Source organism: Dendronephthya gigantea, unplaced genomic scaffold, assembly GCF_004324835.1.
Source record: "Dendronephthya gigantea isolate DGI-Jeju-01 unplaced genomic scaffold, DenGig_1.0 000026F, whole genome shotgun sequence".
Lineage (NCBI taxonomy): Eukaryota > Metazoa > Cnidaria > Anthozoa > Malacalcyonacea > Nephtheidae > Dendronephthya > Dendronephthya gigantea.
In genome coordinates this window covers 1,021,205-2,085,791 of record NW_021163036.1, presented here as the reverse complement: position 1 = coordinate 2,085,791, position 1,064,587 = coordinate 1,021,205, and the positions used below count along the sequence as shown (strand labels likewise).

Genomic DNA, 1,064,587 nt, shown 5'->3' with positions numbered 1-1,064,587 from the left:
AAAATACCTGACGAAGAAAACAATCGCTCGTATTTAGAATATCTTACTTGCCACAATAGTAACAATAATATAGAGTTTAAGTCAATAACCCCATCATCAGTTTATTCGCTTCTTAACAAACTTTGTAAGTCCAAAGCAATTGGGCTAGACAAAATATCTGCCAAGCTTCTTCGTCATTGTCCTGACTTGCTTTCGGAATCCCTTGCCGTAATTTTTAACTGCTCTATCATTACCGGTATCTTTCCTGAAGAATGGAAATGCTCAAAAGTCATTCCATTATTCAAACAGGGCGAGCGTAGAGACTTAAATAATTATCGCCCAATTTCGATAATACCGGTTGTGGCGAAAGTTTTCGAACGAATTATTTATGATCAAATTTACGGTTTTCTTACTGAGAACAATTTACTATGTAATAGCCAGTCTGGATTTCGACGTTTGCATTCAACTGTTACTGCACTTCTAGAATCTACTAATAGCTGGGCCTACAATATTGACCAAGGACTGGTCAATGCTGTCGTTTTCCTAGATCTTAAGAAAGCCTTTGATACAGTTGACCATGGAATTTTGTTGTCAAAACTGTCAGCATATGGTCTTGGGGGTGCTGTGGCTAACTGGTTTAGGTCTTATTTAAGTAACCGCAGTCAAAAATGTTATGTCAATGGCCATCTTTCTACCAACCGTACGTTACTTTGTGGTATTCCACAGGGAACTATTTTGGGACCATTGCTATTTTTATTGTATATAAATGACTTGCCAAATTGTCTTGAGCACTCCCAAGCACGAATGTATGCAGACGACACCAATTTAACATTTGCAAGCAATAAAATTGAAGATATAGATTATTACTTTAATCAAGATCTTGAAAATGTTAATAAATGGCTTATCGCCAATAGGCTTACATTGAATCAATCCAAAACTGAATTTATGCTAATTGGCTCACGACAAAGAATAGCTACTTTCCAATCAGACCCATGTTTTAAAATAGACGGAATTCCTATAGACAAGGTTTCACATACAAAATCTCTAGGAGTTCACCTTGATGAAAATCTATCTTGGAATATACAGATCAAGGAATTAACAAAAAAAATTGCTTCTGGTATTGGCGCTTTAAAACTCGTTCGTTCATTTGTCCCAGTTGCAACATTGTATTTAATTTTTAATTCCCTTGTCCAGCCATATTTCAATTATTGCTGTACAGTTTGGGACAATTGCAATAAAACCTTGGCAGATAAACTTCAAAAACTACAAAATCGCGCAGCGAGAGTTTTGACCTTTTCAAGCTATGACACTAATGCCGACATCTTACTCGATAGACTTGGCTGGAAAAAGTTATCTTCCCAACGCCAATTTCAAAAGGCTGTCATGGTTTATAAATCACTCAATGGACTTGCTCCACAATACATGGGTTCCATGTTTGTAAACCGTGACAGTGTCAATCCTTATTCGTTGAGAAACACAAATAGTAAGCTGGCTGTTCCTAAGCCTCGCACAAACTATCTGAAGAATAGTTTTAGTTATAGTGGTGCGATGCTATGGAACAGCCTACCGATTGGGCTACGGCTAGCAAATAACCTATCAAATTTTAAAGCGGGCTGTTCCAAATTATTTTAATCTACATTCACATTTGTATTATATTATATTTCTTGTATATATTCCTTACACGGCTCTCATGAAAAGCAGGTATATTAATTATTAGTTTGATTTATCATTGTAAATATTTTTGTAGTCTTATTTTGTAATTCATAATCTTGTCATTTGTCAGCATGAAAATCCTGATTGAGAATACCGTGTGTAAATAAAGTTTAATAATAATAATAATAATAATAATAATAGACCACTCGACCATGGTCGAATACGCTATTTTCCGGCGGACTGGACGAATGTCGAATATCCCATTTTCCCGGCGGACTGGACCATGGTCGAATAGGCCGTTTTCCGTTTTAACGTAAAATTCATATCGCATATAATAATCATACTGAAAGAAATAAAGTTCTTTTGAACGTCACTAAACTCTTTCCGACAAAGGTGACGAAAAAGTTTTATTTTATAAAAGTCCTTGAGTTGTTTAAACATAATTATGTATGCGAGCATAGTCAGTGACAAGCTTCGTACTGCGTCGACTGAATGAAATCAGTCGTAATCAGATATGGCGGTGTGAGTCAGTGTTGCCAAAACACCTCTGGACGTAATAATGACTGAGTAAAATCTAGATGTTGAACGTGATTAAGATTTTTGCGATGGTGATTATGGGTTGCCATCATATGTTTATTTCACTCTGAGGATTCATCTATGAAGGATATATTTTTGTGTGTGATAAATTGTATGGTTTCTTGATATTGCGTAAACAGACACAAAAATATATCCTTCATAAATGGTATGTGAATCTCAGAGAGTTGCATTTAGTTAAAACAATAGCTCTGGCTTTAAGGAAGAGTCAGAGTGATTGTATTCAGGCCACGAAACTGAGATTTCAGCAATTCCGTAATACAAAATCCGCTGAGTATTGACATGATCTTGCTCAAACGTGATGAAAAATTCCCATATAAATACCTTATTCCGGTCTTGCGGGGTAAACTTTCCCTAACCTTTGCCTAATGAGCATGCGTACGTGTAAATTTACGCCACAAAACTGGCGTCAGGCGTCAGGCACTTTAATAGCCTTCACCATGACAGTGATTTTACCCATATTAACCTTGATATAAACAGTGCAGGCTTGACAACTTCCGTTCCCGTTGGCGGAATCAGACCCACCGACGTTTCATCTCGGAAGCAAATATTTTATTTACCAGTTATATTCCTAAACAATACGTGTATTGAAAGTTGCTTGACGATTGCGTTGGAAACAGTAGAAATCATTCTCATGTCGTCATTTTGAATATGAATTAATGATGACTCGAAAGGTCTACTACTTAATAACCTAAGCCTAAGAAGAAGATCTCTGTCTGATTTTTGAGTAGAAGTTCTCTATGACTGGTAGTGACTGTCAATTGTAATGTAGGCACTGAATATTCTGGCAGATACAATCATCTGTGTGTTTGGTTCACATGAAACTGATATCTCTTCTGACTAAACAACAGAAGCTGTGAAAAGCCAAACGCCCTCACAACGTCAAAACCTCATGCTGACCTGGCTGCGACGACCATTATTATAATACATCATACATGTAAGTGATAATTGGAGTCTTAATAATTACTTTTGAAAGATAACGCGTCCATTACGCCAACCAGCAAACACACAATAAGTCAATAATCAAGATTAGAAGTAAAAATGATTAGTTGAATAAGTGAATGCAACTGTTTATAATCTTTCAGCGTCCTTGTTTTAAACACACACAGAACAGAAGCTACAAGCAGACAGAAGTTGAAGTTCGAGCCTTATCTGACCTGGGTTTGAAAGATCACGGATCCTGAAGTGCTTTTTTTCAAGGTAGTGTAAAAAATGGCTTAGTTAACGTCTCAGGTAGAATATTGCCGTAGAGTACGGCATTGAAATAATTTGTTGTAGTTTGTGTCAGAACTGCCAGATGAATAAATAAATCAGGAACTAGTAGTGGTCAATAAGTAATTTAGCTTGTATAGGACTATAGGTACAACACGTAAGTATTTATTACTGCAAAGCTTTCGGTCCGTTAACCCGCAATATTGCACTGATGTTCGAAGGCCCGGGTTAACGGACTGAAAGCTTTGCAGTATTAAATACTTACGTGGTGTACCTAAATTACTTTATCCACTGTCACCATGCAAACATACAAGAATATTATAGCGGTGCAGGTCATGTGTAAATAGTGCATGTTCTTCAAAATTTTTGCCTGAACCACTTGAGTCTTGATATTTCAGGCGTCAGAATGGAGATTGGAGGAACTTACGTGGTAATAATGTTGTGTCTATTATTGTCGCTTCACGGAAGAGATGGAACGAAGGGCGAGTCTGGAAATGGTATGGAAAAAATAGGACATAATTTGTATGAAAAAATCGCAATGACCTTTGCGAGATTTCCGGCAGATGCCCAAAATAGAAATTCGTTTATAGTTAATCTAAAGTTTACCTACGAAGTACGATCCACTGATGTCATCAATCACGTGTTTATTCTTACTCAATTATAACCTTATCATTGTCTCATCATCACCGCTGCTATATATTAAATTGTAAGCGAAGTCCTGAAATAAATTGTAATTTCTTGCCCTGTTTCAAATATGTTGTAATTTTTCAACCATCATGTATCAGCAGGTATCCGTACTTGGGTTAGGTATAGAAATGGACTAGTGTTGGAAGCAATTAATATCCAACTGATTATTGCACGAGATAGAGATGGAATGAACACGCTCTTATATCTGTGGTGCAATATTAGTTGTTTTTTTTTTCAGATAATCTATATCAAGAGATACTACAGGAATATAAGAACATGCTTGATGAAATCACGATGTATTCAGGATTTGGACCCGTTGGCAGTAGAACGAGCTGTCAGAATTCATGTCATGTTCCTTTGACAAAAATGGAGAGATCAAAAAAAAGCGATGAATGTCACTGTGACAAACACTGCATAGCATTTGGTGACTGTTGTTTGGATTATTGGCAAAGGTATGGAGCGAGTTATCCCGGCTAGGCGAGGTAAAAAGCGCATCACATCAAAGGCTTAACCTGATTAGTCTTTCATTCATTATATATGCAGTTTTCACCTCGCCTAGCCGGGATAACTCGCTCCATGTAAACAGTGATCACGAAGGGGCGTTCTTATTGACTTTAGATAATATTTGCTTCCCGTTATTGATTCAGCGTTACTACACAAGTAAACCTAAATTAAACTAACTTTATTTATGCACAATCCAGTTCATTGTCACTTGCAATACTTCTTGATTGATATATTTTACAGTTGTAACGTCTCATTCCTCAAAACCATTGGTAACAGCCGACAATTTGAATGCTTGGTCCCTACACTTAAATTATCGAACCGTACAAAGCGACCTCGGAAAATCGGAGGACACGAAGTTATCACGAAATGTCCGAAGTCTTTTTATGATTCAAAGATGAAAAGAAAATGTGAGAATCCTGTATCATATGAATCCGGTCCTTTTGTGGAGGGAAAAGATGGGAGAACGTATAGGAATGAAGATTGTGCGCGTTGCAATGGAGTTAAAAACCGAGTGACCTGGAATACAGGTTTAGCATGTGATAAATCTACTTTTGATTTAATTAAAGAACGGCTTGAAAATAGACACTTCAATTTTACTGAAGAAGAGCGAGAGATGATACGAAATTCATGCGATGTTGAGATGAGCCCTCCAGATAAATCTACGACTTTCCAATGCAAGATTGTCGCTGAATGCCAGAACAAAATCCACCCAGATTATTCGAAATGCCTGCTTTATAAACAAGAAGTTGGTTCTTATAATTTTCAAACTTACAAGAATCCTCATTGTGCGAAATGTAGTGGAATTCTTATGTTTCAGCTTTTTTTCCGAAGAATGGCATCGAAGGACGATAAAAAGTCGCTTGCAATATTATTCGACTTTTCAAAAGCTTCTCAAATTTATGGCTCCGAAGAAGAAATTGCAGCGTGTCCGAAAGATGAATTGTACGACTCAGAGGAAAAGGCTTGCAGAAAGCCACAATATGATGTTCGACGTTTAAAGCTGTTAAACTGGACGTGTCTATTTATGAATGAAACCTTTTCTAATTCTTCACAACATATAGTTCAGTATGAAAATGGATCAGTATTTATTTCATCGCATCAGCGAGTTTACGAACCGAAAGATTATCACAGGCATGGAGAGAATATAACAGTTTGTGGCAATTTTACAAAGTATTTCTTAAAGACAACGAAAACTTCGACCACTCAACTTTTTTCAACTGCAGAATTCAACCTAACGGTAGTCGGTTATACATCATCCATCATATCCTTACTACTTGTATTGATTACATACTTTTTATTCAGTGAACTACGCACTCTACCAGGAAAAATGACTATCTGTTTAGCCATAGCCCTACTCTTTAGTCAACTGTTTTTCCTCGTCGACATCTTTGGAGATTTCTCTGGTAGCTTATGCAAAGGAATTGCAATAATTCTTCATTATTTGTATTTGGCATCTTTCTCATGGATGACAGTGCTCGCTTATGATGTGGCAAAAACATTTACATCAAATGGTAGGTTTTAAGAGAAAACTATATTTGTCAAGTCTATGTATATAGATGAACTATAATGATAAACGTATTTGTTATAAAATCGATATGCTTTGAAACAAACATTCCATTTGATTTTCATGCTCCATTATTGATGGCAAATAGGACGTCGTTCGCAAACCCACCGAGAGCAACGAATATTCTTGTTATGTTCTTTATACGCCTGGGGCTTGCCATTGCTATTGGTTGGTCTTGCATTGTGTATGGAAAATACTGGAGTTATTGATATAAGTTACGGTAGGTAACTTGTCTTCCACTTTGAGCCAACACGAACGATTGTCACGCTAAAAATACTCGATACATTCGTTTAGGAAATGCTTATTATTGTTGGATAACTAATCAAGTGTCGCTGGTGATATTCTTCATCACTCCAGTCATGATTATGATACTGTTCAACATCGTTGCATTGGTACTCGTCTTGACCTTGATTCGCCGTGAACGCAAGGTAAATATGTTTTTATTTGAAATGTAGACATTGATATCCACCTAAATAATATAAAGCCTGCCAGTTTAGGTTCCTTTTTAGACCTCTATATGTGAATGCATGGTTTTGTAGCGAGGTAAATTTGATCATAAATGCAGGAGAATGACTGGTAGTCAAGCTTAAGTTTTGAATGAATGTTTTCAGATAACAAAGAGAGTGATATACAGATCAACAACGAAACAAGATTTCTCTGTATGTTGGAAGTTAACGACAGTTTTTGGAATCACGTGGGTACTTGGTCTTGGAGTGCCGTATCATGTTGCTCTGCGTATTGCGTTTATTCTGTTAAATTCATTACAAGGTACTTTATAAGCATACTGGATAGTGTTAGTCGGTAAACTATTTTTATTTAGACTTATAGTCATGCCTGAAACTAAACTAAAAATATACATACACTGTTATTTCTCCGCGTGATCTGGTGAGGATCAAATGCAGCAAATACTAAAGTCAAATTTTTTTTAATTAAGGTTTCTTTCTAATGGTTGGATTTATTATGACCAAGCGGACCCTAAACCTATATCTGCGCATGACAGGAATGGGACCGCTGATCACACGAACTGGTCCTACAAGAAGCACAATGAGTAGCACCAAGTCCTTTCGCCGACGAAGAAACAGCGATAACGTTCTTGTAAAATCAAAACCGGCCATCAAACAACAGAATCCACGGTCGCCAGCCGAAGAAAAAAATGACGTCGTCATAAAATATGCTGATCCCCCCGGTGCTGCAGAAAAAATGAAAGCGATAGAGACAACCGTATAAAGATATCATTAGACCCGGCTACTTTGAGTCAAACAATGGCCAATAAAGGCAATAATTAATAGCTTTTAGAATTAGGCATTGCCAGGGCGTCATTGACATTGATTGGCCTTGAGTGAGCCTTGAAGATAACTTAATATTTGGCACGAAAACAAAACTATGTAATTTCAACATAAGGATTTGCCTCGGAAAATAGATAAAAAGATGAAAGCAATCGGTCCAAATCACCCGGAATTTTCATGGCTGTCTCACTTGTCTGGTTGCTTAAAAGTATTTATAATGAAATAACCAGGGCTTGGCCCACGGTCCACAGTCGCAGTGAAGGCGAAATGAGAAGTGATTTTGTGAAAAAGTAGAGCCAATATATCTTACATAAGATATACTAAATATTCAGTCATGACTCATACAAACTACAGCTGAATGTGTTGTACATATATAATAATAATAATATTTAAATAGACAAAGATCAATAAACTATTGAATATTTATGTACTTGGCGTATTTCAGCTAATTTTCTGATTAAAAGAGATAAGATTTAAAAGATAAAGAGTTGAATGAAATGATTGAAGTCATAAGTGCAGTAACTATACTCAAGTTCAAATTTCACAAACTTTTTTTCGTTGTAGATTAGTAAACACATGGTACGTGTTTTCAATTTGAGCTGAAAGGGATCGTTTGCCAAAGTCTCACGACAATTCATCACGCTGTTCGTATTGTTGTTCATAAAATTACTTTTGCTTTGTATGAGGTTAAATAAATTTAAGGCTGGGTTATTTCCATATGACTCATGAGGATTTCGGGTCCTGCTGAATTGCCTGAAAATCGGAATAATAATATATCACTTGTTCACTAGGATGATTTACCGTGGTCAAAAAACGAAATAACTAATCATAACTAATCATAAAACAAAAATGATTAAAAATAAGTTTGTCGTCTGATATTACGTGCATGTCGGTGAATTCGATGCCATCTGATGAGCAGATAGCGGTTTATAGTCATGGCCAAAGTTATTACTTCGTTTATATCGACATGATATTGTATTGACATTAGTAATTAGCATAGGAAACGTTATTGCAAGATCTTACCGCTCCTTACTTCTAAGCCTTTCATATTTTAGGCGCCCAGTTTCTATATTGTTAGAAGAAATTCCATGCTTTATTATAATGCCCAACTGCAGTTCCAACTGTGTTATCTCAGCCTATCCTCTTCTGCGTAATAGCATGATCAACATTGATAACCCAACCCTATAATCATGAGCTATGAAACGCATATTTTTTTTCACGGAAGCAACCGAAAAACAAATAATTTATTGACTTGGTGTCACTCAAGAGGCTTTGGCGGTGAAGATTTGACGTAACGTGCTCTAAGATTGGAGTCAAGTGTCACTTGATCAGTAGCATATGGCAGAACATGAGCCTGCCGGATACTGCATAAAAACTAGCAATAACATCGTAAGCGGGTAATCTATTCAGACACCCCGTTGTCTTCATTGAGAATTACTTGTATATATAAACATCTCAATAGCTTGATTGTGATTAAATCAGTACGTATATATCGTTGGAATTGGTTGAAGTTTTAATATATCTGCTACGAGATTCAGTGTCCTGCCTTAGACAAATATTTGACTTTGGGTCTAAGGCTTTGTTATTTTGATGACTGGTTCAACGTATTGTAGAATGCTATCCTAAACAGTCAGATATCGGTGCTGATCAGTGATTAACCTAAGGTAAGCTTTGAAGATAATAGTCTGTAAATCTTTCATCAGCTCTGAGTAGTTTTGTTTAGCACTCTTGAGACGCACACGGTCTTTGGAGTGGGTTATTTTCTAGAGCACAAACTTTACACTTTCCGTTGTTGATTCATTAAGATTTAGAGAACCAAACACGCATGAAGAATGAGAAGGCAACTGCATGAAGCTAGTCTATAGCCATACGCATACGTAGACGACGAACCAACTAATAAAAACGACCATGCAATGTGTTAGCATATAATGTTTATATTCACCATCATATGAAAGAATAAATATAGCGCAGCCTTGCGTGACTATGGCAAAGGTAGATTTGTACATTGATATCGCGTCTTAAATGTTATAAGTTTGATTACTCTAACTGAAAAGTAACTGAACCGTCAGATCAAAGGTTTTCAAGGTAAATGTAGTTGTTTTTTCAATATTATTATAAAGTGCGGTGCGTACATTGAGATCGAATCATTTTCGATTTTTAATCAATCTGTTAAACGAAGCAAATCTTCGGTTATAGTTATTTCAGTTCGCTTTGGATTTTATGAAAATGTATGACTAAAAGGATGATTATATGAAAGAGGATAATTCCCGCGGGTTCGTGATTCAGCAAAGCGGCTAAATCGTCACACTGTTGATAGTCACGCAATTAATAGCGTGTAGTAATAAGCACATATTTCATCAAGATGTCCTCTTGTGACGGATGTCCGAACAGTTAAATTATTTGATTTACCCAATTCCTGTGCGCACGTTCTGTTCAATTATAATTATTCTGGGTATTTCTGGAACACTTCAGCTCAGCATGTTACAACGGTTTGAACTTCCTTGAAATTTTCCGGGTGAAAATTTTCCTTTTTTGATTTTACATATATAAGAACTGAGATGCATAAAAAAAATTATACAGCTATATATAATATCATTTTAGGACTGAATGCACCACGTTTGAAGTATCTTTTTCAGGTAGTTCAGACACAAATTACTACGATATCTTATTGTAGAATACTACCTACACATGTAGGCCCCATGTAGGCTACCACGTTTGAGTTCAGGGTCAGGAGTTCAGACAAAAACACACTACAACAGATGAACAGAAACATCTAATCATATACAGGGAAATGCTTTTGATCTCATGTCAGGTGAAAGCATGTAATTTTTCGTTATCTTTCGTTTAATCAAAGTGCCATATTTTAATCTTAATATTAAGAGCGTTACGTGTCAACAAGGTGTTTTAATCAATATCGTTCCTGAGCTCTTGCAACTCATAGCTAAAAAATGTCAAGAATTTTGATTGTTTGTTCAGAAGTATTCGGAACCGGCCATTAACATCTGCCTGTTGACTCTTTGTGCGGATTCCAATAACATTAGAATTGGACCGTTTTAGATGAATTAAAAAAGGTCTACTCAGATCGTCTATGGCCTAACTGCTATATATATAACAGCTCTGACGGAAATATATAGAAAGCTGTTTATTCATAAATATTTTCCTACTCGAGTGAGTCAGCATTTTATATTAAAACCGTACAACTGGACTTTTTTCTTGAGTACTTGAGTAAATATACTGTAGTAAATATATTGAGATACGACATAAAAAATTTGGGGTCCGAATGGAAACAATATATCACTGAAATGATGATGACTCGTCAAATTTTCTGGTGACAAAATTTGAAAAAAAATACATTACGTCAAAAATCATTTACAAAGACGGAATATACAAGTGAAAAATAAGGTTTGCCGGGACTTATTCGTCTCAAGAAGCAGCCCTTCTCTTAATTAACCATCAATCAAAATCAAAGCAATATTTTTCACTGCCCTTTTGTTTACTGCCCATCCCAAAACGACGTGCTCTTCAACATGCGTTGATTTCATCATTAGAGACATGTGCTAATCAACTTGTGTTTTCATTATCAAATGATTAAGAAATAAAGAAATAATTAACCTCAGCATAACAAATATAGGGAGCTTTAGAAGATCGTTAATAACTGAAAAAAAATTCAAATGTTTTCAAGCAAATATCGATAACTGAACTAAATTATATGGATATTTTTTACGACTGAAGCGGTCATTTCATGTCCTAAGTCAACTTGCTTGTAATAATTCAGGCAAATCTCGAAATTTTTCAAAAATATGTTCCTAAGAAACCACACAGCAAATGATTTAAATCTTTAATAACAATCTATTTTCTGAATGATGTTGATCACGCAATGAGTTTCAGCCAATGACGATCTTGTATTCTAACATTGTAACCTAACCTTAACCGGACAGCCATGCATGTGCTATTAACAGATTCATTTATTTGCACTGACACTGACAGACGCGAGTATACTTGTGTATTTATCACTTGAAATTATTTAAATATCACAGTTACTGCCTCAGAGAAGTCCAGGTCTTAAGAAACTACAAGAAGAAAGAAATGCATTTGGCTCATGTCTTGTGCTTGGTGGGGATTCTTTTCAGTCCAATGTTGTTCACCGTTTATGGAAACAGTTCACAGGGAGGTATGTATATGATTTACATATAAATATCACATCTAAACCACACAATAGATGCATGATACGTCTTTATTTAAAGTGAAAGTAAAGTAAAGAAAAGTAAAGAAAAGTAAAGTTTCGACATTAACGAAACGGACTTTCGTAACCGCTAATGTCATGATTGTAATGATTCTCGACACTATAGTTTCTTGGGTAGTTTCAACATGAACTACGAAAGCTAATTGTAGAATACTGCCTCTCCATTAGATCACCACGGTGAGATATAATTTCAAGGTAGTTCATTTGGGCAAGAAACCAAAACAGTTTTCGCATAAAATATTAGAACAATTAAAAAATGAATATTTCTATATAGCTATTTCTATAAAACATCTATTTTTCATTTCTGAAGATGATTTGTACAATTCAACGAAAAAAGAAAAACGGATGATGATGTTGTGGGTTTCATATAGTATGTTCACTCCAGAAACTAAATGCAGAGATTCCTGCGTGGAAGGTGTCTCTGATAGAAAAGATAAAGAAAATAAATGCCATTGTGACAAACAGTGTGTGGCTTTTGGTGATTGCTGTTTAGACTACTGGGAAAGGTAGAATATTAAAATTGATGCAGCTTTATGTCTTTATGACGTATAAATACAGTTATTTTGGTTTTGTCCTCTGTCAAGTACTCGAAAAAAAAACAAGATGAGAAATGAATACTTAATAGACCTTGAGGAGAATTAAATGTTGAGGATGTAAGGATAACGTTTTGTGTATAAATAATTGTACTAAATTTACTTTTTATTTAGTTGTAATTCGTCGTTCACCGCCGCTTATAACAAAGACGAAATCTTCAAGTGTACGCGACCAATTCTTTATCTTTCTTCGAACGCGACAATCACAGAAAATCAAAAAAATCTTGGCGTTCAAGTAGCCACGAAATGTCCGGCAACTTTTACAAATTCAAAAACCAAAAATAGTTGTGAATCTCCTGAAGCAGGAAATGAGAATGTTTTACCCTTTGTCCAGGGATCAGACGGACAGACATATCGGAACAAATTTTGTGCAGAGTGCAATGGAATTATGAAATATACTCTCTGGAATACAGAACTCGCATGTCTAAATAGCACAATGCAATGGGTAAAGCAGAAATTAGCAGAGAAAGATTACAGCTTTACAAGCGAAGAGCGAAAAAAGATTCGTGAATCATGTATGATTAAAATGGCAGCACCGGGTGGAGCGAAAGGCGTGCCCTGCAAGATTGTAACAGAATGTGAAAACACACAAAGCTCTGATTATTTAAAGTGTAAACTTTACAAGCTGCAAGTCTATCAACAAATACCACCCAGAACATTTAAAAACCCTCACTGTGCGAAATGCAATGGAGTGTTCCTGGGGCTTCTTAGCGCCAGGGAGGCACCATCACACCAGGGAAGACAACCTCCAAGTTTGGCACTATTATTTGATTTTACAAAAGGATCGCAGATTTATGGTTTGAAGGAAATTACGATTAGACACACGTGTGAGCCGGGCAAAGTCTACGATTTTAAGCTTAAGCTTTGCCGTCAGCAGCGAATTTTAAAAACACCAAAATTTTCAAACTGGACATGCGCGTATTTCAATGAAACGTTTCCAAATTCTACGGAGTATCTCACGATTTTTGAGAATGAATCAATATACGTAATTGCACACGACAAGTTGTACAGCCAAGGAGAGTATCTCTGGCATGAAGGAAATGTCACTGTTTGTGGAAATCTAACTGTGACCTACCTGAAAACCACGATGGAAAGATTGGGTAAATTATATTCAAAAGCCGAGTATTTCATAACCATCGTTGGTCTTTCGCTATCAATACTTGCTCTTTTGATTGTAATTGTGACATACTTGTTGTTCTCTGAACTACGAAGTAAGCTGCCAGGAAAGATTGTGATCAATCTTGCCGCTGCCCTAATGATGGCTCAGCTTGTCTTCTTGGTCGATATGTTCAGCGATATTAAAGGAAAAGGATGTGTCGCTATTGCCGTGTTTCTTCAGTTCTTGTATTTAGCTGCCTTCTGTTGGATGAATGTTATGGCTTTTGACGTCTCCAGAACTTTTGCAGGAAAAAGTAAGTACACATAATAATTCCTGTGTGAAGAATTCCTAGAGGAGAGGATCACTCTTGGGCAATGCAAAAAGCCCTTACTGGACCTCAAGAAAGAACAGTTTAGAACTGATAAAGCTGATAAATCAAGTTAGTTTAGTTTAGGTTTCCTGTAGTAACACTGATCACACCTCTAGGCTACCGAGTACGAAGAAAGTGATTTTTTTAGGCAGATTTGATTGATTATCGTTTTTCTTTGCCATCACTCCAGGTCATCGTTCACCGTCAGGCTCTCGCAACAAAGTATTTGTGTTGAGTTTGATCTACGCATGGGGTCTGCCTTTGGTTATCACAGGACTAACATTGATTGTTCATCATTCCGGAGCAATGGATGTTTCCTACGGTAAGACTAAATGTCAGGAACCGTAACGAATTAACAGAGAATAGACAGATTTAACAATCATATTTTCTTCTTGACAGGTAACAACTATTACTGCTGGATTACCAATCCTATTGCGATGGTTATTTTCTTTGTCATTCCTGTTGTCGTAATGTTGCTCTTTAATATTATCTCACTTGTGAGGGTTTTGGTGGCTGTACGGCGAGTCAGAAAGGTCAGTTGAACCTCCACGAATACTTTAAAAGCCATACCCCCCTACCTTCATTATCTTTTTCATTGGTTCTACCAAAATTCCACGCTCAGTTGTGACCGAAGCGGACAACTTGCTCGACCACAGTTAAAAAGTTCAACTGTTACAAAGCCTTCCTAAATCTTATTGTATATGCCATTATTCATTATGCAGGTGACGAAAAAGGTTCGAGATAAATCAACGACAGGTCAAGACGCTCGAATGTGTTGGAAACTGACCGCAGTATTTGGTCTGACCTGGATATTGTGCCTCGCAGCAGAGCATCATATTGCGTTGAGGATAGTTTACATCATCTTTAATTCCTTACAAGGTGAAGATCTAGGGATTAAGGCAACTGTATAGGACAGTCGTCACTGTAGGAATCACGATTAGTTTCGGATTAACAGTTTTTAGGATTAGACCAATGATTATCGGAATTTATTTGAAACCATCTATTTCTTTTTCATTAAAGGTGTGTTCATAATGGTTGGATTCATCATGACAAAGAGAGTTCTGAATATGTACTTGAAGAAGGCAGGCAGAGAGCCGCTGACTACAACCACAGCGTCGACTCAGAAATCTACCATATCTCGATCCGAGGTGACCCGGCAAACGAGCCTAGCTCCGCTGGTAGATCGGAAATCTTCGCAGAAATCGCACTCGCCGAGGTGTAAGGAGAAAAATGTAAAAGTTACGACGAACGAGGACTCCCCCGAAGCTCAGCTTATCTCAAGTATGGAAGGACAAGAGACCAAAGTTTAAATTAGACACTATAAATTATATATGTCGAATATAATGATACAAGATATAGATAATAGTTTGTTAAAAACAGACAGAAAAAATGAATATAGTTGCAATTAATGGTTGCTGTTCAGCCATGAGATGTATTGCAACAGATCTCAACACAGCTGGCGTCAAAGACTTAATCTCTCTGTGGTTTACTTAATCATTTGGGATCAATTGCTGTCAGTCTTTGCCTCGCTTATAGTGTTTACGCGATAAATAATAAAGAAATATGTTTGTGCTTGTATAAATAGTAAATTTAGGATAGTCGGTTTTCGACCGTCCATAACATACAATGTGAATAATGTATATCATTAAATACATAGATTTTGAAAAGACATATTTTGAAAATTATGAATCAGGACATTAGGACAACTAAAGGACAGCTAAAGGACAACTAAAAGACAACTAAAGGACAACTAAAAGGACAACTAAAGGACAACTAAAGGACAATTAACTAAAGGACAACTAAAGCACAACCATGCATTTCTTAGTACCACAGTGCTAGTTCATCCAAGCGCCCTAAGTATAGAAATACAGCTCGTTTTGTGTGAAACATACCTTTGTCTTCTACGAGGAAACGTATCCGCCTTTTAGGGTAAGAAAGAGAACAACAAACTATAGTTTCCGCCTCAAAAAACCGTCTTCAGCAAGCGTGCTTCTTCTTTCTTTACTGATTTATTGGTAGTTGTGAGTAACATGCATATATTTGTCATGGAACACCACACAAGTCAATAGCCTGGTCGATTAATGAGAAACGCAGAAGGTAATTACAGGTGCATTCAATGTCAAGAAGAACAAAAGATTGGACTCGATGGCATTACATATGATTATGACCACCCTTTGGAGATTAAATTATTTGCCGACAAATATAGTTCAAACAGGGTCCGCAAATTGAACGATATGTTTTTGGTATAATAAAGAAACGCTAGCAAAATAGCATGAAGAACATGGTCTTTCTCCTAAGCAATGACTATAGAAACCTCGTGTCACGACCATTTAGCTGTTAATACCATTGAGGTTTTTCAGGCCCGTAAATTACATGCACGTCCGTGCTAAATACATACGGCATGGGTTTTATATATTCGGATTTCGGAACACGTGAAAAACAGCGTATAAAGCAAGCCCAAGACAAGGTGATTAAAAGAAAGTTTCACAAAGATTTAATACTTGAGGTTTGTCTTAACTACATCACAATTAATACCATATTATATTATCGTACGTTTTCCGCTTTCTGCATGCAAGCAAAAAATCCTGCTGTTTGAATCATAAGGTTACCTGTTATTAATCATGGAAAAATAAAGGAATTGTTTAGGTAATAAATTATTTATATTAATTATCAATACTTGGATATATAACTCTTGCTTCGCATGTTATTCGTGGTTTAATTATGTTGAAAAACTTAGGCTATAAAACAAAAACTTTAATGAAAATTATTATAAGTTAGTTATTGTATACGAATGAACAAGAGGTTCAGTAGAACCAGTACTGGAATCACCATCAACCCGAGGAGTAGCCGAGGTTTCTCCATTTTCATCTTCGGAACTGTCCGTGTCAGAATCGTCGTCGTCCATCAATGCTTGATTCATGTAGGCTTGAACTTTGGCTATTGCCTCTTCTTTCTCTATTTCAGCTGAACTACATGAGCCAGGACGCATTTCTTCAGCAGAATCCAAGGAGCTTCCTTCCTCGTCCATGTGAATTTCAACTTCTTGGGACTCCTGTGCCGAGAAGGTAGATACCTGCAGTAAGTTAGATGTCAAACACCAGATGATTGAGAAAAATATTCAGTCCTAATCAGCTTTGCCACCCCTGTTGACATCACACCACCCTTAGACTACACTTCTTGGGTAACAGACTAACAGAGTACCTAAGTTCTATGATATTAAGCAGAAATTTAACAAAACACAATGGGAGAAAAAATATCGAAAATCATATTAAAAATTGCGATTGTAAACTTTCTTCAGAGACGCGTGTACTCACTCTATTAGCTTCATCCCCAATGTTAGGTTGATAACTACGAAGAAAAAGATAAAGTCACATGTTTAGGGCGTGGCGACTAGATACAGAGAACATTCATCTAGTTTCAGAGAGACAGAGCAGCCCTGTCGCGGCACTTACATGTGGGGTCTTTCATCAAATGAAACTGCTTTCGATGACATGATGTAACCAGTTGACTCGTAAACAGGCATGTAGCGCTTTCTGCTAAAACAAAATATGAACTTCAACAGTTGAACGAGATCTTTAAACGTGTTAAAGCTTCTATTCTTTCAGTGAAAAGATGCTTCACTTTCAAATTTACATTCTTAGACAATTCACACTATTAAAAACTCAACTAATGCTTTTTTACATCATCTTCCATTCACTGACCTGCGCCGTAGACAACACAGCAAGAATATCCCCAGAAGACCACCAATACCCACAATGACACCCAGAGTAATCAAACACGCTTCAAGAATAGTGATGTCATCTTCTCCAAGCAAAGCACTTGTGTTTCCGTTTTGAAATTCAAGATTAATACCCCAACGTTCGCAAATCTCTTCATTCACCTCACAGTAAGCAATTATCAGACTAGAATATAACGAAGACAAGCGTACTTCAATCCTATATAATCTTTTTGAAACTTTTGCTGACAATAACGTTGCTTTATCCATCCTCCCATGTATACGTTTTACAAACATTCATCTAAACTTCGATAAACATAAACATACTTTCTCATTTCCTGTTCTGTCAAGAAATCGCCATCCTTTTTGATAACATAATATTTTACGGTTGACCTGCAAAAGAAATATATTGAGTTCAAAAACAAAGCGCCTGCTTTTCTTCAGAGTTCGAAAAGTAACTGCAATAGTCTTGAAATATTTGTGCCAAAATAAGCCACGAAACTTACAGAGGGCCACCAGTATTAATTTCTTGTATAATGATATCATAATCAGGTCCAGTGATGTTCCTCAAAAGCCTGTTGTACAGATGAATTGGAGTTTTGTTACTTAAAGAAGTGACATTTCTCAATAATAGTTTAGCAGAACTTACTCTCTTATAGCATCTTCGTCCAGATCACTGCTGACTTTAAGTTCCAGAGGATCTCTTTCGGGAATTTGATAAATCTATATTCATTCAACAAGCATAAACAAACATATAATTCGACGGTGGTTCATTGACTGAAATTGACTATTCGGTGTGAAACTGACTTAGTCTACTTCATTGTATTTTCTTAAAACCAAACAATCATTTTACATACCGTTACAGTTGCCTCTTTAGGCGTTCCCTGATCGGCTGAATCTTGAGCCACAACTGTCAAAATGACTTTAAACACTTCCTCAAGCTGAGTTATGTTTTCCGTCGTAGAGATGAGACCAGTGGCTGGATCAATAGCGAAGGCACCAGCATCGTTTCCTGACTTGATGGAGTAAATTATGTTTGAGTTTGAACCTTCATCCTTATCAGTTGCCTGCAGAAAAGAAAGACATGCAATTAGTTTGTATGAAAAACAAGGTAATAAGCTATCGTGGTTTGTGCATCATTTACAAAGAACTTACTTGGATTTTTGTAACATTGGTTCCTGGTGGATCAGAGATCTTGAATCCTGTGAAGAAATAAATATCATGAATATAACATTTATCCCTAGACCCTTGCTTGTCTTTTTTTACAACAAAATCAAAAGATATTTGAGTTTTCCAACCTGCAATATAGTTCGTGAGAGTAAACTCAGGCGGGTTATCATTGATATCAGTGACCTCAATCACCACCTTCAGCACATCATAGTTAACACCTTAGTAAGATATAGGAACAATTTGGAACTGATAGAACAGTTTAGTTTCGATGTCTTAGAGATATACCTGGCTAGTATAGGGAAACCTCCAACAAACCTGTGTCTCGCCGTCTTCTTGCGATACTGCTTCCGTGGTTATACGCGTAAATTATGAGTTCAAAAATATGGATTACTTCTCGATCTAAACTTTTCACAAGATATATATTTCCAGTGGAGTTATCAATTCGGAAATGACCGGCTTCGTTACCACTGTGTATAATATATATTGGTTCACCATACATATCAGCATCTTCATCAATGGCTGTGACTTTACCCACCAGTGACCCCACTGTAATATTCTCAGCCACACTGAACCTGAATAATAAAGAATATGGATCGTTTTAGAGGTTTTAAATCATTACATTTTATATCATTTTATATCATTCATGTTCAATCTAAACTTTCAGGGAGCAAACGTAAGCAGATCATCGTATTTTTGACCCCATACTTCTGTTCATCTTGCTCAAATTTCGGAATTTCATCGTTAATATCGTCCAGAGAAATAAACACAAGAGTTGTATCACGTAATACTGGGTCACCAAAATCCTGAGCTACCACGACAAGCTAAATAAACGAATACAAGATGACTTGGATTTAGTACAAAATGCTCAAATTATTTTATTTCGAACAGTTTTATCGTTGTCGCAATAGACAGAAGATGGTTGAAAGTAAAGACTGTAACGAGTACCGTATAGTTTTTATGAGTCTCTCGGTCCAGTTTTCTCACTAGAGTGATCACGCCACTTGTAGGGTCAATGTCAAATGGTATGGCATATCCTGGGTTTTCTATTGAGTAAATAAATACTCCGTCTTTGCCCTAGAGAAGCGAAAACAATAGAAGATGAGGAGGTGGACAATGGGAAAGATGATTGCCATCAATGGTATTGGAAATGCCATATGAAGACTGGGGAAAGTAATGATCAGAGGATATGGAGTGATATACACTCTCAGCCTTGAGGTAAGTACCTTGTTGAGATCCGAAGCTGAGACACTGCCAATTGTAACTCCAATCTCAGCACCCTCAGAGACATTGAATGAATACTGATCTTTATCGAATACTGGAGCATAGTTTCTGTTTTCAAGTACGGTAATAGTGACCAGCACGCTGCTTCGTAACTTTGGAGAAGCAAGTGCGTTTGTAGCAGTCACATTCAGGAAGTATACACCTTGGCTACCATTCTAGGAGAAAACGCAAGGTTAGAAAGGGCGTTGAACGAACCTAACCCAGGGACGGACCATCTGATACTTGAAAAGGGTGTGGTCCATGGAAGAACTTCAGAGCAAATGTATTCTCACCAGTGGCTTGATTACAGTGATATTCCCAGTTGTTGTGTTGACTTGAAACAAACTGCTGCCATTATCTATGAAGATGGAAAATATGAACGATAATGTACTACAGTTGAAGGGTAATTACACTTCTTTTACAGCAAGAAATGCCAAGAATAGCCTGGTTATTTAAACCGAGCTTATTCCTACTATGATGTTTCATACCTGAGGTAAAGGAATATTCAATTTTGTTATTCACATCGCAATCGGAATCACTCGCCATGATACGAAAAATGTTTCCAATATCGACAACTGATATTTCAACTTCGTACGATGTTCGTGAAAAGCTCGGAGCATTGTCGTTGACATCTGTTACAAGCACGGTCACCTGTAAATAGAATTTTATGACTGTAAATAATCTGCAAAGATGATTGGAATTTCGTGAAATTTCTTAAACTGGGGATATTCTTCCCCCACGCGCCTGATCCAACCACAACTGTACAAAACTACAAATATCAAGAACCAAATCTCAGCCGATAAAACTAAAAATTCACGTATTAACCACTGCACAAGCGACTACCAAAGAAAGAACATTGTATTTCATACCTTAGCAGTATCAGTTAGTTTAGTTGTGCCGTTATCTGAGACTTGAATAGTCAGAAAGAACACACCACGGCAATATTTATCATTGGGTGTCCCAGAAGCATCGCGATCCACTGGAACAGAAGCATTTAGCTCTCCCTAAACCGCATTGATATAGGGAAAAATGAGAACATAGTTCCGTCAATTCTGAACTGATCTTCCTAGAGGTCCAGTAAGGATCATATCTTATTGATCCAGTGTTACTACAGGATGAAACCTAAACTAAACTAACTTTATTTATACTGGATAGCTCTATCAGTTCTAAACTGTTCTTCCTAGAGGTCCAGTAAGGATGATCTCTTATTTATCCAGTGTTACTACAGGAGGAAACCTAAACTGAATCACTATAGGTAGCAAAGCACCACCAAAGAGTAGTGACCTACCGTCTTTGGGTTGATGGTAAAGAATGATGGGCCATCCACAATAGAATACGTCAATTTACTATTTCTACCCGAGTCAAGATCACTCGCATTCAAATGAAGAGAAGTCAAAGCTCCGAAATAGTTTTCTGCAATAGTGACGTTGTACGATGGACTAGAAAATTCTGGAGTGTGGTCGTTTGAATCCGTTATGTTTATAATAACAAGGACGGATGCCTGTGAAGGAAAAGAGAAAATATGGATCAAGAAATATCTAAGAATTATCCCTTCAAAGAGTATCTTCCTACCTTGAGTCCTCCACGATCTGTGGCAGAAACATTCAGTGCATATTGAGTCGTTGATTCAAAATCGAGAAACTTGTCCGTTGTAGATATGACTCCAGTAAGCGAGTCAATTGCAAATCTCCCGTCACCACCTGAAGAAGAAATGCTATATCTTGTAAAATATCTATAAATGTATTTACAAATGTAGTATATTTTACCTCGGGAATAAGAAAAAGTTACAGGTTCGCGACAGAGAAATTGATTGTGGTTAAAACTGCTGGTTTACCTGAAATAGAGTATACAATAATACCATCGTCACCATCGTCATCATCTCTTGCGGATACTTGTAAAACAGAAGCTCCGCCTGGTGTATCCTATATGAAGGAAAACATGAAATGGCAGGAAGTTCAGACACAACCCGACTTTTCTTTTTGCTTTTCTTCTTACCTCAGGCAAGCTAAGACTGTACGACGAATTCGCAAACACAGGAGAGTTATCATTGATATCTAAGATTGTAATTTCAACGAACGTTATTCCTGAGTTCACACCATCACTTGCAACAACCTGGAAAGAAGTAATCGATATTGATGAAAATCAAAATATTCAGTGTTTCGACACCGTCTGGCAAATCTAAAAACGCGACGAACAATTTACAAACCGTTAGATTAAAGAATGCTGTAGTTTCATGATCTGGTTGTTTTGCGATCAGTATTTCACCAGAGCTCGATATATTGAACACATCATCCGTGTTGCCGGCCATGATGGTGTACGAGATCTAGATGAGAAACAGAATTGAAGCCTTATGAAGCATTTCCATGCATTCTTCATGCAACTCTTTGGCTTGTGCTATTCTATTTTCTTGCCCAAACTGCATGCCATTCATAAAATCATCATACCACATCCTGCTCGTCTTTATCAACAGCTTTCACTTCAATCACAGAACTCCCAGGTGGTGAATTTTCTTTAATTTGTCCTTTGTATGTACCAAACTGAAACTCTGGTTTCTCATCATTCACGTCGACGACCGTGATAGAAACCTGGAGTATTGAAACAAGAAGAATTCATCATATCGAGTACACATTTGTTTGAGTATTTCACGTGAGTTTAGTAAGTCTAGTTGCAATAAAAACTGTGTACTTACGTATCCTATTGCTTGCGTCCCATCTTTTGAAGCCATCACTAAAAGACTATATCCATCCAGCGTTTCACGGTCCAGTTCCCGAGCCACAGATATGAAACCCTACAAAAGAATCATCCAACAATTTAGTCCAATGATTTTGTAAACGTTTTCCCTTGAAACTCTTCAAATAGTGCAGTGTCTTTAATAACAAGCTTATTGAAGCGAATCCACTACGAACCTGACTGTCAATTTTGAAGTTACCGCTGGTCGGTAACTCAAACAGGATTGTGAAGTTATCAGGGGTTGCGGATGCGTTGACTTTTAAAATGACGTCACCAATCGAAGCGTTTTCAAACACTTTTATCTCAGTGAGTGTTGATGACAGGAAGAATGGTGCCGAGATTGGATCGGGTATTATGTTAAATTTGATCGTATAATTTGCACTGGATTGGCTTGGGGTTCCTTTGTCTCTCACATACCCGGTAAACAAAATGCTGGGAAAAATAAATTGATTAGCTTTTTTGTTTGCTAAAAGTGGATGTGTATTTGTGTAGGTAAAGTCCGTCTGGTCACCAACCTGGACGAGCTGGTGCTTTCCAATTTTCTTTTAGCCATGATTAGTCCAATGTTCCGATCTATTGTAAGATTATCAGGAACAGCTGCTCCGAAGAATTCAAACTCTCCATTTTTCCCCGAGTCAAGATCTTGTCCTTGCAAGACGTAGAGCAAGGTACCTAATATAAAGAAAACAGGATAATTTCAAGTTAATCTCCTGGCAACATGTATCACCATATCCAACAAGATGTTCACCGTCTTCACCAGAGTTGTCTACACATTAACCTTTACATCACTGACACTTAACTTGCCTTGTGGTAGATTATCGCTTATATTAAGCTCAGCAGGTGCAGGCAAGTTTATAATCTTTGGAGGATTATCATTTACATCAAGAACAGTGATTCGGACTTGGGTTGTATCTTTTAGACCTCCTTTATCCTCCACCATGACAGTCAAATCAAATGTCTTCTGTGTGTCATTTTCATAATCTAAAGTTCCTGTTGAAAGTATCGCTCCAGTGGCGTTGATTGTGAAGGAATTGTTCGTATTCCCATCTTAAATAATAAAAAGTTATAACTATTGAGTCTTAGGTGACGTTTTGACATAAAAACAATTGTTACTAAGCATCTCAGGTGAAATTTGATATCAAGTTATACTGATCATTCATTGCTGAATTGTGACTGAGTTTCATTATGTCAAGTATCATACAATTTCTGCCTACCGATGATAGTATATTCTATTTTTCCTAGAATTCCAGAATCAGGATCCTTGGCTTGAACATTCAGAACAAAACTCGGTCCTGCTCCCTCTGAGATCGTTCCAACCCACGCAACGTTTGTAAACTCTGGTGGATGATTGCTGTAATCTGTGAGATTGACTGTCACGGTTGTGGAGTTAATCTTTGCTTGTGGTATTCCGCGGTCTGTTGCAATCACTTTAAGTGTGTACAGCCGTTTCTCTTGGCTGTCCAATTTACCCGAAACTGAAATCATACCTGTAAAAATCCAGATTGTGTAATGTGAAAAAACAAAGAAAGTCAACAAATCAGAGCTTCGAATGAAGTTTGAACGTGCGCTTTGCTGGCTTCTTATGGATCGAATTAAACTAAAATTTGAACGACTTGACAAGGAAACTTAGCATAACTTCACAACAGTCTTTGTATGTTAATACATCCCTCAGGGTAATATACATACAGTATAAAGATGGATATTGAGGTTTAAACCCGGATCAAAGAAATATGACCCACCTGTTGTTTGATTGATGGTGAACTTTCCTTCAGCGTTTAGGAGAGAGAAGATTATTTCAGCATTATGAGCCTCGTCCAAGTCAATTGCCTTCACCTTCAGAATTTCAACTCCAACGCTGGTATTGTCAGGAATGATTGTCATGTAGGGAGTGTCCAGGAATTGTGGGTAATTGTCGTTAGTGTCTTCAACTGATATTATAACTAGATGAAGTAATCATAATCAATTATCACCAGGCGCTAATATTCACGTTGTCAGCGCAGGTAATAACGGATATGTTAAGGAATATTGCTCACAATGTTCAGAGACGTTCAAGCCACCCTGGTCAATGGCTGTTACCGTCAAGTTGAAGACTGACTGTTTTTCCCGATCAAAGTTTCCAGTAGCGCTAATGATGCCAGATGTTGCATCGATGCTGAAATTTGGGTGGGACTCGAGCTTGTACGTGACGGGCATCAGGTCTAAATCAGTTGCTTCCACCTGTTAAAATGATGGGGAAAGTATCCATAAGAACTCTCCATCGGAACATGCCAATATAGAGTAGAAAAAACTAGGTTGATAAGAGATGATCTTTACTAGATGTCCTGAAGAACGATTTGTAAATAATTGGCTTAAACTCGCATTACCTGGTAAATTACGGAGTTGTCGTATTCTTTATTCTCTACAATATTTGTCTTATATGGAGTATTTTCAAAGTATGGAGGTTGTTCATTCTGATCAGTAACTCTTACTATCATGGTGGTCACTGCTTTTCGTGGAGGAGAGCCACCTTAAAAGACAAAAATCATTCATACTCGGCGCATTTTAGATATTTAGAATTGAGTTATATATTTCCACCGTAAAAAAGGCAGTTTATTACCATCAAGTGCTTGAATGGTGAGAACATAACGATCTTTCACTTCACGATTCAATATGGCGCCTGTTAGGACTTCACCAGTTTTGTTATTGATTGTAAAGTTACCATTGTCATCATCATGGATGATCATGTACGTGATCTCACCAAATTCTCCAGAATCTTCATCTGTTGCAGAAACCTGGCGTGTAAAATGTTGAAAAATGAGCATGATAGGTTGGTTATCATGATTGGATGGTGATCATGATAGGATGATGATCATGATAGGTTGGTGATCATGATAGGATGGTGATCATGATAGGTTGGTGATCATGATTGGATGGTGATCATGATAGGTTGGTGATCATGATTGGATGGTGATCATGATAGGATGGTGATCATGATAGGATGGTGATCATTACAGGATGGTGATCATGATTGGATGGTGATCATGATAGGATGGTGATCATGATAGGATGGTGATCATGATAGGATGGTGATCATGATAGGATGGTGATCATGATAGGATGGTGATCATGATAGGATGGTGATCATGATAGGATGGTGATCATGATAGGATGGTGATCATGATAGGATGGTGATCATAACAGGATGATGATCATGATTGGATGGTGATCATGATAGGATGGTGATCATGATAGGATGGTGATCATGATAGTATGGTGATCATGATAGGATGGTGATCATGATAGGATGGTGATCATGATAGGATGGTGATAATGATAGGATGGTGATCATGATAGGATGGTGATCATGATAGGATGGTGATCATGATAGGATGGTGATCATGATAGGTTGGTGATCATGATAGGATGGTGATCATAACAGGATGGTGATCATGATTGGATGGTGATCATGATAGGATGGTGATCATAACAGGATGGTGATCATGATAGGATGGTGATCATGATAGGATGGTGATCATAACAGGATGGTGATCATGATTAGATGGTGATCATGATAGGATGGTGATCTAAATGGTGATGTATCCACTTACAGTCCCAACAGGATGAGGAGAAGTTGCAAACTCTCCAACACTAGCTTCATAGACACTTTTTTTAAACACAGGAGGATTATCATTCACGTCTAAGATTGTAATAACAACTGTCGTATTTGTCTCTCTTTTCTCTGACGTTTGTGTCTCTTTCGCCACAACCTTAAAAAATAAAGTATCACCATTAAAATTCTTCGGTTCTCTGGACGTCGAAGATGACAAGAGAAGACGCTTTGAGTCCCACTTCACGAGCACAGACAAAGGTCGTCATAATTTACATGAAAATTGTTTTACAGGTTCCTTATTGTGTATGACTGAACTATGATACTTACATAAAAGGTGAATGTTTTATTTCGTTCATAATCCAAATCTCCTGCAACCTTGATGGACCCAAAATCACCGTCTTGTTCTATTCGAAATAAACCATCTGCACCAACCAGTTCGTAACTAATCTCACCATTTTGGCCCTAAATTGCAAAGTTTAGAAGCTCAAAACTAACGAAACTCACACTTTTGATGATATCTGTTTTTAATATTTACAATACAACGATTCAACCATCCATCCGCGCAACACAACAAGGCTTTCCTTGATTAACGTTTCCAAGGAAAGCCTTCTTGTAAATTTATTTAGGAAAATACGTTGCATTTTTTTGTCTGATCTATTTACTAGAATTATTAAGTGATAAGGCAACGCGCCAGTTTTTCTATTCATAATCTTGAAATGATGTTATTGCATCGATACCTAATAATCATAGAGAACCATGATAATTAATTACAACTAGATTATGATGTAATTCATTTAGCAAATAAGGGGCGAGAGACCTACATTGTAATAACACTGGACTTGTAAAGACCTTGGGGGGAATTCTTTATGTTAAAATGCCATCTTGTGCATATAACTTGCGTATTATAGCTCAATTAAGTTTAAAACATTTTGGACTCAATTGTACAACCTTGTCCATGTCGACTGCCTGTACAGTCAATATGCTTGTATTGACCGCGCTGTTTTCGGGAACTGAGGCAGAATATGGTGCCGCAATGAATTGCGGTCTGACATCATTGCTATCCAAGACTGTTATGCTCACTGTAACTGTTTCAGTCAAAGCTGGGGAACCATCTAAAAATAATTTGTTCAGTGTTCAGAGGAATGGAACTAAAGAGTTTAGCTGCGATTACCATTCAGCATATCACGATTACCAATAAACAATCTACAACATTTCTGGTTTACTTACTGTCCCTGGCTTCAACTACCAAGAAATATTGTGGATGATTTTCACGATCTAAGACACCAGAAGTGAATATTCTGCCAGTTGTGTTGTCAATGTTGAAATGTCCCAAAATGTTTCCGTCAATAATGGCATAGTTTATGGGACCAAATATTTCACTGTCTGCATCTGTGGCGCTCACCTGAGTAAGGTTGAAAATGACCTCTGTTCATTATTATTCAGTAAGGTGCATAGTGCTTCACTATGGTACGATATGATACTAATGCAGTATTTAGACAGAGTATGGTATAGCATGGTATGAGTTGTACGATATGGTGAGATATATAATGATATGGTAAGCAGTAAAATACGGTTTTCATACATTTAAAACAGTGGTCCCAACAGCTGTCTGCTCCAAAACCTCAGCGCTGTACGAAGAATTAACAAACACAGGATGATTGTCGTTAGCATCAATAACAGAAACTTTCACCCAACATGAAGTGTTTCGCTTTTCAGGAGTTTTTTCCACAGCGTAAACCTGGAAATAAAAAGTAAAATTTCCTCTTTTGTTGGCCATCTTTGACTAAATATTGTTCAACACATACACCACAGTATTCTTCATCATCTCTGCAACAACTATTTAAACGCCTCAACAATATTCAACTCACCATAAAGTTGTAGGATTTTGTCTGTTCGTAGTCGAGATCCTGATTCACGACAATGAACCCAAGTCCATATTGAGTCATTACTTTAAAAGCATCCACGCCAACCAGTTCATATCCCAGCATATCAGGAGTCTTGAAATAAGATTCGAGAGAATTAGAAAATGAGACAATAGGGTAAGAAACACAATGTTTGAACGAAGACCTTACCGCGTCCATATCAACACCTTGAACTACGACAACGTGTGTCCCTACGTTTGCATCTTCTGAGACAGTTGCGTTGTACTGGGGAACCAGGAATTTTGGTCCAAGATCATTGGTATCAATAATTCCAATAACCACTGTCACTTCAGATGTCCTTGGTGGTAAACCATCTTAACAAGACAATTTTATTTCTTTAGGCATACGTCACGATAGAAAGTGTCAGTTTATTTCTACTTACTGTCTTCAGCTCTAACTGTTAAAATGATTTGATTTGCTGACTCTCTATCGAGCGTCTTCGCTACGGTTATTTCCCCAGTAGAACTGTTTATAGAGAAGTTCCCTTGATCATTGCCACTGATGATGCTGTATTTCAATACATTAATGTTTCTATCGTTATCTGTGGCAAAAACCTACAAAAAATATGATTTGCTAGTATAATGATTGGTGAGCTTGGTAGACATGAGTTATTCCCGTGGACTGTTCCTTACTCTAAGCACAGGTATCCCAAATACATCATTTTCTTTGACGCTCGAGCTGTAAACAGTTTGATTGAAGACTGGATTATATTCATTCACATCCTTCAGATTCACAGTTACTGTGGCATTATGACGAAGATGCGAATATGGAGCTTCCTCCTCAGCAACAACCTGCAGGTGATGAGAAATAGTTTTTGAATTCGTTTAGTTCTTTGAGGAAACAGTTCTCAACTTCTCACGATATGCTGACGCATGATAATAACTTCACATGTAGAAACAGAGAGTGGTTCAAATCTATCATATCATTGGAAGGACACTACATAACTAAATCTCACCAGAAAAGTAAATCTTTCATCCGACTCATAATCCAAGGAGCCATTCACATAAATTATTCCCTCTGAGTTCACAGCAAATCTGCCATTAGCTCCAACGAGAGAATAAACAACACCTGAAGATGTCTAAATGATACAAAGGTAAAAATAAATCAACTGATTCTACGATGATCTAAAGCTCTAGCCTGATCCAGGACATTCATATTGATTCACTCGAAGTGTCAAAAAGTTACCGTATCGCGGTCTCTCGTTCCCACAACCAAGACTATGGTACCAACAGCTGAATTCTCATAAACGACTCCTGTATAGTTGGACATGAGGAACACTGGAGGATGTTCGCTTATTTCCAGAACATCCACAATTACCACTACTTCAGACGTCCTTGCAGACGGACCATCTAAATTGTACAAGTTAGTCAACTGTTAATATTATTGTCTGTGCATGTCTGAGGGTTGAAGATTGAAGATGATTCTAATACCAAACTTACTGTCAGAAGCTCTCACTGTCAAAACAAACTGAGATTGAGTTTCTCTATCCAGTGGCTTTGCGGTCGTAATCGCTCCAGTTGTGCTATTTATAATGAAGCTGTTGTCATGGTTTCCATTTATGATGGCGTACGTGATTACATTGTAGTCACCATCACTATCATTTGCAAACACCTTGGAGAAAAAGAAATTCATCGGTCTGTTGTTTCAGAGTGAATAAAATACGTGTAAAATATAACTAACCTTTGTGACGTGCGTTTCAAGAGACGCATCTTCACTGACATTAGCACGGTAAAGGTTTTGTTCAAACTGAGGATTAAACTCATTCACATCTTCCACTTTGACGTTGATTGTGGCATTAGCCACTAAACCACTCGCCGGTTGAATCTCGGTTACAATGATGGTGAAGGTATAAAACATCTTGCTCTCATAGTCTAAGGCATTAGCGACCCTCACTTCCCCTTTCTGGTTCACATCGAAATAACCGTCACCACCAGCAATTGAAAAACTGAATGCTGAAACTACATCCTAGGGGAGGAAATACAACAGGAGTTATCCTCTCTAACTTGCATGGTCGACAATTGGTCGAGCTAAACTGACGGGACAACATCACAATGAAGGAAAAGCTTACATCATAGCTGTATCTCAAATTCAATTTAACGACAACAGAATCATCCAAGGCATTTTCAAGTACTGTGACGTTATACACTTCCTGAAGTAAAAACGATGCATTCCTCATCTTCTCACTGATGGTTATGATCACCAGTATCTCAGCAGTACGAGGAGAATCTCCACCTAGCGAATAAAAATTAAAAAATCAATGTTTGATCTACGAAAGGCAAGTGTCTAGCAACATTTATATCCTTAGACTTTACAGCCAGCTTCAATCTATTAACAGCAGCTAAATAAAATATCTTACTGTCTTCGGCTCTGACTGTCAAAGTATACTGATCCACATTTGAACCATCCAAAACGTCGGCAGTTTGAATCCAACCAGTTGAACTGTTTATGGCAAACAAGTTATCAACATTTCCTTGTATTATACTGTATCTTATTACGTTTTCAGAACCATCATCATCTGTTGCAGTTACCTGAAACACAAGAAAAACGGAACCATTCAAGTCACGTTCCAATGAAATCAGCTTCTTAGAGTTTCAGGAATGGGACATTAATTTGACGACCACGCCCTTTGTAATGGACACTCGATTAATTGAATTCTAACCTTGACAACGTGAGTTCCCACTGAGCTTGATTCATTCACCAAAGCTGTGTAGCTCGGCTTTAGAAATTTTGGATTGAATTCGTTGACGTCTTGGATAACAACTGTCACGTTACTAGTGTCAGTGTAACCTGTCGCAGTTTGAGCTTCATTCGCAACAATCTGTAATGAGAAAGTGATTACAAAATTACGACATTTGTCACTACGAAGATGGGTCGATGTTTTGTTGGACAAAATCCAGTGGGTCATGTGGATTAACATTAGATTATGTGAATTAGCATTGGATCAGGTGGATTAACATTGGGACAAACCTGGAACTCGTATGTCATCTTTGTCTCATAGTCAAAAGTGCAGTTCGATATTATATTCCCACTTGCATCAACGCGAAATTTACCATCACCACCAACAATGGAATATGCTATGACTGCGTTTGATCCCTAGGTTTTAACATGGGAATATGGAGATCAAACTGGTGAATAACAGGATGAATATGAATAAGGTGAATAGTATGGTGCATGTCATGGTGAATATTGTGAAACCTGGTAAATATATTACCAATTGTATTGAACTTATTCCAAAGCTTGATCATTATTTGCTGTTACGGCTCATTCAAGAAAAACTGAAAACTATGTTTAAATATGTCAAACTTACCAGATCACTATCTGTCGCTTCAACAGTCAAAATTGTTGTGCCTTTATCCACGTTTTCAAATATTGAAGCATTGTACGATTTTTGAAGAAATTTTGGACCATGATCGCTAATATCAAGAACAGTAATCACCACCACGACCTCTGCTGTACGAGCTGGATTTTCTCCGTCTGGTTTTGAAAAATGATGTTTAAGATTACCTTCAGATTACTTTCCCCTTGACTAACAGTTAGCATGACTATAGTTGCCCTCCTTAACCAGATTGTCCTTCATAACATTCACTATTTGTTTATTATCAATTTCTTCTAAAATCTACTTACTATCTTGTGCTCTGACCGTTAATATGAACTGAGACTCTGTTTCACGATCTAGCGTTGAATTTGTTGTGATTTCTCCCGTCGTGGAGTTTATCTCAAACTTTCCGTTACCACCAGAGATAATGCTGTATGTAGTTTGATTGTAGTAACCGTCTGAATCAGTAGCAGAAACCTGCAATGGAAAGAAACGATAAAGACCTTTGTTGTTTTTAACTGCTCGGACTATGCAGCAAAGATTGGAGTAATCCACGACCAATAGCGATGAGGGAGTCAGGGTCTACCGTCTACCGAGTTTACCTTAATTACAGAGGTCCAGACTGGACTGTTTTCTGAAACATTGGCTGTGTACTGTGCTTGACTAAAGACAGGGTTGAATTCGTTGACATCTTGTAGAACAACCGTCACTGTTGCGTTTGGTTTTGCTCCTTGCACAGAGTTTGTCTCGTTGGCCACAACCTGAAATAACAACGTTTTAATCAGTGTAACTTTGTTACAGGATTTACATCAACAATTACGCTGATCGAAGCTGAGATGTACTGATTACCAAACAACGCTTTCCCAACCATTTCTAACCTGTACTCACCAGAAACTGATACCAGGTTTTGGTCTCAAAATCCAACAAGGCTTTTGTAAAGATCACTCCGTCATCCGTGATCTCAAACTTGTTATCTCCACCAATGATATGATACTTAAATTCAGCATTAGCGCCACTGTCTTTTTCCTCGGCTTCCACCGTCAGAACAGTCGTACCAACGGGAACGTTCTCTGGTATTGTGCTGTTGTAATCGCTCTGGGAGAATACTGGCTGGTTATCGTTAGCGTCCAGAACGTCGATGACTACAGTTACCTCGGATGTTCGTCCGGGGCTGCCATCTTCAGTTTGAAAGATAAATAAATTGTCAGAAATTGGATTCTTACCTGACTGGCTGCATCAGTTCAATGTCAGCATTGGAGGAAAGCATAACTGAACAGTCTTCATCAGTCTTTGACAACAAGACTGGTAATCACTTACTATCTTTAGCACGTACTGTCAAAATAAACTTGTTCTGTTTTTCGTAGTCCAGTTGTGCAGCAGTAGTTATGATACCAGTTGTACTGTTGATTGTGAAACTACTGCTGTCGTCCCCGGGAACAATACTGTAAGTAATTTGATTAAAATATCCATCCTGGTCCGAGGCTACAATCTGGAAAGATATGATGAACTATCAGCTTTGAAAATGTGATCGATGTATCAACAAGTAAAATTGACCTTGCCAATCACAACCGATCTCTACCTGAACAACTGATGCTCCAACGACCGAGTCTTCGCTAGTATTCCCAGAGAAACTGCTGTTTGTAAAAACAGGATCAAATTCATTGGTATCTGTCAATGTTATGTGAACAGTGGCATTGTGTTGCTGCATCATTTGTGTCTGAGATTCTTCAGCGAATATCTGTAAATATAATCATGGCAGTTCTATCAAGATAACAGTCGAGATATGTTAGTGGCAAGTAGAAGTTTTTGGACTGGCAAAAGGAAGCTTCTCCAGTAAAATAAGGTTGAAAGCTTCTCACCGTAAACATATAAGTCGATTTTGATTCGTAGTCAAGAGTTGCATTGACGTAGACCTGTCCAGTTGAAGGATGAACATCGAACTTCCCATCAGAGTTGGACACAAAATATCTTAACACAGCATTTGTTGCATTCTGAAAATAAAAGCAACATGCACTCAAGTTGTTTACAAACAAAGTTAAAGCCAGTCTCGTCATCTTTATTACTGAAACGGATTAATGCAAGATAATTTGAGTCAGTACCGTGTCAAGGTCTGTAGCTTTGACAGTCAACAAAATAGTACCAAGAGGCAAGTTTTCTGGTATCGTGGTGTTGTACCATGATTTGGTGAAAATTGGTGAATGATCGTTGCTATCAAGAATCTCTATCACAAGAAAGGTCTCTGTTGTCCGATTTGGATTTCCATCTAAAAATGGATGAATGAAACTCATTTAGATATTTAAAACGGTTGAATGGGGTCCTGATCTCTTTACTTCAACCAGAGTACAACCCCTGAGATGGTGATGACATGAGGTATAGTCCATGAAGGCATCAACATATGCAACAATACTCACTATCAGAAGCTTGGATTTTTAGCACGAAGTTATCATCCGTTGTCTCTTTATCTACAGGTCCAGTTGTGGTAACATCTCCGGAAGTATGATTGATGGTAAAATATCCGTCGTCATTTCCGGAAAGGATTGTGTACGATATGGTCCTGAAATATCCGTCTTGGTCGCTGGCTTTCACCTGAAGAATGAAACTCCAGATTTAAAGTCGGCGAGAGATTGTGATCAACATGTTTTGATCACAAATTAAACGAATCTAAAATCCTGAAGTAATCACAACTGCACCTTCACTATTTCTGAGCCGGCTGGTTTATTTTCTTCAATCAAAGCATAGTAGCTATCCTTGGTAAATTTTGGATCGTACTCATTCACATCACTCAAAACGACATTGATTGTACAATTCGCTTTCCATTTCTCGGAGGTCGAACTTTCTTGAGCAAAGAGAGTGAATGAAAGCGAAGTATTTGTTTCGTAGTCCAGAGATCCGTTCACTGAAATCATTCCATTTGAGTCAACTTTGAATAAACCATTCCCTCCTTCGATGTAGTAGAGAAGCTTCGAGTTTGTTCCCTATGAAGAAAATCATTATACAACTCGTCAAATTATTCTCCACATTCGTCAGATAATTAACCAAACTCAACGTTAAGACCGTACATGATCGTTATCCGTAGCAGTCGCAGTGAGGATATTTGAACCTATTTTCGTATTTTCGTCGATGTTAATTGTGTAGCTTGATTGGAGAAACATTGGAGCTTCATCGTTGACATCTGTTATATTCACGATAACATGCACGTAGTTTGACAGCGATGGTTGGCCACCTGAAAGAACAAGGAAGAAGTAGATATCTTGTATATAGGAACAGGAAAACAATGAAAGCAGTGCAAACTTCTCAGATGCTGAGTTAAAGGAAACATACCGTCTTTAGCTTCAATCGTGAGATCATAATAATCTTTTGCCTCTCGATCTAAGCTGCCAGCAATCAGGATCTCTCCAGTGTTCTGGTCAACACTGAATGGCACAGATGTAGTGATGAGACTGAACGTTATCTGCCCGTACGCACCACTGTCAAGATCAGATGCACTCACCTATGCAAGAGGAACAAACTGACTTGATATAGTAGACTGACCGCCTGGTATACAATGCATAACAAATATAAGTAAATTTCTCACGTTCAACACTGAAGTCCCATTTGCGCTATTCTCTGCGACTTCTACACTGTAGCCAGTTACTGGTGAGAAGACTGGACTGTTATCATTTACATCAATCAGGGATATAGTGACGGAAACATTATTCTCTCTTTTTTCAGACGTCGACGTTTCTTTGGCAATAACCTAAAATATGTTTCAATAGTGTGCATGATTGCATGGGAAATAGAGATACAATTTTGCGTAATACGTTTTGCATCTTACCAAGAATGTGAAGTTTTTATTCATCTCAAAATCCAGGCTTCCATTAACGGTTATATAACCCAGGTTTCCATCACTGACGACGGAAAATTTTCCATCCGCACCAACCAGAGAAAAATCAAACACAGCGTTTGTTCCCTAAGGAAGAGAAAATAAATCAATTTCCGATGAGATGAAACGAAGCACTATTATATGGTGGAGCAGCGCTGCACCATCGACATCAAAGTCTTTCAATTACCTCGTCAAGATCTCTGGCTTCAACTGCCAAGATGGTGTCCCCAATATTACTATTCTCCACAACATATCCAGTGTAGGAACCAGCCAGAAATGTTGGTGTATGATCGTTGGTATCCAGAACAGTGATTATGACTAGTACATCTGTATGTCTCGCGAATATCTCACCTGAAAATAAAAAAAACCTTTTGTATTTATACTTGATAGCTTTACCTTTTTTTCCTAAAGTCCAGTAGGGAGCATGTTTCTACAGGAGGAAACCTATAAACTTGTTTTCCTAGAGGTTCAGTAAGGATCGACTAAAAGTATCTTACCATCTGTAGCTCGAACAATCAAGATATAATTATCTCTATCCTCTCTGTTCAGTTGTGAGGTTGTATTGATCCATCCAGTTTGGTTATCAATCGTAAACATGCCCTGAGATCCATCAATAATAGAGTACGTTATGCTACCGAAGTTAGCTTCGTCTGCGTCTGTGGCTGCCACCTGCAAAAAAGATTTAGCAATAGGTTTGGTAAAGAAAAACAGGCTGAGATACTTCAAGGCTGGTACGAAATGCAATGCCGTTAGACTAATGACTGATTATTGACAGACATGCATGATTAGTTCTCAATCATCGATCATACGAACCTGTATCACTCTTCCTGGTAAACTGTTTTCAGTGACGTTCACTGAATAACTTGATTCATTGAATTTCGGGTTGTTTTCGTTGGCTAAGACCTCAGTTACTTCGACAATAATAGTCGCAGAATCATTGAATTTTTCAACTGTGTGAATCTCTGTCGCTCTGACCTGGAAAAATTAAGAAACAAAAACAAATTAGACAATGAAGTCTACCAACATTATTTCCTTCGATTGATTCAGGCTACTTACGGTAAAATTGTAGATCTTTTTCGCGTCATAATCTAACGAGGCATTGACAAAAATATAGCCTAGATGGTTGACAGTAGTGACGTAAAATGCTGTTGCCTCATCACCTTCAATAGAGTAGCTGACTTCTGCGTTCGTGCCCTGTGATAAGAAAGCATTTTAGCCCAGGGAATGCGAGTTTCTTGCATGAAAAAACAATTGAAGGAGCCGTTGCTGACTGGTGGGAATATCTTGGTGAAAATGATGATGGTTTCAACAGTTATGAAAAAATGAAACAACTTTTTACGGTGAATGATATTAGTAAATTAACTGGAAAAAAATGAAGGTTAGTCGATGCTAGTTGTATCAAATGGTCAAAGAGGAAATTATGAGTGAGAGGAACGATGGAGAAATGCGATTTGAATAACGAAAAATGTCTACTTTGAATAACGAAACCCATGGTTACACAACCTGTAGACACTTAAACATCTGCTTCCACTTATGAAGTTATTCCGGCGAACTTAACTACGTTAGTAAATTCAAATATACGATTCCAACAGTGAATGTTACTAGCGCAAGATCAAAATCAACAGATCGTCTAACAATATATTTCCATTGCTTAAAATTACTTTTTTTCTTATTATTTTTTCATTTAATTCACAATTAATTTACTTTATCTTGTTTGTTTGTTTATTGTTTGTTCATTTTATTCACACCCCTAGATTGACTTTAATACATTTCTCTTCAATTATTACCAATTCCTCACACATTTATAACAGCAGTAAAATAATTTTAAATATAATAAATAATTTAGATTTATTTACGTTTATTTTTAGCTAAATTTTTTAAGTTTACTTCGTGACTGAATTTCTTGTTTAATTTAAATAACTTTCTTAGTTTTAATCATTAACATTGATAATTTTCATTTGTTTAAAGTTTAGAATAGTTTTTTTTTATTTTAAATGATTCCTTTCTGAAACTCTTCATCTCCAGGGACAACCGATCCCACCTTATAAAGTCTCAAATATAATCTTGCTAGTCCAAAATACGTAATCCTCATTGGTGACATTCCATCTGAAACAACAAAATGCAGTTGTTTTAATGGCTAGGTTCGTTTGGCTAATTAATAAAACTTTAATTAACTGATTGGTCGTTTAATTATTTTGTTATTACTTAAAAGTTCAACGTAAATATTAATCGTAAATTCATTAAATCAATGAATGACTGTTAAAAAGTTTTTACTTGAGAGTTTAAATTGAACAAACTTGATGACTTTCAACCACATAAACAGATTTCCAATATTGCGTCTAGTACAACTGTCAGATTAAAAATTTAAAAAAAATTACAGTTTCACGAAAATACGACTAGATTTAACTGTACATTTTTAATATAAGAAACTGCAACCATTTATTTAAAGTTTAACTCGAGCAGCTATACATAGATTATCAGTTAAACATTGCATTGAAATTTACATTAAATATAGTTTATAGCTACGGTAGCTCGTGCATCATTAACATTAGTAGTAGTATAATGAAGATCAGATAATTACTCACCGGATATGTAATGTTAGGACTGTGAGGTGAATGCGTAAGAACGAATGAGGTGATAATGATGGCAACCATTTGAATACCTTCTTCTCCATCCATGTTAAATAATCATTTTGACAAAAAGTGTTTACAATAAGTGCATTTACTACAGATAGAATATTACAATTATAGTAACCGATCTTTTTTTCAAGCAGCCGCACAATACGTTTTGCTAATATTTGGCATAAAATCGCACGTGATTTATTAACCACAATAACTTTACACTTCCGAAATCCCTCAAAACAATCGAATTGCGAGACAGCATTGTATTAAACCTCTGGCGAAAGTAAGATAGTTTGAACATGAAGCATACATCACCATGCAGATGGATGGTTGATTTGGGCGTGCGCACAACATACCTCGTCAAAGTCGTTCGCTTGCACCACAAGCACAAGAGTGTCCTTCACCGCATTCTCAGAAACCTCAGCCGTGTAAACGTTAGCCGTGAAATTCGGTGAGTGAACATTAGCGTCTTCTATGAGGATCAATACTTGAGCATGCATAGGATCATGGTACGTCGAGTTAGCCTGGAAAATAACAATAGTTGTCTTAGTCTCGGAAAAAGATTACCTCAAACATGACGGTCCTATCTCGAAAGTACGAGTATGAACTCACCGAAACTAACAAAGCATAGAAAGATTGAGTCTTGCGATTCAGGCTACCAACCAGCGTGATATTCCCCGTTGTTTCATCAATAGCAAACATACCACCTGGATTTGTTTCTGGTATAATTTGATACAAAGAAAAGGTTTCTTAAACACAATGTCGTTCTAGGAATAGCAATAATTTATCCAAAATATTATATAAATTGAACCGTATTTGTACCTTCCACTAAACCATACTTGACCACCCCTTTCATCGTTTTATCTTTGTCAACAGCAGTGACTTTTATTACAAAGGAACCCTTTGAAAATAAAACGACTCAGTGTCAATACTTAACCTTTAACGATGGATCTTGGATTATTTTACCACATGAGGTGATCAGTTCTATATCTTTTGTGTTGGGGGAATGATCTCATAGTCACTAAGGGACAGCGTTATTTCGTTGTGAGAGATGAGAAACTTGCCGTTGCTAAATTCTCTGAAATAGTTTTTTCATACACATTTTGGGTAAAGATTGCGGGTAGGTCGTCTACGTCCGTAACGTTGATTATCAGATATGAAAGAGTTGATCTCGCCTCGTCTCTGCTGATTGCTGTTGTCCAGTCCTGGAGAAAAAAAGAATTCGCCTGCATAGTAACACTGGATCAATAAGAGACGATCCTTACTGGACCTCTAGGAAGAACAGTTTAGAACTGATAGAGTTATCCAGTATAAATAAAGTTAGTTTAGTTTAGGTTTCCTCCTGTAGTAACACTGGATCAATAAGAGATGATCCTTACTGGAGCTCTAGAGAGAACAGTTTAGAACTGATAGAGCTATCCAGTATAAATAAAGTTAGTTTAGTTTAGGCTTCCTCCTGTAGTAACACTGGATCAATAAGAGATGATTCTTACTGGACCTCTAGGAAGAACAGTTTAGAACTGATAGAGCTATCCAGTATAAATAAAGTTAGTTTAGTTTAGGTTTCCTCCTGTAGTAACACTGGATCAATAAGAGACGATTCTTACTGGACCTCTAGGAAGAACAGTTTAGAACTGATAGAGTTATCCAGTATAAATAAAGTTAGTTTAGTTTAGGTTTCCTCCTGTAGTAACACTGGATCAATAAGAGATGATTCTTACTGGACCTCTAGGAAGAACAGTTTAGAACTGATAGAGTTATCCAGTATAAATAAAGTTAGTTTAGTTTAGGTTTCCTCCTGTAGTAACACTGGATCAATAAGAGATATTCAATACTAAGCTAATATAAAAATACACCAGAGATATACTCACAGTTACGTTAATTGTGAGGTTATAAACTTCAGGTCCTTCGTCAAAGTCAAGACGAGAGCTTAGTTTTAAGTTCACAGATCCTTGAGATTGGAACGGTTCCAACGCAAATTTGTTTCCCTATTTGTCGAAAACATACAATGTGCTTAACACACATGAAAAAATGAAGTTTAATCTATGTTTCTCTCTGAAGCAACAGTGCATGCGTGGATAATAATGCAGCTCTGCATTCAGTATAAAAAAGATTATTATGAAATTTGCTTTATAATAAGTTAAATTTTGCTTATTTTAAAACGAAATTTATTTACGTACAATATTTCCGTCAGTTATCGAGAAAGCCACGTAATTATATGTATCCGTTCCATCACCATCTGTGGCAGTTATTTTGTACAAAATTGAGCCAACTCCAAGGACCTATTTAAATCATAAAATGTAAAAATTATTTTTAGATATATGAAAAATACGTGTAGTTAATCATTTGTGTAGAAATTTAAATTGAACGATTCAGGAAGAATTTCAGGAACAGACGTGCATGGTCTTTGGATTTCAATAGGACTATAGAAAAATTTTGGAATGGACTACATCTTTCATCGGGAGAACTTACCTCACTTACGACCACAGTATGAGGTAAGTTCGTGAACTCAGGAGTGTGGTCATTAATATCAACAAGTGTAATTGATATTTTTAATTCACCCTTTGGCTGCAAAACGCGAAAAAAATAAGAACACATTTAGAAATTTTTGATTGCATGAAAAAAGTAACACAGTTGTGCAGTGGTGCGCTTACGCCTGTGACTGGAGTAGACACAATCTTGAAAGTTTTGGATTTTTTGGGATCTTCTTTCTTTAATGTGAATAATACGAAAAATATTAGAACGCATCCAGACATACTAAATAAAGACCAACAAATCACATTTCCTTTACCTCAAAATCATAAGTATAGTTCAATTGGAGCTCTGCACGAGTTGGACCATCTTGAACAATGATAAATTTTTTATACGTATCTCCACCTTCATCAGAGTCGTCTTTCTCCAAAGTATACGTCAGATTGCCAGGTAAGTCTGTATTCTCGACTGGCCATGCTTGATGAAAATAAGAAACGTTAGCACGTTAGTTTATTTTATGTTTCCTTCAGTATTCTGTAGTAACAATCCTCACTAAAAATTTAGGAAGAACAAATTAGGACAGGGTTGTATCGTAATTTAAAAAGACAAAGACAAATACCACATACTTTGAGTGTTTTGCTCTTCTTTGATAGTCAAAAATTTGGTTCCATCCGCGAAGTCTAAACCGTCTGAAGCAACGAAAATATGCATGTTTATATAAGTGTCATAATTGAATAAGAACGATTCTCAAGCTTTATAAATACTATTATGCAATACACTCTTATAAACTCCAAACTGGTTAAATTGAAGTTGATCTGAAGTTAACTTAAATCTCTCGCGCTAGATGCATACTAGGTTCATACACATGGCTTGGTTGATACTTTCAAGTTTCGTTTTTCTGACTTATTCAGTTTCGTCTCGTTTATAAACGTACTTGAAACAACTGGTTCCGGATGTCAGTTGTATGAAAAAGTATAGCAGAAAGTTAAACATTTCCAAGTGAATCACAATTTAACCGCGATATAATGGTACTTTACCCCTAATTTTTAACATTTAATTGTGCACTTTGTGCATTATTTTAACACAAGAAGGGGGGGTGTTAGATAAGAGATGGACAACTAATGATATAATTACTTCTCAAGCCGAACTGGCTTTAGACAGTGTGACATATAAAGTCAGTTTACTATTAAAATGAGTAGATATACTTGGGTGTAAACGTTTAAATAACTCCTCCGCAACCTCGTACCCAGTTCCACCCAGGCTTTCTTACTAAACGTTCGTTCTTACGAGGAATTTAAGACAGCGTACCTAGTTACCAAGGCAATAAGCCGTAAGCCTAGGTAAGCTGGATAAATACATGCACGGCCCGTCTGCAGGTGGCAGTAAAGATAACAGCATCAGATTATAGGCTCAGTAAGGGAGATGGAATCTATCGTGGGAATAATTAACACAAAAATTCAGAGGCGAAGTTGACTGCACAAATAAACCCAAACCATGCTTATTCAGATAAATTAATCCAATATACGGTAACTAAGAGTATAATATGAACTGTAAAAAAACGATATTCAAATTTCCACAATTTCAGTATTTCTTATTTCTATAGATAAAACTTGACATTATTTGATCTGGCAGTAACTTTATATTTAGGTAGATCAAAACTATAAGAGATGTCGGCTTCAATACCAGCATATTTTAGTGAAATAATATTCAATCAATAATGTGCGAAAATTCATCATTCTGGTTACTTCTGCAACGACCAGAATCTTCAGCTAGTGTAGAATAAATACTCAGTCATTAAACAAGAATTATTGCGCAGTAGGCATATTTCGAGGCAGAACAACATTTCACGGTATTTTGAATAACAATCATCCATCGATTTGATGCAATAATTACTGTTGGGTGACAATAACGGGGTTCAATTGAGCATAACATATTATGCAAGACCACAAGTTAATAAGAACGGAGCCAATACCCCACTACAATACTCTTCTCATCGATTGGGAACTGACTATTTCGATCATTGTTTTTGTTAAGCATAACTGCTCTTTTCTGAGGAAAGAGGATACATAATAAATCTTTCAGGGATTAAATTGCATTAAAATATTTCTTAGACAAAATGTTTACTCTCAAACAGCAACGAAAACGATTACTTCGTTAAAATCTTGTCATATAACTCCCGAAAAACGTGGTAGCTATATTGGTAGGCTGGAATTGGCAAACGATTATTTTTTAATCCTGTGGTTTTGTAAATTTGAATAAATATATGCAAAACTGCAGTCAGTATATAAGTAAATATATATATAAAGTTTTGCGAATTATCTCTAATCCTGTATAATAAGTACGAAGTGAGTTCTGGACAATTTTTAGAATAGGAAGAAAATTTATTTCTTCTTCAATTCGGTCAGTAAAATGCGAAGGGTTCCTACTGAACGCGGGATGCGTCGTTGCTACAGCTGAAGTTGTTTCACTGATTTTGATCGAAACGGCAAAAATAAATACGAGAAGAATCATCTGGGACTATAAGCCGTGAATTATGCCGGAACTGACAAAAATGTGACATTGGCTGCTTTAAAAACATCTTTTCACTGAAAACCCTCCCGATTCAATCCTGAAAACATTAATGTAGCGCTGTGTCACGATGATTTGATCCGCTATTATGAAAGCCACTTCCACAACTCATAACTTCTTCAGCGACGTCTCTGAGCCTAACCTTAATTGTCTACTGTTTTGCAGTTTATCTGAGGACAAACTATCGAATTTTTAGCTGATAATAAAAGCATATATACTGAGCTATTAACACGGACGATCATTTCAAAGCAAACACCAAAATAATTACAAGGAATATATTATAAACATACCGACTGTAGTAGCCAGAAATAGGACTGACAAGTACAAGAAAATCTTGTACCAAAGCATCTCACAATTGTTCGTATCAAAACAAAAATATTATTTTAATCAACCCAGTTCTGGTCTTCGTGTTATTTCAGCTTTACATCACTTTGTTGCATCCAAAACGTTCAGCTTTGCCGTAATCGTTATGTGTGAATATCTTGTAGGAAACCTTGCTGTTTACTTGCTGTACTGAGACCAATGCTTTAAGAAACTGAGATGCTAAGTTTCAGCGAATCATAAATCAATACTTTAGACAAACAATCCAAATGTATTGACAAGTATTCACCCAAAGTGACAGGATGATCAACTTTCACATCAAATAGAAATAAGAGTAGCTGTATTTTTAAACCGGTCTCAAAGCAACGAAAACTCACACGCTTTGCTCGTCACATTTAGGATTCCAGCTGTGCTTTGCACATTAAAATAGTACAGTTTATACCAACGGCCCTATTTTAATGCAAATTGCGAAACTTTCATATCTAATCTGCATAGCAACCGAAGCAGTCTAAATTGTCCATAATAATTAATCCTTATATTGAAATTAGGTGCTTAGATTATAGCGAAGTCTCGAAGAATAGAGCAAATATAGCCTGGTTCACATGATACGGATAAGTGGAATATCTTTTTCAGGTAGTTTAGCTTCGCATAGCTTATTGTAGAATCCTAACTACACTGAACGAGCACGATTGAGATCTCTTTTTCATGACATTTACATAGATGCAAATGCAAGGAACTTTTTCAGCAATAACTATGGCATGACAGCTACTACAATAGATATAACATGAAGTCAAAGATAAAAGATGGATATATAAACCGCTGCTAACATATATCTATGGCTACACGGCTAAAAACTCATCAGGTTGTTGCATCAACATCGAACAATGTTGTGCTGCCCATATTGTTCAGAGTTGTTATCAACTTGGAACAATATTGTTACACCCGATTCAGTTCCAACAATATTGTTCCAAGTTGATAACAACTCTGAACAATGTGGGCAGCACAACATTGTTCGATGCTGTTCATATCAATGTTGCATCAACCTGATCGTTTTTAGGCGTGTACTAGCCTACTACTTACCCATTCTCATTCCCAGAGCCTCTCAACATTTCGTTCTTCCTGCCGGGGTTAACAGGTACTCGTCTGAAAAAAATAAGCAAAAATGACGTTATGCATTTAAATGAACGAAGCGTGGAGTAAATCAATAATCTGATTTCAATAAATTCATTTCAATGCATCTCAGTGCAAAATCATAATAGATACTGCTCCACATTTTAGTAACTTATGCAAAGACAACTACACTAATAGCAGTTTTCTTGTGAAAATCGTTTTTTTAATTAACAGTTTTTTTAATACTCCCATTTGATAATTATGGCCACCATTTGAATACCTTCTTCTCCATCCACGTTAAATAATCATTTTGACAAAGAGTGTTTACAATAAGTGTATTTGGTTGATTCGAGCGTGCGCACAACATACCTCGTCAAAGTCGTTCGCTTGCACCACAACAAGTACACATTTTTAATTTGCCAGCAGAACAATAAATTAGAAAAAAACAATGGAGGCTGATAAAGAAACTCAACTAGATGCATTGTTACCAGATAGATGAATAGATAGATAGTTTGTTTAATGAAATTTTACATAGCAGCCAATAAAGCTGAATCGCGTAAAATACATGCTATTAACAATTAAAAATAGTATACCAAATACACATCACAAACAAAGATTGCCAGACACGAACAGAACAGAAACACGCATCAAAACAACAACCAGACACACATATAGTACATAAAACAAGGTTATAATAAGAATCTGCATTATATCTGGGTCCAACTAGGCCTAACTCGATCCTATTCCTAAACCTATTAGTTCAACTTGTAGGACAATCATAAAGACGCTGTCTTTTTAGATTACATAAGCAAGTGTTTTCTGGTGGAAGATGATAAAGTTTATGATTAGTGTTGGACATAATTCTTCTGAATAGTTTATCACAGAGTTTTTGGCGCCTGTCTTTCAAAGTACTTGTATTGATAAATAGATAAATAGATAGATAAACCGTTTAATAAAACTCATATGGCAGCCAATCGGCTGAATTGCATGAGGCTATATACAACAATTTAAAACATTATAAAAATTATACTGTACAATACTAGTAAAAAACATCTATATAATTTACTATTCATTTAAGAGACTGGATATTATAAACGTGTCCCTATAGCTATTTGTACGATAGTTAGGAATGTAAAATTGTTTTGAACTTCTAAGATTGTACATATTCGGAACTTTCATAGGTAAAAGATGATGGAGTTTATGGTTTTCATCGTTAACTATTAAGAGGAGATTTTTTATTATGTCGCGTATTTTGGCGGGAAAACGCTCAAAACCTAAAATCTTTTCGGCGTACCACTCAAAATCCATTTATTTTACCGTTATTTTTTAGATTATGTTGTGAACTAAGTTTTGAACTGCATTTGGTGAATGCAAAACACCAAACAAATGAGTTATTACGAAATATAATGCGGCGGCTATCAACAATGTTATAATATCAACGCCATTATAACTGAAATGAATACAAAAGAAGCTTCGATTCAAGTGTCATTTTCTTCTCGGCGTATCCCGAGAAATCTTTTCATTTTCACAATATTTTGAGATTATACAGTAAACATACTTTGTGGATGCTTTTCAGGTTTGCAAAACATTTTTATTGCTGAAAATTTTAGTGCTGTTGCATGAAGATATAACTGAGGTTTTGAGTATATATTACGCGCCATAGAAAAATATCTCCTCTTAATTTAAAAAGTTTTTTGCACAAGTCTTCTCTTCTCACCCACAAATGCTTCATATCAAGAGTAGCCAAAGCATTTCATACGATAGATCAGGAAAAATGAAGATATAAAGATTGTCCACGTAGGAAAGTCCAGGAGATACTATGTTTAGCGCTCTCTTTTGAACACGTTCCAGGTCAGACAAGGAAACTGCATTGGTCCCTGCATTGCTCCCTGAAGATCCTGCTCCTCTTAGTTTGACAGAAATTAGGCAACAACGATGGCTTTTTATAAGGCAAGAGGAAAAAAATTGATACGCAGACATTGACTCCTGCATAGAATATGCACAGTGGCAATAGATCAGAAACTGATTAGAATTCTGTTTCCAACACCTTTGCTGCAAGCTCTCCTTCCGCAAATTCTTCTGCTGCCAATCCTATTGAAGGAATGTATAGGTGTCCTTCGTGAGGTATTTACATTATTTTAGGGGGAATTATCTATCTCCATGACCATTGGTGAAAAAGAAAAAGAAAGGGTTCCTTTTATAAGGCATGACCACTTTGTAGAAGAATGGGAGGCAATTGGCCACATTCACAGACATTGACTCCTGCATAGAACTCAGTTGCAACAGATCAGAAACTGATCAGAATTCTGTTTCCAACATCCTTGCTGCAAGCTCTCTTTCTGCAAATTCTTCTGCTGCCATTCCTAATGAAGGAATGGGTGTCCTTTGTCAGGTATTTACATTATTTTAGGGGAGTTTTCTATCTCCATGACCATTGGTGAAAAAGAAAAAGAAAGGGTTCCTATGGTAAGGCATGACCACTTTGTAGAAGAATGGGAGGCAATTGGCCACATTCACAGACATTGACTCATGCATAGAACTCAGTTGCAACAGATCAGAAACTGATCAGAATTCTGTTTCCAACATCCTTGCTGCAAGCTCTCTTTCTGCAAATTCTTCTGCTGCGAATCCTATTGAAGGAATGGCTGTCCTTCGTGAGGTATTTACATTATTTTAGGGGGAATTATCTATCTCCATGACCATTGGTGAAAAAGAAAAAGAAAGGGTTTCTTTTGTAAGGCATGACCACTTTGTAGAAGAATGGGAGGCAATTGGCCACATTCACAGACATTGACTTCTGCATAGAACACAGTGGCAACAGATCAGAAACTGATCAGAATTCTGTTTCCAACACCTTTGCTGCAAGCTCTCTTTCTGCAAATTCTTCTGCTGCAAATCCTATTGAACGAATGGGTGTCCTTTGTGAGGTATTTACGTTATTTTAGGGGAGTTTTCTATCTCCATGACCATTGGTGAAAAAGAAAAAGAAAGGGTTCCTTTTGTAAGGTATGATCACTTTGTAGAAGAATGGGAGGCAATTGGCCACATTCACAGACATTGACTCCTGCATAGAACACAGTGGCAACGGATCAGAAACTGATCAGAATTCTGTTTCCAACATCCTTGCTGCAAGCTCTCTTTCTGCAAATTCTTCTGCTGCCAATCCTATTGAAGGAATGGGTGTCCTTCATGAGGTATTTACATCTATCTCCATGACCATTGGTGAAAAAGAAAAAGAAAGGGTTCCTATGGTAAGGCATGACCACTTTGTAGAAGAATGGGAGGCAATTGGCCACATTCACAGACATTGACTCATGCATAGAACTCAGTTGCAACAGATCAGAAACTGATCAGAATTCTGTTTCCAACATCCTTGCTGCAAGCTCTCTTTCTGCAAATTCTTCTGCTGCCAATCCTATTGAAGGAATGTATAGGTGTCCTTCGTGAGGTATTTACATTATTTTAGGGGGAATTATCTATCTCCATGACCATTGGTGAAAAAGAAAAAGAAAGGGTTCCTTTTGTAAGGCATGACCACTTTGTAGAAGAATGGCAGGCAATTGGCTGCATTCTTGTTAAGGGTTATATTACACTTAAATATTATCCATTTGTGTATCATCCATATTATCCATATTAGCCTTTATGTGTTACTGTTGTTGAATACTAAACCCGAATCACGAATGGCTTTAGTTTGTCCACAGTTATTAGAATATACATGGTTTGGTTTGGTCTGATTTTTGCACAGTTCAGTTCTGATTTTTGCACAGTTCAGTTCTGATTTTTCCTTGCATTAGTTGCATAGGCTTCTGGGATAAACAAAACCAATAGCAATGGCTTGGCTTAGCTCCTCAACCTTGACTTGAACAACAAATAGGACTGACAAGGACTGTTCGTTTAAAAACAAAAATATTTCAATTTTCAATCAACCCAGTTCTGGTCTTCGTGTTATTTCAGCTTTACATCACTTTGTTTTATCCAAAACGTTCAGCTAGTTTTATAGACAAACAATCCAAATGTATTGACAAGTATTAACCCAAAGTGGTAGGATGATCAACTTTCACATTAAATAGAAATGAGAATAACTGTATTTTTAATTAAACTGGTCTCAAAGCAACGAAAACTCACACGCTTGACGCTTTGCTCGTCACATTTAGGATTCCAGCAATTTCAGCTGTGCTCTGCACATGGTGATGAACTTACGACATGACAGCTACTACAATAGATATAACATGAAGTCATGGATAAAAGATGGATATATATACCGCTGCTAACATTTATCTACACTTAGTACCAGTGCTTAGTACCCATCCCATTTATCCCATTGTCGTTCCCAGAGCCTCTCGACATTTCGTTCTTCCTGCCGGGGTTAACAGGTACTCGTCTGAAAAAAATAAGCAAAAATGACGTTATGCATTTAAATGAATGAAGCGTGGAGTAAATCATAATGAATAATCTGATTTCAATAAATTCATTTCAATGCATCTCAGTGCAAAATCATAATAGATACTGCTCCACATTTTAGTAACTTATGCAAAGACAACAACACTAGTGGTTTTACAGCAGTTTTCTTGTGAAAATCGTTTTTAATTAACAGTTTTTTAATATTCCCATTCACTGAGGCGAAACAACAAAACAAAACAATTCATGCGTCAGAATACGAAAACATAGAAAAGAGCAATTTTAAAACTCTGAGGACGCTTTGATATTTATATTGAAAGAACCTATAATAAGACGGTGCAATGAACTGCTAAGAAAGAGCTGATTCATAAGCAAATGAAGAGCTTGGACTTGGCTGAAAACATTGTCTAGCAGGACAGACTATTTTGACGGAGTTGTCATTTTAATATACGGTTGGATAGATTGAAGATATTATCATGTTTGGACAGGAAAGGAAAAATACAATATTTTAAACCGCAATTTTGACAGTACGTCAACGAAGTTTCTTTTTGTGGATATTGATTCAATAATGACGCACATCTGAGGATCAAAGGCTGCGAAAGCTATTAAACAGCAAGAACGTTTTGTCATTTTACGGATAACGAGTTTGCGATAGCATACGAAGCATATTTTAACCTGTCAGTTGTCAAGAAGACGTTGATTTTGGCATATTTAACAATAGGAATAGACAGCAAAGGTTTCTCAGAAACCTATGTTAATTTATTGAAAGCGCTGTTCGCTTTCAACGGATCAACAAGTTACAACATCATCTTAAAATAACAATTTCGTGTGTTACGTAACTACTAAGTCTATATAACATATAATATATGCAAGTCAGAGGAATCATTCGACTTTCAATATTTCGTGACAGTATATGCATATTATAGATCCATCGGCAGTTAAACATTGAATATTAACAATTGCCCTTTATACGACCCGGAAGTGACAATGATCTTCTTACAATGCACACACAAAGGTTACTTGTGTGTTTAATAACACAAAAACTTTAGATTCTTAGCGCATTTGAGTGGAGAAGAAAACGCATGAAAGCAAGATGAATGAATGCGCAAGATTTTTACAATTAGCGCTAGCTTTAGTAGTGACACTCATTAGCATAAATGCCGACGATATATCTTCCAGCGTTCAAGTGAACGCCGCGTATGATGAACTCTACGCAGACGCATTGCGTCTTTACTACAAGGACGACTGGGAAAATGCGATTCTTAAGTTCGAAGCAGCAATCACAGATTGGAAAAATGAAGGGAAATTTACGCTCGTATGTAGAAATGAATGCAAGAAGGGGTTCGACGCAAGATACGGGGAAAGAAGGGAATTATTTTCTATCCAATATTTGCGGTATATAAACTACATGAGGAATTGTTCACACGCTTGTATGGAAAGAAATATGGGAAGACGTCTGAAAGTTTCAAAACATATTTTCCGTTTGTTTGAAGACAGAGTTCCGTATAGTTTTATGCAATATGCTTATCACAAGGTAAGGATAAAGATACAATTCCTGAACATAGCATATAGTCAATTCTGGCAATTCACTTGATTTTCAAACAGACATGCAGTGTTAGTAAGAAATTATGATTGCGCTTAGAATTGGTTTGTTTAGTTAATTTCTCATTGCAACACGTAAGTAGGTTGTCCTCGTGCCTTCAAAAGTAATTTGTAGCTATCGCCAATTATTGTTTATTCTTATTGATAAAAAAAAAGCAGAGAACTGATAGAAGATTGTTTATTGTAGTCGGGAGAAGGTTTCGTCAATCATCACGCCGCGTAATTTTAATTCTCAGAGATTTGCCGACGATTTCCGATTTAAAATTTCGCTGCATTAAATTTCCCCCAAGCCAAAGCTAACACTACAGTTTTTTCGACCTTCGTTGTGTCATGAAACTTGACGAAAAAGTTCCATGAGATGCGACAAAAAAGTGTTGACATAATAGTTTTAACAACTTTCAATGTTTGATCAAACGAGGAGAATTTAATGAAAGTTTACAGGAAGTAAACTTGAGGAGTATCAACTACTTTTGTAGGTCTTTATTCATGAAAATACGAGAGGAGAATTTCAGAGGAGGATTTCCACGCACGCACGCACGTGCACGCACGCACGTAAAAGATTCGTACACGCACGTAAAAGATTCGTACACGCACGTAAAAATTTCATACATGCACGTAAAGTTTCGTTCACGCAGGTGTAAGCCTCAGTTTGTGAAGTTTCTTGTTTAAATTGCAACCGAATCATCTAAAAACAAAAACATCCATTCACTCGGTATTTTAACATGTATTGTTAAATGAAGTGCGTCTACGAACGCTTGAAAAACATGGAAAACAGCAGCTGAAGACAAATTCTAATTCAACTCGTATTTTTCTTCAAGAACGGCAACAATAGGATGGGTATTCAGGCTGCGTCCACGAACCTCCGATTCAATTCCAAGGACGATCAAATGCATGGTAATATGAAGTATTACAGTGGCTTACCAGAACTTCAGGACGTGATCGTTGACGAGATTGAGAGTCTGGCGCCGATTGAGCACCATGAACTGTATGAGAAAGGTCGAAAAGCTTACAATGCGAAAAACTGGGAAAAAAGTGTTGAATTTTTTGAGGCATCGATAAAGGAATACGTGAAAACCTATGAGGAATGCAAAACACTTTGCGAGGTTGATGTTGAAGAGAGACAGCAGTATATACAGGGGGGCATTTATGGTTACCATATGCAGTTACTATTATGTACCCTCGATTGTCCTAGGAAACTATCGATGTTGCTCAATCACCCTCAGTCAAACTTCCTAAGCAAACAGTTTGATTTCTTGCATTATTCTTATGTCCAGCGTAAGTATTTCGACATTGAACAGGATTTCTGCAGAATTGGTCGTTTTGACCATCTTCATAATCATTTTTCAAGTTGTATTTTCCAACTTTCCTCCCTTTGGTCATATTCGTCTAAGCCAACACACATTCTCAGAAAAACGCAACTTTTTTACATTTCCTTTGCAGTCGATCGTCTTGAGAGCGCTCTCATGTGTGCTATGACAAACCTATTATTGAATCCCCTGAACAAACATATGCACGATAACATGAAGTATTACGAAAAGAATGGGTATAATATCACGGATGCTCAACTTAGAGAGGTCAGTGGAAAGAAAAGAAAAGGATGGAGGAGTTAGTTTAGGTTCTTATCACCAAGATCAGAATACGATTTTAGAAACATGTTCCTATTTTACCTCAGTTACATACATAGTACAGAGATCAGTTCTGTGTAAGGATTAGAAAAAGAAGGCAGAAACGATATCGATCTATACTACACCTCTTGAAAAGCCGTTCAAAACTGACAGAGCTATCAAGTATAGAGTTAGTCTAGTTTAGGTTTCCTCTTGTAGTAACACTGGCACAATAAAAGATTATCCTTACTGGACCTCTAGGAAGAACAGTTTAGAACTGATAGAGCTATCCAGTATAAATAAAGTTAGTTTAGTTTAGGTTTCCTCCTGTAGTAACACCGGATCAATAAAAGATGATCCTTACTGCACTTCTATAAAAAACAGTTTCCGAATTGAAGGAGTCACCCAGTGTCAATTAACATTTGTACAGGACGGCAAATATTTATTTGAAGACGCAAAATCTCAAATGGAATTGCTTCTTGAAATCAAATCTTACTTGTTGGACTTGGACGAAGAATACAAAGGATCAGAATATCTCGCGGACACGACATACGAGGTAGAAATATCTTTTTCTTAAAACAAGTTCTGCCTTGATGGCAGAGTAACAGTGGAAAAGAAGAACTGAAATACGGTGACTCGTATCGTTCAATTATTTCTTTCTTCTCACGCAAGAAGAGTCGAAATTTTAAATCGCAAACTCTCGTTTCATGCTTTAATTTTATTCATGCATGGTTGGTTTGTACTTAAACACGGCAAACAGACGAAGATAACTTAGATAAGGCCGATATAATATAATCTATACACAGGCAGATTTCATCTTAACAGGTCATCTCTTAGTGTGACTGCATAGATAAATATCAAACATGCTTGTTGCGTTCACCAGAACGAATCAACAAGCTACGTTAGATTGATTGTTTGTTTAATCAATAATGATGACTGAATCTATCATATTCTTGTTTCCATCAGACATTTATAAAACCAACTAATTCTATATTTTTTTAGAATTACATGAAACATGGACTGTTCACAGACGAACCTTTGCCAGAAGAGAAGAAACCGGAAAAAACGCAAGCTGAAAAAGACAAAGAAGAGGAGTTCAAAAGAGAACCCTACAAGAGATTTCCCCCACCAACGAAAGATCATATTGAAAAATTTTTACACGACAGCGAAGATTTAAAGGTGAAGAAAGTTTAGAAGGGCTGGTTAAACGTCGAACTTTTCAATTTTCAAGTTCCAAATCAAATGCAAATAAACTTTAACAAAGATTTTAGTTCATTAACATTAGCTTTGTGAAATGAAAAGTTCGACGTCTGAAACGGGCCTAAGGATAAGTCTCTCTTAAATTCTTTGTTATAATGTGAGAGAACTGAACTAGTGTGAGATTTCACAACGTTTGGCATATCTAATGGACAGCATTCTCCAACATTTCTTTTCAATTTTAGGGTATATCACTGACAATGATGGAACAGCAGCTTAATGGCTCATATAGAGCAGTGTTTGATGGACTAGCGAGTGATGAAGAATGTAAGAAACTGGCTAACCTTGGGATGGTAAGATGATGTGCTAATGTTCATTGAGATTGTTCACCACTGCAGTACTTAGGCATATCTTCATGATTGTCTCCGCAGACTGGAGCACGTTGGCTTTACTGATGACATGCTAACGTCAGGTTCATCGCGCATTTACTAGACTTGATCTGTTGTTTTTCAGACGATGGGACACGCCGGAGACGGATATGCAAATGACCCTAGTCCACATACGGTTAAAGAGGAATTCCTAGGAGTAAATGTGAACAATGCCACGTGGGTAGGTTTAAATATACATGGATATAAAAGGCTAATGGTAGCACATCATACATCATACTTTCCCCATCCCTCAACCTCCTTACTCATCCCTTAACCTTCTAACTTATCCCTCCTCACCCTCATAAATATCTCTCTGCCACATTTATTTCCAGGCCGCTGCAAAAGGCGACGTTAGTTTGGAAAAAGCTGAGCTCTACGTGAACCTTAGTGAGAAAGTGCGTGTTATCACTGAAGCTTACTTCAGATTATCAACGCCACTGTACTTTTCCTACACACATCTCGTATGCAGGAAGGCATTGGGTAAGATTTAGAGCGATGTTATTTACAGCGAAGCATTTGCATATAAACCAGACTAGGTCAAGTCTAGACCACCTTTTGTGATGGATACAGATTTTCTTGCTAGACACAGCCTAAGATATCCAGAGAGATCATACACATTGAATAACAATAAAAACAACACTCTGCATACGTTATTCTTCATTTTCCCAGAGCAATCACCTAAAGGTATGCATATAAGCCATCCGATCCATTCTGATAACTGTGTGTTAAAAAAAGACGGTGAAATTGTGACGTGTCTCAAAGAACACCCAGCTTACACTTGGAGGGATTACAGGTGAAAAAATAAAACAGTTTTTACACAGGCGTTGATACATGCAATGTAGTAGTTTTTTGGACATGGATTTGAGCGGATTTTAATTTTGCGTTTAGCTAAGTCCAAATGAAGCCAGGGTTCCTAATTTATTGAATAATTCATTATTTAGCGCTATTTTATATCTAAACGATGATTTCACTGGAGGGCAATTTATCTTTGCAAGAAAAAATCACACAGTTGAGGTATGTTCTTTGTCAAGCCTTAAGAAAAGCCTTAGGTGTCCTTATTGTCCCTCGACCCAGACAATTTGTGAAGAATTTCGATCTTTGAGTTTGAAAGATCTTCACTGGACCTCTACTAGGAAAGCGTAATTTTCTTCTCAGGCAATAGTGAAGCCAAAGTGCGGTCGTATGGTAGCATTCTCTGCTGGTTTTGAGAACCTGCATGGTGTCCTTGGCATCAAGGAAGGAACACGATGTGCTCTACCAATCTGGTTCACACTTGACAAACGCTACGACGAAAAACAACGGGACGACGCTGTTGTTGTATTAGAAAACTTACGAAAGGAGAGAAAGTCTGAAGCTAATCAAAACAAGGATGGTCACAAGGAACTATAGTTTTGATGCGGTTATATTCTAAAGTTAGTTTCCCCGCGTGAAATTTAGAACAATTTTTTTAACAATATTTTCTAACATTTAATTTTATAATAGTAATAGGTCTGTGTGTAGATATATTTGTCAATTTTATACCGGCTTTCGCCGAAGTAAGCATGACATTAATTGAATTTGTGTGGCAAAAGGAGATACCACAATATTTAATAAATATTCTACAGAGTCTTCTATTAAGTCTGGTGAGTTTTAACCCTGAATAGTAAAGTTTAGCCCACTTATTTAGTGTATGTATTTTCATAATTTCGTTCTGCACTTTGAAAGTGCAACCAGTGAAAGTGCAACCATTTTGAAACCAGAAGATAACTCTGGGAGAGTCTATACTCTGTTAGAATATTTGCTTTGTAGATTTCCGTGAACCCACGGTTTTGAACAACACTCCAAGTGGACCATCACCTTGATGAGCGTACAAACATCAAAGTGATCAACTTTTATTTGTGTAGCAAACAGAATTAAGCGTTGTGGTTTCATTGTTACAGTCACCTTTAAATGGCAACTGAAAGAAACATTTCCTGGTAAATCCTGTAAACCACACTAACATCCTATCATCTGTCTAACACTTTGAAAAACACTTCCTGGACAGTGCTTGTTTTCCTAACAGAGGCACAATTAGAACTATAAGTGGGAGGGGGGATTATTCACATATTCAGTTCTGCCCAACAGATTTCTATCCTAAGCTTTTGTACTGTAGTTACAAAAGAAATCCACCAGGCAGAACTGTACACTTATGAATACCCCCCCCCCAATTATCATTCTAGTTCCCCCCTGCTTAAACTGCAGCTGTAGACTTAACTTGATTAAACAAAGTGTTTTTTATCACTTGGGACATCAAGCCATGAATTCCTTCAATTGTTGTCTTTGAACTAAAATAATTTATAAGGAAGAGCTGTGACTGAGAAGAAATGATTCACAGAACATCTTGTGAAACAATCTAACAAGAATATTTCATAACCTAACTAACCTATCTTTACTGGCTTTTGATAATTTTCCCTCTTCTTTCTTCTCAATGTCACCACTAGGAAAATATCCTGCCATTCTTCCAACCTTCACAAAACAAATGAACCAGTTAGGGTCCGTACAAAGAGGACATGAAATAATCTCAATTATTTTTCCTTTCCAAATACCTGTCCTTCCGCTTGCTCTAGTTTTTCAGAAAGATCCGAGATTTGTTGTGTCGTGTAGTTTGAATTCTATAAATTAGTGAAGACAATGCATAAAGCACTCTTGCTGGTGCTGTCTCGACTAAGTGGATGAACTGCTCAAGTGGATGAACTGGACCAATATAGAAGTGTTTAACTAGACGTCTGAAGAAGAATATTATTCTAATAAGTCACTAATACTTACAGTAAGCAGTGTGCTTGATGATAATGTGTTAACCCAATATTTATTCCATAGCATGTCAAGCAAGCGTTTATCTAAAGATGATTTGAAGTACGACACATCCAAAGAATAATATCTGCAAAAAAAATTATACCATTAACACCAAGCCTGACTTAGAAGAAGACAAATCATTCAAAAGTGAATGTCTTCAGCAACACTAAAATAACATTGTGACAGTCAGTGCATGGAGAAACACACATACTGTTTACAATGAACTCCAAAATCCTCAATTTTGTTCAAAGGAATTGTTTGATATTCGGATGGACCCTCATCTGGTGGTTTGTAACCCTAGATCAAAATACACCAATTAAAGTAATGCAAGGATTTGTAAAGTTAGATAATAGCTGATAGTCTAAAAGTTAAAATTGTGTGTACCTTTGGATATGTCCGGAAAGCACCCAAATTAACACGACCAGCTGAGATAGTTCTCGTTGGATCAATCTAAATACATATATGTGGTAACAAATGAAAATGAGTTGCCAAAGAAACATTAGTTCCAGCAACAGCAAAAACAGCCACAATGTGTCATTGAAGTGTGAAGGGCAAAACATACCACTATAGCTACAAATGGTTCCTGGTATTGTTGACTGACCATCTGTGTACCAACATCAATGCCAGATAACCAACAACCATATCCTGGGTGACTATGGTACCATCCAATGGCATTCTCAAGACGACCAACCTATAATGGAAATTGATAGTCAGGCGAATATGGTGGATCATCAAATCGTTCAGAATATTATTTTATTACACTTACTGTTTTAGCAGATTCGATATAAGCAGCCATGTACTCATACGCTTGGGATTGAGCGTTCACACGTGTCTCAGTTCCCTCAACAGGAAGAGCAAAAGAATCCATCACTATCATTGTGTTGCCATCCACTTTACCAAGCATCAAACCCATCACCTCAAGATTACCTCCTGATCTTGCATGCATGACCTGGATACAAAAGACCACAGACAAAAGACTTATACTTTGAGTGAAATTCATGGCCAAATAAACCATAGGTCACTAGTTTGAAATGTGTCAAAAATCCTCAGAATTCATGCAAAGATACTTAACTGTACAAATACTCACCATTTTAAGCAAAGCCAAAGCAGATATTCTGATATTCTTGAAGTAATGTGGGCTAATGGCAAGAAAGGAAACATTAAGAAATAAATTTCAATTGAAGAAGATGTTGCAGAGTACCACAATTCAGACTACTGTTTTAGATCTATACAACATTAATTTGATTTCTGCAAAATGCGGTCATTTCATTATCACTGAAACTTGCATGATTTTCAGTTGTATAAACGAGAACAAATCATCTTTATTTCTACTACAATAAAACATACGCACTCTTTACACCAAGGTTTGGCGGACAATATTTCTTGCTGTTGTTTACTATTATAACGAAATATGGAGTCAACACTTGGCACAGATTCGATGTTATTTTCCATTTCCCAGGTTTTTTGAGCCATCGAAGATGATGCCATGTCGCCTGAATTGTGCTAGATTACCGATCTTTTATTACACTCGCGGAAATATCGCTAAATCGCAGAAAATTGAGAAAAATGAGCAAATATTTCACTAAAAATTGCCAATTTTTGCACTTTAATCTTAATGTAATTCGAGCGCATGCGCATGTGTTTCTCATTACTACCACCATGACCAACTGTGACCTTACCTTGACCTTACCCACAGCCTTACCCCAGGAGATATGGTACATAAACCAATCAGATCCACCAGATTAACCAATGACAAGAATTATGGGAAAGGTGATGGTAGTTTGCGTCAACAATAATAGTCATATCTCAGTCATATCTCAGTCATATCCAGTCAAATCTGAAGCCTTCTTTAGATATGCCATAGATTATTCAGATTACCGTCATCTTAGTTGATTTTTCAAAATATGTGCACAAATTCTTTTTAATGGCCACACAATAAAATAAAACGACAGACGTGACTGCAAAAAGAACGACATCAAATGTTAAGACGCAGATTTAATCTTGTTGTCTCTAAGAGCGAGCCTATCATGATTCGTGAATACCTTGCGCTGTTATGTAACTAAAGACGCACGGTAAGTGTTTTAAAATACACATTTATTCATAATCCGTTTGTTTATCTGTGTATACCTTGACATACAAAGTGATGTGTAACATATTATACTTTTGTCTAAAATAAATATATTGAGTATTTGGGCTACACTCAGCGCGCTATGTAATTTTCATAATAAGCGTTGAATAATATGTTGATTATTTTCAGTATTTTTATTGCTGGGGCGAATGTTCAGCTTGGAACATTACTTTGTCACTACAATAACTACACATTGGTAATAAGCCTTGTTTTGCCACAGGGGGAGCACATATTCATATATTCATGTTGTGCAAGATCTTTTTAAATCCATCATTGTGTTTACATATGATGATATATTCATGTTAACATGAATATATCAATATGTGCCCCCCAACTCCCAACACTCGCCACAGTGTCCCGGATGCTCTAACCAACGCCCTTGTGTTATATTATGTGCAGATGCAAACGGAACACCACGCTCACTGATATTTATATGTGTCTATGTTATATTTGACTGCTTTAAAAAAGAAAATCAACAATAAATTATATCAATCTGCTTGTATTAATATCCTGCTTGTGTTATTTCCGCCCCCCGTTCCGTTTGTGAGAAAAAATGGAATCGATAATTTATCTCAATAAAAAAAAACTGAATATGCCACAGTTGTCACAATACACACTCAAATTTCTCCTCAACAAAATGGTGCACAAAGACAAAGTAATTTTAACATGCTAACAACTTAAGCAATGTGTGTTTCGCGCAAGCAAAACTGTGTTGTGACTTGCCACGATGCTAATTAAAAAACAAGAACGGGTACTTTAACGGGTTGTTGTCTGACCACTTGCAGCAAAAAAAAATTCTTTAGAATCAAGCACAAAACTTTAATCGTTGAACGAGCGATATTAATCAAAATACAATTTTAATCGTTGAACGAGAGATATCAATTTAGGGCAACTTCAAAGAAAAGTGCCTTGTACGTTTAAATAAATAAGTACATTTGATTATTTCATTTTGTTAATATTTTGCCATTACGGTTATCAGCCATAATAGACGAGTGTGTTTGAGCTAGCTACAGGCGAATTTATGACATTCGGCATTGCTTAGTCTCAAATATTTGTCTATTTGTTTCTGCCTGAAGGATAATTTTCGGAGTGCAAACTGAACCAGGAATTCGCGCAAAATTGAAGTTGTACAAGTACAAATCTGAAAGTAAGTATTTCAATCTTTAATTTCGGCTGGTTTTACCGCCTTTAACTAACAATTAGTGGATGTCATTTAGAATATTGGGAATTTAATCTGACATAGTGACATGACAAAGACTGACATGGACATTTATTTTTTTGCACTAAATCTTTCCTACACTGAATTTCAACGTGGCAGGTTGGTAGAATGTTGAAGAAAATTGTTCGCTGGCGTTTCGTCTTTATTGTCCTCCTCATTGGCTCCATTCTGTGGTTTACTAACTTCACTCGAAAAAATTCTCCGGAAATACAGACAAAACAAAAAGTTACAATCAATGCTGCCGACACGGTAATTTTAACAGCTGTATATACTTTGAAACTTAGTTTGTTTACTAAAAACTATCATTGTTACTATACTACTATATAGAACTATGTAGCCTATAGCCATAGCGAGAGATCTGTAGCATATCCACAATCTTTGGCTTATCTCGACTGAGGGGACCCGAGTAAATAAACGCAGATCGAAAATAGGCTCTTGTAATGCAATCAGTAGAAACCATGCGAGGATGGAGGACCTTAATTTCTTTTCACGCAGGTGGCGAAGAAGCCTGAGGCGTTAAAGTGGAGAATGAAGAGCTTCCCAAAACCTCACTTTTCATCTCAACTCAATGTAAGAAACTGTTTATCTGTTTATCAAATGCAGGACTTCTAAACCTCGTGCTAAACTATCTCAAATGTTCAGGTAATTGAAGTTGAAACAGATACATTGCCGCAGAATTCGATACAGCAAAGACCGGTAAACAATTAATTTTATAAACAATTTACGTTTCATAAATATAAGATATAGCAATCCCAATGTATGGCTAGCTATGCCAATATTTGCACGGATATTTAGGACGAACACGACCGCAAATAACGGCCAAGAGTTGACTGTAATCTTGCATTTGGAGCTTGATATAATTCACCAAGACACGCGTATTTTTCTTCGTATTTTTCTTCGTATTTTTCTTCTCCTGCAGGTACTAGAAACACCAAAGTTGGAAAAAACAGTTAGGATGTTCTCAAGTCCTCAGTTGTCGTCCCAACTCAACGTAAGCGGAAACTATGTGTTCATCAAACTATCATCATTTTATAAATAACCTAAGATAATCTTCGCTAAATATCAATCTTTCTATTCAGGTACTAGAAACACCAAAGTCGGAAAAAACAGTGAGGACATTCTCAAATTCTCAGTTGTCATCTCAACCCAACGTAAGGAACTATGTTTTCATCAAACTATCATTTTATAAATAACCTAAGATAATCTTCGCTAAATATCAATCTTTTGATTTAGGTGCTAGAAACACCGAAGTCGGAAAAAACAGTGAGGACATTCTCAAATCCTCAGTTGTCATCTCAATCGAAAGTAAGAAACTATGTTTTCATCAAACTATTACCTAAGATAATATTCGTAAAATGATCAATCTTTCCATGCAGGTGATTGACGTTGAAAAAAATATATTGCCGAATATGGTGAAAAAGCCGGCTCCACTGAAACCTCGCTTTTCATCTCAACTCAACGTAAGAAACTATCTGTTTGTCAAATGCATGACTTTTATATGTACCTAGAATATTCATGCTAAACTACCTCAAATCTTCAGGTAATTGAAGTTGAAGCAGATACATTGCAGATTTCAATACGACGAAAACCAGTAGGTTCTTGATACGTAATTATACCTCATGCAGCATATTGCAAATTGCAATATTGCATTCTCCACATGACTGTTTTTGTTTTAGAAAGTGACTTTACCTCTGCCAGAGAATATCTTGCAACAGGTTGGAAAGGAAGAGTGGATAAGCAGGAGTATCTTTGATAAAAAGGTATATGAAATAATAATTTCATGACGTATGTTCTAACACAGGAGAAGAGTTCCTCTGACTACTTTTTATTTACCTAGGTTTCTTGTGCAAGCCCAGCGGCCAAAAAGGATAAAGAGAAGACAAGTTCGAAGTCAAATATGACCTGTCAGATACCAAATCTGAATCCATTCCATCCTTCTATAATGAAATTTATCAATAGAGTCCAAGGCTCCAGCTGTAATCGGTATAGATCTTGTGGAAAGCTTGTTAACGGCATCTTCCACATCACAGGTTGGGCCAGGAAACAAGATTTGATAGATTATACGACTAAGATTAAAATAGAAACTAAACTGTCACAACGTTTATGTATGCTGGATAGCTCTATCAGTTCTAAACTGTTCTTCCTAGAGGTCCAGTAAGAATCATCTCTTATTAATCCAGTGTTATTACAGGAGGAAACCTAAACTAAACTAACTTTATTTATACTGGATAACTTTATCAGTTCTAAACTGTTCTTCCTAGAGGTCCAGTAAGAATCATCTCTTATTGATCCAGTTACTACAGGAAGAGACGAAACTTATAACTCTATCAATTCTAAATTGCAGACCCAAATGTCGTCTCCGCAAAGTATCGGTCAATTCTCAGACGCGGGGATTTCAATTACGTGCTTGGAGCTTCCACTAAAATATCCTCAACAGAAAAAATTAAGGACGAATTTATCGAAGTTGAATGCAGAGTGAGAAATGGCCGATTTTTACGCGAGTTATGGCTCCAACCTGTTCCACATGAACATTTATTAAAGAGCAAAGGCAATAAAGTTCCTGGATTACCACTGAACATACTTATCGTCGGAATAGATTCACTCTCGCACGCTCACACTCAGCGGAAACTGCCGAAGTTTTACAAATATTTAAAGAATGAACTTGGAGCAATTATTTTTAACGGGCATAGCATTGTGGGAGACGGGACGACCGAGCAACTGACCGCCATGCTAACTGGACTAGGAGAGTTGGAACAGTATGAGTCTAGGAGACATCATAGGAATCCAAGGCCTGTTGATGGATGGACATGGATATATCGGGAACTCAAGAGTAAGAGAGCTGACATGGGTGGAGTTTTAATTAAAGTATTGATTGTCATTATAATTTCCTTTTCTTCTTTATTTAGATAATGGCTACCTGACAGGATATTCCTCCGATGCTCCAAAACTTGGTGTTTGGCAATATCGGCTTTTAGGTTTTAATAAACCGCCCACAGACTTCTACACCCGACCTTTCTTCCTGCGAGCTTCCACTAACATTCGGGGGGAAAAGATTGATTACTGTCTGGGTTCAATGAACATCGCGCAACATCAGTTTAGGTACATTCGTGACATTTTTGATACATTTCCAAACAAACTGAAGTTTCTACTTTCTTATAATGGTAAGACATAGCAAAACGTTTAGTAAAGTATTGATTATCAATAACTTTTTGAAGCTATATGGAGCTGGTTATTTAGCGAAATAGTGAAGTATTGACTATCGATAATCATTGAAGCTATGAGCTGCATGGTTATTTAAGTAAAGTAGTAAAGTATTTGGTATCGATAATTGAAGCTATGGAGCTGGTTATTTAGCGAAATAGTGAAGTATTGATTATCGATAATCATTGAAGCTATGAGCTGCATGATTATTTAAGTAAAGTAGTAAAGTATTTGGTATCGATAATTGAAGCTATGGAGCTGGTTATACAAGCGACCCCAGGTCATAGCTAAAGGAATTGCAACCAGTCCTCGTTTTACTGTTATTTGTCGAAATCCCTTTATTCATAACCGTTATTTTTTGACTGTGATTATTAAAACAGAGTTTCGTAAAACGCAAATGTTTTTATCTCTTTAGTGTTATTCTCTCATGACGACATAAACCTAGTTGAAAACATTGAACCAGATTTGATCTCTTTGGTACGAGACTTGAAGACGAAAGGACAACTGAACAATACTCTTTTGATCGTGATGGGTGACCATGGAGCCAGGTTTGGGCAAATACGCATGGAAATCCAGGGAAAGTTAGAGGAACGTCTGCCGTTATTTTCCATGGTATTTCCACCCTGGTTCTCCGCAAAATACCCGGAGCTTTACAAGAACCTACGAACCAATACCGATCGTTTGACGTCGTGGTACGACGTTCATGCGACCTTCCGACATATGTTAAACTACCCACACATGCCGTCGGATATTAAACACGGTCAGAGTCTTCTCGAGGAAATACCTGCGTCACGTGACTGTGCACAGGCTAACGTTGCTCCACACTGGTGCCCGTGTCAAAGATGGTCAGCAGTCGACGCTTCGGATAGTCACGTGCAAAACGCAGCCATGGCCGTCGTTGACTATATTAACAGCCAAAATAGTGAGCATGCTTCAAGCAAAAGGTTTTGTGAAATTTTAGATCTTGAAAAAGTCCACTACGCTTTAATGGAACTTCCCAATGAAAAGGTCATGAACTTTCACGAGACAAGCGACCTTAGACCTGTTTTCAACGCCCGTAAACGACCAAAACAGAGAGATTTTTGTCGATATCAAATTCAGTTAAAAACTAGCCCTAATAATGGTATATACGAAGCAACTGTAAGATATCATTTAGGATGGTTCATTGTGAGCAAGGATGTTAGCCGTGTCAATCAATACGGTCAGCAACCTGAATGCATTGCAAGACAGTTGCCACATTTAAGAAAATTTTGTCTCTGCAAATTGGACGTGAAATCAACTGCCTCGACTGCTGAGTAGAGTCAGAATAATTATAGAATAAGAACAAGTCTCTCAGAATAATTTACTATCCTATGGAGAACTATCCTATTCTAGGACCTCGATTTGACTTTGAACTAGATTTGTCCTCGTGTTGGTGACTAGAAATTAATTCACCCCGGTTTACTTTTCTGAAAATTCATTGTATTTACAGACTCACAGTCAATGAACACCAAAATATGAGCGGGAGTATTTTAAATTGTCGGGCTGGACACACGCGCGCTACTTGGCTGGGTACCTTGAAAGTGACCTTCCGCAATACTGGTTATTTCTTTACATAAAAAAAATTCTTTCATAAGAAGTTAAACAAGGTCATAGTCACGGCGTCTCAAGCCATTTGGCTCAGTTTTTGTTAGCAAAACAAATCTAATGCGAAAAGCCAGGATTCTTTTTATTTTCCTAATAGGAAATGATCTGTGCCCACTTGTTCTAATTTGAGAGCAGTTTACAAGAAAGTTCTCTAATTCAGTTGCATTTCTGACCCTATAAAAAAAAACTTGACAGGATCTTTGGGAAGAATCACGAACTGAGAGAACTACATTCATTAAAAATATAGCAAGTTTAGTTTAGTAATCTTTAATGGGACACAATACATTAATTCGACTGAAATTAGTTTATATTCTAAGCTGTGAAATAAACACAAATAGATATGTTTATGACCCGGTTGAATGTCAGAATATCAGAATGCGTGTCTGCAGTCTGAATGAGAGTTTGGCAGATTAAAATTGCTGAAAGTAATATCACCCACTCACTCAAAAATAAATCCTTCACTTGATGCTTTATTGAACAGTGTTTCGTGCGAAAATATTAATTAATCCCAATGAAATCTCGACAAATCGGATTCGAGTCATTCGACTTTGATTTGATCGATTGCATCTTTTAATTTGAACATCTGGTTTTCTGTGTTTTAGAATTACGTTCTCTTGAAGCACTAAACCTTTCTTACTTTTTAAGCAGAACTTTTCAGCTGTTAGAAATTACTGGGTGCCTAAAATTCATCTGAAGATAATAGTTTATGAGTATAGTGTTCATAAGTTTATCTAAAATGTACACCTTGATGACATATACGTGGTATTATCCTCTTTCAAACATTAAGTCGTATGCCACTCCTGACTTCTACACTTCTGTCTTGAGTTACGATGCTTTATGAATTTTTTGTAACTGAAACATACCATCGTTATAATATCGTAACGTTTGCCGTATCCGACCAAAATGGCATAATAGAGTTAGTTATATGACCAGCCTGATAAAATGTACCTAACCAAACAATGGTATGGAATGTAGATTACATTAATTAAAGTCAATGCGCTCAAACACAAGCACTCAGCTTTGCAACAATTAAAAGTTATTAAAACTAATGTGTCCATTATTTATCGTACGAAGACGGGGGGTTGTATTAGTTAAACGAAACGATTGACATAAGTTCGTCTCCATGGTTATAACACGCAGTTCCCGTGCCACCGTGCACTCGGGTTCGAGACAGACGACGAATTATAAGAGTTTCAAGTGGTGTTGGTTTTCCATAGAAGGTGTAGATTGTCAATGTATTGAATACAGTTACAAAATATGGAAGGATGAGGGGGTGGTAGAAAGGAAACCACTTTAAATCATGAAGGATATCAATGCAGATTTTAAAAGGACACCTTTTCTCCTGTTTTCACACTTGAATTGTAATAATAGACTTTCACGTATTACGTTTTGGATCTGATAAAGTTATTTAGTTTAGGTTTCGTCCCGCTTATAGCATGCAAAATATTCCAACTGAATCTTTGAGAAAAGACTGACTGATATAGAGTGACGTATCCAGTATAGCCTGTATAGGAAGAAGAACAGAGTTGAGAGCTGAGGAATCTCAATTATCTGAACCCAAAGTTCAGAAAGTTCCCAGAAGGGCAGCAAGATCCACTTCTCTGCAGACACTTGGGCGAAAATACTTGTTTTTCCGGTTTCCACCCAGCAGGATGTTGAACAGGATGGGTTTGGATAAACAGAGCAGGAAAATCCAACGAAATTGTTGATACGATAAATCAGTTGCAAATCCTACATTGGGATGCTTAGCTTTGAGTGGATAAAATGAATCAACCGAAGATTTACGCTTGCATCACTTCAGTGACGACAAGAATCCTGATAATTTCCCGACAAATTTATGTCTACGTGCATTGTTCCTAAAAAAACGTGCATCTTAAATTTATCAATTTTTTTCCAAAGCTTTTTAGAAAGGCTTAGAAACGCAATATGCTACAAACAGTTTAAAGGTCTAGGTTTCTTCCTCTAGTAACAGTGAATTATTAGTGACTCCATTGGAATTAAGATCAGTTTGGAACTGATAACTCTATCTCTAGTGATTTAGTATATAACTTAATATAAGTGTAGCTTAGTTTCGTTGGTTATTTAATGAAATTATGAAAACCAATTTAAGATTATAAGAGGTAAAGTAAGAAAGAAAAAAGTCATGAAAAACGTGAATTTTGCCAGTCCAATTCTGGAAGATCTCCTGATCGTTGGTAAACGGCATTTGGCCTTATCTGATATGCTATAACTATATAGCGTCATCATAGATGCATAGCCCTGGAAAATATCCGGAATTCAGGAGAAAAAATTAGGATGTTAAGAGTGATGATGAAAAAACTGGTATTCAGCTGCTTCTAGCAAGAAACGTCGAAAAGGCTTAAAAAATTATATAATGGAGCCAAGGACGTCACTGATGATAAAAAGTGCATGAAGGTTAAGTCTTTTGCGATAGTTTCTTAGCCGAACAGATTTTTCCCAAATATGACTTCACAAACTGAGAGACAATGTGCTAGTGAAAATTAAGTTTTGAAGAGGAAATCTACACCGAAGTGGTGACGTCTTATTTTAGAGTTGCTGACAAATTCTGTGAACCTGAATATGATCAAACGAAAGAAAATATTTAGCATGGATGATGAAAAAACTGGTATTCAGTAGCTTCTAGTTCAGTTAATTAGATGTAGGATGTCAATGGGGACCATGGTCCTGTATCCTTCACCTGCCATTTGTCATTTACATTGGCGAACTTATTAAATTCAAATTCAAATTTAATACATGTAAGTTTATGATTGTCTCTATTAAGAATCCAGTACAACAATATCAAACCCATTAGCTTTTTTTAAGTATCATTTATTCTGACTGATTTGCTTATATTAGGGCATGTCCTTACGAAACTACTGAGCCCAGTATAAAACGCATAATCCAGGCATTAAGCTGATCACTGAAGAAAGTGTTTGTTTAATGTTTTCTGACAAATATTATAGTTTAGTTTGAAAGGATATAAAACTAAAAACAGTAAATCTCCTACGTAATAAAAAGAAGTGCGTGTGTTTAAATCCTTTTCAAGTGCCAAGCACCGCGCCTGCCCATTGAAATTTTCTATAATTATCATAAAGCGCATCAATATCCCCATCACGCAGAGCTTTATTTCAGTCATGACCCATTGACCCAATACGCTGTGATCTTTCACAATGAACCGAAAGAATTTTACCCAATTCACCACTTGGAATAACCAACATTCCTACGCTTTAAATATTCAGTAAAACTCCCAGAGATGTGCAAAAAAATGATTTCCATCGTTGAAAAGAAATGTTTTTTTACTCAGAAAATGAACTGTAATTCTACGCTAGTGACAATAACTCGACATTTTTTATTTGGAACAAAGTTAACTGGATATATGACACGCCCGGTGTGTCAATTTAGTTTCCAAAGTCAACCAAAATGTTCCTACTTAGAATGACATTGCGTGCATCCGGGCCCACACCCCCCGGTCGAACTCGTGACTTTAATCTTGTCACAGTTAAATACCACTGATCATAATCTTTGCGCATTCCAAAAACATTTCCGTTTTAGCGACAACCTAGTTCTCAATCGAGCGTATAAATTGGGAGGTCAAATAATTCAGAACTCATTATTCTCTTTACAGCGCTTTGGAGAACAGCTTTCGGAAGAAGAAATATCATAGTTTCATCACTATCATGAAAGGTCTTGGACTTTTGCTCGTCATTCAACTGTGTTTTCTCGCAGTGCAAGGCCTCTTTCTCAAGCAGGGCAGCGTTACCTTGGCGAAAAGCAGATACAATCCTCTGCAACCAGCTAAGAACAATCAAAGAAAGGTGGTCCCGGAATACATTTTGCAGTTTTTCAGGGAGAATATCAAATATGGAAGAAACGTCAACCTGTATTGCATTTCACCAAGTAAGTAAGTCAGTTAGCTTTAGACTGAGACACGGCTCATAAATCTTACCTACGGGATTGATAGCCGGCGACGAATTGATGACGAGATAATGCTTTTGAAATATAGAGTGCGAATAGTTGTTTTTCTTTTAAACGGTCTTGTTAAGATATTCATATAGATAACGCAATGAGTAGCTCTAGCAGTTTTGAGATATTTAGTAAATTTCATTTCTGATTGTTTCAGTTTTACTACGGGAGAAAACCTTGACTAAATAAATTCTAAACAGGAAAACTCTATCGGTTCTAAACTGCATGGGCTTCCCTGAGGTCGAATGAGGGTCATTCGTTATTTTTGTTCCCGTTTATGGAAATTTACGCACAGGATTTGCGGCGTCGAATCTTTTGTACAACGAAGCTTTCATCCAATAGCATCGCACAGACTGAATAAGCCGCTTCGTTGTCACGTGTTTGGCCACGATCAGCTTTCAACATCGACTTAATTTTTGCCTATTCTTCTCTCTCGCTTTTTAAATCCAAACTTGAAATCAGTCTGAAATCAGTGGCCAGTAAGGATAATCTCTTGTGACTTGTTGATCAGGTATTGCTGACTAAATTAAAGTAACGTTATTTATACTTGATGATTCTACCAGTTTCTAAGAGGCACAGAGAAAGTTTCCCCTCTATAGTTCTTTAGCAACTGCGGTCTGATTGACCGCAGTTGCCAAAGAACTATAGAATGGGTTCAACGCATCACCTCTCTCAAAGTCCGTGATTTATTCGAGGGTTGAAAGGGACCTCGCAGTAAACATGTTTACGGTTCATGTTACACTTTTTTCCACTTGTCATCAAAATCTTATCCATGGAGGATATTCAATATAATTACAAGATGAAATACAGTAAATGGTTGCGACCGCACGGAGCCTTTCAAAATGTTTCCTTGTCACCGCGTACTCGCGTAGCCATGGCAGTGCGCGCCAATTATGCAAATTGTTCCTTCAATTTTCAGTAGCACTCAGGAAGTATCGTTTATGTTGATGCTTGCTGGCGCCAAGACTTGCGTAGTGGGTTGTTCCTGTTCATGAAATATTAATTGTTTATGTGCGAAATAACGTCATTCTTGAGAGTTCTTAAGAGACTAAATTGACTAACAGTTTATAATTCAAGTCTTTTACAAGGGTTCTAATTGATGTAGTTGTCTTTGCCAATTCTTTCTTCGACCATTCCGAAGTAGTTTTCTGAGCTACCTTGTTTGCGCACTACAAATTGAAAGGAATCATAGGTGGAAAGATAAGCCAGTCTCCCAGCCATGAGGTCGAGACTGAAGGGTAGAAAATGTAACTTTTTAGTTTAAAAACCTCAACAAGATTAGAAAGCTTGGAACAGCAGGTCAAGGAATGTCTTCAGAGCAGTCATCATACATCATCTTGATAATCTAGTCATGACATCGGAATCAGGTCAATCCTCGCTTACAAATTTTCAACACTTCTGCGGTTTTTTCATGAAAATCACACCGTCAGTTTGTGGAAATCTGTGATTAGCTTGCGTTATGTCAAAGAGGGTATGCGCTCCCGAAGTGAAATATTCAGTGTTCATATGTAACACACGCGATTCTTTCATTTTATATCCCCAATCCAATAAACACTCAGGCGATCCAATTAACGCATGGTCGAGTAAACACATGGAATCCTTTAAAGCAGCGACAACTGTTAAGTATTATGAAGAAGACCATCATAAATGATATATCCTAATACGTTAAATATCTTGTTATCATGCATGTGGCGCTACCTGCAGTAAAAATTGCGCAAATTCCATCCACACTAACTTGGTTTTCATAATTCACCTTATATGCTCTCGTATGTCGTTACTACGAGAAATAAAAACTCAATACTCAATTACAACGATTATAAATTCGATTACCAGACCATATGAGAAAAGCACCATTTAAAAAAACCACCAGTCAAAATGATTTGATTATCATGAAGTGCGCTCTTGTGTTGATTATGAGTGAGCCTTGCAAGAAATTGGAGAGGGATTATCGTGGGGCAGCATTTGATGAATGGACTAGAAATCGTGCAAGTCCACATTGCGTGCTTAAAATCTGGCAGCTTTTCTAAAAGTTAAGCACTCTTCAACAATTATACTCGATTATACACATTCCGTGTTGAAAATCCGATCAAAACTCATCGGTTGCCATGTTCATATGTCAGACTGTCAGTGTTGGGGCAAAATAAGACATCGCATGTTAATCTTCGCTAAGTCGAGAACGATCCACTTCTTCGACCGTGAGACTCTCCCCTAACCAGAAACACTGCGCGAAAAAGGAAAGTGAATGTATTTTGATTGGCGAGCATGTATCCTATGGAGTTTTTGATCAGGCGACAATAACGGTCTTGTAAAAATTGGATACGAGTATATATGGACAATGCGATATAAAGCTATAAAACTTTTCATCAAATGTGGTATAACAACTGCCTAAAATAGACAAAAAACTTCTCGACGTTTCAACCTGAGGGCCTTCGTCAGGAAAGTTAGATATAAAACTTTTCCTTTTACAGTTTGTACTAAGCAGTACTATACAATATTCAGTAGACTTTATTAAAAGGATCGCCTTGCTATCAAAGTGCTTGGGGGTGTGATAATATTTTATTCTAAAAAAAACCTCGCTCTATCTCTTTAAATCCATCGCAGGTGGTTAAGACATATCTTAAGACTAATAGTTTATTTGGACTGTTGTTAAGTCAACAAATTGTGTCTGTTCCTATAAAAAGCAATGGATATTCACCACGTTTGCGACATCGTTTTCAGTTCAAACAGTCGCAAAACAATTCAAACACAGCCTATTTTGTAAACCAAATCATTAAAAAGTCCCAAAGCGATATTTTTCAAGCCCACAAACCAGGAATTAAAATGAGAACAGGGAACTATTCTGTTTATGCAGAAAAAAAATCGGAAATCCTGTTTGGCTAGTTTTAATAAGTTGTTTATTTTAACCACAAGATATTACCACAACGTCGCCATTCCCTGATGCTGCGAACTACAAAATGACGATTGACGGACAAACTTATTAGCGGCACGTTTAGAGCATGCGTGTAGGCACACCATGAAGAATGTTCTATTTTGGATGAGAACAATTCCTTGTATAGCCATGTTATTATAGGACTGATGATTATCTCAACATGCAAGGTGTATCAAACAGGGAAAATCTCTTTTGGATTCCATTGACTCAGGACTAAGGTCTTACGAGAGGTCTTCGAACCTATTGAATATAATGTCAATAAATACAACCGCTAATTTTTTTAAGAGAGTTTTTTTAAGAGTTTATTTGAGAGACTGGTAGGATCGACTAACCCAGCGCCTGAATGTCTACGGTGTCACTAATTTAGGACCAACGTCAACTTATTGGAGTGTAACATTTCTCAATCGCTGTGTCCCAGGTTTAGAGAAAGCAAACAAACGCATATAATTAGAAAAACAGAACGCAATGAACGAAAAATAAAAACAGGAGTGTTTTAATTGGGATGATGCATAAATGACGTCTTTATGACCATGAGACGTTTCGTGGTAGTCTGCCTGACCGAACTGGGTTAAATTCAGTGCCAAAGAATTCTGTTTACAACGTAAGAGCACTGTTTTTGAGCAGCAGCATGTGTTAGAGTTTCTCTAATTAAATAAGGCAGGAACCTCCTTTTTAATGTCATAGCGTGTTCAAGAGGCGTAACTTGTATATCAAAAACAACCTTCATCTTAAATTAAAATGTGGTAGGTCAGCCCGGGCCATCTCTCTAATTAATAAAGTTGTCAAAATTACGATGACGGCATTTTGACATTTCAACTATATTTTGACGCGCGTAATTGCGACATATGGCGACTAAAATAGAAAAGGACATCAGTGCAATACTTCTCATCACGAGAAAATGGTTGAAACAGGGGGGGGCGAAATAATTGGTTTCCTTATCCAGTAAAAATCAGTTTAGGTTTCCTCCTGCACATAGTAAAATTGGACAATAAGAGATGGCCTTATCCAATATAGATTGATCATATTTGTAAACCAGAATTCTCTCTATTTGCAGAGATAGTGAGAACTAAACGGGCAATCAAATTGATCTTCAAAAACGGCAGTTTTATGGACGACAAAAGCTGGAAATGGAAACGAGACGAACTCCGCATGTTCATGACAACGCCAACGAAAAAATCGATTATGTCCTCGAAGAAACCATACTATGTGAAAGTTTTTGATCTGCACAGTCGTCGTATTGTGGATATGTTCCCGTTCTCAAGCTCATATCAGGGCTGGAAAACACTGAACATCTCACGTAAGTCCAGGTTTTGCATAGTCACTATTTGTATTTTAGTTTGCATGTGACGTTGACGGACGAAGAATCATCGTTTGACAAAAACTCAACAAATATTCATGTCGTTTTATCTAGATTGGCGCATGATGAAACCAGTTCAAGACAGCAGAGGGAAGTTTGGACTGAAGATTGTCGTTATCCAAGACAGAAGAAAACTCAACATCAAGAGAACGGCATTCAGGAAACTTCGCAACAAATATGCGCCATATTTTATCGAGTTCTTCCAGGTGAAAAACCAGGAAGAAACGCTAAAGTCAACTTCGAAAAGTTGGCTGAAAATTGACCTGCAGAGGGAAGAGAATGCGTTACCAAAATCGACGAGACCTGCTTCGGTAAAACGCGACTATTATTTGCCATTTCAACGCTACTTGACTGGACGGGCTGTGTAGTTCAGAGTTTTGCATGTACAGAATGTGATAACATGAGTTACCACGAGGGATAACGAGGGTTAAAGAGTTTTGAAAAAGCTGAATCCCTGTTTGAGAATTTTTCACCATTCCACTGCTTAAATCTTGCTCACGTCTGACCAGGGCGTAATAACATTTGATAAGATTTTCTCTCGTTTGAATGACTGCCCTTCAATCCCAGTGCATTCCACGTTTCCTGTGGTACAAAAATAACAGTTACAAAATATTCATTCACTCTTTTCCAACTCTCACACAACCCTTGTTCTCAAATTGATCCAGGCATTACAGTCGATGTAAGTTTTTTTATGTTAAAAATCGTATTCGACAAAGGTGAATTTAATCGACGATGGTTTTCTCCTCCTGGTGTATGCTATTGAGTACAATTATCAGACTAGATATACATTGCATGCGAAATCACCTCGCCTATTTGAAGCAATAGAGCTTTCTCATAATGACGTCAAACTTCGCCTGATGTTACACGACGTTTGATTGGTTCGTTAGTTTTCCGAAGCTGAAAAACTTCATGTAGCATCAGGTTTTTCGCTCGACTTGTTTTATCAATTATCATAGATCACGATAAAATATAAATATACCTTGGTGAATTCATATGGTGAATCCCATCCTGTCAAAAATTTCATATATGTAATATAATTGTATTGAACCATATATATCAAGGTTATAAAATACACCGCATTCATGTATAATAAGTTAATAATTATAATAAATAAATTAAAATATTAAATATGGTGTAAAAGACTAGTATTTAGGAAAATCTAAAAATATTTGCTTGGTCATTACACACACTAACAGACCAACAGACTAACTGGGGATTATTTTACAGCGTCAGTCATCATTAACTCTGATGTTTCTGACAAAAACTCGTCTATAAAACCTTCTCTGAACTTTAAGAAAACATCACAAACTATTTTACAAGTTTTTTCTACACAGTCACAGGAAAGAACTTTATATCATAAGAAACTAAACTGAAACGCACTTCTGAAAAACGTTTTGATAAACGTCAGCAAATGCGGTTCTTAATGATTCATCTTCAACGATTCTCTTTCCCAATGGCAATACAGACGTTTCCTCTGATTTCATTTTTACCAGATCAAAAATCGGTAAAAAACTAGAGCAAAATAAGTTTAAATCTGGTAAATAATAGGTTCTGCTGTACATATTTCCACCACAGCTTGTTCTTGTCTAAGGGAAGACTAGACTTGCATAAAATATAGAGATTTTTATGTTTGGTGATACATGTAATCTTTTTCTGTATGTTTTTAACTATTTAATAATGTCAAGAAAGTTACTCAAATGCATTATATTAACATACTCTGTCATATCTTTAGTTCCAGTGTTCTCTTTACTGTCCTTCACTCTCAAAATATCATTTAAAACAAAATAGGATGGATGCTCTGGTGTGAGAGCAAATAGGATTGAATTACACAACCTATACAAATAACAGAAGGTTTTTACACGAAATGACAAAGTTAAATTGAAAGAGATAAAGAATGTGACAAACCTCACTGCTTCTTGACACCCAATACCATGTCTGGTACACTCATTCAACACAGCAAAGATAATATTTTCCAACAGGTTCACATCCATTTCAAGCAAAGCATCTGATAGAAAATTCCATCAAGGTCTTTTCAAACAGGACTGATGCACTTGTTTCAAAACTGACAATTCTAAATTGCCTACCTTCACCAGTGTATGAAGGGGAAGTATGAATGATACAGTTTTGATCTGCCAGGATCTCCATTATCTGAAGGGATTTGATGGTTGACATTGAGCATAAACTGAGCTAATAACACTCATCACAATCTGTGACGTCAATCAATCATTGTACTTACATCTATGCCGAATTTCCATGGATTTGAATCTTCGAATATCTCAGCAATATTTGACTTGAATGTCTGCAAATTGTTTTGTCAAAGAAATCATTGCAAATGAGTCATAAAAATACTTATACAAGTGGATATATTCTAGGTACGTCATGTCACTATCTTATAACGCAGGATACAAGAGTTGGGCTGATGATATTTTGGTAGTCCAGCAACTGACTTATTCTTGCCAGAGGTAATCCAGACACAAAGGAGAACACCACGCCATTAAGATTACTACGCAAATCCTAGAGGATGTTTTAAAAAAAAATTAACAGTGAAACTACATAGGTATTTCTTTCTTAAACTAGGCTGCAGTAAAGTAGTAAAATAACAGTAAAACGAAGTATAACTTCTCAAAGAAATTAGAGCATTTGCATTTACCTTGGAAACTGTAGTGAATTGCGATGGCAGACAACATAAGAAGAGAATATCGACAGTTCGACCAACCTAATTTATAATAAGGTAAGTTCTGGATGCCAAATGAGATTTTTATTAAATTAATTTTGATCATTCACAGGATAAAGGCATAATGAAATATTCAATACCAAGGAATTATCGAAGCAACAGAAAGTGCCTTTGTCTTGAAATTCCTCCAAATTTTCAGGACATCTTGTAGAAATGTATAAATGGCTTGCCTTAACAACACCTATAATAAATGATTATTCATTAAAAACAGACAAAGAAGGTTACCTTGCAGTTGCTAGGAATAAACATCCAATATTAAAAAAAAAGATTAGAATGACCTTTCTTAGGATCCTAATGCTAGGACAGGTTCTTGAACTAACCTAGATTCAGAAGAACCGATGCTAACTCCCTCCCAAGTCTACCACAACCAATAATGCCAATCTTCAAACCACTGAAGACAGACGTTATGCAACTGTTGTTATTTAGAGACTGGTGAAAAAGTTAAAAAATATTAAACCATATATTCAAAGAACCAAGGGTAAAAAAAGCTTATTTCAAGCACTAATCATGGCCCAGCTTACCCTTGTTTTTTTCAAAATCACTTCATTGACTTTATTTAGTATAGACACAAAATAAATCCTAAATATAAAACATAAAATACAAACTAAAATAGTATTAAAAAAAGTGTTAAAAAACACAAAAGATCTCAGTGAACTTACGATTGTGCACATGCTGTAGAAATCGATACCAAACTCTTTGTACGAAGTTGAATTAAAGCTCTCCTGGAACATAAATATTTCGTATATGAGTGAAATTCTTTCAGTTTTTTAATATATAAACGATCGAAAGTTCTGGACAATCTCACCTCTCGTCATCTGGAAGAGCTGAATCGAACTGTAGAGACGGCAAATTCTTTGTTACATCTTCCAAAGCTATCATTTTATTGATTGCTAACAGCCAAATCCTGCCATTTCAAACTTTACCAGCTAAATTCAGAGTTCCAGACCTGCACAGTGTCCGCCATATTGAATTATAACGCGCTCAGACTGGGTCGAGTAATCGTCAAGTAATCAACATCTGACGCGCAATATATGCGAGGTATATTGACTACTATATTCCGTATTTCACACATTGCACTCAAAAGAAGTGCTAAAGTAACATGAGTTAAGCCTGTGAGACTGATAACGTTTTGCTTGTCATCAGAATTTTCCATGAAAGCTTCACAACACTATAGACACACGATTCTGTAGTGCGCAAGTTATTATATCAAAATTTGGAACTATACATTTTCGAAACACTTTACACAACTTCGTATGTACAAATATTATGTTGAAAAGTACAAACTATATTATAAACTATATACTATATTTACATTAAACTACAAAAATTACAGTTATTACATATTTATATTATTTTCCCTGCGGCAATCTCCATAAAAAAGAAATACATACAGAACTAGTAGTGTATATTCTACATATAGTTATGGGTCTTCTTTCTGCCAGATCTGAACTTTTGTTAGTGACTTAGTGAAATAAATTAGATTTGATTAATGAAATTAATTATCAGGACAGGATTTATCAAGCATGAATAGTTCATTAACAAGAAAGCAACTCTCCATGCGATCTGAATCACTTATCTTTTCAAATTCTTGCCTGGAAAAAATAGTATTTAATATTTATGATAATCATTTGGTTAAGGTGATGATGACACTTGCTTACCCTGGATGGTCTTCAATGTTTGTTATTCCTTTATTCTGACAAAATTCTTTTACTTTGTAGAATCCTTTTTCTCCAAGAACATTAATACATTCTCTGTTTGATGAAGAAGAAACAGTTCATTGAAATGAACAAGAGTGAATCATAAAAAAAGACTTTGGCTTACTCTTTTATCAAGTCTCGACAAGATGACGCTGGCCTCTGATTGTCTTCCACTGTCTCTTCAAGAACTAAGGGAAGTTACAATAAAAAATATACAACTATACAGATGACTTGCAAATATTGGGAAATGGTTTGTTATAATACACGCACCTTCAATATCTTGAGCTGCTTTTGCTGAGGCGAGAATATCTTGCAATGATGACTATAAATGACAATAAATAATAATATCGTATATTTTATTCATCATTATGCCACATTATTCTATCATTCTTATTATCATTGATGATTACTATTACCATCGGCGATCAATACCATCCGTTAACATGATTATCCGTGATTACTCTAAGGACATACCTCACAGTCAGAATCTTGCTCGAACTCATCATCTGAGTAACTCTCAACATTCACACCAACTTTACCAAAGCTCGTGACACCAGACTTGGCCGCTATTGGTTCTTTCAAAGACTCTTCTCCATCCACTTCGTCAAAATCATCGGAATACTCCGCATTGTCGTCGGAAGAAGATGCCTCAAAGTCATCGGGATATTCAGAAAAACTTGGTTCTCCCTCGGGGCAAGGGGATTTAGACAATCTTGCTGAACATGCCTGACCGTTGGGTGATTTAGAGCGAGTGTCTTCAATAGGTCTAAACAACAAAGATTGGAACTTGTTGTCTTAGTAACATAAGGATCGAATATGGTAGTTATAAACCATACCGTAACTGTTGTTCTTTTAAAGTCTTCTTTCCCTCAATAAAAAATGCCAGATGATCTTTTACAAAAGGTATATTCAGTATTGCACCAGCGCTATATAGTGATGATACAAAACTAATGTTGACAAAATGTTCCAAAGCAGTGGCTTTAAAATAAAAATAATATTGTCTCATACCTTGGTCTGTCCTCCGGATTCTTTGACATAATTTGAGATATAAGATTTGTAATATCTTGACTGTACACTGAGGGTATTGGCTAAACACAACAGAGATTATGATCATTTAGTTTCATGCATGCTGTTAGTGGTTCTGTAAATCTCATTCTTAATCTTTCTTACCTCCACATTCCCGCTCACAATTTTGTAAAACAGGCTGACGATGTTCCCAGCACTAAACGCTGGCCGTAAAGAACATAGCTCATACAACAAACAGCCAAGGGCCTGTATAACAAAGGAAAACAGGATATGTGCTTAAATCTGACTGTAAATAATAAGTTCATCAACTCAATCTAGACAGCTCTCCTTCGTGAGTGACTATATGATTATATACTTGTAACACAATTTAATCATAATACTGGGCATCAGAAATAGATGAAATTTGGCAGTAGTTTGATACAAACTCACCCAGATATCAGCTTTGGATGTATAAGGTACGTCTTGGCATAATTCTGGACTGAGGTAACAGGGTGTACCACAACATGTTTCTGCCATGTCTAAAGTGTTCTCCATAACTTTGGCTATTCCAAAATCACCTGGAATAAGTTGGAAAAAACACGTTTACACATAACAGAACATAAAACTTGTATACCTAGAGAAATCTCAAAAAAATACAAACCTATTTTGATGAGACCTCGTTTTGTTAAAAAGATATTCTGTGTCTTCAAGTCCCTAGGGTATGAAAAGAAGCTGACCTTATTCAACACAGTAAGTAGAGTGTTCTTATTTGTAAGTATGTCCGTACTTGCCCATGCAGTAATAGCAATGATCGATGTATGTTACCTGTGTAAAATTTTGTTTGCATGGATATGCTGTACTGCCATTGTCACTTGAACAAACCACTGTGTTATAAAGCAAAACAGTTAATTTAGTTAGAGCTAACAGATGCATTACTGAAATGCTATGTACATGAATTATCAAATAAAGCTGAATGTTCCAGAAAATTGCTCATTCACCTGCATAAGTTGGTCTTCTTTTATATTCACATTTTTCTAAAACAGGATGAAAATCATCTAATATTTCCATTATTTCAACTTGCATATACTCAGTCTGGCAATTAAGTTTGCATGCATGCCAGCTAGAGTAAAGATTTTTAAAACATAAAGCATATCATATACCAAAATTGTATCAACTGATTGATTAAACCAACCTCTTTCATTTCAAAAATCTTGTCCTGCAAATTTCCGCCATCACAGTAATCCTAAAAAATCATGACAAATAATTAAAACTCTAAAAATTGTTTTACAAAACATACAAAAATGCAGCGTATATTAGGTTTAAAATAATGCGTTACCTGAACAATATATAAATGTTCTTCAAGATCATCAAAAAAGAAATTGTTACATGTGACGATATGTGGATGTTTCAACTTTGACAGAATCCTAGAAGATTTATCAAAAAGCTGTGCAGTAATTATGAAGATTTTAATTTAAATGACATATACAATCATGACAGACATATATGTAAGAAAAATCATAAGGGTTATTTTTAAAGCCAGATGGTTGCAAGTCCTTTACCTTGCTTCTTTGAGAACAGATTCTCTCGTGTTGGATTTATTCAAAATGATTTGTTTCAATGCATACTGCCTAAAATATAAATAGGGTTGCCAGTGAGCCAGGTGTATAAATATGTTGCAAATTTCATATAAAATGTAACAAAAATTTGTTGCTGTATATTGCAATGAAATCAGGCAAATATCCTTTATATTTAACATTAAAAACATAAATAAAACATAATCAAGCACAGCATACTGTAACCTACGTGTAGTACAAGTACAAATATCTACTTTGGTTGTATTTGAATACAATACTACAACTGTTTATACACCACTGAATGACTGCATGAGAATGCTGAATGCACAGAGTCTATCTGCAAAATTCCATTAAATTTACCTCTGATCTTTCTTGCTTCGCACTAAAAACACTTTTCCCGAGCCACCTCTTCCAATAGTACTGACTATATCATAATTTTCCATCAATTTAACACTTTATTTGCGTAGAGAAAACGACATTACAATGATTACATCTTTAACGTTGTGTTTACGTTTACACAAAATATTACATCAAGTATCCGCATCGCAGCTCAGTTACTAAACTCTAATAAAATAATCTGTTAAAAATCGCTTTAATTCCTTTAAATTTCCCCCAAAAACCAGAGAAAAGCATTTAAAATGGTTAGGAAGATGTATTTCCTACGAAAATGAATAAAATATCAACAAAAGTATTTGGACAAATTTTTCAACCAAACGATTTTTTTCGGCCGTGTTAATTTAGGCCTGAGCACTAGTCTGCAATTTTGCAAAATTTCGTTTTTGTTGTTCTGAAAAAAGCTTTGGAAAAAGCACAGAAAATAGTGACGATTGCTAAGGTTTCAGCTTTACTGGTTTATTTTATAAAAAAGAAAGACTATGGCTTCGCAAACAAGCAGTCAACAGCTCGTTCAGCCCAAATCCTGGGGTAGGTTCGAAAGCGATCTTTGAATTGTGTTTTTCCTATTACTGTAATACTGGGATCTCTTGGAAAATACTTAGAAATTGATCATGTTTGGCCTGCTTGAGTTTCCTGTTTTAAGATTTCTTGAAAATATAACTATGATAAAGCTAGATCTGATATGATTTAATTACATCATAGTGATAGCTAATATTTTAGTAATTAGTATATATGTCTTTTTGATACAAAAAGTATGTTCATTTTATAGTATGCTGACAGTTTGTGGGTTGGAAAAACTGGCAGCTTGCACTGTCTCCTTTCTCAACCTGTAAGCTTCCATTAGGGGCTAATACATCTTACAATAACATGAATGAATATACTGCCATGCAGTCAATGTGTCAATATGAGACCATAAGACTCGTTAAATGGGAATTTATGTTCAGATTTAAGCCTGTATGAGCTGCATAGAACCCCACAGGAGGCAATCACTGATGACACAGAAATCACAATTTCTCCCAGAAGCCTCCACAGTGAGCTCATGTGTCCGATCTGTTTGGATATGTTGAAAAACACAATGACGACGAAAGAGGCAAGTTAAACAATGCACTGTTTGTTATTATCAAACAACCTTGCACCTATTGACCTGCTTAACCAGAGATATAATCCATCAATTTAGTGTCTGCACAGGTTTTGTCAGGATTGCATTATAACAGCACTTAGAAGTGGGTAAGAATTTAATCCAACTGATCTTTGTTATTTTCCTTGGTATCCTAATGCCTAAAGGCATGAATCGTTCGTAATTATACCATGCATAGTTATATACAAGTGAATCAAATGCTTCTTCTAGGAACAAAGAGTGTCCAACATGCCGCAAAAAGCTGGTTTCAAAAAGATCTCTAAGACCTGACCCAAATTTTGATGCTTTGATTGCCAAGGTTTGTTGCTTCATGGTTAGATGGTATCTCAATGCAGTTTAGCCAGTATCAACTGTGCAATTATTAATCTTCTTTTAATAGATCTACCCAGATCGTGAAGAATATGAGGCGCACCAGGTTGGAAATATTTCACTTCATTTCTCTCTGTATTGTGTTTTTAATTTCATCAGAATATAGAAGAAGTAATTGCGCTTCATTTGCACAACTTTCTATTCTGATTGCCTTGTTGTTTTACAAAGGAAAAAGTTCTTCAGAAGCTGAGCAAACATCATAACCAACAAGCATTAACAAGCAGCATTGAAGAAGGTCTGAAGCTGCAAGCGCTCAACAGAGCTCAAAGAGTGGTGAGTTTAATTAAATTTACTGGTTGTATATACTTCATTTGCAGTCAGAAATATCACAAGATGGTGGTCACAGCATTTGAAGATTTAAAGTTAAAACAATGTGCTAGAACTGATATATTTTGTACTGTTTCAGCGTAAGCTATCAAATGAGGAACAAACAGTGGCAGGTATGCTTTCAAAACAGACAACCTGACATCCTGCTGTCCATGCATTACCATCAATGATTGTGAATTATCTCCCTGTAGAAGCAGGTCAGACATCAGGGAATACACCCTCGCCTATTGCATCAACATCAAGAGAAAGCACACCTGGTCTCAATCCGAAAGTAAAAAGACAAAAAACGGGAGATGAATCTGATGAAGGCGAGAGTGAGTTGTTCAGTTTGTGTTGCAGAGGGCAACCAGAAGGCTGTGGTCTGAATTTTTACCATCCATTAACTTGCAATCACCCAGCGCTCACGAATGAAGCAGTTTTTCATATACAGCTAAAGTAAAATACCAACCTAGGGTCAATCCTGGTGGATTGTGACCGCGATCTTATATCTTACGTTTCTTTTATTCTTTTAAGATGTTGTGGAATCTGTCGCTCTGACTGATAACGAAGCGGGAGACACTAACAACGTAATGATTTGGCAACACTTTGTACCTAAGTTTTAACAAAATGATTAGACAAGTGATTAATGTAATTTTTCAATGATATTCTCAGGAAATTGAACTTGTTTTCAAACCTCACCCGAAGGATCATGACGCGGAGACCATACGAGAACAGACGAGATATATTAAAACAACCGCAATTGCAACTGGTACAGACTAAACTCTTATCTTATGATCGTTTCCAGTTATAAATAGAGTTATGCACGGTTAAGGATTGACATAACTGGATAAAAAAGCGATGATCCTTACTGGATTTCTAGAAAGAACAGTTGCAGAACCGATGGTTTATTAAAATGTATTCAATACCTGGACGTGTTGTTGTACTGTATCTGTTTTAAAGATATCTTCATGTATCTTTCGTATAACAATTTTTAGTTGATCATCTTTCAAGATATTTATCAATAAGACTGAACTTAAAATCCGGTGGAAAAGGTAAGTTTTTAGTTGTACTTTGCCAGCGCCGTGTTGTTGAGGTTACGATAGCAAGAATATCGTTGTTATCTTCTGATAGATGTGGAAGAAAACGAAGAACCAGCCTACACGATATTCATAGCAACAACACCTGGACAATTTACGGTAGGAATTATGAAATGAAGCTAAGAATCGTCTAAATAAGTTAATTTAGATTATTCTTACTGGAACTTCCAAGATTTTAAAACTTTCCTTTTGCTCTGATTTAGGAGCTCCCGGGTAGCATGAGTCTGGACAACGTCAATGAAAAGGTAATGGACCCTCATTCCAGTCAATCTCATTGCTCCTTCACTTGACTTTGACCAGTGAAAGAATTAGTTTAACTGATAATTCACATGACTGTCAATGGCTTTGTTTTTCTTTAGTACTGGAAAGTAAACAAACCACTGGAGATGTTTTACTCCAAGACAAAGTCTGGTTCGTGAAGACCACAATAAAGGATAGATAACGAAGGATTGCTTGTTGAAGAAATGCTTGACAATTAAAGTTAACAAACACCCAGGACATTGTGGGATTGTAGTCAATATGTATCACTGTCTGTCGCTTCTGTGTAAAATTCTAACATAACTTTGTAGTCACTACGTGTAAAAAGAATAGATTTTTTTTCAAACGTTGCCCAGTGTTGGAAGTATTCTACAATTAGCTGCCGTGGTTTGTGTCTGAACTACCTGAAAAAGATATCTCAAACGTGGTGGCCCAGTGTAGGTAGTATTCTACAATAAACTGTCGTGGTTTGTGTCTGAACTACCTGAGAAAGATATCTCAAACGTGGTGGCCCAGTGTAGGTAGTATTCTACAATAAACTGTCGTGGTTTGTGTCTGAACTACCGGAGAAAGATATCTCAAACGTGGTGGTCCAATGTAGGGTAGTATTCTAGAATAAATAAGCTGTCGTAGTTTGTGGCTGAACTACCTGAAAAAAATATCAATTTATTGGTCCAATAAAGAAAAGAAAAGAACAAGGCAAATCATTTAAAAATTTATTAGCGTATATAATGTACATTAAAATATAAATATTACAAGAAAATAAATAATTTGTGCATGCTTATTGCAATCATGTTCCATTCCAACAATCCTCAAAATCAGTGTTTAATGCCTGTGTCATCAATGCTAAGTGTTTTGAACATTTCAATCAATCTCCCAATATCGTCCATTGTTGTGCAGCTATCTTCTAAACTACAGTTGCTAACGCTTTCTGTTAAATCATCAACAATATCACTTCGACAGTCGTTGAGACTCGAATTACTGGAATCCAGGGATAATGCTGATGAATCCATCCTTAGTGTCATCCCATCATTTCCTTGATCTCCATCACTTGAGGTACTTAGTTGTTCATCCAGCTTAGATCTGTGTTCCCATACAGAGTTCGCCGAGCTCTTTGCACCTGCTGACGGCAGCTGTAGTCGAGCTGGTTGCAGTAAAAACGGCGTTGTTGGTACGACAACTTGAGTGGTCATCGTCATCGCTGGTAAACTCAGCCTACGTTCAACCCCTGCCATAGTTTGCTGTGATATTTCAAAGCAAGAGACAGTAGAGCGAGGTTGTGGTAATGAACTATCGCATACCATCAGTGGTGGTGACTGCACAATATCCTCCATGGAATGGTCATTAATATTCTGTCCCGATATTTCCTGTGAAGAACCACAGATGAATTGATGATTCTGCTGTACGTCAAACCGTTGACTGCCATTTCCACTGCAGGAATTAACATCTTCGGATTCCATTGGTGTTGGGCTTTGAACTACCATACCGAAGTTAAGTCCGGTTTGAAAACCACTCGCAAACACCGGAGGTGTATTTTGATTGTTTGTTTGGTTCGGGTGAAAATGAACGTTGTTTCGTCGACGGTGACCTTTTGTGAAAATAAACTTCCTGTGGCTACCATCTGAGTTGACCAACGTTGGGCGTTGAGTTTGCAGAGGATTGCCAAATATCTGGAATAAGTTGGTTTGGTTCAGGCCAGGCATTGGATGGTTGTCCTGTTGCGGTTGCACACGACCAAACGTTATCAGTTGAAAGCCCTGGGTAGCTTGGTTCAATATACGCCCAGGGAACCCATCAACCACAGGATTGCTGTGAAAAACAAAACCATTCTGAGCTTTATTGATACCAAAACTCTGCCTCGCTTGCTGGTCGCTTGTCGCAAACGAAAAACCAGTCGTCATAGGTCTTGTCTGTTCTTGAATGTTGCCAAATGCAAATGGTAATGTTTGACTGGACTCAGATAATTCCATGGCATCGTTCAACCCACTCTGAGTGTTCAGTGCCCCTGGGATTTGCTCAAATGCAAAATTGGACACGTTTCGAAGGCTACAGACGCTTGGATCAACATCCATGAACACATTCGAAGGGACTGTAATAGGACTTCCAATCTCCATCGTCTGTGACGAGCAAGACTGGACTGGCGAGGAAAAACAACTTGTTTCATCTTTACTATTCTCGCTGCTTGCATTTCGTCGTTTTTTGAGGATACAATGGTTGTCGATGGGAGTCAAACTTGCTGGTCGTTTGGAAGATTTGAGGCAGCTTTTCTCCTCAATTTTTACTTTGTCGACCTTCACGCACTCAATAGTGGTTAATGGTTTAACCACAAGGAGCTTCTCATTTTGAAAAACAGTTGTTTGTTTGTTGGGTTGCCCATAGCATGTAGATACTCCAACCCGATCAAAATGCTTTTTACTGGCCGTTGATAGTTCATCTTGAACAGTTGATATTTCTGTATGTGTTGTAACAGGAAAACGGTCGGCTTTTACCGCCACAGTCAGTGTGCAAGGCTTTGACGTATTAACCACAGACGTCGCTTCTGCAACACCTTGGAGCGTTGTTGGCTGAACCACTGATGTATCATCTCGAAAACCAGACTCGCTTGGTTTCTGCAAAGACAATGTCTCCGCCTGAGGAGAGCTGTGTACATCAGAAATCACTTCATCTTGTTTCACAGCGATCTCCAAGTCAACTGCCTTCTCGACTGTAGAAATATTGTCAGACGCGCTCGTTTCTTCCGACGTTTGCTCGGTTACAATCGGGATGTCGGTCAAAGCTGGTATCTCATCTGAGACGTGTTGGACTTTGGCAGGAATCGGTGGTTTGACAGAGCCGTTGATTTCATCATCCTCTGCAGACCGTTTCACGAAAGCACTGTTTTCTTTTAGTGGACTTTCATTTTCTCTTGTACCTTTTACAGAAATTTCTTCTCCCAAAGTGGCTGTTTGTCCCTCCAAATGGAGCTCCTGGACAAGGGGTTTAGCCACCAAGTTAAACTCAACAACCTTATCAACCTGGGCTGAAGGACTTGGTGTTTGTTGCGATGTGTCGATGTCTTCATCGAGGATTTTTATTTCTGAATCTGCAGGAGTCAGTGTTTTCTCATCGCGGGGTTTTGCTGGTACGGTTGGTGCGAGACTATCAGGAACTTGGTGAGACGTCTCGACACTTGGTTCTTCAACCAACGAAGGCTCTCCTGTGACAACAACGTGCTCAGACGTAACCAGTGATTTCTCATGTGATGCAACATCAACGAATTCTTCACAGCCAGTGATGGACAGTGATTTGTTTTGAGGAACAGTCGAGATTTCAGCGTTCACAGGAATGGACTTTGTCAACTTGAGGTCGACTGCTTTGCGTGGTTCGGTCAACTTTGCTTCAAGCTTTCTTTGATGCTCTTCTGGTCGTAACGCATTGACCTGTGGTTTTTAGAATTTCTCATTGAACACAAGCTATCATACCGTGCAGGGTTGGGTAACTCATATTGCTTCTCGCAACATTTGAACTGAATGTTTTTATGCAATGAGAGAACTTAACTTCCGAAGTAAATTCTAAAGTAAACTCAAAAATAAACCATTATGATCTATTAATTCTATCAGTGGCTATAGGTAAAATATACCAATCTTCTCAAACCCGCGCAACCATTCAAGTTTTTTGAATTAGATCGCGGTTTCGTATCATTAAACTCGTCTGCGCAATGAATTGCGAGTCTAACTGGAATAGAATGATAGAGTCTAAGTGGAATGGAATAATATATTTATAAGGCTATTTCTTGGAGGGAAGTGGTTTCATCCTGTGTCAATAAAGGTTTAAAGCTAAGAATATATTTGTCTTATTACTTAAATAAACAAACCTCCAGATCATTCTTTGGCTTCTTCTGGTCGTTCTTAATATCTGGACGGAGTGATTTTTCACTCAACGCTGAACGTTTTCCAAGCGTGGTGTGTTCAGCTTCTTTAGGAATATTCTGCTTTCCCAGTGGCCCTATTTCCTCACCATCCTTCTTCTTCAGACTTTCTGCTTTGGAAACAGAAGAACTGCGCCGAAGGTTCCACGAAAATCTGGGTATTTTGGACCTCGTGGATGCGGTGGCTGCGTCACGTGTGGACGACACATGACTACGAAGGATACGACTGGATGTTGCTGTATTCAAATTGTTTGCGGTGGATATTTTTGCCGCAGAACAGGAAACTGCTTTTGAGCTAAATGAAGTAAGGTAAACTGTCTGTTACCCAAATGGAATTGTTTCATTTATAGTTGTGTTCTTAGAGTACGGACAGTCTGTGTCGAGGATCAACAACAGATTTCATTATTTTACCTCAAAGTTTTTGAAACACCATGACTGCGGAGGACTCGAGTGGATGCCTGAGTGATGGTTGTTGATATCGGAGGTTTTACGCAACTGTGCGAGGTGATGCGGGCTAACGGGATCCGGGACTTTAATGCGGCAGGTACTGATGACTGGGATTTGATTGCCGAGGGTACCAGTGCTCGGGGATTTATTGCCGATGTTTGTGAAGTTGTGTTACCACTCTTAGTGGTTTCGCCTTTTCGTACGAATGGACGAGTTCTAAAATGCCAGAGAAAAATCAGCGTTGTTGATGATTTAAACGGACAAGCCCCATGTTAACGCACGGTGCATGAAGCAGTCAATTAAGTCTGCTGGGTTTGCGCACAGTATTTATATTTAACTAGCCCTTCAATCATGCCGGTCGAATTTTATACCTTTTAACGACTCGGTCGTTTGTACCAGGAATTACTTTCAAACAATCACGGTTGATGCGAATTGGATGCGAGGACGACGCACTGCGAGGATTTGATCGTAAGCTAGAATAACCAAGAGAAAATATTCAAAAGTTTAACTCAATCAGCCGTCCAGTAATCCGAAACGGATTGAAAGCAAAGACAAGGAAGAGAAAAGGCAATTCACGTAATCCATCAACGAAACTGCACTCACTTTCTCGCTTTTGAGTAATCTTGACGCTCAACTCTGCTGTCATTACCAGGCACCTGTAAGAACCAATGAATTAGTCTCGCAAGATATTTTAGGATAAACAATTTTCTAAATTACTCACCAGTTTTGGAATCCGTGAAATGCTTTTGACAGAAGCACTAGAGATATATTTATCTCTCCTGAAAAAGAAATTGAGTGAAATGACTGGGCTATTGATTTTTTCGCAGACGATGATAAATTTGAAGACGAAAATAAAACATAGGAAATCATTCGACGTAAACTTACATCTTGAATTATTCAATCCTGTTTTGATAAAAAATATTTGTATTTTGATGAATCCTCAAAAATAACTTTGCAATTTCTCAAGGATAAAAACTTTCGAAAATTTCGCGCACGAATGCTATAAAGAAATGTCACCATAGAGACGACGCAGTGATTATTGCGTCATGTAATTGGAATTTTGCGCGCGCGTCAGCTTTTGCGGCGAGAAAAAAGGAAACGACTTTTTTGGCGTGAAATTTACCGTCCGCTATTTATCTGCAATTTACTGCAAATCTGACTATAGTCTTCCAGCGAAACTACAAAACTTTTGGGATTTTTATTGGACTATATTGAGACATTTTACATAATTATATTCAATTCAGGCTCTTTTGCAAAATATAATTTACAACTGAAAATAGTTTTAATAAAATTCCTAACCATATAATCTATTTTTACATCACACATAATTTACAATTGAATATTACGAAAGAAATACGAACATCAATTATACCCTCAGTTTCTACTGTGTTGAAATGAATAAAGCAATTGATTAATCTAATTTTGAAATAAGTCGATACCGATTGTTGCGTTTTGTCCTGCGCATGAGTAGTTTTTAATCACAACTCACAACAAAGTATTGACCTGTGAAACACAGAAATTCTTTAACAACACCTGTGGTTACCACTATCAACTTCTCTTTTTAATTAAAAATTATTGTATACAAGCCACTTTTCCTTGTTCTAATACCAGAGAATCCTTGATAGTTCAAACCAATTTCTCGTATTTTAGAACGTAAAACTATACTCATGCAAGCTACAATGAAGAAAGAATACTTTCGATGTCATTTCTGATGTTAAAATTAAATACATGAAAAGAATGGATGAAATGTCATTGATGAAATATAATGGAAATATCATGAATAATTGAAACTCGAATGTGTTCGCAAGCGACAATAGCTTTGTTAAGGTGGCTGAATGATGTTCCCAGGTTCCCAGTTCTATACTAACATCTGTTGAAATATAAAATTGGCTAAACTAAACTAAGAAAGGTAAGTTTTGGTAAGTTATTTGTTGACAAAAAAGATACGCCTAACGCATACTGAAAGAATAGTACGTATTTCTTTTTTAAGAAACCTCATTGAGCCACCTCAAGTTCCGCTAAGCCAGGCTCGCGTGTTTCACGCTTGTTCCACGCGTGAAATTATGTCGTGATCCCGTCATCAAGAGCATCATCGCTAATAAAAGCATCCTCGTGACCGGCTGAGTCGTACCCATTAGTATGCTCTTCCGGGGGGTGATCGTAACCATTTTCATGAGGGGTGTCGTCGGCATCCACTTTGATATTCGCATTTGAGTCAACCTACAAAAATGAAAGCACATTTAGCTGAAGAACAATTAAAGCAAGAAATAAATCTGAGAGAAAAATCATCTGAGTATATAGTTCATCGATTTTCAGAACGATCTTAATCAGACAAACTATTAGGAAAATTTTAGGAATTATTTTTCCTCAGACTATTATTGCCATATAGATAACAATATTCTTAATTCTTATCATGACAATAGCGAAATAGTTCTTGTTAAGATAAGGCTGACGCAAATATTATGACAACAATCATACCTCATGATTTTCTTCAGATTTCTGATCTTCAGATGCATTTTCATTCTTCGTCTTTTCCTCCCAATGTTTTTTGTGTTGCTGCCGTCCAAATCCTTCATCATAATTCCCCTTCACTTTAAACAACTGCTTAAAATGAGGTTTGCAATATATCTGGCCTTGCAAGGCTGCGTAGTTGCCAAGCCTAAAAAGATCGATTATAGTTTCAAAGGAATGATCTCGTATATCTTGTTATAAGTGTAATGGCAGTCTTGTTCTGCTCAAAACACTAGGACTAGTTTTGTGTCGAGTTTTATGACTGGCTCTACTTAGGAATGAGCAGGAAACAAAGTTATTTTTGTTATTAGACCAACCTCAGAGTGGCTTTACATTCAGTGCACTTAAAGCACTTTTTATGGAACGACTTATCATCTGCAGTGATCATCTCCATAGGGTAGACAGTCTTGCTGCAAGCAGTGCATTTGTTGGTAGCAGGTGCTGTCTTGTTGAATTTTGCCGTGATATTTGCCGTACTTGCTTTTGGACGCTGCAAGGGGAAAAGTTGTTGATTAACAAGAGACGAAAGTAGCTTGTTCCAGTCAGTCAGTCAGTCAGTCAGTCAGTCAGTATGGACCGCATCAACGTTATCACGCAAGATATTGACATGAATTGTGAGTTTAGGAGATCCCTTAGGCCTTACCATTTTCTGAAAATACACGCTGCACACTAAAGCAAAACACTGAATTGAATTAAAAGTTAATGGCTGTTGTGACGTTTGCCAACCCAATGCCTTTTTTATGAAAACATGATGCAATCGCTGACGACTGTGTGTATGTTTTCAAAAGATTATAGAGAAAAAAAACTAGGGAAAAATGCTAAATTAGAAAGGGTCTCCTGTATACGTCGCAATAGATCAACGTTGTTAGATTAAACAGCTGTTCCGCCTTTATCAATGAACGAAGGGAACAGGATTTTATAAAAGCGACGCACAATTAATTGTCCAGTGAAGTTTAAACACAGCAGGCCATCGGATTCGCAATGCCACAGACATTGATCATTAAATGCTGTAATTCCGAGCTGAATACGAGATGAAACGACATCATCAATCTAACTACGAAATATTAATAGCACATACTGTAAACATTTTACGAACGAAGTTGTTTTCACCAGATACAACAACAATTTACACCAAAGACCAGATTATGAAGATCCTCGGGAAGATTTAGAAAGATTGCAAAATCGTCTTTTGATCATAGACAAAATCGTCTTTTGATAATTACAAAGCGTCAAACAGGTGGAGTATCCGTCAGAAAACAACAACCTACGCTTTTTGCTTGTGCAAATGAAGCTACGTGCGTGATTTATGACGGAAGGTCCGATGGAAGATTCCCCGACAGATTACATCTTCCTCAAGTATTGGTCAGGTCGAGAAACAAAGAATCATATACAAACATATGACAAACAAAACTCTTTGTTTCAAACAATGTAAGTGCATTATTGTCCCATTCACGAAGAACGACAAACGTTACAAAACCTGCAACCATTCAAACACAGGACCACAATTTCTAGTTTTTCCTCTATTTTAACTAAAACCAAGTTTTGCAACCATTTTGAACAGAATTCCGACGAAAATTCGACGACAGAATAATCTATGTAAGATTGATTCCTTTATGAAGAAGACCACGCAACCTTTAGACATAAATTAGTTCACAATTTTCTCAAAAGGTCATGAGACGCATTTAATATTGACATTTAATTAAGAAACTAAATATTTTTTCAACCGCATAATGGCATTACAAGCGGCATCGTACCTTAGTTATTAATTGGAAATGTAGAACGAAGAAAAACAAGTCTATAATTTAGAACACGAGACGCTTAGCGTGCAGAATGTATTTGTGTTAACAGCTGATCAATATTACGAACTCATCTGTCAAACTGAGTTGATGCATCATGCATATGCATTGTAATTCAATACTAGCTCTACTGTGCATGCAAAAATGATAAAGAGCGATATCTATCTTCAATATACACAACTGCCCTGCCGACATTGTTTTTAAGGATACACAAATTTAACCGGCGAGGAAAAAGTGAAAGAATTAGTATGTTCGAATATTAAAACCCCGCAAGGAAATACTTCGGTTTAGCGGGAGTAAAAATGTGAAACAGCGGTAGAATATTAGAAATATTGCAACAGGTTTTGTTTGTCTTCTGTAAATATTGCACCTTCAGAAACGACTAGAAAAAAGATTGTAATGAAGTCTAATCCAGCGTATCAGGAAACATAAAATCCGAGTAAAAACAGCACACCTTTAAAAATTGAAAAGCTGTGAAAATGCAGTAAACTGAGGTGAAAATGTTACAACAAAGTTGTCAAATGTAGCAAATTATCGACAAATTTTGTAATAATTGCAACGTTTTAATAAATATTTGTAGAGCACTAAACTATGCAAGATAAACTCAAAGCTAAAACAGCCGGGTTATTCCAAAACTTCGTTTAGGCTTTAGAGATAATTTCAGTCATGATGTAATTCGTGCTATTTGAATTTCTAATTGTCTACAACAGAATCGATTTGATGTATCAACAATTCATGCAATATGGATTAGCAAACCACATATCTTGAAATAAGTATTTCTAAATGGCTTCTGTAGATAAAAGCAATTGTTTCTGTATTTCCTCGTTTATACAAGATATATTGAACACAGTAAAATATTCCACATGCTGTTTCCGTATGACTGCTCTTAGACAAAACATCAGCAATCGCAAGAATTCGTAAGAGTTCAAAAATTTCTCGCACGTTAAACGATCTCGCTTTTTTACATACGCTCAACAGTTCGGCTTTAGTTAAGTCTTAAACGATCGAGGATTTCGACCTGCAGTTAGGTTAAAATGGCAGAGAGCATCGGCTATCTTGTACAAACGACATGGGGTTCTGTCGGCTTTGTTTATGTTTGGATTTTTTTGTTCAGCTTAAGCAGTAAGCGACATCACCTCAAGAGGAAATCATCTCGACCTATCATACAAACGACTTAAAGATCGGGGCACCCAAACATTTACGATTGAAATATCTAGCTTGGTATCTTGGCTCGAAATATCCCAATAAAATATGAATATTTCAAATTGTTTATATGTTTATATCATCAGCCAACACGAACCCCACAGAAGAAGGGCAAATAAAGGTATAGTTCGTTACAGCCTACAGCCTTTCGTAAAAAAATAATTGAATAACTTGACATTTCGTGAAAGTTTAATAGCTAACTGCCTAACTCATTATTCACACGTTACTTATAAAAACTTCAAGCGACGTGACATTATGATTAAAGATGGTATTGACAGGGAAAGCAAGCCTATACTGTAAGGAATATCGACAAAGAATATAGCACGTAGTCTTATAACTCACCAGAACGAAATTGCGCTTTACAACTTGCGTGTTTTGAGAGGGATTTTCGAAGCGGTTTCGTAACTCTTTGGCACTGCGACTCATCATGCTAGTTTCTGCTTCAACACTTCGAGTACTCGACGCTCGTCGTCTTCTCGTCTCTGGGTCAGTCGTGACACTGTCGTCGTCTTCTTCTGCAGTTGATGGTCGTCTGTGTGAAACTTCACCACTTTCAAACTTCTCCCGTACTCTGGAAGCGTAGCCGGCGCGCGAGTTTATACTGGGCTTCTTCGAATGGAAATGCGACTCTTCCGTTTGTTTGTTCCCCTCGAATCGTGCGCGCAGGTTACGGGCAGTGCCGGCCACTGGGCGAGCATTTCCGAGGTCCGCAGGTGGCGACGCAGATCGCTCATCCTCGCTGCCTGATAACATCTTCACGAGTTTGTTCCGAATTTCGGACGTTTTCACTGGCGATTTCGGGGCTTCATCACTCGAAGCCTCTGTGGTACTAGGCGACCTTACATCTTCCCTCTCATGATGTCCGTCCACATTATCAAAACTTTTTTCAATGTTCTAAAACGTAGTTTTAAATACCATCAGAATAATTACTTCCCATGAATTCGTGGGATGCGTCACACCGGAAAAGGATTTATTTTTCGAACGTGTAGGAAGTGTTTGACAATAAACTGTCGCTGTTGGTGTCTGAACTACCTGAGAAAGATATCTTAATAATGGTTTAGTTTAGTGTAGGTAGTATTCTACAATAAGCTGTCTTGGTTTGTGTCTGAACTACCTTAAAAAGATATCTCAAACGTGGTGGTCCAGTTTAGGTAATATTCTACAATAAGTTGTCTTGGTTTGTATCTGAACTACCTTAAAAAGATATCTCAAACGTGGTGGTCCAGTGTAGGTAGTATTCTACAATAAGCTGTCGTGGTTTGTGTCTGAACCACCTGAGAAAGATATCTTAAACTTGGTGGTCCAGTATAGGTAGTATTCTACAATGTTATGACTCCAACACAAGCCAGGACTCAAACTAACCTTAGCATTCATTCTCTCAACGCTGCTACAGGCTTCTTCATCAGTGGACGTGCTCTTTCTCAATTCCCCGCGTCGTTGACGATAATTAGTGTTCGGTTCAGGCCATTTACTGCGTCTTGCAGTCCTCGCGGTCTGCCTGGGAGCTAGAGCAGGACACGCAAGAAAGGTTAGTTCGCCTCTCAACCAGCGCAGTGTTAAACAAACCCCGTACAAACCCCGACATACCTTCCTCAACAGATGCTTGTCTTGCTCTCTCCTCAAACCTAGCACGTCGTGCAGAGGCTGTTCCTGATTTAGGAGTATTGAAATCGACTTCCTTTTCTAGTACTTTCTCCTCGGAAGACATCTTCTCAAGTTTTGCGCGTGTGTTGGCGGCTCGACCAGGTTTGAGGACAGGTGCATCTTCTTCTAGAACTTTAGGACTGTTCGTATGACCGTTCTTGGTTTCCTCAGCGTAATCCTCCAGCGCCTTCCTCCGAGCGGCTGCTGTACCCGATTCAACAACTTCAACGTCTTCAGTTTTGTTTGTTTTGCTTTCATCTTCAGACTCGCTGCGATATTTGCCTGCAGAAAAGCATATGGCTTCTAGAGTGACTTAAACAAACACTTTATGGCTGGGGCAGGAAACTTGACACAACTACAGCTGACAGGTGAAAGAAGTGCGAGCAGTGGACTGGTTGCGAGCGAGGCAGCATGATATGTTCACTGAACTCTGAAGCACTCGACATTTCACAGTCAAGGATAGGAAACGGATAAACCGAGAGCCCTGTATGGTTAAGAGCACTTAGCTCTTCACACTTTCTGCCTTAGAGGAAGTCAAATCACGAATTATACATGCCAAAGTTCGGTATTCTGAACTCCCCCCGAATGTAAGCCAGGGGAACGAGGCTCAGTGAAACTAATCATTATATAACTACTGATCAACTGACCGTATCATACAATATTACTGTTAAAGAACTAAAATTTACCCGATTTGAATTTTTCAGTAGTTGACATGACCGTTCCCGATTGTGCCATGGAATCATGACTTGTGTCCGTCTTCTGAAAATGCACATCATCAATTTCTCCGTTCTCAAACTTATTGGCTGTCGTTTTTGCCGTCCCCTCGCTAGGACCATCCTCCTCTTCGGTCAGTTTTCGACGGCGGCGTCTCTCACGTCGTCGTTCTGCGCGTCTTTCCTCATCGCTTTTTTGAGATTCAAACTTTGTTTTGAAGGATATTGTGTTGCCAGAATGTGGTAACTCGTCTTCCATGATCTTACCCGGTTGCTCATCGCTATTTATAACAAAAACAGATTAGTTGAATGTCTGGCTTCTGAAAATCAGATGTAAACATAGCAACAACCATCTTATTATTCCAGTAAGGTTAGATCCCAAAGAACAGCAAAGGGGGCAAGCAAAGTGAGAAACAGGATAGGTGATAATTAATAGGGAGGAGCTCTTGATATGGCCAAGTTTTAAATAAACAAGGATGAATATTACTAGGAGTTTTATAGAAGAAGCAGAAGGTACTGAATGCAGAGAAATAGGATTACAAGAGGGGGCTTAGTAGGAGAGTTAATGAAGAGGGATTAGAGCAGCTAAGCTGTAGTAAACAGGGTGAATTAAGGATAAAAAATGGGTGACTAAAGAGGATTATGAGAGAGTACGGTTGATAAGGAAGAGCCTAGAAGTTGATTTTGACTAGGGGGAGGCAAACTCAGTCATAGATGGGGTTCAATAGGGGGTGGAATTCAACGTTTTGCATATTTGCTAGACATGTTCTTAGACATTTAATATTGAATACAAGGAAATAATATAAACATGCAATTATGAGTATAGCGTGTATTATTATACAAATTCAATTATTTTCCAAAAACAACTTTATTTAGTATACATTGGACATTTGTCAAATATGTCATATGAAAGATATTTATGGTCAGATGTAAGATCGCTATCGAGCTATCACTAGACAATGAACTCAGGTTGCTAAGCAAGTTGACGTATATCGGATATCCGTCCTCATTTCAAGTTCACAAACACAAGGTCTGAGAAGGCATTAGCAAAATGCAAATAAACCCTGCAATCCATATTAAAATACATTGTCCAATTATGACAGATGAACTTTAAAATATTCATGAACCCTGGTCAATTGTTTGAAGTTCACATGCTAAAATTCCTTTATAATTTTCAACGCATCAAGTTAATAACGTGCCCATGGTTGACTCAACGAATATTTGCAAGTCAAATGCACAAAGAAATAACTATTGTTTAGAAGCCTTCCAATATCTAACTTGGCCAGAAATATAATGAAATTTGAAAAACATTGACTTCCTGTATAGTCCACGAACAACACGATATTTCATCTTAACTTAGGCAGATGTTAACTCGCCGCTCTGTGTTTACATATTTGTGTGGGCATATTTTGGGTTTCAAGCCCTTACGTGTTGAAACCATTATTTGCAGAATAGTATCTTACAAAAATCGACCTTTCGACCTAAAACTCAAAAGAAACGAGGATTATTTTTTCAATTCTGGCTCAAAAGAGACCATTGTACGAGGACAAATCGATCAGAAATCGATCAGGAACAGAGTACAGACGAACGATGAAATGCAATATCAGCTTTGTTACCTAATATACCCAGCTCTTCATAGAACTGTCAATAGTTATTAATACCGAATTGCATTAAACTAGATTGTAAAAGCGATAAGTTTCGTTCTAACACTACATCAATATTCTTCTCATCGTCTATCATCGTGGAGGCAAGGTTCAACAAGCATATTTCGATCGTTGATCAAATATAAACTATGCAGGTTTCAAACAATAAAGATCGATCTTCAGGACCCTGAAATTCTGAAGGATCCAGGTTTATTTGCGATATATCTCATCATACAACAAACAACGCACAGTTTATCGTTTTATCTATCTCTATATTTAATCTTGACCCTATATCACGGTAATAAACTTAAGCAATATACATAAGTCTTTACAGTAATATTATGTAAGTAATGCACGTAGACCGGTGTATAAAATTGCCCAAAATAGTGAAGTATGCAGGAAAAATACGAGTAAAATACTGTCGAACATCCTTGCATTTAAACCCCCACGTCATTAATAAGCTTTCTATTTGAAAGTTAGAACAATTGGAACCTTTAATTTGCAACTTTACCTGGCCGAAGCATGTTCGTTGGCACTCTGATTGTCATTCGATGGCCCCGATATATCATCTAATGTTTGGCTATTTTCGACGTTTGACGTTTCCTCATTGTCGGAATTATATTCTCGTATCTCATCGCCTCTATCAAAACGATTCTCTTCGTCGCTAGACATAGTTTAGAGTTAAAAAAATAAGGAGAAAAATCCCGACTATACACTCTGACAACGGGGCAAATTTTGAGGAATTTTACAGGAAGTATTTAGTATTTAGGCAGGACAAGCTTTTTTTGCGAACCGGAAGTCAAGAAATAACCCTTCGACCAATCACGTCACAGATCAGTGTCGTTATTTTGACCTTATTTGGTCAAACAAGGAAATCGTATAAATTGCGCATTGCACGCAAAGGCATTGTACCCCGGAGAAGAGCCAGCATTGTCTTGTACAATTTAATTGAATATTACTATAATTTTATAAATCAGATAAAGCGCGAGGCTCCTAAATTATTAATCAAAATACAGTTACTGGAGATCGCTTTTATCGACTTTTAATTAGCGTGGGGCCGCGATTAAAATGTATGTCCATGATCCATCCAATCAGATGGAAATCTTTAGTCAAATACTTCATTACCATAATCAGGCTTCAGCTTGTTCTTGAGAGCGCCGTGCGAAGGTACAAATTCCGCCCGGAGATTTATTTCGTGTAATAGTTTTAAATAAAATAGGTACGCTTAGCGTCCGTGTACATGCGTAACTTGATGGTTGATCTACCATAATGGGATAGCAAGTTAGCAACAGTGATGCTCAATGTCTGTAATCATTTTCAACTGTTCGCAGTTCCCGTGGTCTTCGAAACTCCATATTTACTAAGAGAAGATGGAGAATGCAGCACAAACAAAGCGAGATGAACCTCGAACCCGGATGACCCTGCGTACGAGATTCATTCAGAAATATAAAAGATGGCAAAAACTATTTATTATTAATCACTTCTGAATCAGTCTGCAAAAATTTCATTCTTGTGAAGTCGTGTTAACATTGTGGACGCATTGTTTATGGATCTGATTTCCACAAGTCTGCAGTTCCAAACTTTGTCTACCGGAGATATATGTGTGTGGTGACTGAGTGACTAGTGCATGTTACTGCTTCCAGTAGTGGTCAACTTCAGAAATAATGTCAATCAATATGAAAGCATATCAGTAAAGGGGAGAAACAATCTTGGAGGAAAAAACTATTGGAATAAGTTTGAAGACATCTGATAACTTTTATCGAGAGTTGCTCGCATTTCAGCAAGGGTTATTTTGGGTATTTTCACGAGATTTTACAACATAAAAAATTCTAAAAATATTTCTGGAGTTGACCACCACCTGCTGAAGTTATATCCAAAGTGCACTGCTTGAAACATTCATGCTTCTCTCAGCAGCAAGATTCATTTGCAATAATTCCAAAAATGATCAGGTTTTCTTTCAGGAAACAAAAAACTTTTTCTCGTGTTTGCGTCTGGCGTCTCCTGCTTTCCTCACGCCGTTCTATCGCCGATATCTGTAAGAAAAACACAAAAATTCAGGATTGAGTCGAAAGATCTCGCCTATGGAATCAACCTTCGTTCAAATAAGGATCTTGGTTCGTGATTTTCTCGGTTGTCAAGAATATCACTAATAATTACAGGCCGATTTCCATCTTACCTGTAATTTCTAAGATAGCTGAAAAGGCTGTTAAGGTGCAATTACAGCAGTATTTAACGCAGCATAACCTTCTCAGTTCTGTTCCATCTGGATTCAGAAAGTATCATTCAACTCAGACCGCCGTTACGTTTTTTTCCGATAGCATAAGAAGAAATACTGAAGTAGGGCAAATGACTGGAGCCTTGTTTATTGATCTAAAAAAGGCGTTTGATACTGTCCCACATCATGCTCTCATCTCAAAACTTACTAGGTTTGGTATAAAAGGAAAGCAACTGGAATGGTTTAAGAGCTACTTGTCGAATAGAACTCAACTTGTTTGCATTGGAAACGAATTGTCATCTCTCAAGAATGTGCTTTATGGGGTACCGCAAGGCAGTATACTCGGTCCAGTTCTATTTTTCAAGTATATCAATGACTTAGAATCTAGTGTTCAATTCTCTCAAGTAATGATGTACGCAGATGACACTCTGATCTATCATACATCTCCGCTATTGTCAGAAATTGAACTCAAATTAAACCTTGATCTACTTTCGTTAAATCAGTGGCTGCACAGTAATAAACTGATATTAAACGAGAATAAAACAGAATTTATGCACTAGCTCGTATGCATTCTTTGGCACTCGTCAACGGCTTATGCGTCAAAATAGTGATGACGTTAGACTGGAAATTGATGGAAATTCTATTAAGCGTGTTGAATCTTTCAAATATCTTGGTGTTGTACTTGACAGTTCTCTGTCGTTTAACGAGCATATACAGCATGTGAAAAAGAAAGTTTCTAAAATGCTTGGGTTATTTTCGCGAATTAGACCATTGCTAACTGTTGAGTCGGCAAATCGTCTATACAAGGTTAATGATTCTTCCAGTGCTAGATTATTGTGACATTACATTTCATGAGTGTAGGCAGGGAAATCAAGATGAGTTGGAACGTTTACAAAGAAGAGCAAGTAGAATCGTTTATTGCAATTCTGGCTCGTTAGCTACGAATGGTATCAGGGCGCTTATATAGAATATAAGCGCCCTGAATGGTATCATTGATAAGCTTGGATGGGAAACTCTGTACAAGAGAAGAGAAAATCACGTTTTGAAAGCGGTACAAAAATGTCTAGATAATGAAATACCGAGCTATATGTCTGATTATTTTAACGTTAAACGAAATGACATTGATGAGTATAATACGAGACATTGTGGAGATTTATTGTTAGATAAAGTTAGGCTTGAATGGACAAAATGTGCATTTTTTTACAAGGCCGGGAACAAAAATTTATAACAGTGCGAAACTTTAAAATTTTTTTAGCTAGATTGATTATAGGTGTAAGATTTCTCTCTATTATTTATTTTAATTTTAATTTAACCAGGACCCTCATTGATAGCAGTTACTTTTAACTGAAGAGGTTATCCTGTTTAAATATTATTGATTATTATGATTATTATTAAAATACTTGAATAGCTGTTCAAAAACGAACTGAAAAACATAAGTTTATAAGTATCAGAAAGGTAAAACTATTTACATATTTACAGTGATAAAACACTCAGAAATACAAGTAAAAATAATTAAATAATAATTAAATAATAATTAAATAATAATTAAATAATAATTAAATAATAATTAAATAATTCCGAAATATCTGTTTATTAAGAAGAATAAAAACACGAGTGAACTTTTGGCTAAAACATGCAGACAAAAGTCTATATACAACAAACCAAAGTAAAGATTTACGGCTTACCCTCCAAGACGTTTTCTGGAAAGAAGTACAATTCTTTTCGTAGCTGTGAAACTATGGATGGTATCTGCTTCTTGTTATCTGAGGAAGGGTCATTTGTATTTGACCTTTGTTTGGCGACTTCAGCATTCACACGGGTCAACATTCGCAACACGTCCATCGTCTGCGCATGCTCGCTGAATACGGACACAATTGCCTGCACAAACCACGAGCCTCGATGAGAATTACGCCAGGAATAATAGCCAGGGACGGTTGAGTAGGCATACAGGAAATCAGCTTCGACAGGAAGGGTGATTTTGTTGTTACCAGGTGCATCAATCGCATGCATTTCTACACCACGAGGGCCATCTGTTTCGTCCTTTCCCTCCATATATTCATCACCTGTTAAAAGTACACATATACAAGTTGCTTTCGTCAAGATTGAAAACTTCCTGGTTTCACACCAAATTGAGAGTCAAAAATCGATATATTTCCTTTTGTAGATGGGCATGAGCTAAACTATTGTTTTTTAATTGTTCAAAAATTATAAGAAGTTCAAGAACATCCCGCTTTCGAATATACAATATTATAAACACAAGTATGACAGTGTATCATCAGGAAGCTGACAGTTTGCCTCTCAACCTGAGATGAATTTATTGGGGGTGATTTTAGAGGATACATGAGGATGGGGGATGCAGGAGGTGTTCAATTATCACCCACAAAGGTCTAAGTTTTCAGACATGGCTAAAATTACAAAAGACAAAAACTTGACATAGACCAACAGACACCTACTCCAAGCTAGTGCCTCACCACCACCACCCCTCTTACAAATTAGACTGAATCAATCCTCTCAACAATCATGAAGACACAATCCATAGTTACTTACCTCGGCAAGCCTGAAAGAAGAACAGTTTGGGTTTGCCACGAAGACCTTCGGTTTGAAACATTGTTGTTAACTTCTCCGGGTTAATCTTTCCATCAATACCGTATATCAAACCTTTCTCCCCATGCGTCAAAATCGCACAGATGATACAGTCATAAGAAGAATGGTCCATTGATGCATATTTATGAAATAGGTTTATAATGTCTTTAGAGGACTGATCTTTGTACACTTCTGTTTCAAACTCCAATGTACAAAACAGCTCGCGCAAGTCTTCGGCGTCCACATCTGTGCCATTACGAGGGTATTTTTGCATTCCAGAGGCAGGTAAAAAGTTTTTGTTGTTAATAATAAAAGCTTGACCACGTGGTCGATGTTCCATGCGGTACATGAAGTCAGATTTGACCCCATCTTTGTAGGTTGATGATTTTAAAACAAGACGAGAGCTACGACTACCATCACCTTGATCTGCATTACCTAGTAAAAAATACAGAGTCACACAGATTGTGATTTTAAAACTACAAGAATAATGGTGTACTTCTCACGGACAGAACGATAGTTTGCAGTCACGTGTCGCGCGAGATGTAGGCGTTACGCTGATATTTGAAACTCGACAGAATAGAATAAGCAATCAATGCGCAAACAGACAGTTAATAAATGATTACTTTAATATCGAAATGATTTGGTTGACCATCGTCTATAAATATCCAGAAGCGCTTTACATTAAAAAGAGTATAAAATTACATTTATGATTATTTACAATACTTAGATAAAATCTTTATATATAGTTCTAAACAAATATGTCTTTAATCCTACTTTAAAACTATTTACAGACTCAGACAGTCTTAGTGTCTGTGGTAACTTATTCCGCAGTGTTGGTGCAAATACAGAAAAAGACCGTCCTCCATGAAATTCTAGATTATATTTTGGACTACTAATTGTTTATCTACTGAAGATCGTAGATTACGTTCAGGAATATAAATCTTGAGCATATCGTTAGTATATGGTTTAACTATATAATTCTCTATCTATGTGCTTAAAGGATATAATTCTCTGAGTATATAATTCTCTATCAACGGTTAATCGTGACCTTCTCCAACGATGCTCCAACTTTCTTTTTATGATTTTTTGTTCCTGAATTTCGGGGGTATACCATGAGGTATCTGGGCGTAATACTTTAAGCTTACTTTTAATGGGTGCATGCGTATTCAGTAACGTTACCAGTGTGTTTTCATAGGCATCAACAGAGCAAAAGTGTTAATCGCAGTGTTGCTTTTTTGGGCTAAAGCTGATGTTCTTATATCGGCACAGAACAAATCAGTTTATCGACTTGATGTTCCTGAAGCTAATGCTCTTCTTTACAGAATAAGGTTTAGTAAATAGTAACTTACAATTTACTGCAAAATGGTCCGAGATACCAGGATCAGTTACATTTACGCCCGACACAAATGTGTCATCTGATCAGTCTTGTTAATATTAGATCCAACGTATTAAGTATGACCTTTTTTTATAGGTGGCAACAAGCACATGATTTTTATAGTCAAACGATTTAATCAAGTTGTTGAACTTTTTCGCCGACACATTGTTTATAATTATATCATAACTTGAACAGTGTTCGAAGTGTTCCATAAACAAAACTAAATCTAAGCCTAAGGTTCGTAAATACGAAAATAAAGTCTTGGTAACAAACTAAATCTAAGTTAACAAAAGAACTAAATATAACTATGAATTTAACTCACTTTGGTTTACACGCGCCCAAAGACAACGATTTGAACTTGATAGCTGCATATTTGCGCCAGCAGCGTCCAACACAAAACAGTTAAGTAAAACAAATAGCCACGCCAGTAGCAGTTGTTATCGCAATAACGTGTATGTTTCAACTGAAGGTGTTTTTGCCAAACGCATCAACTTGATGCATGGCCGTCACACCCTTGCCAAGTTCCGCCTGCGGCCTGCGAATTAATATTGCTGGCGTCTTGTTGATGTAAATATGTAAAATACATACATAGAAATTAAATGCGTTACAAAACTAACAAATGGAAACTTGCGCTAGTAGCTCAATTGGAAGATAGCTAGACTAGGAAAACAAAGGGAGTGGGTTTCATTCCTACTAAGGTCAAGTCAATCAAGCTAAAACTGCAGTTTTAAACACTTTTTGTCTCGATACAAATGACTCAGTAAAACTTAAATGTCACAGACCTTCTTCTTTGGCTTGTTTTGTATCTTGTGAACTAAAACCATCCTCCTTACTCTCAGCTGGTGAGGCTTCTGTAGTTTCCTGGGGCTTCAAGTCACCTTCAGACTCCATAGATGGTTTCTTATCAAATGCTGGTGGTGAATATATATTGTCAACAGGCTGTTTACTTTCTAAATAGGAGTTTTCATTTTTAATTTTGTAACTTGATAATTAGCAATAATCATTTACAATAGTCACTTAATCATAACACAACCCCTATGGTACCCTTACGAAAATGTTCTATAGAATCCTATAGAATATGCTATAGCATATTCTAAATCCTATAGAATATTCTATAGGACTTCTTATCCTATAGAATATTCCATTGCCATATTCTATAGAATTTACAGATCCATAAACATAGGACTTATCCTATAGCATATTCCATTGCCATACTATAGATTACAGATCCTATAGAAGATCTATTGTACATAAATTCACATTAAATATCGAATGATATATTCTATAAAACATGCTGTACACAATAATCTACAAAATGTTATACAGAATGTGACTTTATGTAATAATTAAGGCAATTTAAAATATAGCAATTTTAGTACACGATTGATATTGGTCGAGAAATGTGTTTTCATCTGTCTAGAAACACAAAAGTTGAATAGCATCATATTCGTATTTTGTGTGAGGTCCTCTCGACATACTTTTTAATCTTAATGTTAAAATTTTCCGCAAAATCATTCGTTTTGTAAGGACAAATTACAAGTATTTTAGACATATCTGTTTCATAATATGCCTTTTCCAGGTTAGATGGCAGGCGTTTTGCCCAAACAAGGCCGCAAAGTTATGTGGGACTTGTGTAACTGACACGCATAACGCATTATTTTCAAATTGTGAGCGCGTCTTTGTCATTCGTTCAACGTTTTATAACTGATACTGGTAGAATTTAGCGAGTTTTTCTTTCGTATTTGAACATAAATACGCAGTACTTGAATTTGTCGATGAGGAGTATAGAAGGTTGGTGAAACGCGCTGGATTATGTGAGAAGACTCAGAAGATTCGGATAATTTTGTGAATGGTACATGACTATATATAGACTAGGATCGTGAGAAAGAAATTGTGTCAAGGCCATCAGAAAATTTCTGAAAGGTTCCATTGACCCATCTACAATTTCAACAATAACATGTGAAGCTAAAGTATTGGAATTAAGTGGTGAGTGTGTTTGTAGTTATATGCTATAGCCTATATGTTTGTGCAGGCAATTAACAAATATTCTCTATACCCTTTATATTGTATATAGAATACTTAATTTTTAATATATCATTCTAAGAGTGAATATAATGTCTCAAGTGTTTAATTTTGCATTTACTATTAAATTTGCAGATTTGCTTATGTCCAAACATCATACTATAAACCAAAGGTCAAAATGGTATAATTACATTTGTAGGTGCCCTTATGTCCCAGTGTCTCAATAACAAAGACTCAACAGAAGGTTTTAAAAGGAAAAGGCAATTAATTTTAAAGGATTTTGTGTACTCAATATTAGGGGTATATTGTGGAGCCGGGAGGTTCTGTCCACACACTCCATGACAGAAAAGATCTCCAATGCATTAAAGGAGAAGGATGCCAAGCCACAACTTGACAAGGAAAAAGTCAATGGCATATGTGGTAAGCTGATAACTTATTTCAGTTAGCTAAACACATATTGTATACTATTTCATCACTCACAGCATGGTAAGACAAGTCCTGCATTTTTAAATAATTTTTCAATCATATTCCTTAATGTAGAGTATACTTCAAAAAGATATGGTTGTCCTGCATCTGAAGTGTGACAAGTAATGCTAAGAAAATGCTAAAAAGAAGTCCTGCGAAAAATAATGAACTGAGCTACTGGTCAGACAAACACTTTAAAAATATCCAACATATAGAATAATAGACAATTATTATTACCAAAATACATTACAAACAAAAGTATTCAATGTTGCACAACTTTTGATGTACTGATACATATATACCAATATTTCTAATATATATCTTTTTATTCTTGAAGTGATTTTCATCATTGATGTTTTCTCATGGCTAGACATAATATGTTGGTAATATTGCACAGAAGAGTGAATAGCACTTCTTAATTGTGTAATATTGCAATTGCATGTTCTGTAGAAAATTTTACTGTATGTAGCATATCCTATAGCATTCTATAGCATCTTCTATAGCATCTTCTATAGAATCTTCTATAGGATCTTCTATAGAATATTCTATAGCATCTTCTATAGCATCTTCTATAGAATCTTCTATAGCATTCTATAGCATCTTCTATAGCATCTTCTATAGAATCTTCTATTGAATGTTTCATAGAATATCCTATAGAATATTCAATAGAATTAGTGCCAAAATCTTTTAGAATATTCTATAGGATATTCTATAGAATATTTCAATAGAATATTCTATAGAATATTTTCGTAAGGGTAACTTTAAAGGTATAGTTTACCCTCTCCCCAAAGATAACAGTGAGATTGGGCAACCCACTACTTTAATCACAATAAACCTAAACTCTTTCTAAAAACAAGATGGCTTTAGCATAGGTTTAATTGTATTATTGTAAGTGATTAACTAGGCATGAATCCTACAAATTTGACATATATAAGTACAGTACAATATATAAGTAAACAAGTTTGTTGTCTTGTTCTCATGAAATTGCAATCATCATAAATTATTTAACTTGCATCTGTAAATAAATTTCACAATTTCTCAAAACCATACAGTGATCGGTTCCAGCAAAATTTTCACAAAAATATTCAGAATTCTGAAATTTGCATGTTTGTTATAAAGTTTAAAAATTAATAATTAAATTATAATCGGTTTCATCAGCAAAGCTTCCTATTGGTCTACAATTCAAAAGTATACAATCAAATGTGTTGTTTACTTAGTAAAATGTTAATCTGTCATGTGCTTTTGAACTGTTTTGAAAGTTTTCAATAATTGTGTAACTGAAAATGACTGTAATATTACAAACTTGTGACTATTGCAAACATTGAAGAATCATTGCATCTATAGCGCGTAAGACTTAAGGACAATCTAATTTACCGTTCAGACTAGAAATATTGTCCATAATCTTTATTTCGATATCGAACATTGATATTTATCAATGATCAGTTACTAGGTTATCCGGTTATCAGAGAGTGTTATTGTCAAATTCTAATTGACCAAAGGTTTTTTAATTAAACTGCACAACATGAGGTCTGGTATTTTATCAATTTTTTAAACATATCATCACAGCAGCCAATTCACAACTCAAACAGAAATTGCAAAACTAACATGTTTGGTTAATGGTTATATATCAATAGTACTGTTTTTACAAAATAATAATATTTGAAATTTGTCATTTGTATCGGAATTAGATTAATCATATATAATTTACCACGTAATTCCTAACTTCAAACTTGAATAAAAAAAAAATGATTTTGATAAGGAAATGCAAACATATTCATTTCGTTTATACATGCTTTTATATATTTGTAACAATATCACTTATGGAAAATAGTCGTTCACAAAATGTTTACAAATAAAACCACGTGCAGCATGTGCGCATGCGTGGAAGCAGTGTTGCCAGATGAAATTTCAAAATATTCATGTTCGCTGATGTCAAAAGTTCACAAAAATGACAAAAAGTTCATATATCTAAATTTTAAGATTGGAAGGTATCGGAGAACGTCGGAATATGTCGGAATATCGCCGGAAATTTTTGGAGATTATCGAGATTGGTCCACTGGATTGACTGGATTCACCGCAATTCCCCCAAACATGATAAATACCAAATAAATATGAGAAACAACTTTTTTTAAAAATATGAGACACAACTCTTTTTAACAATTTTAAAAAGTTCATAAAAAGTTCACAAATCTTCGAAGTTCATAAAAAGTTCATGAAGAGAGCAAAAAGTTCACAAATCTGTGAACTTTGCCCACGAAGCAGGACGCTTTCTAAGTTGTAGCGCGGGCTCGAGTGACGTAATCGTTTTCGAATCTTACGTAATACGTATGGACGCGGATAAATATTTTAACGGATAAATATTCTTGCGTTTTCAAATTCTTCCGGCACCGCATAGACAGGGCCACAGATTAGCTATATATAGCTAATCTGTGACAGGGCCTTATATTAAGCGTGAGCTTCAGCACCAAGGAAATTTAGTATATTAAATAAACTAAAAATAAAAGCATTAAACAAGCTAACCTTCCATGCTGGACTTTAAAAGTTTGCTCAAAAATGGTTGCTTTTCGTCCAAAAACTTAACGAATGCATCGAATGCTTCGGGCCCTCTCTTCGGCAAAAAATCAAAGAACAATTCGCTTCTTTCCTGCGGTGTTTTTAAGGCCAGAAACTCATAGTGATCATTTTCTGTGAAAATGCTTTGGGAGTACAAATATGACACAGCCCGTTTCACATCAAGATCTCTATCTAAATCCATTCTTTTCGCTTTCAGAATATCACGATGACTTTTTTCCATTATTAAGTATATCCGTCTAATTGTTCAATATCTCAAAAGCAGATATTTCGATCCAAAAAAGTCAAAAATTTCCGTAATGTTTGATGACTAACATATAATTGTGACTGTTTGAAACTTATGCAGGTGGCTCCCACCTATGCTTCCACTGAGCTATTATATAATTCCTGGAATTATAATATAGCTCAGTGGTGGCTTCCAATGACGTATTTCCGGGGAAAAGTGCTTTGCATTGCAAATATTACAATTGGAACCGAGCAACTATAGTATACTAAGTTCTGAGTTCTCTCTCACACAATTTAAAACGGAACACTTGAACGAATAAAAACTATCAAGTTTTCAGGATCTCGCCTGTCCAACTCATCGAGAAAATGTCGGCTAGGGGGGAAGTATATAACGTAGTTTTTCATACCTTTAGGTTTTGAAATATATATATATATATATATATATATATATATATATATATATATATATATATATATATATATATATATCTGGAATGATAACTTCCATACTTTAAGCGCGCGAAAAATGTTGATACTTACTTGGTTGTGTTTGTGGTGTTCGTAAGGTAGATTTTAAATCTTCATTGCAAAAATCAAAGCAATATATAGTACCCAATGCAATTGAAGACTCTCCATGCTAGATGATGAACGATGAGGATCAGATTATTGTTTATGTTATAAGAATTTCAAAATACAGACCGAATAAAATGCCCGCGAGATACGGCATGTTTTTACGTTTAAATTTCAAAACAATCATTGTAAGGACACTATTTTCATTTTAAACTACGAAGTGGTACACGTTAAAATGTACTGGTGTAAAAAATATCTATTTACTGAACGTTTAACACGTTCTTGAACCTAAATCAACACGATATGCCAGATTTATTTTGCTGTCAAAATTGGAGACGAAATTCCTCGATCAACGAATGCCAAGCACGCTGGCTAAAATATTCCCACAAAGATGATTTCAATTTGGCCTTGTAAAACGGCAAAATACCACAAATATGCTTTCCTTTTAAACTAATAATATAAACGATGATAAATATTACGTCTATGGACGCTTTAAAAGAAACAAAACCCGGATGGCCCTGCGTATACGAGATTCATTCAGAGATGTAAAAGATGGCAAAAACTATTTATTATTAATCACTTCTGAATCAGTCTACAAAAATTTCGTTCTTGTGAAGTCGTGTTAGCATTGTGGACGCATTGTTTATGCATTTGATTACCACAAGTTTACTGTTCCAAACTTTGTCTACCAGAGATATATGTGTGTGGTGCATGTTGCTGCTTCCAGTAGTGGTCAACTTCAGAAATAATGTCAATCAATATGAAAGCATATCAGTAAAGGGGAGAAACAATCTTGGAGGAAAAAACTATTGGAATAAGTTTGAAGACATGTGATAACTTTTATCAAGAGTTGCTCGCATTTCAGCAAGGGTTATTTGGGGTATTTTCACGAGATTTTACAACATAAAAAATTCTAAAAATATTTCTAGAGTTGACCACCACCTGCTGAAGTTATTTCCAATGTGCACTGCTTGAAACATTCATGCTTCTCTCAGCAGCAAGATTCATTTGCAATTTATCTAAAATTGATCAGGTTTTCTTTCATGAAACCAAACACTTTTTCTCGTGTTTGCGTGTGCCGTCTCCTGCTTTGCTCGCGTCCGTTCTATCGCCGATATCTGTAAGAAAAACACAAACATTCAGGATTGAGTTGAAAGGTCTCACCTGTGGAATCAACCTTCGTTCAAATAAGGATCTTTGGTTCGTGATTTTCTCGGTTGTCAAGAAGAAGACTAATTCCGAGATATCTGTTTATTGAGAAGAATAAAAACACGAGTGAACTTTTGGCTAAAACATGCAGACAAAAGTCTATACAACAAACCAAAGTAAAGATTTACGGCTGACCCTCCAAGACGTTTTCTGGAAAGAAGTACAATTCTTTTCGTAGCTGTGAAATTATGGATGGTATCTGCTTCTTGTTATCAGAGAAATAGTCATTTGTGTTTGACTTTTGTTTGGCGACTTCAGCATTCACACGGGTCATCATTCGCAACACGTCCATCGTCTGCGCATGCTCACGGAATACGGACACAATTGCCTGCACAAACCACGAGCCTCGCACAGAATTACGCCAGGAATAATAGCCAGGGACGGTTGAGTAGGCATACAAGAAATCAGCTTCGACAGGAAGAGTGATTTTGTTGTTACCAGGTGCATCAATCTCATCCATTTCTTCATCACGAGAAGGGCCATCTGTTTCTTCCACACCCTCCATATATTCAAAACCTGTTAAGAATACAGATATACAAGTATGACAGTGTTTCATCAGGAAGCTGACAGTTTGCCTCTAAACCTGAGATGAATTTACTGGGGGTGCAGGAGGAGGGGGATGTAGGAAGGGGGAGTGTACGAGGAGGAGGGGGAGTGTACGAGGAGGAGGGGGCAGGAGTGTAGGAGGGGAGTGTAGAAGGAGGGGCGATGCAGGAGTGTAGGAGGGGGATGCAGGAGGAGGGGGGATGCAGAAGGTGGGGGAGTGTAGGAGAAAAGGATACAGGAGGAGGGGATACAGGAGGAGGGGATACAGGAGGAGGGGATGCAGGAGGAGGGTGTACAATTATTATCAACCACAAAAGTCTAAGTCTTCAGATATCTAAGTGTTTAGACATGGCTGAAATTACAAAAGACAAAACTTGACATAGAGGAACAGACACCTACTCCATGCTAGTGCCCCCCCCCACCACCACCCCTCTTACAAATCAGACTGAATCCATCCTCTCAACAATCATGAAGACACAATCCATAGTTACTCACCTTGGCAAGCCTGAAAGAAGAACAGTTTAGGTTTGCCATGAAGATTTTTGGTTCGAAACTTTGTTGTTAACTCCTTCAGCATAATCTTTCCATCAGTACTGTATATTAAACCTTCCTCCCCATGCGTCAAAATCGCACAGATGATACAGTCATAAGAAGATTGGTCCATTGATGCATAATGATCAAATATATTCATAATTTCTTTAGAGGACTGATCTTTGTACACTTTTGTTTCAAACTCTAACGCACGAAACAGCTTGTACAAGGCTTCGGCATCCACATCTGTGCCATTACGAGGGTATTTTTGCATTCCAGAGGCAGGTAAAAAGCTTTTGTTGTTAATGATAAAAGCTTGACCACGTGGTCGATGTTCCATAGGGTACATGAAGTCAGAGTTGACACCATCTTTGTAGGTTGATGATTTTAAAAAAAGACGAGAGCTACGACTACCATCACCTTGATCTGCATTACCTAACAAAAAATACAGAGTCACACAGATTGTAATTTCAAAACTACAAGAATAATGGAAACTTGCCCTAGTAGCTGAATTGGAAGAGAACTAGACTAGCAAAACAAAGGTTGGGGGTTTGATTCCTACTGAGGTCAAGTCAATCAAGCTAAAACTACAGTTTTAGACACTTTTTTGTGTCGATCCAAATGACTCAGTAAAACTTAAATTACACAGACCTTCTTCTTTGGCTTCTTTTGTATCTTGTGAACTAAAACCATCCTCCTTACTCTCAGCTGGTGTGGCGTCCGTAGTTTCCTGGGGCTTCAAGTCACCTTCAGACTCCATAGACGGTTTCTTATCAAATGCTGGTGGTGAGTCCATATTGTCAACAGGCTGTTTACTTTCTAAATAGGAGTTTTCATTTTTAATTTTGTAACTTGATAATTAGCAGTAATCATATACAATAGTCATAACACTAACATTAATAATCATAACACAACCCCTATGGTAACTTTAAAGGTACAGTTTACCCTCTTCCCAAAGATGACAGTTGGATTGGGTAACCCACTAATTTAATTGCAAATTTAAACTCTTTCTAAAAACAAGATGGCTTTAGTGTAGGTTTGATTGTAAGAGATTAACTAGGCATGAATCCTACAAGTTTGACATATATAAAACTTATGGAATTAACTAATGTGCTATCTTTTTCTCATGAAATTGCAATCATCATAAATGATCTAACTTGCATCTGTAAATAAATTTCATTTATCATTTCATAGGAAGTTTGAAAATTAATAATTAAATTATAATGAGTTTCATCAGCAAAGCTTCCTATTAGTCTACAATTCAAAAGTATACAATCACATGTGTTGTTTACTTAGTAAAATGTTAATCTATCATGTGCTTTTGAACTTTTCTGAACGTTTCCAATAATTATGTAAAATGTTTGCTGAAAATGACTGTAATATTACAAACTTGTGACAATTGCAAACATTGCAGAATTATTGCAACACATTTGTAAACCATGTGATGCCCTCCAACCCTTACCCTCAGGCAACCTTCACCTCCAAACTATGATACTAACCTAATCTTACCACAAATCCAAATGTGAATTAAAAAATATTGAAACTCATTTTAACAAGCCATATAATTGTTAGGATGTTATTCTCAAATTCTAATTCACCAAAGGTTTTTTAAAAACTGCACAACATGAGGTCAGGTATTTTATCAATTTTTTAAACATAATCTTCACAGCAGCCAATTCACAACTTATGCAAAAATAACATGCGTGGTTATATATTAATAGCACTGCTTTTACAAAATAATAATACTTGAAATTTGTGTCGGGATTTATAGATTGATTATAATTTCATGACGTAATTCCTAACTTAAAAAATAAAAAATGATTTTGATAAGGAAATGCAAACATATCCATTTCGTTTATGAAAGCTTTTATAAGAGCTATAGTGAAACTCGCACGATGATGCACGTTGTAAATTATACCATGAGAAAACTGAGCTTTAGCACCAAGGAAATTTAGTATATTTAATAAATAAACTAAATATAAAAGCATTATCCAATAAATATATTAAAACAAGCTAACCTTCCATGCTGGTATTGGGCTTTAAAAGTTTGCTCAAAAATGGTTGCCTTTCGTCCAAAAACTTTACGAATACATCAAATGCTTCGGGCCCTCTCTTCGGCAATATATCTAACAACTTTTCGCTTCTTTCCTGCGGTGTTTTTAAGGCCAGGATCTCATCTTTATCATTTTCTGTGAAAATGCTTTGGGAGTACAAATATGACACAGCCGTATTCACGTCAAGATCTCTAGCTAAATCCATTCTTTTCGCTTTCAGAATATCACGATGACTTTTATCCATTATTAAGTATATCCGTCTGATTGTTCAATATCTCAAAAGCAGATATTTCGATCCAAAAAAGTCAAAAATTTCCGTAAAGATTGATGACTATAAACATATAATTGTGAAGTTTGCAACTCACGAAGGTGGCTTCCCATGACGTAATTCCGGTAACTGATCTTATTACAGGTAGCCAACTGGATCAATATCGATCAAACCCATCACCAACCACCAGAAAAACCGAGGGAAATGCCCTGGGAACGAGGATCCAGGTCTTCCAGCTCTCCCCCCCTAACCCGATCTAAGTGAGTTTCTGCCAGCAGGCTACAAAAAGGGTGAAATCAACGGGAACAGGCATCAACAGTTGATATATCATGATTATTAAACAACAATATCAATTGATAAACATTCACAGTGTTAGGTAAATACACTATTACACAATATATATAAAAATATGTTTATATGATAAGATATATAATTTGCTAGTCTAATGCCATTCTCGAATCCAGGGTCGCGCGCCCTTGCACGAGCGAAAGAAGACACTGGGTATGAGAATCTTGCAATGTTAAGAGTATTTTACATGAGATATGTGCAGATATGAGATAAAGTGCTTTGCAAATATTAAAATTGGAACCGAGCAACTATACTAAGTTCTGAGTTCTCTCTCACACAATTTAAAACGAAACACTTGAACGAATAAAAACTATCAAGTTTTCAGGATCTCGCCTGTCCAACTCATCGGGAAAATGTTGGCTAAGGGGGTAGTATATAACTTAGTGCTTTCTTAACCGTAGTTTTGACACCCCACATAGCATTTATAATGTCATCTTCTACAACACAACTAAGGTGAAACGTGTCTTTCATATCCATTGCACACTTTGGTGGCCAGAGTTAGCAGAGTACACACTGAGATTTCATAAGAGAGTCTAGACAACCTGAATGCATGGAAAAAGATGAAAGGAAATTAATCACAAAAACACGTGTACCCAGAATTGATCATCACCCACGGCAGCTGAACTCCGAGTGCTACTACATCTAGCCAGGCCATGGGGTATTTTTCAGAGTAAAAACGTCAAATGTAAAGTGATGTGAAGAAGTTGAAAGCAATCTCGGGGTGTGTGTTGATCCTCGCTTGTTAAAAGCAGTTCATAAGAGCAAAATGATAGGACAGTAGGTTTCAACAATAAAATGGTGCTGTCTTGATGTAGTTTGGTACCTGTATTTCAATCTCATCTGTTAATAATTCATCTAATTTCGTCAATGTTTTCTGCACCCGTAACGCTGTGAGCCTTGCATCAGGACTGTGATGCCAACACTCTTCAATCACACGACTTGTTCTTCTCATCACCTGAAATAAAAGGATTATAAGACCAGGTGGAAGAGATAAAGTTTCCCGTAAATGCAAGCTACATAACTGTGATCCAATCTTCAGCATATCTCTAAAACCTTACTTCGTCTCGGTACCATCGATTTAAAATCGGCGGTCGTTTTCTATCCACACAAACAACTTTACGCATCTCTTCCAAACTTGGGTTAAGGCTCACCATATCTTGATACGGCAGTTGACTTGGTTCTTGAATACCTTTTGAAATAAAGAACATATATATATAAATCAATCAAGTCCAAACTGACGAGTTAGGATCATCTCTGAATGATTCAGTGTTACCCACGGAAGAAAACCTGAACTAAACTAACTTTATTTACACTGGATAGCTCTATCAATTCTATACTGTTCTTCCTAGAGGTCCATTAAGGATCATCTCTTATTGATCCAGTGTTACTACAGGAGGAAACCTAAACTAAACTAACTCCAATCATCTCTTACTTATCTAGTGTAATCATGCACAGAGAGAGACTCAAACTAGCATATCTTTTACTGGATCACCCTCTTCTAATTCTCTCTAATTCGTACAATCATTCAACCAGCTCATATGATTTATTCATCTTAACCTACCCTCAGATTGCGTTCTGAACGCGATTTCCCATAAAACTAAACCGAGAGAATAAACATCTGCTTTAACCAAAGCGATATGAGCACAATTCCCAGGAACCAAACTCCGATCCAATAACTCCGGTGCAAGGTATCTTTTCACCGGTTGCTTCGGATTCTTCTCTGCTTCTTTTTCGGTGAATTCGGAGGCGGATTTTAAGGCCAGGGCGAAATGCCCTATGGCGCAAACCCCGCCCTTTTTGACAAATATTCCTTTTGATGTTAAATTACGATGGGCGATCTCGCATTTTCTGTATGTTCCTGTTATGGGGTTGTGGAGATAGGCCAGACCAGAAGCGATGGAACTTGATAATCGTAACATATCTTTCTTTGTCAGACTATGCTGGGAGCGAAGATAGTCATACAGGGATCCGTGAGGGCAATACTCTGTGATTAAGTACAGTTCGGTTGCCGAAGGTGCTCCGAGACGATCCGATGCAATGAAAGCAAGGATATTATCATGTCGTCTCATGTTATCGTAGAATTCACATTCTTTAAGCCATACAGCCTCGTCACGGGAGGGATACAAGCGCACAGCAACCTTGTCGTTACGCCATAGGGCTTCGTAAACACGGCTGAATTGACCTGTATGAATTAGCTTCGTTAACTGAACTTGTCTTGCAATTGTGCGTTGAATCTAAAATTTTTCACAGAAAAGATAAACAAATTGATGACAAAGAACATTTGTACTTCCCAGTGTACATGTTCTTCTTCAATATCTGCCTAGCTCAGAAAATATCTCAAACTTGGAAAATTACTACTGACTGTATTAAGCTATATCTTTTCAGTTAGTTCAGACACAAACCATGACAACTTATTGTAGAATACTACCTACACTGGACCACCACGTTTGAGATATCTTTCTCAGGTAGTTCAGACACAAACCAAAAGGTTTTGAAAAACACTGCTTACCAGTTTTGGCAGACCAAAATCACTACCGCCAGTCTCTTCAAACAGCTGATGAATTGTTTGCTGGTTTGACACAATGTGTCTTCCTTTGATGTTAATCTGACGATATGTCTCATAATTTTCTTTTCTGAAAAAACACATGATGAAAGAATATTTCAGGTGGATTTTCAAAAGCATATTTCAAAAGCACATTTCAAAAGGACACATCACACTTTTCAAAATCCTGAGGCCAGAGACATACCTGCAACAACACCAGATAACCGTAGCAATGAAGATGACAAAACAAATGGAAAGAGAAATGATCAAAGCAATGATAACTTTGTTTGTTTTTGTGACTCGTGCAGGACCTTGAAATGCACAAAAGATCATTGCTTAATCATAAATTAAACTAAGTAGTATTAGTTGGATTATGAGAATGAAATATGATAAAAGTATTCTGATAAGAAGCCCACATCATCAGTGTTTTTCTGTTAGACACTGCATAGAACATGAAAAATAATATTAAATATATTTGTGGTGGATCAAGTCTAATCTCAGCGATATATAGGCGCATATTTGTTCAGGGTATATACAGACACTATTTTACCAAGTGTAGTAGCATAAATTGTCCTAAAAATGTCAAAATATCAGTATTTTATATATTTTTTTAGAAGCAGTGTGCATATCTAATCCACCTTCACAATATGTCATAAGTAGGACACATAGATTTAGATTTTTATTTCGAAGAAAACAATTTATCAAAAATCTTATAAATCCCAAATGGAATGCGAGTTGATACTTACTTGGTTGTGTTTGTGGTGTTCGTAAGGTAGGTTTTAACTCTTCATTGCAAAAATCTCGATCATAACAGCACGAAACAGAATTTGTTTCCTCAAGCTTGCGCGTTGGTCCTCGCTTGCAATGAAATATCGCCACAGGTCCGCTTGGTTCTTCTGGTAAACATCCATAGTGCTTTTCAATTTCCTTTGTGTGTTCATCTATATTGATCTGGCTGAAACAATTTCCATCCGTCTCGCAGGTTAAGTTAACATGTTTGGGGCAATATAACGGTGAACATTTGCATTTTAGCTTTTTACATTCACCTAAAACAATGATTTGTATGACCTTAAATTTGATAGTTTATCACTTAGAACTAGCCTAACAGTATCTTGCATTGGAAAACAAAAACACCCCCAAGCAATTGCATTAGCATGCATTTCATATTATAAAATGTCAGAGGTATTTTGCAATAAAACCTCCAACTTAAAAATATTCCCTCATCAGACAGATGGAAATAACAAGGTTAGGTAATACAATGATATGCATCATTGTCTAAATCATTATATTACTCTAATAGCATACATTTTATGAATACATGCAGTGCCCAACATTGCTCTTACTAACATAGACAATTTACCCTTTAAACTACTTCTGTCAATATCTTCTCTTTAGTATGTAACTTTCAACTTTGCTTAACACTTGACAATTTTACCTGCTAGAGGAAGTCTAGTCTCTATAGAGAGCAATTCCGCATTCAAGTGTCATGGAAATTAACAATAAATATAACGAAATTACAGCATGCTTTGTTGTCTATTTGGTGGTCAATTTGCACACCTTTCATACATTTTGACTTCCAATATTTTAGGCGTCCAATATTATAGACTTCCAATAAAACGATTCATAATAAAATGCCGCCTTTAATTGTCAGTCTTGTTAAAAGCAGACGTCAAAATTGACATACAGTTTTAATAAACAGTAATAAACGCTTGTTCAAACTTTATCAGTTTTTACTGCCTCACAAAGCCGCCCGGAAAATGCTCCGAAGCGCAATGAAAGATTACTAAAAGTGGCCGTTTTATCGACGTGAAAAAAACTGAAGATTGCTTTACAATAGCAAAATACAAAGTATCGGAGAATTCTAAGTGGATTTGTATAAATAAAACATATATTGCCGGCCAAACATATATCATTTTGTCCTAAATTTTTATCAAAGCAATATATGGTACTCAATTGAAGACTCTCCATGCTAGATGATGAACGATGCGGATCAGATTATTGTTTATGTTATAAGAATTTCAAAATACAGACCGAATAAAATGCCCGCGAGATACGGCGTGTTTTTACGTTTAAATTTCAAAACAATCATTGTAAGGACACTCTTTTCATTTTAAACTACGAAGTGGTACACGTTAAAATGTACTGGTGTAAAAAATATCTATTTACTGAACGTTTAACACGTTCTTGAACTTAAATCAACACGATATGCCAGATTTATTTTGCTGTCAAAATTGGAGACGAAATTCCTCGATCAACGAATGCCAAGCACGCTGGCTAAAATATTCCCACAAAGATGATTTCAATTTGGCCTTGTAAAACGGCAAAATACAACAAATATGCTTTCCTTTTAAACTAATAATATAAACGATGATAAATATTACGTGTATGAATGCTTTAAAAGAAACTATCATACGATAAAACCCCTCAGATTTCGGTCGTTATAAAGACGAAAGTGTTCTAAAGGTTCATTATGCACACACGGAGAAGTAGCAAGACGAATTCCTACTACATGCCTTTAGATTTCTGGGTTTGTGTGCAAAATAATAACGAGCTATGTGATTGTATCGTCCATAAAATAGAAGATATACGACTTACCTAAATCTTTCAAGAGGTATATTGCCCAAAAATGTACAATAAAGAGCAAAATTTTCGATTTCATTTCGATCAATTGACATTTATTTCTAAATCAATCGTCCATAACAAGACGGAAGGTCTCTTAAGCTGTGACGTCACGAGCATTGTTCCACAGCTAGTTTCCATCGTTCAGAAAACAGTTAGGCCGCATGAAGGTCACATGAAGGTCACATGGACATGTCATTCAAGGTTCGAGATTGACCAAATGGTTTGATAACGGGTACATACCTGGTAGCAAATCTTTAAAACTGTCGTGAAAATGCTTGAAAATCTTCACATTCTAATACGGGACAGGTGAAATATTCCTAGAATACTGATATCTAAATAAAGTGCTCTAACACTATCTTTTGTTGATGAAACGATGAGATATTTTCTTGTTTTTGACAACCAGATTACCGCCTTAGTTCAAACCATAAGCGATGCCGACTACTGGCGACTAGGGATCAGCGATTTGCTGAACAACAAGCACTCTTGCCTCCTGATAGAATGACCAGAGCAGTCAGTTATTCTCCGCCAGTTTTCAATGACGATGGGAGAAATTTTCGAGTTATTTCAATATTGATTTTATCCTGATTGTAGTCATCTCGATAATCATAATTATCATTTACTTTGCGCAATTCAATTTCAGAAAATGAAACATTTAAGGATACATTGATGCAAGATATCTTGACGCCTGATGCAAGTAAATTTTATCAAAAGCTTTTTTGAAGCTTACTGCCTTAGTTTTAATCATATTTTTAGCCTCAAATTCTCTGTCCAGTTTCATCTTTTGTAAATTGCCATGTATTCACAAGAAATCGTGATGTCAGGAATCAACATAGTAATAAATCTTCCCCAATTCAATAAAAAAGTTTTGCTAGAAAAGTTACTCTTCAACCGTGACATTATTTCCACGTCATTCTCATGTTAGTGTGATGTCATTCGATACGATTTCTTCTTATCCATCTTATCAAGAGAATATTCCAGTAATATGCACCTCTTAACCACAGCCACTCTGGACAAAAACCAAATAACCATGCCTATAAGAAAAAAACTCAGTTGGTTCATCGTGGTCATCAACTGGCTTATCATTGTAGTGTTTGTGTTTCAACTAGTTTCCTGATAAAGATCTCTCAAAAGTGGTGGTCTAGTGTAGGTAATATTAGACTACTAGTACTCTACAACAAACTGTCGCGGTTTGTGTCCGAACTACTTGAATGAACGTAGCATTAGTACACATAAGTGTTGTGCTTCATACGTGTGTCATCTCAATACGACCTATTTGACGCAACCAAAACGCGACGGGCATAAACTAGGAAAAAACACACCTGAAAACCATGAGGCCAATACCCGCATGATCGTCGTGCATAAGGCAAGGTAGCTATGGCACTTTTCACGTAATTCTCCGCCGTTGGAACAAACAAATTGGGAGAGACACTATATGTCATTGCAGTTGAGACGTAGTAAGGTTTCAGAGACTAGGAAATATAAATTAATCAGTATATTAAATATTTTTGACGTATTACGAACAAGGAAAACTATACGACTATGTGTCACCTGGACGATAATATTGTCTTGAGAATATTCAATAGATAATCCTTGAGAGAAGTAATCTACGTAGGCCTAAAAATAAAGAGAAAACTGATAAGAACAGACAGTCTAAAAAGACTTTGAGATTCATTGGAATTGATGATAATATATAGTACCTTTGTAGCAGCATAGACTGTAATAAGAGGACTAGGTAACTGTGCTGCACTTGAAGATAAGTTGATAACTGCACCTCTTTTTCTGAATTAGGAATATTAACAAAGATGTGAGAAATATTTAGCGCTTTCGAGAATATTTGTTTCTATAAATTAGTATCTATACTAAAAATCAGCGTAATACAAGCTTTACCTTTCACACATTCCTGGAAGAATCACGTAGGTCATCTGTAAGATAAAAACATGCAGACTATCACCAGTTGGAATCTTCATTACTGTATCTACCATTGTTCGATAATTAATTCCACTTTCTAACTGAACTGCACACTAGGAAAGCATATGTATTATCCAAACGTGTAGCAGAAATTCTAAGCCATTCTTTGAAGGTTCAGTCAGATTTCGAATCATCTCAGTTCTAAATGATCTCTTCACTGGAGCAATAATACGGTATCTCACACTACAGTCTACTTACCATTGTTAAACTTAGCATGTTGATGCTGACCAAATCACGCAATTTCTAAAATAATCATTAGGTTAGTAATTAATGTAAGTACTGCTAATCAATACGTTTCAAAATATATGACCCACTCCCTCATGTGAATTCTTCAACCAGTTTTTTACCTTCTCAGAAAGGTCCAGAAAAAATCCAGGAATTCCGTAATGAGTGCCAACATTGTTAACTACACAGGCAAAAATGAGTTGTTAATGAAAGTTTATATCAAACATATTACCACATATTACAAAACCCCTATCAATAATATTGCATTTTCAGTATCAGAAACTAATGCAAATTCAAATTGGTGAATTCTATGATAATTCTTTTAAAATGAAGATATTTACCAAGAATTCCTATGTCAAGTCCATCAATCTGTGTTTTAATATCTTCATATATACGCTGTTCACTGAAATCCACAGAAATAACTTTGGTTTGAACATCGTATTTGCTTTCTGGATAAATGAATGATAAACTTTCTTAGAAGTCACATAATATCCATAGTCGTTACATTTATTGGCCTACCTATTTCCTGAGCTACAGTTTTGAGTTTTGATAATGAACGACTTAACAGAACAATATTGTACTTATGCTTTGCAAGCTACAACAAAAAATTTGACGTTTATTAGATGACTTTGATGCAATTTGATGTAAAATATATAGATTACATGTACATATACTAAACAATGTTGCAAATTTTTCACCTAACCTCAATGGCAAATGCTTTTCCAATACCATCAGATGCACCTGTGATAACTATAGATATAGATGATTAATAGTCAATTTAATGAAATCAAAGCCTCAGCATTGCTTCAGAGTGGCCTTGCTCTTTGATGGTAATAATCTGCACAGTAGTATTTTATTTGCTTCCAAATTAGAATTATAATCATTACCTATTAGTTGTTGCATCTGGAGCTGATCAACCTTCATTTGAAGGTTAATCATTGATTTCAACAACCTCAACCTAATGACCTTACCTGCCCATTTCCCTCCACATATTTTTCTGAGGTTAGACCCAATGAGCAGCCTTGACACAAAATAGGTTTGAAATGCTTTGAATAAATCAAACACCAATCCAGCTGCCTTTTTCAAGATATACACAGTGCCTAAAATGACAAAGTCAATTAAATATAAAGAGTTAATTTTGTAGTGTTGGTGACTTGCAAAAAAAACTGGTTGCACTTATGGTACTTTGAAGTCTTTATATGTCTATTAATCTGAATACACACAATCATGTGACAATGTCTTTCCCACTAATAGTTTGACCATCGTGGAGTAAAAAACATGTGGTCTATTTTCCTTAAATGTAGGTTTACTGGTAGTAAAGAAGTTACTTAAAAAATTTATATGTCATCTTGCCTTAACTATAATATGTCAAAATATAATTTATACCTATAACAGCTAAAATATTTCGATAGTCCCCTAAATACCGGGTAATATCTTCCAATATATACCAGATCAACTGCCCATCTACCGAAGAATCACTTGCCATAGTAATGCAGAGAGATATTCGTCTCTAAAATCAGTGTTTATCCCTGATCGCTAAAAATTGAAAAATATCTAAAATTCCATTTTAAACTAGATTAACCCATGGGTCTGCCTATGAGTAGAAATGCTGCCTAAAAGCATGACTCCGCTAGGGGCGTAACTAGAACGATAATTGGGGGGGTGAATATTCATATATTCAGTTCGGAAGCTATTGCAATTACAAAAGAAATTCGTAGGGCAGAACTGAATATATGAATATTCACCCTCCCAATTATCGTTCTAGTTACGCTACTGCCGCTAGCCAAGTTACCAATCTCAGGAATTTTCTATGAAAAGGTAATCCCCAAGTATGCGAGATCAACAATCATACGTTTTCTGGCATTTCTGCGTATCAAGCCCGCGGAGTGTAGACTTTATGTGAACTAAATTCATATTCTAGTTTGCACGTTGTATGGTGATAGTTGCATGGCTGTCCCTGCCACTGGTAGACAAATTTTGATATGGGCCCTCCCCACCCCCCCCCCCCAATTGTAAATGAGGGTTTGCTCGCTTCAGGCTTGCTCGCTGAGGCAGCAACAAAAAACTAGTTACTAAATACCATTATAGCTCAGTGTTAAATACCAGTACATCCAGTACATACAATTGTTTCAACAAAATGCAGCTGAGTGTCCCACACCAGTCTCCAGTGTTCGCACCAGTTACGCCAGTGTTCTGGGAATCCAACCCAGAAGCCAAACGCATGCGTTCTCAACAGTTTATGTGCAAATATAATTTCTAAATTTTGTAAAATGCGCAAGAAATCCTTTCACTATCGACGAACGTTTGGCCCCAGACATGGACACTGTTTTTAAAGCCAAACGAAAAGGAGGGAAACCGGAGTACCCGGAGAAAAACCCTCCAAAGGTAACCTGAATTTCAGGTTACCTGACCGGCGGTCCGAATTTGGTATTTTTCATTTAGAAATCGTCCGCAATCACAGTCCACTTTTTACCTATAGTTCATCGTTTCAATTTGCGCTCATTTGCGCTCACTGAATTGCCATGCAATTTTTGAGCTTTGCCAATTTCATTTCATCCTGATGGTGGTCTAACGTGCGCGCGCTGTTTGAAATTCTAATGAAACTGCGCTTTGTTCGACAGTGGCAAAAAAAATTATTTCAATTTTTTAAATGCTCATTTTATGATCATGCTTTTTTTGAAATCGGCATTTTTGAAAGAAATTCTTCATATTCACGACTTGCATGCTTTTTCATCTCAAACCGATGTAGACAACAACACTCTTCGACCGGCTACCCCTTCTTAAGACATGCACCCCATGCATCGCTAATTTTTTTTTATAAACCTAATCGGGCTCAACATGCAACTTACTCAAATATGGCTAATCGATGTTCCTTACCTTTCTCACCTTTGGTAAACAGTATAGGCCGAATCTCACTTGCTTCTCTGCTCCATTTCAAACAGCCGCGTTCTTCTTCAACAACATCTCGTCGGTGGGGCGTGCAAGGAAATAAACAACATAGTAAGTGTGTCAAAATGCAAATGGTTTTCTTTTAAGAGTTGGCTTTTCAGGCAAGAGGGTATTGTACAATATTAACCTACAGTTCAACACTATAGCCCCCCCCCCAAGATAACCCCATTACTAGTCCAGTTATCATGCAGTGTAATATATCATGTCATATAGGAGGTATATATATCCTTTTTATACAAACTTTATTTCCTTCATGTGTCGTGCAAAATTTAATATTTCATTAAAATTAAAAGGGAACAGAAGAGTGTTAGTGTCTAAACATCAAACAGTCATTTTTTCTTCATTTCAAATTTGATAATAATTCGAATTTAAATGTTGAAAGGCTAAAGTATAATTTTTTATGCCACTGACGAACAATCCTTCGAAACGGTCGCATTTTAACAGGCTGAACAGAGAACTTATATAATCATATAAGTACTCGCGATTACCTTCGTATTAAACTAAAATTAGGTCAATACGAATTTGATTTGATTTTCTCTTTGCGTGCGCGTCGCCCATGCTAGTTGCATTCTGTTAGCTTCGTTTCAACGCTTTAAAGTCATCATGCATCTGCCGCAGCTGTTAAGTCGTTCACACACAAGTGACAAAATTAGAAATGTTTTATCGAGAAACCTCGAAAACGCCCTCATAAGAGCTGTGAGAAATTTCCTGTTATCATGCATTGTCGAAAAGGGTGAAATGTCACTTGATGTGTGAATATACTAGGTTAGACCACCAGGAGGAATCAATCCGAGAATAAGTCATGCACAAACATTAATCATGCACAAATATTAAACATGCATTACTCTAATTAGTATACTTATAGTATATACCTCAACCAGCTTCTGCTTGTACACCCGTCTCGTCGTCCATTCTTGGATCCCGCGACGATCCTTTATCATCTGATCCTGCGACGATCCTTCGTCATCTGATCCTGCGATGATCCTTCAAACATCTGATCCTGCGACGATCCTTCATCATCTGATCCTGCGACGATCCTTCATCACAAAAATATGATATCATTAATTTCCAAGTCAGAAATGTCACTTACATATAAAGCATTCAGTTTAAAATGATCATGCACTCAAAACCCGATTGTACAGACCTTCAACATCTCATCCTAGGACGATCCTTCATCATCTGATCCTGCGATGATCCTTCATCATCTGATCCTGCGACGATCCTTCATCATCTGATCCTGCGACGATCCTTCATCACAAAAATATGATATCATTAATTTCCAAGTCAGAAATGTCACTGACATATAAAGCATTCAGTTTAAAATGATCATGCATTCAAAACCAGATTGTACAGACCTCCAACATCTCCTACGCCACTCGTCCAAAGCCTTCGCATTGCGCACGCGAATACAAAATGTCATGCAAGTTTTATAGGAAATATTTATCGTTTTCTTCATGCTCCCGAGTAAACTGAAACACTCAACTATTATCTCCTTCTAGAAATACAAATTCTCATGCATTTTTATGATTTAGGCGCTCTGTGAGCGATATTTTTTATCCGGACTATTGTCGCTCAAAATGGAAAAAATACAAGTGATGGGGCCCCAGATCACTTGTATTTACTCCGCATGCGCTTGACACGACGAGACACATGCAAAAACTGCAATCCGAAAAGTTGAAAATCAAGGAGGTAAACAGAAGAGTGTTCAATATATCTCAGTCAAAAAGCCAAATCCCATGCAATTTTACTCATGCATATTTTCATGCGCCGAAATCAAATTAAGTTTTGTATTTGCGTGCATTAATGTCGCCCAAGGCAGCTCGACATCTCTCCACTCCGACGATACTTCCATTCTAGAAACAAAAAGCTGGGTAAAACGTGCATGTGAAGCCTAGTTAAACAACTTGCTTTTCTACTTTTTGTTTCGGGGTAAAGCTAATTAACTTGGGAAGCAAAAGAATCACTACAGCACGATAAGATACTTTGGAAGTATAAAACTACAATAGACACTCTGAAGTAACTCGGCACATGTCAAGTCTAGCCGGCATGCATGCATATACAAATACGGATAACTCTACAAATAATCCCAGTTTGAATCGGTCCTTCCCTGTACAAAAGTAACATGAAGCGTTGACGGGAAAACACATTGACCAGACGGGAAAGTTTCAGCCATATCTTCGGAAATATTGAGGATAAAGTCCCGAAATATTCAATTGAACTATATTCTAGTTTCGCTCACCATGTACAAACATGTTATTGCAAAAGCTTATTCAAAGTACACATATATTAATGGAACAATACCTATTATTCCCGAGCAAAAGTTCGTGCTTTGCCTTTCCCATCTTACGGCGCTGTAGTTCGTTCTGAAATGAAATAAGGAAGAAAAACAAAGTCAAGTTAACAGCTCACTTGCATTTCACATTTTCAATCGAAATATACAAGATATGGAAGTGAAAATCGGCAAGAATATGCCTCCATGCAGTCGCTAATGTCTTCTGGTTATTCAAATCATCACGACGATGAATTAATTTGAAAAGCCAAAGATCAAGCCAACAGTGAACACGTTCTTTAAACAAACTATGAAAATGTACCTGAGCAAGATTCTTCCAACTTTTCCCTAAACTTCTTCGAGTGATCCTTCCTTCTCCGCCGCTACAAACTACGAGTGTATCTCGAATTCGACCACCTTTTATTACCTCAAAGAACATTCCAACGAACAATGCACTTTATGCATCGATCACACACTTAAAAACAAAGGCCTATTTCAAATGACGTGCTTCGTGATAAACGCATTAACAACAATAGATAATGAGGTGCCTGAGCGAAGGCTGTTTATCTAACGCTAGACGCACAGACTGGTCAGTGAACTTAGCACACAAACATACTGGTTTATGACATACTCAACCTGGGTAAACGAAATGCATTCAACCCTTTGAAACCCAAACGAAATGCATTCAACCATACTCGACCATAAACAAGTTTATTCGACTTTAATTTCCTGGGCCACTATCATAAACCAGTATATATCGAATCAAGCAAGTTTCCATGAGATCCCTTCGTCATGGCACTGACTAACAGAATGGAAATAAGCATTGTACTCTACGGCTAGAACTGCGATTCCTGGACTTAGTCGGATGGTAATTTTTCTAAACGACCGCCTGAAGGAATCGACAGCAATCAGGGAATATTTCCAATCGCTAATGCATGACTTTGTGAGCGAATTTTTAATGAGCAAAATATGATTTGTTATAAAAAGTTACATTATCTGACAACTATAGTTAAACTGTCCCCATACGTGCAATAATGTACAGTGTCCGCATATTCTTGATCTTCCATGAGATTCTTGACTTCATAACGACTTAGTTTTTCTAGAAATCGGGCCATCCGTCCCGTTTTTTCCCTCGCTTCCTCCTCGTTATCCATAAACACAGGATCCATTGCTTCAGATAACATTTCTTGGACGGTTTTCGGGTCTGTAGTGGAGTAAAGTGAAAAAAATCTCTGCCTTGGCTTGGTGGGACTATACACAATACGCTTCAAACACCCGCAGCAGAGAAGACGTTTGAACTCGTTACGAAAGTCTTTATTAACAATAGCATAAATAACACAATTTATCGAGCTGTTTGTGATAAGGAAGAGTACGCTTATATTGTAAACTAAACGAAGATAAGCGAAGTCTAAGTGGAGATTTTTTCCAAAAGCGGCTGCAAGGCGAATGGCGTTTATTGGGAACATCAAAAGCGAAAAGGCAACTACAACTGGAGTCAAAATTTGAAGCGCTTTCTTGTTTTGTTCCAGTCGTTTTTTCACTGTGTTTGTTGGATCTTCTCGTAGCTGGGAGGTGAGAAATGAGTCTGCGCTTAGCTTTCGTCGGATTCGTAGATATGTACTCAAGATTATCGCAAGAGGAAGGATATAGAATAGCGTTGTCACAAAAACAACGTGAAGCTGGCGATGAAGTGGTCGGGCCCAGAACGCCAGACATGATTCCTTGCCGTTTTTTGTTTTTAGTTGGACCACAAAGTGGAGTGGAAGGACGAACAGGATATAAGATAGAAACTAAAAAATGGAATGGTTGTAGGTTTATGCTTTCAATTCGTTCTCCTTTAAAGCAATCGAAAAGAAATTTATTGAAATCAGTTTTTGATTGTTCCGGTAAGGATCATCTCTTATTGATCCAGTGTTACTACAGGAGGAAACTTAAACTAAACTAACTTTATTTATGCTGGATAGCTCTATCAGTTCTAAACTGTTCTTCCAAGAGGTCCAGTAAGGATAATCTCTTATTGATCCAGTGTTACTACAGGAGGAAACCTAAACTAAACTAACTTTATTTATACTGGATAGCTCTATCAGTTCTAAACTGTTCTTCCTAGAGGTCCAGTAAGGATCATCTCTTATTGATCCAGTGTTACTACAGCCTACAGGAGGAAACCTAAACTAAACTAACTTTATTTATACTGGATAGCTCTATCAGTTCTAAACTGTTCTTCCTAGAGGTCCAGTAAGGATCATCTCTTATTGATCCAGTGTTACTACAGGAGGAAACCTGACTATAAATTGGTTCAAAATCTCACCCAGATTAATGCAACCAAGAACTTTGCCCTAGTTCCAGTAAGCTGACGGCTCATACAATGTACGATCATTCTGTAACGATGAAACGAGATCCCGACAATGGAGCCTATGGAGACCCCGTAAAACACATCCGTCAGGGGTAGAAGAATCTTACAACCAACGTCTCCAAACGGCCATGAATAATGAAAGTCTGAATTGAGTTTGACTAATGGCAGACAGATCAATAGGACGCCCAGGTCGGCGACTGAAAGACTAAACACAAATATGTTTCCAACAGTTTGAAGTCGCTTGCTTGTTCGTATTGAAACGCACACCAAAAGATTGCCACAAATCCCAAATATTCCAATGAAGACTTCAAGCGCAATTCGCCCAATTTTCATCGCCTCTGGTTCCTGGAACGGCATCGTCGCCGCTGGTTGCTTTTCTGAGAATATTATTCCAGTGTTGTTGGCTTCGTGGACCTCCATTTTTTATTTTTTTTGTTTTAATGATAATATTAAACCAAAGTCGACCTAAAAGTAGACAAAATCAAATACAATATCAAATACAGTTAAAATATTAAATCACTAAGGGGAATAGAAGAGACGTCTCCTTACTGGATCTCTTCGAAGAACAGTGTCTGTATAAATAAAGTTAGTTTAGATTAGGTTTCCTCCTGTAATAACACTGGATCAATAAGAGATGATCCTTACTGGACCTCTAGAAAGAACAGTTTAGAACTGATAGAGCTATCCAGTATAAATAAAGTTAGTTTAGTTTAGGTTTCCTCCTGTAGTAACACTGGATCAATAAGAGATGATCCTTACTGGACCTCTAGGAAGAACAATTTAGAACTGATAGAGCTATCCAGTATGAATAAAGTTAGTTTACGGTTTCAGTTTCCTCGTTTCGTAGAACTCTGGTTCAATAATCCTTACTGGACCTTTAGAAAGAGCTACCCAAGTGTATCCAGTTAACTGTACTGTTCAGTTGTTTACCGTCAACAAAGGCAAAGCAGAGAAACCTCCAGAAGACACAAATGGATCTAATTCATTTTGGGTTATGAACTCTAATCGCGCCATTCATAAATTGCACAATCGAATCAATGGATTAAGCAGAGCCAGTCATTAATCAATGGATTAAGCAGAGCCAGTCATTTGAACAAACCAATTACTATTAATTCATTCTTTATCAGCAGAAGAATTATGTGCTACGCGAAATCATATAGCTGCAACATGTTGACAACGTCTGACGCAATTTTTTTAACGTGTTGACAACATATAAATGTGAGCATTTTATTGACGGTTAACTCGAATTAACATATTTTGCGTTCTGGAGACTAATATCATTAAGCAAATTGCTTCTGTGATGGTAAAGTGCAATGGATCTTTCTTACAGGAATGTGTAAGGCTGCTCAATAACTTTTGATGAACAATGACCGTCGAAAAATTAACTAAAAAATCGTAGCAAAGGTTCTTTGAATGTGAAATGACTTTACAATAGGTACAACTGCCCATTTTTTAAGGCCCACGGCAGAAAATTCAGAAAATTTGCTTGTATTGACTGACGGAATTCAGATGCAATTATAATCGGAATAAGAATCTTAAGCAACGCCACAGGTTTAATAATGAATGAATTGTTTTTAAAACTGTCACAATTTGTCATTCCAATAAACGAAGTTCCGCGCGGACCTCCGACATAGAACGAAAGGATGTAATCTTTGCATGAAACAACTTGCTAATTCTAACAATCGTCTGCAATCTACCTTGTTTACGACTTTACGATTCAACATGTTGTGTAATTTAGAAGTGTATGGCTGTTTACCGCACCTTGGCTGTGCCCAGTAATTTTGATAAATTCAAGTGCCGACAGTCGATTAAACTATGTATGGGCCCGCAAAAGAGCATATAAAACAACTAAAGCTATTGTAGAATTTAGTTTTTTAGTTAGTCAGTTCACATTTACAAGTCGCGTACCTCAACGACCGCCGTTATTCAAAACCAATCTGTTACAATCGCCCAAAGGTAACCCTACACACAAATCACCCTCTTCTGTTTTCGTGCTGCAAACAACCATCGAATACCAACTATTCCTGGCGAACCTTTGGCTAAAAATATCCCCACGTCGTTATCCGCGTTACGAGCAGCTATTCCGATGTCTTAATCAGGTTTAAATGCTTGTTCATGTGCGTGTATCGTTGTTATATGTTCACTGCAAGAGGCGGGACCCAATTTACTTCATTAGCATTTTAATCGACTAGGAGTCAACTAAGGTCAGCTTACATGTCGTGAACGGAATTCTTTACTTTGTGTGCATATGGCGTGGTTAGATTGGTTGCTGTATAGACCTGTATAGCCTGTATTTACTGCTGGCTGTGCAGAAGATAGGAGGTTGTATTGTCTTGTGTTTAGACTCCAAATGAGCCCATACTGTAGGGGGTATACCCTTTGTAAAGTCAAAACGGGGGCAGGGGGAGTGAGATGTTTTGCAGATCAGCATTTGGGTTGAGTAGCGAGTACAATTAGGTTTAATATGATTAATTGATTTACCCTGTTCCGAAGGCCATATCTTCGAGAATATCTCACTTTTTCATAGAAGATTTTAATGTAGATGTTTATCATGTTTGGTTTATGTCTTAGGGGGACAATGCATTTCAAATTTTCTGAATACAGATGTGAGATGTCCGTGCAGAGATCAGGTGCTTTTTTGACTAGGCTGGTTAGTGGAGTATAAGGAACGAACATCGGTTAGAGACTGATTGATTTTTTTAACAGTATAGCACTATTGGACCAGAGGCTAAATGATAAGATTTTTTTATTAAACGCGAGATTGATTAATGACTCCTGACCGTCAGCACTTAATACTTTACGATGTCTGAAAATTAGTTTTACGTCATCGTCTTTAGCGTTGACAGTAAACAGTTCATTTTATCAAGAACTGCGATCTACTCTTGCATCGGACAAAACCAAAGGCTTATGAGATGATTTATGGTTGTGCAATGTGTACTCATGGCTGTTTTCGTAGATTAATTTTCTGGAACATGCATTTGAGTAATCATAAATTTTCTCATCAATCACTAGTTTGAAGTGCCATTCAGTAAAGGTTCAGACCCAGAAGTTTCCTCCCCCCTGCTCGAGAGCGGTATCTTTACTTTGTGACATTTGTATGTAGCAATTTGAGCACATAATTCGAAACAATTCCCCTCCATCAACATCACAGCATCGTGTTGTCCCAACAATGCCTGCTATCAGATAAAATCTTCCTAGTCAGAAACAAAACAAATATGGCTTTTCATAGCTGGACATTGCAGTCACAAACTGTGAAAGCCATTGGGTACGATCAGATCTACTTATTGAGCGAAACATCACATACAGCTGGTCAGAATTTAGCCCCATCAAACAACTAAACCGTCTTAGCGTGTTTCCATCGGCTTCATCTAAGGCAAAAAAATGCTGCTGAAACATCTAAAAATGCCTCAAAACTTTAGGAAAACGTCAAAATAGATTCCAGAATATAAAAGATTTGAGAAACCAGTAATCTTATGTTATGATCAGTTTGAATGTCACGCAGGTTACTCATTAAGTGATGGCGCTATCATAATTACATGTTTGCTACACGTTTTCTAAAGTGTTTATTTGTTTGCATTTTGTCATTGATGATTATGTTTTGACTTTCGAAAATGTTTGCGTATAACTCTCCTAATTATAAGTCTGGCTTTAGACCATCACTTATTAATTACAAGCAGTGATTGCAGACACAGATTCAATCAAAATCTGGTAATCATCTTTCATTTAACGGACTAACTACTAAGACGCAAAGATTTCAATTTACTGTAACAGTTTTTATCTGTTTTATCAGATTCAACGAGGTGCTATGAACTGTGAGAACAAGCCACTCAAGAGCATCTTCTCTGCCTCACGATTTACTGATCACACTCGACTGAACTATGACAGTTCTGCAAGTACAAAATCATTTTAATTAAGGCAGCTAACTTTTATCTTGAGGAAAACGTGTCTGAAAACTATCAACACAAAATCACCAGATTTTCACGGCTGAGAATTAAATTCAATAATACGTTGACAATGCAGGAGGTAATTTATCAAATTGCGATATTAAGATTGAAATATTATAGTCATGGGAAATAATTAAAAAACTCTCGGGTACCAATAGAGTTACTACTTTAAGCACAGGAAGACCGCGATATCTTAATCCTCTCAAAAGCGCCCTTTGAGTCCGAATAAGATCAGAATTAAGCCGTGATAGATTGTGATGCGCTCAAAAAGTACTTTTAAAACGCCTGCTGAACATTCATTTGACAAACATATATGCGGTTTAGTTTTTAGTATGTTTGAGATAAAACTAAAATTGAATGGTAACGAATTATCAGGAGCGTTGATGCATTATAGTGAGTATGAAGTCCCTATATCAAACTATTAAAACTATATTCAGTCGAAATCTGTATCGTGCGTGATCGAGTTATTGAAGAATTTGATTGAGTTCCCTCTGTGATAATGTACACCGTATTGCACAGTCCTAGTGAAGTGATTTACGATGAATTGAAATGACCTGACGCCAAAAACATTACTGACTGTTTGATGAAGATAATATGCAAAAGAATTTCTGAAAGACAGCTTGATTGAATGTCTTACCTTGAGGCCGACTATGATAATATAGCCACACAAGAAACGGAACGCGGCCAGTATTTTCCCAGGAATTATTGCTTAGGTGCCGGAATTCTTCTTCATTCAGTTTGCATGAGGCAAGTTTATGTGACAATGAATCGTAGCTGATGCAACGGGTCTAAAATATTCTTCACACAAATGGAAAAAAGTTAAGACAAGTGCATAAAATCAAATGCTTTTGATCCAAATGTTTCACGAACCAGATTCAATTTATATATATTCGTCAATTTATATATATATTCGTCAATTTATATATATTCGATAGAATGTGATTCTAATCCCTTTTAATTCAAATGCTCTCCGGAAAATATGAATAAAAGGTTTCTCGTTGAATCATATATTTGCTGGATAAACAGGTCTGTATGGGATTTTAAAAACATCCGACTGATTTATAAATATTTACCCTTGTTCTTAGCAGGAAGATATTGCAAAAATTCGGTGATGACGGGAAAAAATTGAGCAAGAAAATATTCGATTTCAAAGAAAGACGACTTTACTCATCCATTATGGATTGAAGCTACAGTGAAAATGATGGTATTTCGTCAGGAATAAGCTAAAGGCCGATCGTCAGCATTAAGATGTTTAAAGCTATACTTGATGCATGCCGGCAGTTTTTCTTTCTGTAGCAAGGCACGAAAAGCAAGAACTGTAATCAAGAATGGCTCAGCAAGGGGACAGGAACTTTATGTTATAATGAATAACTATATCATTTGCAAACGGAAAACGATTAGTCTACTATGTTTCTCAATAATGAATTCTCGGCGTCAGTGGTCCTGACGCATTTTCAACTCAATTCACAAACAGAACCACAGGGGTTGTAGAAACGGTACATTATGATCGATAAAGAGAACGATATCTTTAGACTTCCCTTCGCTTTGTATTAATCTTTGAATGGGTTGTTTGGAAGGTCCAATACCATAATATACTGAGAAGATCCTTTTCACAAAATCTACCCTTTTCTTTGAATTGTTCCAGCGTCCCTGGACCCCTGGTTATATACACCCTAAGTATTTTCATAGGAATTGAAGAATCTCGTCAAAATTAAACCATCTAAATTGTTACATCTTCATCGAAATGATCGAGCAATGATTTTCTCTTACATAAGACCAATCTGATAGTTCATGACACATTCTGTGCCGGAGTATAAAATAAGTACAGTCTATAATTTACATCAAACATTAGGTGTCCGCTTCAACTTTCATAGTCTCTCGTTTCTTCTCACCCAAGCCACAGCAGTCTAGCCCGCACCATTTGCACGGCCCGTACCTAAAGCAACAAACCCTACACGAGGGCACACAACACAGGCACAACAAGGTTCCGACAATAATTGCGAGCGCCCAGAAAATAAGTCCGATCGACCAGACAGTGTTCGGAATGCCGTCGTCGATTCCCGACGCAATCGGAACCAAGCGGTGTAAGATCGCGCCACAGAGTGGTGTCATCAGCAACACCGTGAGAACGAAGCCGCAAGGGATGACGGTACAAACACGACAAATGTAGCAATCCATGCCGCAGAACGGACCGCCAATCCACATGAACATTGGAAACATACCTGAAGAAAAATGAATGAAGTCATCATCAACTTTCCTTCAAGACCCAAGTAAACAGAATGTACCTCTTAAACTCATCGTAAAGAGATTATAGAACTGTACTAAAGACCTTTGACTGCTTTCCACGACATTTTATTTTATGCAAATGTAACAGAACTAAACTACCAGGCATATATTTGAGGCCCTGTTTACATTGCACGCACGCAAGATACAAAATCATCGCCTCCCTTTGCGGGGATCACCTTGTCTTCAATGTCTTGAAATTTTTGTGCTTCAAAGTTTTACTGCTTCAAACTTTAAGTACATTTTAAACTGTTAAATATGAAAGCATAGACAACGGGTAAACGTATATACATCGTTACAATATCGACTCTGATTTACTAACCTTTATAAAATGTTATGGGAACCAGGGAAGCCAGCTTTATACCGAGCCATAAATTTGTCTTCGTCAAAGACAACTCCTCTGGTACACTACTAGAAATCGTAGCACATTCCCAACAGTTTGGAAGCTTCCACACCATCACACACAGCTCGATAACCATAAACCCCATCGGTATATCATGCAGTATGGCTTCTACGGCTAAAACAAGGCCGTGAATTTTATAAAAGTGTTTCAGGAACTTCGAATCGTCCACGTCGTACTGGAATTCCGGGCTGCCAGTTGCTGAATAGTATCTGAAGTACATGAAAAGCTGAGTTAGGAATAAAACCCCTCCAAGAAGGAAAAATGCTGCTATAGTCAATTGTAATGTGCGAAGATCGTTTCTGGAACTATTCAAGGCACTTGATGTGAAATTATCTCCACCAGAACAGAGAACATATCCCCCAGTTTCGTTTGTAGCATTGCTATTGATAACATCGTCACAGGATGGTAGGATTTTTGATGTATCAACGAAGAGGCCAACGTCTGTGAGCAAGTTAAACGCTTGGGTGAAGAAGTACAAGCATAATTGCAACACAACCGAGCATCTATCGCCTACAGTCATCTCGTTTGTTATGGTACCAACTATATGGATTATTTACGGCGTAAATCTCCCCAAAAAAAGCAGTATTTGCAGGTAACGATTGGAAGAGTTCCTCTCTTTTGGTCGTTCTGGAGGGAAATGTAAAATATTCGTAGTCAATGTCAAGCAGACACCGGTATTGTACAATGTACACAATATACGTATATACGTTGAGAAATATTTCAGTACCACGTAAGTATTACCAGCAGATTCAGCAGACTAAACTCGCTGACCCGAATGTAGCAATAAGTCTGAAAAATGCTGGTAAATGCTGCCAGTCAGACTCGTCTCACGTATCCAATCCAAAGATAACAATTTTAAAATATCTTCAATGCTAATTGAAGAATTCATTTAGCGAGACATTTCGCCTGATAGTCCACAGAACCAGACAGAACCGGCGTGAATGACGACTAAATCACAAAACCAAATGGACAAATATCACAGAATTTTGTTTTCCAGAAATCCAGAAACGATTCTTTCAATTCTACGATTGAAAATCATTAACAAGACCGACCAGTTATTGAATGAAAACAGTAAAGCTTTCGCTTCTGATATAATTAATGTCGTTGTTGCGTAGTTTAATAATAATATACATGATTGTTTATGCAAGAATGCACATAAGACTTATATATTTCTACTTTGCATTTGCTTAACAATGGCGAAAAAAATGTTATGGCGACTTAATTGCAAAACGTTTCCAGTCATTTCTAATGGTAAATTAAGTATAATTTGGCCTTAGTCATATCATTCAATATCACGGAATTAAGATAACGTTTTTTCCTGAAAGTATAATCACATGGCACAGTCGACGAAACCTTTTCTCATCTTAAAAAGTAGATAAAACTGATAGATATTTCAATGCCCAGACAATCTGGTTTTTCTTGACAACTGAGTGCTTAATTGAAAGAAAGAGGGAAGCGTTGTCATTCCTTGGTAGTCAATATTAGATTGATCTTCAGTTGTATATGTCATATCCTGGTCTGTAAGCCTGTCTACAGACATATTCTCGGTATATAGATAATTGTTAGAACTTGTACTAGTTTGACTATAGTTCACATTTTGATCAGGGTAACCAAAACTTTCATTGACAGAATAATGCACTTGTTTTTGGGAACTGTACTCTTGGTTGCTGTCTAGGTTATGGAGTTGGTCTTCATATTGAAAGTTCTTAAAATGGCTTTCATTTTGTCCAAGAGTATGATGACTTTGGAACTCTAGACCCTGGGCGTGTTGACTTTCACTCTGACGATGATGACCTTGACCTTGATGGCCCTGATCAAGTTTACCTGGGGTCTGGTGACCAGCGTGAATTTTATCGTGAAAATAGCTTTGAGAATGAAAATGACCATGGGCTGCACTTTGACCTTGACCTTGATAGGTACCTTGTGACTGAACCTCAATTGACTGATCTTGTCCAGTCTCCAGCGCATATGTATCGAACTGGTATTTATATGCATTTCCAGTAATCAACGATGGAGCCTGTAGATTATTACGCGCTGTTCTCGGAAATGAATTTCGAGAACTATTCACGGAAGGCATATTTGTGAATTCCAGATGGTTTCCTTGATTTTGAGTGTACATTATGTTATAGACATGTGGTTGAATCGCTGTGGAATTCTCAATACGGTAAATATCCGCTTGTACGGCATTGATACCCATGTACACCTCCCTCGTAGGGAAATTGATCTCAGGCATTTGTCTGGGGTGAAGCTCTGATGTTTGTTGGCTCATCTGATAAAGTGAATTATTTGCGTTCGGTTCCTGGCCTTTTGAAGTTTCAATTTGTTGAAATTCTTGTTGAATATTTTGAATCATAAGAATTTCTTGCTCTTTTGAAGCGTTTGAGGTTTTAGAAAATCTCTGTCTCTGTTGTTGGTTCAAGATCAATTGATCTTTATGACGTGTTTGGTGTTTTGTCTCAGAACTCTCTTGAACGAGATTTGCCTCCCTAACATCTAAATGAACATGGCATATTAAATCAGCAACTTGGTACACCTGTTTACCAACGTCTTGTGTCGTCTTCATCAGCTAATAATCCACCCAGGACAGAACTGGGTGGATTATTAGCTGATGAAGGAAAGAAGAGTTGCTCGGGTTAGCAAATGGAGTGGAATTTATTGTTCAAACCTGATGCTGTTTTCCAATGCCGGGTCAAAGCTTGCTTCAAGTCTTCGTCCAAGCGAGCGACCATTTGATTCTCAATAATAAGAAGAATATATTCTTCAAACATCATAATAATAAGTTGGAATGAACCTGAAAGAACAAACGTAGACTACAGTTTAAAACGGAACATGTACTTGCTCCAATCATCCCCGCATGTTACAGTGTCAGAGTTCAAAGCCATGCAGTTAAACGTACCAAACGTAGGTGCCCCTTTTAATGTCAACTCTTGCAAGATACGTGAAGTAATGAACGACCAGCTTGTTAAGAATCCCTTAGATTTCTCGGATAAATCACTGACTCCTTCAGTAGTATTCGTCTAAAAAGAAAAAACTTTATTATTTCTTCGAAGATAACATGTTTTAGTTGTCCAAAGAATATTCAGGAAAACACATACATCATCTTTTAGTACATATTCTTCAACAATGCTGTCAAACCACTCAGCATAAGCTTCGATTGGAGCCTGTTTCACCAAAAGGTTTTCAAATTCCTTCATGACTAGAAATGCAACGAAGACGATAGCGCTGAGCGGAATTTCACGCCTCGGGAGCGTCGGCGTAATTCAGTATTTTATAACACTTACACATTAATAATTCTGGTAACCTAACGTGCTTCTGTTCGGTCAAAAACAACAACTCTGATAAAATCTTTCTCAAATCAAGGCTATGAAATTCATTTAGGATTCCTGACATCGACTCATAGCTAAGAAAAACAGGACGAGCTGTCTAAAAGAGTCAGATAGATCACAAATTCAGTTCTTCATGTATTGGTTACGTGTTGATTGACAAGAAAATAACATCGGAGAATTGCCTGAGATTTTTCGTACCTGAGCTAAATGGATAAAAGTCATATTCCTTTTAAGCAAGCGAACAAAATTCTTGGCAACTGAAGACATTAAAAACGTAAAATAAACGAAATGGTGTTTAGGAAACTGCATGAGATTAGCTGATCAGACTGTCGCTTTTTCCAGTTGAATTACCTCGAATCTTTTGGTTTCTCAACAGTTCTGGTGTATTTTCTAAGCAAGATTCCAGTGACTTAATAAACGTGCCAGCGAACTGTTGGATTTCCTCTGTAAGACTAAAAATAACTGTTTACTGAAAGACCTGCATCACTGCATCATCTCTTTCGACGCTTTTTGCAGAACTAGTTGACCTTCGACCACTAAGCTTAGAGATGTTTTTTTTTCAGACAGGTATAGACACAAATCATGACAGCTTGTAAAATACTACCCACACTGAACTGATTAAGATATTTTCCGTAAGTGGTTAAGAGTCAGGCGCCGCAAACCACAATAGCTTATGGTGGATATCCACTACACTTAAGCAACACGTTTAAGATATCTTTTGCAAGAAATTTAGACTTCAAACCAGAACTACTTATTACAGAATTCTACCTACACTGCATCGCAACGGTTATACAAACCACGACAGCTTAATAAATATCCAAGCACCAGCACTGAAACTCTCATGTTTGAAATCATTAGTCATGAATTGAGACACAAAGCACGACACCGTCTAATGTTGAATAGTTTGGCATTGATGTTGACATATTTTTTAGCAGATGAAATTCAAATTATCCCACCTGTCCGGTATATCTTGTATGCTCGAGGGCACTAAGACATCGTTTAATATCTTGTAAAGCAACGAATCACAGACAACAATAATATCAATGACCGCGTCACACTCCAAGACAGGAATCATGTGCTGAGGCATTCCGCGCCAAAAATGAAGAAGAAACTTGTGTACCTTAACGTTGAACAGATCAGATCGGAGCTATGGGTCAACCGATAAATATGGTAGCCTGCATTTAGTATAGGGAGCATAATTTGTTATTACCTCGTCAAAATTTGCGTTCATGACTGTATCCAGTAACCGCTGACAATGGGTGCGATACATTATGATGAATGTTTCCACCTGGAGGTAAAAAATAATTTAGAGACCGTCCTTAAGTAAGGATCATCACTTGTTGACACTGCAGGAAGATACCTAAAGTAGAGTAATTTCATTTATATTGGATAGCTTAGCCCGTTCCAAACCATTCTTTCTGCCAGAGGTGGAAAACATAAGAATCATATTTACCTTTTCCACTTGCAAATCATCGCCCAAAATCATTTCAGACGCGCTTGGAAACTCCGGTAAAGTATTGCTGTTTTTCTTATCAAAACAAAATTTCTTTGTTATTCCCTGTATTAAAAAAGAAACCAATAGATTATTTCACATCGAGCAAGAAGTTTCCTGTTACTTTGTTCTCTCCACATCGGTCCATAACCATGTTAACTTTTTGCAACACAACGCTGTTTTTTAAACTTATGAAGAGTTTATCATGTAAACTAAAGACAAGACCTTTTTTCGTCCTTCAGTACCAGAAAACCTGAACGAATGAAAAACATTTTGTTAATATAGACAACGTTAGCATGCAAATGACATCAATAATGATATATTATGGGCTCGTTCATATACTCAATGTAGTCAAAACCAAACGAAACCTGGTTAATCCTTTTCCAGAGTAAACAGAATGATAATACACCGATGATTCCTTGATGGATATTCCGTAGTAATGATATCTGGAAGCATTAAGATCGTTTTTAATCAATCGTTTATAAAAACGAGTGTACAAAACCTTTAACTACCTTTTATAACTATTAATCCCACGCTTAAATCGATAGTTAATTCTCCAATGCTTTAATTACATGCAGCAAACAGTGGGTGGTATGCAACATAATTGATTAAGACATCGGCTAGAAACGTTGGACTAAAACTTGCTGCCTGAGCGGTCTTGTTAAACAAAATCCCTGACCATAGCATGGCCCTGGTGCATGAGAATTATACCGTTATTAAGCAAAGTTTCAAATATTTGTTCACAGTTAATCGAAGCCGCCTTAGCATATACAATTTTAGCGTAATATTCTCTTACTTCGACTGCCCTCTCGTCCCTAGTCTTCTTGTTGTCAGTTTCGGGAATCTTTGTCTGATGAGCTGTAGTCGATAAGGAAACAAATATTGGGACGCGAATGACTGGAGTAGGCTAGAGTAACTTGCTACATACACTATACAGGGGACAGAGTTGTATGCGGAAAGATTGAACGGTTAAAAAGGCCACTCTTCAGTCTCTTCTCTTATGGATCAGTGAAAATATTATCACAGAATTGAAGGTGAATCATCTCAATAGATGGTCAGTCACTGTCAGAGGTGAACGGCACTGATTTGGTCTACGAAACACTAAAATTTAATCCCATTTTATTTCTTTACCTTTCCAAATGTTGCCGGACCGGCCGGTGAAAATCTTCTCTTTTTGCAGAAATCCAGATAATGTGTGTACAACACGCATCTTGGAACACAGACACCGTGGATCAACTCGTAGTTCTGTGATAACCTTCACAATATGTCACAGATGAAATGTCAGTAAAAACGTTGGACTGAATACGGATGCATGATCAAAATAAAAGCGTTCATGGCTTTTGCATTCTATCATTCATGGCATGGTACATGCATCATGCATGCATCTGAGGTTATTATCGGGATTATCAAATGCTGAACCAGGTCAAAAGCAACTGAGAAAGACAGGCGTCGTTATCTATAATCACTTACCATTCTAAAGTCTCTGCAGTTTGAGTTTGTTTCAAGAGTAAACTACGTTTGTTTAAATCCTTTCCACAACGACGCCGATTGGGACCTAGTCAACAAATTATATGTTGTAGAATACTGCCTCAGACACAAACCGCGACAGCTTATTGCAGAATACTATCTACACTAGACCACCACGTTTGAGATATCTTTCTCAGGTAGTTCAGACACAAACCACAACAGTTTATTGCAGAATACTACCTACACTAGACCACCACGTTTGAGATATCTTTCTCAGGTAGTTCAGACCCAAACCACGACAGTTTATTGTAGAATAATACCTACACTAGACCATCACCTTTTCAAATAAAACCTGTATTCACGATCTCGCTTTTGTTTCGTGAAACTTCGCCTCACCTCAACAGGTTGTTGTTTGACTTATAGTTTAGTTCATTTTTACCTGAATTCCTTCTTTTCCGCTGGTTGCCCGGTTGAATTTCGTCGCCGGAGATATAGACATCAGTCTTCGTAATTTCCCCGTGAGAACGACCTTTTCCTGCTTGCATTATTCACTTATCTGTTACCTGCTTGGTTACGAATATTTGTAGAACCTTATCTAAATATATTATTCTCAGGAATGTTAATGTCACTTTTCGTTCTGAGTTCAAAAAAGTTAAAAGTTCACTTCACCGCATGCATTGGCAGTGAAACAAATCACAACTTTTAAACTTTTTAGGCTGTTCTTTGTAAATCAACGACAGCTTATAACACCGGCTTTTTTTTTCAATAATGCCCAACTTAGTACAGCTGCCTGGTCTCCCACAGTATTCCAAACAATGTGCTTGTTTAATTCGCTGTTTAAACATGAATTGAATGGAAAATAATATTTCTCATTACGCCTACCGTTATTGCATTGCTGGGCTCGCAATTAGCTCGTTAAAGAATAAAAGGAATATCGAATTTAACGCGAAAAATACATTCATTAAATTTAAGGCATTTGTGGAGGAATCTCGTGAGCATTACGACGTCTTTGTGAAGTTAACATCTATAATTTCACCACAAATATCGCCCCGATAAACGGGTAATCTCTGAAGCGTTTGAATCAATTCGCGCTCGAGAAATTCGAGTTCAATCTATGCTCTGCTAATAACGCCTTTGTGTGTTTACAAAGCAGTTGAATAAACAGAATTAAAAATTCTAATGTTAATTCTTTTTAACAGACAACAAAAGATATGTAGATGAAGTCGAAATATTCATCAACCTTGGGATAGATTTTGCATAGAATAAAGCCATGTATCATTAAATGAGTTTCTCAACAGTAAAATCACTATTACTACATATACTTAGAAACCTAGTCCAACACTTTCCTCACTACTAGTACTACAATTCCAACTGAATGTTTAATTTTAATAATTCTTTATCGCTATTTATCTCTTTTGTATATTTTCCCAGCAAGTTCAGTGAAGATTTCTTTAGGCATTTCACTTGGCGCTTTGTCGATAAGTGCCATCAACTTTACAAAACTAATTTCTTCATAATCCTGGTAGACTTTTTTTATGTTCAATTTGGAGTAAATTTCTTTCACTTTTGCTACTGCGACTGGATCGTTGACGCCGTAGTTTACCTGGAGTTATCAATAACAGATTATCATTGCTGGACTTCTAGAAAGAACAGCCCAGTACAGTGTCTACTATCTAGAGATGACAATAGTCAATACCTTCAACACATTCATCTGTTCTTGATCAACTCTCTGTAGAGCTTGTACTAACAGCCAGGAACATTTCGTTTCTTCAATATCTGTTCCAACCTTTCCTGTTACCTCTGGATCGCCATAACAATCAAGATAGTCATCCTGTGGGATTTGAAGTAGAAATATACATTAGAAGTCATGAGCATAACTCTTTCCACTGCAAGTACGTTATAATACGTCTAAACTGCTCTTCTTAAAAGTCTAGGAAGAATGATCTGTTGATGAAGAAACTAAACTAAGATAACTTTGTTTATACCAGATACTATCCTTCTACCAGTTATAAAACGTTATTCCTAAAAAGTGTATAGTCAAGGGAAAGGAAATAACGTATTGATCAAGTCTCGCTAAGGCAGGAAACTAAATTTATCATCCATCCGCACTTGCCTGGATTTGAAAGAATTCTCCCATTTCTAAAAGAATTTCTTTCGCAGCCTCGTGCAGTCCCTTGTCAGTAATATCGTGCTAAAAAAGATGATACCGCAGGACAATTAATATTGAAATGATTAAAAAGCCTGAAGGAGTGTAGCTTTTGACAGAACAGTAAAAAACAAACCATAAACATAGCTAAAGCAACAGGAAGATAAAATGAGTAGAAAGCTGTTTTCCATTTCACAATGGCCTTGTATCTACACAAGTGAACAGAAATAAGGATATAAGCAGCGTAAATGATGCAAGACTTTCCAAGATCTTGCCTTGTGGGTTGTGGTAAGTGCTGGTAGTTGTGCCTGAATGGGCCAGCAACAAAAAGATCCTAACTACCTTTCCATTGTAAAATTGCAAAAGTTTTCGCCAGGTTTTGTAATAAGATCTAGGGTTTGACCGATCTCCGTTTGTGACGTCGTCTGTGGAGAAAAAGGAAGGAAAAATTTTTGCACTGAGACGTAATTGGTTGGTTCTGGTTGAATGTATAACTTGGAATGTTGATGGTAACATATCGTATATGCAAGTCATGCACCTCATGGAATAGTCTGATGATGTTTCCATAGCATTTTTTATCCTTGAAATTTATATCAACTAATCTGAAGACACAGGACTCCAACATCACAGCGTCGTTCACAGCTATCAGTCCAATATCCTCCTGGAAAATACAAAGGAATGGGCATTGGTAGGTCATATTGAAATCATACTGGTTAAGCTGGACGATTTGGGTGGCGAAAATCATTTCGTAACCGAAATAGATTGGACATTATAACGACATTCGTAGCTATCTATATAAAGTCAACTACAAGTCGGCGATGATATGAAATCTTATATTACTAAGGGTAAGAAAGACTTCCCGGGGTAGACAAAGAATCACGATGCTTTATCGGCTATGCCGGAATTGGGTTCGTCGACGGAAGTCCCCGATACTATATGCTAGCTCTTCAAATGAAATTGAATTTCAGTTTTATCGCTTAAACGACCCCATGTGTATGAAAAGATGAAAATACCGACCTGTTTATACCAACATAGTTTCCCTCGGCGAGTTATAGACTGGTCCATTACGTCATCAGCCACTAGGAAGAAGGCCTGGAGCTGACCACGGTTCACAAAAAAAGAATCGTTGGCTTTGTACATGTTATTCTTTGAAATTCAAGCCAACTTTATAAATGAACAACTTACAAATTCAACGCACCAAGCTAAGACTATGGCACAGTAATACTCTGCATCAGTTGGTTCTTTATCTCCCAGTAGGAGTCGCCAAGTTGACAGAACTGTTAAACCCCGGTTCATCTTGCCTAGGGAGGTTTTTGAAATATTAATCGTTTGATCTAAATTTAATAATAATGTATTATACTAGTGCGATTGAGAAAGATATCTCAAACGTAATGGTCCAGTGTAGGTAGTATTCTACAACTGATAAGCTGTCGTGGTTTGTGTCTGAACTACCTGAGAAAGATATCTCAAACGTGGTGGTCCAGTGTAGGTAGTATTCTACAACAAATGAACAACTAGCTAATAACTAGGATTTATCAATTTTATTTTACCTCCGAGTAAGTTGTACATAATATTCTAAAAAAGACAAAATTCACCATCAAGAGAGCATGCGCAAATATTCCGGACGAAATTTCCTTGACCGACCCTGGAAAAATTGCGTTCCCAAATCCCAAATTTTGAATGAAATTCAACCGAACTTATCACCAATTCTGCTAACTTTAAGGGGGGAGGGGAGGGGTGAGATTACACAAATTATTCTCCACACGACACATGAGAGTAGAACTTTACTTTCATTATCAAATCATTCACTCTATCTTTTCCATTTCTCAGATCAGGCGGAGCTCATTTGATCCCCAGTTAAGGAATATACTCTGCTGAGAACGAGTCTCATATCCGCTCAAGCGACAAACACATGGTTTATTCAAATCATGTTTCTTTACGCTCCTTGAGACTCGAGTATGGCTATGGGTTTTATATCCTTCCGATATAAAACACATTCCAAAATCCAAAACAAATCATAAATGTTATTAAACCTTCTTCAAATGTTCCGTTGCGTCCGAGGTCTCTTCAGAAAGTTGTCCAATGGCTTGTTCGATAACCTTAGGTAAAGCTTCGTTAAAATTTTTGCGATCGATAGCTATCTGGGCTTTGCGACTTGCTTGATTCGCCATATTATTGCTTCAGTATTGCGACTAGTGTTTATACTTGAAGATTCAAATTGTTCACTAAGCGATCAACGAGATTTCCGATTCTAATATGTTGGACGAAGGAATGACTACTCTATACTTTGTTTTGTCGAACCAGACGTGAACTTTGCTGAGTTCCAGCTTGTCCCCGTCACGGAAATACGGAGAAATACTAGGTCTAGGAAGTTCACATGATGAAACAAATGACCCGTGCAAATGGAAATAATAAATACAAGGCCAAGGGATATTTGATATGCAACATGCCAAGAATCTGTCGAGAGATTGTTACGTTGCGTGTATTTAATTTTTTTGTTTTCATATCAAAGAGTGATCAAATTTGTTGTTCTATTAAATAGAGTAAGAATTAGATAAATCACAATACGAAAGTCTTAAATGAAAAATGACGAGACCGCAGTCTTTGCATTTACAAGTTACGGGCAATGAAACAGTTTAACCTCAGTACTGACTTGCCAGATTGAATATGCTACAGAAAATTAACGCTGGGACATTGCTTCGCAAAAGATTAATCGAAATTACTCCTTTAGGTTAATTCTTATCATTGTTTAAATTAAAAAGTGCATTCTATGACTTTTATTTATCTCTTTTGTATATTTTCCCAGCAAGTTCAGTGAAGATTTCTTTCGGCATTTCACTTGGCGCTTTGTCGATAAGTGCCATCAACTTTAGATAACTAATTTCTTCATAATCCTGGTAGACTTTTTTCATGTTCAATTTGGAGTAAATTTCTTTCACTTTTGCTACTGCCACTGGATCATTGACGCCGTAGTTCTCCTGTTGATAAATATGGTTGTTATGGAATATGATGCTACACCTGTGGTTTTATTTTTTCATACCTGGCTAGGCTTTACAAACAAGGCAAAGCATTTCAAAATATACACAAGGCAAACACTATTGATTACCTTCAATACATTCATCTGTTCTTGATCAACTCTCTGCAGAGCTTGTACTAACAGCCAGGAACATTTCGTATCTTCGATATCTGTCCCAACCTTTCCTGTTACCTCTGGATCGCCATAACAATCAAGATAGTCATCCTGTGGAATTTGAGGGAAAATATCGGGAATAGAACCTTGCAAAGCACCCCGTTTATAAATACCAAAGCCAAGACTGATCCTAAGACATAATGAAATGCTTTAATTTACCTGAATCTGAAAAAATTCTCCCATTTCAAGTAAAATATCCTTGGTTCTTTCATGAATCTCTTTATCTGTAATGTTCATCTAGGCGGAGAAATGATTGGATTCAACTTTTCCTAGTCAAATAAAACTGCCTCTTATTTGCCCATTAACTGGCAATAAACCAGCCAAATACGACCGATTATGAACCCAGACAATTTTAATAGATGGTGGAAAACACTGCCCGTGGTTGAGCTGTGAAAACATCTCCTAATGTCTCGCTTGGAACTATTAGAATTCATTTTGCAATTCCGATGATACTCGTCTGTCTATAACAGTTCACTCGCATTTACTTAAGTTGATATTTGAGGGAAAATCTTACCATATACATAGCGAGAGCGACTGGTAGGTAAAATGAGTAGTATCCAGTCTTCCATCTTACGATTGCCTTGTATCTACAGGTGATGAAGAAACCCTCAATTTCGGTTTGAATAATCATTCAAAGGAATGAAAAATGACTTGTAAAGATACCTTTCTAATGTAAAATTACAAAAGTTTTCACCAGGCTTGGTTATAAGATCTAATGTTTGACCAGTTTCAGTCTGAAAAGTTGTCTGGAAAGCGAATGAAATATTGAAAGAATATATATGATATAACTAATACAGATATGAAAATAGTTAGGAAACAATAAGAATAAAAACAAATAAAGTGAAATACACAGGGAGTTGTATTAAATGGGGTGTGTTTGAGATATGGATACATGAAGATACATTCTTATATATTTTCCATACCTATATATTTTCCATAATTGCCACAACTCACATAGGCCTGAACTTACCCGATGTAGCAAAGTGATTAGGTTAGGATAACATTTCTTATCCTGAAAATTGATGTCAAGTAGTTTGTAGACAGAACACTCAAGCATAAAAGCATCATTTATTGCGACCAGGCCAATATTCTCCTGAAATATTTAGAAAAGTTTGGAGTATAAAAAATGAAAGATGTATTGGGAAAAAGTTATTGTTGTAGTCTTGTAGACGACTAGACGACACACACACAAGTGCGACCATATACGCAGTTTTTTAAAATATAGTTAGGCCCCTCAATCCTGGTGTAAATGTGGCGAGGGCTGTCTTTGCATCTGGATCTGGTAAAAAATGTGCTAAATGGTCACACTAACCATGCTATCCTAGTTAGTTATTGTCTATCATCAAAAGTCCTATATGCACCTTTTTATACCAACACGGCTTTCCTCGTCTTGTTTGTGATTGGTCCATCACATCATCCGCAACCAGAAAAGATGCTTGAAGCTATAATGTACAGTAATCTCATTAGCATTTACAGCGTCATTGAGATGGATTAATCTGGTAATTCTATCTCAAGAAAATACCCATCTATTAGCATACCAACTCAACACAATAGGCCAGAACTATCGCAGAGAAATATTCCTCGTCTGAGGCTGTTCTTTCTCCCAATAGGCAACGCCAAGTAGCCATTACTGTCAAACCACGATTCATTTTTCCTGGAGAAAATTATTCAATGTTTAAAAGCTTGTTTTGGTGCAAACTTGATATAGCTTTGTCCTGGAAACATTTGCCACACAAGTTGATCTTGTTTATAGACACAATCTAGCTTGTTTTTAAATTTTAATGCACGGTGATAAAATACATAAAAACATAAAAATATATTTCTTATAATCAACTACACACATACCTCCAGGAAGATTATACATGACAGACTAAAAAAGATGAAAAGCATTTATAAAAGTTAAGGTTAATTTAAAAATATGTTGGTACTTATACACTAATTTGCTTCTACCATGCACACACTACCCATAACCAAATGTCAATTAACCACCACTTTCAAAGACATTCAAGGTTATCCAGATATTTTAAAGAACATTAAAAATATCCATAAACCACTAGTAAATATATTCATTAAGAACCTTCTGATAATGATCCATGGCATCTTTGGTTTCCTTGCAAGGCTGACCAATGATCTGATCAATGATCTTTGGCAACAATTCATCAAATTTCTTTCTATCTGAAACTAACTGAGCCTTTCTTGAGACAGAATTCATATTCATCGTCAAGTTAGAACCTAAAATATGTTTGATTTACACAACTTGAAATAACATAAATGCAAACGGACACCAAAATAAAATGGAGTTTGCACTTGAACCCTGGAAATCTTATGATATGCACAGGCACAACTGATTCATACAAATATAAACAATTCTTAGGACTTTGTGCAAAATTAGGCAAACAAACTAGCTAAACACCTTCATTATAGTCCCTTAGTCATAGCCTGTGCAAATAGCTGTTTGGTTAATCATTTACCAAACCTTGCCTGGTTAATCAATTACCAAACCTTGCAACTTTGGTTGCAAATGACAAGTTGTCTAATGATTCTGAGATGATCTAGTGAAGTGATTTCTTATGGAGAGGTTAAATGAACATGCTACATATATACTAAATTTATAATGCTAAAGGGTATAACACTGCCAAAATAGACAAAACACTTCTCGACGTCGAGAATTGTTTTGTCTATTTTGGCAGCTGTTATACCACATTTGATGCTAAGTTGTTTGAAGATGCTGCCATGCTGCTCCTTGGTTATATTAGAGCTTATGCTACAAAAGGGTAGTATATTATATCATATAGACCAGCTTGATTGGTACTATAATTTAACAGTTTAAAAATGACTTACCTATAGTGAAATATTGCTTAGCCACACAAAAATATGCCCTTGCTCCTTTAAAATATGGCAAAACAAATCTCATTTATCTATCATAGCATCATAGTTTGCCTGATATGTTACAAAGTGGTATAAAAACTTTGCATATTCAGTAGAAATATTAAATTTTGTTCGATCTGTGATTTGATTTGTATTATGATGGTAAAAACGTATTTCCTGAGATCGTATTCCCTGAGATAGTATTTCCTGATCGTAAATCACAGCTACGATCGATAAAAACAATGTTGTTGAAATGAACTTTGGAAGTTTGTAACTTAATTTGTACTTTGATACTTCGTTACTTCTACCCAAAGTTGTGACATGTGACGGGAGAATCACAGCATGATGCATTTCTCCGGCCGGATATCAATCAGATCAGTGGGCCGGACTGCCCGGACATATACCCCGCCCTGCTGTCCAAGGAAATTTGCCCCCACCAATATGGTAAACGTCGCAGGTGGATGGAGTGGGGGCCTGCAAAATATCACAGGTTTGAGGTTTGCTAACACAAATTTGCGATGAAATTTGAAGAGCAACCCCACACCGTTCCTGGCACTCGGAAACTTTTCAACTTTTTCTATCTAGGGGGAAGCTGCCCCCAAGCCACCCCACCGCTGTGTACGGCCCTGTCCCCATTTACACCACGCACAATTCTAGGTTTGGTACTGTCCGTGCGGATTAAATTCGGACCATCTATTTAGGTAGACCACATTTCATCATTCTTTTTATCGCCAAAACTGAGATTTAACAAATTATTAACAGGAAAAAGTTATTCCACACCATTCTCCTAGTTCCTGTATTAATAATTCATAAATCATTAATATTTACTTATAATTACCTTGAACATAATCCTCTCAATGACTTATGAACTTACGCGCACAGTTGCTATGCGATAGAGCTTTTTGTATACAAAATCCAAAGCGCAAACAAATCATGAAAACCACATTTATACCAACACTGATTTCTTCTTTCGACTCCTGAGATTTCAATCATGGCCACTGCGAATTTGCCAGCAGTAGCGCATCCTTTGTCGCGTTTAGGTAGTCCAGAAAAGATTTCAGTTCGCGGCGTGTCGCGGGGCCAAGGAGCAACCTCGCAAATTCAACATGAACTTCAAAAAGTAAACCAGCTTCGTCCGATTACGGCGGATCAGATACCATGGCGTCTGACAAAGACTTCTCAAGGATCAAGAGGTCTTGGTAAAGAAACTACCTTACCGGCCTTAGGATCTCTCCCCGAAGGATTCGAGGTTAAAAAAGCAAGTGATCAGTCGAAACCCGCAATCCCAATATTTGGTGAGTGTGTTTGTAGCATGTCAATATCAAGTCTTGATGTCCATATTCTTCTGTGACTATGTGCCAGAATATATAAATTAACTCGAACTATATGGGGTGTTTTAACAACCTAGCCTCGTTATGACTAAATAATTCAACTACGTGATAGTACGCATCCAGTAATTTAGTTGGGAACAAATTGGGATATACCTCAAAAATAATTATTCGTAAGCTAAGGCATGTAGATAGGGCTCCAAGGCAATTAGCGCTGCATTCATTTTATTGATTTATATTGTCATGATCCTAGGAAACCGAACCGACCTTGTCAGTCGAGCAGAAAGCCGCCAATCAAGGCTTAACACATCTTTGTCATATGAGAGACCAATTGTGGATGAGGTACTATGTAAATCCTTATTTTCTGGTAAAATTTCAGGTTGTATGGTTGTTTTTAATGATATTTTGTTTCAGCTGGAGGAAATAATAAGAGAAAAGTTGAAATCAGGTTATTATTTGGTGAAGCAAGCTTTTAAACAGCATGATCCAGAAGGGCGAGGAGTAATTACAAGGTTAGAAAACATGGTGATTGATAGGTTTAACCATCATGATCATCATTACCCCCACCATCATCAATCATTTTCACCTGATCACCACGAGTTCCATTACATCATCATCAATGATTATCACTGTTGTCATAACTGTCATTCAACTGCCAGCCATTAAATGAAATAATTATTTTCTCCAGAGAGTCACTGGCAAAAATCTTACGCAGCATAGTTGGCAGAAATATCAGTTTAAGTCAATTCAATCGCCTTATGATAAGGTAACCAAGACATAATATATTATCTCTAATTAATAATCTTATGTACTGGCATGCAGGGACTGATTGAACAGTGCTTCTGTTGCATTTAGATTGGGTTTGGATATAAAAAAGACCATTTCTATTGAGGAGTTTTATTCATCATTCTCCAGACCAAAGGTATTATAAATTTTATAATAAATTTCTTGAAACTTCTGCACAAAAATTGTGAAAAGATCACCTCACTAAAGAAAAACCTTATTTTTTCATAGTTTTGTTGTGATAAAACTTATCAAGTTCTTGTATTTTTGTGATTTTCTAAACAGAAAGATGGTGTGCCTGAATGGTTTGAGCAACAAGGAAGAACAGTCTACTACCTTTCTGCAGCTCAAGTGCATTCTCAGTTGAAGGAGAGAGCTAAACAAAGGTGAACGACTGAACTGTAGTGTAAACACGTTCCAGAAACCTGGGTTATTCTGCATCCCATACTAAACGTCCAAGATAAGGTATTGATTCAACTATTGTCACTTTTAGATTCCTGGATTTAGGTGATCTTATTCCACAAATTAATCCTGGGGGTAGTGGAAGGATTTTAAAGCCTGAACTCCGCAACGCCTTAAACAAACACGGCTTTGCTATGGAAGATTCTGAATACGATAAACTATGGACGAAATATGACACTGAAAACATCGGGGTGATTAAAGGTAGGTTTTGAGTAGGTGAAAAAGACGGTTCGCGCGTTGCCTAACTATGCCGGATTGTAATTTTACTGATGTAGTAATATATCGTTTCTACAAAACTCAAACATTCAGGCGAGAAGCTTTTGCAAAAACTCGGCATTAGCCTAAAAACCAACGTGGAAAACGTCGAAGATAGGACGGAGGCGAAGGAAGAAACGCGTTCACCTCGGAAGCTTGAACCAGAACGGCTCCACTCGCTGGATGTTGAACGTTGGTTGAAGAAGAAATTTCGAGAAGGGTGTTCAGAGATGAAGCATGCTTTTCAAGAAATAGATCTTGACAGAATGGGAAGAGTGTCGATAGATGATTTTAGGAAAGTTTTGAGAGAGTTTGGTTTAACGTTGAGCTCTGGCAAGCAAGTGGAAGATTTCTTAGCAAGGTGAGTTTGTTTCACCCCATGCAGTTATCATCAATCAGTCCATTAGCGTAGCCAGCCTGTCGATTTGTCCCGCAATGCTAATATTTTGGTATTCACTTGCTGTGAAAACAATAGATTTCTAAAGACATGAATAATTATAATAACTCGAAATTTACATAGCGCGACAAAATCGTCAGGCTGGCTACGCCACTGAATCAGTCTGAGAGTCAACTGTTATTATTATTGACGTCTTACACTGTTAGGTGAAAGTGGAATGTGAAATTGTCGTTACGCCACAGCCATTTCGTACAATTTCAGGTGCGGTGTTGAGTTTGATGATAAAGTCCCTTACAAAGAATTTCTTCGGCGTTTCCAAGATCGGAGCGAGAAGGGTGTTGCGCACAAAATCTTGGCAAATCCGTTGCACAGGTGAGTGTGGCTTACCCAAGACAGAGAGAGAGAGCTAACGAAACTGGCAAGCAAACTATTAAGTTATAGAAGCAATTCGAACTATATGTTGACCCGCTGCAGAATATTCTGTAGTAACACAAACTAGATTACTGCAGACGCGAATTCTAAACTAGAATTCTGATGTGATTTAGATACCATCAAGCCGAAGTCGACAGCAAGTTTTCAACAACGTCGGCCATAGAAGCAAAATTGATGGACATGTTTCAGAGAGATTTTCTTTCCCTTCTAGGGACACTCCAGTAAGTCCAACAAACACTCTCATTTTTTGTTTCGATTAACTCCGTTATACCCGACACCTCGATCAGTTCTGAAATTTCCTGGCTGTAAAAACACTTTTTAAATATTCCTTTAGCAAAATTGATCGTAATGGCGAAGGTTTGGTGAGTCAGGAACAGTTTCGCGCGGCTATTGAAAGTCGTTTTGAACTCGGGATGTCTGATGATGAATACCAACAATTTCTAAGCTGTGTCCCATTGGACAGCGATGGAATGGTGCAGTATGCTTTATTTATGTCGAGATTTGACACAAAGTAAGTCTACCCGGAAAATATTTATATTCGATAAACTATCTTTTATATTTTTATCTCTCCCACAATGATGTGCCAGTGTAGAATATGAACTTAACTTTCCCCGCATTCTGACAGAGAACAAGTGTCTCTTTTCGATGGCAAGTCGACGCTGCCCGAACGAAAGTTCATCCAGAGCGATTCCCCGCCGAAGTCTCCCCGATTCCGACCCGTCAAGTCGGTTGGAAGCACCAAGGATGGCGAGGGAAGAAGTGTGGAGGAAATGAGACGAATTATAAAAAGAATTTTGAATGATAATCTTCCGCAAATCCAGGAGGTAATCTTCAGGGTGCATACGACCATCACTTCGCCATTACACGTCACTTACTACAATATTTCTCACCCCCACTACTCACAACTAGATCATTCATTGCCTTTGTCACCATCACCACTGCATCATTATCTTTGCCACCGTCAACGATTTTCATTCTTTAACGCAGCAATTCTACGACATCGATGAATTCAACTCTAAACGTCTAACACAAGAAATGTTCACGAGGCTGATGAAACGGTATTCTTTGAAACTTATCAACTTCTGGGTCTCGATAGGCTCTGCAAAGCAGCATCTGGTGTGGGTTAACCAACGGATATACCCAGGCTAACCTCAGATACTTATGGGACACCCAAAAAGTGTACAACCTTTCAACCTCTTTTTACGCTTAAACAACACATCAATCAAAATTGAATTGATAGGACTGTGTGAAGTCTGTGCGATAGACAATGTTATCTAATTCCTCGTACTTTAGTTCATAATGATAAGAACATTTTATGTACGTTTTCATTGATTTCCAGATTTGGAGTAGACTTCAGTTCAAACGAGGTAAAACGGCTGTGGAATACGTTGCTGACAGATCAGAAACGCATGCTGGAATTCTCGCAGTTCGTCCGTCATTTTGGCTGCAGCTCCGGGACTCAAGGTAAACACTTCTCAGCCCAGCAGGAAAGCGGTTAAAGTTTCAACGAGTTTTGTTTGTGCTTCAGCAATTTCTGTTTCAATTTAGCATACCCAAATGCAAAGATATCGCCTCCGAAACGCGGGGACAGTGACTTCATGATGAGGTCGAACAAACTCAACAGCGACGTTGATATGCTTTTTGATCAACTGAGGTCGAAGGTCGACTTAAATTGGGAGAGATTGCAGGCGGAATTTAAGTCTCTAGATCCTGGTGGATCCGGGTGTATCGGTAGAGAAGACTTTAAGGTAAGATGATTATGTCATGGCGATGATCAATAGTGCATTGTGTGATATCGATAATATTGATTAATAAGGATCGATAAAATCGATAATATTGATGTTGATGAGACTGCGTATTTTTAGGACATCATCCAGATCCTATGTTTAGAAATAACCGATTATGAAGCTGACCTTATTGCAAAGAAATTCGAGAATAAGAAAGATGGAAGGTGAGGTTTTCAAAGGTTTTAATGATATGAAACTGTGCCAAATTTTCAAATCACCATTTCTATATTTTAGAGTCAGCTATATCTCTTTCCTTGAGCCATTTTCACGTCGTCGACGAACTTATCGCAATGAGACTAACATGCAGGGAATCATGATGAATCAACACGACTCCCAGGTATAACTGCATCATCTTCAACTGCTGCTATTAACACAATTAATAGATCTTTGCTCAGATACTTGGAAACTAGGGGAATCTTTTACCCAACTTTCGTCTAAATTAAGTTAAATTTTGACCTTTTTACAGCTTGCAAACGCATTTGGTTCAAAGGCCGAAAAAGGATTGCCAACTCTAACTGCTAGACTGAGGGAAAAGGTACGAAATAAAATTTTTTAAAAACTTCCTAAAGGTTCAACAAGCATCTTTTATTGATCCTGTGTTAACTGATCCAGTGTTAACTGATCCAGTGTTACTACAGAAAGCCATGAAAGTCTTTCATTTCTCAAATGAGTCATTTGTTTTTTCTCAGTTATCAGATGACTGGATGACATTACGACGAGCGTTCAAAAAGCTGGACAAACGAAATGAAGGTTACTTGGATATGGCAGAATTTCGCTCGGTATTACAACTCTGCAATATCGTGTTGAACGAGGACGAGGTTCTGGAGCTTTTGACACAACTTGATGATAAAATGGAGGGAAGAGTTAACTATAAAGATTTTCTGAAGAAAATTTCACGATAGTTGGAATGCAGACAAGACTATTTTGAAGCGTAGATTACTAATTGAAAAACCTCGTCTTTAGAGACAAACTTGCATTTACAAAGAAAAGCTATCTTCTTCTTAACTTCAGATAAGTTTTCACAAACATACAACTTTCATTGAATCTTCTTTCAAAGAGACAGAAGTCCTTTCCTTGCAGATAAGGTTGCTTTTCACGAAAGCAAAAATACAAGTCACAAAGGACACGAGTATATATTTTTTGTGAAACGTATATTGGACCAAATAGCTATCATACTTGAGTGTGCCCTTAATTGGGAAAGTTATATATTCATATCAATATCGATTGTCGATACACGATACAAACAAGATGCATATACAAGAGTAGAAAATATATAAATCTATCGCGTTGTTCTGCCTATTCATCTAATCTGATTCGAGGTGGGAATTAAATGGGGGCACCATTCAAAGAATTTCTGGGGCTTAGGGGCATTTAGGGCGAACAGAACTTTTGTTTTGTATGCTGACAAACAATTCAACTAAAATTTGCAATTATAATGCTGACGATATTGAAAACATCACAACATGACTTTTGGACCGCCTGGCGAAGTTTTGGAGTCAAGTCATCTTCGACGATCTAAATGAGCAGGATCGATCTTTGGAGAGAAGGGGAACGGGAGGGGGGACTACAGCCATGGTCTACCTATAATAGCCACCGAGTTTTAGAAATCTTGGAATTTCCAATTGATGACATATAATCATATATCTAGAATTTACAAGCAAATTAAGTCAAGTATTCATGCATGAATTACACACACGCACATTACAGTTCTTGAACTTTCGATTCGGTTGAACTCAGCTGAGAAAAAGCTGCAAACTTTTGTAAAATTCTCTGCTCTAATTTTTATCAATGCCATGCAAATATGTGATCGATTATTCTTGAACTTACACTACTATAAAACTACTTCAAAATTCCTAATTGAAAATTATGACATTTTCTAAATTCCTGCGTTAAGAGAGAAACAATCGAACTCACTAGGTTAAAATAGCCTCTCAGAGGAGAAAGAGTTATTTTGTCATCTTTAATTTCTCATAACCGCAAGTTGACCAGGGCTCACAAGAGCTGTACGTATGCTAGTCTCTCGGTGTCACTGTTAAAAACCGCATTGCTATTATAACGACTTACAAGCTTTTAATCACAAGACCGCAAGTCATGAAAAGCTCCGGAATGCATCAATAATTAACACAACGTCAACAGCGTTACGAAGCAGCTGCTGGGAAGCCTTGTACGCATGCGTAATATGGCAAATATGGAAGAATGATACGAGACGATTATGAAAATATGAAATACAGGCAATACGACGATATGAAAATCGGTGAAGATGCATGCTGTTTCTGCTACATGATTCTGTCGTCCATTGGTTTTCTCTATCAGCTTGCGAATCAGTACGGAATCACGGTACACTGCGAGAATCCTAAAGCGTTTTGCTTGAAGCATTTTGAGCAGGAATCAAGCTTCAGATATGCTCTTAAGGTCGAGGAATTAGAACACAAATGCAATATCCAGGGTTATTCCTTATGGACGCGATGTATCGTGCTTTTGGGAGTACTTTTTGAGCTCGTGGTCTATGGAAGAGCTGTTTATATTTACTATTGCAAATCAAAAACACCCGGCTTCAATTTCATCCGACAGTTGCACGGATGTGTCTACGCTGCTGCCGGTATCACTGGGGCATTCATTTGCATATTTTTTGTCCTTCCCTCTGTCGGCTTCTTTCTTCCGAGCGGTGGGCATGGACGGAGGGGGTTTCTATCGGAGGTGTGGGCCTCTCCCCTACGAGGACTGGCGGTATTCATTATACAAACTCTCAGCGCTCCTTTTCGCTGGATTTTTCACGATCAATTTAAGATCGAGCTTCATCTTGACCAGCTTCACGAGAACTTCACGTGCGTCGAACCAGAAATGAAAAACGGTGTATTGAAGTGTCCAATAGAATCGCGCGGTTTTCCCAGCACGCCTGATCCATCATATTGCGAAAGTGATTTTTTGTGTGCTAAAGATTGTTTAGTCGTGTTCCCCAGTCTGGTAATTAATTCATTAGCTTTTATCTTCGCATCATTAGTGTTGTTTCACCGCTTATTAGGGCTAACACATTATATTACTGAGCGGGAAACCGGAATTGATTTAGAAGCGACGGAGAATGAGAGAGATACAGTTAAGGTAAACGAGACGAGCGATCGCATAGATAGGGATTTAAGTGCTTTGGACGAGGCAAGTTTTATCGAAATGAGGAATAAAACCGTGGGTCGGTCAGCTAAACGGAGGGCAGGTGGTTTGAGGGAAGAAGAGAATGTTTATCCTCGTAGATTTGCGCCGCAAAATGCTCAAAAACTCCGAGAAACTAAGCAAAACAATTCCGATTTAAAGAAAGGCTCGCCGAGCGAAAACAGGCCGCAGGAGAAGGTCAATTCACGGAGTAAAGTTGCCGAGAAATTGAACGGAAATAAAGAGGTTTCTGAAGAAGATAAAAATTTGGATGATCGCGCGTCGAAGTCTAGCGCTTTGAAAGTTGAAAGAAAATTGGAGCGTTGTACAAATGGATTTCCTCCCACAAGTTCTGAACCTTGCGAGAACGACGGAGCTGATTCAGAGCAACGCTCTTCTGTGAAGGAAGGTTTTGATATTAGAAGAACAGGTTCAAAATACAGGAGAGAACGAGGAAGTTTCATGAATTCGCAAACGAAGGAAAACGAGTCGTCGACAAGTAGGAAACACAGTTTTGGGTTTAAGGGGGAAGTTGTGAAGAATACAAACACGGAAAGTGTAATAAATGGTCGCTTGGAACACGAACAACGGCGTAAAGTAGGTTCAGATCATTCACAAGAAAAGGCAAGAAGGGCAAGCGGACCAAATGAGAAAAGAGGAGAGAAACAAGAGGAGAAAGTTTACCGACGACCCGCCACGAACGGGGTAACTGATGGGATGATAAAGGACTGTAATGGTGAGGCGAGGTACGAGGAGGAACAACAGTTGTCATCAAGTGAAGATATAGTGGACGGCATTGAGGGATTAATTGTGGTTGAAGACGAGACTGAATACTACATGTCAGGATTTCGGTTGTAATGCTTGGCTTCGTGTTAATACAATGCTCAGGGAAGGTTTGTGGAATACATAAAATTGATAGTTGAGACAGTCAGAGAGAGATGTTCTTCAGCGTATTAAGATAATCATTGGAGGGACATTGAGATGGATTTGACGTGAAAGATGGTTGATAGGACAATGAAATTAACGATATTCAAGGAAGAAACGAATCGTTTACGGCCATGTTTAGAACAGAGAGAAGATGCATAATACCAAGTTTTATTAGAACTACTGCCATTACAAGATGCACGTACAATATCTTCGGGGCAACGAAAGTATAAAGTAGTGCAAGAACTTATTATAACGACTTGCAACAGACTGCATAGAGACGTTTCTTTGCAATCTTTCCTTGTGAAGTTATTGTTGATGCCTTATCATTCCGATAAGAACCTGATTTGCAGGTCGAAGATCTCTGGGTTTGCAACAAAGGATTTAGACATTTATTGCATGTATTTGTTGCGATAAAGAGGGTAATATTAGAATCGTTGTCCTCCTAATGAGATTTCCTCTTGAAATGGCAATTGCTATAATTTGCGAAACTCTCATCTTGGGTCGAGTAGACGCATTAGGCGAGAATTGCTAATCAAGACTCTTCACCATAATTCATTACTGCTATTAATTACGCCACAAATTACGGGGAATGGATAAATTGCAAATTTAATACAACAATGTAAGGATAGCGAGGTCGAGAGTAATAAATTGGAACCACTTAGTCTTCAAGATTAGGGCGGACATGAAACTAATCATATCTCATTAAAAACGCAATGAAATTGCCAACTAATTTAGGTTAATTTTACGTTTCTTTGCACAGTGTGTTAACTTATAGCGTGGACCGTTCATGGCGGGGCAGCTGGCGATAGTTAGTATATGCAAATATTAATATTTCATTTGCAAATTTCCACTTTTTTAAATTCATGCTGGGTATTGACAGCCTTATCCTGGTGCTAGTCACACCTCGTATGCATTAAAGAAGGCTGGTGCTAGCCTTGATATTGCTAAACCATGCAGCAGTGTCGTGCATAGGATCGCATGCAAAAACCGTTCAAAGCGTTGTTTTGATATGAAAAAGGATCGCGTTTTTCGCAATGAATTCGATGAAACTCGTACGTGTAATTTCGTTTGTCCCCATGCATGTATTCTTGCTTTGTTATTCCTATTAATGTTTCAAAATAACCAGGGTGCAGTATGGAGGTATTTTCAAATGGTTTCTACTTTCTAATCAAATGTGGTCTAACAAAGCGAATTAAAAACACGACTCTCAATGTTACGACCCAGGTTTGATAAAAGACAGGTTTTGATGCTCTACTGTTGGGTGATGCAACATTAGAGTGACCAGAAATACCAAATATAATTGTTTTCAACAGTGTATGCAATGAAATCAACTTTTTTTAGGCAATTTCAAAGAACACGAAAGCAATTGATAAAATTAAGTTAAAATAACGTTTTTAGGATGAAATTCAATAACAATTTAGGTCCATTTGTGAGTTTCATCAGCCATTGCATACTAACAATGATGGTAAGTTTTGTTGGAAGGTCTAAGGACCTCATCTTGCAGCTTAGTAAAAATACTGATTTCAGAAAATCTATCTACACAATATGCAAAACGCTCATAAATACTAAATTTGAACAAGATTGATCATTGTCTGTTGAAAGGCAATCCTTAGTAACACCCAGTGGTATCCTAACACTATGATAACCCAATATCAACATACAAGAGACGCCTCGTAAGTTCAGTTCTATCTTGCCCGCATCAAAGGTCCACCACCCCGGGGTCCCATTGGTCTGTGCCCGCTCCCTCCATGATGAGGGGGCATTCCGCGAGATGGTGGTCGGTTGCCCATGCCGTGGGGAGGCATTCCATTGTTCATAGGTCCACCTCGCATGTTGTTAGGCGGCCTCATATTTGGTCGCATCCCAGGAGGTCCCATTCCGGGAGGTGGGCCCATGCCAGGTGGCATTCCCCCAGGTGGAGGCATGCCAAATGGTATTGCTCCAGGTGGGGGGATAGCCCCTGGAGGTGGTATCATACCTGGAGGTAGCATTCCTGGAGGGGGCATAGCTGCGAATTGGCCTTTCTTTGCACCGCGTTCAAATGCTTTTGCTAAACAACGAAAAAAAAATATCACAATATTAGGTATCGCTTGAAAACAAACAATAATTTTCATGAAATGCAGATATGGCAACAAGAAGACATGATTACTTGTTTGATCAATAAGTGACTGAGCCTGTTCCTCCATCCATTTTTGATAATAATATTTCACATTGTCTTTATGTTTGCGTCCAGAGTTGTGAGTCTTTCTTACTGATGGCTATTAAATGGGAATTAAAAGTGTTTACGTTTGATTTTCATTAATAAGAGTATTTAACTATGGTTTTCCAGCGGCCATACGCAGCCTGATAACCACAAATTTGTTGAAAATAAACTTCACTTACCGAATCATGGGTTAAATACGTATCACAATAGTCACAATAATATCTACAAAAACACAAGAATAATGGTGAATATAAGGCTAAATAGTTAATACAATCGATAATCTCTCAATAAAAGCACTTACTTGGGCATTTTGATGGATATTTTGCTAAAAAATTCAGCAAATTTTCACTCAGATTTTGTTGTGAATTGTGATTCCACGAGTGACCGCGCGGGAAGAATAGCGGAGGCTGGTGACGATCACTGGTCAGTGAGCTCCACATATATCTGGAGTAAGAACTTAAGACTTCCGTGAGGCCAAAAAGTGAAGCCAAAGATGGCGGATATTGAGGCGCTATAGTACGTCAGTTTCAGTCTTCCTATGTGTGCGCGGTCAACTAAATTCGTATTTTTTATCTTTATTTTTTCATATTTTTGAGTAAAAAATGAGGGGAATTTCAATGAAAAGTATAATATTAATGCTTTGTATTGAGATACTTTTATATTTCAATTAAATTAAGTTAATTAACAAATAAATAAGCGATATCTTACAAAGAAAGCTAAGGAGTGGCAGCGGATTGTTGATGTTTTCGGCTTTTCGCAAATCACAACATTTTCCCATAGAATATGCTTCCCAAAAAAACATAAATAAAACTTTTCTCAGTTTAATTCATCTATATGAGGCTTTCATTCATGTAAAAAAAAAATAGGAACTGAAAACTATGCTGAAAAACGTACGAGTTTGAAATAATATTAATATATGATTATGAAATTTATAAACAAGACTCATAATGCACGTATAAAGAACCTTAAAAAGAGCCCTATGCTAGGAAAGCTGGCCAAAAAATAAAGGAAAACTAGTGTTAAAGCGTTTCGAAACAAACAACGAAACAAGAAACTCAAAACATAAGTTGGAAATACATGAAAATAACTCAAAATTAAACAAATCTGAAATGCGTAGTTGAATTTATGGCGAAAAATGCATATTTACTCACACGTACAGTCGGAAAATGCGGCACCCACATCGGGTAGATGCAGAGAAACAGATTGTCAGTAAAATGAGTCAATTTTTTCCATTCTTGTGGTCTCAAAATGATGAAAAACACGAAAATCTGAGGGTTTCGGGAACGTCACTCCCGGTCAAAAACAATGAGAAATATTTGGCCGCGCGAGTTAGGAGACTGAAACTGACGTACTATAGCGCTTCAATTTCCGCCATCTTTGGCTTCACTTTTTGCACCCAAAGTTCTTACTCCAGATATATGTGGAGCTCACTGTCACTGGTCAGCACTTTTCATTTAGAGGGGAGGCTGGGAGGGGAGGCCAATTTGGGAGGCCAGGCCAGGGAGAGACCCAACTAAAACCGTCATATCATGGATAGTTAGTAAAAGAAATAAAGAAGAATAAAAATAGAAAAATAGAACAGAATCAACGAAGATAAAAAAAAAATTGTGAAAAAAATAGATACAATTTAGGCCCAAATTGTATCAGCGAATCAAGCGGCTATACTAAACACAACTAAACTTTAGTAAACTAAGCCGTTCAGTCATTTATATTGAGTTTCCTTTCGAGAATGATGACTATTTTGACGTTAAAAACCAACAAGGATTGTTTCAAAACACTAAAATTTCTAAAAGAATATCAAAACACTAAAATTTCTCGCTAAAAACACTAAAATTTCTCGCTAAAAACACTTAAAAAACGTTTAGGCGTTTAAATCTTGACATTTCCAATCGTGTGTCTTATTAGTCGTTTTCTATGCATATGCTTGCTAGGGACCGCCCCCCGAGACCAGGAAAGACTTAAATACGTTAAATTTATCTTCGCTCTCAGGGCTAGCCACTGTAGCTGATTCGTCTATGACGCTAGGCTTGTGGCGATGCATACTCTGTTTCTCACTGAGACGTAACGGTTAGGTGCACATACATCATGGTCTGGGGGCCGTAGTGCATCTCCCCCTTAGACGGCCGTTAAGATGTGAGTTATGGGGGGGAGTTCTTCCTATAGCAACTGTCCTTGCACCTTTCGTAGTTGTAACTATGCTGAATATTGCAGCCGGTTGTATAACCAGGTTAGATTGTGGCATAGGCTGGATGATCTCTTTTGGGTGTTTTTCCCCAAAATTTTTTTTTGGCACGCTTTCCAAATTTTTCTTTTACATACAAAAAATTACTGGTATTAAACATATATGGAACGGATAGGGTTTGAAAAAAAAATTATATCGACTAAAAACCACCTTAATTAACCCCTGAATACTCTCCCCAGTCTCTGCATGGCTGAGTCTCTGAATTAAACAATACCAGAGTCCAGAGATCATTCATAAACATCAAACATTTGTTTTATTAGTTCAGCATCTTCATCAACCTTACAGCAGTAAAACAGCGACAAAGACATTCAGACAGTCAATCAAAAGCCTGGATAAATCTCCTGGCTTTCCCTGCGAGTTTTCAAATTCATATTTCATATTTCAAAATATCTGACATTGATATATAGCTCAGTGGTGACGATACGCTGCTTCCACTATTATTTCTAGTTTTTCTGACTGACGACCTCAGAGTTTTCTTTTTTCTCTCTTTGTGACAAATTATTTCCTATAATGTAACAATATTTGTATCAAAATGTTGGCGGAGCAGAAATCAAAGCAAAAATGGAGCGAGGATCCACGAAATATGAAATGGAGTACCGGTATAATCTAGTCCCATTCAATTTTTTATTTCATTTGGTTCAGTTTTTCGTTATTTCATTTCAAACAAGCCACGTGTCATAATGTATTTTAAGCCACCAGTACACGTGCTTGATGGTTTTAGAGTCTTGTTGGAAATATGGTTAAGATTCCTCTCTTTAGTTGCCATGAAAAAGCTTATGAAACTCTGCTTAGCCTAAATTTCCAAGCAATTTATATAAGCCTGCCAATATAATTATATAAGTATGTTTTATGATTTGTGACAGTGATCAGTTTTCATAGTTAAAACCAACCAATGCATCACACAGTTAAGTTTACTATGGTATACCTCCTCTGTCATGGGAAAACCCTCTAGTTATGGCTGAAAATCTACCCTATGTGTCATTTACTAGTTTATTATAAACATGAGTTTGCTCATTCAATCATTGATGCCAACATTGTGTCATTTTTATCCAGATAAAGATCGCTATGGATACCAAATGCTTGAGAAAATGGGCTGGGCTGATGGGAAAGGACTAGGGAGAGACAAAACTGGGAGCACGTCTCACGTTAAGATAAAAAAACGGAAACAAAACCTTGGTAGGGTAGTTTACACAGGTTAACATCAACAAATTTTGTGTATGCAGAGAACTTTGACTGTACTTTTTATTTCTGATTCTTGTTTCTGTCAAAAGGTTTGGGTGCTAAAGAGAGCCATGATAATGACTGGTTAGCTCAGCAAGAAGATTTCAACAATCTCTTATCAGCTTTGCAAAAACATGGCGGAAATGCAGGTTTGTGGTAAAGATGTATTTGCCTGTGAAATAATCAAAAATCATCCTCCAATGCTGAACAATTTCTAGCCCAAATCAGAACTGGTAAAACAATCCATTTTATAAGCATATTTCCTCTTGACTAGAATTACAAACTGAAGAGCAAAACAGGAAAGCAATGCTTGAAGTTGCAAAGGCATCTCGGAAACGCGTATTGTAAGTAAGATGCTCCTCAGCTCAAACTATGCTGCTGCCATTTTTGAGGTATCACTCTGTGAATCATGACTTTATATTTTAGCTACAAAAGGTTTATAAGAAGCAAGGATACCTCAAAATATTCTCAAGCGGACATGGAATGTATTTTTGGTTCTGCACCAAGTCAATCAGCACCTGCTACACCATTGAACCAATCGGATGTGAGTTATAGTCTTATAGATATAAGTAAGATGTTTGGTAGATGTGGTTGATCAATTAGTAAGGATTATTTGCTTTGACTGTGTTTCAGGATGAAGTAGCTTCTGAGGACAGCGTAGCATCCTGCCCCACAGTTCCTTGTGATGCAACATCTGGGTTTGTCACTTACACAAGCAAACAAAACATTCAGGAATATTTTGCCCATCGCATGAGAGAACTTCAGGGTGGCAAAGGGATTGAAAAGAGCGCTGGTGGCAAACAGGGAGAATGCCTTGAAGGACAAGATGGGATTGGAAAGGACGAAGTTGTGGATAAGCAAGGAAGAACTGAGGTTGATCATGAAGCAGAGAGTGGTAAAAAAGTCAAGAGAAAGAAAAGGGAATATTCTGAGGATTGTTCAGGAATTGATTCACAGAAAATGAAGAAAAGGAAACGATCAAGGGTTGAGAAGGAACAAAAGGGGATTAACAAGGAACAAGAAGGGATTAACAAGGAACAAGAGGGGATTAACAAGGAACAAGAGGGGATTAACAAGGAACAAGACGGGATAAACAATCATAAAACAGACGAGAAGGAAACTGCAAAGAAGTCGAGGCGACGTAAGAAGAAAGAGAATAATGGAATAGTGGATAATGTTTTGGACATTATTGAGGACGAGACGTTATCTAAGAGAAATAAAATGAAAAGGAAGAAAGGTAAAAAAAGAAAAATGAAAAGCGATGATTATATAATGGCAAATGGTTTGGGAAACGTCAACGAGGTGGTGGAGAGTGTTTGCGATGAAGATACTTTAACTCACTCTGGAGGAGAGGCAGTTGCCAAGAAAATAAAAAGTAAAAAGGGAAAATCAAATGATGATGTTTTTCAAGATTCGGTTAGTTTTAATGCGATAGAAAACGACTTAGACTCCGTTAGGGTAAAGCAAGATGTTGAGAATATTTCGTTGGGTAAAGAAAGTATGAAATCAAAAATCAGGAAGCAAGTTAAAGGAAGGAAGAAAGAGACGAAGAAGTCGGATGATCAAGAAACGATGGCAAATGAGATTCGTGATGAACCACAGACTGCTCCCTTTAGGCCAGTTAAAAAGAATAAGAAAAGAAAAAGCAAATGCTAAAAATTGTAAACGATTAATTATTTCATTTCATTTGATATATTTAAGTTGAATGAGGATAATCGTAACCAAAAGCTGTGAACCATTTTGGGTTCATCTCAAAATATTGAACAAAAACAATAATACGAGTGTAATTTCGGTAACTATAGTCTATAATTATAAACTACCTCCTTCAGACGACTGCTTTCCTGGTAAATAAAATACAATATACGGTTTATTTTACTTTGTTTTCTCCCCAATATCAGGTCAGGGAAGTCAAGGGACAAAAACATACGAATTGGGACATTTCCGGTTTCTTGTTTTAAAAATCTCAAATTTCTGTGGCTTTTTTCCCCTGGTCCACCATCTACTCAGTAATATTTCGCTTGTTTTCGCCGTGGTTCATTGTTTTAATTATGTTTCGTAAACCACACTGCCCACGAGAGCCCACGCAAATAGGCCTGCAGGAAAAACACAGATTGGTAAATAAAAAAGCAAACCTTGAATCAAGTTTTGTAAAGATATATCTCGTTTAAAAAGCATTTAAGAAAGGTTAAAAGCTAATTAAATGCCCCTTCCTACCCATACACATGTATTCGCTAAAATTTCAAACAGTGAATGACGTCAGCAGTGACTTTTAGCGACCGCAAACATTTTCCGATTTTAAAAAAAAAGGAAAAATAAAAAACATGTTTTTGAGAGTTATTTACCTCAACATAACATTACGAATTTGATAAACTAGAATATATTTAAAGTTTTATACTGGGTATATCAGTTTTAAATCGTTCTTCCATGCAGTTCCTAGAGGTCCAGCAAGGATCTCGCCTCTTCACTATTGCCAGAATTAAAACTAACCGCAATTAAAAAACTAAATTTATGTTTGATATCTTGAACGGCTTTGAACTGTTCTCTCCCGTCGCTGTGACAAGATGCCAAACTCCCCCTCAAAATACTCCCTATGATCCTGTCTGGCTAATTGAATTGTTTTTCAGTTTTGAATTGTGGGGGCGAAGGCTATTCCTGTTTTTCATCAAATAATAATAAAACCTTGGCTTGGCCAGAAACTGAGTTCATTCCCACAGGAACACCGAATCCTTCCTGCTTGCATAACTGATACATCTTTGGTCTGATAAACCTACACTTCCTTGTACTGCAATGATTGAGCTTTTATGGAAACTTGGAACATGCTACGACATTACCGGAAGCAACGATGAAATTTGTGTTTTTTGAAGTTATTCCCTGCAAAAGGTCCCATAATAGGACATCAAACACCTGTTCATCTGCTGTAGATCTGCCAGAGACGAATGAACACCAAATAATAGCTATTATACAATCATTTATACACACATTTCACCGGCATGGTTTAGTAATTCTTTATCATATTTCAAAACATAAGTTTACAATCTCACAATTTGTTGGCAAATGTGGAAAATGCCTTTGGCTTTTCGGCACGCGGTTTCTCTTTTAAAATAGAGCACAATACTCCCACACTTTTCGGCCAACTCCAGCGCATGATATGTTTAATAAATCTAATTTTAGCCGCAAGGCTGATAAAAAATTAAACACTTGCTACCGACACGCTAATATCCTAATGACTTATGATCTGATCTGATGCGCAATGCAAAAATTGAGATATCTTTCTCAGGTAGTTCAGGTTCAGACACAAACCACGACAGCTTATAGTAGAATACCACCTACACTGGACCACCACGTTTGAGATATCTTTTTCGGGTAGTTCAGACACAAACCACAACAGCTTATAGTAGAATACTACCTACAGTAGACCACCACGTTTGAGATATCTTTTTCAGGTAGTTCAGACACAAACCACGACAGCTTATTGTAGAATACTACCTACACTGGACCACCACGTTTGAGATATCTTTCTCAGCTAGGTAGTTCAGACACAAACCACGACAGCTTACTATAGAATACTACCTACACTGGACCACCACGTTTGAGATATCTTTCTCAGGTAGTTCAGACACAAACCACGACACCTTATTGTAGAATACTACCTACACTGGAACGCACGTTTGAATTGAGACACAAACCACTCCATGCAGCTTATAGCCTTATAGTAAAATCCTACTTACACTGGACCACCACGTTTAAGATAGTTTTTGAGGTAGTTCATGCAGACGCTTGTTTTAGATAACTAAACCGGCTACTTTTCAACATAGGAGGTTGTCGGCATCTTATTGCTCAGTTTTAATATTTCAAAACCCGACAAATTGTTTGTCAAGAAACTAATTTTTCCAGATGTTTTAATACTTCTGAGATATTTCCAACCTCAGCTGCGTCAATTTTTTGCACATTAACGCTCGCGTTGGCATTGTTTTAAATTGCCTCAATCGTTCTAGGGTTAATTTAATTTTGGCTGGGTCGTTGACTGCCTGTTGTTTGAGACTGCAAATCGATTGTTTTTGCGCTCCAAACAGAGCGTATAAAAGCATGAACAACGCGTTGCAAAGCTCAGAAAGTTGGTTGAACTGTCCGTCACGAAGTAACAGCAAACGAAAGTGGTAAAAAAGAGTGAAGCCAGACAACGATAGCTTGAAAAGAAACCACTATTAAGGAACGGTCAACTTGGAATATGCAGCCATCACGAGAGTTTATTGTATTGACAAGCATAGTATTAACCTTTTTGGGTGTTGTTTTTAGTCAAGATGTCCGTATTTATGGCTTTTCACAGCCGCCGAATGAGGTCTTGAGCGCAATAGACGAAACAAGAAGACTTCTTCGTTGTATAGCGCATGTTCTTCCAGCAAATGGTGAGTGCAGAATCGTGTTTGTCATCATAGCTTGAAGAATGAGGTCCTATTTACATTGCTAAGAGACAAATTCAGAATGTGAATTGAAGTACTGAGGATATATGAAGCATAATTCGTTTAGATAAGGATTAGCTAAAGATTAGCTAAAGATTTCTAACTTCAAAAGAGCTATACGCACTCAGCATATGAAACATTTATCAAATGATTTAGGGATGGGCCTTTTTAGTCCTTTGGACCTCCAGGAAGAACAATTTTAGACTAACGAGACTGTCGAGACACGCCAATTAGACTTAGTGTAGAAAACCTACTAAGCTGTAAATTGCTCTACAAAAATCCACTAAGACAGGCTGCAGATAAGACGGGAGAAGGCTGGTAAAATTTGAGATCCTTCTTGCGACTGTAGAAAACTGATATATCTCTGAGGATGTCTGACTGTTTTGAAAGGGATTTCTGTGAGTTAATTATGGCCTCTTGCCTCCCCTCTCATTTCCTTTTTCGCAGCAAAAGTAGCAAGTGTAAACGAACCTTATCGTTTCTAGTTTCGCAGCAAACAATTACCGTGAACCTCAGCGGGCTTCCAACTGGTCTTAACGGCACAGTCTTATTAGATGAGCTTTATCTTCATATCCAAACTGGTAGAAACTTAAACGTTGTGCAACAAAGCAGCGATGAAGTTTGGATCACGGAACAACAAACAGATTTGGCTCGCGTTTTCATACATTCGTCCAGCAATGGTTATCGAGCCATCAAAATGCGTAATGTTTCTGTCGCGTGGCTGGAAAATAATGTACAAACTGCTGTTTTGGAGCTCAACACACCATCTTCCCAAAACAGAGTGTCCAGACACCTTATAAAAAAGAAGGCTTTTTTCGTTATATATACGTTCTCAACAACCCCCCCAACTTCTCCAAACTGCGAGTCTTATGACGTCACTATTACACCCCAGTCTCTTGTGAACGCGGCCGAATTCACGACGAAAATATGCTCGCCTCCCGATGACGTAACATTTCCTCTGAACGGATCAACTTACTTTGATGTCGGCGCGGCTCTACGAACATCGTTGGAGGACAATCCAATTCCGCGAAATGCTGCCGTTCTGAGAAATCCAAAGTGCTGTCATGCAACAAAAGCAATTTCCAGGCGTTTTGCTCGTCTTGACATGACACAGCTTTCAATTCACGTTTTTGAACTGCAAAACGTTCAAATTACTGAATGCGGTTGTCTGATTGGTTGATTCTATATAAGCACGATGTAAAATAGATTTTTAAACGCGAAATGTCAACAGAATATTCCGTTACATTAGTCATTAGACGATAGTAACCACAGTTATTAACGTGTGTGATTAGACGCAGTTTAAATAGTGAAAAGTTTGTAAAAAAATTCACAATTATTTCCTGGGTTTGGTTTGACTTATTTATTAATACTTTCCTATACAAAATGTTAGAGATTGCATGCATAATTCCGACTTTTATTTTGGGTGTTCAGAAAATGGTGTCTTCGTGAAATTAATTTTATTAAATCTATGACAAGTTAAACTGCATATATATTAATACTACATATGAATCTTGTACTCGAATATAGTTATCATACTAATCTAAATGCAAGTTATATAAAATTTTTGTACGTAGATAATAGATGGAAATGTTGTTGATCAATAAACGACCTAAAACTATATTCCTGGTTCAGTGTTTCATTTCAATGATTTCATTTTATATAGACGGGTGCGCAAATAGACCCGACCTATAAGGGACAATGGGTGGGGGATATTTGACTCTTGATAATCCGCTGAGAATAAGTCACCGAGATCTGAAAAAAGGTTTTCGAATAAAAACACGCGAAGCCAGAGAACTCTAGAAAACTCTGAACCTTATATATCAACTGAAATACTCTTCCGATGTATCATCAATCTTCCACTTGAGACATTCCAATTTCATATATTTCCACCGATTGTTTATAAAAAGTATTATTCATTCCGTTGAACATAACTTTAGGTGAAATGGATCATTTTACGAGAGTTAGAAGTGTTATGTTTACGGTATATATATGCATACCATTGTTGTAATTCTAATTGATCTGTTATTATTTTAAAGTATTTAGAAAAGATTACAGTTGCTAATATCTTAAATTCATTAAAACAGATCGTTTGGAATTTGCACAATGCCCGACTTCCGCATGTCATGCTAATATTCTTATTGTTTCTCACTTACGTATTCATTATTACACATTTCTGAAACATCTGTGTGTCAACACGTGCTTGTATCATAGACACAGAGACTACAAACACACTATGGTACCCCACAAATCACGCAATGATTAGACCTGGACCCTGACCATGGCAAAGGGGATTGCTAAGAACCACACTCCTAGTCCTGTGTGACAGATCTTTTCGATCGAGTATTCCTGAAGATTCAGTTATTCCTCACAGTGTTCTATCGCTAAACATTGTTTTTCGTGTTCATAAAGGATTATCTCTCATTGATTATCCAGTGTTAATTCATTGGTGAAGAAGCCTTAAAGGTTTAAACTTACTTATAAATATTACTTCGAGGATCAACCACGTAATTTGATTATTGGAAAGGTTTTGGCCTGCAAGACTTGGCAATACCCGGGTCTCCTAAGCTTTGCAATAATAAATTTACTCGGTATAGCTATCTTCAAACTATTCCAGCGATAATCTTGGAATCAATTTTATTTGTACTGGATAGCTCTATCAGTTCTATACTGTTCTTCCTAGAGGTCCAGTAAGGATCATCTCTTATTGATTCAGTGTTACTACAGCAGGAAAATTAAACTAAACTAACTTTATTTATACTGCATAGCTCTATCAGTTCTGAACTGTTCTTCCTAGAAGTCCCGGTAAGGATCAAGTATTACTACAGCAGGAAACCTAAACTAAACAAATTTTATTTATACTGGATAGCTCTGTTATACTGTTTTCTCTTGAGGTCCAGCAAGGATAATCTTTTATACTGATCCTGTTATAGGTAAGACACCTACAACACTCAACAATGCATTCAAGAGAGTTGCGCCTCCTGTGCAATTCGGTCCAGTCGTAAAAGCACACGCATCCAGTATGAATGCTGATTTTACACTATCCCAATAGTCACAATGTCACATACCCATTGGTTTAATTCAATTTTCATTATTGGTAGATTTAGCCCAGGAATTAGGATTGTCTATTTGACGCTTGCGTTCGTTTAAGCTGCATTAATTTCCTCCGAGTTATCACGCAAGATCACATTCAGAACTGAAAGAAAACTGTCGTAAGTGAACCCTTATTTTGTGTTACGTACAATAGTAATGAAAACAGATAGTGATCATATGTATTTTGATACCAATAGTTCGGCTTTAGGAATGCTTTAGTGCATTGTATAAGACCAGCAATTACAATGGAAGAGCACGATATGTCCCAGCTTATCATTGTTGCATCAATTGCTGCTGTTACTTTCACGACCGAAAACACTTGATTGTGCCGGTCACAAGGACGTTATATAATTTAAAATGCCTTTTGTTTTGAGCGCCTGAGTCCCCCGAATATGTGAACTGAAGTACCTTTGTTTAATACGCGTGTATAGCTTAATCGCACTTTGATCTACAGGGACATCTGGCTGTATTTACAACTATTGATAGAATGGCTCCGGGGGTTATTTTTTCATTGCACTCTTGTCCATCCTTCGAACAAAACTTAATGCTAACCCCTGTCGACAATGGACTCTGTTATTTTATATTTTGGAGTATACTGGGTAGATATTCCTGCCGCATTTGGTTCAAAGGAAATCCTAAACAGGAGGTGTTTGTGGACGGAATTAACAGCAGGTGTTCTGTGATGAAATGCTAAAAAAAATCGAGCAATTTTGATCTACAAAGTTGTGCATGAATAGTTCGTTAGGGTAAATACAATCTAATCTGGGTACACATGCAATGATTCTTATTCTCGAACGAGGAGCTTTAGAATTTAGATTTCTTTTGTGTGTCTTTTGTATCTCAGAATGTCAGTCCTAAAAATAAACCGGCCATATGCGTGCAGGTGATGGAGGCATTATGTAGAATTGGCATTTCACCACAATCTGTCGTGGTTTGCGTTCGAATTATCTTGTTGAAAACTGATTTGGAAGACTATTCATTGAAGTGAAAAACTTCCTTAACAGGAGAGAGGAGGTTCCTAATCTTTAATAAATGGCTCCGAGAAATAAAAGGAGTTGCGCTTGAGACGTTTGAACTTGGCTAAATCTCTCTTGACAAAAATCCATATCGGAAATGCTAAACGGCTTAGTTTCATTCTTATAATTTGCCGAAACACCTCGTGGTCAAGTAGACTATATACTGCGGTATATTCTTATATCACATCCGTTTTGACACCAAGATAAACACTTGCGAGCCAAGTCCTTGTTTAATAGATAGTGTAATTTTTCATGCAACTTGTTTCGCAATGCTATTAAATGAGAAAAGCTTCGCGAGCAGGTTTATCACACAATTGCTTCGTTAACGAATGGTTTGCAATCCACTCAGGACAGATTTGGTTCATAACTGCTCGAACGACGATTGTTGGAGATATTACTCCGTATAGCTTGCATTGCAATTCTGAATATTGCGGCGTGGGTGTGACCCAGGGCGATGGCCCCCTGTGCCCTCTCTGTCCGGCGTTTTTGCAAGGAAGAATTCTGTTTCTATGGTATAAGCTGTATCCTTGATTGAATCTTCACATAGATCTACTTTATCAGAACTATCTGGAAAGATTATAAACCCTTTTCTTAAAAAACGCTTTTGTGTGATATAAACACATTAACAGAAGACCTGTTGGAGTCTTTTTTTTTACATAAATACTGATCAGTAGACATGATTGCGGTCTATGCACGAAGCTTCGTATGGATGCATCAGCGCAATTCAGTGATATTCATTGATTGTCAGAGGCAAAAACATTGAACATATAGGTTATTCCAATATTCCTATTTTTATACACCATGCATAGCTTCTTTCAAATATGGTGCAATCGGTAATATCCCTTGTAACCCCTTGTACCCCTCATAATCCTATAATGTATTTACGTCATCATTGGTAAAACGACCGTATTATTGAACCGAGATATAATGCTACAAATGTTTTAAATTTCCATGGAAGTGGTGAAGAAAAACTTCACCCAACAGAGAAAATCAGTTACGCATTAGAATGTAAAAAGTCAGTGTGTTTAATTCATCCTACAAGTGGGCAGTGGCTTGTTCTTTACGATAAGTGATAAATCACTTGGATTGTGTAGAGATTTTAATAACCGCAAGAGTTACTTCGCGGCTGCCAAGTTTTTCATGCCTGTTCTGATTTTTTTGTTTCCGGGTTGAGGTCTTTATCCCAGTTAAGACTTCTGGTACACGGACCGGGCTTAAGACATGTGTTTATTTGCGATTGTGAGTAAAACAATTGAAAATAAAACAACACAAGTCATGAACGTTTGGTATGATACCAAACAGGTAGCAGCACCCACTGCTCCTTAAAAAATCGAAGTGGACAGACCCACTTATTCTCGACGTTTCGTCCTCAGGATATTTCACCGTGGCTTAACTTCAATAATGTTAACTCGCACGACTGTGTTGAAACAGACGTGCGTGGGATTGAAGGATAGGTAATTATTGGCAGAAGATTATATAAACTGCTTTATTCCCATTAGCATTATAACTATCAAAAATGCGATCATATCTCCCTCTTTTTATCTCAATTCTGTAGCAATCGTTCAAGCATTTAATCTTAGTTTCTTCCGTACAACAAATCCTCCACCCCACGAGGTCATTATTCAATCAATCATCAGTTAGACTATACATTGAATTAAACTCTAATCGGGTAAAAAATTCTACTTTTCATGAGATTTATCTATCTTACGACACTTTTCAGGTACATCTGTAGTCAAAACGACAGCCTATTGTAGAACACTAACTACACTGGACCACTACGTTTGAAATATCTTTCTCAGGTAGTTCAGACACAAACAGCGACAGCTTATTGTAGAACACTACCTATAGTACACTGACCTACCCGATTTGAGCTCTTTCCTTCCTAATTCAGATGCTAGATAGGTTATTATCAGTTCCAGTGATCTGTTCTTTAAGGAAGTCCAATTAAGCATCGATCTTTTAATGTAATCTGCAGTATTACCACAGGAAGAACTCGTGGCGTAGCCAGCCTGACGATTTAGTTCTGCTTTAAAAGTTTGGTGTTCAATGACTGTAAAAAACAATGAATTTCTTAAGAAATGAATAATGATAATTACCTAAATTTGCATTGCATGAGAAAATCTACAGACTGGCTACGCCACTGCAGAGGAACCTATAAGCTAAACTTAGTTTCTTTGCGTTGGACAAATCTATCTGATCTTAACTGTCTTTAGTGCCAAGAAGACGGGACATACGTAGTTCACCTATTCCTTATCATTCTCTAATCTAAACACTCAGCCTATGAAATCTATCAATTCTATCAATCTAACTTGATAAAATTCATGAATCCCCACGTCATGTAGTCAATATCTACTGTGATGCTAGATTATTAGGACTAATATCTCTATAGTAACTGCATATCAGTCCACTTTGTAACTGCAATGAATGCCATTAATGTGGAGAATTTCCAGGAGTTATAAATATAGACCTTATTTTTTTGAACCGAAAAGTTCTGTTCCATTGGAATTGGAATCAACTAACGTTCGTATTCATTTACAAGGCCGGAATAGACGCATGTGATCATAAATATATTTACTAAATCACTTCATATTCGCATAGCTAAGATTAGTATTAGGGAAAATTAGCCCGTCGTAAAACAAATATATAAATATATCCCACTCTTTATTATACATCTAGTCCCAGCCCTGCAAACGAGCTATCTCTTTTTGGCAACGAACCATCTTAGAGAAAGCTTTAGATTTGTCTATTTCAATGCCTTGCACGACTGATAACACTGATTCAAACAGACGATGAAAACTACTAAGATTGGGCAGGGGGGTTGAAAACGATGCTGTAACGAGAACCTTTAGACTAATCTCAGGACTAAACACTATTCCAAAAAAGAGGGGGGGGGACTGACAAGTTCGAGAAATCAAATTCTAAGCTGTGTACTTGAAATGTGTTCTCGTCATCTTTTCGTATTTGCCAAAAAATTCGCGTGCGGCCATAATTGACGCTGTTCACAGGTGCACGTCCTTATCAGTGTAAAAATGTACTAACCTCTTTTGCAGAGACGTCTGATACTAAACAAAATTGCCTTTGGCGAGTATTCAAATGTCTCAGTCAGGCGTGGGTGTGTCTCCAGCCCAGGTATAAAAGACACAAGCTCGCGAAATTCTCAACCAGCCGTCGAGGAAATCCCAACGAAGAGTGATTAAAAGGAAAACCTCCTTGACGTATTGGAGAGAAAGAAAACTGCCGCTGTAAACGGTAAGGCTGAAATGTTTTGCAGATCTTTGTAAGTGTAAAACATAAAACTACTGTAGTAACAAGCTTTAAAATTTATAAAGAATGTGTACAAGGCTATGGTCATAGCACCAATCATTTAGAACATTTTTGTATTTCAGTAATATTCCTTTAAATAATTGGTTCAAGTTTTCTGCATGAGTTTGAATTGCAATTTTGCCTTTGAAGGCAACACAAACGCTTTTTGGTGAAGATTTTATTTATACAAGTTTCTGAGGATTTTTATTATATCAACGAAGGACGGTCTGCCTCCTCTTGCAGAATCGTTACAGTCCATGCACAAAGATCAGCTGTTTCACGATGAAAGATCTTCATATCCTAGTTCTCTTGGCCTTTCTTTCCTCGTTCACGTGTGCTCCGATCAGCCGCAGTGGTCGTTCACAACCTCGATGGAATGCACAGGCGCCGAGCTATCTATTGCTCCTCTATAATAATTTTATCACAGGAAACAACTCTCTTTCACAACTTGGCGCTACGCAAGTGCGCGGAGTTCATGCAACTGTTCAAAGTAAGTCATAAAACATCTCTGCCGAACCTATAGTTTCTGCAGCTTCACATGCCGGATCATTTTTAGCTTAGTTTAGGTTTTCTCCTGCAGTAACACAGGGTAAGAGACGATCCTTACTGGACCTTTAGGAAGAACAGTTTAGAACTGATAGAACTATCTAGTATAAATAAAGTTAGTTTAGTTTAGGTTTCCTCCTTTAGCAACACTGGGTCAATAAGAGATGATCCTTACTGGACCTCTAGGAAGAACAGTTTAGAATTGATAGAGCTATCCAGTATAAATAAAGTTAGTTTAGTTTAGGTTTCCTCCTGTAGTAAAACTGGATCAATAAGAGATGATCCTTACTGGACCTCTGGGAAGAACAGTTGAGAACTGATAGAGCTATATCCACTTGCAAAAAGTTGGTCTAGGCAATCTAGTAAAAATATTGGTTGGGCAATCCAGTATAAGAATTAATTCTTTATATTATAGTAGTAAACACTGTCTCATCTGCCAACGTTGTCAACGTGTTGCTCCCATTAAATGGCACGAATCCTCATTTAAACCAAACGTTTCTGGTCAACCTTCACATATCGGTCAAAGCAAGACCCGCTGCACAGCAAGGTGATTGCCTGTTGATTCTTGTTGACATCGAGACAAGTGATCAAGTGGTGTCACAGAACATAGCTTGTAGCAGCACAAGTGATCTGGTGTTACCAGTAACGTCCTATGTCAAAAATTGGATTACAAATCCCAGTACAAACTCTGGAATGAGAGTTCGCATATCCGCCAGAAACACAAACTACCCCCAAGCCAGTCTACCCTACATCAGTACAGACCCAAATATCGAACCACCATTTTATATCTTGTACCTTTAAATGTTTGTGTAAAAAGACTATCATCTATTATTATATGAACGTTATGTATCGAGGTTTTAAACCGTCTTCGTTCAATTCCTAGAATATGTATGAACACTTGTATATCTAGAGAGTCCAAGATGAAAAATTAAAGCTCATCTAAGCATTATCTGACAAATTGTTTACCTAGGCGTCCACTTGTAAACAAGTTATTTGTGTAGGTAATAAATGCTTAATTTTGCCTTGTTTCGAAACAGCTGTAGGAGGAATAGCGACGAGAAAGGTAGGGCTAGAGTTGAACAACGCGTCATGACGTAACCAAAACACAAAGGGCGCAAAGAAGACTGGGAAACTCAAACATTTAAAAAGCACTTTTTGTTGTAGTTTTGAAAGTTGACTGAACCATGTACCCTCCCAAGTTCTCAACAGTAACAATGAATTAGATCTGAAAGACACGAAGCTAATTTTTTGCGAGAAACGAAAAATTTTGATTTCAACAAAGAAAACAGTATAGAATTCGGGTCAAAAACCACTGAGAACAAAGACCAAATTCATCCCTCGTCATTGACCAAATATAGTTTATTTTATTTACAGAAAAGTTTTTCATATAAATCTACCCTAGCAGAGATATTTGGTGCATATTTTAAACGAACAGTGTTAAGGGAAAACTAGAAACATAGTCATAGGTAATTTCATTCGGTGCACAGAATATCTATAATAATGAGTAGGTATTTGGAATCATCTAATTTATAAAGTACGTCGTTCTATTTACAGAAAATATAATTGCTGTAATAAGATATTTGGGTACGCTTGGCGTAGATTTCGTTCGGATTATAAACGTTGGCGCATGCGTCCCACAAAACCCTATTTCCAGGCTCTCTCTCTCCAACTTAAACTAAAATTCACCGAGGCATGTGTTGATGATACCGACGGTGGCCTAGCAACATTTCTCTACGCTTTGTTGCTAATTGCTTGCAATGGATCTGCTCTTGATTTTACAACTTCTTGCCGTTGTATTGGCTGGTGATTTCTTAGCGAGTTTCTCATCTCTTCCACTCTATCTAGGGCGTAACTCATTCTTTTCGCTACCTCTCGACAACAACCATGTTTCTCGATGCTCTTGAAGCTAAATGTCCTTGCGTTTCGTTTCTCGTTGATGTACGTTATTGCAGCCATGCAGGGAGATAGGATAACTTTCGTGTGGTCTTGGAAGAAGTTGATCTGGTAAAATATCAAAGCTGTTTTGTGAGTTTGGCTTGTCACGAGTTATGACGATACCAAAGGATCTTACCTGCAAAGTACCGTTGCTTAAATGCAAAACAATCGCGCGACGTGTTCTAAACCATGTTCTAAGATACGGCAATCTGGAAACCTCGTTCGCTTCTACAGCCATTCCTCTAGGACCACCAGCTTTCAAAAGATGCTCGCTCATGTAATTTCTGAAGTACTGGAGGAGGGTAACCTTCTTCTTGTACTGATCAAGATACTTCGTGAGGGTACCGCATGGTTCTTCCACACCCTCGCGAGTGATGTACTGGAGGTTTCTGTTGGAAGAAAAGTTGGCAGATCCAGTGAGCTGTGTTTAAACTAGCAAGCTAAGAATGAACAACTAGCAACCCGAGTGGGTTAATTTTAAATATTCAAAACTTACTCTCCATCTTCCTTCAAAAGCAGGCGTGAGCTATCATTAAATAACACTCCAACACTTCCGTCGCACAGCTGATAACCAAGGCCATATTTATCTGAGTAATCGACCCATTTACTAATCCAGAATATGGGATTACAAGCTGGATCTTCGGCGTCATCTGCAACGGCGAGGTACGATGTTTGATTTTACAATTAGTAAATAAAATAGGCAGTGAAACTGGACAACATTGTGTTGGTGAGTCTCTAATAACGTGTATAATATTATTAATATATCTGATTAAGTGATTTTGACACCCCCCCCCCTCTCTCTCTCTCTCTCTCTCTCTGAGGTCATCGTGAACGTACCTGGATTAAGGACAGGCCTAGCACACGTCATTTCGGTGGGCTTCGTTAACAAGCAGGAATTCAACTGCTTATGAAGATCAGACAAATAAAAGTCACTCGGAATTTGATCACCTGAACAAACGAGAATTGGTAACACATTTAAAATCAACTCATTCACACAGAATATGTATAACAAATTGTTCTGAAAGCGTTGTTATTTGTAAATATTTGACTGAATGAAAGATAGCAGCTCTGTTTTTGACAAACGCCGTACCTTCATCTTCCCCTAGACCGTGTTTTCTTGCCTCTTCACAAGTCATTAAGCGACTTTCCCCGTTCACAACATGCATTGCATGCGACCTTCGTCTGTTTGCCTCCTCTGGTTTAACCATTGCCACCCCAGGTTGTTGCAAATGGTTTATCTCGAAGAGAGGCCTTCTTTGAGCAGGGTTTTTAACATCCAATCCCTTAGCATCCTTTTGCATCATGCCGCTGCCAATAGCCTTCGGTTCCAGGATGGAGGTGGAGGGGTTGAACTTGGGAGCCATGGAGAGGGCACTGGCAGGTAGAGTGGAGGGTAGGTATCCCGACCTAAAGAACTCATCTTGGTATATTTCATGCATGGTTGGCCGGGTCACCGGATCTGGACGCAGCATCTTCACAATCAATTTTTGTGCAACCGGTCCGACTTTCGATGGAATGTAATACTCGTTTCTCTTTATTCGACTGTAGGTTTCCTTCAGAGAAGATGTCTCAAATGGTGGCTTGCCAACCAATAAGGTATACCTAATGGCATAGATGAACTTGTTACCTACTGCATTAGCAAAAGCAAAACTAAATAAACTTGCTTTATGCAAAGTATACTTACATAATACAACCTAGAGACCAAACATCAACTTCAAAACTGTGTCCCTTTTTGCTCAGCACTTCTGGGGCGATATAGTTTGGCGTGCCACACAATGTTCTAGAAATACGAGACGCCAAGAAATTTAAAAATATGAAAGAAAGATTTACTCCTATATAGAGTACTTTGCTACTATTTCACTTGTACAGGGGTGAAAAACCTTTCTAATCGTACCAGATTCCTAGAAACTCTAACAACTTACCGTTTTCTATCTTTGTCACTCTGTACAGTCGTGGCCAAACCAAAATCACCAATCTTGATACTCATATTATCATCCAAAAACAAGTTACCAAGTTTTAAATCTCGATGAATGATTTTTGCATCATGAAGGTAAATGCAACCAATTAGCATCTGTTTCATATAATATCGCACCTCAGGTTCTGTGAGTGCTTTTCGTCTCTTGTGTAGTTCCATTAGGGACTGTTTAATGTGGAAAGATAAAACAGCAGTTAAAAGCAGCTTGTTGGTAACAAAATGCAGAAAAACCTACAGAGACAATTTAACAATGGGTGGGCAAAATTAAATTATTTAAAAATCCAATTTTCAAATTTCAAAATATAACCGTTCATGATTGGTCTTAACTTCAACACCTCGTTGAAAACACAAGCAAATTTTTACTATAAATATTAGCAACGATTAACACTGCATTTCTGACCTTACCCGTTTGCGACAAATCTCTAATAAAATGTAAATGAAATCGTCATCTTCAAAGAAGCAATGGAAGCCAACGACATGCTTGTGGTGCAATTTACGATGTATGTCTATTTCCATTGCCATCTATTATGAACAGAAAACGATAAATCGTTAACCTAGGGCTTGCCTAAAGAAGTTTAAGGCTGGATCTATACGATCTATGGCATAAGAAGTCAGGAATATCCAGCAAATTAGGATACAGTTTTTGTGGTCATGTCCACTTTACCTTTTCTTTTTGATGTGGTTTTGTAAGCATGGATTTTGGTACAATTTTACCAGCATAAATATGGTTCGTTTCCTTGTCTTGCAGCTCATAGCACCTAGCAAAACCTCCCTAAATCAGGCAATGGAAATGGTTCAAATTTTCAAGCAGAAAACATATAAAAAATTTTCTAGCAACGTCGTTACGTGAATTTCAGTTGAAATTCGTCTCATGTATATCGACGATATTTACAGAATATTCTTGCTTACCTTGCCAAGGAATTTCCCTCGAACGTATCGCTTTCTCGTCTTTGGATCTGTGACTTCCAAACCAATTTCTTTTGGGGCCGAACTGCGCGCTGCATAATCCTCTTGTTTGACATGCCTCGCCATTACCGAAGTGGGGCCTTTCTTTAACATGTTTTAAACAGTTTTTGAAACGAAATCAAATCGTTATGTACTTTCGAAGAAGGCGGATTACTAAAGCTTTTGAACACCAAAAGAAAACAAGGCAAAATCCAAAAGGTACGTTTTTAACGAGATGAAACAACAGACTATTTTATTAGGCTTGTGATCATTCGAACGCCGACTCGCGTGTGTGAGATTTCAAATTTCAATCTGAGTTTCAAATCTTAGCACAGCGCATTCTGATTGGCTGATGAGTTTAAAACCCACACCGTGTTTTACCGTATATGGTCAATAACGCGTCTGTGGTTCATTGATGTCAGCGGGTGCACAAATTTAAAGAACGATGATTACCGTTGAAGATTTGTCGCCAAAAAATACGGGATAAAAGACAAAACATGAAAAAGTCCAGCCAAAACATGTCTATCCATAGATATAATATCTACCACCCACTCTATCGCTAAAATATGTTATATTTGATACCCCGAGGTGTATTATAAACTACATTTTTCCAGGGTATTTAGTGTATTTAATTTCTTAAAAGTTAAAACAACGGTTATGAAAGATTTCTAACTAAAACAGTTCGCCAATGACCAGTGACGAAAACCCGAGGTACGAGGTTGTTTCCATTTGACACGTCATTTTAAATGATGTGAAATAGTTCGGATACAACTTTACCTACATTTTCTACGGAGATATATGTATTTTTTCTCCTCTCTAAGTTAGTTTTGCCTGACTGCTTCGAGGTACTAATATTCCATTAAATCAACCACTTTGACATGGTCACAACAATTTAAACAAGTAAAAACAAGGATTTGGAAAATCTCTAAAAAAACGTTGGTGTCCTAGCCTCCTAAGTGGTCTACTCGCCATCCTTAAAACTTTACACATCTAAAGCGGGCAGAGATTCACTGAACAAATCCTGTTCCATGGGTTTTGAGACCCACTGACTGTATTTAGATGTTGTAAACTGCGATTTCATCTCTTTCTTTGCATGTGAAAAATCTTCCGCTAAACTCTTCGCCTCTTTGTAACTCTCTACTTTCAAAAGATGTTGGTATTCTGGAACTCTCCCACACAGCGCTCGGAAATTTCCGTATAAGACCGCTTTGCAAAGTCGGGATGGTGTCGGAGCGTTTTCGGTTCGGGTAAGGCAGGCCCCATCACGACCGTCCGTGACCTCAGCGCTGGTATCTCCAAGTGCCCAGTTGATACTGATATTATTCGTCTTTTCCGTCTCCCGTGGTGGGTCGTATGCGGTGACACGCCCTATGCATGGGTGATTCACATGGTATCCACGTGTGAGGCGGTCATTGAGATCACTTTTATGTTGCAGACGGCAACAAACCGCACGTGATAGGTGGCCGTGATCGTACAGGTACCCCAAGGTTAGGCTCTCCAGGTAGACGGGTTGAATGAAATGACTTAAGAGGGATCCTTGTAGGCCCAAGACGTTCCAACGACAGATTTTATCACTGCAGGACATCGTACGAAGTCGTTCACCTTGTAAGAGTCCGTCCCAGGTCTGCGGCGGGGCATCAAAATCAATTGGCAACGTCCCTTCGCCATCTTCAATTTTCGTGCGAAGAATTCCTTGCTGCTTCGAGGTAAAGGTTGGAGCGTGCTCCCGGGTCATGGCTACCCCCGTGGGCGGCACACTGCCTCCCTCTCTAACGGTGAACAATGCCCCGTCGCCACAAGGGGCTGTGCTGATGTACAAGTGAAAAGTTATACCGTCTTTTAGAGAAATTTTGGGCACATTTCTTTGCCTAATGAATATGGAATCCTCACCATTAAAACACTTCTTAAGCTCTTTATAAAACACTCGCATCAGACCTCTTCTAGCGACGATTTCCGCGTGTGAATCATTCACCTTCTTTCCTTCCAGACTGATCCGCTGACCGGTTATACATCGGTTTCCCGCCCCGAGGCTTACAACCTGGCCAGGGTCCTGGTCGCTAGTTTTCATTATCATACAAGCAATGACCTTCCGTCCGGCGAAAGATGCCGAAACGGTCGGAGCAATCCGAGCAAACAGCTGATGACTGAGCGCTGCCATGTGGTCAAAATGTGTCCACGTGTTGTTGCGAGGAATTGTGGGAAGATTACTGAGGTCTAGCTTGCCGTCTGCCGTGTCTGGACTGCCAAAACTCGACCCTTGGCCTTGACCTATTTCCCGAAGAGCGACATCAGCTGCTTGGCGTTTCGCTTCCTTCATGTTTCCCGCTGTAACGGCTGTGAAAAGTCGTTTCCCAAGCTTCGCTGCCACGGTAAACGAAGGCTTGCCAAACGTTTTCTGGGAAATGATTTCGAATGTGGCTTCGCTCCTATTCTTTTGTGCGTAATTGTTGAGGGCACTCACCGGGTTCTTGTTGATGGAGGTGAAGCAGGCTTCGAAAAAATCTTTCGTAGAACCGGTCGCTTGGGGGGGTGGTTTTACTGGTTTACCTTCAGTTGTCATGAATTGAGATGACGTAGGCGATACATTTGAGGCTTGTTGACCACGCTCAAATCTTTGTGCTTGCTGATCTTGAATACCTGCAGGAAATGTAACTTCTCCTTGACAGAGTTTCCAAGTTGGTGGTGACTCTTGAACTTTTGCAATTACACCTTTTCGCTGCATTGCATATAAAACTGGGTTGATTTCTTTCTTTGTTGAGGCACCAAGGGATAGTCTGATGCTGTTTGTGTTTGAGGGTCCTTGCTGATGGTGCAGAAAGTTGATGATTTTGGATTCAATTGATTGATCTGAGGACGGGCTGAATGGTACTGCTGGTGCAGATTGAGGTGGCTGGTGGCTGGGTAATTGGGATGGTGGCAATGGTTTCATAGGTGTGGTCATGTTGTTATGAGATGATGAGGGGGGCGTGCGTTGGTTATCATGTGAGGCACGCTTCTTTTGATGTTGAGAGAATGGTATACTTGAATACTGTACACGCTTTTGAGAACTTGACGGCAAAGGCCCCTGGTGCATAAATGCTGCCGAAGGAGGTGGGGGTCTCTTGTGGCTACTTGAGGGTAATGCTTGTTGGAGACTGGAGGATGGGCTAACATGTGGTGCCTGCACTGATGATGTTGGAGGTAAAAGGGATGGTGTTGTTGTCATAGGTCTTCCTCTTGATGTGATGTATGATGGATGTGGTTCTCTACCAGATGTGCTGGAGATATGCACCATGGCATTCTGATAGTTTTTATCATCAACAACACTATCCATATCTTTGATAGTTGTTTCAGAGCTTGGTCTTGTATGAGACATGCTTCTCATAGCATTCACAGAACGTTGCACCATTGTTTCAGGGTTCTGACGATCAGAAGAACTCCGAATACTTGTCAATGGTCGATTTTGTTTTGCTTCATATTGCATATGTGTTTGGTCATCAGAATAACTATACGCTCCTGTTGAATGCTGGACAGGTTTTATAGGATGCTCTGATTGGCTGATTAGTGACTTGTAAAGATCCCGAGAAGGCGGAGGTGGTCGCTTGCTGAGTTTCATTCTCACGCCAGTTTCTTCTGCAGGTTGAACTGAGGTTTGCAATGAATGTCCAATATTTCCTCTTTTGGTGATTTCAGAACTTGGCCTGTTATCACGATTGTTACTGCCAAAAATGCCTTTGTTATCCATTGAATTGTCACTTTCCAAAAAGTTGCTGAGCACAATCTGTCTGTGTCTAGACCCCAGTCCTCGTCAGCTCAAATTAATCAGCCAATCAAGACTGGAATTTTTCCCCGGAAATTTAAAGTAAAATTATTTACATAAAAACCAATGAAGCATCAATTCTGCCACCAGAAATGATTGATCTTATAAAACGTTGATTTAGGTCGTAAAAAGAATATTGAGATTTAAATCCCCTTACAATAACAGCATTTTTTGTGGCAAAATCTTCTTTATTAATAATAAACGTTTCGAAATTCGGTAGTAATTCACTAATACCTGAGGTTTATAAGTTTATGTTGATTGTCCTTAGTCCCCCGAGAGTCATCCGCGCGGGGTATATATAGTAACAATTTCTCCCGAGGGCAATATTCGTTGATATTCAATACCCCCCAAAAAAATATAGAAATCGACCTCTTCTATGATAACTATGGCAAGCGTGAGCATCAACCGAAGTTTTCTGCAGACATTACGAAGAATTTCGGGTATTTTGGTGAGCAAAAAAATCAGAATGTGTTCAGACATTGAAGTGAAATTCGCGCTTTATGTTTTTGCTTTGTCTCAATTTATTTAGGGAAGAAATTCTGGAAGAACTCGCAGTGTTTCCTCGACGGCGATAGATAACCAAGTATGCCGAGTCGCCAACATTTAACATTTGATTTTAACATAAAATGCATTAAATTTAACGATCTGTTATAAACGATCATTACGTTTTGTTGTTTTTTGTTTAGGAAATCGACCCGGAGAAACAAGTAAGTTCACCCAAACAGAAAAACTACCAACTTTAAAATCAAAACATACACTTACAGATATTAAATGTTTTGGTCGTTGTTACGAAATAATATTACAACATACATTTTATAATACGTAAGGTATATAATTGAATTAAATCCACTTTGTATATTGCAATACATAGCGTTGAGTATGCATTCTCTGAGCAATATATTCATCTTTTTATATTTTTGCTAAATTATTTATGCACCCTACCTCGTTGATGCTTGCCACGTTGATTGTACAAATTCCAAAGTCTATATTTAAATTATTTTCTTTAAAAAAACCCACAGCAACGGGCACAACATCTTTCCTCAGACAAGTCCAATGCTAATTCAAAAGCAAAAACTAGCAAGAATTTCCCCCTATGTTATTAGAAAATATATTTCAATGTTAAAATAAATATTACGTTAAGATGCATCCGTATATTTGTATATGGAATGGTGTTGCTATGGTCATGTAATACTGAAGCAAATTATTTGTTTCAAAGAAATTATATTTCCTTGGCAGCAAGAAAACTCTCAATATAACTATTCATTGTATAGGTTTCTAGTAGGTCTCCAGCCTAACGTATTATTATAAAAAAATTTCTGCTAACTTAGGTTGAAGAACAGCAGAAACGTAATGAAGAGGTGGGCCAGTTCACTGAACTGGTTCGAGATTTCCTTGACCCGAAAGATTTCTATGATATTCTTCGAGTCCATGGGGTTGACTTCTATTGTGGAGTCCCTGATTCATTGTTGAAAGACTTCTGTGCCTATGTGACAGCCATTGCGAAACCTGAGGATCATGTAATTACAAGTAACGAGGGAAGCGCGGTTGCATTGGCTGCTGGATACCACATGGCAACACACAAACCAGCCCTTGTTTATTTGCAGGTAATAATGTAGCCTTGCACCATATGAAATAAGTTCGTTATTGCTTGATCATTATAAATCTTATTATATTTTCAATGGAGCTAACCATTCTGCACTACATATGCGTTTTGTTGGCTAGAATTCAGGTCTTGGCAACATTGTCAATCCATTGATGTCCATGGCAGTCCCTGCAGTCTATAGTATACCCATGTTGCTACTGGTTGGCTGGCGTGGCGAGCCTGGCAAACGTGATGAACCTCAGCATATACACCAAGGCAATGCCACACCAGGGTTGCTAGGTGAGACAATAGCAAGCTTCACTTTTTTCTTTTTATATCAGAAGTTACCATCCTAAAATTTACAATTAATTGTCCAGTATTATTTTTAAATTTGGTACCCGTAGATAGTGTTCTTTGGCTTCACCAAGAATTCATGATGTGTATTACTTGTTTACTTTTAGCTTCTTGTGGAATTCCCTTCCAAGTTTTACCAGATTACCAAGAAGGAGCAGAACAGGTGATTGAGATACACCTGTGGATATGATGATGCAGCATGGCACTGATTGTTAATAGTGATAAATTCTCTTTTCTTCAGGCCATCTACACAGCCAAAAAGTACATGCAGACATCAAAAGGGCCATACTGCTTGCTGGTTAAAAGACAGACCTTCCTACCATACAAATTAACACCTCCAGATGACAGGTTAATGACTACATTCCTTTGTCTTCTTTGAATGCCCAGATATAGTAATTTAGAGATTCATTGTTGTAGCGAAAGAACAAGGCAACAAGCTGTCCAACTTGAGTAGATTATTTCATAATGAAATATTTTCATACCTCCTCCCAATAGCAGCACTACTGTAGATGTCTCCCAGGACCTGTCTAGGTGAACTGATAGACCTATTATAGATATTATGAAATTAACATTTTAGATACACGCTAACTCGAGAAGAATGTCTGAAGAGCATTGTGGATAACCTGCATGACAAAGATGTTGTTGTGGCAACCACAGGCATGTTGTCTCGCGAGCTCTTCGAGTACAGAGTTTCCAAATGTCAGGGACACGAGAAAGATTTCCTGTGCGTAGGAAGCATGGGTCATGCCTCAGCCATTGCGCTGGGCATTGCCAAAAGAAAGAGGAATAGACAGGTATTGTATGAACGTTTAGCTCATGTGTAAACACAATTGACAATCCACTATTACATTAAGTGGTACCAAAAAGACACAGAACATGCATTGTAGCAAACCTACCCAAGCCAGGCTTCCTTTTGTACCAAAGGATTTATGTTCTTTTGGTAACTGCAAGTGGACACGACAGTAAAACATTGTAGTCAGAACCTCTGTGTCTCCACACATATCTTGTGGTCTCAGGTACCCTAGGCCTTGACCACCATTACACCATGATATGACATTGTTAAAATAACACACTAAACCAATCAACACACTAAACTAGTCCACCATTACTCAGGCCAGTCCATGGCATAAAACTCAGAAAACATTGTAAGACTGAGTGGCTCTTTTGTATATCACGAATAATGTGGTTGACGCAATTCCCAGCATGTCCCAGCCCAGTGTAACTTACCTTGACAAGTCCAATCTTGCATTTTAGGTGTTCTGCCTTGATGGTGATGGAGCTATGCTGATGCACATGGGAAATATTGCAACAATCGGGCAACAGAATCTGCCAAATTACAAACACGTCGTGATTAATAACGGAGCTCATGATTCCGTTGGAGCTCAGCCAACTGGTGCACATGATTTGGAGAAGTTCAGCATTCCTGATCTGGCAAAAAGTTGTGGATATAAAATGGTAATAGGGATAGGGGTTGATATATAGGAGTAATAGCGGCCAGCTGACGAGGCAGGACTGCATCTTTGTCCATAGTTCAATTTCTTGGAAGAACAGTCTCGAACTGATGGAGCTATCCAGCATAAATAAAGTTAGTTTAGTTTAGGTTTCTTCCTGTAGTAACACTGAATCAATAAGAGATGATCCTTACTGGACCTCTAGGAAGAACAGTTCAGAACTGATAGAGCTATCCAGCATAAATAAATTTAGTTTAGTTTAGGTTTCCTCCTGTAGTAACACTGAATCAATAAGAGATGATCCTTGCTGGACCTCTAGGAAGAACAGTTTGGAATTGATAGAGTTATCCAGTATAAAGTTAGGTTAGTTGATACTAAAATAATTCATATAATTTCAGGCAATTCGAGCTGAAACTGCGGAGGAAATATCAGCGGGTGTAATGGCTTTACGGGAAAACGATGGTCCAGCTTTACTTGAGATCATGTGCAACGTTGGTTCAAGAAAAAATCTCGGTCGACCAACCAGAACACCGACAGAAAACAAAGCTGATTTTATGCATTTTCTTGCCATTGAAAGATAGTCATAGGACATGAAAATAAATAGAATTTAGAAAGGTCGTATAAATCCTGATAGAATTAAACGAGACATAATGGTGTATTAAAATTTGATACGTCGTCTGTACAAAACTCGAAATGGTTCCTAGATAATTCATTTGAAAAAACCTTCAACTCTTCCAAATAAAATCTCCACAAAACACCGATTATTTCTTTGGCTGTATGTACGGTACTGTGGCGTGAGATCCCAATAAAACACATTTAAAAAGCAGTAATGCACTAGTAAAAAAACTTTAAAAGTTTTTAGTAATGAAAAGATAAAAAACAGCGAGATTTGCCGCCCATAATTGTTTACGAAATGGCGTTGTCTAACGAAATTATACTTCAAATTTTCTTGTGAGATTTAAAGTGGTCAAAGTAAAAAAAATTGTGTAAAAAACGTCTACAAACTTATGCATGAATCGTCTTCATTTCCTTCGCTTGTTGCTCTTCTATCGCCGATATTCGATCATTGTCCGGCTTCCATGTGTTGCAAATTTTCTGTATAGAAAAGAATGATAGTCAAGAACAGATTGATCTCACTGATCCGCGAGGGAGATAAGAGTTTGAAGCTTGGCTTCAGCATGTTAATGGTAGCAAACCTCTCTTAGAGTCGACCCCTGCGCATGATATATTTCATAGATTGCAAATCCTGAAAGTACGAGAAATGATGAGGCGGCGAGCAATCCACCCAATCCTTCAGTCCATTCCGGGTAAACATAACCATCCAGTGTTACACGTTCCCATTGAATAATTTGTGATAGAAGAATAATCTAGAATATCCAAAAAAGATTATTGTGATCTCAGTATCTTCCTAGAGGTCCAGTAAGGATCATCTCTTATTGATCCAGTGTTACTACAGGAGGAAACCTAAACTAAACTAACTTTATTTATACTGGATAGCTCTATCAGTTCTAAACTGTTCTTCCTAGAGGTCCAGTAAGGATCATCTCTTATTGATCCAGTGTTACTACAGGAGGAAACCTAAACTAAACTAACCTTAATTATAATAACTTGTAGGTACACCACGTAAGTATTAAATACTGCAAAGCTTTCGGTCCGTTAACCCGGACCTTCATCAGTGCAATCGTATCAGTATCAATCGTATCGTATCTTCATCAGTGCAATTGCACTGATGAAGGTCCGGGTTAACGGACCGAAAGCTTTGCAGTATTTAATACTTACGTGGTGTACCTACAAGTTATTATAATTACTAAAGTCGCCATGCAATCATACAAGAAAATTATAAACTAACCTTATTTACACTGGATAGTTCTATCAGTTCTAAACTGTTCTTCCTTGAGGTCCAGTAAGGATCATCTCTTATTGATCCAGTGTTACTACAGGAGGAAACCTAAACTAAACTAACTTTATTCATACTGGATAGCTCTATCAGTTCTAAACTGTTCTTCCCAGAGGTCCAGTAAAGATCGTTTCTTATTGATTTATATACTAGATGGCTTAATCGGTTCACATAAAAAGTAAATTACTACTTACAAACAACAGACCGGGGCTGATGAACTTCCAACAAATGACAAAATATCTCGGAGGTCGTTTACCAATCATTGTCTCAACATTTCCTGCTAAACGATCAGCTCCTGAAGAAACGTTGATCTCAACATTAGACTGAACTAAGTAGCCGCGCATGCGGTTAGAAGAAATAGAAATGATTTAGGAATATTTTAGTCTTACCATAACCCCACGCAACCACGATTGCTTCAATAAAGGCGACAAAAATCATTGCTATACCACCACAACGATAATCCATTAAATTAAGAATATATACACCGCCCTAAACAAAGTTTAACAAAGTTTCAAGGCCAGAACTTGGTCAGAAAACAGTCACTGCATGAAGTAGCATATGCCGAGGCAGATAATCGCACGCACTCTGATTTTAACTGGCCTGTGTGGAGAAACGTTATGGTCAAGCATGTATCAACCTCAACTATGAATTTGTGATATGCTTGGTTCGCTTGTGAATGGACTTAGCTATTTTAGTCACGGTTTTCTGACCAAGTTTCCTGTGTAGGCTGAGAATTACTATTAATAAATTGTTATTTCAATCTTGAAAGAAAACTTACGCCAGTACATAACGGCAGTCCAAGAATAAAGAGAGAGTAACAGGTGAAAGCAATAAGTGCTGTCTTGTGCTTCGAAAACTTGTTGCTGTATTCATCTGTGATCCCAGTAATTATACATTCCAACGTACCGAACTAGGAATACATTATCAAAAAGATTTCTTTCGAAATATAAGCATGAAAGCTGCAAGGCCAACAATTGCAGTTTACTTAACGAAACTCGATTATTTTCGATATTTTGCTATTGAGCTATTTTAAAGAACCTAACCTGACTGTCCAGGCCCAGGGTAAACAACATGAGAAAGAATAGGACAGCCCATAATGGCGATATTGGGAGTCGTGAAATGGCTTCGGGATAGACATTGAATGCCAGACCAGGACCTATAACAATAGAATATGATTGAAATAGATTGTCGACTTAATGTTCCTTTTATTTGAGTTGTAAATAAGAAACAGGGCTAATAATACTAATATTACATTATTACTATTGTTTTTGTGGGGGGAAGACAAGAATAAGACCTTAACTAAGCCTGATATTTAAACATCAAAGTAAAGCTATTTTTTAGAAAAACAGCGAGCTATTAGATGGTGATGGATAATTATGGAGAAAGACGATCATGATCATGGATATTTATGGATACAGTGGTAGCAGAAGGTAGTGACAACGATGGATATTGATGGAGAAAGATGACGATGACGATAGATGGTTATGGATAATGAGGAAGTATCTTACCTGAGGTGGCAACATTAGAAATATCCTCGTTTAACTGATGGGATATGAAACCAAGGACACTGAAGACGACGAAACCTGCGAAGAAGCTTGTGCCACAGTTGATGCAGGAAACCAAGATTGCATCACTGAGAAAAAGAATCATTTTTCATCACTGGCGTCCAGAAATCATTATCTTAAATCATTGTACTTACAAGACGCAGTTATTGTTAAACTTATTGTAGCTGCCGTAGACCAGGACTGTTCCCCACCCCACTCCAAGAGAGTAGAATATCTGCGAAGCCGCGGCCACCCAGACCTGAAGTAAGATTGCAACAAACGCTGAGTAAATTATTAGGACTTCGACGTCAAACAGGGTTAGTTAGGGTTACTAAGGGTTACTAAGGGTTACTTAGGGGTACTTAGGGTTACTTAGGGTTACTTAGGTTTACTTAGGGTTACTTAGGGGTAGTTAGGTTAAATTAGGGTTAGTTAGAGTTATTCGGGAAGTTTCTCACCTTGGCATCCCAAAGCTTGTCCCATTCTGGTTTCAGGTAAAACTCAATTCCAATCCCCGCTCCCTCAAGCGTGACGCCACGTATAAATAAAATAAAGAGGACAATATATGGCATGGTGGCCGTTACCCACACCACCTGAAATGTAATAAATACATTGTTCAATGAATTATAGTGAAGATGATGATAGTGATCAGGATGATGACGAAGAAGCATCTTGATTACCTTTCCTGATGTTTTGACGCCTTTAAACAGACATAAAAAGACGCAGGTCCAAGCAAAAAACAACGCTAAACAGATTTTCCATCTGAAATCACCAATTTCGTCAATGCTGTCAGTCTTCCCCAGAACATGATTACTAAATAATTCAAGAGTTTATTTGTAATTTAACAAAACTTTCACAAGAAAGTGAGGAAGGAGATACAGCTCAAAGATTAACTTACTTGTAATACTCCAGGGATGAAGCAACTAATTTTGAAGCATCAGTACTACAGTTGACTTGATAAGTTGAGTTTATCCAACGAGTTCCATTGGTACAGTTTCCCTTTAGGTCATTGAATGTTCTTCTCTCGTCAACAGTACTAGGGTGATAATATGGAGTGTTTTAAATATTTCAAACGAACAACACTATCATTGTCCACCGACCACTTTTTGTCGTCCCCTTCATCATCCACCGTTCCCCCTCATCATCCACCGTTTCCCCTCATCATTACCATCGTCATCAATATTTACAGCAATCATCAGCACTAACCTACACTTATCAGAAGCCCATTCAGGGTCGCAATTTTTCCAAGGAACCTCACTAGTAAATGAACTAACAAGATAGATGATGGACCAACATATAATAACATTGTAATAAATTGACACCAGATATGAAATCAGCATCATTGCGAAACCAATACCTATGAAAGAAACATGACGTCAATAATCATACGGATGACTCATCGTTAGTATACTGTATACCAACGGTGTTTGGGTTTGTTGGGGATTGTAGTGAGTATAAGGGATTATAAAGAAGGACAGGTATAATGAGTGGTAAATGTTGCTTGTCAACACTCTAACCCTTTGGGATCGAAAATGTAGAAAGCTTTGATTGAATAATGGTTATGATACTGGTAGTGATTCCGCTCATCTCATTAGAATGACAACCATGCAGCCTAGAAGGGCCGATTCACAAAGGCGATTTTTAGTACGACTTCATTTAACGACTGCGGAAGATAGTCAAGTTGGGGGAGGGGGCTACTATTCATATATTCATGTTAGCAGACCGTAAAAACAAACCCCCCACCTTCCTTGATGATCTTCCGCTGTTCTTGAATTAAGTATATGTGTACGAACAGGATTTCATTTTTCATTTCATTTCTTACCTCTTCCCATACGACATATAGTTGCAAAAAGGGTTGGTGGAGCAAGACTCAAATATTGTCCCAAACTAAACTCAGACATCATCATCGGAATACCACAGAAAGCCAACATCAGGAAATAAGGAATGAGAAACGTCGCTGTGAAAAACATATTATTTCATATGGACAATCATGCTGCATTATAAAGTTTATGAAAAGGGCGAATGTTATCGGAAACAACTACTGAACTAGGCAGTTTAATATGATCTAAGTACCGGGGTAGGTCTGAAATTTTCCTTGGGTCCGTGGTCAGCTCTCGCCGACGTTGCTCCTTAATACTACAATAAAATTGTTTATTCGGAAAATATCGGCCTCCTTTCATATTACAGCTTACCTCCACCATTTTGAAAACATAAATATGGAAACCGCCAGACGTTGCCAATTCCTACGCAATAACCAATAATAGAGAGCATAAAATCAAATTTACTCGACCATTGTTCTCGTTCTTCTTCCCCCCCTTGGGCTAATCTCACGTCGCCGTTTAAATTTGGATCCGTAGCAAACGCGTCGTCCTCTGGTGTTTTCATTCGATTCTCTAATTCAACATGTTCAGAGTCTCTCGGAATCAGTTCGTCCATGTTGAACGCGGGGTTCTCCGTTGCCGTCTCAAGCGAACTAAATGGTGTATAAAAGACGTTTAAAAAGGATTTAAATTTCTATTTCTTTCTCGATTGAGAATATGCTCTTATGGAAGGAGGGATGAAATAATGTGTAGCCTGTGAATTCGACATCGAACTCTTGCAAGCATTATGGCCGGCGTACCCCTGGATTTATAAACCTGCTCCACTGCAGCAATTAATAATCTCGTTGGTGAGCTTGCCACGTCGTGAATCGTAAACTCGCTATTATTTGACGTAGCAGTTGGCTTATATACAAAAAAGCAACACTCAAGATTTTTGAAATTCATATTGTTGCTAAGGCTAAGCAGAATTTATCCTGGCTTCTAGGAAGTTGAAATGGTTTCTAAGACGAATCGTACAGTTGGACTGCTAACAGTCATATCAGCTAAGCCTAAACTGATGATGGTGCAACTCGCAACCAAACAACAAGTTTTTATTGTTTTGCAAATTGCAATACGCCGGAACTTAAAAAACCAACGGAGTGCAAAATGCTATTAGAATACAATTACATGCAAGCTAAACATCTCGATTCTTGTGTATCGTAAAACAAGGCAGATGTTTATGAATCTTTCAAAACTTGCCTCGTCTAAATATCAAAGATGTGGCAGCTATAAATTCGAATGATATAGATGATATAATTAACAAGTATACTGCAGGTAGAAATTATAGCAGTAACTTTTGTCTATGCCAATGACCAAGCCTTTATTTATTATGAAAGAAAGTACGTTGATATATGATGATTAACGTTGAAGTCAACAAATGAAGCGAGTAAAAACTGTACCTTCCGCAAACTCGATGTCCGAAAACAGATTGTAAATCTTTTAGTATCTCACCAAGTCCAAAGGCAAAGATTGTTGAAACAGCACGACGTTTATCGTTTACAAAATAGCAGTGATAGGCTGATAGCTAGGCACAGGATAATTTCAACCGAACAATATGCTAAATCGCTAACAAAAATTCAACTCATTTGTTTCTTAAGTAAACTTGTTTACCAGGATCGATGCACAACAGAAGGTCAGGAAGGCGCATCAAGTCACAATTATAACAAGCTGGCTACACAAAACACACTTAAGACTTAACTCATGCATGCACGTTAACATAATTTACATGTTTATTTTAAGGAATTTTTACTCTTACCGTAGTTTGACATGTTTCTAAGGCTCTAAGCAATGCCTCCACTGTCTAAAGGCAATTGCCCTAACATGTACCACATATAACTTCGCCATTACAATGGTAAATTGATGCATTCATCACACGAAAACATTCAAAGACAAAGTCAAAGAAATTTGTATTTGTATACAATGTAATCTAGCCTGTGACTCACTGGATTCTTATCAGTTCTATTGAATTGGGTCTGAACTCTGTCTCTGAGTAGTTTGTCAGAGTCTCTGATTAACTAGACGCTTCTTACAAACACAACCTTTCATATTTCCTTCTTACAAACACAACCTTTTTATCTTTTGAATCGAGATGCATTTTTGAGAGAAAATATTTCGAGTTAACTTACTTCTTGCTGGTTATTCTCGAGTTTCACCTTGGCGTTTCTAGTGCGGGGGTAGTAATCGCTGCACGGTATCGTCTTTTATCAGAATGCGTAAACTCATTTACTTAATTTATACTGTACTTCTTTTTGTTTGGGTTAGCTGTAAAAAACTCTTAATTCCCGTATCTTTGCTCTACCCTGTTCAATATGAATGTCTTAAACCATAAATTATTCAAATTGCTCTTAACAAAACAGTGCGCTACTTGAAAGCAAGCGATTAAGATTGAATGAAAATCATTGATCTGGACAAAGTCAAAGAGTTTTAAAGAAAGGATTTTAGTCATGGTAACCCATTGTTTTTCAAGCTTGACTTCCCAACATATATTCGAACCATTTTGCAAACATATATTTGAACATGATATGATTGAAGATGTCCAGTCCTATATACATGAATCAGTTTGCATGTAACCCAAAAGGCATGACCATTCCCTGACTTTTCGGAAGTCGCTTTGTTCTGAATAATTTCCGGAATAAGGATTTTGTCAATTATCTTCAAAATTGCCCTCGATATGTAAATTCACACGATATGACCTTAAATAGATTTGAACACGCATTCGTCTGTTGTCACGAAGAATGCAAAATGAGAGCCTGTAAGTGTAAGAATCCCAGGTAAAACAGCAGCTTCACAGCAAACAGTACGACTATGCGACGCAAGCTTATCGCTCCAATTAACGAAGGGAAAACTTAATCGCACTTTGTATTCATACAGCTGGATTTCCTAGATAAGGTTCGTCTCAGTGAACTTCGTTGACGTTGTTGCTGAGGGCTGAAAGATTTACAGCAGGCCGGATATATTGTTTATTTTTCACATTTAATCGACGGATATTACGGATATCAAAAATTTAAGTTCAAAAATTTTGGCGATTAACACCAGGAGGAACATGTCTTTTAGTTTGGGTCCTTGTCGTAGTAATTGATTTTTTTAAAATTTAATGCGCTTTAGTTTCAAAATTGCATGTTTCGCAATGCGATGGCGATGCTGTTTTTTATCGTTTTACAGACGGATTGAGTCAATCTTTCACAATCATTAGTAAACTTGTGCAGCAATTAGGCTACGGCTGTTGTACAATAACTGAAGTGTGATACTATGTGACATAACTAGAGCCTAGAGCTAGATTGTTTACGCATGTGCGTCTATAATGTCATACCAAAGCATTCCGATAATGCATTCCAATAATTCGCTGTCAGTCTCACATTACTTTCTTCCTCATGTCACCTTACTTATCAATGTTTGTGTCCCTCGTATTTCTGAAGTTTAATTCAAAGTCGCCCGCCGGCCGAGTGGAAACCATAGACATAAAAAACCCTTCAACACTGTGCACATTTGACTACTTTAACTTCGTTTACCGGTTAACGCGTTTACCAAATTCGCTCGTCACGACATTTTTGTCTGGTGTTTGTTATCGAGGCAACGGTTAGTTGCAAATGTTTATTATTTCGATAGAATTGGTATATTCATTTAGGCCCTGAGCATTCAAAAACAACACGTCTTATTGAAACTAAAAAAATTGACCTGTTCCGATAGCAATCTGGTATCGTATAAACGGAGCTTTTGCTCTCAATTTTGATCGTTTAAAACCATAAATATACGGAATTTGGAGCCTGACGACGAAGATCGACGAAGACTCAAGGCTGTTAAGGTAATCCTGTGCAAAACTCAGACAGAATGGCAAGAGGTTACACAAAAAGTACAGATTTGCAGGCTTGCAGCAAACCACAGTGGCCAGACAAACATCATTTGGTGTCCGTCTTGCATGGTGACCCCATTAATTAATCTTAGCTGGATTACCATCGGAGCGGTTAAATTGTGTAACTATTAAGGAAATTATGAAGTTTTTAACGTCAGTGACTTTAATAAATAGATCAAATGTGCAAAGCAATAAGCCTTATTAATACTATATTGCTGCTACCCCCCTAACGGCAAACGTAATTTAGATTTCCGTGACGAATAAGTTCGGTCTCGCATTAAAGCGGTCTTGCTCGGCTCTTAAAGGACTTAATCCACGCAAAAAGTACGACTCAGGTATTCTGGTGCAACAGAACATTTATAACACATTTGAACGAGCGGTTTTCACGTACCTCATGATGTGTGCTCTTCCCACAGGTGACTAAAGTATCTGCCAGGCACCCAAACAGCGAAATTTGTACTGAACGATCCGTTTAGGGGACGTCACTGCAGGTGTTGTAATTGTGCGGGTTGAAGACGTCCAGCTTTCTCATTTGCAGCCTTGCTCAAGGCAAATTTGACCTCTATACCTGTAAATGAAAACGATTTGAAACGAAGTGAATTGTGTCGCATGTAACGTAACTAAACGAGTTTTTTTTGCAAGGATTTATAGTATTCTTCAAATGATGACGTTTGTTTACCATGTTTGTCACCCAATTGTATGGTACACTAGTGTAAGCTAGCCTGAAACAATTACATATTTACATGCAGTTGGTTCCCAGGAAAAGCGTTAAGCAATGATCAAAACCATTAATATTATACAAACTGTATGAATTGAAAAAGAAAAAAAACAAACGCACGAGAATAAAAGTTTAATCCGCCTTTTGAAGGAGAACATTTAAGGAGAAAGTAGAAAATATACAGAATATATTTACAATAATTGTTGTGAATTGTGGAGAAATTATAGTCTCCTAGCTGTTGATTGACCAGAGAGACACTTAATTTTTCGTGTGTACGTCAAATACTTGATCTTGTCACAACAGGTTTTGAACCTGGAGAAGCGTACGTGCGTAAAAGCACCTGATCAGGAAAAATATGTCGTACTCTGTACACAAAAGACAAATAAAGTAGACAAAGTGGTTGAACCATCGGCTGAGCTAACAGGAACACTAGTCTTTAGCTCAGCTGATGTGGCTCTTCTGTGCTGAGAGTTGGGAGTAAATTACACGAAAATAGAATAACCTATATGGTTACATGGTGCATGTTACGTGCATATTATTCATGGCTTGCTGCTTCAGGAAATCTGATGTAGACAGTATCTCATCTTTCGTGAAGTCTATTTAGCCAAGGAACGAGCGTCGCACTTCTCATGCGACGAACGCATGGACTAAAACAATAAATGATAAGCTGAAATCTCTTATTATCTATTGTCTTTATAAGTTCAGTGCATGAGAAATGAGACGCTTTGCATGACCTGCGTCTTAGGCAGGAACAGATTTCGTTTCGGATAGTTGTCGACGTTCTTTTTCAAGAATCAAATCGTCGTTTGGCTTGAGCGAATTGGAAATTTTCTGCAAAAAAAAAATAGAGCTGTTGGTTTAGGTTTCCTCCTGTAGTAACACTGGATCAATAAGAGATGATCCTTACTAGACCTCTAGGAAGAGCATGATAGAGCTATCCAGTATAAATTACCTCAAGAATTGTCAAACCATTTGCACGATAAACTTCGTAGATGGCAAAAGCAGGAACAATGAGCATTGATGCCAATGCGACCAGCCACCCGATAAATTCAGCCCAAGGAGGATACTTGTATCCATCTAACGAGATTCCCTCCCATTGGACAATTGTTGCAATCAGAATGAACTGTGAATAAATCGATTCGAAGTCAAAGATAACAACGTACAGAGACAGAGACAGACCAAGTCCAGCGCCGTTACAAAAATACTTAAAAAGTACTAAAGCTGGCGGCTTGACGCTAAATATTACTTTAGAGAAACAACAATTTAAGACAACCAAGGTTTGATCAACCTGGGTACGTCTTACGAACAATGGGCAATTTTAGAGCAATTGAAAAATACAGTGGATAGCGCCGTCGTGAGCTTTCGTACGACCAATCCTGCAGCAACAACTGTTCTTTCAGACAAATATTATTCATATCTAAAATTTACTCACCAACAACAGAAGAGGAGTGATAAATTTCCAGCATATTATGAAATATAGCGGAGGTCGTTTACCAACCATTGTTTGAATATTTCCTGCCAAGCGGTCAGCTCCTAAAAAGAGGAATTTTATCTTCATTACTCTGGGGATTAAAAAATAGATAAAAAAAGTATATTGCATATTTTACCGTAGCCCCAAGCAACAACCAAAATTTCAGTCAAAGCTAAGACGATTAACGATATTCCTCCAGCTTGGTAATCCAGTAAATTCAGAATATAAATTCCACCCTAAAAATACAACAATAAAACAGTCTTACACCCACGTTTGTTTGTCTGAGAGCACAATATCAGCGTTATATTGAGCAGCTAACCCCAGCGCACATAGGCAGACCAATGAAGAATAAGAAATAGCATAGGAATGCTGTTAACCACGATTTGTATTTCCTGAATTTTCCACCCCATTCGTCAGCAATACCAGCAATAATACATTCCAAAATACCAAACTATAAAAAACATGCAAGCAAAACTTTTACAATGTCCATGCAGTGAAGATCAACTCTTCTTGATCCAGTTAAAGTATACTGCCTCTTGATCCGGCAGTCATTTCTTAATACAGGAAGAAATCTAAACTAAACTAACTCTATCTTCCTCCATCATCAAAACCCGTCCGTACCTGACTGTCCAGACCAAGTGTAAACAACATTAAGAAGAAGAGAACAGCCCACAATGGCGAGACTGGAAGTTGCGATATAGCTTCTGGATAAACATTAAATGCTAAACCAGGACCTATTAAAAAAGAATGGTTTCATATAGTAAAACATTTCTTCAGTGTTAATTATTCGGGTGAGTGTCAATAAACTGGAACTTGGGTTTACCAGATGTCGCGACTTTATCTATTTTTTCATTGAGTTGAACTGATATAAAACCAAGGACACTGAACACAACAAATCCAGCGAAGAAACTGCTGAAGCAGTTGATACAACTAACCACAATGGCATCACTAGAAAATGACAATTATTTATCATTTTAAATCTACCTCTTCAGCGGCAGTTTTAACTGAGAGCGCCATTCAATGTAAATAAATGATCAGTTTCTCAGCACTTACAAGACGCAGTTATTAGTAAACTTATTGTAGCTTCCGTAGACTAAGACTGTTCCCCACCCCACTCCAAGAGAGTAGAATATCTGTGAAGCTGCGGCCACCCAGACCTAAATAAGAGAAAAACCTGATTGATCATACCCTTGAGAGGGATAAAGAGTTTGAACTACTTTTTTACGGTAGGACACTAGAGTTAGAAGACTGTTATTAACTTCAGAACTTATCAATAGCGGTATACACGTCAGCGCTTGATATTTGGGTAAAAGGCTGTCAAACATGCATAAAGCTACCTTAACATCCAACAGCTTGTCCCATTTTGGTTTGAGGTAAAACTCAATTCCAATCCCCGCTCCTTCCAGCGTGACTCCACGAATTAACAGAATGAAAAGAACAATGTAAGGCATAGTGGCTGTAACCCACACCACCTGAATGAAATGAACTCCCGTCAAAATCAGGGTTGAAAAACATTAGACGCAGCTGCAGTACATATATAAGCAATCGATTTCATACTAAAAGATTAACGTGGCATTGCCTCGAGATTAGGAAGCTCTGTTTCCTTTTAGTAGAAACTCAAAACTTGCGCCAAAATGTCCAGCAAGGCACCGACTACTTACCTTTCCTGACGTCTTCACGCCTTTGAATAGGCATAAAAATACGACAGTCCAGCAGAAGAGAAGGGATAAGCAGATTTTCCAACGAAAGTCTCCCATGTCTTCTAAACTGTCTGTCTTGCCCAGGACGTGATTACTATGAACAAAACGATCATTTTTTTCATACGGGAAAAACAAGTAACGTCTTGTCTAATTGATATATCAATAAAACATAGCTTGCAGCAGCGAGAAATCTTACTTGTAATACTCCAGAGATGAAGCAACCAATTTTGAAGTATCAGTACTACAGTTGACCTCATAAGTTGAGTTTATCCAACGAGTTCCATTGGTACAGTTTCCCTTTAGGTCATTGAATGCTTTTCTCTCGTTCACAGTCCTAGGATGATAATATGGAGTGTTTTCGTGTTGTATGGAGATTTTAGCACGACCAATATGATCATTTATTACCCCGACACCATCACTACAATATCACCACAACATTATCACCACTACCCACATGATCATTACCACAACCATCGTCAACGTTGTTATCACCATCGTTAAACATCGTCATTACCACCAGTATCATCTCAAACACCAACAAACACCAACATGATCTCCTATCCTATCACCATCATCACAAGCACCATCACCACCATGACAAGCCCTCTCATCATCACCATGACAACCGCTCTCATTATCACCATGACAACCGCTCTCGCCATCACCGTCGTCACAGCTTACCGGCAAGAATCACTGGCCCACTCTGGATCGCATTCTTTCCAAGGAACATCGCTTGCGAAGGAACTGAAGAGATAAATTACTGACCAACAGATAATGATGTTGTAATACGTTGAGACAAGAAACGATATCATCATCATTGCCATGCCAACGCCTAAAGTGAACAAAAGTGAATGGTAACGAAGATGACAGACGACGAATATGGTTCCTCGATAGTTACCTCTTCCAAAGCGACATATGGCAGCGAATGTTGACGGTGGAGCAAGACTCAAATATTGTCCCAAGCTGAACTCGACCAGCATCATTGGGATGCCACAGAAAGCCAACATCAGGAAATATGGAATCAGAAATGTCGCTGTGAATAAAGACTACGTTAGGAAGAATAAGAAAAAAAAATAATGAAATGGTAAAGGTAAAAGTGGAGAAATATCATTCTCAGAATCTTTACTGAGATACTACTGTGCAGTCAACAGCTAAACTATTGCTTTTCTTGAATTGGCAAATAAATTGGCAATTAAAAGACGTGTTCATTAGATCCTGTTTCATTACGATAAACCTCCCTCTCCACCACAGTACTTTAACTTAAGTTAATACGGTAGATTCAGTAAAAAGTGTCAACGGTTAAGTTTTTGTTCGCAAGGAATGTGTTATATATTCAACACTTGGCTGTCTCATATTACAATATTTGAGGGATAAAAAAAGCAAGCGTAACGAAAAACCACTCAAGAATCTCATGCCAAGTCCGGTTTATTATATCACTGAACAGATTGCCTCACGCAATGGGTAAAATAAAGCGACTCTCAAAAAATTACATTTTGTGTTTTATCAATTAAACGCAGCGTTGCCCAGTCTTCATTTCACCCCACTCCATGCATAAAACACACGCTTAAACGATAAATTTGCATGGTCGACTAAACATCTCTTGCGATTTTGGCAATATAACAACAGACTAACAGCGACAACGTAAATTTCAAATACGAGGCCAGAAAAATACCAAATGACAACCAGATCTTTGCATAGAGGATAACTTTCTTTACACTTGGAAAACAATAGCGTAACTTCACAGAACGCTAACCAATCTGAACAAAACTATTACATGCTTTATTAAGTAAATATTTGGTGTAATACCTCCTCCATTTGAATAACATAGATACGGGAAGCGCCAAACATTACCAAGACCAACACAGAAACCTATTATCGATAACATGAAATCCATCTTGGTCGACCAGGATTCCCGCTCCTCGCCGTTACTATCATTGACTGGAAGCTTTTTGCCGTCAGGAATAGCTGGAGTATTTTCATCATCAGGGCTTTTTAGTTGTATTTCTACCACTTTCGACGTCAACGGCTCGTCCATTTGTAATCCACGATTAAGGTTTGACCCGAGAAAGCTTGAAATGGAAGACACAAACTGATGATTAAACTACGCCGGTTGAAAGGGCAATGTAATATTTGTATTCAACTCTATAGGTCAACGTTTGCTTTATTCATTTTCTAAGTAAATACAGATTAGCATTAAAAAAAGCGTAGCTAATGCCTGCAAGTGTCACGAAGACACCACGTTGTACTATGTACGTCTTCAATTATACACATGGCTGGAAATGCAACAAGCACTTCTGAACTGAAGAAACTCTTCGCTCGATTCTGCTGAATTTCAACGTAGCGCTATTATATAGTGAATAAGTTCATATCGCGCTCTAAATGTGCACATTCATATGTATAAACACTGCCACGACACCGTTATGTACCTTTTTTATCAAGTATCTTAAGAGCGGTCAACTAGACTTTCACTATCCAGAGTCTCCAACGAAACACCGAAATAACCACAACACAGGCACCAGGAACTAGACACGCGACAACGTTTAGCCGTTTGTTCACAAAAGAGCAATAAAAGTACATGCAATAATAGATCGATAAGTCTTTGTTGTGAGGCAACGTATGCTATAAAGAGCTATTCTTCTAAGTCATTAAAATGCATTTCATGTCAAAATAAATTAAAATTTAATGACGCCAACCTCTACATATTTTGCCAACGTCTACATATTTTGAAGTTTTCACATAAAAAAACTGGAAACGTTTTCAACAAGCTTACAGCTGCTGTCAAGAGGCTTGGTGTTATATGGCGTGACATCTTCTTGGAGAAGTAGGAAAATTCAGGAGTGTGTTTATTGTTGAACGTTTTGTTGTAATCTCTCCGCACGTGTTTAGGTCCTCATTCAGGACTGGAGCAAGACGATTTGTTGGGAGGAGGGGAGGAGAAGGGGAGGAGGCCTAGACTGGAGGAGGCGTATTTCAGGTAGTTCAGACTCAAACCACGACAGCTTATTGTAGAATACTACCTACACTGGACCACCACGTTTGAGATATCTTTCTCAGGTAGTTCAGACGCAAACCACGACAGCTTATTACAGAATACTACCTACCCTGGACCACCACGTTCGAGATATCTTTCTCAGGTAGTTCAGACGCAAACCACGACAGCTTATTGTAGAATACTACCTACACTGGACCACCACGTTTGAGATATCTTTCTCAGGTAGTTCAGACACAAACCACGACAGCTTATTGTAGAATACTACCTACACTAGACCACCACGTTTGAGATATCTTTCTCAGGTAGTTCAGACACAAACCACGACAGCTTATTGTAGAATACTACCTACACTGGACCACCACGTTTGAGATATCTTTCTCAGGTAGTTCAGACACAAACCACGACAGCTTATTGTAGAATACTACCTACACTGGACCACCACGTTTGAGATATCTTTCTCAGGTAGTTCAGACACAAACCACGACAGCTTATTGTAGAATACTACCTACACTAGACCACCACGTTAGAGATATCTTTCTCAGGTAGTTCAGACACAAACCACGACAGCTTATTGTAGAATACTACCTACACTGGACCACCACGTTCGAGATATCTTTCTCAGGTAGTTCAGACGCAAACCACGACAGCTTATTACAGAATACTACCTACCCTGGACCACCACGTTCGAGATATCTTTCTCAGGTAGTTCAGACGCAAACCACGACAGCTTATTGTAGAATACTACCTACACTGGACCACCACGTTTGAGATATCTTTCTCAGGTAGTTCAGACACAAACCACGACAGCTTATTGTAGAATACTACCTACACTAGACCACCACGTTAGAGATATCTTTCTCAGGTAGTTCAGACACAAACCACGACAGCTTATTGTAGAATACTACCTACACTGGACCACCACGTTCGAGATATCTTTCTCAGGTAGTTCAGACGCAAACCACGACAGCTTATTGTAGAATACTACCTACACTGGATCAAAACAGCTGCTTCAGGTGGTTAAAATATGTCATAGAGTAGTCGTACTTCCACAGTAACCCATAGTAATGCAAAGCAGCCGTTAGCTTTTTAAATACAAGAGGACTCGGAATTGCGTAGCCGTCAGCAGCTATTCAAAAAACAGTTGATATTTGTCCAAAACGGGCGCTAACAGATTGCGGGTAGCTACATTACGTAGGAAGTACCCAGACTTCTATCTAAGCGCTCGACACTCTGAAGCAAACAGAACCATGTTTGAGTCCGCCAGAAAACGGCGTATTCGACCATGGTCGAGTCCGGCGGAAAATCCTCGCTAAAAACACTTAAAAAACGTTTAGGCGTTTAAATCTTGATATTTCCAAGCGTGTGCATTGTGAGTCGTTTTCTATGCATATACTTGTTAGGGACCGCCCCCCGGGACCAGGAAAAGCTTAAATACGTTAAATTTATCTTCGCTCTCAAGGCTTGCCACTGTAGCTGATTCGTCTATGACGCGCTAGGCGTGTGGCATACAGCCCACTCTGTTTCTCACTGAGACGTAACGGTTAGGTGCACATACATCATGGTCTGGGGGCCGTAGTGCATCTCCCCCTTTGACGGCCGTTAAGATGTGAGTTATGGGGGGGAGTTCTTCCTATAGCAACTGTCCTTGCACCTTTCGTAGTTGTAATCTATGCTGGTATATCGCAGCTGGTTGTAATATCACCGGTTAGATTGTGGCATAGAGCTGGATGATCTCTTTTGGGTGTTTTTACATTCTTTCCCAATTTTTTTTTTTTAGTATGCTTTCCAAATTTTTCTTTTACATACAAAAAACACTGTTATTAAACATATATGGAACGGATATAAAAATTTATATCGAATGAAAACCACTTTAATTTACCCCTTAATACTCTCCCCAGTCTCTGCATGGCTGAGTCTCTGAATTAAACAATAGCAGAAATCATTCATAAACATCAAACATCTTCATCAATCTTACAGCAGTAAGACAGCGACAAAGACATTCAGACAGTCAACTCTGCATTCTCGTTAGTGCCTATGCGCCGTTTTCCGACGTTTTTGGTCGAGTCCGCCAAAAAACGGCGTAATTCGACCTACTGTGTCGAAGACAGGCGGCAAAACGCAAACGAGATGCTCTCACGGTCTCAACAATGAGGAAGCGGGTGGTAAGATTAAGGCAGGTTTATTTGGATGAGAAACCTCAAAAACAAGATGAAATCTAGGTTGTAGCCACTAAAGGTTGAAGTAGATATGGTAGATTATTACACACACAATTGTTCTAGAATAAGCTAACTCCACCCGCCACCTGGAAACGATGTTCATAAACTTGACTGCAAGGCAAACATTTATTAACTTGTACTTAATTAATCAATTGTCGCGCATTCAAGCAACCGTATTAGGTTTTAATAAGTCTTTTCCATACAGCGAATTTTATATCTTTCACGTCAAGAATATCTCCTGATCACAAACAATATTAATGAGGATAGTTCTTGAACGACAATCACTTCACAAATGTCTTGGTATTTACCAAGCTAGGCTCTTTCGGACACATGAGAGACTATTTAACCCTAATCAATAAAGAACCCTGGTGTTTTGTAAATAAACCACTTATATGAAGAGCCAGTATAATGAATCCTTTATGTGTATTTCAGCTGCTTGAATATCGAAAAAAAACGATTGATGCCAGCGACTTTTATACGCACATGACCTTCAGAGAAATATCTCATGTCTATATGTGATGGGCTGAGGGCTCAAAAGTGTAACTCCCGACCCTATATAACAGCTCTTGGGCGCGCTTTTCTGTCAAATGTCTAAGGCTGCGTTTAGACCGAGTGCTTGGTATTTTCTCCAGAGCCTAGTTTGAATAGGATGACTGCAAAAGAAGCGAGGCAGGGTCTCTAAGAACGGTCATTACACTACAACCACATGTACTCTGCATTTAAAAAGCAATTTTGACTTTGGGCACCAGTGCCACGCACTCGGTCCCAACGCAGCCAAAGATATTTTCATACCGTTCACGATGGGTCATATTCCAGGCATCTTTCGTCTCATCTGATGCGCTATTTTCCATCTCATTATTTACGTCAATCACTCCATTCCCATCAACTTTTTCACTGTTTTTATCCATGCTCAAGATCCCTGCCAACTCTCTTCAGAACACTATCTCAATTCTCAATGAATAAAAGCTGGCAAATTTCTTTATTAGTCTGGTGAAAACAATAGGTCTTAGTTTTGTACGAGACCAGTTTGCGCAATCCATTGACACGATGAATATTCTCGAGTGCTTTGATCTTAGCGCTCCTCCCACAAACCGCAGATTACAGATAGTATTACAAAACTACATGGACTAAAACAAGGCACCCAAAAGTAGGTACTGTATTCAATTAATAATATAGGCATGGTCTATTGTATCTCGTAATAAAATATAATTACAAGGCTATAGAGGGTGAGTAAAAAAAAACTGACACCTTTGAAATTCAAATTAGCCGCATAGCGGCTTTAATGTGACAGAAGTTGCCTAAAATATTTCATGGGTATACGAAGCATGTCAAATTAATTAACCTTAAATATAAAGTTTGTTCCCACCCATTGGGAGTTAAAATGCATTCTAAGCTCTGTAAATACAAAAGAACAGTTTTATCAAATCGTTTTTGTTGATTGTACATGGGAATTGTCATTTTCCAGCCATAAGTTCGCAGCTAATTTGAATTTCAAAGGTGTCAGTTCTTTTTTACTCACCCTGTAGTTTAGTGGAATGAAAATACCACAAACCAAGAAATCATAAAGTTAACAATTATGTACAAAAGATTATTACAGAACCTAAAGATTATTACAAATACGGAGGATGAATGACAACTGAAATTACGCTAAATTAACGACTTAACGTGCCGTTACGTTTCAAGATGACGTTTGGTGACTTTCACAATAGTCTGTACACAACAGCGATTTATTTACAGTTTTCACGTCTTGAAGCAGCTTCCCACCAGAAGTATAGTTTCTAGACGGCTTCTTATAATGAAAATACCTGCATTAAGATTGCATCAGTGACTGTTCTGAATGTCTGAGACAAAGCACAAAGGTTGCATGGTTCGTAGTTTAAAAAAAATGTTTCTGCAAAGCTCAGGGACATTTTCTCTCTACACAGCTCTTCCCTTGTTCTTCATATTCTTGTTTTGAAATCCACATTTGTTGAAACGAACCCTAAAATGTGAGATGAAAGAATTTCGATATTATTAGAGGCTAAATTGAGTGTTGTAGGATCGATCTTGATCTATTACTTTCTTCCCACCCCTCTCATCATACAGACGTTGTCAGTTATTAGTGACGGGTTTTCTTATGCAGTTTACCGCAGGAAGCACATACCAAGGACGCTAAGATTGAACCTCCGATCCAAGAACTAAATCTTCGTTCCAAAGTTGAATTATTGGAGATAATCTTTAATCTCGCGCTCTAAAATGATTTAATACAAATCAACCTGAGAAAGATATCTCAAACGTGGTGGTCTAGTGTAGGCAGTATTCTACAATAAACTGTCGTGGTTTGTGTCTGAACTACCTGAGAAAGATATCTCAAACGTGGTGGTCAAGTGTAGGTAGTATTCTACAATAAACTGTCGTGGTTTGTGTCTGAACTAACTGAAAAAGATATCTCAAACGTGGTGGTCCAGTGTAGGTAGTATTCTACAATAAACTGTCGTGGTTTGTGTCTGAACTACCTGAGAAAGATGTAGGTAGTATTCTTCAATAAGCTGTCGTGGTTTGTGTCTGAACTACCTGAGAAAGATATCTCAAACGTGGTGGTCCAGTGTAGGTGGTATTCTACAATACATTGTCGTGGTTTTTGTCTGTACTAACTGAGGAAGATATCTCAAACGTGGTGGTCTAGTGCTGCTATAGTATTTTACAATAAGCTATCGTGGTTACTGTAATTGTGTCTTCTGAACTAGGTTCTGAGTTCTGCGAGCATTAACTTCAGCCGTCTCACCTGCGGGACTTTGGATGCCAATTCTCTGTTAAGTCTGTCCACAAAACCATTGAGTAAAGTATTTCCTCCGGCAACAATTACATTGTTGAACAAACTCTATAAAAACATCAATAAAACAAAGAGAGTTAATGCATGAAGTTATATATCGGGGGATATGAAATCCAATCTCTTTCTTACCAATCTCATGTCAATATCACACATTCCAATACTTGTTGTGGCAACTTGAGTGACTCCCATTGCTGTGCCTCCTTCAATACCCTGAAAACAAACAAATTCGCATAGTTATGGCAAGAAGGGACCGGTTTTACAAACGCTTGATAGCGCTATCCACCGGAAAGTATTTTCTTCAACCAGTGCAGAAAAGGAAAGTTCAATTCAAACTGTATCAAAACACGGACAAATTCAGGGCGATTGAAAAACTCACTATACGATGGATAGCGCTATCCGACATTCGCACAACCTGCCCATTTGAAAAGCTTATTTTTCAGGCTTAAACGTCGAAGAATATAAACAAGAATTTAGATTTTTTAATTTATATCCTTCTAGTCAGCTTTGACTTACCTTTACGTTACTAGGATCAAACAATCCTTCGCAAAGTCGAAACCTTTCCACGCCAAAACTGTAGTTGTAACCGTTAGGAAACTCGTAGTGATTTGTAGGAATACTACCAAACAGGCTGAACAAGTAGACAAATAGATAAGAATGAACGCAAGCTGATGCACTGAGAGTTGGAAGCAAGGAAAGAGTCTTCTTCCATTAATAGTACTTATCAAATGTAAAATTTATACATGCAATAGAAAAGATCTAAAGATCAACCTGTCATCAAATGGTCCATCTGAAACTTGCAATGTACTTGCTTGAAAGTCTTGAAGAATTTGCTAAATAAAAATGCTGACTGGTTAAAGACTTTCCTGCATCCACAGCGCAATTATTCCCAACAAAGCTATTCAAAAACAACATCTCTTGAAGGTGTTTACCTTAGTCATGTAGTTATGGTAGGATTTGGTGATGTTGTTGAATGTTTTCTTTGTAAAAACAGGAGGATCACCATCTTTAACAGCCTCCTGGATTGAGAAAGAATATTAGAATTAAAGATTTTCAAAATATAAGAAATTTTCCCCACTATACTTTCTTCAATGTGTATTTATGAAATCAGACTAACCTTTGATGCTATCAAATATGGTGGAACCACTTCATACTTCATTTCATCCAGTAAATTCCGACATTGAGCTGATATGAAATCTCCTGCCAGAGGAGATTTGACTATCGCCTGCTGTAACACATATCCATCATGGACTGGAACAGCACTTGTGAGGTTGCTTCCTGAATGGATGACCAGGCTTGTGTAGCGACCATGAGCAAAGCTTGTTAACACAGCATCTTTGCAAAGGAAGAATGCTGGGATGTCGTATTTTTCAAACATAAGTTCAGTCAATTTCTCTCTTTTCGGCCGCACATTCCACTAAAGCAAAACAGAGGAAGAACAGTTTAGAACTGATAGAGCTATCCAGTATAAATAAAGTTAGTTTAGTTTAGGTTTCCTCCTGTAGTAACACTAGGAAGAAGAGTTCAGAACTGATAGAGCTATCCAGTATAAATAAAGTTAGTTTAGTTGCTAACATACATACCGAAGCTTCAGACATTAGAACTGGATGTAATGAAGGATCTGATCTGATGTGTCTTTTATAAACATGTTCCAATAGATTCTCAAACATATCCCAGTCTTCAACTGAAAAACAAAAGCTTTAGTATCACATATAACTCTCTGAGTGAACAAAATGACAACAGTTATATCTTTAGCAGCAAGTCTTACTCATGACATCTTTGAGAGGACTAACAACCTCCATGTTTTCCCGAGGAAGATGAAGGGAGTTTGTTCCAATGAAAAATTTCTTTGGTGCTGTTGGCGCAAGCTTTTCCGCTAAAAAATAATTTTGAGTCATATTAGATGAACAATATCTACAGAATGAAGGCAACTGAAGATTTCTAGGAAATGGAGGTAATCAAGGAATAAACAAATTAAATGTTGTACATGATGTTTGGTCAGTATCCATTGCAATTTCTGCTTTACTTGAGTCATCAATGACACCCATAAAGGTTGGTACATCAGCCTAATATAGAAGATTGTTGTAAAATTAACCATCAACTGAACAACAAATACATTTTATCTCGTAATAGTACGCAACATGTAATGCCCAGATTAATATAAACTAAAAAATTGTAAAAAAAAGCCTGCAAAAGTTCCAAACATAATCTTACCTTAGGAGCGTCCTCTCCTGCAAAACCAGCGCGGAATGAGGTAGAACCAACATCAAATACCAAGGCACCAACTTCATCTATATGAAAACACAGAGAAAGATTACTTTGGACAAGTCAATGAAGTTATAAACACAACCACAACCTTCTGAATTGAAACTTTGGTCGACGAAAGCGAATTTACGAAAGTATGCGATCGCTAAAATTTCAAGCCATTTGACATCATACCTCCTCCGTAAACACCACCGCTCATATTCGAATAATATATTTATATTAAAAAAAGAAGAAAAATTAAAGTTTTTACGAGAAGACTTCGATAATCTTTGAATTTCTTTTATTTTCCACGTGCTGAGCCCGCCTGTAACAACTGTTAGCGGCAATATTTAGCTCGAAACTTCATGAATATAAGAAGGATCTTATCGCAACTCTTTGTTAGACAAAGGATTTTGGCCCGACATGGTCGAGGCGTGCGATGCTTTCCCCACCTATGTGGTCATGTTGGGTAAATCACAAATTGAGAGGGAGAGTAAGGGCTTCCTCTATTGCAAAGACACCTTTCGTAAGTCACCAATGACACTACATATTGGGTGAATGACATTCTCATATCAGATGCAAATGATGAAGGTCACCTCACCAGCCCCAATCCGAATATATCTTGTGATCTTAATGTAATGAATGATCTCTATGCTTCAACACCTCGGAAGGAAGACTGACGATGGTCTGGTTGCCATGCCCAAATGCTGGTGTCTAAATCCCGTCCCGAGTCTAGACAACCAATCATTCTTTCTTTCTTCCAATGTAACATTGGCATTGCTTTAATAATTAATATTTCCGAAGGTTATACTATCCCCGCTCTCGTAAATACAAAGCCGGCATATCTGCATTACCACAAAGTGAAAGTGTATTCTAAATTAGTCTATTGAATAATACTCGGACTAAATACTGCTTCATGCATTTTGCGGTTTCTCAAAACCACAACACCACAGGTACTTGGCTTGTGTGTATGTTTCAAAATGCTGTGTATCGTTTAAAATCACTATCCCGAAGTTAAACGCTTTATCAGTTTAAATTCTTCTCAATTTGCAAAAGAGAAATGTAAAAATGAGGTCCGTATACGCTTTGTGTGTTTTCTCATCGCTTGTCGCAAGCGTGGCAGGTAAGTAACATTCTTATCACTATAGAGGCCGCTAGCGCGAAGACCTGTAAACAGCAAACGGCTGTCGGGCATTTTGACGAGATTCTCAGCTACGAATTACAAAGTTTTTTTGTCATATGTTTTCATATTTCATCCAAATCGCTGGTGAAGGATAGCGTTTGTCCTTGATACACTTCTCGTATTATGTCTGTCACAACACTGTGTAGAGAATTCACTGAATAAATTCGTGCGTACAACAGGTAGGAGCTACTGCAAAATATCGAAACAAATCGGCGGAGATTTGTTTCAAGTTCTATCTCAAACTTATTTCACTGAGTCTTCAATCTATGGCAAGAAGAATGAATAAATCCGTTTCACTTTTGTGGCTGTCACACAACTGAATGTATGCGGCTTTTTCTTAGGAAGGAAACGGGTGGTATTCTCTTAGCAAAATGAAAAAAGTTTACGGGAATAAGCTTTTTAAAACGTTTGAGTTTCGATGCGAGTTGGTAAACAAGTTAATTATGGGGAAATATTCAACCAGATTCGGAAATAATTTACTTTCTGCTGAAACAAGGTGTCCTCGTTCACTCACCTCGTTTTATAATCACTTTCAATTATCTATCATTTCCCGTCAGGTAATAATATTCCACCAATATTTGATGAAAGTGAATACTTCGTTTACAGTTTAAAAGAGAAAGCTGCAATCAGTAAGTACAAAACAAGTCTTGGCTAGAAAGGAGACTGAAATAAAGGAGAAATAACTTAAATGAATAACTTAAACTTGAATCAACTCTATACTACATACTTTCGCAGATACACCGGTAGTGAACGTGTCTGCAACCGATAAAGACAATGATACAATGACCTACATGCTTGGTGGTCAAGATGGATCGAAATTTTGGATTAACAACAGAACTGGGGAGGTGTTTGTAAACGCCTCGCTCACAAAGAAGGTAAAGACAGTTTTTCTTATCGGTTTCTTTTTATACAAGTTCAAGTTAATTTCGACGGCTTTTCACTTTTTATTTTAAGGAATTTCCACTCAGGTTAAGTTTTGAAGTTTTCGTATATGATGATGTTAACGGTCCTGGACACAAGGTAGGAATCAGGAAGTTGAATAATGAAATAATGATGATGATAATAATAATGATGGTGCTCTTCTTTTAAGACTTCCGCCAATGTTTATGTGTATCTTGTTGATATCAACGATAACACGCCACGCTTCATCAACGAGCCGTATGAAAAAGAAGTCCCCGAGAATACAAATATTGGAGACATCATTTTTCAAGTCAAAGCCGTTGATGATGATTCAGGGGAATTCGCTCTCATCTCGTACAAGATCATCTCAGGAAACAAAGTGCGTAATGCGTATATAACTTAGCTATTTTCTGTTGTAGATATAGCCTGAGATCAGTTCTAAAAGTCCTAGAAAATCCTATTTGCTACTGGATAGACCTTTTAGTTAGGATTATCTCTATTGCTAAGCTGATTACAAGCAATTCAAAAGTATAAAGCCCAATTCATTTACGTTAATACGGACTAACAATATGGTATTCCTTGATACATTGATATCAATCTTAATCAAACTCTATATTCACAGGATAGGAAATTTGCCATAGCTACCTACACAGGGCATATTACTGTTCTGGGCACTTTAAGTTTTGATGAAAAGACTCAATATATTCTCAACATCACTGCCACGGTAAGTTCATGAGTGAGATTACGTTTACACTGTATGACTGGGAGAAATTGATGTAGAAATAATACTAGGTAAAACCGAGACTTGTTACTTCGAATTTCCCAAGGTAGTTCCCCAAAGCTGGGGCCACTTGGCTCGACTTCTCATGACTATAATTTAAAAAAGCACTCTTTTGTTCGTCTTTCAGGATGGTGGAGGCAGACTTGACAATGCCTCGGTAACTATCAAGATTCGTGACGTCGACAATCTTCCAGCAAAGTTTGATGCAAGAACATATCTTGCCTCCGTCCGTGAAGACGCAGAAAAGGTAACTCGTCTTTTCCTGCCATGAAAGAAGTCTTGCAATCACCTGATAACCTCGGCTTATTCTTTGCATGTAAAATGATTTAAACTTGTTTAAAATCTTAGGGATTTCCAGTCATTCAAGTTTCTGCTCGTGACGGAGATTCGCTCAATGCATCTGTTGAGTATCTCATTGATCCAGGTTGGTCTAGAATTCTCTCCTAAACAGTCGCCTCTGCAGTTGGCTTCTAGGCTAACGTCGTTAGCTGCTCAGCTCAGCCATTAATCTCTCCTTTCATTTCTAGATTCCAACAGAAATAAGTTATTCACAGTGGATAACGCGACTGGTTGGATCAAGGTGAACGGGTCTCTTGATAGGGAGAAGACGTCCTCGTATCCTCTAAGGATTGGAGTAAGTGTTGTTTTAGGATTATCCAGAACACCAGCATCGCTAAAAACACTACCAACACTACAAGCAGCACCACACCTGAAGCACGTAACGAATCACCATTAGCACCATCAATAACATTAAAAATACCACCACCAAAGCCACCATCACTACGAACAACGCCACACCATTATTGCTCGGACACCACCATCTGCAAACCAGGAAACCACTAAATCAATACACTCCCGACACCCTCACTACCATCTGCATCACCAAAGCAGAAGCAGCTCCAATATCATCGTGTAAACATTCTTCTTTCAGGCAAAGTCTACGTATCATTCTCCGGTGTATATAACCATCACCATCCAAGTTTTGGACGTAAACGACAACAAACCAAAGTTTGACAAGAACGTGTATGAAGCATTTGTACCCGAGAATTCTCCCGTGGAACTAACTGTGCTACAAGTCACCGCCACCGACGCTGATATTGTGAGTTGTGTTATAGTTATATCAGAAACAAAATCTATCCTTTCTAAATAACAAATCCTTTTCATTACACCCTGCTTTGCTTACAGAGAAGATGAGCAAAAACTAAAAAAGGTTTTTCTTAACAGGGAGAAAACGCTACAATACAATACATTCTCATCGGGGCAAATGATAAATTTGATATTCGAAGCTCAGGACAGATTGTTGTCAAAGACAACATAGATCGTGAAAAGAAGAACCAGTATATTTTTGTGGTATAGTAATTACGTTTAATGTTTGCCCTTAATAACTTGTACACAAACACCGTTTCCGTTTTTGCATAAATTGGACGTTAATGCTCTAAGCTCAAATACTTTGCTTGATTGATTTCCTTTTCCTTAAATGTGAATCAAACTTGACAATTATTCATCAAGGTTACAGCCCAAGAGACGTTAACACCAGAACGATACGAAAGCAACGCAACGGTCATCATTAATATCACTGATGTCAACGACCATAATCCCACTTGTTCGAAACCAATTTACAACGTTATCGTTGACGAAAACCAACCCAATGGGACACATGTGGCACAGGTATGGTTTCGTTTAACTCTCTTGTTTTTCTTGAAACAAACCAAGTTTATTTCTATTTTCTTCTATAATTGTGAGGATTTCTTAAGTTCTATCGTTTTCCACCAAGACTGAAGTGTCATTGCTACAACAACGTATCACTCAAGAGCTAATTTTATTTCCAGATCATTGGCGTTGATTCTGACGCTGGCAAGAATGCGGAGATACGATATTCTATGGATTCCGAACTTGATTATTTCTCGTTAGACCCAGTGAGTGGAAACATCACAACATTGAAATCTCTGGATCGAGAAACGAAAAGTTTGTTCACGTTGCAAATAACCTTGAAAGATCAGGCAACTATCGAAGAGAAACGGTGAGGATTTTCTACACTGGACACTATTGACCATTATGGAACGTCTGCGCTACGATAGAGCATGCTCCTCGTTGGGTTACTTGCTGCATTGGCAATCAAAACATGCTTCATCCGCAAACTACGTCGTTAGGACCGACTTTTTTAAAGGTCTATGAGACATAACAGGTCTCATAGACATAAAGGTCTATGAGACAGAAGAAGTGTTCTTCACTTCAGAACGGTTTGATTCCTGCCGCATCGTCTGAGATTTCTAACAGTTTACAGTAAATTAGAAGAATCAGGTGGAAATTCTGCAGTTAAACATAGGTTTAACTTTTTCTTTGTATTTTTCAAGGACTGGCTCATGTTATGTCCAGGTCACTGTGGCGGACAAGAACGACAACATTCCGAAATTTATTTCGTTGCTGAACGTCACTGCAGTCGCAGAAGATGCCACCCCCGGGACGGTCGTTGTCACAATCAAGGTAGATGTTCGATTAATCTAACTAAAAAATATGTGGACAGAAATATCAGTTTGACAAAAATCTCTTCCACTTCAGGCGCTCGATGAAGATGTCTCCACAAATGCTGAAGTCCGATATCAGATTATGTCTGGTAACATCAACGATACTTTTCATTTGAATGGCACAAGGTAAGAAGTGAAGTATTTAAGATGCATAGGGTATAATTGCATTCTCTCTTTGTGGCTGGTCGGAATTTTATCTACGGTTTTGAATCAAGGTGAATTTCTTTTAGTGGTGTTTTAACAACAACGAAAAGTTTGGATCGAGAGACGATTTCTCAATATAACTTGGTCGTAAATGCCACTGATAGCGGTGGGATGGTGAGTGATGATATAGATTGTTTGCAATGAAATTCAATTCAAAAAAACAAATGCGGTTTTTATGCATAAAAACAAGCCAGAGAAATCGCCACTGTGTCAGTGTGATTGTCTTGACTGAAAACAATAAGCGTACACAGCCAACAACTCGAGACAACAACTAGTTACCATTCTCTTCTGTTTTAGTCTCAAACAGACGTAGTTATTATCACGATAGCAGACCGTAATGACAATCCGCCTAAATTCCATAACCCAGAAGGCTACAGTTTTTCTGTTGATGAGAACAGCGCCGCGTTATTGGTTGGCATCGTTCAGGCCTCTGATGATGATGTTGGCAAAAATGCTGAAATTGTTTATTCCATCGATCCTTCAACTACCTCTGTCAAGTAAGTGCATGTTGGCCGTATTGTTACTAACTGACTGCCACATCCATGTTTTCTCTTGTGACAAACCGAATTTTCCTTTCAAATGTAGTTTTCTAATCGAACCGTCGACTGGTACCATAAAGACAGCGGTACCACTGGATCGGGAGGCTACAGACAGATACACCCTCACAGTTGTAGCAAAGGATTCCGGGACGCCAAGTCTGACTACCAATGTCACAGTGCATATCAACGTTTCTGATGTCAACGACAACGTGCCACAATTCTCTCAGGAGCATTACTCCGCCAGTTTGGCTGAGAACGAAGGAAGCTTAGACTTTCTCAACCTTACGGTACTCTACGGCTCTCTTCGTAAAAGCCTTTCTATCCCTCAATCACCGCTATATTATATTTATAAGCCTCTGTGAAAGGTAGCTCTATGAAGGTAACTTTTAACTTACAATCATGAACGAGATTTATATTTTTTGTATTCAGGCAACTGATGAAGATCTCGGCATTAACTCAAAACTTCGCTACAGTATTCTAACCGGAAACTCCAAAGGTTATTTCAAAGTGAATGCAAACACTGGCCAACTCTCAACAACACAGAGTCTGGATTATGAAAAAGAGCAAACGTTTACGTTACTGGTTCAAGTTTATGACTTGGATGGTAACACGAGTTATGGTGAACCTTTCCACGATAATGCTGTGGTGTATATTTCTGTTAAGGTATAATACAGACTAACCTAAACTGTCGCAACATGGTCTAGTTTTTGCTGCTTTGCAAAGTCTCATTTCACGGCTTGCATTCAGTTTCAACCTTTCACAATCCAGTAACCTTCCCACAAGTAACATCTACAGCTTTCTTGTAACAGTTTTGTGCTAAACTTTCCAGGACGTCAACGATCATGCTCCAGTATTTACAAAGAACACCTACGAAGTTCGTTTGTATGAAAACATCACAGTTGGTCGTGAGGTTGTGTTGGTGAGAGCTACAGACAAAGACAGTGGTGAAAATAAAGTCATTGAATATTCATTTGCTGCAGGCACTGGCTTCGAGAACTTCTACATAGATATGAGCAGTGGACGAATCACAGTAAAAAGTCGCATAGATCGTGATCCGCCGCTAAACCAGACCATGTTTAATATCACCGTAAGTTTATTTTCTGTTTTCATTGTGTCTGAGGATCATTTCACTGCAAATTGTGATGAAATATTTCTATTCGTAGTTGATAGCCAAAGATAATGGCAACATGTCCTTAAACTCAACAGCCCAGGTCAGTATTCAAACATTAACGTTTATTAAAAATCAATCACGAAATGTTTAGGACCGTTTATTTTCATTTTAGCTCCATATTACTATCGATGATGTAAACGACAACCCTCCTTCATTCACGCAAGGTACAGTTGAATATTTTGCATGTTGGAAGTTCCCCAAGGTACTAAGAAACAACGTCTTCGGAAATCTCACCTGGACGGCCATACAAAGATCATTCTTCTTACATTCATTGCTTTGTCTCAACCGAAATATCCATTTCTTTCAACAGCCGAATACACAGTTAATTTACCAGAGAACAGTGCACCTGGAAAATCCTTGATTCAACTATCTTGTGTTGATAAAGACGAAGGAATGAATGGGCAGTTTGTTTTCAAGATTAAGAGTGGAATCAACAAGGTATCTCAACCAGCTCAGTTTTTACTGAAATTATCATGTCTATATAAGCTTTCATGCCTGAGGTCTTGGAAAAGATATATGGTACTCACAATATCATAATGTTGCTTAGCGTTTTACAAAGGAAATCGAAAGTATCATAAATAGAATCTTCGATCGAGAGGAAAAAACGCTATTATAAAATTGATTAAAGTTTGTTTTTGTCGCACAGGTTAATCCAGAGTTTCACATTGACAACAGGACCGGTCTGATAACAAATCTAGTTGAACTGGATTATGATCGTAGCGTTCATGAATATCATTTGATTATCGAAGCTGCTGATAAAGGTCATCCCCAGTTGATTGGGTAAGCATTGATATTCAGCTACATTCTGACAGTTATCAAAGTACGATTGGTTCATATTAACTCTTTCTTATTTCAGCTCAACCAAAGTCATTATCCAAGTTGAAAATATTAACGACAACTGGCCAAAGTTTGCGCAAGATAGTTATTCTTTCTCTATTAAAGAGGGCTCCTACACTGGGTTGCATCAGTCTGTTGGCATAGTAACGGCAAATGACGTTGACAGTGACGGAGAAAGTCCGTATGGAAAAGTGCACTATAGCTTTGAGAATGAAACGAGTAAGTAAACTGTAGTTATGTGGGTGGTAGCTGAATGGAAACATTATTAAAGCTGATTTTGATGCGAGCTATCGGTTTTGAATTCTTATAAACTCCTTGAGTAATATAAGACATTTATTCGCCCATGTTTTAAGGTGAATTTTCTATCAACAATATGACTGGAGAGATTACAACAAACGTCATCTTAGATCGTGAGACGAGGTCTCACTTCATCCTGAAAGTCATTGCGAAAGATGGAGATCTTGTCGATCCTAAATCAAACAGTACACTCGTACATATCAATATCACTGATGTCAATGATAATTCTCCCAAGTTTACAAAAAGCCGTGTAACTATTTCTGTCAAAGAAGACGTTCCTCTTGGATACAGTGTTGCCAATGTAAGTAATGAGGATGATGATGATCATGATGATGATGAATGATTGATATTGACCTTGATGGTGGTAATCATGACTTTGATTATAGTAATCACCGTAACACAGATTCGATATTTTCTATTTGCAGATCACAGCCGTTGATCCTGATGAAGGACTCAATGGTGAAGTTTACTACTCCATCCCAGATGGAAACACCGACGCCTACTTTGTTTTCAACAATTTGACAGGAGAACTCAAAACAAACAAATTACTGGACCGTGAAAATACTGATCGTTATTTATTAGTGATTCAAGCCTATGACAGTACGTTTTCACATTAGCTTTAAAAATAGGAGGGGTGGGTGTACCTTAAGAAAACAAAAAAAAGAAAAGGTATTTCTCTTTGACTGTCAGAGGAAAGCATCTTCACATATGCTTTGTCTTTTTTCCTAGGGGGCTCCCCATCGTCAAGTTCGTTGGCATTCGTTACTATTTTGGTCGATGACATAAATGACAATGCTCCAGTTATAACGACGACCAGTTACACCTCGACTGTCATGGAAAATTCACCAGCTGGTCAACTTGTGTGCAAGGTGGGGTCATATGTATAGACATGCATAATCAGCTTATATCCTGGTAGACAACTGATTCATTCTTTCATCTCGTAATTTCTTTCATATTTAACCAGGTGTCAGCCACAGACCGTGATATTGGCGCGAACCAGTTGGTCAGCTACTCCCTGAATTACGCGGAGTTTGCTGTCAACTCGTCCGGCTTTGTGTACACGACCAGGAGTCTGGATCGGGAAAACGTTGCTGAGTATGATATCAAGATTGTCGCTACGGATCAGGGGACACCCTCCAAGGTACAATATATCCAGCATGTACCCCTAGTGTACTCTGGAGTACTACCCATCCAACCTACCCAAGTAGACACTGGGTTGTGTTATGATCTTCCAAAATAATTTTGATCTTAATTTTGTTCTAGTCATCTTCAGTGACTGTGAAACTAAAAGTCGGAGACAGCAATGATAACTATCCAGTGTTTGACGAATCTCTTTACGCAGTTTTGATATCAGAAAACATGACAGTTGGTTCGGAAGTGATTCGAGTCACGGCGACTGATTTGGATGCAGGAGTAAATAGTGAACTGACGTACGCTCTCACCGGGGGACAGGGATATTTTACAATTAACCGCACGACCGGTAAGTGGTTACGGGGAAGATATGGTAGAATGATATCATTGGAGGATAACGGGAAACAGTACGAGGTGTATGAGTAAAGATGGTGATAGCAAAGATGGTGATGTTGGCGCGATGGTAATTGGTAGTGGTAGGGGTTATGATGGTGGTGATGGTACTGGAAATGACGATAGCTATTGTTTTGTAGGACTGATAACTATGGTTACGCCTGTCGATCACGAATCAAACCCAGGGGGGTTCGTTGTGCACGTGACAGCTTCAGATCGAGGTATCCCTGATGAAAAATCAACAAAAGTTCAAGTGAATATTGGAATATCGAACGTCAATGACAATATCCCAGTCTTCGAGCAGTATGGATACTTTGTCTCCTTGAATGAAAGTACTGCGTCTGGGACGTTGGTTGTACGCGTGTTGGCCACAGATCGAGACGAGGGACTTCTGGGCGAAGTAACCTACAGTATCATAGGTATGGTACCAGTGGTCCACTACCATTGTATGTACCAGTGGTACCATAATACCATTGTATACTACCAGTGGTACCAGTGGTCGACTACCATATACTAGAAAGCTCAAGCAAAGTATTCCAAGAGAGCAGTTGCACCACATGCAGTGAATCAAATGAGTTAAGTTAGGAATATTTTCATTTTTAGATGGTAACTTTGGTGACGCATTTTCAATGAATAATTCTGGATTTCTTGTGGTTTCCAATAATCTGGATCGCGAAACAAAAGAATTTTATGAACTGACTGTAAAAGCTACTGATAAAGCAGGTATTTAAAACAACACTGGCATGACTTGCTGTCCATGAAAATCGTATCTAAATAAAGTCATTTTCCATCCAGGCATCCCAAAGTCTGCTGTGACAAGCGTGAACATCCATGTCCTGGATATCAATGATAATCCTCCGATGATCGTGAATGCCCCTGTGGAGCTAGAAGTGAACGAGTCGACTCCTGTCGACACAGTTTTATTTACACTCGTCGCCACAGATCCTGACCTCGGAGAAACCAACCAGAAAGTCACTTTTGAAAGCGTTTTGAGCGACGGGTTTTTAAAAGTCGATTCCGACACTGGTGCTGTCACACTGAGTCAAAAATTGGTTCATGCATCTCAACAGAGGTATTGAGAGGCTGCATGTTTGTTATTCTTTTATAGGGAACAACAAATTTTCAAACAGTCAAAATGGTTCCGCATCTGTATTTCTCAAACTCTGTATTGGGTAAAAACTTGGACGCAATGAACCTTTAGTTCCTCTCCAAGATTGCAACTCTTCAACGTAGACACGTATTTCCGAAGCCAGAATTCGGCATAAAATAATATCTATGTTATCTCTCACTCCGTTGTCTGAAAGATCTGAAAGTATTAATTTCATTTTGTTTCTTTCTAGACATGTTCTTCGTGTCCTCCCTGCTGACCATGGTCGACCTGCATTACGAGGATCTGCAGTCAATGTCAGTGTTATTGTTATTCCTAAAGACAGTAACGATCCTGTGTTTGAACATCCGGCTTATGCCTTCAATATCTCAGAAACTACTCGTATTGACACATTAATTGGCACTGTCCAGGCCTTTCAAAGAAACAAGACTTCTGGCTCCTCTATTGTGTACGAAATTACTTCGGGAAACTCAGAGAAAACATTTCATATTAATAAATCCTTGGTAAGATCAGCTTTGACTAAACATTCACACTAGATAGCTCCATCGGTTCTACATTTTTCCTTTTTGTCGAGTAAGTTCTCTTATTGATCCTTTTTTCTACCGAAAAACTTATTCCCACTTGTCTAGTAAGGTCCGTACGTGTGTTATCTAAAAGCTGACATGATTCATTGCATTCCCAGGGTACGTTAACTCTGCTGAAAACGCTGAACCGTGATAATCAATTCTACTACACGCTTGTCGTAACAGCCACAAACAACCAAAACTTAGATCAAGTTGGTCGCACTGTGGTGAGATATATGATCAATGATCTCGTGCATGTATAGTTTTTAATGTAAATTTGTAGTGTTCAAAGAAGCCAAAACTAAAATGATCTTACTTCTCAGATGATGCTCGTGGCACTTGTTGAACTAAATGGGGCTTTTTCTCGTCTGAAACGGGGCGCTTTGTTAGAATATAACCGTATTACCGTATGACTGAAACCTGGAAAATGCAGTTGATTTTTCTTCTTCTTACAGGTAACAATTTTGATCACCGACGCAAATAATAGCCCTCCACTATTTCAGTTCAAAAACTATCGCGCGGAAGTTAAGGAAGACGCTTCTGTATTGACAAGTGTCATTGTGCTTGAAGCTTTTGATCCTGATGAGAAAATTATCACAAAGGTGAGAAAAGCGCATTTAGATCTTCGCCATCGTCGCAGCTCAACTGAGATTGCGTCCATTTGTTTGTGTTTAGCTCCAGTACAAGATCGTGGATGGAAATGAAGATGGAAAGTTTGAAATCGCTACAAAAGATGTGGACGGCATCAACGTTGCTGAAATATCAGTTTCAGGGGGTCTTGACAGAGAGCTGACCGAATATTATACATTGACGGTGAGGGAAATAGCTTTGTTAGTTCAATGGCCTAAAAGTTGAAGGAACGGTTGTCTCAATTTTCATGTACAGAATCCCTAAAGACCTTTCTAATTTTCTGCTATGATATCTTGTGAAGATCTCAGTTAGCGATGGAGAACTGGAGAGCAACTGCACATTACAAATCAGAGTTGAGGATGTTAACGACAATGATCCAATATTTAATCCCACGAGTTATGCCGCTAGTGTTCCTGAGGTGAGGAATATTTTATGAAGGAACGAACGCCGATGTTGAACAAGTATTAACTTAACTCTCTTGTTTCAAACTGTGTTCTGTCTTTCCAGAACTCAGTGGCAGGATCTCCAATTCTTAAAGTCACAGCCTCTGACGAAGATCTTGATGAAAATGCAGATATAACGTTCGCTATAACAAGTTAGTACGCTCACTGTGAAAAATTCCAATCAAAATTTTCTTGAAATCTACCTGGATATACTCGACAGAGGACTAGCCTTTACTGATCCATAAGTTAAGTGATATAGATGGAAATATAAACTGATCAACTAGCTAGCTTAATCCTATGCAGTAGCTATGTCAGTTTCCGTTATAGTGAATGAAATGAGATAGCTTTATCTAACTATCTTTCTATCTATCTTCGCGTGGTTATCAAGGTACGCAAGTTTATTTTACGATCGATCCAAAATCTGGTGAAATTACAACGACAGCTGAGAAACTGGACAGGGAAACCAAATCCTCGTATGGTTTCCAAGTTAGTGCTACGGACATCGATGGACGAAAGGTAAGGGAAAACTTGCATGTTCTTCAAATTCTTGATAAAACTTGCTATCATTCAAAATGTATTCTGCTAGTCTATTCCATCCTCTCCGAGGCATATAAGAACATGATAAAATATATTCTAAAGCAATTGTTTCGTCTTCTTTCCATTCTAATAACAACTCACTTGATATGCTTTCTCCTTTCTCCAGAGTGAAGCAAACGTTCTTATCACAGTCTCCGACGAGAACGACAATACGCCAATCTTCAATCCGCTCTCGTATGAAACGACCATCACAGAAGGACCTGATAGTCGCGGGAAATCAGTAGTGACCGTTGCTGCCACGGACAAAGACGAGGGTGTCAATAAGGAGATAGTGTATTCAATAACACGTGGGAACATTGGAGATACATTCACGATTAATAACAAAACGGTTAGTTTTTTTAACTAAAAACTATACTGGATAGTTCTATCAGTTCTAAACTATTCTTCCTAGAGGTCCAGTAAGGATCATCTCTTATTGATCCAGTGTTACTACAGGAGAAAACCTAAACTAAACTAACTTGATCTATTCAGGGCGAAATCACTGTGGCAAATGAGGTTGACCGAGAAATACAAGGGTTGGGAACAAATACTCGTGGACACAAAGCTTTCAGTCTTACAGTAATGGCATCTGATCTAGGGAATAAACCGCTGGCTTCCACAACCGAGGTAACTAAAGCACTATTTTTTAGGTAACAGATTTAATATAATCGAATATGTTACCAAAACCTTTGAATATAGGCATATAGTCAGGTATATGCAAATATGAAAGTGTTTTTTAATTTTGTAATGCTCAGGTCGCAATACAAGTGAATGACATTAATGATAACCTGCCGATATTTCCGGACAGCGGTTATTCCTTTATGATATCCCATGATGCTGAGAAGGACATGGTCGTCATTGTTGTCACGGCAACTGACGAAGATAGCGGCGAGAATGGCCGAGTGAAGTACGAAATACTGGAAGGAAACTCTGGATGGGCAGGTCTGTGAAAAGTGCTGGAAAGTGAATTAGCTTCGTAGGATCACTGCTTACATTCATTATCAGTGATTTAATATTGTGCATTTAATTACGACATGCAGAATGCACTCTTCTAAGTATTGCGTTTCATTTTAGGTGACTTTACGATCAGTGGTAGTGATGGTGTGATTAAAACAGCCAATAAACTTAATCGCAATTTAGGATACGAGTATAACCTCACCATTAAAGCCTCAGATCACGGCACACCATCGTTATCAGCGACGGTAAGCTATTAAAGAGTGGACTTATAAAAGCAACTATAGATAAGTCAGCTTAGTTCATGTTTTCTCCAACTAGTGAATAAAGATCATGCAATTTTAGGTTTGGAACTGACGGAGCAGTCTAGTATTATTCGAACATAAATTTACCGAGAAGATTTGTTCATTTACAACATTGTTTGATCTTTTTATTTCTGTCATTTACTAGACAAATGTGGTATTGACGGTCGGTCCTATTAACCAACATACTCCAGTATTAAATCCTGTGAATTACACAGCCAACGTCTACGAGAATAATTTGCCCAAGACGCCTTTACTAAATATCACCGCAACTGACGCAGATGAAGGACAGAATGGCCAGCTTTCTTACAGCATTGTGGATGGAAATAATCAATCCATGTTTGATTTGAAATCTCAGGTAAAACTAAAGCACACAGCTAATTGAAATCATTGAAATCTGATTATATTTCCCGAATAAAGCAATCATGTAAACGCATTTACCTAATTTTAAATATTTCGTCTTTACAGTCATCATATGGCACCTTGATTCTCGCGGGTCGCTTGGACCGCGAACATCAAGATCAGTTTGTGTTGGAAATTATGGTTAAAGATGGCGGAATACCGTTGTCAAGAATGGTACGTTTCTATAAAGAGAGCCTTTTTAGTTTGGAGCAACTTCTCGAGAATTAATACTCTCTTGAATACACTCTTTAGTTCGCTCATCATCCTGTTTTTCACGTATTCAACACTTATTGTATCTTTCTTTAGGCAACAGGTTTTGTCGTTGTCAACGTGCTTGATCTCAATGACATCGCTCCACAATTCAGGGAGAAGAACTACACTGGATGGTTAATGGAAAACAGCGGTTCGGATGTCTCCGTACAAATGGTATCAAATCTAACATATTTTTAACTTGCAAGCAATGAATGTATTGTACACATTGATATGGAGGTGACAGTGGTTCTTCTTTTTCAGGATCAAACAATATCCGCGACGGATAGTGACCTTGGTATTAACGCCGAAATTATCTACAGTATATCTGGCCCTGGAAGTGAACAATTCGTCATCGATAGAGCAACCGCTGTACTGAAGACCCGTGTCTCCCCCTCGCCGAATTTAGACTACGAAGCTACACCCTCCCTAACGTTCAATGTAATAGCCACTGACCAGGCTGGCAATGGACTGCAATCAATGGTTCCTATAACAATTCATCTTATAGATGAAAACGACAACTCGCCAGAATTTTCACCCGTGATCACCCACGTGGATATCCCAGAATCCACCGCACCGGATGAAGTCATCGCCACACTTCATGCTACAGACCCAGACCCAGGAATCAATGGTCGCGTGAGGTACTCTATCATATCTGGAGCTGAAGGAATGTTTGAAATCGATAAAGAAAACGGTACCCTACGAGTGCTTCACGGGCTCGACCGAGAACGACGCGATCGATACCAAATTAATGTTTCGGCACTTGACGGAAATCTCAATCCCAGACAAGGTTTCGGACAGGTAGTTTTGACATTACTCGACACAAACGATAATCGGCCAATGTTCGATGAACTCGCGTACACTACGAGTGTCTCCGAAAGTATTCCGATAGGTTACGACGTTATTACAGTTCACGCAAATGACGTTGATTTAGGATCGAACTCAAATGTCTCATATTACTTGGAACATAAAGTATTCAATGTTCACAATACTACGGGGGTGCTGCGAACAATATCCAAGCTGGATAGAGAGACTGTAGGCTCTTATTCTTTTAAAGTATACGCTCGCGATACCTGGGGACTGGAATCTAATGTAACGGTTAACATCTTAGTTGATGACGTCAACGATAACGCGCCATATTTTCCTAAGAGTGATGTTTATAGAAGTGACGTCAGCGAGGAAACACCCGTGGGGACTGAGGTTCTTAAAATAGTGGCTAAAGATGAAGATTGGGGAAAGAACGCTGAAATACATTATTCGCTGGCTCGTAACATTAGAGATCGTTTTATAATTGATCCTGACACGGGAATATTGAGGTTCGACATTAGTTTAGGTTTCTTCCTGTAGTAACACTGGATCAATAAGAGATGATCCTTACTAGACCTCTAGGAAGAACAGTTTAGAACTGATAGAGCTATCCAGTATAAATAAAGTTAGTTTAGTTTAGGTTTCCTCCTGTAGTAACACTGCATCAATAAGAGATGATCTTTACTGGACCTCTAGGAAGAACAGTTTAGAACTGATAGAGCTATCCAGTATAAATAAAGTTAGTTTAGTTTAGGTTTCCTCCTGTAGTAACACTGGATCAATAAGAGATGATCCTTACTGGACCTCTAGGAAGAATAGTTTAAAACTGATAGAGCTATCCAGTATAAATAAAGTTAGTTTAGTTTAGGTTTCCTCCTGTAGTAACACTGCATCAATAAGAGATGATCTTTACTGGACCTCTAGGAAGAACAGTTTAGACTGATAGAGCTATCCAGTATAAATAAAGTTAGTTTAGTTTAGGTTTCCTCCTGTAGTAACACTGCATCAATAAGAGATGATCTTTACTGGACCTCTAGGAAGAACAGTTTAGAACTGATAGAGCTATCCAAAAAAATTAGTTCTTTTTTATCTCTTTAGACTCCAAAACAGCGTAAATAAAACATTGTTGGTAAATCAAGGCACTATAAACTCTACGGGTTTAATGGAGTTAGTTGTACGCGCGCAAGATGGTGGCAATCCTTCCTTATCATCCGAACAAAAGATTGTCTTACGTGTGACAGACTCGTCAGATGGTACTCCAATGTTTGGGAGGTCTGTGTATCTCTTCAACGTCAGTCAAACAGCGGCGATTGGAGACAAAGTTGGAGATGTCTTGGCTGTGTCGAAATCTGGGTCGGATAGCCTGACGTACAGCTTCAAGTCCACCCAGACCTATTTTGCTATAGATGGAAACAGCGTACGTATTATCCATGTTTATAATGACTTTCCATAGCTTTCGACGCAAACCAGGGCAGCTTATCAATCTAGCACAGAATAATTTCGAAGCTATTTCTTTTAGGGAAAAATATCAATTGCTAAGAGTTTGAATGATGTTGATGAGGAATATCATATCTTCACAGTTCGTGCTGTTGATTCACGTTCTAAGACAGGTTTCACTTCGGTAAGTTCAAGCACCAGACAGTTTTCTTCATTCAAACTTGGTTAAATTGTTTGAATGCTGCAATGCACGAGTTTCACACTTCGTGAGAAAAGGAAGACTTTGATTAAAGTTTTTATCTTTTATCAAGGTTGTTGTAAAATTTCTGGGAACGAACAAACATTCGCCAGAGTTCCAGTTCACGTCGCCGTATAAGATGAGCGTCTCAGAGGGCGTGAGTCCTGGGGCTGGAGTTGGGAAAATGGAAGCCAGAGATAAAGACTGGGGAGAGAATGGCGTCGTCACTTATCGATTTCTTGAGGCTAATGTCGGTAGGTTGCGAACGCATTTTATTGTAGATGACCGAACACCCAACACTGGACTGCTTGGTTTAAGATATCGTTCCAGGTATTCCTGATGCAAACCACGACAGCTAATTTGGAGTTGTTTCTAGGTGAAAATGGTGAAATGGTCGCTGTAAATAACTCGTGCTTTTTGCCTCTCGGTTTGGAGTCACTTGCAGTCACCGCAAGCAATATGACAGCAAATTCAACCTTCTCAAAATCTAATGAAAATTACAACCCAACACAAGGACGATTAAATAACCAACCATCTACACATGCTGCCGTGTCTTATCAAGGTTCGTTGCGGCAAATTAAATCTTATTTTGTTTCACGGTTTAAAAAAACGTTTGGTCATATCATTGAATCTCTACAGGAGACTTGCTCTCGTCTCCATATTCAGCACAATACTCTCCCAATTCATTACAACATTCTCTTCATATCGACTGTACTATTTCCTATTTTTATTGAAAATACTGGATTGCTTATTTCCACAGGAGCGTGGTGCGCAAAAACCACAGATTTCAGACCATTTCTACAAGTGGATTTTGTTGGTTTGAAAAAAATTACGAGAGTAGCAACACAGGGCAGACCTCGAGGAACATCTTATGTCACAAAATACACCCTAAGTTATAGTTTGAACGGAGACACGTGGACATCGCATGACCAGGTTTGTGCTCAATCGGATACAAGCAAGTTCAAGCCCAGGGCAGAATCTTATTATAAGTGAAATATTGTTCTTTAGATATTTGCTGGAAATACCGACTCCGAGAGCGTGGTTGTTCAGAGAATTTTACCATCCTTTCAAGCAAGATATGTTCGTCTTCTTGTCCTGGATTCGAATGAACAGGCCTGTCTCAGATTAGAATATTATGGCTGTAATTCTGATGGTGGCGATGAAGGTATGATGTTAATGTGTTAGTTTGTGTTAGAGATGAATAACTTGCTTAGGAGAAAGAATAGTTGTTGTCTAAAAGCTTCCTTGGTTTTTATATCACACAGTGAGTATACCTTTCTTCATCGATGAAAATACTGGAGAAGTTAATGTATCAAATAAACTTGATCGTGAAACACAGGAGAAATACGTCATCAAAGTTGAGGTGAGAATGCATGTAATACAAAAATGAAACCTTAATCAAACAGACCTAATCTATACTGTGCTGCTCCGCGCTCAGTTTTTTACTGTTCAGTGTAGAGATGCTGTGGAGACATTTCTAATCAGTTGTGAACAAATACAAAAAGTTCTGTAATAGTAATTATCTTTTCGTTTCCAGGCATCAGATAAAGGTACTCCAATCCTTGCAGATGACACGATCCTCGACATTTATGTCGTGGATTACAATGATAACACGCCATTATTTGAGAAGCCCGCTTACCGCGTGAGCCTGTCTGAATATACCTTTCCTGGAGATACAGTAAGCAAAGTCTACCATCCATCGCTTGGTGTATCAATCCATCTCGAATATTGAAGTTCAATAATTCAACTGAAAAATTTGATATTTTAGGTCATCAGGGTTTCAGCCAATGATCCTGACCAAGGCTTAAATGGAGAGTTAAAATACAAACTGGTCGCTGGAGGTCGAGGAAAATTTAGTATCGAAGGTATAGGAATACTATAGCTGGTGAAACTACTAACTATAGCTCGGTTGGTGTTAAAGAACCAGCCAATTGAAATGCAACAAATCTCAACTCTCTTTCAGAATCGACTGGTTTAATCCAGCCGTTGTCACGCTTGGACTACGAGGATCCCTCGGAGAGACATTTTATCCTTAATATATCCGCCTCAGACCACGGAACACCCCCTCTATCCTCCTATGTCTCTGTTTATATCAACGTCACCGACTTCAATGATAATTACCCCGAGTTCATTGCTTCGTCATTGACGTCAGAAGTGAAAGAAAATCTTGATTCGGGGACCCTAATCACGACGGTCAAAGCAACTGACGCTGATTCAGGAAATAACTCTCTAGTAAGAAACATGTCGTATGTTAACCACTGTATTAGTAGCAGTGTAGCAGTGATAGATAAAGTCAACGTATTTTCCCCTCTACAGATACGCTATGCTTTGCTGGAAATCAGTGATAAATTTTCGATTGATTCTACCTCTGGTGAAGTCCGGACTAAACAAAGATTGGATCGCGAGGAGATTGGAAACTATGTCGTTGATATTCGAGCAACGGATATGGGAAATTCTCAACTCTCTACTGACGGCAAGGTTTGATATTGTTCTCAGATTAACGTACATTGAAATATGCGTGGATATATCCAGTAACTTCTCTGGTAACTCTTGTTCTTCTTGCACCGTAGTAAGCGCTCGCATCGCCCCTTAATTCGACCTGATAGCTAAGGAATGTTCCTGTGCATTCTTGCTTCGAAATCCTCGCTAAGACGTTGGGGAAAGGTGCCATGTTGTATATCTTTCTGTATATATTTTTCAGCTGTCAATCAAAGTGCTGGACGAGAATGATAACAGTCCTGAATTCACTGAAGATATTTACACTCGAAAAATCCAAGAGGATTCAGCGATCGGTGCTATCGTTGTTACAATGAAAGCTGAAGACAAAGACATCGGTTTAAACGGAAAAGTTTTTTACACCATCACTGAAGGAAACGAGAAAGGTAATAAACTGCTGTAAACTGCTCTTTTCGGGCCGCAAAGTAAAACTAACTTCGTTTTCTTTGGCAGGTCTTTTCCAGCTGTCCAACACTTCAGGAATTGTCACAGTGGCGAAATCCTTGGACCGCGAGGTCAATCATACAGCGAGATTTACCGTTAAGGCCCAAGATCAAACTGCTCCATTTAATTCAGATCATGCTGATGTGATTGTTATGGTAACGGATGTGAATGATAATGCCCCAGTGATTGAACCAGAAAAAATGACAGCGGTTATCAGCGAGGTAGGATATTACAATGCAATATTAAAACATCCAGGTAAGGATGGTTTGATAAATATTTTGTTATCTTCTAGGATGTAACTATAGGAACATTTATCGCAGACGTCAATGCTACGGACAGAGATTCTTCAAGCAATGCACAGTTGGAGTACTCCATCGTTCACGGCTCCGAAGGACACTTCAGCATCGACCCAGTCTCGGGTATTGTTACGACTGCTGTGAAGTTGGATTACGAGTCCAAACGTGACTATATTGTGAGTCTGTTTCTCTCATCAAATATACCATTTATACGTAAAATAATTTGCAACTCTCTGATGATAGTTTTGGCTCATTTTTCATGCTGGATTAAATGTTTCTTTTTAACTCGAGGTACTTGTAATGGTTCGTGATAAAGGTGCGATTGGTTACTTGGATTTTGGATCCATTGAGATCACGTTGACTGATGTAAATGATAATGCCCCAGTTTTCGGTGTGGTAAGAAGGAAGAACTTTTATTTAAACAGCATCATAACTCCATCACGACCACCACAAACCTCATTACCACCATCATATCACCACCACCACACTGATCACCAGCAACAAAGTCACCACTCACCACCATCACCATCATCAACCTCATACCACCATCATATCACCACCTCCACACTGTCATCACCACAAATGTCTTTTCTTGTTTCATAGCCGACTGGTCCATTCAACATCCTCGAGAACAAAGCAAAGGGCAGTGTTGTTGGTCAAATTCAAGCATCTGACGCAGACACAACCCTCAATTCCAAAATCAATTTCACAATCACCGGTGAGTGAGTATATTTTTTTCAAGAGTCTTTTTTCGTTCAATATTAAACGAGATGTTCTGTTCGTTGAAATCTTAGGCGGAGACCGCAATAGACACTTCGTCATCGATTCATCATCTGGAGTGATATCCACAACTGAAGTTCTGGTGAGAATCATTATTGAAATTTGAAGATTCATCCCAATCTATTAAAAGTCATTTCATATCTTATAACTGGCTGAAACCAGCCATTTTAACTGAAGTGAATTATGATCACACAATATTGTATATTTCGTAGTACCTAATCTAGTGTAGATTTCGGAAGTGATTACATATCTTACACAGCACACTTTTTCTTGGTTTTAGGACAGAGAAAAGACTTCATTCTATGATGTCATCGTAACCGCTAGCAACTCTCTTGCGTCACCAATACTCTCAACTAATGCCACCGTTCGTATTAATGTGGGTGATGAGAACGACAACCCCCCCGAATTCAACGCTAGTTCCTATCAAGGCCAGGTGTCTGAGAACGCGACAATTGGGACGGTTGTTGGCAGAGTTTTTGCGAAAGACACTGATAAGGTAACACCACGAATGAGTGGTGTGAACATGGGTGTGAAAGATTTTAACCAAAGCTACATATATCATGTTCTATCCCTTTATATCACTCTTCCTCTCTCTAGGACGATGCTGGTGTTGTTAAGTATGTTATTGTGAGCGGTGAATATTCTCGTATAGTGGGAATAGATAGCCACACCGGAATATTGACCCTCAGCCAGTCATTGATTGAGAATGAATATCGGAACCTGAGCCTCGTTGTGAACGCAACTGACAACGGTGATCCACAAATGTTCTCTACTGTCCCCGTCCTGATTATAGTTGATGACGTCAACGACAATTCGCCCAGATTTGATAAGCGACAGTACAGGTTAGTTCAAGATTGAGGAGGAAACCTAAACTAAACTATACTGGATAGCTTTATCAGTTCTCAACTATTCTTCCCGGTGATCCAGTGAGAATAGTCTCTCTTTCATTTATTCAAAGAGTTTGTTTGGACATGACTATCTGGTATTAAATATAGTCATTTGAGAGCCGTGGTAATGTCTTTTAACATCAGCAAACGTTTTCCAATCATCTCTTTTCAGTGCAAGTGTCAGCGAAATGGCTAAAGTTGATGATGCAGTTGTTCAAATGATTGCCACAGACAACGATACGACGGATAGTGGAGCCACAACTTATGAACTTGTATCAGGAAATGAATTAGGTACGTAACGCTGATTCTATAGCGAGTGTTAAAGAGAAACTGAATATCACACGAACTTTTGAACGCAAATCATTACAGATCATTTCAATATTTCATCCCAAACTGGATGGATCTATGTTTCCAAGCCACTCGACCGAGAGACTATGGCCGAATATCGTCTGGGTGTCCGTGCTTCAAATTTGGTTCAGCAAAAGCGACGAAAACGACGTCGACGTCGCGAGGGTAGGTCTCTTCCCATGGCAACCCAGTTCAGTATCCATAAATATACCCAACTATATTTATTTATCCCTCAGCAATATTCTCCGATACTGTTGAACTGGTTGTGAGCATTGACGATGTTAACGACAACATTCCAGTGTTCTCTCCACTGACCTATGTTGCAGGTAAGCTGGTCTACTGCTCTACTGAAGTTCAATCGTGATGAAAAAAGATTTTCCCGGCCCTTTCTTTCACAATCGTTTCGTATCCTTTACAGGAGTTATGCCTGGCGCTAAAGACGGTACTTTGATTGTTAGCGTAATGGTGAGCAATTTTCTTGCCTCATTTCTTTACTTCACTTCACTAGATCTTTACTCCTCCAGTGAGGAGCCAACTGTAATAGCTACAGAAAGAGTACTAAATAGATTTTCTTGATACACAGGCGACAGACGCAGACAGTGGTATGAACAGCAAACTTCTTTATAATATCACGGCCGGCGATGAGAAACATCGGTTCTACGTGAATGATATGGGAAAGGTTCTTGCAACAAACGTGGCCGTCGGCAGTACTGGAACAGTTTACAACCTCAACATCACCGCTACAGATAACAACGGCCAGGGCTCGACCTCTCTCCAGCCAGCAAATGTGAAGGTAAGGTTTAGTTCAGTCATCAAACTGGATTACGTCTTCTGCTTCAAAATGCATGGACTCCGGGATAGTTTAACCATCAGTGTCAAACATATTGACAATTGTTTTTTAATCAATCTATTTCCTATTAAATACAAGTCTACGCTCTAAATGAGGATTCACTCCACCATTTCACTCTGTAACTTCGCTTCATATTTCTTTTATAGATCCACGTCATCTCACGTGATCAACAAGCCATGATTACAGCCTTAGTGCCTCCAGATATGATCACGAACAATACGGACGAATTTATAAAGTAAGTGTGAATAGCGCTTAAGCAACAATCCACCACAAAGTACGTTTAAAAGACATGATTATACATCGACAGGGCTTCATTGAGAAACGCACAAATTACTCAGTTGTCTCGAACAAAATACAAACTTACATCCTCGCTTTAAATCTTCCCTTCACTTGCACGAAAGACTTGTCTTTTAAATCCGGAGATTCGTTGTAACACGTTCAACTGAGAGATCTTTTTGTAAGGAATATACTTGAGCTTTATTTTCTTTCCTTCCAGTATGCTGAACAATATCACGGACGGTCAAGCGTATATAGATCAAATAAAAAAGATTAAGAAACGAAACGGCAGTGGCGTCATCGTTGTCGGCTCCGAAGTCATATTTCACGTCGTGAGAAACTATACAATTCTAAGCAGTGATGAGATAATAAGGTTAGTTTGTATCTAATAAGCGCTACTTTGCATCAGCATTGATTCCTTTAAACTACAAAGGCCTTTTCTTTTGTCCCTAATTGATTATCAATTAACTAATTAGCCAATTAACTTCCAATTAACAGCACTGTAAATCTTCACCGCCGCTTGCTTGATACTCTCTACGTGAAATGGCATATTCAAGACGTGAAAAAGATCCGTGCAACGGCTGATGACGATGATGATGAGCTCGAAGGATGGGAAATAGCGTTGATCGTTCTTGGCGTATTATTAGCGCTGCTTATTCTTCTCTGTTGCTGTTATTACTGCCTCATTTGTCGGTACGATACCTTTCAATATTGATTTCACCAGACATAGTTTAGTGTAGGTTTCTTTCTGCAGCAATACTGAATCAATAAGAGATGACATCATATGGAACCCAATCTATAGGAAAAACAGTTCACAGAACTGTCTGATTTGTTTGTATTTTGCAAGTCTCCTCGTTTCGTTGATAGAATATTTATGTATTTATTCACCAGAGATAGACGTGATTTCAATGAGGAAGCCGTCGAAAGTCAGCGGAAAACCTTCTTCACCAACTCTCCAGTGTACGTCTTGAAAATGTAATTTAGTTATTTCTGATGCATTCTCATATGTAAAACATGTTACGAACACGCTATTCCTCCCCATATCAAAACAGCGACGTTACGATTCATATTCATGTATAACTGCAGTTAATGCTTCGAATCGGGACAAAAATGAAAGAATCTCTTGCAGTTTTGTGTTTATAAAGTAAACATTATTTTCTTCATACATCGCCTCTTTCAGAACGCGTCAAAAGGTGGACTCGACTTCAAGTGATTCTATTCAATTCTACAGTTCCTATCCAAACGACAAAGAAGCGTTTAAGTCATCGTTATCGGGGTAAGCATTTTCAAGAGTTTGGTAAATCGCACGATCAGTTCAGTCTAGATCTACTTTTGCATTATATGACAATTTTACCCTATCGACAAACAATGCCCCATGTGATAGAGATTTTCCAGAAAGATCACTTTAGAAGAATTGTTCAAGCTATCCAATGTAGATAAAGTAGTCCTAGAAATGACCACGTTCAATTCTTGAATGTTTAGAACGGTAACAAACCCAGTATACAAACCAGACTTAGAAGATTACGAGGAGAAGGTAAGACAACGTTTAATTCAATTCTTAGTAACTTTAGTAAATTTCTCATTCATTTTTATAATATATATCAGAATCTACCTGGAACAGCCCTCGTAATACGTGAATTAAAAACTATTTTTCAGGAAATGGAGCTGTCACTTTCGGATGAGGAATCAGATAACGAAACAGGAAAAAGAGTTTCTAAGAAATCAAAATCATTTAAGACTAGAAACGTCCGCAATTAACTTAAATATTTTTCTAATATAAAAGTAGGGAAGTTCCCATTTTTTTTTGCACATGCAAGAATTAAACGTTTAAAACAAATTCAGTGCTTTTGATTATGAATTGATATACATTTAGATTCAAATGCTTGTAATAATCATTAATGTAATGTAAAGATAGTTCATATATAAAATATTTCGTGGGATTAAAGTTTAGCAAATTAATGATTCTATGCTGCTTTGTGCTAAGGAATTTCTTATTTGAATAGAAATTCCAAAGAGTGATAAAAATTTAATTATATAACGGAAGAATTGTCGGAAAACCTTTTGAAAAGTACCTTGGCACCTTGTGGTGTTTTGAAACAAAAATATTTTTGATATCAGATTAATTGAATGCGGTGCTAAAAGCAAGCTAGAACAGTGGTTAAATGCGATAAATCAAGTCAGGCGATTGGAAAATTAAAAATGTTTTCTAGACCTTTTGCAACAAACAATTAGAGGTAGACAAAGAGAAATAGATTGTTCTAGTGGCATCAGCTAGTGTCAGAATTTAAAATATAATATACTAACATGAATAATATAGCCTATAATAAAAGTGGTAAGTGAGTTTGAGACAAGCTTTTATATAGTTAAATCAATGTAATAATTGATACCCCTGGCCTTTAAGATACTAATATGAGAACATTAATTAAAAGTTTCAATTAATGCAAGGTATCAATGCAATACTCTGCGTCTCTATGCAACAAACTAATAATCATAACAAGGTTAGCATTGTATCAAATTTCTTCTGTAATATGGCGTCGTATCGAGTGAGTAGTGTGTCTATTTGCTTCAGCTATGCTCTACTAAAATGCTCATCTCTGTTCCTAGGTCAAAGAAGCTATCGATAATTGAGTTGTTTTTGTATTACTACAATATTAAATTTAGATAATCGAAAGCGGAATGTCTCGAAATCTGCCAAGTGTATGCATGATTACCTTCGTCTGACTGGACTTCTTTATCATGATATTTCAAAAACTCCGCAGGAGCTAAAAAATGCTTTATATAAAATTGCAATTTAAATTCTGTTTTGATTTAAAAGCATATCCTAGCTTCCAAACGTTTGCGATAGATTAGAGTATAGGAAGTGTAGAATTTCTGCAAAATGAGGTTTTCCTTGGCACTAATGGTTGTACTGGACATAGCCGGAGGGTTAGTGGAGTCATCTCAGTTCTCAATTAAACTAAACTCTTCAGTTTGTTTGAAAGAAGGAATGCAAAACATCGCAACTTGTACGCTTCGTTTAAAAACGTCGTCTGGAAACATAACAGCAACTGTGAAGGACTTGTCTTTAATCTGGTACCAGAATGGTTTGCAGATGCGAAATGCTACCAAAACCAACCTCACAAATGATCAAATCGTTTCGTTGTATCGCGTGAGGAATGCGGGTTTACTGACGTGTTGTGTTGCCAATGCTAGCCTGCCAAACTGCATTGCAAATCCTTCCTTGTCGATTGAAATGCAGCCTCGACCTGTGACAGGTTTGCTCGGAACGCCCAGGTTCACCAGCGATAAGGAGAGTTTTAGGTATGTGTCTGTATCGTGGGTTAGAGAAGGGAGAAATTATGTGTACACTTTGTTTTACAAAATATATTTAAACATTTGCATGTTTCCCTGCCCAGAAGGAAGTATAACGCCAGCGTGTGATGACAAAACATGCACAGCGCTAATTCACACAGAGGGTTTTGACATGAGTCAACTCGTATTTCATGTCTCAACCCGCCATGGGAAGTGTAAAACCAGGAGCAGAGTTTGGAAGTATAACTTAACATTGACAGCGTGTGGGTATTTACCACCTAAATCTTTACTCTACTTTCCACATCCACCGACAAACTTGGAAATAAAAACATCGTATCGCAGAGTGACATTAAAATGGAAAGATATAATATATTGGTTATCGAACGTGTTTTTGACATATAGTTGTTCTAAGACCTCTGCTAAACAAACGGCCGTATTTAAAGAACTTGAAACACGGGAGATAATCCTGACGGGTAAAGATATCCGGGACTACGCACCCTACGAGCTATGTACCTTTTGCCTATCAATAAAGGAATACCAGTGCGGTCAGTTTTCCGAGCCCTTGTGTAACACTACGAACCTCAACGAAGAACAGCCGAGCGAAGCGCCCAATATCACGTGCACTTACGACACCTGTCCGTCAAGCTACGATGCCGATGGGAAATACCGTAATCTTACTCTCACGTGGGAGTTACCGGCCGAGACGTACTGGGGTGGAATCTTAAGAGAGGTAAAGTTAAGATATTGGTCAACATTCGCAAATGCTTCCAACACGACAAGCAATGAAATTGTTGTGAAGAATATGAGCAAAAGAAGTGTATTACTTCATCTCGACAAAGAAACGGACTACACAGCAGACTTACAAGTCTGTAACAGAGGCGGTTGCAGCGGCTATAGTCAACAACTTCAAATACATAGCATTAAGTCAGCAGAAAACGCGAGGAAGACTGGCAATAGTTATCTCATTCCAGGGTACATTGCTGGTGCAGCGGCAGTTTTAATATTGATTGTAGTTACTAGTATTTTCGTGTTACGTCGCAAAGCACCATCACGCCAATTAGAAGATCTATCAGAACCTGACTCGCCTGATTACAACATTCCTAACTCGTTGGACGGAACTTATGATAAATTAAATGGTGACAACGATGAGACCTTGCATACGATTGAACCAGAGTAACTGGTTTTACAAGCGTTCGTTTTTAACAACATTCAAACATAGGATGAATGTGAAATTGCATATAGTAGAAACAGAATTGACAAACAAGTGTTTACCTCTGTTGTTACCCAATTCATATAGTAATATATATATATATATAAATCGTTAAAGACAGCTATTTCTTACCCTGAGAGTGTGATTTGAGAGATATCTGCATGGATAATAGGGAACATTACACTGCGCAACCAACATATTCTCATACAACTGACATGCCATCGATCCTGACAATGACATAGAATTAATAAAATTGTTCAAATCATGTACCGCTTTATAAAATGGATTGGGTAACAACTGACATAAACTACTATATTTATTAGGATATTTTCTAGAGTAGTCTATTATCTAGTATTTATTTTTTGTAAATTTTGTGCCAAAAAAATTGAATTAAACTTGAATTTTATTATCTTGTTTTACCCTGCTCCACTTCAATGAACTTTATTTCAAATTCATGGCGGTCATTTTAATGAAATTATGCTTAGTCAAGGTTCTAGAAATATTTACAATTCTTACAATAAAGACTCGCTCTAAACGAGTCATAGAAATACATTTAACGACAGCTGAACACCTGCATGTGACACAGCGATGTCTGTAAGTGATGTGATGCACACTGTATGACTGCACAGCGGATGTCGGACAAGGGTTTGTTATCGAGAGGTTTGTTACACGGGGTAAATTTGTCTGTAACTTCGCAAGCTCTTCAGAACTATGTCATGTTTGCAAGTTTGACAAGAGTAATGTCAGTGGAACACGAGATTGATACCTAACGCAGACCTGTATCAATTAAAATTGCAACAAAAATAGACACTTTCCGAATTTTCCTGTGTGCACACTGTCACAACTAAGGTGACGAGACGAACAACGTGGTTTTTATTGCCAGTGAGAATATTCAGAAAGTGTCTATATATTGTCTTGTGTTACACTGGATCTTAATATATTTTTTTGGTAGTCATTAATTCATTTCAAATTACCTAAGTAAAGAATGTCCTATTATTTCAAAATAAGGTCCTATTCATCAGTGGATTTGTCAGGCTGATGCATTTCTTCCAACTGAGCTTCGATTTTAGCGATGGCCTCGCGTAAGCTGTTGTACTTTTCAATGTCGAAGCCGTGGCGTTTGGCTTTCTTATGGAAGGAAATTAAGAATTGACGATTGCGGGCTTCCGGGTACATGTACTCCTAAAATGAAATTTCGTAATGAACGAAGAACTGTTAATTTTAGTCGAGGAGTTTATTACTTGAGAGCTCATCTGAACTGGTCCATTTAGTCAACATATCATGACATGCTTTACTATAATAGTGGTAGTTAAATCGAGACTCGGTTATTGGATTCAAGTTAGTTCATTACGGCTGTGAAATGTGTGAAATTCAGAGCAATGCCGGGTGACAAGTTAAGTTGGCAGCTACACGGGCGATTTTCTCTTTCTAGCGTATGTTATTAAGTGAATTATGTACACAGTTGTATAATCTTGGCGACGTAAAGTCTTCTACTCTGTTCAATTTACTCAATAACATACACAAGATGAGAAAACCGCCGTCTTTTAGACGAGGTTTTAAACTGAAAAACCAACCTGTCTTGTCAACACGAAATACGCGTAACACGCCATGCTGGTTGCATACGTCACGAAATACGTCACAGGTTCCATGATATCCCAGGAATATTCCCACCAAGTTAGTCGCGCTAGGAAACCAAACTGGACGGCCATGAAAGCCAAGCCTCCCCAAACAAATACGTTCGTTCGTGTTTCTACGCCTTTTTCCAGCTGTTGTCGTTGCTGTTCAAGCGGTTCTAATTCTGCTTGAATCTTTTCCAATTCCTCAACAAGTTGCTGTTCTGTTCCGGTCTAGAATTCGGAAATGAAATCAACTTTCGCAAATAATATGCTTTCTGTTTCAAAACGCATTATTTTTACACGCTTTTCAACGAGTGAATTAGGAATTCACAGTCTTGAATAAGTGGACAGTCTGGCCTTAGGTTTATCGCTAGAATTATTTTGGTAAAAACACACCTTTTTGTCCCCAATATCAAGGCTTACATACAACTTTTCAACAAGATCTCGGACGGTCTCCAAAGACGTTTCTTGAACTGCAGCACTTACTGAAAATTAAGATGCGCCAGAAATGAGGTAGAATGAAAGATTTATAGTGGGAAGGTGGGAAAAACTCTATCACGCAGCTGGGTATGTGGCCTTTGAATGTTATGAGGGGGTTATCCTAAGATCTTACCAGAGAATGGGCTTAAGATTTCATGAGGAGAGGAGTAGTCTTTACAACAACATGAAGCAGAAATGGTCTTAAATACTGCACGGAGGAGCTGGGGTGTCCTTTGATCAACTCCAGAGTAGAAAATGGTCTTAAAGACCTCCATGAAAGGGGGGGGGGGGCAAAGGTGATTTTGAAGATTTCATGACAGACATGTGGTGTATATGAGAGGATGCAGACTGCCAGACTTGGAGATTCCATGAAAATTGATTCAAAGATTACAAAACAAGGTTAAGAGGCTTTCTTCACCCTACCTTCACTGGATGAATGTACAGTATGCATCTCATCATTAATTTTTAGTTGAAACCCCTCAGTCAGCAAGGCACTTAGCCTCGTTGTCTGCGCTACACGATTGCCGTCCAAGGATTGTATCACTGCTTCCTTAACACCATCATCTTCTTCCTTAATATTCTCAATAAAGCTCCTGACCGACTGCGCATCATACAAAGTGAACTCACACGTTTCGCTTGTTGTTGGGAGAGGTATTGAAATAACAGGATGACCACGTTTTAGTCCAACATTCAAGTCAGCTACAATTAAGGTTAAGAGAAGATGCTTTACGCTCAGTGCAGTTGGAGAGACTTGTCTATTTGTGATAGATTTTAGAAAAATGTCTATCACAGAGTTATTAAAAAGGGGCTTTCTATATGTGATAGATTTGGAAGAGATACAATGAACTAGTAAACAAAGCATAAAAAGGATAGCTCCTAAGAAGCTCTGAACAAGAAGAAAACTATGCTTTCTATCTTAGCCATTTATGAACTGGAATTGTCTATGATAGTAGCATAGCTCTGTATCTGAAATTGCGTCGAGAGTTGCAGCAGAGACTGCCTTTATAAATAGGTATTTGCAAATAGGTAAATTTAAAGTTGATAATCAATTGCTTTCAAATATTAATTGTCCCACGGCCCACGCCTTTGAATCCATGCGACTCAAGTTTGCGTATAGAAAACTTAAAAATGAATCCACTATCCATTAGAAAATATTTACCCAAGCGACGAGTCGTTGTAGAAAAGCACGATCTTCCTTCTTTTAGCAATAATAAACCGTTCTAGAAAATAAAAAAAATGCTTGTCAAGCCAATGAAGTCAAGGGGGGAAATATGTATTTTATTTTCTAAAAACTTACACCGATCGTTGCTTTTAAAGGCTGTTTCAAAAGCACTCTTCGTACAAGTAATCCTGCAAGCATCATTGAAGTTATGTATAACTAGGAACGATAAGAATTATCTGTTTTTCTGAATTTTCCCACAGTTTTGATATCGTGTAGTTCAGAAACTTCAAACCACCCAAACAATTCATCTATTTATAGAATACCTGACTTGGGGAGGGTAGGAGACCATGAATAATACTCAAAGGCATTTTACGACCATAAATCGTTTTTATATACGGCGTTAAAGTATCGAATAGATAAGAAAATATCCGTATTTTATAATATGTGTGTTTTTCATTTCAAATATTACAAACGATAACGAAATATCCCCGTATACAAAAATAATGTTTCAGCCACCCTCCTTAGAATATTCCAATTAATTAACTAGAATCTTCCATTTATCATGCAACAACTTTGATGAATGTTCGAGATTCCCTCGTAAAATTTCGGCATTACTGTAATATGCTCGAAAATGTTTTCACAATTCTTTAAATTCACTCATGTTTTAAAATTTCAATAAAATATCCATACTTTGTGACGAATATAACTTAAATAAGCTAGAGAACGTTAAAAAACACAAATAAAGTTGAAATTCTCAACAATCTTCAAGAACGTCGGAAATTGTCGACATGCTTCCAAGCGATGTTTTCGCGTATTTGAGGCGGCAAGAGCTTTGAAAGATTTAAATGTCTAAAACAACAAAATGAGTGAACGATAACAATCTGAAGTTAAATATTTTCTGGGCAAATACAAAGCTATTTGCTGCTTAAAAGAGGAGCCAAAATGCTGCGATTTCTTGGCCGAAACTTTATATTTAATACCAAAGTTCCGACATTGTTTTCAAGCGTAAAGAATGTGCGATTAATTGCCCTAACCCAAAAGCAGAATTTTTCAAATATCCAAGAAGGAAGCTCAAATGCAAACGAATCGAGCGATCGCGACCCGGAGAAAGTGAAGCGAGCTAAACTGCTCGATGTTTTAATCGTCTCGTCCATCGGGATAATTGGTTTTGGATATTTAATTGTTAGAAGGGCGTTTTCACAGCCAGTGCAGGCTAAAAGCGCTGGAGGGCTAGTGCAAGAGTTGGGAGGTGGGTCAGAGACCGCAATCGGGACCGATGGAGAGGGTGCGAAGACGCAGGTACAAAGAAAAAAGAGAAAGACCTTCAAAGAGACCAAGGTATGTTAATAACGCATGGCTACCCCAAGGACAAAGTTATGAAGAAGTAAGAATATGATAGCGACACCCATATCCATACTCACACTTGCAACAAACCAAACAATTGTATAATTCAAACTTTTGCTTCACAGATAATTGGTTACGAGGACAGGATACGGGCTTACAGTACACCTGATAAAATATTCCGTTACTTTGCAACAATCCAGAGTGGTCATTTAGGAACTGGGGAAATGGAGATATATATGACACCACAAGATTTTGTGAGGTCTCTAACACCTGGTATAATACAGCCAGAAGGTGAGCAGCTGGTATATTTTAAGAATAACCAGATTCCAATTTTATAAAAATTGAATTATATTGTTTTTTTTAGGTCTTGGTCTGGATAGATTCAAACAATTGGACAAGAATGTAAGGAATAAAATATTTTTAAATTGGGTTGATTTTTCACTCAAATATAACTTTAGATATCAAGCCAAGCAATCGATCCTGCTGTCCTTCTGTGTCTAACATCATTACATCAATGAAATAAGCTAAACTAGAAATCACAATTTCTCACAATATAGAAAGATGTTTACAATGGTTACACACATGATGATGGCAGCCCTGGGGACAGTGTTTTAAAAAATCTTGGCTGTAATGGATTGATTAATTTCTCTGATTATTTATTTTTGCTCACTGTACTTGGAAGTAAGTAGTGTAATAGTAAGTAATAGTAACATCTAGCCCTTTCTGGGAATGTAATTCAATAACCAAGGACTGTTTATAATCTTAATCTATGTCTAGCTCCTCCAAGACATATTTCTATTGCATTCAAAATGTTCGATTTGAATGGAGACGGTGATGTTTCTGCAGATGAATTTGACAAGGTTAGATTTTTGAACTGCTTGTCTTATCCTTCAGAAGTTATGGTTGAACCTCATAAACAGAGATAAACATGTATTCACTACCAATACCTCACTACTGCTTAATGTTCTATGCAGATGCAATCAGTATTGCTTTCCCTCACTTCAACTGGCATGAGACATCGGGATAGAACAACCACAGGGAATGTTTTGGGATCGCGGGTGAATTCAGGGTTAAAGCTGTACTTCTTTGGGCCTCAGTGTACACAAAAGTTGACCGCACAACGCTTCATTGAGTTCCAGCAGAAGTTGCAGAAAGAAGTTCTCTTTTTGGAAGTGAGTTGATTATGATAATATAAAGCATGGAGTATCTATAGTGTGGAATACCTTGCAGTTTATCAAGTTATTACAAGAATATTTCAATGTGCTTCTTCGACTTTGCCTTTAGTTTCAATTTTATGAGCCAGTTGATGGAAAGATTACAGAGGTGGAATTTGCAGACATGTTGTTGACGTATTCCAGTTTCACATCCAAGAAAAAAGAACGAACTTTGAAACGGATCAAGAAAACTTTCAAAGAAAACTCTCAGGTAAATATATTGGTCAGGTTAAACACATTATCTTTGGTAAATAAGATTGTCATTGAGTTTCAATAAGTGAGGCCAATATAAAGTGAGTAAAAATGCTGGATTAAAGAGATTTTAACTTCTCCCTCTAGGGTGTCACATTCAAAGATTATGTGGATTTCTTCAGCTTTCTGAGAAATATTGGGGATGTTGATACAGCCCTCAGCTTTCATACAGCATGTGGTAGTGACCTAAATCCAGGTAATTTATAGTTCATGTGACTATGTGATAAAGCTGAGCTGACTTGGACACTTTCACAAGTCAGATAGTAGCATATCCATTACAAATCCTTGCTATCACCTTTGCACTGCATTCTTCACTGTATTTCTTATAGAAACTTTCAAACGTGTGGCCCACCTTGTGTCAGGAGTGAGATTACAGGATCATATTGTTGATGTTGTTTTTAAAATGTTTGATGAAAATGGTAAGCAACATTAAATAACCTTGAACATACTGTATATGAATACTAAGTATACTTTATTACTACATCATTTAAAGATGATGGTGAATTGAGTTCAAAAGAATTTGTCAGTGTAATGAAAACCAATCTTATGCGTGGTCTTGACAAGGTATGCATTTGAATTGAATTAACAAATTAACCGAGGGAGAATGTCTGGAAACACATCAACATGCGTAGAGCTTTGTTAGCCATCTAGCACTGATCTAAATTTCTGGTTTTTGTTTCAGCCCAAAGATACAGGATTTACAAAACTCATCAGTGCAATATCGAAATGTGCCAAGCAAAGTGTAAAAGAACAACTGTTTCACAAATGAAGATGTAAAATTGTGTTGTTGGTGTATATATAAGAATACAATAGTTTCATGTCATGATGCAGTTGTGTGAAGTTCTAATTAAAGCATGCATCTTGGGAGTTAAAATTGATAGGAACTATCCCGGACGTACCCAGCTTATGGTTTTCAACAAGAGGACCACCCAATAAGAGACAATCTTTGATGGTAATAATTGATTTTCGCATATCAAATATTGTAATAAACAAATCCATTATAAATTGAATGATTTACATCGCACAATTCAATAACCCAGGGTTTAGGAAGGGAGCATGAAAGATGCACTTGTGCGTCTTTGGGGAAAGCACTTAGGTTGTTGGGGCCACAGTTGTAGGAGGAGGGGCTTGTGCAGGATCTTTACCACCGGTACCCATACGATGTGGATCTTGAGAGGGATAATGTATAGGAGCCATTCCCCTGTTTGGTGCTGGGCCATGCGACATCTGGGGAGGTGGGACATTTGGTGGTGGCATATTTGTGGGTGGTCCTCTTAGGAATGGTGGTGGTGGCATAAATCTGTGGGGTGGAGGGTAGGGTCCTCTTTGTTCAGGAGGATACTGTCCCCGTTGTCCAGGAGGAGGTGGTAACCTTGGTGGCATTAGGCCAGGGGGAGGCTGACCATGCATAGGAGGTCCACCCATGAGAGGTCTTGGAGGTCCACTCATGGGAGGAGGGGGTAAGGGAATTCCTGATATAGGAGGGTGTGACGCTGAGGGTAAATTAAAGAAATTGTTTTCATCTGGTTTTGAAGCTGGTGGTGGTGGTGGAAGAGCTGAAAGAATTGAAACATTTAAAAAATGTTCGAAAAAACAAGTATATATCATGAAGACTTCTAATCCTAACCCACCTTCAGGTAATCCAGGCACTGGAGCTAACATTGCCCCTCCTTCCTTTCCAGGTGCAGCCTTTGCCCCTTGTGATTTCCCCCACAGGATTTTCAATCTGCGACCCTTGAGGATTAACTTATTGAATGACATTTCTGCTGCTGTTTCAGCCGAGTAACGGTTTGTGAAACACACAAAGGCACATTGTTGTTTTGGAACCATCGTGATGGAACGGATTTCACCAAACTGATAGAAATGATCTCTATAATAAAAAATTTATGCATCAGAAACTTAACTACACTGCATAGCTCTATCCATTATAAGCAGACCACTTTATACCTCAAATCCTGTTCAAGGACTTTGCCATCTAGACCTCCAACATAAAGGGTAGTAATAGCTTTATCAGGAGGTGGTTCTAATCTTGGTAGTTTTGATGCTCTGTCAAGCAGTTTGCTCGCCACTGGGTCATTTACACCATAAAAACGATCTTTGATGTTCTGGTCCGCTAGTGGGTCGTTTGGATCCGTTGGCATCTCATGTCTAGACAGAAATGTCTGGCTTAACTTTGATGATTGTAATGGTCTCCTTAGATGTACCCAATACCAAAACAAACCTGTAGGGACATTCTTCTCCTCTCTTGCACTCCCCTTTCACCCAGAATGAACAAATGTGAGGTCGGTTCCTCTTGTAGTATGGTGCAGTTCTTGCTAGCTTTAGCAGCAAGTCATTAGGCGCATTTGCTTTCCCCAATGCTCCTCCTGGATTGGTGGAATCTGTGTTGGCTAACTAATGACAAAAACAATAATCAATAAACCTGATTTCTCCGGCCGTACCATCAGCCACAGAGGTGTGAGAAAAATGGATTACCTCTCGTTCTGCATTCTGGGTGTAGTATTCCTTGTTAACGTCAGATTTTGGCATCTCGTCTTTCATCCCCAAAGCATGGTCTCGGACTTGAACTGGTAGACCTATTGCACAAGAAATCAGGAAAGTTTCATGCCCAGGCCACTCTCTAACAACTGGGTTTTCAAATGGTTTGGGAAAGAAAGGAAACTAATGAATTACCATATTCAAGATCCAGTAAACACGTTTGACAAATATTTTTCATCTTAGCACATGTTTGGCAAACTTCGGTTTTTTTAAACCTCATTCTGGCACCTGGGCACCAACGGAAGATTGTGAATGGTCGAGCACAAATCTACAAATAAAGTCACAATTTACATTTGAAACATGTTCACCACATGGCATGATAACCATTTCAGTAGAAATTGAATAATTTGAACATGCGATTGATTGTTTCACCTTGCATTCTCTTCCGTATTTTTCTTTCATCTATATTAAAACAAATAATGAATAACCTGTAAATTTTATTTTTTACCAAAGTTTTTTACCAAAACACGAGAACAAAGAGAACTTTATCTATTTTAACTTACCATTCTTAGATATGGATTATCACCTAAACAGGTCTGACACAAAATGGGAAATTCCTAAAAAAAGAGACGTTTTAGCAAACTTAAAGCTATGTGTATGTATATGGTATACAATTCATAGTTTCAATTTGTATTTTCTCCCTGGAATTACATCCGATTTCCCTAAAATTTGGTCTTTGTGAAGATCAAGTATTACAATACCCCATGATCGTAATATTTTTAAATTGTACAAAGCACAAAACTCACCGCGTCCTCCCAATTCTGCCGATTGTAAGTATTCGCCGTCTTCGAAGTCGCCATCTTGAAAATTTCAGGCGAGCTGCATTGTGGGAAAATTCAATTGTTCGTCACTAGACCCTAAAGAAGTACGCGGATGAGGCAATGATACGTTCTCTGGAGCAATCATCACCTATCCTAATTTTAATACCACATAATGCCAACATCAACAAATTCGTCTGTGCAACAAAAGCTGAACAAATGTGTGCACCCCAAGTTCAAAACACATGTTATTTGAAAGAGATTTATGATGGAATCGCGGTTTGAAGCTTAAAATAAACCTTTTTTGGAAACCCTATTAAACCGTATTGAAATCGATTTGCGGCAGCCGGCAAACCTACGTAAAATGGTACGATTCATGGTGTAATGTAATTAAAAACCTGATTTGAACAAGAATAATTTAACCTTATTTGATTTGAACAAGAATTTAACCTGAAAAACTGGTATTTAGTTCTTGCGCGCCGTCTATCCGAAGAAAAACTAATTTATGCCAAAACTCTGTATAAATTATTACTCTCCTTTGCAAAAATAACTAATTCTTCCACTTTACTTATCCAGTAATCACGACGATTATCTCTCGTATCATTGTATCACATGGAAGATTTAGCTAAAATCTGCCAAATTACCCACGTGCGATGATGATATATCATTATTACATGGGAGGACTTTAATACATTGACCGCGCAACTCCGCAAGGCTTTAAAAAACCCTAGGCCTGGGCCGGGAGTGAACGTTCGCCGGTTTAGGTAAATTTTCATGGACCTTTCTTAAAATCATCGAAGTTGTTCCAAGAATTCCTTCAACTTGCACTTGTGTGATTGTTGCGCAAACTACATGTGATATGGGCGCGTTTCATTTGCATTTTGAGATTCTTTAATTCCTATGTCATATTACAATATTTAAATCCACAACTTATGTATATTAATATAAGGCAGTAGCTGCTCTGAAACACCCACAAAACTCGCCGAATACAAAGGAAATCGAAGAAAATATATACTAAATATGCAGTACAACTGTACAAAACTATGTTATATAATTATATTCAATTAAGACTTAAGAAATCATGTGACCAGAGTATTGCAACAGCCACTGACCTTCAAATAATTTGTATATAGGTCAGTGTGTATTCACCAGTTCAACCAATCAGCGTTGAGAAAAGTTTCACGCCACGTGAGAGCGACCCACACAAAGTTCGAATCAGGTTCCAAAATCCTGGTTGTATTCACGCGACCGGTTTTTATTGTGTATTTTTAAGCATATTTCATTTCGGTTCTGCAGGGAGGAGAAAGCGGCGAAGTCTATCGTGAGCTGCACCACGCAAATCTACTTGCAAAGAGTTTCGTACGTGAAAAAATGAACGCGGCTTCAAATAATACGTCATTTTTATTCACAAGTGAATCAGTCGGAGAAGGCCATCCTGGTAAATGTTTACCGTCTCCTCGATGTATCGTTGTACCCAGATACTTCAATCACGCACGTTTGGCTTAAATTATACGTGTAGCCTAATTTTACTGGATCTTTTAAATTTTTAGATAAAATATGCGATCAAGTTTCCGACGCCGTGTTGGATGCGCATTTGAGCCAAGATCCAAACGCGAAAGTAGCTTGTGGTAGGCATGGTTTTTGTTATATTTATATTATTGTGTAATATTTGATTGCCAAAGAAAAGCTGTATTTGATTACAAAATTACATTTCTCTATAATGTATGCATATTTGAGGGTATTCGTGATTAGTAGGTACAAATTTTTGGGCGTTTCAAGTTTCAACATTCAAGCGTCGACATCCTTCTATTAAATGTATAAAAAAAAATACATTGTCATGTGCCACGTAGTGGGCCCTAGGGGAATATCACGTACGTGCCGTTTGAAAATTGTTGTACATTGGTTCCTTCTGTTGCCCCTTTTAGGAATTAGTGTAGATATGTAATCAACATTTATTAATGCCTTCATAATCAAAAGAAATATCATTAGGAATAATTAATAAACATTGGCCACCTGGCATTTCCAGCCCCGCTTTGCAAATACAATACGATTATACATTACCTTACAAATCTATTGTTTTTGCACTCTATGTAAACCAAAATATTAGAATAGCCTAAACTAATGACACAGCCTAAACGACTAAACAATCAGGTTGGGTATACTACCAGGAATAGTAGGAGAATGAATCACTGAATTCTCTTCCGTCAACAGAATGTGCATCGAAGACAGGAATGATTATGGTTTTTGGTGAGATTACCTCCAATGCACACATTGATTACCAAAAAGTTGTTCGTGACACCATCAAACGCATTGGTTATGATGACAGCAAAAAAGGTACCATCTGGAGTGTTGTTTGTGTTTTAGAGTAGAACTACCCAAAGGTAGCCTGGTTAACATTTAACATTAATGTTCTAGGATTTGATTACAAAACCTGCAATGTGTTGGTTGCTGTTGAACAACAGAGCCCTGACATTGCTGCAGGGGTGCATGTTGGACGGAAAGATGAGGAGATCGGTGCAGGTGATCAAGGTCTAATGTTTGGGTATGCAACTGACGAGACAGAGGAGTTGATGCCTCTTACCGTAGTTCTCTCTCACAAACTGAACCAAAAAATGGCAGACAGCCAACGTGATGGTTCCATCCCATGGCTTAGACCAGACACCAAGACCCAGGTTACCGTGGAATATAAGCACGTAGGGAGTGTTCTTGTGCCGCAACGTGTCCATACGATTGTTGTCTCAGCGCAACATGCTGAGGAAGTTACTACAGAGGAGTTAAGGAAAGTTGTCATGGAGAAAATTGTCAAGGTCTCTTCAGTCTTGCAAATTTGTTGCTTATAGTACCCTTTCATTTCATTTAATTTCATTTCATTTCATTTCATTTCACCCTAAGTGAGAGTTTTCAATGTTTTTCTTGTATATATTCTTATAGGAAGTCATTCCAGCTAAATACTTGGATAATAAGACAATTTACCACATCCAACCATCTGGAAGGTTTGTGGTTGGAGGTCCGCAAGGTGATGCTGGGCTGACTGGACGCAAAATTATTGTTGATACCTATGGTGGGTGGGGAGCACACGGGGGTGGTGCTTTCTCTGGAAAAGACTCATCAAAGGTATCTTATATTGCAGCCCTGTATGTGCAGGGATCATGTAACTATCATGGGTTTTTACGTTTGAGATAGACCATGCATCGATATTTTATACTTCAGGTGGATCGTTCTGGTGCATATGCAGCAAGATGGGCTGCAAAGTCTCTTGTCGCAGCCAAGCTTTGCAAGCGATGCCTGATTCAGATTTCGTATGCCATTGGTGTTGCAGAGCCTTTGTCAGTCACAGTCTTCTCGTACGGCTCTGGAGAAAAAAGTGATGAAGAGTTGTTAGAAATTGTAAAAAAGAATTTTGATTTTAGGCCTGGTGTGGTTGTCAGGTAAGTTTGCCATTTTCATAAGACTGGTCTTGCCTGTTTAGCTCTAGTTGACAGGTCGACAATCTCACCCCAGTTGAAGAGTTTTGTGAAAACTTGCCTAATGCTTATTAACTGTCATTAATCTAACCAATGTTTATCTGTTTGCAGAGATTTGAAACTAAAACGGCCAATTTTTGAAAAGACATGTATCTACGGACATTTCAAACCAGGAAATGACTTTACTTGGGAACATCCTAAAAAGCTTGTATTCTAAAATGAAAAGATGTTAAAAGAAACCTAAGCCCTATAGCTACTTTCATTGACCATTTCTTCCTATATAGAAAAATTCTGCGTATACATATATATTTTTTATTTGATGTGGCATTTAATCAATGTATAGAATCAGAAACTTTCACAAGTTAGGTAGTGCTTTAACATATTATTTTTATCATGTTATACTCTATCAAATTGTTTAATTATGGTCAAATAATTTTAATAAATGACCAAGTGCCCAACATTGCTGTAGACAGGAAGAATTTAATTCAAAAAAATGATATCTTTACAATACACAGAAATCTACTGTGCTAAAAATTAATTATATGAAACTGAACAGCAAAATGTCCAACAGTCCTATAATATATGCATTTATAACTACCAATTATCCAATTTGACAAACTATTTGCCAGTAAAGTTGTTCATGTATTTTTGCTACAAGGGCATGCCTTCAAAATTGTTGAGATCATCAGATGTATAATTTATAAAACCTCTTCCAGGTTTGCAATAATTACATAAAGATTTAAGACTTATAAAGTTTTTTAATTAATCTAGTTGATAAAATCAGCATAATTGATTATGATTGCAATAAGACCACAGTTCCTATACTTTTCCCCCAATAATTGATTTCCCTGTTGGTATCTGATGTTAGTTGTCAAACTGCATGTAGAGAATGCTGCACCAAAGGTTGTAGGGGGTGAAAATTAACAATGTTTCTACTATTTGTACATCTTCCAATTAGTCAGCTTTCTTATCTCAAACTTAAAAACAATTTGGTGCCTTTGTGTCCACAATCTCTATATATGCACTGTACAAGATTCTGCAGCTTTGTCTAGTTTCTTTTGAATAATTTTTTAACAAATCGTGTACAGTTAACAGGAAAGGCTTTGAAACAACTCAAATGCTTGCAGTTAAACAGACTGGCATACTGTAAAATGCTTTACTTTCAATAGAACAAAGATGGCTGACATCTGGAGGAATACAATAATTACAATTATGAAACTAGTTGTCTGTACAAATTTTCAAATCAGAACCAGGAGTTTTTTCCCCAAATATAAAGCCTTAATCTATGCTCTATCTTTGTTTGTGAGTTTTTCTATCAGTTCTTGCAAAGGCGTAAGTTCACGCTTCTCCACTAGGTTGAATTCTTGAACAAAGTAAATAAAATGTTTGAATGATGTGTTCAGGTGAGCCTCCTCTCCTAAATCGACGACATGTTGGAAATGTTGATGGTAGATGTGGGCATAGACCCTGAATAAACGTTTCAGGATTGTTTTTGCAATTTGTAAGAAATTTTTCGGAAATGGAACTCCTGCAAAAGAGATAAAATTAGAGCAGTTAGAACAAATTGGTCTAATGGAAGAACTGAAACTAACCTGATGGTTAGTTAGCATGACTACTATTTTAACCAAACTTGTATTTCAAGGACATGACCTAAGTTCTAGACAAAAACCCATTCTTACCAATTTTCGAGGGGAATAGTGTCTCGTCATCAAGTTGATCTTGCACCCATGACATGAGATAGTCTATGTATTTTGGAGCACTGCATTTGATTGGTCGCTTTATGGTTTGTCCATCTGCCCAATGATATTCATACCTGTTTATGTGAAACAAAAATAATTATCTATAGAATAAATAGATCTTGACATCTCTCTTGGGCAGTATACCACAATGGGTATACACTGATACCTTAAAGAAATAGTATTCTACAATAAGCTGTTGTGGTTTGTGTCTGAACTACCTAAAAAATATCTCAAACTTGTAGTTTAGTGTAGGTAGTATTCTACAATAAGCTGTCGTAGTTTGTGTCTGAACTACCTACAATAGGCTATTGTGGTTTGTGTCTGGACTGCCAGTAAAAAACTGAGGCATCTTACATGTGGTTCAGTGTAGGTTATATATATATTCCACAATATAATATCATGTGTGAACTCATTCCATGTTTATACAAGTATTCTCTGAGGGCATTTCTAGCACATTGATGATAAACAATGACAACATAGTCATGACTATGGAATGTATTGATCCAGCATTATTAATACTTTTATATTTCTATTTATGGCAATATACTATTCTGCAAATGATTGATATGCTTTTTGTTGCAATTTCAAAAGTAAATGGAAATGGAAAATTTGCTTGCGATAATGTGGCATTTTAAACGGGTGAAAACCCCATATTTAATAAACCACAAGTATAACAAATGACCACAAATTTGTACATTCTCTAAACTGTTTTTACAATAGTGAAATGACTTTGATAAATTGCATATTGACATTTTCAATAGATGCAGCAAATTATTTCCTATTTTGTCAAAATAATTTCACTAGGAGCTAGGAGTCAGTTGCATTGTCAATATATTGCACCGTGATAGCAGGTATAAAGTCAAGTGCGCTGTGGTTTTAGAATTGTTTTTGTTTTAATAAAATTGAAGCTGCTGTTTTAACCTGTCATTTGTCGGCGAAAAGCACTAAAGCAGTTATGATTAGCGATGACTAGGAGGTAATTTGGGGGAAAATCATTGTTTATAAAAATTATTGTACATTTTTTTAAGTCCATTCGCGAGCAAAAGAAAGACTTTCGCACTTTGATAATGGCGTCGAAATGGCGCAGGAAATAGCTTAGGGAACGACGAATTAGGCAGACAATAGGAGGCATAACATTGTAAAAGACACTCCCAATGCACGTCTAATAAAAGTAAGTTTAGTTCAAATAGTAACTCAAAGTAAAACTGCAGAGGAAACCGCAAAAATGCAAGAGAAAACGTGACTTACTTCGGGCCGGCGCTCATGACAGGACACGATTCTGCCGTGCAAAACTCTGTGATAGTTCCATACAACATATTTATCTGATTAAAGAAATCTACAGCTAGAAAAAGAAAACACTTTTAGTTAGCTTAAATAACCAGGGATTAAATAAAACTTCACCATTTTGTATACGAGTTTTTCCGAAAGGAAAAAGTGTATTGTGTCAAAATAATGAAAATATAGGCTCATTTCCCCCCACCTTACAATAATATTTTACCAAAGGTTTTCGAAAATAAATCGTGCTTTCAAAAACTTTTGACAACAGAAAATATTAACGAGCCCAGTTAGAGACAAAATTATGCTTTTTGAAATATTTCCTAGCATTTTCATTAGCCGATTATAAAAGCTAGCGTGGTCTGTAAAATTTGTATCAACAAAACGCTACAAGCGAACAAGTCTGTTTCAAACTTTGTAAAGAAGCAATGTAGATGGTTTAAAACTTCATTAAGAAGAGGTATATATACAAGGAGATGACTACGCACTATTTACAGCAACCCATTCGTTTAGATCTTCCCCATCAGGTAGAACAACAGCCAGTCTTAAGTTTCCACTTCCCAAAGTGGCTGCCGCATGTTTCATCAGGTCATACTGATGTGTCCCTTCGGGGATGTTTTTCTTCGGTTTAAAGGTTTTCGTAGACCTGCTCCCACTAAAGAAAGAAAAAGTTGTACATCTAAAGCACCTATAACATCACTTGAAACCAGAAAAGCACCGTTGAGTCCAAAAATCGACCGAACATATTCACTCGAAACCAAAATCCAAATATAAACAATTCCATGTCGTGTATTTCAAACCAACTTTTAGCGCGATCGGCGGATAAAAAATGGCCAAAAATCTTTCCACTTACAAAAGGAAGCTCATGTCCACAACTATTTGTTATAATCCACTCCTGTTATAGAAAAACCACGGTAAAAATTAAAGTTTTGTCAAGAAATATAGAACAGTGAAAAGCACAATAAAGGTAAGAATTGCTCGAGGGCTTACAATGACGTCATCACCGGAAACTTCGATGTCTCGCAAGAATGTCTAGGTATTTCCTTTCTTGCAGAAAGTAAATTCCTGGAGAATTTATACCAAACAGGCCTCCTCCACACGCGTCCGAAACTGGGAAATGCTTGAAAGGTGGCTAAACACCATTGTGCGATTATTGTTAAGTAGAGGAAGTGAACTGGGAAAATGCATTTAGATCATGTTTATGATAACTTGAAATATGATAACGAAACATTTGATGGAGAACGCACGAGTGGTGGAAACACAGCTATCGACCATATATCTGACAAAAAATACCAGGCGAAAAACGGTGGACAAAAATGACCAGAAAAATGCCGCATCCTGGGAAGGGTACTTACACAATACCAATACCCTGCCTAGGTTCGCGTGGGCTAAATACTAACCACTAACACATCACACCTTTTCAACTCCCACCTATTGATCCGGGGTGTGAAGCTCACTAGTGTGAAGCAGATTAGCAGAAATATACACACAACATCTGTGTTAATTTTTGTTTCTACCATTTGTTTCTACTGGTTTCCCAGGCGCTAGATATGCCCTTATATGTATATGACCATGTTAACAGCTACACGGAACATTTTGGTCGGCTGATCATTTCAAGTGTGATTCCCTTCTTTTTATAGATATGAGAGAGCGGACAGTTTTGAATGCTCTAAAGTAGCCTTATTTGAACATTTCCGTAACTCATTCAATCGTTCACATCTATGACTATATCAAAAGGGGAAAACTGCGTCTGAAGTTGACAGTGCAGACGAACATGAAGGTGGGATTGCCGGTTATGCAATATCAAAGAACTGTGTCACACAGTGAAATGAAAATAACTATAAGAATGAAAATCAGTATTATTTATTTGTTAGAGTTCACTGGTATCACATAGGCTTATTACTATGCTAACTTGACAACCTGTTTCGGGAATTTTTGAGTATAGAAGAAGAGAAGCTAATAGAGGAAGGAACTAGGCAGTTCAGAGTTATCACTGATCTGAGGTTGGCCTAGAGAGTACTTCATTGGCTTTATCGCCATCATTTTTGTTGTCTTTGTCTGCCTACCGCTAAGAGCGAAATCTTCTAAGGCTTGAATAAAGCATCAAAGTTGATCGCTAGTTTCTATATTTTGATATTTATAAAAATGACGCACAAGCAACAGGCAACCGTTCGGTCCAATCGTGAAGTGTGACGTGTAAGGGGAGCTTCAGATAAACCGGTTTTTCAAAACGACGTTACCTTAAAACCTGTTATTCACCGAGTATAATTACCATTTACGAGACTTGATTGTTATGCAATATTTAACCGCATTGTGTGTGCAAGAGTCTCGAGAAAATTAAAAATAGATTGAATTTTAGTCAACAGAAGAGCAACGTTGAGCAAGTTTCAAACGTTTTGTTTTAACAAGTACATCGAAGAAAACTCAGCGATGACGTTGTTAAAGTGGGCCTATAATGTATAGGAATCGTTGGCGGTGAGATATATTACAAGAGTTGGGGACCAAATTAGGGTCAACAAAGTCAAACATTATGGCATCCGAAGACATGAACAATGAAAATACAGCAAGTCTGACAGACGGTATCCCTAATGAAGATACCAACACTCCAGAATCATCTGAATTGCAAACGAAACAAGTCACAACCGAGAAGGTGAATTAAAATTTCTAAAGAACTTCAACTTTAGACCCACACTTCAGTTAAGAGTTCAGCTCTTGACGTTAATACGAATTTTTATACAGGCTGTTGCAAGGGAGTCTATAGGGTGTAATACCAGGGCATATATAGAAAATTCCCTAAACTAAATACTCTCAATAAGTGGCTTTGTGTGGTTGCAAATACTTACAGCTGAGCAAAGCAATAATAGCAAAGACGTGCTTTAACTAATAACTCTAGATTTTGATATGTTAATCTTTGAGCAACTGAATACCCACGTTGTTGTTTCCCGGTGAAATCAGCTCATTCCCATTCCCAGTAATCAGTATTTTTTCTTTCAGACCTGTGCATGCTCTTCACGTGCAAAATGCGTGAAAGAATTTATTTGTCTTTGTCTCTTTGTGGTTTTGCATCGATATTTAGTCCTTATTTACATACCTAAGATTTTAGTATTTCCCTCCCTGGCTATAATTTACTTTGAACAATTCCACTCCAGGTACGTTTCAAAGTCAGTTTTCTAAAAATAGTGCTCCAGCTACATACGGATCTTTGTCAAAAAACGATCGCATTGGCATGTGGGACATCCGGGGAGTCCCATTTTCCGTTTAACATTAAGGGGCTACCTCAATATATAACATATTTCAGAATGCGTATTTTATTATATACATGAGAGTATAACAACTATAATTCTTACATTATCAAACTTTGAACGCATTTAAGTTATTCTAGCTATCTGTACGTTTTTCCGACGCATGTAAATGACCAAAATAATTTAACTAGATAGAATTAGGCTTTTTTTGTCGTGACAAACATGTTTATATATCCACGTTCGCAATCGGATGTAATCGTCTATTCATCGGACAGCTTTCGTTCGTCCAAAAATAATTTTAAGTGATCCTATTTATCTGGTTAGTTTTACGGATTTATATTGTCGATTTTCATGGGCACGTGCCTAGGATATTTTCTACCTCGTTTTCAATTGCTTATTTTGTAAATATTTCTGATTTATCTCTCGAAGACAATTCATTCTCTTGTTTGGTAAGTTTACATTCAATAGTTTAACACTTAAATAGAGCGATCGAGCTGAGTTTGAGCGGGAAAAATCGATGTTTTTTTTCATTCTTGTGTTGTTGACAATTAATGCACTAGACTTGTGAGCCTGTTCCATTATTTTGCAAATTTGTAGTTGTTACTCACGATATACGGTGTCTCGAAATCATTATACGGTAACTCGAAATCGTTACTTAAAACTGCTTAAAGTCGAGCATAAAGTTTATAAAGTCGAGTATAAAATACAAAGTAGTATAGTTGAGACTGAGAATAATGTCCTGGGAGTTCTAGTTTCGAATATATAAACAACGCAACGTCGAAATTTTGTATGAGTGATTTTTATATCGCCACAACCGCAATTCCTACTGTTTTGCACCCTGAGATGTTATTTAAAAGGTCAAGTCTTGGGTGCGAAACATGCTGTGTAATTTAATAATTCACTATAGTTTGGCCACTTTTGTTGTAGTTTTGAGATTTCCCAATAGATGCTGTTTCCTGCACAGCACTTGGCTCTTTCATGCAAAATGTTTGTGCAGTTCTCCATCAATAATTTATATCAACTGTAAATTTTACTCATCTAGAGTCTGAATATGATCAAAGAAGACTGTGATCTTATTGTCCGAGCAAGAGGTTTGCCATGGTCAGCAACTAAAGATGATATTCAACAGTTCTTTTCAGGTTTGATTATTATTTTCTGCAATCATGCAGCTACAAAATAAACTGAATGTGGCCCACTAAAAATGTATTCCCTGAGGATGCTTTTGTTCAAAGTTTGGCATCAAAAAGTGTACCTCTTGAAAATGATTGCTGCTTGATCATTTTTACAGAAAACAGTATCCACTTTTCAACTCACCTGAACTTGAGATTTCCTAGTGCTTTGTTCAATGCCAATTGAAGCATAAAACTCAAGATTTTCTTTTTAAGGTTGTGAAATAGAAGGTGGGGCGCAAGATGGGATACATTTTACATTCTCACGAGATGGACGACCAAGTGGTGAATGTTTTGTTGAGTTTGCAACAATTGAGGATTTCAACAGGTAATTTTGTGTCAATGGCTATTATCTTGTTTTCGATTTTGACCAGTTCATGTCTGATGCATGTCAGCATGGTCCCCAAGTTTTACCAGGAATGCAAACTATCATTTCAGGGCGCTAACACGAGATAATGAGCACATGGGCAAGAGATATGTTGAAGTTTTTCAATCCAAACGCAGCGAGATGGAATGGGCTTGTAAGCGGCCAGGGGGACCAGACTCAGATGAAAATGACAACAGAGTTGTACGGTTAAGAGGTTTACCCTATGGATGCTCCAAAGAAGAGGTGGCTAACTTCTTTAAAGGTATGCTTTAGCTGACTTAAAAAAACAGTGGTTGAATCAAATTGATACGCAATTAAATTCTGCAAGTTTATAGCTTTGCTTTGCTCTTTGAAAAAAGAGAGTTTTGTCGCTTTCTTTGCTTATAAAGAATTGCTGCTTTCAACAAATCCCAAGGGCACCTAAATTCCTAGAGCTTTGTCTAACCACTGCCAGTTTTGCTTGCAAGCACACTACATCTTACATCCTAGAAAAAGAGTTTTAAGAAGTTTTAGTCTCAAAATATTTAGTTCTTATAATCAGACAACAGCTTGGGACAAAGCCTAAAAAGCCAAGGTTGTGTCTGGAAATGATTGTTAGTTTTATAAATTGGGTATTTTCGGCCTAACTTGGATAAATCTGTCTGTTCAAAAGAGTGAAAAGTCTTAAGAGTGAAAAGTCTTAGTACCCAGGGAAAGCTCAAGCCTCTGGGTGACTTTGTCCCTGTGGTTTGGGCTGGCACTCTACATGTTATATATTATTGGTTGGTTAAGGGTTGGAGATAGCTCCCAATGGGATAACGATTGCGCTAGATGATGATGGGAAGAATACTGGGGACGCTTATGTGGAGTTTGCCACGCCAGAAATTTCTAGTCAAGCCATGAACAAACACAAGGAAAAGATTGGGCACAGGTTGGGAGGAGCTGGGTCAAGCCAGGGTTATTTTATATTGGTGTTTTACTGGGCTCTGCTCTCTAGACATGCTGGTATTTATCAAGTATATAGGACTAACAAGATGCTAGATACGCGAATTCGCTTTTTTGCCTGAGAACTTGTTGCATCAGAATATTTTTATCTCGGTCTATTTAATTCAAATAAGCTGCGTGGTTTGTTTCTAAACTAACTGGAAAGAGATTTAACTTCGTGTATGCCAAAAGGAAAGTGTTTTTTCCGGACTAAAACCTCCTAGATAGTTTAGATATGACCACGCTAGCTTACAGCGTAAGTATTACTTTACGAAATGCACCTGCTTTATTTTTGGACGATAAAAACAATCTTTGGGGTAGGTATTCAAGCACTAACAGTTTGCTTAAAAACACTGAGAAGCCGAATAAGGTAAAAAAAGATTTGGGAAACTAGAATAAACAAGGAAATGAAGCGTTATTAAAGATTGAACAATATTCTTAAAGGCTGAACTCTGGACGCTTAACTCTATCTTGCGGAATCTCTAAATTCGTTAAATTGTTTGGTGAGAAATGCCAGGCATCTGCTAACCGGGTATTCCTTGCTGTTTAGATATATTGAGATATTCCCGAGCTCAATACAGGAAGCCAGATCAGCATTAACGCCAAAACCACGTCCTTTAATGGCGGCAAGATTTGGTCCCTATGAAAGAAAATCGTTTGGAGGCGGTGGGTCAGGTTTTGGGGGAAGAACCAGCGGCTTTGAAAGAAGGTGTGTGATGTGTTTAATCGGATATTCTTAAACACTGTTGCCTGTATGAAATGGTAGCTTTGTGCACCATGAATATCAATGTCATTGCTTTTGATTTGTTTTTCAGATATCGTGGAGGTGGTCGAGGTGGATACGGAGGGATGCGAAGCGGTCGCGATGATTCTGGAGGCTTTGGAGGTGGTGGTTTCGGAAGAAGTGGGGGTTCCGGAGGGTTGTCTAAGAGTACCACGGGGCATTGTGTGCACATGCGCGGCCTGCCCTTCTCCGCGACGGAAAACGACGTGAAACAATGGTTCATGCCTCTCAACCCAGTGGCCATAAGAATGGAATTTGAGACCAGCGGTTCCGGTCAGAGGAGGTCACGTGGTGAGGCTGACGTGGATTTTGCAACCGAAGCTGACGCGAAAGCGGCTATGGCGAAGGACAAACAAAATATGGGTGGGTGGCGATCCTCTAAAGTTTCAAATATTTTCCAACCAACGTTCTCTTTGCTATTGTTCTTGGCAGTCAAACTAAAAACAAAATAGGGCGATTCTGTATTGAAAAACTTGAACTGGTTGTATAGAACTCCCAACCCCCGGGTACTAGTCAGAACATTTCCATTGCCCAATTCCGTCACTAACTACACCATAGTCGAGAGTTATACAACTACAACCTTCATGCAACTTGCAGTTCATCATATATATAAGTGTTTACTCTAACGTGAAATTTGTTTGTCCAGGTCATCGTTACATCGAGTTATTCTTGAGATCAGAATTTGAGGAGAGTGGAGGTGATGATTGGAGTGGTGGTGACCAGTCCTTTTTCTCAGGCAACGGCATGAATTTCTCAAACAATGCTGGAGGTAAGAGATTTGTTTTCATCTTGTGAATGTAGAGTTTCATTGTTGTTGCTTGGCGACTGAAATTACCTGGTAAAAATGGCAAGGATAACTATGCGAAACTCGACTAAACCTCCTCTGTCATATCATCTAGGATTTGGAAACAACTTTAGCAACAGTGCAGCGGCTGCCCCGGGGTTTAACGCTGCCCCAGGGGGAGGAGCTGCTGGTTTCGGCGGTGGTAATTTCGGCAGCCAAGCAAATACATTCGGGAACATGCCTGGTGCTGGAGCGAATACAGGCTACGGTGGGGGGTATGGTGCGACCCAGACGGCGAGCAGTATGGGTAACACGGGATTCTTTGGGATAACCGGGACCGCAGGTAGCGGTCAAAGCGGGATGATAAGTGGTGGTGCTTTTGGAAACCAGTCAACGGGAATGCAGACTCAAGCGACACCGGGGTATAGCGCCAGTGGAACATCAGCTGGTGCGTTCTCATCTACGGCAGCTGGAGCTTTCAACTCAGCGACAAACTATTATGGACAAGACTCTAAGACAGGGATGATATCCTATCCAACTCAGTACTAGCAACTTCCTGTCATCGCAGGAAATTCGTGAGGTTACGAGTGAAAACTACTAGACTAGTTATTGTACCGTAATTGAGTTTGATTTACAACCACCAGATGTGATGCGTGGAAAACCATTTCGGCCAACGATCGCATCTGTTTCCTTAAAGCACGTCTAGAGACTTAACAATCCGTTGTTATTCATTCACTTCCCTACAGTACTGCATCTAAACACACTAGACCCCGACCAGGGCACATTGAAAGGCATGTAAATCTGGGATTGTGAAGATGGCAACAGATATGCCATAGAGAAATAAATTTCAAGAGATATTGAACCTTCGAAATGTGTGAGATATTTGATAAATTTAGGCCTGTTTCAAGAATAAGTTTCATCATTGTAAATAGAAAGACTTTCCACAGTGTGTTACAGCAATGTTTAAAAGAAATTTTATTTGTTAAATGTAGATTGGTTAATTTGTGTATTTCGCGCATTTTACGCCCTTCCCTACTCCTTCCTACAACACGTGGACATAATAAGTACCCCCCTCATTTACTTCACAACCGGAGGGAGGCCCCTCTCCATAAATGTTCTGTTTCCAACATGTTCGTGAACTTAGCCCTACCGGTGAAATTGCCCTCCCGGAACTTTCTACTCCTATACGCGCTTCCCTGGGAACGAAAATTATAGTGTTTTGTTTTGAATATTAAAAAAATGTGGAATTGGTCAGATAACTCAGATTTCGGTATGGTTCACAAAAATGCCATTCCTCAGCCAAAATATTTTCAAACTCCTGCTTGATATGTACTCCGTCTTTTAATAAAACTCATGAGCGAACACTGGACCTCCAGATGGCCGGGTTTGATGAGAATGAAGCGGAGGCGATCGCTTCAAATTGGGTCCAAAATCTACGATTTCGATTCGCCAGGATGGGACTGAACTACCAGAGTGAGCCAAAAGAATTTGAAAAAAGCGACGATAATGTTGTCCTTCAGGCGAATAGAAGCATTAAGGAAGTTAAAGATAGGAGTATAATTGATAAAAAAGCTTCAACAGGAAAAAACAAGGCTGTTTCATCCGACTTAAAGTGGCAAAAAATTGATGTTTTAAAAGGTGATGAAACAGGGCAGCCCGGAGATATCTCGGTGGAAAATCTCACCTCATCTGCATCTGATCAGGAGTTAACTACCACGAGAAGTGAGAAAAGTCTAGTTAATCTCGAAAGTCTTCGAGAGAAACGACTTAACTTTTTTCATGATAAAAACAGCAGAAAAACAACTTTTGATAACGATACTGATGAGGGACGATTAGCCAGCTCTCCAAAGTTGCAAAAGGCATCATATAAAAGTTGTGAATTTCAGAATGGTCAGTGTTATGGAGAATTAAAAGGTGCAGACAAATTGAATGAATGCAACAAATTTCATGTTCCCAATGAACCTGCTCACCTTAATGGACCCCATCGATATCCACTGATCACTTCTGAAACCCAGAGAAGTTTGCCAAAGACTTCTATAGGCTGCGATGATGTGGTCAATGGAATAGTTTTTCCAGAGAAAAGAAAGACTGAGTCAAATGAAGTGCCATCGTTATTTCCAATTGAATTAGATGATGAAATGGATGATAATACCCATCATGAAACAGTGAATGGACTCATTTGTGATAGCGATTCTGATTCGGATTTTACATTAGACCACCCTATTTCGAGACATACCAGCCTACGTGTTGAAGATAATCCGATATGGGAACGTCTGCTCCGAAATTCTCAAACATTGTCTTCTTTGGCTCAATCTGTTTCACCACCAGCACCACAGATAACTGGTGCTCTGTACCATGAGTTTGCATATAGTGATGAAGAGTTGGATTTAAAACCTTCACAGACTGTTACAATGAGTTACAATCAAGAGGGTAGCAAAGCTCGACAAAGACCAAGATCTTTGTCTCATCCAAGCACTGCTTGGGATTGTTCAGAAAGATGTGACTCACCTAATTCATGTTGTCATGAAATTTGTAATGAAAGTGTTGATGTTGTGTGTAATGTTGTGACTAAAAACAATTTTGTTGATGTGGAAATTAGTTATGGTTCTAGTGATGAGGAAGATTCCATGCCTAAAGGCTTGTCAAGACATGATAAACTGATCTACACTTTAAAGAAAAGTTCCAACCATCATTCTCTGATAAATTCAACCATTGATAAAGACCCTGAATATTCAAGAATGCCACAAAATAATTGGATGGAAAAGGCAGTGAAAACATCTGAACATTCTTCCCTTTTGAGTTCACCAAATTCTGGTTTAAATGGTGTGAAAAGACAGTATGCAAGTATTGTTTGTTTGGAATGTAATAAGATTAACCACAATGGATTGAATTGGTGCTCAGAATGCGGAACAACTTTGGGGTCCACAAAACCCGTAAGCAGTATGGCAATTGATTTATCTAGCAAGCCAGAGAGATGTGAAGATACTTTACCAATTCCAAAGACTCAAAAACTAGCAGAGTCTGACAAAGCAGATGCAATAGAACTGTCTCCGTTGGAAAGAGAATCTGTTTTGAAACCAAAGAGTAATTTGGGCTCCCAAAATGCGAAAACAGTCAAGAATAAACCCAAGCAAAATGGCCGTCGTTGGGAGAAATCAAACTTATCATGGAGCACATACCAGGATAATCATCTTTCTAAGCCACCTAGTACAAAAAAAATAAAAAATCACCAGAAAAAAAGTAGTGTTGATCAGGATAACACAGATGGTTTTAGGCCAAGATCCACTTCTTGTAAAAACCCTGGAAAGGCACATATGAAAGCAGAAGATGGTGGACCAGGAAGCTTACCAAGATCCTACAAATTTCGTGAGTTTAAAAACAGAAAAGGAAACTCATTAGATCATGGGGTTGGAAATTTGGTAGGGAACCTTGCATTCTAAAAAACTATTTCAGATATTTGAATGTTTTTGTGATATTTTTATTTATTTTACATGTTGCTTTGCTTGGATTTATAGACCTTGAAAGGAGTGAAAGCAAAAACAAAAAAAATAACAGCTGCATCCAGGGTTTCAGGTTTGTATGTGCAAAGCTGTTGCTCATGTCAGTTTATTGTTTACCAATCAATCACACTTTTCTATTTATTTTAGATGAAAAATATGGGGAAATTAATGCAATGGTATGTTGAAATTTTAAAATAGTTTTGTCCGCTTTGAGTAACCCAGATTCTCCGACATTCTGTAAATCTGGTCAATTTTAGATCAGAAAAAACCACGAACATGAGCCACCATTTTTGATGTATCTTCCGGAGGAGATCATTTTACAAATATTTGGACATCTTTCCCATGGTGATCTGGCAAGATGTTCTTGTGTTTGTCGACAATTGGAACGAATATCCCAGGATGAGAAATTATGTGAGTTTTCTGTTCTGCCCTATCATTTCTTGACCTCTAGGAGGAACAGTTTAGAACTGATAGAGCTATATGGTATAAATAAAGTTAGTTTAGTTTAGGTTTCCTCCTGTAGTAACACTGGATCAATAAGAGATGATCCTTACTGGACCTCTAGGAAGAACAGTTTAGAACTGATAGAGCTATCTAGTATAAATTAAGTTAGTTTAGTTTAGGTTTCCTCCTGTATTAACACTGGATCAATAAGAGATGATCCTTACTGGACCTCTAGGAAGAACAGTTTAGAACTGATAGAGCTATCCAGTATAAATAAAGTTAGTTTAGGTTTCCTACTGTAGTAACACTGGATCAATAAGAGATGACCCTTACTGGATCTCTAGGAAGAACAGTTTAGAACTGATAGAGCTATCTAGTATAAATAAAGTTAGTTTAGTTTAGGTTTCCTCCTGTATTAACATTGGATCAATAAGAAATGATCCTTACTGGACCTCTAGGAAGAACAGTTTAGAACTGATAGAGCTATCCAGTATAAATAAAGTTAGTTTAGTTTAGTTTACACTGAATTGATCAGCTGTCCAGCGTGAAAAATGTTAGTTTTCTTCAACTTCAAGGGAGAACGATAGTGCTGGAACGAAAGCAGAATATCAGTGATGAGTTTTTAGAAAAGATTGGTGCGAAGAGACCAGTCAGTCTAAGTTTAATCAAATGTCATGGGAACCATGTGACCTCCGGTGGCTTGCGTGAGCTGTTTAGACGTTGCGCTGATAATTTGGAGGTAAGACTGGGTATTAGTGCCTAGTATAGTACCCCAGATGAAGTAGCCTGGTGAATCAGTTGGAATATATCCTGATGTTTATTACTTTTGGTTCATATTTAACTAGACATTTTCACTTAGGAACTGAATTTTATTGGATGCAATGGTGGTCAACTGATTGGCGAGTCAATACTTCTTCACGTCGCTTTGCGTTGTAATAATCTGCGGTCAGTGGACGCGAGCTGGAGTAATGTCGGAGACAATGGTGTTGAAGCTTTGGTGCAGAATGTTGAAAGGTGGTTTTTTAAACAATCAATTTTTCAGGGATTGTTGCACTAGTGATCCCTCCTGGACCTCAAGAAAGAACAGTTTAAGACTGATAGAGCTACTGTACTGTATCCAATATAAATAAAGTTAGTTTAGTTTAGGTTTCCTCCTGTAGTAACACTGGATCAATAAGAGATGATCCTTACTGGACCTCTAGGAAGAACAGTTTAAAACTGATAGAGCTATCCAGTGTAAATAAAGTTAGTTTAGTTTAGGTTTCCTCCTGTAGTAACACTGGATCAATAAGAGATGATATTTGACTTTCCCATCATCACTTTACTAGGCTGGAGAGTTTGTGCCTGAATGGCTGCCAGGCTATAACTGATCATTCCTTAAAGGTAGTCGCGGACAAACTTGGCGACAGGTGAGATATCTCCATTGCCATTCTACTTGGAGGCGGTGGATCAAAGCATAATCGTAAATATTTCATTTCGTTTCCTCAATTTTAGTCTAAAAACGTTTGAGATCTTTGGTTGCTTCAACGTGTCTGCAGCAGCTATAAAAAGACTTGGTCAGAAATGTCCAAAACTGGAAACATTAAACCTAGGGCAGTGTTATAAGGTAAAACGAATAGTTTACTAAATATCTTAAACACAATACTGCATTCAAGTCATTGCAATGTTTATCATTTAGATAACAAGCGCTGATATTGGTAGGTTAGTTTCTCATCTGGAGTCAATAGTAAACCTTGATTTACGAGGCTGTAAACAGGTGAGATGAAAACACTATCAAACACAATTTTCATTACGCGCAGCTCGTCTATGCATGGAGGTTGTTGTCAGCTAAAAACACAACACAATTGTCTCACTTTTTTCTTCTCTTTTAGGCCCGAGATGCCTGTGTGAAAACGATTGTGAAACATTGTCCGAAATTAGTTAATTTGGTTCTAGCTAATTGTCCACTAATTACCGACGTTGCTATGTCTGAAATTGCTACGAATTTGTCGGCAGTGAGGTAAGACCTGTTCACTGAAGTATTCTGTAATTATCTTTCGTGGTTTGTGTCTGAGCTACCTGAAACCAGGCGGTTCAGTGCATGGAAAGTATTCTACAATAAGCTGTCATGATTGATGCCTGAAGTACTACTAATGTGTTGGGCGTTCTTTGAAGTCTATCCGTGCATTTTTTAGGTGTCTTGATGTGTGCGGTTGTGTGAAAGTTACTGACCATGGCGTGAAAGCGTTGGCTCGTTCGTGTAGTCGATTGAATTCTCTGGATTTAAGTTCCACCAGCATCACGAAGAAAAGCGTTATGTTACTTGCAAATTACTGCAGTCAAAATCTTCAATCGTTGAAGCTGAGCTTTTGTGTGGATGTTACGGATGACAGCGTGTCGCGTCTTGTAAAACACTGTAAGAGGTAGGAACGATAGTTTTATCCAGTATATACCTAAAGTTCAGTTTGTTTTTCCCCAGTAGTGACGCTTGATTCTTGAGAAATAGTTAGATCTAACTGTGGTATTTCAAGAAATATGCGATATGACTTTTTATTGAGATTCCCTCCTGTGGTATAAGGACAACTTCATGCCGTTTGCAATACGATTTCTACATCAGTTACTGTACTTTTTCAAGTAAATTTTAATTCATTTTTCAGAATGAAGATACTTCATTTGTACGGTTGCAAACGACTACGAAACTTGAATGCTCTTCAGGCCTTGAATCAGTCTCTGAAATTGGAATTTTAAATGTTTTGGTCCGTGAGAAACAAGTTGGTCGGTGTGGATGTGTTTTGATGTTTGAGGTTAGAGAAACCTTTGGAGTTTGGATAGGAAACAATGGTGCGAAGCTGATAATGTGAAAAAATTATTAAATAATTTAATTATACCAGCCTTCGTATGATTTAATCGCTGGTTCACGCCTGTCAGCTGTCCAGCTTGCCAGTGTGTGTATGGAGGTCAGTGATTTTTTACCCAGTACCCAATGGTGTAGCTTTGTGTAGACATAATTGAAATAAATTGTTCTTCGGTGCTGTAATAAATGAATTCACGCTGTGTAGTGGGAAATTCAAATAAAATGAAGATATTTCACTCAAATTGTGTTGTTTATATTTGTAAAGATACAAGATATTAACAATTCACAATACTTTTAATTGTCCAGTTTCTTATGAGATCTGACGTGTTCTTTCGATGTGACACGTGTCATATTTCGGGCTTCTGATTGGTTCCAATAAATTACTCCAAAATTTAAATTTAAATGCCCTCCCTTGCACGTGCATTGTGATAAACAACTTTTAAAGGACCAATTTTATACGAAAGTTTTAAGGTGAATACTCTTGAAAATTGCTGTTATTTTTCTCTAAAGAAGTCGTAAATTGATTGGAATGGTAAGTAATGATTAGGCGTTGATATTTGTGGTTCCTGAGGTGCGAATAATATAGTAAAACTTCGCTGTATTTCCGAGCTTTCAAAGCATATTTATGCAATTTCTATAATATATCTTTAATTTGCTTGAAAAAGCCTTGAAGCGCTGTTGTTTTATGGCTAAAATGTGCTATGTTAGTTCAGAGAAATATTGGATAACGATGAATGCATAATTGTGCATGGCCGACGATTTCAGACGAATAATGATAAAATTCTGACCAGGAGACTATTTCACTTTTGTTGTATTTTAAAATAATAATAATATATATTGTCTTTATTTAACATATTACATGTGTGTATATTTATAACTGTTAACTATAATATATTTTGTATAAATTCAATCCATTACATCTCAGGTTGGAAAGGGTCGTCCACCCAATTATTATTCTGATATCAATTGTGCAAAACGAGTTCATATTCAAAAAAAAAAAATTTCCAATCTGGATTACGTCTCAAATATATACCACGTAATGAATTGATCTTACTAAAATATTTTGCCAAATGGCGGTGACCAATTTTACATTGTCATTGATCATTATATGGTGCTGTTTGGCTCGATTTCTATCCCAGTCTATACCCAGCAACCCGGCTAGAATTTGTAAACCATCAAATCCGACAAAAACCTGCCGAAATTTTAATGTTACAAAGAAACTAAGGTCGGCTTGCAATATTTACACGAAATATGGTCATTAATATTGTGTTTTGAAAGAACCTTTACAGAAACATGCAGCACAATCCAGTAGGTCCTATTGATAAATTATGGATAGTGGTCTTGAATTTAATATTATCGCTAGCATGGTGGTTTACTATGCAGCTGGTCGAAAGTTTATAAAAGTTGAATAGCATTTTAGAAGTCAGTCCAAAATGATTGTCGTGTATATCATATAGAGTACCGTAGCTATCTTCCCATTCTGTCAGCTGTTCAATAGCTAATTGTTACGGTTCACTGTTTCTCTCCCTACAAATTTCCAGGAACTAGTCATTCATTTCAGTTAAGAGGAGATGCAGTAGGAATTCCTCCTATAACTTTGTTTAACAATATAATCTTTAGGCATCGCTAACAACATCAAATTCGAACGAAACCATAAAAGTTTTACTGGCGGGCTACGCCTTAATAAGTTGCGTTTTTCGTCTTAAAATAAGGTAAAATAATAATAATTTCAGATGTGATTAACTTATGATTTGAAACACCGCCTACTTCATAGCCTCTTTCCTGAAATAACGACTCTTCCTAAGTACTTCACGCTAATACTTCCAAACGCCCTCAAGAGCGACAGATACATGTTTACTGTCTCGACCACATGCATCCCGTGGGCACAATGTTCCGAAACAGTTCGATCTCAACATTTCCTCTGTTCTGGTCCATTAACATGACAGCCACGTCGCGTCGTTTTGTCGGTTTGCAGCAATATCGTTCATAACCAACATGGCCTTTCCGAGACGATGTCGGGTAACTTATTGTTGTAGCTTTTGTTATGCACGAGTTTGAACAGTCTATCATCTTGTAAATTCTTGGGTGAAGGATTATGAAATTGCTGCCAATTGCTAAGTTCGTCGTGTTCACGTCCCTCTCGACCTCGGTACACTGTGGTCTCTTGCTCTTGTCCACAATCAACCGCTGACCTTGTGATCGCTGGTTCGTGTTGCGCGTCATCCGCTGACCATGCGCATGCAGGCGTGCGTCACGTGTTATTCGCTTTCCAGCTCGGTTGCCTGCGACTGAGTTCAGTGCATTCTGGATGAGGAACCTCCATGCCAATATGCTGCGTTGCTTGTCGGTCGCGTACAATATCAAATATGGATCATTCCCGTATCCGAAATTGACAAACGGATTCTTGTTTGCCGGCTTGCCCGCGCGATGTATGGTCAGCAGAAATCCTTCGTTTGTGCTCGAATTTCTGATCCATTTATTGGTCCATTTGTTCAGGGATAGCACCTGCCATCCCTGGTTGAACGCGGGCACTTTGTACTTCCTTATTATTTTGTTTGTGTGAATGTCCTTGAATCTCAACACGTAAGGTTTGAAGATTTGTTGGTCCTTTGGATCAGGGGGGTTCATGTGGAGATGAACCTCATCACGTAGCGCTGAGTGGATTTCGTCCCTGCTTTTGAGGTCAAAGCGAATTTTTATACTGGATTTCGACACCTTCTTCACGTCTGAAAGAAGAAATACGTTTTAAAAGTCGGAATTATGGCTTCCTGGCAGTTTCTGGAATATTTGACGCAACATTATTAGCGGGCTAGTTGTCAGGACTTATGCCCCAGGGAGAGGGAAGAGGTGTAAAAAATCACCCGCCTTTTGCACGTCTCTTGCTAAATTATCTCACCCTTATAACAATTCTAAGTAATAGACCCCATGCCTGGTCTTCAAACAATCAAATTCCCCAAATCTCTGCATGTGTCGAAATTTTCTCTGCAAGTCTCGTATTGTCGCATTTAAAAGAATAACAATGCAAATATATAAATATAATGCTTTTATTAAGTATTGCAGTTTAAAATGTAAACAAATCGCTTGTTTACATTACACACTGGCCATGCACTAGTGGTGTGGCACCATCGTGAATATTCCACTTGGGCGGTGTTGACGTGTGCGTCCATATTTTACAAAAAAGTTTTTAATATAGTTACAGGAAATTCTTGCTCTTAAACCAATTTATCGGAAACTTTTCAAGGGGAATTTTTCACTCTTAGAGGAAGGAAATTAGAAGTAACTTTAAACAAACAACGCATTATTAGCACCATGTGTTGAAATTAGCTTTCAAAGCTGGTGGTCTATTAATTTTCTACTACCTGAGAAGAAATCTCCTACCTCGTAGCGCAGACAGTGTAGGTAATATTCTGCATATAAGCTTTCGTGGTTTGTGTCTGAACTACCAAAGAAAGATATCTCAAACGTGGTGGTCCAGTGTAGGTAGTATTCTACAATAAGCTGGTTTGTGTCTGAACTACCTGAGAAAGGTATCTCAAACGTGGTGGTCCAGTGTAGGTAGTATTCTACAATCCTTTGTCGTAGTTTCTGTCTGAACAGGTAGAGACATTCTAGCCAATTTTCGTCGACCACAACGGGAACTATATTGCATAATTAGGGAGACCAACTGCGGAAACTTTGCCTAATGCTGTTATAGGACCAGACATGCAATATACCACCGCGTTGCAGTTTCAATGCTGCAAAAATATTTGATCGAAGTGATCGTAATTAGACTTGAACGGAAAAATTATAGTAAAGCTAATTGACTAGGATTTCTTATAAGTAAACTAAAACAGCCCTTTGAAATGGTTTGATTAATCCAGTTTTATAGTCAAGATCGATAAACGTCTGTCGTGACAACGCGAATCGGGTGATATCCGGCGGGCAAATGGGGCGTGGAACACGATTAGCGTTTAATGAAGCGTCATTTTCCGTTGCGTCATTATACGCCATTCTGTGCAAAGCTGAAAGCCTAATGGTCGTCTTTCACTAAGCAGAAAATTGCCATCGCGCGCGAATTCCGCGTTGAGGAAAACATAATCGAAAGAGGATTCTCGCAGCATCAGTTGGCAAGCGAGGCAAGATTTCAGGATATGGCAACGGTCCATATCTAACTATTGAGTTGACTCATCGTGATTATAGCACGTAATTATTGCCTGATAACAACAATTGCCAATTATCCCGTTAACATGTGTTCTTCAACGCGTTTTAATTGAGTATCATGCTACTCAAGGGTGCTCACATACAAAGCCTGATCCCAACAGTTTGGTCTTTGTTGTTTGAGTACTAGCACTCCAGAAAAGTCTTCTAAGTATGTGTGGCATTTAGGTTTGTGGTCTTGGTGGTAAAATTGATAAAGCATGCAGTACAAGTTATACTGGATAGCTCTATCAGTTCTAAACTGTTCTTACTAGAGATCCAGAAAGGATCATGTCTTATTCATCCACTTTAGATAATCTCTTATTCATTGTATGTCAGATACAGGAAAAAACCTCTGAACTAAACTTCGCAAATTATTTACTGGAAGTTTATCAGTTATTAAAGACCGTAGTTTTTGTATCTTTAAGACTAATGACTCGAATCAAGATCAGCTTTTTCACTCTTAAGATCCATTAAAAGTTATCTTTCATAATTCGTTAAGTGCCCCGCTCCATTAAGATTATTTACTGGTTGATAAATACACAAATCTTAAATGTATTACTGTTTTGTGAAAACAATAACCGTTGGAAAAACACAGCCTTTCACGGATTATATTATAAGATTAAAGCTTAACTATAGTTTGGCAAATTCTAATTTTGGTAAGCAAAAACAATACGTTATGCATTGTCATTTATTTGTATATTGAAAAGCCGTAAGTAAGCATTGAGGATGTTCTTGTGGCATGTATTAAAGCTACATTTAGTATAACTTGTTCATTCTGAATAAAGCTATAGCATCAAGTGAACTTCTTGGGGGAATATTTTGACGAAACGAGTCAGAAGTTAAATTTATCTCAACTATATTTAGTGTTGTAGTTCAACGCCTCCGGGTAGTCAAAACAGGAAGAGTTAATTGAAAGGCAATTATCGAATCTCTGCTTGCATTTTCTTAAATCTTCAACTGACAAATTACGATCAATCATTATACTAAAGGCAAACGGTTTTAAACGCACCTCCCCGATGCATGTAATTGTCAACTGACTCGTGTTTGATCTAAGTAGATGTCTGAGCACATCTTAAAGTATAGTCAGGAACAGAGAGGGAAAATTGTCTAAATATCGAGACAAAACATCCTCATCAGGAATTAAGCTATCAATTGCAATGAAATTATTACTGAGGTATTAGGTGAAGACCACAGTGAAGATTTGCAGATAAACAATAATCTTGACTTATATGTCATTTTCCGATTGTAGATTAAGTTTGGAAATGAGGGCACATCAAGGAACATTGGGAACATGATGGACCTTTGTATACATGCAGGTGCATTGATGAATGCAGGTACTGCATGAACACCTAAATGATACGTTTATATGATTATACTGCATGGACCCCTTGTTTTAGCTTATAGCTATTGAAGACGTCTGTCTTGAAGAAGTGAAATCTTTCGTTTCTGAATCATGCGAACTTTTGCGCTTTCTGTTCGGTTGAACATCCGACAATACTAACCCGTAAACAACTCATCTAAATGTTGGTTTGTTTTTCAACAAAAATAAGAGCAGTAGTTTACAGTTTATGATCCTGCGGGTGTTTACACAAAGGAAAGAATAAAGCTGGTGTTATATCTGCTGTAATGAGTTATGATTCCGATAGTAAATCTTCTTAATTATGTTTGTGTGTTCAATGTAGCTACTAATTTCAAAGACTTATGTTTCGGGCCATGAGTTGACTTGACACAATAAGGGAAAATTTGAACTAGAATTACGCCTGTATTCAAAAAGCTCACTCATATTCATTGAGTGTGGCATATAAATTTTGTTAAAGCTGGTCAACGAGAAAGTTCTTTCTAAATAGGTGGAAAGATTTAAGGTAAAAAAACTGAGAATCAAGCTCCTATTCGACTGGAAATACCGCCATTGAAACGTTAAGAAAAGATTAAGATCTCCCACTGAACGAGTTTGAGTGTGAGACTGGCGCTGATCAAACACAAGTTCTCTTTGAAAAAAATTGTTGTTTATTTCCACACAATCTCATGCAATTAGATCCTCGAAGAGAATAAGCAGTAATGTATTACCATACAAAAGCAAATAAACACTATGAGGTCTATGAGGGGAGAGTTCTAAGCAAGGAGAGTTCCAAAGTAATCAATCAATCAAGGTTGATCTCCTCCCAGTGGCCATAGCAGCTCTGTCCGGTATGTGGGCATGAGCTGAGTCAGGATTTTAGTTCCCAAAAGAGGAGAGGAAAATTAAATGACATAATTAAATAGACCCTCTTCGATAGTAATATAGCTTGTTTGTCGTGCGTTGAGGTGATTAGCAGTATTAAAAATATGAATATTTCTGGTATTGCAATGAGTTCTTATCAGTGATGACCAACTTGCAAAATATTACGCTATGAATGTTTGTGACGCATACCATCGTGCGAAAATATCTCACAATTTCTCACAATTACCCCACACACTGAGAATCCAGAGTTGATATCCTATATTCACTGCGTAAATACATATTCACACATCAATACGTCAATTTTATCCAAGTAGATTAAAAACAAAGATAAAAGTAATCATCCAAATTTGGCCGTGTAAAGCTGAAAACTGAATAATTCTGCGAGATATTCTGTAAATTTGACAGAGCATTTTCTTCAAATTATCACTGGAATTCGTTTCTCGCATAATATGCTAATTAGCGAGTCGATTTGGTATTCGGTGATTCTAAAATACTGACTGTACTGAAGTTTACAAAGAAGATTGCTTGATCGATGAGTTTACTCAAAAGCTATATTTTTGGCATCCATATGAGAGATATCTCAGTCGTGGTTTGGTTTGGGAAAACTTTTCGTGCGTGGGAAGTCGCTATCTATCATAGTCAGCGTCGAGATGAAAAGCACTCACAACGACTAGACAAACTGCGGCTGTGAATCGTGTTAAATATAGACATTCTCACCAGAACATGTTTCTTATCATTATTAATAAACGCACTATCATGATGACACATCTAGCTGCGTACGAAAGCGGTGGGAAACATCTCATTCCCGTCTGTTTCCATGACCATGTTACCAGTTAAATTGTTACCATTTGAACAGTTGAAAACGAGTTTTTTTTGTTCTGTGTATGTGTGGAAAAAAGCAGTATATTTAAAACCAGTTTTTATCCGAAAATACACCGAATGTTGCAACTGCACTTGCTATCAGAAAAAGGTAGAAATAATGAGTTTCCGGAGAACTAGAACCGAAAGAAACCGCTATCAACGCACGGCTTAGCCTTAAGATTAATTTAGAACCTGATGTAAACTACAGTTCAAACAATTGAGGTGAAACGTTACTCATAAAGACCCTTGCTGAGTGCAATCCCGTCTCCTCATTCCTTTCAATTGGGTCTCCGGAAGTTCATTAAAGTGCATATTTAGTGTTAATTTTAGCAAACGCGCCTTCACTGATAAATGATAACCTGCGCTCTAATCGATCTCAATGACTTTTCCAATAATGAGTTTGATGTTGACAACGTACAGGTACACGGAATATATGCAAGCCGTTTTAATGTTTTATTATGAAATAACCATCTGAGTCAGTAAATTTACCAACTTAGTGTTTCGCAGGCTTTACCATCTTGTTCTTGTCTTGTTCAATGTCAAATTAAAAAAAAAAATTAGCGTTCTTTGGGCTTTTCGTGCATACGAAATGCGTGATATAGCGATAAGGTGTAAGAGGCACAGTTCTTAGACTTAATATGTATATCACAGCGTCCGTGTAGTGAATGTATTAAAACTCTACCTCCGCGGACTAAAATATCCTTTACGGCTTGCGATAGTTCAACTACCTAGTTGTCGTCATTTAATGCACTATCATGCAAAACTGAGTACTTAAGGTGGTATACTACAAAATTGTAATGAAATTTTCGAAATTTCAAAAATATTATTTTTACCCTCCCAAACTATTATTCTTTCATATTCAAATCGTTTTTTCGTGGATTTTATCCTTAACTCGGAGTTATAGGGGTTTTTTTAAAGGAAACTTGAAATATACATGCTTAGCAACGCCCTTAGCAACCGCGTTTATTGTGAAAACGCACCAATAAAACTTGTGGATTTTGTAATTTGTTTTCGCAAGTTGGTTGACCAATGCTCCTTACCCTCCCCCACACAATATTTAAGCATTTACCCCTTTTATTTAGTTTTACATGACGTTTCAAGCGTCTAAATCTATTGGGAAAATCTTTGACCCGCCATTTGCATTTTATACGCTAACGCTTTATTGTTGTGGGAAATTTGCTTCATATTTTATTCATATTTCGAAAAGATTGTTGATTGAATGGGTAAAACACGTTCGGGGTACGCTAAAAAACGAAAGTTTTATGGAAATCAGCGTAAGGCAGAGCGTGACAAACGGCAAAAGCAGGAATATTCGCAAGAACGTGCAACTGTGAGTTCGTCTTTGTCATCGAGTTCGAAAAGTAATCCTGTTACTAATCTTGGCGCTACATCTACCTTACCAAAGACCCCAGTATCAGCATCTGGTCGTAAAATTAGTACACCAGAACACAAGATGGTTGAGGACACTGAGGTTAAACCGACAGGCTTTGGTTTTATTGATATGGGAATTCTTACAAGAATTTTCAATATGTTGGTATGCAAGGAATGCAAGCAGTTTCACTTGAAACTAGTTGAAAATGTACCTAAACACAAAGGTTTTGCTTCCAATTTAGTCCTGCGATGTGCTGCATGTTCTTGGAAAGAAGAATTTTATACATCACCCAAGATCTCTTATTTCTACGAAGTTAATAGACGGTTGGTCTATGCTATGAGGTCAGTCGTTTGTTGCGGTTGGTCTATGCTATGAGGTCAGTCGGTTGTGGTGCTTCATCAGCAGAAAAGTTTTACGGTTTAATGAATATGCCACCAATCCCAAGGTGTGCGCCGTATGCTGTCCACAATAAAGCCCTACTGAAACCTGCCAAGGAAGTTTGCCAGGAAAGAATGAGATCGGGTTAGGGTTAGGGTTAGAGTTAGGGTTAGGGTTAGGTGTTAGAAGAGGTGTTTGTTGGGTCTGATGTGTTGCATCTGGGTGTTTGTGATGCAGTGTCCCACTTCAACATTGGTGCAAAGGCTTCAATCAAAATCTTTTAAAGAATGAATATCAACAGTGGGGATCAATGTTTAGCACAGTGTTCTGCAGCAGACAAGCAACGGATACAAATTGCTGAGCGGAAGTCGGAGGAGAAGGTAAAGAAGAGGAGAAGATTGGTGAGAGCCAAGAGAAAATCTAAAGGGGATAAACAAAAACAAGCAGAAGACTTAACCTATGCTTGTGGAGAATTCTGAAGTGAATTGTAGATCCTAAAGGTGAAAAACTTACAGTTTCTCAACTTGCGGAACTTTAAAGTTAATTTATGCAAATTTGGATTTTACACAAATAGCCGGATTGGTAAAAATGATATCTCCTAAAGTATTAGAGCTATTCATTTGAAATTTTCAGTGAATCTTTAGAAGTTATAGATCTATGCTGTGAACCTCAAATATTTTTGTTAGCTTGAATGTTCTGAACATAATTACTGTTTTCCTCAGGGGAAACTGACAAAAAATTCATATAAAATGATTTTAGGCCTAAAAACTATTTAAAACTTAATATTTTTGAAAGAACCTGCTTTAAAGCATAGATCTAGTATAGTAGCATCTTTTTTGACAATTTATGAACAATTATCATCTAAAATGCCTTTGTAATCATTTCTGCCGCAACGCTATTTTTTAGCTGCTGGGGGTAATTATCTTGGTAACTATGGCAACTACCATTCTGAAAACTGTGCCATTCCTCATTATTTTGTCAGGGGAATACTTCTATGTGAAAAAATCTTGCAAATATCTCTTTTTAAAAAAATTTTATCCTTTTGTGGTATACCACCTTAATAGCGACGAGACGACCATTAAGTCGACTTCCAAACCACCGCAAACTTCCGAAGCTCTGGCGTCATATCAATAATTGCTGCTAAAATAAAGCTATTGATATTTCCTTCTCGTTCTGATAATACTTCTTACCGACGAAATTATGCCGCAGGATGTAATCGTTGTCATACTGTTTGAAAAGTGTTAACTCTTCTCATCAAACAAACAAGGAAATTTCCCACACGTTATTGATTTAGAGGAATGACATATATATATAGAGAGAGAGCTTTACCCACAAACAAAAACGTTTGACACTGTGAGACAAGTTGTCTAAACATGCATGTGGCTCGTTAAAATGATCTGGAAATACTTTGTACGTCATGACGAATATAAACTCGAAGGTCCTCGGAGATCTTAGAGTAAACGGTACGATTTCACTGCAAAATGCAGCGAAAAGATAGTGCGAAAATCGTGTCCTCATCACGGGTCATTTGAGGTTGAAGAGAATGCACGAGCTTGCCTGCTGTTGACGAATGGTAAGCTAAAGTAAATCAGATAGCCATGGCATTTCCCGTACTTGTTATATAATATACACGTATTCGAATATTTCAACGGAATTTGCATTAGCAAATCAGCATTTCCTATTTGCTATTTAAGATATGTTTACCAAGATATTCTAACAGCGATTCGTGTTTTATTCCACCTATCAATTATCACATTTTGTTCCCTGTCAATCCTGTCAGTTCGCTGCCCCACGAGCGTGTGATATTCCTCACGACGTGGGGGTCGAAGAGCGATTTTCTTTATGAAAGCGTGAGGATTGGTACTTTAAGAACAAATTTTACACTTTGGCGTACTTTTATAAAGCTCACGAAATTCTTCCTATATATAGGGACCCAGTAACGATAATCTCCTATTGATCCAGTGTTACTACAGACTACAGAAGGAACCTAAACTAAACTAACTTTATTTATATACTGGATAGCTCTATCAGTTCTAAACTGTTCTTCCTAGAGGTCCAGTAAGGATCATCTCTTATTCATCTAGTCTTACTACAGGAGGAAACCTCAACTAAACTAACTTTATTTATACTGGATAGCTCTATCAGTTCTAAACTGTTCTTCCTAGAGGTCCAGTAAGGATCATCTCTTATTGATCCAGTGTTACTACAAGAGGAAACCTTGACTAACTTTATTTATTTATACTGGATAGCTCTAACAGTTCTTTGTATTCTTTGAGAATGAACTCTCACGACATCTATTTCGAGTATTCATCATTAACCGACCTAGTTCAAAACACTGCGGTAAATTCACAGCAAAGATTACAGAATAATTCAACTACAATAAAGCTCATTTATGCGGCTTAGGATGGTAAAATAAATATTTTCAGCGACGCCGACGCATCTGTGTTTATTACACGATAAAAAACAGAGGACATTTCCTCTGAATTACTGAGGTTTTTCAATCAATATTTTGATAACTATGAATCGTCGTCAACAATCTCCGCATTACTTTATTGACGCATTGTATTATTAGACTGTTACCATAAGAATGCGCTCATTATCATATTCTGCGCTAATTAACACATTTCGTGCGCGCTCGGAGATCGTATTCAAGGATGATTAAATGCAATTTAAATGAAATTAAAAGAGATAAAAGACACAAACCTGCAGGAATTCCTCGTATTGAGTGAGCGGAATATGGCATTGATTTCTTTACGATTCCTCCGTTATCCCCTGTTGTTAGTTCTTTGTACAACTGCAGTAGGTACCTGTTCACTCTTAGCGGAGACTTTAATACTCGTTCCCTCGCTGTCATCTTTTTCGTCGGCCGTGCGCGAGGAGTCAAACGGAATTTTGGGCCGAACAGAAGTGCGTCGACTACACAGGCTGTTTGTAGGGACAGCGCTAGACAGATCAAAAGCTTCGAAAACATATTTTTATATACCTGGTGTCTTTAATCAGGTTCAGCACTTAAACGCGAATATCTTCTTGCTCAAATCGTGCAACGTTTCGCACAGTTTATCCTTGAGTTGTTCTGAACTCCAAGGGCTTGTAATATGTTTCAACACGTTTTCGTTTTTCGTTTCTCCTTCTTTTTCCTTGTCGCTTCTTCTTTCTTCTTGTTCGCTCTTCTTCCCGGTATTCTACGGAGTTCACGATTTCTTATTTAACCGCTATCTTTGCGGGTATTAATTATCTTTTCAGCAGCCAAATTAGGTTCGCAATCCTTCGACACCCCTTGAGAGACTTAAATACCGTTCTAGCGAGTTCTACTTCGTCGTTTTGAAAAGAAGCGTTTATGTTTTCCTGCTTAACAAAACTCGATAATTCAACTGCTTCTTGGTTACTCTTTCTCGAAGAATACGTATACAGACTTGGACTTTTTTCTTTCGTTTAATTCAACAAATCAATCGCTCGCAACCCACAGTCTAGGAATTTTAATACCTGCGTCTCTTCTGCCGAGCTATTGCAACAGTATGTTTACGAAAACACAAATTTTCGACTGATCCAAAGTCCCGTTTTATTTCGTGAAATGTTTCGTTTTGTTCAACACACTTTAAGCTGTGCTTTGTATTTGAATGAGTTCTCGCCCACAATTTCCCTCATTTTATATCATCTCATTTCGACAGTAATCTGCGATGAGTGAGTGACTTAGGAAGTCCTTTAAATGGATTGTTAAATGACTCCTTCAAAGTTAATCCAATTCCCTTCAATGTTTGTCTTTGTGTTGTTTCTGTTTGTTTAAAGGCATTCAAGTCTTTCATGGCTCAGACTTTACGATGCCGTACTCTTCAATCATTTTCACTTTTTCACATGCAAGATTCTTGACGCGTTAACACACTTGACATGCGTGCGTAATAAAAAAGTCGTTGCCTGAACTGAAAAAAAAAAGTCGCAGAAAACGGACTATTTAGCCAACTCATTACTTTTCTCCACTCATCTTCGAGGCGAACAGAGTCGACCGCAACGCGAACATTTCCTGAATTCCTTTGGAGATGTCGATAGGATTTCACTGACCTTTGAATATTTTGACACGATGACTTTTTGGTGCTGCTAGTCTAAATCAGGGACTAATTATCGACTGCTGAATTGTATTGTGCTCGTTGCTTTCCTATGTTTTTTCACTGTTTCACTTTCAAGATTTCTCAATGCTAGTTGATCGTTGCAGTACAGCTAGTCTAACTGAGCGTTGATTGTTGGCTACACAAATACCAGCCTGACTAGTCTAGTACTTACCGTTTTGCAATGTTTTATTTAGTGTTTCACTTTCAACCTTCCTCAATGTCAGTTGATCATTGCTGTACTGCTAATCTGACTGAGTGCTGACTGTTGCTACTAATACTAGCCTGACTACTCTAGTACTTACTACTCTGCAATGTTTTATTCAGTGTTACACTTTCAACCTTCCTCAATGTCCGTTGATCATTGCAGTACTGCTAATCTGACTGAATACTGATTGGTATTGTTTCACAAGCAACCCCTCTTATAGTCAGTTTGTCCGACAGGTGATCAATAATGTTAATGGGCAATTCATTACTTTTAATTTCAGCCTCGCTAGTGCCTCCGCGTTTGTCCTGATGCGAATGTTGGTTGCTGTTCCCAATATTCGTCTAACTAGGTCACTAGAGAATGCAGGACGTGCTTTATGCTAATGTTATATGCCCTTGAGGTTCAGCACTGACTCAGGAATTACTCACGCGAATGGGGCATGCTCTAACACTCAGCCCTTGGCGCGAATCACAAACATTGTTGTAATAAATGACTAGAGGATTAACATTCATCTCTTTATCACGTTAAGAAACATAGGAAACTTTATAGCGATCTCTGAATAGTCAGATATCAACAAGGAATTTTGTTAAAAATATAACCCAGGCGACCATTTTAATACAATAATCCACAGCATGTTCTTAATCTGACTGACCAAGCAGTAAGTCCGCCGATTTCACTAATTTCAATTTTCAAGTTGTTTTTTCCGAAATTAAGAAAGTATACCGTTAATTCTTGAATAGCCAAAACACGCATAACATGTTTAAAAAATGACCTAAACGGGAGTGAGATGTTAAGGAGGCTTTGTGCTCCTCGGGCTATGAGCACTATACGTATACGTTTGTAATTTTCTCACTTTAATACGAATGTTGGTGGAGCTAACGGTTAGAGATAAAACACAGGTTAATCCGAATAAGTTCATCGAGTTTTTAAAACATTATGATTATCAAAATATTCTACGATTCGAATCTAAGTAATCACTTTCAGCAGATACATTTTTTACCAGACATCAGAAATTTCGTATTTCAATCGAAGTATGCAATCTTGATCAGAATATATAAATGCGTGTAATTGATACGATTTGTCATTTCAATTCCATTTATATCAACTGGGAATAAATCAGCGGTCATAGACATAGGTTAATTAAAGAATGAACCGATTAGACTTCGGTTATACATGATTAAGACTGAGTTAGATACGCAATTTGCAGAATTTGTTCTGCTCTAAATGCAAACAGAATTGAGCGTACACCACGATAATTTATACAGAATTAATCCATAAATGCACTGTTGCTTCGCCCGGCAAGATTTTAGTAGAGAAGACTCAGAAGAGTTTATGCTGTTATCTAATGAATGAAATATTAAACAAATGAATGCGGTTGTGCAAAGGCAAAGGACCCTCACATGAGAAGGCTTTTGCCAGCTCGTGATACGTAAACAGACCAGGGGTCAAATCTTGACATAATTTGCTGAGAGAGTGGAATACAGACCTTGTTAGAGCCTCTTTTGTCACCTTAGCATGAGGGAACATGATTAATTATTGTCATTATACTGGTATTCCTGCCATGTTTTGTAATCTCGGATTAAACACTGAATTGAAGAGTTCTAAGAACCTATAGGAAATGATGATTTTGTCACTTTTAAATAGGGGGGGTTCCATATGTCGTAATTTGGCAGATGTTTTTATTCAGTCTTGTTTCTAAATCTGATCTCCTCTGAGACCAGTGAAATGAACCACCCCTCGCTCGTCGCTAATCAATGAATAGTTGAATACACTTCTCTAACCACTTCAGAAGATTTTTATCGGTTCGATAAAAGGTTCATTGACCATCTTCTCTGATCGTGATTTATGGAAACCCAAATTAACGACAGATGTAAAATCTCTACCGGTTCCTTGATGTTCGTATTACTGTACGAACATTTGGTTGGAAATGATCTCAGCGGTTTTGTAAGAAGCGTTATAATTCCCCTTGAACATGACGCGCGGTGATTTGTTGCTCTGATGATAAACTAGCGTGGATTAAAACGCATTGCTGTCGTTCTCGCCAACGTAAGGAGATTGGATATTTTCAGATGAGAGTATAAGTTTTGCTATCCTATTTCTTCCTGCACTGCTTCTTTTATTAACATTGTCCAGGATGATGAACTGGATTTTATTAAAATCAACGATGTAGCTCTATCAGAACTAAGACCTTCCGTATCATCCTCAGAGCAATGAAAAATGTAATTTAATTTGGCAAAGTAATCACGAAGGAAACGTGTCCATGGGCCTTTCGTTGTCCATTGCAAACGGTGAAGCACAGTGCAGTGAAGTGGTGTTTTCAATTTAAGGCTTCTGTTTCTGGTCCTAAAATGGATTTTTTTACGTAGGATTATCAGTCATAACCCTGTTAAGCTGACAGAATCCGTACAGCAAGGTCCTGCTTCCAGAAGATCCCGACTTATCTGTTTTCTGGATGATTTGAGCCAGCATATTCGCTAAATTTCATCCAAAGTTTTCAAAATTGTGCTCGTTTACCAGATATAACCATTGACTGACCAGAATCCCACGCAACACGATAATAAGATTCGCCAGCAACGTCAAGGGGATCACCTTGTTCTGACAAGGACGCTGTTGTTGAAAAACAGGGCGTCACAGTTCTTTAGAAAACGCAACCAGAAATATCAATCACCGATTAACCTAAAAAAACCTAACATAAGTCTTAAATCACTCTCCATTCCCAACAGAATATTTGGAAATTGTCTTCATTGACCAAGTGCTCAAAATTAATTAGTAAAACAAAAATTTTTACGCCACCGTGAATACTTTTCATTTTTCTGAACTAGTATCCCAATTTAAATTCTTTTTGCTGAAAGTTGCTGATATCAGTTTAGACCGTTCTTCCTAGAGGTCCAGTGAGGATCATCTCTTATTGATCCAGTGTTACTACAGGAGGAAACCAAAAACTAAACTAACTTTATTTATACTCGAAGCTCTATCAGTTCTAAACTGTTCTTCCTAGAGGTCACGGAAAGATCATCTCTTATTAATCCAGTGTTACTACAGGAGGAAACCTAAACTAAACTAACTTTATTTATACTGGATAGCTCTATCAGTTCTACACTGTTCTTCCTAGAGGTCCAGTAAAGATCACCTCTTATTGATCCAGTGTTACTACAGAAGGAAACCTAAACTAAACTAACTTTATTTATACTGGATAGCTCTATCAGTTGAGTTCTAAACTGTTCTTCCTAGAGGTCCAGTAGGATCATCTCTTATTGATCCAGTGTTACTACAGGAGGAAACCTAAACTAAACTAACTTTATTTATACTGGATAGCTCTATCAGTTCTACACTGTTCTTCCTAGAGGTCCAGTAAAGATCACCTCTTATTGATCCAGTGTTAGTTGTAAACCACGTTGAAACTATTTTCACTTTGACGTCATCACCGAGGTTGATCCTATTTTGATCCAGTTTTACTACAGTACAGGAGGCATCCGCAGATTGCATTACAATGCCAATGTATCATACCAAGCCCTCAATGAATAAATTGGATCGTATTAGGAAAGCTAAAAATGGATTCATTCTGTAAGAGAAAAACTTAGTAAAACATACTCAAAAAGATTTATACCATAGCAGAGATTTGACTATAAATCTTCTCATGGCCTCATCCTCGATGCCATGGGGTTGTTCAAACGTGTTATCTCTTAAGTTTAAATAGCATTATGATTTATGATTTATGACAATGTTATTTTGCACAACATTACTATGTATAAATAACATCAGTGTCTGTGTAGACATTGATCTGTTTAATATAATTACGGATTTACATCGTCTTCGTGGTAATACATGCCACCTTTATTGATATGAATTGCTGAACGTGTGAATGGGCCATGTTGTTGTTTTTTTGGTCAGTAGCCATTGCGTGATAAAGAACACGCTAATTTGACGGTATTGAAAACACAGAGCATTATTACACATTCAGTTTAGGCCTCATAGAATCATCATCTTGGAATATGAATGTCACTGCGATCTTGTTGAAAGAGGACTTATCAATTTAAATCATTCTGCTCTTGAGATATTCTAAATAGTTCTTAAGATATCGTGAATAGTTTTAAATACCGCAATGGCTGCTACTTAAAGAACATTCTAATACACTTCACTCGCATTTTTTCATAGCATGCTTTGTTTGTTGTTTTTTCCAACGCAAACACTGATGTCGTTCATCTTTTTTCAAGCTAATTGATTTTGTCTCGGTTTCAAGTGTATCTTATCAAGTTACGTTTCGCTATTGTACTTTTATGTTTGAAGCTTTAATTTAATCTTCAAATGAAGTAAATCTCCTGTGATTATCAATTGGACTGGACCTTAAATACACCGCTTAGTTTATTTTAAAATCTTCTCCTGTAGTAACACTGGATCAATAAGAGATTATCCTTACTACATGGACCTCTAGGAAGAATTGTTTAGAACTGACAGAGCTGTCCAGTATAAATAAAGTTAGTTTAGTTTAGGTTTCCTCCTGTAGTAACACTGGATCAATAAGAGATGATCCTTACTGGACCTCTAGGAAGAACAGTTTAGAACTGATAGAGCTATCCAGTATAAATAAAGTTAGTTTAGTTTAGGTTTCCTCTTGTAGTAACACTGGATCAATAAGAGATGATCCTTACTGGACCTCTAGGAAGATCAGTTTAGAACTGATAGAGCTATCCAGTATAAATAAGGTTAGTTTAGTTTAGGTTTCTTCCTGTAGTAACACTGGATCAATAAGAGATGAAGTCAGTTAGAACTAAAAGAGATATCCAGTATAAAAGTTAGTTAAGTTCAAATTTCCATTTCTCCTGTAGTAACACTGATCAGAAAGAACAATTTAGAAGTAAAAGAATCATCAAGTATAGTATTTAGTTTGATATGAACCCCATATGACTTCCAAAAGAAGAACACTACGAGCATGATGGAAGGGTGATATGAAACCCAATTCAAATTCATGAGACTTTCTAGTGCTCCCAGTATTGCAATAATCGCGTCGGGGATTGGGCGCCAATGCAAGATCAAAAACGCTGATTAAGCAACGGACGGTTCGTTGGCTTGCGTGTTTAAGATGTTCGCCAGCAAAGGTGATATAATCTCTTTATTAAGAACTGAAACTCGTATGGGGTTTCATAAGTGGCGGTTGGGGTTAAACCATTTACGTTTGAAGTGTTTGCTACGACGTGCGTCAGACAGTCGCCTTTCTTTTAAAGTTGGATTTTGTGGTCCTATTTGACATTTGGTGTTGCTAACAGCAAGGTTTCACCAGCCGCCAGAACGAGCTCTATATATGGCGTCTTTTTTGACCTATACGAACAATTACACCGCTGAAATTCTTTGTGTTTATCTGCACTGCTGAGATAGTTCTCCTATAGCATATGTGACCCAACGTTTCTACACGAGGAACCCTAAGCTGGCTAGCTCTATTAGTTCATCTGTTATTGATCCAGTGTTATTACAGAAGGAAACCTAAACTAAACTAACTTTATTCATACTGGATAGCTCTATCAGTTCTAAACTGTTCTTCCTAGAGATCCAGTAAGGATAATCTCTTATTGATCCAGTGTTACTACAGCAGGAAACCTAAACTAAACTAACTTTATTTATACTGGATAGCTCTATTAGTTCTAAACTGTTCTTCATAGATGTCCAGTAAGGATCATCTCTTATTGATCCAGTGTTATTACAGGAGGAAACTTAAACTAAACTAACTTTATTTATACTGGATAACTCTATCAGTTCTAAACTGTTATGAGTTATTGAACTTTTATAAGAGTTACAAGCTAACTCTGTAATATGATTCAGTACTCTTCAGTAAATTGCAATGAATGGTCTATATGATATTATATAATACTTTAATACAGCATTGGTGGCTATAATTATAAAAATAATGGAACATCTCCTTAATTTTATCAGTTAATTGTCCGTTTCATCCAAACAAACTGTTTTTGCAAACAAACATCTTATTGCTTGTTGTAAAATGTTGTAAAACCAAATTAATCTCCAAATATATTCTGCATAGAATTAAATCAACAACTGGAATACAGTAGAAAACACACATTTCAAAAACAAGCCTTGTTCAATCTTCACTGAATCATTGTCTGCGTTTCCCAAACTGCTTTGCGCAGAATCCCCAGGATTTTGATCTTTTCTTTAACTTTTCAATTAAAGGCTTGGATACTTTCTCAACAAAACCTGTCTTCCACTTAATAACAAAGGTTTTACGTCTTCTCGATTTCTGCCCCATAAGCACGTATCTATCATTCTTCCTGAATTCCATGTTATCACATGAGCATGTCGGTGGTTTTTGGACGAGAATATTGACGATATTCTTCGGCCGGAATTTGGTTTTCTCTGCTCGTGGTTTATATTTTGTCTCGACTTTAACAGTTATTTCTCTTCCACTTTCACTTGCGTTTACTATTTCCCCGACGATCACTGTTAAAGCAATCAAAATATTTCCTTTTAGAGTCTGGAAACCTTTTGCTGTGTCGACTGAGCGTGGCTAAATGGCCCGTTTTGTGCTGGGACAGAATTACAATAACATGCAGCTGGGATGGAAAGGAATGAAAATATGAACAGGTAAGCAATTCATTTATTTATTTTCCTCGAGATTTCATACAGTCAGGCTGAGTTTAGAATCTTTGGTGATGTAAATGAAGTAAAATGAATGGTTAAAAGAGTGGTAGTTATGTAGAAGCCATTCGCGAGAGAGACTGTACATACATACATGGTCGGTTACATGACCATACCTCCCCTGTTTCCATGGCAATTTTAGTCGAAATATGACGTGGCAATGGATAGCTAGAGTTGAATTGAGTGGCGTGAAATTTGTACTTACCAAATTTGTTATACCAATCACAGAAGCTCTTTACGACATTTTGTTTACCAGACTTCGGACAGTTTTTGCATTTTGGAAGAGCTTTTGCCGAAGCGACTGTTGTAAGGGCGTCTTTTTTAACGACTAAAAGATGGCATTGATGGAAAAGATTTAGGTTTTTCATATTAACAGGGTCGTTTGATGAATTTTTCGGTTAAAATATGAATCCTAACTCTAGCGTTTTATATTATCAGAACGTGTCACATAAGGCAACCAGTACGGGATACATTGTCAGTAACTATTACAGGGAAAACAAAGGGTGATGAGGGTAATAAGGGGTGACGAGGATGGATTTGGATTCAACGTACCACATTCTCCATCATTCACCACGTTGATTTCCCTCATGTCTTCACAAGAGGCTCGCTTTAGTTTACAGAGGTTGTCGTATGTGATGTTGTCAGAACCACACTTCAGATCCAGTTCCCTAGTGCATCCTTTATCGCAAACACATTCAGCGCTACCATTGATGACAACACACTTGCTGTAAAACCGACATTCAGTCAGCTCACAAGGATTATTTGCTTTTGGAAGGGCTTCTAGATCATCTAAAATAAAATATGAATACAGCATGATAAAACGGGATTATCCAGCTTCATTTATACTGGGTAGCTCTATGATTTTTATGAAATGTTCTTCCCTGAATCTCACAAGCGATTATCTCTGATTGATTCAGTTTTATTACAGATGAAAACCTTGACTAAACTAACCTTTTATACTTTATCAGTTCTAAACTGTTCTTCCTAGAGGTCCAGTAAGAATCATCTCTTATTGATCCAGTGTTACTACAGGAGGAAACCTAAACTAAACTAACTTTATACTGGATAGCTCTATCAGTTCTAAACTGTTCTTCCTAGAGGTCTAGTAAGGATCATCTCTTATTGATCCAGTGTTACTACAGGAGAAAACCTAAATTAAACTAACTTTATTTATACTGGATAGCTCTATCAGTTCTAAAAATTTTCAAAACATACGCACCACAGGGCCCATCATATTGAACAGTTAAATGTTCCTTGCGTTCACACGCTTCAGCTTCCATCACACAAAGATTGGCGTATGTTTTATTATCAGATGCACACACGGGTTCTTCAATAAACGGACATGCGTTTTTACAGACACAAGTCGCTGTACCATTTACGACGACACAACGACCAAAGTCACACAGGGAAATACTACATGGGTCTAGTGGCGGTCCCTTGGTTGATGGGGGTTCTATAATGAAACGAGACATGAACATACACGGTGTGACTTTTGTGACAAGTGGTGTCACCTGGATGGGAGAAAATATTCAGTGAAGCTATCGCAAACAATCTTACTGCATTCGCCACGACTCTCCACAAACAATAGTTCTTTGTTCAGACAGGATTCCATATCCATGTAACATTCGTTGTCGTATGTATGACCATCTGTGGCACACACTGGCGAGTACTCTTTTGTACAAAACTGTGGGCACTCGCAAATATGTTCGCCGTTTTCCATCGGCACGCACGAGGCATGGAAATCACATTTAACATCGACGCAAGGGTCGATCGTAGCAGCTATAACATAAAATATTATAATCACGATTGTCGAAGGTCCGCTAATGATATGAAACTCAACTTCATTTTTAGAGATCCAGTAGGGATCACGCTTCCCACCTTTTCAAAGAAGTCTTACATACCTTGAGAGCAGTTTGGTTGTATGAATCGAACCTGAGTTCTAGGAATCTTCTTGCCCCATCGAGTTACACACCAACAGTAGGCTGACGACTTGTGACATTGTTTAGGGCTGTAACTACCATCCTCTTCACAGCTGGGTTTCAGCATTCCTGCCCGCTGCCTCTCCGCCAGTGATAAGACGTGAGCCAACTCCTTCTGGCATTTCGATTCGGTACCTTTGCAGTAACAAAGAAACCATACAATGGTTAGCATCAAATGTGGTATAACAACTGCTTAAAAAAGACAAAACACTTCTCGACGTTTCGACCTGAGGGCCTTCGTCAGGAGGTGCCATATAATGGTTAGTTTGTCTGGTTGAACCGTATGAAGAGCTTTTAAGTACATAAACGACCAATCTCACTTACGACAAGGCCCATCGTGTTTCACTCTAATATGTTCCTTGCGTTCGCAAGCCTCAGATTCCATCACGCAGAGATTTGAATATGTTTTGTTATCACTGGCACACACAGGTCGTTCAATGAATGGACATGCTTTGTTACAGACGCACGTGGCTGTGCCATTCACGTTGACACATCGACCAAATTCGCACAGAGAAATGTCGCAAATGTCGAATGGCGGGTCTGTTGGTGGGAGAACTGGAGTAGCAAAAGAAACATGGTTAGGTATTGTGATGCTGTGTGATGCTGTATGATGCTGTATGATCGTGTATGATGCTGTATGATGCTGTATGATGCTGTATGATGCTGTATGATGCTGTATGATGCTGTATGATGCTGTATGATGCTGTATGATGCTGTATGATGCTGTATGATGGTGGAAGGCAGAGGGAAGAGGGCAGAGGGAAGAGGGAAAAGGGGGGTAGGATATAGAACTGTCCGTTAGGGCTGGCATTATGTGGTATATCTTAGAGTGATATAATTTGCTATAAACGACCAATCTCACTTACGACAAGGCCCATCGTGTTTCACTCTAATATGTTCCTTGCGTTCGCAAGCCTCAGATTCCATCACGCAGAGATTTGAATATGTTTTGTTATCACTGGCACACACAGGACGTTCAATCAATGGACATGCTTTGTTACACACGCACGTGGCTGTGCCATTCACGTTGACACATCGACCAAATTCGCACAGAGAAATGTCGCAAATGTCGAATGGCGGGTCTGTTGGAGGAAGAACTGGAGTGGCAAAAGAAACATCGTTAGGTATTGTGACGCTGTATGATGCTGTATGATGGTGTATGATGGTGTATGATGGTGTATGATGGTGTACGATGGTGTATGATGGTGTATGATGGTGTATGATGGTGTATGATGCTGTATGATGCTGTATGATACTGTATGATGCTGTATGATGCTGTATGATGCTGTATGATGCTGTATGATGGTGTATGATGCTGTATGATGGTGTATGATGGTGTATGATACTGTATGATGGTGTATGATGCTGTATGATGCTGTATGATGCTGTATGATGCTGTATGATATTGTTTGATGCTGTATGATGCTGTATGATGCTGTATGATGCTGTATGATGCTGTATGATACTGTATGATGGTGTATGATGCTGTATGATGCTGTATGATGCTGTATGATGGTGTATGATGCTGTATGATGCTGTATGATGGTGTATGATGCTGTATGATGCTGTATGATGCTGTATGATGCTTTATCATGCTTTATCATGCTGTATTATGCTTTATCATGCTTTATCATGCTGTATTATGCTGTATGAGTGACTCTTCACGAAGCTGTTTTAACGATACGATATATATATATCTCACCTTCAGTACAGTTGATTCTAGACCTTGTTTCAGTTCCCTCCAGTTTACTACCATCAGCGTCGACACACCAACAGTAACCAGTTGAACCATGACACTGCATCTTACTGTAACTACCATCTTCCTCGCATTGAGGGGTGAAGGCACCAACCAATGGAGGACCATTCAAGACATCATCACGTTCTTTTTCGCACTTCGATTTTGGCTTAGCTTCTTTTGAAAAATAAAAGCGAATTAAAAACCATTGTATATTATGGTATAAAGGAGAATGCCACGTACAGTTTACATTACATGGTGATATATATCTCACCTTCAGTACAGTTAGGTCTAGACCTAGTCTCAGTTCCCTCCAGTTTACTACCATCAACGTCGACACACCAACAGTAACCAGTTGAACCATGACACTGCATCTTACTGTAACTACCATCTTCCTCGCATTGAGGGGTGAACGCACCAAGCAATGGAGGACGATTCAAGAAAGCATCACGTTCTTTTTCGCACTTCGATTTTGGCTTAGCTTCTATTGAAAAATAAAAGCGAATATAAAACCTATGGTATATTATGGTATAAAGGTAAATGCTACGTACAGTTTACATTACATGGTGATATATATCTCACCTTCAGTACAGTTAGGTCTAGACCTTGTTTCAGTTCCCTTCAGTTTACTACCATCAGCATTGACACACCAACAGTAACCAGTTGAACCATGACATTGCATCTTACTGTAACTACCATCTTCCTCGCATTGAGGGGTGAAAACACCAACCAATAGAGGATTCAACATAGCATCACGTTCTTTTTCGCACTTTGATTTTGGCTTAGCTCCTACAAAGCAGAGACATTTCTTGTATGAGGCCTTACCTTGTTTTTCAGAAGATCCATGGGAGAGGATCTTAATTCTAGGTTGCATCGGTGGTCATAGTTTAAAATATGAAGCAATAACATACCACATGCCCCGTCATATTGTTTAGTTATCAACTCTTTATTCTCGCACGATGCCACCTTCAATCCACAAAGGTTGCCGTAGGTTACGTTATTTGACCCACAAACTGGAGCATATTCTCTGGTACATATCTGAGGACACTCACAGACTCTGCTACCATTCCTCAGTGGTATACAGCTAGCGTAGAAGTCACACACAAAGTCTTCACATGGATCTCCAGTTTTAAGTGTTATGGTATTAACACCACGTCCACCTGCTATAAAAAGAGAGGTCCGTCATCGTTGGATAAAAAAATTAATTACTTCAAGACGTTTCGAATCAACGCAAGTAGTTTTAACTGAGAAAATTACTCGTTACAATTTGATATGAAAAAGATTGGACTACAATGCCTTGACTAAAAACTTCAGTCGGTTATACTTGCACTGGCTACGCGGAAACAAGGCTTTAGTGTAGTAGAACTCACTAAACTAACAGCCCTATCGTGAAATAAAAAAGAGTTTGATTTCATTTTGGTTTCTTCTTGTAGTAACACTGCATGAAAAAAAGATGATCCTTACTGGACATGTTCATATCATATTCCAAATTACTCACCACATTTTCCTGTGTATTGCAGTTCAATATGTTTTTTCATTTCACAAGCTCTGCTTTTCATTTCACAAGGGTTAGAATATGTTTCATTGTCTGATCCACAGACTGGAGAGTAGATACGAGGACACCCAGGACGACATTTGCAGACTGCTTTGCCATCAACAACCGTGCATCTTCCAAACTCACATGAAATCGTATCACAAATATTGATGGGTTCGTTTGTTGGTGGCGGTTCTGTCGAGAAAATGAACGCTGTCAGTGCTGATTGAAGAGTACAGGAGAGGGGGGAGAGGAAAGGAGGGGGAGGGGAGAGGGGGGAGAGGAGAGGAGAGGAGAGGGGAGGGGAGAGGAGGTGGAGAGGAGAGGAGGGGGAGGGGAGAGGAGGTGGAGGGGAGAGGGGAGAGGAGGTGGAGGGGAGGGGAGAGGAGGTGGAGGGAGGGGGGGGAGGGGAGAAGAGGTGGAGGGGAGAGGGGAGAGGGGGGTAGGACATGGAACTGCCCGTTAGTTAGTTCTTACATTATGTGGTATATCTTAGAGTGATATAATTTGCTGCAAGCACCATTATCTGTATCAGCAAAATTCTCAAAATTACTCACCACAATTTCCGTTATATTGTTTTCTGATATGTTTCTTCATTTCACAAGCTCTGCTCTCCATGACACAAAGGTTCGGATACGATTCATTGTCTGAGCCACACACTGGTTCGTAGATTAGTGGACATACGTACTGACATCGGCAGGTTGCATGACCATCAACGACAAAACATCTTCCGAACTCACACAAGGTGATATCACAGATGTTGATTGGTGCCTCTGTTGGTGGTGGTTCTGTTGGAAGAAATATGGTTGGTTCAATATTATGGCATTGTTAAGAACGCCGGTGTATCTTGTAAGAGTATTTTTACATTACCTTTAGTACAGTTAGGCCATAGTCTCGTCTCAGTTCCCTCCAGTTTGTTCCCTTCAACATCAACACACCAACAGTAACCAGTTGAACCATGACACTGCGTCTTACTGTAACTACCATCTTCTTCACATTGTGGTATGTATATACCAACTAACAGTTTTTGTTCCCCTTCAGTCCGTTCCAGTTCGCATTTTGTATATTCCCTCGCATCTATAATGGGAAAGTATTCCCTGCGTTCTAAAGATATTCATTTTAATATGCAGTCGTCTAGTTGTAATTTCTCCTCACTGCTGGGCGATATGATCCTTACTATAGACCTCTAGGAAGAACAGTTTAGAACTGATAGAGCTAACCAGTATAAATAAAGTTAGTTTAGTTTAGGTTTCCTCCTGTAGTAACACTGGATCAATAAGAGATGATCCTTACTGGACCTCTAGGAAGAACAGTTTAGAACTGATAGAGCTATCCAGTCTAAATAAAGTTAGTTTAGTTTAGGTTTCCTCCTGTAGTAACATTGGATCAATATGAGAAGAACAGCGTAGAAATGATAAATCTATTCCGGGAACTCATCAGTTTACATTCACTTACTGCATTCTCCATATCTGACCTTCGTGAGTTCAACCTGATTCTCACAAGATCGCACTTTCATCATGCACAAGTTCGGATACGTCTCATTATCTGAGGCGCAGACAGGCCTCCAATCAGATGGGCAGATTTTAGGGCAATCACAGATGGCTGTGTTGTTCTTTGTCGTAACACATTTTGAATAGAAATCGCATTTCATATTAGCACACGGGTCTTCTGAAAGACAAATGAACACGTTAATAGTTAATACTGTATGATATAGTGTGATGGTATTGTGGTATGACAGGGTATAATCTTGTATATCTTTCAAGACTATCATGATTATCTTACCACATCCCTCTTCGTCCGAATTATCCCCACAGTCATCTTTTCCATTGCATTTTAAACTTGCAGAAATACATTTTTTGATTGTCCGACAGTTGAACTTGCTTGCGTCATTGCACCGAGGTGTCAGGTCAACCCCGCTTGGCTTAACTACTCAAAAGAAAACAGTTTATGCTATGAATTCACCAGGATTTCTTCGGGAAACGAGAGGAAACGATTGGCTTCTGTTCCGAGTTCATACTTGCGAGAAATATGCGAGAATTCTACTGGAACCGAAAGGCGTTTAGCTCAAACGGTGGATAAGCCAAAGTTCAAAAATACTCTCATGAATAGATCTTGTGAATGACTGAACCTGCATCTTATGCATTTAATATGTACTTCCATTAAAAACTATTTACATCGAAATATTTTAGCTCAGTTGTTCAATAAATAGATAATTTTGTTTTCCATTTTGAACTTATCCACCGTTAAGCTAAACGCCTTTCGAACAACCGACCCCTGGCGTGTAAAATAAACTACCTGCAACGAATGAACATACCCTGGGCTCTACCACAGACCGTCTCGCATCTTTCTTCGTTGTAAAACCGGTTCATATTGCCAACGCATCCTCCATAAGTGAACTCTTCACATCTTCCAGTTTCCGTGTTATAAAACCACGATGGAAAATATCCAAGACAGGGTCCTGGAGCTTTTGGTAGGCTACAAATGCATTGATTTTGACAGGATTTTTTGTTCTCGAAATTGTTCCTATTCCCGAGACATCCTCCGAAGGTGAAACGTTCACAGCGTTGGACGCGTGAGTTGAAATACCATCTTGGCATTGCTGCACGGCACGGACCAACCAGCTTCGGGAGTCTGCACACGTCAGTTACTGAAAGAAAACAGTCGTCTCTAACTACCAGACGGTTCACACAGGCGATATTTCGGAACTCAATCTAATCCCTTCCATATCTATGCCTCTTGAAGTGATAGTGCTTATGACTCAGTTGTCTGAACTAGTATTTGCGATACTGCTACTCAAAGTTACCAAAAAGGCAAGATGAAAAATTAGCACGTTGAGAATCGAACCTGCGACCTTTGCTTGGCTAGTCCAATGCTCCCTCAGCAAAAAAGACAGGTCAAGACGGTTCGAAAAGCTGGTTGCTGTTGCTTCACTATTCGTTGTTGTGGCTTTCTCCCCCTTCAAAATTCTCGCCGGAGTTGTTGGAAGCTTGTTATCATGCATCATACTCAAATTCTTACCTGTGTCAGAGCAGAAATCTTCACAATCTTTAAAACGGTTGAAATTATTCTCGTTTCCACCTTTACCGTGGTATATGAACGCCTCGCATACCCCCTCCGCTTTATTGAAAGTGTATCTCAACTCCACTGTCCAGCCGAAACCTTTGTCTTTTGGCATTGAACATATTTCCAATGGACCTAAGAAAAAATAAACGGCGCGCGTACAATTGACTAGTTGGAGCTTGTTCAGTCGGTATCGGTGAGCTAGTTAAAGCTAGATCTCTGTCACACAGTATTAGGTATTTGTTAAGGTATTCACCATAAATAGTAGAAGATAAAATATTGAAAGATTCAAATCAATTCAATCCATGTGTTTGTTTATGATAACTGTCTTCGCTGTTTCTCAAAGTACTTACCCTTTGGAGTTGGGGGTAAACAGACACCTTGATTCACCACGTCAATTCTTTCCCCAGTCACGCATGCGGTCATGTCCATCTCACATTTATTCTCATAGGTGATGCCATCAGACCCGCACACCGGAGACGAGCCCGAATTAGGCGGGCATTCAACGGGACAGTCGCAGGTTGCACGATGGTATTTATCCAACTGGCAGACCTCACCCTGGCCTGGACAGAGGATACCTTTGCAGAGTTCTGTCAAGAAGTAAGTTGAGTTAAAATAATAGACCTTTGAAATTGGTCACGATGTCAAGTGCGGCAAGCCTGATGTTACACAAAGTTTGAATGGTCGTGTTAGTTTTGCGCAGCGAATCAGACTTCGTCTAACATCAGCCTGTCTGCGTTTGATGTCATTATGAGAAAGAACTGCGCATGTCAATGAAACGTATCAAAATTTTTGAAACCTATCAGTGATTGACGCGTGAATTATTAAAGATGTTCTACGATCCGGTTTGCGCATGAGTTAGAGTTTACATTTCATTACACGTCTTCTACAAAATGTTGCGCGCGGTATATTTTCAAAGTAAAATAAATGCTTTTATGCGAGGACTCACGCATGCGAAACGCCTTATTATAAATCATCTGCAATCGTTAACAACTTGTGATCGAAGAAACCTACTTTTCTCGCATTCGTCCTTCGTGATGTAATCACTGCTGGGACTACAAACGCTATTATGCACACAGCATCTAGTGAGAGAAAAATTTCGCACAATAAATAAATATGCAGCAATGTATATATTGACACGTTTTTCAACATGACTACACCAGCAACAAAAACTCGAGCACATAAGTACAGTGTTTCAATTTCGCAGCCTATAAAAATAAAAATGACCCAGAAAACCTCCTAGCATGAAGGGTAACGTACTTTTTGCATTGATTGGCTTGGCAATATGTTATATTTGCTGATTCACATTGATCACCGACTCCAATCTCAGCTGACAAACATCGTGGCTCTAATAAATATAAAACAAGAAAACGCATATAGATAATTGTTGCTAAGCGTCTTGCAGGTCCGCGACAGACACTCGAGGATCACTACATGCTGTTGTTCGATTATCACTTGGGAATTCCAGGAAGATTTTTCACGTTAGAATGATTGCTCCAATTTGCTGCTCTGTCTCTTACCTATCACACGCTCTCCTTAATACCTGTACCTATTATCTCCTCTTCATCCCTTACTTGTCGATTAAAGGTCTCCCCAGCATCCTTAGGTATCTCTTCTTCTTCATCCCTTACGTACCATAGAATCCCCTTAATCCCCTCTGCTTCATCACTTATCCATTACAGTCTCCTCTCAATCTTCTAATTCACCTTCATTCAGTCATTTTATCAACACTCACTCTTCTTAATTATTTCCTATCATCTACCCCTTCCCATCCCCCAATATCCACTTACCTATATCCGGAAGTGGTGGAAGACCAATCGCTGGCCTGCATTCATAATCGCCGCAGCCGTCATCACAACACTTCTCGTCCCCAGGGCACTCAATATCTTGACCATGACAAACAGTGGCATTGTATTCACTGTTTAGTAGTTTCTCCGCGCAATTTTCATTCCCTTTTAATGAAGGACATTTTCCCTCTTTGGCACGACCATAACCTTAAAAGAAATCGAAAGAATCGTTTTCTACAATTATTCTACAATAATTTAGGCTGTCGTGGTTTTTGTCTGAACTACCTGAGAAAGATATCTCAAACGTGGTGGTCCAGTGAAGGTAGTATTCTACAATAAGCTGTCGTGGTTTGCGTCTGAACTAACTGAGAAAGATATCTCAAACGTGGTGGTCTAGTGTAGGTAGTATTCTACAATAAGCTGTCGTGGTTTGTGTCTGAACTAACTGAGAAAGATATCTCAAACGTGGTGGTCCAGTATAGGTAGTATTCTACAATAAGCTGTCGTGGTTTGCGTCTGAACTAACTGAGAAAGATATCTCAAACGTGGTGGTCCAGTGTAGGTAGTATTCTACAATTAGCTGTCGTGGTTTGTGTCTGAACTACCTGAGAAAGATATCTCAAACGTGGTGGTCTAGTGTAGGTAGTATTCTACAATAAGCTGTAGTGGTTTGTGTCTGAACTACCTGAGAAAGATAGCTCAAACGTGGTGGTCTAGTGTAGGCAGTATTCTACAATAAGCTGCCGTGGTTTGTGTCTGAACTACTTGAGAAAGATATCTTAAACGTTGTTGGTCCAGCGTAGGCAGTATTTCACAATAGTCTGCCTTGGTTTGTGTCTGAACTACCTGAGAAATAAATCTCAAACGTGGTGGTTCAGTGTAGGCAGTATTCTACTATAAGCTGTCGTGTCAACACAAGTGCAATGGTGTATTTTGCAATCAAATTAATGTAAGGAAAGTATATCACGCTAGTATAAATATTTGCACATGATCAGTATCTATAGGATAACAACCGTATGGAATTCCAATTAAAATTGAGAACAATCATTGTCATTCAATAAGAGGAGAATAATGATAAGTCGTGGATGTTATCTTTGGTTGGATTAGGACCTCACAGGATGCTTATTTAGACGGCATGTAAACAAACCACAGACAAAGTGAAGAAACATTTTTTTTTAATTTCCACTTCTGGAAAATTGAATAGCATATCCCAATTCAGGAAGTTGCATAGCTACGGCTAAAAACCTCACAGCTCTTTTTTTTTCATATTTTCGGGAAGATTTCACTGTCTCAATATAAAAGAGCCAAGTAATCTCAAGTATTTTGTAGGAAGTGCGTGTAGGATTTGCAGGAGACGTCTCGTTCGTTCATTTCGCTGCTTGTGAGAGTGACAAGTCATAGGGATCGTCATGTCCGTGTTTAGTTGAATCAATGTTTTGAAAAGCAGACTTTTCGTCATGTGCGGTGTAAAATACCTCTGGTCTGATTTCACGCAGCGCCGTAGCAAAAAAAAAGCAAATATCCAGACTTTTAATGCGCGCAATTTAAAACTCAATAATAAATGCTCATTTTGGAAAACATGCATGGAAAATTAAACCCGTGTTGGTTCGCTATAAACAACTTTATTCTTGTAATGATGTCAGTGTAATTGAATCGTTTTTTTCTGAAAAAAAACAGTCCTGAACATCATAAATTTATTAGGAAATTTATCACGTCGCTAGAACACCCTTACTCAACCATTAATCAAAAGAAATATTTTCAGGGCGGCGTTAGCTAATCTCATTTCCTGCGGTAAAGTTTTGAATTGCTCTCAGGAAGTCTCTAACTTTATTCCACAATAGGCCACCTGGAATAAGGGCCATCATGCGCCATACTGATCATCATGCAGTAACCGACATTGGCCGAGTAACGTCATAAACATCCAAAAGATATGTTGTAGTTTATCTTTAAATTAGGATGAATCTATAGCTTGTTGAAATGATTTGAAGATGAGGTTATAAGCACGGTTATAGTTCTCACGCGCTAGATTTCCGTTCACGAAAAATGTTTTAATGAATTTTAGCCTGAAGCAATCATCTAGTTCTCGTGTAGGGTTACCAATTATTGTGGCAGGAGACGTTCGTTTGTTCAAAATTGTTTTAAAGTTAAACAGACACGCTGTGGCCTGGATGGTCCCGTCACGATGCGTCGCGATCACAAACCAATTCACCTTCAACTATACCTTATCTTTTGTTCAATAAATTTTAAGAAAATTCCATTATTTTGAACATTTCTAACAGCTAACAAGATGACAAAAACTCTTCATCGTTTTCCTAAGATTTCCCCAATTCCCACAATTTGTCAATTTCTTGTATTTTATGGTCTATTTTTCCCGTACGAAACTGTTGAGGATATTGTTGACTCCAAAATGTAAACTTGCCAGACCTGGTCGAGATTTCACAGTAGAATATTCATGCCCAATTATCACATAAGTGAGCACTTCATATTTTCAATATAACCAATTAGTGAAACCATGTTTATGATCGTTGCCACCCAATTCTCATTTTCTTAACACGTTTGTTGCCACTACATTTGTCTAGTTGCCACTGTCCTACTAATATCGGCATAGAAATATGGAAGAAATATGGAAAAAATTGAAAGACCTACATAGAAATTGCGTAGGCTAATTGACAACTTGTCTCTCTGACTCTTAAGCCGAAGTTGAATGTCGTTCAAGCGCAGAATAAAATGCAAATTAACACCAGTTTGATGGGTCCGGACAAGTGTTTTCAAATCCGTAGACGTTTAAAGCTGTTATGACCTAGGCCTTTGCACAAACATCTTGGCCTTGACCATGGATAATATACGTACATGCTTAAACTTGGTTTTTAGCCAAGTGTTAAGTGATGAAATTGTGCCCTTTCAAGGATCGTTTGTTACTGAAGTCCATTGCATTATTACTGTTCATATATAGACTCATAGTTATAGAATGTAACGATCATCACAGTCGAGGTATACGGTGTGAATATATATCTAGATTTAACTTCTGTAAATACAGAAGTCAGTCCTAGTCTCCACAGACACCGAGGGAAGATTTTCCCGAGACCTGCATGATTCGCCGCACAAGAATGTTTTCCTACAAGCGAGTTATCGCAAGGAACTATTTATTGGCTTTCACCCAAAAGGAAACTCTTATCTCCTTAGCCCGTGGCAGTCTCAAAGATAGCCACCTCGAGTGAAAACCAGCCATAGCACATAACGCGTATGTTTTGTGCAATTTACTGCATGATACAAAATTTACCCAATGATACCTAATATACAGACTTAAAAAAAACAAGGTTTCCAACACAAAACAGTATAAAAAACAAGGGTTCCAAATTCCAATACAAAGCTGAACGATATCGATTTTCTCTGCCCAGCAGACCTTCCGTATTCAGGGATTAAAAAGTATCTCAAAAAATATCATAAGCCTTGCAGTTTGTTTTAGTCCAAAGTAAAGGATTAGCCTCATGAACGCGGCGTGGACGCCACCAGCAGATATTCGGGCAATAATTTTAGCGAATGTTTGAAATCCGGAAGACTTTGCAGATTATTGAGATTAAGAGAAAACCTATTTACAACAGCGAGAATTGGGTACTCTTAGCTCCTGCTTGTCATACTTGAAGTGTTGTGTAACCATATAACATATATAGTGGTGTTCAACTAAATGACAGAACCTCCTTCGCCAAATCAATTTGTTCTGAATTGATGAGGCTGAACATTGGACTTAAGGTTTTAACATTGGACTGAAATCTTTCCTCTGAAGCTGTTTGTTTAACGTGTTTATTAACGTTACCATTCTCAACTTTGCGCGACGCACGTTCATATATAAAACGTGATTATTGAACACGATCATAGAAACTAATATTTACATTCGTTGCTACTTGGGGACAGATGTATATGGTAGCGCACTTACATAGCTAAATACCCTGGGAACCTCATGAACAATATACTGCCTCAAGATATTTATACGCCTCGTTGCGTTAACGTCTGTAAACTAGACTTAATAACTTAACGTCTTGACAATTTACATCAAGCAAAATCATTAAACATTATTGTTCTTCGTTGCAAACCGGTATTGAAAATAAACGCGCAAAGTAGCGCAGAGTATTGTGCGGTAATCTTGATAGAAACATGAGAGGTGACTTGCCTGTGACAATGGGCAAATATAGCACTGAAACCAACACGAATATAGCTAGAATTTTCATCCTTGAACTGACGCCGTCTTCAGGAAACTCTTCAGCAACCTCGCTTCAGTACAGCTGTTCCCAGCTTTATACTGTGTCAAAATTCCTCAACACCCGTCGCGTTGTTAACTTGAGCCTGCTTTCAACGAGTGATTTTCAACGATGTCACTGAACGTGTTTACACTACACCTCCGTGCGATGACGAAGTGGTTCCTGAGGAATTTCAAACATCGGGCGAGGATGAGATAGGACTTCGTAGGCTGATATAGCAGAGTGCGAATTAGAGCGTGAATAAATTACCGCGGAGAGAAACTTATTATGTAATCCCACGTTGTTCAGGAATGGAGATATTTCTTTCAGGCAGTTTAGATACAAACCACGAAAGATTTAATGTAGAAAACTGTCTGTTTGGAATATCTTTTTAGGTTTCAGGTAGTTCAGACACAAACCACGACAGCTTATTGTAGAATACTACCTACACTGGGCCACCACGTTTGAGATATCTTTTTCAGGTAGTTCAGACACAAACCACGACACCTTATTGTAGAATACTACCTACACTGGACCACCACGTTTGAGATATCTTTTTCAGGTAGTTCAGACACAAACCACGACACCTTATTGTAGAATACTACCTACACTGGACCACCACGTTTGAGATATCTTTTTCAGGTTAGTTCAGACACAAACCACGACAACTTATGTAGAATACTACCTACACTGGGCCACCACGTTTGAGATATCTTTTCAGGTAGTTCAGACACAAACCACGACACCTTATTGTAGAATACTACCTACACTGGACCACCACGTTTGAGATATCTTTCTCAGGTAGTTCAGACACAAACCACGACACCTTATTGTAGAATATATACTACCTACACAGACTACACTGGACCACCACGTTTGAGATATCTTTTTCAGGTAGAAAACTCCTCATGGATCCATATAAGATAGTGTCATTTTTCGCAACATTTGATGACATCATTCGGGCATTGTCAGGAAAGGATGGAATTACATATGCTCAAGATATCATAAATACGTGCGTAATATCACACGCCTATCATCCAATTCCCCTGGGCGATACCATTACTTCTTAAGTGTGTATATTGGATGGTCTGTTATTACGGAGGGCCGGTGCCTGCTTTAGGCATTTCACCGTTGCCTAGTTTGCTAAAATATAAAACAGCTCGCAGTGGAGAGAGGTCAAAGGTTTAACCCCCAGAATTATAGCGTGTAATATAATCTTTCGTAAACCAAAATACAAGGCTCAAGAAACAAACAAAAAATATTATTTATTTAATTAATTTCAATATATGACTCGTTTTCGTTTTGCAAGTTACAATTGTTCATCTAATAAAAGCAGTTTTTCTCTTTTGTTGAAGATTTTTGCAAGAGTTCAACCATTTAACGATTCCATCAACCATTTGACAAGTTCTTTTTAATCTTTCCTTGTAATTCTGAAGGTTTAAACACACCAAATTCTGTCACAATGCCACCTGTTATAAGATCAGCAGGAGTCACATCAAACGCAGGGTTCCAGCAGTCGATACCAGCGGCAGCAATAGGTTGGCCTTTTAGGTGGGTGAGTTCCTTCTGGGGTCGCTCTTCTATGATGATGTCACTGCCTGACTTGCAAGCGAGGTCGACGGAGGTGCTTGGTGCGGCTATGTAGAATGGAACTTTGTGGTACTTTGCTGAAATGAGAGATCAGAAGAGTATTTAAACTGAATTACTTCAAATAAAAATAGTTCTTCCATCAGGGATGAGAATCATTTCATACTAATCTAAACTGTTCCACATTGTGGAAATAATACATTCAAACTGGAAGCACACATCCCCAAAGAAGCCAAAGTTACATGACATTTGAGTTGATTGAAAATTTCCAATCTACCTGAAATTTTATTGCCAAATTTACCTGAAATTGCCAATTGATAGGTCCCAATTTTATTGGCTGTGTCACCATTTGCAGCAACTCTATCTGCACCAACAACAATGGCTGAGACCTTTTTCTCTTTCAAGGCAATTGACACCATTGAGTCTGCTATTAAAGTGGAGGGTATGTGATCGTGAACAAGTTCATATGCAGTCAGTCTAGAGCCCTGATTGTATGGTCTTGTTTCAGTACAATAGACATGTTCCAAAGCGCCAGTCTCGTGCAATGCTCTGACCACACCCAACGCCGTTCCATAGCCGGCTGTTGCCAGAGAACCAGTATTACAGTGAGTCATGGCAACAATCTTCTCAGCTTTAATATTAGCCATCATGTGATTGGCTCCGTGAGAGCCAATAGCCTTGTTGTCTGCAATATCCTTTGCAAGCATGCTCTCGATTTCTGCAATCAAGCAACATTTCATTTCCTCTGTAGTAGTACCTGCATATTTATCCAACTTCACGAATTTTTTGAGCTTTGCTGATGCAATTGCCATGTTAACAGCTGTCGGTCGCGCGGTAACCAAGTAGTCTAACCGAGCCACAACCCAGTCAATCAGGCTATCTTTACTATCAAAACATTTTGTTGCTAGCTCCACAGCGAGGCTCAGAGATCCAACTATAGCAATGGCAGGTGCCCCTCTAACCTAAATAGCAAAGTGCTTAGAAATTGCTTTGGGGTCTCAGCTTTGCTTGGCTGATCCCGACGTGCAAGAGCCTGTCAGACCTCGTGCAGTATAAAGCCAGTATTCATAGTTCATACCTTCATTTGTCGTATGGCTTGCCATCCATCTTCAGTATTCTTCACCGTTTCATAAATCGTTTGGTGCGGCAAAAGCAATTGATTTAAAATCTCTAAATGTCCGGGTTTGTATCTGATTGCTTCTAAACTCATTTTGAAATAAGGCTTAGAAACAAAATCAACATATATTCCACGTGTAAACGTTGCAATGTATCAAAGTATTAAAATACTCTACGCCACAGCAAGCCCAAGCAATTCCCATATAACTTCGTGACTTTTAGTAGACAAAATCCAAATAATCGATTGTTTCGATAATCAATTGATAATCGATTTCTTATAGTCCAGTATATCTGTTTAGCCCTGTATGTTCTGATTTGAAATCTATTGAGTGTAAGGTGAAAAATTCAGGCCAAATAATACATATTTATTTGTTTATTTATTGTCTCGTCTTAAAATCAGAGATTTCAAAGACACGACCGCACCACAAATACATAGAAACAAAGGTTTTAATATACAGTTCTTTTATATTATATGTATTTCAATGACCGAGGATCTTGTTAGCTCCCCGTTAGAGTTTATCTCTCTTTAAACATCCCAGGCAGGAACTCTTTGATAGCATCTGTCTGTCTGGCGTCGTTTTCTGGTCGATTTCCAACTGTTCTAACAGTGCTTGCGAGAGATGACAGCAACTGAGGCTTGTAAGACGAGAGGGAACACAAACGTTGGACACTTCGTCCTGTCACTGATGGTGAACCTTGAAGAAAAATATCTTAGAGGAAACCTAAATTAAACTAACTTTATTTATACTGGATAGCTCTATCAGTTCTAAACTGTTCTTCCTAGAGGTCTAGTAAGGATCATCTCTTATTGATCCAGTGTTACTACAAAAAGAAACCTAAATTAAACTAACTTTATTTATACTGAATAGTTCTATCAGTTCTAAACTGTTCTTCCTAGAGGTCCAGTAAGGATCATCTCTTATTGATCCAGTGTTACTACAAAAAGAAACCTAAATTAAACTAACTTTATTTATACTGAATAGTTCTATCAGTTCTAAACTGTTCTTCCTAGAGGTCCAGTAAGCATCATCTCTTATTGATCCAGTGTTATTACAGGAGGAAACCTAAACTAAACTAACTTTATTTATACTGGATTGCTCTATCAGTTCTAAACTGTTCTTCCTAGAGTGCCAGTAAGAATCATCTCTTATTGATCCAGTGTTACTAAAACAGGAAATCTAAAACAGGAAATCTAAACTAAACTAACTTTATTTATTCTGGATACTAGATGGTTCTATCATGCAGTTCTAAATTATTCTTGATTTGGATCAACAACAGCACTCCAACTCCGTTATCAAAAAACGTTGTTTTACAACTTACTGAGTGGCTGTGTTAGTAGGAGAGAAGAGCTCAATCCAGGATTAGAGCTCAATCCAGGATTAGAGCTTAATCCAGGGTTAGAGCTCAATCCAGGTTTAGAGCTCAATCCAGGTTTAGAGCTCAATCCAAAGTTAGAGCTCAATCCAGGGTTAGAGCAAAATCCAGAGTTGCCGGTGGCAGTAGTGAGATTACTGGATGGTGGTGGATTATTTCTTTCTTGTGCTTGCTTCCTTTCCGCGGTCTCAGCAACATACTGGAATAAAAAGTCGATACCTGTGTAAATCTTGAGTGAATGAACGTAAATAGTCAGAATAGTATAAGCACTCTCCACGTAAGTAATAAGTACTCTACAGTGCTTGCTCTTCGTCTTTCTCACAAATGATGTCTTCAAAGAACTTACCTTCTCTAAAATGCCTTGAGTTTCTTCAGTCAGAGCTGCATGTGAGTATTTACAATCATCATTCTTCGCACAATATCCACGCAGGTGAAAGAACATGCACGGAAATTCACCTGGAAAAAAAAAACAAATCAAAACAGCGACCAAAAAAGACCAGCAGCAATACAAGATAACAAGATACACTTACCATGCATTCGAGGGCACATTCCATACACATCATTATCACAACCATTCACAACATAATATCGACATAACTCTTTGATTTTCTCGTGCTTAAACTCACAAGTTTCGCCCTAAAACATGGAATATGTATATTATGTACTAGTAACGTATTACCCCATGGTAGAGAAAAGTACTGAGTGATTGTAGTTAGGCACGATATGGTACAGTTAGTCTAGAAATATCTACATAAGGTCCTTATGACCCGGTGAGGTATTCTATGGTTCAACAAGGAATTGGATTGTACAATATGGTAATGTATATGGTACAATAAGACACTGTATGGTGACAAAGAGTCATGTTTGGTACAATAAGATATATGGATTGTACAGCAAAAGGTTGTATATGGTTTCAACAGGGTAAACTATATTACTAGTGTATGTATGTCAATATGTTGTAAGCATGCATACTTTAGAACACTTTCCACCGCTGTAAAACAAACACAGAGGCCGTTCTTTCACGACTGGATTGTCTCTTGTTCGTTGCATATTTTTCTCTCTTTCTTTTCTTAAAAACCACTCCGTTATCTTTGCCTTCTTTTTCCTTCCTTTCCGTTTATTATCTAAACACAAACTCGATCAATTGGATAAAAAATAAACCAATCTGAAGTCACTAAACACAAACTCTTCCTGATCGTCTCAGACTTTATAGTGAAAATGCAATACTTACTTTTTCGTTTATCAGACAATTCCTGAAAAAAGTAATAAAAACTATCAGCTTTAATCGTAGAAAAATAAAATGTCGATCACACAATCAATATATATATATGAATAATCGGTAATAATTTGATGAATGACCATTTGGTTTTAATCAGGATACACAAGTGTTTTTCAGAGTGCCTAGTTTAATCTTCAAAGCATGTGTCTATCATAATCATAATTGCTTTGGCAAATGTATTAAAATTAACAACCTGTTGTGCAACAGTGACATCAAAGGTCTCACCAGAAACCATCGACAACAAACTAGGAGGATCATCGACTTCTTTTTCAATAACAACTTTTGGTTCTTGTTTTCCTGGGTACGATTTTCTGCGTTTACCATCACGGGAACCGCTTGATGTATGGCTCTTTTCATGGCTTGTTTTACGTTTACATTCGCCGACCTCAGCTTCTCTATGTGGTGTTCTAGATCTTCCCTTTTGACCGCTACTGTTTGACCTTCGTTCAGCATTACGTCCACGACCGTTTCGTGATCTACCTTCTGAAGGTCTTCGCTGTTCTTGTGATCTTTCTCGTGAAATCCTTTGTCGTTTCTGATCATCAATACTCGAATCTGGCCGTCTTCTTTGAGATCTTCGGGTTGGTTGCTCGGGGGAATTTCTCTTTCCTTGTTTGGGAAAGCTTTCTTTATAACCGTCGCGTGATAAATCCAGGTCACTTTGAGACATAGATCTTGTCACTCGTCTTTTGTAGAATTCTGGTGCATTGTTTAACATAAAATCCTGCAAGTTAAACAACAGTTGTACAGGTAGTCTAAATTTGACTTTTGAGTATCAATACAGTTTAGCAAGGAATGCATGAAACTTATCTCGGAGTCATAATTTCATAATTTATGATTTTGCTTTCTCTTTACCCCTGTTTCTACTGTGAATTTCCCATCATCTTCTTTTCCTTTTCTTTCATCCACTTCTGGATCTTTCGTTGCACCTGCATTCCCCTTCACTTCAAAACCTTTCCCTTTATTGGCGTTCATATCATTGTCTTCATGTGTGCACTTTGTAGCCAGGGTTTGTTGTTGGTTTTGTGATATTGTTGGCACAAATTCTCTTTTAGTATAAGACGGTTTATTATTTTTACCAGGCTGACTGGAACTATTTTCTTGTGGAGTACCAGTAAAACTTGCGGCTAAAATTAGTCGATATAAAATAATTAATACACATAAAATTGTTTTAAATGACTACATAAGTATAACTTGCTTACTTTGCTTTTTATTTTCAATATTATCTTCACTTTTTTTTTCATTCAACTTTCTTATCCAATCAAACGAAGATATTGTTTGTTCATCACAGTCACTGGACTCACTCGTCGTAAAACTTAAATATCTCATTCTTCTTGTTATTCTTGGTGTGGGTAATATTTTTTTTATTGCATCACTTTCACAGTCTATATCTATTACAAGATCACCAGATACAGAACTATTCTCTGCATTAATTCCACCTTCAGTTCTATCACAGTCTTCTTGAGAAAGACTTGAGTTTATGTCTTGCTCACATCCAGTTTTTTTGTTTAGGTTATCAGAAAAATCAAGATTTCCATCAGCTTGACTAGTTTCAGTTTCATGCAGAGTTTTGTTAACCAGACCATCATCGTTACCAGACAATTTCACCTGGCTAATGGGTAGAACATTCTGATCAATTTCGTGGTTTTGAGAAGCAGGAATGTGTTGCAAAGGGTCTGGTTTACTATCTTGTTCAGCAGTCACCACACTATGAGAAGTAATTACAGTCATGGGGTCTGGTTTGAGTTCAATGTCACACTTTCTTTCAATACTTGGTTTAGCACTAACAATAATGTCAGAGGTAAGGGATGTGGGGCTTTGTTCACTGTCTGTTATACCCTGTTTTTCAATGCCTACTTTGGCTAAACCAGCTACTTCGCAGCTAGATGTAACCCTGGAAGTGATATCTTCACATTCTAAAATACCTATAGAAGGTTTATCAGTTTTCACTGTATCAATGTCTGATTCCACGCTGGGGTGAAATGTATCCCCTCCTGGACTGTTGGAATTCCCACTAACAATCTCATTATTTAATACTCTGGGATAACTTTCTGAATGATTTGCAATGCTGTCTTTATCAGTTGCGGGATCTGGTGTTATGTGAATTTCTGAATCATCTTTACTATCATTCCTAGCCTTGTTGAGGAGCTTTGCCTGACCATCATTTTTACTATAATCCTTTTGAATTTCACCATCTGTTGTTAGATTATCATCCTTTTCATAATCACTACCAGGATTGGCATTAGTTTTAGTTGTAATAGCAGGGAGATTTTTACAGCCTGATACAGTTGAAATTAATTGATTTGTGTTCAGTTCAGATGGCTCAAGTCTGCTGCTTTCTCTGTCAATATTAGAGTTCAGCTCTGTCGTGCTTACCATGATGGTAGCTAGTTGAGCTTTGCTTTGTTGAGCATCAAATGGACCACTTCCTAAGCATACAACATTAGATTTTGAAGCTTTTTCGCTACCCGGGAAACTAATCAATTGATCATCCAAATCATTATTATCAGTCAGTGTCAGAGGTGGCTTTCCCCCAGTCTTGTTTGGAATTGCTTGAGGCGTGTATGTGTTTGCAGCCTTTCCCCCTTTACTGTCGGTTATTTTTTTCGCTCTAGCATTCTGATTTGCAGCTTTTGACAACATAGATCTCTTTACTGTCACAGTATTTGTCTCCTGTGAACTCTGGGTTCTCGCCAGAATATCGTCCAGAATATTTCCGAAACCGTCCTCTTTATCATTGTTTGCAACTGGTCCACTTTCCCCCCTGGGTAGTCCTTCAGGCGGCTTACCCTCAGGAGGGTGACGAGCATTGATTGGCAGAGATACCAGTATGCCTCCCTTCATAACTTTTCTAACCTTTGGTATTGTTTGTGCAGGTGAGGAAACCTTTGGCTCAGTTGAAATTAGGTTGTTTGGGGAGGCGGTTGGTTTAGTCGAATTATCTTGAACAACAACTGGTTGCTGGTTTGTAAATAGATTGAATGTTTTAGATTGTTCTTGTAGAGATGGTACAGTCCTCTGATATTGTTGTTTTCCCATTATCTGCTGACCTTGTTGCATAAAAAATCGAAACTTATCAATCATTTCCTTGTTTTGTTGCTGTTTTTGTAGCGTTTCTTGGTGTTTCTTGGCGCTAAGCGTTGCAATTGCATTCATAAAGCTTTGAAAGCTAGCACGATCGCTCCAACGAGACAACACCGATCCATTTATTTCCTCAGCTACCTTGATCCTATCCAAGCCAGCCTTGGAGAGCTTCTTAACTTTCTCTCCTGAGCATTTATCTTCAATATCAGAAGGATTTTCCGCAATCAAAGCCGGTGGATTGGCGATCGCCTCGTCTAAACTAAACTGAAACATTACTGCAGTTAATATCAGGAATTCTATCGAGATTTTCCATCACATTTTCCTAAGAATTTTGAGTATTGAAAACGATGATTTGACGATGATTTCTTTAAGGAAAACAAAAGTTTCCCCCCCCCGGATATATGCGTGAGTTATTATAAAAATATTATGTGCACCTGTAAACCAGGGGGGAGATAATTTAGAATAAACACGTGTTTTTTGGATTGCGACATGGAGGTTGTACCAAGCAGTGTTTACCCATATATTCAACAATTTTTACTTCAAAACAAGCTACAAAAGACTGCAAAATGCTTCAAGAAGGAAATTGGATCGGTAAGTAACTTAGATTTTAAATATTTTCTGTGATGAAGTCGCTATGAACGATAGAAATTTGAAAGAAATTTTAGAAATTTTTTGCTATCCTGATCCAACCACGTGTGGTATAGACGATATTTTATCAGAATTTTTATAACTATTTTAATATATTATTGCCATCAAGAGGATATTCTGGTTTTTATCAGTGCTAAGGGTGATATTGGATTTCAGAAAAAATATATTAAAAAAAGATACGTTTTAGGGGGGAGCCTGTCACTAGAACTGTTCTATATAGATGTAGTAATACAGCAAGCCTGCAGAACCCCATATACCCCAGGATTGACACCTGGACTGGTTCATCATTTCTAATTATTGGCCCCTTCATCTGAACCACCCACAACAACCACAATATTAGATCAGAATGATTATAGTGTATTGATATATTCTTCCATAATCTCGTAACTGAGTCTTGCCAATCAGGCAAACAAACCCATGTTTTAACAACAGTACATAACATACAAACCTGACTTGAAATATCAAGCCTTAAATGTAACATTGTTGATGATTTTAAATGTTTAACATAGGAAATCAAAGATTCTGAGACGAGTGATTCTACTATACTAGAGTGGTACCAAACATTTGTGAAGTAAGTTGATACCGAACCTGTGCTGTATGTGTTTCCCCGCATTTCATATTCTTGTCTGGTCCTTCAATTTTTTGTTTTCTTTGCAAGTTTGAAACAAAAAGAAAGTAAAGATGCCAGATTAAAAGTCAGTAAAAGAAAAAAAGAAGGTTTGTTTTCAGTTTTGATAAAGTGACTATGAATAATTGCTCAAAAATTATGATAACTTCCACACCGGCTAATACTTTAAATTAATTGGGTTTTTTTACATTTTTATAGTTCCTAAAGCCCCCATGGCTGCTGTGAATGTAAACAAGAAGAAAACAAACAAGATGCTAGCGAATGATTCAGTCATGGATGTTGACAATTCTTCCGAGTCGGACTCCAGTGAGAGTGATGATGACAGTGATGTTAAGAGTAAAACAACAAAAGAAAAATTAAAAAAGGATAAAGTAGTGAAGAAGAAAGAGAGCTCGTCAAGTAGTGATAGTGGTAGTTCTGATGAGGAAGAATTGGAAAGCAAGGATAAATTGGAAGCAGCTAAGAAAGTGAAAAACAAAAAAGGAAAGCAAAGAAAGAGCAGTTCTAGTAGTTCTAGTAGTTCTGAAGGAAGCAGTTCGGAATCAGAGGATGAACAAACAGTTAACAAAGCTTTGGGTAAAAAGAAGTCCGAGGCAAAGAAAACAGACAGTTCGAAGAGAGCCAACAAAAATAAGTCGAGTGAAGGTTCTAGTAGTTCAGAAGATAGCAGTACAGAGTCTGAAGATGAGGTAGCAACAGAGAAGATATCAAAGGTGCAAAAATTGAGTAAGAAGGCAGGAAAGAAAGACTTGTTTACAGCTGAAAAAGGGCAAAAGTCACAAAAGAAAGTAAAAAAGGACAGCAGCGAAGATGAGTCATCATCTGAGAGCAGCTCTGATCAAAATAAAGAACAAACAATAACAAAAGGTAAACAACTTGTCAGCAAAGTTAAACCAACAGAAAAGAAAAAGTTACCAGTGAAAGGCAAAGATAAAGAAAGCAGTTCTAGTGAAAGTGATTCATCTGAAAGCAGTTCTGATGAAGAGGAGGAATCTGAAGTGATGAAGAAGAATTTGAAACAAAGTAAGATGAGTAAGAATGATGGCACAAGTAAAATAGTGAAGAAAAAAGATTTAAAAAGTAAGGAGCAGGAATCGAGCAGTGAAACTGGATCCAATTCTGAAGAAGAAAGTGAGGAACCTGGAGATGAAAAGAAGAAAGTTGAGAAAGATGTTGGAGGGGGAAAGGTGAAAACTAAGGATAAGAAAGATCCCAGTAGTGATGAGAGTTCTGACAGTTCAGATGAAGAAACTGAGGAAGATTCATCCAGTGATGAAAGTGAGTCAGACTCCGATGAAAGCGAAGGTGTGAAAAAGGGAAAATCTAAAAGCAAAGAAAACTCTGGGCAAAAACAAAACACAAAAACGAAAGGAAAGGAAGATGCGAAGGGAAATGCTGGAGGAAAAAATAAAAAAAAAGAGTCGGAGAGTAGCGATGAATCCTCTTCTGGTAGTAGCGATGAATCCTCTTCTAGTAGCGAGAAAACAGAGGACAGTAAGAACAAGTCAAGCTTAAAGAATGGAAGCTTACATACAACTGGAATAAAGAGAAAGCGAGAGAGTTCCAGCGATGAGAGTGTTGATGAAGAAAATCACAGCAAGACAGTTGCGAAGAAGGTTAAAAAGAGCGGGAAGACGAATGAAAGTCTTGTAAATGGGAAAGATAGCTCTACCGAGTCGTCTTCTTCTGAATCAAGTGACGAATCGGATACAGATGAAAAGACGAAGGAGAAAAGGTTAGGGCGAATCTGTTTTTTGAACTTTGAATAATACCTTTAGGAATTAACCATTTTAAGAGAAATATTTACTGAGAAAATAAAGCCCTTTGTCCATATGTTGAATTTCTTGCACGTCTTCTAGGATTATCCTGACATGCAGCGAAGAAATATTCATTCGGTTTTTTATGTTTTATTTTTCCTAGCAAAAAGTTTGGAACAGATACAAGCGAAGTGTCGGTATGCATTCATTTGGATAGCTTTCCGTTTACACTTTTGTTCACTTTTTTGTTTACTTTGTTGTTTATACAATAATATAATACATTCATCGACGCAAACTATTTGTGTTTTGCAGTTCAACAACGAGAGTTTAAACAAGAAAAGTAAGTTCTGTAAACTAAACAAGGCAATGAAATCCAGGTTGTTCTGCATTTGTACTGGAAAAGTATATCATGAAACATCTTTGTATACCAAACTAAATACTTTGTATTTATCTCCATAGATACATCGACGCCCAACTCAATCCCAAAAGCGAAAAAGTCGAAAAAGGATGAAGTAAGATTCCTTACACCATTTCAACCACGACCATACAACCACTACAGTATATAACGATGATTTTTTAAATTGTTTCAGAACACAACACCGATGCCATTCCGAAGAGTCGTTTCTGAGAACGTGAGCGTTGATCTTAGACTGAAAGATAATAGTTTTGAAGCGAAGGTAACGCACAATAAAAAGAGAGTTCAGCTTGCCAGACGTTCTTGTATTTTACTCTTCCCACCCCAGTGTTCTGTCTCGTCCATAACCTTGAAATAAATCATGGTGAAGACGAATCGTAGTTTGTGAAGTGTACATAGAAATTACTTCACAATTTTCATGTTGTGGTTTTCCTTTCAGAGAGGAGCAACGGGGAGTTGGGGAGAAAAAGCAAACCGTGATTTGAAATTTGTTAAAGGTTGGTGAAATAGGTTTCCTCCTGTAGTAACACTGGATCAGTCAGAGATGATCCTTACTGGTCCTTTAGGAAGAACAGTTTACTTTAGAACTGATAGAGCTATCCAGTATAAATAAAGTTAGTTTAGTTTAGGTTTCCTCCTGTAGTAACACTGGATCAATGAGAGATGATCCTTACTGGACCTCTAGGAAAAACAGTTTATAGAACTAATAGAGCTATCCAGTACAGATAGTTATACGAATTGTTTATTTCTATTTCAGGAAAATCGTTTCGTCACGAGAAAACAAAGAAGAAACGCGGAAGTTATCGTGGTGGTCAAATTGACACGTCAGTAAACTCAATCAAGTTCGACAGCGATTAATAACAGTATCGGAGACTTTGACTCGATCGCACATGTCAGCGGGTGACGGAATGAATGATAGCTATCAATCGCTGCATTAGCCTCTGTATGAAAGGATGTCTGTGAATTCTGGGTGGGGGTGTTTTATCGACAGAAGAAAGCGCTTTGATTGAAATTTTGTTATCACTCATAAAACAAAAAGCTTTGTTGATTTAGTTTTATCAGCTAATATACATATATGTTGTGTTAGAGATTGAAAAATAAATACGGAAATCTCTTGTTCGTCTTTTGTTTTCCTCGTAGCTTGTTGAAACTTTACCATATTTATATTCCATCATTTTACGTTACCAACTGCACGTATTACAGTGAGCTATATAATTCCTGGATGAAGTGCTCCTTCTACTTCAGTAACTTCGTCCGCCATCTTGTTGAACGGACAATAGAAATATGCAAAGTATTGCCCTGAGACTGCAAAACTTTGTTGGCTAATTTATTCCGGCAAATCGGGGAAATTACATTATTTACATAAGTCTTTTAGGCTCAGTGTTCAAACGTCGTGCTTCTAATTTGCCGAAAACATTAAAAACAATAGTTAATCAATCGAGATACCTCATTATCTATTGTTGTTAATGCGTTCGGTACATGAGAAGAATGTCGTTTGAAACAGGCCTTACTGTTGTGATCGATGAATAAAGTGCATTGTTCGTTGGAATGTTCTTTGAGGTAATAAAAGGTGGTCAAATTCGAGATAAACTCATACTTTGTAGCGACGAAGAAGGAAGGATCACTCGTAGAAGTTCAGGGAAAAGTTGGAAGAATCTTGCTCAGGTACATTTTCATAGTTTGTTTAAAGAATGTGTTCACTATTGGCTTGATCGTTATACTGACTTTAGCTTTGCAAATTAATTCATCGTGATGATTTGAATAACCAGAAGACATTAGCGACTGGAGGCATATTCTTGCCGATTTTCACTGCCATATCACTTGTATATTTCGATTGAAAATGTGAAATGCAAGTGAGCTGTTAACTTGACGTTTTGCCTTATTTCATTTCAGAACGAACTACGGCGCCGAAAGATGGGAAAGGCAAAGCACAAACGCTTGCTCGCAGTGAATAATAGGTATTGTTCTATAAATATATTTGTATTTTGCATTTGTGATTTGTGACTTCAAATAAAACGTCTAACGGTAGGCGAAACTGGAATATAGTTTAATCGAACTTTTTTAAACTTTAAACCACATTTTTTAGAATGAATGGAATCGATGAATTCCCTTAGTCGAGAGATGTCGGAGCTGCCTTGGGCGACATTTATGCACGCAAATACAAAACTTAATTTGATTTCGGCGCATGAAAATATGCATGAGTAAAATTGCATGGGATTTGGCTTTTTGACTGAGATATACTGAACACTCTTCTGTTTACCTCCTTGATTTTCAACTTTTCGGATTGCAGTTTTTGCATGTGTCTGGTCGTGTCAAGCGCATGCGGAGTAAATACAAGTGATCTGGGGCCCCATCACTTGTATTTTTTCCATCTTGAACGACAATAGTCCGGATAAAAAATATCGCTCACAGAGCGCCTAAATCATAAAAATGCATGAGAAATTGTATTTCTTGAAGGAGATAATAGTCGAGTGTTTCAGTTTACTCGGGAGCATGAAAAAAATGATAAATATTTCCTACAAAACTTGCATGACATTTTGTATTCGCGTGCGCAATGCGAAGGCCTTGGACGAGTGGCGTAGGAGATGTTGGAGGTCTGTACAATCTGGTTTTGAGTGCGTGATCATTTTAAACTGAATGCTTTATATGTCAGTGACATTTCTGACTTGGAAATTAATGATATCATATTTTTGTGATGAAGGATCGTCGCAGGATCAGATGTTTGAAGGATCATCGCAAGATCAGATGATGAAGGATGGTCGCAGGATCAGATGTTTCAAGGATCGTCGCAGGATCAGATGATGAAGGATCGTCGCAGGATCAGATGATGAACGATCGTCGCAGGATCAGATGATAAAGGATCGTCGCGGGATCCAAGAATGGACGACGAGACAAGTGTACAAGTAGAAGCTGGTTGAGGTATATACTATAAGTATACTAATTAGAGTAATGCATGATTAATGTTTGTGCATGATTAATGTTTGTGCATGACTTATTCTAGGATTGATTCCTCCTGGTGGTCTAACTTAGTACATTCACACATCAAGTGACATTTCACCCTTTTCGACAATGCATGATAACAGAAAATTTCTCACAGCTCTTATGAGGGCGTTTTCGAGGTTTCTCGATGAAACATTTCTAATTTTGTCACTTGTGTGTGAACGACTTAACAGCTGCGGCAGATGCATGATGGCTTTAAAGCGTTAACTGAAATGAAAGTAAGAAAATGCAACTAGCATGGGCGACGCGCACGCAAAGAGAAAATCAAATCAAATTTCGTATTGACCTAATTTTAGCTCAATACGAAGGTAATCGCGAGTACTTATATGATTATATAAGTTCTCTGTTCAGCCTGTTAATTAAAATGCGACCGTTTCGAAGGATTGTTCGTCAGTGGCATCAAAAATTATACTTTAGTCTTTCAACATTTAAATTCGAATTATTAAATTTGAAATGAAGAAAAAATGACTGTTTGATGTTTAGACACTAACACTCTTCTGTTCCCTTTTAATTTTAATGAAATATTTAATTTTGCATGACACATGAAAGAAATAAAGTTTGTATAAAAAGGAAAATATATACCTCCTATATGACATGATATATTACACTGCATGATAACTGGACTTGTAATGGGGTTATCTTGGGGGGGAGGGTATAGTGTTGAACTGTAGGTTAATATGGTACAGTACCCTCTTGCCTGAAAAGCCAACTCTTTAAAGAAAACCTTTTGCATTTTGACACACTTACTATGTTGTTTATTTCCTTGCACGCCCCACCGTCGAGATGTTGTTGAAGAAGAACGCGACTGTTTGAAATGGAGCAGAGAAGCAAGTGAAATTCGGCCAATAATGTTTACCAAAGGTGACAAAGGTAAGGGACATCGATTAGCCATATTTGAGTAAGTTGCATGTTGAACCCGATTAGGTTTATAAAAAAAAATTAACGATGCATGGGGTACATGTCTTAAGAAGGGGTAGCCGGTTGAAGAGTGTTGTTGTCTACATCGGTTTGAGATGAAAAAGCATGCAAGTCGTGAATATGAAGAATTTCTTTCAAAAATGCCGATTTCCAAAAAAAGCATGATAATAAAATGAGCATTTAAAAAATTGAAATAATTTTTTTTGCCACTGTCGAACAAAGCGCAGTTTCATTAGAATTTAAACAGCGCGCGCACGTTAGACCACCATCAGGATGAAATGAAATGAAATTGGCGAAGCTGAAAAATTGCATGGCATGACCGCAAATTGAAACGATGAACTATAGGCAAAAATTGAACTGTCATTGCGGACGATTTCTAAATGAAAAATACCAAATTCGGACCGCCGGTCAGGTAACCTGAAATTCAGGTTATCTTTGGAGGGTTTTTCTCCGGGCACTCCGGTTTCCCTCCTTTTCGTTTGGCTTTAAAAACAGTGTCCATGTCTGGGGCCAAGCCAAAACGTGTTCGTTTATAGTGATACTGAAAAACACGTGTGTGGCTTCTGGGTTCAATTCCCAGAACACTGAGGGAGGCATTTTCTCACTAAGCCACTGCATTGCGCGTTTGAATATTAGCACATTTTTAGCAATAACAGACTACATTCCATACGTCAGAATATGGTAGTAGAGGTATTATGCAACCGACGGTAATCACCATAGGTATATCTGTGGTAACCACTACTAGTACCCGCTAAGACGTGCGCCGAGCAATCGTCGACAATTTTTGCGGCAGTGGTACCAGTCCGCTCCTGATACGAATCGGGAATCAAGGGGCGAAGGACAATTTCCAAATCATTGCACAATTTCTGCAAAATCTGAGTCAAAATCTCGCTTTTTCTCTCGATTTTCGCAAAATAATGTCGTTTGCAGACGTGACCTGTCTAATCGGTACGCTGTACGCGTGTTACTTGTCTTTTAAGCTTTTAAAGCTGGTGTTAAACGTAATTAAAACAACTCTTCTTGGAGGAAGTCTGGATTTCAGACGCTATGGCGAGTGGGCAGGTACTGTAAGTTATAATATGCTCAGTGAAGAGGATTTCCACTGTTTCCTCGTGTTTTTCTGCAATCGATGTTTTGAGCATTGAGATTTTGAATATATACTTCACAATATATTGGGTCATATAGCACTAATATATATGTATATGAATATTAACGAATTGTATTGATAACCAGCGTGAACTATTGACTGGTTGGACAAAACTCTGCTATTATAAGTATGCATTTAAGCTGGTTTTTCTTTGCAACCCAGATATTTTATTAACCCAGTTGTAATGTAATTGTTTCTATCCCCTGTAGTTGTCACAGGAAGTACTGATGGCATTGGTAAGGAATATGCTAAACAGGTGATTAACAATTAACATGGCCCTTAGTACCCTTAGAAAGTTGTTTCAGTACCGTAGTTGCATCATGAATGGTGTATTGATTTCTAGTTGGCAGCCAAAGGTCTAAACATTATTCTGATGAGTCGCAGCCAAGAAAAACTGGATGCAGTTGCTTCTGAAATTGGTTAGTTCCACTTCCGCACATGATCCTCTTTGGCAAAAAGGAGCTTTGACCTCATTATTCAGAGAAGTATAAAATGTCATTATTTTTTCTTGGTAGAGAGTGAGCATAATGTGAAAACCAAAGTAATCAAGATTGATTTCTCTGGAGGTCATGAAATTTATGAACCAATTGCCAAAGAACTTGAAGGATTTGAGATTGGTGTGTTAGGTCAGTATTCCTTCCTATTGCTGTTAAAAATGTCCACCTTGCAATTTATTGCATGATTTTGTATTTTATACTCATATATTTTATCTCAGATCTGATTATAAATACTATTGAATGGTAGCAATGTTTGTCCTGGTAAGAGAAGCACCCTTGGTGCTAAATTCAATTGTAACATGAATGTTAAATATTTTAGTTAATAATGTTGGTCTCAGTGTTCCATATCCTGAATTCTTCCATGACATTTCAGTTGAGGTTTGTTGTTTGTTTAAATATTGTTCAATTACATACAAATGAATTGCTCTTCAGAAGAGACTATAGAGCAGCCCTGATGGTCCATGGTGGCAGGCCAGTCGCCGAACAATGGTTGGTGGCATGCAAGCACCAGCTGTTAGGAATATTAGAATGTATCTTTGTTCAGTAAATGATAAAAACAAGACGATATGCTATTACCGGACTGTTACCTGGGACTCAAAAAATGCGTAATCCCCCAAATTTGAATTTGAAACCAAAAGTTACAACCCCCCTCTGGACTAGGTTAGGATCTCCGTCCCATTAAATCCATCCCTTGCTGAGAGCATTGGTATATTAATTGATATTGAATTTTAATATTTAAATCATGAATGCTGTTCCTTAGAATGTTTCTGCGCAAATCAATGTGAATGTGATGTCGACAACAATGGTGAGTTATTTGCATTCAAGCATATGCTTTACATATGCTGTTAATGCATTGAACTTTGATTGAATTTTCCTTTTTTTAGTTGACGAAACTGATCATTCCTTCTATGCTTGAGAGGTATAATCTTGTTGTGCACAGTTTTGTCCATTTTCTTGAGTGTGATTGATAGAAGAGGCTTAATTACCTGAAAAAGATATCATAAACGTAAAGGTCCATTAAAGTATTCTACAAAAATTAAATTTCTTTGTGTAGGAAAAAGGGAATTATAATAAATGTTGCATCAGCTGCTGGTGTCCTTCCTGCTCCTCTTTTCGGACCATATTCTGCAACTAAGGTGGAACAGAATTGTTTTTGACTTTTTTATACAATTATACAAATTGAAAATTTTTTAATGTTTTCATATCTGAAAAAATCCGCTTTATAAGATTCATTTTCATACTTGCTAGGCTTTCATGGACAAATTTTCTGAGTCTCTTCAAATTGAATATGCTGATAAAGGAATAATAATTCAGGTAAGGATCATCTCTTATTGATCCAGTGTTACTACAGGAGGAAACCTAAACTGAACTAACTTTATTTATACTGGATAGCTCTATCAGTTCTAAACTGTTCTTCCTAGAGGTCCAGTAAGGATCATCTCTTATTGATCCAGTGTTACCACAGGAGGAAACCTAAACTAAACTAACTTTATTTATACTGGATAGCTCTATCAGTTCTAAACTGTTCTTCCTAGAGGTCCAGTAAGGATCATCTCTTATTGATCCAGTGTTACTACAGGAGGAAACCTAAACTAAACTAACTTTATTTATACTGGATAGCTCTATCAGTTCTAAACTGTTCTTCCTAGAGGTCCAGTAAAGATCATCTCTTATTGATCCAGTGTTACTACAGGAGGGAACCTAAACTAAACTAACTTTATTATATCGGATACTATTTAATCTGAGTTGTTTTACCAAGAGATCATATAAGAATGTTTCCAACCGTATCGTTTAATGTTCCTTCTGTTTACAGAGCGTATTACCGTTTGTTGTTGCAACAAAGATGTCTGGTATCAAGAGATCGGGATTGTTCAGTCCATTTCCTGACAGCTATGTTCGCGGTGTTTTGAAGAAAGTTGGAGTCTCTAAACAGTGCCATGGATATTGGCCACACGATCTACAGGTAGTGGATTCTGTGAAGGGCAGTCAAAGCTTGGGTTCGCCCGTCTTCCCAAGTTTGAATTAGCGGCTTTTAGCGCAATGGATCAAGAAAGGTTTAGGACTATATTGCAACTAAAACACAGCAACTACTTTCCACACGACAGCTTCTGCCATCCAAAAATTCCTTTCTTCATGTCCATGTCATAAAAAATATGCGAACACATATCTCGTTTGACCCAGTCTTGAGATTCGTGCTAAATAATTCTGTTTCCTCTCCACTCCAGGGTTTTATAGGCAGTCTACTTCCATATTGGGTAACGAGTTTACTGATGATGAAAGGTCTTCTGGCGCTTCGCAATAAAGCGTTGAAAAAAAGAAAAGAGAAAAAAGAATCGTAAATGCTCAAACATTCCTATTCAAAACACTTCATTGTTAAGATTATGATACATATACTGATGATTTTAAAAAAATAATATTACATTGCAATCGTATATTGGTGCTCTAATGTCCAAATTTTAAAACCAATGAAGCATTGATGAGGTGGGATCTAGCGGGGAACACGGAACTATTTTTTACATTAGGGATGGGAGGGGGGGGGAGGGATGCGGGGGAATGTTGGATTCTGAAGTCTGGCCGCTTATTCAAACATCCACGCCAAAGAGGGGGTGGGGCAGAGGTGGAGGACAGAGGTGGAGGGAAAATATATAAACATTTATTTTATAATAATTTTTAAAATATATTTTCCGCGCTGCAGATTTCAAAGGAAAAACAACCATTCACAATAGCTTTGTCGTATCAAATGACCTTTGGCGATGTTCTAAGATCTATTGTCGGTGATCAATGCAGTTGTGTATAATTTCCTTCGATACGCAAAAGATTTTACGCATCACTGACCACCGACAATGCTATCGCCGCGCCGACGAGTTACGACATGAAAACCAGGCTTTACTGAGTTTACTCCGCCCTTGAGGCTTGATACGAATCGGGAAAGTCATTGCGTAATTTTTGCAAAATCTGGGTCAAAATCTCGCTTTATCTCTCGATTTTCGCAAAATAATGTCGTTCGCAGACGTGACCTGTCTAATCGGTACCCTCTGCGTGTGGTACTTGTCTTTTAAGCTTTTAAAGCTGGTTTTAGACGTGATTAGAACAACTCTTCTTGGAGGAAATCTTGATTTCAGACGCTATGGCGAGTGGGCAGGTATAGATAACGAATTTCTTGCACGAATATATATTTGACTGCCTTGAATTATGAATAAGATTATTTGCACTTATCCTATGCAAACAAATACAGCAATGCAATTATCTGAGTGTTGGTTTTGCTTTTGTGAAGACTAGAATTTCAATTATATGCAGTAAATGAGTCTAGTGATTACTGATTAGCAAGTAATAGGTTAATTACTGGTGATTACTCATTAGCAGTTAATAAGTTAATTACTAGCTGGTGATTACTGAAAGTTTGACTGTTCGAGTCTCCAGTCTGTTGCTTTATTCATAACCAGTGATGAGCTATTGACAGAAATCAATCTGCTTAATACGTATGCATTAAATTGCATTTAACTTGGTTTTTCTTTTTCACCCCAGATATTTTATTAACCCAGTTGTAATGTAATTATTTCTATCCCCTGTAGTTGTCACAGGAAGTACTGATGGCATTGGCAAGGAATATGCTAAACAGGTGATCAACAATTAACATGGCCCTTAATACACTGACTTAATAGAAGATGATAAATAATATCAATGTTAGTTTAGAAAGTTGTGTAAACTTGACCATCATAACACTGTTCAAATCATTGCAAAATGATCAAAAAGTACCCTTAGAAAGTTGTTTCGTTAGTTGCATTATGAATGGTGTACAGTATTGATTCCTAGTTGGCAGCCAAAGGTCTAAACATTATTCTGATGAGTCGCAGCCAAGAGAAACTGGATGCAGTCGCTTCTGAAATTGGTTAGTTCCGCACATGATCCTCTTTGGCAAAAAGGAACTTTGACTTTATTGTTCAGAGAAGTATAAATTTCATTTTATTGAAGTAGTTTTTTTTCTTGGCAGAGAGTGAGCATAAAGTCAAAACCAAAGTAATCAAGATTGATTTCTCTGGAGGTCATGAGATTTATGAACCAATTGCTAAAGAACTTGAAGGATTTGAGATTGGTGTGTTAGGTCAGTATTCCTCTTGTATGGTTAATTGTTAAAAATGCCAACTTGGCAATTGAATACATGATCTCATATTTTACCCTGATATATTTTGTCTCAGACCTGACTATAAATACTAGTGAATGGTAGCATTGTTTGCCTTAATTGGTAACAGAATAACCTTGGGTGCTGCATGAACTCAATTGTAACATGAATGTTAAATATTTTAGTTAATAATGTTGGTTTCGCTCTCCCATATCCTGCATTCTTCCATGAGGTTTCAGTCGAGGTTTGTTGGCTTGTTGCTAAAATTTTGTTCATCATAATATTGTTCAATTAAATTAAAGTTAATAGGTTCCCAGCAACCAGGTATATAATCCATCTCAATTATCGCTACTCTGGTTTTGATTAATGAAAGTAATCACCACACAAAGATTACATTCAAGTGTTGTGAATGTGTGTGAATATTATCCTTCTGTGGTGATTATTTTATTAATCAATCAAAATGAATTACTCTTTCAAAAAGAGCTCATAAACGAGTGGTATTTATTTATTAACATTGAATTTAACATGTCTAATTTGTGAATGCTGTTCTTTAGAATATTTGGAGACAGATTAATGTTAATGTGATGTCAACAACCATGGTAAATTTTTGTATTCAAGTGCTTTGTATATCCTGCTAATACAGCAAACTTCAAGTATATTTCATTGAGTTTTCTCCCCTTTAGTTAACAAAATTAATAATTCCTTCCATGGTTGTAAGGTATCACTGCTTTTTTTCTCCATTTTTTCTTCCAACGATGATAATTAATATATATTAATATATTATTAATTTATAGTTAATATAATAGTCTAATCACTCTAATGAAAACTACCTGAAAATGATATTTTAAGTGTGATTGCCAAGTGTAGCTAGTGAATACAAAAATTAATTTCTCTTTCTGTAGGAAAAAGGGAATTATAATAAATGTTGCATCAGTTGCTGCCATTATACCCATTTCTCTTCTCGGTCCATATAGTGGGACTAAGGTGGAACAGAATGCTTTTGATTTTTTATTGGTTGTTGCATTTTCAAATCTATTTCAAATCCACTTGTTTATTCCACATTATAGGACTTCTTCTATTCAATAGGCTTTCATGGACAAACTTTCTGAATCTCTTCAAATTGAATATGGAGACAAGGGAATAATAGTCCAGGTATATATAGATCATCTCTCATTGATCCGGTGTTACTACAGGAGGAAACCTAAACTAAACTAACTTTATTTATGCTGGATAGCTCTATCAGTTCTAAACTGTTCTTCCTAGAAGTCCAGTAAGGATCATCTCTTATTGATCCAGTGTTACTACAGGAGGAAACCTAAACTGAACTAACTTTATTTATGCTGGATAGCTCTATCAGTTCTAAACTGTTCTTCCTAGAGGTCCAGTAAGGATCATCAAGCTGTTCTACCAAGAATGTTTCCAGCCATATCGTTTAATGTTCCTTCTGTTTACAGAGCGTATTACCCTGTTTTGTTGCAACAAAGATGTCTGGTATCAAGACATCGGGATTGTTCACTCCATTTCCTGACAGCTATGTTCGCAGTGTTTTGAGAAAAGTTGGAGTCTCTAAACAGTGCCATGGATATTGGCCACACGATCTACAGGTAGTGGATTGAATTAGCGCAATGAATCAAGAAAGGTTTAGGACTATATTGCAACTAAAACACAGCAACTACTTCCTACACGACAGCTTCTGTCTCGATTTTCTGTCATCTAAAAATTCCTTTCCTCATGTCCATGTCATAAAAAATATGCGAACACATATCATTATCATAATCATCTCGTTTGACCGCAGTGTGGTTTGACCCAGTCTTGAGATTCGCGCTAAATATTTCTGTTTCCACTCCACTCCAGGGTTTTATAGCGAGTCTAGTTCCAGTTTGGTTAATGCGTTTGGTGGTGATGAAAGGTCTTCTGGCGCTTCGTGATGAAGCATTGGAAAAAAGAAAAGAGAAAAAAGAATCGTAAATGCTCAAACATTTCTATTCAAAACAATTCATTGTTAAGATTATGATACATTTACTGATGATTATAAAAATATTACATTACCACCGTATATTGATGCTCTAATGTCCAAATTTTAAAACCAATGAAGCATTGAAGAGGTAGGAATCCAGGGACCACGGAGCTAGGGAGAGGAGCGTAACGGGGGAATGTTCAATCTCGAAACTCTCGATACCAGAACCGACGCCTTCCCCAGATGGATCGTGGGCTCTGGTTTCGAGATTGGGGAATGTTGGATTCTGAATTCTGACAAAGCCCCCGGAAATGCAGTGAAACTCATCCGTTGTGATTAAAAATATTTCTCACGAATTAACAGAAAAACCCGGAAAAATAAACGGAAAATGAGTTAAATGACAATTACCCTTCACGACCCCTAGGGCGTAAGCTACTCTTTGGCATAAAGCTTGTCAAGTGATTAAATGTGAATTATTCTACCTGACCTCATATACGTTTCAAACGAATGGTGAAATCGAAATTCTATACAAGTAGTTTATATTTAATTGGCCATATCAACCTTAGTCTGTGATTTTTTTCCATGAAATTTATAATAACTGCCTACAATTTTAACAGCGAATGTTTACTTTTTTGTGGTTTGTTATTAATTAAAAGTTAAGCGAGTTCTACTATTTGATTCTAATTTAGTAAAACGTTTCAAGAATGATAAATCTTTGTTTGTATTCTGTGTTTGTATCGCCTCTGGGTGCATAGAAAACTTCCAATTCCCTCTCCCCGATATTCGTTGATACGCTTACTCAACCATCCGCGCTGCGTGTTTCGAAGAAAAAAACAACCATTCACAATAGCTTTGTCGTATCAAATGACCTTTTTTGACATGCCTTAAGGCCAAACGACGCTGAAACTATTGTCTTTTCACTAACTGTGGTTGAGTTATTTATAATTCCGTAGATCACGCCGACCTGCCGATATGCCAAAATGCGTAAACACTAGGTCTATATATAATCCTCGAGCAGCGCTCTGATTGGCTGCCAGCGTATATGATTATCACAAAGCATGTGACACGCTCTGTAGCTCAGCTCACACTTCGAAGGGAAAGTAAATTATTCGGCAGAAACTTCAGACGCCTTGCATATTGTAAGCAAGATGGAGCATAATTTGACAGCCGTCGTGGAAGAGACGGAGCATGAAATAACGGTTGCTGGGACGCAAACACCGAACGAGCAAGACAACCATGGACACGGAGAGAAATTTCGCGTGGATCGGAGAAAGCTTGAACAAATGTTGCGAGGTATCGTGATAAAGCAAGTTTAAACAAAAAAACCCAAGCTCGTATTTACATAAATCTCATTTAGTTTACATATGCGCGTGGTGTATCAACCGGTTACCCTATGCAGCGCGGTAGAATTTCGTTAACAACAATTCTCGCGTATTAACTGTTGCTAATGTGGATTGTTGTTACACGATACGCTTACAATTATAAAATATATTTTGAAGCTTTGCAAGTATGTTCAAAGCTTTGAGTCTGTCCGTCGAACGATTCTGAATTAAATGCGCTACGGTTTATTAATTGTATGCAGTAATTGAGAATGCGTGATTTATACTGCACGTCTGATATTGACTTGCAACGATACAAAAAAGTTGAAAGTTTGCGAGAAGTTCATATTTCCGTAGTGATTTGCTCAGTCATCAGCGCCGTCAACAGCAAACATACTCACGTTTAATATACGCGGGCGAATTAGCTGCGAATTTCTGATGGCGATTATCAATATTTGGAACATACCTGTGAGCAATTTGCATGCTGCAAATGTTTAGACATTACATGATAAATCGCACACACGAGGAAAGAATTCTCAAGCCAACAGAAAATCCAGTTGCAATGTTTCAGATTTGCGGAACTTTATTGGCCTTTGACTATTAAATAACACTGTTGCATATATGCTCGTAATAACGACTTTATAAACACAGCTACCTAAAACTGATCGATTGCTGTTAATTCTCTTGCAGAATGTGGCGAAGACGGGCGTAACTCGGCCGACGATTTTTTTAACCAGGTCAAATTTTGCACACGTTCTTTCGGTTGAGTTTCAGTTCTTCTGCTATTGCAAACGGACACTAACGTGAAGGCTAATTTCTTCAGATCATGGGCGAAACAGACACCGTGATAAGCTGGCCGACAAAATTAAAGATTGGGGCAAAGTCCAAAAAAGGTTGGTAAAAAAGGTCGTCCTGTATTGTACTATTGTTCATCTATTGTTCCATGAACAACACTGGAAATATTGCGTAAAGTATTGTCAACATAACATGTGAACTATACAATGTATACAAACTATATCGGGACGTAGTAAACACTGCTACTTTTAACCTAAACAAACCAGTTTCATTCTATACTAAATAACTTGAGCTATTTTGGAGGTCAGCGTTAAGGCACTCTTTTATGCACTCAAACTGTGAATGACTACCGCGTATTAGATCGAGTGTGACTACAGCGGAAATCAAAACTAAACTAGCTTTTTGTTTGCATTCCGAGCGCAAGTTTCAAAATCTTTTCAAACCTAATCGCATTTTTGATACGATATATTATGTGTATACGCCGCGCAAAGTTTGTTTTTTGTAAGTTGACACCAACTGTTTGAAGAACAATGCAAATTCAATCCTTGCAATTTAATACCTATATACGGTGTTGACTTACGATATTCCTTGTTGATTCCTGCGGGTTTTTATCCGCATATAACCTGTTCCCAATGCACACGTTATACTTTGTAATCAGTAATCTCCAAAACTGTTTGCACAAGGCGTAATCATATTGAACTTTCTGACGCGCAAGTGATCAAACCACGCATCATGCGTGTTTTTTGATTTTTTTGAAACCGTGAACTTTACTTGACCAAATGCTTTGCGATAAAGTTTATATTTAGGTGATTTGGGTCCTCATCTCGTTGTTTATACATCTTATTCAAATTTTCACGGGTACCGTAAACCAAAAATAACTCTTGTTGTTGACAGCGATGATGCATAATTTAAACAGCGTTGTTTTTGAATACCCAGATGCCTTGCAAGCGCATCACCTCAGGGCATCGTCCTGACGCGGCCAATGAATGGAAAAATCGCACAATGTTTTCGGTATAATGGAAAAATTTCATGCATTCAGCGAAGCAATGGATAAATATGAGATAATCCCAACCGGACCTCTAGGAAAAACAATTTATAACTTATGGGATTAATCAGTATAAAAAGTTAGTTTAGGACCTTAAGGAAAAACAGTTTAGAACTGATAGAGCTATCCCACATAAATAAAGTTAGTTTAGTTTAGGTTTCCTTCTGTAGTAACACTGGATCAATAAGAGATGATCCTTACTGGACCTTAAGGAAAAACAGTTTAGAACTGATAGAGCTATCCAATATAAATAAAGTTAGTTTAGTTTAGGTTTCCTTCTGTAGTAACGCTGGATCAATAAGAGATAATCCTTACTGGACCTCAAGGAAAAACACAGTTTAGAACTGATAGAGCTATCCAGAATAAATTAAGTTAGTTTAGTTTAGGTTTCCTCCTGTAGTAAGACTGGATCAATAAGAGATAATCCTTACTGGACCTCAAGGAAAAATACAGTTTAGAACTAATAGAGCTGTCCAGAATAAATTAAGTTAGTTTAGTTTAGGTTTCCTTCTGTAGTAACACTGGATCAATAAGAGATAATCCTTACTGAACCTCAGGAAAACAGTTTAGAACTATAGAGCTGTCCAGAATAAATTAAGTTAGTTTAGTTTAGGTTTCCTCCTGTAGTAACACTGGATCAATAAGAGATGATCCTTACTGGACCTCTAGGAAGAACAGTTTAGAACTGATAGAGCTGTTTAGAATGAACTTAATAGGACCTCTAGCAAGCGATAGGGCTACCGAGTATAAACAGACTTTCTTTATCATTATAAGGCTATCTAATATAAACAAAGTGAATTTGAGACGAAATTAGAAGGTCAGGTTTAAGTATAATGATAAGTTTTTCCGCATTGCGCATTTGACTTCGAGGTGTCAGCTGCTGTAACTTGACTAGTTTCCTTTCATTCCTAAACTATAAAATTCAGGGTATATAGATATGCAAATATGATGTCAACGGATCTTCATTGTGTATGTTTTATCAGCTCAACACTCAGATAAAAAGAATATAAACTTTTTAGGAATGTTTTAGATAGCTATACTGCGTGTAACCTGACTACGTTCAGGATATTACGGCGATTTAAAAAAAAATTGATTCAATCTTTCAATATGTATCGCGTATTTATACATTACTTCAAATGAGAAAAGGTCTCACCACGGATAAAGTGGTGTGTTTGTACTGCAGATGAATGGCACGCCAGACATTTACCCCGCAGAATTGTTCGTAGCGAGTTATTTCAGGCTTTCAGCGTTTACAAAGTACAAAAGTGGCGAGTTTAAATATAGGATTTAGGATTCACTTTGTCGACTTGAAGGGCTACTTTAATTTGAGCGTTAGTAGAGGTGGATGGATTTTAAGAATCTCTCGCCTCAGCCAATATTCTGTGTTTGGATCTTTGAAAGAGAGTTTTAAAAGATAAGGTTGACATCTTACATGACCTATCGTATTTCAGCCAGTGCTCAGTCAGTGTCAGAGATTCAGGGTGCCCGTGAGTGTGGGTTCTATCAGTGCTCAGTCAGTGTCAGAAGCTCAGGGTGCCCGTGAGTGAGAGTTCTAAATCAGAAATGATCGAATCTGCATTCCATAATGCTCGCCTGCGGGCAGCTTCACGCGCGTTGTTAATCCAAATGATTTTTCGTTTTTGTAAAAAAATGGGAGCTTTACGTCACCCGCATGCAACCAAGTATAAATATTATCGTGCTTCCATCTTTTTTTTTGCGTCGCGACGTTTCTCGCCTTAACCTGATGTCATGCATGTTTTTGCTATCATGACTAACATTATTAGCTCGTATAATGATAATGAATGCAAAATCCCTTTAGGTCGAAACGTCCAGACGTTTCTCGTATATTTTCTTGTCAATAAAGCCATTTCCTTCGCATGAGTAATAAGAATAATAATCTGTAAATAGATTTCAGAACACCCGTTCTATATTCATATCACCATATCGATAACATTCTTCAATGAATTTGCAGCTACAAAAGAAACTATATAAAATAGCATGAATGCGATATTTTTTTGCCTTCTTCTACCCTTTACTGTTTCATTGTTTTGTTTACTCTCATTCGAGCATGTCTTTCAGTTCACTATCTGTTGAAAGCACACATTGTTTGTCTAAGTTGCTATTCTGGCGTTGTTTGCGTGGCATGCAATCTCAACTGTTCACACCAATTTAATGCTTTCAGGAAATTACTACGATTACGTCATTAGGCAATAACAAACGAATGCCATTGTCGTCGTTTCGTCTTCCTGTTTTGACCACCGTGTACCCCGTCCCTCGTCGTCATGTTAAAATTAAGGTTTATGGCAAGTTCAAATGCCCATTTCGACTGAATTTTGAATTATAATATTAAGCGCTAACTTGCCTGAGGCAATTTTGGACAAATTGGTAAGAGAAATTAACGTTTTGAGCTTAAATTTCAACCCAAGAAATTGTTGTGCATGTCTGCCGTTTAACGGAAAACTTTGTTTTTGCCCACGGCAAAATCTTCTATTTGAAAAGTTTTGCATGCTTTTGCTGTTGCCACGAAATATAAATTCTCCCGAAATTTCCTGATTTTTTTTTGGCATAGTTTTCCTTTGCTTTCCTGGTAAACATGCTTTAAAAATTAAATGCCATTCTTCATTTCTGGCGATTTTATCGGCATTTCCTGAAGCATAGTATGCCTGAAGCAATGCTATAATCTTGCCGCTGGCCATTGGGACCCGACACCACGTGACGAAGAAAGCGGGACCACACGCCTGAAAGCCAGCGGGCTTCCAGGTGAAACTACTCAACAAAAAATTGTGTTACGTACGGTAGTAGAAGAGGGAACGCCCATAAGGAACATTCAGACATTTTGTTATCAACTGATCTGGAATTGTGGCTGTGTGCCGGGCTATTAGTTTAGTTGCAAGAAAAAACTTGTTTCTCACCACTAACTTCAATCCAGTAACATACCCTCTCTATTTAGATCCACACATTAAGATAGCTGGTCTACCTGAAAATGTCAAGAAAGCGAAAGATATGGTCGGCGCTAAACTCGAGTCAAAGGTAATTCATGCAAAGAGTTGGCATCATTTCTTGAACAGTTTAGAACTGCCTGAACTATCAATTGTAAACAAAGTTAAAGCAATGGATCAATAAGAGATGATCCTTACTGGACCTCTAGGAAGAACAGTTTAGAAGTGATAGAGCTATCTAGTATAAATAAAGTTAGTTTAGTTTAGGTTTCCTCCAGTAGTAACACTGGATCAATAAGAGATTATCCTTACCGGACCTCTAGGAAGAACAGTGTAGAACTGATAGAGCTATCCAGTATAAATAAAGTTGGTTTAGTTTAGGTTTCCTCCTGTAGTAACACTGGATCAATAAGAGATGATCCTTACTGGACCTCTAGGAAGAACAGTTTAGAACTGATAGAGCTATCCAGTATAAATAAAGTTAGTTTAGTTTAGGTTTCCTCCTGTAGTAACACTGGACCAATAAGAGATGATCCTTACTGGACCTCTAGGAGGAAGAACATTTTGGAAGAGTGCCTCGTGTCAAGTTTGGTTGGTTTTTTGCACTAAAATTAGATATGATGAAGATAATGTTTGTTTTTTAATTTTTTAGGCGAATCGTGTTACACTAAAAATGGACGTTTCCCACACAGACCATTCTCATATTATTGGACGCCGTGGTCAGAGCATTAATAAAGGTAAAGATATGAGGCAGAGCTGATAGAAGCAATGCAAAATGAGACATTAGGAATTACACTTTTTACTGTTGTTCTCTTGAACTTTAGCGACCAGTGATACGAAACTCGATTGCCTTAGCATCTAACAACTCGTTTATATAACTTTCACGGAGTTAACGTATCGTTTCTTTAGCTTTCGTATCCTTCAGTTGAACTGTTCAAGCTGGCTTTGTGTAACTACGCAGTTTCTTCTGTTAATTTTTCTAAAAATAATATATTTTCTAGTTATGGACGAGACGAATTGTCATATCCACTTTCCTGACTCAAATCGAGGTTCAATCAGCGTTGAGAAAAGTAATCAGGTTCGAGACCGTTTGCTCGTTAATCACCTCCCTCCCACACACTTCCCTGACACGTTTCACAGCGGTCAACGCCTCGATATGTAATTTATCTAATTAATGGCTTCACAGGTTTCCATTACCGGTCAACCAGAGGGGGTCGAAAAAGCCAGATTAAGAATAAGAGTAAGTATTAAAACGATTATAGTACCCGACTGCGAAGATGACATGGACAAGTTTATCTAACACTTGTTTCCAGCCAGATTACAACGCATTGATTTGATCTTGTTATATTTTAAGCCAGTTTAGTTAACAATTCGTCGACTACAAAGGCGACTAGCCCCGTTTACATGATTCTAAAGGATTGTATCTCCATGTGACTTTGTGATTTGCTGTTTCCATACTCTCACTGGCTCAATAACTAGCCACGAATCTCACCGTATGGTATTTAAAAGGTCCCCTGACAAAGGAGCCCACAGATCATCCTAGTGGCTGCTCTTTGCTTGTTAACACGCATTTAAATCCGCTCAGGCAGAAGTCGTGTGTTCGGAATAATGGCGGTAATTAGCTACGGGTGCAATCCATGACTTATTTATATTTTCATAGGAAATGCTTCCACTGGTGCTGTGTTTTGAAATACCCGATTATGACAATATGTTCCTACCCCTTGATCCCATGATTCCGTCAATCCAGAACATCGCTCAACAATATGATGTCACATTCACGCCAAAGGGGGTGAGTAAGCTCTGGTAAATACAGACGCGGTTAGCTTACTGCTCCGATGTCTGAGATGATGCTGCTTAAGCTGGTGATATCCTGTGCGGTTGGATAACGATCCACCACAAAATACAGTCTCGACAAGTCTGCAGACGTCCCAGTTTAATATCATCAACTTGAGGCTGATTAGTGGCTTCCTTTTAATTCCGTTCGTCGAAGTTCATTGCCACGATTTTCTTCCTCTGCTAAAATTAACTCTGGCTAATAAGACACGAAAGATTAAGCTCGGAGACTTCTCACGTTGCGGTTACAAAATATGCAGATAAAATTGTCACCTCTCCCCGTGAATAGATTGAATCATATCCAGAGTTTTAAATAGGGACGACTTACACTTATCATCGAATATTTTTTATTCTTCCCATAGAGAACTCAAGTAGGGTGTCTTGTGGTCGCAGTTCGGGGCAGTCAGGACAGAGTGGCGTATATGCAGGTACTTTTAACAAGTCTTTTTTTTTCTTTGTCTAATAGGATTGTGTCACTCGATATTTTGGACTTTGTGACGATTTTGAATTATTTTTAGGAAGCCATGGCATGTCTTTCCAAACAGCTCACCGGATCCTCAGAGGTAACTGAATCTTTCCACTGATAATGTGTTGTGGAGCTGATATAGGTCCACTGTCGCGTTTTTTGCACTTAGGAAATCAATGATTGAATAGATGCACAGGGTTGGAATCTGTTGATGAATTGGTGTTTTTTTCCGGCATTAAATTCATTATACAACAACTTACAAGGTTTTAAGCCTTCACGTGCGTGTACGTACCTGCAAAAAACGCGACAGCGGAGACCAGCCCTTATAACTACTTCTCAGAACGACAGAAACATATGCAACACGTACTGATAAACATATTCTATTTGCTCAAAAGTTTACCTGAATTGATCGTGCTGGGTGTTTTAAGTCTGGTTTCCATATAGCTTTCACAACCAGGAAACCAAGCTTTAAACACAGATACCAGTGGGCAAATATGACCATGGTCGTATATTTGCCATTTTCTGGCGAATATATGACCATGGTCGTATATTTGCCATTTTCTGGCGAATTTATGACCATGATTTGCCATTTTCCGGCGAATATATGACCATGGTCGTATATTTGCCATTTTCCGGCGAATATATGACCATGGTCGTGTATTTGCCATTTTCCGGCGAATATATGACCATGGTCGTATATTTGTCATTTTCCGGCGAATATGACCATGGTCGTATTTGCCATTTTCTGGCGAATATATGACCATGGTCGTATTTGCCATTTTTTGGCGAATATATCATTCAAGCAGCTTAGTAACTTGTCTTTTCCTGAAATAAAACGGCCCAGAGATTATAAACGAATCAAATCAATGCGTCAATCTGAGATTGACCAATCATGAGCGCCACACGTGCGTACTGTATGACCAATACGTGTCAATTATTTCCTCTCTAGATTCCAAATGTTGTTCAGTTACATCTTGATGTAGCACCACAACATCACATATTCCTGGTCGGCCGTTCAGCGTGCAATATCAGGGATATTATGGAGCAAACAGGGGCAAAGATTGAGCTCCCGGACACTACTAGGAGTAACGCACGAAATGGAATGATCACTGTAACTGGACCAATACACTCTGTGATTCAAGCTAGATCCTCACTTGTTGTAAGTTGTGTTTACTTCGAGAGCTATGATTGTCGATAAAGATCTGCGAAAGATTCCCATTTAAAATTATGTTAGAAAACTGATATATTTTTCTGGTGAAATCTCTTTTTCAGAACTGTCTGCCGTTGCTGTTAATGTTTGATCTAAAGGAAGAAGAATCAAAGTTCCTTCAAGATCAACCAGGTTTCTTTTTGTTGATGGCAGGGCGCTCGTTTCTTTGACCAAATGATTGTCATGTTTTCATCATTTTTTTTTAGATAAAGTGAAGCAGATTGAAACGAAATTTTGCGTGTCGATAACGATAAAACCGAAGCCAAAGCAATCAAGCAAGGTAAATGATTTCTTTATAAGGAGCAGCTTGATGGTTTTCACAACTGGAAACGTAACTCTCTGTGTGTGTTTTTCGTCTAGTCTGTTACAATAAAGAGCAAAGAGGAAAATGCTCAGAATATGTATCTAACTCGACTTGAGATCTTGGGTAACCCCATGAACCCTCACATTATGCAACACCCACCTCCCATCTCTTTGCCCTTCGCCCATCATGGCACACCTTGGTATGCTAATATCCAGACTAGTCCCTACGTCTCACCCCTTGCATCCCCCACTCCACATTCAATAAGGTCAAACTCACCGGTTCCTTTCACACGTCGGCTGTCCCCACCTAATGGTCAGAGTCGCCCTCCCCCCGGATTTGATATTTGGCGTCATCATCATCGCTCTGAAAGTTTCAACAACGGGGATTATCACAGACGATCAAACTCAGCTGATACGGAACTCTCAAAAATTGTTCGCACTGCTGCTTCAGAAGGAGGTTGGTAACTAAGCTCGTTCTCTGAGAAAACACTGCAGGTTTCTGTAGGTATAGCGGGAAAAAATAACTGATGGAATTATCCAGTATAAATAAAGTTAGTTTAGCTTAGGTTTCCTCTTGTAGTAACACTGGATCAATAAGAGATGATCCTTACTGGACTTCTAGGAAGAACAGTTTAGAACTGATAGAGCTATCCGGTATAAATAAAGTTAGTTTAGTTTAGGTTTCCTCCTGTAGTAACACTGGATCAATAAGAGATGATCCTCACTGGACCTCTAGGAAGTACAGTTTAGAACTGATAGAGCTATCCAGTATAAATAAAGTTAGTTTAGTTTAGGTTTCCTCCTGTAGTAACACTGGATCAATAAGAGATGATCCTTACTGGACCTCTAGGAAGAACAGTTTAGAACTGATAGAGTTATCCAGTATAAATAAAGTTAGTTTAGTTTAGGTTTTTTCCTGTAGTAACACTGGATCAATAAGAGATGATCCTTACTGGTTTTGCTAAATTAATGACACTGTACCGACACATTTTTGTCTTCCATATTAAGGATCCCCAACTCAGTCGTTCGACTTCACGCATGCTCGAAGAAATTCTGAGCCAACGCCATATGCTGACGTGTGGAATACGTCACCTAATTCAAGCCAAAGCAAGGCCCCAGGCACTCGTACCAGTCCTCCATCGCTTGTGGCTTCCGCTCCTAAACAACGGTACGCCATTCTTGATGGGATAAAGAATGCTGGGTAAGACACTCAATGAACATCGCATGTTCAACCAGGCTGGGACAAACTAAAGCCTGAACTGAATAATGACTGGATTGGACAAACTGAACTCAACAAATAAACTGAACTGAACGATAATTGGATTTTTCAGATCCCACCGGCTTCTGGATTCCCATGGTTCAAATCCCTCTAGCTCTTTTGATTCTGTCGCCTCCACGTGAGTCAATGTTGACTTTTTTAAAACTGGTTTATCTCGAAGTGATATTAAACACTGCAATTTATTTCCTTTAGTTCGCTGAACTTGGATCGAATGATGGATTCAGCCCCACAAAACAAGGTACAAATGTTTAAAATCCATTGTACGTTTTACTTTTTAGACTCCATAAAAACGTGCAATTGTAGATGAAACGCTTTGTAACCTGAAGACACTCATAACTGTTAGTCGCATCAGGAGATATAGTAAAACTATCTCTGAGAGTTAATAGAACAGTTTATAGACCCCATAACAACACAAGTTTTTATTTTCCAGTTTGTTGACTACGAAAAGAAGAAGGATTTATCCACTGAAGGTAAGCAAACAAGCAATAAGAAACCAGAAGCTTGTGAAATCTTTGCAGACGCTCTAAAATACCTGTTTTCTTGTAATTTCGTAGTGATGAAGGGGAAGATAGCTCACAATCAAATCCGAGTACCAACTGATATGTGGAGTGGATTGCATCTCTCCAAATCAACCGATTTTCAAGCGATAAAGAAATCCGAGGTGAGATAATGATATCTGTGTGTTGCTTCTCTTCCCGTCCAGAATCAAATCCTTGTTACCTTAATCTAAAAGATTTGTTCCTGAATGATTAACTTGATAATTTGACTTATCGTTTTTAGGTCGAAAAAGAGGCGATGGAAAGAAAATCGCCGACACATGAGGTAATCCATCACTGAGTCTCAATCCTTTGTGCTATTTCAAGAGTTTCTAAATGTTTTGTTTTGCTACATAACAGAACAGTGCAAAACCAGAGCTTGAGCGAGCTGTACGTCGAAACCCAAGCGCTTCAATGCAGGTGACTTAAAAATTTTCGATAGTTTCTTTCAATACAACACTCTGTCGTGATACTGAAACGCCGCACAAGTTGCATGTCGTTTGTTGGTCTTGATCCAACTTTTCACTAACGATTCCAGCAACCTCATGAGGATTGAATACAACTGTTTTGTCAGGCTTTATATAGTCGTAGCACCGCAAATTTAGCGATTATAAACACAATCTCTAGACAAGATGTTAATTTTTCAATTTTCATAGATGTTTTATTTTGCATTTATAAAAGCCTTTCTTCAACAGGTTTCCAGGGAAAGGAAAAATATTGAAAGTCCTTGTAAGTGAATCTTGATTGAGTACAGATGTAGTTATGTGATAAATAATACTTCACTGTTTCTTTGCAATTTGTTATACCCGAGTTTTTGATGACAGCAAAAAATAAATAATAGTTTAATGCAATCTACTTTTCAGTCAGTTCAAAGGCCAGTGCAAGCGTCGTAACGTCATCAGGTAATTTGAGTTTTTGAAACACATGACTCAGTGTATACATATAGCTTATTGTAAAATCTTTCTCAGGTAGTTTAGACACAAACCACGACAGATTATTGTAGAATACTACCTACACCAGACCACCACGTTTGAGATATCTATCTCAGGTAGTTCAGACACAAACCACGACAGCTTATTGTAGAATACTACCTACACTGGACTACCACGTTTAAGATATCTTTCTCAGGTAGTTCAGCTCAAACCACGACAGCTTATTTTAGAATACTACCTACACTGGACCACCACGTTTGAGATATCTTTCTCAGGTAGTTCAGCTCAAACCACGACAGCTTATTTTAGAATACTACCTACACTGGACCACCACGTTTGAGACATCTTTTTTACGCACAAACCACGACAGTTTACTGTAGAATATTTCCTACTTAAAGATATCTTTATCTCGTTGTAGAGATGTTCTGTTTTAATCATCTTGCAGGTCTTGAAGAAGTGCTTAGTGTGTATCGTTTGGAGGATTTGGCTGACCGTTTCAAGCGTTTAGAGGTGGATAGAAACTAAATTTCAGTTAAAGATTTCTTAACTGTTGTAAACCTGAGAACTATTCTAAATTTTAGATAAATAGCTTGGATGTATTCATATCGTTAACAAAGGATGATTTAAAGGAAGCTGGGTTTGAACCTCTTGGATTAAGGAAACGAATAGAAAACGCCATTGAAGGTTTGATATACGTATTTACATTATTTCAGTGTGAAATAGACTTGTAGAGAACCAACAGCGTGTAATTCAACTCTGTGCATGAGTTTATACTACAATTTTCTTCAAATAGTGTAACTTTTAGGCCGGAAAGGAAAGGAAAGTATTGTCACCTGTGTGTGCTCGGTCATGATTTATGTGGTGATATATATTGCAAGTTACTTTCTTTCTCTGCAGATATGAAAAAAGTTAAACAAAACGCCATCAGAGACTCAGTGAACTACAGAGCTCAGAATTATCGTGTTGGCAATCCTCTTCAATTCGGGGCCCGTAGTGGTCGCTTTTAAATCCATTCCTTCCGCGTGTATTGAGCCTTTTGATTGGCTGCTTCAGCCTGCTTAGTTGTGGCGTCAAGACTTGAAATATTTCCGTTACAAGCGGTTTTCAGGTGGGACCCTGGTACCTAGGCGAAGACTATGAAGTAAAAGATGAGATTCGTCTTCTCGCATTCGTAACTAAACTTGCGTCCAAAAAGTTTTTTATTTAATTTAAGCAGGTTTAAAACCATCTGTGCGTACGAATGGTTCCTCTGGTGTCACTGGTCTCTCAAACTGGACTAGGTTGAGTCTGCTTCTTTTAGCATTTCACGGGCATGAAATAATGTGTTTTTTGTCCATTGTCTCTCAATTCACTTTTCCAGCAACCTCTGGACGATGGAAATTTGCAGAGGATATTTGAGGGCAAGTTGTATTTTTTCACATGCCTAGCGTGATAATTCACATGCCTAGCGTGATAATTCACATGCCTAGCGTGATAATTCACATGCCTAGCGTGATAATTCACATGCCTAGCGTTCTGATAATGTCAGCTTGGAATAATAAAGATAACAAAGTCATATTTTTGGATACCATCTCGATGAATCCAGTTGATGTAAACAATGAAAGCTCATACAAGAGAATTGACTGCAATGGGGCATAAATATGCATTAGGTCATTCCGTGCATCTGAGCTTTGATATTTATAACAATGAATTGAGTGACTTCACTATTTTCTGACATTAGAAAGCAGCATACGAAAGTTGACTTGATATAGTAATTTAAAGTAGTTTATTATTCGACCAGAAAGGGCTACCGAGGTAAATAAATATGAGCCCTGGATGAGGTCGAATGAACCTTTTGCGATCACTGGTGCAGCAAAAGGAATAGACAGTTTATAGTAACTATCATTTGTATAAGCAAATTACAATAATAGTTATGAAACAAGTCTTGAATGATTCCTTATGGAAATAAACGATATGATGTGGTCTTTTTCGATAACTCATTTTTAGCGGCAGTTCAGAGTTTTTGCGCCAAAAAGAATTCATTATTCTGGTACGAATAAGCGGCCAGTGGAAAGTGAAAACAGTTAGTAATGAGATCTAGGGCCTAGGTTCCCGGCGTTGTGGGCACGTCACGAAGCAGAGTGAGGATAGACTGCAAACACTAGCTTCCTGGGTTAAAATTTCAGAACATTTGCAGGCTGTTTGTTGGCCTTTATGAAGCAATATTTAGTAGGAAATGGCAGAACCCCGAAGTATAATATATATTATTCCATAAACGTCTACATGTGGAAGTAAATATCAAGAAACCGCGCTGGAAAGACACGTCAATGATGACTGGGGGCGACGTGAAGACACGGCTCCCTTCTGATGACTTGTGGCTGTGATTGATTGATTGAGCAAACTATATTATTGCATTACTAACTATCAAATGAGGAATATTAATCTTTATGATGATACGTTGACTAGGCATTGGCTGTGTACATAAAAATTTCATGTCGTTTTTAACAGAATGCGAATAAATTAATTATTTTCTATTAATACAGCTGATGCATTGTTACAGCTACGATAAACTAAAGTTTCTCCTGAACATCGCCATCTATCCTGCCTGCAAAATCTTTGGCATCATCAGCGTCCAAGACCAGGTTCTCTACTGAGTTTGGATCTATAAAACGGATTGAAAATGTCATACAGCTTTAGCTGTAAGTTCGAAACTACTGTCCCTAAAAGTCAGGTAATAATGATAATAACCTAAACTAAACTAACTTTATTCATGCTCGATAGCTCTATCAGTTCTAAACTGTTCTTCCTAGAGGTCCAGTAAGGATCATCTCTTATTGATCCAGTGTTACTACAGAAGGAAACCTAATTTAACTAAACTAACTTTATTTATACTGGATAGCTCTATCAGTTCTAAACTGTTCTTCCTAGAGGTCCAGTAAGGATCATATCTTATTGATCCAGTGTTACTACAGGAGAAAACCTAAACTAAACTAACTTTATTTATACTGGATAGCTCTATCAGTTCTAAACTGTTCTTCCTAGACGTTCAGTAAGGATCATCTCTTATTGATCCAGTGTTACTACAGGAGGAAACCTAAACTAAACTAACTTTATTTATACTGGATAGCTCTATCAGTTCTAAACTGTTCTTCCTAGAGGTTCAGTAAGGATCATATCTTATTGATCCAGTGTTACTACAGAAGGAAACCTAAACTAAACTAACTTTATTTATACTGGATAGTTCTATCAGTTCTAAATGTAAAGCTATGCTCAAGCAAGCGTTTGAAATATCATTCTTATTGAACTTACTCGGGTCAATTTCTCTTTTTCGTCTCCAGACTTTCGGTGGATTGACTTGAGCTTCTTCTTCTGCAGGTTTTGGAGGAGGAGTCGTCTCGCCTGTCATGTACTCCCTGAATTCCTCACGGACAGAGGCGTCTGATTTACTTTCATTCATCACCAAGACAGACAACAGGATCAAAATAGCGTAGAGAACTAGAGCTGGTCGCATCTAAAATAGAATGCATATAGCTACAGACATGGACCACGTCATAACGACTTCTTGCATGATGCAACATACTTGAACCACATTTGCGTGATATATATTTTTCAGGTAGTTCAGACACAAACCACGACAGCTTACTGTAGAATACTACCTACACTGGACCACCACGTTTGAGATATTTTTTTCAGGTAGTTTAGACACAAACCACGACAGCTTATTGTAGAATACTACCTACACTAGACCACCACGTTTGAGATATCTTTCTCAGGTAGTTCAGACACAAACCACGACTGCATGTACTGACTTCTTACAAACACATGAACCCATAACGTATAAACATACTGCACACCTGCATGCAGAACAGATAATATTCAGACCTGTAAGTGCTTGTTTTGTGATTGAAGAAATAGATAAGTTTAATCAACATTAATTACAGTCTCATCTGCATGACACGGAAATATTTTTTCATATTTATATATTATTCAAGAGTTTGTTGTATCTTTTGTGATGAACTTAAGGTTTACATGTTCAGGCGATATTAAATGCAGGTGCATATGACATGAATAATTCTGTCGGGTCCAAACTGTTGGCGTTCCCAAAGATTATTGGCGTCAACTTTTATTGACACAAAAAATAAACGGCATAAAGGCCACTTATGAACTCAGACGTATCATTATCAATATTTAAAATACAGAGATTCTGCCTGTATGCATTTGATTTAAAATTTCACAATTACTTTAAATGAAAAATATCAATTTTCGCTTTTGTTTTGACATAATGTCACTCTTGACATCTTTCACTCTTAAAAGATTCATCCATTTAGCCAGTCTTGTATATATATATATCGTAACATTTAGTGATTTACATTCAAGGAATAGTTATCATTAAACAACGTCAACGGGCATGCATGCTTGGTTTTGTGTATAGCAACCTTTTTTCAATAAAATTCATTCAAAACAGATAACGAATTTACGTCTAAACGCTTTTCGAAATCGTTTTTGAAGCAATTTGTTGTAGGCAAAATGTGCTATGAACATGTACGCTTTTGTCCTTGATATTTACCATCCTTATTTACAAATTAACTATAACATTGTCGCATTTTATCTTTTACGAATTTCGCCGCTGAATTTATATTATGTATTGATCCGTGCATGCGATATAAAAGTGGCTAGCTACCAGAAATGCTAAAAATGCCAACACACTGATTATAACTTATAAGCGTTGCCGCTCTCTCTCGTGACCTCTTCAAAACACTCACAGCTTCAGCACTGATTGTACCTGGACAGTTTTACAATTTTGACTTATTGTGAGTGGTCGTAGAATGATAGAATCTCGAGTAGAATAATATCCAGCTACAAAACCTGTTGTGGTTTGTGCCTGAACTACACCTTGAAATAAATATCTCACACGTAGCTACTGTATCGCCCATTGTATTTAGTACTCTACAATTAATAAACGCAGCTCGTGGTTTGTCTCTGAACTGTCTGAAAAAGATCAAACGTATACGTAGTCTTGTGTGGGTAGTATTCTATAATCTATATGCCATATGGGCTGTTACGGTTTGTGCCTAAACGTAATAGTCGAACAGAAAGCACATTATGTTCCAGTGTCTGTGAGAAGCAGAATTGTAATATTGTATACTCTTTGAAGGCGAAATTTTCGCCAATTTCACAGTTTAAGAAAAAAGTTTGCTTAAGTTTAACCTGTATATATACAATCAATATATTTCTATTTTTCTATATTTTCTAGTTCACGCCGGCAGACTACTTGCTTCTTTTAAAACATGCCGAATACGTAGAATAGTTTATACAATATGAATTGCCACAACAATTTGTATACCTTATTCAATTCAAATAGAACTCCTTCAAAAAGTTAATCATTTAGGACACAAGTTGACAGACTTACCTTATGATTTCGAGTTGGTTGTGACAGGAAAACCAGGTCGGATTTAAGATGGATATTATTTGTACTTTCGTTTGGTGTCAAGGCTATATATCATATATGATGGATAAATTGGGTCAATATATATAAATATATAAATATATATATACACACCCCGTTGTAGGCTGTAGTATATTCAATGTGGGTCGAGTATTTGTCGCTTCTACCTACGACTTCGCAGCTTGGCAAATATATACATCCGAAATCTTTTGAAAGTGCGTCGTGTGATTGACGTCTTCAGCTGAATAATTGTTTAGGCGATGCAGATTACCCAACAACTGTGTAAATTAAAATTCCAAAGATGGCCATTCATGAGCCGTTGTGTTACAGGACGAGGCCATTATCGAGATAAGTATTTGGCAGAGAATAAAGAAAAAAATCTTCGCTCCAAACGTATATTCGTATCCTGCGTCGTCGTTATCGCTGATCCCGACTTGTGAATTTTTAAACTTTTGAGTTTCCGGTTTTTCTCAACCGTAATATGTACAGAGCAATTATGCACAATAATGATATGCCTAATCATATCTCCGCGTCTCAACTGACTTGATACAAAAATTACACTTCCTTTACTGAATAAATATCAGCAGTGTCTTACGTACGACTCTGTCCTTTCCATACTGAAACTGTCGAAAAGCTAGTTTCGTTTATGTTTCCTCCTGTAATAACACGAGATCAATATAAGATATGAACTTTACCAGAGATCTAATAAATGAAGACCTAAGAAAGAAACCTAAACTAAAGGAAGTTTTTGATTCTTACACAGCAGGGCCTCTTTAATAGAATGAACGAACATATCAGTATAAGTTAAAGAATCAAATTTTTTCCTTTTAGATTATAAAATGTTTGATAATACTTATTCCTAGAGGTCCAGTAAGGATCATCTCTTATTGATCCAGTGTTACTACAGAAGGAAACCTAAACTAACTTTATTTATACTGGATAGCTCTATCAGTTCGAAAGTGTTCTTCCTAGAGGTCCAGTAAAGATCATCTCTTATTGATCCAGTGTTACTACAGGAGGAAACCTAAACTATTAAAACTAACTTTATTTAAACTGGATAGCTCTATCAGTTCTAAACTGTTCTTCCTAGTGGTCCAGTAAGGATCATCTGTTATTTAAGGATCATCTAGTGTACAGCATGGATATGTGTGTTCTCTGAGGTCGACAAAAAAACATTTGATTGCCGTCGCAAAACTCGTTCTATTTTTAGATTGGATAAAGTGTAAGTGTTCTGGAACGTTTCCTCTGAGTATGTCAACACAAAAGGATTGAATATCTTCGAAATATTAATCAAGTGACAAAGAACGAAGAGCTAATATCTCGCATACTTTGAGATGTTTGCGTTAGGTTCTGCGTGCGTGGTGGATAAGCTTTGGTTTGTTTTCTCCTTGGCGATGACACTCCGGGAATAAAGAAAACGGAAAGAAAGTTGAACCGTTGGTGAGAGATTTTTTTATATATTTGTAAAGTGGTTGGGCGCGCGCAATTAAAGCAACAAACGAAATATTATAATTTTGTTGTTTATTCACTTTATATTTGCTTTTCTTCGATGCGCGTTTCAATTTTTAAGTTTTGTTATCACCCCCATGGTAGCAACGCTGACTTATTTGGCGTGTTTATTATTTAATGCCAGCCCCAGAAGTTAACGCCGTGCCCGATAGTATCTGTTTGTTTACTAAAATGATATGAACCTTGCGTTCCCTTTTTGCCTGATAAATCTATCTCTTCTTTGATAGTCTTTTTCATTCATTTCTACTTGTGCAAAATCGCGCGTCACTTTGTGTCTTGGGAACAGAAAGTTGTGATTTATGATATGTAATTAATATTCAAATTTATCATAATTCCATATGGTCTCTCTCAAGTTGTTGCTACAGACGGGTTTAATAACGGTTCTCGTTTGATTTTAACCGAAATTCATGGTCAGAATTAACTGATCTAGCCAAAACCTTTTGTTTAGCGATAGGCTTAGCTGCACACTCCGTTTCTTCTTGTAACGGATAAGCGGCCATGTTTAGCCTCAGATGCAGTTTCCTGTTGAATGATATAGTAATGTCATTCTCGTTCTTGCATGCTCTAAAATATATCCAAGCCTTTTTCTGTATAATTTCATTTAATCTTTTGGGCTAAATAAGGGATGGCAGTGGTTTAACCTCGTGTAATAGACTATACTCCACGCAAACTTGCGCCCAGACATAGATTGGCCATAATCACAAAACAAACATTCTTAAAATGTTGAAAGATTGGTTTAACCTGTCATACGTAACAACTTGTTTTTTGCTTATAAAATGCACCCCGATACCCACGGAACAAACGGTCCAATTAACATACATACTCAGGCAATTATTCGGTAATTACTTAATTGACGAAAAAGTTCATCAAGAAGGCCATGCTTCTCCCCCTGAACCGTCTTGATGAAACAAACAGTTTCTAAGAAAAAATTCATTGTCAATCATTCCGAAAATGATTTATAATTGATTGATTTTGACCTTCCCTTTGTGGTTATCGTTGATTCTTTATCTTACAAAAAAGCACAGACTCATGCGTAGTTTGGAATGAAATTCGAACCGTTTTCAAGCGATTTACGTCTTGTGTAAAAGTGAAACGAACGATGAATATTTTAATGTGGACTTGTTGACGTAAAGATTTCCTAAATCTCCATTTTGCTGCCTATCAATTAGTCCCTACCCTTGAAGTATCTCGGGTTTCACTATGGAGAACATCGCAAAGTATCCGATGAACGCGACGTCAGAAATGATCGCTGTTAAATGTGTGAAACATTGTTAGCGACCAATTATTCACTAAGCAATTATGTAATTGGTGCGATGATAATAGTTTCGTAGCGGGGTGTCAGTGTACGAGGTGTGAGTTAGTACGACTACGACTACGAGATTCGTCATTCTTGCGCGTTGTTTGTTACGCCATCAGCCAAAACTTGTAGTCGTTGGACTTTCGAGTACGAAACTTGCCGAAAAAGCTCGGCGACTACGAGTATGGGCTGACGGCGTATGCAAACAACGCGCGAGAATGACGAATCTCCTACTCATTGTGTCGTATTCGTACTTCTAGTCGCTGCCAAAGCTTCCCAAATATGCTATTTGTGGGAATCTTCATATTCAATATTCACCCTAGTTACAGTTTTCATGTGAAGTCTATTCTTTGGTCAACAAACCTAGCTAACCATCGAAACGGGTGGTAAGACCCATTTCTCGCGGAAGTTATTAAAACTAATAGTAAATAGTTCGCCACATACGACACACATTAACTACTGAATAGGCAGATGCGTGATTACGGACGCCGTATGCAACACAGAGCAATCGCAACGATGTGGAAACGTGCCTTTTCTCTTTGCAATGTGGCGTTCACACACACAACACACGTGTTGCGCAACTTGCCTTTTGCGCGATTTACTCTGTTGTGCGCAACAAGGTAGATTTGCATAATCGGCGGACTGAGAGATCTCCGAGAAGATAAATTCGTTAATGGCATAATTGATATGCTTGTAAAAGCAATTATCTCAGCACGCATGACGTATACTCTTCTGGATGATATATTTTTAATAACGACCGTGTTGAAAGCAATCATAGCAAGTTAGAGTCGTTAGCACGTCCGTTAATGAATCGTATAAGACGGAACTCTATTTAACCTACACAAATGATGCAGAAGGGATCCCGAAAGTTTGCTGATTTCGGGTGAAAATAATCAGTTATCATTCCCGAGTTATTACAGTTGAAAATCTAAATAAATAAGTTTATTACTTGATATCTCTATCACCACCAGAATGTGCTTCCTACAGACAAAACTAAGGGTCATCTCTGACTGACCTTTTTTCTAAGGGGGGGGGAGGGGATAGCAGGCAGGTAGCAAGAGATCTGTCTGAATGGCCACGCTTTGTTGATGATCTTCAGATTTTTCGATCAATTTGAGAATTAATTTATAAAAATTAGCACTTTAATCGCTGTATGAATCTATGAATTCAATGATTTCGTAAAGTACGTTAATGAAATGAGAATCTCGGAAATATATATTCGTCTAAATCCTAGATTTCAATAAGATATTCCAAGTGAAGTTTGAATCGGTTTCGGCTGGAAGTATCTTCATAGTATATTTTATTCAATAACGCCCCACGTTTTACAATTGTCTAGTTGTCCATATTTGTCTATTCTGGGAGAACCGGCCGGAGAAGAAGAATTGAAAAAATTTCATATTTTTTACTGTTGAATAATTCTGTCAACTGCATTCATGATTGAATAATGAGATGATTGCTTGCTTCTCAAAAGACTAAGTATTTATAACAATCGTATGAAAGCAATGCTGAGGATTCTCTACATGAAATGTAAGAATATTTCTCAGAGTTAAAATGCCCTTTTCATGTTTCATGTTTGCAATGAGTTTTATCATTTAAATCGCTAAAAAAGGGAAATAAGGTAATTAGTCATATCTTTTGCTATTTCATTTGCATACTATATAAAAAAGGCTCTTAAGCATCTTGACGCCAATGACTATGTGTATGCTAAGTTGAGCCTTCAGCCTTGTCTGACATAGCAAAATATATACTGTTATGAGCGTATTTTCAATATATTCATGTACTTCATGTCCTTTCCTTTGGAGCTGCAAAACAGTTCAGCATCCGGTGAGGATGTATACTTGTTAAATATTAAATAAGCAAGATTGGACACAGTTGAAAGAGGAAAGCAGCAGATTACGAGTAAAAATTATTTGTCTATGTCATCATCATCATCATTAAAGCCGGGTTAGTATTGTATATTTGGCGATATTAATCCATGACAGGTCAGATGCAGAGCCTGCTGCAATATCTCGCGAGCCATATTTGCTTTGTTGTTCTGCCATTTAGGGAAAATATACATACATATGAGAGTTTTTTCTTTGTGGCTGCTCCAATGAGAATTTTCTCTCGTCTTTGAGTCCACGAACAGGCGGAAAAGATAGCGAACGTATATTTTTTCTAGCAGAAGGCCTTGTCATGCATTGTTTTGAAAAGTGAATTGACGTTCGCTGAAGATTGGGCGTCAGATAGAAAACAGGAATTTTTTCTTTGTTATGCTAAAATTGTATGCCATTTGGAGTTTTTCATGTCAGTTTTTTTTTCACAGGCCTGAGAACGCTTGCTGTCGCGGTAGATCAAAATGTGCGCAGATGGATATTTCGCGGGCGGCGCTATCCGTGCTAATAATGGTCATTACGTTCGCATATTAATCAACTAATTACATTTATACCGCTTACTAAATGCGCTGTAACGAATTAAAACTCCTTCGAACTACTAAAGCCTTCTTTATCATAATAAAAACAAGTAAATATTCGGATTTCACAAAGAACCGAACGAATTGTGGGCGGTGAGAACTTGTCTAGTTTGCCTTCGTGACAAATTCTTTGCAGATACCCGTCTGTTCATTAATTTTGCACGAGTTCCGCTATGATTTAGTTTAATAGAATTTTATTGAGACTGACATTGTTTGAAAATTAATTTCATGCAGTTTAGATCGCCATAGGGGGTAGACGATCAAGCCGTGTCCTTATCAAATCATGATGGTGGCTCCGGACACAAAAATAATTCAATTGAACGCCGGTTTTGTGGAAATGTTCCGCAATTTTGAAATGTTTCCAATAAACTGTAAATTATTCACGTTGCCGTGTCACGTTCTGCCAAGGTCTTTCAGTGTCAATTTTCGGCAGATTTTAATAAAACCTTAATGTATTCATAAATTCTTAAAGCTATTTATACTTTGAAAATTTTGAATGTATGCGTGTGTTATCAAGTTTGACAGCTATCATTGTGGACGGTCACAGCCAAAAACTGAGTGCACAGTCGCTCGTATTCTTTAATTTTCGTCTCTCTTGGTATGCCTATATCGTGAACCTGACGAGGATTTTTGTTATTAGAAAACCTTTGCGATCAAAAGTTACGTGGTGAAATTTAAAGACCAAAGTAAAAGTGAGTTTTCTACTCTCAGCTGTCCTCAGTCTGTCTAAACTACTTAGAAAAGATAGTTAAACGTGAATCGAGGACCAGTGTATGTAGTGTCTGAATTACTTTAAAAGAATATCTCAAACCAGTCAAACATGGTATTCTATATAATGAATATATATAGGTATAAGTATTCTCCAAAAAGCTGTCGTGGTTTGTGTCTCAACTACCTTTAAAAAGATTCTACAATAAGCTGTCGTGGTTTGTGTCTGATTCTCTGCATGATAAAGATATATCAAACGTGGTGGTCCAGTGTGGGTTAGTAGATATTCAATCTCCAATAAGCTTTTGTGGTTTGTGTCTGCATGAACTACGTGAAAAAGATATCTCAAACGTGAAGGTCCAGTGTAGGTAGTATTCCATAATATAAGATTTTACTGACACTGTTATAGCTATAATGTCTGAACTACCTGAAGATGAGCATATCAAACATGTTGGTATAGTGTAGGTAGTATTTTACAATAAGATGTACTGGTTAGTGTCTATATATTATATATGGCTAAGTTATAAAATGAAATAAATACTCAGAGTCACATGTCCTTTGTCCAAATAATTTTGTACTCTAAAAAAACAATGCCGGTTTTGTCTGAGACTTAGTGTTCGCGAAGATAACATCACTTTTACGTCAGCGATGGCATTGCACACTACACAGCGAGATATATAGAAAAAATCTTTTTCGTGCCGCACTTGACTGTTATATTGAATTAATGATAAACATGAACTGTCATTTTTTTAACGTTATCCAACTAATATACCACTTGCTACAGCTGAAAAATTAACTGTTCACAACTATATATTTTTCTCTGCTGTTATCATTTGGTTCCTCTTTGTCGTCTGAACTGTGCATGTATTAACAACATTCATCTGTGATGTCAAATTCGTTGTTATTAAAACCTGTACTATAATATATTGCTTTATACAATGCGTATTATATACATTTAATTTATTCGAACTGCATACTTAATTTAAAAGCGCTCTTATGTTTAAACAGCTTGCAAACTTGGAGCTTTTTTCGTGTGAAAACTTTTCATATAAATATATTTATGAAAATCGGCTAACTTAAGTGTTGGTTGGACAAGTATTTTGGACCGTTTGTTATGGACTTGATCGATAGAAAGCTGACAGTTATATACGACCTTTTCGTAGATTTATGGTATCTGCATTTCTAAGTTCATCCATGCAAGCAAGTTTTGACGATATTTATTTATTGCTTATTAATTTCAACCTGTTACCAAAAAGATATAAAATGCACACAGTTTGCAAATTGTCTAGACTAGTGATAATATTGGGGGTTATAAAGGCAATTGTACTCGAGTATTTTGGCATTATACGCTCGAAAATATCTCAGTGATGAAGAGAGAACTTCATCTTATGGCATTGATAGCATTGCAACTCTTGAATGATTTCATGAACGTTTGTAAATGAAAACGAGTTCACAGGAAACGGTCACTTTGCACAGGTGCACGTTGCTATAAATAATTACTGTGGCTGTTGAACGCTTTCGTGATGTTATTTGCGTTGATTTATAATAATTTAAGATGTAAGTACAATGATTTTACTGGTTATTTTCCTTAGAGTGTGTGTGATTCAGATGTTATTTCTCTAAAAAGTGGGCAAGTAACATTGGTGATTTCTTTCAATTCTTAAAAGACGTCGTTGAGAAACATTATAAATCTGATGGTGATATAAATTCTTTAAACACAAAACAGATTTAGTTTGGTTTAGGGTTCCCTCCTGTAGGGACACTGTATCTCCTGCATGAAAGTGTATCTGTGAAAGGTACTCTGCGAAATGCAGTCTGCATGGAATAGGGTCATATTAACGGTGGATTAATGACAGATGATCCTTACCGGATCTATAGGAAGAACGGTTTAATTTGATCGAGCTATCCTGTAAATAAGCAGTTGGTATAGTTTGATAGTTTTAGTTCTCCTTATTGAAGCGCTACAGCCGGCCTATATGCATATATATAGAACAGTATTTCTCAAAGTGATATTGTTGTCACGTCACAACAACATCACGTCAGCAGATATTACATATATTGAATTGCAGCCGCGAAAACAAACATTTGGGCATGTACGGATGTACCCATTGTAGTTCTCACAAAAAACTTTAAAGATAGCTACGGCTGGGGTGAAAGCTCTTTATAAAAACATTTTATGGCGAAAATAGATAACAAGTTACGCTATATAAAGAAAACAAGCCACAAGCCCTACAGAGTTGCACAATGCGCTTGTAACAATCTGTTTGCCAGATGTGTTCCACAGTCTGTGTTTAGTTTGATCCAAATAACGTCTATGGGCTTCGCTTTGGCTACGTATTTATAGGATAAGGCTGTACACGAATGCTACAAAGATGAAATGCCCAAATTTCGCAGGAAATGGTTTAGAAAAAGGAACTCGAATAAAGCAATTAAACACATATGGTTAGCCCATTAGCAGTAAGGTTATTGTTTGAAAGTGCTGTTAAAACAAACTCGCACACATTCTGTAAAACCTCGGGGGGCAATAAAGATAACGAAAGGCAAATCTAGCTTTGTTAAGACGTAATAGGGAAAGGATTCCCCGTCAAAAGGTCTACACATTTGCCTGGTTTAAGGTCTCGTGTAGAGCAAGTTACCGCGAGAGATTTAACACGGCAATCAATGATTTATCCGTGCCATTATCTGATTAAAGTTACTTCATCAATTTTCTGCAGGAATTCCAATTTGGCGTTTTGGAATCGCTTAATATAGCGCGTCGATTACGCGTCCGCAGATGGTGTGAAGTGCTTGATCCTTGAACATATTACCAAGGAAGTGTCCCAGAAGTGGTTATAGTTAGAGGATTTTGACAGATTGAGGTGAGCGTTAAATATAGTTCCATAAATTTAGCAAACAACGTCTAATATAATATATGTGTATTTCAGTTGAAAAGTTCATATTGCATGGTAATCGAAGTAAAAAGGCGTTTGATTGTAAGACCTTGATACTAACTAAGCTGAATGGTCTATTTTAAGGACTTACTGCATGCGAATACTAACATAAGTTAAGTGCGGAACATCCTTAGTTGTATTGAGGTAATACACTGTACAGTTCGTGATCATTAATTAACAATGCAGTATCCAAGAGTGATTCAATGCTCAAACTTAAAGCATTCCGGAATCGCGTGTAAATTGCGATATACCTTTGGACTTCGGTCATACGTTCTTCATTGGTTTAGCTCCTGCCTTTAAATTTACCGACTGATATCATAAAGTTAACCGTAATCTCTGAGCTGAACATTATCAGATGATAGAGAGGTTACTAGTACATGAATGATTTTGAATATGATTTGCCCAGCTTCGAGTGACCTGTAAACAGTTGCCTTGCAGGGAACTAGCGGTAACCCGTTAGCTCTTTCAGAAGTAACAAGCTCGTGATTGTGAATTATCTTTCTGTGTCAGTGGTCATCTTGAGTTCTTCTTTGAGTCTATATAGTCAGTGAATCACAAACTTATAGTACATTCTTTCTTGAATGTGAGCTATTATATCTCAGTAGAGTATAGTCGATCTGATATTGTACTTGTGGGAGACTTCGGCTCTGCTGTGCTAAACGTTAAACATCGTTAAATCGATGAGAGTTCTAGTATGTGTACTTAAATGTGAGCTATCTTAAAGTGGCTGGTAAATATTTACCTCACTGCCTACTCTGGTTATGTTGGTTATATATAGGATAAGTACAGACTGTATATATCGATCTATACTTGAATGTGAATTTCCATATAGTTGAATGATCGTTTTGAGATCTAAACTCACTGACTGAGTTACAATGTTGAACATGCAAACCTACACTTAACTTTGGTGATGCTTTCGGATGCGAGCCTTAAATTGAACTGAATCTTAGCTTGCACAGTTAAGCTCAGAGGGCAAATTAGTAAAGCACTAAAACACTACACCGGCTGTCACTGCATGAGTACAGCTTCATGCACAGATCATGTCGAATCGATTAGTTCTTCATTATATTCCTAAAAATTCCATGCATGGTACTGGATTATATTATATTATAAAATCACTTATGTAAAAAAAACATTGATAGCTTTCGGTAATGATGCTAAGGTGACTTTTTATTGTTTGGACTTTTGTCTTGATGACTTACTTCATCGATAGAGGAAACGTTCTATGAATTATAAGAAATTTTAGATATTTCAGAAAATCGTAGTACAATTGTATAAATGATGAAATGTTTATTGAACTAAATCTAGGGTGTTGCCAAGGCCACAGTGATTCTATTCGATACAACATCAGATTACTACTCAAAAGTCAGGTTTTATATCCCCGTGAAGACGCATGCTTCATTACAGCATCGCGAAACGACTTAACCAGTAAGCTCTGTTTATCATTCTCAAGAACATGCAGTGATCTCTATTTTATAAGGATTTTGAGATTTTGTAAGATCACTTTGGCTGCAAATCCTATAAGTCTATTATGCAATCGGATTAGATCTCGCCTTTTATATAGGAGGAGATCACGACCTTTGGAAAATGTTCAATGTTTGACTGAGCATCCCGGCAATTCGATAAATAAATAAGATTTAAGTTTATTACTCTGATGCATATGTTGAAATGTGGTGAAATGTCTTGAACTGCAACATCTGGATGAACCAAAAGCCGATTGTCGGGGTTGATGACACTGGTGGGTGTATATAAAGCGCTTAATATGATTGCTAACAGTCGTGTCGTGTGTTTAATTTGCAATAGGTTCGCAGCAAGGGGCTCTGTGAGTTTTATACTCATATATATAGAAGATTGTTCAAGTCAGAATCTCAAGTTGAGATCTGTTGGCGGCAACAATAGGAGCGAGCAAATTAAACTATACTAGACTCACAAAAAGTTAAAGAAAACACTCCCACTTTACAAACTTGGAAAAATGCTCATTTGCCTGATTAGTTGACTTGATTGTCTCGGGGGGGGTTTCACTGGCTGGAAGTCCAATTAGGATTTTTTTTGCGCGCGGACAGCACCCCCTAGAAACGTCTAACATTTAACCCCCCCTATACTACGCAGGCCAAAAAAGCCAGCATGCAATCTTTATCTTTGAACGATAGTGCAAAGATACACAAAAATGCCTTGAAAAAAATATTTATAGATTTGATAACAATGTTCGATGAATTCACTTTTGGGGACAGCTGGCATTAAATTGATTTACGATGTAAGCGATTCACTATAATATACAATCATCTTAGAGTGAAATACTAAGTGCGTAAATAGTTTAGGAGAAGAATATGCAAAGTAAATCAAATTCATTGATAAATAAATATTGTGTTTTATGACAATGCGTGGCTAATTTTGACGTGAAAATGAGCAAAAATTGAAGCAAGACAAAAAATTTTAAACCCCTGATATTTCAGCAGAATTTTATAGACCATGCAGGGATGTATATATAGTGATATATACCGTGCGAATTCATTTGTCATGGAATATTTGAGAATATGCTCAGCTTCCAGAGTGTAGATTGATATTTGAGAATATTCTCAGCTTCTAGAGTGTTCACTTGACGTAAAATCATGCACCTGCAACACAAGTGATTGTCAAACTTATGCATCAATTGGCTATATAGGCATATATAATTTTTTTCAATTGAAAACTACACATATACATAGTCGCTATACGCAGAATCGATCATGCATTCAATATCATAAAAGCTGGGATACTGGACCTTCGACGACAACCTGAACTGTCTTTTTAACGTTTAAGCTAAGTACGGGTGTTAAACGGGCTTTTAGTCAGGAACAAAGTGCATCTTTTTTCAACCATGGAACAAACACTTGTGCCGATTTTTACCATGGCTACCCGTCTCAAAGATAGACAGTTTTAAGTGCCTAAAGGTTTGTCAAAGCAAGTGTCATTTTTTGAACTTATCTATAGTTCTATTTAAAGCATATTTTGATCGTTGTTCTGTGAAAAAATAATCTTCATTTAATATGTTCGACTTAATCCCGATATAGACATAACGCTATATATATGCATGCAGGCAATACAATATTGAATTGTGCTATAACCGTCTTATCTTGAAAATTTATAGGAGGATGAACTAAAATAACAAATAAATAAAGGTGGAAATAAATATAAAAAATAATGAAACGGTAGATTCCAAGTAGGAGGAGGGCTTCATGGATCATGGATAATGTAAAAAAAACACAAACAGCGTTGCGTATTCACTGATTAAATTCACACATATTCCACGAAGCCCAGACTGTATCATTGAGGTACAAATATGATTCGATACTTAATTTCGCGTAAAAGTATCTTCACAATAGAGAAGTTACTAACTGAAGGCAAATTTTCTGCCTGCAAATCGTTGCAGCATGCTTCAGTGTCAGGTTTGAAGTAGTATGACGTTGGCGATTTTGTCATTTTTGATTTCATGATAACGGTCGTCATGCGTATGACTGTGGTGGTACAGTACAGTTCGTTATTGTGGGGAACGAACTTAGACGACAGGAAAGCACTGAAGACAGTTGGCTGTAATTTCTAGCAGGCGAACGAAGCTTAAAACATGAACTACCCCCTATTGTGAATTGTGTAATATGCATGTTGACGTTGTTTTAAGTATAAGCAGCTCTTTAAGCCGATTTTCGCTAAAATATATCCGATTAATTACCATGGTAATGTATATTTAAGCATGCAGCAAGCGTGAAGCGTCTACACCAGGTGCTTGGTTTTTAGGAAAATCTATCAAAAACTTTAGTCATAATAGTATAGCAGTGTAGTATAAATATTGACGAGTAGTACATAACGATAGTTATATCCTAATTTCTCTATATGCGGATAGATTTTTGACTGCAGAATCTTAAAAACAGTTGTAGGAAGATTTTGAGCTCCATATCAGGAAAGCGTCAATCAAGATTGGCCTTCATAGAATTCGATAAGAAAGTATTGTATGGTTTAAAAAATGCGAAGAGAGGTTGACTCTCTGAAAAAGGAAAACATACATGTATTGTGAAACTCATTGAAACTTCAAATGCTGAAGAACGAAGTGAGTTACTGCATAAGAGTTCAGTGAGGGAGTGATCAATATTGCCATATGACAGGACCGCAGGTGATGTGATTGGGGTAAAATTATAGTTCATGATTTCGTATATGAAGGTAACTCAACTAATTATGGCTCTATTATGACCCTGACGTATTCCTGTACATATTGCCGTTATCCATCTTGCAAAATTTATGTTCTATAGTCTAGATGTCTCAGTAATACCTTAAAGTGTGATTGATCAGTATTGCTTCTTCATCTTCCAGTACGAATATAAGCATTCAATTTTATAACAATATAGCGTCAGCTGACAAAATTTGAGCGTATTTGCATTATCGAAACCAGCCTCCCCCCCCCCTTTCCCATTCACGTGTCTGGGTCGTGTCAAACGCATGTCATTCATTCACTTGTAAGAAACGAACAAAACGCTATTGTTGAAATGACATACCACGGCTTAAAATGTGTTCAAAATGCTTGTCAATTTTCATCGTTTGGAATTGAAATATCGTTTCAATACTTGTTAGAATTAACTCAGGGGTTAATCGTTAAGATTGTTTGAACAAAGTGTTGCTACGTCATCTGAGCAGATGCTTCATTTGTTTAGTGCATGCATGAGTGCGCTGAATCTTTCGCCTCGTTTAAACTGAAAGCATCGTTCGATTTCACTCTGGCCAATTTCAATCAAAGGGCAGATAATTTAAGATCGCTGCATGCAGTCTTTTTTTTCCAGACAAAGATCGCCGATAAAATTAGTACACAGCACGCTACATAGCACATGCCCTTCCAACGTCTGAGTGAGTTATTACGAACAGCGGACGTGAACTATCTCATGAGGAATCTCGTCCAAGCGAATAAAAAGATAAAGGCAATAATTATACCATGTACGTATGGCTCCATAGAAATAAACAGGTCGGCAGGCGGTCTTATCTGTCCAAAAGCAGCTGGACAAAAAACAAACAAACTAATATTTGCGTTACGCGCTTGATTTCCCACAATTTATGCCACATCAAAAAGTTCAACTGATAAATCAATGTACACATATTCCTTGCACAGTTTTTGACACTCGCTGCATTCATTTTCGTTGTTTTTGTTCCTGTTATGACGATTTCATGTGTAGAAAGTGTTTTCGCGACTCTGACAATTCATGTGGATGTGTGCATTGAGTTTTAAAGAGACCTAGCTAACTTGGCTGTAAGTGTTTTTTTTTTAAATAGCCATACGCGAATACTCCACATGAATAATTGTGATTAGTTATATGCATTCCTGTGTGTCTGAATTTTGGTTTTTAACTCGATATACATCGTCTGATTCGAAGCCCTGTCATCGGATTTCTCGTGGTCTAGATTACGACGTTTGGTAGCAATGAATTTCCATTCAGTGATCAATTTCTGTGTTTCTCTTTCCGTATTTCTCTTTTTTGTCTACGGCCATGGAATACGGATGCGGATGGGGGAATAAATGTGATTGGGGGATGGGGAATAGGAAAGAGAACTGAATAAAATGAGGATATGCTAGATGATAAAAAGTAGATGAGGGGATAAAGTGCAAATTAGTGACAAAATGATGGATTTCATCCGAATCAGGGCGTGATTTTCTGATCATCTTAAGTTTGATCACAACTCGTCAACAACTTCGTGGTAGATAGAGAGGGAGGAAGGTTCATGCACTAAGGCCGGCATTCAGCAATTTATTTGGATATTATCCACATTGTGAATACAATATAGCTACGTTTAAAAAGATCCTGAACAGTAAACATGCAGTATCAAAACGAACAAAATCATCAGCATATATACAACTCGAGCAATTAAGATTTAAGTAAAGCTCCAAATATAGGGCCTAGGTCCTAGTCTAGGCCCTAGTCCACCATGCATGTGACACTCACGTGTAGTCGATTCACTTCCTTAATTGTCAGTAACCAATAGGAAAGCTTTATGAATGCGTGGGGCTGCTCTGATGCACACAGGTCAATCAGAAATAATGGAAATCCCTTTGCAAACAACTCAAATTTTTCCCAAAGAACTTTGTTTCGTCATATGCGATCTGTCAATGGCTGTATTTATTTATATAACCTTGATGTCCTTGAGGTTATTATCGCACAGCGTAACTCGTACTTACTATTTTAAGATTTTTCATGTACCGTTCTATGGTTTTTTAATGAATTCTTGTTAGCTTAGACTAAACAATACGCAAAACCCAAGTCGTATATTCAATAATGTTTATTGATAAGTATCGAATTTTTATTACCCATTACGCTCATATTAAATCGAGGCTTTTTTACCGAAATTTTTTTATGCTGCACTTTTTCATTAAAATCTTATTATAAATGAAAATAATTTCAAAGCTTTAATTTCAAAGTTCTCACGAAAAAACTTCATCAGTCTAACTTAGAGATATTAACTCTCTATATATGAATAAACTGTATTTATACCTCGTATATATATCTAGTTGAATTCAGAATTTCCATATAGTTGTCTGATCGTTTTGAGATCTAAACTTACAGCTGACTTTATAACTGACAACGTTGAACATGCAAACCTACGCTTAGATATCTTGTGATGTTTTGGGATGTGAGCTACCTTAAATTGACCTGTCAATATGTCAATATAGAGAACGTGTTATTGAACGACCGAACCGACTTTAAGTGTTGAAGGAATTTGGGAATAATAAAGTTGTGGTCTGCAAGCAGCGTTATCAAACTAACTTTGGTAAAAGATACAGTAATTATTTATAGAAGTATATATATTTATTGGGCAAATATTAAAGTTAATTCTGCCGTTAGTTTACACGATTTGAACGGCTTGATGATGTATTTGCATAAAAAGCAATAAAAGTAAGATAAGTTTGAATGAAGGATTCATGAAATATGAATGAAACGGTCAAACAATCGTCTGAAACACACACAGATTCAGAAGTAGTCACCCTCTTTCCTTTATTGCTAATTTTTCAACCTATATATATGTAAATAAACGGTATAAAGATTTAAAAAAACGCTAGATAATATTGTGAACGCGAAATGGCGCTCCTTTCCGCTTGACCAATATCTTCTCGAAGCAAAATGATTTCGGCGGGAAAGCATAGAACAGTAGAATTCAACTACAATGAAATATAGATGGAAGTTTTCAATTAGTCGACCATATAAGCATGCATATAGCTGGTTTAAAACACTATACCTCTATGCTGGAGAAAGGAGTATAGCTCAGAATGATGCTACATATAAGAAAATACTTCGGTTGCATAGATTTAGAAAGGATGATGTGAAAGCTCTCCTAATCATTCATTTGGCCGTGTTTTTTTCGCGAGAGCCACGGCTGTATAAACACGCTTTCTTATGCAGTAACTTCAAACATCATCAATCTTCAGATAATAATCTAAGACAGATATTTCAGAATAATATACAATAATTAAAAAGCTTTTATCATCTCAACTGACGAAAATTATTCTAATCATGACGGAATATTCATTACTACTTCATATACAGACATTCTCATCTGATTGAACTGCAAACACAGAATTCATCTCGGATATTTAAGACATGTCTATTTATTAATTCTCTTTCCATGCAGAAGAAGCAGCGAAATTAATCATTTTGTTATCAATGTTAATAGACGTTCTTGTCAGTTCGTTTCAGGCTCTGGACGAAGGAACTTGGCAACTTTGACGTTTGCGAAGGTGGGCTTTACGCTTGTTTTTCTTGTATTTTCTGATAACCAGTATTTGACGTCACACTTCTTCGTTTTAGTTATAACCTCGATACAAGACGGAAAACATTTGATATAAAAGAACAAGAATGATAGAATGATAATCCCAACGTCTGCCGCAATTATGGATTCAAACATCTCTCACAAGCCGTTTGCTAATTCCACACCTGAGTTGGGAGGTAGCATTTTCAAACCAGCCTATGATTCCTGTCTCATCGCTTTAGCAGTTTGTATTATCGCCATCAATGTCCTTGTCGTCTATTTGTTTGCGACGAAAGATTACCTGAGGACGAAAACCAATAGTTTTTTGGTCAGCTTAGCTTTGTCTGATCTCCTGACGGGGTCGTTGTCAATTCCTCTCTTCCTGACATGTACGACTACTTTGAAAGCGCAGGTAAGAATTTTATCTATATAATATGATTAATATCCCATCTCCAATACCTAAAAAGGTGTTCTACAATCTGTGCAGTGTATCGGCACTGTTCTACAATAAGAGCTGCATTCTACACTATCGTGGTTTGTGTCTGAACTACCTGAGAAAGATATCTCAAACGTGGTGGTCCAGTGTAGGTAGTATTCTACAATAAGCTGTTGTGGCTTGTGTCTGAACTACCTAAGAAAGATATCTCAACCGTGGCGGTCCAGTTTAGGTAATATTCTACAATAAGCTGTCGTGGTTTGTGTTTAAACTACTTGAGAAAGATATCTCAAACGTGGTGGTCCAGTGTAGGTAGTATTCTACAGTAAACTGTTGTGGTTTGTGTCTGAACTACCTGAGAAAGATATCTCAAACGTGGTGGTCCAGTGTAGGTAGTATTCTACAATAAGCTATCGTGGTTTGTGTCTGAACTACCTGAGAAAGATATCTCAAACGTGGTGGTCTAGTGTCGGTAGTATTTTAAAATAAGCTGTTGTCATGTTTTGTGTCTGAACCCCTTGGAAGAATATATATTTCAAATGTTGTGGTAAATGGAGGGAGTTTAAACAGTACATCTTTACATGTTTTTTCAAGATATGCCTTGCATCTGGTTTATTCTATCGTGGTATAGCGGTGTCTACCATGGCTCATATAATGGTTGTGACACTGGAAAGATACGTCGCAGTAATGTTCCCAATGAGGTAAGAATCAATGCAATTAACGATCTAGATAATATATACAGTTTATCTATGTCTGTGTCGTATTACGTTGAGGGCTAGCGATCGCTTCCTTTGGGGGCGAAGGAAGGGCAACTGGGATTTGGGAAGAACAAAAAGGAGGCCCCACCCTTCCCTCCCTCTTCGGTGTCTTGTTGTCATGACCATAAAACTAATCTGGATCTTTTTTAAGGTACTATCGTATGGTAACCAAAGGTCGTGTGTGGTTCTTTATTGCTTCAGTATGGTGCTTCTCCTTGTTTTATGCGACTCTTCAACTAGCTTGGTTGAACGTTGGCAATCACAATCTTACAAATGCACAATTGCACAGAAAATATGAGAAACCTTATAACCTAATAGGCGTGTTCCTCTGTTTTGCCATCCCTCTTTGTATCATGCTATTTTGCTTCAGTCGTATGTTCCTCGTGATTCGTCGACAAGTGAAACGAATCCGAAAACAAGCCGAACTCGCTGCCGACCCTCGGAATCGCTCGATTGCCTCCGACAAGCGAGCCCTGGTTATATTCGCTGCGATGTTAGGAATTTTCACAATATGTTGGCTGTCTTGGTATATTATGTTATTTCAAGCTCAAATAGGAAAGAATGCGTTCTTGCCTGAGATCTTATCAGATATTTTAGACTTCTTGAGATTCGGAACAAGTTTCTTCAACCCAATGTTGTATACATTTTTGAAAAACGATTTCCGGCGTGCCGTGTGTTCCCTGCTCAGAGATCATTGTCAAGATCATTGTCCGAAGTACCCGATATTTACCCCCAGACGGGATTCGGGAGCGTTTAGAATGACTCTGACGACAGATACAAACGGCAAACAGACGACATTGCTGAATGGAGACTCCCCAGACCAAAAGAAGAAGGAGAAGTTTGATTCTCAGGAGATTCCAGTCAAGCAGCCTGAAAATGAGCAACTGATTACGCATGTGTAAAGTTATGATGTCATGCGCACACTGACGATTTGCGGGGAACTAAAATGCGGTTGAAGTGACTATTTTCTCAAATGGATGTCTAAAGAAGTGTCTTTTAAATATTTCAGTGTTTTATCTAATATTAACAGAAATCGGTGAGGGCATTTCTTAAGATCGCTAATGTTCCAAATTGCTGCCTTCATCGTGATCTGAAATCATCGACTTTAGGTTGTCAAGAAACATTCCGCCATTATCGTGTGAAAGTCTACGTTTTTTATGATATCAGAGTTCCAAATAACCCTGCGTCATCTTCGCTGCGATGAAGATGTACAGCTGTGTGGTAACCCAATTAGTGATCCCATTTATGCAACATGCAAAACAACTTGTTTGTGAGAGGGCAGACATTGATATCACAACATGAATAATAGATGGAAGCGAAAGCTGCCGCAAATGGCGCAAAGTCGCACGTAACTCCGGGAGATTAAGTTAGATTAACGTACTATAAAAAAACCGATCTTCAGAAATACCGTGAGACCCATGCATCATGTTGTTTAAGAAGGTCTGGGACTTACCGCTTTCCTGTTTTTCGCGGAGAAAAAACAGAGTGACGAGCGGTTCATCGTTACCCTGTATGTATCCATCATTACCCTGTATGTATTCATCGTTATCCTATATGTACCCTGAAATGTTACTGACGTACTTTTCATAACCTTAGATGTACATAATTACTATTTTGATGAGTGAAAATATTGTGGCAATGTAATAAGTGCATATGTTATAAAAATTTCACAGCTTCTTGTAATGAGAATTATGAGGCAAAATTTTAATCAAGAATACGAAATACAACCGTGATTTCACCAACGCCTTCCGGCCGCCGCCATTTTGAATTTGGACTGGGGAAAGTATTCGGGGGTTAATTAAGGTTGTTGTTAGTCGATGTGTGGTCGATATAAATTTTTTTTTCGAACCATTTCTGTTCCATAATATGTTTAATAACAGTGTTTTTTGTATGTAAAAGAAAAATTTGGAAAGCATGGTAAAAAAAAAAATTGGGAAGGAATGTAAAAACACCCAAAAGAGATCATCCAGCCTATGCCACAATCTAACCTGGTTATACAACCGGCTGCAATATTCAGCATAGTTACAACTACGAAAGGTGCAAGGCGATTGCTATAGGAAGAACTCCCCCCCCATAACTCACATCTTAACGGCCGTCTAAGGGGGAGATGCACTACGGCCCCCAGACCATGATGTATGTGCACCTAACCGTTACGTCTCAGTGAGAAACAGAGTATGCATCGCCACAAGCCTAGCGCGTCATAGACGAATCAGCTACAGTGGCTAGCCCTGAGAGCGAAGATAAATTTAACGTATTTAAGCTTTTCCTGGTCTCGGGGGGCGGTCTCTAACAAGTATATGCATAGAAAACGATTAATAAGGCACACGCTTGGAAATGATATTCTTTTAGTGTTTTGAAACAATCCTTGTTGGTTTTTAGTTTTTAATGTTAAAATAATCGTCATTCTCAAAAGGAAACTCAATATAAATGACTGAACGGCTTAGTTTTCTAAAATGTTTTGTTAATTTTGTGCTTAGTATAGCCGCTTGATTCGCCTCTTAAATTGTCTTTGATAAGTCTCAAGAGGTCTGAAAACTTAACACGAGTTCCCGTAATGGATCTGAGCGTAAAAGATCAACAAATCATCAAGACTGTTATCCAGTTTATTGTAGCCTTGGGTATTTGTCACAACCTTTTTGAAGGAGTAGGTGCAGTCTTTAAACAAAGAACTCTGGGTTCAGCTTATGTTACCTGCGTGGTTCGATTCATTGTGGCGAGGAATAGAATGGTCGCAGTAGGTTTGTCTACTTTCTCTACAAGTGCCGTTCCAAACTTCGAAGTTATGTATTTGAAATTAAACAAAGTTGGATTTTATATGCAATCAATTGGGAATAACAATTGACTGTGCTCTTAAAATGGCCATAACATGCTGTGTTTCTTGTTGTGGAATGAAAATTTAACTACAGAAGAATTCAGGGTGATTCATCGAGATTATGGTCTACCATTGGGATATAACCTGGATTACCATACTGCACTGGTATACCCAACAATGGTGGAGTCTTTGTACAAACTATCTCATGGATCAGTATTAATGAATAAACTAAGTCCACAATTAGTAGAAAATCGTGAGTTTTTTTCAATGTCAGATATTTTGAAATATGAATTTGAAAACTCGCAGGGAAAGCCAGGGGATTTATCCAGACTTTTGATTGACAGTTCTCGGGCTGAAGGCACTAACGAGAATGCAGAGTTGACTGTCTGAATGTCTTTGTCGCTGTTTTACTGCTGTAAGGTTGATGAAGATGTTTGCTGTTTATGAATGATTTCTGGTATTGTACTATTGTTTAATTCAGAGACTCAGCCATGCAGAGACTGGGGAGAGTATTCAGGGGTCAATTAAGGTGGTTTTTAGTCGATATAAATTTTTTTTCGAACCATATCCGTTCCATAATATGTTTAATAACAGTATATTTTTGTATGTAAAACAAAAATTTGGAAAGCGTGCCAAAAAAAAAATTTGGGGAAAAACACCCAAAAGAGATCATCCAGCCTATGCCACAATCTAACCTGGTTATACAACCGGCTGCAATATTCAGCATAGTTACAACTACGAAAGGTGCAAGGCGGTTGCTATAGGAAGAACTCCCCCCCATAACTCACATCTTAACGGCCGTCTAAGGGGGAGATGCACTACGGCCCCCAGACCATGATGTATGTGCACCTAACCGTTACGTCTCAGTGAGAAACAGAGTATGCATCGCCACAAGCCTAGCGCGTCATAGACGAATCAGCTACAGTAGCTAGCCCTGAGAGCGAAGATAAATTTAACGTATTTAAGCTTTTCCTGGTCTCGGGGGGCGGTCCCTAACAAGTATATGCACAGAAAACGACTAATAAGGCACACGCTTGGAAATGTCAAGATTTAAACGCCTAAACGTTTTTTAAGTGTTTTTAGCGAGAAATTTTAGTGTTTTGATATTCTTTTAGAAATTTTAGTGTTTGATTCTGTTTTATTTATCGGGAATATTAACGTTCGATCTTTCTTCCTTATTTCAAGATTAGAATCTGTGTGTTCCGTTTAAAAATGGGGAAGAAAACGTTGTTTGAAGTTGGCGCATTATTAAATAAGAGTCCGATCGGCGGGAAATTTTGTAACCGAATTATAGAGCCGCCATACTGGACTTCGGAGTTTGGACTTCGTGTCTACGGATTTTCGCATTTTTCATTGTTAATTGTTTCATGTGCTTGTTGTCGGCAGTTGTCGGTTGTTGGCACCATTTAGTCCAGTGGATTTATGCCACAAACCTTGCGCCTGCAAAGACGCCTCAGTGACGGTTTGCTCTGGGGGTTTTAAGACGGTATTCAAAGTTGGCTATCTTTGAAATTGGGAACCGGGAAACAGGGAACCGGAGGAAATGCGCAGCGGGAGAAATGAGGAACGGGAGAACTGAGGCATCGCGCAAACCGGGCGAACTTGGAAACAGGGGAACGGGGGAACCAGTACAGGGAGGAGCGGGAGAAAGGAGAATGGGGAATTCCCTCTAAAGTGCGTCCGGGTTCAATCGCCCACCTATCGAGTGCGTCCGTACACACATCGGCTAACCATCGGAACGTAGCAACAACAAACTCTAGCAGTGTAAATATATTGTTTTGAACAGGAAAATTGATAAATTTTGTCTTGAATAAACCACCGATCTTCACTATGATGAGTTGAGAAGAATGGCAATCTTGTTCCTATACTTCCTATTCACTTTAAAACTTGACCAAAAAATCTATTCTCGTCGGATAACGATTGGAAAATACGATGGACAGAGGCCATGTCTTACAGCAGCCACAACTGCAGGAAAGGTTAGATGAAGTTTTAGATGTTGTTTACAGATCGTATCGTTTGTGTTTCTTGTCGATCCTCTTATTTTTCGTACATTTTTGTATTGTTCACTTTGAGTCAATGATGGCCCTGTACCTGTCAATGTAATGTGTACAGTGCCTACAGACTATAGACCATATAACGAATTAGAGCTTTTGTGGTTTTTGTCCTAACTGCTTAAAAAGACACAAACCACGACAGCTTATTGTAGAATACTACCTACACTGGACCACCATGTTTGAGATATCTTTCTCAGGTAGTTCAGACACAAACCACAACAGCTTATTGTAGAATACTACCTACACTGGACCACCATGTTTGAGATATCTTTCTCAGGTAGTTCAGACACAAACCACGACAGCTTATTGTAGAATACTACCTACACTGGACCACCACATTTGAGATATCTTTCTCAGGTAGTTCAGACACAAACCACGACAGCTTATTGTAGAATACTACCTACATTGGACCACCACATTTGAGATATCTTTCTCAGGTAGTTCAGACACAAACCATGAAAGCTTATTGTAGAAAACTACCTACACTGGACCACCACATTTGAGATATCTTCCTACAAGTCTATGTCATTTCAGGTATTTGTGCACAACCCTCACAGTAAAGCTACTGAAGGAGGCCGTGTTACGACAGTCAATTCAGACATTAGTCTACTGAATATTAACCAACAAATCTCTGCGGTATGTGCTGGTCAACTGGGTGGATACGAGAATGATATTCTGGTCGTCGGCACTCCTACCAATCTTTTGGCTTATAATGTTCAAAATAATTCGGATGTTTTTTATAAAGATGTAAGTGAGGATTCAGGATTAAAGCTATTTAGTTCTTCAAATGATAAAATGGTGTACCTCAAGGAGTATTATTATATGCTACTAATTTTTTAGGTTCCTGATGGTGTGAATGTTTTGACAATTGGTGAGCTAGGCAACACTGGCACGCCACTGGCAATAGCTGGTGGAAATTGTTCTTTGCAAGGTTTTGATTTTGAGGGAAATGATCTTTTCTGGACAGTAAGTATGCATCGTTGCATTTGTCTTAATAGACCTTTCTTATAATGACGTCAATGTGGTAAATTGTTAGGTTACTGGTGATAATGTTAGTTCGTTGGCACTTTGTGACTATACTGGGGATGGTCAAAATGAGGTACTGTACCATACTTTAGCAAGTTCTACTTGTCTTCTGCCTTTACAACTGTGCAAAGAAGCCATATTAACAGAATGGCAATGCTGTCTGTTGCATTCTGTCATTAATATAATAATTTTTGTTGGTGACATTATTTCAAACCATTGAACTGCAGCTATTGGTTGGCTCGGAGGATTTTGATATCCGCGTTTTCAAAGAGGATGAGATGATTAATGAAATGACTGAAACAGAGGTTGGTTTGTTCTTATATCAGCTAGAAACATATAGCCTCATACTGACCCACCTGACAAAGTCACTCAGGTCGAAACGTCCAATTGCCACTTGCATAAAAGACTGTACTTCTGAGTTAACTAGGATTTAACTAGATGCAAAATGTAGTTTAAAGTTTTATACAACCAGCCCCAGACATTTTTCGTCTATTTTAGTCAGCTTTTATACCACATTTTATGTCTAGTTATTAGGGTTAGTTCCCTGGTTATTTGAAAACAAATCTTCTTTTAAACGTGGCTGATTTTGAGAAGTCCCATTTAAGCTCATTCTAAGCTTTTTGCACGAGAGTCCCAATGATTTACATGGAGCGTTTTTTGAAAACTATCGCGTAGGCAATCATATCTCTTTGTACGCTTTATGGAGGAAGATTTGGATACGCCTTGGCTAACGGAACAGTCGGAGTTTATGAAAAAAACAACCGTCTCTGGCGTATTAAGGTAATAGTTGGTTTTCCTGCAAACCACATCAAAATAAATCGTCTTAAGGTCTGTTCACACGATCCAATTTTGTTGGGATCCATTCGTACTTCTGACGTATGAAATATAGTCGGCTACTGGTTAAGCCGTTGTGCATTGGCTTCAGTGGATTTGCTGCTGATATACATTACATGACAACAGACTATAAAACATCCATCAGAAGTGAATTGGATCCAAAATTATAAAGGCCTATATTTCGTTCTTAGTCTAAGAATCAAGCGGTCGCCTTGTGCAGTTATGATTTAAATGGTGATGGTATCCCTGAACTTATAACTGGATGGAGCAACGGAAAGGTAGCCTCGTTTTTTTGAAATTACCGACAGAAATTCGTCCATATTGATAGAAAGGTATATGTACAGTTTCGTATGGAACTTGAATTCACGAATAATCACTGTTTTGTTGCATTTAGATTGATGCACGCAACGAAAAAACGGGCGAAGTTATTTTCAAAGACAACCTGCCAACCTCTTTGGCTGGCATTGTGAAAGGGGATTACAGACTGGATGGGAAAGAGGAGCTTATCTGTTGTTCTGTTGATGGCGAAGGTACATAAGGGGATCATCTTTCCTTGTTGTTCACGATTAAATTGAAAAGCTGAGATTTGATTTCCCCATTTTAGTGCGTGGCTACCTTCCATCAGCTCCTCAAGCGAAAGGTAATCTCATGGGCGTAGATCTTGCACAAGAAACGTTGAGAGATTTGAATCAAAAGAGACAAAATTTGATGCTGGAACTTAAGAACTATGAGGAAAACCTAAAGGTATACATATATGTACTGCTGTATATCGCAGTGTATTGTAATGTAGCGTCGTGTACAGCGTTGTACCCAAGTGTACTAGACTATTCTGTATATAAATATTACAAGGTCGGGCAATCAATGCAATCAAGTGGCGGTGTAGACGTCGACCAATCAAAACTGGGGATTATTCCCGCCAATACTCAACTCCAAACCTCTCTTCACGTGAACCCGGGCTCAGAGCACGTGCAGCCCTCCGTAGAGTTAGCTATAGCCACGAGTAACGAGATGATCATACGAGCGGTTATGTTGTTTGCTGAGGGAATCTTTGATGGGGAGTGTCACGTAGCTCATCCACTACAAACGAACCTCAGTAATAGCTTACAGATTTCTATCGTACCACCGAGAGACTATCCCGTAGACTTACATATCAAAGCTTTTGTGGGAACAAAGACAAGGTGGGATAAGAGTAAAAATTTGTTCAGGGTTTAGACAAATAAAGTTATTTTAGTTTAGGTCTCTTGCTGTAATAACACTAGATCAATAAGAGATGATCCTTACTGGACCTCTAGGAAGAACAGTTTAGAACTGATAGAGATATCCAGTATAAATAAAGTTAGTTTAGTTTAGGTTTTCTCCTGTAGTAACACTGGATCAATAAGAGATGATCCTTACTGCACCTCTAGGAGAACAGTTTAGAACTGATAGAGCTATCCAATATAAATAAAGTTAGTTTAGTTCAGGTTTCCTCCTGTAGTAACATTGGATCAATAAGAGATGATCCTTACTGGGCCTCTAGGAAGAACAGTTTAGAACTGATAGAGCTATCCAGTATAAATAAAGTTAGTTTAGTTCAGGTTTCCTCCTGTAGTAACATTGGATCAATACGAGATGATCCTTACTGGACCTCTAGGAAGAACAGTTTAGAACTGATAGAACTATCCAGTATAGATAAAGTTAGTTTAGTTTAGGTTTCCTTCTGTAGTAACACTGGATGAATAAAAGATGATCCTTAGTGGACCTCTAGGAAGAACAGTTTAGAACTGATAGACCTATCTAGTATAAATAAAGTTTGTCTGAGTTACTCTTTTTTTCTACCCCCAGTTCACAGTTTCACGTGTTTGAAATCACCCGGCAACTTCCAAGGTACAAACAAAAGATTTTGTCCTTTTATTTACCGATGTCAGTATTATCTTTGATAAATTTCAATTATTTTTCTGCAGATTCGCGTTATACACATTACATCCAGGAGAGGTTCTGGAGCCTTCGTCCAGTGTGGAGTTTCACATCAACGAGCGAGTTAACAGGGTGAGTAAACATTCTGTTACCTTTTCACCAGAGTTAGCCTTAAAATAAGCCAGGAAGAATTGTTCTAAAACCATGATTTCTAATGATAAGTAGAACGGGAAGGTCCCTTTGGAAATTACAAATCAAGAAATAAAGTATCGAGAACTCACAGTGAATCATTTCTGAATATTTTTTTATATTCTAGGTTGTTTTATGGATTAATCAGAATTTCCTTCTTTTGGAGGAAATTGAGGCTGTTGATGGTCGACTGAACGTTGCTTTTCAATCTCTGCGAACTCACACCCCCCTGGTCATTAGAATGCAACAGAATGGAGCAGTATGCAACTTTTATTTGATTAGATACAAAATTAGCCTCAATATTCTGGTGGTATAGTGGTTTGATAGAATGAACTTGGTATTTGTTTGATTGCTAGGTTATCATCAAGACCGACGATATGGATCTTGCGGGTGAAGTTATTCAAGCTATGACATCATTTCTTAAGATTGAGGTACAGTACGGTACAATGAGGTGCAGTGTGGTACCGTGCGGTACAGTGAGGTGCTGTGTGGTACAGTACGGTACAGTGGGGTACATTACGGTACAGTGAGGTACAGTACGGTACAATGTGGTACAGTACGGTACAGTGTGGTACAGTTAGGTACTGTGTGATACAATACGGTACAGTGTGGTACAGTACGATACAGTGAGGTACATTACGGTACCGTGAGCTACAGTACGGTACGGTGTAGTGAAGTATCGTGAGAAGATGAGGTGCTGTGTGGTAAAGTTCTGCACTCTCTCCCTACACTGGACTATCAGCATGTTTTTGTTTATTTGATGTTTTGTGTTCTGTTAGGAGTTACAGACAACTGCGGACTTTCCAATTCAGATGGAAGAACTCAGCAACATTTTAGTCAAGGTACTGTTGCAAACGAACACAAACCAAAAACGGACGATGGTTATTCTTACAGCACGTGATACAACACACAAAGCATTGTCAGGGCTATTATCTTTCACCTTTTACAGCAATTTGCAGCGGAAACTCTGCAGTTTTATTCTAAGTCTCATTAGTGGTGGTATTGGATTTCATTGAACGTGTCTTGATAGTTTATATAACCAGAATCATCATTCATTGAGTGCTCTCAAACGATAATGGACTCCCCCCAGCGATGTATTTGAACATCCACAGAAATTGTCAATTGATATTTTCAATTGTAATGTGCATCTGTCAAAACGATAAATGAGAAACGGTCGAAAACTTGCAGTGTTTACTTAAACCTAATCATTTATTCTTAAGTGTTTACTGTGTTGCAAGATTCTGTATCGCAAAATTCGATACACGATTTGCCAAATACGTGCAATCAGTCTTCTGCGAAGGAATATAGGAGGAGTTGGAGGAGTGTAACTTAGTGTCCTTTTCGCCTTTTGTCTTTACTAGAACTTGTTCAATCAGCTGACTTTAATTATAATAACTTGTAGGTACACCACGTAAGTATTAAATACTGCAAAGCTTTCGGTCCGTTAACCCGGACCTTCATCAGTGCAATTACTTGAATACACGTTTGCGCGTCACTTAAATATCATGTTAGTCGTGATTAGTTTGCTCGCGCTATTAATTAAACGGTTTCATTTAATTAAGTTCTAATTAATGCGCGCGCCCTAGACAAGTATTTGACTAAGAGACACCGAAAAGAGCACGCCACGTACTATTAAGTGGCTTTCCCTCTTGGACGATAGTTTGATGTTTATAAATTTCAATAGATTCTCTCATTTTACGAGAGACAGTAAACTTATCGTTTGCTAAAATGGTAGCATCGTTCCATTTAATGCGATGATCATAAGTCCATGCATGGTGAGCTACTGCAGACTTATCCAGTTTACCTTTCTCGCAGTTCGTCTTATGTTCTTTAAGACGTATTGAGAGATTTCTACCGGTCTCTCCAATGTAAACCAAACCACATTCACATGGAATGCGGTACACACCAGGTTTCTGTTGTTCATCGACGCCATCCTTGTGTGTGTAAAGAGCGCGAAACAATTTGTTATTGCTAGAATGGTAAACTTGTATTCCAACTTCTTTTAAAATCCTAACGATTTTATATGAAGCTGGGCCAATATATGGTAAACAGACAGAGGATGGCCCAGCTTCATATAAAATCGTTAGGATTTTAAAAGAAGTTGGAATACAAGTTTACCATTCTAGCAATAACAAATTGTTTCGCGCTCTTTACACACACAAGGATGGCGTCGATGAACAACAGAAACCTGGTGTGTACCGCATTCCATGTGAATGTGGTTTGGTTTACATTGGAGAGACCGGTAGAAATCTCTCAATACGTCTTAAAGAACATAAGACGAACTGCGAGAAAGGTAAACTGGATAAGTCTGCAGTAGCTCACCATGCATGGACTTATGATCATCGCATTAAATGGAACGATGCTACCATTTTAGCAAACGATAAGTTTACTGTCTCTCGTAAAATGAGAGAATCTATTGAAATTTATAAACATCAAACTATCGTCCAAGAGGGAAAGCCACTTAATAGTACGTGGCGTGCTCTTTTCGGTGTCTCTTAGTCAAATACTTGTCTAGGGCGCGCGCATTAATTAGAACTTAATTAAATGAAACCGTTTAATTAATAGCGCGAGCAAACTAATCACGACTAACATGATATTTAAGTGACGCGCAAACGTGTATTCAAGTAATTGCACTGATGAAGGTCCGGGTTAACGGACCGAAAGCTTTGCAGTATTTAATACTTACGTGGTGTACCTACAAGTTATTATAATTACTAAAGTCGCCATGCAATCATACAAGAAAATTATTACAGCTGACTTTAGTTCAAAGGTTGCCAGGGTTTTTTAAAACAAGCCTACTTTACCAAATGTAGATTGTCCTTGACAGTAACCTTTCTTGGAGCAAAGGCGTTTTATTTTTCCCTATTCTGTTTTGTTCAAGATGTCCAATTGTATATATTCTTATATCAAAATATACTTTATTAGTATGCAAACTGCAATATGCTACTGGACACAAACACTTCTGTATGACCTGGATTCTTAGACCTGTCCATGCATCATTGACCCTCTACTTATAACTATGTGCCACTAATCCATCTCAAAATTTCTGCAGCAAATGAATTATCTCTATTGACCCATTTAAACTTAGAATTTCTGTACGATCTCGTCTTTTAATGGATGTAAACGAGCGAGGGGTTAGGGATGCTCTGATGTATAAGTGTCGTTATTTTTAAAAATCCGTACTGAACTTAGTAAACTTACTCACTCGTTCTCATCTGTCAAAAGAAGAAGATCTCAGCAAAAATTTAATGTATAAACTGGACTCATTTTTGCAGGTCGATGAACTACATTCGGCAGGACAGAAATTGACGGCGGAGATGGCGGATCATTCTAATCTTATTCGTAGCCTCGTTGTCAGAGCCGAAGATGCAAGACTCATGGGTGACATGTAAGTAAGGGTAGGGTGGGGATGAATGTCGGGATTTGAATAGTCAATTATAAGGCACTTCTTGGAACACCAGATTCAGTTCTCCTAGAGGTCCAGTAAGGATCATCTCTTATTGATCCAGTGTCACTACAGGAGGAAACCTAAACTAAACTAACTTTATTTACACTGGATAGCTCTATCAGTTCTAAGCACTTCTTCCTAAAGTTCCAGTAAGGATCATCTCTTATTGATCCAGTGTTATTACAGGAGGAAACCTAAACTAAACTAACTTTATTTATACTGGATAGCTCTATCAGTTCTAAACTGTTCTTCCTAGAGGTCCAGTAAGGATCATCTCTTATTGATCCAGTGTTACTACAGGAGGAAACCTAAACTAAACTAACTTTATTTACCTAACTACACTGGATAGCTCTATCGATTTTAAACTGTTCTTGAATAACTGTTTCTCTTTTAGGAAAAATATGAGACGAGGCTACATGGAACTCTATGACCTGAATCGTGATCTTGTGAATGGATATAAAATTCGTTGCAACAACCACACTGAGTTATTGAGTTGTCTAAAAATGGTCAACCAAGTCATACAACGAGCAGGGAATCTGAGGGGTAAGTTTGTACCATTTCAATCGATATAACAACTGAATAATTATATCTTGACCACTCAAGTTGGAACCTTTTAAGCTGAGTTCCCCACGAATATCACGTTACCCATTGTCCGTCATTACTCTAGTCCGTCAATGGGATGTCTGACCAGTCACGCTGACTTGGCTTCTCTGCCATTACTTAAAATATCGAGGACTATTTTTTAATCCTGAGTGACTTGCCTGTATGTTCCCAGTCAACTCTAGAGGTTTTATGTCTGTCTAAACGGGTATAGCTTATATATAAAAGCTTTCATCGGATTTTGGCGTGAAAATACTATTTCGTATATAATCTTTTTAATCTTTCTTAATCCCCTAATCCCCCTATTTTGTAGTTGGCAAGCACAAGGCAAACGTGATTTCCTCATGTCGTCAGGCAATCAAGTCTAGCAATATGTCGTCTCTGTTTAAAATCATAAAGGCCGGAGCCCAGTAAACTGTGCTTATTTTCATTGAAGACTGAAGATCCCGCGTACCTCGATAAAGGATGCAGTTACCATGTTAACAAACTGTACAATTTCTTCAAAGACCAAAGTGTCGGTGTACATATAGCTATACAAGACTTTATGATATACGAATTTCTTTTTCTTATCTTGTCATGATGGTCCTTCAAAGCTTAACATCAGACGAATACGAGAATTATCATGCACCATTATATAACATGTTTTGCTTTCGCTAACGCTGATCGGGGTGAATTCTCCAAATTAAGATTTTTTAGACTCCCATCGCACGCGTTTGGTCAATCTCTACTTTCTGTTTACGAAGGCATGTACGGACATCACTTATACACTCGTGGACATACGGATGAACACAGTTCTCTCAATTCTATTTATTTACGAGAAACGTATACAAGAGTTACATGAAAATATACAAATACAAGTTACATAAAGAAATCGATTTAGACTAATGCTTGGCTCTGCTGCATGCGTAGCTCTGTTTTAATTGACCAAAAGAACGAATTGAAAATTCATAATTGAGTCACTTGTACGTGCAAGAGCTTGCTTCCTATCCGTAAACAACTTGTTATTCTGCCACCTTCTTGCTTCATTACCATTTACCAACAAAGAGCTCGCATTTGTCGTAAACAACTAATGATGCGGACGTGATTTAAAACGCTCAAATCCTTGTTTTTCTTTCGTTTTGCGATGTTTTACGATATTACGTCACGCCATACATACACGAATCATCAATCAGAGAGCTGGGAAACAGAGAGAAAGAAATACTCAGAATACTTAACGCAATGTTTTGAACTCATACGAGCAACCAGATATTGGCATAGTATAATAAACGAAACGTTGATACATGATGCATTATATTCAGGAAAGAAACAAAACAGTATTCAATAAATTGATGCTATCGCACAGCAGAAATCCATGCCTAAATGTTGTACCAGTTCTAAACTGTTCTTCGTAGAAAGTCTTCATTGGGTGAACTCTCTCTTATATACAGTTGGCCAGTATTATTGGCCGATTATTCCGCTGATAGCTAAGAGTTCACACTCCCATGATAAAATTAATGTAACCTCAACCATATGCTTGATTGAGTCTGATAGGAAAAGGACCATTCCTATATTGTGCAATCTTGATGCACACCCTGATTAAGGGCGCTTCCTTATTGTTAAATGCCCATAACATTGAAGGGTTTGAACTTTTGGAATAAAACCTAATGATATGTTTGCCTTTAAGATTAATGTCTTACGTGATATAGCATTCGTTACGATATGTCGATACATATAGACTATAGTCTATTAACATCAGCTCTCTCATGCTTCTGTGTATGAACGATTTTAGATTGGTGAAATTTGTCTGTAACCAGCGTTGAGTTTCTAGAGAATAAAATGGTCTGACTTCAATGATTCAATTTCCATTTATAATAAGCTATTTTGTATCAAGACTATACCAGTTTGCGGCTGTGGTAAAACCCTAGTGAATCCCAAGAAAATTTAAATCCCACGCATTATAAGGAATGCTGTTTTGCCATAGCTAAATCTTTACTAAGGATAACATACAAAGCCACGGTGGCAGCGTGTTCAAGTCTACAAATAGTTGAATGATTTCATCAACTGCCCAAAATATACACGAAAACGTCTCGATATTTCGAGCCAAGGACATCAAGAGGTTCTCTTGTCAGTCTGGTATATTTTAGGTTGTGATGAAAACATTTTAGGAAAAATATTTGAACATTAGTATTTCCTTATTCACGTCATGTGTATCCTATGGGTGTAGAATTCTTTAAATTTTTCAATTTTCAAGCAAAACTGTTCTTAATTGGTCCAAATGCTACAAAGAGACTCAAACATTGCAAGGGCCGGAAATTTGGCATGCTGATTCTTAAAGCATCTTGCACAAGACATGAGGAATTTAAGAAAATATAATCAATGAGATAATTAAGGGTCTTCAAATGTGGTAAAAAACTTGACAGCTCATTATGACAATGCTTCTTACTGGTTACCACGTTTAAGATAACTTTCTCATGTACAGTTCAGACACAAACTACGACAACAAACAACTTTTGAGATATCTTTTTCAAGTAGTTTAAACATCACGACAGTTTATATTGTAGAATACTACCTACACTGGACCACCACGTTTGAGATATCTTCCTCAGGTAGTTCAGACACAAACTACGACATCATTGTAGAATACTACCTACACTGGACTACCACGTTTGAGCTATCTTTCTCAGGTAGTTCAGACACAAACCACGACAGCTTATTGAAGAATACTACCTACACTAGACCACCACGTTTGAGATATCTTTTTTCAGGTAGTTCAGACACAAACCACGACAGCTTATTGAAGAAGAGTGCCTACACTAGACGGTTTTTGGACCACCACGTTTGAGATATCTTTTCAAGTGGTTCAGACCCAAATCACGACAATTATTATGAAGAATACTACCAACACTGGACCACCACGTCTGAAATTGTTGCAGTAGGCATTTCATTGAACGCTTCCTAAACTACATTACTACACTTGTCTTCCATGTTCGATTCAAAAAATTTGAGATATCGTTCCAAGTCATTTTTTAGTACATTACTCTGTAATGTGCATGTCCTCTAACGTACTCTTCAGTTCAAGAGATCTACTCGCATTCCAACTAACTTGTTTGACCGTGTGATGGCTGTTAAATGATTTGAAAAATTCTAATTTGGGACTGCAAACTGCTACTTCTTTCTACATGCAGCAAAAATGACGCGCTATGCATTCTTACTTGTAAGGCGTGCGTGCGTGGGAATTTTCAAACGCAATGACAACGAAAACGCGCCTATTTTGTTCTGCGTAATGTCTTGGTAAGAGCAGAGGCTAAGAGCTAAATCTTGAATATGAATATGTTATTATTGTGCTCACGAAGCGTCACGATTCGAGGGGAGAACGTCATCACGAGAACCGCCTATATGGGTGAATGCCTAATTAGCCCTCACCGGCGTAATATACTCACATACATGCATAGCAAGTAAATATTGGTATGCATAATTATGCGATGCGTACATTGTGTGGAAGGTGATTGGTCGAACGGAACAATTAAAATTAACGCCAGCCAATCACAGCGCTCGTGGGTGGCGGAGCATTTGAAGTTCTCAACCGCCATATTGGAAATGATGGTTCTCGTTTGAAGAGATCGTGTTGAAAATAAAAGCGAATTGTTGCCCCTTGAACCTCACTTCGATCGGACATTGTGGACAAGTTAGAGATGACAAAAATGGCAAGGTCCCAAAGGTACCGAATGTTGTTTGTTTTTTATTTAACGTCTTTTCGTACAACGGACAGATTTGAACCGAGATGCTTTGCATTGCAGCATTGGTTGTATATTTACATATATTAAATTTATTTATGGTACATTCTGTTGTGGATACTCGTAGTAATTTCATTGAAATTTTACATATTTTAACGTCAATCTACACTGCTTACAATTGAGGGGGAATCGTAGTTAAGGATATGTGTATTTCACGAGCGATCGAAGGGAAAATTCGTGTAAAATTTGACATTGACATTTGCATAGATGTTGTCTGCTTTGGCGCCTTTGTTGTCTTTCATCACCTATGCTGTCTGAAACATTCTTAAAGTTTTATCTTACTGTTTGAATTCGATTTATCCGGCATGTATTTGAAGAGAATTTAGGCTTGTTCCTTCTTTGTAAATTGGCGGAAGCATGAGTTTTGTTACGGAAGAAATGTGAAATTTTGCTCGGGTGATTACTATGATTTGCATGTTGTAGATACGTGTGTTTTATAATAGCTTATATGCATTTCAATGCAATTCGTGTAAAACATGATTGAACAAAAGAAGTGTCTACAAGAGACGCTTTAGGCACCAGTTGCCTTAGATTATATACAAAATGGTGCATATATGTTTGCATGACATTTCATTTGGCTCCTCAAAACGTGGATGAGAAATCTTTGCTTGTGAATGAAAATCAAAAATCTCTCATGCCAAAACTAAAAAACTTGTGTGTAGAGAGTGGTGTGTATTCACTGGAATGACTGCCTAGGTAAAGATAACTGTACACATGTACTAAAAGTGATAAACATCTCTCTAGTTTGATAACTGTTAAAGTTAATTATCAGCTGTTGCATCTGAACACAGGAGTCACTAGATATTATTTGCTTGTATTTTGATGTTATTATTCAATTAATTCCAGTGAAACTGAGTCAGAATTGGGATGTCGTTCATCCGCAAGTGATCAGGAAAGCTTTGGCAATATATTTGATAATAAATTAAAGAGAATTAATAAAGGTCGCTGGACAAAGGAAGAGGTATGGAGCATACACATTATTAATCATAGTGTAAACAACTCTGGGTTACAGTTCCAGCTGCTATCTTTCTTTTTGAGAAATGTTAGCCTATTGTTGTTGTTGTTTGAGAACTGTATCCAGGAGACTGCATTTGTTTACTGGTTACTGTCTCATTTTGGGCATGATTTGCAGAAAGTGACTGTCTTCCTAGTTTGCAGGTAGCATCTTCTCTCCCTAAACTCATGTTTTATCTTCCATGCTGAAGGTTTCTTTATTTGAACATCAAATTATTTTCAAAATCACACTGGTCACACAAATGTGTCTGTGTATCTTCTGACTAGCTGGCTTTCAGGTGCATTTCATCCATGACATATCACTTGATAGACAGTTCTAAAAATGCACCTAGTAATAGAGGTGAACATGCAACAAGTCGACAAAAATTTGAATTTTCATCACCATCCCAAGGGCATCAAAAGAAGTACTCGAAATATTTCGAAACTGGTTCATACAAATGTATATTCAAGATTTCTGTGTCTAGCTGGAATTTCATCTCGTATATGAAACATCAAAACCCAACTATTTAGGGAATAGATGTTTGAATGAAATTTGAACAACATCTGGCTTTACTGTCTTCTGACAGTTTTATCATTAAATTAAATCAGGCACGTTATTTGAAGTACCTTGCTCACTGTTGCACAACGGCTTTGAAAGCTTACCAAGCGCTTCATTGTTCTTTGAGTTTTAAGCATGTTTCATGTCATATATATGCTAAATATTATGCCGTAATTGTACATGCTAGATTGATATGTGCTATATGTATTGTAAATCTTGCCAATAATATCCAATTATTGTACAACTTCACAAGGAATCATAATCAAGTTTAATTCGCAACGAAGATGCTGTGAAAAGTTTTCAAAAATTTCACGTTTTCATGCAACTTCATATTAAACTTCCAACACAAGTGTAGCACCGTTCAAAAAGTATCCCATTTCGTTCGTTATCGATCAGAAATCGTGCTGACTCCTAAGACAAAGCCCTTCAAAACACAAACGGATCGAGTCTTATCCAAGACTTCTTTAGTGAACCATAGCCTGACCATCGGGGCGTACAGAAAGAATGTCAATTATCATGCACCAATTTTTTTACAGGCTCTGCGACTTAATTCTGCGCGCAAAATAGGGTTGAACTTGAGCTTGCAGACTGAAAACTGGCACCGCGACAGTTTAACCGTCAGATTACTCTTGTTTTTCTTGGGTTTCCTAATTGTCTTTATGAAGTGTTATGTTGAAATGACGTATATTTGTGGTATAGCTACACTTTGTGTTTACACAATGCATCACTCACTATAGCATCCTGGTTTGGTCACGAAAACTATAATATTACGTGCAACGATATTGTGGTCGGTAAAGAGCTTATAGCTTTTAAAATTTCAAGAGCTGTCACAAATGAAACGAACGATATGTAACGATTATCATGTTTAAAAAGTCACGGACAACCGCACCAATAACTCAACAAATATTCACTGATTGTAGTACAACCATGTTTAGCTACTAGGAATTCAGACGTGTGTCGATAGAAGTTTCCCGCAAGGCCGTCTTGTTTATATCTTATTTCGCCAAGTTGTCACACGCTGCTGCTGCTGCCAAAAATGGCCTCGTTTCCCTCCCAGTTCTTGTGACGTCACAATAATATCTGACGTCATTTGATTGTTTGGTCGGGCTAGTTTGAGCCACTGAGTGAAGAAGACGAAGCTCAGAAGGGAAATAGTTTTTCGAAAGTGATATCGTGGTGTTGTTTGGGGTTTATTCTAAGACCTCAATATTGATAACTGCATGTGTGTAGGTTGCACTGACGTCAAAAAGATTGAAATATTCAGAATGTGTCTTGTGCATGTGAAATATAGAGAAAATATTTGCGTTCCAAAATATTCCAAAACATAAGTTTTTCCGTTAATCAAAATACCTCAGTACTAGTGAACGTTTTACAGCATTCGTTTGTAACGTTCGTGCAATTTTAACTTGGCTACAGCAGAGTTATTTGCACGAGTTGTAACCTGTGAAGTTTATCGTAAGTTCCTGGAAGGACTGGGCAGGTCTGCTGTTTTAACAAACACGGATGTCATGTTTCTCGTCTCCTTCTCAATTTGTTTAACTTCGAATGACTAAGCATTCCGCCATCTGAGATCGATACTTTAGTCGCATGTCACATGCACTCAGGCTCGTTTCAAAGATGGGAAGTGAATTCTGTCTGTGTAACTACTGCTCTGTGTAATAACAATTGATAACAACAATTAAACACCGCATGCCAAGAATTTCGAGTGCGGCCATGCCTTGTAAGTTAAACAATCTGTTTTCAATATTCCTCTCAACTGTGCACGATTTCACATTCAAGCGCAATACATACGGCAAGATATTTTTTTAAAAATAAGATGGAATTTATACGAACATGACGACCTTTGTGAAGACTTTCATGACGACGTAATTTTTTTAAATCAGTTACAGGCCATGAAGCAAATACACCTTTTTCTATATATATGAATTAGGCTTGTGCCGCGATTGATGACTTGCAATATTTTCCTGGTAGCTATAGTTTTAGCGTCTCTCAGATGGCAAGACACTCGTGCATGAGACTTGGAGTATATATATATAGCTAGGTCCTCGATTGATTCACCGTCGAGTAGTGAAAACATCACAAGAGCTCGTTAAGTTAGAAATTTGCCCTTGTATATCTAAACTATATCTACTTGATGCAGGCCAAATAGATTGCAACACATCACCCCCCCCCCTCCCTCGCGTGCGCCGAGTTCGACACGTTTTTGTAAAGATGTAGCTCTTTTGAATTGTTTTGCATTGCTTTGCCTTGAAACCCATGCACGGTGTTTATGTCGAGCGAAATACGTACTACGGGGGAGAAGAATATTTCGCTTTTCTTTTTGACGTCTATGATGCCTTAAAATATTATCGGTTTTCTTTTCCAAATAAAGACGCGATATTCTTGAGTCTTGAGTGTTTAAGAGTCCTCTTTTTAACTCCCCAAAACGTGATTAAAATGAAAACTTCCGAAGGGTGGAAAGCTGAGCCTATAAACATTTAATTCCACTCATTTACTCTCATTTACATAATAAATTACAAGTGCTTTCCCCCGGAGATGTTGTGGCAAATATCCGATACTCAACGTAAGAATTTTGTCCGCGTGCTGAGAATGTTTGGCATTGCTCTATAAGATATATGCGATGAAACTATCTTTAAGACACCAAACAAACGAATATTTTTAAAAAAATTCTCAAAAAATGTGACCATAAAAAGCTATATATTGCTCGTGTCTGAAGAATGATTCGCAAGTTAGTTAGATATCGTTCCTCAAAAGTTTCTTTTTTTTATCTTCTACAAATGAGAAAATGTCAGGCATATATGTAAGCGAATTTTGCTTCGTCAGTTTGGATCGAAAGCCATTTTTCAAGGTATATCATAGTACCTCTTTGACGTTCAATATACTTAATGACCACTTTGTCACGGTTAGTGCGTTTTGGCACGAGTGAATTAAACACGTATATGGTACAGAATATAGCTACGCTCTCAAGAAGTGCATTGTATAGTCTCGATAACTCAGGCATTCCGCATGTGTTTCCGTCTGTTTAAAAAAAAAGCCATAACTTTGATAAAAAGGTTGGACTGCCTTCCGAAGATCAACAAAGACGTACCCACATGCCATTTCAATAAATGACAAGGCTCTGTAAAGTGTACTATATATAGTGACATTACTTGTATGCGAGATAGAATTGATTCCTGTCTGTTTGGTTTCTTTTATAAAATGCGCTGTATTTCCCCTTCCAATGTTCCCCATGAAAATGATTTGAATAGCTAGGCCATTTCCCCTTTACATTAGGAGAATATCCAGTGTTGAAATGATGGAATAATCTGGTGAATGACTCAAAGAGATGATATATTCATCTTATTTGTTTATTTTATGCTTATAAACTTATTTACAAACGAGGGTCTTTCATGCTTTGCTGCTTTTTACGGTATAATAACTTTGTCGAAATCATCATGTAAAGAGTTAAGTAGGCTATATTATTATGTTTGCCTAAATTTCAAAAGAAGGTTACTCGTACTACAACTGAAACACTTCATTGATAAAAAATACAAACTAGTGGAAACTTGATGTGATATTATACCACTCTGTATTTGTCAAATTCTGACCAGCTATATTCAGTTCATGCTGGAATATAATTCCCACAGACGGTTCTTGGCGCAAAACAAAAAGGTCTCTTGTAAATAGAAAAGCAAAATTTACCACAAAATACTTTCCCTGGGAACCAATGGTATATTAGGTTCTAGTGTGATCTCCTTTGACGTCAGAAGATGAGAAATATTTCTTAAAAAAAAAGCTCCAACGAGTTTGTACGTCTATATCATTTTTGCATTTACTTTGACAACAATTGTGAGTTGTAAATGTTATTTACTGAACGTTGGCCAGAATGTGACATGGTATGTTAGGTTATTTTTAGTGTCGATTTTTTATTAAGACTATGCTTCGAGTTAGTGTTAAAGGTTCGGCTTAGTTTCAATATTTCTTCATTTATTCATCATGGTTACTTTTATTGCCTCAGGACGATAGATTGAAACATTTGGTGGAGTCTGAGAGCTCCGAGGACTGGGAGAAGATTGCGAGTTACTTTGATGACCGAAGTGAACATCAATGCCTTCATCGCTGGGAGAAAGTTCTTAATCCAGATCTCGTAAAAGGAGCTTGGACGAAAGAGGTGCGATGATTAATGATTTGTTTCGTTCTGCATGGGTTGTGTTGTTCCCCGCAGAGGTTGAGTGATGGTCCTTCCTAATTGATACAGTGATACTGCTTCACGAGGAAAGTGCAACTAAATTAATTAAATTGTTCTTCCTAGAGGTCCAGTAATAATAATCTCTTGTATTGATCCAGTGTTACTACAGGAGGAAACCTAAACTAAACTAACTTTATTTATACTGGATAAATATTAAAGCCCAACATAGTGCTTTCAGTAAAGCCATGAGAGACAATTAGACCATTTGAAAATAAAAAGAATATATTTGGTAGTAACGAATTTATTTATACTGGATAACTCTATCAGTAGACGTTTTTATGCTTCTCGTGAATGACTTATTACTGTGTCTCCCGCCACAGGAAGATCAACAAGTTGTCGAGTTGGTCCGGAGGTTTGGACCAAAACGATGGTCAACAATCGCGCAACATTTACCTGGGAGGATTGGGAAGCAGTGTAGGGAAAGGTAGGGTGAAGCAGGGTGAAGTTTCAGTGCTTTCTGTATGTAGTCTTGTGTGACGTCGAATAGAATGTCCGTACTCCGTCATGGAAAGATCTTTATAATGAAGAATTTTTAGTATGACTACAAGCAAACACCACACCACACAACTGAGAGTTTCACCCATTCTTCCTGTGTCTTTAAAATCTCTCCATCTATACCAGAGCAGTGTCAAAAGTAACGATTTCTTTAATCAGGTGGCACAACCATCTCAATCCAGCGATCAAGAAGACAGCGTGGACAGAAGAGGAAGATAAGATTATTTACGACGCTCATTCAAAGATAGGAAACAAGTGGGCAGAGATTGCTAAAATGGTCCCGGGGAGGTAGCAAAAGTTCTTTATCCTTTTTTAAACCCAACTCAGAAGTCGTGCAGGAATTTAAGGTCTAAAAAGAATACTTCTCAAAGAATCAATTCTCGATGCTTTTCAACTTGATACAGGACCGATAATGCGATAAAGAATCATTGGAACTCCACGATGAAAAAGCGCGTTGAAACTCAAGGCTATGAAGAATATAAAGAGAACAGATATAGAACAGTTAGTAAAAAGAACTGTTTTTACATGAGATCATTGATAATTCCTATACAGAAGAATATTGCCCCTTTTAACGACAAAGAATAGAAACCGCTGAAGGCTAAAAAACCCTAAGAGATTTATTTTTTCTTTGTTTTTTAAAGGGAAAATATTATAACAAAGTTTCAAGACAAAAGGGTAAGTTGATTCTCGCCTAGCGGTCATTTCAGTACTCAAACATTTTTGAAAAGATTATTTTCAATATAACCTTGCAACGAATCGAAACTGTTTGAACGAAATGTTTTTTTGTTTTTAGACAAAAGACGAGCTCACTGGTCCCATTGTGAAGTTTCCCGGGACAATCGCGCAATGCAAGCATATCAATCACAAGATCTTGTTGAGATTATACCGACCATTGCACGAGATACTACTCAACAGATTTCTTCCTCGTTTGCTGATTGCAAGAACATCACTAGCGATCAAAGGTTGGTCTGAATGATTTCACTGTTCAAATGAAGAAGAATTCCAGAAATAACACTGGATCAATAAGAGATGATCCTTACTGGACCTCTAGGAAGAACAGTTTAGAACTGATAGAGCTATCCAGCATAAATAAAGTTAGTTTAGTTTAGGTTTCCTCCTGTAGTAACACTGGATCAATAAGAGATGATCCTTACTGGAACTCTAGGAAGAACAGTTTAGAACTGATAGAGCTATCCAGTATAAATAAAGTTAGTTTAGTTTAGGTTTCCTCCTGTAGTAACACTGGATCAATAAGAGATGATCCTTACTGGACCTCTAGGAAGAACAGTTTAGAACTGATAGAGCTATCCAGTATAAATAAAGTTAGTTTAGTTTAGGTTTCCTCCTGTAGTAACACTGGATCAATAAGAGATGATCCTTACTGGACCTCTAGGAAGAACAGTTTAGAACTGATAGAGCTATCCAGTGTAAATAAAGTTAGTTTAGTTTAGGTTTCCTCCTGTAGTAACACTGGATCAATAAGAGATGATCCTTACTGGACCTCTCGGAAGAACAGTTTAGAACTGATAGAGCTATCCAGTATAAATAAAGTTAGTTTAGTTTAGGTTTCCTCCTGTAGTAACACTGGATCAATAAGAGATGATTCTTACTGGACCTCTCGGAAGAACAGTTTAGAACTGATAGAGCTATCCAGTATAAATAAAGTTAGTTTAGTTTAGGTTTCCTCCTGTAGTAACACTGGATCAATAAGAGATGATTCTTACTGGACCTCTAGGAAGAACAGTTTAGAACTGATAGAGCTATCCAGTATAAATAAAGTTAGTTTAGTTTAGGTTTCCTCCTGTAGTAACACTGGATCAATAAGAGATGATCCTTACTGGAACTCTAGGAAGAACAGTTTAGAACTGATAGAGTGCTATCCAGTATAAATAAAGTTAGTTTAGTTTAGGTTTCCTCCTGTAGTAACACTGGATCAATAAGAGATGATCCTTACTGGAACTCTAGGAAGAACAGTTTAGAACTGATAGAGTGCTATCCAGTATAAATAAAGTTAGTTTAGTTTAGGTTTCCTCCTGTAGTACACTGGATCAATAAGAGATGATCCTTACTGGAACTCTAGGAAGAACAGTTTAGAACTGATAGAGTGCTATCCAGTATAAATAAAGTTAGTTTAGTTTAGGTTTCCTCCTGTAGTAACACTGGATCAATAAGAGATGATCCTTACTGGACCTCTCGGAAGAACAGTTTAGAACTGATAGAGCTATCCAGTGTAAATAAAGTTAGTTTAGTTTAGGTTTCCTCCTGTAGTAACACTGGATCAATAAGAGATGATCCTTACTGGAGCTCTAGGAAGAACAGTTTAGAACTGATAGAGCTATCCAGTATAAATAAAGTTAGTTTAGTTTAGGTTTCCTCCTGTAGTAACACTGGATCAATAAGAGATGATCCTTACTGGAACTCTAGGAAGAACAGTTTAGAACTGATAGAGTGCTATCCAGTATAAATAAAGTTAGTTTAGTTTAGGTTTCCTCCTGTAGTAACACTGGATCAATAAGAGATGATCCTTACTGGAACTCTAGGAAGAACAGTTTAGAACTGATAGAGTGCTATCCAGTATAAATAAAGTTAGTTTAGTTTAGGTTTCCTCCTGTAGTAACACTGGATCAATAAGAGATGATCCTTACTGGAACTCTAGGAAGAACAGTTTAGAACTGATAGAGTGCTATCCAGTATAAATAAAGTTAGTTTAGTTTAGGTTTCCTCCTGTAGTAACACTGGATCAATAAGAGATGATCCTTACTGGAACTCTAGGAAGAACAGTTTAGAACTGATAGAGTGCTATCCAGTATAAATAAAGTTAGTTTAGTTTAGGTTTCCTCCTGTAGTAACACTGGATCAATAAGAGATGATCCTTACTGGACCTCGGAAGAACAGTTTAGAACTGATAGAGCTATCCAGTGTAAATAAAGTTAGTTTAGTTTAGGTTTCCTCCTGTAGTAACACTGGATCAATAAGAGATGATCCTTACTGGAGCTCTAGGAAGAACAGTTTAGAACTGATAGAGCTATCCAGTATAAATAAAGTTAGTTTAGTTTAGGTTCCTCCTGTGTAACACTGGATCAATAAGAGATGATCCTTACTGGAACTCTAGGAAGAACAGTTTAGAACTGAGAGTGCTATCCAGTATAAATAAGTTAGTTTAGTTTAGGTTTCCTCCTGTAGTAACACTGGATCAATAAGAGATGATCCTTACTGGAACTCTAGGAAGAACAGTTTAGAACTGATAGAGTGCTATCCAGTATAAATAAAGTTAGTTTAGTTTAGGTTCCTCCTGTAGTAACACTGGATCAATAAGAGATGATCCTTACTGGAACTCTAGGAAGAACAGTTTAGAACTGATAGAGTGCTATCCAGTATAAATAAAGTTAGTTTAGTTTAGGTTTCCTCCTGTAGTAACACTGGATCAATAAGAGATGATCCTTACTGGAACTCTAGGAAGAACAGTTTAGAACTGATAGAGTGCTATCCAGTATAAATAAAGTTAGTTTAGTTTAGGTTTCCTCCTGTAGTAACACTGGATCAATAAGAGATGATCCTTACTGGAGCTCTAGGAAGAACAGTTTAGAACTGATAGAGTTATCCAGTATAAATAAAGTTAGTTTAGTTTAGGTTTCCTCCTGTAGTAACACTGGATCAATAAGAGATGATCCTTACTGGACCTCTCGGAAGAACAGTTTAGAACTGATAGAGCTATCCAGTGTAAATAAAGTTAGTTTAGTTTAGGTTTCCTCCTGTAGTAACACTGGATCAATAAGAGATGATCCTTACTGGAGCTCTAGGAAGAACAGTTTAGAACTGATAGAGTTATCCAGTATAAATAAAGTTAGTTTAGTTTAGGTTTCCTCCTGTAGTAACACTGGATCAATAAGAGATGATCCTTACTGGAGCTCTAGGAAGAACAGTTTAGAACTGATAGAGTTATCCAGTATTCAGAAGTGGATGATTTACCCTATTTCAATTAATCTGCAGAAATGCCAACTCGACAGCAAACAGCGATGCCTGTCAAACGACGAACCCCAATGATATGTTGTCGCCATTGAGGACGATCACGGATGAACTGAAGGATCTTAAAGATCTTTTTGATCTTGATCAACAAACCTGGTCAGGAGTGAGTGGTTTTCTCGATGACTCCAGTCCAGACATGCACGCAGCGAAGAGGAGTGGCAAATGGAACTCGCCAGGAATGTTTGGTAGGGGATACAATTATACGTTTGTCATACTTGGAAGGGGGATATGAGGGAAAGAGGTTTGGCGAAAGGAGCAGAGGGAAGGGAAAGTGTGGTACTAAAAATGATGAAAATAAAGCTTTTAACACACGTATTTTGTCTCCATTCAGGCTGTCGATTGGATGGGAAAACAATAGCCTCTTTACAGAGCAGCAATGGAAAAGGGTATGTACTTTCCCAAGTGATCAACTACCCGTCACTTTTGTCTCACACCAATTCTGTTTTAAAATGTTACAGATCTCTCATTCCGATCACATCACCTCTTGTAACGAGCCGATTCCGCACACCTCCAGCTATCTTGAGAAAAGGCAAAAAGAGACGAGTATCTTTTTTAGTCTTGCTGAGTCGTCTTCCGCGTAACACCGGAGTTAACCCTTTACTGGGCTTCTAGGAATAACAGTTTAGAACTGATGGAGCTATCTAGTATAAATAAAGTTAGTTTAGTTTAGGTTTCCTCCTGTAGTAACACTGGATCAATAAGAGATGATCCTTACTGGACCTCTAGGAAGAACAGTTTAGAACTGATAGAGCTATCCAGTATAAATAAAGTTAGTTTAGTTTAGGTTTCCTCCTGTAGTAACACTGGATCAATAAGAGATGATCCTTACTGGACCTCTAGGAAGATCAGTTTAGAACTGATAGAGCTATCCAGTATAAATAAAGTTAGTTTAGTTTAGGTTTCTTCCTGTAGTAACACTGGATCAATAAGAGATGATCCTTACTGGACCTCTAGGAAGAACAGTTTAGAACTGATAGAACTATCCAGTATAAATAAAGTTAGTTTAGTTTAGGTTTCTTCCTGTAGTAACACTGGATTAATTTGAGATTGTAAAACCTTCGTCGTATTGTTCTCTTCCTTAACCTTCATCTCCCAGCGCGAGTCATGCAGTAATACTTCGTTAAATGCCACAACCTCCTCGCTGAACTCAACATCAGGGGCCACACCCCAGAGTACGCCGATAAAATCCCTTCCCTTTTCCCCCTCGCAGTTTTTCAACAGTCCAATCACGGCGAGAGGGGGAACCCTGATCTGTACCTCCACCCCCTGTTCCTCCCGGCCCACCCTCACATCGACACCAGTGTTTTCAAGAGACTGTCTCAACACGCCCAAGATCGAGGCAAACGGCACGTTCAGGACTCCTAAAATAAGACGATCATTGCTCACTGACAGTCCCCGTACACCCACGCCTTTCAAAGAAGCCTTAGCGACCTTCCAAGCTTCCACTATGGTAAGTTCAAACGTTTGAGTAGAAATGTTTGAGTAGAAATGTTTGAGTAAAAATGTTTGAGTAGAAATGTTTGAGTAGAAATGTTTGAGTAGAAATGTACAGGCTCTACCATCCACTCATCGACTTTCCTAGCGGAAATATTTTGTAAAAGATTTGGTATAAAACATTAAAAATCAAGCACTTATTCGAGCGGAAATATCGCAAAGGGATCGCTATGAAATGACTGAGATCTTCAACTGAACGAGTTGGAGTGTGAGTGAGCTTTTAGAATACAGCGTAAGTCGTGTTGTGTTCTCTGTGCAGGCAATGAACGGTCATTTGGAGCAGGATATCACGGAAATTATTGAACGAGACGAAGCTGAAGCCGCGCAGGAAATCATTCCGTCTTTACAACACGCTAACTGCTCTGTGGGAAACATGAGACAAACCTTGGAAGAGAGCTACCAGGCTGGCTTACCCCAGAGCATGTCAGAAACCTTTCTAACCACCGTGCAACCAATCATGTCATCCAACTCGGCCGAGCTCCCTAAGAACTCGACAGCTCCTGTTCACGTGGTAAGTGAATGGCTAAATCTTCTAGTTGAGGTGGGGTTGATAGGATCCGGCATCATGAGTTGAACGAGCCTTACATCTTTAGAACTGAGCGCAACTTTTCCTGTTAGCTGTATTATTAGTAACATACTGAGAAATATCTGTTTGTAGGAATTGGGGGATAATGGTCTGGACGCATCATACATTTCCCCGCTCTCTTCATCAGCAGTCAAACCTCACGATGTTTTTGGAGTAGGAGATGAATACGTGACGCCGAGTAAAACTCTTGACAATCATCATCATTTCAATGATTCGTATGGTCAAATATTAACTTTTGCTGCGGCAATCGAGGGTAGTCCCGTTCAGGTGAGCTAAAATACGATTCATAATATATTGTTATGTAAAAAGATGAATGTATTAATTTTAATCCTTGTTCTTGACTTGAGTCAGTGGCTGGAGTTCGTTGATACAGGACGATGTTAGTTGATGTCTTCTGTTCTGTATTGGGAAGAACAGTGTCTATAAACAACATCTAACATACAAATTATATTTTTGTGTAGGAAATTCAACAGAAGCCATCGCCAGTACCAAACTTTTTATCTTTCGAAACTCCAACTGGGAACCATAGTATATTATTCAAGGTTAGAAAGAAATGAAGTGTAATTACAACATTTCCATCACAATTCTAAGCATACTGTACAAGGAATAAAGAGTTGAGCAAACTCCAACGCCTGATTGTTTATTTGCTACCAGGAGGATATCACCTCTTCTAACATTGACAACTGCAGATTTTCTACTGAAAACTCGATTAACTTTCGTATTCATCTGAACTTTAGACATTTCAAGAAGTGGCGTGTGGACAGACAGAGGATCAGAAATTCCTGACAGAACAGGCGAGGCAGTTTGTCTACAGGCAAACTGCACGTTCACTTAAATTCACCCATCCTACGTACGAGCCCGAGATGGCCATGGTTTAAGGACAGCACGCAGCCCTGGCAAGCAGAAAACGAATAACTTCAGAAGCTTAAAGTGGTGCGACACGTTTCACGTTTGCATGTTGATCAAACTGAAAACAGAAGACACCTGGCTGCGGAATCAATAGAGTATTTAATGGAAATCGATGAAATAAAGAGGTGGTTATTATTAGTGAAAATGCTGGTTACTTTCTTCCATGCTGTAACTCTGCCCATTCGAGGCGTACGGTGATAAATTTGCGCAGGTCCAAATGATTGGGTCCCAGTGTCATATTTGAACGTCACTCATACCACTGATCTGGGTTGTTACACTGGACTTCGAACATATGAATTGTACAGACAATATGAGAATATGAGAATTTCAGAACCTATAATTGTTTCTTCTCTTCAAATGTTGCAGATTTTCCACTTTGCTTGAGATTTTTAAATTTGTCAAAAATGATGTAAATCAATGAATTAATACAAAATAATCTTAAAAGCTTTGTTAGTTAGTGTTATTAGTGTAGAAATTGGTAAAGTGAAGTTGCTAGGGGCTCTTCATTGTTCGTGATTTTGAAGCAACGTTTTTTTAAAATTTACCAGCACAATCTGTAGAGGAGATTGGGGTAAGAAAAAATTGGCGATTGTTTGAAAATTTTGCAAGCTCTTCGAGCTCTAGGATTAAGGTTAACCCTAATCTAACTTTAATCTAAGACCTAATCCAAATCGTAATCCTCTAATTCGACCTGGGGACGAAGATGAACCAGACATTCACAGACAAGTATTCGACATTGATCGGAAATGGAAGAATGTCGGACAAAGTTTTGTTTGTAACGTAAAATGCGAACGTTTCTTGTGCGGTTTTAACATCAAAATAGAGATGGATAATCTTACGGACTCTGGGGAAAATAATGATGGCACTTTTAGTTTTGAAGACAGTGATAGATTCGATGAAATGTCACTGTGTTCTTGGGTCTCCGACCCCGAAAGTATTTGTGGTGACTGGCGCGGTTGGAAAAGAAGCGCTTCAAACAACGACACTTTCCCATCGCGAAACAACCAGCCAAATGTTGAGACTTTAATAGAACTTTGCTCGAAAGTTGTAGCTGTCTCTGTTTCATTTGAAACGGTGGAGAAATCATGTCCGAATTTGCCAGAACAGTTACAGTTGAGGATCGCGTTTTGGTCTTTTCCCCGAAGCGATGATAATATTCGTTTGTATTCGTGCCTGGCTAATGGCTCGTCTGAAGAATTTTCAAAAGGAGAGCAACTTTATCGTGTCAAAGCTGTCGTAGAACCGTTGCAAATAGGTACGCATTAGATCTCTTTGAGTTGTGGCGAAAGAATTTGAGGGGTTTTTGGAACTCTTCATACCTGTTGCAAAATATGTCAACAAGTTGTAACAAAGTTGTTGAACTTGTAGGAAAGGATTATCGTGATTTTCAGGAAGCAAATCATATTCTTTATTTAGACTGATCCAAAGCGTATTATCTGTCTGTGCAGAGATAGTAAAGTTACTTTTCTGACACTGTATGTGTATATAACAGTGTGAATTAACACATTGGCTTGATTGAACATCTGAATTTTTTTAGGGTTTCATTTAAGTGGCTGTCTTCTTCCTCATAATCATGGGATGTTACCGACCAATTGTAACATTGATCAGGTGCATAAGTCTGCCGTGGTGTTTGACCGAGGTCATGTGACTTCATGCATGTGCACATGTGGTCCGACGGCAGCATGGTGTTCTCATATTGTTGCACTGTGTCTACACAGAATATATCAGCCACAGTCAGTGGTTCTGAGGCCTCCTGTGTCTGAGTCTCTCTCAAGATTACAAAGAAACCAACTGCAGAAGTTTTCTCAATATTTAATCAGTGAACTTCCTCAACAGGTAGACATCATGCACTGACATCACTTGTAGGAAATCTAAACTAAACTAACTTTATTTATACTGGATAGTTCTATCAGTTCTAAACTGTTCTTCCTAGAGATCCAGTAAGGATCATCTCTTATTTATCCAGTGTTACTGCAGGAGGAAACCTAAACTAAACTAACTTTTTTTATACTGGATACAGTAGCTCTATCAGTTCTAAACTGTTTGTCCTAGAAAACCAAAACTAAATTGAACTAACTTTTATCCACTGGGTAGTTCTATCAGACCTAATTTACCATGCACTAATTTACCAAATTTTATGTATATTTCAGTTATTGCCTTATGCTCAAAAACTTCTTGATCAGTTGCTATTGTCCAATGACTCAGAAATAAACACTGCAGTTGGAGCTCCAGGTATTGTTGTCTTTCTAAAAGTTAAAAAATATAAAAGCATTTTACTGACCACCTTTATATTCCTAGATCCAACTGCAGGTCCATCTGCTGAAACGAAAAACCAGTGGTGGATGGATGAAAAAGCTCTTCGTGATAACATCAGAAAAATGCTGTCAAAATTCTGCGGTCCTGGTCCTTTTGTTTTAGAAGAAGCTTACAACTTGCAGTTTGCATCTACTGCTCCACCAACTGCAGCTGAGTGGTAAGTTAATGATATTGTGTTCCGGTGTAGGCATTTTACTGGTTCATCTGAACTACCTGAAAAATATATCTACTACACATGGTCCAGTGTAGGTAGTATTCTACAATAAGCTGTCGTGGTTTGTGTCTGAACTACCTGAAAAAGATATCTCAAACGTGGTGGTCTAGTGTAGGTGACATCGCAGAAATTGGTGTTTAAGACGTTTCAACCCGAAAATCTAATCGCTGGTTCACAATTGTGCATTTCTGTATCGCCCTATCAAAGAGAAACCTTTTGAATATCTTAAAAAAGTTCAATTTTTCTTCTGAATACGCATTCTGCAATCTTTTGACAGCTCATCATACACATCTGACCGCTGTGAAATGGCCATTTTGAGGCTTAAAGTATACACAAGGTTATTAATTCAGACGATTCGTTTTTACCGTGAGCAAGCTTCAAATCTTTTGTGCAAGACATATTTTCTTGAATATTTATAAATCTTTTTCCTCACCAAGTTTGAAGTCTAAGTATCGAGAATTGCGGCTAAGCCTATACCAATTTCCGCGGTGTCAGTGTAGGTAGTATTCTACAATAAGCTGTCGTGGTTTGTGTCTGAACTACCTGAAAAAGATATCTCAAATGTGGTGGTCCAGTGTAGTTGGTATTCTAAGATTTGATTAAATTTTTCTACCAGGTCAAACCTGCTGAGGCCACTGACAACTCATGACCCAGAGGGCATGTGGAACCTGCTCTCGATCGTACGAGAACTATTCCAACACAGAGACCCAAATGCTGTTGAACTATTGCAACTACTGACACAAGAGTGTCTCTCCTTTGACCAGATTGTTGTGTGGTGGTTCAACAGTCGTAGCCAGGGCTCAGGGAGACGGGAACAGTCTTATAAGAAGAACAAAGATGATTACAAGAGCAACATCAATACTGCAAGTACAGAGATGACCAAACATGCTTGTGCTAGTTTTTGTGATGAGCTGGTAGTCCTTTGGCGGTTGGCGTGCTTGGATCCAATGCTGAGTTCTGATGAAAAGCAGAAATTGAGGGAAAGATTGGAACAATGGCAATGCAAGACAATTGAAAAAGCTAAAAATGGTAAAATAATTTCCTCTATCATATACTTTCTTCCTCCTTCGACATGTCAAAGTTATCCCCATACATCACACCTCTATCCCATCTTTCCTCACCATGTCTCCCTCCTATTCTCCCTATTTCATCCTTCATGTCTCCCTCCTATTCTCCCTATTTCATCTTTCATGTCTCCCTCCTTTTCTCCCTATTTCATCCTTCATATCTCCCAGCTACATACTATATTGCCACCTCCGTCCCTCCTATTATTTTATTTCTACCATCATTCTCTTTACACTTTTCAGCCCGTTATCTTGGTGACCGAATCTTTGGATACGCTCGAGCAATTGAAAACTTCCCTGGGTTTAAAACTGCAATCGAAGCTTGCTCACTGGACTGGTCACTCATTATTCTTCGATCAAACACTAGCAAGAACAATCCCGGTGATTTAGTACCCCAAGAGATCACTGGTCATACCTCGAGTGCTGAGTTTGAAATGAAGCATATTGAGGAGATTAACGAAGATGTTGACACACTATGCACCAGGGCTGAGGCTCTACAGGTATGTACACATGTCGGTCACATTAAGATAGAGTTAAAGTTCGGAAGTTAGTTTAGTTTAGGTTTCCTCCTGTAGTAACACTGGATCAATAAGAGATGATCCTTACTGGACCTCTAGGAAGAACAGTTTAGAACTGATAGAGCTGTCCAGTATAAATAAAATTAGTTTAGTTTAGGTTTCCTCCTGTAGTGACACTGGATCAATAAGAGATGATCCTTACTGCACCACTAGGAAGAACAGAGTGTGAGTTATTAAATCGATCTGTAGCTGTTCTTTGCGATTTTTCACATAGGTTCATGGTTACCCAGAAGGAAGTCAAATTGCAGAACTAATTTCCGAGAGGATTCTTGCTGAGAACTGTCAAGGCGAGGAAGGAAATGATTCGGTGGAAAGACAAGTTGAAGACTCCAGTTGTTTTATCAAGAGTTCTGTGGTTCGAGCAACGTTTCTTTGCAACGTTTTACATCAAGATCCGAGGAAACACCACTTGGCCTTCAGGATTGGCCTTCATGGTTTGCAGGCTCTGAGACGACCTGCGAGGAGCAAAGCGCTTGAAGTGAGTGAGAAAAATGTTTCAACTTTAATTTTCGCTTTGATTGACAGCAAACATTCAATCGCTTTTTCCTTTGCAGGTGAAATTAGCAAATCAAGAGACGGAGTTGGTTAGTCTTCTAAACAAGCTGCCTCTTGGCTCAGCGGAGTTCACAGTGGCGAGGAAACAGGCGCAGTTGTTGTGTCAGGGGAAGTTGGAACGAGGCAAGGCTGTTCTGCCAATCAAATTAGCGATATTCCTATTTCACGTTTTGACCAAATCTCGTGATCCGACAGACGAGGATAAGGAATTGGGATTTAAAACTGGACTCGCCGCCTTAAGTAAGCGATGTTAATGTAATGCATAGCTGGGTAATATAGGCCTGTATCTGTCCTGTATAAATACGTGACTGTAGCCTAGGTTACCTTAAGATCAATATTAGGTGATCTTTACTCCTCCTCTGAGGGAAACAAATATAGTTTTCCAATAGAACTGATAGAGCTTAGTTCAAATAAAGTTGGTGTAGTTTAGGTTTCCTCCTGTAGTAACACTGGATCAATAAGAGATGATCCTTAGTGAACCTCTAGGAAGAACAGTTTAGAACTGATAGAGCTATCCAGTATTGATAAAGTTTAGTTTAGGTTTCCTCCTGTAATAACACTGGATCAATAAGAGATGATCCTTACTGGACCTCTAGGAAGAACAGTTTAGAACTGATAGAGCTATCCAGTATAAATAAAGTTAGTTTAGTTTAGGTTTCCTCCTGTAGTAACACTGGATCAATAAGAGATGATCCTTACTGGACCTCTAGGAAGAACAGTTTAGAACTGATAGAGCTATCCAGTATAAATTATTATTCCAGGTTTCTGACTTCTATTATAGCAGTCTATATCAGTCCTTTTTCTCTTCAGACATGAAATCAGATATACTTGAGACAGAATATCCAATGTTATGCGAAGGAATAAGACGACAGCGAGGTGAACTGGCTCTAGCCTTGTTGGATTACGCCAAAGATAACTCCACGTATCTACAGCAAGTCAAGGAGTGTCTGCTGGATCGCAAACGCTACAGACTGCCGGAGGCTCACTTCAGTGGAAACCGACGAAATAGTAATAACAAGGGAAGAAAGGAAAAAAGCTACGAGAAAAGGACTGGGGATAGTCGTCGTGGGTTTGCTCAGCGCGGGAAAAGGTAGGCTGATTGTTACAAGCCCCCCTGTGTGTGTCTGTGTCTATTGCATCATTTTGGGGGGGTTGTCTGTATCTATTACATCATTTTGGACACGTGAGAAAGTGTTCTCCCAACACTGGGATTTAGAAGTGGATGGGGAGTTACTTAGATCTATTTTGATTCTCAATTATCAAGGCAATCGTCTCACGAGGATGACGACAATTCCCGAGCCGTTGCCGACGACAAGTCGACAGCATCGAGGTCATCATCGGACAATGCGAAGATATCATTGTCTACAGACTCCTCGGGTTCTCGTCAGAATTCCTGGAGTTCCTGCCTCTCGGATGATCTTTCCCCACAGGAGGAGTTTAGAGCGGCCGGGGATAGTGGGAGAGACTCGGACAACGACACCCACGTCCCGGCGAGATGCCCCTCTCGGGAAAATTATAGTGAGGGGGAAATCTCCGGTAACCATTCACCCGGGGAAGAAGTACGGATACAGAGGAGTAGCAGTGGGTTGGCGGGGAGAGAAGGGAACATCAGTGGCTCAAGCATAGACCATCGCGAGGGAGCAAGTAATGTACCCATTGATATCCCTCAAGATGAAAGTCGAAAATCAATCGCTCAAAATGTCTTGCAAAACTCCATCACTCAAAATGATGTCCTAAGTGGAAGCCGCATTCCGCAAGATGGTAGTGTAAATTCCATCGCTCAGAGTGACTCTCAAAATCAGGTACCTCAAAATGACAATGAAAATCGTGCGCCTCCGGTTGACGATGGTTGGAATTCTGACGGATGGAATGAAGCTAAAAATCCTGAATCTCAGAAAGAAAATGACATACCCCAGGGTGATAATCACGACAACCGAAGTAAGTTTAGGAAAGGGAGACGATATGGCCAGTGGAACAGAAACCCGAGTAAAAGTCGATCATATCACGATAAGAGAGCGTTGGAGGCTGAAGCACATTTTACTTTTGAACTTGCAAAGAAAGTTCTTATGCTCGCTGGAGGGGCGACGCCATCCCCTAATTCCATATTTGGGCAAGCTGAGCCCACGAGCAACGTAACTCAATCCATTTGTAATCGTTCATTACAACTCTGCGCGTTCGAGCTGGGATTGTTCGCCCTGGGACTGCACAATACGACTTGCTTTAACTGGCTTTCTCGTACCTATTCTGCGCATGTCTCGTGGATATCCACGCAAGCCCTCGAGTTGGGGAACATAGCATTGAACATTCTCCACGAGAAATGGCGAGATCATCTCACTGCAGCTGAAGTTGCGTCCATTTCCGACCGAGCGTCGAAGTCGAACGATCAGTTGACTGTTGAAAGAGCCGCAAAGCTTGCTTTGGCGTGTTTGTCTATGGCGCACACCTTGAACCCGGGGTATATCAGGAGCGCTCTTACCCAGTGCAAGGAGCAGGGTTCAGGACTGTTGAAGGAAGCGTGTATAGCGGTGGAAACGGCTGCACGTGGTGGGGGAGTGTACCCTGAAGTGTTGTTCGAGATCGCCAAACATTGGGAATATCTGTACGAGCAAGCACAGCCTCAGGAAAATGGCGAACACAGAGGTCCACAGGAACGTGGTGCCCACGAGGTCCAGGATAACGACCCACGTGGCAATCACGATGATCGCGAAACACGCGGACCCCATGAAGAACCTACGGAACCACGGGTTGAGGACGAGTCACGAAGACGCATTTCTAACGCCCACTCTTCTCAACAACCGGTCATTGTAAAAATGCCTCGCACGGGCCTATCACCCTCCCATCACTCGCAGGCCACGTCATATGGTTACCGTGACAACAGGAATTATGCATTATTCATTCCTCTTCCCACCCCGGAACAACTCGTTCAACAGCAGATCACTCAGCAAGTTCAGCACTTGGTCGAGAGTTACCAGGTTGGGGGCTGGGGACAACCACAAGTACAACAGGAGCTTGCTAGTGCGTATCGAGTGGGCATGCTCGCCTTGGAGAACCTCGGCCGACGACCAGCCGACGATCAACCGAACACGATGCTCGCAAAGAGCCCGCCATTCAAAACCGAAATACATTGGCTATGCGGTATTGCTAATAAAGTAGGCATTTCCGCTCTGCAGAGATTCTGTAGAGTTTGTGTTAATTCAATTCATAGTCCGTTCGTTTTACATGAGCTTGCCTTAGAAGCGGCCCGTTTCATGGCAAAAGCCAATCCAAACCAGATCGCATTTCATCTTCGTTCGCCGAGTCTGAGTCCTATGGTTCAAAAATGCCTCATGAACTATTCGCAATGCGTGCAGCAGAATCTACAAGGTCTTCCGAAGTCCGAGTACCCGGAATTTGTCGAGCTTATAATGCACGCTCGGGGAGCGTACTGCATGGCGCCGGGGGGGATGACACAGTTTAATGATCTGCTTCAGAACATACGACGAAGTACGGCTAAAAAGAAAGATTTGTGGCAAAAGATTACCACAGGTTTGGCCCACCAGCAGAAGTGATATTACCAGCGGTTGTGGAGATGATACATTATGTCATTTCAGTGTAAACGTTATACTGATGGAACTACCATCATACTGTTGTGTTACTGTTACCAGAATAGACTACCGTTGAGAGATGTTATTCCATCCCATATTTTTGTTGAGATACTCGGTATGAATTGTGTGGTATATAACAATGGGAATGAACACAGCACAGAAGCATCGCAATGTTCCTCGTTCATTCCGGGAAAAGAATGACTATTCAAATTATTCTCAAAGGCCAAAGGCTTGTTTTGTTACTGTTTATTCCTACTTATGACCAAACAAAATTCAACATAAAGTTCATGTTTCTAAGACTTAACTTAAGGTATATTATATATTATCCCTGTCAGAACACTGTCTATTGTCACCATAGTCTCCTCGTTCAATGTAGCTTGTTATATTATCAAAATGGTAGTAACTGACTCAGCATTTATGACACCAGTGAGTAAAAATCTTATCGTAGCAACAATCGATAAAGAAATGGTCTGGAAACAAGCCTAAGGTATTGGTTCATTTTGCTCATGTTTATATGCAACTTTTAAATGGTGAACACGATGGGTTTTCTGAATAACGAAGTAATCTTTCTAATGGTGTTACCTCGCTAATCCCTCCGAAATATCAAGTATGAAAAGTTTCAAAAGATTTGGGTCTTCTTAACATCAAAACCTTAGCTAGAAACACCGAAGCTTGCTAGATTTTCAGACCATGTCTTGTGACCATTCCGTGTAATAAAGCTAATATAAGTTTTTATAATTATAGGAAAGCTACTTCTGTGCTTCAGTTCGAGATTTATGATGAACAAAAAGTGGTTTGCACTTCTCGATAGCTGCTTCCATGTCTTTCGTATTAATGTTTCTGATAGTCACTTCATCCAGTTTTTCTAGATTTGCATAGTCTTCATCGCTATAAATAAAGTACAACGTCAATGACCAGGCGTCACAGACTCGCAATGTACACCGAGGCATAGGTTAGTCAACCTCTATTGTGACATGTTGAAAATGAAACTATAAACTCTTTCATTTTCCCTTTCAGTATGCAAGGCTTTATCAAGAGTATGAGGAGTGAAAATTATAATGATTTTCACATTCAATTCGGCATTTGCCGCAATGGTAATAGCGAAACTCGCTAGTGGATTGGAAAAGCCAGTATATATTACAAGCGAATATTACAAGCTTCTAAAGTAGTATAGATCTGGCGAAAAGCCAAAGACGTTTTCATTAATGACGGTATGGGGACGTGTAAATATTTTATCCTTGTACAGTTGTACTTACCACTCAAAACCTGATAAATACTCTCTGACACAGCCTATTGCGGCGCTTCGACCTGTTTAAGTACAAAACGAACCTTAGTACACGGCTAGCTTGTAGAGCATTGACGAAAGAAAACCGAGAACTCGGATTCTTGTTGATCAACTTACATAATTCTTTTATATCACTCCCAGAACAACCTTCCGTTAGAGATGCAATATGGCCGTAATCAAAATCTTCCTCCACCTGGACGATTGAAAAATGTGAGATACTGCAAGTTGCATTTGTGGACCTTGCACTAACTAAACGTATAACGGTATAAGCTCAAAGTCTCAAAACAGGCTCTAAAATTTTACTACCAAACTGTCTCACTGACCCTTTCGTTTGCAAGAATGATCTTTAGAATTGATTCTCTTTGCTTTCCGTCCTAGAAATACGATCAAGGAAAATTGGACTGTAGTTAGATAGAGTTTTGAATGATAATAATCTGATGTTTCGCACACTCACAGGCAGACCAACATGAAATGCAGCAACCATTCTTCTTAGAATTGCTGTGTCTACATCCTCTGGTCTATTAGTAGCACCCATTATCATCACCTGACAATCCTCCTCTGTTTGAAGACCTGCCAGGGAAATTGATGATTGAGAAAATATTAAACTTGCTCACAGCCAATGTCATAGAAAGTTGAGTCACTTGAGTGTGTAGTGGATAGTGGAGTTCATGTTAAACATGACAGCCTAACATTTAAGGTTTCAACAAAGCCATTCAGATGTGAAAGTTACAGGTTCATCTAGGGTCTGCAAATTCATGGTAAGAATTTTTTTGCCTAAACATCTCTGGCTGCATTTTAGTGTAAGGCAAGGCTAATGTAGCAATGACTGAACATACCATCCCACATGTTCATAAACTGTGCTTTCACCATTGCAGTGACCTCATGGTCGTGAAGGGAACGACTTCTCAGGAATGAATCTGAAAAATCAAGAAACAAGCAATTAGAAATGGTAGGATTTTGTGATAAAGATGATTGCTAATTAGTTAAACATTGCTATGGATGGTTGCAACTTTATTTTCACTGCCATTTACATACCAATTTCATCTATAAACACTATACAAGGAGCCAATTTTCTTGCCTATATGAAATATATCAAATGGTGATGAAATCTCTGACATTGCATGAACATCAACCCTCCTCAGTACTTACCAGTGAGAAAAGAGCTGCAGCTAACTTCTGCGATTCGCCATACCATTTGTCATGCAGAGTAGACACTTGGACATTTATGAAACGACAACCTTGAAAGAAACAACGTTTTTATTGCAAAAAAATGCACTCAAGCTAGCTCCCTGATTATACATCATTTCATTTCTCTCATAGTTTCTAAAATTTACATGGTTTTAGGTAAATTAATCACCTGCATTTCTTGCTGTGGCCTTAGCAACCATTGTTTTCCCACAACCCGGAGGTCCATATAATAAAACCCCTATACAACAAAGAATACAATCTTAAAAAACATTGTCTTTTAATAAAATTGCCAAAACTCACAACAAATTTGCATTGAAAGTGAAACCTTTTGGGGCAGAGAGAAGATGTGACTTCTTAAATAGAGACCTTTGCCTCATTGGCAAAATAACTGTCTCCTATATTGAGAGATAAAATGAAAGAATTAGCAAAACAAGCGGTAAAAAAACTGCCACAGAACAGACTTCACGTTAATATGTTTCCTCATAAACCTTTAAATCCTTGATTAGGGAATCCAGACCACCAATGTCTTTCCAACTGACAGGAATTGTCAATGGATCTATAACTGTTGATGCTAATGATAACTCATGATCTGTTAACTGAAATGAATGAAAGAAAGGAATCAATATCTACATGCAGATCACCCTCAAACATTAATGGGAAAATGTGGAAGAATTCGAGGTGATATATCATATCACCTAATATCCTCTGTAGTACATTGATCAAAGTGTCAGTTATGATAGTTGCTTACCCGAATCCCTTTCAAACCAATCTTTTGTAACAACTGATCAGCCTATTGGAAACAAAAAACAGACATGACTACAGACATGACTGCAGTCATAGACTGTCACAGCAGGTGACTGCATGGTAATATAAAGTGAGTCTAATAGTATGTATAATGATATTTCCTATAATAAATATGGTCTAAATTATAAAGTAAGCAGGTTCGAAGAAAATGATGTGTTACTGATGGTTTTAATACCATTTGGGGGTGAGAAATGAGGCAGTTTACAAAAGCTCTCTTTTTTAGACTGTTGTACATTGTACAAAGGTTATACTATAGCAATTTGTGGCTTATATGACTATCAGAATGAGTCTTACAAGCCAGACCTTGCTCTGAACCATTTATACAACAACATTCACTATAATTCACATCTTCATCATCTATTGTCTACTACATTGTACACGTATAATTAAGACAACATTTTTGTTTACCATTCCCATACACAGAAGCATTACCACTCAAACTTTCTTCGCTAAAGTTCTTACAAACCAATAAACTACTTCTAACATAAATTTGACCGATATCTCTACCTCTTTTTGTGTCAATTGTCCTGGTCGTTTTCTCGTTGAATCTAAACTGTCAATTACAAGTTTCATTCCATAATAGATTATCACGCTGACGAGACCCAACTGTAGAAATGTGGCGAGTTTCCTCACGTTTATATGTATCGTTGGCATTTCAAATATATTTATTAAATCCTTTTCGATATTATATGTTTATACTTTGTAGAAAAGAGAATAGATTAAAACTATTTCGTCACCCAGAGGAGGAAATATGGACTCAATTCAAAGGTTGAAATTACGTTGCGTCATAAATGACTCATAATGACTTTCGTAAATCATAATTTAATAAATTAAAATCGAAAGCACTTGGAATTTCAGGTAATCAATTACCTATGGTTTGGGGAACATAATTTCAAGCACAACTTTCAAGTACGTAAAAAAGGCTGTGATTCCGGTATTCAGAACTGAAATTCTCAGAATTTTGGAATCGAAAAATGTGCTCTTTTTAGACAAAATATTCCCAGAAAAAAAAACTCAGGAGATCCACAATATTCCATATTACATGAATTATTATGCTTCTGGTCGCTCTTGTCACCAGTCTTCGCACGTTTCCGAATTTTAAATCTTCCTTTTCGATGTTGTTTTCCTTCGTTCTTTATAAGATTTGAGGTACGGTTTAAAATCCATTCCATCCTAGCTCTGTCTTTAAATATTCCCCCTCACTATCGCCACACATAGTAAAAGTATATCTCTCCTTTCCCCTGAGTGGTCTATATCGTAAATTTACAATATTTTAGCAATGTTTTTTCTCATTTCATTAGCATGGCTCCCAGAAAAGGAAAGGCTCCTAAAGAGGAGGCACAAATTACGCTTGGACCACAAGTTACGGAAGGAGAAAATGTGTTTGGTGTAGCGCATATTTTTGCGTCTTTCAATGATACATTTGTTCATGTTACCGATCTCTCTGGAAAGTAAGATTATTAATGATTTTGTGAAGATATGTGTCTTTTTCTGTATTATTCAATATCAATGACAAAAATTTATTATTTTACTTTTATGACCGTTACCCTGAAAAACATCATCCTCTTTAAAAAATCCTTAAATTAAATAACAACCCATATTTTTGATCAACGTTGATACCGTGACCATGTAGAAGCACCACTGCTTGTGATCACCATTTGTCATGACCACCATTTGTCATGATCACCATCCACTATCTCAACTAATCAGGCTGCTTTCTTCCAGAGAAACAATTGTTCGTGTTACAGGAGGTATGAAGGTCAAGGCTGATCGTGATGAGGTGACCTAAATTTTTATGTTTAATTTCTGTAATATGTAGTTTTTCGATTATGAATCAAACTTGGTTAACTACCATAAAAGGCACATGCTTCCAGCCTCTGTAGGTGCATAAATCTTAAACCTACTTCCTTGCATGTTATAAAACCCCACTTTTAATGGTGATCAAGTTAAGTTCATGTGTTACCACATCAGGCAAACATGAAAAAAGCTGACCAACTCAGAACCAATCAGCATCAGCCTTTTATGCAAGAGATGAGATGGGGCAAATATGTAACCAATATCTATTCTTAAAGATTAATCTTATTAAATGTATTTCAGGCATCACCTTATGCAGCTATGTTAGCAGCCCAAGATGTTGCTCAGAGATGTAAGGATATTGGTATTACTGCTCTGCACATCAAGCTCAGAGCTACTGGTGGAAACAGGTAATAATATGCCCGAATTGGGAAGATATTTTACATACATTCTAATGTTTGAACAATTTTATTAACTTTCCAACATTTCATAGAACCAAGACCCCTGGACCTGGTGCCCAGTCGGCTCTTAGGGCTCTGGCAAGATCCGGAATGAAGATTGGTAGAATTGAGGATGTGACTCCAATTCCCTCAGACAGCACCAGACGCAAGGGTGGTCGTCGTGGAAGACGTTTGTAAATTTGAGCATGACTATCATTTTCAATAAAGGGTACCAAATCTCAATGTACAAGTTGGTTTGATTTTGTTTTTTATGAATTATTCCAAGGCCCTCATAAAATAGTGTACAAGGGTGAAAATAAGAATGGCAAGTTTCTGAATCTGAAAAGCAACAGCTATATTATTGTGATCAATACCAAGTGGCAATTTGCATTTGGCTGTGCATGGACTGGGGTGAATAGTGCTATCGCCTGAGGAAAAAATATTGGAAATCAAATCTGGCATATTTTAACTTATTGGCGTCTTTGCAACACTAACATGGGCTTTTGATCACGAGGTGTGATACTCCAGTTAAAAATAGCCTCTGAATATAATGCGTTCAGTAATTTGTCGTTCTTTCGTTCTTGTTCAAACTTGTCTGGAATCACGTGACCTCAAATTCCTTATTTGCTAATTCAGAAAAGTTAACGCGCGCGAGCCCGCGTGAATTTCACCCACGTGATTGAAACTGACGAATAAGAACGTTCGTAATTTTGGCGCGTAATGTACACATTTTTGCCGCCAAACGCCATAAGGTGCACATTCGCGAGGAAGGTAAGATGGATATTTTATTTTTGCATTTTTTTTACTTAAGTCATTGTAGATTTTAGGCAATCTGTTTCTATATTTGTAGATAAATAACTGAAAGATTGTAAAGTGTTTGAAAATGTATAATTTTGGGATGATACACACTATATTTCTGTCCGAGATTACTTGAATTTCAATGACGAAATGATGGTGATCTTGTTGATAAAAAGGAAAATAGTATTTTGATGCAATATAAATCTGAAATAAGAGAGAAATATTGACATTGATGAGCACTTTTTACGGTCTAGTTCATAAGAAATGGGAACTAATCGCTGGCAATTGCTTTTAATGCGAATTCAACCTTATAAACCAGCATGATAGACTTCGTGAGGCAATGTCATTTTTTTTTACTATCGATGTTTAATACTAGGTTTAATACGCTCTCAAGTTTAGCTGTACTGGTATTAATCTGCAGCAAGAACAGTTAAAACTATACCTAACAACATCTGTGCAACTTGGAAGATTAGAAATCAGGCAAAAATGTGAGAGGACATTCATTTTGAGTGAAATATTTAATAACTAAGGATGGATACTCTGCCTTGTAGGTGATATAACATAATCTGAAAAACAAAACTCCAGCTCTCCAAGAACCATGTTTGAAGCACGTCTTGTACAAGGTAGTCTTTTGAAGAAGGTGCTGGATGCGATAAAGGACCTTGTCACTGAGGCAAACTGGGACTGTTCCAACAATGGAATGTCAATGCAAGCAATGGACAGTGCTCATGTCAGCTTGTGTTTTATCGACCTCAACGCCGATGGTTTTGATCCATTCCGATGTGACAGAAATCTGACACTGGGTCTGAATATTGGAAAGTAAGAATACCTATTGTTTTCAAAGATGTCTCACCTGATACTTGTAATAAGCCAAGGCTGCTATTTCTTTCTAAAATCTGATTTGTTAACCTTAAAACAACCTTGAAATACAGCTGTCTTTCTATCTATTATAGCCTTTCAAAGATCATGAAATGTGCAAGCAATGATGATGTGGTCACAATCCGAGCGGAGGACAATGCTGATGCTGTTAATTTAATTTTCGAAAGCCCAAGTATGAAATGTTCTCTATTATATAAAATGTGTTAATTAAACTAACATTTGCCCAAACAACTTACTCTTTATTTTACAGCAATTAATTTGTGCCTTTACATTTTTAACAGACCAGGAAAAGGTGTCTGAATATAGTATGAAACTAATGGATATTGATGCAGAAACACTTGGAATTCCTGTAAGTTAAAGTTCTGGTGTTTGGATATGAACACAAATAAGTTCAATAACATTTATCTATGTTTTGTATGCAGGAAACAGAATACTCATCCATCGTAAAAATGCCATCTGCAGAACTACAGAGAATATGCCGAGATCTCAGCCAAATTGGTGATTCTGGTTAGTTGGCAAATTCAGAATGATCCCAACTTTAGAGTTGAAAAACGTCCTTTATCAGAAGAGAATATTGACCTTACATGAACCATATTAATTAACAATGGCTGTTTTTGTGTTTTAGTTACAATAACATGCACAAAGGAAGGTGTAACATTTTCATGCAGTGGGGATCTTGGAAGTGGAAAGATTAATCTAAAACAGAATTCCAGCATTGACAATGAAGATGATCAAGTAAGCTTGCTATTACATCAAGATATTTGTGTTTCAAAAAGAGATAACATACTGATTTTTCAACCACTTCAGGTATCCATTGAACTTCACGAAGCCTGCAGTCTTACCTTCGCATCTCGTTATCTGAACTTTTTTACCAAAGCAACCCCATTATCAACAACTGTCACCTTGTCACTAAAGGCTGAAGTACCATTAGGTAAGAAAGTCTGTCCTTTTGTGTGTGACTTTTCAGACAATAACTCTCTCTTTTCATTTTGTAGTCGTGGAATATAAAGTTGGTGACATTGGTTCAATAAAGTGAGTGTGTAATATTTCTTCACTTCAAATGTGTGAAAATGTGTTAGTCCATGTTTTAGTTTTAAAATTAGTCCATGGTCTACAAGAGGGAAAATGTAAGGGGAAATGTTCGCCTAACTGAGATATCCATTGTACCCATACAACACTGTTGGTGATTTCACAGAGCTATAGGGAGTTAAGAAATATTCTGATCCATTTTAGATTCTACCTTGCACCTAAGATTGATGATGAAGAGGTTGAAAATACACAATAAAAGAAAAAAAAACATTCACAAACAACAGAAGTTACATCCCTGCATGATCTCTCCTTTCGTTATCATCTCTTGGTCAAATTGGCCTTTGGCTACCATTCTGACCATCCAAGCTATTGCCTTTTAATGTATTATAAATTTTATGTTCAGCATGATGTAAATTATAAAATGAAAAATAATCCTGTAATATGTTAAATATTAAAGTTTGGGAATACACTGGTTTTGTCCATTTAAGTTTTGACGGTAAAAAATGTGTACTAAACATGACAGCTGGAGATGTTCTTGTGATAAATTTAATACAGTATTACAGTAAAATAACAAAACCTTGCATTAAATAATTTTCGTATGTTCTATTCTAATAATTCTGAGTGCATATTGTTCTTGGCAACAAGATTTAAGTTAGTTAAAAGTTAAATTAAAGTTATTGCACATATATTCTTGTTATTCTCAGGTCATTAAGTAGTCTATTATCTTGTAATTATCTTGGATTCTCTATCTTGGATCTTTAAGATGATTTACATCTCAATGGTAACAGCCTAACTTCAAGTTCAAATTTTCCTAAATTCATTTAAATCTTCAATCAAGAAATATTGAAGCATATTACAGAATAGATGGGGGGACATCCTGAGTTTTCCTGGAGTTCTGGATGCCCTGAAAAAATCTTACTCAAAATGGAACTAGGTATGATCATAAAACTTAACTCAAAAAAATAAATTACACGAGTTACTTCTATAATACAGAGTGATATAAATAAAATAGATCATTGTCCTAGCATTTTAGATTGTGTGAGCTCCTCTTGAAGCTTTTTAAACAACAACAGTTGTTGCTCTGGCGAAAGGGACATGATCTGACGAAGGATTTTCCCAGGATTTGGAGCTCTGAAACAAAAACAAGATGAATAAGGTATCTTTGAAGGTACGATTCCTTCCAGGCAGAGCATTTTAGCATATAAATGTGGAATGAGGTGAAGGCCTTTACCTTATGAGTGTGAAATGATAGACGTAGGTGAATGTTCCCATCAGTAACTGACAATCAAATCTATCCATCAATCCACCATGTCCAGGAATTGTATCACCAAAGTCCTGAAATACACCAAGCACTAAGACTAAGTAGATATTTGTTCACGAGTGGCACTCAAGCCAGGCTTGCTTGTGGCAGGCTGATACTGAGAACCTCCTAAGGATCATCACCAGTGATACAAATGATTTGAAGAAGGTTTATGGTTTTTGAATTGCATATGAATAAATTCTCCTTGAGATTGGATTACCTTCACTTTGAAAGCACGTTTGAAGCCACTTGCAAAGAAACCACCAAATGGAGCGATTAAAGATGAAAATAAAGCCAAGAAGAAAGCGTGAATTTGCATTGGATACATCCAAATGACTGCCTCCTGGAAACCAAACTATACAGAAAAAACTCAATATTTATGTCTCAATTCTCAAATTGTTAATTATATTAGCAATATATTTGTTTGCAAGGTCTTCAACTCTGGATGTGAGTTCATTGCTGAATGCCGGAGCATTTTCTAAACCTACCATTTGTGAAGGATAATGAAGGAATGCAGGGAGCGGATATTTGGTGAGTTGATAGAGAGGTGCTGGCGAACATGAGGCGAGGAACGTTTTACTCTCGCTGTTGTACTGTGAGAAAATAATGAGATGTTAGTGTTGACTACACTCTATGTTAGGTCCAAAGTCTAACTGAAGATGACAGACAGTTTTGCTGTTGATTCTAATTTACCTCAACTGGACAAGTAAAGTAGTCAAAGTGACACATTATGTACACACCCTAAAATAAGGGTAAGTTGATTGGTTGATGTTAAAACTAACTGAAATGCAGGTTATATTTAAATAAAAAACAGCAACAATATCTGACCGCAATACTTACAACAAACGAATACACAATTGTCATGACTCCACCACCTATGAAACCTTCCCATGTTTTCTTCGGTGACAACTAGAAAAACAATGATATCTTCTATTTTAAATACAAAATAAACTAACATCACCAGTACTTAACTTGCCAAAGTAACCAAATGTTCTCACACCTTTATTAATGGTGTTTTTCCGAAGAAAAATCCTGTAAAAAAAGTACAATTATATGGTCAAAGCTTACTGAATCAATCATAATAACCAGTTATAAAACTTCTTTATGAAAGTGAAAAAACTCTTACCAAAAATATAAGCCCAGATATCATTACAGATAACCAATGAGACTGGTAGGAAGAACCTACAAATAAAGCAGTACTGTTAATTTTATATCTTGTTTTCATCCTGGGTGAAAAGTATTCTCACCATATCATTCCTTCAAACAATGTCTGTATGACAAGATGCGACTGAGTGACGATAACTAAAAGGGTGATATGGGTCCAACCAAACTAAACACGATAAAAAAAGCGTTGGAGATATTTTAAGTGGGTCTGTATAGCAAGAAGTGTTTGAAAATGATAGAGGTACGACTTCTGAGTATAGTTTAAGCACTAACCAATGCAAATTGTTTCTTATAGAAGTCCTTTTTAAGGCTGTTCACAAATAACATTATTCCTACAGGCATGATGGAGGAAATACAGTTAGAAATTCAGGTGTAATTAACTGTATAGTTATAATAGTATATAAAATTACAGGTGATTTTGCATGGCACCCACCAATACAATATAATCCATATGAGATCAGCCGGTGATATTGAATAAGATATTGCAGAAGAATATGCTACAATGAAGACAAGTCATTATGTTTTAGTGAGTTTGAATCTTTAACCTGAGTATGAAATTTATCGCAAAGATAAACCCACCTCGTGAGTAAGCAAGCCTTGGAAGTACTCTGAAATACTTTCACCATAAAAGAAATAATTGCTACAAAGTAAGAAGTACCTAAAAAATAAAGTTAGATTAGTTTAGGTTTTCTTCTGTAGTAACACTGGATCAATAAGAGATGATCCTTACTGGACCTCTAGAAAGAACAATTTAGAACTGATAGAGCTATCCAGTATAAATAAACGTATTTACCAGCTCAATGTACGGAACCAAGGAAGACTCAAACTCTGGTATTTCTTGTGACCAATTGAGATGATTTCATGAAAGCATTTGATTTGAATCAACTGGATCTGGTATAGTAAATATGGTTAAGCTGGCTCATGATAGTTTACCTAAAGTGGGTCTATTCATTTTGATTTAACCAACACATTGCTCTTAAGGTGGCTCTTAGAGGATTACACAACTCATATAGTCGACCAGATTTATGCATCCTCTTATCATCTTAAAGTGGCTCTGATCAATAATGTAGTAAAAATAAATCATATTAAGGTAGCTACTTGGAGTTTTTGCCTAAGTTTTTCAAACTCTAAAATTTCAATAAACTAAACCTACCAAAATGATCAAGGCTAAAGGACCAAGATATAGAATAAAAAGAAAGGCTATTATCATCAACCATGTAAATATGGTTCTGATCCACCAATTTCTCCATCTAAAAAAAATTTGATATATTGGTTACCAAGACTGTTCAACATCACCAATGAATGAGAAATGTGAAATCAATACCTTGGATTTAACGTAGCCAGGAGTTCTTTGCTGTCAGCTTGCTAAAGTACAGTAATATAACACCTTGCACTTAGAAGTGTCAATCTATTTAATCCTCAGTATAAATGAACTGCCTGCTCAGAATGAGGCATAGATATTGGTTTATGGAATAGCTGGCAGGTTGAGGGAATAATAACATCAAAGCAGTATAAATCACATGATACTATTTCACAACACTTCGTTGCAACTTGACCTCAACATTGCAAGTTCCCAGAATAAACCCATTGCAAGATTAACAACGATCAATCAGATGAATTAGAAAAAAACGATGGCATAAACGTAAACATAGACAGATGGCAAGGGTGTGTTTCAACTACACAACAATGCTTGAAACACATCCATATTACCGATCAAATCTTAAGTACACATCTTTAAGATCAACAAAAACACCAATCTTAAAGTCTTACAACCGCAATTCAAAAATCATTCGAGCACATAAATCTCATAAGTTAAGACAGTTTAATCTAAAAAATACACAAGTGGCTACCTCGATAGGCTTTGATTCGTCTACAATATTCAAAGAAGCTTGCTCGCTGCCTTTGGACTCCACTTTTTCGCTAGTTTGATTCTGACCGATGTCTTTTTGGCGTCTTCTAGCCGTTTGCAAACTCTCGTTGTTTGACATGAAGTTCTCCAAGTTCAAGGTGCCGTGAGCTCACGCCGATAAAAAATACAAAAAAGGACAGTGCACTAAGTCTTAAGCAGCGTATAGTATATTCAAAATACAAATATCAAGCGAGATTAAAATTTATAATATGCAATTTTTGCATTCAAAATGCAAATGATCTTTTTACACCCTTCCGTGGCCTGACCTGGGAGAATAGGGCAAAGTCTGTAACCCGGGGGGTTTAGACTTATCTTTAGCCATCTTCAGCAGCAGCATTAGCCAGAAACTGGGAAACTTATTTTCGATTTTTGGGAAAGCTATCATTTTTAGCTTTTTCCTATGAGGTAAGAACGATGGTTTCTGCTTTAAAATAAGCTGTTTTCCTCTTTCTTCTTAGCATTCCCTCCACTTTAATAAGAACAGGCAAATGTACTTTCCCCCCCCTGAGTTTATCCGGCGTCTAAATTCGATGATTTTCCTGCGCAAATTTTCAAAATGGTGGCGCACGATGAGTGGGATTTGTACGAATGAACAAATATCTAGAAATTTAAGTGTTTAGCCAGATTATACCAGAGTTGGATCAATGAATAATGCGTAAAAATCCAAGTGCTTTATTGTAAAATAATAAAAATGGCCGAAAAGACGCCCGATGCAAAGAAACAGCCTAGAGCAGGTAAGACCATATAGTGATATTACTGATATAGACTATGAGATATTTTTTGTCGAGAAAACACGTCATAACATTTTGTTTCATGTACTTTAGTTTTTTATATAATTATATATTTAACTTCAGAATTTACAAGTTTAGAAACAGAGCATATAATCTGCTGTTAACATTTTACTGATTCTAAATAATTGTTATTTTATCTTTTCCATTATTGACAACAGGATTGGCCGTCAAAAGAGGAAGGTCAGTGTCCAAATTTTCTATGTTATTCATTCGTTATTTTATACTGTAAATAATAGGACTAAGGTGCTTAATGGTGATCATTCATTGCTTGTCATGTAGCTCAGAAACCTGCCTGGTACAACCGTAGGTACCACTACAAAGCTTGTATTTTTATTTTAAATATTTTTAGAGGCCGTCTTCAGTCATTGAGATCACCACGAGACCTAACACTCGGAGGTTCAACCAAGGTCCTAGATACCATCTAATCTACTTTTTGTCCTACATTAGTGATTAAGGCACATTCTTGAAGCATTCATGCATTGATAAAAGTTTTTTGTTCTCATCCATAGAGAACATATGCACCTACAATACCAGTAAGACGGATCAAGGAAGAGTAAGTTGATGACTTTAAGAAAGACTTAAGAAAGTATAGATTGTTATGTGTTTCATAGCAGAATAATATCAATGATATTTTTCTATTTTTAGACCGAAAGATACCCCTTCAGAGGTAAAGTAACCACTAAACATTTTCTTCATCTTCGATAGACCTAATCTATCCCCATAATCCCCATTTCTAAAGAGGCCTTTTTTTTCAACTCTATCAACTATCAATCCCCTCCTTACAAACCCATCTCAAATTCGTATCACTCTTTATGAAGCTTTCATCTCTAGTCTTCTCCTTACCTGAATAATAAAGTGGTGCAAAATATGTGTATGTGGTTTTCTGACAGCAAAAACCCAATCATGGAGGAGGCCAGACCAGACAGAGAGGGAGAGGAAGAGATCGAGGAAGAGGGCGAGGGCGTGGTCAGCCTAATATCATCCAATCAAAATCCATCTTTTCCGAAGGTCTGGTGCCCAAGACAGGTGTGTTGATTGCTACTTACTTCTTCTTCTTTGCATCAAGCAAGCTACTCACTCACCTAATTTTTCATGTTCTCAAATTTTTCAGCCTCTGTTCCCAGTAGAGCGCCCAGTTATCGAGAAGGTGGTGGATTTGCAGAAAGTACAAAAAGTGAAAGACCCAAGTGAGTTTGAGAACACCTCTGGACATACGAAGAAATTAAATTGAAATTGACGGGCATAACATTTTTTTCTAGAGCTGAAAAAAATTTTGAAGTTGAAGACCCAAATAAGATATTACAAATGATTGACAGTGATGTGAGTTTAGTTTGATGTTTGATATCATTTGATATACAACTTCAATCCTGAATGGTAGCTAGAATACTCTTAGTTATTGGTTGCTTTCAATAGACACTTTCCGAATTTGTTCTTGGGCAATGAAAACCATCCCACTAACAATAGATTACGTTGTTTTGTGTGAACTCAAGCAAATTTCAGAAGTGTTTATTGCCTCTTGTTAATGGCATCTGGTCAAATCAGTTTGTGCTCATCACTTGTGGTCTAATCACAGGGCGAAATGGATATTGATGAAGCTCAACTGGCATGTGGGATATTACCCATGCATATACCTTTAGCTTACCATGATCGCTTCGTAGAAGAGGTTGTAAATGATGAAGATATCTCATCAGTTAAAGGTATGAAATATGTGGTCTCTGGTCAGAGTTAGGATCAATTGCTTTGATTTCCAGTTCATGGAAAGATTTCTTATTGTATATAGTTGAGCCAATGGAAACAGATGAGAAGAAACCTTTTGTGAGGCCATCAAACAAAGGTTCTAAGAAGAAAACCAAGGAAGATCAGCCAATGACATGTGAACGTTTGTTGACTGGTAACGATAAGGTTAGGATAAACTTTGATGAATGGGGTGATCATCCCTCCACTCTCCAATAACACCCTCTCTAATCACCCCTCCTCTCTCCAATAACACCCTCTCTAATCATCTTTCCTCTCTCCAATAACACCCTCTCTAATCACCCCTCCTCTCTCCAATAACACCCTCTCTAATCATCTTTCCTCTCTCCAATAACACCCTCTCTAATCACCCCTCCTCTCTCCAATAACACCCTCTCTAATCATCTTTCCTCTCTCCAATAACACCCTCTCTAATCACCCCTCCTCTCTCCAATAACACCCTCTCTAATCATCTTTCCTCTCTCCAATAAAAACCTCTCTAATCACCCCCCCTCCCTCCAATTACACCCTATCTAATCGTGCCTCCTTTCTCCAATAACACCCTCTCTAATCATCCCTCATCTCTAGATGTATATGGAAATAATACCGTATTAAATTCTTTTGCAGAAAAAGAAAGACCAAATGTTATTCTTTCAATTTCCTGACTCGCTTCCAACGAAGGTATTGGAGAATGAGGAAGAAGGCTCTAAGGTATAGACATTAAATGGGGCCAAAATATCAATACACGCCTTATCCAATTCATCAGATCAAATTCCTGTCTTTTGTCTTTCGTAGGAGAAAAACAAATCGCTGAAACTGCAAGATATCTCCGAAGGTTACATTGGTAAAATACAAGTCCTGAAGTCAGGAAAAACTAGGTTTGTGTTGTGTCTAATGTCTGGTATGAGAGTTGCTTCTACAAAGAACGTTAGCTCATCATAGCAATCTTGTACACGCGTCCAGCCATTAAACTGTTATTCCATTTTTCAGGTTAATTTTGGGCGGGGTTGCTTTGGACGTTTCGATGGGAACACCTTGCAACTTTTTACAGGTATGTTTACAAAGAAAAATAGTTTAGAACTGATAGAGCTATACAGTCTAAAAGAAAGCTAAACTAAGCTCTTAAACGGAGTAACACTACAAGTCAATAATAATTGAATAACAATATTTTCCCCTCGAATATTCTTCAGGATATTGTATCGATTCACCCCGAAGAAGAATCGAGGTCAATGATGACATTGTGCCACGTAAAACAACGTCTTGTGTGTACGCCTGACTTTGAGGAATTACTTAAACAGAATTCTGATGTCACATAGACATGACACATCCTGCTTTATATTTCTGGGAATGAGATTAAAATGGACGCGAGTTGAAATTTCGTTTATAAACGAAGTTGATTATACGGATATATTTAAAGCAATAAACATTCCGGATGACCGGTTCATATGGTGGTGTGGGATACCCCAAGTGGAAATCTCCCTGAATAACCCCAGTCAACCGTCATTGTCGCTTATTCGGGTTGAAACTCCAGTTTACATAGAATACACTGAACGAGTTTCTCTCAGATTGTGGAACCTGGTGTAGGATCCAGTCAACTCTCATATGCATTGTTCTCGTATCATTTTATTATATCTTAACAAGATTATTACATCAAGTTCTTTATCCCGTCTGGACGCGGGCTCTGTCCCGTCCGACGCGGGCTCATACGGACGGAAAAGCCAATATGTGGTGTTCTCACTATTCGTCATTAACATCAGGCAAAAACCAAAATCAACCGACCAAATTCACATGTGTTAATGTACCTAAACTAGAAAATGCCTATCCTGCCATGATTTTAATATTTATAGTTTTCTTTTTAACCTTCTTATCGGTGCAGTTAGATTCAGTTCATTCTGGTCCTGCGTTCCAGTTTATCCTATACGGCTCAGTCGGTTTATACTTTATTCTGGTAGGCCATGTATGTAAACAGGCGTCTGTTATATTTTCTGATTTCATTTTGAATCTGGTCCAAGCAGTTATGAAACCTCATATCACCGCTGTAAAATCTCACTGATAAAGGGCATCCGAATATGCCCCTGAATGCTTTGAAGTTATCTATTTCACTTTTTGGCAACTCGTCTAAACCCTGAAATGAACAACAACAAAAAAGATATTTGGGATTTCTGTCGAAACGATTCTTTGGGAAGAGAGTTTTGCGCGAGAGTTGCTTTCCCACGTTTTATTGATACTTACGGTAATGTCGAGTCATCTCAGTTTTTCTTATACCTCTGTGCGTACTATTTTTCAATCAGCTTTCGTGCAACTCTTGTTCTCGTTTATTAATCATGGCATTAGGGTTGATTTCCTGCGTTTGATGTTACGCGTGGCAATATCCAGTCAACTCTCATCCAACTTTTTTAACCAAAATGTAGATAAAACTCTGGTCTGAGCTATTTTTCGTCAGCTATTTCTCTACTCTGGGAGAGTTCCAGTGCTTCAATCATGCAACAATTTATGAGCTTGAAGCAATCTCACTATCCTAGCAATGTGGTACGCACACTGACTATCATAACATTAAGTCTCGTATCTAACGCACTAACCATTCTTTTTGCACGAACATACCAGCCCCAGACAATCTTCGCAGTGTCATCCAACGTAGCCAAGTCATCTTTGAAACTATTTCCCTCGACTCTATCTGGAAGTAATTTGCGTATTCTTTTCATTGAAGCCAGCGTCCTTGCGAGGTATTTTGACATCTTTGGTAAACATTGTGCCACTAGTAATCCTCTTTTCTCGCATTCCCGTTTGAATTCTTTCACTGAGTCAGCCCAGTTTTCCAACATTGAGGCCCACACGTCAACTATCGTCACAAGCGTAGGCTTTCCCATTTTCCTTCCAAATACATGACGTACTGTGCCTGTAGTATGGTAAACCTGCAAATCAGAAATTGCTGTGAATGTGATGGTAGTGCACTACAACTCTTCAATACAGACTTTACGTTCGTAAAAAATATGATGTAGTTCTGGCGAGCAAACAGAAAGTGTGATGGGGTTTATCTGTTATAGATTACCTCAGCACCATATATTGTTGCCATGGAATGCTCCACCATGGAATTTGCAACAACATCAGTTCTTCCAGTATTTTCAACAACACCCTGAATCATGCTTCTGGCCATGTCTTGTTCGTATCTGAAGTATGAAAATCAAATTTACAATGTTTCGTATCGGAAAACTGTTCTTCCTAGAGGTCCAGTAAGGATCATTTCTTATTGATCCAGTGGAGGAAACCTAAACTAAACTAACTTTATTTATACTGGATAGCTCTATCAGTTCTAAACTGTTCTTCCTAGAGGTCCAGTAAGGATCATCTCTTATTAGTGTACTACTAACCCACCAATTCGCTCTTCCAGACCCACCTAAAACTTATATCCGAATTCTGAGTCGAGCTGATACCAGCGACTTTCTCTTCGATGGTGTTAAATAACTTAACATTATCGTTGAAGATTTTATCTAAATTGTCCTTCGTTTCCCGGGAGCGCAACTCAGCCTGGTCCATCACCAAATCGTTGTAATATTTGGGTAAATAATTTCGCATCTTTCTTATGGCGGTCACAATTTCCTCCAGTTTGAAATTATTTTTATCTCTGAGTTCTTAAAGAAGAAAATAATAGATTTTAACCCGTATTTTATTTACACAACGAAAATAACCCTGGTCCTATTATTATGCCCGGCTTTTCGACTTATTTGCCGTGGATGTGGGTTCAAATTCCTTGTGTGTGTTCACATTTCAAGATGTGTATGATGCTCTAGCTAAAGTTCGTAGACTAACTACGGCTTTCAGCGCGAAGAAACGAAGGTAAATTGGAGTCAAAACATCGAAGAACGATGCTTTAATAAACAATGTCAAACGTTTGCTGTTTTATCCGAGAACATGGCTAGAAGCAATGTCGTTTGGTTTCCACAACTGCGAAGCTCCGTTTTTCCTGCCCGTTTTCAAAAATATGCCCATGCATGATATGCATACTAACTCGTAAGTGTCTGTGTTTGTGGAGGAGGCATGTTTCGAACAACATCTGGTAATGCATATTCCAAGGTGAAAGCGAAAATGTTAGCTCCGAATACTTCTTCTGATGATTTGCCAAATCCAGGTACAAATTTATCTGCTCCGAGTGGCTCCAGAAAGAATTGATTGAATCGTGCAGCCAATGAACCTGACCTTGATTAAAAAGAGAAAGGTTTAGATAATTGATAGAGCTATATCTAATGTAACTAACGTTTAGGTTTCTCCTGTTGTAATACTAGATGAATACGAGCATTCCTTAAAGAGGTCATTCTTGTTGGACCTGTAATTCCCTTGTGTAACAAAAGTTTGTTTAGGTTTCCTCGTGAACTGATTTACAATACAAGTGAAGTTATTACTTATTATCAGTGATACCAACCTCGTTCCCATGAGAGCAATATCGAAGTCTGATGTGCAAGTTATTGGATGTAATGGAACAACAAAACATTCGTGTTCAGTGGGGTTCTCTAGTGTTTTGCTTACTGGGTCGTATTTACATGGACCAAACTTCCGATCAGAAAATAGGATATTAAGCACGTATACCACATAATGATACCTGCAACACATAATTCTTGGTCAGTAAAGTTTACAGTCTCGTCCACTCTAATTTGAGTCCTTCTTACTGGCATATTTTCTTGTACAGACATCTCCGTTGCTCAGCTTTCTAGTTCAGGCACCGTGCTGTTTAAGACTGTCACCTTCATCCCCAAAACCTGCATTGTTTCCAGTCAGGAAAATTATCCTCCATATCGTATCGTATAGGTCAGAGAAGTTTCTTTTATTCGTGGGTTCTCAACCAAAATTATTTGTCTTAGAGCTTTTTACACGTTCGCATGTAAAAGTTTAAAATAATTTAAATGATACTTATGAAATCGACGATTGAACAGATGCATAGGGTTGGTTCATGATTTGGTGTGTTTTTCATGCAACAACTTAAAAAGTTTTAAGCTTTTACGTGCTTGTACCTGCGTGCAAAAAACGTGACAATGGAAAACAGTCCTTAAGCACAAAGGAAACCATACTGTTCAATCCGGCCGGTCCGGAGGATAATTTTCCCGACTGTAAAGCAGCCTTCATACAGACACGGCGATTTAACACGAAAAGAGAAACACACACATGCACACACGACTATAATTTACTTCTGACCTTGCTGCAATGATGTGAAGTAAATGCGGACAGGATCCTTCTTGGCGTAAGGTTTTTAACTCCAAGAGCATGTTCCAATCATTATTTCTTACGAAAAATCGTTCAACCCTCTTTGCTGCGTCGGTGAAATAACTGGTGAATTGTGCTTCATAGTTAGGAAGGCTGATCCATTTGTCACCCGAGGATGCTTTCTTGTAACAGTAGACTTCAGAGATGCATTTTTTAAAAAACTCGATATCTTTTCTATTGTTGTTCAAAGATAAGCTAAAAAAATGTTAAATAAAGTTCTGATTTGTGAACACATTTGATTTTTGTTATACATACTATTTTACATGCATCTCGTATATCCATCTCATCTCTTATTGATCCAGTGTTAGTACAGGAGGAAACCTAAACTAAACTAACTTACTGGATAGCTCTATCAGTTCTAAACTGTTCTTCCTAGAGGTCCAGTAAGGATCATCTCTCATTGATCCAGTGTTACTACAGGAGGAAACCTAAACTAAACTAAACTAAAACTATAACTAAACTAACTAAAACTAAACTAACTTTATTTATATTTGATAACTCTATCAATTCTAAACTGTTCTTCCTAGAGGTCCAGTAAGGATCATCTCTTATTCATCAAGTGTTACTACAGGAGGAAACCTGAACTAAACTAACTTCATTTATACTGGATAAATCTATCCAGTCATGTACACCAGGATCAGTGTTCTACCTCTTAGCCATAGATGTGCACTCTGGTTTCCATCCACAGTCATTATATTCCATGTTTTTCTGCGTATCTGCGACAGGCAATTGTTCATTTGTTTTCATCTTCATTTGATCCACCTCCTTACTTGGCGTAGTTTTTATTGTATTTTCCTATGTTGGAACGAAATTCGTTCAATATATCAATGTTTTTCAAAACACAAAAAGTGAACTTCACAGATGATGCAAGTAAAACAGATGATGCATGTAAAACACATCAAAACGGATCGGCGCGTTTTCGCATCCCATACGGCTAACAAATTTTGATCAAAGAACTTACCATATTATCGTCCTGCAGATTTACTAGTTTTACCTGAGAACAAGAAAATTGCTAACTGTGAAAGCAGGTATACCCTAAGTTCTAACTTTGAACTTTTCTGTGGATTGTAATGTGAAGATAAAAATGATTTACCATATTGACGATCAACCATATCGTTATCTCAAAAAGGTTCCTTTTATTCCACATATTCTTTAAAACAGAAGATCGACGAAAAGAATCGACATCAAAGTTGAAATCATCATGTGTTTAAGCGTGGTTCAAAGTGTGACTTACCTTAAACTGACTTGCTAATATAAGATCAAATTCTTTTTTTAATAAGCACGAACTTCAAACGGCATTTTAATTCATTATAATGCTTCCTAATTCATAAACTCTGTCTTGTCTCTTTACCCAGGAAATGGCAAAGATTTTAACGTTTTAAAATATATGGTCACAAGCATGTTTTAAAAACATTATTGTACTAACCACAGTAAACAATTAACGCATGGACTGTTTATATATAATAGTAAATAAAACTAACTTTACTGGTAAGCAGCTACGTTAAAAAAGTTCTTCAAATTTTGTAGTTTGGAATAAAAAATCTAAGAGGACTGTAAAAGACAGATCAGAGGTTATTTACGGTGCTTTTAATGCAAGAGGATCTTTAGGGATACTGTTTCTCTGAAGACGCTATAGCTAGATTGAGAGTTGGACTCGCTGTCCAACGCTCAAACTCATTAAGTGGGAGATCTGAATCACCTCATAACGTTTCAATGTGCGATTTCCACCCAAATATAGGGGAGTTTTTGCCTTAAATCTTTCACATTGATCGGTAATAAAGGCATTTCTAGGTCACAGTCAATGAGTGTGAGTAAGAGTGAGTTTTAAACCCTGACGTTCGTGTCTATTATCGTCCAATCATACAGGATCGCTAGCTATAAGCTGTGCAAAAAGATTTCTGTTATATTTTCTGATGCAGCCATGAATTATGTTCATGCATTCGCGAGACAGTTGAGCTGTTTTTGACTGTCCAGTGCATTGTACGCCCTGAATAAAGGCATCTAAACTTGTGGTACCAGCAGCTAAACCTGGCAACCTGTCAGTGCTCGGAATGCCATTCAGGCCTTTTCGTTTCACGTTTGTGAACCAATGTGACATGATGCTCCTTATTCCAGTTTTCTGAGGATTGTCCACGACTTGGAGACCTACGACAGATATTTATAATCAGATGTACGTGCGTTTTCCTCGTATATTGGGTACGTACAGTGGATATATTAGGAACTATGCGGTACAATACTGTGGGCTTCGGTGCAATGCTGTGGCATGGTCTGTAGTGTGTTTCGGTGTTGTGAGGTGACGGCCTCGCATTACTGTTGGATGGGGTGCAGTCAGTGGGGTGGGGTGATGTTCAGTGGTGTGCATGCAGGGCAGTGTAGTGGGTGTAGTTTGGTGCGTTGCAGTATAGTAGAGTTCCTTGCAGTGTACTGGGGGTGGTGTGCATGCAGGGCAGTGTGGTGGGGGGGGGGTTAGTGCCTGGCAGTGTAGTGGGGGTGATGTGCATGCAAGGCAGTGTGGTGGGTGTCGTTTGGTGCCTTGCAGCGTAGTGTGGTGATCTACAGACACGGGTACTAGGATGATGGGGTTGCAGTGTATTTTAACACATCTCACCTGCTTGCAGTGTTGGCGGTAGTTTACTATAGGCTGAAAACATTGCATCATACATTCTCCAAAGATATTTCGACATTTTCGGCAAGCATATGGTGATCGGAGCACTTTTCCCCTCACACTCTCTATTATATTCTTTGTTTGCATCTGCCCAATTTTCCAACATTGACACCCAGTTATCGTTGATTGTGATTTTGTTAAAAACATCAGCTCTGGCCATTTGTGTCCAGCCAACCACATGTCGAATCGCTCCTCTTGTATGATAACCTCCAGGATTGTACATTAATGCCATCACCATTTCATTTAACACATTACCTGCAACGAGAGAGTTGTCGCAATATCACCAACACCTTCCATCATTTTTCATCACCTATTATTCTCAACAACCTCCATCATCTCCCACTACCTATCACCCTCCATCATTCCTTATGACCTTCAAACAACCCCATCACCTTTCGTTATCCTTCATCGCCTTCCGTCTTTCTTATTTAAATTCCATGATTTCCATCGCCTTCAATCACCCTCCATCTCCTTCCATCATCCTCCATCTTCCTCTATTCCTTACCATCATACTCCATCCTCTTTTACCATCCTCCATCACCTTCAACCGTCATCCACCATCACTTCCATCATCGTCTATCCCCTACCATCATACTCCATCCTCTTTCATTCATCCTCCATTACCTTCAATCGTCACTCCCATCTCCCCATCCTCTTCCATCATCTTTCACACCATCCTTTATTATTATAACTTCTACTTACGTGCAAGCTCATCAGTAAGGTATAACTCAATTTTGCCAGCAATCTGACTGTATGCCATTTCCAACTGACGACGAGAACTGATAGTTTTATAATCACGTAGTTGCTTCAAACCAGCCAGCGCTTCCTGCATGCTTTCAAACCTACTCCTCCAAGTATGAAACTTTCCCTTCAGGTCGTTCTTTGTATCAGGTCTGGTGTTAAACTCACCAGCGTCGCTCAATAACTCGTTTTGATAACTCGGATTGTACGTTTTCATTTTGGCAATGGCTGTGACCGTTTCTTGAACGATAAGGTTCAAATCCGCATTAAAAGCGTTTACCTGAAGATGAGATGAAATATGGTGATGAAGGTCGGAATGATACGAGGCAGAAACAACAATCAACAGAGTGTAGCGTGGACCGGGTACCCTGCATGAATTTGGGCAGGGGGGGCGAGGGTAATTTAGAAGCATTGGGCACCATCCCTGTCAGAGAAAATAAAGATTTAGTGACACCCCCCGAATTACATGGGACTTCAACATTTCCAATATATGGTTTCTCGAATCACTGACGGGGGGAGGAACTGCATCCTCTCCTTACACCCCCCCCCTCCCTCCTTAGCTACGCCCCTGAGTCAATCAAGGTAAAAGAAATTGGGTGTAATGAATATCAATAATATTTCTATACGAACTTGGTTTCTAAACTGCCCTGTGACACCTTTAAATGCCTGTGGCATGGCATATTCCAACGTAAAAGCGTAAACATTTGTGTCAAAAAGGTCTTCCGATGCCTTCGCAAATCCAGGAATCTCTGTATCCGTTCCGACTGATTGAGTAAAAAATTTATTGAACTGCGACGCGACTGTTCCCGATCTTTTCCCAATCAAGGCGACATCGTGGTCTGACGTGCACGTCACATGACTGAGAGGTGTTATGAAACATACTCCGTTACTAGGAACAGTGTAATCTCCTGAAGGGTGTTTTACACATGGTCCGAAAGTCAAGTCTTCCATATTGACTTTATTTAAGACATAAATCACGTACAGATATCTGGCTGCTATCACGGACAACAAGTTCAGGCATTTTCCTAAATTATATTATCAGAAACATGTTGAGAGTATGATGAGGGTATGATAAGAGTATGATGAGGGTATAACGAGGGTATGATGAGGGTATGATGAGAGTATGATGAGGATATGATGAGGGTATGATGAGAGTATGATGAGGATATGATGAGGGTATGATGAGGGTATGATGAGGATATGATGAGGGTATGATGAGGTATGATGAGGAATGATGAGGTATGATGAGAGTATGATGAGGATATGATGAGGGTATGATGAGAGTACGATGAGGATATGATGAGGGTATGATGAGAGTATAATGAGGATATGATGAGGGTATGATGAGGGTATGATGAGGATATGATGAGGGTATGATACAGTATGATGAGGGTATGGTGAGGATAGTAAGTTTATAGTTATACCTGTAGCCACATCACGAAATTTAGCATCGACCAGGGTATTTGACCATGAATTGTAACGGACGAAAAATAACTGGGCACGCTTCGCCATCGCTCTGAAATAATTAGTACCAATAACATCTTTAAAGTCCGGGAATTCCGTCCAGATGTCTTCTGTTGGGTGTTTCTTATAACAGTAGAAATCGACGATGCATGTTTTGAAAAAGTCTAGGTCTTCTTTGACGTCATCTGCCGCTGCTGTAGCACTAATGAAGAGACGATAAATGTGGATATTCATACAAACACAATGTCCATTTCTGCCGTCATTATAATCGGTCATCATCGTCTGACTTCACCAACGGCCTCAACTTCACACAAGAAAACTTGAAACTGAACTATCGACATTTCGACCTATTTTGAAAAGTCGGTTTTCTAAACCTAGTACTATAATCCCTGATTTTGCAATAAGATCGAAATATCACGAAATCATAGTCGTCTTGTTTTAATGTTTTAGTCCGTATTTTGGATTTCAAGATGCTAATCTTTTGTTATGCCGTTTTCGGGCTTTTCGAGATCACACGTAGATAGTTCAGTCTACCATACAGATATACTGCAATGATTTCATATACCTTATCGCGGATTGCAAACACTGCTGTACATTTACACTCGCAGATGAACATGTTCGTTTAAAGAAACCATCTTGAAGTGTTTCCGTCGTAGGAAATCTTCTAACTGGAAAAGACAGTTCATTTCCAATTGTTATTTCCGGAGAAACCACAGCAGCGATCGCCACTCGAAGCTAAAAAGAAGTGTAAATCGTGTGTACGTTTCAAACTTCCCTTCCTCCAGCAAAAATTCTGGAAAAAGCTTCGCACGCAATTACATAAATAAGCCAAATTGAAATACAACAAATATTTTCGTACTAAGTAGTTCTTATCTATTCTGTACAACAATAGATTTAACAGAAGAAGTAGAGTTGTACTTACAATCTGTCCAAACAAGAAGGTCAAAGATGACAGAAGTGCCCGCATTACCTACAGAAGATGCTATTCAATCACAATCGTTCTTCATTTCAGAGATGTATATTCATGCTTTGTCGTTTGTCCAGTGATAAACGGTTAAGCTATCTTCCTAGTTTTTATAAAGGCGAAATTACCGAAGTATACGTTACTATATAACTTGAAAAAGTATCCTTGAATTAGGTAACTTGCAAACTGGTTGGGTACGTTTTGAAACGAGGAAACTATAATTGGTCTGTATAGTATCAGACTTTGGTTTCGAAGGTGCAAGGTATGATGAACTATAATTACCTTTCACAACAACCTCACGACGGTTAAGGAAATATCACGAGATATTTAAGATAATTTTACTCACCTAAACAATTTTACCTGACTTGCTGCAGAATTTGTTAGAAAACGAGGAAACAATTTTAGTCTGTTTGTTTCAAAATAAAAACAATGTGCAACAAGGCAAAAAGGAGGTTTCTTTTTGCAGGTAGAACTAGTGAACCGTGTTTCAAAATAAATAATTACATCAGTTTTTCTCCCTAACTTGCAATGTGAAGAGATAGCTTTCCTTTAAAATGCGTCCTGTTGTTAACAATGCCAGCGAACAGTTTTTGCAGACAAAGGAGTTCCAAAGGTTAAATATTAAATATCTATTGATCCAAGGATAAACAACTAGTTTCGTATTTTGATAAACAATTAGGGTTGTCTATCTAAATATTTACACAATAAATACTTTTTTATAATTACGACATTTTGTCTAGGAGTAGAACTCTCGCTCGTATTAACAGTTAGTCGTCAAACCAACGGCAGCGCCTGTGGAGCTCATAGATGTGGAATTAATATGTTCTATTTTGTCCGCTATCTGATATTTGTCTGTCAATAGTGAGTTCAAGCAAGTGACGTTTTTGACAACACAAACGGCATGAGCAACGTGAAAAGACTGGGTCAAGGATTGTGATTGGTGAAAAACAAAAACTTTACTTCCGGTTAACGTACGTGTTGTTAAAACGTCACTTGCTTAAGCTCATTAATATTTCTCTGTTAAAACTACAGTTCTGTTTTAAGAAGTACGTCATCTGCTTCTGCGTCGCTGGAGGTGGGTCGAGAATGCCGGTGCTTCTTCGCTATATACGAGAAAGCATACCGGTTATAACTTCTCACATGAGACTGTATTTTATTCATGCATCCTTCCGTGAGCGCCATCTTTGAAATTTCTACCCCGACGTGGCAATTGAATTTCATTAAAAATTTGCGAATGTTCTTTGTTTCATCAGGCAGACGCTTACAACTTGAAGATGTCTTTTTTCCTTTGACACGAACTCCCTTTCTTCGAGTAAAACTACTTCTTCTTCTTCGAGTGAAACTACCACTCCTTCTTCTTCGACTAACGTATATGCGGTAACGCCGCCTACTGAAAGCCCTGGAACCAAACCTTCTTCTCCGAAAGAAACTTACAAATTTTGGTTGTTTCTTGAGTGTCCCTAATTTTTTCTGCTCGGTTTTCTCCAGAATGAAGGGAACCTCCGTCGCTGGGTGTTCTGGGAAATCATCCTCTTGCAGTTCATCTTCAATTTCTGTGTCTGTCGTCTTTTTGACGTTACCTTTTAACGACTTTGAAATTGTCGATCCAAATGTTACTTTGCTATCCAGTGGTTTTGTTGTTGGTGAGCCGTCAGTTTGTTTGTCAAGAGGTTTTGTTGGTGAGCCTTTAGTTTCTTTGTCAAGCGGTTTTGTTGCTGGTGCGTCGACAGTCTCTTTGGTCTCTTTGTCAAGCGGTTTTGTTGTTGGTGAGCCGACAGTCTCTTTGGTCTCTTTGTCAAGCGGTTTTGTTGCTGGTGAGCCGATAGTCTCTTTGGTCTCTTTGTCAAGCGGTTTTGTTGTTGGTGAGCCGACAGTCTCTTTGGTCTCTTTGTCAAGCGGTTTTGTTGTTGGTGAGCCGACAGTCTCTTTGGTTTCTTTGTCAAGTGGTTTTGTTGTTGGTGAGCCGATAGTCACTTTGGTCTCTTTGTCAAGCGGTTTTGTTGTTGGTGAGCCGACCGTCTCTTTGGTATCTTTGTCAAGCGGTTTTGTTGTTGGTGAGCCGACAGTCTCTTTAGTCTCTTTGTCAAGCGGTTTTGTTATTTGTGAGCCGACAGTCTCTTCGAAATCTTTATCTGTTGTTTGTATACCGCCAGTCTCTGTAGTATCTCTGTCAAGCTGCTCTGCCATTGTTGAGCCGACAGTATGTTTAATATCTTTATCCAGCGGTTTCATTGTTTGTAAACGGACAGTCTTCTTAGTATCTTTGTCAACGTGTTCTGTCATCGCTGAGTCTTTAGTTTCTTGGATATCGTCGTCCGCTGACATTTCTTCATTGTTAATGTCATGTGGTTTGGTCATTGACATGTCAGCATTTTCTTGCAGTGTTCCCATTGTTGAGTCCGTAGTTTTCTCTGAATCAGCATTTTCTGGTAGTGTTCCCATTGTCGAGTCCGTAGTTTTCTCTGAATCAGCATTTTCTGGTAGTGTTTCCATTGTGGAGTCCGTAGTTTTCTCTGAATCTGATTCTGCAATAGATGCGTCCGCAGTTTTTTCTTTTTCGTCCAGTGGCCTCTCCATATCGTCATCTGATAACATTCTACTGACAGGGGGTTCAGCCGGTGCTTCAAGTGTGACATATACTGGCCTTACCTCCGATTGGGTAGTGCGTGTTAGCGATTTTTCGTCTTCATCCAAATCCAGAATATCCGGTGTCAGTGGACTGGTCTCGTAAACACCCGACAAATTCTGCTCATCGTCGTAATTTTTTCCTTCTTGCGAGCCCCCTGGCTTACTAATTCTGTCCAGTGGTTTTATCTCCCGCGATTCGTCAATATCATTCCTAAGTCCGTTTGCCGCATCAACGGTGAGTAATTTCATTGCATCCGAGTCGTCGAAGTCATTAAGAACTTCGTCCAGCGGTTTAGTTTGATGCGAGCCTTCAGTGTTCTCGTTCAGCAGTCCATTCTTTTCCATTCCTGTAATGCCTGCGTTATCCAGCGGTTTCTTAACTCTATTCACATTACCGTTGATCGAGCCCTCGATATTTTCGTCCAGGGGCTCGTCTTCTCTCAAACGTTCCAGGTTTCCAGTTTCTAATTCAGCCGAGCCCCTAATATGTTCATCCAGCTGTTTTCGCCTAGTGATGTTGACCAGTTCCCTGGGCAGTTTCTTCTCCGAATCTCGCAACTCTGGGAAATCATCGTGGGATTGTGACGTCATAAAGAAGGGTCGTTTGCGGACCAGGTGTGGTTTAACTCGTCCACAGGATGACTTGACGGTTGGGAGCCTGAAATGGCCTTTATCACGGTAGTTTTTTACCCAGGATTTCGTGATTTCCGCGACGTCTTTAAAATCAACCATAATTTCACCGCCAATTGCTCTTTTAATCTTTTTCAGCTTCAATCTTGACTAAAAAATAGAAAAGATTGCATATAATTTGATGATATGGCACACTTGATGATACATGCTCTATCATGCTGTGCGATCTTACTGCATTTATATATGTCGAATTTTATACATTCCTAACCGTCTTTGTCATAAATCTTATCATAAATCACCTTTGTCATTGCATCAAGCATAAGATGGAGTGATTTACTCATTCTCAGCAGACACGGTCTTATCAATAACTTGTTCTCAACGCATTCCTTCCAATACACCCGATTGGCGATTGCCCAGTTCTCCAGCATAGATTGCCAATAGCCTTCCACATCTGGTGCGTACGTATTTACAATTCTCCTGTCTGAACTATACATTTCCATAATGACAGAGTGATGTACAGCTCCTGGTGTAAGATATGCAGGAACGTTGTAAATCAGACAAATCGCATGCTCAGCCAAATTACTTATCCAGTCCGGCGGAAGACCTGAAAGAAAATAATATATTTGGTTTCGGTCCAACCAATAGTTGTTTGTGTCTGAACTTAGTTATGTTTGATTCTTAAGGTTAAGTGCATCATTCAGTTAATGGCAAAAACGTTTAATATATATAATATTAGCTATCATAGTTTGTGTCTGAACAACCTAAAGAAGAAATCTTAAACGTGGTGGTCCAGTGTAGGTAGTATTCTACAATAAACTGTTGTGGTTTGTGTCTGAACTACCTGAGAAAGATATCTCAAACGTGGTGGTCAAGTGTAGGTAATATTCTACAATAAACTGTCGTGGCTTGTGTCTGAACTACCTGAGAAAGATATCTCAAACGTGGTGGTCCAGTGTAGGTAGTATTCTACAATAAGCTGTCGTGGTTTGTGTCTGAACTACCTGAGAAAGATATCTCAAACGTGGTGGTCCAGTGTAGGTAGTATTCTACAATAAACTGTCGTGGTTTGTGTCTGAACTACCTGAGAAAGATATCTCAAACGTGGTGGTCCAGTGTAGGTAGTATTCTGCAATAAGCTGTCGTGGTTTGTGTCTGAACTACCTGAGAAAAATATCTCAAACGTGGTGGTCTAGTGTAGGTAGTATTCTGCAATTAGCTGTCGTGGTTTGTGTCTGAACTACCTGAGAAAGATATCTCAAACGTGGTGGTCTAGTGTAGGTAGTATTCTACAGTAAGTTGTCGTGGTTTGTGTCTGAACTGAAAGGGAAGAACAAGAAAGAGTCGTTGTATCAGAAGAACAATACACTCACCCCTATTCTCTAGTCTTCCTGTGATCAATTCATACGCGATATTGTGGCGACGACGGTAGTTCAACTCGTAGCTATAATGTGGTGATTTCATAAAACTTTTAATCTTGGAAGCAAATAATGCCAGCTCCACGCTCCAGTATTGAAAAGCTTTCGCAAGATAGATCTGTGCACGTAATGGACTCTGATCACTGAGCAATTCATTGAAGAATTTTCCACTGTAAGGTTTCATCCTAAATATTGCAACTGCCACCGACAGCATTTTCATTTGTATATTTTCTTTCATTTTTTTCACAGCGTTTGTGAGCATCAAGTTATAAAAATAACTGGGACCTCTGAACAGCTTGGGTAACACCTTCTCCAGGCTGAAGGCAGAAATCCGCAGACCCATCAGTATAGCGGGCTCCTTCTTAAACCCGGGTACAGTTCTATCCTGACCGATGGGCTCTGTAAAAAACTGATTGAATAGCGTTGTGAGCGATCCCGATTTATGTCCAAGCAAACTGAGCTCTAAAATACCACCACAAGTCAAATCCTTTGGTTTTATAAAACAAACTCCGCTGAAACTCCGCAGTGAGTAAATGTTATTCCTTTTTATACACGGCAGACATCCTAATCTGTTTGTTAAAGTGTTAAGAACGTACAAGGCATACGCATACTTTGCAGCAGTGATATATAACAAATTTAAACAATTCTCTTCTCGGTCGTAAATATCTTTATTCTTCAGTATCTTGTCCCAATTTCCATTTCGTATAAAGAAACGTTCTATTCTTTTCGCAATTGTTTTTATGTATGCAGGTCCTTTGGGGTTGAAAAACTGGCGAAGATTGATTGTTGGTATGGTGTATATCATCCGGGGACCCACTCTGAAGCTGAAATAGTCTACGATGCACCGTTTGAAAAAATTGATGTCTTTTTGGTTTGATTCTCGTGTGGTTAATCTAAAATGAAACGGTTGATAATGTTGAATTTATGTTGAAGTATGGTATGGCGAGATACTTGTGTGGTATGGTATGTACTGCGGTCAGGGATCGGTGTTGGTAAGATATGATGGTGTGGTGTATGGTGCATCATGTATGGTGTGTGGTATGGTATGGTATGCCTGTATGGTGTCGTGTTCCATGTATAGTGCAGTATGTATGGTGTGTGGTTATATGGTATGGTATGGTATGCCTGTATGGTGTGGTGTGGTGTTCCAGGTATGGTATGCCAGTATGGTCCGTTTACACACGAGCGAGTCAGAGACCTCTCCTCGTATTTGAATATACGAAGTAACAAATTAAATATCTTATAGTAACTTACTGTTTGGCTAAATTTCGACATGTGTTTTCTCTTAACCCTCGATCCTAAATAGAGTTGAATTTATAAACTAAAGATCTGATCATAGTCTGCGGCCATTCAACACGCGAGAAAAGACGGAACAACGTACATTTAAAATCTCATCAACTGCGCTCATCTGTTCAACAATGAACGCTAGACAAATGAGCAAGAATCCAGTGATTTGTAACAATCGCATCTCAGATTAATTTCTAAAAATAAAATATGAAAAAATATTATATGTATGCCTGGATGGATTGGAATTGAAAAGTTTTAAAAATGTTTTGAATTCTTTTCAATATGTGGCTCTAAGTGCATTACTGCTCTTGACTAAGTTGACTTGTCAATTTTATTATTTTAAAAAGATGAAAAATCAGAATAAAGAACTACAAATATCATTATATCAATCCTGCCTAAATGGACCCTAAAAGTTTTGTTGTTTTGAGGTTGGGAAATTTGTTTCGAAACTAGCTTCCCCTCGCAATAATTTTGTTAAAAATCTCCTCGACATTTCGACCTTGTTGAAGCTCGCATCACAACCTTACCCTTTGACAAGAGTACGTCTTCTAGAAGTAAATTACCAATCGTCGCTGTGATGGTTTAACTACAGATGCGACGAATAAATGTATCCGGCCTTTGAACGTTTCAAGACGTTTCATCCTGCTTGCAAGATATCATTATAACACAGCAATTGAAAAGAAAAGAAAATCCTGTTTACTTTTAGTTTATGGTTGCGCCTTTTCATTCCAACAAACAACATCGCTATATTTTGTAAACAGCTTGGAAAAACAAACATACCTGTTATTTGGTTGTTTTATAAAGTGAAAGATTAGCTTGTTGCACAGGGACAAGGAGAGAGGGGTGGGGTAAGTCTTGGGCAACGGGGGAGGGATGGGAGCCTCCCCTAGAATTTATCGCTTATAGATAATGGCTCGACGATGTTTTTACTTTGGAAGTGCAACTCTGTCCACTGACCCACCCACGAATCTTCAGCTGTTAGCTTTTTTCCATACGGAAACGGGAGACCTTCTCAGTGACAATAAACACTATCAGATATTTTGTTGCTTTTTATGCTGCGATAGTGATATTGTTCTGAATCTGGCATTCTATTGGTGGAATCGTGTAAAGAGACTTGATTGTCATTGGTCAATGCGGAAACTTTACCAGAAAACTGACGAAACCTGCGCGAGAAGAGGACTGGGAATGGCCCCCAAAATGGCGGATTAAAAGAAGAGATTCACAATCGAAGTATGTTTTTATTTTGCCGATCTTCGGCTTATTTTGGCTAGTTTGACTGTATCGAGGTACTCAGAAGATTGATCGTTTCAAAATCATGGCTTTATCATCAAAGGAGCTCTCGTTATTACTTGGGTATGTCAAAATTTTTAAATTGCTTAAAATGCATGAATATTTCTATTCACATATTCCTTTCCACTTCTACTAGTATACTCTCTGAGGACAATCTCTCTCAGTCGTCGTTTGAAGGAATTGCGTCCACTTTTCATCACGCTTTTCAAAGACAGGATCACTTTAGAGTTGGTTCATCATTGGTAAGGTTATTCAAGGGCTGTTTACACTGTAATACACGGTAATACACCAGTCACCAGTAATCTGCACCCACCGGTAATCTGCGAGATTTATTTCATCAGATATACCTTAAGTCTATAACTATAGTCTTCTCAACTCAAGGACTGTCAGAACAAATATGAATCATGGTCACTGCCACCCACCTTCAACAATTGCTCTCTATGAACCATGTGTAAATACATATTTTACAGATGCTTCTTCTTCAACAACCAGATCTCTTACCTGCCCACAGTCAGCGAATTTCAATACTGTTTCTACTGCACGAAATGTACAAGTCTGAGCCTCCGCAAAACAATCCATTTGTGCCCTTCTTTTTGCAGCTTCTGGTAAGTGCACACAGCTCAACTTTCAAGCATCTTTCCTGCTTTGAATGTTTATGAGAATGTTTATGAAATTTCTTTCCAGAGCAGTCAAGTAAATGATGAGAACTACACCCCACTGAACAGTCTACCAATTCTTTCATCACCAGAAAGATTATTTTTGTCTCAACTGCTCACATCCCCTACCAAGGACGTAAGTAATATTTCCTTGAGATTCATCTTACGTTTAAAGGTTTGTTTGCTGAAAATTTCAAACACATCCATTTTTCACCATCAGCTGTTGAAGAAAACTCCTCGGCAGATTCTGATCATGGATGTTACAGGTGCCCAGGTATATCAAGCCTTTTTCAAATGTGATATGATATTTACTTTTAGTAGAATTTGTCTGACTTTTCATATTTTATAGCTTAATGATATCAGTATGATTCAGACCAGTCTTTCGCAACAACACTCAGCTCTGTCACATCTTGTTAAGTCAGGATTATCTGCAGTTATTGGTGACCCGGATCATGATAACAGGTACGAGGATTACTTACATTGGTACTCCTGTGCAAGGCTCAAACAATAAAGCCTGTGATTTACATCTACACTAGACTATGAGTTGATCTTTATATTCCTCCATTTTAGTCCAGGGTTTGACCGTTCTTCTGTTCTGCAAATCGCAGAGACTCTTGTCACAGGTGAGACTTCTAAGTTTTTTATTTTTTATTAAAAAAATCAAGACCCATTGGAAAATTAATGTATCTCATGTTTCAGGGGAACATGCCCCAAGTGAAATGTCTTTTAAACCGCAATTTATAAGAATTGCTCCACCTTTATACCACTGTGAAGATGAGGTAGGAAATTGAAATTAAATCTTTCAGCAAGCAAGATTTTGTTAAGAACATCATTGTATCGTTGCTTTTTACTTTAGTTTGTGTGGATGAATCCACAAGAAGAGAAGCCAAAAATTGAGTGGGACAAATCAATGTGCGCTTCGAATAACTCTGGTATGTATTCCTAGAGCACTATATATATCAGGCTTTAAGGCTATGGCAGTCGTACAAAACTTAGTCATGTTTGATTCTTAAGGTTCTGAAGTACATCAGTTGATGGCAAAAGCATTTAATACCAGTTTGACATTGCAACAACAACAGGAAGTTCTTGCAGAATTTGAAAATGACCCAAACTTTGTTTATCGGATTGGTCTTACACCTAGCAAGGTGTGTATAGTATTAGCTATCATAGTTTGTGCTTAAACTACCTGAGAAAGATATCTCAAATGTGGTGGTCTAGTGCAGGTAGTATTCTACAATAACCTGTCATGGTTTGTGTCTGAACTACCTGAAAAAGATATCTCAAACGTGGTGGTCCAGTTTAGGTAGTATTCTACAATGAGCTGAATTGTGTCTCAACTACTAAGAAATGATCAACAATTTAATGTATCTGAGAAAGACTTTTCAAAATTATTTTGACCATTTTTTTGAAGTTGTTTTACAATATATATATTTAGTTACCAGAGTTGGTTGAAAGTAATCCTCTAGTTGCCATCGAAGTCCTGCTGAAACTTGTGCAGTCCAATCAAATCACTGAGTAAGAACCTTGATTTTGTAGTCAGATTATGCAATGCAGGCTGTATGAATAAAACCGTATGTATTTTTCCAACAAGGTATTTCTCAGTTCTTGTGAATATGGAAATGTCACTGCATTCAATGGAAGTTGTCAACAGACTAACAACGGTTTGTCGCAATAAATAAACAGTCAGAAAAACTGACAGTGGTTGTCCCTTTTGCAACACTAAATTGTGTTGCATCCATGAATTTTTTCAGGCTGTTGATCTGCCGCAAGAGTTCATTCATCTTTACATCTCCAACTGCATCTCTTCTTGTGAAAATATCAAAGACAAATACATGCAGAACAGATTAGTTCGTCTGGTAGGTTGGCTTAACTCTGTGATTTGTGGAAAACAAGTGAATTAAGGTTGAGGAGTTGTATTGGGTGTCTGGGTGTGGTGTTGTGACTGGATGAGGAGATTAGTGTCCGGGTGTGGTATTGTGACTGGATGGGGAGATTAGTGTCTGGGTGTGGTATTGTGACTGGATGGGGAGATTAGTGTCCGGGTGTGGTATTGTGACTGGATGGGGAGATTAGTGTCCGGGTGTGGTATTGTGACTGGATGGGGAGATTAGTGTCTGGGTGTGGTGTTGTGATTGGGTGGGGAGATTAGCATGAAGGAGTGATGTTGTGGATTTGTGTCTGGGTGTGGTGGGGTAACAGGGCAAGGAGTGATGTCGCAGTGTTGGGACCAGGGGGGGGGGCATCGGCGTCAAGGAGCAATGTCGCGGTGTTGTGACTGGGGGGGTGTCTGGGTGGGGTGTCTGGGTGGGGTGTCTGGGTGGGGTGTCTGGGTGTGGTCCTCAGTGTGAAGGAATGATGTTGCAGTGTTGTGTCTGGGTGTGGTTTTTGGTGGGCTGTGGTATCTATAAGCTATAAGTTATTTGATGGTGGTGCCTTGGTGTGTGCTCGTCGTTTTGATTGCCTACTTATTGCGTGTTGTTTTTGGAGATTTTTACGTTGATAAGGATTTTGTTGTAGAATACCTCGCACTTAAAATCCTGAAACATTTCTTTCTAGGTATGCGTGTTCCTTCAATCACTTATTCGCAATAAGATCATCGATGTCAAGGTATTGTGGCTGTTTTTAGACCTGACTCTGATAAAAAGAACTCTCACTACTGTTCTCTACCTCGTTTTTCAATTGTCGTCAAATTTTAAGAGCGAGATTTAGTGCGAGATTTTTTTGTGTTTCAGGACATCTACATAGACGTTCAGGCCTTCTGCATTGACTTCAGCAGAATACGGGAGGCTGCGGCTCTCTTTCGACTTTTGAAGAACGTTGAAAAGGGAGAGGGTTCTGATCAAGACGGTGGTGGACTGGGGCCCACAACGCAAGGGAAGTGAATGGATATAAATGTACAGCGACGAGAAGATTATTGCAAAATGTTCTTAAACATCCTTCCATGTCCAATCCTTCCCTCTGAACCACTTTTCTGATGCATGACGGTATACTATAGGGGTTGATACAGGATGTGACCTAGGGATGTGATTGGCTGATTTGGTTATACTATTGAACTAAAATAGACCAAAGGCTGTCTCGACATAACAAAGGCGTCTCTGCTAACCTGAGGCCAATTTTTACTTTCAAACACAAGACTTGGGTCCGACCGTATAACTCCCCCCCAATTTCTGCTCGTTTCTTTTTGTTCGGAAAAGACTTTTAGCAAACACCACTCCTTTGAATATATTTCTCAAGAACCACCAAAATACATTTAATCCGTCCATTATGTTGATGGGATTTGGAGTTTATTCACTTTTGCCTATGTCTGTCTCAGTATAGCAGCTCCCCCCTCCCTCCCCTCCCCTCCTTCCCCTCCTCTCCCCCCCAGCGCATCGTAATTGTTACTGGGGGCTTGATTGCGTGATATCGGTATGTTAAGGATTCAAGGAAGAGTGAAATGATTTTGAGATATTCACATATTTCATCGTGAAACCAAACTAGCAATTGTCTTGATGAAAAATGCACTGCGTTTATCAGGTTATTTAAGCACCTCGCATATTCACGCTTCGTCGTCGAACTCGAGTGAGTGAATGCTTTGACAGGCCTCTCAGCCCCAGCCCATTTGTGTAAAAAACGTGCTGGAATCTCGCGTAAAAACGAGGCTATACTGAGTGATCACCACCCGCCATATTTGCCCGAAAAGGGCCTGCGGAGGAGGTAGCTGAGTGAAGATAAAAGTTCACTCAAAAACATTTTCTGTCAACTTAAACAGAAATTAACATTTAATCTTCTGTCGAGAAACATTCACCGTAACATTTATCTTCCTAAATTCCAAATTTATGCGAGTTTAACGCTTAATGTTTACCAATGAAAATTTTGTCAACGAGACTAAAGCCGTGTCCTTGTGTCTGGTTCATGATCTGTATATGTAGACTGGATGTTGAATGTAGCAGGCTGGTTGAACACGAAGGTGTTGGGCCTTTTTGAAACGGCTACATAGCACTTTTTGTTACAATTTTCATGATTACCATGGCAATATGCCATTCTTTGAGAATGCTGACATCAGTCGGCTTGGAACAAAGAAGATGTTATTTCCAAGTGTATGGGAAAGTTGATTCTTTGCATCAGGTGAAGAAGTGATATGTTCATTATTAGGGATCTTTCACGCGAAACTACAGATTATCACTACAACACAACAATTTGTTGTTGCTAACTGAGGCGAGCACTTGAGCTGGCCAAACGTCATATTTATTATCTAAACTCTGTCTAGTAACACTTGAATGAATAAGGATATGACACTGGTGCGGAAGCCTCTAGAGAGAACACTTTACAACTGATAGAGACATCAAGAATAACTAAGATTAATTAGTTTGTATTTAATTTAGGTTTCCTGTAGTAACACTTAAACAAGAGATTATCCTTACTGGACCTCTAGGAAGAACAGTTTAGAACAGAGCTATCCAGTATAAATAAAGTTAGTTTAGTTTAGGTTTCCTCCTGTAGTAACACTGGATCAATAAGAGATGATCCTTACTGGACTTCTAGGAAGAACAGTTTAGAACTGATAGAGCTATCCAGTATAAATAAAGTTAGTTTAGTTCAGGTTTCCTCCTGTAGTAACACAGGATCAATAAGAGATTATCCTTACTGGACCTCTAGGAAGAACAGTTTAGCACTGATGGAGCTATCCAGTGTAAATAAAGTTAGTTTAGGTTTCCTCCTGTAGTAACACTGGATCAATAAGAGATGATCCTTACTGGACCTCTAGGAAGAACAGTTTAGAACTGATAGAGCTATCCAGTGTAAATAAAGTTAGTTTAGTTTAGATTTCCTCCTGTGGTAACACTGGATCAATAAGAGATGATACTTAGTGGACCTCTAGGAAGAACAGTTTAGAACTGATAGAGCTATCCAGTGTAAATAAACTTAGTTTAGTTTAGGTTTATTCCTGAAGTAACACTGGGTCAATAAGAGATGATACTTAGTGGAAGAAACATACAGACTGACGTGATAGAAGATATTCTATTTCCTCTTGTAATTTCATCACATCAATAACATTTTTTTTCCTGGCCACAATAGGAAGAACAGTTTACAACTGTTTAAACTGTCATCCGTTACAAAAATAGTTTACATTTATGGTGGTAATATGAAACACTGGACTTGTAGAAGGGACACTTGAGAACTGAAAGAACGGTTCAGTATGATTTCCTAGACTATTTCGAGTATAGACGTGTATGCCTGCCAACTGTTGGCTGTGTCTTCCAATAGACAACAATAATACGTTTCTTCCTGTTGGTTACTTAAAAACAGTCCTCGGTAAAATTTTATCCCATATTCTAATGAACCTAATGGCCTAACGACTTGCCAAGCGCTCGTTTAGCAGTGAGGATTATATCACTTTCAAAAACATCCTTTGAAAATCCTGCCTTCAAATTAGTCTAATCAGGATGCCATGTGTCTGCTATTAGTATTATTCCTTAACAATGTCAATGTCGTTTTAAAAAGCGCGTCGTTTGTGTGTGTGTGTGTGTGTAAAAAGCAAAAGATAAAAAGCTCAAGATATAGTGATAAAACTGTAAGTCGTGTAAAAATAGGCTTATCTTACTTTTGACATAAATAGTCTGAGTTACTAGTTTAAGACGATAGCGCACGATACAGTTATCATAATTTATATAGGCTTCCACCTGGGTGGTTTTAAACGCCTTGGGTTAGCTAGTTTGACTTTGGGTGTGAAAGTAAAATAATGGCGCTAATTGTTTTCTTTGTATAAAGGAAACTCCATCCGATGACTGATTGAAAAATTATTGCGAGAATAGCTCGTTTAATTTGCCGGGTTCTCGCAAGTGTTAAAACTTGGGTTCAACGCAATCTGTTGTTCGTGTTCAACTAGTAATAATTTTACCCAGCCATCAGCTGTTCTGAGATTGTGTTTGATCTGTACATTATCTCTATCGGATTATGACAGATTTATGGCCCAAAAAACGTGTGAAAACCGACCCTTAACAACGCAAATGCGTTCTGTTTTGACAGTAATTCTGTAAACCAATTAGCATTATGACGCGTTGAAAAAAACTATAAGAATTAATCCTATTGTCGCAATATAGATTGTCTAACAGCATAGCTTGAAACGGCAGGCTATTAAAAAGTAATGTTGACCTGAGCAAAGCAGTTCTGATTTGCCAAGCGAGCTGGTTACATCGTCTTCAGACTAGAAAGTTCGAGCAAGCGATTTCTGATCACTTTTGCTGTTCACGCGAGCAAAAAGATAAAAATTGGAGCGTTCGTTGTTCAAAGTTTGAAGGTTGTATTCCCGTTCAAGGAACTTTGACAAGTCGAGAACATTCAGACGAGACTTGGCGATCATATAAACTGATACTGCAGTTGAAGAACACGAAGCGAAGGAAGTGTGTTTCTAGAGATCAAATCGCGATGAATATTTATATGCTATCGTTCTTCGCCATTTCCGTGAGTTATGCCTCCGTCCAGAAACAAAACGAATGTCACCTTGCAATCCCACGTATGTGTAAAGGCCTCAATGGGGCATATACCAAAATGCGACTGCCGAACATGTTGAATCACACACGACGCTTTGACGTTCTTAAGGATATCGACGTATGGAAACCTTTGTTGAATTCCAGTTGCAATTCAGGGGATCAGTTGACGCTATTCCTCTGTCTTACCTACGCACCAGTCTGCATCCCCAAACACCGCGTGCCTCCGTGTAAATCATTGTGCGAGAGCGTTCGCAACTCCTGTGAGCCTTTGATGCTTCAACACAACCGTTCGTGGCCAGCGACGTTCGATTGCAATGAACGGAGGAAATTTTACAACGATTCCTCATCATCGATGTGTATGAACACACGAATTTTTGGCAGTGGAAAAAGTAAGTTTTCTAAGATTGAATTACTGCATGTATGTTCTCATTTTATTTTTTGTCTATCATTTCAGCTGTTCCAACGATTAGGTCTATATCTTTCGTCTATATTCTGTTTAACGATATTTACATCAAAAGCTGCCTTCGAATTGAATTAATATCATCCGGTTTGAAGGATGAATTTTACCTCGAAAACTGCTCTTAAAATAAATTAACTTTAAGGTTAACTCCAGGTTAGTTTTAAGTTCTAATCCAAGCGAGGAATATGCACCGGGCCAGATAATAAAACTATTCTATCAATCAGTGGAATTCGCCCTAAAATTATTTTCGTTTTTTCCTCACAGAGATCCCTTGTCCGTGTAGAATGTCTCACAAGACACTGTGCAATCTCATCTCCACAAGTCCTTTCGGTAAGTTTGATATATACTCATAAACAAGGTTGTAAACTTTTAAGGGAGAAATGATTATTCGATCAGTTTCCTTTCCTTATATTTCGTGAACTAGTGTACTTATAACGGGCAACAATCGATACGATCCTCAATGAATGAACAATCTAAAACCATCTTAAGAATTATGAATGATATGTATTGGTTAGCGTTTCAATGGCAGACATTTTTGTTTGACCTTATAAGGTTTCATGAAAAATCTCTATAAGGTAAACCTTTCCTATATAGGGTTTGATAATTTTTTTTTCCGGAAACATCTTAAGATTTTAAGGAGATTATAGATATTTGAGTCTTAAAATTTTGTAACCAAAAGGGTTGATAATAAAAGTGTTAGACTGATGAAGACGTGCAGTTTAAATCGAAGCTTCAACAAAAAACATGTTTTTAACTGAAAGTAAATTATCGAAGTTTTAACAATAGTGTAAACATTGAGCAATCCATCCTTAAGGTAATGATACACGAAACAACTTTCAACATCAACTCGCAACGCAACGCAACACTAAGCAAAAATCTAAACAACAATGTTGTTATGTGGAATAAAAACAGTTCATAAACTTTCAACTTGTTTCCAAAACAATTTCTGTGTTACAAACTAGTTCCGACGAGTAAACCTTCTTCAAAATTAAAACATTGTTGCGTTGCGAGTTGATGTTGAACGTTTTTCGTGCAACATTCATTACCTTTATTGACGTGGAATATTTCGAAGTCACTAGATTCTAGACTCAAGATCACTTCCTACACTGCATAGGTTTAATCGTTAATTTAAACCGACTATATAGACCACTAAGAACTCAGCATTAAAACTTGTATTTTAAGATTACCAAAGCTATACCCTGTACAATGAGGTTAATTTGAAGTCTAAACCATTGAGTTTACTAAATAGACTTTGTGATTTCAAGTCTATACTTCACCCAACATTGAGCAGTGTAAAATATCAACAATGAGAATCGGCGACAGAGGCCTTAGTTTTAAAGCCCGTTCTCCACTTCGCGAATTTATTTGCGGCGACCCGATGCGATATCTGAAATCCGGTGATACGATTGGTTTTCAAAAAAAACTCGCCGCGAAAAAGTAGAATCGCTTCCTACTTTTTATCCGTTCGCGCGAATAAATTCGCCAGTGGAAACGGGCTAAAGGCCACTCACTGCGTTACACCGAGAACCTATATAGTTTAAAGTTTAGATTATACTAAGAGGTCTCTCGGCTTCTACTTAATTTATTGTTAATGAGGTAGATAATTAGACTTGTTTTGAATTCAAATAGTCTGCCGGTTAACAACTACCAATTAACAATGTTAACAATGTCTGAATGCATTTGATAGAAACATGTTCTGAACGACAGTTGCTAATTCGTCAATTACTCTCAGTATGTGCGTTACGGTTCGCTGAGTGATTTGAGAGTCATAACCCAGTTTGAAAACAATTTTGAAATGCTTTCGTCTGGAGGGGTAGTCGTGTTTTGAAGTGCAGTAAGAAGATTGTCTACACGCATGCCCTACTCAAGACACTTGAGAGACACGAAATGCATGCGGTCTGACAAGGAAGGAAGTGTAGATAAGTCTAATCTTACTCCATTTATACTTGATAGCTATCAGTATAACAGTCTTCACCTGTTCTTCCTGAAGGTCCAGTAAGGATCATCTCTTTTTTATCCAGTGTACGTTACTACAGGAGGAAACCTAAACTAAACTAACTTTATTTATACTGGATAGTTCTATCAGTTCTAAAGTGTTCTTCCTAGAGATCCAGTAAGGATCATCTCTTTTTTATCCAGTGTTACTACAGGAGGAAACCTAAACTAAACTAACTTTATTTATACTGGATAGTTCTATCAGTTCTAAAGTGTTCTTCCTAGAGATCCAGTAAGGATCATCTCTTATTGATCCAGTGTTACTACAGGAGGAAACCTAAACTAAACTAACTTTATTTATACTGGATAACTCTATCGGTTCTAAACTCTTTTTCCTAGAGGTCCAGTAAGGATCATCTCTTATTGATCCAGTGTTACTACAGGAGAAAACCTAAACTAAACTAACTTTATTTATACTGGATAGCTCTATCAGTTCTAAACTCTTTTTCCTAGAGGTCCAGTAAGGATCATCTCTTATTGATCCAGTGTTACTACAGTAAACTAAACTAACTACTGCGCAAGGAAACCTCAGTAATCTAAATTAAATTTTTGAGCCTCAACTCAAACTTTACAGCGAGATTGCTTTGTCAATTGTAAACTGTTCTTCTGTCTGCGAAGATCATGTCTTATCGATCCCGCGATACGGTTCAGTCCGTTCATAGCTTTCGATAGCTTTTGAAATCCATATACTTGATTAAGAATTGTCTAGAGAAACATCGAAATTCCAATCTGCCATTTGAAAAGAACTGTTCCGGCTTAAGCACTCTCACACTTCAAAAGCATGGGAAAGCTTCCAAAACTTCTGTGCTGAATTTGACAGCTTAGAGATGGTCCTTACGTAAGTGACGCTTGGAATTAGAAACGCTTCATGTCATCACACGACTCTTAGAAGAATATTTCATCTGAAAAAATTCATAAAAATCAGGATGTCGCCATAAAAAAACAACATTTTCGAGCAGCCTAAGTTTATGCGATAGTTCATGCAATGTTTATCATTGACATTCTGCTTTAAAACTGGATAATATAGATATGTATATGCTTTTTACTCGGTAAACGTGCTAAGTTCCTGATTAGTTTATTTAGGTTCCTGTTTGTGGTAATCCTCCGAAAAAATTGGCATAAGGGACGCACAAAAGCACTTCCATTATTCTTTTTTGTCGTCTAACTACTAAAATTACTCACGTACACAGTGCCCTAACTTACAGACTGTGTAGCCATTTATTCATAAACATTCTTGCTGTTCTAGTGTTCACCGCTTCGGTCAAGAGAGTAAGAGCAAGAGGGAAGAAAGATCAAATCGATGTGACCATCTTTTCTCGTATCTTACGTCAAATGAAAGGAGTAAAAAAAACCTTAAAGTCAGGAGCTCTACAAAGACTACATCTATCCCATAAAAAAAAGTGTAGTTGTAAGAAGTTACTAATCAAAGCAAAGTCCAGCAGAAGATATCTGGTCGTTGGCAAAAAAGTTGGAAGAAAGATGATTGTTGATGCTATAAAATTGGTGAAAGGCCCTAGGGTCGCAAACAGTATTTTTAAAAAATGTAAAACATAATTTTTGACGTTTTCGAGTTAGTTGCGTTGAAAGCGAACACAGTTATTTACACACACACACCATTTAGCAAACTTGATCCAAACTGCTCATGTTTGTTATAAAGGTGACCGTTTTCTGGGTTTAATAATCGTGCTTCACGTGGTTTAGAATTAAACCGAATGTTTGTTTAAATTGGAACTGGATCCAACAAAATTAGATCCTGTGAACAGATCGGCAAATATGCAGGTCTAGTTTTTATCATATACAAAATCCCTTTCTTCTTAAGCACCTTTTCTAGCAGCAACTGGAAAAGTGGAATTGTCTGGACTCTGCAAGAAGCCCTTAACATTAATTGATCGCAATACTTAACTGTGTTTATTTCTACTTGACTAAACTAATTAATATACACCCCCATTATACAGCTAAATTTAGGTTTAGTTGGTGTAGAAACCAATATTAATTATACTTAAAAAGGTTTTAATTTAGTTAGTAAACGCTGTGAAACACGTTGTGTGTTTAATGGGTCTCTTGTGTTTTTCGTTCCATTATCAACAGCAGTTGATGGGATGGAAAGATTAATGTAATGATGTATTTGTGAATAATTTAACGTAACTTTTCATTTCTTAGTTTCAGATAAGATTATTCTATAGGTACTCCATGGTAAAATGAATATATAGTTATAGCTTCGATATAATTAATGTATGATTTTCCTGGGCAAAATATGGCCAGATCAGTAATTTACATCTGTATTTTAAAAGCTCGTTCATCCTCATTGGGTGGGAGATGTCAATCATCTCAGAACGATTCAATGACGGTTTTTCCAATAGCATAACAACTATGCGTTTTTATCTAAAACTTATCCCATTCATTAAAAGAAAGCACTTTCACCACTCAATGAGTATCAGTGAGCCTTTTGGCATTAGGCTTGAAAGGAAACTTATAGCTGTGTAATGTTGTTAGCATGCCGTGTGACTTTTAACTTTTCAAATATATCCTTTTTCATATAGTTTAAGTAGTAATTAATGATAGTGAATTTCTAGATTCTGACTTTTCTTCACCTGAAGTATGTCACAACACAACAGCGTGCACGCCCTAAAAAGGGGAATATAGTGTTTCAACCCAAATATCTCTCGTATGTGTCTTGATGACGAATTTCAACAGTATACAAGGATCTCTTATGGTTCTGAAGTAGCTTTCGAGGTATTTCCACTGAAGTATTAAGACTTGGGCTCATACGTGCACTACCGTATAAGAACAGGTTTTTGAAGTGCAACAACAACTTGAATTTGGAGTGGCACTCGTTTGAAGAGCTTTCTTTTCCATTGTTTCAATTAATGGTTAAAAAAAACGAAATTTATTTGACCGAGATTTTTTTTATCACACACTTGGTTTAAATGTAGGGATGTACATGATTTCATAGCAAGGGTATCGTAGGCGTGAGGGAAGAGAGAGGGTCAGGGGAGGACGGGGTTGCAGACCCCCGGTGTACCCTCCATCTTACGCGCATATATAGTAGTATATACGGTACATGCGGTATAATTATCAATATTTCTCGCAAGCATCGATAAACTTTGCTTCGATTCGTTTTCCATGAACCTTCCGAAAATAGCTGAAAATAGCTTCAAATATTTGCTAAGATTAATCTCTTTGGTTTTAGAGCGTATTTGGTTGGTTTTTAAAACATTGAAAAAGTCGTTACAATTGACCAAAATGGTAAGGCTAACCCCTAACCATTTCGGTCAATTTTGACGACTTTTTGAATTGTTCAAAAACTGTTTTAAAATGCTAAAAATGCCTTCCTAAGAGTAATATCTTTCATTTTAGTTCATATGTGGTTGGTTTTTAAAACATTGAAAAAGTCGCCAATTTTGACCAAAATGGTAAGGCTTACCCCTCACCATTTTGATCAATTTTGACAACTTTTTGAACGGTTCAAAAACTCTCTTAAAATGCCTTCGTAAGACTAATATATTTCATTTTAAAGCATATTTCGTTGGTTTTTGGAACATTGAAAAAGTCGTCAAAATTGACCAAAATGGTAAGGCTTATTACCCCTTACCATTTTGGTCAATTTTGACGTCTTTTTGAACTTTTCAAAAACTGTCTTAAAATGATAAAAATGGCTTCCTAAGACTAATATCTTTCATTTTAGACAGTTTTTGAAAAGTTGAAGAAGTGGTCAAAATTGACCAAAATGGTAAGGCTTACCCCTAACCATTTTGGTGAATTTTGACGACTTTTTGAACTTTTCAAAAACTGTCTTAAAATGATAAAAATGGCTTCCTAAGACTAATATTTTTCATTTTAGAGCATTTTGAGACACTTTTTGAAAAGTTGAAAAAGTCGTCAAAATTAACCAAAATGGTAAGGCTTACCCCTTACCATTTTGGTCAATTTTGACGACTTTTTGAACTTTTCAAAAACTGTCTTAAAATGATAAAAATGGCTTCCTAAGACTAATATCTTTCATTTTAGACAGTTTTTGAAAAGTTGAAGAAGTGGTCAAAATTGACCAAAATGGTAAGGCTTACCCCTCACCATTTTGGTGAATTTTGACGACTTTTTGAACTTTTCAAAAACTGTCTTAAAATGCTAGAAATGGCTTACTAAGACTAATATCTTTCATTTTAGAGCATTTTGAGACAGTTTTTAAAAAGTTGAAGAAGTGGTCAAAATTGACCAAAATGGCAAGGCTTACCCCTTACCATTTTGGTGAATTTTGACGACTTTTTGAACTTTTCAAAAACTGTCTTAAAATGATAAAAATGGCTTCCTAAGACTAATATCTTTCATTTTAGACAGTTTTTAAAAAGTTGAAGAATTGGTCAATATTGACCAAAATGGTAAGGCGTATTAATTACCCCTTACCATTTTGGTGAATTTTAACAACTTTTTGAACTTTTCAAAAACTGTCTTAAAATGCTAAAAATGGCTTTTTAAGACTAATATATTTCATTTTAAATCATATTTGGTTGGTTTTTAAAACTTTGAAAAAGTCGTCAAAATTCACCAAAATGGTAAGGCTAACCCCTAACCATTTTGGTCAATTTTGATGACTTTTTGAATTGTTCAAAAACTGTTTTAAAATGCTAAAAATTAGTTCCTAAGACTAATATCTTTCATTTTAGATCATATTTGGTTGGTTTTTGGAACATTGAAAAAGTCGCCAATTTTGACCAAAATGGTAAGGCTTACCCCTTACCATTTTGGTCAATTTTGACCACTTTTTGAACTGTTCAAAAACTGTCTTAAAATGCTGCTTCCTAAGACTAATATCTTTCAATTTAGAGTATATTTGGTTGGTTTTTAGAACATTGAAAAATCGTCAAATTTGACCAAAATGTAAGGCTTACCCTTTACCATTTTGGTCAATTTTGACGACTTTTTCAACTGTTCAAAAAGTGTCTTAAATGCTAAAAATTGCTTCCTAAGACTAATATCTTTGATTTTAGAGCATATTTTGTTAGTTTTTGAAACATTGAAAAAGTCGTCAATTTTTACCAAAATGGTAAGGGTTACCCCTTACCATTTTGGTCAATTTTGACGATTTTTTGAACTGTTCAAAAACTGTCTTAAAATGCTAAAAATTGCTTCCTAAGACTAATACCTTTCATTCTAGAGCATATTTGGTTGGTTGTTGGAACATTAAAAAAGTCGTCAATTTTGCCTTCAAGTAATAAAGTGTATTATTTTATGGCTAGTATTAACACAGGATGCGGTGGCCGAGTGGTTAAGGCTACTGCCCTAGACGGTCGTCCATTGCACCGTAACCATTAGCTCCAACAATCCCTCATATGAATGGTTGAAATGCATTGCCTTCTCTTTGCTTTCCTTAAGATCAATAATATAACTGCTATGATAAACACGTACTGCTCTTGACGAAGTCAAACACGCTGCGTTTAGCAAGCGCTTATAGTCTAGAGGTAGAAACAATGGTGAAAAAGGGCACTTTACGTTATTCCAAAACTTTGAAATTCAGAAATTCGTATTACCTCTATTAATTTCAAAGTCTCCAAAGAAAGGATTAAATGTAATAAAAAACTTTCGTCTTTCACCACCAGCAGCGGTGGCCGAGTGGGTTAGGACAGTGGTTAGTCCATAAGCGGTGGTGGTTCAAGCCCTTGCAGTGTCAAAACATGAGTTGTGAATTCTTATTTAATTTAAAGTCTCCAAGGTAATGAGTAAATGAAATAAAAAACTTTCGTCTTTCACCACAAGCAGCGGTGGCCGAGTGGGTTAGGGCAGTGGTTAGTCCATAAACGGTGGTAGTTCAAGCCCTTGCAGTGTCAAAACATGTGTTGCGAATTCCCATTTAATTTAAAGTCTCCAAGGAAAGGATTAAATGAAATAAAAAACTTTCGTCTTTCACCACAAGTAGCGGTGGCCGAGTGGGTTAGGGCAGTGGTTAGTCCGTTGACGTTGGTGGTTCAAGCCCTTGCAGTGTCAAAAATTAAGTTGCAAATTCTTATTTAATTTCAAAGACTTGTAAGGATAAGGTGAAAAAATTCTAAGTCTAACCAGCACTGATAGCCGGTGGTGAAAGACTTAGAAAATTTAAAAAAGTCTTAAGTCGAAGAAAGGATTAAGTAAAATAAAAAACTGTCGTCTTTCACCACCAGCAGCAGTGGTCCAGATGGTTAGGACAGTGGTTAGTCCATAAGCGGTGGTGGGTTCAAGCCTTTGCAGTGTCAAAACAATGAGTTTCAAAGCCTTGGAAAATTTAAAAAGTCCTAAGTCGAAGAAAGAATTAAGTAAAATAAGAAACTGTCGTCTTTCACAACCAGCAGCAGTGGCCGAGTTGGTTAGGACAGTGGTTAGTCCATGAGCGGTGGTGGGGGTGGTGGGTTCAAGCCCTTGCAGTTTCAAAACATAAGTTTCAAAGAAAAATTGAACATTGAAAAAGTTGAAAATTGGAAAATAAAAAGGGATATAGTTGGAAAAAAATTGGACAATTAAATAGTTTTTTCTCCTATTTCTCTATTTTTCTTTTTTAAAAACTAGAGAAAAAACAAACTAGAGAAAAAAACTAACTAGAGAAATAGAAGAAAAAACTAGAGGAAAAAAAGAAAAAACTAGAGAAAATAGAAGAGAAAACTAGAGAAAAAAAACTAGAGAAAACAAAAAAAAAACTAGAGAAAAAAAAACTAGAGAAATAGAAGAAAAAACTAGAGAAAAAAAACTAGAAAAAAAACTAGAAAAAAACTAGAGAAAAAAGCTAAGTAGAAAAATAGAAAAAAATCTAGAGAAATAGAAAAAACTAGAGAAAAAAAAACTAGAGAAAAAACTAACTAGAAAAAAACTAGACAAATAGAAGAAAAAACTAGAGAAAAAAAACTAGAGAAATAGAAGAAAAAACTAGAGAAAAAAACTAGAAAAAAAACTGGAGAAAAAACTAACTAGAAAAAAACTAGAGAAATAGAAGAAAAAACTAGAGAAAAAAAACTAGAGAAAAAACTAACTAGAAAAAAACTAGACAAATAGAAGAAAAAACTAGAGAAAAAAAAACTAGAGAAATAGAAGAAAAAACTAGAGAAAAAAAACTAGAAAAAAAAACTGGAGAAAAAAACTAACTAGAAAAAAAACTAGAGAAATAGAAGAAAAAACTAGAGAAAAAAAAACTAGAGAAAAAACTAACTAGAAAAAAACTAGACAAATAGAAGAAAAAACTAGAGAAAAAAAAACTAGAGAAATAGAAGAAAAAATAGAGAAAAAAAATAGAAAAAAAACTGGAGAAAAAAACTAACTAGAAAAAAAATAGAGAAATAGAAGAAAAAACTAGAGAAAAAAACTAGAGAAAAAACTAACTAGAAAAAACTAGACAAATAGAAGAAAAACTAGAGAAAAAAAACTAGAGAAATAGAAGAAAAAACTAGAGAAAAAAACTAGAAAAAAAAACTGGAGAAAAAAACTAACTAGAAAAAATAGAGAAATAGAAGAAAAAACTAGAGAAAAAAAACTAGAGAAAAACTAACTAGAAAAAAACTAGACAAATAGAAGAAAAAACTAGAGAAAAAAAAACTAGAGAAATAGAAGAAAAAACTAGAGAAAAAAAACTAGAAAAAAAAACTGGAGAAAAAAACTAACTAGAAAAAAAACTAGAGAAATAGAAGAAAAAACTAGAGAAAAAAAACTAGAGAAAAAAAAGGAAAAAACTAGAGAAATAAAAGATAATACTAACAGGTTTAACTTAGAGAAAATACTAAAAAATACTAAGAGGTTTAATTTAGAATTGTCAAGTCACACAGAAGAACTTGCAAAATAAAAACACTAACACCATCAGAGGAAAAAGGTTTATTTCTTAAACTTTACAAAGACTTTCTCTTTATAAACCCAAGTTTTGAAAATTGTCACATAATTCATCACATTTCACACTAAAATATATTAATTAATGAATCTGGGTGCCTTTCAACTTTCTTCAACACTAAAGAAAAAAAAAGAATTTCATCAAAAAAATAGTAAGAGAAAATATATTTAGAAAAATACTAATACTAAAAAGAAATTAAAGAGATAAGTATAAGAAAAAGCCAAAAGCAACTGCCAAAACCTTTTCAATTGTGAAAGCACAAGGAAAAACATGCAAAATCGAAACAAAACAAACACCACAAGGCAAAAATCAAGTTTCTTCTTAAACTTTTCAAAAAACATTTAGAAGCAACTGTCAAAATCTTTTCAATTGTGAAAGCACACGGAAAAACATGCAAAATCAAAACACTAACACCACCAGACAAAAAAGGTTTACTTCTTAAACTTTACAAAGAAAAATTTCTCTTTATAAATCCAAGCTTGAAAATTGTCACATAATTGATCACATTTCACATATGTTATCACACACTAAAATATATTAATTAATGAATCTAGGATAGGGCTAAAATAATTCAGGTTCTTCAGGGGTGCCTTTCAACTTTCTTCAACTTCGTTCATTCTAAAGAGAAAAAGCATTTCATCAATCCTTTTAGGCAAAAAGTGGCAGCAAAGTTTGTATTTTCAACCTGACATCATTATTAAAAGATATTACTCATTATCTTACTTTAGTTTAGTCATCTTTCATGGATAGACAATACATTCATGAATGCATTCTGTTTTATGCCAGTTATATTTTTACCATTTTCAATAAAAAGAATGTACATGTCACATGCATATATATTCAACCCAGACATATGTCACTATTTAATTTGAACACAGAAAAACTGGGTACCACCTCTCTGAGTACTACAGAATATAAATCACATGGAAATCAGAAAAATTTCTCCCAAGTTTAAAATAGTAATTGCTGGTCTTTTTCGTGGATATTTATTGTAAGACCACCACAGGAATTTTAGTAATCAGACAGACTGGTTCAGCTGTTATAGCATTAAGTTTCATCATTGGTTTCACACATCGTGACCATAGAAGCAAATTACAATTTCATTGTTGTCATCTCAACAATGTAGTGGCTTTTTAAAATCAAATGCTGACCATCCATGACAAAATCAAATTACCTCAGTGCAGATATCTTGTTCACTTTCCAATCAATGTACATCTGACAGTAAAGTTCATATCCATGGCTCATGTTGCACTCTTGACCAGAGAAAATCTGAATTTAGAAGAACACATGATTAATATAAAATTCCATTTGAACTACCTTAATTTTTGTTAGTTTTTGGTCAAGCATTCTATGGTTACTTCATCCCTCTATATATATGGTTGCTATATTTATTCCAAGCCCACCACAGGAATTTATCATTGGTGACACATAGGGAGCGTAGAAGCAAAGTTCACTTAGCAATCTTAACAAAATTGTGACTCCCTGCGATTTTCATGAAAACTAGCATCTACTAGTTGCAGCAAATTCCCCCTTATACTAAATAACAAAATATATATCTGGGCAGTTGATATGTATTACAAGGTCACTACAAGAATTTCAGCTGCAAGGCTAATATAAATTTTGAAGGAACAATCGAAGAATTACCTCTTTGAAAATTCCATTTTCAACTATCTTAATTATTGTCTAGTTTTTCGTTAGGTATTCTATGGTTACTTCATCCCTCTATATATATAACTATGGTTGCTATATTTATTCAAAGACCAGCAAAGGAATTTATTACTGGTGACACATAGTGAGTATAGAAGCAAAGTTCACTTAGTAATCTTAACAAAATTGTGACTGCCTGACGATTTTCATGAAAAAGATCCTAGTTGCAGCAAATTCCCCCTTATAATAAATAAAATATATATCCGGGCAGTTCATATGTATTACAAAGTCACTACAAGAATTTCAGCTGCAAGGCTAATATAAATTTTGAAGGAACAATCGAATAACCTCTGTGCAGAAATCTTGTTCACTTCCAATGTTCATCTGACAGTAAAGTTCATATCCACAGTTCATGTCGCACTCTTGACCAAGAAAAATCTTGAATATAAAAAGACATCATTAATATAAAATTCCATTTTAAACTATCTTAATTACTGTCTAGTTTTTGGTCAGGTAATCTATGGTTACTTCATCCTTCTATATATAACTATGGTTGCTATATTTATTTCAAGACCACCACAGGAATTTATTACTGGTGACACATAGTGAGTATAGAAGCAAAGTTCACTTAGTAATCTCAACCAAATTGTGACCGCACTGACGATTTTCATGAAAAAGATCCTAGTTGCAGCAAATTCCCTCTTATACTATTGAAATAACAAAATATATACCCAGGCAGTTGATATGTATTACAAGGTAATGACAAGAATTTTAGCTGCAAGGCTGATATAAATTTAGAAGAAACAATTGAATTACCTCTGTGCAGAAATCTTGTTCACTTCCAATGTTGACAAAGGAAAATCTTTAATATAATAAGACATTATAATTATAAAATTGCATTTTCAACTACCTTAATTATTGTCTAGTTTTAGCAAAAGGCACACAAACAGTAAAGTAAAATACTTAACTTTGACCAGACAGCACAACAATCTTGCTCAGAGAGGTCCGCGAACGGTCCACGTGTATAGTTTTCTTCGGCATCGCCATTTTGAATTCGGCCGGGCGAGTCTTGAACTGATTTCTATTTCAACTGTTCTCTTGACGTTCGTCTTGATAACTAGCTGTTGAGATAAACGTTAATGACAAAATGTTCAGTTCTGCTTCAGTCTATAGGTGCAGGGAAGTTGCTCATGACATAAATTTTCAGTAAAAAATTATCATCATTGCAGGCAAAATTAAGCTCGAAACTTTAGATAACCTTGTACGCAGAATATTTCATATTGTATATGGTTTTCTGTTATTTCTGGCCGACAATTAGCAGAAGGCACACAAACATCAAAGTAAAATACTTAACTTTGACCAGACAGCACAACAATCTTGCTCAGAAAGGTCCGCGAACGGTCCACGTGTATGGGATCGCCATTTTGAATTCGGCGGCCGGGCGAGTCTTGAACTGATTTCTATTTTCTATTTCAACTGTTCTCTTGACGTTCGTCTTGATAACTGGCTGTTGAGATAAACGTTAATGACAAAATGTTCAGTTCTGCTTCAGTCTATAGGTGCGGAAGTTGCTCATGACATAAATTTTCAGTAAAAAATTATCATCATTGCAGGCAGAATTAAGCTCGAAACTTTAGATAACCTTGTACGCAGAATATTTCATATTGTATATGGTTTTTGTTATTTCTGGCCAACAATTAGCAGAAGGCACACAAACATCAAAGTAAAATACTTAACTTTGACCAGACAGCACAACAATCTTGCTCAGAAAGGTCCGCGAACGGTCCACGTGGATGGTTTTCTTTGGCATCGCCATTTTGAATTTGGCCGGGCGAGTCTTCACCTTCATCTTGACAACTAGCTGTTCAGATAAACCTATATACAACGAAAAAAAGGGTTCGGCTCAGCTACACTGTACTCCTTAAGGAAGGCCTACGGCCTTCCCGTAGATTAGTGTAAAGGCCTACAAGTGGGAACTAGTCAACTAGCAGCGTGCGGGGGACCAAAACGCTCTAGGCAAACGGTCCCCCTACTGGGGTCGGACAAAGCAACCGCAGATTACGCATATAATCGCCGGAACCCACCTTTTAGTCAACGGCGAACTCCTTCTTCCTCGAACAATCTTCAATCTTGCTGAGCTTCGATCTTGCTGTCCACCTTCGATCGCCACCAATCTAAAGAAATTTTTTTTTAACGTTGAGATTAGTTTTATAGGCGATAATTACCATGTGATCTTAGCAGATCACGTGGTATGATAATGTACGACAACATGCCGATCAACTCCGAACATCATCGTGAGCGATGTTACTATAAACGAATCGCTAAAAGCCTAGAAAAAAGTTGTCTTTTGAATTGTTGCTGTGTGCCGAATTCTTTGTATTTCTGATGTCAAACAATCCTGTACTTTTTGGTATCATAAATATAAGCTCCTTTGTTTTGGAGACATACAACAGTTTTTTTTATATTTTAGCCAAAACATATAGCAGCAATTACAGATTCACTAAGTTCATATTCATCTTGATTCACAAATTTTTAAAGGACTTGAATCGATTCCATGCGGTCTACAATAGCTGGGCGAACGTCTTACACCTAAAGTCAGTCAAAGATTGTTGTATCTCAATTCTTTAGCTTCAGTGATAAACAACATGAAGAAAAACATCACTTAATCACAGAAAACAACACAGATCAGTATACCATAAGAAACATTAAAAGGCCTTTATGATCTGTTATAATAATTACCTTGGCAAACATTTTGCAAGAAAACTCTCACAAAGTCCAGTTAGCTGATAACAATAAATGACATCGTTGGCAGTTCCTTGGCTAGCAATAATAGAACAAAATGATTAGGACTCCATATTCTGGATGGCGTTGGCCTTGCAACCACCCTTTACCATTTTGGTCAATTTTGACGACTTTTTGAACTGTTCAAAAACTGTCTTAAAATGCTAAAAATGGCTTCCTAAGACTAATATCTTTCATTTTAGAGCACATTTGGTTAGTTTTTGGAACATTGAAAAAGTCCTCAATTAGCCTTTGTCGCGATGACGTTTTTGGGGTACTTTCAATTTTCTCAAATGTGTTTAAAACATTATAGCGACATGAAACGGAATTTCTTTAGATTCAACAGACCATTTGAAAAATAACTCCAGCCTAAAATTTAAGATAGTCGCCGTTACGAAGTTATACACTCACGGGTTTTTTTAAAAAGTACCCCAAAAATGACGGCATATTCGTCATCGTGAGAAAGGCTAATTTTGCCTTCAAGTATAGCTTTACCATTTTGATCAATTTTGCCCACTTTTTCATTGTTCCCAAAACCAACCAAATGTGCTCTAAAATGAAAGATATTAGTCTTAGGAAGCTATTTTTAGCATTTTAAGATAGTTTTTGAACAGTTCAAAAAGTGGTCAAAATTGACCAAAGGGGTAAGCCTTACCATTTTGGCCAATTTTGACCACTTTTTGATTCTTCTAAAAACCAACCAAATATGCTCTAAAAATAAAAGATATTAGTCTTAGGAAGCCATTTTTAGCATTTTAAGACAGTTTTTGAACAGTTCAAAAAGTGGTAAAAATTGACCAAAGGGGTAAGCCTTACCATTTTGGTCAATTTTGACGACTTTTTCATTATTCCAAAAACCAACCAAATATGATCTAAAATGAAAGATATTAGTCTTAGGAAGCAATTTTTAGGATTTTAAGACAGTTTTTGAAAAGTTGAAAAAATCGTCAAATTTGACCAAAATGGTAAGGGGTAAGCCTTACCATTTTGGTCAAAATTGACGACTTTTTGAATGTTCCAAAAAGCAACCAAATATGCTCAAAAACCAAAAGGATTAATCTTAGGAAGCCATTTTTAGCATGTTAACACAGTTTTAAAAAGTTTTGAAACGATGTCAATTTTCACAAAAATGGTAAGGGGTAAGGCTTACTATTTTGGCAAAATTGACGACTTTTTCAATGTTCCAAAAAGGAACGAAATATGCTCAAAAACCAAAGAGATTAATCTAAGGAAGCCATTTTTAGCATTTTAACACAGTTCTAAAAGTTTTGAAAAGTCGTTAATTTTGGTAAAATGGTAAGGGGTATTGGTATTGTATATTGTTTTGTATTTTTTCTGACCAAACGGTTAGGAGAAGGCACATAAACAGTAAAGTAAAATACCTAATTTTGACCAGACAGCGCTACAATCTTCCTCAGAAAGGTCCGCAAAGTCCAGGTGGATGATTTTCATGGCATCGTCATTTTGAATTTCGCCGACCGAGGCTTTAACTGATTTTTGTTATCTTTTCTCTTGACGTTCATCTTGATAACAGGCCTTCAAGGTGAACCTAACGACAAAATGTTCAATTCTGCATCGGTCTGGGCGCGGAAGTTGCTTATGACATAACTGATTCTCAGTGAAAAATGATCATCATTGGCATTGCAGGCAGAATTAGAGCTGGAAACTTTTGATAACCTTGTGGGCAGAGTATTTTATATTGTATACGGTTTTTTGTTATTTCTGACCAAACGACCAGCAGAAGGCAGACAAACAGTAAAGTAAAATACTTCACTTTGACCAGACATCGCAACAATCTTGCCCAGAAAGGTCCGCGAACGGTCCACGTGAATGGTTTTCATCGGCATCGCCATTTTGAATTTGGCTGAGCGAGTAGTCTTCACGTTCATCTTTACGAGATTTGTCAGCATGCATGTTAACATATTTTTAAGAAAATTTCCAAAAGTCGCCAATTTCAGCCATTTTCGCGAAAATTGGCCGAGGTAGGCCTATACAATCAATACATCAGATATACAGCCTGGGAAGAATGAAAAGATCGAAAGATTTATTTGATTAATTAATAGCTAACAATTAACTGGTTAATATAACTCTTTTAACAATTTTCAGACAGCAACATGAGACACATGTAGATATATTTGGCATATACGGCAAGGCCATTAAAACAAAAATTGGTCAGATTTGACCAAGCATTTTAGCTGTACAGCTTCAACTGTCGCCGGACCATCCAAGGCAAAATATTCTTTGTCCTGTCCAGTCTCCTCGCGGGCATGGTAGATAGCATCTTGTACAGCAAACAGGCAAGAACACGACATACACTGAGGTGGTTCTCCGACCACTGTAAAATATGAAATGTTCACTATAATAATTCTCCAGTCTTAAAATAGCTCAACAATTGGCACAATGGACTTCTGAAGGATGAACTGAAAGAGCTATGCAATAAGGGATGATCCTTACTGGAGCTGTAGGAAGAACAGTTTAGAACTGATAGAGCTAACCAGTATAAATAAAGTTAGTTTAGTTTAGGTTTCCTCCTGTAGTAGCACTGGATCAATAAGAGATGATCCTTACTGGGTCTCAAGGAAGAACAGTTTAGAACTGATAGAGTTATCCAGTATAAATAAAGTTAGTTTAGTTTAGGTTTCCTCTTGTAATAACACTGGATCAATAAGGGATGTTCCTTACTGGAGCTCTAGAAAGAACAGTTTAGAACTGATAGAGGTATCCAGTATAAATAAAGTTAAGCTTTCTTCCTGTAGTAACACTGGATGATTTTTAAGCGTAAGGTTACCTTTTGAGCGAAGAACTCCTAATGGATTAGGAGCGTCTTTGAGAAGAGACACCCGGAAATCAACAGGAATGTCCTTAGAAAACGGTGGATGGTAATCCTGAAAAAACAAACAAAAAAAACTTTAGTACTCTTTGTGGACACTGCTTTACAAAACCCTCTGTACCATGAAGTATTCCAAGGTACATGTAGCTAGGAATCTCGCCGTTTCACGTCGAGAAAAATTACTCCGAACCTAAAAGAGGATTTTTCTGAGCGTGTAAAAATATCTGAAGAGCTGGGTTATGGAGCTCTTCCGACATGAATTTTGGTGTATTTTCGATTGACAAAGAAAGACAGTATGGTGTTTGATCATTGATTATGGAGCACTTCCGACTGGAATTTTGGAGTATTTTCAATGGTGAGTTAAAGGCAAGATGCAAACATTTTTCCAGAGCAAGCAATTTGAACTTCTTTGGAACGATGCAGATGTTATTCATCGTGGGTTATGGAGCTCTTCCGACATGAATTTTGGTGTATTTTCGATTGACAAAGAAAGGCAGTATGGTGTTTGATCATTGATTATGGAGCACTTCCGACTGGAATTTTGGAGTATTTTCAATGGTGAGTTAAAGGCAAGATGCAAACATTTTTCCAGAGCAAGCAATTTGAACTTCTTTGGAACGATGCAGACGTTATTCATCATGGGTTATGGAGCTCTTCCGACATGAATTTTGGTGTACTTTCGATTGACAAAGAAAGGCAGTATGGTGTTTGATCATTGATTATGGAGCACTTCCGACTGGAATTTTGGAGTATTTTCAATGGTGAGTTAAAGGCAAGATGCAAACATTTTTCCAGAGCAAGCAATTTGAACTTCTTTGGAACGATGCAGATGTTATTCATCGTGGGTTATGGAGCTCTTCCGACATGAATTTTGGTGTATTTTCGATTGACAAAGAAAGACAGTATGGTGTTTGATCATTGATTATGGAGCACTTCCGACTGGAATTTTGGAGTATTTTCAATGGTGAGTTAAAGGCAAGATGCAAACATTTTTCCAGAGCAAGCAATTTGAACTTCCTTGGAACGATGCAAAAGTTATTCATCATGGGTTATGGAGCTCTTTCGTCAAGAATTTTGGTGTATTTTCGATTGACAAAGAAAGGGAGTATCGTGTTTGATCATTGATTATGGAGCACTTCCGACTGGAATTTTGGAGTATTTTCAATGGTGAGTTAAAGGCAAGATGCAAACATTTTTCCAGAGCAAGCAATTTGAACTTCTTTGGAACGACGCAGATGTTATTCATCGTGGGTTATGGAGCTCTTCCGACATGAATTTTGGTGTATTTTCGATTGACAAAGAAAGGCAGTATGGTGTTTGGTCATTGATTATGGAGCACTTCCGACTGGAATTTTGGAGTATTTTCAATGGTGAGTTAAAGGCAAGATGCCAACATTTTTCAAGATGCCAACATTCATCATGGGTTATGGCGCTTTTCCGACATGAATTTTGGTGTATTTTCGATTGACAAAGAAAGGCAGTAATATTTGACTTGCAATGTATTGTCTTAAATCGTCTCAGACCAATTTTCAACAACGAAAATGGTCTGGACGAATCGTTACATAAATTTCTTTGATAACCTCAATACCTACCCAAGTCCCTGAGGTCAGTTCAAGTCCAGTATTGGGATCATAAACTGCTTTTTCAATCAGCCAGTTACCAAGACCCATGATAAATGCACCTTCAACCTGACCGACGTCAATCTCTGGATTCATACTGTACCATAAAATATAAAAAATACACACGTTTCACATCACTATATGATCTAAGAGTGGTTTCTAAGACTGTGAACGAACTTTGCACGCAATTACCATGAATCTAACTTGTATAAAACTATTTAACTACATTTTGCATAGTTAAATCCAAGTTAACTCAGAAATACACGCCAATTCTGTCCTTAACTACAGTTAAAAGTTAACTACAGTCTTTTATACAAGTGGCCCCTGTACAATTGTTCATTTGTGGATAGATTATTGGCCTTACCTTCTGCCACAGTCATAAAGGATATCAGATCTTAGTATCTCTGTTTCACCAGTAAGAACGTCGATCTCAGCCTCGGTGCACGTGGTCCCATAGCTCATGTAGTTGAACTGGTGACTCTTTTGTGGAAACACCCTGCAACAATTACAGTTTATCGGGATGGTGAAACTACCACTCACTTGATATTGTTGATCCAATGTTACTATAGGAGGAAACTTAAACTAAACTAACTTTATTTATACTGGATAGCTTTATCAGTTCTAAACTGTTCTTCCTAGAGGTCCAGTAATGATCATCTCTTATTGATCCAGTGTTACTACAGGAAGAAACCTAAACTAAACTAACTTTATTTATACTGGATAGCTCTATCACTTCTAAACTGTTCTTTCTAGAGGTCCAGTAATGATCATCTCTTATTGATCCAGTGTTACTACAGGAGGAAACCTAAACTAAACTAACTTTATTTATACTGGATAGCTCTATCAGTTCTAAACTGTTCTTCCTAGAGGTCCAGTAAGGATCATCTCTTATCGATCCAGTGTTATTACAAGAGGAAACCTAAACTAAACTGACTTATACTGGATAGCTCTATCCGTTCTAAACTTCTCCATCTCTAATTGAACCTGCAAAGAGTCATCCTAAATTGGTTGAATACCCACATGTATTTTTCCGTTAGATCAACGCCCACTTCATAACACTTCTCGATAATGTCAACCCACGTTGCAGTACTTGGCATATCTTTCTCAACAGCTGTTATCCTCTCCTTAAGTGCAGTGCAACAATTTGCAACAGCCTAAAAACAAATGAAATACGAGTTCCTTAAAGTTAAATCTGTTTTGTCTCCTTCTAAATGCCCGTTTACCCATTGAGATTATTTGCTATGATTTTGAGAGCCGTTAACACATTACCTCGCTGCATAATTCACTGGTGATACTAGCCCATGACGGTGTACCTACAGGAAGGAAATATAATCATCATCCGGTTGATAGCGCTTCATTGATTCGTACAACCGGCTGCTAAATTCAAAGTTGCTCGATGTGTCGTTCTCAGGATTATTTCCTACCATTTGCGTTAATGAAGCTTGAAGCGGGTCTGACAGAGATTTGATCAACGTTCAGTCCGTGGCCAAGAATATACGCTGCTACCTGACAAACCTAAGAACCAAACGAGTTTTTCATTTTGTCATAAATTAACTTAGGATATCATTTTTATGGATGTGTGAAATAGATGATATTTCATACACAGCACTCTTGTCGGTAATGCTAATACCAGGCTTTTGTAAGAGATGAAGTGAGAATTAGGTACTGCACAAGCTGAGATACCTTCGTGTTTATTCCTTGGCCCATTTCCACGCCCCCGTGTGATATTGAGACTGTTCCATCTTTGCGATAAATGACGACGTAAGCAGTGAAACGACTGCCTACCCAGTCTACACCATACTTCAGTGGAACGAGACTTATGCCGCGTTTACGCCAGCGGTTTGCCTGGAGAAGAGGGTGAGGTGAATGAGAGAAGGGGATGGAGTATGGAGGGGTAGATTTGAGGGAGAAGATGTAAGGAGGGAATGGGAGGAGGGGATGGAGTATTGAGGAGGGGATTTGAGGGAGGAGATGTATGGAGCCAATATGAGGTGGGAGGAGGGGATAGAGTATTGAGGAGGGGATTTGAGGGAGGAGATGTATGGAGCCAATAGGAGGTGGGAGGAGGGGATAGAGTATTGAGGAGGGAATTTGAGGGACGAAATGTATGGAGCCAATAGGAGGTGGGAGGAGGGGATAGAGTATTGAGGAGGGAATTTGAGAGACGAGATGTATGGAGCGAATAGGAGGTGGGAGGAGGGGATGGAGTATTGAGGAGGGGATTTGAAGGAGGAGGTGGGGGAAATGAGAAAGAGATAGAAAAGTGTTACAATACGGAAAAATTGAACCTACTTTGTTGAACTCCACAATGGCAGCTTTTCTTTTATCAAATTCACTTGATACTTTCAGTTCTAGAGATATTCATCAAATATTAATTCAACTCGTTAATTTTGGCAGAAACTTTCAATCAGTAAAATAGGACAAATAGTTTCCATGCATACCTTGCCAAATTTTTGAAATACTGCAGTACGGAAGTGGCTGTTTGTAATAGGTGGTCTGAAAAAGAAGTAACTCGCGTCAAATAATTTGTATACGAACATCGTATAATGCTCAGAGCAATACCTGTCCTTGTTTGTAGAAATTAATCTGTCGTATTTCATCTGGACTTTTGTTTAGAACTTTGGCCACGTGATTCATTACTGTTTCAATGATAAATATTGCTGGTACTGATCCTGTAAACATAGTATATAATGTATCATACCTGAGAGTTTTGACTGCGTAATATGCCGTTCTCCGGGACAAGAATGCTTCAGCAGGCTTCCTCCAAACAACTAGATTTTTCCCTTTTACCTTTCAAGGGCCCAATGAGTGAAGGTAGTTGATTATGAAGGTCAATTCGAGTAAAGAAAGAGGGGGGTAAATACTCCGTTTCAAATTACTCTATTGCTGGGTTTTGAATCAGTGATTTGAGTGAAGGTCTGCCTGGAATGTTTAAGGGACGCTCAAGCTGCATGGAAACTAACGAGCAAGTGATTTGAAATCGCACACATTTGCTTTGGTAGCACGAAGCCACTGAAGTAGATACAGACAACAAACTACAAATTCATGGCGATTACTGTGTGAAGATTTCGAGTTGATTATATACGACATCACATGCAATTGGACATAAACAAGAAAGTAATAATAATAATGATAAAAAATACATTGTACCTGGTGAACGTGTAAAGGCGTTCGTCGCTGTGTTTGTCTTGCACGGTACAGCATGAAATTTCCAATTTTCACAATAATACGCTAAATGGAATTCGTGTTAATTCTTGCACTAAAATTCGAGCATCGAGGACAGTACTTTAAAACTGGCATAAAAAAAGAAAGATTAATACTGTTGTCAACGCACCATTGTCAAAGAAGACTGGCATGACTGAAAACGATTCCTCGGTTGTTGCACGACCACAAGCTGTATAGTAGGTCATATCGACCGCCTTCAATATCCCTTCTTCAGATACACCAACCTATAAAAAACGAGAATACGGCCATCAACATTTCTCGAGTACTACAACCTCATACCCCCGGGGCGTCATTTGGTAGCTCCATGATCCATGCAGAATAGGATATTCTCAAAATATCGTGGTTGCTTTTACCTTGTACTGGGCAAGATAAGAAAATCTCTTTCCAACCATTTCCATGTTTGTTTTTAGCTTCATTCTTGTGCGGACCGGTCTACAAAGGAAAGTGAAATGTTCGTTTCAAAAACGTTCAGCACATGCTTCGTTAGTGGAATCACTGGGATGTAAAAAGGAGTAAAAAATCTAGAAGATTAGGTGTGAATCCATATGTTTTCAATTAAAAATAAAAAATTATGAATAGATGTTTTGAAATTAGGGATGCTTTGGCTGCAAACTGCAACACAATTTCGGGCGATGCTATAAAACTATGGCTAGCAACCTCTTAGTTAGCTTCAATATGAAAATCACCTGTTCATGATGTGAGCAGCCAATGCACACGCGCTTGAGTTGACCGCCTCACGAATAGCTTTCGCGCCATACGCACCACCACATCGCCTGCACGTCACGTGAATACTACAATAATTAAAATCCATGAATGCTTGTGAGAAACCTGACTGCAACGTGGTGATAATGTACATGTACGTGCATGTGCCTAACTGCCCCTATAGTGACTGGAGTATGATTCTTGTGATGTGCAGATGTTAGGCCAATATAAGAGATGGTCCTTACTCCAAGAACCTATAGTAAGAACAGTTTAGAACTGATAGAGCTATTCAGCTAGTATAAATAAAATTAGTTTAGTTTATTTTAGATTCCCTCCTGTAGTAACAGTGGATCAATAAGAGATGATCCTTACTGGGCCTCTAGGAAGAACAGTTGAGGACTGATAGAGTTATCCAGTATAAATAAAGCTAGTTTAGTTTAGGTTTCCTCCTGTAGTAACACTGGATCAATAAGAGATGATCCTTACTGGACCTCTAGGAAGAACAGTCTAGAACTGATAGAGATATCCAGTATAACTGAGAATACCTTTTCTCCGGCATTTTTAAGAATTGAGCAATAGCGGTTTGAGTATTTTCTGTGGACTGTGTCGAGGCATACACTTCCATCTCTTCCTCTCCAGGGATACAGAGACATGTCTAAAATGAAGGCAAATACGTTCATTGCTCTCATCTAAAGAGAGGTACATTTATGACCTGAAGAGATAGTAAGAGTGGGAAAATACAAACGTGTGTTTCCATGTGAAAATGATGTTGTGTTCCAAGTTTAATTTCCCCGTTTATGACATGCGCAGAAGATGCCATAGCTCCTACAAAATGATGAAGCAGAGTTGTAAAACTATCTCAAAGTTCCTTGTATTTGACATGAGTATTTTTAATTTCAAAAACCTATTGAGGCAATAAGATTTTCACTTATAGGGTGATTCTCTGGTCACCCTACAGTAGTGACTCTGTTTGTCATCTATGCTATTCCTTACCGTCAGGATCGCCGTAAACTTTGCTGAGAATTTGGTCCGAAAAAAACGACTTTGCTTTTATGGCATCCTCTTCAGTCACTATCGGCGGTTTACAATCTGAGTAAGTAATTTTCACCTTCTCTGCAGCCTCGTCTGCCAAGCTTTGGCTTTCTAGAATAGAAAGTTGTATCTCAAAGCAGGAAGTAAATCAAGTTTGTCAAGTTAAAATTCTACAATAAGCTGTCGTGGCTTGTGTCTGAACTACCTGAGAAAGATATCTCAAACGTGGTGGTCCAGTGTAGGTAGTATTCTACAATAAGCTGCCATGGTTTGTGTCTGAACAACCTGAGAAAGATATCTCAAACGTGGTGGTTCAGTGTAGGTAGTATTCTACAATAAGCTGTTGTGGTTTGTGTCTGAACTACCTGAGAAAGATATCTCAAACGTGGTGGTCCAGTGTAGGTAGTATTCTACAATAAGCTGTTGTAGTTTTCGACAATATCTCACCTGCAATAATCATTCCAACCCCCTCACCAGCATAGCCAACCTCGCTTTCACAGAACACCTTCTCTAGCGACGCAAAAGAACCAACAAAATTGTTAACGCCTGGGATGTCTTTTGCGTCTATATACTTCAGCACACCAGGAATGCTCTGAAAATGAAAAAAAAATTGATAACAGAAGAACTGCTACTAAAATGTGAAAATGTAAATATGGATTGTGTGCTGTTATATTTTCATACCAATGCCGCAGACGTGTCAACACTTGCAATTTTACAATTACCCTGAAACACAGATGAAAATTCAGAGCAAGTTCGTTTAAATATCTTAATTATAACTACAATTGCATGTTCATTCGTTCGTGGGAAAGTGAAGAACGTTTGAAATATAGTCTTCAGGAAACATGCCATATTTCTGTTCATCATATAAAGATTTAATAAAAGTGTGAATTTGATTGCTAGCCCACCTTGATCGCGGTAACAAACGCCCCGTACAGCTCTCCTGGCGTTTCAGGTATATCGCCTGTGTACTGTGCCTCGCCTGAGGCCTGGAAAAGAAAGAAGAAAACCGTCTTCATTAAAGACAGTGCTTAGTTATTCCGCACAAGATTCCACTACTTCCTTCAATCACATATACACAGTTGTCTACAATAGATAAAATATATAAGGCAAAGTGACAAACTATATCTTTTTCCTTGTGATCTAATTTGTAACTCATTCTTTACCTGTAATTTCGCAGACATCTTTGTCATCGGTTCCGTCAAGGGATAGTCGCTTGCTGTCGTGTCATAACTTTGTTGACCGGACGAGATTGCGCGTACATAGGGGACTGCAGCCGATCTAAACTTTTCACTAGCTTTATCACCAAGCAATGCAAGATAGAACTACAGTAGAAAGGAAAATATAAAATCGATCAGTCTCATTTAAACACTATTCATGATGGGGAATTTCTTTCGTTCTAAATTTTTACCTTGTAAAACAAACTAATGGCTAAGCTCTTGCGGTATTCCGTGCTGGCTGCAAGTGGGGACGCTTCTGGAACAATTTCCTTATCCAATGCACTCAAACAACCTTGAGAAAATAAACAGAAATAATTCTATTCGATTAAACTGAATAACTTTACACTAAACTTTTCACTAAATTTTAAATAGTTCTTCTCCAGTAAGGATCATCTCTTATTGATCCATCGATCTAGTGTTACTACAGGAGGAAACCTAAACTAAACTAACTTTATTTATACTGGATAGCTCTATTAGTTTTAAACTGTTCTTCCTAGAGATCCAGTAAGGATCATCTCTTATTGATCCAGTGTTACTACAGGAGGAAACCTAAACTAAACTATCCTTATTTATACTGGGTAGCTCTATTAGTTTTAAACTGTTCTTTCTAGAAGTCCAGTATAAGGATCATCTCTTATTGATCCAGTGTTACTACAGGAGGAAACCTAAACTAATTTTATTAACTACCAAACAATGCACAATTTATTCTTGTCTGTAATGTATCATATATTTATACCTTTTAGTGTAGCTAACTGGAGAAGATTTTTCCCGGAAAGATATTGCTCAGTTGCACTGGCGCGCATCTACAAAATGTTGCAAAGGTTGTTAACTCTGGACCAGGCTAGCGCCAGACTCGTTTTTATTCAAACGGTCAGAAAATGTAAATGTCAAAAGTTATTTCAAAGCAACGTAACCGTGTATCGCTTACCGGGGAAAGTTTAACTCCACCAAACACCAAGGTCGCTGCGCTCTTCACCGTGAGACTTGAGTCGATCGAGGCTCTAAACCCAGCATTCACATACGCATGCGCATTCTAAAATTACGGTAAACTAGCATAAAAAGCTTTACGAAACGTAAAATTCGCCATCACAACAAGAAATTAACAAACACCATTTTTGTATACGATATGAGTAAGAATAGAAAATGTTGTCCACGCACATTATAAATCCAGTTTGTCGGATCCAATTCTGACTTGTGGATTGTAGTCTGTTATTGCTAAAGTGGATTTGCGGCTCACATACATTGCAAGTCAATAGAATATACGAACATCCATCAGAAGTGAATTGGATCCGACTACATTGGCTCGAGTGAACACAACGTTACGATGAAATCAGTCATACCTGATGTCTTGGCATTATTTTAAATGTTCTGACAACCTCCTCTGCAGCAGAGAACGGTATATTGATGCTAATAATAACCTGGACGAAATAAAAATACATACTTTAAAAGCACAGGAGTTATTGTCATCATATTCTACAGTACTGTACTCAGGCTTCAAAATTTTCAATTAAGTTCGTAAGTGTACCGCACCTTGCTGTTCATATCAAGTGATAAAAAGTCCTCCATACTGTAAGATTGTGTTGAACTGTCAACAGAACCTACAATTCAAAATATTAAACTATTATGACCATGGTCGTATATTTGCCATTTTCCGGCGAATATGACCATGGTCGTATATTTGCCATTTTCCGGCGAATATATGACCATGGTCGTATATTTGCCATTTTCCGGCGAATATATGACCATGGTCGTATATTTGCCATTTTCCGGCGAATATATGACCATGGTCGTATATTTGCCATTTTCCGGCGAATATATGACCATGGTCGTATATTTGCCATTATCCGGCGAATATATGACCATGGTCGTATATTTGCCATTATCCGGCGAATACGACCATGGTCGAATTCGTCATTTTCCGGCGAACTCGACCATGGTCGAGTTAGTCGTTTTCCGGCGAACTCGACCATGGTCGAATTAGTCGTTTTCCGGCGAACTCGACCATGGTCGAGTTAGTCGTTTTCCGGCGAACTCGACCATGGTCGAGTTATTCGTTTTCCGGCGAACTCGACCATGGTCGAGTTAGTCGTTTTCCGGCGAACTCGACCATGGTCGAGTTAGTCGTTTTCCGGCGAACTCGACCATGGTCGAATTAGTCGTTTTCCGGCGAACTCGACCATGGTCGAATTAGTCGTTTTCCGGCGAACTCGACCATGGTCGAGTTAGTCGTTTTCCGGCGAACTCGACCATGGTCGAATTAGTCGTTTTCCGGCGAACTCGACCATGGTCGAGTTAGTCGTTTTCCGGCGAACTCGACCATGGTCGAGTTAGTCGTTTTCCGGCGAACTCGACCATGGTCGATTAGTCGTTTTCCGGCGAACTCGACCATGGTCGTTAGTCGTTTTCCGGCGAACTCGACCATGGTCGAGTTAGTCGTTTTCCGGCGAACTCGACCATGGTCGAGTTATTCGTTTTCCGGCGAACTCGACCATGGTCGAGTTAGTCGTTTTCCGGCGAACTCGACCATGGTCGAATTAGTCGTTTTCCGGCGAACTCGACCATGGTCGAATTAGTCGTTTTCCGGCGAACTCGACCATGGTCGAGTTAGTCGTTTTCCGGCGAACTCGACCATGGTCGAGTTATTCGTTTTCCGGCGAACTCGACCATGGTCGAGTTAGTCGTTTTCCGGCGAACTCGACCATGGTCGAGTTAGTCGTTTTCCGGCGAACTCGACCATGGTCGAATTAGTCGTTTTCCGGCGAACTCGACCATGGTCGAATTAGTCGTTTTCCGGCGAACTCGACCATGGTCGAGTTAGTCGTTTTCCGGCGAACTCGACCATGGTCGAATTAGTCGTTTTCCGGCGAACTCGACCATGGTCGAGTTACTCGTTTTCCGGCGAACTCGACCATGGTCGAGTTAGTCGTTTTCCGGCGAACTCGACCATGGTCGAATTAGTCGTTTTCCGGCGAACTGGACCATGGTCGAATTAGTCGTTTTCCGGCGAACTCGACCATGGTCGAGTTAGTCGTTTTCCGGCGAACTCGACCATGGTCGAGTTAGTCGTTTTCCGGCGAACTCGACCATGGTCGAATTAGTCGTTTTCCGGCGAACTCGACCATGGTCGAATTAGTCGTTTTCCGGCGAACTCGACCATGGTCGAGTTAGTCGTTTTCCGGCGAACTCGACCATGGTCGAATTAGTCGTTTTCCGGCGAACTCGACCATGGTCGAGTTACTCGTTTTCCGGCGAACTCGACCATGGTCGAGTTAGTCGTTTTCCGGCGAACTCGACCATGGTCGAATTAGTCGTTTTCCGGCGAACTGGACCATGGTCGAATTAGTCGTTTTCCGGCGAACTCGACCATGGTCGAGTTAGTCGTTTTCCGGCGAACTCGACCATGGTCGAGTTAGTCGTTTTCCGGCGAACTCGACCATGGTCGAGTTAGTCGTTTTCCGGCGAACTCGACCATGGTCGAGTTAGTCGTTTTCCGGCGAACTCGACCATGGTCGAGTTAGTCGTTTTCCGGCGAACTCGACCATGGTCGAATTAGTCGTTTTCCGGCGAACTCGACCATGGTCGAATTAGTCGTTTTCCGGCGAACTCGACCATGGTCGAGTTAGTCGTTTTCCGGCGAACTCGACCATGGTCGAGTTATTCGTTTTCCGGCGAACTCGACCATGGTCGAGTTAGTCGTTTTCCGGCGAACTCGACCATGGTCGAGTTAGTCGTTTTCCGGCGAACTCGACCATGGTCGAATTAGTCGTTTTCCGGCGAACTCGACCATGGTCGAATTAGTCGTTTTCCGGCGAACTCGACCATGGTCGAGTTAGTCGTTTTCCCGCGAACTCGACCATGGTCGAGTTAGTCGTTTTCCGGCGAACTCGACCATGGTCGAGTTAGTCGTTTTCCGGCGAACTCGACCATGGTCGAAGTAGTCGTTTTCCGGTGAACTCGACCATGGTCGAGTTAGTCGTTTTCCGGCGAACTCGACCATGGTCGAGTTAGTCGTTTTCCCGCGAACTCGACCATGGTCGAGTTAGTCGTTTTCCGGCGAACTCGACCATGGTCGAGTTAGTCGTTTTCCGGCGAACTCGACCATGGTCGAAGTAGTCGTTTTCCGGCGAACTCGACCATGGTCGAGTTAGTCGTTTTCCGGCGAACTCGACCATGGTCGAGTTGGTCGTTTTCCCGCGAACTCGACCATGGTCGAGTTAGTCGTTTTCCGGCGGACTCGACCATGGTCGAATATAAGCATGAAAGATTCTGTAACTCACCAATAAGCAAAGTAGCACCAACTGCAGACATTATTGTGAACATATCCGAGGGAAACTCTCGATGTTTGTGGAGTAACATGAGATTACCAGCCCAGCAGCCAACCTATAGATTGGAACGAAGTTTTTTGAGACTGTTCTGTCTTTTACATCTAAAACTACGATTATTTCAGCAGATGATTGATAACGTGCCACGAATGACAACATCGTTTCACAAAAGAAACATAAAATAGCCTGTTCTAATCAATGATGACTAGCACATCCAATACATGCAACAAACTTCATGAATGACCTCTGATGAGGACATCGCGTTAACCAGCGTTGCTTTTAACAGAAGCCGAACCAAATTACGGAGTTTACAGTGGCTTTAAGTTCAATTTCAACGAAAATTGGTAATCAAATTGAGCTCCATTACATCTTTTCACTTCAAACTTAAAAGAATCTGCATGCTTCGAAAGGATTTGTGAGAGACCACACTCTTACAGTGTCTCTGTTTTCGTAAAAAAAAGCTGTCCGAAAGAGCAAAAGTTCGAAATTGACTCAGGTATGAGTCTAGCTTCCAGCCCTTTGTTATAACCCTCAACAAAGAGAATAGGAATTATTCTAATCTCACTTTCTACTCACGTTTCTCACAGGTACATTGGCTATCTAAAGGCAAAAATCAATGAGATTAGACCAAGACCAAAAAGTTAATTCAAGAAATGTGATATACATGAGATCATAATCGAACCTTCTTGATATGAGTTGCAAGAACTTCGAATGACGTGGATTTCTTGGAATTATTTAACAATTCTCTGATTAGAATATTCAGTGGAACGGCAGCACCAAGTTCTAGAGCTGAATCAGTTGTCTAGAAATTAGGAATTAGATTTAATCAAAGACTGCAACTATCATAATTTATCAAGAAGCTTTTGCAAACATACTTTAACAGTGTTTAGATCAGGAATATCCGCAATGTGTACATAAACATCAAAATCACCGTCATTCTTGTATACTCCTGAAAAGGACAATTTTTATATTTTTATATTTTCAATCAGTTCTAAATTGTTCTTCCTAGAGGTCCAGTAAAGATCATCTCTTATTGATCCAGTGTTACTTACAGGAGGAAACCTAAACTAAACTAACTTTATTTATACTGGATAGCTCTATCAGTTTCAAACTATTCTTCCTAGAGGTCCAGTAAGGATCATCTCTTATTGATCCAGTGTTACTTACAGGAGGAAACCTAAACTAAACTAACTTTATTTATACTGGATAGCTCTATCAGTTCTAAACTGTTCTTCCTAGAGGTCCAGTAAGGATCATCTCTTATTATTGATCCAGTGTTACTACAGGAGGAAACCTAAACTAAACTAACTTTATTTATACTGGATAACTCTATCAGTTCTAAACTGTTCTTCCTAGAGGTCCAGTAAGGATAATCTCTTATTGATCCAGTGTTACTACAGGAGGAAACCTGAACTAAACTAACTTTATTTATACTGGATAACTCTATCAGTTCTAAATTGTTCTTCCTAGAGGTCCAGTAAGGATAATCTCTTATTGATCCAGTGTTACTACAGGAGGAAACCTGAACTAAACTAACTTTATTTATACTGGATAACTCTATCAGTTCTAAACTGTTCTTCCTAGAGGTCCAGTAAGGATCATCTCTTATTGATCTAGTGTTACTACAAGAGGAAACCTAAACTAAACTAACTTTATTTATACTGGATAGCTCTATAAGTTTTAAGCTGTTCTTCCTAAAGTTGCAGCAGGAATCATTACTGGGAATTCACCTTTTCCAGTGTTTCCTACAACAAGCCTTACAGACCCAGATTGTCCTTTCAGAATGCTGTAGAGTTCTGTGAGAGACGAAGGTTTATACCATTGTGGACCAGACGTCTCTCCCAAGCTGAAATAACACCCATGACAAGTTCTTGTTTCACCACAACAACCTCCTTTTCCAAGGCAACATTGCAACTCCTGAAAAACGTTGGATATTATGCTTGCGAGAGAGTGCACGGAATTCAATAGTTCAAGGTAAGTTCAATCAAACATTATATATTTTAACCCTGTTATATAAAATAGTTTATAAGAGTTTATTCCAGTCAAAATGACTGTCTAGGCTAAAGCTAAGGAGAGGAGGTGAATGCTCCAACGTGAGAGTGTGTCATTGGTCTGTGACCCTCTTTCCATAGGGAAATAAGTAGTGTAATGTACCTCAATATCAATAGGGTTCTCATCTTTTGCAAATGACTTCATAGCATCCAGAATGGGACGATAGCCTAAAAAATATTGCTGCTTAAGATGCAGGAAACTAACGTGACTGGTCAGATAATATTCCAGGAACATTACCGGTGCAACGGCAGAGGTTCCCATCAAAACCATCCTCTATCTCTTGTTTGGTTGGTTTGAGATTTTCCGAGAGCAAGCTATAAAGAAAACATGCAAAACTTTATACCAATTTGCTAAACTACACTTAGGATACTTGTTTAACACATTATATAACATCTTTGTCTCGAATCTTACCTGTACATATTCATGACCATTCCAGGAGTACAGTAACCACATTGACTGCCATTGTCGTTAGCAATACGTTCTTGAATTGCATGATAGCTATTGCGACTGCTGCAAAGTTTATCAAAATTTCTTTAATCATTCTAAACCTATTCCTCGAGGTCAAAGCCAAGGATATTGCCTATTGAGCTAGTGTTATCACGGGAGGTAACCTAAACTAAACTAACATGAAGTTTTCTCCTAATATTGCTCTTAATTTACCTGCCAATTCCTTCCGTTGTTGTGATCTTAAATCCATCCGCGGCAAATAGAGGGAATAGACACTATACATGCAAAATAAAAGAATGCACATACACATTCTTCATCAATTCTGAAGTGGATTCAGAAATTGGAAAAATATATTTAACATACACTGTTAACAGCAACTGTTTTATCTTTCTTTGTGACCAGGTCTTGTTTAGTTAATGCGACCACACATGAGCCACAACCACCCTCCTGACATGTCACCTTGGTTCCTAAACATACCATGTTATAAGATAGGATGAAATAAGTAAATGATTGAAGGCAACTTATGAGATGAATCACAAATATACCAACCAGCAGACTGACTGAAATATTAGCAGATCTGCAGTAGGGTAACCAAAATGATCAATATCCAGAAAGCTGACTAACCAACCTAGCTATTAATTTACTAGTGGATGTGACTATTAAGTCTATTAGACTAGCTAAGACTAGCTAAGTCTATTAGCTGGGTAACCATAGGTTATGTGGGTAGCTAACTGCCCAGTTGCCTGGCAATCCATATACCACCTGATCCATCAATAGACCTACTGATCAACTAACTAGCATACTATTAAAGTTCACTATCATATCTCTCCTTTCAAACGTAATGTATGACCATCACCTTTTAACCCAGGTTGAGATCTCAGCCAGTCGTTCAAAGATATCCTCGGATTGGTGTTTGAAATCGTATACTTCACCCCATTTACTTCAACATTTATCACGTTAACTGGCGCGTCTGCCATTATGGGATGATCAATAACAACGTAGTCCTCACTAAAATAAATCAGAAATAAGCCAGCGATTTAGCCACTTTGTCGCGATTGCTTTGCCAAGCTTGTTTGGGAAGATTATATCAAATTTGCGCTAAAGTAATGAACAGACCTGAAATGGTGGAAGACTATGGTCTGTATATAAGGTTTTCAGAATTCCTTTTGCAACTATAGTCTGCAGCTCTTTCACAATATATATGCAACTGAAGGTCTGTCCTTTATAATAGTCCTGATTTTAACGATTCAATGTTTTTATTTTTTAAGGATTTGCAAAAAAAAGACAGGGAATGTAACAAATATTCGCATGTTTTTGCCATAAGAATAACTCACGATATTAATTAATTAATTAATCACGACTAACATGATATTTAAGTGACGCGCAAACGTGTATTCAAGTAATTGCACTGATGAAGGTCCGGGTTAACGGACCGAAAGCTTTGCAGTATTTAATACTTACGTGGTGTACCTACAAGTTATTATAATTACTAAAGTCGCCATGCAATCATACAAGAAAATTATTAACTCACGATATGTTCCGAAGACTGGATAAATCGCGAACTGTCGGAAGCTATTACCACTGGCTTATTATTACTCTCCTCAAATCCTCGTTTTACCATAATATATAGGTTCTTTGTAAATAGTAAATAAACCACGGAGTTGAAATATTTTCAGGTCATTACAATATCGAAGAATTTTATTCACTACAATAAAATTTTATCAACAAAACTTCGACGTGGTAGTAGCACTCTCAAACCCTTGGTGGTGAAATGATTGGTATGTTCTTATAATTGACCCCTTGACGCAAATCTTAACTATATTATCCCTACGGAAATGCTTTTGTCCTGTGCAGACATCTCTCGCATCGCCTACTTTGTTTTAAAGGCGTCATGAATAATCTTTTTATGCTTTTTTCTCGGCAAGGCATAACCCGAAATATTTCCACCCGACGACGACGGGGTCAGACCAAACGCAGCACAAGTTATGACAAATGATATATCGAGTGAACTCAAATGATGCACATGTCCCAGAGCATGCATTTTGGTGTGCAAAAAGCAAAACTCTACCTGCACAAAAGATCATCCATAACATTGGTTTTCAGAACACTGCAGATTGCTACTGTTCTGATTTCCTAATCCCCACAGCGACCGCTAAACCAAACCAAACAGATTGCAAAATTCACAATCATAAACAGCTATGAATGCAAACAATAGTATGTCTGTATCAAATTTCCTAATCACATGGCACAAGGTGTCAAGGTGTGCCAAGGTAATATTAACGGATTTCGTGATTTGCACTTAGGAAAGGGTGCCGGTTAGGACTGGGTTTAAAGAGAAAATATTTCGTGCTGCACTGTATTATGATAAGTATAAAATAAGTCGTACAAAAAAGTAGGTAAAACTGGATCTGATTCATTTTAGTTGAGACAAATTTATTTGGATACAAATACTAAATTATTGTGGCGATCTACACCACCTAAAGTACTTCCGAATTTAGCACACGCAGAATCGTTTCACGTTCTTTGAGAGCATTACTCGCCATCTCTCGTTCACGCTTCGTCGGACTTTTCTTATTCTGCTTGTATGAAGAAAACTTACGAAACCACTCCAGGACGTCTGCGTCCGCAGACTGCACGCGATGCCGCAGTTCCTGTTTCCGCATTTCCGTCTGGGCGGCCTCGAGAAGTTCGCGTTTCGTGTTCTGGTTGGATGTGACCAATGCTTGAAGTTCAGCCTGTCGCTTTTTTAGTTCGTTGAGAATCTCGTCACCACCGCCGCCGCCATCTTGAAGTTCATCGCTTTCTGCTGGTTTCTCAATTATCCCTTGTGCAATCAGCTCTTGCCTGATTTTCACTTCCAGCGTGCGAGCATGCGGCACGTGCATCAATTTTGTTCCCGCTGGAGGTGCCACCTTGTCGATAGCAGCTTTTGCATCCAAACCATCTTCTGTGATTGGTGCAATGATATTCTCTTCTACAAATGCACTAATCAGCCTTTGGGTTAGTGGTCCAAATGGACAGACCTCATCTGATGGTAAATTTCCAATGTCTGTAGCACCTTTTTTCAAAATGTCAACCAAAGTAGCCTCATTAACACTGTCAACGTTACTAGATTTTAATGTGGATTGTTTCTTTTCGTTCACCTTCTTTCCAAATTCTTGTTCTTCTGCTAAATCCTCCATTGCCCACTTTTCACTATAATGCTTTCCTAAAGACGGCACTTTATAGTACTCTGAGTTATCCTCAGATGATTTTATTGACTCTTCTAAGAATTTCAAATCTTCCAAGGTAATGTCTGCGCAGTATGGCTCCACTGTGGCCCAGAAGCGGTTTGGAGCATCAATTGATTTTGATTTCACAGTATTTGTCTCTTCGTCAGCATCAAAATAGTCCTGGGATTTTGCGTTTGATGATTTTTTGTTGCCCTTGACCTTTTGAGCGAGGGCTGTTGACTTGTCATCCAATTTTTGTTTCTAAAAAGTGAAAATGAGGTAACCAGTTTATCTGGTGGAAAAATATCATTCTACTAATATGCAACCATCCCATAGATAAGACTGCAGGGTTAGGAAATCCACTAGATTTAAGGAAAGCTGATGTTCAGATGCACCAAATTTTGGCAGGTAAGCCTCAGGCACAGATGGGTGCATGTTATGTGCATCCAGTCTACTTAGGGGCTGTTTACATGAGCCTGGTTACCCAAGATTCAACGAAGCGTGAGAGAACTTTGAGGTATTGGGATAAGTCTTTATGACACCAAACAAGCACATGCTATTGATGTGGTGATTATACGACTGCCAGGATCATGTTATCTGCTCATTTCAACACCTCAAAATCATCTCACGTTTTGTTGAATCTCGGGTAACCGGGCTCATGTAAACTGCCTTGTATGAAAAGCCAGGCGCACCACCAATTTCATCTTGGGTACGGCGATCCCCAACTCTGCAGTCTGGGGCATGATTACAGATGTACATAAGAATATGTACCTTGCTTCCTCTTTGATCGCCTGAGGCAGGTTTACATCTTTTCAAAGAGTTCAAAATCTCTAACTCTTTCTGTCTGGAGCCTTTCTTATCTTTTCTGTCGACCCAATCAGATAAAACTTTGTTCTCAGACTCCAGTAACCTAGAACGACGGTTTACAGCAGCCAACAAAGTTTCTAGATCGCTCTGAAGCATTGGCAAATCTTCCACCGTTATCCCTTTAGAAAAAAATAAGGCATTTTCGAAATCAAGACTTTAAAATTCATCCAATTCAGTTTAATCTTACAAAGCGGAAACTTCAATAGGCAAACATAACAATACCTTACCTTGATCTTGGGGCCTTTTAAGAACAGATGAATAAGACGGACACATTTTACCGTGATCTAAAGTCTTGAATTCAATGTATTGTAAAGGACATTTATCATCGTCCATTTTGATTGTATTGATTTTTATTGATTTTCGTTATTGACACCCAATACTTCAAATAAGAGATGATTTAGTGGTGCTAGTTTAAACACTGATCTCTTTGTAGTGATTTTGACGCTGGATGACTATATTTACTACCAACGTATATTATATAATTATATATTATTAATTGGTGTAATTGGCTTCAATCACAGTGCCTCGATAGCAGAGTGTTCACAACAGTTCTAGTCTGCCTGCCGTGCGGGCTATTACTGCCCCAATTTTAGTATGCGGTGAAAGAAAAATCCTGGGATGTTGACTAGACCATAACCATTACCATTTCGTACCAGCTTTTGCAATTTTCCTGATTTCATTCCGCTGTCTCCGCGATTGCTATCGAGTTTCCAAATAACTACTCGGTACACCACTGTTACCTTAAGTCCTGAAGATTAATAGTGCTCTCGTGATCTAGGGGATGGTCGTGGACATGCGTTGTAAATGGGGACACAGGGGATTTATCAATGTCATCGGATAGGGATAGATTAAGACTGAGGTTTGACACAGGTAATTCATTGCGTGTCCGGTCTATTGAATCTTTCATGTTATTGTCGGTTAATTTTGCCTGCTCGTTTGAATGCTTCACTTCCTTACCCTAAAAAATGAATTAATATGCATTTAGTTTCCTGAGATTAAGTCAGAGGATTAGCGTAATAGCGTTGGATTAGGATTTGAATTAGGGTTAAGTCCAATCCTCTACTAACCTGGAATATGATGGAAGGTGGGGCCGATTGCCCAATTGAAGCTGGTTCTCTCAATGTGATATGTCTGTCTGTCTGTTCATTCGTCTCATCCATGTCTTCAGTCACAACCACTGTTTGCCCAGGGGATTCATTATCCGGGGAGATAAAGACCACCATGGTGGGCAATGTTAGATCCTCGGAGGTTTTACTTCTCTCCGAATTCTGTCCCTGGGGAATATAGTCTTGAGTCTCAGAGGATTGTTCAATATATTCTTGAGAAGGTGAATTCTCTGACCCGACAATGTAACCATCATCAGGAGAATTTTGTTCACGAACAATGTAACCTTCGCTACCGGAAGGCTCGTCCCGGATAATCTGCCCTTCGCGGACAATGTACCTTTCGTTACCGGCGTTTTCATCCTGGACAATATACGCCTCATCATCGGAATTTGGTTCTTGCACAATGTATCCTTCATCATCGGCACTTCGTTCCCGGACAATGTGTCCCCTCTCTCGGACGACGTATGTTTCACACGAGGGACTTTGTTCCTGCATGTCAAATCCTTCGGAATTTACTTGGTCAGCACTTCTAGAACCATGACTTGTGCTCAGGTCCTCAGATACCTCGACGTCCATACTCGCTTGAACGTAATGAGCCCCCGGCGACGGCAGTGGCGTACCAGCGGTAAAAGGCACGTTGCCATGCGACGTGCTGGCGTACGAATCGTTGGAAGAGAACTGGAAACAAATGCCGTGAGAGGAATCGGAGACTGGTGTCTGAGGCGGGAATGTCTCCTCGGTCGAGTAATGTACGACGGTCAACGAGGCGACATCTTCGGAAGCGAAGTCTTCTCCGCTAAATGGATGGATAACTGGGTAGGGGGTGTTGGGGACAGGGCTAGTACTAGTCGACACCACAGAGTTCACCCCACCGATATCTACATAATGTATAGACGCCGGTTGATCTGTAAAAAAAAAGGAAGGTAATATCACAGGAGATCTAACCGTCTAAAGCCAGGTGTATAAAACTCTTAACCACAGTTTGAGGTACTTGAATCCTAGTTTACCTCAAGAAACATGATTTTGACTAACTATTGTCGGAGTATTGTATTAACAATCTGGGCCCTGGAGCCGACTGTATAACAAGTAGACAAAGTTCTAACAGTTTTAATTCAATGCAAAATTTGTTCAATCATAGGGCGGGAGTTCTTAGGTTAACTTCTTCAGTGAAGTACATACACGGTTCTGCGATCAATTACCTGAACATTGTTCTTGATCCATTGTCTCTTCGGGACTTGAGTTCTTTTCTTCGTGTCGTTTTTGATGCAATCTCAGATTGGCCGCAGTTGTGTACGCCTTGTCACAGCCTTCAACGGCACACCTGAATGGCTTGTCTCCAGAATGTTTTCTCAAATGTATCGTGAGTGTGCTGGCAGCTGTAAAACCCTTGCGACAGTCTGTGAAAGGAAGATTGAAAGAAAGGAATGACTACCACACTCGGGGGGCGCGTTCATTTGGTCTGGAATATACAGGAAGGCATGCCCCCCCTAGCCTAGGCTAAAAGGGATGTGAATTCAGGCATGGAATCAAATTATGTATAGAAATTATACTCCAAAATCGTACAGGTTCCATCCTTGACCAACTTACTTTCATATGAACAAATAAAAGGTTTCTCTCCAGTGTGGGACATCTGATGTGTTCTCATGTGGCTGGCTCGGGTGAAAGACTTTCCACAACCCGCGTATTGACATGTGAACGGACGCTCTCCGCTGTGTTTTCTCATGTGACGTTTCAGCTTATACGCACTTGTGAAGGACCATGTACAACCCTTAAAAAACAAGCAATGTCACATTCAACCAGAGATTTTCAAAAAGAGAGTGTGGTGAATAATCCCGGGCTAAAGAGGAAGCCCCCTAATGATAAAGGAATTGTTGTACAATATGATAGGCGGGACTTAGGAGAGTAAACGAACTAAACCCAGTCCATGTACTTAAAGCTTAAATCAGGCACTAAAATTTCCCTGAAGAAAACCTTGTGTTTTATCACCAACTGGACTGATTGATCTAACCAGTCAGTTATTATAAGATGAACCCAACCTTGATCTCGTAATACTTACTGGAATTCAGATCTATCAAGATCAAATTTGCTAGTCTTAGGAGAAAGGCATGAGACTAGCACACCTTACCTCTTCATTGCAGACAAATGGTCGCTCTCCAGTATGTGTTCTCACATGAAGTTTCAACTTGGAGGCTTTGGTGAACCGCTTGTCGCATCCTTCGTACGTGCATGCGTGCGGGCGTTCTCCAGTATGCGTCTTCACGTGCGTATTGTAATATCCCAATGATTTGAACTGCTTCCCGCAACCATCAATGGTGCACGTGTGCACCTCGTGCGAGACCACGTGTTTCTTTTCGTGGACACGCAGTCGATGAAGTGTGGTAAAGCTTAGCCCGCAACCAGGGAACAAGCAAACGTTGGTCTGTTCACGAACATGCGCTTTCTGATGAGTCTTTAGGTTGTAGGTTGTTGTAAAGGTCTTTCCACAGTCGTTGATTTCACACTGAAAGTTGGAGCATTTTAGAATATTACCTGTGTTTAATATGCAATTTTCATACTGAACAGCCCTATCAGTTCCAAACTGTTCTCCCTAGAGGTCCAGTAAGGATCATCTCTTATTGATCCAGTGTTACTACAGGAGGAAACTTAAACTAAACTAACTTCATTTATACTGGATAACTCTATCAGTTCTAAACTATTCTTCCTAGAGGTCCAGTAAGGATCATCTCTTATTGATCCAGTGTTACTACAGGAGGAAACCTAAACTAAACTAACTTTATTTATACTGGATAGCTAAACTAAACTTATCCTTATTTATTTACACTGGATACTCACAATGAAAGGTTTTTCACCAGTGTGACCACGCATATGCCGTTTTAGTTTGTAAGCTGTGGTAAAAGCCCAATCACATCCTGGTAATGGACACTAAATGAGAAAACAGTTCATCTTAAAATTACCCAGTGTTGGCTACACACTAGCCACAAACAACACCAACATGTTTAAGGTGAAGGTATGGATGGCGCCCCCCTGGAATTCTCCCTAAAAAATGACTAATGAGAGATGATTATACTATGACACTATGAGAGCTAGATGATTAAGTTCATTGGTATACTCATTGGTATACTGAAATATTATTACCTTATGAGGTCGTTCCCCAGTATGTGATAACATGTGAAGTTTAAGTTTGCACGAAGTTGGAGCAATCTTGGAGCAACCAGGTTCAGAGCATTTATATTCCTTATTTCCATCTTTTTCTTCACTTGGCTAATGTAAGATGACAGATACTTAGTGAGTTTTACTATGGATAGTCTTTGAGCATTACAGTGGTTCAATCTAGAGACTAATTTTTTTTTCACCTGCGTTGTCTCTTTCTGTTCAGCCGGCGTCTGACCAGCCTGTACAAAGACAGTGCCTTGCTGGTAGACTTGACCCTGACCATCTATACTGTGTAATACCAGCAGATTTGTACCACCAATTGGTATGATTTGACCTGATGGTGCTATGGCAGCTGACGAGAATACCATCATACCACTGGCACCAGGATTATTATTATTGCCAAGAACAGCTTGAGTCGAGACACCCTATGCATTGTGGAAGATTGTAAATATAATATTTATGATGAATTATAAATGTTGCAATGATAGCGTGGATTAAACACATGACGAAGGTTCAGATTGTGATCATAGCAAATTTTGTTGGTATAACAGTGATGGATGCAGCAAGAGTTCTTTAGGTGCCAGATAACTGTACAAAGTTCCACAAATTTGGTACATGCTGTCATATAGTGCGAATCTAAATCCACAGAGGTGCCCACCACTATGCACCCATACCCTTAGACACCCTCTTCATAGATCTGGCATTATGATATAACGATAAGTAATTGGTCCAGTTTCAAACTGACCTGTAATTGTTCATTTCCTGCAATGATTGTCAGTGATTCATGTTCCTCCGCATCTCCCTCGGTCAAAATCAATGGCAGTTGCTCAGGGATTGTCTGAACGCCAGATAGCAACATCTTATTTTCACTGTTCAAGTCCCGAGCCTTGCCTGTTGAAGTTCCGAGATGTGGAGAAGGAACATCTTGTGAACCAATGCCCTTTGCTGCGCTTGGGTTGGATTTTTGTTGTGTGCTGGGCAACTGTGATATATTGTCAGATGTTTCAATGTTTCTATGTATGCTTTCTTCATTAGCAGACAGAGTTTCATTGTTTGTTTGGGTTTTCTGTGAGTTGGAAGGTTCATCCTTATTTCTTGCCTCAAAAATATGGCTTTGAGTGGCATCTGTTTAAAAAACATGTATTATTTTACTCCAAGTTTAAAGATGGGCAGTATTGGTTGCAGCATGCAAGACACATTCAGCACAAACACTTTTTCATCTATTCCCCAGTGTTTGTGTTCATTGAGGAAAATACAAGCATTTGAAACAGTGAAAGTGTGAAACTAGTCCCTTATCTTTATGAATAAAGTATGAGTTATGCATGAAAAGAGAAAGTGCTGCGAAATTGCCCATATTGTCTTCAGTTGTAGCAATTTTACAATATTTGCTACATTTGAATACAAGTCTTGAATATGAATTCTAAAATTGATTTGAGAATCTTTGTTCGTTTGTCTACCAAATATGCGTAATACAATAATTTATAACCCAGGGGGTACACTATTGTAATTAAAAATACACAGCAACAATTTCAAAAAGAATCAGCTTTCTACACGAAAATAAACGTATTTTCATAGGTAATTCCATTGAGTAAAGAGTTCTTCGCACAAGCCAAAAAATTTCCCAAACTTTGGAGGGAAAAATATGTATTTTTACTTTCATATTCTGAACTAAAAATTCACAGGAAGTTATGCCAAGGAAGGCTTTATAAAATCATAAAAAACAGGCGCTAGTTTGGATTCAGATACGAGAGATAACCGAAGATATTTAAAAATAAACTTTTACCTTCCTTTTGGGTTAAAGAACTAGCAATTTCTGCCCCTGAATCAGCACTTGGGAGCCCCTGAAAATCGCTTCGGCCCTGAGAAACCATGATGGATGCCCCGAATTTTTGGAGAAGGAACCGCGCGCGCTCATCCACGCACACGCGTGACGGGTTTGACCAGCGATTTGACACGTGACAACGTTCGAAAATAGGTGTTTTCTCGGGTACACTGGGTCATGTGCGCTGTATTAAAATTATAATTCCCTTAATTCCCTCAAGATTCATATTTCGAGTTGCCGACGCCCATCTCGCAAAACCTAGATTTGTGCTTGAATTCGCAGTTTTTCCCGGTCGTATGAGCCCTCAGTCATTGGCTCATTGCATGTACAATATGAAGCTATATCATCGAATTTATATACAATTTCACTAACCGTATAACCTGCAATTAAAACGGAGTCAACGACCAATCAGAATCACTGCTAATTTTGATTATTCCAGTCATGATTTTACTCCTATAGCTCAGTAGAAAACACTCTCTCCGCGGCTTCGCGGAAGTGATATGACGTCATATTTTCAGGGCCCGGCGTCCCCTCTTGGCATTGGCTAAAATCGAATTTGTACGACAGGCGCCGATCGCGTGGCTTTGAATTTTTGCCTAAGAAAAGTGGGGAAACGGGATCCTTGACAAGTTAGAGAACAAACGAGGGCTCCGGCTATCAAGGGAAAACAGTATGTAACACGGTACGTCGAAAATCGTCGAAAAAAGTCAAATTTTCGTGTTCGACATCGGTCGGTAATCGCCGTATAGGCATATAATACGCCATATATCGGCTGAAAAAGCCGATTTCGACCGTGAATTGTTAGAAAATCAAAGCAAAGTGTATTTCTAATGTTTCTGTGAATGGATATGGGTTCAGTGGTGTTGCCTGGGGTAGAAAATGTTGATAAATTACAGTCATATGTGAAATCGGCAGCAAACAGGCGGTCAGAATGACTCGGCAAATTTCGCTTTTTTGGCCTTGGTTTGGCCGTTTTTTGACGTTTTTTTGTTTTAGGGTATTTTGTTGGTATTTTTGTCTGTATTAGAGAGCTGACTAGTTTTTCGATCGGCAAAAAACTCACACTTTTTGCGTTTCAGAAAATGCAGTGGGCTCGGCATCGTGATGGATGATGGGAAATGCTTATTAGACGTGATCAGGTACATAAATTAGCATAATTTGGAATATAATTATCTTCCGTTTTGCGGAGAATTTATGAAATTTTTATCAAAATCGACCGATTTTTTACTTATAAACTTCTGAATCTTAGCTAAATCTGTTCAACTTGATTCTATTTCTAAATGTAGTGACCCGCAAGCCTTAAAAGAATTTTTTCGCAGTACCAGTCAGGTAGGATATTCTTTCACCCATGGGCATAATTTATGTTGATAAGTTCGATATATAATTTGTGATAATTTCCCAGCTGAGTCAGCTCTTAATATTAACTGGAGTAATTTCTTATATATAACTCTTATATAACTCTCCCTGGCTGTGTTTGTAAAAATATTCTGATTCTTTGATGAATGTTTAGATCTTCAATTAAGAGAAATACTTGATAGCCCACAGGCCCTGCACTAATGTAAATTTTATATCCTTAATACATTTTACACTGTTTAAACCACATTAAAACACCAAACTATATTGTACTTACAGATTGCATTTGTTGAGGGTAAAGTACCACCTTTGAGTGACGAAACTGATAATGTGAGTAAGCAATTATGACTTTCTCTAGTGAGGTGTAGGTTCTTCCAGGTCAGACGTCACTATGAAGTTGCATCATTGAGTAACTCTTGTCCTTTACCCATCTCATAGAAACCTGAAGCAAGCAACAATATTTCAAGAAGTGACAACACTGCTTTTTCAACATGCAGTTCTCAGTCATCAATCTCTCAAAGTTCAAATTCAAGTACAACATTGACTGGGCACATGAACCAGCAAAGCACACCATTGGCCCACTTCTCCTTTCCATCTAGTTCGGGAAATGGCCAGGGAAACTTTTTGGCAAACGATTTATCTTCGATAACTAACGGCTTAACAAACAACACCAGGACAAACGACTTAACCACGGTCAGCAGCTCAAGAAGCACCAGTGTTTCTTTGAACAACCAACACTTGCTAACCTCAAAAGCAACTATTCCAAATACAAGCAGTTTGTCATCGGTTGGTGCAAACCAAGTCGGCATCTCTACTCTGCAAACTACCTTAACAAATTCACCTCTATCTTTTGCCTTAAGTGATACAGGCAAAACAAGGAATATTTTATCAACCAGCTCAGTATCCTTAGCAACTGCTGACAAACCTCTTGCTGTCTCCCCAAAACAGATTATCAACCAGCAACCCACAAAATCTACTCCACCACGACGACCACAAAACCTTAAGGGTTTGCCACTGCCCATATTACGGCCCAAAGGTATTGCACCTAGACCTCAAAATGCTTCAACTCCAGCAACACAAAACACCTCACAAATTACAATTGATGGAAATTTACTAACCCAGGGTATTAAAACTGTGCCCATTAAAGGTCAACCACAGCTAGTTGCAATTCGACCGAAACTCATAATCGCCCAATCAAATCCAAGTGGACCTGTGCAGAGCACCCAGGCCGGCCTTGGGACCTCAAATACTAGGCCAAAACAAAATTTACAAAATGCATTCACACTTGGAGCTAAAGGACAAACACAGTTGCCAAAACAAATTCTGAATACTTTAACTGTACCACAACTTCAACAAACAGTGTCAAACCAAATTGGGAAGTCAGGTTTAGCTAGTTTGGTTCAGCTACAACCAAAACAGATTGCCCCAAAGCCTGAGCAAGTTTCAACTGCTCAAAGTGCAAAGGTGAAGCAAACCCAAGATCAAGCCTATTTGCAGCTGGTGCAAAATTTACTGGCACAAACACAGTTTCAGACAAACGTTGGACAAAAGGATTTGAAACAAGCATCCGGTTTGGGCCAGGAAAGTTTGACCCAACAGCAAAAGCTGGCACAACAAAATCAGTTGAAAAAGTTGTTGCAACAGAATCAACTGGTACAGCAAGCATTGCAAGCTCGAGTGCAGCAGCAACAACAACAGCAGCAACTTTCACAACAACAACTTTCACAACAGCAACTCACACAGCAACAAATCTCACAGCAACAGCAACAACTTTCACAACCACAACAACTTTCACAACAACAGCAACTCTCACAGCAACTTACCCATACTCATTCACAACAACAACCACAGCAACAATTGCTCCAAATGAAATCCCCGCAGATGAATGCCGCCAACACAGTCACAGTGACACAACAAGCTCAACCTCAGGTGCCTTCGACAACTATCAATGCAGCAAACTTGGCCTCGCAACTTAAAGAAGCAATCAATACGAAACAACTACAGCAGTTTTTGGAGAAGAACCCAGTTGTGGCTCAACAACTAAAACAACTGAATCTAAGACAAGCTGGTCTTATAAGCAATGCTAGACCACAAAATGTTACACCTGGAAATACAGTATCCACAACAGTTGCAACTCCAGTTAAAACAGTAGTCCAGCTGCAGAAACCTGCACTAACAGTTGGAGATTTACAGAAAACTACTGGAAACCAATTACAAACTGTTGGAATATTACAAAAGTCTGTTGTAAACCAACTGCAGAAACCAGCCCAAAGCATTGCTCATTTGCCAAAGACTACCTTGAACCAACTACAGAAACCAAGTACAAATTTAACTCTCTCTCAAAATCCTATTGTTTCAAGTATGACTCAGTTACAAAAAGCCGGCACTACAAACATTGTGACGCAATTGCCCAAATCTACTTCTTCTTTGACACATGTTACCATTGCCAACCCCAAGAAAGTAATCACCATACCATCCACTGGTCAAAATACCAGCATACAGAAGACAGAGCAAAAACTAGCTACAACTCAAAAAGTGGTCATAGTTCAGAACTCTAACACCCTCAGCATGGCAGCAGCCAGCGATGGTCAGCCAAAGGTTTTGCTTCAAACGAAAGAGGGAAGACCAATATTACTATCACAGGAACAGTTTAAACAAATCCAAGCACAGTTGGCAAGCAAAAATTTGAGTATTCAAGGCAAACTTGTGACAGCATCACCTGTTACGACAAAAACAGCAGCTGTGAAACCCCAAGTTGTTGTGAAAAGCGAGCCTGGTGCTATCAAGGCAAGTGTTCAAGATTTACATTAGTAAATAATTGCTTAGCTTCTTCCCTCAACTTAGTAAATAATTTGAATGTCAATATGATAAAAAAATCTGAATTAAATCTTTCGTGACCACCCTTTCAGGTTAACCAGAAAGTCCAGGCATCGACTCCTAAATCCCAGATTAAACAGGTATAGCTGGCATGTCTGCGTTATTCAGTATTTGCTCTTCATTGTGATGCTAAATGACTATTGTGTTTCAAGGATGTAACAAAAAGTGCAAAACGACCAATAAAGGCTGTTGAAACAGAAGAGTCCAAATTGATAAAACGGTAAGAGTGACAGTCCAGTTGGAAGTTCCTATATATCTCAATCATGGTGATTCTAACAATGTTTAATTTGTAGATGGATAGACTTTTTGACAGTACACTGGGGGTTGTTTCTGCCATTTCCAATTCTCAATTTACTTTCTTTTTATGAAGGGTGAAGCTTACTGTACAGAAGGACCAAAATGATGTTTGCTCCACAGACATACACAAGCCATTCAAATCACAACAAGATGCAATCACACGCCTTACACCATATCACGTCTACTCAGAACCCATCCCCAACGCCAGAATGCAACATAAAGGTATAAGTTTTTATAAATTAAGTTGGCCAGGTTTCCTCCACTGGATCCAGTGATCATACGTGGACCTCTAGTATGAAGAAATTAGTTTTGAAACTTACAATGCTGTTTCTTCTTCAAAGCAAATGTATTACTGGACAAATTGGCTTTACAACTAACATATAAAAGTGACAAGATGATTGACAAATATCGACAGTTACTGCTCAATGATATGCAGGTATGTCTCTGTAAAAAAGTTGGTCTAGTTTCCTTCTTTAGTACTATTCGATCAAATATATGTCATCACAGAAGTACGGTTTAGAACTGATAGAGATATCCTGTATAAATAAAGCCATTTTAATATAAGTTATTTCTATTTAAGCGAGATGTACCCTCAGCTGAGGTAGTCATGGTCAACAGAATATACCTAGCCGACGAGAAAGCTGCTTTGCTACAGAAGAAACAAACCATATTAGAAGGTACCATGAAAGTTCGAAAAAGTTTCAATTTGAGTAAATGATACAAAAAATCAAAAATACTAATCTTAGTTCTGTCTTCTCAATTGTAGAAGCTAAACAAATGGCTCAAACAGTAAGATCAACATTGAATCAAACAAACCCAAGTGACAGCAATTTAACCGTTAATGAAACCACCACTACAGATCAACTATCAACTGTTTCGACACAAGACCTACATCCAGATACATCCGAACCTATCGAGATCAGTGATGATGATGACTCATCGCCGATCACATCAGCAAATAGTTTTTTAACACAGGTTTCTAACACCAGGACAGAAATGAATGTTATAAACAGAACGTTAGAACCTGGTTGATATATACCCTGACCCTGGGTCAGTAGTTTCGGCATGATTATTAAAGTTATGAGATTGTAATTATATTTGGTAAACTATTAATATGTTAGGATTTTGTGTGCTTAAATTAAACATTATATGGTACCTTGTGGCAGTAATATTAGCAACAGAGTATACAGTATGACAACAAAAGTTCTAAAACCTTTTCCAGTAAGGATTATCTTTTTGTATTATTACACTCAGGGAAACCTGAACTAAACAACAGCTAGATTATAAACTTTATCAGCAAGCAAGCAGAGATAGAGCATCAATGTTAAGTATCAAATACCAATGTTAAGCATCTGTGATTTAACTGCTAAAACATTAAAACTTCCTCATGATGCGTTAATGTTTTGGATTTAGAGAATCAGAATTTTGCTACGGTTATGTATTATATTTCTTTATTCTTTATAGTTCATTGATAAATTGGTCTCTAGAGGGAAACACATTTTAAAAGTGAAAAAGTGACATTTTGAAAGTGAAAAATTACTTTCAATTGGTACCACAATCAGCACAATCTTTCTTGGGATTTCATTGATAATGATCTCTGATACTTTGTAACCACAAATATCACCGTTCAAAGGTATACCAATATCCACAGTGATACCTTGCCATTAAGATCCACAGAGATCCATGAAGATCTATAGGGATCCTATGTGGTTGGGCTTACCACTGTCACATCCTCATTGTGCATTTGAGGACGTTGTTTCCGGGCAAGAGCTGAACGTAGGTTTTGTAAGCTACCACCAGCCACTTTAAAAGCCAAAACGGCCATTATAATCAAGACAATGTAAGCTGACATCATCGAACCAAGATAGTGTTTCCTATTGTTAAGCAGTGTCTAAAAGATAAAGTAATTGAGCAATGTTATGACAAGTCACATTCACCCACAGAAATTCTTTTAATACATTTAAATTTTTAGTATTTAATATCCAGGTCAACAAATGCATTAAAAAAATATGCAGAAAAGTTCTTTGCATTTATTTCCCTGTTTTTTTTTTAAGATATAAAAAGATCTAAGACTTTTATGTGCATGTCTATCGTATGGAAAATGCATAAGTGGAAAGCAGTCCAGAAATGAACAGAAATGAACGAGTTAAACAGGAACAATAACAACTTGTACAGAACTTATTTTCTTAGAGGTCCAGTAAGGATCATCTATAATTGATCAAGTGTGATTGACTACAGGAGGAAATAACCCAAACTAGGTGTCATAACAAATACTAAACAAACATACCATTAATGAAACAAACATATGAGATCCAAAAACAAGAGCAAGGTAAGCATATTTCTTCCTGCTGCAACTTTCAAACCATATAATACCCCAAAACGTATTCAAAAGCACAAAGGCACACGTCAGAAGAGCTAGAAATTGAGAATGAGATTTGAGGTGAGACACGCTAACCATCCTCCTTCCATTAACTGCGGTAAAACAGAAGAGTATAATGATCAATGTGCTTAATAAGAAATTACCTGAGCTTACCTGAAATAATCAAAAACTGTGGTGACTCTCCATCAAGACCTGGGGCACCAGGTCCAGTTATATCTGCTAAAACATTCACCATGGCAAAGAGACCACTCATTATACCATATCCTAGACCTGACACTAAAAAGATTAATCATAGAAAGATTAATAATGCAATGATATAATTAATAATTATAAGGAATGAAACAATTATAGTAACAAATTAATCTATTATTGATCTGATTACTCAAAGCATACCAAAGGCAGTCTTGTGTTTAAACAAGCCAGATGACTTGCTTGCTAGTGAGACTAACTCACTATCTTCAGCTTTTCTGAAATGATAAAATGATAGACATTCATCAATGTGTCACCCTATGGATCTGTACAGATAGATTGACCTGCTTGACCATCTACCCTCTCATCTACATATGTTAAACTAGTTATGTCTATCTAAAACAAATCTTAAATGACATAAGACCTACTTGATCAATAGAAAGAAAGCGTAACGAAGCAGTTCTTGAAATAGCACTGAAAATGCTACGCCAAACGCGAGATCCTTCTTCAAAGGAGAGACGATTGTCCACCAAATTGATGAAAGAAGTAAAGACAGCAGCCAAAAGAACGCGCTGAAAATATTCACAAATATTAAATGTGTGACTAGCGAACAAGAAGAAGAGTACAAACAAGGTTTGCAGAAGCTTGAGACAGTGTGATGAAAGCAATCTCACCTTGAAATCATAATGATCACATGAAAATGATCTCTTGCCACAGCCACTAAAAATATCACGGCTGCGGGACCAAAAGCGATCAAAATACAGCCAAATAATGTCATCAAAGTCATCGTGGTATCTTTGATAAAGACACAGAGAACATAAACAGGTCGAAATACCCCAAAAATATAGGCCAAAAACAGGAAAATAAGTAATTAAACTGCTCTCGAAATCGCCATTATTTTCAGATTGACTGCATAACTTTCACAATATCTTTAAAACGAGCGACCTGATTGGCTGAAACGTTATCAAGCATTTCAACCAATCAAAACTTGCGTTTGATGAAGGAAACGTAAAAATAATTCCAAGATTCTAAATAAACGAATTTAATCTTTGAGATTAGGTTGGAATTCGTGTTAAATTCTAATCTAATCAATGCACCACGCATGGATCGAGTTGATTTTGCTGTGATCTAAAATCAATCTGAAAACCGAGTTGTAATTTGATGTTGTTTTCAGTAAAGATTGAAATCAAATTGAAATGCATTGATGATATGCCCGTTTTCCTGCAGAAATAGACAATTGTTTTGTTTCTTGACGAGGGACATTTATCTCATCTGGTCCTGAGAAGAAGGAAGAAAAATCGAAAAGTTTTGTCCAAAATGATATATAGCTCAGTGTTTCCATAACAACGCGACAAAGATGGCGGCGACGCAGGCACGGCGTAAACACGATTGTGCTTTTGTTTGATGCTCTTTGCTAAAGTTTGCAAAAATTTTCGTATAAATAAGACGTGATGTCGTTCTTTGGCATTTAATTCACGATGGAGGAAGTTCCTGTAAGAGTAGCGGTCAGGGTATGTTTAGAATACGCGCGTGAAAATTTATAGCAAAGGGTATTAAACTAAAATGCATAAACAAGTCCTTTGTTTATATGAATATCTCGGTACACTGGCTGTACTCTTATGGGATTTTGCACAATATTATTAATCGTCGCGTTATATTTATAGCTAATGCACATCGCTTAGCACCATGTTATCAACTTTTATCCAGGTGAGACCACTTGTAGGGCAAGAAAAGACTCATAATGTACCAAAGTGTATCACATTTGTACCTGATAAGCCCCAACTGATTCTTGGTAAAGACAAAGCATTCACATTTGATTACGTATTCCAACCTTCGGTTTCTCAGGTACTCGAATCATTCTTATTGCGGCATTACTCAACTATTTAATTATTATGTCATAATTGCTACATATTTATTTATTTACGGCAATGACCGAAACCCTTTTCTAGTCCGAAGTATACAAAACTTGTGTCGAGCCTTTGGTTGAGGGTTGTTTTGACGGCTACAATGCCACGGTCTTTGCATATGGACAAACAGTGAGTACTGCAATAATTATGCTGTTGGAAAACAAAGGCTGCATTCAGCTACTATATAGAGATCAGCACCCATCTCTCAAGTTTGGCAAATGTTCTATATACAGTGACTGAATGCAACCTTTGAAATGGTTGGTTATAATGGTTGGTACGGAATGAGATATGAAACAAAAGTACCCTATATAGCCATTCCATTAATCCCCTTTATGAGGTCATAAATAGCAACACTTTAATATGCATAATTGACGATTGTGTTACCAACATTTCAGGGGTCAGGTAAAACATACACAGTTGGTAGTTCACACACAGCTGAACTCTTAGATGATGAATATGGAATCATTCCTAGAGCTTTAGAGCAAATATTTCAAGTCATTGAGGTTTGAAACTACTTCTATACCAGTTACTAGGCTGTGTTTATCTGGGATAGATCATGCTTATGAGTAATCTGTGATGAACTTTTGTATCAGGAAAGGCGAGAGAAAGTCCACTTTGTTGTGAGCGCATCGTACATTGAGATTTACATGGAGGAAATGAGAGATCTTTTAGATCTTGAAACTTCAACAAAGGATATTCACATTCGTGAAGATGAACAAGGGAACACAGGTTGACTATAATTTCACCTTCATGCATTGCCATTTTGTGTTAAGAACTGTTGACAATCATGCTGTATGTTGTTGTAGTAATCACAGGCGCAACAGAACAAGTTGTGGAGAGTTCAGACGAAGCTCTGAGCTGTCTGGACGCAGGAGCCGCAGGTCGACACGTTGGCAGCACGAATATGAATGAACATTCCAGCAGATCACATGCAATATTTACCCTTTATATTGGTGAGTTTGAGGAGAGAACAAACAGAGAAAATTGATTGAATCCAGGTTGATTATACCAGCTAATATAGTTTTACCTGTGATCAGAGTTTTGTTTTGAGGTCCAAAGATCCTGTGGAGGATTTAATCCTTGTTCTCCATCTTTTTTGCAGAACAGCACATGATACAAGAGGAAGAGAAGGAGCAAAAAGACAATCTTGTTATGGCTGGTAATAGTCGATGTTTTGATGTGACCAACGGAATAAAAAGTCCACCAAACCACAGCCAGAAACAACATTGAAAAATGCCCTGAAAAATACAACTTTCATTGAAAACTTTTCCTCCCATATTTACAAATATAATTTCCCTAAAAAAAATTTATGATTTCACAACTATTTACAACCAAAGTTCGCTGTTTTACCCGCTCTGAGATGCATTTAAAATCATTTTGAGATTCGATCAGGTTGGAAGAACGCCTGCAAATTAAGACTATATATATATATATAGTTATAAACGAATGATCGGACTTACCTCAAAAAGCAACGTGGTTTTGATCTGTGTTTTAGAATATTCTCAGTTCATGTCGGCGAAGTTTCATTTCGTTGATCTGGCTGGTTCGGAGAGAGCTCATCGCACTGGCAACGTTGGCGAGAGATTCAAAGAATCAGTTCACATCAACAGTGGTTTGCTTGCTTTGGGAAACGTTATAAGTGCTTTGTCAGACAGCAAGAAAAAGGTGTGATGCGATTACTTTATTTCCAAGTCGAAAATACATCTTTTCAGCTTAGTTTTATGAGATAAAGTTAGCGCTGGATACGGAGACATCCACAACTTTGAAAGCGACCGTGAGAGAACAAACGCGCAATTTGTTATTCCGAATTTCAATTGTTCTGGGGCCTAGTTTAGACCTAGCATGCTGCCATTAGAGTGCAGTTAAAACAATAGTTAATAAGATGGATAAGTCTCATTAACCTCAATACATCTCATTATCTATTGTTCTAATTGAATGATGAACTTTTCGCACATAACTTTGATGAGAGTTCCTCGTTCCACGCGTGGTAATGTCCTGGAACTCTCGTGGAACTCTTGCTTTCTCGTATTAAAGTTTATGAATTTACTTTAAATTGTTCGCTTGCTTACCAACTCTCTCCTTTTTAGGTAGGTCACATTCCCTACAGAGATAGCAAAATCACGAGAATCCTCAAAGATTCTCTTGGCGGTAATGCCAAAACTGTAATGCTGACGTGCCTCAGTCCTGCTGCCGCTGATCTCGCTGAGAATCTAAACTCACTGAAATATGCTACAAGGGTACGTCGTGTAACATTGGGAAAATATTGAACATTTGAACTCTTACTTAAATCTGAATTATTTTACTTGAACACGTTTATAATATAATTATATAATATTTAGGCACGGAACATTAAAAACAAGCCCATCGTGAACAGGGATCCACAAGCTGCAAAGCTCGCGGAAATGCAGGATGAGATTGAGGTTTGTACGAAGGACATCATCAGACATATCATGACGTTCTTTATTCGCGATTTATTTTAATTTTGTGCATTTTCCGGACGCAGGCTCTTCGCGAAGAACTTCAGAGAACTCGCGCAAGAACGTTGGAGTCGGTCAGCGATGTTTGTGATGCCAGCAAGATCAGGGAAACAGCTGAAGAATTGGAGAGGTTAGTTTAGATTATTGCGTAGTTACCTTGAATTTACGCCGTTTTTGAGCAAATATTGGCACAGTACAACTGAACAGGTTGAATTCAATTATAACGATATTTCTTTCCCTTTTTGTTTCAGAACACAGCATGATTTAGAAGTTGTGCGCAGCCTGTTGGACGAGGCCACGACTCTCTTAAATGAAGTATACAAAGCTAACGGCATAAACAGAACGCTGGCGCATCAGTACGAGCTTTTTAAGAAACGGGTTGAGAGGTTTAAGAAAGGACCCTTAAAAATGCCGCGAACGAGCCCGACGCAGAAAAATCCAAGTGAGATTGTCGATGAACTTAAAAAGGAACTCGCAAAAGTAAGTTCTTGGTTGTTGGTTCTTTGGGGATTGGAAATAGGTGATATATTAGTATAGCCGGGGTATGCGGTGATATATTTGTAAAGTGGGAGTATGAGGTGATACATATTGTTGTAGGTGGGTATGGGGTGATGTATTGGTATCGGTGGGAGTATGAGGTGATAGATGAGGGTAATTGGGGGTAATGGTGGTATTTGGGGATATAATGACACACAGTGGTACAGTAATGGTATATGGTGCAGGAAGATGGTATGGTACATGTAGATGGTATAATAGTGAACTACGTGATCATTTGTGTATTTTCAGTACAAAAATGACTTGGCAGCGGACACTGAAATATTCGCAGAGCGGACGAAGGAAAGCGACAGTTTACGAGATCACATCAAGGAACTGCAGGAAGAAAATTTGAATCTCAACGAACAGTTGAAAGATGTCTCAGACAAACTGAAAAAACACGATGATCGACTGTTGAGACAACAAGTTCAGTTAAACAAACACTCGATCTCGAAAGAAAATGGAATAATTGAAGATGAGGCCAAAGAAAATATTGGAAAGAAGAACTGGAGTGATCTACCAGAAGAATATAAGCGTGGCTCTCTCACGTCAAGTGCCGGAAAGGTAATTGGACCTCTCGGAAGAACAGTTTAGAACTGATAGAGCTATCCAGTATAAATAAAGTTAGTTTAGTTTAGGTTTCCTCCTGTAGTAATACTGGATCAATAAGACATGATCCTTACTGGACCTCTAGGAAGAACAGTTTAGAACTGATAGAGCTATCCAGTATGAGTAAAGTTAGTTTAGTTTAGGTTTCCTCCTGTAGTAACATTGGGTCAATAAGAGATGATCCTTACTGGACCTCTAGGAAGAACAGTTTAGAACTGATAGAGCTATCCAGTATAAATAAAGTTTGTTTAGTTTAAGTTTCCTCCTGTAATAACACTGGATCAATAAGAGATGATCCTTACTGGACCTCTAGGAAGAACAGTTTAGAACTGAATAGTTTAGTCCAGGTTTCCTCTTGCGACAAGACTAAATTCAAATGATTAATTTTTTCGCAAGAATGTTCTGGATAGAATGATGCAGAATTTCCGCGCCCGCAGTGATATTCTTGTTGGTCAGTACGAGGAGGAAGATGAGGTCCAGCATTCGCTTTCAGACACCTCTGACAGCGATCAAGAAGAAAAGACTGGGAAAGAGAAGCACGTGGCTACGCCCTCGAAGTAAGGACTATTTCAATGAATAATTGTAGGAATAAAGTTCTGTTGAATACCGTTAAAAATTTTTCTGCTAGAACTTTGGGGAAAACCTGGAGAGCTAAAGACAAAGCGGTCAGTTCTGGAAACAAAAAGGTTACAAAAGGTCGTCAAACTGGGGCATTGAATTCGCCTGCAACAAAGAATACTCAGTCGAGTATCAGGGTGAGTTGTGAAGAAAATAACTGTTACATTGTCACAGTGCACCCTGAGTGATACACCATCTCATTCTCTCCACGTTTTATACATAGAAAAGATCCGAAATTGCTAAGGAAGAAAAATCCAAAAAGCCAGCAGAAAGTGAAATTCAAAATCTCCGAATGAGCACACAAGTTGTTCAGACTCAGGTTAACAAGTCTGAGGTACGACTTCGCGAAGCCCAGCGTCAACTCAGAGATCTTACCATCAATATTAAGTAAGTCATTTACCAACTTCTAACCAAAGCGACCATTTTGTACCTTCACGATGACTCTTAACTGTTACTCCTGGGAAGACAGTCTCTTTTAATGTTTAGACTGAAACAAGAATTGATCAAAGAGTTAGTTCGAAGCGACAAGGAGGCGAACGTGATGAAGAAAACCTTCACAGAGAAGGTCGAACGGATGCAGAAAGAGGTTGAAAAGAAGAAAAAAGATTTGGAAAATACACAGAAAACTTTAGCTCAGTACGAAGTGAAGTCTCACCAGGAACAAAACGAAAAACAGAAGCTAGGGCAAGAGTACAAGAGGAAACTTCAAATCCTCGAGGAACAGTTGAATGAATTAAAGAAAAAACAAAAAGTTGGTGATTTGAAGTCTTGTTTTGAACATTTTGACAGGTCTGATCGTTACAAGATTGTTCTGTGTTTTTTTCTTTTTAGGACAACGAGAAAGTTTCTGTTCTTCATGACGAACGCGAGAAGAAACTATCAGAACTCGAGCAGCATTTGGACAAGATGAAGCTACAACAGAATAATCTGCAAAAGAGACTTAGAGACGAGACTGAGAAGAAGGTGAAAATGGAACGAGAGGTTCAGAAAGATCAACAAAAGATCAAAGAACTGGAAGATAAGAACCTCCAGAATGAAAAAATATTGAAAAGAAAAACAGAAGAGGTTGCCGCAGCCCAGAGGAAGCTGAGACGAAAAACTTCCAAAGAGGAAAAGTGGGTTGATTTAGGATTGTCAGAGCGAGTATTTAGAGAGTGCGAACTCAGGAAATTCGCTCTTTTTTATAGTGACGAGGCCAGTAAGTTAGATGAACGTCGTCAATGGCTTGATAATGAACTCGAGGAGGTTTTGAGCAAGAAGCAAGCGATGGAAACACTTCAAGAGGAACTCGAAAAACGTGAAGAAATTTTGAAGGAACGCGAACAGATGGTGAGAGAGAAAAGTGAACTACAGATGAAGAAACTTCGCTCCAGCCAAGTTCTATCAAAAGTGAGAAAAATTTACCGTGTATTTTATTTAGTATAAATTGCTCTGTTTGTTTCTCAAGCGTAAGAAAAAACGAAATTGATGTGATTTTGAAACTGTACAATTAATGAAAGAGAATGGTTTTTTCAAACGTTTAAAATTTGCACCATCGTTTCCCGCCAAAAATTTGCATACATTGTCAGCTCTTTAGTGACTTGATAAATCTACTATATGAATTTTCACCAGGATATTTTACGTATGTCAACACAACTGAACACTGTCGAGGAAGAGCTTCGAGAGAAGGACACGGAACTCAAAGGTATTTGAACGATTTGTTTTGTTGTATTTTGCTCGTTTGTGCGTCGCAGAATAGTCGCCAGTCAAGATGAAGCTCGTGCGTTTCCTGTGAAAGCGACTCCATGCATGTTTCGATTTTAGAAAGCGAGGATGAGCGAACCTGTGAGAATATTCGTCAAGATATTGAACTTCTGGAAATCAAGAGAACAGAGCTGCTGAAACAACGCGAGGGACTGGATGCTAAATTGAAGGAGGGAAGTTTATTGAATGTCGAAGAAGAACGAAGGTAAGATTGAATCACGACCGACCACCACGTTTGAGATATCTTTCTCAGGTAGTTCAGACACAAACCACGACAGCTTATTGTAGAATACTACCTACACTGGACCACCACGTTTGAGATATCTTTCTCAGGTAGTTCAGACACAAACCACGACAGCATATTGTAGAATACTACCTACACTGGGCCACCACGTTTGAGATATCTTTTTCAGGTAGTTCAGACACAAACCACGACAGCATATTGTAGAATACTACCTACACTGGACCACCACGTTTGAGATATCTTTCTCAGGTAGTTCAGACACAAACCACAACAGCTTATTGTAGAATACTACCTACACTAGACCACCACGTTTGAGATATCTTCTTCAGGTAGTTCAGACAAGAACCACGACAGCTTATTGTAGAATACTACATTTGATTTTTCTCCTTCAACAGACTTCTGGAATTCGAAGAAGGCATTGACGCTCTAGAAGCGGCTATCGAGTTTAAAACCGACTCAATCAACACAAAAAAGAAGAAATTACGGGACGAGGACGCCGAAGCCACGCAAAACGACTTGGTCGTTAAACTCAATAGCCTAGGTCGAGAAGACGCTATCTTTCTCTTGTCAAAATATTTCGCGAAAGTCGTCTCGCATCGTGAAAACGAGCGCAAACAGCAGATGAAATGTGACGATTTAACGTTGCGTGTTGACGAACAGGACCGAGTGATTAGAGAACTGGAACGGGGCTACAAACAGGCTGACTTGCGGGCTGAACGCAGGCTGACCGATCAGGCCAAAGAATACGAACAGCGCGTACAATTCCTTATGAAGCAAGTCAATGATATGGAGAAACATACGAGGTGGGTGGTGTTGTTCTAAGGTCGGGGTGGGGCCTCATTCCCCACTTGGTGGGGCCCCATTCACCCCGAGTCGCACGTGAGAAAGTGCCTTGATCGACTCAAGCTAAATCAGAAGCTTCACTCTTGGACTATTTCGTTTTTCAACAGTGATAAAGAAAACCGTATCCTGGAGCTTGAGAAGGATTTGTATTACTACAAGAAAATGAGTCGAGATCTGAAGAAGAAACTGCGAGAATTGGCTGGGAAGGATGGAGTACTGGACTCTATGCAGACTGCCAGTGTTCAAAGTGATGCACCACCGCCTGAAGGTGAACTCGGGTTGCGTGTTGCGATGAAAAGTCATGATCAACAAAGAGGGAACAAAGTGAATGATGGAAACCTCAAGGTTTGCTAATCCTGGATTAAGAAAATGTAGTGTTGTATCGTATTTGTTCTAATGTGAGCAAGTTTAACTACAATTGTACAATTTCGTAATTCAGGAACTTACACAAGCCTCACCCACAGACAGTTTATCATCTGTTAGAAGTACAAAAATAATCTTTTTCTGTAGAACGTGTTAGACAAAGTTGTTGGCAGTCAACCCTCGACCCCCGTGCGTGTGTCGCGCAAAGATCTTCGAGAATTAAGGTGAGATGTCGTCAGCTTTGTTAGTCGTTCCTTTCATCAACGATTTTGATCATTTATGAAAACGGTTTTTAATATTCTTAGCGAGAAAGAGGTCTCAGTTCGCAAAACGCAACCATCTTCGCGGCCCGACGTAGCCGCTTCAAGCGTGCCTCGGAAATCTTCGATAGATCGTGTCCCGGTCGTACAACAGTCGGAAAGAAGCTCAAGACGTGATCGCGAGTCGGTTCAAGCAAGTTCACTGCAAGGTATTTGTTTCCACTTGTTTTGATTTATCTTTCCCTGTCCTGACCCAGGCGAAGCTCCACATCAGTGTCACAACATGACGTTTTCATTTCAATAGATTCCATCGAGCAAAGTGGAAACCCGTGGACGTAGTTTTAGCGATATATTTATTTCTTATAAATAACCGAGATGTAAATATAGGTAATATATATTGTTACGTAAATTATTCACAAAACTGAATTATATTAAATATACGTTTCTACACCAAAAAAACCCACTGTCCGAACAGTTTTAAAAAAACTTGTGAAGTTATCAAATAATAGATCCCCACGCCTGTTCCCCATATTTCATAAAACTCATATGCCTAGTCTGATAATGTAGGCATATGAAACAAAGTCAGGTGAGAGTGTTTCGAATGACGCCGTAAAAATAAAGACGGCAGTCATAAACACACAATTTAAACACGTTTCATGTTAAGACATTCACACGGTATGTCCACAAAGATAAATGATTACAAATCATTATCCCAGGTAAAACAACTAAGTTGCATGAACGTTTGGTGAACATACCTCCCAGGGCAAAGAAAAATATGAAGCAAAGTTCTCATAAAGTTGATGTGAGTTGATCAAATACATTCTGTACTTACTGCACTTGCATCCATGAACACAACAAAACACTCCTTTAATACGACCATTCGCAAATGAAGTTAATCGCCAGCTCTATTACAGCCTCACGCAAACATTCTCTCACGGTGGGTAAAACTCTGAAACAACTTAGTTCAGGCCTGAGCCGCGGCCTCAGCTGTCGACTGAACAATAAGAGCTCGTTCCATCTCTTCCTCTGTCTCCTCTAAACACTCTTCGAACAACGATGCTGCCAAAGGAATCCTTTGATCTGAAATGAAAATTACGATTCGGGTAATCGATCTACAAGAGGCTATCTAAACAATGTATGTTATAAAAACGCATCGGGTTCAACCTACTTAGAGCTTTATCGATCAAGTCTCGATTTGTTCTCTCTTCCCGTTTGAACTTTTTCTACAAGAAAAAAGGAAATATGAATCCTCAGATGACGGCGAAGATCTTCATCATGAGTTTCATCATCATACTCATGTGCATGCTCTGACAATGATAAAAAAGCTTAGCCCAACAATTAATCCTATTGTTTACCTAGAAAGGTTTGAATACGACTGGTTCTGTGTTACAACCGGAGGAAACGTACTTTACAAGAACTTTGTTGTAGATTCTGGCTATGGTTTGAAAGATGGCAGCCTGGAAAATTTACCTTCAATGCCGTACGGTTCCTCTTGGGAAAGAGCTTTGCCATTAGACTAAAGTCAGTTCCAATTTGACTCAAAACTTCATAGAAATACAGCGTTTCTGTGTTAAAAACGTCAGAACTGTCAGAATTATATTTTAAACGAAGATAAAACAAACACATTGACACGAGATTTTCAGTGTTATTCTCTTTTTGACAGATCCAAACGAGTGAATAGTTTGTACATGCTCTGTGTATGGTATGAGTGCCCTTTGTGTATTTGAACTTCCGTAACTTATCCACTCGATCACATCTATGAAAAGAAGAAAATCAGCCCAAAACTGTACCTTCTTTCCCCCATCTTTCGCTGTTTTTCCTCTTGTGGATAGCGTTGTATTGTTGATTCGCGTTTTCAACCACGACTTCCCTGCAAGTTTGAAATTGTGAAAACGACGTGTGATGTCACAACGATTAATAATAGCTCTACACTAGTGAAATAATGACATTCTCATCGTCTTACTTGTTCAAATTATCTGCGACAGGAGTGGACGCAATAAACAAACTAAAGAAATAAATTATACACAAATAAATAATCATGCGTAACTTCAACTGACGTTTTGAACTAAAACACAGAAGATGCTAACCTTTCTTCATCCAGTACTATATTTCCGTCAGCGTCAATGGTAACCCGCGGGGCACATACGTCCGTCCTTTCTTCTCCGCCTGCGCTTTCGTCGGGCTGGTTTTCATTCGTAGGTAAAACAGTCTCTGCAGTGGCTTGCGAACTAAACGATTTTACCGATGAGTAAAAATATATACAAAAATGTTTTTGTCACTATAATATGAAAGTATACATACCCTAATCCGCCCAGAAATTGTGTCTGGTTGTCGTTTTCATTGTCAGAACTATAATAGATCGCAGAACAATTAGTAGTGCGAAATGTTCGGTGTATTGTGGGACTGGGGCCAAGAAATTACGTCATTGGAACAATCACTTACGTCATAGGGTTCGTCATTGGATTGTACGAAATCATGTCGCTAATCTTCATACTGGCGATATTAACAGCCGTGTCTTGTTGTCCACTGGCATTGCCACTTTGATTTTTCTTCTGCAATAAAGAATACAGAAGTTGAATATAAACTGTGGAAACACCAGTTAAACACTGAGCTAAACTAACTTTATTTATACTGGATAGCTCTGATTTTGATCAAATGACCGGGCGTTTCGTTCCCAGCTTACTAACCCTTCTCTTAGGTGTTTTTGGCACTGAAGAAGCCTCTGTTTCATTTTCGGCTTCAGGAACTTTCTTGGAACTTTTTGCACGCCCTCTCTTCTTTTTCTGAGACGTTTCTTCCGTATCTTGCACCGCACCAGTGCCAAGCATCGAGTTCTCGTCAGCCTCCTGTAAAAAATAACAATATACATCACAACATTCGGGAGTTTCAGAAGCCATCACAGGGCCGTACTTACTGAAGCTTCGATATTCATCCCCAGTCCACTCTCATCCTGAGCCTCCGTAGTCTCCTGCACGACAGCCTTCTTTCGGCCTCTTTTGGCTGGGATTTTCGGTTTTATCGCCTTGCCTTGTCGTTTTCTCGACCCTAGTTTAGCTTTAGCACCATCTTGAACGGGATCGCTTGGAGCTTCAGGAGTCGATCCTTCAAGCAACGCCTCGGATCCAGCATTACCCTGAGTAGTATCAGATTGTACGCCAGTGACACCTAGCGACGCATCTGGCGCACTAAGATCTCCCAATGAAGTATCTCCTATGGACCCATCTTGTACACCCGTATCCTGCGGTCCTGATCCACCGTTATCACCAGTTGTATCGAGTGATTCATCACTATCAAGTATCTTCTCTCGTGCCTTTCGCTTCCTCAGAATATTCGGCCTTGGTCTTTGCTTAGACCTGACAGTTCGTCCTCGCTTTTCCTCAGACTGCCTTCCAGAAACCGTCTCACTTGTGGTCAACTCAATATCGCTTGCTGCTCTATTGCCTCCCGTTGTTTCATTATCTGTCTTTTCTTTGCCTTGTGATAGCTCCCTTCCGTTACGGTTCTCTCTACAACCTTTTCCGTTACCTGTATCATTCTCTCCTCTTAACCCACTCACAATTGTCTGATCATTCCCAGCGCTTTCGTTAACACTTCTTGTAGTTTGTGTTTTCTTCCGACCAGCATCATTCAACGAGTCCCCTTCTTCAAACTCCGCTGAAGTTCGTCTTGTTGCATTTGCAACATTATCCTCGAGTGTCCCGGGTTGTGTCTGCGATAGATCTTGCGTCCCTTCGCTAACAACTGTATCTTCACCAGCTGTTAGACAAAACATGAGGTCAGGACATTCTGGACACTCACCCATACCAGGCAGAAGTTCATTTGTGTTCAGAATAACCTCTTCTATGGCGCTTTCCGGTATATTCAACGACAGGTCTTGCATGTTGGACGAGGAAGAATTAGAAGGCAGTTGATCTGTACCAGTTGAAGCTACTGTAGTGTCCGACTGCGATTGACTAAGTGTTGCATCACTTGTCAGACTTATTCCAAAGGGTGGGACATCATGAAGAGGAGTAGACGCTCTTTGTCTACGTATTCTTTTAGATTTACTTTTAAGATTTCCCAGCGAGGAGCTGGTGTCTGTTGAACTGTCAATATTGCAAGCATTTGATCTTTCTGAAACACTTTCGCCGCCCCGACAGTCGCCGTTACTTTGTTTCTCCTCGTCATTGTTCAGATTCAACTCGTTCGTTGCATGAACACTCTCACACACAACATTAGCAAAACCTTGAGCAGTTCCTGTCACTTCTAAAACAATTTCAACGCGGTCATTCGTGGAAAGATCCTGCACGTTTGTATGAGATAAACTATTTTCAGTTTCCACAGCAGCGCTGTTTTTCGGATCAACGACTATTGCCGTGATTTCGTTGATAATGCCTGTACTATCCTGAGGATCACTAGTTGACAATCCTTGTGATCCACTGGATTGACTTCGTCCAGCGATTGTAGCCGAATCGGATGAACTATTCGTACCCCTCGACGTACCTGTCTTATCCCCAGCAGTACCACTTCCAATGCCCTTATGCACACCAGAACTTTCCGGACGTTTTCGAGATAAAACAACTTTTGAAGTCCTTGACCGTCTCTGCTGAAATCTTTCCCCCCATTCACCTGATGTTTTGCTTGCTTTGGAAAGACTTTGAGTTGAATCCTCCTGAAGATCAACTGGAAGTTCCAAAACCGGGTGGTCGATGCCACCACTGCCACTCGAGCTAACCTCCTGTTCAATTTCAATATTACTTGCAATTGGTATCGAGGAGATATCCAGAATTTGAGTTTGAAGTAGCTGTGACCGTCTGGATTTTGGTCTGACTCGCTGCCGCTTTGTAACAAGTCGCGAGGTAGTAACCGTTTCATTTGAACTGGTCGGTGCCTCGGTTCTGGTTTGGTTGACAGATTTAGCGTGATTGTTTTGCGTTGAAATTTCAACTGTTGCATCTTTCCCCTGTCCAACGCAAGGTGAAGGGGTAACTATGGACGAATTGGGATCACCATGGACATCTTGTGTTGTTGCGTTCCCAGTCGTACCAACACCACTCGTATCCTGAGGTGTCCCACTGTTTCTCACAGGTACATGGCCGGAGCTAACGTTTTCTGCATTCAACAAGGACTGTAACAGATCATCTGCCGTCTCTACATTATACAACAGTTCCTGGGTATCGGTGGCCCCCAACCCTGACGGTAACCCAACGCTTGTTACATTAGGTCGAAGAAGAATGGTGCTATCTTCCATCATGACAGGCAAACAACTTGGTGAAGCTGAAGAACCATGGATTCTTGAAACCGATTCATGGTCTGATTGTGGTGAAATGAGATCATCCTGCAAAGAACCGCTCAAATCTTTAGGATCAAGAATATGGCTGGTTTGTTCTACACTTGAGCTTGCATCACCCATAACAACACCAGGTCGTTCTTTAGCACCTAATTCTTCACTAGTGGATGAAATATTTTCTTCAGCAGCATTCCCTGCTACTTGAGATGCTGTCTCGTGTCCCAGGTCGCTTCTCATTATCGTTTAATCTTTCATTTCCATCGATTGTTCCAGTGTCTTCAACACCGCTAGGTTCGCTAGATCCTTGTTCATTTCTTATCCTGCTCCCTGACAGTTTATTTACAACATCTCGACTAGAACTCGAAGATTCGTTTCGTTCAGCATTCCGTGTTTCCTCCGAAACAGACTTCGTCTGTTCATTTGCCAGTCGTTGTCCAGGATCCTTCACCGTGACAACCGTGGTAGCTACAAGCGATGGTTTATCGCTTGGTTTACCCCGAGATTTTGCACTCTGAACACTTGGCCTATCAACTATTCCGACTCGTGGTTTAATCCTGGATCTTCTTGTCAGTTGGGAAGGTGCCTGCTTGCTTGTGCTTTGAACGCAGCCATTTGTACTTGTCGATGGTGGATTTGCCGAACCGTCAACATCAAAACTGTCTGCTGAGTCTTTTGAACTTGTAGTTTCACCAGAAATACGAGTGTTCGTCTCTTCAGATTCTTTGTCGCCACTACGTAATGATTCACGAAGGGTACTAGACCTTTCCCCAGTGTCTATGGTGGCAGTATTTTCGCGTTGTTCCAGACTATTACCTGAAGTCTGTTTGGAAACATTTGCTGCCCTTTTCTCGATCAATGATTGCGGTGTTGGCAAATTTTGTTTAGATGGAAGAGCTTTTTCTACGGGTGTTTTCGAAGTGGCAATTCTGACCTTTGGTCTGATGCGGGCCCGCCTTACTTGTTGAGGTGTTGAAGCAGTTTTCACCATAGCAACACTTGGAGTTTGGCTAACCTGACCTGCTGTTGTAGTACATTGGTTCACAGTAGTTTTGTCACCACCATTTAGGCAACTTTCATTTGAAGGTTGGCTATCAGAGCTTTTATCTACCAATGTGACATTGATGTTAGTTGACAGCTGACTAGTTACTGGTACAGCAGGTGTACCAGAGGCTGTTACTACACAACCGGTTGACAGTTGACCACCATCACCATTACTTGTATTGACTTGTGAAGTACTAGTCATATTAACAGCTGAGGATTGATTGGTCACATTAACTACCATATTTTCATCATTACTAATGGAACTCTGACTACCACCATCATTAGGTGATGGTAATGTACTAGCTGGGCTACTGGAATCTGTGGTGGATTGACCAGTAGAAAGCTGACCATCAACACTTACTGTATCTTTGGAACCACCATTAAAAGATTTCTTACCATTATTTTCACTCACTAGTGATGCACCATCACTAGTTTTACTTGGAGACTTACTGTGAACAGTTTCTGTTAGAATTACTTGGTTTTCACCAGCAGAGGCTGTCTGTTTATCATTCTGATTTTCTCCTGAAATACTAGTGCTGTATTATCAGTTGAGGGCTGAATTATTAACACCGCTGCATTGTGAATTATTAGTCAGTTGATTGTCTGGTTCAGGCTCACTATGAACCATTGCCGTCACAGTAACCATGCTGGTACCATCACCACCATCTGCATTTGGCGGTGTGATACCAGATCCATTCTTAGCTGAAGGTTGATTATCACTATTCTTGCTATTTATTGACCTAACTGTCCTTGGAGTAATTGATGGTTGACAAGTGTTTGCTATTTTTCCAGTTGAAGTATGTGTAGCTGATGAAGATATGCATATTTTGGGTTTAATTCTGGCTCTTCTTGTGGGCTGAGTTGAAGTTGAATCATTTGATGTCTCTGCACCATCAGTACTACCTAGAACAATACAGATAAAGTCAAGTATGGTGAGTATATCCAATGCAAACTATAGGTATAAAACCGTTTTCCATCCTAAAGTTGATGTGGTTATGTCTATCAACTTCCCACTTTTGTGAAAAAAAAATTTTAAAAAAACAAGAATCAGTGTCAATATAATGATTTCGACACATTTATTATATAGAACTCAATATTTTAATACAAGAAGTGTATATTGTAAAATGTAGTGTACTATTTAATTCAACTAGTTACAACAATCTCACCTTTTTTTCCTGATACAACCGCACCAACTGCTGGACGAAACCGCCTTTTCATTTTGAGATCATTTTTCGGAGCATCGCTTTTAAACGAAGCTAATCAACACGCGAAATATCACACAACTATAATAGTGTAAAATATATTATGGACAGTCACTCAGAACTTTGTTCTATAAAATAGTTTTCACACGTGAACGATTGCGAATATTCTGCACGGAACACAACGTTTGGTTTATTTACACACGGCAAGTAAGTTAACGAAACTTATGCAATAAATATTTTGGAGTTTTTGAACAAATGAATGTAAAAATTTTGCTGACAATTCAAAGCAAATATGTATCTGCCATATTTGTTTATCTCGAGACCAACGAACGACATACGATTGTTAAACGTACGAGATTTTACCCCTCGGGAATTAATCCCGGGTAATAATTAACCAGTGATTGAATATATATCGTTATATGTGAGCAGTTCACTGTAATGTGAGATGTGAGTGATTGCCATGCGCGACGCAGACCGCAAATATCTCGGGGGGGGAAGAGATTCCCATACCCCTACCCTCAAAACAAATGTCTATCCCCCACTTCCCATGATTACTCCTAAAGTACCTCCATACCAGAGGGCAATGATACTCAGTAATGATCAAAATATGAACACTCTTGGAGTCATAGGAACAGTTTCTAATATACCATTGGCGACAGGCTGATTGATGATACTCCAATTGCTCCAAGCCAAGGAGCAGCATCCTCTTAAAACTTTGCATCAAAAAATCAAAGCATTTTTGAGACATTAAAAACTTGTAAAAATTCAGCATTGGTGCTTATATTTTCACGTATCTATAAAACTGAACTAATTTACAGTTTGCTTATCGACTTAAAAGTTAAGCTGTAAAACGTCAGTTTAGTGCTTGCCACCAGCTGTGCAATTCTTAAACAAAAATATTGGTTATTTGAATATATTTCCAACATTGGAAATACGTGCAATTGAGGTGAAATCATGGTAATGTTGGAATGAAACAACAATGAAACTGTGGTTTTATTTTGCGCTCATTTTCTGGGTGGAAATCTCCAGGAGACAATGAAGGGAATGTAATAGTGACAGTGAAATGCTAACGGGGGGGATATTTAGAATTGCGCAGTGGAAGCAGACATCACCCAACGTGCAATGCGATCTTCCGAGAAGGAAATTTCTATATTTACAAATATCGATGGATGCCATCAAATGTAGTTAGTCGTGGACTAAAATAAATACTAGCAATCTTATCAAAAGATTATGGCTCTACAACTATACAACATTGCTACGCCATAACGGAACACGCGGGCTCATCAGACACTCCCTATATCACCGTCTGCATGAAGTACCCCTAAAATTAAATTATACTCGATCCCAGGATCGAAGATTGTTTTGTATCTCAAGAAAAACGAGATATTTATAAGTTCAAAGTAATAGACACTTTCTGAATTTGGCAGTGAAAACGAACCTATTTACGAATATTAGGTAACATTGACAGCTCCGCTCGTTCTCTGACTATTGTTTTGTGGGGAACCTTGCAAATTCGGGAAGCGTCTATTCTTCAAAATTTAACAACACATTGATATACTAACAGTGTTTGGCGTATTGCTTGTCATGATCATTGCAAGGCTAGAACCCAGGCGACTTCTTCTCTACTTCATTATCCTGTGTTCTTACTGTGAATAACCACAGGAGAAACAGAACTGTTGCTAGTTTTTTTTTGGATAATTCATCGTCAGGAGTCTGGGATATATTTTCCTATTTCCAGGGTACTATTTTGCAACATTCTATTACGATATATTGGATTTGTAACCTTGAATCCGAGGGTTATCCTTCTTGATTGAGGGACGGTATATTCAAATCTCGGTGGTCGATGATCCGGGGTGTTAATTTCCGATGTCAATCTTCCGGTAACTAACATACGGTGTAAATCATCCAAGGGTAAAATTCAGGTGTTAAACATCAGGAATAAAACTTCCGACGTCACACCGCTGTCCCAACACCCAGTGTAAAACATCCAGGAACGATATTCTGGGGTTAATATGCCCGGTGTTTAAAACTCCCGGTGTCACACTGCTGTCATCTTACAGCGGTCACCAAGCAACCAATTATCCCATAAACACGTGATCGACGAGACCAAAGGCCACCCAAGATCAACTTCTTTTTCATAGTGACAAAGATTGCCGTCTTCTTTGAACATCGCTCGGACTGTGAGCATCACTGAGCCCTGCGTTAGAATGTAGAAAAAATATAAAATAGGGATCATAAAGGGTAGAATAGGTATCACAAAGGGGAGAATACGTATCACAAAGGGTAGAATAGGGATCACAAAGGGTAGAATAGGGATCACAAAGGGTAGAATAGGGATCACAAAGGGTAGAATAGGGATCACAAAAGGTAGAATGGGGATCACAAAGGGTAGAATAGGGATCACAAAGAGTAGAATAGGGATCACAAAGGGTAGAATAGGGATCACAAAGGGTAGAATAGGGATCACAAAGGGTAGAATGGGAATCACAAAGGGTAGAATGGGGATCACAAAAAGTAGAATAGGAATCACAAAGGGAAGAATGGGGATCACAAAGGGTAGAATGGGAATCGCAAAGGGTAGAATGAGGATCACAAAAAGTAGAATAGGGATCATAAAGGGTAGAATGGGGATCACAAAGGGTAGAATAGGGATCATAAAGCTTTCCACAGAAAGCTGTTCCTAGTGTTCTCGTACCTGTAATTTAATGTGTTTTTGGATATTCTTAATTTCAAATTGTTGTCTGCATATAACATCACCAGATTTCTTATCGTCGCACGCGTTTTGTACACAGACAAGAGGCTGAAATGAACATATTTTGTGTTCAGAATTACGTTTGAACTACTAAATTATGCAGCATCATTAATACAAGTTTGGTATTTACGCTGACTGTCTCCAGCTCAAGGTGAAATTCTTCAACACATTTTTCCATTCTCTTCTTTGTCATGACAGAGACGCTCAGGATATTGCTGTGAGGGGAGTGGAAGGATAGCAAAATCTGCAAACTTGCTGCTGGTAGGGAGAAGTCGTGTGGCATACCTGTAGAGTTGTAAACGTTGTTATTAATACTCGGAAAAGGTGATCCTCTAGGAAGAACAGATTAGAACTGATAGAACTATCCAGTATTAATAAAGTTAGTTTAGTCTAGGTTTCCTCCTGTAGTAACACTGGATCAATAAGAGATGATCCTTACTGGACCTCTAGGAAGAACAGTTTAGAACTGATAGAGCTATCCAGTATAAATAAAGTTAGTTTAGTTTAGGTTTCCTCCTGTAGTAACACAGGATCAATAAGAGATGATCCTTACTGGACCTCTAGGAAGGACAGTTTAGAACTGATAGAGCTATCCGGTATAAATAAAGTTAGTTTAGTTTAGGTTTCTTCCTGTAGTAACACTGGATCAATAAGAGATTACCATTACAAGATCTTGAGAGAAAACAGTTTTGATAAGTTCAAGAAGAATTCTTACATTTCGCCTCCTGCCAGCGGCGACATCTTTCGCTGAAATCCTTTTCCATGATTTCTGGGTGAATGGGGTCGGTTAATCTGAAATCTGCTTTTGAGTCTGTCTCTATGCATGGCCGCTGCGGTATGGTATAGCTTCGAGCAAAATCTACACAACACAAGAGAACATACTCTAAGCTGAAATGTTCATAAATCTCCGAGAATGATTATATTTTACAAACGGCTATCATTGTCTTGTTGGCATCAAGTTTTGAAAGTGCTTCTCGTGCGAACTAAAGCACTTCTGTGGGCAAATTGAGAGTACTTTTTTGTTACAATGGTTGACATTTTCCCTTCTATTCTAACTAAAAGCAATGTCGCTCAGTGGTAAAGATCATGAGATATCATTCGCCGGAGTACTAGCCACAAAAACCGAATGACATTTAGAAATTCGTGATTTCGATATCAAAAACAACATTGGTATACCTGTGGCAACGTCCATGAGGATATTCTCAACTCTTCTATTCTCTCTCAATCGGCGCAGCAAATGCGTGCAGTATATGCCGTTTCGGCTGTTAAAGGATTCCAAAGATTCCTGCTGGCTACAACTGAAAAATAACACAGAATACTCGATGAATCAATACCCAGTGACTTGAGCGAGAATTCACGCCGGGAGTCTAATTTTGAAAAAAGCGTCCATTGCAAATGTAATTTCACTATTTCCTATGAAACAATGCAATATTGGCAACGTACGTTACAAAATTAAACACTTTTCGGTTATCATTTGAACAAATATCAAGTACAATGGACAGGCGAGGATCGAGCGTCTTCCAGAAGCGTGGTTCCAGTAACTCACCAAGAATAGGCAAAGATGTTGTTTCCAGCTGCGCTCCGCTTAATTCTAGGAACAAATTTCGGGCCAGATTTGTTTGGTAAACTATGAAAAAAAGATCGCGTCATTATACACGAAAGTCGAATCGTTTCGACAAAATTTCAGGATTCTATATGCGTGTCGGGAACTGACAGATAAGATGATTATAAAGACAAATGTTTCCTTTGCTTAATTATATTCTAGTTATGTAACAGTGATTGATAGGATGAAGGTGTATGTGGTGTGGTCACGAGACCGAGAGAGTTCGTTGGACTGAGACATTCAGTGAGTGAGGAACTGTGAGCGAGAGAGAGTAATTTATAGCCCGTGTGCTATCTGACGGTGTGAGTCATTTGGATTTCTTAACTTGGTCAAAATACAAATATACCATGAAAACTATGTGACTTGTTGAGGATCACATTTGGAGGCTAATTCTCGACATGCAGACTACCACAGCATAAAGATGGTTTACCACTAGGCTGAATTTTGGATGAAACGAAATTTCTGGCATGATTTTCCCTGCAATTGTGCCCACTTTATGGAATTCGCTACCGTCGAATTCTCCAATTCAAAAATTTCGTTTGATCAAAAAATTCAACCTGAATGAAAATCACCGCTCTAATGAACAATGAATACCTCAAAAATGACCTGGTTTAAAAATTGCAAATGTAAGCGTGTCTTCAGTTACCTGACTCGACAAGCATCAATAATGAGAAGATTTAATGACGTTTCGCATTGTTGCATCGCTTCCAGTATCTCTTGAGTCCTTAGACTGTGTTCCCTGTTATATTTGAGATCAGAGTCGACCGGCAAGAGGTAATTCTCACCGTTATCTTCATAACCATGACCAGCGTAGTAAACAACACCATAGACCCCACGACCTACACGGATCATCGCCACATTATAGGACTGACATTGCGAATGGAACCACAATCATTGACATGATTACATTTGGTACGAAATCTTAGGATAGCGAAAGGGCAACTGAAGGGAAACCACTTGTCAAACTTACCCAGTAAACAGCAAAACGCCAACATCGCCGTTCGCATCTCACTTAAAGTTAGGTTCACCAACGAAATTACCTAAAAAGTGAAATATACATTCCTCCTGTAGTAACACTGGATCAATAAGAGATGATCCTTACTGGACCTCTAGGAAGAACAGTTTAGAACTGATAGAGCTATCCAGTATAAATAAAGTTAGTTTAGTTTAGGTTTCCTCTTGTAGTAACACTGGATCAATAAGAGATGATCCTTACTGGACCTCTAGGAAGAACAGTTAAGAACTGATAGAGTTATCCAGTATAAATAAAGTTAGATTAGTTTAGGTTTCCTCTTGTAGTAACACTGGATCAATAAGAGATGATCCTTACTGGACCTCTAGGAAGAACAGTTTAGAACTGATAGAGCTATCCAGTATAAATAAAGTTAGTTTAGTTTAGGTTTCCTCTTGTAGTAACACTGGATCAATAAGAGATGATCCTTACTGGACCTCTAGGAAGAACAGTGTAGAACTGATAAAGCTATTCAGTATAAATAAAGTTAGTTTAGTTTAGGTTTCCTCTTGTAGTAACACTGGATCAATAAGAGATGATCCTTACTGGACCTTTAGGAAGAACAGTGTAGAACTGATAAAGCTATTCAGTATAAATAAAGTAAGTTTAGTTTAGGTTTCCTCCTGTAGTAACACTGGATCAATAAGAGATGATCCTTACTGGACCTCTAGGAAGAACAGTGTAGAACTGATAAAGCTATTCAGTATAAATAAAGTAAGTTTAGTTTAGGTTTCCTTGTGTAGCAACACTGGATCAATAAGAGATGATCCTTACTGGACCTCTAGGAAGAACAGTTCAGATCTGAGTTATTCTAGCACAATCAATCCTGCATTATCTTACTTTAAAATTAAGTGATGTCAAAGCACTGGCAACATCAGCAGCATCCTGCTCTGGATACAGCAAACCACGTAGCTTGTGGTGGTCGTAATCTTGATTCCCAATCACTAATGCAACTTTGTCTGCAGCCGCTGAACAGACAAAAATTGCCATGTAATGAAACTTGTTGTGGAACAATCTGAACTCTTGTTATTTATAGGGAATCAACTATATCTAAGTTGCTTTCTGATCTTTTTCAAGCTAGGATTTAATTCCTCCTGCATAAACCGTCTCAAAATATCTACCTGTAAAAGAATGGGAACCAGCTGTTGCAGTGCTCTCATATCCCATATAGTCCATCTGTGAAAACCTCATATTACCACCTGTTTTCTTGAACTGGTTGTCATAATAATCCCTGTTACCCTCCATGAACCATTCCGGTGATCCCATAAAGTCATTCTGCATCCCTGGTATACTCGAGTTTGTGGATGACCCATCCAGCGGTTGTGCCTGAAAGTGATGTCCCCCTTGTAACCTGAGATCTCTTCTTGCACCATGAAATTCATCAGCTGACGGAGAGGTGAACATGTTGCCATTCGTTCTGTTTAATTGTGGGGGGTCAGGGCCTTGGTATTGTGGTCTACTCACAGGCTTTAGTACAACTATAAAAAAAAAGAAGTTTAGGGTATTTTATTAACACTTTACCTCTAACATAAACGTAACATTTGCAAGTACTGTCACACTGTCAATACTGCACATAGGATCAGAAATACACACCATATTCATTCTCTGTAAAATGCTTTTCAAATTGCAAACTATCCATGGAGCTTGACACACCTGGAAGAGGAATATGATCATTTTTATTTCAAAATAAATCGCAGATTAAAAAGGCAGGCATTTAGGCTTTAACTGCTATAGAACACAGCTTACTTGCAGGATTCATTCCATTTGAAAAGGAGGATGAAGTGCTTGGCATCATAGATGATGTGCTTGGCATCATAGATGATGTGTTTGGCATCATAGATGATGTACTTGGCATCATAGATGATGTGTTTGGTATCATTGCTGAAGGGTTTTCTGTTAAAATAAATCAATAATGATCAATAATGATCATTATTACTACAAGAGAATGAACAACTCATTTCTTTGCCCACATTTATCTTTTAGCTTAAATCAAGACAAAATGGATTTATTAATTCAAATGAAAATAAAATAATTTGAACATATGGACCTCAAAAATTTCACTAATGAATCCACAATAATATCTAAGGGACTGCTCAAAAAGTGGAGGACTAGAAGTGGAACTTTACATTTGACAGATAACGGGGGGCATAAGGCGTTAATAATTGATAATGATTGCCTCCTAATTTACTTCAGTTCACAGGTATATTCGTAAAGGTATAAATTACCCACATACCAGGATAATTATAATTGTAATTCTCATGCACTTTCATGTTGAACATTTTTTCATTCAGTTGATTATAACCAGCAGGGTCCAATCCAGGCCATTGGCATCTGTGATTCCCCCCCTGAGGACTGGCACATGTCTGTTGTTGATGATCAAACTCTACAGCATTCGCACCAAAAGAATTGGAATTTGTCTGATGACGTTCATCCTCTCGGCAATCTGGAAAGGTTTGATGTCAGTTTATAATCAAGCACTTACAGGCACTCAAGTACCAGCAGAAAGTAAAACCATCTTGACGGAACACCCATATGGAAGCTCCATCAGGTATTTGCTCGGTTACGGCAATTCATCTGGTAATAATTTTGTCTTTTTCTTATTTGTTTTCTTCACAGGTACATTTGGTAGTCTTTCTACCAACACATGGTATTAAATATCGCAGCTTACAGAAAAGCCCTACACTACAAACCTGGCTTTTTCGTTCCATGTTGACTTGCATGTCCTTGAAGATCATCTTTCAGGGGGAAATACGGATTATAAGGATTAAGGTTCAGGTCTAAAAGGAATAAAAAAAGCCATTTCATAAAGCTTCAATTAATCAAAATTAAAATGAACATAATCTATCCATCATGCAGCTACAATCCAAACTAAGAAATAATCAAGATTCAAGTGCATTATTGGTGGTGATGAATGATATAAATGTAATTACCTATTGCCCCAGGAATGACTGGTCGCTCATCCAATTCTGAAGCTTCATGTGAGTCTAAAAATGTTTTAAAAGGTTTTGAAGCATTACTGCTGAGCAAAAGTTTAGCATTTCTAGATACAGAGAGGGAAGGTGGGTCAAGGGGAAATACCAATTATAGTATCATTCTAAGAGATTGAGAGTTTGTTCTTTGATAGCATGACTGAATGTGTGATTGCTAAGGGGAACTGTCCCACAAATGGGGGTTCAAGGTCAATAAAACTGAGTAGATTGAATTATATTCTTGATCATATCTCAAATGTGCTTGTTCAATGCAAGTAATACTTTAAGAAAAAAGCTATGCCAGCTTGTGTCTAATTTTTGTGAGTTAGGGAGCTTCAGGGTTGGTAGTATTTGGCAAAACTGTTGCCATGGTTTGTCTGACCAGATCCTATCATCAAGTCCATTTAAGTGGCTCAGACAGAAAACACAACACTTAAAGAGGGTCCTTTCCCACTTGAGGTGTCATATGTTATGAAGTTAGCAACCTTTGCTGCGAGCAAAGCAAATCGGCGCCAAAATATAAACCCAGAGACCTGGATGACTTTTCCTAAAACTCTGTGCGCTTCAGCAAAGAAAGGTGCAGTCAGCAGCACAATATGAATGCTAATACAGCATGTTCAAGCATGCTGTTGACAAGAATCAAACTCGATGTTTAAGAACCTGAAACTTTACAAGCCAATATTCTCATACTAAAGAACACTCTATTGAGTATTGATGATACAACTGCGCCTTACGCGCGATTTTGAAGGCGTTAACAGATTAGTTGAGATCACCACTATTGTCGAAACGAAGCGTACCAATCCACAGCGTTCTGCACCGCAGGACACTAAAACAACAAGGCTAATTACAATACAAAAATCTCGGAGAACAGCGCTTGGAATTTTTTGAAAATTTTAAAATAACTCCGAGAATCCAATTAGCACGCAAGTTTGCCGCATTTTGCCACGTTTGAAAGTCAGCCAAGTGGGTATTTATTGCAGCATAAAAAGTGTAAAAAATCTTACGTATGTACAGTATTATGTTTCCCTGACATTATGCGGAAGTTTGCAAAGAAAAACGATAGGAAAACCGCATTTGATCAACGTTAATCTACCTCAGCCTGTCTGGAACGCCACGCACGCTTCAGGCAATATTTCAATGTTTTATAAATAATACACTGATTGACATTTCCCATATGTGCGAAACGCGGATTTCATATTTCGCACTTGCTCGTAGTAAACTAGCTTGTGCACTCGGGAGAATTCGTACAATCCTCTGAAGCATTCTAACAAAGATCCAACATAGATCATTTCACCGAACGTGTATAAAAACCATGTAATTCTACCCCGTGTGACAATAATGAGCTATCGGTAACACCAATTTAATAACTTATTCATATTCATAACATGAATATAACAGACCATGATTACATTAACAGAATACTGTATGGTGATGCTAGAATACTCTGAAATGAACAGCCAACCATGAAACAATCTAAATTATGGAGCTCGCTTTACAATATGTTTACCCAAGGCTGCAAAAACAATGTCTAAGAATTTGGCAAATTCATACATGGTACCATTAAAGTTATTTATCAATTCGATTCTGACAAGATTATCGCAGTTCGCAATCTGATAAGAAGCGCTGCGAATGTTGCCTTGCTGGGAGTTCAAGAAATAAGATTTTACCCAGGTTACAAAGGATTTCTTATTTTAACTGATGAGGGAAAGGTTTTTAAACAGCGCTTACTACAAAACGTAGTAAGTGCGTTGACTTGAGCTTTCGGTAAACAAACATGTATGTCTACTAATTGTTACAGCCACGACATGTCATGGCACGTCCTGAGCGGGCAAACATGCTACGTTTTACGTTATTTGCCGTGCCGATTTTAGCTTCCACTGCATGTTAACACCGAACACAGTCATGTTCGCGATGTAGGCAGATGGCGAATACATCGTATGCCAGTCAAAAAACATTCGCTGAAATCGGCACGAAGAATTCGCAAAGCGCATTGAATGCTTTCTATTAAATAGCTTAGATTCTCAAGTATAAACGAACGCAAAAATACAATATTTATTTGTACTTACTGTGAAATTCGTACGGCCTTAGTAAATCTACACAATCATCCCTCTCCATATCAGACAGATGTTCTATAAGAACAGTCACTGTTTTTTCTCTGCCTCTCTTTGATGACCACCAATGCTGCAGAAGTGCCAAAGTTGGATCGCGTTCACGAGCAAAATTTCGTATGTATTCGTACGTATATTTAAAACGTCCAGCCAAAGATTGATAATCCTTCATCAGCATCCTAGGATTCAATTTCATTGATAATCTCTCTAAGATTTCACCATCCAGGCTTGAAACAAGCCTTCGTTTGCGGCCACTACTCGCCATTGTGGCGAAAGCCTCAACTTTTGGTGATTCCCTGACTATTATGTGTTCTTTTTCCTAATCGAAAATATATAATCACATCCTTTACGCGATGATCGTTTCCGCTCGACGCAATTCGGCGTAGTTCGGCGCATATTCGGCTGAGATCGGGAAAGATACTCTGATCTGAATAGGACTGTATTGATGTTATAAAACAGTTCAAATACAATACCATAGCACACATTATCTGATTTATCTTTGATAGTTTTATTCGTTATTTACAGAATCCCCCCAAATTTTGCTAAATTTCTTTCATGTTTTTATCAAAATTTTTGTCCTATAGGAAAATTCGCACAACCATCATCAAATCTGGTATTTTTTTTTAACTAACTCATGACTTGAGTCGTGACAAAGTTGTCAACAAATTATAACAATTAGCTGAGCTGAAACCAATCTTTAGTAGGTCAAACGAGAAATTGATGAAGTGGATCTCTTTGAAATGCCATGAAAGAATGAAATCCACCTTGTTAAAATCACATACTTTACACCGTCGGTATACAATTAATCATAATATATCACATTTTGAATATCTATCTACATATTATATTATAGTTGTTGTAATCCAATTTGGGCAAGATTGTAATTATTATTCTTATGCTAAATATAGCATTTGTGTCTATAAATAAAGCATTTCTTTCACTTTAAAGTTGGTTTTCAGTTTCCAAAATCACACGTGCACTTTCGATAGAGCTGTAGCAAAAATTGTAGTCGGGTTAAAACATAAGAACAACCTGGAACAAATAGACTACTGCAAGGTTTATTTCCAACTCTCCAAAGCGTCTTCATCTGGATTTATGAATGGCTGGTCGATGGATCTGATCATGAACTCCCCGCACATAACACATTCAGAAGCAACAAGTTCATCTTGGTCAGCCTGAAACAATGAAAAGCATTTCTTAACCAAGTGTTCTCTTTCAATGTTCCCCGTCTTCAACGAACCAGGAAACTAATTTTCCCACGCACGTTTCCTGAATGTGGGCATAACACGAAACATTCCTAAATGTGGGCATATCAGGAAACATTGTTTCATGTTTGGCAAAGAAAGAAAATATGTTTCCAGCAAAGTTTTGAAAAGGTCAAAACAACATATCGATGACGTTAATCACCCTTAATTTTTCAATAGAATCTTCAGGCGCTATTCTTGGATCATTTTCTCGATTTCGACTGCCAGGTCTTGGACTTGGGTCGCCGCCGGTCTGATATAACCTTTTCCTAATGAGCTCAAGTTTCGCCCTAATAAAAACGATACAGGTATTCATCTCTAGGAAGAACAGTTTAGAACAGATAGAGCTATGCAGTATAAATAGAGTTAGTTTAGTTTAGGTTTCCTCCTGTAGTAACACTGGATCAATAAGAGATGATCCTTACTGGACCTCTAGGAAGAACAGTTTAGAACTGATAGAGCTATTCAGTATAATTATGTTAGTTTAGTTTAGGTTTCCTCCTGTAGTAACACTGGATCAATAAGAGATGATCCTTACTGGACCTCTAGGAAGAACAGTTTAGAACTGATAGAGCTATTCAGTATAATTATGTTAGTTTAGTTTAGGTTTCCTCCTGTAGTAACACTGGATCAATAAGAGATGATCCTTACTGGATTTCTAGGAAGAACAGTTTAGAACTGATAGAGCTATTCAGTATAATTATGTTAGTTTAGTTTAGGTTTCCTCCTGTAGTAACACTGGATCAATAAGAGATGATCCTTACTGGATTTCTAGGAAGAACAGTTTAGAACTGATAGAGCTATTCAGTATAATTATGTTAGTTTAGTTTAGGTTTCCTCCTGTAGTAACACTGGATCAATAAGAGATGATCCTTACTGGACCTCTAGGAAGAACAGTTTAGAACTGATAGAGCTATTCAGTATAATTATGTTAGTTTAGTTTAGGTTTCCTCCTGTAGTAACACTGGATCAATAAGAGATGATCCTTACTGGACCTCTAGGAAGAACAGTTTAGAACTGATAGAACTATTCAGTATAAATAAAGTTAGTTTAGTTTAGGTTTCCTCCTGTAGTAACACTGGATCAATAAGAGATGATCCTTACTGGACCTCTAGGAAGAACAGTTTAGAACTGATAGAGCTATTCAGTATAATTATGTTAGTTTAGTTTAGGTTTCCTCCTGTAGTAACACTGGATCAATAAGAGATGATCCTTACTGGACCTCTAGGAAGAACAGTTTAGAACTGATAGAGCTATTCAGTATAATTATGTTAGTTTAGTTTAGGTTTCCTCCTGTAGTAACACTGGATCAATAAGAGATGATCCTTACTGGATTTCTAGGAAGAACAGTTTAGAACTGATAGAGCTATTCAGTATAATTATGTTAGTTTAGTTTAGGTTTCCTCCTGTAGTAACACTGGATCAATAAGAGATGATCCTTACTGGATTTCTAGGAAGAACAGTTTAGAACTGATAGAGCTATTCAGTATAATTATGTTAGTTTAGTTTAGGTTTCCTCCTGTAGTAACACTGGATCAATAAGAGATGATCCTTACTGGACCTCTAGGAAGAACAGTTTAGAACTGATAGAGCTATTCAGTATAATTATGTTAGTTTAGTTTAGGTTTCCTCCTGTAGTAACACTGGATCAATAAGAGATGATCCTTACTGGACCTCTAGGAAGAACAGTTTAGAACTGATAGAGCTATCCAGTGTAAATAAAGTTAGTTTAGTTTAGGTTTCCTCCTGTAGTAACACTGGATCAATAAGAGATGATCCTTACTGGACCTCTAAGAAGAACAGTTTAGAACTGATAGAGCTATCCAGTTCTATCCAGTATAAATAAAGTTAGTTCAGTTTAGGTTTCATCCCATAATAACACTGGATCAATAAGAGATGATCCTTACTGGACCTCTAGGAAGAACAGTTTAGAACTGATAGAGCTATTCAGTATAATTATGTTAGTTTAGTTTAGGTTTCCTCCTGTAGTAACACTGGATCAATAAGAGATGATCCTTACTGGACCTCTAGGAAGAACAGTTTAGAACTGATAGAGCTATCCAGTGTAAATAAAGTTAGTTTAGTTTAGGTTTCCTCCTGTAGTAACACTGGATCAATAAGAGATGATCCTTACTGGACCTCTAAGAAGAACAGTTTAGAACTGATAGAGCTATCCAGTTCTATCCAGTATAAATAAAGTTAGTTCAGTTTAGGTTTCATCCCATAATAACACTGGATCAATAAGAGATGATCCTTACTGGACCTCTAGGAAGAACAGTTTAGAACTGATAGAGCTATCCAGTGTAAATAAAGTTAGTTTAGTTAAGGTATCCTCCTGTAGTAACACTGGATCGATAAGAGATGATCCTTACTGGACCTCTAGGAAGAACAGTTTAGAACTGATAGAGCTATCCAGTATAAATAAAGTTAGTTTAGTTTAGGTTTCCTCCTGTAAGTAACACTGGATCAATAAGAGATGATCCTTACTGGACCTCTAGGAAGAAACAGTTTAGAACTGATAGAGCTATCCAGTATAAATAAAGTTAGTTTAGTTTAGGTTTCCTCCTGTAGTAACACTGGATCAATAAGAGATGATCCTTACTGGGCCTCTAGGAAGAACAGTTTAGAACTGATAGAGCTATCCAGTATAAATAAAGTTAGTTTAGTTTAGGTTTCCTCCTGTAGTAACACTGGATCAATAAGAGATGATCCTTACTGGGCCTCTAGGAAGAACAGTTTAGAACTGATAGAGCTATCCAGTATAAATAAAGTTAGTTTAGTTTAGGTTTCCTCCTGTAGTAACACTGGATCAATAATAAGATGATCCTTACTGGACCTCTAGGAAGAACAGTTTAGAACTGATAGAGCTATCCAGCATAAATAAAGTTAGTTTAGTTTAGGTTTCCTCCTGTAGTAACACTGGATCAATAATAAGAGATGATCCTTACTGGACCTCTAGGAAGAACAGTTTAGAACTGATAGAGTTATCCAGTATAAATAAAGTTAGTTTAGTTTAGGTTTTCTCCTGTAGTAACACTGGATCAATAAGAGATGATCCTTACTGGACCTCTATGAAGAACAGTTTAGAACTGATAGAGCTATTCAGTATAAATAAAGTTAGTTTAGTTTAGGTTTCCTGCTGTAGTAACATTGGATCAATAAGAGATGATCCTTACTGGACCTCTATGAAGAACAGTTTAGAACTGATAGAGCTATCCAGTATAAATAAAGTTAGTTTAGTTTAGGTTTCCTCCTGTAGTAACACTGGATCAATAAGAGATGATCCTTACTGGACCTCTAGGAAGAACAGTTTAGAACTGATAGAACTATCCAGTATAAATAAAGTTAGTTTAGTTTAGGTTTCCTCCTGTAGTAACACTGGATCAATAAGAGATGATCCTTACTGGATTTCTAGGAAGAACAGTTTAGAACTGATAGAGCTATGCAGTATAAATAAAGTTAGTTTAGTTTAGGTTTCCTCCTGTAGTAACACTGGATCAATAAGAGATGATCCTTACTGGATTTCTAGGAAGAACAGTTTAGAACTGATAGAGCTATGCAGTATAAATAAAGTTAGTTTAGTTTAGGTTTCCTCCTGTAGTAACACTGGATCAATAAGAGATGATCCTTACTGGATTTCTAGGAAGAACCAAAATTTCATTTGTTTACCTCTGTTTTCCTCTGAGGTGCGGAAGAACCTTGGAAGAAATTATGAAAATTAACTATTTTAATACACAGTCACATCTTCAAGAAATGAAGGGTCATAATTATTAATACCTCGTCGACAAGACAATCCGCGTGGAAAGCGTGATGACATGGAAAAATATAGAAAGCTCTTGTTAGCAAAGGAAATGAACACGAAACACATTTCTTCTCAGCTTCCACTACGCGGTATCTGGAAGGAAAAGAGTCAGAAAAGAGAATGGTGTTAAATGTAATTGGAAGCATTATGAAAGGTGGTGATTAATGATACTTTAAATTTTTATACGTTCAACGATAAAGTTCGACCTCAAACGTTGTCTGACCAGATTCCTGGCAATTCCCCCCTGGCAATTACCCCTCCCCCCGTGGCAATACTCCCCCCCCCCGTATCAAAAATATGACTTGGAGAAAAAAACGTTTATTTCAAAACCTGTTTTTCATCTCATGTATATCTTGTCGGATATTTTCAGCACTTTCTGTCGCTTCCTAAAAGGAAATCGCATTCCTTACAAGTGAGAAGCCGTGAAAAGGGTCCTGCGATATCACAATCCACTGGAGAGAAATACGAACCCGCATTTCATTTTTCAGTTCATTGATGTGCTGGTTGTACTCTTCGAGAGACGAACAGATTGCGTCCTGTTAAAAATAAGACAATTAAAATCAGTTGCTCGTTTTTCCACAGCAGAGTGATTATTAAACACAGCCCATACCTTGAAGTGATCGATAGTGACAAAATCAGGGAAGAATGGTAGAATGTCTTCGATTTTGATTTGTTGAAAATCGTTGAGAAATTGCATTGCTCTATATTATTTGATGAGAAAAATGGTACTCATTACCACTATGATAATGATAATCATCATCATCATCATCATCATCACCACCACCATTACCATCATCATCATCACCATCATCATCACCACCATTACCATCATCATCATCACCATCACCACCATTACCATCATCATCATCACCATCATCATCACCACCATTACCATTATCATCATCACCATCATCATCACCACCATTACCATCATCATCATCACCATCACCACCATTACCATCATCATCATCACCATCATCATCACCACCATTACCATTATCATCATCACCATCATCATCACCACCATTACCATCATCATCATCATCACCATCATCATCACTACCATTACCATCATCATCATCACCATCATCATCACCATCATCATCACCACCATTACCATCATCATCATCACCATCATCATCACCACCATTACCATCATCATCATCACCATCATCATCACTACCATTACCATCATCATCATCACCATCATCATCACCACCATTACCATCATCATCATCACCATCATCATCACCACCATTACCATCATCATCATCACCATCATCATCACCACCATTACCATCATCATCATCACCGTCATCATTACCACCATTACCATCATGATTAACATCACTATACCCAACCATCACCTCTACCACCTACTTCTTCACATCCTCCTCCTTCTCAACAACATGTCTCGCAATTCTCAACCAAAGTTTCTTTTGCAGTGCTTCGTCGTCCTCGGGTTTGCTCGCTTGAATCTTCGCCAACTCAACATCAAACTACTCAAAACAAAAATGACAACCCATGTTTATACATCCATCATCTATATGAGCAAGATAGAAAACTAAATACTTACAAGTAATGCCAGGTCAACCGCTTCCTCGTACAGACCCATTGTGCTGTAGATATGAACGCAAGCATTCTTTAGATCATGTTCAGAGCACAACCTTAGCGCATACTCCAGGTCATAGTGGACCTCCTCTCTATCCTGTCAGGAGAGCAAAGAAAACAGGTGAAATATGTATGTTTAGGACCTGGATCCTTTGAGGAAGTAGTTTAAAATCAAACACTACTACCTGTCCCTGGAGTTGCAAATATTTGATGAGTGAAACATCGTCTTGTTGCTTCACGTATAATGAAAGCAAGTAGTTATGTATGGCTTTGTCCTGCACTCCAAGAATTTCCACACAGAAGTCCAAATACCGTACAGCTTGCTCGATCTAGAGATGTTTAAACTTCAAAATTGGTTTATCTTCGGATGAAACATCTACAGACCGCTTCACACCGAGGGTAGTGACAGGATTATTGGGAGCATCGTAAATCTACATCAAGACTATATTCATCAGAGTGAGGGATAATATAAAACCTGAACATACTAAAGCTTTATCCTGTTTATTATCATAGTAAACCAAAGCTGGAATAAGCTTTTTAGGATCCAGTCTTTTCTTTTGTTCAATCCAAGCGTTGACCGTATCCTCTGGGATATGCTGCATCAGGACTTGAGAAAACTTGTAATACAGTTCAGGCTCATTCTGAACCAAAAAAACAAGATTAATAAACTATCACTTTAACCTTTTGGATTGTCTATGCTTTAACAAAACAGCTCAGAACTCTTTTAAGGCTAAACAACTGCCTGCACAGTCGACGAGACAGAAAACATTTTGATGCAAGTGTTTAAAATATATCCTATAATTCGTTGATAAGCTAACCTGTTTTTTCAAAACATCCAAGGCTGCCCGGTAATCATCGTGCTGAATATGGTGATGAATGACTCGCTCAAAATCTGAATATAAAAACAGCAGGAGCATTCCGGTTAGTTGAACATGTGGGACAGTTCGTCAAATGGCAAATGCCAGCGATTACCTTTCATTAACATTGCCAAAAAGATCAAATTTTCCACATCGCCATGACTGGCTATCAGGTCGTACGCAGTCTTTCTGCTCTCCTCGAGCGACGTCTTCAACAAAAATGGAAAAAAACAACATTAAGACGCTTGTGATGAAACGTCAAGCATACGAACAAAATGGAAAATCTTGCTCAATAGATGCCACTTAAAACACAAACCCATCGCTCAACTGTTGTTATGGGAACGTGAAACATCTCACTAATATTCGTGTAACGTACCTTAACTTTACTCGTTGCTAATAATTTCCTGAAATCATCCTGCATTCTCTCCAGCTCTTGTTCGTTTCCGTCACTATTATCTTTCAATTCACCAAGGTCGTTTAAATATAGTTCAATGAGCCACATCGCTATCATCGTAATTTGACTTTTATCCTAGTTGAACATTGAAAATAAGATGAATTTGATCTATACCGCGAACAAGAAATGGCTAAGATACAAAAAATAACAAGAGGAAAAAGCAGTGTTAAAGTATTTCGCTAACCTTGTGGTCCATGTTGTTCAATTTTTTCACCAAAAAAACTTTCAAAGATTCTTGTTCTGAAACTTGAATAAACTTCAACGCGACCTCTTCAAACGATGCCTGAGTTAAGGCAAATGTAGCGGCAGCCGCCCTATATCTATGATTGAAACAGAAGCAGAAAAATTCTGGTGAAAAAGATCACCTAAAGGCTAAAAAAGTCACGTATTTTGGACCGATATGTGGGGTCACAATTTGATACATAGACTAAACTCCCAGAAAATAAACAGAAACGCTACACTTTTAAGATCACTTTTAACACTATCTAAGATCTATTATCGCTTACTCTTTTTTGTCGAAAAAGCTTTCAGCTTTCTTTCTCAAGACTTCATCTGTGTGCACGGGATTATCCTATATAAACAACAAAATAAACATGGTTTAATTTGTTTGTACGATTGAGAAAAGTTTACGTCAGGAGTCACCATGTTCTATGCATTGCAACTATTGACAAGCAAGGTTGATTTGTAGAGCAAGACAGACTAACACAGCAAGTCAAACTGTAAATATTTCACGTCGAAAACTAACACGAGCATATTCTTCCGCTTCATCAAACTTTCCTTTGTCCAAGTATAATTTCCACACATGCCTGGTAAAAAAAGGTAATTTGCAAACTGTAAGACAGCCAGGGAGCCCACTCGTGTTGATAAAAGCTTTGTCACATTTAAGTCTTACCGAGTTTCTTTGTTGACATTATATTGAAATATTGCCGCGGTTGAGAAAACCCAAATGGTTTTTTTCACTGGATCAGTCACCATTCCCAGCATATGACCGTGCTGTTAGTGAAAAAAATCGGGTTAAGATTTGTTAAAAACTAGCAGTAATAAGTTAACAATCATCATAATGACTAAAAGCCGGTTTGGGGGAATTTTTCATCTTTCGATGGATGCAAACGAGCAAATAATTATAATTTTCTGATGTATATGTGCCACTGTCACTGATATGTGCTCTCATCTGAGCACCCGTGACTTATCTACTCGTTCACATCCGTCAAAAGACAAAAGTCGCAGGAAAATGCAAGTGCAAATGCGCCTCATGAAATAAAAGTTGAACTTACCCTTTCTGGCAGTAAATCTTGAAAGACAACTTGATCGTTCAGTAAGCACACAGCTTCAAACCTGTGGAAATGCAAGAGTTGTGTTTATTTGTACGTTTATTTGCTGGTTTAGCGGTAAATTAGTAGATTCATGTACTGTACCAAGACAAAAACGTGAGATTTATATACATGTTTTTTCCCCGCCTTTTAAACTGGCACTCCATCAGCAGATTCAAAGCTTACCTGTTCTTATACAGGAGTAAAACATGAAACTCGGTTAGGGCCAAAGCAATTGGTGGTGTGGAGCTCTGGCCGTCTGCGGTGACGTATGGGAGAAGACGAGCTTCTGATGTGATACTACCGCTGGTTTCTTGCGGGGTGTCGAAATTTAGACTGCCGCAGTAAACGCCTGGTTCTTTAAGATAAGAATGAAAGAATTAGCAGAATTATACAGTGTTTAAAACTGATAGGAAGTAATTAGGATCATATCTTATTGATCCAGTGTTACTACAGGAGGAAACCTAAACTAAACTAACTTTATTTATACTGGATAGCTCTATCAGTTCTAAACTGTTCTTCCTAGAAGTCCAGTAAGGATCATCTTTTATTGATCTAGTGTTACTACAGGAGGAAACCTAAACTAAACTAACTTTATTTATAAGGAAGAACTATTGTGGCAACATCTTCTAACAACTTATGAAGACAAATACCTGTTAGCCAAGCAAAGGAACTTGGATTGCCTCTGGCCTTGGTGTAATAAAATACCAACTGACTCCATTCAAGTTGATCTGATGCCAACTCAAGGAAACTGGCTGTTGAGAAAGATTGTTGCAGAACTTATGATGATGACATGACAAGTCATTAAACTTGGTAGTCAAGAAAGATGGTGTCTTGAATGACAGATTATGATGTCATATGCAAACAAAGAATATAAAAACCTGGATTAATTTCAAATTGACTGAACAAAGACAGAAATAATGGAGGTTCTGTCATTGAAATTTCACCAATAAACTGAAATAAACGGCTAAAAAAAGAAAGAAAGTAACAGGCATTATTTCACACATTGTCAAAACATGATTGACATGGTACATGGGTGAAATTTTTTGCTAAAAACTAATATGGGTGTAAGTTAACACCAGAAGTTGGTATATTCTCCCTCCTGGTCAGTCCAAATTAATTTACCTTTTTGTAGTAACCATAACAACATAAAGACGGTCAGATCTTGGAAACTTATCAAACATTAATCCCGTGATAGGTTCATTTTTATCACCACTGTTTACGTTATGCAGCTGAAAAATATAATAAATTAATTAGTGATATATTCTCTTTCTTCATGTTTCACGATACAGACAGTGCACTTTATTTTGCTGTAACATTGCAAGTGAAGAACAAACCTGTCGGAAATATTTTTCAAGTCCTGCCTGAAAGAACTTCTCTTCATTGTCAAGTTCTGTTTCCAATACAAGCCCTAAAATATACCAGAAATATATATTCAACAAAGTTTAAATGGTATAATGACTGATAATCTACGATTGATGCGATTCTGCCTTGTTATTTAATTTAGGATCGAGTTCAAAGCAAATCTCTTCTTACCCTTGTTGGTCCCAATCAAAATTGCCTGTGTGGTCGTCTCAGTTAATCTGGTCTTGTTCCAAGCCACAGCCTCTACAAGATGACCCTAGATGCAAACCAAATACCATAAAGTAATATCCCAAACTGTACTGCAAATGCATTGGCTCTACCTATTACATTTGCTTGCAAAATGTGCACCCAGATTTGGTGTAACTACTTCAGTAGCAACAACTAGAAAATTCTAAGAAAATAACAACCTTTAGTTTTGGAATAGGTTTTGTTTTTTTGCTGTTTCTGGCCAGATAAAGAGATTCATATGACCTCAAACAGATGATTGCATGTCTTGCAGTTGGATCTTGAAATACTTTATAAACAGTATCATCATGTCTCTTTGATATTTCAATTTCTAAATGGAAAAACATCAAAAGGAGGAAAAATATTATTTCACAAGCAGGTAGAAGGGGCCGTGTCTTGTGGGGAAGCACATGCAAGGAAATGGATGAAATTTTCCTCCCGTACGGTATAATTCCCTTCTACTTCAAATCATTTATTAATGAGCTCACTATCGAGTTCTTCTGGGTTCATGAGATTCAATCTCATCACTGTGTTGTTCAGAGCAATTATCACTGTACTATTGCTGACTGATAAATCCATGATACTGGATGGTGGTCTGAAAGTGAAAAACAAACAAATTCATTAAAATTTCCTTAACGTATACATTAAGACCATTTATGCATGTCCAGATAACGACTAACAATCTCCAGATGAATAAGTCATCTGCGTCCACCAGTTTTACCTGGTCTAATAATGGGAGCTATTAGTTTTAAAATCATTAATGTGTTCCAAGTTACATTTTCACACCTGAAGTTAACTTTTTCTCTCCGGAACATGGGGACATCCTCTGTACGAAAGTCAACATAACCAGTTGCAATCTAGAGGTGACAAAAATGGTTAAAGATGCCATGTATATACAAGACAGAAGGTGAGGTGAGGTACGTGGTGAGGTGATGAAGGTGAGGTGAGGTGAGGTACGTGGTGAGGTGATGAAAGTTTCATCAGTATGGGGGAGAGGGATGAGGGAGAACGTCGTTAGATATGCCTGAATAAAAACCTTTATCTTCACCAATAGAGAATACCCTAGGTGGAAATAAGCTATAATGGAATGGAGGTTGATAATGATAGCTAAGTCAGTACCAACATGTCTCCATTTGATGGTTATTTTTAAATCTATTTTTTTAACCTTAAAAACTTTGTGTTGCAGAAAGCTGGTTAGATTTCTCCTCAAAGCCCGTGAAAGAAAATTCAGAATTCAGAAATCCAATCAAGTTGTTAAAGTGGTCCGATGCAGTGTCCAGTTTTATGACTGCTATCATAGGAATGTTCCAATCATGCAAATAGTTTAGTGGAAAAAAACGGAGTAAAGATGCAGAAAAATGAAATCAACTTACCGGTTCATCTGACAAAATTTGTCTGCTTGAAGGCAAATTTCCACCAGTTTGCAGCTCATTTTCGTACTGTTCTAAAATAGAAGCCATTTTGTTCCGGTATCAGAGTTTCCCCCTCTGAGCTTCTACATACACTCCCCCCGGTACATTCTAAATCAATGCCTGCCACTGAGCTCTATGCAGTGCAGTCACTGTCCAGCTATCCGGTAACATGCGGACGCGTTGTGTTTTCTAATAATTACAGTGTTTTTCAAGGGTTTCACCTGCGGAATCTTTTATTGTGCGCTCTATTCGTCTTTTTACTTAATCATAATGTCAATGATTGGTTTAAAAGACCACGAATTAGAAGGTAACACTGGATAATATCATGTTAAGATATGTTCAAGGCCAGTGCAAACGACGATGGAAAAAATTGTCTTTGATTATGCCGCCCGCCAACCGGAAGTGAAACTTCAATCTCCGGTGAATTTTTACCTTCCTTGTGTACGTGGAAAGGGGTTCAGAGCGTCATATCGTCCGTTTTCAACGCTTTTCTTTCAAATTCAAAGATGGAGATAGAAAAACTGCGAGCACATCTTGAAGAATACGGTCAAGGGCATCTATTAGAACACTACGATCGCGTGCCCGATGCGGAGAAGAAAGCGTTTGTGGATGAGTTGTGGTCGCTCGATTTACCTCGTATAAAACGCGTTTATGAGCTGAGCACTCGCGGCCTTGGCGGTTCAGGGGAAAAGGATAAAACATTAGAACCGATTCCTGATTCTGCTAGAGATAGCGTCGCCTCGGCAAGTGAAGAACAGCGAAATACATGGAGGAATGCTGGTTTACAAGCTGTTAGTGACAACAAGGTTGCAGTCTTGTTGCTAGCCGGTGGTCAAGGTACAAGGCTTAATGTTCCGTATCCGAAAGGCATGTACAGCGTTGGTTTGCCTTCGGATAAAACTTTGTACCAAATACAAGCAGAAAGGATCTTAAAAGTACAAAGTTTAGCTGAAGAACACACCGGGAAGTCTTGTACTGTTCCATGGTATGTATGCCGTGCGTATATTTGTTTAAAAAAATTGTCAATATCACTGTCAAATAAACGGCGGAAGTTTATCTACACATAAAATCTGTTCATATATACTATTTTCTTCGTATTATCTCCGTAAAATGTGGCGTATTTATATTTTTTTAAGAATTTTAATATTGACAATTTATGCACTTTTTGACGTGGCATGTTTGGCCTTCCTAAGGAATATTTATTGTCGTAATTGTTATGCAATGTTTGGGGCATAAATTTAAACACATTCATTTTAATTCGCATTCTAGTTATTGAACAATTGTAGTATCTATAGTAACAGGTAACTCGGCAATTTCGATTCATTATTTGTGGATTGTGTAATTGTCTTTAAAGAGAATGCAACCATAGGAAGGTCATATGACTTTGATTTCTTGGAAAACACATATTCGATAATAGTTACCCTCTTAGTAGGGGGCTAGGCCTGTCTAGGCCTGTTAGTCAACAGATGCACCAGGATATAGCACAACCTTATGCAGGGTTGTAAATAGATGCGATAATGGGGATGAAAATCATATATTAATTCTGCTTGTAGAATTTCTTTCACATGCATTTTTAAACGAAATCCGTCAGGCAGAACAGAATACTAATTATCCCCAGATTATCATGCTAATTTCGGCCTTGATTTAATTAGTGACAATTTTTCAGGTATATTATGACCAGCGAGCACACCCAAACATCGACTGAAGAATTCTTCTCATCACACAATCATTTTGGCATGAATAAGGATAACATAATTCTCTTTGAACAAAACCAGTTTCCTTGTCTGACTCCAGAAGGAAAGATTATTTTAGCTTCGTGTGGGAAGATTGCCAAAGCTCCAGATGGAAATGGGGGACTGTATAAAGCCCTTGGGGAGCGGGGTATTTTGAAGGATATGGAGAAGCGTGGAATTGAAAGCATTCACGTGTATGGTGTTGACAATATTTTGGTCAAAGTCGCTGATCCCGTCTTTATTGGCTTCTGTCAGTTGAAGCAAGCACGGTGTGGTGCAAAGGTCTGTGTTTGCAATGAAAATCTCTTTATTCCCAGACTGTTACTAGTAAGAGTTTAGACCTGTGTATATATATACACACACAGTCACCACAGTTTCATTTTCATGATCACAGGTTGTGAAGAAAGTTCTTCCCACTGAGAAAGTTGGAGTAATCTGTCGAATGGATGGTAAATTCAAAGTAAGTCATTATATAATGACTTTCTAATGTATCTATAACTGTGTTTTATTATCCAGTGTCCTGGTGTAAAGTTTTCTGTTGTCCATCCTATATACACTAAGTTATATTTTGTCAGGTTGTAGAATACAGTGAAATATCATTGGAACTTGCTCAGAAAAGAGACAAAACCGGAGATCTTGTCTATAATGCTGGAAATATCTGCAACCACTATTTCACTTTGAATTTCCTTAAAGATGTTGTTAGGTATATATGATGTGATGCAATGATGATCCAATATATTGGGTTTGATGATCTAATCCTGAATTCTAATCTTTCTTTTTTCTTATAGCAACCATGAAAATGAACTCACACCTCATATAGCAAAGAAGAAAATTCCCTATGTAGATAGTAATGGAAAGTGGTAATAATACCTTTCACTCAAACACCTTCTCTTCTTCAGCTATCTCTCTCTCCAGCTTCATCTGGTACAATTTCCATCCAAATTGTTCATTTTTCTTCAATTTCCATGATATAGTGTCAAACCAGACAAGGAGAATGGCATAAAACTAGAAAAGTTTGTCTTTGATGTGTTTGAATTTTCTAAGTAAGTCAGGTCATGCTTCCCAAAATCTATCATTTGCATGTGAAAATCAGGAAAGAATGGTTTGGAAGTCACAGTACAGCTGTAGAATAGGTTTCCTCCTGTTGTAACATTGGATCAATAAGAGATTATCTTTACTGGATCTCTCTAAAAAGAAAACTGATAGGAACTATGAAGTACAAGTTAGTTTAGTTTAGGTTTTCTTCAATGGATTTACAGGTTGACAAAATTCTATCACATTTTAGGCAATTTGCTGTGCTGGAAGTGATTCGAGACGAGGAATTCTCACCCCTAAAAAATGCCCCAGGCGCTTCAAAAGACACTCCTGAAATGGCCAGGGATGCTTTGTGTAACTTACATTATCAATATATCATCACATCCGGTGGGAAATTCAAAGATGACAATGAGGAAACTCTGCCTGACATACCACGGTAAAGACCTTCTTGCTTCTTATGTACACGACCTAATGCACAAAATATCCGCAAAACTTTAAACTGTTAAATTTGACGGCGTTGAAATTGAAAGTGAACACATATGAACTCAGAGTATAAATATTTTCTGTAGCCAAACAGGGATTGACAAGACTAAAAACGGTTCCGTGGGGTGAGTCGAAAAAAGTTAAACCATCATGAAATCATAACAACAATAACAAAATTAAATTGATTTAATTCTTGAAAATAAAACTAATCCAAACTAATTGCCAGTCGATGACATGCGAGAATGTCAATGATTTTAACGAATAATTTTAACCAAGTGATTTAATAAAAAAATTAAATGTTAAAGAATGGTCCTAAGGTAAAGGTAATTCGCAACGCTCGACTGGATTTTGAATGATTTTTTTTTACTTTTTCATGTTAGCATGCCAACAGTGCGATGTGAGATCTCTCCGCTTCTATCGTACGCTGGCGAGGTAAGTGGAAATACTTTAGTTTAGGTTACGGTAAATGTTTCTGATAAATGAATTACAATGATGACTTGCCTCGCATAATCCAGTTGAGAATATTGTGTATGTATACTCTTTCTCCTGTTGACTTCCACTGTACCTTGTTTAAGAATCAAATTAAGGCGATATGCCAATGGCAATGGCCTTCTTCCAAACACCACTTCTTCTGTATACCTGTCGAGGTTCGAACGAGGTCTCCGTTTCCATGCTTGATAAACGGTATTCAAAATGGTATCTCAATTTGCCAATCCTCTAGGGCATCTCCAAGCAAGTTAAAGACAAAGTATTCTACGCTTCTAAAACCCTTCACCTGCAGTCGGGCGAAGAAGAAAAACAAATCGCAAATGGCAACAATGATAAGGGTTCACCTGTCAGAGAACCAAACACTAAAAAGCTCAAAGCCGAAGACAATTAAGACGATTATAAACGAAATAATTTCCCCATAAAACAAAACAGTTTGCATGCATATAAAAGGGCGAACACGTATCCCAGAAGGATCGCCTTTCTGTCTTTATAATCCAAATTCACAACAAGGACATTCAAAACAACTATTTGAATGCGTTCCTAAGGAATAATTCAAATGGTATTTTAATTTATACGTAATTAGGTTTAGGGTTCATTTCAGGAAAACAAATTGTGGTTCAATTATTAAACTTAACTAACTTACTGTGTTAGGAGCAAAAAATACCGTAGAACAATCATCCATCTTTTTTATCATTGACTGCATCTGGTGCCCAATGATGCTTCGTGGATATCTGTTAATTTCTTAATCAGATCACGATAAAAATATGTACCCGTAATAAGATAAGGCAAATCGTTTGTAATAATAATTATACAATGGATCCCCTGACAGTTCTAAAGCCTAATACGATTAAATTATGCTGAATTATTTAATATTTTAGGGAAATTTTAAAATAAAAAAATTTTTAGTTTAGATATTTTGTTTTTGAATTATGTTGATAGGTCTTTTCGTTGGTTGCTCCTAAAGGTTTACAGGAGGAAACCTAAACTAAACTAACTTTATTTATACTGAATAGTTCTATCAGTTCTAAACTGTTCTTCCTAGAGGTCCAGTAAGGATCATCTCTTATTGATCCAGTGTTACTACAGGGAGAAACCTAACTAAACTAACTTTATTTATACTGGATAGCTCTATCAGTTCTAAACTGTTCTTCCTAGAGGTCCAGTAAGCATCATCTCTTATTGATCCAGTGTTACTACAGGAGGAAACCTGAACTTACTTTATTTATACCAGATAGCTCTATCAGTTCTAAATCATATATATTAAAATGAAAGTCAGTTGAAGTAACATAAGCGTTATTGTGTAAATACAACGCATGACTGGTGGAAGATAAAACATCAGAGTGAATAATACGGATCAACTTTTGATTTCATTTTCTAAATTTCTACATTCTAAACCACGACTTGTCATACATTTCTATCAGTGAATCAATTTTAAACAATTGGCTATGGGGTAACCGTCACGTGACTAAACAAATAGCGTTTAGGCCGGGTGACAATGGTAAGTGTATGTTTAAAATTTAATTAGTTAGGTAACTGTGCTAGCCGCTGTTCATACGACCAGGCGACGCAGGTTCCTGAAATCTTTTTTTTAAAAAAAAATCTACCTTTATACGTTATATAGCTATCCTTACCTCTTGCAGCAAAGTTATAGTATTTATTTGGCTTTATTTGACGGGAATATTTGGGCAACATGAAGTATCAGGGCAAAGATAGGAATCTGCGTAGCCTGCAGTTCGTATGAACAGCGTCTGAATTACTATTCATCACTCATCAGTCATCACGTTCGTCTAACTTGCCTTAGGCCGAGGAATCGATTTCTTTTGCAAAGTGAGGCTGTAAATGTGAACGCTCACAATCATAGCAATGTACAATGGGATTTCAACAATTTCTTTGTATAAAAATTATATTCTGGTCATTTTGAATCATCTTTTTCCTTTTTCTCTGAGTCCGTCACTAGCACGGGATGCTGCCGTCTTTTAAACTCACCTTTGCGCCACAGAGTTATCTCCTGCAAGAGACGATTTTATAACGTTTTTTAGGTAGTTCAGACACAAACCGCGACAGCTTATTGTAGAATACTACCTACACTGGACCACCACGTTTGAGATATCTTTTTCAGGTAGTTCAGACACAAACCACGACAGCTTATTGTAGAATACTACCTACACTGGACCACCACGTTCGAGATATCTTTCTCAGGTAGTTCAGACACAAACCACGACATTTTATTGAAAAAGATATCTGTTATTTTTATTATTTACCTGTTGTTTGAAATATCTTCGTTCCTCCTCATCAATAAGGACCAGGTTAAGATAATATCTTACTGAAAATTTTTTATTAACATCCTTAAAGGTCGGTGTAAGATCATAGCCAGCCAGAAACAGCCTGATTGGAATTGATTCCCCACGAACAGGGGCACCATCCATGATCTCGTATTTTGCAATAGTCTCACTCTCATTGTACGAATTAGGACCTTGAAAATTTCAAAGATTACTTCAGAAGAGAAGTTCATTGAGAATATTTTGTGTTTAAACAAAAATTCTTGACAAGTACCTGTTCCCGTGGTTTCCCTCTTGATAATGGCAATTTCCATGTGTTTGATTTTAATTCGAACAAGAAGGAAATATATTTTACCAACAATGACATCCTTAAGATGATATCTGAAGAGAAATATGTGTTTGTTAAAGCATGCAAATATAAGCATGGTTTAAATTCCAAACAAACAGAGGCAGCACCCTAACTAGACCACTTGATTCGAGTATATATCTGCAACATTCAATTTACTACCATAGGAACAATCACTTTGAAAATAAATCAGTCAGGCATAAGGCAAGTATATGAACATGCACCTCCCCCCCCCCCCAAATTAGGCAGGCTAGTACAACCGTAGACAGTGGCCTAAAATGGCCTATAACATAAAAACTCTTCATTCCTTATTCATTGCCTAAAACATCAAAATATTTTGACATACTTGGATTTATTATATTCAAACTCAATGTGTAGACAATCTTCAATTCCGACTTCCATCTTTATGCTAGAATGATAAAAAACCAAATATTTCTAACATTATCACATGCATTTTAAAATCCTGAACAGCAATTATATGTAGCACTGGAAAATACCTGGTGTTTATTTCTGGGTACGATGACAATGTATGAACAGCAATCTCCATCTCTTTCGTCATGTCTGAGAGTCGTCTACTTATCGTCACCTTCAAAAAATACCTGCAAACGCCAGGGTTAGAGTTTAATTAAATGCTATTTATCCAGGATATTACAGTCCTGAAAAAAATGACATTTGTTTTCACCTTAGTCTGACATTTGTTCCAGTGTAGGTTTCATACGGTTTCTCAACATTTACAAATTCAAAGTCAAATGAGGAGTTTTCTGTCATAACACCAGGTTGATGAAGCTCTTTGACCAATGATGTAAACTCATGATGGTTGCCGCGATCATAAAATAGCTCTACATCAAGAACATGAAATAAACACACATTTAACACATTATCATGCTTTGCAAACCAATCTTACTAAGAACCGGGGCATTTTACCAGGATATTCATTTAGCTGCAATTACTATATAAAATTTTAAAACAATTGAAATAAACATTCTCACCTATTTGCCCAACCAGCTCAATTTTTATTCCATGATGTTCAAGCTTTTTACCAGGATTTTTTAGGTTCACTTTCACCTAAAACAAGAACCAGGCTCGAATTCATGTATCCAACCTTAGCAACCTTTTAGCAAGCAGCAACAAGTATAGCCTGGCATAACAGAGAGTGAAATACTAAACTCTGTACACCTAAGTTCATTTCCAGCTTATTTGTTAACCAACAAAGCTTTCTTTCCCAAACTAGCTGCTCTTTTCCCAAATTAGTTGCTAGTATAGAACACTTAAAAATAAACTGCAACCTAAAATAACCAAAGGATTAAAAGATAGGCTTTGATATGTCATAGCTTATCCTAAATTGACAGTTTTCGTGCTTTTGTTCACTATGACTTTTCACTTAATATATGAGACATATACAAGAGAAAACGAAACCAAATATTTATTGTATGTCATTGTATTGCCCTCTCTGTGTGAATATGTGCAATCATACTGGAATATTTCATTGCAAAGTGCGGGGAAATGGGCTCAAACAGGAAACATTGAACACAAATTACATGCAATACAACAACTTCCTGTCCTGCACAATCTCTAGAAATATTCCGAAATCCTTTTAAATATACGAAGGCCACTGGCACTGGCTGAACGTTTTCTGAAATTCATTGCCACGAAGATGTCATCTGAAGTTCATATGTTTTCCATTCAAAGCTTTCACATTGCAAAAGCGTTTATTATCGAGTTGAAAAGCAACGATCAGTATAAATGAAGTTCGTCATGTGACTTCAAAAATCTGCAGCAATTTATATTTGAACCTTGTGTTAAACAGACCAGAATTTCTCTACGCAAAACACACGAGTTCTACCTTCACGACAAGTTTAGGCACTGATCGTCAACTCACAACATCGTGGTGCGATGCAAACGTTTCACTATTTCCGATTTTCAAAGCGCTACTTATATTCCTAGAGTGCTTTTCTCTCTCAAATCGAGCTATCAATACAGGGCGGTAATGAACAGCATATTCAAGCAACATTTGCAGTAATAAACAGCTCTTTAAAGCTCCCCCTGAAAGACCCACGAACCTTTCCTTTGACCGTTTCCCCATCATAGTATAAAAGCAATTTCTCTTTTCTTCCTTCCTCGTTGCGAACCTCTATCTGCTTGCGACTGTCAGAGTCTTCGAGATCGATAAATATGTCCGTCGACTGCCCAAATCCAAAAAGGCTCTAAGGGAATAGCAAATACACAAGCGTTAGCAATTTATACCGCTGGGGAAACGAAGAAATTCACAGAAAAAATAATAAAAAACGTACCATTTTTACTCCTGAAGACTCATGAATTCGAATTTCGAAAATGGCGAAATCTTGAAGGCGGACTGTTCCCTTACAAATCAGGCATTGCATTACCTGCGATTAGGCGGCGTTGGTTACGAAATAAAATCTGGACTGCGTTTATTGCTTTTGTGAAATCTGCTCGCAATTTTAGCCAATCAGCGTTCACAAGTTTCAGCCAATTGAAAGCTGTTACAAAATACTGCGTTGCACATTGAACTGTATACAACTGGAACGCTACCTTCAACCGGAGAATTTTAGGGGTGTGGGAAGAGCAACGTCTGTCCCCTTTAACTGGGGGGGCGTCGGAGGTCTGAGAGCTCAAGATCTTCAAACCTTTACTAATTTTCTAATCATCCCGGTCAAGTATAGCCTTCCGGTTTCCAGGGAATAAGATGAGTAATTCATAAGGTGTTCAGACACAAACCACGACAGCTTATTGTAGAATACAACTTACACTAGTCTAGACCACCACGTTTTTAGTGTTTTCAGAGATATCTCCTTCAGGCAAACCATTTGAAATTTTATGCATACTGAACTATTGTTTATTGAATCATCCAAGTTATCTTTTACATCTAGTTTTTCTCCAGCTAAAATATCACACAATCATTTAATAAGTTCAGCTACAGCTACAATGCTACAGGTGTTTATACCTATCTTGTTTTTGTACCATCACCGATTCTTGGGTTCATCCAAATTAACATGTCAATAGAGAGAGTCATTATTTACATTCATTTATATTGTTCGCAGATTTCCGTCAATCAATATAGTGATGGTACTTGGTCGCTTTTCGACATACGACTTATCCGTTATAGTTGCGAGTGCATAAATAAACGTTAATTCAACTGTTGCTTCACTGTTGAAGCTATGGCTGATAATCAGCACACCAAAGTGCAGTCCTGTGGGGGATTCGTTGTTTGGAACTTCACTTTGATAATCTATGATTACATTATGCATGTCTCACACATTCTCCTCCCATTTACAACACGTCCGGATAGTTCTTTCGTCTCGTACACGACCGTTTTAGCTTCGCTGTGTTTTGTCCCATGTCCGGTTAATCTTCGGAGTCCTTTCGGACTGAGCCGTGCCTGTACGTCTCTTCCACATGCCGCTTCATCTCCAAGTATCCACGCACGTTTCAAATATGTATTTTCTTTGAATGCCGTGCAAGGTGGCTTGGGTTGTTAAATGCTCGCCCGCACGCCCGACATTTGTAAGGCTTCTCGCCCGTGTGAGTGAACATGTGACGACGTAGATTGCCTGATATTGAAAAGCGTTTGTCGCAGAGGTTACAAGAGTAAGGGCGTTCCCCTGAGTGGGTTCTCAAATGTATGACAAGGGCACTTGGCTTCTTGAATCTCATGTCGCATTCATTACATCTGTGGCGCTTGTTGTCTAGAGGAGAAAAAGAAATTAAATTTGATTAAATTACACCAGCACATACACCTTATGTTCCAATATTCTATTTTCTATGTCCCGATGGGACAATCACGAAAACCATCATGATCACCATTACTACCATCGTCATAATCATCATTATAATCAACATCATCACTATCACTACAACAATCTTCACCATTATTATTATCATTATTACCCTCACTATCTTTATCACCATCATAATCACCATCACCTTTACTATCATCATCACCATCTTCATTACCATCATCATCACCATCCTCATCATCATCATCATTACCATCATCATCATTACCATCATCATCACAATCACCATCATCATCAATATCATCATCACCATCATCATTACCATCAACATCATACATACATGCTTGTACCCCAACCACACCCATCCCTATCTGTATCAACACAACAATAACTCCACCACTACCTGCTCCTTCCCCTTCCCCAAACCCCACGTACATGCATCATTGCACCTTTACCTACCCAAAGGCTTCCAATCATCATCAACAGCTCCATTTCTCTTTAACAGATCCCCCTTTCTTCTCACCATCTTCGTGCTTCCATCTTCAACAGCTGTTCTCCCTCTTCTTCTTGTTCTCATACCTTCTAATCTCAACCCATCACTTTCCATCTTCACTCCTCCGTCCATTGCCCCATTAATCTCATCACAACTCACAACATCTATTGTTTCATCTTCTTCACTTTCCTTTGCACTTTCCTCTTGTTTTGGGACTTCTTTAATAACACTGGGTCGTCGCTGTATTATCACCCCACCATTCGATGTGGTTGAATTATTAGTCATGTTGTAAACGTCTATACACTCCGAGGTCAATGATGCAGACGTGGTATAATGGTAAACGACAGGAAATGTCAATATTGTGTCCAGAGCAGGGATATATCTGCTGACATAACTTACAATCTGGAAACATAATAATCTGGGTGAATGATCTAAATTAAATCTAAATATGATATAAAATAAACACGATATAATGTACACGATATAAAAACGATATTATACTCTAAATTTAATATAAATATGAGATTTAAAAAGTAATTCTTCAATTGCAAAGTTTTACCTTGGAGTTTGCTAATATTTTTGCATTAACAAGAGCCTGATGCAATTCTTGTACATATATTGATACATATATATGCTATTTTAGATCTCTCAAAGCAGTAATAAAATAATTCTAACTAATTTCTGTCCCATATGTTCCAACTGCAACCTTTGGTAACCGAATGCCAATGGTTATTAGTGGTTTGAGGTACACTTCCTGTTGTCCTTTTTTATTACAATATTGTAGTGTCGATATACGATGTGTGTTGATTGAATTGAGGTTTTGTATCTGTGTTTGTATAGAATTACTTACCACCATTGAGACAGGCCTGTGGAAGGTCCACTTGACTGATTATTGACTAAGTCAGACTAGCAAAGTTCCAGCTCAAGAGTGTCTCAAAACATACCCTGTAAGAAAATGACAAGATGTTATCATTTTACTGTAAATATAGGGATATTTCATAGTTTGCGAGTATATCTCAGTTTGGAATATCGTAGATAAATTTGTATATTTTTATTTTAATCGTGAAATGGGGACTCAACATTCACAGTCTAAAATATCTTTTAAAAAACTGTTTTCAAAATATACTTTTGCATTAACAAGTAGTTTAACACAAAGAGCTACAATATCTATAGATTTTACCACCATAGAAACATCGAAGAAACGTATACCCATGCATGTATATCATATACTGATCTACTACACATTTCGTTTTAAACATATCCTATATATGTGCAACAACTAGTGAAACAATATCACAATTAAGTATTAATTGGAATGCACGAATTTGCATTCATCCAATACAAAAATCCTACGAATCAAATTTCTGGAGATCATAATTTCCACAAGCATATGTTGATCAACTCAATAACTTCATTTTCTTTAAAGTCTCTTTATATATAAAATGATGAATAACTGCGATAGTTTAATACAGTTTAGATATATTATGATAAGCAATGATGCAATGATGTCATTAAAACAAATTTTTCCTATCTAAGAAACGACGCATATCACCATATTTTCCCCATCCGTTAACAAGCACCATGTATTTGTCTGAAAATCTAACCTTTGCATGTATACATTTGTCATAAATTATTATTTCAGAGCGTATAAATGCTGTTGTGGTTTTCAACTTGATACCAAAGGAATTTTATAATCATGTGGCAATAGGCCAGGAACCACGGTACATCCTGTTGGCGTTGGAGAAAAATATAATAAAACAGCAAGCACGTATGCCAATAACTGTTATTTAGGGCAAAAAATGGGCGAATCCTCTTACTGTTGCTGAAGTTTACAGTTGTGTATAAGTAGTATGCTCTCAGTCGCTTTAAATTAGCAGATTATCAGAATTAAAGGATGTTATCTTAACGTCTACGACTTGAAACAGTGTATCCCGCCAAAAACATAAATAAATGCAGCATGCAGGTAACTTAAGAACTGTAAATATTTATGTATGCTTTCTATCCATCCTATACGGACTGTTACAATTAAGTGATATATACCTAGCAATACAGTATATATTTAACCTGTATATGTCAGATATTTCCCCTTTACAAGCTTGAGAAAGCAATGTTTAATTATGTACTTAAGTAGGGCAAGGTGAAGTTCAAATAGTTTAGCTTTCCAAAAAATGAGACATTGTGCATGAGCGGCCACAAAAAGGCTGTTGTACGGCTTTTAAAGTGTTTCAACAAACTTCTTTTAGTATATAAAAGAACGAACTTGCATCGCGAGGAAAGAGAGCCTTGTTCGGCTGTACTTAGTCACATCAAAGTACATATTTTTTGTGAACGCATGCATCTGACTCTCTGTATTTAAACATGCCCTAAGATTGATTCACGCGTCTTATAAACTTTTACGATAAGCATGTTTGAAAAAGCTGTAGTAAATCTTAAATATATAATCTTTAATACATATATACAGAAGAAAAAAGGCGTGAAATACGTGTCATGCAGGTTTACTCTGATGAATATACATATGAAGCTGAACCAAATCAGTAGTTTGTTTTACACAAAGTCAGTTTTTTCCTTGGTGCTTAAAATGCTATTCAAACGCCATCAATTTTGTGCCAAAACGTGCGTATATCGGCTTGCAAAAATATAGCGCAGATGACCAGAAACTTACTCATGAAACTTGCTCGAATGTTGGAACGTTTAAATCTCTACCTATATATGCATGAGACTGTATGAACAATATACTTCCATCATTGGTAAACCAGCTTAACACAGCAATAGAAAGGAAATCTAATGGTTGAGTTCAGCCTGTCTATTCATACTGCAACTGGGGTTGACTACATGACAAGTCGCAGTCGACCGTGCTGGCAGCCTGTATTAAAGCCGCCTTCAGAAATATAAGCATAAGTGTGTAAGGTATAAATTGATTAACATGACCAACCTTACTACGATTTATACATCAATTGAATTGCAGCCATTTCTCATGCTCAAACATCGGATAGGTTTTCGTGGTCCTCGCAAATTTTAAGAGATAAATCGTGAAAATAATAATACACCGCTGCTGTAGTTACCTAATACTGCACTAAAATTGTAAAACTATCAAATTGAATGCCAAATAACGGCTTAAAACCTGTAATATATGAAACGGGAAGGTTTATACAAGTCTATCGCACTCAGTTTCACCGCGTTTTAGCCATTGCATTGATACATATTAGCCGGACTAATATACCGGTCGAGCACGCCGAGGTTTTATGCTGAACTTGTGGCTCCTTCAGTGCTATACATCATTCTATATCAGTGAATCGCTGAACACGATAGTTGCGGTAAGTGCTTCGGCTTAGTTTTCAAATGCTGGCTTCATTTAATATCACAAAATATCCTTAGACCTAGCTTTAACTTCGTTAGAAATTGCTTTAAAATAAAAATGCCAACTGCAAAGGAATACTGCACGTATATAGACATAGTATATATCAATGGACTTTATTCCTTAAAAGCTGTTGTGTCGCGTGACCACGGCGTAAATGTGTGAAAATTCAACACGGAAAATGTAAAAAGATGTTTACCATGGTATTCAAGTTATATGAAATGAATTTTGAGATGTAAAATAGCACCGGGCATTCAAGGTAAGTTCAAGCTAAGGTCGGTCGGTACCCATGTAATGACATGGCTTCAAGCAAGCCGTCATTCGTGCTGCAAAGTAGAAGCTCGCTAAATGAAACCCTCAACATTTGATGAATACTCCTATGGATAGCATTCAACGAAGCAACTTCAAGCATTAGATAATCAGAGTTTGTAGAAATGCTCAGTTACATATTGTGCTAATGTGTCGCGAAGAGTATTAAAGAGCATAGACCATATAGATATAACGCATATATGAAACAGAAGGCTTCTTGTTTAAAGCTTGTTATATAACCGTATTGTAACTAATTCTATATTACTATGAAACCAATCCACGTATAACTGTTGAAATTACATTCGTGGAAGAAAACTAATGCAAAACGTACCTCGCTTATTTAACCTCTGGACCTGTACAATGTACTATATCTGCCGGTATTTCAATAATTTTCAAGACTTCTTGTATATGTTAACATTCGATTGTATGGTCGGCTTGCTTGTGACTGAATTGTAGCACAAATACGCTGTTTCTCTGTCAATTTTAAGCTTGCAAACGTCGAATCTTTTATGCGTCTTAGAGAATCTCTGTGTTTACACTTTACAGCACTCCCAGGAGATCGGTTCGTGTTAGACTGATGTCGAGCTCAGTGGCGCGATTCTTTTAAACACTCGCAGCGTGTCTCACCTCTTGCGTAACTCAACGTACGTCCGGTGGCTTTGTCTGCCCCGCGAAAATCGTCATCCCTCGCGTGGGGATACTTTCGAGTAGCGTGCCGACGTCATACGCGTGACGTTCTCGCGGTCGGGCTGCGCGTTGACCATACGCGGCCATGATTTGGCTTCGACGTAACCGCATACATAATGCCGTTTGTCTAGTCACGCTTTGCCGTAATATGCAATTCAAATTGGCTCTTTTACATCTCCTGTGACGAAGAGGTTAATATTTATGCTATGGCAGTGCGTTAAACAGATCTCTGTCACGGAAACTGTAATAATCCACTTGCGGTCAAAGCTTTGTGTATTTTTAGATGAAAAATTTAATCGCTTCACTGCTTATAGCTTATTTCTAAATGCTCCAAACTCATTTCTCATCTGCCTGAAAATAATTCTACAACCGCACGCCAATATAGTGTGTATATTCGTACGAGTATCAGCAGATTAAGCCGTTTGTGACATTAACATTGTCTCAATTTCTCGACCAATGTCGCCTGATCACGTCAGCGTTTAAAGTCACAAGTCCAACTGGTTTATATCTGCAGAGTGATGAGCTCAATCATCGAACCACAGTGCTTATGGAAATTTCTAAATAGACTGAGAATTATTCTGAATCATGCGGAGAAATATGTTATATATTCCACGAATAAAAAGTTTTAAGATTTTATACTATAGTTATGCTGCTTGCCCATTTGCTGTTAGTTTGGACTTCACAAACAAATGCAACTTTATGGTATCATAAACGTTTTGTAATACATTATACATGTTTAGGTGTACATGGAACATCTTTTCAAACGTGATTAAAACCTTAATGCGGTAAGTGTTGTGGTTTGTGTCAGAATCACAAAAATATATCTGTTTGTGTCTGAACTGCCTGAGAAAGATATCTCATGCAAACGTTGTGGTCCAGTGTAGGTAGTATTCTTCAATAAGCTGTCGTGGTTTGTGTCTGAACTACCTGAGAAAGATATCTCAAACGTGGTGGTCCAGTGTAGGTAGTATTCTACAATAAGCTGTCGTGGACTGATTTGTGTCTGAACTACCTGAGAAAGATATCTCAAACGTAGTGGTCCAGTGTAGGTAGTATTCTACAATAAGCTGTCGTGGTTTGTGTCTGAACTACCTGAGAAAGATATCTCAAACGTGGTGGTTCAGTGTAGCTGGTATTCTACAATAAGCTGTCGCGGTTTGTGCCTGAACTACCTGAAAAAGATATCTCAAACGTGGTGGTCCAGTGTAGGTAGTATTCTACAATAAGCTGTCGTGGTTTGTGTCTGAACTACCTGAGAAAGATATCTCAAACATCGTGGTCCAGTGTAGGTAGTATTCTACAAAAAGGTGCCGCGGTTTGTGTCTGAACTACCTGAAAAAGATATCTCAAACGTGGTGGTCTAGTGTAGGTAGTATTCTATACAATAAGCGGTTGTGGTTTGTGTCTGAACTACCTGAAAAATATATCTTAACCGCGGTGGTCTTGTCCAGTGTATGTAGCATGCTAGAATAAGATGAGGTTTGTGTTTATATCGTCGTTTTCTAGGCAAGCACACCCCACATTCCGGGAGGTATGCCCCGCATATTGTCAATAGATTTTGGAAGCGTAATTCAGCACGCTACTATATCCCAAAAAGAAAATATTTTTTGTTTGTTAAGTGAAGAAGCCTTTCTATTTCACACAGAATTTAACTGAACTTAGGAGTTTGGCTTTTTTTGCCGTTTAAAATATCTTTTATTTTGCCCAAAACCTGAACGTATTCAGGCTTCAGCTGTGTTCTGATTGAGGATAAATTTACTTACATCAATTGTTTTGAATCAGTACGTGTCCTTTGGCTGTCGCTTTTCTCGATTCCTATTACTTTCTGGCTGAGGTTTGAGGTAAACAAATTTGTGAAAACAATGAAACACGTTTATAGCTAATGATCATTAGTGAATGGCTGTGCCAAAATGATCCTATACGGAACTCACTACAAGGAACTTATTCTGATCCCCTGACGAAAGAAAGCGGACTATATATTTTTAATAAGGACATTCATGAACTTACGAGCCTATCATGGAAACATGTCTGAGGATAATTCTAGGCCTTGAAGACGTGATTCGACGTGGATCGTTTACTGTTTACAGTAAACTCACATTATGTTGCCTAGTATAATCTAGTTTTCCCTCCCAAAAACGCACATCGTATTAGATCAGATTTATGCTAAACTGAGACGGACTACTTGAAATGATTTGTAAACACTTGAGATCCGTGACGAGATTTTTGTTGCTGTTACAAGTTCAGGCTGTGATTCAGTCATTGTGAGTCCCAGAGCATGTTTAAAATTATTTTGAGAGGCAAATATTTGTAATGCGATATACCTTAGTTCGTGTGATGTGAATCTTGAAAATTTTGAAATTGCTAAATACAATTATTCTTTCATCCCTTATTGATTCAGTGTTACTACCTAGGGAGGAAACCTAAATTAAACTAATTTTATTTATACTGGATAGTTCTATCAGTTCTAAACTGTTCTTCCTAGAGGTCCAGTAAGGATCATCTCTTATTGATCCAGTGTTACTACAAGATGAAACCGAAACTAAACTAACTTTATTTATACTGGATAGCTCTATCAGTTCTAAACTGTTCTTCCTAGAGGTCCAGTAAGGATCATCTCTTATTGATCCGGTGTTATTACAGGAGGAAACCTAAACTAAACTAACTTTTTATCTATATTAGACAGTCTAGAAAAGTCTAGTAGGAGTGTAGAAATAATCTTTTAATTTATTGATCCAGTGCCACTACAGGAGAAAACCTCCGGCAATGCATGTCACGCATCAGACATGCGGTCGTCACGCGAGGAAAAGGTCAGATCGCCTGATACGATAGTGATGTAATATCAAATGCGGAGGTGAAATTCTAGAAGCAGCCTTCGTAGCTCATGACTGAACTATATTGAAAGATGTATTCTTGCAGCGTGGTGGTCTATCGTCACCGTTTTTTTCTAAGCTGAGTAGTTCAGCACAGATTGCCTGTATTGGTAAGATATTCTTCAATAAGCTGTTGTCGTACGTTTGTAAGGCGTTTGTGTCATCTCCGCAAACGTGGTCGTCCAGCGTAGGAGTACTCCACAATATTCAATAAGCTGTCGTGGTTTGTGTCCGAACAACCCGAAGAGAAAGACATTTCGATTCTCGAACGTCGCGTTGGAGCGCTAAAGCGTTTAGGATCTTAATTTCGAGCGGACTGAATGATTCATATCCAACTCATATTCAAGCCAGGACCGATGTTTGATGCATTTCTCTCACCGGCTCGACTTTGAGATGTATACGAATGATTTCCACTCGAAGTTAAGACCTTTAAAAGGCTTTAGAAACTATCGTACATCAGATGAAGTGCCACAACGTCTCAGTAACTGATTTACACCGCCAGATAAGCTGCCTGTTACTTCCTTGAAGAGTCAAAACTCTTTTATAGTATTTGAACGACGTCGAAGTATTGGGCACGAGCCACTGCTGTGCGTCAAAATAGAATAAGAAGAGAAACTCCCAAATAAAGCCCTTTATGAGACCGACTTGGACCAAAGACGTAACGTACTTAACTTTCAAAAGAAAACCATACACTCAAGTGGTTTAATGTTAGCATATATTGTTGTGTAGAACGCATTGGTTTATTTTTGGCACAGGAATTTCGTCTTTGTGATTTGGATTATCTAATAATAACTTAAAAAAGTACCAAAACTATAATTATTTCGCACTTTTTCGTCAGTAATTTCAGCGGTAAATTTAGTAAATTCTTGCTTCCGGATAACGTGAACTCAGAGGCAATAACACTACCAAAAAACTATTATCAACGGTAAACGGTTTACAGGGAGATCGAGACCACTCCAGGCGACTGAGACAAGCGTTATTTTGAGATCGGTTTCCTACCAGTTTTTAAAACTAAATTAAACGTTTTATAATTGCTCTATTACTTTTTAAGAAAATCCAGACCGTCGTTGACCGCCAAATAATGATGAAAATTCATTGAAATTTCATCAGGTCAAATCTTCGTTAATGTTATGCATAGCAGGAATTCCCGAATCGATTGAAGGACGCGTATAGAACGCGCCCTGACCTGGCGTGCTTCCAATGTCAACAATGATTTCCTGTGAAGTGTTAAGACCGTATGGCGTAATACATGTGCGTGCAAATGATACTTGAAGAATTCTTTTGGGCCAAAATCAATAAATCTCTTGATTCATATATATGCAGGAATGTAATCGTGCGGTTTAGCGTGGACATTCTTAAATTCAAAAGCGTAAATAGCTAACAATTCAGATGAATATCTATTTCTACAGCAGCAGCGCTCGTTTCAAAAGAAGATACAAATATAACAATTGCAAGACCTCTCAACGTGCAGCTGGGGTGATCTTATCTGGGACGCGTTATTTTATTAATTGCGGTGTGGTGGAGCAATCCTGTGAGGTAAAGCTCAAGGGATTAACAGCGCGAGGTTTGTTTCAAATTTGCGGTTAGGTTGACTGAAAGGTTTTGATAGGACTAAGAGAAGTCACGTCTCTTTTAAATCCCCTAGATTAAAATCATTATTGGAAATGCATACTCGTCATAGTCTAGAACTGTGTGTAGCCTAGGAAACGTCTAGAAAAGACCTATCAATTCATGTATAAATAAAGTTTAGTTTAGTTTACTTTAGTTTAGTTTACGTTTTCACTTTTAGAACAATCCCAATGAATCTGGATCACTCATCTGGATCAATAAGCGATGATTCCAGGCCCCTGGCCTCTAGTCTAGGACAAACAGTTGGCATAGTACAAAATATGTACAGTACTGGACTGGACTGGATCTCAGTCTAGTCCAGTCCAGTTCAGCTCAGTCCAGTCCAATCCAATCCAATCCAATCCAGTCCAGTCCAGTCCATATGTTGTACTATGCCTAAACAGTTCACTGTTTAGTGTTTATATCCAGTATAAATAAAGTTAGTTTAGTTTAGGTTTCCTCCTGTAGTAACACTGGATCAATAAGAGATGATCCTTACTGGACCTCTAGGAAGAACAGTTTAGAACTGATAGAGCTATACAGTATAAATAAAGCTAGTATAGTTTAGATTTCCTCTTGTAAACACTCTGCAAGATGATCCATACTGGACCTCTACAAGGAAAGGTTAATTTAGCTATCAGCATGTATTACATAACACTTTAATAATAAAACAGCAATGTCTCACTAGAGTTTCCGGTTTTCTAGCAACTGATTGGCTGGAACCTTACATCACAGCAATCGCAAATTGTTGAATGAAGTAATCTTATTTTAAAATAAAGTTTGGCAACTATTTATAGCCGTATGTACATACAGGTTCAATCTTATTTTCTTAAATTTGATCTCGCTTTTTGTCTGAGTTCTGCTCTCATTACATCCGGGCTGATCTTACGTTCGTTCCTCTCCCATTTACAAACAATAATCATAGCTAGTAATGCGATTATTCCTGTGGCAAGAAAACACAGCCCGATTGTTAAAATCCTCTTATCTGCGTCCTTCTTTTGTGTAAGAGAAATTGTTGGCTTGCCAATATGACCCATCGCTGGTTTGTCTGCCAAGAAAATATCAAGAGATGAATGCATACCGAAATATGAAGAGAAATATTAAAAAATCTTCAATATTTATCGGTTTGAAAAAACAGAAAAACCTACTTCTTTCAACCTTTTGATCATCTTCAAAATTTCCTTCCAAATCATTGCTTTCATCTTCATCTTCCCTGGAAAGCGCTTTCAATCCATCCTTCTTCAGATTTTTGACGCTTATCTCAAAATTATCCAAAAGACCATATACCTCAAGATGAAGACATGCAGGCCACTTCTTCCAGCCCGTGACGCGAAAATGCAGATACCTTGCACTGATCTTCTTTCGGAACCATTGACGGCTATAAAGCCCCTGAGATTTCTCGTTTACTTCAAAAATCTAAAGCGCAAATAATTCATTTTATTCCGCATCCAGTCATCCGTATAGTCCAGAAACTTGGCGGCCATCTTTGAAGTCATCTTTGAAGGTAGTTTTTGAGTTTTTTAACGTTTGAGAGTGATTATCTAGGAAGGTCTAAAACTATATAAAATACAATCATTTGCTAAATTTTATAAGAATTGAACGAATAACCGAGTCAAGACACAATTTTTGGCGTCAACGAAGTATTAGGCTAAACTATAGGAGTTAGCGTTCCAGTTGATATTCGAGTTGACTGATATAGCCAAGTGTTTCTTTGTTTCCGCGAGATTTCTTTGGCAAAACTGTTGATCATTTGAAGCTTCAAGTATAAGCTGCAGATCATTTGAAGCTTTTCACTGACAACTGATGACTGATGGGAGACTTCGCCGCGAAGCGATGGTCAGAAGCTATTCACTTGAAGAATTGTTGAATCACACAGCAAACAAAGAAAACATTGACAGACAGGGAAAATCTATGAAACTATCGCGACGAAGAAGTCCGGCGAGTTTATGAAAAAACGGGACTAAATCACATAAAAGTCAAAGACTTTGCAAGCAATCGGACAGAGTGCGTTCTTATTGTGGTTTAAGACACCCGAACCAAATGATGGAATCAAAATATAATTCAAACAAAACACAGATTGAGACTGTAAATTTTCGACTTTATTACAAAGTCATCTTTCGTCAAAGTCAGACGAAGATGACTTTGTAATAAAATCGAAAATTTACAGTCTCAATCTGTGTCTTGTTTGAATTATATTTTGATTCTCAAGATGTCTTGTTTATTCGGAATTTGCTTTTTACTTTACTTTTTTAAATGAGTGGAAAATCAAGTAACTTTTCATCAAATGTGATATAACAATTGCCTAAACATATAGCCAAGAATAAACGTGCATGCGGCCGTTTTTAGTTCGAAACTTAATTCGAGAAGCTTCTTGTCTATTTTAGTTTTACGAAGATCATGCCAAGCCGGCTGTTTCTTGGTTATTTTGGAGTCAATCGAGTAATGTACTGAGTTCATTTCTTGTATTTCTACGTGAAAAGATAAGATATGACGCAATATTTTAACCAAACATTTCCTCGTTTGGTAACTTTGGTTAACCACGATGTTTCCGACACCCGCCTTCTTCAGTTAAGTTCACAAATTCCTTTGGCTCAATGATAATGATAGAAGTGAATGTCTCTTCACTTTCAAACAACTTGCATACATGCATATCGATATCCATTTAAATATTTAACAGTATCCAAACTAAATCTAAGTTCTTTATATTCAGTGTAACACGTAACTGTCAGTTTCAATCCAATTGTTTTTGGCCGGGTGCTCAGTGAAAAAAGCTGGCAATACTGATTCGTTAGCGTCGCGTTCTCTCAAGATACCGAATGAAATTATATTTCATTATAATCATTGTGAATTCTTCCTTATTGAACATTTTAAAAGCAAATCGTCGGCTACCTGAATAATGGCTGCTGCAAACCGATATATAGCTATAGCAAGTTTCACTAAAGCTTTTACAGTCTGACAAACCTTTACAAGTCCTCCCTCTTTATACAAATGCCAATATCTGTCTTTGTCTTTCTTGTAACTCAATCGAAACTCCACCGCCGTGTCATCTTTCCTGGTCGCGATACCAGTAATGGTTCTTAAACTCCCCAAATCGATGCGGAAAAAATGCTTTTTGCGTTTTAGTTCTGCACCGCACCAACTACGTTCATGTCTGAGAGAAAATTGTCGGAAGAAAAAAGCTAAATCTTCCATTGAAATATCTCAATAGAAAGCAGAAAGTTTGTTCAGCTAACAATCCAGTAGCACTCATATTTCCTCTCTTAGTCCATATTTAAAAACAGTACCAAAACCTTTTAATTATAATCGCATAAAAAGCGTAGCAAACTTACATTACACCAACCGGTCGAACACCTTTTCTTAACAAAATAGAATTACCATAGCAATGATAGCATATAATAACTACGAGAAAAATCCATATTCCAGCAACGCGACGCATCTTTGCGCAAAAGGCGCGCGCCTCTTATGCAAATCACTTCGGGAAGCTTCATCTGTGACGTCACACAGGATTAATCAATGACGTCACAATACAAATGTATACAATGTTTCCTCGGGGGGGAAGAAATATAATGTTGCATGACGACTGGCAGGCCGATGAAATGGCGCAAAGCATGCGTTTAATTTGCCGTATAATTCAGAATACTGTTGCCTCGACAATGGTCTTTTACACAAGCTAGATACTTCGTTTTGATCCTTGGAGATTTACGCAAAGACGGGAGCGTTTTAGGTGCTGAAGTTAGTGCAAGAAAGCATACGATTTAAGGTCAAGAATTCGTAGTTTTTTTTATTAATTCGTACACAAACAATCACAGTTGCAGAATATTGACGGACATCGATCAATCCATCGTGACAGGACGAATAATCAAGGTAGGAGAATGGAGAATATCATTGTTCATTGTTATAAGCTAGATTTCACAGTAAAGGGGATCTTCACACATAAGATAATCGCGATTAATTGAGGCATGTTTTGTCGGCTGTATTCACAATGGTATTAAGATATACGAATTGGCTATTCGTGCTGCAACAGTACGCCGTTGAACGCCGTTGTACCAATCGCTTAGAGTCGATAAAAACAAATATTATCCCGACAATTGAAAGAGATATTTTGAATGCAGTACGAATAGCAAATCACACCAGTACGAAAAGCCACTTCCTCATTTTAATCGATATTAAACATCGATATGAGTGACAGAGTGAGAAAGCATTATACCTTTCGGAATTCTACTGACTTGCCACCAGCAATCAAAATCTCCAATAACTAGAAGAACGAGCTACGTGATAGTCTATTTTTTCGTGAAAGTTCACGCATTTCCCTTCGAGCTTGTCAGCCTTGTCCTGTTTATATCATTTGTCAATTGTCATTCCTTCAAACTTCGGCGGGTAACTTATGCAAATGACCAGCTTCTTTAAGACAATTTTGATCAATTTATCCGTAAATTAACCATTAAATATTAAATGAACAGGTTCCTCTCACAGGTTTCATCTGTGATCATAATATCATCAACTGATGAGGTAGACAATATATTACCACATAGATCTTGTACAACTCCCAGCTATGCCACAAGTTAGAGGCTAGAGTAGGTGGGATTTGTCATTTGTTGTGGGCATAAACTCATGCAAGATGGAATTTCAATGTGACCTTCAAAACAGATTTATCCCTGATTATATTTATCCCTGGTTAATTCAATAAGCAATATTGATTGGTGCTTTGATGACAAATTCAATGCAGCATAGGGAATATTTAATTGAACTTCACCTAGTTCTAAAGCAAGATTCCTAAAGACTTCATATATGTAGTTTAGTATGATTGTCTGAATGAATTCCTTCACATATGCTTAATAGGTATTATTTAGAACTCATGTAATTTTTGTTTTTTAGAATGTCCTCTCCTGAAGACTTTGTCATCAAAAAACAGTGTACGCCATTTTGCGAGCCTGTGTGTCAATTTTCAGGCCGCCATCACAAAATCTTGGTTGCAGTTATCAACTGTGTTGATAACCAAGGTTACAACAAATTTACCAAGACAATTACAAAGTTTTTGAGGAAAGGTTGGAATCTTAATGAGATCATTGATGACCCAGACCCGGAATTCAGATATCCTCTGCTTCACTGGGCAACTGTGCTTGGGAATATTCTTGTGTTAGAATGGTGCATTGAAAAAGGATTGGACCTTAACAAGAGGTGGGGACAAAGGAGTGAGACTGCTCTACATCGACTCATGGTGTGTGGTTACTCAGCACTACGAGAAAACTGTAATAACTTACTCAAGACATTTAAAAAAGTTGTCAAGCTACTAAAGGTACTTCTGTCGGCAAAGGACGACAACAAAGACCTCCCATTGCATGTGGCGGCGAAGATCCTTGTTGAGCGACCGCTGTTAAATGATTCCCGCTTTGAGAGCACCTACACGCAAATGCTGAAAATATTGATTCAAGTGACTTGTGAACTGGATGCAGAGTTGCTAAATTGTCGAAATAGGGATGGGAACACGGCATTGCATTTGGTGGCACAGCATGACAAAGGTGCTGAAATTTTCAAGCTGTTAATGGAAAGTGGTGCCGACTGTGACCTACCAAATTCGGATGGTTTGAAACCAATTGATGTTGCAAGAGAAAAGGATGCGACCGACATTATTAGCCTGTTCTTGGAGAAGAGTCAGAATGAAAAGAATGATTTTGGCCCAGAGGAAATTGGAGATATTGATTTAATATATATTGAGAGTGATGAAGACTCTGATAAGGTTAATGATGAGAAAGATGATGCATATATACAGAATTTGCTTGAACGAGTAAAACGGGAACCTGATGATGGTATGGACGATGGTATGGTTGATGGTATGAATGATGGTAGCATGGAAAACACAGACAAAGACAAAAATGACCCAGACTGGAGTTTTGATCCAAGTTTGAGTGCCTCATCACAGGATACTTTATATACTACTGAGGAAGATAGCTATGATGTTTCCATTGAGAGATCATCTACTTCTCCACTAAGTAAATCAAAATCACTAAATATAGGTTCTTCGTCAAATGAAATCTCTGAGAGCAAAACTAGGTCTTCATTCTCGAAGAAAGACGCGCGGTCGCTTCGTACAGAGGATGAACCTTCATGCGAATTGAAAAGAAAATCATCGGGTCAAGGGGCATCTGGAAAGGAGCCTGAGATGAAGAAATCAAAAGCCGTATCGCCAAAACTCGAGATTCAATTGGACATGCCTAAATTTAATTCATTAAAAAGAAAGATAAAAGAAGCGACTGCACGCGGAGAGAAAGCAGACGAAAGCAGGAGCCCGCCTCCAAATTTCACTACTCAGTTTGTTTCAGCTGGAGTTAAAAGGAAACTATTGTCCGAAGCATCGAGCATGGACAGTAATCAAAATAACATTGCTGGGACGGGACTCACAGTCGGTGGGAAATCACGTGAAGAGGCTAAAGTTTCTCAGAAACGCTCGATGACAACTAAAACCACCGAACAGCCCCTTCCAACCCCAAATGTATCACCTCTACCTCCAGATGACGATTATTCTCATTCCAAGAGTCTTGGTTCCATGGAGGAAGAGAATTCTCAGAGTTCCTTCAGCTCTTCAGCTGAGATAGCGTCGGCTTGTAAAAGACTGCAGAAGAAACTTAGCAGCGGAAATGTCAAATTAAGACCGTTTTTCAACATTCTAGAACCCGTTGAGACAACGGCGGAAGGACCAGTTGATAGATCCACCCCTAATCCTGATGTTGGTGAACCGGATGCCACAGAGCAGCACAGATCATCAGCATGTTCCGCATCAAATGAGACCCAGAAGTCCAATCGTTCAACTCCCAGTCCTTATGCAGCAGAACAGCAGAAGTCCAGGAAAAGTATAGAAGATGTCGTTACCAGTCTCCGAAAACGAAAGCGAGCCGGGACAAGCAACTCGTCAAGTCGTAGACAGTCTTCTGACAGCTCGTCAAGTGCAGAAAGCAGCTCATTTTTGGACGTTGAAAATGCTAAGCAATCAGACAGCATTGCAGCGCAGGAAGCATTTATATATTCACATGGCGACCAGGTTTCTGCAAGTCCTTCAGAACAGCGCCTAACTGTTGAATCCACATCAAATCCGCAGCAGAAAGCATCCGAAAGTGTCAAGTCTAAAACAAATGTATCACAGAATATCACGGACAGTAATATTGTCGTGAAGAAAGAAATCTTTGAAGGCGAGCATGGCGGAGAAGGCTTGAATCGTAGTTCAACAACTAGTCAAATACAGAAAGCTGGAAGTGGCGAGGTACTGCCACAGAATGAAAACCAAAGAGGTGCGTGTAGTGGTGAAGATGATGATGGTGTCAGCGTTACAACAGAGGGGTCGGACAAACGACCAAGAATTCCTCAAAAAGATTCGCTGATTCCAGGCAAAGTTTTCACCTCGATAGGGAAGTCCAATTCTAGTTCAGCTAATGATTCTCGCACATCCATGGACGAGCCTGAGACGACTGTTAGCAACAATGAATACCAGCCAGTAAAATCATTAACGGCTGTGGTGGAACATCTCACTGAGAGAGTTAGTGCACCTGCCAGTGGAGAAACTGTTGCAAATGAAGCAGACTACGATCCTCTACACAGTGTGATTGATGAAATCTGCGAAGAGGTGTATGGTATATCATCTGGACCACAGAGGAACAAAGATAAACAAGGAGAGACTTCTCTGCAAAGTAATGTCACCACAACACACAGGGAAGTGGTCGAACAGACCCGAGGACATGCATTGGCACCTACAGCTCATCCAGCACCAGACCAAACGGCACAACTGAGCCAAACTCAGTTAAGCGATGTGGAACGACATAATCAAGCTGAAAGTGACATGAATATTAAAATCAAACAGGAAGCAAGAGAGTTGGACTCCGACACTCAGAAGCAGAGAGAATGCGCCACACGTACTCATGACCAAGAAACATTTGTTACGCAAACTACAGTAAACGCACGAGCAGTCATTGAGTCACAAACTACAACACAAGGACATGCAGTATCCTCTACTGAGGATAGAATGTGTCTGACGAAAGCCTTACCATCCCAAACACAAGGCATCGTTTACAGCCCAACACAACAACAACAGTTGCAACAACTGTTGCAACAACAGTTGCAACAACTGTTGCGACAACAACAACGGGTACAACAACAACAACAGTTGCAACAACAATTGCAACAACAGCAGCAGAAACAGCAACAACAACAACAGTTGCAACAACAACAACAACAGTTGCAACAACAACAACTGCAGCAGCAGAAGCAACAACAACAGTTGCAACAACATTTGCAACGACAACAACATCTACAACAGATACAACAACAGCAAAGACAAACACTAGATTCTGAGCAAAGCCGTTTACTAGCACAGCTTCCTATACTAAGACCAGCAGCAACAAACGCACCACAACATATAACCCAAAACGCAACCAGACTTCAACATTTTCGACCAGTACCTGTAACAAAGCCGGTTTGTATACAAGTACCCAGGAACTTGTCACGGCAAACCCCAACAGGAAGCCAGAGACCTTCCGCTTTTCAACCTAGGACGCAGGATAGTCGACAGAACACTGGCGTTGGCATTGCAACCCAGAGTCTGACAAGACCAGTTGCAGCAATTTCGACCACGGCTAACGCAACAACTCACATGCCCAGACCGCAAACTCTGCCGACGCATGCCCAGAATGATAACCAGCCGCTTACATTCATCGTTCCTAATAGCCAAAACCCAAGCTCGTCCGTTCAATCGTTTCTGGTGTTCCGTCCCGCCAACAAATCGACGACAGTCCAGCAACCAACTCTCGATCAACTGAGGAATTTCATACAGAGCAAAACACGGGAGCAAATGGAGCCCAACGCAATTGGACAGCAATTGCAGAGGTTGCTACTGCCAAAGGCAAGAGAACAACAACTTCATGGATCAACGTCGTCTGCGGTTGGTAGCTCAAGCCTGAGCCAAGGCAACGCACAGACGATTAACGGACGCGCAGTTACGACGCGTGTCATTGGTCCGGACTTGGAGACAGCTATGGCGAACAAGATCACTATAGACCCAACTGACAGAAAAGCCATGAGTTCAGCTGCGCCAGTCAGCGCAGTTCCCACAGAACCTTCGGTCGCATCGGAAACTTGCAAGACGACAACACTGTCAACACAGTCGAGCCAAACTTCACCTCAGGCATCAACAAGCCCCAATGTAGTGTACGTCCAATCACAACAGCCGTTACAGCGATTCTCCAGTGTGGACAACCAATCAGAACCGCCGATACAGCCCGAGAGTAGTAACGACAACCACAACAATCCGGATGAGTCTGAAGACGAAGGACTGGGGTTGAACGGTTTCTCTGATGTGGACAACGCTAGGGATATGTTCAACGATATGGCAGGTAATGTATTGAAAGGGCAGTCTAAATTTGACCAGCTTTGGTTGAAAAATTTGCATGGTACGTTTGGAGACATACGGAAAACACTATTTTAAAATTTTTTTCTTGTATTCTTTTTTACAATGTTTTGGCGGTAGTAAATATTGCTGTCGGATTTCTAAGAATATTTTGCACGTATTTCAGGCGCTAAAAAGATGCTGGACAAGCTCGCTTCTCTCGTACCCAAGGCGGACATCTGTCAATTGCTAGAGAAGGCGAAAATTGATCGCAAAGAGAGCATTGATCAGTGGACAAATGAATATGAAGGTGCAGTATTAATCTGGATTATACTGGGGCTCTAACCGGAGCAAATTAGAATTGATGAAAGATCCTTTAGGAAGAACAGTTAGGACCCGATAGAGTTATCCAGTATACTGTAAGTTAGTTTAGTTTAGGTTTCCTCCTGTAGTAACACTGGATCAATAAAAGATGATCCTTACTGGACCTCTAGGAAGAACAGTTTAGAACTGATAGAGCTATACAGTGTAAATAAAGTTAGTTAGCTTAGGTTTCCTCCTGTAGGAACACTGGAAGAATAGTGAAGAACCTTTAAAAAATAGTTTAGTTTGTTCCCTTTCTGGTGGCATGAATAGAGTGAACAGTTTAGATAAGCAATATAGATAAGCAATATAGATAAGCAATAAGTATAGCCCCCTACCTAAAGTTTATATGGTTTGTGTTTAACAACTACATTACAGTGTGTATTTTGATGTGTTTAGCCGCTGCACGATGTGAAAGGCACAAATTTTTGGAATTTGAAAACCTTCGAGAAAAAATAGAAAGAGAGCAAGAAAATGCAAGGAAACTTTGCGAAAATATCATGAAGTTGAAGAAACAGGCAGAAGAGGTGAGAAAAGAGAAAAACAAAGCGGCTGAGAAGAAAAAGTTGTATCAAAATAAAGTTGCGGAAGAAAACGAGAAGATTCCGATGATCAGCAAATGGTTGGTTATGTTTGCAGACACAAAGGAGGATGATGGACCAGCAGAGTAGTGATCAGAGATGACCGAAATTTGTCGTGAGAGGTCGTGGCAATTCATGCATGTTTACATAATAAAATAGGTGAACTGGTGTTGAAAACATGACTTTGACATCAGTACAGTTTGTGACTTGGTCTGCATAACACACCAGTCACCACCAATATATAGCACCAGAGACCTTTATTATAATAGATTGTTGAACGTCTTGTGTGATACAAAGTTATTTACAAAATATATTTTTGTATTTTTTGAATGGGTTCCTCCAAAGTTGAGGGTTATAAATTTTATAAATTGTGTTATAAACCTTGTGTGTTTAACTTTCATAATTATATATTTCAAAATAACTTCCATTATTATTTTGTGGAGTTTGTGCTTTTGGTAGAGTTTTGAGGAGACTAGATTAGGATGCTGCTTTACAGAGATCGGTGCATTTTGAGTTGCAATTTTAGCCAAGCAAAGGTTATAATTCATGATGAGCTTCACTGGCAGGAGGCACTGGTTTCAACCTGTTTAAATACTTGCCTGTTAGTAAAGCTGCATTTCTCCCAGACAATGACGACATCTCCATAGCACTGGCTGTTCATTCAATAGTGTTTACATAGAACACTCCATCATCCAAAACAAAAGACAAAAATTTCTCTGGTGGTGTATAGTGTGGGTATGCCAACCAAATAACCTCCTTTGACTCTTTAGATTCTGAAAATAGCTTGTGTTTTTGGTCATCTGTGAGTGGCTTCCTGCTGAAGACTTTCCATACATTGCCTTCTGCTCCAGAATCATTGCCTTTGTACACAGATGGCTGTTTGCCAATGGAACTGCAAAAAGAAAAAAGTTATTGAAACATGCTGTACTGAAATGACCATGGTATTTGACAGTACTAAGATGATTCTTATAGACCTCTAGAAGTCATGAGCAGATATTCAGTATAAAGAGAAAAGTCTAGTTTAGTTAAGGTTTCCTCTTGTATTAGTAACATTGGATCAATAAAGGATTTCTTTCCTGGACAGTTTGAACCTCTGGTTTGGTAAAACTGAAATAAATCATACAAGAATAAAATATACATGATCATACCTAAAAAATATTTCAGGTTTCTCCATAGTACCAATCACACTTGAGTCCTTCTTGAAAGTATTATCATTTAAATTGCCATCAACAAAAGTCGCTACAGTTTGTTGGAATTGTCCCAGCTCAGTTTGCATGGGCCAATTGCTACACTCGCTGCAACCAATGAAATTCTGGGCTATATCAAGTGGCAGAGCAACAATGACAACATCAAATGGAGTGTTTATTAAGGACTCCACACTTCGCAGGTAGTACAACGGCTTTCCGTCCTCTTTTGTGTCTGATTTTTTGATTATTTCAATTATTTGTGTGTTCTTGTTGAGAATTACGGAGGATTTGTTTAAAAGTCCTTCACAAACCTTCCAGTTTCCTCCTTTTACAGACCAGAGATTTGATTCAGCGCCTGCCAATGACACCATACCTGGCAAATAAAATTAGATAATTTAGTGAATATTACATTTACTCACATTATACCCGAGTCAAAACACTGCCAGCCATGTTGTATATCTGATGCATTGATAAAAAATTTGTCTTATCTTGACTGAAAGCGAATATAAGGATTGTGATGACATAAAAATATATACACATTACCAACACACCTGTGAATGCATTCACTTCGGTACTTTGCCCATAATTGATTCTCATTATGGCTGTGACAAGTTCATCAATGAGTAACTCAGAGAGACCCTGTTCCAATAAATATTTCCTTGCAGTTATTTTTGTCAATCTGTAAAACTCTTCGTTACCACTCATGGCTTGCAACAGGTCTGGCACAGAATGAAATGATTCACCCTTGTCTTGCAGTGTGTAGATATTTGCAAACTTGTTGAGAAGACTTTTTGTAACCTGATCCATCTTTACCAAACTGAAACCATAGCGCCAGAGAAGTTTCAGAGAGGTCAACCAGGACCATGAACTGGTTGAGAAAACAATATCTTTACCATCATAAAGTGAAAATATGCCATCGGTATCTGTGTTCCTCTCTAAACCTAAATGTAATGTCACAAATGTAGCTGTTAAGGGCAGTATGCTGGTCTTGCTGGGTGAAAGTAAGCGAAGCTATTCCCCCTCTCTCCTCCACCCCTTTCCCTTTGCTTCCCACCTACCCCTGAACGAGTCTTAAGCCCTGGTCAAACGGGAATGATAGTTGATGAGAGTTGAGAACAAGAGTTGAGAACGAGAGTTGATTACTCTCATCAACTCTCATCAAAATTTGAACCGGTTCAAAGTCGATGAGAGTTGATGAGAGTGCACGAGAGTGTATGAGAGTTCGCGGTCAAACGCAAGCGAGAGTTGCAACTCTCATAAACTCTCATTAACTATCATTCTCGTTTGACCAGGGCTTTAGTCATCATCTCACCTAAATACTCCACAAACTTCTTCATGTACAAGTTTCTGGGATGAATGATGGACCCGCCTGATTCAAAGGTTTCACCAGAAATATCTACGGTGGCTAGCCGGCCTCCGACACGTCCTGACTTCTCGAAGACAGAAATCTGTGCATCTTCTCCAAGAATTTCCCTCACGAAATGAGCTGCGGAAGAGCCGCCAATTCCACTTCCAATGATTGCGACTCGAGGTATCTTCCCAGCTTTTTTTACATTACCGTCGGGACTTTCAGCTCTTGTGAGTTGCAAAGCGGTTAAACTAAATGCAGGTAAAGCAAAGAAATAAAAAGTTCCACGCAGAAAATAACGAAAATAAGCCATTTTTCAGATCGAACAAACGGAACAATCTTATAATTTCCAACCAGGAATGGTCCAGGAGCCTCACAACCAAATATGAGAATTCCTTAAATTGGCTCATAGATTGGCTTTAATTATTCTCAAAATTTCCTCAGATTTCCGTAAATTTCCTGGACACAACTATCCAGTAAATGCATATGGTGAAGTAATAATGAAGTATGTCATCACGTATTTCCATGAAAATTCAGATTCACATGCATCAGTTTCTTTGCTTGAGCATTCTAAGTTAAATGTATAGGCTATAGAGTAAATGTTCTTTTTGAACACTGGCAATTCGCACTGCTATGGATGTTGACGTGCAGGGGTGCCAGGCCTTTCTATCAGATTTTATCAGATACCTATCAGAGCGAGCCTAAGCTAGCTGGTAAAATTGTTTTCGGTCAGGCAAAGCTTATAAAAAAAATGTTGCTATTGTAATTGTGAGTAAGCAATCGTAGAACTTAACTCGTCACTTTCTATTGCTGTCTGGTGAGTACCAAACTACATTTAAACAAAGTGTCCCACTTCAACTGGCTGTACGCTATCTCTCTCTTAGATAGTGACAGATTAGCGAATCCGTGGTTTTATCAGGTAAGAATGTCGAGAAAGAATCGACGTGCGTCGTACTTACTACTTACAATTAACGAAGAATCAGAAAGAAAAAATTCACAAAATGTAAGCGGTGTTACTTGTTAGTGTAAAGGTGGATAAGAAGCGCTGAGGCAATGCAATGTCGTTACTACATCCTCACAAACGGCGAAATTATTTAAAGGCGAAATCCTGAGTTATCTGGTAGGCAACTTAGTACACACAAGCATTCTGGCAGTTGCCAAAGCGATATCTAATGAAGGAGGGTCATACCTTTTACACTAATCCTGTGGTACAAATGAGATATATGAGGTTAACTCAGTACGTACAGGTGTTCCGATCAGCAATTCTGTTGAAAATTTGAATTGTAACAAAAGGACAACAATGTATTATAACAACTCAGAAATTTAGATTTTATTTTCAATTTTTTTTACAGTAAAAAAAGCATATAAAGGTAAGCATTCAGTCCACAAGGAATTCGTCATGTGCGTAACTAACTTACAATCATAAAATATTTTGCACTAAGACCTTATTATTACAATCTTATGATGGCATGTATAGGCTAATTCGCTGGTTCAATTATTAACATTACGTATTCATAAAAATATTTTATATGTATTTGAAATAATTCTTACTTGTAAAATTCTTAAATCATTCTATAATTATTGTGCAATTTCAGATGATTGCATATTTTAAAATTAGTTTATTCAATGCTAAAAAATACAAATTTGTGTTTAATGGCTGCAGATTTCACTTTTATCCCCTAATCTTCACCATAGTAAGGATCTTGATATAGAGGATTAGCCATAGATGTACCACCGTCACCCTCCTTTTCGTTCTAAAATTATTGGTTTAAGAGTAAACGAGCTATATACAAAATATAGTTCGGATATATCTTACACAAGTTTTTATCTTTTAAAAGTTATTACGATTTTAACCATTTTCGGCCTTTGCGCAAAAGTCAAGGCTGAGGGTTCCTCCTACATTTCGTTTACACAAATCTTCGTGAACATTTTTCTACCGTTTGAAACCACTGTATTTCTCTAATTTGTTGAAAGACTGTAAACTAATGGACTAAATAGGCTTTTTAGCACCAATAATGAGGTCAAAAACACCCGAGAAAAACTTTGGAGTAAAAAACAAGAAGGGACCGGACGAACTTAAGGGCAAAACTACGAGACTAGCGCCTCTGGTCCAAGGCAAATGGTCTCGTTCTTTGCACGAGAGATGTATAAACTGATATCTTTGGCGATAAGAATTTTGCTGACTAGAAAGGAAAACCTACCGGAACAGTAAACGAATCATCAGATACAAACATATTTGTGTCAACGTCACTCATGGAAAACTGAAAAAAAGAGTTTTTATAAAATTGTGAAGAGTGTAATTTTTTAGGAATGCTGTGTTTGTCTACAGAATCGACCGCTGGGGAACTCGTACAGAGAAACCAGCAGACGATGGGAATATGAGAGGCTACAGAGTTGGGATTCACGTTGGGACACAGATAGACATTAAAGGGGGATACAAATTGTTTAATGGGAATATGAGAAGCTACAGAGTTGGGATTCACGTTGGGACACAGATAGACATCCCTGGATACAAGGTGTTACATCAACTTACCCCTTCCAGCGGTCTGTCTTCGTCATAAACTGGATTTCCAATTCCTTCCGAGACACTCACGGCTCCACCGCTTGGGGGGACCCTAGGAGTGAGGGGCGAAAAATCAATACATGTACACACGAGTATATAGCTATACATACACGTACACATTACTGGATTGTCACATATACATAAGTTGCACACCGCAACGTTTTCAATGCTAAATGCCTTTCACAATTAGGCAATATCGACTATCGAGCCTGAACGAAAGAACACTTACTTTGATGAATCGCCTTCTTGGTTCCTATTGGGGTCATAAAACACGGAGAATAATGTCAATTTTTTTCTTCAAAGAAAAACAAAGATACATTAGAGTTAAACGAATAGAGCGAATTCCATGGTCATGGAGATCTCACTAGAGTAGAGGGAGATTGAGATCACCAGTCTACGGGTACGCTAGCCTTTGTTGTTCAATGAATTTCCATCGATGTTTGTCAATTTCTTCACACTTTTTCTCGATAGTTCTCTTCGAGTAGACTTTAGCCTCATTAGACAAGCATGATTTGACGTAAAAAAACAACATGCAATTTGCCATAAAAAATAGTATCTAAACAATAGATTTACATTGAGCAATAATATATATATGGCCAGTAGAGTGTACCCGTAAACCGTACCAAGGATATCCTCTCTATTGCATTAAATGGTTCAATCAAGATTCACAGTTCGTGGAAGTAAAAAAGTAGAAAAAGAATGATGAATGCAAAACGGAAGGCGAGATTAACAGAGTTAAGGATTCTGTACGTACCTTTTTCGTTTTACAGCGACGTAAGCAGCGATGAGAACAATTGCCACTAAAACAATCGCACAAACAACTCCGACTGGGACGACCCATGATTCTGAAGAAACAAACAAAAAATTAGAGCCAAGGCTTCATTTGGATTGGGTAAATCGATTACGATTTCATTCCAATCGGTTTTATTTCCTGGAGATGATAATAATAAACCATCATCATCAGTGGTTTCATATCTCGCGATATAGGTTTTTTTACTTGATGATTTCAATCAATTGGATTGGTTTCAACAAAGCAGGGTTTGATCTTAATTGTATCGAACAACGAATTATTTGAGTGTGGATTTATTAAGGATAGTAAAATTCTTACTTTTCTCAGCTTGTTTTCTGGCTGCTGGACGAGCGGCTGGAATGAGACAAATATTAAAAAGAAAATTTAAGTGTTGACAAAACGTGGGGTTATCGATAGTTAAAGTTTCGCAGTTGACATTTTTTGCTAAAAAGTAATATCTGGGTGTCTGGCTAATGCAACTAAGACATCGCACGAACGTTGAACCATCATGATCAGAGTGAAAAGTGACAAACACCTACTCGTTCAATGCAATACCTTTTCAACACAAGACTTCCCCACATATCTATTTTGTTTTTGTAATCGGTTAAGTGCAGTATGAACCCACCCTGGCCTTAAGTCGAGCCTATTCGATTGAGGTGAATGAATGTGGTTAACTTACTTGGAAGCGTTGTCTTGCAATTACTTTCATCAAATTTATTGTTACAGTCATTCTTGCCGTCGCAAATCTTCGTATTTGATAAACAATTGGTGGTGCCATCCCGGCATGAAAATGTGTTGTTAACGCACGGTTTCCAATCTATATCAAATTGGCAACGATTTCCACGTCGGTCTTTCGGGCACCTTGGTAGAAAAAAAATGAAGGCGGTTGTGGATGTTGATAATGATAATGATAATAACGATGGTGATGATGATGGTGGTGATAATCATGATGATAATGAGGATAATGATGATTACGACGGTGATAATGATATGGTGATAATGATGATGATGATAATGATGATGATGATGATGACGATGACGATGACGATGATGATGACGATGACGATGACGATGATGATGATGATGATGATGATTGATGACGATGATGATGACGATGAGATGACGAATGATGGATGATGATTGGATGGCGATGGTAATGATGGCGATGATAATAATGATGGTGATAATGATGATGGCGATGGTAATGTGATTGATGATGACGATGATGATTATAATCACACAATTAACGAGCTATGGCATACTTGCAAGTTGGTGCTCCTGGTTTTCCAGGATTTGTGGCACATGTGGTACCGTTTTGACAATAACGTGTAACAGCAGGACATCCTAAAAAGAAGACACGGGGTTTATATCTTCGCAAATACCACCCCAACCCCCCCCCTTTCCGTTACATGTTTGATAGACTTAATAAGTCACAAGGCAAAGTCCAGCTGCATACCATCACATTTGAGTTCATCGGCTTTATCAATGCAATCTTCACGGCCATTGCAGATAAGGCTGGGGTCCAAAAATTGGCCGAGTCCCTCACAGAAGTATTTGTCTCGATTATCCTCAGTTCCTACAAATGAAAGACGTAAACTCAAAAAACGTGTGACGGTGAATTCAGTGAAAGTAATCGGCAACTTACTGTTTTTACAGAACGATTGCTGCTCATCGTCGGAGTTCGGACAGTCGACGAGATAATCGCACAGCAAAAGACGGGGGATGCAAATTCGGGTTTTCTTACACTTATAATAACTTTCGGGACATGTAAACTCGGCTGTAATGAAAACAAAAAAGTTCATACATTCATTCATACATCCGTTCCCCCGGGATGTCACTTGTTAAGTAATAGCTTTTATTATATAGAGAATAAAGCAAGACGAGAAATAAGTTCCATATTTCCAAGCATTCATGTATATCAAATATTTCACAGTACAGACCCCCCACACGCGCGGTCAATAATCAGTTAATATTTAAAACGACAGTACACGTTATGTGGTCTATCTGGGCACTTACTTGGTGTCACTGATGTCGTGTATTCTATAGAAAAGGAAATATAAAGAATTCATTTCTTACTGATCACGTCAATAATATTTGTTGCGGTTCTATCTTTTGATTGATGCAATCGAGCGAGTAGTCATGATTGTTCTGATATACGAGAATATATACGAGTGCTTCTATTTGAACATCTGTTACTCATATACTCCTTCGCATCCATCAAAAGACGAAAATCGCATGTAAAACAGCAGGACAAAATGGACGAGAAAACGGCTCTTTACGAAAGTTCCCGAAACTTACGGCAATTTGTCTCATCCGAACCATCATCGCAATCCTTCGTTCTGTCACATACCCAGCGCTTAGATAAACACAAACCACTTCGTTTACACTTGAACATGTCCTTAGGACAAGCGTCCGGGCCACGAGTAACCGGGGGGGCTGGGGTACCTACAGAGAAATAAGGTTAAATAGATTTTATCAAGATTTACGCAAAGGTAATACGTATGTGTGGATGGTATTGATACGAATTTCTAACAACCACAATCGGGGCAAATAGATATACGGCAGGCAAGAGTATACGCTCATCACCCTTTGCAGGATATTTTAACTGATATTGATGAGGGATGAAAGTGAAACATTTTTGAGGGTTGGACACATACCAGGGTTGAAAGTGAAACACTGAATAAAACATTGCAAAGCAGCAAGTACTAGACTAGTCAGGCTAGTATTAGTAGCAACAGTCAGCATGGCATTGAGTAAGAATGAAATAATAAATTCCACAGGCTATCCAGTTATCGTAGAGATCAACAACCCTACCTCCGACTGTACATCCGTGTGAGAAGCTGACGTCATCGAGGACTATATCACCCTTCTCCCCAGACCCCATGGTCCCGACGAACTCGATGGAGAAACTTCGAGTTGAGTCGAGAGGAAGCTCGATTCTTATCCAGTTGTCATTGTTTGCATCGCCTGAAAAAAACGATGATTAATGAGGCTATATACTTGGTTGTAACTTTCACGTTTCAGTGAATGTCGGTCATTTGAGGCCAGGTTCACACTTGTCCCGGCATTAATCAGCAATTCATTATGTCCAAGACATTTGTCACACGATATATTCGTCGGGAAAGGACACTATGAATTGCCGGTGCTTGGAAATAACGGTTCACACTGTGTTTTTTAATATGATTCTCTGTTTTAAAAGGATGCGAACGACTGGATAATTATAAAGTCTTTGTGCACAAGTGCTCATATTTAAACATCCAAAACCTGATCAATCGTTCACATCTGTTGAAAGAGAATCGCAACGAAAGTCGCAACAAAATCACCCGAATTAAACATAAGAGCTTCACAGGAGTTTTACCGTCCCGTGGAATGTGGTGTATCAATAACATATCTTTGTACAGTTCACGTAAAAACATCGCATTCATACCTCTCGTCTTCCATATTTCACTCTTAATATCATATAACTTTCCTTTCGTGACCATAAACAATTGGAGTTGGCCCATGTGTAAACTTCCCCACATCTTGTAGTAGAACCTCATGATACACACTCCATCACCAGGCGGGAAGATTTCAACATTATTGTCTTTTAGTCGAAGAGTTACTTTATCAAATGGCTTGATTTTAGACGAATTCATGAAAGCGAACGAACCTAAAAATTGTAATGTTATGGTTCTTCGTAAAGCTCGAGTAAAGATCATCTCTTATTGATTCAATGTTACTACAGAAGGACACCTAAACTAAACTAACTTTATTTATACTGGATAGCTTTATCAGTTCTAAACTGTTCTTCCTAGAGGCCCAGTAAGGATCATCTCTTATTGATGCAGTGTTACTACAGGAAGAAACCTAAACTAAACTAACTTTATTTACACTGGATAGCTCTATCAGTTCTAAACTGTTCTTCCGAGAGGTCCAGTAAGGATTGTAATAATTCTGAGTGTGTAATACACAATCTGGCTTACCTTTACCAGTGGTGTGATCAGATGCGGACCCAGTGCCTGCAGTTGAAGATGACTTGGCCCTAGACCACTTATTAGGACCAGGGCTCTCGAAAGAACAGAAGTCTTTGTCGAAATTGCAGTTGTATGGTTCTTTTGCTGTTGAAATAAACAATTCACCTCTAAATAACTCTCTTTTGACCAGGAATCATACACATTATACCAAGCGAAGCTCATTGGGACTTTCACATACACCAGAAGAAGACAATGTCTTCTCATCGATAAACCAAATTACTTACCACAATTTTTCTCATCATCCTTTTGATCACAGTCATTCACGAAATCACAAACTCTGGTGAATCTGCTGATGCAGTGACTGTTGGTTCCTTGACATTTCACTTCGTTTTCATTGCATGGTCTCGACGCATCTAAGTGAAGCAAAATATTTTTTGGGTCTAAAAGTTCTAAAATGTTTTTCCTAAAGGTCCAGTAAGGACTAAGGATCATCTCTTATTGATCCACGCTCCAAGCTACGCCTCTATCAAATAAAAACAAAGATTACAACTAACCAGCGAAACAGTCGTAAAACTTGATGTCATCCAATCCGATCAGTCCCAAATACGATGTACCCGAAGAACCTTCGAAAATGATTTCGAAATCTTTTTGCTGTCCAATGGAGACATTGGCACTCTTCCATGACTTTCCTTGGCTTTTGGTAAGCTTGTACAATTCTTTGTATTGTCTATTCTCCAACTTCAGTTTGACGCTGAGAGACCCGACTGTTTCACCGTCCAGGTAATACCAGAATGACATCATACAATGTGGATGGGAAGCATAGTAACGATAGGAAATCAACTGTGCTTTTGTTCCCTCTTTACCACGATATGATTTGAAGATCATGTAATGACCCTATCGAGATATGGCATAATGACAATGCTGTGACATAAGGATATGACGTAATGACAATGTTAAACTAAGTATAACTGCATCCATTTATTGAGCAACTGAGCTGAAATATTTCAATGTAAATAGTTTAATTTTCAATGGAAGTATATATTTAATGCACAAGATGTAGTTTCAGTCATTCACAAGATGTATCAGAGTATTTTTAAACTTTGGCTTATCCATCGTTTAAGCTGAACGCCTTTGAACAACCGGCCCCAGGAGACGAAAACTGTATTCGCACTTTTCATGGTTTTCTCCGAACAAGTTGTAAGCATATTTACTTCAAGCAAGTATCATAACAAACGTCGTTGGCTGCCATTATATGTCAGGGACGACATTTTATATTATTTACTTTACTGTCCAGAGCACCCTAGTATTCTCATTTATTTTACAACAGTTTAGACATTGTAGCCTATTTTTAGTAGAGCGGATTAATATTCAACTGACCTTTCCACTTCCTGTGGTGTGGTCAATTTTGGGGCTGGTGCTGATTTGTTGAGGCATTGCTTGTGTTCGAGCCCAGTCCGTATTATCTGATCCCGTGGGATTTCTCCAACCCTTATAACAATAATCATCTTCGAAGGTACAGCTTGTTCCACAAGGAATTTCATCAGAATTGTCGCCACAGTCGTCTCTGAAGTCACAAACCTGTTCCCGCTCGACACATTTAAGGTTTTGACATGCGAACTGGGTGGGGGTGCAAGGGGAGTTTGAAGGACGGGTGTGAGGACCGAATGGTGTTGGTGTTGGTTTTCCTAGAACAGAAGAATAACGAGTGATTATGAGAAGTATTTTGACGATAATGGTGGTTGATGACGTCGATAAAATATTAGAATATTAGAATATTAGATGATGATGATGATGATGATGATGATGATGATGATGATGATGATTATAATGATGATGATGATGATGATGATGATGATGATGATGATGATGATGATGATGATGATGATGATGATGATGATGATAATGGCGATGATATGTGTATACCACAGTACATACCATCAATTGGGTTACATTTTTTAGGACAGACTATGCAACCAGGAGTAAGAGAAACATCATCAATGGATATATCCCCAGCATACGATGATCCACGAACGCCTTCGATGACGATTTCAAACTCACTCAGAGAAGAGATTGGCACATCAATACGGCGCCAGAAATCGTCCTGGATGAAAAAAGGGAAGTTTTAAATACTGCTAGGGTTTTTTTTCCGACGTTTCTTTCTCCCGACTTATATACATTTCTCGCGAAATATCTGCAACAAAAATACCGGGCTCTGGGAAAATAGTTTAGACATCTCCTGTATCAACACTGAATCAATATAGCGATAGTCATCACTGAATCCTTAGAAACAATGGCAAAATGGAGATAAATAGATGGTAGGTTTATGATAGGTTTCCCTCAAATGAACTACAAGTATAAAGTAAGCTATTTACCTGTTCACCGGTAATATTCAGCACTATCTTATTGCTTGCCAAATCATTATAACTCTTTCTGACATAAACCAGTAATGAACCGATATCGACTCCCTTCATATGGTAGTAGAAACGCAACCTGCAGTCTTTTGATTCTGATTTTATGGTTGGCGTTATTAGTCGTGCCCGATCACCTTGCTTGCGCGGCCATGATGTTTCCGTATACAAATAGTGACCTTGAAAAATCAATCGTATAATTATCGGATCATTTTTATGAAAAGCAACCTACAATCTTTTTATGAAAAAAATACCATAAAAATAGTCCTACTACTAAAACGTATTGGAACATGACATGATATGAAACACTCGTATAAAGAAAGAAGAAATCTCACCTGATGATTTACCAAGAGTATGGTCAATCAACGGTCCAGTTGATGATGACGGAGTATAACCTGTGTTCCTTGTCCAATCAAAATCATCTGTCGAGTCTTGTTCCCATGCACAAAGACCGTGTTCAAAATCGCATCGACCAGGATACTTATCACAGCTTCTTTCGTCAGAATTATCCCCGTTCATACAATCGAGACTGAAGTCACAAAGTCTTGTCACGTTGGTACAACCACCAAGTTCACACCTGGAAGATAGTAATCAACATTGCTCATCAAATTGATCGAGGTCCATGCAGTAAGGATCATCTCTTATTGATCCAGTGTTACTGCAGGAGGAAACCTAAACTAAACTAACTTTATTTATACTGGATAACTCTATCAGTTCTAAACTGTTCTTCCTAGATGTCCAGTAAGGATCATCTCTTATTGATCCAGTGTTATTCTTTTCTTCTAAATCTATTACTACACAGGCAGAATTTATACGTTATAATAATCAAGACAAGCTCGCAAAAGCACTCATTATGTAACCAAAGACTCTCACTTTCGAATGAAAACTTACTTGAACTCAGTGTTTGCTTTGCAGGGCCTTTCGATCGACATCGTTTCACAGTTGATAAACTTGATATCGTCCAGATTTATGTCATTATTCTGAGCTCGACTGCCCTTTGCTTGGAATATTACCTTATGAGATATAACATGACATTATCCGAAATGTGACGGTTTTATACAACAAGCCATTTTGAGGTAAGGCGTTCTGGAAAATAATACTGTAATAAGACGGTTCTATACAACAATTCAAGCCGTCTTGAGGTAAAGCGTTCTGAGAAAAATACGTGTCACATTGACGCATTCCTTCCACTTTTTAACAGAAGTCGATAAACTTAGCTAGAAGTATTCCTAGTCGTTTTAGCAGTAAAAAAAACTCAATGTAGGAAATGCGAGCCATGCGGCTACCACAAGATTATTTAATATTGTTTGTAATTGAGAAAATATTAATGGCTACGTATATAGATGGAAAAACTTGTCGAGTTTTCAAATCACATCACATTTTACCTGGAAATTTCGTCTTGACCCAATTTTTACCATCCCCTTTGACCACTGTTGTCCTTGGTTAGACGTACGCGACCACAGAACATTAGAAGTGATATCATTGGTCAACACAGATAGAGTGCCCACGCTGTACCCAGACATGTAATACCAGAACTCGATGGTACATTGAGGTCCAGTTGATGTTATGGTGGGAGTGGTCAGGGTTGTCACGCTACCACTGGAATCTGCTGCTGAAGCGTCAGCCCTAAGATACCAGCCAGCGCCTGGAAAGAAGAGTTGTGATTGACGTTTAAAATTATTTCTATTGCCGACATTGCAGGGGACTTGCTGCTGAGGTAAACTTAGCTAGAGCGAGCACGGCTATTGGATGACTTCGTAGGAGAGCCGACTAAAAGTCATTCAATAATGTATGTAAAACTTGATATACTTGACTGTTAACTTTATTTACGTTGACAATACAAATGCAGGAGGATATGTTTGTACAAATGTGGCTTTCGTATGGCGAGGCTCTTATGATTTAAATTGAGTCGCTAAAAGTCGAACTTCGAAAGGATTCCCCAACTGGGCATAGATTCTTAACATGAGAAGGACACTCCCTAACTCTGCCTTCCAATACACCCCTGACCAATTACCTACCATTGGGTGTGTGGTCAATTTTAGGATCGTCTTTGTCATCAGCCTGATAAGGTTGCCAAGTATACGTCGCAGCCAGCAACTTTCGGGTGCTTCCACCAGACTTTTCTGCCGCTTCGATCAGCCAGTTACCAATATTTCCGCTGGTGAAATCTGTGGTCGGTTTAACACAAGTATCTTCATCCTCCCCCCCTGGGCAATCCCTGGCGAAGTCACACTTCTTTTGTTTCGAGACGCACATTGTGGATCCTAAGAGATTAACGGGATTGACAACCGTTATCGTTCCAGTTGTATTACAGTTCAGTTGATGTAGTTCACCGACTGAAATACCTGACTGTATTGAAATACAAATGACATACCTGATCTGTAGCAGTTTAACTGGAGTGGGCTACACGAATGGGGGTTAGTTGGCGCTATAGTACCGCTAATGTCTGGCTGTATTGGTAGTTGGAATGGTGAAAATAAACATTCTTCAGTGAAAGATAGATCATCCAGTGCAATATCGCCATTATAATCATCCCCTACGAATCCTTCAATGACAACTTCAAAGGCTTTGTCGGATTTCAGAAGAACAGAGGCACGTTTCCAAATTGACCCTTGATTAGATCTGCAAAATCCATACAGTTTTCAGCAAGGGATAATTGTTTGATTTCTATTAAGTTTGCTTCTCATTGTTCCGGACATACTACAAGACCAACCTAAACTAAACTAACTTTATTTACACTGGATAGCTCTATCAATTCTAAACTATTCTTCCTAGAGGTCCAGTAAGGATCATCTCTTATTGATCCAGTGTTACTACAGGAGGAAACCTAAACTAAACTAACTTTATTTATACTGGATAGCTCTATCAGTTCTAAACTGTTCTTCCTAGAGGTCCAGTAAGGATAATCTCTTATTGATCCAGTGTTACTACAGGAGGAAACCTAAACTAAACTAACTTTATTTATACTGGATAGCTCTATCAGTTCTAAACTGTTCTTCCTAGAGGTCCAGTAAGGATCATCTCTTATTGATGCAGTGTTACTACAGGAGGAAACCTAAACTAGACTAACTTTATTTATACTGAATAGCTTTATCAGTTCTACACTGTTCTTCCTAGAGGTCCAGTAAGGATCATCTCTTATTGATCCAGTGTTACTACAGGAGGAAACCTAAACTAAACTAACTTTATTTATACTGGATAGCTCTATCAGTTCTAAACTGTTCTTCCTAGAGGTCCAGTAAGGATAATCTCTTATTGATCCAGTGTTACTACAGGAGGAAACCTAAACTAAACTAACTTTATTTATACTGGATAGCTCTATCAATTCTAAACTGTTCTTCCTAGAGGTCCAGTAAGGATAATCTCTTATCGATCCAGTGTTACTACAGGAGGATACCTTAACTAAACTAACTTTATTTACACTGGATAGCTCTATCAGTTCTAAACTGTCCTTCCTAGACGGATCATCTCTTATTGATCCAGTGTTATTATGGGATGAAACCTAAACTGAACTAACTTTATCTATACTGGATAGAACTGGATAGCTCTATCAGTTCTAAACTGTTCTTCTTAGAGGTCCAGTAAGGATCATCTCTTATTGATCCAGTGTTACTACAGGAGGAAACCTAAACTCCATCAGTTCTAAACTGTTCTTCCTGGAACAGTCTTTCAAGGCCTAATGAGGGGAATTGCAATCTGCAAAATATTGTAGATTCTAATACACTCTGTTACTTAAGTGATATTTTGCGACAACTTACCTCATATACCACACTGGTTTTCCTAGTGTACCATTCACATAATTTCTGATGTAGACATTAAGCTGACCAATCGTATCTCCATACATATGATAAAAGAATCGCAGCTTGCAATTGTCGTCTTTATTTCTAGCTTGGAATATAGGACTGATATACCAAGCTTTGTCACCATAGCGACGTGGGTATGACGTTTCAAGGTAGATGTAGTAACCAGTTCCGTCACTGTTCGTATGGTCGAACTCTGGTCCAGTATTGATTGAAGCTGTGGCACCTGAAAAAATAGAGGTGGGGTATATTATAGGCTGGGGCGTAGGACCCAGCAGGAAGAGGTAAGGTGGGTCAACCCCCCCCCTAAAAGTTATAAAAAAAGTCCTTTTGCCTTGAGATAAGATTGAGGTTTTTTGGAAAAATCAATGATATAGAACTATTTTTACTGGTTTCACTGTGTCATTATTATGTAAGTTTTTTTAACAGTATACAACGTTAAATGCCCTTTACACAAGGCAAGTTCCCCAGAGGTTAATTTCCCACCAACTTAAACGTGCTTCCTACGCTCGTGATTGTAAGAATAACAACATCATGTCCCAAGAGTGTGTAGAAGCTGTTTTAGGCTGGTTGGCAGGTGGTAGTAATGCAGACAAGGGGTGATTCGTATTTAACATCAACATACCTTTGATTCGTTGCCAATCGAAGTCATCCTCATCTGAGTTCCTCCATTTGCACTGACCGTCAATCTGGAAGGTGCATCTGGCCGGATAATTACCTGAAATCAAGAAATAACTTTCAACGCATGAAGAGAAATCGCACAGACGAGTATTTTATATACGAGGTTGCATCCCAGGCGCGGGTGTTTGTGGTAAGTTTACAAATTATCCAACATTATAACAATGAAATTAGTTGGAGACAATGAACTTACGACAAATGTTTGTTACTTCGTCAGTGTAATCCCCGCAATCGTCGCTAAAGTCACATTTATATTCAGGGTCGATACAACCGCCCCGTTTGCATGGGAATGTATTTTTCGCTGAGCCGCACGTTTGTTTTGATGGTAATCCACAGTTCACGAAGTTAAGATCGTCTATCGCAATATCACCACTGAATGCTTGTCCGCGGGTGGCTGAATGTGAAGCAATAATTGTGTTAGTTAGTTTAACTTCTCTCAGACTTTCTGGATTAAAAATAAAAAAGCAGGCACAAACAAACAGGTAATAAAATTTCTAGAAAGAGATTTTCGACGAGCTCAAGTTTTGCTAGCTATTGGAGCTCACCACCAGCGCTGATGTAAAACATACCTTCGATGATGACTTGGAAAGGTTTAATCTGTTTGCCAATGCCGACAGTAGTCTTCCGCCATTTATCACCTTGGTCGCCATATTTGCTCCAATGTATCGTGGTCTGACCTGAAATGTTCAGAGAGACAAAAAGCGATCCGACTGTTGGTCCATACATATGATACCAGAGCTCCAGCGCACATTTTGTGTAAGACTGTGAAGAGAAAAATCATAGATCAGCCGATAGTTGCAGTGAGGAGGATAGTAATGAAATTATAGATGATGATGATGATGATGATGATGATGATGATGATGATGATGATGATGATGATGATGATGATGATGATGATGATGATGATGATGATGATGATGATGATGATGATGATGATGATGATGATGATGATGATGATGATGCTAACCTTTCTATACAATGGACTGATAAGTTGAGCATATTGGAACGCTGCACCAGACGAGGCCTCAATATACAGGTAGTATCCATTGGTTGAGTTTGTCGTGTGATCTTTGGTAGGACCAGTGCCGATCGATGGCGTACTACCTTTGCGTCTCTTCCAGTCAAATTGTGGAGAATCCTGCGTAGACTCTGTCCAGCCACATCTGCTGTATTCAAAGGTGCACAAGGCCGCTAAATGAAGACAGATTACGATATGATGCTGTTGAGATGAATTTCATCCAAAAGTTTATCCTTAATCCAGTGTCAGCCCCACATATAATAAAGATAGAAATGCTACAGGTGTCGGCCTTGACTATTATCGCCATCAAAACTATGGACAATTCAGAGCTGATAGAGCTGTCCAGTATAGTTTATAAAGTATACATTTGAATTCAAACTATTTCATATTTCAAAATACTCACGGCAGAAACGTTCATCCGAATTATCTTTGCAATCAAGATTGAAATCACAAACTTTAGTCTTGTCAATACAAACTGCGTCTCTCCAGCATCCAAATTCATGAGCTTTGCAGGTGTTCGGTTTAGGAGTTGGAGCTATCGTTGTGAGAGGTGCTTCTGATGTTGGAATAATGCCAGTGGATTGCTTGCAGTTGCCTCCAAAACTGATGTCATCAATAGCTATGTCCCCTTGGAAACCACGTCCTCGTACGCCTAACAATTATTGTTAAACGTCAGTTCTCTTGTCAGTTTTCACATAAATAAATTAGAAATCAGGGCTCTACAGAGACAGGGTTACTAAGCGAGCAAGTGAAGTTCAACTATGAACTATCACGGTGCTCGGGTTCAAGGTAATGGCTCGGTAATGTTTCCAGAAGTGTGAAACGACATTGAACTACTGTTTTGCCGTAATATTTGACGTTTCCATCGAGTTCTTGAGAACGATTTAGCTTTCTCTTATTCACTCCCCGATCCAATGTGTTTCATATTAAATGATGATATTAAATGTATTTTCTTAATATCATCATAGGCAGCCCAAATTTTCCCAAATCACGCCTGAGATATCAGTGGAACTATTAGTCATTGTAATGGCCAACCAAACTACCATAAAACTTGTGGATAGTTAGTCTTTCCTTACCTTCTATAATTACTTCAAATTGCCGTCCTGTTCTCTTTCCCAAGTTAATAGTCGCTGTTAATTTTTGCCAGACGTCACCCAAATTACCAGATGCCGTTGCCACGGAATACAGAGGTCCGCCAATGTATGTCCTATACCATATATTAAGATCTTGTACACTTGATCCTCTCATGTGATACCAAACTCGTAGGGTACATGCTCCGTTTGTACCAGCCGACATTGGCGGACTTAGCAACCACGCCTTTTCACCTTGACGTCGACCTGTGGCCTCTGTATACATGTAGTAACCTAGGGGAAGATAAATTGAGTTTGTTAACCATGTCAATAACGGGCTAGTTGATAGGTTAATTAATCATCAAAATACCTTTGCCTGTAGTGTGATCAGTGGTAGGTCCAGTTCCCAAGGATGCAGTTGAACCTTTGTTTCGAGTCCAGTCGAAATCATCGCCGTTTTGAGTATTTTTCCATCCACATAAATTAGCGTCGAAGTTACATTTTACATTTTTACATGATCTCTCATCAGTACCATCTCCACAATCATCCGTTAAATCGCAAACTTGATCGTCAGAATAGCAGAATTTTTTGTTGTTTCTGCAGCTATAGTTTAAAAAATTTATGTTTAAAACTAACAATCAAAGCAACTGCGAAAAGGACACACGAGTGACTGAAACATTCACCGAACAACACACCAATCAGGCTGCATACAGCGAAATAACCAACACAATAACCAAGCAAATCAACCAAGAACACACGTGCACCAATTTAACAACCAGTAGGCCAATCTACCAACCAATCTACCAACCAGTAGGCCAATCAACTAAGGAGCAGGTCAATCTACCAACCAGTAGGCCGATCTACTAACCAGTAGGCCAATCTACCAACCAATCTACTAACCAGTAGGCCAATCTACCAACCAATCTACTAACCAGTAGGCCAATCTACCAACCAATCTACTAACCAGTAGGCCAATCTACCAACCAATCTACTAACCAGTAGGCCAATCTACCAACCAATCTACTAACCAGTAGGCCAATCTACCAACCAATCTACTAACCAGTAGGCCAATCTACCAACCAATCTACTAACCAGTAGGCCAATCTACCAACCAGCCGGTCAATCTAGCAACCACCAAAACACAACAAAACCAATCACCTGCTAATCAACCGACAAACATACTAAACGGTACCAACTAAGCAACATATTGCTACCAACTACCCAACATTGAAAGGGGGAACAACTTACCTATGGACCTGTTTACCACTACAACCTGAAGTTTGATCACAATTCTTCATTGTAACTGAATCAATCGCTATGTCGCCCGAAAATGAACCACTGTGTTTGTTTTCAAACGTCAGAGTAAATGGTACGCTGTGGCCTCCAATCTTCACCATACTCTTGTGCCATTGGTATCCGTGTCGACCTGTTGCAAGAAATTAAATACAGTATTAAATGATTACAAATTGTTCTTTGAGAACCGATTGAACAATTTAAACATTGATACAATGTTGCTAAAGTTGTGTTTGAAATAACGTTTTCTCGTGGAATTCTAAATGTAAACTTTTAAACATTCACGCGATGAATTTACCTGATCTTGACCAGAGGGCTTGCTTCCTGTTAGTCGAGGGCGTGTTCAAATACAGAGTAAGTGTTTCTCCCAAGGTGTTCGTCATTTTGTAGTAGAATTCGAACTCACAGCTGGGTGAGGACTTTTGAATCAACGGACTCTGTAAGACTGCTTCTTTGCCTGAGATGCCAGTAAGACTTGTGAGGTACATGAAAAATCCTGAAATTCATTCAAGTGTGAGAAATACTATTAAGCCTTTTGATACCACTATTATTACTGCTAATCTAATATCACCATCATACACATATCACCATCATATAATCATATCACCATCATACCACTAGCACCATCATATCACCATCATACACCTATCATACCACTAGCACCATTAATCACCATCATACTACCATCATACCACATCATATCACCATCACCATCATACCACCATCATCATATCACCATCATACTACCATCATCATATCACCATCATACTACCATCATCATATCACCATCACCATCATACCACCATCATCATCATACAACCATCATCATCATACCACCATCATCATATCCCCATCATCATATCACCATCATCATGTCACCATCATCATATCACCACCATCATACCACCATCATCATATCACCATCATCATATCACCATTATCATGTCACCATCATCATATCACCATCATCGTATCACCATAATCATATCACCATCATCATGTCACCATCATCATATCACCATCATCATGTCACCATCATCATATCACCATCATCATATCACCATCATACCACTATCATACCACTATCACCATCATATCACTACCATCACCATCATATTATTATCACCATCAATCATCACACTAGCATGCACCCATCAACTTCGTCAGACAGTCGCTTACCTGCAGAATTTCCAGTTGCATCTTTACAAGTTCTACTCTGGGCGGTACAACCATGGAATCGTGTCCAATCAAAATGATTTGGCTTCGCTTCCTTCCATCCACACGTTCCCGTCTCAAACGTACAAGGAGAGCCACAAACATCGGCACTTTCATCGGAGCCGTCTTTGCAATCTGATTTCTGGTCGCATTTGTAGCTGGCCGATACACAAGACTTATCGCCTTTACATTGGAATCCTCCGTTGGAACAAGGATTAGGCGTTGGTGTTGTGGTTACTGAAAGACATATTACACATTTTCGAACAACTTGTATGCTTTAATTATTCTTAAGGCCTATTTGGACTACACGATAAGTTGAATGCAATTATCATTCTGACGAATGCAAAAGAGTGCCTATGCCTCAATCTTTCGCTGGTTTATTTTATATCATATTGTCGTGAGCGAATTTAATTTACAAGGATATAATTTAACACTTACTGATAACAGGTTGACATTCTGGTGTGAATGAAATATCATCGATAGCTATGTCTCCTCGATAGGATACACCAATTATGCCTTCAAAAATAATCTAAAAGAGCAGAAAAAATTAAGTAAAGTTACAGGAACAAAGTTCTAGAAACACTGGGTCAGGACCTCCAGGAGGAACGGTTTAGAACTTTTAGAACGGTTTAGGTTTCCTCCTGTAGTAACACTGGATCAATAAGAGATTATCTTTACTGGACCTCTAGAAAGAACAGTTTAGAACTGATAGAGCTATCCAGTGTAAATAAAGTTAGTTTAGTTTAGGTTTCCTCCTGTAGTAACACTGGATCAATAAGAGATGATCCTTACTGGACCTCTAGGAAGAACAGTTTAGAACTGATAGAGCTATCCAGTATAAATAAAGTTAGTTTAGTTTAGGTTTCCTCCTGTAGTAATACTGAGCAATAAAAACTAACTAAGTAATTCAGTTAGTCTACGATTCTTTTGTTAGAAACACTAGGTTAATAGGAGATGAACCTTTATAATGATAAATTACTCTACTTGAACGATACAATGAAAAAAAAACTTACATAGAACCCGGCTGATGACGGGGGTATTTTGATCGTTTTCTTCATCCACTTGCTTCCAACATGACCACTTTCAGTTGACATCAGTTTCTTAACGTTACCAACCTTTTTGTAAACGTTCAAGGTACCAATATGATCTCCACGCATGTGATAGAAGAAGCGCATGTAACATATTTGGGTAGATTTCATCAACGGCGAGACCAACAACGCCGTCTCGTTTACTTTACGAGGCTTCGATGATTCGATGTACATATAGTAGCCTATAAGAGAATAAATTATCTAATAAAGCAAGACATCAAAATAAAACTGTATTTCGATTTTCTGAGATGATGATGGTTCAATGCGTTTTATCGCTTTTAAAGACATCTCCCCAAAGAAAACTAGCCAAAGAAACCCTCGCTATATCGGATAATTACCTTCCTGAGTATGGGTTGTGTGGTCGAACTTAGGGCCAGTGTTATACGACCATGTATATCCATTCTGTCTGACCCAGTTGAAATCATCGTCGAATGATTGAGTGAAGTTGTTAGCGCCGTGTTCGAAATTTACCCTAAAATATCAGTAGAATATTAGGTTTTCACCAAGATTCAAAGGAGGATTTAACAGCGCGACGATTTAGTCCCGGGCTACAAAAAAGGGCACAAAAGCCCTGGGGCCGGTTGTTCGTCTGCATAGCGCTATATTCAATTGCTTTAAAATCGCCTTGTTGTTGAGTATAACTTTAATTAAATCTTAGTATTCCTAAATTGAGGATTCTCTTTAATAATTCGTCGTTCCAAAGCTGAAATTTTATTGCTTTTCAAGCATTTTTAGAACGGTTGAAAAATAACTATCCGGTGGATAGCGCTACCAATCCTTCGTACAACCGGTCCCTGGAGGGTAGCTACCGACACGGAATAAATATTAAACTATTACCTGTAGTAATTTGAGCACAATTTATCAGTTTCGTCACTATAGTCACAGCAATCAGGAGTGAAGTCACAGGTATTCGTAACATTAGTGCAATGGCCGCTGGCACACTTAAATTTATTTGCGCCAGAGCATTTGGCAGGTTCTGGTGCTGGTTCAGCACAGTCGATGAATTCCACGTCGTCAATCGCAATATCACCGTCATCGCCCAGAAAGTTGAATGATTCGAAAACAACCTGGCGAAACGGATTAATGAACAATGTTTTAAAGGTTTTAAAACAGGGATATCAAAATATTAGCAGAAAAATTGAGTAAATTACCATTAGCATGACTATCATTATCACAATCATCATCATCATCACAACAACTGCCTACCTGGAAGTCTGTGATGCAAGGTGGTAAGTCGATGGTTGCATTTCTCCATTCGTCCGATAATTTGAAATAGTCAGCCCATAAATATGTATTTTTGTTGTTCCTCCAGAGGTTAAAACTCAAAGAACCGGACGCAGTTCCGTTCATATGATAGTAAAAGCGGAATTTACAACTTTTACTGGCCTTGTAATAGCGCGGACTCACATAGCGTGGTGTGGCGTAATAACCAGTTCTATTCTTTACAGCTGCGTAGACATAGTGACCTAAATTGACGAAAGATTGCAAGTTGAAGACACTGTACGCAAATACCCGGTTAAAAACACTCGGGTACGCAAATACCCGGTTAAAAACACCCGGGTACGCAAATACCCGGTTAAAAACACCCGGGTACGCAAATACCCGGTTAAAAACACCCGGGTACGCAAATACCCGGTTAAAAACACCCGGGTACTCAATTGGATAACCCTAGAGATGTTGAGAAACTCGTTTGGTTGATTGGTTGACTGATGATGGTTGAAGTTTTTTCACAGGTTTTCCACGATGGTAAAGTAACCACAGTATGTTCTGAACCCGTAGCTATCGACAGGAAATTACAATAAAAAATTTTACATCAAAAGTATTAAACCGCGGGAACATATATGGGAGATATACTGCTCTCCCGACGTGCACATATCACGTTCACATCACGTTCACCTTACCTGCCGATGTTCCTTTTGAATGATCAATACTGGGGCCAGTGTGAGGTGTTGGAGTGCCACCGGAATCCCGAGTCCAATCAATGTAATCACCCAGTTTAGTGTCCTTCCATCCGCATTCACCCTTTTCAAAGTCACATTTTACTGGGCATGACTTCTCATCTGACTTGTCGTTGCAATCTTCTTTGAAATTACAATATTTGTTTGCCGAAATACACTGGCCATTGTCACAGCTGTAGAAGAAAGATTTTCTGTTACAACTAAACTATGATGATGATGATGATGATGATGATGATGATGATGATGATGATGATGATGATGATGATGATGATGATGATGATGATGATGATGATGATGATGATGATGATGATGATGATGATGATGATGATGATGATGATGATGATGACAATGATGGTGATGATGATGATGATGATGACAATGATGATGATGATGATTATGATGACAATGGTGGTGGTGATGATTATGATGACAATGGTGGTGGTGATGGTGATGATGATGATAATGATGATGACAGTGAGACAATTCTCCTCCCCAACTTGCCTCATTTGTCCCAGTTGACAGCTGGCAGAAGTTGGAACAGTAAAACCAGTGGGGTTTAGTGTCGTGGTGGATTCAATGATGCATCCTTTTGTAAATGAAATATCATCAATGGCAATATCGCCTTGATAACTTGGTCCTACGACTCCTTCGATCACAATTTGGAATGGAGTTGGTTTAAACAGACTAATTGATTCATAACGTCGCCAGACATCTCCTTGGTCGCCTGTTGGAGTACGTAAAAACATGACTTTCAATCTACTTTCAGACAAATTACATTGTTTCTTTTATTGTCAACTGCTCTACGCAACTGTGCATTCCTAATCTTTTGTTTTATTTGGAGAAAACAGGAGTTAACATAAACCAGTTGCTTAAATCTCTCACCTATAATCGTCTTTATAATAGATAGTTTTCCTCCTACGGCGTCTCTGTGGTAAATATTTAACGAATTGACATCCTTGCCAAACATATGATAGAACATCCTCAATCTGCAGTTATCTGTTGCCGATTTCACCTTGATAACCGGGCTGCTTATGCGGGCTTTCTCGCCAGCTTTTCGTGGATAGGAGGTCTCGATGTAAAGGTAATTGCCTTGTGGAGTTGCTACGATAAGAAATGTAAACACACAGAAATACATTAGTCAACACTCTTTTAGCATCATAGATTATTCCGTATATCCTGACCTATTCAGATGAGATGTGAAAGCTTTGCTAACAGAAATTGTGCGACTTGAAGGCTAGTTTCCACTCAGGAAAATTCTCCTTTGGATCGGACAGGGCAGGAAAGTTTCCTTTGTATAAACGCCGCCTGAGAACTCGCGGCCAAAGGAAATTTTTCTGTCCGTCCTGATCCAAAGGAGATTTTTCCTGAGTGGAAACTAGCCTTTAGTCACGATTTTGTGACACAATCATATTTGGCACAAAAATGCAGAAAATAGCGTTATAAGGTAATGAAAGAAAATTCCAGGGGCTTTATTAATGACTTCTCATCATCAACGCTCCTTGGACAACTTCGATAGGAAATGCCTTAGAAGCATCATTTTAAAGCTGAATTGTGTTAAAGATTGAGCTTACAGAACGTGTGGTCCCGTCCTGGGCCAGTTTGGTATGACCAGGTACTGCCTTTCATTCGGCGCCAGTCAAAATCATCACCAACATCTTGGGTCCATGCGCATGTATCCTTCTCAAAGTTACAACGACCTGGATAGCTCTGGCAGACGGAAGACGTCTCATCGCTATTATCACCACAATCGTTCGCAAAATCACACATCTAGGATGAGAAACAGTCTTAAACTATGATAACCTTATGTTTCAACTCTGGCTACCGAATTAAGCATCAAAAACATCTCTTATCTAAACTAAAATAACTTTATTGATTTATATATTTTTTAGTTCTAAACTGTTCTTCCTAGAGGTCCAGTAAGGATCATCTCTTATTGAGCCAGTGTTACTACAGGAGGAAACCTAAACTAAGCTAACTTTATTTATACTGGATAGCTCTATCAGTTCTAAACTGCTCCTCCTAGAGATCCAGTAAGGATCATCTCTTATTGATGCAGTATTACCACAGGAGGAAACCCAACTTTGCTTACTCATCGTATAGTTCTACCTTAGTAAAGTTTCATGTCCTGTAGCTAAGGATACAAGCTTTTACTAAAATTTAAACTGTCCTTCTAGAAATGCAGTAAAAAACTTATGGCATTTACCCTATCAGGTGAAACACAAAATTGTCTTATGCATTTGAACTCCCCGGGTAAGCAAGTCCTTGGCTTTGGTATACCACAATTTATGAAGGTCACATCATCAACGGCCATGTCCGCCGCTCCAAAGAATGTCCAAGGTTTGCGAGCCTCAAATGATATCCTGGTTCCTGTAAAGAAATGCTCGTTTATTACATCTTTCTAGGGGTCTAATTACTCTGCAAAGAAAATCGTAAGTTGCTCTAAAAGAAACTAAAGTGTCCGCACTTTAAGATCAAAAATGTTTCGCGACTTGGTTGAAAGAGTTTATAAGTAAAATAAACAATCCCTCACTCCTGACCTGCAGGTACAGATCCAAGTCCAAATTCTCCTTTGTTCCATTTATCACCTTGGTCACCATTCGTGGACCATACGTACGACTTTGAACTTCCAAAACGTAGGCCAACCCAGAGGTAACTGTTTTTACTGAATGTGCCATAAAGATGGTAATAGAAACGAACAGTACACGTCTGGTACGTTCTTCCAATAACCGGACTCTCTATGTTTGCTACTTGGAAGGTTGATCCAGTGCCGTCCTCAATGTAGATGTAATGACCTAAATGTATTGATTCGGATTTAGATAATGCATAAAAGAATCCGAGATTTAATATGCACGACCAATCCAATGGGGAAAACGCTTGAAAGAAAGTACCACTGTAGTATAACATTTTGTCTCCCAAGAAAGAAAGGTTAAATAGGGTTAATCAATCGCTTTCAAGTGATAAGATAAACCGCTTGCAATAGGAAGGTTAAAAAAATCCCACAGAAAATACACAACCAGCAAAGCAGCCCATTGATTCCTTGCGGTCTAGTTTAGGTTTAGGGAATATTTTTAACACATTAACTTACATGAATTATTTCCACAGGTATGGTCGACTTTCGGCCCAGTCTTGTGTGATGGTGTTGTCCCTCTATTTCTCCACCACTGATATTCACCAGAGCTTATATCTTTCCAACCACAGAGGTCTGGATTTTCAAAGTCGCACGGTCCTGCACAAAGTGAAAGATGAATAATCATCAGATCTAAAATCTTGTTTTGAAGGCTTGTACTAATAGTCTCTTGCGTTTAGGCGCTTGATCGCTTTCTACTCAAAGTGAAACCAAATCATGTTGGAGAATTTGAAAGACACAATTCACATTCCACAACGTACCACATTTCATTTCATCAGTACCATCCGAGCAATCCTTCCAGTAATCACAGATTTTCGAATTTGATATGCATTCCTTGGATCTCTTACATTGGAAACGCCCCGATCCACAAGGTCCAGGTGTAGTGGGTTGGGGGGATGTAGGTGGGGCTGTAGGTAAGGCACGTCCACGTTTACAGAAGAGTGTAAATGATACATCGTCAATAGAGATGTCGCCTTGGTAGTTAGTTCCCCTGACAGATTCGAATATTACCTAAAAAAATATTGTTATCCAGTAAACAATACTAATTTTGGCCATAATCGGGACATAATCAGCTAAGCTGAGCGTGAATAATTTCTTATCGACCGATCAATCAGTTCTAAACTGTTCTTCCTAGAAGTCCAGTTAAAATTATCTCTTATTGATCCAGTGTTACTACAGGAGAAAACCTAAACTAAACTAACTTTATTTATACTGGATAGCTCTATCAGTTCTAAACTGTTCTTCCTAGAGGTGCAGTAAGGATCATCTCTTATTGATCCAGTGTTACTACAGGAGGAAACCTAAACTAAACTAACTTTATTTATACTGGATAGCTCTATCACTTCTAAACTGTTCTTCCAAGAGTTCCAGTAAGGCTCATCTCTTATTGATCCAGTGTTACTACAGGAGGAAACCTAAACTAAACTAACTTTATTTATACTGGATAGCTCTATCAGTTCTAAACTGTTCTTCCTAGAGGTCCAGTAAGGATCATCTCTTATTGATCCAGTGTTACTACAAGATGAAACCTTGATTATTTATCCCTTGAAATACCTGGAAATCCTTGGCGCTCTTGAGCACGACGTCAGCTCGAGCCCAGTAGTTCCCAACTTTACCATTCTTGATCCAAAGTGTAGTCTCAGGTCCCCCAATTGTATCACGAACTTTCACGCTCAGGTTACCAATATGATCTCCCCACATGTGATAGTAGAACCGCATGCGACAAGTGTTGTCAGTTATGGCGGCAAAATTGTAATACGTCCCTAATCTCGCTCGGTCTCCAGGCTTTCGCGGCCAGGATGTCTCGGTGAAGAGGTAATAGCCTAATCAAATGGAACAGCGTTCAGGTCTGTACACACGATCCGATTTTGTTAGCACAGAATAGACCTTTTTCATAATGATGTCAAACGCGGAAAGTCTGATGTTACACGAAGTTTGATTGGCTCGATAGTTTGTGGAGCCAATCACATTTCGTGTAACATCAGACTTTCGGCGTTTGACGTCATTATAAGAAAGGTCTATTGAAGAAAGCACACTTCAAACTCATGCAGGAAGAAGACTACAAATTGGGTTTGCGACGGTTGTACGTTTATTCAAATGACGTGGCATTCAATACCTGCTGTAGTCCCGTATGTATGATCAAACAATGGGCCAGTTGCGGCAGAAGGTGTCGAGCCTCGCTGTCGTGTCCAATCAAAATCATCGTCTTTCAGATCATTGAAAATACACCTGGCCCACTCAAAGTTACACCTGAAGAACAACATCATTTAATTTTACAATTTGCATGAAACCTTCAAATGCGTTCCAAGACCAGGAGCTTTTGAGCGCTATCAAGTGCTATCGCAGTTTTTTAAATCGATCTAAATTTAAATGATTCTTGATTTGATATAACTTAAACTCGACATATTTTGAAATCTGAAAGATATTTAAAGTGGGGGAGGGGAGGGGATAGATTGGACATGGGTTAGCATTAGCAAGAAAAAGCTAACCGTGTCTGTCCTCCACAGCTAATTTCGTCACTGTTGTCACCGCAATCATCCGTCATATCGCACACTCTGTTCGAACCAACGCATGCGCGGTTCAAACAAGTATGTTGCCAGCTGGAACAGGAGGATTGTGGTTGCGGGAAACTGCAAAATGCAAACGACAGATCGTCCACCGCTATATCACCAAAGGAGGAATACGAACGTTCCGCTTCCACGACAATCTTGAACGGAGTTTTTCGTCGGCCGAGACGTAAACTGACTGGATTCCATTTGTTACCTTGAGTAGGAAAAAGATTGGTGTGAACCTGCGACCAAATTCCAAATTGCATTTCTATTTACCGATTCATCTGCAGTGGAACTAGTCTGCTCCAAGTTTCCCTGATCATGAAAGTTACGAAAACTCCACTAACCTTGATCTCCATATAAGGACCATAATAACGTGTATCTCCGAGCAACAACGATGTACACACGGAGTTCGCCGATGCCAGCGCCGAACATATGGTAATAGAAGTTGAAAGCGCAGGTTGAAGACGCTTGTTGAAGGACTGGGCTTTCCAGTGTGGCAAGATGGTAGGCTTTACCTCGGGAGGCTTCTACGTACATGTAATAACCCTGAGCCGTTTCTGCAGAAGAACGGAAAGACTATTTAGTATACAATGAAGGCAGAGACATGTCTGCGTAATGGTTTTTGCTAATATTGGAATACAAATAACACAATAGAGATAATACCTACAGATTAACTGTACAACAAAACTTATACCACACCATCATATCACAATATCACAACATTTCACAGTGCAATGTAGTACTTAACACTATACCACAGCATCACACTACACTAAAGACCACCGCACTCTACCTTACAGCATTTCACACTGCAGCACAAAACTTCATGCAGCACCACACAGCACCACACTAAAGACCACCTCACCACACCATGGTACAGTACATCACAGTACACTTACTTTTGGTATTATCAACCGCTGGTCCAGTATTCTTCGAAGGGGTTCCAGCTTGACCGCGTTTCCAGGTGAAAACACCATTACTGGTGTTATTCCAACCGCAAACACCTTTAAACAAAATCGTGTTATAATTGACGTAATGACGTATTTATATACGTTATAACCAGTGAGATTGCAGTGAATTTGCAGCGCAAATGCGTGTGAAATATCGCGTGTGTGAAGGTCTCGCAGTAATCTTACCGTTCTCAAAGTCGCATGTTCCGCAATTCTTCTCGTCCGTATTATCAGAGCTACCGCAGTCGTTGACAAAGTCACAAATCTTATTAGCAGAGACACACGTGTTGCTCTTACACTTGATGGCACAGGGGTTGGGTGTGGAGGTGGGTTTAGCTGCCGGACACTGTCCCGGGGTAACGACGATGTCATCCAAAGCTATATCACCTTTGTAAGACGGTTGCTTGCCGACAACACCTTCAAATTTGATCTGGAAACAAATGTACCATTTCAGTGTGAAGTGAAAAACAGTCGCAGGAAGGAGTGTGAAAATACTCTTTTATAACTAGCTTTGAAAGGCACAGTAAATTGAAACTACACTTTGAATGATTAAAAAACTTTGAATGAATATAGCACTTTGAATGTGCGTGTCAGACAAACATACTTGGAAATCTTTTCCGCTGCTTATATCCACTTGTTCGTACACCCAATTATCGCCATGGTTCCCGGTTATGGTAAATATTCTTCGATAGTATTTATCCTGGGTTGGCTTGAGTATGTTGGTCACAATATACACGTTAAGATTCCCCACGGTATCACCATACAAATGCATCCAGAATTTCAGGCACCATTTGAATGTTGGGTCAACCTTGAAGATATCGCTTACCAACCATGCTTTGTCATTCGGCAGACGCGGATGAGAGGTCTCGATGTATACATAGTGACCTATTTAAGATGATCAATAAGACACGATCCTTACGAGATCTCCAGAAAGAACCGCTGATCATGAAAGGTTATTCAAAGGGAAATCCATACCTTTGCCTGTGGTTTTGTATGTATGATCTTTGCTTGGCCCAGTTCCAATGCTGAAAGTTTCACCAATATGTCTCTCCCAATCGAAATCATCGTTTTGATCGTTGTTGTACGTGCAGAAATTATCTTCAAAGTCACAGGATCCAAGTACAGGGCATTCTCCATCCGTACTGATCTTAACATCGTCCAGAGCGATATCGCCTGTGTACGAACTTCCTCGAACTCCTTCGAATACCAACTATAGAAAAAATATTGGATGTACAATTTTCTTAAGGTCATCATGCTTGCACTTAACCATCAATATAATCAATATAATCATCACACTTAACCAGATCATCATTGGCACAAAAATATCATTGTCGTCATCACCAAAATTACCATCTCAACTTATCAACACTTATCAACCACTGTACCTTCCATGGTTGGGAACTGGTAACGCTTAATGTCTTTCTCATCCATAAATCACCATAGTTTCCCCTGTCGCTCCAAACGCGGCTACCAAGCACACCACCCTTCTTGATGTAAACGTTCAACACACCAATATTGTCGCCTCTCATGTGATACCAGAAACGAGCACACGATCCAAACGTTGGTTTGTACAGCGGTGTTTCAAGTCGAGCTTTATCACCAGTCCTTCTGGGCCAACTTGTCTCAATGTACATGTAGCCACCTTAAAAAAACAGAGAAACTCAGAGCTAGAAATTTTTGTAACGAAAAGAATAAATCGGACGTGAAGAAAGACCCAATCTGCTCGGCATCATGATGGTTATTATTTAACCTCAGCTTGATCAATTTAACCTCACCTTGATCAGTTCCGTAAGTATGATCAGATTTTGGCCCTGTATCGTAACTTGCTGTTCCCCCAGTTCCTCGCGTCCAGTCGAAATCATCACCAGCATCTTGTGTGTAGCGACAGATCTTGTCCGATTCGAATTGACATTCAGCTGTGATAAAATGGTAGAAATTTACAGGCTATGTTGATGGATAGCTCTGTCAGTTCTAAACTGTTCTTCCTGGAGGTCCAGTGAGGATCATCTCTTATTGATCCAGTGTGACTACAGGAGGAAACCTAAACTAAGCTAACTTTATTTCCACTGGATAGCTCTATCAGTTCTAAACTGTTCTTCTTAGAGGTCCAGCAAGGATCATCTCTTATTGATCCAGTGTTACTACAGGAGGAAACTTAAACTAAACTAACTTTATTTATACTGGATAGCTCTATCAGTTCTAAACTGTTCTTCCTAGAGGTCCAGTAAGGATCATCTTTTATTGATCCAGTGATACTGCAGAAGGAAACCTAAACTAAACTAACTTTATGTGGAAAGCTAAACATCATGATTTTTTAAAACTTACGCATAGGTGGACACTCATGGAAGGGAAATTTGATATCATCCAAGGCAATGTCTCCTTGAAAACTGGAGCCTGCCGTCGCCTGGAACACGATCTAGTAATAGATAATGAAAATTTGGGTTTACTCCCCGGCTTCACAAAAATATTGTAAAAATAACGACATCCTTGCGTACACACAAATACCCGTACTAACCCTGTAGCTAAACGCTGCCGTGGTGTTTATTTGCACCTGGGCGTATCGCCACTGGTCTCCCTGAGTGCCTGTCTTTTTCCAGATTGGAGACTGAATTTTCTTATTCTCAGGTTTTATATGGACAGATAAGGTGTTGACATGGGCACCATACATATGGTACCAAAACTGTAAGCACCTTAGTTTACCATTGCTGCTTGTTGGACCATTCATCATAAGCATCGCGGTATCGTTTGCCGAGGTGAATGATGTTTCGATATACACATAATATCCTTGAGAGGAAAACGACGTTGTAATGACTACGGGGTAATGATGACGGTGGTGGTAATAATGATGATAGATGATGATGATGATGATGATGATGATGATGATGTGATGATGATGATGATGATGATGACGATGATGACGACGACGACGACGACGACGACGACGACGACGACGACGACGACGACGCTGATGATGATGATGATGATGATGATGATGATGATGATGATGATGATGATGATGATGATGATGATGATGATGATGATGACGACACGATGGAGATGATGATGATGACGATGATAACATCCTACCTTGTTTAGTGCCAAATGTATGATCAACCTTTGGTCCAGTTTGGACCGAAGGTGTATTGCCACTTTGTCTTTGGAAGTCTATATGATTATCATTGTCATTAAGCCATCCACACCAATCTTTCTCGAAGTCGCATTCAAAAGGTAAAACGCCGCGGGTGGTATATCGTTTTGTAGGGGGAGAAGTAGGGAATGGTGTGGGTTGCCGAGGATGTTTGAAACAAACGATAGAATTTTTTTGGCTATTATCATAACAACAACCTGGCGAATAGAAAAGGCGTAAATAAAACCAACTGAAAACTTTTTAAGCGTGTTGGCTTTCTGAAGAGTACTTTCTGAAAAGCTGAATCTGACTTGGATGACTCGTTGGATGACCTGTTGGATGACTCGTTGGATGCTACTTTTTTAAAAATTTAACTTTCTTTTGAATTACAAGCAATGCAAGTGTGTTACGCATCTACCGCTCTACGCCACAATGGCTATGTATGCATGTTTCAGGATTGTAGATATTGCAAATCACTCACCTTTCTGTTTACAAAGATATTGAGATGTTATTGTTGTTTTCGGATCGCAAGCCACACGAGTAGCCACATTCACTGACTGACAAGTAGCTGGATGGAAGAAGCAATATGGAACATAGGGTATACTTGTGTCATAGCAACAACCCCTCTTCGTGATACATTCTGCGGCTGTTATTCCAAAGTAGCCACAGTTAACCCTAGCTGTAGGCACCACAGACGAACATACACCGACGCAGTTGCCATCTTGGAAGAACATATCATCCAGGGAGATGTCACCAGTGTAACTAGTGCCACGAACTCCCTCGATCAACACCCGGAATGGTTTTTTGCTGCTCAAGGTCACCTCGCCTTGTTTCCAAACGTTGCCCTGCGAACCTTTGAGGGTCCACACGAGTCTGGATAAAGAAATTAAATTTTCAGGGCTAGTGAACGTAAATATTCAACTGCAAATTACGAGGCATCTAACATCATGCTATGTAATTTAACACAAATGAAAATTTCATTGACAATTTTTAAAGATTTCGCTCAAAAAATGTTGCAAAAAGATAACAAGTTGTGAAGCACAATTCTTAATACCTCTCTGTTGACCCGTAGCCGAATACACACCTCTTATTTCCCGAAGTATCTCTGATATAAATATTAAGTGCTCCAATGCTCGATCCAAACATATGGTACCAGAAACTGAAACACTTTGCAGCCGTTCTCCCGATCATATCACTTTCAAGTATGGCTCTGTCACCATTCCTCCGTGGTGACGAGGTTTCAATGAAAATATATTTCCCTAAACAGAAAGAAACAACCTTGGACTCAGAGACTCTACGGCCATCTTTTTCCTAATTCGTATCCTGCATTATGACTTAAGCTCGTATAAGACAGTTACCAGAAGGTCAGTGCAGTTTAAAATTGTTGTTCCCATCTGAGCTGCTGTATTTCACTCAAATTTTACGGTGTTTTGCTCTTATAGCCTCATACAGTCATACTGATCCTAGACTGTCATTTCTTCATTTCCAACGTAATGTGTGCCCTATTAAACCATCAATTTACAATCATCTAAACACTCGTTTTAACGCTAGTACCTACCCAATGCAGAACCTGTTGTGTGATCACTTGATGGACCGGTGGAATAGCTCCAAGTACTACCACTTCCGAGCGTCCAGTCAAATTCATCTTGTATCGTTTGGTTGTTACCATTCTGTTGATTCTGCCAGGTACACAAACCAAGCTCAAATGTACAACTACCAGCAGGTGGACACGGCTTCTCGTCGAGCCAAATATCATCTAAAGAGATGTCACCTCGGTAACTCTTTCCAACAACACCTTCGAAGTAGATCTTCAAAAGAAAACACAAGATAATAAGCAATTGGTGAAGATTCCAAGACAGTGTCATGCTTGGAAAAGCCAAAGCCATTTACGAACCTTGAATTGATTTGAGGATTTTACTGTCGCTTGACCATGTCTCCAAACATCGCCTTGATTGCCAGTCTTGTTCCAGACGCTGATGCCAAATGGAGCCGAATCTGGCTTGACTATCACATGAAGTAGATTGATGTCTGATCCATACATGTGATAATAGAAGTTCAGGCATTTGCCTGCAGGCGCAGCAGGATAGGTCCGACTCACTAGCCATGCCTTTTCACCTTTTTTTCGTGGCCAGCTTGTCTCGATATAAACATAATAACCTACGCAGTAAAAGCAATAATTTTGACATATATAAAAAGTTCAGGTGGTTGAGACACAAACTACGACAGCTTATCGTAGAGTACTATCTACACTAGACCACCACGTTTGAGATATCTTTCTCAGGTAGTTCAGACAAAAACTACGACAGCTTATTGTAGAATACTACCTACACTGGACCACCACGTTTGAGATATCTTTCTCAGGTAGTTCAGACACAAACCACGACAGCTTATTGTAGAATACTACCTACACTGGACCACCACGTTTGAAATATCTTTCTCAGGTAGTTCAGACACAAACCACGACAACTTACTGTAGAATACTACCTACACTAGACCACCACGTTTGAAATATCTTTCTCAGGTAGTTCAGACACAAACCACGACAGCTTATTGTAGAATACTACCTACACTGGACCACCACGTTTGAAATATCTTTCTCAGGTAGTTCAGACACAAACCATGATAGCTTATTGTAGAATACTACCTACACTAGACCACCACGTTTGAGATATCTTTCTCAGGTAGTTCAGACACAAACCACGACAGCTTATTGTAGAATACTACCTACACTGGACCACCACGTTTGAGATATCTTGAATCATGAACACTTACCATTCTTTGTGCCGGTGGTATGGTCGACTGACGGTCCAGTATTAAGAGATCCCGTGCTACCCTTAGTCCGAGTCCAGTCGAATTGATCGCCCTTGCTGTTGGTAAAGTGGCAAAAATCATCACCGAAGTCACAAAATTTGGCAGGTGAACATTTCCCATCCGCTAACGTAATGTCATCCAAAGCTATATCTCCTTGGTAGGAACTACCACGTTTGCCTTCAAATACGAGGGAGAAGGTTTGGGTACTAGTGAGAGTTATGCGTGCCTGACGCCATGAGTTACCATGAGTACCAGTTCGACTCCAAATCCTTTAGAATGAGATGAAATGGTTAGTTTATGGATAATCGCAAGGAATAAGATTAATAAGGCATTGGATGATCCCAAAAAATAAGATTATGGGATTAGGATACAGGATTAGTTCAAGAATGATTTCCAGGTATTCGAAAACATATTTGACAAGCTTTAGAAATCCACCCCATAAAGTGTTGGTACCAATTCCTTGCTTTCCCACAAGACGGGGAAGAAGAAAAAGAAAATCTTACTTCTTCAGTGTTCCTTGGGTATTAGTGTAGAGACTCAAAGTGTCAACATCGGGTCCATACATATGGAACCAAAACGCTAAACATTTCCCAGACGTCCCTGTGGTCGGAGTGATTGAGCCACTTTCGATCCTGGCAACATGACCAGGCTGACGAGGTGACGATGTTTCGATGTATATGTAGTACCCTAAAAAATTGAATTGCCTGCTTTGAAGTATAAATTTGTTTATGCAAATCATGAAATATATCTATGTTTTTGGGTCGAACTTTTCTGTAAGCGTAATGATAGTTCCCTACCATTGGCAGAATTAGTTGTGTGGTCAGTACTTGGGCCAGTGTTCGAAGATAATGTGCCACCACGGTGCCGCGTCCAATCAAAATCATCGCCTGTCTTCTTGTTGAACCAGTTACAGAAGTTCTTCTCAAAGGTGCAGTTCACAGGCATAGGAGGGGTGGGTGGTACCGTGGGGGGGATGGCTGCGCTTGGGATCGTATTACAAAGGGTGTCGGAGATGGTGACGTCATCAATTGCAATGTCGCCTTGGTAACTAGATCCAGTCACTCCTTCAAACACGATCTGAATGGAAAATAATCACGTCGCGTGTGAAAAAAGGAAAGGAAGGCGAATTACGTAACATTCCGTCATTCGGACTTTAGGTTGGTAAAAATAAACCCAATTTTGGAAGGAGAATTTCCTTTACCACAAGAATCAAGTTTATTATTCGAAGCCTCGTCGATGATTTTACTTTTCATACTCGTGGGACGAAATCCTCTTACAAATCCTAGGGTCACGCCGTGAAATATTGTTTACTGAGATCTGACTTGTTCCCGACATGATTGTCAACATTGTTGTCAAAACTCGTTAATAGTTGTACGAACATTATTATATATTTTGTCCGTACTGCGCAGTACAGCTATGGCGAGTCCCTTTCGTTTTTAACTGCGTGTGTAAGGTGAACTACCTTGTGTAATCGGCCAAATTACCTGGTATATTTTCGGGCTCTTGATTGGGGTCTGGGCGCTAAACCATTGATTACCAAAGTTCCCGCCTAATGTCCAGACCAACTCCTCAGACTTGTTACCAGGTCCTGTCTTTACAAAGACGTTTAGCCTTCCAATGTGTGCGCCGTAGAGGTGAACCCAAAACTTAAGGCATTTAGGCGTGTTGCTAATTTGTAGATCTTGACTCACTAACCGAGCTTTGTGGCCTTTTGCGTTCGGCCAAGATGTTTCGATGTACATATAACTACCTAGAAATACAGTCACGAGATTTGCTTGTAATATGCCCTGGTCGACAAAGAAAGCAGTTTGTAAAAAGTGTTTTCGAGTAAAACTCCGGCTAGACTTATGAGGTGACGGGAATGAAAGGTATAAGATGCAAGGAATTCAACGGGCAGGGGCCCTTCAAAATTGCTCCAGGACGCTAAATTTCTCTACAAGGATCAGTTTTTTACACGTTCTAATGTTTAGAATAATTTCAAAAAGGTCACAGTTTCTGGAGGAAGCATTCCATACTTGAAACCATTGTGCATTGCATAATTTATACTTGAAGTTCGCCTTGTGTTTACAAAATATGTTCAACGTGAATAGAGTCATGCAATCATGTATTGTCCTTACCATATTTAGTTCCCAAAGTATGATCTATAGACGGCCCTGTTTGGTAACTGGACGTTCCACCTTGGTTTCTGATCCAATCAAAGTCATCCTCTTGTCTAGTGTTGTAATAACTGCAGGTGCCTTTCTCAAAGTTACACGCGCCTTTCAAACAAAATGGAGAATGTTATAATTGTTCAATTAAATGCATAGTGCTCCCCCAGTATTTTAAGGCTTTATCGTGTTTAAATGGTTTATAACATTACTCGCGATATTTCTATACGTACAGAACAACTGTGATATTTGAGTGAGAAAAATACCCCATTCAATTATGGATACAGTAAGGTTTGGCCTTGATTAAAAGATGGCCACTCTATCCGCCAAATTTCTACAAGAACCACTATTTTTACCTGGAACATCGCAAGGTCCATCTTTTCGGAGTAAGACATCATCAATAGCGATGTCGCCTCGGAATCCCTTGCCTCGTTTTCCTTGAATTACGATCTAAAGGGCAACGGTAATCTATATATCACAACTTCACTTAGCCCTTTCTTAATAGTTTGTCACACAACAGCCTTAGGACGGCTTACTGTAGAATGCTACCTACACTGGACCACCACATTTGAGATATTTTTTTCAGGTAGTTCAGATGCAAACCACAACAGCTTATTGTAGAATACTACCTACACTGGACCACCACGTTTGAGATATCTTTCTCAGGTAATTCAGACACAAACCATGATAGCTTATCGTAAAACATTACCTACATTGGACCACCACGTTTGAGATATCTTATTCAAGTAGTTTGCCCACAAACCACAAGTAAACAACTATCTAAATCTGTTTTTAAACGTACAGAATGTATAAATTTGAAATACGAACCGCGTATCCGTTGTTATTTTTTATGGTGATTTGCGTTTTCTTCCAAACGTTTCCTCTATTGCCTTGCATTCCCCACAGGAAGTACCTCTTACCACCGATGTCCTGGAACACGTTGAGTGACCCAACATCAACGCCGTACATGTGGTACCACAGGGTAAAGCAATGACCTGTGGTAGCCGCGGGGTAGTTGGGACTCTTTAACTCGGCCTTTTCGTTCAGTGTGGAACCGGTGGCTTCGATGAACATATAATAACCTACAGAAGGGAACCAGTGTGTTAAAAATAAACTAGGGAAGATAACCAATTTCTGTCATCAGATTTCAGGGAAGATGTCAGATTGGTTTAGGTTCAAAACCATGACTGAGGAATCCTTACCTTGGTCTGTTCCATACGTATGATCGAACGAAGGACCTGTAGTAAGACTGGGCGTTCCCTTGTTCTTACGGTTCCATTGATATGTATCTATCTGGTTCCTCCATCCACACGTTGGATTTCCTCCGCCAACATTGAAATCTTCAAACGTACATTCAGCTAAAATAAAAAGATCATGAATGACTGTAATGGCGAGATGGAGAACTAGCAAAGGTCATCCTGTATCATAGAAGCCCAGTTAAGCCCAGTTAAGCCCAGTTAAGCCCAGGTAACCCCAGGTAAGCCCAGGTAAGCCCAGGTAAGCCCAGGTAAGCCCAGGTAAGCCCAGGTAAGCCCAGGTAAGCCCAGGTAAGCCCAGTTAAGCCCAGGTAAGCCCAGGTAGCTCTGGCACCTCGTTTCTGGTTTTATACATTGCGTTCTGGAACGCACGCGTACTAAACCCAACCATGAACTCTACGATGTATGTTATATTTGTGGAACTAAACCAAATGTATCCCAAATCGTACTTTGTGGTGGACAACTCGTTTTCTGGAATTGCACATCATCTATCGATATATCGCCACTGTATGACTTTCCGCGCTTTCCAGAGAATACGATCTAAAATTCAGGGGGGAAGACACGTTAGCTTTCACCCGCATGCGCATAAAATATTTCAGATCTAAAAGAAAACCAGAACTCACCTTATACTTATTGGAATCTTGCGGTAGAGAAACGATCGCTTGACGCCAGACGTTGCCTTGACTACCAACTCTTTGCCAAAGAGCAGTTGATTTTGATCCAGACTAAAGGAAAAAAGAAGAAGACAAATAACAAAGACAGTTTGCAACTAATCGCATTAGTTAGTTTAGTTTAGGTTTCCTCCTGTAGTAACACTGGATCAATAAGAGATGATCCTTACTGCACCTCTAGGAAGAACAGTTTAGAACTGATAGAGCTATCCAGTATAAATAAACTTAGTTTAGTTTAGGTTTCCTCCTGTAGTAGCACTGGATCAATAAGAGATGATCCTTACTGCACCTCTAGGAAGAACAGTTTAGAACTGATAGAGCTATCCAGTATAAATAAACTTAGTTTAGTTTAGGTTTCCTCCTGTAGTAACACTGGATCAATAAGAGATGATCCTTACTGGACCTCTAGGAAGAACAGTTTAGAACTGATAGAGCTATCCAGTATAAATAAAGTTAGTTTAGTTTAGGTTTCGTCCTGTAGTAACACTGGATCAATAAGAGATGATCCTTACTGCACCTCTAGGAAGAACAGTTTAGAACTGATAGAAGTATCCAGTATAAATAAAGTTTGACTAATCTAACTATTTTCCTGTGATGCATCTATTTGGTTAAGACGCTATAATCGTAGGCGGAATGTTGGAAAAATTATATCAATGGTGTAAGGCTAAAATGAAGTGCACATTTCTACAAACGTCACTAACCCGTTGAAGAATTGTAAGCGAGTTGATATCAGGTCCATACATGTGGTACCAAAATATGAGACAACCAATGCCTTGCGTCTGGTCAAGTGTTGGACTGATCAGATTTGCTGTGTCATTGGGCTTCCGTGGACTTGATGTTTCGATGTATGCATAATGGCCCAGTTCTACACAACAATGAAATATGCCAAGATGAGAGTGGCCCCGTGTGGTTAGCAGTGCACTGTGAATCATGATACTTTGCGAAAACAACATTTTTCTAATGCACCGAATGTACTTACGAGTTCCTAAAGTATGATCAAACTTCGGCCCTGTACGAACGGATAATGTATGTCCTTGGTGTACAGTCCAGTTGAAGTGATCGCTTCGGTCTTGCGTGAACTTGCACAGCTTCTTCGTTTTATCCTCAAAGTTACAGTTGTTTCCACTGTTACCTGACGTAGGACCGTGGGTTGTCGCTTTTGTCGGTGGAAGAGTTATTGGGTTAACATTTCCAGCACCTTGCGGGAAGACAGGACACGATGAAGCATCGTCTGTGAATGAAATGTCATCTAAAGAAATATCTCCTCTGAAACTACTGCCACGAACTGCTTCGAATACCATCTAAAAAGTAGAAATATTATAGCTGATTTTACCACAAATAAAAATGTTTGTTTAGGTTCTCCCCTGTAGTAAGACTGGATCAATAAGAGATGGTCCTTACTTGAGCTCTAGGAAGAACAGTTTAGAACTGATAGAGCTATCCAGTATAAATAAAGTTAGTTTAGTTTAGGTTTCCTCCTGTAGTAACACTAGATCAATAAGAGATGATCCTTACTGGACCTCTAGGAAGAACAGTTTAGATCTGATAGAGCTATTCAGTAGAAATAAAGTGAGCTTAGTTTAGGTTTCCTCCTATCCAGTGTATAGTAAAATCGCTCATATTTCATACCGTAAATGTCTGCGTAGATCTTAATGGCAATTTTCCATTCAACCATTGATTTCCCTGATTTCCAGAGAGCCTCCATAAAGGCTGCAACTTCGTCGACCCGGTCGCATTCATATAAACGGTAAGATTTCCGATATCTGGTCCCATCATGTGGTACCAAAACTTCATACAACGACCATTAGCTGGTGTCTTGGTGAACTGTTCGCTCTGAATTCGAGCAGTGTCACCAGGACGACGAGGGGACGAGGATTCAATGAACAAATACTGACCTTTAAAATAACCCAAAAACTTTACCATAAACTCTCTCTATATGCTTTTACGAGCTTCATACGACCAATTCGGCTTTGAAAAAACTAGCCCAACAGTAAATCACTTACCTTGTGCATTACCGAGGGTGTGGTCATTACTTGGGCCAGTACTAAAGCTTTGGGTTGAACCACTTCCAAGCTGCCAATCAAAGGTGTCTGTTCCATCCCGAACCTCCAACCATGTACAGCGGCCTTTTTCGAAGGTACAATCACCCGGCCGGGGGCAAGGACCATCCTCCAAGCTCACATCGTCCAGTGCTATATCGCCAAACGCACCGTTACCTCGAACACCTTCAAAAGTCACACTTGTCCCCCTGAAGAAACTAAGTTGCAAGGGAACCTGGTAGAGAAAAAAACGATTTCACGTTTTTGTTGTTCAAATAGACAGGAATTTACATTTTACGTATCATGCCTACCTATTGAGATTCGGTTCCCGAAGAGAAGCATAAAATAATATTAAGGAAACAGATGTTTTAAAAATGCGGTACTCATTACGTTAAACTAAACCAACATTGCTTGTCCCAGTTCACTAATATCATCTTAAAGCTTTTTTGCTGCTTTTAAGAAAGAAATATCCGCCTAGAATCGACACTCGATAGTTTTTATCAGGTATCAGCATTCGTTTAACATGGCTGCCTGGCTTGTTTGTTATACGTACTTGTGCCTTACGCCAGAGGTTGCCCTGGGATCCTGTCTTGGTCCAAACTTGCTTTGGAAAGAAGAAGCTGGTGGTGTAAACATTGAGAGTTCCAATATGAGGACCATACATGTGGTACCAAAATGTTAAACATTGAGAGAATGATTGCCGCCAGTAGTATTTTGACTCGAGCTTTGTTTTCTTCCCTGCTGCAGCCCCAGTTGCTTCCATATACATGAAATGACCTAAGATACACATAGGATACGATAAGGATATAATTCATTCACAAGAACACAAGGTAACTGGGCCAACTTCATCTTCACTCATCACGAATAGTTGTATCATTTCTAAACTAAACAAACTTTGTTTATAGGGCTCTAGTAAAGATCATCTCGTGTTATTAATCCAGTGTTGCTACAGCAAGAAGCCTGAATTAAACTAACTTTATTTATACTGGATAGCTTTATCAGTTCTAAACTGTTCTTCATAGAGGTCCAGTAAGGATCATCTCTTATTGATCCAGTGTTACTACAGGAGGAAACCTAAACTAAACTAACTTTTTTTATACTGGATAGCTCTATCAGTTCTAAACTGTTCTTCTTGGAGGTCCAGTAAGGATCATCTCTTATTGATCAAGTGTTACTTCCGGAGGAAACCTAAACTAAACTAGCTTTATATATATACTGGATATCTTTGTCAGGAAACTGTTCCTCATAGAACTGCATAACATACCAAGTGACGTTCCATAAGTGTGATCATATTTTGGTCCAGTAAACACACTTGGCGTTCCATCTCTTGTTCGCATCCATTTCAAGCCATCGTCCGAGGGAGTGACGGTATATCCACACAACCCTGGTGCTTCAAAACCACAGGATGCTACACAACGCGACAGCAGGACAAATGTTATTAAATGGTGGCTATGTTCATGAGTCAAAAATGATATCTACAACACACTCACGATAAATGGATGATGAATAGATAATAATGGTGACGAAGATGATGATCACAACATGATGACAATGTTCGATAACGATAATACTAATGATCGATAACAGTGATGATATTGTTCGTTACGATTATCATCGTGATAACAATGATCACAAAAACGACCATGATCACGATAACGATGATTTTAATGTTCGATAACGATTGTCATAATGTTTCATATAGCAACCTACCAGCAGTAGGACAGCTGCCATCTTTCAAATCTATGTCATCGATTGCAATATCTCCATCATATTGCGAGCCATTCCTTGCCTCGATGATAATCTATTGTAACACAAGTTGTTGCTAAAATTACAACTAGGTAAGACTTCGCATAAGAATTTGTCACGCATGCTCAAACACACAAAACTTGCTAAAGCCACGACAATGACAATCAGCTGATCAACAGAGCATAAGCGTTAAACGAAACAATATATTTGGGATGCGGGAGGAATCGTAACATTATGCTAGGGTTTAAAACGATTAATACACTGACACATAACTTGTAAACGAAGACGAACAGTAAAATGTACTTACCCTAGTCCTTTGGGTAAGCTCTAGCTGAACCTCTGCAAGTCTCCAACGATCTCCTTGTGTCCCTTTGCGACTCCAAACACTCCTTCTTTTCCCCACACTAGTCATATACACGTCAAGATAGTTGACAGAAGCACCATGCATGTGATATGCAAACTCCAGACATTTCAATACTTTGGTGCCATTCGACGGTATAAAAGGGCTCCGTAATATGGCTCTACTGGATGGGAAGCCACGAGTGTTGACGAATACATAGGAGCCGTTGGCTGGAAAAGGTAAGCAAAGAATCTCAGTTTTGAAGTAACTACAGCAGTTATTGTTTTACCGCAAAACAAAATAAAAATTCACCACTCTGACTTCAATCAGGCAGAACAGTGTTCTATAGAGAATTAGCCCAATAGAATGCAACGATACAGATCATGAAAAGATGAAATGGAACATAACGGAATTGAGCAGGATAGAATAGGACAGAACAGATCAAGAGATGATGGAATGGAACAGAATGGAAATGAGCAGGATAGAATGGAACAGAACAGATCAAGAAATGATAGAATAGGGCAGAACAAATCAGAACAGTTAAAACCCGATGAATTATCCAATAATTACCTTTGCCGATTGTATGATCCACTTTGACGCCAATCGACGTCGTTGTAGCCTGATTACCAGATTGTCTTTTCCATTTGTACGAACTGAATGAAAATCCAAATGTCCATCCACAATTGCCAAATTCAAAGTTGCAGCCAAACGGCTGAGCTTCTGGGGGTTTTATTCCACAGGGTACACGAGATGAAGCGAATGTAATATCATCAATAGCAATATCTCCTTTGTAACTGTAGCCACTTGTACCTTCAAACACGATCTAAAAAAACAGAGAAACAGTTTTGGTTTAGTTTCGATAGCACCATTCAGTTGGCAGTTTGCGTGCGCGTGAAAAAACTTGTTTTGCACAAGTTATTCAAGATAGAATTGAAGTTTAATTTTAAGATATGTCGGATGTGATCTCTCTCTCTCTGCGCGCGGTCACATCTCGCAGGCGACTGGGAAACGGTCTCTCGCACCTGCATGTTCTTGCGAATTAAAACGAGGGCACTGTGTGAATTTATTTGAACTTACTATGAATGGTTTAGCGCTCTTGATTGGTATTTGACCTTGCAACCACTTATCACCCTTGTTCTCACCAAACGACCAGACTCTTGTTTCAGATTGTTCAACGACATTCAACAAGACTGAAAGTTTATTGATATGAGCACCATTCATATTGTACCAAAACTGCATACACTGTCCGGTGGTCGGCGGTAGAACTTCGGATTCAAGTCGTGCCTTCTCGCCCCACTGTCGCGGCCACGAGCTCTCGATGTACATGAAGTGTCCCTTACTTGAACCGGTTGAATGATCTGATGATGGGCCAGTTCCGATGGAAGCTGTTGAAGTTGCTATTGCCCAATCAAAGTTGTCATTGTAGAGGTCGCTTTTAGCGTTCACCCACGTGCATTGCCCCTTTTCAAAGTCGCAATCACCTGGATCCGCGCATGCGCCGTTAGATATCTGTACATCGTCAATGGCGATGTCACCAGTAAAGCTCGAACCAACGCTACCTTCAAACATTATCTAAAAGGTTTTCAAGAGCACAAATAAGTATGTTAAAGAGGGAAATAAGGTAATGGTTTTTAACGAAGAATGGCATTTACCATTCTATAATGGGTGGTATTAATGAAAGCGATAATACTGGGGATATGTATGGTTGATACAAGGGGACATGTATGGTTGATACAAGGGGACATGTACGGTTGATACAGGGGATATGTATGGTTAGTTGGAAGATGAGCATAGTTTGTTGGGGTTTTGAGATCGTGGTGTCATTATTGACGTTGTTTGTGATAGTGAGAAAGACAGTGAAATGAGTCAATGTCTAGTGTTGATGGCTAATTTCAATGACCAGCTAAAATCGCCATACCTTAAACTGGGATGTACTTTTCACAGTGACCTCGCCGACCCTCCACTCATTGCCCAAATTCCCCGTCATGGTCCACACAGGATTACCACGATTGCTACCAACTTTGACCAGCACATTCAGTTTACCAATATTGCTACCAAGCATATGGTACCAGAACCGCAGACACTTTCCACTGGTCGGCTTCATTAGGGGACTTTCCAACCACGCCTTGTGACCTTTGGTGCGAGGCGATGAAGCTTCGATATACATGTAATAACCTATACAACGATATTTTAAGTAGGATTTTTTACTTCTTTGCTAATTTTCACACCGACTCTGTACAGATAGATGAGAACTTTATTCCGAGGGAGGATTACACCTACCTTGATTGGTGCCGTAAGTATGATCATTGCTAGGCCCAGTCCCCGAGCTACCAGTACCACCATTTGATCTCGTCCAATCAAAGTTATCTCCAGATCTGACGTTGGACCATCCACACAAACTGGGGTCATCGAATGTACAAACAGACATAGCAGGACATTTTCCATCTTGGAAGCTGACGTCATCTATTGCGATATCTCCCTTATAACTCTTGCCCCGTATACCTTCGATTACAACCTAAAGTAGAGAAAGATGATATCAACACCTTCAGTCGAATCAAAGTTTACCTAATTCCCCACGTAGGTTAAACTTTGACAGAAATAAGGAATAGACATATCCTCCCTGGCACAGCAAGTAGCAACAATAGGTGGATATGTTCATGTCTAAAGCGACGGACTGCTAGCTTATAAAAGCAGATTACATCTGTAATTTTGCCGTGATTTTAGACACGCTAAATTGTTTTGATGGATGAGTACGAGTTGATAGTTGGAAAAGTAAAAAATCACTTCAAACCCCAGCAGAAATCCATGCAGAAATACAAGCCAACGTCCCTCGCTATACTTGAACCAAGTTGGCAAAAAATATTTAGAATATAGACGAGATTCATGCCCTTATTCTTGCTGCCCATACACAACACTAGACTCAAACTAACCTGGAACGGATTCTGACTTGTTATGGATAAGACGCCATGACGCCAGATGTCGGATTTGTCCCCAGATCGCGTCCACAGGGGTCTACCAAGGCTCGACGTCGTTGATGAGTTCACGTAAACGTTCAAAGCGCCGACGTCCAAGCCGTACATGTGGTACCAGAATTGAAAACATTTCTGTTTGGTCGCCGGGATCTGTGGACCAATCATCCTTGCTGTTTGGTTGGGTCTCTTGCCTGTTGCTTCAAGGAACAAGTAGGATCCGCTTCCTGTGGACCAAAATGAAGTATCAGGTGTGCGCTATCTATGCATTAAAGAACCGCCTGCAAGTCTTTTGTATCATCCTACTGATGACGATGTCAACATAAAATCACTATTTCAGAGACGAGATATCTTTCATGAACGTACGTCAGAAGGAGTAAATTGGATCCAGCAAAATTGGATCACGTGAACGAGTCTCGTCGATCAAAATAATTCACATCTCTGAGTTACGTAGGGGATTGATTATGTATCACGTTAACATCCCCTTGAATCCACACTTACCATCACTTGTAGTGTGATCATGAGCCGGTCCGGTGAAACTACTAGGTGTCCCATGGTTCTGCCGTTTCCATTGGAAGTCAGCGAATTTATCAAACTTCCAAAGACATATACTGCTGTCGAAATTACAGTCGTACTTTGAGGGGGCTGAAAATGACCATAATCATTATCAATAATATATAAATTGTCAGTATTTCCACACAAACTATAGTCCCCTTTATATAATACACCTTTTACCACAATGAAGTCATAGATCTCTTTCTCTCTCTCTCTCGATGAAGTAATTACATCTATCAATCATATTACAGTGTATACCGAGGTTAAAGAGTCAAATTGTCTCTGGTTGGACGCAAAAAAAAAGTGGGAAAACTGTAAATACCTTGACGCATGCGTCGTTAACTCATTTTCATGCAATTCCTACCTGGAGTTGAGCCAGCAATCGTAGGAGTAGTGGACAGCGGTGCTGGAGGTGTGACGGTCACAGTCGTAGGTAATATTGAGCATGCACCGTTTGAGAATTGAATATCGTCGATAGCAATGTCTCCTAAGTGGTTTGTGCCGATGGTACCTTCGAACACGATCTAAAATAGATTAAAACAGCACATTCGATCATTATATTTCAATATACTCGGGTACTGTATAACTTTAAATATACCTGATAAACTTTACTGCTTCGTATAGGTGCTTGTCCGAAATTCCAGGTATCCTGAGATTTTGACTGTTGCCCAGATAAGCCCCATATCACACGCCTTGTTCCATTCGCTACATAGTATACTTTCAGTGACCCAATATTTGAACCGTACATGTTATACCAAAACTTGATACATCGCCCGGATGATGAGGTACGGAAAAATTCTTCCGATTCGAGTCTTGCATAATCACCTTTTTTTCGCGGTAGTGAAGCTTCGACATACATGTAGTATCCTAAAATACAGAAATAGTAGCAAAATATTGACATGCTATGCTGTATTGAGTCGTCTGTTGTTAAAAATGACTTTATAGTTCTTTTTGAAGGGCACTTTCCTAAACCCGGTCAAGATGTTATTGTTTGTGAAACACTGAGCAGCGAGTTGATATATTTTATATCATGAACTAAATTGTCTCATTCGTAATGATAAAATAATTTCTTTTGAAGATATTGATGGTGTTTGAAATTATTACATTGATAGTATTTATTGGTTGCTTCACGAATGACATATATCTATCAAATAAACAGATAGCATCGATTATATCGATTGTACCTGACTTGTCTTGTCTTGTGTGATCAACTCGTGGTCCGGTATTTCCACTTGATGTGCCACCTTTGTTGCGACGCCAATCAAACGTATCGCCTGAGAGAGCGTTTGTCCAAGTACACGTTCCTCTTTCAAAAGTACAATCGCCTAAAACGGGAATTCTTACATTCAAGTGTTACCACAGAGGGAAGCTCAGCTTGAGATCTAGCGAGAATCTTTTGATTATCCAGTGTTACTACGTGAAAAAAACCTAACCTGAACTAACTTCATTTATACTGGATAGCGCGATCAGTTCTAAACCGTTCTTCCTAGAGGTCCAGTAAGGATTATCTCTTATTGATCCAGTGTTACTACTTACTACAGGAGGAAACCTAAACTAAACTAACTTTATTTATACTGGAAAGCTCTATCAGTTCTAAACTGTTCTTCCTAGAGGTTCAGTAAGGATCATCTCTTATTGATCCGGTGTTACTACAAGAAAAAACCGAAACTAAATTTATTTTTACAGGATAGCTCCATCAGTTTTATACTGAAACAAACTTTACAGTTCTTCTTAATGGTCCAGAAATCTAAAAAAATCTTACCCGGAGGTGGACATTTTCCATCCAAAAACTTGACGTCGTCTATAGCAATATCACCTCGGAAACTCTTTCCAACGACGCCTTCAAACACAGCTTGATAGTCGTACGATGACGACCACATTGAAACACGACCAATACGCCAGAGGTTGCTCTTATCTCCACTTCGCCACCAGACACGAATGTTATATGGCGCCCCTGCTTTGAGAACCTGGAAAGGGCAATTTGCTTTAAAAACATGTGATACACCTGATAAAGCTTTCGCAAGAATTGTGTGGCAAAGTTGAAAGCATGATGTAACGTTAAATAGTTGCAAAAGACGGGACACTTTTGACTACATCTTCCCAGAATTTTCAACTCATTTACCGCAAGCTGGAGATTAACAAATCGTCGTGCACCATATACCTTCTTGTAAACAGTTAATGTTCCCATATCCGATCCATACATGTGGTACCAAAATTGTAAACATCTGCCAGTTGTTTTCGGATAACGCGGACTCAAAAGTTGTGCCTTGTCTCCTTTACTTCGCCCCGTCGCCTCAATATACATGTAATATCCTACAACGGAGAGATATTGTAAGAAATCATCAACCTGTGAGAGTGGAAAGCCTACTGCATTTCCCCATTCCTTAACGACAATTATTACTATCACACCATCCTCACCATTATTACTATTACCATTGACATCTTCATCGCCATCAGCCATTCTATCATCATTACCACCAATCCTACCATCATCACTACCGTCACAATACCATAAACCACACGATAATTATTACCACATTAACTAACAACCATCACATTACCATAAACCACACTACCATCATCATTACAATCCATCCCATCCACCATCATTACAATCCATCCCATCCACCATCATTACAATCCATCCCATCCACCATCATTACAATCCATCCCATCCACCATCATTACAATCCATCCCATCCACCATCATTACAATCCATCCCATCCACCATCATCACAATCCATCCCATCCACCATCATTACAATCCATCCCATCCACCATCATTACAATCCATCCCATCCACCATCATTACAATCCATCCCATCCACCATCATTACAATCCATCCCATCCACCATCATCACAATCCATCCCATCCACCATCATTACAATCGATCCTTCACCATCATAACCTTCATCCAACCACACCACCATCATGATTGATATCAGCCCTACCAACACCATCATCACTACCATCACCAAAAACACTACACAATTTCATACTGACCTACTGAAGTACCAAACGTATGATCATTAGATGGTCCAGTATTCACTGACGCAGTTCCACCAGTTGCTCGTCTCCAATCAAAATCGTCCTTCGTTGGTTCATTCGTCCAACCACACAGGTTATTTTGTTCAAAGGAACAGGCGTCAGGTGGTGGACAAAAACCGCTCTTCACTTGCAGATCGTCCAAGGCAATATCCCCAGCGAAGGCATTGCCGCGAACAGCTTCAAACAAAATCTAACAAAATATATTTCATTTCGAAAGTGAAAAACAATATTCTCTAAAGTCTAAACTCTAAATATTTATTTGGGTTTATCTGCCAAGAGTCCAGTGTTACTACTGGGGAAACTAAAAACAAAACAAAACTAATTTCATCTTCCAACTCTGCTCTTCCCCACTTATATTAGAGTATATCTACTAAGCATAGCTAGTTAGCATATATACATAGCTAAGTTATTCACCTTATATCGCACCGCAGACGAGAAAAATACCATGGCCTTTCTCCACTCGTAACCTTGAGTACCGGTCCTTGTCCAGGTTGCTTTTGGTAGTGCACCACTTCCCTTTTGGATGTAGAGATTAAGAGTACCGACATTGGCACCAAACATATGGTACCAGAAGCTAATACAGTTTCCGGGGCGGCTGTTAGCTGGTATCTGCGCGCTCACAAGGATTGCTTTGTCCCCGGGCTTACGAGGACTTGAGGCTTCTGCATAAACATAGGTTCCGTTGTCTGAAGAAATATATGAAATATACTTCATTAGCCAGGCTGGCCTTTGACCCTGGTTACCCTGTTAATCTAGCCAGGGGAAAGTGCAAAAACGCGCGGAGTGTAAAACTGTATACAAATTCTACAGCCATGATAATTAATGACCATGAAGTATATAAACATAGATAGCATACTGGTTTTCAGCGTGTGATCCTCAGCTGGGCCAGTATTGGGAGAAGCTGTCTTTCCCTTTTGGAGAGTCCAGTTGAAAACTGCTCCAACCATATTTTTCCAAGAGCAGAGATTTCCATTCTCAAAGGTACAATCGAATTTTCCAAGTCCTAAAAAGAAACATTGCAAAAATTTATAATATCGACGCATTGTTTAGTTACAATGGATGGCCTAAAATAAATTAGTATACAACTCCAAATGATCTAGCGTTTTAAAACTCCAGTCTTGCATTGACTTTAGTAGGTTTAAGTAAATGAATGTAACAAATTAACCCAACACATTCAGGAACAACCGTTTCGACACACCATGCAGAGTTAGGAACTGTTATTAAATATTGGCTGACTAGTTTCTCTCGCGACCTACTCTCACCATTTCATTTGTTTCATGCATACTGTTGTCTGACTAGTTGGTTAAATTACCCCCTCCCCCCGGCAAATTACCCCCCGGCAAATTACCCCCCCCCCGGTACACCATATATGAACAGCTCCTGTGTCATGGATAATCGAGGTATAGGAAGGGTACATTTATGTTATCCGTTTCGAAAGGTGGAGATATCCATACTCACCTGGCGAGGTAGGGTTGGTGGAGAGGGTTGGAGAGATGGGGTTCACTGGTATAGCTGCTATTGGCGCGACAGCGCATGTTCCAGAAATATAGCTGATGTCGTCTATGGCAATATCTCCCCGAGTACCTCCAGCTAATTTTGCCTCGAATACAACCTGAGATAACAAAATTGCTCATGGTTAACATGGGTTAGCGACAGTGCTTGAGGTGTTTCATCAAAGGCAAGTGACATTGAATTTTCTAACTATTCACACAATCACCCACCTGATAACTGTCTCTGCTACTAACGACTGGAGCTTGACCTTGTTTCCAACCCCATTTCTGATTTCCAGACAGACTCCATACAATGCTTTCTGATAGATTTCCGGCTCTGTTTTTAACAATTACGTTCAAAGTGCCGATGTTAACACCGTACATGTTATACCAGAATTTGATACAGTAACCCTTGCCGGTTGTCGCTGGAAAACGGCCTGTGACAAGACGAGCCTTGTGTTTGACGGTTCTCCAACTTGCTTCCACAAACATGTACTGTCCTAAAGTTAGAGAATATAAATTCAAATTCTTCGAATAATCTAGATGATTTTAATTCATTCGTTCAAATATATAAACCATATGCAAAACAAAAGCACTATAAACACTGTAGTCATAAAATGTCCGTTACAACGCAAATCACACGTCCAAATTTCATTTCAAACATCCCAAAATGAAGATTTGAATGAAAAAGGTAAAACAGGGAGGTCATGACCTAAGTTAAAAGACATCTTTGCCTGTTCTAAGGTGTGTCACTAGGTTCTCTTCATGTAAACACACATTAAAGTTTCCCTGGTTGAACATGGCTGGTGTGAATCTTACCAAAGGTTCCTCCAGTAGTATGATCTCTGGATGGTCCAGTATATCTGGATGGAGTTGAGCCCTTGCCGATCAACCAATCCATGTTGTCCTCGGTGACGTCATTCCTCCAGAAACAATACTTGGGATATTCAAAATCGCAGTAACCTGAGCATAAAGTGGCAATCATGAGACGACAAAATACCGAGGAGCTGAAGGCTCTTGATTTCAAATAAATAACACATGCCAAATACTCGCCTTTCTGTGGACATCCTTGCTTCAGAATCTTGATATCATCAATAGCAATATCCCCTCGGAAACTTCGTCCGCGCACTCCCTCAAATGTCACCTAAAAATCGACGTCCAACATTCATCTGAGTCACATATCGTAGCTTTTGTGATAAGGCGCCGTTACATGGAGCCTTTTCAGCCCGCGCAGAGTTTAAACCTGGCTCACAAGGCAGCAAATTCAGCCCAGTGCTGCTATAAAACCCTCATAAAACATAACGGTCGCAGTATTATTGGCCGCAAAGATCAGCGTAATTATTTACTCACCGTGAACTGGTTATTGACATTTGCTGATAACTGTCCAAGGAACCATTTGTTGCCTTGGTTACCAGATTTAGTCCACGTCGCTTTGAGAGGTCCACCAACTTCGTTAACGCGAATGTTCAATGTACCTAAACGAATAGATTGAGGAGGGATAAGAAACATTTTAGACACAGTTGCAATTAATTGCAGAGTTCATTCATTAGTGTGCTAATTGGCTCGTTAATTACCTATATCAGAACCATGCATGTGGTACCAAAACAAGATGCAACTTCCCGTTGGACTTCCAGAAAATGACGGGCTTGTAAACGTGGCTTTCGCTCCAGGTATGAAAGCGCTTGTTTCAATATACAAATATCGCCCTAAATAAAAGGAAATTGTGTTTATTTCGATGGATAGTTGATGGTAATGATGGATAGGTAGACGACTAGGACGAGGAAACACAGGAGGCAGGTAGATAGTTGATGGATAGACAGACCGATACGGGGAGATAGATAGGCAGTTGGTGATAATGATGGATAGACAGACGAGGAGGAAGATTGATAGTTAATGATAATGATGGTTAGACAGACGAGGAGGAAGATAGGTAGTTAATGATAATGATGGTTGGACAGACGAGGAGGTAGATGGATAGTTAATGATAATCATGGATAGACAGACGAGGAGGAAGATTGACAGTTAATAATAATGATGGTTGGACAGACGAGGAGGTAGATGGATAGTTAATGATAACGATGAGCAGAAGACAGCGAGGTGAGTGACATATCTCGTCAGGTAGACTTTCTTGCCTTTTCCTGTAAAAACGAGCTTACCTCGTGAGTCTCCAAGCGTGTGATCATTGGATGGTCCTGTATTGGAGGACAACGTGCTTCCACTCCCGAGCAACCATTTGAATCTTCCAGTACTGCGTTTATAGCCACAGTAAGGTGGATACTGTTCTTCAAATGAACAGTAATCTACAATAGAGAGAGAAAAAGAAAAGTTGTAAACCAATTGCAGGCATTGTGGCAACTGGTCGATCTGTTGAGTGTTGACTACCACAACTGAAGTCGGTTTTCTGTCTAAGAATACGCTCATCTCGACCTAGATGACTTGCTAGGGCTAATTATTTCCTAACAGAAAACCTTTTTCATTAGAAAATCCTGGACATTTAGCAACATTGGTTGGCCAATCATGAAGCCTTTTTCTTTGAGCTCCGTTAACCCCATGAGAAGATTGAGCACATTTAATACAACTTAGCATATTTAATTGGTCTTAGGTTATGAAATTCCTGACCTCTTGCGGTGCATGAATCCATTAGATAAATATCATCTACGGCGATGTCCCCCTGGTAACCATTACCACGAACACCTTCAATCACATACTGCAATAAAAAGAATTGACATAATGGCGACGATAACGACGTGACAAGTGGAAAGCCTAGACTAACATTACATTTGTAAAGTCTACAACTTTACTCATAATTGTCTACAGTAGCGTAGCTATGCCAAACGATTTCTCATGCTATGCCAATTTTTTAGTGTTCATTGACTGTGAAAGCAATAAGTTTCTAAAGACATGAACAATTATGATAACTGGAAATTTACTTAGCGGGACAAAATCGTCAGGCTGGCTACGCCACTGGTTGTGTAAAGAAAAGATTACAGGCGATTATCACATTTAATCTAATCAGTTGACTCGACTCAACACACCAGTTATATACATATATATAAATATCGTTCAGTATCAGACTAAACTAGACTACTCGCCTACGAACAATTACCTGATATGGGGAATTTTGATTGTTTACAGCGACCTGTCCTTGATACCAGGTGTTGCCATGGGTTCCATAATGACTCCACACAGGTAATCCCATCTTACCCCCAGACATCACGTACACCTACAATGATACAAGGGACACTCGCTCAGACTAAAGAGCAATCCAAAAATTGTTAATCCAGTACCTATTCAATCAATTCGATCCTTGGCCCGGAAAATGCAGGAATCAATTCATAATATAACCAAAAAAAATTACACATTATCTTTAACTATCACAGTATCTGATTTCTAGTTATTAACATATTAGCCGACTAATCTCAAGTACCCAATTAACCCCTTTATCATTTCGAACTAGCTGAAAACACAAATTTCTCGAGAAAATTTGGAAAATACCTGCAATTTTCCGACATGGGGACCGTACATATGATAGTAAAAGTGAAGACAGGATTTCGGTTTTGACGTCGATGGTGATATCAGCTGCGCTGTGTCATTGGGACTCCTTGGTAAGGACGTTTCAATAAACATGTACCAACCACGTGCTGAAATGCAAACACAGCGATTCGAAAAAAAACTTACAAAAAACACAGCTCAAAACAACAGCAAACAGAGGAGCTTACTTCCACTCTTTCATTAAAAAAACATTAAGCAAAATGATAAAAAGCACTCGACGTTCCATCGGCATGTTGCGACAAGACAATAATGATTTATTTCGTTCCGAGCGTGCGCATTTGATGAAACTGGAATCAGTCATTACTTAAAGTAACTTAAAACAAACCCTCAGCCGATGAATCTCTCAAACTCCCTACGGTTCTCATTGTATTTCATCCAACAGGTACATACCGTAATACAGCACAGGGGTATAATAGCTATCCAATGATAAGTGATATTACTTACTTGGAACAAACTTAAAAAAATTCTGTGACTGATCACATCTGGTACCAAGCACCAAATACACGCCATCTTTAGGATTCGCCCACCCGCTCTGTGGTCGAAGACACATGTTATTTTTGTACTTCAGCGATCCTTTAGAAGCCCAGCTCCATTTGTCATTTGCATCACAATTTGTGTACAGACCAACCTTAAGGAAAAACCCCAGCCATATTCAACTGTCAAGAGCAGTAGCACTTTCGTTTTTTAATCTTCTAGGGCAGGTTGTTTGAAAGGTGTTTAGCTTAAACGGTGGATAAGTTCAAAATGGAAAACAAAATGGTCCATTTATTGAACAACCGAGCTGAATTATTTCGATGTAAATAGTTTAGTTTTCAATGGAAGTACATATTGGATGCATAAGCGTATTTTTAAACTTTGGCTGAAGGGATCAGGGAAGTTTGCGAACTTTTGCAATTCTTCTGTTCCAGTGAACAGATTCTGCTTAAAAAAAATTTCTGATCAACTAACCTTCACACCATCAGTGACCGCACCGATTGGTTTTACGCACATATTATGCGTCGTGTGTTTCAACAATCCGTTGGAATCTATCTTGAACTCCAGTCGCGTTTCACCACAGCCTTGATAAATAACGAGTGGTTGACCGTCAGGAGGCTTCACGTAACCACCTAGATAAATGTGAATACATTTTCCTCCACGATGCTGTATAGAACCCGGTCCAAGATTCTTATCGGCAAGGAGGCCTAGAAAAACGAAACATGTTTTAGCACATTAACAAAGAGTCGTTTTGTAAAATGGCAGTGCAGCTGTAGCACTCAATTCGTCCACATTATATGAAAATATTACGATGATTTTACTTACCAACACCCTTAGTGTGATCTGTAGTTGGACCAGTTCCAGATGATGCCGTATGTCCTTGATTTCGGGTCCAGTTGAAATGATCGCTGTTGTGAACCTGCTGCCATTGACATTTTCCGACAACCTCGAAGTTGCAAGAGAATTTGCCAATTGCTAAACAAAAAATATACGTTTGTTTTTTAGTATCACCGACAAAATAAGTTGGAGTGGACTTTCCGTAAAAAATTTATTTCGTATTTTTCTATCTTCCTTTGTCACAAGGAGCTACACGGGCAGGCTAGCAAAGTTGTTGCATGCATCCCTAAGCTCAATGTGTTAACTTTATCTTATTTCACAGACATGACTTACGTATTGGCTTAGGCGTTGAGATAGCAGGCGTAGGCGAAGTAACTGGTGTCTTGCTGGGGTTTGCGTTCGTAGGCAAGATTGAGCAAGACTGAGGAATAATTTGTATGTCATCCAAAGCAATATCGCCCTTATAACTTGCACCAACGATACCTTCAAACACGAACTGAAAGAGACGGATGATGAATTAGATATATTGAGAGAGTCCCAGATCCCGGAATCTTTCTTACCAGATCCGGAACTGATCCAGATCTAATCCAGAACTGATCCAAATCTAATCCAGAACTGATCCAGATCTAAACTGAATCTAAATCCGATCTGATCCTAACCTAATCTTAACTAACATTGAACTGATTTTAGCCAAGGTCTACAAAGACTCACCGACCCAAACCCCACCTAAAGCTGACTCTATGTTCCTCACCCGGTCCGGTTAATGAGATTTTCCCTTTACATAAACAAAATCAAGAACTAGATACGCCAAATATCTCATCTTTAACAGTCTACTTAAAATGGAAATCTGACTGAAAGCTTACCTGATATGAACCAGAACCTGGTCTTGAGATTGCAACACGTGCAAACTTCCATTGGTTACCCTGACTACCATTCAAAATCCATTTGACTTCCTCGAGCTTGCTTCCTGCTCCCCACTTGGAAAGGATGCGCAAAGATCCTATATCAGAGCCGTACATGTGATACCAGAATTGTAAACACCTGGTAGTCGAGGATGGAGACAACCTTGGTCCAACCAGGCGCGCTTTTTCTCCAATTTTACGTGGTGATGAAGCCTCGATAAACACATAATATCCTACGATGAGAAATATTATTATTATTTGTTCAGTTTTTCTACTTTTAATTATGGACAATATGCGCAGTTGTGGTTTGTCAAAAACACTTTTTGAGCGACTACATAAGAAGACGTTAAGTTTTACAAACCCAAATGTAATAAATACTAAATATCTACAAGTTCTTTTAAATTGTATACTGATGATTTAGGCTACCAGGTCGATATGGGTGATGGATCTGGGTGATGAATCTAGGGGCGAATAATTTTGCAAAAAAGTTGACTCACTGATAACTTGACTTACCTGAACTATTGCCAAAGGTGTGGTCATTTGATGGACCGGTCAGGTAAGATGATGTACCTCGAGATGTTAACTGCCAGTCAAAATCATCTTCTGACTTATCCTGACTCCACTGACAGAGACCACCCTCGAATGAACATGACCCTGGGGTAGAGAAAGATCATCATTACTACAGAGCTAGTAACATCTTATGCTTTCTAGGGGAGTATGTACGTACTAGAGGATTTACTAATATCCTCAAGTCCCATTTTTACACTGGGGTAAAGACCGATACTGAAACTCCCCATTTACCCACCAGGACCGGGGTAAAGACCGATACTGAAACTCCCCATTTACCCACCAGGACCGGGGTAAAGACGGATACTGAAACTCCCCATTTACCCACCAGGACCGGGGTAAGGACCGATACTGAAGCTCTTCATGCACCCACCAGGATTGGAGTAAGAACCGATACTGAAGCTCTTCATGCACCCACCAGGACCGGGGTAAGGGCCCGATATTTCAACTCTTTTTGTACCACCAATTGGGTGGTGTAATGGGGTAATGTTCGATGAATAAACTCTTGATATACTTACCAGGACTGGGGCAAGGCCCGGCTAACAATTCAACGTCATCAATTGCAATGTCGCTGTAAAAGCTTGTGCCACGAACCGATTCAAAAATGTACTAAAACAAAACAAAATAAACTAAAATTGAAACTAAACTTTAGGCCAAAACTTTCAGATGTTTCTCTCTATATTTTAGGCGAATAAAACATGTTGTTTCATGTTGGTCAAACATGTTGTTCAACCTTTCTTCCCTCATAAAAGAAAGAAATTGTCATTTTGGAGTATTAAATAGATTCCTCACCTTGAAATTGCTTGCTGATTTTAAAGTGACTCTTGCTTTCTGCCACGAATTTCCTTGATTCCCGCTCTTCATCCAAACCTGATTTTTTTGTACATTATCTTTGACATACACGATCAAACTACCCATAGAAGAACCATACATATGATACCAGAATTCCAGGCATTTCCCACCCGGTGCCGGCTGTTGTTGAGGGCTTTCAAGACGCGCTAGGTCGCCCTTCTTTCGTGGAGACGATGCCTCAGTGTACATATAGAAACCAGATGATGTTTTCAGCGTATGGTCGGCACTTGGTCCGGTCTGGCCACTACTTGTCCCGCCACTTTTTCGAATCCAGTTTGTGTCGTCTGTCGAATCTTGAGTGAAGCCGCAAACCTTTGAATCCTCGAACGTACATTTCGATGAAGGATAAGTGCAAGCTCCAGTCGTGACGGTTATATCGTCAATTGCAATGTCGCTTAGAAAACCACTACCTCTGATTCCTTCAAAGATGATCTGAAAATGTCAAAAGTAGATTTACAGCTATGCAAAGTGAATATTTAGCTAATCACACGGCACTGTATCAGGTACGAGCTTTGACACGATATTCGGGGAGATTTGCATTCATATATTCATGTTTACATGCCGTTAAAAATAAGTTTACTACATTGAATAGAAGTTTATATGATAGTTATAATAGTCTTTATTGCTCAAGAGAGTGGCCCTCGGAGTCAAGAGGGGGCGAGAAATATCAAGAGCTTTCCTGAGGATATTCTTTGAGCTTATCGCTCACCTGACCCGAGCTTATTTTTTAAAATACCATTATATTACTTTAGTTTGGGTAAAGAAGCCCATCCTAAACATCGCTGATATCCCTATAACCAGAGGTGCCACTAACACTTGGTAGGATGTGTATAACGGTTTTCGAGAATGGGTACTAATGGGGTTGACAAGGGAAAATGAGGGTTAATACAGTTGACCAACCTGGAAATGTCCCTGTGACACCAATGTGGCCTTTCCTTGCAACCAATTGTTTCCTTGAGTTGAATTACGTTGCCACACGCTCGTGAGGTGGCTACCCGTTTTTATGAAAACATTCAACGTTCCCGTGTGATATCCGTACATATGGTAATAGAATGTTAAACATCGACCAGACGTTCCGGTAGTTGCCGGAATTAAGTCGGAGACGAGCCGCGCATTGTCGCCTTTCACTCGGGGCGACGAGGTTTCGATGTACATGTACCATCCATTTCCTAAGAAACATGGTAATATAAAAGTCGAATAGAGCAGACAGGATTCTAGTGAACTCGTGAATACATACTATGAGAACTATTTTGGTATTCCTGCTTACCGTTACCAAGGGTGTGGTCAGTGCTCGGTCCAGTCCCACCGGAAAGAGTCGATCCTTGATTTCTGGTCCAGTTAAACTTATCTCCCACGACCGCTTGAGTCCAGGAGCAGATTCCGTTTTCAAAATTACAACTGTAACCGACGTTTGCTACAAATAGAAGTCATACGAGTTGTAATATTTGATGCGTCCGAAGGGCTTTCAACGCGCAGAAAAATGCGGTGCAATCATAGTGGATAATCAAAAGACGACAAAGTCATGGTTATGCATAACTGTCTGATTACTTACGAGGTGGTTTGGTTGTTGGTGCTTTCGTAGGTGGTGGTTTTGTTGGTGCGGTAGGTGCGGCTGAAGCTGGAAGGATGCCACATCTTCCATCTATGAATTTAAAATCATCCACAGCAATGTCACCGGTGTAACTTGTTCCACGAATACCTTCGACGATGATCTAGGTATAACACAGATTGAGCGTGACATTTTATCCCACCACAATAGAACTATAATTCCCGTCATCGCTATTATCATTTTCATTATCACCATGATCATCTCGACTATCATCATTAGTACTATCGAAAGTATCGTGATCATCAACATCATTATCATTATCAATACTTTCGAAAGTATCGTGATCATCATCATCATCAATACTATCGAAAGTATCGTGATCATAATCATCATTAACATCACATAACCTTCATCATCATCAACATATAGCATCATCACCATCGTCGTCATCCATCATTACCATCACCAAATTCATCAACATCATCAATACTACGCAATATTACTCACCCGGTGTTGCTTAAGACTAAAGTCGGCCACCACTTGCCCACTATACCACTTGTTCCCTTTGTTTCCGCTTAACATCCATAACAAAACCTTCTGTCCTCCCAAAGGCTGCTGGTATATTTTTAAAGATCCTATCGAACTGCCGTACATGTGGTACCAGAACGTAAAGCACGTGACAGATTTGTTAAAGTAATCGCTGACTAACCAAGCCTTGTCTCCAGTCTTCCGCGGACTAGACGTTTCAATGAACAAATATTGGCCTGCGAAAAAGACAAAATGGAAATATTTGCATATGAACCAATACGCTTTAACTTCCCAAACATGATGTATGATAACGTAGGGTCGATTCTTCCGTCCCCTACTTTAGGAGAGGGAGATGCGAGCCCCACGTCTCGTCACAACCCATGTAAACCACATGCTGGTTAGGCCCCTGATATAACGAGAATAACCGAATCTTCAGTTCATGATTTGCCACAACAAGCGCTGTGTATACGCAAAATAACCACGTCTTTCATACCGAACGAGGTTCCTTTTCTATCAGCACTTGGACCAGTGAAGGAACTGGTTGTTCCACCAGATTTAGCAATCCAATCAAAATCATCGCCTTGTTTAACATTGTTCCACAAACAATCAGACGTTGTTAGACTAGTTTGGAAATCACAGTCCCCTAGTATAGATACACCAGATTATCATATCATCATCATCATTGATCAATGGTAACAACACACTTTACTGAACCGCTGTTCTAACCTAAACTGTTCTACTGTTATTGATCCAGTGTTACTACAGGAGGATGCCTAATCCAATTCTTTTTTAGATATTTTCTCTGAACTACGAGTGAGGAAAGTTATGAACGGCAGACATACCAGGAAGAACACATTCACCGGGTGACAGTCTTATGTCGTCTAACGCGATGTCTCCACGAAATGAACTACCTCGAATACCTTCGAACATCAGCTGAAACGGAAAAGGTTGCAGGATTGATAGGGTTGTTGAGATTCCAGAGGAGATATAGGAAGGGTCGATAAGGAAATTTAGGGATAAATTACATAGGCATGCGACTAGACAATTTCAAACTAATACTTGAGTTCTCTTCATAGAAAGTCACCGACACTTTGGTAACAGAATTCAATGCCCTAAATATGTATTAAGCTGTTTCAGCGAACTTTGAGACTTACAGTATATGTTCCGCTCGTTATATTGACGGTTGCTTCGGCTTTGTACCACTTGTTGCCTTGGTTGAATGACCGAGTCCAGATCCTTAAACGGTTGCCATTTTTAATTGTGTAAACATTCAACGTGTTTATATTTGTGCCATACATATGATACCAAAATTGAAGGCAGGACTGAAGACCATTTGCTGTGAAGTTTTTCTGAACGATTGCCGTGTCATTTATCCTTCCACCAGACGTTTCATAGAAGATGTAATAACCTAAAAACAGTCACAAAGTTTTCATCACTTTGAGATCTAGATAGTTTTAAGGAATCATAGAAAAAACCAGTGCGAAACTGGCCGTTAATGGAGAGAGCCCGAAACTCACCAGATGAACTTCCTGTTGTGTGATCGACAGAAGGTCCTGTTGAAGAACTTGGTGTTCTGCCTCGTCTACGAATCCATCTGCCAATATATTTGTACCCACACCAATCATTTTCGAACGTACATAAGTTGGCTGTGCAAAGAGACGAAATGGCAAAATAAACAGACATATCACCTTCTGCATATTTCATGAACCAAAATATGGGTTCATATTTACTACGGTCAAAATACGGTTAACTTACGGTCATACGAACAAGATCCTTTGGTAACTTCAATGTCATCAATAGCAATATCGCCTCTGTATCCAATACCGCGACTGGCAGAGAAAATTATCTAGAAATATATCATATAGTTTCAATAGATAATTTCCACATTTCTTTCTCATATTGGCTCAATAGCTGTATTGTAACTTACATTATAGGGTGTGGTCGAGTTCACATCGATTTTTCTTTGGGTCCATTGGTTACCCTGCGTCCCAGATTTACTCCATACCAGCAAATTCGATGAGCTGCTATTCATTGTGACATTCAAAGCCCCGATATGAGGTCCCCACATGTGCGTCCAGAATTTAATGCAGGAACCTGTCGTGGCGGGCAGCGACGGACCAAGAAGTCGAGCAACTTGATTTGGTTGTTTCCCAGTCGCTTCGAGGTAAACGTACCAACCTACGAATTTGGTAAAGTTCAAATGTCACTCCATTTCTGTGCAACAAACAAGCTCAGAGTGTTGAAAGTGCGGGGTAATGTTTGTTAATGTGGGATCAGGTTTTAGTTATATTTTACAATTAAGGCCCGTTTGCACTTGCATCTTTTGCTGCGAATTTCTTCTTTTCATAGATGTGAATGAGTAATAAGTTACGAATGCTTTGATGCATACGAGCTCCTATTTGAGTATCCGTAACTAATTTACTCGTTCACATCTATCAAAAGACGAAAATCGCAAATGCAATCGGAACATTGTAAACACGCCTTTAGATAGCCTAAAAGTATTCGTGTCCAGTGTCATATATTGCGGTCCGTGGCGAGAGACTTCGTGCCCGTTTCAACAAATCACATTACATTACCCTTTGCTTGGCAGTTTCCCCACTTGCCGCTGTAGACGCTCGTCGTTGAACACCATAGCGCCGTGTGACGGGCAGTCGTACATTTGGTGTATGTTTTGGAGCGGTAAGTGAATGGAAAAACGCATTTTTGTCCAAGTGCCGTCGCTCCCCCCGGCTGCTTTGAAAGTTTCGTGTAAACTGAAACGAATTAAAAGTATGTCTCATCTGGCCTCCATTTTTAGAGTTGAAAAACACTAAGCTCCTAAGCTCCTAAGCTCCTTAAGTTGGGGGGGGGGGGGGGTGAAATATTCATATATTCACGTACAGCATCATTAGTTTCTTTTCAAATTTATTGTTTTTACGGTCAGCCAACACGAATATAGGAATATTATTATTGTGCTGAAATTCTAGTGATCAGAATTGATCAATGAAATGTTACAATGGAATGAGATTTTTCGAATGAGATTTTATGCTTTCTATCGATATTATTGCTGTGAAGCTCAGGAACGAGCATTGTATAAAATTGTAATTGTAATTGTAATTGTCAACAGCAAGAGCGCGTTGTATGTTAATATTTTGCCTAGCGATGATCTCAGTCTAATACCTGGAACCGTGAAACCAGTTATTGTGGTATGGTCACTGCTAGGTCCTGTCCCAGTAGAGCCAGTTCCTCCGTTGTACCTCGACCAATCAAGATCATCCGTCGTATCTTGTGTGTAGCCGCATAATCCAGATGGATTTTCAAAATTACAATTGCCAACATTTTGTGCAAAAGCACCTGAAAAGGAGTAAACAAACGTTTAGCATCGCGTGTACGTAATCATGGCAAAAGCTGAAGAAATGTTTCGTGCGTGTAGTTCTAATTCTCAACAAACATTCTCCTCCAAACTATAACAGATTAAAGTATAGCTGAGTATTGTTTTCAAAACGTTTTCTCGCTGCAGAGTTGCAGAATAACTGTGGATGTGGGGGGAAATAAACCGCGCTATATTTGACGAAGGCTTGGCGTAAAATTGACGATCCCATTAAACTATGAAGACATATAGAAACAAAGATATAATCTGACTACCAACCACAATCATAGCCAGTAAAACGGATATAACTGAAGTTTTCTAGCCCTTTGGCAATGAATGAATTAAAAATATCAAGAGCAGTCGTGTTATATAACTTCAAAGAAGATCTCTAAATAGCTTTAAATCCCCCCCCAGACGACAGTTGGCGACCTTTTATAACACAATTTTCACACTGAATAAGATAAAAAAAGTAAATCCTATATACGATCTTTAAGAGGGAAATGAGATAAACTAAATGGATAAGCTAGAGGTCTTATGATAGAGCAATTTGACTGAAAACGGTCAGCGAAGGGCAAAGTTCTTAACAGACAATTTTTGAGGACACTCAAGGTGTATTACATAGTTCCCGGGCAGGCTGGGCTAAGAGTTCAAGTTACAAAAAAATGCAATGTCACGGTGGTAAATGACCCTGGTGGGTCATATTGACCTGTGATTATGGATTGGGCAATGTTGTCACGGTGATAACTGCCAAATATTTTCACAGCTTCGTGACACACTATCAGTGGCTCATTGCGGGGAAACTGCATAGCGCTTACCCACCGGAGAGCGAAATTTTGAACCTTTGAACTGCTGTAAAAACGTTTAAAACGCATTAGAACCACGGGGATGGACGCAACAAGTGATAATGAAGACGCGTGTACTTTGAGAATACCGGTGTTTGTTCTTACAAAAAACCACGGTCAATTTTTGTGCAATAAATGAGCGCAGCGGCTGCATGATTAGTTACCAGTGTTTATCCTCATTTTCAGATAACTCAAAAGTCTTTTGTACATTGCAGATTGTAAATGAATCAAATCCCTTTGGATTTTACAGTAACTCATTGTCCGGAAATAGGCTTAGAGCATTGCGCAACTTAATAATAGTAGATTAGCGAAATTTTGAGCGTGACCACTGGTATGTTTATAGAAAGGTATTAAAAAGGACTACAATAATAAAAATAATACTATTAATGATAGATTCTCGTCTATTTACAAACAATGTCACTCGTAAGGTGTGGTATCCTTAATCGTGGAAAGTCCACATTTGACGCACTAATCATTTCGAAAGATTGTGAGCACGAACCTCCCTACCGAACTTTCCTATCAATTTTTTCCCGGTTGCCTGGGCTGAGAAAGATCAAGCGATGGTCTACGAGTTAGTTCCACCTCTGTATCTGCTTTCTACTCTGTGACGTATGTGACCTTGTGTGGCTGACATTGTCATATTTTAGGACGACTTTGAAAAGTGAGAACCTAAAGCATTTCCGAGGTAACTTAAACAATGTTTTGATTTAATGTTCGGTGATGTGTTTCTGTTTAATTATGTCCTAGTGAGTGGCCTTGGCCATTCAAACTGCCAGATGTTTTGCTATTCAGCCCTGTGACGTGTACATTTCAAGAATATTGAGATGTCTGATGTCTGGTGATAACTATTCACTAGAATGGCACGTGGAATGAAGAGTTCAAGCTCGCTTATTTTATCTCCGCGTATAGCAATTAGAATCAATCGGACTCCTAGGTTTATTTTGAGTTTCATCCTTTGGTAACAGTGGATGAAGAAGTGATTTCCTTTAGTAGACCTCCAAAAAGAACCTCTTGGAACTGACAGAGCTATCTAGTGTAAATAGAGTCAGTTTAGTTTGGGTGTCGATCCTCCTGTAGTAACACTGGATGAATAAGAGATGATCCTTACTTGACCTTTAAGGAGAATGATTTAAAAACTGATAGAGCTATCCAGTGTAAACACATTTTAGTTTAGGTTTCCTTCTGTAGTAACACTGGATTAATGGAAGAACATCCCCACTGGACCTCTTGGAAGAACGGTTTTAAAAATGTTTTGTTTAGCTTCCTTCCTGTAGTAACACTGAAGATATCTCATCACAGGGTCATGGCAACAGAGTTATGTAAATACCAAAATATCTGGCTATAAGGAAGTTTATATATCATAACATTCGCTGATGACCTTGATAACAAACTTTTAAATTTGTGTTATTCTATGAAAAGAAAATAAACTATAAACAAATGCACGCTTCATGAATGCTTGCCGAGTTTTTAAACTATACTTTAACAGCGCGCCTTAAATATGATTGTTCTTAGAAATATTCAAAGTAAATGGAGGTAACGTTCTATTCCAACATTCTTAGTTCATACAATCGACGGAAAACGTTTGAAAGTTTTACTTACATAATTGATACAATTATGTTGATTAAATATCGAATCAGAGCTAAATGCTGTTTGTTTTAAAACTCAACAACGTGGATGGCTTTTAACTTATTGGCGGTGTAAACATGCAGCTTTGGTGTGAAAGTAATTACTCTCCGTATAATGTAACAAAAACCAATGAATTCCAAGAAACAAAGAAGACCAACCACAGACATTTAACATACCAGGCGCATCTTTTGTCTTTTTTTTAGCTACAAATTTGACCTTTTAAGGAAAAACGTTTGCAAAATCGCTAACAACTTGGCGAAACCCCAACATCAACACATGCGATGATGACCTGCCTCGCGATTGAGGTTTATCTGTTTGGTATAAATTATCCTGTTAAGGCTCCATAGTTCATCAGATGTCGTATTTTACCGGCATTCTATATTTGGAAACCGGGAATCTATGTTAAGTTAAGACTGCAATAAAATTTTAATCACCAAATTTCTATGTATGGTTAAGGAATTATGTATATTGACCTTTTTTTTCCTTTACGTTAGATTAAATTTTTTTCCATCGTCTCAATTATTCGCATTCCTATTTTCTATCGATCTCAGATATATCTTGTTTCACTAAAACTTGCACAGCATCATACGTAAAACCAGTTGGTCGAGTTTTAAACTGGTTCTTAAATTCAAATGAATTTTGCCAGCAAGTGGCCGGTTTCACCTCTAGTCCCGACAGGGCTCAGGTCAAACGGACCCCCTGAAACAACCCAGGGAAAATGGACAAAGTCGCTTTTTGTGATCGCAGTCTTTTGAAATGAATTTAAACCCTTCGTGTCTAGATCTCAAGTCGTCGAGACGTTTTCGTAAATATTTCAGCAATTAACGAACCGTTTGATTGTTTGGATTGTGAATATTTGAAAAACGCTGCAGTTTCGCTTGCTTGACGGACAGTCAAATATGGTGGTTTGAGACAGAAATGGCGGTCAACTCCAACAGTTGTAATTTTACCGCTCACAAATAGGATATACATGGACAATATATGTACGTTAGACAATCTTCAAATAGATCTATTACTATCTATGCCTGGTTTCTATACATGTCATTTACTCTTCCTGAATATGACAAGTCGGTCACGTTCAAGATAATCAATTATGAGTCAACTTGAGGTTTCTGATAAATGCTAATTCATCACATAGAGCTTTCACGATGAGCGTGTGAACATTTAATACACGCGGAATAATCATTGAACGTTTGTCCAAAGACGGCGCTAACAAACTCTCCAAATAATATCAGCTCAAATGAAAAGAAATCTCTAAATATTGACGCGTATTGTCTGATAAAATCCATAAGTACACTATAGTTTTCAAATTAAGATAATAACTGGTATTAAGATGCTATGCATGTGGCGACACGCTTTTATTGAAAGCTTAGTTTTTCTACTAATGCAACACACTAGTTTTTCGGCTGAAGATTATCGTTTAAAAAGTTACAAATGCATTCAAAAACAAACCAGTCAGTGGAGTTCAGTGGCACTTGATTTGTCCCGCAGACGGAGGGCTCGTGCGTCGTGACCTGTGAATCCGGTATAGTTTGTATTGAACGGAACTTTGCCTCGAGGGAAATTCGATCTTTAATTAATAATGTTTTTACAATTAAAAATTCAGTTAAATGAAAGAGTTAAGGCCTAGTTTGGTGCAAGCTGTTCCGATGTCAGCTCAAACCCAACTGGTATTTTTTGTTAAACAATTTCCTGTACAAATTCTTTGAAAACTATACGCCTGATTGACACGTCTTCGTTTATAGTAATAGAATAAATAATTTAACTGACAGGCGACATGCAAAACTGGATTGAATTTCGCAACACAAAATCCCTGGGTACTAGACTCACTGCAAAGCTTGCGAAAGATTGACTCTTCTTTCATCGAGAAATTTACAGGTTTTTGGGAAATTAGTTGCAGGTGAGGGTTCATACAAGTATTTCATTTTTATGTTTGAAATTATATGCAATATTGTATTAAATCACGAAATCATCTGAATGAGAAATGAACAGTTATGAACTAACGAAAAAAAAGATTAAAATGAACAGATCGAGGCTTCGTTTTCATCATCCTAAATTCGAGAAATGCAATTTTTTTTCCTTAAAGCCGTTATCGCTCCCAGTGTTTAAGAAACATAGCGCTGGTAGAGATTTATATTAAAATTCTCGTGTTTACCGAAGGATTAAGTGAATTCCGTTTATGGAAGCCATTCCATTGTTGCTGAAGGAAGTTTTCAAAGTCATGGCCTTTGGCCAAGGTAATGAATTGCACAAGCAGTTTGACATATAAGACTCAAGCATAATTAATCCTTCCTGGATAAGGAGATCATAAGAAATTAATAAAAAACGTGCTTGTCTAACCTGTGCAAAGAAGCAGAACAAGGATTGAAGCAAGCGACTCCATGACGGAGCACTCTTGTTAATGCGTCACCTTCGTTCAACAACGGACAGTGATGCAGGTTTCCAATTCAGCTCCTTGGAGGTCTAAAAAAATACAATAAAATATTAACTCTTAAGTTAGAGCTGGGAGAAACGGTTCATTTAATGTGTGTGAAATGAGAATACTTTTACACGTTCGGATGAGAATACTTTGTACTCTGTCTAAAGATCTCTGCGAATAATAAGGTCAAAGTCTAGAATTCGTTTCAAATGTAATCTTACACTATCTACCGCAAGCGTAATCGAAGGGAAATTGTAAATGATATATCCTAATTTATTTTTTTATCATCTTTAGTAGGCAAGATATGCGGGGCGAAATGTGAACAACGGTTTTTTTATCGAGTACGTTATAAAAAAGCGCGTTGCATGTCTAGGCAAAAATGCGTGTTGAAACATAGATTTTTGTGGATGTATTTCGTAATCCCATCCCATCATACAAATATGATAACAAATTTTAAGCTGATGTCGGTTGACCTGCGAGAGATTGTGTCATATATGATTACAGAGATTTCCTATTATTTAAGTCGTTACAACGCGAGGCTATTCGACACGGTTGGCGCAATATGGTGTTACGACTTTCTTCTTTTTACATCGCGAAGACCCCGTAAAGAGCGTTCTCGCAAATCGTCAGCGCAGGCGTCTAATTAATGAATGCTAATTGGCCGATACAATATAAAACGGCGCGAAGTCTTATTGCACAATATCTGCGTTGCGCAATTATCAAGCGAGCTTGACCCGCGCAAAGCTGCCTTCAGAGGTTAAGATGATCATGTGTCTAAACTAGCCTTTTCTGTCAGAGTAATGAAAGATGTTTCACCTAGTTTAAGACTTAACTACTTTAAAGAAAGTCTATTAAGAATGGAGCAACATACGGCTGCTACATCGAAGCTTTCGTAGGAACGTTAGTCTTCACATTTAATCACATTTTTTTCCATCAGAAAGCAAGAATATCATCTTTCAATCTGTGCGTACTACATTAATTGAGCTTCCTGTCATTGAGTAAGATATGTACTTGATTTCTTGTCGAATAAATACATTGATTTTACCAACTGTGACATGTCCCGGAATCTGCGATAATAACCGTAGATGCCAATGATTTGAAAACCCGCCAAAACGTAGTAGTTTTATCGCTGCGTGCTATCGACATTGCGTCTAGATGAGAAGCTATGTAATCCATGAAATTCAAGCGGCAAACGTGATAGAAATTAATCAATTAACGTGCTTTAATTTGTGATGGTCATTGTTGCCAGACAGGGAAAAAAGTGATTTCAAAACCGTTCCCACAAAGCTTGTTCTTTTAGAAAGTATTCAAACAACGTCGCCTTTTTCAGCAAAGACATTTTGAAAAAATCCTTAAAAAGTGCTTTTAAGCTAATTTTCAATTTAACAACACTGAGAGTTTCTTTAATTAACATAGGTATTTTACAAATTTGCATATGGACACAAAAAGTTAAGGAATTGTGTAAACGCGGGAGTATGGGTGTTATTAAACGAAAGGTCTTGAACGAACATGTTCGAAAAAAGTACTGTTTCATGTCCGGAGCAAGTTTGTTCTTGGCCGACAAAAGTATTAAGTACTCTAGATCGACAGGCCTCTATTGCAATGTACGCAGTGTAAATAAGTCATTCTGTGCTGATCGTTAAGATATACCAATCACATCAAACATACTGCATAACTGTTCAGTACAATTTCTTCACAATGTCGTCTCGCAAGTCTAAACGCGATTTAAAAACAAGATTTAGGCCTCGTTTGAACTAGAAATTGCGCAAAATGTTGCAAGACCAGCGTTCCCAGACACACACTATGATAACTCAAGTTTGATATGAGAAGAGCATGTAAAAGACAAGTTAGTTCAGTTGTTCAGTTAGTTCAGTATATTGAGTTAAAATCATGATACGGCGGTGCTTGAAAACTAAAAAGCGCGCAATCAAGTTCTATGACGCACCAGCGCTGTCTCACACCGCGTGTCTTGAAAAATGACTAGAACCTTGCGTCTATTTGCATATTCGTGAGAGCTCTCTGCAGATGTTTACCTAATAGGTGAGAGGAATGTTTACCAACGGAAAATAAATCTCGATATGCGAATTCTGAAGGGCATTTTAGCACGACAGACGACTACACTTGCGCGGGACGCTAAGAACAGCGTCTCAGCGCATTACATGAATGAAGCAGGATACTAGGTGAACTGCTATCGGGCCTCATGCTTCAGTAAATAAAGCTTACCCTATGGTGCTTATTCAATCATAACGTGGTGGTATATTGTCAAACTACGGAATTCTAGCTAACCCTATAGCTTCCTGCTAATAAAAACGCACCATACTACACGCTAGGATCGTTTATACAAAGAGCATTATGCTACCTTTACAAGCAACCAGCTCTTAAATTACATATTTTACAATGACCTTTCTTACCTTGATTTGATAAGGATCGTAAGTTTACTGACAAACTAAACAATCCTCGCCTTTCAGTTCCTATCTGTTTTTAAAGAGTTTTGTGTAAGCAAACCCAGATTTGATCAGAAATTCTGCCCAAACGCCTATGAATATCGACGTGCGGCTGGCGTTCCTCGCAAGGGTTCAATAATGTCTCACCCTCTCCACGTTTAAAGCTCTCTAATTTCACTCGAGCCTTGTGACTGGTGAGAAACGTGCCGTCCACCAATCAGCTTTGCATAACATGACACTGCTCAACCAATGGGGGGCCAAGCGCTGCCTGTGCATGTAGTCATTTGTGATTTGGACGTTCATTCAAGTATTTGCTATATTTTTTATGTTAAATTACATCCCAGACTGGCCAATTCGAGTTTGACAATCATTTTGAAATAGGAGTCGAACTATCACCGCAAACTTGCTTACAACCTTAAAAATTTAAGGAAACAGCATGTCGTGCTTTTTTTTTTAAATTTATCAAATCGCCTGCTTGTATTTTACGTTACGAAAACGTAAATAAAAATATCATTGATTTCTTGTGGCAGTTTTTACTCAATACTAAATTATTTGCGGAGTGTTATGATGTTAAACAGACGCAATAGCAGACAAATAATAAATACTGAAGTTTCCCGCCATGAGCTATAATCTCCGGCGAACACATTCCATCTTAAAGAACTAAAGAAGAAGTGGTGTTGTCGTATACGCCGTTATTTGCAATATCGTAGTATATCATGTTGTTGAACGCCAGAGTTTATTCATCTACATCATTAATTCTGGCAGCTTGTGGTATTAGCCGCGTCGCCGTGACAACATTGAGTACGCTTAGAACTGACAGGACTGGGTAACAGGAAAAAGTGCAGTTCGCGAGGCGAATATTCCTCACCCGAATATGATCATAATGCCTAATCCTAAATAATCACTTACAAAAACGCGGAAGTTTATATTAAATGCATCCAAAGATCTGACCTCTGCGGTTGTTTACGCCGGATTTTGTCAGGAGCAAAACATTCGGAAATATAAGTCAAAATTGTTTGTAAATAAATTTGTTGGTAATTTCTTTTGTTTACGAATCCGTCACCGTAGTAACAATGTATTACTACAGGAGAGATAAGTTACTGGCTATCAAGTTAGTTTAGTTTAGGTGTCCTCCTGTAGTAACACTGGATCAATAAGAGATTATGCTTACTGGACCTCTAGGAAGAACAGTTTTAGAACTGATAGAGCTATCCAGTATAAATAAAGTTAGTTTAGTTTAGGTTTCCTCGTGTAGTAACACTGGATCAATAAGAGATGATGCTTACTGGACCTCTAGGAAGAACAGTTTAAATCTGATAGAGTTATCCAGTATAAATAAAGTTAGTTCAATGAACGTGACTCTTTCTCTTTCCAAAGAAACGTTCAGAGAAATATTCATGAAGTTGCGCAAACTACATGTGAAACTATTACCGCGTAGTCAAAACTTTGTCAAAACAAATCATTTCAAAACAAATACAAAGTCTACGCATCAAATGTGGTATAACTACTGCCTAAAAAGACAAAAATCGTCGTGATGTTTCGACCTGAGGGTGTTCTACGAACGAGGAGTACCATTTCAGATGTGAAGTTTTTGAAAACTCTCTCGCACTGTTTTCTGGTTATATTGAAACAACACAAAGTCTAGCTTGATGAACTTGTCATGCAGTTGCTTGATTCCAAAAATTCGTACGTGGCGCTAATGATCATCCCATTAATCATCGATCTTCTAGCCAAAAAACCTACGTAAACAAGCCGTGGTAATAACAATTAATGAGGGAGGGTTTTGTCCGGAGATTGGCATAAATCTTACATTCCGCTTTTTGTTGGCTTTTGTCCATCCTGGTCATTTAGTTTAACCCGATCCGCACAAATGAATTGTAAAGTCATGGAGTAAAAGTCATGAGCGACTTTTGGCCAATGAGAGACCACGAAAAATTGAAGGGTTGCACCCCCTCTTAAAGGACCACGATTGCAAAAGAGGGAAGGGAGCGAGAAGCAAGATATGAGAAGCAAGCTATATGAATAGTCACATTGTTAACCAAAAAACGTATCAGAAGCACTTATAGTTTAGCTTATTTATCGGCATATAAGTTACAAGTATACGTGCCATTGGGAATTAATATTAGATGGCGAAGCATGACGTAACTAGTCACGACACCTGACATATTATTTCATGGCGTAGGAACTGACATTCTGTTTTGAATACAATACGCGTGACTCCTACACGTAGAATATATAAGAAGTGCAAATATTTTCTATAAAACGGGGATCTTCGGCTTTAGATGAAAGCATATAAACTAATGAAATTGCAATTGTTCATGGGGCAATGATGGCTCATAATCATCTTAAATATTTGAGTGAACAAACTGACGATTAGCTGTCAAATATGATCTTTACATGACGTATCATGTTCATTAGATTTTTGTGAGTCTTATCGCATTATGAAGACTAAGGCTTTGAACTGAGGAAAATACGGCTATTCGAAAGTCAAAGCCACTGAATTAGTGGGGCTTTCGTTTGGCTGATTGGTGGGAGTGCTTCGGTTTTTTAATGCGTGATAATGTGTATTAAATTTCGAGTTTCTCTAGTTGTGAATTCGCTCTCATCTCATAGTGAGAGCAAACTCCTACACTGGACCTTTGAAATATCTTATTCAGGTACTTTAACACTACTTATAGCAGAGTAAAACCTTTACTAGACCCTGAAACTGTCCGTGTTTGGGACGTGTATTGACACTGTAGTTAAAACTCATCTCCTATAGGCTAAGGGCTGATGTGGTCGGGTGGGTGATCTACGAACTATGGCGAAACCACCTGCGATTTAGCTCCTTATGTACCATGGGCTATTTTGAGCACATCGTATCACGTTCTCCACGTAACATTGATTAATTTTAATCGCTTTAGCAGTTGGAGACGTCATTACGAAATATTCAAACTTCCGCGCAAAGGGTGCATCGCTAGAGTACCCCCTCTAACTTTGTGGCCGGTCAAACGTATCTTTGAAGGACATACGAATGACTAACAAGTGTTAAGTCTTTCAAGGATGCGCGAGGCAGGAGGGGAGGAGAAGGGTGGCGGACGAGGGGGGAGGGCACGCTTGCATGGTTGCTTCAATTGTTCTACAAAAACTGTCATGATTTTCGTTACGACGCAGGTACGAACGAGGTAACGCACGCTGGTTCAAGTCTTAACATGATAATGGTTTACTAAAACACGGCGCTATTCTCATATCAAAAACCATTGTTACTCTAGTTTCGACATTTTGAATAGGTCAAGAAAAGGTCATTCTCGTCTGCATTGTGATATTATTAACCTTTCTTTTGAATCCTGATCCAAACTTGTGCATTTTAAGTTGTTCGCATGAATTATATTTCCCTGCGCGCTCTTGGGTTGAGATTTGAGATTGCGCGCGCGCGCCCACAAAGCTAGTAGCTATCACGTTATGTAACAATAAAATGGGATTACATGAATAGCAATAATCTATTGAACGTGTTTTTATCCACACGTTTATTCAGCAGTACCACCGCGCTTCACCAAACCCCGTGCAATTGCACGTGGCGTGATAAAAATCCACGATATTACGTAACTTTTGTATGGGTAAAATGCGTGGTATGATTTAGAGAAATGACTAAGCTGGATCGGACCTAATGGGAATGTGTCAGCAGTGATAGTAGGTGACCTTTACCACGTATATTTTAGAATTTAGATATCATTAACGTGGATCTGAGTCAGCACAATTCGTTATCACACGAAGGTTCAATGTCTCTAATATGATAACTGATTGATACAGAAAACTGATTGATTTATGTTTTAAAAAAATTGTCCGCGTAAAACTTTGGATGCTTTGAAAAATGAATTTCCGTCGGGCCAAAAAAGTCACCCATAACTGAAAACCTACTTGTCCTAGAAGGACTTCCCTAGAAGGGCATAATAGGTTACTATAAGCATTCTGAGTGCAAAGCTTGCAGTTTTAAAAGGATAAAGAATGAACACATGATAATGATTGTGCATAAGAGTGGAACACCAAGTAATTAGCAGTATCGGAGGAGACATTTGGGTTGGCATTTTTCATAAGATTTACTTTTACAAGGTTTCATATGATTCCTATTGTTGCCCGGAATCTGACAGATCCATGTTTTTTCCTGTTAATTTCGGGTTAGAAAAGGGGCCTTGATGTCACCGTAGTGGGTGCAAGAAAAATATATTGTCTGTGGTCAATCACGGGTGAAAGACTCTGTCTGTTCAAACTGAATATTTCATGTGTGAATTGGGCGTAAAGCCAGCTCTTCACAGCTACCACTTCAACAGTATCGTATTGCTGCGTAGGAGAACTCCTAGTTGAGAGGTCGCATAACTCGGATTTCTGTAACTTAGGACTTTGTATGAAATAATGAATATATATATTGGAATGACAATGAACGTAAATGAGATTTATTATCTTATTAACTGATTTCTTAATTGTACTTGACGCAATTTCAAAATGCCATGTGCAGCACAAACCTGGCTCAAACGTACAACCAGTAGCCTATCATTGTTTTCTTGGGAACCGTCGAAAACTTCAGTCAAAGAAATGCCCCAAGTAGAAAACGAACTTTAAGAATTAAGGTTTAAACAGGCGATAGACCTTCCATTTAAGGAGAGGGAGGGGGGAGTGTGGGCGCGCCAGGGCAAGATACGGGGGGGGAAACCTGCCTCCAACAAGTTTTGAAAGTTGAGAACTTTAGAAAGTTGGACAAACTTGAAGAAACTTTAGAAAATTGGGCAAATTTTTCTCGAATGGGACATGAAAAGGGAATGTATGGAAACTTGCAGGTATAAATAAGACTGATCGTAATATCAGCTTAAGGACTGCAGAGATTGATAGCGTTTGAAAGTAAAACGTTAGTAGAGCATCTAGTATATAAATAAAACTACCGTATTCCCTAACTAAATACTCATAGTATTAACATATCTTTATATATCAAAATAATAATACCTGATAATCCTTGATCCAGAGTTGAAATACGTCGCTTTGGGTCAAGGAGAGTTAGTGGAATCAAACGTTGAAACACGCTCTTTGAACTCGTTATATTGCCGTTTAAAGTAGGATGTTTTGCGGTGCTGATATCCCAACATTTTAAAATTGCGATGACGTTTGAAAATACCGTCAATAACGCGGAAATTATGATCAGTTTAAGAAGATAATAAGGTTACTACACGAGGTTTTAACACGAAGGCGTTGATCATGGATGTTGTCCAGGAACGAAGCCTTAATTTGCATCAATCAACGTCAGAATAAATTTGAAAGAATGCCATTGAATTGTTGTTGAAATTACTCTATTGTTATAATTTGAATGCCTGTGTAGTAGGCTAAACCCGAAGTGGCGTAACTCTTAAGGCGGATTTCCACTTACAGCGAAATCGTTCGCTAGCGAAATATTTGCATATTTTCTTTTGAATTTTAACAGCATAAGTAAATTAGTTCGACTTGACTGTTCTCAATTGAAAAGAAAAAATGCAAATATTTCGCTAGCGAACGATTTCGCTGTAAGTGGAAATCCGCCTAGTTTAAAAGCTGTCAGGATCAGGATGTAAATTTCTCTCTGTTCCAGGCTAGTCACAAATTTGAGTATGGAAGTTATTCATCCTGTATTTCAATTTACTACATCAGAGAAACGAAGGAGACACAAACACAACGGACACGAGAAATTCAACAATAAACTCTAAATTTTAATATCGATAACAAGCAATATAAAAACCCGTTTACACTAAACCAGACAAATTCGAAACCGGCTTAAAATTCGTCCTTTTCTGCCTCCCGTTTGCACCAACAAAAAAAAATAAAACCGGAGAAATTCACGACCCTCCAACAAATTCAACACCCTCCAACAGGACGAATCACGTGTAGATACTTCAGAAATGGGAAACGGACAAGATGGCGAGTCCCAAAATCGTTCAGTTTCGTGTAAACGTAGGTTAAAATTCATATAACTACATAGAAGTAATTTTTGCCCCGCAGATAAAACACTGAATTTCTTAGTGATATTTACAATTTTGCGTGTTTGATATTTTGCACCAAAACAAAGGCACGTGAATAAGTTCACGCCATGTAAAATAAGACTGGATTTGAATTGCCTACACAGCATCTCAAAAGTGCCTAGATTCCTAGCCTTGCACAACAGAAAAACACAAAAACCATCAACTAAAAGTTGTTTGTTGACCGGTCACCGTCCATTTCCGGCATTTTCCGATTTCTTCCAGCAATAGTCACTGGATTTGCGAACACAAATCGTTTAATATCACACCATCTTGAAAGAGAATAACTCCAACACTTTCCGATCATCTTCCGAGATTATCCGACCATTTCCGAGAGGTCAAACGATCACAAGTAGAACAGTCGATCACTGAGAGCTAACGCAGGATCTTTGTGGATAGAGGTGCCAACGAGATAGGCTAGCTTGTGAGCGTACTACAGAACAGATGGTAAAAAAAAATAGCGCTAGTCATCACAGAGTAAAGTTAGGTTTAATAACTTTAATTACGCGAAATGCATCTTACCTGACATGGTGCTGGGACTCGCACAGTTCCTGGCCAGTTATAATACAAATGAGACAATTTGTACGATAATCTAACGAAGAAAATACTTTAGAATTGTGGTGGACTACAGAAGACTCCTAAACTAGAAAAAACTTTATTTACACTGGATAGCTCTATCAGTTCTAAACTGTTCTTCCTAGAGGTCCAGTAAGGATCATCTCTTATTGATCCAGTGTTACTACAAGAGGAAACCTAAACTAAACTAACTTTATTTATACTGGATAGTTCTATCAGTTCTAAACTGTTCTTCCTAGAGGTCCAGTAAGGATCATTTCTTATTGATCCAGTGTTACTACAAGAGGAAACCTAAACTAAACTAACTTTATTTATACTGGATAACTCTATCAGTTCTAAACCGTTCTTCCTAGAGATCCAGTAAGGATCATCTCTTATTGATCCAGTGTTACTACAGGGAAACTTAAACTAAACTGTTCTTCTAGGAAATTATTCTCAGGAAAGCCTACGTAACTCAACCACTTGATGTTATTTATATCGTCACCATGCAAGCCTTTCTGACAGTTCTAGTTACCTCTGAACATGGTCCGGTTTCAATGTTGATGAGTTATGAACAACGATATAGTGGGTAGGTGTTACTGTTCCCTGACGAACATGTTGACTGACCAAGAAGAAATCGTACCTGAAATGAAATGCTCTGTTATCAACAAATCCCACCAACCTTCACAAGTTATCAAATCCTAGGTTACCCAGAAGTATGTGTGTGTCCATCTTCATCACCTTGCGAGTGACGTGCGTCACTGACTGCAATATACGAAACTGGACACACATACTTCTAGGCTAGGCTACTATCACCTAAGTTGACTCACCAGTCTTTCCTTGTGACCGTGTGATCTAAAATAGTGCCTGGAGCAGGATTTTCTAACATGTGTTGAGCTCCACGAGTCTGAAAATATAAAAGTATATTTCTCAATATTCTACGCTAGACAGGATTCAAAAGCGGGTAGGGTCGCAGCTCCTCGCAAGAATGATTTTCATTGGCTGAACTTTACAATACATTTTTGTTTCAACCAACAGCATAGCTTCGTTCTTTAGAAAGCATAGAAAAAAGACATTATCCAATTGGGCGAAAGCTTTCGAGCACTGCGACATGTCCCTCAAAAGCAGCCGTGGAAAATGATTTTGTGGGCGCAACCAACTATTTCTCTGGGTATAATCATATGTTTTTAGACGTGATACTTTAAATCTTTAAGTTATACCATAAGCAACATAATTACCATGTCATCGTTAGCCGTGATGTGGACTGGCGGGTCCACATCAGCTTTTAGTTGACGGATACTAACCTGCCTTATCAAATAAATTATGAATGAATGAATGAAAAAAAGCCTACCTCGTAAGAGAAGATTCTGGTGTTGATTCTTTTCTGGACAACAATCATCGCCATCTGTGGCTGGTAACTCTCACCAAACATCTGACAATTGTGGTACTTCGAAACTACCAACAGTGTTGAGTTGACCATCTCCAACACCATCGCGAAACACGATGATTTTCTCAGGTAATGTATGGTTGATCTGGTGGTACACAAGAGGTAAATAAATAAAAAGTAAATACTTTTAAAAACAACTGTCATTCAGAGAAAAAACATTCACCTCGTGAAATTTCTTCAAGGCAGACGTGAGACACATCTTGAGACCATCGACTAGCTCCTGTCCTGGTGTTTGGAAGCAAACTCGAGAGTACCAGCGAGTCAGGGAACGGTTGGTACTAGCTACAAAACCACCAACAGAGCGACCACCATGACTGGAATCATGGTAAACATCAATACCAACCACCATCAGGCTTTTCTGTAAAGATACGTTCAACCGCTGTCAATTCGGAGCAAAATCGAAGAGAGGGGGTATGAGTTGACAGTGAAGCTTACCAGCGGTATGTCTAGAGCCCACAGTTCACCTCCTAACTTGCAGTTGATCTGAAGGGCAATCTTCTGAGTCACACTTCTTAGTTTGTTTTGCTGAGATATCGTACGGGCATTGATAACCTTGAAAGACATGGGAACAACAGGTAAGATGGTCATGTGTAAGCTGGAGGAGGTAGATATTGTGTTTAGAGTATGGTTAGGTGTGGTGGAGAGTATGGTAAGGTGGAAAAGTGTGGTGGGTAGATGAACTGATGAAGGAAGGGTGTGGTGGGTAGATGAAGGAAGGGTATGGTGGGTAGATGAAGGAAGGGTATGGTGGGTAGACGAAGGAAGGGTGTGGTGGGTAGATGAAGGAAGGGTGTGGTGGGTAGATGAAGAAAGGGTGTGGTTGGTAGATGAAGGAAGGGTGTGGTGGGTAGACGAAGGAAGGGTGTGGTGGGTAGAATAAGGTACATAGGTTGTGGTGAAAAGATTTACCTGTGATGGTACAGGATACTCGACACAACATAATTTCTTCACGGCGGCATAGCGATCATCACGGGAGGTAGGGAAGATGATGATAACCATCTGAATATTGGGATTAAGATGTTCACGGATTGTACGAAGGTAGGTCTCAGTTCTATCATCACGAGCCTCCAGCACGATAGGGTCATTCACCTAAAACAGTTTGTATAAAATACAACATTGTCAACGAAACCATCGTCAAAAGACGTGCATCAGTACACAGCAAGGCTTCGAGGCTAAATTTTGATATCGAGATGGCTTCATCTTCGAGAAATCGTATAAAATCTCGCTTAGCAAAATGTCAACAATATGGCTAGAAAATTTAAGATGCGTGAATGTCCAGCAAATATTTTAATGAGCTATATTATGTATATTGTAGTATCCCTCACCGCAATACCCATGGCTGGCGTGACTTTCTTCATTGTCTGAATGAAATCCATCGCTTTACTCTGATCGCGTTTCGTGAAGACGCATAACCATGAATTCAAGGCCACCTGCAATGATACAGTGGAGTATACGCTTAGATTCATTCCTGGGTTGTCTCTACGAAGCAAAGCGTATAAAGAAATCCTCTTACCGGTGTGATAACCATCTCTTTGACCACCTCTCTGCCAAAATCTGCTTGTTGATTTGCCGTGATGGTACTCGAACCAAACTTGATTTTCTCAGGAGGAAGCAACCGGCCCTCAGTCTAAAAGGGAATATTGGCCTCAGTCAGTTTTCAAAGGACCTGCATGGGCATTTCTCGATAGTTGATATAAGAATGTGTTCTTACGCGAAGGATGCCCGGATCTAACTCAAGTCCCCACATGCTGAGATGTTTCTTAGCCTACGAAAATGAAAACAAATCATGTTAAAACTCTTACGCAATACGTTGGTGGTTTAGTTTGGCATAAAATGTAGCAGTAGCATACCTCAGGGGTAGAATTCACATTCGCCAGGAATTTCCTCATGCATTCCTCTCTTTGCATCGGAGTGACTCTCGTGTGAACTGCGATATCCTGCAGAGAGATGGGATTTTAGTCATGTTCATACGAGGCAAAGTTTGCTCCGGAAGAATGGAGATATTGCTTCTGAGGCCATGATGTGTGTGTGTTGGATAAATGGGGATGCATATAGTTTGATGTTGATAAAAAACGCGCTTACTTTCATAACCCTGAAGTCACTTCTCATGACATCAGTAAGGCCTGTCATAGAACATAACTCCGGTATCAGCATCACCGTTTCCAGAGGTGGTTTCTGTAAAAGTAAATCACATGTAAACATTTCACAATCAGAAATACAGCACGTCAAATAGTTTCTATCATACCTTTCCTTGTTTATTTAGTTCCCGTTTCTGTTTTGGCCGATGAAGAAGCAATGGTTGACCGTGGTTGGTTATTTCTTTGTTGTACGCTTGCCTGGAAAGAGATTACACCATCGGGATCTTTCAACATGATGATAATAATATTCATTACAATGATAGTGAAGATGATGATATTAATCAAGGCATAAAATGGTATTGATGTTGTAGGAGATGACTTTGATGATGATAGTGATGATAAAATTATATTGATTTTGTTGTTGATGATGTTCACGACGATGATGATGATGATGATATTGATCACGATAATGATGATGATATTAATAATGATGATGATATTGATGATGATGATATTGATGATGATTTTGACGATATTGATGATGATTTTGACGATAATGATTATGATATTAATGACGATGATCATATTGATGATGATGTAGACGATAATGAAAATGATTATCAGTGATTATGATGGAGAAGATAACGACTTACTTGTAATAGTCAACGAAGCTGATCTGCTGTCCAGTGTGAAACATGAAGGTAGAGTTTGGATTTTTGTCCCACTCAATATCATCAATTCTGTACGTCTTATTATTATACCTTAATCATAAACGATCAATTATTTAACGAATCGTTAAGCAGTATCTATACTACACTGTTAACATGCTGAAATCATACAGATATTCACCTCGTCAACACAATCGTTCCAACCAACAGCTTTGTGGCGACATCTTGAAAGTTGTTTTTATTTGTTGCGTAAATTTCGTGCCTGTCACAACAGTAAAAAATAGGCACGCTAAACGTACATGCATTTACAAGGGGACTAGGATCCTTTAAATGTTTTCAAATTATATTCCCAGAATGCAGAGAACATAGAGGGGTATAGAGGATCAAAATATACACTCTTAGAAAAATCACTTACAAATATTCCAAGACATTATCTGTTCTCAACAAGCGATGAGAAACGTCAGCAAGCAACATTAAACCACCTTGAAAAGAATAAACTTTTAGTTCTAATGCAATGATAAACATTCAACTTCGTAAACAAACCTCTGACTCTCTGAGGTGATTGAGCGAAGACTATCGCACGGTTAGGTCGGCTGGGTTTTGTTAAACCGTATCTGTGTTGATAAACACAAGTCAATATACCAACCTTCGTAATGTGAAATCGCAGTAATATAACCAGGCCATAGTTCCAGTTTGTGCTGAGGGATCTGAGCCGGTCGTGTTGGATCGTAATAATATCGTCCAACTTGCTGCATTTGTAAAGATCTCATTACTCTGTCGAGTTTAAATAGGGCATTATGAAATTAGCGTCAATTAAACACACGGGAATTAACAAGAAAGGCGGGTTGCTGATAACCAGCGCATACTTACTTTTTGAATATGATATTGTAAAGTTGGACGCATTGATCTGGTTCTAAAAATTTCACTAATTGAACTGACAGCGTAATCTGGGCTCCATCTGTGGGCCGCGTCGACTGTAAGACTGTCGGCTAAGAAGAGAAAGAAGAATATGGTTGGGAGAATTTGCGAAGAAGACAAGCCTCTCTCACACTTCTGACCACACCCACCCCCTCCCTCTCGGCCCCATTCCTCTCGCGCCGGATACACAACCTTCACACGCGTAACCCCCCCTCCCCTTACCTGTTGTGGTAGTTTATGAGGCAGGAACAACTGAATGCCATCAAAAGCTCTCGTCTCGCCAAGAAAATCAGAATGATCATAGAGCAGCCTGTATCTCATGCCTCTGCTGTCAATTTCAGGACTGGAAAAAACAAGAAAGAAACTAAAAAACTTTTAAGATGTGACCGTGGGTCTCCCCTCTCAAGGTAGGGCAAAGCCCTGGCTTGTTTGACTTCCGGTAGGAGGGAGAGTGTGTGTGTGTAATAAGCCTTTAAAACATTTTTACCTGTAGGAGACACAATACTGATACACGCCTCCAGTCTTACATCTGATTGGAATATTGTTCACAGCCAAAGGTACTCTAAAAACACCATAAAACAGAATCATTCTGAATGTCATCTGCCACATTTTTCAACCAAAGTTACACGACATATGTGCAGTAAATACAACAGAGCAATGGTAACAAAATCACGTACGGTGTCCCAGAAGTTCCCTTTTCGCCAGTTTGCCTAAACAACGAGAGATGAAATATTTTAAAGTTTTGAATCCAAAAATGATTGATGGGTTCAATCTGTTTCTTACGTGTTTGGCGCTTTCTCTCTCAAAGACATCTGTTGTAGAGCCTGTGTTGGTGGACCACCGGTCTATAGAGACAAAAAATTGAGCAAGATATCAGAGACACATTATCCACATCTGCCTTAGTACACAATATTTCTCAAATTTTGCAGATCTACTTATTCCACATTTGTTAGACACGTGAGACGTTAAATCTCAAAATACTCATGCTCCAGGTGGAGCATCAACCATTCACTAGAGATCAGTGATAATGAAAAGCTAGCACCAGTCTACTTTGGGTTCACTGATCTATATTGGAACAATGAAGTTTACATATTGCATTTATTAGATAAAATACTGACCTGAGATGCAGGGGACGGTTGTTGTTGAGGTACAGGAGAGGGTTGTTGGTGTTGCTGAGGTACAGGAGAGGGTCGTGGTGGTTGATCAGGTGATTGTTGGTATGGAAATGATTGTTGTTGTGATGCTTGAGCACCTGGTGATTGCTGAGCTCCAGGGAAGGGACCACCTTTTGTAAAATAATACAATATTCTAATGCCCTATTTGGTGACTATGAAAATAGAGTAAAATGGATTTCAGGTTATTGGCAGCTGAATATGTGTCACACAAATAACACACTGACATAATAGATCAAAATAATGACAGCTTCAGTTTATTGTGCTTTGATTTTGCAAGCAGAAAAATTGAATCAGATCATTGCTATAACGCTACTGACACAGAGTGTTAGCTTGCAATATAGGAACAATTATCTACACTCATTCACATATACTAAAAGTAGAATATATCATTTTTAAAAGTTACGAGTGCAAAAAACAAGCCTTGACAAAAATAATCCACAAGAGAGTCAAGATACAAAATTTATAAATCGTAAACAAAAGTCTTCACCTACCTCTTCCAAACGATTGTGGTTGTCCTGTCTGCTGCATCCTAGGGGTGGGCCCTGGTCCTTGGGGAGCTCCCCTTGGTCCAAAGTTGTCTTGAGGTGGTCCACCTCTACCCAGTGACTGTTGCATTGGAGGGCCAACCCCTCGTCCCCTGGGCTGTGGGCCACGTTGAGGAATGGGTGCCATGCCACGTCCACCTTGGGGTTGTGGAACTCTTTGTTGAAATTGTCCTCTGGGTTGGAATTGGCCTTGCTGAGGAGGACCCTGCTGCCTGATGGGAGGTGGGTACTGACCCCGTGGTGGCTGTTGTTGCATTCCGCCTCTGGGTGGAAATTGTCCCTGTTGAGGGGCCGGTCCACGTTGGGGATATTGACCTTGCTGTACGGGCATTTGTTGGCGTTGCCCTTGAAACTGACCTCTTGGTGGAAACTGACCGCGAGGAGGGAACTGTCCTTGTTGGGGACGGGGACCTTGCTGGAACTGTCCTGGGGGTGGATTCATTCCACGTCCACCAAACTGTTGCCTTTGTCCTTGCTGACCATACTGTTGGTTGGGTCCCATGGGTCGCTGCCCAGGTCCCATCTGGCCAACCCCACCTTCAGGACCGACAGGCCGCTGTGGTTGCTGATGGTAAGGTTGGCCTGATGGATACGGTTGACCATAGTGTTGCTGTTGCCCTTGAGGTGGGGGGCCGGGTGGGTACTGTTGTTGACCAGGAGGTTGCCCTTGCCCCATCTGTGATGGAGAAGCAAAATATTTAAATACGTTTGTTAATATGAAAACAACAATTGACTGTAACATTACCTGGGATGGCGGAGGTTGTCCCACATTCTGGGGCTTTCTGGCTGGTAATTCCAACGCCTAAAAAAACATTTTACCAAATCTTTATAAAAGGATCTTAGTCATACATTCATACACAAATATTATGATAGCATTTCAGCACAGCTTGCACATATGCTATGGATTGAGAAAACGCCTAGTGCACGAAAATAAACTTTAAAGTTTCAACCAAGACTGATTATTTAAATTAGACAATGAATAATACTGAAATTGCGTTTAAAATCCAATTTCAACCGAACAGAGCAATGAAACACCGATATTTCAAGCAGGAATTTGATGTGGTTGTTTTAACACTAACGGAATAAGGAAATTGGCTGATGTGCTTCAGGCATACAAAGAAAACACGAGGGAACTCATGGAATATCATCAACATTTACTGTAATATTTCATCTTATAAATCGTTATCAATTCACAATGAAATGGCCCGAGATACATTCAAGGACTGGCGATTGCTACTTACGTGAAATACACCGTTAAAAAGAGACAAGGGGAAATAAAAAATACACAAAAGAGCTTTGCGAATCACAACACAACCAAAGGACACTCGCACACTATACGCACACTGTCCCAAAATGATAATCTTTTTTTAACCATACCTGCAAAAGTTGAGATCCACGACCCCCTCTTCCTGCCATCGATTAAAAGAGCAACGTTTTTAAAACAAAATCAAGCTGTACAAGATATTCTAAAGTGAGTAAAAAGCCATGTTTTTCATCAATAAAACAAACACTTTCTCTGCGTGTGTAGAGAGCAGTTATAATCACTCTGTAATCTGATACTTAGCGCGAAATATAAAATGCCGCCTTGTAAAATTCAGGTGTATTGCGGGCAAATCAAACTTGTGCAGTATATTTTCAATTTTCCTGGCAAAAATCGCTTTTCTTTCCTAAATAATAAAATACCGTACCCTTATCCTGAACGTTAGTGATGATGCATCAACGAAAAATTATATTTTTGTAATTCCTACGCATTTGCAGCAAAGGTATTTTTGGATTTAAATTTCCAACATGGCGGGTCATATTATCGGATTATACTTTCGGCCTTACGACAGGGGAACGGAAATACGTCGAAATCCACCCGACTACGGTACGAACGCATACAATGACGTCATATATGTTGACAAATGTAGTCCAGTGTTTATATTTGAAAGTCGTTGTCTTCTTCAAAGTTTAATTTCTTTTTTAAATCATTCTATTTTAAATGCCACCACCAAAGATTGATAAATCACATGGTTTCATGCAATCTATAGTGAAAAATCAAGTTTTACGAGACGAATACGACAAAGAACAGAAGCTTTTGACGAGTGAAAAGAGAAATGAAGAATGTTTGAAAAATGACAGATTAATAGCATCTCCTGTTGTCGAGACGGAGACGAAGCGAAATCGTACGCAAAGAAGAGAAGCAAAACAGTTATACGTGCCACCTCATTTAAAAAAACGAGGCGTCGAGGAACTACGTTAGTTTGAGTATTGATATTGCTTTGCATGAATAGTTTAAATGGATGGTATTTAATCACAAATGTTCTTGGAATAATTGTGACTTGAGCTCATCAAATAAGAGATCAAAAACTATCAAAACTGTGCAGGAAACATGAAGACATAGTTGTGGTACAAAGAACATACAGTAGACTCACTCAAATTGGAACTATTTTAACTTTGGGTCCCAAGGCACATCACCTACCATTGTCCACCATCACTTTGGCCATTCAATGATATCTTAATAAGCTTTATGGCCAATCATCACACTGAACTGGCTTGTGCCACATTACTATATCTAGTCAACAGCATAAAAATTGGCTACACATAAAACTGAATATCACTACTGTATGTCCAATAATATTGTGACAATATTACAACCCTCCTGGAATTTAACTTCTAGAAAAATGGTTGAATTTTACATGCTGGTTATGTGGTCCAAAACTAGTGGTAAACTCTGACTTTTTTTGTATTATTTTGCTAGAAGAAACAAAAACGAAAGAAGCAACTCCTGAGGTTAAACAGGAATTAAAGAGGGTGAAAAAGGGCATATCACGAAAAGATGAAGAATCAAGAATCTTGTTTAAGTTTGAATATGAAGGAGATAATGGTGAAGTGAGGTCAATCCTTGTGAAAGAGGTAAGGTGGTGTAAATAAGGGATAGTGAGGAGTTTCATTGATTGTGATGGATACATAGTGTTGATAGATGATACATTAGGATGATAGGTGATAGATGGTGATGTGAATGATACATTGGGATGATAGATAGTGATGAATGAAGTACTATTGTTGTTTCTTTCTAGGATGACAATGCCGAAGATCTGGCAGAGACGTTTGGTAATCAGCTTGGGCTAACAAAGACACTTAGAAAGGCTCTACAACTCAGACTAGAAATGGAAATTAAAAGTTGTTATAGTTAATGAAACTAAATATAAATAATAAGAGCAAGGCTGTTACTGATAGACAGCTTGTTAGCTATTGTAAAATGGATTGATATATTGTACGATAATGAAAAAAAACTATGCATATGGAGTTTAGTTTTGCATGTGATATACTAGCCAGCAAATAAACAGATGGACTTTCAAAACAGCAATGCTTCTTGGAGCAAATGTGCTCATTTTGAAAGCGATTCTTTCTGTACTGAAAAGGAATATGTACTCTGTAATTGCCAAATTTTATCGAAATAGTTTCAACAAGTGTTTTAATAAATACTGTTAGTACTGCTGCTTAAATATTAGATAATTGTCAGTCATGCATATGCATCTCTCATACATTTTGAGAACATTAAGTAGGCCATCATCCTAACATATTATTTGCAAAACTTGGTTATCATTAAATACTGACATCACAGTAGGTTATTTTACAATGTGAAAATTTAAAAATTACACTATTCATTTGCAATTATGTACATTTAAAATCTGATACTAAAATTATGTACATTGAATATTAAAATTGCATAATTGGACTTCATTTCCGATTCATTAATTATTAGCTATAAATAAGTTCCTACCATCATGTGTTTTTAACCAGATAAGAAGCTGGCACATAACCCTGTTTTCCCCTGGCTTCAACTAACCACCATTCAGGGCTACCAGAAACGTCATGGTGTTCTATCACTCTAACAAGTTCACCAGTAACCACATCCAATTCATTTGGACCATCAGATTTAAAATCATACTTCACAAGATGGTCAACAACTGAAGGTTTCAGCACACCACCATTTCTGGTTTGTCCAGCATTTAGTACCATACTGGATTGTCCAGATTTTGCTACCATACCACCTTGCCCAGTATTTTTTGTCATATTTTCACGTTTTGTAACAATGCTAATGTTTTGGCAAGGTGCCAGAAAGCTTGATGGTACAAAACCTATTTTACCATTGTGCTCACATTTCCACCATTCATTATGACCAAATGCATCATGGTATTGTGTCACTCTGACAATGTCATTCTTATTCACAGAAAGTTCAGTCGGTGCTTCTGCAGTAAACTCGTATTTTACAATATAGTTTGAACTTCTAGACGGGCTTCCCTAAAAACGTACAAAAGAGTTATGTATTCCTCTGTAGTCTGTAAAATAAGCTGTCGTGGTTTGTGTCTGAACTACCTGAGAAAGATATCTCAAACGTGGCGATCTAGTGTAGGTAGTATCAGTCTACAATTAGCTGTTGTGGTTGTGTCTGAACTACCTGAGAAAGATATCTCAAACGTGGTGGTCTAGTGTAGGTAGTATTCTACAATTAGCTGTTGTGGTTTGTGTCTGAACTACCTGAGAAAGATATCTCAAACGTGGTGGTCCAGTGTAGGTAGTATTCTACAATAAGCTGTCGTAGTTTGTGTCTGAACTACCTGAGAAAGATATCTCAAACGTGGTGGTCCAGTGTAGGTAGTATTCTACAATAAACTGTCGTGGTTTGTGTCTGAACTACCTGAGAAAGATATCTCAAACGTGGTGGTCCAGTGTAGGTAGTATTCTACAATAAGGTGTCGTGGTTTGTGTCTGAACTACCTGAGAAACATATCTCAAACGTGGTGGTCTAGTGTAGGTAGTATACTACAATTAGCTGTTGTGGTTTGTGTCTGAACTACGTGAAAAGAGAAAGTTCACTCACCTCCAGATCAAGGTCAACTCTTTTTCTTACGAGTAAACTTCTATCAGCAGCACTGACTGTACGCGATCTCACCACACCCCCACTCCTGCTCCCAGCCACACCCCCACTTGCATCAGATGGAGGCACGGGTGCCTTCCTTTTACTTTCACTCGCGCTTCGTGTCAAGCTCCTTGGATTGAGGAGCTTATTGTCCACTGACTGATTTGATCGCGACGTTTTCTATAAATGGTAGAAATAAAGTTAGTTTAGTTTAGGTTTCCTCCTGTAGTAACACTGTATCAATAAGAGATGATCCTTACTGGGCCTCTAGGAAGAACAGTTTACGGAACTGATAGAGCTATCCAGTATGAATAAAGTTAGTTTAGTTTAGGTTTCCTGCTGTTGTAACACTGGATCAATAAGAGATGATCCTTACTGGACCTCTCGGAAAAACAGTTTAGAACTGAAACCATTAGTTTACCTACCGGGCTAAGATTAGGACGAGCGGCACCAGGCAATGTGAGAGATTTCTTTGATGTAAACGCCAGCTGAAAAACTTCGTGCGAAGCGATTTTACTTTGCGAGAAATCAGAGATGATATCCATATTAACAGCATTCACCACGGAAAGCTGAAAGAATTGGAATGGATAAAATTGACAAAACTATCTGCGAGCGCTTCCATTTTCCCTAAATGAATACCCTGCTTCAATTGGCACTTCGCTTTTTATATAATAACCAGCCACTTGAGTACTGCCATTTATTACCTAATCATGCATATATCTAGCTCACCTGCACTGAAGGACTGAATTGATCCAGTGCCTCTACAAAGAAATTCTTGTGCACACAGGCAAAATTAGTGATGCATGTTTGAAGGAATTTCAGTGACTTTGTATTCAATACAGGCAGTTCATCAAGAAGCTGGGTGTTCAAAGCTTCGTAAGTTTTCTTTGCAAAATCAAGTTCATCTTTTGCCTGAAAAAGATATGAAATAAAACGAGAATATACAACATTCAAATTATACTAACTCGGGATATTAACAATGAAACTATATCACCAAGAACGAACCAAATTTTTTTGGCGGATAAAAATGCACTTTGGCTCAAGTTAAAATGAGATTAGGTCGACCTTAAACACATTTATTGCTATAATAACTTGGTTTTAAGCTAAACATTTGCAGATGATAGTGTAAACGTTTAGTTACAGGAGATGACCTAAATTTGAAATGACTTATCGGCGATTGTAAAAAATGATAATAACACTGTGCGATTTGTGCGCACATGGCCATGCGCAGTACGTCAAGGTACAAACCATTACCTGTCTCCATTTCTCTTGATCTTTTATTTTCTCCACTTTATTTGACAAACTATCGTAATCCAAACATTTATCATGTCTTTTCTGTATCAATCTATGAGGTCCTTGGAATAAATTGATGAGCGTAGTCAACGGTGATAACACCTCCCCATCCAGAACATGTTTCTAGCAAAACAGAGAGGTCAGTGTTAGAATATCATTAGAGTTCGAGGACGGTGGTCTGCACGTGATAAGAGATTTGGATTCTCCTTGAGAATAACGGTTTATCTATCGCTAACCAGTATAATTATTTAGAGCTTATGCCAAAGCAGTTTATACCAATTGGTTCACGAGGTGCTCCCCGATATATCTCTCTGCATCGGTGTATCCCTGTATATCCTTTGCTGTCCCATCGTCCTTGCAAAAATCAGTGATGTTTTCACAGCTCTGAACTTGACTCGAGTGTACATCCTAAACAAACATTACAGGGTAGAAAGAAATATAACAGACAGAGCTGAACTGTAACGAGAGGGGGTAAAATGTGAATGGCTCGAAGATCTGAACTAGTACATGTAGATGTCTGTTGCTATATTCCTAAATTCTCTGTAGCTAAATTGCACAATACAAACCTCAAACAGCTCCAGGTACTGGGTGATGTTCTTTATTAGGTTTTTGGCTGTTTTTTCAATCTGATAAAATAATCTTTCATTTTCGTTGAATTTCTCATCCACTGTCTAAACAATCACGCAGAGAAATAAATGGTGAGATCCAAGCTCGCACGAAATGATATGTTTTCTTAGGTAGTTCAGACACAAATACAACCGCAGGTTCTTGTAGTTTACCTGAGAGACAAGTCCAGTAAACTGGGTTATTCTTTGATTGAATCTTGACGACTTTTTCAGCAAAGAATGCCAGGTGAACTTTTGGAATTTCGTCGACAATCCCGACTCCTCTGCTTTCTGATATTTTTGCACTGAAAATAAGATAAATAAGAGATGGCTTTTACTGGATTCATCCTGATGGAAGATACCAAATCATATCATCATCACACTCACCTAATTCCTTTCTTCTCTTAAATTCATTCACATCATTGGCTGCAACTGTCATAACTTCGATAGCTTCAATTAACCCTGGCTTGTCTGGATGATCGTCAGGAGTATTCTAGAATATAGAAACATTTTTTAATACCAGCAACAGGATGCGAACTAAAATGGCGGGAAAGGACTGGGACTATTTGTCAAATAAAAATCCAATTCTTGGTTGAAACAACTCAATATCTCTTGAAATGTAGTTTATTTTGGTCTCAAATTTATGTCAGAGTTATAGTTCTTATGTTTGAAAATAATTACAAAATTTCGACTGGTTTTATAAAGAATAACAAAAGATATAAATAATAATGGATAATTTAAATCTGCTGCAGAATGGATTTCTATTCTGACAACTCTACTGAGAGCGCTGATTGGCTAGAAATATGAGCTTGGACACCTGGATGGATATGTTGCGTAATACAATGTTTTTACACACTACATTTAAACTACTGGGGACGGTTGTTCGAAAGGCGTTTAGCTTAAACGGTGGATAAGCCAAATTTCAAAAACACTCTCATAGATGTTGTGAATGATTGAGCCTGCATCTTGTGCCATAAATACGTACTTCCATTGAAAATTAAACTATTTACATGGAAATATTTCAGCTCAGTTGTTCCATAAATAGATAATTTGGTTTTCCATTTCGAACTTATCCACCGTTTAAGCTAAACGCCTTTCGAACAACCGGCCCCAGTTGAGGAAATTTTACCTTCAAAAGTTCATTCAAAAGTAGAGGATACTTCAATATACGTTGCACGGGTTTTATGAGAAATGACGACAAATCCCAACAATTTGAGAACTCCCTTTAAAAGAATACAAATGTTTTCTATCGCGCTACATACTAGATTTTTAAGACATGATAAATGATATTATGAGTTATCACTTTACCTGATAGATTCCAGACATTTTTGGATATATTGTCGAGTTTCCTCGTTGTTAGAACACTGTAGGTACGGAGAGGAAATAAATTAGCACTGATCGTATCAGACGTTGACAGGTTCAGAAGATTAAGCGTAAAAACAACTAAATTACATCCAGTTAGTGTTATATCGCATAACCAGCTACATTCAAATGAATGTATTCACCTTTTCAAGAAAAGCGATAGCTTCATCGTGATTTCTGCAATATTTCCCATAAACCATCGTCATCTCTTCGGAGAAATCGACAAAGCATTTTCCTGAAGAAAAAAAGTTTTAAGAGATCGTATGTATCTACTAAATGTTACTGTTTGAAACAGAACACGGACAAAATGGATGCTTCACAAACCAACGATCTGTTCGTTGATGTCAATATCGTCAGTAGCACTCTCAAGTCTTTCTAGTAGTCTGCTTGATAAGTCCGCGACGTCTTCCATATTACCAAACAATAAATCACAGTCGATTGCTTCGACCTGGTTGAGAAAAGGACAGTTGTAGTTGGATATACGTGTAAAATTATGCAAGACTGTCACCGTCATTATCATCATCATCACGATAATCATTATCATCACCATCACTGTTACTATGATCAACATCATCACGATAATCACATTATCAGCATTATCACTGTCATCAATGATCAACATCACAATCAATTGATTTGACATAAAACTACCTTCCATTCAATGAGGTTCATCATGAAGTTTTTCAAACAAAGATTGAGATCGCGACCAAATGATTTCTCGGTTGCCAATATTTCGTCAATGATTTTCTTACGATGTGTCACATCCTTTTCTGGAAATTCTTTCGTAACTTCTCCTTTAAGCTGACTCACAAGATCTACGGCAAAACGTCACAAAGTCGAGTTAGTCTGGTGTTTACTGCATTACAATGAATGCTTTACATTCAATCTTCATCACTGCAGAACTGCCAGTCTACTGTTGCTATTAATACTAGCCTGACTAGTCCAGTACTTACTGCTTTGCAATGTTTTATTCAGTGTTTCACTTTCAACCTTTCTCGATGTCAATTGATCATTGCAGTACCGCCAGTCTGACTGAGTGTTGACTGTTGCTACTAATACTAGCCTGACTAGTCTAGTACTTACTGCTTTGCAATGTTTTATTCAGTGTTTCACCTTCAACCTTCCTCGATGTCAGTTGATCATCGCAGTACTGCTAGTCTAACTGAGTGCTGACTGTTGCTACTAATACTAGCCTGACTACTCTGGTACTTACTGCTTTGCAATGTTTTATTCAGTGTTTCACTTTCAACCTTCCTCAATGTCAGTTTATAATTGCTGTACTGCTAGTCTAACTGAGTGTTGACTGTTGCAACTAATACTAGCCTGACTAGTCTAGTACTTCCTGCTTTGCAATGTTTTATTCAGTGTTTCACTTTCAACCTTCCTCAATGTCAGTTGATCATTGCAGTACTGTTAGTCTAACTGAGTGCTGACTGTTGCAACTAATACTAGCCTGACTAGTCTAGTACTGACAACAATCTCACGTTCTTACAGTGAAAGTGGTCTTCACACTCACCCAGCAGAGAGTCTAACTCCGACTTCAAATTCTTAATCGCTTTGTCGCAAAACGAGATGTTGTCCTGGAGTTCATCTCGTTCCTCGTCTTCCTCACAACCTGACAGGAGCGACTCCAAGTTCATCTTGGTGTCCGTATTCTCCTAAATAATAGAAATATGTTGAAGAACCTGTCACAAGAATTGATGACTGTTTGAATCAGAGAAGCAGAAAACGACCAACATACCTTAATGCTTTCCCGCAATTGCTCAATTTTCAAATCGATTTCCTCTTGTGATGAGTATCCATCCAGAAGCTTCATAAGCCGTTTCTTTTGATCTATTAAAACACAAAATTCCTTCATATCAAGGTCTGTTTATACGATCCAATTTTGTTGGATCCAATTCACTTCTGATGGATGTTTTACAGTCTGTTGACTTGCAAAGTATATTTCACCTGAGGTTTAAAAATGAATATTCTTTACCTTCAATTTTCTTCAACTGTTTTCTCAAATCTTCAATTTTTCTTTGGGTGATTCCCTTCTTTGCTTCCAGCTCCTCTCGTCTCGAGGTATCTTTGTTTACAGTCTCAATCAGAACAGCCACGCCTGACAATATTTGGTTTTCTTTCTGTAATTCATTCTTCAATTTCGTTATTTGCTCGTCCAGTTGTTCAATAATTGGGAAACCTTGGTTCGAACCACCTTAATGCGGAAATAAAGATTTTGAAATGGCTTACATGCATGCATGAAGGATCAGATGATGTCCTCACACCACACCACACCACACCACACCACACCACACCACACCACACCACACCACACCACACCACACCACACCACACCACACCATACTATACCAGCATATCATAACTGTATCATATTACCATACCAGTCTGTACCACACCATACTATCCCACCCTACTAGATACATAAACCATACCTTGTTCTGTCAAGGGCTTCCTGGTTCGTTTAGCAGGCACTGGTTTTTGTGTCTTTCCTGACTCTCGTAGCTCATTCAAAGACGGAGAATTCTGCCGTGAACTACTCTTCTCAAATGCATCCGCCTGTTCCATCAATTTACTTGAAAGAGCGTCAGGCGTGGATGAACGTGAACGCGAGACATCCACTCTTGGTGGGGGAAGGGGACGCCCTCGACTTTGTTCAGGGGAGAGCGGTTTCGTTAGATCTTCCTCTAAGGACCTGTCCAGTAAGGTTTTGTAAGACATACGTGGTGACTCCCTTGGACTCTTGTTTCTCGATATGGGCGTGGGCTTGGGCTGGGTTTTGGCGGGACGTGAGCTAGTTGTTGAGTCATCTTCAAATTTCACCCAATTGTTCTCTGGAATTTAGAAGAAAAAACAACTTTACTACAATAGTTTGTGTCTAAACGACGTGGTGGTGGCCAGTGTACAGTATATAGGTGGTATTCTACAATAAGCTGTCGTGGTTTGTGTCTGAACTACCTGAGAAAGATATCTCAAACGTGGTGGTCCAGTGTAGGTAGTATTCTACAATAAGCTGTCGTGGTTTGTGTCTGAAACTGAGAAGAGAAAGAAAGTATTCTACAATAAGTCCGTGGTTTGTGTCTGAACTACCTGAGAAAGATATCTCAAACGTTGTGGTCTAGTGTGGGTAGTATTCTACAATAAGCTGTCGTGGTTTGTGTCTGAACTACCTGAGGAAGATATATCTACCTGAAATCTTCACCAAACTGTATCAAACACGTACCATTTGGTTTCACAAAACCAGAATGTTTCCCCGTAGGTGTGACAGGTTTAGGTGGCAAGACAGGTTTAACTGGCAATGAAACAGGTTTAACTGGCAATGAAACAGGTTTTGCTGGTTTCTTCAAGAAATCTGGTTTGGGCGCTATGAGTGGTTTAGAAGCAAGTGGTTTATTCTGATCTGTCCTGGGAGTCCTTGGTTTAACTTGAAAAGATGAAACAAAATTTTCTTCAGATTCAAATGTATTTCCGTCATTTTTCAATGTGCGTGGTTCCGCGTTTTGCTCGCTCATCTTTCCATTTGAGTTTTCTCTATCAGTGATAACACTTTTAGAAATACTTGTTTCAAATTCTGAACTTAAGTTCAATCCATCTAGTTGCGCGTGCAGTTCGAGAAACACTGCCGGACAAACGCCAGTATTTTCATCCTTTCTTGCTAAGACCCACTCATCATCATAAATTTGCTCTATCAAAACTAAATCCCCAACCTCAAGGCACAGGTCACCGTCGATACAGCTTTCATAGCTATAAATAGCCTTGGCTTGGTCCCCAGTCGTAAACGGCGAGCTCATGAATTCCTCTTTCACAGGGGGTGACACCTCTCCACTTCCAACTCCCCCTCCAGATCTAGAAACTTCTTCAAAGTTCTGAGGTAGCTCCTGCTTGATTTGAACAAAGGAGGAGGGGAAGATGCCCACCTGGTCATGACACTCCCCCTCAATCCACTCAGCGCTCACCCAACGGTGAAGGAACACCACCTCACCCTCTCTAAACGACAGCTCTGACGATGTCTCGCCAACAAACGGATAGACTGCTACAGCATATGGCACATTAATCCCATCATCCCCCCCACTTGAAAAATGGCCCCCAGGCAACTTCTTATCAAGGGACAGGTCTTGCCCTCGGGGCAATTGCTGTTCGTTAGTAGAGGGCTGTGTTACGGTTACTGCTTGACCCCCCGGTAAAGGTACTAAAACTTCCACAAAAGATTTTGGGAAAATTCCTGTGATTCCATCACAAGTTCCTTCAAACCATTCTGCGTCAAATTCCTTTGTCAAGGCAATTACTTGACCAGACGAAAAGCTGAGCTCCAATTCAGTTAAGGCTTTGAAATCAAACAGTGCTTTTGCATGTGCAGTTGAATTTGTAATGTGCTCTTGAGGTGGGGTTTGTTGATTGTTTATTTGCGGTTTTGGCTCAGTCACATTCTTAACATTCACAGCAAGATCAACTTGTTGTGGTGCAGGGGAATCATCCAAACCCTCAACCATGTGTATGGGGAAGAGCCCAACTTCACCTTCAATACTCCCACGGCACCAATGCTCATCAACATGGCTCAAAAATGTCAATTTATCTCCTCTGAAAAATGTGAGCATCCCATCTTCACCGCTAATATAAGTATCATTTGCAACAACAGTCTTCCCAGATGTTGCTGTACTTTGGGAAGCAGAGGTAGATCCCAGGTTGACACCAGCTGCTGAAGATGTTGTTAAGGGCTCAACAAAGTTTGCTGGAAAAAGACCAGAATTTCCTTCATGCTCACCCTTAATCCAGTTCTCATTAATCAAGTTTAGAACTTGAATGACGTCTCCGGCGTTAAAGTTAAGATCCCCAGTTTCACAAGAATGGTAGTCGTACAATGCCCTTACAAAGGATTTGGCCATCGATACTTCTGGATAAAATACAAATCATTCATGTACATTTCATTAAGATTGTGGGACTGAACAAGTGCATATGCTCCACTTATCTACCCAAATCAGACAGGGCTAAATCAAAATCTTATGAGGCTTGCAGCATATTACAGAAACCTGGCATTTACAATCAGATTTGCATATATTTTTATTGCATATCCTAATTATAACTTGATTATGTCTAGCACTTAAACACGACTCAATGCTTGCCATTAAATAGCAATACAGGGGACTTTGACAACCCTGTTAACATAATGTAGATTGTTCAACAGACACAAATTCCTGAGGGATGCAATGATGCATGTTGATTGACAGTTGATTCACGAACCTTTCAAGCAATAACCTGAGAATGGAATCAGATAATAAGATAGTGCTAATACTTATACTCTGTCTAATGGCAGATAATTTTTATTGCAGAGCAAAGTACTGCCAGTTAACAGGTGCTAGCAGAGTAATACTAAAACAAATTGCTAACTGCTGCGGACACAATGTGACATAATGCATCGTTGCACTTTATTAACTCTAAAAAAAAATGCTTGACAGAATTTTACCAATGATTTCATTGATTTGTCAAGATTCAAGTGTTAAGAAAAACGCCTACCACCACGTGAATACATCTTTGAAATAATTCTAAATCCTTAGAAATGAAAATGAAATGATACTTTCGTAAAACCATAAACACTTCCGTGTACTTTATATAAAATTATTTGAATAAATATTTTTTTTCATAGCGGAAATTATTACATGTTTACAACTAGAGCAGACATCCTTTCGAATCAAAATAAAAAATATTCTTTATGTACTTGCCGTCCGTGCCTTCCCACTCTTAAATACCATGAAATTTCTGGAAGCTTTAACAAGTATTCTTTATGAAATTGTTTATAATCAGAAGACACTTGTGAAATATTTCAACATCGTCGAAACGGCAGATTATGACAAGAGACAAACAAATACTAATCATTAATACACCATAACCGTCGGCATTTTCCACATATTTTCGCACAAGAATATGAAAATTGCGGTGTAGTTTACTAACCTTTAAAATAGACATAATCTTTCGCCAATCGACTACAATATAAATACAAAAGATAGAAATTTAAACATCGTAAACACGTATTTTATGTATTTTTGATTTGTGGTTAGATAATTTTCGACATTTTACGTCCATCTTGTGAATACTTCATATAAGGAAGACGTCCAGCCATAGATGGATGATCATCATGGATCCTTGCTTGTTAACCTGGGTTCCTGGGGAATGAGAGTTTTCCTGTTCACTAAATTCCAATAAAATTCCACATCTGCCACTTCATGCATTACCACTGCAAGTGATTCTTAAACAAACGTCTAGTGATAGTCATCTAGTGCACACATACTTTATCAGTCTTCTCCTTACCAAACTAAAAAACTCTTTATGAATGTTTATTTATTGACTTAGAACAGCTTTAGATTGGCAATTTTAACCGCTACAGTTATTTCTATAGCTTCAATTACATCTTATGTTATAAGAATTTTAACATACTCATGATACGATTCGAAGGTATCTCTAGAAAAAGTCGCTCGGCTATTTTTTATAAAAAATTGCCCATGATGTCTCAAAACAGAGCGGTAATTACAGTATATTGGCTCATATAGTTTACAGTCAATTATTACACACTTAATAGGATTGCTTTCAAATGGGTAATTGTATATATATTCTCATCTTGTGCGAAAGCTAACTATCTTGCATGTTTTGGAGTGCTTGACAGACTCCGATATGGTTCATTTTTCTCCTCGCTCGATCGTTTTCTAAAGCGGGGAATAAGTTGTTTGAGAATGGTAAGATACCATTTGGTATGGTATGTTGTGGTAAGGAGTACTGTGGTATGGTAACGTGTGGTATGGTATGGTAACGTGTGGTATGGTATGGTATGGTATGGCATGGTATGGTATGGTAACGTATGGTATGGTAACGTGTGGTATTGGTATGGTATGGTATGGTATGGCATGGTATGGTATGGTAACGTGTGGTATGGTATGGTATGGTATGGCATGGTATGGTATGGTATGGTATGGTATGGTATGGTATGGTATGGTATGGTATGGTATGGTATGGTATGGCATAGCATAGCAAAGTCATATGATTACAGATGTACTATGGTACGAGGATTTGGATACAAGCGTTGGTGCCCAACTGGTCTTACCTCTTCTTAATATGGTTGTTATTTCTTTTGTTTTCTTCTCTGACTTCACTGTCTGAAGTCTCACTGTCACTGGAACATGACGAAGAAGAGGATGACGAGCAGCTGCTGGACGAGTCGGACTGGACCCCAGTATCATCATCAGTAATCCTCCTGTCTGCTATCTCAATAAGTTCAGGACGCTCTTTCTGAAAAAAAGATTCAATCAACTCTATCAGTTCTAAACTGTTCTTCCTGAGGTCCAGTAAGGATCATCTCTTATTGATCCAGTGTTACTACAGGAGGAAACCTAAACTAACTTTATTTATACTGGATAGCTCTATCAGTTAAAAATTATCACCAGACTGGTTCTATTACTACTGTACCTGCAATCTGCGATACCACTGCCTGGACAGCTTTGGTCGTCCTCTAAAACAGAAGTTTCGATTCAAAAAACAATATCGATAGATGAAAAATGTAAACAAAGTACTTTTGTAGCAATACCTGACAGTTTTCGGCCAAACAATATGGAAGTTAGTTGGACTACAAAAGTTTTGAGTAACGGCAACCGTAGTATCCAAGTTTAATACGACATGCCACCACCCAGCAGGGACGAAGACAGTTTCACCAGGACATTGTAGAAGTTCCAGCTGGGAAAACGAAAAAAACATAATGAATTACAACATTTAACTTTAGTCTGAAGTGAATAAAGTTAGTTTAGTTTAGGTTTCCTCCTGTAGTAACACTGGATCAATAAGAGATGATCCTTACTGGACCTCTACGAAGAACAGCTTAGAACTGATAGAGCTATCCAGTATAAATAAAGTTAGTTTAGCTTAGGTTTCCTCCTGTAGTAACACTGGATCAATAAGAGATAATCCTTACTGGACCTCTAGGAAGAACAGTTTAGAATTGATAGAGCTATCCAGTATAAACAAAGTTAGTTTAGTTTAGGTTGGACCTGTATTATGTCCGGAACAATGAGAAGCAAACTGTAGTAACACTGGATCAATAATAAGAGATAATCGTTACTGGAAGCACAAAAAACTCTACCCTTACCGGTGCATACTCCTGAGGCCAAGATGGATCTTTGATCTTTGGGTACATTTTATGAAACCACGTAATGGCTTCCCCTTTCTGATTTCCTCCCTCTACGGTAGTTAATTTCACAACCTCCCTCGGAGTATGAGTGGGGAACAAGACCCAGCGCTTGTGTCCAGAGATAAGGCTGTTCCAAGCACTTGTACCAAGTGGGTCGATGTGTATACCAGTACCAGACCGTGCTGGTCCTAATACAAACCATCTGAAGAAACAGAAATGAGTCGCTCTGTTACATACACACGAAGCAATTTGAATTTTGCTGCAATTTGCAAGATAGTTTGGCATTACAGAGTGATGTTTAGGTCTAAAGTGTATCATGTTTAGGACATTTTGAGCATGAAAAGTTATTTTAAATAGTGATATCGGAACGTGTTTATTGTTTTCCTGATGTTGCAAAAGAATTTAAACGGTAGCTAGAGTCAATCAGACAAGAATTCAGACAAACAGATTCCTATTCGTCTTCTAGTTTCCTACCTATACGGAGGTCTTTTTGACTCGCGACAATATCGGAATAAATCATCGGCAAAATACTCCGGAACTTCGTAATCTTCCAACAACCGTCTTCGTTTGTGATGCTGTAAAATTTACAGAGCAAAGGTACTCGTCTCTCGATAGAAGAAGCTCTTAAATCGAGAGCTTAAAAAGTTCTCCAGCATGTTTTTTGACCGACTAATAAGCTTATTTTGTCTGTAATTTACAAGGAGCAATATGCAGAGAGTTTATGACTGTGACTGATAAAAAATATGTTTATGACCTCATTTGACAAAGGCATTTAGGTTTTAGTAGGGTTAATACGCTGAATTATTTTAAGAAGAAAACTGCTTTCTATACTGATACCTAATTTTTAGCTCATGTTTACAGGAAAGTATTACGGACCAAACCCATTTTGTAATTTGAATCCCTATATTTTCATTATAAACTTGTTTAATATTGTTACCAATGCAACCAAATATCAATATGAGATTAAGTAATCTTATCATCTTGTCTGGGTTAAAAGAGAATGCTTTTACAAAAAATATTGAATGCAAAAGAAAAAAATATGTAAATATTGATATAATTTTGATGTTATACCTCGCCATATGAGCTATCAAAAATGTACAAAGGACTGTCATCCACTGTGGTTTTAATATATTGCATGTAGTATTTTAGTTTCATCTTCACAGAGTAACCATCATCATCTTCACCAACTTTAAATTTCTGATTTCGATATTTTTTAACCAGCCTCTGTGAATAAACAAATACAATTATGTGACTTTTCAAATTTATAATATACTCAGATCATTCCATTACACTGTACACTTTATTAACAAGTATATATTTCAGCATGAACTAAACTAACATACACTTGATCGAAAAATTGTATTTAGCTTTCTGTGCAGTCAAAAATGAATGTGAGTTAGTTAAGTTTAGGTTTCCTTTCCAGGAATAAGGTTCAATTATCTGACCTCTAGAGTCCATCTTCTCATGGCAGGCCACGAATCTAAGCAATGTGTGATAACAACAGGTTTCAGTGGCCTTTCAAACTTTTCAATAAACTCTTCATGAGATATCTTATTGCAGTTTATTCTTGGAACATTATCTGTAAAGCTGTCAAGGCTGAGGTCAAATGTATCATTAAACTTGTACTTGGTCCATCCATCCACCTTCAGCTCTGGAAAAACAAAATATGTAAAATATTTCACCAAGCATCCACAATGCTCTCCACAATTTGTTCTGATTGTATTGATTGGCTGTACCTGCCTACCTGGGTTACATTCCAGTCCTATTTTGAATTGTAAACTTAGGGCAACTATCATGTTCGCCTGAACTCTCCAATCCAGAAGTGTCTGACATCCGAATGCGAAAAGTATGTTGCCCAAGTTCATAGAAATTAGTATTTCACACTTTTTTGATCACATAATACTCACTTTATGAAAATCACCAACTTTGCGATGATATATTTTTGATATTTTTTAAAACTTTTTGCAACCAAACTTTGCAATTTTACCTAATCTGGGATGATTTTTTCAGCTGTAAAGCCCGGTACCGAGAAATTAAACTTAGCTTAAAAGGGACATGGTCCATAATTTCTGCAGATACTTGGCTTAAAAAACTTTATGTGAAGCAGCTATTATGTGAATGCAAGTAGCACGCATGAGGAGCTATTGATCTTGGGCACACATATCAGTATGAATCCCAATGAAGTATTCACAAGATCTTACTACGCATTGATAGATGATGAAAAGAACACACATGGTTTTACCTTTTTACAAGTGAAAGTACCGTAATAAAAAAATCTACCATTAAAAGTCTACCATTAATGCATTAATATTATTCTTACCGGGCCTGGCACTTGCTTTTGCCTTCTTGATGCGCGATTTTGACTTCGAGCTGATCTGAAAATCCCTCATATTGAAATGATCACACGAATAAACTAATCATGTACTAGGAATTTCCTCAGGCAAATGAAAGACTGTCAAGTGCGTCTATGTTTAAATTCTTTATTGCGTTCATGAATTAATCACATTTGTTTAAGCTGCTGAACATCGATTCCTCTTTCAAAAGCCACGCTAATCCTTTTGATTCGTTTTCTCGTTAAGCTTTACAAATTATTTTAAAGACAAACTTTCATGACCAATACATTCGGAACGAGCCATGCTTCTTTCCATGTTTTGTGAGTTACCCGCAGTACTTCATGTCTCAATAAACAAAACCGTATGGACTGACAGGTGATTTAGGTACCGTTACCCATAGAGATTATAAATAACACGTTTTATTTATAATCTCTATGCCGTTACCACCCTCCCCCCTCCGGCGCTTAACTTTGGGCCCTTGATTTTCTGATGCCTGGAGGAAGTTATTAGTTATATTCAGTTCTGTCAGACGAATTTTTTTCTAAGCTATTGTACTTACAAGACAAATCCGTAGGACAAAACTGAACATATGAATAAACACGCGTGAGTGGAGGTAAAATTTGACTATAACAATTTAGAGCATTCTATTCAGAAGGTCCCAGTTTTCAGTTCAATGCCCAGTTCACAAGATTTACCCAGATTTACCTGCATGTCCGAGGTGCGAATAAATGAGTCGAAGCGCACTGTATTTCGCTAATTAGCATAAACGGCACAATAGGCAGCTCTGACGTGACATGCCCATGACGTTAGATGCCGCATTTTTTAAACCAATATTTGCTTTGACTTCTGGAATATCAGAATATCTTTTTCAAATGCCATTAACGTTTGCAATTAAGTTCCGTGCGTCGTTCGTCTGTCTTTGCTCAAAGATAAGATAACTAAAACAACACAATATATTATTGCCATTATTGACGTTGTTCAAATCGACTTTCCGCTTCCGCTGGTTAATGGTTGCAGATATCCAGTCTCTTCTCATTAAACGAAATGTTTGGTTTCCGCATTCGAATGGCGTCCATGTAGCTAGTCATAGTAGGCAAAGAGATGTAATGATGCTTGGGTTTACACAAAGAAATAAGTACGACCGTGGCAGGAGTGCCGAATACCTCCTTTGAAGTGACTGAATTTATCAGTATAAGGGTTGTTTTTCACTGTCGCGTTTTTTGTACGTACATACACGCACGTAAACGTTTAAATTCATTTAAATGATACTTATGAAATCAACGATTGAATATAGATGCATAGGGTTGAATTCCGTTGATGATTTACTTTGTTTTTTCTGGCATAAAGTTAACCATGCATACAACATGTTACTTAGAAGGTTTTAAGCTTTTACGTGCGTGTACGTACGTGTAAAAAACGCGACAGTAGAAAGCAGCCCTAAATAAACACCGCGTCACAAGCTCGCTTTTGCGAAGAGTACAGGAAAGTAAAAATATTCCGAAACATTCACTTCCCAGTTTCACTTTTTCATGCGTCATATTATGTGGTTGTACATGAAAAACATTTAATTATCACAATTAACCGCACAATGAAGATAAAAGCAAATTAGCAAATTAAATGCATAGTTATATTTCCTTTAACATAGCGGAAGACTTGCAGTATCAATAAAAAGTATGCGCATAATTGATGTCGTATTGTTTTTATTGGCAAATTATGCCCTCACTTACAAACACATAAGGAATGATTATACTATTAGATATACATTATGTACTTTATATTATAACCATGCACTCGATAGCCAATATTATAGAACGATCAGCAAACAGTACTGGCAAATATTGTTCGACTAGTTTTCAAACAAACTACTGGAGTTGAAGACTAAAATGTAATGTAAATTCTCTTAAAAACTCTATACCATGGAATTGTTTCAACCATTTTTCAGAGAGCTAAAGCGTCGACAACAACGGTAACTTGATAATATTTTTCAACTAACTCATAAATGTTTTGTACCGAAATATATAGTTTCGTACGTTATTATAGTCATATCCACAATAATAACTCTACCGTCCACAATATTAATCCCACAAAAAGTACATCTTAAATGATCAAATCATTTCTACATATACATGTGGTATATATTGCACGCGAGACACTAATATCAAATATATCATATACATCACTACATGCTTCTGTGCCGTTTGCATTACAGATTGTTCCGAGCTGTAATTAGAACTACCCAATCTTATAATCCCAGAAATGTTACGTCAAAGATAATTTGCGCAGTGAAGGCAAATCAGAATAACTGCAAACCAGCTTAACACAAACCTACAACTCCCATTACTTCCTTCTGGATGACTCGTTGTTGAACCAAACAGAACATTTGCACTCCTTATCCTTTCAGATAAGTCCGATTTCCTTGCGAACTTTCTACTACCTTGAGACTGTTTCGATGACTTTCCCCCCGATTTTTTACCAGTGCGCAAAATTGCGCTGCATCTGCTGCGCGATTTATTCCCCGATTCATTCAGTTGGCCGTTTCGTCGAAGCTTCCGAACAACTTTGCGGAAAATCGATTTCTTGAAGGGGATCGTCCCAACTTGACTATTTATCTCCGCAACAAAATAACGTCCGCGACGTTTGCGCAGAAACGCGATGTATACACCATTTTGTACAGCACGCGAATTGACGCAATGTCCAGGAACATACCCAAAGCCTGAAACATAAACATAATTTGCGCGCAGCTTTCCCTTGAGCACGCAAAGAACTCGAAATCGTGCGTGGTAAGGACCAGATGGTGAAAAGGTGGTGGCGTTTGTCTGGCGTGACAAATGCGGGCTTCGCGTCACCTCACCAACCATTACCAGATCTGCACGAATCGCACGGACGCTTACATCTTTGGCCTGCCAGTATCGAGGCGGAGAGCACCCATCAGCTACGCAATATAACGCCAATACATTCAGGACTACGGTAATTTCGCGTAACCAGCCTAATCCCATGATTCCCATCTCTAACAGGAGGCAATTTATCAACGCAATGTAAACGTACCACCGAGCAGGGCCATTTATCTACACTCTGACACGCGCGAGCCGCGATGATAAGTTAAAATTATGGTGGAGACGAAGCGTCTGTAGCAGAACACGTTATCAGTGCGGACAATGACCGTAGAGGGTCGTTGACAACGCTAGTTTCCTAAGCGTCCAAATGTCTGAACAAGTTTTCACTGTTCTGTTTGTCCGTCTTACGACTGAGATCTGTTTTTAAACCACGCGCTGAAGGGGTTGCTTTTAGACGCAATACGCACAGCTTGTAAAGTTTTTATCTATGCTGGACTCGAATGAAAGCTTGTTCATCCAAAAGCGATTGTCTGGCCACAAATTGCTTGAACAAATATTTACTTACGGCTTCGGTAATGTCGCGTCTATCTGGGAAACCAATCGAAGGAAAATTGAAAAGATGATTTTGGCTCAGAGCCAAGGTCTTGTAGCGGTTAAAATTCAAGGATAGTGTATGATGCGCGAGATACGAAACTCTTCGTGTCAGCCGATACTGATTAATTAAAAATATCCCTAATTAGTTGGTTAATTTGTTAATTGTTTAATTAGAACTTTGTTGTTACCATTTTAAACAAAATCACACAAATTTTCACGAGACATTTACTACTGAGACAAATTCATACATATCATTATATTTCAGATTATCTATAGTTAGCTTTAGAATTCTTTCATTCTTGTTTGATCTTTGACCGCAGTAGCGTTAGACTGAAATCGAAAATGAAATATAATTTACGTGTTGCTTGTTATATAATATTAACAAATGTTTTGGAGAATTATTCAGTTAGGTTAATGAAATTTTATCACGAGTGTATAAAGTTTTAAGTTATTAATTTGATTATGGGTTTATTTAATTTCTGTTTAATTCAATAACAACTAGTAATTAGCCTTTCTCACGATGACGAATATGCCGCCATTTTTGGGGTATTTTTTTCAAAAACAGTGAGCGTAAGACTTGGTAACGGCGACTATTTTTAATTTTAGGCTGAATTTATTCTTCAAATGGTCTGTTTATTCTAAAAAAGTTGTTTTTGATGTTTAAACATAATTTTTAAACCCATTTCAGGAAATTGAAAGTACCCCAAAACGTCATCGTGAGAAAGGCTAATTGGATGACATCAGGGTAATTTTACCCAAAGAAAATGATAAAAACGTCCGCTTACAGGTGCCGACAAGATGGCATGTAAAACGTGCCAAAGAGACTCGGGAAGATCTTGAGAGGGTTATTGAACGTTTTGATTGAAAATTGTGGGATTTTTATAACAACAAAAGCAAGATGCCATGGCGAACAGTAAAATTTGAAAACAATACGAGACATTCTGATCACTGGATCATGACTGTTTGACATGGAAGAAAATGATAATTTGGACATAATTAAAAGGTTTTTGAACCGTTTATTAACTGCCAGTTCAACTGAGCTTTCATAACACAATACATTCATAGATGAGCTTACCTTATAAGTCATCAACACTGCGTCTCTTGGTTTTTGCTTTCACATCGACACTGAATAGTTTCGAGTCTCTGCCACCAGCATTCTGTGCTTTACAAATATACCTCCCAGCGTCTGAGAGTTCAACCACCTTAATATACAACTCCATTCCTATCAATTTTCCGTCCAGAGCGAGCAGTGGCGTTCGCAAGACCCTGTTGCTTGAAGCTGTGGAAATTCGTAGAAAGAAAACTGATTTCAATATTTTTACATCACGGGAATTGGTTGTTTGGACTCAGGTAATTCGAATGGAAGGGATGTTGTAGTGCTTAGTTTGACTACAGCGTCTAGCACTAATATCTGGATTGCTGTAGAATTTATCTTTCTTTAATTTCTATTAATTAATAATACGAAGAGAATCGTTCTATAGCCTGTAACTGTTTCATTGCTAGTCAGTTTAAAGGAAAGTATTCACGCCGTATGTGTCACTCGAACAGCACAGGACAGATTAAAGATCACGATCATGAACTCTGGGATCACGTTAGTAAACGCTCGCGTAGTTGTGTTTAGTGCGGTGTATTGCAACATTCTTCCTCTACCTACCCAGTGGATTTCCTACTCGATCAAGTGTTACCGTAGGGGCTGGATCGCCATCTACGAAACATTCCAGGGTCAATTCTTCTCCAACGTAAGCTGTTATGCTTGAACTAGGAAAAGTCTCTGAAACCTTCGCCGGTGCTGAAGAAACAGAAAGCATGCGGATAGCATTAATTAACATAGTCCAAAGCTCTTTCCACGGCTTCACCCAGGTAAAAAGCTAGTCTTACTCTCGAAAAAGACCGTAAAACCGCTTCAGGTCTGTTCGTACGATCCAATTTCGTCCGATCCAATTCACTTGTACAGTTGTACCACATGAAATGTTGTCTGTTATTGATAAAGCAGTACTGCACCGGCTTTAGTTGATTTGCCACCCCATATGCATTCAACTCAACAGACTATAAACCATCCATCAGAAGTGAATTGGATCCGACAAAATGGTTCGTGTGAACAAACTTTTAGACAGGTCACATTTGATGAGGTCTCCTGAGGTGGTAAATTTATAACAAAACGTATTTCATACCTGCGCAACTGGCCAGAGTTTGGCTGCCAGACGAGGACGTAGTCATTCCTTGTGGACAAGGCGTACAAGAGGTCGAATGAGAATGTTGTTGATATGTACCAACAGGACAAGGCTCGCAAGGTGATGATTCATCATCTAGACCATTCGATGAGAATGTGCCAGGTTTGCATTTGGCTGAAATAGAAGAGAAACTCGAATGGTAGGGTTAGTAGTACTGCCAGTTTACTAAGTAGTGAATTCACAGAATATTTGCTGTATTGTTCATGATTACGAGCCTTACCTATGCAGTCAAATTTCTGGATCGAACCAGTCTGCAGCGTTAGACTTCCTTTCGGACAGGACTGGCAACTGACAACACCCTCTTGGTCGTTGTAGGAGTTTAGAGGACATGGTTTGCATTTATTGTCTGAAGAACTGTGGAAATGACCCGTTCCACAGGGATCTGGATAAAGAGGGAAAGATTATGCATCAAGGAGGATCTTTTACACAATAATCTATCGCAGTTTGTGTTTAAACTGCCCCTTGTCTAATGTTCGTTTCCCGATAATATTCCCAAATATATCGACCGGATTACAGTCTGCATACCAGCAGGAGTTATGCTATCATATAAAACAAAAAATGGGACTCACAGCATTTATTCTTTGCAAGAATGTATCCCAAGTCGCAATATCCATCATCATCCGTGGGTTTCGTTACTAAAGGAAATATTTTTTATATTATTCTTTTACTAGATTACCCTACCTATCAGGTCTAAATTTATTTCCCTAGAGATACAGCAGAAGCACTTTGCTATAAGGAGGAATTAATCTTACCCACACAATCAGGAACCTTCGTAAATGTGGTCCACACTCTGTTTTGATACAACTTGAAGTTTCCTTCGCGACAAATGAAGAACGCGCGATCAGGTAAAGAAGGGTCAGCACTGAAACCAGGATCGCACACCAATCGTACGTAACGTGAATTTCCACTGATTTTTCCATTCTTTGGTGGCACAAGAGAAACGCAGGTAAGAGCTGCAATGATAGAAATCAATGCTGAAACAGTGAAAAAAACCTCGTCATTAAAACGTCTTTCTTATTGACTGAGATTCAGATCTGAACATGCGATTTGACAACGAATGCAAAAGCGTATAAAGTCTGGAAATCTTAGGTTGTTCTATGGAGTTAAACGCCCAATATTTTTTACTAAAATCAACAGAAATACGTTTTAGTTGTTTATTAGATGATTTCACACCGCATTATTTGAGTGATCTTAAAAACTTTAACAATAGCTTTTAGGCCCTGTCTACACGATGCCGGAAGAATTTGAAAACGCAAAAATATTTATCCGTTAAAATATTTTTCCGCGTCCACACGTAAACACAAAAACGGCCTGAAAACGCTAAAGTTATTTGATCCCGCAATACACCTGCATGTTTTCCACCCGTGTGTCACAGGTTGGATGTCGAATTCAAAGCAAGAGTCTACCAAATCCAAAGTAAAAAACAAGAATGAGGCCTTTGTTTGGACAGACGACAAGCCCGAACTCATAAATATTGTTGTTGAGTATCTATTAAATGCGTGTCGTGAATAAGAAATTGTGTATAACCATACTCCGACATTTTGGACATGTTTCTCTCGTAAAATACTTCTGCAAATGCTACAAGAATTGCCGAAGATTTTACTCACGATGAAAATAACCTAAATAAGACTTATTTGAGGCTAATATAGTAATATAAAGTCGAACATAAGCCACCAGACTTGAAACAAGCCTAATTAACATGGAAACGACTTGATACGTGACGTCATCGTTTTCAAATTTATCCGGCAAAGCTGTCCACACGTATCCGCTCAGCCGTCGTTTTCAAATTCTTCCACTCTGGAGAGTGTTTTCAGACTCTTCCGTTTTCAGTGGGCGAAAACGCCGGATACGTGTGGACGATACGCGTAACCGTAAGAATATTCTTGCGTTTTCAAATTCTTCCGGCATCGTGTGGACGGGGCCTTAATGCATCTTACTTCAGAAATTTAATGCTTATAAATAACACAAAATCATTTTACTTCCTAACAGACTATTAGTCTCCCTAGTATTAGCTGATGAAAAATTTGTAAAGGCACGCATGGCCGCCCCTTATGAACGGTAGCCACAAATGAAAACAACTTACGTTTGATAGTTACAGTAAACGAGCAGTTTGCAGAGTTACCAGCGGCGTCGAAAACAAAGTATGATACTTTTGTAGTTGTGCCTCGTCTGAATTGAGATCCTGATGTTTTTGTCTGTAGTTTATTCGTTACGGCAACATTATCGCTGAAAGTTGGTTCGGTCCACGAGACTGAGAACAGGCCATTGTCTGTTGTATGGGATACACTCGCTGGACAGTTGGTTATGATTGGTGGTGTTGTATCTGTCGGAGGAACGATAAAAGATTGGTTAATATTTGATACCACACAACAATACTCCATAATATAGACCCCACACCATACGTAATAATAAAACCCCACTTACTCCTATATGTATACTAACCACCCAAACCCTTATCACACCGAAACTCACCTTTAACAAACACTTGGTAGTTACAAGACTTCACAGAACCTTCTAAGTTACTGGCTGTCCATGTTACCAACGTTTTTCCTGCAGGGAATTCGTATGCGCTGTTTAAGTATCCAGGATGAACAACTAGTTTCTCCATGTTTGAGTTGGGCAGTCTCCATTGTTCGCCCAAGGCAATCGTGCTTCTGTCAGCTGGTAAATCTATCTCCACGTAATGTGGACAAACGATCCAAGGATTTTTGTAAACTGAAACATCAAAGAAACAGTGTTAATAAACAAGATAATTCTGTGGAAACCAGTTAGCTATATCAGTTCTAAACTGTTCTTCCTAGAGATCGAGTAAAGATCATCTCTTATTGATCGAGTGTTTCTACAGAAGGAAACCTAAACTAAACAAACTTTATTTATGCTAGATAGATGGGCTATTATTATGACACTTTAAGCATTAAAACATATTTTACCTCTTTCACAGGTAGATTCCATAGCCTCGCTCCATGATTGGTCAGCTTGACAACTCTTGTACCTAGGTCCCCTCAACGCGTAACCACTGTTACAATAGAACACGCATCGCTGGCCAAATTCGCTACCACTTGGATTGCTGGCGCATGATGCGGGGAAAACGCCTCCATTTACAGGCGCTTGAACCTTGGGGCAGAGCAATGCTGCATACAGAAGAAAAGGCACAATAACTCTTTCTGGTGAATATTACTTGACTTACCCAACCAACTCCATTCAGTTTATTCTATCTGAACCTTTTACTTCAGGAGAGAATCTAAGTTGTACCTGACCTGGACAAACCCTTTGTAAGTAATTTAGCTTGTAGATACACCACGTAAGTATTTAATACTGCAAACTTTCGATCTGTTAACCCGGGTCCTCATCAGTGCAACATGAAACCTTTTTTAAGCAAGAGTTGCGCTCTTTTTATGACTTACGTTTACAGTATGGTGATCGTCCATCAAATGTACCATCAATTTGACAAGTTCTGTCTGTTTGGCCTCCAGTGAGTTGGTAGCCCAGTTGACATGTGTAGGAGCATTTTGTGTCGCGTCTAATGTTCGCTCTCTTGTTATCGCAAATATCCGGTGTCAGGGTTGCGCGGAAAGGTTTGATCAGCGCAGGACAGAGTTTTTCTAGAAAGAAGAAACGAGAGTATGAGAAGGTGGTGATGGTGATGATCATGGTTGTGATGGTGATGATGGTTGTTATGACGGTGGTTATGATGATGATGACGGTGGTTATGATAGTGATGATAGTGGTTGTGATGGTGATGATCATGGTTGTGATGGTGATGATCATGGTTGTGATGGTGATGATCATGGTTGTGATGGTGATGATCATGGTTGTGATGGTGATGATCATGGTTGTGATGGTGATGATCATGGTTGTGATGGTGATGATCATGGTTGTGATGGTGATGATGGTTGTTATGACGGTTTTATGATGGTGATGATGGTGGTTATGATAGTGATGATAGTGGTTGTGATGGTGGTTATGATTGTTATGATGGTGGTAACGATGGTGATGATGGTGATTATAATGAAAGTGATTAATGGTGGTAATGATAGTGATGATGGTGGTTATGATGATAGTGATTATGATTGTGATTATGATGGTGATAATGATGGTTATGATGGTGGTTATGATGGTGGTTATGATGGTTATGAGGGTGATTATGATGGTGATAATGATGGTTATGATGGTGATTATGATGGTGATAATGATGGTTATGATGGTGATTATGATGGTGATAATGATGGTTATGATGGTGATTATGATGGTGATAATGATGGTTATGATGGTGATTATGATGGTGATAATGATGGTTATGATGGTGATTATGATGGTGATAATGATGGTTATGATGATGGTTATGATGGTGGTTATGATGGTTATGAGGGTGATTATGATGGTGATAATGATGGTTATGATGGTGATTATGATGGTGATAATGATGGTTATGATGGTGATTATGATGGTGATAATGATGGTTATGATGGTGATTATGATGGTGATAATGATGGTTATGATGATGGTTATGATGGTGGTTATGATGGTGGTTATGATGGTGGTAATAGTGATAATGGTTATTATGATGGTGATGAACATGGTTATGATGCTCTGGTAGTGATGATTATAGTGATAACGGTGATGATGATGATCACGGAAAATAAGAATGTTTCAATATGGAACGAACCTTCACAACTCTGAAGATCAGCCTTCAGTTTATATCCATCTCTGCAACTACACCAATAACCTCCAGCGTAATTATGACAGTTGTGTTGACAATCTCCATTGTCTGTCTGGCATTCATCAATGTCTAAAACCCAATTTGACTCGTGATACTAACTGTGTTTTGTTGCTTCCCCCACCCCAGGTAAAAACCGTTACAATAAGACTTATGACTGAGGAACTTCAATATTACGTATGCATACCTTTGCAACCATTTTTATCGTTTTCAAGCTCGAAGCCCTTGCGACAATCGCAGTTAAAGCTGCCAACGGTGTTCTTACAGACTTGCTCGCATCCAGCATTGTTGAGACCGCATTCATTGTAGTCTGAAAATTGATGTGAAATATGTGAACCTGATCGTCAACCTTTAAGACATTGCATTGGCTGATCGATGTATGTATGAGTGGAGCAATTTTTTATATTCATCAAAATTTCTTTTCATTTAGATTGTACCTTCGCATTGAGTTTCTGAGTTTTCTTTCAAAGAGAATCCTGATTTACAATCGCACAATCTTCCTCCAGGAATATTTATACACTTCTGTTGACATCCGCCATTGTTAACCAGACATTCGTCAACATCTAAAAAAAAGTTTTTTAAATACCATCAAGATAACACAATCCACACAAGAATAGCTCAAGAGTTACATGCAATTTCGAAATCAGTTGTTTTCCCTGGTTTCCCCCCCCCCCCCCATCAACAGATATACTTCTAAATCTTCATGAACCATTTCGTTCGCCTCGTTTATACGAAGAGAAATCATAAAAAGAAGTAGCTTTGCGTTTCTAAGTTCGGTAAATCATCCGTTAAGGTCTGGACGCAGCCAATGCTCCTTACCAATGCAAGTCGTTCTATCATAGGCCAGCTTATACCCAACTCCACAAGCACATTGGACCTTTCTACCACAACTGTTGTAGCAAATCTGATCACAACCACCATTGTTGAGCAAACATTGATCGCCGTAGCCACCTGGAAAAAAAGCAAATTTTGAATGTAACCACAAGAGGGAATCTACCCTAAACCAAATAACTAGGTCTTGGTGATCTATCACATTTACTCTGAATACGTATATCATGGAGTTCCAAGACGTTAAAGTTGGCTCACCTAATCTTGAATACACCATGACCTCGCACATGGTAAGAATGCCTGTGCCAAACATCTGGACACGAACGTACTGTCCTGGTAACGGAGGCTTGCATTGGACACGCACAGCCTCGTTATCGCGCGCCTGTCCAACACGATCGTGGCACGTGGGGTTGTTTCTGTAGTCGTGTTTATCGTTGCCAATACGGACTTCGAAATTCTTCAAACGGTTGCCATATTGAGCACGATTCAGAATCGTTACATCTGAAACAGACAATGTTTAGGCGCTACAGTTTGGCTCAACAGGCAATGCCATAAGTCAGGGTTTAAGTAAAGACTAAAGCGTGGTTGAGATTTATCGAGTTTACGACTCGGAGGTGAAGATACCAAATACAAGATGTTTTCGTTCGTTACTGAGCTAGTATTATGGCTGTTAATGAGGTTAATGACACTCGGTATCTATACTTCGATTGTTTGGAAGTGCCATTCTTTCTCAAAAAATATTAAAATCTAAGATTCAACAAACCAGTGACAACATATTCTTTCAGTAAATCTACTCGCCACCAGGGATTGCTCTCATCGTTTGTGTGAGTACAACTTTTCAATGAGTAGGCCGTACTGAAGGTGCCATCAACCGCTCGACTTGAAAAGCCATTGTGTGCGGTGCTCGATTGTTCCGTTGGTTTGTGTTCAGCCAAGTCTAAAGGAATAATGAAGAAATAAGTCAAAGTGCCAACGAGGATGCAGTATTAGTTAAAACACATTCTTACTTGAGCTCCATTTTGAACAAACTGTAGCCAGCGATTCGTCCCAGACTTCAAATCTTTGGTCAAGACGAGCTTGTTCGAAGTACGTGCATTGTCTGAGTTCGATATGGTTGTCAACTGGAAAAACAAGTTTTTTGAAGAGTCACCTTAAAATGTTAAACTATTTGTTAAACCATTTGTAACATTGGTTAGTTGTTACTACAGAAGGAAACCTAAACTAAACTAACTTTATTTATACTGGATAGCTCTATCAGTTCTAAACTGTTCTTCCTAGAAGTCCAGTAAGGATCATCTCTTATTGATCCAGTGTTACTACAGGAGGAAACCTAAACTAAACTAACTTTATTTATACTGCATCTGTGTGCATGGATAGGTCTATCAGTTCTGAACGCTTCTGGACTTAGAGGTCCAGTTAATCAGTTGCATCCAAGCTTAGTTACAATCGTTTGAAAGTGTACATCCTGTAGGTATCATGCGCATGCTTACTTGGAATCCACGTGAAGATATATCTCTCCCTGTTATTCGCCTCGTTATTTTCACATTTGCTGCGCAACACCAAGCGATTGCCATCACTTGGAACATCCCTCTGAAAAAATATATCAGAGTTTAACCGGAAGAAAGTCAAACTGAAACAGAAAGCTTAATTGTTTGTATCGTGTTGAAAATAAATATAAACTGTTTACCTCGTCCCGAGGCTGGACGCATTTTCCGCTGCTAAGATGTTTGAGAGAGCCACCTTTAGTGAATCCAAACTTATGTCCTTGACAATCGCCATAGAGACCTAATTCCACGCCATCTGATACCTGATCACGAACTGGTTTCACACACATCCCAGAGGTGTGCCATAGATAACTATCTTGTATCATGAACGCAGCCCTTGTAAAAATTAATATAATAACCATCATTACATGGTCACCATAACTAGCATCATCAATATATCACCATCACTACCATCATCAATACATCACCATAACTACCATCATCGATATATCACCATATCTACCATCATCAAACGACAATGGGCGAAAAACGAAATACTCCGAAAAACGGAATACTCGACCATGGTCGATTAACCCGGTTTAATATATTATACAACAGTATCTTTACCAAGGAATTTAAGAGGAAATGCTAGTATTCATTTTGGCAAATTTCGTGAAATTTGTGAAATTTTGACGGATGCATTTGCATTATCAGTCTAGATCCCCCCTTGCATTATTACCATAATCATTCAACTAACGCAACTGTGAACTTACTTCGCTATATTACAAGTTGGATACATGACAAGTCTGGTGCCTTCTGGAATGTTATTTCCCCCGCTGTTTGGATGAATACACTTGTATGAAGTTGTCTGGACAAGAGATCCTGGCCCAAAGATCGATGTCTCACCTATGAAGATGATTTCGCGATCATTAAGGCAAATCTGCATTAAAATACGAAAAAGCATGATCAGATTTCTTACCTGTAGACCAGCACAAATCAGTTCGTCTTCGTTTGATGGTTCTCACTTCCAAATCACATTCCATACGTTGGTTGTCAGTCTTGGTATCACAAGTTGTCTGTTGCAAAACTGAGCCAGCCGTATCGCCGCTTGTATCCACACACAACTTCGAGTGGGCATTCTAAAATATACACACACAGCCGGCTGTTACTACAAGAAAAAATCTAACCGAAACTTATTTCATGTGGAAACCACTGTCCTTTCTGAGTTTTTTTTCCGGAGGTCCGTTACGAGAGGAAAGGGCGGCGAGCTTAGATTTGGTAGGTCTTTTACTCACCACAAGCAATCCCTTAAGATTGTACGAGAATTTCTGTCGTTCATCCATGTCATTACAAGCAGTTAGACGTAGTATAGCACCGTTGGTCTTGGAAGGTGCATAAAGACATGCGCCAGATCTTGATTCATCATCCGTGCCTGACTGAGTGTTTTCAATCATGAATTGTTCTGAAAACAAACACTTTTTTCCAGAAACGAAGTTGTATACAACAAAACGAGAACAAGCACAATGTGATTCACATATGATCTAAGATAATGTAAACCAATGTAATTCAGCCTTAACTGCAATATTGGTATTTTAAATATACATACATATACATACAAAAATAAAAAAATCTAAGGTTGCTCGTGTGCTTCCTGAATAGTTAATACCATTGTTTAGAACAATCTATGCCTTGCTTTTCTGCCTAATCTGCTATAAGCCCTAGCTCGGAACGTTTAGCACATTTGAAGCCGTATCAAGGCTTAGTAAATCCTAATCTATGCCTCTTCATCATTACCTACCAGACAACTCAAAGTCAGAGAACGGATTAGGATCATCGTAAACCCGCTCATCCGTATCCGACTTCGATCTTGGATTAGCCTTATTCTTGAAATCGTCAACGCCTTTAGAGGAGGTTTCTTTTATTGCAGCAGAAGGATTCTTAAGATTCAGGTTCAAACGAAGATTGAGACGTTTGCCAAATATCGTGAAATCGACAGCAGCTGCGAAGTTAACTCTTCCGCCTACGGTGTTGTCAATACCAAATTCAAATTGTATGCTAGAAAAAAAGTTGAATTATGTGACTTTGTGTGTTTACTGTACTGTACTGGGTGTGATTGACTGCATCGTGGTTGACTGCATTGGGGTGTGGTAAAGAGTACTGGGTGTGGTAAAGAGTACTGGGTGTGGTAAAGAGTACTGGGTGTGGTAAAGAGTACTGGGTGTGGTAAGGAGTACTGGGGGTGGTAAAGAGTACTGGATTGGGGTGTGGCAAGTCTGGACAAGATAAAGTGGGTAAGCTGGAAGCCTGGAACCCAACCTTTACCAACCTGTGAATTCTGAACAGTTGTGTAAGAACGAATTGAATGGCAGCACTGATCCAACCACACGCCGCCTCGGCCGCCTTCAAAGCAACAACAGCAATATCCAAAACATGGCATAAACCTTTCCCAATGAACTCCACGGCACGACAAGATCCTTCGCACAACACTGACACAGCTGAAGTGAAATTTCAAAAAGTTAGATTTCAAAACCGAGACCGTATTGGAGGGAATGATGAAGAAAATCTGGCACTAGACAGCACAAATGCACAATCAGTTCCACAATGCTCTCTCTCTGTAAACCAAGTGTGTTAGTTTAACCTTACACGACCGTGATTATCCACAGACATACCTTGGCATCCTCCACCAACAATACCCTCACAAATGATTTTACTGATAAAACGACGTCTTCGGATGTGCTCTTCAAACAGTTGATTTCTCATTCTTTCAATGTCACGCTTCTTCTTCCAGCCTCTGAAAACTTTCTTGAAAAATCGTCCAACCTGTTAATGAAAATAGCATTTTTATAATAAAAACTCCAAAATAATTTCAAGACTAACCTAGTTGATGTATAAAACAGTTCATTCTTCTCGTTATTAAGACACTACGAACTTCGCCAAGCAACGGTTAGCATTACATTTACAGTTATATTAGCTTACAGGAGCAAGTGCTTTTCCGATTGTTTTCGCTGTGTTTTTGACCCAATTTCCTAAAGATCACAAAAACACGATAGCATCAAACGTTACCATGGCCGTACCTTCTTGTAATATCAACCACTTCTAGAGCAAGGAATACATCTTATGTCCTTACCTACAGCATTAATCGCTCCTCCAATCCATTTTCCAGCCTTATCCAAGAATCCTTTGCAATCGTTTTCCGCTTTCTTACATTTCAAGTCGCGACAACGATCGCATTTCAAAGACATCTTTCTCTTGCATTCCTCTTTCTTTCTTTTCACATGATCCTGAGCGCTTCTTAATTTCTTCTGCGCCGCGTCAAACGCTCCTTTCACCGCTGAAGCAGCCTCATCTAACGCCTGCGGATAATATCGATTACATATCGATTACCTAATCAGACTTATCTCTTGATAAACGATTGATATTCCATGATGATGCATTGAGAAACGTGTTTATGGGAATGATTTTAAAAGAGTAGAGTGTACTATTGACGACCCATTTAAACTATCTTTAACTGCTGTCAGCTACCATTTTCGGGGCCGCAGTAATTGGGTTTTCCTATTGCGGTAACCCTTTTTTCTTTCTTGTCTTTTTTGTAACCGTTAAGTTTGTCTGTCCGTTGTTTGTCTAAGTAGTTTATTTACTTATGTAATTTTTGTATCTTCTTTTAATTGGCAAAGTTAATAAATTAAGTTTACAACAACAACCGCGCATACCTTGTTTAATCCAGAAAGATCTACTGTTACTTTAGCATAGAATTTGAGTAGCGAGAAATCTTGTGCGTAGTTGGCGGCGACATAAACCTCAGCCTTGATGAGATTCAGGAAGCTTCCTCGAACGAGAAGCTGGAATTCTGTCATCGTTAGATTCATGTTGGCATAGACGGAGATACCAAGGATGCTGACGAAACCTTCGAAACGACTCTGCCATGGAAAAAGAGATGAAGAGTTACAAGTGGTGGTCTAGTGTAGGTAGTATACTACAATAAGCTGTCGTGGTTTGTGTCTGGACTACCTGAGAAAGATATCTCAAACGTGGTGGTCCAGTGTAGGTAGTATTCTACAATAAGCTGTCGTGGTTTGTGTCTGAACTACCTGAGAAAAATATCTCAAACGTGGTGGTTCAGTGTAGGTAGTATTCTACAATAAGTTGTTGTGGTTTGTGTCTGAACTACCTGAAACAGATATCTCAAACGTGGTGGTCCAGTGTAGGTAGTATTCTACAATAAGTTGTCGTGGTTTAGGTCTGAACTACCTAAGAAAGATATCTCAAACGTGGTGGTCCAGTGTAGGTTGTATTCTACTTATCTACAAACCGACGGTGTAATATCAGTGAACTTACGTTGAGATAGAAGGGTTGTCTTCTATATTCCAGGAAGAAGAAGGGTCCCAAATGTTTCTTAGCTGGACTTCGTACGAATGTGAGTAAACCTTGCCAATCAATTGGGTCGAATTTGAGATCAGCCAATATGTACTATCGGGAGAGAACATCCGGTTAACATAATTATAAACCAAAACTTCATTTATACTGAATAGCTCTATCAGTTCTAAACATCTTTTATTGATCCAGCGTGACTACTGACATACCTATTTCAACCTCTACCCAATAAACTAAGTAGACAATTCGCCTCAAACTTGACAGATAAAAAAATTCGATGTTAACTTACATCTTCACTGAATATAACCTTGGCATCGATAGTGTAACCCAAAATTTGAACTGCACCATCGAACATCACGCCTTTGGTAATACTTGGTCCCTTGAAAAATGTCAGGTCGATTGCCTCGGTCGCGTATGAAAACTGTAGATGCAAGAATGGAAATCATTTAATAAAGAATTGTATTGTTGTGTTGGACAATAGTATGCTTGCACAATGAACGATATTTCATGTAAATGTAGAAAAAGATTAGGAGACAAAACGTTGGGTGGACTGTAGATACGAGTGTGGAATAAACAAGTTGTTTTTTTAAGCGTTCTTCTTGAACTGGGGCTTCTCAGACGAACGAGCTTTGCTAGGCGTACGTAACAGTGCAATTATTAATAATTGATGACCAAACTATTCAAAACAATGGCTTAAGGCTACAATTAAACAGTAAAGGGAGCGGTTGTAAGAAAGCTGGATGTCAGAAGAAATTATGAAATGACTTACAGTCACTCCACGCGGGAATCCAGTGTCTTCAATTGGAGGAGGAAGCTTCAAATTTGGAGCAGCCAGTCGGAATATTTTCCCTAATGTGATGGCGGCAATCTTGAAATAGACGAACTGAGGAACGCCGATACCAAAGTATGCTTGTGCATAAAAGCAGTGACCCTAAATCATCCAAAGAATAACTGTTTACTTAAATTGTTTTTTATCTTTAGTATTTCTCATAATGAGTGATATTTCACACATTTCCTTGTATAAACAAGACCGTGAAACAACTCACATCGTTTGAGAAGTCAGCAGGGGTCCAGCAATCTACTCCAAGTTGAACCTTTCCTCCGAAATATCCTCCAGTGGGATACGGGGAACCAATCACCCATTTGATACTGCGAGAAATTTGAACACGAATACGTTTATTAGACAGTTTACCGAGTTCTCATCATTCAGTTCGCAGCACGATTCATATTTATTTTAATTCACAATTTGCATTTCTCCAGAAAAGGAGATTTTGCATATACTTCTTTTGGTTGAATTTAACTGAACTTAAAGGTTAGTAAATCTTTCTCTTGCTTTATTCTATGTTTCGAGCCACTGAATTTGAGTTATTGCAACAGAGTTAGTAATCTCTCTTACCCGAGGACAATTTCGCCAATGGCCAGCCATTTGAGGCCAAACGCCTGTCTCCACAGGCCAGACATGTATAACGCACCCCCGATAGTATTCTTCGTTATCTCATACTCAATAATACCGCCGACGTGAATGGCAGGAGCTGGATTTTTTATTCCATCACGGTCGACTACAATGCCTTTGTTGACGGGAATCTTAACTTCCACCTGGAAACCGAGCTTGAAAATGTGCGAAGAGCCATTCTTCTTTGCCTGGATGAAAAACACTTTTGGTCAATACCGCCATATTTGTAGATTCATGGCTCATACGTATAAACAAAAGGGTCAGTTATAACAGTCAATTCTGGCAAAAGGGCACGTTCGGTTTGTTTGCGTCTCTCTGTTATATACTGAGAACAAACAAGGGATTACTACCTGAATAGCCCAAGGTTTTTAGAGTATTTAACAGTTCAAATAATTTTGCTAATAGCAATTTTCAGACACGCTTTCGTACTGAAGTTGTAGCAAACAAACTATTTAATATTTCGATATGCTTAACTGTATTTTCCTATTTTCATGCACACCTTTTTGGCTGCGCATTTAAACAGCGTGTAATAGCTTTATGCTTCAGGGGCTGGTTGTATCAAGCCCGTTTAGGCTAAACAGTGGATAAGTCAATATTAAATAACACTCTTACATCTGTCTTGAGTGAGTCAACTTGAATATTATGCACTGAATATGTAGTTGTAAACAGTAACTTTGTATTAAGATAAAAAGCACTTAGTTTGCTTCTTGAATAAAACGATAGACTTGCTTTCTATTTTGGACTTATCCACCGTTTAAGCTAAACGGACATGATACACAGACCGGCCCCAGAATAATGCTATAGCTGAAATTATGATGTTTCTGAAATCAAAGTATAACTCCACGACCATCTCCACTCACCTCAACATACAGCTGCACTTTTGAGAAGCTTATGTCATCTGTCAAACGAATATCCCTGAAACCTGCGGTGACTTTTAAACTGTCTTTCTGAATATGGCCAGTCAAGAAGAACGCAATATCTGGACCCAAGAGGTCTTTGCATCCCGTGCAGAAGCCGTTTCCTTTGCAATCTTTAGGCAGGGAGACACGAGCGGCAATGAAGAGATCTTTTGGTATGGCATTTGATATCAGGCTGTGGAGAGGTTGCTTGGCGTAGTTCGTTTCCGGAGTCACCTTGATCACGCCTTGGGCTGCAGGACAGTAGCTTACACCAATCTTCGGGGAAAGGATTTTGATGAGAGAATGAAAAAAGATCAAGATGGAGAAAGGAGGAATACATGAGGATAGGGAAGGTGACATAAGGAAGGAAAGGGTGAAAAGGAAGGGAAGGTGAAACAAAAGGGAGCGGAAGGGATAAGGAAAGAAGGGAGGGTGGGTGAGACGCGAGATAAGAAGAGAGAGGTTGAAATATGAGAGGGAGGGTGAAATATGAGAGGGAGGGTGAAATATGATAGAGAGAGGATGAATAAGGTGGAGAGGGTGACATATGAGAGGGAGGGTGAAATATGATAGAGAGATGATGAATAAGGTGGGGAGAGGGCGACATATGAGAGGGAGGGTGAAATGAGAGAAAGGGAGGAATAGAGTAGAGCGGGAGGTAGGAATGATTTAGACTACATTTGATAAATATAATTCGACTCACTTGAAGATCGATGCCTAGAACATCCAGGAACGATATTTCTTGTCCGGACAATCGTTTTGATAACGCCCCGAACGATTCACCGTCGAAAGAGAAACCAATAGCGAAGATTCTGTGGGCTTTATTAGGGTTTGTCAAGATTTCGACGTGAACTGGGACTCCGAAGACATCGACGGAGCCAGTCACTCGGAATGTGCTGAGCTTTTTCATGTTGTAAGCGTACGATGCACGTTGCAGTTTTAAACCCAGTATACCTGCAGTCCTAAATAACGAAAAAGTTCATGAATTATTGTGAATCTCCATGATTCAAAGTGGAGGTGACTTACTTCATAGCGCTCTGAACTTGCATAGGATATTGGAACACAGGGAAGCCAGCTACGTCTGAGAATTTGTCCACTTCGAGGGATTCCGCATGACCAGATGCTTCTAATTGCCCAGATATCCGCGTGACAACGCTATAAAATGGAGCGTTCTCGACACGCGTCAGGAAACCCTTCGCTTGGAATGAATTTTTTATCCCCTCGGTATAGAAGGTAAACCTGCACGAGAACGGAAAGAATGAATCATAAAAGTTGAAGGGAAAACCACTTGAGTTTGGGAATGCAACTTAGCAATCCAAAGAACTGAACTACAATATAGCCTTTACTTCGCTCTCATACGACTAGAAAAAACTAAACTAAACTCCAATCGTAGTAACTCTGGGTGTTCTTAATGTTCTTTTAGAGATTCAGAAAAAAATTATTCCATATTTTTGTAGAGCTGCTAGTTAATGTGAGAACAAAAACTGAACTAATTTTGTTTGTACTTCAATAACTCTATCGGTCATATCAATCCAAGTTTGGAAGTTCTATCAGTTCTAAGCTGTTCTTCCTTGAGGTCCAGTCTCTGATGTCCAGTAGAGATAATCTCTTATATTGATTTAGTGTTACTACAGAAGGAAACCTAAACTAAAATAACTCTATCAGTTCTAAACTGTTCTTCCTAGAGGTCTAGTAAGGATCATCTCTTATTGATCTGGTGTTACTACAGGAGGAAACCTAAACTAAACTAACTTTATTTATACTGGATAGCTCTATCAGTTCTAAACTGTTCTTCCTAGAGGCCCAGTAAGGATCATCCCTTATTGATCCAGTGTTACTACAGGAGGAAAACTAAACTAAACTAACCTGAGTGAGTAACTTCGTTCTAAACTCGATTTCATTAATTACTCACATGACATTGACTAGGGTGAAGTCAGTTACTGGTGTATATTCACCAGCGACGTGGCACGCAAACTCTATATTCTTTGCAGCCAACGTCTTGTCCACAGTTATTGCAATTCCGGGGACGTTTTCGGTTTCCGCTGGGCGGTCAAATGCTGGCAGTAATTCCGCGTTTCTATAGCTTTTAACTTTTCCGACTACTTTGCTGATTGGTAGTGGATCTTGGGGTTCGAAACAGTACTGGTAAAAAAATGATTACTATGATTGATTGATTGTAGTGGCGATGGTGGCGGTGAAGATGATGATGGTAATGGTGAGGATGATGGTGAGGATGATGATGATTGCAATGATGAAGATAATGGTAATGATGATGATGATTGTAATGGTGAGGATGATGATGATTGTAATGATGAGATGATGTAATGGTGATGATGAGATGATGTAATGAATGATGATGATGATTGGTAATGGAGGATGATGATGATTGTAATGATGAAGATTAATGGTAATGGTGATGAATGATGGTGATTGTAATGATGAGATGATGGTAATGATGAATTTGTAATGATGATGATGATTGTGATGGCATCATGGTTGAAATGAGGAGGCTGATGGTAATGATGATGATTGTAATGGTGAGAATGATGCGATGATAGCCAAAAAAACAACAACTCTTCCTCAAACCTTGGTATTGTCACCATCGGCTTTCATCGCAAAGAAGCCACTTCTTAAGATATCAGCGAAGTCTTTGAAATCATCATTTAAAATCTTTGACGGTAGAAGATTACCAAACGAACCAAGCACTGCGTACATCTTTGTCGTCTCGCACTCCAGTCCAATGTACGATTCATAGCGTTCAGTCACAGCTTCGTCGGGTAGAACTTTACTTGGATCTGAGAAAAATAAAGAGAACAGAATAAGGGTATATACCAGCAGCTCACGTGCTTAACTCAATGCAAACTTACCAGCGCAATTATCAGCAGGTGAAGGGCATTGTTGTATTTCCGTTGCCATTCCTTGACAGTCATCGCCATTGTTCAAAGGAGCTGGATTATCGCACCGTCTCGTTCTGTTTTGACGGCCCATATAACAATATCGAAGCTCGCTGCAAGGCGTGAACGAACTCCACTGGCCCCATCCACCAGAACGATCGCCTAGCCAAAACACAACTTGCTTTAAATGGACATCTGTTTTACTGCACGTATTACCTGAAATCTGGGTTGTGAAATAACAAAGAGATATTGATGTTGATAAACCCACCTGGACAATCTCTGTCCTTGCAAGGCTGCATTTGATATGCATCACCATCACAGTTTCTCCCGTTGTGTGCTGGGAAGGGCGAGTTACATTGACGACTCCGAGCTTGAAAACCGCGATTACAAGACTGGGAGCATGGGGACCATTCTGTCCACGGACTAAATCCGCCGTCGACTGAAAAAGACCAAATTGCAACTCATGAATGATCAATCTATAATCGTTCATTTCAACATGATTTAGCGTGGATTTTTAAAGAGCTTATTATGCCGAAAAACATTAGTTTTCTTCCGTGATAAATATCCAGTCTTCCTCTTTCTTTCAAGCCGTTTAGGCCAGTCTAAATCCCTGTACGTTTCTACGCTGTGTTGGATTACGCCCCACGCATACCTGGACATGGTTCAAAACAACTTAGTACTTCTTCGGTCGCGTTTCCATTACATGGTTTGCCGCCATTCTGGGGAGGTGGGGAATCACAACGTCTTGTTCTTTTGATCATAACTCCAGGGGATAGACCACAGGGTTTGGGACAGTCCGTCCAGTGTGACCATGGCCCCCACTCCCCGTCCTGGGGGCCAGCTTTAAAATAAAGAGGTTTGCAATGTTAGTGAACATCATTATACTATACCATACACCATGTACCATTTCTATCTTATCAAAACTATAGTTCACCTTGAATTATACACAGAGTAACTTACTTTCACAAGGCCAGATACATTCTAGTTTGGTAACTTACTTTCACAAGGCCAGATACATTCTAGTTTGGTTTCGACAGTGTTTCCATGACAACCAGAACCTCCTCCTCTGGGCTTAGGATTATCACAACGTCTGGTTCTGTTGACCACAGAGCCACCACAGATGTTCTCACAAATACTCCACTGACCCCATTCTGACCAACCACCACTTACTATAAGTAAATGGCACATAAAGATACCTCAGTCAAGTAAAAGTGCAAAAGTGCATTCATTCTCCTACAGCACGATCTCAATGGCACAAACACCACGACAATTAGACCATACCTGGGCAATCTACACTCTCGGCACTGGGCCCAACGCAGTATGCCCCGTTTTCGTCGTTCTTAGGGTTCGTACATGTCCTTGTTCTGACCTTTTGATCACCAGCACACTGTCCTGGGGCACAACCACTCCATCCTGACCATGAAGACCACCCTCCGTCTGTAAAAATAAGTAAATTTCCCAACAAAGTCCCAACTTAGATGAGCATTGAAAGTCGACGAGGGAGAGAAGGGGACACCCTCCTCCTCCAGTCAGAATCTCGCCCGACCGGTGCGAGGTAATGTCCGGACAAACAACACTTGTTCCCGTTTCGTAAAGGCATTGATATGGAATTTCTAAACTATAACGAAATTGTACCTAAGGGAAGTGAAATTTGACTAGCTACGCTTGGCTGACTGTTAAGTCTTACAACTTACACCCACACAAAAATATTTACTAGTTGAAACAAAATCCTTCGCGCAAAAGATATCGCTAAATATGTCTCTGGAATAGTAATATCTAATTCAAGCATCAGATCATAGCGAAAATGAAAAGTAATTTGATTCATCATACCTCTGCCATGAACAGATTTCGAATATAAAACTAAAAATATCAAAAACACATAAAATCGTCCCATTTTTTTTAAACTGAGACCATAAGGCGATGAAAAAACTTGCAATTTTCAGAAAAGCGTTTATCCTGTATGAGACCCACCTCGGCCGAGTGGTCAAAGATAAAATAAACGTTGGAAAGGAGGTGAAACTATTACGAAACCTATTATCTTTTTATTTGATTTTTATTAACTCTTATTGCTCAGCTGTCATGAACTATAGCAGCTATGTTTGTTAAGAATTACACAATAATTATTGTTTGTAATCGATTAATACATAAAACTATCCCAAAATAAAGCAATCTACTAAAAGTTCACGAGTTATTTGTTCTACGTTAAACTGTTTTATGTCATCGTATCCGCGCGCGTTCTTCCTAAAATCCTACCCCCAAAAAGCGTCTCAAAAAAAGGTGACAGCTTGGAGATTTGCCCAGATATTTTCCTTCGCAATTACGAAAATAAAAGTCGCAATGTTCAGTTTATGTAAACAGTATTATATTCATTTAATGGTTTAGTTATCGTGGAAGCAATATAGTAATTTTCAAATGCAAACAGTATTGGCCCACGAAATTAGTTCAATTATTGTCTAGCGAATCAGCTTTTGAACTGATGACTGCTAAATTCAGCCAATATAGACGAGTCTGTTTCGAATTTCTAGGAGGCTGGACCAAGTTGGTTCAATTGAAAAATGGGCCATTTTTGCGGCACCACAGTCAGTCACCAGACAGACTACTCTCTAGTCTCTAGTCCTTATTGCGTTCATTTCATAGAAATGACAAAATTGAGAATTCTAATATAACCGATTTAAACGGTGAGGCATATTCTGCTAAAAGGAACTCCATAAAATAACTGAATCGGAAGGACTTTTTCAATTGTCAAATTTGAAAACTGTGTATAACCCTGTTATATTACACAGACATGTATAAACCTTGATAATATTGGTTTATTCCTAACTATTTAACTCTAGTTTATCTTTCGACTCCCTTGACTTGTCACTCCTGCATTTACCATTGAGATCAGTTATTCTGAGCACCTTTCCACGCCCATGCCACGCCCACAATCACGACTCGCTCCCAGGTCCGTTGAAAACCTCGGAATCCAATATGGCCGCCGAATCTGAAGTTCAAATTAAAGGTTTGAAAAGACCTTTGGTTGAAGATTATAGCGACGAGGAGGAGGAAGAAGAATATGTACATAAAGGTTATAAACTGCGCTTTTAGGCTGACGTCCTAACTTGCTGTAAAATCTTAAAAATTGGACGAAATGACCAGGCTACACTGCATGGGTCACTCACTGTCACTGTAGCACATGTGTACCATTCAATTATGACCAGCAGTATGTGAGGCTACGTTAAGCAAAATACTTTATGACGATATGCAGTCAAATCTGATGCAGTCATGCATATTTTAATAAAACTAGCACTGGTCTCTAAACGAGAACTGATATGGTCTGAAAATGTTGCTGTATTTTTAATGAATTAGCAGGAATATCCATAGGTCACGTTTTTCATAAATTGGGGAACAAAGTGAACCAATGATGAACTCTATCTGCCTCTATGTTTGACTTACAATTGCTGGCCTCAAATGGCTAGCCCCTCTCCAAAGCAGACCAGTTCTATGTCTGTAGGAAGCCCTAGGAGATAACCCATTCAATGGTCACATACTGCATGTTCACCTCAATGGTCACATACTGCATGTTCACCTCAATGGTCACATACTGCATGTTCACCTCATAACTTCTGCTGTCACGGCTCATATTAAATTCCTCTTGACAAATAACATTGTCCGTCAATTACACAAAAATACAGTAAATATCAAGAAAATAGCTCTGTATATGTTTTGGCAAACGCAAGCAGAAATTCACAGCTTAGATCTTAAATTTCAGATGAATATGTGAATAAAAGTCGACAATGTCCCTACCTGGACACAATCAACAGGTAGACATATAAAGTATACACTATATCATCACCTCAAATACCTATACAGTAGGGGTGAACTAAATCCTAACAATTTTGTTAAAAATTTATATATACCTTCATTTTTAAAGGCAGTTTCTTGATTTTGACTTTGAGAAACTCTGTTCTATATCATTGTCTCATACAAATGTCTACGCTTGTCTTGTCTGTGGTAAATACTTTCAAGGTACGGATACGCTTTGCTGCATTCTTGCTAAAGTAACACAACTCTTTCTTTACATCATCTGTTAATTTGCATTACCATTAATTCTTCTCAGGTCGTGGTAAACACTCTCATGCGTATACCCACAGCGTTCAAGTCAGTCACCACGTGTTTCTTAACTTACATACATTGAAGGTAAGGGAGTGGAAGTATGGTTGTATTAGGAAGGACAACAGTCATTATTTCAGAGTATTCATTTCTTTAAATTACAGTTCTATTGCCTACCTGACAATTATGAAGTTATCGACTCCTCATTGGACGACATAAAGGTACCATATCTTGTTACTTCAAACACTTCTTAGACAATCGGTTGAGACTACATGAACGGTATCATTTTTTTCTTAAGTATGTTCTCAATCCAACATTTCAAAAGTCAGAAGTAGATCAACTGGACAAAACAAACAAACTATCAAGAGCATTTGATGGGACAACCTATCGTCCAGGTATTAAAAAGCTAAACTAAACTAACTTTATTTATACTGGATAGCTCTATCAGTTCTAAACTGTTCTTCCTAGAGATACATTAAGGATCATCTCTTATTGATCCAGTGTTTTCAATTCTCAATGTTTAAATTTATTTTAGGTGTGGTAGGACTAAACAATATCAAAGAAAACGACTACCTCAATGTGGTTTTACAGGTGGATTTCAATTTTTCTCTTGTTCAAAATTTCATCCCAAATCAAAACTAACTTCTCCATTTTAACCAGGCGATGTCATTCGTTCCCACGATCCGAGACTTCTTTTTGCATGAAGAGAACTACAAAGACATTAAAATGCCTTCTGGAGACATTTCTCTCATATTGGGTAATATATGACACTACCTTTGTAATATCCAAGACATCACAAAGTAATGTAGGGGCATTTCTCTTTAGCACAAAGATTTGGTGAATTGCTGCGAAAGTTATGGAACCCGAGAAATTTTAAAGCCCATGTCAGTCCACACGAAATGCTTCAGGTATGTACATTTTGCTCCAGTAGAAGAGGGATTGTGATGGGTCATTGTTTCACCTACATGCAATATGAGTAGGAACAGTCTGTTCTGCAGTAACACTGTCTTTGTTGTAAATGCCAGCCAAAGCAAGCATCTCATCAAGTTAACCAAAACATTTAATTTTCAAACTTTTATTTTTAAAGGCTGTTGTTTTGTGCAGCAAAAAGAAATTTCAGTTTACAGAGCAAGGTATATGATATAGGACTACAGTTCTGTAGCACTAAATGGCACACATAATGCATGCAGAAAAGTGGCAGGAGATTTAGTCTTGTGCAAATTGTACCATATTCTTTCTGAAGGTGATCCAGTAGAGTTTCTCTCCTGGTTCCTGAATGCTCTTCATTCCATTCTGAGGCGAGGCACCAAAAGTGGTAAATCAAGTGAGTGGCTTCGGTCTTGCTGAACTGGTGCTAAAATGTGGTGCATTTACTTAAAATCCTGTATTTTAACACCATTTTAGGCAACATAAAAAAGATATTCCAAGGCAAAATGAGGATAACTAGTAGAAAACTGCCCCCAACTGAGGTAAGAAAGAATCCAGGGACAGACTTTGTGTGAGCTAAAATTTATCCTTGGCTAAGGGGTAACCAAGGAGCCACACCTGCTCCTCAGAGGATACCCACGTAGATTCTGTTCAATAGTTTATTTCATCTTTTGACCAAAGGACGATGAGGCTGCAAAGAAAGACGTGCAAAATCCTGATTCTGATGAATACAAGGAGAGCGTAACAGAAAGTCCATTTTGGTATCTGTCCCTTGACACACCAGCGGCACCATTGTTTAAGGTAATTGTACTTCTTTATCAAGTTAGGTCATTTCCCTTTCAACTGCAGGTAGGCATAGCTAATTAGCTATTGCCAAGTTATCTCATTCACTCTGTGAAAGTTCTTACCCAATGTGAAATGCTAAGAGATCTCTCCTGGGGATATCTGACTTCTTACATCAGTATGTTTGTTTTAGGATGAAATGCAACAGAATATTATCCCACAGGTAAGGCAGAGATACAGTTCTTGCTCCACATGAAACCATGTTTGACGTTGGATAAAAACATCTGGAATCTTTAGACAATTCAATAAACAACACTTCTTCGTACAGGTTTCCATCTTTGCATTGCTGAGTAAGTTTGATGGCATCACAGAGAAGGTAAAAAAAGTCATCACAGAAATCACAACCGAATCATTCTGAACAGGTTACTGCAACAATGTTCAATTATTTTAGGAATACAAAACATACAAAGAAACATTTGTAAAGAAATTTCAACTGACAAAATTACCACCGTATCTTATCATCGTCGTAAAGGTAATTACTCACTGAAGTTAAATTTTACTGAGAATGGTGAGTTTCGTGATATTGATGGTACATGGTGGTATCATGGTGAGTTTGATGATAGTGCTTGGTGGTATTATGGTGATATTGATGGTACATGGTGGTATTATGGTGATATTGATGGTACATGGTGGTATTATGGTGATATTGATGGTACATGGTGGTATTATGGTGATATTGATGGTACATGGTGGTATTATGGTGATATTGATGGTACATGGTGGTATTATGGTGATATTGATGGTACATGGTGGTATTATGCTGACATGTAGTTCTAACAGGGTACATACAAATCTACTTTTATATAGAGATTTACCAAGAATATATTCTTTGTTGAGAAGAATCCCACTGTAGTGAACTTTCCAGTGAAGTGAGTCTCAGTTTTGACCATACTACATATAGTCAGCACACATATGGTGTGATGTGTATAGTATATAAACCTCTATTTAAAATATACTCATTGTAGGGATGTTGACATGGCTGAATATTTAGCACCAGAATGTTTAAAAGATAACCCAGATACGTCCTATGATCTTATTGCTAACATCTGCTATGAAGGACAGACAGGTTTGGAGTCAAGTCATCATTTTTTTCAAATTTTTGCTCAAGAGTTGTCATCATTAGGAAAAACACAGTCAATTGATTCAAATGTTTCTTGAACTTCCAGAGGCGGAGGGAAAAATTAGTAAAAATTATCGAGTACATGTGTTTCACAAGGTTGGTGGATTGGAAAGGACCCCAAAATTGTTTTATAAAATGTTCACATACAATGAATCCTTCAGAGGTAAACATTTACAAATGTCTTTTTTCTCCTTATTCAGGGTGCTAGTCAGTGGTATGAACTACAAGATTTACATGTCAAGGAAATATTGCCCCAAATGATTACTCTGTCAGACTCCTATATTCAGGTTAGTTACATTCCAAGGGCCAGTTCTACACTGTCAAAGTCATGAAAACTTGACATAGAGCTGTCATTAGAAATGCATTTGACTATCTTTGCTTGATGACTAATTCTTCTGTTTAGATCTATGAATTACAGAAGAGTTGATAGTGGCTTCTGATATGTTGAACTGCTTTATTTAACACTAGCTAAACAAACATACCAAATAATAAAAGGTATAACTTTCATGTAATTTGTGTCTTGTGAATAAATATTTCATTTTCAAAATGGGACTTGCTTTAATTCATTATTTTCAAGTTGTTAAAAATCCCTAAATTTCAAAGGTCATTACTATTCTCTTGATGCAAGTAATAGACTAATTAAAATAAATTAATTTGCCAACCAGCTTCTTTCAATGAAATAGTTGAAAAGCTACCACACTCTAATCCTACCTAAGATGATCAAGTTTGCTATAGCACAGATATTCTGTGAACCAATGAGCACCTGGTCCCAGTATCTGACGCCTCTAATACCCCAATATTTTGTGTCAAACTCAACAAACACAGTCACTATAACTAACATCCATGCAATCAGACGAGAGAAATACGCCACTTGTAATCCACCATAGAGCATAATACCACAGAGAATAAATAAAATGGTTAAACAAATAGTTACTGGTTTTCCTAAAGGAAGATGCGAGATATGCACAGCTTTGTCAGCAGGACTTGCCCATAAAAGATAACCATTAAAGATGGCATAAAAGGCTTGCATCTGGCGGCCAAGTTGAAGCAATGATGGTCGTAGATTTGACATGTTCCTTCCTTCAACAAGTCCTCCAGCAACCAAAAGATACCCACCAGCTAAAGCAATGTTTCTTGCAAATACCTTAATCTAAAATTGACAGACATTTGCAGGTGAAAAAATTATTCTGTTTTCATAAGTTGATAGATTGATGGCAAAAAAATTCATTTTTAACCATACATATTGATAACATACCATTATCCACTGTGAGAAACGTGGTCGAATGAGTGACATTGCAGCGAAATATCCGGTATGAACGGCTGCAGCAAAGCCCGCAGCTCTTCGTGTAGCATCGACTGTCATTCCCCCGCCACAAACAAAGTATATCATAGCATGAACATAGGTTGGTTCAAGCATCGTCTCTATCCACGTGTCGGGCTGTCTCATCCTTTCTTGACCAGCTTGTAAAAGCAACGTTAAAATGCACACGTACGGGAACCGCGTTAAAACAAAGCCTGCGATAAGATCTAAGACGTACAAAACCTTTTCCAGAGCACCCATTTTTTTACAATTCGATTATATGAAAAAATCACTGTTTTAAATGTCTCTCCATCGGGACTGCAAATTGTCTGCCATCTTGAAATTCCTCGTCTTTTCCAGACGCGTCAAAAATATCGCCAGCAGACGCCAGTGAACTCTATACAACTGGAACGATAACTATTCAGCTTGAAACCAAAATAGTTTTTCTGAGTTTTGAAACGAAATACTTGACGCCAGACGTTGGGCTGTGTGTCAAATTAAAGCTTTTGAAGAGTTATATTTGGTGTAGAAATTTCAAGACTTAAACTACAAAGGAAATATTTAAAAAAACAAAAAAACAATTACCAACCGGCAAAAAACCGGGAAATTTTGAAATATTTTTTCGATAAACCCCTTTAAGCTAAAGTCTCGAAATTTCTACACGAAATATAACTTTTTAATAGCTTTAATTTCATATACGGCTCAATATTTGGCGTCAAGTATTTCAGCTCAAAACTCAGAAAAAGTAAAGAGCACTGGCTTCAATTCTCCCCTCAGAGTTATCGTTCCAGTTTGTTTACAGTTCAATGGCAGACGCTCTGCGTGAACTGCAAAATTTGAATATCTTTGCGAAAAAAATTCAAACAAAATAATCTCCACTAATTGTTTTCTTGTGCAATTGTTGACAAAAAAAAGCAAACAAGTCACGCAAAGCGCTAACGCTTTCGTATTAAAGGTTTACTTATTTATAACATGAAAATTATCAGCTGAAGTTCGACCTCGGAGTTCAACACGATAAAGGTTTGATGTTTATGTTTCCCTTTTTGAAGCTGATTGTATAGACGAAGTAGCCTTGTGCTTTTCGAGAAGCGAAATCCCTTAGCAACCGGGATATTTGACAAGTGTTATTACAAAGTAAAACATGTTAAAATGAAAGTATTGCTGTTTATTAAATAAAAAATCTACAGAAATTTTAACCCTAAATAAATATCTAAAGGAAACCCTATTGTCAGTAAGGGAGGTAGTATTTTGTTAAACCAAAAATATATTTATGATATTCTGTGATAGATATAATTGAGCTTTTTGTTGATGTACTGCTCAATATGTCTGAATTTGATGCTTTCAGGAACATATCGATTTGTCCGTGTCAGCATGGCTGAGATCCCTCGGCCGGATCCTCCTGTGGTTGGCAAAGTCACCCACAACAGTATAGAGCTGTATTGGGATGTTAACGAGACTGACGAGGAGAAGCCGACCAATGGGAAGATTCGTTACTGCATGCAAGAGGAAGAGATCAGAATGAAAGATACGGGTTTTGGAAATGTTTACAGCGGTTACGCCAGAAATCATGTGTTTGAAGGTCTCGAACCTCAGACCCAATATAGGTACAAAACAGAAGATTTGCTGTCGTTTAAACTGCAAGAAAACATCCAACACATTGAACATAATTTAGGTGTCACACTAGACAATGTTAGATCAGACTTGACCTAACTTGGGTCAAGCTCCAGGATTGGATTCTCACATGACGACATAATAAACATTGATAATTCCAGGTACAGGTTACGAAGAAGCAACGCTCTGGGGGATAGTCCTTGGAGTGTCATCATTACAGTTAACACAACACGCAAACCAAAAACAAGTGAGGATCTCATCAAGGCAGTCAATCACAAAGACTTAGCTAAAGTAGATGCCATATTACAAGGTAGAGATCTAGTATAATCTGCATTAATAATAAAGTTATTTAATAATTTTAGCTTGCAACATGGTAAGGTATTCTTTAGAACTGCTCCCAATTAATCACCTAGTCCTGCAATTGATGTTTTTTATGTCATGTCAAATCCAGAGCTAGTTCATTGTTCTGAGATATTTGATGGTGTAATTTGTTTAACATGTCATATTTTAGAACTTAACCAAATGGCAGTGGACTCTCCAGACAAATATGGCTTGTCACCATTAATGATAGCAGGTAGGCGATAGATTAGATATCGGAATTTATAATGGTAGTAATGGTAGTAATTTTGATATTGGTGGAGGTGATGCTGGTATACTAGTGATGGTGATAATGATGGTACCTAGAGATTGTAATGTATTAGTGTTGTTGATATCTGCATGGGATACTTTATTGGGGTATTGGTGATGTCGATGGTGATGCTAACTGGTTTTAGTGTGGTAAATAACTTTTGAGGGTGGTATTGGTGATGATGGTATTGTAAATATGATTCTGGTGCTGGTGATATGTGGTATTGGTGGTACTATTAACACTGGTATTGGTTATATTAATGGTTATGGTGAATAACATGATTAAGATAAAGTTATATTACATACTGTGTTCATCATTGACTTCAGCCCAGCAAGGATCTCTTGAAATAGTGGAGAAACTACTGAGTTACGGAGCTGATGGAAGATTTCAGAACAGCAGTGGCAAGGATTCCTTGATGCTTGCTTGTTTTGCTGGTAAGTTCCTCTGAGGTCTGAACAGCTTGGAAAAAATCACTGGACCACAACAAAAACATCATTATAACAAGATGTGTCAGGCCAGAAGAATTAATTCTGCCATTATAACGAGTTCATATTATGGTTGATCTCTACCAGGTCAACTGCAGGTGGCCAAAATGTTGGTTCAACACGGAGCAACCTTGGAAAACCAAGATCATTCTGGTTCGACAGCACTTCACTGGGCCGTCGATGGTGGCAACATTGAGGTCGTGCGTTGGCTCATTAATAAAGGATGTCAGGTCGACGTTAAAGATTACACTACAGGTCCGTCGATAATATTTATGCCTTTAAAAACAGATATGGACTGTCCTACAATGTTATTGACTAATCGTTGACTGACCAGAACATTGGTGGGCATGTAAAATGGCAGTGTTTTTGTACTCTTAAGATATCTATCTTTTTGCTTAGATCTTGAAACTTTTTTTTCAGGATGGACGCCCCTGATGAGGCTTGCAATGCTGCGAGGAAATATTCACATAGCACGTTTGTTGATTCACCACGGGGCGAATATATCCAGCATGGATAAAGACGGCAAATCAGTGCTTATGATGGCCGCTCTAAACGGTGACCTGGACCTAGTGAAATTACTGATATACAAAGGTGCTGATTTCACCTTGCGCAGCGTTCATGGTAAAACTGCTCTCGATTTTGCGCGTGCGTTTGATCGAGAGCAAGTGTTGGAGTATTTGGACGAGTTATGGCAGGATTACAAGGAGAAGGAGAGACGGAAACAGGCGAATAACTGGCAGAACGATGAGAAATATGCAGAGACAGTGAACCTGCTTAAGACTGCAAGAAGCATGGCTAGTGCAGTCGATGTCACTGAATGAAATACTGTTTCGCGAATTTTTGTAAAATTTGTACATTTATACTAAAAGAAAATATACAGTTTGATCCTAGATTTGTGTGCCGTGTTTTCTTTTTGGAATGCTGTCTTCGTTTTGGGAAAATTTTTCGCACACAAAAACAGATGAGATTGATTCTGGTGAATTTGATTCATCATCCGATAGAAACTGCAAGGAAATGAATTGAAAATTTAGGCAATTAATAATCCAAAAAGCCTATTTAGAACATAGAAAGCTGAAGGCATGTGTCGTTCAAAGACAGCATGATTTATTGAATAAATGTTTTTGAAACCTGATAAAGCATTAAGCAAAGATTTTGATTTCCAAGAAGAACACCTGCTGTCTTTACGGGTCTGTTATCATGAATATATGAATATATGCCCCCCCCCTCCCAATTATCGTCCCCCGTACGGCACTGCGCGTCGCCTAGGCAGTGAATGTGTATTCAAACGTTTCGTCACTAAACAAAAACCTAGCTTTACAAATGGTACGGCCTGAAATTCACGGATGGAATGGAGGTTTTAACAATTACAGGAAAGATAACGTTAGTCACACTCTACTTGGTGCAATGTACACTTCTCATCTTGTTTCTTGAGAAACATATGGACGAGTTTGCGTTCTTGTTTATTCTAGCGTTTGTTTTCGTAATTTTCCTTATATACGTCTTCTTTAAAGATGGAGAATACGTCAAAAGCGACAAGGATGTTTATGAAATTTTGTTAATTTGGAGTGTATACATTGCGTCCTATGTTGCCTGCGTTGCAATCATTTTCCTCAAAATTGCGGACAATCTCACTAAACAAGATACCCTTGGTCCCAATGTGCTAAAATCCACCCTCTGTATCACCCCAGCGATGTTGATCCTTTCCCTGCAACTTGCGATTGACTCGAAGTACCGTGAGAAAGCTCTTTCCATCTCTTTACTCGCCGCGTTGGACATCTTCGACGGTATTGAAATGTTGGAAGTCTTTCTGATGCAAAATGTAGGATATTTTGATTTGAACAGCAACACCGAGAGATCCATCATCGCCTTCGTCTGTATATGTTTCCTGCTAACACCCCTCGGCTTGGCTCGTCATAAATTTGGTGACGATAATGATGTAGTTAAAGAGAAAAAAAGAATAACCATTATTTTTGTTTTTCTTCAAGTATGTTGCACGAATCTTTCATTTCTGGTCATCCGAGCTGTCATTTGGGGCGTTCATGGCCACGAATCTGCCGTATTTATTGCAAAGAATGCTGTGGCTTTGGTGATGGGCGTACTAGAGCTTGGAATAACGATGCAGGAAGCCAGGAACTGTTAAACGAGCGACGCAACAGTTGAATAAAATAAACTGTTGATTGCTTTCGCATCCTTTATACCTGTCCGTAAATACGCACTCGCAAACTAAACACACGCACAATATAAACAAGATAATCTTAATCTTAATATTGTAAAGACTAAAGTAGTCAGCAAGATTGCCTGTCTCTGTTTGCCAAGCAATTCACAAAATCACAAACATTATGTAAAAAGGATATGTTAAAAATAAAAATTTCCTAAAATTCACAGAATCATATTCACAAATTCACTGCTCCTTTGACCTTGAATATCGCTTTATTACTACTGCCTCACACTAGTTGCTAATATCAAGCGACAACAATGATCTAATTTTATTAAGAGTAGTATACTAAATGCTGTTGCCATGCAGCAAGCAAGCTCGTGTCCGATTACATGAATGGTATTGTTGGCTCTCAAATATCTAGACATGCAATGTCTTATCTATATATTACGTATACGTAAATGTCTTAAATGTCTTATCTATACGTAATGATATCTAAGTTAATAATATCGTTTCTTTTGTCCCCGTTAAAAATTTTCGGTGGTTCCTTGGGCTTTTTTTTTCATACTTTAATCCCGCATTTGCACATTCCCGTAAGGATAACAAACTCGACAGCGCCAACGACCAAAGCAACGGCATTTTTTGCAATGAAAATGGCGGCTTCGTATTTATGCCAAATAACAGAACGTAACACAAGGAACGGGAGATTGGTGCCGATTATTTCCAACGGGCCAAGGAACTTCGACGTCTCTTTCCTCTCTTTTACCTCGCCATTTCCCACGAACTTATTTCGCAATAAACCAAGCGGTGATAGGATAAAACAGAAGCAGGCAAAGAAAACGATACATATTTCCAAAGCTTTGCCTAATTCAAAGTTTCCTTCCTTTTGCATGAGAAATATTTCCAGCATTTCAATGCCATCAAAGATATTTAAAGCGGCGAACACAGACAACGACAACACAGGCTTGCGATAGGATGGACTGATCGTTAGTTGTAGAAGAAGAACAAGTAGTGCTGGTGTGATGCACAGTGTTCCAATAAGTGCATTGATGCCAAGACCATCGTCTTTGGTCAGATCCTTCGCGACCGTACCAAAGATCGTAGCGACTGTAATGATGTACGCAATAATATAGAGTCCCCAGCTTAACCAAACGTCCCAAATTTTAACGTCGTCTGAGAATACGAACTCATTGTGTTTGTAAAATGACCAACCAATATACAGAATTGCCGGTACAAACAAGAGAAACCAAGCCACGTATGAAGTGTTCTCACAATGTATCACCAAAATCGAAATGAAAAGGCCAACTTGTGACAAATATAACAAGCCGAATGCAACCCACCCTAGACCAATCAAGCAAGGTGATCTCTCGACCGTCTTCTCACGGCCATCTTCTGTGAATTCTGTCGCCATCTTCTGTGTGTTTACCTGCTTTTAACGTATTCGACTTGGAATCGGTTTGATTTTATGAGAGACGAATGCAAGAGCTCTCGTTTTTAAACGACAAATCTCAATAGCTGCATGTATGTAGAACAATGTGAAAACTGATCCGAGAAAAATGCGACGTCAATGCCTCGTATCAGTGATATTATGACGTTCACAACTCACGAATAAAGTGCTCAGTCATAGTCGTATACGTCACGCATGATGAACGATGTCAAATAGTTCAATTCTCGGCATACCAGACGTATTTTCATGGCTTCTGCTCGTGGGCTACCATATTAATTCAATTTCCTTCATACAATTTTCAAAAATGTGATAGTGAGCAGCGAGTTACGATAAAACTATGATTACAGTAGGAAAACACAAACAAATCCAAGATTTGTAGAAAAAAAAGGAAACCAATACCAACGCATACGAATTAGCGAAATCCTTGTATATACTTACTTTCTGACTTTATGTCTTTATCCATTATCCATCTCTACAGAATAGGTTTAAAAATACTAGATGTTAAAATATGGAATAAATGTGAATCACGTGAATCATCTTGTTTAAAAATCTTTAAAAAAAGTCAGCAGCAAAATTGTTCGTTTCAAATAACCAGGAACATATAATTTATGAGATTCAAAATACTTTTATAATACTTGATCTATGTTGCATTTTAAATCTCTGAGGCTTGATGATTTTCTGCCTTTAAGAGGAAGCTAATTTATCTATTTCACCTAAACAGAGCGAGGGTTATTTTGAGAGAATATAATAACTTTCTTTTGAGTATGGTATTTGTTGATGTCCACATTCAAAAGTCACGTTCACTTCGGAGGGAAAGAAAACAATTCGTGGGACACAAGGAGGGAAATTTCCTTCACCTGATCTATTAAAAAGTGCCTGAGAGATATTTAAATAATCCCTTGGAGTTTAAAACCATTCGTAAACACTTTTGACATAGGATTATGTAACCGTACACTGTAAAATTCACCTAATGATCGCCTGCACGTATGCTAAAAAGTACTCAAAAGTTCAAAACGTCAAACGAAAACATTTATTTATAAATTCGTAGATAGCTGCATATTTGAGGCCAAACAACACACACTAGTTCTTTGTTTCCTTTGTCTTTGCCTTTTATTTTCTTTGTTTTCTTGATAGTACTAATGATAATTTGGCCTCAAATATTTGCATATCTACTACCAACTCTGTAATATTTAATCGTTGCTATTGCAGACGGTACAAAGCTTATCCTGGGACAATCACGCTTTATATAATGGGAGAGACATCACTGTGTTTATTATTTACGGGATGGTTGACGTTGATCCATTTGTACCTCATACAAGTTGTGCTTCTCATAGTGTTCTTGGGTAAACACGAACATTCGGAATACGGCGTGTTTTTCCTCGGATATTTGCCAACTGTATTCTTAACTGGTTCTTTTATAAGTCGTAATGGGCCATTAAAATACGCCGATGAAGACAAGGAAATACGATATGTTTGGTTTATTTGGGGACTATACATTGTCCCTTTCGTCGTGACGGTAGCTACTATCTTTGCCACGGTCGCGAAAGATCTAACCGAAGAAAATCACAACGCACTTATTGGAACACTGTGCATTACACCAGGACTACTGGTTCTTCTTCCACAGTTGACAATCAGTCCGTTTTTTCGCAAGCCTGTGTTGTCGTTGTCTGTGTTTGGTGCTTTGGATATCTTCGATGGTATCCAAATGCTGCAAATATTTCTGATGCAAAAGGAAGGGAACTTTGATTTAGATGTGCATCTTGAAAGAAGCATTGTCGTCTTCGCCTGCTTCTGTTTCTTGCTCACACCGCTTAGTTTACTGCGAAATGAGTTCAAGCCAAATGGCGATGTGGAAGAGAGGAAATCATTGTCTATCATCGTTGGTCTATTTGAGATATTTGCCATCAATCTCCCGTGTTTGGTTTTACGTGCCGTCGTTTGGAATAAATACCAAGCCGCCATTTTCCTCACAAAGAACGTCATTGCTCTCATCGTCGGCGCCGTCCATTTTCTAGTCCTGATAGGAATGTGCAAATGTGGAGAGTGAAGAGCTCAGTGACACTGTAAATTACGATAAAACTATATCATAATAGACATAGTAGTAGAACGGAGACAAGTCAATCGCGAGCTCGTAGGAAAATAAGGACTGAAACCAACACTTACACATACGAATTAGCAAAATACAGCACGGGTAGAGAAAATATATGTTCGCTGTTTTCTCACTGTAACTTGTTAAGGGCAGATAAAGATTATATATAATTACAAACATGCCTGACATTCAGTATTCGCTTATGGACAAAATCTTCCAGTCATCACACCTACCAGCAGAGAAGGGGCGAGAAGGGGGTTAAGCAACGAATTACCAGCTTACTGAAAGATGTCGATAGATAAAAAAACCGCTGGTTGCGGTCTAAATGCCTCAAATTTTAGAACTTTTCTCGCACTCAACATGCAGACCGGACCAAAATATTGCGGCGAGTTCCGCATAGCCTCTTGACATACATGATCAACATCGCTCACAGGAACACAACATCATCTTTTCCGGTAAATTTTAAATGGTCTTTTTCAATAACCAATTCCGTCTAAAGGGGACGAAATGATTACAATAATCTAAAGGCCAATAATATACTTTTAAGTGATTTTCACACCCGACACAATTCAGTTTTACTATATGCATGGTTATATTTCAATCACATAGAATATTTATATAAAACGACTTGGTCTAAAACAAGACGGTGCTTCAAATATAATCGGTGCTTCAAATTTAAAGAACAAGGATGATAATACAATTATTACAAACTCGACATCTACCATACAACAATGTCAATGTTATATACATGCAATGGTTGCAACCAAACTACCAAATACTAATATGATAAACTGTTCAACCTAATTCAAGCCTGTCCAAGTTACCCACAAGTGCAGCATTTACAAGCGATACCTAAATCCACGATTCCGACAACTAACGACATTGTATTCTTGGCGATAAAAATGGATGCTTCGTAACCACAATCGGCCCACACGTATATTCGCAGGCCTAAAAACACTGCGTTGGTCAAAAGGATCTCGATGTAACCAAAACATACAGCCATCGTATTTGTCCTTTCTTCAACAGTGTCATCTTTAAATTTGTAACGTACCATGACATCAAGCGAAGTGACTATAAAACTTGCACAAGCAAAACTAATCATCACCTTCTCAACGGAGCTATCTAGTTCAAAATCCTTTATTTCGTTTTGCATGAGGACGATTTCCAGCATCTCGATGCCGTCAAAAAGATCCAAAGCTGCGAAGATGGACAACTTCAGGACTCCTTTGCGATAGGATGGACTGATGGCCAGTTGTAACACAAGGACAAGCAACGCTGGGGCAATAGACAACATTGCTTTTAAGAAATTTGGACCATATGTTTCGGACTTGTCCAACTTGCGAGCCACCTGGAAGAATATCAACCCGACAGAGATCGTGTAAAGTACAATATATATAAACCAGAATCCCCAGACGCACCAAATTTCATCCTTTTCCTCATCCGGCTCAGCGTAGCCTTTTTTGCGTAATACCATGAAGACAGCCAAGGCAAACAGAAGATAGATTACGATGCCAATCCAATACAAATTGCCGTTGGTAGTAGTGTGCTCTTCTAAGAACTTCATAAAGAAACACGCTTGTACAATGTACATCGCAAAAGCCGCAAACCATCCAAACAGTACAAGACAATCAGATCTTTCAGCCATAATGAATGAACATACAACTTTTGTAACTAACGAAAATGTTGTATCTAACCTCGCCGTATAACTGTATCTAATAACGGTTTTTAGAGTGATGTTAGTTTTGAACGTCAGTCACATATATATATATTTGCCGGTTTCGGGAAAACCCCTTACGAGAGAATGTTATTTTCGAAACACAGCTGTGTTTTCATTGAATTTATATCTTGTCATGCTCAAATTATTAACGTAGAGTGGAGAATAACAGGTAAGGGTTAAAATATATTTATAAAAAGGGTAGTAGCTTCATGATGAGTGCATTGCTGAAACTCGATGTTAATAACTCAATCGAATCAGATCGATGATGGCCAAATATTTATTGTTATGGCAACTATACGTACATACCACCTGTTATTTTTTTAGGAACATTAAGCATGAATATCGGCAAATCGTCCAGTCATCACATCTACCAGCGGAAAAGAGGGCGAGGTAACTACCCCCGGGGGGGGGGAAAGAGGTCTGGCTCATCTGCTGTCCTTAGAGCGCAATTAAAGTAAGGAGGTAGTTAAGCAACGAGCTACCAGCTTACTGAAAGATGTCAATAGATAAAAAAAACCGTTTGTTGCGGTCTAAATGCCTCAAATTTTAGAACTTCTCGCACTCAACAGACCGGACAAAAATATTGCCGCGAGTTCAGCATAGCCTCTCGACATGCATGGTCAACATCGCTCACTGGAACACAACACCATCTTTTCTGGTAAATTTTAAATGGTCTTTTTCAAAAACCAATTCCGTCTAAATGGGACGAAATGATTAAAATAATTTTAAGTGATTTTCACACCCGGCACAATTCAGTTTTACTACTATGGTTATATTTCAATCACAAAAAATATTTATATAAAACGACTTAGTCTGAAACAAGACGGTGCTTCAAATATAATCGGTGCTTCAAATTTAAAAAACAAGGATGATAATACAATGATTACAAACTCGACATCTACCATACAACAATGTCAATGCTTATATTGCTATATACATGCAACGGTTGCAACCAAACTACCAAATACTAATATGATAAGCTGTTCGACCTAACTCAAGCCTGTCCAAATTACCCACAAGTGCAGCATTCACAAGCGATACAGAAATTCACGATTCCAACAACTAACGACACTATATTCTTGGCGATAAAGATGGCTGTTTCGTAATCACAATCGACCCACACGTATATTCGCAGGCCTAAAAACACTGCGTTGATGAATAAGATCTCGATGAAACCAAAAAATAAAACCCACCCATTTTCTTTTTCTTCAACAGTGCCATCTTTAAATTCGTAACAGGCCAAGCGAAGCGAAGTGACTATAAAACTCGCACAAGCAAAACCAATGATCACCTTCTTAACGGAGCTATCTAGTTCAAAATCCTCTATTTCGTTTTGCATAAGGACGATTTCCAGCATCTCGATGCCGTCAAAAAGATCCAAAGCTGCGAAGATGGACAACGTCAGGACTCCTTTGCGATAGGACGGACAGATGACCAGCTGTAACACAAGGACAAGCAACGCTGGAGCAATACACAATATGGCTTTTAAGAAATTCGGACCATATGTTTCGAACCTGTCCAATTTATCTGCCACCTTGCCAAAGATTATCGCAACGGATATCATGTAAAGCAAAATATACACGAGCCAGAATCCCCAGACGTACCTAACCCCTTCGTCGTCTTCGGCGTAGCCTTTTGTTTTGCGTAATACCATGAAGACAATCAAGGCAAACAGAAGATAGATTCCGACGCCAATCCAATACAAATTGCTGTTGGTAGTAGTGTGCACTTCTAAAAATTTCATAAGGATGCACGCTTGTACTATGTAGATCGCAAAAGCCACAAACCATCCTAGGGGCACCAGACATTTTGATCTTTCAGCCATAATTTCTGGCGTGGTTATAACTAAAACTCATGCAAAACCTTTATCAACGGTGCTGCAAGGAAACCGGTCACTACCGGTTTTTGCAGCCAGTTTGGTTTGCCCCTTGCAAGGAAATTTTCGTTTTTCAGGAAATACCGGCTGTCTGATATGAAGTGTGGCGTTCTGATTGGGCTTTACATTTATGTTACTCCGATTACGAGACAAAAATAGAGAGCTTGATTAGCTATATCGATTACAATCATTAGAACATTAACTTCTATATCGGGCTTTTCAGCTTTCAGACAGGGAAGATGTTTGCATCACCATTAATGTTGATTTAACACAATTTTGAACATGCATCGTATACAAATAAAACATATATAATCATGCATATAATGTCAAATATTAATTCCCCCCTCAAAAAAATAGAATATAGAATAAATGTGGATCATGTGAGTGATCCAGTTTAACACGGTCTGTGACAAGAATTTGCTACCAATAATATCCGTCTGCTTTTGTTCTTCTTCTTGAATACTAAGCAGAGTCAGAGAACATACAAAATATTTTTGAAACCTGATCCTATGCCCATGGATTAACAGAAATCCGGCTTCCAAGAAAAAATACCTTTTAAAATACCAGGAATGACTAGTAAAACGACACCGGTCAAAACGGTATTCAAGAATTTCTTCTCGAGAAATGTCGTCGTGTTGTAGTTGGCCGTGCGCTTTAGCGGTCACAGGATGGATAACGTTACTCTTACTGTACTGGCTGCAAGTTAGTCTTCTTGTCTCGTTTCTAGTGGTTCATCTTAACGACTGTGATTATGTGGCGTGGTTTCTATGGTTCACACCGGCATTTTTCTTCATATTTTATTTTTTTTATATCAACAAAGGATGTTGCGCACAAGAGAACAAAAAAATTCGTGGAGTTTGGATCATTTGGAATACGTACATTGTGGCTTATACCCTCACAGTTGCGATGATTTTCTGCAGATTTGCGGACAAGCTTACTAAACAAGATACGCTTGGCGTCAATGCATTAAAATCCACGCTTTGCATCACACCGGCGATGCTGATCCTTTTCCTGCAGCTTGCGATCGACCCGATGTACCGTGAAGCCGTTTTATCCATCTCTATATTCGCTTCGTTGGATATTTTCGACGGTATTGAAATGTTGGAGACCTTTCTGATGCAAAATGAAGGATATTTTGATTTGAACGGCCACACTGAGAGATCCATCATCGCCTTCGCTTGTATATGTTTCCTGCTAACATCCTTCGGTTTGGCTCGTCATAAATTTGGTAATGATAATAACGGTAACGGTGAAGTTAAAGAGAAAACAAGAGCAGCTATCGTATTTGTTTTTCTTGAAGTATGTTGCACGAATCTTTCATTTCTTGTCATCCGAGCTGTCATTTGGGGAGTTCATGGCCACGAATCTGCCGTATTTATTGCAAAGAATGCTGTGGCTTTTGTGATGGGGGTACTAGAGTTTGGAATACTCATGAAAACACAGCGAAATAAATAAAACGTACTTTTGTATATAGGATCTATATCTAATGAGATGTACACATCTTAGCTTGTGTATACAGTATACGTATACATTAGTAGTAAAGTTGATTTATAGAAGAGTGTAAACCCGTAGTATAATCATCCAAATGTCAGTTTATAATCATTATTATTATATAAATATAGGTAATAAAGTTGTTCATGTTTTGGCTGTAGACTTTTCATCGAGGCTTGGGGGATTTTATAGGAGTGTGTGGAGATGTGGCAGTCAAACGATTTCAGCAAAATTTACCCGATTCACAAATGCAAGCGGTTCTCAAATTCATTTGTTTCCACGGTTCGGACCGTGAAAACGAAGCCTTGGGGGGGGAGGGTAGTAATATTAAGAGTATGCATGCGTGTGGAGGGGGGAGGAGCGACGCCCATGGTTCTGGGAATGAATGATGGTGTAGGAAGGGGAGAGTCTCCATGGCTATAACACGGCTTTGGATTAAACTAATATTACACATCGTATTGCCATGCAGTGGAACGTATCTCATTATGTACTTTGTCATTGCCCTATATTAATACACCTTTCAATTTCCTCTTCTCCGTCGTTTTACTAACCATGATCGTTTTATTTACAATTGTGAAGGTCTATTGTGAATCATCGCGACCAAACAGTGTAAAATGTTTATTTTTATTTTGTTTAAAATCACCAGTGCTGTTGAAAAGTGTTATAGAAAGCAAATATTTATGAATCTTTTAAACCTTGCCAAACAAGTATTGGATAATACATTATATATATATACGTCTGGGGCCGGTTGTATCAAGCCCGTTTAGCTTAAACGGTGGATAAGCTCAAAATAGAAAGCAAGTCTATCGTTTTATTCAACAAGCGAACTAAATGTTTTTTAACCTTAATACAAAGATACTGTTTACAACTACATATTCAGTGGATAATATTCAAGTTCACTCATTCAAGAGAGATGTAAGAGTGTTATTTAATTTTGACTTATCCACCGTTTAAGCTAAACGGGCTTGATACAACCGACCCCTGGAGTCTGGACCGTTAAATGAACGTTTATAAAAAGTGTGCGACTTCTAGTGCAGATACACTCCATGCAGTCTCGCTAGAGTGTATTTCGATTCAGTCTAGAAAATATGAGATAGTATTTCAGTATCTCTGAAAGATCTGTCAAGTCTAGTAGAGCGAGTCATGATCGAAGCTCTTCTTTGCCATTGAAGCATGATTAATTAAAATTACATATTAAAGTTCATTTGCCCCCGCCTAACTGGATTTGTGGCTATAACTCCGCATTTGCAGTATCCAGACAGAATAAGGTATTCGACAGCGCCAACGACCAAAGCAACGGTATTTTTTGCGATGAAAATGGCGGCTTCGTATTTATGCCAAATGACAGCACGTAACACCAGGAACGGAAGATTGGTGCCGATTATTTCCAACGGACCAAGGATCATCGACGTCTCTTTCCTCTCTTTTACCTCGCCATTTCCCACAAACTTATTTCGCAATAAACCAAGTGGTGATAGAATAAAACAGAAACAGGCGAAGACGACAATGCTTCTTTCAATATCCACGTTCAAATCAAAGTTCCCTTCCTTTTGCATGAGAAATATTTCAAGCATTTCGATGCCATCAAAGATATTTAAAGCGGCGAACACAGACAACGACAACACAGGCTTGCGATAGGATGGACAGATCGTTAGTTGCAGAAGAAGAACAAGTAGTCCTGGTGTGATGCACAGTGTTCCAATGAGTGCATTGATGCCAAGATCGTCATCTTTGGTCAGATCTTTCGCGACTTTACCAAATATCATACCGACAGTAACGACGTAAGCAACAATATATAGTCCCCAAATAAACCAAACCTGACAAATCTCCTCGTCTTCGTACGAGTATTCCGACCTCCTTTGAAAACCGAAAAAGATTAACAGTAAAGCCGGTACAAATAATAAAAACCATAACGAGTATAAACCGTTTTCTAGATGAATTGCCAAAATCAAAGTAAATAAGATAACTTGACCGCAATACAGAATGTAAAACACAAGCCATCCAAGACCAACTAAACAATCCGATCTTTCCACATTTGGACGCTTTTTTTCAGTTCCAACCACCATCGTCACAGCTGGGTTTGTGCGACTTTGAAATATCTTAAGTTACGAGTTCATGAGCATATAAAGTCTGTGGTTAAAGTTCAGTTTGTTTATATATATAATAATATCTTTGGGAAATCCCATTTTTAAAACTATTAGGGATTTTCCCCTCTTCCAAGAATTGGGATGAACATAACTCATGGATGTCTTTACAGGCTTGACCGGTTTGCGCGGGTTGGAGAATGTTCTAGCTATTTTAATAACAGCCGTTTTAGGTTACCTTGATTAACACTAGCGGATACTACGCTCCCATTGCAGAGTCAACTGGCACTTTTCACTCCTTTTTGGAGTTGTATCAACACATAAAATTGACAATGCAAGACATTCTTTCTCACAGAGTACGTATATATATATATATATAGGCTATACAGAGACCTATATAATAAGATTACCATTAAGTGCTTATAGGCCCTTAAAAATGTGGACATATATGGTCATGCTGAGTAAAATACAAATCCTTGATCTTGTTTAAACTTTAAAATGCCATAACCTGAATCTAAACATTACACAAAGAGTATATTTTCTATTGAAAGTCATTTAAAGGGATGCTAACTAAACTCCACTTTGCAATAAAGAGTGCAGTTCTGTAGTTATATTTTCAGTCTCTCCAACGGCGATAATTCGTCTCGTTTTTACTGTAAATTTACTTGTTATTAGCTGTGGTTGTAGAAACTCGCTATACTAAGAGAAGAGGCAAATGTTATTTGTTAGTGAAAACCGTTTTATCGACATTGCCCTTGATAAAAAGCGGTATCATTATTTAATAACAGTGACGACATTAGCAACGATACACCTGGACCACCATTCATAAATATTGCGCGATCTTCATCGGCGTACTTCAATTTTCAATCTCGTAGACAATCAATAGCATTGTAACCAGCAAGTATAGCACAATACAAGTACTGATTGCTTCCTTATTGTGATGTTTCCCATCTGAGATCGTCAAGTTCATAGCTTGTAACAGATAAAGAGACAATGTCATGCCCCAGCCAATCCTGAAAATCCACAAAGATCTCGATTGTTCTGGCATTCTCGCGTGCAGAAGTTTTGCCGTTATCTATAAAGGATGCTTTGTCGCGAAATTACCGATTTTAAAACAAGTGCGGGTATTCCCCAGGTATTTGTGGGTATGTCCCATGGCCTTGGAGACAGTTTATATTATGATCCACATGAAAACAAGCCAGTGTATGCATGCTAGTACGAACAAACTGCCAGAGTAGTGTTATTTACTAATTTCAATATTTCAAGTTCATTGCACGCTTCGTTTAATCTCGTGGGAAAGCGACATCATGCAGCTAACCAGACCCTCAAGGTAATGTTATACACGAAACAACTTTCAACATCAACTTGCAACGCAGCAATAAGCAAAATCTAAACAACAATGTTGTGGGGAATAAAAACAGTTCATAAACTTTCCAGTTGTTTTCAAAACAATTTCTGTGTTACAAATTAGCTCATATATATCATATAAATCATATATCATCATATCCGACACGTAAACCTTCTTCAAAACATTGTTGCGTTGCGAGTTGATGTTGAAAGTTGTTTCGTGGAATATTATCTTTAGAAACAATGAAATTAGTTGAGCGTGTCTAAGTTTGTAGCTATAAAGGTATCGAATTACATCAAAATTGAACGTTCCAGAAATTGTACAACTGATGTAACGGTAATTGACTGGGCAGTTGCCTGACTCGTCAATGTCTGTTTTCCACAGAATCAGGAAGTAAGTTGCTAAATAATTGGTTTAAACTTCATAAGCAATGTTTGTTTAAAATCTTCATTATTTATAATTATTTCCAATAAAGGCATTATCTTCTACAGAATTATAAAGATCCATCAAAAAAGTCCTTTCAAAATCGAGGTCTGGACTCTGGACTCTGGACTCTACAGCTAATCAATTCAAAATAGCCAGTCTCAAAACTGTCTCATTCCCCCCATTGAATGTATTTTTTAAGGATGCAAAACTCCACAAGGCCAACGACCAAGGATACGATATTCTTTGCAATAAAGACGGAAGCTTCGTACTTATATTTTCCCCAAACGACACTTCGCAAAACTAGAAATGGGAGATTGGTGCCGATTATTTCTATAGGACCAAGAATCATTGAAGTTTTCTCCCTTTCTTTGATGTTTCCAAAACCGTCGAACTTATTACGAACTAAGCCAAGAGGAGACAAGAAAAAACTAATACAAGCAAAGGCGACGATGGACTTTTCCGTGGCAGTATTTAGAGTGAAGTATCCTTCGTTTTGCATCAAGACGATTTCTAACATTTCAATTCCGTCGAAGATATTCAACGCAGCGAATATGGAGAGGGTTAAGACAGGCTTTCGATAGGATGGACATATTGTAAGTTGCAACAGGAGAATTAATAGAGCTGGAGTGATACAAAGGGTCGCTTTCAATGCATTGATCCCAAGAGTATCGTCCTTGGTGAGTTTTCCTGCGACATTACAAAATATCATTGCAACGGTAACGACGTAAGCAACAATATACGTGGCCCAAATCGCCCACACACAAAATATTTCGCGATCGTCGCCTGTGTATTTTGAGTTCCAATTTCGTATGAAAAAGGCAGCTAAAGGCACTAGAACCAAAGAGAATAGTATAATACAAGCAACAAACGCTCCTTTATCGTGGTGTTTTGCCACTATGATCGTAAAGATGATGGTCTGTGTTAAGTAGAGCGCCAATGTAAAAAACCAACCAATTTGGACAATCCAGCGTGATCTCGTCTGATCAGACATTCGTACTCTCAACAATTGAAAGATGGTATTCAACACACCGCTGATATACAAGAGAAAAACGTCTCGAAATTAAGGAGTGATATAACTGTATTCTAAGTGATGCACGATGGTGTAAGTCGAGTAGCTATTTCGCCACGTGTTCCTGGAAATGCTCGTGCATATTCTTGGAAACAGATAACACGAAAATGGAAGCGGAACAATGTAAAAAGATAACGCATTAACATGCATAAGAGATAAACATTCCTGACGTTTGTCATGACAACTGGAACTATGCGTACTTGGACAAGGCAGTGATCAGAAAGAATCTTAGGTCCCTGACGACAGAATACTCACAATCAAAATGCTGAATTTCTATTAAAATATTGTATTCAATATTCAGTTTATGAAACTTCGGTTAATAATCTAAATTCTTCATATACTGCCCGTTAAACGGAAATGTAAATATGACCTGCATATTCGGTTACACAAACTATAGACATACAAACAGTGTATTGATACTATAATCCTCCCCATGGGGTAGGCGACAAACGGGTAGTGCAACAAAGGGGTAACAAAGATATCTTAGGAGTATGTAATGAGGGATAGGAGTATGTAATGAGGGATAGTAGTAAGTAATGAGGGATAATATTACCTTGCACACATTTAAAATAGATTTTGAGCACTACTATAGTATTAAATCGTAACTTTTTAATATGCAAGATTAAATATTTATGATAATGTTACATGATGAAGATTGTACGTTCATTCTTGGCGTTATAAAAAATAAAGGCTCCTTAACTTCGGAAGCCGTGACATTTGACTATCGAGTCAGACATGACTATCAAGATATAGTCAATGATGTTCTGTAATAGAACGTTCGTATTCTGACAAACCCTCTTCGGGTCATTCACAAGTACAACATCTACAAGCGACAAAGAACTCTACAAAGCCTACGACTAACGACACAACGTTCTTAGCAATAAATATAGACGCTTCGTAACCACAGTCAACCCAGATATAAACTCGCAGGACCAAAAACGGAATGTTGGTGAACAGAATCACAAACAATGCCATACAAACAGCCTTTCGATTACTCTTCTCTTCAACAGTACTTTCGCCATCGAATTTATTGATGGTCAGGCCAAGAGAGGTGATGAGAAAGCTCAGACATGCGAAGGTAATGATCCATTTTTCAACGGATTCGTCGAGGTTGAATTCCTCCCATTCGTTTTGCATGAGGACGATTTCCAGCATCTCGATGCCATCAAAAAGATCCAAAGCTGCGAAGACGGACAGCGCCAGGACTCCTTTGCGATAGGACGGGCTGATGACCAGTTGTAACACAAGGACCAGCAACGCTGGAGCAATACACAAAGTGATTTTCAAGCAGTTCGGACCATAGGTCTGCGATTTGTCAAGCTTGTGAGCTACTTCCCCGAAAATCAAGCCGACGGAGATGATGTAGATGATGATATAGACGACCCAGAAGAACCACACGTTCCAAATCTCATCGGGTTCTTGTGCGTAACCTTTAGTACAGCATAACGTCACGAAAACGATCAAGGCAAACAGAAGGTAGACTCCGACGCCGATCCAATAAAGATGGCTGTTCGTCGTAGTGTGTTCAACTAGGAACTTCATAAGGACACAGGCTTGTGTGATGTACAATCCCAGAGCCACCAGCCATCCAAGCAGCAACAGACACTCAGATCTTTGAGGCATACTTGATGGATTATACCGTGGAAAATGTTTAAAAAAACACAATTTCAAAGTTGCTTCTTAACGGTTTTTGATGAAGTTTTGGTTTCAAAATCGCAAAGGCGTATTTATAACCCATCTTTGGGAAAGCCCCTAACGGGAAATACCCGGCAAATTCACGTATGGGGGTTTTCCACAATTACGACATTGACACACGAAATATTTATGCTATGGAGACAACAATGGTAATATAAACAAATCTTCCATTCATAAACTCAATCGCACAGTCATGACGTTAAACGCCGACGCGAATTTTTAAATTTTCACCGACTCGCATTTCGATCAACTTTCTCAATTCACATCTTTTAGACTAAAAGTTTTAGTTATCGAGAAACGTTGAAACATTTCAAGTTTCTTTGCCCTCAATTCTTCAAAAAAAATTTTTTCATAGATAAAGTTTTTAATTTCCTGTTGAATTCCGAACTGAAGTGGTTGTGTTCAGCGAAAGTTCTAGCATTTCTTCACAACTCACTGATTAGTCAACCAAATCCATTTGAACTTGCATTGCTAGTCATTTAAAATAACAGTGCAAACTTCCGCCATCTTGGCTTCACTATTTAGTGTTTCAGCGCCGCGGAAATTTCTCGAACTTTGTCGCACTAAAAGCACGAGACCTTCCAGAACACGTAAACTAAAAATAACTATAAACAGCCACATAATAAAAGACTACGACACTAAATGGTTGCTGTGAATAGTTATATGTAGTATTAGCTTTATAAAATATTTCATGCAATAGTTTTTCAAATATATTTTAAGTTAACTTTGCCAATTGAGCAAATTATTCTAGTTTAGACTTCATATCACTGTTTATTTCTGAGCTGTTCTGAAGCTGCTGATCTGCCTTGGCAAATGATCCTGAAGACTGGACCTTCACTTCCTGAACGAATGTCAAACAGATAAACTGAACACTTTTACCGTCATTTTCGACTTGACCTTGTTCGGTTCGCGATGGAATTGTCAGCCTGTTTTGCCCGATACGAAGTGCGGGCTGGCTTACGAGGGTTGGACTCCTGGCGAACCTTAAACCAGATGAGGAAACAATGTCAGATAGGACCTTTATCTGTTGGCTCTACAATCACACTTTTAATAGCACCCTACCCTACCCCCCACCGTATCCACTAACCCCCACCCCTCTGCATTTACTCACAGGCGATGTAATGTTCCATGTCCTTGGCTTGGGTCCCCTGTGTGAAAACAATAAAACAAATGAAACAGGAACGACAGAAACAATTTCTTTTAAAACATTTCTCAGCACACTCACGGTTGGGTAGGTGAAGGCAAACACAGTATTTCCGATTTGTCTTCAGTTCGAGTTTTGGTCTTCAATCCTGCAATGAATAAAAAGAATCTCAAAACCCACCGGTAGAGTGACGAGCCTGACGATTTACCTCCGCTTTGCATGCATCAACTAATCATAACTATTAATTTCTTTCAAATTGATTGTTTTCAGTTGATAAAAACCGTTTTCAGGTGATAAACACCAGAGTGGGAAGCAGTGGTGAGGCAAAATTTTCACCACCACGATATTTATTTCGTACACCTAAGTCATATGCACTATCACGAACACCGTAATATTAGTAAAGCCGGACTAAATCGTAAAGATGGCTAGGCTTCTAATATCAAAACACCAGCATGCTATCAGAGCGGGGTGTACATCGTTGACTTGCCTTTACTATTTCTCGGGATATCAACTGGAATGAGGTTGACAATTGGCGACAACGGAGTGGCGAGGAAAGATATTCTCGAAATATTTGTTTTATCACCTACGAAACGAGATAAAATTATCAGTGAAGACTTCCCACAGAACGACTAGTAAGAAGACAAACAACAAAAACGAACCTTCAGGAGTGCTTGCGACCCGATTTACACGTCGTGTAGTAAATGATTTCATCGCGCTAATCTAAGATGTAAAAATATTCGTAGTTGATGAATACGATGAGTTATAAACCCTTGCTAGAAGTCTAGCAAATGATACTCTGTTGTTCCAGTCATGCTGTACAGTTACCTTGTTCTGTATTTGGTAAACCAGCGAGAGAAACAAACAAGGCAAATGCACAGAGCAAGAATCATGTCGTTTGAGTAAAAAGGAAGACATAAACAGCAACATGAACCCAATACCTTGACGTCAGCTTCTGGTTCCGCGTGACCGTTCTCCGTAGATGCGTCCAGGCGAGTCTTGGGAGTCTCCCCAGCCTCTTTTCTTGATTTCTGCGCGGTTCTGACCACTGTCTGTGGAGTGCCAGCCGAACCAAGCCTCGAGCGAGCTGCTGTTATATTCTTGGCCGACTCAATCGCCTTCCTAGCCGAGTTCATCAGAGCAGTTGTTGCCAGAGATTGACGTCGCCCCGCTGACTTTGGTGTGGAGGGGGCGTTAACTGGAGCGCTGTCTAAACGAAACATCGGTCAAGGTTAACTTCACAAGAACTTTTTGTGTGCTTTTCTGATATTGTTTACACGAACGACTTAGGGCAAGAGGGAAGCCTTGATTGGGGTCAACTGAGCGCCTCGTTCTCAAGTTAAAAACATCTGCAGTTATCCTGGTACAGCGGTCAACCTACCAGAAGCTGAAGGAACAACTGAGCCACCAGGGGTTCGGAGTTGTGGTGTAACAAAATCCTCCTTTCTTGTCGGAGAACCAACTGCATTAAGAGATGAGTTTCTTTGTGGCGGTGCGGCCTGAATACGAACGTGGAAAAACAAATATCACTTTTGTAAGACAAGCTCGTATAAGTGCAGAATGACGCAAAACGGAGCAATTTCATTGGTCCTTAGTTTTGGCGGGAAAATTGAATTTTAGTTTTTTGACATATTTCATATTACTCTTAGATACTTTGTTTTGTAAAACGGAATTACAAAGTATTCCCATGCCTCGCTCAGTTAGAGCAATCGCAGTGACCCCATTTGCATATGTTGTACGTTTAGTTGTTGGACCAACACACGCAATAAAACCCAAAGAAGCTGATGTCGTGATAACCACTTAAATAAATACATACATTGGCAGGCGATGAACTCCTTGCTCTTTCTCGTTGTTGCTTTTCCAATGCTTTCTGTTCTTCTTCAAACTTTCTTAAATCAAATTCGATCTCGTTTGCCAACTGTCTGTCAGCCGACAAAACATCTATCAGCAAAGAATAAAACCATTTGTTGTTGTTGTTGTTGTTGGTATTAGGCTTGGAGAGACTTGACATTACAGAGACATTTTTGAGCCATGGTCCGTAACGTTTTCAGCCTTGGTCCTTCAGGACCTTCACCGAAATTCGAGCGAATATTAGTAAAAATTTGAGAGCAAAAATACCTTGAACTTCCGTTCGATAATCCTTCATAATCTCTTTAAGACATAGCATCAAATCTTTCAGTAGTGGAGACCTCTGCTTCTCAAGCTGTGTCAAAGTATACGAGTTATTGGGAGAAATTTTGTAGCATTTTATAATTGTCTTTTACCGCATGCAAGAAGCAGAATATTCTCTGAAATATGGCAGAGTTTTCCCTCGTTTGCTTAGGTATTCTAAGACAAATTGATTGTGCAAGCAAAAGGACAAAGCTTCGGTAAGAAAACTTGCATTACAATCTATTCTTTCACAATCAAAAAACGTACCAAGTTCTTCAGTTCGATGATAATTGGGACAATATTTTCAATCATATTTTTCTTCAAAACCTAAAAGTCACAACCATATATTGAAAGAACAGAAGTTACAACCTAAAGAAGATCAACTTACAGAACCCATAGAGAGTGTATATTGCATAAATAAAGTTAGTTTAGTTTTTAAGATGTTGAATTAACCTGGGTCAGAAACTTCGTTCTAGCGGTTGCCATGGCAGCCCCAGCTTCATCTCCTTCGTCAGCAAATTCCTCCGCGGCGTGAACTTGCGTGGAAGACAACTTGATATTCTGAGAGATAAAGATTCTAACTTCAACCAAAAGACGCTTGTGGTAGAATACTACTCAAACTGGACCACCACGTTTGAGATATCTTTCTCAGGTAGTTCAGACACAAACCACGACAGCTTATTGCAGAATACTACCTACACTGGACCACCACGTTTGAGATATCTTTCTCAGGTAGTTCAGACACAAACCACGACAGCTTATTGCAGAATACTACCAACACTGGACCACCACGGTCGGGATATCTTTCTCAGATAATTCAGACACAAACCACGACAGCTTATTGTAGAATACTACCTAAACTGGACCACCACTTTTGAGATATCTTTCTCAGGTAGTTCAGACACAAACCACAACAGCTTATTTTAAAATACTCCTACACTGGACCACTTTTGAGATATCATTTTCAGGGAGAAATGAAGAATACACCAAACTAGACTACCAGGCTTGAGGTTTTCGAGGTATGTACTATGTAGCACATCCACCTACCTTTGAACACAATATAGCCAAAGCATCTTTTAAAATCGGTTTCGAATCTTCACTCAGTTCAATAATTCCATCAGTAAAACACCCAAGAACCTAAACAAGTTAAACACATTAAAATAATTGAAATACTTACCTCATCGGTCGGTTGGCACAATCACAAAAGCTGGTGAAAGTCTCACCTCTTGACAAAGCTTTCCAGTCAAGTTAAACCGTTGTTCATCAGTCGTGTGGTCGAGAAGAAACTTGTAGATGGTCATTCGTTTGCTATAGCAAAATCAATACACTCGACTCACAAAGGGGCGCCTCAAAAGCAAGGCAGGGGCAAACCCCCCCTGGTACAGTAACCCCCCCCTGGTACAGTAACCCCCCCTGGTACAGTAACTCCCCCCCTGGTACAGTAACTCCCCCCCTGGTACAGTAACTCCCCCCCTGGTAACTCCCCCCCCTGGTACAGTAACTCCCCCCCCTGGTACAGTAACTCCCCCCCTGGTACAGTACCTCGCTTTCGCCTCGCCTTTCAACGAGAATAACTCTCTTTCCTTTTTAGTTTGATGAAATTGATTGTAGACTGAAATAAAGATTATAAATCACAGCTCGTGATCATTGCTCTCCGCAAAAATGGTGGCTATTTAATTAAACTACGATTGAGACAGCTTTATGTTTAAAAGAGGAATGGAAATCCTCCAAACCTTTATGGCGATCGAAGCAGTTGAAATGGAAAATGCTTTCGATGAAGTGTTGATGAAACATGCCTGGGTGACGGGAAAGCAACAAGTGAACCAGACAAAAATCGGCTAAAAATGAAAATAAACATTTTGTTAAAAACGAAGTGTCGAATATCTGTCGACGATGAAGTAAGCTGTGTGAATCTTACCAAACTTTCTTATCTCAATATCTTCATCAACTAAGGCGGTAATAAAGCGAAAGAACAACGAACCCTTCCATTTTACATAATCTTCCTGTAAATATAATCGCATTAATAGAACTAATTTAGCCATTATATATAAATAGAGTTAGTTTAATTTAGGATTCCTCCTGTATTAACACTGTAGTCGAAGTGATTTAGCTATACAGTAATGTTTAGAACGGATTGGAACAGTTTAGTTCAAGTATTTCTTGCTAATAGTCAAAGTTATTCTTTGTGTAAAGCTACAAAACATCGTACCTGAAGCAAATGCGTGAGCAAAATTAAAGTTTGTTTCCGTATCAGCGGTTCGTTGTCTCTCAGTCCTCTCGCGATATTTGGAATGTAACGATCAACAAGATTTGTATATCTGAAGAAACAAAAAGAGAAGTTAACAGGTGTGTAACAGCCACGCTTTGCCAACTATTGTACCTTAGCTATCTTACCTAACACACAGATCACACAACACAACAGTAATGTTGTTCCTAACAGCTGGGTCTTCAGAAGCCTCTAATTCTTTGGTCAGAGCTGCGATGCAGTCTTTGGCCAACGTTTCATTTTGCAGGCACAGTTTACCTAAGTTTATTCAGAAGTTGGTGAATGTGGTGATGAAAATGATAATGAAGATGGTGAATATGGTGATGAAGATGGTGATGAAGATGGTGATGAAGATGGTGAATATAGTGATGAAGATGGTGAATTAGTGTCCACACAGTGATAGCAAAAGTAAACTTATATAATCACAATAACAAACTCACCTAGAGTAATGAAAGCGTGTGCTTTTACGGTTGGTGTGAGTGATACAGAACACCTTTGCAAAGAAACTGGAGCAGTATTGGCCGAAGCTAAAAGAGCATGGTAACCACGATAAGAAGACTACTAGTCGCCATTATGCAGAAACCAATATGACACATAATCTCAAACAAAGACTTGCCGATAACATCACCTACCTTTTTCCTGAGATGGCGTAATGATCATTGACTGAACAAGCAAATACAGTCGTTTGTTCGTATTCCCTGGACACAACTAGGCGACAAAAAGATTAGTTGTACACTAGTGGAATCCAAAAACCACGAGCGTGGTGGATCCTCTCAATGCAAAGTTGTTAAAAACAAAGCCTCACCAAAGCAACTTCTCCAATAGTAAACAAGTGTTTCACTATTGCCTCTTCATCGACTTGGTCACCTGTTGGTAAAAAAACAACAAGAAGTTATCCTGAAATGAAATGTATTTTCAATAATACTTTAGCGATCGATCTTAAACTAAAATGCCAGATTCTGTTTCACTATGCATAATGTTTAATGTAATTTTATAGTAATATGTAATGTAAACGCGCAGGATCAAATATTTTGATTCAAAATAGTTTACCCGAGTCTGGATTGAAGACGACACTCGAGAGGTAGGATTCAGATGTCTTAAGCAAGTCGCCACACCATTTGTCTATTTGTTTCTAAAAATGGAAATACAGTTGATAAAACAAATGAATCAAACGATGAAATAGAGCACCAACCTAAAGTTATTGAACTGTCATAAGAAAACTTACATCGCCTTCGGAAAGAGACTCGCAGAGCTAAACAAACGACAGATAATAATGATGCAGACATCTTTCGTATACATGTTAAAAGTTTGAACTGTTAAAAAGAATCTGGAAGAAAGTACAGTGTATGTACCTTGAAAAGAGCGTTCATATTGGCAACAATCACATCAGGAGAACATTTGAACGTTGCTAACTGCTCTTGTAACTTGACTGAACGAATAAAAATCTAGTTAAACCACAATACAAAAGAACAGACCAGTATTGTTAAAAAAGAATTGTTAGTCCACCTGTTAGATTTTCTTTGACATTAACTGGAATATCGCCAGCAACATTTTTGATCACTTTGAGAACACGGCATAACAGCTCTTCGTTACCTGACCATAGAAAAGAAAAAAACCCCACTAAACTAAACTAACTTTATTTATACTGGATAACTCTATCAGTTCTAAACTGTTCTTCCTAGAGGTCTAGTAAGGATCATCTCTTATTGATCGACATGACCGGATTAAATCAGTGTGCAAAGCAATTGTAGTTAACCTCGCAGGGTCACCTTACAAATAACTATACTTACCCTGAGACGTATATTCATTGAAGCATTCAATGATTTTTTTATGATCCAGCTTTGGTTTGAAGGCAGAGATCTCGGACAGAAGTAACCAAGCAGCCGAAGCGTTAGTGCTTCCAGTATGACTTAAGATAGCTTTCACTTTAGCTGGCGTAAACTTTCCTTGCTTTGCCCAGTGATAGCAAACTTTCTGGAAATAATGCCTGAAGTGAAAAGGTAAGAGTTGAAAGTTGGTATCATCCTTATCATGGTACCACAAACACCATTAATTACAGCATTCGTCACCATTACCATCATGAGAGCATACCTCATCTCTTGTCCTGATATACCAGCTATCAATTTCAATAAATTCCACGTCAATACTTGATCACAGTTTTGGGAGCCTCTTTCCTGAACAATATTCTGCAAAATGATCTCTTCCAATATACTCAAGCATTTCTCCTGTGCTGTGGTTTCCCGGTCCATCACAAGAGGCAATATTGCGTCCAGCCAAACCCTACACAGGCAAACAAAAACTTGCAGGTAATAAGAGGTGAGACAAGTTTCCTGGTCATGGTTACCGTGGGAGACTGTAACCGAAGCAGAGCATACGACAATCTTGTTAATGTTTACTAACCCATGTAACAGCTCTGATTCAGGGTTCTCTGTCAACAGCGCGGTCATGGAAACCATGGCTTGTTTACGGACTGACAGAGCTGGGTCCATCGTTCTGTCATGAAGCGTTTCCAAATCCTGAAAGTATAGTGTTAATTCTAAGGTAGAAAATGTGCAGTTTGTGCGTAGGTTTCTATATGAAACACACAAATTCGTTGTGAGAACTACAGGCTGTCGTGCGTGGCTGTAATCACCTGTTTACACAATGCGTCACTATTCATTCTTATGATGCTTTCAAGAACCTAATAAAATAAACAAATATTTGCACACAACATTGGTTAAATATTCGGCTTCATTACTTATTTACCTACCATTGTAATGCATAGTTACATACCTGTATAGCAGCCTTGCGAACCAAGACCTTTCCATCTGAAACCCTTCGTCTGATCATCTCCGACACGTTAAAATCTTAAAAGGTCAAAATATCAGTTCTAAACTCATGTTCTTCCTAGAGGTCCAGTAAGGATCATCTCTTATTGATCCAGTGTTACTACAAGAGGAATCCTAAACTAAACTAACTTTATTTATACTGGATAGCTCTGTCAGTTCTAAACTTTTCTTCCTAGAGGTCCAGTAAGGATCATCTCTTATTGATCCAGTGTTACTACAAGAGGAAATCTGAACAAACTTAATTTTTCTGCATAGTTTGATTAACCCAAGAAACCGGATTCTTACCCTCCTGCACAGCCAACCCAGACGATGAATGTTCCTCCATACTTCCGTTGGTTAGTGTCATTGTTAGAAGTTTTTTCACAGCGGCAGTGATGGCGTCATTTTCCGAGCAAATACACTGCGCCAGATGGCAGAGAGCTTTGGCTCGTACGCTAAGATTAAACAGTTTGACAATGATGTATTTTGATAAATACATTGAATATATTCGCAGAATTCAGGCTATATTATTTAAAGTCACCCGATACGCGATTTTGAAGATGAAATATTTTCCACGACACGAAACTTGTAACTATACTTATAGACTGCGCTCAACTCATTACGTTTTGGGAAGAGGTTTTTCAGAAAATAAAGATCTGATGTTGAAGCAGTAAAATGTACCATCAGATATCGACTTACGTTGGAGCCCTGTCAGAACATCTTGCTACAACAAGTCGCAGTAATTCCAAATGAGAAAATCTTGCCCGACTTTCGCCATTCCCATCTGAATAAAAACATTTTACGACATTGCATTATTTCAAGCGTGATTTTGCGACGCCATGTGGTAAAAAAATACCATTACATTGTTTAGAAGAACTTTGTTTTGAAAACCTAAATATCCAGTCTGCAGAGTTACATATGAACTAGCTCAGGCGGAAGAAATAAACTACTCGTAAAAACCTGTAGAATCCGTGAGCAATTTTAGAATCAAATCCAGAGCAAAAACCCGATAACCAATCTGGAAAAAATTAAAGCATTTTCAAAGAACTGTTATTAGCTAGATCCAGCCTGGAAATAGGGAGACTAATTCTTATCAAACCTTAGAGTTTTTCGAGTATTTGGTAATCCATGACAGAATATCAGTTAGGCTGTCATTAGGAAAGCTTTGTAGGATGGCAGTTATAGCCTGAAAAATAAAGATTTGATAGACGAGTTAGAGGCTTTATAGAGCGTAGATTTAAAAGTCGGTTCTGCAAGAATCACATAATGTAGATGAAGAAGACATATTTCAGTGACATGTCAATTCATAAAATTTTTGACCTCGAATAAACATGCAATCTGGTTGGCCAGTATTATTAAACAAAACTCAGGAGTGTATTTCAGCCAAAGTTAAAACCATTTGCCATATCCATAAATGATGTTGTTACCTTAAATTCTGTCATCTATAAACAATGAAAGGTGACGAAAAAGTACAGAAATCATAGTAGTATAGATGATTAATACCTTGCCTACAGAGTTCCTGAATTCTGCCTGATCTGGAACCTTCATACACAAATGTTGCACCAGAACTCTTACGGCGGGCAAAGCGAGTTCCTCGTACTTGTGAACCGTGTGACTTGGATAAAAATACAATATTAAATACTTCGTTAGTTTGGTCTTACGACCAAGCTCCTCGCCTACTCCCTGCTTTATATATAAGTTTTGAACAAAGGTCGAACGCTAGCAACACAGTACAAACGTGTTTCATGGAACAAAGCTTTAAAATTCAGACTGGAGACTTACCGTACAAAGTCAATGGCGTTGTCGCGAACAATTTGTTTCTCTTGAGAGATTGTCGCACCAGACGTTGAAGACGCGTTTTTGTACGTCGACATGATGTTTAAAATAAGATGACGGAAAATCTGTTGAACGAAAGAAAGTGCTCAATTTATAAGGGACAGATCATCAGTTTGGACGGATTATCTGTCTAGACGAATAATCAGTCTGGAATGATAATCAGTCTGGATGGATTATCAGTCTGGATGGATCATCAGTCTGGATGGATCATCTGTCTAGACAGATAATCAGTCTGGATGGATCGTCAGTCTGGATAATCTGTCTAGACAGATAATCAGTCTGGATGGATTGTCAGTCTGGATGGATCGTCTGTCTAGACGGATAATCAGTCTGGATGGATCATCTGTCTAGACGGATAATCAGCCGGATGGATCATCAGTCTGGATGGATAATCTGTCGAAGATTAACCAGGAGAGGAACTACACAGGTTAAAGTATCTCACCATACCTGACGTAAATTCTGACCAACATCTCCTTGCAAGGGTAAGGCAATCACTTCAAGAGCCTGAAATTTAATATATTAACTGTTACAAAGTATCGAAAAATGAAAACTTAACAAGTTCTGAATGAAAACTGACCTTGTAAACAAGTTCATTGAGCGAGTTCTTTAAAATTGATCTTGAGCTGAAAGAATATTGGTTAAAAACTAAAATGTAATTCTACACTTGAAGAAATATTTTATTGTATTGTAGATAAACGAATTGAATTGAATAAAGGCAATTAACAGATTGCAAAGCCTTGAGATTGTTTCGACTGCCTTACTTTGTCTGAATATTCTCAAATAGTTCGACAACAGAAGGTTCTATTCTGGTGAGGTCAACAAGTAAAGAAACAACATGATCCATTGTGTCTTTTGAATCCTTTAATGATTTTGACTGAAGATATCTTGTCAAATCCTGAGATGAAATTACCAGACAGAAGTGAACATGTTCTTTGATTAAAAGAACTCAATATTTTATGGTCTACTGTATCTCTAGGCATGGCCGTACATGCTGTTACATTACAGACTAGGGTATAGATAGAGTTTGATAATATGTACAACATTCTGGGGAGAACCTTATTGTACTAGATAACCGCATTCAACACACTTACCCTAATGAGTTTAATCATACTATCTCTAATCTCCAAAGTGATTTTTTCTTTATCAAAAAATCTTGAACCACAATCACTGTCTTCACTATCATCATCTTCAGAATCATCCTCGCTTGTTGTTTCATTTGCACTCCTCTGACCTGCAATGAAAAACTCAAATATACCAAAACATTCCAACAGCAAGATTCTGGAAACACCATTAACAAGCTACTGGTGGAGCTAATCTCAAGATTTAGCCTCGTTAGACTGTCATAATTACAATTACCATTGACACGCCTGGCTTTTCTTTGTCGGCCAGCAACTTGGTTCGTTTTCTTTGCATGCTTTCGTTTGCCTTTTGGATTGCCTGTATCAAAACATAGAAAATTAAAACAACAACTTTCTGTGGTAGGAGTTGATCGATTTTGGATGTTAAGAGTTGTTCAATTTATTTAAAATACTTCCCTAACCTTTTGCTGGCCAGCATTGTAAAATATCCACAGTTTTTTGAAATAATAAAGGATGGAAAATCTTGTAGGCACCGCTGCCTAAAAGTTAACAAAGTACAAACAATACAAATATAAGTAAATTTCAAACTGGAGTCTGTGGTGATGCTTGAGGATTGGTAATATCTTTAAAATGGTAATATATATAGCATGGTTAGAAAGAAAATGGAGGATAAAGTAAACACCTTCAAGGAATTTTAAGTTTTAGACATAAACCCTGCAGCTACTGTGAAATGCCACACCAACCTATGAGCAGTTACCTGAAATTTGATTGATTAAGATGTATATATTCGAGGCTATGACAGAGGATGCCATTTTATAGCTGACAGAAGAACTCTGCAATGAGACAAAGATGAAATACATACAATTGCTGATCAAAATTCATCATCATTTCCAAGTATATCTTCATGGGTGAAATGTCTGCTGACTTGGGTACCATATTGGTGGTACAGTGGTTAGACCCGCAAGAAACTATGGGACAATCTCTTAACACACCATACCTTGTTACACGAACAAAGAAATGCATACAACAGGGCAACCAAGGAATGATGAGACATCCCATTTTCAACCAAAACTGCCCAAAACCCTGAAGAAAAAAACAAGATTTCTGAACTACAATTTAAACAGAATGGCTTCATCAGTTCCTGGACTCATTTACAATGTCTGATCGCGTCAATCGCATTCGCGTCGACACGTTTTAAAGGGACAGTCGGTCGGGGATGATCCATCAGTGTATTACAAAATGGATGGAAAAAGATTTTCTTTTCCATTGGACATGATAGAAGAGGAAGATCTGATTGTCTCAAAGGTGATACAAGAACCGGATCGAAACAAATCAGATCGAAACCTTTATAAATTGTTCTCTCCAGAGGAAAGTGTAGATAGAATGGATGGTACGTTTTTGGTAGAATCAAACTCGTCTTTCTCACAATCCCTGCATCTCGTAACGCCTATTTGCAAATGTACACGTTTACATTTACAAGCATTTGTACACAACATTTAAAAACACTGAAACAAACACCGATGCACCTAAACACTCACGAACGAACCTAATGGTTGACTATCCGCTTCACATGTCGACCATTCTTCGACGAGTTTCAGTAAGGATTTTAACTCGTTAAAATAGTACTTCTTGCGCTCTAAATGCTCTGCTAAAACCTCAGGCATTTCGATAAATTCACAGAAATCCGTCTCCCACACTTCGTCAACCCAAGACTTCGGGATTTCCGATAAACTGAGCTGCGAAAGAGCTTCAACTGTCGCCTCGGAAAGGGCAGCCATTTTGAAGAATTGTAGCAAAGAAGATAAACAAACTTTTCCCGCCTTTTTTCAATCTGTCTTCCACCGGTGAACTCTATGTGAACTGGAACGATAACTCGGTCGATTTCATCGGTTTGAGTATAAAAATGGTTCAAAAACCTTGACCAGCGGTCACCAGCCGACACTGACAATTAAGAAAAGCAAAAAAAATAATTCCCAATTATCAAAAAACAAGACCTCCTGGCCCTGACATCCTCAAGGCGGTGTTACACTATGCAACTTTCCTTGCAATTTGCAATGCAATTCTAATTTTGAGGGATGTTAATTTGTAAAGAGTGTTATGCGAAATGCTAACAAATCCTGGGTACGAGGTTGAGAAATCGTAAGCAGATCGTAAGAAATGTTCGTATTTGTCAATTTAGATGCCTCAGGAGTAGAATTGCATTGCAAGTTGCAAGGAAATATATGAGTCATAAAAGACGCGATTGAAACCATTAATCAACTTAATTATTCATTAACTTGTACCATTACTTGTACCGATAATTAACCCCGCGCATTGTTAATTAATGACGTAAATAATAGAGCTAGTTAAGTCAACTTTAAAACTTCGAGTTCAAAAACTTCTTTATCCAATATGCTGGAACGAATAAAAAATTTAGAAATTTTAGAAAAGCCTGAAGTTAGCTTCAAACGGCAACTGCTACAAAATCCGTTTCATCCTTTTGAAAAAACTGATGAAAATCGTAAGTAGCATTATTTTATTTATATAAAGAAGCTCTGTAACACTTGAACACCTCTTTCACTACAGGAGGAAGCCTAAACTAAACCAATTCTTGAATCCTAAAATAGCTAGCTTGTGTCAAAACAGAAGTCGGTCCGATTTCTGTTGCGCGGTCAAAGATGCCTTTTTTTGGCGAACAAAAAGTGAGCCCATCTCATGCGATTTCTTTTTCAGATTTTGATTTAATGTTATGTGACCAAAGGTTTTACTTTGGAGTGGTGTTTACTTTCGCAGTAATCCTGTTCAGCATCGTATCAGTCGTACTCAACGGGCCAGGGGTGAGTTCAACATTATAATCATCTGGATAATCTGTTCTCGCCGCTCAGAAAGGTTGTCGAAATAGTAAAGTCTATTCTGCAGTATTTAACAAATTGTATCTTATGTTATTCTTTATGAAACCAGTCGAAATTCTGCGAGAATGTTAGTTATAAGAACTGTAGCTTTGACATGAATTTAAGACAAAATAAAGTAATCAAATGTGTTTCAACAACGAAATTGTTCGAGAAGTCCTTCATTCAGATCACCTGGATTGTTTAGAAACCGTCTCATTTTTTTCCTCACAGGAATACCTCGTAATATCGTTATTGGTGTCCATTTTATGCGTGACATTGGCATGGGAGAATCGCGGTCACCGAAGATGTGTTCTGGATTCGTCCAATAAACAGTACTCCTTTTACGAAAACGGTCAATTGACTTACGCCGGGGCATTTAATAATGTTTATATCAGATTGAAAGAACAGAAATACGGTACGATGCTTCATACATATTGCTCAGGGGCGGACTGACTATGATTTGGATCCTCAGACAAGATGGGGATTCAGGCCTCCGCTATTTCCTTTATGGGCCCCAAGACTGCCCTTGAGTATTGCCCGAATGCCGCGTTGTGCCGGCCCCCATCCTGTTGGCGAATGTCTGCTCGCTAGAAAAATGTTTTTGTTTCTTTGTTTCTCCACTTCAAAAAAACTTGGCCAGGAAACAATGCCTCCATTTCCTGTTTTCTCCAACGTCTTTCGCATCAAACCTCCCTGCTGTTGACATGATTATTGTATCTTGATTAATTTACGGGATCTAGGCTCAGGAAGCGTGTACTACTACGTTGTGTTCAATGGCTATCACATGCACGAGCAGAAAATCACATCCTACACAACAAACAGGAAGGTACGTCTTCGAAGGGAGAATTGAGAGCACAATAATGTCGAGTGTTATATATTGTTTTCATTTTCTTAAAAAGATTCTTACACTATGCTCTATCTTCCAGAGACTTCGCAGTCTGGCAAGAAAGTTAGCCGCTTCCTTGAACCTCAACTATTTCGATTCAAGAATATACTCGAAAGATCATATCCTTTCCTATCTATACCAAGTGATCCCGCGCCCATATTTTAGCCAATCAGCGCCCAGGGTTGTTCATATTTTAGCCAATCAGCGCTTAGGAAATACAATTAGCGCATAAGCGTTGTAAACGGTTTATTCAAACGTTCTTCTAATCTTCTCATTGACACACAATTTCCTTAACCCACGCTCACATATCGTACGTCACCCGCGTCCGCTGGCAGACGTGTCAGCGTCCACATCGATAGGAGGCAAGGACATCGCCACCACACTCGTTTGATTCCGACTAGAAGCACACTTCACGCCTATATTAATTATATCATTTTTTATCCTTATTTTTTGTCTTACGTTTTTCTTCGAGATCTTTTATTTTATTTCCCAATTTTTTCTCCAAGTTTCCCCTCTTCGCCGCTGCCTTATTAGAGATTGGTTTTGGGAGACCTGTGGCAGAGCGCGCGTGTTCTTTGGCAGCCTGAGAACAACCGTGTATTTCCGGAAAATGATGTCTTATGCAATATACATTTAGGCAAAACCGGCACTTTTGCCCTACGGTTAAAATACTCTCTTTACATTCCTTTAGTGCACATTGCGAGTCCTTCCGTTTAAACTCTGACAAAAGTTCGTCCAAATCATCTGGTTTTTCCCAATCTTCACTACTTTTCTCGATTCCCGTATTTTCCCTTTTCTCGTCCTTTTTGGCATTGCCGCCTTTTTTGCCCTTCTTTTTACTGCAGACATTTTACCCACTGATCCCGATATGTTACATGTCTTCAGCGGCCGTTGGGTTTCTCGTAGGCACCTGGCTTCATGTAAGCTCATGTTTGACGATGGTATTCTCTTTAGGCAAAATACACAAATGCTCGTGTTGTCATTCGGTTGAATCTCGGTTTCTTCCGCTCTGCATTCGGGCTGTTTCGTCAATATTTCGTCATCATTGATATCTAGACGATGTTATATAACCAAGTTGAACTCTTGTTGGATGAATAAATAAATACATTACAGAACAATGCTTTGCCTTTCATACTTACCATTAATTGATGGTGGTTTCTTAGCGACAGCGATGAACCGCTCTGTACCAGTCCCCTTGCTCACGTGCTCAAGCCCAGACTCTTCCGCGATACGATGGACTGTAAAACGCTCGTAAGAGTTTAAATTGGCGGGAAACTCGAGTTGGGATCTCTTTGGATCAATTAGGAACTCTTTGATTTGCTGCTCAAGTTTTTTCGCATTATCCTCATCTGTACGTTTTTGTTCTCTGCTATCCAACGAGGTGTCCCCCGTTGTATACTTCTGTCCAACCTTCGTTACAGTCAATTTTCGGTTTAGACATTTGGAAATTTTTTAGTTTTTCTGGCCGCGAAACGTTGCATTTCGCTTTGTTTTGCTTCGAATTTTTCGTCTTAGATTTCTCATCCTTTGCCTGTTTCATGCTGTCTTTTTTTACTGCGAAAAAAAATATAAAATAATTAGTATAAAATAATAGTATAACCTACCCTGGATATTCCTTACTTAACTAAGATTTTTGATAATGGAGACCCAAAAGGGGAAGACACTGAATTGAGATGAAACTAAGATTAATTGAAAACATATTCCACACCTGAACGTTGAGTCGTTTCCCCGCTTATACAAGACCTGTATTGTTCAGCTGACCATACCTCACCGTGGGCGTTAATATAGTCAAAGCGAGCGCGAAGAAACTGATCGTGACTAACTGTAGTTGAATCGCCGACAATCGTTAAATGTCGACGTGCTCTCGTAACCGCTACGTTCATTCGTCGGTTCTCGGCCAAGAACCCAATTTCACCTAAACGTTAGAATAACATTGAACTAAAAAACCCCTACTTAACCCCACTGAATATTGCATTTAACCCCAGGCTTTCACATCCCTGTGAAGTAGCTGGAGAAATGCACAGAGAATGCTTTTTTTCCATTGCTTTTTTCGTTGCTTTGCCAGTGATCTGGGATTTCTTTCCATACACATTCTTACCTTTCGTATTTGACCGAACCATTGAAATTACAACAGCTTCTTTCTCGCGTCCCTGAAAACCATCCACGGATTTGATCTCAAGTGCTGGGTACTTGGTGGATAAACGAGACCTTAGAAGTTCTACCTGGATCATATAGGATAACACGAGATAAAGTGGGGATAAAATAGGATAGGGCAGGATAAATTGAGATCAAACAGAAACTGTATCCTAACGCTATACTGTGATATCCTTGCCTGGAGGTTGTAGGGCGTTATGACTCCTATGTCTTGTTGCTTCACACCGCTGTCCACCAGACCGCTGACATGCGCGGCCACGACATCAGCCTCGCCTTCGTTACCTTTAGATTCCTCGTCTTGCGACCGCAGTTCGTACAGATCACATCCAGCGGTATCAATCATCAACAAAGGCAATGACGTTAGTTCGGTATCGTTCACCTCCGGTATGTGACATAATAAATGTTGCGCCACGGACACATCGGCCAGCAGTTTCCCGTCATAAAGCCTGTCCGATGACCACTTCATTATGGCTTTGTTCATTCTACAAACAAACAAATGGATGCAATTTTACGGACAAACCAATTGCAACTGTCGGATAGGCAAACCTTTACAATCCGTTAGTAAAATAGAAATAACACCCAATGTACCTACCTGTACTGTGTTGTCAACATATGAACAACTTTATCACCAAACATCTCTATGATTCTTTCCATCAAAGTCTGTTCCAGTCCTCGCCGGGCAGCGTCACGTGACATTATAGTTGGCGGCAGCTGCTTATGATCTCCAGCGAGAATGCATCTGAAGTGTGAAGATTGTTGTTAGGCAGGTTAACGAAGCATGGTACGTCATCATTACCATGGCAACAACACACCTCGGTGCCCATAGCAACGGTATCCAACACGCTGCCTCCAAAGACTGAGCAGCCTCGTCAATCACAACCAAATCGAAATGATCTCTTGGAAGATGTTTCAATGGTCCGTCGTCAGAGGCCGAGACATTCGTCGATAGTATAACTTGAGCATTGTGGAGGATGTGTTTTAAGGCTTTCTCCTCGCGTTCTCTCAGCTCTTTACGCAGTGTCTTCAGCTCTGTCCGCAGACGAGATCGCTCGCCAGAGTTTCTACTGCCTTGAAGATTACGCTAAATAAATAGGCATACGCTTTGACACCATAATTTTTGTCGAAGAAGTTTTTGGAACTCTCAATCAATTTAATCCTGTTAAAAGTTGTCTTCATTCATCCCACCTACCATTGCAGTATCGATATCTCGTCTAACATCCTTCACGATTGCTGTGTCGTGAGACGAATCCAAAATGGCAGCCAAAGAGTGACTGTGAATCTTCTCCATCAAGCGAGCTGGATGACCCAAACGCACAGCCTTTAATGCAAACAAGAAAATGTATTACCACAGAAAGTCATCTCTACCTCTTTCTTACTTTCTTACGTGCCATTTCTCACGATTGGTCAGTCAGCAAGTACTGTAAAGTGATCACCCCCCTGGCTCAATTCCAGGGGGTGGTGTCTACAAAAAAATCTGGTTAAAAAACAAGAAGTAAAAGTCTTACTTTAATTTTATATTTAATCAGTCTTTCCAAAATATTATCAACAGCAATGTTCGATGGAGCACAAGCCAGTATCTAAAATTCAATCAAATTTCAAATCTGACATAAATTTCAGCATTGGAGTGTCAGAAATGACACTGCAATAGAAATTACCTTCCAACCAAAATTCTTCACAGCTTGAACAATGACCTCAACAATTGTGGTTGTTTTTCCTGTGCCAGGAGGACCATGCACAACCCCCACATGCCGACTTGACAGGGCAAACCTCACCGCATCCTGCTGGCTTTCATTGAGATTCCCATTAAAAAAATCTTTCTGTTTTTGCATCAAGTCATCTGGTCTTTGCTGTAAGCTTGACAGGTTTAGGGGTTCTGACAGTGGCATTGCACCAAAAAGTACGGAGATCAAATGGGATGAACAATACGAGGAAGGTGTGTTTTGAAGCGTCTCCAGGGCTCTGCAATAGAAAGTGTTCTTAAATTATGAATACCTGTTTGGAAATACCATTCCATAACAAACAATACCAAACATACCATACCATATATTACACCATCATACCATACCATATATTTTACCATACCATATCATACCAAACCATATATTATACTAATTACACCATACCATACCTCACCATACACCATAGCATCACAGAAATAAACCCAAATTAAATATAACAAACCGTTTCATCCGTTTAAAGGTGACATCATTAGCTAAACGAGTGATTCTCATTAATCTATCCTCCTCAATTGCCTGCGAATCAAAAGCTTCCTCAAATGCAATGACAATTGATGTCTCGGACACTCGAGTAACAATCCCTGATGATAATTCTGCAACATTATTGTCTTCAGAGGAATAGGACAAACCAACAATGTCACCTTAATGAGGAATAGTTCATTAAACTTCACTTTCCAATCAATAGCTGTGGGCATCTCCTACTGATCCAGTATTCTTAACCTAAACTAAACCGACTTTATTAGTTTATTTATTGTGGACTGTTCTTCCTAGAGGTTCAGCAAGGATCATCTCTTATTGATCCAGTGTTACTACAGGAGGAAACCTAATCTAAACTAACTTTATTTATACTGGATAGCTCTATCATTTCTAAACTGTTCTTCCTAGAGGTCCAGTAAGGATAATCTCTTATTGATCCAGTGTTACTACAGGAGGAAACCTAAACTAAACTAACTTGATTTATACTGGATAGCTCTATCATTTCTAAACTGTTCTTCCTAGAGGTCCAGTAAGGATCATCTCTTATTGATCCAGTGTTACTACAGGAGGAAACCTAAACTATTAAACTAACTTTATTTATACTCAATAGCTCTATCATTTCTAAAGTGTTACTACAGGGGGAAACCAACGCGATACTGTACAAAAAAGCCATACCAGTTGTAATGCAATGGGCTGGTAAAGGAAATTTCTTCACAGAATGCTCCACATTTCCTTTGCCCAGAGTCACCAAAGTTCGGCCATATAAACCAGTTTTCTGACTAAATAGAACCATTTTTCTCAAGCAAACACCTTTATTTTCCAAGGTTGCGTTATCGGAATTTTGGTAAAATGCTTTAGATTCGTTTATTTCAGCTTGCCTTTCCAAATTTAACAATTCTATCATTTTTTCAACAAACTGATTTAAATCCGCCATCTTGACTGACATGACAAAAAAAACGGGGGAGAATTTACCGGAAAAAATGGACGGTGTTCAGTATTCTCCACTGAGCTATATATAATTATAGTATAGTTCAGTGGTATTCTCCCCGTGATTAAGTAAGTGGTAACCGCCCTGGTGGTGATTAAGTTATATAGTTATATCCACTGAGCTATATTTAAATTCCTGGAGGATTTGCTCCACTGAGCTACATAATAATTCCTGGAGGACTTGCTCATATATATTACAAATAACACATGATCCGGTGGCCTATTGGTTAAAAGCTACGGCCCTACCACGTGGCAAAGGTGCTATAAAAATATATATTTCTGTCGTTACACCAGTCTCGCATGTTTGATTCTTTTACGCCAGTGTTCTGGGAATTCAACCCAGAAGCCAAACACGCGTGTTTTTTTAACAGTTCATGTGCAAATAGGATTTCTCCATTTTGTAAATTGTGAATGAAATCTTCTCACTATCAACGAACACGTTTTGGTTTGGCCCCAGACATGGACACTGTTTTTTACAGCCAAAAGAAAAGGAGGGAAACCGGAGTGCCCGGAGAAAAACCCTCCAATGTAACCTGAATTTCAGGTTACCTGACCGGCGGTCCGAATTTGGTATTTTTCATTTAGAAATCGTCCGCAATCACAGTCCACCTTTTACCTATAGTTCATCGTTTCATGATCAATTTGCGCTCATGCCATGCAATGGTTCTGAATTGCCATGCAATATTTGAGCTTCGCCAATTTTATTTCATTTCATCCTGATGGTGGTCTAACGTGCGCGCTCTGTTTAAAATTCTAACGAAACTGCGCTTTGCTCGACAGTGGCAAAAAATTATTTCAATTTTTTAAATGCTCATTTTATGATCATGCTTTTTTTGGAAATCGGCATTTTTGAAAGAAATTCTTCATATTCACGACTTGCATGCTTTTTCATCTCAAACCGATGTAGACAACAACACTCTTCAACCGGCTACCCCTTCTTAAGACATGTACCTCATGCATCATTTATTTTTTTTATAAACCTAATCGGGTTCAACATGCAAGATACTCAAATATGGCTGATCGATGTCCCTTACCTTTCTCACCTTTGGTAAACAGTATAGGCCGAATTTCACTTGCTTCTCTGCTCCATTTCAAACAGTCGCGTTCTTCTTCAACAACATCTCGACGGTGGGGCGTGTAAGGAAATAAACAACATAGTAAGTGTGTCAAAATGCAAAAGGTTTTCTTTTAAGAGTTGGCTTTTCAGGCATAGGGTACTGTACAATATTAACCTACAGTTCAACACTATACCCCAAGATAACCCCATTACAAGTCCAGTTATCATGCAGTGTAATATATCATGTCATATAGAAGGTATATATATCCTTTTTATACAAACTTTATTTCTTTCATGTGTCATGCAAAATTTAATATTTCATTAAAAGTAATAGGGAACAGAAGAGTGTTAGTGTCTAAACATCAAATAGTCATTTTTTCTTCATTTCAAATTTGATAATAATTCGAATTTAAATGTTGAAAGGCTAAAGTATAATTTTTGATGCCACTGACGAACAATCCTTCGAAACGGTCGCATTTTAATTAACAGGCTGGACAGAGAACTTATATAATCATATAAGTACTCGCGATTACCTTCGTATTAAACTAAAATTAGGTCAATACGAATTTGATTTGATTTTCTCTTTGCGCGCGCGTCGCCCATGCTAGTTGCATTCTGTCAGCATCATTTCAACGCTTTAAAGCCATCATGCATCTGCCGCAGCTGTTAAGTCGTTCACACACAAGTGACAAAACTAACATGCAAAACTAGGAATGTTTCATTGAGAAACCTCGAAAACACCCTCATAAGGGCTGTGAGAAATTTTCTATTATCATGCATTGTCGAAAAGGGTAAATGTCACTTGATGTGTGAATATACTAGGTTAGACCACCAGGAGGAATCAATCCGAGAATAAGTCATGCACATACATTAATCACATGCACAAACATTAATCATGCACAAATATTAATCATGCACATGCATTAATCATACACAAACATTAATCATGCACAAATATTAATCATGCACATGCATTAATCATACACAAACATTAATCATGCATTACTCTAATTAGTATACCTATAGTATATACCTCAACCAGCTTCTACTTGTACACCCGTCTCGTCGTCCATCATCTGATCCTGCGACGATCCTTAATCATCTGATCCTGCGACGATCCTTCAACATCTGATCCTGCGACGATCCTTCAACATCGGATCCTGCGATGATCCTTCAACATCTGATCCTGCGACGATCCTTTATCACAAAAATATGAAATCATTAATTTCCAAGTCAGAAATGTCACTGACATATAAAGCATACAGTTTATAATGATCACTCAAAACCCGATTGTACACACCTTCAACATCTCCTACGCCACTCGTAAGGCCTTCGCATTGCGCACGCGAATACAAAATGTCATGCAAGTTTTGTAGGAAATATTTATTGTTTTCTTCATGCTCCCGAGTAAACTGAAACACTCGACTATTATCTCCTTCAAGAAATACAATTTCTCATGCATTTTTATGATTTAGGCGCTCTGTGAGCGATATTTTTTATCCGGACTATTGTCGTTCAAGATGGAAAAAATACAAGTGATGGGGCCCCAGATCACCTGTATTTACTCCGCATGCGCTTGACACGACCAGACTCATGCAAAAACCGCAATCCGAAAAGTTGAAAATCAAAGAGGTAAACAGAAGAGTGTTCAGTATATCTCAGTCAAAAAGCCAAATCCCATGCAATTTTACTCATGCATATTTTCATGCACCGAAATCAAATTAAGTTTTGTATTTGCGTGCATAAATGTCGCCCAAGGCAGCTCCGACATCTCTCCACCCCGACGTTGCTTCCATTCTAGAAAAAGAAAACCTCGGTAAAACAAAAAAATCACGGGCTGGACATATAAAGCCTAGTTAGAGTGACTTGCTTTCCGACTTTTTTTGTTTTGTGACAAATTCACATTGGAAGCAAAGGATCACTACAAGATACTTTGGAAGTAGAAAACACGCTCCAAACATTGAACTGCAATAGACAGGCTGAAATAACTCAGCACGTGTCAAGTCTAGCATGAAGTACACACATGCATATACCAACACGGACAATACGGATTTCCCTGTACAAAATTAACATGAAGTGCCGACGGACGGGCATTCACGATACGACAACCGTGTCCGAAAAAAGCATTGCGCCAGATGGGACTGAAGTTTTAGCCCTTTCTTGAGAAAAACTAAGGATAAAGTCGGCCGAAAAGTCGATTAAACTATACTCTAGTTACGCTTTTTGTGTACAAACGGGTTATTTTGAATATAAAAATACATATATTAATATAACAATACCTATTATTCGCTGCAAGCAAGCGTTTGTGTTTCGATTTCCCCATCTTTCGGCGCCGTTGTTCGTTCTGAAATAAAATAAGGAAGGAAAAACAAAATCAAGTTAATAGCTCACTTGCATTTCATGTTTTCAATCGAAAATACAAGATATAGCTCTGAAATATCAACAAGAATATGCCACCATGCAGTCGCTAATGTCTTGGCTATTCAAATCATCACGATGATGAATTAATTTGCAAAGCCAAAGATCAAGCCAACAGTGAACACATTCTTTAAACAAACTATGAAAATGTACCTGAGTGAGATTCTTCCAACTTTTCCCTAAACTTCTTCGAGTAATCCTTCCTTCTCCGTCGCTACAAAGTATGAGTTTATCTCGAATTCGACCGCTTTTTATTACCTCGAAGAACATTCCAACGAACATTGCACTCTATGCATCGATCACAATTAACAATAAGGCCTGTTTCAAACGACGTGCTTCTCATGTACCGAATGTATTAACAAGTTAATGAGGCACCTGTGCGAAGGCTGTTTCTTGTTGTACATATGTTTTTATATTTCATTTAACCCCACATCCCAGTGCAGTTGCTATTTTGTTTGGTATTTACTTATTAAGATCTTTGTTCGGTGATCTAAACCTTTGAGACAGGGACCGCGGAGCAGGGTGGCTCGCTGGGCTTTAGCCCCACCAATAATTTTTCCGTAATTAGTCTTTAATTTCGAGTTCGCTCAAATTAACAATACAAGCGCCAAAATGCTGGAAACTTTACATAGGGCAAGCATTTGACCATTAAAACAGCGTGGTTATCCATTTCAAAAAATTTGACATCATAACCAAAGCATGCATGGTTATATTGGTTAATGTTTGTATATGAGCGCCAAACATACTGGAAACTTTACATAGGACAAGCATTTGACCATTAAAACAGCGTGGTTATTCATGCCAAAATATTTGACATCATAACCAAAGCAAGGTTATATTGTTTAATGTTTGTTATGAGAGCCTTAAATTGAGAGGCATTTGCAGCGATTTCAGAGACCTATATTTCAAAATTTTCCCGGACTCTCCTAGCAGGCGCGCGGTTCTGAGCCCCAGCAATACGAAAAACGCTCTGCGGTCCCTGTGAGTTAAGTTTACCATGCATTGTAGTGGCTTTGGCCCCGTTTACACTGTTCAGTTAATTGAATGGCATGCTTTTGACACATTTTTCAAGTTAAGATTTAAACCTTAAACCACTATTTCTTTGTGTTCCAACTATGGAAATTTTAATGAATTTTTAGTATCAAATTTAAATCAAATGCTTCAATTACATATCATAAAAGAATCTTAAAACTTTCCACAGTTTATTTCACAATTTCAGGCATAATTCCCTCACATAACTCAAAGATTTTTGCGGTCAACAGGATTGCCTGATAAAATTATTTCATCGCCACGCGCCAATACTGCGGCAGCATCTATGCAAGCTTTTTTAAACAGCTCAATGTTCAAAAACACGACGAATATTGTGCCTTCCAGGCCAGCTATAAAATGGAGAAATGGAATGCGTTTCCACAAGCTGATAACAAAATACACGGACCAAAATGACAGCAGAGTACGCAGAACTATTGTTAAGACGACCATGATAGTATTCGTCCGAAACACAAAGCTGGTTTGCTTCGGGCGTCAACGGCACGGAGAAATCGATCGACGTACAAAAATATTGAATATACTTCCATTAAAAGAATTATCGTGCAAAAAGAGATGTATTTCTGGTTGACAATACAGATGACTGCCGGGATTATGAACTAAAAAAAATGAGTTCAAGCTGGTGGTTAATTTTATGCTCATTTTATATTCACTTCTTTAACTAAATCAAACTTCTTAATCCTAAATCGTTTGCTCTCGTTCGCGTAAAAGATCTCGAAACGGTCATGGATTATCCTGGAGGAATGACTAGAGACAACGCAGGAGTTATTTGCTACCACTTAAGGCCCTGTTACACGGTGCAATTTCAGTCCATGCAACTTGCAATACAATTCCACTTTTGAGAGATATAAGTGTGGAAACTATAAGTTTGTGTTTTATATTTCACTACATGGACGTTTCTTACACTTGCGTTTTGAAGACTCTTCACTAATTTACATCTCTTTAAAGTAAAATTGCATTACAAGTTGCAAGAAAAATTGCACCTTGTAACATGGCCTACTGCTTCAGTTAACTTCTATCTTTCGGTGTTGGCGTTTCACAACTAAAGTGAATAACACTTACAGACAAATGGTGATAAATGCACTTTTGAAAGAACCACCTTGGGGCAAAATAGAAGACATCAACAATCTCAACAGCAAAGTAACCTATAAAATTAAATATACCGTTAGAAGCAAGTTAAGGATGGATTGTGTTGGATTCAGGATTTCCAGGGGCCCAGGCCGCATTTTTTGACGCGGCAAATTTGTTCACATTGATAAATTGGAGTGTATCATCCTCGTCCCCAGGGCCTAGCTCCGTTGCTCTCTTTTGTGGAGAGCAACGGAGCTAGGCCCTGGGGACGAGGATGGGATGGGAGTGTATATGCATGCCTCAATTAGCCCCCACAACCTCTGAAGTCAGGGTTCTACCACCCTCCGCGGCCTGGCTTGCGAGGTTGGTCAAGGCACAGACATTATACAAACATTGGTCAGTGGACGTGTCTCAACTCACCCACAGCAATTGCCAATAAATTGTACGACGCATTGCTCCAAGAGTCTATCAAATCATCCAACATTTCTGGTTTGTCGAAGAAGCTTAATAACGAAAAAAATTAATAGCAGAGAGTTGGCAAAATATCTCAGTTTATTGCACAAAAGAGAGAATAATAGTGACTAACGATCGATGTTGCACGATTTCACATGCAATAATCATTATCATGAAGTATTTTTTCATTGATGACAACCGTAATTCTTCAGCAACGAATTCTTAATTTATACGTAAATACGTGCATAGGACATTTCGTACCAGTAAATGGCACCAATGGACATCACAATCGCAAAAATTTGACCGGTGATCACATATCTCCACCACCACGATTTATTTTTCTCTTTCAACGCAAGTGGCGCCGGCCAAACGATTTCTATAGTATGAATGAAAACCCAAATGACCAACATGGTTGTTGCCGAAATGTACATCCACCTGTGGCTGTGTTCATCCATTTCACGAGGCGAAACTAACACGGTATTGATTATAGTCTTAAAGAGTACGTTTCCTCAAGCTCCAAGGTCTTTGCTCTTTATCTGCCCCTTGCTGTCTTTTATATTCAGGTTTGTGAAGTGGTTATATTTTTGACGATAACCATCTAATCTTTAGGACATATACTATTATAACAAAGGATGACAATTAGTCGCAATATTAATGTATAACGATGCTTTGATGAATCAAATTAGTGTTGTTAGCTGGATCACGATCTTTGAAATAGGTAAAAACTTATCCTTACCTCAAATACGTCAAAATCCACCAGGAGCATTCGTGTATAACTAATGACTTGAATATGTATAAATAAAACAAAATGAACTTTTTAATTGAGCTTGTATTAGCTCGATTGGACCCTGATTATTGCAATCATAAATGACCACTTATTACATTCACTGACACTGGTCACGAAATCTTCTTCAATTTTCGTTTGCCGTAAGAAACTTTGCTGCAGTTAGGGTAAGGCCTAAGGGTTGTTTTCCAATTCACCGTAGCGACACGTAGCCTATATCATTCTACCCTGGGCATTCGGATAGAACTAATGGCCATGAAACAAAGAAATATACGTGCGCTACGATGCGATACGGTTGAAGTAAGACATACATCCATGACCATATTCCCGAGCAAAGATTCTCCCAACTTTTCCCTAAAACTTCTTCGAGTGATCCTTCCTTTTGCGACACTACAAAATCTGAGTTTATACAATTATACTCGAATTCAACCGCATTTTATTACCCCAAAGAACATTCCAACGGACATTCGAAAATTCGAAAAAATAAAACCTATTATTTGCATCGAATTAGTAGAATAAGATGAGGAAAAACCAACCCAGGTATACACGTTCTGGGCAACAGCAACGGATGCATCATCCAGTTAGAATTTCCAGATCAGTGTCACTTTACCAGCTGGCCCACAATGCACTGGTCCACAATGCATTGCGATCGTATCGATATTGGTAAACGGTCTATTAATCAAAAACCGGAAGTAGACCGGTCAAACCGGAAATGCAGAGTGTAATGACGTATTAATTTTGCAAAAAATCAACAAAAGTGGCAAATTTCACAACAAAAGGCAAATTGAACAATTTCATTATTTTTTGTACCCAAAAAGCCAAAAATTTCGCCGATTTTCGCATCGCATAAATGGGGAAACCGGACGAATTTAAGATCACGTTCACGAACAACAAACGTGTGTATTATGCGGGGGATATGGTCACGGGAAATGTCATCACGAAGTCGCGAAAAAAATTGAAATTTCGCTCCATTCGCATGGAGTTTTTGGGCGAAGCGAAAGTGGCCAGGGCAAACAGCAAAGACTGGGCGACTGTACAAAATTACTTCGATGAAAAAGTTGAAATTTACGACAAAGGTTTGTATTTAGTTGCTGGCAGACGAAACAAATTTCTGTCGCGATATAAAGAGATTGCTACACGGGGGAAATATAATTTGGGCATTTAAAGATTGCCTTTGTCACTTTCTGTCTGAATAACCCGTAAAGTGACTGTGTAATTTTTCTCTGATTATTTAAATAGTATTAAATTTACTAACGGCTTGCTTTAGAATAGGTTTCACCCAAAGCTTGCTTACCGCAATTTTGGAGAGAAATATTATATTATTGACATTATTGTATTTGGTATATCGGGACGACTTGACGATTGATATATTTCTGAATACTTTTCTTCAAGTTACCAAATTTATACCTTTGACATTTCAATTTATTAGAGACGGTTATGTAACTAAAAACCTATGACAGGGTTTATATAAGGAATCGTCTTTGTATCCACTAGATTTATATGCTATCATAAACATCAGACAGGAAATACAGCATATCAACTATGAATTTTTTATAAGCGTCGGCGGGTCGTTTCGACAGATTTTCATGTGGCAGATATAAAAGGATGTTTCCAAATTTATATTGACTGCACTAGATAAGGAATTGTGTGTTTATCTGGGGAGATATAATCAATAACTTCAAGTCCTTGCAGACGATCAAGATAGCCGAAAGTGACGGGGGGTGCTAGAGAAAATACCCAATATATATCCATTTGCAGCTGATACATAATAATTGTAACGAATTACTGTTGCATAATAAATAACGTCAAGTCCTTGCAGACGTTTGAGACAGACGAAAGAGTTGTGCAAGAGAAAATACCATTTGCAGCTGATACAGAAAAGAGCTAAAGAGGGGGAAAAAAGCTAGATTTCATAATGAACCTCCTTATTTGTAGGGACTGGCCAAAATGGTTCTTATCCAACCATCGAGGCTGGCGACCACGCCTTTCCATTTCATTTTGAAATACCACAACGCCGCTTGCCGTCCTCATTTGAAGGAAAGTTCGGATGCATTCGTTACACCTTGAAGGCAACAATGGATCGGCCATGGAAGTCAAATTACAACTCCAAATGTGCAATAACGATCTTGGAGGTTGTTGATATTAACGAATCATGGGCCTTGGTAGGTGACCTCATTAAATACACATTTTTTCTGACAATGAAATTGTGTGCGAGTATTAAGAGGAATGTAACAATTTGCAGGAGCCGGTGATCAGAGAACTGGAAATGCACGCACAATTCATGTGTTTCAACCGTGGTTCAGTTGTTGCGCAGATAAAGACAGATCGCCGAGGTTACTGCCCCGGTGAGGCTATAGCAATAACTGGCGGGTTTTATAACAATACCTCATTGGTGACCAGACCAATCACTGTTAGTTTGTATCAGAAAACTGTATATGGACAAGGTTGGTCAAAGTTTAGTGAATAAAAATTACTGGTAATTCTAGGAATTTGTAGGGGTTCTGCCCCCTTTCTTAACTCAGACAGAAAGTATTGCTTTCATGCAATAACTGGTAGTAATCAGCCTTGTACCCAGATGCTATAGAGATAACTAAACATAGGCACGCTGCAGCTAGGACTTTACATATGGCAGTGGCTATACTGATCTATGTAAAGGCCTGTAGCGTGCCTATTTTTAGTTATGGCAGGCTTTAGCAGCTGGTACAAAGGCTGTGTAATCGTGCAAACAATGGTCAACTGCTGGTCAATTAACACAATTAGATAATTTTAAATTTTTTTGCAGCAAGCAAGAAAAGTGAGATAAACAAGTGTGTGAAAGTCAGCAAAGACAAACGGCTTCGTCCTCATGAGCCAGTCCAGTGGGAGAATCAAATGTTTAGTTTACCAGCCATTCCACCAACTATAAATAATTGTAAATTTATTAAAGTTTCCTATTCACTTGAGGTAAAATCTTTCATAAGATTTTCACATTTTCAAATGTAGAAGTACCATAGAAAAAAATTAATGTTACAGGTAGTTGAAAAGAACTTGCAAAGCTGTTAAGAACTAGCAAGATTGCAGCTGAATTGCAACTTGTTTATTTTAGATATGCGTTGAATCAAGACGAGGCTCTCTTGTTATTAGTCTTCCAATCACAGTAGGGACAGTCCCCTATAGGGCACCAGTTATTGCCAGTGCCCCACCGATGACATCACCAGTTTACCCCTTACCCTCAGCACCCCCATCGGACCTTGCCCCACCTGGTTATCAAGTAAATCTACCAAGCTATTCTGAGACCATGGCAATGTCACAGCTTGGACGTAAGTGAAACTGAGATTTGCAATCTAACTTGCTTCTCCTGATGTATGTGATTTACAGGATCTACCAATAAGGGGAAGCCTATTGGCTTACATATTGCAACATGTATGCTTTTTACTGCAATGTATCAAATCACATACGTGAAAAGGAGGACTGGCGTAAACATGCACACATTAACATGAAATTTAAAACACTTTTTAGCACCACCAGCTTATGCAGAATGTGTACTTGGGTCTGCGCGCATTTGGGACGCAAACGACGCGGCATCAGGCGCGGTACTTGGCGATACTTCATTTACGCCCATGTATGCGTTTGTATCGAATTACGAGTTCAGGCCGGCAACGGCCAGTGCTTTCACGGAGGAAGAGATAACGGTTGAGCGCGAACCAAGACTGGATGCTGTCGATGATGGCTTATCTGACAGCATGGACGAACAAAGTGACTGATGACTTTGAGAAGAAACACAATGAAATTTGTTGCGAGGAGCCCAGAGTCCTTACGACCTGCCCAAAGGCATTATTTCAACGGAAAATGGAAGCAATCCAAGCTTCAAAATCTGGGGGAGGTAGTATAAGACAGTTTACTTTACTTAGTGACACTATTAGCCAATGTTTGGCTGTTTACTGAAGGTTTGTATCGCGCGTTTTGGAGTTACAAAAATTCACGGACGTAAATTGTAGTTACAGGGTTTTCAGCCGCGGTATAAGATTAGTTTGTTTCCCCAAGGCATTAACACTCGTTGTGATTTTAAAAATGATAGAAAATAATGGACGTTAGTTACACATCGTGGAAAATATTTATATAGAATTGATATGGCAGTTTTGCTCCTACATGGGCATGTCAGAGTTGCAAAAGAATTCAAACTTCCAGGAGGATTTCAAGTTTTGAAAACCTTCCTGAAAATGACGTCAAGTGCCAAACAGGATAATGTAGTATTGCATTTTTGGTACATAATATACATGCATGTGATTGATTAGAGTGTTCAACTTTGAACCTTCCTCACAAAAGTCATTCAAAGTAAACCTTCCTCACGGGTGGCATCCCCGCAGATTTTTTACAACTCTGACAAATGTGAGCTTTTCCGACAAAAGGAAAAAGAACAAATCATCACATTACAGTAGGCGACATCAAAAATACCCTTTTTTGAATGTGGCAGTGAACAAATATTGCATTGTCAACATATATTAAATTATTTCATCGATTATTTGGGTAATATGTGTATTTAATGGACAGAATATGGTCCCGTTTGTAGAATTGCGATGTCTTTCAGATGTCAAAAATGAACTGAACCTGCATGTTGGTAGCTAGTTATAGACATTTGGAGTCCGATTTGATTGAATGATATACGATTTTTTTTGTAGAAATGAATGGACTTTTGTACATATATATATAAATTAAATCTAAATCTAAACGAGTATTTAAATTAAATCGATGTTGATATCATGTTTTCAGTGTGTCATGCAGTTTTTTTCCTTGTCGCATGGATATGATTGGAAATAGGAAACGAAATTGTGAAAATATAAGTGAAACGTCAAACGTATCGTTTGCCACATGATCAAAACTATTGGAGAAAGGGATTATTATCGTTTATATTCCTTTCAAACCTAACACTCTCACAACGCGACACTAAAGAAAATGCAACCAAATCCGAAATTTGCCGGTTTTGTGCAAAACAGCGGTATGAAGGTATTTCTTGGCGAACACAAATGTACAATGCAAAATTTCAAGTTAAAATGAGTTGCATTTATATACAAAGGGAAAACATTTTCGCCTTACTTTTGTTGTGTATATTTACTCAAGGTAGGTTAGTCTTATATCTTCTACTACTGCCAACCTAGCTTCCTCCTGTAGTTCATAGTCTTCTACACTAACGTAGTATCTTTCAATATGCTCGGTGAGTTTCCTCTCCATTACCTGACATGCGTATAGCATGATCTATTTCTTTCGTCCACCACGTTCCTTGACTTGTAATTGAACGACGCTCGCAGGTGAGAAGTTGTAGTAGGCCAATGTGTTGGAATCTTTGATAAACATACTCTGCAAGAAAGATTGATAAATACACCGATTATCTCAAAAACCTTTTGCCTCAATAACTGCACAATGTGAGATTGCCTCGTTTCAAAGATCACATCGTAAGAGATACGTACGACTCAAGGGGTATTAATTTTCACAGTTTCCACAGTGTATTTGACTTACCTCAAGTTGAAGTTTCTGTTTTCCTGCAGGCATTCCAATCTCTTCGTGTAGCTTGGCTTTGATAACAGAAACCTTCAAAAAGGATTAAATATAATTCAGTGGCTGTGATGCGAGGGGAATTATGGGCAACGGGGGATAGGTGAAGACTAGGATGATGGATAGATGGAGATGATATGGCGAGGTGGTGGGTGATAGATGGGAGTGATTATGATAAAAGAACAGATTAATATAGATGATGTATAGATGCATATGATGGATAAATTGCAGATATAATGGATAAATGGAGATTAAGCTTGATGCAGATGTTGATAGATATGGATAACAATGAATCGATGCAGATTCCTATGGATCAGTTACAGACAAACAACATTCTCACCGGATCCGTCCAAGGTAGAGTCAAGGAGATCTTCTGTCCCTGACATTTCCATTCAGTTTTGTCGGGAATATCAGGCACTTGCACTTGGAACCTGACGGAGCCTTGATGTTTTTGTAAGAAGATGTTCTCTGGAATAAGATTAGCTTCTGGTCCAGCGTCGACCTTCGACTTCTTAGCCGCGGGCTCGTCGGGTTGGATGACTGGGGGTGCAGCCTGCACATCCGGGCGGATGAATGGTGGAGGTTGCATTGGAGGAGGAATACCTAAAAGCACATCAAAAGTCAGCGATGTTACGAGAGATTTTCTTCTTTTGACAGATGTGAACGAGCGGGCAAGTTACAGATTCGCGAACAAAAGCATCTATACATCAGAGCATTCAGAGTAGCATTCATAACTATTAACTCGTTTCCATCCATGAAAAGAAGACAATAGCAAAGAAAAACCGCCCATGCCTAAAACTTAGTAACTTCCACCGCTTCCACGTGGCTGCCATGCGCCTCACACGTGGCTACCTATCTGAATTACTTACCCATAAATCTTTGTGGGGGAGGTACGGGTGGTCTCATCATTTGAGGTGGTGGTGGTTGGTTTCTTTGTTCCAGCGGTGGCATACGAGGCATGTTTGGCATGGATGGGAATCCCGGGGGAGGGGGTGGTCTGGCTAAAGATTGATTGAGAGGTGGGGGACGTGGCAGTTGCATATGAGGAGGAGGTGGTGGGGGGTTATTTGAAGGCTTTGGACCAATCGCTTCTTTTTCTTTGTCAGGTCTGAAAGGGGGAAATACCATCAGCAACGCGAAAATTATTTACACAACCATCTTCTTAGAGGTCCAGTAAGAAACCTAACTTTAACTATATTTATACCGAATTGCTCTATTAGCCCTAAACTGTTCTTTCTAATTTACAAAAAAGAAGCCATCTCTTACACCATGCCAATTTGTTTGTGAATCTGCTCGATCTGTTCCTCCAATGAAATGCCAGCCGCAGCTTTCTGCGCAGTCGCACTAATCGATGCAGTATGTCCATCCCACGTGACCTTTTCGGGCTGTTTGACATCCTCTTCCCCAAACTTCTGACCGATGAATGTCTCAACATCGCCCTTACCGAAAATGTCAGTACGGCGCTCTGCGATATGTTTCAAATTGCTCTCCATCGAGGAACCTGGTCACGTGAAAATATTACTCACTTAACATTATCTTAATTTGACCCCAATTACAACCGCAGGTGTACACATACATCCATAGGGGTACACGTACATTTACGAGGTTGGCACATCCATGGATGTACACATCCATCCATAGGCGTACACTTAGATCCATATGTGTACACTTAGATCCATAGGTGTATACGTAGATCCATAGGTGTACACACAGATCCATAGGTGTACACTTATATCCATAGGTGTACACCTCAATTTATTTCCGTATCCCAACCCCTCCCCACCTACCTGATGCAAAGACAGTCTCCTGTTGTTTCTTCTCGGCTTCAAATCTATCCCTTTGTTCCTTCCATTTGGGATCCAACAAACTAATCTTCATGTGTTCATCAAACTCCTGAGGTGGTACGCGCTCCCCGGTTATCGGTGAAATGAGGTAGTTATCAGGGGGGACCGTTCCAGGTGCTCTGACTTGTTTCGGGTTGTAGTCTTTACGAATCTGGATGTTTGTACCAGGTGCCATGGGTGGAAGGGGAGGTTGGGGTGGTGGAGGCTCTTGTGGGCGAGGGGGCGACGGGGGACGGTTGTCTCTTTGAGTGTCCTGAACAAATGAATGTAAAGTATAATTTTTTTAAGGTGAACTATACAAAACCATCTCTATTAAACTAAACTATTTTTTTCTATTGGATACAATCCAAACCACATGTACAGTACCTTAGGGGGTGGTGGTGGTTGTGATTCGTCTTCGTCTTCCATCTCAATATCCATCATATCGTACTCATCATCTTTGCCTTTGGTCTCTCCTTCCATGTCTTTCCCCTGAGAATTCAAATAATTCAAACAGAAAATGTTTAAGGCATGATTACATTATTCCTCCGTGAAAACCCAGCAGCGTAGAGAAAAAATTGACAAAGAGATGGAACCTTCAATGCTACACAACTGACACATGCCCCTATGTACCTTATCAGTTCCTGATCTTTCTTGATCTAAGATCCTTGCCCCAAGCTGTTCCAGTGTTACAGGCGGAGGTAGATTACCTGACAAGAAGAAGCAGACATTGAAGCATTGATTGGAAAATTATGGAGCAGTTGACTTGCATTCTTCGAGCAACAACACTTACCCATTTCATTGTCTTTGAACTCAACAGTTTCGACGACAACAAAATCGTGCCAGTCAATTTGAGCAAATGATACTACGAAGAAAATTTGAAAATCGACATTTGAAAATTGACACTTCAATCACACAAACAAAACCCAACTATTATTTATTTCTTTATCAGCTAACCTCTTTCCTTTTCTTTCTCATCTTCTACTTTCTGTTTCTCCTGTTCCCTGTGTCTGGCCCATCTGACGCGATAATTAACATTCTCCAGAATCTAACAAGAAAACAAGAATAGATATTACCAATAATGACTCAAAGCCTGACGTTATGAAAAGTTGAATTGGCTTGTTGTTTTGCAAAGCGAATCAAACATCGTGTAACATTAGGCTTCCCGTGCTTGATGCCATTACGAGAAAGGTTGGTATTCACAGAGTAAGGGCATAGTCAGTACAGAACCAGCAAGAGATATTGTTACGTTTATGCTTTTAGTAAAAACTATAGGTTAATAAACGATTGACAACAAGTTAGAGTACCTTAAAAGGATCTTCAGTTTTCTCTTTCAATCTCTCCTTAATATTTCCTGGTGGAATCAATACCTGCAAAAATTGTTTTTAAATAATAATTTATATTAGTCAATTAATTATTTTAGAATATAAATACTGCATGTAAATCATTGAATTTTCTCTGTACCTTTGTGTACTGCTCCACTAATTTTGTGAAATAATTAAACAGGCTGTGTTGGGGTCGCAGGAAATCAAACTGATAATTCCTCTAAAAAGATAGAAATCTAGTTTATTTCTCAGTTTTATTCTCCAACTTTGAGAGACTAACATGAAGAACAATGTGAAATTTTTAATTGCAAAAGTGGATTGGATTCAAACCTGTTCTCGGTTCATGAGGTTTGTTAGAAATTGTCGTCCGTTTCTTGCCACAAACTGAGCAGTCAGCTTCACAATGTCCCTACAGAGTTAAAAGCAATCCAAGAATGTTATTGAATGATGGTTGAAAGTGTTTCTCTGGGGATTCTAGACAACTTACAAGTCCAAGGATGATATGCTGGGAGGATCTGCAAGAAATTCATATTCTGGTGGTGGTTCAGTGGGGACTTCTGGTTCAACAATGGTCATTTGGGGTCCTGTAACTGCAGGCTTGATCTATAGGATAAAGAATATCATTGACAAATATGACTAGGAGGGGGCTAAGATAGGGGGCTAAGGTAGGGGGCTAGGGCAGGATATAGGAGGCGGTGAATTGATGTGGTGACTAGCGAGAGTATGGTGGGAAGGGGTTGGGAATGTGGGGCAAGTATGAGATAAGTTAAAGGGGAAGGGTGGTAGAAGGGCTAATGTAGGAAGGAATGCATAAAGGGATAAATGCTAGATAAAGGGTAAAGAAATGAAGGTGAGGTAAAAAATAAATTTGGCAAAGAAGTTTGAATATTGAATATACCTTAGTTGTTGGTATGGACATGAGTGGTTGAATGACTGGTTCAGGAACTAAAGAAGTACAAAACAAATAATTTTACAGTGCAATGTGGAAATAATATTGGTAAATGTGTTTAGAACTTCTATTCATGATATTCAGACAATCTCCATACATTTCTAGATTTTTTATTGATTCAATCAAACTACTTACTTTTGCCCTCATTCTCCTTAAATTCTTTGACTTTGTGTTGGTAATAAGCATGGTATGGATCACCCGTGTTCAAGAAGTTGAATTTTGGGTTATTTTGTTCATTTTGCCTGATCCTTGTCTGAAACTCAGGACCTAAAAAATGAGAGAAATTCCAAATATTTGTAAAAACATTGGACTGGACGGTGGTGGAATGCTGCAGTAATACATGTGAATTCATTTTTATGTCTAACATACCATTTCTTGCAACAAAGCTTGCAGTTTTGTCAACAATATCTGAATACCGTGGTTAAGATTTTTAGCGATCATTTCCTTTATTCTGCCATCCATTCCTCTATTTAGTCCTTTGGACATGGACTCAAGGTGTACATATATAACTGTAATGCTCTTACTGAAAATATTTTCCATCATTCCTAATGACCTAATCTACCTTTGACATGGAATTCTATTGTGTGTGAAAAACTGATTATACTCTGTGGTGACTACACAAGAACTATCAGCAAAAATCTATCAGCAAACTGCGGCATTTACCACTACATACATTTATTACAAAGCTGCTGTTTAGCTTAATGTTTGCGGTTTGCGCAACATTACTTATTATAAAGTTGATGATTTATAATACAGCCCAGACAACGTGTTTATAAAGCATAATTTTCAAGGATACTCCTCACTTCTGGCGGCGGATAAATAATACCAATAGTTGGTTTTGATGGCGCTGGTTCGCTTCCATCTTTATTTTCTTCTGTAGTTGCACTAACGGGAGGCATTTTGTCGTTTGAAGAACAACTTTTCACGTTTTTTACGTTTCAAAAGACCCTCTCTCCGCCACCATTGATATCCCAGCATTCAGTGCGGACGGATAGGTTGTAGAATACTTTATGTAGCATACACATAATAGCTTAACATTTACTTTGTACACGCTGGACTGCATATAATCACTGAGCTTAAACTGGAGTGTTCTTTAACAACTGGATGGATAATTTTTGGCAACATTATTTTAGTAAGTCACAAAAATTTAGTAACATTTGGCAACATTCAGTAAGTCATTACCTCGTACCTAGGGTTTTTAAGTAAGTAACTGAACTTCGTTTGGCCCAGGTAAAAGTTTTCTATCCTAACAAGGGCTAACGTCAGACAAAAAGCGAGCCATTCAATTCACTATTTTCTTTCATACAATGTTATCAAAACCTCAAATCATAAAAACTTTGCTGTGGTCTCACTTAGCCTCTTAAAATGCAGGTGGTTTGATTCAAGACACAACACGTCAAGTTATGGAGGAATATTTATTTTTTCTCAACAGGAGCCAACAACACCAAGGCTCACCCTCAACTTCAACATCACTACAATTGATGTGGCAGCTACAACTGGATTTGGTTTGGATAAAAAAGCACCATATATAACACATAGCATTTTCAAATGTTTAAATGCAAACAAAAATAATATCCTCAAATCATCAATTGGAGCTGTCATATCACTCACTAGTATATTCATACAAGATGCAGTTTTTTTTACAAAACAGAACTTTTTCAGTCTGACATTAAAATTTACATGCAATTGCAGAAAGCATATTATTTGCAAGTACCCTGCAAAATGCAGTAAATTTGATTCTGGCTGTAAATCCTCCACTGAGCACTTGACCTGGTGGTTCCTAATCTCAAGAAAGTATGTAGCAATGTTTATAAAAGGTTGGCATCGAAAGGGAGCAAAGCTTAGGTATTTACCCAAAGCAACGTACAGCACTGACTACAATGTTTGATGGATAAATTGTCAAGCATCTAAACAGAGGATTTATGTGAAAGTAAAACACACACACACGTCTGAAAACTTGAACATTATTGAACAGTCCTTCATGCTGTTTGAAATTTGCAAACCCTAATTATTTCAAAATAACTTGGGTATTCCGAACATACAAAACACCCAACACCATCATATAAATTATAATAGAGCACGACAGCATGTTTTATCTGTCTCTGTCTTGTGTCTGCGAATGCTTTACGTCAAAGCAGTATATATATTTACATATTTGTACATAGGGATGTTGCAGTAGCAACAACTGCTATCACATACGCTTCGGACTAGGCGTCGTCTTTACTCTTTGAGACCTTCTCATTGTATGTCTTGCATCTCGACACTTTTGACACACAAAAACTTCGGGGACATTCGATTTTCGGATTTTCGCACACGAAAGATGTATCCATACTAGACACTCTGAACATTCGATCATTGGTCGACCTACACAAAGTAGAAAAATCATGTGACATACGTTTTTGTACTTCGATGACACACACAGAACCTTTGTGACCCTTGTTACAGGAAAAACGGATTGCAGCAGCCTCTGATCTGCTGATAATTTCTGCTCATAACAAATATAGGCCGATCTCAAACTCAATGCCGCAACCTTCTCAGGGACACAAATTTCAGTCCACATTCATTTAAAGTGTAGCTGACAGTGGTTGTATTTTAAAGACTATAGCAGTTGAAAATGTAAACAAGACACTTATTTACATCACTGGCCACAATCCTCTTTTCAACATGGACTATTGTTTGTACAGGGCTTGGGATACATAGATAGATAGGTTTACTAATCCAGGAGGAATGTGTTGGGTCACCGGGGTATTTTATATAATAAATATGGATAATCTTCTGCAATTCTTCCCTAATGTTGTTAGGATGGGGGGAAAACTTAAACTTTAAGGAAGGGATTGAAAATGGCTTCCCCCCTTGTTGTTGAAGGATGTTAACTATAAACACATGTGTCAGATTGTACAAGGAAACGATAAATAAGATTTTTTAACAAGAACTAGATAAGATTTTTTAACAAGAACTAAAAACACTCGACAATTTAACTGTTTTAATCTTCAATTTTAACCGTTTAAAGTACAGGAGATAAGCTTGTTCCTTCCCATTTTTTACACTAAACATCAAATAACACTTTAATGATAGAATAATAAAACTATTTTTAGTCGCTTTTTATGATTTGAAACCAACGAATTCGACTACATTCACCGACAACGTTATATCATGTCTCCTATACGACCCGCATCACGAATATATCAGAAATTAGTGCTGCTCAAAATATCTTTATACGCAAGTAGGTAAATAACGAAGTGGGCTCGTTTTCATTCAATGACATGGAGATTTTTCGAGTCGATACAGTGACAACGTTCTCGTTTAAAAAAAACAATACTCCATACAATGAAATAACACAAACGTTAATGTTAAACACAACTCTTTGCTTGTACTAGTAATTGTCAATCAAGTTGCACGGGCTAAGCTAAGCATGCCTGAGTTTTGCTTTAAAATATTTTAGAGGTTTATTTATATATTATAGGACAACGTAGAAATAACATTTAAACATTGTTTATGCGGAGATCAAAACGACTATTTAAAACAGAACACAGTTGAAACTTAGCAAAGGAATGGCACCAGCAGGAAATAGAAATTTGACGCAAATTGTATATCAATCTTGCAACCCGTTCGTTTCACATTTGCCAGAAATAGCCAGGAATGAAGTTCGTCGTTCAAATGAGGGAATATATTTTGATATCGAAAATATTTTGTAACAATGGTGCAATGTTGAACAAGAAAAAGTAAATAATTATTTCATACCTGCGAAAGGCTTTTCGCAAAAACACGTTACTTTATTCCACGATTCATCGCCTGTAAAAGAGGTCGAATATGTCAAAGTTAACAAAAGCAAAAAGAAAATACACATAGCCAGTAAAAGGATTGTTCTTGAGCATTATTTTGCTCAATCCTAGCGCAGAAAATCAAAATTTTAAGCATCACATAGATAGCATGACATACGAGGTTTGAAAATGTAGTCAAGTGCTAGAGTTTTAATCGTATGAAAACATGAAAGAAAGCACATCTTTGGTGTAAAAACGATACGGAAGATGTAAGATCCTTCTAAATATAGTTCGTTAGCCCCATTCTAGGATACAAGACAGAGTTGTAAAGTGTTGGGAAAGGTCTGCATGCGGCCATACATGTGATGAACGTCGTGAAAACGTTCCAAGTGTTTACAATTTGTATGTTATACCTGAATCGTATTCTTCGTCGACGTTATCCAACAGTCGTTCATCTGAACTGTCTGGAGACGATATGCTTTCGCTGTAAGCCGAGTCTGTACTTGAACTTGTGCTTTCTTCTCCGGATGATTTCGGACTTTGTCTTCTCCGCCGTTCGACCTATAGTAGGACAACGAGACACAAAGGGATGACACGAACGCCATCTTGCAAATGGCCATAAATCGCAGCCCCGAAGCAATCGCACGAAAATTTTGCGTTACGATTGAAATTCAACGCTAAAATGATTTGGTAACGTAGAACAAGAAGCAAGGTTGGTCGGGGTATAATATTTAAACTAAAAAGAGAAGGTTTTACAGGAATTTCACTACACAGAAGTATATACGACAACACATAAGTATTCAAATTCGCATAGTCGAAGTTATTGGAGAGTACGTTGATCTCCTTTTCAGATTTCTAGCTCGATCGGCGTCAACACAAACGAGAAAGGGTAGGGTAGAAGACAGTGTGAATATAAAGGCATATGGATGTGGTTTTGCTGGGTTTTTATGGCACAGAACACATAACATAACGAGCACTTCAGTTGTACACACCTCTTGTAATCGAGCTTCGTAAGCTAAAACATAACTGCAAAACGAGTTGAATTCCTCTAGACTTTTCCGTAGTTTCTTCGGTTCTGGTGCGGGCTAGAATGGATAATTCAGAGGAGAATTTTGTGAGGAAAGCTACGTTGGCACGAAACAGCAGAAATATGTCAAAGCCATTCAAACATTTGAGCGTGGTAAATCAAATGTCGGCTTTCGCCGTAAGATAGTGTAAAATCATACCATGCTATTCATGCCATCGTCGGAGAACCTCCTTGGGGCAACTAGAACGCAAAAGGAAAGAAAGTTTAGAGAAAGTTGCATAAAAAAATACAAGAAACTGACCAAAACAAGGCAACACTCAAATAGACGAACGGCCAACTATCGTCGCTGCACACGGCTTGGATTTTTATAAATTTTAAAATCTAATACCTCTAAGAGAGCCGTCGTTCATTCTGAAAGCCAGTTTCGCAAATAAAAGCGAAGATTCTCAAGTAAAACTAGCAAAATTCAGCAATTTTCTTAGCACTTTACAACCAACGATTCTTTCGAACAAGAGTGTTGTTCACAAATGATCATTGTGGCATCCCACAAAGCAACGCGAGTTCACCATTGCTAAACGCTGATTGGCTCGCTTTAGATAAAAGACCCAAATATATGACGTCACGTCAAGCTGCAATATGTTGCGATATTACCCCATCTTACATGTATTTATCGAAATTGTAACTCATTTAAATATTCTTATTTTAAGCAAAAATGCTTAGATTTCAAAAATACAAACAGCAGTGCATACCATAGCCTTTCTCGCATCCAAAAAAAATACAACCCATTGATTTAGGCGCTACAAACTCTACAAATTTAGCTAACAGATATCGGCTATGAATTCATGACGAAACCCTCCCCATTCCGATAATTCGCTCTCGTATTGTCTAGGGAACCGAAAGTATAGACATAAAATTCGCCCAGAAATCATCGCTATTTCCCAGTGATCTTCACAGACGTACTTACCGACGACTTACCGGAATCAAAGGTTTACGTTATAGGCGAAAAGTAGGCGAAATATTCACTTTTGGGCATGATTCTTCAAGGCCTTTCTTTCGGTCTGAGAGTTCCGCTTATCGCTCTGGCATAACGATATGTCGCAGCTGTCAATCAAGTGTGCCACGTCAGCACTGCATTATGGGAACGTCACAAGTTAGTTTATCGCAATCATATTGTGCAACATTTGCATCACAAAAGTATTTTTTGTGGATCAAGAATTTCCTAGCAACAGTGGTATAAAAATATTTTTCATAGTGATCATGTCATGATCTCTCAGTGACGAGAGCATTGCCTCAGAACCTCTAGAATTTACCTGCTTCGAGTGAAGTGATTTACCCTCAACTTTATGTATACCAAACAGTTCTTTGATTTCTTTCTAGAGGTCAAGTAGGGATCGTCTATTCTTGTTCCAGTGTTAATACAGGAGGAAACCTAAACTAAACTAACTTTATTTATACTGGATAGCTCTATCAGTTCTAAACTGTTCTTCCTAGAGATCCAGTAAGGATCATCTCTTATTGATCCAGTCTTACTACAGGAGGAAACCTAAACTAAACTAACTTTATTTATACTGGATAGCTCTATCAGTTCTAAACTGTTCTTCCTAGAGATCCAGTAAGGATCATCTCTTATTGATCCAGTCTTACTACAGGAGGAAACCTAAACTAAACTGGATAGCTCTATCAGTTCTAAAATGTTCTTCCAAAAGATCGATTTTAGTATCCCATTTTTTAATTTGTTACAATAACCTGCTGATCAAACACGAATCTGATTCTCTCTGGAATTAATATATTACAACATTTCCATTACAATGTAAGGTTTTCGCAAAGACAATCACATTTAATGCTCGAGGATTAAAGCAGCCCGCGGATAAATTTAAAGTCTTGCCGCCATCGAAATCCCCATCTAAACAACGCACAATTTTTAGTACGGTACGGAGAAAATTGGTACGAATGAAATTTTTACTCCCTAATGGTTAGTCAAACTTCATGCGTACAAATTTTAACCGTTTACATTATATTCAATTTTAGGTCTGAAAGGTCGGATAAAATTGAGATTAATGAAATTAGCTTAAAATTTTATGCCTGAATAGATGGTCCAAATCTCATTCGTACCAAACCTAAATTGTGGAGTGTAAATGGGGCTGAAGAGCCGTTTTCAATTCCTTGTAAAACATGGTTGGTTTTGTAGAAGGTGCGTAAAACTTGTATGACTATAAGGTGAAGCTGTGAAGAGTGGTTTAGCCGTAATCCAGTGACAAAACAAACAGACATCGTCAAAAATAACTTTGACTATATCCCAGGGCCAAGGGTGAAAACAATGCGTGCGGTCTAACGTGATTTCCTTTCTTTTTTTTAGATCTTCGTTTCATAAATTTTAAAGAAAAATTTTTCTAAAGAGTAAGGTTTGAAAATCGGCATTATCGTTCCTTTGGCATACGCTTTCGCTGACAACGAAAACCTTACTATATATTATGGTCTTTACCAGAATTATTCTTACATTTAAGATGTCCCATACACATTTGTCTTTTTATAATTTTTTCAATTCCTAAAGAGTTACCGCTTAAATTCGCGAGAAATATATAATATTTACTTCAGCTAACCAGGCAGCAATGAGGCACAGGAAAGCACCAATGATCTGTTACCAACCGAAAACATATTCCATTGCTTTCGACACCAAGTTGTTACTCTTCTGGGGAGTGTTCGACGTGCTTCCAGAGACCTTGAACATGAAAATATCGATTAGTGTTACCACGAGTAAAGGATTACCTTTATTTCATTACAGTTTGGAAGAGTCGCCTCTTCTATTTTGAGTTTCCTCGTGTAGTAACACTGGATCAATAAGAGATGATCCTTACTGGGCCTCTAGGAAGAACAGTTTAGAACTGATAGAGCTATCCAGTATAAATAAAGTTAGTTTAGTTTAGGTTTCCTCCTGTAGTAATACTGGATCAATAAGAGATGATCCTTACTGGACCTCTAGGAAGAACAGTTTAGAACTGATAGAGCTATCCAGTATAAATAAAGTTAGTTTAGTTTAGGTTTCCTCCTGTAGTAATACTGGATCAATAAGAGATGATCCTTACTGGACCTCTAGGAAGAACAGTTTAGAACTGATAGAGCTATCCAGTATAAATAAAGTTAGTTTAGTTTAGGTTTCCTCCTGTAGTATCACTGGATCAATAAGAGATGATCCTTACTGGACCTCTAGGAAGAACAGTTTAGAACTGATAGAGCTATCCAGTATAAATAAAGTTAGTTTAGTTTAGGTTTCCTCCTGTAGTAACACTGGATCAATAAGAGATGATCCTTACTGGACCTCTAGGAAGAACAGTTTAGAACTGATAGAGCTATCCAGTGTAAAGAAGGTTAGTTTAAGTTAAGTTTCTTTCGGTGGAAAATTATGTTATATGTGTTATATGTTTGTCTCAATACCTCAAGATCACTGCTGGCAGCGTGATAAGCAGCAGTCAAAGGTCGTATTGGAGTCTTTCTGGAAGGTGAGGAGACAGCAACATCACTTGATATTGTCGACTTTGTGATGGATGATGGAAGATTCTCTTTGCCCGTTTCAAACATAAAATTCTGTGTATGAACAAAAAAGAGAAAGGATGAAATGATAATGAATCTAGACAAATAAAGAATGTTAAAATATTTCTGAGACAAATTATGATGCTGACCTTATCGATACATTGCTTCACCCCAACCATCATATTGTTTCCAAATATTTTACCATTTTTACTCAATGCCTTGTAATGAAAATAAAAGATATATAACAGTTACACCACATTTCTTGTTGTGAATTATAAATTTTCTTTCATCCCACCTTTTTTGCTTGAAGTTTTGATTGATATTTAACATGCATCCAATTCCCATTTGAAGCAACCTGTTAAGATGGTTTACATAATGGTAGAATAACTTTTCAGAAATGATGTCTGCATCTTTTGAAAGACCGAAGTTGATCGAAGGTTCAGGGCTAACATTGATACCAGCGACTACCCTGATTATATAAAGTTGATTTGATTTGAAAATAAATAAACTGTACATACTTCATGCTTTAATATGCTTCCATATTGAGAAAATTGTTGAAGTAAAAAAGAACTTGCTGATGGTGGGAACCTTAAGGAAGAAAACAAAGTGTCTTATATCTTCCCAAACAGACATACAAAACACGAAGATCTAGAAAAGGCATCAAGACAGACAAAAATGATCATACCCAAAAGCTGTGATGGAGCATTCATCAAGCACTTCATTTGTTGTTATGTTTTCACTAAAATAAATATTATTAACAATCTAAATTCAACTGATTTGTTCTCATAATTTGAAAAAAAAACCTCAGTACAAGTTAACCACAGTACAGGGCAAGTACGAATTAGTTACAATTTCTTTACCCTTGAGAATAGAATGGATCAATTTGAGCCGGCGATGAAATATGTTTCCTGGAAGGACTCAACAAGTGTTCTCTGAAGTCTGTTGTGTTTTGTTGTGGTGTGCGACCTTCAAAAGAAGATGAAAGTATTGGTTCTAAAGATCACACAATCGGAGAAATATGTCTGCCTACTTACTGGGAGAATTTGTCTGTGATTGAAGGGTCATCATATGAACATCCATCTGAAAATATAAACAATACAGTAATTTCAGTAATAACTCGCTTCATTAGCTATCCAACTTCATCTGGTGCATTTGCATTTTAAGATACTCAATCATATATTTACATTATGGTTGTCTCTTCTTAATGGACTTCCTGTTTGAACTACGCTTGTATTCTCACTAAATAGATCTGCGACAGGAGGGGCCTTTCCTCTTAAACTCTTCGGAGTATTGCTTTCACTTGAACAAAAAAATGAACTTAGCAGTCAGCAAATGGTTTATGGTTTATGAATATGTGTTACATCTCAATACATACAATGTGTTTCGAACATCTCTGGAATCTTTCCTGTCTCTGTTGGTGCTGGTTTTGCTGTGACTGCTATAACTTGGTCCTCCTGATCTGGATGGTGACCAGGATTTCATCTTTCCCGGACTTTTACGGGTACTTTGCACGTATGACATGTCATGTGAATGAGACTAAAAAAGGAATTATTCATAGTTTAAGACAGCTAGAACAGCATCTGGTTCTCTCTATGCTGGCAAAGATCTCGGCGAACAAAGCATTAAATTCAACCAGGTTACAAGTTCTGTATGGTATTATATGGTAAAGGAATTGAATGGTGGTGAAACTGGTTTACTTCTCTTTACCATTTGGGATGGTGTATGTCCACCCAGCAAATATCCAGGAAGATAACTGCTCGTGTTTTGACCGTGAGTTGGTGTGCCAAAACTCATCGAACCAGTTTGGCTTACCATACCACCACCTCTTAGTAATGGTGACTGCTGTAAACCGGTTGAGGGAACGCGGGAAAAGCCTGGAATCACAAACAGAAATGAACAAGAAACACCAAAATATATCGCTTAACATTGCGATTAGCGTTAAAAGCAAATATACTAAAGGTTACTCACTTGAATCCATTGTTTTTCGTAAGAATTACAATTTGTTTACAGATGTACAATTTTTCTTTTCAAAATTGGCACTTCGAATCTATGGAATTTATGGTGTCGGTCCCAGTCCAAACTCCAAACTCTAGGTTTTAAGCAGAAAAAAAAACATCGCCGAAATGCAGAAAGTGCTAAAATGTGGATACGAAGATATGCAGAATATCGTGCCTAAATTGCCTAAATGAGTGTTCTTTGTAAAATTTTAACGTCCACAAAAGCATCTCATTGAAAACTGTTTACTGTCATTTTAGATTATGCAAAATGCATCATTATAATTGTTTTTGATAATTGAATATTACACTGTTCGTACAATTGCCAAAATATTGTACAAAGTTAAATAAAGTCCTAAGGCAGGTCTTTATGCCTATAATAATAAACGTCTTCATAAGTGGGATAAAACTGCAAAAAAATAAATACATAAATGAATTATGCTTTATTTTCGTTATAATTTCGTCCCTAGAACGATGGTATTTAATATTCACTGCTGTCTAAACGTACCGCATGTTCATTTTTTCGAAGCCATGTGGAAATTTTTTAAAATTTTTGTACCCAAAAAATTGCTCGAATAAGTGTCGAAAATCGAGCAGTTATGCTCGTAGGAAATCGTTTTAGACAAAGTCTTCTCACTCACACAAGACTATGGTACCTGATAAATGCAAAGGACCAAATAAACGGGCGTTTAGCGGCGTATATTGCAACGATTTTGCAAGGCAAGACCAAACCAATATGGCACCCTAAGGCCGATGTTGGTGATTTTGTCGTCGTGGTTAACACGAAAGACATTGCATTTAGCGGGCGAAAATGGGATAGGAAAGTGTATAGGCATCACACAGGTATGCCATGTACGATTTAGGGTACTGATTTCTCGTCTCGTTTTACATCAATGACAATGTTAAAACACATCGTTTTAACATACTGACCCTGAATGATAATGATTATCACACATAGTTTACACAATATTTACAATGAAGTAAATGTGTTACAGGCTATCCTGGGGGACTGAAAGAAACAAACGCAATATCTCTGCACCGGAAAGATCCAACTCGGGTGCTCTGGCGAGCAGTAAATGGCATGCTCCCTAAAAATAATTCAAGAAAGGTTTTCATGTCAAGATTGTTTTTGTTTGAAGGAGAAGAACATCCTTATGCCGAGAACATTTATGCTCAATTAGAAGCACCTGCTTCAATGCCGAAGAGAGTTGATGAATTTACAAAGGAGGAGTTTGAAAAATACCCTAAACTATTTTGACAATGTTGTCATGTGAATATATTGAAATGTAAATATTAAATTATATAGAAATACAATATGCAGTTGCAATGTAAGATTAGAATACATTCTTATCAATTGATTTGGTTTGAAGTCATTTTTTTTCCTAATTTTGGGCCAATTTATATTGGTGGTTTAGTGAATTTCCCAGTGCATAACTATTGCCAGCTGGCATTATGAATTGAGCTACAAAATGAACAAGACCATGGCCTATGAGATCATAATTTATTTCACAATCATTTTGTACAAAATCTAACGATATCGCCGCAATGAGAGTGAGTTGTGCTTCTTCCAGTTGGCACGATGGGAACCACCTTGAACCTTGTTGTACAGATGGCCCTTTCGGATGCCACGATTCTTGCGTCCGACAGCAGTGAGACCTCTGAGCTCTCTATGCTTATGGACTGCTTTGCATATCCAGTTGATCCTTGGGTCACGACGGATGGCGTTGTGGGCTGGGTCAACCAGGATGACCTCAAAGAATTTGAACGTGGAATCCTGGGCTATCCAGTAGGAATTGAGAACACGAAGTCCACCACAGTATCGTCCAGCTCTTTCCTACAGAGTAGAAAAGGTTTCAATGAAGACGACAAAATTCTAAGCTACTGTGACAATCAAGACTTTTTTGATAGAACCATCATGGTTTATCGAGTAGGCTGCATTTAAACTTGTATTCAGGACTTATTTCTGATCACAGTGTCAAGTATAAGCCATAGGTGTAGAGCTTGTTTTGGGGTATCACCACTGATCTGACAAATATATACCGACCAAAATAAACCTAGGTTATCCAGTCTACTTATCAGATCAGTGGGTAGAATGATCAACATCAACATCACAACCATTGTTTCAAGACTAGTGCTAAAACCAGTGCTATACTGGACATTAATACCAGGCAACTAGTCTAGATGCTGCTTTGATAGAGAAATTAAACCCTCCACCCACATCATAACCTACCTCAGCTACAGAGCGAAGACTTCTTTGGAACTTCAGTTTGTTAACACCCTGTCGGACAGGTTTTCCATGTGTGTTACCCTTAGGCACTTTCCTCTTGCGACCACCACGGCGTATCCGAACCCGGTAGACAACATAACCCTGCTTAGCTTTGTACCCAAGCCGTCTGGCTTTGTCTGGTCGAGTGGGCCTGGATGCTCGATGGATAGCATTGAGCTGGCGGTATTGCCAACATCGTACACGCAGAAGAAAACGAAGAAGGTCCGACTGCTTCTTTTTGTACAGTTCTTCAAGATATTTGTATGCTCCCATGGTACTTACTATATCAAAACAGGTTGGAGAACATTGTCATGACCAAGCAGGGATCACATGCATATCCAGAAAACCCTCCATCGTATATAACCATCTCCTATTTATACATTATTTTTAGCTAAAATTTATGGCCAGAATCATAGCTGATTGACAGACGAGTTACGCGTCTGATTTAGAAGACGTTTTACTATAAAACTACTACTTCGAATTCTTTCAAACTTTGTAGGAAGGAAGAGTGATATCCATTTTATGCATATAAAGTAATAAAACTACACGATGCCTTGAAAATATAGTAGATTTTTAAGGATTTTAAACGCTTACCTTTTATTATTTGGCACCTTCGATAAAGAGCAGAAAGAGAGAGAAATGAAGAGAGCCTGCAATACTGTGACACAATTCACGTGCGGTTAAAAACAATAACTCAGGCGCAGATAACTGAAGTTTGGCGGAGCGGAAAATCATTGAGAAAAAAAAACTCAATTTGTGTACTATGTAATTTTTTAATTAATTATTAGGGTTAAATTGGCGATAATGACAACCTATACGATGCACCCCGTTATCTCAAATTATAGATAACTAGAAATTCACCTATTTATTCCAAATTCAAGTTGAAGTTTGATCCAAATTAGTGAAAAGACCTGAGTACTAGAGTAATCCAAACTCGCACCAGTCTATACTCGGCTGCCAAATTTCCCAAAATTTTTCACTTCTTTTTGTTCGAAATAGATACACTTTTCTCTCATTTCTTTGACAAAAAAACTATATTTTTATATATATTGCAAGCCAGATGAGTTCTCCAGAGAAAGTAGAAGAAATAAGCAAGGAGGAATGGCTTGAAAAGATACAAGAACTACGCATACCAAGGAATGAAATGAATTCTTTAGTTATGGACTATCTAGTCACTGAAGGTTTTAAACAAGCCGCAGAGAAATTCAAACTTGAAGCTAAACTACAATCAGAAATTCCTTTGACGGGCATGGACGAGAGAATACAAATAAGAGAGGCAGTTCAGAACGGTGATATCGTTAAAGCTATTTGTCTGACAAATAATTTCAACCCAGAAATATTGGATAGTAGACCACATCTATTTTTTCATTTACAACAACAGAGACTAATCGAACTTATTCGAAACAAAGACATCGACGGTGCGGTTGAGTTTGCACAGAATCAAATGTCAGAGCAAGGGAAAGATAACCCACAATTTCTTGAAGAATTAGAAAGGACCATGGCATTACTGGCTTTTGATAATGCAGAGGAGTCGCCATTTGGGGAACTACTTCTGTTATCTCAAAGGCAAAAGGTTGCAAGTGAACTGAATGCAGCACTTCTGGAGGAGGAAAACCAGTCAACAACACCCAGGTTGGCGAAGATGGTGAAACTCCTTGAATGGTCCCAGAGTGAACTCGATCATAGCAAAGCCAAGTATCCGAAAATGATGAACCTTTCGACAGCCGAAATAGAGATGACTAAATGATATTGGAGCAAAAACATGTATGGTTGAAGAAGGGATTGTAGGCTTTCAACAGCATTGACAAAACTTTCTAGGTGAAGAACTTGTGGATATGTCAGGAAGAACTTTTCAAAATGTGCAACTAAAGACACTCATATACTATTTACAGAATTTTATTTTTGTAGTTTTAATGTATGTCAGTTGTGTTTGAATATTACCAAAGAATTCGATGCTAGAGATGTCAAAATAACAGACCAGTTACGTGATTGTTGTTGTATTGTTTTGAATTTTGGTTTATGTTGGTTTTTTTTTGAAGTAACATAACTCCAGTTATAGAGGCCAGTGTTTAGGCAGAATCCAGTAGATTGCAGTACAAATAAATGTACAGCTTTACATTAAGTACATCTTCAATTTATTCGACATTTCACCAACCCAAGATTGAAATCGATTATTTACAATAATACAATGAAATAAAATAAATCTATGATAGAATCTTCATTTGTTCAAATGGTAGGCTAGAGCTAGAACCGAGGCCATGTTTTCAGACAGAATGATGTTTTTAGAAAACATATATTTACAGTTCCCAGCTTCCCTGAAGTTCCCCATTCAAATTCATGTTCCTCACAGCAATCCTGATAGTGAAATAGAATCAAATAAATGCACTAACATGTCCACAGTTTCACATACATACAAAACTTGCAGAAGGTCAAAAGTTTCCAAAAATTTGTTTACCTCAATTTTCCTTTTAAATCCAACACCCTCACATTCCTAGCTGTTTCTCATGTGAGCGATGATGAAACACGAATGTGACACCATCTTCCCATGCTCCTTTGAGGGCCTGGTCTTCCACTCCCTTCTTACTGTTGCAATGATTCCATTCCGACAAATCAGAGTTGCAACTCGACCCTTCAGGGGGAAGGGGCGGACTTGAATCCCGTTAACACACCTGCGGTACATACAAATATCTTGGTATGAGCACGCGCCGGTGAAGTCTGTCTGGAAGGGACCAGGGTGGGAGAAGAGTGGCAACTCTCACACCCTCGTTACAAGCCTTGGCCGCGTTTATAAAAGTTGTCAATCTTTCCACTGCCATTCGTGGTAATATCTAGTCAACACACATGCAACTATAAATTTTCTCATTTGACCAGGGTATGAGGTTTCTCCAGAGTTTTCCTGTTTCGAGACTACGCGTCACGCGTGTACGTACTATCAAGAACAACTTTCAAAACCTTTGGCACGAATGCTGATTAAACTAGTCTCAATGCTGAAAGCTTCTCTCCATTCTTATTGACGTCAATCAAATGCTACATACAAACCTGCGACATTTAAACTTGTCGTGGGTCTCGCTTGATGTGCTCTCGTTTAGTTTGAAGAGATCTCTCAAATCCTCCATTGAGAAATGTCTGGCAACATCCTCTTCTTCATCTACAACGCAACTACTTAACGCTTTCTTGTGTGTCTGTCGCTGGAATATTTTCTCTTCAATTGTGCCGGTCGACAAAAGCCTGGAAAAGTTATGAAATATCGTCAGTTGTGGATTAATAAGAGATGATCCATACTGCTAGGTTAGAACTGATATAGAGCTATTCAGTGTAAATAAAGTAAGTTTAGTTTAGGTTTCCTCCTGTAGTAACACTGGATCAATAAGAGATGATCCTTACTGGACCTCTAGGAAGAACAGTTCAGAACTGATATAGAGCTATCCAGTATAAATAAAATTAGTTTAGTTCCTGCTTTCTCTGGATTGTTGGGTAGTTGAAAACCAGCCTGGTCCTATAAACTTAAGGGATCACAAGACCTGTAGATGTAGACTTTCTTCTTCTGACCATCTCTCCAAACCCTTGCCATTGCTTGCTCGTCATTGGCTGGATTCCAATCAGGATCGAACATCACTAAACGATTTGCACCAATCAGATTCAAGCCGCATCCACCAGCCTTGCTGCTCAGCATGAAGATAAAGTCCCCTCCCGAAGGATCATTGAAACGGTCCACGATCTTCTGTCGTTTTTTAATAGTCATGGACCCATCCAAACGAACGAACTGGTAACGTCTCAAGCGACAAAGCTTCTCAAACAGATCTAGTGTTTGCGTGTAGTTGGACACTAAAACAACTTTGTCGTTTGACATCGACTTGGTCATGGCTAGAATATAGTCGAGGACTTTCATTTTGCCGGATAGATCTGGCTGGAAGTGTTTGGATTTTTGTCCATCTGTATGTAATAAGAAAGAATTGCATCTCATACATATGTCTGAACTACCAGAAAAAGATATCTCAAACGTGGTGGTCTAGTGTAGGTAGTATTCTACAATAAGTTGTCGTGGTTTGTGTCTGAACTACCTGAAAAAGATATCTCAAACGTGGTGGTCTAGTGTAGGTAGTATTCTACCATAAGCTGTCGTAGTTTGTGTCTGAACTACCTGAGAAAGATATCTCAAACGTGGTGGTCTAGTGTAGGTAGTATTCTACAATAAGCTGTCGTAGTTTGTGTCTGAACTACCTGAAAAAGATCTAAAATCATGATGTTCACACGTGAACTACCTGAAAACAATTCCTTAAGCCCCTTAACTTCGCTCTTTTTCCCCTCTTTATCATCACTCAACAGTAACTCCGGATGGTTGCAAAGTTTCTTAAGCTGGGTAATAAACGCCAGAGACGAAAACGAAATACCACCACCAGACTTTCCAAGTTCTATTTTAGCGGCTTTGCTGGAAACCAAACGCTGGTAGAGTTCCTTTTGCACCGGCGTGAGAGCACAGCAGACAACCTGCTCGACTTTAACCGGCAAGTACTTTGACAAAATAGCCTGGGTTCGTCTGATAATACATTTGTTAACAAGAGAAACGAGTTCGTTTAACTTTTCGGTGCCTTTGTGGCGGTCTGACTCGCTGGCGTCCGCATCACGACCTCGAAGAATAATATTTTCATATTTTCTCTTAAACTCTGAAGCCGTTCCTAGCATACCGCTGTTTACAAAATGAACCAAACTGAAGTATTCAAGCAAGTCGTTCTGGATTGGCGTTCCTGAAGAAAGAAAACAACAATAACAGCTTGTGAAAGATGCTTTTACTAGCTGTTGAATTAAAGGGTCTTAATTTCGAGTGGAATTATACACACTTCAAATTTAAGCCAGGAACAGTTGATGGAAAAATGAGTCAACTATCAGTCCTCCGGCAGGAATCGAACCTACGCTTTTGCGATGCCGGTGCAATGCTCTTGCCTGCCATTACCTCTAGAATTTACCTACATTGAGTGATTAGTGCCAAAAATCATAATTGATCTTTCTAGCTGTGTTTCAATTGGATTTCATAGTTCTTGCATGGCTAGATATGATAGGATTATTGCCATCCTACCTGATAGAAGAATTCGTCTTTGTGTCTTCAACTTATCCAACGCCTGGTAAGTCTGGCTTTCAAGATTTTTTAATCTATGTCCTTCGTCGCAGATGAGGAGACCCACTGGACTGCTTGTTAGCTTCTCATAATGACATCTGAATGTTTCGTAGGAAATAATCAGAATGGAATTATGGACTCTGTTGCCACATTGGGCCATGAAACTTGTAAGATTTGAATCAATTTCTTTCTTGGAGCCAGAGTCTATTGCCAATGCATGAAGTTTCCCTGTTTCAGAATGAATGTTCACTGCATTAGATATTGTTTGATAGTAAAGATAGGGAGTTGGTTTGCATGCAAAATGGTAGACAGTTTAATCTAAATTTAATATGCACTAGCTGGGTCAATATATTCTAAACTTAATTGAAATAATGAAATGATACTTAAATACAGAATCAATCCAGCAAAATTCACAAATGCCCAGTTTACCTGCTAGCCATTTATTGATCTCATTATACCAGTTCTTAACGAGGCTTGATGGTGCAACTATAATAGCCTTATCAATCAGCTTCTTTCCTGATGGACTCTGCTTCAGTAAGGTCCAAAGAAGAGTGATACATTGTAAAGTTTTGCCAAGTCCCATCTCATCTGCCATTATACAACCAAAACTATCTGAAATTTTTTCCCCTGTGACACAATCGTACAAAAACCTCACTCCTTCTCGCTGATGAGGTCGCAAAACCTTTGAAAGAATCGGATCAACGACTACATGAACCTCATAGTCCTGATTTGATTTTAGTTTGTCATGCTCCGTCTGAGGAGGTGGTACATACAAGACGAGGGCATCAGGGTCATCTGGATCATGGAGGGATCGACGGGGACCTTGTCGCTTTACCCCCAGGGTACGACCATTGGATGAGCCTTGTAAAAAAGCACTGAATCAGGAAACAAGCCTCCTCAATGCAAAATACACAAAACTTTACTCTATAAGTACCCTGTAATCAATTTTCTGCGTAATTGTAATTTAAACTTTAATACAATTCTTAGCTGTAAATTCAATCAAACCTTGATAATTCGGTATTGGGACTCTAAAAGGCTTTGATAAAATGTTTTTGATGCGAGCTTCGTGTTCAGATAGCTGGCCAGACCCATTTAAACATAATGACGTGAATGGCTGCCTGAATAGATGTTGAGAAAATTTGCTCAAAACTTTTGACTTTTCCTGGTCGATTTTCTGCATCTTTTGCCGTGGCGAAGTCACCTCTCCTTCGCTGTCGCTATCATCGTCAACCCATGATGAAGTCTTGCGTTTTAAAAGTTGACTAGGAGCTAGCGATCGCCTCATATTTGAAATACTTTCGACAATAATTTTAAATTTCGCGCTTCGCCTCGGCCGCCATTAACGAGACCCGCGAACAGGGTATTTACTTCCAAGAGCCTTAAATTCTGCAGGCGACAAAGAAGACATCCTTCAAAAGTGCTACGATCGTTGCCTGGCGTGATGTACACGAGCGTCGTTTGAAGGATGGTTTTTAAATGACATGGACATATTAAATCGAAGGAGTGCCGAATTGTCACAAATATTCGAACGTTGAAATTTACAACCAGAAATCGAAAATATTTTGAAAGCCAACGAAACTTTTTTAAAAAATGAACCGAGGGCTATCTGCCGGCGAGCAGAAGCTTGCGGAAAAGCTTATCATTTTAAATGAACGAGGAAAAGGCATGTTGACGCGAATTTATAACATCAAAAAAGTAAGTTGTATATACTATATATATGTATCAAATATTGCATATTTGTTTACATTTTAGTTAGAATGCGCTAGCTACTTTGTCAACGAAATGCTTTATTTATAAAGGTTGTGTAGTTTCTACGCAGCTGTAAAATTGTAATGAGATAAGGCTTTGTTTACCTTTGAAATAGCTGTTTTGCAAGCGTTAAATATGCAATATTCGGAATAGGAAATCACTCCAGTATTCCAAGCTAGAGCTTTTCTATATGACAACATACCCACTTGTTGCAATATATTACACGTGTTACAATATGAACAGTTTCGTATTTCCCTAGTGTTTCGTTGAGGTATTCATGTAATTGATTTCATAGTTTGTGATCCACTAAAGCTCTAATTATTCCAAATATTTTCTATTGTGAATGTGGGAGCTTGCAACGTATTTGTGCACTGCACATGCTCAGTAAGGTTTAAATGAATTTGCTCCCACAAGCAATAGGCCGATATTTTGTGTCAAAACTGGTTACTGCTATTTTCTACATTAAATATAAGTCTAAGGACTGCTTTCCACTGTTGTGTTTTCATACGCACAGCTGGTGTTCCGTGTTTGTTCTGTCTTCCTCTAATCCCTAACATGTACAGCACTGCATCAATTGTATTACAGTATTTTTAAATATAGGAATTTACACTATCCATTGTAGTACAATAATAAAGCCATAATTTCTTACAATGTTTTTCAATGGTGTAGCAATGTTCAGACCCAAAATCCAGGCCTGCATTCCTCAGTGACAAACCGTTGGAAGGTACAATAAAGACTATTGTCCGGAAGTTTCCCAACTTTGAGAGCCATTTGAAGGTAAATTAATCTGTCTAAATGAACCACATTTGCTGATATCGTCTATGGTGTACTAGTCTATACAATACTCTATACATTACAGTAGACCTTTGGAGACAAATTATGGAAGCATTTAGACAAGTGGTCTCTTTCTTGCAGGGTCAGACCCAACCAATTCAAGGCCAAGAGAAAGACATTGTCAAAGGATTATCAAATTATTATTACACATTTGTGGATGTGATGCAGTTCAAAGTATGATATAAGATGAATAAATAATGTTGAATATTAGCAATGGTTGCACTTATTTACCACTATCATGACTATCATCACAACTGTTGGTCTTCAGGACTACTATTACCATGACACTCACCATCATTATCTTCACTCTTTATCACAAAAACAATCACCATCAACCATGATATACCATAGTCACAATCAACCATGACTACCACAGTCATTACCATGATCATCATGATCAATATCATCAATCATGATCATAATCACTCATCATCATCACTACCATTACCACAATCAATCATCATTACCATGATCACCATCATATATCTACCACCATCATCAACCATAATCATCATCATCACTATGACAATCATTCGTATCCGATCACCATCATAATTATCACAATCAATATAGTAACCGATGTAATCACCTCAATTCCTAAGGCTATTTCAATATTTGATTCTAGGATCACACCAGTGAACTACTCACAATGATTGATGCAAGTTTTGTTCACTTTGATATTGTAAGTCAATGCAAAATGTGTTTTACCCTCGTGAAATAAAGTTATTCATCCATTCATTCACTCAATCCTTTTGTTTAGGCATTAAATTTCGACCTAACAAGAGCATATCTTGATCTTATTGTTACCTACGTATCTCTGATGTTATTAATCGCTCGTGTTGACGATCGCAAAGCTGTTTTAGGATTGTTTAATTATGCCTACGAAGCTCAGAATGGCCGCAGGTACTGTTTACTGTTTTGTACTTTTTATTCAGCGATGAATAATTCGCTATAAAGCACTGAGCAAGAGTTAAAACTACAGTCACATGACAATTTCGTTCCTCCTTTGGTCGAAACATTAAGACGTTTTCGAGTACGATCTTAGGCATTTAAATCCCAGCCGAATCTTACACATAATTCCTTTAATGCAATCCATTTTAGCGACGAGTACTTTCCAAGATTGGGGCAACTTATTATCGACTATGAATATCCACTCAAACGATTATCAGAAGATTTCACAACACATCAGCAGGTAAGTTGATCTCAGGTTCTCAGGTACAACTCCGAGTTTCTTTTCAAATGCAGCTGCTGTGTTTTACCAACTCAATGTATCCACCTTAATTTATCATAAACAGCGGGTCTCTCAAGCTCTTCAATCTGTTCATAACATTTACCACAGACGGAACCACACCGGAGCACAGGTGAGGAAACTTCCCAAGAGCAAGAGGTTGGATCGTTGAGGCTACAATGATAAACATGTAATAATCACGTCGTTTAAAATGTGCTACATGAGCTTTTAAGCGTTCTGTCTTTTCATTTAGTGGAGGCAATCCCAGTTGTTGAGTATCATCAGCGCTCCCGCTACGATGCTTGAACCAGCTCAAAGTGAAGTGGTCAGTCGGATTTGTTATTGTAACCACAACCAGCTTTTAGTTCAAACTAGTTACATATGTGTACTTTGTCTCTCTCTATATATATAGGTTGCCTGCGAATACCTTCCGCTATCTACCATGAATAAATGGATTTTATGTAAGCATCTGTAAAGTACTTTATACATGAAATGTCAGGATTACCACAACTTAATCAGCAAGTTTGAGATTTAAGACGCAAACCTAGGCATCTATACTTTAAGACTTTATACGCAAGATTCCTACGTGTCTTAAGGCAACTATTTTTTAACCATTTCTGCCACAAATTGGGTTAGTTTAGTTTCAGATTGCTTCTGTCGTACATAACGTAATGCTTGACCAACAAAGATGAGCAATTCAGTTAATTTTTTCTCAATTTTCAGTCTGTTACTGCTTGTGCTATAATCACATCAATGATCCCGGTGCAATTGAAGTCTGGAAGGCAGCTTTAGGAGATGGATTTTGTTTGTCTTTGTGTCGAGACGAAGTTTATATGGTCCACAAAGAGTTTCATAGTTTTTTTGATGCTTTGAAAGGGTAAGCTGTAAATGCAGTGCAATTTGTAGAGGTCAATCCGGGTAATCCTTCCAAAATCTTTAGAAATTGTTGATGGGTAAAGTTGGCGGTTATTTGTGTATTTTAGCCAAAGCAAAAGAGCGAAAGAAATTCAGGAATGTGGTTCGCTTGCTCTTAGCAACAGGTAAAAACGTCTATAGGAGAGTGTCACCGAAAACTGTCACCGATTCGACAACATTTGGACGTTTAATAGAAGATCTATGATACATGACAGGCCTGAACAACGAAACAATTTGTTTATTTTCAGTCCAGGAATACATCGAGAAAGAAGGAACTACTTGAGAGCAGCGATGCAGGAACTGTCTCATATTATTAGCGATCAGCCCGGCTTGTTTGGTCCAAAGGTAAAATCATAGAAAAATGCAGTACTTGCAGATTTGCGATTCTCAGGTCTTCGTCAACAATATTTACTGTTTTTTCCAGGCTCTTGTCGTAGTACAAGCTCTGTCTTTGGCTTCAGATGAAGTTCATTGGCTCGTCAGACACAAGGAACACAATCCTCCAAAAGGAAAGAAAAATCCTGATGATTATACTGACACGTGAGTTTACCCGAAAAATTTACTGCATAGTAAAACTCTTCCATGTTGTCTATATTTGTTTTTCTCTTCTTTTAAAACAGGAGACTATCCCATATGCTGTTTTTAATCGAAGAACTACACGGTAATATTAATAATACCAATTTCAACGCGCCATGAACGTTTAGAAGTTATTTCAAACCTCTTTTTTTAAGGCTTTAGGATAAGTGATGAAAATTCGGACCAAGAATCTATTGTATCTTTTAATGAACATGCTGTCGATTAACTTTGAATGTGTTTTGCAATTTTAGCCATGATGTTAAAATATTCGTCTGTTTTGCAACGTTATTACATACAATACATGTCAGGGTTTGATAACAGCCTTTTGAAGGACATTCTCCAGGTATTGTTAAATTATGGTTGTGTATTTTATGCTTGATAACTATTGAAATGGCGGAGTTTGGAATGAACTATCAAGTGGAAGGAATTCCTTATTTTGGGTTTATCATTTTGTAGAAAATTGCCATTGTTCCTGAAGATGTTTCATTATTGATGACTTCGTTTACCACTACCCTGGCAAGCTTGAGTGTTAAGCAAGGTAAGCCATGGAAAGGTCGGTGATCATCATCATCATCACGGCAACTAATCTTTACAGCAAAGATTGTTGCAAAATGTGTCAGGTCAAAAACGAGAATTTTTTCATAGTAAAACGATGGAAGGAGATATGAAAATAGATGAAGTAAAATAAGAAAGGAAAGGGGAAGTAATATCATAGAAATTAACAAGAAATTTCTTTTCTTAGTTGAAAGTAATACAGAATTCGACTTCGATGGCTTAAGACTGGATTGGATTCGACTTCAGGTACTTGTCCAGACCAATTCAGGCAAAAGATAGATCATTAAGACAAGAATATGCACGTCTTTAGTTTAGTTATTTCCCGGCAGGATAAACAAAACCCGCACTGACATATCTTCGGCTATTCTTCAAGGACTACTGTAACTATATACAGCATAGTAATGGCATTTCCCCGCCATCCAGGATAAACTATATATCCACTGTCATATATAGAGCACAGTTAATATTCATGATATTTCATAATCTCTGATGTCTTTACAACAAGGCATACACAAGTATCCGAGGCGCTGCGCCCGAAATCAAAGACATTCGCGACATGGCAATGTTATTAAACACAATATCATTTCATTCAAAACTCGTCGACAATCAGGAAGGCTTACTCAGCGAGGTGGCTGACCTAACACTTTTCTGGTAAGGAATATTGCTGTCACATTCCTATCTTTCGTCTTAGCATTCTTGCATGCATTTAGACTGGCTTTAGTTTCGTTAAATTCTGTGAAAGTCTTAACTAAGAAAGGCAATTTCTCCCGGGCAACTTGTTTCGTAACATAATAACGTCGAAAATTTTTAATTATACTTTTTTTTTTAGTTTTTATCCGAACTCTTTGGTAGAAGAGGCTTTCCATCAATGTCTAACCAGTTTAGGTCAACAGAAATTCTCCATCGCTTTCCCACTTCTTTGCAGTCATTTCATGTCAGCCACGAACCCCTTTTGCCCCGAAGAGGTCAGTTTAATGCATATTTCATCCGATGCGAAAAGATTCCCAAAACTGCGTCAGACATTTCGTTATTTCACCCACTTGAATATTGTGTACTTGTTTCGTTCTGCCTGTTGCGTGAATGTGGCAATGATGAAGTTTTCTTTTCATGTTTTAGCGTCATCTTTTGGGCGAGAGAAGTCTCTCTGCGGTAAACATGTTCCTCGACGCCATTGCGAAACAGGCCAAGGAGGTCGTACAACTATATTGCAAGGAACATCTGAAACTGTTTTACCAGGTACATATACGTTGACTCAGAAATTCAGAAGTTTTTTGTATAAGGAATATTCTTTATGACATGCTATATTGCCCTTGTAAAAGCTCGCTCAAAACGTCAGAAAATCTTCTTACATGCACGTTTTTTCGCTTGGCAAGGTTTACCATTTTACCAATGCAGTGTGTGATGTTTTTTCCAAACTTCTTCAATGCTGCATTGAGCGCTTGCAAATGGTATATTTACTCATGCACATCTTCAGCACTCGTTTAACTGCGTTTCTTAACTCTCAGCTTGATCCACTCAACGCGTTACATCTTCTGGAAGACGCCGCTGCCGCCAAGAAAAAGGATAAAAACAAAAAAAATCAACAACCACAAATGCCGAAGCCAGGGGAAGAGAGTTTTAGGAAAACACGAGAGTCATTAACACAGTAAGACCTTGCTTTCATTTCCAACGAAGTAAAATATCTTCGAGTGAAAATTTGTCTTCATTTCCTGTTTTCTCAAATTAACATTGTTGCATGGCTGCACATAAATAGTCTAAAATACATCGACCATACAACTTGACATGCATGCACCGCTTCAAAACTAATTTTCCTATCGCATTTTCAAGGCTTGATGCAAAGTTACTAGCGCTCTCTGATCTCTCTGTTGCACTGAACTACGTTTCCCATATTCAAGTTTGGGAACACAACTTCGCCCCGAAGGAGTTCCTCGCTGTTCATCTCGAAGATTTCTTTAGCAAGTAGGTGTGGGGGGAACGTGTAAGACTGAATGGGCAAGATATAGGTATAAGTCTAAGTGGGGAGTGGGTTTAAGACTGGGTTGATTTTTGTTTTAGGTCTGTCGTGAAATTGACCGGTTACGACTCCGATAAACAAGAAATAAATCGTCCGTCGGAATTACTAAATAACGTGAAAGTAAGACTGATATATATCCTCAAAAAACTGGACCATATAATCGTTTGCCAATATATCATCTAATCTCATATGTATCATCCTGTTTTACCAGGTTCTCATGGGAGTTTTGCGATGCGTGGAGAATTATGGTACTCAATTTTAGGAACATTAGTTTTACTGGTATTATAAGCATAGAGGTTTTGAAGCTAATCGTATTGTGATGTACGAATTGTCGGTTATTTTTCAGCAAATGTGGACATGTCTAGGATATGTAATCACGCAATGTTACAACAGACACAACCAGTGGATAGCCATGGAGGCATTACCGTGTGTGGGATGTACTCTCAATGGTAAGCTGGACTGCGCTGCGGTGAACTCCCGTAATGGTCAATCTGAACTAACTCTATTTATACTGGATACATCTCTATCATAATGGGGTATCATTTCCGGGTAATTGCTTCAGCGATATTACAATGCATTATCTGCAATTTTCTAGGTATGTGGACATTTTACTTCGTCAAGTCTCGACGGGTAATTTGCTGTACTCGCCAAACAGAAAGTCGTTTATAACCAAAACAGCGACAACGAACTTCAAAGCAGATGAGTTTACCGATCCTGTTGGTAAGTCGTGTTTATGGCACTGCATGCATTTGGCCTGGCCTGGTATCGTATGGTAAAACTGTGCATGTAATATATGTTAGGGCAAGGCATTAACCTTCAATAAGAGATTTCTGTAACTGTATTCATTTTAATACAGAACTGAGAGCTCTAGCGACACTTCTTGGTCCGTATGGCATGAAGTATCTGGGCGATCGAATGCTACAACAGATAGCGAGTCAAATGGGTGAAGTGAAAGTATGTTTACGTGCGTGTACTTCTTAAGTAAAATAATTTAGGGATACAATTATGGGTACATCTATATACAGTTATGTACATATGTGGAGGTAAAGTGCTTTCCCTGATCTCAATAACCACGTGTGTCTTCTTTTTCCTTAGAAACTAGTCAAAAACAACAAGGATGTTCTGGCGAGTTTGAGGAATTCTTTCGACAAACACGAACAGAGCTTAGAGCTTGTTCGACGATTAAAAAGTAAGCAGAAAAACAGCGATATTGCAACACCTTGACGTTGTTTTTGCATTGAGGATTTAAATTTTGATCCATACACGCCGTGAAGATTATCCATACACGCCGATCCTGAAGCAGGCGATTTAACCGCTTATAATTATAGCTTGTATAGTCTTTTATTGCCTCAAGCCGAGATTTTGATATTGTGTCTGTCTCTAACGTACAAAACTTGTTGACAGATCAATAAAACAAATGATGTAATCGCATCATATATTTACACATAGACACAGATGATCTTCTCATCCGTATGACAATTGTCGGAGTGATTTTGGCTTTCAGAGAACTGACACAGGAGGCCTTACGTGATGTAAGTATATCTGGGTTTCCAGGCATTCCAGCGTAAACGATTGTAAAATAAAGACTACACTCTCTCTCTCTCTCTTGTTACTTTGTTAGTCAGATAGTAATACTGGGCATGACAAGTAAATTTGAAAGAAATTTTGGCCAAAAATTGAAGGGATTGGAAAGACATGCATGGCAGATATCATAAAGGTTTTAGACGACCATTTAAAATTTCCCTTTAGCTCGTTATTTCTGTCTTTGTCAGGTTCTCGAGAAGCGAGTTCCATTCCTAGTTTGTTACGTGAATGACTTTCAGGAAAACTACCGAAAGGAAAATGAGCATCGTGTTGTAAGTACAATAAAGTTAAGCTTTGTTTACCTGAAGTCTGTTTTAAAGCCCGTAGCAATTTCTGCAGCGAACTTCGGTGCGATTTTCTTCTTTTGACAGATGGAAACGAGAAGAAAGTTATATAAATGCTCTAATATATGTACATATAAGATTCCTTATTTGTACATCCATAACTTATTCACTCATTCGCATCTATCAAAAGGAGAAAATCGCAGCATAAAACCGCAATAAAAATTGCAAGTGTAAACGGGTATTTTTGCTACAACGTTAATGTTATTTTGTGGCTTTTTCTCGCAGTTGGTAGATGATATGGCAATATCCGCTGGCTACAAATGTGACATAGATCGTCCACTATGCAACGCTATGAGGCAGCACAAAGGTTTGGAATTAAGTTTAGTTCACTTCATCCACCTTTGTCCTGATGTTTGTTTATCTTTCTAAACGCGCTTATTTATGTTTTTTCTTCAGAGAAAAAACTCGAAGAGGATATTCAGATTTGGTCACTTTTACTGGTACGAGTCTTGTTCAGCCATTGCAAAATCCAAACCGCTTTTGAACTTCGTAATCTGAACCATCTCAAGAAATACGATGTTTGAAATACACATAATCTAACACTGTAGACGACAATGAATATTTGTTGCCTCCAGCCCAATGTTAACTTAGTCGTTTTGATATAAGTTCAGTGATGTACACTCCCCCAAGGACGACGGTCAGTTTTATATGGCATGATACCGTAGCAAGGTTAATTCTGTATGAAATACCTTTGCTTTGTTTCAGGTGTTCCTTGGAGTTTGCATTCCATTTCAAGCCAACAAAGACGAATGCGAATATAACCCAAACCTTGAAGGTAAAAACAATACGATTTAAGCGAACTACGATTTAACAACTAAACCAATGTATATTGAATAGTTCTATAGCAGGGGTAGTGTCGCAGCTCCACGCAAGAATGATTCTCATTGGCTGAACTCTACAATACATTTCTGTTTCAACCAACAGCATAGCTTCGTTCTATAGAAAGCATAGAAAAGCATTATCCAATTGGACGAAAACTTCCGAGAGCTGCGACATGTCCCTATAGCAGTTGTACACGTTTTTATTCGCAGACGCCTGGCGAAACTTAACTGCTTTAAGATTGTCATACTGATGAATATTTCGCCACGCACCATTACGATAATGAGCTAACATGAAATACTTCACCGTAGCTATACATGCATGGTATGTTTTTTAGCTCACGAGAATAATTTCCACTGTTTGGCAAAAGCAATTGATCGCATTTCAGTGGCCTTGTGCTCGAACAACGGAGATAACATCGAAGTGAGATTGAGAGAATTCCTTGTGGTAGGTGACCTAAACTAAACTAACTTTAGTTATACTGGATAGTTACTAAACTAACCGTTTATTTTTAGGAATAGAACTATTAAAACTAATTGTGAATACTTCAATATTTAGATTGCCTCTTCAAGTCTGTTAAAACTTGGTTTAGAGAGTGAAAAAGATATGCCCAAGAACAGGGAATCAGTCTATCTATTACTTGATATGGTACAACATTGACACTTTCCAATGAACATTTCCAAATAGCATTGAGTTTTTTCCAAAATTTTCTATTTTCGTTACAGATAATCCAAGAGTCACCTTTCCTAACCATGGACATACTGGAGTCTTGTTTTCCATACAGTTTACTACGCAATGCTTATCACCAAGTTTATAAGGTATGTCTTTCTTTTTAAAACGTTTTAGGTTTCCATGTTTGATTTTGAGCTGTATAAAACTGCTCTTCCTGCATGGAGGTCCAGTAAGGATCATCTCTTATTGATCCAGCGTTACTACTGGAGGAAACCTAAACTAAACTAACTTTATTTATACTGGATAGCTCTATCAGTTCTAAACTATTCTTCTTAGAGGTCCAGTAAGGATCATCTCTTATTGATCCAGTGTTACTACAGGAAGAAACCTAAACTAAACTAACTTTATTTAAACTGGATATAGCTCTATCAGTTCTAAACTGTTTTTCCTTGAGTTTCAGACTTCACTGGAAGAGTCTCTTTGACTCTTTCTATAATCATTTTCCTGATTTTCTAGAAACCTCGTGCTGGTAAGAAAGCTCGTTCAGCCGTGACAACAGCTGTTGAAGATTCTAGCGTCCTATAAGAGGATTACTCCTCCTGTAACATTAGCGAGTTTAAGATACACGAAATCTACGACGGGACGTGAAATAAAACTGCTCTAATTTCCACAGTTTCCCAACAGGAGTGAAAATTATAGACTCTTTTTGATAAACGATGTCAAACCTGTAAGTAAAACAAATTAATACTGGTTTCCTAACGCTAGTATAGCATTTTCATGTCACGTCCGCGTCGTACATAGATTTAGTGCATCTAAAACTCGCTATTATTATCATCCGACGAATGCAAAGACTGTGGAAAACATGTATGGCAAGAATCATGTGTATACAACCGCCGCAATTAATGGCAGCATTTTGGAATAAAAACAATAAATTAATTTCATGTATCTGTAAAAGAATGTAATTGATATAGCGTGTAAATGTGCAACCAATTTTGTACATCTATATATTTTTTATATGAATTTGTAATGTTCCATTTTTTCACGATCCAGTGAAATATACAGAATATAAACAACAAATATTGGGGCTGTTTGTACGAAAGCTCGAACAACTGTTGAAAAATCACTATCCGGTCATTTCCGGTGGATAGCACTAGCTTTGCGAGATCGTTGGTTCTTGGCCTCGTAAAACATCGTATGACGTTCGTCAATGTTCGTGCTTGCGTCATTTAAAAATTTTTGGCCATTTAAATTTAAAAAAAAATTTGAGGAAAATTATTTTAAAAATTATATGATACAAAAAACACTGAATTTTGTTAGAAACTCGTTACTAGAAGGTAAGCAAACACAGTTGAACACACACATCTATTTCAGCATTTTATAGCTGTATTTCACATAAAATCATCGAGAAATATGTTGAAAAAAATTAGTGCGGTATGAACCATTTGACGTTGTATTTATTCAAAAGTGTTTATAAAAGTCTTTTAAAAGTCGCCTTTATCTGTAGATAGTTTTAGTGTGAACAATTATGCGACTTGAAGTGGTTTTTCTGTACCTCGCTACTGGGAACATCATGTTACACTTTGCAAGTACGTTTTCAATTAAGAAATTTGTTTTGAATTGAATTGTAAAATTTACATAGTTTCATTTTTATATATAAATATTCTTTGGTTTTGCATGTTTAGATGCTATTCGTGAACATCTAAAATACCGTGAACTTGATATGGGTTAGTATAAATGTATAGCTTTGTTACACAAATTGTCGAAGATCTTTACTAAAGGCATCTGTATTAAAAAACCCAATTTATAATAAATTACCGTTTGATATATTGTAGAAAGAATTAAAGATAAGCTCAAAAGGTATTATATATTTACGCTGGATTGTTTTTTTCTTAATTTATACAATTCGTATAAACACAACTTAGAGTTTTGTTGTCCTTTTCTCTTGTTCATCGTGACGAGGAAATAACGGGAAATAATTTCAAACTAAATGCTTACTGTTTTTGTATGCAAAAATTTGCACATGCAGGATTCCGTGCAGTATTTATACATGCTAAGCTATTTTCATATAGTGTGTTTGCTTTTTGTTTACCCAGATCAGGTATTTCCTCGGATGTCAGAGCAAAGATTGAAAGGAAAGATCCCAAGGTGTTTCAAGACGTTGCTGATAGTGAATTCATGAAACTAACACCTGATATGATAGCTGCAGCTGGGGTGGGTATATTGCCACAATAGAAAAATCAAATAAGGTCTGGGGCCGGTTGTATCAAGCCCGTTTAGCTTAAACGGCGGATAAGTTCAAAATAGAAAGCAAGTCTATCGTTTTATTCGTTAAAGCTACTGTTTATAACTACATATTCAGTGCATAATATTAAAGTTGACTCATTCAAGAGAGATGTAAGAGTGATATTTAATTTTGACTTATCCACCGTTTAAGCTGAACGGGCTTGATACAACCGGCCCCTGGTAGAGATTGGTGGAGTTGTTGTGCCGGTCTAAAGTGATGAAATTATTGGATGTAGGTTGATTCCATCAAGAACTTGCAACTCGACCAGGTCGCAATAATGTCGGAGAAATTATTCCAAGGAGATGAGAAAAATCTAATGAAAATATTTGGTTCAATGATGGAAGATCAATTGAGCGTTGCGATTGATAAAATATCGGTGAGTCAACAGTGAACTACATTGAAAACTCCCAAGACGAGATTTAAAACATATACTACCACATATAACAATTCGTACACGTATTGCTACCAAATTACGAATCCATCTTTTATACATACAAAACAAATACATTGATTCGCCAGATGAGCCGAATGTAACAACCAGCAAAGCTATAACATATTCTAACGAGTAGAAATGTTCTATTGACTATTGTGTCCCTTCTTGTAGGAGATGACGAACAAAAGTGGTGGGGAACATTTGAACTGTGTGCAGTTCGAGCCCTTGAACCTAGCAATGAAGAGGGTGTTTGGTAAGCCACAGGAGTGGGACAAACAAGTGTTTAAGAAGATGGGCAAAGAATTCGTTCAATGTCTACCACCAGATGATCTCATGAATATAGCAGGAAGCAAAGACGTTTTCAGATCAGTGTATGTAAACACATCTGTAGCAAATGATTGAGAAGCCATGAAGTCAGTACTTTGCTGTCTATATACGAGAAAGTGCCTATCTTCGGGGGTAACGCCCCCCCCCCCGCCTCGCTTCCTAAATTGTTTTGCAGCCCTTGTTTGCTCGTACTATAAAACCAGCCAAATCATCCTTCCTCCATCCCGGATCCTTCTCGCCAGGTTGGATAACATGAACGACAAGAAGACGGACAAACACAAAGCAACAAAGTTTGAAAAAAGATCAATGCTTGCTGCGGCAACCACAGCATTTGGCGATGTCAAGGACTGGCGCATGGAAGACTTGAAAAGTGCGAGGTCTTTGGTGACAATGTTGAAGCCGAAGGATCTTCAGAAACTTGACACGGGCGCGGTGAGTTCATGATCTTGGTAGAAATTAGCAACAAGTCAAGCGCCGTATTTCTTAATCATTTTATTTCGGTTATGGCTCAGCTAAAAGATGCCTTGGATGATCTCGGTCAGGAAGAATGGGACGAGAAACGTGGAAAGAAGTTGGTCGACAAGTTGAAGAATGCAACGAATGGCATTGGAGCAGTGAATACCTGGACCTCTGATACTGTTAAAAAGTTAGAGAAGTTGTTTCGTATGGACCTCTAGGAAGAACAGTTTAGAACTGACAGGCTATCTAGTATAAATAAAGTTAGTTTAGTTTAGGTTTCCTCCTGTAGTAACAATGGATCAATAAGAGATGATCCTTACTGGACCTCTATGAAGAACAGTTTAGAACTGATAGAGCTATCCAGGATAGATAAAGTTAGTTTAGTTTAGGTTTCCTCCTGTAGTAACGCTGGATCAATAAGAAATGATCCTTACTGGACCTCTAGGAAGAACAGTTTAGAACTGATAGAGCTATCCAGGATAGATAAAGTTAGTTTAGTTTAGGTTTCCTCCTGTAGTAACACTAGGAAGAACAGTTCAGAACAGAAGAGTTGATCCTATACGGCTAACATTGATTCTGGTTAAACGAGAATTTCTAGCATGTTTTATGTTCTGTTTCAAACAAAGGCTTGGTAATTTACGAGCTTCGCTATCGAAGAAAGAACTGAACGAGCTTCCTGAAGAAACACTTCGAGATTCCGTGCGAGAGTTTGGTCGGACTGTTTTACCTCCCTACAAGGTTTGTATGTTTCGTTAGAATATTTGTAACAGAATGACAAGTGTAGCAAGAAAATACTCGATATACTCTCACAAATCTAAGACAGCAATCGCTCTAATCTGTGCTTCAGAAACGAGCTCTGGGGAAACGACTCAAGACGCTGTATGGCCATCCAAGACAATGGACACGGGATCAGATCACGGACGCCAGCAATTTGCTGGGAGGAATTGAAACAAACGAACTGCTAGAAATTGACAGCGATGCTCTTCTTGACGCGTTGCCTTCAGTAAAGGATGTCAAACTTCCCAAACACAAAGGACGGATATTGGCTAAGAAATTGCAACAGAAGATGGGAAATATGGAAGACTGGAATACAGAGTAAGACATCACCAAAACCTTGAACAAAAACACCATCACCACTAAGTACCATCACAAGCAACCCCCATTACCAACAAAAACCACCACCTTCATTACAAACACCACGAACACCAACAGGACCCATAGGATATCAACAATAATACAACTATACTAACCACCACTACCATCACCATAACAACCACTACCTTCACCACACAAACCACTACACAACCATATTATCACCATACTAACCATCACAAATCACTGCCATCATACTACCGCCACCAACCTCTATTATCACCATACCAACCAGCACCACCACCATACTGACCACCACCTACCACCGACACTACCACTCCGCCACCACTAACAACACCATGCACCGCCACCATCTACCCACCACCACCCAGTCACCTCCCTTCACGATGACCCGATCCCAAACCTTTTCAATTTACCATTCCAGTACCGTGAAAAAAATGGGGCCATTATTGCGAGACCTGCCATCATCCATGTTGAAGATGCTCAAACCAGATGAAGCCGAGGAAGCTGTCAAGATACTAAGAAAAGAAGGAGATGTTCCCAAATCTAAGAAACGAATTCTCATAAAACAGGTTTGAAAGAAAGTTTCCACACATACACAAATATGAATCCATCCGATTCAATTGCAACTTCTAAAGTTAGTGAGTGTCATGACTATTACTTTCTACATGAATAAACCTTGGTTAATGTTGATTGATGTTCACACTATAACTGCAGCATGCTTCAGCCAAACTTGTAAACCAAGTTAAACCAGTAATTTTGTTACTGTTAAAGTTAGTTGGATTACATTTAGTCGCGTACGTTTCGAAAAATAGCTTCGAACGATTGAACGACTGAATGATTAAATTCGCTTAAATGCGATTAGAACGGTCAGCGGTCAGCAGGATTTTTGCCATGCGCATGGAATCCTGAACGTGTGCTTATTTTTCAGCTTATGAGTGGAGGAAACAATTCGGAACTTCGAATCAGAGAATTTGGCGATTTCGTATCGGAGTTCCCTATTAGACAGTTGAAGAAGATAAACAACGTTGAGGAAATCCTACCTGTCGATAGCTCGAATAACTCCACTGATAGCGATAATGAAACGGACGCAGGAGCGCCTCATTGGCGGGCTGTGCAGGCTAGAGCTCTGCTCGGTGACATCGTCATGAAGCAAGAGAACTGGGGACCAGTGTCGGAGTTGTCTGGAAATTGGGAACTAAAAAACATAAAGTACAATTCCATATCAAGAATCAAATACTAATTTCATAGAGATGGGCTACAGTACGGCAATTAAATGAGGGCATTCATATATGTGTATACTTAATTTTTAGGAAACTTGGAAGGTTGGCATTGGGACTGAAAAGATCGGATATTGAGAAACTCAGTATTGATTCATTCACAGATTTTGTTGCGGAATTCAGTCAGATTTCCAATTGGACGCTTGGTCAGGTAAATTATAGTATGAGATGATCCTTACTGGACCTCTAGGAAGAACAGTTTAGAACTGATAGAGCTATCCAGTATAAATAAAGTTAGTTTAGTTTAGGTTTCCTCCTGTAGTAAGACTAGATCAATAAGAGATGATCCTTACTGGACCTCTAGGAAGAACAGTTTAGAACTGATAGAGCTATCCAGTATAAATAAAGTTAGTTTAGTTTAGGTTTCCTCCTGTAGTAACACTGCATCAATAAGAGATGATCCTTACTGGATCTCTAGGAAGAACAGTTTAGAACTGATAGAGCTATCCAGTATAAATAAAGTTAATTTAGTTTAGGCTTCCTCCTGTAGTAACACTGGATCAATAAGAGATGATCTTTACTGGACCTCTAGGAAGAACAGTTTAAAACTGATAGAGCTATCCAGTATAAATAAAGTTAGTTTAGTTTAGGTTTCCTCCTGTAGTAACACTGGATCAATAAGAGATGATCCTTACTGGACCTCTAGGAAGAACTAGAGCTATCCAGCAAACGTAATTTCCGCCATTGTTTCAGGCTAAGATCATAGCAAAGAGATTTATTAAAGCCCATCGAGACAATGACATGACTGTCACAGATATGGCGTCGCTTGGAGATTTTGTGATTCATATCATTGATGAACTCTTTGCCAGTCTCTCTGAGGGGACACTGAGAGAGGCAGCGAGGGTCATAGGAACTAGCCGGCAGTCGCGAAGATTACCGAAACCCGCTCGTCGAAGAAAAGCTCAAATTGTTTTAGCTATTTTGGTAAGAGAAAACTGTTACTTTGGTAACGTGGAGAATGTTAATTAAACAACTGTTGCAGTGTTGCTCTTCGACTAAACATCTAAACGATCGTTCTTCCGTATTAAATAAAGGGTAAAAAGGCATCTACTATAAATAGCGAGGAATTAGAAGAACTTGGTTACTTAGTCAGTGGTTTCACACCAGATGAGATAAAACAGATTGAGCCGACTGTTTTCATCGATGCCGTAGCTACACTGGGCGATATAGAAGAGCTGGATGAAGAAACCAGTATTGCACTTGCAAATAAAGCTGTGGAGGTTTTTGGGTAAAGAGCTACCGTACTTAGCTACTTTTGTTTCGCATGTTTGGAAACTGTTATTATTACACTTTAATGATAAGCTTTGTGGACAACTAAACCAGTCTTTCTCGAACAGCGGTGCAGATCAGTTCGACGGGGATGTACTTCATGATTTGGGGCATATCGTGGAAGGACTGGACGGCAGCGATATCGCAAAAATCCCAGCGAATGTGGTTCAGGAAAACATTCATGTTTTTGCTGAAGCTGATCTGGATTCCCAGAAAGCTGCTGCTGTCTTGGAGAAAACAGAGTCGGCAAGCCGTAAACGACGTGCAGTAGGTGGGTTTCGGCCCGGGTGCATCTCTGCCTCTCTCCCCCCTCCTAAGCATCACCAAGCCTTGATCTGGACATCACCTCGTTAGATGTAAAATTGTGCCATAACATAAAAAATATTTTGGCAAAACCTACCATCTAGATATGTCCTCGAAGACTGCTTCAGAACTGATTGCAATGGGGTCCACTTTGCTCGCTTTAACTCCAAACGAGATTCTTTCCATCGCCAACGACACTTTCTTGGACGCAGTTGCTGAGATAAGCGAGATAAAAGGATTCAGTACCGATCAGCTTCAAGCCTGGGCCAGCAAAGCTACTTGGGTTAGTTTTGCTCTTTTAAGAAAAAAACAGTTTAGAACTGATAGAGCTATATCCAGTATAAATAAAGTTAGTTTAGTTTAGGTTTCCTCCTGTAGTAATACTGGATTGATAAGAGATGATCCTTACTGGACCTCTAGGAAGAACAGTTTAGAACTGATAGAGCTATCCAGTATAAATAAAGTTAGTTTAGTTTAGGTTTCCTCCTGTAGTAACACTGGATCAATAAGAGATGATCCTTACTGAACCTCTAGGAAGAGCAGTTTAGAACTGATAGAGCTATCCAGTATAAATAAAGCTAGTTTAGTTTAGGGTTCCTCCTGTAGTAACGCTGGATCAATAAGAGATGATCTTTACTGAACCTCTAGAAAGAATAGTTTAGAACTGATAGAGTTATCCAGTATAAATAAAGTTAATTTAGTTTAGGTTTTCTCCAGTAGTAACACTGGATCAATAAGAGATGATCCGTCTAGGAAGAACAGTTTAGAAATATTAGAGTGATCTTGTATGTACTATAATTTGATAGAGTAATTAGGGATTGTACTCTCTGTATCTCTGGGAAAAGGTCGGCTCAGTTTAGGTTTATTCAATCTTATTGCAGGCTATGGGTACCCCCTCTCAGATGACAGAGGACCAGTTACTGACGCTGAATGAATTCGCAAAGGGCTTCAGCTCAGATGAGCTCAGCCAAATGTCATTCACATCAAACGACGTGATAGAAAGTTTTGGAAATGTCCGCGGTTATACGTCGGAACAAGTTGCAAAACTTTGGGAAACAATCAAGGGAGGAAAATCGATGGCTTCATTCACTGGAGATGATCTTGTTGCATTGGGAGTGATTGCAAGTGGTATGACGAGCGTTGAAATAAAAGATTTAGATGTTGTTGCTTACCAGTAAGTATATTTAATTCTGCTTTTCGTTTCAACAAGAGATTAGGCTTGTTGGATCTCTAGAAAGAATAAAGTCAGTTTAGTTTAGGTTTCCTCCTGTACTAACACTGGATCAATAAGATATGATCTTTACTGGACCTCTAGGAAGAACAGTTTAGAACTGATAGAGCTATCCAGTATAAATAAAGTTAGTTTAGTTTAGGTTTCCTCCTGTAGTAACACTGGATCAATAAGAGATTATCGTTACTGGAACTTTAGGATACAGCTATCCGCTGTAGCGTGAAGTGTTAATATTTTCTTTCATCTACACAAAGGGATGCAGCCTTGGAACTGGGGCAGTTGGATGAATGGTCAACAGAACAGTTGGTGGCAATCAAGGAGAAGGCAGTAGCCTCATTTGGTGCGACATCGTCGTGGACACCAACTGAAATATCCCAGGTCGGCGCTGTCATAGGTAAGAACAGGAAGGTGAAAGAAAGAGTGTGTCCTGGTTTGTTATAATGTAATCTTGGTTGAAACTCACTATTAATTCCTCTCAATATCCAAGGGAGCTTCACAGCCGATGAAATCAAAAGCATTACGGCTGATCAACTCGACGCAATCACTGCAGCCTCACTGAAACACATTCCACCCGAGATTTTCAAGGAGTTCTCGGTAGAACAACTGACCGCGATGAGTGGGGAGCAAGTAGCCGCGATTAGCGACGAACAGAAGGCGGGACTTACGTCATCCCAGAGGAACGTGATCAATGCAATAGAAAACGCTACACTGGGGTACACTTCCGGTATGAATAAAGAAACCACTAGTTAACTAGGAACTAATATAAACTAATAGCTCAATCAAAAACGAATTAATGTGACATGATTATGTCCCCCCCTCAGAGGTCGTTAAACTCCACCTTGGATGAACTTTGGTTCTGACTGGCGTCTCAGTGTTACTACAGGTGCAAACCTGAACTAAACTAATTTTATTTACGCTGGATAACTCTATCAGTTCTAAACTGTTCTTCCTAGAGGTCCAGTAAGGATCATCTCTTATTGATCCAGTGTTACTACAGGAGGAAACCTAAACTAAACTAACTTTATTTATACTGGATAGCTCCATCAGTTCTAAACTGTTCTTCCTAGAGGTCCTGTAAGGATGATCTCTCTCAATTCAATACCAAATCATGTTTTTTCTCTATTTTCTAGGCTCCTCATCAGTGAAATGGAGCATCATTATTACTGTTACGTTTCTTGTTAGTCAGTTTATTCGACAGTTCGTGTAGTTTCAACTGAAAAAACGTGTCGTTCACTGCCCTGTCATAATCAATGTAGTACGTATTATAATAGCTTTTCTTGACATTTGCTTGAAGCGGTACAAACATACTTATAAAAATATATGTTAAATTATTTATAATGGCATTCACGTCTTTATATTTGTTTTCGTTTGTTATTTTTGTTTCCTTGCACAGGAAAACATCGACAAATTTTAAATATCGTTTAATTTCCATGCGCGATTGAAATATTTCAGTTGTATCATAATACACCAAGATGTTTCTTCATACAACAAATCTAACCTTGTTTTTTAGTATATTCAAGCTATAACAATAGCAAGCGGTTTCTGATTATAGTGGATATTTGAAGCAGCAATAGCTACGTGCACTCAAATTATTTTCGTGAAAAGCAGCTGTCGCTCATCGCTGTGTGTTAACTTCATAACAACCTGGGCGGGAATATTAAATGAATTATGCAGCAATTTAGGTTATGTTGCCGCTCGAACTACAGTGTCGTTCACTTCAGCGATGCTATACACATATCTGGGGCAGGTTGTAGGAAGGCTGCATGGTTCTAAAAATGCTCGAGAAGCGATAGAATTTCATCTTTGGAACCAAGAAATATTAAAGAGGATCCTCCATTTCGGAATATGAAGATTTGTTCAAAGCAAAGTAACAGGCGAGTTTTAAGCGATTGAAAAAAACACTATCCGGTGGATAGCGCTATCTAGCCTTCGTACGACAGGCCCCTGATATATAATTGTTCAGAAATTGTTTAACTGTTGAAAACATTTCATATAATCCCGTATACCTTAATCAAAACTTTTGTGGCATTTCAACTTTTCATTAACTCTCCACAGGCACAACCATCTCAATACATCATCGTAATTATTATTTTTTTTATTTAATATTTACAATCTTTTAATATTTTTTCACAATATACTAGTTTTGTAACAAAAAAAAAACGTTGGGCTAAAAAAACGAATATTTAAAAAAAAAAACATTAAAACCAAGGATTATAAACTAAGGAAATTCGTAGGATGTTATACACGGAAATATATTTATAATTAGGAAATATAAATATATTCCCAAATGCACGGGAGATGTCTTAAATCACACCATGATTTGCATATTCAGAGTGAACTAAAATAATTTAGTCTCACAGAAATTGCAGGGTACATAAAATATATATAGCCTATATATGTTGAATATATCCTTACAATTTATTAAACCGTTTAAAGTAGTTTATTGTGAAACGTAAATTCTGTATTTTGGACCGAAATTCAGCCAACTTTTATTTCGTGATAAAATCATATATGAAATATTGGACCGATTCAAGTTGAGTGCAATGTCCCCGGCACCGGCATGCTTATATAAAAAATTGGCTAGTCTAGACATGCTTGCAGGAAGTTGATCATTTTAAGAGCTCTTTCGTAGGTAAATAATTTAAGTTACTATGTCGTACATATAATATATATATATATATATATATATATATATATATATATATATATATATATATATATATATATATATATCGTACATGGTAGAAGTACGTGAAACACAGTGTAGCGAAATAAAAATTTTAAGATTGTAATTTGTTGATTTATTTGCTCTACTATTGTATTGGTATTGAGCACTCTGATTTACTACGCACAGATCCAAATTTGTGTATATATATATATATATATATATATATATATATATATATATATATATATATATATATATATATATATATATAAATATCTTATGATGATGTTTATCGCCAAGACTTTGGTCGTTAATTTATAATGGCAAAGTGTAATCAGTTGACCTGCTATCGGAAGATATTGCTAGGTTACTGCATGACTGTGAATGCAAAAAAATTTCATTAGCCTTTAATTCACACCTAACTCTGTTTTTTTCACTCGACATGGTAACCTTGTAAACTCACTTTAATGCGCATTTAATTAACTTGCAATTTGCAAACAAGTTAGGACAGTATCCATAACAGAAACCACAGACGCGCTTAAGGAAATTTCCATGGCAAAAAAATACCATCACATTAAGAGGGAGAGGTCAATTTTCGTGGCAAATTCTTTGTCTCTAATTTTTCCAATTCTTTCCCCCATCATAAGACATATTTGACTTGCAATTTTTTGAGCCAATATTGTAATGCGATTTTCTGCATTTGACAGGCGTGAACGAGTGAGTTGTGAAAGTTCAGAAAGAGAACACCAAAAAATCATATAACAAGCTATTCGTTTGTTTGCATCTATCGAAAGAAAAATATCGCAACGAATTGAAGCCGCAACAAACATTGCGAGCATAAACAGACGTGTTATGTCGTATTTACAAAGGTTGTCATAAATAACGATGACATACAGGTCAACCACAACTACCACATAAGCCATACACATACACGTTTTTGTCTTAAGAAACTCATGAAAAAAGAGTCGATGTGTTATGGGAACTCTATATGTATGATTCCAATATTTCTAATCACCGCAGTCCGGATCTGTTCGGGTCATTATTAATGCAGGGGGAACGTGTTAACCATGAAATGAATTTATATTATTGAAAAAAATCAGCTGCCCCCTCACCTCATATCACATAGAAACAATGTTTGTTTTTTAATATATGCAAAAATAAAATATCTGCATTAATAAATATAAATATAAATTCTACACGCCCGGGCTTCCAGTGAGGCAGTGACAGTTCACGGTGAATGTTTCTTGGGCTTCCAAAAGAAGTTCTCAAAATTGTGACGAAGATGAGACCTCGCTATTTAGTCTGCTCGATATTTTTTACAGGTGAGGCATGGAGCAGTTATTCCAATAGTTTTATACATAGATTTTCCTTTCGATAAATAATTTTAAGTAAACTAACCGAGAACCGAAACTTTTCGCTGACAAGTCCCCAAGGGAAGCATCGTGGAACTACATAAGTAACTCCTCGTTTTTGAAAGACAGTAGAAATGAATGCTTAGTTTGGGAAACTTAGGCGAAGAAAGGCCTGGTCTGATATCAAGCTATCTGTATCACCGCGAGTCAGTTATATCTTTATCAGAGTTTGTCCGATTTGTTTATCTTCTTTGTCAAAATTTGTCCGGAAGAGACTATAGTGATCTGTTTCTAGGGCCAATGGAAAACTCGTTGACTGTTGTTACACTAGAGAGTTCAATTCAGTTGATATCACTCGTTTTGATCGACTAAGAGTAGCGTAATGCTCGTCAAAATTCGAAGCAGGCAGAACGCTCAAGAGTTTCGATTAATTCAGACAGCTGAAAATGATAGTTATCTTTTTTTTCTTCTCTTTTGTAGTTCTAATTTCACATGAAGTACTATCCGCCGGTGAGTAGAAATGTAGAATATAACTAACTATTGCTCATCCCATTCGAAGAAATATATATTTAAACAACTGCACTTAGTTTAACTGTTTAAACGATGAAGCCAATTTCGTGCAGGTTTGATTGTGTCATTTTGCGATAAGCCGCGAGCATCTCTTGACAACAAGTGCATGTCTCTGTAGTGAAGAACAAGCATTATCATCCATCTGCACGCGCTTCTATAGTGTGCAATATATACTAAGCAAGCGATTTCCTGCAGATTTTCGGTATCTGTTAAAAAAGCGAAAACGAAATAAGCAAATGCTAGCACTTGTACTCTATCGCGGCAGGTTATCTGAGCGGTTTGAACCTTGTTATACAGGATAAATTAAAAGGCTGTACACTCGCTTTTATTCGCCAGTGACTGTGCCAAAATATAATCTAAACAAATATACGTCAATTATATGTACTGTCAAAATGACTGAAGCGTTAACAACTTTAACTCTTCGTCACGAGGATGTTTGTATAACGAGCAAATCTAGTCCGATGTTAGCGCAGTATATATATATAATGCATGCATTTCTGGGCATAGATCTCTTAGTTGCTTAGATATTTAGCATTTTTCGATATGACTTCAAATGAAAACAACGAAATTTTAACAGCTAATTTCTGGTTCAGCCACCAACTTTCCTCTATACCACAAAAGAGGACTTTTATGTAAAGAGCTAACGAACGGTGTGTTCAAAAACGACTTTGAAATGTTTGAAAATTCCGCATCATCCAGCATCGCCATCTGTAATTACCGACTTTGTTCAACGAGCTCCTGCCGTTCTGCAAATGTCGGCCAATACATGTTCAACGATTTTTACCTTAAGATACGCGAGTTTTCACCTACAACGCCGGAGGGCACACAACATCGATTAAGGCTCGTTCATTGTCTGAATCCTGAACAATTTGCGATAGCGGCAAAAATCAAACATACCTAATTTCACACGAGTTTTGTTATTATAAAAATACAATGGAGAAATGTTTTCATATGACAGAAGGCAAAAAAAGTCGCAATATTCAGCACTGCGTGTCGGGATTAAGGACTCGGACCAACTGCTATTCGTATTATTAACTAACATTTTCAATGAAATACAGTTTATGGCTGGCTGACGAACGTGCAGATGCAAATCCTTCATTCTTTGAGTGTCTCAACTATGCGCGCTTGCCATTAAGCGGCCAAAATGGTCAGACCGAACCTATTTTGAATTGAATTAAAGTATTTCTTTAAAAATATAGCGGTGAAACTGCTATATTTTCCGTGCTATAGGCGGACTGATGTAAAAATAAATATCGATAAACTCAAATGCAGATTACTTTTAAGAAACTCTAAAATACCAGTAATTTGTCCGTATACTGAAACCGCACAACAGGACCGTTCTGCCCGCCTTCACCGCATAAAGGAAAGTGCCCAAAGTTTCCCATTGAGGTTTGAATGCATGCATGCACATCACACATGCAGCGTTTCATCCCACTAACATCAGTCACATGCAGTAGAACAACAATAAAGCAATATACAGGGGGTTTCTATTTTAAGCCGGTAATCTTGGGAAATTGTATGGGAGATTATATCTACAACGTCAACGGAACGATGTTCACTGAAGTTGAACGATCTCGTTCATTCGCGGCACTGACAGAATCGCCTAAACTAGCGACATGCAGTTTGCTGACTTCGAAATTAAAAACGACAGCATGCAATATTGTGGGAAAAAATAAACAACTAAAGAGTAAAGTCTAAACCACATACGACTGAAGACTCACTAAACAATCGTCCAAGCCTGCCTGTTAACTCTCACTCAAACATTCCGACTTGAATAAATAAGAAAAAACAAAGCATGAAATATTTTCTTTTCAAATTTTATTCGTCTTGTCTAATTGGCTTGTTCTTGAAGTCTTGTGCTAATATTTTTGTGTAATAAATGCCGGTCATGCATGCACGCTTGACGCTTGTGTCACGCGATTCATGTGTTTTATTATTTTTGCCCTCCTATATATCAGTCCTATGCTTTGTAGCGAGTGAAAACCAGGCTATAGTCCACTGTAAGCCATACAACTTTGATACGGTTTGATTTGGTAAAATCCGGTATATATTGTGATGAATATTATACGGTAAAAACGGCCAGACCAGTCTTGTGAATTTTAGTATACATGCACAGACTGGCATTTTAGAGTGTTTCAAGCACCCAGCACTCACGTATATCGTTATTTAACGTATGCAGTTTACATTATTATTTACAAATGCAGTTTCACTGCTTTATTTTTAACGAACTACTCTATTTCAATACAAAATATATATGCTCCATTAAAGGAAGCGGCTTATAAGTTCCTTATTTCTTGCGCAAATCGATAAATATATATAGAACATATTAACTGCCATATAGAACATGTTATTCAAAGTGAAAGTCAAACACATTTGACACAACCTTCACTTTTGTTTGACTAAGCAAGCTAAGGAAAATAGATCATGCAGAGCCTCAGCCCTCAGGCTCAGAGGCTGAATTTATGCGAGGCTGAATATACTAGCTACACTACATTCAAGTTTGCGACAAAAAATCGCATGTACAGTAAACTCCTAAAACTAGGTGAAAAGCTACATACACGAATGCATGACCCATGATATCTGTTATTGTGTATATCTACTCGTTGCTATAGCGCTCAGCGTACAAAAAGCTGTGTATATATTATTATATAGTTGCTAAGACAGGTTTAAGAATTAAGATAAATTTATTCAAGTTGAACGACTTTCGTCTCGTTAATTCTTAATTAACAGAGTCTATAGTATCAACGATTACAGTGTTTGTGTCAGTCAAAGAAGAAATTCCCCTCAAAACTGCCCAAAAAAGGATTCATCGTGTTGCAACTTAGTTATGACACGCTTAAGAGTTACAAAAAGCTGATAACCAACGTACAACACATCACAAAAATCAAAAATCAAGATATTTGTCGAATCATGCATGCATCCACAATTACAGTGACACTGCACGTTAAGCAAATATCTTGAGCACCTTAAAGTAAAAAAAAATTATCACTACAAACCTTTCGAAAGCTGATATACCAGTTCATCCATCACTAAACGCTAAGACGGCTGAGAATCAACAGCATTAAGCCGCCATGTCTTGAATCTTTGTTAAAACAGTCGAGAATCTTTACGGAGTAATTGTCGGGTCTGAAAGGCAGAATGCAAATGTTAACTTTCGACAGATCCTAAATGCGAAAACAAAAGTGCATTCCTTTGTTTCGCATAGCTCTCAATTGTGTGGGGCCACATTGAAGCAAGGGAGAACGATTTTTTACCGCGAAAAACCAGAAGTGTTTATCGTTTCTTCTCTAAAAACCTCTCCATGTTTGTCATGAAAGTGTATGTGTGTTTCCAGCAATGTCCGTTATCATATCGACTGCTTTCCAGTTTCCACTTATTTATTTAAAGTTTTATTATTTAACACATGTAACACATGGGTGAACAAATGCATACTAAAAGGAAAGTTGCGGTAAACTAATTTCTTTCAATTTATTCACCTATACCTTTTTCAAATATGACATGACATGCATGGGGATTTAGACTTTCACGTGCGTGTACGTGCGTATGAAAAACGCGTAAGTGGAAAGCAGCCTTAAATTTACTTTGGAAAACGGCGCTGCATCAAAAGGAAGGGTCTGGGAAATTCATATAATAAATATTCATAAAATACCCTATTCAAATATAGAATGCCTTTTCTTCCTCTATATTCATCAAATGCCAATATTTATGGAATGTTTCTATCCTGGGGGGGGAGACTTTCCAATCAAATTGTAAACAACTCATTTTGCATCTCAGCAAAAAAACGGAAGCCGGGTGGTCTCACCGATAAAAAGAAGTTGGATCTAAAGGATGGCAAATTTGACAAACTCTCAGACCAAGACTGGAAGAAAACAAGACCGGATGACATTGATAAAATACCCGTGAGTTTTTTATCCCATTTCCCATTCAGAAATCTTCTCTAGTCTCCATTCCATAAAATGCGACTGTCCTTGAACTTTTTCATATGACATGTCCATATATCATCTTAACCTTGCTCCCGTTATCTTCTCTGCAATGTCTACAACCTCGAATCTTCTTCTGATCTCTTCATTTCATAATATCTCTGACCAACTCTCCTTCATCTCTTCTTATTACGTGTCCATATCATCTCAACCTTGCTTCCTTCATTTTCTCTGCATGTCTACCACCTCACATCTTCTTCTGATCTCTTTATTCCATAATATTTCTGACCAGCTCTCCTTTATCTCTTCTTATTGCCTCTACACCTTTGCTCTCCTCGTTTCTTCTCCAATGTCTACCTTCTTTATACATTTAACCACCTCAATCTTCTTGTTTCTCCATTTCATAAAGTATTTCATCAGCTTCATCTTTTCATGAATGTCTACCACTTCGCATCCTGTGATTTCATCATGATATTCCTGGGTAGTTGCCTTAATGTCAAGATTGCTTCCCTCGTTTTCTTTGGAAAGCTAACCACAAGTATTTTTTTTCTATTCGCACAGTTGTATCCTTCCTCTTTCATTGTATTATGAATGATTAGAAAATGTCACGATTGCTTTTTAGAAAGACAAACTGAAAGGTGCTGGACGCGAGGCAGTGAAAAACCTGAGTAAAATAGCTGTCAAAGGAGGGAAGGAAGTTGTGGAAAAACTGGCCGAAAAATTGAATTGTTCCCAGCTTGCTGATTTCCTTAATGCGGTAAGAATGTTGAAGGGAAACATATTGGTCCAGTGTTATAGTTACTCCTGTAGCAGATCATCTAGACCTCTAGGAAGAACAGTTTAGAACTGATAGAGCTATCCAGTATAAATAAAGTTAGTTTAGTTTAGGTTTCCTCCTGTAGTAACACTGGATCAATAAGAGATGATCCTTACTGGACCTCTAGGAAGAACAGTTTAGAACTGATAGAGCTATCCAGTATAAATAAAGTTAGTTTAGTTTAGGTTTCCTCCTGTAGTAACACTGGATCAATAAGAGATGATCCTTGCTGAACCTCTAGGAAGAACAGTTTAGAACTGATAGAGCTATCTAGTGTAAATAAAGTTAGTTTAGTTTAGGTTTCCGCCTGTAGTAACACTCGATCAATAAGAGATGATCCTTACTGGACCTCTAGGAAGAACAGCTTTGAACTGATAGAGCTATCCAGTATAAATAAACTTAGTTTAGTTTAGATTTCCTCCTGTAGTAACACTGAATAGAACAGATTAATTTCATTTTATTAGTAACACTAGATTAGTAGGGAGGATGTCCATCACACAGAATCTCTACGAGGACTAAAAGGACTAAAGTTTAACCACTCAAATTCTGCTACATCGGTTTCAACTTGGATTTTTTAGACATCAAAATCGGATTGTGCAGTGTTGAAAGGTCTGTCTGGCGCGATTAAGAAATGCCGAGGAAAACACACAAAGGAAAATATGTTCGACCTCGGGGTCCTGGTGCGATGTGGTTTAGTGAAAAATATCAGCAAAGAGGAGTTTAGAAAGGCGTAAGTAGTGAAGAGAACAGAAGAACGAAGAAGAAACTTGAAACTGAGGTTACTTGTTTGATATTTTAGGGGTAAAGAGGGAAAATTTAGGGATGCTTCTAAAAAAGATAGGGAGGAATTTGCTAGAGAATCTGAAAAAAAACTTGGCAATGCAACAAAATGGGGGAAGAAAGATCTGGATGTCGTGAAAGATGTTCTTGAGGAAATACCGTCAAAAGTCCTTAAAAAAGTTCCGAAAGATGTGGTAGGTTGTTGGACGTTGTGGCATTTCTTCTCTACAAAAGATGAAAAAAAATCTTGCTTAACATCACGTATTTGTATATTCTTTACATGCAAGCTGAAAGAGACTTTGAAAGATGGCGGTGGAAAGGGTGGTCTGAAACTGAAGAAACAGAAGAAAAGTGACCTGTTCCGTCATCTTTTCAAAGGACAAAAGAATTTAACACGGGAAAACATCACTTGGTAAACAATCTTATGTGTTCACTTATAAGTATTCTAGTTTTAAGCCATTTTCTTAGACGTCAAGAAACTGAAAGATTATCCGGAATTTATCCCCAATCTGTCTAGATTGTCTATAGCTTAGTATATGTTTCCCGAGATATGAACATAGATGGTAGTAAATATAATTAGCCTTTCTCACGATGACGAATTTTCCGCCATTTTTGGGGTACTTTTTCTCCAAACTGTAAGCGTGAGACCTCATAACGGCCACAGTCTTTAATTTTAGGCTGGAGTTATTCTTCCAACGGTCTGTTCATTCTAAAAAAAATGCTTTTCATGTTGTTATAACTTTTAAAACCCGTTTGAAAAAATTGAAAGTACCCCAAAACGTCATCGTGAGAAAGGCTAATTGTGAAGCGGGCTACTGTGGTCAGAGATAATTAAGGAGATGCCATGCAGTTCTATCCATTACGTCGCTTAGTTAACCATTTTTATTCATTCTGCAACATGTTTCTGCTTTCTTTAGGATCTGCGAAGCTGGATTTGAGTCCCAATTACGCCTGAAAGACTTAAAGGATCTTCCAAAAGATTTCCTTAAGGGAAAATCAAAATGTTTTGGATCTGATAAAGCTCATCCGTCCGTTGTGAGTAAAATACGAATCTGAATTAAAACGCAGTCATACATTATAATGAGCTTGGTGCCAATGGTAAAATCCTTGGAAAACTTGGAATTATTATTTTTTGTCAATTTCTCAACCGCTCAATTGCCTGACCTCTTCATGTTGACAAATCTTGATTTTCATTTGAACCAATAACCAGAAGATCATGCTATAGAATCACACTTGGAAAATCTGAAAATACTTAGAAAACCCTTTCGTTCCTCATAGAAAATGTTTTGCAACGACATTTTCAATGTTGTGGCCCTACAAAGGATGCTTTGCTCTGTCCTCAACTACCAAATCTGTTTTGATAAAATTGATTACGCGTCCATCTATCCACGCACATTACACCTTTAATACTATTTTCTTTTAGAGGAAATCGTTCACAAAGAAACTATGTTCTGGACAAACCCACTTCACCAACGAAACGGCTAAAGTGTGTGTGTACGCCTTGGGAGATATGAAACCAAGTGATATGAAAAACGAGACAATTGCGAGACTCCTGTTGAAAAAATACCTTGAACTGCCAAAAAATAAGAGACCCAAAGTTGAGGGAGAAATTTGTCGAAGGCTTGCTGCGGCGTTCATAAGGAAGTACGGGCGAAACGATACAGTTAAGGCTGGCGCCTTGGTAAAGTGTATGTCTCTGAAATCTGTGAAAGATATTGTCAAAAGTAAGCCAGTTTTGAGAGAAATGGCCAAATCGAAGGACAAAGGATTAAAACGAGATATTGTGAAAGAAATGGTGAGTAATCAATGAAAAATAACACATGTGATATCCAACTGTAATTGAACTTTCTCGTAATGTCGTGAAACGCGGGATGCAAATGTTAAACGAAGTTTTTGATTGGTTCCTCAAAATAATACTAACGAGCCAATCAAACGTTGCGTAGTATCAGGCTTTTCGCGTTTGACGTCATTATGAGAAAGGCCAGCTATCGTCGTGCTTTCGTCCGAGGTACCTGTGGTTTACAAATTGAAATTATTTGCAGCTCAAGAATAAGGTCGAATTCGGCAAGTCACTTCTTCAGTTCATTGGCGAGATGAAAATTTCGGAAGTTCGGGGATTACCGAACACAACGTTTGACTTGGGTGATGATGATGAAAATGAAGATGTTAATTTGGAAGAGGATGAGTCTAAAGGCGATTGCAAAAAAGATGATGATGATGCTGATGATGATGATGATGATAATAATGATGATGATAATGATGATGATGATGACAGTAAAGATGAGATCTGTGAAAAAGAGAAAAAATTCATTATCATGCGAGGAATTGGCAAGATCTCAGAACTCACGTTGCGAAAAATCATGTAAGTACAAACTTTCTGATGGATGGAAGAAAGGATTTGTCAATTTCTAAGTTTAAGCGGTCAAAATGGTCAAACGGTCATAATATTTTGAATCAAATTAAAGTATGAAACATGTTGAGAACGATATACATATATTTCATATATAAACCTGAGTTTTTGCACTATTACTAAATAGAGTATTTCGTTTAAAATAAGGCGGAGAGACCGAATTGTCCGTGCTAGTGCCAGGAACATGTAAAAATCGATATACTTAAATGCAGAGTTCTCAAAACACTCTAAAATACCAGGCCCGGCGGTTCTTGCCGTAGAAAGAAAAGCGTTTCAAGATTGCTTTGCAGTTTTGGTCATTACAGCTAACTTGCAGAGGTTGACAGTCTTGTCAAAAATATCCGGTAAGACTATCCACCCACAAAAATCCTAATTAGAATGATTTTCCGTTTAGCAAAATCGTAAAGTTGTTAATTCACGGCGGTTTTACTGAGAAGGACATTGAAGATTTGAACCCTGAGGAGTTCTCAACAATAGTTGCAATTCTAACGAAAAGAGAGAACGCGTTCTCGTGCAGACAAGTAAGAAATATATTACATGTATTGCTACACAATGCAATTTCCTTGATACTTTCATTGCAAACGACTCTACTCTTGAGGCATCTAAAGTTGTCGAATACGAACATTTCTTACGATCTGGTACCGTTTTCTTAGCATTATGAACACTCTTTAAAAATTAACATCCCTCAAAATCATAATTGCATTGCAAGTTGCAAGCCGGAAAATTGCATAGTGTTGTTACAACGCCTAAAACTACAGTGAAATGTGTTGTATATATGAATAGTTTCATCATTGCGTTATACTCTAGGCTAAAAAAGCCGTAAAAAGATATAGAATGTTGTACAGAAATATTTCCGATGCTCTTGATGATATGGAAGGTATGATTGCATTCCTGAACGAAACAGAACTAGATTCCATGCTTCCTCACCGCTGCGATGACGTCATCAGAAAGTTGAGGGGGAGCGGATTTCTGTGGAAATGTCTGCAGGCAAAAACCAGAACGAACCGTACCAAATTCATCATTAAAAAATGCGTAAGTATGGCAAAGTGTTTAAACTGACCTCTCAAATTCAAAACAGCGACCTACCAACCTATGTGATACGCGTCTAGGGCTTCAAAACTCAGTCCTCGGACTTTCAAAACTCAATTTGTATTATTTCAACCGAAGCTGAATCGCCTGTGACATAATCTTTGCGTGTTTCTCATTTCCTAGCACGTTTTTGTAAGTTAACACTTACTTTTATATCCACAAATCAAGATTAACAACCATACTTTTTCTCAAGTCTCTGTTTCATTCCATTTTTCTAACCGGCATATTTTCCTTAGAACGCAGACCTAACGAAAATATCGGGCGATGAGCTGGTCAACAATGGACATCTCTTGACCTGGCTGGATCAAAGTGAATTCGATAAAATCCCAGGCAAACTATTCTTGGACAATTTAGATGAACTCAGAGATAAGTTAGAAGAACAGAAGGATAAAAAAGGTTTTGAAGACAGTATCAAAATCATTACGGACAAAATCGTTGGCGAACTAGGGTAAGCACAAAAATTTCTTGTAAAGCGCTTCCACTATTTCAACTGAGTTTCTTTTATAGCGATTAAAAAGTAAGAAGATTTTAGATTTTGTGCACAGTTTTCTCGCTTAGATACAGACTAATTCTTTCTTTTCATTGAATAAAGTGGGGCAGCAAATTTGGACAGCGACGACATTGCAAACCTTGGTGTTGGGCGAAGAGGACTCAAAAAGGACGATGTAAAAGTTTTAAAAAAAGAACCTTTGGATGAGTTACAGTTGAACGTTGATGAATTAGATAGTGAAATCGCAAAGCAAGTCTTCAAATCGAGGGAATCTGTGAGAAGTCGCAGACGACGGCGACGACGGAATACAGGTTAGTGTGCTGCGATTTCTCATCATCCATATACTGTTTCCTTCTGCGATTTCGCAGGGAAAATGGAATCCGATGGCTGAACATACTCTGTCAACCCATGTAAAAATAGAAATCCTAAATTTTGACGCGGAACTAACCCTGGCTTCACTCCTGCTCAGAAATATCTTCTATCATCGCTAAATAAATTGTTAAAGCGAGAAAGTCTATTTCGCTTCAGCTTGTCATGCGCAGAAACTAGTTCCTTGGCCTAGTTATTTGTGTGCGAAACCTTATATACAAACATTAATCTTTTAGACTATTCGACAAAAGATGCTGACTATTTCCTGAATTTGGGGCAATCTATTCTTGGGTTACCTGCAGGTGAGATTTCCCAGATTACTGACTCAGTCTTCAAAGATATTGTCGGGCAAGTCAGCCAGGTCACAGGATGGGAGAAAGAACAGCTCACTGAATGGGCTAAAAAGGCAGTTACTGTAAGTAGTTACTGTAAGTTTGTACATCGCTGACATGTAATGCTGAATTGCTCTAGAAAATATGAATTCTCTTCCATATATACAAAATACGATGTCCCTAATGGACCCAGCATTATTTTTCATACTGAACAGCTCTATCAGTTCCAAACAGCTCCTCCAAAGTGAAAGAGGTCCAGTAAGGATCATCTCTTATTCGTCCAGTGTTACTACAGGAGGAAACCTATACTAAACTAGCTTTATTTATACTTGATATAGCTCTATCAGTTCTAAACTGTTCTTCCTAGAGGTCCAGTAAGGATCATCTCTTATTGATCAAGTGTTACTACAGGAGGAAACCTAAACTAAACTAACTTTATTTATGCTGAATAGCTCTATCAGTTCTAAACTGTTCTTCCTAGAGGTCCAGTAAGGATCATCTCTTATTGATCCAGTGTTACTACAGGAGGAAACCTTAACTAAACTAACTTTATTTATACTGGATAGCTCTATCAGTTCTAAACTGTTCTTCCTAGAGGTTCAGTAAGGATCATCTCTTATTGATCCAGTGTTACTACAGGAGGAAACCTAAACTAAACTATCTTTATTTATACTGGATAGCTCTATCAGTTCTAAACTGTTCTTCCTAGAGGTCCATGCAGTAAGGATCATCTCTTATTGATCCAGTGTTACTGCAGGAGGAAATCTAAACTAAACTAACTTTATTAATACTGGATAGCTCTATCAGTTTTAAACTGTTCTTTTAAGAGATCTTCCCTTTATTGATCTAGCAGTAAGGATCATCCCTTTATTGATCTAGCACTTTGTATTAGAATGTTCTTTTTTATTGGTTCAATAATGTTCTTTTTTATTGGTTCAATAATCCAAGAACGACAATCATATTATGCAAAGCATTAAAAGCAAGTCTCAACATTTTTAAGGTTTGGGGTGCCGCGAATACTTTTGGAACGGACCAATTGTTACTCCTTAACAACTTTGCGAAAGGATTTAGCGCCTCGGAACTGAAGAGTATGAACTTTAGTTCTGATGACGTGATCAGCAGTTTTGGTCAGGTGACAGGCTACACTGATGAACAAGCCGAAGAAATATTTGCCAAGATAAAGATGAGTAAGGCTGTGTCAGCCATGACTGGGGCAGATCTCCTTCGACTGGGAACCATCGCACATGGAATGACACCAGATGACATCAAAGCAATCACTCAAGAGGCATTTGAGTATGTTTATGTCCCGACAGTTTATCGGCTTATCAAAATTGACGAAAACTAACGAAAACTAACATAGTTGAGCGAGTTCGAAGGCCTTGACTTGTGTCGCTGATAAAAACATTGCATGCGTAAATATGTTGGCTAATCATCTTTCACGTTTCACAACAGGGTTGCTGTTTCTCAGTTGGGTAAAATGACGGGATGGACAAATGAACAATTGGTGGAACTTAAAAACGAAGCGAAGGTGGCGTATGGTGAGACAAACACATGGGATGGTGGTGTATTGTCTACAGTCAATGTGATCATTGGTACGTGGACTGCGGCAATATTTAGCGGATGTTTAGGAGAAAAGCTATTCCAACAGCATTTATTCCTAGTAGTTTAGATTCATGCAGGAACACGACAGCAAGATGATAGAAAGAACAGTTTAGAACTGATAGAACTATCCAGTATAAATAAAGTTAGTTTAGTTTAGGTTTCCTCCTGTAGTAACACTGGATCAACCAGAGATGATCCTTACTGGACCTCTAGGAAGAACAGTTTAGAACTGATAGAGCTATCCAGTATAAATAAAGTTAGTTCAGTTTAGGTTTCCTCCTGTAGTAACACTGGATCAATAAGAGATAATCTTTATAATCATGTGATAGAGCTATCTAGTGTAATGTGAAAGTGTAATGTGAAATTACAATGTGAAATTCGGTTTAGGTGGTTTCACCGACGACGAGGTAAAAAATCTGGAGTCTGATGACCTTCAGTACATCTCAAAAGAAGCAATCGCCGCTTTACCCCCAAGCAAATTCAAGCTTCTTTCCGCTGACCTTATTCGAGAACTGGATGGGGAACAAGCTCAAAGCGTGACTGACGCTCAGATATCGGAGTTATCCGAGGAACAGAAGAACGCTTTGGACAGCGCGAAATCTGGTGCTGGTGGCAATAATACCATTGGTGGCACAACAGCCAAGCCAGGCACATCGAAACCATCCATCCCGGACACAGGTAATGGTGGTAGTAATGGTGTAACGCCAACTAACCAAATATCAACTAAAGATAAAACTAATCAGAAATCTGGTAATGGCAATGCCGGTAATGGTAAGTGGATAAAATAAGATTCGCCATAATAAAATGAATGGCCGCTAATCGATCTTAAAGCGATTAAATTGGCATATTCTTAGCTAGAATTTTGGAATCGTTGTCAACTTCGCTATTGAACTGAATCGTTTTTAATATCGAAAAGTTGTCATGGGTTTTATTGTGGTGAATTGTAAAATAAAATTAAATAACGATAATACTATGATAACAAATAGGGGAAGGATATAAAACACAATGAACAAGGGGAAGGATTTAAAACGCAGTAAATAAAACGAAAGGGAATGTGGATAAAACAATGAAATAAAAAGGAAAGAAAATAAAGCAAATAAAGCAAATAAAATGAATTAAACTTGAGATACTCTAACAGTATGTCTTGGGTAAAAAACATTCACCGCCAAAAATTGTGATGAAATATAAAAAAAAGCTCCAAAAACAACATCTTGTAAACTCAAGAGATGAGCCAGTGTGCACACAAGCGTCGCTTTCGAGCGTTTTCAAAATCGTGTTTTGATGCCCTGTCAACACGAGGTATAAGGAACAATACGCGCAATATGTAAAATTAGCTTCAACTTCTATTGTACATTTGACGGTGTCTGAAACCGTTTTGGCATAAAAACGCTGGAAATGTTACCTAGTCTGACTTAGACAAAACAAGACAAATTGAAGTGTTGTCGTGTTTTTAAGTAACCAATACCTTGAGTTTTCAAGATGATGTCAAGATGATAATGAATTCCTTTACATGCATAATCAATATTAGCTACCTTGAAAGACATCAAGATTCTGATCAATCTCTTCTCCTCACGACAGGTTCTGGTTCAACAGAAATCGTTTTTGGCTTCATCTCTCTTCTCCTGCCATTCCTGGCCTCTCAAATCTTCACCTAAGAAGACACAAAGATTTTTAGCTTTTAGTTCTAAATCATATAATTTTTTTTCGAGAACTTCATATATCATATTGTGTTTATGACTTTTGTTAAATCGTATTGCAGTGCACTCTAAATAGGTCAGCGTAAGATAGTACATCGTATATACAAGGATTTCAAGTGGGATTTTAGAACGAACATTCATAATACATCACAAGTAATCCTAATGCTAGGGCAGGGGTTTTTCGGTAAAAATGAGTGTATTGATTATTCTAAGCACAAAATCTATTATAGCAGTATTATAATTGCATGTAGTGGTAGGTGAATTAAGACGTCGGAATATCGATTCGTATCCAGTAAGATATTCCCGGGCACAAACCAAAGTTGTTTGTCGAGGACTATACAGCGTGACATTGTCGCTTTTTAGTCTGTTCCGGCATTACATGAGCAAGCTGGGTTACAAACTGGTGTCTATATTTTAGTGCGAGTTCATTTCTACGTGTGTATTTGTATTTGATAACTGATAAACTTGCATATAATTATATTTATTATGCATTACTAATGCAATCTCGATTGTGATTGGCTAAAAACCTACAGATAATTCTCAATATCTTGCCACCTACACGACATTGAAAATTATCCGCAGGTGACGTATTTTTTTGCCGCTAGTTTGTTGTCAATAATGGCGCAGGCTTCCTCTCTAAAAAGGAAATACATAATAAAACATATTGAATTCGGTTTTCGCATGATATCGAGAATTATCAAGCCTCAGTTTGCGTTATCCGCCTCAGCGAATACTGACCCACACTTCGGCTTGATAATTCTCGATATCACACTCCATCGCATCCAATAATTGTTAAATATCTAACAAAAAAATCTTAACACAACAGATAATCATCTCCCACGAATATTTCGCGCCCACATGCAAACACAGGGTTTGCATAAAACGAAAAATTCCTCAGTTGGCGCAATTACGTAACTTCTTTAGTTCCAGAATTGTCGAATCGTTGTCTCTCCCTGACGTATGCTTTTTCTCACGGTACAGCAATAAGTACACTTTCGGTAAGTTTTCAGCCAATAGCCTTGCTCTTGCCAGCAAATCAACTAAATCGCATTTGTCAGAAGGAGGACATCCGAAGCGAGATATCGCAGCAAGCGCGTCATTCGTCCTTAGTTGAATCTTTGCTCACTTCATCAGTGCACTTGTCAAGATGGCTAATGATTACTTAATACTGTCGATCTTTTTTTCAGGTAGGCACAGGACTTCTATGTATAGAACTCGTTTGATTTTGATCGAGGAAGTAAACGTAGACACAATTAAACAACTCCTAAACCAGTTGTTAAATGATTTATAAGACCCAGCTAGGATTAAATTTTAACTCGCCATCTTTCTCATCTGAAAAGCTCGCCGTCTTTAAGATATTAATTTTACGCTTGCATCCTTCGAGAAAAGGTCACAAAAAGAAAGGATATTCAAATTTCTAAACAGAGAATTAGAATGGTAAATATAGTTGCTGGCTCAGAGGTTTTTCCAGCCGTTCAAGGGGGAGAATCCCACTAGGTTGGCAACAAACATTCTGCAAGAATCCACATTTCAATGCGGGCATTTAATTCACACTAACCTATACAGGTCAATCTATATTTTCTAGCTCTTGCCGTGCAAGTCCTGGGTCAAACGTATCCACCTACAACCGAAGAAGGTAAGGAAAGTTGACATGATTTAGCTTTACATGTGAGTGAACAAATGCCTCGATAAATGCCTGAAATACAAGCATACGATTGTACTCCTCCATGCGTTTATTAATCCCGATTTGTGTGCCGCGTGTACTAGCTGCTTGTAAAGCCTGTTAAGATCTTGATATGCACATGAAATGAGCCTAGTGAGGGCGGTCAGAACGGGAATTTACAATATTTGATGCTTCACTGTGAAATTTAGCATAATCACAACTTAATTGGAATTTCTCATTTACGACGCATATATACAACGACTGTCGTCTATCATTCGGTGCCGGATCATGCACAGACATTTCCATGCAACATTCAAACAAAATCCAGCGGGTATTAGATATATCAAACGGTAATACACATTATTTAAATCATTATGTCGAATAATATTATGCGGATTTATGGGCGCAAAGTCGCTGCACTAGACAAAAGAGAGATATTTGTTAACAGTGCCATAATCCGTTTTTTTATGGTGTATAGCGCTACCGTAAACATTGAATATCTGACACTGCATGAGACGAGTTACCGTGAATTTAACAGTTTCCGAATCAGGTTATTTTGTTAGTTGAAATATTATCAACAAGTTACGAGCAAAAACTGAATGGAATGCAAATAAGTTACTTGCATTTAATAACATCCCTTTTGCGTCAGCAAATTGTTTTAAAACGTTTTCATGCTGTGAGCGGACTATATGTAGCATTGTGAGATGTATTCAGTTATTTCAAATATGAATGTTGACAAAACATACATGCAAATATAAGGAATAACATACGTTAAAGTGACCGTGCAATAAAAATAACTCTTAAAAAGTACAAGAAGTAATGTATATAACCTATATATATCGTTTTGACATGACTGAATGGTATTTGTTCTACAAGGACCGGTTGTTTTTCAAAAGCCGTTAGCTTAACCCTGGATTAAAGCAAATCTTTACATGAATTTTTATAAGTTGAATATCTTTTTTTTACAGCGGTTCAGAAACACATAAATTAAAATTGGAAATTAATGTAATCCAGTGTTAGCGCTAACCAGCCTAGCTTTAAACCTTAGAGATCAATGAAGTATGTTTTGTTCGCTGCATGCTTAAACACCAGCACCAACACCAGCGCATGTTCACCTTTTTTACGCAACACACGGTGAGAATAAGCTTAATGAAGTAATCATATTAGAAAAAATGGCTCACAACCACAAAAGCATCACACGAAAAATCGCACAAACGATTATTTTCTGAGCTAGAACACATTATTTTGAAAGCCCCAAGATGTGCTCTATTTATCAAATCATATAAGACAAGACATAGAACACACGAACATTCGTTTCAAAGCGCTTCCAACAAAACCCTAGACGAGAAATCGCTTGCCTCGAATGCAAAAAAGTCAACTGGCCATATCGAAGTAGATTTATTGTTAATCTCCTTGTCTTTTCTGTTGTTGTCTTTAAAATCAGAAACGTTCATTTTCACTGGTTTCGGAAGAACATCTGTCCGAACAGCTGATAGAACCCCAACCTACAGACCAAGTATTCGAACAGCAACCGGACCAATCTCCAGGACATCTTACTACAGAACCCCAACCAGATTGCCATACAGGACATCTTACTATAGAACCCCAACCAGATTGCCATACAGGACATCTTACTATAGAGCCCCAACCAGATTGCCATACAGGACATCTTACTATAGAACCCCAACCAGATTGCCATACAGGACATCTTACTATAGAACCCCAACCAGATTGCCATCCAGGACATCTTACTATAGAACCCCAACCAGATTGCCATACAGGACATCTTACTACAGAACCCCAACCAGATTGCCATACAGGACATCTTACTATAGAACCCCAACCTACAGACAAAGTATTAGGACAGCAACCGGACCAATCTCCAGGACATCTTACTATAGAACACCAACCAGATTGTCATACAGGACATCTTACTACAGAACCCCAACCTTTAGACCAAGTATTAGAACAGGAACCGGACATATCTCCAGAACATCTTACTACAGAACACCAACGTCATTCAGACCAACATTTAAGCCGTTCAGACCTAGCGGCCTCTCGGAAACGGCTTGGAAGAACTTCAAAGATGGACGACTCGATAAACTTTCGGAGGAAGAAAGGAAAAAATTGAAACCAAGATACGTCGTTTATATTAGCGTGAGTTCAAAGAAATTAAATCACTTCATTCCATAATATCTCTGACCAGCTCTCCTTCATCTCTTCTTACTGCCAGTCCATATTATTTCAGCCATGCTTCCTCACCTTCTCTGCAATGTCTCCCACGCCTAAGATTTTCTTTTGACCTCTTCATTTCATAATATCTCTAAATCTGACAAGCTCTCCTTCATTTCTTATTACGGCATGTCATATTGTCTTCACTTTGCTTTCCCTTTCTTCTCTGCAAAGGTTACCAACTTACGTCTTCTTTGATCATTCCATTATATCTCTCCTCGTTTCCTTCGTCAACTTTTTTCATTCCGTGTTTTTACCATCGGCTAATCGAAGGCTATCGAAGCCTTACTTTGTGACCTTTAAAATATGGCTACAACTGGCTACAACGCCCTTTCTGCCTTCTTCATAAAATAACTGAACAGGTTCATTGCATCGTCATCTCAAATAATTTTTTCCTCAATTCGTGTATATATAGAAAGGGGCACTGGAGTACGCAGGTGAAGAACTGGTGAGGAATCTGACAAAATTGGTTGGAAGAGGAGGCAAAGATGATGTTGAAAAATTGGCAAATAAATTGAATTGTTCACAACTTGCTTATGTCCTCGATGAGGTGGGAATACTTCGTTCTTATAAAGCTAAGAACATACAAGAGTTAGTTCGATGAGAGATGAACCTTACTGGACCTCTAGGAAGAACAGTTTGAAGCTGATAGAACTATCCAGTATAAATAAAGTTAGTTTGGTTTGGATTTCCTCCTGCATGTGGTAATTCTGAATCAATAAGAGATTATCATTACTGGACCTCTAAGAAGAACAGTTTAGAACTGATAGAGCTATCCAGTAGGAAGAACAGTTTAGAACTGATAGAGCTATCAGTATAAATAAAGTTAGTTTAGTTCAGGTTTCCTCCTGTAGTAACACTTGATCAATAAGAGATGATCCTTACTGGACCTCTAGGAAGAACAGTTTAAAACTGATAGAGCTATCCAGTATAAAGTTAGCAATATACCTAACAATTCTGTCACATCGGTGCATACTTTGATCCTTCAGGCAACGAAATGGGATTGTTCCTTGCTGAAAGGCTTGGAATCACCGGTGAAAAGATGCAGAAAAGAAAAGGGAAAGATGGCTCATAAGTATAACCTTGAAGCTCTGTCAAGATGTGTTTCGTTTAAGGACTTAGACAAACACGAGTTCAAAGAGCTGTAAGTGACTGGAGGGAACAAAAGCCAAAAGGACAGAAAATGTTTAAGAAGAAGAGGCTTGAACTGAGTTTACTGTTAAAATGTTTTCTAGGGGCGATAAAGGAGCATTCAAAGATGCCTCAAATGAACAGAAGAAAAAGTACGCAAAACAAGCGAAGAAGGTTAATGGTGACCCTGAATACTGGACAAAAGATGATTTAAAAGTTATGGAAGATCTTTTACCTTTTCTACCTTTAAAAGACTTGAAAAAGGTTCAGAAGCACGTGGTAAGTGATAAGATCGAGTTTGGAATGACTATACGTTCATGCACTCGGCACTCGATTATCAATTCGAATGCCGGTGTAGTGAGAGGTAGCAACACGAATGCTTCTTACTGGAATGTCGTGATATCGAAGATTTTAGACTCACAATACCTTTGTCGATTCCTTAACAGCTAAAAGAATTTTTAAAGGATGGCGGTGGAAAGACATTGAGCAAGCAAAGAAAGAGCGATATTTTCCGTGAACTCTTCAAAGGAGAAAAGAGCTTGACAGCAGAGAACATTACTTGGTAAATAAGACTGAAATATAATCTTTATTTTTCTGAGTAAACAGTACTGATGTGAAACATATGTCTCTATTCTAATTTCTTCAGGATTTGCGAGGCTGGGTTTGAATCGGAATTAAGGTCCAAAGATATCAAATCTCTTTCAGACAAGTCGCTTGAAATGTACGCAAAATGTTTCGGATCACATGAAGCACACGCGTCTGTTGTAAGTAGGCTGTTTACATCAATTTGTACATGCAAATGGATAAAATATTGATCGAACCGTATACACTGTAATGACATATGAGATAATGTTCTTAGAAAAGAGGTTGAACTTAGAGTAATTCTGGAATGGAAAAGCTTTGCATTAAGGCCCAAGGGTATGATAGAGTTCTAGACCTATATATCAATAACTTTATACACATTTTTCCTTTAGAGGAGAGAGTTCACAAAACGAGTGTGTTCAAATCCTTTGAACTTTGACAATTACACTGCCGAAATATGCGTGCACTCGCTGGCAGATATGAAGCCGAGTGTTTTGACAAACGAGACAATTGTTGAGCTGTTGTTGCAACAATACCTCAAGCTGCCGAAGAAACCGGAAGTGAAAGGAGAAATATGTCGAAAACTTGCTCGAGCTTTCACAAGAAAGTTCGGTCGAAATTCCACCATGAGAGCAGGTCCATTGGTGAAGTGCATGGATAGATCACCTGAAGAAATAGCCGATGATATGGAAAGTTTGAAGGAAATTGCCAATTCTAAGGGAAACAAAGCACTGAAACGACGTCTTTTTGATGTAATAAAAATGGTAAGTAAACTACCAGAGCTCAGACGATTACTCGTGACTCGTTTGAACGAGTTATCTTGGATGATGCGAAAGAACCTGACCGGTTTTTAGCTTCTAGAGGAAAAATTATGCCACTGCTGGACTCGCAGGCTGATATAAAAAAGCGATTGTTCAAATAATTTTATAATGTCTTTAGTGTTGTGTTCCACAATGAACAACCCGAATATTATACAGTTCGATGTTCCGGGATAAAAATCTCGATTGTTATATTCATTTCTGGTTGCAGAATCGGACGAAATATGGCGGCGTACTACTCGAGTTTAATTTATTGATTGATTGATGAAATGAATAGAAGCTCAAAAATCTGGATAACAAAACTCTGGGATTGGATGATGACGAAGACGTAATTTTGAATTTCGACGTGAGCAAAGGCAGTGAGTGCAGTGAAGAAGATAAAAATGAGAAACGGGTCTGTAAGAAGTTAGCCCAGTTTGCTCTTGCTGGAGGAGTTGGACAAATTTCACAACTCCCTGTGCAAAAAATAATGTAAGTAATACAGGTGAACGATTTATCGTGACTTTTTTAACGACAAATGCGAATGAATTTCTTGATTGTCTACAACTCAAGTTCAGCGAAAAACCCACAAATTCCTGATATTATCCTTTTTAGCAAAATTACCAAACTGTTAATACATGGAGGCTTCACTGTGAAGAATATTGACGATTTGATCAATGAAGAATACTCCACCATCATTTCCATTTTATCGAAAAGGGAAAATGTCTTCTCGCAAAGACAGGTAAGGATGATAGAAAGTTTACAAAAAGCCTTGTAGTACATATAATACAAGGATTTTGATTCACGTTTAACCTTAATCTTAAAGTCGATGGTCTATTAGACGTTTCAAAAGGTGATAAATTTTGCAATGTGTGATGAAAAGTCTAATGGTCTGACTTGGATGCAAACGATAAACATTTAGACAATAGGCAACATTTAAAGCTAACATTTGAGATAACATTTAGAGAAACAAGGAGCAATATTTAAACAAGCATGACACTTCACTGACGACACTAAATAAGAAACTAGTGCATCGATCTAGGGATAAAGCAGGAAAAACAGATCTGGCTTAGGGGGAATACTCGAGTGCCAATGCTAAGAAAATTTTATCAAACAAGTTCTGCAAAATCTGTCAAACAGATTAAGGGTCCCTCTATAAAAGAAAATGGGCTAAACATCCATAATGGTCTCTTAATAGGTTCAAAAATTATTGGGAAAATACAGGATGTTGTACCGAAATAGTTCCGATGCTGTCGACGATATGGAAGGAATGGTCGCGTTCCTAAACAAAACAGAACTAGATTCCATTCTCCCGCGTCGCTGCGATGACGTCATCGAGAAACTGAGGCAGAGTGGATTCTTGTGGAAATTCCCTCCAAAATTCAGAACGGATCACATTAAATTTGTTGTCTCTAAATGCGTAAGTTGGAAATTGAAAACAAGCGGAGTTTTGGCGAAGGCAAATAACATTTTTAGGCCGATGCCTAAATTCTTAATATTTCATATAAACTAGTATATAATAATCTACCTTTACCGGAAGTAGTGAATATTCACACATTCTGAATGGGTTACTGAAAATGTAACAAATTTTCTGATTGGCCTAAAAGGGAACTCCCCCTTGTCGAAATTAAATAGTTTTAAGTTGACCATCCAGTAATCGTGAGCATATATCAGCCCATTTTCATGTCTCAAACTTTCCCCAGAATGAAAACTTAACGGAAATGTCGGGTGATGAACTGGTAAACCATGGACACCTCGTAGCCTGGCTGGATCCGGATCAACTTGATGAGATTCCAGGAAAACTCTTCGTGGAAAACCTTGAAGATTTCAGGGATAATTTGGAGGAACAACAGCGCCACAAAGGATTCAGACGTCTTATTAGAAATATCACAAAAAAGATTATCGACCATCTTGGGTAAGTGCGAGTTTACTCCCACTTGTGCAACAATATTCCTAGTTCGTCGCTTGCAAATCTCATACGGATTGTCTTAACAATATAGCGAGACAACCTCGGTTTCTGCATGTTCCTTTCGTAAACATCTCTTTTCAACTCTAACGGCCTGTGCAATGGCAATAATTTTTTTCCTGACCATTCATTGTTTAATTAATTAAATACTCTTACTATGTTTGCGTTCCCTCCATTTGGACCCGACCTGTCAATCAATCATCGTCTTTCCCAAATTCAAGTGTATTCGCCTTTTTATACATCCTGTATGTCCCCATTTCACCTTCTGCTTCCCAATGGATGCTACCTCAGCATCCGCCTAATGTCTCTCCGGCTAATACATAGACTTTTCCCCATCATCCCACAGGGGCGCATCGGCTCTGACGGCAGATCTCATTGCACAACTTGGCGTACTTCGCAAAGGTTTGGACAAAGACGATATTAAAAAAATGAATTCAGAAGCCTTGGACGCGTTACAGTTGTACGAAGACGACCTGGACAAAGACACCGCAAAACAACTCTTTAAATCACGAGAAGAACGCGTGACCAGCAGGCGAAAACGAGCCGATCCAGGTCAGGATATAAACCTTGTGAAAAGCCTTGTTCAAACAAAACACGTTTGAAATAAATTCACAGAATGAGTTGTTAACCAAATTCACTGCTAAGGTCAAACTTCTATTAAGTTGTCTTAAAAACTTTTATTAAGCAGTATGGTCGCACCACACAACTAAAACGATAAGTCGAACAGATTGGGGGGTGGGGAGAGGGGTTAGAGCCACTATTAACCTTTAGGTTTCTCTATGTTTCTAAGTTCAGCCGAATGAAAGATGTTTTGTAACCTTAAAACATTATCCCTTCGCCGAAGTTCTGAAACTCTTACACCAACTAGATATTATCACTTCAGTTTCATAAAAAGTCAATACATTTAATCTCACAGACACCAGGCTGCAGGATGTTGATTTCTTTTTGATATCGGGTCAAACTATTCTGGGCTTACCTGCATCTGACATCGCCAAGATTCAAGGCTCCGTTTTCGAAGATATTGTTGGTAGTGTCAGCCAGATCTCAGGATGGGAACAAGACCAGCTCGATAAATGGGCTGAAAAGGCAAAAGATGTAAGTCAAGCATTTAAACAATACTGAATGGATATCTATCAACTATTTTTCCTGTAAATGTGTCCTCGTAATAAGGATCATCTCTTATTGATTCAGTGTTACTACAGGAGGAAACCTGAACTAAATTAACTCTATTTATACTGGATAGCTCTATCAGTTCTAAACTGTTCTTTCCTAGAGGTCCAGTAAGGATCATCTCTTATTGATCCAGTGTTACTACAGGAGGAAACCTAAACTAAACTAACTTTATTTATACTGGATAGCTCTGTCAATTCTGAACTGGATAATCTCTTATTGAACCAGCAGCATGTTGTACTAGAATGTTCTATTTTATTGGCCCAATAATCTCAGAACGACAATGCTATAATTTAAAGCAAATTTCAACTTTTTTAAGGTTTGGGGTGCCGCGAATACTTTCAAAACGGACGAGTTGTTACTCCTTAACAACTTTGTCAAGGGATTTAGCGCGTCAGAACTTAACAGTATGGACCTTTCTTCTGATGATGTGATCAACAGTTTTGGTCAGGTTACAGGCTACAGTGCAGAAAAAGCCCAACAATTATTTGCAAAGATTAAGACCAATACGCTAGTGTCAGCCATGACTGGGGCAGATTTGCTTCGACTGGGAACCATCGCGCATGGAATGACCGCAGATGACATCACGAAAATCAATGAAAACGCATTCAGGCATGTTATTGTACGGTTCTTTTTTCCAATAAAGTTAACCAAGGTATAAAAAAGAGGCGTCAGGGTCACAGGGGCGGCAACTACCCCAACTGTCCTCTACTTATGGGGGCCAATCAGGGGCAGCCCTGTGGACCTCTTATATAGCAATTTCATATGTCAACATTTGGTCTTTATTTTTATTATAAACGGCTATTGACAATTAGCCATTTCCAAATCGAGCAGGGTACTGGGTCTATAGTCGCGGACTGCTAAGCATCTATGGACTGTTTGGAGGGACAAATGATTTCAGACTTACATTTCCTGTCCCTCCAAACAGTCCATAGATGCTTTGCGGTTCGCGACTAGACCGATTGCACCGTGTAACAGGGCCTTAAGATATTAAGTAAGTTGGTTATCCAAGCAATGATATTAAAGCTTTGTGGCTGGTTTATAAAAATATATACTATACGGTTTTAATTATTCCGCAGGGAAGCTTTATCTCAGTTGGGTAAAATGACGGGATGGTCAAACGAACAATTGATGGAACTTAAAAACAAAGCGGTGGCGGTGTATGGTGAGACCAGCTCCTGGGAGGGTGTCGTATTGTCTACAGTCAATGTGATCATTGGTAAGACAATGCTGCGGATGAGTTTAACGTGGAAACATGAGAGATCAACCATACGATATACATGGATAATTCACAACCAATTTAAGACCACGATAAACGTGAAACTACTGTTGCCTGTTTCATTGTAATTCAGTTACTGCCAGATTCAGGCGTGAGGGGAGCTACTGCCAGATTCAGGCGTGAGGGGGGTACTGCCAGATTCAGGCGGGGGGGGAGCTACTGCCAGATTCAGGCGTGAGGGGGGTACTGCCAGATTCAGACGTGAGGGGGTACTGCCAGATTCAGGCGTGAGGGGGGGGGTACTGCCAGATTCAGGCGTGAGGGGGGAGCTACTGCCAGATTCAGGCGTGAGGGGGTACTGGCAGATTCAGGCGTGAGGGGGGTACTGCCAGATTCAGGCGTGAGGGGTACTGCCAGATTCAGGTGTGAGGGGGGTACTGCCAGATTCAGGCGTGAGGGGGGTACTGCCAGATTCAGGCGTGAGGGGGGTACTGCCAGATTCAGGCGGGGAGAGGGGTACTGCCCTACCAATTTAATGCAACATTATTTACACTCCAACATTAAACTGTCCAGGTGGTTTCAATGACAAAGAGGTTAAAGCATTGGAAGCCGAAGATCTTCAGTACATTTCAACAGAAGCAATCGCCGCGTTACCTCCAAACAAGTTCAACCAACTGTCCGCTGACCTTATTAGACAACTGGATGGGGAACAAGCGCAAAGTGTAACCGATGAACAGATATCGCAGTTAACGGTAGAACAGAAGAACGCACTGACAAGCGCACAGTATGGTGATGGTGATGGTGGTGATGATGGTGGTACAATAACAAAAGCGAACAAAAATACACAAAACCCAACAACTAACGGTACATCGACCCCAATCAAGGAAACACCAGACAGTGGTAAGCGCATTGTCTTAGTAACAGACCTTCAAAGAAAACTGGATAGGTCAACGCGTTTTAATGAATGACATGCAGAAAACGAAGCCCCTAACATTCCTAATTGTTCCTCCTTTACCATCATTATATCCCTACTTATCGCCAGTTTATTTACTTTTTACATGATTCCGCTAAGCCGAGATTCAACGAAGTGCGAGAAGACGTATTGAGGTATTGGAATGAGTAAATAACATGATTCTGGCAGTAATGTGGTCATCCTGACAATAGCATGTGCTTGTTTGGTTTCATAAAGACTAATTTCAATACCTCAAAAGTCCTCTCACGCTTCGTTGAATCTCGGGTAAGCAGGATCATGTAAACAGCCCCTTAGTTAGTATCTGAATACCGGGTATATCGGTAATAATCCATGATTATCCATTGTCTACCACAGTTATCCCTCGTCGTTCCTAAATTATCCTAGTACTAACCTATAATTTGCCATACAATTCCCAGTTAACCTAAACGACTCCTTGTTTCACATAATACCCATACGTTGATTTCTTTCTCGTTTATGCAGGTTCAACAGAAGTTGTCTTTGGCCTAATCTCTCTACTTTTACCGTTCTTGTGTTCTCAAAGTTTCATCTAAGAGCAAGACACAACGATTGCGAATCCTTACAACACTTAATCATCGATTTACACATCTTAACTATAGTTGCCATTTCGTAATTCGTATATAAGTAGTGATAGCTATATATATATAAGATTTAAACATAGCGAGAAACTTATGCCTAGTCTATATGTAATATGATACTGAAATTTGTGCACAAAACTTCAAACTATCATTCTGATTCCTTATCTGCATATATAACCTTATGTAACCTATTCAAATATCAAATGCACTAGTTTAAGGCTCGAAATTTAAAGTGAAACATCTCATATCTGGCAAGTATTCCGGCGACCTCTCGTAGGGAGATGACAGTGGAGATTTCGACATATGCCAGATTTCTGGGACTCCTCCAGGACACCTCGTTCATGATAGGCCACTATAATATCAATCCTAATATTAATCCTATTTTGAAAGTTAAAGTATATCAACTGATCACCTTCAACGATCCAAGCAGATCAACCGAAAATAGTTAAAGTTAATTACGTTAAACTACTCTTGACCTCCTCCGATATTTCTATTTTACCAATCAAATTGCTACTCGTATTACGGACATTTTATTCGCTTTGTTTGAGAATTTCAACACAAACAACCCTCGTTCCCAAAACGTTTCTAATTCATATTACACTTCTATACAATCGATGATCTTGTATGCTTCGAGGATGCTGATGCTTAGAAGCGAAAGTGACGAAGCCTAAGTTTAAGGTAACGAGATCCTGCATGCTATAGCATTTATTTTCAACAGTATATCACGCATTCATCCTAGCTGACCAGGTCTGATTTAACAAAGCTGTCAATCTTGACATCGTGCGATCTTGATCTGTCAAAATATTCCGTGCAGATATTAGCCACTGCGTTCGTTCGTGACTGTTTTTTATTTATTTACAGAATTTCAGGTAGGAATTTCCTGCATAGTTGGCTAATCGTCGTCTGTGATTTAATAGCCAAAATATGCGAGATTGGAATTTCCTTGAAAGCACAGTGGGTGACAGTGCTAAAGTTCAGTACAGTTTTCATCGTTCCACGAATAACGAATGAAATCCCTCGATCGTTCCAGAGCTGTTTTACTGTACGAAACGAAAACTTGTTCATCACCACTTGAGTTTCGGGTAAGTGCGAGGCGCGCGTGATTCGGAAGTTTGGTTCATGTCTATTTCCTCATTCTGAAAACACGCAATTTCACGCTTATTAAACCGGGCGATCGAAATGTCAGAGATTTACAGATGAAGTTTAAGATCAACACCAAATATAGAACACTCGCGTATGTAAACACGGAACACCCTGAATTCCTGTCGGCTGTTCGCCCACTTTTGGTGCAAAGGTTCTTCCCTATAGAATTACGACATGGGAAGACGATTATATAAGCAAGCAAATACATCACCGTTTTCTACATTGCTTTTATTGTTAGGAGAATTCGGTTTTCAGTAAGTTCTCCCCTTGAATACAGTCCCATTACCATTAATATTGAAATAGACATGCTGCAAGGCAAGTTTTTAGAATTCATGGAATATTGGCCCTGTTTATAGGCATAGCCAGCTGTTTACACAAGCGATTTCTGGTAGGATTTCCGGTGCGAGTTTGCTTATTTTGACAAATGTAAATAGATGGATAAATTAGAGATTTTAGAAAAAAAAACCACTTATTACAAAGAGGATTCACAAGTATTCACTCGTTTGCATTTGTGAAAACAATTAAAAATTGATTCTGTAGTATATAGCGTACAGGAGTCGGTTGTATCGAGCCCGTTAAGCTTAAACAGTGGTTAAGTTCAAATCGTTTTATTCAAGAACCAAACTAAATGTTTTTGACCTTAATACAATGATACTGTTTACAACTACATATTCAGTGGATAATATTCAACTTGACTCACTCAAGAGAGATGTAAGAGTGTTATTTAATTTTGACTTATCCACCGTTTAAGCTAAACGGGCTTGATACAACCGGCACAACTCCAGTGCTGTACTTGACAGAAAAGTACGAATCTGACAGCTCTTTCGCCTTCTTACACCCTGACATACGAACTATTGGGAAATAATCTCAGATATGCTGGCAATTACTTAAAAAAAGACTAGAAATTAGTAGCTTTAGCAATGGTTGCGAGCACGATAGCCATGCATTGAACAAGATTCGTCATTAGGGAGATTAATAACATGGACGTGAAAATCGCAAAGAAATCGCGTGGCATGCATGTTCATATATAGACGCACCACGCCATTTATTCGCCATTTTTACGTCCTCTTTGACTTTTACGCTCTCCTCGACCGCTCGACGGCATTCAAGCTTTAGAAACTCTAATTCCAGTTAGTCTGGAAAGTTAATTCTACAAATACCCGGGAATAATTGAGGATTATCATATACAGTTCAAAGCAGTATATCACACGACTTTCAAAGCTATGGAGTATGGTAAAAACATGCATGATCATTTACATAAGCCGGATTCTAGAACACTCTCATTTCTGTTTATATATTGTTCATTTAAAAAAAGACATGTGCCATGATCTTAATTCACACGTTGGCAGGGTTCCCAACAATGGAAAAAGCTTGCTATATTTTATATTCGATACAATACAATGTAAAGGTGACCGGAACGGAACCGGCATTGTTGAATGCACTTTAACATAAATAAAACTGTTGGTATATATATAGCACATATTCCGAAAACCATTAATAAACCAACATCCTGTGAATCTAGGATTTAAAACGACCCCATTTTTGGAACCAAAGTCATGACTTTGGTTGAAATGAACCAGAAAGGCAGGTAGAACTACTTTCAAACGAGATCTTATAAGTACAATCCCAGACATTCACTGCACTCATAAATATTTTCATCCTAAAAGCTCTTATTATTTCAAAGCTGTATAAAAGAGGGGTGAACAAACAAATTTTGATAGCATCGTCGCGATATCGTGTAGACAAAACGCGATAACTATCTAAACTAGTCTTCACTCTGATGTAAGCACAACAATGTCCACTTGAAATGGCGGACGTTAATATGTTTTCGGCCTAATGATTAAAGCTAAAATTACGGCTCTCTTGCATTCCTTGTTGTTTTAAAAAAGATCAAACAATATGCACACAACGCCATGCTGTCTAAATTTTTCTATAACCCTTGCTGCGTAATTCGGGTAGAACTAAAACAAAAATATATACAATGAACATCCACGTGAGATAAACCAGTCGACGAAATCATTACACAGATGAGGACAAAGAAGAATTTTACTTCTCAGTTAAATGAAAAATATACAAAGAAGCCTGTATATATAGTGTATGCTATCTTATATATGATATCTTTAAGCCATCATCTTTATTTGGTTCTTATGTATGCATTTATGGGAGATGTCTCTACGGTATATTGCATGATAGTGTTGCTGAATTTACGAGATTCCAACTTAACTCTGGCTAAAACTATAAAAAAATACTTCACAAGGAATTATGGAATGTTACTCTAAATGAGGGAACCCAAACTAAACTAACTTTATTTATACTGGATATCTGTATCAGTTCCAAACTGTTCTTCCTAGAGGTCCAGTAAGGATCATCTCTTATTGATCCAGTGTTGCTACAGGAGGAAACCTAAACTAAACTAACTTTATTTATACTGGATAGCTCTATCAGTTCTAAACTGTTCTTCCCAGAGGTCCAGCAACGATCATGTCTTATTGATCCAGTGTTACCACAGGAAAAACCCTTTATAACGAATAGCTGAGTATAATTTAATCTATATTTATCGCGGAAATTGAGCAGACATTACCCTGGGTATATATTGGACCATTTCCCCATATCAAAAATAAATGCTGCTGATTTAGGAATGTGCAGCTATAGAACACGCGTCCGAATCCCTAATTTAGTAAAATCGGAAAGTTTTGTTGCAAAAATGTTGAGAAAAACGAAAAATATCGCCGAAAATTCGCGGGGAAACTTTTCACTTCCGCTAAGATTGGGAATGCTCCGAACCGTACTGCTGTAGTAATGAATTTCCTGAGCTTCGATTTAGTTGAATAGGGAAATAGTCGTTTCAAGAGAGTGTGCGTGGCAAGCTACGACTATAGCTACAACAAGGTTAGCTTTTGTTAACAGTTTTAAGCGAAGGATGGGTAATGGGTGAATATTTCCACCATGCATTCGACGGATCACATGCATTCTCATATGATCAACGACAAAGGCTACCTCACGAGGATAACCTGTCATTTTTTTTCTTCTTTTTCTAGTGCGTAAACACAGGTTACGTGACAGAGACGCAGCCGCCTGCATACATGGCAACGAGAAGTTCAAGTCGCCCGCATGCACACATATCGTGCACGAACTAACGCGAGACTCGGGCGAGGCATGTTGCAATTCAAGGGTAACTCTCTCCCTCAACTGTCAGTGAAGTTTAGCAATGAATTGATACGAATATTTTTGTCTTTAAGTTAAGCAATTTTGTTTTATTTCAATCCGGTACATGCACCAACTCAGCCCTATAGAACATCTTTCCCGAATTTTCATGCTATCTACTGGCCAACGTAATGCAGCACAAGCCAAATTCAGCGTGTTAATTGGTCTGAACGCTATGATCAACATGTTATAGACAACCAGAGTAATGCCTGACAATGATAGGTAATGAAATAGCTTAGATTGCATGAGATTTAAGCATTTTTCAGTGCATGTTCTTTTATATTCTGTGATATATTCTTTTATGTTCTTTTATATTTTCTGACACGGGCAAAAAGTAACCAAGCGCTCAAGAAAAACAATTAACTTTTTATAATGTCAAAAGTTTTCGATGGTATATACCAATATACCAATATTCACTGCCGGGGTCTTGTTTACAATTTCAACTCGTTCTTTTATCAAACTGTAAACATGTTGCCTTTGTTTAATTTCACGCCTGACGCGAAGTGCATCTGCAAAACTGAGACACATGTACTAATTACACTGCAGCGGAAACACAATGTAGTAGCATTAAAGGATTTTTTTCCATGCGCCTGCACGGGATGTTATAGTCACGGGTAGCTGCATGCATAGACCTAAACCACGCGTTTCCATTAATGCCCTCGGTGTCACCAAAGAGCAGCCCAATTTTTTTTTAAAAAACTATATAACCTCACCTTTCTCCTATGCACACAATAACAAGTGATCTATAATAAAAGAGAGTTCACCTCGTGCCTAAACTAAGTTAAACCGAGGTCATAAACAATGCTTCACCAGCATGCCTTTTTACCGCAAAAACTCCAAGTTTAAAAGGATATAAGACACAAAGGGATGGTAGGTAAATAGATATTCATGACACTAATTTAATATCACCTGATCCGACAAAGACGGTTTAAATCCTTTGTAGGAATTCCAAAGAATATTTTTATGGCAAGTTTGTTTTAAGGAATTCTGGTTAATAATTTTTGTACCATCTAAAGGATAACTCAGTTATAAGTTCAGATAATACGAGTCCTCATATTTGATTTCATGATATATATCAAATCTTAATATCTGGCCGTAAGTTATCTCTGCGATTTTTACAGTTGCATGAAGAGTTGGAAAGTCAAAGAACGTATTCCCAAATCCTGTCTAAGGATATAGGAAGGCAATAATACTGTTGCATGCACAGCCACGCGCTAACCAGCGTATCACGACGACACAAGAAAATACAATCATGCAAGCACACATCGACAGTGAATACGAGTAAGGGCTGATTTGTGTTCCATGCATTTACGAACATTGCGACTTTATTTGGACGGCGTGCTATCCGCTGCCGCTGTCGATGGGATTACTAAACTCCGCAGGGTAAAAAACGGAATAACAAATCGCTATTGTGAGCAGAAACATCAGGTTGATATATTAATATTTAAGGTTCTTTTACAACAAGACAAATACTGTTTAACGGGGCGTAGAGAGCAACAAAGACCACACATTTAAAGTGACCTTTGTATGCGATTTGTAGGCAATGGGGATCAAATAGTTTCCTCTGAAAGTTGTGTAGGGATTTATCAAACAAATAAAATAGCATTAAATATTTACGCATTTAATAGACCCTGTTGTGATATTTCAACTCAAATATACATTAGGCGAAATATTTTTCCATGCTCACAGTGCACAGGTTTAAGAAATAAAGGCAATGTTTTGTTATATGCATAAGAAAATATGCTACTGACAAACGTTTAAAGGAGCAAAATGTTTTTTGTTGAATAGCGACAGGACATATTCTGATGTAACCCTTGATGTATACCTACCTATACGATATATATATATATGTCGCACATACCAAACGTGGTAAAACAACAGGTTAAATTGAGGGAAAGGGGGCGGTTGTTCGAAAGGCGTTTAGCTTAAACGGTGGATAAGTTCAAAATGAAAAACAAAATTATACATTTATTGAACAACTGAGCTGAAATATTTCCGTTGTAAATAGTTTCATTTTCAATGGAAGAACACATTTAATGTAGAAGATCTAGTTTCATTCATCAGTTCACAAGATGTTTCAGAGTATTCTCAGTTAAACTTTGGCTTATCTACCGTGTAAGCTAAACGCCTTTCGAACAACCGAACAACCCAGAGTTTTAGTTCGCCGGGCGAAGACATGGAGGGTTTTTTGTTTATTTTAGCGGTCATGCTCATGAATGGCTATTATACAGAGTCAATCTTTGTATCGTAGCTAAACCTTTTTGACTCTTGTCTATAGCAGCATAGCAATTAGGCTATCGATTCGTTAGGGATGTATATTTAACTATTGAGTATGCAGGAAGTGTCTCTCGTCCAAAATGACAGGAACTTTAATTTCGAAACTATATCGGTGAGATCTTTGTCGGCTATAATCATTATCAAAATAATCATACTATTTAAGAATGCACAAAGGAAAAAAAAAGGAAATTGCTCAATTGTCGAGGCAGAATGTCTTGTTTCTGGCAAAACCATGCATACCAACAAATTTTAATCATTTTAATAGAGCTCCAGGAACGCGGAAAAACTAGCCGAAAAATTTAATCTCACAATAAGATTTTAAGGTATCGTTCTAACTATATATGTGTCATATATATATACATATGCTTCTTTGTATTGAATCCTGTATGTCAGAATTTCGCCAGAGGCCATGCACCATATTATTTGAAATTATATATTTGTCAATACCACGTGGCTGGTAAGCACCTATAGAATATGGAGATGGTTGGATGAACGGTGCATCGCTCTTGAAGTTTAATTAAGAAATTGCAACACATTGCTTTTAAACACGTGATGATTTTAGTGAATAGAATAATTATAGGATAGTTCATGTCGTGTTCGCCTACTTAAAATTATAATTTGTTCACTTATAAAACACGCCTATGCAAGCAATATTTAGTAAACTATCCTTCGAGGACTATGATAAGTTCCGATTCCATCACAAGTATACTTGGTATAGCATATAGAACACTTGTTTTGAGTGCTAAATTTCTGCGCGTTGTTTTTCAACTTTTTTTTGTTTGCGAAATAAGCCCGGAGGAAAATTGCATGTAATCTGATCGTAAAATATCCTCTGATACTGTTTTACTAAAAGCAAAAAAAAACCAAAGTTAAAAATCCACAACAAACGTATAATTGAAATATCCAGACCCGGAAATGATCTGTTGCTCTCAGCGCGGTTCAGTGCTCCAGTCACAGCCCAGGAAGCTAACACTCCAGTGCTTTAAAAGAGAGATCAGCTAGAGTTACGTCGCTACGTGTTATCAGCATTCGCCCAGTTAGCTATATAAAAGACTCAGCATTTTAAGCTCCGCCCCGTCACGTTCGCTGTCAAAGTTTGCATATAAATGTGTAAGATGTATAGCCAGTCTTATTGTTCCAAGGAAGCGCGACTATGTGCAGTGTGTAGATTAACCGCAAAAGAAATGCATTATACTGAATGAGCTGGAAGAGCGAACTGAAGAGAGGTCTGTATGTCTTTAAGTAAAGCATTACTCAAAATAATTGACATCGTCTTAACCTCCGTGCGTATATTAAAATACAGTAGCGTTTAGGCATAAATAACTGTAATATTGTAAGCCATATAGAGCGGTCGAATGTACATATATACATTTGGGATTAATATATGAAGTCGTTCTTTTAAATTTCATAGAATAAACCAGCATAAATTCGGCCGTACACAGAAGTTTATGGTTCCTATACGTATAATAATTTAAAATTTTCCATCTCAAGTTTATTGTATATAATGTGTATTGTGAATTTATATATTGCAGACTTCATCGCTAGAATTTAAACGCAGGAGTTAGTTTAATTCAACTGGGATACCGGTGTAACTGGGGAAAGAAATAGCAACTGTAGACCTCCTCAAAGCAGGAGTCCTAACGGAGAAAGCTCGTATATATCTGAGGTAGGTGATACACGATTATTTTTTAGAAATTATAAAAGCATAACATGAGACCTTTCAAAATAATTCGCATAACAATCGCCGTCGTGGAGAGCGAGAAATATTCGAGGAAAAGGTTTCGAAGAATGGAGTCGTCAGTAAACCGCGATTTGCAGAAAACAATGTGCAACTCATTTCAAGTCCAATATGTCCGTATGAAAGAAATAGAGTTTGCAATATTAGCAGCAGCGCGGCCTGTGTGTCGCAGGCATGCAAGAGCAGTTTGCTAGAAAATTATTCAACCCTCCAGCCAAAAAGCAGAAGACACATGACGTATGTTTTCTCCAATATAGAAAGTTGTTAGCGTGCGCACCTCGAGATTTGCTCAACTTTTAAGGAACCTCCAAAAAACGTTGTTCGACATGATCAGGCCTCTGTTAGGAGCACTGCATGTCGGTATACGAGAAGCATTCTGATAACCAGGCAGCCTTTTTCGTGGAGAGATTTGCGATGACTATAGTCTGTACTATGATATAGCATAGCAAGTATAATGGCAATGCTTTCTTTTTGTATTACACAGCCTATTATATTAGAATTTCCCTAATTCGTGAATCAGCGACACTTAAATGCCTCGTTTAAGGAGAGTCGAATTGTCGATTTTGAGTGATTCAATTCATTTTATCGCCGTAAATGCATTAATACATTTTGCTTTGCATGCACGCGGGGTTTTTTGCGACTTACATGCAATTTTTTTTCGTAGAATCCAATTTCATACAAAAGTTATTGATTATAGCAGCCACGGTAATTCAAGGCGCGTTTCTGTGAAAAAAAAGGAAAGCGATCTAAAATGCTGTAATGCGGTTATTGTCCGCAGATTAAATCAAACACAAGTATAGGCCTACTTGGATAATTCAGATCTTTTTTGTAATTGACTCCTGAAGTCGGAGCTCCGTACTTTGGTGATCCCATACGAATCATTACAGGCCGATTTTCATGACGCTTTTATTGACAACGCGCGGTTATTTAGTTTAAACATCTTGTGATCTTAAATTGTTTAGTCAAAGCATCATGCGTGCCTGCCTGCTAGGTTCCTATTACTTGTGGTGAGATGATGCGACAGGAGACTTTCCGCTTCTGACGTGAAAAACGCAAAAAATGGCCAAAGAAAGATATTTCGTGAGAGGAAAGGCAAACGCAATTACGTATTTCTATGTATTTATATACCTCAGCGCAATTGGGTTTGAAAAAAAGTACATGGAATGTAAACCAATTTATTGAAAAATTCCCGAAACGCAGATATACAAAAGGCAAGTCAGCAAGTATTGATGATTGATCTTTTTAAAAGCTATTAGCGCGTATTTAGAATTTTATATTAAAAGACTAATATAATGTGAAGAAAATCAGACAAGAAATCTTATTCAAACTTGCTATTCTGAACTTTAGAATGAGTTATAAATATTAGTGACTATAACCTTGTTCTTTTTCTTCCTACAACCGCAAAACCATGCATCGTTTCCAGCACAAATAATATATTCTTGGTTGTCGGCGGACAAATTTGAACTTCTATATCGTTACTAACAAGAAATAGAAGTAAATCAAAATTTTTCGACGTCAGCATGCACGCGGCTATTTTATATTTCTTCTAGCTCAGTGCACATCTATACAAATCTACATTCTCAGAATCTACATTCAAATGTAAACATATACAAATCTACATTCTCTACATTCTCACATTATACAATAAGACCGATTTTTGTCCAGGCTTTTGCATGCTATATGGCAAAGAATGAAAGGCTTCCTATAGTGTTTAGTAATAGGGGGCGAGGGAGGTGTTGCCAACTGCATGAAAAGCATTTGACGGAATTTGCCGGCCATGAAGTCTGAACGATGCATTAGAAAAAGGATTGAAACATGTCAATCCTTTCTAATGAAAGACAATGCAAGTCCAAGCACTAATATGTCTATTTGTTCTGGGGATCCACAGATTATGCGATAATCAATGTAAGCACGTACGATGATGCTATTTCTGCCAAGCATCACGTGTCCACGCGGCGCCCATGCAACGCCCACGCATTGCTAAGGCAAGCTACGTGCAGTAAGAGGTATTTATAGGCTCCCCTTTAAAAACCTGCTGAACAAAAAATAAGGCACATGTATCTCCAATTGTGACACACAAAAGAATGACAGAAAGAGAACCTTTTGTTGGCACCTGTTTCCAACACGTTATTCAAGAACGCATTGGGGTGGAAAATTTAGATTTGATAAAAACTAACGGCATTTAAAACCAAGATCGTTTCAAAAGATCTCAACAACCATTATGGCCAATGCATGTTGTGAAGTGATGTTTTTGATGATATGTGTGAGAAAGACCTGCATAGCAAATCCGGCGTGGGATGAACTGGAAATACGAACTGCAAATGAGAAGTAATATACACGGGTGTTTTGCTTTGATAAATATTATTGACGAAATCCGTTCAACAAAACCTTCAGCGATTCAGCGACAATCCACCGAAAACACCAAAATATTTGTAAAACGCTAATGAGAATCGGTCACTCAAACGTTTCGTGACAATCTATTTGAACTTGAGAATTGGTTTGAAAAATATTTCAGCAAAACCTGCGATTTTATATAAACATTTAACTTTGCGTAGTTGCGTTTATCGTCACCGAACTCCCAGATTTTCTACGTTTGCCCGCATTCAGTTTCGACAGTTCCTAAGCTCATATTTTCAGCCGAACAAAGCGAATACTGAGATATCTCTACACACAGCACATTAACAATAAAGCCTCGACATCAGCCCACGAGTTAATTAACCTCAAAACCATATTGTATTGTTGGAGGGGAGGGGAGGGGAAGAGGGAGATTACGTAATTCGAGATACGATTGTGTTCCATGCTGCTAATGTATTACAATGTAAATCCCATGTCCAACTTCTCTTTTGTCCTATTAAGTTTGATTTGACTATAAACGTATTTTATTAGGGCCATTGTGGCAGGCATGAATCAGGTTATTATGCAGTCATAATATCAAGAATAAGGTTGTTATGGCGCCTTTCGTTTTGTTTTGTTATTACGCAACGTCGATACGTGATATACAAAGGAAGAGCTAAACTAAACTAACCTTATTCATCTCCGGATATAGCATTTCCAACTGTACATCTAGGAAAAAGTATTGTAAAACTGGTTTTCATTATAACTGAATAAGCAAGTACTAGTTATGTTAAAATTTTCTTCTATAGAAACACTAGATCAAAATTAAAGAAGTGAATCTTACATGCATGCATCGGCATAAACATCTAATCAGAGAAGTATGCATCCTATAAGTTTAAGAAAGACACACAGACGGCTATCCTAATAAAATGATTTGATATACGGATAGATTACGGACAAACCTATGCACCCTTGAGAATCACTGCATGCAAAGACACAATTTGAAAGTGCACTCAAGGTGTCTGCGAAAAAAACAAGGAGCTCAGTGTCCCTGCCTTTTCAGGAGAAGGCACTTCATCCCAAGTTTACTAATTAATTATACGTAAGTCTGCAACTGTGTAGTAACATGATGGACCAGAAACACTTGACTTGACACAAATTTAATCTGTTGCCATGCACGGCGACATCAAAGGGGCCAAGCAAGTATGCGCTGGCAATCTTACAGAGTTTTGAGGACTTTTCTGATCAACGTTTCGACGACATCGCTTAAAACGCTTTAGCATAAACAGTTATATACAGAGTTCACAGTTATATAAAGTAACCGAGGTTTATATAAGACGCACGTATATTCTTCGTGAGTGTCGGTAAAAGAGAAAATAAAACAACATGTAATATAAACAAGCCGTTCCTCACGAAAATAACAAAACCATGCATACCTGCAGTCTATATACGAGGACTTACTGCAGGTACATGCTGGTGACTTTCAAATTATCTAAATATTTAACTAGTATATAATTCTATGATAACTGCACGATAAGTTCCACATCTCTGAAGGCGCTGTTATCCAGTTGTGAAAATGATAAAATCTTGATTAATAATGAAATAGCTAGGGAATGAAGTAAATTTACATGACTACACAATGCATATCGTATAAATGTATAGGAGGAATTTGTATTATCCCGTGCGGTTGCATGGATAGTTCATTCTGTCGAAGTATCTCGTAGTTAAGCTTCAGTGGATGCGATGCCGAAATGCATCATAACAGGAAAATGAGACATCCTGCATGCATATGACGAATTGCGTTTATTTTGAACATTTTGCATGCATCCGTTACCGGTACCCGACAGGCGCCGACAAAGGGAAACAGCTTTTCAGTGCATGGTATTTCAAACCGCTAAATGCTTCATTCTCTTCTGAACACAGAAGAGAGCAGTGTTGCATGGGAATAAGACATCTCAATTTATATTGCAGGGAATTAAGTGATCTGGAAATAATTGCTAGGTCGGTCGTTTATAGCGAGGATCATTTTCTGTTGGTCGTACTTTGCATTGCAATGCCATTCAATATTAGGTCATCCGAAACATCAGGACGAGCTGTCTATAAGCAATTCATCTGCTGACAACACAAGCCGACAAAAAGCTCTTGTTTAAATCGGAGTAACAAACATAACTATAAAGGGGTTTTTGAGGACTTAAAATTGGACAAAAGGGAGATGTCACTTTGAGATAACAAAGAAGACAAAGTTCTCAGCTATTTTTCAATCCTGTTCAACGACTTAAGTGTTTTAAAAGGAGAACAAGACCTCCCGAGGTGATTATCTGACTATTGCTATACAAAATAAATCATGCCATGGCATTATATAAAATCTGACGTATCAGCGTGTTCTGAGGACATAAGGCATGCACGTATTCTCCAAACAAGGATCTTTAGAATTGCAGATCTTCAGGCTTCTTTGTCATACATGCAACAGCAGGCGCACTCCTTTGTACTGTATACAACCAATATTAGCCTTTCAAACACTATAAGCTTCTGAGAAATCTTACACATTGATGCCACACAGCATGCATCGCACAGGCCCATTGCGAATATTATACAAGAGAGTTCAGTTATATGAGGTAAGTGAGCCTATAGGATATTTTCGTGAGTGTTAGTAAAAGTGAAAATGAAACAGAACGTGATATAAACAACGAGATGTTTCTCACGAAAACCACATTACCATGCATACATGTCTATATGATGCATGAGGACTTAATTGCAGCAGGGCCGGATCCTGGTTATTCTTATCAAATTTTCCAAATATTAACTGAACTACATGCAGTATAGGCCTATAATTCTATAATTCTCAATGATATATTCAACATCTCTGCGTGAAGACATTGTTATCCAGTGTGCATGTTTTATCATGCATGATTTAGTGATAGAGATCTTGATTAATCAATGAATGGCAGTGCTTTAAAATTACATGAAGACACAATGCGTAATCATTTCGCAAGATTTCAACTATTACGTGCAGTTGGATAGTACATTCTGTACGAAGGTAGCTCCTTGTTTAACCTTCTTTGTATTTGTCAAAAATAAATGCGACCAATTTTTTAAACACGACATGCTAAATTGTCTCCATTTTCAACCGGTTGCATCAAGGGCAGGGTTTAGGGTCAAGGTGCTCTTGTTACATTATGCAACTATCTTTGCAACTTGCAATGCAATTATAAATCTGAAGGATGTCAATTTGTAAAGAGTGTTCTTCAAGATGCTAAGAAAACGTTAGCAGATCGTAAGAAATGTTCGTATTGGATGCCTCAGAAGTGGAATTGCATTGCACAAGAAAAGTTGCATAGTGTAACACCGTCTTTAGGGTGAATCGTCACAAACGACTGAATGACTATATATACATAAACTAGTCTACATTCGCTGCGAAACAGAGAGGAAAAACAATCTTAGTAAATATATATATTTTGCGAGGCATACTAGCTAATATCAGTGTATTCGAAACACCCAATCAACTGCTTAAACAACTCATGCACGCATCTGCTGACAAAACAACTTGACAAATGAAATGGGAAGGGAGACAGAGTTCTCAATTTATTTTCCAACCCTGTTCAAACAACTTAAGTGTTTTAAAAGGAACGCGAGACCTCCTGAGGTGATTATTTGTTATTGATATACAAAATAAACTTAACCGCCATCATTTGTATCTCTGGAGTATTTTGAACTCAAGAGGTTTGGGGAAAATTGTGACACGCTTGGTATACACCCCCCGTAGTTAATACTTCCCGTGGGTGGATAGGGCTTAAGTAACTGGGAATAAAACAATTTAGTATACGAGGGTACGGCCACCCATGAACGTGACCTAGTTCAGATTACATCTTGCTACACCGCGACGCAGACTGTTTAAAATCACTTTGTTGATTAGACGTAGCTACGTGAGCCGACACACGATATATATCAGCAAGACTAACTGTCATGCCATGCCAAGGTGGGTAAACTTTCAAGCCAGCTAGCAGCACCAACTCGCTAGAGTCAGACAGAATATAGTACATAAAATCATAAACAAAAGACAGTAAAAGATAAGGTATGGCTTTCTATTTCTGGTATTTGCATGGAGCATATTTCAACGGATAAAGAGTTGACAATTTTTATCTACTGCATGGCTAGTTTTCTGGGTAGTCTTTTCAACCTTTGATTTTTATCAGCAAGATTTCAACTCAGTAGCTTATGTCGATATATAAACACAGTATAACTCTAGAGGCCCTTTATATAAATCTGGTAGGAGTTCTCCCTATTTTTTACACTGATTGAGGTATGTCAGACGGTTCTGGCAAAGGAAATGTCACCAGAGGAAAAAAATTGTCAAAAAAAATTGTTTCGTCAAAATTACGTTAAATATTCTCCTTTTTAAATGTCAAATTTGTCTGAACTTATTCGAAAGTAGTATTCATTATTATAATTCAACCAAACCCATGGATAGAGTAACGTGGGCTAACGGGAAAAAACGTTGAAATGAAAGCCAATTGAAAATAAACATGCAGAGATCTTTAGAGTTGCAATATATTACTCAAAACAACACGTAACACGACAACAATTTCATTTTCAAAGTCATCTTCAAACAGTTAGACTTCGTTGTTTAATGTTTATATTCGAAAGATAAACTACCTATATGCATAGCATTCTCAAAATGGCGTCTTGAGTTTATTCCGAATTCATGTTTGTTTGTTTTTAAATCTGACTGGTTAAGGGAGTGAAAAAACTCGTCAATTGCAGCTTAAAACTAGTACGTGATGTTTTGATATTTTGTGCTATAGTTGTGGTCGTGATGAAATGATAACAATGCACATTAGCGAAGAGGTCAAGTTCAACTTGACAAAAATGCAAGGGTGTGTGTAGAGAAAAAAAATTACGCTAGAAACAATATCATTTATATAATATCAAGGTGCATATGGACTAAAGCTATATAGGCAGACGTTGTCAACTGAAACTTCGTCAGCCCAATTGCTTTAAAGTTTTGCTGAGGAAAAAAGTTGAATTACGATATATATAATGATATTCATTAATCCAGTTCACAGTCATTGAGACACAACGAGGGGAAAATTATATATGACCTTAGAAAAGCGGGTATAATATATATTAATTAATTTCAACCAATGTTTGCGGAAAATTGCTTCCTAAGACGGATCATTCCGGAATACCGTAATACAGTTTTAAAAATAAATCAGAATTAAAAATACTCTGTTCTCGCAATATGGCTTCGACTGCGGTTGACGGCGCACTGAGTGTTGACCGCATGCAACTTCTAATTCATGCAAATGCCTCTGCACGGGATACGGAATTCATTGAAATTTAAGAGAAAATATGATCACACGGAACGATTATGTGTATATCTGAGTCGGTTCATTAGCTATAGTAGCCAGTCAACAGAATTTTGTGACAGAATTGGCCAAAGAGAAACGTGTAAATTTCTGAGTTAACTTTAAGTTTCACAACTCAATCACGCAAATGTAGCGGTAAAGATTTTGATACAAATGGCTGCACTTGGAACGATTCCGATGGTATAGTAGTTCGGACGCTGAAAAATGCACTGACAAACAGGCCATTTTGAAGATACAGTCTTACTCTTCTACACAACGTTGGTTTCAATATATACGACATTATTTTTCGATCATAAAGTGTCTTGCCACCTTTTATTTCATTTTCACTTTATGTATTTCGCTTCCTCAAGCTTGTTGTCTGTTGAGCGACTTTGTTAGGTATATTACAGAGCGAGCACAAACGAAAGGCTATATTTACATGAACTTATCACTCGATCCTAAACCCCGAGCAACAAAGAAAACACTGTTTCATTTTCTTAGAAAGAGCTCTGACTTCTGAAATGCATGTGTGAGTTTCCTATACCGTCTCACTGACGCACGAACGATATTGTCTCCTCCAGTTGGATATCCAAGGGAAAGGTCGATAATCAAGTGGAAAACACAATTAGAGACCCCGACGGAGCCTTTTTGATCAGTGAAAGCGATTCGATAAAGACACTTAGGCTTATATTAAGCCTATATTTAAGCCTATATTATATTAAACTTTTTTCACAACAAAGAATTCAGAGATCACGTTCAAGTAAACGCCTATCTATTGTGCAATGATATTTTTAGAAAAGCCATACAGTAATTCTTTTGGTAACTATTGTGCAATTTGAAAGGTATTTCCGTTCAAAAGCTAGTGAGTCGGTTATGATCCTCATTGAACCCTCCATTAAGCATGCACAATACATATGATCTGCACTGTTATGTAACACTGTATTATTCGTACACCACACGAACATGCAGAGCGATTTTGGCTGCCATGCAATTAATTTAGCAAAAACATCTAAATATTATCTGTGTCGTATGCTAATGTTTCACTTGGCAAACGTCAGCAAGAGCTGACGTCATAGCCACTCTAAGAAATACTAAGGAATGCTATAAAAACCACAGGCTTACATAAAGTCGGTTCATTTTGAGAGATGTGCTATTATTGTATTGCTTGTCTGCATGGTAAGGTACAACTTGAGCAAGAGCAACATACGCTATATATTAAAAACTATTCGGTGCTCTGGCGAGGAACTGATCGACACATGCAGAGAGGTAAATCACAATAACATTACTCAAGCTGATATTTCGTTACCACTTTTCATTACACGACACGCTCGCAAAAAAGTCATTTTCGACGATGGGAAATAGTGTAACGTACTGGTCTGGTGTATGCGTGTTGCATATAAGTATAGGTCTTGAAAGTGATATTATGTGACTAGGCTAGAACTAACGCGTAAGCGGCACTGCGAAAATTTATTGAATGAACAGTTTTGCCTGTAAAGATAGTATAATTAAAGTCTAGAGACGCTGAAATGATACGAACGGAAGCGAGGGGGGGGGGTTAGGGGCAGATTTTGGCGCAAGAGAAGGGTGTTTCATTATAAAACATCAGCGGTTGACTTTCTCTCGTGTTTTCTCTTTGTGAAGTGATATCGCTCTCAGAGAATTATTAAACTATTGCGAAATTCTTGGACCTCATTGCCTGTAGTTCTACCGAGTGCCAAAAACAGTTTGGTGGTGTCTGCATGCATGCCTTCCCCTCCCCTCCCCTCTCCCCAAGCCCCGTTATACACATACCCTTGCATAGCGTGTAATAGCAATATATTTCCTAAAAAAATAACACAAGATACGACACGATTATATAAGATTCGCGGTCACTTAACGTGTAAACGACAGCATAGACATTAAAAAAAACTGATGGTTGGCTTGCAAAAAGTTGGTTTGATCCAATCTCTACTGCTGTCTGGAGAAAAAAAACTGTTTAATGAGCACCTTGCTTCAATAACGGATAACAAATCAATTCTTATCATTCTCGCCACGATTACATCATTTACATCGATAACACCGCAGCAAATTGAATTTTCAAATTCTCTTAAAATCAAATTTGCTTAAAATCAACTTCCTGTATCATCGTAATTGTAAATAATGTTCCGCACTGTTTTTTTTCAGTGAAAATTGCCAAGATATACGGCCGTGTTCATTGACTAAAAGTTCGTATAAACCACGGCTTGTTCTTGAAGATGGAAAAATATGAAAAGTGCGACACGCCACCGAGCCCGCAATACGACATGTACACGGCAGAATACATCCGTACCATCTTTTCCCTCTTCCATCCCTCCCAATCCTACCGATATTCCCCAAATGACATGAGCACTCGCTATTTTCCTGGATGGAAAAGTCAGGTTTGTGCCAACCGCTATGAACTGAACAGAATGCACAGGTTTTAAAAATAGCTAAAACTCGGTTGTTTACAACGGTATAAACCACAGAATAAACAACTACTTTTTTCATCTGCCAATACGTCTGAGACTTTTCATTCAATGAAACTCACAAAGTGACGAATTTTAGACTAACTAGTGGTAGTGTGAAGATGATCTTGTCCAACATGATATTCGTAACGTTAATAACGTTCAAATAAACGCACTACGTCATCCAAACCATAAAGATTATAACACAATCCGCAAAAAACAACAATCATTCATGAATATATATGTGGGAAGGAATCGTTTATTCATGAAGCGGGCATAACAATCCCGAAATTTCTAATTTACTAATAATCGTAAGGAAATCGCGGATTTCGTAGCATTTCCAAATTCTAAGTAGAATTTCATGGTATTTTGTTGAGAGGAAAGCGTTTACCGTCCATTAGCTAGCGAACCCATCAACTGTTATTCTTATAGTTGAAATATGACAGACTAATGTAAAAACTTGTTTATTATTCCTTTCACAGGTGTTACACGCAGAACCGGATTTTCAAGTACGCCAAAATGCCGTTCGAAATTACTTCAACCTCCGACAAGCCTATGCTCAGAATTCCTCGCTGCATCCGTTCGAAACGTTGAGAAATTTGCCCAGGCATCGGCGCACAATCAGAGGCTATAATCTTGCGCATAAACGGCGTCTGCAGTCGAGAACACCCGACTACCAGGAACTCAATCGAACTCGTCCCAGTGTCATTAGACGCAGCATTGAAAACGGAAACGGCAGGAAATTTTCCGCCCCAAGAGAAGCCATCTTGCAACCAAGTTATGAAAGTGACCAGGAAATGTACCCTGGACCCATTATACCATTTACTCCTACTCGTCGACATTCTGAAACACCCGTTATCCACAATGATCCAGGGTTACCCCCAAAAGTTCCCCAGGTTATCCAACGTGGTCCACGGTTGCCCCCAAAAGATCAACAGATTATCCACAGAGATCCGCTGTTGTCGATAAAAGCTCAACAGATTATCCACAGAGGTCCACAGTCTGAACACAGCATATCCCATGTAATCCCGAACAATCATTCAGTGGACCACAACAGGACACATTTTTTACCCAAGTATCCAGAACCAGGACATCCAACATCATCAAATAAGGTGATACAGAATATCGTTGTGCACGAGGAACCAGATGCTCACTTCATCAGATCAAGGAATACCAGAATCTATTATGAAGATCCGAAGAAAAGGGCATCCGACTTTCCTGTTGACGATGTAATACCAAATACAGCTATCGACAATGACGAGGACTTGACGCGGCCCAACACTGGACGAAATGTCAAAACTGGACCGCGAAATGTCAAAACTGGAGATGCAAGCTCACCATCCCTTACCATGAATTCCGAGGGTATGCAAGAAGACACCAGCATACCCAAACCCCCCACACAGTTGAATGAAGAAATTCCTGTCACAAACTCGAATTCGACACGTTTTTTGGACGAGAATACTGTGTCCGAGGCCACAAACACGGCAAAACCCGATCAGAAACATTCCGAAAACCTCCAAAACGGTAAAAAAGATAAGAAATACAAGTTCTGTTGTTTCTACTGTAAAAAGAAATTTAGATGGTTTTCGCATTGGCAAGCTCACGAGCGCATACACACTGGGGTTAGACCATACAAATGTACCCAGTGTGAACGCTGTTTCACACGTGGTGATGGACTGCAGGCTCACATGGTGATTCACAGCACAAAGCAGGCTCATAAATGTAGCAGCTGTTCAAAGGTGTTTTCACGAAAGGCCATGTTGGATAGGCACATTTTGGAACACACGGGAATTATTCCGTACAAGTGTGAAATTTGCGACGTGGAAGTACTGGACCCAGAAACGATCGAGGAACATTTGAACAAGCACCCGGGTCAGAAGAAATTCGCTTGTCAGTATTGTAAGAGATGTTTTCTCAATGGACGAAGATTGGTCAGGCATATCAGAGCTCATACTGGTAAGAGGATGCTTAGGGTTGGGTGGGCTATGGAGAGGGGAAGGGCGATAGGGAGGGGAAGGGGGATAGGGAGGGGAAGGGGGAGGCGGGGAAAGGTAGATGGGGTGAAGGAGATAAGGGGAAGAAAAGAGAGGAGGAAGGCATGTGACAGAGTGGGGTGATGACAATAAAAGATAGAGAGGAAGCCATGGAGAGTGATAACAGAGATGAAAAGAGAGGAGGTAGAGATGAAAGATAGGGACACGGAGGAAAAGAAGGTAGAGGAAATTCATACGAAAGTGACTGGTAGGGAGATATGACAGATGGAGGATAGTCTGGTTATATATAAGGGAGGTAGGACAAGGGAACACGGGGGTGCCGGGTGGTGATTAGGGGTAGCGAGGATGAGAATATGAAGGAATTCGTGGGGATATCTTGAAGACGAGACGGATGGCAGGACAGTCGTGGAAGTTGGTTACGAGAGAAATGAAGCACAGTGAGGGAAGGGGAAAGATAGTTACCGGGGGGGACAGGGAGGAGACAGGGGGGTGGGGAAGTAGTGACAGAGAGCAGAGTGATACAGAGGCAACCATTGAGTGGATGACAGGGGATGAGGCAGGTTGAAGAGGGAAAGTGAAGTGGATTGAGACGTGAAACACTGATATATAATGGGAAGAGGTTTAAAAATTCATTTTAATCGTATATTTCAGGTGAGAAACCGTTTCCATGTGCTCAATGCAAGATGAGATTCAGCAAGAAAAGTGCGCTGCTGATTCACCACCGAGTCCACTCCGGAGTGAAACCATTTCGCTGTCCGGATTGCGGCAAGGCCTTCTCGATATCAGGAAATTTACGACGCCATTTACTCATCCACACGGGAGAACGACCATTTCCTTGCACAAAGTGTAAGAGAAAGTTTAATAACAAGAGTCACCTTGCCAGGCACCTGTCAACCCAGCATTAGAGCGAGCCCTTGGTCAATCAAAACTGTACTGTTTTGGTAACCAGGGAAACGTCATGTACGCACTGCTGAAATGCAGGCTAATTTCACACCACGACTAAACAGATTAGAGCAAATTGCCAAGATACTAAGCAATTAAACTGCACATGTAATATCCATTGTCCAACAGAAGAGATCTAAACGCTATTGCACACAGGGACACTTGTTTTAAACTAGTTGACACACAGAATTATAGACCTAGTACGAGGGGTTAGAAATTATGCAAACCATAAAATACAGTATGTTAAAAGGCTCAGGGAGATCATTATTTTTGGGATTTACAACAAGCATAATTTGTCGCCTATAATGAAACACTCATAGACAAATAGTACAATCGTATTTAACATTGCTGCTCACCTAGAGGGAAAAATTTTTAAAGTGGGATGAAAATAAAATTGACATTGTAAAGTGAATGGACAAGCTTTCTCAAAATAAGAAACACAACTTCGGCTTTACCATTGAAGACCTTTCTCCAAAAGTTGATAAGCATTTGGACCAAGGATCTTCACTTTAAACTTTTAAATTATTTTTACATTTAACTCAAGCAGTTAATAGCATTAATCTAAAGTTCATATCTGTTTACAATATATTGGCCAGGTTTACTGGTTAGTCAACTTGGTTATGAAACACAGGCATAGTGCTGTAATGATATATTGTAGTGTATAAATTAGGAGCAGCAGTGTACTCTTTGGAAGTTTCTTAGTTGTAAATTTTGAAATTAAATAAACCTTTGGGATGCTAAAGTGTTGATTTGTCTATGCTATCAAGTTTATATTCAAATACACCATGTAAAAAACATGTTTTATATCCCATAAATGCATGAGAATTGGTACTCAGATAAAGCAGAGACTGCAAGCGGTCAAGGTAATTTGCCAGCCACTTTTGCTATGCTCATTGCTACTTTTTTTTGGTACATGCAAAATGTGATCAGCCTAAAGAAACAGCAGTGTAATGGGTGTGACCAGAGAATCACCCATCATCGAAACATACAATAAAATTGATTCTACCACGACAAGATTTTACCATGAGTAAGGGACTGGTCATAATTTAGCAGGGGGGGTGGGGAGGTGGAAATAGTGGGGGGGTCACATATTTTTTAGCCAGAAAAAAGGGGGGTTCATAAAATGTTAGACAGTTATAAGGGGGGGGGGTTGCTTATTTCTGGTTGTAATTATTTCTTTTATACATGCTTAGACTTTGAGTTGCACTGCATAAGCTTTGCTTAGAACATTAAACAAAATTAGTTATAGAATTTAAAATGAAAAGTTATATAAGTCACTGTGTTAAAATATTTATATTTTAAATAGCAGGGTCTTTCACTAGAAATAACTAACATATTATGTTTAAAACCAAATTTTAACATATGAATATGTCAAGGGTGGGTAGTATCGGAGTTGTTGGAGTTTGCAACTGTAGCGAACTACAATTTGCGAGTAACTGTATAGACTACTTTTTAAAACTGGTAGTTTGAAGTTGTCGCGAACTATAATTTCTATATTAAAAGTAGCGAAGTAGTTGATTACTTTTTCAACAACAATCGCTATTCGCCACTTTTCGATTTTTTAATATCCCTCGACTATATACTCTATAGTTCATACACTATAATACAAAACTAGTCATTTAATATACCATGTCAAATCTCGTTTGGACCCACATTTTGTTCTAGAATTCTTTGGCTCATCCGCCATTAATCCATAGTATCAGAATATATGAGCATATTATGCTTAACATTTCATATGTTTAAAACATGTGAAATCAATATAAATTACAAACGGATACCAGGAATTTTGTTGTAGCGAAGTAGCGAATACTTCGCTACATTTTTCTAGCGATATAGCTGTACACGTAGTCAAAAGAACCAAACTACATATTTTTGACAATAGCAGTAGTTGTAGGTGACTACATTATTTTAAAATAGCAGTAGTTGTAGCGAACTACACAAAACTTGTAGTCTACCCACCCTTGGAATATATATAAGTGGACGTATATAAATTAATTTTATTACTTTATATAAACGTTGTCAGAAAAATTTTTGAAGGTGTAATTACTATTTTGAATTGACGGTGCAGATTACAGTAGTTTCTCATTTTGAAGCAGTGTTTATCAAAACGTTGACGGATGGGGGGGGGGCATTTTTACCGTCTCGAACAAGGGGAGGGGGCATGATTTTTTGTGGATAAGGCAAGACAGGGTTGCAAAATATCATTCCTTAAAATATTGAATTACACCTCCCCACCCCCCCTGCTAAATTATGACCAGTCCCTAAGTTAAACAAACATAAATAATGTGATCTTGAATTGCTAAAAACATTCGCTGATTAAAAATCTCGAGGGATAACAGGTAGTCAACTCACAGACTACAACCTATATCCATTTCGCAGTTTAACCGCAGTAAACTCTAAAACCAATATGGTGATATTGTCAGCAGCTAGACCCTAAACTTTGCCTCATTTTGCAATAGAATTCATGCTCAAAGGCGGAGCATTATATTACCTAAACTGCTTTTTAAGCCACCAGCTATTACCAAAGACACTAAAGGCTCTTAAATATACAGTATAATAAGCATATCACATATATAACTTTGGTCGAAGGAACACTTACATGTTTGCCACTTGTCAGGAGCAATAATAATGTCGGTGAATGTTCATATAGTATTTGATAAATGATAATCTTTTGCCAATTTCCATTCAAGCAGCTGATATTTTATGCCATGTCGCTCGAATCAAACTTCCTCCGTTATTTTAGCTTGGTTTATACGGTATTAGGGTGTTTAAAGAGGATTTCTTTCAATTTTTTTTCGAATAATACGCACATGTACAGCTTTTGCTGCAAGAAAATGAAAATTTGCAGCATTGACTTTTCGCGTGGGCATTTAAATCAATACTGCGATCTGATTGGTTAACGAAAGCTGTGCTTTAAACCTGTCAAACGTTGTCAAACGTAATTTATGCTAATCACACTACGCAAACTCTGGGTTCTGAGTTCTATTTTTGAGGCATCTAAAGTTGTCAAATACGAACATATCTCTCGATCTGCTAACGTTTTCTTAGCATTTTGGACACTCTTTACAAATTAACATCCCTCAAAATTATCATTGCATTGCAAGTTGCAAGGAAAGTTGCATCGAGTAACAACGCCTTTAGACGCGCAATTTTTCAATACAATTCTCCTTTTGCAAGATGATAATTTGGTAAATTCGAAACGCTGACATGTTGAAGACTCTTCACTCATTTGCATCTCTTAAATAAAAGTGGAGTCCTAATGCAAGTTACATGAAAATTGAAAGGAGTAGCAAGGCCTTAAAATGACAATATAATGGATAAATAGCATCGGGGTGTTTTCAAATTTAAAAATTTACAAAAAATGTTTGTGGATCGGGCCAGGGGGCCGCTTGTTGGAAACACACTAATGTACTGTAGTTTGGGCAGCACTAATGTGCTGTTGTAATTTTCTAACCCCACCCTCCATTGCCATTTTATTTACGCTGCATTTTAAAAGCCATTACTTAGTGCCCAGGCCCCAACTTTAGGTGACAACTTGCAAAGTTCAAACACTTCAACTTTATAACAACATTTGTGTTAAGGTGGAATTAAACTCCACTTGAAAACACGTATTATTCACTCTTTAAAGCATGCACTATTTACTTTGAATTTTAAATTCAAGTAGTACTCTATACGTAATTTCCTTGGTAATCGCCTTTCAACTCGTTAGCCACATGCAATATCACTTGTATGATATTAGATCGTTTGACGTCTGAGCTGACTGGAACGTGATATGGAATATTATAGTATTTTTATAATACCACGGAACTTCGTCATTGGCATATAATTGTTAGATGTTTTAAGATAATCGTATTATTTTTAGACGTTGTTATTTCTGTTAATAATTACATAGTTATTGGGGAAATGATGCATCTCTTAAGACTTTTCCAGAATCTTTTGCAAAGCATAACTCTGAATTCGAACAACATTTTTTTATATTTTGGATTGTTTACACGACGTTAGGATGATAAATATTAAGACTACAGTCAAGTCATACTTATTTTAAGTGTGCTATTGTTTTCTCCTTGATTTCCATCGGTTGCGTGACGATCTATCATCATAAATTATTACCGATATGTATATGCATTGTAATATTGCCTGTCTGGGCGTCGAACTTTCAATGGATTGATTTGCCTTCTCGTTGGAATTAATGGATTGGAATGACTTCGTTTTTCCACGACGGAAAAGTAAAAACGATGAATGATGCCTGTTAAGAAATAAATATATTAGCAGATTAAAAAACATCAAGGTTATTTTTGCTCGGTTATTTCCTGAGTATTAAAGCATATAGGCTTGAAACAGCCTGATCGTATGACAAGGCGATGAAATGAATTTCATATTGAACTCAAAATTCGAGGAAAATCTATTCTTAATAATATACGATTGAATCAGACTCAGTTCAGCTAATCAACTCTGGTATTTATACTAAGTATATTTTATTTTCAAAACATAAACCGCTTAAATGGCCATGGAGACACACTTATATTGTTTATCTATTAGCATAAATATCCCCCGTGCAGAAACGCGTCATTTTCGGAGAAAGTGCGTCATGATGGCATGTCCACAGATATTAAAAAAAAAACACGAAAGATATCTGTGTGATTATAGATACAAATAAATAGATAGCGTTAAAACAAAGGCTAGGTATAACAGGGAAAATTACTAAGTACACATTTGCACAAAACGTTCAAGTCACACATGCAACAACAAGGCTCTATATACAAGGTTGACGCAAAACGCCAGGTGGCTGGCTGTTGTACGAAACTGGATAGCGCGATATCGAAAGGAGAACTAATACTTGGACAAGAACGCTTTCAAACTGCTTGCAGTTATAATAAATAATAATAACTGTGCGCATGTTCCATTTGGTATAGGTTCACATGCGCATAACAATTGATATAAATTATACAGTTCAGTTTTGTTCAGAATTAATAAACCTCAAACTCAATGTAGTTCTTCTTTCTTCACAACTGTATGTATATGAGCTAGTTAATATCATAATATGATACTTGATTATAATATAATAAAACGTGGCTAGTGCTTGAAAATGGTAATTATATGGTTAGCTAGTAGTGCATGATCATGACAATGCAAAGTCTGCCGGGTGTTCAAGTCCATATATTAGGAAAGTTGTTGGCTTAAAATTGGAACAATAATATCCGGTATTTGTGTCGAATAAACGCCTCGTAAGCCTTGCGGAATTTTTACACGTTCTATTCTGAAAAATATATCCTGGAATGAAGGTGAACGGTATAATAACGTAACAGAAAGCAACAACAGAACATGCACCCGTTTTCCGAATTCCAGTTGCCTCGCATAGTCTGAATACACCTTACTCACTTGCTATTAGAGCTATAACCGAAACGTCTGGTCGGGTGTTAAAATGAAAAAGAAACGGTTATCTCAAAATCTATATGAAACAGACTGCTCTCTGCTTGGCACCTACGTGCGTTTTCAAGAGGCAAATATTACTTCACAATAGCACAAATTATATATTGATTGCCAAGTTATGTCACCAGGCATTAGAATGACGCTCTTTGATCCCGCAGAAATGTACCCGGCTCGTAGCAAACGGCGAATTAATGATGCATTAATAAAGAGCGAACAGCCTTTTGTTAATCTGGCTTGATGACTCAGCTTATATTTTGATTCTAAGTTTCATGACAACCGTCAGGATATACGCCATACTTTTTGAAGGGTTCTAGGCGCTGAGCGCTTTATATCCGTAGATAAATGGAGTGGTGGCCTCACAACGAATGTTTTTGTTCGGAATTGCAAAATACAATATCAAAACCAGTATTTTAGTGAGTACTTCACGCAGGGAATTGAGTAAATGAGCATAGGGGGGCCTTGCCCGAGTATTAGCCTGCCCGCAGGGTACATAACACAGTTCGCTGTTTTAATTCAAGACTTACAGATTACAACAACAAAAAAAGGAAAAAAAGGAAAGAAAGTGACTTTTTAAGTTCATGACCGTGAGAAGAAAAAGGACGAATATCTCAGAAAACAAAGTTCACTATCGGGGACACACAGGGCCTACCGAAGTAAATGCCTTTACAAAAATTGCCCTGACGTTATATCATCAAGCGTTAATTTTCATGTAATCATGTTCCCTCATATTATACAGGGAGCTTTATCAGTAACTACGACTACGAGATTCGTCATTCTCGCACATGCAGTTGTCTGCTTACGCCATCGGCCAAAACTCGTAGTCGCCCAGCTTATGAGTACGAGTTTTTCTGGTAAATTTCTTCCTCGAAAGCCCAACGACTACTGAGTTTTGGCTGATGCCTGATGGCGTGGACAAAAGCACCGAGTTTGGCGCGAAAATGACAAATCAGTCGAATCTTGCACTGGTAATCGCTCCGAAAGCTCCCTATTAGAGCCTGCGATGAAGAAGCCTTGTGTGCACAGCGGTATAAAGGGTATCATTGGCTGCAGTCTATTAATATTTTTGCCTCAGCTTCCAAGGCCACCCACGTGGGCTTATCACGATTATTGGAACGATGTTGCCGTACCTACGTGCTGTGCGAGACTTCAGTAATCACAGTTAAATTCTGACGCATATTTTCTGCGTGGACAACGACGGAAACAACGTCATGTTATGAGCAACATTGATAGTACATAGTGAGGTCAAGGACCCTGGCTTCTATATACCGCTAATCAGGTTATCGTTTTGGAAAATATTCAGCGTTAGATAAAATATTAAACTCCGAGTACGCAAGAGGTAACGTTCTGTAAACACGAAAATTTTGCCTTCGAAATCCCCCTAAAACAATATGAAAATCTCCCAAAAGAAAACTTGCGGTTCTCAGACCTTAGAGCTCGTGGATGATAATCCAGTGCACGCTGGGCTCAGATTTCAGGGTTAAGGTTTTAGAAGGGACTAACTGCATATAAAAGTATATTCAGCCTATTCAATATATTGATGCACGAACACTGACGGCCAGTTTGAAAGGATATGGATTATATATTAATTACTAATGTTGTGGAAGAAGCAAAATTTTGCTTCTTATCGTGATTTTTGGAAGATAAAGTCTGATAAAAAAGGCGAGCCTCAAGTATGAAAGAGATCCGCTAACACCCATCGTCGCATTGTCATAATTTCGTCCAACAAATGTAAGCCTAATAATAAGCCTGCGTCAAGTTTTGACGACTGAACATTCTGTCATGTAAATTACGTCAATGGATCATCAAGTACTTCCCGACCTATCTCAACTGACAGCCATTTAAAACCTCAAAGAACGTGTTGAAAGTGGAGGGGAAACTTCGATGTTCATTCGTTTAGTTGGAGGAAATAATCAGTATATTTTTAGGTAACGAACAGAAATGCTCACCGAATAAATGTTTAATTACTTACATATAACTCGCTGTCTTGGATTTTTATCTACATACCTCAAAATAAAATAAATTCGGTCGCAATGCATTATTTTACCACAACACCAGGAATTACAAAAATCAACCACAATTCTTAACGGCTGCTGAAAAACTGCACGTCCTGACATAGTTTTTGCCACTGATTTCTTTTTGAAGAAAAATACTTAGCAATGCCGAGGCCGCGATATTACCCAGCTGCTTGTAGCTGATAAATTCAACGGTATGTCTATGTAGCATTGCTTAAGTGCTATCATTCCCACACTTTCGGTCACACACACGGTTGCACGCGTCGACGAACGTCACAGAAAGAGTGCGATAGACGTCAGGGTCGTACAAAGCAGTAGTTTCTCTACAAATATTAAACTCACACAAAGCCCGGAAGGAAACAGACGTCTTCTACTCCAGATTCGCTTGTCTGATTGTAATAAAGTACAAGTGATTTGCCGTTGTACGAAACTGAATTCAATTGTTTCAAAATGCAAATTGCAATAGCTGCAACTTATTATAACCCATGCGTGTCTTTTACCATGCAAGTGCAGTTGCATCTGTAAAACTTGTGGGAAAATTTGTAATCGTTGCCTATAGATATTAAACGAAACTTTGTGTACAAATCATCACTCCACTCTCTTCAGATTGAATGGCTGAATGCAATGATATTAAACTCCGACCTCGTAAATATATTTCAACTTAGTACTATATTTTGTCAATTGTCTTTAGCACGCGTTATTTTTACGTAATCAGTGTTTGGGACTTTTCAAGTGCCCTGTGAGTTTGCGCGTCACTATTAACTACAAACCACGTCAGCAGAATATGAAAACATTCATCGACAAAAGAGGTACGTGTTCTAAATATGGATGCAGTAGATTGTTAAAAGTATTGATTGCAAAGTTTGTTTGTTTATGTCGTCTGCGCACCAAGTGATCCAACAAGGAAGTTCTTTGAAAAAACGTTACTGAAAAACTATAAAAGGCCTCCCATGCAACTTCCTGATGCAACAATGTGCCAAGGGTAATGACCTTTGAAGTTTGCAAGAACAGTTGATGCTTGCATGATACAGAAAGATAAATATAATCCCAGTGAGTAACAAGATATGCCTAGCTGTTATATCGTTTAGGCAAAGCACGACAGGACGAAAAGTAACCTTCGTTCGAAAACATTGTTTGTATTTTTAGAACCAGTGTAACTCGTGCGTTTTGAGTGCTTTTAAGATGAACCAAATATCGACTACTGAAGATAAACAGAGTACACGCAAGTTTCTACGTCACATGCAAGTCTTCATTCGACCCTTGACGTCTTTACTATAACCTTATTTTCACATCATGCAGGGAAGAACGCTTTCGATTTTTTTCGCTCTGCATATAGCTGATTAAACACTGTCACTTGATCAACAAAAGATGTAGTTCAGTTCAGAATAGTTCAGAGATTTCCAGTGGGGGTGTCCAGCGAAAACACCATGATCATATCAGGAAGAATTTCTGAAGGGTATTTCCTTTATGTACTTTAATTAGGCTGTCAGTTACGTTTCCTCCTGTAGTAACACTGTATCAATAAGAGTTGATCCTTACTGAACCTCTAGGAAGAACAGTTTAGAACTGATAGAGCTATCCAGTATAAATAATGTTAGTTTAGTTTAGGTTTCCTCCTGTAGTAACACTGGATCAATAAGAGATGATCCTTACTGGACCTCTAGGAAGAACAGTTTAGAACTGATATAGCTATCCAGTATAAACAATGTTAGTCTAGTTTAGGTTTCCTCCTGCAGTAACACTGGATCAATAGGAGATGATCCCTACTGAGTACTGGACCTCTAGGAACATGAAATGACAAAGCGGTTCAGTCTAAATGAAGTTGTGCAACGCCTTACGAATAATTTTCCCCTTTTCGAGTATTTTTAAACAGAATCCCTTTTAATTTAGATCTGGACTAATGTGTTGTTCAACATTTACATAATAACTTCAATGTTTTGAAGCACAGAAAATGATATAATTGATGTGTTTTTTTGCCTTCGAAAATTGGACTGAAAATCGAAAATTTATTTGCAATGAAAATTTTTCCATTGGACGCATAATGCACTGCTTCTGATCTGTAGCCTTAGCAACCATGACGACATCGAGTGCTTAATTGAAGGCTAATACTCATCGACATTTCAAATCTAAACATTACAATGAAACAATGAAAGCCCCGATGCAACTGGTTTGCGGTATTGTTAGTACATCACTGCGTAGAAATGTACAGTGTATACAACACACTTCAGAGTGATAGCCGCGACACCTATATTTGTACGCACCGGTATGCTTATAGTCTTAGAAGAAAAGAGTCACCTCTTTGCTTTGTCTAGTTTTTGTTTACGACTACGATTTTTTTTTATTTAAGTGATAACCAAGACTCCTGAAATCTTGTTGACGCTAGAACTAGAAGATTCAGATAGCCGACGCATTTCGATTAGCATTGCTTGTTAAAAAATTAGTACGCATACGCATGCATGCATGGCTTTCCAAAACAACAATGCCAAAGGTCATAGAAATTTATTATGGGAAACTATACTATACTTGCACTCGATTGACTAGAAGTATAGGCAATAAGTTGCATAGCTCAATTGTTAAACGTAGGAAAACATGCATATATGCAAATAACACGCTTTTAAAGCACCCGTATTGCATACGGCATCGGGTTTAATACCCACTTGCAAACGAACAACAACAATCGCATTATCAAATTGTATCATACCGTCAAATTTGCATCACAGGAACAAACTTGTTTGTTCTTGCTAAGTCTGTATATATGAAACAAGCAATATAAAAACGTTTTCGAATTCCTCATGCGCCAAAGACTGAGACTCTGAGTCAACGGTATCAAAAACAGCATTGGAAAGAACTGACGGTCGTAAACGTGGCGACATGCATAGCTACACAACTTGCAAAATGATATATCGGGTATGCCATAAGTTGCCCTTTCCTTTTGACATCAGACATACGGACGACGCGAGTGAATAAAAAACTTACCGTTGTGTCTAATTACAGCCTAATATACCGACCTGCGAGTATGCACAGCCGAAAATCGTGGCGATAAAAGACAAATACAGCGCGTATAAGGCGAACAAATTACTAATTAATAAAAGTATATAAAATAACGGCCGGTACGCAGTACGCTGACGTTTTTAGTCAAACGACACGCGCTGAACTATGGTAAGAATAAAGCACAAAACTGGACATTCTTTACTTACAAATTCCAAACAAATGAACGGAATAGCCCAGTCTGGATATTGCAAATCACTTTCGAAACATCTGCCTTCGTTCGGAAGTCAACAACATTGCATAATTTCACGCGGCCTTGCTCGCGCGAGCTTCTGCTGACGCAATCGCAACGTCACTAGCTGTGGTTTGACGTACTACCAGTGGCCGAGACTACGACATTATTCTAAAAGCTTTTGGCTGGTCATGTACAATCTGTACGTCAGTCGATCACGTCTCGGAGGCGGTAAAAGTAAGGGAAAACAAAAAACAATCACATTGCTAAAGAAGAGCTCAGACACGCTTGTTCTCAGAATAAATATTATCTGCAAATCAATAAAGTTTGCCTTTTGGGCCAGGATAGCCGCATTTTGGACAAGAATAATCGATATATAGGAACTTGTAGTGAATTATAGCAGGCAGCAAAGCTGGGTACGGTTCTTATTTCTTTACACACGAGGACTTACAAACAAGTAAGTTGAGTTACTAGCTTAATTCAATCAACCTCCATGAATTCAAGTTATCAAGGAATTTTCAAGTTTACAACAATACTGCAACTCTCTCTCTTTAGCTATAGATTTATATAGAAATCTTCATCATTCCTAGAGCATCCTCTAATAATTCCGCGCATGCAATTTCGTTTTTCTGCATGTGCACAAGCTATATATAGGCTTAGCTGCTCAAACACATAATCTCTCTTGTTCTAGGAAGAAAGACGGTAAATATACCAAAGTTCCAGCCTTACACCGTTGTTTATCTATCGTTCCCACCCCGAGAACGAGAAGCGAACGATTACCTATTAACTAATTAAGGTAAAAATTATACTTCATGATTTCAGAAATGTTATCATAATTTTTTATCAAACTCGTGAGGTGTAGGAATACCGCATGCATACATATGTCGACTTGCCATATATTTGCATATTATCATGCATGAAATATCTGCTATAGAATATATATATGTATAAATATATATATATATATATATATTATATATATATATATATATATATATATATAAATATATATATTCGGGTGCATGACACCCTTGACCTCTATACAGCCGATGTATCTGGGTGCCTGACAAAGCTGGTGCATGTTTGTGTTTAAGCATATATGCATGCAATGCAAGTTTTGTTTTGTAGTAGTTAGTTCAACGACGGATATCAAAGTTTTAACTTTGGCCGCATGCAAAGATGAGGTGAAAATTTACTCCAACAATCCCGTACGGCATTATGCATGCATTTGTATATTATACATGCGTGAAATAAAAGACTGACCAATATTCCTCTTAACTTTGATATCTTTGACACCTTCTGGATTGCAATGCATATAAAAACTCTAAAATCAAAGGCAGCTTATGATAAAACGACAAAGATTTATAAATAACGTCTTATAATGGCTCGTGGAATAGTAGCTACAGATGTATTCTTTGGGCTGATCTCAAATTCTCAATCATCGCTTTTCAAAAGCCACGTGTTGGACGAACAATAAAAAAGATGATTCATACATGCAAGGTCGATGACGATGGTGATGGACATATAGCTATACGTATTTTTAACAGGGTGTGATTCAGTGCGCTAGTTTGCGATCGTGAAATAATTGTGTGAAAAATTAAGGCTTTCAAAGCCATAACAGAAAATATAGAAGAGGGCCCGGCGTTAAGTAGGTTACTGTCTATGGACAAGATATCTTTTCATGCAGGTATAGTTCAGACACACAACATCCGGCACAGGTTATATATTGTACAGTACTTTCCTTATCGAATCAACACGTTTGAGGTATCATTTTCAGCTCAGCTCAGACACAAACCACGACAGCTAATTACTGTAGAATACCCTGGACCACCACGTTTGAGATATCTTTCTCAGGTATTTCAGACACAAACCACGACAGCTTATTGTAGAATACTACCTACACTAGACCACCACGTTTGAGATATCTTTTTCAGCCCAGTTCAGACACAAACCACGACAGCTTATTGTAGAATAGTACCTACACTAGACCACTACGTTTGAGATATCTTTCTCAAGTAGTTCAGACACAAATCAGTCCACGACAGCTTATTGTAGAATACTACCTATATACTAAATCACCACGTTTGAGATATCTTTTTCAGGTAGTTCCAACACAAACCATGGCAGCTTATTGTAGAATACTATCAACATTCATAAGTGCACTAATTTCCGACGTTTTGGATATTGCGCTGATTTAGAACGATTGACAATGCCAACCATGGAATATACTGCTCAGTTGTCATTGAGAAGCACGCAGGACAGTGAGTTATCACTGATGCGCACAACGGGCTTTCAAGTCACACCTTAACTTAAGACAATGTTTGAAGCAAAGCTATAGATTAATAGGAGATGATCTGTGGACCTCTATAGAAAAAAACAGTTTAGAACTGATAGAATAATCCAGTATGAATAAAGTTAGTTCGGTTTAGGTTTCTTCCTGTAATAACACTGGATCAATAAGAGATGATGATTACTGGACCTGTAGGAAGAACAGTTTAGAACTGATAGAGCTTTCCAATATAAATAAGGTTAGTTTAGTTTAGGTTTCCTCCAGTAGTAACACTGAATCAATAAGAGATGATCCTTACTGAACCTCTAGGAAGAACAGTTTAGAACTGATAGAGCTTTCCAGTATAAATAAAGTTAGTTTAGTTTAGGTTTCCTCCTGTAGTAACACTGGATCAATAAGAGATGATCCTTACTGGACCTCTAGGAAGAACAGTTTAGAACTGCTAGAGCTATCCAGTATAAATAAAGTTAGTTTAGTTTAGGTTTCCTCCTGTAGTAACACTGGATCAATAAGAGATGATCCTTACTGGACCTCTAGGAAGAACAGTTTAGAACTGATAGAGCTATCCAGTATCAATAAAGTTAACTTAGTTTAGGTTTCCTAATATAGTGAAACTCGATCAATAGGAGATGATACTTACTGGACCTCTATAGAAAGAACAGTTTAGAACTGATAGAGCTATCCAGTATAAATAAAATTAGTTTAGGTCAGCCTTCTGTAGCAGGCACACAAAAGGAAATATTTAGAGAGCCCGCTATAGCCTATATATTTATTTCATATATAAATAAAGAAATTTCAACTCGGTGTTTTTATCTGACTCAGAGAAACACCGTCGATTAACCAATATGGTGAATATAGGAATTTCTATACGGAGAGAAGCCTAAAGACTGATAGTCTGATATTGTGCTAAAATCTTCAGTGCAGGTGCAATAAGTAATCGCACTTGTTCAAAACAGACCTCCACGGAGAACCGTTCATAGTTACTCAATTTGTTTACTTTGTGGTCTCTTCGGGAAAGCAGTGCAGATTTATAGGAATTATGCGCAAATATTATAACATAGATGGCATCATGTACACCCAATAACGATTATGTTATAGCTCTGCTGTACTTGTGACTTTATTGAGTTTTCCATGGAGGGGGTAAGGTTTTTTCAATGAATGTTCCATATGTGTTAAGAACATTGGAAATAAGTACTATAGTTGTGCATGTCGCTATATTGCTATATCTACACTCTTGAAGGGCTAATGATCATTGTACTATAATACTAGGGAGGGTCTGTGTAGCACTCTATGTCATATGTCAATACACAAGTGGCTGCAAAGAATTTACTAGAACTTTACCCACAATTAAGGCAGTGTGTCTGATTGGGGCAGCTCATTACAATAAATATATTATTCACAACTCGAGAGTCCTGCCAACTCAATTATAGTCAATTGGCTAAGATGTAAAGCACAACATAATAGAGTGATGCTAGTTAGCTTAAACAATTCAGAACGTCTAAGTGCAGTACAGACGCTGTAACCCTTCGCACAAACCCAAGTTTCTGAGAACTAAGTTTCTTACAGTACTTTCAGTTTGGGCTAAGTTGTTGGAAGATGTCAAGGTTTGTATATTGCCAGAATACGTACTGCATGGGTGTAAATAGAAACGAGTAGTGTTTGTTAGAAGTGTGCCAGGTATATTGTCAGTGCGTATAGCTTTATATGAACACGTATACGATTCTTATTAAATGCAATCTTTCGTGTATACATTGCAATCGTGCAATCGTGTCTGCATTGCAATTATAGCTTAATTACTACCCTTCCTATTATTTTGTTGCAATTCTGTGCCGTTTGATACAGTAGACGAACACCAAAAACCGAATAAACAAAATTTCGTTGAATCAAGTTCTTATAACAGAATTCGAAAAAACTGTTGCAAATTCGGAAAATCACCAAATTGCATGTATTCCTAAATATGAATTGTCTAGCGGATCGCTCCGGTGAAGCGAATTATGATGACGTTATAGGATACATCTAGGATTTTTAGGGTTATTTTTAGGTATTCTGTTAGATTTGCAAAGCTTTTTGAAATAATGTCATCTTTTCAACGCCAAACTAGAATGGGGCTGTTTACCTGTTAAAATTTTAAGAAAGCGAACTAAAGTATATTCATCAGCCTGACATGATGCATGATTAATGTCAATAAAGATAATTATGGCGGCAATGATATGTATGCTTATTTGTAGCTGATATAGAGTTATAAATGGCAACACGAACGTATTACTACAAGTGAGCCTCGAGGCTAATAATGTGTGTTTTGACACAGTAAGCGATACTTGCATTGTTGTTTATCAGACCTCGTGTTGGCGATGCATCTCTACACGATAGCGTGAAACGTCGCTGGGACCTGCCACCTGTTGTAAAATAAATATTTCTGTAAAGACCGACAGACGCTCACAATTTATGGGAAAATGTTCTAGATATTTGCCTTACGGGTATATACAGAGGAGGAGGGGCAATCCTCATTATGCTTACTTCGAGGTGTTTTGCACCAGTGGCTTACAACTTCCTGTGCTAAGCTCTGATTGCAAAACCGCACACAATTTAGCGATTTTGCGACGCATTCGCATTTCGCAGTTATCATTAATATTAATCCAGCTACTGGTGCTGTTGTTCGTGACTATTATCCCACAATGATAGGGTATAGTGTTGTTTTTCAAACCATATGGTCACGCCTAATTACCTGGTGGTGTCTTTTCAATGGAACACGTAGACAGTTAAGAAAGTACACTTCTTCTGCACGAATGAATAATATAAACAAGTTCTTAGAGCGTTTGCCATTAACTTCAAAGAAGTCTTATAGTATGTTTCAAGGAGGAATATTTTACTTGTCAATTCTGGTCGTCGTATATCCTACGAAGACCACAAATTGAATATTAATCGCGCTACATGCCCCGTTTGCATTATACTCGATTTATTGGCACAGCAGGGCTAAAATGAGTACCCGTGTGCCTACTTATGGGTCTGGGACTGGGTCTAGTCGCAAACCCCAAAGCATCTATGGACTGTTTGGAGGGACAGGAAATATAAGTCTGAAATCATTTGTCCCTCCAAACAGTCCGTAGATGCTTTGCGGTTCATGACTAGATCCAGTACTCTGCTCGATTGGGAAATGGCTAATTTCATACGTACCCGGGCTTCGTATTGGTAGCCTGGGCACTAATAAAACTGGGCACGGGGACCCATTTTAGCTGTGCCGTGCCAAAAAATTGACAGTATAGTGTATGTAAACGGGGCTATCGTGATATGAGGTTACGTTGATTTGAAGCATTAACAGATCACTGCCATAGTGCAAGTTTTGACGGTTAGATCACAGGTTAGACGTAAAGCAGTGACCTGTTTCCATTGCGCAAGATTCTCAGCAAAGATGATTCCGGCTGTTTAGTCCATTCGCTACGTTCGCTGCCGGAATCTTTCGTAAAAAAAGCTTCTTAACCCAACATATGTGCATGCATAATTTCCTAGCCAAGCAGCCAAGCGAAGACGTAAGTGTTCTTAGATCACCTAGCAAAAAAAAGATGCGTGTTGACTGTTGAAAAAGCCAGTTCATGTCCTAAAATCTCCTCCTCTCTTCCCAGGTACTTCAGTTATATCGCTATGACGAAATCAGAGATGCAATGGGAGAGAAACTTCGACGAAGAGCGAGCTAGCAGCATCGCCAGGCGTTTTGCCATCGAGGATTTTGCTTTAAAATATCGCACGTCATTAAGAACCGCCGAAGAACTGCTCACGTCAGGAATGACTGTGGAAAGACACGCTGACGAATCCAAAGGCCCCAAATCCCCGGATATAATCGAGATCGATGATACGTCGAACGAAACAAAACTCGAGAGTCATGAAGATATGGAGGTTGATGTGGAGCGACTAGATACAGACCATGAACTCGTTTATCGTGAGCGTGAGAATGATCGTAAACAAGCAACAAAGATTCCACCGTTCGGTTATCATCGTAGCCGGCAGTTTTCCCCGCGTTCAAGGAAAGTATTTGTGTTTTCCAGTAAGCCAACGAGTCCCACGGATACATTCAACAGCCATAGCTACCCAAGTCCGCGGTTTAGCTCTCAAACGTGGCCGTATTGCGCAACCTACCCGCACCTCGCCCGCGAAACCAGTTTCGCCCGCAGTTATCCCCTCCTTTACAACATGACTGGGTCAAAAACCCTACCAAGGCATGTTCCTATTGAATTACTAAGAAATTACTACAGCGGTGGACAGACAGTCGATGAAAAGCGCAAGCCGAAAGAAGCACCACATGAAACATCCCAGGAAGAATTGTCTCGTATACAAAAACCCCGAATGCTCACACTCCAAGCAGAAAGATCCAGACGATTTGCACCACCCCGGCGATTTTCACCATCGGAAGAACGACCCCGCGCTTCTGCACCTCCAGAGGAAAGCCCTCGAATTTTTATACCATCACAAGCAGGCCCTCGGGTATTTTTGCCCAAGGAAGAAAGAGCCACACCGAGGACCTTCGAAGAAGAAAATGCACGTTGGTCCAAAATGTCGGACGAAAAATCCGAAACATTCTCGTCAAATGGCGTAAGATTTGAGAGACTATACGAGAAACGACCCCGTAGTTATACACCACCCAGTGTAAAAGAGGAACTAAAGCAAAGCCTTTTGAAGCCACGAAGGCATAGCGATGACACTGTTAGTAATGTCAATCGTCCAAGCGTACTCGTAATGCAAAGATCACTCAGCAATCCGATAACTACCTGTCACGACCATGGCGAAGATCACTGTGAACCATGCTCTTGGACCGAAGAAAATCAGCTCACCGATTCTGACTCTTCGGCCACACCCCCCTTGGCACAGGAAGGATCGTTATCCAGTGGTGACAGCAGTAAAGGTAAGATCAGTGGGAACAATGTTTCATGTTGTATAACAAAGAGGCATAAGCGAAGAATTAGAGAATGTTTCCGACAACAGGTACTTCACCTTTTCCAAGTGCACTTTAGAGGTTAAAAATATGACATTTTGTTACAGAAATAGGTGAAAGGAAATAGGTGAAGGGCATATGCTACCGCTTTGTCAACTCTGAACTTACGACGATTTTTTCTCAATTTTTAGAAGACAAACCGCATAAATGTCAGATCTGTGGCCGAGCTTTCAGAAAGCACAGCGCCCTCGTTATTCACCACAGAGTGCACAGCGGCGAGAAACCATACCGCTGTCCAGAGTGCTCGAAAAACTTCTCGATATCCGGCAATCTAAGACGTCATTTTCTAATTCACACAGGAGAACGGCCTTACGTTTGCCCTGAATGCTCGAGAGCGTTCAATAACCCCAGCCATTTGACAAGACACAGAAGAAAGCTGCATGCCGACTTTCGTCGGGACCAGTTGGCGGGAAAGTAAACAAGTGATCGGAGATATTCGCAAACAATCGGAAGAAACTTCGTAATGTCATCGGATAAACATCGTGGAAGGTTCGTAAACAGCGCTCCCAAGAACAAAGTTGCTGACGATTTGAAACGCATCGCACATTAGCAAAGTATTCAACACTTATTAAACATCATTTAGTGAACAATAGCTAAACTTAGCTTAGGACAAACAATTTTGAAAGAATAGTGAATGTGCATGTCATAGACATTTGTTATAAATTTCTAGATCACAGATATGTTTATAGGCATAGCCATGCAATAAGCAGCATTAATTTCGTTCATTTGTAATAAGTTAAGTTGTACATAACGCATATATTCATATCTAAAACGCTAGGTGGAACATTTGAGAAATGAATGATACAATATAAATCACGTTACATACAGTCATCACCTGAATATGGTATAACCAATATGACGACAACGCAAAAAATGTTATTGTGTATAGAGCGGCAGAAATTAGTATCAGTTAACTTATTTTATATTAAATTATTTCAAACTGTTATTTCAATTTGTTATTTTTCCTTTTATGTTCGTACTTTCACATTTTCTCATTTCTCCTTTCTTTTTTCCTTAAATAAGTTCGGGGTATTTATAATCTTAATCTTCATACTCTCGCCCTCCGCCCACTCCTCTTATCCCTTCCTCTCACCCCTCTCTTATTTTTCTCACCACAATCCCACCATTCATCCTTCTTCACTATCCCATTCCTTCCTTCACGATTCCTCTGTTATCATTCCTTCCTACCCCCACCACACCACACCACACCACACCACACCACACCACACCACACCACACCACACAACACCACACCACACCACAACACCACCACACCACACACACTACACCACACCACACCACACCACACCACACAACACCACAAACAACACCACACAACACCACACCATACCACACCACACCACACAACACCACACAACACCACACATACCACACCACACCACACCACACCACACAATACCACACCACACCATACCACACCACACCACACCAACACCACACCACACCACCACATCCATCATCCTTCCCCACCCCCACTCCCCCCGATTATGCGCGGCACATATTTCCATTTATGCGCCGGCATTCTCTTTTAAATTCCGGCCGTTAATTTATTTACGTACAACACTTTATATACAATGTTGATTAGAAAAATACCGCGCCTGACAACATATCACTTCTGCTGTCCTCTTTTAGTAAATAAGAACAAAAACAAAGCGATTATTCTGAAACCAGTTCCCAAAGCAAGCAGCACTCCGACACACAAATTATAACTGTTTAAATCGTAATGATTTACGTTCCCCATTCTGCTCACAAGGTCCCCCAAAGCCTCAGAGTTCTCCCTTGCTTCGACCTCGAATATCGCCTCTGCAACCCATCTCGAGAAAGAGAGGTTGTAAAGTATTGTCGCGATAAATGTGTCGTCCAATTTGCACAACTCAGGCGTGCCACCTGAAGTGATGACAAAATATCGCAATATTACTCTGAGTCTATATCTGCGGCCGGTTGTATCAAGCCCGTTTAGCTTAAACGGTGGATAAGTTCAAACTTGAAAGTACGTCTATCGTTTTATTCAACAAGTAAACAAAATGTTTTTGACCTTAATACAAAGCTACTGTTTATAACTACATATTCAGTGCATAATATTCAAGTTGACTCATTCAAGAGAGTTGTAAGAGTGATATTTAATTTTGACTTATCCACCGTTTAAGCTAAACGGATCCACCGTTTAAGCTAAACGGGCTTGATACAACCGGCCCCAGAAATGTAGCGAAAATTAACCGAGCAATCCAATGCTATGTTGACTATCGAGATATTTCCTATTTGCAGTGCTTATCCACGAAATTAAACAAGGTGAACAGATCCTTGGTTTGTGATACTGTGTTTATGCTATTACATGAAGATGACAACTACACGAAAGTTTGCAATTGAGGATCACTAACCTGAGAGCAAGGCCATGATAACTGTGGTCACAACGGCAGCCATTTGAGAGTTTCTTGGTGTCATCAACAGAGACATGATGTATCCCAGACCGGAAAGATAATACCAAGCGCACACAAATACTGCATAATGCAGAGCAAATGGCGCTAAAAGGAAATATTATGAATAAAGTTTAAAAACTATTGCCTGATGTACGATTACCCTCTGAATTTTACACTCACCTAAGAACGAGGCGATGCTATAATATATACTCAGATAAACGGCGGGTGATATCAACAACACGGGGATATTTGACAGGTTTACGGCAAGAAAATAACTTAAACGATTTATACCAGCAGCACTCTCTCTGAAATATAGAAAACTGATTTGAAACACAGCTCAAAAATGATACAGTTTCTCCATCATAAGTTGGGTAGCTTTACAAGGCTTACGAGCCTCAGTTGATGAGCTGCGGATGGACAACAATTTTTTAATTGTTTTAGCATGACAACCGTTGAAAGAAAGAAATAAAGACTCGACTATGGTCGAATAAGCCGTTTTCCGGCGGACCCGATCATGGTCGAATACGCCATCTTCCGCCAGACTCGACCATGGTCGAATTCGCCATTTTCCGCCGGACTCGACCATAGCGGAATACGCCAACTCGACCTTGGTCGTATTCGTTATTTTCCGGCGAATATGACCATGGTCGTATTTGCCATTTTCCGGCGAATATATGACCATGGTCGTATATGACCATGGTCGTATACGACCATGGTCGTATTTGCCACTTTCAAGCCAATATGACCATGGTCGTATTTGCCATTTTCCGGCGAATATGACCATGGTTGTATTTGCCATTTTCCGGCGAATATGACCATGGTCGTATTTGCCATTTTCCGGCGAATATGACCATGGTCGTATTTGCCATTTTCCGGCGAATATGACCATGGTCGTATTTGCCATTTTCCGGCGAATATGACCATGGTCGTATTTGCCATTTTCCGGCGAATATGACCATGGTCGTATTTGCCATTTTCCGGTGAATATGACCATGGTCGTATTTGCCATTTTCCGACGAATATTACCATGGTCGTATATTTGCCATTTTCCGGCGAATATGACCATGGCCGTTTTTGCCATTTTTTTGCGAATATGACCATGGTCGTTTTCGCCATTTTCCGGCGAGTATTACCATGGTCGTATTTGCCATTTTCCGGCGAATATGACCATGGTCGTATTTGCCATTTTCCGACGAATATGACCATGGTCGTATTTACCATTTTCCGGCGAATATGACCATGGTCGTATTTACCATTTTCCGGCGAACATGACCATGGTCGTTTTTGCCATTTTCCGGCGAATATGACCATGGTCGTATTTGCCATTTTCCGGCGAATATGACCATGGTCGTATTTGCCATTTTCCGGCGAATATGACCATGGTCGTATTTGCCATTTTCCGGTGAATATGACCATGGTCGTATTTGCCATTTTCCGACGAATATTACCATGGTCGTATATTTGCCATTTTCCGGCGAATATGACCATGGCCGTTTTTGCCATTTTTTTGCGAATATGACCATGGTCGTTTTCGCCATTTTCCGGCGAGTATTACCATGGTCGTATTTGCCATTTTCCGGCGAATATGACCATGGTCGTATTTGCCATTTTCCGACGAATATGACCATGGTCGTATTTACCATTTTCCGGCGAATATGACCATGGTCGTATTTACCATTTTCCGGCGAACATGACCATGGTCGTTTTTGCCATTTTCCGGCGAATATGACCATGGTCGTTATTGCTATTTTCCGGCGAATATGACCATGGTCGTATTTACCATTTTTCGGCGAACTCGACCATGGTCGAATTCGCCATTTTCCGCCGGACTTTACCATGGTCGAATTTACCATTTTCTGGTGAATACGAGCATGGTCGAATACGCCATTTTTCGGCGAACTCGACCTTGGTCGAATGCACCGTTTTCCGGCGGACTACTGCATTTAGTGACGTATACATTAAACAACTACATCGTTACTTCCATTAATAAATTTCATAGATTTTAAGTACCTCCAAAACACCATCCTGTGCAATCCGAAGCCTCTCAAAGCTGCAACAACAGCTATTTGACCCACTGCTATGTTTCCAAACACTGTAGCTTCAGGTACATCAAGTATAGTTATCTACAGAAAATCAATGGTAGAATATTGGCTCGATATAGCTGTTTCAGAAGCGGTCAGAACGTTGGGTACATTTCTAGTGTTGTTTGTTGATCAGGAAACTTTTATTTTAACCATGCAGTTTTTATGTCCATCAAATGTTTGGATGAATGGTAACACACAAAGAGCTCTGAAATATTGAATACCTCACGGAACAGAAGACCCAGGGCCGCACCAGCTATCAGCGCCATAGCTTGATCGAGCAACAGAGTCTTAGACATGCGCAGTTGAAGCACAAACTCTCGTTTAAGGAATACCCCAAGTTGGGAGAAGAAGCCCAGACGATGGATTTTTGCTTTTCCTTCGCCGCTTTCTGGGCATGGGGATGGATCAACTTGAATGGCTTCATTTTCTAAAATAAGAACGGTATTATCATTCCTGAATCTCAAGGAAGAGCATTTTAGAACTGAACAGAACTATCCAGTGTCAATGAAGTTAGTTTTTAGGATCTCTGTTGTAGTCAACACTGGATCAATAAGAGATGATCCTTACTGGACCTCTAAGAAGAACAGTTTAGAACTAACAGAGCTATCCAGTATAAATAAAGTTAGTTTATTTTAGGTTTCCTCCTGTAGTAACACTGGATCAATAAGAGATGATCCTTACTGGACCTCTAGGAAGAACAGTTTAGAACTGATAGAGTTATCCAGTATAAATAAAGTTAGTTTAGTTTAGGTTTCCTTCTGTAGTAACACTGGATCAATAAGAAATAATCCTTACTGGACCTCTAGGAAGAACAGTTCAGAACTGATAGAGCTATCCAGGATAAATGAAGTGAGTTTAGTCTAAGTTTCCTCCAGTTGTAACACTGGATCAATGAGTTCCCTGTCTAAATAACAGTTTCTATTGATTTAGTAACAGTGTACATACGATTACGTCCAGAAAAGTCGGTCAATGTGACGTCAGTGACGACACTCGTTTCATCGCTGGATTTGCCGCCCGGCATAACCTCATTCAAAGGCGTGTTTCCAGTTGTCTCGGCTGAGCTGCCATTCCTTCGTATTCCCACATCCTTTTCACCATAAATAACATCTGATCGGACCTCCGCACCAACTTCATCAACAATCGTCTCATGTTTCTCCCATTCTTCGAAGAGGTTGACATAGACATTCGTTCCACTGACTGACCCAGAAATAACGTCCATATAAAAGTCCGCCGGATTAACATTTAATGGCAGGGGATATCCAATTTTAGAGAAATATGTTGCGGCTCCCTCAACTGAGCCAGAGTAAACAGTACGACCACCATAGCCAAGGAATATAACCCTATCGAATAGTTCTAAGATAAACGAAAATGGTTCATAATGAACAATATAAGCGACGTTAAAACAGCGACTAAAAATGCAGTATTTTTATAAAGACGTACTTAAAATCTCAAATCGTGGTTGATGAATCACGCAGCATATTGTCATATTGGTACTCGAGGCCACCGTATTCAATGCCTTCACCACAACCAAGCTGGTTGAACTGTCCAAACCTCTGCAAATGAAAAAACAATTTGAAAAATACGGAGCTTGTGATTGTACAGAAACATCCAGTCGAACATTCACAACTTAGAATGAAGTTAGTATACATACGTAGTTGGTTCATCCAGAAACAAGATGGTTGGATCAGCCACTAGTTCCATACCAATGTTCACACGTCTTCTCTGCCCTCCTGAAATGCCGCGAGTTTCCTGAGAATTTTGAGAAAATGAATACTAAATTAGCAATCTGCATGCAAACGACAAGAATTTCTAGTTCTAACACCAACATCGGAAGAGATAGGCGACGGTACCTCGTCTCCAATTTGTGTGTTGGCTATCGATTTGATGCCGAGGAATGACATCACCTTAAAAGACAAGAAAATATCAAGCCAGATGCATACAACACGATTACAATTAGTTTAGGTTTCCTACTATGTTAGCCGCGAGATAATCCACGCTATCCCTCTAGGGAAAATGGGCTGATAAAATCAACCAGTATTATAGCAACACTAACGCTTGTATTCTAAAGCTTGCTCGCATTCAAACTCATTGAACGGAAGATCTTAATCTCATCGTAACGACTCCATATGACAGTATTTCCACATGAATAAGAGCTTGGATTTTATATTGTGTTACAACTTCGCTTCGCGTCGCGCGAGTAAACTCGCCTAGTGGAATTGTGGAAAACGGGTTTAAGACAGCACTTTCACATTGATCAGTTAACAATAATTGCTTTGCCACACTTAATAAATGTTAGTGAGGTTTTAGAATACAGACGTAAATGAACAAGTGTTTTGGGACAGTTTCGGTTACGTCATGTATGATAACTATTTACCCGTTTGACGATTCTTTCGTATTCATCGACGTCAGACGGCGGAGGAAGACGAAGCACAGCGTTGTAGTACAGTACTTCCTTAGCGGTCAGTGAGCGATGCATGATGTCATCCTAAATGAAAAGAAATTTGAATACACTGATACCCCCAATTCATCGCCTGAGATCGTTGATCTTTCCGCACGTACTAGGCCAAAAAATATTATGCCAAATCCACTGTAGCTTGTTGATAGACCTTCTGTGAAATATGAATTATTTCAAATATCTCTCGAGTATGTAGCATTAATGTATATGAGATCAATTATAAGATAAACTATATTACTTTCGTAACCAAATTAGGCTCTGATGGAAGGGGTTGTAATTAGCGACATTGTAATGTACGTAATTTCTTACGCCGGTCAAAGTGGCAAAATACGAACATACGCAAGTGACTAGTTTGTTGTAATCAAGTATCCTCACCTGAGGTACAAATCCTGTAACTCCTTTGTAGTCCTGCATACCCGTCACTTTCTTTCCGTTTACTTTTATAATTCCTCCAGCGTTCTAGAAATAAAGTAACACCACATACGTTATCAAAGAGTTCCCAAATATCGAATAAATCATTAAAATACTTACACCGTAATAGGCCTTGCCGCATAGTACATTTAAAAATGTTGTTTTCCCTGCCCCAGAAGGACCCAGAACAGCGGTAACCTGACCAGCTCTTATTTCTCCTGTGACTCCTTGTAACAAAACTTTTCCTTTGTTTTCACCCTGCAGATGGAAATAGAATATGACTTATGAAAGGAGGCCCCATAGAGTTCAAACCAGTATAAATAAAGTTAGTTTAGTTTAGGTTTCCTCCTGTGGTAACATTGGATCAATAAGAGATTATCCTTACTGGACCTCTAGGAAGAACAGTTTAGAACTGATAGAGCTATCCAGTATAAATAAAGTTAGTTTAGTTTAGGTTTCCTCCTGTAGTAACATTGGATCAATAAGAGATGATCCTTACTGGACCTCTAGGAAGAACAGTTTAGAACTGATAGAGCTATCCAGTATAAATAAAGTTAGTTTAGCTTAGGTTTCCTCCTGTAGTAATACAGGATCAATAAGAGATGATCCTTACTGGACTTCTAGGAAGAACAGTTTAGAACTGATAGAACTATCCAGTATAAATAAAGTTAGTTTAGTTTAGGTTTCCTGCTGTAGTAACACTGGATCAATAAGAGATGATACCTCTAGGAAGAAACTTACCGTCGTCAAAGTTAGACTCAGTTTCTCAAAACTGATATCATAACCATTCTTCTTGAGACACGTTCCCTCGTCGACATCTTGATCTATCGTTAAGCGACTGATAGCCAGGCGTATTCCATCTCTCAGATTGTATCTTTGGCTCAATGTACGTTTGCCTCGAATACGTCGAAAGTACAAGTCAAAGTAGAAATTGATCTTTCGCCGGTTGTTAAAGTACAGAAGAATGAAAAGAAAGATTGCAAGAAGGCAACTGTTGAAGATGATTCCAATGTACAAAGTATTTGGTGACTTCCCTCCTTCGCCGCAGTTTGAAATCGCCTGGGGGGTGAAAATACGATTACTTTGGCATTAAAATCTCATTGAATTCAAAGAAATAGACGAAGTTTCATTCTTAATGCTAAACTTACCAAACATTTCACCGGCCAATTACTTCCCTCACGACAAAAATGTCCCGCAGGGCATTTTAACCGTGTTGTTGTATTTGGGCAGTAAAAACCTTCAAGGCATTTGAAAGGTTTGTGATGACCGGGACATAAAATAGCTTTAGTGTGCTCGTTGAATATTGGCGTGTCATGATAAGGAAGACAACATGTCTTGTATCTACCGCATCGGTCTTTGTCAGTCACCTATAACAGGTGTAAACACATGTCAGTTGATGCAGGCTGATTAACGAAGTCATGTAATGTGATCACAGGTCAGATTATTGCTTTAACCAACATATCAGATCGGGGCAAAGTGCTGAAACTAGGGGAGACAGGGAGGTGGGTGATATGAAATTAAGAGGCGAGCTCTGGTAGAGATAGCCTCCATTTCACGAGTTCGCTGGCTACTTACCAAAATATTTTGATCACAAAAGGCACCCATTGGACACGGTTTTAAACACACCTGGTTTTTTTCGCAGAAGTAACCTAGATACAACGCATTGAACAGTTCAAAATTTGGCAACCATTCAGGTGGAAACAAACGGAACGAAAGTGAGCGATTGCGTCAGGTTGCGTGACCTTGCCCCAACTCCCATGTAAGGACCTCTTACCTAACTAAGAAGACCCAGAAGTCACTCTGGTTTTTGGGATTGAAACTACTCCGCGCCATGTTGCGAGAAACGACCAGCAAAATGGATGCAAAGTGTTTCATGTGCGTACCTGCAGGACATGGTAAAACATCGAAACCATTTGTTGAATAAAATCCATCCATACACGCGCTCAGATTCCATGGGGCTGAACAAGGATCAGTTGTGAAAACAACTTTCTCTACGGTGGCGTTTTGCCCATCGGCACATACGGGTATATCGGAGCAACAGTACCGGGCATATTCCCGATGACAGCATTTTCCCGTAGGAGTAGGTATTGGAACTGAAAATTAAATTGTTTATTCTTTAGTTCGGAGACCAGCAACTGATTTTCCCAATTATTAATGCAGACTGAAACTTAAACTTTATTTATATAGCAGCTTTCAGTTCTTCCTAAGTTCGACAATGGATGGTCTTTACTGGGTGGACTTCGCTCTTTCACTGAGGAAGAAAAGCCAGCGGATTAGAACTGGTTGAGCTATATTCTGATCAAACAAGTTTTTTCGACACGAGATTCCGCTGTATGACATTAAATGCGCGGTCTCTTGTCATTCGTTATTATTATTTTTTTCATGGAATTTTTCATTAAATTTTAAGCAAACCTTGAGGTCTCAATGCCTAAAGGTTTATTTAATATGATAGACGTTGCATGTAATTGCTCGAACGTCGCGCTAATATATAATAATAATATACAAAACTCGAAATGTTCAGTTCAAATTATTTTTAAGCAGCCCAGTAACGTAATATAATCCTTTTTAAAATGAGCTATCGTTAGTAGAAAGGTGATTAGGAAAATCAAACGTTGTGGTCTAGTGTAGGTAGTATTCTAGCAACAATAAGCTGTTGTAGTTTGTGTCTGAACTACCTGAATAAGATGTCCCCGTCAAATGTCGTGGTTCAGTGTAGGTAGTATTCTACAATAAGCTGTCGTGGTTTGTGTCTGAACTACCTGAGAAAGATATCTCAAACGTGGTGGTCCATCTAAAACTATAGATTTATGTATAAACATATGGTATAATAAAGACTATCAATATAATGGTTAAAGAAATTCACAAATGAACTTCCGTTTCAACTCATGTCCTGAGGACGTTTTGATGGGAAAAAACAAAGGTGGATTTAGCCCAATATCCAAGTAAATTATGATGAGCTGGTCGTTCGAATTTGAACACAATGACGTAAAGACAAATGAAATTATATCACTCCTTTCTTGACTCAGAAGTAACCCTAGCTTTTAACTTTGCATAGCGTCAAACTCAAAAAACAATAGAGCATTATGGTGATAATGTTGAGCAGATGATAGTGCAGTGATCGTTAAGTAGAAGGTTAAGACTAAACTGCAGTGCTGTCTGCAATATACTTAGCCTGCTAAATAGACGTAATTATTTCTGACTTCTTCGGACATTAATCCATAACGACGTTCAGTTACTCCATAGCCCTCCATATTTTAGTCAAATCGCTTCTGATTGGTAGGTAAATGACACAAACACTTCTGAATCAAATTTCGAGATAGCTTGGACTTAAACAATCAGCACAAACCAGTAGCAAACTGTTCTCGTATATTACAAGCTTCCAGAAACAAAGCAAGATTTTGCGTGTGTTATTAAAACGGTATACAAAATTATAAGTACCTTCACATAGAGGATCTTTAGCCAGAATTTCCAAAGAAATGCAATGGAGCAAAACCAGTAATAATCCGATGTGTTTGAAAACCTTCATTTGAATTTGAAAAGGCCAAAACCATTGAATATATTCGTGCAAGGATCAATCCTCCAATGAAATTGAATTGAAAATGTCAAGGCTGCCTTTTAATGAGTTTAATCGCGAGTTTAATGAATTGAAATCACACGTATGATATCTGCAGTTACATACTCATCGAAGTTCGGAATGCAATTACTCCAATTAGATTGGAGGCAAACTTTGCATATAATTTGAATAGAGAGGGTGTTATATTTTTGTCCAGTTAAAGCGTATGTATAGATAAAGAGCACAGGAAAACGTCATGGTCTCCATGACTGTAAGGAATGTTTGTACCTTATGATCAAGTCGAGGCTGTCGAGCTGTTAATTGTAAAAAGCTGCGCTGCCTTTCAAATTGCGATAGCAGCTCCCTTAATAGGCAACGTCCAACTGCCTTTTTTTAGCCATACAGGTGTACAGGAATTTGCGGTAAGTTGGGAAAAGAATATCATTTCCGTTGGAGTATTTCATCTTTTTATCCATCGTCTAATAAAGACTGATATTCTGTTCGCAAGAAACGTCTGGAGAAAAATCTTATAAAAATTTTAATATTTACAATTTAGATAGCATTTCCTATTCTATTAAATTCTTTATATTGCTTTATTTAAAAGAACCCTTGCCTGGACAAGATGGCGTGTTTAATCATACGACGTTTCACGGGCAAAGAGTATATTTTTAATTGCATCAGTTGATCTTATTTTTGGCATATGAATACATTTCATTGAACGAATAAAGGCATCTTCAATAAGTGCTGATGTTTTTTAATTGCACTGAAGTGGGAGGCATTTAATTGCTGTAGCCAGGTCGTTGACGGTCATCGGCGAAGATAAAAAAGACGCGTTAATTGGCGTCAGCAGCTGCTGTTAAACATTCATTCCAATTTCCTGGAAATTTAATGTCTGCTTTCACACTGAATGAGAGAATCTCAAGGCAATTCCATTTAAGTCATAATTATACCCAATACTGAGTCAGTATACAACCACATGCTTAAAAATATAACAGCATATATTTGGAACTAAGCAAATTTATCGATGATTTTAAAAAGATAGATATTTAAAAAACTTTATAAACAGTGGCGTAGCCAGCCTGACAATTTAGTCATGCTGTGCTAATATTTTGGTTTTCATTGACTGTGAAAACAATGAATTTTTAAAGAAATGAATAATGATAATAACATAAAATTTGCACAGTATGACGAAATCGTCAGGCTGGTTACGTCACTGTACAGTATATAAAGTGATATTAAATTTCAATTTATATATGAAAATTGGAAATGAGTAGATAATTTATTTACAGCGTAAAATATGTACAGTAAAAATTATGTTCATGGTTATAATATGAGATATCATTTCGGTTCACTTAAATATTAGTCAGACAGGGGAAAAACCTGAGAAAATTAGAATTTCTCACAAAAGATATAAAATTCGCACTTCGGGCGATCTGCTGAGGTTATTTAAAAGCTTCAGAAGTTTTAACGACACAGTCGCCTTTCCCGGCATTGTTAAATAATTTAGCATAATTGTATTATCTAAGGCCCTCGTTCTAAGAAGGGTCTATCGGTCAGTGCATTGCAGCAATGAGCTGTCTAAATGAGATGTTTAAATGCACCCCTGCCGATTTGCTACTTCTGCAGGGCCCTGTTTTAAAATCCACATTCAATATTATGAATTTACCTTCGGTGTGAAAAGCCTCGTTACCAATCTCCTACTTTTGGTGCCCTCTCTTGGTGAATAGAAGCAGTAAAAGAGCGATTAATCTGAACCCAGTCCCCAGAGCGAGCAGAGCCCCGATGCATATATTGTAGCTGTTCAGGTCATAGTGATTGTCCATCTGAACCCGGCTGATGATGTCACTCAGAACTTCGGAATTTTCAGCTGCTTCGATCTCAAATATCGCCTCGGCAACCCATCTCGAGAACGATAAGTTGTAGAAGGCTGTCGCTATGAACGTGTCGTCTAACTTACACAGCTCGGGAGAGCCACCTTAAGAATGTATAGGACAGAAGATGTCTCAGGAAACGATCGAGGGATGACGCGTGCGCAGTACTTAACAAATGCCTGTTCTTAATTCGATGAATCAGTGGAAATGGACAAATCCAAACTATCCCAAAGCAGTGAAAGTTTTACTCACTGACAGTTTGCATTTAAACACAATGTCGGGGAATTTTGTTTCAGTGGGGAAAATTCTTAGGGATAAGTCTAATCACGTTAACAAGTTCTAATCGCAAATTTTTGCAGGATAATAAACGTGGTCTTACCTGATAGCAAAGCCATTATGACAACGGTAACAATGGCAGCCATCTGAGAGTTTCTTGGCGTCATCATCAGAGACATTGTGTATCCCAGACCAGAAAGATAATACCAAGCACAAAGAAATACTGCGTAATGCAGTGCAAATGGCCCTGAAACAATATTGCAGTAGCTTGGGACGTCATCCTTTGAGGAGACATAAAAGAAAAACTAAAGAAGACCATTCACAATACCTAAGAAAGCAGCGATGCTGTAGTAGATGCTGAGATAAACGGCTGGCGATATCAACAAGACAGGAATGTAGGCCAGGTTGACAGCACAAAAGTAACTAACACGATTTATTCCAGCAGCACTCTCTCTGAAATTAAAATCAATGAATTAAGACAATTCTACCTTTCAACCTTTACAGAATAGTACTTACACCCGTGGGGACATACAACATGCTTAATTTATTGACTAGCAAAGTCAAAGTGGGTTAAATTACGAATATTTTTATTACCTTGGTCAGGGAGAAAGGGAAATCTTTGGAGACCTTTAATAACCATTTGGATAAGGGTTATACTGTAATATGTAATTCACCGTACCTCCAAAAAACAATTCTATGTTGGCCAAAACGACGTAAAGCGGCAACAACGCCGACTAGACCCACAGCTATGTTCCCAAATACAGTAGATTCAGGCACATTGTGTATTTCAACCTGTGCAAAAGGATAATAAAATATAATTACCTCCAGAAAACAACTCTGCTTTGACCAAACCGTCTCGTTGCAGCGACTACCGCAGCCAGACCGGCTATAATGTTTCCTAAAACTGTAGTCTCATGAACATCGTATATATATACCTGAAAATGGGAGAAATTTATTATAAACTGACAGCCTGTTTTTACGAGTTTCACGTGAGTGTTCATTCGAAACCTGCAGTAACACTGGATCAATAAAAGATAATCTATACTGGAGCTCTAGGAAGAACAGTTTAGAACTGATAGAGCTATCCAGTATAAATAAAGTTAGTTTAGTTTAGGTTTCTCTTGTAGTAACACTGGATCAATAAGAGATGATCCTTACTGGATCTCTAGGAAGAACAGTTTAGAACTGATAGAGCTATCCAGTATAAATAAAGTTAGTTTAGTTTAGGTTTCCTCTTGTAGTAACACTGGATCAATAAGAGATGATCCTTACTGGATCTCTAGGAAGAACAGTTTAGAACTGATAGAGCTATCCAGTATAAATAAAGTTAGTTTAGTTTAGGTTTCCTCTTGTAGTAACACTGGATCAATAAGAGATGATCCTTACTGGATCTCTAGGAAGAACAGTTTAGAACTGATAGAGCTATCCAGTATAAATAAAGTTAGTTTAGTTTAGGGTTCCTCCTGTAGTAACACTGGATCATTAAAGAGAATATCTGTAGGAAAGGAGTTTAATAATACTAGAAGAAGAACATCAGTATTAGATAAGTTTATTTAAACTGATTTTATCCCAGCGCGCAGAGGATATTGCCATCTCCCAAGGAGTAAGATACGTACAGTCTTGTTACAGGCAATACTAAACCAAACTCACCTCGCGGAACAGAAGACCCAGTACAGCACCAGCCATCATTGTCAAAGCTTGATCTATCAATAACGTTTTGGACATGCGCATTTGAAGCACTAACTCCCGTCTAATAAACACCAGAAGTTGGGTGAAGAACCCTGGTCGAATGAATTTAGGTTTTGCTATAGGTTCTGACTCGCTGTCTTGTATGGAAGATTGACGAGGTGATTGTTCAATATCAACCACATTATTTTCTAAAATAAGAAGAAAATAAACGAGTTCAAAAGTGAACGAGTAATATAGACAAATTATATCTCTGGTGAAAGAATCGTCCAATGCCGATATAAAAGCAAGTTAAACAACAAATACCGGTGGAATCAGAAGTCCTGCTTGCTTCTTTTACATTGATAAGAATTTGACTGCTTGGTCTGGAGGCAGACATGTTGTTGTTCAAGGGAGTACTTTGAATTTGGCCAGCCGTGCTGTTGTTTCCATCCACGCCATTTGCTCCCATGTTCTTTGAATCATCTTCATTGTGATCCACATTAAGCGCCCCTTCTTCTTTCGTTTTTTCTTCTGCGTCCAACTCCTCAACTTCAGAGACAATGTCTTCAACAACCATGTGATTGTGTTTCTCCCATTCTTCGAATAGGTTAATGTAAACATTTCTCTCATTTTTCACCGCTCCAGCGATGACGTCCATGTAAAAGTCGGCAGGATTCACGTAGGGTGGCAAAGGAAAACCAATTTTAGAAAAATACGTTTCAGCTTCTTCCACCGGCCCAGAAAAGACAGTTTTCCCGCCTTGCCCAAGAAATAAAACTCTGTCGAACATTTCTAAAAGATATGGGGATGGTTTACCACTACTATTAAGTTATTTGATATTTATATATCTCAAAGTACTCTATACTGCAGTTTTACTTTACAATTTCTTCATCCAAATCTGTATGTTGACCTCCAACTTCCCACGTACATTATTCCTTGCTTACTATCTACCTCCTCTCTTCATTTTTATCTCCTTTCCATCCTCCCTTCTTTTCTTCCCTCCTCACTTTCTCCTTATATCCATTCTCCCCCCTTCCTCTCTTTTCTCCCTTGTCTTTCTTTTCTTCCCCTTCCCACATAATTTCCTTCCAATCCCCCCCACAACCAACCCTACTAATCTGCCCTCATCCTTTCTCTTTTAACCCATCCCATCCCTTTCCATTCCTACCCTGCCACTCCCCCCTTCCTTCCTCTCCCCTTTCCCTCCTTCCTGGCTTCCTTCGCCCACCTACTTTTCTTTCCCTCCCTCAATTCTTCAGCCCCTTTCTTCACCCTTTCCACACCCTCTCTTCATTCTCTCTTTCTCTTCCCACCCCACCATCTTTTCCCTTATTCCCCTCCCTACCCCAATGTAATCCCCTCAGTTTTTATCTAACATTACTCATCCTCCTAAGACTCACTTAAAATCTCAAATCGTGGTTGATGAATCACGCAACATATCGTCATATTAGTCTTTGAAGCCACCCAATTTAACGACTGCACGACAGACAAACTGGATGAACTGTCCAAACCTCTGCAGAGATAAAGCAGATTATTTTTACTAATATATACAATTTGACTTGCAAATTGCATGTTTGGATTAGAGTTTATATCGCAATCCCAGACATCTAGGATTCTAATTTTGATGATATAAAGCTATTCTGTACTTTAAACATACGTGGTTGGTTCATCAAGAAACAAAATGGTTGGATCAGCCACTAATTCCATACCAATGTTCACACGTCTTCTCTGTCCTCCTGAAATACCGCGAGTTTCCTGCAAGCACGTAAGCATCACAACGTTCAGTCTGCTATAATATACCCAATCGTGAAGGCGATGTACGTCGCCCAATCGTAAAGCCTATGTACGTTTCAAAAGTAGAAGTCCTAAATATCTGTTTCTCACTTTCATGCCTGCAACCCTTTCTCTTTAAATAATACGTCCAAAGTCGGTAAAACGATTTTAAGGCGGGAAGGAGGAAGGGTTGGGGGGTGAGAGATGAGTATGAACAAACAGTGTCACTAGCCATTCAAAAATAGTGAATTGGGGGCTAACGTTGGCCCGTGATCATTGGCCCTTGCCATGGTCAAACATTGCACTGACCTCGTCTCCAATTTGTGTGTTTGCAACGTGTTTGAGGCCCAGGAGTGTTAGCGTCTGTAGAGGTCAAAATTCAACATAATTTTAGTTGCAAACAACAACACTAGTGGGATGAAAAAATAAGAATTCAAGAAATACAAAACTATGTTTGTATATATCATAAGTTAAAAAATTATTGTCAAGGCATTCACGATCAGTTTCTTCCAAACTATACTGGAGCAAAAAAAGCATTAAACTGATTTAAGTGACTTATGACAACTCATGAATCCCAATCAAGAACGTACCAACACTACAGAGGCAATAAACACTGAAATCAATACCAACATCATCAATACCTGTTTCACGACACTCTTATAGCGATTAGGATCAGAAGACGGTGGCAACCGTAGCACAGCGTTGTAGTAGAAGACCTCCCCCGGAGTTAGAGAACGATGCATGATGTCATCCTAAGGAAAAACATTGAAGATATGTCTGTGGATTTTGATACTCAAGGTTAGTGTACTGGGAAGGACTGGCGCCGTATAGGTGAGCTGTTGGTGTTGTCTCATTGATGTTTTGACCGCTTTAGCGACAGTCGTCTTTACAGTCAAATGCGTCAAAACAGGACAGGTGTTCGTATATAATGTAAAGATAAAATGACCAAACACCAGATGAACATAATAGATAAAACTAGATATTTTTCATAAAATGCATGGGGGCCGGGAGGGGTGTAGGTTTTTGGAAAGTTTTCTCAGTCTTACCTGTGGCACAAATCCCGTTAAACCTTTATAATCTTGTATACCAGACACCTTCTTTCCGTTAATTCGTATTGTTCCACCGGCATCCTGAAAAAATCGATAAAACGACTTCTTAAATATCTCAAACGTTGTGGTCCAGTGCAGGTACTATTCTACAATAAGCTGTCGTGGTTTTAGTACTGGTATACTTACACCATAATAAGCTTTGCCACATAGGGCATTTAAAAATGTTGTTTTCCCTGCGCCAGAAGGACCCAGGACAGCGGTAACCTCGCCAGCTCTTATTTCGCCAGTGACTCCTTGTAACAAAACTTTTCCCTTGTTTTCACCCTACCGATAGATGAAAAATATATTCACTTTGTCTTAATGAAACGACGTGCATCCGCCCTCAATCGCCCCATTTACAAATTAAGTGTGTGATTTACCGTTGTCAAAGTTAAACTCAATTTCTCAAAACTGATGTTATAGCTGTCCTTTTTGACGACATTTTTCTCAAAATCACCGGGACAATTACACTTATCCAGGCGCTGCATGGCCAACCGCATACCGTCTTTCAGGTTGTACTTCTGGCTCGGTTTGCGGTTCCCTCGCAACCGCCGTATGTGGAGATCAACGTAGAAGTGAAACGCTCGTCGGTTGTTGAAGTAGAACAAAAGAAGGAGAAACGATATCAGAAGACAAGCGTTGATGATAAGTCCGACAACCAGCGTGTTGGGTGAACTGCCTCCTTCATCGCACGAGGACAAAGCCTTGCGAAAGAAAAATGAGAAAAACAAATCATACCAACAATATATTACATGCACAGCCGTCGTCTTCGAGTTTCTAAAAACGTTATTTAGCTCTTGTTTACGTGATCTATATAGGGAGAGGACTCTAGTGGAAACAGCGATTAAATATAGACTACATTGAAACAACACTAACTTTAGCAACTTGCTGTTGAACACGGATAGTGTTTGCAACTATAGTTAATTTTGCGAAGAGCATGAAAGTCGTTCAAAAACGATGTCTTGTGTGCCTTGAAGTTTGCGAGAATTTCAGTAACCATTTGTACGAACTACAAAGGCCGTTGGATAGAAACAGTGGATAGAAAAAAATAACGTTTTTACACATTTGTCAAAAAGACTTGGCATAAATCCGATGCAGTCTAATCTTGGCAGGAGACTTAATTCATAGGCTAAGCCATTAATGCTTGTGTAAATCTAGGCTAGTTCGTCTTTCATTATCAAACAGCTAACTCGGCAGAGAGTTATAACTATAGCTTCAACTAACCTTAGTTCACTTACCATGCATTTAACCGGGTATTGACTTCCCTGCCGGCAGAAATACCCAGCAGGACAGGTCAGCTGGGTCGTAGTATTTGGACAGTAGCTACCTGTGAGGCATCGTTCGGGGTAAAACTGACCAGGGCAGGTCAGCGAGTTTGTATATTCATTGAAAATAGGTGCGAATCCTGAAGGAAGACAACATTTCTCAAATCCTGAACATGATGTTTTGTTCTTTGCCTGTAGATTAAAATACAATACACAGTTAGCTAGGGCTGTTTTCCACTGTCACCGTTTTCTTTACACGTCGAAAACTTTAAATGCTTCGAGAATGGTATTATTTAACGAATGGGTCAACAAATGCGTACTAGAATATTTGCAAAACTAAGTTCTATCGATTTATCTACGCAGCTTTTTCAAATATGACAGGGTTTAGACTTTTAGGACTCACGCTTCGTTGAATCTCGGGTAACCGGGCTCATGTAAACAGCCCGTCTTACTTACGAGAACGTTTTGAATACAATACGCGCCCATCGGACACGGCTTCAGACACACGCTGTTTTCCTCACAAAAATAACCTACAAGAACATAAAGTCCGTTGGACACTATATACAGAAATGATATCCTTACTTGAAACTTTACAGATATGTAGAATACAATAATAACTACCTGAAGGACACGGCAGAATATCTGAACCAGTTTTTGAATAATACCCGCCAATGCACGCGCTAAGATTCCACGGTGTTGAACAGGGGTTAGTTTTGAAAACTACTTTCTCCACGGTGGCGTTTCCCCCGTCAGCACACACGGGTATGCCGGAACAACAATACCGGGCATACTCCCTGTTGCAGCATTTTCCCGTCGGAATAGTTAGGGAAGCTTAAAATATAAAAAATATGTTCTATGAGGAATCAAATCAAATATATTTCTGCCACTAAAAAAATAAATAAATATCAATATATCTAGAAAAAAAAGCTTTTACCTTTTACAATCCGGTACGTGCAAAACACAAATACGAGCGCAAATATATGAAAAAGTTTTAAAAATACAAAAGAATTTACACGTGCAGTGCCAGTGGTCTAAATTCATGTTAATACAATACAAATCAGAATATGTCGTATACAGAATGCATCAAAAACCGCAGCTAAATACATTCATGAATATTTTATCTTTGCATGTGATCGAATCATGCATGATCAGAGAGCGAATATCATTAATATTTCGTGTGCGTTTTTTATATACCTTGTACAGGCTGTACCAATAAAAGCAACACTATAAATATTTAAGAGAATATCCGCGGCTTTAGTCGACGTCTATTCGATCACAAAAGATTGTATTCATGAAAAATTTGCGTTGCGTTTTTTTACGGTCTACATATTGTTCGTAGAAATCAGTCGTATATCAAATGAAAATTCACTTCGTCTTTGGTTCTAACGGTGGTTTGCTGGTAGAGGAGTCTTTACTGTAACCAGTAACCACAATTAAACACTGTAGAATAGCAAAACAGTTATACAAAACGTTGAAGACCCCCTTGTCGGCCAGGACTGTTATTTTTAAATATTCAATGATGCATGCAATATCAGTACAGTCTGTAATAATGATAGCGATTGAGAGATTTCACAAGAAAAAAAATGCTTTTGTCCTTGGGTCGGTTCACACTGGTTCACACAATCCAATTTTGTTGAATCCAATTCACTTCTATCTTGTGATCACTTCTATCACTCCTATCTTATCTTGTGAATGATAAAGCAGTTCTGCGCTGGCTTGAGTTGATTTGCTGCTCATTTACATTGCAAGTCAACAGACTATATAAAACGTTGTTGATCAGAATTGGATCCCGGCAACAAAACTAATTGAAACGCGTGAAAAGACCTGTACAGAGGAGTTCACACTTAATAGGTGATACATTGTCAAGCTTACAACTCGATTGCAAAACGTCTGTATAGCTTACTAATTACGCTTACATGTGTGAAAAGCAATATAACAGTCGGTAGTTCTACGAACTAGACTCAACCAGTACGATTCCTCATACACATCTGAAGACAATCCTGGTGTGAATGGCTTATGTACGTTTATATGCAGTCTACCACAGTTAAAAGGACTGTGTACCTTTTCAGCCATAATTACTAGAATATAAGCTGTTATGGTTTAGGAATGATAACTTAATTAGTCTCAGTACTCAAACCAGTTCTCGGTATGGAATGATGTCTACCAGACACACGGAATGCTGTATCGTCGTTTATATCCATATGAATGGAACCCTTTACGACTGTAGTTCAAAATTTTGAGTTGGTAATAGAATATACCTTTAAAACATACTTGCACTTTGAGATGAAAAACGAACTATTTACATCACATACCATCGCACAGGGCATCTTTAGCTAGACCACATGAAAACCAACCAACCAAGAACAGGAATGAAAGAACTTGACGTAAGGCAACCATTTGACTTCAAAGAAAAACACTGAAATGCTATAAGATCATCTGACTTTGAATCTTTTCTATCAACTAAAACATGCAGAGTTTAACTGGCTTGAAATATTTGACGTCAATTAGAGGAATGCATATACTTATAAGAATGTCTTATTCAAATATGCTGTTGTCATGTTAATTTACTGGAAGGTGTTTATGTGAGCCGGAATGACCCCTTAAACCGGGTTGTTTCGTCTCCAAAATTCAACCCTTGCCGGGCTTCTGGTCTGGAAGATAGCCCTAGCACGACGGAGTAGCATTGAGACCACTCAAAGCTAGGTGCAACCTTGCTGTACTCTTTTGTAGAGATAATCAAGACGTTCTGTGCGGGGTGAGAAATATTTTCGTTGCATAAATTTTTTAGTCGGAGCCGACTGATGTTCTACGTCAGAGCAGTAATCTTCTGTGGCTTCCCGCTAAGACAGCATCCGAATAAATAAAAGTTTACCTCAGGCATGTCAACAATCGTGGGAGTTTCAAGTTTGGATGATTCTTCAAGTTATCATGACTGAAATTCAAACTGGTAAAAATGTAAAATTGTGTATTGAAAATTTATACCGGGATCTTTTCTTTGACAAGTGGTGTAGACAACCCGGCAATTTAGTCATGCTATGCGAATATTTTGGTGTTCATTGACTGTGAAAACAATGAATTTCTAAAGAAATGAATATTGATAATAACATAAAATTTGCATAGCATAACTGAATCGTTACATGTTGTAAAATCTTTGAGATACAAATTCTCCGTTTTTAAGGCCAAAATGTTTCCTATTAGTTTGCGAATAAATTAGCTTCTCAAATTCTGGAACAGTGTTTTTTCCCACACTCGAGTTCCGCCGGAAAAGTATTAATATTTTTCTAGTGTCCGGCACTGACAGAAATATAGGATTTGTCTGCATACGAGATTATGCAATTCATATGCAAGTTCAAAATTTTACGACTGCCTGACGGGCTTAAACCATAACTGCGGTAACCAAGTGGGCTAACGATTAAATAGCAACGCTGGTCATATTCCTTTGTGCTAGCGACCTATTAATAGTTGATAATTATTCACCTATTAATGACTTGACTAAAACGACTCCCACATAGTGCGCATTGCATTAACACGCATTCCAAAAATATCGATTTTTATTAGGCTTCCTCCTGTAGTAACACTGGATCAATAAGAGATGATCTTTACTGGACCTCTAGGAAGAACAGTTTAGAACTGATAGAGCTATCCAGTATAAATAAAGTTAGTTTAGTTTAGGTTCCTCCTGTAGTAACACTGGATCAATAAGAGATGATTCTTACTGGACCTCTAGGAAGAACAGTTTAGAACTGATAGAGCTATCCAGTATAAATAAAGTTAGTTTAGTTTAGGTTTCCTCCTGTAGTAACACTGGATCAATAAGAGATGATCCTTACTGGACCTCTAGGAAGAACAGTTTAGAACTGATAGAGCTATCCAGTATAAATAAAGTTAGTTTAGTTTAGGTTTCCTTCTGTAGTAACACTGGATCAATAAGAGATGATCCTTTCTGAACCTCTAGAAAGAACAGTTTAGAACCGACAGCGCTACCCGGCATTAATTTCGGAGTTTTTATCGTTATACAAATCGTTGCCGGCCTTTTGGTCCTGAGGATAAAAAACGATGAAACACAGTCGGATAAGAAATCTACAAATGGCCTTACAACAGGCCAGAACTTTATTTACAATTTCAGTATTATACTGAATGAACGTATATACATTTAAGATGAAGATAACATAACATCTCTCTTAATGTTTTATCGTCTGAACGCATATAAAATATCAAACCACGTTGAACTTTCAACACCTAATACCGTCACTTGCACGCACTTGTTTCGAAACCTGTGTGATAGCAAGTGATCTATGAATATCTCTAAAGAATATGTCGAACAGTTTCCAAATAAAGTTATATTACACCTTTCTTGTTAGTTCGCTGATGACGTCAGAATGTAATCACATGACATCATATAGTGGCCTTAATCGAGTCGTTATTGTCGCAATCGAGATTACATGTTCGCTGACATTAGCTTATATATACAACTGTCATTTTATGACATCTAAAAACACGAGAAATAGCGCTCTATTTATATTCGAGTGACATCATCAAATGACGTCACTATACGCCATTTCACTGACGTCACCAAGACATCACATCACCGATGAGGAACGTTTCTACCACGTGACATCGCCAGCATGATCACGTGACGTAACGACGTCGACGTCATCAAATACATCACGAGATTACGAGAAATATTGTATTATGACGTCATCGTTGGACACCAGAGGTGACGTCATCGCGAAGGGTAGCATCGGAACTCGCCGATGAGAAGCCCTTTCGTATGACCTTCGCTTCGATGCATCGAGGTCGTTCCTCGGCTTCGGGCGTGTAGGTAAAAGTCAGGTTCGTAGGGTAAATGATCCCGTCATTGCGCACCAGGCTGACGGGGACCTGGGTCGGCTGACGTACGAACTTCCATGCGCACTGGAATGCTGAGATGTCCGGGACAAGACACAGAAGACTTTCAGCACACCTGGAGAAAAATGAGAAATATTACAAGGGAACGTAAAACAAAGTAAAGTGACGCAATTCTCCAGCTGTGTCAACAAAATACTACATTGTATTTGTGCAAACGAGCTCCCCCCCCTGGTCAAGCCCTTGCTGATGACGTCCGTGCATTGAACTATATAAGATGGAAGGATAGCTGCTGCCGGAAGTTTGAAGCCAATTTATATCCGGTTAGAACCTAGTACTTCCACGCAAAGTAAACACACGGCCAAATACGGTGGCCAAGGTGCGAAGCTGGAAAACAGCTTTTAAATAGCAATATTTGTTTGTCTTATATAGTTCAATGCGTCCGTGTACCGTGTGAAACGGCGTTCCCACTATGAGATATCGCAGACCCAAAGTCCGTGATATCTCACAGTGGGAACGCGGTTTTCTCCCACTCTTTTCTCACAAACATTTAGACCCAATGTTTCATGTCAGAACAAAATTTGTCTCATCATATTTTTCTTCAAAAGAGCTACACGATTTACTCGTGAAGCACTATACAGTACCACTGTACAGTACTCTTGTACATCCACTCAAGTAAATTACATACCTGTAACTTGTGTCTGCTTCGACGTCTCCAAACCAGACTCTTAGATTTGCAGTGAAGTTCTGACCAGTCAACTCCAGCATCGCAACATCACCACCGCCATTCAACTCGAGCCGTGACACTATAGGCACTGGAGTGATGGGACACGATATGGGACCCATGCCCTCGTAGAATGTGTACTCCGCTCGGTCTAAAACGTAGTGAATGCATAAATAAGACACAGACCAATTTTATCAAGGGATTAAATAACAACCATAAGATTACTCTAATGCAAAAAGACGTCGAGGTAAACTACCACAAAAGACACAAACATCGATGGAAATTTATTGAACCTGGATATTCACTACGACCATAAGAGAACGCAATGAAAATAGTTTGAAAAGTGCTTTGCAAGCTTTCCTTCAACCTTCAACCTTCAACCACACTTCTCATTTCCTAACTATATTAAAAGTCACTGTAAACAAGTTCACTTGTTCAATACATACCCGTGCTTATAATTGTCCACGAGGCCCCATCGTTAATCATTTCTTTCTTAGGATCCTTCGGGCAGGGGGTCGACTAAATCAGTGAGATAGGAATTTGAGTAAGCCTGTCGTAAAGCATGACCCGTGAACGATCATCTTGACTGTGTTCTAAGATATTTACCTGGAATTGAATAATTCGCTCTTGCGATAAACAAAGGTACATTCGTTCAGTATCTTTCATATAAAAAGCCACCTGGAAGAAAAAGGACAACACCACAAATTAAATGAGGAAGAACAGCTTAGGAATATTGCAGATGTTAACCTAGTTTGCAAGACTAGTTCATATAGCTTAAAATTTAATCTGTGTATGCAAAGGTGTATTTGTAAAGTGAGACACAAAGCGGAGATGACACGATTAGATTTCTCATGAATTTCGAAGGAGAAATACCACGAGTTTACTTTCTCACAGGAAGGAGAAATTGAGCAGGACACAACAGGGTTTGACCACTTGACTTTTGATTTATAGCTGAACTAACTATACCACTTCAAATTCTTAAACCTTGCCTTGTGAAGTTGGGAAACTGGATCATCAGCATCTAAATATGCAGTCTGTTTGTCAACCTTACGAATTATCTGAAAGCAAAACGTAAAATGAATTTTTAGGATTAACCCCTTAATAAGGATTACTTTAAATGTAGTAACACTGGATCAATAAGAGATGATCCTTACTGGACCTCTAGGAAGAGCAGCTTAGAACTGATAGAGCTATGAGCTTGAAAAAGAAAAACAGATAAGCAACTTACAAGTCTTGGTAAAGCCATGCCAGTTTCAGAACAAACCAGTTTAACGGTCGAACCATAATGTATGTATCCATCTTTGACGGTAAATTCTTCACTTTCAGACTCATCATCATCTACTATAAAACAGGTAAAAGGAATTTCAGGGAAATACTCTAAATTACGAGAATGATTAAAAATTGGGGAGGTCGTCAGATGGGATCTCAGTCTTAACTGGACTACTAGCATGTGTTGCGAAATCACATTTACTGCCTGGTGGCCAATCTTCAAATAGCCCTACTTACGTAAATGAATCGTAAATGCTCCCCATTGCGTGCTACTTGCTCGAAAATTTCCATCCTCCACATGGAGGTATCGGGTGCTTACGGTCTGTGATCGTAGGCGGTTAAAGAGCGCGACTGTGGTGCCAGATTGGATACATACTGCAACGAAAATATAAAACGTCAGTCCGATTCAGACTAAAAAATAACAGCCATTTTCTCGTCTAAGCTCTCGAAATTCAACACCACACATATCCTGACGATTTTCGCTCTCGCCAAAGCCCACCAAGAACAAAATACGCTCTAATTTATCCTTAACAACTCTTTACTTACGTTCAGCGTTCTTTAGCGATTGCTTTTTCTTCGATGGTTTGGATATGACCTGCAGAGCAACGCCAAAAAGCAAAGCTCAATAATTTGCATCGTTTTTTAAAACAGCACAGCTTCGAAAACTCCACTAACCTTAATCCTTTTCGAGCTAAAGACACCAACAGCGTCGCCATTCGGATGATGAAGCTAGAATTTAAAACAACACAAAGTTAGGAATGTTTTGACGTCGTGAGGTTGCACTTAATTCATTCGTTTACAAGATATTTCATCGACCTACTTTGACAGACAGTACAAAATTCTTTCTTTTATCTGTGTCGGATATGAACAAGGTTTTTGCAGCACCGTAACAGTATTTCTGAAACAAGAAAAGAACTCGTTGAGGAAAACTATACAAGCCATCTAAAATGCGCCTTAGTTGTAATATATATCGTTCAATCTCTGCTAAGCATTGAACTGCGCGAGTAAACGGACTCTCCTGACAAAGGCTCGCTATAGCTCGAAACTTCGAGAAGTGTTTTGAATATTTTAGGCAGTTTTTTTTCCACATTTGATGTGAAGTTGTTAAAAGACGCTGTCATGTATTATATGTGAACTGGTTAGTAATGGGATTAAAAAAGCGATTGGAAACTATCCACGTAGGCCGCTGTAACAATAAAACCTCTACCTTATCAACAAGTCTATCCTCCATTGACAACTGCTGATACTCGTGTTCCCCATGGTTCCCACTTGATATTCCGATGAAAGCGACAGTTTCCGAATCCTTGTCGCGCTCTTTCGAAGTGGTGCTGTAACTCTTCCGGCAGTTCCAACCTTGTCCGACCAAATATAGACAAGGCGGTGGGCAGAAAAACCTACATAAAAGATTTTCATATGCATTTAAAACTGCCCAGGTGTTTTGGCACAATTTTAGCAAGGGGGAAGACTGATATTACCAGCAGAGCGAACTTCGGCAAAATGGCTGCTTTTTTAACTGATAACATATAAAAAAAGGCTGCCTCTTCAAATTTTTACAAAAGCAGAATAAGCGCCCACCAACTTGACACAGGATTTTCAGCAACCCCCCCCCCCGATCCCCCTTGGGGCGCGGCTCTATGTAAAGGTGTTACAATTGCACCCCTTGCCTATCCACAAAGTCTGTGGACAATTCTGTTATGCTTAAATCACTGATGTTTGGTCTCGTTCATACATCGACCGGCTTCTTTATAAGAAGTACTCAAGAAGAGTTTAAAACAAGTATATCCAAAGCCAAAGGCATAATCTCGTCTGCGTTGAAGAGTTCCAGTTTACCAATAGTCTTAGTTGTCAAAAAACCCTCAAATCGTTGACACGCACTTTGCTACTTAACCATGAAAAAATTCAGCCGCAAAAGCGCTATTCAAACGAAGGTAAATCCACTTGCTTTGGCCTTAGTTTAATTGTTAAGTTTGTCTGAAAGAGAAGTAAGCTTTCCGGCTGCTGGCGTTTCGAGAAGAATCTGTCCTATCGTCTTTTACGGAAATTTTGATGTCTTACCTTTTTTCATTCCCATACGATTTTTGTGCGACTTTCGCATGAAGAATGATAACAGTTTGATTGAGAAGCTCGTTATTCGCAAGATCTTGTAGATATTTGCGCATTGCTTCTTGAGTAAGACGACATCCAGACGGCCTCTCTATTGTGCTAAATAAACCAGTAGGATCTTTTAGAACAAAGCTACTTTATATCATAGTGGATAGCTCTATCAGTTTTAAACTTTTCTTCCTGGAGGTCCAGTAAGGAACCTAAGGATCACCTCTTATTGATCCAGTGTTACTACAGGAGGAAACCTAAACTAACTTTATTTATACTAGATAGCTCTATCAGTTCTAAACTGTTCTTTCCTAGAATCATCTCTTATTCTAAGTTATTCATTTATTTCTACTCAGTAGCTCTATCAAATGTAAAAGGTCCAATAAGGATCATGTTATGGGCTGGAATCACTGAATACAATTAGTTGACTGCAATCTTTCTGGCCTCACTCTTTGTATCTTTCACAGTGAGGTACTACTGTACTTGATGTATTACCTTTCAATAGGTTCCTCTGTTGCTTGTGGTGGGGAAGGTGCTGGACTGATGGGGAGGGTTCGATTTATTGATGGATCACGAGGGGCATTTGTTGGAATAGAGTACTGGATATTTGTTCTGTTCTTTGCAGGAAAGTATGGGGCATGTGCTGTAAAAATACAAATGAAAGCTTGAAACACAAATTCTACTTTTCATTCAAGAGTGACATATATTGGATTCATATATCTGAGCCTGCTTCTTGTCAGGTTTCCTCATCCCAGCATTCAATTTCAGTTCCATATCAAGTCTCAATTAAGACTTGGAGCAAGTCCAAATACCATCAAAAGATTTTACAATAAGAATAACTAAATCTGTTTTCATAATTGATATGAATTGAGAATTATGTATATCACCAGAATTATTAACAAAATTATTTCAAATGTGAGCCTAAACATTCACAACTTTGAGGTTAATTTCCTTTTAAATCTGCCAGACTAAATCATTAGCTTGGCAATGTGCCCTAATATCCAACACTTCAGTATTTCACTCTGTCTAGAATGACAGTAAATTAGTACTTCTGGTGTTTGAACGTCTAAGTTTTTTGTTTAAAATTTAGCCCCAAAAACTCTCAGCTGGTTTCAGCTGTATTGCTTTCATAGATGGAAAACATTTTAGATCCTTAAAACAGACAATCAATCTTAACTACAAATTCCACATCACAACAAAATGTTCTTTAGTCAATATCAAGGGAAGTGATATAAACTTTTAACTCCTTAGAGACTGTGAGACATATGACAAAACATAAAGGAAACAAGGCAATCCCAAGTTATGACATTCTGTGTGAAAATATTTGCTGGATTGAGTCCAAGAGAAATAATGAAATATTGAATATACAAAGTTTGAATAAACAAAGCTCTATACAACATTTCAATATGTGAGCTAATTTTTTTTCAGTTTTAACACCTCTGTTGAAAACAGGACTCAGAAGTCAGAAAATGGGGCCAAAGCCAACTGCCATTTTGGCTCAATATTTAGCAAATCCAATCTTGTATAAGAGCATATTAACAGGAGTCTGATAGAGGAATTAGGTCGATGTAATGATGATATATAAAGGCGTATAATATTAATATATGAGCGGTAATAATAATAGATAAAGTATAATTGCGCTGGGATTAGACTTATATTAATAATTATACATATACACGGTTGAAACCGCAACTGGTATTAAGCTCTAAATATATAAATATAGATATATACGTCTAATACTGGAATGGAATATCTAAATATTTAATAAAAATTTGCGCTTATTACAAAGAAATTCCGGTTAGAACTCGAGCAGGAATGTGTGCGGATCTGTGATGATATAAAAAATCTGTTTTGGAAAATCGTTCAGAAGCAGAAACGTTTGAACGACCACGGCAATAAAATTCTAATCTTATTAAAATGTATGCAAGAAGTGAATAGCATGAATACATATTATGCAAAACAGAAAGAATTTCCGATTGAAAACGCACCCTTCGGGAAGCGATACTGAAGCAAATATCAATCGACAATACTGAAGCATCTCGATGGGCGTTATAATATTTCAAAAACAGCCATTGTGGTCAAGTTTCGCTAGAGGCCATAAACGCACGAGAATTCACACGTTTTCAAATGAGAAATAAACAGCTTGCTGTCTAATTTGAAACAATTCCATGTAATTATTACATTTTTATCGTAATTGAGTATTTTCGTATTGATGGAACTGTTTGCAAGCAAGTAATTTACACTTTTGTAACGCCTTTTAATGCACTCGCAAATATGAATTTGAGCGAATTTGATTCATGATCGGATGGGATGAAGTTGAACGTTTTATTCCGAGCAGAAACGGGAGAATTCTCTGTGAAAAAAACGCGTAAATAACAACTTTGAAGACACGTAATATTCATTGTGGCATATCAAGAATATATATTGCACTTGGAAAGCCACGATACACTTTATAATTCGCTTAATTTAATAGAATAATAATGTGAGGTTTGTAGAGGCCATTTAAGCAAAACGCGATTATTCAAGTAGAAGACTTGTGTAGTAATTTTGAGAAGCATTGCGTTTTTATATCGGCGAGGTTTTGTAGCATAGTATGCAACGAAGTTTGCCAGAATAGTATGATTTAAAGCCACCTTATGCCAAATCCATAAGTGTAAAGCACTGAAGGAAAGCGATAAAGTGTTGTACACATGTATACGTTAAAATCAAAGCATTGCTTCTACTTACCCGCATAAGTGGGCTCGTTTGAAGTTGGAAAAGCTGTTGTACTTGCGACGCGGTGGGCCAACTGATTTTCAGAATAATGTGTATTCGGAACTCTGTAGTTTATGTTATTCAAGACAGCATACGTCCCTGAATTCGGTGTAGGACCATTCCAATCGAGTCTTGCTCTTTTAGGAAACTCGGCCGTGTATTGTGATTCAAAATTTGGGTGATGCCGTAGCGTGGCCAAGGATGTATAATCGTACATTGTGAGTGGGTTTTGAAAACCCTGATTTGCCATAACAAACGAAGACGTCTTTATGTAGCTCTATTTCTTTACAAAAACAATTCCAAGGCAAACTAGAATGCAAAAACAATGAGGAAAATAACTCAGTGCCTGTAAGCCATCTTTTGTCGCGACAGCAGGGGGCAATGAATTTGCTATTTAATATAAACTAAAGTCAACGGAATGAAATCCAAAGAGTTTGATGAATAATAAACAGCTGGTATATTGCCCGAAATCGCGTGAAAACTCCAGCCTTATGTGCACGAATATCGTTGGCTTTCGTACTCAAATAAACAGCCTACCTTTATGAGAACAGACCAGTTAGTAATAGCCGTCCATATTGAGAGCGTATTGTCTTCACTATCGATGTGTACGGTGTTTAAAATCAGTTTTAAAATGAAGCGGATTTGGCCCGAAATCGCTAAGCTTACACGCGTCCAAGAGCTGTACTATTCCCAGACTTACAAAGGTTTATAATCTCGCCTTGTGTACCGTGAATCTCAAGTTGAAACGTCCCCAAAATGCGGAAAAAAATTGGCCCGAAATTGTCAACATGTAGCGATCTTGCGGCGGCCATCGGTCCGTGGGAAATAAAGCTTCGATTTTCTTGCCGTGGGAAAATTGACCGCTTCCATATATGGTATGTGGAGACAATAGCCGCACCATTTAGGGCACGATCAGAACAATCGACGCACGTGGTCTCCCAAGCACTCGGAGACCGAAACCGGGGGGCGAACACCTCGTTTAAAAGCCCCTTAATGCGGCCTTAGAATGCCGAGATTTGCGCGATGTGTGCATCAGGGTATCCGTCAGCCCGCGCTTTCGTTTTGCGCTGGTTCCTAAGCGTTTTTCGCATTATTTTAGTGGAATAATTCAATATTGTTCTGCCTTTCAGAAGTATGCATTTTCACACGGTCAAAGCTTGTTTGAGATTTCCGGTATAATAATATCATGTATTATATTATAAGGTGACCTTGGCGATATGATTTCGTCTTGTGTAAGCAAATCACAGGCAAAATAAAGGCCCACACGTACGGGTCTTCTACTTGTTTTAATATAGAAAGTGTTGTGCGTGTTTGGGCCAGTGTCTTTGAAGGGATTTGTGTGACAAATGTTTGAATGTTTTCACGGCTTCCTGTATACTTAGCACAATTACTGTGGCAACTTATGGCGTGTAAACGGGAAATCAAAACGTGTCTAAAAGAGCCATTGTTTAGGCAAACCAGAAGCTGTGAAGCGCCAATGATCTTTGATGATTGTACACTGTTTAATAAGACTCATTTTGCACACAGTTTCCCTTCATTCTTCAACATCACGAAAAGGTGAAGCATTCTTTCATTTCAAATAAAGGAATCACACTGGAACGGTGACGAACGGTCTGGGCCGGTCTATTCTCCTTTCAAGAACAGTTTTTAGGGTGTAAGCGGATATTGTCTTTAAAAAATTCTTATTACAGGCGAATATCGTCCGGTGACATATGTGTGTGTTTTTACACCACCTTGAAGCACACTACGTGATCCACAAGTGGTATATAAATTCAAATCATCTCCGGGAGGAAGTTCTTCATTTTTGATCAAATATTTTTGCCCGGGTAAAGCCTATTAGGTATCGTGTAACTAGCTTACGAAATCAATGTTTTTTAACGCCACAAAATCATCGAATCGGACGGTGCTGGGGGTAGGAGGAAGACGATATAGTTGCGTAACTGAATTAAACGCGGGGGTGTTTCTTCATCGATCGAAAGTCTGTCTGACATCCTTGTTTGGCGACCGCAGAAGGGCAAGGAATGTCGTTGCCGTTGGCCTCACAGTCATAAATCCTTTCAGTTGTAGGACATTGTATCAGTGTTTGGCATGTAAAAAATCCTCTGCCGAAAGAGAACCTGTGTCTCACGCCAGATGATTTACGTGTTTTCAAAAACAAAGTTTGAGGGGTCACTAGGCAGTTGAGTGTATTAGACTGTTGTGGGCTGTGCTAGAACTCATCGAAGAATAAAAAACACTTTGTGATGCAAACATAAACGAAAATCGCCACGGTAACTTGGTTAAGAATAGTACTATACTGCATTTTCAGTATTCCAGACTGACTGAAAACTTATTGTAGAATATTACCTACACTGGACCACCACGTTTGAGATATCTTTCTCAGGTAGTTCAGACACAAACCACGACAGCTTATTGTAGAATACTACCTACACTGGACCACAACGTCTCAGATATCTTTCTTAGGTAGTTAATTCAGACACAAACCACGATAGCTTATTGTAGAATACTACCTACACTAGACCACCACGTTTGAGATATCTTTCTCAGATAGTTCAGACACAAACCACGACAGCTTATTGTAGAATACTACCTACACTGGACCACCACGTTTGAGATATCTTTCTCAGGTAGTTCAGACATATACCTCAACTGGACCACAACGACCATATTTGAGAAATAAACACAAACCTAGATTTCTTCCTGCCACACAGAAGACACACTGAAACCATGCACCACTCCAGATGCCCCTTTGTGTAAACTATACCTAAAGAACGCCCACGGTTATTGCTTATGGTAGAATTAAAACCACCAGCATCACCCGATGACAGATGTCTCACCCCTGAGCTATTCGGTTGTCCTATAAATATAAATCTTGTTTACAAGACGAAGAAATATTTGCTTTTAGCCATTCAGTATTGAGAGGGAAAACCTTCATTTCGTAAATACTTTTGGAATCCGGTAAGTTCAGAAGGTCTACCCGATTCACAGAGTTTGTTGTTTTTTTAACGGTTCTTAATGAATAAATATATAGTTTCTCCTGCTCATGTTTCCTGCCTGTCATCTTTCAAATTAAATTAAGAGGAAAAATTCCATCAGCAAATTACATTGTCCTAATTAGTTGATTAATTAATCAATTGAAAAAATATAGTAGCGTAGTTGTGGTTGGTGCATGGCTTAACATGTCTGCATGAAAAATTAGTTCTCGTTGATTTTCAAACCAAGTAAAATATAGTATTATTACGTATTGAATACAATTGTATCGTAAAATATGCTAATTGCTGCGCGAATTCTGCTTGTTTTGGACTGCGTTTCGCGCACGATACTCGACAGATTTTGAAAACAGGAAATTTTTTATCTACAGTACTGCTTGCTTTCACGCGATGTCGGAATAAAAATGTCGTCGGTCAATCGTGAGAGTTAGAAGACGGTTATGACCGTATCAGTCAGTTTGGACATAACCGTGGGAATTTGAAACGAATTCTACGTTTCTCAGCTAGGTGCGAGGCTATAGGTGTAGACACTAACCCACGATGAGGGTTCGATTAAAGACCACTATAGTTGCACTTATAGATACAACACTATCTGATAAATGGCATGCTGTTAGTTTAATGATTCAAATTTGAAAAACAACGGAACCCGCGGATTTGTAAATCGCGTTGATTTTTAGCTGATTTTCTTTAGCAACATCGCCGGTTCCCACGTGTGTTTGTCAGCGGACTTTGACGGCAAAAACGTACGAATTTTATTCGCTGCCCACGCCAGAAATTCTCCGCGAAAGGTAAATTCAGTTCGTGATCTCAACTTCGGCGTTGATGTTTACCAGGCTTTGAAAATACCGTGCATCATATGGGCATATAAAAAAAGCCTAGATGAAAAACAGCCTTCAACAGTCAAAATGAATTAAGCGTTTTAAGCGTCCCGTCTCCCACTCCATAAGTACAATTACGTCTTTAAAAAGCACTAATACGAGCTCTTTCAGTATTTTGTTACAATATATGTCTTTCAATGCCTCCCAAGGTGAAGAAGTCGTGTGAAACTTATTTTGGGGGCCAATTTCTGGTAAAAAAACACCCGGGTTTAACTATCAAGGCTGCGGTTCACACGGAAACAAACAAATTCAATATAGACCTTGTTTGCACTAAAATGTCCGGTTTCTTGTGTGAACTGATCGAATTTTCAACGCATAGCCTAATTATAATATTTAATAACTTAATGGCTTGTGAATTTTGACAAATTACAACCTCTATATATGCAACTTTGCGACTGATGGCGTGAATAACGTAGAGAAAGGTGTTAAAAGATTCAAGACACGATGCAAAATATTTAGTTTTATACCGAAAAATGTCTAATTACTTGCCTTTCAATCAGTTAATTACTACAGCAAAATCCTCAATGAGTATTAGGTATTAATTATCACAACCAACATGATTAGTTATCGTGTCAGCCTTTCAGTGCGGCGATCTTAAATTTTAGCAAAAATTTAAACCATTCAGTGAGTAAAATGTTTGATCACAGAACAAGAAAATGAAGAAATTATCTTTTTATTAACAACGCAACCGTCGAAAGGGACCTACGTACGGATTAAATATTGTGGTTAGCCACGATTGACGTAGCAATTGACAACAGAACCCATTTGAGTGCAACAGCTCTAAGCTGGAAATGTAGGTATTGTTTTATTCCAGATGAGATAATCCCGTCCTTGACCGCTGAAAACAGAGCAAATTACGACTCTTAAACCTCCCACGGGTTATAAATTATAATTGCACGTCAGGGCAGTTTTTTAACATACTCTGTTTGGTTTAAGTCGCACAGGTGTTGCTGCTGGTCGCGATAGCTTTTAAACACGGCCTACGTAGTAACAATTTGATTCGAAGGTTCCATATTTCGATACCCGCAATGATACTTTCCCACATCAGTCAACGATTCGTGAAAATATATACAGTAATTTCCGCTAGCATTCTCTGCTTAAATGACCAGCACTTCAGGATTAACGCGGATTTTATGCATATATTTAAAGCCATCAATTTGATGCACACATCATTCGCACGGTCCATAACAAAGCTGCCTTTTTTCCGCATAAAAAGTTTCTGGGCACGACTGTGTAACGTCCATATTACAGTATAGATGAATTCCAGTTACACGGTGAGTCTGCGACTCACAAGAGTCAAATATTCGTCGATTTTTATGCCTGTAATCGGATTGTTTATTTCGATTAGCTGACCCGGCAATTACTAGAAAACTTCACGCAATTAAAAATTATATTCTCTCCACGAGATCGAGAACTATTTCTCAACTAATTACCGTGGCTTAATGAAACATTCTGTGGTATATAGTTGCAAGAGGTAATATTTGCAACCGGGATACTGCCCATTATTTGTTTCGTTTGAAACAGCAGTGAAAGCCGACCTAGCAAACAAGACTAACTTTTCCAATAAGCTTTTCAAAATATGTCGTGAGTAAATGGATGATAGGCCAAGTAAAGCAATTTACATCGCTCAATATGTCCCACTTCAAAACACTTTGTCTTTTGCGTAACTGTCTTGACGGCTGACGTATTATGATCGATCAGCCTTTAGTTTAGCCGAAATGTACCAATTTGCGAAGTTAACATCAGTGGGTGGTATACTTTGTTTCCAGAACCATTTGCAGTACAGGACGCTTAATAATATACATCATAAACACATCGACTGTAGCCCTGGCATTGTAGTTTCCATGCAGTAGTTTGGTCCGATTCAATCGAATCGTTCAAGTCAAAAGAAATATTTTGAAATAAATATTTCCACGCAGATTTTTCACGCTCAACAAAGCTGGGAAACTTATCTTAGAGACTGGCTAAATTCCTGTTATCGCAGTTGGCATTTTACATTCGTAAATGAAAAGTTCTCAAAAGTATTTGCGAGGAATATTCAAGACGGAACTCAGTCTACCAAGCACAGTCTCGGAACTTGTACGAAGTAACCTGTAACCATCTGTCCAGTATCTATTTCACATTTTCACCTGTCACAAATGCTTACTTGCCGGCTTTGGTTTACCAGTTGTAATCAAAGAATCTCTGTTAGCGCAAATCAGAATTCACAGTTTCACACTATGAATCTAGACATACTGGATCTGGACATACTGGAGGTAATATCATGTACCTCAATCAGTCATGAATTCTGACATCCAATGCTATTCAAGTTAATTGAAACATGTTTGCACAAATTCATTGTTATACTCATCCCACTTAAAGTTTAGACAAAATATCAGGACCATTCTATATAGGGTAGTTTCCATCTACGGTCAGAGCTAGCTCAAAAGTTTTCAGTGCTTCATAAGTCTCCGAACCGGCTTTTGGTTCCCTCAATTGACATTGGTTTTCAATCTCAAATCCAACAAGATACGAGCAAGATTTAACCTGGCGCATTAATTTCAGTCTGGCTAGCACGCTCAATGAAACTCATCCATTTTAACTAGAAAGGACGCTTTGATTTACTGAATCGCTGTAAGACAGTAGCCGCCAATCATCGCTGAGATTTTAGAGGCTATTGCATGCGCGAGTATATTCCCCCTGAACCCCCAGCGACACGAAATGCATCCAAAAACCGCCTTCAGAAATTGTACAAGCACGAATTTGTGTCACTATGATCGCTTTATTCTCGTAACCCGAAGGTTCCGAGAAGAATTTCAGTACCGATGGATGACCACCGAAGCTTCGACTGAATTGAAGACTGATGCATTTTACTACGCTTTGTTGAGATGGAGAGATCTCAAAATCTTGACAACATACCACTTTATGTTCAAGAGACTAAAGAATGATTGAATTTACAAATACCTGTTTTAAATGATCTTGTAGAAAGGTCCGTATATTCCTGGTCACGAATTGTTTGCGAAAGACGATAGCGCAACTCTGAAATGACTGATCCTTGTGGGTAATAGCCAGAATGGTTCAAATACGCGTTGTCGATGGATATATCCACTTGTTATAACACAAAACAGACTCACCAAAGAGATAGAGAAATGCGTTAAGTCAGTATAAGCGTACCGCCTTACTCGTAAATTTCTTAAATATACTTTTCCTTCGCTCAGCCAGTAAGAAGACTAGATGCGTTTCGCGACAGCGTTAAAACGTTCAATTAAACAAACACCTCATATGGCTAACGTTGACATATATTAGCGTTGCATTGTTGACACAAGGAGTTCACGAAGTCTAAATTTATTTCGTTTCACATGGGAAAAGTTGAAGAACAATGGCAGCAGTTATTTAAAGTAAGCCTGAGTGCTCTCACGTGATACATTAATTCATCTCGTTACCGAATCAGCATTTGTGTTTCATTCAGCGCACCCTCGTGAACTTTAAGTATAGCAAACACTTTTGGCTGGTAAAGAGAGCGTAACTTTAGTAAACCAGTCTTACTGAAGCAGAAAAATACACAAATACATCGAACATTTGCAAAAAACTGCAAGAGCATTCCGTTGCGAATTCCCTTGTATAAGAGTCTTGTTATTTTATCCTCAGGATGCCTTCGACAAAAACATTTTGTCTCTGTAAGTATTAGCTTAAGACTGATGAGGCTCATCTTACTCAATTTTGTCAAGTGTTCAAAGACCATAAGCATAAATTCTCCAAGTACAAAAATCTTTCAATATTTAATATACACATGGCCATGGGAACAAAACTCGGGACAAGTTTCGTTAGTATTCCAGTTCGTTTCGGGCTCAGTGACCCGGCCAAATCATGTCTGAACCTTTCCACCCTGAACGAGTCGAGTGATTATCCGGCATATCGTATAGATAGATCCATGGAATCTTAACTGTTCTTCCTAGAGCTCCATGCAGTAAGGATCATCTCGTATTGATCCAGTGTTACTGCAGTCAAGAGGAAACCGAAACTAAACTAAACTTTATTTAGTACTAGATAGCTCTATCAGTTCTAAACTGTTCTTCCTAGAGGTCCAGTAAGAATCATCTCTTATTGATCCAGTGTTACTACAGGAGAAAACCTAAACTAAACTAACTTTATTTACACTGGATTAATTGTTCTATAAGACCAAAGCCTTTTTCCGAACTCATTAGGGTAAATAAATTTCGATGTGCCTGGTACGCGTTTGCTACAGTGTTTGATCGACAAACTTTGCCCTCAAAGCCATTTCATTCTATTTGACTATCTTGTCAAGCATTATCTACACGGGGGCGTTTGACTGAATCCTTCATTCAAAGATGTTTATTGATGCATTCTTAGAATTCTCTAATCCCAACAAAAATAGACATTACGACAAAGATGAAAGCATCTGAGCTGCATTTACCAGAATTGCCTAATTTACGAGAATCGACCAGTTGATCTGTGATTTTGATGTCATGGGGAGGCACGGCAAAACTGAGTTTATTGGTAAATTTCGTCACAGTTTTATTTCGTACTCGAAAGCTCAACGACTACCAGTTTTGGCTGATGGCGTAAGCAAACACGGCACGCCGAGAATGACGAATCAATATCTCGTACTCGGAGTCGTATGTACTCGTAGTCGTATGTACTCGTAGTCGTATGTACTCGTAGTCGTATGTACTCGGAGTCGTATGTATACTTGTAGTCGTATGTACTCGGAGTCGTATGTATACTTGTAGTCGTATGTACTCGGAGTCGTATGTATACTTGTAGTCGTATGTACTCGTAGTCGTATGTACTCGTAGTCGTATGTACTCGTAGTCGTATGTACTCGTAGTCACTGCTAAAGCTCTCTATTTAGTAGACCGAATCCACGCAATTCAAATTTCTAATTCCCAATTGACTGAAAGACGAACTCGTTTCTGCATAACAATAATAGAATTACTCAGAATTTTCAAGTGCCAAAGTCATATGAAATGGAGGAAATGATAATTCAGTTTTGTCCCAGATCTTGTTTCTGATTGAATTTTGTTCTATTGATCACGCAGCGGACTTCAGAAAGGAAACAATTTCCTTTTTATGCCTGTCCTTTGAAGAATATGAATTCGCTTTTCGACAGCAATACATGCAACGATTTCTGACAGCAATACATGCAGAGATATAGGAAGAAACATGCTTTGACAAACAACATCTGATGAACTCAAAATACGGGTTATAACAAACAACACAACAATTTGCGGTGATATTTCGACTTTATTAAGTTATTCTCAAACCAATCATCTTTTATTTTGTGTCAGATCATATCATCAAATGTTAATTATTTGATTTATTGAGTGTCAAAGTTGTCAACATACTTAATGAAATGTCGAATGATATTATTGGGGCAGTTTTTTTTAATTGTTGCGTATATTTCTGGTTCTACAAAAGTTAAAAAAATATGTAGTGGGATCTTAACTACTTTCATTGATAAGTCCACCATGTATAATTTCATCCCCACCGAGAGCATCGATGATCTTCTCAGCCTTCGGGTTAGACGCCAGGAACTGGTTAAGGGCTTCGAACCCGTACGAATCCTTGCAGCTCAGCCACTCCTGGATCTTATCTTCCTCCACCTCAGTTAACGAGACCCTCCACGGGGAGTCCTTATAGCGATCATTGCCTTCCTCATGCATGTACAACCAGCCGATGGTCACGTGCGCGATGTACTCATAGAGGACATGCGCCTCGGGGGAGTTTGGATAATCGAGCTTCACCCGTTGCACCTTCTCGAACATGTATTGCACGGTCGCATTGAGGATTCTCGAAACTTTCTCACAGGCTTCTTCCATGCTTGAAATTTTTTCGTCGCTGAGCCAGTGTTTAATTACGCTGTCGCAATTGATGGACTCCATAGTTTCGCGTTTGTACGAGTACAGGTCGTTGACGATAATACAGACAAATGCTGATACGATGTACATCTCACTGATTGTTGGAATATGCCCTTCTACTTTTCCCAAAGAAAATGAGGAAATCTCCACATAAGGAAGGAAAAACAGAGGCCCGCCATCAAAAATTCGACGCCAAAGTGTTTTGTTTTCCGTATCCTTGCGATGCATTTTCTTCTCCATCTCCAAACCTCGTAAATAGAACTCGATCGTGTTCAAAAACCTTCGCCGGAAGTCGAGCACGGCCGTCTCCGAGTATTCTCCGTACTCGATGACGCAGGATGTGACCTTGTTCACGAAGTCCATGCACAGCACCACGGGCGAGATAAGCTTGGAATCCGACAAGAACTTCAACGAACTTTGCATCTCTTTGATGGTTGGAAACTTAGGAAACATTTCGAAGACTGGTTCTTTTAGGTTTTCGTACGCGTCGCACATCTTCACTATGTCATCCAGATCACATTCCAGTTCTGTGCGGTCATCGCTGCAGTACAAGCTAATCACAAAGTGCAGAAAAATTTTGCAGGCTTCGACGCACAACTTATCCTTTGGGAGAATGGGATAGATCAATCGTATGAAGTAATAAGGCTTTACCAACTTCACATATGCTCGTACTACATTCTCATCGACTATATCACATTCTGTGATCCATTTTATCATCCCGTCAATGTCCACGAGTTCTGGATCCGGTTTTTCTTTGAGAACCTCCTGCTCTAAAACAGCCCATTGACGTGGAACACGAACCTCTTTGCCACACCACATGTTTCTTACTGTTGATCTAAGAACGAGAGGTGAGCTAGTCACAAGGACGCCGAAAACTAGAGGGATAGCACGAGCAACTGCATGCTCCTCTTCCCATTTACTAGCAGTGGCTAGCTAGGTGGACAAAAGATACGCCCTCTCTTGAAATGCCCCCGTTTTAAATCATATAGCTGCTCTGCATATTGGCAACAATAGAATTATATAATTACCATTACACGCTCGTCAACATAACATAACATAACTTTAATTCACTCGAAAATTTTTACAATTACAGTACATTACAATAGATATTTAAACAAATTAATACGAGCTTAGCCACCTATAGTCAAGGCTAGGACGCTAGGACACTCGCTGCTGGATTTTACAGTGAACCAACCCGAATTATCTCTAACCATTAAATTTTTAAAGAGGCAGTTCGGACAGTGAAAAAGTGAAATGGATGAAAAAGGTTCAACTTTGATTAGTTACAAAAACGCCATTACATACCAGTTAAAAAGGAGGTGCTACCTTCTTTAGCTTGCGAACTGAACAACTTGCCAACGTTTGAAGATATGAGGACCAAACGAAATTTCAAGTTCATAAATACCGAGCCATTTGACCTTTAATACAAGTAGCATGTATCCACCAGTACTGACTGGTACGTAATTTCAACACCATGGACATGGTCAAGGCCAAGTAGTGATACCCAAGGCGATCACGAGACGGGATTGGATTCATGAAAGCCGCGCAGCCTGAGACGATGAAAAATTCCACGCCGCACACAAATTTTCTGCAAGGGAAAACCAGCTTTAGTCAATGGCACCGATCCAGATTAGCTTATGTTTTATCAGTTAGAGAGATGCCCGTTTACTCTTCTGCGATTTTCTTCTTTTGATAGATGTGAACGAGTAGTTAGTTACGAATGCTCCAATGTGCACGAGCTCTTCTTTGAACATCAGTGTAACTGGTATAACAAATTCACTCTTTCATATCTATTAAAAGACGAACAAGTCAGTCAGACCGAGTGTCACAAACGACTGAAAAGCGATGGATTTTCTTGTGTGTTCAGCCGTTGTAGCGGCGCTTCTTGTCCTGATATATCGAGCATTTATCAAGGAGTTTGTTGCCGGTGGCGTTTGCACTAGCAAAACAACGATGGCTGGGAAAACAGTTTTGATAACCGGAGCAAACGCGGGCATCGGCAAAGCGACGGCCATCGAGATGGCAAAAAGGGGGGCGCGTGTGATCATGGCTTGTCGGGATCTGAAGCGAGGCGAAGCGGCGTTAAACGATATCGTTGAAGAAACTGGCAGCAAGGAAATCGTCCTCAAACAACTGGATCTTGCATCGTTGACTTCCATTCGTAAATTTGCCGAAGACATCAACAAAAACGAACCAAAGCTTCACGTATTGATAAACAATGCTGCACTTGCTTACCCCCCGGTACTGTCGAAAACTGAAGATGGCTTTGAAGTGACAATGGGAGTGAACTATTTTGGAACTTTCCTATTGACAAATCTGCTTCTTGATTTGTTGAAGAAGACAGCACCATCTCGTATTGTTGTGGTGGCATCTTCCGCTCACCAAATGCTGACAAAAGAGTTTAAATTTGAAAACATGCACAGCGAAAAGTTTTACCACAAAAGGGATGCTTATGGTCAAAGCAAACTTGCTTGTATGCTATTTACGAGAGAACTAGCCAAGCACCTTGAAGGCACTGGTGTCACCATCAACGCTCTTCATCCTGGAGTTATAATCACTGAGATAGCAACAAATTTCACACATCCAATTGGCATGTTCTTTATCATGATCGGAATGCATTTTCTGAGCAAATCGCCGGAGCAGGGGGCACAGACCACCATCCATCTAGCTGTCTCGAAGGAACTCGAAGATGTGAGCGGATTGTATTTTTCCGACTGCAAGTTAAAAGAACCATCGAGACATGCCCAGGATGATGGCGTTGCCAAAAAACTCTGGGAAATAAGTTCTAAACTTGTGGGACTTGAAAAATCTTAATAACGAGGTGTCTGTTACCCCTAAACCATGAACTAATGCGTACTTAATTGTACATCAAAGTGATCAAACCAAGACCTCTACTCTAATAATTAAGTCCCATCTTAATATAAATATCCTCTTATTTTTGAAGTGATTATGAAGTATGCATACTTCTTCTGACTATATAAACAATGCAATGGAATTTATGTGGGGAGTCTTTGAACCATAGAATAAGATGCATAGTATTTGATGTAATTGAGTAAAAAGATGATAAAAAATCAATATAATAGATTGTAGTAATGGCTTTGCAAAATTCCTTTCTCATTAGGAGATTCAGTTCTCATTAGGAAATAATTGGTATTTAATTAACTTTATAAATATTGATTGTTGAAAACAAATTAGCAAAACTTTGCTAAGCTGATGGCTCTAGTGGACCTCGCCCGTTTTGGGTTACAAAATATACTTTTAGGAAACGCAAACCAGTTCTACCAGCCCAGTGGGCCAACCCTATTTTCATACCCCAGCCCAGCCCAGCCTGGTGGTCCTGCCACGCGCGACGACTGCGTGTTACCCACGCTCGTCTTCAGGGCAAGGAGACTGGTGCCTGTTTTCAAAATGGCGTTGTTTTGTTGTCGTTTTATTGAATTCTCGCATAAAGAATGAGCATTTCCACGAAAATTTTGGCGACCTGCATTTCTTTTTGGCCATGAAAAAATCTGGTAGGTACACATTTCAGTGAAGCGCTGTGTATTTCATTGTTAGCTGTGGTTAAATATTGACGATCGGCTGACATTTGAATGCGATATGCATAATGCATGTTTTAAAGTGTTCATTACATTTTGTACACTTATATTGTTATTTTATTGTACGCTTTAAATGTATCCATATATGTTCTCTACTCGGCTCAGGAGAGTTCAGGCTCATATCTTATTTATTTAGTTAATGTTTCAACTACAGGCAGTTGTGAACTTGGGTTGTCTGGTTGACGAAACTGAATATGGACTCGTTCAATTCTGTATTGTTCATTATAAATTGTTCTTTCCGGACCCGTTTAGTTTATCAATAAGAAACCATTGTTTAGTGTTTACCGTTTCGACATCGCTGCCTTCATGTGGAATCGAGAATAGTCGTGATTTGCTACGAACCGAGGATAAACAAGGGTTAAGTTTTAACTCTGATTTGTCTAAAGTGAAATGTGAAAGTGTTTTGACAGCTCATTCACCATAGTCCTACCAGTGTCGCTTTAGTTCAAAAACAATGTTCATAAATCATATTTTGAAATCAAAGACAGATATTAGAGGGAACGAGCTTCGAGAAGGTACTGATTGTCTTTTTATTTTAAATTTTTTAGGTTTAAAAAATCCAAACAAGCCAGACAAGTTTAATGCGACAGACATTAGCCTCGTTATAATCCTGGCATTTTGCTCGTTAGTGATTTTATTTATTGGGTATCATTGTTGTCAACGAAAGCGGTCTAAGGGAAAAAATAAAGCAGCGAAACGAAGGATTCGAAATAAGGGAGATCACCAAGAAAATGGTGATTTGTTAGGTGGTTCATTTCAAGCATCGGACGACAGTTTAGACGTAAGTCATTTGCAATATCCTTGGTATATCATTCTACTGTAGCTCCCCCCTACCCTTGCCTGCCGCCACTTACATCTCATTTACCCAGAAAACCTACAACACTGACCTCACCCACCTCTCACATACCATTCACTGGACCTCCACCTTCCCTCGCCAACCTCTCATTTACCATTCATTGGACCCCCACCTTCCCTCACCCACCTCTCATTTACCATTCACTAGACCAGCACCTCTCCCCTCACTGACTCAGACTTTACCTTTAGAAGGAGAGTCAAAACTCGAACGCAAGTGGTCAAGAACCCCACAGGGACGAAGAGATAGAAAATCAAGGCCCGGACAACTATCCCACCAGACCATCTTTTCTCAGTCGAATAATGATGCATCGTAGTTTACCAACAAGTTCATTCATAAGTCGTGATAAGGACCGCACAAGCGGCTCCAAATCGCTTGATCATGCAAGCCTTTCTAAAGTGGATCCAAAGAAACAAGATTCAAGAGTTTCAAAACAAACCCGAAGTAAGTGCAAAACAAGCGACGCGAACAACAAGAAATCAGCGCATAGCGAAGAAAAGGAGGAAAAGTTCCGTTCCTCAAAGTGGTACGTCCCCAAACTGATTATGAATCGAAAAGAAAGTGGCCGCAAAAGCGATGGCAAATCAGGAAACACGACAAATGAAAAAGGAAAAGGTAAAAAAAACGGGAAGCAATCGGCCGAGAAGATCAACAATGAAGGAAACACCGGTTCCAGAGGTACAGCGACTTAAGAGTTGAAGAATGTTTACAGTTTTTTTAAACAATAACATGAATAAAGTTGTAAACAATTTCATTTAATAACTGAAGGTTTAATTTCAAATTGAGTAGCCTTTTTCGCAATGCTCCCAACTTGAGGGTGGTCGACGATAGAATAAATTGACTATAGCCATAGAAAGTATCATCGGCCATCGTGTATTTTTAAGCTACGGTTTAACTACTCAAATTGTAGTCAAGAGTTTATACAACCAGCCCAGCTTTAAAATTGTCGCACAGGTCTTTTCTTGCAAGTAATTACAAGTCTTTTCATTTGTTGAAAAATTGAATGCTTTCGTCGTAAATGAATACCCAAATGTTATCACAGGGAAACGAAATCCATATCCTCACTTGATAAAATTTTTTATTCAATTTTAAGATACGAAACAAGTTGAGCAATCCTTTGGCGAGATTCCTTCACTTGATCATGTCACTGTGAATGAGGACAGAACGGGGGTGATATATAAAAAAAATTATTCCAAAACCGAGGCAGAAGATGAAATTCGGATGGAAACTAAAGTTGGCAACGTAGAACAGGCGGTGGCCGATGCGATGATCGAAGATGCGATGATCGAAGATGCGATGATCGAAGATGCAATGATCGAAGATGCGATGATCGAAGATGCGATGATCGAAGATGCGATGATCGAAGATACTTCTTTGAACGTTGCAACAAAGCATAAAAATGGGAAAACGGACGAAAATATTTATGAAAATGTACCGAAAGATTCGATGCATGAAATAGAACCAAAAATAGAGAAAACAAGCGTGGATTCTTATCAAAATCCACCTTCTCCCAAAGATGACATAAGAGGTGACCTGTTTGCGATGGACGATGACACCATGGATGACACTCTGGATAATTTGCCGCGTGAAAAACCATCACTAGGGCTGCCTCGTCATCGTCTAGAGAGTATTGGCGAGGTTTATAATGTCGTGCAATACGCGAGAAACGAGTGGAAGAGCGAGACAGACAAAGCCATAGCTATAAGAGAAGTAAGAGTTTACGAAATCTCTCTGTGTATTAAACTGTCCACATGATCAGTTCCTTTACCCTCGAGACAATGCTTCCTAGGGAGTTTTGTCAGCCCAGAATCCTGCGGTAAAATCGTCTGGAGTTACACACTAAGTAGGCTGAATTGTACCAGGAAAGTTATCCTCACCAGAACCCACTGAAAACATTCTTTTATCAGTTTTTTACTAAAACTGATGGCTTTATATCACAAGGAAAACCTTTCTGACTGTTTCAAGCATCGTGGATGCGTCTGGGCATATTTTAAGTTAGGAGAATAAACAAATATTCAAACAAAAACCACTTGAATTACCACCATTCACGGACAAGCGGCTGAAGCCTCGGCAATTATTCCTAACTTTAATCACTCACTTGAGGATGTTTTATAGTTTGTTGATGTGTAATGTATAGGAAGTTAATCGATTGAAGCAAATTCGTACAGCTTATATATCACTAAATAGACTATATTCCATCCATCAGAGGTGAGATTGGATCCTCACAAACCGTTAAACAATTCGACTTTTTCTCTTTTCCAGGGGTATTTTCAGATTCCACAGTTGTTAGGTTTGAACAACCTTCGCGTGATCCGTGGCGACAATTATTGCGCAATACGAGCTGCATTATTTCAAGCTCTTGCGAAGAAAATTCCTATCCTGTCAAAACTGGGACGAATTCAAGAGGTTTGTTTGAATTGATTCCATAATCATTCTGTTTTGACGCCATGTCCGGTAACTTTGAAGGCTAATAAATCCATGAAGACAAAATCTTTCAATAACAAAATGTATTGCAAAGTTTTACAAAGTACCTTAAACTTACTTTTGATATATTCTAAATCTGCAACCATGGTTCCGGCACTTGAAGAGTGACAAACTTTTGGCAAAGTATAAACTGCAGCACTGTCAAGTCGAAATTTGTCCAAATTTTAGAGGGGATAGTTTAGGACCGAGAATGTTATTCAAAACAATTTATCACAACAGAATGTGGTGAATTTTTAGCTTCCACAAGAGTTGGCGAAAGACGGTTTTGGTTGGATTGATCGATGGAATTTTGCCTCGAGGCTTCCAGTTAGGAGAGATCAAGTTCGCGATGAATTAAAAGCCTGTTTGACTGAACTGTATGACTTGGTAAGATTTGTCGTTAAAGTCCTCCGCGCCTACTCTCGTTATGTATATTTCAAAACAGGATATTTCAATCATGATTTCAAATTGGTTTTGAAGATTAACTGAACACAAACGTTTCTTAACCAGGTTCAGTTGAACGCCCAAATGGAAAACGAGGAAGGAAGAGTCGCTCATCTTTTGGCCAATTTTAACTACAAACCAGTCGAGTTCGAAGTTCGAATTCTCGAAGCAGTGAAATTTTTGATGCTGGACACTGCGATAAAACTGCACACCCGGAGCAAGGCTGACGAAGATGTTCCTCTCTTTGCGATTATTATGTTTGCAAGGGATACGTCAATGAATCCTCGGGATTTTATGGCCAAGCATTTGAATGCTGTTGGCAATACCGGAGGTTTGGAGCAGGTATAGAAAACGGTCTAGTTTGTGACTGTTATGTCGATTTCACTTGCACCCAATTGTTGCTCCAAGGAGTCCAGTTAGAATCATCCTAAAGTTTGTGTTCCCTGACTGCTATAGACCTCTGGAATACGAGTTTAGAACTTATAGAGCTATCCAGTACAAATAAAGTCAATTTAGGATTCCTCCTGTAGTAACACTGGAACAATAAGAGATGATCCTTACTGGACCTCTAGGAAGAGCAGTTTAGAACTGATAGAGCTATTCAGTGTAAATAAAGTTAGTTTAGTTTAGGTTTCCTCCTGTAGTAACACTGGATCAATAAGAGATGATCCTTACTGGACCTCTAGGAAGAACAGTTTAGAACTGATAGAGCTATTCAGTGTAAATAAAGTTAGTTTAGTTTAGGTTTCCTCCCGATTAATCTAGTGCCAATATATGTTAATCGCTCTACTAGGTTGAGATGCATCTACTTGGCTACACGCTGGGAGTCACGATAAAGGTGGTCAGACCTTCGCACTACGGTCAGTCCGACTTCATAGCGTCGTATCCCGAAGATATGCCGGACCGTACGCCAGTGGTTACCATGGTAGCAGAGGACGATCGCCATTATAATATTTTAAGCTGAGAGTTATTGCGAGCATAGATTTGCGTGCCTGTGGCCGATAATATGAATTTCAAGACTTAGGACAAGTATCCGTGCAAAATATTCAAAGCCGAATATATTAAAATATATCATACAACACTTTCTCATCGTAAGCATTTAAAAATAAATTGGTATCCTATTCGATACAAACTCTATTGAAGATGAAAACTCGGTTACTATTCTTATTAGTAGTTATTGAATATTGTAGTATATTTGTGACCGAATACTTGTTGTAATAGAAAGTGAGTATTTTTTCAGTATAATGAACATACAGTCACCGTGAGGAACGCTCATGTCCGCCCTTTTACGTTTTATGTCCCCATGCATAACTCATTATTCGTCATTGTCCACTATTATCCAGGACAGTCACTGGTCATGTTAAACAACTAAATCCTGGCTTCTCAACCATAATTCTGCCTAGTTGTATTGCATATTGCAAAAAGTCGCATTGTAAGGCCGAGTTATCCTTCTGCACATTTCTGTTACTGTGTGTTCGTTGTATGTTTACTGTATATGTCTTTAAAGGAAAACAACGACAGCTTTCCAAAAAGTAATATAACAATATCATCAATTATATGTAATGTTTTTGTAATCAAGACTCGTCTTGTTTTGACCGAGCGAGTGTGCTGCAGTTTTTTAAAGATGGTTTTTATTTCAAATGTTCTGCTTGTTAGCTTGTATCGCTTTGTTTCAATCTGTGTTTCAACTTTCAACTTTCAATTTACTTTCATCAAGTACTTCGGTGACAACAGCCCCGTGATGCACCGCAAGGCTGGTTAATCATAAAAAATTTCGAATCACCCAATTGACCCAAAGCCTTGTGTAAGTCAAGTTCAAGCATGTCTCAAAAGCACAATCTAAGTTCTCGCAAACAGAGTTTACGCGAGTTATAAGCGACACTAACCCACACCGATGATGTCGTTCAGTCGGCAAACGGTTGCTGATTATTCGAGCAAAAACAGCCGGGATTTATAAAGACCGTTATGTGCATGCATACAACACAAAGTAAAACTACATGTTAATATTCTGGCGAACTTACCAACTGACGGCAATTCTTTAGCTGTAAAGCAGTTCCACGGTGAAAGAATGAATATGTACGTGTCTTACCAGCGCGGAACTTTCCCAGAATGATATAACAACATTTGGTAAACCAGTGCCGTTAACAAACAAGGAAAACAAGCCTGCCTTCGCTGACCACACGCTAATTTTGTTCAACGATAATCCTCTGCAAGCACGATTAGTTGAAAACAAAAGGATGCGCAAGAATTTTGAAGTCCCTTGAGGAGGGGAATTTTTTAAAACGTCTTTTGTTCTTTCTAATTGCTTATCAAACTTCAATGAATCCGGCCTCTGTTAAGCCGCAGTAATCACCCGTAAACTAGACTTTGTTCAATTTCGGCTATCTAAACAGTTAAACAGGAGCTAAAAGACAAGACCAATATACTGAAAAGATCATGTTGCCAGCTCCTGTGCCTGTGGTGTAAATGTAGCTTTTGTAGTTTCAGGAACAAACTTTATAATCATTATTATGAATCGGCGTTACATATTTATAATGCCGAAGATCCTAGAACGTGGAAGTCTACTGACATGTTTGTCTTGTAACGTGTCTCGTAACCTGTCTCGTTCAACACTTCGTGTTGTTATTAGTCCTATAAATGTCGTTTTGTCTTCTGTGTTGTATTATTGTAAAGGGCTGCTGTAATTGCCGTAAGCTGTAGCGTATACCCTGCCTTGTCCTATATCATTTGTGCTTATTATTGTACAGTAAGTTTGTGTGTATCTGGCAAAGCATAATAAATAAATAAATAAATAAATAAATAAATAAACTGACAGAACGCTCTTGAAGCTCAAATAACATCTTTCAATTAATACGTGTACATAAATATAACTTCGATTCGGCACGCGAGATGCACATGGTACAGTTAGTATTACAACAAAAGAAACTATCAGGATTATATCCACATGATAAGGTATAGAAATTAGATTTACAAAACAGTATGTTGTCTATCTATTGCTCGTCTGAGCGTTATGATCTAGTTACAATTATTTCCAGAAATTTTCAAAGTAAAATATAACACCATGTGCATCTTGCTTTAAAGTGGAACGTTGTTCAAAGTGTTGATGACACTTGACAATAAAATAAAACTTCAATTGAATTAATAACAATACTTTATACAATGTCATGGCTATTATTCCGTGGGCTCACATCGTCTCGTACTCCAGATGACCAAACCAATTACACGAGGTCAGTGGCTGACGAGCTTTATAGATTTCGCAACACTGGACTAAGATCAGAGCTCGCAAACAAAACGAAATATACTGAGCTCTAAATAGTCCTGGAGTATTAACTTCAATGAAAGACAAATGTTTCGGGGAAAGACTTCTCAGTCTCTATAGCTAAAAAAACTTTACACCTCGCTAGAGATTTCCATTCAAGATAATACTCCAGTGATTATAGAGATCAGAGACGCGGTAAAATGTTTTGCATTATCCCATGATCATTTTACACCCTCCATAAAAGTTGTATCAAAAGTGTTCAGCAACGTTCGTACAAAAGTCATTTCTTTGCGTGTGTTTTCAAATATAACTTTCGGGTCGTTTGAAGGACACCGTAGGAAGTTCGGTGCCCAGACCATCGCCAAGTTGTTCACGTCCATTTTTGTGATACTTATTACCTCCGCTTTGCAGAATATCTTGAGAAAATACCGAGTGAAAACCGTTTAAAATTGCCTAGGGTTCTCTTTTTTTGATAAATGTGAACGAGAGGTTACGTTACGGACGTTAAAATAAGGGCATTGTTACCCAGAGCATTTGTAACCTTTCCCTTGTTTGCCTCTGTCCAGAATATTGGCGAAGGTCTACGGGGTTTACGCCCTCGACCACTGTAGGATTTGAAGGCAGTCAAGCCAAGATTTAACTAAGGGGTATGGATTGATAACAAGCCGAAAACATTCCTGTTGGTTTTGTGACTACCAAATTACCAAAAGCATAAACGATGATTCTGCGCTTACCTGTAAAAACCGTATAATGAAACACAATACAAGACGATTGATTGTAGGAAGAGATGCAACAATACCGCTTGATATCGTTTCATCGTCACAATTCGTTATGCATCTTTCAGTGAGCTTAGTTAAAGATCATAACTAAATACTTTCGATTTTTGATAAGAGATGATCCTTACTGGACCTCTAGGAAGAACAGTTTAGAACTGATAGAGCTATCCAGTATAAATAAAGTTAGTTTAGTTTAGGTTTCCTCCTGTAGTAACAATGGATCAATAAGAGATGATCCTTACTGGACCTCTCGGAAGAACAGTTTAGAACTGATAGAGCTATCTAGCATAAATAAAGTTAGTTTAGTTTAGGTTTCCTCCTGTAGTAACAGTGGATCAATAAGAGATGATCCTTACTGGACCTTTAAGAAGAACAGTTTAGAACTGATAGAGCAACCCAGTTTATATAAATACAGTGGAGTCAAAAAGGATATTAAACAGACTCGTCAATGAGTGGATCTTTGAGATCTCTGAACCATTGTTTTAATAGTGAAGCTGCAACATTCGGGTCGTTGCAATCATCGGGGTAAGACCAACTGTCAGTTTTAACTTTGAGAGAGTTGACTTCGTCAATATCACCAGGAACACTAGGTGATGAAAATAATAGACGCTTAAGCTAAGCTGAGCTTCTACCAATCTCAATCACTCGGACTGCTAAATCACTGCGTCTCCACCCCCCTAATCATGCACATCAAACCATGCTGTGTTACACCACCAGGTGTAGATGCAGGGGGGAAGTTAACCTTCTGACATCAACTATTAACTCATGCCTCCACCCCCCCTGACCACATGCTTGACTTACCGGAATATTCCCTCGGTCGAGGTGCCCTGTTGTTGGACAATTTGTTCCGTCAAACAAGTCAGTATCCAGGGTAGTTTACGGTCAGGAAACGTCGTTCGTTGCATCTCCATCGTGTCTTCCAGTGTACTACCAAACATTGAAGGATGGAATATCGCTCTCTGTGAAAGATTTCAACAATTTACATTACCAATAGCAACCAAAATGGATGAAATATTTTTCGTCTCTGCAGGGAAACGACTCGTCAGTCAGCAAGTACTATAGATAGAAGCTGTCACCCCCCTGTAACAGGCCCATTTTATATCACCCCCGGGGGGGAGAGTGGTACTGCTTCTGTTAAAGCCGAAAGCATACAGTAAACTATGTTCTTCGTGGTCTTAATATGAATATGATATTTGGTAATTCTGAAGATATTTGTCAAACAGCTGGTACCCACCTTGGCTGCATTCACTTCTTCTTGTGTCGGTTGCCGCTGGCCCTTTCTTGAGCCTGTCTTCGCCATTTTTTCCAGCTTGTACAGACAATTTTCAGCGTATTGGGCGACACGGTTCTACAAGAAAGATCAACAGTGGAAAAATCCCGTAAAACAATCACAAGCGAGCAGAATAAAACATTGGTTATCAGTAATTTCCGTTGTAAGTGATTACTTCAGTGATTCAAGTAATTTCATAACACAAAAAATCCTTCGTCTTTATCGTCCACAAGTTTGTATGAAGTGGAACGAAAGTAGTAGTTATGATTTCCTTCCAAATTCTAGAGAATTCGAAAGAAATACTTACCGAGATTTCCTGTTCCAATATTTTGTGTATCGGCTTCTGGTTATCTTTGAGGTGATTATAGACGTATCCTTCCAGATAGCTGTGATATTTCGCCGAGGGAGGAAACATCGCTAAACACACCGCCATCAGTTCCCATCCTAACTCTAAACTTGTTCTGCAAAACAAAGAAAACAATGTTATGGTCGATGAAGGCGAAATCCAGGCTTCGTGGAGATAAAGACATCTGAAGTTATCTCGGTCATGAGGACAGATTGGATGCCATGGGGACAGATTGGATGCCATGGGGACAGATCGGATGCCATGGGGACAGATTGGATGCCATGGGGACAGATTGGATGCCATGGGGACAGATCGGATGCCATGGGGACAGATTGGATGCCATGGGGACAGATTGGATGCCATGGGGACAGATCGGATGCCATGGGGACAGATTGGATAACATGGGGACAGATTGGATGCCATGGAGACAGATTGGATGCCATGGAGACAGATTGGATGCCATGGGGACAGATTGGATGCCATGGGAACAGATTGGATGCCATGGGGACAGATCGGATGCTATGGGGACAGGGGGAGGGCAAGTCGGCCAAATTCAGTTTTGAGATGATCGGCTAAGGGTCTTAGGTCAAGACAGGTCAGATTAGCTGAGACCCAAATTCAGGCGTAATATTATATAATCAGCTAGGGACCTAAGATCAGGTCTGATATGATCAGATGAAACCTAAAATCAGGTCTCCTCTGATTTAATCATCTGAAAACCTCAAGCCAGATCAGACCAGACGGGTTGAGGACTTGAAATCAAACCATATCAAAAAGGCTAAGGATGCGACAGGTGGGTTTAGCAGTGGACCTGATGTTTGGTGAGATCAGGCGAGATAAAAAGTGGATCTCATCACAGCTTTGAACTTGAATCAAGCGACACGAGATGAGATCGCCAAAGGTGAAGTAAAATGACCAGTTACTTACGAACTGTTGTTGTCAGTTGTCTGCTTTATCAGTTGAAAATACAGTTCGTCTCGAAGTGATTGGTTTGCCCAAGCCTTCGTCACGATCTCTAATAACGCCGTTTCTGATGGCTTATTACGATTTGGCTTGTCCCCCATGTACACCAATACCACTGAAGTAATCATGTCAAGGTTCATACTACACAGCGGACATCGTCGTTAGCCCGTGCCTCCCCACCCTTCGGATGCGAGAATGGAACAGTTGGAATTATCCAGGGATTAGTTATCCGTTGGTATTTGAATTATAAAGGATACATTTAAACATCTCGAGTGCTTCCTTCTTCAGTTGTTTATCGCGCGTGTTCAGAACAGGTTTTTTGATTGGTTGCTACGGACGGAAAAATAATTTACTCTGAGATATGTTCCACCCTTTCTCGTCACTCCACTGTCTTTTTCCCCTCGCCCCTCTAGCTATAGGCTCTTCCCACTCCATATAGGCCAAGACCATTCTAAGGTCTCTCTCTAATCTATTCATCTATATCCATTCATGCCTATACTTCACCCCCTTGAAATCCCTACATAATAATTTATTCCTTTTGCAATACCCTCATCTCACCCACAGCCCCTACCTCCCTACCCACCCCCCTCTCTCTTGCTCCGTCCCCCTCTCCCTATCTTCACCCTATCCCCTTCTAACCCACCACCCACAACCAACCTTGCAATGACTAAACATGGAATTCAAATTATCCTTCTTGCCGAAGATGCTCCGCGAATGCACGGAGAAATCCGGTTCGTTGAATCTCTGCGTTGCAACTGGAGGTGGCGTAATAGGTGTCATGGGACTCTTTGGAACAGGACATGTATTGGATCTTTCCTGTGAGAAATAGCAAGAAAGGTTTGAGCATCTCATCTCGAAGTTCAATTCTCTAAGATGTACTCTTCTAACAACAACATTGAATGTTACTGAGAGATTTCAAATAAACTTCGCTTTATCGTCAAAGTATTCTGCCAAATGCAGTGTTTAGACGAAGCAAAAAGGTTCACCTCACGGTAATGCCATTAGCCGTTAAATGTTGGCTCTGTTTAAAAAACAGTGTAGTTTGAACGGGCTTCAGACGACCTGGGAAACCATTGTAAATGGGTAGCAAAACCCACTCGGGATGATCCACCACTGTAGAGTGATATCAAAATATATTAAACTAGTTTCAACTACAGATCCATTAACTTACAATTCGTTTCGTTGGCACTCTGAGCCCTGGAAGAGCGGGCGGCCGAGCGGGCGGGTTGTTTAACCCGCCGTTCGCTGACATCATCACAACGCTGTCAGAGACCTGGTGTTGATACTGTCTTGAGTTGCGGTCTTGCGGCGCCTCGCTGTCCCCAGAAGACTCCATAGGCTCGCAGTCTTCGACGAGGGCAGCGGTCGTTAAAGACATGCCACCTGATATAAGCTTCTGTGAAAGTGATTTGGGTCCTGAATAAAACCGAAAATGAGAAATATTCAGATGTAAACACGAGGCAGTGATCTTATTCAAACAAACTGTCAACAGAAGTTATCCGACTGCTAATACCTTCATCACCAGCCTCGTCCGACCTCAAATTATCGTAGGTAGAAAAATAAGGTGATGGTACGTTGTCGTAGGCCTTAGGGTCAAGCGAACTTGACCTTCTTCGTCCCCCTTCGTTACGTAAGACAGGGCTTGCGAGTTGTGGTCCATTGCTACTTCTATCACTAGAGAAATAAAGATAAGTTAGTTATAAGTTAGTTGTTTCTCCTGTAGTAACACTGGATCAATAAGACATGATCCTTACTGGACCTCTAGGAAGAACAGTTTAGAACTGATAGAGTTATCCAGTATAAATAAAGTTAGTTTAGTTTAGGTTTCCTCCTGTAGTAACACTGGATCAATAAGACATGATCCTTACTGGACCTCTAGGAAGAACAGTTTAGAACTGATAGAGCTATCCAGTATAAATAAAGTTAGTTTAGTTTAGGTTTCCTCCTGTAGTAACACTGGATCAATAAGAGATGATCCTTACTGGACCTCTAGGAAGAACAGTTTAGAACTGATAGAGCTATCCAGTATAAATAAAGTTAGTTTAGTTTAGGTTTCCTCCTGTAGTAACACTGGATCAATAAGAGATGATCCTTACTGGACCTCTAGGAAGAACAGTTTAGAACTGATAGAGCTATCTAGTATAAATAAAGTTAGTTTAGTTTAGGTTTCCTCCTGTAGTAACACTGGATCAATAAGAGATGATCCTTACTGGACCTCTAGGAAGAACAGTTTAGAACTGATAGAGCTATCCAGTATAAATAAAGTTAGTTTAGTTTAGGTTTCCTCCTGTAGTAACACTGGATCAATAAGAGATGATCCTTACTGGACCTCTAGGAAGAACAGTTTAGAACTGATAGAGCTATCCAGTATAAATAAAGTTAGTTTAGTTTAGGTTTCCTCCTGTAGTAACACTGGATCAATAAGAGATGATCCTTACTGGACCTCTAGGAAGAACAGTTTAGAACTGATAGAGCTGTCCAGTATAAATAAAGTTAGTTTAGTTTAGGTTTCCTCCTGTAGTAACACTGAATCAATAAGAGATGATCTTTACTGGACCTCTAGGAAGAACAGTTTAGAACTGATAGAGCTATCCAGTATAAATAAAGTTAGTTTAGTTTAGGTTTCCTCCTGTAGTAACACTGGATCAATAAGAGATGATCTTTACTGGACCTCTGGGAAGAACAGTTTAGAACTGATAGAGCTATCCAGTATAAATAAAGGTAGTTTAGTTTAGGTTTTCTCCTGTAGTAAGACTGGATCAATAAGAGATGATCCTTACTGGACCTCTATGAAGAACAGTTTAGAACTGATAGAGCTATCCAGTATAAATAAAGTTAGTCTAGTTTAGGTTTCCTTCTGTAGTAACATTGGATCAATAAGAGATGATCCTTACTGGACCTCTAGGAAGAACAGTTTAGAACTGATAGAGAAACTTACCTAGCCTGTCGCTGGACCTTCTTCGAGCCTTTTTCAGGGCTGAACGTCCTCAGGTTTCCCTGAGTGTCCACCATCTTATTAAAGAATGACGTGGTCCGTGGAATTTCTTGCGGCACCCACAACCCCCCGTCCTTAGGGGGTGACGCTCCCGTTACAATAACTTCCAACTCGGGGTTTGACTCGCCCAACTTACTATCGCAACTGTGAAATGAATCATTAAGGGCGGAGGTGTCGGACTCCGACAACGGACCATCGCTCACGTAACTCAAGTGCGGGGGGGAATTGCTGGACAAGTTACTATTTCGACCCGAAGGACTTTCCGGGGGAGGTATTAGGCTCCCTAACGAAGGTTCCAAAATATTTGCATCGTCAGCAATAATTTCTGCATCGTCAGCAAGATCGGCAATTTCTCCACTGATTTTGAGGTACTCGATATTTCGCGTGGTCGTGTCCATATCGTGCGGGCTCGTGTCCAGGTCCATATCCGAGGCACGGTTCGCGCGGTTTAGCTCTGGAACATCCAAGATATCGTTGCTATCGTCTCTTTCGGAAAAACGCCTGTCGCCATCCTGAATAGATTAAAACACACGGTCAGACGAGGTATATCTGATAATAAAACAGGCAAACGCATTTTTGGTTGCGGTCGTGTGATTAGGCTGACAACTAAGCGTTGCAATGTCTTCAAAATTCGCTTTAAAGTTATACGCAGAACTCCCGATGATTGGGTAGCTATATATCTCCATTTCTACCAATGAATCTCAGAGGCTCCTCTATTTCACAATAGGCATTCTTCGATTAGTATAATGAAATTTACTTCGGCTGGTACCCGCGAACCTGCAGCTGTTTTGCAACTCTACAGGGTGTCACGTACGCTTTCCCAAAGGACCGGAAGATGACACTCAAAATGAAAAATACACATTTCTTTAGTAATCGACCCGAAATGATTTATCCAAACAACTCGAAACACATAATTACTGCAGGATATTTATCTTGCTATGCACTCAGAAAAAAACAGTGGACATTTCAACTTTTGATAATATCTGAGCATGTTTAAAGATGGGCAATTCCTGCTATGTCCTAGGAGGCTTTGTTATTGAAAACAGCTGTTTTTTACCAAGATAAAAACTATATAGTATATATAACACTAGTTTCGATTGTCTGTCTGCAGACGAATACATAAAGATATAAAGAAAACATACGAAAGACGATATAGAGTTACGAAAATCCACTTTGTACGAAAATTATTTTGCAAAGGTGCAAGATACCCTTCAGGACAAGAGCTGGAATGGCCCATGGAAACATCGGCAAAGTAAGTCGAGAATCTTTCTCATAATTTCTCAACATAATTCTTGTCTCAAAAGGTGTTTTCTTAATACCGTACCATGAAGTGCAGTCTTTCGTCAACATCCGCACTCTCTCTTGCTTCGTTAAAGCTGTGAACGACCGTCTCACCATCCTTCGTCATCCCCTCATCTCCCTTCGAGTCCCGGTCTATCTCATCGTGATCATCCTTAGACGAATGTCCATGGCTCTTAGAGGATCTTGAATGGGAGCTTCGACTGTGTTTTCTTGCATGCGACAGACTCTCACCCGAATTATGTCGACTGTATTTACGAGGTAATGATCGGTCGGCATCGTTTTGACCTCGGTCCTCGCCGCTCTCCCTTCGGCCCGATGAGCTGCGACGGCGTTGAGAGCCGTCTTTCCGAGACGAACTTGAGCGGCGTTTTGACGCCTTTCCTTTTAGATTCTGAAATTGAATTTTTTTAGTTGTACGTTACATATTACCTCGCACATTTTCTCGTAAACATTGGGTTGGTTAGAGTTGGATTTTTTTTAAAACGTTTGTTGATAAATGTACCTGTAGCTTAGCTAAGGTTATGATATCCGATTCCTTGGGTTTTCTCCACTCTGTCTGTTTGGTATGCGCATTATAATAATAATATCGTCTTGTTTTGTCGTCGTAGAGTTCCCACCATTGATTTGTGCTCGTCTTCTTCCTGCAAATATATAAAGGGCAACTTAGGAAGTCATTTGATAAATAAATGGCTCATGTGCGAATATCTCTCAACTCTTCAAAGCTGCCGTACAGGGAGGTCGAGTCTATTGTCTTTTAGTTTTTCTCAGTTAAGAACGGAAACACGCGAAACTAAAGCTTCACTGTTACATAAAAATAAAGCTAATGAGAAACTTGGTGCAGATATTTATCGCTAGGGGAAAGACTATAGCTAAAATCATTACTTTCATCACTTTATATTGTCTTATCTGTGATTTTTATCATTGACTTATAGACCCCTCCCCCCTCTCAGTCTTACATACTAGTGATGGCCCCCCAATCCCCTCCCCCGCCCATGCTTGTTGCGAACTTACACTTTCGCCGAAGTGGGTGCCTCCCACAGACATTCTCCTGTTTTGATGTTGGCATACATCAGGTCCCCGGAACGGGGTTCACGAATTTCGACCCAATCAACCCTAAAAAACACACAATTCCACATCACTTAACAAAATATGCTTGATTCGCACCGTTTCGACAAGCTCCGCAAATTTTTCTTGAACTTGCCAAGTTCTGATTTTCATAGAAATGGTTTGTGAACGATGCTTCTGATTGGCTGCAGGAACGACGCTAGGCAGCCAATAAAAATGAAATGCCACGGTTAGAAACCTGTTTGTCAATTTCATATACTCATAGTCTCATACAAACTTTTGAACTTCAAGCATGCAATTTTAGTCAATTTTCAACTTTAATTAGTTCAACACAGAGGATTATCAAGGAATACGTATATCCTTTGAAACAGACCATTTTAAGCGAATTAAAGCAAGCATCACAACACCTACTTATTTACATAATCTTTTTAAACAAACACACAACGCTATTCAATAAAATTTGACTAAAAATAACACATGATGACTTGTCATTTGAGGGAGAGCAAAAACTGCGGAAAATAGTTCAATGATGCACCCAGATGTTTGTTATTCTTATGAGTTGTTCAACGATGCGTTCAGATGCCTTTTAACCACAGACAATTTTGTCAAAACGGAAAAAAAGTTCTGAGTTTTAAAAGCTTAATTGCGGACTGTTTTTGAAAGGGGAAGTGTCTGTATTTACCGTCAATCTCAAAAAAAAACCCGTCATCGCCCAGAGAATTTACATGGACGTAGATTCAATCAGATAGAAGTTTTAAATGAGACAAAGAATTGTTTAATAGCCTGCAGGAACTCTATAAACGGGAACAGAGTTCCTCTTCCTTATATTTAGTAGGAAATTTGTTTTCTAAATTGAGGGCATGTGTGTGGGTAGGAATATCATATCTCAACGCCATGAGCAAGGAATTCCCTAGCCTTGATATGGGCTGACAAAATCCTTTCGCCATCATTGGGATTCTGGGAATAACATAGAAGTGATTTCTGACTTCACTTAGAAACATGAAACTTACATCATTACAGGGTACAAAGTTTAACGTTTCTTTGTGAGAAATTGGGAAGAGAAAAGTTCAACATTGTTCATTTCAACAGCTGTAATATCAGCCAATACGCTAGCATTTTCAAACAAAGAGCCTTTATAGCTCCTTGACAGAGTTTGCAGTTAATGAAAGCAGATCACTCACATATTCACAATTCCGCAAACAACACTTGATATGTTTTGTTCAGATGGCTCAAATTGCTAAATTAAATTTCCGAAAGGCTCGCAAAAAGAAAATTATTAAATTAACAACGAATGATAATGGTTAAATTTGTAGATGGAATAATTACACAAATACTGTACTGCCAATTGTTTTAAATATGCTGATTTAATTATTTAAAGAAGACAAGAATTTTCTTGTTTTGCAAAATTCCTTTTCTCCAATTTTGGTAAGGCTGGAATTGCTTGGTGTTAAATTAGCACAAGATGATTGGACCAAAATTTAATGATGGTAAACATTAGTTAGTATGCCCTAAAACCATTTTACACAAGGATAATCCTGTTTTCTTGTGGTAACTAAAAATGTGGCTGTCCACAAGGATAGGTTTTTACAAGTCTATAGAACCATATATAGTCTTTCACTAGAATAGGCAGGACAATTCAAACATTCTGACATAAACACATGGAAAAAAAACAAACAAAAAAAAGAAAAGCATTCTTGGCCTATGCTTGAAGTTTCTGTTTATACTTTATTGTAATGTCTATTTTTGTGTTGTACATTATATTGCATTAATGTTTACCTTTGTTGGGATCAACAATTGCTTGGTAAAAAAATATCAAAAGGGTGGGAAATTGCAAACTTAATTCACACATACATATTTGTACAGTGGACTGGAGGAAAGGGATATAAAGGGAATAATTGCTATGAGCAAATGATTCCCTATAACTGCTGTGGGTATTTCTAAGAAGTATTGAAGTTCCTATTACAATTTTATTACAGTGAAGTTTAATTTAACCCTGGTGACACTGTCTTACAATGCTAAATGATTCTTATTCCAATCAGCTAAGGGGAATATTCTCAATGTCAATGGGTTAACAAGATCATCAAAACAAAACTCTTTTTAATCCATCAGCTCAAAATCCATCTTAACATTTCCCAATGGCGAATTCATTTGACTAGACAATTTCATCCTTTAATGCATCATGAGTGTTGAAGCTTTTTGAGGAAGTTTGGAAACAAAAATGTCCATTTGAAAAGAGAAGAAAGACCTTTATGTACAACCAAGAGTGACAATAAAAGCTCAGATAAAATACGGCCAGGCACAGACATGTCTGGGAACAACTTCCATGCAATTCCAGCTATTTGCATGCTAGACCCTTCCATCCATTGTTCCGAACACAAAAAGTGAAGAGTACAAAAGTTTGGCGCTGTCACGAATTGAATAACTTACATTGTTAATTGATAAAATTAAAGTCATTAAATAATTGACAAACGCCTCGTTTCTAACGCGAAGTCCCCGAGCAAATGTCAACATGCCTTTCGACACAAAGGTTAAAACAAGTTGAATTGTTTTGACAAGTATGAAAATTAAATTTGTTCCTCAACAAGTCCCGTGAATAAAGTGATTATAATCGCACATCCATACTGAAAGACGGTTCGAGTTCGCGAATTAAAGACTTTTTCGTCCCGTGTTGGTTTTATATTTGATACAGACGCTTAGACTGAAGTCTTTGTTTTATGTGAAAACATCTGGGGCGAAAAGTAATAATAAAAAATCACCCTAATTACGCTTCTAAAATAATTGTGAAATCGAAATCCATGGGCTTATTTAAATTGGTGTCAAACCGATAGAACTCTCACGCCATCGTTAGAAATAGCAGCAGCGTCCCTATCATTTTGCCAAGGCACTTTTTAAGAGCCATTTTTTTCAAGAGGTACTTACAAAAGTTACGCTAATATGCCACACAATATACTCGCGACTTTGGAACAAAAACACACAGAAAATTTGAATATTCCTCAAGATTCACCGGCACTTTGCAATCGACCACAATTATTCTTTACAAATACGTGCAAACTCTCCGCACTTTTGCGTTTGAAATATGCGTAGAATAATCCAGCGCTTATCTCTACTCTGAATTTCGAAATCGACCCAACAGGTCTGTTTACAAATTGAAACATTCCATGTTTATAAAATTCGACAAGTGTACATCTTTTCAAAAAGATTGTATTGTGTACCGTCTGAAATCGACCCGGCTTTTCCATTGCCTTTTCAAACGGAACTGTAACCGTAGTATAAGCATCTCAATGTCTCTCTGCACGATACGCTTTACTAAATCACAGTTATTCAAAAACTGTTCAACGGGTCCATAGGAAATACACTTCTCGGCTGTCTGAAAATCTTGCTCTCAAAATCACCCCGAAATAAAGCCCACCAGCTATTACCGAGCGTTGAAACGGTTTTACCCTGACACAGGGCCTTTAAAGTAATCCGGTCCTAAGTTCATTTGCTTATACACAAACTATGAACCCGTAAAAAACGGAAACTGACAAACACAAAATATTATAATATACAAAACAAGACAGTGAAATGACAACACCTTACATGTCGTCTCCATTCTCGGCCAAACAAACATTTTGAAAGGGGCTTACCTTTCGGCCATTATTCGCCAATATTATTCTCAAGTGTGGGTCCTTCTCTCAGTTGTGAAAGAAGCGCAATCGGACGTTTTTCGAGTCATTTTTGACCAAGTTTAAAGGCGATCTTTCCTTTACCTCCTGTAGTGATGTTACGTTCCGATGACTGCTATGAGAGCGCGGACGGAAATCTGGGGACGAGTTATGAAGCGACAATCTTTCACCTTTGACCTTGCGCCGATGAACGCGGAAACGGTCGTGTGGGAGCGCGTGAGCAAAGTCACCAAACAGCAAAACACCCCTCCGCTTCACCTTTGATGCACCGGCAGAGCAATATTTCCACGTAACTGACTTACTGTAAAAGGGCATTGCACAAAGGTTACTGAGGCCTCGCGCAATATTAGCAGGATGAAAATAAATGCAATTTCAAATTCTCCACAATTACTATGAACTGTTTCGTTTTCGTTATCAGGAAATGAAATAAATCAAACTGGATTCAGACCTGACATAGTTATAGCATTTTTGAAGTGGTAAAAAAGGTGAAGAATGGTTCTCATCCTGGAGGGAATATACGGTTTTTTGTGTCACCATGATTACTTGAACGGAACAAGGTCACGAGGACGAACAAGGAAGGCACTTCGACTGAGCGATCTCTCGCGATTTTATTGTTTTAAATACAATGAAAATATTGGACTATATTCCTTTAGTAAGAATATCATTAAAAATTGTAAATAGTCTAAGAATATGAAATTTTATTCAACCAGTTCTTCATTCTAAGTGAATGTTCAAAATGTTTTCGGTTGCAAATTGAAACAAAAACAAAAACAGAAAATGAAAGATAAAAAATCGCATGAAATCCGGCCGTGAAGTGCTCAAGCTAGCTGATGATCGGAGAAAATTGGAAGTACTTAGACACAAGATTTACACGAGATAGGAGTTGGATATGTGGGTTCATTCATGGCTTCGTTAAGTGCTTTCATCGACGTCTTAAAACGAGAAATATTCACAGCATCGAAGAAGACACCGCTGAAGACCTTAGTGACGATTCTAGTCATTTTTGTCCTGGAAAAAGTGCTAACGGCGGCCAATATCTTTCAATGTCCAAAAGAAGGCTATCATATATATGGGGGGATGTTTCTTTTCGTGCCAGCTTTCTGCTTGGTAGGTTTAACTTTGCTAACGAGTAACTCCTTTTGGGATTCGGCAACAAGTGGCTTAAGAGGTGAATCCAAATACAAAATCATATGGTCAAACGTTTGTCACAGTTTGGCGGGGGCTTTGTTGATGGGTACTGCATGGCTGGTGTTAGCCTTGGGGACTACAGATTATTATGTGTGTTTTCGTGTTGGGGCGTCCAAAGCCGATTGTCCGAGAGGCGATGAAATAAAAGCGCAGTCGACAATATTGGCATTGGCAATGCTAGTCGGTATCATTTGTCTTAGTTTGCTGTACCTGGCTTTGCAGAAATGCTGTTTTCCCAACCACAAAAGAGAGTGCAGTATACATTCATTACGCGACTACGAGAGGTCAGTAAATTTCTGGTCCGCATTCCTGATGAAACAGGAAATCCGTTTGTCTGTTTGTCATAGCTCTATCAGTTCTAAGGGGCTATTTACATGAGCCCGGTTACCCGAGATTCAACGAAGCGTGAGAGGACTTTGAGATATTGAAATAAGTCTTTATGACACCAAACAAGCACATGCTATTGTTGTGGTGATTATACGACTGCCAGGATCGTGTTATCTGCTCATTTTAATACCTCAAATTCATCTCACGCTTCGTTGAATCTCGGGTAACCGTGCTCATGTAAACAGCCCCTAAACTGTTCTTCCGAGAGGCCCAGTAGGGATCATCTCTTATTGATCCAGAGTTACTACAGAGGGAAACCTAAACTAAACTAACTTTATTTATACTGGATAGTCTATCAGTTCTAAACTGTACTTCCTAGAGGTCCAGTAAGGATCATCTCTAATTGATGCAGAGTTACTACAGAAAGAAACCTAAACTAACTTTATTTGTACTGGATAGCTCTATCAGTTCTAAACTGTTCTTCTTAGAGGTCCAGAAAGGATCATCTCTTATTGATCCAGTGTTACTACAGGAAGAAACCTAAACTAACTATATTTATACCGGATAGCTCTATCAGTTCTAAACTGTTCTTTCTAGAGGTCCAGTAGGATCATCTCTTATTGATCCAGTGTTACTACAGGAGGAAACGTAAACTAAACTAGCTTTATTTATACTGGATAGCTCTATCACTTCTAAACTGTTCTTCCTAAAGGCCCAATAAGGATCATCTCTTATTGATCCAATGTTACTATGTCCAGTGCTATTAGTTTTAATTCCTTATCAATTCAATCTACTTTCTTTAGACTCGAAACGGAAGCGGCGTTTTCGAAATTCGACGAAGAAATTAAACTGCTTGCAGAAAAGCAGGGAGAGAAACAGGTGATGAAGATTTTGGACGAAGCTCAGCATGACAGCAATGTACAAGACGTCGTAAGAAAAGCCAAAAGCATGCTCTTGGAAAAATATGCCCGACTGACAAGGTGCGAGCAAAATGAAAATGACCCTGACGAAACGTGTTTACTTCGAACTGCGGATGAAAGGGAAAATATCATGCCAATTTCGAATGTGTAACCAATCGGATGGAAGCACCGAATCAGCAGTCTTGTACCCAGGCACCTAAGCTTTTGTTGCGTAAACGCTTTGACAGCTAGACACGCGTGGAAATTCTGCTACCTCGTGGTGAAACACGCATGTTTCCATTGCTCATGAGATAAACTTAACTCAGAAATGCAGTTATAGCGAATTGTGAACAATAAAACCTCTAAGTTCACAAACTTTGGCCTAACTGTAAAACGTTACCCTTCAGTTGTCCTTTTGTAGTTTTGTTACCCTTAATAAATAGTTGTCCTTTTGTAGTTTTGTTACCCTTTAGTTGTTCTGTCCATTCTCGGCTACTTTAATTAACTTGAGACAGCAGCAACTAGTGTGTAGAACATAGCTATAGTGTAATCGGTCTTTTAATTTATTATTTACAGCTTACAGTTGTTACACAGATAGAAGCTTGTTGTGCAAATGTCGGAATACTATCCAATCTACTCTATGTAGTTATCTCATGAATTTAGAGCATTTGATATTAAATACACGACAGATTATGTGAAGCTGTTGATCCCTCAAGTTTTAAAACTTTGAACATTTTACGTTACATAGTCGACCTAATTTTTCTGCTCTGATCTAAATAGATCATGTGGAGCAACAGTGACACGGCTAAGGTTTCTGAACCGCTAAAAGTTTACTACTAGCAGCCGCAACAGCAGCCTGGACGGACGCGATTCCTTGTAAGGCGCTTTGAGGGATGGTTTGAGCTGCTGTTCCTGAGCTGGTCACATCCCACTTGGATCTTCTCCTTCGTGAAGCATCATCAGCTGTGTAAACAAAATAGACGCCACTTTAGAATGAACATTAAATATTAACAGCAATGTCGAAATATTGCCTTCAATAACTACCCACCTGTTGAGGTGCTCGTTGATGCCCCAGCTGAAGTACTGGCACCGGCGTTTGTCGCGTTTCGTCTCGTCGCCGACACAAATTCCACCTTTTAAAGAACGAATAAAGTTAGATTACATTTTCCCAACTTGTGAAATTCTCCGACGTGATTACGCCCTATGCTAAGATCGCGGAACTGGTCCAAATATGCGTGATAATTTTGCGGCAATTTGTCAACATGGTGTGATAATATTATTATAAACACGGGGTTACCCACTCAAACCAGAGCAATAGAAACCCACAATCGATGCATCATTGCACCTTAACGCATTCAGTGTCAGTCTCAAAGATACTGAAATGTGTCCGTTCTCTTTGTTATCCTGGCCTTACGAATGTTTGTTTTATGCTTACAAAGGGAGAACCATCAACAAGTAAGAAAAATCGAGCTGTGCTTGACATATCACGTTCAAATTATCACGCATATTTGGGCTGCCTATGCTATTACCTTTGATCTTTCTTTTTGCTTTCTTTCGTGATGTTCTTTTTGAATTTTCGCTGAAGGAAAGAGATGGTTCATTAAATCGAATTGGACGGCAAAGACTAGCTAAGCTGTCCGCATATAATTGACTGGCAAGCTGTAGACAGAGTCAAATATTTACGGACCGCTACGATCGTTGAAAGAATATATCCTTATACTTTTGAGGTGATAAAAGAATGATACTTACAAAGTCGTTCGTAAAAAGAATCCTCGCCCCACGAGAATGGGTCGTATATTTCCTGGAGAAGATGGAAAATCACAAATAGTCGTAGTGCAACGCAACGGAATACAAGACAACGTAACGGAATACTTTACAATGCAACGGAACATGATACCACGAAACGAAACGCAATACGATAAAACGCAACGGAATGCAAGACAACGCAACAGGAAACGATAAAACGTCACTGAACACGATAAATGTAAAGGAATACGATACAACACAACGCAATACGATAAAACACAACGCAATACGATAAAACACAACGCAATACGATAAAACACAACGCAATACGATAAAACACGACGCAATACGATAAAACACGACGCAATACGATAAAACACAACGCAATACGATAAAACACAACGCAATACGATACAACACGACGCAATACGATACAACACGACGCAATACGATAAAACACAACGCAATACGATAAAACACAACGCAATACGATACAACACGACGCAATACGATACAACACGACGCAATACGATAAAACACGACGCAATACGATACAACACAACGCAATACGATAAAACACAACGCAATACGATAAAACACAACGCAATACGATAAAACACAACGCAATACGATAAAACACGACGCAATACGATAAAACACGACGCAATACGATAAAACACAACGCAATACGATAAAACACAACGCAATACGATACAACACGACGCAATACGATACAACACGACGCAATACGATAAAACACAACGCAATACGATAAAACACAACGCAATACGATACAACACGACGCAATACGATACAACACGACGCAATACGATAAAACACGACGCAATACGATACAACACAACGCAATACGATAAAACACGACGCACTACGATAAAACATGACGCAATACGATAAAACACGACGCAATACGATAAAACACAACGCAATACGATAAAACACAACGCAATACGATACAACACAACGCAATACGATAAAACACGACGCAAATACGATAAAACACGACGCAATACGATAAAACACGACGCAATACGATAAAACACGACGCAAGCCAATGGCGAATGGCGATGTGCCACAACAGACCAGATTTGTATAAAGAATTCACTCACTGAAGGATAGTTTGTTCCAATTTCATTTATACCACAAAATGAAATTAGTTTTTCATATATACTGTAAAACAAAAAAAAACAACTCTAAACTAAACTATATGACTACCTTTTGTGAAAAAAACACAGTGCACACCATATCCTCTGAAATGAACATTTTTATCATCAAGACCATTATTACCTTGGATTGCGGAAGTTTTTCTTTCTCTGAATTGTGAGTTTCAGATCGCAACCTGTTCTTTTCTTATTCTCAAGAAGGTTTTCGATTTTTTCCTGTGGAACAAATGAACATGTTGGGATCATAAAAATTAATTTAGAATGTGACTGTTCAGTGAAGTTAATTTTCTTGAAATCATATTGTACTCTGCATAATTCCTAGAACTCAAACTAATGTTTTTGCTCCCTTTATCCCCAAAGAAGATGTGCCGATATTGACTGAATCAAACTGTATCTATGCACTACTGTACCAAGTACAATTAAATTATACAATCTTAATATCAATTTTGGGACTTTAATCTCAACCTGTAAGGAATTTGAGCAGCGTCCATCTGGTTCAACAGGGAGGGTGACTTGAATGCTTTCAACAGCAGCCAAATGATCAAGCAACTCTTTCGGCATCATGCCTTCAATGAAATAACATAAAATGAGCTCGTAATACAAACTGCCTAATACATTTTACTTACCGTAATTATTCGAATAAACGCTGCGGCGTTTATTGAATTTTTAGCAATTAAGATGCGGCGTTTATTCGAGGGCGGCGTTTATTCGAGGGAGGCGTTTATTGCAAACTCGTAACAACTCTAAATTTATTGTGTAATTTAAACGCCAATTCAACCAATACAATCAATCCCCAAAAAAACTAAGTATAAAAGTTACGTTTCTTTTCTATTTATATAATTATATATGAAAATTGAACTGTGGTTATAAATAAATGCTTCGAATAAACGCCGCAATGAGGCCTCAATAGGTTGCAGCGTTTATTTGAGGGCGGCGTTTAATGATATTTTTGCTTGTCCCTGCGGCGTTTATTCGAGGGCGGCGTTTATTCGAGGGAGGCGTTTATTCGAGTAATTACGGTATTTCTCTATTTAAAAGCAGACCCCCTCCTCCCTCCCCTCCCCTTGTGTCAGGCACTGGTAGTTGTGGGTCACACCTACCCTTCTTTTTCTCATTCTCTTCTAGTTGGTTTTGCAAACGTGGTATGTCAAGCACAGCTCGATTTTCCGTACTTGTTGACGGTTCTCCCTTTGTAAGCATAAAACAAACATTTGTAAGGCAGGATAACAAAGGGAACGTTCGGACATATTTCTGTATCTTTGAGACTGACAATGAATGTGTTAAGGTGCAATGGTGCATCAATTTTGGGTTGTGTATTGCTCTAAGTTAAGTGGGCAACCCTACAGAATCCATGTATGATATTGGTCGATGAATGGCAGCCTGTGAAATTGTATTAAAGACATACCGCACTTGTTTCAGCAGTTTCTCCACTTTCTAGAATAGAAGAGAGACCTGTGAAGCTATGATATAATATATCCACATTTCTCCCAATGTACTTATTACAGCAACAAGCCAAACAATGTAAAATATTAAAATTAAAACAATTTCTATCAGGATTTGGTAATGCAAATTTATCACATGACTTTGACGTGCTGGCGATTTTGACCTGATTTTACCAAAACGATTCTGATTTATTGTGCCAAGAGTTTTTAAACCAACCTTGTTGCTGTGGTGCCTCAGATGATGTACCTGCCTCTGTTGTAACTTCAAGAACCTCACTCTCCTAAATTAAAATTCAATTCATTCATATAAGATTAACAATTCTGAGGTTATGCTGAACTTCTGACATGCTTTCCATTTCACTGCATTTCACTGCATTGCCAAAGAAATGCAAGATTGTATTCACCTTGGCTTTACCGGTACTCTCTTCCTCATCCTCATCTCCAGCATACGAAACCAACCGAGAAGCTGAGAAGAAATACAGAGAATAACCTGTTGATATCACCTGCAATTCTCACTGTGATTTTTGTCTTTTGATAGATGGAAACAAGTGAATAGTGATAAATGGGCAGATATACAAGTGCTCTTTTTTAAACATCAGTAACTTATTCCCTGGTTCACATCCATCAAAAGAAGAAAATCAAAAGTAAGCAGGTCTTATCTCACAAAACCTGTGATATCCGATGATATCCCATCAACTAATGTATTATTATTATGTATAAATGTGTCTCAGTAAGGAACTGCTTTGTTCCTTGATAAATCTTATCCAAACATAACTCAAGAGAACTTTTGATTTCTATAAAATTGAACGATTTATGTACAAAATATCAAAGAAATTATCGAACTCTTAACTTTTAACACATAATTTATATCATCATTCGTATTCACACCAAATCTCACCTTTAGCGACTCTCGGTTGGCTAACAACCACTGAATTCTTAACTGACCCAGCACCGGAGGAATTTCCCTCCTCATCGCTTACAACGATATCATAGTCAGAATCGCCCGTTTTCGCCTCGCTTTTCTCTCCTTCCTCTGTCGAAAGTTTGCGTTTCTTGGCTTTCGAAAGTTCCAATTCTTCGTCAGATACATCGTCCTCGTCATACGCATTTGCTATCGACCGCAACGAGCCACCGAGGGCCGGCAAACGGCTCATAGCAAGAAAAAGAAATGAGGCTTTAAGTTGTGCAAAAATTTATTGCGAACTACGTATGTTGTTGAAAATTGTAAAAATCGCCATTTTGTATGAAAATTAGAAGCTAAATATGTACACAGTTAGGTACTTGTAGATACAATGGGATATTTTTGCATGGATAAATGATGACGTGTGAGAAATATACTGGATAATCTGGAACTGAATTCAACAGCAATAAGGGATAATTATTGATAATACGTCAAATATTACCATATTTATCCATAAATTAGCTTAATTATCTTTGAGAAGACCATGCTGTAACAAATTGTAATCGGAGAGTATCGGAATACATCGGAAAACAAGAATAACTGTATTAAACTGTTTACTAGTAAATTTTACAAGAAATATTTTGAAAACGAATAGAACACTATAAAAGGATCATACGAATTAGCATATCATGTCAAATATCGAACCAAAAAAAGTATTTGTAAAATTCATTCCAATGAACACAACCAGAGTAAGTTGTGACTTGCTCATGTTCAAATAAAGTCACATATAGTAATAAAGTGATGCATTTTATGCAAATTAGAAATTTAACCGGTTTGTTGCTAATATATGCAGGAAGAAATTAGAGACTTTTTCAATGTCTGCGGCACAGTGGTGAGTGTTGACCTCAAGTCAAAAACGGATGCTAAGAAGTTTTCATTTGCGTAAGTGAAGTGTGTGTGTTATAATTTGTGGAGCAAAGCGTGGAGCCCTGATCAGGGTTATATAAGCTACTTCTTTTTCTGTTTTCTGGGACAAGATGTGCTATTGTGCTGCAATATATTCTTTTGATGCAGATTCATTATGTATGAAACACAGACTGGAGCAGATCGGGCAGTTGCGGAGCTGAATAACCAAGTGATGAAGAACAAAAAAGGAGACATGCAATCCCTTTTTGTTGTCCATGCAGTTATCCCTGATGCTAGGTATTTTCACACAAGTACTAAGTGCTATAACGCAACGTACCAAGGCTAGATGATTACTTGAGGAAGTGAGGGGATAGTAACATACAGTTATTTGTAACCTGGAAAGTTAGGAGAATGTTGAAACTATTTCTATATGGTGTGTTGCCACCAAGAATGTTTCTTAGGGAAGTTTGAGTGATATTTTGTGATCTACATCACCCATTAGCAAATGCCTTAAATCTGTTAACCAATGGTGGTGCTTTTTTCAGAAAGGAGAAATTAAGTTTTACAGCCAAGGAATATCAAGAATTGTGCAGGAAATGTGATGAAAATGAAGAGAAAATAAAACAAATTTACAATGTATGTTCCATCTAAGCATTCTGTTATCTCCTGTTTATAATTGAATTGAGTTTTTCTTCAATTTTCAGAATCCCGTACAGGAAAAAGAAATTACAGAATTACTAACTAAGGTGGCATTGTTGATTAATGTTTTTATCAGTTGGTCCTAACTTTCTATAACACCCTGCTGCGATGTATGTTTGCAAATTGCAAATTATTTTTGTTAATTTTCTAGAAACATGAACTTCAGGCAAGACAAGTGGAGCTTAAGAAAACTGTATGTTTGTTTGCAAAATACTCATCTTTTTTTATTAAACAGTAATAAATATGGAAGTAAGGCATTCCATAGGAAATGAAATAAAGCTATGACTAATTTTTTCTGTTTGTTTCGCTTAATTAATAGAATGAAAAGCTAAAGGGAGATCTTCAACTTCTAGATTTACAACTTAAGATTAAGGTGCATAATTTAGAAATGGCATACAGTCCTTACAACAGTCTTGCAATGAGACTGGTGGTTGGGTGCTTTATCTTAACATAATATTTGTCATATTTAGAGCACTCTTTTCTAACCTCTTTCATAGAACTTGGAGATGGAGAACACAAAACTTAAGGAAGCTCAGTGAAATCTTGAAAGCTCAAGTGAAATCTTGAAAGCTCAAGTGAATCGGCAGATTGTGTGTGCTGTTCAATTAGGGATTCAGGACAGAATACAAACTCAACTGCTGTTCAGATGAAATGCTATGAGCCACAAAGTTGGCTGTTGCCTGTTACCAATTAGGGGAAAAACAACCCTTTTTAATGTTGTGTCTGTAACAAGTTATGTTTCTATCATAGCTTGACACTGATTTCTGTTAGAGTGAACCAATGTTAAATCAATGTGTTGCCAACAGAACTTAAATCTATGGTAGGGATCATATGGGATAAGTAGAGTTTACATTATAGTATTTATAACAGAGGTTTATTCAACACCTAAAGATATGGATAACATTTTATATGAGGAAAGGCAGAAAACGTGTTTTAACATATTTAAAGAAAACATCGGACATACACATGCTGTAAGGCATTGGAAAGAGATCTATTTATGTCTCCTCGCCGTAGATTTTGGTCTTAAGACCTCATATTTAGTAGACCAATGCTGCCTACAGCCCGTACAAGTAAGCACGTTGGTGAAACATCTTTGCAGAGAAAAGTTTCTGTTCCGAAGTGACTTGTATACTGTACTTATTTTCGGCGATACATTTGTATTGCAAAGAGAGGCAACGTTGAGCTATCTAAATCGTGTTATGAATGAAAAATGCACTTGCTTCGTCGATGCTTCTGGACACTTACCTGAGCCAAAAATGGTTGAGAATTCTGACAGCAAATTTTGGAACTCGATAACAGAATTTTGCTTGACTTTTACCGAGTTCATCCAATGCAATCCGGCAGATGAAGATGTACGTACTTTCGACGTTGAAATTGTACATCCATGCACAGTATTCGGGCTGGTTTTAGGATATCCTGCAGTATATTGGTTGGCTGAACAATCTGAAATGAACTGTTTGTCACATACAAATCTAGCAGTAAACTCGTGCGAGATTGCACTTGCAGAATCATCGCAGGACAAATATTTTGTGACAGCGTCTTCGTTTAGTTTTCCTGAGAAGCTATCAGTCAATTGTGAAAAGTATGTGCAAGTCTGGAAGATAAATATTGCCGAATTGTTGCAGAAATGTACAATGTTTATCCATAGATTTATTTGTAAACAAGTTAAATTACCGGCTGTGATTTTGTAAAATAAATGAGAAGTGTTCTAGTGGCTTTTACTCTGAATTTATCCAACAAACAGATGACAATTGAAAGTCTGAAAGAGAACTTGTTGACTGGTTTAAACCAACCACTGAGAGATAGTGAGCAAATTCTAGGAAGTTACATCCTAAATATGGATAAGAATGAATCTAGGAAAACACAATTGAAACTACAAGCATAGATTAAAGGGTATGCTCTTTAATCTATGGCTACAGGAAACAACAGATTTGGAATACCAAGAATTTCCTCCACAGCCAGATTTTAGGGCACACCAGCAGATACATCTTTTTTGGATGTTGCAATTACATTTGGCATGTTGAAATTATCTAAGACTCACACACAACAGCATGACCTTCAATAATTTAACACGAAATTTTTTGTTTAAATTTACAAACACCTAAAAATATACGGACACGACCAACACTGAAAAGGATAATTGCAAATAAATCATATCTTAACCTAAATTGTCAGATATAATCATGTGTACATGTACGTAATATATAATGATCTACCATTAATTTGCATGTTCTAATTTAGCTACATTTAGTACAATACCTATTCAATATCGAAGACAACCAATTAGTCTAACAAGCTATGGCTAATTAGGCTAACCAGCACACCCAAAATTAGTCACAGCTAATTAAACTAATCTGCACACCTCAAACTAATTGTAAATACATTTACTAAATTGTCATCGCACACAAATATTTTCGGGCAAATTTCAGCCGAAAAACAAAATAAAAAATTCATTTTTCTGAGAATGGATACAAGCAAAACATACCCAATCCATCTATAATCACATGACTATGATTTTGGGGGGAAATTTTTCGGATGAAATTGAAAAATTCTAAGTAAATGCGGCGGCATAATAAGCCAAATTTGGCCGTTTCCATGAAAAAATCGCCAAAATATGCTGTATACCATTTCTTTGTACTATATCACAGTTTAAATGTCTGCCATGACGGTTGCATTTGTCTTATAAAATGATGCATTTTCTCTTTTTCTTTGGCTTCGGTTTCATCTGGCCTTTCCTATCTTTCTATAAAGAGGAGAGAGAAAATTTTATCTTCAGCTGTGGCTGTGAAAAAGAATTGGTAGATAAGATTCATCCCAGATAGCTACGCCATTGCATCTAGGTTCATGGTCTATAAATTTTATCCTCATCCATATTCATTCTTCCAATCTTCCTTAAAACAGGCACTCAACTAACTTGTTTATATTTTGTTATTAGCTACTAAGGTATATGATTTTGGTCATGAGAATGCAACACTTGAGATATTGGCTCAATTTTGCCTTCTTACTGAGACAGGTGGGAACATTGTGAATTGAACTCAACATTACTTTGGAGATTGCCCAGCAATTTACCTGGGCTGGAATGGGAGGAAGATTACATGCCAGGGAAATATTCAGTTGTGTGACAATTGGTAAACATTTTTTAATGCAAGACGAGACTAACAGAAGAATAGCCTCTTTAGAAAATATACCATAACACTTACATCTTTTCGTATTTCTCGTACTAAAGTGTAGAATGCTTCGTCGACTCCTTGTCTCGTTTTTGCTGATGTTTCTATGAATGGGATGCTGAAGCTTGATGCCAACTCTCTTGCACTTTCACTGCTCACGTTTCGTGTCGGTAAATCACATTTATTGCCTACCACTGGAACAGAAAAACATGTTGTCTAACTTGCTTGGAAACAATGATTAGGACAGAAAGTTTTTTTTTAAGGATCAAAAGCAATGTACTTACAAACCATAGGAACTTCGTCGGCATCTTTCACTCTCTTTATCTTGATTAATTTTAAATAGATTTAGCATGTAATTACTTTACTACCATGACAACACGAAACAAAAGCAAGAGTTGCGAATACCTGTTCTCTGTATTGATGTACGTCGTCGAAAGATTTTACATTATTTATCGCGAACACGCATAGAAACCCTTCCCCTGTCCGCATATATTGATCTCTCATTGCACTGCAAAAATAGAGCATTACATATGACTCAATGAAGTGGCTGGAATTTGCTAATGAAAAAGGGAAGCGGCAGTTTCCTCCCCCCACAGATGTGCTTTGAGTCATAATGAAGCAATCTTTGTCCACACAAATTGGAATTTTAATGTTTAATTTAATGAGAGACAAAAACACAGAATCTTAAAGTTTAAAGTTTGAGTGGGAAAAGAAAATACAAGAAACAAGTTGCATTTTCTATTGAAAAATCCAAGGACACTGAAGGTTTTAGAGGCAGCATCGACTATGTTTTAAGGTTGTTTCCAGGTCAGTTGATTTGGGTTTAATAATCTTATTACAACAACTGTAATTACCTATATTCCTCCTGTCCAGCAGTGTCAAGGATATCCTAGGTCAAGGAAAGGCCAGTAAATTTCAAATTTTTCGACAACTGGAGAAAGCTCCACAAAAAAATGTCATTTATCTGGCCTACTTGGATAAGCAGAAACAACTCACCAATAAACAAGTTTCTCCATCTATAACTACTTGCTTTCTGTATGAATCTTCTACAAATGTAAATCGAATTGACGTGAGAAAAATTGGGATTTGCAATTCAAAACAACGAGGTCCAAGGTGTGAGTTCAGTGCACAAAGGATTACAGAAGGCAGGTGTATAACTGACCCAAATAAGTGGAGGTGGGGGGGCAATCATCAAATACACAAGTGATACATGATATGTGGTAAGATGTGGTGCCTTCCCTTACTGGAAACCAAAATCTCCCTTCCCTTCCCTTTGGCAATGTCCCCACCTACCCAATGTATCAGAAGGTCACACTTACCTATTGTGGGATCGTATTCATCAACAAAACTAAAGAAATTAAAAGCATTAAGGGTAAGCTAATTGAAGTTGAGTTAACTTAAGACACACAGCAATTTATCAGGCTGAATAAGATGTATGTGCAATGGGGACAGCGTCGGCTACATCTCGAAAAAGTGAAATTCATCTTAAGAATTTGTTGTGTGGACATGCCATTAGATTGTTCTAGCTTCTCTAAGCGATTACAAATCATCATCTAGCCTGGGGGGATCTTGCATGGGTCTGCTCCTGCAAGTATTACAGGAAGACAATTTGCTTTTCTGTTATTCACCAAAACTTAGCATAGTTCACATTCTATTCAATATCTTACTATGATCTGGTAAAAGGAACATTTGATGATGACCTTGTGCTCACTTTTGTATCCCTGATACACAACCACACCCCTTACAATGGATCTCTAATCAAAATCTTTGTAGCATACAATAAACAATTGGAATATGTGACAAACTGGTGAAAGTCCGAAATCGATTACTTCTAATTTACTCAAATTGGCTTTTTAAGAGCAAAGATCGCGAACCAAATATAATCACAATAACAAAATTAACAATGAAGTCCCCTTGCAAAATTTTACATACAATACAACGCCGATGCATTTCGTTACGCGGCGCACGAAAGAAACACAGTTTACATGTTTGTGTTATAAGTGCTGTCGAGTCGGAATTTGCTAAATAATTTGAAACTTTACACCGTTCTAATAAGTAACGAATACATTTCCACTGTATTTATGTATATACACCACTTACTTTTGTGTTAAATAACTGAATTATTCGTAGCTAAAACTAAATAACAGGACAAAATACACAAGTACACTTACTGGTTTTGTATTAGCTGAATTGTCAAAGCGCTTTTCCCCACACCGCCAGCTAAAATAAAAGGTTCAATACGAACGTGAGTGCAGTCATCGGGTATCACCGAAGTCAAATGTTTAGGGTACCATTTTAAACGCAAATTTCGCCCGGCAAACGGCTCGTACCTCCGACAACGACGAGCTTATATTCAGTCATCTTTCCCTCGGCCTTTTCGACCACTTTTCGCAGGCAGATTCGTGCAAAAAGCAAGAAAATACGAAAACGTTTTGAGCCGATAAACCGAACTCAAGTCAAAAACCTGAAGGTGCGGCTTTATAGTCCGAATGGCCCAAGGACTAATAATACCAGCCAATCAGCGACGTGCGTCGGAGGGACGCCTGCAAAAGGGGGAAATATTCGCCAAAAAATGCTGGAATATTTCGACGATCGGGTACCCGGGTTCCGGTGGCGAGAAAATTCCGGACGGTGATTTAATGGGGAAAGATACCCCGGGTGTGGCAATACTCCGTGATGGGTATTCTTAGGGGTAACGCGGTGCGTTTAGGAGGATTTTAGGATAAGCTTGTTCTCCATTCTAGTATCTCCCTTCGTGACCCTGATTGTATTCTTGACCTGAGTTGATCAAGCATTTTTATCCATGCAGATGTAGATCTCTGTGCCGTACGACAGATAGCAGTCTTAGCACTCTTTCAAGAAAATATACATATCTAGTTAGAAACGTCGAGAATAATTTCAGCTGAGACATATCTTGACAGCTATTTCAATAATTATTAGCTCATTTTTATTGCGGTCGAACATCTGGGCAGGGCAGTGTACTTTGGCATTTTGACTGTAATCAGTGAATCTTCATCAGTGAAGACTCGCTGAACGTGATCTCAAGCAGGGCGTGCTGGGTCTTCAAGAAGAACAACGAATGAGTAACATTTTAGGGGCCCAAGGGCGCGATCCAAACAAAAACAAACTAGACAAACTGTCTCCACTTTATTATACTGTATGACGCGAAGGTTGCAGGAATACTAGTACTTCAAGTAACCTTACACGGTGATGCGATTCTGTAACGAGACGCTAACTTTGGCCACGTACTTGATACGCAAATCAAATAGCTATTAATAATACAGGTCTGGGACATCATGATTTAGCTAATATACAACTCTTCTATAAAGGTTGCTTTTACAAACTGTTGTGTATTTAACACTTTTTCAAATTTCAATTTATAGTCTAAAGGGCCCATTATGCCAGGGGCCCACAACGAGTTCCCATTGTCTCGACCCTGGCCAGCACGCCCCTGAATTCTCAAGACGGTCAATACATTATATGGCTGGCTTTTCAGTGTTTTACTGAATCAGAGATAGAGATATGTACCGGCTAATAAGAAAACGGTTCAACAAAAGTGGCATATAGGCTGTTCAGTCTGGAGTGGGGGTGTAGGGAATGTGGCACCCTATCCCCTACAGCCCAAAGTCGAATTTTATCACATGGATATTATTTGATTCTAGAAAGCACTGTGCTGTGTACCTAAATATGTTGCCCAATTTTTTAAGGCGATCGCTGCCAATATTAGGATCGCATCTTGTTGAATTGAAGAGGAGCCGAGATATTTTCAATGTCGGGTATAACAAACTTCTACGAACTCTCAACTTTTTCTAGTAACTCAGCCAGACGAATGAACTAAAAAGATCGCTCCTTTGACTGCCACCCGCTCGTAAACTAAATCACTGAGACTCGCGCCAACGTCTCCTGCATAAGAGGTAAATATCAGATTAGTTCACTTAGATAATGGACGGCAACTCTGTGCCACGAGGCTCTTAGACAGGTACTTCCTGCCATCAGTTGGATTCTAAGCACAGGTTCCGTTCAAATCCAGTGCAACAGAAAACAACTGCCAATTAACCAATATTACTCGAGACATACATGTGGTGGTGATTCGATTAATGAATCATTATACAAGAGTAGAGACTGAATTGAATCTGATATTACGGCTATGGAGAGCTTTAATGGCATCGGCGAACGGGACAAAAAGTAAACACCCAGAAAGGTTTTCTGGTGTAGGTTTTTTAAAGTTGATGAAGCAGTCAACTTGTCTACCTCAATAAATTTTAGGTAGACAAGTTGACTGCTTCATAAGGGTTGTGAGTTGGAAAATGAAGAAAAAATTGTCTGAGACTAATGCCTGTATTCTAAAAGCTCACTCATACTCAAACTCATTGAGTGGGAGATCTTAATCTTCTCGTAAAGTTTGAATGGCGGTATTTCCAGCCGAACAGGGGCTTGATTTTCATATATCTTTCCATCTATTCAGAAAAAACTTTCTCATTGATCAGCATTAACGAAATTTATATGTCACACTCGATGAGTATGAGTGTGAGTGAGCTTTTTGCATACAGACGTAACTGTAACAGACTAATTGTCTGACATCAAAGATGCATCGATTTTTACTGTTGTGAGTTGTTCCAACTCACAACCCTTATTGGAAGCATGTCTATCTATGACCGTATCGCGTGTTACAAACAGGAAAACGGTTATTACCTAAGCAAAAGTGGTTTTACGTAACGAATCCTTGGTTACTCAACGTGTCGAAACGCAGACGGATTTCTGTTTTCATTGTTAGTACAGAACAACAGGAAACATTTCAATATCTCAAAGCTTTTTGCAACGCAAAAGTATTTTCCCACCGAGTTAATTTGCTGGTAGAGTTAATTAAATCCCGTTAGGAAGTATTTTTCTCTAGTGCAGGATTTCCCATCTCCAAATGCAGATCGCAATAGAACCTTTTATCTCCAAAAGAAAAAACTCTGATTCACGACAAGATTTTCCCACCAATTTTTTGTGGGTCGTTGTCTATTTATAAGGCACCCCCGTTACAAATGTGGCATAACAAATGTCTAAAATAGACCATGAACAGTTCTCGATGTTTCGACCTGAGGGCCTTTGTCAGAAGAGTTGGTTTATAGTGATACTAATGATGTTTATTTTTGCAGTTGTTATATCACATCTAATGGAAAGTTAGGACACTACACGCCTCCCTCCCCCCCCCCGTTCTCCTCCCCCTCCCCTCCCTAGGATTTCGCCAATTTGTCCCAGTACCAAATCGCCGAAAATGATCAGTTTCACTGAGCTGTTAGAAATTCCCAATCTCCCCCCAGTGATTAACACTCGAGTAATCTTGAATATGGGTAGGCCCTTTTTCCTTCTGGACCGTTTAACTGTTAGGGAAATTACCACATCATGAAATTGGTAACTCGACAACCGCCTAAAATATGTGAAAGAATCAAAGAAAGATTCTCGACGTTTCCACCCAAGCGACATATACCGTAACAGTTAAATCTCCTGGAGATAGCATTTATAGGTCGATGCGTCGAGATGTTTTGCCGGTATAGTTGGTTGCTGGACCAATTCGATGATACAATCTTTGAAAATGCCGCCAGATTAAGAGCTGTTTATCTTGAAACTTACGTTACGTTATGTTCAAGAGAGGTTTAAGACCTCTAAGAGCTATTTAAGATAAAAAAGCTTAGTTTATACCCCTCGTTTGCTTCACCTGAACTATCGGTTTAGGAGTAATCTTTGCATGCTTGGCCAAACTCTTACAATTTTTAACTCCTCTACTGCTCTAAGAAAAACATTTGAGAAATCCTAGAGCTCTGCAGACTAAGACAGCAGTTCGATAGGCAAAACTAAACAGTTGTAAGTAAACGGTTCAACAGTTCACGCAAGTCGTGAATGCAAGCACGCACTTAGCAATTAAAACTGAGTTATAGTCTAGACAGCATTTAGTAACACTAAAGCGTTTATTTGCTTTAAACCAACACTGTTAATGAATCAAAACAAATCTGGCTCATTCATTTAACTTCCTGTCTATAATCCGCCATTTTGAAGACGGATTACACAAGTATTTGAACTATTCCTTTCAAGCTTTTGTATTATGTTTGTTTTTATAGTAACGTCGGCAAAATGTCCTATAGTTCTTTCGCCTTTTATCTCTGCGGTTCGGGCAATGTTCCAGTAAAATATACTTCACACCTCATTTGTATTTACTATCAGTTTTATCAGTCTACTATAAAACACAGTGTGTATTCTGGTTTCCGGGTTATCTCTCGTTGTAAACCGAATGAATACGATCCTCCGTGTTAGCTAAACCGCCTAGCCGCATGAGTTCTCAAGATATGGGGGATGTTTTGGAACTGAACCAAATAAACTTCATCTGTTAAAAGAAAGCGGGAAAGAGAGCCTTTCATTTGAAACGATATTGGATAAAAAGCAAAAACATTTATCTCACAAACTAAATAAAATAGTGCGACCTTTCAAACCGTTTTAATTTTTTTTTTCAAGAGCGGAAGTATAGTTCATGTTATATATGCTTCATACTCTAGACAGTGCTCTGTAAAGATTCAGTGAAATAATTTTCTAGGATTGATACCGCATTTGCAAACAGCAAAAATTCGAACTTTGACATAACAAGAATATTGAAGAAATTCGGCGTATATACTAGAGAAAGGAACAGCAAGTCAAGACTCTTTTGAACAAGAAACGAATTAGGTGAACACGTTTAGAGGACACAAATGACTACGAATTTTGAGGTCGATAAGGTCGATAAGTTTAATGCATATTTTAAGCAGTTGTTAAATATATACACTCTTATCAAACGAGGCTGCATATCACAGTGACACGTTGTTTCTTTGTGAAGTCATGGGGAGGTATAATATATACCCAAGCTATATTGATAGCATTTATGTAATAGACACGTCACTTCAAGTTTGCTCATTGAACAAGCAGTTTTTATATAACAAGTTCTATAGCTAGGAAACCGTAAGTTCCTTTATCACTTCTGTTTGTATAGATGTAGCCAAAATACCCATGCAACTATCAAAAAGGCAGAAATCGCATCAACGAATACTGTATATAGCCGGCATATTAATAGAATCAATCCTTTACAATGGATTGTTGAATTTCCTTTAGCTAAATGTAGAATCGCTTTTAGTCAAATTCCCCGGCTCTCCTGCCGCGTAAAATAATGCTTTGTAAGGAACAGATCAGGGAATACGCCGAATCGATCAGACGAGCTATAGCCGCAATGGTCCTCTAAAAATACGTTTAAAACTATTTTAAAACTAATTCATACTAACCACAGCCCATGCTGGGCAACTATATATGCGTATTTTAATAAGAAAAACAAATAATCGTCTTGGAAACTTTGTATTTATAGTGCCGTCAAAAGGGTTTGCGTAGGAACAAAATCAAAATGTTCTCAAATACTGCATGAAATGTACTTTAGCTAAAACTACACAATGTATACATTGTTAATTGATCAAAGCCTTTAATAGTCGACACGACAGATATAGTTGAACACGAATTATTGAGAGTTCTTTCATAGTTCAGTTTTCCTCTTATATATAGCTTCCTCTTACTGGACCTCTAGGAAGAACAGTTTAGAACTGATAGAGCTATCCAGTATAAATAAAGTTAGTTTAGTTTAGGTTTCCTCCTGTAGTAACACTGGATTAATAAGAGATGATCCTTACTGGACCTCTAGGAAGAACAGTTTAGAACTGATAGAGATATCTAGTATAAATAAAGTTTGTTTAGTTTAGGTTTCCTCCTGTAGTAACACTGGATCAATAAGAGATGATCCTTACTGGATCTCTAGGAAGAACAATTTAGAACTGATAAAGCTATCCAGTATAAAGTTAGTTTAGTTTATAGTTAATTAAGGGTTTCTATAACTGTATAGTAACCGGAACTTGGTGACTAAAGTTTAAATCCTTATTGGACCTCTAGAATGAAGAATTTTAAACTATTAGAGCATTATTTCAGGATATAGAATAGAGAGATAACTCGAGAAAATGTGAGAGAAAGAAATTTGCGAAAAAAAAAATTTCATCAAATCATCAAAAATTTATACAACTAGAATAAATATGCTAAGTTGTGGGCAATGAGTAAGCACTATGTGTCTGTACAGGTGGCCCATCCGTTGAACGTGCGAGGAGAAATGCTGACGAACTGTTTCCATAACAACGTAATCATTCCTTGAATGATAGAAATTCATGGCATACATTAGGGCGTCAGTGAACCTGTGTTTGGTCATCTAGAAGCATCTAGCAGCATAAAAAAAATGCCCTTGTTGACAAAATGAACGATTGCAATGTCTATTTAGAATAACGCTTTCTGATTATGTAAAAATTCTCTGATTCACATGCCCCACGAATTCTTGGTAAGACATACTCGGTAATCAAAACCTTTGAATGGTTTCTGCCAGTGTTATCGCCTACAGAGGCAATTTAATACCGTGAATTCTGCGACGATATTTTGTCTATAACTATCACAAACACCTCCTAATCAACCCTTAGGAAACGGGGAATAGATAGAGTTGTATTCTTAAGAAGAATGGAAGTCACTTTCAGGATAAGTTAAGGAAAATTTTGAAACTTCGAGTTCACCAAATAGGGTATTACTTCTTCGTATAATAGGAATGATGATATTTCTGAGAATTTTGAAAATCACTATAGAGAATAAACAAAAACATTTTTGAGTTTCAATACTGATTCAGGCATTTTGCAATATGGATCTTGAAAACTAAAGAGGGGGGGGGGAGAAAACCTCCATTCTTGCACTCTCTCTCTCCGCCTATGAGCAAAACTAAATTGACGTTCCTGCATGAGACCAATATATATGGCCGGAAAGCATGTGACGAGACGGTGGACGTTTAATCGACAAATATATGCACATGCACGAGAGTCAGCCACCTACCCAAAGGCGTCAACAATGTCACGCTTTTCAACACGTGCAAAGTGACATGTACACAAAGTTTAATGTTCATTTCTATAAGCGTGCATAAATGTCACGCGTTTACCAGTAGACAGTCACGTATGAACCACCAATTGTCTCAGCTAATTTTGCTTGCAAAACGTCGTAATTGTACATGCTGTTCACTGAACAGCCTTTGAAATCACGTCCAACCACATGCTTGATTGAAAACTATTGTTTATGTCTGCGATAGCTTATCCCGCGGTTAAAAACTTTTGTTAGCTGTCGTTAGTCTTGGACATATTTCGGTGCCTCTGAGACTAAAGTAAATTGAATTTAGGGGGGAAGCGGAAGGGCACCTGGAAAAATTAGCCAAATTGCAGATGGTAAAAACGTATTTTTATTATAATCGCCTTGGTGGTTACGACAGAACGTCAATTCAAACGGAAGCATGCATGTCTGGAAAAAAATTCTCCCGACATTGTGGTTTGGTGATGTTTATTTTATGGTTTCCCAGCGAAATATGTCTCTGTGTTAGCTCAATTCAGGAGATCGGGCAGTTTTGAAATTTGTTTCATTCCAGATCACGGTTTTAAGAGTTGAAACGGCTCGAAACTGAAGTTATTAGCTTTCGTTTTATCAAGTGACACCGAGTCCATCATCACTTCTAAACTGTTTACTTTCACAAGAGCCATTAAAACTTGTGGCTTGTTGATTCATTGTTGCTAAACCCGATCTAGTGTTACAACCCGAGCTGTGAACAAAGCTACTGAGATTATTGATGACAGACATTAACTTAACCACTTCAAAAATGAACTTATTTCGCAGTTTTACTACAGGAGGGGACATAAACTAAACCGCTAACTTTTTTACACTAGATAGTAGTTCTAAACTTCTAGGTCTAGTAAGGATCATCTCTTATTGATCCAGTGTTACTATCAGAAGGAAACCTAAACTAAACTAACTTTATTTATACTGGATAGCTCTATTAGTTCTAAACTGTTCTTCCTAGAGGTCCAGTAAGGATCATCTTTTATTGATCCAGTGTTACTACGGGAGGAAACCTAAACTAAAATAACTTTATTTATACTAGACCTCTCAGGTCTAAACTGTTGTTCCTCGAGGTGAAGGGTCATCTCTTGTTGATCCAGTGGTAATAGAGACGAAAACCTGAACTAAACCAATTTTATAGCTGTGTAATTTTAACCCATGATCACGAGACATCATCTTAAGGTCTGTTCACACGATCTAATAATCCAATTCACTTCTAATGGATGTTTTATAGTCTGTTGACTTGCAAAGTATATGGGAAGCAAATCAACTAAAACCAACACACTGTTTTATCAATAACAAACTACATTCCATACGTCAGAAGTGAATTGGATACGACAAAGTTGGATCGTGTAAACGAACGTGTATTTCGTGCGGGTTTCCTGCCCATGCACAATGATAAAGATCTATTCTAATTTCACCCCGCGCTCTTCGATTTAAATGTTTCGTCTGATAAGCTCTGTTGTACGTGCCTAACTGTCATTACCAAGTTAAGAAACTTTAGTAGAAAGTTGACATAGCCTCGAGTCCTTTTCTGGTGCTAGGAAACGAAAGATCCAATGAACATATCCAGCGATTTGCGAAAAATTTCGGTCTCCAAGCAACATGCTTATATCAAGTTGTGAATTTTAACGGTTATTCTCGAGTCCCGATACATGCATATGTTATAACACATAAAGGTATGAATTAGCTAAGATGTGAATTCCACAGCGTTTCAAATTGGATTTGCTGTTGCTAATCTAGAAGTAGTACATATTAGATCATAGCAAACCGTATTTTCAAGTCAACAAACACACAAATGCCGCATGCCATAAATCTCAAACTATGCGAACTATAATGTTCAATATGGCAGGTCGAATATACCCTAATATTGATATATTTTCTAGTCTGTTTTATAGTATTACCACATAAGCATAAAAATTTGTTCAAACTATTCACGTTATATTTCACAGAGACCCGAATAAGGAATGAGAGCTTTCACAAGCAGGAAAAAGGGCATTTTATACGCGAGTTTAAAATAGCATATAAGCGTATAAATTCATAAAATATAATCTATATTTAAATGTGAAATGCGTAGGAGAGTTCAGAGGAGATAATAGCCGCCCACAACAACGTTTAAACAGTCCTAAATATTTCTTTATATTGCCCAGATGTTTCAAAGACGCAAATTAAAGAAACATTTTAGGGTTAAGATGTCACACAGAGTCACAGTTTATATGCATAAATTGGCACTAAAGAAATATTCCATAGCGACATTTTTGTACATCCTTGTGGGAAAACAGAGGCTCAAGAAACGCTTTTCATCATTTTTTTAGCCACGTTACGTCAGTCGTTCAGGCAGTGACGATAACGGATGATTTTGAGACACTTACACACTTCCCCTCGATAAAAGATGCTTTTTCAAACACAAAATATTCGAGTGATCACAGAAAATGAGTAGAAAAATGTAGAACGGGTTTTGAACTATGTAATGGCCGGATATGCATAGAAATTGAACAAGACGACGGCAATTTCTATAATCCTCAAGAATCTCAAATATGCCACCGTTTAAATGATGTCGCTTTAACGCTGCTGTGTTAGTATTGCGTCATTCATGGCGACACGTGAGATTGAGATAAACTGATTTGCTCAAACGCGACGTTAACCTCTTGTTTTGTCGTAATATATTTTCCCGTTTGACACACGAGAGTTGTTAGGTCTACTTATAGCGACATTTTGACTGTGAGGGCTTTAAACAAGGTTTTTATAAACATTACCGGGCCATGGCTTTTGGCGCGAAAATACCATACTGGGGCATTTTATTCATGTTATGACTAAGTCGAAATACTGTCATTTGCATACTCACAATACAAGTGTAAATATAACCGAATGCCAGATACTTCCTGTAAATACTGTAGTAGCCATGCGTAATTTTTGTGGCGTGAATATAAAAGGTTTGAAGAAACCGGCAGCCGTTCAGTACACGAGAGGCGACGTCGGAGCGCCGAGCATCGGTCCGCTTTGTCAATTTATCATCCAAAGGGAAGTTATCCAAACTTGGCGGGAAAAAAATGTACATCTAAGAACTTTCGACACATATTATAATAGAAAGCCGCAAGGATATTTAAAAGGAAACTCAAGATTTGACAAAAGGTGTTGAAGGGAATTTATTGACTGATCGAAAGAACCGCGGCAAAGTTGTGGTTGAAATCGAGATAGTTGTCGAAATAGAAAGCTAAACAACAAAAGAACTATACGAAGACAACTAGTGTAACAGTAGAATTCATATAAAATGTCTCTAACTGACGCGATATTGACTGGTCTACCAGATGAAACCAGTTTAACAACACAAGACGGATCAATGAGACATTCTCGTGGAGAAGAAATTGAAGATGTAGTAACTACTAGGAGTTTCTTTAACAAAAACGGCGCAAGTTTCCCGATGAAGTTAGCTGAATTAATGGTTCTTCATCGGGCGACGAAGGCGCTCTCGACGGCTTGTAATATCGGAATATTCGACTATTTAGACAGCGCCAATTCACCAAAATCTGCCACGGAAATCGGCGAGCATTGTAAGGCAAGCGTGAATGGTACATCACGACTATTACACGCGTGCGTTGCCTTGGACCTGCTAAGGACTGTTGTCTCGGATGGAGTCGAGCTCTTCGAGTTAACGGCAGATTCGAGAAAGTACCTGACGTTGAACGGGCCAGAAGCGTTGCGCGGTGAAATCGCTTGTATCGACATGGAGTACAATCTGACTGGAAATCTCGAACACGCAGTTAGAGACGGAACGACGCAATGGCCTCGAACTCTCGGCCTTCCCGAAGGTGGGAATCTCTTTGACGTCGTATACTCCAACGAAATGTTCACTCTTCAATTTTTGGCCGGAATGCACGGGGTATCGAATGTAGCTAGCCCAATTTTAGTGAAAAGCATCGATCTTGGCGAGTACAACAAGGCTTGCGACTTAGGAGGTAGGCGGGTTAAATCATTTTATCGTCACCTCGTATCATAATACTACATTATATATATAAGCGCATGGTATATATTCTTCAATGCGAATTACTTGTCTTTAAAGCCATTTCACGTGTAAATCAACTTCAAAAGTGACGACTTATTGGTCTGGCATTGGTCAAATATACTTCTATACGAATTCCGCCACATTTTGACGGTGTTTATAAATGAGTTTACTTCGACGGAAATGTTTTACCACACAAAGATTTGCCTAGAACAGCTATACCAGTGAAAATATATATTTTGATAAAACTACTTCGATTTGACCAACATATTCAGCACTTCTCTTTCCATCCGACCCTCAGGGAGAAGAACTTAGAACTAATATCATTTTTAGCTTTGAATGAAGTTAGTTTTGTTTTAATATTCCTCAAACTCACGGTCATGACAGTACAAAGTGTGAGATATCATATTACGTATCGATTTGTACAAACAGTCTCGAACGTAGTACGCACATACATACAGTGTCTAACTGAGGATATTACGCGCCTATTTGTGCCACAGTACAAATGTACAAGCGACAAATCCTCGTTAGTTTATTCCAAAGCTTTGAATTTGTCTGAAGCGGAATTTGACCGGTGTCACCAAAGCGATATACTTCCCGCGTGCTAAGTTTAGGTCACTCTATCTTAGCTTATAAGTATAAATTTCCGTCCTTGATATTAGCCTTTCAAAATTGCTTGCCATTTTATACCATTCTTGTTTGTTAATTTAGTACTCAGAGCTTTCATCTCATGGTGTAACGTAAGCCACGCGCATGATTGCATAAGTTTCACGTTTATTCAGTGATATGGAATTATGTCAATATTATGTTGACTTTAGCGTAAAGACTTTAGACCTTACGGTAATCTTAAACCATGTTGTTATGAAATTTAGTACAACACACTCCCGGAATCCCACTTTTTACTCTCAGACTGTTTTGATAAAACAAGAAACAGCAAACAAAATATTGGCCAGCAGACATATTTTTTATGGCGAAGTCTTAGACTTCAGTCGCTCAATGCATGACGATGAATTAAGAGTTAGTAAACATTTCATTCAGTTTAGGGTTTAGTCTGACTGAGGTTTGGTATGTTTCACACTGTTGTTATAGATTATTCTTACGGGGCCTCTAGGAAGAACAGTTTAGATAGATAAAGTTAGTTTATGTATAGTTTAGGTTTCCTCCTGCAGTAACACTGGATCAATAAGAGATGATCCTTACTGGACCTTTAGGAAGAACAGTTTAAAACTGATAGAGCTATCCAGTATAAATATAGTTAGTTTTAGTTTAGGTTTCCTCCTGTATAGTAACATTGGATCAATAAGAGATGATCTTTACTGGACCTCTAGGAAGAACAGTTTAGAAATTATAGAGCTATCCAGTATAAATAAAGTTAGTTTAGGTTTCGTTTTTAGTAGCTAACACTAGACTCATTTCTGTAATAACACCGGGGGCCGGTTGTATCAAGCCCGTTTAGCTTAAACGGTGGATAAGTCAAAATTAAATAACACTTTTACATCTCTCTTGAATGAGTCAACTTGAATATTATTCGCTGAATATGTAGTTGTAAACAGTATCTTTGTATTAAGGTTAAAGACATTTTGTTTGCTTGTTGAATAAAACGATAGACTTGCTTTCTATTTTGAACTTATCCACCGTTTAAGCTAAACGGGCTTGATACAACTGGCCCCAGGTCGATAAGAGATGATCGCAGCTGACTAGAATGATTTTGGGTGATCAGGAGTCACCCTATCATCCACTTTAGGGCGAAAAGATACGTCATTTAAGATAAAGGATAGTTTATTTTGGTTCGTTCATGTCGTTGATCGACAACTCGCCATAGTTAAAATCACAAATACTCCATATTAGACATAATAAAAAGCATGGGTGGCATGTATAAAAAATGATAAACGATTGTGTTAAATCGCTTTTCTGATATCATATTTTATTTTGAACAGCATTTTTGGGAATGCCATAAACAGAATCAGGAAAATCAAAACATGCTTCAAATTTCGCATAGCTTCCGACATGGTCTAGTCGCAACGAATGATCGATTTCGTATTTTAAAGCAACTTTCTTAAAAAAATCCTTACCACGTTAGAAAATTACATCTAAAATTAAGACCTAAAGTTGCCTGTTGTGCCTAAAGGCGCCGAGCAAGACGAATTCAAACGACGTTACTAGAAATTAGAAATTGGACATACAATAGCATTCGTTACATAGCTTCAAACGATGTTTCAAGTTGCAATCATTTCTTAAATTTTTCTCCTTTCTTTCTTCACAAAGCATTTTTGAGTGTATTTACACGACGGAAGTGCTGACTGCAACGTATACGATTTGCATAGTAATCTCTGCCACTATTTCCGACCACTTAATATCTTCACTGGAGGCGGAGTTTCTAAGATGATCTTAAGATAACTTAAGAGTAGATTTAAGACGAAGACAGCATGGTGGAACTTCGGAAGCCTAATTCTCTTCTTTGACCGCCTTGTTATTAGTCCGACTTGCTCAAGATACCCGCATGGGTTTGCATGCAAAAATTAGCATTTAGTCGGTTTGAGCTGTCCAGTCGTTCAATCACGACTAGAGTCGATGAAATCAAACGTTAATCGCTCACATCTTAACTTGTAAGAAATCCTCGAACATAACGAATTAGAAACACAGCTCTCCGAGTCACTGAAAACAAGCTCATTCGGGGAAACTAGGATTCTCTCTCACAACGAGACTTGCACGTATATAAGAATTATATATAGAGACTACGAAATTCGAAGCATTCGTGGTATAATTAGAAACGATGTATTAAAGTTAAATTGCCCGTACCAAACTTGAAAAATTCGTTTATGATTGGAATAAACCCGTGCATGAGATATAAGCGAGATTTTAATTCATATATTCATTGCCTGGCACGTCGGAACCGGCATTAAATCGGTTAAGATGATTTTTGGCAAAGAACTGCGAACAACACACAACAGCCTCCCACTCCATAACCACAAAAATAAACGTTTCTGAAAGATACACGGAACCGTTTGTGACAGAAAGATATCCCAGATAAAAATCAAATTAATACCCGGCGCACGGCAGGAAAGACGAACGGATATGTTGCAAAGCATTATATTATTTCAATAAAGTAATCCATTAATAACATAAATTATCTAGAATATTTCGCAATGTTTCGACTTTATAAATCGCCATTTTACTTCTCGGGAACAACGAATTCGACCTAAATTATGCTATTTAGCACGGGAGAGAAACCTCAGAGTCAGAGAGAGTTACGACACAGAGTCAGAGAGAGTTACGACACTTTGATTGTGTTTCAGATTTTAAACATTCACGCATAATGTACCGTTTTTAAGCACCTATAGTTTAACAGCTGTGGTCACTGAAGTACAATAAGATCTAAGAATAATTTCATAATGGATTTCGCAATAAACATTTCTGTTAGTATTTCCCATACGAGTTTACTGTAAATCGTAATCATTTATTCACAGCTATCTCTATTTACGTGGCTGCTCTTAAGCTTGTAAGCAGTTTCATCGCTTATTTGTTCACGAGCACTTGAATTTCTTAATCAGCACATTCATCTCGTAATATTCGGATTCTTAATTACAATCTTCCCACACAATCAGATTTAAAATAGTTCGATTTCGCAAGACCTTTTTTTAAAGCACGAGTTTTGTTATTCTAATAAGTATTTGTTTAATATCTGCGTTCCTACAGTCATCAGGATCGTTCAGGAATGCATGCGAATAAATACCATAGTTTTAAAATAGTCTGGTATTTCGGCAATTCCGGTCAGCTTTATCCTATTATTTGGCGAATTCACCGCTCACGGTGATTAGAGCTGTACAATAGCACATCATATTTCGAGTTTTAATCGCCGAAATCGCATCAAAAGTGGAACAAAGTCTCCACGCATGTATGGAAAAGCAAAATACCTTACTTCATCTCTCGAATTCCTTCGTGCGACAATTATGCGAGACATGCAACTCACAAAGGTTGTAAATTACCTAAAAATGGACTGAAATGCGTCTAGTTTTTCCTATTGGGATTCCGCTAATGTCCCCTATCATGTCCTAGATTGAAAAAAAACGTCGAAAGTCATAAAGCGGCTCAGCCACAACCACGGCAGGCTATTTTCGACTATAATGCCAACACTGGACTCCTGCGTTCTATCTTTTTTTAAAAACACAGCGCAAATAAATATGTTGTTGAAAACACTGGAATCATAGGCATAGCGACGGCAACTGCATTTCGAAGAGAGAGATTGGAAGCTATTAGACCCGCTTTTGTAGCAAATTACAATCAATAACGAAACAAATAATTAGAGAATTAGAATCATTAGCTAATTGAATTAAGATCTTCGATGACAAGCTAAAATTTCACTAATTTAAGGCCGTTTCAAACCAATTAGAACATTATCGACAATTATGAAGAGTTATAGCGGTATATCAAATGCCTGAAACCTATACGAAGATAAAAGTTCTCGACTTTTCGACCAAAGGGGCTTCGTCAAGTTTTCGAGTGTATCATCGACTAGGCTCTTCTGAATATAAGGTTCTTTTATTTGACCGAATTGATCCAGAACTTTCTTTGTATAATTTGGACGGTTGATAAAAAGTCTGGACAACTTTAAAGCGATCTTCTTGACATTTTAAGGGTCCTAGGAATTAGAACTGTTAATGGTAACAACCAGAATCAGCCGTACAGTTAAACTACAGATTAGAGGAGTATTTTTAGACAAACAAGACGTTTCCCCCCTCGAGGGGACCTTGCTTCCAAGGATCTGGCGTAAACAATATAATGTGAAAAACAAGTTGATCAAAACAACTTTGTTTTCATGCCGTTATTAACGTCCTTCCTGAGAATTCGCAAGTGATTTCCCGCTTCTTTGCCACCCAGCAAATATCCGGTACCCAGCTTCTTTCCGCCCGGTGCCAATGGAGCATGGGCCACTTAAAGTGGCGCCATGCTGTGTTGAAAATTAAACGCTGATTGCGAATTATTGCCAATTTTGAAATTTCGATTGTTAAACAAATATTTAAGCACAACCTGTTGTAATTCCGTTATTTCAAAAGCAAAATATTTACCAGTCGTGCTAATTATGTTAACTGCTATCAAGCTTGAATAATTGACTCACAGATGGTCTGCCAAATGTTAACTATGTTGGTTTAAATATATGAATGACCATAAGGACAACTTAGAAACCTTTTTGATTTTGAATGTATCATTTCTTGAATGGAGTCGGATTAGAATAGTTTGTTGCGAGGTGCTATAATTTGTCTGTAATTAGAACTAATCCAAACGAATTAGAAGAATATTTATGAAATAGAATCACATTTACGACCAATTAGAGCTGTTTTAGAGAATTAGAATATATCGTATATAGCAAATTAAAAAGCCTTCTCAAAAAGGAGGCGATATAAAGTTTTGCCAATGGTCAGGAAATAAGAATAATAGCTTTAGCACAATGAAAGCATCGCAATTGATTTTATTATTCAACGCCTCATGAGAGGACTGTCTCTATGTGCACTTATCATGATATTGGCGTCATGTGAAGACTTTGAATAAAAGACCTGTAATATTTCGGGAGCGCACGTGCCACGCGAAGACAGAGAGCTTGGCTGAACGTCGCGAGACGCCTTCTCGGCTATTCTAGATCGATCGTCTATCACCTATCATTATGTCATGGTATTAATGAGCTCGCAGGCAAACCGGCAAAATTATAATAGAATTGCAAACCAATAATTCAATTAATCAATCAAAATTTTCTAATTTATTATTTCTTTTGATCAATCAAGTCAAATAATAAAATACCTAAAGATCACCTTTAGGCAAACAGAACTATTTTGGCAACGAATATTCTAAATGGAATTTGAAACATGAATTGTAGTCCACGGGCTATACCCTATTTGGAGTGAAACGTGCAAATACTAGAATAGACGGGGAAATGCATGGATATTCGTGATAAAGAGTATTTCGAAGATGTTTCCCGTCGATAACAGTTCACTGACTTTCCAACTTTCTAACCACCAATATCTCTCAATTTTTAGGAGGAACAGGAGCATTTGCATACCATGCTGTAGCCCAATATCCAGAGATGACCATGTCGATACTCGAGCTACCTCCAGTTGTCCAAGCTTCACCCCATTTCACCCCACCTAACCTACCAATGTCCCAGAGATCCCGAGTTCAGTTCATTCCAGGAGATTTCTTCAAAGATGACCTTCCTCCAGCACAACTGTATGTTATGGGAAGGATCTTACATAACTGGGGAGAGGATTTGTGTGATATTCTGTTAGAGAAAGCATACAAAGCACTGCCACCAGGTAATAGAAGTTTGTTATAAATAAAGTTAGTTTAGTTTACGTTTCCTCCTGTAGGTTACTGGATCAATAAGAGATGATCCTTACTGGACCTCTAGGAGGAACAGTTTAGAACTGATAGAGCTATCCAGTATAAATAAAGTTAGTTTAGTTTAGGTTTCCTCCTGTAGTAACACTGGATCAATAAGAGATGATCCTTACTGGACCTCTAGGAGGAACAGTTTAGAACTGATAGAACTATCCAGTATAAATAAAGTTAGTTTAGTTTAGGTTTCCTCCTGTGGTAACACTGGATCAATAAGAGATGATCCTTACTGGCCTTTCTAGGAGGAACAGTTTAGAACCGTCAGAGATAGAGTTTACAGAATTCGCGTCTAATAAGCTGTATATTTTCAAATTCAGGCGGAGCCGTTCTTGTGGTCGAAGCCGTGCTAAACGATGATAAAAGTGGTCCAGTAAGAGTCCATCTCGAGTCACTGGTCATGTTAGCAGCAACTGGCGATGGCCGAGAGAGAAGTGGTAAAGAGTACACTGAACTACTTATGAAACATGGTTTTGTGGATGTGGAAGTCTACAGAGAAGGCACTCTATTGGACGGCGTTTTGGCAAGGAAACCAATGAATTAGCTTCATCTCGTACGGGAACCTTTTTAAACTAGCCTTCTTAACTTTGAGCGCATAAAAATCACTGGACTATAAATAATCTGGAGAGCCTGCTCGTAATTTCCTTTGATTTTTTGTCGGCAATTTTTTTGCCTTTATTTTTTTGTGCCGAGCACGTCTTCCAGATATTATAGAGTTCAGTGTTGAAAATGCGTTGTATATAAAATTCTGTGTAAAATACGTTGTTTTGTTGATGTAAATATTTAAGTTATCTTATCTTAAAAAGATATTAGCAAACATTAATGTAATTTATTCTCCAGTAAAGTAAAACTCTAATAACTATATATTATATTTGACAGCGAACTAAGTATAGTGTGTTCATGAAACGCGGTAGATTGCATCACTTATTCGCTATTATTTATTGCAAATATTTACATCAAGCTTGCTAAATTATTGTGTATATAGACTTGGGCAGAGGTTGGTTTTGAAGCAACTGGAGTATTGTCAAGGTCGATATAATGTAAAATAAACTTTTCAGCTAATCATGAGGTTGTATTTTGTCGTCAATTAGAAACATCACAGACAAGGACATAATGTTAGAATCAAGAATAAAACTTGACATAACACGAGTTCACACAACGTAACTTATCTGTCAAGCCATCGCACATATTCAATTGTATCCTACACGGGGCCCATTTTTTCAGATATCCATTGCTGCAATAACAAGGTGAAATACAAGATTATATGCGGATAAATCAGTTGTGAACAGTTCTTCCAGTTAGGATAATCTCTTATATTGATCCAGTGTTACTACAGGAGGAAATCTGAACTAAACTAACTTTATTTATACTGGATAGCTCTATCAGTTCTAAACTGTTCTTCCTAGACGTTCAGTAAAGATAATCTCTTATTGATCCAGTGTTACTACAGGAGGGAACCTAAACTAACTTTATATATACTGGATGTTTCTCAGTTAGAAACGGTCTCTTTTAGTGCAACGGGACATGCATTCCTACCTTAAAAACACCAAGGTCAAACTCTCAAAGCTCCCTTCCCACATGCAACAAAGACACATGCAAAGTTGGATATATTTACCTTGCTACACGGTGGACGGAGCCAATCTCGCCAGTGAACTGATATCACAAACAACTAGTTTATCATTCAAATCCATTTTTATAATTGCATCATTTCCGTCAATCTGGATCAGGGTCCCTGTGCTGTCCCTGTCATCCCCATGAATCAACTTCACCTGGTTTCAAAATTACGACCAATATATTATACAATAAAAAACAACGAAGTAAAAGATTATTCACTATCCTAATCCTAATCCTAATATACGCCCCAGCTTTAATCCTAATTTAAACTCTAATCTCTAGTAATAATCTCCAGGCATTGATCCCTAATTCAATCCTTCAAGCAATGCTTCCATGCTCTGTTTCAAAACTTTCTAACGAACTGTTTTAGAATTCTAAGAAATTCAACAGAGTCAAACTGGAAGCAGTGCATTTGGACTAGGCGATAATAGAGGCACTGTGGCAAATAAAGTGTACAAACCTTATCGTGTTTGGCTGGCTGTAATGCGGTGAGGTGCTTGCTGGGAATGCTGACGTCACGTTTCTCATCATACAGATACACAGTACTGGTTCCACCAACCACGTTACGGATAACACCTTTCTTGGAAACCAGCTGAGAATCCTGGAATAAAAATTCACAGAGTTTAGGCATGGGCATTCCGGGAAATGATTGAAGAAGAAATTGCATTAGACTTCACAAAACCAAAATACTGGATAGCTCTATCAGTTCTAAACTGTTCTTCCTAGAGGTCCAGTAAAAATCATGTCTTATTGATCAGGGTTACTACAGGAAGAAATCTAAACTAAACTAACTTTATTCATACTGGATAGTTCTATCAGTTCTAAACTGTTCTTCCTAGAGGTCCAGTAAGGATCATCTCTTATTGATCCAGTGTTACTACAGAAGGAAACCTAAACTAAACTAACTTTATTTCTACTGGATAGCCCTATCAGTTCTAAGATCTTCTACCCAGAGGTCCAGTAAGGATCATGTCATATATAACTCAGTTCTCACCTGATACGACTCGCTGATTGTCACTTCAATATCTTGGGTCACCCACTCGTGTGGCATCTCCACTTCCAAACTCGCTCCTGGGGTGTGGGGGTTAAACCCGGGGGAAATTGGACTAGGGTTTGCACTACCAGGTGTGACAGGGTTCGCATATCCAGCTGGAGAGGGGGAGTCCACGTACGGGGAGTAGGTGGGTTCAGAACCATACATTCCACTTGGGGTACCCGGAGTGTAGGGGGCGGTAAATCCCCCGGGGGTCGCTGGGTTCGGCGTACCATAACCCTGAAAGAAAAAGATGGTTGTCCGCATGAAATGGACACACACTTGACTGCCATAGGAGAATTTCAACGTTGTTACTTACACCGACGGGCGATGGCGTTGGAACGTCCAAGCTGTAATCAAACTCGGCCTCAGACCTCGCAGGAGTGTTTGCCGAGCTTGGGTCCCAAGCCCCACCATGGAGAGGTGTGCGCGAACCGTCATGTGATGGCGTCATCGAACCATAATGTGGTGTTCTGCTTCCTATTAAAGTTTGACGATCAATCGTATTTTATTTCGTAAACATCAAGGATGTATGTAACATCAAGATAACATTTATCTAATGAACTTACCATCGTGGGTAGGAGTCTGGGAACCATACATTGGTGTTCTTGAACCAGGGGTCTGGGACCCATACATTGGTGTCTGTGAGCCGTACATGGGGGTTCTTGAATGCGTAGACCCACCGCGCGTCGGGGCACTGGAACCAAACGAAGTCATAGTCAAAACACTACCTCAGTGATTTAAACACATGCAGGTCGATTTGGATTTAGACACATGTTAAGTTAACAAATGTCATTGATATGATTTGATTTCTTCTTATTCTCGCACTTCTTGCCAAATACCATCCACTGAAACTACTGCGACTAAAACTAGCTTGATTTCCATAGTGAGGCTAGAACAATGTACATGCGATCTTCACAAAACTTACCCAACGACATTGATTCTGGATCTGTCGACAGAAATTGTTTTACAATTGCTGTGTAGCTCGACTCGTGCTGTGGTTTCAGTCGCGTCTTTCACTATCCCAATGTAGCCTGGGGAAGAATCGTTTCAGATTGTTGAACGCTTTATTTGGAGTGTTTTAAACGATCTTTCAACCTGAAATGGAACTAATATTTACCTTTATAAGGACCTTGAGAGATCCTTATGGTCTTTCCGATCAGCGTGAGGTCTCTTCCAGGCCTCCCTCGACCACGACCAAACCCACCTCTGCCTGACGGAGATGCTCCACCTGCACCTCCACCTGCACCTGCGGGCAAAGCATAGTAAGAGTAATTTCGCAATATTTCTGTTTTTTGAGACACACTGGTATTACTAAATCTAGCTAGGTCCAGCCATAAAGATCTGTACTATACCGCCAGGATCACGAGCAGGACTTGATATTCTCGGAGAACGAGGAGCGAAGCCTCCGAATCCACCAAAACCACCGATAGAATCCGTAGTAGCCTAAAAAAGAATGCATATTTTGAATGCACCATTTCACCCAACCCTCGACAAGTGGACGTTTTCAAATTGTCCAGTGGTTCTGTGCCTGAAAGAACTGAACAATACAGTACCTTCCCACCACCGGCTAGCTGTAGTTGCTTGGTTCTGCAAACGATGATCCCGCCATTTTCCACGACCAATTTCGAAGAGAGAAACGCGAAGCCACGGTAGACAAATTTGACTTCCCCCTGCAAGTCTTTGTGGGGTCCGTCAACGACCTTAACCACGTCTCGAACTTGAATGGTATTCTAAAATCAGGAAAAACCAGTTAATACAGTACTCGTTTTCATCATCGCTCGATCCGGGGTCTGGGCTACTACCATTGTCCAGGATGTTACCCTTCCACACTGAACTCTACGTAGACAGGAGTGAGAACCAAGCTAATGTTTACCTGGTCGCAATCCAGAGCGACGGCGTGTTTATTTTCTTTACGTTTGGCCACAGCTTGCTGCCGCACTTGGGAGACCTGAATATAAACAGAGACAGCGGCCTTGAGGTGATAATCCAGGCAATGATATTTTGAAGCGGTCAGTGTCATTAGAAAGGGTAATATTCCTTCCTAAACAGTCATATGTGGCAGAAAACATACTTTCCCATGTTGATTTAGGATCGAAAATGTCTCTCTTTCAATACGGACAATCACACCGACAGTTTGAGGACTAAAATGAAACGTTCAATATATAATAGAATACGAAACTTTTCATTTGACACAAATATTTACTTTAAATTTTCGGCTTACTCTAGCTGAACCAAGTCGCCCCATTGATGATGACCCAGAGAATCTACACCACTGCTTCTTTCGGAACATAACTGAAGATCTTTCAACAGTGCTTCAAGCTAAAAGGGAATTGTAATAAACGAGATTTCCACAAGAAAAATCATCCAGAATAAGACTGAAAGCAATGCGGGACCTCTAAACGACTGGGGCAGGTTGTATCAAGCCCGTTTAGCCTAAACGGTGGATAGGTCAAAATAAAATAACACTCTTAGATCTCTCTTGAGTGAGTTAACTTGAATATTATGCACTGAATATGTAGTTGTAAACAGTATCTTTGTATTAAGGTTAAAAACATTTAGTTCGCTTGTTGAATAAAACGATAGACTCGCTTTGTATTTTGAACTTATCCACCGTTTAAGCTATTACCGTTTTTATTCCTCGCATACCTCGTGCATCGTAAGATCTGAAAACAAAATGGCTGTCTTTCCTAAAACACGAAGTATCAAGCCTGTATCTCCTTCATATTTTCCGTGAATGACTTTCACGTGATCTCCAACTTTGAAGAATTTCTTCAGCTCTGAGGATGGGAAATTCAGAGGTTCCTTGAAATAGATGAAACACATTTTCAGGCTGGAAAATTGATAGCACAAACAAGTATATAGTCGCTTGTGAATACTGCCTTAAATGAACAAAGCTAAGAAACATATAACTCAGCGAGAATTAGAATAACACTGGATTGATACGAAAGGAGCTTTACCACATTATTGGTCCACTATGCATGGGGAGACCAATTTAGAACTGATGGAGCTATATCCTGCATGGATCCAGTTTAGTTAATTACCTTTAGATCTTCATGAAAAGGCAACATAACGATCTTATTTCCTTCAACGCTGACAATTTTGCCTTGTAAATTGATCAACTCTCCCTCGACGACTTCGACATTGTCTCCTGGGGCAAATTGACTTTCAGCATCCTCCTTTGAACTTTTCGTAGGTACTGACAACGAGTTAGGGAAAGAGAAGCGAGAAGAACATAGGAACTGCCCAAAACTCTCAGAGTAAAACATGTATTTGCAGGCAGTTATTTTAGGTGAAGCTTTTCATTACAAAAGATACATTCAATGTCAATATCTTCGGAGGTGCTTTCAAACTTTTCTAACTCGGAAAGAGTTGGCTTAATTCCTTCGGTGACCTTAAGAAAATCAAAGAGAACAATGTACAGTGTATTAAATAATTATTATTCCGTCAAAAGAGCAGTGAATCTGATAAGTGTATCTCCAGTGTGTAAATAAAGTTAGTTTAGTTTAGGTTTCCTCCTGTAACACTGGATCAATAAAAGATGATGCTTACTGGACCTCTAGGAAGAACAGTTTAGAACTGATAGAGCTATCCAGTATAAATAAAGTTAGTTTAGTTTAGGTTTTCTTCTGTAGTAACACTGGATCAATAAGAGATGATCCTTACTGGACCTCTAAGAAGAACAGTTCAGAACTGATAGACCTATCCAGTATAAATAAAGTGAGTTTAGTTTAGGTTTCCTTCTGTAGTAACACTGGATCAATAAGAGATGATCCTTACTGGATTTCTAGGAAGAACAGTTCAGAACTGATAGAGCTATCCAGTATAAATAAAGTTAGTTTAGTTTAGGTTTTCTTCTGTAGTAACACTGGATCAATAAGAGATGATCCTTACTGGATTTCTAGGAAGAACAGTTCAGAACTGATAGAGCTATCCAGTATAAATAAAGTTAGTTTAGTTTATGTTTTCTTCTGTAGTAACACTGGATCAATAAGAGATGATCCTTACTGGACCTCTAGGAAGAACAGTTTAGAACTGATAGAGCTATCCAGTATAAATAAAGTTAGTTTAGTTTAGAAATGTACGACGTAAACTCACAAGAGCAGATATCGCCATATTCTTATACAAGAAACCCTGACGGTAACGATTTCCTTCGAAAAGATAGAAATCTCCATCTTGATGAATTTCGCCGCCGATTCCTCTACAAAAACAAAATTATTAACGTGGAGTAAATTCCAAAAGATTCAAGAAAATTGATTCGAGCGACAGGTGTTGCCTGGCACCAAGGCCACCTCGTTCCCAGCCTCTCGTCACATACCTCACAGCTTCGGGATCGAACAATTTTGGAGGCGGTTTTCGGAATCGTTTCTTCTTCTCCTGGTCTTCCTGCTGCGTGAAGGTCAAAACCCCCCGTCAATTCTCTACCACCAAGACGAAAATATCCCGAAAAACCACACTCCACGGGGGGGTGGCGAAAAAAAACTCACCTCAGGCGCTTTGTTTCCTCTGGGTTTTGCGTAGTCAATGCGAGGAATCATTTTCAGAGTGACCTAGACAGAAACGCGAGAATTATAGTATCATAATAATTGCATATCGAATCGATTTCCTTTGATGTACCGCGGGTTGTATAGCACTTACAACCCGAGAGAAGTAGTGGAAGATCGTGGGAAAACCTCGTGGGTCGTGGACAAATGCCTCGAGAGTGAAGCAACATACACTACTGTAAGCCTAGAACTCAAGGTTCCCAGAATTCGATGAAAAACCTTTGCATTTACAGGAATTTATAGGCGGCCCGCATCGAAATACGAGCTTATCGTATCATACCTGGTTCTTTGAAGGGTGGACATAGTCAATCTGAAAGAAAAATGTTGACAGTTGAAGGCGAAAATGAACACACCACACGTTCTCAGGAAATAATGTATCATAAAGAACTTTATTAGGGCGCTTATATAGATATAGATAGGTTTATAAGCGCCCTGAACTTTACAGATATTTTTCAAGATAAGCTCGTGCATAAGCTCCGGCTTGATTAAAGCTCTGAAAAGCATTTTAGCTGGTTTCCAAATTACCACATCTCACCTGGGCCAAGTCATCTTTGAAAATGCCTCGTTTTAAGCGGACCCATTGTTTAGCTTTCAACTGAACCAGATCTTTAACTACATTAAGAACGTCAGTCATTTCTTTCACCGGAACCATTTTCTGGTTCCACTGGCCAATTTTGAGTGTCCCAATGCCTTCAATAGCCTTAAAAACATCATTGAAAAGTTTTAAAAAGGATGCAGTCTGAAATATCGACATGTAGCATCTTACAAAAAGTTGCGATGCTTTGGAAGCCTACAATTTTGTTCTGAATAGCACATGTTAGTTTACTACACCTGTTTGACATGAGTTTGTTTGTACGCCTCAATGTAAATATAGCCTTTAAGACCTTCAACAGCAATTGCAGACTTCACTTGTAGAGGCTGTAACAAAACATGACTTTAGCCTATAGTTTATCATTGGAAATTAATGCAAGATATAACAGTAGAACAGAAAGTTCTGACATATATTAAGAGTGCTTGTAATATTTTGAATTCTAGTATACCTCATCGGTGAACTGTTGTGAAAGTGCTTTTCTCATCATTGCAATGACTGTTGCCTTTTCTTCTCCAATCTACATACATGAATGAGGTCATGAAAACTGACTAAGAGTTACAGACTAAAAAACCAAAGAAACTCATAGTTTTTAGCAAAAGAAACCAGCTTACCCTACACTTCACCAACCAAAGATTTGGATCCCTGTATGACAAGAAAATTTTTGGGATTTTAATGGTAAAATGCCTTGTACATACTGTGAGTGGTTACAAACTGACGTACCTGGTTGTCATTCAAATTTCAAAATGGTAAATAAGGGATAGCTATGGTTTACGTAGCTAGGATTAAACAAGACTTCGTACATACTTTACTCCCGGCAGTAAACTTTGTTGTTCAATTCCTCGAGGATGGTCATAATCCTTCTTGCTGTATCTGAGGGTAAATTTTCATTGGACAAGAGTTGTAAGTTGCTGGTGATTCTCAAAAGGAGGCAGTAACTATGGAAACAGGAAACTGCTTGGTCATGTAATAATCACAATGCATACTTTCTTGATGTTTCAACATATTTCCTTCGGTAGTATTCTTCCAAATCTTCATCACTTCGCTCCCTGAAGTAAACAAAGAAAGGCCCTTGTGAGGTATGGCAACTATTTGAGGTACTGTGCATTAGTGTAGGTTTCTTTTTCAACTTAGTGACCATTCTTTGGTCACTGGAGAAAGTCCATAAATCTACTCACTTCAACATTTGCTGCAATCGCCTTGCACCCTGGAATTGAAGAAATTAAAATATGTTGTAAATAGAATAATATCATACCAATATACAATTCTTTGAAGTGCTATGCATAAACTTTTTATACCGATATATCTTCTGTGTGCTCTTCATCTCGTTCAGCTGGAACAAAACAGCAAATTCATAAGTTAAACACAATTTATTTGTACAATAAGACAACTTTCAAACTCAGGCAAATGGCAATTCTTAACTCATCACATGTGCAGATTCAACTATTGTACATGCAAAAATACAATATTCTTGTGTTTCAAATCTTTGTTTAGTATATTCTCTTCAAATTCAAGCTGCACATATTTGTGAAAAATTCTTTAGAACTAACACAAATTCCATTCAAAACAATGGTACCTTAATACTTACAATGGTCTTCAAATCCTTCAAAACCTTCCTCTGCTTCAGTTCCTTCCTCATCATCCTCGTCAACCTCTAAAATGTTTAAGTAAATGGTTCAACCATCTACTGTAAACTGAATACACTTGAAAAGAGACAAAGATAGAGGTAACAATGGTATGACGTACAGAGGTTTATAGAGTGCTACAGAAAGGGACCAAGTTGATTACATTGTATGAAGATAATACTGATGATAGAACAATCATCATCAAAGCAATGATCATTGGTAATTGTGATTCCACTATTTGGAATAAAAGTTTTTAGTAACTAACCTGCTTCAGCATCAATGAAGGCACTTGCTCCAACCTTCCGTCGCTTCTGTCCCTTCCTGTCGTAATCATCTTCGTCTTCTTCTTCTTCTTCATCCTCAATATCATCATCATCATCTTCATCCACGTCCTCATCCATAACTTCTTCCTGTGGTTTCAACAAAGGGAAGATCAACAGATAAATATTGTCTGGGATTGTCACCAGAGAAAATCAGATGTCTGCTGCAAATCCCTGGATCGCCAATGCAATTCTCAATAGTAATTTTCACGGTAAATGAGAAATATTGCATAACAAATACCAAACTTGCCCGTTGATCACCAAAATGTGGATGATACGAACAAAAAAATCAAGATATCGGCCGAGTTTTAGTGCTTTCCTGACTAAAAATTTGAGCAGATCTACACCCTGCGCCGTTTGAAATTCAATGCTTCAGCCCCCTTGTCTTAATACTTACAAGATACAAGGCATGTACACTTTACAAATCAAGTCAACAATTGAAAATTTATGCACGAGATATACTATTTTTTTACATCGACACTTTCATATGGTATGTGTGACCAAACATAACATATATACGGCGAAAATAGCATCCGTTGAAACTTGTTTAGTCTTTTATACTTGCCTCTTCGTTCTCTGAATAACCTTCTTCGCTATCGGACATCGCAAATGCAGTAAAAGTGGAAAAAAAGCGAGAATTCTACACAACAATTTAGTTCCCTTTCCTTGTACAAATTGAAATAACAGCAATGCGATTGTCTTACATTGGTCCAGTGTCAAATGCCGTCCAGTGACCCACTGATCTCCATGGAATACAATTAAATGAAGTATCCGTTTGTTACCGAGAATTCAAAATGGTGGTGATAAAATGCAGTAAAGATGGTCTTTTTGCCGTGATTTGTGGAAAGATACTTCGCGTTTACGACTTACGGTAAGCAGGAATGATAACACTATATTTTTGCTACGAGACTGCATCATTTCTTGTTAGAAATGCACAAAAATACTTATGATATTTACGGATGTTACTGGTTTAGGAGTGACAAAACTACCGCCCCGGGGGTCACCACCAGGGGATCCAAGCCAAATCTTGATATAACTATTGATTTAACCGTAGTTTTCAAATACGGGAAGGTGAAACGGTACATCGATACTTTTACTATTCCTACTCTAGAGAATCAACTCTGGTTCACAAATATTCATTTTCCACGGATCCCACAAAACCCGTAGAACCAAAGGACAACGAGGGTCAATCATCGCAAACGACATTCACCTATGATTACGGCTGCGTCTTCTCCAACTCTGGCAAATATTTGGCTACATTCTCCGATGGGAAAGACTTGGCAGTATTGAGGACCACAGACTGGAAACAAATTGGAAAAAGGTCAGAAAAGTGGTTAAGGTTTGATGTGATGTCTACTGCGGAATACAAGAGCCATGCAAACAGGCCGACTGCAGTGTCGATGCCTTACTAATCACAAGTATTTCCCTCTCAATCTTTACCAGGAAAGCTGCAAAGAGGCTCACCTCAGTGTTATTCACAAATAAAGAAGATTGCATTGTGATCAGCGACAAGGCTGGAGATGTTTACAGGTTAAAAACAAGACTGTTTACACACACATTACAAAATCTCTTGTCCTCTTATTAACTGATGCTCCCTTCAATTGTTCGGCCTTTTCATTTGACTCCATTCCTCCCATGTTTTTCAATTACCATCCATTCAACTCTCTTCATGTTCTCCCTCATCATCTTTCATCTCGTGCATTTCTTTCATCTCCAAACAAAAACCACTTGAAAGGCATGCTTCTGTCGCCATCCAAAATCATCAAATCCAGCTGACTGAGCTGAACTAGATGTAGAATTCACATACCTGAAAGAAACATAATCTCATTTGAATCTTTTTTCATTCATTTCAATATTTCACACAGCTATAATATCTCGGAAGAAAATGGATTGTCCAACGAGTCTCTCCTTCTTGGTCACGTGTCCATAATCCTTGATATGGTAATTAAGACTGTAACAATCCTGTAAATTAAGTTAACACATAATCCACTGACCCACTGTAGTGTTACAAGATTGTTATGTATGTTATATAAAGATAAAGTGTTCACACTTGCTAAAGCCATATGTATATAACACATTGTCATTTAACACGTGTCTCAAATCACATGTTCCAGGCCATATCACGTGATGACAGATACATTCTCACTGCTGATCGTGATGAGAAGATCCGTGTTAGTCATTTTCCAAACTCCTACAATATCGAGTCTTTCTGTCTTGGCCACACGGAGTGAGTCCGTACGAAATACTTGACAATCCCTTTCATCCAGTTCTAAACTGTTCTCTATTGAGATCAGCGATAATGTCTGATACCATTGACTGATACAGATCTCACTGACTTACTGAGCATTTGAAAGAACGTCAAAAATAACGTATTTATCACTAACGCAAAATATCCTTTTCTTTCAAGATATGTTTGGAAAATCATTATTCCCGAAAAAATGCCCGATATTTTGGTATCGGCTTCTGGGGTATGGTATTTATTGGATTCTTGGACACGGTTCTATAAGAAGGCATTTTGTAAAAAATTCAATTCAAAGATCTAATTGCTTGGTCAACTTTTGAGACTTGAAAGTTCTCGAATCCTCGAATTTTAAAACTTGCGGAAAAGTCGTACGAGTACTAGTAGTTTAAGGCCACTTTCCCCCAACTTTAAACTCTCCACTTCCAGCCTGGATAATTCCTGAATTGGCTGAAATATGCAATAAAAGTCCTTAAAACTAGATACGTCTGAATGCTTTGATTCCTATCTTGACAAACAGGACGATACTTTACGATTTTGGGACTATAAACATGGGATATCAGTTCACAGCAACATACAACTCGACAAGGTGAGAACCATTAGCTTCAGTTTCCTTTGCTCTGGAATGCAGTTCAGTCCTCGAGTTACAAAGTCAAACCAGTTCGAAAATTACATTGTAAAAATACTTGTGTAATGGGACCCCAATGGCGCTAAAGATGTTTTTATATTTGGTTCATTTTTTTAGCCAAGCAAAGTTGTTTCCTGTTTAGCAAGCAGCAGAACGGAAAACGTTGTTTTCGTCGGGTTTGAAGGGTAAAATAACTTTGTAAATGTAAAGGAATAGAGTAAGGGATAACTATTTTTGTATATATATTGTTAGCTCGCTGAAACATGCCTGATTGATGCACTTTCAGATGATGGAAGTCAAGGCTTAGAAAAACAAGACATGCCGAAAACTTTTCTCATTTGCAGGTCACTTTCTGTTAGTGCTTTCAAAATAACTAGGGAAGAAGAACTAAACGTCGAACAGATTTCATCAGCAGACCTGAAACTCGATGGGCCACCATGTTGTTTTGCCGTTGACTATAAAGATCGTTTGTGGGTCGTTCAATCTTATGAAAAACAACCTTTTGTGGTTTTTGAGATGTCCTTGAACGAGGGAGGCTATGAGGTTTGGGTTTTTTAGTAGAAATATTGGTAAACTTATCTTTCCTTCATCATATATTAGTTTCAATAATGAGAAATTATGACAGGCTTTATGTATTGTAAAATAGCGCACAAAAATATGGATTAAAAGTACTTGATCAATGTAATCAATTTAACGAACTGCTAAAACAGGCAGATCTGAAGTCTAAATTTTTGACGGACCATCTCACCTTGTTCGCTCACGTTTTGTAGTTTAAAAGACAGTCCGTGAGTCTACCCATAACACTCCAAGACCAAAAGATCATATACGGTTTGTAAAAGATAACTAATCTATAATTTACGTGGCAAGAAACCTCAGACTGAGCCGTGAATCAGCCTTAAAATTAGTACAGGAAGAAAACTGAAGTTTTTGTTTCATTGGGAAATTCCATTATTTCTATAGGCGGCTTTTTCGTTGATAATATTTCGGGATTTTTTCAAAGTTTTGTGTTTCTTTCTTTTACAAGCAGAGACGACAGAGCAACGGCCGTGTTTGGTAGATTTGAAAAAGAAAGGAGACCCGGGTTTTGGAGCATCGGATTATTACAACAGGAAAAAAGATCGAATTGAGGCCAAGAGAAAAAAAGATGCGAGCGAAGTTCAAACGAAGAAAATAAAAACTTGAAATGCAATAGTTTTTAGGAATAGTTTTATCGTGTTTTGTGTGTGTGTGTGTGTTTAACGCATTCTTGTATACGTGTATGTAAAGTTATTTATCTGGTAACAAAGAGCTTTTTTTGAGCCGCTGTTAAACGTGTTTTACTCTCTGTCATACTAATTCTTGTGCAGAAGGTTCGTTTTTATAACCTTTCAAAGAACTTGATCGTAAAATTGCAATATTTTGATCAAGATTTAAAAAAAAAAATACTCGTTATGAGATTATTAAGTGAGAAAAACCCTTTCATTTTGGTCAGGACTTGGGGGTTTTGTCTGCAAATTACAGACATCATATTTGGATATCTAATTAGCATTTTCACCGCATTTGGATATCGAATAATTAGCATTTTTATCTTCGTGTAATGTGCTCATTGCTTTTTGATCTTTGACCGCATTGTGGAATTACGGTTGAATTCGTCTGAAAACATGAATATTATCTAAGCCTGGAAAGCCAATATTATTTGCTTTCGGCTGAGTTATCTTGACAGATTATCGGCATTTTGCTTCAAATATGATATGATATTGGTGAGGTTATTAGAGTGTCTGTTGTTTTGATCCAGATTACATTTAACAGCACGAAATCAAAGAACATGTAATCTGAAGATATTGACAACAGGTTTACAAACAATGTCATCTTACGACAAATACTTTCGAGACGATCTCGTCAAAGCACTCGAAAGCCTGCAGGTATTCCCACAAGTTATCAAAGATTGTAGAGCATTTTTAAAGCAACGATATCTGAAAAAACACAAGCTCTCGGAGCTCGTCTGGATAAATAAACTTACCGGCGACTATCAAGATAACTGCAAGCATTATGCCGAGTTTATAAAGCGAATTGTTGCTGCACAATTTCTCGCTAAATGTCTGAACGTAAAAGAAAGCGAAATAAACGAACTTATTTCGGGTTTAAAAGCGAATCTCAACGCCGCAAACAAAAGGTTGAATAAGTTCCTAGGTGAGACTGACCGGAAAGAGGTCATGGAGAAACTGGATGCAGAGCTTGCTAAGATGGAAAGTTCCCAACAGAAAGCTGATAAAAGCCAGAAATACGCTTTTAAATTTAGCGAATTTATCAAGGGCAAGGTTCTGGCATATGTTGGCGATATTTTTGCTAAAGTTGTTGGTCCATTGTGGGAGATGATATATACAAATGCTTCTTTGGCCATTCAAAGTGATTATGATCACCAGGTTTTGATGGATGCTGTCAAAAGCATACAGGATCACCTACCAAAGATGGAGGACAGTCTCGATCAGAATCGAAGGGCTCTAAAGGCTGTTGATGATGTCTTGGAGACCTTGAAACAACAGGATGCAAGCAAAGCAAAGGAAATCTTGTTGGGGCTTTATCCTGTTCAAAATGACATCAACAATGCTTGCGACAATGTCGTCAAGCTTGTGAAAGCATTAGATTAGGATGGAGTTTTAAACTGTAAAATCATTTCTGCAGGTAGTGGGACTATCTACATCACTAGACGTGCAGCACCCACCTCAAGGGATGTCTACCCCTCAGAATAAATTGTTGATATCTTATTTCATAGGAATAGGATGTGGATATTTTAGGATATTTTAGTTGATGAAGATTCTTTTAAAATCTCAAGTTAGGCTTGTATTCACTATATGTCAATGTGTACTTTGTTGATAGTTTTTGTCTTTCTCAAAACAACCATTTTTTTAGTTCTAATTTAATGAACTCTATAATTTAGTTTGTTCTAATTCTTTTATTTGCTTTTACTGATTGTCAAAGTATCATTAATAAATAATTATCAAATATCTCATCCAAAGATCAGTGTCCAAGGCATGCATGCTTTTACTGCAAATGCAGGCATGAAAAAACTATGAAAATTATACACCATTACCTAGCATCTGATGATCTGATAATATTCTATCAACAATTAGCAAAATGGTCTGACATTATATTGCAAAAAACGTCTGTCAAATTATACAATGCATCAGGTTGCTTCACATGCTTGGGTGTAACCAGGTGCACCTGAATATTCCTACAAAACGATCTTGTACTAAAGAGGGCTTGTGCAGAGGGGCAACCATTTGAATTTCACCAACGCCACCATAACACCACCTGGCCACCACCATTTTGAATGCCGAGACTGGGGAGAGTATTCAAGGGTTATAATTAAGGTGGTTGTTAGCCGATATAATTTTATGTAAAAGAAAAATTCGGAAAGAACGCATTTTTTGATAGAACATAAAAAACCCAAAAGAGATCATGCCACTCGCTGACAACAATGCCAAAGATTGGCGAATCTGTATGCTCGTTTAAAAATGGGAAAGAAAACGTTGCTTGAAGTCCTACCTTGATTTCCAGGTTCCAAACAAAAATCGGCTTGCTGCCTCGAGTAATAATGATTGACCTCCTTAAGCGCCATAATGTGATTCTGTTTTTTATTCTGATTTACCTGTAATATGGTTCACAGCTATGAGCAATCGGAGCAGTCCCACCCCCAACTCTCTGAAACCCATTCCTCCCCTAACACGAAAATGGAGGGCCCTAATAAGCCCCCCCCCTATGCGAGGGCATATATTATGCATATCAACGTTCGTTGCCATCAATTAACATCGCAGCCAATCAGATGGGATCTTTCTCAAGATTGAAATTCCAAGAATTTGAGGATAATGACGTGTGGCGACTGGAACCTACATTCATTTTGGAAACAAAAACATTAAATAGCGAAGACGAAATAACTTGAATAATATCAAAAACAAATCATGGCTGAACTTGTCGAGACCGAAATAAAAATGTTTTGTGGCTCTTGCCCGGACAGCCATTGTGGAAAATTGTTATATTTTATGTCCAACGTTAACTCCGAGGTGGAATGCAGCGACTGCGGACAAAAACACAAACCAGATTCGCTTTTAAACGTTCATGAATCGAAGGTGTCGAATGTTTCTGTTGAGAATTTACTAAAGTCAATATTGCTCTCAAACACAGCGGCAAAGAAGGGCTCTGAGTTGGTAAGAGTTCGAGGTTTGTCTAATTTTCATTGCAAACTAATCTCGCCTTTGCTTACGAGTTACGGTATGGATAAAAAGAGTGGTAAGGCGAAGTTACTTTCAGAATTGGGGCAACCGGAAATATTTAATTGTGCTGTATTTGGAGATAGGGCTTTCTTTATTGAGAAGGAACACTTGGATACACCAGGGTATGGCAGAGACGACACGGGATCATTAGGGTACCTCAATGACACTCTGGGTAGTATTGAGCAGGCTAACGGTGGGAACTGTTTGATACCATTGCACTCTGATGGTGACGGACACTGTCTTGTACATGCGATTTCACGGGCTGTGGTTGGTAGGGAACTCCTCTGGCACAGCTTGAGGCAAAATTTGAAGGACCACTTGCAGGAAGAGAACATAAAGTATCAGGGGTTGTTCCGAGATTTTATAGATGCCGAAGAATGGAAAGAGATTATCAACGAAGCGGACCCTAACTACCACCCAGACAATAACGAACCTTTTGGATTAAGAAATATCCACGTTTTTGGACTAGCAAATGTCTTGCGCAGACCTATCATCCTACTAGATAACCTAGAGGGGATGCAGTCTAGCGGTGATTATTCAGGAATATTCTTACCTGTTTTAGCTTCGTCAGAGGATTGTAAGTCACATGGGTCATTAAACAAACCTTTAGTTATTGCTTGGAGTAGCTCAGCGAGGAACCACTATGTTCCATTAGTCGGTGTCAAAGATTCGCCTTTGCCTAAAATTCCCCAGTCACTTTTACCAAAAGCTTGGGGTATCCCGAACGAAATGGTCCTGACATATATTGACTTTGATAACAACAGTTGCTGTGAGATTGGTGGATCTCGAAGTTTGCCTGATAGCTATGTTCAGCGACTGGTCTCGGCAATGGATGAAGTATTCTTTCAGAGTCATCAAGTTTGCCCAGAACTTGTCGCCGACGTAAATCAGTTTGTTTTTAAACCGGCCAACGCTGTTGGCTTCACACTCCCGCAAATCATTGAGTTCACTCAAGAAGCGCTTGCATCGGAAAGTTTGTTTCGATGTTTATCTTGTCAAGCCTTAAAACAAGTGAAGGATCATTGCCCCAGGTCATGGAGGGAACCGAATGGGAAGTTGTATTTGAGAGCACAGGAGTCGGATGCTGGCCTGGTTGCCGATGCCATTTACATGTTCACAGAAGCTAGTGGTGTTCCTTTCATGTATTCGGGGAGGTTTGATATGCTGGTTCCTGTCAAGGTAATAATTTCATTCACTGACTATCACTTTAACTAAATAGACAATATGCAATTAAAACTGTCTCAACTTCATGCACATATTTACTCTTTTTCTTGACAGGATTTGGAATGCGACCTGTGTAAAGGAATCGTACGCGAGGTATCCGCTAATGGTTCTGTGAGGTATATGAATGGTGATCGAACGTCCACCAAGTCCACCAGCAACAAGGGATGTGGATGTGGTTTCAAGCATTTTTGGAATGGACTTGAATACAACAATGTTCCTAAAGTGTATGTTTTTCACTGTGTTTCAGATGTCTATTAACTTGCAAGATCCAGGCCAGCTAGAATACCTTTGTCCTTCAAAATACACTTATTTTGCTGTGTTTTTATTGCCAATTGTTCATTCTCTACAATGGCTTCTGCGCGTTGGCTCTGCTCATAACATTGGGGAACTCCATGGTTTAAAAATTGCCCAAATTTCATATGTTCTGCTTTTCTTTGAAAAGCTAGTCTCTTATTCATTTAGAAATATAGTGAACTAAAATAGTAATAAATATTGTGACAGAACAGGATATTTTAAGAGATATAGCGATGCATTAATATATAAACACAGTGTTTTTTTACATGTAATCTACCTTTAAAGCAAAAATCTAGCACTAAATCTTTTTTAGTATTGATGTTTCTTTGGAGTGGAACGGTAAGAAAATAGAAGAGCAAGTGTTTTGGTTTGACAAGGAAAATGATCCAAGCTTGAATTCCAATGTCTATGAGATTGCCACTACAGTGGTTCAGAAGCATTTTCCTGGGGAGTTTGGAAGTGAGACTCTTGTCAGAAAGGTTGTTGATAAGATATTGAGGGAGACAGAGTTGAAAAAGAACGAGGAAGGTAGGTGAATCAGTGTAGTGTCTGGCGATGGTAGAAATGATGGTGGTTGTGTTCATGATGGGTATGATGATGATGTCAAAAATGATATTTGGTGATGGTAGTTGTCACCATGATGGTGGTGGAAGTAGTGTTGTGGATGATGATGATAACATGGTGGAAATATGATGGTTGTAACTGGTTATGATGATGATAACGAAAATGAAAGTGGTTGATGGTGGTTGTCACCATGATGGTGATGGCAGTATATAGTGTTGTCGATTATGATGATGGTGGTGGAAATATGATGGTTGTACCTGGTTATGATGATGATAACGAGAATGACAGTGGTTGATGGTAGTTTTTACCATGATGGTGATGGAAGTAGTGTTGTTGATGATGATGATAACATGGTGGAAAATATGATGGCTGTGGTGGTTTTAGTGGTGCAAATGATGATGGTAGTGGAGATGATCGCTGTAGTCATGATAATTGTGGTGATAATAGTGGAAGAAATAATGGTGATGATGGTGTTTCCAACTAACTACATTCATGATTATTATCTCAAGATACTGAGCCTCAACCGATGGATACGGATACTACACAACCGAATACCGCAGAACCGACTCCTACCACCCCGACCAAGATCATCCTGCCAGGCCCCAAACACAAGACGCTGCACAAAGAAGAACTGACGATGAACGAAGAGGAACGTTTAACCAAAGCAAGAATAACGCATCGTGCTGCCTTCAGTCAGAAGAGGAAGAGTGCCAAACAATCGCCTGAGAAGACAAGTGGAACTACAAAACATGGCAAACAGGAGGTTGTGTGTTTTACCTGCAAGTCTTTCTTTCGGCGTTACTGGATAACTCTGTCAGTTCTAATTTCCTAGAGGTCCAGTAAGGATCATCTCTTATTGATCCAGTGTTACTACAGGAGGAAACCTAAACTAAACTAACTTTATTTATACTGGATAGCTCTATCAGTTCTAAACTGTTCTTCCTAGAGGTCTAGTAAAGATCATCTCTTATTGATCCAGTGTTACTACAGGAGGAAACCTAAACTAAACTAACTTTATTTATACTGGATAGTTCTATCAGTTCTAAACTGTTCTTCCTAAAGGTCCAGTAAAGATCATCTCTTATTGATCCAGTGTTACTACAGGAGGAAACCTAAACTAAACTAACTTTATTTATACTAGATAGCTCTATCAGTTCTAAACTGTTCTTCCTTGAGGTCCAGTAAGGATCATCTCTTATTGATCCAGTGTTACTACAGGAGGAAACCTAAACTAACTTTATTTATACTGGATAGCTCTATCAGTTCTAAACTGTTCTTCCTAGAGGTCCAGTAAGGATCATCTCTTATTGATCCAGTGTTACTCAGGAGGAACTAAACTAACTTTATTTATACTGGATAGCTCTATCACTTCTAAACTGTTCTTCATAGAAGTCCAGTAAGGATCATCTCTTATTGATCCAGTGTTACTACAGAAGGAAACCTAAACTAAACTAACTTTATTTATACTGAATAGCTCTATCAGTTCTAAACTGTTCTTCCTAGAGGTCTAGTAAAAATAATCTGTCTTTTCTAGATTCAAAAGTCCAGCAAAAACAGCACGCAGTCTCGTGGTGAAAACACTACAAGTCTTCCCAAGCCACCCACCCCGGCGAATGCATCCAATATCCAGGCTAAACCCAAAGATATTAAGATCAGATTGACAAGCTCCAATGGCCGCAGTGCAACGATCACTTTGAAGCCAGGTTCCACCCACAGCGCCCTTCAAGATGCGATTCAGGCTGAACTGGGCATAACCAAAGACCGGCAAAAGATCCGCTACGGTTTTCCTCCCCGGGAGTTGAAACCACCCGAGAATGAACAGGAACCATTACCGCTGACTCATGGTGATCGCGTGTCCGTCGAGGAGCTGCCGGAAATCAAAGCTCAAGAGGAGGAAAAGTCGGTGGAAGAGCCTGGGGCAGAGGCAATGGTTTTGGAGGAGAAATCTAGTATTGATGACACTAGTGGTTCCTTATCTGACACGGAACTTGAAGGTTTGTTGCCCACATCTGGTATCCCCTTCTATCCATTTTTATCCCATTTCCCTCGTAGTGTACCCCATAAATGTCACTTATCCCTTACATAGGGGTTGACCGAGAGAGACTCGCAACGGATTTGTTAAATTTACTGCAAGGAGCGTTGAATGTTGACCAATGGGAGTCAGTTCAAGATAAGCCGGAGCTGTTTGCTCGAGGCGGAGCGATGTACGAGCAAGTGGCATCTTCGTTTGGTCCACTACAAGATGACATGCACTGTAATATTCGCTCAATACCTGGCAAGGTTAGGAGGGATGCATAGTTGTGATGATGATGTAATAATGGTAATAATGATAATAATGGCGATGATGATGATGACGATTATTGATGATGATTATTGATAATGATTGTTGATGATGATGGTGGTGGTGATGATGATTATTGATGATGATGGTGGTGATGATGATGATGGTAATGATGAAGATGATGATCATTGATGATGATTATTGATGATGATTGTTGATGATGATGGTGATGATGGTGATGATTATTGATGATGATGTTGGTGGTGATTTTGATAAGTGGTGATGGTGAAAAGTGCAAGTAATACATAATAATCATACCAATCTTTCACCTTTATCATTTCTTAGACATTTGCCTACAATGCAAAAGAGGACAGATTTGAGCTTTGTCTTGGGCAGAAACACATTCCAGTTCAACCCCTGGACCAGGAGTCCTTATCCCGAGCACATAACCGTAGCGGAGATGTGGCACCTCTCCGTCGGCCAAGCGATGAGCGAGAGGGCTTGGGTGCGTTCAGTGGTGCGTTACGTCATCGTGGCGCCTCTGAAGGCCGCGCTGCATTCTCGGGCACTGGACATACCTTGGGGGGCGGCGGGGATACTGGAAACGAGCAGGTTGGTCAAGTTAAGAAAGTTAATAGTTACGATAATTCAAGAATGATAGAGCTATCCATTATAAATAAAGTTAGTTTAGTTTAGGTTTCCTCCTGTAGTAACACTGGATCAATAAGAGATGATCCTTACTGGACCTCTGGGAAGAACAGTTTAGAACTGATAGAGTTATCCAGTATAAATAAAGTTAGTTTAGGTTTCCTCCTGTCTGTAGTAACACTGGATCAATAAGAGATGATCCTTACTGGACCTCTAGGAAGAACAGTTTAGAACTGATAGAGCTATCCAGTATAAATAAAGTTAGTTTATTTTCTAGAAAAAAGAGAAAAACCTGTCGTATGACGAAACTAGTACTGTTCCGACAGTAGTTGCAAGTATGGATACATCGGATAACACAGGAAAACAGGGGACATTGGTGGATCCCAATACTGAGGTAATTTTGAATGGCCAATCGGATCACAAAATGGGTAAAGATATAAAGGAGGATAGTTTACAAGTTCTTAGCGAAGTTAAGCACGATGTTGAAACGGGCGGTCACGAAGTAAACGATGCTCAGCCCGAAGGTGGTTCGAGTGAACACGAAGTGGCCAAAAACGAGCACTCAGTTAGTGGAGTTGAGCACGATGTTGTCAACGCCAAAAAGCTGGTACACTCAGCTGAAAACGAAACTGAACAAAGTGAAAACGAAATGAAAGTTGGCAGTAACGAAGAGCAGAACACTCCACACGCTGTTAGCTTGCTCAAAAACGAAGTCACCAAAACGGAAAACGAAGATTTAAACGAGGCACGCGCCAGTTCTGCAACTGAACCAGATCCCGCCAAGAACGATATTCCAAGCGTTGAGAACGCACATACAGAACTAGAACTCAGTGAAATTTCGCACGAAAGTCACTCTGAAATATGACGTATCGTAAAATTCCCTCGTGGAAAAGTTGTCAGTCGCCATTGCTCAATTGAAATACAAATGGTATATAGAAAACTCGTTAGATGAGCTATATTTATAAATATTATGAAGTTCGCTAAGGCCTGGTTTATTATAATCACCTAAATTCTTTTATTGAGCCATGAAACTAAAATGGATGTGCACACCAGAAATTTGAAGGCAAATTTTTAGGTTAAATATCAATCTTGCATACGCGATCTAGTAAAAAAACGTGATTGCAGTTGCTTTTCAAATCAAGAATATGCATGCATCTTGTGTGATGTAAATAAACGTTTACCCAAAAATAGTGTTGTAAACCAAGTACTGACCAAATCGAGCAGGTTATACTAACCAGGTGCTTAGCGATGCTATTTTATTACCACCAGCTCCTACCAATCAAAGATTAGAAAATGATACACTATTATTCACAGCCTTTTAGCTTTATGGCAACTCATTGAAATTTCTTATACGTAAAGAACTATCGACATATTATATTCTCTTCAAATTTATTATACAGTCGATTGCAAATCAAAAGTCTATCTTAAATTTCCTCTTGTTCAAGTAAGATTTGATTTGGAATAAAATATGGGATTATTGAAACGCGTCTTTGTTAAACTGTTAAATTTCGTTATTAGCACGTTAGATGAAGGGTGAAAGTTTTCATTCAACACTATATTTTTGGAACGCTTGTCAGGAAAATAGCTTGGTATTTCTAATTTCTTTCTAACTGCCGTGGTTCCAATGTCCTGTTGTTGCCCCAAGTCGAAGCCAAGCCACTTGAGAAAAAATTATCCGCGATTGTGAAATTGAACCACTTCGAAATTTGTCAGAGGAAATTTGTGTGTTTTAAATGACGTCGGCATCGCGACGCCATCTTGAATAATGCACCCATTCTTTGTGCTAACCGTTAGCAATTATTTTACAGTACTTTTTCAGCATAGCCAGCCGCCCACGCCTTGCTGATATCACAGACCCCAAAGTCTTGTTAATGGACGAATTTGTGCGACTTCTCGAACATAAATATCTCCTGCTTTGAATATACTGTAACATACATCAATAGTTATCACCAAACGCCTCATTCGCTCTGGTTAAGTGTCTAATTGCTAGGTCTTCGGGCAGACAGAAGTCTAGCGGAGTTAGTCTTTCTATAATGTCCAGGACATCTTCAAATCCGGTTTTTACGACACACGACCATGGTTGATAAAATTCGTCAACTAAACTACCACATTTCACTATCTGCCGACACCATAAGGACAATTTCTTTTGACTGGAAAGTAGAGAAACACACAATTTATAACCAATTTTGTTCAATTTTTTTAATAAGTTTTGCAGAATGAAAAACGGTAAATTATATGAAAGAATGGTAAACTTACTTCAGACCAGCTGAAACTAAACCTCGAAACTAAGGCGAGAATAAAAAATATTAAGAATTTTGCATCACAAATCATTATGCGCCACTAGGGCCTGGATGGAATGAACAGTGAGACTTTCAAAATAATGGAAAAACAATGAAAAATTTTGATCTCTAGATCATGACTGGATGACATGGAGAACAGCGAGATTTCGAAAACAATGAAAAGACAATTGAATATTCTGATCTTTGGATCATGACTGGATGACTTGAAGAACAACGAGATTTTGAAAACAATGAAAAGACAATGGAATATTCCGATTTCTAGATCATGACTGGATGACATGAAGACAATCCAATTTTTAAAACAACGAGAAGTACATAATGAGGTAATCTCATCAAATTTCATAATGCTATAAACACCTACCATAGATTCTTTACTTCTTTTACATCGTTCATGTGTTGATTTGATAAAATGAATCGTCCTTAATAACGTCTAACAAGTTTGAAGAACGATAAGAAAGTAAGCACTTGTATTTGACGCGATTCAATTCCAAATCCCGCAGAGACAGTCCAGATCCCTATATGGAGGTCTACGGTACACTAAACAATGGTACCCAGTACCCACCTGCTTAGAAGTCACGGCCGACGCACCAGAAACATCAATGCCAAACGACTCAGACAATTTGCGCGGAACTGCTGAATTATATTCGCTACCATGCTGTATAATGTTGAAAAAAAAAACAAGGTCATACACAGGGCGAGAGTTACTGTGCAATGGTTAGCGAGGTTTCCATTTTCATTTCTGTGAATATGAAGAATCCATTGAGTTAGTTCACCTTCAAATGATAAAATGCCATGAAAATATCCCATGCGTGCATGTTTTGTTGCTGTGGTGATGTCCCGGCGGGCATAATGCAGTTGACGAGACTTCGGGCTGAAATTAAGGAGTAGTCTGGGTTCTAAAATAAAAACAATGAAACACGTTCGCACCTCAAAATCTCAACAACACGTTAAATGCGGGAAGTTTAAATGGTACATTCGAGTTGACTCCAGACATTTACCAGGGGTCAGTTGTATAAAAGACTAGTTAACTTTTAACTGTAGTTAAGGACAGAATTGGTCAATCAGAGTTGTGTATTTCTGAGTTAACTAGGATTTAACTGTGCAAAATGTAGTTAAGGAGTTTTATACAACCGGCCCCAGACATTTAAAAGAGACTCGACAAGATATCAAAGATAAACTTACGCGTTCCAGACCATGTTCAAACAGATCTCTGAGACAGTTTGAAAATTCCCTTCTTATGGAGCGAATCAACTCCGCCTCAGTCTGGGTAAATTCACCAGACTACAAAGAAATAAAACACAAACAAACTTATGATTGTAATCAGCAGACCACGAGTTCCAAGGAACCGGTTTAATTTAAGCTTAGTTTCGAAGCAAAGTAAAAACGTAAGGCAAAGTAAAAATATTTCACGGGTCCATTCCTTCTCCGTGATTCCAAAAAAGCTGCATTGGTTTTGCGAAGCATTTTAACGATTCCTAGTTCATGTTAGCTACTTACGCCGTCACCGACAGAGGACATCGTGGATACTAAGGAACTAATGGAACCACTTCGGGATGTCCTGGACATTGTCCCAGAGTTCATCCCACGGGGATAGATACCAATCTCCTCTAATACTTTAGCTTGCTGCGTCAGCACATTTTCTACTGATGTCCGCAGACTTCGTATTAAATTTCTAGATAAGGCAAGTGCCAGGATTCAGGAATGGATTAGTTTGTGTTGCTTGTATACCTTTGTGATCAATGTGATCATGATCATTATGATCCTGGTGATAAAGCTATCGATTCTGATCGGTGACAGGAGTGATGATATTGATTAAGATGACTGTGATATTAGGAATGGCGATGATGAAATTAGTAATAAGGGTAATAATGATATTGATTACGTTCATAATGAGAGTGATGCACGCAGGTCCAACTTAGCTAAGTTTCTCCCACTCGTGCAGGCTCATATTGTCAGCGGACAACTTACACAAAATTGAGAGCAAGGCGTAAAACGAAAAGCTTTTAATTTTTTATGCGAAGACCGCTGGAAAACTGAGCCCTCTTTACCGGGAGAAAATTTGCCGAATATGACCAACGTGATGATAACAATATTGGTGATTGGGTGATAATGATGATGATAATCATGAAGGCGATGATATTGACGATGTTCAACATGAGAGTGATGATAACAATATTGGTGATTGGGTGACCAAGATGATGATCATGAAGGCGGTAATGATATTGATGACGTTCAGCATGAGAGTGATAATAACATTATTGGTGATTGGGTGATAATAAATGATATTGATTATGATGATTATAAAGGTGCTATAACTTACTCATTACTTATAAGAAGGCTATAACTTACTCATAGGGCGGAACAGCGGTCTGCATTGCCTTATGAATTAGTTGATCTTGAAGATGTTGACCAGCACATCCGAATTGACTAAAAATATTTTACAAACACAACCTGAATAGATTCACAAAGTTTCACGCGGTACTACCAAACTGCAAAATGATGTATGATTATGTCTCATCTTCTCCCACCTTATTGCAAATATTTGTAAAATAGCTAACGCTCTTTTGATGATCTCCAAACTTGCTTCTTTAATCCGCTAAAAAGAAAATGTTGCATTTGAAACTACAAGCCTTGCGAAACAAGGAGGACTTTTATACATAGTACTACAGTTGTACTACAGTACTATAGTCTATACAAGTAGTGGTATTATACTTATACTTTATACATAGTACTATGCTAATACTTTATATACACTATAAATACACTGTAGTAGAATTAACTTATTTTGAAGACGCGTTGGTTGCAAATAAGAGGCGTTTATTTATCTTATTGTCAATATTCTTTTCTATTAAATGGCTGTTTTCTGCTGTAACATGCGATGAACAAGCAGTGATGTGGCTGGGATTGTCAGCAACAAACGCACGCACATTGAATATCCACAATAGAAAGAAAGAGAAGCAAAATACGAATATCCACAATAGAAAGAAAGAGAAGTATAGAGCGGTGTTATAACTTATCAGACCATGACGTGGACAATAAGTCGTGTCCTACCAAATATGTTTAAGCATGCGAACATAATTTAATCTAAGCATGTCTGCTCCCAAAATTGCCATAATTTGCCGGTGGGAAACAACTGCATGTACAGACTTGTCCGCGCGATGCCTAAACATAATATCTTCACGCCGTCAGACTATTGCAAGGAGCTCGCTTACACGAATTAGATGAAATATTGTAATATAAAAAATGAATCATGTAGGTCCTAGTTCATCGCGGAAAGTTCTGGACAAATCAATATAAACATTGCTGATACCACCTGATATCATGCACAAACCTTTAGTTTTCGGCTGGCCAGTGGACGGCAGTGAGATTACCAAGGATAGTCAGTGAAACAGCTCATAATCTCCACGCACAGTACAGCAAAGGTTTATACGATTTCATGACAACAAACTGTAACAGTGTTGTATTCCGCGTATGATATATTCACAAAGCGATGCCATGCATAAATCACTGTCAATAATACCGATATTTATTCGATCGAGACGACTTCTTTTCATTAAAATCAAAGAACGTTTGTGTATCAAAATTTTGCCATGACGTGTCATAACAAATCGCAACGACGGCGCGAAACAATAAACGAAAACAAATTCTGCTTAAATTGACACATTTTTAAGGACTTCAATTTACATTTCAAATCTCACATGCTAATTTTCACAGGCCACCGAAAGCTCTCTGCAAACACAAGACATAATTATGGAGGGTAAGGAATTCATGATAGATTGTAACAGACTTGTTATGCTATCATGTCATTACGCCCACGATCAAAATACCGTAAAACATTTAGGTCATGCAAATACAGTTTTAGTGCCATGTTTAAAGCGAAGCCACACCAACGACCCCCCTGTCAAATGCAGTCACGACCCCGCCCCCTTACAAACAATAAATCTTGCTAGGGACCAGTTCCTTCCTAAGGTCGCCAGCTATTAAAATCGTCGCAACTATCAACCAAACGCCATCCAGTTCCCTATATTTCTTCCCTCACTTGAGTCACTTCATCACTATAAACTTACTATATCACTCCAGTTCACATAAACAGTCCTCTTTCCACTCACCTGGTTGCTCTCCCCAGTTTCCGGAGATTCCTCGTGCGGCAAAGCCTGGCCGGGCACATGCGCGTGCTTAGGCAAGATACAGCAGGCGACGTCGTTTCCCGAGTCACTGTCATCAATGATACCAAAGTTATCAACGGTGTAGTTCACGCCCAGGCTCTCATTCCAGGGCTCCTCCCTTTCCACTCTCGACTTTGGCGGCTGTGCCTTGCGAGTGTTCAATAAGGGTGATTGCTACAAGATGGACAATGAGTAATACTGAGATCAATATACCAGGATCGCATCCAGCTACTAATATAGAGATCATCTAGCTTAGTCACTGATCTATATTTCAACACTGTAAAATGCCTGTTTTAGTTCATCTTATAACTGTGTAGGAGGGTGTGATAATCCTTAGTTTCCTGAATGAACCATTAAAAATGTAGAAACCCAAATTTTCACCTTCTCCCATAACCAACCCCCCTGTAGTTTGGTTGGTTTTGATGGAGATGCATTTGCTACGTAAGAGCGGGGGACACCCTTCTCGCTATTAAACTGAGGCTAGAGGGGTTATAGGAGGGTGAAGATTAGCCTCTCAACTCGCACCTTTAAGGCAGTTTGCAAATTAGCCTTTTTCTTTTTCTTCTGTTTTTCTGCAATACGGGATGACGATGACGATGAAGTCTCACCCCCCTGGTCGTGATCACATGAACAGTTTGTACACTTTGAACATCTTTTTGAATTCATACCCGTTTCACCTTAAGACAAAAAACCCTTAACCATATTGCATTCCACTCAGTACAATCACCATTATATAATAACCCCTGTTGTATCGCCTTTTTTATACGGGTAAATACCTTGCAGAAGCTTTATAAACTTTTCAAGATCCATGATCTGTTTTGTAATCTGTTGAATAACTTGTTCCTAAGGCAGAGACAATATTTCACAGATTTGTATTTCGTCCATTGGGGGGGCATGCAGAATTTTAATATCATAATAATTGTAGCAGTTGAATGTCTATCTTTTTACCTTAGGGATTTTATCATTTATAACATCTTCCTACAAAGGAAATTGGTGGATGGACATTACAACTTAACTGAAAGCATTTTTATTCATTAATTAGGAAATTTTTTTTGCATTAGACAGTAAAATGCCAATTTCGCCACATTGCATATTGACTGTTAGCTGTTTCATCTCACCTTGTTTCTTCGGCTAGAGCTTGCTTCTCTTTCTTGTAAACTGTTCACAAGAGAATCAAACATTTTTTTATATAAATGTTTACCAAAAGCAATTACAGTTATAGAGCATACTAACCTTAGTTGTGCTAAAAGTAATTTTTGTTTTTCAATTAACTTCTGAGGACTATCTGTTGTATCGCTTGCACCCTAAGAAAGAAACAACAAGATGCTTTAAAACACAAAACTGGTTGCTTTTTATCCTTTAGTGTTGATCCAGTCATAAATCAGATAAAACCCTGAACATCAGTATAATAAAATATTTCCAACAATTTCCAACAATTTCCAAACCTTAACAACTGCAGCCTCCATTTCTTCCAACTGTTTTCTCAATTGCGTTATTAATTTTTCTTGCTTTTGTTTTTGTTCCTGAAGTCTCTTTTCATATCCTTTGACAGACTACAAAAAAAGAAAGAATCATTACCAGATAGCTTGAATCCACAAAAAAACGCTGCTTATATTAATCATACAGGGGTAGCAACTTGGTTTTAATGAGAAAAAGAACTTAATGTACTTTGAAAGATGTGATTTTCATACTTACAGCTTTTCTCTTGTGTTTTGTCACAGACGGTTTGGCTCCATCCACGTCAGGAATTCCTTCAAATGCAAACTTCTCCAAACTTTGCAGCAAGTTCTACATGGAGAAATACAAAGTCAATTTGTTATTAAGTGATTGAAACACCTGCTTTAAATGTCTGCACCCAACTGTTACCTCTTGCTCCGGCTTTGGGGCTGCAACAACTTGCTTTAGCCGGAACTGAACCTAGAAATAACAACAGGTGAAGAATTAGCGATGCTTCCCAGATGCTTTGTGAAAATTCCCGCAATCCTCACCTGTGCAAAATGGGTCGTTAACGCCAACAGGGAAGAATTTAATTGTTCATGCTCCGCTTCAAGTTTCTTCAACAGTTCTGAATCTGACCTGAAAAAGATGTTTGGGGATTTAACATAATACAAAAGAGATTTGAAGTCAATGGTGATCATGGCAGTCTGTAGTTTTAAGCTTAATTGGGACAGGAGGCATATGCATGTATTAGTCGATCTCATCAATTACCATGCAAGAATTGCTAAACATGCAAGAATTGCTAATAGTGTTTGGTTTCTGTAACAAAATAGCCAATTGAGGACAAGCATGCCGTTAAGATTTTTGATGCAAAGATATTGTTACATATTAATACAATTTTTCAAACACTTGCACTGCCCTGGCAATAAAAATATTGCATACAATATTCCTTTTCCCTAATCTGTAAACAAGTACCCTCTAGCATTGGTCCTACAGAAAGAAGCATCTGGCAAATAGTTTGAATTTACATAACAATCAAATGTACATGTGTACTCTACTGGAAAACTGCAATTCATATGTTGGGAATAAATTAAGATACTAAATCTACAGATCAATCTAAACTGATTACACTTAATCGTAAATATATTCAACCAGAAGACGAAACCACAACTCTCAAAACTTCCAAAAATATCACAATGCTTAAAAAATCCAGTCAATCCAGACAAAAACTTGACAAACACTTCTGCCACATAGAATGCTACAAATCAACACTTTACTTGGGCATTTCATTTTTTAATTACCTTGACAACAAAAAGGATTTTATAATATGCTCTTTTTGCATCAATGATATTGAATTGCCCTCTCACGAATTAGTCATTCAAGCGTGGGTTGAAATTTTCCTCATTTAATAAAATTTTCCTCAAAACATCTGCGACAGGGCTTTTAAGTTTCAACTTCCCCAAAAGGGTTTAGAACATAAGGCAAATAACATGAGCATTTAAGTAAAACAAAGGACATATATTTACTGTCGCATTCTTTGATAGTGTCTTCAATATTATTATAACTCGCAAATCTTTTGAATATTTACAAATCTGAGTTCCAATTGAAAAGGACAGCCTTTTAAATATAATATCCGTTGCTGTAATTTGTTCGTTCTTTTAAAAAAACTCAAAAATATCGGCTTGGAATAACCGGTGAATTATGTAAAACTCTGAAGAACGAGTCAGTCAGTACAATACATAGCTATATAAGGGTTCCAAAATGTACAACTTGCCAAGATGAGGTTTAAAAGACAGCGATTTACCGAAGAATACGAAGAGTTTAGGTTGTTTTTTTCAGTAAAAGAGCCACTAGATGACTAAACTATATCAACTACGTTAAACTAGGCCGTATTCAGAGTATTGTCTCACCTAGAAGGCCGTTCACTAGATTCCTGTGTCACTTCATTTGAAGCTGCTCCTAAAGGTGGCCGTCGCTCGCCAATGGGTTTTCTTGGAAAATTTCGCCCATCTTCGCCGACTAACTCAGCCATACCGTCTAGATAAGCTGTAACAGAAGACATACTGTGAAGTCGGATTCAATCTACCACCGAGAAAGCAAGAAATGGTAAAATAAAGACCTTTATTTTGTTCTTTCTTCGATGATCATTGATCATGTTTTGAAATTTACATTTTTAATTATTCACCCGATTCGTACTTTCGAGTCACTTTCGAAAGAAACCGCAAGATATCGGCGCACGTGATTGGCCAATCTCGCGATTCTTCGGGCGGGCACTGGGTACAAGGTTTGTGATTGGCTCGATTGTGTTTGCGGGGTTGACGAAAAAAAGACCCGATACAAAAAGGTGAGAAGTTTTTCCCAGTGGTTTTTCCACAAAATGAATTAATTGAATTTCCTATTCAGTTTAACTTCTACGTAACGGTAATAATTCCTGAACCATGCCCTGAATCAACGAATTTTATCCTCAATCTAATTATTTACGGATTATTATAAGTTGGGGAAGGGTTAGGGTCAGATTTAGGATTCAAGATGAGATTGTGTTCGTGGAAAACGGAGACATAACAACTGGATAGCTCATAACAACTAAAGATTGAAGAATGGGATGTGAAGTCTATTTAACTGCAATGCTCCAGAACATTACAGTTCGTTTGAGTCTTTGAAGTGCTCGGTTATGAAGTATATTGGTATTTTACAACTTGAAGACTGTCTATCATAAAAAGTGAAAACAAGCACACTTATTTCGCTCAGTGTAGCATTATACGACGTGCAGTCGTCTAGACGATATATAATTTATGACATATCACCAAACAGGTCTTCGACATCGTCGGGAAAAGTTGAAGGAGCTTTGTTTCTTTGTGACCGCCTTGTAGCGCTACCAGTTGATTGTTTACTTAAAAAGGAAATAAGAAAAAGTATATTCGCGAATGGCGGAAACGTTTTGAGTCGTTAATGAAGATAAAAAGAGAACGAAATATTATATTTTTATCAATAGTTCAGTTGTACCTATCATTGGAATTGCTGCTGGTGTTACTGAGAGTCCTTTTCGGAGTAACTTTCACTTCAGGTAAAACTGGTTTAGAAGGAGTTCTAGCTGGTTTCCTAGATGGCTGTTTTCTTCTTCTGTATAAACAGAAAAAGGGAAAAAATTAAGCTATATCTTTGTTCATCAGACCTGTATCTAGTTTTGCCGGGTAAAACACGATATTAATAGTTAAATAGTTAATAGGAAACCACAGACCGTTTTCTAACTGGAGCGGTGTCTTCCTCGTCTTGAAACAAATCTGACCCAATATTTGATGTTGTCGCTTTTTTAGCTGTGTCCTTAACTGCGTCTTTGTTCTGTGCAATATGCGGAATTTACTTCAATTGTTTATTTTCGATAGCTCTATCAGTTCTAAACTGTTCTTCCTAGAGCTCCAGTAAGGACTAAGCATCCAGTGTTACTACTGGAAGAAACCTGACCACGCACTATACTGGATAACGGGATTTAACAAAATGAAGGGAAACACTGTCAACTGTATTGTCACCTCATATCTTGCTCTTTCTACTGACCTGTGAGTCCTCCATTTCAATATCAGTATCGCCATCTCTAGTAAAACATCTCTAGTTAAAACAAAGTTTCATTAATGATACGTTTGGGTCTTTCGAAATGGGTTACCTGTTTTTATCGGCTGTGACGTCATCTTCAATTAAATCAGCAGCTTATTAAAAGAAAACATATACCGAATATTAACAGATATATCAAAAGTTGCATGAACTTTGATTATTTTTTTAACCGTATAGTTTTAGACAAATAATTTTCCAACTTACTAGATTTAACGGTTGGATTAGGTTCCGTTGATTGCTGTTGGATTGCTAGACAAGGTTTGTTAAGTTTGGAGCCGTTTATTTGCAAAAAACTGCTAAATTATATCAAGAATTGGGCGCATTACTATATAAAATCTAGATTTATTCTTTGGAACAAAACGAAGTAACAATAATGTTCCACGGAACATTCCAAAATGTTGCAAAAAGGTTCCAAAATGTAACAAGGAGAAGATGTTGCAAAAAATGTATCAAGCGTGAGAAAAGCTAAATTAGAACGTTTGCCGTGAGAAAAGAACTTTATTGTATGGGAATGGAACGTTTTTGTGAAAAAAGAACATTTTTCGTGGGGAAATACTGTTTAGAACGTTTAGCGCGAGAAAAATGCTTCAACGACGGAAAAATATCGATTCGCGCGTATATTTGGGCATCATTCAGGGGATTTAGCCATTCAGCGCCCAGAAAGGTGTCGAAATTTATTTTACATATGTTTGAGTGATATGACGGTATTAAATACTTACTTTCCTGAAGTCTCCGTATTTTAGCTTTTTTGTCGTTCAAAACTGTAACAAACTGAAATGTATATACAATATTTGGTGCAAGTTAAACTCGTTATATATTTCGCTTGGCTACACTAAAAGCGTAAACAACCTATTTTTATTACATACAAATATAAATTTCGAATAATTCAGGTAACCAAACTATTGCAACAAAAATCCATATAAACTTGCCACTGCAGAGAGCTCTTTTTCGAACGGGATTTGAGCATACAACATTCCGTACCTTTTGAAATAAATCTACTTCCATTTCTTCTTTTCCAACTATACATTTGTCCAAACGCTGGGATCAAGAGATATAGTTTTAGAAAACGAATTCGATTATATGGTTTCTGGTTCAATTTGACAGTTCAGTCACATTTTTCCAGCAAGAGATCTTGGGCACATAGACATACCGAAATAGCACTTTCTCTATCCCTCGCCAATTGGTCCATTTCACATTGCATATTTGCGATTGTATCCTGTTGCACCCAAAATTCAAGAAAAAACCTTCCTTAAACTCTGTTAAACCATTTAAAATGTTTAATATCTGCCTTTTTGTTCCAGTAACCATGCTAGGTAATATATATCACTACCTTGTAATTGTAAACTTTCTTTATTGCAAAATCTAAAATCTTTTTCATCAATACTGTGCTATCTTTACTTGAATTTAAAGTGACAGATCCCAGCTGAAACTAAATGCAAGAAAATAAAAAATGGGCCAATTAAGACTGCTTCGGAATCTTACATACAAGGAATTTTCAAGATTTTACATTAAGCTATTGTGCTGATGTATGGCGGCACCAAATTTAATTGAAAATTAGGAAAAAAGTGAAGAAAAATCATCTGGAGGAACATTTACCTTTACGCCATAATCCAACTGTTTTTTCCAACTAAACTACATATTAAAAATCATATAATCCAGATTACATATTGATATTGGGGGATGGATGAGAGAATGCAAATATATTCTGGTCTGATTATATATTTTCCACAGACCTCTAGAGTGCCTTCATTCTTGACTGCTTGATAAATAAAGGTTTCTGTTTCTGAACTGTTGGCTGTTAGAGCATTGATTGTTTGTCTTGTATAATCCTGTGAACTCATTTCAACTTTTCCAGCCATTTCTTGCAACAAATCTTCTGTAACTAAATGAGGTAAGCCATTTGCCATTGAAACCTTTTTGTTCATTTCACCCCCTGCGCTCATCACGCACCACCCACATGTACAGGCCCTGATGGCAGTTGCACATATTGGGGGTGGAACTGTGATTACTTTCCAAAATCACAGGCTTGATTCTTTTGCTCTGTTGCAAGATTTGGCTGGTAATCAAACATCACACATTAGAGGTAATATGATTTGCAAATGGCCCTGTCTCTGAAGGTTATGCAAATGGCAAGACTTTATTAAACGACAGTAGATATGAATTGGAAATCATGCAAATTAATATTTCAAATCAATATCACTCAATATTTCCACTGTCCCATAATACCAAAGATGCATAAAAAGCAGGAAATGTCTATGTTAAGTTGTTAGCTATGAACTATAAAACATTTTGTACCAGTTGTATCCCATATTGTGCAGCCATCGGTTACAACCAGGTCGAACCCAATCTCGTTCTGTCGAATTAGCAAGTACAAATCTCCATCATTGGTCTCAACTTTACACAAATTCTCTTCCTCTTCCATTATATTTCCTAGAGCGTAAAAACATCAAACTAAAAATATATCTTCGAACAAAATGTTTCTAAACTATTTTCACCAAACACGCTGAATCATCCTGAATGATGGAATGGATGGAACAGAACAGACAGAAATAAACAACTGATCTCATTGATACACACTCTGGAGTGCTCTTGATTGTCCATTCATCATTCCGGACTCGGAGCAAAAAAAGCAAAAAACAAACAGCAGCAACAACATCAAACAGTCGAACCGTCGAACAATAAACAAACAAACAAACAACAAACAAACAAACAAACAACTAACAAAAACTCCGGGGTAATATCCCCGCTACTAGGCGCGGGTTGGAAGACTGGAGACCATTCATTATTATTGTCAACTTTTTATATCGAAATATTTAGTTTTGATCAAAAATTTTGCATTTCTTTTTAAAATTTTTCACAAAATGTCCGAATATTGGTTGATCTCAGTTCCTGGCGATAACAAGGAAGGCCTTTCGTCCTGGGATCGATTAAAAACACAGATAGGATCGTTGTCGAACATTTGGAAATTTCACATTCCCTCAGATTTGAAGGTTTGGAAATCTTACTGAATTAGTATTTTTGACAAGTTAGAAAACTGGTTTTCTCAATTTCATCTTCTTAACCGTTTCCTAAATCCCGTTATCGCTAACTTAAAACGGATATCACAAATTTTGCATTTCACAAACCTGTTATATTAAAATTGCTGCTGTATTTGTGTAATTAATGGCTATTTTAAAGTATACTTTTATAAGGAAATAATTTTTTAACAGGTTGGGACGTTAGATACTTTGATCGGTCTTTCAGATGAATTACACAAGCTGGATATATTTGTTGAAGGGTAAGACTGTTGAATGCCTATTTGGTTTCTTCACTCAAATTCAATTGAACTATAACTTTCCTTGTTCAATCTTTAGGATCACCAAGAAAGTTGCAAGCTATATGGTAGAAATTGCTAATGAAACTGAAGTGAGGTTCTATCAATGTCTTTCTGTATACTCTTTCACTCTTTACCTGGTCAAGATCCAAATGACAAATTTGTCTATGTTATAATGAACGCTCCATTTTTCACATGCTCTTTTTATTCTTATGTAGGATGGATCACGACCTAAATTAAAAGCCAATGGATGTAGGGAAACAAACATGTCTTTTATGCATTTGATACATACTTATGCAGTAAATGTAATGTTTTAATTAGGCTAGTATCCCAGCCTTCTACCTGCTATACATTTTGATGGATTGAAAATCATGTTCTTTTTAGGTGAACTAAATCATTATACGACAAACTTCCAATGGGATGTTGCAAAGTATCCATTAAACAAACAAACAACACTACGAAATATTGCTGAAATCATTGGAAAGGTTTTTGAAGTTTCGCATTTGTTTTTACGCTCTGCTTGTTCCATCTCCCTCTCATGCACCTTCTCTTGGGTCCTCCCATAACCCTTTATGTCCCCTTTCCCTCCTTGCTTGCATCTACCATTGTCTCTTCGTTTCCCTGTACTCTTTTGTTTTCTAACACCCTCCTTTCATCTCCTCCATTTATCTTGCCCAAACTTTCTCCCACCTCCCTTTCCTCCAAACTTCCATCCATCTTTTCTTCATTCATTTCTACCAACCCTTGGCTCCCTCCTTGGTTCCTTCTCCATCTCAACATCTTCGTTCAGACCTTTCCATCCACATTGCATATCCACCCCCACCTTTTACTCCCCCTTCTACTTTAACACAATTCCCTTACCTTCATTTAATATACTTCCTTATTTCATCCTTTTCCCAACAGCAAGTCACTCAAATTGACAATGACCTGAAGACTAAAGCTACAGCTTACAACAGTGTGAAAACTAGCCTCGCTAGTCTGGAGCGAAAAGCGACGTAAGTGTGTTTATACCATGAAGTCCTGGACTCTATCATTGAATATGAACCATACCATACCTAGTTTGAACAGCAAAAGCCAAATTTTACATGAATCTTCAATGATATACTCCAGGGGTCCGCTGATCACAAGAAACCTTGGAGATATTGTAAAGAGAGAAAACTTCATCTTAGATTCGGAATACTTAACAACGTTATTAGTTATTGTACCATGGTGAGTGTGCATTTGAATTTCAACCCTTCAAATAATCCTCTTTGTCTAGTGTGTTATTTTCACTGGGTCAGTGGTTATTTTATCTGAAATAAAATTAATTTAATACAATTTGGGGGGGGGGGAACATATATGCTGATTTGTGAGGCAATAATTAGAACATATATGCTGATTTGTGAGGCAATAATTAGAACATATGCAGATTTGGGATTAGAAAGTATGATGATGGTTTTTTCTGCTTCTGATATCAGGGACAAGATCATTATATTGAGTACTAATTTCTATAAACAATTCCCCAAAATAAATACTTAAAATTCACACCCCACTTTCACCCCCTCTGGCCTAGACTGGGGTGGTGTATATGCCATCCAGTACATCCACCCGTGTCCCAAAGCAGTTCACCCCTCTCTCTGATTTTGTACAAAAAAGAAATGGTCAACAGATGTAAGTTATTCAAAATATATTTCAGCAATATTGAGGAAGAATGGAAGAAGAAGTACTGGAAGCTTTGCGATATGGTTGTACCAAACTCCACTGAGAAACTCTACACTGATGGCGACTTTGCTCTCTACAATGTCTGCCTCTTTCAAAAAGTAGTTGAAGAATTCAAACTTCACGCGAGGGAAAATAAGTTCATCGTTCGGGAATTTGTGTACAACGAAGAGGCTCTGGCTGCCGGGAAAAACGAATTAAACAAGTTGGAATCTGATAAAAAGAAACAGTTGGTGAGATCTCGTTGGGTTAAAATACTACGGCTGGTTGCACTAAAGCTGAATAGCGCTTTCCACCGGATAGTGGTTTTTCAATCGCTCTAAAATTAACCGTTCAGTCTTCGGTATAACCTGAAATCCTGCGTAGAATATACATTATTAAATTAGGAGTTTTCGTCCGTGAGTGTCAGCTCTAAAACAGTAACTTCATTGCTTTTCGAATATGTTCAAAACTGTTAAAAAGGATCACAATCCGGTGGATAGCACTATCCAGTTTTCGTACAACCGGCCGCAGGCTTGCGAATTTTTCAAATTTCAATAATATTAGAGAAATATTTTTATGAAATATTTTTTCTCGCCTAGGGTCCGTTGAAACGATGGCTTCACGTGAACTTTGGCGAGGCCTTTACCGCCTGGATTCATGTCAAGGTTAGACCAGATTTCGAGTTTAATAATCATAAATTAATGCCCCTGTCTGCCACCCTAAAAGTCCTCAATGTGTTCTTTGTTTACCATTACAGGCACTGCGGCTTTTTGTCGAATCAGTTCTGCGTTATGGCCTTCCGGTGAATTTCCAAGCAATGATTTTGGAGGTGAGTGAAGGCCAGTGAACTGGTGAAGGCCAACGTCCATCTTGTGCACGGTCCAGTGTATCTGCAATGTTTACAATCCATAAATCATGTTTCGTCATAATTTGTTTTCTACACAGCCACAAAAGAAAATGCAGAAGAAAATACGAGATATTCTTTATGGCTTATATTCTCATTTGGATAATCAGATCAACGACTCTAAAGGCGAGGTATTGGAAGCAAATTAGTTATCCAGTATAAATATAGTTCAGTTTAGGTTTCCTCCTGTAATAACACTGGATCAATAAGAGATGATCCTCACTGGACCTCTAGGAAGAACAGTTTAGAACTGATAGAGCTATCCAGTATAAATAAAGTTAGTTTAGTTTAGGTTTCCTCCTGTAGTAACACTGGATCAATAAGAGATGATCCTTACTGGACCTCTAGGAAGAACAGTTTAGAACTGATAGAGCTATCCAGTATAAATAAAGTTAGTTTAGTTGAGGTTTCCTTCTTTAATAATCTTTATGCCGTTTTCTTACAGCATGTAGATATACCTGGACTAACACTTGGTCCTAAAGAATATTACCCCTATGTCTGGTTCCAGCTGAAGATCAATATCCTTGAGAGCCGTCCGCTCTAGTGATCCTGGAACTGAAATAGACCAAGATCATGTCCTGCGAAAGATTTTACACGATTTTTAAAAGCCAGAAAGCAGCGATGATGAAAATTTTCTGAAAGGAATTGTTTCACTCTGATGCATCATTCGCGACGAGTCTTACTAAATTTGAGCTTTTAATGACGTGAATGTCATAGCAATTATTTTAAAAAACCGGTTGTAGAACCCGGCAAAAATCAGTTATATTTTACACACAGACTTAGAAGTGAAAAAAAGGTTTTTATGATCCAGCTATGCCAAATTTTGATCAAAGTAAGCAAAATGAAATCCAATATCCACATGTAGCCGGAACTAGCATTTTTTCTTTAAAGGTAAAGATGCATGCTCTATTATGGAGTTTGATTTCGTACCTCCTGCATAAAAGGTAGTCTATTAGCTGAAACATGCAACCATCGCGCATAACGCTGTCGAGGGAACTCAGGTATGACCGAATGACAAATGAAATAGGCTAAAACATAACTATGATAATTTAACTGCTAGTATTTTAATGGAAGAAGTTACAAAATTCATGTACAAAAGCTAAATTAACAAACGATGAAAAAATAAAATGTGGCTAAATTGCGAGGTAGTGATGTTCTGTGGGATATCGTGTCCAGTCCACCCGCTTGAAGGATGTATTCTGCAGAGTAATGTATATACAGATATGCAATGAATCTGTGGATGGAAAATACTAGGAGGACTACAACGTCTGATGGTGAGTGGAAAATGAGTTTACATGGGAAAATAATTCGCTTCGCTTTTGTTTGTTTTTTTTTGAAATTGTCTGCACCAATGTCTTTTTAATACTCGAGCACTGTCAATCTGCACCTTTGTCGTTTTCTTGGACCAGGAATGAAAGGACATCTCCATGGTCAGGCCATGTCGTTCTTACGCTAAGCTGAAATCGAATGGTTGAAACTTTTTGCGAAAATCACCGGTTATTTTCTTTTCTTCATCCACGGGCACCTTACAGGATTTCCAATCAACTCTTTCTTCCATATCAAGAACAGCCGGATGCGCCAACACTTCTCTAAGATTAAACAAAGTTTTTGTCATTGATTTAGGTTTCTCCCTTTTAAACTGAGGGTTACCCCAGCATGGGAAACAGTTTAGAAATCTATTCAGTTTTTATAAAGCTATTTTGGGTCAGGATGGCTTCAGATATTACGAAATATTTCTTTGAGTTTGAAGTGCCTCGAATGACTAAGGCTCAACCCTCGTATTTAAATCGAAGTTAAGAAACACTATATTTTTCTATGATTTTGGTTTGTACTCCCAAGATGGCCGCAAAGTTATCGCTCCAGATACCATATAGAGTTCAAAATTATAGTAACCATCACAGCACCTTCCAAACTGAAGCGGCATTTTCTTTCTAACTCGATGCAGTAATCGACTTCCATCGTCAAATTCGACAAGGAAAAATGGAACTTGAGGTCGGATTATCTACATACAGCAGAAAACGGAATCAAGATAATATTTCTGAATGCATATTATGAAAATAACATTTCCCGGCTAAAGTTGGAGCCAGGATTCTCCTGCAGACCTGCTTCAAATCTGTTTCATCGTCCAGCATATCGAACTCCATGTTCTTTTCACCGCCCATTTCCATGAATAAACCTTTCAAATCTTCCGCTTTCTCAATTGGCACAGGAATAACCTGGTTGCAGAAATAATGAAAGTCATGCCCCAGGCACACATTAGGTGTGTGTCCCCCCGAGAGGGGGGGGGGGGGAAGTTAGATAGCCCACCTGAATCTGAAGATGTTGCGTGTAAAAATTTCTCTCGTAAACAACGCAGGCATATCCTTGTTTCTTGAACAGTTTTCGTAATGAAGATTTATACCTGGGATGAACGAGATCAGGAAAACACAAAGAGAACTATAGAAATGGTACATTGACCATCAGTGATCGTCCAATTCAGTGGTTCAAAGGATACTTTTCAATTTCCATCAAAGCTTCCTGCAAAGTATAATGGCAAACAAACATAATCACATATTATTATGAATCAAATCATTGAAAACCTTCAAAGGCTTAACATTATCGAGAAATTCCACAGTATAGGGTGGTTTTTACTTCAGTTTACCAAACTTACGTCAGGGAGTTCCACTGTCGATGGATAGTGAGCTATTGGGCATATCAAGGTGTGGTCGCCAGTCAAGCCTCCCTTTGCCATTGCAAGATAAACCTGTGAAATACACAAAAACGTGAGATATCGTGCAGACGTTTCGTGTCTTCCATTAGAGCTTGTCCAGTTGTCCTTACGTGATCCGCGACGCTCACAACTAAGTGTTTTTCAACCTGACTTCCACCCAAACAAAACCAACACGGACCTTGGATTGGAGCTGAAAAAAAAAAACAATTTACAAAAAAGAAAATCGTGAAAAATGAAAGTCGCTTGTACAAAGATTTATGAACGTTTATCTTACGTGGTCCTTTGCGCTTCATTGGCTGTCTCTGGGTTGAATCTAAAGCGTAGAAGACCAAATTGATAGGAATGTTGTCCAAGATGTGGTCTCGGAATCCTGTGAAGTTGTAAACTGATTTTCAAGTCGATAAAAACGGGACAAACCTTCATTTTTTCGCTTTTGTCCTTCGCTTTTTGAATTCACATCGAAGAAAAAATTTTGAGCAGGGTTTTGCTAAAAAAAGAGTTCAACAAAACGGTCAAACTTTACATAGTTCACCCTTGAATACATCATCATCAAAGGCTAAACTACAGAACTTTACTGTTGAATCTTATGCCATAACTGCATGTCAAGCTATCCAATATGTAAGGTCAGTGTTTATATCATATATTTGGTCCAGTCATCTCGTACCTGTGTGTTCTGGTTTGAGGATAAGTTTTTCTGTAGTTTTCCGTAAGGTATTTCAGTCACATCATCAGGTTGTTTTACCAATTCCTCTTGTTTCATGTGACACAGAGGCACAATATTGAATGCATAAAGATACTGGAAACAAATATACATTGACAGTCAACAACCAAATCTTTAAGTTTTCTCATTCCATTCTCAGAAAAGAGAGAACTCTCAAAAGTATACTTTTTCAAAGACATTCTGTTGTTTTTATCTGCTTGTGATAAAGTAGGTTCAAATATTTGGAGATACTGTACATGTAGGATTATCTTTGAACTGTCAATATTTTAGGGCTAAGATCTAGCTAGTTCAATAAATGCAAACTGCTTTAAAAGTTTAATGTAGGTATTATTAGATATGACACAAGTGAAACCTTTTTCTTTAGCGTGTTTCCAACATTTGCTAAACTAATAAATCTTGTCACATGTTGAGCTGGTTCTTGTAGTACCCGGTGATTCCTAACAGGCGGAATGGAGACAAGGCAGTAAGAATATTGGATGATTTCATGATGAATGAAAAAGAATGCTTTATGACTTGCCTATATGGCAGTCTCTCATAATAAGTGCTATCTAGGGCAGTGAAATGATATCTTGGTTTCAATTTCACAGCAATTTGGGAGATGATTTGCGAGCCTGTCTCGCTTGCATCAACTTTGGCATCCTAGTAAGAACAAGAACCATTGTCAATAAACCATTGCATTTCACCTAAACTTCAAGTCAGAATCATTACCAGTTTGTTTCCATACTGTGTAACATCTTTTGGCCAATCTGATGTCAACAACATATCAACTCCTTTAAAATTCTTATCATCAGCCTTGGCGAGTAATTGCTTTGTCTCTTCCTCTTTGAAAAAACATCCGTCCTACCATATACAGAAATAGTTTTTACAACAAAGCATGCAAACACAAGTGAATGCATTATCCAGCCATGGTAATGTTGTCGTAATTAATAAATATAAATCATTATTATTATATGTCCAGTTTTGAAAACTTGTTTTCGCAAGACAGGACTACACCATGCAGCAATTGCAGCTATAGCTAGATTAATAAAAAAATTATATATATATAACACATTGATTTTATAACAACCTTTTTACACTTGGTACCATCCAAACCACCGACATAGGCCACTTGAAGACCACTAGGACATTGCAAAACACCACTTCGACCTAAATTAAACCAGGTCATGTCAATACATGACATTCGGATGACTTAGAAGCTAATAGACAAAAAACTCCACTCAATTGAGCAGTGATTATGAGCTGATTTTTACCTAAGTAAGTGATATTCTCACAGAGTTCGCCACCTGTAGAAAGGTCCACATTTTCATATCCTGAGAGCTCTTCAGGCATGGTGGGACCCAAAACATATGTTACAATTGGGGCTATGAGAATGAGAGAAATAAGAAATTTTGAGTATACATATTTGTACCTATATATGCAATCTAGCCACAATAACCATGGATTGTTTTGTACCATTTGAAGTACCCTCTTTGAATTCCTGCCAAACTTTTTTGTCATCCTCTGTTGCACCAAAAAATTTGCCAACACAAAGAAGCATCTTAATGAATGAGATTTAATTCAGTTTTTTGTTTAGGTTTTGTTTCTTCACAATCAAACAATATATGTGGAGCATGGGTATATTTGGGAACCTATCTCTTTGTGAAAATTATCCAGCTTTTTTATCAACCAAACATTGAGATACCAAAGTTAGGGTGAATCTGGGAAATGGCTGGTGATACAGGTATGATATATGCTTAAGATGTTGATTTACATCTTCTGCCCCTAACAAACTAAAGCAACATTAATGCCATCGCATGACAGTTGAAGTATTAGTGGAATTTTTGGATTATTGCTTAGTTTGTTATGAACAGAAAATATGCACAGAACGGAGTTTACAACATCCTTTATAATAGGACAGTTAGAGAATGATTTTACTTCAAAATCTCCTGATTTTTTGAGGATATTGGAGACTCTTGTGTATAAGGTCTTCAGTTTCCCATTCACATCTCCACAAACTAAACTGCAAAGACAAATAATGCATTTGCAAGCTTAGTAGTTAAAAAATTGGCTTGGGCTCGGGATGCAAATGTGGTTAGTAAAAATTGATCATTCTGTTCATTGATTGTATCGTTTTCATCGATAAAATTTCAACTCTCCCTCCTCAAATACGTACATTTTATAGGATTTCTGATCCATAGCAACTTGGTTTTACTTTTTTCGAAAGAGCCGTGCCGCATAAGGGGTAAATACGGACAAAAACAAACAAAAAACTCTAAAAATATTCAAATTTTGGAGGATTTTCCGCGGCCATATTGAACCCACTGCATCATGGTTCATGCACGTGTCATCCTCGTTCTTTTCATCCGCCATAATGGAGCAGGTCTGTACACTGTATTTTGCTCGTGAAATTTTGCTTTAAAAATGCTATTTTCTTGCCCTGATTCACACGATCTAAATACTGTAGGATAGGCTAAAGTGTATCCCTTCTTCTCAAAGTATTTTGAACCCGAAAGGGGGTGGTTAAATATGTTTTTTAAGCGATGGAAGTTTGGGGGTTTTAACTGGAGGTCATTTTGAACATATTTGAACATAAAGTCGAATTTAGAGCGTGTATTTTTTGTGTTTGTGCACTAAAAGTGGGTCTTTTAATACGTTATGAAAGATATTATTGTTAGGAAGACAAGAACGGTCAAAATGATCTACTATAAATACAATTTTCTGTAGTCTGATACTGTGATTGCCTTGTTACCAAATTTCTCTTTAGTGCATCCCTAAAATGTAATATGTATTCAGTTGTGTCATCTTTTTATATCTTTCTGCTGGAAGATGTCAAATCACAAATTTATTTTGCTTTATATTTTCCATGTTATGTTATTTTGCTGATTGGGAAAGTTATAATTTTTTCACAATTTTCCCAAATTTCCAGACATTTCACAACCAGAGTTCACATCCAAGTTAAAAACAAAAGATCTAATTTCAATAGAGGGGAGTTTGGTTGGGACACCCTGTAGATCACACTCCCGTAACATAGTACTTGTGGAAGATGTTTGCAATTACTTATGATCATTTTTTTTCTTGATAGACTGAGAGAGCTTACCAAAAACAGCCTCCAATTTTTCAAAACAAGAAAAGGGTATTGACTCTTGGTCAGCCCGTGAAGAAGAAGGAACTTCGTTACTACAAGAACGTTGGTCTGGGGTTCAAGACTCCGCAAGAGGTATTGTATAAATGCCCAATAATTCCTACATATATTTCATGGAAAACCTAATTACAGTTCAATCCACTTCCCAAAGATACAGTATTTGACCTTTGAATTATTAGAGAAGCCCATTGTATGGTGTGATTCAACTCATTTCAGCAGCTAACTTGCAGATGAAAATTTCTCTAATTTGATTTTTTATAAAACATGTTTGGTAAAAATACAATGACCTAAATTTGCAACAAAATTGACATTTGTGTATTTCCACTTCCTTGATTCAATTTTCCATAAAATTTCCCATATTGTCATTTTCACAAAGAAAAGATTCTGTTGAATTCTTTTAAAAAATCTAACCATGAACTAAATGCTAGAAGTTGCATATTGGTGACGGTGTATTTACGTCATTTTCAGGCGATTGATGGCCACTACATTGACAAGAAATGCCCATTCACTGGCAATGTCAGCATCCGAGGTCGTATTCTAACTGGTATTGTCGAGAAAATGAAAATGAAGCGTACGATTGTCATCCGACGAGATTACCTTCATTACATCAAGAAGTACAATCGATTTGAGAAGCGACATAAAAATTTGTCTGCCCACATCTCTCCATGCTTCAGGTATGAAAAATATGGTTGATTGACTTGGTTCCATGTTATATAGAGGTGACTGGATACCCCCTTTCCCACCTCCCCCCCTTTTCCCACCTTCCCTCCTTTTCCCACCTTCCCCCCTTTTCCCACCTTCCCCCCTTTTCCCACCTCCCCCCCTTTTCCCACCTCCCCTCTTTTCCCACCTTCCCCCCTTTTCCCACCTCACCCCCTTTTCCCACAAGAATATTCACCAGGTTTTCCAAGAATACTTTATTCCATGCAGAGTTTATAATTTTCTGCACTGGAATTTTACTGGTCATTGGAAGAAAGAAAGCTTTGTCAAGCAAAGTCGTTTTTGTCCTAAAATGAATTTGACTATTTTCATATTCTAGGGATGTTGCCATCGGTGATGTGGTGACTGTTGGTCAGTGTCGTCCGCTCAGCAAAACCGTCAGATTCAATGTATTGAAAGTTTCTAAGGGAAAGAAATCCAAGAAATCTTTTGAGAAATTCTAAGAATGTCTTGTAATTTCTAATAAAAAGATACTATCTTACTGCAGACTGTTGTGCCATCTTCTGTATTTATCATTGCCGATGTTCCCCTGATTTTTCGAAGTCGAAAAGTTGGTATTTACTTGGTAATAAACTTTAACCTCGTACCTAGGTCTGCGCGTCCCACTACAATGGAAGATTGGGTACGACGATGGTAATTTTCAGATGCAAGTATGTAAACACGGCGTTTAATTAGCTTCCATTCCTTTTTCTAGCCAGTCAGATCAGATTGTCAATCAGTTGCTTCTTTCACGAGCATGTGTAAAAAGTGGTTCATAAAAAAACTGCTTAGCCTAGTGCCTAGCCCTCTTCGCCCGACTCATTCTGTCACGTCAGAAGAGAAAAGCGTTGTTAGGCCCATGTATTTAAGGCCTGTTTGCATGAATTCCGGCTAATTCTTTTTTAATGGATGCAAACGAACCAATGCGTAAGAGATGATCCTTACTGGACCTCTAGGAAGAAAAATTCAGAATTGATAATGCTATCTAGTGTAAATAAAGTTAGTTTAGTTTAGGTTTTCCCCTGTAGTAACACTGGATCAATAAGAGATGATCGTTACTGGACCTCTAGGAAGAACAGTTTAGAACTGATAGAGCTATCCAGTATAAATAAAGTTAGTTTTTGTTTCCTCCTGTAGTAATACTGGAACAATAAGAGTTGATCCTTACTGGACCTCTAGGAAGAACAGTTTAGAACTGATAGAGCTATCCAGTATAAATAAAGTTAGTTTCGTTTAGGTTTCCTCATGTAGTAACACCGGATCAGTAGATGACCGTAACTGGACCTCTAGGAAGAACAATTTAGAACTGATCAATTTCGCAGCAAAAATTGCGAATTTCAACCGCATTTAGGGCCCCTGAAGGCATCGAAGCGTTTGGGACGCCCCTAAGCGGTAACAACACTGCTGGAAGCTATTTTACCAGCTATTTTACATGACACATGCGCAATTAAATATTGTGGTCTGATATACAACCTGCTTTTTTCGAACATTAACGTAAACATACGTTAATTTGAATATTCCCCAACTATTTTTCATGTCAAATTAACGATTAAACAATTTATAAGCACATGAATAATAAATGCCGAACATCAATCTAGAATATGCTATGGCATATAGTCAACACTATGTGTATACTCCTATATGTTCAATTTCACAACATTGCGTGCACAAAGCAAGCCTCCCCGGCTAAAGCGGCGATGCCAACTGCAACCACAAAAAATATTATTGTAGCTATTCCTATGTAACGCGTCTTAAAATAACAACTGGACCTAAATTATTTGGCTTTCCCAGTTAACGACTGTCACTTAGATACGACCACAAATGAATTTGACATTAAATATTTACAGTTTAACTGTTCTCAGGTGAAACGAGAGAGTGTTATCTACTTATCTTGCTTTAGCGACGCTTTTTGCTCACTATCACGAGCTTTTTCACAACGAAATACAATATTTGGTTAAAGTTTGCGTTCTAATCAACAAATTTACGTAAAAATTGAGCTGTAAGTATACTTCATTGGTTTTTTTGTTGTCGATGGCTGTGTGGGTAAAGTGCTTAGCGCATGCAAAACGTAAAATCGTAAAGTGAAAATGAAAATTCCACTTCTTAACTTAGTTTAACTTTTGTATCTTAAGGCTTTTATGCTTAATTTGTACCTAGTTTTGATAGACTCATAAACTATGTTATCAACTCTATTCTTTCCTTTGGCTATGTAGTTCCAACGAATTATATATATGTATATACTTCGAACCGGCAAACTTTAAACTGGCAAGTTTCGTGTAAAATATATCGTTTTACCCGTGTTTGATATGTATTGAAAAAGTATACAACACTCAAGAACCTTTGAATCATAATTCTATCCTTATATTTCGTTTCTTCATTCCGTTCTTTTCATTTGCACTATTTTTGGGACAGCTCCAAATAAATGCACGTTTATAATGAATTTACGGAGAAATTTTCTAGTACCTGTTATAATTTTTCAACTAAGCCCTAGCCCTTAGAAAAAATTGTTAAAGCAATTCATACAACTGACTCATCCAAGAATAAACTTGAAAATTTCTAAATACGTTGCACATATGCATGTCTAACTAAAAGACAAGTTATTGCTTTGCCCCATACTATAGATATAGGAAAAATCATGATAGACATGCGCTATCTCTCTGAGGATTGCCTGTATATTTTCACAGCCAGTCTGGTTCGATAAATGTTGAAGGTGATATAGACATGCATATATCGTTACCAGCTTATATAGATTTGTAAGTCTCGTGAACGAACGTGTTTCGCGCGCGGAGACTCTGTAGCAAGACCTCAGTACTACTTTATGATGCATCCTAATGTTTGAAAGTTGCGTAGGCCAATTATCGAAGTACACATTATATGTTTCTATATCAGAATATTGCTGTTTTTGCCGGGAGTGACCAATGACTGTTTTCATACAGAAAATAAAGAAAAATTTATTTCCATGATAATGCCTTGCTTCAGACAATTACGACTGAAGCAAAAAAAGTCCATTAGCAGAATAAGGTCTTTGACCCATATGCTTTTCCGTGTGTGAAGTTTGATTATAGTTTAACATGACTATAGCTATATATATAAGCGAGGAAACATTTGTATTGCTTTAGAAAATGTGAAAAACCGCATTTTCAGTTTAGGCTACCTTAAAAAAATTCCTCTAGCTCATTCAATTCTGACGTTAGCCATTTTTTTAGGCAAATGTTTCTTTTAAACTCATTTTTTAAAGAAGGTATACGAAGAATTATGTGATTTCTTGAGTACAATTTGAATAACTTGATTTTCTTTTTACAGAGCGTGAAAGACTGCATCGAATGACAATTGCAAGGTTTTCTATTTTAAATTTATCTCAATTTATTCCCAAAAATTAAACTGATAACGAAAATGGAGGCTTCAGTTCAGGTTTGATCAAAATTTAAAACTGAATGTCTTGTTTCTTTTAACGATATATAGAATGGCATCTTGGCCGTGCAGACTTGCAGCTGTCTTGTTTGGTGTTCTTCTCCACGGTGTTTGTGGAACAACTATTGTCACTTGTATGTTTGCAATCTTGTTATAAAACGTTTTTCAATAGGAGTTTACATGCAGATTCGTTCAAACTTGGTATACGAGCCTGCTGCCTGCAGCAGGTGTACCGTGTCAAATATCAAAATTTTTTGCATGATGAGTACATGAGAACTTGTCAAATTGTCTTCGGCAGCCCGATAATAATAGGTTCTTTATTGTCAAAATCAGTTCTTGACGAGCAATATTGTTTACTAGATTATACGAATTACAAATACTGTATGTAGTTACATGCATATAATGTGTTAATATAACACGACAATTAACGACGTTGATATAATCTTTTTCCATGTTTGTGTTCCATGGAAACATAAAACACGGTTTACCGTACAACCTGCTGTAGCCTGCTGTTATGTAAATGCATGCAATATCGTGTTTTTCAACCGTTGGTGTAATTGCGGTTTTTATATTGTAGAGAGTGCCCCGGCAGTGCATTAGAAGTGTTTAATTAATAATATGATAGCGGTAATTCCGGTAATTTTGCTTAAATCGTATTTCCAGCACCAATTCCCACGTCGTCAGTAAATATGTCCGTGTCAGTAAATATGTCAGTGGCCGTGAATTCTTCACTCTCCGTTGTCCAAATGCCAGAGTCAATCCAGTGAGTAATCGACGCGATAATCTTGGCTCGTGACTCAGGTTTTCTCCTGACTGTAGTAACACTGGATCAATAAGAGATCAGTGATCCTTACTACACCTCTAGGAAGAACAGTTTAGAACTGATAGAGTTATCCAGTATAAATAAAGTTAGTTTAGTTTAGGTTTCCACCTGTATTAACACTGGATCAATAAGAGGTGATCCTTACTGGACCTCTAGGAAGAACAGTTTAGAACTGATAGAGCTATCCAGTATAAATAAAGTTAGTTTAGTTTAGGTTTCCACCTGTATTAACACTGGATCAATAAGAGATGATTCTTACTGGACCTCTAGGAAGAACAGTTTAGAACTGATAGAGCTGTATCTAGTATAAATAAAGTTAGTTTAGTTTAGGTTTTCCTTCTTTAGTGGCTCTGCAAATCCAATAAATGTAAAATATTGTCTCCTCTTTTAAGCTGGATAAATGGATCTTGTCGAATCATGCCATCAACTTGCATTTGTAACCAAATGAGTACAGGTCTGTCCCATAAGTCATATCAATCTGTTAATTTACGATACTTTATCTTGTATTGAAACGATATATTGTTTGTTTCATAGTAAATGTGTCTATGATCAACATAACAGCATCAAATTCCTATATGATGATGACTTCGAGTCCAAGCGGTTAGTACGCTACGTTTAACCTTACAATTCCTTTCAGTTTCCAAGAAAAATTTTCATCTAGATCTTCCCCCAAAAATATTTTTCAGGTTCCTTAAACATGAGTTCATTGAATGCGTCATCTTCCTCCCTAAACATGACATTGAACTACAGTGGGACACCCTGTACATGTTATGGACAGCGCACTTGGTGTTTGAAGAACCACACGACAGGTAGGGGAGCACACCTTAACTACAGGTTTTTAGATCAGTGGCTTCAACACAGAGCTAGCGTCTCTGGGAGAGAACGGTGATTGAAATTGAAGAAAAATAAAAAATTGTCATGTGAATGAAATGTGGTCAAACCTTGTATAGTTAGCTATCATTTTGAAGCCTCTCGCTATATATGACACATTGAATATTTTGATAGTTTCAGTAACACCAACAGCCACGTTTCAACAACCTCCCAGTACCGCCGAAAACAACAACAACAACAACAACAACAATAACAACAACAATAACAATAACAATAACAACAACAATGTCAACAGCGAAACCGCATCCGTAGTATTATCGGCTCATCTGCCGGCTGTCAGTGGAAGTTATGGAGGGGTCAAACCAAGCGAGCCATCACCTGGTGTTGGTCCAAGCGTCGTACCCTCATCTGGAGTCAATCCAAGCGTCGTACCTTCATCTGGAGTCAATCCATCTGTCCTATCTTCACTTAACTTAAATTCCATCGTCGTGCCTTCAAGCCTAGCAGCCTTGCTCTCATCTATGAGTGTTATTCCGTCTGGAGTGCTCCAGAGTATGCCATCCAGTGTTTCAATAGGGGTTGCTCCTACCACACCTGGGGGCGATGTTGTTCCCCCACCGACTACATTGCCACCAGTTTGCAGCAACGACTGCGCAAGTAAGAAACTATAAGAAATTAGGAAAAGGTCCGTTCACACCCAGCGCTTCCCACGGGTGAAGCGAAAGACACTTCCGGACAGAGGTTATTCTAAACTGGAGTTGCTACCACTTTTTGAAATTGTAAGAAAACTTCTAGAGATGGAAATTATTATACGGCTAGCTGTAGATAAGCAATTATTACTAATTTCCTTCTCCAGAAATATTCGTACAATTTCAAAAAGAATAATTAGAATAATCCCTGATTCCGGATGTAGTGTAACTCAACGGGAATAAAGGATTGGATAAGTATTTTCTTTGAATATTATCCAAGGTCTTCTCCCGAAGAGGTGTTTGCAGATTTACAAAATCGCAGGGCAAAAATATCGAACGAAAAAGAAAGTTGGAGAAAGCTATATATAACTATATCATTGTTGACGGATCAAATCACTTAGAATGAAAAATTTTCAATGCTGACATTCTGCAAACAGGGGTCTGAGCCCTTAACCCAACATAGTATTTTAGCAAGGATGCCTGAAGGCTTCCACTCAGGAAAATTCTCCTTTGGATCGGACAGGACAGGAAAGTTTCCTTTGTGTAAACGCCGCCTGAGAACTCACCGACAAAGGAAATTTTCCAGAGTAGATTTTTCCTGAGTAGAAACTAGCCTTGTGTCCCCCTCTTCCCTGATGTAAACATTGAGAGATGCGAATCCCATTAAGACAGATAAGCGAAGATAACTTTAGTCAGTGGCGTAGCCAGCCCGACAATTTAGTCATGCTATGCTAATATTTTGGTGTTCATTGACTGTGAAAACAATGAATTTCTAAAGAAATGAATAATGATAATAACATAAAATTTGCATAGCATGACTAAATCGTCAGGCTGGCTACGCCACTGACTTTAGTTATTGTCCAGTCGTAATGTAAAGAAATGCTTTTTTCACATTTCACACATGAGCCAGAGCCAGAGGACTCCGGAACGTGCAAAATTTAGGCAATTTTCATATTCGCGGTTTCTCATTGTTAATAGACCTTTTTCATAATGACGTCAAACGCAGGAAGTCTGATGTTTCACGAAATTTAATTGGCTCCACAAAACTGTCGAGCCAATCAAACTTCGTGTAACATCAGACTTTCCGCGTTTGACGTCATTATGAAAAAGGTCCATTGTTATGAGCAAAACTGATGCGCTAACCCGACCGGACATTACCTTCAAAATCAGGTGTCAGCTTTGACAATACGCCTAGATAGTGATAATGCAAAGACTCAGGTGTGATATTAAATGTATATGTGATGTTGCTACTCTGAGTCACCAACCGGGCAAGCTGAAAAATTAGCTTGACCACGATGGGAACCCACCGTGGTCAAGCTAACTTCCCACCGTGGTCAAGCTAACTTTTCAGCTTGCCCGGTTGGTGACTCAGAGTAGCAACATCACATATACATTTAATACGCCTAGATGTCTCCACTTAGCTTAATTATGCAGTTGATAAAAGAATGCTTGGATCCTGCATTGCCTGTTGAAATTCCCACTGAAAATTCAAATCTATTTATAGATGTACCTTGTGGAAAGGCGATCATAAACAGCTGTGGAAAATGCGTCGGGGTACAGTACCTTCTCACCTACACCTAGCTTTAAAATATATCTCTGAATGTATTTAACTTTTATATCCGATCTTCCAACCATATATTCGGTGTCTGCCTGTGTTTAGGGAACAATTGGAAACGACACGGATCTCGGAAAGGATTGCGCCAAAGTCTGCAACGGAACGGCTCGCAACGATTCTTGTGGTGTGTGTACCAACCCCCCTGCCAATGACCCTTCGAGCGAAGTATCTCCGTTTGAAGACTGCAACAAGGACTGTTTCGGTGGTGCAAAGATCGACTCTTGCGGGAATTGTAGCGGGGGGTCGACTGGAAAACGAACTGATTTTTGGAAAGATGCTTGCGGTAAGTTGAGGAAACATTTTAGGCGTAATTGTATAACCAACATTCGCAGGGTCCTATTCCGATGACAGCGAAGGTCTAAAATAGTCGTTCCATAGCTGAAATGTGTGTTATCACGGTCCCGGGTAGATTTTTTTGACAGATGAGAGCCTTTTGAGAAGTGGCGATCTCTTTACATGATTGACCTGATTCACTGGATATTTTTACATGATTGACCTGATTCACTGGATATCTTTTCATGATTGACCTGATTCACTGGATATTTTTGCATGATTGACCTGATTCACTGGATATCTTTGCCTGATTGACCTGATAACTTCAACGAGTTTAAAGGCCCATTCATATACACACTATAGCTATATAAGATTAATCGTTTCATATCCTGACGCATGTGATCGAGTAAAAGGTCGTACAAATGTTATTTTTCAAATTATCGGCCTCGACGGAATGAGCAAAAATGTTACATGAGTAGACATGTCTCATTTCCATCACTCAGAGTCACATACTACCTATCGTATAACATAAATAGACGTCAAAATCAATTTTTCTTATTTTCCTGTCATCCAGGTATCTGTGGAGGTGACAATAGCTCATGTATGGGTTGCGATAACGTTCCCAACAGCGGCAAGATCAGAGATGCCTGTGCGGTGTGCGGAGGGGACGGTTCGTCATGTACCAATATAACCTCGGTTTATCCATCATTGCTCCCTAGTACCTCCACCGCACGGACCGTTAACGTGATGGGAGCAGGTTTAGACGGCAACTCTATCAAATGTGTCTTTGGTGGCGTGAATAGTGCGGGTACGTACTAGTCAACAAAAACTTTGAGAATCGGTAATCGGGGGGATTGACTTTTACACTCTATGGTTTGGCTTTGGGCGCAGTCGCAAATATTTGCGTATTTGCGCAGTTTCGTATAGTTTCTTTGCTCCACTCCTTTGTAACATAATCATCGGACAATAATGGGTAATGGGGTATGCGTGGGAGCACAAATTGATATCCCATTCTGACATCTTCAAAGGTACTGTGGTGAACAAAACGATCTGTCAGTGCACCATTCCTGACGCCACAGCTGGTGACAAGACCTTCACGGTTAAAGTCACGAAAGATGATGGGGAAAAAACGACCGCTGACTTGATCATCAAAATCTACGACGCAGCAAATGTTAAAATAAACACTGTTTTACCGGCGGAGTTCCTGACGGAAAAGCCAGAAGATTTGCAATTTCAAGGTAGGCGAAATACTGTGTAAAGGTTAGAAGTTAGGGTAAATTATCTAAAGTAAAAAGTGTTTGTGGTTTCTGATTGTGATGAAAAACCAGACTCGTAGCATTGTACTCTTTCAGACTTTCATTGTCGCAAGATCTCTCAGACTTTGTCTATAGTTAATGGCACATAAAATACTTAATCGGCCGTTGGCGCTGAGGGCGAACAATGGTTCATAGTCCATCGTGTGTCTTAGCTTTTAGTATCCCGACTCACCCGGACTTTACATTTACCTTTATTAAGGTTCTGGTCTGATAGATAATCCCGATGCATTGTGTCTGATTCGAAGCGATACTCTGGTGAAGATTTCGGCTAAATTTGATTCTGGGAGCTACAATTGTAGCCTTCCTGGTTACAAAATGGCAAAAAATATGACCGTGGCTTTGGCTATGAATGGTGTTCACGAGGTATAGGGAAACTAAATACTATATCTAAGCTAATTTTATTTATACTGGATAGCTCTATCAGTTCTAAACTGTTCTTCCTAGAGGTCCAGTAAGGATCATCACTTATTGATCCAGTGTTACTACAGCAGGAAACCTAAACTTAACTAACTTTATTTGCACTGGATAGCTCTATCAGTTCTAAACTGTTCTTCCTATAGGTCCAGTAAGGATCATCACTTATTGATCCAGTGTTACTACAGGAGGAAACCTAAACTAAACTAACTTTATTTATACTGGATAGCTCTATCAGTTCTAAACTGTTTTTCCTAGATGTTCAGTAAGGATCATCTCTTATTGACCCAGTGTTACTGCAGGAGGAAACCTAAACTAAACTAACTTTATTTATACTGGATAGCTCTATCAGTTCTAAACTGTTTTTCCTAGATGTTCAGTAAGGATCGTCTCTTATCTAATATCAGGGGTCGTCTCTCGAGCTATGTGCACACGGCAACGTGTTCAAGCGTTTTCACATTCCTTTTCATTCCAAAACGGTTTCAAACATAGTCAATTTACAATAGAAGTTGAAGCTAACTTAAAATATTGAACATATTTTTCCTTGGATCGTGTGAATAGTCGATTTTGAAAACGCTCGAAAACGACGCATTGTCTTGATTGATGTTTATTTCCCCTCTTTATCAACTATCCAACTATTCTCTTCCAGGTCAACTCAGATGTTAGTCTAAACCGGAAGGTGGTTGCCGTAGCTCCAGCAGTGACCTCATCACAGTTCACCGACACTGGAGCAATGATAATAATTGTTTTCGACAAACCCATTGCCACCTCGTCATTGTCGACATGCGCAGCGATATTCAGCGCAGGACTAGCCACCCTAGGCTCAGACCCGTCATGCACTTGGTCCGATAGTCGTCACTTGGAAATCAGTCCTGACGTAGATGCAAGCATTGTACCAGGCAATTCGTTGACGTTTAAAACAGACGTGATCAAACGGGATCAGTTATTTTCAAAAATATTGAACAAGGTTATGACAATCTCAGCCCCCAATAACCCTGTGACCCCTGCGGCAGTGATCGCTGGTTAGTAATTCTTTATTTTAATTAGGTGATTAGCTACTTAGCTAGTTTAATCAATAATTATTGATTGACAAATTACAAGGGTGCTTAAGAAGACTAGCTGACGTTACGACTTGCTTGTCGCGATTAATTTAGAAAAGAGAAGTTTACTGAGATATGATTCTAATATCCAGGTCCAACTCAAATCTCATCCTGTGGCCATCTGACATTGGATGGTAGTCAATCTTCTGGTGGAGGTGGAAGGAATCTTCGCTATCAGTGGAGTCTGGTCAGTCCGAGTGATCCTGTAATTACAACTGTACTTAACAATGCTGTGAACAAAACGAGTGTGCTCGTTAATGGAACTTTTATGGACTCTAGCACAACGTACAAGTATAAGTTAGGTGCGTTTAATATAAAATAAGAATATAAATAGAGCATAATATTAAGATATGCCGTAAGAGATCGTTAGAAAATAAAGAAAAGTAGTTTAGTTTAGGTTTCCTCCTGTAGTAACACTGGATCAATAAGAGTTGATCTATACTGGACCTCTAGGAAGAACAGTTTAGAACTGATAGAGCTATCCAGTATAAATAAAGTTAGTTTAGTTTAGGTTTCCTCCTGTAGTAACACTGGATCAATAAGAGATGATCCTTACTGGACCTCTAGGAAGAACAGTTTAGAACTGATAGAGCTATCCAGTATAAATAAAGTTAGTTTAGTTTAGGTTTCCAACTCCTGTAGTGTCATTGGAAACGAACAGTTTAGAACTGATGCAACTATCCAGTATCATGACATAAAATTAGGTTTTCAGGTCTTCTGCTTTTCGGGATATTGTATTCGGCATACTGAGCAATAACTGCACTAATTCTTTTTAGTGGTGGAAAACTTTCTAAATTCAAACTCTGAGAGTACTATTGATGTTGAAAAAGGAACGAGTCCTTCGCCAGAGGTAACCCTAGAAGGACCACTTCAGGGCAAAGCTAAAGCAGGAGGATCATTTTATGTCACAGCGATTGCCCAGGTAAGGAAGCTTAAGATTAACCTCTGCCTAACAACAAGATTCATCAAATGATCTCAACGAGATAGATAATCTCAACAGCATATTAACCTACTCAGTGCTTTTGACCAAACAGCAGTCATAATGCCGTTGCAAAACAGTCAATAGACCCATCACATTTCATATTGAAACAAAACAATCGCGTGCTATTGTTAGGATGATAACACGACTACCAGAATCGTGTTAATTACTCATTTCAATACCTCAAAGTCCGTTTTACGCTTCGTCAACCGGGCTCGTGTGAAGAGCCCCTTAAATCGCCCTTAAAACATAGCGCTATCACAACTCATAATCAAATTGACTTTATAATCAGCTATCTTCAAGCATCGTTGTACGCTTAAAACGAAAATGTGGAAAGGCCTAAAGTATATTCATGTAGACAAAGTCCACCTTTCTTTCCCATGTACGACAATTAAATCATCTTGTATTTACTATTCAAGGCTGCGTCGTGTTCCTCGGAAAAAGCCTTGAAATATTTGTGGTCCGTCGTGTGCACGAATGACGATCAGAGCAAGTCTGCGAAGACTCGTGCGGAAAGCAGTTCAGGTTTTCAACAGACCTCCAGCAAATCTGCGTTGAAGATCGATGCAGGCTCCTTGGTCGGCGGAAAGACGTACACATTTACTGTGAAAGTATCTTTGATTGCCAACGCGAACATAGCGACTACCATGTCCACTAATGTCACGGTAGAGTGGAGCCCTTTGGAACCAGCCATTGCTGGAGGTTAGTGAAATGTCGAGTTGTAAACAGACTATAAGTTGTTACGATAACGCGTCGGTGTTTTGCAATTCAGCAACCGAACCTCGCACCTTTTGAATTTGAATTATATTTGCAGGCGATCGTACTTTGGGACGCGGCAGCGGTAATTTAAAACTGGACGCTAAATCCTCAACAGTCGACCCCGATAATGCTCCTGGTGATTTGTCTTGTGCGTGGAGCTGCAAGGATACCTCCAACGATCAGCCTTGTTACTCTGCCGTTAACAAACAGTCGCAGATCTCTCTTCCTAGCGAATGCGAAGTTACCATTGCAAGTACCGAGTTCGAGGCAGGAAAGGTTTTCAAAATAAAGTATGTTCGTGTCGGTTGATCTATTTCGTGTCTGTTAAAGTCCGATTCAAACTAATGTGATTTTACTTCGCAGGTTTTCTTTATATGCACTCTAACCTAAAAAACTAATCTCTAAGCTAAGAAAACACATAAAAAAAACACGGATAAGATCGCAAACAATCCAAAGAATACTACTTATTAACAATGATCGTTTTACTTGATGAATTGACAAGATGAGTTTGGGTTTTCTCTCTGAAATGCATCTTACCTCGAAATCCTTTTTCTACTCAGGTCTGAAGTGAGCAAAGGTTCACGGACGGGCAGCTCTACCATCATGTTGACAGTTGTTGAAGGTAATCCCCCCTCGGTCAGTGTCGTTCAGCCCACCATGAAGGTGAACGCTGGTCAGAAGGTTCAACTAGAAGCCACGTACAGCAGCAGCGTTCAACCAACAGTTGAGTGGATCTGTGCAAAGGAAGATGGTAGGTCTATTTTACTGCAGCGAACTATTTTCGTACTAATCTTCCTAGAGGTCCGGTAATCCAGTAAAACTTAAACTAAACTAACTTTATTTATACTGGATAGCTCTATCAGTTCTAAACTGTTCTTCCTAGAGGTCCAGTAAGGATCATCTCTAATTGATCCAGTGTTACTACAGGAGGAAACCTAAACTAAACTAACTTTATTTATACTGGATAGCTCTATCAGTTCTAATTCTAACTGTTCTTCCAACTAGAATATCGTTATATCGATCTCTCCGACCAAAAACTTATCAGCAGTTCCACCAACCAGTACAGTGCTTCTGGAACATCGTTCACTTCCCGAGTACTCAAAGAAAACGTCCTAATTCCTGGCTCCTCGTACAAATTCACAGTGAATGTGAATGACGGTAGTAAAACTGGAAGCTCGAACATAATAGTTCAAGTGAGAAGCGGTCCAACTTCAGGATCATTCACAGCAGAACCCAGCACAATCGAGGAATTGCAAGAGGTTACTTTAAAAGGTAGACCATTGATTTTCACGAATGTTCAAACGAGATAAACTTTATGCTCTTGTAAAAGAAATGCTTGAATAGGATTGTCGAGTGCAGATATACTTCAGATATATACAATTTTAGAATACTAAGGCTTAACAAAGGTATAAGTATTAATAAAAAACAACTTTATGTTTTTTTAAACAGCGCCAAACCTTTTCTAAGCTATTTCCGGCTGAATGCGTTCTTGCCGTCCGAGAAAATCTCTTGTGTCTAGTGGAGTCAAACTAGAACTAGAATGCGGTAAAACAACTGCCTAAACAGACAAAACACTTTTCGACATTTCGACCTGAGGGCCTGCCGAAGAACACTTCTTCATTTTAGGCAGTTGTTATACCACATTTGATGCTAAGTTGTTTGAAGACGCTGCCACGCTGCTCCTTGGTTATACTAGAACTAGAAGTATAATTCTCACATGTAATAATTTTGCGACCGCCAAAATGAAAGCACTTTCATACGGGTCAAACAAAACGTGCAATCATCACCAAACTGATGTAACATCTAGATCTATTTTATTTCAAACCATAGCTCCACTCTGGGTAGCAGACTCAGACGCGTTGCCATTGTCATACGAATTTGGAGCTCTCGACGCGACCGGCGCGTTTCAGTCCTGGACATCACAAAAGAAAAGCGAATATACCATCCCTTGTCCACCAGGACATGGCGCGAGCAACATCCTTACATTACGTTTAAAGGTTAGTGGGGAATTCTTCCCATTTGCCATATGTTTTGGTAGAAATTTTCTCCAGTCTCTGAATAAAACGATGTGCCTCTTTTCTGAAGCAAACGCCCCCTTCTTTGAGACGTTAAATGTGCCATTCTTCACTTGGATTGCTCTTGTGTTTTTGAAAACTCGATTGAGTTGACTTCAGTCCGACATCTCTCGTTGTGAGAGGCACCCGCCAACCGCCCTTTGCTAAATTACTTCACTCAAAAAATTTGAACAGGTGAAAGATAATTTTGGAGCAATGAAGTTGGTGGATAAGAATATCACAGTGACAAAACCATCAAGCATTGACGAAGGTTTGGTTGATGATATGGTATCAAAGAGCTTGCAGGAGGCGAAAGACTCGGGCGATTATTCCACAGCAGTTCCTAACATGATGAATATATTGAACGTGGTTAAGAATTCAAACAGTTCAGGTATGGTATGGTATGATATGGTATGGTATGGTATGGTATGGTATGGTATGGTATGGTATGGTATGGTATGGTATGGTATGGTATGCTATGGTATGGTATAAAGATATATGGTATTCTTTATGTGGTATAATGGTATGGTATTCTGTATATGGTATATATTAATGGTATGGTATTCTGTACGTTTCTGCCTAATAGTTTAGGTTGCATAGCATGGTCACTATATGGTGTGCGAGGTATGGTGATATGGTGTACCTGGTATGGCATAGTATATGTGGTATGGTTAGGCATGCCGGTATACGGACTTTGTATGTGTTGGAGTTGTGGAATTACGGAATAAGATAGCATATAACCTTGCCTTCATGTGACGTGATAGCAGTGCTGGTGATGTTGATGGTTGATAGTATCGTTGTTGGTTATGATTAGTGACAGAGATGTTGATAACGCAATGACAGAACTCTTTTTTCTTGCATTAATCAGATAACTTGACAGAAAAAGTGATGAATTCTACGGCAGAAACATTGATAAACGCAGTGGATTCTACTGCATTGGACGAAGACAAAGCAAAGCCCATCTTGGAAACTATGTTAGAGTTAGACGTTCAAACCCTTCAGACACCAAAAGAAATCTTGGACAGTTTTGAGAAAGTTGCGGTAGCTCACGATGGAAAGATAGCTGCGGAGAAAATTGACGATAGTCTCAAGTTTCTTGAAGATTTGGCAGGCAGATGTGATCTCAGTGACTCTGATGTTGTTAAGGTAACTGAACTGAACTGAACTTAGCATCAAATGTGGTATAACAACTGCCTAAAATAGACAAAACACTTCTCGACGTTTCGACCTGAGGGCCTTTGTCAGGAGAGTTAGTATGACTAAGGTCGAAACGTCGAGAAGTGTTTTGTCTATTTTAGGCAGTTGTTATACCACATTTGATGCTAAGTTGTTTGAAGACGCTGCCACGCTGCTCCGTGGTTATATTGGAACTGAACTGAACTGAACTGAAAAGAAAATTGACATAATTTTCATTTAAGGATCTGGTCTCGGCGGATGATGAAATTGCCGGCAGTTTAGCGAACGAAGTATCTCTTGGCGATCCTGTGGTCGAGAAATCTTCTACAAGATGTGACATGACCGCACAACACTCGCTCTTGGCGGGTGATATTCCAACCAAGAGTGCGAACGAAAACGCAAAAGTTGATTTCGGTGATGAGGTAACATTTGAATAACCGAACATTCTCATTTGGTTTTGAATTTTTGCTTACGCTTGGCTTAAAAAACAGTCCTGTTCTAAATACTGTTGTTTGCTCTAGATGCGAACGAAATACGGCTTCTGGGAATGCGCTTCTGGGAAATATTGCATGGGCGTGAAACTCACATTTGTAAACTACAAGCAAGACTACTATTCCAAAATATCTTCAACAAAACCTGGTATAGTATCTGCAAAGGTAAGATGATCAAAGTTGGATAAATGACGTGTAATTTCTTTTAAAAAAATTGTCTCTACATTTTAGCGTTTCCTACCATTTGAAATTGCGTTCAATTTGACATTTCTCTGCCAATCATTTTGCAAGCTTTTTGCCTACCCAAAATTTACCTGGTATATCTCAATTGAAAATGATGGCCCATCAGTATTTGACTATTTTACCCGATAATGTTATAGAATTGTAGCACTACATGCAAATTACCATTACTTTAATAAAGCTGTGCAGTAGTTTTTATGGTAATTTACACTTCTCAGAAGAGATTTCACTCGTCAGCTGACGAGGGCTATCAGATACGACGTTACAACAACGTTTTGTTCTTACATATTCAGGTGCTTAATGTCGAGTTACGCAATCCGGAGACTGGGTCGGCGCTGTCTGTTAGCAGCCTCAGTACGCCGATCACGATCAGCTTTGACACAGGTGCACCAAGCGCCGGCAAGACATTCAAGGGTTATTACTACAGCAAATCTCAGGGAAAATGGTCAGATTCTGGACTATCTTCAAACATGGATGGAACAAAGCTCAAAGTGACAAGTAATCATTTGACTTCGTTTGCCCCGGCCGAGGAGGACTTGAGCGCGACCACACCTTCTACTGGAAATACTAGTACAACAAAAGGTATATAACCATCATCCCTTAAAACACCTTCACCCCCGTAAGGAAAACTACACGAGCGATGGCTTGTAGAAAACAACTGTTTTTATTTTGGAAACAGTTTAGCATACAGACAACATGCTCAACAGTTCTATATAAAATTCAAGGATACGCAGAATTCCGTTGCTGTTTATATTCTTCTGTTTGAATTAAGTTAATCATTCAAATTTCCAATATTTTAATTTTGCCTTCTGTTTTTAAACAGCTCCTTCCTCAAACAACGTGTTCAAAGTGTCGTTCGTCCTCCCCAATACGACCTGGAATGATTCATACACTAACATGAGCCATCCAGATTCCAAAGCTCTCAAAGACGCCATCATTGCTGAGGTAATCCAACACATTTTCGCCTTGAATCTGGAAATTGCGATCGTGTGCTTTCCAACTTTCAATTTAAGTCGACCATACGAAATTCAATTTATCCTTCGAGTGACTTTCTGTCAATGCCAATGGCGACTGAACACTTTTCAAAATTTTCCACTAAAAAACGTCAATTTGCTTTTTAAGAATAATCTCACTGTAATTGTATCGTTCATTTCAGCTGAACAAGGTCTACCTCGGTGATGACACACTGAAGAACATCGATCTGGATAAATTTGAATTGAGTGGAGGCAAAGTTAAAGTGCTTTTGAAGATGACATTCGATGATTCGAACACAGATCCTGGAGCCAAGCTGAAAGCGAGTCTTAGCGATGGAAAATTGGGAAATATTGATGTGGATAAAGATAGTCTAAGCTGGACTGAATACCATTGTAAGTAATCGCAGGGGATGCGGCCTTGGGAGAGAGGTTACCTGGCACATAATAGCTCTATCAGTTCTAAACTGTTCTTCCTAGAGGTCCAGTAAGGATCATCTCTTATTGATCCAGTGTTACTACAGGAGGAAACCTAAACTAAACTAACTTTATTTATACAGGATAGCTCGATCAGTTCTAAACTGTTCTTCCTAGAGGTTCAGTAAGGATCGTCTTTTATTGATCCAGTGTTACTACAGGAGGAAACCTAAACTAAACTAACTTTATTTATACAGGATAGCTCGATCAGTTCTATACTGTTCTTCCTAGAGGTCCAGTAAGGATCGTCTTTTATTGATCCAGTGTTACTGCAGGAAGAAACCTAAAGTAAACTAACTTTATTTACCTAACTATAATAGATATCTAAACCGTCCTTCCCGGTCTTTAAGTTCAGTTTTTTATGGAGAAAATACGCTGACAACTCATTTCATTTTATAGCTCAATCAGAATCATCATCGTCTGAAAACACAGAACTGATCGTCGGAACAGTGTTCGGTGTCTTCTTTGGTCTCGCCTTCATCCTCCTGGGAGCTGCGTGGCTAAAGAATCGTCAATCGAGACGAAAGGTTGGTTCCTCAACCCCCTCAGTAAACGATGAGGCCGACCCCCCTCAACCTGACGAACCCGCAGATGTTGAGGAGACTCCAGCGTAAATACGCGCCTGATTTGCGAATTTTGTTGTGATTTATTTATTGGCATGCATGAAATTGTCACTTGAACATCATTTATAGAATCGCGTTTTAGTTTTAGCTTCAAGACAAGGTTCAATTCATTTCAGAAAAGAAAACTTCTTATTAATGTAGTAATCCGATTTTCATCCAAAGCAAATTCAATTTTAATTGTACAAAGTTGATAAAAAGTTTAATCAGGGATAAATTCAGGAACTATAGTTGTACAAAATCTGAATTCATCAGCGTTACCCATGAATAGTGCTTTTTAAATCGCCAAATTGGGATACTGGGAGAGCCCCAGGAAACTCTTCTCTGATTATAAGAACAAATATTCACAACAAAATTCGTAAATGCGTTTTTAAAACGCATTTTCAACGAAATTAATCATGGATAAATCACAGACACAGATATAATATAAAATGGCCGTGCAATTTTTCTTGCAATAGCAATGTTATATAATTCAACTTTTGAGATATGTGAAAATATGGCAACTACGAAACGTTTGTGCGTTACTCCACCAATGTTTACTCTTTCAAACATTTCGAAAACTCTTCTGTCTTTTCAAAAATTTGAATCGATATCGGTCAAAACGTAGAACTGTGACACAAGTTGCAAAAAGAATTGGATGGCATAACACAGCCTTTGTCTTTGACTTGGCTTTGTAATGCAGTTCGTAGAAAAGTTCGAGAGAGCAAAACAAAACAGCTCCATAAATAAATATATAGAGTAATAATTTAGACCTTTCTTCTTAAACGACTAAAGCCGAGATTAAGATAATATATCGTAAAAATTATAAACTGTAAAATATAGCTTAACTTAGTTATATATTATTAACTATTATATATATATGATAATAATTTGATAATATAATTAATATATAAGACGTTAAATCACGTTAAAAACTAACCTGATAGTATTAAATTTTGCATGGGTTGCACATTATTTAAACAATTTCTAAAATAAAATTGTATATATGCATTAAAATATCATTTTATCAACTTCATTGTATATATATTATATACCGTATATATATATGCACTTATTACATGTTTATAAATGAACGAAGAGCACAATTATTCATGTTCTTCAAACCAGAATTGATATTACGCAAATGTATATTATAAATATAAGTTACAAAGTATAATAAATATTATATGAAATGCTATAAATTAGAAAAACGGTTGTTTCATTGGCTAAAGCATATATCGAGGCACGAGAAATGGTTTTATAAAAAGATAAGCAAGGTCTATCTCTGCCAGGGAGCAACGTTGATGAAGATCAAATCCAATTTTGAAAGTCGCGAATATTTTAATTTTCGGTGCAACCTAACGGTTACCTAAGCCAAAACACAGCTGTTTCAATTGTTATGTAATACATGCATGGCGATCGGTATCTCTGCATGCATGCCTGTTGTGGTCTATTTGATGCGGGTTTCGCCAACATGTGAAATTGTTGTGTGCCGTAGCCGGTTACCAAAAATTTCATTGCAAATAGAACTCACATGCATGCAGCCACCGAGTTTGAAGTGAAGCACAATCGCGTCTATTGCGCTGGAAAACCCCCAGTTTAGAAATCATCAACCAAAATGAAAGAAACGCGAAAAAACGATGTTTTTTCAAGCATTCTGACATGTTTAATGTGCAGAACTAGAAGTGCCCAATCACGAAAATCTGAAAAATGGAAATAAGTTCCAATATAACCAGAGAGCAGCGTGACAGCGTCTTCAAACAACTTAACATCAAATGTGGTATAACAACTGCCTATAAAATGAAGAAATGTTTTGTCTATTTTAAACAGTTGTTATACTACATTTGATGCTAAGTTGAAAAATGAAAATGTTAATTATTTTTTTATCTTTTCCACTGCCTAGTATAAACATCTATAGTCAATCCGGTGGCAGCTCGTGAAACAAATATAATTCCACCATTAATGCATTAGGAGATATATAATTATTGGGTAAAGGAACCACGTATGCATGGTTCTCGCTATAAATATAGCGAACATATCCAAACAGCTGCTATATATATCACCTTTTTGTGCCGAATATTTGTCGAAGAAAACTGCAATTGGTTGCCGGGTTTTTCGTAACGACAACACATCGCCATAGTGATAACCACACGAAATTACATTTGTTTTATAGAGCTTGCATGGTAATGATGGTATATTAACTTTTAATTTTCAGGACGGCCGGTGGTAGTGCTCTATATTTCACAGCAAAGTGCTATAAATATTTCAAGTCTAAACAGGGACCAAGGTGTATAAAGTGATATTTTTTGGCAACACAGTACTAGACTCCTAGCGATAAACAATATAATATAGTCATGCAATATCTGTAAAAGGCAATGAAATGCTTGGAGTAAAACATCTCGAGTTGCATAATATCTTTCTATAAGCTGCTTAAAAGGTTATTGTCCGGCAGTGTAACTCCTTGTAATCCCAATTTCTTTCTAAATGATCTATTTCTCCCACAGCGTTTGTTATTCACATGTAAATGCGTCACAGTATAGGTGATAATTTCCCTTCTGCCATTGGTCGAGAGTTTTTAGTTGTGGAAACTACCCCACATCAGCAACCTTATGGTTTTAAACAATAATGCATATTTTGATTACGCGTTGCAGGTCGAACGCAGCTGTGTGAACCACGGGATGTAGAATCAATCGTTGCATTTTCCCAAAGCAATCACTTCGGCTACATCCGTTGTCAAGATGAAGGTCGCTATTATCGCGCTCTTCGCTGTACTATGCGGTAAGCATTATTATTTATCTTTAAAAAACAAGTACTTGTACATTCTTAATAACTTTGTTAAGTTGTTGCTTTGCATTATACCATTGTCTAACAATTTCATATAACTGGTATACATATATATAGGCTAGCTGTCAAGCTAACTATATAATGGATATGTAAGGCACAGTCACTAACGGCGGAACTGAAAAACTTCTAAGACTAAGGGCTCAGCATTCCATCGTCGCTTGAAATCAAAGTACTTCTAATCACATGCATTAATCTTCAGAATGTCAGAATTTCAAAGACTTGTTTTTCCGAATTAATATTTGAGATATTGATACCGCTAATTTAACGAGGTGTAAATTTGAAAAGGGCTCGCTTGCCATTTGCCCCATGATTGAAGCAGTCGATCAGCCCTTGAAAACAAACTAGAGCTTTTAAACTATGTGCACACGGTAACGTTTTCGAGCGTTTTCATATTCGTTTCATGCCAAAACGGTTTCAAACACCGTCAATTTACAATAGAAGTTGAAGCTAATTTAACATAATACTGCATATATATTTTTCCTTGGATTGTGTGGACGCTTGAAAACGGCGCTTGTGTGAGATCTCTCATCCCCAGGCAGTCTCAAACAGCTCTTCACTCAATCATAAATGCAATCATGGAACATGAGCGTTGATATGAAAGAGCTTCAAAGCTATCGACAAAAATTCTTTTGAAACTTAAATAACGATCTTTTCGCTTATACAGGAAACCTTGTACAAACAGAAGCAAGCGAGAAGAAAGGTATTATATATAGAAACAGTCTGTAAAATATGTTTTCAAATAACATGACATTATCACATGCACGCCGTAGACTCTGATGGGGCAGGAGGTATCCTGGAGCGATCCCCTTGGCAACTGAAGAGTTTCAAAATTTAAACGCCTAATTTAGTTGGAAATGTTATAGCGATCCAAGGTTTCTGCTTTTCGGATTAGGGTTGATAAAACGCTTGTCCGTGGACAAAATAAGGCATCAGATTAATTCAGATACTAGTGGAGACTACTGCCTTATATTAATTGACTTTGGGATAGATTCACGACTGATAATTTTTTCAGTGATACGTTTTTCCCTAATCTCGTGTGCATTCATATATATCGCTAAACGAAGTCGTTAATACAGTTTATATTCGAGAAAAACTGGAAACTATGCTAGCCCTAACACTAACAGACAAATAGAGACTGTCGTGAACCGCGAAATATTATCCAAATCGTCTTGCTTGTGGTAACGAAGTGCGTTTCCTGTTGCTAAGCTCTTCTTTTACGCCAACACATGTCATGCGGCGATGTATTTTAAGATATCAATAAAATTATATACGAAGCAATGCATTTTAAGTTTCAAGAAAACAATTTCCGAATTCAGATGTTTAAAAGTGATGTGGCATAATGTAATCTTCGTTGCAGTTTAAATTTCTCGTTTTTAAAATACATTTACCGAGCCGCGAGGAACCGCAAGAGTAGGCGACAGTGTTAGATAGTTATCACTTTCAACATAATTTCCATGTACATAATTCCCCTGTTTTTTTTATCGCCCGCTCAGAAAGAATTCATCCACATCAAGAATGCAATTAAACCGCCGAAATTGCTACGTTTAATTAACGTTTTTTCGTATGTTGAAATGGATTGTTGCTATTAAGCGTTTTTGCAAACAATTCGATTGTTTTGTTTAAGGGTTTAATCACGACGTGCACTATTTTAATTATGTACATGTTGTTGCGAAGACAAGCGGGTTGATTTTTATTCAAACACCATGCAATATTTGTAATAACGTTATTCAGGTTTCCTCCTGTAGTAACACTGGGTCAATAAGAGATGATCCTTACTGGACCTCTAGGAGGAATAGTTTATAACTGATAGAGCTATAAAGTTAGTTTAGTTTAGGTTTCCTCTTGTAGTAACACTGGCCGATCAATAAGAGATGATCCTTACTGGACCTCTAGGAGGAATAGTTTATAACTGATAGAGCTACTGTAGTAACACTGGCCGATCAATAAGAGATGATCCTTACTGGACCTCTAGGAAAAAACAGTTTAGAACTGACAGAGCTATCCAGTATAAATCAAGTTAGTTTAGTTTAGGTTTTCTCCTGTAGTAACACTGGCCGATCAATAAGAGATGATCCTTACTGGACCTCTAGGAGGAATATTTTATAACTGATAGAGCTATCCAGTATAAATAAAGTTAGTTTAGTTTAGGTTTCCTCCTGTAGTAACACTGGATCAATAAGAGATAATCCTTACTGGACCTCTAGGAAAGAACAGTTTAGAACTGACAGAGCTATCCAGTATAAATCAAGTTAGTTTAGTTTAGGTTTCCTCCTGTAGTAACACTGGATGAATAAAAGATAATCTTAATGGACTTCTAGAAAGAACAGTTTAGAACTGATAGAGCTTTCCATACTAAGTTTGACTATAAGCATTTTCCAATAACAATAAATCGATAGTTTCTGTTAAAAATAGTTCATCAAACTTTCTCCCAGAATCATGCTGAGTTTTGCAAACATATCATTGTGGGCGTTTGTGATATTTCACCAGTGTGTTCGAACCTGTTATATGCCTGGGATATTCCTTTGTAAACGCATAGCTAAACAACTCGTATATTTTAGAACAGGTTATATATTTATTATATGACGAAAATTGCCGCGCATATGGACATCATATTCAAAAATACAACTGAGCCGATTTCTTTAGCGTTCATAGGCCATTGTGTAGAGAATTATAATAGCTCAAGCCCCTGTTTGCACAAAATGGTTTAAAACTGATAGAGCTATCCAGCATAAATAAAGTTATTTTAGTTTAGACCCTCTAGAATTTACCTGCATCGAGTGAAGTGCCAAAAATCATAATAGAACAAAGTTAGCCTGATTCTTAATCAAGTTGACTACTGCGTGCAATCCCAGTGTCAGTTGAAGAAAACTTTGAGGATATTCCCCATATTTTTACGATTCAAAATTTGTCGTTTACGTGAGCAGTTCTCCATAAAAGTCACGTTAAGTGTCCTCTGTGTGTGTGTGTCCTCTTACTAAAAGAACAAAGTTTGCGGACATATCCTGCAGCAAAACTGATCTATTGATTTTTATGAATTGTAGCTTCTCTTGGGCTTCTAAAAATTTTCAACCATTTTCTAACGGTATCGAAATTGGTGGACAACATGCCAGTTGTTTTACAAACCATCGCTAACGACATTGTCGATGATATTCGACGTCTCATACCAGAAGTTGAAAAAATCTCGGACAAGTACAATGTCACTGAGCCTATTCTTAAAGAGATTGGGAACGCCCTGAATATGAGTCGAGTCACCAACGAACTTTTGCCTGAACTCGAGACAATTCTTCATGATAACAACATTACTGAACTCATCGACGAAATTGTTGGGTATTTGGATTTTGACCGGTTGGAAGACGAGTTGTTGCCAGAATTAGATAAAATTATGGATGAAAACAATGTTTCCAAGATTCTGGACGAAATCGAAGAACTGCTTAATGTTACTGTAATAACTGATATGTTATTACCTGAGATTGAAAGGTCGGTTACCTCATTATCATTATTATAATTATTATAATAATCATCATCATCACATCATCATCATCATCATCATCATCATCATCATGATCATCATGATCATCATTATCATCATTATCATCATCATCATCATCATCATCATCATCATCATCATCATCATCATCATCATCATCATCGTCCATCATCATCATCATCATCATCATCATCATCATCATCATCATCATCATCATCATCATCATCATCATCATCATCATCATCATCATCATCATCATCATCATCATCATCATCATCATCATCATCATCATCATCATCATCATCATCATCAGTTAGTTGATATCATGTCACTTATTAGTGTCCTAGAAGGTGAGAACGTCACGGAAATCGCAGAAGAAGTGAGAGAGATTTTGGATATGGCTGATGTCAGCGGAAAATTGATCCCTAATCTGGAAAAGATATTTGAAAGTCATAACGTCTCCCAAATTGTCCATGCATTGGATGACCTTCTCAATCTGACCAAACTTGCTGAGCAAATTCTACCGGAGTTAAGCGATCTTTTTAAAGAAATAAAGAACGAGACAATTCCTGAAATCCGAAAATTTCTAGATATGGCCCACCTCCATAGTTTGTTGGACGAATTGGACGAGATGCTTTATGAATCTAATATCACACATGAAGTACCTGACCTTGAGCCGTTTCTCAACATCAGTATAGCTCGATCAAAGTTGACGGAGATTGAGAAAATCTTGGATCATTTTGATGTTCACGGAATCATAGACGAAATAGAGAAACTCTTGGATGTTGATCATTTGATATCGAAGGTGCCAGAATTTGATGAATTTCTGGAGGATTTGGGTCTCTCGAAGTTATTACAAGATTTCAATGAACTTATTGAAATGAGTTTCCTAAGCGGAACAGTGACTGATATTAAGGTGGGTACAAATTGTCAGGCCGAAATTGACGGGGGCGAGGCTAGACCGAAAAAATTATCGATGCGTATATGTTTCGCTGAAATAAGGAATGGATCGATCCGAAAGTAATTTCTTTTTTTTTAGGATTTCCTATTGAGTGCAAATTTAACGAACAAAATCGACGATCTGGAGAAGATTTTGAACGTGAGTTATCTTCGAGAAGTCATCGTTCCTGAAATTGAAAGAATGGTTGAAGAAAGCAACGTGGACAGCATCTACGATGAAGCGAGACAGTTTCTAAACACGACTTTCTTAATTGAAACTGTTATTCCTGAAATTGAAAAGATCTGGGACGATTTAGGCGTCGACGAGCAACTAGAGCTGTTAATAAACCTCACAAATATGACTTTCTTGCGTGAATTTATCGAGGAGTTTGATAAAGAATGGAGCATTTCTTTGAAGGGCAAACAGGTTTCCGATGGCGATTTAGCTGGTGTTGTGAACGGAGTGCTGGATGAACTATTTGCAACCGATGAACCGATTGGTAAGTTACACCGTTTTCTTCTTTTTTTGGCAGGTTATTTGATTGTTTTGTTCATTGTTTTGCGTTCTTTTAGTCGTGGAATCGACCGAAGCACCATCAAATCTTCCCACGAAACCAACAGAGGAGCCGACCTTGCCACCTGTGTGTGATGAGGATTGTGCTGGTAAGTTTGTTGTCAGCGGGGTTAGAAACGGGATGGGGGGGATTAAAGGGTGAGGGTGCGGGCAGGGGGGATGTTGGGTGGATTGGAGATTGGAAGTGGAGGGTATCTGGGGGCATACCCCATAAAGAAAATTGTAATCAGAAATATTGCTGAAATAATCGCAATATTGTTCTGCTGTTACCGAAGAGCTTCACTCTCCAAATTTGATAAATTCTCTTGACCACAACTTAACGTGGGTCAGCCTCCAACCCACCCAACAAAGCGAAACTACCTACGCCCCAGTTGTCGTTGGTTTTCCTCCATATTTACTTCTTCTCCAACCAGATGTACCATGCGGTACTGCAATCATGAACAACTGTGATGAATGTGTATTGGTAAGTCTTTCTAAAGTTATGCCATAGTTATGCTATGCGAATACTTCAACATTTCACGTGTAAACTTTGTACTTTCGCTAATTCTAGTATGTTCAATCCAGCTGTGGTTATTTATTGCATTTTCACGTATAGATTAAAAAGTAATCGTAATTCAAAATCAACAATTGTACCGCAGTATGAGCTGAAAACCGCTAATGGCCGGAATAAATGAGCAATCAAGCCTTGACCTAAGTTTGACCGACACTAGATTTAGAAAGAATATCGTTCATTAGCGAAGTATATTTTGTGTAAATTTTTGTGGCAAATGTTGCAATAAAGTGAAAGGCTGAGGAAAAAGAGTATAATCAATCTATTTGACATCATCGATAATAAGATGATCCAGTAATAGTGGTCTAGTCCATAATTATCTGCTGTTGTATCTATTTCAAGGGAACTACAGGGAAAGATATAAATTATGGTACGGATTGTAACAATGTTTGTGGAGGCAAGGCTCGTAACGACAGCTGTGGATACTGCAGTAAACCAACTAGAGATGGCTCTTCAGCGTTTGCTGACTGTAACGGCGATTGCTCTGGATCGGCAGTCCTTGATTCGTGTGGAAACTGCACTGGTGGAAATACTGGGAAGAAGGTGGACTTTTTCATGGACGTTTGTGGTAAACATCTTATTTGTTTCCTGTTGTTTGAAGTTGTTTGTTTACTTGCCTCTTATAGTTTGTCCTTCCTTCTTTCGGGAGGATTCCTTCTTCCTGGAGGATTCCTTTCTCCGGGAGCATTCCCTCGGCTATGATCTGGTAGTAGATAGGATTTACGTTTGCCGCTATCAAATTTCAAATATTCAACGTGGTCCTCCATATCACACTAAACCTACCTCTCCTCACGCTAAACCCACACTTTTTATTTCTAATTACTCTGGTCACCGTTTTTTTCGATCTTACTCTTGATACAGGTATCTGTGGAGGTGATGGTAAGTCATGCTTGGGATGTGACGGCATTGCCAACAGTGGCAAGGTCAATGATTCGTGCAACGTCTGTGGAGGTGATGGCTCCACGTGTACTACCATATCTGCCGTCGAACCTTCGCTGTTACCGACTTCCTCATCCTCTGGTCGTGTGGTCACGATTCTTGGAGCTAGTCTTGATGGAGACTCTATAAAGTGTGTCTTTGATGGGAAAGAAAGCACAGGTTGGTAGCTTGACTATGAGTATATATCAGACTATGATCCCAACCCTTCTCTATACCTGTGATCCAGTAAAGATTAGAAGTGCACAACCTGTATTTACACTGGCTTTACTCGTTCTCAAGAAATCGAACTGTTGCACCTTGTCCAGTCTTAGGGACTGTTCGTATGAGTCCGGTTTCCCGAGATTTAACAAAGCATTTTTTTTTTTATTTTATTTTTTTTTTTTTTAAAAACCTTTATTTTGATAGGGTAGTCTCATCAGACCACAACTGGTCTGTTATCAACGAGAGCCCTATATAAACTACAATACTTTCTCTAATGTTAAAAACTACGCTACATGCAACTATTAACTATGATATAATGGACTTTGAAGTATTGAAATGAGTAAACAACATGATTGTGGTAGTCGTGTTATCATCCTAGCAATAGTATGTGATTGTTTTGTTTCAAAAAGACGTTTTTCAATACCTTAAAGTACATTTTACACTTCGTTTGATCTCAGACATCTGGGCTCATGTGAACAGCTCATGTGATTGCCGACAGTAAAATAAATATCTCTAATATATTGCCGGAACGCGTTTGAAGGTTTTAAACCTGATTCTCACTTGTTCTAGAAGTCGGTGATTCATTCATATTGTTAAGAAAACACATTGTCTGTGGAATCAAAACACATTGGTTCCCCGGTCGATTCTTTAAGCTCATCAATTGTGATACGATACAAAGATGGCTATTTTATCATTGTTTTTAAAATCCTGTTGTATATTTCGTTTTATGCCCTTCTCGTTCATAAGCAAATGATTCAGTTTTGGTTAGAATCTTCTTTTCTTTTGTAGGAACAAAAGTAGACAAAACTCACTGTAAATGTACCATTCCGGAAGTAGATGGCGCCGGGGAGAAAGTACTCACAGTTAAAGTAGTCAAAGGCGCCCAGGATATTCCCACCAAGGACTTAAAGATTCAATTTTACGATGCAACAGCCACGAAAATCTCCACAGTTTCGCCATCGGAACTGTTCGTAGAAGAAGAAGCTATTCTTACGTTCGCTGGAAATAATCTGGTGCAGAGCAGCAGTGCCGTATGTTTCATTAAAGCTAATGGAAAGGAAGTGAAGATAAAAGCCGGATTTAAAGGAAATGCTTATAGCTGTAAGCTGCCCGTTACTAAAAAGTCCTTCAGTATTACAGCAGCGTTATCTTTAAACGGAGTTCACAAGGTTAGTGAAATTGAAATAAACTGAGCTATTCATAGGAGAGGATGATAATAATATTAGGGGCGTCATGCTTCGTTTTATTTCGGGTAACCGGGGTTCCTTAACGAAAGAAAAACAGAAGTCTTTAGACCTTGTGGTATTTAAGAGCATTTTTCAGGACAAGTCAATTCAATGAAGTAAACAATACAGTGTTGAACTTTTGTCAATTCTGCATGATCAGGGCCCTATCGTGAATGATGCAAAGGTTAATAGGGTGTAAAATTTTCGTGAATGGGCCCTTGTCCACCATGTTGTTTTGACCCATACTAGAGAGGGTTCCCAAAATCTATCCTTGAAACGTATTAACTGCATTTTCACTGAGCAATTATCTAAACCAGATTTATTATCAAATTGCAATGCAACCATTAAATTAAAAGGCTATCATTTGTCCTCCATTCCCCTGCTGATAGTAAAAGCGAGAAATATCCTTGATTCTACATGAAAATATGGGAAATATTTTATTTTGATTACAGCTACAATCAGACGCGAATTTGACCCTGATTGTTTACGCGCCGGCACCAGTTGTGGTGAAATCAACTTTCACGGCCACAGGAGCCCTGTTTGGCATCGCCTTCAACAAACCAATAAACACCCAGCCTCTCCAAGCATGCGCAGATATATTTTCCACTGGTCTGAGGTCACTAGGCACCCGACCAAAATGTAAATGGGCGGACTCTCGTCTCCTGGTTATTTCTCCTGGTGTTGATGCTACAATCGTACCAACGGATTCACTGACCTTCAAAACTGGTTCTGTAAAGCGTATTGGAATGTACGCTAAAGCGATCACTGGTTCTGTCGTGATTTCAGCGCCTTCGAATCCTGTTAGACCTTTGCCAATAATCTTGGGTTAGTAATTAGTCAATTAGCCACTTCATTCAGCAGATAGTCAATTAATGAATGACTTAATTAGCTAGTAATCAGATAATTTAGTTAGCTTATAATTTGTTAGTCCATGGGTTAGTAAGCTGCCCATTAAGTTGTCGCACGATTCTCGATTTTTAAAAATCTGTCGCACGATTCTCTAAGAAATAATTATTTGTAGTCATTGAAAAGAGGATTTTTTTCGAATGATGGATTATTTTAAACGCCACTAACTATGGAGTAGACAACATGCGATGAGTTACTATATTCATTCATTTTCTTTGTATCATTTGAAATACATCTTAAAACATTTCACTTAGGTCCTGAGCAGATCTCGTCCTGTGGTCATCTGAAACTAAGTGGCAAACAATCTTCTGGTGGAGGTGGAAGGGATCTTCGCTATCAATGGAGTCTGGTCAGTCCGAGTGATGCTGGAATTACAACTGTACTTAACAATGCTGTGAACAAATCGAGTGTGCTCCTGAATGGAACTCTGATGACATCTGGCACAACATATAAATTCAAACTAAGTGAGTTTCGACTTAATTCGTTGTTGATATTTAAAAGGAAGGTCCATTGTGGGTGGTATTTTGCAATACTCCAACACAATTTTTTCACCAAACGGTGACCATATTTTATAGCACTCTAAAATAGATCAAGGGGCTATTTACATATGGTCCTGCTCAGCTGAGATAACTTTGAGGTATTGAAATATACCATGAGCATGGAGGTCGTTTGGTTTCCTAAAGACTTATTTTAATGCATCAAAATCATCCCACACTTCGTTGAATCTCGGGTAACAGGACTCATGCAGTAAACAGCCTGTAATGTCAATTATATCTTAGACGTGGCTCCGGTCAGTTGGTTGAATGTATATAATAATTACACCAACCTTCAGTTACTGTGGTTTGCGCATTATCGTATCAACCATTACCTTTCTTTTCAGCGGTTACCAACTTTTTGAATTCAACTGGCGTGAGCACTACGATAGAAGTCACAAAAGCCCGTGACCCACTCCCAGAGGTTACTGTCCATAGGCCCCAAGGAAAGATTTTCGGAATGAATTTATTTTACATCGCTGCAAAGGCGAAGGTATGTTAGAGAGTTTGGTGTTATTGCATAATCTGGTGGTCCAGTGTAGGTAGTGTTCTACAATAATCTATCGTAGTTTGTGTCTGAACTACCTGAGAAAGATATCTTAAACGTGGTGGTCTAGTGTAGGTAGTATTCTACAATAATCTGTCGTGGTTTGTGTCTGAACTACCTGAGAAAGATATCTTAAACGTGGTGGTCCAGTGTAGGTAGTATTCTACAATAATCTGTCGTGGTTTGTGTCTGAACTACCTGAGAAAGATATCTCAAACGTGTTGGTCCAGTGTAGGTAGTATTCTACAATACGATCTCGTAATTTGTGTCTGAACTACCTGGATCTACACTCATGCCATGTACTTCAATCCTAGGCCGCCTCTTGCTCGTCTAGCACAGCTCTGACCTTCTCTTGGACGGTAAAATGTACCGAAGGCGACAGTCGTGATGCGGCAAAAGTCCGAGCGGAAGCAAGTGACGGGTATAAGAAAACCTCGAGAAAGTTCGCGTTGAAAATAACTCCAGGGACGTTGCTTGCAGGAAGAACGTATGAATTCACTGTTGTCGTGGCGCTAAAAGAGAGTCCCTCGATCAAGACGACTGTCAAGACTTCAATCAAGGTCGAATGGAGTGCATTACAGCCAGCTATTGTTGGAGGTAAGGTGTAGGAACCTAGGGAATAATGCCGAAACACGGGGGACACCGACCCCTCGCAGCGTCAGAAGGGTTGAGAATAATAGTTCTCGGTGAAAGGAAATTTTCCACCAATTGAAGATATGCAGAACCACTTTTCTATGCCCTGGGAAGCCTAAAACAAACTTTAACCTGTGTTTTCTTTCAAATTCAGGTGACAGGACGGTCGGTCGTGGCAGCGGTAAACTTCTTTTAGATGCGAAATCTTCGACACAAGATCCTGACAATGCCGATGGCAATCTTTTCTGCTCCTGGACATGCTTCGATAAATCTATCGATCAGCCATGTTATTCTGCCGTGAAAAGACAACAAAAGATTGACTTTCCTAACGATTGCATCATTGAAATCGACAGTGAACACTTTCAGGCAGACAAGAAATACAAAATCACGTAAGCGCTGCTTCTTTCAAGGATGAAGATTTGGTTTTTTCCTGTAGTAGCACTGGATCAATAAGAGATGAGCCTTACTGGAACTCTAGGAAGAATAGTTTAGAATTGATAGAGCTATCCAGTATAAACATATTTAGTTTAGTTTAGGTTTCCTCCTGTAGTAACACTGGATAAATAAGAGATGATCCTTACTGGACCTCTAGGAAGTACAGTTTAGAATTGATAGAGCTATCCAGTATAAATAAAGTTAGTTTAGTTTAGGTTTCCTCCTGTAGTAACACTGGGTCAATAAGAGATGATCCTTACTGGACCTCTAGGAAGTACAGTTTAGAACTGGTAGAGCTAAAGTTAGCTGAGTTGTTCAACGTTGTTCACTGAACTTCAGGTCCCAAGTCAGCAAAGGATCCCGATCGGCCAAATCAAGCATTGTGTTGTCTGTCGTCGCTGGAAAACCGCCGGCGGTAAAGATTCTCGCATCCAAACTTCGTGTCGTGGCAAGTGCTCGGGTCAAGCTGCGAGCGACTTACAAGACCTCTACGAAACCTGTTAAAGTGGAGTGGTTCTGTGAAGAAGATGACGGTGAGTGAATTTGAGAGTTAAATTTACATTTCAAAGAGTATCTTACCACGAGTAAAACTGCCAAGTGTCGATTCAAGATGTCGTAAAATGTAGAAATATCTTCCTTGAATGTACATGAATTTTGTATATATTTGTATCACGCTCAGAAAAAGTAATTGATTTTGACCTAAACATACTTTAATAACACAAATATTTGGATGATTTTTCGACTTTGCATTGGCTATTTTTTTCAAATTCTACATGATCTGTGAAGAGCTGCAATCGCGTTTATTAACCATGGTGACATTTCTTCTGAGGTGTTTGTAGAAAAGCTTTTTGATTAGTTTGACTTCCCCGACCGTTGGAAGGCACGTCTCTGGCGCAAAAATGCTTCAACAACTAAACAATCCTAACTCTATCGTTTGCAGAATATCGCTATATCGACCTTTCCGACTCATCACTATTCGTGGGCTCGTTCGAAGAATACAAAGCCGGTGGCAAATCAGTCTCCACGAAAGTTTTGAAAGCGAACGTTTTATCTCCGGGCGGTTCGTATAAGTTCACGCTGAGAGTGAACGACGGTAGTAATAATGGCAGTTCTTCAATGATTGTCACTGTTCGAAATGGCCCAACTTCCGGGAGCTTTGAAGTCAGCTCAACAACTTTGACGCAACTTGGAGAGGTCACATTGAAAGGTATGTGGGAGTCTAATATCTTTTATGCATGGAAGGTCCTCTTTGAGAAAAGCTCAGAACTGCTAAATGGAGTTTAACTAGTTTCCTTCTTGATAAGAGGTGATCATTGATTGGACACTGAACCTCTTGAAAGAACTAGTTCTAGTAAAGTTAGTTTATTTCTCGGCTTCACCTCATGAAATATCGAGAAATAGTGAGTTTAGTTTTTTTCTCGAGTCATACCTCGGGAAATAGTGAGTTTTGTTTTTCCTCGAGTCTCAATGTTTCCCTCGACTTCGTCTCGAAAACATTCACACTCTTGGGAAAACAAAACTCACTATTTCCCTCGGAAGCATACATTAAGTGTATATTGTATCTCTAGGAATAAATGTTCAGAACACTAGTACTGAGATACAAGCTAAATTAGTTGACCACTGTAGTGAAAGTTAGACTATGACTACAAGTGAGTTCTTCTAGTTGACCACCGAAAATACGTTTGCAATAAAGGTCACAGACAACATAGCATTTTATTAACCTGTATTTATACGTATTCATTCAATATTTATTCCAGCAAACCGTTGGGTAACAGATGACGATGCTTACCCATTAAAATACGAGTTTGGCGTCGTTACCAAAACCGGCGAGTTGAAACCCTGGAAGACACAGACTGAAAGCGAATGTAAAGTCTTAGTACCTCCGGCAAGCGAACAAAACCTGAACATTACGCTTTATTTGAGGGTCATAGATGCCTTTGGGTCGATGCAAATGATGGAGCAACCCGTTAGGGTGATCGAACCACCGACTTTGGATGAAAGTAAGATAGAAAATTTGATGGAGAATGGCTTGAAGGAAGCTAAGGACAGTGGAGACTTTTCCTCTGTTGTGCCAAACATGAAAAGCATCCTAAAAGCAATGAAAAAGAACACTAAAGTGTCAGGTAAAGCGACAGATCTGTTTTGTGCCGTAACCTAAAATTAGTTTAGTTTAGGTTTCCTCTTGTAGTAACACTGGATCAATAAGAGATGATCCTTACTGGATCTCTAGGAAGAACAGTTTAGAACTGATAGAGCTATCCAGTATAAATAAAGTTAGTTTAGTTTAGGTTTCCTCCTGTAGTAACACTGGATCAATAAGAGATGATCCTTACTGGACCTCTAGGAAGAACAGTTTAGAACTGATAGAGCTATCCAGTGTAAATAAAGTTAGTTTAGTTTAGGTTTCCTCCTGTAGTAACACTGGATCAATAAGAGATGATCCTTACTGGATCTCTAGGAAGAACAGTTTAGAACTGATATAGTTATCCAGTATAAATAAAGTTAGTTTAGTTTAGGTTTTCTTCTGTAGTAACACTGGATCAATAAGAGATGATCCTTACTGGACGTCTAGGAAGAACAGTTTAGAACTGATAGAGCTATCCAGTATAAATAAAGTTAGTTTCGTTTAGGTTTCCTCCTGTAGTAACACTGGATCAATAAGAGATGATCCTTACTGGAGCTCTAGGAAGAACAGTTTAGAACTGATAGAGCTATCCAGTATAAATAAAGTTAGTTTCGTTTAGGTTTCCTCCTGTAGTAACACTGGATCAATAAGAGATTACCTTACCGGACCTTTAGGAAGAACAGTTTAGTTGATAGTTCAGGTCTCCTCCTGTAGTCAAGTATCATAAGATACGATCCCTACTGCATGGGTCACCACACTGAAGCTTCCTGTTTTACATTCACAGCATTATTGAAAAAGAATGTAGTGAACAGTACAGTCACCTCGCTATTACTCGCAGTAAAATCGACGTCCCTCGATCAAGAAAAAGCAAAGCCGATATTCGATACGTTCTTAGAACTTGAGCCTACGCTCGTTGACACACCGGACAGTGTTTTGGACCAATTCGATGAAGTTGTTGAGGCCTCAAAAGATGGTTTAGATAAAAAAACTATAAAGGATACCTTGGTATGGCTTGGTGGCATCGCAGCAAAAGCTAATAAAAAAGACCCAACTTTGTCGAAGGTAAAATAGCATTTTATTTCTAATATATTATATTTTCTTTTCACCATTATCTCCACCTGTGTTTCCATATCATCTCAGATTTCCAGCCATCATGCCTTTTTCTCATAATGTTCCCTTCATCCCATAATGTTTATCGCCTGTATTCTAAAAGCTCATTTACGCTCAGTCTTATTGAGTGTGAAAATTGGATAGAAGTTTTATTATTACTGATCAGCGAGAACCTCCTTTCTTGAAAAATGGAGAGATTTAAGGTAAAACACGGGAAATCAAGCTCATATTCGAGTAGGAATAACGTCATGGAAACGTCACGACGTGAGTTTCATCCCCCAATCAATGAGTTTGAGCGTTAGTGGTCTTTTAGAACACAGGCGTATGAAATGCTCTTCCAACTGTTTGTTCATATCATCTCAACTCTTCCAATTTCATCTTTCATCTTTGCCGTGTCTACCATAGCACATGTATTTTCATCAGATCTCTTCATTCAATGATATCTTCCACAAGCACTCCTACCCAGTTCACTGCTCCTCCCTTCTCCGCGCATGTCTAAGCCATTTTAAGCCCACCACTTCCACTGTCATCATCAATGCAAAAGATACACCCTCATAACGTCTTTCCCTTTGACATTTCACTTCCGTATAATGCAGCGGCGAACTTTGAAATTTGTCCTTATTTTGCAATTACAGAATATTGTTAACAGTTATGAATCTTTGGCTGACGGCCTGCTGAATGACGTGGAATTAGGTCAGACGGAGGTGGTCACTTCAGAAGCCAATCCTAACGTAGAGATTAAAGTGTCCAACTCCCTTCTGAACGACGTAATGGTGGCTGACGACAGCAGTGATGCCACGAAGTTGGACTTTGGCTCTGAGATGGCGGAAAAGTGCCAAGAACGAGAATGCTCCCCGGGGAAAATATGCATAGGGTGCCCAATGAAAATTATCACATACAAGGAGGATTACTTCGATGATCAGTCCGCCGATAAACCTGATATTGTTCCCGAAAAGGTAAAAAGATTGTAAGCTAGTGTATTCAAGTTAGGAACATCTCTCATTGACGCAGTCGAGAAAACTACACTAAACGAACCCTATTTTATACTGAACAGTCTATCACGAGTTCTAAACTGTTCTTCCTAGAGGTCCAGTAAGGATCATCTCTTATTGATCCAGTGTTACTACAGGAGGAAACCTAAACTAACTTTATTTATACTGGATAGCTCTATCAGTTCTAAACTGTTCTTCCTAGAGGTCCAATAAGGATCTTCTCTTATTGATCCAGTGTTACTACAGGAGGAAACCTAAACTAAACTAACTTTATTTATACTGGATAGCTCTATCGGTTCTAAATTGTTCTTCCTAGAGGTCCAGTAAGGATCTTCTCTTATTGATCCAGTGTTACTACAGGAGGAAACCTAAACTAAACTAACTTTATTTATACTGGATAGCTCTATCAGTTCTAAACTGTTCTTCCTAGAGGTCCAGTAAGGATCTTCTCTTATTGATCCAGTGTTACTACAGGAGGAAACCTAAACTAAACTAACTTTATTTATACTGGATAGCTCTATCAGTTCTAAACTGTTCTTCCTAGAGGTTCAGTTATTGCAGGAGGAAACCTAAACTAAACTAACTTTATTTATACTGGATAGCTCTATCAGTTCTAAACTCTTCTTCCTAGAGGTCCAGCAAGGATCATCTCTTATTGATCCAGTGTTACTACAAGAGGAAACCTAAACTGAACAAGCAGCTCCTCCGAAATATCAAAGTGTTGTTACAATATCTCTAATTGGTTATTTTTAGATCATCAGTGTCTCGATGAACAATCCAGAGACTGGGGACGAACAAAAGATCACTGGTCTCAAAGATCCATTTAAGCTAAAATTCAAAACTGGAAACTTGGAACAAGGAAAAACAAGGAAATGCTTCTATTATGACGAAGATAGTAAGAAATGGTCACAAGATGGCATCACATCTCGTATTATTAATGGAGAGCAGGAGTGTTCTAGCACCCATTTGACGTCATTCTCACCTGGTGACGTCAAAGACAATAGCACGTCAGGTAAGTCGAGTCGAGTAACCTCCTGGAAAAAGAAAATGAGAATCCGATGATAGGCATTGATCGACAAGAGCTTAGATGAGCTTACGAGAAGTGGTAAGAATTGATAAGAGTTGATGACAGTTGATAAAGGTTGTAATGAGAAGTGTAAGAGTTGATCCACGAGAGCTGATGAAGGTTGAGGGGAATTAAGACCCCCATGAACAAATCTGGTTTACTGATGCCTCATCATTCTTTGTTTTCTTTTAGAAAAGACATATGAAGTGTCTTTCGTTCTATCCAATACAACATGGGGCGAGAAATACAACAATGCAAGCGATGCAGCAACAAAAGCATTGAAAGACAGTATAATAACTGAGGTAAGTTGATTTGGATGCATTCTTGAGAAAAACCTTCAGCATAGACTTTATCGGGTTTGAGAGGGGGTGGGTCACGCCCCCACCCTTCCTCCCTACAACACCCCCCACCCCCCACCACGTTCTCTTCTGTAACGGAGGCTTCAGATATGGCATTTTCTAAATGAAATGACTTTCACTTTAGATCATGGAGGTCTACAAGAATGACTCAACATTGAAAAGTGTTTCATTCGAAAGTTTCCAGGACTCGAACGGAAAAGTGAAAGTTATTCTCGAGATGGTTTTCTCTGACTCAAACGAAAATCCTTCAGCGGTATTGAAGAGTAGCATCGCAGATGGAAAGTTGGGACAGATTGCAGTTGATCCAAATAGCCTGAAATTCACAGAGCAAAAAGGTATACGAGTATATACCCTTTTAAAACGGCTTTATCTATGGAAAAATAATAAAAATCCTTACTAAAATTACCCTTGTAAAATCAAATAAGTTTATGCCCCAAGTTTTCGTGGCTATAGTTCCGTTACTCTTGTGAACAGTTAAAAAGTTTCCAATCTTATCAAACTTATCTTTTACCAAATCTTTTACGGAGTAGTTTCAGATTAGGCCTAAACGCGTTTTAATCTGCATTATCTGCTTTTGAACAAGAGTTTATTTTGGCAAGTTAAACTTAGCAAGGATAACTTCGAATAGCTGTAACAGCTCTAAACATTTTTTGTAATCTATTATTTTCAGCTGAAACGAAAGAAGATAGCGACGACATCGCATTAATCATTGGTCTTGTAGTTGGAATTTCTTTTGCAGTTATTGCGATCATATTACTGATAGCATTTCTCGTGTACCGCAGCAAAAAGAAGAAAACGAAGGTGGAATCGTGGACATCTTCACAGCCGTATCATAAAAGTAATGGAGCTGAAGGACTTGACAACAACGCCGTTGCCAGTGATCACGAGATGACCCCCGTATAAACCTGGACCGGCTACGGCCTTCTTTTTACCTCCGCTCAATTCTAACTGCACTGCAATACATTTATCGCAAGCCAGTCGACAAAAATAGTGTTATAGCGTGTATTCTTAATCCTAGTATTCGGTTCTAGTCTTTTGTATAAGTGAGTCTCTCTAAACCCAACAATCACATTTACGACAGTCTCGATCCATTCCCCTACGCTCATCTCCACTCAAATCCTCAATAATGTAAATACATGCAGAAACTGATACAACTTATCTCAAAGATTTCCGCTAGTTCAAAACTGGTCTAATATTCTTCAATTGACCTATTTATACTTGCATGCATATTTATTTATTTAAATATCAATTAAACTTATAATATATTTAAGTATAAACTAAACTATAAAGCAATAATCGTGCATCGTATTTAGTATATAGCTGTCACATATATACACATCTTTTAAGTCGCTTACTTTAGCGCGGACAATTTGCATGTATAACCTAGACTCACTTTAATTTACTTTGCAATAAAAGTGTGTTCTATGACCATAAATTCGGTGAATCATAGCTTTAGGCTTTTCAGAAATTCCTGGTTCTCGCTGACCGCTATTCAGCATCAGTAAGTTATCCAGTATATCTTATAGTTTATAGTCATGTTTAGTTTAAGTTTTCTTCTGTACTTAGTAACACTGGATCAATAAGTGATTATCCTTACTGGACCTCTAGGAAGAACATGCAGTTTAGAAAGTTTAGTATAGTTTTCCTTCTCTAGTAATATTGGATTAATGGCATAGCATAAACATATGATTCTGCATGCCTTTTTAATTCTATGTTAAATTTAGCCATGTTTGAAAGTAGTATCGTAATGCATTCGGCTATGGTATTTATTATATCGGTAGCCGGTGCATTAAATGCTGCTGATGTTATTCAAATGCCGTACATTTTCTTCTTCATTGCGTACAGACAATGGATCGTGGAATATCGCACGAGTCACGACAATTTAATTTTTTTACGATGATGAAAACCAGAACATGATGCATCTCTCGAGAGCCCGTTTAGAAATCAAACGTAACGTCAACATCAAACGTGAACCAATCTTACACTTTGAACTAGCTTTCAGAGAACTGTCCATGGCAAACCAATTCAATTATAGGCACAGAGATGGGCAATTTAATGACGGAACTGATCTCAAGGAAACAGCTGCGCTCGGTTTCTGTTATATTACCTATGTATAAAACATGCGTGGAGTATATATGCATATATGTGGGCATGGCGTATATGTTCGCTATAATATATGTATTGTCATATGCCTGGCTCACACTTTTCGGAAATTCAGGAAGCCATAATTTCTACAATTGTACGTATTTTTCATCAGACTGAAAGTATTTTTCATATTCAAAAATGCCACAGAAAATGCGGCCTCCTTTCCACGTGTAAACCAGCCCGGCACTAAGTTTGAAGATCTGTTCAGTTCATTCCAAGAATTGTTAACCAGTAAATTTAGTTATGAAAGTTAGACTGAAAGTTAGTTTGACAGCAATTTCCAATCGTACACAACAGTTTTTGACACTGCAATTTAATACCAGGAGTTACTCATTTAAAAAAGCCTATTTTTGCCAGCGAAATAAAGAAAATAGCTGGCTCTTAACTTCAAGCTTCAATTTTAATCGTTTCTATTTTAAAATTCACTATGCTAACGAATAGCACAATCCCACATTCAAAAGAACTGTCACGTATAAAGATATTGAAGTAGATGCATTACCAACTGTAACTTAATTGTGGGCGGAAAGAAAGGCAATTTGAGTGTTGCTAAAAATACTGTCATGCAGTTATCGCCTGCATTTTGTGCGTGTCCGCCTCCAAATTTTCCCACACATGATGTTCAAGCCATATGCCGGAAAACAAGCAATTGCCTACTATGATCTATGTTACAGACTTGTACAGGATTATATACTTATTTCAACGCCTGAAATCCGATTTACGAGAAGGGCTTGTGACTTTTGACTCCAACATTTTTACCAACGAACAATCTACGGAAATATTATTTTCTTAACGGGTTAAAAAAAGCCCAACGATAAAGGTTAGTGCTCGCCAAGAACGCCAGACTGATTTTCATGAGTTTAAAAAGTTATATTTAACTGCAATTTACAAGATAAAGATATTGACATTTATCACAGAGATATGTATACTGGTTGGCTACGTGCAGTTATTTATGTACATTTGAAGAAAGACATGCTTATATATAAATTATTTGGATTTCACGTTTTTAATACTATAATATCGTGATTCATTCTCATCGTTTTCTTTTTTCGAGCAATACTTTCTGAATTTGAAAGGTGTAAATGTGTCACAATGGGGCAGTTTGTCATATATAAGACATAAGTACTTGTATATTAGCCGTTGTCATTAAAAGAATAATATATGTTTCATTTATGCAAATTGAGTATCGCGTTTCAGCTTATTTCCTTGTGCACCGACGAGATATTTAAATTCAGGCTCAAGTGGGCATTGATGCAGCAAGTATAATCACAAAAACCTGCCATTTTAATGACAGTCTCTAAGTTCGCGGTCGACGGTACAGCACCAGCAAAAGCCGAAGAAACTAACGTCGAAGATTTTCAAGATCATTTGGTGAAGAACTAACAACTTTGTTCGTATGTTGTACGAGTTAAGTTTGTAGAAAATATACATCCATGTATGACGTTTTGACGGAGTAATCTTTAAAAGTAAGCTGTATATATTACATATGATAGTGGCAATTATAATTTCATATAACTCTCGAGCGAACAAATCAGACCAACTAAAATTATAAATATACAGTGAAAGTGTTAAAGCGTTTAACGGGTCCTAAACATGGCAACTTTAAGCGAGAATGAACTCTGCTCTAGCGCCCATTCGCCAAGTTTTTTAAAACAACGAAAGATCGCTTACGTCGACAATCCGTTTGACGAACAAGCATCACAGAGCATGGCACAAAAATGCGACATCAAATACATAAACTTTCCACGAAAGAAAAATGGCGGCAAACAACGGGGAGTGAGTGAAACGTGCGGCCAAAATGAGGCTGACAAAAAGCGAGAAATAGACAAAGACGAATTGTGGCCGTTGGGACATGTTGTAAAGGGCGAAGGATTATCAGCAACAGAGCAAGATTGGAGTTGCTTATTTACGCCAGTCCAGGTAATACATGGCTCAGGGAAATATAGTTTTTGTTTCAGCAAAATTCCCGAAGATTCGATAGTGAGTCGCCTTGAATATATTAAGTGCTTCTCGTTGTATGACCGAGCTATATTCCCAAGGCCAAAACTTGTAGCTTATCTATATAGCTATAATAAGTGCATGTATATATCAGTATAGCATTTACTTGCAATACTTCTATATAATAGTTCTACGTAATTCCATGCTTAAATTTTGAAACCGTAATCTACGAATTCCAAGCTGCATGTGATAGCCATTAAAGGTCACTAGATACTAATCCAAGTGGAATAAATACCAAAAAGAATTTGTTTTTAAATGATAGACAGAAGAACGCGTGAGACGTGCTGTAAGACACACAATGGTTGCCTCTTTTCGCATTTTTCGTTTCTTTAAACTTTGCCCTACTTTGAAAACAACGTCAAAAATGCATGGTCGTAGTTCAGAACAATGCCAGAAATCCTGAACGTGACTGTGCGTGCAAGAGGTGCATGAAGCTTAGAAACATTGCTTTTGGTGTATCTGCCATTATATTTATGATTAACGTTAACCAAATTACTCAAATTAAACCCGCATACTAGAGGATTACTGGTATTATTTACTTATATCATAAGGGACAGTGCAAACCTTCGTGTTAAAGGCATGCAGAGGAAATGTTCCTAGGGATAAACATAAGCTAGTGGCAAGAATTAGCAATTAAAACAATAATAAATATGACAATACCTTATACATCATGTTATTTCCCCTACACAAGGAGATATTGCAAGCGCTTTCCGTGTAAACTTTAGGAGTTTGAGTAGATTTTCTTAAAAGTATGACATCCTCTACAGGAAGAATAAAAATAAGTACAGTAAGATCCTCGTGAATTGAAAACCTACATATTTCAAAACGCATGCGGCTAACAGGTTTCGATATAAATTGTTATCAGCTTATCCGAAATTAGGGTAATAAGGGCTTCAATGGTTCTCATTTTCTAGAAAGAAAACGCTGGTTACCCACCTTCTGTTAGTGTTTAGTACTTTAGTTTAATACCCTTAGTCTGACACAAATTAGAAAGGATCATTTTGAAAACTAGCATGAAACATATACAGGTTCTTACAAAGAAAGGACATTCACTAAATCACTTAGCAGGTCCTTAATAAATAAATACGCATCTTTTCAATTCGTATACGTGCATGAGTCTCGTTTTAGACGTGCATGTGCGAATGATAAGGCATAGTGGACAAGTAGTTTTTGAGTTTTGACCATTCATATTTGGTATTCTTGTGAGTGATATACCAAGTCTTATAAGATAAACTTTGGTTCGAAAATAATATTTCTGCATGAATTAGCCAGCGGCTATCTCATCGTAAAAGAAACAAATTGCGTCAACCTTTTTGTTTGAACAAAATGTCTTTCACATAGTGTTTTTATAAAAAAAGTGATAGCTATTTTGAACAAAAATCTTTATATACAAAACAGAGAGCAACTTGTACGAAAACAGTTCCGTTGTTTTTTGTCGATTGACAAATTGAAATTTTTTTGAATTTTTTTAGCATGAGTTTTGTCATGACGATAATTACGCATTCAAAATGACAGGGAGATAAGACGAAGACATACAGCACTCGAGTTTTACGAAAAGCAATATTCCCTAAATGCATATTTAGCTATTTTCGCGTTCAAAATTCAAAACCTTAGTATAGTTCCTTGTTCCTTTCGAGATCTTCAACCGATAACGACATATAAAGTTCAAAGGTATATACGTGGCCAGGGGCGCCGTGGGTGTGCTAATGTAGGGGTGGCCAAAGGCAACATTATTCCGACCAGCACGTTTTTTTCCCGACATCTTTATAAGAAAAAAGTAATGAATATTGATAAAACTGACAGGGGGTTTTGGGCAAGGACGCGCATGCATTTGCTATGACAAAGATCACGAGCTACGTCTACTAATTTAAATTAACACTTCATGCACAATGAATATGACTGATAAATATTCACGTTTTACATACGCTTTTCAATTGAGTAGTTTAATGATTTTTGATACAATTAACTGTTTGTGGGAAAACTGTATTACAGAGATTTCTAATCCACATGCATTAGCAAATAACGCGATACGTTATTTCACGATACTCTATTATAGCTTTGTAACCTTAGTGGATGAGCATACAGCGTATCCTATACGCAACATTTGTTTATAACCAAAATATAAACATGAAAACACTATAAACTTGAAAAGGATTTGCTGTAGCTCCAGCATTCTGATACGGAACATGCTGGTGTTTCTTTAGACAGTCACCATATAATGCAATAAACTGTATAAACTCACTAAACAATAAATGCAGTCGAAGATACATCGCCATTCATCGCGATTTTATCGCACCAATCTCCGACATTTTGAAAATTACATTCCTTGCGTAATGTTATATTAATAGAAACTATGCATGTTTATCGGAAACTGGAAACGTTCGGAAGAAACAGCTAGTTTAGCCTGCGCGACAACAGTATAATAAAAACTTGGGGTAGTGTCGTACCGTATAATATTAGAAATAACCGCGTCTATTTCCTGATAGTTCAAATACTTTTGGGTTGTTCAGCATAACACAGCCACAAATGCAAAAATAGCTTAGTCTCTGTTATGATTGATATACTCCGACAACATCCAATGTTCGTAAATTTCCGACAGGTTTGAATCCTGGGGGGGGCCATGGCCCCTCCTGGCCCCCCCGGCCACGGCGCCCCTGTACGTGGCATCATAAATATTGATGCTTTTGCTCGCAAAATCAACATGTTTGCCGGTTTAATTAAAATTTATTTTCATTTAACTAATTTAGTGTCACATGAATTCCCCGGCTGGCGAAATTCAACTCTCGCTGTCTTACGATCCGTGGTTGGGGAGTCTTAAAGTGGCTATAATCAAAGCTAAAGGTCTCACGTGCTCGATATGCGCCCGAAAGGCTCACAACAGCGGTATTATTTGTGTTGGTAGGTAATAGGTATATCCTATCAGGAAATACCAGTGCAGTTTTTAACTGTTTCCCCGCAATAGTCTTATAATCGACCTAGTGTCACTATAAAAAACCTTCATTTACACTGAACAGATACTCCTAGAAATCCATCCATTTTGACGAAGTGTTACTACAGGAGGAAACCTAAACTAAACTAACTTTATTTATACTAGATAGCTCTATCAGTTCTAAACTGTTCTTCCTAGAGGTCCAGTAAGGATCATCTCCTATTGATCCAGTGTTACTACAGGAGGAAACCTAAACTAAACTAACTTTATTTATACTGGATCATTCTATCAGTTCTAAACTGTTCTTCCTAGAGGTCCAGTAAGGATCATCTCTTATTGATCCAGTCTTACTACAGGAGGAAACCTAAACTAAACTAACTTTATTTACACTGGATAGCTCTATCAGTTCTAAACTATTCTTCCTAGAGGTCCAGTGAGGATCATCTCTTATTGATCCAGTGTTACTACAGGAGGAAATGTAAACTAAAGTAGTTTCATTTATGGTAGGTAGCTCTATAACAGTTCTAAAATCTTGTTTCAGGCACGTTCGTCAACATTTCACTTTCCCGGAAAAACAAACGATTGCAGACAAAAAGGACGGAAATGAAGACGCGAAAGGCCGAAATATTTTTCTACGAAAAATTTTCATTTCTTGCCCAAAAGGACGATATACGGGATTGCAGCCTGCATTGTCAGGCTGTTCATAAAGTGGGCTCCTTCATAAAACGAGATCACGTGATCGGTGAGGTTACGATTGGTGGAGATGACGGTTGCGATGCCAACGGATTGCGTCACTGGGAAGAGATGCTTCGAAAACCGAAGAAAAGTGTGACGCAATGGTATTATATTCAAGAATAAATGTGTTTACTCCCCCCCCCGTCTGATTGGTCGCTGGTACTTTTTTCAGGGGGGAAATAGAGATTGAAATCACGTTCTAATAAACTAATAGTTTAAAATTGATAAGATCCCCGTAAATTGCAGGTTGTTCGATGAATATCCGGGGGGTGGGTTTATTCACTCTGTATGTGGGTAAGATTGAGGGCATAGCCTTTGTGTTTTTTGTAGTCATTTAAAGTAGTAATTTATGCCATTTTTGTATGTCTTGAACTGTAGTTCACGATTAATATTTGTAAACAAATAACCTGTCATAGAAAATGACTGTCCTGAATAGTAAATATAAACCTTAAAATATTGGTCAATGTATTTTTACCTTTACTCACTCAGTGTTCCGCCACGGTATTGCTTTCACATATGTTGGACTTTAAAAATACACCTTTATACTCACCAAGTGTTACCACAGGAGGAAACCTAAACTAAACGAACTTTTTTTATATAGTTCTATTAGTTCTAAACTGTTCTTCCTAGAGGTCCAGTAAGGATCATCTCTTATTGATCCAGTGTTACTACAGATGGAAACCTAAACTAAATTAACTATATTTATATATATACTGGATAGTTCTATCACTTCTAAACAGTTCTTCCTAGAGGTCCAGTAAGGATCATCTCTTGATCCAGTGTTACTACAGGAGGAAACCTAAACGATACTAAATTTATTTATACTGGGTAGCTTTATCAGTTCTAAACTGTTCTTCCTAGAGATCTAGTAAAGATCATCTCTTATTGATTCAGTGTTACTAAACTAACTTTATTTACAGTAGAATCAATGCTGTATATGAGTTTTTTTTGCGAAAATCTTAATACATAAATCAAGCGACGAGGTACTAACAATTAAATCAATTAATATTTTATTGAATATTACGATACGAACACTTTTATCTAATTACACATCGGTTTTTTAAAATCTACTGTCTCTAGCTACGGTAATAATACCCAGCTAACTTCACTCTTCCACCAACAATATAATTTTATTTTTGTGCGGTCAATTTTTATCAACAAAAAATAATTTTCGTGCACATAATAATCCCTCGCTTTTTTCAGCTTCAGAATATTGCCTCAGCTCAAAAAATACCTTGGGAGACCGATAATCTATAGGAAAAAATAACAAAAACGAAACACAGAATATCAGAATAACTAACAGATTATAACTAAAATAGGATAACGAAAACAGAATAACTAAAAGCAGCACAGCTAGTACACCTTGCTACACTGGAATATATATGCTTTTACACCCAGAAACACATCTTTCAAATCTACCTTTCAAAAATTTGGATAGCTAAGTGATGAATTGATGTCAACGGACCAAAGTTTTACAGTCGAATATTTGGCAAACAAATTAGGTATCATAGGTGGTGATGACAAACCTTCATGATAAAACTGAAAAGAATTCCCAGGAGCATACAAGGAATGTACCACAAATCACTTGGTGTTCTTTTCAAGCCTTTTCCCAACAACCAAACAATTCTTTTTAAATTTGTATCGTTGTAAGGTGGGTAGCGCAATCTGGGGAAAATGGATAAGGATTGACAGTAAGTTTGCAGTTATGATAATGTTCAACATTTCGCGAAGGATGTTCAGTTTCGTATGAATCAATATTTAGTTAATAGCAACCAGTTACACTACAGCTTATATCTAACTAGAATATATTTGTTCATTTATACCAGGACTGGATGCTTTATCTATTCTTTCTGGAGGGTCAAAGCAGTCATCGAACTTTCAGTAAAATGTTTTATAGTGGGGATGCCACGGAATTGTAAAGATCGAGATTTGACTAACGTGTTCACACTTTCCATCGCTTGCTTGGTTACATAAACCGCCTTCTTATGAGAGAACTCCTCGAATCCAATCTTCCCATGGTATGCGCCTGTTCCGCTGTGTCCAACACCGCCGAAAGGTAAGTGTTCAGCTGTAAAAAATCGGTTTGTTTTCAAATGAAAGCCGCGCGAATATTTGACTGCTAATATTTATAAAGTAAAAAGCTTTAAATTGGTTTTAATTTGTTTCCTTTGGAGGTTTTAGGCAAGACCAACTACTGGGCCAGTTTTGCACTGTTAGGAAACTAACTTTATTAAAATTGAAAAACCCAGTTCATTGCAGAGAAATTTGAGTACCCATGGCAAGGAACAAGGAATTTTTTGGGGGTGGAGGATATTTTGTCACAGTCCTACTCTTTTTATCATTTGTGATCCCCCACAAGGCTGGGGTGCGAAATAATTCCCCCTTCTCCTGATCGAGAGACCCTGGAGTTAGGTTCCAGGCAATGATAGCATTACCTGAGAAGTATATCAACGTGTCATTTCCACAAAATCCTCCACTCGAGGTCTCCGCCACAAACTTGTCCATTGTTTGTTGGTCTTTTGCGAACACGTAGAGTGCCAGCGGTTTTTCTCTGCAGAGGAAAATGAAAACGCAAAACAAACCTTAGTTTCAGGCTCGGTGGGTGATCTCTATATTGCAACTGGAACGCTAACTGGCGGTAAACATATTGCAAACATTTGCCTGAAACCAAAATGTTTTTTTTTGCTGAAATTCCAGACGTGTCGATAAATATTTTAAAAATACGAAAGCTGCTATTCGGTCAAAAACGGCGATTATTTTGAAGTTCCTGATTATTCCACTTTTAGTTTTAGCTAAACTGCTAACGTCTATATTTGAATCAACGATGGCGCAGCGATTAGGACAAGCGGCTTTTATGAAGCATGTATTTATTACCTGCCATTAATGAAATCAATAGCTTGGTCCGTGTCTTCAACATTGATGACTGGCAAGAGAGGACCAAATATCTAAAAGCATTCAAATGCCAAAAAAATTTCATGAAAAATACTTCCTTCCCTTGACTACATCAAGTGTATATGTAACATTCTCTTAGGAAAAGATAAAAATTAGGACGTGGGGTTTTATCTTCACCTCTTCCTGCATGATGGGATCAGACTGGCTCACGTCAACCATCACCGTGGGCGCAATGTACTTCTCTTCCTCAACGACATTCCCACCAATAACCGTACGACCGCTGGACATCAACTTTTGTAGACGACTAAATATCAGGTAAACTTATTATCACAACACCTGGTGATATCATATATTAGTTACATCATGGCAAAACATGAAAAATCTTGCCTACAAAATATTTGTGCTTGTGAAGGATCTTTCAATACGAAATTAGAACAAGTGTGAGAATTTAACAAGTTTGACTTGTTGTAGCCATTGGAAATGAATAGCTATGAATAAACTTGTGCATGGCAAGGAACACGGACAAACTGCACATTTTGTCACATCAGAAGTTGTTGACATCGCATGAATGATTTAGGTTTTTTTCTTACTCAAAATGTCGACTGTTAATTATCCTTCCAAAGTCCGACGATTCTTTGGGTTCCTATAAAATAAGAAAACAATGAAATTATTAAATTTTCACCCGGGTGAAAAAATACTTTAAAAAAACCCCGCCACATCGATTCATCGTGTATGAAACTGAACATAAATGCTATAAAGACGCGTACACGCAGAAATCTAACATCATTGTCCGTTGTAGGAAAAAACAAACCTCGCCAAAAAATTCCTGAATCGTTTCTCTCATTTGCTTGATTAATTCATCTTGAACACTTGGATGGCACAAGACATAATCCGGAGCAATACAAGTCTGAAAGAAATCGCAAGTAAGTTTATGAACGAAAGTTAGTAAGAGGTCCAACATTCCAGTCATCATCTTTTATTGAAACCTACACTAAACTAACTTTATTTATACTGGACAGCTCTATCAGTTCTAAAGTGTTCTTCCTAGAGGTCCAGTAAGGATAATCTCTTATTGATCCAGTGTTACTACAGGAGGAAACCTAAACTAAACTAACTTTATTTGCATGCACTGGATAGCTCTATCAGTTCTAAACTGTTCTTCCTAGAGGTCCAGTAAGGATCATCTCTTATTGATCCAGTGTTACTACAGACTAACCTTATTCAATTACTGGATAGCCGCTAACTTTACCTGGCCTGCATTTGAGAATTTTCCCCAAATTATTCTCCTTGATGCGAGTCTAATATCACTATCCTTGGACACATAGCACGGACTGACAGTTAAAGAGTAGAAAAAACAGAGACAAAAATTGTTACACGTTGAAAACTTTTCTTTTAGTAACTAATTTCTGCCCAAATTACGGGTCATTTGGCTGGGGCTCTCCTATCTGTTTATTTCTACTTTTGAAAATTAGGTATTTCATTTCACATTTTAAAAACTTATATAGCGAAGGCTTTTTCGAGTGGTGCAGAATTTTCAGCACCTCTGTTTTGTATCAACAAAAGCGTGAAGCGCAAGATTACTATATGCTTTCATTACAACGAGAAGAAGCACCTTTTCCCACCCAGTTCAAGAGTGATTTTCGAAAGATGTTCCACGCCTGCTCTAGCGACAATCTTTCCGACGACAGTGCTGCCGGTATAGAACACGTGATCAAATCTGCACTTCAATATTTCCGTCGTCTCTTTTACACCCCCCTGCATCACAGCGTAGCAATCCTGAATGATATTCAATAACAATGAATACACATCTTCTGGCACCTTTTCCAGGGAGACAAACGTGAAACGACCAGTAATAGTTCTTACCCTGTCCATATATTTTGAGACCAAAGATTCAATCAGTTCAGCTGTGTTTTCGGAGAGTTCAGACGGCTTTAACAACGCACAATTTCCTAAAAATATTTTGTTATTTTTAGGTCTAATTGTGGAAAAATTCATCTCCTGCTTTGGGCAAACATCTCTTGTCTTTTCAAACGATGTTTTCTGGGTCTTTTTACTTATCCAAAATTTCTTAGACCGCGTTTACATAATATATTCGTTGAAATGGAATGTTTCAAGACGTTTTAACCAAACTTTCCATTAGACAAATCCTACAATACTATTATCAACGAGTTTGTCCAGGAACCATTAAACTAAATATTATGCAGCATAAACTCGTTACAGTCTTGCACCAGAAAACCTTTTTGAGCTATACAAGCTTGGTTCAAATTGTCTGATAGTTGAACAAGTAAAATATTAAACTTGGTGTCTGGTCAACAGTACCTGCAGCTATGGCACAGATGAAAGGAGCAAGAATAAGCTGAACTGGATAGTTCCACGCTCCAATGATCAGGGACACGCCCAACGGTTCGTAGATGTTGTAGATTGTGTTCATCTTGTTGATTAAGTTTTTGGGAACATATTCTGGGGCAACCCAATCATCAAGCTCGTTCATGGCTAAAAATGTAATCATTAAACAGGTTTCATTGTCTGGAGAAGGAAAGCTTTTGGGAGGCTGGTAGGTGGGGGGTGAAATGAGGAGGTGGGGTGGCAAGGTAATGGGATGGGATGAGGGGAGTTGAGGGTGAGGGGATGAGAGGTGATAAGAGCTAGTGGAGAGGCATGAGGGTAGTAAAGAAAGAGTGGATGGGGTGGATGAGAAGGGGAAAATGAAAAATATGGGAAAAGGAAGACTGAGAAGAGAAGCTGGGAGAAGGGGTGAGAAGTTTGGTCGTGGGGTAAGAACAGAAAAGAAGGATGGCAGGTTGATAGAAAGAGAGAAATGTTGAAAGGGGAAGTTGAACAACAAGAAGGGACAACATGAAACCAGTATAGTCAAGAAAAAGAGCCAAAAATAATCATTGCCTTCACAAACTTCATTCAATGTGTACTGAATCTCTGCCAAAATTGCTTCCGTAGTTGGCTAAATTAAAAAAAAAGCAATATATAATTCAATTCCTTCCAAAGTACTCCTGCCAACCACCAGCCTAACCAAACAACTCCACAACATACCTTTCTAAGATCTTCTCGCAACACTCTAATGAGATCATCTTTATTTTCTGTCAAAAGGTCATGCAACCGTTGCAATTGCTGTTTGCGAAACTCAATTGGTCTTGTCTTTCCGCTTCTAAATGCGGCATGAAGCTTATGTACAACCTGGTAAGGTAAGGAGGAATAAGTCTTTGGTATAGAATACTATGCAAAATTTCAAACTAGGAAATACTGATACTTAACACGCTAGTGTAGTTAAAATAATTTGCAGATAGCTATAAGAATGGTACTAAGGGAAATATTATATAATTATGGGAAAGTAAAATATGTCAAGTTTTGTGTAAAACAGAGCATGCTCAGCAGGCTTGAATGTATCCCATAAGCTTTACACATGCTTCCCTTGAATAAAATGGACAAATTTGACGTTTCATTTGTGACATATAAATTGAGTTGTTAATTATCTTGAAACACTCATCTGCGATCTGTTGCACAATATAGTGTATTGGACTATTAGAATTATAATTTGAACGCAAAATAAATAAAACGCGACATACAAAAACGCTTTGTATTAACCAATGATGCTTGATAGACGTGGTGCCTTGATGCTTGGATATGAAAGACACCTCATGCACTACATCACATTCAGAAATTTGCGAGCGTTTTCATTGCCTAAACTCCTACGTTTTGAAGCTTGTCTTAACAAATTAACGCTCCATTACGTACCAATTCTTTATTAATTAGTGGCTCGTATTTTTGTTGGAAACATTAATTTCCTAGTCTATGGAGCCAAACTATTCATATTTTTGTTTCTTTAAACATTCATTTACAAAGCAACTTACAATTTGGGGATCCATATTTTCTCATACAATATTGATCGTATCTAATATCTTTCACCTTGCCAAGATATATTCTAATACTCGATTGTGCCCTGCAAATTATTAGGCAATAAGTTTATATATGTAATCTATGTACCCATAGTACGAGGGTCATTTACAGGTGACGTCATTATCATAAAATATATACTATCGGATTTTTCACCCTAGGTACAAAATCCCGGGACACGAAATCTTGTTTTGGCAAACTTCAATGAAAACTGAAAAGTGTGGCGATTTCAATAAAATAACAAGCAGAAGAAACAAAAAAGATCTGATCTAGTGATCTTCTAAACGTTGCCTTAAATTGTTTGTTGTTTTACCCATAATGAAGGACATTGTGATTGCTCCTTAGCTTTCAGTATGTTTTTTTATACATTCATGTAAAATACTAGAAATTACTAGCAACGCATTCAAATTTGAAGTAAATGTTCCAATTTTCTAGAAACTTTTTTAAAATTTACTAGAACAACCGTAGAATACAGTAAAAGTAAAGATTTTGGGTTTGCTGTGTGTCATTTTTTGGCGGGAATTTCCGCGAAATCAAAAAGAAAAATGGCGGCCGTAGGAGCGAGTTTTGTAACCGACGTTCTGCAGAAATCTGGTCGGTTAGAAAAAGAAGATTTACAAACAAGCGTTGGAAAACTTTCACAGAAGGCAGACGATGTCAAGGTTGTCATATCTTACACTACAAACGGCTTGTTTGAGTTCTGCAAATGTATAAATTCTAAGTATGAGTCATGACTCATGATTATAGCAAATTTATTTCTTTATATATACCACAGACACAAGTGTATACGTTAATCCTGAAGCAATACACGGATTTTATGCAATCTTATAACTTGACAATGGAAATGAACTCAAAAGTGCAAGAATTATCTACGGAAATGAATCACCTGAGCGAGAAAATCAAGGTTGACCTCTTGATGTTTCAAACCCATTAGCTTTTGATAAAGTTAGTTTAGCTTCTTCATAGTTAATACAGTGACACTGGATCAATAAGAGATGATCCTTACTGGACCTCTAGGAAGAACAGTTTAGAACTGACAGAACTATCCAGTATAAATAAAGTTAGTTTAGTTTAGGTTTCCTCCTGTAGTAACACTGGATCAATAAGAGATGATCCTTACTGGACCTCTAGGAAGAACAGTTTAGAACTGATAGAACTATCCAGTATAAATAAAGTTAGTTTAGTTTAGGTTTCCTCCTGTAGTAACACTGGATCAATAAGAGATGATCCTTACTGGACCTCTAGGAAGAACAGTTTAGAAATAATAGAGCTATCCAGTATGAATAAAGTTTAGTTTAGTTTAGGTTTCCTCCTGTAGTAACACTGGAACAATAAGAGATGATCCTTATTGGACCTCTAGAAAGAACAGTTTAGAACTGATAGAACTATTCAGTATAAATAAAGTTAGTTTAGTTTAGATTTCCTCCTGTATAGTAACACTGGATCAATAAGAGATGATCCTTACTTCACCTCTAGGAAGAACAATTTCTTTCTATAATACCACTACAATAATAAAGTGTTCTTATTTGACCTGTTTTAGGGAGATATTGAGACACAACTTCAAAAGGCAAACAACATGTATACTGATCTCTCTGAACAACTGAATGAAACCAATCTAATTATTAATGTGTTGACAAAAATGTGTCAGGTTTGTTGAATGACGGAGAAGACTTAATCGTATGATTCTTCCTTAAATTTGCATTTTAAAATCCAAACATTTACATAGAGATGGGCTGTTTGTTTGTTTAATTTTATACCAATGCATATTATTTCCAACCTTCAACAGATTCATGATTTGATGTTAGAGCTCTCTGTTTTAAAAATTCGGAAGGATTATTGTAAAATTTCCGAGGTTCTCGAACGCGTGGTGGGTGATTTGTGAAATATATTCTGAAATACCACATTTACGGTTCAGAGTCATAACTTGAACATTTAAATTTGCAGAAATGTCTCCTTGAGGATTTACCAAAATCAGGGACAGAAACCAAAATTTTTAGGATATTGAGGGTAATGTTGGTATAGATATATGATAATGAGGGTAATGTTGGTATTTAAAGATACTGTTGAAATTAGATCCAAATTACATTTTTGAATTGCTTCTTTGACTCCGCCATTTGCAGGCAGAATACCTAACAGAGCAAAGTGAATTTCTGCACACCCTCAATGGCTTGTGGGACAAATGCATATCATGGAAAACAACAACCACGCCCTCTTGGGACAACATCGATGGACATCTTAAAACTAAACTGACCATATCTACAAGTATGTTGGCATCTTGACCAATATATGAACTTCATAAGATGCAACGTTTTTAAGAAATACAGGAAAACTTTTTCATTTTTATAGGTGATACAACGGAAATAAAATTAGCATTGCAAACTTTGCAGGTATCACTATAACACTTCTCTATAGCAAATTGTGCCTTGCACCAGTGTTTAACCACATAAAAAGGTCAAAAAATACAATGTTAACGTACAATAATTACATGCAAACAAATACAGACCAAAACCTACGTTTGGGACTAAAGATGAAATAATGTTTCTCTCTTTTAGTCACTAAAACTATTGGATGAGAAGTTGAGCAGATTTGGTGAGTGGTTGAAAACTATGTCACCATAAGGAAAGCAAAAGTTTTAAAACATGGACTTTTTTGCAGGAAAGAAGTTTCTTCAATTTATCATTAGACCTATTGTCATTTTTCCAAGGTTAGATTTGTTTCCTGAAAAATAAACACTATGTGTAGATATGTGGACCTACTTTTCATCCCTTGAAATTTGTTACCCATCAAATTAACCAGGAATCGTGAAGTAATATATTTCTGCAACCTTTTCTTTTGTAGATTAAAACCTGTTCAAAGCCAAAATGTGGAGGTATATGGTACTATACCTTTTACCCTTAACATGCACAGATGTTCTGAAGTAGATTGACGTTTAGTGAATCGTATTTTGAATGTGAATTCATGTTAAAGTTTCTGCATATTATAACGTTTCTAGTTGCATCACCTAATATCATCCGTTTTAGACATGTGTGTTTTCATTCTCCAAAGATTTATCAAAATCATCAAAAATGGGAATAAGTAAGTCTAGTTGTATGATCTTGTTAAATGAAGGCCTATCAAGTCTGTTATTCTATAAAAAAATAAGCACAGGAGTTTTTATTCCTTTGACATCGAAAAGTTTTAAGTCATAGGTACAATTTTTTGTCTTATAGGCACTATGTTGGACCGAATTGGACAAACTTTTGAACATCTCAGCAAGGCTTTTGTAAACAGGACATTTCCTGATGCAAATGACGGGCAGGAAGAGCAATCCCTTGCTGGTATGTTGGGTGAGATCATCTGGAAACAGTTGACTGAGATTATTATTAAAGATTGTCTAGAGAAATGTGTTCCTACTACATCTAGCCAGGTGGGTAGTTGGTACCGTTGATACCAGAGAAAATATCATCAACCCCTTATGGTTATTTTTACCACTATTGTCACCATCTTTGTCACCATTATTATCACCATTATTATCACCGTCGTCACCATCATTATCACCATCATTATCACCATCATTTCACCATCATTATCACCATCATTGTCACCATCATTATCACCATCATTGTCACCATCATTGTTACCATAATTATCACCATTTTTAACACCATAATTTCCAAAATTCTGCGGTTTGTTTTTGTAGTTAGAGAAATACGAAGACACAATTACAACCATTGCAAAATTCGAGATGACTCTAATAGCCACAGGTAACAGTCTCACGCCTCACCCTGTACAATCTCACACCTCACCCAGGTACAATCTCACACCTCGCCCAGGTACAATCTCACACCTCACCCAGGTACAATCTCACACCTCACCCAGGTACAATCTCACACCTCACCCAGGTACAATCTCCCGCCTCACACCTCACCCAGGTACAATCTCCCGCCTCACCGTTGTCTTTTGCTAACCATAAACCACAAATTGTCGGTTGACACAATTAACGCTCACTATGGTACAACTACAACTTCTAGGGTTTCTGGCTGAAGGCACAGAGACACTCCAAACCTACTGCAAGAATGTTACTACACATTTTTCTAACAAAAAGGTAAAACGCTTTTGGTACTACGCAATGCTTTTTCAACGCGACTACAAGTCTATGTAAGTCAACACACGCTGCTGAATGTCCCCGTGAGAGTCATATCTTTCATTTGGTACCACAACGAGATTTTTTTACGAGCTTTCTCATAAAATGTTGAATTGACCTTAATATATGTTTCCAGTGTCAAGATTTATTGTTTACCGCGAGGGAAATGCTCAAATCAAACGTCAGTTTTCATAATTCGAAGCTGGTTTCAATACCTGATAAAAACAAACCCGTTTCTCCCTTGGTTGATATTTCTGGTGGAAATAAAGATGGAGGACGCAAAGAAAATGAGGTAAATGGTAAATCATCATCATCATCATCATCATCATCATCATCATCATCATCATCATCATCATCATCATCATCATCATCATCATCATCATCATCATCATCATCATCATCATCATCATCATCATCACCATCATCATCATCATCATCATCCATCATCATCATCATCATCATCATCATCATCATCATCATCATCATCATCATCATCATCATCATTATCATCACCTTCTTATTAACATTGTTCGGATATCTCTTCCTTGCAGCGCTCGCCTGGAACACCGACCGAAAACAAATTGAGTGAAAATATGTTTCATTTTCCCACGTGCCGTGTCAGCGAATGTATTCCTGAATTTTTTAACCTTGTCTATGGAACATTAGTCGAGGCCACTGAGAGCAATAAACCAGGGTCAGTCAGTTCACCTTTGCCCTAAAATTTCACATTTCAATTTCCAAAGTAAATACTGAAGAATAGCTATTCCTTGTAGGGATGTGAGGTTATTTTATACAGCAAGAAACATGATCGAACTCTATCGGGTCGTTGTACCCACGTACTACGAAGAAGACTTGGTAGGTATTTAGGAATTCTATGAAATGTATAAAAAAGGTAATGCATAAGTTTTAAATGAAGGTTTGTTTCTTTCCTAGCGTGAACTTCCTCAGATGTCCGCACTTCACTATAACAACTGTATGTTCCTGACACACCATCTTCTTACCTTGGGTCATCAGTTTCGGTCTAAACTACCCGAACCTTTGAACCGCGGCGCTGCCACGTTTGTTGATATGGTGTCACCAATGAGGAATCTCGGAGAGAAATGTTTCGAAGACCAGTTGGTATGTACTTTGCTTTGATGTTTGATGTACTGTGATCTCTAGTGATGATGATGGATGATGATGGATGATGATGGATGGTGATGGATGATGATGGATGATGATGGATGATGAGGGTTGGTGATGGGTGATGAGGTATGGTTATGGATAATGATGGATGGTATTGGGTGATAAGTGATAATGGATGATAGCGGATGACGGAATGAGAATGCGCAGGATGGCAATGATGTTGGGTAATGGGTTCATATAATGTTGATGTTGGATGATAATGGATATCACCATCGACATTAGATGTGAAACTACTTTGTAATGGCACCAATGATAACAATTCGTTCGACATTTCTCCAACTAGCGAAAACAATCCCACATTCTCCTGGATTTACTCGATTCCGGAGGTGGTTTATTGGACTTGAAGGTGACACTTATGGAAAAATCTATCAGGCAGGTTTGTCAAACATCTTTAATACATTCACGCGAAATGGTGTACTTTGTGAAAAACTGTATCTATGTGTTGAATGATTTATTCCTATGCTGCTATATTTTACCAAGGTCTGCTATCAGGTTCTAAAGCTCAGTCGCGTATGGAAAGACATCTTACCAGAAAATATCTACAAGTCGGCACTCGGAACATTGCTAAATATTTCCCTCAACAGATTTCTGGAAGACATTCTCAAACTTGAGGTAGAGCTTCATCTGTTATGTATCTCTTACTAATCCATTTCACAATGATTTTTTTTATATATCATCTTGTCTTTCCAGAAGCTGGAGTTTCACACGTCAAACTTTTCATGTCCAAAACAAAGACTTTTGTTCATTAACATTAGGTTTTGCACATGAAAAGTTTTGAAGCACGTCTAAAACTGCTCGAACAAGGCTAAAATTAAATAAAAGTAGCCATGAAGTATGCAACTACATAGAAATTAAGTCCAGTCGGGTAAAATTATATAAAACATTTTTTTTTGGTTTTGCACTTATCTTCCGGCCAAACAGCCCTGGAACCTGCTTTGCGTTGCCTTTATAGTACCTGTTGTTTTGTGTTTTAGGATATTTCTAGCGATGACTCACATTCCTTGCATAATCTCATGGGGATATTTGTAGACAAGTGCCCAGAAGCTATTCAGATACCTGCAGAAGTATGTGACGTCATAATACATTATATTTATGAAGTTTCAAACTTGCTCTTGATTTGTCATTCATTGGCGATAGTAGGTGGGCGGGCCGTGGGCCATACTCTGTCCCAGGTAACCCAGAGCATACCCAGATGTATTTGTGTCCAGTTTCGTATATTGCGGTCAGTGTGATTCTTTATTTCAGGAAATGCCGGAAACGGTTAAGGTTTGGAGGAAATTCCTAGAACTACGGTGCATTATCGACTCGAGCTTACAAAATATTGAGAACAGATGGAGCGAAGGAAAGGTATATAAACGTTGAGTTAAGATGAATATTGCTTTATTCATCATATAAACTGAATGTAAAGTTCAAAAATTCCCTTAAAACAACGAAACAACATTGGTAGGAAACATTTTTGCCAACTGGGAAACAAATATGTTTATATGTGCCCATCTTTTTTGTGGGCAAACGTCAACAAATTCATATGTTTCCTGGGTTGTCCAGAATGTTCCATGAAACACATCAGGATCCATGGCAACTTTGTCTCTAAGCTGATTCCAATTTGATGGAAATCGCTCAACAGAAAACAACCCTCATCAACTCTCATGTTCTTCATCCCCTTGTCTTTTTAGGGTCCGTTGGCGCAAGAGTTTAGTTGTAACGAGATCCGCGGACTGATAAGAGCCTTATTTCAGAACACAGATAGACGAGCTAGTGTCCTTGGCAAGATTCGACCTTCGTGAGACATCCCGTATTAGCAAACCTAGGGTCAAGTATAAGCGAAGATATGAATCTATTGTAAATATTTTGCCGGTATACTCAGCGCGCCAATATCACCACAAAGGCATTTTTTAAGGCCTGTTTTCACGATCCAATCTTGTCGCATCCAATTCACTTCTAATGGATCTTTTATAGTCTGTTGACTTGCAAAGTATATGAGCAGAAAATCAACTAAAGCCAATACAGTACCGCTTTACTAATAGCAAACTACATGCCATACGACAGAAGTGAATTGGATCCGATAAAGTTGGATTGTATGAAAGGGCCTTTATATAATGCGATTGAGGAGAAAAGATTTACACAATTTGATTGAATAGATTATATCAGACTATTCTGTGGTGTGGATTGTATTCTATAAAGGGTGAGGAGGGATATGGTATGGGGTGGCTCAGCCGTTATTTGGGAGCACGATCTGTGCTGTGCACACAACTTTGTTCTAGCGAAATGAACCTGAATACCAACTGTCGATGAAGATCTTAGA

At 38.3% G+C, this 1,064,587-nt stretch overlaps 132 protein-coding genes, 3 long non-coding RNA genes and 2 pseudogenes across 184 annotated transcripts; 64 read left to right on the top strand and 73 right to left on the bottom strand.

The window, feature by feature from the left end:
• The first annotated feature begins 1,836 nt into the window (after nucleotides 1-1,836).
• On the top strand, nucleotides 1,837-8,091 carry LOC114522997. 3 transcript variants are annotated; one of them, XM_028543790.1, is made up of 9 exons: nucleotides 1,837-2,240; nucleotides 2,999-3,426; nucleotides 3,837-3,935; nucleotides 4,364-4,577; nucleotides 4,870-6,140; nucleotides 6,282-6,413; nucleotides 6,488-6,621; nucleotides 6,805-6,961; nucleotides 7,128-8,091. In XM_028543790.1, exons 3-9 carry the CDS (start codon nucleotides 3,845-3,847, stop codon nucleotides 7,418-7,420), a joined length of 2,292 nt encoding a protein of 763 aa, XP_028399591.1. In that variant the 5' UTR covers nucleotides 1,837-2,240; nucleotides 2,999-3,426; nucleotides 3,837-3,844; the 3' UTR covers nucleotides 7,421-8,091. The 3 variants fall into 3 exon arrangements, with proteins under 3 accessions (XP_028399591.1, XP_028399590.1, XP_028399588.1); XM_028543789.1 differs by having other exon boundaries at nucleotides 1,837-3,163; nucleotides 3,312-3,426; XM_028543787.1 differs by having other exon boundaries at nucleotides 1,837-3,426.
• An 80-nt stretch (nucleotides 8,092-8,171) lies between these two features.
• Nucleotides 8,172-14,199, top strand: LOC114522998. The gene is made up of 5 exons (XM_028543791.1): nucleotides 8,172-9,143; nucleotides 11,517-11,650; nucleotides 12,033-12,228; nucleotides 12,430-13,727; nucleotides 13,975-14,199. Exons 2-5 carry the CDS (start codon nucleotides 11,566-11,568, stop codon nucleotides 14,130-14,132), a joined length of 1,737 nt encoding a protein of 578 aa, XP_028399592.1. The 5' UTR covers nucleotides 8,172-9,143; nucleotides 11,517-11,565; the 3' UTR covers nucleotides 14,133-14,199.
• LOC114522999 (adhesion G-protein coupled receptor G2-like) lies at nucleotides 14,149-15,448 on the top strand. Its single transcript, XM_028543792.1, has 3 exons — nucleotides 14,149-14,317; nucleotides 14,507-14,663; nucleotides 14,805-15,448. The coding sequence occupies exons 1-3, from the start codon at nucleotides 14,222-14,224 to the stop codon at nucleotides 15,092-15,094; spliced, it is 543 nt and encodes a 180-aa protein (XP_028399593.1). The 5' UTR covers nucleotides 14,149-14,221; the 3' UTR covers nucleotides 15,095-15,448.
• Nucleotides 15,449-16,271: 823 nt separating this feature from the next.
• On the bottom strand, nucleotides 16,272-43,989 carry LOC114523269 (protocadherin Fat 4-like). Of its 4 annotated transcripts, none has more exons than XM_028544138.1 (78): nucleotides 43,300-43,989; nucleotides 41,068-41,130; nucleotides 40,761-40,918; nucleotides 40,624-40,680; nucleotides 40,442-40,537; nucleotides 40,150-40,251; nucleotides 39,841-39,957; nucleotides 39,034-39,174; nucleotides 38,792-38,870; nucleotides 38,582-38,688; nucleotides 38,326-38,493; nucleotides 36,405-36,542; nucleotides 36,162-36,323; nucleotides 35,846-36,017; nucleotides 35,536-35,699; nucleotides 35,301-35,435; nucleotides 35,061-35,222; nucleotides 34,808-34,976; nucleotides 34,546-34,709; nucleotides 34,177-34,461; nucleotides 33,898-34,072; nucleotides 33,586-33,749; nucleotides 33,346-33,477; nucleotides 33,066-33,224; nucleotides 32,804-32,975; nucleotides 32,375-32,664; nucleotides 32,089-32,247; nucleotides 31,795-31,963; nucleotides 31,478-31,644; nucleotides 31,138-31,263; nucleotides 30,830-30,988; nucleotides 30,527-30,698; nucleotides 30,239-30,402; nucleotides 29,851-30,135; nucleotides 29,610-29,781; nucleotides 29,356-29,519; nucleotides 29,126-29,248; nucleotides 28,803-28,961; nucleotides 28,553-28,724; nucleotides 28,321-28,484; nucleotides 28,117-28,245; nucleotides 27,831-27,986; nucleotides 27,476-27,650; nucleotides 27,197-27,360; nucleotides 26,576-26,710; nucleotides 26,247-26,405; nucleotides 25,256-25,430; nucleotides 25,023-25,165; nucleotides 24,693-24,876; nucleotides 24,399-24,599; nucleotides 23,874-24,146; nucleotides 23,464-23,706; nucleotides 23,175-23,331; nucleotides 22,836-23,091; nucleotides 22,619-22,717; nucleotides 22,374-22,514; nucleotides 22,136-22,252; nucleotides 21,925-22,041; nucleotides 21,764-21,851; nucleotides 21,502-21,629; nucleotides 21,218-21,430; nucleotides 20,799-20,933; nucleotides 20,418-20,580; nucleotides 20,223-20,287; nucleotides 19,893-20,105; nucleotides 19,615-19,743; nucleotides 19,375-19,490; nucleotides 18,985-19,241; nucleotides 18,798-18,887; nucleotides 18,655-18,701; nucleotides 18,357-18,566; nucleotides 18,149-18,222; nucleotides 18,006-18,074; nucleotides 17,827-17,892; nucleotides 17,486-17,686; nucleotides 17,237-17,320; nucleotides 17,099-17,132; nucleotides 16,272-16,857 (listed from the first exon to the last, which is right to left on the bottom strand). In XM_028544138.1, the coding sequence occupies exons 1-78, from the start codon at nucleotides 43,355-43,357 to the stop codon at nucleotides 16,552-16,554; spliced, it is 11,856 nt and encodes a 3,951-aa protein (XP_028399939.1). In that variant the 5' UTR covers nucleotides 43,358-43,989; the 3' UTR covers nucleotides 16,272-16,551. The 4 variants fall into 4 exon arrangements, with proteins under 4 accessions (XP_028399939.1, XP_028399941.1, XP_028399940.1 ...); XM_028544140.1 differs by having other exon boundaries at nucleotides 16,272-16,836; nucleotides 43,300-43,988; XM_028544139.1 differs by having other exon boundaries at nucleotides 17,237-17,317; nucleotides 43,300-43,988.
• A 5,101-nt stretch (nucleotides 43,990-49,090) lies between these two features.
• On the top strand, nucleotides 49,091-55,150 carry LOC114523086 (prolyl 3-hydroxylase 2-like). Its single transcript, XM_028543915.1, has 11 exons — nucleotides 49,091-50,372; nucleotides 51,259-51,715; nucleotides 51,881-52,014; nucleotides 52,475-52,600; nucleotides 53,047-53,223; nucleotides 53,487-53,594; nucleotides 53,755-53,850; nucleotides 54,002-54,149; nucleotides 54,339-54,462; nucleotides 54,611-54,683; nucleotides 54,825-55,150. Exons 1-11 carry the CDS (start codon nucleotides 49,932-49,934, stop codon nucleotides 55,056-55,058), a joined length of 2,118 nt encoding a protein of 705 aa, XP_028399716.1. The 5' UTR covers nucleotides 49,091-49,931; the 3' UTR covers nucleotides 55,059-55,150.
• A 70-nt stretch (nucleotides 55,151-55,220) lies between these two features.
• On the bottom strand, nucleotides 55,221-58,138 carry LOC114523087 (COP9 signalosome complex subunit 5-like). The gene is made up of 10 exons (XM_028543917.1): nucleotides 57,832-58,138; nucleotides 57,568-57,619; nucleotides 57,247-57,429; nucleotides 57,043-57,171; nucleotides 56,865-56,930; nucleotides 56,692-56,777; nucleotides 56,454-56,565; nucleotides 56,234-56,299; nucleotides 56,071-56,153; nucleotides 55,221-55,972 (listed from the first exon to the last, which is right to left on the bottom strand). The coding sequence occupies exons 1-10, from the start codon at nucleotides 57,966-57,968 to the stop codon at nucleotides 55,879-55,881; spliced, it is 1,008 nt and encodes a 335-aa protein (XP_028399718.1). The 5' UTR covers nucleotides 57,969-58,138; the 3' UTR covers nucleotides 55,221-55,878.
• A 145-nt stretch (nucleotides 58,139-58,283) lies between these two features.
• LOC114523171 lies at nucleotides 58,284-64,844 on the top strand. The gene is made up of 15 exons (XM_028544033.1): nucleotides 58,284-58,552; nucleotides 59,685-59,755; nucleotides 59,927-60,076; nucleotides 60,323-60,397; nucleotides 60,470-60,523; nucleotides 60,747-60,818; nucleotides 60,907-60,978; nucleotides 61,061-61,132; nucleotides 61,204-61,287; nucleotides 61,368-61,418; nucleotides 61,504-61,587; nucleotides 61,665-61,857; nucleotides 62,172-62,657; nucleotides 62,734-62,988; nucleotides 63,444-64,844. The coding sequence occupies exons 3-15, from the start codon at nucleotides 59,936-59,938 to the stop codon at nucleotides 64,325-64,327; spliced, it is 2,523 nt and encodes an 840-aa protein (XP_028399834.1). The 5' UTR covers nucleotides 58,284-58,552; nucleotides 59,685-59,755; nucleotides 59,927-59,935; the 3' UTR covers nucleotides 64,328-64,844.
• Nucleotides 64,845-68,285: 3,441 nt separating this feature from the next.
• Nucleotides 68,286-73,976, top strand: LOC114523167. The gene is made up of 3 exons (XM_028544030.1): nucleotides 68,286-68,551; nucleotides 72,601-72,843; nucleotides 72,958-73,976. The coding sequence occupies exons 1-3, from the start codon at nucleotides 68,332-68,334 to the stop codon at nucleotides 73,269-73,271; spliced, it is 777 nt and encodes a 258-aa protein (XP_028399831.1). The 5' UTR covers nucleotides 68,286-68,331; the 3' UTR covers nucleotides 73,272-73,976.
• Nucleotides 73,977-74,238: 262 nt separating this feature from the next.
• On the bottom strand, nucleotides 74,239-76,617 carry LOC114523153 (NADP-dependent oxidoreductase domain-containing protein 1-like). Its single transcript, XM_028544013.1, has 12 exons — nucleotides 76,443-76,617; nucleotides 76,297-76,359; nucleotides 76,159-76,216; nucleotides 75,958-76,066; nucleotides 75,718-75,818; nucleotides 75,554-75,619; nucleotides 75,310-75,417; nucleotides 75,140-75,202; nucleotides 74,988-75,051; nucleotides 74,809-74,908; nucleotides 74,620-74,736; nucleotides 74,239-74,415 (listed from the first exon to the last, which is right to left on the bottom strand). Exons 1-12 carry the CDS (start codon nucleotides 76,514-76,516, stop codon nucleotides 74,268-74,270), a joined length of 1,071 nt encoding a protein of 356 aa, XP_028399814.1. The 5' UTR covers nucleotides 76,517-76,617; the 3' UTR covers nucleotides 74,239-74,267.
• Nucleotides 76,618-77,044: 427 nt separating this feature from the next.
• On the bottom strand, nucleotides 77,045-80,446 carry LOC114523123 (serine/threonine-protein kinase Nek1-like). Its single transcript, XM_028543971.1, has 16 exons — nucleotides 80,274-80,446; nucleotides 79,899-79,967; nucleotides 79,676-79,763; nucleotides 79,532-79,582; nucleotides 79,338-79,373; nucleotides 79,165-79,223; nucleotides 79,001-79,053; nucleotides 78,790-78,917; nucleotides 78,505-78,606; nucleotides 78,343-78,422; nucleotides 78,171-78,260; nucleotides 77,809-78,100; nucleotides 77,605-77,656; nucleotides 77,459-77,522; nucleotides 77,296-77,388; nucleotides 77,045-77,229 (listed from the first exon to the last, which is right to left on the bottom strand). The coding sequence occupies exons 1-16, from the start codon at nucleotides 80,354-80,356 to the stop codon at nucleotides 77,133-77,135; spliced, it is 1,437 nt and encodes a 478-aa protein (XP_028399772.1). The 5' UTR covers nucleotides 80,357-80,446; the 3' UTR covers nucleotides 77,045-77,132.
• Nucleotides 80,447-80,679: 233 nt separating this feature from the next.
• On the top strand, nucleotides 80,680-83,802 carry LOC114523098 (E3 ubiquitin-protein ligase RING2-like). The gene is made up of 14 exons (XM_028543937.1): nucleotides 80,680-80,837; nucleotides 81,254-81,399; nucleotides 81,487-81,536; nucleotides 81,658-81,745; nucleotides 81,827-81,862; nucleotides 81,985-82,089; nucleotides 82,223-82,256; nucleotides 82,335-82,457; nucleotides 82,657-82,709; nucleotides 82,795-82,891; nucleotides 83,118-83,174; nucleotides 83,254-83,318; nucleotides 83,423-83,464; nucleotides 83,579-83,802. Exons 1-14 carry the CDS (start codon nucleotides 80,789-80,791, stop codon nucleotides 83,636-83,638), a joined length of 1,005 nt encoding a protein of 334 aa, XP_028399738.1. The 5' UTR covers nucleotides 80,680-80,788; the 3' UTR covers nucleotides 83,639-83,802.
• Nucleotides 83,803-84,295: 493 nt separating this feature from the next.
• On the bottom strand, nucleotides 84,296-89,157 carry LOC114523260. The gene is made up of 7 exons (XM_028544126.1): nucleotides 89,131-89,157; nucleotides 88,955-89,037; nucleotides 88,435-88,509; nucleotides 88,203-88,304; nucleotides 87,796-88,047; nucleotides 87,331-87,679; nucleotides 84,296-86,896 (listed from the first exon to the last, which is right to left on the bottom strand). Exons 1-7 carry the CDS (start codon nucleotides 89,155-89,157, stop codon nucleotides 84,296-84,298), a joined length of 3,489 nt encoding a protein of 1,162 aa, XP_028399927.1.
• Nucleotides 89,077-98,069, bottom strand: LOC114523079 (LIM domain and actin-binding protein 1-like). Its single transcript, XM_028543909.1, has 8 exons — nucleotides 97,853-98,069; nucleotides 95,672-95,979; nucleotides 94,929-95,267; nucleotides 94,704-94,846; nucleotides 93,684-94,235; nucleotides 90,660-90,832; nucleotides 90,310-90,490; nucleotides 89,077-90,051 (listed from the first exon to the last, which is right to left on the bottom strand). Exons 1-8 carry the CDS (start codon nucleotides 98,011-98,013, stop codon nucleotides 89,893-89,895), a joined length of 2,016 nt encoding a protein of 671 aa, XP_028399710.1. The 5' UTR covers nucleotides 98,014-98,069; the 3' UTR covers nucleotides 89,077-89,892.
• A 291-nt stretch (nucleotides 98,070-98,360) lies between these two features.
• On the bottom strand, nucleotides 98,361-108,913 carry LOC114523154 (caspase-3-like). 2 transcript variants are annotated; one of them, XM_028544014.1, is made up of 5 exons: nucleotides 108,522-108,913; nucleotides 104,297-104,464; nucleotides 102,104-102,574; nucleotides 101,242-101,619; nucleotides 98,361-99,374 (listed from the first exon to the last, which is right to left on the bottom strand). In XM_028544014.1, the coding sequence occupies exons 1-5, from the start codon at nucleotides 108,793-108,795 to the stop codon at nucleotides 99,352-99,354; spliced, it is 1,314 nt and encodes a 437-aa protein (XP_028399815.1). In that variant the 5' UTR covers nucleotides 108,796-108,913; the 3' UTR covers nucleotides 98,361-99,351. The 2 variants fall into 2 exon arrangements, with proteins under 2 accessions (XP_028399815.1, XP_028399816.1); XM_028544015.1 differs by having other exon boundaries at nucleotides 104,297-104,425.
• Nucleotides 105,295-106,220, top strand: LOC114523155. Its single transcript, XR_003686984.1, has 3 exons — nucleotides 105,295-105,500; nucleotides 105,736-105,956; nucleotides 106,077-106,220. It is a non-coding gene; the product is annotated as an uncharacterized LOC114523155 (long non-coding RNA).
• A 1,011-nt stretch (nucleotides 108,914-109,924) lies between the features above and the next one.
• LOC114523052 (caspase-3-like) lies at nucleotides 109,925-114,073 on the bottom strand. 2 transcript variants are annotated; one of them, XM_028543865.1, is made up of 5 exons: nucleotides 113,672-114,073; nucleotides 112,305-112,472; nucleotides 111,618-112,088; nucleotides 110,689-111,092; nucleotides 109,925-110,485 (listed from the first exon to the last, which is right to left on the bottom strand). In XM_028543865.1, exons 1-4 carry the CDS (start codon nucleotides 113,949-113,951, stop codon nucleotides 110,701-110,703), a joined length of 1,311 nt encoding a protein of 436 aa, XP_028399666.1. In that variant the 5' UTR covers nucleotides 113,952-114,073; the 3' UTR covers nucleotides 109,925-110,485; nucleotides 110,689-110,700. The 2 variants fall into 2 exon arrangements, with proteins under 2 accessions (XP_028399666.1, XP_028399665.1); XM_028543864.1 differs by having other exon boundaries at nucleotides 110,712-111,092.
• A 214-nt stretch (nucleotides 114,074-114,287) lies between these two features.
• On the bottom strand, nucleotides 114,288-119,570 carry LOC114523050 (bone morphogenetic protein receptor type-1B-like). The gene is made up of 8 exons (XM_028543863.1): nucleotides 119,461-119,570; nucleotides 117,612-117,911; nucleotides 117,071-117,176; nucleotides 116,833-116,956; nucleotides 115,885-116,557; nucleotides 115,382-115,512; nucleotides 115,147-115,278; nucleotides 114,288-114,865 (listed from the first exon to the last, which is right to left on the bottom strand). Exons 1-8 carry the CDS (start codon nucleotides 119,522-119,524, stop codon nucleotides 114,857-114,859), a joined length of 1,539 nt encoding a protein of 512 aa, XP_028399664.1. The 5' UTR covers nucleotides 119,525-119,570; the 3' UTR covers nucleotides 114,288-114,856.
• Nucleotides 119,571-120,161: 591 nt separating this feature from the next.
• LOC114523053 (very-long-chain 3-oxoacyl-CoA reductase-like) lies at nucleotides 120,162-123,256 on the bottom strand. Its single transcript, XM_028543866.1, has 12 exons — nucleotides 123,067-123,256; nucleotides 122,652-122,780; nucleotides 122,384-122,430; nucleotides 122,200-122,275; nucleotides 122,022-122,129; nucleotides 121,803-121,861; nucleotides 121,654-121,698; nucleotides 121,375-121,409; nucleotides 121,185-121,266; nucleotides 121,036-121,101; nucleotides 120,807-120,956; nucleotides 120,162-120,518 (listed from the first exon to the last, which is right to left on the bottom strand). Exons 1-12 carry the CDS (start codon nucleotides 123,164-123,166, stop codon nucleotides 120,417-120,419), a joined length of 999 nt encoding a protein of 332 aa, XP_028399667.1. The 5' UTR covers nucleotides 123,167-123,256; the 3' UTR covers nucleotides 120,162-120,416.
• Nucleotides 123,257-127,850: 4,594 nt separating this feature from the next.
• LOC114523084 (melatonin receptor type 1B-B-like) lies at nucleotides 127,851-131,718 on the bottom strand. The gene is made up of 3 exons (XM_028543913.1): nucleotides 131,160-131,718; nucleotides 129,207-129,716; nucleotides 127,851-128,688 (listed from the first exon to the last, which is right to left on the bottom strand). Exons 2-3 carry the CDS (start codon nucleotides 129,669-129,671, stop codon nucleotides 127,891-127,893), a joined length of 1,263 nt encoding a protein of 420 aa, XP_028399714.1. The 5' UTR covers nucleotides 129,672-129,716; nucleotides 131,160-131,718; the 3' UTR covers nucleotides 127,851-127,890.
• A 2,937-nt stretch (nucleotides 131,719-134,655) lies between these two features.
• Nucleotides 134,656-136,610, bottom strand: LOC114523103. The gene is made up of 2 exons (XM_028543943.1): nucleotides 135,801-136,610; nucleotides 134,656-135,417 (listed from the first exon to the last, which is right to left on the bottom strand). Exons 1-2 carry the CDS (start codon nucleotides 136,399-136,401, stop codon nucleotides 135,044-135,046), a joined length of 975 nt encoding a protein of 324 aa, XP_028399744.1. The 5' UTR covers nucleotides 136,402-136,610; the 3' UTR covers nucleotides 134,656-135,043.
• A 424-nt stretch (nucleotides 136,611-137,034) lies between these two features.
• On the bottom strand, nucleotides 137,035-143,114 carry LOC114523102 (DNA-binding protein RFX6-like). Its single transcript, XM_028543941.1, has 16 exons — nucleotides 142,606-143,114; nucleotides 142,170-142,254; nucleotides 141,831-141,954; nucleotides 141,496-141,557; nucleotides 141,068-141,145; nucleotides 140,925-140,952; nucleotides 140,661-140,765; nucleotides 140,418-140,495; nucleotides 140,164-140,327; nucleotides 139,559-139,659; nucleotides 139,406-139,464; nucleotides 139,163-139,304; nucleotides 138,977-139,077; nucleotides 138,778-138,898; nucleotides 138,547-138,672; nucleotides 137,035-138,374 (listed from the first exon to the last, which is right to left on the bottom strand). The coding sequence occupies exons 1-16, from the start codon at nucleotides 142,709-142,711 to the stop codon at nucleotides 137,275-137,277; spliced, it is 2,580 nt and encodes an 859-aa protein (XP_028399742.1). The 5' UTR covers nucleotides 142,712-143,114; the 3' UTR covers nucleotides 137,035-137,274.
• Nucleotides 143,115-143,527: 413 nt separating this feature from the next.
• On the bottom strand, nucleotides 143,528-146,697 carry LOC114523146 (farnesyl pyrophosphate synthase-like). Its single transcript, XM_028544003.1, has 10 exons — nucleotides 146,346-146,697; nucleotides 145,863-145,887; nucleotides 145,498-145,613; nucleotides 145,330-145,410; nucleotides 144,851-144,973; nucleotides 144,655-144,737; nucleotides 144,449-144,521; nucleotides 144,280-144,357; nucleotides 143,863-143,997; nucleotides 143,528-143,769 (listed from the first exon to the last, which is right to left on the bottom strand). The coding sequence occupies exons 1-10, from the start codon at nucleotides 146,481-146,483 to the stop codon at nucleotides 143,569-143,571; spliced, it is 1,053 nt and encodes a 350-aa protein (XP_028399804.1). The 5' UTR covers nucleotides 146,484-146,697; the 3' UTR covers nucleotides 143,528-143,568.
• A 46-nt stretch (nucleotides 146,698-146,743) lies between these two features.
• LOC114523145 (farnesyl pyrophosphate synthase-like) lies at nucleotides 146,744-150,782 on the bottom strand. The gene is made up of 11 exons (XM_028544002.1): nucleotides 150,344-150,782; nucleotides 149,580-149,734; nucleotides 149,348-149,372; nucleotides 149,041-149,156; nucleotides 148,864-148,944; nucleotides 148,473-148,595; nucleotides 148,166-148,248; nucleotides 148,017-148,089; nucleotides 147,662-147,739; nucleotides 147,419-147,553; nucleotides 146,744-147,290 (listed from the first exon to the last, which is right to left on the bottom strand). The coding sequence occupies exons 1-11, from the start codon at nucleotides 150,414-150,416 to the stop codon at nucleotides 147,090-147,092; spliced, it is 1,143 nt and encodes a 380-aa protein (XP_028399803.1). The 5' UTR covers nucleotides 150,417-150,782; the 3' UTR covers nucleotides 146,744-147,089.
• A 220-nt stretch (nucleotides 150,783-151,002) lies between these two features.
• On the top strand, nucleotides 151,003-157,095 carry LOC114523178 (EF-hand calcium-binding domain-containing protein 6-like). The gene is made up of 19 exons (XM_028544042.1): nucleotides 151,003-151,665; nucleotides 151,952-152,040; nucleotides 152,113-152,210; nucleotides 152,387-152,464; nucleotides 152,554-152,620; nucleotides 152,767-152,867; nucleotides 152,975-153,144; nucleotides 153,253-153,559; nucleotides 153,857-153,967; nucleotides 154,141-154,248; nucleotides 154,362-154,538; nucleotides 154,653-154,851; nucleotides 155,015-155,085; nucleotides 155,367-155,491; nucleotides 155,576-155,775; nucleotides 155,893-155,978; nucleotides 156,049-156,151; nucleotides 156,281-156,349; nucleotides 156,504-157,095. The coding sequence occupies exons 1-19, from the start codon at nucleotides 151,362-151,364 to the stop codon at nucleotides 156,714-156,716; spliced, it is 2,676 nt and encodes an 891-aa protein (XP_028399843.1). The 5' UTR covers nucleotides 151,003-151,361; the 3' UTR covers nucleotides 156,717-157,095.
• A 3,918-nt stretch (nucleotides 157,096-161,013) lies between these two features.
• Nucleotides 161,014-162,485, bottom strand: LOC114523185 (U1 small nuclear ribonucleoprotein C-like). The gene is made up of 4 exons (XM_028544049.1): nucleotides 162,390-162,485; nucleotides 162,268-162,310; nucleotides 162,035-162,143; nucleotides 161,014-161,935 (listed from the first exon to the last, which is right to left on the bottom strand). The coding sequence occupies exons 1-4, from the start codon at nucleotides 162,395-162,397 to the stop codon at nucleotides 161,571-161,573; spliced, it is 525 nt and encodes a 174-aa protein (XP_028399850.1). The 5' UTR covers nucleotides 162,398-162,485; the 3' UTR covers nucleotides 161,014-161,570.
• Nucleotides 162,486-164,707: 2,222 nt separating this feature from the next.
• On the top strand, nucleotides 164,708-167,728 carry LOC114523055 (PIN2/TERF1-interacting telomerase inhibitor 1-like). The gene is made up of 6 exons (XM_028543876.1): nucleotides 164,708-164,929; nucleotides 165,384-165,506; nucleotides 165,602-165,700; nucleotides 165,826-165,895; nucleotides 165,978-166,095; nucleotides 166,185-167,728. The coding sequence occupies exons 1-6, from the start codon at nucleotides 164,863-164,865 to the stop codon at nucleotides 167,205-167,207; spliced, it is 1,500 nt and encodes a 499-aa protein (XP_028399677.1). The 5' UTR covers nucleotides 164,708-164,862; the 3' UTR covers nucleotides 167,208-167,728.
• A 1,470-nt stretch (nucleotides 167,729-169,198) lies between these two features.
• Nucleotides 169,199-171,254, top strand: LOC114523056. Its single transcript, XM_028543877.1, has 2 exons — nucleotides 169,199-169,957; nucleotides 170,497-171,254. Exons 1-2 carry the CDS (start codon nucleotides 169,780-169,782, stop codon nucleotides 171,189-171,191), a joined length of 873 nt encoding a protein of 290 aa, XP_028399678.1. The 5' UTR covers nucleotides 169,199-169,779; the 3' UTR covers nucleotides 171,192-171,254.
• A 1,830-nt stretch (nucleotides 171,255-173,084) lies between these two features.
• On the top strand, nucleotides 173,085-178,832 carry LOC114523058. Its single transcript, XR_003686979.1, has 4 exons — nucleotides 173,085-173,220; nucleotides 177,168-177,366; nucleotides 177,664-177,910; nucleotides 178,382-178,832. It is a non-coding gene; the product is annotated as an uncharacterized LOC114523058 (long non-coding RNA).
• Nucleotides 178,833-179,316: 484 nt separating this feature from the next.
• Nucleotides 179,317-183,104, bottom strand: LOC114523265 (serine/threonine-protein kinase PLK1-like). Its single transcript, XM_028544132.1, has 10 exons — nucleotides 182,786-183,104; nucleotides 182,541-182,648; nucleotides 182,282-182,398; nucleotides 181,824-182,041; nucleotides 181,586-181,681; nucleotides 180,992-181,503; nucleotides 180,739-180,849; nucleotides 180,398-180,551; nucleotides 180,038-180,290; nucleotides 179,317-179,967 (listed from the first exon to the last, which is right to left on the bottom strand). Exons 1-10 carry the CDS (start codon nucleotides 182,933-182,935, stop codon nucleotides 179,698-179,700), a joined length of 1,989 nt encoding a protein of 662 aa, XP_028399933.1. The 5' UTR covers nucleotides 182,936-183,104; the 3' UTR covers nucleotides 179,317-179,697.
• Nucleotides 183,105-183,181: 77 nt separating this feature from the next.
• On the bottom strand, nucleotides 183,182-186,786 carry LOC114523264 (double-stranded RNA-specific adenosine deaminase-like). The gene has a single exon (XM_028544131.1). It carries the CDS (start codon nucleotides 186,543-186,545, stop codon nucleotides 183,804-183,806), a length of 2,742 nt encoding a protein of 913 aa, XP_028399932.1. The 5' UTR covers nucleotides 186,546-186,786; the 3' UTR covers nucleotides 183,182-183,803.
• A 141-nt stretch (nucleotides 186,787-186,927) lies between these two features.
• Nucleotides 186,928-190,701, top strand: LOC114523267 (phosphonopyruvate decarboxylase-like). Its single transcript, XM_028544137.1, has 10 exons — nucleotides 186,928-187,068; nucleotides 187,150-187,203; nucleotides 187,307-187,327; nucleotides 187,949-188,224; nucleotides 188,343-188,502; nucleotides 188,664-188,719; nucleotides 188,798-188,904; nucleotides 189,134-189,350; nucleotides 189,811-190,011; nucleotides 190,406-190,701. The coding sequence occupies exons 1-10, from the start codon at nucleotides 186,997-186,999 to the stop codon at nucleotides 190,586-190,588; spliced, it is 1,347 nt and encodes a 448-aa protein (XP_028399938.1). The 5' UTR covers nucleotides 186,928-186,996; the 3' UTR covers nucleotides 190,589-190,701.
• A 96-nt stretch (nucleotides 190,702-190,797) lies between these two features.
• Nucleotides 190,798-199,635, bottom strand: LOC114523266 (sodium- and chloride-dependent GABA transporter 1-like). Of its 4 annotated transcripts, none has more exons than XM_028544133.1 (15): nucleotides 199,549-199,635; nucleotides 195,641-195,921; nucleotides 195,271-195,405; nucleotides 194,655-194,805; nucleotides 194,347-194,484; nucleotides 194,129-194,261; nucleotides 193,907-194,041; nucleotides 193,604-193,707; nucleotides 193,413-193,537; nucleotides 192,948-193,060; nucleotides 192,683-192,814; nucleotides 192,294-192,393; nucleotides 192,099-192,199; nucleotides 191,204-191,374; nucleotides 190,798-191,102 (listed from the first exon to the last, which is right to left on the bottom strand). In XM_028544133.1, exons 1-15 carry the CDS (start codon nucleotides 199,551-199,553, stop codon nucleotides 191,013-191,015), a joined length of 1,914 nt encoding a protein of 637 aa, XP_028399934.1. In that variant the 5' UTR covers nucleotides 199,554-199,635; the 3' UTR covers nucleotides 190,798-191,012. The 4 variants fall into 4 exon arrangements, with proteins under 4 accessions (XP_028399934.1, XP_028399936.1, XP_028399937.1 ...); XM_028544135.1 differs by lacking the exon at nucleotides 199,549-199,635 and adding an exon at nucleotides 197,064-197,601; XM_028544136.1 differs by lacking the exon at nucleotides 199,549-199,635 and adding an exon at nucleotides 197,434-197,601.
• A 363-nt stretch (nucleotides 199,636-199,998) lies between these two features.
• On the bottom strand, nucleotides 199,999-209,263 carry LOC114523198 (sodium- and chloride-dependent glycine transporter 2-like). Of its 2 annotated transcripts, none has more exons than XM_028544058.1 (15): nucleotides 209,047-209,263; nucleotides 204,853-205,115; nucleotides 203,945-204,079; nucleotides 203,728-203,878; nucleotides 203,243-203,380; nucleotides 203,008-203,140; nucleotides 202,684-202,818; nucleotides 202,400-202,503; nucleotides 202,170-202,294; nucleotides 201,968-202,080; nucleotides 201,666-201,797; nucleotides 201,483-201,582; nucleotides 201,308-201,408; nucleotides 200,828-200,998; nucleotides 199,999-200,706 (listed from the first exon to the last, which is right to left on the bottom strand). In XM_028544058.1, the coding sequence occupies exons 1-15, from the start codon at nucleotides 209,160-209,162 to the stop codon at nucleotides 200,617-200,619; spliced, it is 2,007 nt and encodes a 668-aa protein (XP_028399859.1). In that variant the 5' UTR covers nucleotides 209,163-209,263; the 3' UTR covers nucleotides 199,999-200,616. The 2 variants fall into 2 exon arrangements, with proteins under 2 accessions (XP_028399859.1, XP_028399860.1); XM_028544059.1 differs by lacking the exon at nucleotides 209,047-209,263 and adding an exon at nucleotides 205,473-205,661.
• A 442-nt stretch (nucleotides 209,264-209,705) lies between these two features.
• On the bottom strand, nucleotides 209,706-213,849 carry LOC114523143 (actin-like protein 6A). The gene is made up of 13 exons (XM_028543999.1): nucleotides 213,503-213,849; nucleotides 213,278-213,354; nucleotides 213,051-213,129; nucleotides 212,832-212,939; nucleotides 212,647-212,747; nucleotides 212,181-212,480; nucleotides 211,996-212,082; nucleotides 211,835-211,896; nucleotides 211,580-211,694; nucleotides 211,196-211,276; nucleotides 211,019-211,114; nucleotides 210,398-210,484; nucleotides 209,706-210,235 (listed from the first exon to the last, which is right to left on the bottom strand). The coding sequence occupies exons 1-13, from the start codon at nucleotides 213,525-213,527 to the stop codon at nucleotides 210,155-210,157; spliced, it is 1,299 nt and encodes a 432-aa protein (XP_028399800.1). The 5' UTR covers nucleotides 213,528-213,849; the 3' UTR covers nucleotides 209,706-210,154.
• A 69-nt stretch (nucleotides 213,850-213,918) lies between these two features.
• LOC114523258 (cadherin EGF LAG seven-pass G-type receptor 1-like) lies at nucleotides 213,919-219,801 on the top strand. Its single transcript, XM_028544124.1, has 18 exons — nucleotides 213,919-214,430; nucleotides 215,048-215,119; nucleotides 215,226-215,365; nucleotides 215,445-215,510; nucleotides 215,581-215,769; nucleotides 216,013-216,114; nucleotides 216,299-216,418; nucleotides 216,520-216,595; nucleotides 216,699-216,805; nucleotides 217,103-217,270; nucleotides 217,396-217,521; nucleotides 217,681-217,839; nucleotides 218,001-218,191; nucleotides 218,526-218,655; nucleotides 218,731-218,822; nucleotides 218,927-219,014; nucleotides 219,198-219,397; nucleotides 219,486-219,801. Exons 1-18 carry the CDS (start codon nucleotides 214,376-214,378, stop codon nucleotides 219,799-219,801), a joined length of 2,397 nt encoding a protein of 798 aa, XP_028399925.1. The 5' UTR covers nucleotides 213,919-214,375.
• A 1,123-nt stretch (nucleotides 219,802-220,924) lies between these two features.
• Nucleotides 220,925-239,290, top strand: LOC114523142 (protocadherin Fat 4-like). 2 transcript variants are annotated; one of them, XM_028543997.1, is made up of 57 exons: nucleotides 220,925-221,048; nucleotides 221,257-221,390; nucleotides 221,467-221,666; nucleotides 221,801-222,045; nucleotides 222,170-222,344; nucleotides 222,474-222,613; nucleotides 222,709-222,885; nucleotides 223,008-223,224; nucleotides 223,409-223,687; nucleotides 223,872-223,991; nucleotides 224,064-224,340; nucleotides 224,609-224,879; nucleotides 225,059-225,166; nucleotides 225,395-225,541; nucleotides 225,615-225,752; nucleotides 225,871-225,987; nucleotides 226,077-226,164; nucleotides 226,401-226,528; nucleotides 226,716-226,937; nucleotides 227,081-227,215; nucleotides 227,344-227,530; nucleotides 227,663-227,790; nucleotides 227,993-228,202; nucleotides 228,313-228,420; nucleotides 228,553-228,672; nucleotides 228,760-229,811; nucleotides 230,401-230,719; nucleotides 230,822-230,923; nucleotides 231,051-231,231; nucleotides 231,354-231,539; nucleotides 231,738-231,910; nucleotides 231,986-232,142; nucleotides 232,243-232,340; nucleotides 232,515-232,655; nucleotides 232,746-232,842; nucleotides 232,941-233,209; nucleotides 233,294-233,455; nucleotides 233,679-233,859; nucleotides 233,927-234,138; nucleotides 234,210-234,389; nucleotides 234,505-234,609; nucleotides 234,817-234,931; nucleotides 235,008-235,075; nucleotides 235,274-235,489; nucleotides 235,591-235,835; nucleotides 236,053-236,171; nucleotides 236,250-236,393; nucleotides 236,465-236,554; nucleotides 236,647-236,693; nucleotides 236,812-237,021; nucleotides 237,225-237,313; nucleotides 237,575-237,727; nucleotides 237,853-238,047; nucleotides 238,246-238,314; nucleotides 238,535-238,630; nucleotides 238,837-238,888; nucleotides 239,011-239,290. In XM_028543997.1, the coding sequence occupies exons 1-57, from the start codon at nucleotides 221,004-221,006 to the stop codon at nucleotides 239,110-239,112; spliced, it is 9,741 nt and encodes a 3,246-aa protein (XP_028399798.1). In that variant the 5' UTR covers nucleotides 220,925-221,003; the 3' UTR covers nucleotides 239,113-239,290. The 2 variants fall into 2 exon arrangements, with proteins under 2 accessions (XP_028399798.1, XP_028399799.1); XM_028543998.1 differs by lacking the exons at nucleotides 220,925-221,048; nucleotides 221,257-221,390; nucleotides 221,467-221,666 and having other exon boundaries at nucleotides 221,671-222,045; nucleotides 238,246-238,329.
• A 2,886-nt stretch (nucleotides 239,291-242,176) lies between these two features.
• Nucleotides 242,177-245,399, bottom strand: LOC114523144 (calcium uniporter protein, mitochondrial-like). The gene is made up of 6 exons (XM_028544001.1): nucleotides 245,249-245,399; nucleotides 245,111-245,171; nucleotides 244,375-244,650; nucleotides 243,868-243,956; nucleotides 243,430-243,702; nucleotides 242,177-243,037 (listed from the first exon to the last, which is right to left on the bottom strand). The coding sequence occupies exons 1-6, from the start codon at nucleotides 245,312-245,314 to the stop codon at nucleotides 242,867-242,869; spliced, it is 936 nt and encodes a 311-aa protein (XP_028399802.1). The 5' UTR covers nucleotides 245,315-245,399; the 3' UTR covers nucleotides 242,177-242,866.
• A 546-nt stretch (nucleotides 245,400-245,945) lies between these two features.
• On the top strand, nucleotides 245,946-248,746 carry LOC114522992 (calcium uptake protein 1, mitochondrial-like). Its single transcript, XM_028543783.1, has 11 exons — nucleotides 245,946-246,451; nucleotides 246,583-246,748; nucleotides 246,822-246,859; nucleotides 247,015-247,138; nucleotides 247,235-247,317; nucleotides 247,432-247,629; nucleotides 247,742-247,882; nucleotides 248,011-248,119; nucleotides 248,253-248,342; nucleotides 248,417-248,487; nucleotides 248,606-248,746. The coding sequence occupies exons 1-11, from the start codon at nucleotides 246,056-246,058 to the stop codon at nucleotides 248,690-248,692; spliced, it is 1,503 nt and encodes a 500-aa protein (XP_028399584.1). The 5' UTR covers nucleotides 245,946-246,055; the 3' UTR covers nucleotides 248,693-248,746.
• On the bottom strand, nucleotides 248,696-251,439 carry LOC114522993 (pre-mRNA-splicing factor RBM22-like). Its single transcript, XM_028543784.1, has 9 exons — nucleotides 251,208-251,439; nucleotides 250,965-251,018; nucleotides 250,834-250,863; nucleotides 250,597-250,729; nucleotides 250,399-250,499; nucleotides 250,145-250,317; nucleotides 249,871-250,071; nucleotides 249,555-249,793; nucleotides 248,696-249,479 (listed from the first exon to the last, which is right to left on the bottom strand). The coding sequence occupies exons 1-9, from the start codon at nucleotides 251,259-251,261 to the stop codon at nucleotides 249,016-249,018; spliced, it is 1,449 nt and encodes a 482-aa protein (XP_028399585.1). The 5' UTR covers nucleotides 251,262-251,439; the 3' UTR covers nucleotides 248,696-249,015.
• Nucleotides 251,440-252,426: 987 nt separating this feature from the next.
• LOC114522994 (S-adenosylmethionine synthase-like) lies at nucleotides 252,427-255,315 on the top strand. The gene is made up of 7 exons (XM_028543785.1): nucleotides 252,427-252,657; nucleotides 252,770-252,847; nucleotides 253,431-253,553; nucleotides 253,635-254,026; nucleotides 254,151-254,333; nucleotides 254,430-254,647; nucleotides 254,795-255,315. Exons 1-7 carry the CDS (start codon nucleotides 252,591-252,593, stop codon nucleotides 254,898-254,900), a joined length of 1,167 nt encoding a protein of 388 aa, XP_028399586.1. The 5' UTR covers nucleotides 252,427-252,590; the 3' UTR covers nucleotides 254,901-255,315.
• Nucleotides 255,316-255,825: 510 nt separating this feature from the next.
• On the bottom strand, nucleotides 255,826-258,810 carry LOC114522996 (MOB kinase activator 1B). The gene is made up of 5 exons (XM_028543786.1): nucleotides 258,551-258,810; nucleotides 258,186-258,352; nucleotides 257,671-257,764; nucleotides 256,363-256,496; nucleotides 255,826-256,211 (listed from the first exon to the last, which is right to left on the bottom strand). Exons 1-5 carry the CDS (start codon nucleotides 258,562-258,564, stop codon nucleotides 255,967-255,969), a joined length of 654 nt encoding a protein of 217 aa, XP_028399587.1. The 5' UTR covers nucleotides 258,565-258,810; the 3' UTR covers nucleotides 255,826-255,966.
• A 1,183-nt stretch (nucleotides 258,811-259,993) lies between these two features.
• LOC114523071 (heterogeneous nuclear ribonucleoprotein H-like) lies at nucleotides 259,994-265,993 on the top strand. 2 transcript variants are annotated; one of them, XM_028543897.1, is made up of 9 exons: nucleotides 259,994-260,347; nucleotides 261,982-262,078; nucleotides 262,325-262,436; nucleotides 262,547-262,737; nucleotides 263,247-263,385; nucleotides 263,989-264,147; nucleotides 264,254-264,585; nucleotides 264,869-264,991; nucleotides 265,122-265,993. In XM_028543897.1, the coding sequence occupies exons 1-9, from the start codon at nucleotides 260,228-260,230 to the stop codon at nucleotides 265,553-265,555; spliced, it is 1,707 nt and encodes a 568-aa protein (XP_028399698.1). In that variant the 5' UTR covers nucleotides 259,994-260,227; the 3' UTR covers nucleotides 265,556-265,993. The 2 variants fall into 2 exon arrangements, with proteins under 2 accessions (XP_028399698.1, XP_028399699.1); XM_028543898.1 differs by lacking the exon at nucleotides 259,994-260,347 and adding an exon at nucleotides 260,667-261,388.
• A 245-nt stretch (nucleotides 265,994-266,238) lies between these two features.
• On the top strand, nucleotides 266,239-272,007 carry LOC114523161. The gene is made up of 12 exons (XM_028544021.1): nucleotides 266,239-268,425; nucleotides 268,522-268,579; nucleotides 268,654-268,682; nucleotides 268,764-268,917; nucleotides 269,526-269,689; nucleotides 269,810-269,964; nucleotides 270,279-270,359; nucleotides 270,445-270,556; nucleotides 270,629-270,706; nucleotides 270,822-270,949; nucleotides 271,125-271,352; nucleotides 271,587-272,007. Exons 1-12 carry the CDS (start codon nucleotides 266,383-266,385, stop codon nucleotides 271,675-271,677), a joined length of 3,321 nt encoding a protein of 1,106 aa, XP_028399822.1. The 5' UTR covers nucleotides 266,239-266,382; the 3' UTR covers nucleotides 271,678-272,007.
• Nucleotides 272,008-272,653: 646 nt separating this feature from the next.
• LOC114523259 lies at nucleotides 272,654-283,895 on the bottom strand. Its single transcript, XM_028544125.1, has 2 exons — nucleotides 283,498-283,895; nucleotides 272,654-274,509 (listed from the first exon to the last, which is right to left on the bottom strand). Exons 1-2 carry the CDS (start codon nucleotides 283,763-283,765, stop codon nucleotides 273,638-273,640), a joined length of 1,140 nt encoding a protein of 379 aa, XP_028399926.1. The 5' UTR covers nucleotides 283,766-283,895; the 3' UTR covers nucleotides 272,654-273,637.
• Nucleotides 283,896-290,926: 7,031 nt separating this feature from the next.
• LOC114523038 (fibrillin-1-like) lies at nucleotides 290,927-306,199 on the bottom strand. 5 transcript variants are annotated; one of them, XM_028543850.1, is made up of 24 exons: nucleotides 306,011-306,199; nucleotides 301,846-302,049; nucleotides 301,316-301,403; nucleotides 301,070-301,137; nucleotides 300,409-300,645; nucleotides 300,014-300,190; nucleotides 299,310-299,642; nucleotides 298,778-298,921; nucleotides 298,451-298,663; nucleotides 297,866-298,072; nucleotides 297,553-297,783; nucleotides 296,960-297,190; nucleotides 296,373-296,624; nucleotides 296,044-296,250; nucleotides 295,736-295,945; nucleotides 295,429-295,635; nucleotides 294,593-294,823; nucleotides 294,051-294,281; nucleotides 293,649-293,861; nucleotides 293,305-293,526; nucleotides 292,967-293,200; nucleotides 292,300-292,536; nucleotides 291,953-292,075; nucleotides 290,927-291,549 (listed from the first exon to the last, which is right to left on the bottom strand). In XM_028543850.1, exons 1-24 carry the CDS (start codon nucleotides 306,066-306,068, stop codon nucleotides 291,206-291,208), a joined length of 4,902 nt encoding a protein of 1,633 aa, XP_028399651.1. In that variant the 5' UTR covers nucleotides 306,069-306,199; the 3' UTR covers nucleotides 290,927-291,205. The 5 variants fall into 5 exon arrangements, with proteins under 5 accessions (XP_028399651.1, XP_028399650.1, XP_028399648.1 ...); XM_028543849.1 differs by having other exon boundaries at nucleotides 295,429-295,638; nucleotides 295,736-295,942; XM_028543847.1 differs by having other exon boundaries at nucleotides 295,429-295,638; nucleotides 306,011-306,198.
• Nucleotides 306,200-307,371: 1,172 nt separating this feature from the next.
• LOC114523114 (methylthioribose-1-phosphate isomerase-like) lies at nucleotides 307,372-308,939 on the bottom strand. 2 transcript variants are annotated; one of them, XM_028543956.1, is made up of 3 exons: nucleotides 308,743-308,939; nucleotides 307,942-308,626; nucleotides 307,372-307,744 (listed from the first exon to the last, which is right to left on the bottom strand). In XM_028543956.1, the coding sequence occupies exons 1-3, from the start codon at nucleotides 308,872-308,874 to the stop codon at nucleotides 307,467-307,469; spliced, it is 1,095 nt and encodes a 364-aa protein (XP_028399757.1). In that variant the 5' UTR covers nucleotides 308,875-308,939; the 3' UTR covers nucleotides 307,372-307,466. The 2 variants fall into 2 exon arrangements, with proteins under 2 accessions (XP_028399757.1, XP_028399758.1); XM_028543957.1 differs by having other exon boundaries at nucleotides 307,966-308,626.
• Nucleotides 308,940-309,165: 226 nt separating this feature from the next.
• Nucleotides 309,166-314,880, bottom strand: LOC114523182. Its single transcript, XM_028544045.1, has 9 exons — nucleotides 312,636-314,880; nucleotides 312,289-312,560; nucleotides 311,627-312,157; nucleotides 311,386-311,407; nucleotides 311,127-311,278; nucleotides 310,685-310,790; nucleotides 310,501-310,610; nucleotides 310,101-310,353; nucleotides 309,166-309,475 (listed from the first exon to the last, which is right to left on the bottom strand). The coding sequence occupies exons 1-9, from the start codon at nucleotides 314,788-314,790 to the stop codon at nucleotides 309,297-309,299; spliced, it is 3,780 nt and encodes a 1,259-aa protein (XP_028399846.1). The 5' UTR covers nucleotides 314,791-314,880; the 3' UTR covers nucleotides 309,166-309,296.
• Nucleotides 314,881-315,004: 124 nt separating this feature from the next.
• LOC114523263 (nucleolar and coiled-body phosphoprotein 1-like) lies at nucleotides 315,005-318,939 on the top strand. The gene is made up of 10 exons (XM_028544130.1): nucleotides 315,005-315,108; nucleotides 315,675-315,736; nucleotides 315,824-315,882; nucleotides 315,992-317,528; nucleotides 317,714-317,747; nucleotides 317,863-317,890; nucleotides 318,010-318,062; nucleotides 318,141-318,227; nucleotides 318,405-318,462; nucleotides 318,723-318,939. Exons 1-10 carry the CDS (start codon nucleotides 315,007-315,009, stop codon nucleotides 318,821-318,823), a joined length of 2,121 nt encoding a protein of 706 aa, XP_028399931.1. The 5' UTR covers nucleotides 315,005-315,006; the 3' UTR covers nucleotides 318,824-318,939.
• A 3,769-nt stretch (nucleotides 318,940-322,708) lies between these two features.
• Nucleotides 322,709-325,971, top strand: LOC114523027 (very-long-chain 3-oxoacyl-CoA reductase-like). The gene is made up of 11 exons (XM_028543831.1): nucleotides 322,709-322,945; nucleotides 323,240-323,286; nucleotides 323,374-323,449; nucleotides 323,546-323,656; nucleotides 323,847-323,905; nucleotides 324,288-324,332; nucleotides 324,412-324,446; nucleotides 324,582-324,663; nucleotides 324,776-324,841; nucleotides 325,341-325,490; nucleotides 325,753-325,971. The coding sequence occupies exons 1-11, from the start codon at nucleotides 322,801-322,803 to the stop codon at nucleotides 325,864-325,866; spliced, it is 930 nt and encodes a 309-aa protein (XP_028399632.1). The 5' UTR covers nucleotides 322,709-322,800; the 3' UTR covers nucleotides 325,867-325,971.
• Nucleotides 325,972-326,215: 244 nt separating this feature from the next.
• LOC114523028 (very-long-chain 3-oxoacyl-CoA reductase-B-like) lies at nucleotides 326,216-330,345 on the top strand. The gene is made up of 11 exons (XM_028543833.1): nucleotides 326,216-326,669; nucleotides 327,100-327,146; nucleotides 327,341-327,416; nucleotides 327,519-327,629; nucleotides 327,833-327,891; nucleotides 328,202-328,246; nucleotides 328,331-328,365; nucleotides 328,550-328,631; nucleotides 328,734-328,799; nucleotides 329,102-329,251; nucleotides 329,502-330,345. The coding sequence occupies exons 1-11, from the start codon at nucleotides 326,525-326,527 to the stop codon at nucleotides 329,613-329,615; spliced, it is 930 nt and encodes a 309-aa protein (XP_028399634.1). The 5' UTR covers nucleotides 326,216-326,524; the 3' UTR covers nucleotides 329,616-330,345.
• Nucleotides 330,346-330,500: 155 nt separating this feature from the next.
• LOC114523026 (protein bicaudal C homolog 1-like) lies at nucleotides 330,501-344,313 on the top strand. The gene is made up of 26 exons (XM_028543830.1): nucleotides 330,501-330,897; nucleotides 331,614-331,660; nucleotides 331,747-331,816; nucleotides 335,714-335,793; nucleotides 336,355-336,439; nucleotides 336,704-336,780; nucleotides 336,889-336,942; nucleotides 337,363-337,491; nucleotides 337,898-337,963; nucleotides 338,054-338,098; nucleotides 338,951-339,160; nucleotides 339,274-339,343; nucleotides 339,418-339,491; nucleotides 339,572-339,971; nucleotides 340,523-340,715; nucleotides 340,846-340,911; nucleotides 340,986-341,031; nucleotides 341,224-341,263; nucleotides 341,348-341,454; nucleotides 341,574-341,615; nucleotides 341,690-341,749; nucleotides 342,025-342,058; nucleotides 342,193-342,231; nucleotides 342,707-342,771; nucleotides 342,843-342,945; nucleotides 343,159-344,313. Exons 1-26 carry the CDS (start codon nucleotides 330,753-330,755, stop codon nucleotides 343,266-343,268), a joined length of 2,457 nt encoding a protein of 818 aa, XP_028399631.1. The 5' UTR covers nucleotides 330,501-330,752; the 3' UTR covers nucleotides 343,269-344,313.
• Nucleotides 344,314-348,986: 4,673 nt separating this feature from the next.
• LOC114523054 (histamine H2 receptor-like) lies at nucleotides 348,987-367,319 on the top strand. Of its 8 annotated transcripts, none has more exons than XM_028543872.1 (6): nucleotides 348,987-349,126; nucleotides 356,404-356,510; nucleotides 364,276-364,326; nucleotides 364,397-364,749; nucleotides 365,368-365,474; nucleotides 365,683-367,319. In XM_028543872.1, exons 4-6 carry the CDS (start codon nucleotides 364,453-364,455, stop codon nucleotides 366,431-366,433), a joined length of 1,155 nt encoding a protein of 384 aa, XP_028399673.1. In that variant the 5' UTR covers nucleotides 348,987-349,126; nucleotides 356,404-356,510; nucleotides 364,276-364,326; nucleotides 364,397-364,452; the 3' UTR covers nucleotides 366,434-367,319. The 8 variants fall into 8 exon arrangements, with proteins under 8 accessions (XP_028399673.1, XP_028399675.1, XP_028399669.1 ...); XM_028543874.1 differs by having other exon boundaries at nucleotides 356,367-356,510; nucleotides 364,286-364,326; XM_028543868.1 differs by having other exon boundaries at nucleotides 356,367-356,510.
• Nucleotides 367,320-370,190: 2,871 nt separating this feature from the next.
• Nucleotides 370,191-379,023, top strand: LOC114523257 (Bardet-Biedl syndrome 2 protein homolog). Its single transcript, XM_028544123.1, has 18 exons — nucleotides 370,191-370,319; nucleotides 370,932-371,144; nucleotides 371,238-371,363; nucleotides 371,434-371,496; nucleotides 371,651-371,728; nucleotides 372,099-372,203; nucleotides 372,449-372,535; nucleotides 372,652-372,787; nucleotides 372,862-373,001; nucleotides 373,107-373,435; nucleotides 374,082-374,123; nucleotides 374,201-374,285; nucleotides 374,470-374,601; nucleotides 374,699-374,773; nucleotides 375,122-375,184; nucleotides 377,618-377,730; nucleotides 378,185-378,333; nucleotides 378,704-379,023. Exons 1-18 carry the CDS (start codon nucleotides 370,191-370,193, stop codon nucleotides 378,802-378,804), a joined length of 2,166 nt encoding a protein of 721 aa, XP_028399924.1. The 3' UTR covers nucleotides 378,805-379,023.
• A 2,947-nt stretch (nucleotides 379,024-381,970) lies between these two features.
• LOC114523207 (myb-related protein B-like) lies at nucleotides 381,971-395,847 on the top strand. The gene is made up of 16 exons (XM_028544067.1): nucleotides 381,971-382,087; nucleotides 383,010-383,124; nucleotides 387,713-387,865; nucleotides 388,264-388,367; nucleotides 388,598-388,726; nucleotides 388,843-388,939; nucleotides 389,080-389,113; nucleotides 389,232-389,400; nucleotides 392,429-392,649; nucleotides 392,796-392,850; nucleotides 392,923-393,007; nucleotides 393,561-393,914; nucleotides 394,218-394,469; nucleotides 394,617-394,811; nucleotides 395,006-395,086; nucleotides 395,282-395,847. The coding sequence occupies exons 1-16, from the start codon at nucleotides 382,062-382,064 to the stop codon at nucleotides 395,420-395,422; spliced, it is 2,211 nt and encodes a 736-aa protein (XP_028399868.1). The 5' UTR covers nucleotides 381,971-382,061; the 3' UTR covers nucleotides 395,423-395,847.
• A 340-nt stretch (nucleotides 395,848-396,187) lies between these two features.
• LOC114523036 (zinc finger SWIM domain-containing protein 8-like) lies at nucleotides 396,188-404,004 on the top strand. The gene is made up of 10 exons (XM_028543845.1): nucleotides 396,188-396,708; nucleotides 396,991-397,289; nucleotides 397,604-397,685; nucleotides 397,752-397,926; nucleotides 398,600-399,012; nucleotides 399,291-399,547; nucleotides 399,840-400,103; nucleotides 400,180-400,420; nucleotides 400,991-401,270; nucleotides 401,445-404,004. The coding sequence occupies exons 1-10, from the start codon at nucleotides 396,279-396,281 to the stop codon at nucleotides 403,726-403,728; spliced, it is 4,725 nt and encodes a 1,574-aa protein (XP_028399646.1). The 5' UTR covers nucleotides 396,188-396,278; the 3' UTR covers nucleotides 403,729-404,004.
• A 492-nt stretch (nucleotides 404,005-404,496) lies between these two features.
• Nucleotides 404,497-407,796, bottom strand: LOC114523037 (ATPase family AAA domain-containing protein 1-like). The gene is made up of 13 exons (XM_028543846.1): nucleotides 407,549-407,796; nucleotides 406,986-407,027; nucleotides 406,726-406,833; nucleotides 406,563-406,632; nucleotides 406,407-406,475; nucleotides 406,199-406,287; nucleotides 406,085-406,127; nucleotides 405,886-405,966; nucleotides 405,504-405,619; nucleotides 405,373-405,423; nucleotides 405,167-405,242; nucleotides 405,021-405,072; nucleotides 404,497-404,652 (listed from the first exon to the last, which is right to left on the bottom strand). The coding sequence occupies exons 1-13, from the start codon at nucleotides 407,693-407,695 to the stop codon at nucleotides 404,514-404,516; spliced, it is 1,083 nt and encodes a 360-aa protein (XP_028399647.1). The 5' UTR covers nucleotides 407,696-407,796; the 3' UTR covers nucleotides 404,497-404,513.
• Nucleotides 407,797-408,113: 317 nt separating this feature from the next.
• On the top strand, nucleotides 408,114-409,518 carry LOC114523117 (40S ribosomal protein S14). The gene is made up of 5 exons (XM_028543960.1): nucleotides 408,114-408,190; nucleotides 408,343-408,492; nucleotides 408,767-408,821; nucleotides 409,139-409,245; nucleotides 409,329-409,518. The coding sequence occupies exons 2-5, from the start codon at nucleotides 408,344-408,346 to the stop codon at nucleotides 409,471-409,473; spliced, it is 456 nt and encodes a 151-aa protein (XP_028399761.1). The 5' UTR covers nucleotides 408,114-408,190; nucleotide 408,343; the 3' UTR covers nucleotides 409,474-409,518.
• Nucleotides 409,519-410,003: 485 nt separating this feature from the next.
• LOC114523112 (proliferating cell nuclear antigen-like) lies at nucleotides 410,004-412,240 on the top strand. Its single transcript, XM_028543954.1, has 9 exons — nucleotides 410,004-410,046; nucleotides 410,625-410,892; nucleotides 411,027-411,124; nucleotides 411,234-411,301; nucleotides 411,375-411,459; nucleotides 411,578-411,687; nucleotides 411,760-411,883; nucleotides 411,948-411,984; nucleotides 412,186-412,240. Exons 2-9 carry the CDS (start codon nucleotides 410,672-410,674, stop codon nucleotides 412,235-412,237), a joined length of 795 nt encoding a protein of 264 aa, XP_028399755.1. The 5' UTR covers nucleotides 410,004-410,046; nucleotides 410,625-410,671; the 3' UTR covers nucleotides 412,238-412,240.
• A 276-nt stretch (nucleotides 412,241-412,516) lies between these two features.
• Nucleotides 412,517-416,581, bottom strand: LOC114523111 (phosphatidate cytidylyltransferase 1-like). The gene is made up of 16 exons (XM_028543953.1): nucleotides 416,296-416,581; nucleotides 415,770-415,810; nucleotides 415,599-415,695; nucleotides 415,239-415,336; nucleotides 415,025-415,103; nucleotides 414,879-414,942; nucleotides 414,719-414,777; nucleotides 414,529-414,611; nucleotides 414,408-414,463; nucleotides 414,282-414,313; nucleotides 414,122-414,190; nucleotides 413,975-414,022; nucleotides 413,770-413,874; nucleotides 413,502-413,636; nucleotides 413,213-413,316; nucleotides 412,517-413,112 (listed from the first exon to the last, which is right to left on the bottom strand). Exons 1-16 carry the CDS (start codon nucleotides 416,431-416,433, stop codon nucleotides 412,995-412,997), a joined length of 1,326 nt encoding a protein of 441 aa, XP_028399754.1. The 5' UTR covers nucleotides 416,434-416,581; the 3' UTR covers nucleotides 412,517-412,994.
• A 338-nt stretch (nucleotides 416,582-416,919) lies between these two features.
• On the top strand, nucleotides 416,920-420,682 carry LOC114523164 (DNA-directed RNA polymerase III subunit RPC4-like). Its single transcript, XM_028544026.1, has 14 exons — nucleotides 416,920-417,088; nucleotides 417,304-417,325; nucleotides 417,495-417,552; nucleotides 417,655-417,698; nucleotides 417,791-417,812; nucleotides 418,036-418,171; nucleotides 418,257-418,332; nucleotides 418,405-418,465; nucleotides 418,719-418,842; nucleotides 418,926-419,047; nucleotides 419,507-419,590; nucleotides 419,675-419,757; nucleotides 419,870-419,930; nucleotides 420,070-420,682. Exons 1-14 carry the CDS (start codon nucleotides 417,046-417,048, stop codon nucleotides 420,193-420,195), a joined length of 1,062 nt encoding a protein of 353 aa, XP_028399827.1. The 5' UTR covers nucleotides 416,920-417,045; the 3' UTR covers nucleotides 420,196-420,682.
• Nucleotides 420,683-420,745: 63 nt separating this feature from the next.
• On the bottom strand, nucleotides 420,746-425,473 carry LOC114523163. Of its 2 annotated transcripts, none has more exons than XM_028544024.1 (11): nucleotides 425,367-425,473; nucleotides 425,226-425,283; nucleotides 425,094-425,126; nucleotides 424,782-424,927; nucleotides 424,064-424,327; nucleotides 423,297-423,473; nucleotides 422,886-423,073; nucleotides 422,274-422,508; nucleotides 421,929-422,046; nucleotides 421,459-421,791; nucleotides 420,746-421,004 (listed from the first exon to the last, which is right to left on the bottom strand). In XM_028544024.1, exons 2-11 carry the CDS (start codon nucleotides 425,277-425,279, stop codon nucleotides 420,813-420,815), a joined length of 1,740 nt encoding a protein of 579 aa, XP_028399825.1. In that variant the 5' UTR covers nucleotides 425,280-425,283; nucleotides 425,367-425,473; the 3' UTR covers nucleotides 420,746-420,812. The 2 variants fall into 2 exon arrangements, with proteins under 2 accessions (XP_028399825.1, XP_028399826.1); XM_028544025.1 differs by having other exon boundaries at nucleotides 425,226-425,287; nucleotides 425,373-425,473.
• Nucleotides 425,474-425,575: 102 nt separating this feature from the next.
• On the bottom strand, nucleotides 425,576-430,400 carry LOC114523162. The gene is made up of 8 exons (XM_028544022.1): nucleotides 430,313-430,400; nucleotides 429,925-429,972; nucleotides 429,568-429,737; nucleotides 428,963-429,204; nucleotides 428,169-428,563; nucleotides 427,500-427,818; nucleotides 426,741-427,052; nucleotides 425,576-426,277 (listed from the first exon to the last, which is right to left on the bottom strand). Exons 2-8 carry the CDS (start codon nucleotides 429,967-429,969, stop codon nucleotides 425,991-425,993), a joined length of 1,770 nt encoding a protein of 589 aa, XP_028399823.1. The 5' UTR covers nucleotides 429,970-429,972; nucleotides 430,313-430,400; the 3' UTR covers nucleotides 425,576-425,990.
• Nucleotides 430,401-430,609: 209 nt separating this feature from the next.
• LOC114523107 lies at nucleotides 430,610-436,606 on the bottom strand. Of its 2 annotated transcripts, XM_028543951.1 has the most exons (8): nucleotides 436,454-436,606; nucleotides 436,021-436,120; nucleotides 435,894-435,937; nucleotides 434,595-435,532; nucleotides 433,524-433,828; nucleotides 432,441-433,374; nucleotides 430,979-432,389; nucleotides 430,610-430,827 (listed from the first exon to the last, which is right to left on the bottom strand). In XM_028543951.1, exons 2-7 carry the CDS (start codon nucleotides 436,105-436,107, stop codon nucleotides 430,993-430,995), a joined length of 3,705 nt encoding a protein of 1,234 aa, XP_028399752.1. In that variant the 5' UTR covers nucleotides 436,108-436,120; nucleotides 436,454-436,606; the 3' UTR covers nucleotides 430,610-430,827; nucleotides 430,979-430,992. The 2 variants fall into 2 exon arrangements, with proteins under 2 accessions (XP_028399752.1, XP_028399751.1); XM_028543950.1 differs by having other exon boundaries at nucleotides 430,979-433,374.
• A 508-nt stretch (nucleotides 436,607-437,114) lies between these two features.
• On the top strand, nucleotides 437,115-441,141 carry LOC114523094 (CCR4-NOT transcription complex subunit 11-like). Its single transcript, XM_028543927.1, has 15 exons — nucleotides 437,115-437,279; nucleotides 437,353-437,458; nucleotides 437,687-437,821; nucleotides 437,901-438,008; nucleotides 438,093-438,146; nucleotides 438,222-438,334; nucleotides 438,443-438,495; nucleotides 438,572-438,651; nucleotides 438,729-438,804; nucleotides 438,887-439,017; nucleotides 439,308-439,387; nucleotides 439,464-439,533; nucleotides 439,624-439,728; nucleotides 440,429-440,479; nucleotides 440,605-441,141. The coding sequence occupies exons 1-15, from the start codon at nucleotides 437,242-437,244 to the stop codon at nucleotides 440,752-440,754; spliced, it is 1,350 nt and encodes a 449-aa protein (XP_028399728.1). The 5' UTR covers nucleotides 437,115-437,241; the 3' UTR covers nucleotides 440,755-441,141.
• Nucleotides 441,142-443,930: 2,789 nt separating this feature from the next.
• On the top strand, nucleotides 443,931-449,379 carry LOC114523115 (secreted frizzled-related protein 5-like). Its single transcript, XM_028543958.1, has 3 exons — nucleotides 443,931-444,734; nucleotides 445,070-445,135; nucleotides 448,047-449,379. The coding sequence occupies exons 1-3, from the start codon at nucleotides 444,281-444,283 to the stop codon at nucleotides 448,352-448,354; spliced, it is 828 nt and encodes a 275-aa protein (XP_028399759.1). The 5' UTR covers nucleotides 443,931-444,280; the 3' UTR covers nucleotides 448,355-449,379.
• A 5,682-nt stretch (nucleotides 449,380-455,061) lies between these two features.
• Nucleotides 455,062-457,141, bottom strand: LOC114523192. Its single transcript, XR_003686986.1, has 4 exons — nucleotides 457,101-457,141; nucleotides 456,633-456,722; nucleotides 455,812-455,906; nucleotides 455,062-455,255 (listed from the first exon to the last, which is right to left on the bottom strand). It is a non-coding gene; the product is annotated as an uncharacterized LOC114523192 (long non-coding RNA).
• An 894-nt stretch (nucleotides 457,142-458,035) lies between these two features.
• On the bottom strand, nucleotides 458,036-478,723 carry LOC114523124 (xanthine dehydrogenase/oxidase-like). 4 transcript variants are annotated; one of them, XM_028543972.1, is made up of 41 exons: nucleotides 478,580-478,723; nucleotides 477,368-477,519; nucleotides 476,875-476,978; nucleotides 476,725-476,786; nucleotides 476,476-476,574; nucleotides 476,302-476,378; nucleotides 476,167-476,231; nucleotides 475,743-475,929; nucleotides 474,888-474,961; nucleotides 474,695-474,814; nucleotides 474,589-474,612; nucleotides 473,968-474,070; nucleotides 471,221-471,288; nucleotides 471,031-471,108; nucleotides 470,619-470,723; nucleotides 470,427-470,493; nucleotides 469,882-469,982; nucleotides 469,637-469,795; nucleotides 469,379-469,459; nucleotides 469,155-469,196; nucleotides 468,921-469,065; nucleotides 468,435-468,584; nucleotides 468,187-468,266; nucleotides 467,987-468,096; nucleotides 467,426-467,530; nucleotides 467,093-467,171; nucleotides 466,849-466,963; nucleotides 466,665-466,745; nucleotides 466,077-466,186; nucleotides 465,956-466,010; nucleotides 465,807-465,865; nucleotides 465,198-465,359; nucleotides 464,939-465,029; nucleotides 464,784-464,827; nucleotides 464,535-464,668; nucleotides 463,879-464,010; nucleotides 463,488-463,611; nucleotides 461,854-461,950; nucleotides 460,448-461,400; nucleotides 458,369-458,458; nucleotides 458,036-458,159 (listed from the first exon to the last, which is right to left on the bottom strand). In XM_028543972.1, the coding sequence occupies exons 1-39, from the start codon at nucleotides 478,597-478,599 to the stop codon at nucleotides 461,222-461,224; spliced, it is 3,840 nt and encodes a 1,279-aa protein (XP_028399773.1). In that variant the 5' UTR covers nucleotides 478,600-478,723; the 3' UTR covers nucleotides 458,036-458,159; nucleotides 458,369-458,458; nucleotides 460,448-461,221. The 4 variants fall into 4 exon arrangements, with proteins under 4 accessions (XP_028399773.1, XP_028399776.1, XP_028399774.1 ...); XM_028543975.1 differs by lacking the exon at nucleotides 478,580-478,723 and adding an exon at nucleotides 477,628-477,822; XM_028543973.1 differs by lacking the exons at nucleotides 458,036-458,159; nucleotides 458,369-458,458 and adding an exon at nucleotides 459,760-459,776.
• A 215-nt stretch (nucleotides 478,724-478,938) lies between these two features.
• On the bottom strand, nucleotides 478,939-480,952 carry LOC114523135 (transcriptional adapter 3-like). Of its 2 annotated transcripts, none has more exons than XM_028543984.1 (3): nucleotides 480,818-480,952; nucleotides 480,495-480,709; nucleotides 478,939-479,984 (listed from the first exon to the last, which is right to left on the bottom strand). In XM_028543984.1, the coding sequence occupies exons 1-3, from the start codon at nucleotides 480,921-480,923 to the stop codon at nucleotides 478,989-478,991; spliced, it is 1,317 nt and encodes a 438-aa protein (XP_028399785.1). In that variant the 5' UTR covers nucleotides 480,924-480,952; the 3' UTR covers nucleotides 478,939-478,988. The 2 variants fall into 2 exon arrangements, with proteins under 2 accessions (XP_028399785.1, XP_028399786.1); XM_028543985.1 differs by having other exon boundaries at nucleotides 480,813-480,855.
• Nucleotides 480,953-481,018: 66 nt separating this feature from the next.
• On the bottom strand, nucleotides 481,019-486,722 carry LOC114523134 (zinc finger protein ZXDC-like). Its single transcript, XM_028543983.1, has 10 exons — nucleotides 486,633-486,722; nucleotides 485,595-485,974; nucleotides 485,050-485,274; nucleotides 484,832-484,957; nucleotides 484,529-484,618; nucleotides 483,822-484,196; nucleotides 483,284-483,464; nucleotides 482,896-483,093; nucleotides 481,658-482,601; nucleotides 481,019-481,548 (listed from the first exon to the last, which is right to left on the bottom strand). Exons 1-10 carry the CDS (start codon nucleotides 486,718-486,720, stop codon nucleotides 481,327-481,329), a joined length of 2,829 nt encoding a protein of 942 aa, XP_028399784.1. The 5' UTR covers nucleotides 486,721-486,722; the 3' UTR covers nucleotides 481,019-481,326.
• A 494-nt stretch (nucleotides 486,723-487,216) lies between these two features.
• LOC114523256 (bromodomain-containing protein DDB_G0280777-like) lies at nucleotides 487,217-492,240 on the top strand. The gene is made up of 11 exons (XM_028544122.1): nucleotides 487,217-487,353; nucleotides 487,751-487,810; nucleotides 487,958-488,000; nucleotides 488,304-488,354; nucleotides 488,463-490,811; nucleotides 490,934-490,981; nucleotides 491,054-491,121; nucleotides 491,272-491,420; nucleotides 491,540-491,634; nucleotides 491,779-491,875; nucleotides 491,965-492,240. Exons 2-11 carry the CDS (start codon nucleotides 487,776-487,778, stop codon nucleotides 492,228-492,230), a joined length of 3,201 nt encoding a protein of 1,066 aa, XP_028399923.1. The 5' UTR covers nucleotides 487,217-487,353; nucleotides 487,751-487,775; the 3' UTR covers nucleotides 492,231-492,240.
• A 336-nt stretch (nucleotides 492,241-492,576) lies between these two features.
• Nucleotides 492,577-494,656, bottom strand: LOC114523122 (gamma-secretase subunit Aph-1-like). Its single transcript, XM_028543970.1, has 6 exons — nucleotides 494,442-494,656; nucleotides 494,196-494,339; nucleotides 493,972-494,045; nucleotides 493,732-493,854; nucleotides 493,486-493,613; nucleotides 492,577-493,089 (listed from the first exon to the last, which is right to left on the bottom strand). The coding sequence occupies exons 1-6, from the start codon at nucleotides 494,552-494,554 to the stop codon at nucleotides 492,901-492,903; spliced, it is 771 nt and encodes a 256-aa protein (XP_028399771.1). The 5' UTR covers nucleotides 494,555-494,656; the 3' UTR covers nucleotides 492,577-492,900.
• Nucleotides 494,657-495,117: 461 nt separating this feature from the next.
• LOC114523021 (kinesin-like protein KIF27) lies at nucleotides 495,118-503,772 on the top strand. The gene is made up of 26 exons (XM_028543827.1): nucleotides 495,118-495,278; nucleotides 495,475-495,612; nucleotides 495,717-495,803; nucleotides 496,070-496,177; nucleotides 496,268-496,403; nucleotides 496,481-496,627; nucleotides 496,777-496,833; nucleotides 497,170-497,339; nucleotides 497,762-497,911; nucleotides 498,014-498,094; nucleotides 498,178-498,281; nucleotides 498,403-498,631; nucleotides 498,938-499,249; nucleotides 499,691-499,851; nucleotides 499,923-500,049; nucleotides 500,136-500,299; nucleotides 500,399-500,663; nucleotides 500,744-501,027; nucleotides 501,100-501,301; nucleotides 501,524-501,596; nucleotides 501,716-501,860; nucleotides 502,295-502,702; nucleotides 502,850-503,087; nucleotides 503,253-503,329; nucleotides 503,411-503,574; nucleotides 503,670-503,772. Exons 1-26 carry the CDS (start codon nucleotides 495,246-495,248, stop codon nucleotides 503,702-503,704), a joined length of 4,095 nt encoding a protein of 1,364 aa, XP_028399628.1. The 5' UTR covers nucleotides 495,118-495,245; the 3' UTR covers nucleotides 503,705-503,772.
• A 58-nt stretch (nucleotides 503,773-503,830) lies between these two features.
• Nucleotides 503,831-511,192, bottom strand: LOC114523022. The gene is made up of 11 exons (XM_028543828.1): nucleotides 510,842-511,192; nucleotides 506,280-510,578; nucleotides 506,053-506,211; nucleotides 505,808-505,917; nucleotides 505,667-505,714; nucleotides 505,453-505,593; nucleotides 505,329-505,370; nucleotides 505,156-505,235; nucleotides 504,836-504,930; nucleotides 504,534-504,588; nucleotides 503,831-504,445 (listed from the first exon to the last, which is right to left on the bottom strand). Exons 2-11 carry the CDS (start codon nucleotides 508,869-508,871, stop codon nucleotides 504,330-504,332), a joined length of 3,438 nt encoding a protein of 1,145 aa, XP_028399629.1. The 5' UTR covers nucleotides 508,872-510,578; nucleotides 510,842-511,192; the 3' UTR covers nucleotides 503,831-504,329.
• A 468-nt stretch (nucleotides 511,193-511,660) lies between these two features.
• On the bottom strand, nucleotides 511,661-521,631 carry LOC114523172. 2 transcript variants are annotated; one of them, XM_028544036.1, is made up of 17 exons: nucleotides 521,280-521,631; nucleotides 519,175-519,228; nucleotides 518,935-519,021; nucleotides 518,478-518,687; nucleotides 518,089-518,137; nucleotides 517,991-518,046; nucleotides 517,838-517,897; nucleotides 517,366-517,722; nucleotides 517,085-517,212; nucleotides 516,203-516,272; nucleotides 515,879-516,071; nucleotides 515,176-515,256; nucleotides 514,806-514,927; nucleotides 514,345-514,488; nucleotides 513,760-513,914; nucleotides 513,573-513,677; nucleotides 511,661-513,074 (listed from the first exon to the last, which is right to left on the bottom strand). In XM_028544036.1, the coding sequence occupies exons 1-17, from the start codon at nucleotides 521,584-521,586 to the stop codon at nucleotides 512,916-512,918; spliced, it is 2,337 nt and encodes a 778-aa protein (XP_028399837.1). In that variant the 5' UTR covers nucleotides 521,587-521,631; the 3' UTR covers nucleotides 511,661-512,915. The 2 variants fall into 2 exon arrangements, with proteins under 2 accessions (XP_028399837.1, XP_028399835.1); XM_028544034.1 differs by having other exon boundaries at nucleotides 517,991-518,137.
• Nucleotides 521,632-521,814: 183 nt separating this feature from the next.
• On the bottom strand, nucleotides 521,815-533,693 carry LOC114523255 (vacuolar protein sorting-associated protein 18 homolog). The gene is made up of 29 exons (XM_028544120.1): nucleotides 533,563-533,693; nucleotides 532,976-533,046; nucleotides 532,678-532,784; nucleotides 532,372-532,520; nucleotides 532,136-532,220; nucleotides 531,937-532,010; nucleotides 531,725-531,831; nucleotides 531,481-531,566; nucleotides 531,253-531,354; nucleotides 530,786-530,957; nucleotides 530,564-530,624; nucleotides 530,182-530,282; nucleotides 530,035-530,095; nucleotides 529,796-529,860; nucleotides 529,474-529,609; nucleotides 529,212-529,364; nucleotides 528,951-529,044; nucleotides 528,797-528,870; nucleotides 528,464-528,619; nucleotides 528,164-528,307; nucleotides 527,944-528,075; nucleotides 527,748-527,866; nucleotides 526,978-527,068; nucleotides 526,838-526,903; nucleotides 526,698-526,753; nucleotides 526,343-526,460; nucleotides 526,235-526,263; nucleotides 522,729-522,855; nucleotides 521,815-522,496 (listed from the first exon to the last, which is right to left on the bottom strand). The coding sequence occupies exons 1-29, from the start codon at nucleotides 533,647-533,649 to the stop codon at nucleotides 522,380-522,382; spliced, it is 2,940 nt and encodes a 979-aa protein (XP_028399921.1). The 5' UTR covers nucleotides 533,650-533,693; the 3' UTR covers nucleotides 521,815-522,379.
• Nucleotides 533,694-534,006: 313 nt separating this feature from the next.
• Nucleotides 534,007-538,238, top strand: LOC114523158 (UDP-N-acetylhexosamine pyrophosphorylase-like). Of its 2 annotated transcripts, XM_028544018.1 has the most exons (10): nucleotides 534,007-534,586; nucleotides 535,268-535,616; nucleotides 535,729-535,794; nucleotides 535,910-536,037; nucleotides 536,123-536,194; nucleotides 536,309-536,377; nucleotides 536,620-536,805; nucleotides 536,939-536,977; nucleotides 537,233-537,284; nucleotides 537,574-538,238. In XM_028544018.1, exons 1-10 carry the CDS (start codon nucleotides 534,108-534,110, stop codon nucleotides 537,730-537,732), a joined length of 1,599 nt encoding a protein of 532 aa, XP_028399819.1. In that variant the 5' UTR covers nucleotides 534,007-534,107; the 3' UTR covers nucleotides 537,733-538,238. The 2 variants fall into 2 exon arrangements, with proteins under 2 accessions (XP_028399819.1, XP_028399820.1); XM_028544019.1 differs by lacking the exon at nucleotides 536,939-536,977 and having other exon boundaries at nucleotides 537,574-538,237.
• A 415-nt stretch (nucleotides 538,239-538,653) lies between these two features.
• On the bottom strand, nucleotides 538,654-542,358 carry LOC114523196 (vacuolar protein sorting-associated protein 26B-like). The gene is made up of 9 exons (XM_028544057.1): nucleotides 542,258-542,358; nucleotides 542,027-542,170; nucleotides 540,956-541,031; nucleotides 540,649-540,805; nucleotides 540,464-540,565; nucleotides 540,313-540,375; nucleotides 539,895-540,001; nucleotides 539,603-539,814; nucleotides 538,654-539,349 (listed from the first exon to the last, which is right to left on the bottom strand). Exons 1-9 carry the CDS (start codon nucleotides 542,345-542,347, stop codon nucleotides 539,254-539,256), a joined length of 1,047 nt encoding a protein of 348 aa, XP_028399858.1. The 5' UTR covers nucleotides 542,348-542,358; the 3' UTR covers nucleotides 538,654-539,253.
• A 451-nt stretch (nucleotides 542,359-542,809) lies between these two features.
• Nucleotides 542,810-548,443, bottom strand: LOC114523190 (zinc finger protein with KRAB and SCAN domains 1-like). The gene is made up of 4 exons (XM_028544052.1): nucleotides 548,210-548,443; nucleotides 545,065-545,159; nucleotides 544,181-544,616; nucleotides 542,810-543,670 (listed from the first exon to the last, which is right to left on the bottom strand). The coding sequence occupies exons 2-4, from the start codon at nucleotides 545,068-545,070 to the stop codon at nucleotides 543,414-543,416; spliced, it is 699 nt and encodes a 232-aa protein (XP_028399853.1). The 5' UTR covers nucleotides 545,071-545,159; nucleotides 548,210-548,443; the 3' UTR covers nucleotides 542,810-543,413.
• Nucleotides 548,444-556,477: 8,034 nt separating this feature from the next.
• Nucleotides 556,478-563,778, top strand: LOC114523254 (AF4/FMR2 family member 4-like). Its single transcript, XM_028544119.1, has 5 exons — nucleotides 556,478-556,907; nucleotides 557,919-561,177; nucleotides 561,256-562,420; nucleotides 562,601-562,723; nucleotides 563,176-563,778. The coding sequence occupies exons 2-5, from the start codon at nucleotides 557,920-557,922 to the stop codon at nucleotides 563,445-563,447; spliced, it is 4,818 nt and encodes a 1,605-aa protein (XP_028399920.1). The 5' UTR covers nucleotides 556,478-556,907; nucleotide 557,919; the 3' UTR covers nucleotides 563,448-563,778.
• A 236-nt stretch (nucleotides 563,779-564,014) lies between these two features.
• On the bottom strand, nucleotides 564,015-566,504 carry LOC114523253 (prenylcysteine oxidase-like). The gene is made up of 4 exons (XM_028544118.1): nucleotides 565,857-566,504; nucleotides 565,096-565,485; nucleotides 564,506-564,917; nucleotides 564,015-564,249 (listed from the first exon to the last, which is right to left on the bottom strand). The coding sequence occupies exons 1-4, from the start codon at nucleotides 566,203-566,205 to the stop codon at nucleotides 564,015-564,017; spliced, it is 1,386 nt and encodes a 461-aa protein (XP_028399919.1). The 5' UTR covers nucleotides 566,206-566,504.
• A 693-nt stretch (nucleotides 566,505-567,197) lies between these two features.
• On the bottom strand, nucleotides 567,198-636,142 carry LOC114523029 (MAM and LDL-receptor class A domain-containing protein 2-like). The gene is made up of 130 exons (XM_028543834.1): nucleotides 635,965-636,142; nucleotides 633,475-633,597; nucleotides 628,477-628,650; nucleotides 627,894-628,070; nucleotides 627,245-627,495; nucleotides 627,073-627,163; nucleotides 626,835-626,963; nucleotides 626,472-626,725; nucleotides 626,160-626,250; nucleotides 625,811-625,960; nucleotides 625,297-625,553; nucleotides 624,793-624,952; nucleotides 624,508-624,654; nucleotides 624,141-624,409; nucleotides 623,181-623,672; nucleotides 622,907-622,997; nucleotides 622,335-622,475; nucleotides 621,783-622,054; nucleotides 621,253-621,415; nucleotides 620,908-621,057; nucleotides 620,557-620,789; nucleotides 620,053-620,236; nucleotides 619,552-619,697; nucleotides 619,163-619,279; nucleotides 618,676-618,763; nucleotides 618,213-618,356; nucleotides 617,631-617,762; nucleotides 617,407-617,531; nucleotides 617,110-617,200; nucleotides 616,876-617,019; nucleotides 616,288-616,556; nucleotides 616,025-616,178; nucleotides 615,423-615,569; nucleotides 614,981-615,252; nucleotides 614,522-614,756; nucleotides 613,677-613,828; nucleotides 613,278-613,482; nucleotides 612,700-612,840; nucleotides 612,114-612,382; nucleotides 611,880-612,039; nucleotides 611,462-611,605; nucleotides 610,922-611,187; nucleotides 610,272-610,506; nucleotides 609,910-610,166; nucleotides 609,069-609,563; nucleotides 608,562-608,814; nucleotides 607,959-608,221; nucleotides 607,616-607,706; nucleotides 607,170-607,313; nucleotides 606,459-606,682; nucleotides 605,870-606,140; nucleotides 605,496-605,761; nucleotides 604,846-605,167; nucleotides 604,568-604,731; nucleotides 603,819-603,920; nucleotides 603,645-603,735; nucleotides 603,142-603,297; nucleotides 602,768-603,021; nucleotides 602,296-602,389; nucleotides 601,910-602,050; nucleotides 601,277-601,542; nucleotides 600,590-600,869; nucleotides 600,296-600,479; nucleotides 599,754-600,061; nucleotides 598,876-599,138; nucleotides 598,540-598,789; nucleotides 598,066-598,240; nucleotides 597,463-597,854; nucleotides 596,942-597,199; nucleotides 596,370-596,638; nucleotides 596,180-596,270; nucleotides 595,630-595,770; nucleotides 595,240-595,496; nucleotides 594,830-595,064; nucleotides 594,459-594,739; nucleotides 594,041-594,284; nucleotides 593,804-593,908; nucleotides 593,249-593,461; nucleotides 592,842-593,115; nucleotides 592,469-592,602; nucleotides 591,907-592,175; nucleotides 591,114-591,363; nucleotides 590,812-590,952; nucleotides 590,264-590,518; nucleotides 589,930-590,093; nucleotides 589,298-589,493; nucleotides 588,609-588,827; nucleotides 588,228-588,450; nucleotides 587,670-587,899; nucleotides 586,975-587,234; nucleotides 586,606-586,835; nucleotides 586,107-586,240; nucleotides 585,694-585,950; nucleotides 585,119-585,209; nucleotides 584,645-584,917; nucleotides 583,764-583,961; nucleotides 583,421-583,598; nucleotides 582,543-582,775; nucleotides 582,179-582,466; nucleotides 581,506-581,754; nucleotides 581,052-581,275; nucleotides 580,654-580,846; nucleotides 580,278-580,478; nucleotides 580,032-580,124; nucleotides 579,365-579,632; nucleotides 577,981-578,228; nucleotides 577,625-577,870; nucleotides 576,992-577,251; nucleotides 576,498-576,619; nucleotides 575,942-576,183; nucleotides 575,571-575,785; nucleotides 575,134-575,299; nucleotides 574,576-574,883; nucleotides 573,753-574,092; nucleotides 573,483-573,611; nucleotides 573,208-573,342; nucleotides 572,673-572,894; nucleotides 572,060-572,212; nucleotides 571,544-571,690; nucleotides 571,262-571,285; nucleotides 570,891-571,022; nucleotides 570,702-570,821; nucleotides 570,508-570,589; nucleotides 569,925-570,106; nucleotides 569,564-569,599; nucleotides 569,210-569,300; nucleotides 568,685-568,750; nucleotides 568,426-568,507; nucleotides 568,094-568,153; nucleotides 567,198-567,646 (listed from the first exon to the last, which is right to left on the bottom strand). The coding sequence occupies exons 2-130, from the start codon at nucleotides 633,515-633,517 to the stop codon at nucleotides 567,572-567,574; spliced, it is 24,963 nt and encodes an 8,320-aa protein (XP_028399635.1). The 5' UTR covers nucleotides 633,518-633,597; nucleotides 635,965-636,142; the 3' UTR covers nucleotides 567,198-567,571.
• Nucleotides 636,143-641,707: 5,565 nt separating this feature from the next.
• Nucleotides 641,708-650,936, bottom strand: LOC114523126 (annotated as a pseudogene).
• Nucleotides 650,937-651,307: 371 nt separating this feature from the next.
• LOC114523060 (UPF0561 protein C2orf68 homolog) lies at nucleotides 651,308-652,683 on the top strand. Its single transcript, XM_028543881.1, has 3 exons — nucleotides 651,308-651,634; nucleotides 652,138-652,292; nucleotides 652,457-652,683. The coding sequence occupies exons 1-3, from the start codon at nucleotides 651,379-651,381 to the stop codon at nucleotides 652,571-652,573; spliced, it is 528 nt and encodes a 175-aa protein (XP_028399682.1). The 5' UTR covers nucleotides 651,308-651,378; the 3' UTR covers nucleotides 652,574-652,683.
• Nucleotides 652,684-653,006: 323 nt separating this feature from the next.
• On the bottom strand, nucleotides 653,007-663,656 carry LOC114523059 (dynamin-binding protein-like). 2 transcript variants are annotated; one of them, XM_028543879.1, is made up of 20 exons: nucleotides 663,510-663,656; nucleotides 660,787-662,454; nucleotides 659,999-660,397; nucleotides 659,542-659,760; nucleotides 659,305-659,396; nucleotides 659,080-659,221; nucleotides 658,215-658,378; nucleotides 657,888-658,011; nucleotides 657,707-657,798; nucleotides 657,510-657,565; nucleotides 657,331-657,424; nucleotides 656,589-656,694; nucleotides 656,376-656,506; nucleotides 656,163-656,267; nucleotides 655,873-656,004; nucleotides 655,558-655,719; nucleotides 655,033-655,215; nucleotides 654,729-654,872; nucleotides 654,265-654,483; nucleotides 653,007-653,684 (listed from the first exon to the last, which is right to left on the bottom strand). In XM_028543879.1, the coding sequence occupies exons 2-20, from the start codon at nucleotides 662,444-662,446 to the stop codon at nucleotides 653,166-653,168; spliced, it is 4,743 nt and encodes a 1,580-aa protein (XP_028399680.1). In that variant the 5' UTR covers nucleotides 662,447-662,454; nucleotides 663,510-663,656; the 3' UTR covers nucleotides 653,007-653,165. The 2 variants fall into 2 exon arrangements, with proteins under 2 accessions (XP_028399680.1, XP_028399679.1); XM_028543878.1 differs by lacking the exon at nucleotides 663,510-663,656 and adding an exon at nucleotides 663,075-663,119 and having other exon boundaries at nucleotides 660,787-662,451.
• Nucleotides 663,657-663,908: 252 nt separating this feature from the next.
• LOC114523061 (bifunctional arginine demethylase and lysyl-hydroxylase JMJD6-like) lies at nucleotides 663,909-668,382 on the bottom strand. Its single transcript, XM_028543882.1, has 9 exons — nucleotides 668,051-668,382; nucleotides 667,176-667,381; nucleotides 666,802-666,954; nucleotides 666,205-666,305; nucleotides 665,689-665,932; nucleotides 665,134-665,279; nucleotides 665,016-665,058; nucleotides 664,654-664,838; nucleotides 663,909-664,258 (listed from the first exon to the last, which is right to left on the bottom strand). The coding sequence occupies exons 1-9, from the start codon at nucleotides 668,118-668,120 to the stop codon at nucleotides 664,189-664,191; spliced, it is 1,218 nt and encodes a 405-aa protein (XP_028399683.1). The 5' UTR covers nucleotides 668,121-668,382; the 3' UTR covers nucleotides 663,909-664,188.
• Nucleotides 668,383-671,708: 3,326 nt separating this feature from the next.
• On the bottom strand, nucleotides 671,709-692,334 carry LOC114523099. Its single transcript, XM_028543938.1, has 45 exons — nucleotides 692,199-692,334; nucleotides 691,650-691,805; nucleotides 691,367-691,537; nucleotides 691,021-691,209; nucleotides 690,637-690,807; nucleotides 690,342-690,530; nucleotides 690,061-690,269; nucleotides 689,387-689,616; nucleotides 688,501-688,713; nucleotides 688,178-688,436; nucleotides 687,436-687,750; nucleotides 686,519-686,763; nucleotides 686,169-686,271; nucleotides 685,892-686,053; nucleotides 685,412-685,543; nucleotides 685,087-685,218; nucleotides 684,462-684,668; nucleotides 683,879-684,104; nucleotides 683,728-683,777; nucleotides 683,421-683,571; nucleotides 683,078-683,246; nucleotides 682,550-682,806; nucleotides 682,047-682,213; nucleotides 681,731-681,890; nucleotides 681,525-681,657; nucleotides 680,955-681,147; nucleotides 680,758-680,857; nucleotides 680,275-680,388; nucleotides 680,031-680,204; nucleotides 679,526-679,768; nucleotides 679,259-679,390; nucleotides 678,877-679,002; nucleotides 678,627-678,749; nucleotides 678,389-678,511; nucleotides 677,127-677,324; nucleotides 676,653-676,853; nucleotides 676,195-676,437; nucleotides 675,806-676,045; nucleotides 674,475-674,675; nucleotides 674,292-674,357; nucleotides 673,943-674,104; nucleotides 673,663-673,836; nucleotides 673,146-673,280; nucleotides 672,567-672,770; nucleotides 671,709-671,821 (listed from the first exon to the last, which is right to left on the bottom strand). The coding sequence occupies exons 1-44, from the start codon at nucleotides 692,260-692,262 to the stop codon at nucleotides 672,568-672,570; spliced, it is 7,611 nt and encodes a 2,536-aa protein (XP_028399739.1). The 5' UTR covers nucleotides 692,263-692,334; the 3' UTR covers nucleotides 671,709-671,821; nucleotide 672,567.
• Nucleotides 692,335-693,311: 977 nt separating this feature from the next.
• Nucleotides 693,312-697,864, top strand: LOC114523168 (U4/U6.U5 tri-snRNP-associated protein 2-like). Its single transcript, XM_028544031.1, has 21 exons — nucleotides 693,312-693,435; nucleotides 694,120-694,171; nucleotides 694,282-694,376; nucleotides 694,468-694,547; nucleotides 694,625-694,681; nucleotides 694,759-694,855; nucleotides 694,996-695,051; nucleotides 695,121-695,217; nucleotides 695,286-695,368; nucleotides 695,548-695,593; nucleotides 695,704-695,784; nucleotides 695,865-695,929; nucleotides 696,069-696,188; nucleotides 696,364-696,393; nucleotides 696,499-696,546; nucleotides 696,622-696,702; nucleotides 697,038-697,099; nucleotides 697,196-697,296; nucleotides 697,397-697,446; nucleotides 697,551-697,637; nucleotides 697,754-697,864. Exons 1-21 carry the CDS (start codon nucleotides 693,339-693,341, stop codon nucleotides 697,775-697,777), a joined length of 1,509 nt encoding a protein of 502 aa, XP_028399832.1. The 5' UTR covers nucleotides 693,312-693,338; the 3' UTR covers nucleotides 697,778-697,864.
• LOC114523170 lies at nucleotides 697,844-698,975 on the bottom strand. The gene is made up of 2 exons (XM_028544032.1): nucleotides 698,606-698,975; nucleotides 697,844-698,500 (listed from the first exon to the last, which is right to left on the bottom strand). The coding sequence occupies exons 1-2, from the start codon at nucleotides 698,909-698,911 to the stop codon at nucleotides 698,042-698,044; spliced, it is 765 nt and encodes a 254-aa protein (XP_028399833.1). The 5' UTR covers nucleotides 698,912-698,975; the 3' UTR covers nucleotides 697,844-698,041.
• Nucleotides 698,976-699,470: 495 nt separating this feature from the next.
• On the top strand, nucleotides 699,471-702,266 carry LOC114523219 (fibronectin type 3 and ankyrin repeat domains protein 1-like). Its single transcript, XM_028544083.1, has 7 exons — nucleotides 699,471-699,670; nucleotides 699,996-700,254; nucleotides 700,423-700,571; nucleotides 700,773-700,835; nucleotides 701,216-701,323; nucleotides 701,462-701,629; nucleotides 701,795-702,266. The coding sequence occupies exons 2-7, from the start codon at nucleotides 700,022-700,024 to the stop codon at nucleotides 702,193-702,195; spliced, it is 1,122 nt and encodes a 373-aa protein (XP_028399884.1). The 5' UTR covers nucleotides 699,471-699,670; nucleotides 699,996-700,021; the 3' UTR covers nucleotides 702,196-702,266.
• Nucleotides 702,267-702,280: 14 nt separating this feature from the next.
• LOC114523218 (condensin-2 complex subunit D3-like) lies at nucleotides 702,281-731,814 on the bottom strand. Of its 2 annotated transcripts, XM_028544081.1 has the most exons (47): nucleotides 731,598-731,814; nucleotides 731,049-731,134; nucleotides 730,809-730,884; nucleotides 730,513-730,590; nucleotides 730,329-730,409; nucleotides 730,064-730,203; nucleotides 729,734-729,867; nucleotides 729,550-729,595; nucleotides 729,420-729,476; nucleotides 728,919-729,037; nucleotides 728,640-728,751; nucleotides 728,236-728,322; nucleotides 728,097-728,154; nucleotides 727,836-727,920; nucleotides 727,443-727,591; nucleotides 727,102-727,175; nucleotides 726,962-727,009; nucleotides 726,730-726,845; nucleotides 726,421-726,609; nucleotides 726,120-726,316; nucleotides 725,836-725,922; nucleotides 725,682-725,758; nucleotides 725,555-725,581; nucleotides 725,380-725,461; nucleotides 725,135-725,196; nucleotides 724,962-725,037; nucleotides 724,770-724,856; nucleotides 724,458-724,587; nucleotides 724,273-724,381; nucleotides 723,982-724,066; nucleotides 723,797-723,901; nucleotides 723,606-723,675; nucleotides 723,287-723,371; nucleotides 723,111-723,200; nucleotides 722,517-722,624; nucleotides 722,331-722,390; nucleotides 722,031-722,115; nucleotides 721,729-721,853; nucleotides 721,294-721,411; nucleotides 720,854-721,122; nucleotides 720,575-720,635; nucleotides 720,403-720,498; nucleotides 719,997-720,063; nucleotides 719,883-719,919; nucleotides 719,651-719,754; nucleotides 705,415-705,448; nucleotides 702,281-702,378 (listed from the first exon to the last, which is right to left on the bottom strand). In XM_028544081.1, the coding sequence occupies exons 1-45, from the start codon at nucleotides 731,713-731,715 to the stop codon at nucleotides 719,653-719,655; spliced, it is 4,350 nt and encodes a 1,449-aa protein (XP_028399882.1). In that variant the 5' UTR covers nucleotides 731,716-731,814; the 3' UTR covers nucleotides 702,281-702,378; nucleotides 705,415-705,448; nucleotides 719,651-719,652. The 2 variants fall into 2 exon arrangements, with proteins under 2 accessions (XP_028399882.1, XP_028399883.1); XM_028544082.1 differs by lacking the exons at nucleotides 702,281-702,378; nucleotides 705,415-705,448 and adding an exon at nucleotides 716,992-717,038.
• Nucleotides 703,616-705,203, bottom strand: LOC114523220. Its single transcript, XM_028544084.1, has one exon. It carries the CDS (start codon nucleotides 704,938-704,940, stop codon nucleotides 704,092-704,094), a length of 849 nt encoding a protein of 282 aa, XP_028399885.1. The 5' UTR covers nucleotides 704,941-705,203; the 3' UTR covers nucleotides 703,616-704,091.
• Nucleotides 706,097-707,214, top strand: LOC114523225. Its single transcript, XM_028544089.1, has one exon. It carries the CDS (start codon nucleotides 706,226-706,228, stop codon nucleotides 707,021-707,023), a length of 798 nt encoding a protein of 265 aa, XP_028399890.1. The 5' UTR covers nucleotides 706,097-706,225; the 3' UTR covers nucleotides 707,024-707,214.
• On the bottom strand, nucleotides 707,706-708,790 carry LOC114523222. The gene has a single exon (XM_028544085.1). It carries the CDS (start codon nucleotides 708,708-708,710, stop codon nucleotides 707,886-707,888), a length of 825 nt encoding a protein of 274 aa, XP_028399886.1. The 5' UTR covers nucleotides 708,711-708,790; the 3' UTR covers nucleotides 707,706-707,885.
• Nucleotides 709,600-710,645, bottom strand: LOC114523224. The gene has a single exon (XM_028544087.1). It carries the CDS (start codon nucleotides 710,605-710,607, stop codon nucleotides 709,792-709,794), a length of 816 nt encoding a protein of 271 aa, XP_028399888.1. The 5' UTR covers nucleotides 710,608-710,645; the 3' UTR covers nucleotides 709,600-709,791.
• Nucleotides 714,595-717,015, bottom strand: LOC114523226. The gene has a single exon (XM_028544090.1). The coding sequence runs from the start codon at nucleotides 716,996-716,998 to the stop codon at nucleotides 716,177-716,179; it is 822 nt and encodes a 273-aa protein (XP_028399891.1). The 5' UTR covers nucleotides 716,999-717,015; the 3' UTR covers nucleotides 714,595-716,176.
• LOC114523223 lies at nucleotides 717,671-718,998 on the bottom strand. The gene has a single exon (XM_028544086.1). The coding sequence runs from the start codon at nucleotides 718,697-718,699 to the stop codon at nucleotides 717,881-717,883; it is 819 nt and encodes a 272-aa protein (XP_028399887.1). The 5' UTR covers nucleotides 718,700-718,998; the 3' UTR covers nucleotides 717,671-717,880.
• Nucleotides 731,815-732,957: 1,143 nt separating the features above from the next.
• LOC114523251 lies at nucleotides 732,958-734,863 on the top strand. The gene is made up of 4 exons (XM_028544117.1): nucleotides 732,958-733,336; nucleotides 733,662-733,747; nucleotides 733,848-733,949; nucleotides 734,762-734,863. Exons 1-4 carry the CDS (start codon nucleotides 733,066-733,068, stop codon nucleotides 734,861-734,863), a joined length of 561 nt encoding a protein of 186 aa, XP_028399918.1. The 5' UTR covers nucleotides 732,958-733,065.
• Nucleotides 734,561-739,108, bottom strand: LOC114523165 (DNA-binding protein SMUBP-2-like). 2 transcript variants are annotated; one of them, XR_003686985.1, is made up of 12 exons: nucleotides 738,850-739,108; nucleotides 738,143-738,338; nucleotides 737,617-737,920; nucleotides 737,467-737,538; nucleotides 737,151-737,279; nucleotides 736,774-737,042; nucleotides 736,554-736,700; nucleotides 736,140-736,443; nucleotides 735,906-736,029; nucleotides 735,516-735,722; nucleotides 734,947-735,361; nucleotides 734,561-734,859 (listed from the first exon to the last, which is right to left on the bottom strand). XR_003686985.1 is itself a non-coding variant. In XM_028544027.1 (11 exons), the coding sequence occupies exons 1-11, from the start codon at nucleotides 739,106-739,108 to the stop codon at nucleotides 735,359-735,361; spliced, it is 1,899 nt and encodes a 632-aa protein (XP_028399828.1). In that variant the 3' UTR covers nucleotides 735,277-735,358. The 2 variants fall into 2 exon arrangements, 1 of the variants encoding a protein (XP_028399828.1); XM_028544027.1 differs by lacking the exon at nucleotides 734,561-734,859 and having other exon boundaries at nucleotides 735,277-735,361; nucleotides 735,631-735,722.
• A 7,650-nt stretch (nucleotides 739,109-746,758) lies between these two features.
• Nucleotides 746,759-750,713, top strand: LOC114523063 (arrestin domain-containing protein 2-like). Of its 2 annotated transcripts, none has more exons than XM_028543885.1 (6): nucleotides 746,759-747,064; nucleotides 747,924-748,150; nucleotides 748,231-748,333; nucleotides 748,771-748,931; nucleotides 749,074-749,287; nucleotides 749,487-750,713. In XM_028543885.1, the coding sequence occupies exons 1-6, from the start codon at nucleotides 746,839-746,841 to the stop codon at nucleotides 749,729-749,731; spliced, it is 1,176 nt and encodes a 391-aa protein (XP_028399686.1). In that variant the 5' UTR covers nucleotides 746,759-746,838; the 3' UTR covers nucleotides 749,732-750,713. The 2 variants fall into 2 exon arrangements, with proteins under 2 accessions (XP_028399686.1, XP_028399685.1); XM_028543884.1 differs by having other exon boundaries at nucleotides 748,231-748,432.
• A 293-nt stretch (nucleotides 750,714-751,006) lies between these two features.
• On the bottom strand, nucleotides 751,007-756,583 carry LOC114523062 (splicing factor 3A subunit 1-like). The gene is made up of 18 exons (XM_028543883.1): nucleotides 756,411-756,583; nucleotides 755,984-756,022; nucleotides 755,750-755,881; nucleotides 755,564-755,610; nucleotides 755,153-755,268; nucleotides 754,996-755,074; nucleotides 754,805-754,885; nucleotides 754,648-754,710; nucleotides 754,298-754,388; nucleotides 754,134-754,205; nucleotides 753,974-754,050; nucleotides 753,728-753,832; nucleotides 753,305-753,614; nucleotides 752,784-753,018; nucleotides 752,387-752,625; nucleotides 751,858-752,120; nucleotides 751,482-751,553; nucleotides 751,007-751,322 (listed from the first exon to the last, which is right to left on the bottom strand). Exons 1-18 carry the CDS (start codon nucleotides 756,511-756,513, stop codon nucleotides 751,221-751,223), a joined length of 2,226 nt encoding a protein of 741 aa, XP_028399684.1. The 5' UTR covers nucleotides 756,514-756,583; the 3' UTR covers nucleotides 751,007-751,220.
• Nucleotides 756,584-757,024: 441 nt separating this feature from the next.
• Nucleotides 757,025-761,765, bottom strand: LOC114523136 (PHD finger protein 23A-like). Of its 3 annotated transcripts, none has more exons than XM_028543988.1 (6): nucleotides 761,367-761,765; nucleotides 760,602-760,642; nucleotides 760,368-760,460; nucleotides 759,789-759,936; nucleotides 759,356-759,406; nucleotides 757,025-757,978 (listed from the first exon to the last, which is right to left on the bottom strand). In XM_028543988.1, the coding sequence occupies exons 2-6, from the start codon at nucleotides 760,611-760,613 to the stop codon at nucleotides 757,806-757,808; spliced, it is 477 nt and encodes a 158-aa protein (XP_028399789.1). In that variant the 5' UTR covers nucleotides 760,614-760,642; nucleotides 761,367-761,765; the 3' UTR covers nucleotides 757,025-757,805. The 3 variants fall into 3 exon arrangements, with proteins under 3 accessions (XP_028399789.1, XP_028399788.1, XP_028399787.1); XM_028543987.1 differs by having other exon boundaries at nucleotides 761,378-761,763; XM_028543986.1 differs by lacking the exon at nucleotides 761,367-761,765 and adding an exon at nucleotides 760,791-761,354.
• Nucleotides 761,766-762,127: 362 nt separating this feature from the next.
• Nucleotides 762,128-765,987, bottom strand: LOC114523080 (nucleoporin NUP35-like). Its single transcript, XM_028543910.1, has 12 exons — nucleotides 765,899-765,987; nucleotides 765,638-765,804; nucleotides 765,306-765,466; nucleotides 765,115-765,229; nucleotides 764,965-765,010; nucleotides 764,791-764,896; nucleotides 764,616-764,669; nucleotides 764,449-764,518; nucleotides 764,226-764,285; nucleotides 764,080-764,148; nucleotides 763,835-763,984; nucleotides 762,128-763,121 (listed from the first exon to the last, which is right to left on the bottom strand). Exons 1-12 carry the CDS (start codon nucleotides 765,906-765,908, stop codon nucleotides 763,041-763,043), a joined length of 1,089 nt encoding a protein of 362 aa, XP_028399711.1. The 5' UTR covers nucleotides 765,909-765,987; the 3' UTR covers nucleotides 762,128-763,040.
• A 446-nt stretch (nucleotides 765,988-766,433) lies between these two features.
• LOC114523078 (39S ribosomal protein L13, mitochondrial-like) lies at nucleotides 766,434-767,350 on the top strand. Its single transcript, XM_028543908.1, has 2 exons — nucleotides 766,434-766,767; nucleotides 766,920-767,350. Exons 1-2 carry the CDS (start codon nucleotides 766,524-766,526, stop codon nucleotides 767,180-767,182), a joined length of 507 nt encoding a protein of 168 aa, XP_028399709.1. The 5' UTR covers nucleotides 766,434-766,523; the 3' UTR covers nucleotides 767,183-767,350.
• Nucleotides 767,351-767,410: 60 nt separating this feature from the next.
• Nucleotides 767,411-768,836, bottom strand: LOC114523077 (60S ribosomal protein L15-like). Its single transcript, XM_028543907.1, has 3 exons — nucleotides 768,785-768,836; nucleotides 768,155-768,471; nucleotides 767,411-767,758 (listed from the first exon to the last, which is right to left on the bottom strand). Exons 2-3 carry the CDS (start codon nucleotides 768,461-768,463, stop codon nucleotides 767,453-767,455), a joined length of 615 nt encoding a protein of 204 aa, XP_028399708.1. The 5' UTR covers nucleotides 768,464-768,471; nucleotides 768,785-768,836; the 3' UTR covers nucleotides 767,411-767,452.
• Nucleotides 768,837-769,163: 327 nt separating this feature from the next.
• LOC114523048 (glucose-induced degradation protein 8 homolog) lies at nucleotides 769,164-770,169 on the top strand. The gene has a single exon (XM_028543861.1). It carries the CDS (start codon nucleotides 769,251-769,253, stop codon nucleotides 769,935-769,937), a length of 687 nt encoding a protein of 228 aa, XP_028399662.1. The 5' UTR covers nucleotides 769,164-769,250; the 3' UTR covers nucleotides 769,938-770,169.
• A 106-nt stretch (nucleotides 770,170-770,275) lies between these two features.
• On the bottom strand, nucleotides 770,276-774,701 carry LOC114523047 (DNA repair and recombination protein RAD54-like). The gene is given in 9 exon segments (XM_028543860.1): nucleotides 770,276-770,545; nucleotides 770,646-770,829; nucleotides 770,832-770,859; nucleotides 771,230-771,418; nucleotides 771,712-772,123; nucleotides 772,453-772,935; nucleotides 773,265-773,531; nucleotides 773,733-774,164; nucleotides 774,309-774,701. Coding segments are annotated over 8 exon segments (2,247 nt in total). The 5' UTR covers nucleotides 774,589-774,701; the 3' UTR covers nucleotides 770,276-770,545; nucleotides 770,646-770,673.
• A 12-nt stretch (nucleotides 774,702-774,713) lies between these two features.
• Nucleotides 774,714-785,664, top strand: LOC114523046 (nck-associated protein 1 homolog). The gene is made up of 37 exons (XM_028543859.1): nucleotides 774,714-774,998; nucleotides 775,722-775,829; nucleotides 775,968-776,060; nucleotides 776,512-776,568; nucleotides 776,647-776,789; nucleotides 776,988-777,078; nucleotides 777,182-777,247; nucleotides 777,368-777,439; nucleotides 777,527-777,575; nucleotides 777,838-777,991; nucleotides 778,098-778,154; nucleotides 778,278-778,374; nucleotides 778,454-778,569; nucleotides 778,650-778,690; nucleotides 778,857-778,948; nucleotides 779,062-779,143; nucleotides 779,348-779,406; nucleotides 779,666-779,811; nucleotides 779,990-780,125; nucleotides 780,277-780,396; nucleotides 780,666-780,805; nucleotides 780,988-781,119; nucleotides 781,216-781,294; nucleotides 781,386-781,422; nucleotides 781,521-781,623; nucleotides 781,770-781,894; nucleotides 782,031-782,128; nucleotides 782,270-782,363; nucleotides 782,624-782,706; nucleotides 782,947-783,030; nucleotides 783,328-783,409; nucleotides 783,499-783,542; nucleotides 783,808-783,877; nucleotides 784,259-784,368; nucleotides 784,480-784,569; nucleotides 784,647-784,739; nucleotides 785,110-785,664. The coding sequence occupies exons 1-37, from the start codon at nucleotides 774,894-774,896 to the stop codon at nucleotides 785,176-785,178; spliced, it is 3,417 nt and encodes a 1,138-aa protein (XP_028399660.1). The 5' UTR covers nucleotides 774,714-774,893; the 3' UTR covers nucleotides 785,179-785,664.
• Nucleotides 785,665-789,646: 3,982 nt separating this feature from the next.
• On the top strand, nucleotides 789,647-794,499 carry LOC114523250 (putative stereocilin-like protein). The gene is made up of 11 exons (XM_028544116.1): nucleotides 789,647-789,781; nucleotides 790,141-790,421; nucleotides 790,523-790,640; nucleotides 791,183-791,413; nucleotides 791,524-791,717; nucleotides 791,827-792,029; nucleotides 792,166-792,344; nucleotides 792,943-793,235; nucleotides 793,547-793,686; nucleotides 793,780-794,016; nucleotides 794,423-794,499. Exons 1-11 carry the CDS (start codon nucleotides 789,647-789,649, stop codon nucleotides 794,497-794,499), a joined length of 2,088 nt encoding a protein of 695 aa, XP_028399917.1.
• Nucleotides 794,500-796,903: 2,404 nt separating this feature from the next.
• LOC114523070 lies at nucleotides 796,904-811,886 on the top strand. Of its 3 annotated transcripts, none has more exons than XM_028543896.1 (19): nucleotides 796,904-797,282; nucleotides 797,793-797,822; nucleotides 801,657-801,781; nucleotides 802,425-802,559; nucleotides 803,198-803,349; nucleotides 803,419-803,593; nucleotides 803,687-803,811; nucleotides 804,317-804,434; nucleotides 804,823-805,194; nucleotides 805,442-805,761; nucleotides 806,204-806,330; nucleotides 806,617-806,841; nucleotides 807,135-807,346; nucleotides 807,491-807,699; nucleotides 807,994-808,172; nucleotides 809,090-809,382; nucleotides 809,542-809,681; nucleotides 810,079-810,359; nucleotides 811,266-811,886. In XM_028543896.1, the coding sequence occupies exons 1-19, from the start codon at nucleotides 797,198-797,200 to the stop codon at nucleotides 811,344-811,346; spliced, it is 3,384 nt and encodes a 1,127-aa protein (XP_028399697.1). In that variant the 5' UTR covers nucleotides 796,904-797,197; the 3' UTR covers nucleotides 811,347-811,886. The 3 variants fall into 3 exon arrangements, with proteins under 3 accessions (XP_028399697.1, XP_028399695.1, XP_028399696.1); XM_028543894.1 differs by having other exon boundaries at nucleotides 810,079-810,462; nucleotides 811,270-811,886; XM_028543895.1 differs by having other exon boundaries at nucleotides 796,905-797,282; nucleotides 810,079-810,369; nucleotides 811,270-811,886.
• A 551-nt stretch (nucleotides 811,887-812,437) lies between these two features.
• Nucleotides 812,438-818,079, top strand: LOC114523249. The gene is made up of 10 exons (XM_028544115.1): nucleotides 812,438-812,575; nucleotides 812,974-813,024; nucleotides 814,496-815,208; nucleotides 815,699-815,833; nucleotides 816,273-816,427; nucleotides 816,519-816,693; nucleotides 816,861-816,976; nucleotides 817,061-817,178; nucleotides 817,389-817,760; nucleotides 818,026-818,079. Exons 1-10 carry the CDS (start codon nucleotides 812,536-812,538, stop codon nucleotides 818,077-818,079), a joined length of 1,929 nt encoding a protein of 642 aa, XP_028399916.1. The 5' UTR covers nucleotides 812,438-812,535.
• Nucleotides 818,080-818,098: 19 nt separating this feature from the next.
• LOC114523069 lies at nucleotides 818,099-824,212 on the top strand. Its single transcript, XM_028543893.1, has 10 exons — nucleotides 818,099-818,285; nucleotides 818,409-818,535; nucleotides 818,992-819,213; nucleotides 819,497-819,708; nucleotides 820,106-820,311; nucleotides 820,676-820,854; nucleotides 821,249-821,541; nucleotides 822,009-822,148; nucleotides 822,722-823,048; nucleotides 823,602-824,212. The coding sequence occupies exons 3-10, from the start codon at nucleotides 819,019-819,021 to the stop codon at nucleotides 823,670-823,672; spliced, it is 1,623 nt and encodes a 540-aa protein (XP_028399694.1). The 5' UTR covers nucleotides 818,099-818,285; nucleotides 818,409-818,535; nucleotides 818,992-819,018; the 3' UTR covers nucleotides 823,673-824,212.
• A 3,941-nt stretch (nucleotides 824,213-828,153) lies between these two features.
• On the top strand, nucleotides 828,154-845,888 carry LOC114523066 (zinc finger protein 3-like). Of its 2 annotated transcripts, none has more exons than XM_028543889.1 (5): nucleotides 828,154-828,286; nucleotides 831,874-832,007; nucleotides 841,922-842,154; nucleotides 842,703-844,176; nucleotides 844,866-845,888. In XM_028543889.1, the coding sequence occupies exons 3-5, from the start codon at nucleotides 841,993-841,995 to the stop codon at nucleotides 845,117-845,119; spliced, it is 1,890 nt and encodes a 629-aa protein (XP_028399690.1). In that variant the 5' UTR covers nucleotides 828,154-828,286; nucleotides 831,874-832,007; nucleotides 841,922-841,992; the 3' UTR covers nucleotides 845,120-845,888. The 2 variants fall into 2 exon arrangements, with proteins under 2 accessions (XP_028399690.1, XP_028399689.1); XM_028543888.1 differs by lacking the exon at nucleotides 828,154-828,286 and adding an exon at nucleotides 831,464-831,567.
• Nucleotides 845,889-856,187: 10,299 nt separating this feature from the next.
• On the top strand, nucleotides 856,188-864,327 carry LOC114523068 (Krueppel-related zinc finger protein 1-like). 2 transcript variants are annotated; one of them, XM_028543891.1, is made up of 4 exons: nucleotides 856,188-856,275; nucleotides 856,510-856,614; nucleotides 861,729-863,002; nucleotides 863,224-864,327. In XM_028543891.1, exons 3-4 carry the CDS (start codon nucleotides 861,748-861,750, stop codon nucleotides 863,508-863,510), a joined length of 1,542 nt encoding a protein of 513 aa, XP_028399692.1. In that variant the 5' UTR covers nucleotides 856,188-856,275; nucleotides 856,510-856,614; nucleotides 861,729-861,747; the 3' UTR covers nucleotides 863,511-864,327. The 2 variants fall into 2 exon arrangements, with proteins under 2 accessions (XP_028399692.1, XP_028399691.1); XM_028543890.1 differs by lacking the exons at nucleotides 856,188-856,275; nucleotides 856,510-856,614 and adding an exon at nucleotides 858,683-859,712.
• A 302-nt stretch (nucleotides 864,328-864,629) lies between these two features.
• LOC114523065 (ABC transporter G family member 28-like) lies at nucleotides 864,630-874,001 on the bottom strand. Its single transcript, XM_028543887.1, has 17 exons — nucleotides 873,919-874,001; nucleotides 872,364-872,573; nucleotides 872,056-872,129; nucleotides 871,629-871,847; nucleotides 871,222-871,539; nucleotides 870,601-870,738; nucleotides 870,445-870,528; nucleotides 869,989-870,099; nucleotides 869,465-869,518; nucleotides 869,266-869,363; nucleotides 869,055-869,167; nucleotides 868,560-868,967; nucleotides 867,836-868,041; nucleotides 867,541-867,653; nucleotides 865,711-865,835; nucleotides 865,492-865,635; nucleotides 864,630-865,000 (listed from the first exon to the last, which is right to left on the bottom strand). Exons 2-17 carry the CDS (start codon nucleotides 872,413-872,415, stop codon nucleotides 864,723-864,725), a joined length of 2,535 nt encoding a protein of 844 aa, XP_028399688.1. The 5' UTR covers nucleotides 872,416-872,573; nucleotides 873,919-874,001; the 3' UTR covers nucleotides 864,630-864,722.
• A 1,163-nt stretch (nucleotides 874,002-875,164) lies between these two features.
• On the bottom strand, nucleotides 875,165-884,483 carry LOC114523064 (ABC transporter G family member 28-like). The gene is made up of 17 exons (XM_028543886.1): nucleotides 884,287-884,483; nucleotides 882,596-882,805; nucleotides 882,431-882,504; nucleotides 881,948-882,166; nucleotides 881,090-881,413; nucleotides 880,857-880,994; nucleotides 880,668-880,751; nucleotides 880,263-880,373; nucleotides 879,931-879,984; nucleotides 879,506-879,603; nucleotides 879,249-879,361; nucleotides 878,173-878,640; nucleotides 877,831-878,057; nucleotides 876,860-876,972; nucleotides 876,509-876,633; nucleotides 876,284-876,427; nucleotides 875,165-876,008 (listed from the first exon to the last, which is right to left on the bottom strand). The coding sequence occupies exons 1-17, from the start codon at nucleotides 884,369-884,371 to the stop codon at nucleotides 875,731-875,733; spliced, it is 2,865 nt and encodes a 954-aa protein (XP_028399687.1). The 5' UTR covers nucleotides 884,372-884,483; the 3' UTR covers nucleotides 875,165-875,730.
• A 1,598-nt stretch (nucleotides 884,484-886,081) lies between these two features.
• On the bottom strand, nucleotides 886,082-900,612 carry LOC114523106 (recombining binding protein suppressor of hairless-like). 3 transcript variants are annotated; one of them, XM_028543948.1, is made up of 15 exons: nucleotides 900,469-900,612; nucleotides 893,631-893,966; nucleotides 891,399-891,546; nucleotides 890,868-891,014; nucleotides 890,020-890,206; nucleotides 889,633-889,710; nucleotides 889,488-889,541; nucleotides 889,359-889,407; nucleotides 889,050-889,187; nucleotides 888,772-888,884; nucleotides 888,533-888,601; nucleotides 888,150-888,221; nucleotides 887,990-888,062; nucleotides 887,508-887,694; nucleotides 886,082-886,937 (listed from the first exon to the last, which is right to left on the bottom strand). In XM_028543948.1, exons 2-15 carry the CDS (start codon nucleotides 893,905-893,907, stop codon nucleotides 886,673-886,675), a joined length of 1,857 nt encoding a protein of 618 aa, XP_028399749.1. In that variant the 5' UTR covers nucleotides 893,908-893,966; nucleotides 900,469-900,612; the 3' UTR covers nucleotides 886,082-886,672. The 3 variants fall into 3 exon arrangements, with proteins under 3 accessions (XP_028399749.1, XP_028399748.1, XP_028399750.1); XM_028543947.1 differs by lacking the exon at nucleotides 900,469-900,612 and adding an exon at nucleotides 894,195-894,482; XM_028543949.1 differs by lacking the exon at nucleotides 900,469-900,612 and adding an exon at nucleotides 894,195-894,482 and having other exon boundaries at nucleotides 888,772-888,881.
• Nucleotides 900,613-904,967: 4,355 nt separating this feature from the next.
• On the top strand, nucleotides 904,968-906,461 carry LOC114523128 (annotated as a pseudogene).
• A 327-nt stretch (nucleotides 906,462-906,788) lies between these two features.
• LOC114523227 lies at nucleotides 906,789-912,284 on the top strand. Of its 3 annotated transcripts, XM_028544093.1 has the most exons (9): nucleotides 906,789-906,895; nucleotides 907,528-907,760; nucleotides 908,024-908,510; nucleotides 908,926-909,108; nucleotides 909,154-909,542; nucleotides 910,095-910,238; nucleotides 910,554-910,682; nucleotides 910,806-911,081; nucleotides 911,533-912,284. In XM_028544093.1, the coding sequence occupies exons 1-9, from the start codon at nucleotides 906,883-906,885 to the stop codon at nucleotides 911,701-911,703; spliced, it is 2,025 nt and encodes a 674-aa protein (XP_028399894.1). In that variant the 5' UTR covers nucleotides 906,789-906,882; the 3' UTR covers nucleotides 911,704-912,284. The 3 variants fall into 3 exon arrangements, with proteins under 3 accessions (XP_028399894.1, XP_028399893.1, XP_028399892.1); XM_028544092.1 differs by having other exon boundaries at nucleotides 908,027-908,510; nucleotides 908,926-909,542; XM_028544091.1 differs by having other exon boundaries at nucleotides 908,926-909,542.
• A 1,278-nt stretch (nucleotides 912,285-913,562) lies between these two features.
• On the bottom strand, nucleotides 913,563-926,496 carry LOC114523129 (rho GTPase-activating protein 39-like). Its single transcript, XM_028543977.1, has 16 exons — nucleotides 926,342-926,496; nucleotides 922,662-922,763; nucleotides 922,153-922,291; nucleotides 921,673-922,041; nucleotides 920,292-920,860; nucleotides 918,867-919,027; nucleotides 918,525-918,769; nucleotides 918,011-918,169; nucleotides 917,611-917,683; nucleotides 917,318-917,468; nucleotides 916,352-916,505; nucleotides 916,009-916,122; nucleotides 915,576-915,733; nucleotides 915,208-915,360; nucleotides 914,733-914,841; nucleotides 913,563-914,414 (listed from the first exon to the last, which is right to left on the bottom strand). The coding sequence occupies exons 1-16, from the start codon at nucleotides 926,350-926,352 to the stop codon at nucleotides 914,220-914,222; spliced, it is 2,862 nt and encodes a 953-aa protein (XP_028399778.1). The 5' UTR covers nucleotides 926,353-926,496; the 3' UTR covers nucleotides 913,563-914,219.
• A 587-nt stretch (nucleotides 926,497-927,083) lies between these two features.
• LOC114523016 lies at nucleotides 927,084-929,241 on the top strand. The gene is made up of 2 exons (XM_028543820.1): nucleotides 927,084-927,852; nucleotides 928,699-929,241. Exons 1-2 carry the CDS (start codon nucleotides 927,284-927,286, stop codon nucleotides 928,964-928,966), a joined length of 837 nt encoding a protein of 278 aa, XP_028399621.1. The 5' UTR covers nucleotides 927,084-927,283; the 3' UTR covers nucleotides 928,967-929,241.
• Nucleotides 929,242-929,470: 229 nt separating this feature from the next.
• LOC114523015 (SAP30-binding protein-like) lies at nucleotides 929,471-934,402 on the bottom strand. The gene is made up of 12 exons (XM_028543819.1): nucleotides 934,062-934,402; nucleotides 933,568-933,629; nucleotides 933,381-933,444; nucleotides 933,127-933,155; nucleotides 932,822-932,909; nucleotides 932,187-932,287; nucleotides 931,846-931,937; nucleotides 931,668-931,728; nucleotides 930,544-930,595; nucleotides 930,324-930,373; nucleotides 929,843-929,927; nucleotides 929,471-929,757 (listed from the first exon to the last, which is right to left on the bottom strand). The coding sequence occupies exons 1-12, from the start codon at nucleotides 934,315-934,317 to the stop codon at nucleotides 929,600-929,602; spliced, it is 1,098 nt and encodes a 365-aa protein (XP_028399620.1). The 5' UTR covers nucleotides 934,318-934,402; the 3' UTR covers nucleotides 929,471-929,599.
• Nucleotides 934,403-934,410: 8 nt separating this feature from the next.
• On the top strand, nucleotides 934,411-937,025 carry LOC114523018. Its single transcript, XM_028543823.1, has 8 exons — nucleotides 934,411-934,813; nucleotides 934,918-935,006; nucleotides 935,139-935,267; nucleotides 935,516-935,606; nucleotides 935,675-935,716; nucleotides 935,821-935,862; nucleotides 935,989-936,042; nucleotides 936,167-937,025. Exons 1-8 carry the CDS (start codon nucleotides 934,754-934,756, stop codon nucleotides 936,206-936,208), a joined length of 549 nt encoding a protein of 182 aa, XP_028399624.1. The 5' UTR covers nucleotides 934,411-934,753; the 3' UTR covers nucleotides 936,209-937,025.
• Nucleotides 937,026-937,827: 802 nt separating this feature from the next.
• Nucleotides 937,828-941,318, bottom strand: LOC114523017 (GTPase HRas). Its single transcript, XM_028543822.1, has 9 exons — nucleotides 941,167-941,318; nucleotides 941,008-941,056; nucleotides 940,156-940,184; nucleotides 939,833-939,882; nucleotides 939,691-939,725; nucleotides 939,242-939,344; nucleotides 939,121-939,160; nucleotides 938,870-939,030; nucleotides 937,828-938,412 (listed from the first exon to the last, which is right to left on the bottom strand). The coding sequence occupies exons 1-9, from the start codon at nucleotides 941,195-941,197 to the stop codon at nucleotides 938,350-938,352; spliced, it is 561 nt and encodes a 186-aa protein (XP_028399623.1). The 5' UTR covers nucleotides 941,198-941,318; the 3' UTR covers nucleotides 937,828-938,349.
• Nucleotides 941,319-950,715: 9,397 nt separating this feature from the next.
• Nucleotides 950,716-959,019, top strand: LOC114522990 (acetylserotonin O-methyltransferase-like). The gene is made up of 3 exons (XM_028543781.1): nucleotides 950,716-951,750; nucleotides 957,824-958,099; nucleotides 958,499-959,019. Exons 1-3 carry the CDS (start codon nucleotides 951,066-951,068, stop codon nucleotides 958,720-958,722), a joined length of 1,185 nt encoding a protein of 394 aa, XP_028399582.1. The 5' UTR covers nucleotides 950,716-951,065; the 3' UTR covers nucleotides 958,723-959,019.
• A 28-nt stretch (nucleotides 959,020-959,047) lies between these two features.
• On the bottom strand, nucleotides 959,048-968,604 carry LOC114522989 (transcription elongation factor SPT5-like). Its single transcript, XM_028543780.1, has 31 exons — nucleotides 968,469-968,604; nucleotides 967,849-967,993; nucleotides 967,547-967,612; nucleotides 967,257-967,291; nucleotides 967,137-967,165; nucleotides 966,945-967,007; nucleotides 966,766-966,831; nucleotides 966,573-966,603; nucleotides 966,410-966,478; nucleotides 966,201-966,287; nucleotides 965,905-966,069; nucleotides 965,650-965,679; nucleotides 965,313-965,375; nucleotides 965,144-965,214; nucleotides 964,924-965,026; nucleotides 964,144-964,219; nucleotides 963,870-964,024; nucleotides 963,475-963,630; nucleotides 963,050-963,147; nucleotides 962,900-962,969; nucleotides 962,702-962,776; nucleotides 962,382-962,558; nucleotides 962,181-962,271; nucleotides 961,946-962,074; nucleotides 961,754-961,859; nucleotides 961,395-961,522; nucleotides 961,145-961,305; nucleotides 960,787-961,065; nucleotides 960,253-960,393; nucleotides 959,794-959,947; nucleotides 959,048-959,412 (listed from the first exon to the last, which is right to left on the bottom strand). Exons 1-30 carry the CDS (start codon nucleotides 968,505-968,507, stop codon nucleotides 959,798-959,800), a joined length of 3,054 nt encoding a protein of 1,017 aa, XP_028399581.1. The 5' UTR covers nucleotides 968,508-968,604; the 3' UTR covers nucleotides 959,048-959,412; nucleotides 959,794-959,797.
• A 78-nt stretch (nucleotides 968,605-968,682) lies between these two features.
• Nucleotides 968,683-972,197, top strand: LOC114522991 (tRNA (guanine-N(7)-)-methyltransferase non-catalytic subunit wdr4-like). Its single transcript, XM_028543782.1, has 11 exons — nucleotides 968,683-968,774; nucleotides 969,015-969,224; nucleotides 969,347-969,433; nucleotides 969,769-969,844; nucleotides 970,018-970,130; nucleotides 970,311-970,371; nucleotides 970,663-970,731; nucleotides 970,888-970,955; nucleotides 971,115-971,313; nucleotides 971,541-971,598; nucleotides 971,798-972,197. The coding sequence occupies exons 1-11, from the start codon at nucleotides 968,698-968,700 to the stop codon at nucleotides 971,950-971,952; spliced, it is 1,173 nt and encodes a 390-aa protein (XP_028399583.1). The 5' UTR covers nucleotides 968,683-968,697; the 3' UTR covers nucleotides 971,953-972,197.
• Nucleotides 972,198-974,575: 2,378 nt separating this feature from the next.
• LOC114523049 (deubiquitinating protein VCIP135-like) lies at nucleotides 974,576-981,144 on the top strand. Its single transcript, XM_028543862.1, has 8 exons — nucleotides 974,576-976,199; nucleotides 976,299-976,468; nucleotides 976,852-977,066; nucleotides 977,612-977,865; nucleotides 978,637-979,096; nucleotides 979,189-979,382; nucleotides 979,729-979,995; nucleotides 980,309-981,144. The coding sequence occupies exons 1-8, from the start codon at nucleotides 974,709-974,711 to the stop codon at nucleotides 980,894-980,896; spliced, it is 3,639 nt and encodes a 1,212-aa protein (XP_028399663.1). The 5' UTR covers nucleotides 974,576-974,708; the 3' UTR covers nucleotides 980,897-981,144.
• A 277-nt stretch (nucleotides 981,145-981,421) lies between these two features.
• LOC114523248 (RUN domain-containing protein 1-like) lies at nucleotides 981,422-990,099 on the bottom strand. Its single transcript, XM_028544114.1, has 21 exons — nucleotides 990,054-990,099; nucleotides 989,845-989,980; nucleotides 988,486-988,573; nucleotides 988,364-988,414; nucleotides 988,193-988,285; nucleotides 987,943-988,050; nucleotides 987,731-987,801; nucleotides 987,616-987,655; nucleotides 987,446-987,475; nucleotides 987,274-987,340; nucleotides 987,023-987,174; nucleotides 986,441-986,671; nucleotides 984,860-984,927; nucleotides 984,681-984,758; nucleotides 983,829-984,003; nucleotides 983,514-983,612; nucleotides 983,105-983,227; nucleotides 982,894-982,986; nucleotides 982,693-982,761; nucleotides 982,288-982,316; nucleotides 981,422-982,181 (listed from the first exon to the last, which is right to left on the bottom strand). Exons 2-21 carry the CDS (start codon nucleotides 989,964-989,966, stop codon nucleotides 981,968-981,970), a joined length of 2,001 nt encoding a protein of 666 aa, XP_028399915.1. The 5' UTR covers nucleotides 989,967-989,980; nucleotides 990,054-990,099; the 3' UTR covers nucleotides 981,422-981,967.
• Nucleotides 990,100-990,354: 255 nt separating this feature from the next.
• On the bottom strand, nucleotides 990,355-994,210 carry LOC114523262 (DNA repair protein XRCC4-like). The gene is made up of 13 exons (XM_028544128.1): nucleotides 993,836-994,210; nucleotides 993,274-993,422; nucleotides 993,137-993,172; nucleotides 992,871-992,969; nucleotides 992,691-992,756; nucleotides 992,522-992,578; nucleotides 992,260-992,311; nucleotides 991,745-991,789; nucleotides 991,593-991,635; nucleotides 991,487-991,523; nucleotides 991,173-991,273; nucleotides 990,938-991,054; nucleotides 990,355-990,824 (listed from the first exon to the last, which is right to left on the bottom strand). Exons 1-13 carry the CDS (start codon nucleotides 993,960-993,962, stop codon nucleotides 990,725-990,727), a joined length of 1,029 nt encoding a protein of 342 aa, XP_028399929.1. The 5' UTR covers nucleotides 993,963-994,210; the 3' UTR covers nucleotides 990,355-990,724.
• Nucleotides 994,211-994,324: 114 nt separating this feature from the next.
• Nucleotides 994,325-998,566, top strand: LOC114523150 (V-type proton ATPase subunit C 1-B-like). Its single transcript, XM_028544009.1, has 12 exons — nucleotides 994,325-994,530; nucleotides 994,750-994,817; nucleotides 994,894-994,945; nucleotides 995,072-995,105; nucleotides 995,238-995,338; nucleotides 995,757-995,848; nucleotides 995,964-996,062; nucleotides 996,529-996,784; nucleotides 997,133-997,198; nucleotides 997,291-997,362; nucleotides 997,479-997,568; nucleotides 997,883-998,566. The coding sequence occupies exons 1-12, from the start codon at nucleotides 994,402-994,404 to the stop codon at nucleotides 997,979-997,981; spliced, it is 1,158 nt and encodes a 385-aa protein (XP_028399810.1). The 5' UTR covers nucleotides 994,325-994,401; the 3' UTR covers nucleotides 997,982-998,566.
• On the bottom strand, nucleotides 998,495-1,003,156 carry LOC114523152 (CWF19-like protein 1). Its single transcript, XM_028544011.1, has 18 exons — nucleotides 1,003,021-1,003,156; nucleotides 1,002,783-1,002,867; nucleotides 1,002,321-1,002,405; nucleotides 1,002,119-1,002,229; nucleotides 1,001,935-1,002,014; nucleotides 1,001,577-1,001,708; nucleotides 1,001,386-1,001,507; nucleotides 1,001,221-1,001,305; nucleotides 1,000,812-1,000,943; nucleotides 1,000,565-1,000,634; nucleotides 1,000,422-1,000,460; nucleotides 1,000,258-1,000,337; nucleotides 1,000,088-1,000,180; nucleotides 999,932-999,954; nucleotides 999,745-999,838; nucleotides 999,540-999,653; nucleotides 999,342-999,439; nucleotides 998,495-999,026 (listed from the first exon to the last, which is right to left on the bottom strand). Exons 1-18 carry the CDS (start codon nucleotides 1,003,041-1,003,043, stop codon nucleotides 998,885-998,887), a joined length of 1,608 nt encoding a protein of 535 aa, XP_028399812.1. The 5' UTR covers nucleotides 1,003,044-1,003,156; the 3' UTR covers nucleotides 998,495-998,884.
• A 10-nt stretch (nucleotides 1,003,157-1,003,166) lies between these two features.
• Nucleotides 1,003,167-1,005,195, top strand: LOC114523151 (40S ribosomal protein S11-like). The gene is made up of 4 exons (XM_028544010.1): nucleotides 1,003,167-1,003,227; nucleotides 1,003,930-1,004,064; nucleotides 1,004,458-1,004,663; nucleotides 1,005,029-1,005,195. The coding sequence occupies exons 1-4, from the start codon at nucleotides 1,003,183-1,003,185 to the stop codon at nucleotides 1,005,150-1,005,152; spliced, it is 510 nt and encodes a 169-aa protein (XP_028399811.1). The 5' UTR covers nucleotides 1,003,167-1,003,182; the 3' UTR covers nucleotides 1,005,153-1,005,195.
• Nucleotides 1,005,196-1,005,198: 3 nt separating this feature from the next.
• Nucleotides 1,005,199-1,025,643, top strand: LOC114523148. 3 transcript variants are annotated; one of them, XM_028544008.1, is made up of 30 exons: nucleotides 1,005,199-1,005,359; nucleotides 1,007,992-1,008,025; nucleotides 1,008,151-1,008,233; nucleotides 1,008,763-1,008,862; nucleotides 1,009,315-1,009,376; nucleotides 1,009,457-1,009,522; nucleotides 1,009,609-1,009,731; nucleotides 1,009,928-1,010,410; nucleotides 1,011,947-1,011,996; nucleotides 1,012,103-1,012,340; nucleotides 1,012,905-1,013,138; nucleotides 1,013,359-1,013,568; nucleotides 1,013,846-1,014,009; nucleotides 1,014,710-1,015,082; nucleotides 1,015,253-1,015,462; nucleotides 1,015,937-1,016,082; nucleotides 1,016,559-1,016,841; nucleotides 1,016,954-1,017,188; nucleotides 1,017,459-1,017,649; nucleotides 1,017,904-1,018,170; nucleotides 1,018,729-1,018,895; nucleotides 1,019,148-1,019,343; nucleotides 1,019,821-1,020,098; nucleotides 1,020,371-1,020,550; nucleotides 1,020,650-1,020,784; nucleotides 1,021,153-1,021,441; nucleotides 1,021,683-1,021,804; nucleotides 1,022,016-1,022,226; nucleotides 1,022,707-1,022,834; nucleotides 1,025,558-1,025,643. In XM_028544008.1, exons 2-30 carry the CDS (start codon nucleotides 1,008,012-1,008,014, stop codon nucleotides 1,025,588-1,025,590), a joined length of 5,271 nt encoding a protein of 1,756 aa, XP_028399809.1. In that variant the 5' UTR covers nucleotides 1,005,199-1,005,359; nucleotides 1,007,992-1,008,011; the 3' UTR covers nucleotides 1,025,591-1,025,643. The 3 variants fall into 3 exon arrangements, with proteins under 3 accessions (XP_028399809.1, XP_028399807.1, XP_028399808.1); XM_028544006.1 differs by lacking the exon at nucleotides 1,025,558-1,025,643 and having other exon boundaries at nucleotides 1,005,200-1,005,359; nucleotides 1,022,707-1,024,041; XM_028544007.1 differs by lacking the exons at nucleotides 1,005,199-1,005,359; nucleotides 1,025,558-1,025,643 and adding an exon at nucleotides 1,006,556-1,006,687 and having other exon boundaries at nucleotides 1,022,707-1,024,041.
• Nucleotides 1,025,564-1,043,796, top strand: LOC114523147. Its single transcript, XM_028544005.1, has 24 exons — nucleotides 1,025,564-1,025,684; nucleotides 1,026,415-1,026,450; nucleotides 1,028,792-1,029,227; nucleotides 1,029,577-1,030,153; nucleotides 1,030,277-1,030,676; nucleotides 1,030,750-1,030,839; nucleotides 1,031,164-1,031,213; nucleotides 1,031,643-1,031,868; nucleotides 1,032,162-1,032,398; nucleotides 1,033,230-1,033,609; nucleotides 1,034,119-1,034,491; nucleotides 1,034,827-1,035,036; nucleotides 1,035,453-1,035,598; nucleotides 1,035,967-1,036,249; nucleotides 1,036,440-1,036,674; nucleotides 1,037,060-1,037,253; nucleotides 1,037,661-1,037,927; nucleotides 1,038,478-1,038,843; nucleotides 1,039,630-1,039,907; nucleotides 1,040,591-1,040,911; nucleotides 1,041,701-1,041,959; nucleotides 1,042,206-1,042,315; nucleotides 1,042,497-1,042,707; nucleotides 1,043,043-1,043,796. The coding sequence occupies exons 1-24, from the start codon at nucleotides 1,025,645-1,025,647 to the stop codon at nucleotides 1,043,273-1,043,275; spliced, it is 5,958 nt and encodes a 1,985-aa protein (XP_028399806.1). The 5' UTR covers nucleotides 1,025,564-1,025,644; the 3' UTR covers nucleotides 1,043,276-1,043,796.
• Nucleotides 1,043,797-1,045,765: 1,969 nt separating this feature from the next.
• LOC114523120 (synaptotagmin-1-like) lies at nucleotides 1,045,766-1,050,630 on the top strand. Its single transcript, XM_028543968.1, has 3 exons — nucleotides 1,045,766-1,046,434; nucleotides 1,049,260-1,049,410; nucleotides 1,049,983-1,050,630. The coding sequence occupies exons 1-3, from the start codon at nucleotides 1,046,108-1,046,110 to the stop codon at nucleotides 1,050,297-1,050,299; spliced, it is 795 nt and encodes a 264-aa protein (XP_028399769.1). The 5' UTR covers nucleotides 1,045,766-1,046,107; the 3' UTR covers nucleotides 1,050,300-1,050,630.
• A 539-nt stretch (nucleotides 1,050,631-1,051,169) lies between these two features.
• LOC114523193 (aldehyde dehydrogenase, dimeric NADP-preferring-like) lies at nucleotides 1,051,170-1,057,065 on the bottom strand. The gene is made up of 15 exons (XM_028544054.1): nucleotides 1,056,935-1,057,065; nucleotides 1,056,117-1,056,260; nucleotides 1,055,970-1,056,027; nucleotides 1,055,388-1,055,561; nucleotides 1,054,932-1,055,017; nucleotides 1,054,681-1,054,844; nucleotides 1,054,318-1,054,399; nucleotides 1,053,880-1,053,975; nucleotides 1,053,659-1,053,711; nucleotides 1,053,246-1,053,372; nucleotides 1,053,051-1,053,121; nucleotides 1,052,612-1,052,727; nucleotides 1,052,115-1,052,244; nucleotides 1,051,703-1,051,841; nucleotides 1,051,170-1,051,427 (listed from the first exon to the last, which is right to left on the bottom strand). The coding sequence occupies exons 1-15, from the start codon at nucleotides 1,056,947-1,056,949 to the stop codon at nucleotides 1,051,395-1,051,397; spliced, it is 1,488 nt and encodes a 495-aa protein (XP_028399855.1). The 5' UTR covers nucleotides 1,056,950-1,057,065; the 3' UTR covers nucleotides 1,051,170-1,051,394.
• A 457-nt stretch (nucleotides 1,057,066-1,057,522) lies between these two features.
• LOC114523228 (centromere/kinetochore protein zw10 homolog) lies at nucleotides 1,057,523-1,064,365 on the top strand. Its single transcript, XM_028544094.1, has 23 exons — nucleotides 1,057,523-1,057,639; nucleotides 1,057,753-1,057,881; nucleotides 1,058,518-1,058,625; nucleotides 1,058,764-1,058,844; nucleotides 1,058,922-1,058,984; nucleotides 1,059,098-1,059,239; nucleotides 1,059,324-1,059,364; nucleotides 1,059,530-1,059,566; nucleotides 1,059,633-1,059,681; nucleotides 1,059,816-1,059,846; nucleotides 1,059,998-1,060,052; nucleotides 1,060,187-1,060,383; nucleotides 1,060,657-1,060,720; nucleotides 1,060,988-1,061,061; nucleotides 1,061,237-1,061,392; nucleotides 1,061,652-1,061,794; nucleotides 1,061,874-1,061,955; nucleotides 1,062,034-1,062,219; nucleotides 1,062,569-1,062,661; nucleotides 1,062,766-1,062,897; nucleotides 1,063,260-1,063,349; nucleotides 1,063,531-1,063,632; nucleotides 1,063,959-1,064,365. Exons 1-23 carry the CDS (start codon nucleotides 1,057,523-1,057,525, stop codon nucleotides 1,064,067-1,064,069), a joined length of 2,283 nt encoding a protein of 760 aa, XP_028399895.1. The 3' UTR covers nucleotides 1,064,070-1,064,365.
• The last annotated feature ends 222 nt before the right edge of the window (nucleotides 1,064,366-1,064,587 follow it).

Bases quoted from the DNA above. Each gene is read 5' to 3' on its own strand.
- LOC114522997 (XM_028543790.1), top strand. From the start codon at position 3,845: ATGGAGATTGGAGGAACTTACGTGGTAATAATGTTGTGTCTATTATTG. The intron at 6,414-6,487 runs GTAGGTAACTTG...ACATTCGTTTAG, and splicing joins AGTTATTGATATAAGTTACG to GAAATGCTTATTATTGTTGG. The intron at 6,962-7,127 runs GTACTTTATAAG...TTTTTAATTAAG, and splicing joins TCTGTTAAATTCATTACAAG to GTTTCTTTCTAATGGTTGGA.
- LOC114522998 (XM_028543791.1), top strand. From the start codon at position 11,566: ATGCATTTGGCTCATGTCTTGTGCTTGGTGGGGATTCTTTTCAGTCCA. The intron at 11,651-12,032 runs GTATGTATATGA...TCATTTCTGAAG, and splicing joins TGGAAACAGTTCACAGGGAG to ATGATTTGTACAATTCAACG. The intron at 13,728-13,974 runs GTAAGTACACAT...CCATCACTCCAG, and splicing joins CAGAACTTTTGCAGGAAAAA to GTCATCGTTCACCGTCAGGC.
- LOC114522999 (XM_028543792.1), top strand. From the start codon at position 14,222: ATGGTTATTTTCTTTGTCATTCCTGTTGTCGTAATGTTGCTCTTTAAT. The intron at 14,318-14,506 runs GTCAGTTGAACC...TTCATTATGCAG, and splicing joins CTGTACGGCGAGTCAGAAAG to GTGACGAAAAAGGTTCGAGA. The intron at 14,664-14,804 runs GTGAAGATCTAG...TTTTCATTAAAG, and splicing joins CATCTTTAATTCCTTACAAG to GTGTGTTCATAATGGTTGGA.
- LOC114523269 (XM_028544138.1), bottom strand. From the start codon at position 43,357: ATGCTTTGGTACAAGATTTTCTTGTACTTGTCAGTCCTATTTCTGGCT. The intron at 20,934-21,217 runs GTAGGTCACTAC...AATGCGGTTTAG, and splicing joins TTACCATCAACCCAAAGACG to GGAGAGCTAAATGCTTCTGT. The intron at 18,075-18,148 runs GTAAGTTCTGCT...TCTGTACAACAG, and splicing joins GACGAAGATGCTATAAGAGA to GCTTTTGAGGAACATCACTG.
- LOC114523086 (XM_028543915.1), top strand. From the start codon at position 49,932: ATGAATGAATGCGCAAGATTTTTACAATTAGCGCTAGCTTTAGTAGTG. The intron at 53,851-54,001 runs GTAGGTTTAAAT...ATTTATTTCCAG, and splicing joins ATGTGAACAATGCCACGTGG to GCCGCTGCAAAAGGCGACGT. The intron at 54,463-54,610 runs GTGAAAAAATAA...TTCATTATTTAG, and splicing joins TACACTTGGAGGGATTACAG to CGCTATTTTATATCTAAACG.
- LOC114523087 (XM_028543917.1), bottom strand. From the start codon at position 57,968: ATGGCATCATCTTCGATGGCTCAAAAAACCTGGGAAATGGAAAATAAC. The intron at 57,620-57,831 runs GTGCGTATGTTT...TCTTGCCATTAG, and splicing joins GCCAAACCTTGGTGTAAAGA to CCCACATTACTTCAAGAATA. The intron at 56,154-56,233 runs GTATTTGGAAAG...TGTTTTGTGAAG, and splicing joins TAGAGCAAGCGGAAGGACAG to GTTGGAAGAATGGCAGGATA.
- LOC114523171 (XM_028544033.1), top strand. From the start codon at position 59,936: ATGTTGAAGAAAATTGTTCGCTGGCGTTTCGTCTTTATTGTCCTCCTC. The intron at 60,077-60,322 runs GTAATTTTAACA...CTTTTCACGCAG, and splicing joins CAATCAATGCTGCCGACACG to GTGGCGAAGAAGCCTGAGGC. The intron at 60,524-60,746 runs GTAAACAATTAA...CTTCTCCTGCAG, and splicing joins ATTCGATACAGCAAAGACCG to GTACTAGAAACACCAAAGTT.
- LOC114523167 (XM_028544030.1), top strand. From the start codon at position 68,332: ATGAAAGGTCTTGGACTTTTGCTCGTCATTCAACTGTGTTTTCTCGCA. The intron at 68,552-72,600 runs GTAAGTAAGTCA...CTCTATTTGCAG, and splicing joins CCTGTATTGCATTTCACCAA to AGATAGTGAGAACTAAACGG. The intron at 72,844-72,957 runs GTAAGTCCAGGT...CGTTTTATCTAG, and splicing joins GAAAACACTGAACATCTCAC to ATTGGCGCATGATGAAACCA.
- LOC114523153 (XM_028544013.1), bottom strand. From the start codon at position 76,516: ATGATAGCTTTGGAAGATGTAACAAAGAATTTGCCGTCTCTACAGTTC. The intron at 75,620-75,717 runs GTATTGAATATT...ATTATAAATTAG, and splicing joins GTTGCTTCGATAATTCCTTG to GTTGGTCGAACTGTCGATAT. The intron at 74,909-74,987 runs GTAGGCAATTTA...ATTTTCTATCAG, and splicing joins CCCTTCATACACTGGTGAAG to ATGCTTTGCTTGAAATGGAT.
- LOC114523123 (XM_028543971.1), bottom strand. From the start codon at position 80,356: ATGGAAAATTATGATATAGTCAGTACTATTGGAAGAGGTGGCTCGGGA. The intron at 78,918-79,000 runs GTTTGTATTTTT...AACTTATTCCAG, and splicing joins ACGAGGTCTCATCAAAATAG to GTGATTTTGGAATAGCCAAA. The intron at 78,423-78,504 runs GTAAGAAAGATT...TGTTGTGTTTAG, and splicing joins TTGTGAGCGGGAATGTGGAG to CCAATACCCTCAGTGTACAG.
- LOC114523098 (XM_028543937.1), top strand. From the start codon at position 80,789: ATGGCTTCGCAAACAAGCAGTCAACAGCTCGTTCAGCCCAAATCCTGG. The intron at 82,710-82,794 runs GTAATGATTTGG...TGATATTCTCAG, and splicing joins AAGCGGGAGACACTAACAAC to GAAATTGAACTTGTTTTCAA. The intron at 82,892-83,117 runs GTACAGACTAAA...AACAATTTTTAG, and splicing joins AACAACCGCAATTGCAACTG to TTGATCATCTTTCAAGATAT.
- LOC114523260 (XM_028544126.1), bottom strand. From the start codon at position 89,157: ATGTGTGATGTAAAAATAGATTATATG. The intron at 88,048-88,202 runs GTATAAAATTCG...CTGGCATTTTAG, and splicing joins AACGACCGAGTCGTTAAAAG to AACTCGTCCATTCGTACGAA. The intron at 87,680-87,795 runs GTAAAATAATGA...TACTTCATTTAG, and splicing joins GGTGTTTCAAAAACTTTGAG to CTCAAAAGCAGTTTCCTGTT.
- LOC114523079 (XM_028543909.1), bottom strand. From the start codon at position 98,013: ATGTCTAGCGACGAAGAGAATCGTTTTGATAGAGGCGATGAGATACGA. The intron at 94,847-94,928 runs GTATGTCGGGGT...GTCCTGCTCTAG, and splicing joins ACAAGCATCTGTTGAGGAAG to CTCCCAGGCAGACCGCGAGG. The intron at 90,052-90,309 runs GTATGATTGTTG...TCATTTTTGTAG, and splicing joins AATCTGAAGAAAATCATGAG to GTTGACTCAAATGCGAATAT.
- LOC114523154 (XM_028544014.1), bottom strand. From the start codon at position 108,795: ATGGAAAAAAGTCATCGTGATATTCTGAAAGCGAAAAGAATGGATTTA. The intron at 101,620-102,103 runs GTAAGTAACTAT...TACTTTTAACAG, and splicing joins CTTCTTTCAGGCTTGCCGAG to GTGATGAATATATGGAGGGA. The intron at 99,375-101,241 runs GTAAGCCGTAAA...TTTTTCTTACAG, and splicing joins TCCAGAAAACGTCTTGGAGG to ATATCGGCGATAGAACGGCG.
- LOC114523052 (XM_028543864.1), bottom strand. From the start codon at position 113,951: ATGGATAAAAGTCATCGTGATATTCTGAAAGCGAAAAGAATGGATTTA. The intron at 112,089-112,304 runs GTCTGTGTAATT...ATTTTTTGTTAG, and splicing joins AAAAGAAGCCAAAGAAGAAG to GTAATGCAGATCAAGGTGAT. The intron at 110,486-110,711 runs GTCAGCCGTAAA...TTTTTCTTACAG, and splicing joins TCCAGAAAACGTCTTGGAGG to ATATCGGCGATAGAACGGAC.
- LOC114523050 (XM_028543863.1), bottom strand. From the start codon at position 119,524: ATGAAATCGAAAATTTTGCTCTTTATTGTACATTTTTGGGCAATATAC. The intron at 117,912-119,460 runs GTAAGTCGTATA...TCATTGTTTTAG, and splicing joins ATACCTCTTGAAAGATTTAG to GTGAATGTAAAAAGCTAAAA. The intron at 116,558-116,832 runs GTAAGCAGTGTT...GAAAAATTTTAG, and splicing joins ATTTTGGTCTGCCAAAACTG to ATTCAACGCACAATTGCAAG.
- LOC114523053 (XM_028543866.1), bottom strand. From the start codon at position 123,166: ATGGCAAGTGATTCTTCGGTAGATGGGCAGTTGATCTGGTATATATTG. The intron at 122,781-123,066 runs GTATAAATTATA...TTGTCATTTTAG, and splicing joins AAATATTTTAGCTGTTATAG to GCACTGTGTATATCTTGAAA. The intron at 121,862-122,021 runs GTAAATATCTTC...TTGCCTGTGTAG, and splicing joins ACTTGACATAGGAATTCTTG to TTAACAATGTTGGCACTCAT.
- LOC114523084 (XM_028543913.1), bottom strand. From the start codon at position 129,671: ATGGAGGTCCACGAAGCCAACAACACTGGAATAATATTCTCAGAAAAG. The intron at 128,689-129,206 runs GTGAGATTTTGA...TCCATTTTTTAG, and splicing joins TCTTGGTTGCATTAATCTGG to TTTCTATCTTATATCCTGTT.
- LOC114523103 (XM_028543943.1), bottom strand. From the start codon at position 136,401: ATGACTGTAGGCGATAGATGCTCGGTTGTGTTGCAATTATGCTTGTAC. The intron at 135,418-135,800 runs GTTAGTAAATCA...ATTTTTCTTCAG, and splicing joins TCCCATAACATTTTATAAAG to GTATGTTTCCAATGTTCATG.
- LOC114523102 (XM_028543941.1), bottom strand. From the start codon at position 142,711: ATGCAAGCAGGAAAAGGTCGTTCTCACGGGGAAATTACGAAGACTGAT. The intron at 141,955-142,169 runs GTAAGTGATTAT...CATATTGTGAAG, and splicing joins ACTGCAGAGACTTTAGAATG to GTTATCACAGAACTACGAGT. The intron at 138,673-138,777 runs GTACGTTTAACT...TTGTTCTTTCAG, and splicing joins AAAAGGGGCACCTACGTTTG to GTTCATTCCAACTTATTATT.
- LOC114523146 (XM_028544003.1), bottom strand. From the start codon at position 146,483: ATGGCGAATCAAGCAAGTCGCAAAGCCCAGATAGCTATCGATCGCAAA. The intron at 145,888-146,345 runs GTTTAATAACAT...TGTCTTTTTTAG, and splicing joins CAACGGAACATTTGAAGAAG to AATATTATGTACAACTTACT. The intron at 144,738-144,850 runs GTGCATGACTTG...TTTTCTCCACAG, and splicing joins TCATCAGACTATTCCATGAG to ACGACGTCACAAACGGAGAT.
- LOC114523145 (XM_028544002.1), bottom strand. From the start codon at position 150,416: ATGAGATTTGTTTTGCCATATTTTAAAGGAGCAAGGGCATATTTTTGT. The intron at 148,249-148,472 runs GTAAGTTCAGGC...TTCGCTTTCCAG, and splicing joins TAATCACTTTGCTACATCGG to ACAACTTTTCAGACTGAAAC. The intron at 147,291-147,418 runs GTAATCAATAGT...ATTTATCAACAG, and splicing joins AACAGATGAATGTATTGAAG to GAGAACTACGGCGTCAATGA.
- LOC114523178 (XM_028544042.1), top strand. From the start codon at position 151,362: ATGGCCACTGCGAATTTGCCAGCAGTAGCGCATCCTTTGTCGCGTTTA. The intron at 152,621-152,766 runs GTATTATAAATT...TTTTCTAAACAG, and splicing joins CATCATTCTCCAGACCAAAG to AAAGATGGTGTGCCTGAATG. The intron at 156,350-156,503 runs GTACGAAATAAA...GTTTTTTCTCAG, and splicing joins CTGCTAGACTGAGGGAAAAG to TTATCAGATGACTGGATGAC.
- LOC114523185 (XM_028544049.1), bottom strand. The intron at 162,144-162,267 runs GTAAGTGAAGTT...CCCATTTAATAG, and splicing joins CGTATTTAACCCATGATTCG to CCATCAGTAAGAAAGACTCA. The intron at 161,936-162,034 runs GTAATCATGTCT...TTCGTTGTTTAG, and splicing joins GTCACTTATTGATCAAACAA to CAAAAGCATTTGAACGCGGT.
- LOC114523055 (XM_028543876.1), top strand. From the start codon at position 164,863: ATGTTGGCGGAGCAGAAATCAAAGCAAAAATGGAGCGAGGATCCACGA. The intron at 165,701-165,825 runs GTTTGTGGTAAA...CCTCTTGACTAG, and splicing joins AAAACATGGCGGAAATGCAG to AATTACAAACTGAAGAGCAA. The intron at 165,896-165,977 runs GTAAGTAAGATG...TTTATATTTTAG, and splicing joins GCATCTCGGAAACGCGTATT to CTACAAAAGGTTTATAAGAA.
- LOC114523056 (XM_028543877.1), top strand. From the start codon at position 169,780: ATGCAGCCATCACGAGAGTTTATTGTATTGACAAGCATAGTATTAACC. The intron at 169,958-170,496 runs GTGAGTGCAGAA...TATCGTTTCTAG, and splicing joins GCATGTTCTTCCAGCAAATG to TTTCGCAGCAAACAATTACC.
- LOC114523265 (XM_028544132.1), bottom strand. From the start codon at position 182,935: ATGTTAAAGAAAGGCCCCACTTCGGTAATGGCGAGGCATGTCAAACAA. The intron at 182,042-182,281 runs GTAAGGTCAGAA...CACATTAAACAG, and splicing joins TAGAGATTTGTCGCAAACGG to TCCCTAATGGAACTACACAA. The intron at 180,291-180,397 runs GTAAGTTTTGAA...TTCTTCCAACAG, and splicing joins CTTTTGAAGGAAGATGGAGA to AAACCTCCAGTACATCACTC.
- LOC114523264 (XM_028544131.1), bottom strand. From the start codon at position 186,545: ATGGATAACAAAGGCATTTTTGGCAGTAACAATCGTGATAACAGGCCA.
- LOC114523267 (XM_028544137.1), top strand. From the start codon at position 186,997: ATGATAACTATGGCAAGCGTGAGCATCAACCGAAGTTTTCTGCAGACA. The intron at 188,905-189,133 runs GTTAATGACTAC...TTAACATTTTAG, and splicing joins TTAACACCTCCAGATGACAG to ATACACGCTAACTCGAGAAG. The intron at 190,012-190,405 runs GTAATAGGGATA...ATATAATTTCAG, and splicing joins AAAGTTGTGGATATAAAATG to GCAATTCGAGCTGAAACTGC.
- LOC114523266 (XM_028544133.1), bottom strand. The intron at 193,708-193,906 runs GTGAGAAACTTC...ATCTTACTTCAG, and splicing joins ACAAGCTTTGGGATGCCAAG to GTCTGGGTGGCCGCGGCTTC. The intron at 191,375-192,098 runs GTAAGTAGTAAT...TGGATATTCTAG, and splicing joins TCAGCCCCGGTCTGTTGTTT to ATTATTCTTCTATCACAAAT.
- LOC114523198 (XM_028544058.1), bottom strand. From the start codon at position 209,162: ATGGATAAAAACAGTGAAAAAGTTGATGGGAATGGAGTGATTGACGTA. The intron at 203,879-203,944 runs GTAACTATCGAG...TGTTCACTTTAG, and splicing joins CATATGTCGCTTTGGAAGAG to GCGTTGGCATGGCAATGATG. The intron at 202,819-203,007 runs GTAAGTAGTCGG...CATTTCATTCAG, and splicing joins GCGTGAAGACGTCAGGAAAG to GTGGTGTGGGTTACAGCCAC.
- LOC114523143 (XM_028543999.1), bottom strand. From the start codon at position 213,527: ATGAGCGGTGGTGTTTACGGAGGAG. The intron at 211,695-211,834 runs GTTGATCTTTAG...CTACTTGTTCAG, and splicing joins GATGGACCATTTGATGACAG to CCTGTTTGGTAGTATTCCTA. The intron at 211,115-211,195 runs GTAAGAAAGAGA...ATGTTTTTATAG, and splicing joins GTGATATTGACATGAGATTG to AGTTTGTTCAACAATGTAAT.
- LOC114523258 (XM_028544124.1), top strand. From the start codon at position 214,376: ATGAGGTCCGTATACGCTTTGTGTGTTTTCTCATCGCTTGTCGCAAGC. The intron at 216,806-217,102 runs GTAAGTGTTGTT...TTCTTCTTTCAG, and splicing joins CGTATCCTCTAAGGATTGGA to GCAAAGTCTACGTATCATTC. The intron at 217,271-217,395 runs GTGAGTTGTGTT...TTTTCTTAACAG, and splicing joins CCGCCACCGACGCTGATATT to GGAGAAAACGCTACAATACA.
- LOC114523142 (XM_028543997.1), top strand. From the start codon at position 221,004: ATGAATGGGCAGTTTGTTTTCAAGATTAAGAGTGGAATCAACAAG. The intron at 236,694-236,811 runs GTGAGCAATTTT...CTTGATACACAG, and splicing joins CTTTGATTGTTAGCGTAATG to GCGACAGACGCAGACAGTGG. The intron at 238,631-238,836 runs GTAAGCATTTTC...TTGAATGTTTAG, and splicing joins TTTAAGTCATCGTTATCGGG to AACGGTAACAAACCCAGTAT.
- LOC114523144 (XM_028544001.1), bottom strand. From the start codon at position 245,314: ATGATGCTTGCAGGATTACTTGTACGAAGAGTGCTTTTGAAACAGCCT. The intron at 244,651-245,110 runs GTAAATATTTTC...CCTTAATTGTAG, and splicing joins TACAACGACTCGTCGCTTGG to CTGACTTGAATGTTGGACTA. The intron at 243,703-243,867 runs GTGTGTTTTTAC...TCCGAATTCTAG, and splicing joins TTGATATTGGGGACAAAAAG to ACCGGAACAGAACAGCAACT.
- LOC114522992 (XM_028543783.1), top strand. From the start codon at position 246,056: ATGCTGCGATTTCTTGGCCGAAACTTTATATTTAATACCAAAGTTCCG. The intron at 246,749-246,821 runs GTGAGCAGCTGG...TGTTTTTTTTAG, and splicing joins TGGTATAATACAGCCAGAAG to GTCTTGGTCTGGATAGATTC. The intron at 248,343-248,416 runs GTAAGCAACATT...CATCATTTAAAG, and splicing joins TAAAATGTTTGATGAAAATG to ATGATGGTGAATTGAGTTCA.
- LOC114522993 (XM_028543784.1), bottom strand. From the start codon at position 251,261: ATGGCGACTTCGAAGACGGCGAATACTTACAATCGGCAGAATTGGGAG. The intron at 250,864-250,964 runs GTAAGTTAAAAT...GTTTTAATATAG, and splicing joins ATAATCCATATCTAAGAATG to ATGAAAGAAAAATACGGAAG. The intron at 249,794-249,870 runs GTATAAAGTGGT...TTTTTATTATAG, and splicing joins GTCCTTGAACAGGATTTGAG to AGATCATTTCTATCAGTTTG.
- LOC114522994 (XM_028543785.1), top strand. From the start codon at position 252,591: ATGAACGCGGCTTCAAATAATACGTCATTTTTATTCACAAGTGAATCA. The intron at 252,848-253,430 runs GTAGGCATGGTT...TTCCGTCAACAG, and splicing joins AAACGCGAAAGTAGCTTGTG to AATGTGCATCGAAGACAGGA. The intron at 254,648-254,794 runs GTAAGTTTGCCA...ATCTGTTTGCAG, and splicing joins AGGCCTGGTGTGGTTGTCAG to AGATTTGAAACTAAAACGGC.
- LOC114522996 (XM_028543786.1), bottom strand. The intron at 257,765-258,185 runs GTGCGTAGTCAT...TTCTTTTTCTAG, and splicing joins CGAATGGGTTGCTGTAAATA to CTGTAGATTTCTTTAATCAG. The intron at 256,497-257,670 runs GTAAGTCACGTT...TCACATAAACAG, and splicing joins GTCATGAGCGCCGGCCCGAA to GTATGAATATCATTGGGCAG.
- LOC114523071 (XM_028543897.1), top strand. From the start codon at position 260,228: ATGGCATCCGAAGACATGAACAATGAAAATACAGCAAGTCTGACAGAC. The intron at 264,586-264,868 runs GTGGGTGGCGAT...TTGTTTGTCCAG, and splicing joins GAAGGACAAACAAAATATGG to GTCATCGTTACATCGAGTTA. The intron at 264,992-265,121 runs GTAAGAGATTTG...CATATCATCTAG, and splicing joins TTTCTCAAACAATGCTGGAG to GATTTGGAAACAACTTTAGC.
- LOC114523161 (XM_028544021.1), top strand. From the start codon at position 266,383: ATGGCCGGGTTTGATGAGAATGAAGCGGAGGCGATCGCTTCAAATTGG. The intron at 270,707-270,821 runs GTGAGATGAAAA...CTTCTCTTTTAG, and splicing joins ATTTACGAGGCTGTAAACAG to GCCCGAGATGCCTGTGTGAA. The intron at 271,353-271,586 runs GTAGGAACGATA...TTCATTTTTCAG, and splicing joins CTTGTAAAACACTGTAAGAG to AATGAAGATACTTCATTTGT.
- LOC114523259 (XM_028544125.1), bottom strand. From the start codon at position 283,765: ATGTTTTCGAAGCTTTTGATCTGTCTAGCGCTGTCCCTACAAACAGCC. The intron at 274,510-283,497 runs GTTTGTGTCTTT...TTCTTCTTTCAG, and splicing joins AATACGAGGAATTCCTGCAG to ACGTGAAGAAGGTGTCGAAA.
- LOC114523038 (XM_028543847.1), bottom strand. From the start codon at position 306,068: ATGAAAATTCTAGCTATATTCGTGTTGGTTTCAGTGCTATATTTGCCC. The intron at 295,639-295,735 runs GTGAGATATATA...ATTTTTCAAAAG, and splicing joins TAGACCTAACTGTACTGAAG to AAGCTAAGCCAAAATCGAAG. The intron at 293,862-294,050 runs GTAAGTGAGATT...GTTACTGCAAAG, and splicing joins GAAACACGATGGGCCTTGTC to GTACCGAATCGAAATGCCAG.
- LOC114523114 (XM_028543956.1), bottom strand. From the start codon at position 308,874: ATGAGTTTAGAAGCAATCAGATACAAACCCGGACATTTAGAGATTTTA. The intron at 308,627-308,742 runs GTATGAACTATG...TTTGCTATTTAG, and splicing joins AAGCCATACGACAAATGAAG to GTTAGAGGGGCACCTGCCAT. The intron at 307,745-307,941 runs GTAGATTGGAAA...CTCTCATTTCAG, and splicing joins ATTTGGCAATAAAATTTCAG to CAAAGTACCACAAAGTTCCA.
- LOC114523182 (XM_028544045.1), bottom strand. From the start codon at position 314,790: ATGTTTCAGTTTAGTTTAGACGAGGCGATCGCCAATCCACCGGCTTTG. The intron at 312,561-312,635 runs GTAAGCAAGTTA...GACTAATTTTAG, and splicing joins TATTGAAAATAAAAAGCAAA to CCGCAAGTTTTACTGGTACT. The intron at 310,354-310,500 runs GTAAGTTCTTTG...TTTTTATTCCAG, and splicing joins CTCAAGGCATTTTAGAGAAG to TATGTTGCTGAGACCGCGGA.
- LOC114523263 (XM_028544130.1), top strand. From the start codon at position 315,007: ATGGAGGTTGTACCAAGCAGTGTTTACCCATATATTCAACAATTTTTA. The intron at 315,109-315,674 runs GTAAGTAACTTA...TGTTTAACATAG, and splicing joins TCAAGAAGGAAATTGGATCG to GAAATCAAAGATTCTGAGAC. The intron at 318,228-318,404 runs GTAACGCACAAT...TTTTCCTTTCAG, and splicing joins ATAATAGTTTTGAAGCGAAG to AGAGGAGCAACGGGGAGTTG.
- LOC114523027 (XM_028543831.1), top strand. From the start codon at position 322,801: ATGTCGTTTGCAGACGTGACCTGTCTAATCGGTACGCTGTACGCGTGT. The intron at 323,450-323,545 runs GTTAGTTCCACT...TTTTCTTGGTAG, and splicing joins TGCAGTTGCTTCTGAAATTG to AGAGTGAGCATAATGTGAAA. The intron at 324,333-324,411 runs GTGAGTTATTTG...TCCTTTTTTTAG, and splicing joins ATGTGATGTCGACAACAATG to TTGACGAAACTGATCATTCC.
- LOC114523028 (XM_028543833.1), top strand. From the start codon at position 326,525: ATGTCGTTCGCAGACGTGACCTGTCTAATCGGTACCCTCTGCGTGTGG. The intron at 328,632-328,733 runs GTGGAACAGAAT...TCTATTCAATAG, and splicing joins GTCCATATAGTGGGACTAAG to GCTTTCATGGACAAACTTTC. The intron at 328,800-329,101 runs GTATATATAGAT...TTCTGTTTACAG, and splicing joins ACAAGGGAATAATAGTCCAG to AGCGTATTACCCTGTTTTGT.
- LOC114523026 (XM_028543830.1), top strand. From the start codon at position 330,753: ATGGAGCATAATTTGACAGCCGTCGTGGAAGAGACGGAGCATGAAATA. The intron at 337,964-338,053 runs GTACTTTTAACA...AATTATTTTTAG, and splicing joins ACAGAGTGGCGTATATGCAG to GAAGCCATGGCATGTCTTTC. The intron at 339,161-339,273 runs GTAAGTTGTGTT...TCTCTTTTTCAG, and splicing joins AAGCTAGATCCTCACTTGTT to AACTGTCTGCCGTTGCTGTT.
- LOC114523054 (XM_028543875.1), top strand. From the start codon at position 364,453: ATGATAATCCCAACGTCTGCCGCAATTATGGATTCAAACATCTCTCAC. The intron at 364,750-365,367 runs GTAAGAATTTTA...TGTTTTTTCAAG, and splicing joins CGACTACTTTGAAAGCGCAG to ATATGCCTTGCATCTGGTTT. The intron at 365,475-365,682 runs GTAAGAATCAAT...ATCTTTTTTAAG, and splicing joins GCAGTAATGTTCCCAATGAG to GTACTATCGTATGGTAACCA.
- LOC114523257 (XM_028544123.1), top strand. From the start codon at position 370,191: ATGGCAATCTTGTTCCTATACTTCCTATTCACTTTAAAACTTGACCAA. The intron at 372,204-372,448 runs GTAATAGTTGGT...TTTCGTTCTTAG, and splicing joins ACCGTCTCTGGCGTATTAAG to TCTAAGAATCAAGCGGTCGC. The intron at 372,788-372,861 runs GTACATAAGGGG...TCCCCATTTTAG, and splicing joins TTGTTCTGTTGATGGCGAAG to TGCGTGGCTACCTTCCATCA.
- LOC114523207 (XM_028544067.1), top strand. From the start codon at position 382,062: ATGACAAAAATGGCAAGGTCCCAAAG. The intron at 389,114-389,231 runs GTAAGTTGATTC...TTTTGTTTTTAG, and splicing joins CAAAGTTTCAAGACAAAAGG to ACAAAAGACGAGCTCACTGG. The intron at 394,812-395,005 runs GTGAGCTAAAAT...ATTTTTGTGTAG, and splicing joins TCGAGGGTAGTCCCGTTCAG to GAAATTCAACAGAAGCCATC.
- LOC114523036 (XM_028543845.1), top strand. From the start codon at position 396,279: ATGGATAATCTTACGGACTCTGGGGAAAATAATGATGGCACTTTTAGT. The intron at 397,927-398,599 runs GTAAGTTAATGA...TTTTTCTACCAG, and splicing joins CCACCAACTGCAGCTGAGTG to GTCAAACCTGCTGAGGCCAC. The intron at 401,271-401,444 runs GTAGGCTGATTG...TCAATTATCAAG, and splicing joins TTTGCTCAGCGCGGGAAAAG to GCAATCGTCTCACGAGGATG.
- LOC114523037 (XM_028543846.1), bottom strand. From the start codon at position 407,695: ATGCCAACGATACATATAAACGTGAGGAAACTCGCCACATTTCTACAG. The intron at 406,128-406,198 runs GTAAGTACTGAG...TATTTCATATAG, and splicing joins CTGCAGCTCTTTTCTCACTG to GCAAGAAAATTGGCTCCTTG. The intron at 405,243-405,372 runs GTCAGTGAGACA...TCAATCGTCCAG, and splicing joins TCATTCTTGCAAACGAAAGG to GTGGAGGAAGATTTTGATTA.
- LOC114523117 (XM_028543960.1), top strand. From the start codon at position 408,344: ATGGCTCCCAGAAAAGGAAAGGCTCCTAAAGAGGAGGCACAAATTACG. The intron at 408,493-408,766 runs GTAAGATTATTA...GCTTTCTTCCAG, and splicing joins GTTACCGATCTCTCTGGAAA to AGAAACAATTGTTCGTGTTA. The intron at 408,822-409,138 runs GTGACCTAAATT...AATGTATTTCAG, and splicing joins TCAAGGCTGATCGTGATGAG to GCATCACCTTATGCAGCTAT.
- LOC114523112 (XM_028543954.1), top strand. From the start codon at position 410,672: ATGTTTGAAGCACGTCTTGTACAAGGTAGTCTTTTGAAGAAGGTGCTG. The intron at 411,125-411,233 runs GTATGAAATGTT...CATTTTTAACAG, and splicing joins TTTAATTTTCGAAAGCCCAA to ACCAGGAAAAGGTGTCTGAA. The intron at 411,985-412,185 runs GTGAGTGTGTAA...GATCCATTTTAG, and splicing joins GGTGACATTGGTTCAATAAA to ATTCTACCTTGCACCTAAGA.
- LOC114523111 (XM_028543953.1), bottom strand. From the start codon at position 416,433: ATGTCAAACAACGAGAGTTTGCAAACGGCTAGAAGACGCCAAAAAGAC. The intron at 415,696-415,769 runs GTATTGATTTCA...AATTTTTTTTAG, and splicing joins CTGGCTACGTTAAATCCAAG to ATGGAGAAATTGGTGGATCA. The intron at 414,314-414,407 runs GTAAGAGTTTTT...CTTTTTTTACAG, and splicing joins TATCTGGGCTTATATTTTTG to GATTTTTCTTCGGAAAAACA.
- LOC114523164 (XM_028544026.1), top strand. From the start codon at position 417,046: ATGGCCGAAAAGACGCCCGATGCAAAGAAACAGCCTAGAGCAG. The intron at 418,172-418,256 runs GTGTGTTGATTG...CAAATTTTTCAG, and splicing joins AGGTCTGGTGCCCAAGACAG to CCTCTGTTCCCAGTAGAGCG. The intron at 419,048-419,506 runs GTTAGGATAAAC...ATTCTTTTGCAG, and splicing joins TGTTGACTGGTAACGATAAG to AAAAAGAAAGACCAAATGTT.
- LOC114523163 (XM_028544024.1), bottom strand. From the start codon at position 425,279: ATGTGGAATAAAAGGAACCTTTTTGAGATAACGATATGGTTGATCGTC. The intron at 424,328-424,781 runs GTAGAACACTGA...ACATTTTTTTAG, and splicing joins TGCACATCTATGGCTAAGAG to CTTATCTTTGAACAACAATA. The intron at 421,792-421,928 runs GTAATCTATAAC...TCTGATTTGCAG, and splicing joins CAACAATATATGGTGCTGAG to GTTTACCATACTACAGGCAC.
- LOC114523162 (XM_028544022.1), bottom strand. From the start codon at position 429,969: ATGCGGGCACTTCTGTCATCTTTGACCTTCTTGTTTGGACAGATT. The intron at 428,564-428,962 runs GTATAACTATAA...AATATAATTTAG, and splicing joins ATTTCGTGATGTGGCTACAG to GAAAATGCCTGAACTTGTTG. The intron at 426,278-426,740 runs GTGAGATGTGTT...TATCTGTCGTAG, and splicing joins ACCGCCAACACTGCAAGCAG to GTCTCCAAGTCGTGGACAAT.
- LOC114523107 (XM_028543950.1), bottom strand. From the start codon at position 436,107: ATGCGATTGTTACAAATCACTGGATTCTTGCTCATTTGTCTAGCGTTC. The intron at 435,938-436,020 runs GTACGTTGTTCC...AACTCTATTTAG, and splicing joins CAGTTGATGAGATTTTAAAT to GATCGAGGGTTAAGAGAAAA. The intron at 435,533-435,893 runs GTAAGTTACTAT...GTTTCATTTTAG, and splicing joins TGTCGAAATTTAGCCAAACA to ATTAACCACACGAGAATCAA.
- LOC114523094 (XM_028543927.1), top strand. From the start codon at position 437,242: ATGGCTTTATCATCAAAGGAGCTCTCGTTATTACTTGG. The intron at 437,459-437,686 runs GTAAGGTTATTC...CATATTTTACAG, and splicing joins TTAGAGTTGGTTCATCATTG to ATGCTTCTTCTTCAACAACC. The intron at 439,534-439,623 runs GTTTGTCGCAAT...GAATTTTTTCAG, and splicing joins TTGTCAACAGACTAACAACG to GCTGTTGATCTGCCGCAAGA.
- LOC114523115 (XM_028543958.1), top strand. From the start codon at position 444,281: ATGAATATTTATATGCTATCGTTCTTCGCCATTTCCGTGAGTTATGCC. The intron at 444,735-445,069 runs GTAAGTTTTCTA...TTTTCCTCACAG, and splicing joins AATTTTTGGCAGTGGAAAAA to AGATCCCTTGTCCGTGTAGA. The intron at 445,136-448,046 runs GTAAGTTTGATA...TTGCTGTTCTAG, and splicing joins CATCTCCACAAGTCCTTTCG to TGTTCACCGCTTCGGTCAAG.
- LOC114523124 (XM_028543972.1), bottom strand. From the start codon at position 478,599: ATGGATGATCTTTTGTGCAG. The intron at 468,585-468,920 runs GTGAGATATTGT...TTTCTATTCTAG, and splicing joins GGTTGGAATGATTATTGCAG to AAAGCCAAAGCTTGGCAGAC. The intron at 465,360-465,806 runs GTAGGTTCAATT...CCTCTTCTCCAG, and splicing joins CCATTGTGGAGTTCAACAAA to GCAAACCGCTGGCGTAAACG.
- LOC114523135 (XM_028543984.1), bottom strand. From the start codon at position 480,923: ATGGACGATGATAAATGTCCTTTACAATACATTGAATTCAAGACTTTA. The intron at 480,710-480,817 runs GTAAGGTATTGT...TTTTTTCTAAAG, and splicing joins TAAAAGGCCCCAAGATCAAG to GGATAACGGTGGAAGATTTG. The intron at 479,985-480,494 runs GTACATATTCTT...TTCACTTTTTAG, and splicing joins GCGATCAAAGAGGAAGCAAG to AAACAAAAATTGGATGACAA.
- LOC114523134 (XM_028543983.1), bottom strand. From the start codon at position 486,720: ATGGTTTCTCAGGGCCGAAGCGATTTTCAGGGGCTCCCAAGTGCTGAT. The intron at 484,619-484,831 runs GTAATAATATTT...TTTCTCATTTAG, and splicing joins CTGGGGAACGACCTCATAAG to TGTCCATTACCAGGATGTGA. The intron at 483,465-483,821 runs GTAAGGTGTGCT...TTGTTTTTTAAG, and splicing joins CATTTGTCTGCAATGAAGAG to GGTTGTACATGGTCCTTCAC.
- LOC114523256 (XM_028544122.1), top strand. From the start codon at position 487,776: ATGGATGATGGGAAATGCTTATTAGACGTGATCAG. The intron at 490,812-490,933 runs GCAAGTGTTCAA...CCACCCTTTCAG, and splicing joins GCGAGCCTGGTGCTATCAAG to GTTAACCAGAAAGTCCAGGC. The intron at 491,635-491,778 runs GTATGTCTCTGT...TTTCTATTTAAG, and splicing joins TACTGCTCAATGATATGCAG to CGAGATGTACCCTCAGCTGA.
- LOC114523122 (XM_028543970.1), bottom strand. From the start codon at position 494,554: ATGACTTTGATGACATTATTTGGCTGTATTTTGATCGCTTTTGGTCCC. The intron at 494,046-494,195 runs GTAGGTCTTATG...TTATCATTTCAG, and splicing joins GCTTTCTTTCTATTGATCAA to AAAAGCTGAAGATAGTGAGT. The intron at 493,614-493,731 runs GTAAGCTCAGGT...CTCAATTTCTAG, and splicing joins ACAGTTTTTGATTATTTCAG to CTCTTCTGACGTGTGCCTTT.
- LOC114523021 (XM_028543827.1), top strand. From the start codon at position 495,246: ATGGAGGAAGTTCCTGTAAGAGTAGCGGTCAGG. The intron at 501,597-501,715 runs GTATTTGAACGA...TTTCGATTTTAG, and splicing joins GAAGGACACGGAACTCAAAG to AAAGCGAGGATGAGCGAACC. The intron at 503,088-503,252 runs GTTTGCTAATCC...CTTTTTCTGTAG, and splicing joins TGAATGATGGAAACCTCAAG to AACGTGTTAGACAAAGTTGT.
- LOC114523022 (XM_028543828.1), bottom strand. From the start codon at position 508,871: ATGAGAAGCGACCTGGGACACGAGACAGCATCTCAAGTAGCAGGGAAT. The intron at 506,212-506,279 runs GTAAGTACGGCC...TATTTTTTACAG, and splicing joins GGATGAATATCGAAGCTTCA to GAGGCTGACGAGAACTCGAT. The intron at 505,715-505,807 runs GTAAGTGATTGT...GATCTATTATAG, and splicing joins CCAATGACGAACCCTATGAC to TTCTGACAATGAAAACGACA.
- LOC114523172 (XM_028544034.1), bottom strand. From the start codon at position 521,586: ATGGCGAGTAGTGGCCGCAAACGAAGGCTTGTTTCAAGCCTGGATGGT. The intron at 519,229-521,279 runs GTAAGTACAAAT...AAACATTTTTAG, and splicing joins AAGGCCGTACGAATTTCACA to ACTCACATGAAGCTTCAGAA. The intron at 514,928-515,175 runs GTGAGTTACTGG...GTTATTTTTCAG, and splicing joins AACATCTTTGCCTATTCTTG to TTGTAGCCAGCAGGAATCTT.
- LOC114523255 (XM_028544120.1), bottom strand. From the start codon at position 533,649: ATGGCTTCTATTTTAGAACAGTACGAAAATGAGCTGCAAACTGGTGGA. The intron at 532,521-532,677 runs GTGAGCTCATTA...TTTTCCATTTAG, and splicing joins GAACCCAGAAGAACTCGATA to AAATTGAAATATCAAAGAGA. The intron at 526,264-526,342 runs GTATTAATAATT...ATTTCTTCCAAG, and splicing joins CGGATTGTCTTGTCGACGAG to GTTCTTCCGCACCTCAGAGG.
- LOC114523158 (XM_028544018.1), top strand. From the start codon at position 534,108: ATGGAGATAGAAAAACTGCGAGCACATCTTGAAGAATACGGTCAAGGG. The intron at 536,195-536,308 runs GTAATAATACCT...TCCATGATATAG, and splicing joins GTAGATAGTAATGGAAAGTG to TGTCAAACCAGACAAGGAGA. The intron at 536,806-536,938 runs GTAAAGACCTTC...TATTTTCTGTAG, and splicing joins ACTCTGCCTGACATACCACG to CCAAACAGGGATTGACAAGA.
- LOC114523196 (XM_028544057.1), bottom strand. From the start codon at position 542,347: ATGCAATGCCTGATTTGTAAGGGAACAGTCCGCCTTCAAGATTTCGCC. The intron at 540,806-540,955 runs GTGAGAATGTTT...TTCTTGATGTAG, and splicing joins TGAGCTGGTTGGGCAAATAG to AGCTATTTTATGATCGCGGC. The intron at 540,002-540,312 runs GTATGTCAAAAT...ATTTCTCTTCAG, and splicing joins TTTGAATATAATAAATCCAA to ATATCATCTTAAGGATGTCA.
- LOC114523190 (XM_028544052.1), bottom strand. The intron at 543,671-544,180 runs GTAGGTAAAGGT...TTTCTCCTCTAG, and splicing joins TGATGATTGGAAGCCTTTGG to ACAACAAGCGCCACAGATGT.
- LOC114523254 (XM_028544119.1), top strand. From the start codon at position 557,920: ATGTCCTCTCCTGAAGACTTTGTCATCAAAAAACAGTGTACGCCATTT. The intron at 561,178-561,255 runs GTACAACAACAA...CAGTTGCAACAA, and splicing joins TGTTGCGACAACAACAACGG to CAACAACAACAGTTGCAACA. The intron at 562,421-562,600 runs GTAATGTATTGA...CACGTATTTCAG, and splicing joins TATGTTCAACGATATGGCAG to GCGCTAAAAAGATGCTGGAC.
- LOC114523253 (XM_028544118.1), bottom strand. From the start codon at position 566,205: ATGGCTTATTTTCGTTATTTTCTGCGTGGAACTTTTTATTTCTTTGCT. The intron at 564,918-565,095 runs GTGTGTTGGTAA...TTTATTTGCCAG, and splicing joins CGAAGTGAATGCATTCACAG to GTATGGTGTCATTGGCAGGC. The intron at 564,250-564,505 runs GTATGATCATGT...TTCTTTTTGCAG, and splicing joins AAACCTGAAATATTTTTTAG to TTCCATTGGCAAACAGCCAT.
- LOC114523029 (XM_028543834.1), bottom strand. From the start codon at position 633,517: ATGGAGTCGCTTGCTTCAATCCTTGTTCTGCTTCTTTGCACAG. The intron at 599,139-599,753 runs GTAAGTGTTCAT...TTTACTGCGTAG, and splicing joins TACCACCGGCACAAAGAATG to GTTATTATGTTTATATCGAG. The intron at 572,895-573,207 runs GTAAGCCAGATT...TACAATTTTTAG, and splicing joins TGATCACACCACTGGTAAAG to GTTCGTTCGCTTTCATGAAT.
- LOC114523060 (XM_028543881.1), top strand. From the start codon at position 651,379: ATGCCACCACCAAAGATTGATAAATCACATGGTTTCATGCAATCTATA. The intron at 651,635-652,137 runs GTTAGTTTGAGT...TTATTTTGCTAG, and splicing joins ACGAGGCGTCGAGGAACTAC to AAGAAACAAAAACGAAAGAA. The intron at 652,293-652,456 runs GTAAGGTGGTGT...GTTTCTTTCTAG, and splicing joins GGTCAATCCTTGTGAAAGAG to GATGACAATGCCGAAGATCT.
- LOC114523059 (XM_028543878.1), bottom strand. The intron at 660,398-660,786 runs GTACGTGTTTGA...TCTAAATTCCAG, and splicing joins TGGTTTTGTGAAACCAAATG to AGAACAATTGGGTGAAATTT. The intron at 656,268-656,375 runs GTAAACTACAAG...GTGATTGTTTAG, and splicing joins TTACTGGACTTGTCTCTCAG to ACAGTGGATGAGAAATTCAA.
- LOC114523061 (XM_028543882.1), bottom strand. From the start codon at position 668,120: ATGAGGGATTTTCAGATCAGCTCGAAGTCAAAATCGCGCATCAAGAAG. The intron at 666,955-667,175 runs GTCAGATAATTG...GTTTATTCACAG, and splicing joins TGAGAAGATGGACTCTAGAG to AGGCTGGTTAAAAAATATCG. The intron at 665,280-665,688 runs GTAAGGGTAGAG...TCGTTTTCCCAG, and splicing joins GGCCTCAGGAGTATGCACCG to CTGGAACTTCTACAATGTCC.
- LOC114523099 (XM_028543938.1), bottom strand. From the start codon at position 692,262: ATGGGACGATTTTATGTGTTTTTGATATTTTTAGTTTTATATTCGAAA. The intron at 688,437-688,500 runs GTAAGTCACCTC...TTCGTTATTTAG, and splicing joins CAAGTTCAGAGCGCTATGAA to GACTGCAGGTATACTGGGTT. The intron at 676,438-676,652 runs GTAAAATATGTT...TTGATGTTTCAG, and splicing joins GGAATCTACCTGTGAAAGAG to TTTACAAAAATCCTTGGATC.
- LOC114523168 (XM_028544031.1), top strand. From the start codon at position 693,339: ATGGCCGCCGAATCTGAAGTTCAAATTAAAGGTTTGAAAAGACCTTTG. The intron at 696,189-696,363 runs GTAATTGTACTT...TGTTTGTTTTAG, and splicing joins CAGCGGCACCATTGTTTAAG to GATGAAATGCAACAGAATAT. The intron at 697,447-697,550 runs GTTGGTGGATTG...CTCCTTATTCAG, and splicing joins GAGTACATGTGTTTCACAAG to GGTGCTAGTCAGTGGTATGA.
- LOC114523170 (XM_028544032.1), bottom strand. From the start codon at position 698,911: ATGGGTGCTCTGGAAAAGGTTTTGTACGTCTTAGATCTTATCGCAGGC. The intron at 698,501-698,605 runs GTATGTTATCAA...TGTCAATTTTAG, and splicing joins GTTTCTCACAGTGGATAATG to ATTAAGGTATTTGCAAGAAA.
- LOC114523219 (XM_028544083.1), top strand. From the start codon at position 700,022: ATGGCTGAGATCCCTCGGCCGGATCCTCCTGTGGTTGGCAAAGTCACC. The intron at 700,255-700,422 runs GTACAAAACAGA...TGATAATTCCAG, and splicing joins GAACCTCAGACCCAATATAG to GTACAGGTTACGAAGAAGCA. The intron at 701,630-701,794 runs GTCCGTCGATAA...CTTTTTTTTCAG, and splicing joins CGTTAAAGATTACACTACAG to GATGGACGCCCCTGATGAGG.
- LOC114523220 (XM_028544084.1), bottom strand. From the start codon at position 704,940: ATGGCGACAGAATTCACAGAAGATGGCCGTGAGAAGACGGTCGAGAGA.
- LOC114523225 (XM_028544089.1), top strand. From the start codon at position 706,226: ATGGGAGAGACATCACTGTGTTTATTATTTACGGGATGGTTGACGTTG.
- LOC114523222 (XM_028544085.1), bottom strand. From the start codon at position 708,710: ATGGCTGAAAGATCTGATTGTCTTGTACTGTTTGGATGGTTTGCGGCT.
- LOC114523224 (XM_028544087.1), bottom strand. From the start codon at position 710,607: ATGGCTGAAAGATCAAAATGTCTGGTGCCCCTAGGATGGTTTGTGGCT.
- LOC114523226 (XM_028544090.1), bottom strand. From the start codon at position 716,998: ATGTCTGATCAGACGAGATCACGCTGGATTGTCCAAATTGGTTGGTTT.
- LOC114523223 (XM_028544086.1), bottom strand. From the start codon at position 718,699: ATGCCTCAAAGATCTGAGTGTCTGTTGCTGCTTGGATGGCTGGTGGCT.
- LOC114523218 (XM_028544081.1), bottom strand. From the start codon at position 731,715: ATGCCTGAGGTTTTAGCAGAGCATTTAGAGCGCAAGAAGTACTATTTT. The intron at 721,854-722,030 runs GTATTTTTGCTC...CTTTGCTGATAG, and splicing joins TTATCGAACGGAAGTTCAAG to ATGTTTTGTCGGCTGACAGA. The intron at 720,636-720,853 runs GTATTGGGTTCA...TTTACATCTTAG, and splicing joins AACCAGAAGCTGACGTCAAG to ATTAGCGCGATGAAATCATT.
- LOC114523251 (XM_028544117.1), top strand. From the start codon at position 733,066: ATGTGTTTCAACAACGAAATTGTTCGAGAAGTCCTTCATTCAGATCAC. The intron at 733,337-733,661 runs GTACGATGCTTC...TACGGGATCTAG, and splicing joins ATTGAAAGAACAGAAATACG to GCTCAGGAAGCGTGTACTAC. The intron at 733,950-734,761 runs GTGATCCCGCGC...TATTCTCTTTAG, and splicing joins TCCTTTCCTATCTATACCAA to GCAAAATACACAAATGCTCG.
- LOC114523165 (XM_028544027.1), bottom strand. From the start codon at position 739,108: ATGGCGGATTTAAATCAGTTTGTTGAAAAAATGATAGAATTGTTAAAT. The intron at 737,921-738,142 runs GTTTGTTATATT...TTTCTATTGCAG, and splicing joins ACCTTTAAACGGATGAAACG to AGCCCTGGAGACGCTTCAAA. The intron at 736,030-736,139 runs GCAAGGATATCA...TATATGATCCAG, and splicing joins TAACGCCCTACAACCTCCAG to GTAGAACTTCTAAGGTCTCG.
- LOC114523063 (XM_028543884.1), top strand. From the start codon at position 746,839: ATGGGGAAACCGGACGAATTTAAGATCACGTTCACGAACAACAAACGT. The intron at 747,065-747,923 runs GTTTGTATTTAG...CCTTATTTGTAG, and splicing joins AGTTGAAATTTACGACAAAG to GGACTGGCCAAAATGGTTCT. The intron at 748,932-749,073 runs GTAAAATCTTTC...TGTTTATTTTAG, and splicing joins AAGTTTCCTATTCACTTGAG to ATATGCGTTGAATCAAGACG.
- LOC114523062 (XM_028543883.1), bottom strand. From the start codon at position 756,513: ATGCCTCCCGTTAGTGCAACTACAGAAGAAAATAAAGATGGAAGCGAA. The intron at 754,711-754,804 runs GTACAGAGAAAA...CAATTTTTGCAG, and splicing joins TAGTGGAGCAGTACACAAAG to GTATTGATTCCACCAGGAAA. The intron at 754,206-754,297 runs GTTAGCTGATAA...TTTTCTTCGTAG, and splicing joins TGAGAAAGAAAAGGAAAGAG to TATCATTTGCTCAAATTGAC.
- LOC114523136 (XM_028543986.1), bottom strand. From the start codon at position 760,812: ATGAACGACGGCTCTCTTAGAG. The intron at 760,461-760,601 runs GTATGATTTTAC...TATCCATTCTAG, and splicing joins ACGATGGCATGAATAGCATG to CCCGCACCAGAACCGAAGAA. The intron at 759,407-759,788 runs GTATAACATACA...CCTCTTTTACAG, and splicing joins CGACGAAGAATACGATTCAG to GCGATGAATCGTGGAATAAA.
- LOC114523080 (XM_028543910.1), bottom strand. The intron at 764,670-764,790 runs GTAAAGAAATTG...TATTTATTTTAG, and splicing joins GATCCATTCTATTCTCAAGG to TGAAAACATAACAACAAATG. The intron at 763,122-763,834 runs GTATTGAGACAA...TTCATGTTCAAG, and splicing joins CTGCCAGCAGTGATCTTGAG to GTCTCTGGAAGCACGTCGAA.
- LOC114523078 (XM_028543908.1), top strand. From the start codon at position 766,524: ATGCTCGTAGGAAATCGTTTTAGACAAAGTCTTCTCACTCACACAAGA. The intron at 766,768-766,919 runs GTATGCCATGTA...AATGTGTTACAG, and splicing joins AGTGTATAGGCATCACACAG to GCTATCCTGGGGGACTGAAA.
- LOC114523077 (XM_028543907.1), bottom strand. From the start codon at position 768,463: ATGGGAGCATACAAATATCTTGAAGAACTGTACAAAAAGAAGCAGTCG. The intron at 767,759-768,154 runs GTAGGTTATGAT...TCTACTCTGTAG, and splicing joins GTCTTCGCTCTGTAGCTGAG to GAAAGAGCTGGACGATACTG.
- LOC114523048 (XM_028543861.1), top strand. From the start codon at position 769,251: ATGAGTTCTCCAGAGAAAGTAGAAGAAATAAGCAAGGAGGAATGGCTT.
- LOC114523046 (XM_028543859.1), top strand. From the start codon at position 774,894: ATGAACCGAGGGCTATCTGCCGGCGAGCAGAAGCTTGCGGAAAAGCTT. The intron at 777,079-777,181 runs GTAAGTTGATCT...TATCATAAACAG, and splicing joins ATTTCACAACACATCAGCAG to CGGGTCTCTCAAGCTCTTCA. The intron at 781,295-781,385 runs GTAAGACTGATA...CTGTTTTACCAG, and splicing joins AATTACTAAATAACGTGAAA to GTTCTCATGGGAGTTTTGCG.
- LOC114523250 (XM_028544116.1), top strand. From the start codon at position 789,647: ATGGGGCCATTATTGCGAGACCTGCCATCATCCATGTTGAAGATGCTC. The intron at 792,030-792,165 runs GTGGGTTTCGGC...CCTACCATCTAG, and splicing joins CCGTAAACGACGTGCAGTAG to ATATGTCCTCGAAGACTGCT. The intron at 792,345-792,942 runs GTTAGTTTTGCT...ATCTTATTGCAG, and splicing joins GGGCCAGCAAAGCTACTTGG to GCTATGGGTACCCCCTCTCA.
- LOC114523070 (XM_028543894.1), top strand. From the start codon at position 797,198: ATGTTTCTTGGGCTTCCAAAAGAAGTTCTCAAAATTGTGACGAAGATG. The intron at 801,782-802,424 runs GTGAGTTTTTTA...ATTGCTTTTTAG, and splicing joins ATGACATTGATAAAATACCC to AAAGACAAACTGAAAGGTGC. The intron at 807,700-807,993 runs GTTAGTGTGCTG...TTAATCTTTTAG, and splicing joins ACGGCGACGACGGAATACAG to ACTATTCGACAAAAGATGCT.
- LOC114523249 (XM_028544115.1), top strand. From the start codon at position 812,536: ATGGCTAATGATTACTTAATACTGTCGATCTTTTTTTCAG. The intron at 816,977-817,060 runs GTAAATAAGACT...TAATTTCTTCAG, and splicing joins ACAGCAGAGAACATTACTTG to GATTTGCGAGGCTGGGTTTG. The intron at 817,179-817,388 runs GTAAGTAGGCTG...TTTTTCCTTTAG, and splicing joins ATGAAGCACACGCGTCTGTT to AGGAGAGAGTTCACAAAACG.
- LOC114523069 (XM_028543893.1), top strand. From the start codon at position 819,019: ATGTTGTACCGAAATAGTTCCGATGCTGTCGACGATATGGAAGGAATG. The intron at 819,709-820,105 runs GTAAGTGCGAGT...ATCATCCCACAG, and splicing joins AAGATTATCGACCATCTTGG to GGGCGCATCGGCTCTGACGG. The intron at 820,312-820,675 runs GTCAGGATATAA...TTAATCTCACAG, and splicing joins GCGAAAACGAGCCGATCCAG to ACACCAGGCTGCAGGATGTT.
- LOC114523066 (XM_028543889.1), top strand. From the start codon at position 841,993: ATGGAAAAATATGAAAAGTGCGACACGCCACCGAGCCCGCAATACGAC. The intron at 842,155-842,702 runs GTTTGTGCCAAC...TTCCTTTCACAG, and splicing joins TTCCTGGATGGAAAAGTCAG to GTGTTACACGCAGAACCGGA. The intron at 844,177-844,865 runs GTAAGAGGATGC...CGTATATTTCAG, and splicing joins GCATATCAGAGCTCATACTG to GTGAGAAACCGTTTCCATGT.
- LOC114523068 (XM_028543890.1), top strand. The intron at 863,003-863,223 runs GTAAGATCAGTG...CTCAATTTTTAG, and splicing joins CAGTGGTGACAGCAGTAAAG to AAGACAAACCGCATAAATGT.
- LOC114523065 (XM_028543887.1), bottom strand. From the start codon at position 872,415: ATGGATGGATTTTATTCAACAAATGGTTTCGATGTTTTACCATGTCCT. The intron at 869,364-869,464 runs GTACCGTCGCCT...CAAAATTCTCAG, and splicing joins ACACACAAATTGGAGACGAG to GAAACTCGCGGCATTTCAGG. The intron at 869,168-869,265 runs GTATGTATACTA...TTTCATTTGCAG, and splicing joins TTTCTGGATGAACCAACTAC to AGGTTTGGACAGTTCAACCA.
- LOC114523064 (XM_028543886.1), bottom strand. From the start codon at position 884,371: ATGGTTGCCTTACGTCAAGTTCTTTCATTCCTGTTCTTGGTTGGTTGG. The intron at 880,374-880,667 runs GTAAGACTGAGA...GTTTTTCCTTAG, and splicing joins TAACGGGATTTGTGCCACAG to GATGACATCATGCATCGTTC. The intron at 876,973-877,830 runs GTGAGTTTGGTT...CCTTTTGCACAG, and splicing joins TGGGTCTTCTGTTCCGCGAG to GTTGAAATACACAATGTGCC.
- LOC114523106 (XM_028543948.1), bottom strand. From the start codon at position 893,907: ATGGCAAATCAGGGTTTTCAAAACCCACTCACAATGTACGATTATACA. The intron at 887,695-887,989 runs GTATGTATTGAA...ACTACGTTTTAG, and splicing joins GTGGACAATTATAAGCACGG to ACCGAGCGGAGTACACATTC. The intron at 886,938-887,507 runs GTATGTAATTTA...ATTTTTCTCCAG, and splicing joins GAAGCAGACACAAGTTACAG to GTGTGCTGAAAGTCTTCTGT.
- LOC114523227 (XM_028544091.1), top strand. The intron at 910,683-910,805 runs GTAAGATTTGTC...TTTCTTAACCAG, and splicing joins TGACTGAACTGTATGACTTG to GTTCAGTTGAACGCCCAAAT. The intron at 911,082-911,532 runs GTATAGAAAACG...TCGCTCTACTAG, and splicing joins ATACCGGAGGTTTGGAGCAG to GTTGAGATGCATCTACTTGG.
- LOC114523129 (XM_028543977.1), bottom strand. The intron at 920,861-921,672 runs GTACGGTATTAA...TAATCTATTCAG, and splicing joins ACGAAAGACTGCACTTCATG to GATGGCGACAGGCGTTTTTC. The intron at 914,842-915,207 runs ATATCCTTTTTG...AACTAAGCTCAC, and splicing joins CTCATTGACGAGTCTGTTTA to TGAAAGATGCATAACGAATT.
- LOC114523016 (XM_028543820.1), top strand. From the start codon at position 927,284: ATGGCTTCGTTAAGTGCTTTCATCGACGTCTTAAAACGAGAAATATTC. The intron at 927,853-928,698 runs GTCAGTAAATTT...TACTTTCTTTAG, and splicing joins TCATTACGCGACTACGAGAG to ACTCGAAACGGAAGCGGCGT.
- LOC114523015 (XM_028543819.1), bottom strand. From the start codon at position 934,317: ATGAGCCGTTTGCCGGCCCTCGGTGGCTCGTTGCGGTCGATAGCAAAT. The intron at 931,938-932,186 runs GTTGAGATTAAA...TTTGTTCCACAG, and splicing joins GCTGCTCAAATTCCTTACAG to GAAAAAATCGAAAACCTTCT. The intron at 930,374-930,543 runs GTAAGTATCATT...TCTTTCCTTCAG, and splicing joins TTCTTTTTACGAACGACTTT to CGAAAATTCAAAAAGAACAT.
- LOC114523018 (XM_028543823.1), top strand. From the start codon at position 934,754: ATGTCAAATATCGAACCAAAAAAAGTATTTGTAAAATTCATTCCAATG. The intron at 935,607-935,674 runs GTATGTTCCATC...TTCAATTTTCAG, and splicing joins AAATAAAACAAATTTACAAT to AATCCCGTACAGGAAAAAGA. The intron at 936,043-936,166 runs GTGCATAATTTA...CCTCTTTCATAG, and splicing joins ATTTACAACTTAAGATTAAG to AACTTGGAGATGGAGAACAC.
- LOC114523017 (XM_028543822.1), bottom strand. From the start codon at position 941,197: ATGACTGAATATAAGCTCGTCGTTGTCGGAG. The intron at 939,345-939,690 runs GTAATTACAGTT...CTATTTTTGCAG, and splicing joins GCTGGACAGGAGGAATATAG to TGCAATGAGAGATCAATATA. The intron at 939,161-939,241 runs GTATTCGCAACT...AAATTAATCAAG, and splicing joins TACATCAATACAGAGAACAG to ATAAAGAGAGTGAAAGATGC.
- LOC114522990 (XM_028543781.1), top strand. From the start codon at position 951,066: ATGTCTCTAACTGACGCGATATTGACTGGTCTACCAGATGAAACCAGT. The intron at 951,751-957,823 runs GTAGGCGGGTTA...CTCAATTTTTAG, and splicing joins CAAGGCTTGCGACTTAGGAG to GAGGAACAGGAGCATTTGCA. The intron at 958,100-958,498 runs GTAATAGAAGTT...TTTCAAATTCAG, and splicing joins ATACAAAGCACTGCCACCAG to GCGGAGCCGTTCTTGTGGTC.
- LOC114522989 (XM_028543780.1), bottom strand. From the start codon at position 968,507: ATGTCCGATAGCGAAGAAGGTTATTCAGAGAACGAAGAG. The intron at 966,604-966,765 runs GTATGTACGAAG...CTTGTCATACAG, and splicing joins AGTTTACTGCCGGGAGTAAA to GGATCCAAATCTTTGGTTGG. The intron at 962,559-962,701 runs GTAAACATTAGC...TCCTGATTTTAG, and splicing joins TCGCTCTGGATTGCGACCAG to AATACCATTCAAGTTCGAGA.
- LOC114522991 (XM_028543782.1), top strand. From the start codon at position 968,698: ATGGTGGTGATAAAATGCAGTAAAGATGGTCTTTTTGCCGTGATTTGT. The intron at 969,225-969,346 runs GTCAGAAAAGTG...AATCTTTACCAG, and splicing joins TGGAAACAAATTGGAAAAAG to GAAAGCTGCAAAGAGGCTCA. The intron at 969,845-970,017 runs GTAATTAAGACT...CACATGTTCCAG, and splicing joins TGTCCATAATCCTTGATATG to GCCATATCACGTGATGACAG.
- LOC114523049 (XM_028543862.1), top strand. From the start codon at position 974,709: ATGGCTGAACTTGTCGAGACCGAAATAAAAATGTTTTGTGGCTCTTGC. The intron at 979,383-979,728 runs GTTAGGAGGGAT...ATCATTTCTTAG, and splicing joins TTCGCTCAATACCTGGCAAG to ACATTTGCCTACAATGCAAA. The intron at 979,996-980,308 runs GTTGGTCAAGTT...TTTATTTTCTAG, and splicing joins GGGATACTGGAAACGAGCAG to AAAAAAGAGAAAAACCTGTC.
- LOC114523248 (XM_028544114.1), bottom strand. From the start codon at position 989,966: ATGGCTGAGTTAGTCGGCGAAGATGGGCGAAATTTTCCAAGAAAACCC. The intron at 987,476-987,615 runs GTGAGATGAAAC...TTTCCTTTGTAG, and splicing joins GCTCTAGCCGAAGAAACAAG to GAAGATGTTATAAATGATAA. The intron at 982,762-982,893 runs GTGGGTACTGGG...CAAACTTGTTAG, and splicing joins CGGCCGTGACTTCTAAGCAG to ACGTTATTAAGGACGATTCA.
- LOC114523262 (XM_028544128.1), bottom strand. From the start codon at position 993,962: ATGGAAGAGGAAGAGAATTTGTGTAAAGTTGAGACCAATGATGGAGAT. The intron at 993,173-993,273 runs GTCTGTGGAAAA...TTTAATATGTAG, and splicing joins AGAATGAAGGCACTCTAGAG to TTTAGTTGGAAAAAACAGTT. The intron at 991,274-991,486 runs GTCAGTAGAAAG...CATATTGCACAG, and splicing joins TTGAAATGGAGGACTCACAG to AACAAAGACGCAGTTAAGGA.
- LOC114523150 (XM_028544009.1), top strand. From the start codon at position 994,402: ATGTCCGAATATTGGTTGATCTCAGTTCCTGGCGATAACAAGGAAGGC. The intron at 995,339-995,756 runs GTTTTTGAAGTT...TTTTCCCAACAG, and splicing joins TTGCTGAAATCATTGGAAAG to CAAGTCACTCAAATTGACAA. The intron at 995,849-995,963 runs GTAAGTGTGTTT...GATATACTCCAG, and splicing joins AGTCTGGAGCGAAAAGCGAC to GGGTCCGCTGATCACAAGAA.
- LOC114523152 (XM_028544011.1), bottom strand. From the start codon at position 1,003,043: ATGGATCAGAAATCCTATAAAAT. The intron at 1,000,461-1,000,564 runs GTTTGTCCCGTT...TCTACGCTTTAG, and splicing joins ACAAAAGCGAAAAAATGAAG to ATTCAACCCAGAGACAGCCA. The intron at 999,839-999,931 runs GTATCCTTTGAA...CGTTCATCCCAG, and splicing joins GCTTTGATGGAAATTGAAAA to GTATAAATCTTCATTACGAA.
- LOC114523151 (XM_028544010.1), top strand. From the start codon at position 1,003,183: ATGCACGTGTCATCCTCGTTCTTTTCATCCGCCATAATGGAGCAG. The intron at 1,004,065-1,004,457 runs GTATTGTATAAA...CGTCATTTTCAG, and splicing joins GGTTCAAGACTCCGCAAGAG to GCGATTGATGGCCACTACAT. The intron at 1,004,664-1,005,028 runs GTATGAAAAATA...TTCATATTCTAG, and splicing joins CACATCTCTCCATGCTTCAG to GGATGTTGCCATCGGTGATG.
- LOC114523148 (XM_028544006.1), top strand. The intron at 1,009,732-1,009,927 runs GTAGGGGAGCAC...ATATTTTGATAG, and splicing joins TTTGAAGAACCACACGACAG to TTTCAGTAACACCAACAGCC. The intron at 1,020,099-1,020,370 runs GTAACTGAACTG...TTTTCATTTAAG, and splicing joins GTGACTCTGATGTTGTTAAG to GATCTGGTCTCGGCGGATGA.
- LOC114523147 (XM_028544005.1), top strand. From the start codon at position 1,025,645: ATGAAGGTCGCTATTATCGCGCTCTTCGCTGTACTATGCG. The intron at 1,036,675-1,037,059 runs GTAAGCGCTGCT...ACTGAACTTCAG, and splicing joins GACAAGAAATACAAAATCAC to GTCCCAAGTCAGCAAAGGAT. The intron at 1,038,844-1,039,629 runs GTAAAGCGACAG...TTACATTCACAG, and splicing joins AAAGAACACTAAAGTGTCAG to CATTATTGAAAAAGAATGTA.
- LOC114523120 (XM_028543968.1), top strand. From the start codon at position 1,046,108: ATGGCAACTTTAAGCGAGAATGAACTCTGCTCTAGCGCCCATTCGCCA. The intron at 1,046,435-1,049,259 runs GTAATACATGGC...TAACTAATTTAG, and splicing joins GCTTATTTACGCCAGTCCAG to TGTCACATGAATTCCCCGGC. The intron at 1,049,411-1,049,982 runs GTAGGTAATAGG...ATCTTGTTTCAG, and splicing joins CAGCGGTATTATTTGTGTTG to GCACGTTCGTCAACATTTCA.
- LOC114523193 (XM_028544054.1), bottom strand. The intron at 1,051,842-1,052,114 runs GTTAGTCAAATC...CATTTTCCCCAG, and splicing joins GCGATGGAAAGTGTGAACAC to ATTGCGCTACCCACCTTACA. The intron at 1,051,428-1,051,702 runs GTTTGTCATCAC...TTTTTCCTATAG, and splicing joins TTTTCAGTTTTATCATGAAG to ATTATCGGTCTCCCAAGGTA.
- LOC114523228 (XM_028544094.1), top strand. From the start codon at position 1,057,523: ATGGCGGCCGTAGGAGCGAGTTTTGTAACCGACGTTCTGCAGAAATCT. The intron at 1,059,240-1,059,323 runs GTATGTTGGCAT...TCATTTTTATAG, and splicing joins TAAACTGACCATATCTACAA to GTGATACAACGGAAATAAAA. The intron at 1,061,795-1,061,873 runs GTCAGTCAGTTC...TATTCCTTGTAG, and splicing joins ACTGAGAGCAATAAACCAGG to GGATGTGAGGTTATTTTATA.